Genomic DNA, 922,512 nt, shown 5'->3' on the forward strand with positions numbered 1-922,512 from the left:
TATGGTGTAAAGTTAATTGGGATTTTTCTGTGTGTGTGTGTGTGTGTTTGTTTGTGTGTGTGTGTGTTTGAGTGAGACTTGGATGACTATGTATCTTCCCCTTAGGACTGCCTTTGTGATATCCCATAGGTTTTGGAATGAAGGTTTTCATTCTCATTTCCATGAACTGTTTAAGTTTTTTGATTTCCAGGTTGACCCAAACGTTCTTGAGTAGGATGATCTTTAGCTTTCAAGTGTTTGAATTTCTTCCAAATGTTTTCTTATGATTGAGTTCCAGTCTTAAAGCATTGTGGTCTGAGAATATGCAGGGAAAAATCTCAATCATTTATTATTGGTTCAGACCTGATTTATGACCCAATATGTGATTTATTCTGGACAAAGTTCCATGTGAATTCGAGTAGAATGAATATCCTGTTGTTTTAGGGTGGAATGTTCTGTATTTATCTATTAGGTTCATCTGGTCCAGGGTGTCATTCAAAGCTCTTGTTTCTTTGTTGATTTTCTGCTTAGATGATCAGTGTATGTTGAGGTCTGATGTTGAGGTCTCCTACTATTAGCATATTATTATCAATATGTCTCTTTATTTTGGTTAACAGTTGGGTTATGCACTTGGCTGCTCCCATGTTGGGGGCATAGATATTTGCAATTGTTAGATTCTCTTGTTGGATAGACCCTTTATGCATGATATAGTGTCTTTCTGTATCTCTAACTACAGTCTTTAGCTTAAAATCTAATTTGTCTTATATGAGAATTGCTGTTCCAGTAATTTTTCTCCATCCCTTCATTTTCAGTCTTGATGCATCTTTAGGTTCAAAATGAGTCTCTAGTAGACAGCATATGGATGGATCATGTCTTTTTATCCAATCTGCAAACCCTGTTCTGTTTCAAAGGAGAATTTAGGCCATTCACATTGAGAGTGATTATAAAAAGATATGATTTTATTGTTATCATGTTTCCTTTGAAGTTCTTGCTTCTATAGACTGTCTCTGTAAATTTCTGTTCTATATCTCTCTTGGGGTCTTTCTCTTTTTATTGATCCCCTCTTAATATTTCTTGTAGTGCTCACTTGGTGGTCATATATTCTTTCAATTTCTGCCAGTCTTGGAAATTCCTTGTCTCTCCATCCATTCTGAATGACAGCCTTGCTGGATAAAGTATCCTTGACTGCATTTTCTTCTCATTTAGTACCCTGAGTATGTCTTGCCAGCCCTTTCTGGCTTTCCAGGTCTCTGTGGACAGGCCTGACATTATTCTGATGTTCCTCACTCTGTACGTAAGAAATATCTTCCCTTTTTCCCCTTTCAAGATGGTTTCCTTGGATCTAAGGTTTGCAAATTGTACTATGATATGTCATGGTTTGGTCTCTTCTCATTGATCTTGGGAGGGGTCCTCTCTGCCTCTTATTTTCTTCCCCAGATTAGGGAAGTTCTCAACTATGATTTGCTCAAATATATCTTCTAGACCTCTCTCTCTCCCCTTTTCAGGGATTGCAATAATCCTGATAGAACATTTTGTTCTGTCACTGATCTCTCTCAGTTTGATTCCTTGGGTTTTAATTTGTTTTTCCCATGCCACCTCAATTTCCATCTTTTCTATCATCTGTAGGCCTGATTAGATGTCATAGTTAGATATCATAGTTAGTCCTGATTAGATCCCATTTCTGCCTTTAGAGGTTCTATATTGTTGTTAATATTTTTCTTAAGCCTAGATATCACCTTGATAATTGTCACTCTGAAGTCAATTTCTGACATCTTGGTTATATCCATATCGAGTAGTTCTATGGCAGAAGACACATTCTCGGAATCTTTCCTTTGTTGGGGGTTTGCCTCCCAGTCATTCTGTTGAGGGGTGATTGAGGAATGTACAGAGTCCAAGTTATTGACCACAACCCAAGCAAGATGCATCTGTTTTATAGGGACATTAGGGTTGCTGGCTTCTTGTTCTTTCAGCCTATCTTCTGGGGGAGTGGCCTGCCACACTATTACCCAGGCAACCCTGTTAGGACAGAGATGCCATGCTCCCTATAGCAGGGGTGGGGGAGATGACAGGCTCACTGAAAACCATTTTTTTGTGGCTTTTGCTCTCTGGTGGTTTTCCCTGGTAGCTTTCTGCAACTCTTCTGAGAGTCAGAGCAGAAATGATTGTATCCAAACTTCTGTCTCAGAATAGAAATATCACAGTCTGATCTTCACTGAGCTCTCTAGGCCACACTGTCTCCATTTATGTGCTGCTAAAAACCACAGTGTCCTGGGTTGTACACACCCCAGAGCAGCACTCCCAGCCCTTGGCTCTAGGTCTGGGCATGTCTCTGCCTTTTGTGCTTCTAAAATTGTAAGCCACTCCTGGTTCACATATATGCCCCCAAAGCTCCAGGTTTTGGGGGCTGACCTAAAGTCCCTTCCCCATGCTACTGGTTTGCAAATCTGTGCCTGGTCCCAGCATGGGAGGCTTTTGTGTGTTCCTGTGTGATTTCACCTTCCTGGCTCAGGCGTTTATGGCAGCTCCCTCCCCTTTCTGTTCATCTTCTTTTTTTTGCCTGAGGAATCATGGCTCCCCACTTCATACCTCAAGACCAGCCACCAGAGATATTCTGTTTGTGGATATCCTGATATATCTTTTTACATCTCAGGCTGATTTCATGGATGTTCAGAATGGTCTGGTAGATATACAGCTCAATTCAGGGGACTGGTTGAAATAGGGTTCCCTACTCCTTCACCGTCTTCTTTTTTCTGCCAAGGATTTTTTTTTTTCCTTTTTTGGAGAAAGAGAGAGAAAGAGTGCAAGTAGCGTGTGAGGAGGAACAGAAGAAGAGGGAGAGAATCTTAAGAAAGCACTGTACTGACCACAGAGCATGGCATGGGTCGTATCTCAGGACCCTCAGATCATGACCTGAGCCCAAATCAAGAGTTGGGTGATTAATCTCCAGAGCCACCCAGGCACCCCTGTAGTATTTTCATAGGGATTTCCATGAATCTGTCAATTGCTTTAAGTGGTATGAATATTTAACAATATTAATTATGGTATATCTTTCCATTTGTTTGTATCACATTTAATTTCTTTCATCAATGTCTTATAGTTTTCTGAGTACAGGTTTTCACCCCTTCAGTTGAATTTATTCCCAAGTAAATTATTCTTTATTATGTGAATTATAAATGGGATTGTTTTCTTAATTAAATTTTCTCTTACTTTGTTATTACTATATAGATATACAACAGATTTTTGTATATTGATTTTGTAACCTGAGACCCAACTAAATTCATTTATTACTTTTAATAATTCCTACTTTTTCAGACCATCATCCCTACCTTTAATACTGACTTTAGTTACCACCTATATGCCTCTCAGTCCCATATTTATCTCTCCAGCCATGAATTCTCCCTGGAATAGGCCCAGACCTTCTCAAAGAAATAACAAACTCAGAATAGACAAATCAGAGTTCTTGGTAACACTTTAAGCTTGCCCAATCTTCTGCTTTACATTTTCTTACTTCCTAGGTGATTAAATTAAAAACTAGGAAAATAACCAAATTATCCAATCTAACAAATCATCTAACTTGTCACATAACTAGTAGTGGGACAGGTAGAGTATGAACCAAGACAGTAGAGCTCCTGAGGATAAGTTCTTACCTATAATAATCTACTACCCCCATGTCAATTTAAATGATTTAGATTTTATCTTCCAAACATGCTTATGAAGAAAGATTTATTTTTTAAAGAACATTCTTAATCTCAGAAAGATTAAATTACTAGCCCAAAGCCACCAGCTATTATTTTGTACATCCAAGATGCAATTTTGGGAATGCCTTTCTCTGTATTGCTTGGATATAGGTTATTTGTTATTCCATCTCTACCATAAATTTTGGTTCTTTGACTCAAGTTCCTTAAAGATATACCAGTACTTCAATGCTCCTACTATGGGAGAAGCCAACTATATAAACCAATTAATAACAAAATCAAAGAAAAACATCAACAATAATGAATAATAGTAGGGGACTTTCACACCCCCCTCACTGAAATGGACAGGTCATCCATGCAAAAGATCAACAGGAAAATAAAGGCCTTAAATGACACACTGGACAGATGGACATCACAGATATATTCAGAACATTCCATCCCAAAGCAACAGAATACACATATTTCTCTAGTTCACGTGGGACATTCTCCAGAATAGATCACATCCTGGCTCACAAATCAGGTCTCAACTGGTACCAAAAGATGGGGATCATTCCCTGCATATTTTTAGACCACAATGCTCTGATGCTAGAACTCAATCACAAGAGGAAATTTGGAAAGAACCCAAATACATGGAGGCTAAAGAGTATCCTTCTAAAGAATGGATGGGTCAACCAGAAAATTAAAGAATTGAAAAAATCCATGGAAACAAATGATAATGAAAACACAATGGTTCAAAATCTGTGGGACACAGCAAAGGCAGTGCTAAGAGGAAAATGCATAGTGATACAAGTCTTTCTCAAGAAACAAAAAGGGTTTCAAATACACAACCTAACCCTACACCTAAAGGAACTAGAGAAAGAACAGCAAAGAAAGCCTAAACCCTACAGGAGAAGAGAAATCATAAAGGTCAGAGCGGAAATGAATGAAACAGAAACAAACAAACAAAAAAACAGTAGAACAAATCAACAAAACTAGAGGCTGGTTCTTTGAAGGAATTAATTTGATAATCCTTTGATAAAGGAATAAAATTGATAAATCCCTGGCCAGACTTATCAAAAAGAAAAGAGGACCCAAATAAATAAAATCATGAATGAAAGAAGAGAGATCACAACCAACACCAAAGAAATATAAACAATTATAAGAATATATTATAAGCAGCTCTATGCCAACAAATTTGACAATCTGGAAGAAATGGATGCATTCTAGAGACATATAAACTACCAAAAACTGAACCAGGAAGAAATAGAAAACCTGAACAGACCCATAACCAATAAGGAGATCGAAGCAGTCATCAAAAATCTCCCAACAAACAAGAGCCCAGGGCCAGACAGCTTCCCAGGGGAATTCTACCAAACATTTAAAGAATAATTAATACATATTCTCCTAAAACTGTTTCAAAAAACAGGAATGGAAGGGAAACTTCCAAACTCATTTTATGAGGCCAGCATCACCTTGATCCCATAACCAGACAAGGATCCCATCAAAAAAAGAGAATTACAGACCAATATCCTTGATGAACACAGATGCATGAATTCTCACCAAAATACTAGCCAATAGGATCCAACAGTACATTAAAAGGATTATTCACCATGACCAAGTGGAATTTATTCCAAGGCTGCAAGTTTGGTTCAACATCCACAAATCAAGCAATGTGATACAATACATTAATTAAAGGAAGAACAAGAACCACACGAAACTCTCATTAAATGCTGAAAAAGCATTCAACAAAGTACAGCATCCTTTCTTGATCAAAACTTTTCAAAGTGTAGGGACAGAGGGTACATACCTCAATATCATCAAAGCCATCTATGAAAAACCCACCACGAATATCATTCTCAATGGAGAAAAATGAGAACTTTTCTGCTAAGGTCAGGAACAAGGAGGGGATGTCCATTATCACCACTGCTATTCAACATAGCACTAGAAGTCCTAGCCACAGCATTCAGACAACAAAAAGAAATTAGATGAATCCGAATTGGAAAAGAAGAAGTCAAACTCTCCTTCTTTGCAGATGATATGATACTTTCTGTGGAAAACCCAAAAGACTCCACTCCAAATCTGCTATAATTTGTACAGGAATTCAGTAAAGTGTCAGGATATAAAATCAATGCACAGAAATAAGTTTCATTTCTTTACACCAACAACAAGACAGAAGAAAGAGAAATTAAGGAGTCAATCCCATTTATAATTGCACCCAAAACCATAAGATACCTAGGAATAAACCTAACCAAAGAGGCAAAGAATCTCTACTCAGAAAACTATAAAGTACTCATGAAAGAAATTGAGAAAGACACAAAGAAATGGAAAAATGTCCCATGTTCCTGGATTGGAAGAACAAACATTATGAAAATGTCTATGCTACCTAAAGCAAACTACATGTTTAATGCAATCCCTATCAAAATCCCATCCATTTTTTTTTTCAAGGAAATGGAACAAATAATCCTAAAATTTATATGGAACCAGAAAAGACCTCGAATAGCCAGAGGAATGTTGAAACTGAAAGCCAAAGTTGGTGGCATCACAATTCCAGACTTCAAGCTCTATTAAAAAGCTGTCATCTGCCCAACAGAAGAAAAATACAGAGGATGGGCCTTCTGCAACAGAGCTAACAGCTATCAACATAGACAATATGTTGGAAAGAGAATTCAGGCTAACAGTTTTCCAGGCAATAGGTAGGTTGGAGAAAGACATGGATGACCAAATGGAATTGATTAGGGCTGAACCGAAAGTGACCAGAGATGATGTTTACAATGTTAGGGAAGAGCTGAAAGCTATGAGGAATGAGGTTCACAATGCTCTCTATGAGTTCCAATCTAATCTAAATTCTCTTAAAGCTAGGGTAACTGAGACAGAAGATAGAATTAGTGATCTGGAGGACAAATAGATAGAGAGAAAGGATCAGGAGGAAGCCTGGAACAAACAGTTTAGAAGCCATGAAAACAGAATCAGGGAAATAAATGATGCCATGAAACATTCCAATGTCAGAATTATTGGAATCCCTGAAGGGGAGGAGAAATAAAGAAGTCTAGAAGATATAGTGGAACAAGTTCTTCATGAAAATTTTCCCAATCTCGTGAATGGAACCAGCATTCATGTACTAGAGGCTGAATGGTCTCCACCCAAGATTATATATTCCAGAAAAACATCAAGGCACCTGATAGTCAAATTGAGGAATCATAATTGTAGATATAATTTCTTGAAAGCCGCTAGGACAAAGAGGCTCCTTACTTACAGAGGAAAGCCCATCAGAATAACATCAGACCTGTCCACAGAGACCTGGCAAGCTAGAAAGGGCTGGAAAGATATATGCAGGGCACTAAATGAGAAGAACATGCATCCAAGAATACTTTATCCAGCAAGACTGACATTCAAAATGGATGGAGAGATAAAGACCAGCAAGGCTTAAAAGGCTATGAAACCACCAAGCCAACACTGCAGGAAATATTAAGTGGAGTTCTATAAAAGAGGAAAAATCCCAAGACTAGCATTGAACAGAAATATAGGACAATCTACTGAAGAAAGACTTCAAAGGTAACACGATGTCAATAAAAACATATCTATCAATAATCACTCTCAATGTGAATGGCCTAAATGCGCCCATAAAATGGCAGAGGGTTGCAGATTGGATAAAACGACAGGATCCCTCCATATGTTGTCTATAAGAGACCCATTTTGAACCTAAAGATACACCAAGACTGAAAGTGAAGGGATGGAGAAGCATCTTTCATGCCAATAGGCTTCTAAAGAAGGCCGGGCTAATGATTCTCTTATCAGACAAATTAGATTTTAAACTAAAGACTGTAGTTCAGAGATACAGAAGGACACTACATCATTCTTAAAGGGACTATCCACCAAGATGATCTAATAACTGTAAATATCTATGCCCCCAATATGGGAGCAGTCAATTACACAAGAAAACTGTTAATCAAGATAAAGAGTCATATTGATATGAATACATTAATAGTAGGAGATCTTAACATGCCTCTCTCAGAAATAGACAGATCACTGAATCAGAAAATCAAAAAAGAAACAAGAGCATTGAATGACACATTGGACCAGATGAACCTCATAGATATATACAGAACATTCCACCCTAAAACAACAGAATGCTCATTCTTCTCAAGTACACATGGAAACTTCTCCAGAATATACCACATACTGGGTCACAAATCAGGACCCAACCGATACCAAAAGACTGAGATTATTCCCTGCACATTCTCAGATCACAATGCTTTGAAACTTGAGCTCAATGACAAGGAAAAGTTCGGAAGGAACTCAAACACCTGGAAGCTAAAGAACACCTTGCTTAGGAATGCTTGGATCAACAGGAGATCAAAAAAGAACTGAAACAGTTCATGGAAACCAATGAGAATGAAGACACTTCGGTCCAAAACCTATGGGATACAGCAAAGGCAGTCCTAAAGGGGGAAATATATAGCCATCAAAGCCTCCCTCAAAAAAATTGAAAAATCCAGAACACACCAGCTGTCTCTACACCTTAAAGAACTGGAGAATCAACAACAAATCAAACCAACTCCACACATAAGAAGGGAAATAATCAAGATTAGAGATGAGATCAATGAGGTAGAAACCAGAGATAGAGTAGAACGTATCAATGAAACTAGAAGCTGGTTTTTTGAAGAATCAATAAGATTGATAAAGCATTGGCCACACTAATCCAAAAGAAAAGAGTGAAAGCCCAGATTCATAAAATTATGAATGAAAAGGGAGAGATCACAACTAACACCAAGGAAGTAGAAACAATCATCAGAAGTTATTATTAACAGTTATATGCCAATAAGCTAAGCAATCTAGATGAAATGGAAAACTATAAACTCCCAAAATTGAACCAAGAAGAAATTGACAACCTGAATAGACCGATACCTAGTAATGCGATTGAAGCAGTGATCAAAAACCTCCCAAAAAACAAGAGCCCAGGACCTGATGGATTCCCTGGGGAATTCTACCAACCTTTCAAAGAAGAAATAACACCTATTCTCCTGAAGCTGTTTCAAAAAATTGAAGCAGAAGGAAAATTTCCAGACTCTTTCTATGAAGCCAGCATTACCAAACCAGGCAAAGACTCTACCAAAAAGGAGAATTTCAGACCAATATCACTGATGAATATGGATGCTATGATTCTCAACAAGATCCTAGCAAACAGGATCCAACAGCATATTAAAAACATTATCCACCATGACCAGGTAGGATGGTTGAACATTCGCCAATCAATCAATGTGATAGAACAAATTAGTAAGAGAATAGAGAAGAACCACGTGGTCCTCTTAATTGATTCAGAAAAAGCATTTGACAAAATCCAGCATCCATTCGTGGTTAAAATGCTTCAAAGTATAGGAATAGAGGAAACATTCCTGAACTTCACAAAATCTATCTATGAAAGACCCACAGCAAATATCTTCCTCAATGGGAAAAAGCTTGCAACCTTCCCACTGAGATCAGGAACATGACAAGGATACCCACTCTTGTTCAATATAGTATTAGAAGTCCTAGCAACAGCAATCAGACAACAAAGAGAAATAAAAGGTATCCAAATTGGCAATGAAGAAGTCAACCTCTCTCTCTTCACAGATGACATGATTCTTTATATGGAAAACCCAAAAGACTCCACCCCCAAACTTAGAACTCATACAGCTATTCAGTAATGTGGCAGGGTATAAAGTCAATGTACAGAAATCAGTGGCTTTGTTATACACCAACAATGAAAATATAGAAAGGGAAAATATAGAAAGAGGTAAAGGATCTGTACTGCCTATGTTCTCCTCTAGGATTCTGATGGATTCCTGTCTCACATTGAGGTCTTTTATCCATTTTGAGTTTATCTTTGTGTATGGTGTAAGAGAATGGTTGAGTTTCATTCTTTTACATAAAGCTGTCCAGTTTTCCCAGCACCACTTATTGAAGAGACTGTCTTTTTTCCACTGGATATTTTTTCCTGTTTTGTCGAAGACTATTTGACCATAGAGTTGAGGGTCCATATCTGGGCTCTCTACTCTGTTCCACTGGTCTATGTGTCTGTTTTTATGCCAGTACCATGCTGTATTGGTGATCACAGCTTTGTAATAAAGCTTTAAATCAGGTAACATGATGCCCCCAGTTTTATTTTTGTTTTTCAACGTTTCCTTAGTGATTCAGGGTCTCTTCTGATTACATACAAATTTCTGGATTATTTGCTCCAGCTCTTTGAAGAATACTGGTGGAATTTTGATCAGAATGGCATTAAAAGTATAGAATGCTCTAGGCAGTATACACATTTTAACATTGTTTATTCTCCCAATCCAAGAGCATGGAATGTTCTTCCTTCTTTTTGTGTCTTCTTCAATTTCCTTCATGAGTGTTCTGTAGTTCCTCAAGTACAGATCCTTTACCTATTTGGTTATGTCGCCAAACTATGGAAAGAACCAAGATGCCCTTCAACAGACGAATGGATAAGAAAATGTGGTCCATATACACTATGGAGTATTATGCCTCCATCAGAAAGGATGAATACCCAACTTTTGTAGCAACATGGACGGGACTGGAAGAGATTATGCTGAGAGAAATAAGACAAGCAGAGAGAGTCAATTATCATATGGTTTCACTTATTTGTGGAGCATAACGAATAGCATGGAGGACATGGGGAGTTAGAGAGGAGAAGGGAGTTGGGGGAAATTGGAAGGGGAGGTGAACCATGAGATACTATGGACTCTGAAAAATAATCTGAGGGGTTTGAAGTGGCGGGGGGGTGGTTAGGGTACCAGGGGGTGGGTATTATAGAGGGCACATGGATTGCATGGAGCACTGGGTGTGGTGAGAAAATAATGAATACTGGTATGCTGAAAATAAATAAATTTAATTAAAAAAAAGTAAAAATCCCATATATTCCAACAATCCCACCTCTGGATATATACCCAAAGGAAGTAAAATGATATGAAATAAAATCTGAAGCTATACTTTACTCTTGTAATCATTATTGCAGTGTGACTCATAATGGATAAAATATGGAAATTAATTTTACATGTTCATTGACAGATAAATGGAAAAATGAAATAAGAGCAACATTTAAGAATGTGAAGGACATTAAGAGAAGTGAAATTAGCCAAACACAGAAAGAGAAACACTTACAATAATTACAATTGTATATGAAATCTAATAGTCCATCTTTAAAAGTAAAGAGTAGAATGGCAATTGTCAGTGACTGAAGGCAGGGGAAATGGGAAGATGTGGGTAAAATGCTAAGTTTCCAGTGTACATGTTGAATAAATTCTATTTAGAGCAATTTATATATAGTTAAAAAAATTGTATATTGGAAATTTTCTGTTACTGTAGATCTCACCAGTTGATAGTGTTCTTACACACACACACACACACACACACACACATGCATGCGCGCGGGCTAAGTGAATTGGTGGATATGCACTTTGTAGTCATTATTGGAAAGTGTAAGTATTTTAAATAAAACTGTGCACCATATAGATATATATACACACACGTGTGTGTGTGTGTGTGTGTGTGTATATATATATATATATATATATATATATATATAACACTTTTGTCACTTATTCCTAAATAAATCTGAAGAAAAAAAACCAGAAAAAAATGACAAGACTGAATTGTATAATTTATACTGGATATGTCAAATCTGAGTGGCATGAGTGACCCATGCCCACTAATTGTGACATTTTTCACTATATTCACTATTGCCACTAAAATCAACATAGTTAACCTTCATACATTTTTATCTATACACATATTCTTTGGATTTCTCAGGGACATTGTTCCCCAAAAGTTTCAAAACACTCATTGATTTTCACAAATCATCCTACTTTGCTATCACAGATGTAACTATTACTGCACTGGAAATTTAGTAACAGGCAAATAAATTTTTATTTTATGTTAAGAAAAATGAAGCTGTCATCATCAAGACAGTATGTCACTGGCACAAAAACGGACACACAGATCAATGGAATGGAATAGTGAGCCCAGAAATGGACCCTCAACTCTATGGCCAACTAATCTTTGACAAAGCAGGAAAGAATGTCCAATGGAAAAAAGACAGTCTCTTCAACAAATGGTGTTGGGAGAACTGGATAGCCACATAGCAGAACAATGAAACTGGACTATTTCCTTACACCGCACACAAAAATAGACTAAAAATGGATGAAGGACCTCAGAGTGAGAAAGGAATCCATCAAAATCATTGAGGAGAACACAGGCAGCAACCTCTTCAACCTCAGCCACAGCAACTTCTTCCTAGAAACATTGCCAAAGGCAAGGGAAGTAAGGGCAAAAATGAACTATTGAGACTTCATCAAGATCAAAAGCTTTTGAACAGCAAAGGAAACAGTCAACAAAACCAAAGACAACTGACAGAATGGGAGAAGATATTTGCAAATGACATATGAGATAAAAGGCTAATATCCAAAATCTATAAAGAGCTTATCAAATTCAACACCCAAAGAACAAATAATCCAATCAAGAAATGGGCACAGGACATGAACAGACATTTCTGCAAAGAAGACATCTAGATGGCCAACAGACACATGAAAAAATGTTCCACATCACTCGGCATCAGGGAAATAGAAATCAAATCAATAATGAGATATCACCTCACACCAGTCAGAATGGCTAAATTTAACCAGTCAGGAAATGACAGATGCTGGAGAGGATGTGGAGAAAGGGGAACCCTCCTATACCATTGGTGGGAATGCAAGCTGGTGCAGCCATTCTGGAAAACAGCATGAAGGTTCCTCAAAAAGTTGAAAATAGAGCTCCTCTATGACCCAACAATCACACTACTGGGTATTTACCCTAAAGATACAAATGTAGTGATCTGAAGGGGCATATGCACCTGAATGTTTATAGCAGCAATGTCCACAATAGCCAAACTATGGAAAGAACCTAGATGCCCATCAACAGACGAATGGATAAAGAAGAAGTGGTATATATACACAAGAGAATACTATGCAGCCATCAAAAGAAATGAAATCTTGCCTTTTGCGATGACGTGGATGGAACTAGAGGGTATTATGCTGGGTGAAATAAGTCAAGCAGAGAAATACAATTATATGATCTCCCTGATATGAGAATGTTGAGAGGCAATGTGGAGGGGGGGAATGTCGGGGGGTAGGAAAGGAATAAATGAAACATGATGGGATTGCGAGGGACACATACCATAATCGACTTTAATCTCACAAAACAAACTGAGAGTTGCTGAGGGGAGGGGGTGTAGGGAGAGGGTGGACATTGGGGAAGGTATGTGCTATGGTATCCATGTTAGGGGCACCTGAGTGGCTCAGTTGGTAAGTATCTGCCTTTGGCTCAGTTCATGATCCCTGGATCCTGGGATGGAGCCCTGCATTGGGCTCCCTGCTCAGCAGGAAGCATGCTTTTCCCTCTCCTACTGCCCTTGCTTGTGTTCCCTCTCTCATTGCATCTCTCTCTGTCAAATAAATAAAATCTTTTAAAAAATAAATATCATAGAACCATCTATGGATTCAATGCAGTCCTTATCAAAATTTCAATGACATTATGTTACATAAATAGAAAAAAAAAAAAGTCCTAAAATTTTTTGGAACCACAAAAGATCCTGAACCAAAACCACTCTTGAGAAAGAAGAACAAACCTGAAGGCATCACATATCCTGACTTCAAACCATATTACCAAGGTATGGTAATCAAAGCAGTATGATACTGACATACAAATAGACACATAGATCAACAAAAACAGAATTGGGAACTTAGAAACAAACCCTCATGTATATTTTCAACTAATACTTGAAAAGAGAGCCAAGAACATTCACTGAGGAATGGATAGTCTTGGGGCGCCTGGGTGGCTCAGTGGGTTAAGCCTCTGTCTTCGGCTCAGGTCACGATCTGGGCCCTGGGATCGAGCCTTAAATTGGGCTCTCTTCTGGGCAGGGAGCCTGCTTCCTCCTCTCTCTCTGCCTGCCTCTCTGCCTACTTGTGATCTCTTTCTGCCAAACAAATAAATACATAAAATCTTTTTTTTAAAAAAAAAGAAAGGTAGTCTTTTTAATAGATGAATCTGGGAAAACTGGATAACCACATGTTTATACGAATCATGGGCAGCACTGTACTTCAACAATCTGACTTCTGTCTTCTCATCACATAAGGGATGACTAGAGCTTCCTGGGTCCACCAGCTAGTCAAATGGTTTTAGAACCATCATTGAGATTGGGGACAGAATACATTGACCTACCCAGAGAAAATATTGGTCATCTGTCACCTGAAGCATCTTGGTGGTGTATAGAAAGATATGTCATTATATTTCATTTACAAATGAGTGGCAATCATCACCCTATTTGATATATATTTTTAGTTGCTTTTTAAAATAGTTTTATCACACTGATAATATGCCTGACCCAAATTAGTCCTTGTAGTACTGGATTGTGGTTATTTCTAAGACCTTAGCACAGTTCATCTTGGATTGTCCTGGGATTTTCTAGGAAAGTCCAGGTTTCAATGGAAGGGAGAGCTTATATTTATCTTGTACTTCAGCACATGGGAAGATCAAGCTTTGATTCCTGGCACTGGTTGGATACTGTGTTGATAGATGCAAAAAAAAAAAAAACACCACAAACAAAACACCTTGTTTTTTTATTTATATGATCTTCAGAAACATATCTCAAACATGTTATTTTCTTTGCCTATAATTAGGGAGTAATATCTCTCGGTCACATCACAGAGCTATAATGACTCAGCAGAAATAATGTTAGAAACAAAATCCTGGAAATTATGTAGTGTCAACTTAGTGAGAAAGACAGGAGAGAAGTGACCTCTACAAAATGTCATACTTTACAAACAACCTTATTTAATTTTTATAATAATCCTTTTAGGAAGGGGGGGATTCAGCTACATGGATTTGTTTTTCAGGTAGAAATTCCAGATTAGCTGAATAATTTCACATATAGATAGTAGGAGAATGAGCATTTTAACCCTATGCTATGTAAGTCCTTATGGGTCCTGCTGCTTTTGTTTCTCTTTTCTATAAAGATGGGATCCAGTGTTATTTAAAGAAAAAAAAATGTATCTGGCTAAATTTTTTCAACACTTTATACCTTTTCCAGATGTATCCTGATAAAAAGAGAAACATAACAGACACAGCCAATTCTTGTACAATCAATGAGCGAACCTAACAAAGTAGAAATAGTATTAGGTGGAGAGAGTTTAAAAATAAAAACAAAACAAACCAGTGACCCTTTCAAGGCTACTTGTATGAACTTGAGCAAGTTACTCTGATTTTTTTTTTTTTAAACTTCTCTGTACAATGCATTGTAGTTGGAACTGAGACTAGAAAGACAATGAAGGCACTGGCCCTGAAGACATGGGTGGGCAGCCAACAATTTAAAAAATACTGTTAGCAGTGTATCCTAAGAACAATGTCCTATGGACTTGCAGCACTGAGTTGCTGCTTAGGTGTGTAGAAGCTGGTGTCATGGAAGAAAGCCAGCTGGAATTTCCAGGCAGAGATAGAAAAGTGAGTCACTAGAAAATGGGATGCACTGGGAGAGCCGAGACACACCTCTCCGGACCTCACTTCCTTCATCTGTAAAATGAGACTCGACATCATCATCTCTAAATCCCTATTACACTTTAGTATTCCAAGATTTTGTTTTTATTTCTGTGAATTCTGCTTCTTGTGTTCCCCTACTTGTGTCAAAGAAAGCCAAGTGCATGAAGTAACCCGCTCTTCTGTAAAAATAATACAATTAAATTTTAATATGAGCAATTTGCTGACAGGTTTATTTACGCGGAGCTGCAAGCTTTTGAAAAATATTAAAAACAGGTAACTTGAAGGCAAAGTCTTCTTTTAAGAAGGAGCGATTTCATCCCTGAGCACATTTGATTCTTTCATAGGCCCTGAAACAGCAGGGGCTGGTATTTCCACTGAATTGTAAAAGGGTTAAGTGTCAGACATGATGTATTTCTCGGGAATGTCATTGAAAATGGACCAGGCCACTGCCCTTAGTGCAAGGCTCATTATTAGCCATCAAAGAAATAGCTCTGACATTCAGTCACCTCACTATTCTTTAAGGGGAAGGATCACTTTGGGCAAATAGAAAGCAACTTATAAGTACTTATTTTAAGAAATTGCTCCCATAGATCCTAATGGATACCTTCTGTAAATGTTGGTTAAGCAGTTAATCAATTCAGAAGCCAGAAATATTCCCCATTTTGATTTATCTTAGATTCCAAAAGAAAGAGGATCTGGTGGTTAATAAGACCAAACATCATCTTGCTAATTCACAGAGGCAGGCAGGGTTTGAAAGTTTAACTAATTATAAGATCCACTTCTTTATTTTTTTATTCTTTGGCTAAGATTAATGTGTTTATTTTATTTATTTATTTAGTAAGTTAGTTAGTTCGGCATCATACAGTACATCAACAAGGTCCACTTCTTTTTTTTTAAAAAGAGTTTCAAAAATGGTTTGGTTCTCCTAACTACCAGTATCAGAGGACTTTGTTTAGTGGGGTGCATAAAGTGGTTTATTAAACTGTTTGGGAAAATAGAATATTTTTTTATAATTTTTTATTTTTTATAAACATATATTTTTATCCCCAGGGGTACAGGTCTGTGAATCACCAGGTTTACACACTTCACAGCACTCACCAAAGCACATACCCTCCCCAATGTCCATAATCCCACCCCCTTCTCCCAAACCCCCTCCCCCCAGCAACCCTCAGTTTGTTTTGTGAGATCAAGAGTCACTTATGGTTTGTCTCCCTCCCAATCCCATCTTGTTTCATTTATTCTTCTCCTACCCACTTAAGCCCCCATGTTGCATCACCACTTCCTCATATCGGGGAGATCATATGATAGTTGTCTTTCTCTGCTTGACTTATTTCGCTAAGCATGATATGCTCTAGTTCCATCCATGTTGTCGCAAATGGCAAGATTTCATTTCTTTTGATGGCTGCATAGTATTCCATTGTGTATATATACCACATCTTCTTGATCCATTTATCAGTTGATGGACATCTAGGTTCTTTCCATAGTTTGGCTATTGTGGACATTGCTGCCATAAACATTTGGGTGCACATGCCCCTTTGGATCACTACGTTTGTATCTTTAGGATAAATACCCAATAGTGCAATTGCTGGGTCATAGGGCAGTTCTATTGTCAACATTTTGAGGAACCTCCATGCTGTTTTCCAGAGTGGCTGCACCAGCTTGCATTCCCACCAACAGTGGAGGAGGGTTCCCCTTTCTCCACATCCTCGCCAGCATCTGTCATTTCCTGACTTGTTGATTTTAGCCATTCTGACTGGTGTGAGGTGATATCTCATTGTGGTTTTGATTTGTATTTCCCTGATGCCAAGTGATATGGAGCACTTTTTCATGTGTCTGTTGGCCATCTGGATGTCTTCTTTGCAGAAATGTCTGTTCATGTCCTGTGCCCATTTCTTGTTTGGATTATTTGTTCTTTGGGTGTTGAGTTTGCTAAGTTTTTTTTATAGATTCTGGACACTAGTCCTTTATCTGATATGTTGTTTGCAAATATCTTCTCCCATTCTGTCAGTTGTCTTTTGATTTTGTTAACTGTTTTCTTTGCTGTGCAAAAGCTTTTGATCTTGATGAAATCCCAATAGTTCATTTTTGCCCTTACTTCCCTTGCCTTTGGCGTTGTTCCTAGGAAGATGTTGCTGCGGCTGAGGTTGAAGAGGTTGCTGCCTGTGTTCTCCTCAAGGATTTTGATGGATTCCTTTCTCACATTGAGGTCCTTCATCCATTTTGAGTCTATTTTTGTGTGTGGTGTAAGGAAGTGGTCCAATTTCATTTTTCTGCATGTGGCTGTCCAATTTTCTCAGCACCATTTATTGAAGAGGCTGTCTTTTTTCCATTGGACATTCTTTCCTGCTTTGTCAAAGATTAGTTGACTGTAGAGTTGAGGGTCTATTTCTGGGCTCTCTATTCTGTTCCATTGATCTATGTGTCTGTTTTTGTGCCAGTACCATGCTGTCTTGATGATGACAGCTTTGTAATAGAGCTTGAAGTCTGGAATTGTGATGCCACCAACGTTGGCTTTCTTTTTCAATATCCCTTTGGCTATTTGAGGTCTTTTCTGGTTCCATATAAATTTTAGAATTATTTGTTCCATTTCTTTGAAAAAGATGGATGGTACTTTGATAGGAATTGCATTAAATGTGTAGATTGCTTTAGGCATAGACATTTTCACAATATTTATTCTTCCAATCCAGGAGCATGGAACATTTTTCCATTTCTCTGTGTCTTCCTCAGTTTCTTTCATGAGTACTTTATAGTTTTCTGAGTATAGATTCTGTGCCTCTTTGGTTAGGTTTATTCCTAAGTATCTTATGGTTTTGGATGCAATTGTAAATGGGATTGACTCCTTAATTTCTCTTTCTTCTGTCTTGCTGTTGGTGTAGAGAAATGCAACTCATTTCTGTGCATTGATTTTATATCCTGACACTTTACTGAATTCCTGTATAATTTCTAGCAGTTTTAGGGTGGAGTCTTCTGGGGTTTCCACATATAGTATCATATCATCTGCGAAGAGTGATAATTTGACTTCTTCTTTGCCAATTTGGATGCCTTTAATTTTTTTTTCTTGTTTGATTGCTGAGGCTAGGACCTCTAGTACTATGTTGAATAGCAGTGGTGATAATGGACATCCCTGCCGTGTTCCTGACCTTAGCAAAAAAGCTTTCAGTTTTTCTCCATTGAGAATGATATTTGTGGTGGGTTTTTCATAGATGGCTTTGTGATATTGAGGTATGTGCCCTCTATCCCTACACTTTGAAGAGTTTTGATCAGGAAGGGATGCTGTACTTTGTCAAATGCTTTTTCAGCATCTATTGAGAGTATCATCTGGTTCTTGTTCTTTCTTTTATTGATGTGTTGTATCACATTGACTGATTTGCGGATGTTGAACCAACCTTGCAGCCCTGGAATAAATCCCACTTGGTCGTGGTGAATAATCCTTTTAATGTACTGTTGAATCCTATTGACTAGTATTTTGTTGAGTATTTTCACATCTGTGTTCATCAAGGATATTGGTCTATAGCTCTCTTTTTTGATGGGATCCTTGTCTGGTTTTGGGATCAAGGTGAATCTGGCCTCATAAAATGAGTTTGGAAGTTTTCCTTCCATTTCTATTTTTTGGAACAGTTTCAGGAGAATAGGAATTAGTTCTTCTTTAAATGTTTGGTAGAATTCCCCTGGGAAGCCATCTGGCCCTGGGCTTTTGTTTGTTCGGAGATTTTTAATGACTCTTTCAATCTCCTTACTGGCTATGGGTCTGTTCAGGCTTTCTATTTCTTCCTGGTTCAGTTGTGATAGTTTATATGTTTCTAGGAATGCATCCATTTCTTCCAGATTGTCAAATTTATTGGTGTAGAGTTGCTCATAGTATGTTCTTATAATAGTTTGTATTTCTTTGGTGTTAGTTGTGATCTCTCCTCTTTCATTCATGATTTTATTTATTTGGGTTCTTTCTCTTTTCTTTTTGATAAGTTGGGCCAGGGGTTTATCAATTTTATTAATTCTTTCAAAGAACCAGCTCCTAGTTTCGTTGATTTGTTCTATTGTTTTTTTGGTTTCTATTTCATTGATTTCTGCTCTGATCTTTATGATTTCTCTTCTCCTGCTGGGCTTAGGGTTTCTTTCTTGTTCTTTCTCCAGCTCCTTTAGGTGTAGGGTTAGGTTGTGTACCTGAGACCTTTCTTGTTTCTTGAGAAAGGCTTGTACCGTGATATATTTTCCTCTCAGGACTGCCTTTGTTGTGTCCCACAGATTTTGAACTGTTGTATTTTCATTATCATTTGTTTCCATGATTTTTTTCAAATCTTCTTTAATTTCCCGGTTGACCCATTCATTCTTTAGAAGGATGCTGTTTAGTCTCCATGTATTTGGGTTCTTTCCAAACCTCCTTTTGTGGTTGAGTTCTAGCTTTAAAGCATTGTGGTCTGAAAATATGCAGGGAATGATCCCAATCTTTTGATACCGGTTGAATCCTGATTTAGTACCGAGGATGTGAACTATTCTGGAGAATGTTCCATGTGCACTAGGGAAGAATGTATATTCTGTTGCTTTGGGATGAAATGTTCTGATATATCTGTGATGTCCATCTGGTCCAGTGTGTCGTTTAAGGCCTTTATTTCCTTGTTGATCTTTTGCTTGGATGATCTGTCCATTTCAGTGAGGGGAGTGTTAAAGTCTCCTACTATTATTGTATTATTGTTGATGTGTTTCTTTGATTTTGTTATTAGTTGGTTTATATAGTTGGCTGCTCCCACGTTGGGGGCATAGATATTTAAAATTGTTAAATCTTCTTGTTGGACAGACCCTTTGAGTATGATATAGTGTCCTACCTCATCTCTTATTATAGTCTTTGGCTTAAAATCTAATTGATCTGATATAAGGATTGCCACTCCTGCTTTCTTTTGATGTCCATTAGCATGGCAAATTCTTTTCCACCCCCTCACTTTAAATCTGGAGGTGTCTTCGGGCTTAAAATGAGTTTCTTGGAGGCAACATATAGATGGGTTTTGTTTTTTTATCCATTCTGATACCCTGTGTCTTTTGACAGGGGCATTTAGCCCATTCACATTCAGGGTAACTATTGAGAGATATGAATTTAGTGCCATTGTATTTCCTGTAAGGTGACAGTTATTGTATATGGTCTCTGTTCCTTTCTGATCTACCACTTGTAGGCTCTCTCTTTGCTTAGAGGACCCCTTTCAATATTTCCTGTAGAGCTGGTTTGGTGTTTGCAAATTCTTTCAGTTTTTGTTTGTCCTGGAAGCTTTTAATCTCTCCTTCTATTTTCAATGATAGCCTAGCTGGATATAGTATTCTTGGCTGCATGTTTTTCTCATTTAGTGCTCTGAAAATATCATGCCAGCTCTTTCTGGCCTGCCAGGTCTCTGTGGATAAGTCAGCTGCCAATCTAATATTTTTACCATTGTATGTTACAGACTTCTTTTCCTGGGCTGCTTTCAGGATTTTCTCTTTGTCACTGAGACTTGTAAATTTTACTATTAGGTGACGGGGTGTGGGCCTATTCTTATTGATTTTGAGGGGCGTTCTCTGAACCTCCTGAAATTTGATGCTCGTTCCCTTTGCCATATTGGGGAAATTCTCCCCAATAATTCTCTCCAGTATACCTTCTGCTCCCCTCTCTCTTTCTTCTTCTTCTGGAATCCCAATTATTCTAATGTTGTTTCGTCTTATGGTGTCACTTATCTCTTGAATTCTCCCCTCGTGGTCCAGTAGCTGTTTGTCCCTCTTTTGCTCAGCTCCTTATTCTCTGTCATTTGGTCTTCTATATCACTAATTCTTTCTTCTGCCTCATTTATCCTAGCAGTGAGAGCCTCCATTTTTGATTGCACCTCATTAATAGCTTTTTTGATTTCAACTTGGTTAGATCTTAGTTCTTTGATTTCTCCAGAAAGGGCTTTTATATCTCTCGAGAGGGTTTCTCTAATATCTTCCATGCCTTTTTCGAGCCCGGCTAGAACCTTGAGAATTGTCATTCTGAACTCTAGATCTGACATATTACCAATGTCTGTATTGATTAGGTCCCTAGATCTTCGGTACTGCCTCTTTTTTTTTTTTTTTTTTCCCTGTGGTGAATTTTTCTGCCTTGTCATTTTGTCCAGATAAGAGTATATGAAGGAGCAAGTAAAATACTAAAAGGGTGGCAACAACCCCAGGAAAATATGCTTTCAGAAAGTGGTTGTTTTTCTGTTTCCAGAATTGCTGTTCTTCTTCTCTTCGATCTGCCGATGGATTTTCAGGTGTTTGCAATCTTTAGATAAGTTATCTAGCTGATCTCCGGCTAGCTGAAGTAGTCTCAGCCTGCTACTTCTCCGCCATCTTGACTCCTCCCCCGGAAAATAGAATTTAAAAAAAAACTGGTATTTTGTTCATAATGTAATAGTTCCACTCATCCATTTTACCATGAAACATTTATAGAATATCAATTTCACATTTAATTTTTTGCAGTAGGTCTTTTTTTTATATATGCATGATTATGTGGAGTAGAGAATAAATTCAGCCACATGATATACAGTTATTTAGCAATGGACTGAACTATCAGAGGTTTCCTCTTGGGACTTAGACCTCAGGCTGGTCAAAAGTGGAAATTTAGGGGACTCGATAGCAGTGACACTGAAACTATACCAAAATATATTGGTATGCATTTCCTTAAGTAAAGAAGAGAAACGTGAGCAATATGCACCTCTGGGATTTCCAGGCCACAATTAGAGAGGAGCAAAGCTATCATCTTGAGATTGAAGATCTCAATGAGAAGTCAGATCATTTTACCTTCCAGAACTATCTTTGTTAGTGGAAATGGGTAAGATTCTGACCACTAGAATGAATGGATCTATGATATTAGGAAACTCAATTTTCCTAGAAAGTTGCTCTTAAGTCCTTTTACTAGTCATCAAAAACTAGACTTATGAGGTGCTTGGGTAGCTCAGTTGGTTAAGTGAGTACCTTTGGCTTGGGTCATGATCCTGGAGTCCTGGGATTGAGTCCTGCTCCGGGCTCCCTGCTCAGCAGGGAGTCTGCTTTTCTCCCTTTGACCTCCCCCTCTTCTCATGCTCTCTCTCTCTTTCATTCTGTCTCTCTCTCAAATAAATAAATAAAATCTTAAAACAACAACAACAACAACAACAACAACAACAGCAAAAAACCAACAAAAAAAACCCTAGACTTGCTTCTCACTGTAGGGACAGTGTCCCTAGCAAGTCCCAGCATATGCACTGGAGATAGATGCATCATGGCCTGGGGGTAAACTTTCCTGTTCATCTATCTTTCCTTCTCCGGCTCTCCTCTGAACATAATTGCAAATTGGTATTCAGCAGAGCCCTAGCCATGGTTATTCCTAAGTAATGTGCTCTGTAGACTTGGTGATTCACAGGAGGTGTTTCCCAAAGTGTGGTCCTTGGAGCATCTGCATAGGAATCAGCTGAGTCATTGTCAAAAATTTAGACTTCTGGACCCCACCCAAAACTACTGGAAGTGATCCCAGCCATTGGTATAAAAGTATTATCTCGCCAAGGGATTCTTCTATTAAAATGTTTGGGAATCCCTAACCTAGACCAATGATGGAAGAGCCTAATAGATAAGGAAATTGCAGATTATAAAACCTCCTGAGATGATACATATATTCCCCTCCCCGTGAAAGTGATGGATAATCCTCTAAAATTGCTAGGAAAAAAATGCCAAATTGATGAAAAGGGGCTATTACTGCAGAAGCTAAAGGCTCCCAACAAGAGCTATGACACCTAGGAAATTCCCAAATTCTAGTACAAGGTTTGTAGTCTCCTGGAGCTGCAACTTTCAGGTACAGGGAGTGACACATTGTTCCACAAGTAGTCTGTCCAGAATTTCAGTCTCCAAATTTGTCAAAAGCATTTTGACTTCTTCGGTAAAAGGAAAGAAAAGTGAATCACATAGCTGAGTAGCCTCCAACTGGGAACATTTTTTATGGATCTATTAGTTAACTCTGTCTCCTTTATCCCAGCCCGGATACTAAACTTTATGTTCACCTGTTAGTAGTAAAGTATTCTAGATATCCTGCAATGATTTTGACTCATCTGCTTAACACTTCTAGATGTAAGAGCCAGAGCAATCATGAGCATTTCTCCCTGCAGGGTCACTGATTTGTTTCCTACTGCTTAGAATGTAGGAAATTTTGTTTTGCCTTTATGTGACGTGGGAGCCTGGAAGCACTGCCAAGTCTCAACACTTAGCTACTGGGCACTTGCCATGTCCTCATACAACCATTTATTCCAGATGATTTTCCTTCTGCTTCCTTATTACTTCTGCCCCTTTAAATCTGATCATTTTTATTTTACCTCTTACACAGCCCAAGGTAATGAGTACCAGCAGGTTCCATGACTCATGCTGTGTGTTTCCCATGAAGGAATGGAGTATGATTGAGGTAACAAAAGGTGCTTTGTTTAACACAGTGGATAAAAATCAGCCACACTTCATAACATACTTGATGTCTCTTGTCAAGGGGAGGAAGTGAAAAACATGACTTGTGGCAGGGTCTTTGCAGAAATCTGTTCAGGCAGCAGAATGCTTTGCCTAGCTTAGTGCTGGTAATGAAGCAGCAGGGTCTAATTCAATTGTTGGAGTTACCTGATTATTAACATAATCATTAAGGTTTTGCCAGTCACTACAGTACTGAATTTATCAGCAATAGAAAGGATATAGTTCAAAACATAGAAATCATTGATCTTTCAGGAAAGGTAAAAACTTACCAAACTAGTCACCCAGCGAATGATTCATGTATATAATAAAGCTGATGCTTTAGTTTATAAATTCTTAGGAGGCTAGATGGCAATAGCAGAAGCATTCCTCTTACCACCACCAGGCATATCTTTCATACTCCACATCCACCATTGCTCGAGGCAAGGATTTCAACGAACTTCTCAGGCAGTTACTGGAGTGTTCTGATTACTGTATATTAGTCCTTGGCATCTCCAGAACTGCAACTCTCTCAGATTCCCAAAGCTTTCCCAGACATCTCAAACTAGAGGTTCTCTACTTTGGAACTTCTCAGACCCACCATTTTCTGCTTTCAGAATTAGTAAGTATAAACCCAAGCAGAGAGACACCAAGCACCATTGCCTACCAGAGCATTATAACACAGTTGTGAAAGCACATGCTTTTGAGTCAGATTTCATAGGTTCGAATCTTGGCTCTGCCACTTAGTATCTCTGTGATTTTGTCAGGTGATTTCAGCTTTCTTTGCTTTTGTTTCTTTACATAAATTGGGTATAATACTAGTGACTATCTTGGGCAGTTGTGAGGATTAAAAGTATTAATACATAAAAAGCACTCAGAATAGTGTCTGAAACAGTAAATTCTCAAAATTTTTAACCTGTCATTGTGACTATTATTATCTAAGCATATGCCTTGTGTCTTCATCACGGATAATTTGGTTATAAAGAGATATAAAGGTTTAAAAACCACCTTAAGCAAAGCAAACATATGAAAAATTTTTTCCCCAAAGTTAAAGTAATGATTTTCTGGAAACCAGAGAGGGAAGTGTAGCTAGTTTTCAGGGTGCTCCTCAGCCAGATTCAGAAAGTGCTCAGAATTTCCAAGGTAGACACTGTCTCTCACTTTCTTGGGAGTCAGGTGACCCCTTGTCTTTGGTCTGGTCGTCTACGGGGAAAGTTTCAGAATCATGAGTCCTACTTGTCTACTTAGTAATCATTGTAGGAATCTACTATATGAGAAAGAGCCTATAGAGGATATAGAGTCATTGATTATTTATTAGCCACTAATTTTAGAGTGAAGCATGTTAGGAAAATGCCAGTATGAATTTGCAGGCTTTAGTAAATGTGTCCATCTCTTCATACATAAAGTGCAAATCAAGGACAATGATGAGGTGCATTGTAAGATGCAACTTCAGGAAAACCTCAGAGCATAGATCCAGAGAGCTTATCTTAGGCTTACTAATTTTCCATAAATTTTGGGTAATTTTGCCATGTGGATGATGAGAAATTCAAACTTTTTGCATGTGAATTTATTCTTTTCTATTTCCCTTTTTTAATAGTACTGCTAGGACCCTTTATTTACTGTAGCACAGAACTACATGCTGGGTAAGAATTTTATTTTTGTATTATTGTAATATGTAATTTAGCACAACAGGTATCTATATTGGACAAGTGATTTTTGGATTCTACATGATTTTACAGGCCAAAAACCAAAAAAACAAAAAAACCCCAAACCCAAGACCAAAGTTCAAACAAAAAAACCCAATTCCATAAATAATAAAAACTGCCAGAATTTGAAAATATGGAGGATTAAATCCATGGGCATTTGTGATTTAAGGTTCAAAAATCTCAGATATTCTTTATAACCATTTACAAAGCAACTGGTTTCCCTCAGCTAATGGTTAAACTGAGATATGTGTACCTGTGTATTACTATACACATTTTAATAGCATGTTAATGTAAGTATGCTTAGAATATTGAATTATTTCTAGCTATTATCAGCACTTAGAGTGGGGAAAAATGGAACCCAAATGCCACTTTTCCATCACATAATTGGTATTTCAAATATTCCTCATTGACCAATTCTCTCTTTAGGAGAATAGAGGATTGCACTTCCCAAGCCCCTGAAATTCTATAAAGCCACAGACCCCTTTGGCCTATATAATGAGACTAAAAGCACTGCATGTCACCTTCTTGTAAGGCATATCATTTTCAGTGCTTGACTATCTAGTCACCCAGGACTTGATTATGTCTGCTAGGGAAGAGGCACTGTGAAATCCAAGTTGCCTGGAATGCTGAGCTTTCAGAAGGAAAAAAGTTAATCTGGGATTCATAGTGGACTTGGTATGAATGAATAACATCTTCATTTTTATTGAGTTATAATTGACAAATAAAAATTGTATACTTTTGGGGCACCTGGGTGGCTCAGTGTGTTAAAGCCTCTGCCTTCGGCTCAGGTCATGATCCCAGGGTCCTAGGATCAAGCCCCGAGTCAGGCTCTCTGCTCCGCAGGGAGCCTGCTTCTTCCCCCCTCTCACTCTCTGTCTGCCTCTCTGCCTACTTGTGATTTCTCTCTGTCAAATAAATAAAATCTTTTAAAAAAATTGTATACTTTTGGGGCATCTGGGTGGCTCAGTGGGTTAAAGCCTCTGCCTTTGGCTCAGGTCATGATCCCAGGGTCCTGGGATTGAGCCCCGCATCGGGCTCTCTGCTCGGCGGGGAGCCTGCTTCCTCCTCTCTCTCTGCCTGCTTCTCTGCCTACTTGTGATCTCTGTCTGTCAAATGAATAAATAAAATCTTTTAAAAAAATTGTATACTTTTAAGGTGTATGACTTGACGTTTTGAAGATATTCATATACATTGTGAAAAGTTTGCCACTGTCAAGCTAATTAACATAGATGACACCTCACAAAGTTAGCTTTTTCTTTTCTTTTGTGGTAAGACTACTTAGGATATGCCCTCTTACCAGACTTCCAGTACACAATATATTATGGTTAACCACAGTCATATTGCTGCACATTAGATATCCAGAACTTACTGGTCTTGCATAACTGAAACTTTGTGCCCCTTTGGATATAAATTGCAATTGGGGGGATGCCTGGGTGGCTCAATTGGTTAAGCTGCTGCCTTCCACTTGGGTCATGGTTCCAGTGTCCTGGGATTGAGTCCCGCATAGGGCTTCTTGCTCTGCAGGGAGCCTGCTTCTCTCTCCACCTCTGCCTGCCTATCTGCTGGTTTGTGTGCTCTCTCTCTCTCTCTCTGACAAATAAATAAAAAAATTTAAAAAAATTGCAATTTGGGGGTTATTTGTTACTGCAGCATGACATTAGGGCAGATTCTGTCTGCTTTACATTTCAGAGCAAAACAGCATTTTGAACCCATAGAGACTGGGGGAAAATCTTGATAACTTCCTGGAGAAAAGGAAGAGAGAATAGGAATGATGAAGGCTTTCATAGATAATTCTTATATATGCTTTTATGACTTGAGGAATAGTGTAGTACAACTTCTTCATTTCACCCAGGAATGACTTAGTGTCCCAGGAAGAGGACTGACTTGATGTAGTTCAAACATTTGTCAGTAGCAAAGTCTGTTAATGTTTTACATACTATTTTACAGGGAAATAATATAAGAAATAAGAGGAAAAGCACAGGCTAGAATGAAAACTCTGTAGCTGTGTGCAATTTTAATAAAATAAGATTTTGACAAAAGTTTTCAGTGGAAATGTGAGAATCTTGAAATCAGCTTTAAAGTCTATCTTGTCATTCTGCTTGAGAAAAGAAATGAAGCCCTATGCAGTATTGCTAGTGTATGGTGTCAGGCTGAGGTCACCCTACCACCAAGAGACATAGGGAGATTCAAGCACTCTGTCTTTTTTGTGGGACTCCCATGTAAAAGAAAGATAAGAGATAAGGAGCAAGTAGTGATCAAAAACAAAGCAAAAAGCTCCTAACAGCAGAGATGGGGCAAAAATACAGGTCGTTTGACTGACAGTTAATTAGGGGCAGATGGTTAAAAGACGTGAATTCTAGTTCCAAGCTGAGAAAGTTGAGACAGGTTATTTTACTTCATTAAATTCACTTTCTGTACTGTGAGAATTGATTGAATTCTAAATTTATTTCTCACATTACTTTTTACCTTCTTTTTTCCACCAACCTTTAATGATTTATTTTTCCATATTAAAGTACTATCCTTAAGTAGTAATGTGAAAGTGTAAGGAATTGAGCAAAGAATTGTTGAGTAGAGCTAACATCTCTTATTCTCCAACAATACTTCTTTCATGCCAAGTACCAACACTTGCTGTTGCAGGAGCAAATACTTTTCCTTCCTGTCTTTGTCACTCCCACTTTTTTCAGGTTCGACTTTTCTTGCCTTAGCAGCCCTCCATATTTCCCATCTCCTCTCCTATATGGAAACTGTGGCAAGGAAATTTCCCTCTGATCTGAGACTTTTCTGTTTGTTCTATCTCTTAGCTTTAACTGAAAATTGGCTTTCTCCAATGGCTTCCTTTTCTTGCATTCCTTACCAAATTCTTTGTTCTCTTGCTTTGTTCTCTTGCTTTGACAATTCTTTTTTTTTTTTTTTTAAGATTTTATTTATTTATTTGACAGAGAGAAATCACAAGTAGATGGAGAGGCAGGCAGAGAGAGAGAGAGGGAAGCAGGCTCTCCGCCGAGCAGAGAGCCCGATGCGGGACTCGATCCCAGGACTCCGAGATCATGACCTGAGCTGAAGGCAGCGGCTTAACCCACTGAGCCACCCAGGCGCCCATTGCTTTGACAATTCTTGAGACAAGTTGATGGAGTCAAAAAATTTTTTAAATTTATTTTATATTTATTTTCAGCATAACAGTATTCATTATTTTTGCACCACACCCAGTGCTCCATGCAATCCGCGCCCTCCATAATACCCACCACAGGTACCCCGACCTCCCACCTCCCGCCCCTTCAAAACCCTCAGATTGTTTTTCAGAGTCCATAGTCTCTCATGGTTCACCTCCCCTTCCAATTTCCCCCAACTCCCTTCTCCTCTCCATCTCCCCATGTCCTCCATGCTATTTGTTATGCTCCATAAATCCATTTTTTTAACCTGTTTCATGCTGTAACTACTTCCAGAGTATGGCTTTACTGAATAACTTGTTTACTTTTGAAGTTTATGCCATTTTTTTTAGCATCCTTTAGGTGACTGAAGACATTCACCACATTCCTCTATCAACATCCATGATGTTGCCCTATCTTTCGCAATGGTCATAGCATCTCGCTTACACATTTCCACTTTTTTTGTGATTGTCTTGACCTTTATATTCCTTCTATTTCATAACACATACCTAACAGAAAGGATACTTAATAGATCTCATTTTCATTCAGTTTGGGATCTTTGGGATGCTTTTATTTATTTATTTATTTATTGGTGACTATCATCTTTTTAAAGGGCCCTTTTTCTAATTCTTTATTCTTCTGACATACTTTTTACCTGCTTCATAAATGTGAATTCCTGAAACTTTCCCAGTTCTTATAGTTTGACAATTCTCTCTGAATCCACTTGCCTTCCCTAAAGCCTGAAACCTATGGTCAGACAATTCAGTGACATCTCATTAACATCTTAGAATTTTCTACCACCACTCCCAACCTTCTGTCTAGTTTAGTTTATAGATCCCTAACCCAGGATAACCCCATCAAACTTTCCCATCTCCTTCTGCTGAGCTGCCAGCAGTAGACAAAGGAAGTCACAAAACTAAAATAATTGGGTCCACTGCAATTTCATGCTAAGTAAACACAGTCAGGCCTTCCATGCTGCTCAGTAATCCTTGATCTATTTATTTATATGTGAGGGATGCAACAAAGCATCCCCCACAGTCACTGGTCCACATTATTCCACATTATTAATTTCCTTAGGTTGCCACCCTTGCACATGTCACCTAAAGGTTCTAACTACAGTTATGATACTGGCAGAATTGAAAACTTCTGACTTGAGTTTCTTCACTTTCTTTAACATCTCAGTACATATCAGAGTCCTTTCTGTTCTTCTCTCTATTATGACATAAAACAATAACCCTCATTTTAGTCAACATTTTCTCTTATCCACTTGTCTTTAGAATCAGTTCTAGTGGAATAACCCTCTCTTTGAGCATCTCCCTGCCTACAATTTCCTTTCTTTTATTGTGTATGGGAAAGTTAGAGTTTTCTTGATCACTCTCTACAATGCCAAAATTATTCTACTATAATATTTGGATCAAATTATGGTCTCTTTTGTTTCTGCCTGGCATTTGAGCTCTTGATCATTGATATTTGCATGTGCTTTGGATGCCCTCCCTGAATTTCTGGTAAGTCAAGGACAATATTTGAATATTAAATTGAGTCATAATGATATTTGGAGCTAATATTGACTGGAGTTTCTTAGTGTGACAGTCTTGGATACAGAGATTCATGGAACATTATAGCAAGCTTCTAGGGAAGATAAAGAAAACAGGAATAGACTGTATTAACAGCAAACTGAAGGGATGATCCCAAGGTGGGTTGCCAGTGATTCAAATCACAGTGCCTAAAATTTTGGAAAACACACATTGTGGATCTATACCCAAAAAGCCCAAGATGATCGCTGGTATGGTAGCGAGAATTTGGGGTCAGCAAAAGAAAGTGGCCCTAGGAGGAGATGTGTGGAACCAATCAATAAATAGATATAGGACCAGGGTTAGTAAGAAGCTTGGTGATCAGTTTCCCATTTTAGAAGAGTTCCTTGGGATCAAGGTCCATGTATTTCTTAGATTTCTATTTTCATGTACTAGTGAGTTATCAATCAGTATTTATCCCTGTGGTCCCATGATTTAACAGAATTCAATGCACAGAGTAAGATTTAGTGACCTCTCACTGAAGTGCATTGAAATGTAATCAGATGACTCAGAAAACCAAATCTTAGGACTAGGCAAACTGTTTAGAGATGGGTAATGGGAAGCTACAGTCAGTGACCACATGTGTTCAAAGTTGACACCAAATTTAATGCAGAAAAAAATTTCAGGCTTACTGCTCTTTGATGGTGGGAAGGTATCTCTCGATATACTGCTGCTCATGGTCAGAGGTGGTTCATAATTCAGTCTGCAAGTGATCCTCTCAATGCATGATACTGAAAAAGTCTAGTGAAGGCGAGTTTCCAATTCTCATTCTCTTTTGGTAAGATTCTTTTCCTCCAAGGAAGACTAAGCTCTTTCATTCTTGGATATATCACCCACTCCATCATCAACGGAGCTAAACTCAGACTGTTTATATAAATAACTCATACTCTCTTTGTAACTTTTTGTTGTAACTTTTATATAAATCTCTACAATCTGTAGATGTACCTAGAAACACACAGATGTCGGAAAATGAAATTCCAGATGGCAAGAAAACGTTTAGGATTCGCTTTGTGAAGGGGATGATAAAAGCGTCTCATATAGGTCCTACTGAGTTGAGTGACTTCTAATATATAGCAGTAAAGGTCTGGTATCAAACAAAAGGAGTTTGCCATGAAATTACTTGATCAATATTGGTGAGAAGAAATGCTTCCTGCTTTATTGACCTAGCAAAATTTTCACCCAAACACAGTGCCATTTGAGCCCTGATGAGCAGTGTGTGAGGCTGGAGAGACAGATAAATGTCTTTCCTGGTCCCTAGATGGAACACCAGCTTTCTTCTTCCACAGACGCAACACTATATGGAGTATGAAAGTGGGGATTTTAGGAGGGCCAAAAAGAGAAATATGAAGCAGAATAGGTACTTTGCTTAACATAGCTGAAGTTCTGGTGGTGATTTCTACTTTCTCAGGAAGGTATACAAATAGGCATGATTTTTGTTTGAAGTAGACATTTGGCCTTTAATGTATTTTTACCAGTTTTATTGAGGTATAATTGATGTTTGATAAACTCCTATATTTAAAGTGTCTACTTTGATAAGTTTGACATCTATACACTTTCTAATCAAGATAATGAACATATCTATCACCCTCCAAAATGGTCTTATGCCTCTTTGTAACTCCTTTCTCTGTCTTCCTCCTCTGTACCTCTACCCCAACCTGACAACAACTGATACGATTTCTGTCACTAGAGTTCTATTTGCTTTTTCTAGAATTTTATATAAATGGAAACATACAGTATGAACCCTATTTAGCTTATTTAATCAGCATAACTATTTAAGATAAATTCATAGTGTTGTGCATATCAATAACATGCCTTGTCAACGAATATCCCATTGTATGGATATACTGTAAATTGTTTATTCATTCATATATAGATGAACATCTTGTTTCCAGTTTTTCTATTACAAATAAAGATGCTGTGGACATTCAGGTACATATCATTGTTTAGACATATATTTTCACTTATTTTGGGTAAATATCTAAAGTTGATTATCTGTCTTGTATTTTATGCCTGTGATTAGCTTTTTAAGAAACTGTTAAGCATTTTCCAGAGTAGTTGAATCATTTTACATCCCCGCCAGTAGTGAATGTGAGTTCTAATTGTCCCACATTCTCACCAACAACAGATAAGATCGTTATTTTTAACTTCAGACATTCAGTGGGTATGTACTAATATCTAGTTGCAAGAAGAATTTGTCCTTTCCCAATGACTAATGATTTGAACATCTTTTCTCATACTAATTTGCCATTCACAACTTTGTGGCCTATGTAAAAAATTTGGGTTGCTTATCTTCTTAACACTGAGTTATAAATGTTCTGTAGACTGAAATACTCTATACTCAAAGCCTTTCTCAGACAAATGTTTGCAAGTATTTTCTCAGTTTCTGGATTGTTACTTCACTATTATCAGAGTATCTCTTGAAGAGCAAGTTTTTCAAATTTTGAAGAAGTCCAAATTATTGATTTTTGCTTTTATAGTTCATAATTTTTATGCCCTATTTAAAAAATTATTGTCAATCCCAATGTCTCTAATATTTTCTCCTTTGTTTTCTTTTAGGAAATTTAGATTTTAAATTCTAAAATTAAAAGTTAAGCCAATGTTCAATTTTGATTCAATTTTTGTTTAAGCTGTGAGGTTAAGGTTCGTTTCCTGCATGTAGGTATCCAATTGTGGAAAGCTTTTCATATAAATTCTCTTGGTATCTTAATGAAAAAACAAAACAAAACAATTTACTATATGAGTGAGTTTACTTTTGGATATCTTATTCACCTTCATCATTCTCTAGTTTCCTATCTTGATGTCAATACTACACTGTCTCTATTACTAAAGTCTCGAAGTCGGATATAAACTCCCAACTTCTTATTTTTAAGAGATGTTTTCTATGGTCATTTCTACATTCTAAAGAATGCATACAAATGGACATAATTTTTCAAAAACAATTCTAAGAATGTATAAGAAGAAAATAACATGATATCCTCCAGAACAACTAGAATTGTGAGTTCAGAACACAAACATTTCCCTCATCATAAAATAGGGGTCCTACTATCAGAGGCCAACAGTCTGACTCTAAAGCAGTATTTCACAAGGTTTGGCCTGTAATGTTCCATTAGCTGATTCAAAACTTCTTGTAATCATTCACTGTACATAAAGGATATAGTAATGTATGTAATTTTACATATTTACATTAATTAATATACCAATAATCTTTCTCAAATTTATAAAGTGATTTACAATTACACAGAATTTACTTTTCATAAATTTCACCTGAACCTCACAACAGTTTTATAGGGGTCTTATAAGCATTATTAGTAGTATAGTTGTTACAACATCTATGTTATAAAACTCGCAGCATATACTGTTGCATACCCATTATGTGTGTGCTATGGTACATTATATACAACCATAAAGGTTATAATCCATTGCTTGCAAAAATAATAAGTTTATAAAATAGAAGTATTTACATGTATGTTATGAATATGTGTATTATATTCTATGTTTATATAAATTATTATAAATTATAAATTTAATGCTAAGTAGGATATAATTAACTAATATTGGAGATAGATAGTATATCCAATAGGAATTAGAAAGGAGTGAAAGCATTAGTAAGACTGAATTACCCAGGAAGGGGTTCCCAGACTAACAGGGACTCAGGTTTGTTTTTCTCTTTAGAAAATTTTATTTATTCATTTGAGTGAGACAGTGAGAGAGGGGGGGGGGGAGAAAGAGAAAGAGCACAAACAGAGGGAAGGGCAGAGTGAGAGGGAGAAGCAGACTCCCTGCTAAGCAGGGAGCCAGATGAGGGGCTTGACCCCAGGACCCAGAAATGATGACCTGAGCCGAAGGCAGACACTTAACTGTTTGAGCCACCCAGGTGCCCCGAGGACTCAGATTTAATTTAAAGGAAAAATAACATGCTGGGCATCAAAAAAGAGGAAGAGGATCTTTCAGGAAAATGCAATAGGACTAACATGGACATGGGGGTAAAAATGCACAAAACTTGTGTTGAGATAGTAAAAAGAATGTGCTCTCTATAGGAAAGGAATTGATTACAAAGATACCATAGATGGTGTTAGGATTGTAGGTTGAGATGGGTTGGTAAGAACTTTGAATGCTTTCTCATATAAAGACACAGCTGTTCTTAGTGCCTGTCTGGTGATGAGTCTTACATCCAAGTTTGTAGACCAGAATCCTTTTCTGGATTACAGACACATATGGGTGCCAATGCCTGGGGAATCCCACATATAACTAAAAAATAAACAGGGTGAAATCAGAATGCTATCTTTTCCACCCAAGCTTGTGCATCCTCACATATTGTCAATTTTATTAAAAACAATCTAAGCTGCCCAGAAGCTCATCAGAAACCAGGGAATCCCTCTAGTCTTCTTTTCATCTTTTGTATGACTCAATTAGGTCTATTTTAATTTCCAGTATCTCTTCAACCTCTTTCCTCTTCATAATCATCACCATTGCCTTTGCAAAGGCTTTTATCTTCTCTTTTCACAGCTATTAGGGTGACTTTCCTATTAGTTTCCTTGACTTGGTTCTTATTTAAACTATCACATAATTTCCTTAACAAAATTCTTCTTTAGTAGCTTCCCATCCATGAAATAATCTTTTATTATGGCCTATGCTCAACCTACATTTAAAAAAAAAATTTTTAGTTTCAATTATTGTAATTGCTGCCCTTCCTTTACGTACCCTGCACTGTTGACATCACAACAAATACATCCTTGGAGGTACCATTTCCTTTTATGCTATTGTGCATTCATTCCTGTTGTTCTTTCCATGGGCATGTGTTCCCCCTACTGTTCATTTTTTTGTGCCAAAGCTCAAACTGTATGCATCTGTAATGTTTTTGCTGGTGACCCTACATAAATTGGGTATTCTTTCTTCCATGCTCTACTACATTAGGTGCAGACTTTGCTTGGTTTATCTGAATGTACCCCAGAAAGACTGTGTGAGCCTCTTAGGAAAAGTTTCAAATGCTTTTCACTTTTTTTGTTGTTGTTGTTAATACTCATCATGATAAGTATAGTTACCATCTGTCACCACACAACATCATTACAATATTATTGATTCTATATTCCCTATACTGTACTTTTCATCTTTGTGACTGAAAGTTTGTACCTTTAATTCCCCTTCTCTCTTTGCCCATCACCCCACCACCTTCCCTCTGGCAACCACCAATTTGTTCTCTGGATTTAAGAGGCTGGATTCTGTTTGTTCATTTGTTTTGTTTTTCAGATTCCACATAAAAGTGAAGTCATATAGTATTTGTCCTTCTTGGTCTTCTTCGTCTTCTTCTTCTTCTTCTTCTCTCTCTCTCCCTCTTTTTTTTGTTTTTTTTGTTACTTAATACCTTCTAGGTCCATCTGTGTTGTCACAACTGGCAAGATCTCATTTTTCTTTATGGTGGAGGAAGATTCCAATGTATATATATCATATCTTTGATTCATCTATTGACGGGCACTTGAGTTGCTTCCATATCTTGACTATTGCAAATAATGCTGCAATAAACACAGTGATGCATGTATCTTTTTGAACTAGTGTTTATGGGTTTTTGTTTGTTTCTTTGTTTGTTTGTTTGTTTTTGCTGAATACCCAGTAGTAGAATTACTGGATTATGTGGTATTTCTATTTTTAATTTTTTTGAAGAACCTGTAGTGTTTTCCACAGTGGTTGTACCAATTTATATTCCCAACAGTACAAGAGCATTCCCTTTCTCCACATCTGTAACAACACTTGTTATTTCTTGTCTTTTTGATACCAGACATTCTGACAGGTGTAAAATGATATCTCACTGTGGTTTTGATTTGCATTTCCCTGATGATTAGTGATGCTAAGCATCTTTTCATATGTCTGTTGGCCATCTGTATGTCTTCTTTGGAAAGATGTCTATTTAGGTCCTTTGCCCATTTTTTAAATTAGGTTATTTTTGGTGTTGAGTGGCATGAGTTCTTTATATATATGATATATTTAAAATATATTGTCTATGTTTCTATATTATTTTAACTCATTATTGGATATTTCATTTGCAAATATTTTCTTCCTCACTAAGTTGCCTTTGTTTTATTGATGGTTTCCTTTTCTGTGCACAGGCTTTTTATTTCAGCATAGTTCCAATAGTTTATTTTTGCTTTTGCTGCCCTTTCCAGACATATTCATAAATATGTTGCTAAGGGCGATGTCTAAGCGGTTGCTGTCTATGTTTTCCACTAGGAATTTTTTGTTTTCAGGTCTCATACTTAGGTCTTTTGTTTTTCATATTTAGGTCTTTAATCCATTTTGAGTTTATTTTTGTATATGGTGGTAGAAAGTGGTCTAGTTTCAATCTTTTGCATATTGTTGTCTAGTTTTCCCAGCATCATTTGTTGAAAAGACTATTTTTCCCCCAATGCATATTTTTTTTTTTACCAAAGTATAACTAATGCACAATGTTATATTAGGTATACAACATACTGTTCCAACAATTCTATACTTTACTCAACATTCATCACAATAAGAGTAGCCATAATCTATCACCATACAACATAATTACAATATTATTGACTATATTCTCTATGCTATACTTTTCATCTTTGTTGACTTATTTATGCTATAACTGGAAGTTTGTACCTCTTTATCCCCTTCATCGATTTCACCCATACACCCCCACCTCCCCTCTGGCAGCAATTAGCTCTCTGTATTTAAGTCTGCTTTGTTTGTTTGTTTGTTCCTTTTTTCCCTTTTTTTTAGATTTCCCATATAAGTGAAATGATATGGTATTTGGGTATTTACCTTCCTCTGACTTATTTCACTTAACATAATACATTCTAATTTTTTTCTTTTTTAAAGATATAATTTATTTATTTCAGAGAGAAAGAGGAAGAGCGCGTGTGAGTGCCCGAGTTGGGGGAAGGGCAGAGGTAAAGGGAAAAGGAGAGGCAAGCTCCCTGATGAGCAGGGAGCCCCAGCAGGGCTTGATCCCAGGACACTGGGATCATGACCTGAGCTGAAAGAAGACACTTAACTTCCTAAGCCACCTAGGTGTCGCCCACCTTCTAATTTCTTTACATGATAACTGGCTTAGAGGGGGTATTAAGTATGTTTATTTTTAAATGATTGAAATGAATAAATAATACAAAGACTTAAAAATATAAACTTGGTAAATTAGAACAGAATGGATAGGGGTGGTGACTGATGCTGGATAGACTGATATCTGAGAAGCTTTAGAATAAGATTATGGTGGTGAGTACCTGCCCTTTGCACTTTGGAATTAATCTGGATATCAATGTTTATCTTTCCCTACTACATCTCCCATTTATGAGTTATTTCTACCTCATTTACCCAATCACCCACACCGATTTTTTCAGTCTATTATGAGTCTGAATCAGAGAATTGGGTGGCTGAAAGTCTCAGGGCTGAAATTGCTAGTAGGAAGATAAACCAGGACAGAAAATTCAAGCGCCTGGTTTTCAAATAATAATTATAATTTTTGAAGGCTTACATCTGCTTCAATGGTAAAAAAAAGACTTAGGAAACATATGAGAGGCCTTATTTGGCCCCCAAAATAAAGGTGATGATGCAGATAAGCAACACAATAAATTGCTTGAAGAACTCTATTAGTATATTTTTGGGAAAAGTAATTGACCATTGGCAGGACTGACATTTTAATCACATTTTCTCTTCCATTCACTTCCATTCTTTAAATCCAGCTTGCTGCTCATTGAATTGGAACACTGTCCTGTCTAACCTTTTTACTTTACTGAGGTTCACCTGGTGATTAAATATTTTCAATGCCTTTAACTTTCTATAAAATGTATAATTAAATGATGCTTAGCACTTGACACAATTAACATTTTCTTCACTTTAAAGAATGAAGATAGTCAAGGTACTAAATATAGTTGTGGTCACAGAACAGAATAACAAAAGCAAGAGCAAGAGCAAGGGTTCGAAAGAGGTGATGTTAGTGCTGGAGGGAGGGACAAGTCAAATAAAGTTTTTATGGCAACTGCCTTCTTTTTTTCTTGTTGGTGTTTGTATAAACCAGATTTTCACAGACTTGCCATTTTATACCAAAGCAACTAGAATATATGTACTATACCACCAGAAATATCTCCAGTGAGTGGTTTTTTGGGGGAGGGGGTGAGGGGATGGCAGCAGTGAAAGTCAACATGAAGAACAGTGAAACATGGACAGTAACATTTGGTGAATGCTGATGAGAAACATATGTCACACAGTAAAGCAAAGGGAAAGTCACAATAAGTACCTCTGGGATATTGGAAATTCCAGCTGTGACAGAGAGCTTTCTCAATTCCCAGGTTCACCACCCACTATAAAATATGTTTTCACAACTAACCAATCCATCAATCCTAACTACTCACTGTGCTGGATGTTATGTAGAATCAACCATAAATCAAGCATAAAAAATAGTACGTACCTACTAAGAGCTTAAGGTTTTTCTAGGAAGGCAAGACATGATGGCATTTTCTCTAAAGAGGAAGTCGAAGTATCCTGCTGCTTTTTTGTGTGTCTGTGTGGTTCATGGAGTATTCTGGAAAAGAAGCAGAATAGAAGAGTTCACTGAAAATTGGAAGGAAGTTGGTTCAGAAGCTTGGATGCCTGAACTTTAAAAAAAAAATAGAAGCTCCAGAGAAACCTTTGACACTCAAGGGGCATGAAAGAGGGAAGAAGTGGCCATTCTGTTCTCCCCATGGAGTTTTTCTATGAAGCCATTACCTAATAATGATTATAATGTTATTAATAACAATAATGAAATGCTTACAACCTAATTAACTGCTATTATTGAATAAGGTTACACATTAAAAATGTTTCAGGTTGCAACTGTCTCGAATCTCTATTTGCTAATAGGGCAGAATTGTCCATGCAATTAAGGATGCTTACTCTGCTCCAGTGTATCATGGCAAAACAGTGTAGGACATAGTAAGTCTGCTAGAGGGCTGCTTCATTGCTGCTGCTTATGCTCTTAGCAATCAGAGAAGTATGGGTCCAACCAGTTTAAAGCTATCTTGTTCACTGATACAATGATTTTTTTTTTTCCTGTTCCAAACACTCATAGAAGCCTTGGTGGTTTTCAGTAAGAGACATCCATTTGTCCATTGATATTCTTTAGCTTTCCTTCTTGTCCAAAGCTCATCAACTGAATGTAACTGGACTTCCTCCGCCTACATAAAAAAAATCTGATCACAGTCTTTTTCCCTGGGTCACTGGGTACCCAGGAGTCTTACATTTGTATAGTAACAGGATTGCACTCAAGTGATTCTTCCTTGAACAAAATATAGTCCAAGGTAACACATGATCTCTATGTTGACAACTTTCAATGACAACTTGTCTTAAAAATAGAAATATAATATTCAAACACTGGATTCCTTAGCTACAATTTATTGAATTCCCACTATATACTGACTTTGAATTGGACCATAATATCTCTTTTAATGTATGATTCCAGTCTGTAGACACAGGCCATGGAAGTGCTCAAGTAACTTTCCAAATAGAACTATAATTTCCCATTATAGTCTTTCTGATTTTAAGCAGTATGTTCTTTCCTCCACATCAGAATGCTTCAAGCTGATAGTACACTAAAAACAATTGGAATTTCTTTTCTTTCTTAAGATTAAAAAAAATTATTTTATTTTTCAGTGTTCCAAGATTCATTGTTTATGCACCACCCCCAGTGTTCCATGCAATATGCACCTTCCTTAATACCCACCACCTGGTCTTCCCAACCACCCACACCCCTCCCTTCCCAAACCCTCAATTTGCTTCTCAGAGTCCACAGTCTCTCATGGTTCATCTCCCTCTCCGATTTCTCCCAACTCACTTCTCCTCTTCATCTCTCAATGTCCTCCGTGTTATTCCTTATGCTCACAAGTGAAACCATATGATAACTGACTCTCTCTGCTTGACTTATTTCACTCAGCATAATCTCTTCCAGTCCCAACCATGTTGATACAAATGTTGGGTGTTCATCCTTTCTGATGGAGGCATAATACTCCATAGTATACATGGACCACATCTTCCTTATCCGTTTGTCCATTGAAGGGCATCTTGGTTCTTTCCACAGATTGGCAACTGTGGCCATTGCAGGATAAGCATTTTTTCTCTAAGCATTTTTTTCTCTGAGCATTTTTCTTCTCTAAGAAGGCACAGGACCTTGCAGGGAGTCTTTGAAAGAGTAAGGTGTTGGCTTTATAAGGGAACTAACCTCAGTTTTGTGAACTAGTCTCCCAGGAAGGTACACCTCCTCTTTCTCTGAGACACATTTGAGGAAGAAACTTATTTAGTTCTGAGACAAGAATAAACAGACTAAATTGAGGCAAAAGAAAAGAGATCAGTTATAATTTGGTATGAGTCCTAGACATATGCCTTGAGGAAGAAATAAGTCATTTAAGTAGAAAGGGGTCACTTCCCCTGCGAAGGGGCTTGGATTCCCAGGTCTGACTGAATCTTTGAAAACGGACTCCACTTACTTACTAAAACTTCACTTTAGAAGTGAAAACAAACAAAGCTTGCCTGTCCTTTCTTAATTCTGGTTCTTTAATCAGAACTGGGCCTTGCTTGGGCTGTGCTCAAAAAAGGGATTTCACTGGCCCACTTTACCAACAGGAGTCAACACTCCTAATCAGCATTTCACTTAATCTGGCTCATTAAACATTCAAGGCAATCAGAAGGTTAAATTACACAGAACAAACACCAGTAACTGGTGTATGTGTAAGAGAAGGAGGAGGTGTCCCTGGAGGGCAGAGAGTGGCAGGGCTGGTAATTTTGTGAATTGTATCATTAATAAAATATATTTTATTCTATTTGATGCTGACTTTAGGAAGGTTCCTGTGTGATGATTACATTTTTAAGCAGGCAATTTTTTTTATGGCTTTACCCAAGGCTAAAGGGAAATCTAATACAAAATTCAGAAAGACTTTGCTGAAATGCCCATTAAAATTTTATTTGTGTCCTTTTAGGAGTTTTTAAGAGCCATAAATTCAAAACTCCCTATGACAAAAAAAAATGTAACTTTAACAATTGCATAACTCATGATGGGGAGCCTATCAAAGTGTGATGGTTCTATAATTTTAATTCAAAAACACTTTAGAAGCTTTCATTTTCCTGATTAATGATATTTAAAGGAAGTTTATGTTTAGGGGAGAGAACCATCTTAATGGCAATTAGATTTTTTCAAGTTAATTGAAAGACAAATTTACTTATATCATATCATCTTTTTATATATTACAAAGCTAGAAGAGTGCTTTGCCATTAGTTAATTATGAAGTCTTTAACCTGCATAATTATAGCTTTATGGACATCAATTCCTTCTATTTTTATGAATGATGCAGAAAACTGTATGCTCTACAACGTTCGAGAGTAGATAAACTTGGCAACATTCAGAGAAAGTATTGCTTCTATCTCCTAGCATGCAATAGATCATAAGGATTAACTGAAAGAAAAAGGATAGAAGTTGGACAGCTTCCCTGTGTTTCTAGAATCAAACCTCCATAAGCAAAGTTACTATTTAAATTTCATCAGTCATCAAACAGCCACACATTGGGTTTATTTCTTAAGCCAACATTTAATGAGCTCCTTCCTGCTCTGAACCCTATATACAAAGTTGACTAAGATAGGATCTGATCTCTCACTGGCAGAGTGTAACTTATGGGAGAAATAAATATTTGTTTACAAATATCCCATTCAAAGCAACCCAAAGGCAAAACTCAGGAAGAATCCCTGGTAGAAAAGCAGACCTATGTCAGATGTTAGTGTGGTGGCAGAGAGTATGGGTTCTAGAATCTGAACACCTGGGTTCAAATATTAACCTTATCATCAACTTGTTTGGTAATCATTGTCTCTTGCTTTAGTTTCCTTGCCTGAAAATTTGGGAAAAAACAATTTTACCTAAGTTGATGGCTGTGATGATTAAGTGAGATACTATGAGTATAGCTCTTAATCTAGAGGTTAATCTAGACATATTATAAATTCCCAACATAAAGTTTACTTTAATTATTCAACACTTAAAATTATTTCATTATTCACACTTCAGATCTCTATCTTCCACTGGTTAGAAAAATTAATATTTGGCCATAAATATATATTTATTTTAATTGTGTGATTAGAATAAACAAACATATATCCATAAATGGAACCAAGAGAGGTGAAGACAAAAAATAAATAGATAAATAGATACATGTAGCACAGTAGGAGTGGTTTAGTTCCAAAATAAAAAATAAAGAAGGAAGTTAGAGAGGTTGAAAGGTTTCAGTTATAAATAAGATGATCATGGAAGACCTTACTGATAATACATTTAAGTAAAAATCTGAAGGAGGAAAAGAAACAATGCACACAACTATCTGAGAAAGACATTCCAGGAAATAGGAACATTTTATCAAAAAGTCCTAATTGTGTATAAAATGTGGGACACACACACACACACACACACACACACACACACACCCCAAGAGAGCCAGTGTTGCTAGAATAGAATAAGTAAACAGAGGTAGTAGGAGATGACATTTGAGAAGTAATGGATGAGGCTGATTGTGTAGGACCATCCAGGCTCTTGAAAGATTTCTGACCTTTACTTTAAATTGGGTGGAAAGCCATCAGAGGGTTCAGAGCCAAGAAGTAAGAGGATCTAGCCTTGGTTGCATGCTGAGCTCTGACAAAGAGAAAAAATGAAGACAAGTAATAAAAATATGTCGATAATTAAGGAAAGAGCAAATGATGCTTTGGCAAGGGGCTTATGTAGGGATTGTGATAATGGAGGATTCTGAATATATATTGTGGTGGAGACAGGAAGTTTTATTAACCAATTTCCTGATAGATTTTCCTAAGCTATCTCAAGTAGTGCACACTTGTCACTAACTAATGTAGAATGTGGGTGGAGTATATTTAGAGGAGAAGGTTATACACTCAATCTGAAATGTCCTTTTACTAATGGGTGTGCTGAGTGTAATAGCTGGCAGTTGGAATTACAAGTCTGGAATTCGTAGGAGAAGATCAGGCTGCCCCAAAATTTGGGAGACATCAGTATACAGATGCTATTTAAAGCTAGGCTCGTGGGTAAGATCACAAAATGAGAAGAGTAAATACAAAAGGGTAGAAGTCCAAAGAGTGAGTCCTAGATAACCTAGGAGGCAAGGAGATGAGGGAAAACCAGATGAAGAAACTGAGAAGCATCCCTCAGTGAAGGGGAAGAAAAAAACAGTATGATATCCTTCAGGTCAAGTAGAGGAAATATTTCCAAGAGGAAGGAGTGATTGATTATGCGAAGTATTAGTATTACATCAAGAAAGATAACTAAGAATTATTCATCAGACCTACCATCATGAAGGGCTTATATGAATTTGATAAGAATGATTTCTGTAAAGTGTTACTGGTGAAAGCCCTATTGGCATGAACCCAGGGGAAATGGGAATATTTTATCAAATATTTTATCAAATAATTGACTGCAATGAGGATGTCTCTTTGCTCTTGAAACAAGTTTTCTTGTAAAGGGGAAGAGAGAAATGATTGCTGAAAGGGATATTGAGTTAAGGGAATGACAGCATGTGTGACCAGGAGTGGGAATGACGCATTAAAACAGGAAAATATGAATTTCGATTTCTGCTTCCATAGGTAAGAAGGTTGGTAGTTGCCACTTCATCCTAATAACAAGTGTAACTCTGAACAGACTGAAAAATCAGCAACTTTTCTAGGACCTACAAAAGAGGAGGACACCAGATAAGCCATTGAACCCAATATTGGAGATACAGGGAAATACAGAGAATAACAACTCACTAGAGCAGAGACTCATGCAGGAAAACCACTGCAGGAATCAGTGCCAGGGTAGAGAAACCTCAACATGTAATTGAATAACTAGAGACTTAGTATGGACAATTAAAACTCTAGCAGGGACCTAGTCATAGGGAGGGCCCCCAAATACAGTGAAATTTACCTACAGGAACTCAACCCGATTCCCACAGTAAATAATAAAGAAACATCCCTTCAAGCATCTGTCCAGGAGGAGAAAAGGAAGCATTTTGAAATAACAGGAGCACTCTTCTTAACAAAGTCGGCCCTCAAGGGAAACTAATTAACCAGAACCTAATCCGCTGGTGTTTGATCAGAGCCTAATTGACCTGGGGGAAGGGAAACACCCAATTCCAGCCCATTCTAGCCATCCTCTCCTTCCTGAGGGGAGAGACAATAAACTGAGAAACACTCGTAAAGTTCATAGTCCAGAGTCACAGCCTCACTAAAAGACTGAGACCTATCATAGAACTATATAAAGCTTGCTCTCTCCTCACACCTCCCCACCACATTACTAAAGTCCTACTTACAGCAGTTTCTTTTGCCCAGAACATCATGCATGGCTATCAAAAAAAAAAAAAAAAAAATTATGACATACCCAAATGCAAAAAAAAAAAAAAAAAAAAGCCCCTGAACAAAACCCAATAAAATCAAAACCCCACAAGTTGAAGAGACAGAACAATCCTGAAAACCAGACACGGCAAGGATGTTGGAAGTATGAGAGGAGGAATTTGAAACAAGTATGCTAAAGTCTAGAATGGATAAAGTAGACAATATGCAAGAACAGAGGGGCAATGTGTACCGAGATATGGAAATTATAAGAACCAAAAAGAAATTCTAGAGATGAAAAAAAATACAATAACAGAAATAAAGAATGTCTTTGAAAGGCTTAGAAGCAGAACAGAGAATCTCTTAGCTTGAAGATATCTCAATAGAAACTTCAAAAACTGAAATGCAGAAAGACAAAAGACTAAAAAACAAACAAATAAACAAACAAACAAACCCAGAACAGAATATCCAAGGACTGTGGGACAACTCCATAAGGTGGAACATACACAGTGGGAGCATCAGAAGGAGAAAAAAGAGAAAAAGGAACAGAAGAAATGTTTGAAATAATAATGACTGAGAAATATCCCAAATTAATGTCAGACACCAAACCAGAGATCCAGGAAGCTTAGAGAACACAGAGCAGGATAAATGCTAAAGGCAAAAAAGCAAAACAAAACAAAACACTACCACCACCACCACCAACAATAAATTCTACACCTAAATCTATAATTTTCAAATTACAAAAAAACCAAAGCTGAAGATAAAAGTTCTGAAAGAGGTTAGAGGGAAGAAAAAACACCTTTCCCATAGAGGAACAAAGATAAATACATCTTTCTCCTCAGAAACTATGCAAGCAAGAAGAGAGTAAAATAGTAAAATAGTAAAAGTATTGAGAGGAAAAAAAACCCCACCAACCTAGAATTCTGTATCCTACAAAATTATCCTTTAAGAGTGAAGAAGATTATCTCAGACAAAAAATGAGGGAATTTGTTGTCAGCAGACTTGCCTTACAAGAAATGTTAAAACTACTTTATTTATTTATGTAAAATATGTAAGACTTGGATCAACACAAAGAATGGAAGGGCATCAAGGAAGGATTAAGGGTAATAGAAAAAACTTATTTTTCTTATTATTAATTGATCTAATAGTTAAGATTTTGTTCAAAATAATAACAGTAACAATACACTCTGGGTGTGCTTATGTATTCGTCATATCTATATGCTTACATATATATCTATATATAAATGAAATGAATGGCAACAATGATACAAGAGGAAGAAAAAAGAGTTAGGATTGTTTTGGTGTTATAGAGTACTCAGAGTACCTGTGAAGTGGTATTTTTTATTTTATTTTATTTTATATTTTTACTTTTAATTTAAATTCCAGTAAACATATAGTGTTATATTAATTTCAGGTGTACAATATATTGATTCAATGATTTCATATGTCATCCAATACCCATCAAGACAAATCCCCATCACCTATTTCACTATTTTACTCATCCCCCTAACCCTCCCTCTGTGGTAACAACCATCAGTTTGTTCTCTATAGTTGAGAGTCTACTACTTGGTTTGCCCCTCCCCTTTTTTCTGTTTTGCCCTTCTGTTTTGTTTCTTATTTCCACATATGGATGAGATCATACAGCATTTGTCTTTCTTTGACTGACTTATTTTGCCTAGCATAATACTCACGAGCTCTATCCATGTTGTTGCAAATGGCAACATTTCATTCTTTTTTATTGCTGAATAATATTCCATTGTCTATATATACCACCTCTTCTTTATCCATTTATCTGGTGGAATATTATTTGAAATTGGGTTTGAACTATTTGTAATGTATATTGTAAACTCTAAGGCAACTACTAAAAAAAGTTAAAAAAAATAAGCATAACTGATATGCTAAGAAAAGAGAGAAAATGGAAACATAAAATGTTCAATTAAAATCACAGAAGGCAGAAAAAGAGTAGGAGATGGAAACAAAGAACGGGGCAACAAACAGAAAACAGTAACAACTGCAGCAGATATTAATCCAACAATATTAGTAATCAGTGTGAACATTAACAGTCTAAATACACCTATTAAAAGACAGAGATTATCATATAACAGGTTCAATTTTTCAACAATCCTTAATGTGTATGCACCTAACAATAGAGCATCCAACTACATGTGGAAAAAAAAAACAGATAAAATTGCAAAGAGAAATAGATAAATTCACTACTATAACTGGATGTGTTGACATTGCTCTATCAGAAATGGACAAATCCAGCAGGCACATAATCAATTAGGACATAGCTGAACTCAACCATCCCAGTTATCCACTGGATATGACATTTACACAATACTTTATCCAACAATGCACATCTTTTCCAATTCATATGGAACATTCACCAATGTAGATGATATTGAAGGTCATAAAACGTGCCTTAAAAATTTTCAGGGAAAAGAAATCATACAATATCTGTTCTCAAGTCATAATGAAATTAAACTAGAAATCCAACACAGAAAGATAACTGAAAAATCCCCCAAGTATGCGGAGATTAAACAAGACACTTCTAAATAAGACGTGAGTTAAAAAGAAATCAGAGAAATTTAAAAAATATTTTGAACTAAAGGAAATTGAAAGCACAACTTACCAAAACTTGTGCAATGTAGTGAAAACATTGCTTAGTTGGAAATACGTAGCACTGAATGCATATATTAGAAAAAGGATCTAAAATCAACCATTCAAGCTTCCACATTAGGAAAATAGAAAAAGAGGATCAAATTAAATCCAGAGCAAGCAGAAGGAAATAAATAATAAGAATTAATGCTAAAATCAATTAAATTAAAAATAGGAAATCAATAGCAAAAATCAATGAAACTAAAAGCTAGCCCTTGAAAAGATCAATAAAATCCCTAAGCCACTAGCCAGACTGACAAAGAAAAATAGAGGGCATAAACTACTAATATCAGAAATGAAAGAGGCAACATCAGTACACATTCCATGGAAATTAAGAGAAAAATGAAGGAATACTATAGACAACTTTATGTCCATAAATTTAATAACTTAAATAAAATGAAGATTTCTTGAAAAACACGATTTGTAAAAACTCACACTATAATTACTAGACAATTTAATTAGGCCCCTATCTGTTAAAGAATTTGAATCAACAATTAATAACCTCCCCAAAGGCAAAACACTAGGCTCAGAAGGATTTACTAGTGAATTCTACCAAATATTTAAGGACACAATTATGTCAATAATCTATAATCTCCTTCAGAGCACAGAAAAAGGGGGGAATACTTCCTAACTCATCCTATGAGGCCACAATTATTCTACTACAGAGAAAACTATAAACCAATATCTTTGATGAATACAGATATAAAAAGCCTCAACAAAATATTATTGAAATATTAAATCCAACATTACGGAAAAAGCATCATACAACATGACTAAATTTTTCTCATGACCAGCTTTATCTCAAGTATGCAAGGCTAGTTCAACATTCAAAAAACCATGTACTCCATCACATCAACAGGCTATAGAAGAAAACTCACATGATTATATCAATAGATGTGGAAAAACATTTGAAAAAATTCAACACCCATTCAGAATAAAACCTCTCTGCAATCTAACAACAGAAGGGAACTTCCTTAACTAGATAAAGAATGTCTACAAAAATCCTATAGCAAACATCATGGTTAATGGTGAGAAACTCAAAGCTTTACACTAACATCAGGCATAAGATAAGGATATCCCTTCTCACCACTCTTTTTCAACATGTTATTAGAAGTTCTTGCCAATGGAAATAAAAGAAAATAAAAAGGATACAAATCTGAAGAGAATAAGTTAAAAAAAAAAATCCTTGTTTACAAATGACATAAGCATTTATTTAGAAAACCTGAAAGAATTGAGAAACAAAAACCCCAAAAACCTGGAACTGATAAACAATTATAGCCACATGACTAAAAAACCAATATACAAAAGTCAATTGCTTTCCTATATACCAGCAATTAACAAGTTAATGCTGAAATTGAGGTACTTGGGTGAGTTGGTCAGTTAAGCATCTGACTCTTGCGTTTGGCTCAGGTCATAATGTCAGGGTTGTGAGATTGAGCCCTACTTCTGGTTCCATACACATGAGGGAGTCTCCTTGAAAATTCCCTCCTTCTGCCCCAACCCTGACTCTCCCTCTCTTAAATAAATAAATAAATCTTAAAAAAAAAAAAACCCATAATACCATTTATATTAGCATCCCAAAATTAAATTCTTCTGTATAAATCTAACAAAATATGTGCAAGTTCTGTATGAGGAGAACTACAACACTATGGTGAATGAAATCAAAGAATAGCTTAATAAATGGAGAGATATGCCATGTTTATGAGTGGGGATACCCTAATTGTAAGGATGTCTCTACTTCCTACCTTGATCTATATATTCAATACATTCTAACCAAATTTCATCAAGTTACTTGTAGATATTGACAAGCTTATTCTAAACTGTATTATGGAGTGGCAAAAGACCCAGGATAGCCCACACAATATTGAAGGAGAGGAAGAAAGTTGGAAGATCTCCGAAAATGGAGCAAAGGTGCTACAATGGAGCAAAGAGACTTTTGAACAAATGGGTCTGGAACAACTGGACATCCACAAGCAAAACAAAAACAAAATAAAAACAAAAGTAAACTCATACCTAACACTCCTTACAAAATTAACTCAAAATGGATCATAGATCTATATGTGAAAGGCAAAGCTATAAAACTCATGGAAGATAACAGGTGAAAACCTAGATGACCCTGGGTATAGCAATGGTTTTTTAGATATAACAAAAAAGGCACAATTCATGAAAGAAAGAATTGATGAGCAGGACTTCATTAAAATTAAAAGCTTCTGCTCTGTGAAAGTGTCAAGAGAATGAGAAGATGAGCCACAGACTGGGCAACAATATTTGTGTAACACCCATCTGATAAAAGATTGGCATACAAACTATATGAAGAATTCTTAAAACTCCACAATAAGAAAGCAAAAAAAAAAAAAAAATTGATTAAAACTTGGGCCAAAGTCCTTAACAAATACCTCATCAAAGAAAATATACAGATGCTAAATAAGCATATAAAACAAGCTCCATATCACATGTCGTCAGGAAATGCAAATTAAAACAATAAGATACCATTACACACCTATTAGAATGGTCAAAATCTGGAACATTGAGAACACCAAACGTTTGTGAAGATGTATAGCAACAGGAACTACCATATATTGCTGCTGGAAGGCACAATGGTACAACCACTTTGGAAGACAGTTGGACACTTTCTTATGAAACTAATTGTTCACCTACTATATGACCCAGCAGTCACACTCCTTGGGATTTATCCAAAGATGTTGAAAACTTGGGTCCACACAAAAAGCTACACATGGATGTCTATAGAAGCTTTATTAATAATTTCCAAAACTTGGAAGCAACCAAGATGTCCTTCAATAGGTGAATGGATAGGGACACCTAGGTGGCTCAGTTGTTTAAGTGTCTGCCTTTGGCTCAGGTCATGATCCCAGGGTCATGGGACTGAGTCCCGCATCAGGTTCCTCGCTCAGCGTGGAGCCTGTTTCTCCCTCTGCCTGCTACTCCCCATCCCTGACTTGTGCTCTCTCTCCTCTCTCTATGACAAATAAATGAAAATCTTAAAAAAAAAAAATAGATGAATGGATAAATACATTGTGGTACATCCAGACAATGAAATATTATTCAGTGCCCAACAAAATGAGTTATCAAGCCATGAAAAAAACATGGAGGAAACTTAAATGCATATTATAAGTGAAAGAGGCCAAATTTTAAAAGGTTATATATTATTTAATTTAAACCATATGGCATTCTGTAAATGGGGAAACTACTGAAATAAAGGGTCATTGGTAAATAGATGATTGGTTGCCAGGGATTGAGGGGAGGGAGGGATGAAGAGGAGGAGCTCAGAGGATTTCTAGAGCAGTGAAAATACTCTGTGTGATATCACTGTGGCTGCTTAATATATACATTCATTGAAACCACAGAATGTTCAGGCACCAAGAGTAAATTGTAATGCCAACTATGGACTCTTGGTGATGATAATTTGTCAATGTAGTTTCATTGGTTACAACAAGAGCACCACTCTGGTGAGTGATACTGACAACGTGGGAGGCTGTGCATCTGCTGGGGCAGGGGGTAAATCTGTGCCTTCGCATTAATTTTTTTGTGAAACTCAAACTTCTCCAAAAAGAAGTTCCTATAAAAAATAAAAGAAGGAGAGGTTAAAAAGAAAGAAATTGAAAAAATATACAATATTACCAATAAACATAAGGCAGCTGGAGTGGCTATACTGATATCAAGTAGGCAGATGTCAAAGGGTATTACAGAAGGGTATTACAGAATTAAAGGGTATTACAGAAGAAGGGAATTTCATAATTTTTTCAGCCGTATACATACATACTAATCATAAGTATGTATATGGCTAATAGTAGTTTTAAAATATACAATGTGACTATTGAATGAACTGAAAGGAATAATATTAAAATTTATACATTCAGTTGGAAATTTTAACACCCCTCTCTAAGTAATTGATAGAACACCCAGACAAAGAATTAGTATGCCCATAAATGCTCTGAACAAAACTATACACATCCTTGAACTAATTATAATTTATAGAACTCTATACTAGAATATGTATTCTACTCAAGTGTACTTTGTACACTCACCAAGATAGACCATACTCTGGGCAGTAAAAAGTTTTGATATGGCAAAAGTTTTGAATATTTCGGTAAGGCTAAAAGACTGAAATCTTATAGACAATGTTTTCTGTTCATAATGAGATTAAATTATAAATTAGTAATAATATCTATATAACCCCAAGCCAAAGAATAAATAAATCACAGAAAGATTAGAAATTACTTTTTATCTAATAATAATAAAAAGATAAAAGGTCAAAATCAGTAGAATTAAGTGTAAACTTGATAGCGTTAAATGCTTATATTTGAAAACAGACGAAGCCTAATGTCAATGATCCATAGGTACACCTTAAGAAGTTAGAAGGGCAAAGGAAATATAATTTAATTAGAAACAAGGGAGTAATAAAGATTAGAGCAGGTATTCATTAAACAGAAAACAAAAATATAATAGGAAAAAAAGCTAAGAATTGTTTTTTTGCAAGTATTAATGGAATTTATGTAACCCTAGGTAGACTGGTATGTATGTGTGTGTGTGTGTGTGAGAGAGAGACAGAGAAAGAGAGAAGGAAAGACATAAATTACCAAGGAAACAAAGTGTATCAGAAGATATACAGATATTAAATGGTACTAAGAAAATGTTATGAACAATTTTCTGCTACTAAATCTGAAAACTCAGACAAAACGGGTAAATTCCTTGAAATTTAAAACTCACCAAAAATGGTACATGATGAAACAAAATCTGAAGATTCATATGCCCCTTAAAATAATTCAAATTTTATCAAAAATTGTTCCACAAAGAAAATTCCAGGTCCAGATTGTTTCAGTGATGAGTTTTACCAAACATTTAAGAATGTAATACCATCAATCTTACACAAATATTTTGAGAAAGTAGAGGAGGAAACACCAAGCTCTTTCATTAGGCCAGCCAAATACTGATATCAAAGCCTGCCAAAGATATTCCAAAAATAAACATGTTACATGCAAATATTCCTCATGAACATAGACACCAAACTTTAAGAAATATATTTGCAAATAAAATTTAGCAATACATAAAATGACAATATATTATGAGCAAACAGGACTTATTTTCAGAAAAGCAGAAGTGGTTTAACATTCAACAAACAATCAATATGTAATCTGACATATAAATAGAATAAAAAAAATCATACTGCCATCTCATTAGATGCAGAATGGTATCTGACACAACCTGAAACTTATTCCAGTAAAAACTTTCATCAAATTGGGAATAGGAGAAATCTTCCTCATTCTGAGACAGGGCATCTACAAAAAATGCCTACAACATCAGGATAAGGATAAAACTTTGAGCACATTATCTTCCAATGTCCAATCCCACTAACTTTATTCTGCATTGAACTAGCTGTCTGGGTCAATGAAATAGCGTACACTAGGAAAATAGAAGACATCTATTGGAAAGAAAAAAATCTTGCTTTATTCTCAGATGACTTCATCATCTACAAAAAAAAAAAAAAAATCCCAAGGAATCTACAAAAACAACTAGAAATAAATTTGTTAAAGTCAAAAGATAAAATGTCTATATACAAAAGTCAGTTGTATTTCTGTATGCCAGTGACAAACTTTGAAATTTAATTTCAAAATTAATGTTTAAAATAACATAAAAGCCCAACATACTTTAGAATACATTTTAAAAGTATAGTGCAAGACTCCTACACAGAAAACTACAAAACATTACTCAATGTAATTAAATGGACTTACGTACCAACAGCATTTTCACAGAACTAAAACAAACGATCCTAAAATTTGTATGGAAACACAAAAGACCTCTGAGGACCAAAGCAATCTTGAAAAAGAGAAATAAAACTGGAGATATCACAATTCTAGATTTCAAGTTATATCACAAAGCAGTATTAATTAAAACAGTACGGTACTGGCATAAAAACAGACAAATAGATCAATGGAAAAGAACATAAAACGTGGAAATAAACCCACAATTATGTGGTCAATTAGTCTTCGACAAAACAGGAAAGAATATACAATGGGAAAAAGACAGTCTCTTCAACAAATGGTGTTGGGAAAACTGGACAACCACATGCAAAAGAATTAAACTTATCCACTTTCTTTTACCATATATAAATATAAGCTCAAAATAAAGACCTAAATGTGAGACCTTAAACAGAGCACAGGCAGTAACCTCTCTGACATTGGCCATAGCAACATCTTTCTAGATAAACCCCCTGAGACAAGGGAAACAAAAGCAAAAATAAACTACTGGAACTACATCAAGATAAAATCTTATGAACAGCAAAGGAAAGAATCAAAAAATTATAAGGCAACCTACAGAATGGGAGAAGATATTTGCAAAGGACATGTCTGATACAGGGTTAGTATCCAAAATATATAAAGAACCTACAAAATTCAACACCCCCAAAACCAGATTATCCAATTAAAAATGGGCAGAAGACACAGATATTTCTCCAAAGAAGACATCCAGATGGCCAACAGACACACAAAAAGATGCTCATCATCAAGGAAGTGCAGATAAAAACTGCAATGAGGTATCCCCTCACACCTGTCAGAATGGCGAAAATCAACAACACAAGAAACAAAAGGTGTTGGCAAGGATGTGCAGAAAAAGGAACACTTGTGCATTGTTGATGGGAATGCAAACTGGTACAACCAGTGTGGAAAACAGTATAAAGTTCCTCAAAAAGTTAAAACCAGAACTATCCTATGATCCAGGATTACTGTTTATTTACCCAAAGAATATAAAAATATAAATTCAAAGGGATATATGAACCTTGATATATGTAGCATGATCTATAATAGCCAAATTATGGATACAGCCTGAGTGTCCCCTGGTAGATGAATGGATAAAGAAGAAGTGGTGTGTGTGTGTGTGTGTGCATGTGCATGTGTGTGACTATTAATCAGCCATCAAAAACAATGAAATCTTGCCATTTGCAACAACATGGATAAAGCTAGAAAGTATAATGCAAAGTGAAGTAAGTCAGGGAAAGGCAACTATATCATTTCACTCATATGCCGAATTTAAGAAACAAAACAAAAGAGTAAAGGGGAAAAAAGAGAGAGAGAGAAACCAAGAAAAGACTCTCAAAGTACAGAGAACAAACCAATGGTTACCAGATGGGAGGTGGGCAGGGGGTTGGGTGAAATAGGCACTGGGGATTAAAGGGTGCACTTACATCATGAAAAAAATAAAATATGTAAACAGAGAGATATACATATTTATGGATTGGAAGAGTTAATCATTCAAAGATGTCATTTCTTACCCAATTCATCTATGCATTAAATGACATCCTACTGAACATCATTTAAGCAACCCTTTCCCAGAGACATTCAGCACCAAAACCTGCTTTCCTGGAAGCAAATATTGACATCTCCCAGGACACGAGTTTGAGAAATGCATTAATATTATGAAATCGCGGTTATATTTCTCTAAGAAGAGTTTGAAAACAGGGAAACGGAATTTGCCAAAGGGGGTAATCTGACAGAGCAGAAGAGTGGGGGAAGAAAGTCACTAAGGAGAGGCGGGGAGAACGTGAGAGAGAAAAGCCGGCTCCTTAAGAGGGCTTTGCTGGTTTCCAAAGTTCACCTAACGTCAGACCTAGACTTAGTTGCATTTTTTTCCCCTTTTCTTTGTTTTTATCCAGTCTGCCTAACTTGGAGGGAGGCAGACTCCGCATCTTGGCTCCAAGCACTCTCTGATTTCTATGATGTGCGATCTGTGTATGGTCTCTAAGTCGCCCTAGGGCAGAAGTCATGCCCATTTTTAGTCACCTTCCTGTTAGCCAGCATCAGGCACAGTAACCACACCGAAGAAGCTTAACTCATTTCTACATTCCTTCAGCTGTTCACGCCTCGCATATTTCACAAGTGCTCACAATTTTAGGTACCCGAGGAAGAGCAGTGACCAAAGTCAAGGGCCGCTTTCCCAGACCTTCAAATATCCGTCAACTGAAAGAAGGAGGGAAAGAGAAAAAAAAACCTTCTGCTGATAAACCTTTCGATTTTCCTAGTTTGCACGCATCCCCTTTCACCGGGGTGCCCTAAGAAGGACACGCAGCGGACAGAGCGCGGTCGCCTTTCTGGTCTGTAGCTAAGACCCCAACGCGCTCCGAGGGGGAGCGGCTGGGACCCCGCAATGATGAAGCAAGGACACGCACGCGGGTCTCCAGAGAGGAGCTCTCACTTCCGTTCTTGCCTTCAGAATGGTCCAGGAGGAGGATGAAAATGGATGAGCCCCACCATGGAGGATGTATGGAGCCTGCCCCCCCCCCCCCCACTCCTCGTCGGAGCCCAGCCAAGCTGGGAGGTGAAGTGCTCGCTCAGGGTTCCGCAGGCCGCAGCTGGGGCAGCAGCTAAGGCGGCGATGCTTTGTTACCGGGAGAAAGAAGCATGGCTGCTTTGACAGACGTTTTCTCTGGCGGTTTGCAGAGCATCAGACATTCATCACGCGCTGTTATTTATTTATCGTGTCTTCGACATGGCCCTCCATAGCACAAATGGGAAAAAGCAGTTTCCCTTTCCCCCTGGGAAGGCCAAGGCTGATGAGTCCGTAATTAAAAAGCGGCTCAGCAGCTGACACTCGTGGCTCCCTGAAAAGCTGCAAAAGGGCAGGGGAAACAAAGGAAAAGTTCTTCTTCGGAAGCCAAAGCAAACTCGGTCAGGGCAGGAGGAGCTGTGGGCAAAGGCGAGGGAGAAAGACTGAGCGGCCGCGGTGGACCAGTAGCCTCCGGGGAGTCCGCCTTGCAGAGAGCATCCATCAGCCAGCAAGTCTGATGCGACCGAGTCTCCCTAACCTCCGAAGTGGGAGGACTTGATGCCAGGAGGGCGTTTCACCCTTGAAGAAGACGCAATGTGAGCTAAAATTAAACTGTAAGAGAAGTCTCTGAGACCCACTGCCCCCCCCCCCAAAAAAAAAGGAAGAAGAAGAAGACAGGGGGAACAGAAAGATAGATGACCTTACTTGCAAATCTACAATAAGCAACACTGAAACCCAGAAAGGATGATAAACTTTCATTTCCACTGCACACAAGAAGAGGGTGAAGAAAAGGCTATATTGAAGCCAAGGAGTGTTGAAGTAGTCCAAAAATAGCAAAAAATGTCATTGTTAGTGTTGTTAAACAGCAGCACCCTACCTGGAATGAAAGGACCATTCTTTCCTTCCCCCTCCATAAAAGGATCTGATCGTGAGCAGGGAGAGCTTGTGTGGATACAGCCCTCACTATTGGATAGAAGTGGAGGGCAGTGGATGGTGGGACCTCAGAAGGCTCCTCGGAAGCCCTGGATTCTATTGTCATTCTTCTAGTTCCCAAGGAGGCTGGCGCTCACTGGGAAGTGTCAGTCCTGTTGACTTCACTTCCACAGACCTCCAGATGCCGGTGATAGTGCTGAGTTAATTTAAAATATATCTTTATATGGCTTTTTGTTCTCCTCCTCTACTTACTGAGAAAAGTTCCCAGAAGAATACAGGTCATCTTTAGAAAGAATATTTTCTCCAGTTCTGCTTTTCTTATTTTCCTTTCTAAGGCTTCATCAATGCCTTGTCTGTAATTTTAAGTATGTGAAGCATTCGTTTAGATAAAGAGAAGAAAAAACGCCAAGCTTCATACAAGGTTTCAATAAAGAAACATACATTTATAAGAATGCTTTGAACTTATTACTTCCTCATGGCATTGGCCTTAAACATCTTCCATCTACAGTTTGCAGGGGGATGACCATGAGGGAGAGGAGGAAAAATCCAAGCTAAGGATGATAAAGTTATTGAACCTATCACAGTTAAGGGACTGACTCTTGATTTTGGCTCAGGTGATGATCTCAGGGTCCTGGGATCAAGCCCCGTGTTGGGCTCTGAGCTCAGTAGGGAGTCTGCTTGAGGTTTCTCTGTCCCTCCTTCTACCTATGTAAAATAAGTAAATAAATCTTAAACCTAGCCCAGGTTAGACCAAGGGGAGTCCTTGGTGAAAACCCAGCCTTAATGGCCTTCAGAATTATAGGGCAAATGGAAATGTAAACCAGGCGCACTCAAGAGCCAGCCTCAGCAGGATACATGGCCACAGACCCACACGTGTCCTGACTGCAGGGTACTGGACAATCTCTGTATTCTCGACTGCTTCTCTAATCTTTTCTGTTGCCTTAAATTTCATCATTAGCACCTTTGCTCTCTGACTTAAGGGTTTTTGTCATTGTGATGTTTCCGGGGGTCATGATATAAGCCTTTATACACAGGAAACAGTTGATCAGATACATTCATAATAGCTTATTTGGCTAAGGGGTGAACGTGTGAGGAGGGCAGAGACACAGAGACATGAGACATCAGAGACACAGATAAAACCGAAGCAGAACAAAAAGTACATAGTGGAAATGATTTTGAAATCCATATTATTATATCCCACCAAGACAGAGTGAAATTCTCTCTGCTGTGATTTTCATCTAGTTTATACTTAGAGTTTGAAACCACAGTGAAGAGGAGAGATGCCAAAAGCCTAGAGATTAGCAAATGAGGCCTCTGGTTTCAAAAAAGAAGATAAATTTTAGCAAATAATAGGCTACCGAACAGTGAAAATAACAAGCTGACTCATTTTGTGCAGTTTTATTGAGATATAATTTGCAAACCACAGAATCCACCCAAAGTTTACAATTCAATGACATCTGGTATATTTATAAAAAGTTGTGGGTACATCACCACAATGAGTGTTATAATGTTTCATTATCTCAGAAAGAAACCCCACGCTGTATCACTAGCTTTGCACCTCAGCTCCCCAGTCCCATGGCCCCAGGCAAACCCTAGTCTTGTCTTTGTCTCCATAGATTCACCTATTCTGAACATTTCAGGTAAATGGGTTTTAAACTGATTCTTAATGACCATTATTTCATGTTTTTCCTCTTTTTTAGGGGAAGAGAGAGAGGGAGAAAGAGAAGAAAGGAGGGGCAGAGGAAGAGAGTGCATCTCAAGCGGGCTCCATGCTGGGTGCGGAGCCCTACATGGGGCTTGATCCCACAACCCCAAGATCATGACTTGAGCCAAAAATCAAAAGTTGGACACTTAACTGACTGAGCCACCCTAGCATCCATCATCATTTCATTTTTAAGAATAAATCTTGCTACAACATACTTCCTTATTGATTAAATTACTAAAATTAAATTACTATAATCTCCCTTAAAAATGTCATACACAAGATATATGTAAATATCAGCAAGAATATTGCTTTTTGGGGGGGGGAAATTAAAAATGGACAGGTGGTGGTATAAAATAACTCAACAACCATACACAAAGTTAACAGTCACTAAAATGTTTATAGAATAGAGCGAACATCTATATATATATTTTTAATTTAAATTCAATTAGCCAACATAGTACATCATTGGTTTCAGATGCAGTGTTCAGTAATTCATCAGTTGCATATAACACCCAGTGCTCATCACATCATGCACTCTACTTAATGCCCATCGCCAAATTACCCTATACCCCCATCCACCTCCCCTCCAGGAACCCTGTTTGTTTTCTAGAGTTAAGAGTCTCTCATGGTTTTTCTCACTCTCTGAAGGCTTCCCATTCAGTTTTCCCTCCTTTATCCTATGATCCTCTGCACTATTTCTTCTATTCCACATATGAGGGAAACCATATAATTGTCTTCCTGTGACTGACTTGTTTCACTCAGTGTAATGCCTTCCAATTCCATCCATGTGGATGTAAGCTGTAAGTATGCATCCTTTCTGATGACTAATATTCCACTGTAGATATATAAAGAAGATATATAATAAAAGACATTATTATTCATAAAATTTGAATATAAAGTTCTAGTTTATAACAACAAAACTGATGAAGGAAGAGCGACAGAGAAGGAAACAAAGAAAATTAGGTACTTTCCCATCTCAGTACAAGAATGAAGATACCATGATTAGAGAAAACAGGAGGTTCGGTATGTTTTATAAAAACTTCAAGGCTTCTGTGGGTGAAATAGGTAAAGGAGATTAAGAACACACTTATCTTGATGAGCACTGAATGATGTATAGAATTCCTGAGTCACCAAAGTGGCTGCACCAACTTGCATTCCCACCAACATTGTAAGAGGGTTCCCCTTTCTCCACATCCCCTCCAACACATGGTTTCCTGTCTTGCTAATTGTGGCCATTCTAACTGGTGTAAGGTGGTATCTCAATGTGGTTTTAATTTGAATCTCCCTCTTGGCTAGTGATGATGAATATTTTTTCATGTGTCTGATAGCCATTTGTATGTCTTCATTGGAGATGTGTCTGTTCATATCTTCTGCCCATTTTTTGATATGATTATCTGTTTTGTGTGTGTTGAGTTTGAGAAGTTCTTTATAGATCCTGGATATCAACCTTTTGTCTGTACTGTCATTTGCAAATATCTTCTCCCATTCCGTGGGTTGCCTCTTTGTTTTCTTGACTGTTTCCTTTGCTGTGCAGAAGCTTTTGATCTTGATGAAGTCCCAAAAGTTTATTTTCGCTTTTGTTTCCTTTGCCTTTGGAGACATATCTTGAAAAAAGTTGCTGTGGCTGATATCAAAGAGATTACTGCCTATGTTCTCCTCTAGGATTCTGATGGATTCCTATCACATTGAGGTCTTTCATCCATTTTGAGTTTATCTTTGTGTATGAACAGTGTGGAGATTCCTCAAGAAATTAAAAATATAGCTACTCTATGACGCTGCAATTGCAGTACTGGGTATTTACCCCAAAGATACAGATGTAGTGAAAAGAAGGGCCATCTGTACTCCAATGTTTATAGCAGCAATGGCCACGGTAGTCAAACTGTGGAAAGAACCAAGATGTCCTTCAATGGACAAATGGATAAGGAAGATGTGGTCCATATACACTATGGAGTATTATGCCTCCATCAGAAAGGATGAATACCCAACTTTTGTATGGACATGGACGGGACTGGAAGAGCTTATGCTGAGTGAAATAAGTCAAGCAGAGACAGTCAATTATCATATGGTTTCACTTATTTGTGGAGCATAACAAATAACACGGAGGACATGGGAGATGGAGAAGAGAAGAAAGTTGAGGGAAATTGGAAGGGGAGGTGAACCATGAGAGACTACGGACTCTGAAAAACAACCTGAGGGTTTTGAAGGGGCAGGGCTGGGAGGTTGGGGGAGCCAGGTAGTGGGTACTAAGGAGGGCATGAATGAATACTATTATGCTGAAAAGAAATAAAAATAAATAAATAAATAGATAGATAATTGCTGAGGCATTATATTGTACACTGGAAATGAATGTAACACTGTAATGTTAACTATACTGGAATAAAAAAAATAATTTCAAGTCTCCTAGAAATAAAAAAGTAAATATAGTCTAGTTCAGAGAGAGGACAAAAGTCAAAGAAAAATGTAACCTTTAAAAGTGATAGAAAAATGGAGACGTTAAGGAAGTTTAACCAATGGTTCCCATCTCTTGGCACCAGGCCCACTTCACATTATCCACAGCTCATTTTAAGTTTCACTTCCTTCCACAGGGGTACCTAAAGTAGGCCTAGACTTTATCTCCAGATTGACATAAAGCCCTTTAAACCGTGCTCCCACACTGTGGGAGTTTCCACACTATTAACATTAATTCCATGTTATCAACATATAATTATTTAATAGGACCTCCAAGGAGTGCAGAGAATACATCTATTCTGCTCATAGATGTATTGTATACAACAGACATCTTATAAATACATGTTAAATGATTGAATAATGGATGCATGCTTGATCACAAACACAGAATGAGCCAGCAAGATTTCAGAAGAATATAACAATTCATCCATTACATGGAATATTTAAGAATCTATTAGAAGTCATGTTTTTTTTGGTGAACATTTATTAACATAGACAATGCTCATGATGAAATAGTAAATGAAAATGCAATCCAAAAATTGAAGTTTGTACTGATGATACCCATGGAGAGAGCCAAGAGTGGATGAGAAAAAGGTGAGAGAGGGTGGGGAAGGAGAGGTTGGAAGGAATTCTAGTTAACATTGAACATTTCTGGAAAGTTATATATGACTTTTTTCCTCATAAAATTCCCTTTTCTTAAAATAAAAAGTTTCTTCGGGCTCCTGGGTGGCTCAGTGGGTTAAGCCCCTGCCTTCAGCTCAGGTCATGATCTCAGGGTCCTGGGATTGAGCCCCGCATTGGGCTCTCTGCTCAGCGGGGAGCCTGTTTTACCACCCCAACCCCTCCTGCCTCTCTGCCTACTTGTGATCCCTCTCTCTCAAATAAATAAAATCTTTTAAAAAAAGTTTCTTTTAGTATATTGGAAGGATTCATTTTGTTTTGTTTGTTCTAGAAATTATATTTTTATTTTTACCTTTTGTAGCGACCTTAATTCCCTTTTGTTCTTACCTCTCATCAGTTTAGAATGTTTTTTTTTTTTACCCCAATCAGTGAACTTATTTTATTTTTCCCATTTTCACTTCATTTTAAAAGCGGAACTCGTTGTGCTCTGTGAGATCATATTTACATGTTTTTCTTTCACCTTTTCACTCATCTTTGCTTTGCTTTGATCTTACATCTAAAATTTTAAAAGTATTTATACATTTTATAATAAAGATTAATATTTTTCCCCAAATTTCAGCAAAGTAAATTTACTCAAGTCTTTGTGACTGTGGGAATGAGATAACTAAATAAATTCTAGCTGATAATATAGAAAGGTAAATTTGAAACCTTTTAAGTAATGACACATAAAAACAGGACTTAAAAATCATGTCAATTATGAGAGAAAGCTAAAGATCAAAGGGTTCTGGTACTGGTCCTGTTCTATCTGATGTTTTAATCAATAACTTAGATAAAGGTTTACAGGCATTTGTTTCAGATTTTTTAATGACAAATTTTGAAAAAGCTACCAATAGTTTTGATTGCAGAAATAACATTTAAAAAGAATCTTAAGAGGATAGAACATGGATTAAAACCCAACAAACTAATTTAGTACAGTGCTTTTTGAATTAATTTAGATAAGAGAAAAAAATCAATTGTGTGAATTTAACATGTGATGACCCTGGTTTGTCAGGAATTCATGTAAAAAAGACCTGACATTTCTAGTTAACTGTGAACATAATATAAATCAATAATATGATGTATTTGCATACACATAAAAAAACAAATGCAGTATTAACCTTTGTTATTAGGCTGTTGTGGGATGAGAGCATCTAAAGTACATTTTAGTATGGATTTTGCCAGAACACCTGAAGATTTTGAAGTCATATCGCTTAAAAAAATAATAGGCTAAGTTTAATTTGGGGAGGAAATTGCTTATGAATCTGAGAAAGGATAGATAAATTCAGTGGAGGCTCCAGAGGATAGTCCTAAGACTACGGTTAGAGATGATTAGTATAAGTGATTTACTCTTAGTGTAAGACATTTCTAAATATTAAATAAACTCAATCATGATAAACCCTTTCCTGTGAATTCCATAAACTCCCATCACTGTAGATTATTTTTTGAACATTTTATTTATTTATTTGACACACAGAAATCACAGAGAAGTGGGCAGAGAGAGAAGAAGAAGCAGGCTCCCTGCTCAGCAGAGAGCCCAATGTGATGTGGGGCTCAATTCTAGGACCCTGGGATCATGACCTAAGCTGAAGGCAGAGGCTTTAACCCATTGAGCCACCCAGGCATCCCAACCATCACTGTAGATTATTAAGCAGTGTCTGCTTATAGTTTGTGTAGGAAGTTGCACAGAGATGGGTTTTAAATCTTTTTGAACTTTAAAATTGAAGACTATGATACTACATTTGCAAAAAAAAAAAAAAAAAAAAGAAAAAGTGGGGGGGGGGACAAAACAAAAGTGTTTTGACTACAGAGATAAAATTGGTAAGGCGACTCTACCATCCTCCTTCCTCTCCACTTGCATAGGCAACTATGGTCAGATTTGAGACAATCAATCATAAAATCAGTGGGAGAATATGTTTAAGTTCAGATCTGAACTGCAAGTTGCTCCATATACAGAGACCATAGTGAGATAAAATGCTAGCCTGTCCCTTCAGTAGAATGCAAATCAGAATTCTCAGGAGAGGCAACATATGAGAGTGCAGACCTTGTTAGAACTGGGGTGCCATGTCTGGGTCTACAAATTACTTGTAGAAGTGTTTTCTACACTTTCTACAAAGTTAAAGAGTCACTTGAAAGTTTATAAGTTATCAATAGAGATAACTAAATTATCCAAATAGAGTTTTCAAGGGCTTGCTGCTTAGTCTGAACTTTAAGTAAGAGAGAAATGGAAAATGTCATGCAGTTCACTATCAAAACTTTGAAGCCCCTGGAATTTTATCTTACCTTTAAACTGGTAAATTACCCCACCACAGATGATTAAAGAAGATTAAATAACCTCCAGATTAGAGATAAAGGATGATTAATTATACAGTAGCCACCCACAGGGTGATGTGTAGAGGACCAGGTGACACTTGTACATGTGTTGGGTTATAATACAGGAAAGAAACCTTGAGCTTAGGAAACATGCATTTTTATGCTGCACTAGGGACTCCTCCCTGCTGCTTTCAATGAAGACACTATCTCTATCCTTCAAGGTGCTTGCTAGGCAAACATTTGAGAAACTATAGGTGAGAACAATTATATAGTCAGTGTCTCTGCTTATAAGACATGCAGAAATGAGAAACGTATGGATAATTGTCTCCCAACATTGAAATTTCCTAGCTGCCATAATGAAGCCATCATTCCACTGGAAATCAGCGATAAAGAAGGGCGGCCCGGGATGACAAAGAAAGAAAAGACGATGACCACACAAAGATCTGTTGTTAATCTTACTTCATTAGTATTATCACTATTTGCTACAAAGAAAGGATAAGGCATTACAACCAGAAACATTTTAAATATTACTCTAATTATTACTCTAATTATTATACCTCTGTCCCTCTCTTTTTCCATACATACATGCTCTAATAAAGCTATTCCATCATGGACATTGAAGTATTTTTTATTAACCTTTTTTTTTCAAATAAAAATTTCAGAAATTTTACACATATGTTACGAATATCTGTCCTAACTAGCTGGAAACCAGGTGATAATCTCAATCAAGATTGTCATGCCAAAGAAGTGGCATAATTGGTAAGACTATGTGGTTCTTAAACTTTCTTGAGTGAAAGGACACACATTCCACCACACACACACTTCTGGGTACCATCTAAAGAATTCTGTCTTTCTCTTTGAGTACTTGTAAGGTCATTCTCATAAACCCGGTTTTAAATAAACCTGGTTTAAAAATAAGCCACCATGCGTGCCTGGGTGGCTCAGTGGTTTAAGCTTCTGCCTTCGGCTCAGGTCGTAATCATAGGGTCCTGGGATTGAGTCCCACATTGGGCTCTCTGCTCAGCAGGGAGCCTGCTGCTTTGCCTACTTGTGATCTCTTTCTCTCTCTGTCAAAGAAATAAATAAAATCTTAAAAAAAATAAGCCACCAGTCATTTTCTTGCTACTTTATTTTAATAATGATTTAAGCACTATTGTTGCAGACAGCATTACTTATTACCTATTGAGTCTTAGTGGACTACTATTATTAAAGCATATTGAAATATAAGGCACTATGTGAATGAAAGGCACTGAGGTATCAGTTATTTTTTTAAGATTTTATTTATTTATTTGAGAGAGAGAGAGCACAAGCAGAGGGAGGGGCAGAGAGTTAGAGAGGGAGAAGCAGACTATCCGCTGATTGTAGAGACTGACACAGGACTTGATCTCGGTACCTTGAGATCATAACCTGAGCCAAAGTCAGATGCTTAACCAACTGGGCCATCCAGGCACCCTGGCATTGAAGTATTATTATTGGAAAATACTTTTTCAACATTATTAGGCTATATCTATATGCATTAACATATGCATATTTGAGTGAGGACTCCAAGAAAGTGGGATCATGGAGAGAAACAAAAGTGGGATGGAGATTCAGAAGGTTCCAGTTTAGAAGATATAATTGAGTCCTTACCAGATGGTAATGGGGAGTATCTATGACCAGTTCACCATAATTATTACAGAATTATTAACTTAATAGAAGTCATTCAGATATAGGCAGTGTTTGTTTTTATTTTACCTCTGAAATTTTCATTGTAAACTTTGACATTTCACTGTTTTTTTCTCTCAATCCTTAATTTGCAAAGTCACTGACCAGTTTATACAAATTATTGTGAAACTTGTGGTGAGAAATGAGACTTTCATTTTACAATCATGGATCAGACTAAAGTGTTGATATGTACCACTCCCCTTCTATCTGAAGTACTTATAAGGAGCCCATCAACTGGAGAATTTCAGTGATGCAAGGATGCTTCATTTTCAACATTCCAGTAATATGTCCCATGGCTCCTAGGTCTAGCATTCTAATAGCAAAAGCTATGATAATACTTTTTAGACAGGAAGATAGGAACCTCATGAGCTTTCCTTTAAAATTTTACCTTTCATGCCTGGTTGAAGGCATGAATCATGTGGATTTCTTAACAAGCAATGCTTTAGATTGTATTATATTACGCTTCTGCTCTACAGAAAAAAACGAACTGAAAGAGGAACATGAAACTTATTATAGTTTTTACTTTAGATGTTTTCTACTTAAATATAAATTAATAAGGAAGATGAGTTTTCATTTTTTCCCAAAGGAGGTCAGTTATGTTAAATGAATAGGAAGATACTTTTATAAATAATTATTTTATTTACATTTTATTTTTTCCCAAAAATTTTAGTTTAAAAAGTTATAAACATAGAAAAAATGTAGAAAGGTATAGTGAATACCCATATATTTACCACATAAATTCCTTGATTAACTGTACTATATTTGCTTTCTCACATAACCATCTATCTGTCCCATTGTTTATCTACAAATCCACTTAAGTTTTTTGATGCATTTTTAAGTAGGTTGTAGGCTATAAATAAATATTAAAATCTACTTAATGATATGCATGCTGCAGTGTTTAGACACCTCTAAATACTTCAGCATACATATCATTAACTAGTGTTCAACATTTGTTTATTGTTTTTAAGGTATAATTTTTATATAACTATATGAAAAAAATTTAGTGTATAATTCAGTATGTTTGAAATCTGCATACATCTGTGAAAACCACAATCCCTTCAAGATATAGAACATTTATTTACTTTAAAAAAAAAAAAGTTATTTATGAGAAGGAGAGAGAGAGAAAGAGAACATGAGTAGGGGGAGGGGCAGAGAGAAAAGCAGACTCTCCACTGAGTAGGGATCCAGAGATGGGGTTTGGTTTCAGCACTCTTGGATCACGACTTGAGCTGAAGGAAGATGCTTAGCTGACTGAGTCACCTACATGTCCCTAAGATACAGAACATTACTCTTATACTGGAAAGTTTCTTCATGCCTTTTTCTCATCAGTAACTACCCACATACCCTCAGATTCACACACCATTCTATTTTTTTCTTTTTTCTTTTTCTTTTTAAAAAGCTTTTACTTATTTGACACAGAGAGAGAGATCACAAGTAGGCAGAGCAGCAGGCAGACACAGGTGGAAGCAGGCTCTCTGCTGAGCAGAGAGCCTGATGCAGGTTTGATCCCAGGACCCTGAGATCATGACCTGAGCTGAAAGCAGAGGCTTAACCTAATGAGCCACCCAGGTGCCCCTGTTTTTCTTTTCTGCTATGGATTAGTCTTGCCAGTTTTAGATTTTTGTATAAATAGAGTAATACCTTATGTATTATTTTTTGTAAGCCTTCTTTCATTCAGCTTAATGTATCTGAGATTAATCTATGTTGGGGCAGATAAGGAATTTGTTTCTTTTTACAGATGAGTAGTACTTCACTTTATAATTATACCATTATTTATTTGTGTATTCTCTCACTGATGGACAAATGAGAGGTTTGCAGATTTGTCTATTCTGAATAAAACTGCTATGAAAACTTTTGTACAAGTTTTTTTTTTGATGTGTGTTTACTGTGTTTAAATAACTATTTTGATATTTAATAATTAAATACCTATTTTTGATATTTTGATAATTCATTTTTTGTGTCAACTTGGAGAAAGTTTTTGGATGAGCTTAACATTTATAATTTGAGTAAGAAGACTGCCCTCCATAACGTGGGTGGGCTTCACCTAATCAGTTGAAGGCCTGAACAAAACAAAAAAATGGGCTTCTTCAAGCAATAGGAAATTATCCCTATTGAATTTCATCTGCACCATTAGTTTTCTACATTGCATATTTGGACTTGCCAGCTTCCATAATCATGTTATCTGATTTCTTAAAATAATTCTCTCTCTCTCTCTCACATACACATACACACACACACACACACACACACACACACACACACAGTTTTCTGTTTCTCTATAGAATTAAAACACATCTATAAATATAATTACCAGATTTCATTTGCTTTGAATCATTATACGTGTATATTATTATGAAAATCACAAGTACATAATGCATTCAGTGAAAAATAAGTCTCTGTGTCACAGTGGTGATTCTCACCAACACCCTAGGATCCTTTCATAGATAAGTACTTGTAGCACATGGTTTTGTGTTGTTGAAGCAAAACTCTACTCAGACTTTGAAAAACTCTACTACCCTGACTTTCTCACTTATGAGAATATAATTTTTAAATATGTACTTTTTCGTTATTTGTTTGTACTCAGAATAGGAAATTTAAAACTTAAAAACTGAAGAGTCACACTAGTTTATCAAAGAATATTTGTGTCTGTCACTGCTTGTTCTATTCATGGAAAGTATTTACTGAGATTCTGTTGGATATTATGTGTTTTACATATGTTACTCAATTTAATTTGTACAATCAACCTGGATAGTTCATTCAAGAAATATGTGGTGACTGTCTGCACTTTGTTAGATACTATTCTAAACACTGGGGTTACTGTTGTGAAAAAGATAGACAAAATTATTATTTTATATTTTAATGGAAGGAAACATAACAATAAGGATAGAAAATAAGTACATTATATACTTTGGTAGAAGTAATAATTGTATACTATGGTAAAGGTAATAGGAAGACAAATTAAGAACAGTCAGAAGTATAAAAAGTGCTTGTTGGAAGTGGGATGGTTATTGTTTTGAAAAAATGACATTGTTTTGAAAAAATTGTATACCCTAGTATTCAATTATTTGAAGGTGAAGAAATGATTTCTATAGATACCCAGGAGAGAAGAGTTCCAGTGAAAGGGAACATGCAGTTCAAAGGCCCTGAAGGGAGAATATGCCTGGTACTTTCAAAGAATAGGAAAAAGAGTCAAGTGTAATTAGAATTTACTTTTAATGAAGTAGACTAGATTTATTATTTATCTTATTTTTTTAAACGATTTTATTCATTGATTTGAAAGAGAGAGACAGACACAGCAAGAGAAGGAATACAAGCAGGGGGAGTGGGAGATGGAGAAGCAGGCTTCCTGCTGAGCAGGGGCCCTGATGAGGGGCTTGATTCCAGGACCCTGGGATCTTGACCTGCACTTAATAACTGGGTCAACCAGATGTCCCATTATTCACCTTAGAGAGTGAGAGGAAGAGCAGTAAGAGATGATGTTAAGATAGTTTGGTCCAAAGAAAGAGCTTTTGTAAGACCTTTGGTTTTCATTCTGGCTTAAATAGGGATTGCTAGTGGATTTGGGGTAGAAAAGTGACTACATGATCTGCCCTATTATTTCCAAAATTCACTCTTTTTTAAAAAATTAAGTGGAAGGATGTTGTGTCTTGTCAAATGCTTTTTCTGCATCAATTGAGAGAAACATGTGGTTCTTCTGTCTTATTGATTTGTTCTATCACATTGATTGATTTGTAAATGTTGAGCCACCCTTGCACCCCATGTATAAATCCTACCTGGTCATGGTGGATAATCTTTTTAATGTATTGTTGGATCTTATTAGCTAGGATCTTGTTGAGAATCTTGGCATCCATATTCATCAGGGATACTGGTCTGAAATTCCCCTTTTTGGTGGGGTCTTTGCCTGGTTTGGGGATTAGGGTAATGCTGTTCCTGATTGAAATGATTCAAAGTATAGGGATAGAGGGAACATTCCTCAACTTCATAAAACCTACTTATGAAAAACCCACAGTGAATATCCTCCTCAATGGGGAAAAGCTGACAGCCTTCCCTTTGAGATCAGGTACATGACAAGGATACCAACTCTCACCACTCTTGTTCAACATAGTACTAGAAGTCCTAGCAACAGCAATCAGACAACAAAGACAAATAAAGGTATTCAAATTGGCAATGAAGAAGTCAAACTCTCTCTCTTTGCAGATGACATGATACTTTATGTGGAAAACCCAAAAGACTCCACCCCCAAACTACTAGAACTCATACAGCAATTCAACTATGTGGAAGGATACAAAATCAATGTACAGAAATCAGTTGCTTTCTTATACACTAACAATGACAATAAATAAAGGGAAATAAGAGAATCAATTCCCTTTACTATAGCACCAAGAACGATAAGATACCTGGGAATAAATCTAACCAAAGAGGTAAGGGATCTGTATTTGAGGAACTACAGAACACTTATGAAAGAAATTGAAGAAGACACAAAAAGATGGAAGATCATTTCATGCTGATGGATCAGAATAATAAACATTGTTAAAATGTCTATACTGGAAGACCATTTTATGCTCATGGATAAGAGTAATAAACATTGTTAAAATGTCTATACTGCCTAGAGCCATCTATAATTTCAGTGCCATTCTGATCAAAATTTCACTGGCATTTTTCAAAGAGCTGGAACAAACAAATGGCTAACAGACACATGAAAAAATGTTCATCATCATTAGCCATCAGGGAGATTCAAATCAAAACCACATTGCGATACCCCTTACACCATTAGAATGGCCAAAATTAACAAGACAGTGAATAAGTGTTGGAGAGGATGTAGAGAAAGGTGAACCTCTTACACTCTTGGTGGGAATGCAAGTTGGTGCAGCCACTTTGGAGAACAGTGTGGAGATCCCTCAAGAAATTAAAAATAGAGCTTCCCTATGACCCTGCACTTGCATACTGGGTATTTATCCCATAGATAAACATGTAGTGAAAAGAAGGGCCATCTGTACTCCAATGTTCATAGCAGAGATGGCCACAGTTTCCAAACTGTGGGAAGAACCAAGATGCCCTTCAATGGACAAATGGATAAAGAAGATATGGTCCATATATACAATAGAGTATTATGCCTCCATCAGAAAGGGTGAATACCCAACTATAGTATCAACATGGATGGGACTAGAAGAGATTATGCTGAGTGAAATAAGTCAAGCAGAGAGAGTCAATTATCGTATGGTTTCACTTACTTGTGGAACATCAGGAATAACACGGAGGACATTGGGAGATGGAGAAGAGAAGTGAGCTGGGGGAATTGGAAGGGGAGACAAACCATGAGAGACTATGGACTCTGTGAGACAAACAAGGTTTTGGAGGAGAGGGGGTGGGGGGGGGGTTGAGTGAGCTTGGTGGTGGGTATTATGGAGGCCATGGAGCACCCATGCATGGAATGCTGGGTGTGGTGCATAGACAATGAATTTTGGAACACTGAAAATAAAATAAAATAAAATAAAAATTAAAAAAAATAAAACTATATAGTGAAAAAATGGAAATGAGGAGATTTATTCATTTAATGAAATCCACTCCAAAATTCACTCTTAATGCCATGATGAAAACATACTGAAGCAAAAGTAGAATGAAGGAGACTGGAGAGAAAATAATTACAGTAAGTCAGGTAACAGAGGATGGTAATTTGGTAGCAATAATCAAAGTGGTTAGAAGGAACTGAATTTTTTATTTAAAAAATAAGTGAAATATTTATTTTAGAACCAGCACGAGCTGCTAAAGAGTTAGTTGGGTGACGGAGTGAAAGAGGGAAAGTGAGGATAACTAAGTTTTTGTTTTTGTTTTTGTCTTCCGAATCTGAAATAAGAGGTTTTAATCTGGAGAGATGGAAAAAAATGTGTGTGTTACAGATTCAAATATGAGGATAAGGAATTAACTTTTTTTGATAAGATATGTTTGAACTATTAAACACTGTAGTGAAGAAGCCAAATAATAATCTTATAGACATGTGGCAGAAAAGAAGTTTGGGCTAGATAGTGAAATCTGAGCTAATATTAAAGTGATAAGACTGGATGAGATCACTAATGGACATGGGGAGGGAAGAAAAGAGGTGAAATAATTGAGCCCAGGAGTACTCTGAGTTTAAGACACTAAAAAGAAGAAGAGGAATCAACAAAATAAAGGGAGAAGGAACACTAGGGATAAAAGAGGAAAGCTATGGGCATATTGTGTAGTGAAAACCAAGTAAAATGTTACAGAACAAGAGAGGGATCGACTCTGCCTAGTGTTACTAATGGAGAAAGACTAGTACCGAGAATTACCCAGTAGATTAGCAGTATGGAGCTGCCTGATGATTTTGACTGTGTCAGTTGAGAGGTTTAGTATAAAAAATAATGGATAAATGTTGCTTATGATTAGAATGTGCCAAGCTAGAACATGTGTCACTTGTGCCAAAACAACAAGAAGATAAATTACAGTCATTAATTTTTCTGGAACCTATCACAAAGCTGATGAGTAGGGCATCCAAGTAGCCTAAAGGTCAAGGACAAGACCTTTCAAGGAGAGAGAAGTAACAGAGAATGGGAGGGAGAAGCACCATTTGTCATTCAATGGGTAAGAAAAAAAATCAGTAAATACTGTAATGAACAGTTCATAGTTGAATATGGACTAGTATGACACTATAGATCCCTTAGAAGCTCCAGACACAATGAGATTTCATACTCATTTCTCATGGATGTCATTCAAGTGCTTGGTGGAAAGATTGGTGGTGCAGGGCAGGAGACCAGAGACTCTCCCACAGTGTGATAGGCCTGTAAGAAAAGTTTGCTACTCTAGAGCAGGCATAAAACATCACACATTTCCCCAGACCCCTCGGCTCACACAATAGAAAAGCTTTAAGCTTCTTGGTAAGGGACAGTGAATCTTAATCCCACCCCCCACCCCCACCCCCGCCTCTGGGGGAAAGGACAGAAGAAAAATCCCTTTAGTTCTAGAGAAAGATTAGGAAAGAGTTTTAGGTTGAAGATGCTATATTCAAGGCCTCCTACTAAGAGGTGAGAAACTCTTTTGCACAAGTTCTACCACAGACTCAAGGCAAAGTTGGCTGTTTCAGGGAGGAGGAGAATGCTGAGAATCTCACATCTCAGGCCCACTAAGAGCGGGGCTGGCCCACAGCAGCTGCTGGACCAGTACACTCAAGTATTATATCCTGTTCTTCCCCAAGCATGTGGAGAAGTGAGTGACAGTCAAAAAGCACCCGCACCATTCGGTAAACGTAAAGAGATTCTCACCATGACACATATAATCAAACTTTCAAAGTCAAACTTTCAAGTGAAAAAAAGTTGAATACAATAAGGAGATACAATAATTATAAACATGTATGCACCCAATAACAGAGCATCAAATATATGAAGTTAGCGTAAGCTACCTAGGTGAAGCTGGAGGATCAAATGCTAAGTGAAATAAGCCAGGGACAAAAGGACACATACTGTATGCTTCTGCTTATGTGAGGTAGTAAGGGTAGGCCAAATCATAGAGATAGTAAGTAGAATGGGGACTGCCAGTTATTGGGGGAGTGGTGAATAGGGAGTTATTATTTAAAGGGCATAGAGTTTCAGTTTGGAAATATGAAAAACGTTCTGGCGATGGACAGTGATGATGGTTGTACAATAGGAATGTACTTCATGTCACTAAACTGTATACTTAAAATGATTAAGATAAATTTGAAGTTATATATATTGTACCACAGAAATTAAAAAAAAACGAGAGAATGGGAGGAAAATTGGCAATGACAAATATGGACAACTTATGGACTACTGCTATAACAAGGAGCAGAAATGGGGATGGGAATGGAATAAAATGAGTTGTTTCTTGAATACAATCGAAAATGTAGCAAGTTTGAATACTGATTAGAGTGATCGGTGGAGAGGATGATACTAGACAAAGAGGGTGGCATTCCTGGAATGAATCCTTGAGTAGGTGAAAGAGGGTCTGATGTATTTATTTACTTATTAATTAAAAATTTTTATTTATTTATTTGGCCCAGAGAGAGAGATCACAAGTAGGCAGACAGGCAGGCAGAGAGACAGGGGGGAAGCATGCTCCCTGCTGAGCAGAGAGCCCAATGTGAGTCTCCATCCCAGGACCCTAGGATGATGACCCTAGCTGAAGGCAGAGGCTTAACCCACTGAGCCACCCAGGCGCCCTGAGAGTTCGATTTATTGCCAAGTGGAAGAGTTGGCCTTACATAGCAGTACAAATGTTTAATGTCTAATAAAGCCCAATATAATAGGAATATCTATAGCAATGTAGTAATAACTGACATTGATGGTATGCCCTTGGTGGGTGTTGGCATTATTCAAAGTATTTCATTCATAGATACATGTTACCCTTACGGCAACCATAGCAGATAGTTACCCCTTTCTGTGCCCCCTTTACAAAGAAGGAACTGAGGCCCAGAGAGGTGACGTCGCTTGCTTCGTGAGGCTGTTAGACAGTCTGGCTTCAGAGTCTGTTTTCTAACAAGAGGGGCACAGTTATAATTTTTATTAGGAAACTGAGGCTCAGACAGGTTTATGATCTGGCCCAAGGTCACAAAGCCCATCAATGTGGAGCTGGGTATATTGGATCCCAAAGAAAAATCCCTTTCTTGAGTCCATGTTTCCCTACTTCTGAGAAACTATGCTAGCCTAGGTGAAACCCTAACTTACAGCAGCTCTCTTAACTGTAGTTTTGTTGGTGTGGCAATGACACTGGAAAACCCGAGTACACACTCTCTCTCTGCCCCATCTCTGCACACACCTGCTATTGTGCCTGGATGTATTCCTTGATTTCTAAGCATTTTCCATTTTTTATCTTAAAATGAAAATAATAATAATATTTACCTCCTATGGTTCTTGTGAGGATTAAATGATTCATGAGTGTTCTGCACACAGTAAGCAATCTTTGTGTTAGTTACTATTTAAAAATTTTATGCTATGCATTTCCAACGATCATAATTAATTATCTCATTCATGCAATGCATTGTCAACAGAAGCTTATTGAATTCTTAGTAGTTACAGTGCGTCGTGCTAGGACACATGGGATACAGAAATGAGTTAAACAGTACTGTATTTAAATATATAAACACACATGCATATACACAAGCATATGTCAACAGAGCCATATCATTTTCAATGTGGAAAGGACAATTTTGAATTACCAACTCCAAGCTCTCTGCTTCTCCCCATCTTAATGAATTCTTGATGCCTGACTGGACAAAGGCATCAAAACTGTCACAGTCGGTGTTGCGCCTCCCACATTGCCTAGTACAAGCCCAGTCCACGGTAGGTATTTAATAAATGGTTGTTGAATGAAGAGGTTTGAAAGGAACATAAGTCACAGTAGTGACTGGTAGAGTGATGGGGGTGCCACAGGGGGCTGTGATGTGCCTCACATTCCAGAAGATTCCAGCATCCCTAAATCAATGTTGAGCACTAAGCCTATCTGGACGTTGGCAATGCAGATGCCCATAAGGAAATGTCAGACAGAGAGTGAGGTACTCATTATTTCCAGAAAACTGCATGAATGCGGGGTCTGAAAGATGCATCACGAGCCACTAAAGAGCCTTTTGTTATCGACTGTTCACAGGCAACTGCCTGTCATCTGGCTTCTGACAAGAGAATATAATTTTCCAAAGTGGAATCATTTTCCTAGGTAAATGTATCTTGTGCTCTCTTCCACTTTGATGGAACTGACATATTTGGTGTTGGATGCCTTCCATGTGAAGATTTATCATTTAATTATAACTAAGAACACTGACTCAATCCCAGCTGCTTGGGGAAATTACTTCCCCGAAAGGCAGGATTCCCAATAAAAGACCAGGAGCTTATTTCTGATCCACAGACTCAAGATTTCGATTCCGTAAAAGTGACAAATGTTTCAGGCTCCCAGAAAGAGCGAAGCCCTAATTATGAGCGACATAATATATTCCAAATTAGAGAAGCGCAAACACGAGCCACTCTGAAAGGCATTGGAGTGGTTTGAAAAGAGATCAGGTGTGTTAATTCCTCCCTCCACGTGGGCAGCGGACACCCCTTTACTTCTATCAGCGGTGACCTATGGCATCCTGAAAAATGTGTCTCTCGGCACCGTGTGGGTAACCACACTGCTTAATTATTCTATTACGGTGAAAGGAAACACAGAGAATGTTGTTTCTGGGGCTTTTCATCTTTTGCTCTTCTAACCTCAAAAGAGCATTAAAGGGATGGGAGCTTTCAGGCAGCTGATTTCATTAAGAAAATTAATTCAATGATGCAGGGAGCTTTCGCCATTTAGGTTTTTACCATTTGTTGCTATGATGGATACCTTAGGACCAGATTCGAGTGCCAGAGGCATTTTTGTGTGAGGAAGCATTTGATACTGTTTTATCATACAGAATTTTGAGCAGTGGTTCTCAGCCCTGGCAATATATTAGAAACATTTGGCCATGTCTTAAAACGTACCAAAGCTTCGCTCTCCACTTCATAGGAACTGATTTAATTAATTGGAGGTAGAGTCTGGGAACTGGTATTTTTAAAAGGCTTTCCAGATGATCTGTATTTACAAACATGGTTAAAAATCACTGCCTGGAAGTCAACAATGAGCGAGAAGAATCTTGAATAATTAGAATACATCTAATAGAAGCTGGGTCTTCTTCATGGGTTCTAGCTTCAAACAGACACAAATGCTGTGAACCCAGCTTCTTTGGGTGACCATACATTTTGGATTCTGGCAACATGTTTCTTTCCTTTGTCCTTTTAGCCAGAAGGAAGCAGAGGTCTGCAGGCACTAATCTTGGCTCATCTGACCCTACTGCTGTCTCCACTCTTGCATTATCTGGTTAAATTACCTTTGTTTTAAATGCTTCAAGAGATTTCTGCTTTACAGGGTGGACTCTGATGGATAGATCTCCCATCTTTAGACAATTCCTGCCCAAACACTATATTTCTCTTAAATGAGGGTCATATTTCTCTTGTCTTAAAATGTAGCAATACTTGTTTCTACTTCTGCTCAGATTTTGCGTGAATCTCTCCTGGTCAAGCTTTTAGCTTCACCAATCCTACCAAATTGGTCTCATAGTATCAACTGTGAAATATAATAGATAACTCTCAACCCTTATCGTACTTGACTTCTCAGCAGCATTTGACAGAGTTGATTATTTTCTCTTTGGGGAAAGTATTTATGACTTCGTTTATGGGGTTCCTCTTTTTCTTTCTTTCTTTTTTTTTTTAAGATTTTATTTATTCATTTGAGAGAGATAGAGAGAGAGAGAGAGAGAAAATGAGCAGGGGTGAAGGACAGAGGGAGAAGGAGAAGCAGACTGTCTGCTGAGCAGGGTGCCAGATGTGGGGCTTGATCTGAGGACTCTGGGGTCATGACCTGAGCCAAAGGCTGACACTTAACCAACTGAGCTGCCCCAGCACCCCAGGTTCCTCTTTTTCTGTTGGTTACTCCATCTTAGTCCCTTTTCCTGGATTCTCTTGACTTTCCTGAACTCAATAGAGTTGGGATGCCAAAGTCCTTCATTCTACCAGAGATGCCAGTGAGGCAGAGGGCCTGGAGAAGAGTTTCGGTTCTCATTCATCTTGTCCTACAATCTCCCCCCACTCCCACCCCTCATTTTTCTCTCACTGGTCAAATCCAGCAAAGGCCAGCTAACCTGTGAGCATGGGATATGCAGCCTGTTGCGGCCAGACCCTGCAAAACCAGAAAGCTGAAGGGAGTGGCTATGAGGTGGGAAATGTTATTGTACATTTGTTACTTCTAGGAATGATCAGCAGAAACGGACAGATTGACAAAGCAGAAAAATGAGAACAAGGAGGAAAGGTTCGTTAGGAACTAGAGGTGCGTTTACCTATATCCCTCCCAACCTCCTCTTTTCCATCTTGGTAAGGGGCACTACTGCGCACCTTGCTGCCTAGACCCCAAAGATGTGAGTCTCCTTCCCCACACCCACAGTCCTCTGATCCATCAGCAAGTTCTATCAGCTCCATCTGGTAATGCAGGTTAAATCCACACATATCTCATTATCTCCTTGTTAGGTTCAGCCTCTTATCTCCTCCTGCCAGATTATCCTAGTGGCTTTTCATAAGGCCTCAGCTTTCATTGTATTGCCCTGAATCACTTGCTTTCATAGGGGCTTCTTTTTAAAATCTACAGTCTTTTCTCCCCCCTGCCCCCAAGGAATAATTAATCTTAAATTTAAAAAGTTAATTGTGGTATTATGCATATAGCATAAAATTGACCATCCTCGTCATTTCTAAGTGTACAGATCAGTAGTATGAAGTACATTCCCATTGTGCAACCATCACACCACCATCCAGTCCCAAAGCTCTTCTCACAAAACTGAAACTCTTTAACCATTTTTACAATGACTCCCCATTCCCTTCTTCCCTCAGTCCCATTTGAAAACCATCCTACTTTGTTGTTATGAATTTGATTATACCAGGTACCTCATATAATTGGCTTTAGAGAATCTACCTTCTTGTTACTCCTTGCTTAAAACCATAGCCTTGGGCCCACAGGCCCTGCTGAAGCAGACAGTGTCCTGGCCAACTCTGGGGACTAGGAATGGTGCCCCTGTCATTAAGCAATATAGAGGTCCTGCTGAGAGCACACACACTAAAAAGCCAAATATATAGCACCTGGGTTGCTCAGTGGTTAAGCATCTGACTCTTGCCTTCAGCTCAGGTGGTGATCTTGGGGTCCTGTGGTGTAGCCCTGTGTTTGACTCTGGGCTCAATGGGGGAGAGTCTGCTTCTCCCTCTCCCTTGTTCTCCCCTGACTCGCTCTCTCTTTCTCCCAAATAAATTAATTCAATCTGTTTTTTAAAGATTTCATTTATTTATTTTGGTTGGGGTGGAGAGGCAGACTCCTACGCTGAGGAGGGAGCCCAACGCCACTCAGGGCTGATTCTGGGACTCCAGGATCCTGACCTAACTCAAAGGCAGACACTTAACCAACTGACCCACCCAGGTGCTTTAATTAAATCTATACTTTTAATGTCATTTCGATCAAAATTCCACTCGTATTCTTCAAAGAGCTGGAGCAAATAATTAAAAAATTTGTATGGAATCAGAAAAGATGCCAAATCGCTAAGTAAATGTTGAAAAACAAAAATAAAACTGGAGGCATCACATTACCTGATTTAAAGCTTTATTACAAAGCTGTGATCACCAAGACAGCATGGTACTGGCATAAAAATAGACACATAGACCAGTGGAACAGAGTAGAGAGCCCAGATATAGACCCTCAACTCTATGGTCAACTCCAATGGTCAATTAATTTCAACAAAACAGGAAAAAATATACAGTGGAAAAAAGACAGTCACTTCAATAAATGGTGCTGGGAAAACTGGACAGCTATATGTAGAAGAATGGAACTCGACCATTCTCTTACACCGTACACAAAGATAAACTCAAAATGAATAAAAGACCTCAACGTGAGACAGGAATCCATCAGAATCCTAGAGGAGAACATAGGCAGTAATCTCTTTGATATCAGCCACAGCAACTTCTTTCAAGATATGTCTCCAAAGGCAAAGGAAACAAAAGTGAAAATAAACTTTTGGGACTTCATCAAAATCAAAAGCTTCTGCACAGCAAAGGAAACAGTCAAGAAAGCAAAGAGGCAACCCACAGAATGGGAGAAGATATTTGCAAATGACAGTACAGACAAAAGGTTGATATCCAGGATCTATAAAGAACTCCTCAAACTCAACACACACAAAACAGACAATCATATCAAAAAATGGGTAGAAGATATGAACAGACACTTCTCCAATGAAGACATACAAATGGCTATCAGACACATGAAAAAATATTCATCATCACTAGTCCTCAGGGAGATTCAAATTAAAACCACATTGAGATATCACCTTACACCACTTACAATGGCCAAAATTAGTAAGACATGAAATGACATGTGTTGGAGGGGATGTGGAGAAAGGGGAACCCTCTTATACTGTCACATTCCCTCACACTGTTGGTGGGAATGCAAGTTGGTGCAGCCTCTTTGGAGAACAGTGTGGAGATTCCTCAAGAAATTAAAAATAGAGCTTCCCTATGACCCTGCAATTGCACTCCTGGGTATTTACCCCAAAGATACAGATGTCGTGAAAAGAAGGGCCATCTGTACCCCAGTGTTTAAAGCAGCAATGGCCACGGTAGTCAAACTGTGGAAAGAACCAAGATGCCCTTCAACGGACGAATGGATAAGGAAAATGTGGTCCATATACACTATGGAGTATTATGCCTCCATCAGAAAGGATGAATTCCCAACTTTTGTAGCAACATGGACAGGACTGGAAGAGATTATGCTGAGTGAAATAAGTCAAGCAGAGAGAGTCAATTATCATATGGTTTCACTTATTTGTGGAGCTTAGCAGATAGCATGAAGGACATGGGGAGTTAGAGAGATGGGAGTTGGGGGAAATTGGAAGGGGAGGTGAACCATGAGAGACTATGGACTCTGAAAAAACAATCTGAGGGGTTTGAAGTGGTGGGGGGGGTGGGAGGTTGGGGTACCAGGTGGTGGGTATTATGGCGGGCACGGATGGCATGGAGCACTGGGTGTGGTGAAAAAATAATGAATACTGTTATGCTGAAAATAAATAAAAAATAAATAAATAAAATTAGAGGGCTTTAGGGGTGGGTACTTAAAAAAAATCTTTTTTTTAAAAAAGAAAATAAATACAAAACTGTAATCTCCAGAATCCTGCCAAGTTGGCCTGCTTGTTGGGCTTATCTCCTATCAGTCTCTTCCTGGATCACGACATAATAGCCATACTTTTTTTTTTTTTTAAGATTTTATTTATTTATTTGTGAGAGAGAGAGCACAAGCAGAGGGAGGAGAAGAGGGAGAAGCAAGGTCCCCACTGAGCAGGTTCCCCTCAAGGCAGTCACTTAACCAACTGAGCCACCCAGGTGCCTCTGGTCTTTCTTTTCTTGATCACACCACACTTATTTAAACCCCGGGAGCTTATGCTTTCTGTACCTTTAACCCAGTTGTCCTTTACCCACACTTGTGGGCACTTTGTCTCCATATTTTATTCACGCCTCTTATCAGAAGTTATCTCTTCATAGAGATCCCACCTGTGTAAAACATCACCCTTCACCTGAAGTTAGTCTTCTTTAAAATTTGGTTTGCTGGGGTGCCTGGGTGGCTCAGTTGGCTAAGTATCTACCTTCAGCTCAGATTATAATCCCAGGGTCCTGAGATCGAGTCCTGCAATCATCTCCTTGCTGAGCAGGGAGCTTGCTTCTCCCTCTGCCTGCCACTCCCCCTGCTTCTCTCTCTCTGTCAAATAAGTAAATAAAATCCTAAAAAACTTTTTTGGTTTGCTTTCCTTCTTATAGCATTTAGGTACCTGACCTTATATATTTAGGGCATATTGTCCCTCTTTCCTCTAAAATGGGAGCAAATTTTTCTATCTCGATCTCTGCTATGATCACAGTAACACAAACAGTGTCTGGACAATAGCAGAGTCTTCATATATTCTTGAATAAATAAAATACAATAAAATAAAATGAAAAAACAATGAATGAATGATGGGAATTTGCTCTTGCCAGAGCTGAGAGCATCCCTTGTGTAAATGCCTGAAACTCAGCTAATGCAGTTACTTCTGAATACTGTATAAATCTCAAAATGTCAGAGTGTTGCTAAATTCCATGCAAAAGTCAGAAGAGTGACTTTCTGCCAAGACCCATCGCATACATGGGCCCCTGAAGAGTTTTTATTTTGATCAGTGTTTTCTGTGTTCCCCTAAACAACCTCTCCAGACTCTAGCCCCAGACTCAGATGCTCACTCAGTCACACAAGGAGATCATTCCATCCACTTTGCCCTGCCTTGAATCATAGAGACTTGAATCTTGTCCAAAAGGCCAGGCAGAAGTAACCACCATGCAATCAACTGGCTCTCTCCCTTTGTCTCTAACTTTACTCCTCCCTAAGCTCCCAGATCAGAGGCTCATTGGCAGATCTTCATCAACAGAAGAAATATTCCAAGCATAGAGAGGTGGGTGTGCTGTTTAAAAATGCTACATCAGAACCCCAGCAGAACCAACCAGTTTTTCTGGTACCTGATAAAAGCACCTTAAGAAATATAGGTCATACAAAGGGAAGTGACATTGAAGAATGTATGACAAAACGACAGGATGTCTGAGATTTGCTTTAAAACTACCCAGTAGGTGTTGGGAAAAGGGTGGGAGACAAGATTGGCCAACAGTTTTTTTTTTTTTTTTTTAAGGATTTTATTTATTTATTTTACAGAGAAACACAGAGAGAGAGATCACAAGTAGGCAGAAAGGCAGGCAGAGAGAGAGCAGGAAGCAGGCTCTCTGCTGAGAAGACAGCCCGATGTGGGGCTTGATCCCAGGACCCTGAGATCATGACCTGAGCTGAAGGCAGAGGCCTTAACCCACTGAGCCACCCAGGTGCCCCTGGCTAACAGTTCCCATTTTCCATCTCAGTGATGGGTACCTGAACTCACCCATGTGTACTCTTTCTACATATTTATGTTTGAATTCTTCCACAATGAAAAGCCAAAAGAAAGAAACAGATAAAAGAAAGTATAGATTTAGCATCAGCGAAATACCAGACACCTTGCAGCTTTGCTTGTAAATCAGAGTTGTTTGCTCTGTTTTGAATGAAAACCCACAGCAAATACACAGATTCCAAATCAAAGACTAAACCTTCTCTCCTCTTTGATAAACACTTCTCCCTTGAGACACAGGTTCTCATTTCTAAATGAAATGGCATCCAAAGGTATCCAATCTCTCTTTTTTTGTTGTTGACCTCTTCAAGAGAGGGCTTGTAAATGCATTGACTCTTTCTGAGGATGTGTGTTTGGTGCTTAAAGAGGCTGAGTGAAAGAGCCAGACCGGCCCATGGACTTGGCGAAGTCGTCCCATGGAGGGTGATTTTACTGCCATCACACCCGGTACCAAATGCTTTATGCACAGGGTCATTGGCAGAAATAACTGCAAACTCAGGTGCTTATGGAAACTTCCACAGGCGGAGTGCAGAGTGAATAGGTCCATTCTTCCCATTTGTGCCCTATATTTTAGTGGCTGGATTTTGTATGAAACTTGGAGAAAAATGGCTTTCTAAAATGTAATGCATCAACCTTTCTCTTTGATATTCTCTTCTGAATAGGAAGCAGTCACCCAACAGGCCACCTGCCCAAGCACAGCCCAAGCACAGCCCCACTAAGCTTGACCTTTGGGTTGTCCAGGGTGGTTTTTTTTTTTTCCACCTATTTTCACCCAGGGTCTACCTACTGTTCCCAAGCAATTTATGAGTTCAAAAAAAAAAAAAAAAAGAAAAAAGAAAAGAAAAATCAGGCAGGTAGGCTAGGCTGTTTTTTGGTTGTCTCGTATCAGAAAGCTTCTGCTCTTGCTAGAATTTCTTCTGGTCTTGACAATTAAAAAAATCCTTTCTTTAAAAAAAAAAAAAATCTTTTCTTAAATGTCCTTTCTTCCTGCTGACATTTCTGACCCCTAACAAGGGAGAACATTGTTGCAATCAACACTTGAAACTCTTTGTTCTTCGGACTCCAGAGTGAACACTCCTGGAGGAATCCTGTTAAGCAGCGGTATACTTTGTGTCATAGGTGACTTTTCACTAGGCCTGCCTACTCGGAGGCAGAAGAATGAAGTTTATAAACCTCAAGGAAACCTTCTGACAGAGGAACCAAGGTCTCAGACCTGAGCAAGCTAATTACTCCATTCTAAAACAGGCCAAGTTGGCCTGAGGCGACGTTGTGAGCACTTGGCATCTGTCACTGCCTCACTTAGGTTTTGTTTCCTTCCTGCCCCTTATCCTTGCTTTTTTATTATCTATTTCCCTGCCAGGTGTCCAGCATTTCTGGGCTGTTCCATTTTATCCACACTTAAGAATTAATGTGTTCCGAAGTATTACATGTGTTCGTAACATTAATTTCTCACTTGTTCTCAGGTGAATTTGAAAGAGAAGAGGCCCAAAGGAATAGATGGTGGGATTCCAGTGCTGAGGACACTCTGGAAAGGATGGACTTTTCCTTTTGGAGGACTCTACCAGTGAAGAGTGTCTAGGAAGTGTCAGAGAGTGGAAAATCTTAGAGACCTGATTTCTAGTCTTTACTCTCTCAGTAATTAACTTGGTGACTGCAGCGAATCGACCCACCTGTCTAGACCTCTGTCTTTACTTGCTTGAAATGAAACAGTTGGTCTGGAGCTCTCATGTCCCTGAGACGAGCATCACACCTGCTCATAGTAGGTATGCCTCCAAATGTGTGCTGTCTGAAAGCAGGGAACCTACTTTTAGCTTTACCATACTCTGATAGTCAGTGCATTCAGCGAGCAATGCTCTACCTATGTGTCTGTGTAGACCTGCCACTTGGCCAATGCCCTTGCAAACTCCATTTGCTCGGCTGAAAGCTTAGAGGAGGTAAGGTTACTTTTTCAGGTAGTTCAGATTCTTGTAGAGAAACTTCAAAGAGAGCTTGCCTCTGAAAGGCATAATCTGTGCTTCTAATAGACGGTTTGGTCAAGATTTGTATACAGCATAGGCTAGGTTATAAAGGATATACAATATAAAGTGAAAGAAAAGCCATATATATACAGCATATCATCTATGGACTACACGCTTTAAAGCCTCAGATCTTTCACTGAGAAGGTTGGTGGGTGTTCCCATGGAGATTTCTTAGAAGGGTTGCATTCCCTGGAATATTATTGGAAATATATTAACAACGCCAACTTTCTGTGGGTTTTTAGGCCTTGGGAATCATGCTGGCTAGAATACATTATTTTCTTGCATACCATATCCATATTCATTTATTCATTTATTCAATAAGTTCTCATTTGAAGATATATTAAGTGCCAATTACTCTGAGTTACAGGGGCTATAAATATGAGGAAAATATAGTCCTTATTACTGACAGTCTCATAGTACAGTTGGATAGATGGATGGGTAAATGTAATTACACCACTGTAATAAGTATTGTGATAGTTACTTTGAAATAATATGATATAATACCTTAAAATAATATTGAAAGACAAGAGAAAAAGTACCTAAGACTGACTAGCTGAAGGGGTAGGAGTGGCTTTATTGAGGAAATGGCTTCAGCAGAGAGAAGTTCAATTGTAAATAAACAGAGGTAGAGAAGAGTATGAAAATCTCCCTCACTCCCCACCAATAAACGAATTGTTTTTTTGGAGCAGAATGTAAATTTGGGAGAATATAAGGGGTTAAGACCAAAGTTGTTGGCTGAATTTAGTTTGTGAAGAGACAGATGAATTGAGATTTTATATTTCAGTTATGGAGGAGCTACGGAATCCTTTGAAAGAGAAGATCAGTTAGTCTTTGCCAGTCTTGTCAATCTCAATACCTATAGGTCATACACACAGGAAAATGGTACATAGTGTTAGACATACTCTTGGGCCTGAAAAGGTATCTTGGGGGCATATCACTTATGATATTTGTGAATTAATCAACAGATTTTAATTGCTGCCTAAATTGTACCCAAAGATGGTTGCTATATAAAGGAAGTTTGTAAAGATGTAGCCACTTGAAATTATTCAAGGAGCCAGTATACTGGTAAAGGGAGAATAGAGAGGAAAATCATAACATGTACATAGGGGTTAGGTGGCTCGAAACCTACTCTAACATTAAGTGCCTAGTGTGAGAGATCACTGAGTTTTAGAATAGCAGAGTCAGGTATTTGGTTTAAAAAACAAAAGGTAGTTTCTAGCACAATTTTAAAGAGTGAATGGACTTAAATAACTGAAGGAGAAAGCATTTCATTTTGGAATATTTGCATGAATTAAGACTTGAACAGGTGACTCATTACATTTCTTGGTAAGAGTAAGTGATTAATCATTTGTTTATCTTGTATTAATTAATCAAAACCCATACTTTATTCAGATTTCTTTAGTTGTTTTTGTTTGTTTGTTTTTCTTAATGTTCCTCTCTCTGTTCCAGGATTCCATCTAAAACACCACGATATTCTATGTAGTCATCATATGTTCTTGGACTCCTCCTGGCTATCAGAGTTTCTCAGATTTTCCTTGTTTTTGATGACTTGATAGTTTTGAGGAGGATTTATCAGGTCTTTTGTAGAATGTACTTTAAATGGAATTTGGTATTTTTCTTGTAATTAGACTTGGGTATGGGTAGGGGTTTTTGAAAGGAAAACCACGGAGATCTAGTGACATTCCCTTTCTCTTTTTAAGGAAGTTTTTATTTTATTTACTAGGTGCTCACCACAAGTGCACTCCTTAATCCCCATCACCTATCCTCACCCCACTCCCCTACCGGCACCCCTTGCCCCTCTGGTAATCATCAGTTTGTTCTCTATACTTAAGAGTCTGTTGGGACACCTGGGTGGCGCAATCAGTTAAGCAACTGCCTTCGGCCTAGGTCATGATCCCGGGGTCCTGGAATGGAGACCTGCATCGGGCTCTCTGTTCATTGACAAACCTGCTTCTTCCTCTGCCTGCTGCTCCCCCTGCCTGTGGTCTCAGTCTCTGACAAATAAATAAATAAAATCTTAAAAAAAAAAAAGTCTGTTTCTTGATCTTCCTTTCTCCCTCACCTCCTTATCATATTCATTTGTTTTGTTTTAATTTCCACATGAGTGAAATCATATGATTTCATAGAAATCATATGATTTCTATGACTGATACATTTCACTTAGTATTATACTCTGTAGCTCTATTCATGTCATTGAAAATGGCAAGATTGCATTCTTTTTTATGGCTGAATAATATTCCCGTGTGCGTGTGTGTGTGCGTGTGTGTGGATACCTTTATTCATTCATAAAGGTATCCTTTATTCATTCATAAATCTATGGGCACTTAGGCAAGTTCCATAACTGGGTTACTGTAAATACTGCTGTTATAAACATAGGGGCACATGCATCCCCTTGAAATAGTGTTTTTGTATTCTTGGGGTAAATACTCAGTAGAGTGAAACTGGATCATAGAATAATTCTATTTTTATCTTTTGAGGAAACTCCATACTGTTTTCCGCAGTGGCCATACCAGTTTGTGTTCCCACCCACAGTGCATGAGTGTTCCTTTCTCTCCGCATCCCTGTCAACACCAGTCATTTCTTGTGTGGTTGATTTTCGCCATCCTGATAGGTGTGAGGTGACAGCTTGTTGTAGTTTTGATTTGCATTTCCCTTTTGGTAACTGATGGTGAACATCTTTTCATGGGTCTATTGACCATCTGTGTATCTTCTTTGGAGAAATGTCTGTTTATGTGTTCTGCCCATTTTTAAAATTGATTATTTGGTGGGGGGGTGTTGAGTTTTGTAAGTTTTTTATTTTGGATACTAGCCCTTTATCAGATATGTCATTTGCAAATATCTTCTCCTATTCTGTAGGTTGCCTTTTAATTTTGTTAATTATTTCCATTGCTGTGCAGAAGCTTTTTATTTTTATATAGTTCCAGTAGTTTATTTTGTTTATTTCCCCCTTGCTTTAGGACACATATCTAGTAAGTTGTTATAGCGGATGTCAAATAAGTTTTTGACTGTGTGCTCTTCTAGGATTTTTATGGTTTTAGGTCTCATATTTAGGTCTTTAATCCATTTGGAATTCATTTTTGTGTATGCTGTAAGAAAGTGGTCCAGTTTCATTCTTTTGCATGTTGCTGTTCAGTTTTCCCAATACCATTTGTGGAAGAGACTGTGTTTTTCCCATTGGATATTTTTCCTGCTTTGTTGAAGATTAATTGACTTTATGGGTGTGGGTCTATTTACTGTTTTTCCATTCTACTTTATTTATCTATGTGTCTATTTTTGTGCCAGTACCATACTGTTTTGATTACTATAGCTTTGTGATATAACTTGAAGTCCAGAATTGTGACACCTCCAGCTTTGCTTTTCTTTTTCAATATAGCTTTGGCTATTTGGAGCCTTTCATGGTTCCATACAAATTTTAGGATTATTTGTTCTAGTTCTGTAAAAAAAAAATGCTGCTGGTATTTTGATGGAAGTACATTAAGTGTGTAGATTTGAGTAATACAGATTTTTAAATAATATTTGTTCTTCCAATCCATGAGCATGGAATATTTTTCCATTTTTTTATGTTGTCTTTAACTTCTTTCATCAGTGTTTTATATCTTTCAGAGTACAGGTATTTTACCACTTTGGTTATGTTTACTTCTAGGTATCTTATTTTTGGTGCCATTATAAATGGAATTGTTTTATTAATTCCCCTTTCTGCTGCTTCATTTCTGGGGTATAAAAATTAAGCAGTTTTCTATAGATAGATTTTATATCCTGTGACATTACTGAATTTATTACTTCTAGCAGCTTTTTGGTGGAGGCTTTTGGCCTTTCTTTATATAGTATCATGTCATCTGCTAATAGTGGAATTTGATTTGGATGCCTTTTATTTTTATTTTTGTTGTCTAATTTCTTATGATTAAGACCTCCAATGCTATGTTGAATAAAACAACAATCTTATTCCTGACCATAGAGGAAAAGCTCTCAACTTTTCCCCATTGAGGATGATAGTAGCTGTGGGTTTTTCATATGGTCTTCATTATGTTGTGGTATGTTTCCTCTAAATCTACTTTTTTCAGTATATTTATCATGAATGGATGTTTCACTTTGTCAAATGCTTTCCCTGCATCTATTGAAATGACCATATGGTCCTTATGCTTTCTCTTTTTGATGTGATATATCATATTGCTTGATTTGTGAATACAGAACTATCCTTGCAACCCAGAAATAAATCTCACTTGATCATGATAAATGATTTTTTTAAACATATTGTTAGATTTAGTTTGCTAGTATTTTGTCGAGGATTTTTGCATGTATTTTCATCAGGGACATTGGCCTATAGTTCTCTTTTTTTGTGATTATCTGGTTTGGGATTAGGGTAATGTTGGTGTCATAGAGTATGGAAGTTTTTATTTCTCTTCCATTTTTTGGAATACTTTGAAAAAGGTAGGTATTACCTCTTTAAATGTTTGCTAGAATTTTCCTGTAAATCATCTGGTCCTGAAACTTTGTTTGTTGGAGTTTTTTGATTACTGATTCAGTATTTTTTTGCTAGTAATTGTTCTGTTCACATCTTCTATTTTTCTTCCTGTTCTAGTTTATTTATATTTTTGTAGGAATTTACCCATTTCTTCTAGGTTGTCTAACCTATTGGCATATAGTTTTTCATGATCTTTTATAGTTGTTTGGATTTTTATGGCAGTGGTTGTTATTTCTCCTCTCTCATTTGTGGTTTTATTTATTTGGGTCTTTTCTGTTTTTTTCTTATTAGGTCTGGCTACAGGATTATCATTTTTTTTTTTTTAATTTCCAAAGAACCGGCTTCTGATTTCATTCATCTCTTCTATTGTTTTATTTTTGCTCTTCCTTCTGCTGATTTTAGGTTTTGTTTGTTTTCTTTTTCTAGCTTCTTTAAGTGTAAGTTTAGGTTGTTTGAGATTTTTCTTTCTTCTCAAGATAGGCCTGTATTGCTATAAACTTCCCTCTTAGAACTGCTTTTGTTGCATCCCAAAGATTTTGAACCACTGTATTTTCATTTTCATTTTTTTTCCATGTAACATTTTATTCATCTTTGGCTTCCTGGTTGACCCATTTGTTGTTTAATAGCATGTTATTTAATCTCCATGTATTTGTGATCTTTCCAGATTTTTTTCTTGTGGTTGACTTCTAGTTTTATAGTGTTGTGGTCAGAAAAGGTGTATGCTATGACTTCAATCTACTTGAATTTTTTAAGGCTAGTTTTGTGGCCTACCTATGATCTATACTGGAGAATGTTCCATGTGCACTTAAAAAGAATGTGTACTCTGTTGTTTTAGGATGAAAGGTTCTGAAGATATCTATTCAGTCCTCTGGTCCTTAAGTCATTCAAAGCCATTGTTTCCTTGGTGATTTTCTGTTTAGATGATCCATCTATTGATGTAACTGGAATGTTAAAGTCTCCTACTATTATTATATTATTATTAATTAGTTCATTATGTTTGTTATTAATACTTTTATGTACTTGGGTGCTCCCATGTTGGGTGCATAACTATTGACAATTGTTACACCTTCTTGTTAGAGTATCCCCTTTATTATTCTATAGAATCCTTCTTCGTCTCTTGCTATAGTCTTTGTTTTAAAGTCTATATTTGTTGTTAGAAGTATTGCTACTATGGCTTTCTTTTGACATCCCTTTGCATGATAAATGTTTCTCCATGCCCTCATTTTCAATATGCAAGTGTCTTTAGGTCTAAAATGAGTCTCTTGTAAGCAACATATAAATAAGTCTTTTTTTTTTTTTTAAATTCTATTCTATCACTCTATGTCTTTTGATTGGAGATTTTAGTCTATTTATATTCAAAACAATTATTGATAGATATTTATTTATTGCCATTTTATTACTTGTTTTGTGTTGTTTCTAAAGATTTTTCTGGTCCTTTCTTGTCTTTCTCTCTTCCACAGTTTTCTGGTTTTCTTCAGTGATCTAAATGGATTTCTTTCTCTTTATTTTCTTTGCATATTTATGGGTGGTTTTTATTTGTGGCACCATTAGATTTATATACAACATCTTCTGCATATAGCAGTCTATATTAAATTGATGGTCATTTAAATTTGAACCCATTCTTTACTCCTCTCCTCCTGTGTTTTAGGTGTATGGTTTGATATTTTACATTCTTTTATTTTGTGAGTTCCTTAACTGATTTTTTTTATCACAAATATTCATTTTTACTGATTTTGTGTTTCCTACCTTCATATGATCTTTTTTAGTCTTCCCACTCAAAGGGTTCCTTCCCTTCAATATTTCTTGTGGGCCTGGTTTAGTGATCATGAATCATGAACTCCTTTACTTTTTGTTTGTCTCTGGAACTCTTCATCCCTCCTTTTATTCTGAATTATAGCCTTGCTGGACAGAATATTCTTGGCTGCAAGTTTTTCCCATTTAGCACTTTCAATATATGAAGCCACTCCTTTTGGTCTTGGAAAGTTTCTGCTGAAAAATCTGTTAATAGCTTTATGCGGTTCCCTTTATATGTAACTCTCTTCTTACTCTTGCGCTTTTAGGGTATTTTTTTTCTTTATTACTATATTTTGTAAATATAATTAGAATATGTCTTGGTTTGACCTGCTTTTGTTGACTTTGATGGGGGTTCTCTGTGCCTCCTGGATCGATCTAGATGTCTTTCCCCAGATTAGGGAAGTTTTCAGCTATTATGTTTTCAAATATATTTTCTGTTCCCCTTTTTTCTCTCTTTCTTTTCCGGGATTTCTATAATACAAATGCTATTATGTATGATGGAGTTCCCTAAGTCCATTCTCATTTTGCATAATTCTGTTTTCTCTCCTTTGTTCAGCCTGATTACTTTCAATTATTTTGTCTTCTAGGCCATTAATTTGTTCCTCTGCTTCTTCCAGTTTGTTATGCATTCCATCAACTGTTTTCCTAATTTCATTTACTGAGCCCTTTATCTCACCTATGTTATTGCTATCTCTGTGTTAATGATCTCACTAATGTTCTTCACTCCTTGATTCCAGGAAGCATCATTATGATCATTGCTTTAAATTCTCCATCAGGCATGTTACTTATATCTGTTTTGTTAGATCTCTTGTTGTGGTTTCATTCTCTTATTTGGGACAAATTCCTTTGTCCTCTCATTTTCCTTAGTCTCTGTGCCCGTTTCTTTGTGTTAGGAAAATCAGCTACATCCCCTGTTCTTGAGGTTAATGGCTTTATGAAGAAGAGGTTCTGGGCACCTGGGCGGCTCAGGCATTAAGCATCTGTCTTCAGCTAAGGTCATGATCCTAGAGTCCTGGGATCGAGGCCCACATCAGGCTCCCTCCTTGGTAGGAAGCCTGCTTCTCCATCTACCACTCCCCCTGCTTGTGTTCCCTCTTTCTGGCTCTGTCAAATAAATAAAATCTTAAAAAAAAGAAGAAGAAGAAGAAGAAGAAGAAGAAGAGGTCCTATAGTACCCTAAAGTGTAGTGTCCCCTGTTCTTTGGGGTCTGGAGCTTCTATAAGTGTCTCTAATGTATGCTACATGTGCTCTGTTATTGCATACTTGCTGCTATATCTTTCAGGCCAGTTGTCTGCAGACGTTCTCTTTGCCTATTGTGTGCAGTGTTTTGTCTCTGTCCTAAATGTAGTACATTTGTATTTTAACAAGGTGTGCTCTAATGTGCTTGTGAGATGAGACCTCTTGCCACTGCCACAGAAACCAAGACCTCACCAAAATCCCAGGTTGTGAGACATAGTGTTGGCAAGGATTTGGAGTAGATTTCTTTGTAAGGGGGCTGGCCACACAGGGACTCAGGCAAGGGTGAATGGGAGGGGCAGTTCCACTGGAGCAGGGAAGGGGGCTTGGTATAAACAAGGTAGGTAGCAAATGTCAGTGCTGCACTAGTTACTGCAGTTGGCCCTGTGATTATGCTGAGGGATAAGGGAGGGAAATGGCACCTGGCAGTTACTTTGTTCCTGGAGGGTTTCTGTGAGCTCTGTCTCTCTGGCTCATACTCCAGGAAGAATAAATAACCTCCCCACTGTGTGCCCCAGGTACTCTTCAGATCACTATTTCCATGCTACATGACCAATGGCTATTTGCCTGTCTTTTCTCTAAGAGCAGCCCCAATGTTCTCTGAATTTTCCCAGAGCCAAGCATCCTGACCATCTAAACTCTAGGCTTTAAGCCCTTCTAGTTGCAAGAATTCATGAAATTCAGGCCCTCTCACTTTCCAGGCCAGTTGCTATGGGGATTTGTTTTCCCTGTGCACTCCCTTGTGTGCAAGTCTCTCTCTTGCCTTTCTCCATGACTGGCTCTTTCCCCACTGCAGCAGCCACATCTGTTTCTTCTGCAAGTCACCATATGCAACCTAAAATGTAAGTAGGGGGAAATTATACTCTACCTCCTTGAAGGTAGAGTATGTATATAAATTATTTGGAATTCTTCTGTTTTATATCTTTATTCAACATATCATGTATTTATTTCAGTATGCACTCATGGATATTTATTTTATACTTTGGGTTATAATACTGTATCATTTATTTTGTTGCTCAAATTATTCCAGCTTTGGCCTTGTGAGTTCTTTCAGATGGCTATGGTATCCCTTTGACATACCCCTTTATGTGTTTGGGGTTTTTTGTTTGTTTGTTTAGGTATTTATAGTAATTTCTTACTTCTGAGCACTTCAAGATACTCCATACTCATATTATCTGTCACCTAGATATCTATCTCTAGACTAAGCCATTTATCCAAGTTGCCCCCATTCCTTTATTTGGAAAATGGTATTAGAAACCAAGGTCTAAAGACAAGGTGTGTCCTTGCTTCCAGGTCCTCTTAGCTGACAAAACAAGGTAATATATGTGTGTATGCTAACCTATGTATTAACAGACACATAGCTATGAATATTTCTACATGTAACAGTCTGTATCTATATTAACCCAAACATGAGTGCATACTGGTATCTTCAATTAAAATCCACTTTCACATGGATCATTCTAGTCTCTTCCCCTTCCTTATCTGCTATAACTTAACCAAACAGTGAGAAACCTGGTTCTTTTCCATTGTCCATTTACTTAATCTTTTCAGTTCTAGTATGTAATAAGTATCAATGATTAATCCATATCCTCATGGGACAATTTTATCAACAAGAATACAATTCTTACATATTATTTCTTTTTCCTTTAGTTTGACATATTCTACTCATTTCCAAAGTTACTTACATCAGCAATTTCCCCCATCCCCTAGAGTGAGGTTGTTTCATACATTTGTAATAGAGTTAGATTGTTTTGTCACATTCTGCATTCCATCTTGGGATTCTCCTGACCTCCTACATGTTGCTTATTTAATTTGCATACATTAAGTATTGTACAGTTCCATGAGTTTTGACAGTAGCGTATTGTCATGTATTCACCATTACAATATCACACGGAATAGTTTCAGTCCCCTAAAAAGTCCCTTGTGCTTCACTTATTTAGCCTTCTTTTCCTTTTCCCCAAGCCCCCAGAACTACTGATCTTTTTATTGTTTTGTCCTCTTTTATTGGTTTAGATTTTCTAGGATGTCATATAATTAGAATCATATACCATATAGTCATTTCATACTGACTTCTTTCACTCAAAACAGTAGGTACTTAAGATTTATTCATCTCTTTCTGTGGCCTGCTAGTTCATTTATTATTGCTGAATAACATTGAATTGTACAGGTATACCACAGTTTGCTTATCTATTCCCATATGGAAGCACATTTTGCTTGCTTCCAGATTTTGGTAATTATAAATAAAGCTTCTATAAACATTCAAGTGTAGGTTTTAGTGAGGACATAAATTTTCACATCGGCTAGGTAAATATCTAGGAGCGTGGTGGCTGGATCATATGATAAGACTATGTTTAGTTTTGTAAGAAATTGCCAAAATATCTCCCAAAGTGACTGTACCATTTTCATTTCTACTAGTAACAAATGAGAGTTTTGAATTACTGTTACTGCACATCCTTACCAGAATTTGGTATTGTCTTTTTTTTTTTTCTTCTGTCATTTTGATAGGCTTTAGGGGTATCTCATTTGTTGTTTTCATTTGCAATTTCTTAACACAAATGATGATGGACATCTTTTCATATGTTTATTTGCCATCTGTATATCTTCTTTGGTGATGTGTTTGCTCAGGACTTTTGCCCATTTTTTAATTGGGTTGTTTGTTTTCTTGTTGTTTGAGTTTTAAGGATTCTTTGTATATTTTGGATGTAAGTCCTTTTTCAGATATGTGTTTTGCAAAGATTTTCTCCCAGTCTGTGGCTCATCTTTCCATTCTCTTAACAGTATCTTTCACACAGTATCAGTTTTTTTTAAACATTTTTATAATGTCCTACTTACTTTTTCTTTCAATCTTTCTTTTAGTATTGTATGCAAAAACTCATTGGTAAGCCTAAGGTCACCTAAATTTTCTCCTTCTATGTTTTCTTCTTGAGGTTATATAGTTTGGATTTTACATTTAGGTCTATGATCTTTTTAAATTAATTTTTGAAAGGTATAAGATCTTTCTCTAGGCTCCCTCCCTCCCATTGTCTCTTTTTTCCAATTTGGGCATCCACTGTTCCAGCATTATTTGTTGAAAAGACTATTCTTTCTCCATTGACTTATCCATGCTCCTTTGTTAAACATTAGTTGACTACATTTGATGGTTCTTTTTTCTCTTCTATTGATCTCTGTGTCTATTCTTACACCAGTACTATACTGTGTTGATTCCTGAGGCTTTGTATTAAGTCTTGGAATCAAGGTGATGTGAGTTCTTCAACTATGATCTTCTTCAGTATTATGCTGGTTATTCTAGGTCTTTTGCCTTTACACATAAACTTTAAAATCAGCTCATATTAATATCTATAAAATACCTTTCAGAAATTTTGACTAGGATTAAATTTAATCTTTGGATCAAGTTGTGAAAAATCAACCTCCTAATAATATTGAGTCTTCCAATCCATGAACACAAAATATGTCTCCAATTATTCAGATAATTTTGGATTCTTTTTGTGTCAGACATTTATAGTTTTCCACATATATGTCCTTCACACATTTTGTTAGACTTATACCTAAGAATTATACTTAAGAATTAATTTTTGTGTTCTTTATTAGTGATATTTTCATTTTATTTTAAATTTTAATGGTTTATTGGTGGTATATGACAAAGCAATTGATGTTAGTATGTAAAAATTATATCCTGCAACCTTGCTATACTTGGTATTGTTTCAGGAGTATATTTATTGATTCCTTGGGATTTTCTACATAAAAAATGCTATCATCTGGGAAAAATGAAAGTTTTACTTCTTTGTCAAGCTATCAATATATTTTATTTCTTTTTCTTATCTGATTGCAGTAACTAGGCCTTCCAGTACTATGTTGAATAAAAATAAGAGAGGACATTATTGCCTTGTTACTGATCTTAACCAGAAAGGCAACTAGTACCTCACTATTAAGTGTAATGTTAACTGTAGGTGTGTATGTGTGTGTGTGTGTGTATGTTCTTCAACAAGTTGAGGAAATTACCTTCTGTTACTAGTTTGTGGAGAGTTTTTATCATGGATGCCATGATGTGGTGGTAAGTAGGGGAGAGAAAGGATTTGATAATCTTCTGATTTAATCTTGTTTTCAAGGGCTTGGGTCTCTGGTTCATAACTTTCACAAGTATTTCTCCATTTTTATAGCTCTGTTCTTCCTTTAGATGAGACAGGAAAGCTAGAGGGCCTAAAGTGGCAGCAATGTTTTTCCCTCATTTCAGATAAGGTTTGGTTAGATCTTTTTTCTCCTCAAGAGAAGGTCTTTGTTATGGAGAACAAACACTCTTAGGGGTATTTTACAGTGACTAGTTTCCTCCTGGCTCTATGAGAGAATCGTTCTTAGATCTTCACTTTGTAGATTCCTGGAGGTAAAACCCACAAAAGTCTGGGGACTCCTTTCAGACTGCAGCTCTCAGGAATATCTTACTTTATGTGTTCCTATGAGTTTTTGACTCCAGAAACCTTTGCTTTAGGTATGAGCAGAGACTCCCTTGACTTCCCTGTCTTTTTGGATTTCCAGCTGGAAATTTGTCCTGCAAACTCACTCTGAGAGGTCCAAGAAAATTCATGTTTTTTTAGTTAGTTCAGTTTTTTTTCTTATACAGATGGGAGTGACAACTTCCATGCCTTTTATATAGTCAAGCTGAAACGAGAAGTGAACACATTGCTTTTTATCTCTAAGTTGGAAGCTCCGAAACTTTAGAACTTAGTCAATGTTCCACGGATCATCATGTATTCTATTTGTCCTGCAAGTTTATGTTGGTCACAGAAGCAGAGAAACATTTACCCCTGGAGCAAATAAGGTAATTTCAGTTTAATTGAGAATATAATGAATGAAAGAAAGCAGGACAGGTAACAAAAATGAACTATCAACCTTTGGCTACATGAAACACTTTTGTGAAAAAAATAAAGGCCCAGGGCAACATTTTTCTGGATGGGGCATTTGAGGGCATAGAATGATTTATTGCAGATGTTTATCAAGTACTTCTATGTAGTATAGTCCATTCTTGTTTCTTTACCTAGGTGACAATGTGTATCTTTTAATAGTCTCTTATATGCTAAGTTCTATGGGAGGTGCAGAGGCTATGAGAATAGGTAAGATGAATATACTCATCCTACATGTTGAGTTTAAAGTTTAAAAAAGCATATATACTTAAGGTATATTTAATAGTATGATTGGAGGAGAATCTTCCAGGCAAGAGAAAAAGCCTAAGTAAACCCTGGAGATAAAAGAGAACAAGCACTAGAAGAAACAAAGAGTCCCAGGACGGAAGGAGAGTGGAATTTGCTCAAGTCAGAATCAAAGCAGGAAATGCATGGCACATGCAAAAGGTACACATGAAGATAATTTAAGTGAGGAACTGTTTTCAAAGACGTTGATAAGGTTAGTGAAGAGTATCAGGAGTGAAGGAAGTCATCCCACCCCATGGAAAGGCCCATGGGAGGGAAGGATTACCAAATCTAGAGGAGAGATATAACTAGAGGAGAGGGCTGCCAGAAAGGGGATGTGACTCCCAGTTGAGGAAAGTAATTTTATCAGTGCCTGGCCTTCCAGGAATAGATGCAAGGGCATCAAACCTCTGTCCTATGATGTCCCTTAGTTGCCTCTCATTGGCCGAACCCAAACAGAGGCAAGAAGATTCAGGCAGTCCATACAGTTTAGGCTTCCTGAGCAACAAATGGTACAAAAGATGGAGAGTGTATCTGATAGGGATAAATATGAGACGATGACAGTATGTAGTATAGTCCATTCTTGTTTCTTTACCTAGGTGACAATGTGGATCTTTTAATAGTCTCACCAGTCATCATCTCATCATAGAATGTGTAATTTTAGTCATAGTTCCATGTGAAGCCCAAAACATTCACCCTCACTAATATGCTCTGTATTATTAAAAAAAAAAAAAGGAAAACAGATGTTATGAAAAAAGCAGTTAATTAAAATAACAGACAGATGCAAAAGCCTGTTCTTCTATAGCTGCTCATTAGACCTCGATTAAAAGTCAAAGTTCTCTTTTTTCTCCCACTTATTCCATGATCCCCTTGCTCTCTGTCGCATATACTTTTGATGGCATTATTTACCAGGTGGGATGAAACAAACCATAATTTTGGGATCCTTGGCAGTCCTGATCTTATCACTTTGCCTCAGTTTTCTATTGATTAATATGATTATTTAAAAAGCACCTGAATGGGGATCTCTGGTTGCCTCAGTTGGTTAAGCAACTGCCTTCTGCTCAGGTCCTGATCCTGGAGTCCTGGGATTGAGTCCCACATCATGCTCTCTGCTCAGCAGGGAATCTGCATCTCCCTCTGACCCTCCCCTTCTCATGCTCTCTCTCTCTGTCATTCTCTCTCTCAAATAAATAAATAAAATATTTTTTAAAAAAGCATCTGAATGAATCTTTTATATTCAGCGATAACCCCTTGACATATATAATTCTCTCTTAGCAAACTGGATGAATCATCTCAGCGGGTAGAGTGATTGCTTTTTCTACCTCTTGGTTAAGCAGCATGAGGAACATCAAATAGCTAGAAGGCAGTTTCAGTTTTAAATCTAACAAAAATATGACTATATTCCTCTAACAGAATCACTTCTCTCTTAGACACTAAAACCTCCAAACCCATTGTCCTCAAGCTAATGGGGAAGGACCAGAGGAAGTCCCCTGGTGTTAGGTATTAAACTGACCTCTTCCATTGGCATTCCTCAATGCCAAGACCAAAACACTGACTATGGGTAGACATAAGTATACATTGCCCACACATGAAAGAAATATGCTGCATCTTGTATGACAACACTCTAACTCTAGATCCTACTAGGGAAAAATTATTGCCTGTTCTGTGATGAAAACAGATCCATGGTAATAAATCTGCAACCAAATAGATGGCTGCTCTTTCTGCGTACTAATGCTGTACTGAGGCTGAGTGTTGGCTTTTGCTGATGGCAGCCTGGGCACTCAGTAGTGGCACGGTATGGGCAACCTTAGTCAAGTGAAGTTCATGTTATTGAGCTCAAGATAAACTTCCATCTTGGTCACCATGACCACTTTTAAAATTGGTATCTTCAGCAAAAATTGGGGTGGCTAGGAAAAGAAGCAGACTGACATCTAACTATGGATCCTTCTGATGGGCATTTATAGATAGCTCCACACTCTCTTCCCCTTCTAAGAAACACCACCACATAACCTCTCCCCAAGTCTCCCATCTTATCAATTTTTCAATTGTATCTGAAGTCCTTGATCACTAATACTATTGGGTACTCTCTGACAATCAAAATTTATCTGTACCTCTGATCATATCTTCTTCAAAGAAAATGGACTGGGTTTTTCTGCTAGGTATTCTTTATACTGGGAGGATTTCTTTTCAGCATTGGTTTTTCAGAACCAACTTTCATTAGGGCTGTAATGTAGCAACTCCCTGCTTCTAGCTGATACCAGCAGAGTACTTATGCCTACCCACAAATCAGACCTGATCATGTATTCGAGGTGAGGGAGAGGGGCCAACAGATATGTAGGTGCCAAAGGAATCTGATCCACCTGCTCATAAACTTTGTTTGTAACTTTTGGACCTTATATATAGCATTTCTATTTTCTATTTGAAAATGGTTTTACCATCTGATTTTATGATTCCGTGTATCAGACACAGTAGTTTTTTTTTTTTTTAATTTCATGAAGTTGTATGCCCTTTATTTTTTTGCAGGAGGAATTTTCAAGTTTTTTTTTTTAAAGATTTTATTTATTTATTTGACAAAGAAATCACAAGTAGATGGAGAGGCAGGCAGAGAGAGAGAGAGAGGGAAGCAGGCTCCCTGCTGAGCAGAGAGCCCGACGTGGGACTCGATCCCAGGACCCTGAGATCATGACCCGAGCCAAAGGCAGCGGCTTAACCCACTGAGCCATCCAGGCGCCCCGAATTTTCAAGTTTTTGTTTTAATTCCAGTTAGTTAATATATAATGTTATATTAGTTTCAGGTGTACAACATAGTGATTCAACACTTCCATATATCACCCAGTGCTCATCAAGTGCTCTCCTTAATGCCCATCACCTATTCAACCCATCCCTCCACTCCCCTCCTCTAGGTAACCATCAGTTTGTTCTCTATAATTGAATTTGTTTCTTGATGTGTGTGTGTGTCCCCCCCCCCCCGTTTTTGCTCATTTGCTTCTTAAATTCTGCATATGGGTGAAATCATATGGTTTCTGTCCTTCTCTGATTGAAATATTTTGCTTAGCATTATACTCTTTAGCTCCAGCCACGTCATTACATATGGCAAGAATTCTTTCTTTTCAGTGCCTGAATAGTATTTTATTGTATATATGTACCACCTCTTTATCCATTTATCAGTTGGTGGACACTTGGGCTGCTTCCATATCTAGGCTATTGTAAATAATGCTGCTATAAACATAAGGGTGCATATATCCTTTTGAATTAGTGTTTTGTTATTCTTTGGGTAAATACACAGTAGTTTAATAGCTGGATCATAGGGTAGTTCTATTTTTTATTTTATGAGGAAACTCCATACTGTTTCCCACAGTGGCTGCACCAGTTTGCATTTCCACCAACAGTTCACAAGTGTTCTTTTTTCTCCACATCCTCATCAACATTTGTTGTTTCTTGAGGTCACACCTAGTTCTTGAACAACATTGCAGGGGACTCTCCATATCCCATTGTTAGGTATTCAGTCTCTACCAGAGTCAAGTAGTAATCTAGCAGTTGCTCAATAGAAGATATATCTACAGGAACCAGTAGTGCCTTACTCAAAATGGCTAGCGAGCTTAGTCACAGATGCTGTAAGTCACCTCTATGTTCTACAGATAGCTTCTAACACCATTAGGTCTACTGGGTCATAAGTTGCAAGTAACAGGGCCACTTACATTATAGCCTGAACCTGTTTCAGTGTCTCCTCTTCCTCCAGAACTCATTCAAAACAGGTAGCATTTTAAGTTACCTAGGAAATTGGTTAGCACAACACATTCAAATTAGCCTATGTTGTCTTCCAGAATCCAAAGAGACCCCCCCCCCATTTTTGTGTCCCTTTGTGTTGAATGGTAATACAGGGACAGAGACTTGTCTCCTAATTTAAAAGGTGTTCCCCCCCCCGCCCCCGCCAAGCCCCCTCTCAGTGGACCATTAGAAACTTCACCAATGTGGCAGTCTCTGCACTTTCATTGGGTTTATCTCTCATCTTCCGATATGAATGTGTCTTGCTTAAGCATATAGGATAATGGCAAGGAATAACCAAGACAAATGAGGAAAATTATCCTTAATGTAATGGACCAGTGTAGTCTCCAGTGGGATATCAAAATCTTGATGGCTCACCAGATAATTGACTGGGAGTTGACTTATCTTTATGTAGAGATCGTGAAGGGGAGTTGCAGTTTGTGCTTCCTGAAGGCAAACTGCTTTTTATTATCTTTGATGATGTAGACTAAAATGAAATCATTAATTCTGTCAATATCTGCATATCAAGTATGAGGAGCCAGTTGATTTGGGTTAGAAAATCCGACTGCTGGAACTATAGCCATGATAAACATCACCATCTGATTAAATTTATAACAATCTATAGTCACTCTGCAGCTGCATGTGCATTTTGTACCTGGAAAACAGGTGAGTTTAATGAAGCCAAAAATCACCTACTATTAAATCTTTGAAGACCTTAATAGTGGCATTGGTGGCTGTAATAGTCTCAGTGAAAGGATAATGCTTTGGGGTAACTATCCTGGACAATAGTGGCAATTTCTAGATTCCTGGGCTTCTGAGTTCTGGCTTTATTTATCCAAAAGTTATATACACCCAGGATTGCATATAATATGACTCACCAAGATTGTTAGAGCTGTGTAAGTGGTAAGCTTAAACAGACTTTTCCAGTGAAATTAGCCAACTTTGAAGTGAAAAGTTAAAAAAAAAAAGTGAGGGAAAGGAAAAGATTTTTTTGAGGTCAAGGTCCAAAAGAATGATATATAACCACTGGGGTGTTGTTTAGACAAATAGACCAGATTGCCTTGAGACATTCTTAATGTTTCAGTTGGGAGGGGAAAAAATGAAGCATGTAACATAAATACAATCCATTTACTAGCAATGGAGGTTTCCAGGGGTGACTTTTTGCTTGTCTGGATTTTTAGCATAGCCAGAAGTATTGTTCTTTTCCCAGATATTACCTCTTTCTGAAATTAGTAATGGAATAGATATTGTATTTTTATTTGTACAGAATAGAATAGCTCATCTCAAAGTCAGTGGGAAGTGTGAGAGTCTTGTCTTAAAGCATGGCTGTGCACGCTTATTTTATAAAACATTAAAGAGGCAAGTGTGCACCTGAAATATAATTTGGAGGAGGATACATTTCTCCATATGATAATCCTATGCTGCTAACCCAAGAAAGATCTGGGCAATGCTTCCAATATTGTTTTATCAGAACTTGTCTATATGTGGTGTTCTCTGGTTGTTTATAATAAATTCAACCAAGACTACTAATTTTATCTCTTTAGCCACAGAAATTTGCACTGTGGACATAAATTTGTCTTTTTAAATGATACTGGTTTAAGTTATCTAACAATATCAAATAATTTATTTTCCTTGTGATTTTCCATTCTTCCTTATATGAATCTAGGCTCTTGATAAGCCAGTAAGTTATCATGTTTCCAGGAAAACAAAGTTGGAATATGTTCTCTCCAGTTTCAATACTTTGTCTTGAAGATGATGAGTTGTCACTAGTTTACTCTGGGACCCCAACACAGAAAATAGACATACTATCAAAATACAGGTTATGAACTTTGCCTATTGATATGAGGAATACATATTTATTCAAAAATGTTTTTTATGTGTCTAATATGTGTGAATACAATGACAAATATAAGAATGTTGGTCTCTTCCCTCAAGGAGATTAAATGGAAAATGGAAAAGAAATAAAGTATTGCAAAAAAATTAACTTAAAATATAATCATAGTTGAAAACTTATAACACAGGAATTTGACCTAGTGGGTGTCAGTAAAGCCTTTCCTGATGAAGGGGGTTTTAAGCTGAAACCTGCAATGAATAAGATTAGAAAGATAGTGTGAAAGATGTGTGTGTGTGTCATGCATACACAAGCCAGTGAGTGTGTTTATGGAAGAAAGTATCTCAGGGAGAGGGACATAATGTAGGAGGAAAAAAAAAACCCTGTGAAACAGAAAATAGCAAAATATACATTAGAGAAATCCCAAGAAGAGGTAGTGGAAGCATAGAGAGCAAAGGGAACATGCTTTAAATAACAACAGAAATATTACACATGGCCTTGAAATCAATTTAAGAACTTTTGACTGAATTGGATTGGATTCTGAAACCAATGGGAAGCATTTAAGCATGTTAAGTATGAAACTTGACATAATCAGATTTGTGGTTTGGAAAGATAATGCTGCCTTGTGTGTGAGAGAGCACTGTATTTTCTGTGGAAAGAGCAAATCATTAACAGAGAAACCAAAGTGAACCAACAGGAGGTGGTGGTCTGGTTCAGAATGGAGGAGTTCCTAGTGTATGATGGTAGTTTTAATGTGAGTGAGGGGAGTGGAGGGTAGGACTGAAAACTCAATGGGTAGGAGTAGAGGTAGGAGTACAAATAATAGAGTCGATGGAGATGCTGGAATAGGGCACAGTAAGTCAAAAAGGTCAAATAATCAGGCATTTTACCTAATTTTAAAAATTGATAATTATGTCCTTTTAAATGAACCACTGTCTTTGTTCTTTTAAATAACAGTTATTAAGCATGTTCTAGGTTCAAATACTGTGGGGGATGCTGAAGGATGCTTATGTATCTTAAACTTCATGTAGAGGTGGAAAGTCTCAGTTTCTTCTTGCATCAGTGAGAATATGATTAGGAAAATGAAGCTATTCCTGGATTAAAGGGTTTCAACTTAAGAGTTATGATTTATACCTGACTTGGGCAATGATGTACTGGGAGGCTACAGTTAGAAGATTTGAGATGATAGGAAGAAGACTGCAATTAGAAGAGTTCCTGAAAATTTCAGCCTGGAGCACTAAAGTGAGTGTTTTTCATTAGTACTGTGATAAGCCATTGCAAATTTTAAGTCTTTGGGAAAGATGCCCATTTTTCCAGTTTACCATGGTGAAGAGATAGCTCACAGAGAAGTCTATAAGGTCATTAGATTTGTTCACAAAGACCTCCAAAGGATAATGACCTCTCTTCCATTCTGTTTTCTAAATTTCACACAGGTTATTTTCATAGGTAAACTTTCTCCAAGAACCATACAAGAAAGGAATATCTTAGAAATATAGCCCCTGGCTTCTACCCCAAAGAAGGTTAGATCTTAAATGGGGGTGCATTAGTGCAACTCAGCCACAAACCTGACTCCAAAATGGAATTAAATGTGTAGTTTTTCTTAGGGGGAATGTCTGTAAGAAAAAAAGAGCAAGCTAGGGAAGGCTAGGAGAAGCATTGCATCATGATGTTATATTAATTATTAGTAAAGGAAGAGAGAAAGAAGGTTGGATAGAAATGATGTATACTGCCATAAAGTCTAAAGGAGGTTCACCAGGATATCAGGAGTCTTCACAGCAAAGTTGGTCATTAGAGGAATCCCAGGCCTCCCAAAAAGATACCTGCCTTATACAGTAGCCATACCCAGTCACTGGCTGGATATAGCTTGAGGGAAGTGTGGTCTCAGTACGATGGTGGTGATGGATCTCAGAGAACACAGGAGCGCCCTTCCTCAAGTGGGCTCTCTGCAGTTGAGCTCTGGGAACCACATTCTCATGGCCATTGCATGCAAGACTTCGTGAAAAGTTGTCATCTATAATCTAACACAGTCCACCCCTTTGCTGACCTAGTATCCATATCACATCTTTAACCCCCATGTAACTTTGGAAGAAAGACTAGAACAACATCTGGCTAACATGGTGCCACTGTCTGACTACAAACAGTTTCTCATCTCCTCACAAAATGGACACATCAAGTTGTGTTTGCTACTTTATTCACCCTGAGTGATATTTATCACTCTTCTGGTAAGCGACAATCCTTCTGATATCCTTTCATTTAAATATTGAGATATAGAGTTAACCCCTATTAACCCATCCTATTCTTTAATTTTTAAAACTTTTTAATTCCAGTTAGTTAACATAGAGTGTTATGTTAGATTCAGGTGTCCAGTACAGTAATTTGACACTTTCATACACCACCCTCTATTAACACATCTTTCATCTGATAGAAAGTAAATTGGAGAAAGGAAAAAGAACTGGCATTGTGTGTGTATGTATCATACACAAGATATATCATATATATAATATTAAAACAATTAAAATATGCATGGATAATCTGGTTCTCATTTTCACAACTAGTGGTAAGGCTACAACTGCAATTTATAACTCTTTCTCCACTGCTCATTTCAATTTTCCTTTGCACTGAGCCAGTACCCTGGATGGGTCTTATCCTGGTGGGTCTGTGCTTTGAATAGTTTTTCTTTTATTTAATTATTGTGGTTTCTCACTGACCTTCACTATGAAATACACAGATACTAAGAGGTTCCCCAGAGAATCCCTTGGATCACAGGCATATTCCTTTGTGGCCTATTGTATAATGGTAACTGATGCCCCTTGATAATCAGAATTTGTCACCCAGCCAACATACAATCTGTTTGATGATCCCAAAGTGTCAGTCTCAACTTATCAGGTCAGTGAAACCATCGCTGGGTCACCTGGGAGTTTCTCTTTTTGGAAACTAAGACTTCTAATTAAAAGGAACCCAGGGTGCCTGGGGGGCTCAGGGGATTAAGCTTCTGCCTTTGGCTCAGGTCATGATCTCAGGGTCCTGGGATTGAGCCCCGCATCGGGCTCTCTGCTCAGCAGGGAGCCTCCTTCCTCCTCTCTCTCTACCTGCCTTTCTGCCTACTTGTGATCTCTGTCAAATAAACTTTTAAAAAAAAAAAGAATTTTAAAAAGAACCCAATTTTTTGAGAATGAGAAACAAGAATCTCTAGTAGGTCATCAGATATCCTAGTGAGAAGCTCCATCCTCTTTTTCACCTTTGTGTTCTAGACATGAGCATCCTGGCTATCTGGGGGCCCAAATCACATATCATACCCACAGGATATTATCTAGCCATGAAACTATTACATTCTAGGTTTCACCATGCCTAAATGAGAATTCAAAAATACATTTCACTCTTCTACCAGTTAGTTAACACCTCCGTAAATGATCTCCTATGCTCCTTCTCTTACTAAGAGTGATGGAGTATGCCTCTGTCACCCAAACTGTTAGAGGCTGCAGAAACTTTATTATCTTAAGCATCATAGTGATGTATAATATGTGATTCCCTTCTCTTCAGAAGTTTCCAGATCAATTGTCATTTTCTAGACATGAAAAATGCTTTAATAGACAGATAAAAATATGTGCACTCGTTATTAATGGGGGTGGGGGGGACACTTCCAGGTTGGAAGTCAGAAAAGTCTTGATGAGAAAAGACACGGGGATGTGGATGATTTACTTGAGGCAGTGGAAACCAGAGCAAAGGCAAGACATGCAGGGATTTCAGGAACGCAGCGCGAGCAGTCTGGCTTGGCTGGAGACAAAACAAGCATATGGAACAGGCGGGACAGGAAGTTTGAAAGGTGGATGGATATGAGATCTTTGCAGAAATGGAAATGTCAGTCTAATGACTCCTTACTGTACTGAGAAGCAGCAGGAGGGTTTTCCTTTTGTTTTTCTTCTTGTTTGTTTTCTTCCAGAAAAAAAAAAAAATGTTGCAAAATGTTACAGCTGAAGAAAGGTTCAACCTGGCTTCTATTGCTCAGTTGTATGATCTTGGAAGGTTCATTATCTCTCGAACTTCAGCTTCATTGTCAGTAAATGTGGACAATAATACATCCTTTACAAGGTTAAGAAGATGACATGCCTGCTTGTTTTTTATTAAATAAATATGCCTTGAGCTAGGCTCTGAACTGGGTATTGGATCATGATGACACTGAAGATTGATAACTGCCCTTGGGAGGCGTTGTGTATGGGTGCAACGTACGACTCACCCTATACCAGCCCCCACAAGGGCTTTTGGGAGGCCAACTTTGAGGGTGGGAGACCCAGCCCTTGAAGCCACTGGGCATGAGGACGGAAAGTGATAGGACTCTATCTCAACCACATTTCACTGGGCCAAGACTTACTCCTTTTAACTCCTTTTCATCTCCCCATCCTTCAGGGTGAAAAATTACTTTCTTATAGTTTGTTGCGATCACAAGAAAGATTATATATAAGTATAGAATTTCATAACTTTAAATATCGGATAAAATATCCATAGCTTAAACCATTTTGGAACTTGAGCAGGCGTTTGTATCAGATTTCCCGCAGTCATCCCCAATTCCCTCGAGCCCCAGGCATCATCTGCCTCATGGAAAGACACATTCCTCATTTTACATCGTGATAACTATAATAATAGCTTCTTCTTAGGACGCACAGGTGCTGTTGTAACTGCTGCACACATAGTATATTATTTAATGAACAAAACGACCCTATGAGGAATATGTTATTTTTATTCCGATTTTATAGATTAAAAAAACTGGACTACAAGGAGATCTTGTAATTTGCCAAAGGCTTACTGGAAAGCTGCTGAACTACAGTTCCAAGCTTGAGTGCTGATCATTGACTTGCCTGGCTCCCTTTAGCACAGGTTGAAGGGTGTCAGCTATCAGAAGGTCCACTTTCCCCCAGGTGGTCCTCCATGCCCCTCCCCTGGTTTCCTCCATTCTAGTCTTCCTCTTCCCAGGAAATGAGATCATCCACCGACCCTCTTTGCAGTTCAGGCCTGTTGCACCTGTTTGGCCACCAGTAAGCCAGAATACTCTTTCTCAACTCGTCTCTCTGACCTACACTCTGCATCAAATAATATTTCTACATTTTCCAGTCTTGAAATTTTTAAAGCTTGGAAAAAAATGTAGGTTTTCTTAGCAGCATAATCCCTGTTCTTCCATTTCCTGTTTTTTCCCTTTCACAGTACCCGGGACAAGACAGGGCCTGTTTGATTTAGGTGTGGATACTTAGATAGGCCCTTTGGCATGGATGGGGAATTTGGCTAACTGCAGAACTTTTTTTTTTTTTTTTTTTTTAAACTCTCTCAACAGAGTGCCAATTTAGAGTCAGGTTGAAGTGAGGCAGCCATTAGAAGAGTCTCAAAGCTTGAATGGAAAGAAATGGAAGGAATGAATTCACAGCCTGAATGGAAAGAAAAGGAATGAATGAGTTCACAGCAGCAGAGGAATTTAAGGAAAGAGCAGAGATACCTAGTAAGGATTTTATTGAATTTTGAGATGTATGAAAACCTTTTACTCTGACTTCCCATGAAAACTTTCTCTCTCTTTCTTATTAATATATTGTGGAGTTGGAAATGGTTTTGGAGAGTATTTAGAATGGGCTCAAAGTCTGGACTTGGTATGATCTGGAGAGGGCAAGGCCAAGAGCCAATGCCAGCCATCTGGGTTATGTCTTTACCATTGTAATACTAGTGAACACTTATCAAGCATTTACTATGAGCCAGGCACTAGCTAAATACTTACCTTAGTATTTAACTTATTAAGTCTACACAACAACTCTATAAGTCAGATATTACTGGCATCCTCTTACAGATGGAGGAACTGAGGCATAGTGAGGTTAAGTGCTTGCTCACTCTCACACCGTTAGCATGTGGTAGACTAGAAGTTGAATCCAACTTTTTTCAGAGAGCTCGCTCTTTACATCTCTGCTGTACTCCCACGATTTCTGCATTCTTAAGTCTCCGCATACTTCTATCTCAAAAACATAATCCCAGACATCTATTGGAGTGTCTGCTAAGGCATTATTGATTGAGAACTGCCCTTGCTTCCAGCAAAACACAAGCCCCTCATAGCTATCCTCAGACCATGGGATTCTGAGTTCTTATTTTATAGCTAGAAATTTCCTTTAGGTATTTCAGCCAATATTTATTTTTATGAAGTATAAATATTCTCTTAAATCTGAATCTTACAGCTAGTACTAAATCCAAAAGCCACCATGGCTCAATCAAACTGAAATAGCATTTATTGCCTTGAGATATTACTGGAGTGGACCCTTGTAAAGCAAGGTGCCCCCACTCTATAGCGAAGGGCACGGACAATGACAATCTGAGAAGAGGCACTTAGCAAGAGTAGCAATAGCACAAAGCAAAGCTGGGCAGGGAAGATCATAATTTTACTCTGAACGCTATTTCGCACTAGGATAGGAGGAAAACACGTGTATTTCATAAGGTGAAATTTCAAACTACATATTTTAATTCTATTTCACAAATTAAACCAATCAGCTTATCAATCAAAATATGTGTTTTAAAAACCAGTTAGGTGCCCAGTGCATTGCTAGGCTATTTTAGTATTTATCACTCTTTTAGTTCTATTATCTTTCCAGTGCATCTTTGCTCCAGCCTCTCAGTGAGATCAACAGAGATAAGTCTGGTAAGAGTTTTTGCTTTAGATTCTATCAGAATCACTTGAGAGGGAGAAATTCATGATGAGAATGGAGTGACAGCCATTAGTATCCATATATCTCTCCGGGTCTTGTGGTTTATTCTTTGTCTATATGCCACATTTGGGGCTTGCATCTAAATTTTTTTCTTAAAAATTTTTGTATCTAAATTTTTCAGTTCAGAATATTGCCGCCACCTTTGCTTTCGGCCCTCTGAGTCTTCTAACTAGCGTGGCCAGGAAGGGACGAGCAAAGTTTAGTTTCCTCTCTGTGAAGTGGTGCTCAATGAAGGGCCACTTTGTCCTTCAAGAAACAGTTGGCTGTATCTGGAGAAATTGTTGGTTGTCACATGGCAGGGGATGGGGAGACTATTACCCGCATCTAGTGGGTAGAGGCCAAGGTCACTGCTAAACATCGTGCAACACATGGGACAGCTCCCCCCACCACTCAATGTCAATAGCGCCAAGGTGGTGAGTCTGCTCTGGTGTTTATAGTGGAGGCAGCGCAATAAGAAGGTTAAGAGCACAGATTTCAGAGTCAGACAGATCTGAATTAAATTCTCCCTCTGCCCTTTACTAGCTTTGGTGCTGCTGGCAAGATATTTCTCCTATCTGTGCCTCAATTTTCCTATCTGTTAAATAAAGTAACATGGTAATTATCATTCTGTAGGTCTGCTGGGAAGATGAAATGAGCTAAGTACATGTAAAACATTTAGCATTGTTCAAGGCACATAGTACTTGGTAATAAGTCTTAGATTTTGGACTCTTCACCTGAGACACAGAGTTTTTTCCAAAAAAGCTTTTCTGGGAAACCGAGGCAAACATAGACTAAGCAGTAACTGAAAGCAATAGTGTAGAAATAGACACACATATTGAGTCAAGATTCTGTGTCCTAAGGCTACCGCAGTCCAATCCCCAAGAAGCCACCTGGATCCAACCATCTTCCCTTGTCTATCTAAGTCTGTATAGAGCACAGGTATGGCAAAATCAAGTGATTACAGGAGCCAGGCAGGTAATATAGATGGCCAATGGTAAGTGGTCCAATGTTGGCATTTTATACATATAGGAATGTCTTCACTTCCACAAAGAAATATATATTCACTCCTGTATGTCTTGAATCATATGGCCCTCTTAGTCTTTCGTTTTCCTACTGTTGACAGAGACATGGGTACAGAGAAATAGTTCTCTGCCTTAATCCATACAAAGGTACAATAACAATGATAAATGGTGACTCACAGTTGGCCTTGATGTTGGGGATGTAGTTGTAGGTATGTGTACAAACTGGAGAAAGCAGGCCTGGCCTTAAAAAGGCAGTTGCTACTCAAATTCAGATGATTGTTGGAATGTGAGAACATAGGTCCAGGGGATGCCAAATCTTTTTCACATTTTGGGAAGAAGCCAGCATCCTGGCTTTTTATGTGAATTCTCTTGATATTTAAATATTGATTTATATTGTTGGAAATTGCTCTGGCAATAAAAAAAAACATGGTTGAGGACTGCAGTCAGCCGAGGGACCCTCACACTACTGCCTTCAGACTAGTAAAATAAGGCTTCCTCCCTCTATATTTTAATACCATTGCCATTATTCAAAATTCTCAGGAATGTCTAATGCATTTGCTCATTCAAAAATTATTATTCAAGGTTTACTGTGTACCCAGTGTTTTTAAGTGCTGTGGATATAGCAATGAACATAAGGTACCTATCATGAAGCTTGCATTCTTGTGGGAAGAGACAATGAATAAGTAAATAGTATACCCAGTATAATATAGATTATGAATAACATATAGCAGAAGAGATAGCGTGCCTTATGTGGGAGGCCTTAAAATAAGGAGGCATTTGGGCAGAGATATAAAGAAGAAAGGAAAGGAGGTTTACTGATGTTTCAAGAACTGGAAGTCCAGGCAACTGGTACAGAAGGTGCAAAGACCCTGAGGCAGACAGATTACTTAGGAGAACTGAAGAACAGCAAGGATGACAGAGCACAGTAAATGAAGTCCAGTGTGGAAGGGCTTGTGGGCTACAGGAAAGGATTAGATTTTGTTCCCAATTGATGGGAAGCCACTGGAAGAGTTTCAGTAGAGAAATTACATATTTTTATGTATATTTGAATTGGATTACTCTGGCTTTTCTTGAGAACATATGGTAAAGAAATAATCTATTTAGGTGTTCTGAGAATAGTTGAGGCTGAATCTTGGTGGCAGTCAATTGTGAATGCAGCTGAAACTGACTCTTCAGCTTAGCAACACTTTTCCCTGACTTTCGTGGTTAAGCTACAAGTTCTCTAAGGAAGGGGCCCTTTCTCTCACTTATAGGGACAATTTTTAGATCCATAGGCATTGTGTTATTTTTCTTCCCTAGGATCCTTCAGGTCCACAGCTTTGTACTTGCTCTTCTACCTTCTGCTGTGCAGTTTATGGATTGGACTCTCAGCTGGAACAGACTTTTCTCTTAACAAACTCATTTTTATCATAGGATGAGTGGTATCTGCTTTACTTTCTTCTCCATTCCTTTCCTTATCCTTGGATTTTGTGAACATCTTGAACACCAGCTCTCTCTCCATGTTCCACTTGTTCTCGAAAAGATTTGAGGAAGACTGCTGTGCCATGGATATTTATCTCTGGCCATCTCTTCTCCAGTAAGTAATTGTGCATTGCTTACTCTTTCAATCACTATACCCCTGGGGATATCTTACCTCATTCTCCTTAAAAGAGGCTTTCATGGGGCACCTGGGTGGCTCAGTGGGTTAAAGACTCTGCCTTCGGCTCAGGTGATGATCCCAGGGTCCTGGGATCAAGCCCTGCATCGGGCTCTCTGCTCAGCAGGGTGCCTGCTTCCTCCTCTCTCTCTGCCTGCCTCTCTGCCTACTTGTGATCTCTGTCTGTCAAATAAATAAATAAAATCTTAAAAAAAAAAAAAAAGAAGCCTCTGTTTCCTTCACTCTTTCAGTTTATTAGGAGCACAGGCTCTGGAGATAGTCTATCAGGGCTTACATGCTGGCTTTGCCCCTTCCAGGCCATGTTCCCTAGGCAAGTAACTCAGCCTCTCTGTTACCTCCTGCGTTAAGTGGGGACAGGATGACCATCTCACAGGATTGCTGTAAATATTAAATCAGTACATGTAAAGTATTTAGAACAGCATCAGACATACAGTATTCTCTTAATAAATGTTAGCTATTATTATTACTGTTACCTTTCCTTTACATTATTTAAAAATGTAAAGCTTTAAAAAGTATTAAATTTTTGAGATAAGATGGTGGATGAGTAGGGTGACTCTAACCTTGCCTCCTCCCTCAAACACAACCAGACAAATATCAAATCATTCTGAATACCCAAGAAATCCATTGCAGGTCTCAGAGAACAAAGCTGCACATTTACACACCAGAAAAATGACCTGTGGAAGGTAGGGAAGGCAGAGAGTTGATTCATGGGAGAAAAAGCCGTGGATGCTGCCCAGGGGAGGGAGCACTTACCATGGAGGGAATAGCAAGAGAAAAGGAGGAGAGAGAGCGAAAGCATGGAAGAGAAAAAAGAGTGAAAATACAGACTACAGAAAGAGGACTGCCTAAGAAAACTGTTTCCCAAAACCACTGATGTGGAAAAAGGGGGAAAAGGATTACAAATGGTTCTAATACCACCAGTTTTCTGTCAACAGTGGAGCACAGAATCTGAAGTTTTAGAGGTCTGCAACATCATCAGTGTGGCTCCTGGGGAGTGGAGTGGTGGTCTGATGGGGTAGCAGGGCAGAGCTCCAGGAGTCCCAGGGTCACACAGGGAGAAACAGTTCCCCAGTATGGAGTGCATTTGGTGGAGGTGATAAGGCTTCTCTAAGAGCAAAGGACCCTGCAGACGCTATCAAGCTTCTCAGCTGACCAATACAGGAACAAAGACACAGACTGAAGGCAGAAATCCTTGGTGCCAGCTGTATGCTGCAATTTACCATAAAGTTTGAACTCAGTTGTCTGACTGTATCCCGGGACAAGCCAGCATCCGCCACCGTGCAGGGAGACCCTCCCCCAGAGGATCACTGTGGGTCCATACTGCAGGGGCCTCTGAAGTGTGGGGTTTTGAAACACAACCATAGCTGAGATAAAACACAGAGTGCTGTACCCTTTGGCAGGTGGGCAGCTCGGACACAGGTTAAAGGTGGGGATCTGATGGAAACCAGGGACACAGGAGTGATCATTGTTTGCGCATCCGTGAGGGTTTACTGAAGAGGGGTGGCATGCATTTTCCACTCCAGAGATGAGAGAATGGGTTGAAGCCATTTTCTCCGTGCACCCACCAGCTTGATCCACGTAGTGAGCGAGAGCGCCACCAAGTGGAGAAAAGAGCTGCTATACCAAGCCCTGCTCCCGCCTGGTGGGTGGTTTCAGAGGGCTACAAAGCCTCAGCTCTAGGAGAAACAGGATCTAGGGTCCATTAGGGTTTTTTCAGTTTGTTTCTTTTCTTTCTTTCTTTCTTTCTTTCTTTCTTTTTTATTTTCTTTCGTTCTTTTTTTTTCCTTGGTCTTTTTAAAAAATTTTTAAAAATTTTAATTTACATTTAAAAAAAATTCCTTTTTTCTTTCTTTCTTTCTACCTTTTTTCTATCAAGCTTTTCATAGCAAACAGACCAAAACACATCTAGGATCTAGATTCCTTTATGTATTTTATTCTTTTTAATTATTTTTAAAATTTAAAATTTAAATTTTATTTTGATTTTTTTTCTTCTTTGTCTCCAAAATGACAAGATGGAAGAATTCACCCCAAAAGAAAGAAAGGAAGAAACGATGGCCAGCAATTTAATCAATACAGATATAAGTAAGATGTATGAACTAGAATTGGAAACAACAATTATATGGATACTAGCTGGGCTTGAAAAAGACCTAGAAGACACTAGAGAATCCCTTACAGCAGAGATAAAACAACTAAAAATCAGTCAAGTTGAAATTAAACATGCTTTAACCAAGATGCCATAAAAATGAGGATGGACAAAGCAGAGGTATGAGTCAATGATAGAGAAGATAAAATTATGAAAAACAATGAAGCTGGAAACAAGAGGGAAACAATAGTAATGGGCCACAAAAGTAGGCTTAGGGAACTCAGTGACTTGTTAAAGTGGAATAACATTTATAGCAGAAAAGTCCCAGAAGACAAAGAGAGAGAAAAAAAGGAAGAAGGTTTATTCCAGCAAATCATAGCTAAAAATTTCCCTAACTTGGGGAAGGATAAAGGTCTCAAAACCTAAAAAGCACAAAAAACTCCCATTAGATTCAAAAAAGCTTCTCATCATCAATATATATTAGAGTCAAATTTGCAAAATACACAGACAAGGAATGAATCCTGAAAGTAGCAAGGGGGACTAAAATAAATTCCTTAACCTACAAGGGAAGACAGACCAGGTTTGCAGCAGATCTGTCTGCAGAAGCTTGACAGGCCAGAAGAGAATGACAGGATATATTCTATGTGCTGAATGGGAAAAATATGAAGCCAAGAATATTTTATCCAGCAAGGCTGTCATTCAGAATAGAAGGAGAAATAAAGAGTGGCTCAGAAAAACAAAGAGGAAAGGAGTTCATGAACACTAAACCAGCCTTGCAAGAAATATTAAGGGGGAGTCTCTGGGTGGGGAAAAAAGATCAAAAGTAATAAAGACTAGAAAGGACCAGAGAACATCACCAGAAACATCAACTCTACAAGAGCACAATGACACTGATTTCATATCTTTCGCTAATCGTTCTGAATACATTCATTTACAAATGGACTAAATACTCCAATTCAAAGACAAAAGACATAGCGTATCAGAATGGATTTAAAATAATCCGGATTCATCTTGGGGGGAGGAGTCAAGATGGCGGAGAAGTAGCAAGCTGAGACTGCTTCAGCTAGCCGGAGATCAGCTAGATAGCTTATCTAAAGATTGCAAACACCTGAAAATCCATCGGCAGATCGAAGAGAAGAAGAACAGCAATTCTGGGAACAGAAAAACAACCACTTTCTGAAAGGTGTTTTCTTTTTTTAAAAAATTTTTTTTCTTTTCTTTTTTTTTTTTTTCTTTTCTTTTTTCTTTTTTTTTCTTTCTTTCTTTTTGAACCTCTTTTTATCCCCTTTCTCCCCACTCACGATTTTGGATCTCTTCTAACTTGGTTAAAGCATATTTTCCTGGGGTTGTTGCCACCCTTTTAGTATTTTACTTGCCCCTTCATTTACTCTTATCTGGCCAAAATGACAAGACGTAAAAATTCAACACAAAAAAAAGAACAAGAGGCAGTACCGAAGGCTAGGGACCTAATCAATACAGACATCGGTAATATGTCAGATCTAGAGTTCAGAATGACAATTCTCAAGGTTCTAGCCGGGCTCGAAAAAGGCATGGAAGATATTAGAGAAACCCTCTCGAGAGATATAAAAGCCCTTTCTGGAGAAATAAAAGAACTAAAATTTAACCAAGTTGAAATCAAAAAAGCTATTAATGAGGTGCAATCAAAAATGGAGGCTCTAACTGCTAGGATAAATGAGGCAGAAGAAAGAATTAGTGATATAGAAGACCAAATGACAGAGAATAAAGAAGCTGAGCAAAAGAGGGACAAACAGCTACTGGACCACGAGGGGAGAATTCGAGAGATAAGTGACACCATAAGACGAAACAACATTAGAATAATTGGGATTCCAGAAGAAGAAGAAAGAGAGAGGGGAGCAGAAGGTATACTGGAGAGAATTATTGGGGAGAATTTCCCCAATATGGCAAAGGGAACGAGCATCAAAATTCAGGAGGTTCAGAGAACACCCCTCAAAATCAATAAGAATAGGCCCACACCCCGTCACCTAATAGTAAAATTTACAAGTCTCAGTGACAAAGAGAAAATCCTGAAAGCAGCCCGGGAAAAGAAGTCTGTAACATACAATGGTAAAAATATTAGATTGGCAGCTGACTTATCCACAGAAACCTGGCAGGCCAGAAAGAGTTGGCATGATATTTTTAGAGCACTAAACGAGAAAAACATGCAGCCCAGAATACTATATCCAGCTAGGCTATCATTGAAAATAGAAGGAGAGATTAAAAGCTTCCAGGACAAACAACAACTGAAAGAATTTGCAAAGACCAAACCAGCTCTACAGGAAATATTGAAAGGGGTCCTCTAAGCAAAGAGAGAGCCTACAAGTGGTAGATCAGAAAGGAACAGAGACCATATACAGTAACAGTCACCTTACAGGCAATACAATGGCACTAAATTCATATCTCTCAATAGTTACCCTGAATGTGAATGGGCTAAATGCCCCTGTCAAAAGACACAGGGTATCAGAATGGATAAAAAAACAAAACCCATCTATATGTTGCCTCCAAGAAACTCATTTTAAGCCCGAAGACACCTCCAGATTTAAAGTGAGGGGGTGGAAAAGAATTTACCATGCTAATGGACATCAGAAGAAAGCAGGAGTGGCAATCCTTATATCAGATCAATTAGATTTTAAGCCAAAGACTATAATAAGAGATGAGGAAGGACACTATATCATACTCAAAGGGTCTGTCCAACAAGAAGATTTAACAATTTTAAATATCTATGCCCCCAACGTGGGAGCAGCCAACTATATAAACCAATAATAACAAAATCAAAGAAACACATCAACAATAATACAATAATAGTAGGGGACTTTAACACTCACCTCACTGAAATGGACAGGTCATCCAAGCAAAAGATCAGCAAGGAAATAAAGGCCTTAAACGACACACTGGACCAGATGGACATCACAGATATATTCAGAACATTTCATCCCAAAGCAACAGAATACACATTCTTCTCTAGTGCACATGGAACATTCTCCAGAATAGATCACATCCTCGGTCCTAAATCAGGACTCAACCGGTATCAAAAGATTGGGATCATTCCCTGCATATTTTCAGACCACAATGCTCTAAAGCTAGAACTCAACCACAAAAGGAAGTTTAGAAAGAACCCAAATACATGGAGACTAAACAGTATCCTTCTTTTTTTTTTTTTAAAGATTTTATTTATTTATTTGTAAGAGAGTGAGAGCGAGCACAGGCAGACAGAGTGGAAGGCAGAGTCAGAGGGAGAAGCTGGCTCCCTGCGGAGCAAGGAGCCCGATGCGGGACTCGATCCCAGGACGCTGGGATCATGACCTGAGCCGAAGGCAGCTGCTTAACCAACTGAGCCACCCAGGCGTCCCTAAACAGTATCCTTCTAAAGAATGAATGGGTCAACCGGGAAATTAAAGAAGAATTGAAAAAAATCATGGAAACAAATGATAATGAAAATACAACGGTTCAAAATCTGTGGGACACAACAAACGCAGTCCTGAGAGGAAAATATATAGCGGTACAAGCCTTTCTCAAGAAACAAGAAAGATCTCAGGTACACAACCTAACCCTACACCTAAAGGAGCTGGAGAAAGAACAAGAAAGAAACCCTAAGCCCAGCAGGAGAAGAGAAATCATAAAGATCAGAGCAGAAATCAATGAAATAGAAACCAAAAAAACAATAGAACAAATCAACAAAACTAGGAGCTGGTTCTTTGAAAGAATTAATAAAATTGATAAACCTCTGGCCCGACTTATCAAAAAGAAAAGAGAAAGGACCCAAATAAATAAAATCATGAATGAAAGAGGAGAGATCACAACTAACACCAAAGAAATACAAACTATTATAAGAACATACTATGAGCAACTCTACACCAATAAATTTGACAATCTGGAAGAAATGGATGCATTCCTAGAAACATATAAATTACCACAATTGAACCAGGAAGAAATAGAAAGCCTGAACAGACCCATAACCAGTAAGGAGATTGAAACAGTCATTAAAAATCTCCAAACAAACAAAAGCCCAGGGCCAGACGGCTTCCCGGGGGAATTCTACCAAACATTTAAAGAAGAACTAATTCCTATTCTCCTGAAACTGTTCCAAAAAATAGAAATGGAAGGAAAACTTCCAAACTCATTTTATGAGGCCAGCATCACCTTGATCCCAAAACCAGACAAGGATCCCACCAAAAAAGAGAGCTATAGACCGATATCCTTGATGAACACAGATGCGAAAATACTCAACAAAATACTAGCCAATAGGATTCAACAGTACATTAAAAAGATTATTCACCACGACCAAGTGGGATTTATTCCAGGGCTGCAAGGTTGGTTCAACATCCGCAAATCAGTCAATGTGATACAACACATCAATAAAAGAAAGAACAAGAACCATATGATACTTTCAATAGATGCTGAAAAAGCATTTGACAAAGTACAGCATCCCTTCCTGATCAAAACTCTTCAAAGTGTAGGGATAGAGGGCACATACCTCAATATCATCAAAGCCATCTATGAAAAACCCACCGCAAATATCATTCTCAATGGAGAAAAACTGAAAGCTTTTCCACTAAGGTCAGGAACACGGCAGGGATGTCCATTATCACCACTGCTATTCAACATAGTACTAGAGGTCCTAGCCTCAGCAATCAGACAACAAAAGGAAATTAAAGGCATCCAAATCGGCAAAGAAGAAGTCAAATTATCACTCTTCGCAGATGATATGATACTATATGTGGAAAACCCAAAAGACTCCACTCCAAAACTGCTAGAACTTATACAGGAATTCAGTAAAGTGTCAGGATATAAAATCAATGCACAGAAATCAGTTGCATTTCTCTACACCAACAGCAAGACAGAAGAAAGAGATATTAAGGAGTCAATCCCATTTACAATTGCATCCAAAACCATAAGATACCTAGGAATAAACCTAACCAAAGAGGCTAAGAATTTATACTTGGAAAACTATGAAGTACTCATGAAAGAAATTGAGGAAGACACAAAGAAATGGAAAAATGTTCCATGCTCCTGGATTGGAAGAATAAATATTGTGAAAATGTCTATGCTACCTAAAGCAATCTACACATTTAATGCAATTCCTATCAAAGTACCATCCATCTTTTTCAAAGAAATGGAACAAATAATGCTAAAATTTATATGGAACCAGAGAAGACCTCGAATAGCCAAAGGGATATTGAAAAAGAAAGCCAACGTTGGTGGCATCACAATTCCGGACTTCAAACTCTATTACAAAGCTGTCATCATCAAGACAGCATGGTACTGGCACAAAAACAGACACATAGATCAATGGAACAGAATAGAGAGCCCAGAAATAGACCCTCAAATCTATGGTCAACTCATCTTCGACAAAGCAGGAAAGAATGTCCAATGGAAAAAAGACAGCCTCTTCAATAAATGGTGCTGGGAAAATTGGACAGCCACATGCAGAAAAATGAAATTGGACCATTTCCTTACACCACACACAAAAATAGACTCAAAATGGATGAAGGACCTCAATGTGCGAAAGGAATCCATCAAAATCCTTGAGGAGAACACGGGCAGCAACCTCTTCGACCTCTGCCGCAGCAACATCTTCCTAGGAACAACGCAAAAGGCAAGGGAAGCAAGGGCAAAAATGAACTATTGGGATTTCATCAAGATCAAAAGCTTTTGCACAGCAAAGGAAACAGTTAACAAAATCAAAAGACAACTGACAGAATGGGAGAAGATATTTGCAAACGATATATCAGATAAAGGACTAGTGTCCAGAATCTATAAAGAACTTAGCAAACTCAACACCCAAAGAACAAATAATCCAATCAAGAAATGGGCAGAGGACATGAACAGACACTTCTGCAAAGAAGACATCCAAATGGCCAACAGACACATGAAAAAGTGCTCCATATCACTCGGCATCAGGGAAATACAAATCAAAACCACAATGCGATATCATTTCACACCAGTCAGAATGGCTAAAATCAACAAGTCAGGAAATGACAGATGCTGGCGAGGATGTGGAGAAAGGGGAACCCTCCTACACTGTTGGTGGGAATGCAAGCTGGTGCAGCCACTCTGGAAAACAGCATGGAGGTTCCTCAAAATGTTGAAAATAGAACTGCCCTATGACCCAGCAATTGCACTACTGGGTATTTACCCTAAAGATACAAATGTAGTGATCCAAAGGGGCACATGCACCCGAATGTTTATAGCAGCAATGTCCACAATAGCCAAACTATGGAAAGAACCTAGATGTCCATCAACTGATGAATGGATCAAGAAGATGTGGTATATATACACAATGGAATACTATGCAGCCATCAAAAGAAATGAAATCTTGCCATTTGCGACAACATGGATGGAACTAGAGCATATCATGCTTAGCGAAATAAGTCAAGCAGAGAAAGACAACTATCATATGATCTCCCTGATATGATGAAGTGGTGATGCAACATGGAGGCTTAAGTGGGTAGGAGAAGAATCAATGAAACAAGATGGGATTGGGAGGGAGACAAACCATAAGTGACTCTTAATCTCACAAAACAAACTGAGGGTTGCTGGGGGGAGGGGGTTTGGGAGAAGGGGGTGGGATTATGGACATTGGGGAGGGTATGTGCTTTGGTGAGTGCTGTGAAGTGTGTAAACCTGGTGATTCACAGACCTGTACCCCTGGGGATAAAAATATATGTTTATAAAAAATAAAAAATTAAATAAAAAAATAATAATAAAATAAAATAATCCGTGTATATACTTCCTACAAGGGAATGCAAGCTGTTGAATGCAAAGAACTGCTCAGACAAACAAAAATGAAAGGAGTTCATGAACACAAAACCAGGCCTGCAAGAAATATTAAGGGGGAGTCTCCGGGTTGGGGGAAAAAACCCAAAAGCAACAAAGACTAGAAAGGACCAGAGAATATCACCAGAAACAACAACTCTACAGGTAACACAATAACACTAAATTCATATCCTTCAATAATCATTCTAAATATAAATGGTCTAGATGCTCTAATCAAAGACATATGGTATCAGAATGGATAAAAAACTGATCCATCTATATGCTTCCTACAAGGGAATGCAAAATGGATTAGCCACTCTGAAGAACAGTATGGAGGTTCCTCAAAATTTAAAAATAGAGGGGTGCCTGATTGGCTCAGTTGGTTTAGCAACTGACTTCAGCTCAGGTCGTGATCCTGGAGTCCTGGGATTGAGTCCTGCATCAGGCTCCCTGCTTGGCAGGGATCCTGCTTTTCCCTCTGATCTCTTCCCTCTCATGCTCTCTCTCTCCCATTCTCATGCTGTCTCTCAAATAAATAAATAAAATCTTTTTTTTTTATTTTTTATTTTTTATAAACATATATTTTTATCCCCAGGGGTACAGGTCTGTGAATCACCAGGTTTACACACTTCACGGCACTCACCAAAGCACATACCCTCCCCAATGTCCATAATCCCACCCTCTTCTCCCAAACCCCCTCCCCCCAGCAACCCTCAGTTTGTTTTGTGAGATTAAGAGTCACTTATGGTTTGTCTCCCTCCCAATCCCATCTTGTTTCTTTTATTCTTCTCCTACCCACTTAAGCCTCCATGTTGCATCACCATCAAATAAATAAATAAAATCTTTTTAAAAAATTTAAAATAGAAATATCCTAGTATCCAGCAATTGCACTACTAGGTACTTACCCAAAGGATACAAAAATACAGTTTGAAGGGGTATATGTAATCCGATGTTTGTAACAGTATTATTAAGCATGAACAAGTGGGATTTATTCCTGGACTTCAGGTGTGGTTTCATATTTGCAAATCAATCAATGTGATACACCACATTAATAAAAGAAAGGATCAGAACCATATGATCCTGTTCAATAGATGCAGAATAGCATTTGACAATATATAGCATTGATTCTTGATAAAAACCTTCAGTGAGGTAGAGATAGATGAAACAAAACTCATCATCATAAAGGCCACAAACAAAAGACCCACAGTTAATATCACCCCCAATGCAGAAAAACTGAGAGCCTTCTGCCTATTGTCAGGAACAAGACAAGGATGTTCACTCTCACCATTATTATTTAATGAACTACTGGAAGTCTTAGCCTTAGCAATTGGACAACAAAAAGAAATACAAGTCATTCACATTGGCGAGGAAGAAGTCAAACTTCAACTATTTGCAACATGATACTTTATGTAGAAAATCCATGACTCCATAAAAAAATTGTTTGAACTAATGCATGAATTCAGCAAAGTTAAAGGATATCAAATCAATATGCAGAAATCTGTTGCATTTCTACGCAACAATAACAAAGCAGGAGAAAAAGAAATCAAGGAATTGATCCCATTTGCAATAGAACCAAACCCAACAAGATATCTAGGAATACACCTAGCCAAAGAGGTAAAAGATCTGCACTCTGAAAACTTTAGAACACTTATGAAAGAAATTAAAGGAAGACATGAAGAAATGGAAAAGCATTCCATGTTCATGGATTGAAAGATCAAACATTGTTAAAATGTCTATAGTACTCAAAGTAATCTATACATTTAATACAATCTCTATAAAACTTCCACCAACATTTTTCACAGGGCTAGAACAATCTTAAAATTTGTATAGAACCACAAAAGACTCTGAACAACCCAAGCAATCCTGAAAAAGAAAAACAAAACGAGAGGCAACATGATTGCAGACTTCAAGCTAACTTACGAAGTTGTAATCAGCAAGACACTATGGTACTGGTACAAAAACAGACACATAGATCAATGGAACAGAATAGAGAACCCAAAAATGGATCCACAACTATTTGGTCAACTAATATTCAACAAAGTGGAAAGGAATATCCAATGGAAAAAAGACAGTCTCTTCAGAAAATGGTGCTGGGAAAATTGGACAGCAACCTGCAGAAGAATAAAACTGTACCACTTTCTTACACCATGCACAAAAGTAAATTCAAAATGGACGAAAGACCTAAATGTGAGATGGGAAACCATCAAAATCCTAGAGGAGAAAGCAGGCAGAAACCTCTTTGACTTCATCTATAACAGACACATCATCAGAGGCAAAGGAATAAAAGCAAAAATGGGACCTCATCAAGATAAAAAGTTCTGCACAGTGAAGGAAACAATCAACAAAACTAAAAGGCAGCCTACAAAATGGGAGAAGATATTTGCAAATGATATATCTGATAAAGGGTTAGTATCGAAAATCTATAAAGAACTTAACAAACTCAATACCCAAAAACAAATCACCCAGTTAAAAAATGGGCAGTAGACATGAATAGACACTTTTCCCAAGAAGACATCCAGATGGCCAAGAGACACGTGAAAAGATGCTCAACATCACTCATCATTGGGGAAATACAAATCAAACCATGATGAGATACTACCTCCCGCCTGTCAGAATGGCAAAAATTAACAACACTAGAGACAATAGGTATTGGTAAGGGTGTGGACAAAGGGGAACCTTCTTGCTTGTTGGTGGAAATGGAAATTTGTGCAGCCACTCTGGAGAACAGTATGGAGGTTCCTCAAAAAGTTAAAAATAGAGGAGCACCTGGGTGGCTCAGTGGGTTAACATCTGCCTTTGGCTCAGGTCATGATCTCAGGGTCATGGGATCGAGCACTACATCAGACTCCCTACTCAGCAGAGAGCCTGCTTCTCCCTCTCCCTCTGCTTGCTGCTCTGCCTACTTGTGCTCTATCTGTCAAATAAATAAATTAAAATCTAAAAAAAAAAAAAAAAAGTTAAAAATAGAACCACCCTAGGATCCAGCAATTGCACTACTCTGTATTTCTACAAAGGATACAAAAATACAGATTTGAAGAGGTACATACATTTGTTTATAGCAGTATTATCAACAATAGCCAAACTACTAGAGAGACCCAAAATGTGTGTGTGAATGTGTGTGGGTGTATACACACACACATATATACATAAAAATATATCATTTATATATATAATAATTTAATTGTATGTTATAATTATATAAATATATAATATATATAATGGAATATTACTCAGCCATCAAAAAATGAAATCTTGTCATTTGCAATGACTATGGATAGAACTAGAATGTATTAAGCTGTATAAAATAAGTTAGAGAAAGACAGGTACTATATGATCTCACTTTTATGTGAAATTTAAGGAAGAATACAGATGAATATATGGAAAAGGGGAAAAAAAGGAGAGAAGGAAACAAACCATAAGAGACTCTTCACAATAGAGAAAAAACTGAGCGCTGATGGAGGGAGATGGATGGTGGAATGGGCTAGATGGGCGGGGATATTAAAGAGGCCACTTTTTGTAATGAGTCCTGGGTGTTGTATGTAACTGATGATCACTGAATACTACTCCAGAAACCAATATTGCACTGTATATTAACTAAAATTTATATTTTAAAAAGTGTTAAAATTTTCAATGTATATCAAATGCATGTACATACTGCTCAGTAAGTCAGTGTTTAGAACTCAAAGGCATAGTGTCAGTAGCTTGCAAAGATTTAAATAGTCACTGAAAGATATGATCAGTATTAGGAAAATGTCACTTGAGCTGAATACTTTTTTTTTTTTAAACAGGAGAAAAAGAGAAAGATTATAATTTAAATGAATTAAAGCTATTGGATTTCACAAGACTCTGTCAGAATACGTGTGTAGTTCAAGAATTTTAAGTGGAAAAAGACAACCTCCCATAAATCTTATTTTCTTATATTCATATCTGACCCATATTAGACAGTTAGGTCCCTCATAGGGTGTGAACAGAAATGAGGTGGGGGACAGAGAAGGAAGGAGGTTGGATGATGCTGTCTTTTTCTTTTGTCTTCAGAAAAATTAATGGCCCTGAGAGATCAGACTTAGTCTCCTTTTAAGGAGAAATGTGTGGAAAGAAAAATTGAAGGGATGAAAGAGAGCTAGAAGAAAAGAATAGTTCAGATCATTTTAAAAGCCTCATAGTGAGTTTTGTCACTGGTATTTATGATTTATATGCTTTAGGGAATTCCATGGGTGGGAATCTAGCATACAAAATAAATGCAAGGCAATCTTTGCTTCTACAGGATTCACGACAGGGCTGTCTTTAAGGCAAAATTTCCTTGGGTGTATTTAAAAGGAACTCAGATTGTAAGAAAATCGGTTTGCAAACAGCTTTTGGAGAACCATCTTTTAATTATTTATTTACCTATTTACATGTCTCTGATTTTATGAGACCTTCTGGAGACCCTGTTAAATCTGGAATCCCTATCTTCAAATGTCTGCATGAGCAATGATGAGGGATTGAAGGTAACAGGTGTCACCAGCCTTTGAAGAGGCTTTGAAGATGAGTAAGAAACTCCCTAAGAACTTGTTGCTTGTCTGATGTAGGCCCATCCTATTTGATTTACAGTGTTGACCAGACCAGACAATCATTTAAGCATCTTGTCCTTGTGATAGGGCATGACAGATACCACCCTTTCCCTACAGTTCATCTTTCTCTGATTATCACCTGGACCAGCGGTTACCTGGACTTCTAAATTTCCTCCTTTTAAATTTCCCTTCTTTATGTGTTCAAATGTTATATGTGTTTAAATGAAGTATTTATACATGTTTCAGTGAAAATGGACTTTTAAATGAAAACACACAATTAAATGAAAATGCATATCATACATAATTAAATGAAAATAATTGAGGCCAGGAGATGGATTAACATCTTTCAGACTCAATGTTCTTTAGGTGGTGGTTCAATTTTTCTGTCAGTTCATTTATAAATCTGCTGTATCCAATTGCAAAATGCAGTAATTTGGTTTAACCATTGGCCTGGTGCGCTACATCTTTCTCTGAGTTGAATATCTTCCATCTCTGCATGGCTCCCTGTTAAATATTTATTATAGAACAATGTTGGAAATCAGGTGAGATTTTGCATCCAACTAAGACACAAATGTCCCATGCTGAGTCCCTCCCTAATTAAACCTCCAGATCTTGTCCTGATTAGGGCAGACTGTATTTCCAACTTCATCACTTGTGGATTTTTTTTTTTTTTAACTGACAAGAAACAAACAGCATTATGAAATTTTCTCTTTCCTCTTTCAATTCTTAGGTGTTGTGTCAGTTACATTTGTGCCAATACAGGGTATAAAGGAGGTGATATATTTACTAGAACAATGCATTTACTTGATTAATTCTTTCATTTTTGGTTTGCTGAACTTGGTGGTAGATGACAAAAGTATAGCTGACATATGAAGGTTGGATCAAATAGTCTTTCAGGTCAGATGTAATGGAAATTTTTTTTTTTTTCTCCAGCACTTGCTTTTGTTTCCAGGTGTTCAACAATGGGAGCCCAGGTTCTCATCAAGAAGGCCTGTGTTAGAACACCTTTTGAGATGTAAGCTTAAGTTCTTATTAGAGTTGACATTACTTGTTGGTCTGTTTTTTTTTCTCTGGCATCCTGTTAACAGATCAACAGTTACCAAATCTACATGTATATCTTTCCTTCCTGAAAAGAGTTCCAGGTAGGGCCAAGTAGACCAAGGAATGGATAAGAAAGTCACCTGAAATATAATGACCTTTCTGTCCAAAATGCTAATTTACTCTATATTTTTCATGATCTCATCTTGTTCTTGAGAAAAAATAGTTAATCTTGCTAAATTATATTAATGAAACTTCCTTTTAGGCAACTCAGAATGCTAAATTCTCTATCAAGACTGTTTCTCTCCATATTCCTTCCCAGGTTGGAAACTTGGTAGAGAGAGTAGGGCCTCTGTTATTCTATCACACACATGGTCCTCTCCGACATTCTGGAAAGCATGCTTCATCTTACTGGGTCTCTGCATCCCTGGGTGGTGTCTGTTGATGTCTTCTGAGATGTAATGGTACCACCTGCTTCCTCTAGTTTTCTTGTTAATACCTGCTGTTTAATTCTGGCTCAAGCATCTGTGACACATTTTCTGGTCTCAAAATCTCACAATGGAGTGACCTTTAATCTTAATTCCAAGCTTTTTTAAAAAGGTCCAATAGCAAAATGGGTTGCATTAAAGAATTGGAAGATTTTAAAAAAATGTTTTTGTTTATAAGTCTTCAATCTTCATTGCATGTAAATTCTGACCTGCCTCATATGGTAACCCTTTTCTATATATTGTTTTCCGCTTTAAATGTAGAAGCCATTAATATTTTGACATCAGATACCAGATAGATGCCAGTTACAACTTTTCTGCCAATAGAAATGATATTTGGGTGAATAAGAAATTGACACAAAGTGATAAGCAAGAACCATCTGGTGCTTTTTCTTCCTGCAGATGAAAAACACAGGTCAAGGGAAGAAAGATGGTATTTGAAGTGACTTTGCAGCCAACTGATTGCTGCAGAAATTCATTTCTTGATGAAGGAAGCATGAACCAGCATTTCTCTCTGAAGGCTTTGTGCAGATTTTCTATATTACTTTTCTATATTATTGTACATAGCAGATATTCATTATAAGCATTTAATGAGAATAACTCTATCAGCACCCAGTATTGTGCCCAGCTTATCACAGGTACTCAAAATTATTTGTTAAATAAAAGACAAATGATTGAATGGATTGTCATATTATGCTCCTGCTACCTGGAGGTGAAGATACTAGAAGGAAGCTGTGAACTTAACTTTTTAAAAAGTCAGGAAAATAAAAGAAAAGGGAGAGGAGAAAAAGAGAGTGAAAGTCAAAGCAGAGAAGAAACATGAGTCTATAGTGCAGGAGCCACAGGAGACACTTTTAAGATTTCTTGGGTACTTATGACTCTTAGAAAGCTTTGGTTCTGTAAAAATATCTTTTGAGTCTTTCTCTATTACCTACAATGTCTTGCTAACTTTATTTTGTTGCCCTTGTTAATTGTTCCCTTCTGCATCCAGTTTTTTCTTTCAACCTCTCAAGAGCAGAGAAAATCAAGCCATTGTATTAAGGAAATTCAGAATTGTAGGAAGAAGGGGCTGGATGATAAATAATCATCCTTGCCCAGTTCTTCCAGAGGTTTTCCAACATCAAACATCAAGGTTTATCAACAGGCTATGATGCTTCTTTTAAACCCAGAAAGGTTTCCAAATCCGTGTTAATCCTTGGTTATAAAATGTCCCCCTTCAAAGGTCAGCAGAAAGCCAAACACACACACACACACACACACACACTTTTTTTTTTTTTTTTTATAGCAAAGTCTGGGAAAACCCCATGGAAGTGGGAATTCTCTAATGATGGCACAGGAAACAATAATTCTCCTTTTGCTGGCCTTGGTATTTACAGACTACCAGAACCCTCAAGGTTGGGGCAGCTCCTTATAGGCAGAAAGGTGACTTCAAGGCTCAGAGAACTCTGCAACCCTTCCTCACCAGTTCATTGCTCTGAAAGCACCTGTACTAAATATTCTTATGCCAAGGCCATGAAAACCCAGGGAGTGCAGCCATCCTCAAAATTTCTCATTTCTTACCTGCCGTGGCAAGGTCACTAGGTGGCTGCACAAATGGCTGTGGGATAGATTGCATACGGCAGGGCAAGCAGAAAACAGGAAAGGGATTTTATTGAAATAGCACTGAGGTCCTTCTAGAGACTTCCTTCTTTCTAAGGCAATTCATGGAGGTCCTCCAGCACAGGGCGTGCAAATGGACTTTGTTGCAAAAAAAATATGAAATGCTTCCTCTTATTCACCCTGAGTTCTACCCAGTGTTTTATGAGTGTGTTAACATGGTTTTATTGCTCAGCTTCAGAAGAACTGGGCTCATATTTAGTGTTTTTTCCTCATAGTATAATGCTACCTGACCCCATGCTTGTAGATCTGTCAGCCTCCAATCTCTAAGAACAGCTTTCTTCTCAAAGGGGCAAATTATCTCTGCCTACCTCATGAAGCTGATCTAAAGGTCACAAGAAAGTAATAAATTGGAAAGTGCTTCACCAACTGACACAACAGGCAAATGTATGTGATGAGTACAGAGTCAATACATCACACATTTTTTTCCCCCTAGAATTTACCAGAGGGCACAACGGGGCCATTTCTTGCAACCTGGATCAAATTCTACTGTTAATTTATGCAGTTGAGCCCAGGACCTACCATAAGGTACTTCATTGAGAGGCTCTCTCCATGTAGGGCTCTGGAGGGGGGCTGTGACTCCAAACAACAAATTCCACTGGAGAAAGAAGAATGGAACAAGTGTCCCTAAGAAATATGTAAGCATCTGGAGGATGCTTTTAAGACTACCTGTTTCTTTACTATTCAAGCTTTCTATTCTATTTTCCTTTAAAAATGTTTTTCACCTTGCTTAAGAATGTTTGGATCAACCAGGAAATCAAAGAAGAACTTAAACAATTCATGGAAGCTAATGAGAATGAAGACACTTTGGCCCCAAACCTATGGGACACAGCAAAAGTAGTCCTAAGGAGGAAATATATAGCCATCCAAGCCTCCCTAAACAAACAAACAAACAAACAAAAAAACAACTGAAAAATTCAGAACATACCAGCTCTTTTTACACCTTAAAGAATTGGAGAATCAAAAACAAATTAAGCCAACCCCACACACAAGAAGGGAAATAATCAAGATTAGAGCAGAGATCAATGAGATATAAACCAGAGATACAGTAGAACACATCAACAAAAGTAGAGACTGTTTTTTTTTTAAAGAATAAATAAGATCAATAAACCATTGGCCAAACTAATCCAAAAGAAAATAGAGACCACAATTAATAAAATTATGAATGAAAAGGGAGAGACCATGATTAGCACCAAGGAAATAGAAACAATAATCAGAAATTACTATCAACAGTTATATGCCAATAAGTTAAGCAACCTAGATGAAATGGTGGCATTCCTGGAAACTTATAAACTTCCAAAACTGAATCAGGAAGAAATTGACAACTTGAATAGACCAATATCTAGTAATAAGATTGGAGCAGTGATCAAAAACCTCCCAAAACACAAGAGCCCAGGACCTGACAGTTTCCCTGTGGAATTCTACAAAACGTTCAAGGAAGAAATAATACCAATTATCCTGAAGCTGTTTCAAAAAATAGAAACAGAAGGAAAATTTCTACTCTTTTTATATAGCCAGCATTACCCTGATCCCCAAACCAGGCAAAGACCCCACCAAAAAGAAGAATTTCAGACCAATATCCCTGAAGAATATGGATGATAAGATTCTCAAGATCCTAGCTAATAGGATTCAACAGTACATTAAAAAGATTATCCACCATGACCAGGTGGGATTTATCCAGGGAATACAAGGGTGGCTCAACATTTGCAGATCAATCAATGTGACAGAACAAAGCAATAAGAGAAAAGAGAAGAACCACATGGTCCTCTCAATTGTTGCAGAAAAAAAAAAAACCAAAAAACAAACAAACAAAAAATTTCACAAGATACAGCATCCATTCCTGATCAAAATGATTCAAAGTATAGGGGTAGAGGGAACATTCCTCAACTTCATAAAATCTATCTATGAAAAACCCACAGTGAATATCATCCTCAATGGGGAAAAGCTTACAGCCTTCCCTTTGAGATCAGGAACATGACAAGGATGCCCACTCTCACCACTCTTGTTCAACATAGTACTAGAAGTCCTAGCAACAGAAATCAGACAACAAAGAGAAATAAAGGTATTCAAATTGGCAATGAAGTCAAACTCTCTCTCTTCATAGATGACTTGGTACTTTATGGGGAAACCCAAAAGACTCCACCCTCAAACTACTAGAACTCATACAGCAATTCAGTAATGTGGCAGGATACAAAGTCCATATACAAAAATCAGTTGCTTTCTTATACACTAACAATGAAAATACAGAAAGGGAAATTAGAGAATAGATTCCATTTACTATAGCACCAAGAATGATAAGATACCTGGGAATAAACCTAGCCAAAGAGGTAAAGAATCTGTACATGAGGAACTACAGAACACTCATGAAAGAAATTGAAGAAGACACAAAAAGATGGAAGACCATTCCATGCTCATGGATCATAAACATTGTTAAAATGTCTATACTGCCTAGAGCCATCTATACTTTCAGTGCTATCTCAATCAAAATTCCACTGGCATTTTTCAAAGAGCTGGAACAAAGAATCCTAAAATCTGTATGGAGCCAAAAGAGATCCCGAATTGCTAAGGAAATGTTGAGAAAGAAAAACAAAGCTGGGAGCATCACATTGCTTGATTTCAAGCCAGCACGGTACTGGCACAAAAACAGACACATAGACCAGTGGAACAGAGTAGAGAGTCCAGATATGGACCTGCAATTCTATGGTCAAATAATCTTCAACAAAACAGGAAAAAATATACAGTGGAAAAAAGACAGTCTCTTCAGTAAATGGTGCTGGGAAAATTGGGACAGCCATGTGTAGAAGAATGAAACTTAACCATTCTCTTACACCATACACAAAGAAAACTGGAATGGATAAAAGACCTCAACATGAGACAGGAATCCATCAGAATCCTAGAGGAGAACATAGGCAGTAACCTCTTCGACATCAGCCACAGAAACTTCTTTCAAGATATGTCTCCAAAGGCAAAGGAAACAAAAACAAAAACGAACTTTTGGACTTCATAAGATCGAAAGCTTCTGCACAGCAAAGGAAACAGTCAACAAAACAAAGAGGCAACCCACGCAATGGGAGAAGATATTCCCAAATGACACTACAGACAAAGGGCTGATATCCAATATCTAAAAAGAACTCCTCAAATTCCACACACACAAAACAGATGATCATGTCAAAAAATTGGCAGAAGACATGATCAGACACTTCTCCAATGAAGACATACAAATGGCTAACAGACACATAAAAAGATGTTCATCATCATTAGCCATCAGGGAGATTCAAATCAAAACCATATTGAGATATCATCTTACACCAGTTAGAATGGCCAAAATCAACAATACAGTGAACAACAAGTGTTGGAGAGGATGTGGAGAAAGGGGAATCCTCTTACACTGTTGGTGGGAATGCAAGTTGATGAAGCCACTTTGGAAAACAGTATGGAGATTCCTTAAGAAATTAAACACAGAGCTACCCTATGACCCTCCAATTGCACTACTGGGTATTTACAACAAAGATTCTGATGTAGTGAAAAGAAAGGCCATCTGTACTCCAATGTTCATAGCATCAATGCCCACAGTCGCCAAACTGTGACCCAAGATGCCCTTCAATGGATGAATGGATAAAGAAGTTATGGTCCATATATATGACGGAGTATTATGCCTCCATCAGAAAGGATGAATACCCAACTTTTGTATCAACATGGATGGGACTGGAAGAGATTAAATGCTGAGGGAAATAAGTCAAGCAGAGAGAGTCAATTATCACATGGTTTCACTTACTTGTGGAATAGCATGGAGGACATTGGGAGATGGAGAGGAGAAATGAGTTGGGGGAAATTGGATGGGGAGATGAACCATGAGAAACTGTGGACCCTTGGAAACAAACTGAGGGTTTTGGAGGGGAGGGGTGTGGGGGGTTGGGTGAGCCTGATGGTGGGTATTATGGAGGGCACATATTGCATGGCCCACTGGGTGTGGTGCATAAACAATAAATTCTGGAGCACTGAAAAGAAATATAAAATAAAATAAAATAGTAAAATAAAATAAAAATGCTTTTCTTCTGATGCTCTTTACTTTTTCAATTTCACATTTTTAAATTTTATGTTTTAAGTTCCCCATTCTATTCTTAATCCTTAGTCCAATTTTTTTTTTTAATGTATTTCACTGTTTATCTCCTGGGCTTTAGCCTTTTATCATAATTTTTATTTTCTCTACTTTTATTTGTTTAGCCTTTTATCTTATTATTGGCTTCTTGCTCTTTATCTTTTATTTTAAATCATATCTATTTTATCTTATTATTTTTAACCTTTAAACTTTTAACCTTATTAGAATTTTAATTTTTAAAAATTTTGACTTGAGTCTTTTTATTTTCACTCATATTTTAGTTTTAATTTGCATTTAACTGTCTATCATACAGTCATTATTTTAAAAAAGTAATAAGTGAAAGTCTTTTTACTCTAATATTTATCGTTATTAATTTTTTTTAATGTTGTCTGGCATGGAGGATGGTTGTAGGTTTGGTGATATAAATAAGGATCTGAACCCTAAAGCTCAGAGACTTCTCCTATGAGCTTCTTCAAGGTATCTTGGCAGGGTTTCCACGGTTAGAGGCTGTATTGCTCAAACAGCTCATACCAGAAAATCAAGAGATCTAGAAGCTGAGTCTTCTCTCTTCACCTTGGTACATTTGGTTTATTGGAGTGATGCTATTTCCTACCATTATTCCATAAATGTTTATGTAAGCTTTTGCCTGCTTTTAATCCTTAAGAACAAAACTTTATTTGATTGACTTACCAGTAAGACCCAAACCCAACCCATACTCCTCTAATCTTCCCCACTTCTAGTATATCAAACTCCACTTTGTCTCAGATGAACAGAGTCATCTGGGTCATTTTCATTTGGGTCAGTCAGATGGAACCATGTACTCTGCTGGAAAAAAGCTGATTTCCTGGAACTGAGGGTAATAACAAGGTCAAGAGCTCTATTCCTTTAAATTTAAGATACTCTGTTGAGTATGCACCATCTCTCCCACATGATGACTGGTTGAGATCTGAAAGGTGAAGATGTATGAGTGTTGCTTTATTAATGTATCTAATATTGTTTGTTTCCAGGAGATGAGATGTTAGAACAGTTATCATTCTGGTTTCCTAATTTAGAATTTATTTTTTTATTGGCTATCAGGGCAAAAGTATGACATATTGTCAACATTATGAATTCTACCATTGAATTTCCCCTGTCATATGATCTGAACGCGTTCATTCATTCCTGATGTGGTTTCCTACAAGTGAGGATGTGACTTTTTCTGACACTTACATTCTTCTTTTAAGGCTCTTAGTGTTTGTTAAACATATGATTTTTGACCATCTTTCACTACTTCATCAATATTATCTATCATAGAGTTAATAATTTCTGCTTTAGAAGCCACTGGGGAGTGATGGGGAGAAGTGGTAAATTTCCTAAAAGCCATAATTTGAGAGCCATAGACATGGTTTAAATATCCTGAAACTAATAGGTATTATATGCCAATTATATTTCACTTAAAAAATTAGTTGTATCAGGAGACACATACAGAAAAATATATAAAATCCCTCTTCAAAATCAGTCATGAACTTCAGCATCATTAGTTATCAAGGAAACACAAATGAAACGATAGTGAGATATTTCTACACACTTATCAAAATGACTACAATGAAAATGAGTGACAACAGCAAATTCTAACAAGGATAAGGAAAAACTGATCATTTATACATTGCTGATGGGAATGTAAAATGGTATGGCTATACAGGAAAACAATTTGTATATTTTAAAAAAACAAACATGTAATTATCACAGTACACAGCAATTGTTCTCTTGGGCATCTATCCCCCCAAAAATGAAAACTTATGTTCACACCAAATCCTATACAGAATGTCTATAGCAGCTTTATTTATAACATCTGAAAACTGGAAATAGCCCAGATGTCCTTCAATGAGTAAATGGTTAAACAAACTGTGGTAACAAAAATAAGATTGTACTAATGAGAGATCTTTGTGGGGAAGGAAATTTTCTTTCTCTTGATTGTATCTATCCTAGCTGTGATATGATATTTCATTTTACAAGGGAAAGTGTGTAAAGGATACATGCAGCCTATTATTTCTTATAACTATCTGTGAATCAATGATTATTAAAATAAAATTCTTAGTTAAAATTATTAAAAAATAAAAAATCAGTGATGAATAAAATTTAGTGGAATTTGGTGTGTATAAATTAAATATGGGAAAACGCTTAAAAATATTTCTTATTGGAGGTTGGTGTCATAGATTTTATCACTGTCATTCATTTGTATAATGTTCACTGAGTGTGTTATATATTCCAGGCACTGTTTTAGGAGCAGTGTGAGATGAGTAAATAGTCAACCAACAGATGTTGCTCTTCCTGTTGAGCTCATATTCTAAGGGAGGACGATAACCAATAAACAAAAATGAGTACACAGAAAGTGATAGGTAGCTCGCAGAAAACACAAAACACACACACATCAAGTGAGTAGGAGTGGGAATACTAGCCAAGTGGTGAGTGGGTGGAGGATGCTATTTTCTGTGAGGTGGTCAGGCAAGTTGATGTTGGAAGAGTGACCTGAAGAAACTGAAGCCAGTCATGTTGCTATCTGAGGGAAGTTTTCCAGGAAGAAGGAAGAGCCAGTATAGGTAAGAGTATGCCTAGAATGACTGAGGAAAAAGAGAGTGTGGAGTAGATGCAATGCAATAAGCAGGGTGCATAGTACTAATCCATGGATTCTGCAAGCTAACAAGAGAAATAGGAGACATTGATTGTAAGGACTTGCATTTGTTTTCTGAATGTTCTGCCACTCAGAAGTTTTAAGCAGAGGAGATATGACCCTTGTTTTAAAATGAGCACCCTCCCTGCCTCATTGAGAATTGTCTTTTGGAGGAGAAGACAAGGGTAAAAGTAAGAAGGCTTGAAAGAATCTATGTCAAAATCAAGGAAGAGCAGTATGGCCTCCAAAGGGATGTTAGATGCGGAGGTGATGACTTGTGGAGTTTGCAGGATACTTTGAATTGCAGAAAGGAGAATTTGCTGAAAGACTGGGCACAGGAGATGAGAGAAAGAGTTTTCAAGGATTTCACCAAAGTTCTAGTCTAAGCTACTGGAATGATGGAGTTACTATATCCTAAAGTGGTAAAGACTATGGAAGGGAGCAGGTTTGTTGGAGGATAAGAATTTGTTTTCAGATTTGTTTTCAGAGTGAGTGCACTGATAGCCAAGCAAAGAAATTACTTCGAAGAGAAGAGTTAACCACTGTGTCAAAAGCTGCTAATAATTCAAATAAGCTGGTTATTGAGAACTGACCTCTGTATTTCCCAGTGTAGAGGTTTTTGTTGGCCTTGGCAAAACTGTTTCAGTTGAATGGTCAAAGTAAATGCTTGATGAAAGTTGGTTCAAAAGAAATTTGGAGGAGAATTGGAGAAAATGTGCAAATGTGCTATGAATAGGAAGAGAGCAATTTGTTGACTAGAAAAAAGTATAGGGTCAGGAAGAAATAGTTAAAAAAAAATGCCAGATATTTCATTATGTTTTTATTAGGGTGGAAGTGATTCAGGAGAGAAGGAAAAGTGGATTGTACAGAGGAGAGGAAACAGTCACTGGGAATATTAAGTAGTTGTGAGAGAATGGAACTTAATGGAAGAGTTGGCCATAGATAACCTATCTTATTTATAGGGTGGCAGGAAACTATGGCTATAACGATGCCACATAGCAAACACCACGTTACTTCAGTGACTCATACCAAAGAACATTATAGAACTCTGAAGATGTGTTGGAGGTCAGCACATCTAAGCTAGGTTGGAGAAGCTGGACAACTCTTTCCAGGTAGCTATAGGTGCCTCCATGATTTGGGCTCCATGTCTCCATGATTTGGGCTCAGGTCTGATCTACATATCTCCTGTTCTGGGGCTCAGGCTCATGGTAATGGCTGAAGCACAGGAAAAGCTGTCGGAAATTTTAAGTCCACCTGAAACCTAAGTTTAGAACTGGCACCATCACTTTTGCTCCATTCTTTTGGCCAAAGAAAGTCACAACTGTCAAATCTAAAAAATCAAGAGGTGTGGAAATATACTCCATCTCTTAATGAGAAGGATTGTCAAATAAAATGGCATAGGATGTGTTTAGAGGAATGAAGAACGTACTAATGTTATGTTCCGTATGAAGTAAAAAAGCAAAAGGCATTGTAGATAGGCACACATTAAATTAAGTGAGTAGATGTAGATGTTATTTTCTCATTGCTCCTATTTCCTCAGAAGTATAAGAATCAGTCATGAACTAAGACTGATAGAAAGTACTTATAGAAAGAGAGAAGATATAAATTGTTGTGGGGTGGGGGATAATTCATGGACTGGAATCTAATACTATTGCTGTAGAGTCTACAAAAACAAAATGAGACCAGTAACATGGGAGATCAATTTACGTTAAGGGATGTTGGGTGCACAAAGTTGGTAGTGCTGAATTTCTTGTAAAGAGGGTAGTCGACAGGGTTAGAGGGACCAGAGGAATTCCTCTTGATGCTTAGTGTCAGTAAAGCTGGGAGTTTCCCAGGAGATGGAATGGAGTCACACACAGAAATTTGGGGCTCCAATTGTGATAGCATGAGGTCAAGGGAGGGGAGTGACATTGGTAGTTGGATCCTTTTCATCATCCCTTGCCCTGAGAAGAAACACTGTAGACTAAGGAACACTTTTAAGTTGCAACCCGGGACCCCCCCTGCCATCATTAGTTAGACTGGAAAGGTTTGAGGAAGGAGAAGGGTTAGATATGCTGGGGCATTTCAACATCTTTTGGTGATCTGTGGTTATCTGAGGGCTTTTACCTCTGCCTTGGAAAAGGATCTGAATAGAATGCTCAGCGAAGAAAGAGTATCAAGAGCTCATAAGCACAGACAAAAAATTTTAACCTCTCTATACTCAAATACATGCAAATTAAGAATACAAGGAGATAAGTATTTTCAGCTGTCAAACTGGCGATGTGAAAAATAATTAGAACATTTAAAACTGGTGGAGTGGGGTCACAAGAGCAATATCATAACTACCAGTATAATTTATTAGAACTTCTGGAAAATAATTTAACAACATGTTTTAAAGTCTTAAAAAAACTACATCTTTTGATCTAGTAATACTACTTGTAGGAATCTAGCTACTGAAATTTATCAGAAGGTTTGAAAAGTTTATATATAGAAATGTTTATTGTTGCATATTTATAGGGTTAAAATTAGAATGACCTTATATATTAAAAATAGAAAAATAATTTAAACTTTATAATCCATTTTGATGATGGGAAACCATGAGATTATAAAAAATCATGCTTTCAAAGGATTTTAATGAAATAAAAATGTTATAATATTTTATATATGTATATACTTGTATATAAATATATATTTTAAAATATATGTGATATAACAAAAATACAGCATATATAAATCAAAGTTGGTTCTCAAAATTAATGTACTTGGGGAATGTTTTAAAATCCAGATGTCCTGGTCCTATGTCCAAGCTATTGAATCAGAATATCAAGAGGTTACATATGAAGTAGGAACATGGACAATCACATTTTAAAAATCATGTTGCTTTTCAGAGGAACACTTACTACTTCTGTTATTAGAAAAGATGTAATAAATATCATTAAAATGTAAAATTTCCTTCTGGTCCTTGAAAACAAGGCTTCCCTTCCAACTCATCGCCAAAAGATCGTTGATGCCATAACAACAATACTATCATCAGAGTGTATCAGTGAAAAGGATACTCTTGCTCTAGACTGAGTCAAGTTTAACAAGGATTAGTGGGTACCAATGTAAAACAAAACAAATTAATACTGGGAAATATTAAGAATTCTAGGCTTTTTATCATACTTACATTAGTTACCTACTCATAGAGAAATTTTAAGAACACAGACCCTCAAGTATGATCACAAAATGTAATGAGACTCAAAGACCTGGGCTGGCCAACAGATCTGGGATGGGAGTGATGGAAAAGTGCAGATCCTAATGAACAAGAAGGAGCTTGCTTTTCCAAGCTTCACAAAGCAGGCCAACTGCCCTGAACTTCATTAAGCCAAACCCATTCTCTGACTAAATTCTGGGAGTATGTGTTTAGTTACATGATCGGAAGAAAACTCAACAAACTTAAGAAAAAGTTGGGTTGATTTTCTCCTCTTACTCTTGTTCAGATACCACTCTTCAAGGCTGATGGACACACATTCTTGGCACTTTACTTACCTTGATCGACTCCATGAACATGATCGGATTTGCCAGAACCCATTTAGGATTTACCAGTTTTTGTTGTTGTTGTTGTTGTTGTTTTTAAGAGAACAAAAGTTTATCTCTCCTAATTAGCTGCCATTAGCTCATTAAACATTCTATATAAAACATTTGCCAGTTCTCTTATTGATCATTGTGTTGTTCACTCTAAGGCTGATTTCTACACCAAGAGATAACAAGCTTGATGTATGGTTATATTGCTGTTGACCCTCAATTAATGGCATTATTTATCATTGTATGTAGAACTCAGCTGGAAGAATATAAGATTATGGATGGTACTGACCTTTTCATTTTCTTTGTCTTTCTGACATGAATTGTTTGCCAGGTAAACTATTGGAGCTCAATATAAGCTCTGGTTACTGGGCTTTTATTGTTCATATAAATCCTTTCTCATAGTAGCAGTGGAGCTATATCAGATAACAACTCAATTTTTAGCAATTCCAAATGGAGATGTGTTCTTCATCTCCATCTGTAACTTGTCCTTGATAACTTGAAATCACCCTTGGATGTATGCCCTTTACCACAGAGAACAAAAAGATGATGTCTTTTCTCATATGCAGATTACACAGATTTTTGTCAGGAAAAAAGACTGGTCTTAATAGACAACATGAATATCATGAAACCAATTTAATGATTGGTATAGGATCCCTAATATTTAAATGACTCAGAATCAATCATTTTATTTAGTGAGTTAATTCATTTAGTTAGCTAGGCCAGTATTTTCAACCAAATTACTGTGGAGAGAATACCAGGGAATTAAATGGCCTAAGGTAAAGTAGTCATGCTGATCAGGGAAGGTAGCTTTTAATGTTCGGGGAAGACTTCTTTAAAAAACAGAATAAAAAAGCAGTGGAAATGTGAATGTTTACATAGACAAGAATAAATCACAACAGGGGTGCCTGGGTGGCTCGGTAGGTTAACCATCTGACTTGACTCAGGTCTTGATCTTGGGTTATAAGTTCAAGCCCCAAGTTGGGGTCCATGCTGGGAATGGAGTCTACTTTAAAAATAAATAGATAAATCACAACAAATTGCAACTCAAAACAGAAAGCCAACAAATACCACAGATTTAACAAGTTGTCAGGATCTTTCTAGAACCTTAGAAGGGTCCTGCAAATCAGGAGCGTTGAGACTTGAACTTCATTAGCTTTGCAGTAAATCCACAACTGAGTCCTTGGGAGCCTTCCTGGAAAAAATGCTCATGAGGATGTGTAGAGTTTGGGTTTGCCTGCTTTAAATATCTTTAGACCTATATGATTATAGTTTAAGATCTGGAGGCAAGTTGCAGTTTGGTGCTTGATGTAGCCACTGGAAGCTACTTATTAGAGACAACTTTGATCCTGTTTCCATGTAAATGTAGAAGGCCTAGGTGCAGAGAAAATGAGTGTGTTTAAAAGCCCAGATGTGTTTTCTCCAGATTCTCAACTTTTATAAGAGGATGTCAGCCAAGGCTTACCTTTAGGAAGCAGTTAAGAGATAAGACTCCACCCTTTACTGATCCCAAGACACTTGTCAGGAAGTTCACTGCCCTTAATGCTCATACAACTCACAGTTCGTGGAAGCAATGTTTATTGCTTACTCTCTGGAGGAGATACATTCAAACTATTCCTCTAAAAACAATCATCATCTTTTTAGTGCAAGGAATGAGTTTCCAGACATGAAGACTTTAATTGCATTGGGTCATTACATATTGGTATTTAGGGCCATGCATATTGGCAAGACACTCAACTACTCTTTCAAATCTGTTTTTAGGCAGAAATATTGTTTCCAAGTATTTTTATTCTTACTTCCATGTACTCTGCCCAGAGCCTAAAGACTTTTAAGTTCTACATTCTGCATACCAGCACCAGATTATGTTCATAATCTGTCAATCACACCACTTTCCTTTTTAGAAAAATTCAAATACTCTCTTTGTATGCAGAATACAACCTAAATTTCCCAACTTGAGTATTTTTTTTTTAATAAACTTATATCCCCTTCATTCATTTCTCCCTCCCACCCCTGATCTCTGACAACCACCAATCTGTTTTCTGTATCCATGAGTTTGGTTTTGTTTGTTTGTTTTAGATTTCACAATAAGTGGAAACATACGGTATTTGTCTTTCTTTGATTTATTTCACTTAGCATAATACCCTTGAGGTCCATCTATGTTGTCACAATTGGCTGAAGAGTACTCCATTTTATCTATTGATCTACCAATAGATAGATATCACAATTTCTTTAACCATTCATCCATCAATGTACACTTAGACTGTTTCCATATCTTGGCTATTGTAATTGATGCTTCAATAAACATGGGGATGCATTAATCTTTTTGAGTTAGTATCTTCATTTTATTTGGGCAAATATACAAAACTGGAATTGCTGCTGGATCATATGGTAGTTCTGTTTTTAAATTTTGAGAATGTCCATACTGTTTTCCATAATGGCTGCACCAATTCATGTTCCCACCAATAATGTACAAGGATTCATTTTTCTCCACACCCTTGCCAACACTTTTAATTTCTTGTCTTTCTGATAATAGCCATTCCAGCAGGTATAAGGTGATATTTCAGTATGGTTTTGATTTGCATTTCCTTAATGATTAATGATTAATGATTAGTGAGATTGAACAGCTTTTCATATATCTATTGGCCATCTGTACGTCTTCTTTGACAATGGTCTATTCAGATCTTTTGCCTGTGTTTTAATTGCACCGTTTGTGTTTTTTTTTTTTTTTTTTTTTGCTATTTAATTGTATGAGTTCTTTGTATATTTTGGATAGCAGACCCTTATCAGATATATGATTTGCAAATATTTTTGCCCTTTAGTAGGTTACCTTTTTTACCTTTATTCGAGCATTTAGTCCATTTACATTTGAGATCTATGTCCCTAACTGGACTAGTTTTAATGTCTACTTTAACCTTATGCACCCATTAATCCAGATTTTGCCATACACTTTTGCTCACAGCTTATCTTCTTTTTTCTGCTTTAGGTATAATGTACTCATTCCTCATATCTGTGTGGTTATCTTTCAAGGCATCACTAAATTTAAATCTTTTTCATGAATATTCTTAATCATCCAAAGCAGATTTAATCTATTTATTTCCTATTCTTTTTTTTGGAAGTTTTTTCTCCCTGTTGTGCTTGTATCTACTATATATTCACCACAATTTTCTTGTGCTGTGTCTGTTTCTTTCTCTCCTATGATGGTATGTCTGCATAAGTGGACCCATAGTACTTAGCAGACTATCTTATACTAAGAAAACACACATGTATTATGATGAGAGTGACTGCCGGATGATTTTGGATGAAAACAGCTGCAAGCCTGGACCCTTGAGGAGCTTTGTGAAGTAATGGTAAAATTTATAATCAGTTAGACCTGTACCAAATCTTGACTCTGACTCTAAAGTAATGGCAAAATTTAGAATCAATTAGACCTGATGACCAAATCTTGACTCTGAAACTGGGTGACCCTGAGAAAAGAAATTAGTCTAAACCTTAGCATAGTCATTTGCAAAATAGAATATTTACCTGTGAAGATTATTACATGAACTAAAGATAATGCAAGCAAAACCAACAGGATGTGTTTGATTAGTGCGGTTGTTCTATCACTGTTTAACATCCAGATTTCTTGCCCCTGTGGTAGGGATTGTGAGATTCTCCAGAGTTGAGAGCATTGTATCTGCACCTACGCCAGTCCTGAGCCCCGTGAAGTGTGGAATTTACTTGCCCTCATCTGCTATGCCTGAGTCAAGACATTTCTCTTTAATACTGATCCCCTCAAAGGAGCTTAAACATTTCTCATGATAACTAAAAGACAACGCTATGCTGACAGGTTATGAATTGAATCCCAGGAGGCAAAATTTGGAAGGGAATTTAGTCAAGACTAGCCTCTGAAGCTGTAGAAACATTTAATTCTGTCACCATGAGGAACCATGTATGCAATTTCTTAGCTTTGTCTATAGGCAGCAGGTGTCTTTTGCTACTGTCATTCCTTTGCATGACTTCTTAAAATTTCACTTTCTTACAGGTAATGTTTTACCAATGCCTTGTGGGCTGAGGACTAGCTGAGGAGTGAGTGATTAAGAACTAAGATTCGTGGGGGAGGAGTCAAGATGGCGGAGAAGTAGCAAGCTGAGACTGCTTCAGCTAGCCGGAGATCAGCTAGATAGCTTATCTAAAGATTGCAAACACCTGAAAATCCATCGGCAGATCGAAGAGAAGAAGAACAGCAATTCTGGAAACAGAAAAACAACCACTTTCTGAAAGGTAGGACCGGCGGAGAAGTGAATCCAAAGCGACGGGAAGATAGACCCCGGGGGGAGGGGCCGGCTCCCGGCAAGCGGCGGAGCAACCGCGCACAAAATCAGGACTTTTAAAAGTCTGTTCCGCTGAGGGACATCGCTCCAGAGGCTAAACCGGGGCGAAGCCCACGCGGGGTCAGCGTGGCCTCAGGTCCCGCAGGGTCACAGAAGGATCGGGGGTGTCTGAGTGTCGCAGAGCTTGCGGGTATTGGAACGGGAAAGCCGGCTACAGAAACAGAGCCGACAGTAAGCTCGCAGCTCGGTGTTACCTTGAACCGATCGCAGGCTCGGTGAGCTCGGAGCGCGGCCGGAGGTCAGGCAGACGGGAGTAACTGGGCGCTGTTCTCTGAGGGCGCACTGAAGAGTGGGGCCCTGGGCTCTCGGCTCCTCCGGGCCGGAGACCAGGAGGCCGCCATTTGTATTCCCGTCCTCCGGAACTCTACGGAAAGCGCTCAGGGAACAAAAGCTCCTGAAAGCAAACCCGAGCGGATTACTCACCCCGGCCTGGGTAAGGGAGGTGTAATTCCGCCTGGGGCAAAGACACTTGAGAATCACTACAACAGGCCCCTCCCCCAGAAGATCAACAAGAAATCCAGCCGAGACCAAGTTCACCTACCAAGGAGTGCGGTTTCAATACCAAGGAGAGCAGCAGAATTCCAGAGGAGGAGAAAGCCAAGCACGGAACTCATGGCTTTTTTCCTGTGATTTTTTTTAGTCTTGCAGTTAATTTAATTTTTTCTTTTTCATTTTTTTTTCTTCTTTCTTTTTCTTCTCGCCTTCGGATAAATTTTTTTTTTAACTGTTACCTTTTTGTCTTTTAACGATTTTTTACTAGTTTATCTAATATATATATATTTTTTCTTTTTTACATTTTTCTCAGGTGTTTTCTTTTTTAAAAAAAAATTTTTTTTCTTTTCTTTTTTTTTTCTTTTCTTTTTTCTTTTTTTTCTCTTTCTTTCTTTTTGAACCTCTTTTTATCCCCTTTCTCCCCACTCACGATTTTGGATCTCTTCTAATTTGGTTAAAGCATATTTTCCTGGGGTTGTTGCCACCCTTTTAGTATTTTACTTGCCCCTTCATTTATTCTTATCTGGCCAAAATGACAAGACGTAAAAACTCAATGCAAAAAAAAGAACAAGAGGCAGTACCGAAGGCTAGGGACCTAATCAATACAGACATCGGTAATATGTCAGATCTAGAGTTCAGAATGACAATTCTCAAGGTTCTAGCCGGGCTCGAAAAAGGCATGGAAGATATTAGAGAAACCCTCTCGAGAGATATAAAAGCCCTTTCTGGAGAAATAAAAGAACTAAAATCTAACCAAGTTGAAATCAAAAAAGCTATTAATGAGGTGCAATCAAAAATGGAGGCTCTAACTGCTAGGATAAATGAGGCAGAAGAAAGAATTAGTGATATAGAAGACCAAATGACAGAGAATAAAGAAGCTGAGCAAAAGAGGGACAAACAGCTACTGGACCACGAGGGGAGAATTCGAGAATTAAGTGACACCATAAGATGAAACAACATTAGAATAATTGGGATTCCAGAAGAAGAAGAAAGAGAGAGGGGAGCAGAAGGTATACTGGAGAGAATTATTGGGGAGAATTTCCCCAATATGGCAAAGGGAACGAGCATCAAAATTCAGGAGGTTCAGAGAACGCCCCTCAAAATCAATAAGAATAGGCCCACACCGCGTCACCTAATAGTAAAATTTACAAGTCTCAGTGACAAAGAGAAAATCCTGAAAGCAGCCCGGGAAAAGAAGTCTGTAACATACAATGGTAAAAATATTAGATTGGCAGCTGACTTATCCACAGAGACCTGGCAGGCCAGAAAGAGCTGGCATGATATTTTTAGAGCACTAAACGAGAAAAACATGCAGCCCAGAATACTATATCCAGCTAGGCTATCATTGAAAATAGAAGGAGAGATTAAAAGCTTCCAGGACAAACAACAACCGAAAGAATTTGCAAATACCAAACCAGCTCTACAGGAAATATTGAAAGGGGTCCTCTAAGCAAAGAGAGAGCCTACAAGTGGTAGATCAGAAAGGAACAGAGACCATATACAGTAACAGTCATCTTACAGGCAATACAATGGCACTAAATTCATATCTCTCAATAGTTACCCTGAATGTGAATGGGCTAAATGCCCCTGTCAAAAGACACAGGGTATCAGAATGGATAAAAAAACAAAACCCATCTATATGTTGCCTCCAAGAAACTCATTTTAAGCCCGAGGACACCTCCAGATTTAAAGTGAGGGGGTGGAAAAGAATTTACCATGCTAATGGACATCAGAAGAAAGCAGGAGTGGCAATCCTTATATCAGATCAATTAGATTTTAAGCCAAAGACTATAATAAGAGATGAGGAAGGACACTATATCATACTCAAAGGGTCTGTCCAACAAGAAGATTTAACAATTTTAAATATCTATGCCCCCAACGTGGGAGCAGCCAACTATATAAACCAATTAATAACAAAATCAAAGAAACACATCAACAACAATACAATAATAGTAGGGGACTTTAACACTCCCCTCACTGAAATGGACAGATCATCCAAGCAAAAGATCAGCAAGGAAATAAAGGCCTTAAACGACACACTGGACCAGATGGACATCACAGATATATTCAGAACATTTCATCCCAAAGCAACAGAATACACATTCTTCTCTAGTGCACATGGAACATTCTCCAGAATAGATCACATCCTCGGTCCTAAATCAGGACTCAACCGGTATCAAAAGATTGGGATCATTCCCTGCATATTTTCAGACCACAATGCTCTAAAGCTAGAACTCAACCACAAAAGGAAGCTTGGAAAGAACCCAAATACATGGAGACTAAACAGTATCCTTCTAAAGAATGAATGGGTCAACCGGGAAATTAAAGAAGAATTGAAAAAAATCATGGAAACAAATGATAATGAAAATACAACGGTTCAAAATCTGTGGGACACAACAAAGGCAGTCCTGAGAGGAAAATATATAGCGGTACAAGCCTTTCTCAAGAAACAAGAAAGGTCTCAGGTACACAACCTAACCCTACACCTAAAGGAGCTGGAGAAAGAACAAGAAAGAAACCCTAAGCCCAGCAGGAGAAGAGAAATCATAAAGATCAGAGCAGAAATCAATGAAATAGAAACCAAAAAAACAATAGAACAAATCAATGAAACTAGGAGCTGGTTCTTTGAAAGAATTAATAAAATTGATAAACCCCTGGCCCGACTTACCAAAAAGAAAAGAGAAAGGACCCAAATAAATAAAATCATGAATGAAAGAGGAGAGATCACAACTAACACCAAAGAAATACAAACTATTATAAGAACATACTATGAGCAACTCTACACCAATAAATTTGACAATCTGGAAGAAATGGATGCATTCCTAGAAACATATAAACTACCACAACTGAACCAGGAAGAAATAGAAAGCCTGAACAGACCCATAACCAGTAAGGAGATTGAAACAGTCATTAAAAATCTCCAAACAAACAAAAGCCCAGGGCCAGATGGCTTCCCGGGGGAATTCTACCAAACATTTAAAGAAGAACTAATTCCTATTCTCCTGAAACTGTTCCAAAAAATAGAAATGGAAGGAAAACTTCCAAACTCATTTTATGAGGCCAGCATCACCTTGATCCCAAAACCAGACAAGGATCCCACCAAAAAAGAGAGCTATAGACCGATATCCTTGATGAACACAGATGCGAAAATACTCAACAAAATACTAGCCAATAGGATTCAACAGTACATTAAAAAGATTATTCACCACGACCAAGTGGGATTTATTCCAGGGCTGCAAGGTTGGTTCAACATCCGCAAATCAGTCAATGTGATACAACACATCAATAAAAGAAAGAACAAGAACCATATGATACTTTCAATAGATGCTGAAAAAGCATTTGACAAAGTACAGCATCCCTTCCTGATCAAAACTCTTCAAAGTGTAGGGATAGAGGGCACATACCTCAATATCATCAAAGCCATCTATGAAAAACCCACCGCAAATATCATTCTCAATGGAGAAAAACTGAAAGCTTTTCCACTAAGGTCAGGAACACGGCAGGGATGTCCATTATCACCATTGCTATTCAACATAGTACTAGAGGTCCTAGCCTCAGCAATCAGACAACAAAAGGAAATTAAAGGCATCCAAATCGGCAAAGAAGAAGTCAAATTATCACTCTTCGCAGATGATATGATACTATATGTGGAAAACCCAAAAGACTCCACTCCAAAACTGCTAGAACTTATACAGGAATTCAGTAAAGTGTCAGGATATAAAATCAATGCACAGAAATCAGTTGCATTTCTCTACACCAACAGCAAGACAGAAGAAAGAGATATTAAGGAATCAATCCCATTTACAATTGCATCCAAAACCATAAGATACCTAGGAATAAACCTAACCAAAGAGACACAGAATCTATACTCAGAAAACTATAAAGTACTCATGAAAGAAATTGAGGAAGACACAAAGAAATGGAAAAATGTTCCATGCTCCTGGATTGGAAGAATAAATATTGTGAAAATGTCTATGCTACCTAAAGCAATCTACACATTTAATGCAATTCCTATCAAAGTACCATCCATCTTTTTCAAAGAAATGGAACAAATAATGCTAAAATTTATATGGAACCAGAAAAGACCTCGAATAGCCAAAGGGATATTGAAAAAGAAAGCCAACGTTGGTGGCATCACAATTCCGGACTTCAAGCTCTATTACAAAGCTGTCATCATCAAGACAGCATGGTACTGGCACAAAAACAGACACATAGATCAATGGAACAGAATAGAGAGCCCAGAAATAGACCCTCAAATCTATGGTCAACTCATCTTCGACAAAGCAGGAAAGAATGTCCAATGGAAAAAAGACAGCCTCTTCAATAAATGGTGCTGGGAAAATTGGACAGCCACATGCAGAAAAATGAAATTGGACCATTTCCTTACACCACACACAAAAATAGACTCAAAATGGATGAAGGACCTCAATGTGCGAAAGGAATCCATCAAAATCCTTGAGGAGAACACAGGCAGCAACCTCTTCGACCTCTGCCGCAGCAACATCTTCCTAGGAACAACGCAAAAGGCAAGGGAAGCAAGGGAAAAAATGAACTATTGGGATTTCATCAAGATCAAAAGCTTTTGCACAGCAAAGGAAACAGTTAACAAAATCAAAAGACAACTGACAGAATGGGAGAAGATATTTGCAAACGACATATCAGATAAAGGACTAGTGTCCAGAATCTATAAAGAACTTAGCAAACTCAACACCCAAAGAACAAATAATCCAATCAAGAAATGGGCAGAGGACATGAACAGACATTTCTGCAAAGAAGACATCCAGATGGCCAACAGACACATGAAAAAGTGCTCCATATCACTCGGCATCAGGGAAATACAAATCAAAACCACAATGAGATATCACCTCACACCAGTCAGAATGGCTAAAATCAACAAGTCAGGAAATGACAGATGCTGGCGAGGATGCGGAGAAAGGGGAACCCTCCTACACTGTTGGTGGGAATGCAAGCTGGTGCAGCCACTCTGGAAAACAGCATGGAGGTTCCTCAGAATGTTGAAAATAGAACTGCCCTATGACCCAGCAATTGCACTATTGGGTATTTACCCTAAAGATACAAATGTAGTGGTCCAAAGGGGCACATGCACCCGAATGTTTATAGCAGCAATGTCCACAATAGCCAAACTATGGAAAGAACCTAGATGTCCATCCACAGATGAATGGATCAAGAAGATGTGGTATATATACACAATGGAATACTATGCAGCCATCAAAAGAAATGAAATCTTGCCATTTGTGACAACATGGATGGAACTAGAGCGTATCATGCTTAGCGAAATAAGTCAAGCAGAGAAAGACAACTATCATATGATCTCCCTGATATGAGGAAGTGGTGATGCAACAGGGAGGCTTAAGTGGATAGGAGAAGAATAAATGAAACAAGATGGGATTGGGAGGGAGACAAACCATAAGTGACTCTTAATCTCACAAAACAAACTGAGGGTTGCTGGGGGTGGGGGTTTGGGAGAAGGGGGTGGGATTATGGACATTGGGGAGGGTATGTGCTTTGGTGAGTGCTGTGAAGTGTGTAAACCTGGTGATTCACAGACCTGTACCCCTGGGGATAAAAATATATGTTTATAAAAAATAAAAAGTTAAAAAAAAAAATTTAAAAAAAAGAGAGACATTGATTTCAAAAAAAAAAAAAAAGAACTAAGATTCGTGGTGTTTCCTTATATCATGGAAAGGTCAGTGACTATATTCTCTTATACACAAATACATTTCATTCACATATATAGAAATAAATAAGTGAGCCTACCCTCTTGGGGATGATGTGGCTGCTGAAAAGAAGTAAAAACAATAATATACTTAAGTGTGTGTGTGTGTGTGTGTGCATGTATGTGTGTGGATGTGTGTGCATGCACATATTGCATACATGTGTGTGTCTATACTTTTTTAAAAAACTGATTGAAGACATCTCAAAGTTCCTCATAATAATGAATTTGTCACTGCCAACTCTGCATGTCAATGAGGAAAACTATCTGTATTTATCCTATGCATTCCTCAGTTGGAGAGATCAAGCATTATTTATTTATTTATTTTTTAAATTTTTTATCTTTACAAGGCTGAGGAACTGAGTTAAGACCCTAAAATATACTATGTGATCTTTCCCTGGTTCTTTTTTTTTTTTATCCTAATAATCTACTTTTACTAGCTCACCTAGGGAATAGGCTTCTGTGAAATGATTTATCTGGAAACGGTGTGTTCCTGGTGCATATATCAGCAAGTGTCGTTTCTGTGAACCAGCTGTAATTCTCTGAGGAGCATTTCTCATCCAACTGTAGACATCCTAAGGTCTAGTAATCTGGCCATTTATACTCTTAATATCTAACCATAACATTATTCCCTCTCTTCCACTGCTCTCTTTCTCTCTCACACACACTCTCAAGCACACACACTCATACCTACACACATGTCGATACATGCACAATCATTCTTCCTCCTCTCTACACCATGGGTCCTTATCATTTCTACCATTACATGTAGTAAAGAAAATTATAACGATAAGTGATGGGGAAATGCAAAATGTTATGACATATCCAGGCATATCCTTAAGCTCAAGGAATCGTCTTATGCTTAGGAAAAAAAATATTTATCTGTGTGAAGTATTTGGGCCTATAGTGTTGTATTTATTTCTTATAAAAAAATCCAATACTTAAAATTTCTGCTTATCTGAACTTCTGAATGGATTCTTTCATTATCTTGATGCATAACTATGGCCATTGCAAAAACAGTCTGTTAATAAAATACATTAGAGCTGTCCCTACAAAAATGTTTCATTGATCTAATAAACCATTTATACTTAGGAAGCCTGCATAAAAATTCTTGCAAGTCCATCATCTCTTCTCTTCCTAAACCTAAATGTCAAGCCCACATCTTTCTGTACATGTAAGTCCAGTGCCCTCCCTCTTCAGGCTGCTCAGACAGTTCCAGAGGGAAGTGACAGAGTTATACGTTCACATCAAGTTAGTGTCGACAATCAGGTGAACTCTAAGAAAGGACCAGGACTTTTCTTTATTTCCAATCCTAGATAGAAAATAACATCTTTATGTAGCTTAGCTCATTCCAACACTGTCTCAACAAAAAGATATGTTTTTGTCACTTTCACGCACAGATAAGACTTGTATCAAGGTTGTTGGGGAAGGCATTGCGATTTTTCAATTTAAACAACTGCTCATATCAGTGAAGTCTTGGTGAAACAAATTCCCAGTGAAACACAAGATAAGGCAAATCCATTAATATATTAAATGGAAATTTGTTGCTGTATTATGTACCGGTGGGGGGGGGGCGATAAGGGGAGAGCATCAGGGTGTGATCTGATAATTACCCATTAACTAGTGCAATTAATAAATTCTCCAAACAATAACTTTGACCCACATATTTGGTCAAACCCACAATTATTGTGTTGATGGTACAAGACAAAGAGATCTCAGACATAATCTTGCTCTGCTTTACCTGCTCCTGCTTATGTCTGAGCAGAGGTCAGGTGGTCCTGCTCATATCTGGGGGCTTTGATTAACTTATAGCCTGTTGTAGAGATTGAGTTCAAGGAATATGGAGAGAGAAACATGAAAATAATCTATGGAGGGTGAAGCGACTTGTTCTGTCTTCGTTAGCTACAGATTAAATTAAAATACTTGTTGTCATACTTACTCCAGGCTGTTAGAAAAACCAACCAACCAACCACAGATTGTGTAGCTTAAACAACAAACATTTATTTCTCACTGTCCTGGAGGCTGGGGAGTCCAATATCAGGGTGCCAGCAGACTTAGGGTCGATGAGAACCCACTTCTTAGCTTGTAGAAGCAGCTTCTTGCTGTGTCTTCACATCCTTCCATGATGGAGAGAGTGAGCTCTGGTTCCTTCACCTCCTTATCAGGGCATTAATCCCATCGCAAGTGCTCCGCCTTCAGGACTTCATCCGAAACCAATTATTTCCCAAAGTCTCCACCTTATGCATGCCATCGCATTGGAGATGAAAGCTGCAACATACAGATTTGGGGAGGACACAAATATTCTGTCCACACGCATGTCCATCACGTGCTTCATGGTGGCCTTATCTCAGTAAATAGTTCTGGTGAATGTTGGAGCTCAGTGTTGATGGCCATAGAGAGTTAAGCTCAAAAAACTGGTGTGTGTTGGTCTGAGGGGCAGAGGATGGCTGAGAGGAGGTTTCAAAAGTTGAGTGGAAAAAGTTGGAGGGTGGTCAGGGGCTGGAAGAAAGGGCATCCCTGGGTCTCCTCTGTCCAGTGCTGTAAGAGACAGATCTGTGGATTGCCAGCACGTCACCTCGTCGGTAGATTTTTTGCCCTACAGTAGATGCATTTTTTGCCCTACTTAGATGCATTTTCTCTTCCCTATGACGTTCTTTTTTTTTTTTTTTTAAAGATTTTATTTATTTATCAGAGAGAGTGAGCGAGAGCGAGCACAGGCAGACAGAGTGGAAGGCAGAGTCAGACGGAGAAGCAGGCTCCCTGCGGAGCAAGGAGCCAGATATGGGACTCGATCCCAGGACGCTGGGATCATGACCTGAGCCGAAGGCAGCTGCTTAACCAACTGAGCCACCCAGGCGTCCCGTCCCTATGACGTTCTTGATGACATTTTCTTTTCTTTAGCTTACTTGATCGTAAAAATATAGCATATGATACATGTAACATATAAACAATGTGATACTTGACTATGTTATCAATTCATGAGGCTATTCTGTAGTTCACTTTTGGGGGCGCCAAAAGTTGTATGTGGATTTTTGACCGTGCTGGGGTCAGCACCTCTGATTTTGCCTCTTCCCTCACCCCGCACTACGTAAGGGTCAACTGTATACTTAAATGCACAAAAATTAATGGCGCATGGTTAGAGGATTACAATGTGAAATATATTTCCGACTCTACATAATGTTTAAAATGTTTGAGTGGTGCTGCAAAAGGAAGTGAGAAAGAAGAGAAAATGTAACTTTAGAAGTTAACAGGACATGCTTTTCAGAGGTCAGACATGTGTAATTAGAAAAAAATATGGCAAGGCTGTAATTACGTCCAGCCTGAAACACCATTGCCTTGTTGCAGGCAGAGCATCATAAGGCTGGGCCACACCAGGGCCTGGTACTCTCTGCTCTGCGCATGGGCCCTGTGCTGCCAGGAAACGAAATTGCTGATGGCTTCCTGTGTGTGGAAGAGGGGATATATTCAATTTCAACTTATAAAATCAAACAAAGAAGAGGGCCACCTGGGGCTATTATCTACTATCAGTTCAAGGCCTTCACTGGGTGTTTTTCTCCCCTTAGATCTCTCTCTACCTTTTTTCCCCCCTAAGAAATAACTGAATAAAAAGTAAAAGCAACCCAGAAATGATGGTAATTTCTGGACTGATACATTTGCAAAACTTCTGGGAATGAACTGGTTTACGGGACAGCAACTTCACTGAGCATTTCCTATCAAGTATTAAGAGCAGAGAGGGAGATGTGGTCCCAGAATAGCTTTGTTGGCACTTTTTTGTCAATAATGAGTGACAGGTCATTTCAGCCACAATGATGAGGAGAACATCTTCCCTTTACCGTTCCTGCAAAGGCAACCAAGACTTCAGGCATTTAGATCTTTTAAATTACTCATGCTAGGGGGATTTTGATTTTGCTGGAGATATAGGGGTGAGAGAGGCTCTCGAAAGAGCATCCCTGAGAGAATAAAGTTGAACCTTTAGCCCTCACTGAACTAGAAAGATAGATCCTGTTTGAACTTTGGGAAGAGAATCTCAGAAGCAGAACTGTGAAATTTTGCTGTTTTTGCCATGTGATCTTACACAAATAATCCCAATTAACTTTTTCTGTGTCATCTGGTAGAACAGGAGCTATGACCGAATAATTTCAATTTAATAGACATTAGAGTTACCTACATGAAAGGCATTGAGCAGAGACATAAAGGAGATTATAGGACCTCCTCTATGAACTTGACATGACAACAGTGAATGTTAATATCAGGTACCATAGAGTATGCTGCATGCATCATAGAGAGTAGGAGCACTAGGACATGATAGGCTGTGAGGATCCATCCTTTGTTCCTCATGGGGGGTGGCCCCCACCTGCTAACAGTACCCATCTCTTACTATTGCTGCTCCTTGTTCCACTAAAGCCGCCCAGCAGCCATCCTCTCCCAACTGGGTTTCAGCAGTGGCATCCAATGCTCTTCCTCTAATTCTCTGAGCATACCATAATGTCTAGCTCTACAGAACTCACACAAGTTGTTCTACTTCTCTGATTTATTTTGACTGACTTCTGCTGATCCTTCAGCTCTCATCTTAAATATCTTTCCTAAGGGAGACATTTCTTGACCCAAGAGCTAATTAGATCTATGGGTTCACTCCACACCACTATCTCAACACTCACTATATCTGAACTGTAATTTCAAATTTAGAGTCTCTCTTCCCTGTTCCATTAAAAATTCTGTTCACTACTACCCCTTCCTTCAATTAGCAAAGTACCTGGCACATATTAATCATTGTATACGTATAATATGTGTTTGAAGTGGTTTCAGTAAGTGGAAGTTGGTAGAGAACAGATGTTTGGGGGTATTTGGGAGAGAATGGAGTATCTTACCCAGGTATGGGATAGTCTAGCATTCTGACATGGAGAGAGTACTGAGGCTGTGACACCTGAGCCCAGTCCCAAATCCACAACTTATCAGGTATTCATCTATGGGCAAGTTGAATTTGATTTGAGAAGGGAATAAACACTGTCCTTCTAATGACTCTGCTTATAGATTATCTCTCAGTTAATTATCTGTCTTTAATGTCACATTTACTTTCCTATGAGGAAGAAACCTACAAACAAGAAAGAAACTTATCACTTATGACTTCTTTATCTCACTTTAAAATAATGGAGTAATTCTTAGGTCCTGTGGGTTCATTCAGCAATGTCATTCATAATTTCATTCTTAGAAATGATATTTAGGGATGACAGTTCAGAGTAGGGGACTCCTGAGACCCTCCTGTTTCCTACCTCTTATAAAGTCAGTACATATGGAAATATTTTCAGAGAATATGGTTTAATTAAACCATATTCAGAGAATATGGTTTAATGCTAGGACTTTTCAAAGAATCTGGTATCTGCATTATTTGGATGAGCTCAGATATACCTAACACGGCTTTTTTACCTCTGTAACGCCAACTCTATAAAGCCCACTTGATATTTTATTAGCATTTTTCCCCCAGAAAAATGAGTTGAGTTCGGATGGCATGAGGTCATGAAATGTGCTTAGAATGCTGAGTCAGCAGCTCTGAATAGCAGCCCATCCATGGGGAGAGAGAGAAATTTGGGAAGAGCAGCCTGTCCCTTGGGGAGAAGGATTTTTATCATAGAAACAGTTGCATCATGGTGACAATAAAAAGTACCCCGATTTTCATTGGTTTTATAATTGTTGTTAATTTCTGTTTAAGTCAGTACACTACCCCTTCATTGCCTGCACCTGGTCAGAGGGCAGACCATCCCAACTGCATCCCTATATCACTGGCTTCGGATTTCATTCTTTGCCATCCCACCTAAACAATCTTGGCCATGCCAATGGCTGGGTCTGTTCCCTAACTTACAAAATTTAGAAACTTACAGGTTTCATATTCTTTGGCTTATAATGCCAAGTCATATAAATTTACCTGGAAACCTTGATACGTTCTGAATTTCTATAACAAGTGCAACTATGTTCTCTAAATTGTCATCACTCTCTTTCACCTCTGAGGTCTGCACATTAGAACATGTCAGTATTAAACATTTACTGGAAATGTTAGATAAGAAGAAACACACACTGTGCTCATTCTAATCATCTGCCAATTCTTCAAATTTCCAGGCTTTGGAAATAGGGTCAACAGAAGGCTATTTTCAAATCAGATAATTTGGCTAGCCAAGAAACTTCTCTCTTGGCTCTCAGTAAAGTATGAACTCCAAAAGCTTCCAAGAGTCATTCTATCCATACTTAAGAGGTAGAAAATATCTTTTCTAAGTTGGATTAAATTAAGTAGCATGTGGATAAATATATATAATATTTTAATAAGAAGAGTATTTTCTGCTATCTTACATCTTCCATTCATGTCACCCTGAATACAGAGTACAGAAGAAGCTATGAAATTACATTTAATAACAGAGCGGGGTGTATAGTGTATATTAATTAAATATCAGCAGATGGTAAAGGCAGACCTTGCTGAGTATAACTGAGGAGAGAAAGAGAGTTCTAACTGCCGTGTAATTAAGCTGAACCTGTAGAAACAATGAAGGTGTGATTACTTTTTTATTAACGCATTATACTTACATGTCATGTGGAAGAATCCAATTACTCTGTAAGTTCTGTTATGTGAATCCAAGTTGCTATCACCTCCAGTTCGTCTGTGTTCCCAATAAACATGACGAAACCATCCAAATCACCTTATAGCCAAGCATTTTGATTATCAACATAGAGCAAGTCCCTGAATGTCCCTCTGTGCCACAAGGTGGCTGACATATCACTTCTGTTTTCTGCTTCACTGCAGAACTCCAGAGAAGAGCAGAAACAGAGGGGTGAGCTTGTGTTTCTGGTTGCGGCATGTCTTGGACATAGCATGTTTGATCATCAGGTTTCATGCAAGTTAGAAGAAAAAAAGTCAGGAAAAGAGAAACTGAATCTCTCTCTGCCTTGAGGTTGGTAAGGAAGTTAGTTGCCTTGAGTTAATAAGGAAGCTCAATCTTTGTGTGTGTTTGCTTTTCATGGTCACTTGTTCATTTGGATGCAGGAACATTTATTAAACTGCAGTTGTTACTTGCTGGTCAATGATATGTGTGAATATTTTAAATTTCATAACAAGAGAATTTGGACTCTTTTTTCCCAGTTATGCTGGTCATCCACTAAAGCATCCGTCAAAGCATCCATCAAAGTTTTCATGGAATTCTTAGTATGGTGAAGTGTGTGTGTGTGGCCTTTTTTTTTTTTTTTTAAGACGTATTTATTTATTTGAAAGAGAGAGAGAATGTGTGTGTGTGTTCAGGGAGAGGGGAAGAGAGAGCAGGAGACAGGCAGACTCCCTGCTGTGTGGGGAGTCAGAAACTGGGCTCAATCCTAGGACCCTGAGGATCATGACCTGAGCTGAAGCCAAAAGTCAGAGGCTTACCTGATTAAGCCACCCAGTTGCCCCTTGAAGCTCTTAGTTAAAGGAAAAATTGATAGGTGTTCATGGGTAGGGCCTTTGATTAATATTTGTGATTGACCTAGACCTTCCCTAATCTGATTATGGGCATATGAAAACTGATTTCAAGGAAGTAAAGGATGAGTAGCAAACTGTTGGGTAGTTTTCAGTAAGATGAATGCTTATAAGAAAGAATTTGTGAAACAATGACAATCTTGGGTGATTATTTGCTTTCAAGGGGAGAAATACCTTCCCTGAAATTACCTGCCCCAATTTTCTAGCGAGGAAAGTAAAGTATTAGCAAACAGAGAAGCAAACTATAGAAGGAAACACTGTGGATCATGGCTCAAATACAGCCTCATCATTTTCCTCTATGCTGTGGTAAGATTGGATCTGGATCTCTAACTCCTTCTCTGTCCTCTTCTCAAGGTTGGAGCCTTGAATGCTAACACCAGTGGTCACTGACTGTGAGCTCTTGATTCAATTGTACCCCAGGTCAGGGATGGTTTGAGGGGAGAATCCTCATGAAATTCTGAGGTGACTCCATTCAGGGTCAGACCAACCTTAGTTCTAATCTCCTCCTTCCTCTTTTTGTTTAAGTATCAGGTCTTCCAATATAGATTTCAGACCAAATTCTCATCTTGTACTCTAATTCCTAGAACTGGATCTCGGTTTTCCGGGCTGCTGAATTGCAAACTTGCCTGGTATTCAAGCCTCTTGGGGATTTAGACAGTAAAAGTAACTCACCCAAGATTACATACTCATCATTGAGGGGGCTGAATTACCCACAGCTGTTTGACTTGAAGGCCTGAAAATATTAGTTACCAAGTTCTGACAACCTTAAGGTTTTTCTGTTTGGGTCATTTATTTCTAATGCTCCGAACATGATGACTTTCATCTACACTGCTTTCTGAAATTCTATTTAAAAAATATATTCTGAAATCAAAGCCATCAAGTTTCAAGAACCAAAATAAACAAACGAAAAACTAAGCACACTCCTTTTTTTTTTTTTTAAATGCTGTAGTCAAAAACATCAAGACTTTGCAGAACTGGCTGAGCTCCTGGCCATCTTTGTAACCTAGCTCGGGTTACTTCAAATCTTTGTTCCTGTTTCTTCATATTAAAAGTAGAATGATCAATCCTGCTAAATTAGGAAATTCTAAGGATGGAAGGAACTAACAATGTTGGTTAAGTGTTAAATAGCTGGTAGTCTGCTACTTTTCTGGCTTTCCAAACATTAATAGATGAGCCCTGGTTATAATTAGGGCTTAGGGAGGGAGGTTCTCTAATGATTAAGAGATCATTTCAAGCCAGGACTAGAATTACAAAAGAAATCTCTTAAGATCAAAAGGGTTTCCCTGTATCTAGGATTTGTGTTTTTAAGTGATGTGACTTGAAGTAAGCGAGCTTTCATTCTTTTCTTTTTCTCCGGAGGAGATTCACAGAAAAATTCTGACTACCCACTTTGGTTGAATCCCGAGACATTTCGGAGTCAGAGCTTGTTTTAAATTATTAGGGGGACGCCTGGGTGGCTCAGTTGGTTAAGCAGCTGCCTTTGGCTCAGGTCATGATCCCAGCGTCCTGGGATCGAGTCCCACATCGGGCTCCTAGCTCAGCGGGGAGCCTGCTTCTCCCTCTGCCTCTGCCTGCCATTCTGTCTTCCTGTGCTCGCTCACTCCCCCTCTCTCTCTCTGATAAAAAAAAATTTAAATTATTAGGACCTAGAGTTAAAAGGTATCTGGTCCTGAGTCAAATATAAATGGATCCAGGTAATTCATCCTTCTAATGTAAGAGCAGGAAGATGGGACCCTTGGCAGCCCCTAGCCATATCACGGGTCAGAAGCCGCTGGGAAGCCAAAGGGCTGATATTGATCTTGAACACATTCCATGACCTTCCCTAATTGACAGTGAAGCAAGAAAGTGGCCACAGAGGTGTGCATTATCATTTGCCCATGCATAACCATTCTTTTTAAATGATCAAAAGTCATTTAAAATACCAATAGCCTCCTAAAGGACAATAGCATTTAAAAAACTTTTCCATTTCAAATTCAGAAGTGGCTTTAAAACTTAATCTAACTGCATCCCCCCTCCCCCTTTTTCGGATAAGGAAACCAAGGCTCAGAAAGCTGATGTGTCCTGCCACTCATCACACTAAATAAGGAAATGGTTAAGGTATAGACAGGGAGAAGGAGGGGGCCCCATCTGGGCTCTGAAACTATTCCTGGCAGGCAGAAGCACTAAGCCAGAGTGAACAAGAGATAAGGAAACAGATCACCTGGCCCTGAATGTTAGGGAGTATTTTCTTGGGTGGCTACATTGTAATCATAGCAAATGGCCAAACCTCAAATAATTAAGTCATTAAGGATATTCCATGCTCACACCAAGATGATACAAGAAACTCAAGGCTGCAAGTTTCCCAGTCAGTTCTCCATAAATGCCACTAAAACCCTCCGTAGCAACCTATTTGGGACCTCTCTGACTCCTGAGAGCTTTTTCTGTATCCTTGCTTAATAAAACTCTACTGCTTTGCTCACTCTCCTTTGTACGTGAGATTCATTCTTTGACTCTGTGAGACAAGAACCCTGTGATCCTGTAATAGCATCATTTAATATCTGGTTCCACACTTTGATTCCAGCCCTCTTTCCATACTCTCCCTTGGAACATCACTGGATTAACTGTGTTGAGTTTGCTTAATCATGCCTGGGAAACAGAAGGAGTAGACATGGTCCCTTATGAACCCAACCTTAAATCCTCATGGGAGCAATGCTTATATGCAGTTTTTAATGAACAAATGGAGCCCATGTGTACAGAAACACAGTCATTACCATTAGACCCGACAGGCTCATTGGGTTTATACCAGCAGCATGCATTGCCAGAACCCTCAGGAGTAAAGTTTAAGCTATTTCTCTGCTTCTGTAACATAGTCCAAGTGTCACATTCATGCATGGACTTCTTCCTCCTTTGGTTCTGTGGCAAGATTTGTAACTAGAGCTGCCTTCTCCGAAAGGCATACTTAAATGTGCCCGCCAGAGTTCTAAATGGAATCTCTTCCTAAAAATAAACTTAAGAAATCAGCCCTCAACTATTAAATTATAAGCCACAATTAATAATTCATTTTTATTAATATGGATAATTCCTCTGGGTCATCTAAAATGCACATGGCAGTGCCGTAGGGGCAAGCCAACATAAATTCACTTCCTCAAGTCAGTCTTATTATTTTTCTAAGAACCTGGATAGATGTAGGCAACCTGACACACTGTGGAAGAAAAAAACAAAAAACAAAAAACATATTTCAGACTGAAAAAAAATAGACAATTCCCAACAACACATACATCTACCCTATGGCCTTCAAAAATTGAAAGAATACAGGAAAACTTCATATCTAGAAATAAGACAGAATATTATATGTATTTCTCTACCACTGGCAAAGAAATACCTGATTTTTCTAAATTGTGAGAAGAACACTGGGGTAGCAAAATCTCCTATCCTACTCATCACTAAAGAAAATGTTCTAACCTCACAGACAGTGGACCCCAGCTCATTTTTTGACAAACACTGTATAATTTCAAGCATGGTGTTTCTAAGCTGCAAATAAATTCCAAGACATTTAGTCCAATAGAGTAAAATTTCTAAAGTGTCTATAGAGTCCAGTCTATTTCTAGCCCCAAAGAGGACATAGTAAGTGGATAGATTACAATCTAGGGACTCGAACCACACTGACTCAGGTTTGAACGGGTCTTCATAGGAATGAACCTTCCTTGGCTCTTCCTCTGTTCCTCACAATCAGAACATGTCCCTGCAGCTCTGGGTGCCTCGACTGTATGCTAGCAAGAAAGACCACAATGCTCAGTCTTTCCAGGCAAGGTAATAAGTAAAGCGTTGCAGGGGATGAGCCTCTGTCCATTTCAAACATTATCTCTCTCTCTCTCTCTGTTAATTTCAGGTCATTTCCCTTTTCTCTCTAGATATGAGATACAGTTCCCCCCAACAAGGGACGAGAGGATGCTTTCTGTATTGGGACCCAGAACAGACAATAAATAATTCAGATTTGATTTTTGTGGATGTTCATGTCGAAATTTTATATTCATTCTTAACTTCTCTTTCTTTTTGCACATCCCATGTGACTTTTTATAGGTTCTACATTCACGATACTTTGAGAAAATCAGAACATCAACACTCCATTGTTCCTACTCTCTCTTTTTTTAAAAAAGATTTTTTTACTTATTTGAGAGAGAGAGTGAGAGAGCTCATGAGTGGGGGAAGGGACAGAGGGAGAGAGACTTCTCAAGTAGATTCCCTGCTGAGCATGGAGCCAGATGTGGGGCTCGATCCCACAACCGCGAGATCATAACCTGAGCCGAAATCAAAAGCCTGACACTGAACCAACTGAAACACCCACGTGCATCCAGGTGCACCTGATCCACTGTTCCCACTCTTGTCCAGGAACCCATCATTCATCTTCTCCAACTTTTGTTTTTCCCTTTGACCCATATCCCTGTGCGGCCTATTTTCAGCACAATGGCCAAAGGGATCCTGCTAAATGGTGCTAAAAATTGTCCCATAGCTTCACAGGTAAGGGACTCACTTCCATACTGACCTTACATCTTTTTATACTCTCATTTACTTTCTTTCTCCATATGACATTCTTGCTGATTCTAGAGTATGCCAGGCATATGGAAACGTGCCACACAGTTCCACAACTGTGGAACTCTGAATTTGCTTCAAGGAACTCACTTTGGCCAGATGAACACATACCACCCACCCTTGATTTCTTAAATTGCTCAGATATTTGGTTAACAGAGGGCTTTTTAATCTGAACAACATATCCAATTCATCTGTTCTCCATATGCTTCATCAATTTCGTTCCTAGTATTTATTTTCACCTGAATGATGTGGATGGATGGATGAACTAATTGCTTTGTTCCTCTCGAGTGTGAGCCCCCTGAGCGAATGTGCTTTACTGTGGTAGGTCCTGCATCTAAAACAGTGCCTGGCATCTAATATGTACGCAATATATATTTGTGGATTGAAGGAGAGCTGAAAAGATTATTCTAATTGATTATAACGAGTAAAATTCAATCTAAATGGCCCTAACTATTTCTGAATGGTCCAGACAGATTCTTCCTGGATGAAAGAGAATCTGAGATATAAGGTCCAGTTTTCACACAGTTTTCTACCAACTCAAACACCTGGCAGGAGCTGGCTACGCTGTGAGGGTTTTGAAGGAGGAGATATCTCTTTTTGTATTATTTTACCTTCACTGCCTAACACACCCATGACCTACATCAGGCCCTTAATGAATGATCATGAATTAAATTTCTGCCAGAACAGGGTATAGTAAACCAATTCTGATTAGTTTGCATAAGACCCCTCAACTTTAAATTTGTATTTAAATAGAATAACTAAAATTACTCCAAGTAATTTTGGCATGACCGTACTACATGCCACCATTGCCTTTTCTAGTACAATTAGAGCAGCCATAAAGATCTTGTCTTTTACAAACTCAACTGTCACAAATAATATATGAAGTCAAAGCAGAGAGAGGCTTCCTGACTCTCGTAGAAAGTAAAAGAAATTAAGATTAGTTCAAATTTAAAAAACAGAAGCACTGAACTGTAATCTCCGTATGGCAGAGTTGAGGGCCTTCTTCCAAATTCATAGTGAGATCAATTCTGCCTTTTATATAACTCCCTGGGAAAAAAATTCATTTGCACTCATGATAGTCTTTATTTAAAGACAGAAATTATGACAGAAAAAAATTGCTAGCCATGGGTAATTAGCTAATTACAAAATGATAGTTACTCTATTATTATACTTAATATTATTAATACTTCTCACATTTCTTGAGTATTTCACCAAATGTCAAGCACTATGTTAAGAGCTTCAGATGTAATGCATATTTAATTTTTAGGCAGTTTTATAATACAGATACTAATGTTATCTTTGTTTTGTAGACAAAGAAATTAAGATTTGGATCATGTTACTTTTCTCAAGACCACACAATTAGTACTTGATTGAGTTGGGTTCCAATTCACCCCCAGAATCTGGGTTGTTAGTCTCCAGTTTTATAAGCTATGTTTCAGTTGTATGACTTGGGATATATCCCATTTTTTTATCAAGACACATGCAAATTAATTACAAGAGACTATCTTCTTTTATAAGAAAGAAAGAGATAGGAGACAGTATGCACACATCTATTCATTTTCAAGAAAGAAGTAGAGAAAGTACAATCCAGAAACTAGTGAGACAGATGACCTAACAGGAGTGAGGAAGAAGAATGGGATGTAGGGGGAATGTGATGCAGTCGTGGAAGGGATGAGGAGAGAGGGACACTTCTTTAAATATACCTTCTTGTTCACCCAGGTAAAGTTTTACATGTTTCATGTGATATAATATCTGTATCTATGTCTATGTCTTTATCTATATATCTACATCAATATCCTATATATCTGTAGCTCTATTTGCTATTCCTCCCCATTTCTGGCACAGAGCTCCTAAAACTCTTGGAATTTCCCAAGGGAGGAAAGCAATATAACTGTCTTGTTGCCATAATGAGGTGACTTTTGGAAGCACCTAAGGATAGGGGCTGGTTGCCAGGAGAAACATCTATGAAATTAATGAGTTGGAACTTTGAGTCCCACTCCTGACCCCTGGGGAGGAGAGAAGGACTGGAGTTAGACCATCAGTGGTCCATGATTTACTCAATCATGCTTGTGTAATGAAGGTTCCATAAAACCCAAAAAAGGATGAGTTCAGAGAGCTTCTGAATAGGTGTACACTCAGATTTTTGGAGAGTGGTGTTCTCAGAGAGCATGGAAGCTCTGCACCCATCCTAAACCATACCTTACCCTATTTCATTGCTTCCATTTGACTGTTCCTGAGATAGATCCTTTATAATAAACTGGTAATCTAGTACATAAAATGTCTTTCTGATTTCTGTGAGCTGTTCTAGAAAATTAACTGAACCTAGGGAAGGGGTCCTGGGAACCTCTGATCTGTACCCAGAGAGACAAGCACAAGTAACAACCTGGGCTTGCAATTGGTGGCTGAAGGGGGTGGTGAAACAGTCGGGTAGGACTGAGCCCTTAACCTTTGGTACCCGATGCTAGGTATCTCTAATAGATAGTGTCAGAATTGAGTTGAATTATCTAAAAACTGCTTAGTGGATGTGAGTGGAAATCCACCTTCTGTCAGAATTTAGTGATCAGAACCCCTTATTCCACAAATAAATAGTGAAGGGGCTCCTGGGTGGTGCAGTCAGTAAGGCATGTGACTGTTGATTTCAGCTCAGGTCATGATCTAAGCATTATAGGATCGAGCCCTGTGTTGACTCCATGCTCAGCACAGAATCTGCCTGAGATTCTCTCTTCCTCTCCCTCTCCACCACCCCTCCCTCTCTAAAATAAATAAATAAGTCTTCAAAAACCAATTAGTTAAAATTAATAAGGATGTTGTGAGGGGGATCCCAAATGGAATTCAAAATCTAACAAATGAGGGTTACTGGGTCATGCTTGAATAGCTTGAGTAACATAATCACATTTAAGATGGAACAAAGAAAAGGATAGACCTAAATAACTTTGGAAAACATGACTTAAGCTATATGCTGTAAGGATAACAGCAAAAAGAACTGTGTGGGGACAGGGCATTCTTGTTAGTATATTTGGTTTCCACAGGGATAGGACTAGTAATTCTGAAAATAATGTATGTATATATTTGGAATGAGAAAATAAGTAAATACATAGTAAATCATAAGAGCCAGTTTTCTCACTTGTGGAGGAGGAAAAATAATCCCACCCCCACCTTTCTAGGTTACTGGCTGAGACTCCCCTGTAATAAAAGACAAATTAACAGGAGAAAAGGGAACAGAAGTTTAATAACTTGTATACTTCTTGTATATATGGGAAAGACTCAGGAAAACTGAGTAACTCTCCAAAATGGCCCAAGTCACCACCTTAAATAACATTTTTAGCTAAAGACAAAAGAATATATTAGGGGGGTGATGATAGGGGAGGTCAGTTTAAAAAGTCTTCAGGTGGGGCACCTGGGTCGCTCAGTGGGTTAAGCCTCTGCCTTTCACTCAGGTTATGATCTCAGGGTCCTGGGATAGAGTCTTACATTGAGCTCTCTGCTCTGCAGGGAGCCTGCCCCGCCCCCCCTGCCTCTCTGCCTACTTGTGTTCTCTCTCTCTGTCAAATAAATAAATAAAATCTTTTTTTTTTTTAAAAGATTTTACTTATTTATTTGACAGAGAGAGAGAGCACAAGTAGGCAGAGAGGCAGGCAGGGGGGGGGGGGGTGAAGCAGGCTCCCTGCAGAGCAGAGAGCCCGATGAGGAGCTTGATCCCAGGACCCTGAGATCATGACCTGAGCTGAAGGCAGAGGCTTAACCCACTGAGCCACCCAGGCGTCCCAATAAATAAAATCTTTAAAAAAAAACAATATGAAAGTCTCCAGGAAAAGTAGAGTAAGGAAGGGTAATTTTTTTATTATCTTATTTATCTAGATTTAAGTTATCACCTTATCACAGCCCAAGTGTCCATGTCCATCAATTGATGAATGGATAAAGAAGATAGATATATCTTCTTTATACACACACACACACACACACACACACACACACACGTATAGTGGAATAGAGTCAGCCATAAGAAAGAATGAAATCTTGCTATTTGCCACAACAGCGATGGCGCTAGAATATAATGCTAAGTGAAATAAGTCAGTCAGAGAAAGACAAAACTACCATATGATTTCACTCATATGTGGATTTCAAGAAACAAAACAAATGAGCAAAAGGAAAGAAACAAACCAAGAAATGGACTCTTAATTGTAGAGAACAAAGAGAGGGTTAACTTGGGAAATGGGTGGGGGAATGAGTGAAATCAGTGACAGGGATTAAGAATGCACTCATCTTCATGAGCACTGGATGAATGTATAAAAGTCTTGAATCGCTATATTGTACAACTGAAACCAATATAACACTGTATGTTAACTAACTGGAATTAAAACACGAGCTTTAAAAAAGGTGTTGCCTATCCATTGATACATTTCTTGAGATTTAAAGTCCTCTTACTCTGGCACGGAGAGGGAGGCCCTCTTACAAATGGAAATTTCCCTTTTAAATGTAAATATCTTTTACAAAAGGGTAACTTCTACTTTGTTTTTACAGCTTTTCCTACATCTGCTCTTTCTTACAAATAACCAGCCTAAAACAATTGTTATGCCAAGGAGTCACATTTTGGAGTGACAAATTTTGTTCCCCTTCACACTGTTGGAAAACCAAGTTAAAGATAAGAAAAAAGAACAAGGCTGTTTCTATGTACATGTGAGTATACGTTCACCTCACTGTCTCTGTCTAAACAGAGGACCTACAAGCAAGGATACCTGTAGCAAGGAACACAGATCTTGTTTTCTAATGTCATCCTTCAACAAAGAAGAAGGGCTCCTCAGAAGTGTGACTGATATAGGGTTGGGCCAGGAGAAATACAAGATGATCTTGGGAGATCTTTGGCTGCCAGAAAGTCAGAGTGCTTGAAGCATAATGGAGGTATGCCAAGAGAACACAGGAGCCAACTGAAAGCTTTCTCAATGGCCAAGCCAAATGCGTGACGACTTGAGTAACAACAAAACGACACCAGGAGATCGTAATACAGAGAAGAAAAAGAAATATCCTTGGGACTGTACTGATATAAATAAATAACTGAAATAAATAAATAGATTAGGGAGAAAGGAAAGCCCCTTCTTAAAGAAATCCAGTTTAACAAAGTAGAATGAACGACGAATGGAAAATTAGCTCTAGGAAAACATCGCAGTAATGATAATAGTGGTAGGGAAGAATCATTGAGGGATGCTAAAATTAGGGATATAAATATGACAGGAAAACGGAGACTTGCCTAATCTCAAAGTATCTCCTACAGGATACTTACTAATGACACATGGAAAAATTATAACTATGAAGTGGAGATACCAAACAAATACTACCTTACCAAATTGATCAAAATTAACATCACCGATAATTATCCCTGTTAGGGAGCACTGAGAAGGGCACCTGATCCTTCCTGTGGTTTTCTTGCCAAAATCGCAGAATCTTTATCTCATCCCGAGCAAATAGCAGAGAAATCTAAATTTCAAAATACTGTATAAATAAAATGCATGTCACCAGTATTCTTCAGATACTGAAGTACATGAGAGATCAGTATCATACTATGAAATAACCTGGAAATAATAAAGACTGGAACTGTCACAGACCGGAGAAAATGGATACATAACGATCAAATGCAATATCGAATCCTGAATTGGACCCAGAGCTGTAGAATAGGTATTAGCTGAAAAACTGATGATAATCAAGTCTACAGATTATTTAATCATGTCCCTTTAATGTGAATTTTCTGGTTTCAGTAATTTTGCTATGGTTGTACATAACGTGAACATTAGAGAAAGCTGAGTGAAGGGTACTATTCATAAACTATAAGTTTGTGTCCTAGTTTTGCAATTTCTGGAAGTCTATTTACAGTTTGGAGAACCCATTTTAAAAATATAAAAAAAATATGTGAAAATAATTTTAGGAGAGCAAGATGAGAAAGTACACATAATTTAAATGAAATATGTTCATCATTAAGAAGAAAGAAAATAATTTAGGATAAACTTTCTTTTGAGCATGCTATTAGTCTGTTTAAGTTACTGTAGCAGAATATCATAGGCTGGAAGTCTCAAAAAAACAGAAATTCATTTTCTTACAGTTCTGGAGGCTAGAAATCCAAGATCAAGGTGCCGGCAGTGTTGGTTGCCAGTGAGACCCCTTCTTGTGGCTTGTGAACATCTGCCTTCTCACTAGGTAGAGAAGAGTATGGCCTTTCTTCTGTGCATATGTGCAAAGTGAGAAATCTTTGGTATTTCCTCTGCTTTTTATTAGGATGCTAGTCTTTTTGGATTAGCGTCCTAGCCTTATGACCTCCTTCAGCCTTAACCTTTTGTAAAAGCACTATCTCCAAATGTGGTTACACTGGGGCTTGTGCTTTAACATCTGCAATTCAGTGCATAACAAAGACCAACTGGACTCATAATCTTCGTATGTAAAAAAGAGACAGTATAGGTATTGCTGGACACTTTTTATAGAAGAAAAAGAACGAGGAGGAAAATGGGAAGACAGAGGAGGCCGACTGATTCTGTGTAAGACGATCTGGTGGAAGAATGCGTGCTTTTCGGATGAATACGGATGGAATGGATTCGCTGGGTCAGGACCCACAATTTGATTCCCACACAAATCATACAGTTAGTGACACAAGAGACTATATGGAAAGTGTGTGCGCACACACACATGTGTAAGGCAAAAAACCACTTTGATTTCTCATCAGACTGCCCAGATTTTCACACAAGCGCTGAAAACAAAGGGAAGAAAGGGATTTAGAAGCAGAAGTAGCTCCATTAACTCATACTAGCTGAATCTCAGTTATATTCAATCTGACATAAAACTCCGTGAAACAGACAAGAATGACATTTAAATGCAAGCAATTGACAGACCTTCCTTCTCCCCTCCACTCTAAATAATAATGTACAGCCACATTCTCTAGCCAATTCCACTTCCTAAGTACCTTGTTTGACATTTTCCTGCAATGAATGGAACCCCTACCAGCATCATTAGCTTTGCAAGATTTTCTCCAGGGAATGGGCAAAGCAGCTGCCAATTCTAACCAGCCAGGATAGAGGGGAAATATAAAGAAACAAAAGGCAGGATAAAATAAAGCAAATCCCTGCAGTAAATTTGAGAGGTTTTATTTGCAAAAGTAAAAGATGAAACAAATATTATAGCTTTTGGTTGCATCAGTAATAGAAAAGGAGACACTTACTGCCATCCAAAACAATCAAATCAGAGGCCACTGTGAATCAAAGGATAAAGAGACAGAGAGAGAGAGACAGAGAGAGATAAAAGAGAGGGGGGGGGAGCCCTAACTTCCATGAGCTATGCATCTGGCTACAGAGAGTTTGATATGTATATTTGGTCAGCTTGTCCACATCTGAGGAAAGATTATAGCTGTAAATATTCCACGGTTTTGCTCATTAGAGTTGCTTTTCTATTTTCTCTTTGAGCTCTGATTATACCTGCCTACACCTCCATCAGAAGGTGAGGCAGAGAGACTCTTAATGAACGAAATCAAGAACACTGATGTGAGATGATAGAAAATATACATACTCATCTTTGCCTTTGGTTCCTGGCACAGAACTCCTAAAACTCTGGATTTAGAAATCTTGACATCTGGGCTTTGTCTTATTCCTAGTCCAGACCCCAAGACCTAAGTCCTAACAATGGAAATGATAAAAAAAAGTCTTCAAGCCGAGATATTCTAACTTTATATGCTAAATATTCATGTGGCCTTAGATAAGCCACTTATGCTTCAAAATTTCAGGGGTTTTTTAATCCAAAAAAACAGATTGTCAACACTTCCCATGTTACAGTGATAGTCATCTGATGCATGTTGTAATCCTTAAAGACTATGGAAATCCAATCTATTGGGAAAATGCAGTCAAATTCCTGAGGACACCTGACATTCTTCTCTTTTTCCCACTGGAGAACATACTTATAGGGTTTGATCTAGTAGCCCAGGCACCAGCATTCAGCCATGGCACCAACCTCAATGTGGACATCTTAATGATCTCTGGGAGAGATACAGTGCTCTCACAGGGGCAGAAGCCCAAATGCCAGGTCGAGGTATGGTTTCATGAAGCTTGAGCAGACACACCCAGCTCCCTCCTCCAAGATTACAGGTGGCAAGTTAGGACAACCAAGAAACGAGACATGTATCAAGGCGTCTAGGAGGAAGTCAAAGGCCAGACGCTGGGGAGACCAACTTGTTATGTCAAATTGAAGACCGAGGGATGCAAAAGAGTAATGCAGCATATTTCCAAGCTAGAGAGTCCCCTTCAATGGAAGGAAAGCTTTGAAGCACGCTTTCCAAGACGGTTGCTATTACTCCTGGTAGATGTCTGAATTTTGTCTTCATGGGTTGTGGTGTGTGGTTTGGACTGGCTTAAGAGTCACAGGACAGGGGAAGTAGAAACACACATAGCTAAGGGAGGAGGACTGCCTTGAGGGAGGGGGAGACCCCCCCACCCCACCAAAAGCTATCAAATAGTAGAGGCAAATGTCACAGAACCTTTGATCAACATGAAGATGAGAATTTGGCCAGCACCATTATAATTCTATCCACCTCTCCATAATGTATGCAACAATGTAACAAGAGCATTTCTTTGTGCAATGAAATCTTGTTAAATTGATATAGTTTTATTCAAAACAGCATGAATTTGAAGTAGCTATTTCTCCCTAGTTGACTTAAATGTCTTATTGCTCTTAAATAAAATATCAGATAATATATACTTAAAGTTCTTTTTTTTTTCATAGCTCCCTTAATATAGAATTAACAAGGTGTTCCTCAATTATTTAGAGTTTTCTGGTAAAGTTCCCATAAAGCTTTCACAAAAATAATGGGAAATATGTCCATAATTCCCATCTGACATGCGAAACAACTTAAATTCTAGAAGGCGGAACAACTTCTTTAGCCAGCGGGGTCAGTCTTCCATTTCATGAACTTAAGTACCATGGCATGGGGCTGAGATCTGGAGTCAGCGGGGGTGAATGTGTGAGTGGGAGGGCAGGTCATGGTGGAAGGACAGCTAAGTGGCCAGAATCAGCATATGCATTCCCAGCATACGCTGCTAGGCAAAACTCATTTGGACAAACCAACTGCCTCAGAGAAACAGCAAGAGGTGTCCTAAAAGGGCATAAGAAATGAAGCTGCAGAGAATGTAGAAATGAGCTGAGGGTATCTAGGAAGTTGGCACAGGGGCATGTCACAACAGGCTCTGGGAGCCCTATGTCTGCCATGTTTAAGGGGTGGGACTTTATGGAAGGCTTTTCTGAACCCGGACTCTTTTATTTGTAAAATGAAATGCCAGCCTAAAATTCATGCCAGAGAGCTAAAGTGAGAGTCCCACAAAAACGAAGTCCAAAGATATTAATATTTTATTCTCAGAGAATTATTTGGAAGATTAAGTGAGCGAAATTATGTGTAAGTGCTCTGTACGCTGGAAGTTATTAGGCAAACACTACTCTTTAATTTATATATGCCATATGAAATGGAAAAAAAGAGTGTTCTCTTTGAATTATAAAAGTTAACTATAGAGATTTTAAAAATATGTATTTTGAAGGAGAAAATTTAAAAGTTACAGTTGAACTCACTACTCAAACTATTTAAAAAATGGTTGGGGAGACTTTTTACTCTGTGTTTGTGTACATATATATGTGTGTATTTCATATAGCATCATATGATACATACTAGACAGAGCTGAAACTACTTTTTTCTTTTTACTTAACAGCATGTTTTCACATTCTTGAATATCTCATTTCTAAACAACCAAAAAGGAGATATTATTGACTTAATCCCAATAAAATGAATCAGAGGTGACTTTTATAAGAAAAATATTTATTTAAGTCATTTGTTGGCAAGCACTTCCAACTGGCTGCTAGGATTTTTGTTACCTCAGCCAAGGACTGTGAATAAAAGATTGAAAAATATATATATTCAAAGCAAAAGTCAATACAGTAATGAAAAAAGAATCCGTAGGGAGAAAAAACAAAACTCCTCACTATGTGGTAAAGATTATAGAAAAGTATTGAAGATTTAAGCCATATTATCAGGCATTGAGGTCTAGAGGCTTTGCTTATTCTAAAAATGAAATAAAATATCAAGAAAATATTATTAAAAGAGAAAAAGACTAACTCTGGAACTCAATGAGTAGTTGAAAAACAGCAGGAGCCAAACCTTGACCAGTACTTCTTTCTTTCTTTCTTTCTTTTTTTTTTTTTTTTTTTCTTAAGATTTCATTTGAGAGAGAGAGAGCACAGGCAGGGGGAGGGGCAGAGGGAGACACAGACTCCCAGCTGAGCAAGGAGCCCAGTTCTAGGCTGGATCCCAAGGCCCTGGGATCAAGACCTGAGCCAAAGGTAAGCACTTAACGACTGAGCCACCCAGGTGCCCCAGACCAGAACTTTAGAGACCAGCTTTTCTGTAAACCCCATGAGCAGCTCTTGGTAGAATAATGAACCCCACATTACTCATTGAAATATGCATTTAGCATGTTTCCAGCATAAAGAGACCATATAAGCTGTATGTAAAGCTGCTGCTACTTGGGAGCCTGCCCCAAATTAAGAATTTCCTTCTAAACAAGTATTTAATCTAAGTTGGCACGTACTTTTCCCACTATGGCTTCTAAAATACTGCACCTTCTCCCCTTTGGGTCATCCGCACTGGGATGTATTACCTGCCCCAGGCGTGCTCATGTTTCTTGGTCAGGGACGTTGGTTGTACACTTATTAATTATGCTCCTGGTAGCTATTGCTGTATAACGAATAGGCCTGCAACGAGTGAGTTAACAGAGCAATGGGCGTTTATGACTCTTCCAGGTCTGAAATTTGGGCAGGATGTGTGGAGCTGACTCGTCTCTGCTTCATGGCATCAGGACCCTCAGTTTGGCTGACTCAGTGACTAGAGAGGTTAGAATAGCTGAGCTGGGGCATCTCTCTCTCTTTGCTTCATGTCATTGCTCTGACTTTCCACATGGTTTCTCAGCATGGTGGCCAAGAACTAGATTTTTTTCATGGTAGTTCAGGAGCTGAAGGGTGTGGAGGAAGGGGTATTTCTAGAGTCCTGGGCAGAACCCTAACTTCAGAAGGCCTGGAATTATTATCAGTCAGGCAAGTCACTAAGGCCAGCCCAGACTCAATGGAGAGGACTCAGATGGGATGTCTCAGTGGGAGGAGTGGGGAAGTATGTGAGCCACCTTTAATCTCCCACAAATTCTATGAAAAATGCTCTTCTTTGAAAGAAATTTTTGAGAGAATACTAGAGAAGAATGCGAGACTGAATGTAAGAACTCACCCTAATTTTTTGACTATTAAAAAAAAAAGAGTATGATTTACAGTATCCTCTTCTTCAGTTTGCCTTGACTGATATTAGATATGGCTAACTCTTTCTCAGTTCCTAAAAATAGTGGTATCTGGGGCCCACTGATCTCCCTTATTTCTCCCTTATGGTACTGTATTTTTGTTCTTACTTAAAAAAAATAAGCAAGATGTTGTAATGTAAAAAATATTGCCAGAATTACCAGATATCTTAGTTTTGGGAGAGCAAACTCTTTATTTTCTCCTACCCAGAGGCCATAGCTAATACTGTCTGTATAGGCTGAATGTAAGAGAAGAATTTTGCTGTTCATTTAATATTATCAGGTGAAATCTGCACCAGAAAATCATTTTATGTGTATTCAAATTGCCACTGAATAGCAGCGATGTTCTGGCAGGCGATGAGCAAAATAAACCGAAAAAAAAAAAAAAATGATAACGTTAGTGAAAGCCAGATATTGAGAATGGTCCTACCTGCAGATTATGGAACAAACAGTAGAAGAATGAAAATTCAGGGGAAATGTGAACGACTCTCGTGATATCTCCATCATTGGAGAAGCCATACTTGAACGGAGAGAAAAGCAGAAGCTCATTATCATTTGACACGATGATAATTTCTACACTGAGTTGTAGCTTCCCTTTATCACCACATGCTGCCCGCCTACGTGCAACTCACAGACCTTCTTCCGGTTTGTGAATCAAAGCCTCTTCATTGTTGCAGTCTCTAAAGCCTCATGATCTCATCCAGTTTCCAGATTGTCAAGCTCCTAGAACCCTCCCGTTGGAGGGGTTGTAGTAGAAAATACACTTTTTGGAAGGAGATCATAGATGAGGAAAATACTCTCACTGACTGTTTTAGATGCCACAATGGTTCTCTCTCCCCTTCTCCTCCTACAATATGTCTACAAACCCTAGTATACGTGGCTCCTAACTTCTCCAATAATGGTGTGTTCTTATTCAGTTTTATTTGATACCTGACATTATTCAAAGCTCTTTTCTTTCCTAGTTTCTCAAATTGTTATTTAAAGCTATGGAATTGTATTGAACAGGCAGGGCTGTGTAATCAACCCGGGGAAGAGCTACAACTTGTGTGGCATTGACTCCCATGTAACGTTTGAGCACATCCCATATAACCCTAGCTTTCATCCTTACAAGACCCTACGAAGTAGTTACCATGAATTATGTCTATATTGTCAATGGGGGAAAAAAGACACTGGACAGTTAAATTAATTGTTCAAGACATTACTCAAATAGCACATGGAAGAGCTGGGATTCAAACCTAAGCAACCTGCAGGCAAAGTCTAAGTTCTAAAATGACCTCTTAAAGAGCTCATAGAACACGTTGTTCTAGAAAGTTCTTAAATGCTCACAGAGAAGGAATGCTCTTTACCCAAGTTCAAATTTAGTAATAAGAATAGTGGCTTTTCAGAGTTTTCTCAGATTTTGAGCCAAGTTTACCCACTGTTGGGTCCATTGCAGTAGGATGGAGCAGCCTGGGAGAGCATGGAATCTAGAGCTATGTCTACATTTGAGGTGGGTGATGGCCTCTCAGAAATGAATATCCTTGTATGTAAATCTTTTGCAGAGTTTTGGTTATTTTTAGACAAATGGTTGAGTGAATAGTTGAATTTCTTAAAGGTTTTTAGCACATTTTGCCAAACCATTTTCTGGAAAGTTTGCACCTATATATCTCCCCCCGCCACACACACAAACTGAAACATTATCTATGATAATTTATTCAATCTTTGCCTATTTTATGGTTGAGAGTAGAATTATGTCACTCATTCTTCAGTAAATTGAATATTCACTAAGGAATGGTTATTGTATAAACATATACCTAGATCTGCTCTAGATTCCAGGGAACCAAGAGTGCCTCATACTTGCTTTATTTTCCATTTTAATAACAACTGGCCAGTCTTTCATATGTGAATTGATTATTTGTGTCTCTTCCTTTGTGAACTTTGTGTTTAAGTACTCTGTTTTTGTGGAAATGTTAGTCTCTTTATTATTTGTAAGGTCAAATCAAACACTGATTCAGTTTAGATTCAAGTATAAGACTATTTTGAGAACTTTACAAAATTATGCAAGTGTAGCTTCTAGTTTGAGCTGATTCACTAACTGTTTCCATTCATTCATCTACCCATCAAACAGAATGTGCAAACTCAAACATTCTTGTAAGCACTGAGGGATATAATAAGATGCTGTTTCTGCTGTCAGGTTGATCACAGACCAATAGCAGAGACAAAAGAGACAAGCAATTACAATATAGGATTATTTTACTGTTAAACAGATGCATTTGTTTTTCTATTTGGCATCATTCACCTTTCCTGGTTGGGAATGCTTTCCCACTTTGTGTTTTGGGTTTTGGTGGCAGATAATGCTGTGAATCTGTGAGGAGCAAAGTACACCTTCTCTCTCTCTCTTGCTCTTCATTCCAGCAGCTAACTTGGCCATTTGATGCCAATAAGATGCTCTCATCCAGGACTTGGTATCTGAAGCAAGCGATGCAAACATTAGTGGCTGTGATACTGGTGGTGTACAACAATGAGCACAGAGGTGTCCTGGAAAGGCATCAATAGTATCCAGTTTTCCTGGTGGTGTAGTATAGGGGAAGCAGAAGTGTTCTGGTAGGTGTACCTGCTAAGAGACTATGGTTATACTTCTTACTTTGTAAGACCTGGAAGCTGGGTTTATTGTTGTTGATTTTCCAAGTCAGTCTGTATGCTTGGGAAGTCCTTTCTAAACCATTTAGATCCTCCTGGAAAATTGCTTTTCTTTATCTTAAAATAGTAAGAGCTGTTTTCTCCTGCATGAAACTAGAGCATAATCACTGTATGGACATTAAATGCTAGGACATTAAATGCTATAGGAGAAACAATTAGGGTTCAGTTAAGCAATGAAGAGTTGATGCTGCCTTCATTTATAATTGTCATAAAATACATGTTTTTAGTTTTTAGTTTTGTTTTGGCACATTGTTTGGATCAAGAAACTTTCTTTAAAATGATCTCTGGAGAATTATTACCTGAACCCATGTAAAGATGGAAAATACTTTTGCAGAATCCTCACGAAGAGTTCAGTTCATAGAAAACCTTTATCTTTCTGCCTCGGTAGTGTTTTTGTTTGTTTGTTTGTTTATTTGTTTGTTTTTGCTGAGAAGATACTTATCTCAGTGTTGGGCAACCCTCCTTGGGAGGTGTTTTTTTGTTTTTGTTTTTGTTTTTTGTTTTTGCTTCTTTCTATGACTCGCCTGTAGACTGCTTGTAAAGTCTTTCTTGATTTGTATTAATGTTTATTACATATCCATTATTTTCCTAACTGACGTAAACTTTTGGGGAGAAATCTTGTTATGTACTGCTTTGAGAATAAACCAGACATTCAGTAATTATTGTATAAATTAATTATTGCAGAAGAAAAGTTAGATAGAAGCAAATGTAATGCCTTTAAAAAAAGATTTTATTTATTTATTAGAGAGAGAGGTGAGAGAGCAGGCACGAGTGGGTGGAAGGGCAGAGGGAGAAGCAGACTTACTGCTGAGCCAGTAGTCCCACACGGTGCTCCATCCTGGGACCTTGGATCAGGAGCTGCCTAGGGTTCATGACCTGAGCCAAAGGCAGACACTTAACCTACTGAGCCACCCAAGTGCCCCACAAACGTATGCCTTATTATATTGATCAAAATAGGAGATTTCAAGTGTCACTTGCTTCATATAACCAGAGCATACAAAGGCTATGTGATATGCTATGTCATTTATTTAGTGAAGGACAGAACCAGTTTAATGAATTTTTCTATGCTAAACACATACATGTAAGTCTCGATCAAGAAAGAAAATATAAAAAAAAAAAGAAAGAAAGAAATAAAGAAAAAGAAAATATCCTTAGCTCCCTAGAACTTCAAACAGTTCTGTGTGCCCTCTTCTACTATCTTGGGTTGAAACTCCAAAAATTGTTCATTTTTTGTTTATACATATATATATATATATATATATATAGAGAGAGAGAGAGAGAGAGAGAGAGAGAGAGAATGTCATAAATACAAGATAAAGGTAAATAATTATCTTTGCTCTTTTGTCAATACTTTGTTAGTGATACTGTAATATACATCTGTCTTGCGTGCAGTCATAATGGGTTCTTTTTTATTGCTGTGTAGTATTCCCCCAGAACAATACATCACAGTGCATTTATCCATTCAGTGTTGGTAGATATTTGGACTGTTTCCAAATTGTGCTTCTGTGAAAAATCTTATACATATCTTTTGGTGAGGAAACACAAGCACGCATGTGTGCATGCACACACACACACACACACACACACACACATACACACACACCTACTGGGTGCATTGCAGGGAATGGAATTGCCTAATCATAAGAACCAAAACTATACACATTTAGAAATAACAAAACCAAGAGCATATTTAGGAATAAGGAAAAATTATTAGGCAATTATAAAATTCAAAAATGTTCTCCCCAGAAAACAGACTTTCTCAAGTGTGGAGCTCAAACCAGTTGGCAAATGTCTGTAGCGACTTATTTCGGCATCACCACTTAGCCTTGGAGGGCTATTTACATTCCTACCTGTGCAAGACTGTCTCTATTTAAACAGACTCTGAAGTGGGTCCTATGCTCCTGAGGCAAATTAAAAATGAAATCCGGGAAGAATTGACAGGCTGTTCCCTAGAACTCTGAGCAGCTCTAATTATGTTACAATACGTTTAGATGGTTAAGCACAAAATACTCTACCTGCCTTTAGAGAACTGAAAGCTGAGTAGAATTTCCCCAAAGTGCTTTTCTTGATGTGCGCAGGGAAGCGTCAACATTATGCATTAATGTGGGAACAATTGTAGGTTTTTGTACCACTTAATTCATTGCTGTGTTTGACTTCCGTTTTTACCCCCAGTAATGTGGACAGTTTCACGATGCGGATTCCAAGTGTTAATGAATGAGTGTTACTGTTGGAGTCATGCCCGCCATGAATACCTTCTTCGTCCTTGTGATCCCCCAGTCCGAAGGGGCATGGTGGTGAGAGCAAGCAAGCACCCAAGCAGGAGGATAATTTGCTGAGCTTCAGCGACTCCTGCTCGTGGGAACTCCTTGTGTGGCGTGACAAAATTTGGGCTTACCTGTTACCAGCCTGCTTGTGGGAAGTCTGCCAGAGTGCCTCTGCCGTGTTACGGTAACAGCAGGAGCTCCAAAGTTCTCCAGATCATCTTGTCCTGCTTGTGTTACATAAGCATCCCAGGTGACATATCCTAGAAGGAGAGGGATACAAATAAGATGGTAATAAATGAGCAGAACTGTCTCCAATCGTAATGTGTTTCCAAAGGTGTCTGTGGGGAGTCAGTGAGAATGTCATAGTCACTGCCTAATTTGCGTGGCTTTCTATAATCATTTCCATTTATCTGCAATCTAGTTAAAAGCTGCTAGCTAGTTCATCCATTTCGACACGGGGATCCATTATAAGAAAGCACTTCTCTTAGCAAAGTAAGATCCATTCTTCCGCATTCCCCAGAGTGAACTATCAAAGGTTAAATTATTTTCCAGGCAGGCGCTCCACGCCACTGAACAGCTCAATCTGTGTTCTTTTATCTCCGCATCTCTCACTCGATGCAATTCCTGTGCTAGTTCATTAGCTGCTTGCAGGCAGGGCTCCCCCTTTTCCAGTGGGCTCTGCAGCCCCAGAATGGTCTTGGTTTGGGCTTCTTTCTCTTCATGACTTTAATTTTCTGTTTCCTTTATAAATAGCCAGGGGGGAAAAGACCTCATCTTTATTTGTTTATTTGTAAAGTGAACTGCATTTTGTAATTGTGTGTGTGTGTGTGTGTGGTTGCTGTTGTTGGGCGGGGAGGCTCAGAGCAGATTGTAGAGGTCAGCGTACTAGAACTATTTAAATTAAAATTTAATTAAAATTAATTAAAATGAAATGAAAATAAAGCGAAATGAGAAGTTTCATTCCTCAGTCACACTGGACACATTTCAAGCATGCCATCACCACATGTAACCAATGGTGCAGATTGTAGAACACCTTTCCACATAAAATGCTTCCCACAGAACGTTCTCCTGGATGGCCCTGCTCTAGTAGGAGACTCAAATCCTTTTGAACAAGAGTCCCCTTTTCAGGCACCTTTACAGCCCAGGACACAGTAGGAAATTTGTGGAAAAGTAAACCTACTTTAACAAAGGTTTGTCTGATGCATGAATGGCAGAGGAATGGAGTTGACCCGCTGGCAATGCCAAATCACAACCCACTAGGATCTTCTAGTCAAAAAGCTTTTACCTGTAGAGGTTTTAGAAGACTATATGTGATTAGCAAAATAACATAAGGAAGAAAATATATGTATGACCTGTTCCTGAGAAATGAGAGATTCAAACATTTGAAGATACATATCAATAGCTAAATAATCCTTCAAGCTACTTAGACGAACGCTATCAGGAAGCCCATGAATTATCGTAATACAAGAGTTACAACACAAAAGGTCTGAAGAATGAGAGCGTGGATGGGTGGTAATTGGTGATAGACTTCACAGAGGAACCAAAGCCCTGCATGTCTTGTTGGTGTGCCTGACATATCTGACGCCTTCCAATGATGGGAGATGTGTGGTGGTGGCTGGCTACCTCACTGGAATCCGTCTCATCACAAAACATAACTTTAGGCTAGACAGAAGTCTTTCCCTCCTTCTTGAGTATTTCCCAGAATTAAATGCTCTTCCCGATGGAGAAATCCCATCTTCTCCAAAAGATTATGGTACTTCTGCTCCCCTGTTGGGGTCAATGAACCAGATGTTCCCATCTTTGCACTGGGCCCTCCTTCTATGGGTCTCCACCATAGAAGCCCAGGCCTGTTCCCCATGTGTTCCATCCTGCAGACATCATGGAGACTGCCTGCTCTCCTATATGATTTAATTAGCTCTGGCACAGGAACGGCGGCGGGGGAGGGGAGGATTAAAGGCCGATTAAAGAGCTTATGGAAAATAGATATGATTTAGGAGAATAATCTTCTGGAAACCCAAGTCCACATGTGACAAATCTTCCTGGACAGACTCTACTCTGGTAGAAATGACTGCCCCTGCAGGACTTACAGCAAGAGGTGACCCTGGAAAGTCAGGTCAAAAAAGAGATGCTCCCTGTGGAAACTCAAGGAATGGATAGAAACACACATCTTTTATTCAAAAACAGATGCAACTGCTCCCCATCGTGTCATAAAGAAACAACGTAGGAAGTGTTTATGAAACATGATTTATGCAACACACTTTTTTCTAGGTAATATTTTATTAATTAACATTTATTTACCAACAAAGTAAGGCAACGACTCTGACAAGCAGCATATTCAAATTTTAATGTTAGAATCGCTTAACAGAAACTACGCAGAAGGCATGGCGTCATCTCCTCCCCATCTTTAACATTTCTACAAATATTTGAGATGGCTCCAGCGGGGAAGTGAGCATGCTAATTCCTGGGAGGGACAAAACTGTCCACTCAAGACATTTCTCCCTTTCCAAGACTTGATTGCAGCCCTAAAAGCATTAGCTACAGAGAAATGGTGTTTGCAACCTTGAGTTGTCAAAAATAGAAAGAAGTGGAGGGCAAAGGTCGACAGAACTTCAGTCAGTTTTGTGAGACCCTTGGTTTTGCTTTAAGGTACCATAGTTCAAACTCAATCAGCTTCCATTACACAGGGCAGGATCTTGATGAGCTTGTAACCCTATAAACAGTTCTCTGGAGGGATGTATAAAGTTATTTGAATATAATTCATTCAGGCAACAAATTGGCCCATCACTCAGCTCACAAATCTTTTTTTTTTTTTTTTAAAGATTTATTTATTTATTTGACAGAGAGAGAGAGAGAGAGAGAGATCACAAATAGGCAGAGAGGCAGGCAGAAAGAGAAGGGGAAGCAGGCTCCCTGCTGAGCAGAGAGCCCTATGCAGGGCTCTATCCCAGGACCCTGAGATTATGACCTGAGCGGAAGGCAGAGGCTTAACCCACTGAGCTACCCAGGCTCCCCAGCTCACAAATCGTTCTGTTGACCAGGCTGCCAAAACAGGAATAGTGCTCCCCTCTGCAGAAATCTCCCTCTATATTGCCCTTATTGCATGGAAAATTCAGAATCTTTTAAAAGAAAAGGATTAATTAAAAAAGTAAAAAGAGATATAGTTTTTTCACAAATGTTCCCAATAATTCTGCAAGTTAGGAATTAGTCGCATATTATCTATGAAGGAGATTGAAATTCTGAGATGTCCACACAACTTCTAGGTTAGAAGACTGCTATGATAAATTCAGACAGCTATGCTCAAATTTAGGCCTTTGTTGTTTGGAAAGGGAGTCTCCTTCTACTAGGTCCCCTGGTTCCCTTATCTTCTGCTGTGAGAACAAAGTTGCAAACAACATGAAATTTAAGAAAAAAACTTTGATGATGGGACAAAGTTGATTTATGGTCTGATAGTTTTTGAACAAGGTTTAACTGATTTTCAACTTGCCTGACACTATACATCTTAGGGAGAAAATGTCTTCATTTCTGATCTCAAAGACAGCAAGTTTCTATTTAGGATTCTTCAACTGTTGTGACATTCTCAGATCCTGGGATGGGCAATAGTGGAAATAAGATGTGATTACCACCCTATAGGCCAATATGAGACTGTGCTTGGGGGCAACCACAAAATCAAAAGCCAGGCAGGAAGGTCAGTTGTATCTACCCAAGAGGCAAGAGAGAAAACAAAAAATTTGGAATAGGTAGCACCAAGGACTTACTTGTGAAAATCCATAGTTCTCCTATTTCTCTAAATAATTCTTCATTGTCTTTGGTGGTTGGGTATAAAGAAGGTGAAAGAGTCCACTAAAATGGTAGTACTTTTGGATTTGAACTGTTACGGAAAAAAAGATGGCTGCCAAACCGAGTCAATAGGAAAAGAGATTTCATTTCTAGGTGAAGACTGACATTATTCGGAAGGACTGCTTACAAATAGAATTAAGGAATAAAAATAACAAAAAAGAACAGTAATTCTCAGGTGCCTGGGGGGCACAGTTGGTTAAGTCTCTGACTCTTGGTTTCAGCACGGGTCATGATCTCAGGGTGCTGAGAGCTAGGCTTGCATGGGGCTTTGCACTCAGCAGGGACCCTGCCTGAGATTCTCTCCCTCTCCCTCACTGTCTCTGCCTCTTCTCCCACTCACATGCATAGGTGCTCTTTCCCTTTCTTAAATAAATAAATAAATAAATAAATAAATAAATAAATAAATAAGGAATAGTCATTATCACAGTAATCATCATCATTATTATTGCTCTGAACTCTGAACTTTGGTTTATTGTAGCCCAGCAGGAATACTACAGTTTAGAATTCTAGACCTAGTTTATTCCTTATTAACTAAATGAAAATTTTATTTCCTAAGTACTTCAAGTATGGTTCCCTCTTTGCTCTTTCTATTTTCTACTCCAGGGTCTCCTATTAAAGCTGTGCTGATAATCAGCTCACTACCAGTATGGTGTCCAAAGCCACTTGTCTTCTGACTGGCATGGTATTGGTTCCTTTGCTGAGTGGTTTGCCAAATATCATAAACATCTTCCCTGTGTGGTGGGATATAGAATGTTCAACACAAATATTCTATTCCTCTTATTTTTTTTTTAATCTCAGAATTTTTATCCTTTTCACTTTGTATTGGCAATCTAAAAGGATACTTATTGCTACAAACTTATTTTAATTTTTATATTAAAGATAGGCAGTCTGTGAACATCTGCTCTTTATTTCTATTTCTTTTGTGGTTGTAACCATAGTTTTCAGAATTTAATTTCCAACAACTCCAATCACTGCTCTTTTGTGGCATTTCCATTCTTTTTTTATCCCCTGTCTTTTTTTTTTTCCATACTTCTCCCCTTCTTATTCTCCTTTCCTGCCTCCATTTTCCTTCTAATTATATTATTTATATCTCAGAGTTAAAATTGCACTTAGTTTCACAAAGAGAAATTTTTTTTCTTTTCTTTTTATTGTAACAATATGAGATGATGGATGTTAAGTGCACCTGTGGGGTGATCATTTCACAATATATGTAAATCAAACCATCATGTTGTACACCTTCAACATACATGGTGAAGCCTATCAATTATTCCTCAGTAAAACTGGAAAAAGTTACAACTAGTTTCTCTTTATGTTTCTTGTGTTAACTCTGTTCCTTTTTTGAGTTCCTTTATTGAGTTCCTTTCTTGTGTGTTGATTTCTAAGCTTAGTTTCATAATCATTTTTCTCTCAACCTTTTTTTTTTTTTTCCTTAGGCTCTCTATTTGACTAATTTTTGTCCCCGGAGAGGATTTCTTTAGCTTTGGGGAAACTCTCTGTTTTCCTGGCAGTCAACAAGAATTCCAGTTATGTGGCCTTTGCCCCTGGCACCACGCAGGGCATTCCGGAGGAGATCTGTGGCCTGCAGGCTGTCCTTGCAGAAATGGAGAGACAGCTTTGCCTTTAGAGACCAAGTAGGTAAAGCAAATATTTGAAGTTGGTGGGGTTTTAAGAGAGTAAGGCTTGCTGGCTACTGTGAAGATGAAGAACTGGAGAGTGTATCATGTCTTCCTTTTTTCAAATAAAACGAAACAATGTCAAATGCAACAAGTCTTCTGTCTTGATAAGGACTGATCCCCCCTTATCTTGTCACATTAATAAATCTTGCTCTGTGGTTTGCATGGATCTTCCGGGGGTAAGATTTCCCTGCCTCGTTTGGCAGAAATAATTTATGTAGGACGATGTCCTACTTCTACAATGCCAGCACCTGCTTTGAGAGTCTCTTGTCAGAATTTCTAATTATTTTGTGAGATGTAAACTTGACTCATAGTTTTATCCTGAAGGCAAATACCGATGCCTATTTATATGAAAATGCATACTTGACACAATTTTTCAACAACAGCTATTGATTACTGCCTGGTTATAGCAAATTGCATTATTATTTAGTATATATTCATTTCTGTTTTACCCCATCTGGGGAAGGATTACCCATCTGCCCCAATAATGCTGAGCTTTGCCATGTCTTACTTCGGCTATTGCAAGGACATGCTGAATTGGCACAGAGCCTTTTAAAAATATCTGTGTTGTTTGCCTGTCCTCTTTTACTCCTGCATTCAAGCATGAGAAGAGAATTTCCCAGGTATCTGCTGCTCCTTTAGCCTGCATCCTGGAAAACCAGAGGACATAACAAAGGTGAACACCTTCAACCTCATCCCAAAGCCTAGAATAGAGCCACTGCAGATCTGTGAACTTGAAGGAACTGGTTATTCCAAGGCATTGAGATCTGGGAACGATTTGTTATTGCAACAAAGCCAGCTAATATAGAATTTGGTACAAGGAATGAGGCGATGCTGTTAAAAAAACAAACACAACAATAAAGTGAAACTAAGCTATATATCATTAGCTTTGGGGCAGAACAATGAATGGCAAAGAGCTGTTAGAGAAGGTTGGAAAAAAAGGCAATCGATATATTATTGCAGCAGGGCCATTGATTAAACTTCCTCTTGCAAAATCTAGAAAGTAGTCAAAAGATCTGAAAACTCACGCCTTTGGTTGATGCAGTAGAAAGAGGGAATATTTGTAGTTGAATGGATTGTTACCTCTAGTGCTTGAGAAATTGCTACAAGAAAATGACATTAGCTTAAAGGAAAGCAAATGAAAAGATGAATTCACTGGAAATTAGGAATGAGAGGTAAAAGAGAAAATCCCCAATTTTCCTTATGCAGGGTTGAATGATGCAATTATTTTCCTCTTTGACAACGAAAGATAAAATTGGAAACCACTTTGAGTGAGAAAGGGCTTAGTGAGACCCAGTTCAAGACTCGACCTCAGGGCAAAGATCGAAAAAAGACAGGATGATTACACTTTTTGTTAAATCCACTGATTGGATTAGTCTGACCCCAGATGACCCTTTCTGGTGATCAGAATGACTCATAATAGATACTAAGGGCAAGCTCCCACAGACACACAGGAAACTCAAAGCTCTGAACTCAGAATCATTTCTGGCCAAGAATTATGGATGAGGACATTGGTATATGGAGCTAATGGAATGAAATAGGTTAACCAGCCCAAGGCAAATAAAGAAACAAAAACCATGAAATTTTTGACCAATGAGTTTCCAGTCTATATTAAAAGGCCTGTGACTCTGAGATATAAAAGATCCCTGGAGCCCAAATTTAGCCCCGAAATCAGGCTGGGAATGCTGCTCAGCCACCTGAGAGCGAATACATTCTAATGCCTTTTTTGGATGTGTTCCAGGAGGGAAATGGAAAAGGAAGAATTTCTAAGGGCAGAATTAAGAGCCAACGAAGAACGGAATAGGGGTTAATCCCAGGGGTGAGACTGTTACCTAATTAGTTTTCTCACCACCTGGATGACAGACCTTGCAAAGTTTGTCCTGTTGGATTTCAGAATTGCCACGTTGTCTCCCCTTTTACCCTTTCCGAATGTGTGTATATTTCATGTTGGGTGTTGTGGGAGGAGATAACCTGTCATTTTATTTTATTTTAAAGATTTTATTTATTTGACAGAGAGAAATCACACAAAGGCAGAGAAGTAGGCAAAGAGAGGGGTGGGGGGCGGGGGAGAAGCAGGCCCCCTTCTGAGCAGAGAGCCCGAGGAGCGGCTGGATCGCAGGACCCTGAGATCATGACCTGAGCTGAAGGCAGAGGCTTTAACCCACTGAGCCACCCAGGTGCCCCTAACCTGTCATTTTAGAGAAGTCTCTGGGTCAAGAGGACCTATATCTACAACCAGGAAAGGGATTTGGGGGCCTGATGGCATGTTTGAAGGGAACTCTGGGGCTTCTGCATTGCAGAGAAGGTGACTGTATTTTATGTTTTGTGTCAAGGAGTATTTGTAATTAAAAAGTAAAACTAGTAGGTTTTATTATTTAAATAACACTGTTCTTCCCCACCCTCTGTGAACTGGACAATACTTGCTGTCCCCTGGATTTTGGGCTTGGTCATGTGACTTACTTTGACAGAAGGAATGCACCCCAGTTCCATCCAAGCAGAAGTGTTGGAAACACATAACTCCACTCACATTACTGTGCTCCAGGCTTTGATAATGAAAAACAGGACACTCCAGAGAGGATATGCCTGGGTCCTGGAATGGAACATTATAAAACGCTGAACCTAACTCTCACCTCAAGCAAAGCTTCCATAGGCAGCTTTGCATACAACAGCAAGAACAGCAAATGTGAACTTCTGCAAGCCAATGAGATTCTAGATGTGTTTGTTGTCCCAGAAAAAGCTGATTCATACACCAGCCTACTAGCCCATGGCCCATTTTTTTTCTTTGTAATTGGGTCCCCCTAACTGAGTCCTTATAACTTTCTGTCAGGAAGACACACCTCCTTTTGGAGAATTTGCCATTCATTTGTAATTACTTATTAGTTCCTCTGCTCTGTTGGCTTTCATTCCATAAAATATATTTATATCTTTTAGAAATCACTGTTTCAGTCTAGAAATGGCATCTTTTTATTCTTCCAAAATTACCATGAATTTATTCTTAGATTTTTATTTATTCTGCCTTTTCAAATTTTAAGAGGGGGAGATAGCTTACAAATTTAGTGAGTCAACTTGGCTGGGCCAATCTGGTTAGATTCTCCTTGATCCCCTTGGCGTTAGAAAAGGATACCTGGGGCGCCTGGGTGGCTCAGTGGGTTAAGCCGCTGCCTTCGGCTCAGGTCATGATCTCAGAGTCCTGGGATCGAGTCCCGCATCGGGCTCTCTGCTCAGCGGAGAGCCTGCTTCCCTCTCTCTCTCTCTGCCTGCCTCTCCATCTACTTGTGATTTCTCTCTGTCAAATAAATAAATAAAATCTTAAAAAAAAAAAAAAAAAAAAAAGGATACCTGTAAGGAGGTTGGTTAGATAAGGAGAGCATCTCTTGTTTATATGAGGGTTTTCAAACCAGAAACAATGTTATTGCCATTGGGGGAAAAGGGTAGGTGGTACCAAAAATATCTGAGAGGATGTACATATTTCTTTGGGGCTTTATGGACCCACTGAACTTCTCTAATAATCACGTAATAGTCCCAAAAATGTTCTCTAATATAGATGCTCTAAAAAGTCCAAGTGATTTGATTTCAGTTGACGAAACTAAGAGATTCTAACCAACTATAACAGCAATCATCCCCTAGTGAAGGCACAAGAATCCTGTTTTAATTCTGAATTGATGAAATTATTTAAGATACAAAAGAAGGATTGATTCTGAATAAATTGAGGCAAAAATATGAAAGGAGAGGTAGGAGCCACGGAGAAATTCTCAAAGGAGCCTAATGGCATGGAGGACCAGTACTTGTCTCTAGCTTAAAACTACATGCCATTACCAGCTGCTTAAGTACACTGGGATTTTCAGTAGCTATTGCTACTGGGACCCTTTCACTCTGAGCTGCAAACATTCATATTATTCTGAAAGTTTCTTTGAAAATTAGACAATTATCTACCAGAATATTTCTGGAGGTTTTACACAGGTCGGAGCTGCTAAAATCACAGGCTAGAAATGGACTTTCCCAATCCATTCTAGCATCTAGTCAAGAGTTCCAGTGCTCTCCTTTACCTTCTGTTCCACACCGGTAGACCAGGAGCACTTAGTAAGCATGCTTTCAATTTAGCATGTTTTAGGGAGCATTCCCTTCCCCACATATACGTCCATTCGTGTGCATGGACATCTGCATGGTTTGAACTATTGTACCATTCTTTCAGACAAATTCCTGGTGAATGTCACCAAATCATTAACTCTAATTACCATCAAAACAAAAAAAGAAGTAAATCAGATGATTCTAAGTCTTTCAGCCTTTCAGCCTTTCAGGATGCAGAGCAGTGATTTAGTTTCTAAACAGAATTTTCTTCTACTTGAATCTTCGAGTGAGATGGGCACACTAGAACCAGCGTTTTCACCAATCATGCTACACTAAGTGCAGTGACCATTCTCCAAAATGACCTCAGTGATTCCATCTCTTGGTAGTCATCCATTTGTATAGTCCTCTCCCACATTTTACCAGGTTTGGTCTGTGTGATCAATGCAATACAGAAGAAGTTATGGTATTTTATTTCTGACATTATAAAAGACACCATACCTTCTGTTTTGCTCCTGTTCTCTCACTTGGTCTAAGGGGGAATGATATTGAGCTCAGTCTCATAGAGAAGCCCTCGTGGGGGAGAATGGTGACCTTTCGCTAACAGTCACATGGCCATTGAGTGAGCTTGGAAGTGGATTGTATAGCACCAGTGAAGTCTTCAGAGATGCATTGTCTTGGTCAACAGCTTGGTTACAACTTCATGACAGACTCTAGCTATGCCCCTCTTGGAATCCTGACCCAAAGAAACTCTGTAAGATAATGTTTTGCTGTTGTTGTTGCTGCTTGTGGTGCTTTTATTTTTATTATTTATTTATTTTTTTTTTTCAAGAGAGAGAACCAGTGGCAGTGGTGGAGGAGAGAGTAGAAGTGCAGGAGCAGAAGGAGAGGGAGAGAGAAAATTTTAAGTAGAGTCCAGCATGGAGCCCATTGTGGGGCTCCATATCACAACCCTGAGATTGTGACCTGAGCTGAAATCAAGAGTTGGACACTTAACTGGCTGACCCAGGCACCCCTTGATAATGTTGTTTTAAGCTGGTATATTTTGGGATAATTTGTTATGTAATAGCTAATATAAGAACAATGCCACGGAGCATCTCTGTGTCTACTCTTCTATCTATAAAATAATACATTATTACATACCTCATAGAAATAGTTTAATATATATATGTATATATATATATATAGTTTCTAAATATATTGGGAATACTTAACCATGTAGAAAGAAAAATATTATTTTTTATAATTCCTTATAGAAATCATTTGTTATTTTAAAATTACATTTGATAGTATCATAACAAGTTTTGTTTATAGAAAGAAAGAAATTATATTTCTCTTTTGTTCAACCAGCAAAAATGGCATGCATTTACCATGCAATTATACCTTAATTTCTTATACAGGTGCATAACAACCTTCTGTCTCAGATCTCTTTGTATTCAGAGTTTATTTTTAAATCACATTTGGTCATCAACAAGAAAAGTATGTATCAGTAGGATATTTTGCTTCTCATAGTCCCTGACTTGTAGCCACACTTTAGCCATGATGGGATACTTTAAGATTTAGTGTCACATTAGTGTTGGTTTTGCCTTGATTGAAATTTATTTGATTGGAATTTATACAGATTCTCCCGAGAGATGGTTAGAAAGCATTTGAAGATAGATGCTCATCATGTGAGGAATAACTTTCCATGAGTTTCCATGAGTCCACTTGTTCATATAACCTCTCCCGACTTGGAAAGCTTATGATCTATTCCAAGATATTTGGCAATTTCTACAGCTTTTAATTGCTTTGCCTGACATGTGACAGGCAGTCAGTTTGCAAGTGTCTCAGTGACAAGGACACATAGCTTTTCTTAGTTGTGGGTGTCTTCCATTTTCATGCCCTGTCAAGTACATTTTTGTATCATGAATTCATACCATGAAGATCTGTCCCTCTGCCTCTTTGCATACACAAGACTTTTCCTTTTAATACGGCATCACAGTACAGTTTTTCTGAGAGTATTTCAAACTAAATGTAGAAATCCAATGAAAAACTCAATAATTCTTTGGTACCATGAATGTCCTCATTAAATAAGATGATAAATAGATACATTCTACCTTTGCAACTTTATAAATACAAACAACAATTTTGTCACAATATGTATCTGTTAAGAAAGTTCAAATCTGAGTGAAGTACATTATAAATTGAGGGAGTAATATAGTGACTGTCTACTCTGTAGGGAGCACTTCATACATTTTTGTATATTGCTTAGTTAAGGTTTACCAATAGTCTTTCTAGGTTCCAGATGAGGAGACTGATACTCATGAAGGTTAAGTAACTTGTTCAGGGAACATAGGATGGAAGAGACCAAGTTAGAATTTAATTTACATCTTTTCCCTTCCAAAGATTGTGCTCATTCCAGCATATACTGCTGCTTCTCAAATGATATTATTGATTTTAGCATAGTCTTTAGTCTGTTCCTACTAAAGCAATATCACTGAGAGAAAATTCCATTAGCTTTTAGCTTGGGAGAAGGAAAGACATCGAGCAACCATCCTTGCTCCCTTGATAATCTCTCTGTAACAGAGCTCACACTATATGTGCAAGCCTTTCCTGGTAAAATGTTAACACTTCACACTTTTTCATTTAAAAGCATTTTAGCTTTGGTTTCAGAGAGTGAAGCAAAGCAAAAAAGAAAAAAAGGAAAGAAAAAAAAAAGTAAGTCAAGGTGATTATAGCAGAGACATCTATGATTTTCCTAGAAATTAATATTACCCAGTATAACTAAAAAACATCCAGAGTCCAAAATGTAGGTTGTTGATGCCACATATTTTCTTTCACCTGCTTTCAAATGAGCCACTATTTTGCCTAAAAACAAACAAACCTGTATATGTGTATGAGGAAGTACTAGATACATAACCATTTGCCCATAGAAAAACATGTGTAATGAAAAAAGAATTTTAATTTTATTTCCTTCATCCCCAGGATCTCTCTCCAGTTACTTACAGAAAATAGTTTTTAATTAAGGGGACTCTCTACAGAGGGACTGCATGATTCAAATAAGGACAGAAATCCATAGAGACAATTTAGCAATTTAGGGTTATATGCTGGCTATAGTTATAAAAACCATTTTTCCAACCAGCTAGCTGCTGTATTTAAACTTCCTGGTCAACCTACACCTATTATAGCATCTAATTTTTACATCTACTTGGTAGACATTAAATTGTTCTTACAAAATAAGAAATAATTCTTTTGGGGGATGATTACAGCTATATGATTCCAGATGTAATGGGAACCTAATTCTGGTGTTAAGCTTGAAATTTCACAATCAAGGTGATCCTGCCTCATTTTAAATTAAAACCTTATTTTGTGTCTCTATGTTGTATAATTTCCCTCAAAATGAAGAAAATGCCATAAAAAACAATTTTTATATAAATTATTTGGATAAGGAGTCGCCAACACTTAGAATAAATCAAACTGTATCATGCTAAAATTTGTAGAAACCATGTTGACTGGCTTCTTTCCCAGTTGAGGAAATGAATAGTCGTCTCAAAGCCTCAACGTCATTCAACCATGCCTGTTTTTTTAATGTTGAACTTATTTACTGTTAGCACTCATTTCTCTGGTTATTTCACCAACCCTCATGGTTACTCATGTTATGAATTTGGTACCAGCACCCAAACTCATACTTCCGGGCTGTACCTCTTCCTGTTATTCCAGACTCATATGTCCACCTGTCTACATGGCATCTTCTTTTTGATGTATACAAGTTATCTCTACTTGATTATCTCCAATATGGAGGCCCCGACCTTTCCACCAAAGACTGCTCCTCTCTCATTTCCCCCATTTTATTGGATGACAATTGATTCTTCTACTTTCTGGGGCCAAACACTGTGGAGTCATTTTTGAAGCCTTGATCTCTCTCTCTCTCTCTCTCTCTCTCTCTTTCTCTCTCTTTCATCAGCAAATACTGTTGGCACTACCTTCAGGACAGATATAAACAGTCATAACTTCTTACCACATCCACTGCGCCCACGCTTGTCCTTGTCAACATCATTTGTCATACAAATAGTTTCGGTACCCTCCTAATACATCTCCCTACTTCCACTTTTGTCTTTCTACAGTCTGGTTTTGACACCACAACCTGAGTGATTAAGTGAAACTCTAAGTCAGCTCGTATCCTACCTCTAAGCAAAACCCTCCAAAGGTTTTCCCTTTCCCCCAGAGTAAAACCCAAAGTGCCACATGGGCAATAGGACATGTCCCCAGCCTCTCCTAGAGCCCCTCTCCCTCCACCACACACACTCATACTGCTCTCCTCACTAACCTCTTCTACTGACTCCTACTATCTGTGCTTTTACTTACTCTGCTCTGGTCTCACTGGGTTCTTCGAGTGAGTTCTTCAAAAGGGCCAGGCAGCCCTCCCATCACACATCATCCTGGAGCATTGTCCTCTCAGTGTTCATGTGACTAGTTCCCTCACTGTTTTCAAATTCATGCTTAGATGCTACTTTCTCAGCAAGGACTTCTCTGAGCACTCTCTGTACAAGTGCAACCCCAGTTTTAGCATCCTCTACCCCCCCCCCCTTCCTGCTTTATCTGCTTCTCTCATTAGAGTGAAAACTCTATAGAGGTGAAGACTGTTTTGTTCCGTCATGTATACATAGCACACAGGACTTCGCACGACATACAGTGTGTGTTGTGAAATAACTGAATGAGTGAATGAATGACTGCTTTGGTTATTTCTAGTAATCAATCAACATGTCAAAGCTTTGGGAAAATATCTGAGCAAGATGCCCTTACTTATCTTATGGATCAGGAAAATCATAACCCAATCGGAAATGTTTTTTGAATTATTGAGTAATTTTTTTCAGAATAATTCACTGAATGTATTACTATTACTTTATTAGTGACATCTTGGCTGTTTAGTGATTCAAAGGCTACAATACTATGTAAAGAGTTTTTTCCATTCATGAAGTGCCAGAGTCAGCTCAGGAGCTAATGCCACTCCGGGCCATATGAATTTGTAGTTCCTATCTTTGAAAGAAAATGATCAGGAATTACCCCATTTTATAGTTAGAGTTTAGAATAAATTGTAGATAGTGGTGGGGTGAGGTGGTGGGTATCTGACTGACATTCTCAGTTATAGATTAGAGGAATTACAACTGGTATTTTTTTTTTTTAAGTACGTTTAGGTCTAATAAGGGACACTTGCAGAAACCCACTCAACATTTCCCCAAGGCCACTCAAACCCTAACTTCCATGTAAACTGTCTATCTATTCATGTGACTTCCCATTTATGAAGTCACAGCATTTATGCAAGCCATTGACTTATTTCTAAACCTAGGAATTTTTTTAAGATTATTTATTTATATATTTGACAGAGAGAGAGAGATCACAAATATGCAGAGAGGCAGGCAGAGAGAGAGAGGAGGAAGCAGGCTCTCTGCCAAACAGAGAGCCCGATGTGGGGCTTGATTCCAGGACCCTGAGATCATGACCTGAGCCAAAGGCAGAGACTTAACCCACTGAGCCACCCTGGTGCCCTAAACATAGGAATTTAACAATGAGTAAGTTGTGAGTATGGAGTATGGAAGGAGTATGCTCTGTATTTCTCGGAACTTGTCCTAGGAGTGGTCACTCGTTTTGCAAATGAGGGCTGATTTGATTAAAAGCCAATCAAAGACAAGACTGTGAGTATTTACTTAAGAGAAGGATGCCGATTCTTTGTCTATATGAACACAATGTAAAATGTCTCCTTAATTTTATCAATTCAGTACAACGTCACATTAGTGCTATCCATTTTTCAGCATCAGTTCCTAGCAGGCAGGCCTTCTGACTGTTGAACTTTTCTCTGAGCAGCAGTATGTGCAAGGGGATGCTTAATAAATGCCATTAGACAATGATTGCCTGTGTTTAATATTTATTGAGCACCTATAGGGACCTTGAGACCTTGGTCCAGGATGAAAAGCTTTAAAAAAGCCTGTACTTAATTAAGAAAAACATGGTCCCTGCTCCCAAGAAGCTTATCTGCTAAAGCAGACAATACTGGTGTGGGTGCACAGAGAAAATTAATTTTTTTAGCTAAATGCAGAAAACAACAACCACTTTTATGAAATTGCAGGATTTATCTTCTTCTCTCTTAAACTTGTTTTCTTTGTGAGGGCCTCACGTTAAATGTCTGGCAAAGAATGAAGGTAGAAGAGCCTGGAAAAAGGACAAGGGGATGAGGCATGAAGAAAAGGGGGGATAACAGATGGCGAGGCAGTAGGCTGTATGGCCTGAGGGAAGGAGCAGTTGGGGAAGAAATGGAATTTCTGTAGGTGGTTGCTGTGTTTTCTATATATTTTTTTTTAATAATTATAACATACCATCATCATCACAATTAATTAATATTTAAGTTCTGGTGGCAAAGAAAACCAAATACGAATGAATCAGACATTGATTTCCTTCCCTTGAGGCATGCTAAAAAGCCCAGCTGTGATAGAGAGCAGGACTGGCATGGATTTAAAACAGATCACAGTCTATCAGGGATGGTTTCCTAATGCGTTTGTGTTCATGTTGCCAGAGCTTGGAGAACTGAGCACAAGTAGGGAAATAATCACAACCAGTAGCTCTGTGTACATTTCCATTGTAAAAGTTAATATTTTTAAAGTTTTTTTTTTTTTTTTCATTCCATCTCTTGAATACAATAGGGTCGGTGCAGGCAAGATTTGGTTATTCGTGGAAGGCACATCGACTTATGCCTTCAAAATAGTTGTTTTATACAGGAACATCTTGATTCCATCAAGAGAAGAACTTTGGTTCCCAGTTCACTTGTTCCAAAAGTTACCTTTGCCATATGAATTGGTATTTGCTCTGTAACTGTGTGAGCAGGGCATTTCCTGGTTTCCCAGTTTGGGATGATGGTGGATCAAGGAGAGGAGACCAAGAGTCAAAATCCCAAGGAAAAGCTGGAAGGGGTGTCTCCTGGAGCAAACGAAACAGTGTTTATCCTCGAATTGCAGAGAAGTCTGAGGCAGGGACAGCAAGGACGAGTCAAAGCCAAGGAAAATGTCAAGGTAGAGATGGTGAGAGTCAGTAAATGAGGCAAAAACCCAAGGAATGTTTTTGAAGCCAAAGATTTCTGGGAGGGCCAGTCTTACAGCAACACCATTAAGAGGTATCACAGTGCCACTAAGGCACACCTCACCGTCTCGCATGGAATTAATTAATGACAGTACCATCTGAATAAAGTTGAGGGAATGCCACAGAGTCATGCATATAAATGGACAAGATTCCTTTTCACAAAAGTTTTTGGAATGACAGAAGTCCTTATCCTATGTGCTTCTGTTCTTGGTGGGCTGTTCCCTTTGTTAACTAGTCCCCCCCCCTTTTCTTTTAAGATTTTATTTATTTATTTGTATTTCCTACTTCTGATCACTTTATTTTGTAGACACATTCTTCCCAATAGCAAAGTCTTTTCAGAACCCACCTAGTAGGATCTTTTACCTGATTCATCAGAACAGATACAATTTGTCCTGTCCCTGACCCTCTTAACAATTTGTTTAAATCTAAAAATTTTATTTATTTACCAGAGAGAGAGAGAGAGCGCGCGCACAAGCAGGGGGAACACCAGGCAGAGGGAGAGGCAGACTTCCCACTGAGCAGGAAACCCAAGGCAAGACTGGACCCCAGGATCCTGGGATCATGACCTGTGCCACCTAGGTGCCTGACATTTATTGTATTCTATTATTTTTGTATTATATTTTGTATTCCTCTTAAGTAGAATGGAAGCTCCTAGGGGTGGAACTTATCCATCACTCTATATCCTGAAAGGCCAAACATCTAATACCCATCCATAGCCCAGAGTCAATAACATTTTTGTGTGATGTTTGTAAATGTGGAAAAAAAAAAGCCTCACTTTAAATACATACCTGAGGGGCACCTGGGTGGCTCAGTGGGTTAAACCTCTGCCTTTGGCTCAGGTCCTGATCTCAGGGTCCTAGGATGGAGCCCCGCTGGCTCCCTGCTCCCAGGGAAACGGCTTCTCCCTCTCCTTCCTGTTCATTGCTCTCTCTTACTATCTGTCTCTCAAATAAATAAATAAAATCTTCAAAACAAAACAAAAGACAATACATCTGAAAGGCCACGTGCACCTCTATGCTCTCATATTTGTGTCTTATTTTATCCTCCTGGTAATCTTTAGGTACCACTGTAGGTAAAAGCCTTGTCTCTTACTAATAACCTATAGAATAGGACTAACAGGATGTTTTGGATTAAAAAATTGAGTTAAGGACTGAGAGATAAAAATAAACATTTCTATAAATATGTTGATACTTAAGTAAATATTTCACTGTAGACATTTGTAACGTTGCTCTTTTGAAAAGAATGCGAAAACATAGTGAAGATGAAATATAATTCCATTTGAATTTCATGCGCATCCTAGAACTGTCTTTCACATTTACTTTTTATCCTGTGATAAATCTACATTCTGGATTCGATTGTTCACTCTCATTTCAGGCAGCATTGCCGACATGAGCCGCGGTCAGCTTGTCAGCTCAAAATATTTATTAGGCTTTTAATTTGTGGTAATCACCAAGAGGTATACAGAAATGAATCAGACACAAATCTTATTCCCGGAAGCTTCCTAATATAGTGGGGGAGCTCAAGTCCTCTCGAGGTAAGAGGTAAGGGCCATGAAAGTTGTAAGAGGGGAGGGGAAAGAAAGCAGAGGAGGCATTTGCCTTTGGGTCTTGAAGGATGAGTACAATTTTAATGAGAGACTGGGGTGAAGACCAGTCCATCGAAGAAATTGCAGCTGTCACAGGAAACAGACCATCGCATTTGTCTCCCAGGCAGGAACACACCTACAAATGTTCAAGAGGTTGCCTGCTGTCCAAAAATGGACCCGGGGTCTTTTCTCTGTGGAAAGTGGATTTTAAACCATTTCTCCATAGACTTCATTCTCTATCAAATGGGGACCTTAAGTGTTAAGCGAACCCATGACAACAGAGTAGTGGGAACTTTTAGAGGCACCAAAAAAAAAAAAAAAAAAAAAAAAAAAAAAGTGCAAGATAATTCCAGTAAAGTGAAATGATCTTTCTGTCTCTATTCTTTCTAGCCTTTCAGGCTTGGAGCAGTAAAGATGTAGATTTTTTTTTTCTTTTTGTCCTTTTTGGGGAAGGGGTGGGGTTGTTGAGAATAGTAAGCAAATAAAAAGCTATTCTGTGTTGCCCTGGGAGGTCTCTGCTCTGTAGTTGGTAGCACGTGGGTGGCACTTGAGATGGGAGGTTTGGGGAGTTCACTGGAGTGCACTAAAGCTTGTAGGAAAGGCTCCCTTGGGGAATTAGATATTTTAGTGGGACAATGAAATTGCATGGACTGCGAAGGGCTAAGGAAAACCCTTACCACCAGTTCCAGGGAGTTTGAAGAACACTGAGGGACCTTGGATGTGGGAGGCATGCTACAAAGCCCCACTCACTCTGCTGTGCCCTGAGGTTTCTCGCCTCTGCCCCAGTTGGTGCAAGGCCACACCAAGCACCTGCATCCAGCACCCTGACCAGAGAGCCTGAGGCTCCTGGTCAGGGGTCCCTGCTATTAGCATTTGCTGTTGAGATTCTGGCTGGGACCTCTGTTGTTGCAGCTACTCAAGGCTTCAAGCTGCCAGAGCACCTCCCTGGTTGGAAAGGCGCCCTTCTCCCAGAGACAGCCCCCCACCCTGTGTTCTCAGTTCAGATTGAGGGACTAAAGAATTCTGGAGCCATGGATTGATTGAGGAGAGCTAGATGGTACCTGCAGGAACGTCTTTCCCTCTTTTCAAAAGGAACAGAGACTTGGAATAGCATCTTTACAACAGAGTGCATTGCACATGTCAGATAATAACGGTAGTAAGAACCCTGTTGATGGTGATGATGATAATCATAGTAAACCCTTACAGCACCTACTGTGTTCCAGGCATCTTTAAAGTGCATTCTGTAGGGGCACCTGGGTGGCTCAGTGGGTGAAAACCTCTGCCTTCGGCTCAGGTCATGATCCCAGGGACCTGGGATGGAGTCCTGCATCGGGCTCTCTGCCTAGCAGGGAGCCTGCTTCCCCCTCTCTCTCTCTCTGCCTGCCTCCTCTCTGCCTACTTGTGATTTCTCTGTCAAATAAATAAATAAAATTAAAAAAAATATAAATTAGGTCAATGATCCACCAGGAAGAAACAAGATATCAGATAAAGCCTGTGTTGCTCTTACGGCAGAGATGGCCTAGATGCTCAAAACCAAAAACATCTCCTCTTCGTAGGGACACAGGAAAATCCCATTTTCTGGACTCCCTGCAAACAGGCAGGGGCTTTCTGGCCCATGAAAAGAGGGAGAAAGTGTTTCACCTCACTCCCTAGCTGGGCCACAGATGTCATAAGCAATTCTTGACATTCTTCTCTCTTGGATGATTGGATACAGGGGACCTAGTGGAAAAGTCCAAGGAAACCCTGACATGGACTTGGACATCTGAGGTTCTGCGAGCAAGGGGAGGCCCATAAAAAATTATTTGTGCCACTGTTTCCTGAGTTCTTCCCAGAATGGTACACAGTTAGTAGATGCCTTTTAGATGCACAAGAGAGAAGTTAATTCATTATATTCATGGATGCCTCAGGCCATTAGCTCTCAAGTTTTTCCTGGACTCTGAAACAAGCTGCCTTGGTGATAATGCTTCCATGAGGTGGCAAGAGCCTGGATCCCTGAGTCTAGGGTCTTGCATACTTAACTTCACAGAGGAAAAAAATATGCCATTTCTGGGTATATTCACTAAGATTTGAGACTCAATGTTTCACCCACTGGATAGCCCAGCTTATTCTGGGCAATTCGTCTTTAACCAGCTTGACCAGGAAGAATTTCTCTCCCATCTTCTTTGATGTGTAGCCACATTAAAATGTCTGCTGTGAGCTGACCAATCATGGAACTTTCTTGTTCTGTCATCACAGTGCAGCAGACATTCTTTGTCCCTGTTCTTGCTCTGGGACATCTTCATATCAGGGACAGGATGGCTCCGACTGACTTGAAAAAGGGGGTGTTGACATAGATGATAAGAAGAAATCCATTGCAGATGGAAGATAAGCTAAAAAGACAAAACTAAATGCCTCAGAAAGAAAACCTAGAGAAAAGTCTTTATATGCCCTGCAGAGAAGGGAGGGTTCAGAATTGTACCTACTGATCCAAGAGAATGGATTTTTTTTCAGTTGTTTTAATGGTTATGGTAAACAGGGTGAGATTGTTACGACTCTCATACACAGACTCGCTTAAAGACTAATTCTAAGAGGAGGTGAAGTTTATGGTTCGAATCTGGTGTGGGCTGGGGGGGGGGGGCAATGTAGACTGTATCGTGTTATAGACCACTCACCGTCCTAAACCCTGCGGTCACTTTACATTAGCAGGGAAGGCAATAAAGAGGGAGAGGAGGGGTCAATGTACCGTATCTTCTGGGAGCTGATTCAAATTCCTCTCTTCTCTAAGAGAGAAGTTAGGTTAAAGATCTCTAAAGTTTTCAATAGGTTTAAAACTCTGATAAGAAAGAGAAAAGATACTGACAGTGGTCAGACAGCTTTTACCTATGCTCTGATCCCCACAAGCCCTACAGAGGGACCAAACCAGGCAACACTTAATGAAAAGCTAGGCATTCTTCTCTCGTCTGCTTTCACGGGGCTCGCACTGTGGGTGGTTGTGGGAATTGGAACATGGTCTTGCTCTACAAAGGGAAGAGGACCATTCCCTTACTCTTCTGTGTGTTCCCAACTAAATGAAATGCTGTGTGAGCAGAATTTTATATTCTTTCTTCGCCCCCTCCCCATCTTTATCCAGTAGGATCTAGGAAAGTTCTCAGCATTTAACAGGTGCTGAGATTGATTTGTTGATTTCCACATGTGACAAACTGCATGCTGTCATTATGTGTGACTCATATCCATGCATTATTAGAAAAATAATAACTAATTGTATTTTTGAAGACTAACATGAGCTTTGGCGCTCTTGATTTAAAGACATTTATACAAAACTTCATTATGAAGACAGTCTTTATTGTGTGAGCAATCATGCACTACTTAAAGCCTCCAAGTTATAATAACAAGAACATTAAGTTTATAGCATGGATATTAAAATATTTGAATTTTTTAATAAAGCAAAGTGGTAAACACTTTTGAGTTTAACTCCTTCCTTCCTCATCTCCCCTTCATTTGAATAAACCATTACTTAGAATATTTGTCCGTAATATTTTTCCTTACCTACTAAAGACCCAGATAGGGAGCATATCACAACTTAAGACTCATGTAGTATCCCTTGGGTGCCTGGGTGGCTCAGTTGGTTAAGCAACTGCCTTCGGCTCAGGTCATGGTCCCAGAGTCCTGGGATCAAGTCCCACATTGGGCTCCCAGCTCCATGGGGAGTCTGCTTCACCCTCTGACCTCTTCTCTCATGCTCTCTCTCACTCTGTCTCTCTCTCTCTCAAAATAAATAAATAAAAATCTTAAAAAAAAAAAAAGACTCATGCAGTATCCCTATGGTTTCATTCATACCTAAACATTTAGTACAAATAGAATTCGCTGAAATAAAAGTGGATATTCAGTCACATTTATTGAATATCTAGTAGTTTTCAGGAAATGGGCCAAATACTTTTGATCATGAGAAAATTTGGAGGAAATGGGAAATTCATACTAAGACACAGGAAAAATTATGGGAAAGAAGATTGCTAGTTCTTACAGAAAGATAAATAGTGCAATATTCGTTTTATCCATTAATGGAGTAGAAGAGTCAGCTTCCTTTGGTATGGCATAGAACAAATCCTGATTTCAGTTCTAAAGGATCTTTGATCTGCTAAGTTCTCAATCAGGGTATATGGACTGGTTAATCGAGTTGATTAGAGAACACAGACCTCAGGGTTCTTGGCATCAGATTTGGCCTTATTGTATAGAAACTGACTTCACTCATGTCAATGACACAGAATGTTCCCAGCCCCCATCAGCCACCCAGGCCTAGAGCAGTGTTACTCAAAGGGTGGCTGGGGGAACACCATGGACCACAGGCCATAAAGAAGTGAGTCAGCACTGAAAAGACATTTAGAAACATACAGTAAATCGCAATGTAGTTTTATGCATGTTGGATCTCATAATAATTTAAGAGCTGGAGTTCTATTTTAGATATTATTTCAATTACATTTTTCTACTATCAGATTTTTCCTGTAGCTTATAAAAGTATTTGCACATGGCCTATAAAATGAGTCTTTGACCATAGACTGATTAAGAAGAGTTGGCATGGGATATATCATCTTGGATGCAAAAATGAGCTCTGGAGCTAGACTACATGTCAATACCATCATTTCCTAGCTGTGTGATATGAGGCAAACTGCTTAACCTCTCTGTGTTTCACTTTTGTCATTTCATTCTGGGGATAACATTAGTATTAGTTAGTATTACACAACTATCCTAGGATAGTTGTGAGGGTGTAAGGCACTTCAGAGTCTGGCACATCATGAGGGATCATATTATCCTTGGATATAAGAGGACAAGGCTGCATTATGGCAGCATAGCCACAATAAGAATTGAGAAGGAAGGAAGGAATCTAAGAAATAGATTTCCCACTGGATCCTGCCTTGATTCTCTCCAGAAATAGCCATCTTGATATGCTGACAGAATCTAACTCTTCAGAAAGTATATCATGAGAGTTTCATAGTTTCATTACAGCCTGTCTTAGACCAGCTTGTCAAGGGATGGTTAACAAAGCTGTACAAAAGCAAACTAGGTCTTAGTTACAGGTATGCAAATAACCATCTCAAGCTGTATAGAAATCACCTGTTTCTTCCCAATTCCAATAGATGAACCACATATCATGATTATATCCCCCTCTGTGGGTATTTAGGTTTTTGTTTTGTTCATACTTTTTTTCCTTAGTCAAGAGTTTTGTCTCCATTTATCTTCAGCTATTCTGTGAAATAAATTAAGTGAATGCAAGATACATTTTATTCCTATGGCCTTGCCCCCAGATTTTCCTTCTGCTACTATTCAAGACCAATTACGGCACCATTCTCTAAGGTACCACTTTAGTAATAAGCACATTCAGTCAAGAATTAAAATCTTATGCAACTCAGCAATGTTCACAATAGCCAAATTGTGGGAACAGTCTAGATGTCCATCAACAGATGAATGGATAAAGAAGATGTGGTATATATACACAATGGAATACTATGCAGCCATCAAAAGAAACGAAATCTTGCCATTTGCAATGACATGAATGGAACTAGAGGGTATTATGTTGAGTGAATTAAGTCAATCAGAGAAAGACAATGATCATATGATCTCCCTGATGTGAGGAATTGAGAAATAAGAAGAGGATCATAGAGAAAGGGAGGAAAAAATGAAACAAGATGAAACCAGAAAGGGAGACAAACCATAAGAGACTCTTAATCTCAGGAAACAAACTGAGGGTTGCTGGAGGGGAGAGGGGTGAGAGGGATGGGGTGGCTGAGTGATAGGACACTGGGGAGGGTATGTGTTATGGTGAGTGCTGTGAATTGTGTAAGACTGATGAATCACAGACCTATACCCATGAAACAAATAATACATCATATGTTAGAAAAAAATAAATACTTGCAACTCAAAGGGGAAAAAATGCTAAGGTAAAGAACTTATTTTTGGTAGTGTGTCTGGTTTCTGAATTTCTTAGAATGACAGAAGTAATAGTTTTTATATTTAGAAGACATGTTTGGGTCATGGCTTTTTTTTTTCCCCTCCCTTTCACATCTGTGATATGGGGAAAGTCACTGAAATCTGAGCCTCCATGTTCTCATTGCTAAAATGATAATAATCCTAGATCACATGGCTTTTGCAGTCAGTACTAAGAGCCACCATTTAATGAGAGGCTCTTTATTCCATGAAGTGAGTGAGTTATATATAACACTTACATATAACTAGTAAGGAGCAGAGTTGGGACTTGAACAGAGATCTTGGGCTGAAAAGACATATTTTTTGCCTTTATATCTTCAAAGGAGTTAATAGAAGTGCATGCATTTTGTAAACCAAGTTTTTTTTTTTCCAGCTAATATCTCTCTTTTAAGCCTTTTATTTTTTATTTCTTATTTTTTTAATTTTTTATAAACATATAATATATTTTTATCCTCAGGGGTACGGGTCTGTGAATCGCCAGGTTTACACACTTCACAGCACTCACCATAGCACATACCCTACCCAATGTCCATAAACCCACCCCGCTTCTCCCAACTCTCCTCCTCCCGGCAACCCTCAATTTGTTTTGTGAGATTAAGAGTCTCTTATGGTTTGTCTCCCTCCCTGTAAACCAAAAACCCCTGTAAACCAAGTTTTTAATACATATCTGGCATTTTCATCATCCATTTCCACTGATGGAAAACTCCAACCCTACCTATAGTAGGCCAGCAATGTGATCTTCAAAGGCCACTAACAATTCTTTTCCATTACTTTAGTAAGCAGGAGGAAAGGACCCTAAGCCATTGTTTCCGAGGCAGCCAGAATAGTGTGCCATTTTTAGTCTCTGATACCAATTGCTTTTCCTACAGGCATCTTCACTGGTGGACCAGTTGCCAAAGCAGATCTGTCTTTCAGAGGCTGGCTTTTGCTCACACTCCATGGGCTCATTTGATAAAGAGGCGGACTCCAAACCATGCTTAAGCTTTTGTTTCCTGGGCTGTGTTCTGGAGTTGGCTCACGAACTGCCCCTCTAGAGGGGTGGGGGCGGAAAGTGACAATAAAAGGAGAGTGATGGACAGCGAAGCCTTGCCTGACAGGCTGTCTTTCCCTGGATTCGCAGAAAAGGAAAAATGGATGTTGTGAGAGGGGAAGTGTCTGGTATTGCACTCTTACGGGGCCCTCTCATTGGTAAGACTTCTTAATGGCTGCGCTTGGAAGGAATGCACCAGAGCTGTGCCCAGAGATAGAGATAATCGCACGCTGAGTGTGATTAGGATAATGTTTTCTTCATTGCTGAAGCAGTAGAAGAAAAGATCTGGGCAAATGCATCAGGCTTTCATCTCAGGCACAGGGCAGCAGGAGGAGGCCAGACAGCTACAAAATGGCAGTCCCTCTGATTCAGATGTATTTGAGTTGTTTCGCCCGTGGAAAATAGGAAAGAGAAAAATTATATATAATCTCCTCTTCCAAAACAATTAAAAAACAAAACCCAAACCTTGGAGAGATGTATACAGAAATCATGGGGAAAGCACGGATCTATGTAAGGCTCATGGGAAATATATGGTATTGTAGTATAAAAGCTAGAAAGTCTAATCCCTTTCCAGATCTGTGTCTCAATTTCTGTGTCATATTAGGAAAGTCATTATCCTGCCTGGTGCCTCAATTTTTTCATTTGTGAACTGGAGATAAGGCACCTAATCTATCAACATCAGACACATTCTGTGAGTATCAAATACATTAATGGATCTAAAAGTGTTTGGAAATGTAACTATATATTATTACATTCTTATTAGGTGTTTGATGGTGAGTACATGCAGTATCTAATTGCATGAAATAGAAAATATGAGGGAAAATATCAGAAAAACCATGTGTGTACGAATGTCAGGAGTTTAAAAGAAGCTTAGAACTCTCACTTTGCTAGCCACTTCTAAAGCCTTCTTATATTTTTTTTTATTTTGATTTTTACCTGTCCAGCTTCTCTTGAAAAATGCTAATTACAGACAACGCTTTTCACAAAATGAGATATTTTTTACCTATCTTAGAATTCAGTGCATTTTCCAAGAAATGCAAGATTTTTCCTAAGACTGTTCTAAAGGTAGGTAAATCCTACATTCCACCTTATATTTACCTCATCTGCTGGTGGAGGAATAATCAAGAAACAATGCAAGTGCCATTTTTGATATATATATACACACACACACACACACACTTCTCTGATGATACATAATCTTCCACATATATGCCCTAAGATTGAATGGGGTGAAAACCTTACCCTGTGTTTCTTTTCCATAACCACTTAATCTTTCACATAACCTAAATTTAGTATTAGATTTCTCTTCTTGGAGGTCCTTGTGCTTTGCAAATGTCACCTGAATTAAGGCCATCATATTAACATTTCTGCCATATTACTGTAATAAGTACATATATATGTATGTGTATATATGTGTATATATGTACACACACATATAAAAATAAAAATACATGTATATATGCATCATATATATATATACCAAAAGGAACTAATACTGAAGGGTCACAATCACTTAAATTCTAAGGATTTTGTATAATGTTGGTCTCTTTACTTCTAGTCACTATCATGGTTAATTTTAATCTATGTATCAACCTGACTGGGCCACAGAGCACTGATACTTGGTCAAATATTATTCCTGAAGGGTGTTTTTAGTAGAGATTAGCATTTAAATTTGGGGGTCTGAGTAAAACGAATTGCCTTCTTCAATATGGGTGGGCCTCATAAAATCAGTTGAAGACCTGAATAGAACAAAAAGACTGACCTTTCTCCAAGTAGTCAAATTAGTTCTCCTCATTTTCCAGCCGGCTAGCCTTTAAAGTGCACTTTAAAGTGGGTCTTGAGCTTGCCAATTCACCTTGCAGGTCTTGGGATTTGCCAGCTTCTATAGTCACATAAGCCAGTGAGACAATTCCTTACAATAAATCAATTATCTCATTTCTTGCTCTATCCTCTCTCTTACTTCCTCATTCTCTCTTCCTGTGTGTGTGTATGTATACACACACATATACAGACACATGCACACACACTCACATAAATATAATACATGCATACATTCTACTGGTTCCGTTTCTCTGCAAAACTCGAACACAGTCTGTCACATTTTATACTTCTAAATTCCTTATGAGAAAAGGTTGGTCATTTCTCAATATTCTATCCTTTTTTCTACACTGATTTTCCAGGTTAAAAAAAAGAGAAGTTTTTATTTATGTGTGTGGGTATATGTATAGATAAGCAGTTCATATACAGAAATTTTTTGCCATTAGAGAGGTCTTTATCATATTTAAACCCACATTCCTTTTGTTTAATGTGCATCTAAAATATTCCTGCCCCTTATTTCTTTTCCTTCACTTTTGATCAGTAATTCTTTTCTTGGATAGTCTGCTGATGTTTTCCATCTACGATATGCTACAAGATTGATGGCCTCAAACCTTCAACTTCAGCTTTTCCTTCTTTTGCAAGTTAGGATTGAGTTTGGGTCAACTCTGGGTCAGAAAGATATTAGGTTAGTCTTTTCAGATTGTGTTTAGATCCATATATCAAGAACACACTAAAATTGAGATGGCTTCCCTTGACTGCCCTCTCAAACCAGTTGACCTTTGAAGATTCTCTTTCCAGTGTGGTTTCCTCTTTGCATTCTGTCTATACAGTTTATGTTCAAAGTGCTACAGGAAAATCCTATCCTAAAACCTCAAAGCCCCACACATATTTATTTCTTTTTCAGCCCAGAAGACAGAGTGACCCAAATAATTTGGAGGCAATTAGGTAGTGCTGTGTTAGAGAGAACATCATACTGGGAGTCCAACCACCCTTCAGGTACTAGACTCTTAACTGTGGACTGAACCTCCCTGATGGAGAAAACACTGCTACCCTCGCAGGAACTGAGGAACGGATGCTATAGGATTTGGAAGATTAATTTGCAAGCTATCAATTAATAACAAAACATTTTAAATTTGTCTTTCTTTCCTAAATAAATGATACTTGGTTTGTGGTCTCATATCCCCTGTGTCTTATTTTCACATTAAATCAAAATGATCAGCTTTTATATTCTTGGTGTTGGAGAATGAACGGATTACTGAAATTTCTTAAGAATATCTGCTTCAGTTATCCTCCAAAGTCTAGCTTATGTGGAAATAGATGATGTAATTTCATTGGAATTTTTGGTGAAAATATGACCCGGGAGCTTCATGCCAAGGCTTCTTGTGGTCCCCCCATTTCACATGTCTCCTGGGGGACTGGTTTGACTCCATCATCTCGGGGCCAGTCGTGGTGATAAACTAATCACCACAGAGAAGCCCTAAGTTTTCATAGGACAGATGAGGTATATAACATTTGGGAGGGTAAGACATATAAAATAAAGCTGCAAGACTGGAAATAATTTGACTTAGATGTGCTAAACTTAGAAAACACTGGAATAATAGATAAAATTGTAAAAAGGGAAGAAGAGTTTTTTTTTTTTTTAAATGATTACGGGGCGCCTTGGTGGTTCAGTGGGTTAAAGCCTCTGTCTTCGGCTCAAGTCGTGATCCCAGGCTCCTGAAATTGAGCCCTGCACTGCGCTCTCTGCTCAGCAGGGAGCCTGCTCCTCCTCTTTCTCTGCCTGCCTCTCTGCCTACTTGTGATCTATCAAATAAATAAATAAAATCTTTAAAAAAATGATTGGGCATCTGGAGATCTAGGGATTCTAGTCCTGTCTATACCACGAAAGAGCAGTGAGATTTTAGGTACATCTTTTAGCTCAGGTCCAGAGTTTTTTTATCAGTCACACACACATACAGAAATGTTTGTACTAGAAGAATATTTAAGAAGTATTCTAGCACCAACGTGGCTGATTCTGCCTCCTCCTCAAACCTCTGGTTTCCAGCACACTGCCACACTTTCTATATACAGGAAGTAACAATAACTCCATCTTCCTCTTCGTCTCTCATATCCCATCTTCCGGCTCAGTTTATGTGAGGACCAAAAAAATGGTCTCCTGCAGCAGGTTCTCATATATTCACTGATGATTCACAACAAAAAGTACAGTGTCCACCTTAACGAAGCTGATTCTATTGCTGCCTTTTAAAGGTTAATTTGTTACAGTCCAGGAATCTGTCCATTTGGACATAAGTTGGATTCTATCAATAATTAAGTTACAATTATTAAGATCAATAATAACTTCCATTTATTAAATGCTTGTTATACTCAGCACATTGCATAGCCATCCCACTGAAATTTCACAACAGTTTTTTTTTTTAAGATTTTATTTATTTATTTGATAGACAGAAATCACAAGTAGGCAGAGAGGCAGACAGAGAGAGAGGGGGAAGCAGGCTCCCTGCTGAGCAGAGAGCCCATGCGGGGCTCGATCCCAGAAGCCTGGGATCATGATTAGAGCCGAAGGCAGAGGCTTTAACCCACTGAGCCACCCAGGTACCCACACCAGTGTTTATAAAACAAGTACTATCTCTGTGTTGGCAATGAGGACCCTGACGTTCAACAACAGTCAGATCACACAGGGGGTGAGCAGTAAGGCTGGAAAACAGACCTCATTCAAGATGGCTGTCTGGATGGATTGCCTTGTGATCAAAGGAATCCAAGCCCAATACTCACATTCACAGGAAAGCCAGCGTATTCATGTTTTCTTCTTGATGCATTGTATTTCTCTAGGAGAGCCACTCTGATTTACTTCTCTTCAGTTTCTCTCCCTTTGAAATAGGGACACTACAGTTCATGTGAACCTCACATGGACATTGTGAAGGTAATGCGTTGACAAGGCAATCAGACTAACATCAGAGGGATTGCTGAGTTCTCTTTATTATGTCACTGCCCATCTTTGGTTTGATTCTGAATGGATTTCCAAACACCTTTTAGATGTTATTTTAAATACCTCAGAAGGACAAATGGCTGAAAAGAGACACAATGTCAGCTACATAGAAAGTGATTCTGCATGAGGAGAGGATGGTCAATAATTTTCAATGCTTGGCAATTAGAAAATAAATTAATGTAAAGAAAGATAAGAAAATACAGAATTCTACTGAGGGATTGTATGAGAGACCTGTTCATGGTTTTAATGTTTTCTACCTTACAGATCAGCCGTCCTCTTAAGAAATACACAGATGTAAATAAACACTGAAAAAAAAAAATCACCCTGGAAAACAGGTCATTTCCAAAAGAAGAGGAAATTAAAAAATTAAATGAAAAAAAAAAACCCTATTAAATATTCTCTTTAATTGTTCAAACCCTTGTTGTCAGACATCTGTGCCCTGTGTCTGGAATAGTCTCTCTTTCCCTACTCACAGACTTTCACTTGCCTGTAAAAATTCTCTTGAAATCCTTCTTGATCATAAGAGTATTTTAGCTTTACTGCAAAGAAATAGGGAATTTCTTGATCAGTTTACTAAGAATGTATCAATGCCAGTTTCACTGAATATATAATAGTTCATTATTATTATAATATCACTGTGTGTGTATGTGTATGTGTGTGTGTATTGAATATATATATCCTAAGACTTATTTTGGATTATAGGACAAAACATAATTGGATTTTAGCCAATATGCTAGCTGGAGACATATGATATTTATCTATTTGATCTTTTATGTATAGATTGCCTTTCTCAACCCACTGCAAGTGTCTTCGAGTGTTTAGATGTGAGGCATCATAACTTTTCTGTAGCTCCAAGACCCATTGGCTTAACTGCTTGAACCAGCCAACTCAGTCCCTACATTTCTTTATGTAGTATTTCTTAACTCTGGTTGCTCATTAAAATCTCCAAGGATTCTAGTCAGTAGAGAGAGGGTTTCATGTCAGAGCAATGGTAGAGCTCAGACATCAGCATTTTTTTTTAAAAGCTCCCTAGATGAATCTATTGTGTAGCTAGGGTTGAAAAACATGCGTTACTATTGTCAGTGACTATCTGTTTCCACTCTTACTAACTCTGTGTAACCCCACTCCTGCCATCTACAGTAGCATCTCTCAGTCTAAGCTGTTCTGTGAGTTGACTTTGGGGTTTATTGGCATCATTCCATAGATCCTCTCTTTCTGATATCTAACCTTACTTCAGCAATGGCCTTGCTGGAAAGGAGAAGGGCTCTGTCCCTCTGGAGTAGGATTATTTATCAAACCACAAATGATGGGGCTTGAACTTCCATCTCTTTCTTTATTTTTTAATCATTTATGGTATCACTCCTCTATTATTTGGAGCTACTTGTTTAACTTATTTAGACTGTGGTTGTGTATGTCTCCCCTGAAGGACTAGGTCACAAAATGCTTTAATTAATACCATACAACATCCCACTCAAATCATTCCTCATCTCTGATATTCAATGAATGCATTGAATCTTGCCTATAACAAGATCCATACCACCTTAATTTTCCCAGCTAATACATTTCCCAGGAGGAAAGGACCCTTACTGCCTATACCTCTTCTTATTCCATTGTCCCAGTTCCAGCACTGATCATTTACCGCAATATACCACAGCCATCTTTGCCAGTAGGTTGATCTGGTCTTCATGCAATCAGAACCTCCAACAATTTACTCTGACAATGCCCAATTCCAGCTGGCAAACCCCTTTCCCAGTCCCCTGGGAATCCTAGATATAAATATTTACATGAATATGTATCAGAATATGATCAGTTCAGTTTTCACGTTCACAAGAATCAAGGCCTGGGAGGACAGTTGCTAGAACTTTATAAACATTCTCAATACATATTTAATGAATGAATGGAGAAGTCAGCGAACAGTACCCAATACAGACCAATCAGCAAGCAAAAGCCTCAGACATTATTCATCATGATGCTCATAAAAATGGTGCTGGGATTTATGGGATGCCTGGGCAGCTTAGTGGGTTAAAGCCTCTGTCTTCAGCTCAGGTCATGATCCCAGGGTCCTGGGATGGAGCCCTGCATCATGCCCTCTGCTCAGCAGGGAGCCTGCTTCACCCCCCTCTCTCTGCGTACTTGTGATCTCTGTCTGAGAGATCTTTAAAAGTGGTGCTCGGATTTTTGAAGAATAGGAATAAGATTTCATATCTCCTTTGCTTTCTTTCTAATTTCGTACTGTTTTCTTATCCAGTAAGTCAAGAAGATGCTGACTCAGGACCTTTCAGAGAGATGTGGTCCCTGCTGGCCAAATCGGTGCCAACAGGATCACATGCTCACCTGGAACCCCTGCCTTCTGCACTGACTGGTTACAATAATCAAAGCTACTGTGACATGTAAGCAACAAATTAGACATCAATGCCATGGCTCAGTGAACAGAAGCAGATATTCACCCTCAAATGTGTAAATCCATTTAGCTATAATATCTAACTGCCTCAGCTAGAGTTAAGTCCCTGACGAGTTAAAAGGATGCCTGACAGGTATGCCTGTTCCCCCTTGGGAAGAAGATAAGACGGGGGTGGGGTGGGGTGGGGTGGGGGGAGGTGAGAAAGATAAGGAACTGGAGGAGGGGACGTTGGGTCCTTTGGGATTTCATTCACAAGCTGTTTACTAAAAAATTTACCATGTGAGCATGCTGTGCTGCGTGGCATTATCTTCCGTTTGTGTTCAGCATCTGGCCATTCTCCCTCCCCTTGGCTCGCTATCCCGCGTCTTCATTGCTGTCTGACGTCCATGGGGAATAACCATCTTCCTTCCCAAAGACCCGTTAAAAATCGGTAATGCAAGGGAGCAGTCAGACTAGCCTGCCGGCCACTCATTCCTTATGAATCATCTGGCGATTTTTCAGTTTGACAATTGCACCTCATATATTTTAATATTGGTTTTGAAAGAAGAAAGCGGAGAACTTCTATTTCTTTACAGCTCCCTGTAATTTCAACTTGCTCTTTACTTATGTATGAAGTCGACTTGGGTGGAAAGGTTAGAGGCAGATGAATTTCTAGTTTCAGAGCCTAGGAAAGGCCAATAAAATGTGCAATAATCTTAATGCTAAGGTTTCATGGTGCCGAAAGTATGTTTTATATTCATGGATGACAATCCTTGAAAATGATGGCAGGGACCTCATATTTTTAAGGATTTTTTTCCCCTTGATTTTCTTTCTATATCCTAAGCCCTGCTTAAAATTACTTAGACAAGTATTAAAAACAAACCCAAACAAATAAGAACCCATCATGATTTAAAAGATTTTCTAGTACTGTCAGATCCAACAAGCAAGGGATCTGTTTGTTTGATTTTCGTCTTTTCTGGTGCAATCAGAAAAGAGCAGACTACTTCACTAACCCCAAATGTAATTTATCAGCCTTCCTACCTATAAACTCTGCTTTTTTTTAAAAAAATTCATGAATCTGCTTTTTAATGACTTCTATGCACAATAAAATGATGAGATTAGAAACGATGACAGACACAGTACATGGATTAGATATCTCTGATGTTATAGGTTAAAATAAAACATCATATGACAATAGTTACTTATTCAAATTCTTAAACTCACCATAATATTGGGATGAGACTTTGATTATCCCTTCTTTTCTTTCCACTGCCCACAGGTCAAGAGAGAGATCAGGAAGAAAGGGAAGGGAAAAAGTGAAGAGCCAGGATGTATTTTTAAACATGAATTTTGGGAACCACTAGATTAGATCTACCCTGAAATTTCTGTTCTACTTTATTCTAGAAGTTTACATCTTATTCAGTATCAACAACTGTACTTACCACAGCACTACAAAGCATCAAAATAATAACACATTTTTATGGAGACTCACACTTTTCAAAGTACTCTTCTTTATATTATTTTAACAACACCCTTGAATCGTAACATTCTATAGTTAGAAGGGCCCTCCTGTACCATTACCTCTAAAAGAGTTTCTAAAATTATGATCTAGTCTTTAATTTTGGAGAATTTACCATATTATAAGACAAACAACTCCATTACATTTTTTTTTCTTTATAACGAAAAAGTAGCACTTGTCCATTTTTGAAAGTTTAGAAATTATAGATTAAATAATAAAAGTGAAAACACTTTTAAATTTGCCCCCATGATTAAATGCTTTTAAAGTTTGGGTATACTCCCATGCTGTGTCTTTCATCTATGCAAATGTCATTAGTTGGGAATGAATTATTACCGTAAGAGCTAACATGTATATAATCATACTTGTTGATCTGTGAAGTAGAGGTTGGTCCCTAGGCAGAGACAGATTACTGAATAGCAACAAGGGACAAAGAGCGAGGGGGTGAGGACCAGGGATGAGAGGAGAGGGCAGGGTTTGGGGGCAGGAATTGTGGAGACCAAGAGATGTAGTGGAAGGTCAAATGCAATGCAGTGTAATGTCCCCTCTGTAACCATACCTCACCCCAGCTCACCCCCACACATGCGGCCTTATCTCCAGTGAATTCAGTAAAAACTCATAAATTGCTTGGTGTGAGTGGATATTTTATGGAAACTGATAAAAAGATGGAACATTTTACCTGGGGTGATGAAGCCTGAAAATGATATAATTCATAAATTTAGGTGCTGCATCAGGAGGAGTGCTTGAGCCCTTGGGAAGGAGCAGAAATTTGGGGGAATAATTTACAGTTCCATAAATCATGACTAAAGAGTAGAAAGCAAGCTTTTAACTATTTCTCTCAGAGCCAGTGTGGTCTGGGATGACCTTAGAGTAATAGATGGAATTATAATATGACTTTATAAAACATTATTTGAATGGTCTTATGTTTGTTTTTTGTCTTTCACTTTCATACAATATTATTTATCTTGCAATTACACACTTTATAATTTTCAAAGTGTGTTGCATTTGCCATCCTTCTCTTTTTTTAAGTCTTTATTTAAATTCCAGTTAACATACAATATGTTAGTTTCAGGTGTATAATTTAGTGATTCAATACTTTTTATACATCACCTTATGCTCATCACAGGAAGTGTACTCTTAATCCCCCTTTGGTAACCATCAGTTTCTTCTCTATATTGAAATCTGTTTCTTGGTCCTCTCTCTTTTTCCCTTTGTTTATTTTTTTATGCTTCTTAAATTCCACATATGAGTGAAATCATATGGTATTTGTCTTTCTCTAACTGATTTTGTTTAGAATTATACTCACTATCTCCATCTCAGTTGTTGCAAGTTACAAGATTTCATTATTTTTTGTAGCTGAGTAATATTCCATTATATATATGAGTAATATTCCATTTATATAAATATGTAACATTCCATTTATATATATGGTAATATTCCATTATATATTATATATGCATATGTGTGGATATACACACGTATGTATGTGTGTGTGTGTGTGTCTCTATATATATATATACACATATGTATATATATATATATAAAATCTTCTTTATCCATTCATCAGTTGATAGACACTTGGCCTATTTCCATACTTTGGCCATTTTAGATAATGCTTCTATAAACATCGGGTGCATATATCCCTCTGAATTGGTATTTTTGTATTCTTTGTTAAATACCTAGTAGTACAACTACTAGATCATAGAGTAGTTCTGTTTTTAACTTTTTTGAGGAACCTCTGTAATGTATTCCGGAGTGGCTGCACTGGTTTGCATTCCCATCAACAGTGCAGGAGGAATCCCCTTTCTCCACATCCTTGCCGGCACCTGTTGTTTCTTGTGTTATTGATTTTAGCCATTCTGACTCACTGTAGTTTTGATTTGCATTTCCCTGATGAAGAGTGATGCTGAGCATCTTTTCATGTGTCTGTTAGCCATCTGGGTGTCTTCTTTGGAAAAATCTCTATTTATGTCTTCTGCCCATTTTTAAATTGGATTGTTGGGGGGACGAGTGTTGTATCAGTTCTTTATATATTTTGGATACTAACTCTTCATCAGATATCTACTTTGCAAATACCTTCTCCCACCCATAGGTTGCTTTTAGTTTTGTTGTTTCCTTTTCTGTGCAGATGCTTTTTCTTTTGACGAAGTCTCAACAGCTTATTCCGGCTTTTGTTTCCCTTGCCTCCAGAATCATATCTAGAAAGAAGTTGCTATGGCTGATGTCAAAGAGGTTACTGCCAGTGTTCTTTTCTAGGAGTTTTATGTTTTCAGGTCTCATATTTAGGTATTCCATCCATTTTGAACTATTGTTGTGTATAGTATAAGAAAGTGGTCCAGTTCTCCCAAACCATTTGTTGAGGTAACTTTTTCCCATTGAATATTCTTTCCTGCACTGTTGAAAATTAATTGACCATATAATTGTGGATTAATTTCTGGGTTTTCTATTACATTCCATTGATTTATGTGTCTATTGTGCCTGTACCATACTGTTTTGATCACAAAGCTTTGTAATGTAACTTGAAGTCAGGAATTCTGATGTCTTCAGCTCTTTTTATCTTTTTCAAGATTGCTTTGGCTCTTTGGCCTCTTTTGTGGTTTCATATAAATTTAAGATTGTTTATTCTAGCTCTGTGAAAAATACTGTTTATATTTTGATGGGGATTGCATTAAGTATGTAAACTTATTTGGGTAGTATAGACATTCTAATATTTTTTCTTTCAAACCATGAACATGGGAATGCTTTTCTGTTTCTTTGTGGCATCAATTTCTTTCATCAGTGTTTTATAGTTTTCAGAGCACAGGTCTTTTACCTCCTTAATTAGGTTTATTCACAGGGATCTTACTGTTTTTGGGTGCAGCTGTAAATGGTATTGATTCCTTAATTTCTCTTTCTGCTGCTTCATTATTGATGTACAGAAATGCAACATTTCTGAACATTGATTTTATATCTTATGACTTTACTGAATTTATCAGTTGTAGCAGTTTTCTATAGAGTGTCATGTCATCTGCAAAGTTTGACATAGTTAATATAAGCATATATGTTTTATAGATATATATATATATGTATACCTCACTAATATGTGATCACTTTCTCATTTTTACCATTTCAAATGTGTAACTGGTATTCATGTATATAAAATTTAAAAATTAAACAGCACATCTGATGATTTCCTTGAAAATATCTATAGATGTGAAATGTTTGGTTCAAATGTCATGCATTTATATACATATATATTGCAACGTTAAAAAAAGTGCATCAATGAATTTGCAATTCTATCAGCAAGTTATGACACTACCCAGGACCCATTCCCCATTCCATAAGTTAAATTTCATCCACCTGTACAGTCTGTCGAAGCATTTTTGAATTTTGATCTTTTATCAATTATATTAGGAGTCCAAATGGGTTTGGTAAGTCAAAATACACATGCCATTTTTTTTTTTCATTTATGACAACAACTACAAAAAAAAGCTAAGCAAGGTAAAATATAGTCAGAGTCTTTTGGAAAACTAAATGAAAATTCCATCCAGGAAAATATTCATTGACTTAAGAGCATTTTTTAAATTTGATCCATCTGGGCACCTGGGTAACTCAGTTGGTTAAGCAACTGCCTTCAGCTCAGGTCATGATCCTGGAGTCCCAGGACGGAGTCCCACATCGGGCTCCCAGCTCCATGGGGAGTCTGCTTCTCCCTCTGACTTTCTCCCTTTTTATGCTTTCTCTCTCTCTCAAATAAATAAATAAAATCTTAAAAAAAATAAATTTGATCCATCAATCTCTACCTAATGTATATTTGTACTGTATTTTACAGTCATCACAATCTATTATAATTATTGCCATTTCTGTCTACTGTACTGTGATATACCTATTCACCTGTATATTCCCCATTACCCACCATGCACTGTGAAACAATATAAATTTGTACAATGTTCTGAGGGGAAGATGATTTACTATGTCAATAGAAACAGGGACAGGTACCATAGAAGATGTTTCAGAGAGGAAGTAACATCTAATGTTGGTTTGACAAATCAATTGTAGCTCCCTGCACAGGAATGGGGCTAAAGGGGATTCCAGAAATGGGAAACAATATCTTTAAAAAGCACAGAGATATAAAGTAGGTTGGTATGTAGCAAAGACATAAGAAATGGTTTGGTGTAACTAAAGCACAGTATTAGGGGTAGAGAGGAAGGATCTGGAAAAATAAAACCGTGCAATCTCCTTAGTGTCCTCAGGATAGAAGTTGACTTAACTTTTGCTAGACTTTAGTAGGCTTCACAGGCTGCCATTAATTCAGACTGCATAAGGCTCTTAAAGTAAGAGATTCATAATTAACTTCTGATGAACAACAACTAAAGAATTTGAACTGAGAAGGACTGAAAGGAAAATTGAGTTCCCTTTACCTTATCTGCTACTTATCTAAGCCGTGTAATCATTGTTTAGGTTGTCTTGGACCTTTGTTCCCCATGGCTCTCTTCTTTTGAAAAAATGGGTTTTTACCTTCATCTTCCAGCTGTCTGAGCTGCTAGACAGAGTATATTCTGGGACAATATTTGGGATGCGCCAAAATTGAGGTTATTGGGCTGTCTCATAAGGTAGATCCAGTTATCAAAGTTAGTTAGTTGTCCAGGGACAGACAGGTGAATCTGATCCTACCTACACAGGTACTGTTAGTCAGAGATCAGGATGAGGAGTAGAAGATGGAAGTCAGGAATGAATCTAACTGGGGTATAGATAGCATTGAGAGTGTCCAGACAGTCGTAGGGTCAGGCATCAGAATTTCAGGAAGGTTTGTTTAAGTTCAGGTAGAGCTCCATTCGGATTCTAAGATTATAGGGCTCAGATCCAGAATATGGGGCCTGGGAAACTGGCATGAACAAGGTGGCAAAAAATGAGCAGGAAATGTTCTTTTTCAACCAACTAATCTGCAATTTACTGCAAGGTTCTGGTCTTGGTTGGAAACTAAAGTCTCCCCTGAGCCTATGTAAGGGAACAAATTGAATGGATTGGGAAAACAGAGCAGTTTGATTCCCATGTGGTGGCCCAAAAGAGAGGGCTTAAAGCTATGGACTCACTCACTCATGAGAAACGCTCTCCTAATGATGGCTTAGCCATCATTGTTGTGAGGACTGCATAGAATCACATTAGTTGTGTGGTAATGTGAGATACATGGAGGCTGATAACCATTATATCTGGGGCAAGTGTAGGTTGGATTCCTTGGTGAAGCTCCTCTCCCTACTGTTGTGAATTCTTTTGTGACAGCATCTGAGGTGAAACATTGCCAAACATTGTGCCAAGAGCCCTTTCAATGGGTCATAAAAATGCTATAAAAACATGAAAATTGCTGCCATAAAAAAAGAGTTATAGAAAAACAGGGAACCTACTAAATTCCGAGGCTGAGAAATACTGAGAAATGAAAACACTGTCCCACATATTCCAAGGAGTTTGTGGGTACAGCATCCCCAAAGCCATTTACATAGGCAAGGATTATTTGTGTTCACAATATACTTCTGAAAATCTCTCAGCATTCTGCCATTAAATATGTGGTCACATGGCTTTTCTTGGGATTCACCCTTCACTTGAGTCCCTTCTCAGTTTTTTTGGTTAAATTCAATAGTGTGTATTTCTTCTGCTGTGTTTCTACTTTGAAAGGACCAACAAAAGCCCCTTTATGGGATAAAGTGTTTACATCACTTTGATGCCTGGGAAAAATGATGCCATATTACATACATAGTTGAAGATGAAGTCATCAACTTGCAATTAATAAAAAGCTTGTTTGAAATATTCCTTACTAATAAATCCTAGAATCAAACTTCCTTCCTGACAACTGCACCTTTGCTTTCATTTCCAGTGTTTGTTTTTCCAATAAAATTCCTGGATATCCATTAACACTGGTAATTTGGGGTAAAGTGTGCAGAGGGAATTCATTTTCCATATGCCTTTTGAGCAGATGTGGCTATATTGAGATACAGTAAGTACTATTCATATCTCTGTTATAAAATTCTGAACATGCTTAAGCAATAGTCATAAACACATTAAATAACACCATCCCAAGCACTAAGAGCCTCTGTCTGCCAGCTGGGTGAGCCCTTTCTATATGTCATTTTGATGTAATGCACTCCCATTTCTGCTGTTATTAGATGCAAAGTATTTGAAAAGATGTTAGATTGAATTGAAATCTGATTACATCTGGGTTTGGGTCTTTGAGATATTGCCTCTTTTTCTAAGATACACTGTTCTGTTTTCTTTTTAATCTCACAAATACGTACACACATTCACACCCTTTCATTTCTACCTTCTCTTCTCTACATTCATGGATCATACGGGATTTCTGATTTTATTTTAAAATGTAATCAAGATATAGAAATGATAAAGCAGTATATCATAGATTCCAATGTAGACAAAGCAAAAAATAAAGAAAGGCAAAGAAAGGAAGGGGGAAAAAAAGAAAAGAAACATTTAGCCTCTGATCTATCATAAGTTAATGGTCTGCTGCACATGGAATAAAAATCCATATATAGTGTGTGTTTGTACATCATTAAGTTATAAAGCTGTAAGTCATTTAAGAACATTTATATAATCATAAATTTCTTCTTATTGTATTTGTTTTCGTTATAGAAGCACCTTTCATGGGGGGAAACAAATCAATAGGAACACTATTTGATTACTTCTCACAATTGCTTTATAGTTTAGAAGACAAAATGTGGTGGTTCAGTGCTGGTCACATAAGACTGTGTGGACTGAGGCCAGAGGATTCTTTTTTTCTTATTTTTTAAGAAAGATTTTATTTATTATTTATTTGACAGACAGAGATCACAAGTAGGCAGAGAGCAGACAGAGAGAGAGGAAGGGAAGCAGGCTCACTGCCAAGCAGAGAGCCCAATGTGGGGCTCTATTCTAGGACCCTGGAATCATGACCTGAGCTGAAAGCAGAGGTTTTAACCCACTGAGTTACCCAGGTGCTGCTATAGGACTCTTTCATAGTTATTCTCTTATATTTTCTCCTCGAAAAGTCACATCTATTTATGAATACTGTATCATAATTAAAATGTAATATTCAGGATAATATTCTCCACCATACCTTCTAAAATGATCAAATCATATCATCAATGCAAAATTTTTACTTCTCAAATGAGCCTTCAAGGATGAAACAGAGAAACTACATTTTAGCCAGTATAGGGATGGCCTCTCTGTAGGGAGTTGCAATGTGAAAGACTCAACATGTGTACCACATGGGAAGACTACACAGCTAAACCAGCACCAAGACAGAAACCAAACAAGAAGCATTACCTTGGTTAATTGGGCACAGTTCAGAGCTGGTCTCAGAAACCTTTGTTTATCCAATCCCCAAAGTTAACTGGACCCAATGGAACACATTTAGCTAGCCAAATTTACAGGAGTCATATATATAAACAAGAACGCCAATGGTTTACCTACAATGGTGCTGAAGAGGAAAAATTTTACTCTGCTTCAAGATGCTTCTATCTGGTCTAAGAATTAAATTGTCATGAGGCAGATTAAGAGGAAGAAAAAACAATATTTAATTACATGCATAGGGAGGCCTAATAAAAAAAATTAAGATACAAAGAAATGATCAAAGCATGTAGTTTTTATGTTTTAGGCAAAGAAAAACAAATCTTTGAGAAATCGGCAGGACAAAGAAAAGTTATGTTTGGGAGCTTCAAATAATAAGGAATTCTAAGCAGAATTTGGGCTGTTAGTAAATCAGTAAAGATACAAGTTTTGTTTGTATATAACCTTCTGGCCCTGAATTCTCTAGCTCTGGTGATAAAGCTGTGTCTTTGTCTCCTGGTATAGAGAAGACCCCTTTAGTGCAGATTCATTTCTTCCTTTCTGGAGGAAAATGTGGGTCAGGATATTCTTGCAGTAGCTGTTTCTTAAGTAACTTTAATTCAAAATAATCAATACACCAAAGTGACACATTTTGGGGTGACCTGTCTTTGTCCCATCTAATAGTGATATTACTTTTTAAAGACTATAGTATTCATGATTTTCAGGTGCACACACACACACACACACACACACACACATTTATGTATGTATATATAAGTATGTATTTCCCATATACATATAGGGGAAATCAAATAAACAATTAAAAATTTGATCAGTGAGCTTAGATCTAGAGCAAAGGGGGGTAGATAATGTTTTAAAGAGTTCAGTGTCCCGAAACACACAGGTTACACATTTTTAGTCCCTTGGTTTACATCCACAGATGGCCAATCTCTTCCATGAATATTGAAATTTCCTACATTATGTCTTCTGTCTCAATCTCTCTTTTTAGTTCTTTTGAAGTAGTGGGAGGACACCATATCATGTCTCTATAGTACCTATTTGGTAAATACTTTCACTCTTCCTCACCCACTCAGGTAAATAGTACAGTCATCAAGTCCCTTCTCATCTTTAAAAAATGTGAATTCTTCCCACTCTGCTTCTGGCTCTTAGCATTTCATCCCGGAAAATTTTAATAATATCCTACAGGATTTCCCTGCATTCAATCACTTTCCTGTGACTCTTGTCAAATAACTCTGCATAAGGACACCCAATAAATTTTCCTAAAAGAACAGACTTCACCCACCTATTGGTACCTTTCAAATTTTGATAGTTCTCCATCTATGAAGTCCAGATTCCTCATTTCAGCCTTGAAAATCTACATCCAACTTATCTGTCAAAAATCATTTGCCATAGTTTTCCAACCAAAAAAACCCCTCTTTTTTCTCAGTCCTCCATCATTTCATTCTGTTTTTCATTTTACCCTTTCTTAATAATGAATCTTTTGTTCTTTTTTAAAAAAAATCACTATATATCTAATCTTACTCAATATATGAAGACTAGATGATGTCTTATATTTTAATTATCACCATTCTCTGACTTCCTATGTCATGTTCTGGACATTCATTCTTATCCAGAAGTTTTGTTTATGAGTGTCTTTTCCCAAAACTAGAACACAATTTTTAGGTGATTCACGCTTTATTTAATTTCTGCCAAATTGGTATGGCCACAGCAATGAATACACGTTATTGATAACTCGTGATAAATACACTTTAAAAAGCCTTCTCCCATTTGCCTTAGCTAGTGCTGACTGTCCCATGTGATTTAAGTTCAGGGGGAAGAAAGTGATTTTGTCGTTTTATGTCATGTCATATACACTTAATAGTTTACTAAGTGATTTTCAGTGACAAGTATAATGAGAAAAACCTCTCCCTGATTTAAAAAAAAACAAAAAACAAAAAACAAAAAACCAAAGCTAAATGTCTGCAAAACAGGAAGCAATTTTGAAAACAAAGCTGGCAAGAATTCATTTATCTCACTATTTTCTGACAAATTACAATGAGTCACTCAGCATTTCTCATTTCTAAAGTTACGCCTACATTGAGCTGTAACCTACACTGACTTGTCCCTCTTGACTCAGGGCTTGATTTTCTATTATGTCTCCCAACAGTTCTACTCTATGTCTTGCCCAAAAGCATTGTCCTATTGTGCACAGACTAAATGCTTTAAGATTTTCTCTCTGACTTCCTCACCCAGCTTCGGTCTGAGGACTAAGTATCAGAAAAGAAAAGGACTTTCTGTTCCTAAATTTCAATAAACTGACCCATGGGTGCTTCTAGCCTTTGTCACGTTTGGGGGTTTTCTGGTGAGCATACAGCATGGAGTGATTAGCCTTAATAAGCAGCAGTTCGGAACAGCTGAAAAAATGTGTGGGCTTCAAAACCATTCAGAATTTTATTTTTTTTAATTTTTTTTAAAGATTTTATTTATTTATTTGACAGACAGAGATCACAAGTAGGCAGAGAGGCAGGCAGAGAGAGAGAGAGAGGGAAGCAGGCTCCCTGCGGAGCAGAGAGCCCGATACGGGGCTCGATCCCAGGACCCTGAGATCATGACCCAAGCCGAAGGCAGCAGCCCAACCCACTGAGCCACCCAGGCGCCCCATATTTTTTTTTAATTTTTTAAAGATTTTATTTATTTCACAGAGAGAGAGAAAGACCACAAGAGAGGGAACACAAGCACAGGGAATGGGAGAGGGAGAAGCAGGCTTCCCACAGAGCAGAGAGCCCATTTTTGGGCTCCATCCCAGGACCCTGGGATCATACCCTGAGCTGAAGGTAGACGCTTAACGACTGAGGCACCCAGGCGCCCCAAAACTATTCAGAATTTTAGATTGCAGGTCCATCACAATCTATGTGAACTTGAACAAATTATTCAGATTATCTGACCTTGTATAGTTGATCTTGTATAGTTGAGAGGAGCAAGAAAACTGATAAAATGTCACTGTGTGTCAAGCATACTGTAGGGATTAAGGTCATAGTTTTGAAAACAAAGAACAGCATATAGATCATGACTCCCCCACTAATTAAGGTTCTGACCACCTTCCCGAACTGTAAAATGAGGAATAATAATAGCACTTATCTCATGTGTGTTATGAAGGTTGAATGAGTTAATGCACATAAAATGCTTAGAATAGTACCTGACAAATGTAAGTGGGTAAATGTTCAAGAAGGGTCATATATTATTATTGAGAGGACTGAATGAATCAGAAGACATGTGGAGTCTGGAGAGCTGTGATGATCTATAAATACCCCCCAACACATACTACCATAAATGCACTTTTCCTCCATTGGTCCTATTGTCAGAACACAAGAATTTATGAAGTTAGACTTCTATTTCCTGTAGTGAATCACCAGGGTTCCTGCCTCTTACACCTCCTGTTCTCAAATTTGGAGGCCCCTGATCCATCAGTGGACACTAAGGCACATGCCATAGCGAGTCCAGCTTTTGTGTGACCTGAAACTTACACAAGTTTGGTAGCCCTTTTTGAGAAGAAGACCACAAAATTGCTAATGTGAAGTCAAGTACAAAGATGAATATTTATAAAGGGAAAGGTACTGCAGTAAATTACATATTTAAAATATGATATTAGCCCTTCTGACAGGTGTGAGGTGATATCTCACTATAGTTTTGATTTATATTTCCCTGATGATAAGGATGGTGAACATTTTTTCATGTGTCTGTTGGCCATCTGGATGTCTTCTTTAGAGAAATGACTGTTCATGTCTTCTGCCCATTTTTAATTGGATTATTTGTTTTCTGGGTATTGAGTTGTATAAAATTTTTAAGATATATTTTGGACACTAAACCTTTATTGGATATGTCATTTGCAAAAATCTTCTCCCATTCTATAGGTTGCCTTTTAGTTTTGTGGATGGTTTCCTTTGCTGTGCAGAAGCTATTTATTTTTATGTAGTCCCAATGGTTTACTTTTGCTTTTATTTCCCTTGTCACAGGAGACAAATCTAGAAAAATGTTGCTATGGGGGATATCAGAGAACTTACTATCTGTGTTCTCTTTTAGGGTTTTCATCATTTTGGATCTCACATTTAGGCCTTTAATACATTTTGAATTTATGTTTGTGTGTGGTGTAAGCAAGTGGTCCAATTTCATTCATTTGCATGTTGCTGTCTAGTTTTCCCAATACCCTTTGTTGAAGACACTTTTTTACCATTGCATATTCTTGCCTATTTTAGCAAATGTATGATTATGGGTTTGTTTCTAGGCTTTCTATGCCATTCTATTGATCTAGGTGTCTATTTTTGTGCCAGAGCCATACTGCTTCGATGACTACAGCTCTGTAGTATAGCATGAGATCTGGAATTGTAATGCCTCCAGCTTTGCTTTTCCTTTTCACCAAAACTGCTATGGCTACTCAGGGGCTTTTGTGGTTCCATACAAATTTTAGGATTATTCTAGCTCTGTGAAAAATATTGTTGGTATTTTGATAGGGATTGCATCAATCTGTAGATTGCTTTGGATAGTATGGACATTTTAACAATATTTGTCCTTCCAATCTATGAGCATAGAATGCCTTTCTATTGCTTTGTGTTGTCTTCAATTTATTTCATCAGTGTTTTATAATTTTCAGAGTACAGGTCCTTTGCCTTCTTGGTTAAGTTTATTCCTAGCCATTTTGTTATTTTTGGTGAAATTGTAAATAGGACTGCTCTCTTGGTTTCTCTTTCTGTTGCCTCATTGTCATATAGAAATGCAAGAAAAGGCAATTGTTGGTGAGGATGTGGAGAAAAATGAAAAACTGTACACTGTTGGTGGGCCACTGTGGAAAAAAGCATAGAGGTTCCTCAAAAAACTAAAAATAGAGCTATCCTATGATCTAGGAATTGCAGATTTATCAAAATAAAAAAAAAACACTAATTCAAAGGGATACATGTAACCCTGTGCTTATAGCAGCATTATTTACAATATCCAAGAAATGGAAACAGCCCAAGTGCCCATCAATTGATGAATGGGTAAAGAAGAGGTGATATGTATATATCTATCTATATCTATATCTATATTTATCTATCTAAATATTATCCAGCCATAAAAAAGAATGAACTCTTGCAATTTGCAACAACATATATGGAACTAGAGAGTATAATGCTATGCAAAATAAGTCAGAGAAAGATAAATACCATACGATTTCATTCATATGTGGAATTTAAGGAACAAAATAAATGAACATAAGGGAAAAAGGAGAGAGAGAGAAACCAAGAAACAGACTTAACTATAGAGAACAAGTTGGAGGTTACCAGAGGGGAGGATGGTAGGGAGATGGGTTAAACAGGTGTTCAGGATTAAGGAGTACACTTGTGTGATAAGCACCAGGTTTTGTATGGAAGTGTTGAATCACTATATTGTACGCATGCAAGTAATATAACACTGTATGTTAACTACATGGGAATTAACATAAGAACTTTAAAGAAATGATAAATAGCCTAATCATCTGAAAATTTAGAAAAATAGCAAAGATTTTATTAACTGCTGGACACGTTTAAACTCTTTTTATCCTACATATTTTAGCTATACTAAGGTATAGTATATATATGAAATATATACTATAGTGTATATATAAAAATATATATACTATAGTGTATATATAGTATATATAAAAATATAAATATAGTATATATATAGTATATATAATATATAGTATATATATATGTGAAACATATATACTATATATATTTATGAATATATATGAAATATATATACCATAGCTATAGTATATGAAAGCTCCTTTATATAATGATTTTCAAATATAATTTTCTATAGAAAAATAATTATGATTTATTAAACTTGTTACATTTTAAGTATTGATAGTTTTTAAAAGTACCTTTCAACTTTACAACTCATTGATAAAGTCATAAAATTTTAGAATGTTGTCCATTTTGGGGATCTTTCCCAAGTTTCTTTTTTCATCTTTTAGCTTCATTGTTTGGAAGATTTTCCCAAAGATTGCCTTCTGGCTTCACGAATTTCATATTTTGCTTCTGCTCCATCACCCTCAAACTCTGGTACCAGACACCACTTGGGTACCTTCAAACCAGCAGATAACCTGTGGTCTTAATGCTTTAAATGTCCCCGTTCCTGATGAGTAGACAAGTGTATGGTAGGAATATTCCTGGAACATATTCCTAATGATGAAATGATGGTCAAAAGTTTATCTATACCTGTAAGCTACACTACAACTAAACTGATCTATTCTAAATTAAATCCCACTTATGCCCATAGCCATTCTTTGTCCACCAGACACAAGGAGAAGCCCGGTGGAAATGAGGCTGGAGTAGCAATATATAATCATCTTTATCAACAGCTTGTAAAATAACATGTGTTTTTGAAACTGTATAAACACATGTGAACAGATAAACATTATTAGGGCTCCTCTTGGGGCCTTGAATGAGAGGGGTCTGTTCCTATAAAAGTTCTTAAAAATAAGCTACATTAGATTTATCACAAATCTCCTCTGTTTGGAGTCAATTTCCTTAACCACATGTAATCTAATAAACCAAAGTTCTGCTTCCATTTTAGGTAAGATAAGTAGAATCAGTTATCTTTTCTTTGCATGACTTAATTTTTCTTCATTTCTCCAGCATTTATTCATTCCCTTTTTCTCTTTGTTCTTGAAACTGTCTCTTTATAGGCTCTTTTTCTTTAAACTAGAAATGGTCTGCAGAATTAACCATTACAAAAATGGTGTTAAAACCAACCTCTCCACCATTGTCTTACTCACAATCCACAGTCTTCTTTCTCCTTTCCTTGATCACTGCAGTTCTTACGAGAACAGTTACAACTAAGTGTACACTTTTTCACTTTCATTTTTTTAAAGAATTATTTATTTAAGAGAGAGAGAGAGAGAGAGAGAGAGAGAAAGAGAGTGTGAATGGGGGAGGGCAGAGGGAGAGAGTTTTCAAGTAGACTTCGCACTGAGCATGGAGACTGACTTGGGGCCCATCTCACAACCCATGAGATCAAGACTCGAGTCGAAACCAAAAGTCAGCTGCTTAACTGGCTGAGCCACCCATGCACCTGTCTTCTACTTTCATTCTTTTTTTTTTTTTTTTAAAGATTTTATTTATTTATTTGATAGAGAGATCACAAGTAGGCAGAGAGGCAGACACAGAGAGAAAGGGAAGCAGGCTCCTTGCTGAGCAGAGAGCCCGATGCGGGGCTCGATCCCAGGACCCTGGGATCATGACCTGAGCAGAAGGCAGAGGCTTAATCCACTGAGCCACCCAGGCACTCCTCTTCTACTTTCATTCTTACCTCAACCTCAAAACAGACCTCTTACTCTACTATCTATTGAAAATACCTTTGTCATGATCACTCATGACCTACTGGTTAAACTCAAATGCCCGTTAGTGTCTCATTCTCTAAGATGGCATCTTGAATTTTTTGTAACAATTGGGTGTCGAAAACTTTGTAATGATACTAATTTTATCTGGCTAAATATACACCCATTGCCTACAGGAAATATTACCTCTGAGTATGTGACCTGTTGAAATTGCCTATATGAAGTTACCGAATCCCAGCTCACCCTAGTCTGGCTTATTCTGCTGCCTGCTGAGATTTAAGTTCTTGTTGTGCCATTTCCCTCATCGAGAGGCTGTAAATAACATTTTCAGACCACATATGGAGCACTGTGAGAACTGATGCTCATTAAGTGTGTTAAGTGAAAGTCATGAGTGGAGTACCAAACATTAGCTATAAATCAAAATTAACAAATGTGACTCGAGTTCTCAGGAGGCAAAACACTTCGAATCTTAAATAATATGGCTGTCAGGAATCACACTGAAAGATACATTTCTCTTCAAATATGCGCACAGATGAAATGCAAAGAAGTAAGCTGTCAAGATAGACAAGGAGAAAGCAATGTGTTGCTTGGCCCTTGAAACAAGTTAATTTAGCATTATAAACCATTGGAGTTTCCTTTTCAAATGGATCCTTGTGGAAAATCCAGATGGCCGAATGCTCAGCTCATAAATGTGAAAACTGAGCTCCAAAGCTTGAACATAGTCAAAGCATTTTACTAACTTATTGCTCAACATTTTCACCATTTATATTTAAGAGTGAAACATGTAAATTATTCCTTAAACAATATTAGGTCATGCTGTCTTTCTTAATGGGAGTTTGCAGGATTGGTCAGAGAGGGGGCAGTGTAAGAGGACATTGGGCAGTTTAGAAATAAATTTTAAAAAATGACCAAGCATCAGCAGTGCATTAAACACTTGGCTGCTAGAACTTGAAGTTATAAAACTTAGCTCTTTTTGGATTTTCCTAACTCAGTGTATTCCTAAAGCCTGAAAAATATTCTAATTCCCATTGATTATTAGTAACTGGAGACCATCTCAGACTATTTCTTCTCCTTTATCCTCACTCCCACCAACCAATAAATCAGCAAGCAGTATGGGCTTCATGTTTTGAAAGGCTCTCCACCATGGCCACTCACTCCTTTCAACTACGTTGCTGCTACCTGCCTCCAACTCCCATGGTCACTTAGCTAGAAGATTCTAACTGCCTCCTACTTCCCTTCTCAAGGTCACCTTCCCAAAGCCCCTTCTGACTCAAAACTCAGTTAATGTGGGTCTGTGGCTTTAAATTTCTTAATGGTTACCTGTAGCCCATATGATAACATTTCAAATTTTTTTTTAAAGATTTTATTTGTTTATTTGACAGAGACAGAGATCACAAGTAGGTGGAGAAGCAGGCAGAAAGAGAGGGGAAGCAGACTCCCCGCACAGCAGAGAGCCTGATGCAGGGCTCCATCTCAGGACCCTGAAATCATGACCTGAGCTGAAGGCAGAGGCTTTAACCCACTGAGCCTCCCAGGTGCCCCAATAACATTTCAAATTCTTACAGAGCCCAAAGAGCCCATCACTCTAGGTGTCATGTCAGTTTTTATCGTATGCTTTGCACAGTCCAGTCTTTCTGAGTGATGTCTATTCTCCCAGGTAAGCCATGTTCTAGCATGCCTTCATGCCTTTCTACCTTTGCTTCTTTTACCTGGAAGGACCTCATCTATTTATCACCTTGGAGGTCTACTGGCAAATCCTCAAATTTCACCTCCAGTTTCACTGTTCCTTTAAATCCTCACTGATTACCAGAGTTTGATATTCCCTACTTTCTATTTTTTCTCCTATCCACTCTCCCCAACACACACCAAATTTTAACTCTTTTTAGAAAGGGATCCTGTCTACATGTCTTCATAGTTTACATATCTAATACACACAGTAGTTGTTACCTAACAGTCATGCACACACACACAGGTATTCTCAGCTTTGCACCATGCCAGTATGCGTAAATTTCAGTTCCTGTGACTCACAGCTTGCTTGAATAATACCAGTTTTTCAATATCATGATCTAAATTTTAGTTTCTACAGGATATTAACTGAGTAATTGCAAAAAGTATAAACTCCCTTATGAACTCTTCCATTTATAAATCATAATGTAAATAACAGATGTGCATCAAGTGACCAAAATGTCACCAAAAATGAAAGAGAAACCAAAATGTTTCTTTTAAAGTCTGTCAGTGATGGGATGCCATGGTGGCTCAGTTGGTTAAGCGTCTGTTTTAGGCTCTGGTCATGATCCCAGGGTCCTGGGATCGAATCTCCCATCGGGCTCTTTTCTCTGAAGGAAGCCTGCTTCTCCCTCTGCGTGCTGCTCCCCTGTTTGTGCTCTCTCTCTGACAGACAAACAGATAAGCAAACTTAAAAAAATAAAGTCTGTCAGTGATTGGGGAGCCTGGGTGCCTCAGGGGGTTAAGCAGCTGAGTCTTGGTTTCAGCTCGGGTCATGATCTCAGGATCCTGGGATTGAGCTTCGCATCTCGCTCTGCACTCAGTGAAGGGTCTGCTTGAGGATTCTCTCTCTCCTTCTCCTGCTGCTCCTCCCACTCCTGCTCTCTCTCTCTCTCTCTCAAACAAATAAATCTTAAAAAAAAAAAAAAAGAATTCTGTCGGTAACTGCTCACTGTGCACCTTTAGGCATAGATAAGAGTATGTAGTTGCATTGCCTTCTTGTCTCTTAGTTACCAATCCATGTGGTATTTACAAGTATAAATAATGAAAAGAGGAAATTGGCTAACAAAGATGACATCTCAGCAAAGAAATGAAAAGTGATGACATTGGAAGTGAAATTCAAATTAAATGTGAATAGAATTACAAAGGAAATAGCTGACTGTGGGAATGTTGATCATGTTGCCATCCAAGGAACCCTAGATTACAGCCAGAAGAACTCAATAAGGACAAACTTGTCGACATCAATGAGGAAAGAAAGTGAAGGAAAAGGATGAAAATGTCCCAAAGGAAGTGCTGCTGGCAAAAAAAAACCTTCATGTTAAAGAAAATCAGAAGATATTCCGTGACATTGAAAGTGCAAAAAACAAAATGTTGGAAGCCAATCCAAACTTAGAAAGGAGTATGAAGATTTGCCAAGGAAGAGAGAAAATGCTTTCTCTGCATTTTAAGTTACACCAGGAGGAGAGTGAAGAAAGCCCTGCTCAAACTACTCCTTACCTTTTCTAAAAATAAATAAAATACTCTCATCTTAATGTTTCTAACGTTTTTAATCAGTGTGCTAAATAATCACTTTATTGTTTCTGTCTATGTTGATAACCGACATAGAGAGTTTTTAATATTTTGACAAAAATTTAAAGGTCCTGGAACAATATATTTTTCCCAATGATTGGAAAATATAAAAAGATTGCTTTGCTTGGACTTGCACAGTCACTTTTATGGACCTGGACTGTTGGGCACAATGAGGGTGGTGTGTATATATGCATATCCATGTGTCCCTACATACATACTATGAGAAGAGATGGTATTGGAGCTGAGTCTTGCAGGAAGGGTAATTGCTAATCAGTAATCAGAATGGGGAGGAGGAGGGTGGTAATGTTCACACAGAACAGCATGTACAGTGGTCTGACGGAGGATGGGGTGCAGTGGGGTCTGGCACAGCTAATGCTCGTGTGTACATGGCAAAGACCAGCGAGAGAGAAAACTGAAAAGGTCCTCTGGTGCCAGGTCTAACAGGGATTTCCTTGCTTGATGACAGACTTTGATCTTTATCCTTCAGGTTATGGAAACCTCTAAGGGGTTTTCAGCACATGAGTGACACGATCAGATTTTTCTTCTTAGGACAATCACTACGAGGAGTGTGCAGGTCGGATGGGGTGGGAGACTGCCGCTTGGAGGGAGGAGGTACTGAACACTGATTGGTTGGCGGAGGCAGGTTCTAGGTAAGAATGAGGAGACACTGAGGGGAGGTCCATGTGAACACACAGTCCCCTCACTTTGCCCTTCCTCATCAGGAAAAAAACCCTGTTGTTTCCTTAAAATCCAACATCCTGAACATGTCTCAGTAATCCCCCATTTCAACAAACTGAATAACATCCTTATGGACTTAGCTATAGTCACACAGCCACAGACCCTGCACAAAGGCCATGGGAGCACCAACCTTGTTGGTTAGGCTGAATACCATCTCTTCCTCACTTACCCAGTCAAAGATTCCTTCCCCTCTACTCCCCTGCATGGGCACTTTGCTGAACATAGCTTTGTTTTCCCTCGCCTGATTAGTAAAAACTTGTTCAGGTAGGATGCTTCATTAACAAATAGTACTCTCTTGTTCCTTTCAGGCTATCTTCTACATTTTAATTTACTGGGCGATGCTAATGAACACAACAGGGGACCTAATAGTCTTCCCTGGGGATGGAGAAAATTAGAAACTTTCCAAGTAAACATAGAATAGTAAAGGCATAGCAATGCCAATTTCAAATCTTAATGATACCAAATGTTGCACAAGTAGTAAAGGGTAGGAATGTCACCAAAGTTTGCTTTTTTCATACATTAACATTTTTAAGGATTAATAGTGTTCCAAGAACGACTATGCTGTATCCTCTTACAGACAAAAGAGCTGAAAAAATGAAATGAGTGAAAATATTTTCTTCTCTTCATTAGAGATTCCAGACACCCAGGCGTTATAATCTTACTTTTTCTTTCAGATTTATCAGAATTTTGCTTTAAAAAAAATTTTTTTTTTAGATTTTCCTTTTAAAATTTTTTTTTATATTTGACAGAGAAAGAGACAGTGAGAGAGGGAACACAAGCAGGGGGAGTGGGAGAGGAAGAGGAAGGCTTCCCCTCAAACAGGGAGCCCACTGAGGGGCTCGATCCCAGGACCCTGGGTTCATGACCTGAGCTGAAGTCAAATGCTCACCCAGGTGCCTCCAGAATTTTGCTTCTTGATTCCAGAAGCCAATCCCTTCCCGTAATTGTACAACTTCCTTGAGTTATATTGTTAGTCTTTTGTGAATCTGAGTTTTATTCCTAAGAACAGAAACGTATCGTCAGTAGGCACTGAGCCTTTACAATCTGAGGCTACATCATTTTCTCCAAGGATGTCCACAAGCCTTCAATCAGTGTTTTGTTTCATCCGATATGGACTCTTTATTACTAGTTCTGCCCTTGGATGAAATTCTGTTCTTTTCCAGAGAACATGTCCTAATTTTTTTTTCTTTGTTAAGACATTTTCTATTGTGGTAGAGGCCAGTCTATGATTTCTCCACATACTTGGCAGGTTTCCTTATTCCTCATAATGATCACATCAACATCAGCAATGAATATCAATGATAACAATGTCCCTCTTCAGGCTCTTTCCTAGGCAGATGCATCTGGCTTCTTTGAATGGCATTTGCTAGAGCCCAGACAGCAAGATAATAATAGGCCACGGCTAGCGATGTCAGCCTTTCACTCTTTGACCAATTACCTCCTCCACATTGTTCAGACTGAAACCAAAACACCCTGAATGAGTTTACTCATCTTTAGAAGTTATGAAAATACACGAGAAGCTACAAATAAGACCAGCGATCTTTTCTGAGTGATGGAAAGAGACACTTATTCTTTCTATATAATAGCAAAATTTTCATTTATTATTATTTTTCAGGCACTGAAGAGCAGAGACGGACAATTTTCTGTGGACATTCAAAGTGATAATGCATATAGTGTCAGACGCAGGGCACATATTTATTTCTAGAACTGGAAGATAATGGTGAGTCCTGAATTTTAGGGAAAATGTAGTAAGAGGGTTTTCTGAATGACAATATGAACTCAAGTTATATTATTTTAATGATGAATGGTTGCATTACTCAGGTGTTCATGACAACATAATTACATCAATAATGATAGGAAAAATAAGGGGGAACAGTAGCCCATTCAGGGAAGGAAAGGCAGGAAGGAAAGGCAGTTACTACTTTTTCAGACTCAAGAAACACAGTACAACATGGTAACTGGGAAACAAGCCTAGTAAAGGAAACAGAAGTATCAGAAACCCTGCAAAAATAGATTGACGCTAGGTCAAAGTTCACAATGATTAAGCATTTTTGTGGAAAGCAGCTGTACTTTCTAATCCAATCATATGCACACATTTTGAAATGACAGATTTTCTGCATTGACATGTATGGAAACATACCACATGGTTGCATTCAGTATATTTGCATATATGTTGAGGCACATATAGAGAGGTAAGCAGGGTTATACACATAAACTTCTCAGAATAAGACTTAGCACAATTTTCAATGATTTTTATGCCAAATCCTATAATCTTGATTAACTGATATTTTGCTAAATGTAGCCTTCTTTTTTTTTTTTTTTAAGATTTTATTTGTTTATTTGACACAGAGCAAGAGAGAGCACAAGTAGGTAGAGCAACAGGGAGAGGGAGAAGCAGATTCCCCGGCAAGCAGGGATCCCGATGGTGGGACTCCATTCCAGGATCCTGGGATCATGACCTGAGCTGAAGGTGGCCACTTACCCAACTGAGCCCCTCAGGTGTCCCTAAACATAAGCTTCTTTTAATTTAATTGGCATTTGAGAACATGTACAGCATTATTATGTTTAACAATACTGTAAAATAACTTAGAGATTAAAAGAATGAATTCTGGGGGCACCTGGGTGGCTCAGGGGGTTAAAGCCTCTGCCTTCAGCTCAGGTCATGATCCCAGGATCCTGGGATCGAGCCCTGCGTCTGGCTCTCTGCTCAGCAGGGAGTCTGCCCCCCCCCCCCGCCTGCTTCTCTGCCTCCTTGTGATCTCTGTTTGTCAAATAAATAAATAAAATCTTAAAAAAAAAAAAAAGAATGAATTCTGGGGGTGCCTGGGTGGCTCCGTGGGTTAAGCCTCTGCCTTCAGCTCAGGTTATGATCTCAGTGTCCTGGGATCGAGCCCCGCATCAGACTCTCTGCTCAGTGGGGAGCCTGCTTCTCCCTCTCTCTCTCTGCCTGCTTCTCTGCCTACATGTGATCTCTGTCTGTCAAATAAATAAATAAAATCTTTAAAAAAAAAAAAAAAGAATGAATTCTGGAGTTATTATTTAAAAACCATGAAAGATAATTCTTTGTTGGATATAATTGCATTTAAACCAGAATATTTCACTTTTACCGACACTAGATAACAGAAAGTCATATTTTTCTATTAGCTATATATCCATTTATGTTCACTGATAATTTGCCTTACCTCTCAGTCTACAGGCTTTGCCAGAGCTAGATTTAAAAAAACAGAAAACATAACTTTATTTCTATATCTGGTTCCAGTCTTTAAATATGGACGAAGGGCTTACCTCAAATGGCATATTTAACATGAGATCATTTCCTAGGTTGTGTTAATTTAGGTACTATCTTATCTTAGTTGTTATAGCTCAATTAGCCTGTACACTTAAAGCCATAGGCAACAGATGTCCAAGATGCAGGTCTGCTCAGAGATTGAGGGACCAATGGGCTAATGAGATGAACTGAATAAGGAAAGATTCTATCAACCGTGAGTTTGGCACATATGAGTAGGCCACTGTAAATTTTATTAAAAAACAATTTAGCAACATCTGTGGGGAGGGGAGTTGGCAGAAGGGGGTGGGGTTATGGACATTGGGGAGGGTATGTGCTATGGTGAGTGCTGTGAAGTGTGTAAACCTGGAGTTTCACAGACCTGTCCCCCTGGGGATAAAAATATATTACATGTTTATAAAAAATAAAAAATTAATTAAAAAATAGATAAATAAAGAGGACTAAAGAGACAACTAAACTAAAAAAAAAAAAAATTTAGCTTTGATCAGACAAGAAAATATGGTTAGTTCTAAAAGAGAAATCAGGCCAAAGACAAACAAAACAACAACAACAATAAAATAGTTACAGAACTTTAAAGTATATTAAAGAAAATTCTGCCAGTTTAGGGAGAGGAGTGAAGTATGATTCCAGAATGTCTATTTCCCAACTGGCTAAGTTGGGAAGGAAATGAAAATAAAAGTTCCTTTTAGTATTTGAAGGGTTATTTTCTTCTAGCCACAAAAATATGTGGAGTCGGTATAAAAAGGTTAGAGACAAAACAACAACAATAAAATGCCACCCCCCACTTAAAAAGAAATCATATGGTTTTACTTATTTGTGGAGCATAACAAATAGCATGGAGGACATGGGGAGATAGAGAGGAGAAGGGAGTTGAGGGAAATTGGAAGGGGAGGTGAACCATGAGAGACTATGGACTCTGAAAAACAATCTGAGGGGTTTGAAGGGGACGGGGTGTGGGAGGTCGGGGTACCAGGTGGTGGGTATTATAGAGGGCACGGATTGCATGGAGCACTGGGTGTGGTGAAAAATAATGAATACTGTTATGCTGAAAATAAAAAATAAATTAAAAAAAAATAAAAAATAAAAAATTAAAAAAAAAAAAAAAAAAGCCTTTGTAATCTGCTTAAGTCTATACTATCATCTAGATTGTAACATACTAGCAACATACTAGAAAACTCCAAGCAGTTGGAGAAGGTTGGAAGCCGTCATTTGGAAACTAAGAATGGACAATGTCTGAGATGGAAGTTAAAGATGTCTCTCAAATGTTAACACGGAAAACTTACTGCTAGAAAGCACTCTACTGAAGTTTACTATAGAAGAACTAATGAATAGGTACATCCTGGACACATAAAAGGAAAAAAAAATTCAACTTATACTTCCTGAATGTTGTTACCTGTTCTTTTATCCTTGATCTATGTGTTCACATTGACAAGTTTTACAACTGCAAATCCATGGGCCAAATCAGAGTTAATACATCTCCCCAGGGTTTTATAAGCTGAAAGGCAGCACGTATTCTGGGTGGAAAACCCTAGGGCCGCCACGTGTAGATTTCTTCTAATGGTGTGATTTCAGGAGTGCCGGGAATAAGCCCTCCTGTGTGCCTCCCAGCTGCTGTGAATGTTACCATCGTGCCTTGTAAACTTCCTTTAAGTTACGTCTTTTCAGAGACTATCGTATGCTTTTATGTCATAGAACTATCAATTATAGCTTACAGCTGGATGTGCATGGTTTCATCAACTTTCTTCCATTGGCATAGTTAGCTACAAGGAGCAGAGGGTATTTGAGAATATGCGAGATGGGGAAAAGATCATTTCGTACATGGAACTACCCAGGCATTGATCTGGATCAGGAAACCGGGGTGGGGGGGATTCCTGGATAGGTGAGGAAAAATACACACACAGGCCATTTACATGGATCTTGGACATTTACCATCGATTTCCCTTAATCTCACTTCTTTGTATAATCCTCTCTCCCTTTGCTTGTGAAGAAGTTGAAATTCAGGAAGAACGTTTGTGACTTGTTCAAATTCGTGTAGCTAATAACTAAGACTCACTGGGGTCTTCTGATTCCAAATCCTTTGCTCTTTTCACCAGAGCATGAAAGGCCTGAGTACTTAGGAGGGTAACAAATTTTTGAAAAAAAGGTTAAATTCCAAAAGGTTAAATTCCAATATTTTTCATTTCCACTATTCTGTCAAGGATTGATTTTCAAACACATGTTAGAATGTTGTACAAGAGATTTCTAAGATTGGCTATATTTCTACATATGTTGGACACTCAAAGGACAAGAATGAGGTTGCATCAAATACATTTTTCATGTACTAAAAGTCAAACATATGCACTTGATAAATTAAAAAAAAAAAAGAGGATGCTATCTAAGATCACTAGTGACTTGTCCCATTGTTGCCCTCTGTGATCTATGACCACAGATGAGCAAGTAATCAGACGCAAGCATGTCTCCATCAGTCCTTATCAGCTCCTTCTGCTACCCTTAACATGAGTGGTTCAGCACAATGAGTGTGGTTCAGCACAATGAGTGTGGTTTTTCATAGATTTTCAGTTTAGGCATAGTCTTTAGAACCTAAGCCCTCATGATTCAGTTCCACAGTGTTCTATTTGGTTTTCTACAGTAGTGTCTTTGAATGTGTCCTGTAGAATATTAGTTCTGTGCAATGTCAAACAAGCCAGGGAACTCTTGAGGTGTACATATATATGTATATATGTATACATGCATGTCTAGACAGATACACACACACACACACACACACACACACACACACACAGGTTTTTGACCATAGGACTCCCCATTTCTTTTGATGTGCAAATTTGAACATGAATCTCTAACTTGGAGGGAAAGCGATCCACTGTGCATGAATTTCCCAGTGCATGTTATGGGCATTAAATTCTGAGGAACACCCTTTGGATTATACGTATATGTACACACGAATGTATGCATGGATATGTATACACATATATAATCCGCATATATGTATATAAGTATATGTGGGTATATATAATGTTTACATATGAAATATATAACATGGAGCCTTTTCATAATAAGAATACACAGTCGCTCATGTTAGAAAGGGAAAGTAGGTGATTTTGAGGTGACCAAAAGCAAAGAGGCGTGTATGTCAGTTTCCTTGGTGTCTGCTGAATGAGGACTGAGCAAGCGAACCACAGAGAGGCTTGAGGTAGAAAGGCATCTCCTGGACTCTAGACAGATGAAGTCAAAAGACACTGCGGAGGACTGCAGACAGAGCACCTGTAGCAGAAGAGCCGGTGTCCCCTGCTATCCCCACTCTCCAGCCAACCCCAGCCCAGAGGGGAGTGAGCGCCTCTCCATGGACGAATGACCTACAGAGCTCCTCACCGGCCAGACAGGAGGGCTCTGACACCAATAACTAAGAATTTCTGAAAGGATGACATTCACGGCAGAGAAAGGGGGAGCTGCGACTTCTGTCAGAACAAGACACTTTCTCTTTTGAAGCCATTCGCTTCTCCTGCATTCAGATCCTCACGAGGGCCCGACCCTTACTGCCGATACCCTCTATCTAACAGGCCCTCCTGTGGGGTGGTGTGTGGAATGACTAAGTCTATGGCCCTGACCGTTCCCAGTTGTTTTGGGAGCATTTTAACCATTCTGTCTGCAGGCCTCCTACAGATCATACCAGCTCATGTTAACTATCATAGGAATTTATGTCAGGAAACGTATGGTAACAATTTTGGCCTCTATTTTTCTTGTGAACATGGTAGTTAAGGTGAGATAGGCCCAGCACATTTCTAAGCAATTAGAGTGGATAGCACAGGATCCAGTGGGACAATTCCAGGCACCCCTATAAACTATGTCATTGGTCCCCATCCTAACCACTTTAAAGATGTTGCTCTTTCACTGTGGAAGAAAGGATGATAACCATGGGCTCGAGGGAGAAGTGGTGCGGAGGCAGGGAATGGACCAAAAATACACGTCAAAGACCAGCAATGCGATGGCCTCTTCCACAGAAATCCATCCATATTCATGCAGTGGAAATAATGGCATAACTGTAAGATTGTAAGATTCACAAGGGCACAATCCAAAAACACATAATCATTTTTTGTTTAATGTGACTGTATCTCTTTCTCTAACTGCATCACAGTCTAAAAGGAAAGTTTGCTACTATGTCTGCAGCCGTATTCAAAAACGGGAATTTAATTAAGTTTCATGCTTATTGGGACAAAGGGACTAATTTAATCACAAAATGCCAGGAAATGACTAACTTTTGTAAGGAAAGGTGGAGGACTGTGTATCTGGATGAAAAATGAGATAATACCACCTGTTCTCACACACACGTACATATGTGTACAACCCACTGCAGCCCCTACACACAATGGTTAGCCTTTCATTGAGCTTCATCCTTCCCCCTCAGCTTGACGAGAGACAAACTTGGGGTCTGCCACTGATGAGAGATCGTTGGTGACAGTTTTTAACGTAGCTCTTGATTATCTAAAATCAGAGGAATGCTCCATAGGCTGCCAGGAAATTGTCTCTGGATTTCAGGATGCTTCTTTGTTGGGGACGTGCTCTCCCTACAATGCCAAGGCCAGTTCTGTGTGGGGGCTGGCCAGGTGGGAGGACACTTCTCTGTACCCCTTGATTTGAGGGCTACGGACACAGCCATTCACTAAAAATATATTTATCATAAGCCTGTCTCAATGACCAGGAGACAAACAAAACTCCGTCAGGGTCACCCATTAATAATTATGACACAGGGAATCCTAGATGAGAGGAAGAAAGACTTTGAAAGATCGCCTGGTCAAGCCCATTCACTGTACAAATAAGAAAATGACACCCAGAGGTTAGGTGATTATTCCACATTTTTTTCTAGTTAGTCTATGATTACCTTGTGTCAGCAAGGAAAGAGCTAAGATCTTGCATGCAGGTGTTCCTGAAGGACATTATTAAAGCAAGAGGCTTCATGAAGGCATGAAGATCCTGTAACAGAGTTGAAACGGTGGCTCCAAAGAAGACTATCGCTCTTTTCCTGTCCATTATACAACCACCTAAAGTGAGCATACCTGTGTGTGTGTATAAAATTTAGCATACTGAACCTAATATTAATAACTCTACATCCTCGTAATGTTTTCTAATGACTTCATTAGTAATCAATGGCATGGACATACCATGATTTATTTTTTAATTTTTTTAAATTAAAAAAATATTTTTAAGATTTTATTTATTTATTTTACAGACAGAGATCACAAGCAGGCAGAGAGGCAGGCAGAAAGAGAGGGGGAAGCAGGCTCCCTGCTGAGCAGGGAGCCCGATGTGGGGCTCGATCCCAGGACCCTATGATCATGACCTGAGTTGAAGGCAGAGGCTTTAACCCACTGAGCCACCCAGGTGCCCCGATACCATGATTTATTTACCCAATATTATTATTTAACACTTATGTTGTATCTTTTTTTTTTTTTACCTCTATACAGAACACTGATATTTTTCAATTTTCCAAGAAGTAATAACTTTACACACTCCTAAGAATGTGGTTGTGTAGGTGATATCTCTTAAGTCAAAATTAACTATGATTTTAAAGATTTGATGCGATTATAATGATATTCCTTTCTGAAAAATACATTATGTATCTGCAACCAGCTGCACTCCCAGGATCTCAGAGATCTCTCTACTTGCATGCACTGTCATCCCCCCACCAGAGGATGGCGAGCTCAAGGCTCCCACCATCTCTCTGTCCTGCTTGCAATGACTGTTTCTTTTTGAGCTTCTTGTTCTGAAAACCCTGGGGGGGTGCTTAGAAGGGGTCCTTAGAAGCAGAGAGAAATCAGAGAAAGAGGAGAACAAAAGGACTGCAGAATAAAAGAGAAGAAATGACCAAGGAAATAACTTCATTTTACCAGTTCTGGGCTCTAAGGGACCCCAATTACCGGAGAGAAAAGAAAGCTACAGTGGCGCAAAATATATTACAGAAGACCGGTCAATCAGAACAGTTGCAAAAACACCTGCCATGACTACCAGAGAGACACAATTTGTACTGGGAGAGGAAGTCAGAGGGAGAGCCGCCATGAGCATCAAGACTGGTCAGGTATTTCCCAAAGTCTCTGTCGATTTTAGCCCCTCCCCTTGGAAGGGTAAGCCCTCTTTCCAGCTCAGCTAAGCCATGGCTCCAAGGTAACATTTCAACAGCTTACACTGTGCCTTGAGGTACAAGCAAAGGCAAATTTATCAATTTCTCCAGCCATGCGGTTCTCAGGAAGTGTTTGCCTTTTTAATTGCTCAGCTAGGCTTCACTGGACGTAATTGAACAGCTACCTGATTAGGGGGCACAGGCTGGGAACGGCGGGAGCCAGCTGCCAGCAGTCTCTGGCACTTGGAGTGGGCTCCCTCTGCCTGGTTTCCCTGATGGGGTGAGTGGAACTAAACCAAGCACTAATGCTCCCTGGGCTGGGGAGGAGGACAGGAAGTCCCTTTGACCTACTGGCCAGCCCGCAGCAGGGAAAGAGCCTGCCAAGAGTCTCTCTTTCCTGACCAGATGTTATCTGAAAGCCTCATTTCAAGGGATTTCATTAAATGTGAGAATCACACCTTCTTCTCGTCACCTGTAAAGAGCTGCAGCCTCCCTGAGGGGGGGAAGGCAGCTCAGCTGGCTCAGTGCCTCTTCCCTGACTCCCCGCTGACATCTCTGAATAGGGGTGATGCCATGAAAGGGAATCTTATTTCTACTGGGAGAGGCCTCAGGACAGGAGCATTCACGGGGAAAGCAAGAACGTTTTCCTGGAGCATTCATCTTCCCCATCTCCACACTTACACTTCCAGCAACTGAAGTTCCTGGGCTTCTGCAATATAATCATCTTGCAGTGCAAACAGCTGCTCGGGCTTGATGTTGCAGACAGGTTTCTAATCATCACAGGCAGAAACTTCCTAGCTCACTCACAAATTTTCCTTCATACCTCTCACACTTGCTAAAGCAAATCTCTCATAGTTGCCCCTGAGTTCTCCCAATCTTTCTATGATGAAGTGATACCATTTTAGAGTTGGGCAGGGGTGAAGTGTGCAGAATAGCCTTACTTTCATGGAGTTTATTTATTTACGATAGCAATAATAGAAGGTGTCATTTAAGATGCAAAGAATACGGCCGAGTGTGCATATGTTGAATTTTATTAAGCGGATTATTTCATTCAGCCTCTTTTCAGCAACTCTTTGTGGTAGTGGAAGCTGGTGGCTACAAAGGGTAAGCATTCCAATGATAATGTCAGGCTAAGGTTGATGCTAGCCTTGCTTTTCTGTGAGTGGGATATATTTTGGCACTTAAAGATAGCAGAGCGTCTTGTTTCTGCAAATGGTCCATGGAACATTGCCCCTAGAGCACCCAAACAGGAAGCATTTGCCCATTGCTTCTCTTGGGAAGCCTTCTTCCTCTAATGTCTTGAGAAATTAAATTGGAAAAGAGAAATTTGTCCTCCAAAGACTAGAACTATCTGTTCTGCTGGGATTGCCCTTGCTTTATTACTGTACTTAGGAATAGCTACATCATTTGCAGGACCCAGTGCAAAGCAAAAAAAAAAAAAAAGTCCCCTTGTTCAAAATGATTAAGAATTTCAAAAACAGGGGCACCTGGATGGCTCAGTGGGTTAAGCCTCTGCCTTCAGTTCACGTCATGATTTCAGGGTCCTGGGATCAAGCCCTGCATCGGGCTCTCTGCTCAGCAGGGAGCCTGCTTCCCCCTCTCTCTGCTTGCTGCTCTGCCTACTTGTGATCCCAATATCTCTGTCAAATAAATAAGTAAATCTTAAAAAAAAAGAGAGAGAATTTCAAAAACAGTGACAGCAGAGTATAAACCAAGCACAGGGTCCTTCTAAGCAAGGGCTTTATGTAACTGACAGTTATCACACCCATGAACCTGCGTCTGACAATAGATCCTTTTCTATTCTGTCCGGTCCCCTCAAATGTATCATTCTTGCTGAATTGAAATGCACAGTTTATTCCCCCGATAATAGGAAGGACTTTTAGAGAACAGATTACATAGAACTCACATAAATTGAAAGTATAATTTCGTGTTACTACATTAATCCGGCATAAACTGGATTCACGGGATAGGCCCTCTTGGCTTTCACTCTTTTTGGTTAGCAGGGACCACCTCTAACCATAAGTTTTGGAGCTACTGGTTTCATTTGCTAGTCTGCCCTACTTAAGTCTCTAAACTGAAATGAGTTCTGTATTTTCACACTCTAAAAAAACTATGTCTTTTCTTCTCTGACACCGGGTTCACCTCCTCTCAATTTTAATTTGGTTCTTTTAATTTTAATTACCCTTTCCCTTTTTCAGTTTTCTTTAGCCTTTTATCTAAGGCAGCATTTCTGAACCCTTTTTTTTCAATCTCTCCCACAAGGGAGTGTTCTTAGATCATTTTTTTCCTTAATTGTTCCCTCCATGAAATTTTAGTAGTAGATATAAATCTATAGATATAGATATAGATATACATATTATACACTAAATATTTTAGTAGTAGATATATATATATAAAGAGTGTATATATATATATATCTATACACACACACACATATTATATACTAAATATATTAGGAGACAATAGTATGCATTATATACTTTATAAAGTTCCATATATGTGCATACATTTTTTTCGCCACACAATAATTCATTTTTGTTCCTTTGGGGGTGATACCGCCTCTCTTGAGACCATCTGATCTCAAGGAAGATGTTTTGGCATGCTGTTCTCCTCTATCCCGATATAGCCGCTCTCTCAAAAGAATAACAAGGAAGTCCAAAACACTAGCTTTTACATCCTCAAACCTCTTGTCTGAGCTCAGAGTTCCACATCGCCAAATGGGAAATTAGTCTATAAACATCTGTGTACAAGTGTATGCTGTGAATCTATTTTATATACAACTTCATTTTCTCGACTTATGAGGTCAGTTCTATTCACAGCTATTCAAAGATCTATACAAAGGGAGTGATTTTAGGGACGGATATTAACACAGAGGTGAAGTGGTTCAGGACACACTGTCCCAGAATATGGTACTTGGGCAGAGTGAATATTTGAAGCTGAAGGAGTTCATCTCCCCTCACCCTTTTCCCCTGAAACAGTCATAAACCCTTATGTACGAGGTGTTCTTCCTATCTTCAGAGGAGACAAGCACCCTTACCTTGGAAGACAAAGGGACATGGAGAAGATTCTGCATATACAATCCTTACAGTTTCCCCCAGGTTAGGACACTTAGGTTATACTCTGACCTATCATATTTCTCAAGGATGGTCCCCTCTTCATCAAACCCTGCATAAAAATTCAGGCCTAACCCTTTCTTCAAGTCTTCATTTTCTTACAAAGGCTCCTTTGTCATGTAAAACGTATGCTAAATACATTTGTATGCTTTTCTCCTGTTTATCTATCTCTGTCAGTTTAATTTTCAGACATGAACCCAAGAGATTGAGAAAAACATTTTTTCCTTTCCTACAATAACAAAACTATTCCCAGCAATCATGAAGGAGCAATGATATTTCTTGGCAAACTCTAGAAAGGTGAGCTTCCTTCTAACTTGTTGATTTCAAGACTAATTGATTGACCCTCTGTGGACTTAAAGGGGCACATCATAAAGCCAGCTTCCAACACAGAATGTCTTTTTTTTTTTTTTCAGCAAATGTGGCAAAAAATACTGCTAGAGCAGCTCATTCATGGATCATGGGAAGGTTGTCACTGGGCTGGAGAAATTATGAGACGCTACTTGAGGGAAAGAAAAGGAGCACAGATAAAGGAATCCAACATTTCTGGTCTGATCTCAGGCAGGGAAACAAATGGTCTAAAGGAGTTGTGAAACACTAATGTAAAGAACCACTTTTCCTAAAGAGAAGATAAAACTTCCCTGGATCTTTTTCAGTGATATTATTCCATTGTTTGATAAATGATCTCTTCTTTTGCATGAAGACATGGCAAGAAGATTAAACTAACCATAAAATATTTACTTCCATAGAGCAACTAGCTAACCATGGAATGAAATTTAACTCAGCTTGAAATGGATAGTCTAATATAAAGCAATTTACTCTCTTGGAATCATATTGCTTGGACCACCTTGAAATTATACTGCTAAAGCAGGACAGCTAAAAAATAAAGATCAGTGAAATCATCAAACCCCCTTTTTATCTTGCTACATCAGTGTCTTTTATGTCTGAACCTAACATAACAGCTCCTAGAATAAAGAGACATGCAGGTTTTCTTTTTCTGTCTAGGGAGGAACTGTGTAGTAAGCAATGAAACCACCAAATGGGAAAGGGTACGCGAAAAACCGAAAACAGAATCCGTCAAGAACATATGCTGCCCGAATGGAAAACCAGGAGGCAGTAATAATCCCCAGTGTAGAACCCCATGATTTTCATTGCTTATTCTTGCTTTTATGTCTTCACTCAGCAAACGGTCATTGAGCACCTATTCTATCCAAATGATTATGCTAGATGTTCTGTGAGATTGGATTTAAACTACAGCAGATTTTTCCTTCTAATCCTGGCTTCTGAAATATTTAAAAATATTTGCAAGGTTTTAGCTCTGTTGCAGTTAAAGACTTCCTCCGATTCCCCACCTCTTACCCTCCACAAACACCTCGGAGGCTCTTTGATAATTGGCTGCAAATGGGTGCGAATACGGTGTGTCCAGGAATATCTATAATGACCAACCTTCATGGGCCTATAAAATAGTGGTTTGGTATTCTTTCTCCTAGTTATATTAATCTAGGTTTGGAGTGAGAAAGAAAGCAGAGAAGATGAAGCTGGACCTTTAAACGGAGAAACGTGTCTTTCTCATAGAAACTCAAGCCTTCCAGCTCATATTGTTTTGTGGGTATACCATTGATGGTCTGTTTTACCACCTGGGGTCCAAGAAAGGTCACTTTTATGTTTTTCAATTAATTACTTAAGCCACCTCTTGTTATTAATAGGAGGATAGCCAATGCCTGCTTCTTAATGACTGCTACTATTGCCAAATCATACAAGAATCTCACTGGGTTTCCTCCTAATTTGGTCAGTTAGCCAGAGAGTGGGAGCAGTGAGTTTTAAGGCCTCCCTGGACCATGCTAATTAAAGAAGCTTTTTTGAGGGGTGACATCATCTTATCGCCCCACAATGTACCATCTGCTTCATGGTTTGGCACGCTATGACTTGTTGGCCAAATCCAACCAGGGGCCTCTTTTTATAGGACTCCTGAGCAAAGAATATTTTCTTTTTTCATTTAAAAGATAAGGTTGTAAACAAAAGTAAAAACAAAGGTAATGAAAAATATGCCACAGAATACTTAGGTGGTACTCAAAGTTTAAAATATTTGCTATTTTATCCTTTAGAGAAAAATATGTTAACCGCTGGCCTATATTAACATGACCTTATTATTTAGTGACCTTATTGTCACCATTAGCCTAACTTTACTATTCCAGTAGACTTTTGCCCAGGAAAAGAAGCTACAAATAACTTTATTATTTATTACAAGAGGTTCCAGAAAGACCTATCATCTTGTTAATAAAAAGCATTGAAAAGAAGTTTCCATCTCAAGACTCTTAACCTCCTTGCCTCAAAATCTTCCTCTGGCTCTGTCCACAAATCCTAAACTATTATATTACGATCCTCATCCAATACTAATTAATACTCCCCACCTCTGACTTAAATGAGAACTTAAAATTAGATCAGAATTCTTCCTTCCTCCCCTAAGATGTTTTCAGATTTGCTGAGGTAGGGTAGTTCTTAATGTGATGAACTGTTAACTCAACTTTGTCTTGCCAATATATTTTTCAGGGGATACTTGGGGAATATTGAAGAAAAAAATTATTCTGGCAGTTGTTAAAATGATAAGGAAGATTTTATCCAGGGCTACTGCAATAGGAATGAAGACTATCATAATAGGGAAGAGAGATCAGGCTACCCTCTGAATACAGCAAAGAGGACTGGGGATTTATAGCCAATGAGAGGGGGGCCTGGGTGGCTCAGTGGGTTAAGCCGCTGCCTTCGGCTCAGGTCATGATCTCAGGGTCCTGGGATCGAGTCCCACATCGGGCTCTCTGCTCAGCAGGGAGCCTGCTTCCTCCTCTCTCTCTCTCTCTGCCTGCCTCTCTGCCTACTTGTGATCTCTCTCTGTCAAATAAATAAATAAATAAATAAATCTTTATTTATAAATAAATAAATAAATAAATAAATGCATAGCCAATGAGCAGAGTGAGGGTGTCAGTGGATGGAGAATGGCCAAGAGAAAACATCAAGGTTGTGGGGGTGCACATTCTTGCTAAACCAATAGGATTCTTGCTGAAGGCCAGCCTGGGTGATCAGATATCCACAAGGGGTGAAAGATTTGATCGGATACCAAAAGCGATCCAGTATTAAGAAACTGACTTCGCAGAATTCTTGCTAAGACTAGGAGATGCAGGTCCCACAAGGATGGGAGCCAAGGTTGAGGCATGGTTGAGTTGGAGGAGATGAACTAAGGTTTAGTGGAGGAGAGCCTTTGTGAGGAACCGGCATTCTGTGGCCATGCTCTACACAACTATTCTGCTTTATTTTTCTCATCGTGGGTATCCCAACTTAAACTATCTCGTTTCTTTAGTTATTTACTTTATGCCACAGGTACTAGATTTTAAGCTCTCTAAAAGCAGAAATCATGTCTGCCTTGTTTGCTGCTCTATCCCCAGTACCTAGATGAGCTCTCATTACACTCTAGACACTCAACAGATATTTATTAAATGAATATTTGAATTGCCTTGAACAAGGCCCTAAGACATCACTAGTGAAAATAAGTATCACCCAGTTCTAAGCATTCTTGCCCATCTCTGTACTGCTTTCCATGGGTCCAGATCCCTGCTCCTCTGCATTGGAGCTGCACACCCGAGTTTGCTAAGGGGCAACCGTTTTTACCACCTAATCACAGTCTCAGGTATTGCTTTTGTAAGGGAGGGAAAAACAAATTCCTTCTGATCTTCTAAGTTCTTGGCTGGGGCCTCTCTAACCAGAGATAGATTAACAAGAAAAAGCACGTACACCTCACCTTGAGTACATTTCAGTTCCGTGAAAAGCCTGGGTTATCAGGCCACTTTCCTAATTTTATTGGCTAAGTTATCCTTTGGCATCCTTGTCTTTTCCTGCCCCCCCCCCTCCCATCTCAATAACCATCTTATCAGATAGAAGAAGTCTTCTTAGGGTATTGAATCTCAAAAGGGAAGAGGTCAGGGTCTTTACCTTTTCCCTCCAGAAAGGTCTTTAGCAAGTTTATCCAGCGACCAGTTTTGCATATCAAAGTAGACTTAAAAAAAAGAAAAAGAAAAAAGAAAAAGAAGGCTACCAGGTCAAGAAAGGGTCTTCTTGCTCATCCCCCAGGACAGGCATTGCTAAATTTACATTTCTGTAACTAAAGGCGCTCACTCAAGGAACAAAGACTTGCTCTAAGGTGAATTTCTGTGTCCCTCTAAACAAAGATGGTGGACTCTGTGATATATGACCCTCCTAGACCCCCTTCAGGAATGAAGAATTTATCACCACAGCTGCCGGGATTACTACAGGCCACAGTCTTCAGAAGTCAGCTCCCTTTGGGGCTTGCCACTGCTGGAAGAAATCCAGACTTACACCCCTTCCTCCAGGGACTGTCCACACCGAGCCAGGAGGGGAATGGACTGGCCTCACACCAGCTTGGTTACCACGGCAGCTTCAGAATTCTCTGTAGAGTTGGCTGCCACTTCCATCAAGATAACATTGCAGTTCCAGGTGCCTGGGTGGCTCTGCCTTCAGCTCAGGTCGTGATCTCAGGGTCCTGGGATGGAGCCCCACATTGGGCTCTCTGCTCAGTGGGGAGCCTGCTTCCTCCTATCTCTCTCTGCCTACCTCTCTGCCTGCTTGTGATCTCTGTCAAATAAATAAATAAAATCTTTAAAAATAAAATAAAAGAAAAGATAACATTGCAGTTCAGTTATTCCCTTTGATCAATCACATTTCCTACCTTTTCCTTCTGTGGTGGTCATTCCTAAAAGTCCTCCCAAATGAACATCTTGCATGGGAACACAACATGAAACAGCCTAGTAATCGCCACTGTCTGGTCTGTTGAAAAACCCACCCCATTATAATTGGATTTACTTACAGTTTAATTTACTTACAGTTTATTCATAATTGAGAATAAAGATACTCAAGTTTCAATATCCGGGCTAAGCAATGTCTCAGGTTTAGTTGGAAAAGAATAAAATTAAAAAGAGAGGTGAAAAGATGGAAGTGAGAGATAGTTCAAATGACTGGAGAGTATATTAAATTAAGATTGAAAAATGTATCAGAGGAAGAAGCAGATAGCTTGCTCCAGATTTTGTCAGAAGAGCTGACTGGTGATCCAAACAGTAATTCACATTTACATTTTGTTTTACAATGTCTAAAGAATTTACATATACATTGACTTATTTTGACATCTCAGTAGGTCTAGGGAGGATGAGGTTAAAAAAAAAAAAGAAAAGAAAAAGAAAAAAGATTTGTAAGAACCTTGGAAATCCTGGAATATATCCTCTCTCTTGAATGTAAGAATGTGCATTAGACCCTCAGTTTTTAGAATGTGCATTAGACTCTCCTCATGATTAAGAGGGGGAGGAGGGTGGAGGGAGGGGGTAACTGGGTGAGGGACATTAAGGAGGCCATGTGATGTAATGAGCCCTGGGTATTATATAAGACAGATGAATCAATAAAATAAAATAAAATAAAATAAAATAAAATAAAATCGACTCTTCCCTGAAAATTATCTTGATCACCATAGAGAGTAAAGCTCTGTTCTATCTTTGAGCTCAAACACTACCTATTGCTTATTACTAGAGGGCTGAATATGGTGCTTCATTCACTCAAGTTTGTCAGGACAAATCATGTGTTGGACAATCTTGTGCCTTGCTAGATTGCAAAATTCTGAAGGGAATCATGTCAAATCCTCTTTCAGAGTGCCCAATTTATGTTAAATGGAAGTGTCAAATCACTATACTGTATTCCTGAAACTAATATTACACTGGATATTAATTAACTGGAATTTAAAGAAAAACTTGAAAAAAAAAGAATGTGCATTACATCTCTCATTTGTAGGGGTTCTGTGGGAATACAGCAAAAATATTATTTGTAAAATATTTAATGTAGCACTTAAACATAGGTACCTGGCGGATGTTGGTGGTCAACGCCACCATCATCATCTCGCCTGCCCCTTTGTAACATCCTTTCTGAAGAGAAGGCACACCTGCATAGTTCACTATTGATTTTCGTATCTTACCAATACTGGAACTATGACTCCAGGAAGGTTAAAAACTCTACTCAAGATACATGGGATAGTAAGTGTTGTAGACAAGACTAAAACTCAAGGCTCCCAAGTCCCTGTCCACACCCTGTTCCAAGAACTTTCAAATGTCTTGGAACGATGCATTCAACCTCGGAAAAGCTGGCTCCTTCCAGTTGGTAGATACTAAAACTGAGAAATTGTGAGACGTGGTATGATCTCAGTGAGAATGGAAGACAAAATCTGTAAGAAATATCATTCCCTCGATACTCAATCCAATCTCTTCTAAAGCAAAGTGAAAATAAATACCAGGCTTTACACATTCAATGGGCGGTGAAGCTCCAGGATAGTTAGGTTTGTAATAGAAACATAAATAAGGTTCTTAAAGTGAATTGCTACCCATTATTGACTCAGAACCCCAATCCCCCCCTGACCACACCCCCTGTGCAAACCTTCTCCCCCTCCCCCACTTCTCCCTCTTCCCTCCATTTTCATAAAAGAAAATAATGTATTGTTTCCTTAATGCCTGAAAGATGATGTTCACTTGGTTCCCTTATCTATTATCTATTTATATTTTGGTTTTTAAAATGGAGGTTAATTGAGGAGATTTACACAGGCTTGTGAGGAGTTTACGGGATTGGCAAGCTATTAGCTTCGGAGATCCTTTACTCCTGACCCAGAATCACGGTTTCGATACCACGATATCTGGAGTGAAGTAGTGTCCACAAAAAGTCTCTCTTCGAAGACTTAAAGTAACTATTTCCTATTTCAATACCGTTTAAAAAAGTCACACTTGCCGTTTGGCATATCCTTGGCTGTTTGATCAGTCCTTTCATTTCCTAAATTTTCATTTTAATAGATAAAAACTTCCAAGTTTCCACATCTAAAGAGAGGCAACAGAAGGGCAAAGTTGAAAAGCTACTGAGCATTTCTGTCATTTCCTATCTGTTAAGAAACAAAAGCAACAATGACAGATCTCTGGCCTTCTCTGGTCTCTGAATGAGAACAGTGGTCAAGGCTGAGATGCTGCTGGACTTTCTGGGGTCCCACTGGACGCCTGCCAAGAATGCCAGCCTGAGTAAAACTGTGGCATATCTGGAACCCACATTTCTCTTCTTATTTTGTAGGAATGGACATCACAGTAAGCAGGGTTGGAGGGACAAATATATAAAGCCCTTACCCAGGTGTAAGGTTCTAAGGGAGAATTACCAAATGTTTGATCCTAAAATGTGGAAGACACTTCAAAAGCAATACGCTCCTTTTTTTTTTTCTCCTTACTGAGCGCTTCTGGAAAGCGTACTGCCAACATAGAGGGAAGTTTTACTTATTCTTGGTGAAATAAATGGTTTGTTCATGGTCCCTCCATGTGAATAGTGACAATTAGGAGTTGAAACCAGAGGGGACATTACGAGGGGGATCTATGTGATGACCAGCAGCATTGCTGAATCATCTATTTTTTTCTTGAAGTCCCCAATTTCTCTTGCATGTTCATATCTCTTCCTCCTCATGACCCCCAATTCAGAGATCCTGAGATTATCTCACAAATAGGTCTTGATTTTTAAAGATTCTCACAAAAAAAAAAAAAACAATGACAACAGCAAAGTTCAAATAGGTATGATCAAATTTTATAGAAAAATTAAATATTTATTTCCTGAGGCCAAATAACTTTATGTAGTATTTGGGCCAAGAATCAATTTTAGAGACAAATTCTAAGAACCTCCAAGGCAAGCTTCTAAAATGGAAATGTTGAAAATGTCCCTATAAAGAAATTACCACAGGAGAAAGGAGCCAGTCAGTAAAAGCACTATTTCCTTCTCTAAGATCTTTGCTCAAAACTGGAATCACTTCTTTGCCAACACTAAAAGGGGCAGTTTTTGAACTTCTGGTTGAAAAGAGAGCCTACGGTTGAATAAAAAATCTGTCAAGAGCAAGGACAGGGGAGCATAGTGATTTCATTTTATTATTTTTTAATTTTTTGTTTGTGGCCATTTAAAAAAAAAACTTCAAATAAATTGAAATATATGAAGAAATTGAAAGGTTGTAGGGTGAACATTCAGGAACTCTCTATCTAGATTTTACAGTTAACCTTTTATTCCACTTACTTTATCTAATGCTACTCACCAGCCCATCCCTTTAACTGTCCATCAGTCCATTTTAATTCGGTGAAGGATTTCATACGGAATAATAGAATTGAGTGCTTTATACCCCATGCATGCTGGTGTTTGTTTCATTAATGGTTTGCTTGATTTTGTTTACAATTCTGCTTCTAAGAAATCTCTGTAAAAACCTAGTTATTGTGGGGTAGATCCACAAAACTGGCCTCTGTGCCCAACTATTACAATGGTTCAATTATTATATTATGTTTTAATATTTGTATAATAATAGTTTCAAATTATATTAATCATCTCACAAAAGCTGACAATCATACCACACATACTAGAAAACCATGAACTCTTTTCAAGTAGCCTAGAATGGAATTAAATGAATAACTGAAGCTTTATCTTCCTTTCCCAATCCCTAGTCCCATTCTTGAGGGATAAATTATTTCTGCTGTTTTTGTTTTCGCTTCTACCCTTGAGGAGCACCAGAAGTCTAAATGAAATGTTAGAACTCCATTTCTGGATGCACCAGCTTTCGGCCACAGAACTCTGCTACTGTAGGTGAGAATTTCTACCTGTCATTTTCCTTCCTCTGCCCAATTTTAAAAACTATTTTAATGTTAGTTTTCAATTTTACTTATATGTGCGACTATAAATAAAATTCCTAAACTCCTGTTTCTTGTTCTATCCACTTCAGCAAGGGTTTCCTAGCCTCTCTGTATATATCCTAGGAGAAGAAAACACAACCATTCTACAATAGTGACTAACAATGATTATACAGATTTAGGCATTTGGCAGACATTTTCTCAAAAAGAAGCAAAGTGAATCTGTCACCTGAAGGAAAAACTATTGGTCACTAAAGGAAAAAATTTAAGTTTTGAGTTACAGTTAGAATTTTGGAAAAGGGGTGCCTGGGTGGCTCAGGGGGTTAAGCTGCTGCCTTCGGCTCAGGTCATGATCTCAGAGAGTACTGGCATCGAGTCCCTCATCAGGCTCTCTGCTCAGCAGGGAGCCTGCCCCCCCTCCCCCGCCTGCCTCTCTGTCTACTTGTGATCTCTTTCTGTCAAATAAATAAATAAAATCTTAAAAAAGAAAGATGAATTTTGGAAAAGTTGTATCTACCACCAGAGCTTAATGACTCTAGATACTAAAAGAATTTTCTCATCAGATCAGTAGTCATATTTACAAGTGGGAGTGTAATTAGGGTATAATTGTTCACAAGTAAAAAAAAAAATCTATTCACATTGCAAGATAAAGCAATAGATTTTCACGTGATGTTGAATGAAAAGTTCACTGGTATGCTTTTAGATTCTACACTGTGACTAAACTTTAAACAATGACGGATTTTGAGTTTTGGTATAGTATCAAAGATGACGATAGTGATCTAAAGGGGTTATTAAATTACCCCTCCCTTCTTCAATTACATGTCTGTGTGAGGGCAGCTTTCTTCATATATAGCAACCAAGAAGCCAGGTCCTAACAGATTAAATACAAAAGCATTAATGCACAAGCAACTGGAGAACCCAGTTGTTGTCTATGAAGCCAAATATAAGAGATTTACAAAAATGTCAAACAACGTCATTTTTCATTAAATTTTTGTTTTGAAAATAATAATTTTTTTACAATGTTACTCTTAATTGAATGGATTACTGATATTTTAAAAAATATTTAAATTTTCTCATCAGGCTTAGTTTCTAATTCAATATCAATATAACTTAATGAAAGCTCTTTGCAATCCTTCGTAATTTTCTACATTCGTCCCACAGGCTATCTTAAACAGTTCAAAATCTCCCCTCCAATGACTCTTGTTTAGCATCATTTTCGGTACCCTTGTGGTTTTATTGCTTTTTAATACTTCTTCGCTACACACACACACACACACACACTCACACACACATCTTAGCTATATAAGTACTTCTTAGCTATATATAATCTTAGGTGTTACTATTACCACCATGATCAATACTGTTATTTCAGTAGGGTTTGGGCTACAACCAGTTTAACTACCTGGCCACAAAAGTCTATCTCATTTTAAATAAATCATAATGTCTGAAATAATTACTTTTTATATCAAGTATGTAAACTGGGGTGCAATGTCTTTCCATTTTATGAACAAATTCATTGAAGTATATGAGATAAAGACATACATACATGATTTAATATGTGTTCAGAGCTTTTTTTTTAAGATTTTTTTTATTTATTTGACAGAGATCACGAGTAGACAGAGACCAGAGAGAGAGAGGGGGAAGCAGGCTCCCTGCTGAGCAGAGAGTCTGATGTGGTGCTCAATCCCAGGACCCTGGGATCATGACCTGAGCCGAAGGCAGAGGCTTTAACCCACTGAGCCACCCAGGCGCCCCAGAGCTTGTTTTCCATGTGAAAAATGGGATGATGTAGAGGAAAAAAAATTCAGGAGTCTTGTAAAGTTACTGCTTGCTGTGTGTTTTGAGCTACAGACTTTACATTTTTGCAGCTCCCCTATTTGAAAGGGATGCTATATCAAAGTTCCTGTAAGGTTCTTTTGATCTGCACTTTGCTGTGCTTTGATTTATTTAGTAATTAATAATAAAGCATTCATCATCCATTATATTAAAAACGAGGAGGTTTTAGGAGTACCGAGGGACACAAAGATTTGTCAAATATAATCATCACCCTCAAGAAACTTGTAATTTATTTGGATATGAAAAGAATACAACCAAAAATAAAAGGTAACAGTAATGGGATTTTTTTTTTCTTTCTGCCTTCCTCTTTTTTATTCTCCTGGAAGTAAACAAAGACTAACCAAATGAAGAAAGGAAAGTGTATTTACTCAGACTTTGCTAGAGCAATTGAGTCAGCCAGGTCACTAGCCTTTTAGCAAAGACGAAAAGGTAGGCGGGGATGGAACTGTTTTACAGTGGAAGGAAGGGAAGCATCCAGTGGACTGTAACTGGCTGGTGCTAAGGGGGGAGTGCGGACAAATTCACGGACAAACATTAGGGAAGCTGTCAGCTGTTAACCAAATGCTGGCCATTTGGGGTTGACTGTTATAGAAGGTGTTTGTTTACCTTGCTAGGTTGTTATTAGAGACCATGGTCTGTCTTTCCTGTAAGTTCTGACTTGTAGTAAGGTGGTTCTTGGGCTATTCATTGACAGCAAAGAGGTTGGTATCTGGTCAGTTTTGCCATAGATTGCACATCAGAAGTCTGTTTGTATAAACGGCCTGGCTCTGTCTGTATATTAATTCTCTCTTTTTCCTCTCCTTTCCTTTGTTTCCTTATTCCTTATTCTTCCTTTCCTGTTTTTTTATTTTTTTTTAATTTTTTTTTTGTTGTTGTTGTATGTTTTGTTTCGGCTTGTGAGAAGGAGAGGCAAAGAAAAAACAGCAGAGGAGAGACGAGGAAGAGCGCCATGGTGGGCTACAGTGAGTCTGGGATTTGTGTCCCTGTGCGGAGGTAAATAAAGGGTATTTTTAAAATGAGGAAGCTGAATGCTTAATACATAGTTAAATCCATGCCATATTATAAATACCACGTGGGTCCCTATCTCCCTTCCTCCCTCAAATTACAGTCTCCAGCTATCACATCCAGAAAACTGCAGTAAAAATATACCCATGAACACTCACACATGTATGTATATTGTTTTATCAAAATTGAGCAGGTAGTTAATGAGAGTGCATGAAGATAACCTGGATAGGTAGATAATCTTTAATTAACATTATCTTCCCTGTGGGATTAGCACCAAAGTTCACTGTTGACCATAAAGAAATAAAAAGACCAAAAAAAAAAAAAAAAAAAAGGACAAGACAAAATTGGATGATCAGGCCATAGTAGTAGCTCAAATGAATAACCAGTTAATGACAGCAGATGACCTGGGCCTTACCTCTCCCATTCTCATTTCTAGCAAGTTGTCCTTTTCAGAACTGCCCCTCTGAGTGATGAAAATGCTCTCTTTGACATATGTGATTTTGCCCTTTAATACAGGCCCGACCAAGCTGTTAAAGTTCACAATCTCTTGGCTGTGATTTTCCCCATTTTATGGTTCTCAACGCTGTGTAACTTCACCTTCTTCAACATGCCTTCCCTTGTTCCCATCACAAAGGATCCATTTTAGATTTATAGGAAAAGGTAACAATCATTTTTATAAAAAACAAAACAAAACACACCCCCCCAATAACAGGGAAGACTCAGAAAGTTTGATTTAGTATCCTCACAAATTCAGTTAGAGCTTTGGAAATGGAAAAAGTAAGAAAATCACTGAACCCCTTGGAGGCTTCTGAGCCAGTAGAAACAGAGACTGTTCCTTCTTACGGAACCAGGATGATCATTCTCTTTTCATTGTAGAGAGAGAAAGATGTGGTCCTCCAACATTTTTGAGTTTGAAATTTACTAGATTTTTAAGCCAAGTGCCTCCCTCTTAAAATCTGTGTTTTATTCATTTATTTGAATTTTATTTCATTTTAAAGAACACTTTTTTGGAAGAGAGTGTACCAGAGTAATGGCACTGGAGTCAGCATGGTTCTAAATCCTGGCTCTATCACATACCAGTGCTGTGATCTTTAATAAGTCATTTAATTTATCTGCACCTCTCTATCCTTCATTAATAAAATGGAATAATAATGGTGCCTTGCTCATAAGTGTGCCATAGTGTTAAATGAGAGGATCTATAAAAAGTTCTTAACCCACTATCTGTCCAGTATACCCCCCTGCCCAAGGTCTCAATGTTAATAATAATGGGTAAAAACTGGAGAGATGGGAACTACTGCTTTAAGAAATATAGTGCTTAGGAAACAAATGCTAGGAGAAAGATACTGAGCAGGTAACGTATTTCTTTCAAGTTTTCTGATATTGGTATTTTTAAACCACTTATTCCTCAATGTCTTGCTCCTGCCAAAATTTAATTTGCTTAAACAAATAGACTCTGTTTTATGATTTGGGTATTATGGATATTATACATATTTTCTGTTTCCCTCTTGGGTTTATATTTTAGAAAAAATTTTGTGGCTGTGATAGAGGCTTTAAGCTCAAGACTTGTCATGAAGAGTGAATGACTATTAGAGATGTTCTTTAATTAAAGTTCATTTTCATCTTCCTCTGGTCATGTATAATTATTTGTCCATTTTGGTTGAGGACTCCCAAATTTATTAAAATCACTATTAGGAGTGTGGATTGTCCTGTCAAGGGGCCATTCTTGGTCAATATTATTTATTCAGTTAAGCTTTTAGAAAGGCCCGGGGAACTTAAACAACAAAGTAATTAAATGTTACAATAAAAGGATTATCATGACTCCCAATACTACTGTTATCTCCAGACCACCAGGTTTTATGTTAACAACTTCATACCAGTAGAACAAGTATCTGTGCTATTCATTTCCATATTCTCATAATCAAACTGTGACACATGGTAGGTGTGGGATATTTATTGAGATGAATTAAAACAAATTATTGTAATTCCCTTTTTCAGAACATGACTATTATTGAATATCAAACCTTTGAATAAAAGGAAACTATTCTCATTAGACTAAATAATAAGGTTTCTTGCCTGATTGTGGAATATTGTGTTTTGAATTGAAAAGTAGGTGGTTTGGGAGATAGATTATTCTGAATATTAGAATATAAAAAGCCTAAGGATTAAGGTTAAAAAAAAAAAAAAAGAAGACAGACCCAAATAAAATGACCATCAAATAAAAAATTTTTTCAACTAGGAAAAATTCAAGAGATTAGAAGATAATAACTGTTTTTTGATTGAAATGTAAGAAGCATTAGAAATAATAGAAAAAGTGCTGTCTCCTGGTTTATAGTTCATATTTTGAACATGCTTTAATGATTCTTAATTTTTCCTATTGACCCATCTACTCATTCATACTGCTATCTCTTCAACAACAGCAGCAAAATATGTATTCAGGACCAAAGGCCATTAGAAAACTGCCCAAGTTTCATGGAGCACCTGGTTTTGTGTGGCAGTGGAGAGGAGTTAGGAACAGATCAAAGTAACTAATAGCACTGTAGTATGAGTAAAAAATGAGGTAAGTGCTTACAAAGAAAGGAATCTTGTCTAGCCTGGGGATTGCGAAAGCTTTTCTCAGAAAGTGGTGGCTGAGCAGACAGCCGGGTGATTATGAATTTATTCAATAACCAAGGAAGGAAGGGCAAGCCAACATAGACAACTGCATGTTTCAAGTTCCTGTTAAAGAAGGGAACATGCATTGGAGGAATTGTAGGAGGACCAGGGTGACAAGATTTTAGAGAATGAGGCTTTAGAGCTGGTCAAGAGCTTCACCACATAATCCCCAAAGGACGTTTGTTTTCCTTGTCCTCAGTGCAGTGGGAAAAAATAAAGGGTTTTTGACAGGGATGGTATTGGGAAACACAATCCTATTTCCCGCTTTGAGATAATCAACTTAGCTTCATTTCAGAAAATAAGTTCTAGATTTGGAAGACCTCATAATAAGCTATTATAAGGTATCATGTAGGAGAAGATGCAGCTTGGGTAGCCTAAGGACCATGACAATGGAAAGAAGGGATGGACTTTGAAAGATACAGATAGCAAAAAGACTTTGAATGCACTCAAGGAGAAATATAGGTTGACAAAGAGAGTCAAGACTGCCCCAAGCCTTCTAATTTATGTAATTGGATGAATGAGGAAGCTACTGTTCTCAGATAAAGGCACTGAAGGAAAACCAGATGTTTGCCTTTATACATGGACGATGAATCATGAAAGTTTTGGTTATGTTGTATTTAAGGCATATTTGAGTTATCCTGATAGAGGTACTGGGGTAGGCAGATTTATACATGGGTCTGGAGCTCAGAGAGAGGCCTGGGATGAAGATCATGGACATATTAATGCCACTTGAGGGCATGGGGTAAGATAAAATCCATCAGTGATACTATAAAGGAAGGTGAGAGCCCGAACTATACGAAAACAGATGCCATGTTGAAAGAGACAAATTTTCAAAGCCGCTTAGAGAGAGTGACCAAAGAGTCAGGAAGAAAACGAAGACAAGGAGTTTCAGAGGCTAACGGAAGGATGTTTCAAGAAGGAGGCAGTGGAGAGCTCGGTCAAATCCTACGGAGAAGCCAAGTAATATGGCATTTATTGAGGATTTCAGTATTCGCTTTTTCAGTGTAGTGGTTGAGAAAGACTAGATTTTAGAGTTTTACTGGAATAATAGATTTGGAATCTAAATTAAATATTTGTCAGCATGAAAGGGGTTGAATTGAGGGTATAGGACTCTGGGAAGAGTTTTTGCTTTTGTTTTGTTTTGTTTTCCTATATAGGGTATTTCATTGTTTTGTTTTGTTTTAACATATAATGTATTATTTGATTCAGGGGTACAGGTCTGTGGTTCATCAGGGTTACACAATTCACATCACTCACTATAGGGGAGAGTTTTTATTAATAAGGGACCTACTTTAGTATGTTTAAGTATCAGAGGAAAGGATGGAGTCAAGGAAACAAATATATATAATGAGAAGCTGTCAGTACTCAGTCAATGCCTCCTCTTGTCTAAGACCAGACAGTTTATCCACCTGTTCATTGGATTCTTGCTGCTATAAACTTTGGGGTACAGCTGGCCCTTCTTTTCACTCCATCTGTATCTTTGGGGTAAATACCCAGTAGTGCAATTGTTGGGTCATAGGGTAGCTCTATTTTTAATTACTTAAGGAATCTCCACAGTGTCTTCCAAAGTGGCTGCACCAACTTGCATTCCCACCAACAGTGTAAGAGGGTTCCCTTTTCTCCACATCCTGTTCAACACTTGTTGTTTAATGTCTTGTTGATTTTGGCCATTCTAACTGGTGTAAGGTGGTATCTCAATGTGGTTTTGATTTGAATTTCCCTGATGGCTAATAATGAGCATTTTTTCACGTGTCAGCCATTTGGAGAAGTGTCTGTCTTTGGAGAGTATCTGTTCATGTCTTCTGCCCATTTTTTGACTTGATTATTTATTTTGGGGTGTTGAGTTTGAGGAGTGCTTTATAGATCTTGGATACCAGGCCTTTATCTGTAGTGTCATTTGCAAATATCTTCTCCCATTCCGTGGGTTGCCTCTTTGTTTTGTGTCTGTTTCCTTTGCTATGCAGCTTTTTATCTCGAAGTCCCAAAAGTTCATTTTCACTTTTGTATCCCTTGCCTTTGAAGATATTTTGAAAGAAATTGCTGTGCCCAATATCAAAGAATTACATTCTCTTCTAGGATTTTGATGGGCCCCTGTTTCACATTGAGGTCTTGCATCCATTTCTCAATGGGAAAAGCTGAGAGCGTTTTCCCTTAAGATCAGGAACACGATAAGGATGCCCACTCTTACCACTATTGCTCAACATAGTACTGGAAGTCCTAGCAACAGTAATCAGACAACAAAAAGAAAAGGTATTCAAATTGCCAAAGAAGGCAAACTCTCTCTTTGATGATGGCATGATGCTTTATGTGGAAAGCCCAAAGACTCCACCCCTAAATTATTAGAACTCATATAGCAATTCAGTAATGTGGCAGGATACAAAATCAATGCACAGATAGTAGTTGCTTTCCTTTACACTAACAATGTAACTGAAGAAAGAGAAATTAGGAAATTGATTCCATTTACAATAGCACCAAAAGCCTAAAGATACCTTGGAATAAACTTAACCAAAGAGGTAAAGAATATATACTTTGGAAACTACAGAACACTTATGAAAGAAATTGAGGAAGACACAAAGAGATGGAAAAACATTCCATGCTCCTGTATCAGAAGAATAAACATTGTTAAAATGTCTATGCTGCCCAGAGCAATCTATACATTTAATGCTATCCCAATCAAAATAGCAATGACATTTTTCAAAGTGCTGGAAAAAATAATCTTAAAATTTGTATGGAAGCAGAAAAGAACCTGAATCACCAAGAAATGTTGAAAAAGAAAAATAAAGCTGGTGGCATCATGTTGCAGGATTTCGAGCTCTATTACAAAGTTGTGATCACCAAGACAGTTATGGTACTGGCACAAACACAGACACACAGACCAGTGGAACAGAATAGAGAGCCCAGATATGGACCTTCAACTCTATGGTTAACTAATCTTTGACAAAGCAAAAAGAAAATATCCAATGGAAAAAAGTCTTTTCATTAGATGGTGCCAGGAAAATTGGACAGCTATGTATAGAAGAATGAAACTTGACTACTCTCTTTAACACCATACACAAAGGTGTTTTGGAATTCTAAGGACAGTGAAGAAAGTGTGAAATGCTTGTTTCAGAAGGTGGGAGAATGGGTCAGCCAGAGACATACTGAGCTCATTTGAAGTTGGGAATTAGAAGTATTCATGGAAATTGATTTGCCTTTTTGTAGCACATAGTGCTAGACTACTAGGGAAAAGTTGTGGTAAAGAAGGCAGTAAGGTGTTTTGCAGGTTGACACTGGGCTGAAAGGAGTGACCGAAAGAAAAAAAAGAAAGAAAAAAAGAAAAGAAAAGAAAATAGTGGAGAAAAACTATATTGCCAAAACAGATCATAGAACCTTAGTGGGATGATCAGAGAAACTGGAAAATTGGAGGTTTGGGAAAATGAAAGGGTTTAACACACAATAAAACTAGGTGAGTTGAAAGGCTTACAAGCAGGAATACATGCAGGAACAACAACAACAACAAACATAAAAAACAAACTAGGAGAAAGGAAAATTGTAGCTATTAGAGTGATACTTTTGAATTTATAGTTGTTGTTTTTTTTTAAGATTTTATTTATTTATCAGAGAGGGGGGCCGGAGAGAGAGCACAGGCAGACAGAATAGCAGGCAGAGGCAGAGGGAGAAGCAGGCTCCCCGCCAAGCAAGGAGCCCGACGTGGGACTCGATCCCAGGACGCTGGGATCATGACCTGAGCTGAAGGCAGCTGCTTAACCAACTGAGCCACCCAGGCGTCCCTTGAATTTATAGTTTTTAAAAGAGTTCAGGTAGTGGCAATTCCCAGCTATTTCCATGGGAGCAGGTAACCAAAGTGTGGTAGAGGAAAACCTCACTGGAGATGAGACAACTGACAGACCAGGCAGCGAAATGATGCTGAAGTCACCCTGGGTGGTTTTCGGATTTGGAAAAGGTGGAGGGTTGCTGTCAATTAATAAAATATTCAGTAATGGGCCTGAGTGACTGGTAGGTTGGCGTAGGTGTGCAGAGGATAGGGTGGTCTTTTCTAATAGCACAGACACTGAACTACCAAGCTTTCAACATGGCAGGAAAGTCATGTGTATTAGAATCTTACCTCCAACAAATGTGACTAATGCTCCAGCAATGATCAAAAGCACAGAGGTTCTCATAACAGAACGGAGAATGCAAACCCTATTTGGGAAGTGGGTCCAAAGAGATCCTCCAAAGGGACATGAAATATTAGTAGCTAGTACTAATTTGAGCCGCTGTTGTTAGCATATTAGAATTCAAATGCCAATTCCTGAACAATTCCTGTTCAACCATAGCTCATTTATCAAGAAGACTTTATTATGTCCAAACATAAGGCTCTTTTGCCCTGCATTGTGTCTCAAGTAAACAAAAGCCTTAATCAGATTACACCATTTCCAATCATTTCAAAGTATTTGAATTTCCATGGTCAGTGTTTCCAAAGCCATCAAGTAAGATGACAAGTTCTTGGAAACTGCTTAGGGATCATGTAGGCGCATTGTTCTGGGCGTGCCCTTCAGAGGGATGCCTGCCTTCACCGTTAGAGACCCCTCATGTACAAGTTCTTTTGAATTCCTTGTCTTCATTGGATGCGCAGGCTTAACGAATAACATGCTTCATTTGCTGCATTATTCCTGCCATACTTATGGCTCCTGGAAAGTAATTTATTTAGTCACTGTGTTGTTTCTGAGTATTATAGTCTTCTTTACTCACTTTTAATGTGTAAAGTGCTTTAAAAACATTGCAACCATCAAAGGAAAAGATGCAGCACAGCTTCTCATTCTTCAGCACTGCCACAGGGCTCAATAATCTATAGATCATGTAATAATTTCATTTAGCAGCACAATAAAAGTCAAATTAGTTTCCATGAGACAGTTATGTATGATAATCTGGATTACTGTGGCCTCCTACTGACTGTATTAGCATTGTAATGTTATTTCTGCTTCTGGGATTCTAGTGGAATTTTTTCCTTCAGTTTATATTTATTGAATAATTATGAAAACCGAGTTCTTCAAGTCTTGAAGAAATGGATTTATACAAAAAAAATTAATGTGCAGTGATAACGATCTTAACTTTCAATGTATCATTTCTTTCCTTTAAAGAAGTTACTTTAACTGTTGGGCTTTCAAAGTAGTTGAAATGTGCTTCCCTGAGTTTGCAGCTGAAGAGTAACGGCGAATGCAGCTGAAGAGTAACGGCGAAAGCCTATTTCTCTCTACCTGTTAGGGCTAGTGCTTGCCCGAGGCTTTCAAAGCCATGTTGGAGTTCATATTATAATGACTAGGTTATTAAGAAACTTTTCTTTTTTTTTAACCTCTGGGCAATTTATATGGTTGCTAAAACCCAGAACTTTTCGGTGCAAATCCCAGTGGTCATTTCTGTAGAAATGGACAAGCTTAATATTTATATGAAAATGCAAAAGAAGAAGTAAAACAACCAGAGGATTTAAAAAAATTAATTCTAATATAGTTAACATGTGTTATATTAATTTCAGGTGTACAATATAGCAATTAAACACTTCTATGGGGCACCCAGTACCATTACAGTAAGTGTGCTCTTAATCCCCAACATCCACCTCACCCATCCTTACCCACTTCCCCTCTGGTAACCAGCAGTGTGTTCTCTATAGTAAAGAGTCTGTTTCTTGGTTTGTCTCTTTTTGTTGTGGTTGGTTGGTTGTTTTGTTCCTTAAATTCTACGTGAGTGAAGTCATGGTATTTGTCTTTCTCTGACTTTTTTCGCTTAACATTATATTCTCCAGATCCATTCATGTTGTTGCAAATGGCAAGGTTTCATTCTTTTTTATGGTTGAGTAATATTTTATTACACACACACACACACACACACACACACACACATATCTTCTTTATCCCTTCATCTACTGATGAACACTTGGGCTGCTCCCACAATTTGGCTATTGTAAATAATGCTACAATAAATACAGGGTACAGATATCTCTTCAAATAAGTATTTAAATGTTTTATTCCCCCCTTTGTGTAAATGCCTACTAGTACAATTACTGAATTATTGGATCATAGGATAATCCCCCTTTTATTCTTTTGAGGAGCCTCCATACTGTTTTCCACAGTGGCTGTACCAGCTTACATTCCCACCAACCATGCACGAAGGGTCCTTACCAAAGTAATTAGAAAAAGACAAACAAAAAAACAAAAAAACAAAATTGGAGCTCTTGTCCAACCCAACTTCAACACCCACTATAAAGCTAGAATAAATAATCAAGACAGTTTGATTTTGGTAAAAAGATAGGCATGTAGATCAACAGAACAATAGGTAGTACAGAAATAACCCAAATATATGTGATCAGTATATGTCAAGATGATTTTTGACCAATTGCACAAACAGTTCAGTGGGAAAAAGCAAAGTCTTTTTGACAACTGGTGCTGAAACAATTGTATATTCCCCACATTAGAGAAACAATTTTTTGGTCTTGTTTTCTAAAAACACAAAAATTAGGAATCATAAAAGAAAAGCTTGATAGAGATCAAAGTCAAAATGAAAAATGGATGCTGTTTGAAGGACACCATTAAAAAAAAAAATCAAAAGACTGGGAGAAAACATTTGGCACACATATATTACATATTACATTAAAAATCCTTTTAACTCAAGCCAATAATCTAACTTAAAAAAAGGCAGATAATTTGATCAGATATTAACCAAAAAAAGAGATACACAAATGCCTGAACACATGAAAAGATGTTCAACATCTTTAGTCATCAAAAAAATGAGGCTTGAAACAAAATGAGATTTTACTACATACCTGCTAGACTAAAATGAAAAAGATGGATAACATCAAGTGTTGACAGGGACAGGACACACTGGAACTCTTAAATATTGCTAGTGAGAAAGTAAAATGTTTACCCAGCTTGAAAAATAGTTTGGTGGATTCTTTGAAAGTTATACATACACTTATTCTATAATCCAGACATTCTACTCTCGAATAGCTACCCAAGAGAAATGAAAGCTTTTGTTTACAAAATACTTATGCACAAATGCTTAGAGCAGTTTTGTTTGTACCCCAAAACTAAAATAAACCAATTGAAGTATATCCATATGGTGGGATACTAATCAGCAATAAAAACAAATTTGGATATATAAGGAAAACACAAGACTCTCAAAAATTATTATGTTGAGTAAACAACAAAAGGAAAAAGGGATACTTACTCCTTTTTGAGTGTATTCATATCATTCATATAATTCACAATTCATATAATTGTCTTTAAATGAAAACAGCTTCATAATAATAAAAAGGTCAGTGATGACTAGGAGACAGAGGTAAGAAAGTGCTGAATTACAAAATGGCACGAGGACATTTGGGGGAGCTCTGAAAATATTTGTGGTGGTGATTGCATTGGTATATCGAGCTATTAAAACCCAACATGTTGCACACGTTTTATTTTCATTATATCTCAATGAAATTGTAAAAAGGGAGAGGGATGAAAGGGAGGAGAAGAAGGGAAGAGGGAGGGAGGAGGGGTGGGTAGAGAAAGAGGGAAGAACTCAAGAGAACTTAACAATGTCTGAGAAAATTTCACTTAAATGATCATAAAGAGTAGGTACCAACTGGAATGCATGAAATAAGAGCACTGCTGTTATTACTCATGAACCCCTGGGAAAATTACTTTCTCTAAGCCACACTCTTTTCAGTTAAACACAGGGGACCCTAATGATTCCCCTCGTAGTACTGCTGTGCGGCTCCAAAATGAGATTCATGAAATGCACTAAACATACAATAGTGCTAAAAGAATTCTATGTTTTTTCTTCTTGATAATATGAAGCCAAGACTTAGCCCTCCCTGAGAACTGACCTTTTAGTGACATAGGCTGCAGAATGAACCAGAGTTGAAAGATTGTGCAATTCATAGACATTTGATGGAATTCAAAAGTAGCTCATACAAATCAAATCAGGAGGACCCCAGGGTTTTTCAAACTTTTGTTATCATCACCCTAAGGATGCTGTGTAATTTGTCACCAATCTTCTCCCCTACCTTTCTCCAGTAAGGCTCACACACTATTCTGAAATCTAGGATTTTTTCACCTCACCCCAAAACTTTTTTTTCCTTTTTAGGTAATATTGCCCCCTCCCGGCCCACTTAAAAATAATATACCCTATACTAAGTTGAAGAGGCTACACTTTACATAATGATCTAATTGGCAAAAATATATGGGAACATTTGGTAGCAATATAATTTATCATCCAACCAAGGAACTCTTTTGAGAAAGGTGGTGCTGTTAAAAATGACACAAGGATAAGGGGCACCTGGGTGGCTCAGTTGGTTACGCATCCAACTATTGATCTCAGCTCCAGTCTTGATCTCAGGGTTTTGAATTCAAGCCCCATACTGGGCCACCCTGAGTGTGGAGGCTACTTCAAAAAATAATAATTACACAAGGATATGAAATAATAGAAAAAATATATGTACGCTGGTCTCTGCCCCTGGCATAAGAACACATCTGTGTTCCTGGCACAGAGCTCCTAACACTCTTGTGAATTCCTGAGTGAAAAGAGCCCTAAGAACATCTCTTATTCTATTGAGGCCACTCTGGGTGGGTTCCTGGACGGAATCACCAGAAAGATCAAGCCATGATTAGAAGGTTGGAATTTTTAGCCCCACCCCTCACCTACCAGACAGGAAAGAAGGGCTGAAAATGGAGTTAATAATTTATCATGTCTACGGGGGAAGCCTCCATAAATCCCAATAGTAGGGGGTTCGACGATCTTCCAGACTGGGATTCACATCCGACTGGGAGGGTGGTGCCCCCCATCTCTATAGGAACAGAAGCTCCTTGGCCTGAAATACTCCCAGACTCCACCATATGACCTCTTCCTCTGGATGTTCATTTGTATCCTTTAATCACGGCCTTTAATGAACTGGTAAATATAAGCAAGTGTTGCCCTGAGTTCTATGAGCCGTTCTAGCAAATTAAATTGAACCCAAGGAGGAGGTCATTAGAACCTTCGCTTGTAGCCAAATGGAACAGAAGTTGCAAGTAACAAGGGACCTACTACTTTTGATTGGCATCTCACATGGGGGGGGGGTCAGTCTTGTGATACTGAGCACTTAAGCTGTGGAATCTGATAGGATCTCCAGGTAGATGATGGGGTCCGTTATCAAAGGAATGAGACTGAGACAAAGTGAAAGTTATGCAGTTTTATTCTATGCCAAGCATTAGAAGTCAGACTGACCAGCCCTGGCCGCCTCTGAAGAGAGTGACCACCCACTTTGGTCTTACAGGCTAGTTTTATAGGGCACAACGGCAGATCTCTACATATGTGGCTTTGGCTGATTGGATGTCTCTTACCTGTCTGGCCTTATTTTAGGTGTGTGTTTTAGCAACGGTTACCCGGAACCGATATCAGTAACTGCTGAGGCATTTATTAAACAACAAAATGGCTACCTAGGCAACATGGAGTCACTATGGCTAAGCAGGCCAAGGCAGACCCTAGGGGTTTAACAGGTTTTAACGTGGAATAGGCCCCAACAGTAGACAGTGTCAGAACTGAGTGAAATCATAGGACACCAAGATGGTATCATAGAGAATGGCTTCTTGTGGGGAAAAACCCCCACAAATTTGGTGACCAGAAAGGTCAGAAGTGCTCTGTGTGACCAGTAAAGGAAACACCAGATAGAAGAAATGCAGTACAGAAGAACTAGGTTCCTTCCTACATAGGAAGGGAAAAAAAAGAAAAAACCAAACTGAAGTAGAAACAGTTTCTACTTTACAAGAGGCATCCAGTACAGACTCAGACTATCTCAGGCAAGTTAGGACTTGTGATTACTCTCTGTAAATATTGAAAGCATATATCTGATAACTATTGGCATATAGGCATCTCTCAGTCCTAGCTAGGTATCTTGTATTTGTAATCTGGAAACTGAAAACTGAGTAATTGGTAGAATTTTGCATTTAAGTTCTTCTAGATCTCAACTTCACTGTGTCCTTGGCCAGAACTTTACAATCTTCCTTACAAAGATTTTTGACTTGTGTTAATCAACAATTATATGCATCCTAAGTTCGATTTCTATGCTATACTCTTGGACCATCGTTTGGAGTAATAAACAGTGCCATTAAATCACCTACTTACTTTAAAATTGGTAGTTAAAGGGAAATTATTAAATATCTATACTGTATTATCACCAGGAGCTATGTTTTGGGGAACTAAATGAACCACAACTGTCGAAGAAAAATTCTCCTTAAAAAAAAAAAAAAAAAAAAAAAAAAAAGGACAGTTACTTATGTAGAAAGCATGGTAGAACCCCATGCCCCCCTCACCACAGCTAATATTATCATAGCGACACATTCCCAGTTTCTCAATTTAGTTCACACAATCCCTCCTGCCCAAAACCTTCCTCCCTCTTCTCCACTTATGTCATCAAATTCTTTAAAGTTCAGTTGGCTCTCTGGCCGTTTCCAGCGGGCAGCACCCTAAATGATCTTTGTTACTGAAACCCGTTAGCAATTACTTTGTGTTTGCCCTCCAGTCCCACAGACTGGTCAGTTTCTACAGTGTGGAGATTTTATCTGTTACATACAGGCATCTGCATCTCCAGGGATTTGCACATTGCGTGTATAAAAATATTTTGTTGATAAAAGTGGATTCATCCATCAAGGAAAAAAAAAAAAAACCAACACGGTAAACAGAAAATAATTTTTCAACCATTCGTAGAATTTTCGATTTGGTAAAGACATATCATTTCACATTAAACCCATTAGGTGAATTTTTGATGGGGAGCTGTGTGATTGAACGGGGTGGGGGGGGGTAGAAAAACACCGAACTGGTTACTCTGTCCTCACAAGGCGGAACATAGGAGTAATAGAGGGATATGTCCGCCATATATCTGATCCAGTGGTGAAAATTAACATCGCTAATGATGAGACATTAGTTACTTTGTGACCTCTCATAGGTTGCAACATGTGGTAGACAATAGCACTTCAAACAGGTTAAATATAAATGCTTAATTTTAACTCAAGACTTTAGAGATAATTTCCAAAGCACTGCAAACTCAGAAAGTGGAGAAATGCAAAAAAAGAAAAATGTCCCTACGAAGACATAGACAAGTCCAGAAAGTTAGGATATTGCTAGGGAAACAGTAGGGTTTATCTATTTATTTTTTCAATGTCTCTGCCATTAAAAACAAAACAAATAACACTCTTCTTGAACAAGAGAAAATGAATGAATGTACAACCACATGTGATGTCTGGTCTTGGATTGATTCTGGTTTGGACTTGTAGCTAGAAGGACATTTCTTTTCTAAACAACTGTGGGAATTTCAACATGAGCAGGATAGAGAGGTTATTAAGGAATTACTAAATTGTGTTCGCTATGACCATGCTGTTGAACATGGAATAACAAGTTCCATGTGAACATGGAACATGTTATTTTTTTAAAGATTTATATTACAGTTTTTTTTTAAGATTTTATTTATTTTTGAGAGAGAGCAAGCAAGCACACAGGAGCAGGAGTAGCTGCAGGGAGAGGGATTGAGGGAGACAAGCAGACTCCCCGCTGAGCGCAGAGCCCCACATGAGGCTGGATCCCAGGACCCTGAGATCATGACCTGAGCTGAAATCAGAAGTGGATGCCCAGGTACTATGTACTATGAACACCTAAGAGAACAGAGCACTCTCTGTTGTGCTTTCAGGTGGGAGTGATCATACTGCACTCTTCGGAGAGAGAGAGGCTGTAAGACCCCTAACATAAACTTGTCTGAATTTGCTTTAGGAAGTCAATACATCATGTACTCTCGTGTTTCAAGTTGTACGTTCTGCTCTGTCCTTAGGGCCCGGGTTCATTGGCTGTCCCTTAGTTCCATGTACTTTCTTAACCACTTCCCCCCACCCCACCACCAAAGGTTGACCTCCAAATATGAATATTGCAATGGAAAAGCCATTATTCTGCCTGCATTTCAGACTCAATTTTCTACATATGTTCCCTCATATCCTGCTTTCCACCTGTCCATCTAATTTGAGGGTTAGGCATAACTGTGTGTACCTTACATGACAAAAAACCAAAAGCTCTCTTTGTAGGATTAGTCAGCTTGTTTCACAATGTATCCAAAGCACTGTGGCTCATACTTTTATTAAGTCATTTGTATAATACATTGAGCTATCTCCAAATCACTCTACTTTTTAGAAATTGACCTTACTTACATCTATCCGGTATGGCTAGAGAGATTGGTCACTGGGAGAGAATCCCACATTAGAAAAGACAATACAGAGTTTTGGGATTGGCTACTATAGACTCCCATTCACCTGAAACATAGTTCTCCATTCCTAAGCATCAGGTCATTCCCCGTGACTGCATTAGCTACTACCTGGGAGCTCCTGCCAGGCCAGATTGCCCATCGCCATGCTTCGGTACATCTTTAAAGTGCCTTTTCATCCTTCTTACATGCAGCTGCCTCACTTGAGTTCACCAGACAGCATCATCAGAGTACCCTGTTATCTTAGTGCTTCCGTGTGTGTCCAACTCAGCAAGAGCTCTGCACCGCAGAACATCATTTCTAGGCTGGGACTGGGCTCATGCAGACAGGGGACCTTTTGGGGCATTTTTCATTAGGCATAGAGGAAAATAAAGAAAAGAAGGAAAACGGGCATGTGTTTGCTTCACAGGCTAGGTTTATGGTAGGAATAGAAGGATGCAGAAAGGGGAGGAAGAAAGGAAGTGGGGGATTACTGGAGAGGGAGAGCAAGAGGAAAGGAGAGAAGACCGAGCATTTGTGCAGAAGGAGACCTAACTTTATTCCTCACTTAAGGCTGCACCCCCTGCCAGGATTTACCCTCCTAGAAAGAAAGGAAACACAACTTGACATTTTCCAGCCACCATTCTGTTAAGGCTGTGATGTTTTTGTTTTAGGTTCTGCTTAATGACTAGTTAGGTCCACTCAGTCTTGTAAAACTATCCTTTAAGCATGTCTTTTATTCAAGATGTATATAGACAAGCAAATGGATTAGAAAAAAACAAAATTAGTATTAGGCAGTTTACCAAATGATTAACTTAAATGCACACAGAGAGAAAGTGAAACCAGCTCTGTAGAGTGAGCGTTAGGTTTTTAAGAGTTGTAGGAGAGGGAGTGAAGGAAGGAGAGAGAGGGAGAGAGAGAATATTTGAAGCAGTCTTCATGCCCAGCAAAGAGCCCAACACAAGACTCGACCTCACAATCCTGAGATTATAACCTGAGCCAAAATCAAGAGCTGGATGCTTAACCGACTGAGCCCCCCAGGCAGTCCTAGAGTGTGCAATATTGATGTTGATACTTGTCTACCGAGAACATGGTAAATCACCATTCAGGGGCATCTGTAATGAATTCTTCGCTTTTGTACATCCCAGACCTTTTTCTGGCTTCCTGCCATTTGTTAAGTATTTGTGCTGTTCTTGATCTTTGCCAAAATGGACAATGTCCAGGACTATGGCTTCAAAAATAAATGCAGAGAATTCTCAGTCTCTGCAAAAAAAAACTCAGGATTTCCAGATAGTCTATCAATTATAAATTCATAGTCCTACTTATCGCTCTTCTGATTTCTTAGTTTATGTTAAAAGCTTTATTTCTTTCAGTGCATTCACCACAAAATGACTCTTACTAGTTACCCCCAAAGGACAACTTTTTCTGCTCTGCCTTCTGATGTGAGAGTTGAAGAAATTCTGTAAACTTCCAGTCTTTGTGTAGGAAGAAACGATTTTCAACTTGAAAACCAAGTGAAAAAACCTACCCCATTAGGCAGAAGCCAAGGGTGTTATGCAACTGCCCCTGCTAGATTATAAATTAATTCTTCTCCTTCCCCACTAATGTTTCCTCTCCACTTCCAGCAAGCAGCTGGGTCAGCATCATGGCTTTTTTTTTTTTTTCCTATTTAAAATTTTCATGTCTTACTGTATGGCCTCTATTGCTATGCGGCAACAGTTACTCCACATAGAAGACATGATGTTGTTAGGTACAATCCCAGTGGCCTTTTAAGGGAAAGTCAGTTGCTCAGAAATCATAAACTATGCCATTCATCACTGCTAATGATAATTAACAGTGAGACTGGACAATTTTGAAGAATCTGTGCAACAATGACTTAGAATTTAATAAGTCTTCCTTGTGGTTATTCTTCCAGATAACTCAAATTCTCTTTCTTATTTAAAAAAAAAAAATAAAAGTGCAGCCTGAGTCATGATAATCTCCTGAAATAATATATTAAAACAGAGCTAAATACATTATAGAAAAAAAAAGTAACTTCTTCATTTTAGGTAAATACAAAGTCAAGTTATTAAAATTTAAAAGGAAAACTTTTGATAGAGAAATAGCCTTAAGAAGGAAATTTGAGATATCAAAACTGAGTTGTTTTTCTAACCCAAGGGTAGACATTAGTATCATCTAGAGTCTGAAAAATACACATTCCTGAGATTCTACTTCCAGGGATTCCAAATCAATAGGTCTAGGATCGAGCATAAGAATTTGTATACTGAAAAGACGATACAAGGTATTCTGACGTTCCATGCCTCATTGATGGTTTGCTTAAGTTTCTAGAGCTCACTAAGAACAGAAACTGGACCAGATGCAAGTTATATTTCAGTAATTTTTCTATTATGTCATCTAAGGGGGAAAAAAAAAGAATATAGTCATTTCTCCTGTGTTGTCAGACTCTGAGGATGAGACATTAAGTCAAGTGTAAAAACCAGTGCAGCAGGCAAGACGGTGTAGATCTGGGCAGTCTGGAGAGTGAAGGGATCTAAGAGGTCAATCCCCAGTCACAGGTAAATGCGGAGGGTAGGGAAAGTGTGGTCCTGGAGGTGGAACAGAAGAAGTGGCCACATTCAGAGTAACTGATGGGGGGAGATTTTGGAAGAGTATTAAAGCAAGTACAATCACAGGCCTAATGAGAACACGCATCAGATGGGGAACATCCACGCAGAATAGACGGAAAGGTGGAAGCTAAGGCAACAGAGAGGTACAAAATGCTATAGAGAACAAAGGGTTTAGAAAACCAAAGTCTGCATGCAATGGTCTTCTGGCAAAATTCCACAGGCTGGTCTCCCCTCTTCCTCCTGGCCTTTGTGCTTTTGCCAGGGCTGCCTCCCATTTCCACCTCCTGCCTCTGTTTTGCAAGGGAACTGGGACAGCTTCCGACATCCGTATGAGAGACTGTTGCAGGCCTAGTATATTAAATTAGATTTTCACACCAACATTACTTCTCATAATGAAACAATATTAAGATTGAAAATTGGGAACACACGAAGAAACTAATATTAGCATCATACAGGAAGGCATCAGATTTTATAGGAGATGGTTCTAAAATTGGTGTCTTAATCTGAACACATGGTGCTTTTAAGAAGAACTGGTAAATATCACTAACAGCCCAGAGTAATTTGTAAAAGGTCTGGGAATCAACCATTAATGGAAAGTACATGAAAGAAAATGTCAGAGAGGAGGGGCCAAGCCAAAGTGCGAACTCAAGACCCCTGCGCTCATATATAGAGAACCAACACACCACATCGTTTTTGTTTTTCTTTTTTAAGACTGTACCCATTTATTTCACAGAGACACAGCGAGAGAGGGAACACAAGCAGAGGGAGAGGGAGAAGGAGGCCTCCCACCAAGCAGGGAGCCTGATGTGGCGCTCAACCCCAGGACCCCAGCCAAAGGCAGAGGCATAATGACTGAACCCCCCAACCCCCACCCTTTTTAAAGATTTATTTCCTTTTGAGAGAGAGAGAGAGAGAGAGAAAGAGCACACACCATCATGGGCGGGGGAGGAGGAGGGGCACAGTACAGGGGAAAGAAAATGAGGATCTTAAGCACACTCCATGCTGAGCCGGAAGCTTGGCCCTGGGCTCAGTCTCCCAACCCTGAGATCACAAGCTGAGCCAAAACCAAGAGTCGAGGTTCAACTGACTGCACCACCCAGGTGCCCCCACCAAACAGCTATTCTTAACTGAGCTAAAATTATCTTAGAGAAACAAAAGTCACGGACAGGAGGATTCTGAACAAGAGCCAAACCTGTGGTTCGTTCACTCAAATTTTCTAATTAGAGCACAACTAGGGGAAGGGGGTCTGATTTTGGTATAATCCCGACTGGGTGTAGAACCAAAGGGACAGCTGAAATGGCTGTCCTGAATTCAATTCAATATATAATTAAATGTGTATCTCCTATATGCCAGTCATTTTGCCAGACATTATAGAACACAGAACACCACAATGCCATCTGTTGGTCTGACACCTGGGGAGCTTCCCAAGTGACAGCAGAAACCGCCCCCCCCACCCCCGCACGGAGGGCAGGAAGTGACCCGAGAAAGACGCAGACTCCTCCAGATCACTATGCAGCCGATATAATGAAGCGAGGGAACTTACCCACCAGTCTTGTCCTGGGTGTCTGCAGGACGAGTGCATCTCCACACCCGGCAGCCAGAATGGAAAGTTTACCCAGAGGCCTTTGTGGGATTGGTTACGTATGCTACCAGATGATCCCAATAACATATTACCCTCTCAACACTGCCTCCTTGAAAGCAACTTCAGGTGGGGGGATAGGAGGCAGAAGGTACCAGATGATCCCAATAACATATTACCCTCTCAACACTGCCTCCTGGAGGTGTGGGGATAGGAGGCCGAAGGTACATTCCAAAAGCCGGGGATGGGGAAGATCCTCCAATTACTCAGCTCCTGCTCAAGGGCAACTGGAGGTCATGTCCTCTTGGTGACCTCCACCAACACCACCCCTCCTTTGAGAGCTAGTCCTCTAGAGGAGAGAGCATGGTAAGGAATCAACAGGGACGTAATGGAAGGACGGGCACACTGCAAGACCAGTCATAGTGCTGTTGGAAATAATGTGGTCTAGAGAAGAGAGGTGGGAAGAGAAGTCCAGAGGTGAAAGTGACCCTGGGGGCCTTGGAGGATGAAGGAGTTTCTCCAGGTGAGCCCAGGGGAGTGGGAAGGGGAGAAAAGTCCCAGGTGTGGGCACTAAGGACACTGAGTGCTTTCTGAATGGCAGACATTTGGTGTGCTGACGATGCAGCAGCCCGTGTGGGTTCTAAAGGTGGCCTGTGACTCAGGTGCCAGTGGCTCATAATCCTGAGTGCGGCCCTGGGGCAGGGTGGGGGGCAGGCAAGGCATGCAGACTAGGAGGATTTGGGTCTGCGTCCTATCTCTCTAATTTATTTTTTTTTAATTTTATTTATTTATTTGACAGCACAGACAGGGGGAATGAGAAAGGGAGAAGGAAGTGCAAGGAGCCTGATGCGGGTTGCGGGGCTCGGTTCTGGGACCCTAGAATCATGACCTGAGCTCAAAGCAGATGCTTAACCGACTGAGCCACCCAGATGCTCCTGTCTCTCCACCTTAATAACAGTGTAATCTCTGGCAAATTACCACCCCGTTCATGCCTCAGTTTACTCACCTGTAGATTGGGAATGATAAAAACAATTCCAACCTCATGGTAAGGTCTTGGTGATCAAATGAAATAATACATATACAGAACTTAGAACAGTGCCTGTTACAGAGAAGTGTACTAATGTTAATAATGTATATAAATAATGTTAATATATACAAATGGTATGCTCACAATATGTACAAATGTTAATAGTGAAGAGCTTGAAAGGCAATGTCAAATGAAGATTAATTGCATGAATTCTGGAGTCAGAAAGACAGACTGGGGTAGCATTTAGCACTCATCGCTCATAGAACATTGAGGGAATTACTTAACTTCCTTGTACCCATAAATCAAAGACAACAACTGGGAGGAATCCCAGCCAAGATGCAGAACTCTTAGCATAACTCTTAGCATAGCTCGAGCCACACAGCAAATACACGATGAAGTTATCCACTCCTTTTTAACCATTAAAGAGGCATTGAGAGTCCTGAGAATTTATGTGGGTCGGGGGGAAATTAGACATGATTTACTCCTATAGAGAAACATCTCCAAAAAGAGAAAATGAGAGTAAAATGTAAATAGTTTATTTTGGCTTTGGGAAGCAAATAGCTAATGCTTTGGTAGTGGTGGTATTAGGGTGCATGTTTGTGTATGTGTGTGTGTCTATTGCCTTTGAAAATATAGCTTTTAACTATTTTTAAATGAGATGGGCATCTGTGGCATTTGCTTGGCTGATACACTGGCTTCCAGCCTTTCCATTCTCTTAAATGCACAATTGCTACAATCAAGCAGGGCCAAAAATCTCTCTCCACACAGTCACTAGCAAGACTCCCGACTCTGAGCATTAAAAATGTATTTAGCCTATGAGGCTGTTTGGCTTTGCAGATAATAACAAATGGCAAAAGTGTGGTGTGCTAGGGGAGGAGAAGCAAGAGTATGAGAAAGCTAGCCTGGAAGGCTCTCTAGAATAAAACTAACAAACATTCTAAGCCATTGAGTTTACTCCTTGGCTAAAACCACTTTTCAGATAACATATGTTAATTCCTACAAAACAGTCTTGGTTATGATTATTCTGTTGATGAGAAGAGGACATTTCAGATATGTTAACTGTTTTGCCCCAAGTTTCATAATGAGGGCATTGTGACACCTGCGTGGTCTGTATGTTCTCCTGTGCATGTTTAAACCATCGTACTGTATGTAAAGTTTGTGCCTGAGGTTTTATGTTATTGCTGGTGATGGGCAGAGGTCTAACGTGTCATGGGGAAGATTAAAGAGTAAGTTCCCTAAACAGAAGTGAACTAAAATGTATCACATCTGATACATTGGTCACCATATCGAGTGGTTAACTCTGATTCTGCTTTAGGGATGTCCTTATAGAAACATCTTTCAGTTGATGTGTGTATCTCTTTTGAAATACTCATTAATCTATTGATCACATCTCAAGAATTGAAGAAACAGGGAAGCTATAGGCTCCTCTAAGTGACATTTCTGTTCCATCTCAGAGCACTGATCCTTACATTGGTCTTCACTTTTTCAATCCCATTGGCAAGACTCACTTCAGTGCCTAATACACCAAATTCTCTCTTTAAAACTTAAGCTAGGAGTGCCTGGGTGGTGCAGTCGGTTAAGCATCTGACTCTTGATTTGAGCTCAGGGGATGATCAATGTCCTGGAATCCAGACCCATGTCGGACTCTGCCCTCAGTGGGGAGTTTGCTTGGGATTCTCTTTCTCCCTCTGTCCCTTTTCACGCTTAGGCCACACTCTCTCTTTCTCTCAAATAAAAACAAATAAACAAGTAAGCCTTAAAACAACACAAAACACCGAAGCTAGAAGACACTGAATAATCCAGAGGGTGTCCGAGGTATACGGTTGCGTGGAGGAGGACGCAGGGATCCTTGAAAGAGCAATGTGGAAGCATCTGGCTAATCCACTTCACCAGCTCTCATTTTAGACTGTTCCTCGTCCTTCCGTTTCCAGGACCCAAAGCTCAAAAAAACTGGGGATGAGAGAAGCCCCATGGCGTGGGGGGAAGCAGGGAGCCGTATGGCAAAGCAGAGGCAAGTCATTCGGCTCCACTTATCTTTTCAATCTTAAATTCTGACTCAAGTGTATAAACATCCTTGTGTTATCATATATTAGTCCACCTGTGCCCAAGCCCATCCTCTGATACCAAATGAGTCCGTTTGTATGGTAGGAAAAGCAGGATCTCCTTTTCCTCTGGGAACCCAGATATTCTTTGGAAGCACAGATACCCTTGACTCTTTCCCTCCCACCTCCTATTTCTGATCAATTCTTATTTTTGACTTACTTCTTCACTTCTTAGACCCCTTTGGTCTTCTCTAAGCCACACTTTGGGTACAAATACTGCTAACTTTTTTTTTTTTAAAGATTTTATTTGTTTATTTGAGAGAAAGAGAGAGAGAGAGAGAGAAAGCATGAGAAGGGCAAGGGTCAGAGGGAGAAGCAGACTCCCTGCCGAGTAGGGAACCCGATGCGGGACTCGATTCTGGGAGTCCAGGATCACGACCTGAGCCGAAGGCAGTCACTTAAGCAATTGAGCCACCCAGGTGCCCAAATACTGCTAACTTTTTTTTAAAAAAATATTTTATTTGTTTATTTGACAGAGAGCTAGAGAGAGAGCACAAGTAAGCAGAGTGGCAGGGAGAGGGGGAGAGAGAGAAGCAGGCTATCTGCTGAGCAGGGAGCCCGATGTGGGGCTCAATCCCAGGACCCTGGAATCATGACCCGAGCCAAAGGCAGCTGCTTAACCAACTGAGCCACCCGGGCGCCCCAATACTGTTAACTTCTTTAAAAATGCCACTCACATAGGCAGCTGTGTGTGGCAGTCTTTTTGAGGAAGATCAGGAGTACGGAATAGGACTATAAGGTCATGGTGGAGTCAACACTTGAAACACTGGCATGCTGCCTCTCCTAAAATGTCCAGCATCCTCACCACCATCTCCCGGATGCCCTTCTCGCTTCAGACATCGCTTCCTATCATAGGACAAACCCCACGCCACCCTCTCTTGTCCCACGCCTGGATTTTCCTGTCTTCCTTCCATCACTGGGACCTCCCTCCCTGCCTTTTTAGGCCACACCCAGAAATGCCACTGTTGCCTGTGTTTTATTATGCATAGCAATTTAGCTTTTTCTTTGTCCTTCTCTTCTTAACCTAGTCCCTGAAATAAAACATCATAAGGACTCATCAGACATATTTGGTAACAAAACCTCGCTCTCTTGTCAAACTGATTTTCCTACCTCATAAGAGCAAGTCTTTTGGTGGAATCTTAATTGGGGCAAAAGTCAGTGAAAGTCCATCCAAAGCGTGTTTTTGGGGGAGGGGAGGATAGGTAAAATGTTCGATCTAGATCAGCTACCAATGAGCTCCTTTGAGCAAAGTCTTAGAAAATGTTGCCAGTTTTAAGACATGTTTTGTTGTTGTTGTTGTTGTTTTGTTTTTTAAAGACATGTTTTTTAAAAAACAATGCAAACCAGAAAGCATTAAGATCAGGAAAACCTATTTAAAAGTGCTTCAGGCTTGTTTTGAGAACCAAAATTTCAAAAGAGCTTTCGAACTTTGTGTATTTTGAAAGTCTGTGTCGAAGCTTCTTGTTCGGTGGAATAGTTTCTTCAAGGTTAGATGAGACATTAACAATATTTGTGGTTACATTAATTTCATATGTAGGTGTAATTAGTTATACGGTTACATAAATATATAAGAAATACACGAGCAAGAAGAATGGCAAAACAGGTGAGTAATTAGCTCTGAAAGAGGTACGCCCTCATGGACCATGCTCAGAACTCCTGTTCTGACCTCCAGGGAGGTCCCAACAAATTATTTGAAAAAGTTCAACAAATAGGGAATATAGATGTATCCAAGGATGCTAGTTCTTACAGTCTGCTAAGTAGATGGGAAGGAATGTCTTTATAGGTCCTAAAAATATCCCCCAATTCACCCTGCCCATCTGCTCACCACACACAGTTGCAGAGTCCTGTTTTGTGGTGCACCTGCCATTCTGGAAGATTCTGAGCAGTTTCGTAGTGAGAAGAGCAGATTCTCTGCAGCACACTCTCCAGACTCAGGAAATCTTGCTATTCTGAGCATGAATGCCCCTGTAACCTAATATTTCTATTGAATTTATAGACCGATATTATGAATACATGTTGGGCAGACGGGCACACGGCTGGGTGAAGGGTTCCTGCAGCTATTGATCTTAGCACAATAAAGAGTAAGTGGTGCCACTGGAAATTTGATTTTTATGTGATGGAAATGTGCTGAATCATCGATTATAGTTATACCCCATGTGTTTCAGGGACATTTATAAAGCTGTGGGGCTAAATCAAATCAGACTCGGAGTATATAGAGAAAATATTTGCAGAAAGCATTGGGGGGTCGTCAAAAATATGACTTGAAAGAACGACGTTTAGGGCCTTCCTGGAATAATGCTGTGCAGAACACAGAGGCGTTTAAAGCATGGCTTTGAGCATGGCTACATTAACTGAATTCCTCGAAATCAAATGCAAAATAAATAATTTTATTAATGTAATCTATAAGAAGGGCACAAAATAGCTTACATGCTATGAGGTCTATGAATAGCTTTAAAATTTCCCAAACCCCAGGCAGATAGAGTATGTCTCTTACATGCATACCTTCTCCTATAAGAGTTGAGAGAGTAAAATAACTTGATGGTTTGGGAATGAGTAGGTTTTAAAAAATTCTTGATATAACATTATATTAAGCAAGAAACTAGCAGACGAACACTGAGGTATGAAATCTATAATAGATGCATGGAATTCTTAAGTGATTGATGACAAATGCTATGGTGTAGAGCTGGCAGTGGAGAAGCAGTTACTATGGGAATACAGATATTGACGCTATAAACTTAATCGAGCCCTCAAATGTTAATTGGAAAAGCCTCATGAAGAAATCTGACTTTGTTGTGAATACTTGTTTGTTAGGTTTCTGATCTGTTGACGAAAACGTGTGACACTAGCGTGCAGGCTGCTTGGAGTGCTGTCACACGTCGCAAAGCCTAGCCACCCTGCGTGGTTTGCAAACACACTGGTGGGTGATGTGTTTCCTTTCTGGATTATCTCACTTTATCAAGTCATGTGAGAAATCCCTGAGGAGTGGCCATTAACAGAGTGGAAGGTATTGGGCTTGGAACCCAGAAATCCATAGTTCAGACCTCACTTTTCTATAACCAGACGGATGACCTTGGGCGAGCCATTTAATTTCCCTGGGTGCTTGAACTAAATAGTATTAATAATTCCTGTTTATTATATGCCAATACTCTGCTAAGCATACTTTCTTATCTCATTAATAACCCTTTTAAGTAAATATACTCTCCATTGACACAGAAAAAAAAAAAAACAACTAAGGTCTAGGGATATAAGAAAATTGCCCAAGGTTGCAGAGCTAATAAAGAGGAGAAATGGGCTTTTAATTGAGGCCTGTTTGTTCTAAGTTTTAAGATCCCCAGTAGATCTTAATGCTTCCTGATTTGCATTGTTTTCTTTTTTTTGAAGAAAAACATTTTTTATTACAGCATATTTACATCTGTCCAAAGTACATATTTACTATAATACTGACTAATGTATAATACTATACACAAAGAAAGAAGTTAAATGAGTTATAATTCAGTTGAAGTATAGCTGGCCATTATAAAACTTACCACTGAATCTTTCTGGTATGAAATGTGATATCTGGCAATCTGGTCCAGTTCATTACATCAAGTCATTTGTATGTTCTTATTTGCATTGTTTTAAAAGAACATGTCATGTAACAGTCTGAAGCACATTCACTGTGCCATGTGGCCTTCCTGAAGGAGCAAGCCTCCTCTAAGATAGCTTGGTCACATCACGGTAAGACGCACAGACAGACCCAGAAAGCCCGAGTTTCGATCCCACTTGCTAGCTTTGTGGATTTCAGTAAACTACTTCCCCTCTGCATGTCTCCATGTTTTCATCTGTAGAATGGGGATTAATAAGAGTATCTACATCTTAAAGTTGCCTCAAAATATTAAGTAACACATTTAGCAGGTTGATGCCTATATCAGCATTAACTCTTATTTTCTCTGGCCCCAAATTTATAGATAGAAAAATACAATTGTGAAAAATACAATTGAATTGGTAAATAAATATTTATTAATATTTTAACCTCATTTATAAACCTATGCCAGGTGTTTTAGGAAATGTAATGTTAAATATTGACACCGTCTTTGTTCTAAACAATAATCATTCCGCAGAGTGAAATCTGTAGCCTCCCAGAACTTCCCTTTACATTGTTAATGACCATAAGGAATGCAAACTCCATGGGAGAAAGTCAAATTTCCCACAGAGTGTTCTCTACTCAGAGACAATGATCACTCTCAGATTGCCTTTTATCCTGTGTGAGTATGATGTTAGGTAAAGCATACATTTTTCCCTCCAACTTTTTGAGAGAAATATTAAATGGTGTATTACTGGTAACTCAGTTTTCTGATTATTGCCTTTTAAATGTGTTCTTTCATTATATATTTAAAGATATTGTGAGTTTTGTGAGTTTGTTTATTCGTTATGACTACTTTTTTCTTTCCTTATGGCCTGGAGAGGATGCATTAATACTTCATGAGAACTTATTTATATTTATAAAGTTTCCAAAAAAATAAAGCTTCAAAGCCAAAGATTCTCAATTTGGGGACTTATGTATTACAACAACTGATGCCTAAAAGGCTGGAAGGTTAATTTTACTCCTTAAGTGGAAAGCAGTTCTTACCTAAGATCAAAAAATTAGTCATTGAACAGATGACATTTTTCAGGCCATTATTGCTGAGGTCTGATTAGAAGTTACATTTTTGAATATTTGGAACAGCTTACATAATATTTATCAGAGTCCCCAAATATTCTCTAATAAACAGTGCACCTGAGATCTGTGATTTACCTGCAAATATAATAAAGAGAAACATTTCTGAATTTGCCTAAGGTCACAGAATGAAATGGAGATGGAATCTGGAAATCCCACCTTGATTAAAGTCCAGTGAATTTCTAAAACCCTCTCGGGTATCACACATTGTATATACTGTGAGGGTAGAAAAAGAAATTCAATAGTTCAACAAATATTTACCGAATGCCAACGTATGCCGGGCAATTTCTTCTCAGTTGTCATAATGCAATTTCAGAGCCCTGCAGGTTATCACCACTTTTATTTTATTTTTATTATTTTTTAATGATTGATTTATCTGAGAGAGAGAGAGAGAATGGGGGGTGGGGCAGAGGGAGAGGGAGACGCAGACTCCCCACTGAGCAGAGAGCCTGGAGCGGGGCTTGATCATGTACTTGACTTGGCCAAAAAGTGTTTAAGATAGGATTCTAGCAAAGACATGAAATGTCCTGCATTAGAGGCAGCTCTCTTGTGCTTCTGCCATTGGTATGAAGCAATGTGATTTTGGCAATCTACTTGTCTCCAAAAAATGGGGGATATGTTGATCAGGGCTACCCTAGTTGACTATCCCTTGAAACCTCAGCAATGAGTCAACTCAGCCAACCTGCAGAACCTAAAGCTTGAGGCAGAGCCACTGTAGAGTATCCAAAGAAATGTGAGCATAATGATACATGTTTATTGTTTGTTGTGGGCCACTGAATTTTGCAGGTAGTATTTTTTTGGGGGGGGAGTGGGGCAGGGGGGTTATTTATTTATTTTAGTTTAAATGCATTTTATTTTTAGACAGCCTACAATGACATGTTTTTTTTTTTTTTTTTTTCTTAGAAACAATGCCTCTGCTCCAAATAAATCAGGGTCAAAATAAACGAAGAGCTCAAGATGACATCAGTCCCATTTGTCTAAGTCCTGGTGTTGTGCAGATGAAGAGCAGAGCCAGTTATGGCGACCGGTGATACATCTAAAGACGTAGCCAAGTTCATTAACATTTCTCCATTTCTAAACCGTCCTTAACGGGAATCCTATATGGGGTCATACCACCCTCAAGGTAGTCCAGCAGAGCAGCCAGGCCATCTGGATTCATGTTTTTACCAATAAAGAACTTGCAGTTTTTCAAATTAGCAAAGATGTGCTTGATGTGTTCTGCAGCTCCTGTCATAAAAGGGTTTACTCTTTCTGGGCTCTGTTCCTCAAGTTTGCCTTTGATTGATTTCATGTAATCTTTGATGTACTTCTTGCAGGCTTCTTTTGTGAAGCTGGTTTCCTGCAAACGATGGTTCATGACAATAGCACACCAGGGATGACTGTGATTTCTGTATCTTTGCCTTCCGGCTGTCAATGAAGGCATTTCCACCAATGAGCAAGTCATCAGTGTTACCCTCTGTCCTGCTGACCACCTTCACCTCCACCTCATGGCACAGCCCACCCGTGATCTCCCAGATCTTGTAAATGTCAGAGAACATCTCATTATGGCTGATGAGGTCCCAGTAGATGATCATGATGGCGGATGGAGAGAGACGATGGTGGCATTACCTTAGCAGGACCTGGGAACTCTGAGCAAATGTGGTGCAGCCTGAGCACTTGGGGGTGGTGGCGTGGTGGGGCGGGAGTGAGTAGGTAGAAAAGTGGGGATGGTTTTTTATGCAGCAATAGCCAGCTGATACAATTTCTTTAGCCAAAGTCAAAGTTAATATTCAGGGAAAGAAGAGTCTTGCTTTCATATTAACTACCATCTTGTTAGGAAAAGAAGATAAACTCAGAGCCATAAATAATAATTGATAACTCAGATTGTATAATTGGGACCATATGATTTCATAAATTTTCATGAAGGAAAGATTAGTGAGAGTTGAAAGGTAGCATAGCATGCACAATTGTAACACAACCTAATATCTCTCCTGAGGGCACTAGAACTGTTACTTTAACATCTATTAAACAGTTCTAGATTAGGGTGGAGAAATACGTGGGAAAAGTGCCATCATTCCCAAATCTTGAAGCAAAGACGTGCATTCCAAATCGGTTATGATACTTATGATAGTCTTTCCTGCAGTGCCTGGAATAAGTCTCAAAATCCTTCTCAAAGCAGTAGTGTAGGGGATGACATCCAATTGATTAGAGTTGGCATATGAGCTCAAATCTGTGTCTCCCTACATCTTGGCAGAAAATCTATTGAGAGATATTAATTCCTTCCCTTTAAAAGCTAATATCCTAAAGAAACTTGGTAGCAAAACACTTTATATTAGCCGGAAGTATGGGGAATCATTAGTTTTGCAGAACAGAGGGATATAAGCTCCTTCTATGAAAAAGCAAGATGCCTCACCTGGACAGGTTTAATGAATTAATTAATTAGTTAATTAAGAAACTCTGCTTGCTAAACACTAAAGAAAAAAATATAAATAATTCACAATCACTGATTTTGAGATGCTTAAAGTTTAAAAGCAGTTGAATAAACCAAGCCAAACAACAACAACAACAACAAAAAATGACTTTAGTAGGTGATGTGAGTATAATAAGACAAGAATACCCAGGAAAGCGCCTGGCAGGGAAAACAAAGAGTGAGCCTTCTTTGAGCAGTTCTGGGCTTCACAGAATCCAGAAGACCTACAGAGTGACCTTCCTTGGCAGAAACAACCAAGTGTCCTATACCTACAACTCGGCAAAGGACAGGCTCTGCTCCCCTGCCCAGCTGAGTTGGAGATCAGATGAAATAAGCCAGTCTGATGAGCAGGGCACTGAGAAAGTCTCAGAAGCCATTTGTGATGAACTGGAAAAGTTGCTAGTGTTTTCAAACTAGTTAAAAATCTTTCAAGAAATTCTGGTTTCTAAAGAAGCTCCACTCTCCTTTGAGGTCGCTGTATTTTCCTTTAGAAACCTCTCCTTCTCTCAAAGGAGAGTGGAGAGTGGAGGCACTCCTTCTCCCACCTAATTCTTATTTCAAGATCAGAGGTGTGGTCTGTCGGATCTTGGGTCATTATCATGTCTTCCAAACCACTGCTCCTCTAGCTTCTTTTAAAAAGTCCTATTCCTTTGCATCTCACACAGGACCTGTTCTAGCTTCTAGGGCTCCCCTGGATTGTTATCATTGGCTCCCTCATCCATTAAGCATTTAGTTCCTGCCTCAGTGTCTCCCACCCCATGCCGAGTCTTGTCCTGTCATCATCCTGGGAAATGAAATAATCTAACGTACTTTCAATTGCTAAGCTTCACATTGGAAGCATGCTTTCCTTCTCTGCTCTTTCATCCTGTTTTCTTCCTAGTCCTATTCTATGTTCTTTTTAGAGCATACCTTTTAACGTCAGGGACAATGATGATTTCAATTTTCCTGCTAAAAAGCCTTCTATAGATTGCTCTTGGTAATTAACCACAAATTGTTGAGTTGTCTCTTCATGATTTAGCTCTCACCTTTCTGAAGCACCTATGTGTTTACGTCAGTCGCTCAACCTGCACCACACTGTTCAGAGACTCAAATGTGCTATACTTTCTCACCCCAGGGCCTTTGACCATGCGGTTTTCTCTTCCTGGAGTTCTAAATCCTCTTTCTTTGCCCAGTGCCTCAAGTCAGCTTCGACCTTAACATCACGGCCTTCAGAATGCCTGTACTAATCCACACGATAAAGAAGATTGCCCTTTTAACGTTTCTAAACTCCTCCTTACGTACTTAACTTTGTAGTATTTGTCAGACTTTCTTATAATTAATTGCTTAATTGGGTCTCATTTCTACTAGACTGAAGTTCACACAGTAGTGATCACAGATGTCTTACTCATCCCTGTGTTTTCAGTGCTTCGCTTAAAACCTGGGACATGATGAAACAAATGAATATTAATCAAATAAACAGTTCACGCTCTTCTAGACTTGGTGAGCTGCCCTGCAGCAGAGCTGGTGACTCCATACCTTCTAGGCAGCTTGGGAGGATTTGCGTCATCGGATCTGTGGGGAATGTCAGCCATGAAGAAGTTAGGAGGATAATTTGTGGATAAATAGTTGAGGGACTTAAGTCCTGCAGTCGCTGCTGCGGGCAGTAAAGGCGATAACCCTCAGAGCACACCTTTTCTGAAGTGCTTTCACCTGAGTGCCCTCTTCTCAATTTATTGTTGACTTCCGAGCGAGGTAAGTAAGGCTAGCTACAATTGCTTCTGCCACAACGTCTCTGACTCCCTGGCATCCGGACACAGGGTATCATCTGCAATTATGCTGGCAACTAAACGGCAACAATTGAGAGAAGATTTGATGTAAATAGAACAAAGAAACTCTGATCTCTACCCACACTGCATATTCTCTTGCACTTAACATGAAAGCATTCATTACTCTCATCCTCAAAAGCGGTGGCAGAAATTCATATTGAAAGGGAAAGGTTAGACTTTGATGGGCCGCTGGTGTCCCCCACAGACACCTTTGGGATAATAGACCGCACAACATGATGACTAAGGCAGTATCAACATGTATATCTCCTTTCTTCAAGAGCTGGGGAACAAAGAACTTCCCATATTATTCCAGTTTCAAATGAAAGGTGTAGTATTTTGACATCTTGATGCATGCATGGAGAAATACTTGCAACATCTAATTTTTTTTTAATAAAGTCAATCCAGAAAAAAAAAAAATGACATCCAGTCATAATGACACCATTAACTATGTCTGTAGATACATAGAAGCAAATGACCTTGAGGACAGAACGCACTGAATCACATAACAAAAGGCAAGATTTAAGTAGCTTTTTTGTAAGGAATGTTGTGTTTTAGATTAAAAAGGCAAATGGATATTTGGTATATCAGTACGAAAATTTCTCCCCCATTGTCATATATTTGGCTCTACTTACCAACAGTGCAGAGAAAGAACTGGCAACATACAGATTGCATTCAGAGGACAACTGAATAGACATCTTACTCGTTATCAAGATTAGTTTGCCATGAAGCATATTCATGATTTGGGTAACTGTTGTTCCCCCCAGGATTATGAACCGTTTGTAGCTTATTTGGCCTCAGGTAAACAAAGGATCCCTTCAGCTATCTTTCAAATATTCCTGGATAGATTTTTCTTTATGTTTGGTGATGGATTTCCCTCCCATACAATTATGAATAAAAGGACCAATGAATGACCCAAAGGAGTGGGAAAGAGTCAAAGGGAGAGAGGGAGAGGAAGAGGGAGGGAGTGGTGAGGGCACTGCAGCAGAAAGAGAGAGACAGAGATTATTCTGACAAAGCTCTAATACCCTGAGGCTCAGTGACTTTCCACAGTGGGTCTCCTTATCCCATTGTCTTCTTGAATGAGCCCTATTTTGATACATTTCTTTGACGATGCCCTTGAACAAATCTCCCAATTCCTTTGTCCTCAATTGCAATCAGCAAAACGATTGGTCTTCTGAACCGCACATCAGCCATCTACAATGAGGAAGTAGGTCTCTTTCATGCCAACGTATTCCTAAATGAGGTTGTGGAATCCCCTTCTTTATCAATAATAGACTGGAGTGTTTATTAGGAGCACGTATTCTTAGGTCTTAGCCAAGACTTATGAAAGAATCCCTGGGGATGCATCCCAGGAATGTGCATTTTAGATAATTTCCCGGTGTGATTCTGATGCTTGAGAGGGCTGTAATTTGATAATGAGAGTGTTGACATAGGTTGGGCCTTAGCTGAGGCTGGCACTGTCACCTGGGGAAGAGCTAGATTAACTCATAAGGGAGGTTTAAATTAAAAATATAATATCACTCGCTAACAACATTTATTGAGTTTTAAAATATTCCAGACACTGCTAAATATATATATATATATATATATATATATATATATATATATATATTTCATTTATTCTTTACAACATGACTAATGAGATAGGTACTATTATCATCCCCACGTGATAAATGAGAACACTTTCAGGGTTGAAGATGTTAAATAATTTGGATAAAGTCACACAACTACTGAAAGCTAACTCCCAACACTTTTTTTAATGTAACTGTTTCACTGTACTGTCTCCCAGAAAGCAGTAAGTAAAGATTTGGTATCTTAGCTCCATTTCTTCTCTTTCCATTTCAAAGTCCTATACAGACCAATAGGATTATATGACCCTAGTCCTTGTTAAACTATATAGAAAAAAACCCCACAAGACTGACAAAGACTCTCAAAGAGAACTGTAACCTACAACTTTTCCAGATCTCCTCTTGACTTTAGGTCTGATTCTTAAATGGCCTTAAGAAAATACTATAGACCAAAGTTTTCCTGTTTAAAAATATCTTCTCCCACAGACCTGTACCCCTGGGGCAAATAATACATTATATGTTAATAAAAATAATTAATAAAATAAAAAAAACTTCTCTGTATCTATAATAGTATATTTCCCATTTTTTTTCCCTTTACAATATTTCTTCTTGACAATCATGTATGGAAAGGGTCTATATACCTATAGTGAATGTCCACTATGCACCAGGCATTATAGCGATGTTAAGAATAGTGAGAGTCAACAGTTTTAGTCCACGCTCAAGTAAATAAACATAAACATTTCCATACGATGTTAAGTACTAACAAGAGAATACATGCAAGACTGAGTTAAAAAAAAAAAACAACAAACTTGGAGGGGCCAATTTTAATTAAGATGGTCAAAGAAGTCTTCTTTGAGGAGGTGGCATTTATGCTGAGACCTATAAAAAGGAGAGCAGAGGGCAATCATCCCATAGAGGAAGAACAACAAATTCGAAGTTTCTGAGATGACAAAGAACGTGCATGCCAGAAGACCTTAAAAAGAGGTGGGAATGACATTTAGTGATAAAAGGGGGGTAGCGACTTAGTGGTTTAGTTCAGAGACGGTATCATACAGGACTGGATAGAGAAACTGGGTTTTATTCTGAATTGAAAGAAAAGCTTCTGAGGATTTTGGTTCAGGAGAACAAAATTATTTAATTTACCCCTTAAGAGGATCTCTGGCTAATATGTGAAGCAGAGATGGAAGGGAATGATAATCACTGGAAGGCAGTCAGTGGTCTCCTGCAGTTGCTCAGATAAGAGATGATGATGGTCTGACTAAAGGGATGATTTTAGAAATGGAGGAAGTGGATGACTCTGAAATATAATTTATACATGTAATGAACAGGAAATGAAAACGAACTGAATAGAGGGCAAAGGGAAAGAAAAGAATCAGGGATGACTCCTTAGTTCCTGAATGTAGCACCCCTGAAAATGCTTAGATGCAACATTAAAAAATAGAGGGTATTTCTGGGGACAGGTATGAAGGATGCAAAAACAAGACTGATTATAATAAAATTTAATAAAATTTGAGCTGAATATGAGAAAATCAAGTGCAGATGGCCATTGGATATGCAATCTTGAAACACAAAAGAGAATTCCATAATAGAAATATAAATTTGAGAATAATAATCAACATGAATATGCTATTTTAGTCCATAGATGTGGATGAAATCATCTGGACACAGAGAAGGATTTAGGATGGAGCCCCGAGGGGTTCCTGAATTTAGAGGTCAGACTGAAGAAGCAAAGACATCAAAGAAATTTGAGAAAGAATGACCCAGTGGTAAGAAGAAAAAAAAAAGAGAGAAAGAGAGGGAGAGAGAGAGAGGATGTTGTCATGGAAGCCAAGATAGGAGTGCGTTAGAAGAAAGAAAATGTGGTCAGGTATATTGAATGCAGGTCAAGTAAAGTCAAGACAAATAATTTGTGTAGTTGATTTAGCACTATGGTTATCTTCAATGACCTTGACAAAAGCAGTTTCAGTGAAGTGGGAGAGAATAAAAAGAGATTGCAGAGGGCCAAAGAGCAACACAAACAAAGCACGGTTTTAGAAAACTCTAGCATAATCCAATGCACAGAGTCTACAAATTTCAGTTGTATCAAACAGGGAGTGCTGTTATTTCACAGGTGAATGAGATGTGAGCTATGCAAGTATCACAGTTGGTTGTTCCAACATTGCTGGTAGTTCCAATCATCTCATTTGTCCAAATCCTGGCTGCAGTCTGCCACCACACAGCAGCTGTCCAGCCTTGTTCAAATATAGACACGGATGACTGAATCCTATGGCTCTCTGGGGCTCCCAGGACTCTGCTGTCCTTTTGCTGTCCCCTAATATCGCACTAATTGAAATTGTCCTGGGAGAACACTGGGACTTGGTCCTCACTCTCCATCATCTTAATTCAAATCTTATGATTTCTCAGCCAGGGCACTCTTCCCATTCTCCATTTCAACATAAAGAACTTTAACTCACCCTCTCTTGCAGCTGTTTGTTGGTCAGACAACATTAAGTTGCTAATTGCTTTATACAAAATTTGGAGTCAATGCAAGCTTTTATTGTATATAAACACTTCTTTGCTATGAATGGTGACAGTTAGAGTGGAGTCCAGAGAAGGTTTTTCACTTGTTTCTTTGATGATGTTGATGATGATAATGATTATTATTTTAAGGTGGAGCTAATGTAACATGTGAGATGTTGATGGAGATGATCCAGTAGTTGGCCCTTCTATAGTGATACAAAACTGCTGATAGTAAGACAAATAGCAAGCACTGTCCACATTTGTCAAGATTACAGCCTACTTGTCTGGATTTAGTGCCGAATATCTGATCCTAAAGCAAGGAATGAGTTGGAGGTAATATTCCTGATCTGGGAAATATGGGAGTCACGCAAGAGCAAAGGGTTAGGCTCATGTAAGAGGAAGAGATCACAGTTACTGTAACTGGGATGCAAAGCTGAGATTTGTTTTAAGAAACAAAGCTAAAGTTCAGAGGCAACAGATCAGAGCCAAGTCAGCAAAAGGTTCAGTTTGATGTTAAACTTCTGGGGATATCAATCATGACTCTTGGTTAGGAGGCAACTTGAGAGATCTATACCCTGAAGCAGGGCTAATTCAAGATCTGGTGATTCAAGCATCAAAGAGGTGAGCAGTAGAGGGACACTGGGGCAAGGCTGCAGTGAGTGTTATTAGATATAAATCCCAATTTAATATTTATTTAGTCTTTATGTGTCCTCCTGGCTGTGTGTCTCCTACCTACTTAATGAGATGCCCTTCCATCACATCCTGTTCAACAGCTTAAAATTTAATCATTTTCTAATAAAAAAAAGATTTATCTGTTTCTCTGTCTCTTAGTCATCAGGGTTCAAAATATCACTTAAAAATAATCTATCAACTCTATTTTCCTTTCAGATGAACCTTCAAACATTTACCAAGTTTTTCATGTTACATTTTCTAATATAATTTCTATTCTTCATCTCTCTTTTTACATTTCCTTTCCAAAGATGTGTTAAACTGTAGAATACAGGTTTTGTCATTGTACACACCCAGGTTCAAATATTCAGTCTGTGATTTATTACATTTATAATTTTTTATGACTTAAATCTAAATATTCATTTGTTTTTCTTAAAATAGTGAGGAGGTACCTGGGTGGTTTAGTTGGTTAAGCATCTGACTCTTGATTTTGGCTCAGGTCATGATTTCTGGGTTATGAGATGGAACCCGGTGTCGAGCTCTGCATCAGGAGTGGAGACTGCTTTAAAATTCTCTTTCTCCCTCTGCTTCTGTCCCATGCTCCACACTGGATGTATACTCTCTTTCTAGAGAGAGAGAGAGAGACAGAGAGAAATAAAATAGTGATAACAATTAATTTTTAAAATGTTTTCTAGAGGTAAAATGGAAAATTGTATGTAAGATATGTAAGGTAATCTAATACATACCCAATAAACAATAGTTTCTTCTTCCTTTCACAATTTATTCAGCAGATCTAAGTGGAACGAATGGTGAAATTCTATCTGTTCTGCCTATATTCTTTCTGTGTCTTTTTTTCCTGAATGACTTTGAGTAAATTCATATCCCTAAAACACCTTTAGTCAAACATTTAAAAGATTTTCCTTATCAGTGAGATAATTCCTCACTTTAGATCCCCTGTGATCTCATGTAAATTCTCACATCCAGCCAGATTTAGCTGGATTGTCCCTTACGAATATCACATTACTTCAGACCTGTGTTCCTCACTGTTTCCCTTGTTAGAATGTTCTTAATGTTCATTATTGACAAAGATGCACAGAATGGGGAACTCTCTTACGCTGTTGGTGGGAATGCAAACTGCTGCAGCTGCTCTGAAAAATAGTATGGAGGCTCCTCAAGAAGTTAAGAATAGAACTGCCCTACGACTCAGCAATTGCACTACTAGGTATTTACCTCTCAAAATACGAATGCAATGATTTGAAGGGACACATGCACCCCAATGTTTATAGCAGTTTATAACAGTCCACAATAGTCAAAATGTGGAAAGAGCCCAGATATTCATAGATAGAGGAATGGATAAAGAAGATGTGATACACACACACACACACACACACACACACACACACACACACACACAGACACAGGAATGTTACTCAGCCATCAAAAGAATGAAATCTTGCCATTTGCAAGACACAGACGGAACTAGAGTTCATGATGCTAAGCAGTGTAGGTCAGTCAGAGAAAAACAATTACCATACGATTTCACTCATATGTGGAATTTAAGAAACAAAACAGGTCAACTTAGGGGAAGGGAAGGAAAAATAAAATAAGATGAAAATAGAGAGGTAGGCAAACAATGAGAGACTCTAAACTGTAGACAACAAACTGAAGGGGGTGGGGGGATGGGGTAATTAGATAATGGGCATTAAAGAGGACATTTGATGTATGAGCTATATGCAACTGGTGAATCACTAAGTTCTACCCCTGGAACTAATAATGCACTGTACATTAACTAAATTGAATTTAAATTAAAAAAATTAAACCAGGCGATTCACAGACCTGTACCCCTGGGGATAAAAATATATGTTTATAAAAAATAAAAAATTAAAAAATTTAAAAAAATACAAAAGTCTATAACAATAAAAATAATTAAGATCTAGAAGAAAAAAAATAAGATCAAGGAAACATTGTTAAGTGTATATGCCATGGAGAAGAGTGATAGAAATTGATTTTTATTTTCAAAAGGTTGTCCCAGCTTCCAAGTAGCAAATAGAGAAAGAGAACTTAGGTAAATGGTTAGAAAACAGTTGCATTAATTTAGGCCTGAGCAGATAGCGATGGGAACGGTGGGTTAAAGATTGAGATAGAGGTAAGTAGAGGCATTTGTTATATTTTTGGTAGATAAATAAATAAATAGAAAATATCAAAAAAAGACAACCAGGTTTCTTTCTTTCTTTTTTCCCCCTTATTTTAAAATTTTATTTTTTTAAATAAACATATAATGTATTATTAGCCCCAGGGGTACAGGTCAGTGAATCACCAGGTTTACACATTTCACAGCACTCACCAAAGCACATACCCTCCCCAATGTTCATAACCCCACCACCCTCACCCTATCTCCCTCCCCCCGACCACCCTGTTTGTTTTGTGACATTAAGAGTCTCTTATGGTTTGTCTCCCTCCCGATCCCATCTTGTTTCATTTAATCTTTTCCTATCCCCCACACGCCCCACATTGTATCTCCACTTTCTCATATCAGGGAGAGCACATGACAGTTGTCTTTCTCTGATTAACTTATTTTGCTAAGCATAAAACCCTCTAGTTCCATCCATTTCATCGCAAATGGCAAGATTTCATTTCTTTTGATGGCTGCATAGTATTCCATTGTGTGTGTGTGTGTGTGTGTGTGTGTGTGTATCTCATATCTTCTTTATCCATTCATCTGTTGATGGATATCTTGGTTCTTTCCATAGCTTGACTATTGTGGACATTGCTGCTATAAACATTCGGGTGCATGTGCCCGTTCAGATCACTATGTTTGTATCTTTAGGGTAAATACCCAGTAGTGCAACTGCTGGGTCATAAGGTAGCTCTATTTTCAACTTTTTGAGGAACCGCCATGCTGTTTTCAAGAGTGGTTGTACCAGCTTGCATTCTCACCAACAGTGTAGGTGGTTTCCCCTTTCTCCACATCCTTGCCAGCACCTGTCATTTCCTGCTTGTTAATTTTAGCTATTCTGACTGGTGTGAGGTATCTCATTGTGGTTTTGATTTGTATTTCCCTGATGCCGAGTGATGTGGAGCACCTTTTCATGTGTCTGTTGACAATCTTAATGTCTTCTTTGCAGAAATGTCTGTTCATGTCCTCTGCCCATTTTTTGATTGGATTATTTGTTCTTTGGGTGTTGAGTTTGCTAACCTCTTTATAGGTTTTGGATACTAGCCCTTTATCTGATATGTCATTTGCAAATATCTTCTCCATTTTGTCAGTTGTCTTTTGGTTTTGTTAACTGTTTCCTTTGCTGTGCAAAAGCTTTTGATCTTGATGAAGTCAAGCCTTTGGTGATGTTCCTAGGAAGAAGTTGCTGCCTGTGTTCTCCTCAAGGATTTTGATGGATTCCTTTCTCACATTGAGGTTCTTCATCCATTTTGAGTCTATTTTGGTGTGTGGTGTAAGGAAATGGTCCAGTTTCATTTTTCTGCACGTGGCTGTCCAATTTTCTCAACACCATTTGTTGAAGAGGCTGTCTTTTTTCCATTCAACATTTTTTCCTGCTTTGTTGAAGATTAGTTGACCATAGAGTTGAAGGTCTATTTCTGGGCTCTCCATTCTGTTCCATTGATCTGTGTCTGTTTTTGTGCCAGTACCATATGACAACCAGGTTTCTAACTGGTACAGCTAGATAATAAGTGCTAGCTGTCACTGAAAGAGAAACATTGGGGAAAATACCATATGGGGTGGTAGAGGAAGGACATATATGTCATTTTGAACATACCGAGTTTAAGGTGTCTCTGATATATCTCAGACAGAACAAACATACAGCTGGACATATAACACACACAAGAGGTAATACTTCTATAGCATTTCATGCCACAATGTATTTTCCTAAGGAGGTGAAGATGTCAACTAAAATTGGTTTTGGAAATCAAAAAGTGGACTGTGCTAAATATGTTAATTAGTGAACTATGTGCATTTTGGTGGCAAATTTGACTCTGATTTTGAATAAAATTCTCTAGGAAGAGAAAGAGAAGACAGGTTAAGAATGAGTCTTGAGGAACTCTAATATGCAATGCCTCATAGATGCATATGAACATCCTAGGAAATGGAAAAAATAGTTCCCAAAAGTGTAGAAGGAAAAACAGGATAGTGTTGGCTCACAAAAACCAAGGGAAAATTAGTTTCCAGGAAGGACAAAGTGGAAGAGTGGATGTCAACACCTAATGCTACCAGGAGGTCAAGTAAGATAAGAATTGAAAACTCTTTGGTGATCATAGTGACATGACAGCCAATGGTGCCATTAAGAAGAGCTCTTTCAGTGGGATGATCGACTGGAGGCCATCTTTTAGTGTGACAGAAAGATAAGAAATAAGGGAATGTAAGAATAGAAAGCTTCTTTGAGAAATTTGACTCCAAACTGGAAGAGACAGGTATAGGAGAAGAGAGAAAGAGTGATAGCTTATAGGGATAAGACTTTGAGTGAACATGCTTTCTTTTTTAAAAGAAGAAAGGCTTAAAACAACAGCAACAACAGTCATATCCACAACAAAAGACACTGGAAAGAACTGGAGATGGAGAGGCTGAGTATATGTTAGAGAAGTAATAACTGGTAGTGACATTTTTCTTGAGAAGTTAATTAGAGAGATGAGTCTTATAAAGAAGAATGGCAGATAAGATAGGTATATTTGTTTGATATCTTGAAAATTAAGAAGTTCTTGTCTAATAAATCATATTTTATTGATAAAACAGGAAGTTGATAAAAGTAAATTGACAATTTGAAAAGAGTAGAAAAGGACTGAAATCATCTTGGAGGGTGGTAATAAGAGAAAAATGATATGATGTTTGAGTGGTGTTGAAAGACTATGTTGGGCTATATCATAAATTTGCAGTGGAAGTCATCTTTCGGTTATTTGCCTTTGGCAGAGTGAGTGATCAGCTGTTCAGTGATAGGTATGGAGAGAGTGTGTAATTTGTACATTAGCTGTGATTAGCCTTAACTGTGAGTAACTAAAAGCAAAACAAAATGATAACAAACTCACAATAATGATAAGAAGCAAGAGAGAAATTTTCTTTCAACATTCATTAAATTTAGGGATAGTCTATGTATGACAAATTACTGTGCTTGGGTGTGTCCTATCTGATTCATCAGGTATGTGTCGTTTCCTTTCCCAGAATCACTGCATGAGACAAGAGGGTTGTTGCATTTTCAACCACAATGTCTACTTTTTAACAAACTGAAAGAAAAAAGAACAAGCAGACCATGCACCCTTACTTGGAATATTGCTCAGCCATCAGAAAGGATGAATACCCAACTTTTGCATCAACATGGCTGCGACTGGAGGAGATTATGCTGAGTGAAATAAGTCAAGCAGAGAAAATCAATTATCATATGTGAGTTTCACTTACTTGTGGAACATAAGGAATAACACGGAGGACATTAGAAGTAAAGGAAAAGTAAAGAGGGGGAAATTGGAGGGGGAGACAAACCATGAGAGACTGTGGACTCTGAGAAACAAACTGATGGGGTGTGGGGGGAATGGGTAAAGCTGGTGGTGGGTATTAAAGAGGGCACATATTGCATGGAGCACTGGGGGATATACATAAACAGTGAATCTTGGATCACTACATAAAAAATGAATGTTGTATTGTATGGTGACTAACATAACACAATAAAAATTTTTAAAAATTAAAAAGTAAAGACACTCTCTGAAACAGCACACTTGAGTCACATGGTCACCCCTAGATGAAGGGGTGTGGGTTTTGATACTTATTCCAGATGTCTATGTACTGAGACAGCACTCAATTTTCTATTATAGAGGAAGAGGGCAAGCATAGATATTAGAGGGAAACTAGAAGTCTTTTTCAGAGTTAGAGTTATCCAGAAAGATAATTTCTCAAGGTGAGTGTTCATGGTATATGCAAATGCAGCAAGCTGGAAAATAGAAAGGTTGTAGCTGAAATGGTGTTTAAACTGGAGTTTGGGAGGTAGAGCCATTATGAATAATGAAATAGCCCAGGCATGGGGGAGAATTTCCTTGAAAATGAGGTGGGAAACTGAGAGGCACGTTTGGATGAGTCAGGGAAATGGATGCTCATGTTGTTTCCAATGAGAGCAGCCCTTGGAGTGGGGAAGAAGCTTGTTCCAGGTAGCAAAGCCTTTGATGAATGGGAAGGGGTTATGCCAGCATAATAAATGATAATAGTAGAGAGCAGAAGGGAATGATATAACCGAATGTCATGAGCCTTGAAGAGATAGGTTTAAAATTATATGGGTAAGATAATGCTCTGAAAGCAGCAATGGGTAGCAGGGATGCCTCAAGCCATCTCTAGCTTGAAGATGTGAGATTTGAGAAAATAAACTGCCACTGCCTCAGAGGGAATAAAGGAAGTAGTACCTTCAAAAGATGGGCAGGTGTCAGTTAACGTAATGAGGAAAGAAGTCTAAAGATGGCAAAAAGCTTGTTGGTCAATGAGTTCTAATCTCACAAAGGGAGGGATTGGGAAAGGGAGAGATTGGGAGGTTTGGGGAAAGGAGGACAATGGGATGGGGAGGGCTTTAGAAGAAGATGGAGATGGTCATTGGGGAGAGGACTAATGGGAATATCTTGTAAAAACAGGGAGAGGAAGGAGCATGCTATTTCTACAGTCACTTGGATATGAATGGACACTGGGCTTATTGGCAGGTAGATTTCTCGGTCTGGTGAGGTGATGGCAGACCCAAAAGTCAGCGACTCCATAGGCTGTGTAGAATGCATGAGGGTAGATTCAAACCCGAAATCTCTCTAGTGGCTTGGTTTGAGTGATGGTGGTTCCAAAAACTTGGAGTCATCACTCACTACTGGTTTACTGATACTAGACCCAGTGAAATGCCTCCTCACAAAAATACTTATTTTAGAAATAAATTAAATTTCAAAGGTTTTGTCTTATTACTAAAGTAATGTATAGTTATTATATAAAATACAGATAAGCATCAAGAAGGAAGAGCCATGGGGCGCCTGGGTGGCTCAGTGAGTTAAAGCCTCTGCCATCAGCTCAGGTCATGATCTCAGGGTCCTGGGATCCAGCACCGCATTGGGCTCTCCGCTCAGCAGGGAGCCTGCTTCCCACTCTTTCTCTGCCTGCCTCTCTGTCTACTTGTGACCTTTCTCTCTCTGTGAAATAAATAAATAAAATCTTTAAAAAAAAAAAAAAGATGGAAAAACCACTATGTTTTTATCTTCCTGAGAAAATCCCTTTGAATTTAAAGAACAAGTCTAATGCTTATTTTTTAAAATGATTTATCTAATTATTTGAGAGAGAGAGAGAGAGAGAGAGAGAGAGGAGGGACATAGAGAGAGGGTGAGAGAGAATCTCAAGCAGGCTCCATGCCCAGTGTAGAGCCCAGTGTGGAGCTCAGTCTCATGACCCTGAGATCATGACCTGAGCTGAAATCAAGAGTCAGACACTTAACTGACTGAGTTACCCAGGTGCTCCAAGGCAAATGCTTCATATTAAAAATATAATATATGCTAAAATTAATGCTTTTGTATAAAAGTAGTTAAGTTTATTCAAAGTTTTTACCTTTTACATTATTTTTGTATCTCTTGCACAGCCTGTCTATAGTGTATATTCACACCTCAGTCACTGGACTCCAAACAGAAACATTTTCCTATCTGAAATGATTACCAGGTTGAAGAGTTGGCATTTTTTAGGTTATTTGTCACAGCCATGATTTATTTAATACAGAACTAATAGTGAGGAATGCACCTTTGAACAGTTCCTTTTTTTTTTTTTTTTTTTTTTTTTTTACAGTGGACGATTCTATGATGCGGCTTCATGGAGTCTTAAAAGCACAAAGATGAAGTTCATATTGGAAACCATTTCCTAAATCTCTCTCATCTGACAGATGAGGAAACAGAGTCTTAGAGAGGAGCATGTCTTGTCCTCCATCACTGAGCTAGTCTGTGCTGGGAATACGCATGGAGTAGAGATGTCCTCTACTTGCTTCCCAGTCCCTCAGGCTACAGCACCTTCCACTACCTATGGAGTACACACTGCTGTGAGGGCCAGTTCAGGAACAGAGCCAGTAGCAGCCCTCTCTTATGCTTAGAGACATCTGTTGTCTTTGTCTAATCATCTGCAAGGATAGCACTGTCCTTCCTCTCTTGCTTCATCTGTGGTGTGAGTTATTATGGGCTGATCTGATTTGGTCCACCCCTGTCTTCCCTTAACACCAAGTATACCATCACAGACACAGTGGACCTTCCATAATATTTGCAGAATGAACATGTAGCCCAATAAATCCACTCCCTTTCTCCAGTTAGGGTGACACTGGAATCTTAAGGAAAACAAGGTAAATTATTTGACTTGACAGAGAGGTGCTCTCAGTGAGGAGCCACCCTGCTTAACTGAGACACAGAATGACCACCCTCCATGGCATCATCGCCAAGAAGGAGTTTGTTGGGAGGATGTGTGCTGAGGAGGAGCCTTCCCTGTGAGGCTGAGAGGCCAGTTTAGGGAGGACTCGTCTCATTTACATGGAGATGGGAACACTTGGGTTAGTTTGACATATCTTTGAATGTTTTTATCATCTCTGTGAACCAAAGTTCTGAAGTGTATCAGGGCTCGAAGCCAGCCTTCCGCTATGAATAATGAACTTAAATGAGGCCTTTTGTGTTGATTATCTGATGATTCATTCTAATATAGCAGTCACTTCAGACTGTGCTGAAAAAAAAATACAGGATATGTTCAGGTGGCATTTTTGATTCATGGCCTTTCTTTTATGATTTATTATTCTGAGATATTCAATTTGAAAAGCAAATAGTTTGATACTAAGTGATATATTATTTTTCTTTAGTGTGAAGAAAGCCATGTTGACAAGCTGGGAAGAGAAGCTAACAGTGAGGGGGAGAGCTTTCTTCCTTCGCGATTCATCAGGATGTGGCATCGACTCTAAACACAAGAGACTTTTTGGATAAAAGAATCATTTGCTGAAGCCTTTTGTTCCTTGAATAAACAATTTTGAATGCCAGTCTAACTAAAGTCAAACTCTTTATGAAGCCCATTGCAAGAATTGCAAAGTAGAGAGCACGCGTAGGCTTCCTGTAGACGAGTCCTGGGCTCCTGTAGAACATACTATATAGCAGACAACCAAAGGCCAGTGAAAAGGCTTCTTAACAATTACATACCGAAGTCAATATGCAGGGGAGGGAAAAAGAGCCAGAAAGTGATCATAGAGGGGTACAATTGATCAGGGAAGGCTTCAGAGGAGAGCCATAGGGCATTGGAATTCAAATGGATTGAGACATTTGCAGAAAGCTGGACTGTGGGAGATCAGGTATGAAGATATGATTGCGGAATCCCAGGAGTATTGACATTACTTTTAGAATTCTGAAGAGAAGAGAGGGAAAGAGAAGAATAGAGAAAAGAAGAGAATCATACAATTACATTGCGAGATGTTTTCAAAGATCTAAATAGATGATAAATATTATCATGGAGAAGAATATTGTGATAATATAAATTTTAACCAAGTTTACTTATGTATTTAGTCCAGTTTCAAATAATAACCAAAAATTCTTTTATGGAACTGATATGGACAAGATAAGATGATTGTAAATTTATTTGGAAGAGCCAAGGGCCAAGAGGAGCCAAAAACTTCTGAGGAAGTGGGGAGGGTCCTTGCCTTACCAGCTACCAGGACTTCTTGTAAAACGCTCATAATGAAGAAAGGCTATGACTCCAGGGATAAACAATTGAGCAGAGGAATAGAATAGAGAGTAGACATCCAATGCACAACTTTCAGTGTCTATGTCAGACATAGACTATAAGCTTGATTTGGGACAAAATATTGATTTCAAATTAGCAACTTAAAACAACAACAACAAAGTTGTGAGTATTTCTCCAGGTAATGTGGATCTTCTGCATGATGAGTTCTACTTTCTGTTGAAAGCCATAGATAGAGATGCCATTCGTCTTGCGCACCTTTTTCTAAGTATTTTTAATTTTTAAAATGTAAAAATGATTCTTATGATCTTCTCATTTGATTTTAAGCCTATCATTCTAAATTTAGAGAAAGTTATGAATGGCCTTACTTGGACATCTATAAATGTCACCTCCCTGGTGAAGCTGCTGCTTGACTCTGTGAGGTGAAACAAACTCGTGTGTCCTTTGTGTTCCCCCAACTATCTACACAAACACTCATTATAATGTAGTCCTTTTTTTTTTTTTAATTCTTCCAGAGAGTGAGCTCATCAAGGGAAGAGATACTGTCTTTTTATCTTTGTGTCACTGGGGCTAGACAGAATATTTAGGCTGTGGTACGTATTCAATAATTACTTACTGAATGAATGAAAGCATGAATGGATCTCTCTGATGTGTTTTAGATAATTGCCTTCTGAATGGAAGGACAGGGCCCAGAACACTACGAGGGAATCATTTCCAACAAGGTTTTATAATTTATTGATGAGATGAGAGTAGAGGTTGTTAAAGATCATACAAGGAAAACAAATAAAAATTCAGTTAATCCAGAAAACAATTCCTTTTCAAATACACGCACTTTAAAAGTACATCACTTATTCTCATCACTGAGCTGGTAGTTTCAGGACAGTAAGAAAAAAAGTTATATTTTATGATGCTGCCTCAGCACAAAACCCATTAATTATATTCCTGTGAGCTGGAATAAAAGGTATCTTGAAAATTCCAAACAAAGTGATTTCTCAACGACAAGATGTGAACCAATTAAAATCAGATACTGGAAAGAAAAGTTTAGCAACTGCTTTGCAATAGGCATTTTTGAGAGGGCTTCAGGGAAAATGATGCATGTACATCATTTGTTTTAATCTAAATAAGATGAGAAGTGGAGACCTAAGAAGAATATTCTGCATGAACCAAGTCATGAATAGCCCAGTGCATTGGTTTGGGATATACTTGGGACTTCTCCATTTCTCTTTACCTAAAAATCACCAGTTTATTTATTTGTCCATATATACTCCTCTCTACCCCACTATGTGTTTTTATTAAGGGAATGTGGTAAAAATATTCAACATGTTCTCTGTTTTTAGGCTCGATTTTTCCTTCCTAGAAACCTTTTTTAGCAAGAATGCACTCTTTACCAACAAGTTAGTAGCTGATTTTTATAATCCAAAGTTATAAACTCTAGATATAAATTCTCAGTCATTAATTTAGATAATTGGTACAGTTCGAGCATTAATTCCATTATAAAGATATTTTAGATATTTTAAAATCATAATATTCATTTGATACGTTCTACTTTTCAATTAGCTAAAACATCTCTATTACCAAAACATAGTGTTTCATGACCCTTCTGGATATCAGAAACTTCAAAAGCTAAGGTAGCATTGTATAGGGGAAATGAACATGAACTTTGGAGGCAGACTACCTGCATTTGAATTCTAGTTCTGTTACACACCAGCTTTGTAAGCTTGGGCCCATGACTTAACCCCTCTGTGTCTCTATTTCTTCATCTATAAAACAGTAATGATGATACTTAAAAGTACCTACTCATAGAATTGTAAGTTATTTAAAGTTTGAACAATTTATTCTATGTTAAAGCATTTAGAATAGGGCCTGGTACTTAGGAAACTTTGTAGGTATTTCTTTATTATTGTTATTTTCATTGTTGTTATTATAGGGCTCTGAAGGATGCCACACTGTGTTACATAACCTCTTTCAACCTATTCACTACTTAAAAGATATCCAGAAAGGGAAAGTAGAGAACTATGGTAGAGTCAAACATGATTGGTTCATTGCACTGTATTTATTTGAAAACAAAGCAAATGTTGTATATGGGTCACAGAAGAATTTATTAGAAAGATGTAGAGGGGAGAAGGAATAGAAAGCCACCACTTACTACTTTTTCAGTACCATTACCACTAACACCATACAAAACACTTCACATGTTCTACTTTTACAAATCAACTTACTGTAGAGGTCAGCAAACTTTTTCCATAAAAGTCAAGAGATTTTTCTATCTTTGGCTTTATTGGCCTTTTGGTCCCTGTTGCAACCACTCATCTGGATATGTAACATGAAAGCAGCCACAAACAACATGTAAAAAATAGGCATGGCTGTCTGTGATCCAATAAAACTTCATTTGCAAAAATTAATCATGGGCTAGATTTGGCTCATGGGCTGCACTTTGATTACACCTGATTCAAAGCAACATGGATACTGATTCTAGTTTTCATCTATTGTGTTGACTATGCTTTTTATGACATGGTGCAGAGTAAATGGACCCTGATATCATTCTTTGCTTTTTGTCCCTTACCTTTATGTCTCCTGGTTCCTATCCATGATCAACTAATTGATGAATCCAACTATGGGTTTCAATTTTTTGGGGGGGGGCTCCTTTTGTTTACCTCTCCAAATCCAAACTCCACATTTCTATATTCTTTTTTTTTTTTTTTAGATTGATCGGCTTATTTATTTATTTATGAGAGAGGGGGAGAGTGAGCATGAGCAGGAGGGACAAAAGGAGAGGGAGAGAGAATCTCAAGCAGACTTCACAATGAGTGCAGAGCCTGATGCAGGGCTAGATCCTACCACCATGACATCACAAGCTGAGTGGAAACCAAGAGTCTAATGTCTAACGGACTATTCCACCCAGCTAGCTAAATTCTAAATTTAGCACTTCTAAATTCTTGTTAGGTTAGCATGAAGGAACCTGGGAGTAGATGAGTGGATTCCTATGTCTTCTGGCTTTCAATGAGTTTAGCCAACAGGCATCCCATTTAGAGATCCAAGGAGGGATAGTGCAGGGATAGTTCTTCTCTTAACAATCTTCCTACAACTAGTAGAAGGTGGCTATGTTCTTCTGCATGAATACTTTTCCTCTCAAGGAGGGATATACCACCACAAAACTCCTCTTTGGTTTCAGGAACAACTTGCTCACCTTATATCTTAGGGCTTCTCAGAGATAAGGTCTGGATTACTAAATTCTGCCTTGTGATTTCCCCTAACTGCTCACCCTAGTATCTTTGAGAAAGACTTCTTTATTTTCCTAATTTGAGTGCGCCATCAGTTTCTTTGGGGACCTTGGCTGACAGCTACTCTGTCTTCCACAACCAATGCCACAGGAGCAGTCTCAGCCCCAATATGTCACGGGGCTTAGCATTTAATTTGTTACTGATCATCTCATTATAATGTTACTGATCATCAATTTGGGATTGGAATTTACTCATAAAGGGTAGTCGGTGTTGACTGTCCAAATCTGTGAGTCAATGGGATGCTGGGAAAGATTTTGTCAAGGCTTAGCAAGGAAACGGAGTTAACAGAAATGTGGCATAAATGTAGAGAAATGCGGGCAGCAATAAAGCCCTTTGGAGATAACAACTGGTAACCTAAGGCCCAATTCAGAAGGATCAACTTCAGGTTCAGGCCAGGCTTCCATTTGGCGAGGAATTTGATTGGGTGAGCAGAGTGAAGAACACAGCTTTGGTACTGAAATAGACGTCCTGGGATTTCAACCCCAATGGCAGGTGTCTGATCTAGCTGGGTCACTGAGTCAGTTCATAGGTTTGTGCTTGCTTTCTTTCTTTCTTTCTTTCTTTCTTTCTTTCTCTCTTTCTTTCTAGTTAGAGTCTCTTTCTCTTCTTATATATATTTATTTGACAGAGAGATAGCAAGAGACAGAGCACAAGCAAGGGGAGCTGGCAGAGGGAGAAGGAGACTCCCTGTTGAGCAAGGAGCCTGCACGGGGCTCTATCCTAAGACCCTGCGGTCATGATTTGAGCCAAAGGTAGCTGCTCCACTGACTGGGCCACCCAGGTGCTCCCAGGTCTGTGCTTCTGCCTTGCCTTGGAGTTAATACTAAAGTAGACAAATGTAGAACTCCCCTTGTGAGACACTTTCAGTCCATTGGAAGGAATTCCAGACCAGTCTGTAATATCCACAGATACTATATGGACCCTCTCCAGTTCCCTATATCACTGTGTTGAATCTAAATTCTTCACACTGCTGACTACTAATTGGGATCCTCTCATATTCTAATATGTAAGAACTCAGATGCAAGAAAGTCCGTTTTACAACTTCTTTGTTGCTATGCCCTTTCACGCATGTTGGGTCTCCTGCAATAAACCCATTGTCCTGGACTCCCCGGGGTTGTGCTTGTCGAGACCAATTTCTATCACTAGGTTAGTTGCCCTAGGCCCACATCCTAAAACTCGAAGAAGGAGCTCTGACCAGCTAGTATCATCTTGATGAACTCTGCTGCCCATCCTAAATGCTTTCCCACTCTAAATGCCTTCTATCTTGAAGTTGATCTACCTGAAAATGCACTGTGCTTCTTGACCTTGAAAAATCCATACATTTAGACACATACACACAATGCAAACTGCTCTTTTATTTCTGACTGCATTTGGTTAAAAGCAAAAAAAATGGAAGTGTGAAGTAGTGAGAAATCAGAAAAGCATCTACCAAGAGTCAGGATGCTGTGGTAGTCATGGTTCAGTCTCTGCAAGGAAAAAAGCCAGGCCCAGAGTGATATATGAAGAGTGAGAAAAGTACAAACTAATGGGTGGCTGGTTAAATTCATCTTCAATAATTCATTGAGAAATGAGTAGCAGAATAAAACCAGAGAAATCTGAAAATGTCAAGAAGAGAGACCTATTAAATGACTTTCCAACCGTTACCCAAGGTCAGGAGAAACATTAGCTTGAAACCATGAAAGTCCTGGCTCCCTGGTTTCAATTTTAGCAACCAGATGATAGGCCTTGTTCTTCAAGGTGGAGTCTCCATTTTTGAGAGGAATGAAAAGGAAACAGACCCAGAGATAAACAAATTTAATCCAGATTACTCTGGCCTTATCTGTTAAAAGGCATTAGTCTCGTAGAAGTGGCAGTGGGTGTGAATTATTCAGTGCCCGTATCTTTCCCAACTTTAAGGATTTTTTTTTTTTAAAGCTAGGTATCAAGACCATTAATAATTGATAAAGCATTTGTAAACCCTTAGCAAATGAACAGTCAAGGGACACATTAATAAAACATCTTTAAAAATCCCTGTCTCGTGGCTGATTCGCATCACGTTGTCCCAAAGCAGTAAACGGGGCTGCTCATCCTCCAGCTCAAAGCAGGGCACAGCATGTCTGCTGACAAGGTGAGACAGAGGGCAGAGGGCAATGCCTTTTAGGAGACCAGGACCATCTTCCACAGTTATCCACATCCCTTCAGCTGATTCGGAGAGTAGAACCATTCCCTCAATAAATAAGTTCTTGGCCGAAATTTTTCTGCTGGGTCACTAAATACACATTTATAAATAGACCTTTTGACATTTCTATTTGCAAAGCAAACATTCAAAATCCTGGGGGAATCTGAGGGTTAGGCATTTAGGAAGGGCCAATGAAAATCTTGACCTTGAGGTCATTGTTCACATTCAGCTCAGGTTAACGGATCAGTCAGGGTCACTGAATGCCATAGCTCTAAGGCAGTTAAGTGGTTTGGCTCATCTTATTCTTCTGGATAATGCAAAAGAAATAAAAATGTATTTTACTGACATGGCATCTTTCTTTTTAGGAATGAAGAGTAGTGCCAACCCCAGAAAGAAACAGCTATTAACATATCCACCTGTCACCACCCTTGGGCTGAGAATGGATTGTCAAAAATATCAATGTAAATAAGATCAATGGATAAGGGTCAGGATTCCTGAGCAGGAGGGCAAGTGTCACGATCCCAAAGAGAAAACGCCCCACCCAGGAGTGATTCGAGATTACCTAGCGAGGATTTATTCACTGGGTAATTTCCCCCCCATCAAGTTTCTGAATGGTCAGTTGAAGGGTGGTGAATGATTCTGTCATTAGTAGCACCCTCAAACATTAACTGAACACCACCTATGCATGACATCATAGGCACTGAGAGTATAATGATATCCTAGGACCAGTCTGTGCTTTCTCGAATATTTCACTCCATTTGTGGTGGCAACGTTCATAGGGAAGTGGTTTTCTGAGGTGGCACACAACTTCAAGCTCATCATCTTCATTGCATTGTTTTAATCACCCATTTGTTTGTTCCCCAAAGCTCAGTGCCAGATGTTATTATTGTCCCCTCTAGCCCAGGCCCCAACCACTGTCACCTGGAATGGGGCCTCATCCTCATTCCTGGTCATGCTCTTGTCCTACCTCGCTTACAATTCTGTTCTACGCAGAGCCATCTTCCACAATGAAAATCAAGCTGTGTCTCCCTTCTGCGTAACATCTTCCTTCCCATAGCTTGCTCTGCTCCCTGGTGCCCATGCCCCAAAGAAGCTTGACCATACACACCGGTGTTGGTTGCTGCTGGAGTGCATTCCCAGCTCATGGCTAGCTAAGGGGCCTGCTCTTTGTTTCTTTTTCCTAAAAACACCTGATTCCAGATATTGACATTCTCTATCATTTCCCTTCACTTGAGGCCTCAGCTTGGCCTTCAGACTGGCCTTCCCTGACTCTTCAACCTACTGCTGCCTGCTTTCTTTCACACAAAACCCTCCTCCTTAGGTCACTCTCTACCATATCACTGTTCTATTTCATTTTTTCAGAATTCACAGCAATGAATATGGTTATTTGTGTCTTTTTTTTTTTTCTATATTTTTCACCCCTGCCTCCAATTAGAGATAAATCTCAAGAGATCAGGACCTTGCTGAATGGATGTTGGATTTATACAATGGGGCATTTAAGACAGAGTTCATCCTCTTAAGAAATATATGTACCAAAGAAAATAGGGAGCAGACTAAAATAGCTTTGTCAAAGACAATGTGTGGGAAGTATTATAGGTGAGGTCAAGCCATAGATTATGGAGTTCAAAGAAAGATGACTTGAAGCTAGAATAAGTAGGGAAAACTTTGTGATATAGGTGATCTTTTGGTTCATTGATGAAGGAGCCAAGATCGGGGGTGATTTTAGAGGCCTATACACCTCACGGTAAAAAATAATATTTTTCAAGACATGTAGATGATGAATCCCAAAATCCCACTGCGTGACTGAGGGAAGGGATACCAGACAAGGCAGCTCTGGGTTTCATGATTTCTGAGCATTTTATTATTTCTTTCATGATGTGGAAAAAAATCATCTTCATTATTTCAAATGAAGAAATACAAGGCACCCCTTCTTGGGGACTGTGAAACAGGAAATAAATAAATTATCTTGAGAAATTACATCCTTCCATAAAAGGAATAAGAGCACATGGCTTATATGTAACTTCTGTCTATTGTAATAAACCATGATTTAACTTTCCAGGGACAAGAGATCATCTCTTAAATAACATTAGGGATTATTTTGAGGAATCTCATATCTGATCTTTTTCCCTCTCATTTGTCCTTGGCCCAATGACAACATATATACCCTTTTCTAAGTAAATAAACTCACTAGAATAAGGAAATAATATCTGTGACTGTAGATACTAAAAAGCCTGGAAATTATTCTTTGTTGCACATAACGTTAAAAAAAAAAAAAAGTGCTCTCTCCTCCCAGATGGTGTTTAAGCACTGCCAGTCTCCCAATCACTCACTCCCTATCCCTCACCCAGATATTTGCTCTTGTAATAATCTTGTTCTTCTTGTAGCAACACAATTCTCTCCAACAGCCTCCTATATCCTTGTAGGCAATGGGCTGTGTCCATCCCTATCAGCACAAAGGACACAATGAAAAAGATCTGGAGGTAACAGCATCTTTGTGCAGAGCCAAGGGAAGAGGTTTTGGCGATGACACAGTTCTAATTAGTTGTGAGCATTGTCAGATAAATCACCCGGTTAGACACTTCTGCCACCTTGGTCCTGTGCTCCTGTGGCCTGATTTTTTCAAAGTCCACTCAGACATTAAAATAAATAAGGAGTCCAATACGGCCTTTCAGTCACCTAGCAGAAGAGTAAGTTAAGAACACACACACACACACACACACCTCAGAACCAGTGGTATTGAAGATTTCATCAGCTGTCTGACAAGAGGATATTTAATTAACTCTCGTACCTGTCTCTCCCTGCATGAGACAAACAAATCAAGAAGCTTTGGAAGAATAATTAGTTCAAGATGTAAAAGCAGCATCAGATTTAAAAAAAAAAAAAAATTCAAAAAACAAGAAAACAAAATGACAGGCAAAAGCAGTAGGAGTCTGGAGTGTTTAATTATCATGGATTAGGAGCCCCAGTCCCCTTGCTAAGAGCTTTGCCACCAAGCACTCTTCTGATATCAGGACCCAGTTGGTTTTGATCTACCAAAATATATCTAATAAACCTCAGAGGAGGTTTATCTAATATCTAATAAACCTAATTTCTATATAATAAACCTCAGAGGAGGTTTATTAGATATATCTAACACAGGACCACATCAGAAAGGCAACAAGTGTGCCTCTGAATAATGCTTTGGAGCATAGTCGTAGGCCTACTCTCTTACCTTTGAAAGGATGTGTATTGGGAGTTATTTTCCCAGTAGTGCAGATGGGTTTACAACTTTCTCACTATTAGCCGCTGCATGCAGAAGGGCCCTAGCCTCTTGCCCATCTTCAATCAGTCTGCACGTGGGGACAGAAGTTACTTATCTGATTGATAAATCTGGAAAATATCCAGGAGGCTGCCCACTTCCAACCTCCTACTTTCCACTTTTAGACTGAACCTGTTGGCAGGAGGCTTCTATTTTCTGTTAGACAGACTTCCACTAAGGGAAGGCTTTGGTCGTTTTTTTCTTTTCCTCCTCCTGGGAAGGGAACAAAACATTAACAATATCATTGTATCACAGATATTAAATCATATTGTCCAAATTGGATTTTTTTGCTTGCTTTGCTTTCTGTTTTTGTTTCCTTTTTTTTACGGGTAAAGCTGCCTTTTTGTTCTCTCTGATGTCTAAGTCTTTCTTTCAATTATTTTAGCATTTGGACAAGGAGGATGAATGTATTTGTTTAGTACTTCAAACCTCTTTCCCCTACTGAGAGGAATGCTTAGATACCATAATGATAATTTCAATAATTTTCTGTTTTCCTTTGTTACATTAATGGACTCTTAATATCTTTTTGACTTAAGGCAAACCAGGATAAAGTTAAAAGCAACAGCCACACAGCCAGAAATTATTCTTTTTAATATGCGTCAATTCAAAGTTATAAAAATTGGAGAACTGTCTTAGGGGAGATTTCTCAAATGGAGCGATGTGGGTCAGGAAGCCCTAGATGCATTTACGAGAAATGTCAGACAGGGAACAAGTTATTTTATTTCCTGTAGCTTCCATCTCTTGTATTTCCATCAATAATAGTTTGTATTTTTTTTTTTTTCCAAAAAATGAGCATACTTGGCCAGGACTTCTGCAATGGGAGTCATTTGCTTCTCCTTTCTTTTAAAGATTTTATTTATGTATTTGAGAGAGGGAGAGAGAGAGAATGAGAGGAGTAAAGGCCAGAGGGAGAAACAGACTCCCCATGGAGCTGGGAGCCAGATGTGGGACTCGATCCCCAGACTCTGGGATCATGACCTAAGCCAAAGGCAGTTGCTCAACCAACTGAGCTACCCAGGCGGCCCCAGTCTGTGACAACTCTTAACAGAAGTTTCTTCCCCATTCCTTGCAAAGGACTCCACTCACAGTAGCCTGAGACTCTCTGATTCTGACTTTCCTCTTCCCAAACACCCTGGTTCAAATGGCTTTGCTGCTGTTATGTTTAGCCCTCCTTGCACTCCTCAGTAGATTTAGTACTCTGAATTGTCTCTTGATTTTAATCTTTCTCAATCTGAGACATTTCTTTTTTTCCTCTTTATGCATCAAATGACAGGCATAGCCAGTAATAACCTCCTCGGAGAATGCAGATCGGGGGAGAATTTAGGCCCTCTACATGCTTAGAAGTTTGGGTGACTCATTTTTACTATGTACCGAAACTTTAAAAATAGAGGCTCCTGGGTGGCTCTGGTGGTAAGCGGCTGCCTTCAGCTCTGCTTATGATCTCAGGGTCCTGGGATTGAGCCCCACATCAGGCTCCGTGCTCAGAAGAGAGCCTGCTTCTCCCTCTCTCTCTGCCTGCCACTCTGCCTACTTGTGCTATCTCCCTGTCAAATAAATAAATGAAATCCTTAAAAAAAAACTGTGATGTGTCCAAAAATATAAAAAGACATATGTACAAGGTTATTCTTTGTGAATGTAAACTATTAGAACTATCTCAAATTCCCATACATATGAGAGGGACTGAATAAACCATGGTAAATCTTCCAATAGAGAACTATGCAGTTATCAAAAATAATGAGAAAAATAGGGGCGCCTGGTGGCTCAGTCAGCTAAACATCTGCCTTTGGCTCAGGTCATGATGCCAGGGTCCTGGGATCTAGCCCCACATCGGGCTCTCTGTTCTGAGAAGCCTGCTTCTCCCTCTCCCACTCCCCCTGCTTGTGTTCCACCTCTCTTTGTGTCTCTCTCTGTCAAATAAATAAATTAAAAAAAAAAAAAAACTTAAAAAAAAAAGAACTAGAAAATTCTCTGGAAAGTGATATAAGGGAATGCCTTTTTTTTAAAATTAAATTTAAATTTTTTTCAGTGTTCCAAGGTTTAGTGTTTATGCACCACACCCAGTGCTCTATGCAATACGAGCCCTCCTTAATACCCACCACCAGGCTCACTCACCCCCTTCAACCTCCCACCCCCCTCCCCTTCAAAACTCTGTTTGTTTCTCAGAGTCCACAGTCTCTCATGTTTTGTCTCCCTCTCTGATTTCCCCCAACTCCCTTCTCCTCTCCATCTCCCAGGGTCCTCTGTGTTATTCCTTATGCTCCACAAGTGAAACCATATGATAACTGACTCTCTCTGCTTGACTTATTTCACTCAGCATAATCTCCTCCAGTCCTGTCCATGTTGATACAAAAGTTGGGTATTCATCCTTTCTGATGGAGGCATAATACTCCATTATATATATGGACCATATCTTCTTTATCCATTCATCTGTTAAAGGGCATCTTGGCTCTTTCCACAGTTTGGTGACTGTGGCCATTGCTGCTGTGAACATTGGGGTACAGATGGCCCTACTTTTCACTACATCTCTATCTTTGGGGTAATACCCAGTAAAGCAATTGCAGGGTCATAGGGTAACTCTATTTTTAATTTCTTAAGTAATTTCCACACTGCTTTCCAAAGTAGCTGCACCAACTTGAATAAGACACAAAAAGATGGAAAAGCATTCCATGTTCATGGATTGGAAGAATAAACATTGTTAAAATGTCTATACTGCCTAGAGCAATGTATATTTTCAATGTCATCCCAATAAAAATTCCATCAGCATTTTTCAAAGAGCGGGAACTAACAATCTTAAAATTTGTATGGAATCAGAATAGACCCCAAATTGCTAAGGAAATGCTGAAAAAGAGAAACAAACCTGGGGGCATCACATTGCCTGATTTCAAGCTTTACTACAAAGCTGTGATCACCAAGACAGCATGGTACTGGCACAAAAACAGACACATAGATCAGTGGAACAGAGTAGAGAGCCCAGATATGGACCTGCAACTCTATAGTCAATTAATCTTTGACAAAGAAGGAAAAACTATACAGTGGGAAAACGACGATCTCTTCAATAAACGGTGCTGGGAAAATTTTATATAGAAGAATGAAACTTGACAATTCTCTTACACCATACACAAAGATAAACTTGAAATGGATAAAAGACCTCAATGTGAGGCAGAAATCCATCAGAATCATAGAGGAGAACATAGGCAGTAACCTCTTCACATTAGCCACAGCAACTTCTTTCAAGACATGTCTCCAAAGGCAAAGGAAACAAAAGCAAAAATGAACTTTTGGGACTTCATCAAGAAGAAAAGCTTCTGAATAGCAAAGGAAATAGTCAGCAAAACAAAGAGGCAACCCATGGAATGGGAGAGGATCTTCACAAATGACACTACAGACATAGGGCTGATGTCCAAGATCTATAAAGAACTCCTCAAACTCAACACACACAAAACAGGTAATCACGTCAAAAAATGGGCAGAAGATACAAACAGACACCTCTCCAAAGAAGACATACAAATGACTAACAGACACATGAAAAAATGTTCATCATCATTAGCCATCAGGGAGATTCTAATCAAAACCCCACTGAGATACCACCTTATACCAGTTAGAATGGCCAAAATTAATAAGACAGCAAACAGCAAGTGTTGGAGAGGATGTGGAGAAAGGGAATGTTTTGAACAGATTGAGGAGAAAAAAAAGCACATAGGGGTATCTATAGTGTACTGCTTTCATGTAAGAAATGGTATAAGAAAATACATATGTTGGGGCGCCTGGGTGGCTCAGTTGGTTAAGCGGCTGCCTTCAGCTCGGGTCATGATTCCAGGGTCCTGGGATTGAGCCCCGCATCAGGCTCTCAGCAGAGAGCCTGCTTCTCTCTCTCCCCCTCTCCCTGCCACTCTGCTTACTTGTGCTCTCTCTCTAGCTGTCAAATAAACAAATAAAAAATATTAAAAAAAAAAAAGAAAATACATATGCACCTGATCATTTGTGCAAAAATAAATATAGAAAGAATAAGCTAGAAACTAGTAAGGTTGGTTACCTAAAGGGGGAGGGTAGGATTGGGGTACAAAGAATGGGGAATGGTTGTGGGAAAAAAGGATGGGGGGGGGTCACACTTCTCTGAGTATAGTTCTTGTTATAGTTCTGACCTTTCCAACATACCTAAAAATGAAAGCAAGCAAGAAGAAAGAAAGATAAAGAAAGAAAGAGAGAGAGAAAGAAATTGACCAGATTGTTAGAGAAACCCCAAATGGAATAAAAAACAAATGAACTCAATGTATTATCAAGTAATGATCTCTATCTTTGAAATAAGTGGGGTAGGAGAATAACTGTTTTAAGTACTTTGGAAAGAGCTTTTAAAATATACATTCTATAAGGCTAAAGACAAAAATACACACAAGTACTGCTCTATTTCATAAATTTGGTTTTCACAGGGGTATGGTTTAGCAATTCTGAAACATATTTGTATATACACAAATATTGAACAAATAAGTAAATATATTGTGACTAACAGGAACTACACTTCTCATTGTTTGAAAAGGGAGTTACAAATAAGGAAAGGAGAAATAAATTAAATTGAACTCTGGTTCTCAGTTGAAATTCCTACTTCAGAGGACATCAGAAATAATCATAATTTGTAGTTTTTTTAGATATAAAGATGGATAGGTATAGAAATGTACATGCATGAATGAAGAAGAGCTATATATATACACACATATAACTTCTACATAATATATAATTATAAAATTAACATATTACTTATATATAATGTATTTATACATTTATATATATATATATATATATATAATTTCCTAACACTGTCTGCTGAGATGACATAGAAGTAATTAATATATTAATGTATTAATATAATTTATGTTAATCATATATAATATTAATAATTACATCATAGTATAGCATATATAATTAACATATATAATTTCCTAACACTGTCTACTGAGAGGACCAATGCATCCAGATATTGATTGGTAAATGCCATTTTCCTACAAAAAAGACCAGGGCTCCTTGGAGACAGAGCTGGTTTCAAGGCTGGGACTGAAACGAATGCAAACTGAGCCCGGAGTACTTCTTTGTTGTGTCAGGGAGTAAAGTTCAAAAAAAGACGGGAACGTGATCCTATAGTACAGTGGCTAATAACATTCTTTCAAGGCCAAATCTTGGATAACTGAGCCACAAAATAAATAAGAGTGAAGGAATGTTAATTATAAAAGGAAAATAGTAAATTTACAGTGACAAAATGTGGGGCTGCACTTTAACCAAATGAGCAAAATTAATATCACCGGTAATAAGCCATACCACCATCACATGCCTCCTGTTATGATGTGGTGAGAACACAACATCAGTTTCTGGCATTCTTGTTGAAAATATGGAACCTCGTCTAATCGTGAGAAAAAAATAGACAAGCCTATTTGTGAAGCATAAGGAATAACACAGAGGACATGACGAGATGGACAGGAGAAGTGAGTTGTGGGAAATAGGAGGGGAGACTGTGGACTCTGAGAAACAAACTGAGGGTTTTGGAGGGGAGAGGGTTAGGGGGTGGGGTGAACCTAGTGGTGGGTATTAAGGAGGGCATGTATTGTATGGAGCACTGGGTGTGGTGCATAAACAATGAATTCTGGAACACCGAAAAGAAATTAAAGATAAATAAATAAAAATGTTAAAAAATAGACAAGCCCAAATTGAGGAATAGTCTTTAAATTAAAGGACTTGAGTACTAGTCCAAAGAACCCAGGTCATGAAAGACAAAGACAATCTGAGAAACTCTCATGGACTGGAGGACATTAAATAGACTTGAATAGTAAATGTACTACTGAATACTGAGTTGAATCCTACACCAGGAAAAGGACACTGGGAGAAAGCAGATGACATTTGAATAACGTGCTGTATGTTAGTTAATAATCTCTGAGTTTGAATTGTATCAGTGTAAATTTCCTGATGTTGATAATTATACTACAGTATAAAGTATTAACATTAGGGGAAGCTGGTTGAAGCAACTCTATTATTTTTACAGCTCTCTAGTAAGTCTAAAATTACTTCAAAATAAAAATTATAAAAATGCTATGCTTAATACTCTTATGAACACCATGTGTAGGTATTATCATTCCCAGCTAACAAAAGGAGATGGAAAGTATGCATGTGAACATCACAAATAATATTTAGAACCAGGTCTATCTGAATATCATGAAGAAGTTTCCCCAATATCCTAAACCGCCGAATCTTTCCCTGGCTGATGAATTCTAAAATCGGATAAAATAAGCATCGTCTCGGTCCTTTATGCATGGGCCAACATGCAATGGATGGTGACATCTTCATACTCTGCAGGACAACAGAAGCCAGGAATTGTTGTGAAATATCACCATGAAATGGACATTGAGGAAACAAACACTTCAAAACTGACTCCAAGTCAACATCAGCTAACCAAATTAATCAAAGGAAACAGTACTATCTTCTGGAATCTCTGCACTCTATGTTAAAGCAAATGATTCCTTTAGTACCAGGGAAGTGGCTTGTCTACCTGACCTTGAGGAGCTAGCCTTTGTTTGGAGGTCTGCTCCATGCTAGACCCTCTTCTGAGAGCTTTAAACACAGTCTGGCATTTCACCTTCACGATCCTCTGTGGTCTAGGAACTACCATCATCTCCACCATGGTAAGAGAACATGTGACGGGGAAGGGAACTTGCCCACTGGGAAATCTAAATCCAGGCTTTCCATCCGACTTGCTGTACCCACTGCACAAAATGTTCATTGTAAACAGAGGCTGAGAGCATCCGACTGTAATACACTGCCTGGTTTCTTCCTCCTCTGCTCTCTTTGGAAACTCAGTGTACTTCTAGTATGTAATTATGACTGCTGACTTCTTGAAAAGGTCAGGTGGTGCCCCTCAAGGTGCATTTTCCCATCACACGCCATGCAAGCATCTCTCTTCCAGCTCTGTCATTTGTTGCTATAGATTTCCTATATTTTCAATTATGTTCTTTTTTCCAAAGGTTAAATCAGATTTGAGGGCAATGAAGGGTTAATGAAATGATCTTGGTATAATTACTCATTATAAAACATCTCCCTTTTAGTGGTGGCCTTAGATGATTTTATTTGGGAATTAAAAACTAAAATCTCCTGGGGCAGCAGGGACAGAGCAGGCTGATAAAGGAAAGGAGAGCTGTCTACTCTTCAGCGATTTTGATCACAAGTGGAAAAGCATGTTCCTTGTCAAAGGAGCTATTAGCAAACTCACTGAGAAATGAAAAGAGGTATCAAAAACAAAAAACAAAAAACAACAACAAAAAAAACCCAAACCAACAACCTGCTTTGCTTTTCCTGTTGCTCAGGAATATTGGTATTTGTTCATTGGTATTTGAAATAGGGGGGAAAAAAAAAAGCCTGGTGGTGCTAGACTTTGTTTTCTATTCTGTGCTCATTGCATATGGAGATCCTGGCATTCCAGGCCTTGCCAAGCAAACCTCTCCCCCTCTCCAAAGTGGTCTGATAGTAATGGGATTGAAACACTTGGGAATTCAAGCAAAATTGCATTTTAATTAAAAGAAAAACAGTAAAGCAGAAGGAAGGTGACAATAACTTGTGGTTGTCTTTTACTTAAAGCAAAATGGATTTGCTCTATCCTTAATCTTTATTACATAGCCATCTTGTGAAAGGTGTTCTTCTGGTGGATGCTTTGCTTTTCTGAAGCAAAAAAGCATTTATATAACTCAAGCTATCGTGAATAGGAAAGCCAAGGTTTTTTGTTTGTTTGTTTTGTTGTTTTTGTCTGTTTCTGGTATTTGGGTTTTCTCTCCCAGCCTATGGGCAACGTACATCATCACGAGCTCTAAGTTACCTCATCCCCATTCTGCTGATGAACTCTTGTGAAATACAGCTGGGCAAAAAGCCGGTACATCTCAAGTGATCTGTGTACCCAGTATTCAAGACAGCTACCTATGTGACATCACCAAGAGTGGATGGTGGAGAAACACTGAGTTCTGCCCTTAACCAGCTTGGACTCTTACTACTATCTTGACAACCTACTTCCTTCATTTCAGTCTTTACTTCTCAGAGGTCCTACAGCTGTCTTGCTAAAAAGCAAAGTTAATTATGCCACTTCTTAGTGCACAAGCTTCTTTTGATTGCAGTCCAACGAATAAAATTAGGATTATTTAGATAGACATAGAAGATCCTGGACAACTGTAATACAAATTTCCTTTGGAAAGTCTGTCATCTGAATAGACTCCCCGAGGACTGGCCTACCTATTTTGTTGAGAAAGGCCTTGGAAAGATGTAATAGTAGTCTCTGACATGGCATGGTAGGACAAATATTGTCCAAATGTAAATGATGATTATTTGGTAAGCCAGTGTGATTCCTTTCCTGGAGTTTGTGCTGGAAAATATGGAGAGAAAGCATTGACTTGTCAAGAGAAAAGCAAGTGGACAGATAGAGAGGCAGATTTGGTTTAATGGTAGAGAGCTTGAGTATAAACTCAGAATTTTTGTGGCCGAGATTCCTAGAGCTGTTTTGCATTCTAAATGACCTCCCTGATCCAAGCTCCAGAGCCTTAGTTTTGCTGTGACTTCTGCTCCTCTTGGGCCTGGGTCTTTGGCTTTGCCTGGGTTCTCTTGGACCTTGGCCATGTGGCTGAGAAGCCACTTATTCCCACATGTATCCTTAAAATAAACTATATATATATGATATAATATATATATATATATATCTATATATATATATATATAAAATTTCGGGGGGAAGATGTTATTTATTCATTTGAGACAGATATAGAGAGAGAAAGAGAGAGCATGAGCAGGGGGAGAAGTAGAGGGAGCAGGAGAAGCAGACTCCCCATTGAGCTGGAAGTCTGACGTCGGGCTTGATCTCAGAACCTGGTGATCATGACCTGAGCCAGAGGCAGACGCTTAACCATCTAAGTCATCCAGGTGCTCGAAAACTCATCAAAATTTAAGGTGACTATAGTGAGCTATCACCCAGACATCACCATCACTACCAACTCCATCTCCACCAACAGAAATGAAACCGTAATCTGACCTTAAAGTCACTTTCGTCTGGCACACATTTGTTTTTTCCTACACTTCTAGATTAAATGCCATGTCCTTTGGTAAACCACACAATGCTGAGGGCCAGACGTCTGAACTCTGGGTGCCAGCAGAGCCATATTCCCCCTGAAATCTATAGAGGGTGAATCTGTCTTTGCCTCTTCCAGCATTTGCTGCCAATCCTTGGAACTTCTTGCTTGGAGATGTGTCCCCCAGTCTCTGCTTCATCCTCACGCAGGCATTTTTTCCTTTGGTCTCTCTTTTCTTCTTATAAGGACACCAGTCATGTTGGATTAAGGGTCCATCCCATTCTCATATCATCTTGTCCCCCCTTTTCTAAATAAGATATCTGGAGGTCCTAGGGGTCAAGGCGTCAACATATCATTTTGGGAGGAAACAATTCAAACAGAAAGAGGAGCAAAATCCCCAGGTACAAATTTTCATCCCTATCACCTTCACCCCTTTATAGCTGTCTGCATTTAGATGAGTTTGTTTATACTAAGCTTCCTTTTCTTTTTCTGTAAGTTGGGAATTACAGTGCCCATTTGTAAAGAGCAAATAAAACGCTTTACCTAGAGGTTTTTGGTATTCAGCAGGTATTTACATATTTTGGTGAACATATAATTAGCACAACTGAACTTTATTTCACCCCTTTCTTAACTAGTATCCAGAAGAGGAAAAGAACTAGCATGAATTAAGGACCTATTATGTACTAGGCTCTTTAAGAAATTACTTACATGTTATTTCATTTACTACGATGTTGTAAAGAGGAAAATATGGTTACTCATTTTTACCTCCAAAATCAATCTTCAGATAGCTTATGCCCACATGGTACACACACACACACACACACACACACACGCACACACACAACTATATACACATACAGTTGATCCTGGAACAATGTGGATTTGAACTTCGTAGGTCTGCTTATAGACAGGTTTATTTTTTTAAATAAATATAGCACTGTAAATTTTGTTTCTTTTATAATTTTAATAACATTTTGTTTTTTCTAGGTTACTTCATCATAAGAATACAGTATATAATCCAAATAGCATTCAAACTATGCGTTAATCGGCCTTATGTTATTGGTAAGTCTTCTGGTCAATAGTTAAGTTTTTGAGGAGTCAAAAGTTATATACGCATTTTTGACAGGGCAAGGGATTTGGTGCCCTAACCCCGGTCTTTTTCAAGGACCAACGGTATTTGCTTAAGAAATCCTGATTATATATCATAATTGAAAGTACTGGAAGGAAAATGTTATTTTGGTTTGTAAAATATTTTTGTATTTTAGTCTTGTTCTAAGTGAATCATTCTAGAAGCTATATAAATTCTATTTATCTTATTTCACTAAGACATTAGAAACAAAGAAATAAAATCCCAAAACTTTCATTTGGTTCATGGCTCAGTAGAAAAATAAAGCCAAATAAAAAAGTCATCTGAGTTCAGTTCTGAATTCAGAATATTAGTGCTGTTTGTGATGGCTTCTCATTCACAACAGGGCCCCCACAGAAGGCCCCTGCTAATTATCTATCACAGCCCTTTTGCTTGGTATAAAGGATGAGTGGTTTTCCCGTTACGGCGTGATTATTTATTTGTCCCATTACTTACAGAAACTTGTGGGTGTAGCAGTAAATTGAAATCAAAATAACTTAAAATGTCCTCTTTGTCATTGATTCGTCTTCAACTTCCAGTGGACTGTGACAAGCACCGCAACACCATTTGTCCCTCCTACACTTGTGTACATCCTCACGAGAGACAAATGCCCCGGATTCCCCGGGTGGTTATAAATTCAATCTTTGTGTTATTGTTAAGTAAGGAGGTAGAGACACAATAAAGCTGAAGACAACAGTAGACTTGTACTAGATGCCTGAATGAAGCTACAACAGTGAAAGCATTGTTTCGTTTTCAACAAGATGTGTGTGCCTTGTACCTAAAGCATTGTTTTTGACAAAGGATCATTGATGAAAGGCACAGAGCGGCAGAGAATAAATAGCACAACTGAAGGAAACAGGCCTGTCTAAAGTGCTAGTGTCTGTTTCGCCCCCTTGGAATGTAGGAAGAATGTTAATGTGGACCAATGAAAGCTTGGCTTGTATGGTAATCTCATAACTAGTCAAGTTTGAAGAATCATGATTTTTAAAAAGATTCCCAAAAAAATTTTTTTGCACACTTTCCTATTCTTATGTCATAAAAGTCAATTCAAAATATAAGCAGTAAGCAGTATATATCTCACTGAGCTTTCTCTGTTTATGTTTACTAGTTCTCTGTGGTGATTTATATCCTGTTCAGCAACTTTTCTTTGACTGTTTATACCCATTGGTGTTTTACTTTTGTGATTTCATATTCATGACTTCCTTAGGTTTCTCCTGCTATAGACAACAGTCTCTTTCCTTAGTCCTTTTTAGTTTATTATTCCTACCTGAATCCCTGATAATTTTTCATTCTTATCACTATACATGTACTCATTGCTTTTCCCTCTTTTCTTCTTTTCGGGGCTTCCTAAAATCCCATCAGATGTTCATTGGTGAATTATTACCACTAAGAATTAAGATGGAACACCCATAAATGCCTATTTGCATACAATAAAAGTATGGTGTGAGATTATCAGGGCTTCTGGCTAATTCTGTCTGTCTCCGGGACAAACACAAGCAAATCATCTGATAAGGAAAACCAGTCTCATAATCTTCCAGGCACTAGGGAAAGTTTTCAACAGAAGGGAATAGAGATGTTAAGCCCTCAGGTAAAGCGCTTATTGTATGGGGGACTGAAAGCTTGAGGGGGTTGGGGGGGAGCAGGAGATAAAGATATAGAGGTGAGGGGAGCATATCTTGCAAGTTGTTCCAGACCATCAGAAGTTTCTAAGTTATTCAGAGCAGAACGAGAAGTTATTAAAAGGGTTGAGATAGGAGAATGATTTTAACCAATTCATTGCATTTTCTTTCTTCCTTTCTTTCTTTCTTTCTTTCTTTCTTTCTTTTTAACATTTTCTTTCTTTATTTGAGAGAGAGTGAGAGAGCAGGGGGAGGGGCAGAGGGAGAAGGAGAAAGAGAATCTCAAGCAGACTCTGCACCGAGCATGGAACCAGAAGCAGAGATCCCATGACCCGGAGATCATGACCTGAGCCCAAAATCAAGAGTTGAGGGGCACCTGGGTGGCTCAGTTGGTTAAGTGTTTGCCTTTGGCTCTGGTCATGAGATCGAGCCCCTACATCGCGCTCCTGGTTCAGGGTGAGTCTGCTTCTCCCTCTCCCTCTGGCCCTCCCCATCCCCGTGTTCTCTTGCTCACTCTGTTTCTCACCCTGCTCTCTCTCTCAAATAAATAAATTAAATCTTAAACAAAAGGGAAAAAAAATCAAGAGTTGGGGTCTTAACAGAGTCACCCAGGACTCACTGCATTTTCAAGATTCTTCTAATGGAGAGGGATGACACAATTAGACAACAGATGGTCAGTCAAGGTTAATGGTCACTTGAGCAGTGTGAAAGGAGATTATGTTCGTGAGTATTTGTAAGCATTTGCAATACAGTCCCAAAACTTCTTCAACCCAGAGAGCATTTCCAGATATTTCTAGGTGTTTCCCCCCACCCCTTCTCTCCTTCCTTGCTCCCTTCTTCCTTTTCTGGAGGAACTACTATTTTTATGGAGAGAAATCTTCCCCCCAAGTTGGGAAGCTGTCATGGTTAAGTATGGCTCTTTTGTATTCCCCAAGACTCGATGCCTTGCAGTGACTTGGGTTATAGGATGTTATCCTGTGAACTTGATCTAGATGATCAGTTCTAGGACATTGATACTTTATTAACCAGTGTCTTTGTAGTTTAGAATTCATCACATAGTTTTGTTTTCCTATCTGCTTGGATCAAACATGGCTACTCTGGTTGTGCTGGTGAGGCCTAGTTCTTAGCCTCCATTCCCCTCTGCTGTACTCCCTGGCACATTGGTCACTGCTTCCCTAGCTTCCAATGCCGGGCTTATTCCTAGTTTGATTAACTCCTCTCATCTTGATTCGAACAACACTTTGTAGTCTTTCCCTCTATGTCACTACCATCTTGTCATCTATTGGCAAACTATTGGCCCAAACTATCCAACAGAGGTTTAAAAAAAGGATCAAAGAAAAAAATTGGAAAACCAATTGCAGAACAGCAGATGTTTGAGACGTCATGTGCTGGAGGACAGTCAGATTGGCTTACTGCTCCAGAAGAGAGATACTTCCCTCTGTTTATTCAGATGAACCATCGAGTTCTTTATAGGAGCTCACTCATTCCTCATCACTTCTGTTTACTGTGCTTCCTGCTATGATTTCTTTTATCCTCATTATCTTTCCAATGATCGCCAACTATATTGCTTTATGAAAACCAGATCCAACTCTCTATAAATTTGTTTTCCATTGAACTTATTCTATTTATTTGGCAATGCCTATAAGATACCAATTTCTATTCCACTTGTGGCCTTCCTGGTTCTTCTCTAAATTTTTTTTTAAAGATTTTATTTTACTTACTTGACAGAGAGGGAGAGAGATCACAAGTAGGCAGAGAGCCAAGCAGAGAGAGAGCGGGAAGAAGGCTCCCTGCTGAGCAGAGAGCCTGATGCTGGGCTCGATCCCAGGACCCTGAGATCATGACCTGAGCCGAAGGCAGAGGCTTTAATCCACGGAACCACCCAGGTGCCCCCCTTCCTGGTTCTTCTGCTTCAGTGTTTTACCTGTGGTTTATCAGATCTTGGTTAACTTAAGACAACATCAGAGATAAAGTTTTAGAGATATTTTTCATCTCAGCTTCCTGACCTGTGGTATTTCTGGCTTTTTCCAACCCCCATTCTACATCTTCGCTGCAAGGCTACAGATTCAATATAAAGCGATTAGCTGTTTCCCTGGCATATATATATATATATATATAATTTTTTTTTTTAAAGAAGAGCGGCAGGTATAAATCTTGAGTTTCATCACCATTGATGCTGCCATTTCTGTCCATCCGTCTAATTGCTATTGACCCTGGAAAGTAGTTTTTGATTGAGGCACAATGTAAAGTAATATTGATTACAGTAAATGAACTTTTCTGCAGTCACCGAGTCAATTAAGGAAAAAAAAATATCTAGAGTTGCATCTCATGTAACAAAGTCTAATTTTCATGTCACTGACTCATAGCTCTGGTTCCCTGGCCTAGGCCTGGATATTTGGAGTAAATCCTTTCTTTTGTTTAATATCAAAATCCCATTGCTCTGAGCAGAAGGAGTGTAAAAATAAGTCTGTACTCCTGCTGTTCAAATAGAACAGAAGGAAATTAGAACAAAAACAGATTTTACTTTTAATCCTTCAAATAAGAAGCTTTTCCACATGCATTTTTTATCAAAGCAATATACATTTTATCCGAGTTTAACAATCAAGAAATCCATATCAAAAGGATATCAGCAGTTTGCAGCTGGTGACACACTGGAAGGAGGCTCAGCTCTGATTTTGCTGAGATGACTGATCATGATAGCATTGTAGGTGGATGAAGCACCTTTCACCCTGAAATGCTTTATAGAAATCACTCCTGCCAGCTGTGACTTCCGCTGCTTGGGCCTCTAGGGACTCAGAAGCAGTGACAGAAATGCCACATGGAGAGGGAATGCAGAGATGAAAAGCACGAGGCCATAGGACAGATATAACCTTATGGCGAAAGAACCATTCAGGAGCAGGGAGAAGTTCTTTAGTCATACAGCACTTCTGAGATTTGAACATGGGGGGCATGAAGGTTTACCACCTTGTGATCTGCTATATTAACCTACCTATAGAAATTGACATTGGCCTTTGATTCCAGAGCCTCAGAGTTCCTGGGTTCTAAAGGAGAAAACCAGTAGGTTCAGATGTAATATAAATATATCTCTCATCCTATTTAATTTTTATTGGATTTTCACAGCAATTGATGCTGTGAAAACAAAATATAAGTGAGTTGGAACATTACTGTGTGCTCCCGTACTCAATGCCTAGCCAATCTGTACAGCGTGATTGTGTCAAATGCTCTGCTCACTTTTCATAAGGTACTGTAGCTTACAATATTAGATCATCTAGTTTTTCCATGTGAGCCCCAAACTGTTGTATCAGATGAGAAGGCACATTGCTTTTATTATTATTTTGTCTCTGTGTTACAGCAGTAAAAATTAAGGCTTGTGGGATTTAATCAACTTGCACACAACTGTGCAGGCAATGATGATTGTTTAATACCAGGCCTAGAGATGACTTCCTTTAAAAATGTCACTCAATGACAGATTCATTCCATTTTTGCTGACATGTTTCACCAAAATATTTCCCATATAAAACCTTTCACTCCTATGCCTATGAGTCTCAAATGCTTAAGCCACTGGATAGCTCCTCCTTTCAAATACAGATTTTCTTGGTAATTGGTATCCTATGCCTGTTGGAATGTAATTTGTTTTAGAGTTTGTTTTAGAGCTCACCTTGCATGATTTGACTGATTCATACTGGCTTTAATGAAGAATCCTATGCCAACATTAGTCAGGTAAGCTTTTAGAAAAATATACTCCTTAATATATCTATTTTATAGATTACTCAATGAATTTCAGCTTTCTGGTTCCCAGGCCAAAAAAAAAGTACTGAACATCTTCATTAAAGAATTTGATTGCTACTAATTTATTGTAAGACAATAATTAGTGTAATTATATCCTACTGAATAAATCAGCCACTATTCCCCACCCTGCCTTTTTGCAGGTTTAATACTTGCCACGGTTCTAATATGAGAATGATCAAAGCTTTTGCCAAAGCAATACATCATATAATCTTGAGCACTGGGAGAAATTGGTTCAGGTAAAAACTTCTCACTCACCCCAATAGCTCTATAACTCTCTTATGAAGATTAAATCATAGTCATAAAACAGGGCTGTGTTTTTTTGTGCTTTACCCCTCAGTGACTGCCTCCCCTGTATGGTTGAGCAGGTTGGGCACTGTAAAACTGTACTTGGAGACCTTGTACCCACAGTGATGACACTCATAATCAATCTCATTCAAACACTGAGTGCCCATTATGTGGCTTTTCCCAAAAAACAGAGATGTAGTTAAACAAGACGATCTAGGTGTTTGTTTTAATAGAACCAGTATTTTAGTGTGTCTCTCTGTGTGTATTTGTCAGTGGGAGGAGTATAAAGAAGTGAATACATAATCAAGAAAATATACCAGTGGTATGATTAAAGAAAAATGGGATGGTGTGAGAGTGACCTCAGGGCTCTTGGGACTAAGTGTTCAGGGAGCGTGTCTCTGAAGATGTACCATTCAAGCTAATATCTGAATGACAAGAACTATGCAGCCAAGCAATGACCTGGAAAAAGCATTTCAGGCAGAGGGAAGAGGAATTCCAAAGGCTGCATGAAGAAAACAAAGTGTGGCTGGAGTGTAATAAGCAAGAGGAAAATGATATTAGATAAACTCAGGAAGTAGAGAGGAAGAGCTGACAGTGTAGGTGCTAACTGATAAAAGTAAAGAGTTCACAACTCAATTTAAAGGCATGAAGGGATCAGAGCATTTTGTGAAATCACATGGGGTTGAACGACAGCCTGGCTTATTAAAAGAGTACAAATTCACCGTTCGATTAGAGTAAGGTGTTGTATTTGAGTGAGGCCTTGGACATTATGCTAACTTCAGACTTTCTTCTAAAGTTGCTGGGAAGCAAGGAAGAATGACCATGTGATTTCCCTTCTAGAAAATTCCTTGGAGAATAGATTTAGAGTAGGATAATACCAGGCACTGGTATTAACACTGCTTAACCATTATATCAGCTCTCTATTAACACATAACAATAATCACAAATGTAGTGGCTTAAATAATACTCATTCGTTACCTCATCAGTGAGTAGGTGAGAAGTCTAAGTGGGCTTGGCTGGGTTTATAGCTTTGGCTCTCACAAGGTTAAACACAAGGATTGTCCAGGATATGCTTTTATCTGGAGGCTCTGGGGCTTATCCAAAGCTATGCCTCCTTGAGGAACATTATCAGAAGCTTAACATTAAAAGAGAGAAATATATGTCACTAAAGTAATCTAACTAGTACTAAAGAAAAGTGAACAAGCAAGTAACAATAACAAGTCCCAGAAGGGGCAGCAGTACTCAGAGTTGCTACAATAGCTTATCTAAAATGTCTGGTTTCCATCAAAAAAAAAAAAAAAAAAAAGAGAGAGAGAGAGAGAGAGAGAGAGACAGAGAGCGAGCATATGCACAGAAACAGATGATCCATATGCCAGTAAAAGAGACAAACAACAAACAAACAAAAATCATGCAACAGAAACAGCCTGGAAAAGCGACCAGATGCTATATTTAAGAAACATAGACTTGAAAGTAGCTGTTATAAATATGTTTAAAGAACAAAAGGAAACCACAATTAAAGAAGTAAAGAAAAGGGTGGTGGGTGAGAGCAAAACTGAGATTAGTAACTTGACTCTGTCAGGAATGTTATAAAAGAAAGTTAACATATCAGAAGCCATAAACAGATACTTGTTGTCTTCTCAGCTGCGTTAAAAGACAGAAAATTGTGTAAAGTGATAATTATCACAGTGTATTATTCAGTTTGTAACATTGTGAGATATAATATGTACAACAATCATCCCACAAAGGTGGAGAAAAGAAGCAAAGCTCTGTATTAGGGAAGTTTATGTGTCTTACTGGGATTAAGGTACTGGAAACTTGAGGATGATTCTGGTTAGTTAAGGTGGATATGGCAAACTGTAGAGTAACCAGCAAAAACTTAAATTTAAAAAAAAGTGAAAAAATCATGAAAAAAATTTAATATTAGATAATCTTTGCTTAACGTAAAAGAAAGTGGTGTGGTGCAAAAACAATGAATTGTTACGCTGAAAATAAATTTAAAAAAGAAAGAAAGAAAGAAAGAAAGAAAGCGATAGGCAGTAGGAGAGGAATGAATAGACCTGAGACCTATACAAAGGAAAAGGTGAAACGACAGACATAAATCCAGCAATATAAAAAATAATATTAAGTGTGAATGGATTAAACAAAATCCAGCCAAAAGGCTGAGTTTGTCAGACTGGATTAAAAAACAACATTAACAACAACAATCAAAATCCAATTACATGCTTTTTAGAAGAGTCACACTTTGGATCAAAGATAAAATTAGACTGAGAAGCGTAGAAATTATATCATGCTAACAGTAACCAGAGAGATGGAGTAGCTGTACTAATGAAATAAAGACTTCAAAACAAAAAATGTAACTAGAAATACAGGGAATTTATAATGATAAAAGGATTCATCCATCAGAAAAATAAAACAATTATAAATACGTATGCACCTAATAACAAAACATCAATACACATGATGCAAAAGGGGCGCCTGGGTGGCTCAGTGAGTTAAAGCCTCTGCCTTCGGCTTGGGTCATGATCCCAGAGTCCTGGGATCAAGCTCCACATCAGGCTTTCTGCTCAGCAGGGAGCCTGCTTCCTCCAATCTCTCTCTGCCTGCCTCTCTGCCTACTTGTTATCTTTCTCTGTCAAATAAATAAATAAAGTCTTTAAAAAAAAATGCATGATGCAAACACTTCACAGAAATGAGGGGTGAAATTGAAAATTTACCATTCTAACATGTCAGTTAGGATCTCATTTTGCTTTTGATTTGCATTTTCCTGATTAGTGATGTTGAGCACTTTTCCATATGCCTGTTGTCCAGTTGTATGTTTTCTTTGGAAAAATATCTATTTAGGTCCTTTGCACATTTTTAATTGGATTTTTTTTTACTTTTGAGTTGTGTGAGTTCTTTTTATTTTAGATATTAACCCCTTATCCAGTAAGATTTGCAAATATTTTTTTCCCATTCTTTATATGGGTGAACTAAATGGTATACAGATTACATGTGAATAAAGATGTTTAAAAAAGAAAAAAATATTTAAAAAAGGGAAAAAATAGTTAATGCTGATTCTGATGAATATTTAGTTCTAATATTTATGTAATATTATATAGAAATGTTTTTAAAAACAGCAACAAAATGACAACCCTTAAAAATTTCACAGCTAGGGGCGCCTGGGTGGCTCAGTGGGTTAAGCCGCTGCCTTCGGCTCAGGTCATGATCTCAGGGTCCCGCATCAGACTCTCTGCTCAGCAGGGATCCTGCTTCCTCCTCTCTCTCTCTCTGCCTGCCTCTCTGCCTACTTGTGATCTCTGTGTGTCAAATAAATAAATAAAATATTAAAAAAAATTTTCACAGCTATCATTTTGTTCAACTATTCCTTCTCATATGTGTTTCTTTGGCTCCCTGATATTCTGATCTATTATAATTGACTTCCAAATTATCACTCTAAAAAATTGGTGCCCAGAGTGAACATGATTATTAGGGTGGACTACATCCCTCCTTTCCCTTGTCCTAGATAATTTTCATTTAAAGATACAATCTATTCTCTCATTAGATCTCTGATTCCTTTTCTAAATATCCACGAAAAACCCTTTCACTGGTTAGTTCTGAATTGTGGGCCAGAATGGATATCAAACTCATTTTTAGCAATTTAAATAAATTCACCTCTTCCACTTCTTGAAAATTACATTATACATCATCCTTCTCAATCTTCATACATTCTCAAAGTTCCTTGCTTCATGTCAGTGATCTCAATACCTTGAGCTCATTTGGAACACAAGAGGTTTTCTTTAAAACATTTTACATCTCTAAGACTCCAATTCCCTTTTATCAATATGCATTCTATGTTACCTATCTGTCTATGTATATCTATCTATCCACTCATTTATTCATTTAGCTTGAAGTTCATTTTCTTTGAAAATTAAGGATCAGTTGATGAATTTTTCTTTACAATTTTTATCTACTGCCACTGTGCAACCAATGCCAAACTGAAGGTCTTTAGTATTTTGCTTTGTAAAATAACTTTTATAGCACCTGTTTGTGTTGAGTTTAGCTAAAACTATGGGTTTCTGTGGTGCTCTGTCTTTTTTATGCCATTTTACACTAAGTATATAACCTTATTTCCATCATATTATTTTGAAAACCATTTCTCCAAAAACATTCTACATAATTTCCTTATTTTATTGTGCTTGAGTTGTGATCTTTGTCAGACTAGCTTGTCCCACAGCAGGTTATTCTCCTAATCATCTCTGCCTGTATGATGAGTAATGACAATACTAGGTAACACTTAAAGTTATAATATGCGCTAGTGTCTTTCCATTATATTGATATAGATTATACATTTAATCATTAAAACAACAATATGAGGTAGGGGAAAGTGGGAAATCATTGTTCAATTGGTATATAGTTTTTTATACCAGATGAGTTAGTTCTAGAGATCTGTCCTACTCCATAAAATCTATTGTCAACAATACTGATCATGCACTTAGGTTTGTTAAGAGAGCAAATCTCATGTTAACTATCTCACTACAAATAAGCAAATGAACAAACAAGTGGCCACAAGAAAACTTTTGGAGGTGATGGATATGTCCATTATCTTGATTGTGGTGATGGTTTCATGGGTGTATGCTTATGTTCAACCTTTTCACATTGTATACATTACATAGGTACAGTGTATAGTTTGGTACAGATCAATTGTACTTTAGTAAAACTCTAAAAATAAAGGGAGGGAGGGAGGAAAGGTGGATGCAAGAAGGAAGGAAGAAAGGAAGGAAGGAAGGGAGGGAGGGAGGGAGGAAAAGAAAAGGAACAAGGAGAAATGGTGGGAGACAGATTGGATGTGGCCATAAGCAGGAGGAAAGAGTGAGGATTAACTCCAAGGTTTCTGACCAGGAGACTGGGCAGACTATGCCCCATTCACAACACAGGAAATACATGGATACATAGAGTCAGACGGAGGAAAGCAATGATTTCAAATGTATTCATACTGAGACTGAGTTACCAGAGAGAGATGCCAAATATTCAGATCCCAGGGTATTGGGTTAGGGTAAAGGTTGGCATGGATCTTGTTTACTATCTAAATTTTAGTTAGTCGCTAAGGATTTAGGAGTGGATTATATTGCCAAGGAAGATAGTGTAGAATAAGAAGACAAAAGTGGGCACAAAGTACCTAACCATAGAAGTATGACATTTAGGAGGCGAGGAAGAGATAGCTGATCATTTTAGAGTAATTGATGAGAATTTCTTTTTCTTCCTTTTTTTCTTTCTTTCCTTTCTCCTTCCTCTCATCCTTCCTTCCTTCCTTTCTTCCATCCTTCCTTCCTTCCTTGTGAGGGTATTGTTTTTTTAAGGGTGGGATTGGAGACCTTATTCCCCCACCCCAAACCATCTAGCCTCTGGGTAGGGAGCCAGAATCTGTTCTCTCACTTAGATCTTCATTACATGCTGTCTACTCTCTCATGTAGAGGCTAATGCAAATTGTGTCTGACATCATCCATGACCTAATTGATTGTCTGCTCTACCTTACCTATCCCTGACTTTCGAGATGTAATATTGCTCCTAAATTTGGTTGGAATAAATTCAGATTCCAGGATTTCTCTTTCACCTACCTTTCTCTCATATTTGTCTATTTTCCCTAGTTAAAAAAACAATAACAAAAACAAAAAAAAAACCAAAAAACAAAAAACCCTGCCCTCATTTTAATTGTGTTTAACAGCAAACATACTTCTCGTAAATCACAGAGAAAAGTTCATCTAGTTGAATTTATCTTCTTGGAGTTAAAATCTCTTAATTGCCATATGAAGATTAGTATGCAACCACCAACTTTGGTTCCAGTTGACTATCAACAATTATGAAACTGAAACTAAAAATGGATGTTCTTAATCTTTTCAGTCCCTCCAGTTATTCCAGATATAAATTAGGTAAGTGGACTTGGAGTGTCCTTGAGATTCTCAACTAGTGACCTTCCCACTGAGCATAATGTTTCTTGGATGACTGCAGCCACATCCATCTCTCTCTGGCTCAACTCACTTTGTATTTATTGTCAGTACGACACACCTGCCAGTTATTATATGTTGTTCCATTCTTTAATTATTCTGGTAACACAATTGTCTGCTATTGCCTCCTATAATAACTTGTTAATTGTTTTATGTGTATGTACTTTTTTTTCACAACCGTTAGTATAAAATCTTCTTTTAGGGAGGAAGCATGTTTTCAGTTTCTGCCATAATGCTTATGATACACGGTAGGTGCTCAATAAACCCTTTTGATATATTAATTGATGCATTGATTATTTACTACCATTATTCTAAGACTAGAGTAGGTCAAATAGAAGGACTGATGATGCCTTTGCCTGCCTTCTATGGTATTTTGAGGATCAAAGCCGGTATTAGGAAAGAAATCACTTCAATGCTACACTACAATTATGAAGATAGATGAGATTATGAAGAGGAATTCAGTTCAAATTGTTCTTTATATTTTATAGAATATGTTTTCTTGCTCCTGCTTTGGAAATTCATCAAAGCAATGAAAGCAAATAAATTCTGAATATGCATTGAATGGTTTGGATCGAATTAGATGACTTGGGAATTTTGGTTCAGATCTCGATGGACTTCAGACCTGAAGACAACACTGCAGGCTGGTAAGGAAACTGTTAACTGAAAACATAAAGATAAGAAAGTTTTTGTTCATCATACATTATAATATAGAAGGGAGCTGGTTTTGATTTCATCTTCAGGGTTTAAACACTTTCCCTTTGTCATCATTAATAAAAATAAATATTTTTGTAAGTCAAAACAAGGACCTTAAGTTATAGATCCCAAACCCTGTGCAAAAGTGGCACAAAGACACCATAGTGAACTGACAGGGACATAATGAGGTACTTTAAATGTTCAAAGTAAACATATTAATAGTTGACATTTATTGGACACCGTTATTAACTAGAGGTAGTTCACAGTTTCAACACAAAATCATGCTATCGTCCATTCAATGGGATATATCCTACATCCTTTGTTTTGGCAGGTATGACAAAAATCAAATACGGTATGAAAAATGGTGAAAAGGAATGAGGCTGGCACTATGCAATCTGGTCCCAAGGTCTTAGAAGCTGTGCAGTGCCCAACCTGAGCACCTATCTTATTAGTCAGTACTGGAGATAAGAATGAAATAAGTGTATCTTTCTGTCATTCATCTTATGTGTATTATTTTTTCAGGACAGCTAATAAATACTTAAGGATTAAGTACTAAGTTGTTTGAACCTATATATTTTTTTTCTTTTCTGTCTTTTAATAAACTGAACAGTCAGGTTGGTTTTTTTGTTTTGTTTTTTTTGTTTGTTTGTTTTGGACTTTTTTTTTTTAGCTCAAGAGTGCCCTAAAAAATTAGTGACACATTAAGGGCACTGAGAATCAAGAAAGATTGGGAGCCTCTGGACTAATGCAATAAAATATGTTTGACTTTTCCATGTAGCTAAATACTCCACAGCTGTTTCATTTTTGTTGTTGTTTGTTTGTTTGTTTGTTTGTTTACTTTTCTGTGAAGGTTTTGAGAGTATTTTTACAGAAGTTATCTAAATATAATAAAATCTTTTCAATGTGTTCCTTATAAACCATGTGTGGAGGGGGCTCTTATATATTAGGGTCACACTTGGTGAAACCAGTCACATCACCACTGCTGGCCTTGATTTTCTGGTCTGTGAAATAAGAGCACGGCTTCTTTGATATCCCCAGTCTCTTTTTAATGTAGCATTCTATGAGGCTTCAAATCGGGATGATTCTTGAAATGTAATGATAGGCTTATCCAGGTAACAGAATGAAGAGAGACCCCCAACTGTGCTTTAGGGGAGAGCGAGTAAGTCTTCTATCTAGAAGCAATGGCCTGCACTTTTGATACATGTGAACATGGCCCTGGTGCATGTATGTTCAAAAGCATGGATGCCAGAGGGAGGAACTACATGAGTAGGTACTGACACCCAGCTACCTGAGACAGGGACACCTGGACATGGTGGAAGCGGTCATTCTTTTTCTACTTTAGAATGTTCCTTGGGTCTTGGAGTTGGAGGAAGTGGACAGTACCAGAAAATCACCACACTGTTAAGAACCGTATACTTAGAACCCAGTCCTGTTCTTCCAAGCATCCTCAGTACATGTCATGTGTATTAAGAAGTTGAAAACCATCTTCCTTTGATATTTGAAACAAAAGCCCAGGGTGCTTCCTTTGGGGAGGTAGATAACAGTTAAATTGTGCATGCAGACAGTCAGATTTGGTTCTCCAGATATTTACAGAGATAAAAGGGTCCCTGCCTTTACTTTTCTAATATTGCAATAGCTGCCTTTATGCATGAATAAACTCTTAATTACAAATTCAAAAATACCTTTGTCATCCTGTCAATGCTATCTAAAGCAATAGTGAATGCTTTCTCAGATTTTTTTCTTTTTCTTTTTTTTTCCTTTTTTTTTTTTGGAAAAAGAAAGCTCTGCCTGTGTGCAGCACGCACTTCCTGTCACGCCTGTGCCTGTCACCTACCTCTGCTCTTTTACGCTTTCAATGGTTCTCTCATGGCTTCTGTGTATTGTATTAATATCTGTCACTTACTCGCCTCCTTTATCCTTTTTATCTCCATCTTCTTGGTTCCTCTGTGGGCTGAACTTTAAATTATTGTTCCTCTTTTATTTTCCTCGCCCTGCGGTTTCTCTGTGATGTCTCCCCCTCGCAGTACTATAATGTATTTATTGTTCTGAGCAGAACCCTTCTTGTTGCCAGGTTCATTTATTTTCCAGTAATCTTTATTAGATCTTTTAATTTGTAATTTTTTTCAGTTCTTTTTAATCCCTTTTAATGCAAATTCTTTTTATTTAATGTTCTACACTTGCCTCCTCTCTGATCTTCCTTTGACGATTTTATGACTCTTTCTTCTCATCATTTTTACATTTTTTCCCCCTTGATGTCTCTAAAATATGGTCTCCCGGGGCGCCTGGGTGGCTCAGTCCGTAAGTCCTCTGCCTTCAGCTCAAGTCATGATCCCAGAGGCCTGGGATCAGCCAAGCATCAGGCTCCCTGCTCAACGGGACGCCTGGGCCTGCTTCTGCCTCTCCCACTCCCCCTGCTTGTGTTGTCTTGCTCTCTGTCAAATAAACAAATAAAATCTTTATAAATAAATAAATAAAATATGATCTCCCTACTTTTCTTTCACTATTTCCATGATTCTAAACCTCTGTCCTATCCCCCATCTGTCGTTTTAAATAATTTATTCTCTCAGCTAATTATTTTTTCTCTCCTACCTTCCTTTGTTTGGAAATGGTCCTTCCAAGACAATTGGTTTCCCTTTCTCAAGTTATTTAAAGAAGATCATACTGATGTCCCTCAGGATCTCAAGCAACAAGCAGGGTGAATTCAGGGCCCGATGGAGGTCACCTTTGTGGGTGGAACAAATTCAAGTCTGGTTAAACTGAACGGTTTTAAGGGTCACCTTTTCTTGTATACATTCAATGGTTTTCCCTAACGGCCCAAGAAAATTCATTTGTCCGGTGGGTGCCTGGCAGTTTTCAAATTCCCTCTGTCCGTTAGAAACTAAAGTCCAAGTTTCAGATGCATACATAAGGCAAATTCTGAAAGTGAAGACACTCTTTTCTCTGACTCTACATACCTCGTTTGGGATGGGGAAAAATGAGATAAAAGAATGGCCAACTTTTATATTCTGTTTTTCTCATCTGTGTTTTTAAGTCTTGGCTCTTGCCTCTGTGTGATGTAGAATGAATAGAGTACCAATTCATCTCTTCCTGTAACAGAAAGGCCCTGAATAATGCATAATTATCTAACAGCAGTCAACCAGTGAGTATTCTCCAAGGAAGGCATTGACCATTTTTCTTCACTACTTGTAGGTGCAAAGTCTCTGTGTTCTTTAGGGTGAGATGCCCAGAAAACAGCACCCCTCCTGGGTCCTGGGGGCCAGGAATCTGATCCAGTATTATTGACTATGAGTGGTGGGTAGGAAGGACAGGAAATGTTTGCTGTAGTGGTAAGGTATTTGCTGCTGAGCCTCTCCTCAGAGCACCTGGTACCTGAGGCAGAGCAGCCTATTATGAGCTGAGTTTCTGCCTGAGTTACGGGCTGGGGGCTGTTGGGTGACACCTGTCATTTCCCTCTCAGTTTTCTCATCCATAAGATGAATTGGTTCACTCAGTGAAATCTAAAATCCCTTTCAGCTTCTTCTCCCCTGTCATAATGCTTCAAATTCCACCATTAAACGTTGATTTCTTTTGGTTTTTAAGGCTTTTAAGTTTTCAAGGATTGCCATTAAAATGCATATACCTTAAGGGAGGAATAACACTTTAGAGTGTTTTTAGCCCATATGTTTGAAGGGTTTGACTGATACCCTAAGGGGCAGGTTATTTGGGAATAAGTCATCAGTTGTGATCAAACAGGAAAAGTGGAGGGGGTGGGGCGGCCACCAGGATCAGGAAGAGGCACAAATGGGGTGACAGGGGAACCAAGGATACACAAAAAGAGTAACTGAGTGCTAGTGTATGTATATTTCTCAATTCTTGTGGAGAACCTGGGGTGTAATCATTACCATACCCACTTTGTTCATGAAAAATGGAAGTTCAAAGATATGAAATCGTGCCCCTACGACCACATGGGAAGAAAAAGAACGGACATGGGCACCACCATCGTAGGGTACCAAAGTCCATGCCCAATCATCCCTCTGCCTGATGGGGCTTGATACTTCCTCTTTCTTTTTATTTTTTAAAAGATGTTTCATTTATTTAGTCAAGATAGTAAGAGGACGAGGGGGGAAGAGGGAAACAGACAAGCGGACTCCTTGCTGAGCAGGGAGCCCAAGACGGAGCTTTGGGCGGAGCTTGATCTCAAGACCCTGAGATCATGATGGGAGCTGAAACCAAGATTTGGATGCTTAACAGACAGAGCCACCCAGGAGCCCTGTTTGTTGCTTATTCTTTACAATGTTACCTAGAGTGAGTGCTCAGGGCATAAAGTACTTCACATGGATTACCCCCATGGATTATATCCCCAGTGTTCAGAGAAAGATTCTGAAGATTAAAGATTTGGTAATCTGACTGACAACACATAGCTGGTATATATCAGGGAGAGATAAAATAGGTCTATAATATATGAAGTATGTTTTGGAAGTTATAATAAAATCCGTGACTCCGTACCACACTCAGTTACAACGGCCCCAAACTATTCCCTTCCATCTCTACTGCCTGTCTGTAGTATGGCTTGTTTCTAATAATCTAAAATTTAATAAATTAATGGTTTTACTTGCTCTTCTTATACAGAATAGTATAAAATAATTTCTCTCCCTTCCCATCCTCATTTTTCATCAGCAGAGTCATTCCTTATGAGCCTCTTTCAATTCTAACTGCCCCAGACTTCAATCTGGAAAATTAGGTTAAAATGATTTGTTCGTTTTAATTTTACCAATTCAAAATTTAAGGAGATGCTTTTTTTTGAGTTGTCACTTATCAAATCTAAGTTCCTCAAATACTTGTTGATGAATACCTAATCCATCTTTGGAGCCAAATTTTATAAAGTTTGTTTGCTTTTAACATCACTAGATGGTATTGGATGAATTATGTCCCCTCTCTTGAGACCAATTTTCTAGAACTGTATAAGCTGTTATACTAGACAGTCTTTAAGGTGCCCTCCAGCTCCAAAATGCCATGCTTTTTACCAAGACAAAACCTCCATTAGTTATTTGAAAGGCATTAATGGAGAGCCTAAAGTATGCCAAATACTGTGAAAGGCATTGTAAATACAACCATTAATTAGCTCCTATGTTATGGAGCTGAGAATCTGCTGGAGAGCTCCTTGCAACAGAATAACAAAACAATCATCTCTGTCTGTTGGTATGCTGCTTTACATATATATTTTTTAAAGATTTTCTTTATTTCTTTGACAGAGAGAGAGAGCAGGAGCACATAAGCAGGGGGAGCAGCAGAGGGAGAGGGAGAAGCAGGCCTCGCGCTGACCAGGGAGCCTGATGCGGGGCTTGATCCCAGGACCCTGGGCTCGATCCCAGGACCCTGGGATCATGACCTGAGCCGAAAGCAGTCGTTCAACCAACGGAGTCACTCAGGTGTCCCTGCTTTACATATTTTTAACATACATTTTCCATGTTCCTTTCGTTGCCTCTCACATGGTTCATCCCATAACAGCATACACTCCTGCTGTTCCTCCTTCCCATCATCAACAAGCCCATTCCGAATCTGTACAGCTGGAAGGCTTTTCCAGTCGGTCCCCATCTCATACATGAAATCATGGGGAGAGGTGGACAATCATAATCGCAAACTAAATAGATACTTGAGTCTGGATATGGTTTGAGGGACTTTTTGCTTGAATTTATTTTTTATTATTTGTACAGTGTTTAAAGAAATACAGAGATAAAAGCGTTTTTGGGTTTGGGAGTAGATGAACTGGGGGGAAAGTAGCAAACAATTTCTGAAGTGAGGAATGGGCGGTTCTGGTATGATGAATATGCTCATTTACTGTCTTTGATTCCTTTGCTCAACACACTTTTGCACCATTTTAGTCTGATAGCCATCTCAACTCAGGGTTGTGAGATCCAGCACCACTTTGGGCTCTGCCCTGAACATGGAGCCTGCTTGGGATTCTCTCTCTCCCTCCTCCTCTGTCCCTCCCCACTGCTTGTGCTCACTTGCTCTCTCTCTTAAAAAAAAAAAAAAAATATATATATATATATATATATATACATATATATATATGTATATATATATATATATATGTATCTTGATAAATTTCCATTCATGAGCCACTTTTTCACTTAACTCTCTTGATGTCCACTCTCCTGGCTCCTCTGCCTAATTCTATGATCCTTAGACATCTCCCCTCCTAAGATTTTCTGCTCTTTTTTTTTTTAAGAGTTTTATATAATTTTTTATTTTTTATAAACATATATTTTTAACCCCAGGGGTACAGGTCTGTGAATCACCAGGTTTACACACTTCACAGCTCTCACCAAAGCACATACCCTCCCCAATGTCCATAATCCCACCCCCTTCTCCCAAACCCCCTCCCCCCAGCAACCCTAAGTTTGTTTTGTGAGATTAAGAGTCACTTATGGTTTGTCTCCCTCCCAATCCCATTTTCTTTCATTTATTCTTCTCGTACCCACTTAAGCCCCCATGTTGCATCACCACTTCCTCATATCAGAGAGATCATATATACACAATGGAATACTATGCAGCCATCAAAAGAAATGAAATCTTGCCATTTGCGACAACATGGATGGAACTAGAGCGTATCATGCTTAGCGAAATAAGTCAAGTGGAGAAAGACAACTATCATATGATCTCCCTGATATGAGGAAGTGGTGATGCTCTTTTTTTTTTTAAAGATTTTATTTATTTATTTGACAGACAGAGATCACAAGTAGACAGAGAGGCAGACAGAGAGAGAGAGGAGGAAGCACGCTCCCTGCTGAGCAGAGAGTCCCGATGCGGGACTCGATCCCAGGACCCTGAGATCATGACCTGAGCCGAAGGCAGCAGCTTAACCCACTGAGCCACTCAGGTGCCCGATTTTCTGCTCTTCATAGAGGATCCTACAGCTAAGAATATGTTGATAATCCTAATTTACCTCCTCCCACCACAACCACCTCTCTTAAACTCTAAGTTCATATATCGAATTAACATCATTACCTAAGTACTTATAGGCATCTGTTGGCATGTATCAAACACTCATCACCCTCACATTCATCCTTCGCTAGCCCTTGCCCTCTTAGTTATGACCATTTTGATCTAATTACTTGGGCCAAAGATCTATAAATCCTCCCTTTTCCTTACCATTCTCCCTCACCTACCATCATCAAACCCATTAGAAAATACTGTTGGCTCTGTTTTCAAAAATATTGATTGGATATTATTGGATAGGGGCACCTGGGTGGCTCAGTTGATTAAGCATCTGACTCTTGATTTCAGCTCAGATCATGATCTCAAGGGTGTGAGACTGAGACCCAGGTCGGGCTCCATTCAGGGCATGGAGCCTGCTTAAGATTCTCCCTCCTTCTTCCTTCCCCCTCTCCCAACCACCTCCGCTGCCTGGCTGAGCTTTCTCTCTAATATATATATATATATATATATATATATATATATATATTATGTTTATTATAACTATAAAATAGAAATACATATATTTATATATAAGTATTATATTCATGTATTATAAATATTATATTATATTATATTAATTTCCTGGATATGATGCATTCCCACCTCTACCCCTCTGGTCCAAACCATCCTCATCTTTATCATGGACCAAAGCAACAGCCTCCTAAGTGGTTTATCTAGAAAAGTTAGTTTCCTCATTAGAGCCAAAGTAATCTTTTAAAACTCTATCAGTTATTAAATTGTGTCCCTTCCCACTCAGAACCCTCCAATGTTATACCATCTCTTATGGAATAAAATATGATGTCTCTACCATGGTCCTCAGGGCCCTGTATGATTGTGCTCTAGAGTGCCTCTTCTATCTCATCTCTCATCATTCTCTCCTTGGCTTTTTCCACTCCGACCTTATTAGTCCTCTTAAGTCCTCACTATATGGCATCCCTTAGTGATGGCTAATTGTATGTGTCCACTTGGCTAGGCTATAGTTCCCAATCTAGGTGTTGCCATGAAGTTCTTTGGTAGATGTGATTCACATCTATAATCAACTGACTTTGGGAAAGGTCCGTTAGTACTGATGATCTTGGTGGGCTTGGTTCAATCAGTTGAATGGACTTAAGAGCAGAACTGACATTTCCCTGAGGAAGAGGAAATTCTATTCCTGTGCAGACTGTAGCATTAGCTCCTACCAGTGTCTCCTGATGGTCTGTCCGATGGATTTCAGATTTGCCTAGACAGACATCATGATGGTATAATTGTAATCCTTGTAGTAAGTCTCCGTGTGTGTGTGTGTGTGTGTGTGTGTGTGTGCGTGCGCACGCGTGCCTCATAGCTTCTACATTGCTATTTTATCTGTCTGGAATGCTCCTTTCTAGATATTTAGCTCATGTCCTTACTTTATTCAGGTCTTTAATCAATCCTCACCTCTACAGTGTGCCTTCCCCATTGACCCTGTTAAAAATGATCCCAGAGACTCCATACCAATAATATCTGCTTCCCTTACTATTTTATTTTCATAGCACTTATCACTACCTAAAACTATATATTTATATCTTCACTTCATTGTTGCCTGTCCTCTTCACTAGGTTGTAAGCTCAACGAGGGGTGCAATTTTATCTTTCTTATACACTGTTGATAGTCCTAGCCACTGGAATACATGACAAATATTTATTGAACAGGGATGGATTAGGGTATTGAACTGGTTTACTACAGTTAAAATGGTGGTCCTCAGATTAACAAAATAGCCGATGAAGCAGAATGAAACTTTAAAAATAAATTTTATTTCTGCCAGATTTGCAATCTTCGATTTCTTTGCTTTCTAAAAATAAGAAACAGAGGTATTCTCTGCACCTTCTCCATGTTATTATACACCCATCAATTTTCATTTGTTTAGCAAAAAATTATTTAGAGCCTAGTTAATGTGCTTGGAATGGCTTTGTAAGTCCCAAAGAACCAGTCACAGGGGAGGTCTTCTCAAAGGAAATGACTTGTAAACTGTGATTAAGTCAATCGAACCAAGAGGAGGGGAAATTGAACCAGATACAGAAAGGAACATGCATGGAGGTCTGGAAATAAGAAAAAAACATACTGTTTGAGGAAGTACAAGAAAACCAAATTGGCTAAAGTATAGATTTGGAGAGAGTATATACCTGAGGGTTAAAGGGAAGATGAATCTGGTGAGATAAGTGTCATATTATGAAGACTCTTTAAACTTAGTTATGAGTTTTTATTTTGTCCGTGGGAGACGAGAAGGCAGTGGAAATGTTACTCTTAACTATACTAATAGTATAGTTCAAGGACATACTTACTTTTGATAGAAAAGCAAGGATGCCAGTGTGAGACAGAGTTTTTGCATATACAGCTGCTTTTCCTTATTTCTCTGACCATTAGTGGTATGACTGAACAATTTGTCCAAGGGGTTTTAACCTTAATTAATGCTAAAAAAAAATAATAATGCCATATCCACCAACAGAAATAAAGGTGACAGGATGGTTTTATATAGCTGGATTTTCTCCATCATTATTTATTCTAGTGAGAGATAATACAGTATATTTATATTTTTAAAAATGAATAAGATTTGGAATTAGAATCCTAAGGTTCAAATCTCAGCTCTGCCTAATGTTGGCAGAGTCGATTAACTTCCTTTCTACTCCTCCCGCATTCGATAAAGCTAGGAAGAATACCTTCCTCACAGGATAATTGTCAAAATTAAAAAATGGCACATTACCCAGCAAAATACAAAACTCTAGTTTTATAATGCATTATAGTAATCATCTTATGCACACACAAGTTATTGACATCCAATAACTACCTTATTGCAACAGAAGCTGTTGCTGCTGGAAGGCTGTTTAATACTATCACACAGAGTGTCTCCCAGTACTCTGAAAATGGAGAATCAGAGCAGCAAGTAATACTGGAAAAAAAAAAAAAAAAAGAGGTTTAAAATGCCACTCATCACCACAGAAGGTACTGAGAATGTTGACCCTACAGAAAGAATGCGGCTGCCACAGGGAATGCAGAAAGACCTTAATCATTCTGGTATGAATTAGAGAACTACAACTTTCCATACCACTATTAGTATGTCAGGGGTTGTGTTGGAAGCAAGTAAGCCCCTCTATTCAAATCAAGTGAAAAAGAGTTGGGTTGTGATGAATTTATCTTGAATAAGTGCATGGAGCTCATTGGCCAAGGTCACATACAAGAAGTTCACTCCTGGGTACAGGCACTAAGAGTCAGAACAACAGTGAGACCTAAGTAGACATTCAGACTGTTAGGTCCGTCAGACCCATTCCTGTGGCAAGCCTGATGCAGTGGCTCTTGGTTTCCTGGTGAGAAGGATCTGGAAAGTGACTACATACATATATACGTACATACACACACACAGGATCACATTCACTTTATATTATTCCCTTCTATATGACCATTGAAAAATGGGGGGTTATTTGCTTCTCAAAATATTTGATCAACTTTATAAAATCATATGGTAAAGAATCCCCTCCAAGAGGAAACATTAGAGAAACATTTGGGGGTGATGGAAGGGTATATTTTTAGGAGGGTGGTGTGTCTACAGGTGTGTTCATATATAAAAATTAATCATGCTGTACAGTTAAGCTTTGGATATTTAATATACCTGGAGAATGATTGAAAAACAAAATCACTCTCTCTCTCTGGGTATTAAATGTATAGCTAGTTTATTTGACTTGCCAGAACCTACCTATTAGAGTCAAGATTCTGGTACTCAAACAGGCTAAACCAAATAAGATAATTCACTTCCGAGCTACAGGTTCTTGCTGTAGAAGCATATTTCTGTGTGATTGTGTAGCTATTACTCCATGCACATGAGAAAAAGCTGTGATACAGCCTTGAAAGTCTCTCCTTTTCATTTGCTTTCGCCCAGACTTTCATCATTTAAGAGCTGCACAGTCTTTTTCAACATTTCACAGGCCTCCTCCTTTTACCAATGGTCAGCTTTCTACTTTCCTGTTGGTCTTGGCTGTCAGGAGTGTGTGCACACCAGTGCTTGGGTTCAGTTGCGCTACTCACACCTTCAAGGACCAGAAAGCACAGGCAGCCTCTAGGGCTCTTGAGTTCTAGTGAAAAGCCCTTCACATGCCACGATAGGTCTCTTTCTTTCCCAGAAATAATTTTTCTCTTTCTTCAGCTCCGCTGAGGCCAGCTCAAGGCCAGGGCATGTGTGTGTGTGTGCAAATGACAGATTGGAAGGAGAGAGAAGATGAGGAGGAGGAATGGCGAAGATGAGCAAAGTTCCAAAACAGTGACATCATTGCTTTTGCCTGTCAAAAATTGAGTGGTGTGGCAGGAGAGCCAGGGTAAAAATGAACGAAGCGCTCTGTGCTCTTGAAACCAGCCCAGCAGCCTCTAGTAATGGAAACTTTCATGATTTGAATTATTTCTGATTCTTCCATAAACTCCCCAAATTATAACTGTGCATTGCTTAAATGTTTATTGAGGTTTTATCATGATAATGACTAACATTTGTCTTGTACCTATAACATCAATGAGTCTCCGGGCAGTTCCAGAATGAAACATAAACTCTAATATATAAACTAATTAGAGAAAACCCTCTGTCCCAACCAGATCTAGAGAAGGAATAAAAATGTACAGTAAATGTGTCAAGTTTAATATAGTTGGCCAAGAAAGGCATAAATACAAAATAACACCAATGCTCATAATGGGGGGGGGAACTTAAAAAAAAATGTACTGTCCTCTCTCTGTGCTGTTAATGGACCATTTAGGTCCGTTAGGAAGTCACTGCAGAGGAAATGCTTGAGGTACGGTGGAGCTGGGTAGCAAGTTTCTTTCTGGTTCTCTTCCTTCAAAGCAGTCACTAAGTGGAGAAAGCCCAGTGGGTAAAGCGTGGGCTTTGGATTTAGACTATTGTGCCTGGCTGCTTTTCCCAGCCTCCCTCTTGTCTGGACCACTGCATTTAGAAATGTCTTTGACCTTCATTTTCCCCATCTCTGAAATGGATTCAATAACCCCCATTGTTAAGGGTTATGTGAAAACTATGTCAGTGTCAATAATTAATCTTATTCTCACTCTGCCCCCTAACCTTTGTGCCAAGTCACCTTGAATACACTTGAACACACTTCCCTTATTGTATTGATCATATTCTTTCCTTACTACTTTTATAAAAGTGTGTTTTCTGCATTATGTTGTGAGCTTTTTGAGGAAAGGACTTTGTTTAATGCATGTTTGCATCTCTGTGTTGAGTGCAGTGCCTCCATTGTGCTAAATAATTTGAAAATGTTGAACCAAGGAAATTATTCAATGCCTAAATTGTTTTAAATAAGTTACTCTTTCAGTTAATTAGTCATTTTTCAGAGTCAAAGGAATTAAGATAATAGAATATTTAAGTTATTAGGTTTTATTATAAGAATGGATGAGAATATAAGTCTGATTAGAAAGCTGTTCCTGTGGATGATGAAATGGAAAGCAAGTAGAAAGGAGAGACTTTCAAGGCTGTATCAAGCTTTTTCTCATGTGCATGGAGTAATAGTTGCACAATCACACAGAAATGGTAGGGCCTGAGGGAGAACTAGAATAGTGTTAAGAACATTGTACCGCTCTGATGACCAGCCATCTTGTTCTTCAGAATGTCCTGTTCCCCCTGACTCTGGACAAGGCAGGAAATTTCAGAACCACAAAGAGACATGCTGGCCTTGGAATGTCAAGATCAAGTTATTTTCAGGGTCTGCCTATTACTAAGCTAGGCCTACACCACGAGTGTTAACAATTGGAAAGTAGAATAGATCACATCTTAGATATAGGGCTAGAGGTTTCCATTTGCCTCATCTTATGACATCCTCCAGCCAATTCCATGATATCAGTATTATTTCCCACATTTTATAGACAGAAAATAGGCTTGGGACTATTTAGCAAATGTCTTAAGCTCACACACATAGTAGATTATAGAACTACAGCTCAAATCCAGGTCTGATTGATGCCAAAGTCCATACATGCTCTTTTCTCAATATCATATTGCTACCTCAGGGTAAATCTGAGCATATATAATTTATGAAGCGGAATGCTTTATATAGAATACAATACTTCTTCAAGGGGTATAAAATCTCATTCACCAAATAAAGAAATGCAACTTTATTTTTACATAGCCTAATGAACATTAACCAAGTTCTTGTGTTACCAGTGGTATAAAGTAAATCCCAATTATTTCAAAGCCTTACTCATCTCATTACCCCCAACCCCATCTCTGAGGCTGCATGTTATGGATGTAGGGCAGTGCCAAAGAGATTATAGAGAAGGCTTCATCTAGTGAATGCAGTACCTGGTCCTGTGTTACTATATCTCCGTGGTACATGCACCAGGATGGCACTCTTCATACTTGGTTTCTCAACATGAGTCCATGAAAAGTAATCCTGGGGACTTCCTCATGCCCAACACAAGACTTTCTGACTCTCTCTCTCCCTTATTTCCTTTGATGTCTTCTTGAGCTTATGTGACAATTTTAGTTCTTCCTGTACCTCACAGTAATTGGGGAACTCTGGGAAATCTTAGGTCTATTGGTTGGGATACAAACTCCAAATTCCTACATAGTATTTTGTTTTGTTTTGTTTTCAAGATTTTGTTTTTCTGACAGACAGAGATCACAAGTAGGCAGAGAGGCAGGCAGAGAGAAAGAGAGAGAGGGGAAAGCAGGCTCCCTGCTGAGCAGAGGACCTCCCCTCTCCCCTGCCAATGCAGGGCTCGACCCCAGGACCCCAGGATCTTGACCTGAGCTGAAGGCAGAGGCTTTAACCCACTGAGCCACCCAGGTGCCCCTAGCTATTTCTAATTCATTGATCCCACACTATGCTAGACCTAAGGAACACTATGGGGATGATTATACATCAAAAAGCCATCTGGGGGGGGCACCTGAGTGGCTCAGTGGGTTAAGACTCTGCCTTTGGCTCATGTTATGATCTCAGGATCCTGGAATCGAGTCCTGCATCAGGGCTTTCTGCTCAGCAGGGAGCCTGGTTTCCCCTCTCCCTCTGCTGCTCCCCCTACTTGTGCTCTCTCTCCTTCTCTCACTCTATGTCAAATAAATAAATTCTTTAAAAAAAAAGCCATCTGGGGACAAATACATGAATCATCTTTCCACTTAGAATTCCCCAATCAATCTAGGATTTCCATCATTTCCCTTTCACAGTGAGGACATGACTCAAGATGTGAAAAGCAAAGATAGCAGTCCTGAAGTGTAATAGATAATTTGGGCTCTTCTAAGTAACATAAGAGTCTCAATATTATCCCCTCTATAATACCCCAGTCCATATGTATGAGGAGTTATGATCTCCTAGGTCATAGATTCCTAAGCAGAAGACTACATTTTGGCTGCCTCAATTCTTATGGGATCATGGAGCTATTATATAGCTTGTTCCCTGAATATGGAGGACACCTTCTATTTTACATTTTTCCCTGACATCTAGAGACTCAGCCAGATGCACAGCATCCTTCAAAATAATTATGGAATGGGGTGAGATCTGGGGGAGAGGCTGACCATTTCCCTTGAGAAAAGCAATTTGAGCTCTTACTGGCACCATCTTTCTTCCCTTTCCTGGTGAGAGTATGAGCTGGGATGAGCTTCAATTCTCATAATAAATAAAGTTCCCCACTTCAGAGAGCCCAAGGAAGGGGATAGATAATCTAGGTTAACATATTCTGAATAATGTATCTGCATCTTCCCACCGGACACCAAAATGCTGGGTCATTTCATTTTATGAAAGAGGAATATGGTTGATGACTAAACTTGGCAGTGGAGCTAATGACCATTTCATGTCAAATACATCCACCTACTGCTATTTTAAGCAGTCTTCAAGTGGAAGGGATTGCCTCTTTCATTTTCTTCTTCAGATCCAAAACATACATGTTTTTATCTTTGAAAGTTCTAAGTATTGGTCATTCATTTATTCATTCCTTCTACAAACATTTTTTGAACTTTTTTTTGCCCCCCTCCCCGGACATTGTTCTGGGAACCAGAAACAGAGTAATGGACATCAAAGATAGGAGTCCTGCTCCTGTAAAACATATATGGTAGTATGGAATAGTTGGGAAACAGAGGGAAAAAAAGCTAAGGTATTTTTAAAGAATGATAAGTGTTATAAAGAAAATAAACCTGGGGATTGCGATAGAAAATGAGGGAGATGGTGATCTATCTCTTTAGAGAGAGCAATCTGGGAAGTCTTCAACAGTCGCTATTTATACTCACAAATTTTCAGTGAATAATGTAGTCACCTTCCAGAGTCTCCATGGAAATTTTATGGAAATATCAATAGATTCTACTCCTCCCTGGACTCATTTACCTTATTTACAAAACACTATCAAATGTTGGTAGCTCATCTATGATTCATTTTTTGATATTTAATTATTGTTCACTAAATTATTTGCCTGGATAAAGGGAAACAGTATAACAGCATCTTAGAAATATTTTATTTTATTTTATTTTTTTTAAAGATTTTTTATTTATTTCTTTGACAGAGAGAGATTACAAGTAGGCAGAGAGGCAGGCAGAGAGAGAGGAGGAAGCAGGCTCTCTGCTGAGCAGAGAGCCCAATGTGGGACTCGATCCCAGGACCCTGAGATCATGACCTGAGCCGAAGGCAGTGGCCCAACCCACTGAGCCACCCAGGTGCCCAGAAATATTTTATTTTGATATACGTATTTTATTGGTAATAACACAAAGTCCCTCAGTAAATAAAAGAATTTGGAAAATACACTTAAAAATGAGAACAGTGAAAATGATAAAAACAAAAATCATTGCAGCTACAATTTATTGATCATTTACTAATGCCAAGCTCTATTTGAAGTTGGTATTTTTTTTCTGTGAAAACTGAGGTTCAAAAAGATTTTGTTGTTTGCCTAGACCTGCACAGTAGGCAGCTGAGATGTTTTTATCTTCCCTGACACCAAATAGATGGTATATTTTCCAACACCAACAGCCAATTCCCTGGTATCAACTACGTGTCTAACAATTTAATTCCGATACTAACTATCTGGACGTAGTCTAAAACCCTTTACCCCATAAGACTCCCCTACTTCAGACACTAGCTACAAATGGAGAATGTAGGCTACTCACATTTCTGCTCAGCTCACTAGGTATTTGGGATTTCCCATGACAACCCACTCTGGCTCAACAATTGCTAGTATGGCTCACAGAACTCAGGAACATACTTTAATTACTATTACTGGTTCATTATAGAGAATAAAATACAACTCAAGAACAGCCAAATGGAGAGAGGCATAGAATTTATCTATGATAGGGAGTGATGGGAGGGAAGTGGGGAAGATGAACTTTCAAGTCCTCTCTAGGTATACTAGCTTCCTAGCACCCCAGTATGCTCACCAACCTAGAGGCTCGCTGAATGCCACCATTTATGTAATTTTACACAGGTCTCATTATGTTTCTATGGTTGATTAAATTACTGGCCATTGGTGATAGAACTTAATCTCCAACACCTCTTTCCTCCTCAAAGGTCTGGGGATGGGGCTATAAATTCTAATTAAGGCTGGGTCTTTCTTGTGTCCAGCCCCCTCCTGAATATATATTAGGACCCTGACAAGGGTCCCATTAGCATAAATTAGAGGGTCACTCATTAGCATAAACTCTGGGGCAATTGAAATGTGTTTTTTTTTGTGTGTGAATAATAAAAGATGATTCTATCACTCCTACCACTTGGGAAATTCCAAAGGTTTTAGGATTAGTTCCTGTTTGTCAGAAATCTGAGACAAAGACCAAATATATATTTCCCATTATATCACAGTGGTGAAGGTGGGAACCAAAGCCAAACACTTCTCCCACACTTTTCTTAGCAAAGGCACTGTGGATGTCTGGCAAAAGCATCTTTCACACATAAGTCATAAGGATTGCGTTGTGCTTACTTCCAGCCACTAAAAACAGATTTACAAACTAATTGAAAGGAATCCATTAATCACTGAAAGCAAAGTCCACACAATTATGCCAAAACTTCGTGACTTCAAACAACATTTATTTTCTCCTGGTTTCTATGGGTCAGGACTTCAGCACAGCTTAGATGGATCCTATGTTCAGGGACTCCTACCTGCTGTGGTCAAGGCTACACGGGGGCTGTCGTCATCTCAAAGATCAGCTGGGGAGGATCCTTCTTCATGCTAATTCACAGGGTTATTGTAGTTGGACCAAAGCCTCGGTTTTCATTGGCTGTTACCTCGAGGTCACTCTCAGGTCCTGGCCATGTGGGCCTCCCCTATGGCAGTTTCACAACATAGTTGGTTTCTTCATCAGAGCAAGTGAGAAGAGCCAGAGAGAATGTAGGCAATTGGAGGTCACGGTCTTTTACAACCAAATCTCAGAAATCACTTTGGGCACTTCTTTATACTGTTATTTGTTACAGGATAGTTACTGGGTCCAGCCTATAATCACTGTGAGGAAGCTGAGATCACCTGGGAGTCATCTTAGAAGTCTGCCCACAGCATCATCCAACTTATTGCCAGTAATTCTGTAAAGCTTGGTCGGCCATTCTCATTTCCAGATAGAGGACAAAGGGTCACTGAGAGAGAGTTGTGGAGAGGACAAACATCAGCAAGCCAGACCTCAGGATGCATGCTTCCATACAGACTGCCTACTTAGAGCTGATAATCAGGTGAAAGGTGTCCAGAAATGCTGACCTGACAGACTCCATTTGAAAATTTTTCTTTTTCTCTTCAGTAGAATTCAAGTAAGCAAAAACGTCCAATAAAACTTCCAGGTATCTTCCAGCACACTTGAATTTCCCTCACAAATCACAGTGTAGAGAGTCATTCTTTAAGCCTGTATGTTTCTGTACTATATCTAGTGTCTGCTCACACTATACTGAATTCTGATGTTTTTTTGTTTGTTTGTTTTTTAGATTTATTTATTTATTTGACAGAGAGATCACAAGTAGGCAGACATAGAGGGGGGAAGCAGACTCCCTGCTGAGCAGAGAGCCTGATGTGGAGCTGGATCTCAGGACCCTGAGATCATGACCGGAGCTAAAGGCAGAGGCTTATCCCACTGAGCCACCCAGGTGCCCCATGAATTCCGATGTTTTAACAAGAAACTCATCTGAAGTCTTTGTCATTCGCTACTCTTTTCAAGGGGTCTACTGAATTCTCTCCACCACTGCCTGAAGAACGGGAGCATTTTCTGGTATTTGATGGTACCCTCCCACCTCCCCCAGGTTAGAAAAGAAAAAAAAAAAATTTAGCGTTTTCCATTCCATCCACATAATCAAATGCCTTCCTGCTAATATAATTACACCCTTTTCTACATGGCTTTGACCTTTGCCTCTTCATCATTCCCATGCTGAAATCTGAAAGCAAAACAAAACTGACATAGATGCTACTTCAGTATGTTGGGAAATAGTGCTACACATTCTAAGCCTGTCTCATTTCTCCTTTAGCCATGGAGTGTAGTAATTACATTTAGAAATCTACTGGGAAATAAAGAAAAAAGAAGTGATGGAGGGACAGATTCCTGGAGGGGTTACTAATTAATTGTCACATGTTTCTCAAATGTCTCTTAAGATTTTTGAAAAACCTCTGTCCCTGTCCAGAGTTACAAGACAATCTAAAAAGAAAGAAATTCCTAAAAGACCATCCATTCATTGATTCATTCTTTAGATTTTTCAGGTCCCTACGCTGAACTTTTCAATACTCTGTCCTGGGCATTAGGGATAGAGAGCTAAATGGGACAGTAAAGTCTGGAAGCTACATACCAGGGGGAGAGGGATTGGGGACCAACCCCCTAACAAAAAAGAGAAATATGTCTCATCTCAGGTAGCAATCACCTGGTCAAGTGACTGATATTATTCACACATACGTATTCATATACCTGCTATGTAGCATGTCACATTTTCTTGCTTTATGTTCACTCAGAGCTGGTTAATCAGCATTTGTATTACCCGCAATTTGAAGATGAGAAAAGGGAGACTGATGCAAGTTGAGTAACTTCTCATCATCACTCAACAAATTAAAAAAAAAATCTGAAGATACTTTTAACCTCTCTTTTATGATTCCAGATCTCTTGCTTTATCGTGTGATAAAAACCCCGAGGAAAAGAGAATACAGCAAAAATTGATGATTAAAAAAATAAAAGAAGGAAAGAGAGACCAACTATAGCCAGCAAAAACAGGAACAATTCCCTTTCTGAGTTTTCTTTTCACACACAAAAATCTATCCTGTCTCAGCCATCATTTTTTTTTTCTAATAATGTCACTCATTTTCTTACTCACAAAAAAATGTATAAAATTTCTCTCTAGAATTTCATTAAAAAAAGAAAGATAGAAACACATACATGAGAGTCAAGTATTGGAATGACTGTAGAACTCCTCTGTGTGGGAGGAGGAAAGGGGAGGCACGTATCTGCATATCTTACTTTCTCAGCATCCCTGGTAACAGCTTGTCTTTGCTGAAATCACTCAGGATGTTTCCTAGGTATGGACTTAATAAAATAAGAAGGTGATAGGGAAATATCCTATACAAAGTGAGCAGAAAACACATTTCCCTTGAAGAAAGGCTTCTCCTGGACAAACACAGTGGGAGAGTTTCTCACCTTCCCAGCCCCTGACAAGCTAATTGCCTTTGAAGTCACAAGACTTTATTCAAGTCTCAGATGCATTCAGTTTTTCTGAGGACCCACTCTGGAGACACACAGCTACATGAAGGATCTGTTCTGCCACGTCATCTCTCATGTTTGGACATTGGCTGATTGTCAGATCTGACTATGGCCGCAATACAAAATTCTAAGTCATGTCTCCTGATGACTGAAATTTAGAGTGGCTAGACACAAGATAAAAAGGCAGGAGAGTTTTAAAAACACTCTGTGGTGCTGGTAAGGGGGTGGGAAATAGGGTGTATCAACTGCTGGTAGTAGTGGTTAATATGGTTTGAGCAACATGTGACTTTAGACAAGCAAAACATGAAAAAACTTCCTCTGATACTGATGTTTCTAGAAGCAGTTAGGCCTCAAAGTCAGATAGTAGTCCTGGGAGTTCACGGAATCAAATTTACATATGAACTCATTAGATAACAGTATTTTAGAGGTAGGAGAGTTCTTGGTGATCATCTGATGGTCTTTTCTTTTTTTTTTTTTTTAAGTAATGTAAGAAACATTATTTTATTTATTTAAAAAATTCTAGGGGTGCCTGGGTGGCCCAGTCAGTTGAGATTTCGACTCTTGTTTTGGTTCAGGTCACGATCCCATTGGTTGTACGATGGAACCCTGTGTTGGGCTCCAGGCTCAGCAGAGAGTCTGCTTGAAGATTCTCTCCCTCTTCCTCTTGCTCATGCTCTTTCACTCTCAAGTAAGTAAATAAAATCAAAATTAAATTGCTGCCTATGTGCTTGTTTGTGTTTTGACTTCAGGTCTCACATTTAGATCTTTACTCCATTTTGAATTTATTTTTGCATGTTGTGTAAGAAAATGGTCCACCTTCATTCTGTCACATGTTGCTCTCCAGTTTTCTCAGGACAATTTGTTGACGGGATTGTCTTTTGACCATGGTATAGTCTTGCCTCCTTTGTCATAGGTTAATTGGCCATATAAATGTGGGTTTATTTCTGGGCTCTCCGTTCTGTTCCATTGATCTATGTGTCCATTTTTGTGCCGGGCTGTCATTCTGCTTTGATTACTACAGCTTTGTAATTCATCTTAAAATCTGGAATTGTGATACCTCAAGCTTTGTTTTTCCTTTTCAAGATTGTTTTGACTATTTGGGGTCTTTTGTGCTTTCATACAAGTTTGAGATTATTTGTTCTAATTCTGTGAAAAATGTTGATGGTATTTTGATAGGGATTGCATTACATGTATACATTGCTTTGGATGGTATGGTTATTTTAACAATATTGTTTATTCCAATCCATGAGCTGAAATATTTTTCTGTTTATAACTGTCATCTTTAATTTCTTTCATCATATTTTATAGCTTTTGACAGGTCTTTCACAACCTTGGATAAGTTTATTCCTAGGTATTTATTATTTTTCATGCAATTGTAAATGGGATTATTTTCTTAATTTCTTTTTCTGCTACTTCATTTTTAGTGAAAAGAAATGCAACATATTTCTGTACATTAATTTTGTATCCCCCAACTTTACTGAATTCTCTATTAGTTCTAGTGGTTTTTTGGTGGGCTCTTTAGGGTTTTCTATATATAGTATCATGTCATCTGCAAATAATGAAAGCTTTACTTCTTCATTACTAATTTGTATGCGTTTTATTTCTTTTTCCTGTCTGATGGCTGTGGCTAGATGTTCTAGTACAATGCTGAATAGAAGTATTCTCTATTCAACTTCTCTTATTCCTTATCTTAGGGAAAAAGCTCTCTGTTTTCCACCATTGAGTATAATGCTAGCTGTGGGTTTTTCATATATGGCCTTAATTATGTTAAAGTATATTCCTTCTTAACCTATTTTGCTGAAAGATTTTTATCATGAATGGATTTCGTACTTTGTCACATGCTTTTTCGACATCTATGTTGATTAATTTGTGAATATTGAACTATTGTTGCATCCCTAGAATAAATCCTACTCGATTGTGTTGAATGGTTTTTTAATATACTGTTGGATTTGATTTGCTAATATTCCGTTACTTGTTTTACAGTTGTTTTTGTAGTTCTTTTCTGTTCCTTTTTCCTCTCTTGTTCTCTTTGTTTGTAGTCTGATGGCTTTCTTTAGTGATATGCTTGAATTCCTTTCTTTTTATTTCTTTATGCATATATTACAGTAGTTTTTTATTTGTCGTTACCATTGAACTCATATATAACACCTTATGCATATGAGTCTATTTTAAGCTGATGGTTGTTTAAGTTTGAACCCATTGTAAAAGCATTAAATTTCTTGTCTCCTGACCCATGTTTTAGGTGTATGATGTCACACTTTACATCCTTTTATTCCATGAATCTCTTGACTGATTTTTATGGATATAATTGATTTTATTGTTTTTGTGCTTTCACCTCTATACTGCTTATATAGGTAAATAATTTACTACTTTTATAATATGTTTGCATTTACCCATGAAAATTTTTCCTTTTATAATTTTCTGATCCTCATTATAGTATTTTTCTTTCCACTCTTTCTATTCTGAATGATAACCAAAGTATTCTTGGTTTCAGGGTTTTGTTTGTTAGTTTTGTTTCATTTTGCTTTGTTTTTGTTTTTTTCTTTTCAGTACTTTTTTTTTTTCAGATTTTTATTTATTTATTTAAGAGAGAGAGTAAGAACATGAGAGAGAAGGTCAGAGGGAGAAGCAGACTCCCTGCAGAGCTGGAAGCCCAATGTGAGACTTGATTCTGGGATCAATGATCTGAGATCAGGACCTGAGATGAAAGCAGTTGCTTAACCAACTGAGCCATCTAGGCACCTTCCTTTCAGTACTTTAAATATATCATGCTACTCTATTTTGGTCTTATAAAGTTTCTGCTGAGAAATCAGCTGATAGTCTCATGAGGTTTCCTTACATGTAACTTTTATTTTCTATTGCTGCTTTTAAAATTATTTCTTTACCTATTCTTTGCCATTTTTAACTATTATGTGTCTTGAGGTGGACCTCTTTGCATTGATTTTTATTGGGGGCTCTCTGTGTCTCTTGGAACTAGGTATCTGTTTCCTTCCCCAGATTTGGAAAGTTTTTAGCTATTATTTCTTCAAATAAATTTTCTGCCCCCTTCTCTCTTTCTTGTCTTCTGGAATCCTTATAATGTAAATGTTATTGCACTTTATTATATAGCTGAGTTCCTTTAACCTATTATCATTTTTTATTATTCTTTTTTTTCTTTTAGCTGCTCAGCTTGGTTGCTTCCCATTACCCCATCCTCCAGGTCACTGATCTGTTGTTCTGCATCATCTAATATGCTATTAGTTTCCTCTCGTGTATTTTTCATTTCAGTTATTGAGTTCTTCATCACTGATTCTTTTTTATATTTTCTATCTCTTTGTTGAAAGTCTCAGCTGAGATCCTCCTCCCTTTTTCTCAAGTCCAGTAAGTATGACCATTACTTTGAATTCTTTATCAGGCATATTGTTTATCTCCATTTAAGTCTTTTGTTATGATTTTTGTCCTTTCGTTTGGAACATATTCCTCTGTCTCCTCATTTTGTCTAATTTTCCATTTGTTTGTTTGTTTGTTTGTGTTTTCTAAGTATTAGGAAAGTCAGCTACATCTCCTGATCTTGAAAGCAGTGGCATTATGAAGAGGAGGTCCTGTAATGCTCTGTAGTGCAATAGCCCCTGTTCACCAGAACTGGGAACTTCAGGTGTGTCTCTTATTTGAGTTGTATGTACCCTATTGTTGTTGCTGAGCCCCATTTGCCTTCAGGCCTGTAAGTTGCAATGGCCCACTTTGACAGTGTTTGGTCCTTGTGCTGTTAAGGGGGCATGTACTTGGGTGGTGTCAACAGTAAGACCAGATGCCTGCCCTCAACCCATCTGCTGGAACTACAGTCACATCGAACAGCAGGGTAGTCTCCCTATATCGACCCGTCAAGTCTTTTGTTGGTTGGCAGGGCCTATAGTCAGACTAAGTGTCTGTCTCTTCAATCTCTGTTGGGGCTAAAGTTGCTCTGACCTGCAGGCTGTTCTACTTTGCTTGTCTCCTGAAAGGGTTTGTTGGTGGGCAGTGCTGGTAGTCAGACAGAACACCTGCCCCCACTCCACCTGTCAGTGTTGCAGTCACATCAAACTGCAGGGCTCTGTCCCCACACAGACCACTAAGAGGATTTTGTTGGTGAACAGGACTGACAGTCAGACAGAGGACTGTCCCCTGTCTGCTTGGGCTGTAACTGAATTGATTAGCAAGGCACTGTCTCTCTGCCAGATGCAAGGTTCAGCTGCTGGGACTATAGACACACTAGTGGGTGTGGTTATTTCCCCCTCTCCCCAGGGCAAGAGTCACTTTGAAATGATGCTGGTCCCTGCCTGTGCTGCTTGCAGTGTGTATCAAGGCAGGAGCCAGTTTGGAGGGATGCCTGCTGAATGGGACTCATTGCATTGGGTGGATCCCCAGGAGAATGCAAGGGCAGAGAGCATCATGCTAGCAAGATAAGTGGAAAGTGTTCCCAGTGGTTCCCAGTGGTTCCCACAAAGACCTAGCTATCTAGGCTGGTGCCTACCAACTCTTTTGTTCTTGAAGAAGTCTCCTAAAGATCCCTGCATGCTCTGAGATTAGTAAATAAATCTCCCTCACATTTTTCAAAACTGTTACGCCTATGTGATATCTAGCAGAGTTGTTATGCTAGCTCTTTAAGGGTGGGGACTCAGCTTCCTATTCCCCTCTGGTTCTCGGAGAGCTAAGCCTACTGAAATTTGAAGTACCTGAAGGTAGGACCCACTGATGATAAAAACTTGAGAAGTTAAGCCCCACTAGTTTTCAAAGTCAGATGTTATAGAGACTTTTCTTACCAGTGCAGGGCCCCTGTACCTAAGGCCCCACAGTTCTCTGTGCTTGTGGTGTCTTTGCCAGTTGTAGTTAGTCTCCCCTGGCGTTTGCTTCCCAACTTTTCTGTGCCCTTTCAGTTGAGTCCTTCTCTCTATGATTAACCGTGAAAAGTCTGTTCTGCCAGTCTTTGGGTCACTTTCTGAGTTAGTTGTACTAATGTGGCTGTTGCTTTGGTGTGTCCATGGGAGAAGGTAAGCTTAGAATTCTCTTATTCCACTATCTTCCCAGAAGGGGAGGCAATACTTTAGATGCTTAAGATATATGAATAGGAAAAGTAGTCAGAGAAGGCTTTTGTCATTAAGCTTATATCCTATCAAAGCTAGGTGAGTAATAAGTAAAAGACAATAAACAAAATATGTAAAATATAAATAAAAAGAATGATGAATAAAGAAAATGGTAGTGTCAGATAAGAGGAATAGAACATGGTGGAGCAGATCATGGGTTGAATTTTAAATGAAGTGGTCAAGATAGGTCTCACTGAGAAAAGTGAACTGTTAGAAAGATACTTAAAATACTTTTAAAAAAGTTGTATGGAATATCTGATGTACCTATGATATCACAGAAATACCAAGTATCAGAGAAATAAGAAAAAAAAAGTATAAAATTGTTCCACAACTCTATGAAAGATGTGACATGTTCATCATTTGATATGTAGAGGGATAGTAATCCAGGAAATGGAAAGGACCTATACAAGAGAATGTCCAGCTTGCTAGACAGATGGCACGGGGGCCAGTATGGCAAGGACTGAGTGATGGAGATGATAAGTGCGAGAAGTTGGAGAGGCCCTCAGCCACAGATGGCACAGTCATTCTATGTGTTATCTCGTGGTGCTGATTTCATCTTTTATTCTGCGTAAGATAAGGAATCACTGAAGAGTTTTAAGAGACAAAATTTGACTTATATTTTACAAGTTTGGAAATGACTATTGATCAATGTGCTGAAAGGTTTTTTACTCAAAGGTAAAAGCAAGAGAGGAGGCTATTTCTGTGACCCAGGTGGTGGCAGCGTCCAAGTAGATGAGAAGTGGTGATTCTGGATGTATTTTAACAATATAGTCAACACTATATCCTGAAAAATCTGAAAGGGATAAGTATGACCTCTTGGCTCTTTGAGTAATCAGATGTAAGGAGTTGCCATCAACTGTGGACGGAGCAGATGTGGGGTAAGGAGTGGAGTTTGGTTTTGGACTTGATTATCTTCTGGATATCTATATAGACCTGTCAAGTGTGCAGGGTTTTTTTTGTTTTTATTTTCCAAAGAAGTCTTATAGAAACCCAGTAAGTAGATGATTCTGATTTCATTTATAAATATAGAAATATACACAAAGCAATTTGGAGATGACTACACATTCAATTAATAACAGAATCCAGTAAACTCTGACCTCTCAACTTCCAGTTCATTGTTTTGCCAGTAACTATCAATGGTTGCACATGGTGTTGGTGTTCTTGAGAACACTCTTGTTCCAGACTTTGGCTTTTGTGGACCTGTTAAATTTCAAAAATCCTTTCAAGTTCCTTGAGAGTATTACCAAATTCTAATTCATCCAAGTGAGAATCTTTTAAAAAGTATGTAGACTTATATCTCTGAAATTTTTTAAAATAAAAAATAATAAAAATAAAAACCAAAGATCAAAGAAAACAATCAAAGAACACACACACAACTACCATTATTTCCCATAAACAAGAAAATATTCACAGAAGAAACCAGAAGGGAATTATTTAATCTCAGAATGAAGGACAGTCCTTCTTAAGAAGGGACAGTTGGTGATTTGAACTTGGTTCTTCTTCCTATATATCTAAACTTGTGAATTTGTATGGCCCTAATGTTTTTAGGTTCCTTATTTCTGCAATGCCATAAAAATTTCATCACAAGAATTTTTAGCTGCAGGGTTTTCTAAGCCAAAGTTTTCTACTAAAGGGCATGCAAAAAAAAAAAAAAAAAAGATTGATAGAAAATATCTTGCTCAACCCATGGATGCTACCCTTGACTCATCCATCCACTTTCTTTTGGTAGATCCAGATAATTTTCACTTTGAAGAGGGAGCAGCTGTGTCTCTCTGGACAGCCAAGTTGGCTACAGAGAATAGAATGTTTACCCTGGAGGCAAGAACAAGTGAAGCTCCACTCCCCTGTGAACTTACAAGAGCACATTGCCATCATTCTCTGGTTTAAAATGCTTCCCAATCTTTTATGCTCAATGGTCATGACTACATGTTATTATTCAGTTCAATTTAATTCATCTGGGTTCAGAAGAATCCAATGGCCATGTGTTCGATGCCAGGTACAGCTCAGATGCTATACAAGACACCAGCACTTCTGGAAACACCTTCTATTACAGTAAATCATGCAATATACTCAAAGAGACCAGAGAAATATACACGAAGGGTTGGAAGAGCACAGAAAGAAACAACTCATGTTTTGATCGGAGCAACAAGCAGCATAAGGTCTGTTGTTGGTGTGGGCCAAGGAAAGCACACCGTCAGAGAAGGTTACGGAGGGGAAGGTATAGATCAGTTGGAGTTTGAAAGATCAGTCAGTGTTTACAAGACAGAAACAGCCAACAGGACAAAGAAAAGGCATGAGAAAAGGTGAAGAGATATGGAATGGCACATGTGGGAGAAAAGAATAATCTGGTTTGTCATTGAAGTGACTGGAAAGGAGACTGGCCCCGATCACGAAGGCATGTCTGTGTCAGGCAGAAGGATCTGAGTCACATCCTTGAGGATTTTTTCAAGCAAGAGAGTGATGCAAGCTGATCATTTTTAGAAAATTCACTCTGGTGGCAAAGAGCATGCTGGATTTGGGGTGAGACAGACCGGAGGCAGGAAGAACAGCTAGAATGCTGTTAAAATAGTCTTAGCGAAAGATGTGAGAGTTCTGAGTTCAGCATTGTGGACAGAAGATAGGATAAAGATTCAAGAATTGTGATCTTCTAATCAGCACGGAGTAGCTGTAAAGGTCCAATCATCCTGCCCCTCCGGCACAAGCTCCATTCACTTGAAAATAGCAGTATTAATTTTGGTAAAGCAAAGCACCCTAGTAAAATGTAAAATATGGGTAACCACCTAAGGCTGCATCCTACAATCTCTGTGATGGGCAGTAAAAGCCATCCTCAGCCAGGCGCTAAGTCGGACTTCATAGAAATTCTTAACAGCAATAATAAAAATAATACAGCCCTCTAGAAAGCTAGAAATGTATTTGAGCACACAGATTTTTATTCGTCCCACAAACTTTCCATCAGGCTTCCCACATCTGATTTGTCAGAGCAGGGCTGTGATATGTCAATAAGCAGAGTGTCATTAAGGTGAGAAAGTGGGTCTGAAGTTGGGTGTTTCTGCCTTGAAGTTTACGGGCAGGGATGTTTATGTGTATCCAAAACACCTTGGCTTTGGTCTTGAAATAGGATTTGACTTGCTTGATTTTTCTCTAGAATATCAGGGCCGTATCACCGGAAATGCAATCTAAATCGTTGACTCCTTTCCGCACCCTCATTGTGTCTATGAACAGGAGATGCCAGAATGTACCAAAGCTACAAGCCAAATCAGGAACCATGGCAGCTGTCCCAACTATGAATCTAGTACCTTTTCACTCGATCCTGTTGTTTTTTCAAGGGATTCCTTCAAAGAACTTCCTACCTTTGAAGACTCCAGCCCTGATGTCCCCACAATGAATTAAGGTCTGATGGTCTATTTCCATTTATTCTTCTCTGCCTAGCACTGTCTCCTGGATGTTTGTGCTTTAATTTAGTTACACTCCCTTAGGTTAGCATAGGTTGCCCTTGGTCTTGTCCCCCCCCCATGTTCAGTTTTTCTATTTTGCTTGATATTGTGGGTTAGAAGACCTGCTTTTTTTCTCTATCTCAGAAGCACATCTACCACATTGTGTTTACTACTCACAAGCATGGGATCTTGGAAAGCCCTCTGCATTCTACTAATTTCACGGGTCAGATCGTGATGGGATCTCTCCAGCCCTGTTATGACCCCAAATTTTTCTGTCACATCTGCCATTCTCTGTTCTCCTCTTCTTCAGGTTTTTCATAATCAGAGGTTCTGGTCCCAGTAAAACAACCAAGGCAGGCTCATATTTTGCTTTCTCTGTAACTTGAGAATAGGTCTCAATGGACCAATCATTTGAGTGCCTACTCTGGGCTATGCTTTAATCAAAGTTTAAGGAGCCTATAGATGAACAAAACAGATGCAAATTTTATTTGCTGGCAGAAGAGATAAGGATTAAACAAGTAATGACACAAACATATAATTACAAAGTGAAAAAACTATTATGATATGTAATCAACATATATAGGGTAACTAACTTGTTTGCCGTATTGGATCCAGGACCAAGAGAAAAGTCCAAGAGAAGGTTTGGGAGAAAGTAATATTCAAGCAGAGACCAAAGGAATGATCCAGATGAAGGATGGGGAGGCAAGTAGCAACAATTCAGGCAAAGGGAACAATGTGTGTGAAGACCCTGTCTAGGGCATAGTCTGGTTGTGTCTGAAGAACCTACAGGCCAGAGTGTTGAAACTTCCCACAAAATGACACCAGAGAAACACACAGGACTTGGATCATGCAGGACCTTGGTTAACATGGTGAGGGCTTTTTTTTTTTTTTTTTTTTTGGATTTATTTACTTATTTATTTGACAGAGAGAGAGAGATTACAAATAGGCAGAGAGGCCAGCAGAGAGAGAGGAAGGGAGAGAGGAAGGGAAGCAGGCTCTCTACTGAGCAGAGAGCCCAATGAAGGGCTCGATCCCAGGACACTGGGATCATGACCCAAGCCGAAGGCAGAGGCTTAACCCACTGAGCCACCCAGGCGCCCCAACATGGTGAGGTCTTATTCCCAGTTCAGTGGAATGTCTACTAAGGGTTTTAAGTAGTAAAACAACTAGATCAGTCTTTCATTTTAGGAAAATTACTTTTCACTTCTTCATGGAGAATGGATAAGGGGATGAGAGAGTTAAGAAGAATGGTAAGGAGGATAGCAGTTAAAAAGGCACTGTTCAGGGGCGCCTGGGTAGCTCAGTGGGTTAAGCCGCTGCCTTTGGCTCAGGTCATGATCTCAGAGTCCTGGGATCGAGTCCCGCATCAGGCTCTCTGCTCAGCGGGGAGCCTGCTTCCCCCTCCCCCTCTCTCTCTGCCTGCCTCTCTGCCTACTTGTGATCTCTCTCTGTCAAATTAAAAAGACACTGTTCAAATTCTAACAAGAGATAATGGTGTCTCTGCTGAGGAAGAGCCTCTTCACTGCAAGATGGCCTACTTCTTCCCCCGCTTTCACTTTCTTCTTCTCCTTCTTTCTCTCCTTCCTCCTCCTTTCTCCTCCTGGTCCTTTCTCTACCTTTTCCTTCTCCTTCCCCTCCTTCTCCCTTCTCTTCCTTCCCTCCTTCCTCTTTCCTTTCAGTACTACAAACGGATCCCTTTTAGACGTTGACCATATTCTAATTCTACAATCTGAAACAACATGCAAGATATTTATCTAAGGCTCTGAATGCAATATGGTTTTCAAATCACGTGATAGTGACACCATCCTTTGGCATAAGAGTTTACGCAGTGTCATGTGTTGCTGTAGTTCTCATTCAATCCACAGACTGAATTTTGTTTCCAACTAGTTCCTTTGAAATTACCGTTAGGACTGCATGCCTTTCTTCACAAAAACAATAAAATAAATAAAACACATTGAAACAAGGCAAACAGACGGATCCACCAAATACTATGGAAGTTTCCCAGAAGGAACTTGAGATGTCCGTGCTACAGTGAACTTTATTTTAGAATTATTTATAAGACTGAAATATTTTAGAGCCAGAAGAAAGTTTATAGATCATACAGACAACATTCTACTTTTAAAGATGAAGAAACTAAAGTTCTGAGGAGGGTGACTTGCCCCAAATCCCAGAAATAGAAAATTCTAAAATAAATAAATATAGGTGTCCTAATTCCTGGGCTAGTGTTTCTATAACTATAATTAATTTCTCTCTTTTTTTAAATTTGCTTCCTTCCTTATTTTTTTTTTTTTTCCTTCAGGTCTCCACCATTTTCACAAACGGTTCCTGTCTTCCAGCCACTGTGATTTCCACTGCAAAAATCCAATCAGATAAGCAGTGCAATCGAACTAGTTGGCTAAAGTTCCAGACTAATAACTTTTCCCATTATCAATTGAATTGAAACAATAATTTTCCTACCCCAAGCCCAGCATTGTATTTGCCCAGCCATATTTGGCCGTAAAGAAGGTTCATTCAGCTGATTAAGATCAGCTTATAAATTCTCCTGTCGTCTGCTATTATTTACACTAAAGGGAAAGTATCCGTCCTTTCTCGTTCACTCCTCTTACTGCACTCGCTGATAGAAATATCATTCTTGCAGTGAATGGGAATTCAATTACACCAATTTAAAGACTTGTATTAAGAACTTAATGGACTGTTTTCTGCCTCTTATCCTGGAAACTCAGCTCATTTCCCACAGAAAATATAATGAGCTTTGTTGGTTTTTGACAAGTGGCCTTTGTTTTAACCTTTCAACTTTACCCTTTCCCCATGCGTGCTTCATCTGCACTTTCCTATTTCATCATAGACATGTTTCAAGGCAAATTTTTTCTTTATATGTAAGCCATAATTGCTACTTTTTATTAGCAATGTGCCAAAAATATGAACTTCAAAGATATACATATTGGTGATCTGGGGTCCTCGTTGCTTAGAAACAGGGGGCCTAAATTGCCAGAGGCATCAGTTAGGATCGTGTGCATTTTTCTGTAGTAAAAGCCAACCGACTGTAGAAGTTAAAATGCTCACATCTTGCCGCTGCACTTAAGCTGGAAAGAGGAAGTGAGGAATCTTCGTGCTGTGCAGTCTTAGTAGTCTTTGAGTTGGCTGGGACAGCCAGAGAGTCAAAAACATTACATGAGTAATTTTTTGTTGGGTGTGCTGGACAGAATAGGCTATAGCTGAACTATGAGGCTCTTAGTGTCCAGCAAACAAATCGTCTCTATATACTCATACTACTGTTGGCTCAGGTTTTGATTTAAAAGCATTCAATACATTCATTGTAAGAGTTCAGAAATCTTTTCCTGAGAAAATACATATAATTGCTAGGCAGTCAAACAGCCACCAGAAATTTGAGAAGGTTTAATCCGGTCCTGGGAGCGAAGGTGTTAAGGATTTACAGGGAAACAATGGAACTGATCACAAATAACCCTTACCTCACACCTAGTCTTAGTTCCCAGTTAGCGTCTGCCACCGTACTAGGGAGGGAATCCAAACACAAATCTTACTGATTAGCAACAATACAGCCTCGTTACTCTGGACCCTGTCCTACCTGACTTGATCACCAGTGCCAGTTCCTTGCAGATAATAGCAGAGGAAAGAAGGCAGGTTTGTGTGTGGTGAAAAAATGTGTGTATGCAGAGGTACCCATGTGGGAATATACAGAAGTGAAGAAGAGTAATTGCTTTCTTATGTCCATAGACATGTGTATTGACTATGGTTGTTCTTTCAACATATAACCGAGTAAGCTGATTCCTCATTGGTTATTCTTCAAGCATTTGTAAGCTCACAAAATTTCGACTCCTCCAGAATTATTGTAACTCTGACAGAACTACACCCTGGAGATATACCTGTACTAGTGAAGTGGACTCATGTTCTCTTCTAGTCTTTTTTTTTCCCCCTTTTATATTTTTTAGATTAAGTTCTGTACAGATGGCTTTTGATCATTTGCATTTTTAAAAGAAGCCAAATTCACAAATTTAGGAAATTAATATGATATACATATTCTTCCTTTCTCCTTTGAAAATATGAAGTACTTGTATTTAATAGAATGAAATGCTATGACTTTAAAAAGTGGAATCCAAATAGGAAAATAAAATTGTTGTATTCTTTCAACTTGATTCTTCCCAAAGCGAAGTTTTCAGAAGGACACTATGATGGAGACAATTTCCATTCATTTGATTGCAGAATCAAATACAAAACTAAATATATCCTTTATCTAAATTAATATAGATCACTTACAATTTGTTCAAGTCTTGAGAGGTTCTTAACATTCAAACCCAATGAGGCTACTTTCCCTAAGAGGCAAATCTTTACTTAATGTGATCTTGGTCTCTATTGTAATTGATTTCTGTGTTTCTGAGATTAATATTAATCTAAAGCATCTGAAAAAAAGAAGGCAGAGCATTATTTCCATCCTTGCCTTATCATAAAATGCCACTCACTGAGTAGATAAATAGATGAACCAGATCTAGAAATCACAGGTTTCCGTAAACAGCAGGGTTTTATGAGTTGTCGATCTCTTTTTCTTTCCTTCCTTGTGAGAAATGCATTCACGTTTAGTAATTCCTCAGGTTCCACATTCAGGACTAAGGAATTGGAAAAAACTTCATACTACAACAATACCTTAAGTTTCCCATCTATAAATGTTGACTTTCCATGAGTAATGGGTCCCTGAGGCAATGTCTATGCAGCAACTCAATATCACTTTGAAAGTTCAAAGAATTAAATAATGGAATTGATCAAAGAGACACCCGAACCTCTCATATTCAGTCCTGGTGCTTGTTTTCTCTTGATTTTTCACACCAACCTTAGTTCTACCGCTTTTCATTCTAAGTTATTCCTAAAGTTGAAAACCATGTGTAAGATTGCCTTTCATTCATTTGAGATTTCCCTGAGACAATGCTTTTACTAATTTTGGAGCATTTCATTGAGAGGATCCAGCCCTTGTGGTCAAACAATTTAAAAACATGCTAACATTTAATTAGTTCCTACTATGTACCCATTCCTGTGCTAAGTGAGGTTTATGATCTCATTTAACCTTCACAGCAACTTTAAGATGCAAATAAATGTATTATTTACATTGTAAAGGCTAGAAAACAGATGGTGAGAAAATTTGCAATCTGCCTAAAGTCACCCAATAATTAAGTAAAGGATTGTGGATTTGAAGTTAGGTCTTTTGGGTATGGAATTATAGAGTTTGTGTTATTGTTGCTTGTTTTCTTATTTTTTTGTGGTTTAAAGTTTCTAAGATGAACATGCTCTAAATTAGATATAAACCAGACTCACCTATTTTTTTTTTTTTTAATGGTATCTGTTTTACTGTTTCTGAGTGCTAATGATGTAAGAAACTAGAGATCTATTGTCTCTAAGGATCCAGTGAGAATGCAGTGAGTTTCCAGGTGGAAATGTACCACTGAGAACAATCATTAGAGTGAGCGACTCCCCTTCGCCTCCCCTTTGCTCTCTCCCTCTTCCTCCTCACTCCCTCCCTCCCTCCCTGCCTTTTTTCCTCTCTCTTTTCCTGTTTCTTCCTCTCCTTTTCTCCCTCCTTCCCATCCTCTTTCCTTTCTCCTTTCCTTTTCTTTCCTTTCTTCCTTCCTTCCTTGGACTGGCACCCAAACTCTCACCATGACCAAGCCTTAAACTCTGATTCAGATTGTGTGATTCCAGCAGGAGAATAACTAACAGTAATGTCTGCTCAAATTAACGGAGAATTTCCAAGAAGTTCTCAACTTAGAATATGATTACAATAATGTATGTAAATAAGAACACAAATCACATTAATGGGCCTGTGGAGGCACACCAGTCTAAAACGGAAGGGCAGGACTGTTTGCCATGCAACACTATTGAAATGCAATACTTAATTACCCATAGGTCAAAATTAAGAACATATGATTGAAATAAACAATAATTTGATATCATTGTTTAAATATTTTATTAACTATTTAATAGAGTTTGGAGAGTAAGAAGAGATGGTTTTGCTGTATAATTATGAAATAATCGTGAAGATTAAATGTGAGAAAAAGCTTGCAAAACTCTCAGAGGGGTTCATACTTGCATGAGGAAAATAACTTTATTATTTATACAGTATGTGCTTTCTTTTAAAAAGTAATTTCTTTTCATTTTTCTCCAGATGATATTGCCTAAAAGGACCAAGAGAAATAATTTAGAGCCATAAACCTTTCAGCGAGATTGTTAACGTAACTTTAACCACAGTTAGTGTGATTCCAAATATCTTAACTGTTCTATATTACCTTCTCTTTTATGTTTTACAAACGTGTTTAAAATTCTCAATCAATGGAACATCCAATTATCTTTGATTAATACAGTAGTAGGCATCATTGAATTACATTCAATTTGTTTGTTTATTTATTTATTTGATAATTGAAGTCTTTCAATCTTGGGTGAGCATTTCCAGTCTCTGGGACACATTCAGCCGAAGGTATGATTCATACTGTGTACCCTTTTCCCATATTTAGGAACTGAGGATTTCTAAGGCACCCTGCAAGTTTCTTTTTTTCAAGAGAATCTCATTGAAAGATAGAAAATTTTTTTTAAAAGATAAAAACAAAAACTTTATGCTAATCCATTGCTTCACTTCTCCAAAGTGACATCTTGTCTTCACTAACATTTTCTAACACCAATCACATTACTGCATCAGAAAGTCACAAACCCTTAGATTAAGGTTTTCCATGGAACTCTAAAATCAAAGAATTTCCATGGAACTCTAAAATCAAACCAAGTATGCTACTTGGAAAATCAAATTTGGTCCAATTGTTCCATGCTACAGTTAGGAAGGCAGAATCTTGCCATGTCTTACAAAATGCCATGTACCTACTTAAAGGCAAAGCTGAGCTTAGAAAATCTCTTAAGTGCTCTGTGTCTTCTTTCTTTCCCCTTTTGCTTCCTGTGTCCTGTCCATTATCCATCAGCAATCAGTTCCTTCTTTTATCCTGTATGAAATCCCATTTTGTTCCCCTCCAGTCCTACTTCAGCTGTTAGATATTTTAAGAGGGCCCAGCCCTCAGACAGAGTCTAGCTTTTCTATTCTTTGCTTTTTATCTGAAACTTGTGGCAGTCAAAATCATGTTTATAACAAAATCCTGTTACAGCATACTGCATGCCGTACTAGAATAGTTAGCTCAATTACTTCTCTGGTCACCTAGAATGAAATTTCCATTGAAGGCAAGACTTATGGCAGGCATAGAGGATAAATTTACTTTCTCTTGTCAGTTCTGGCCTGGCTTTTGACACAAGTAAGAACCTAATGTGCCACTAGCAGCGAGCAACTATGAGACTTCATGTGGTACCATAGCTTTCAGGGAACAGCCAGATCTCTGATGGCAGGGTGCTTAAATTAACCCCGTCCATCACAGAGAGGGCACCCTATTTTTCATAGAAAATTCTAGATTTTCATTTTCTTTTTTTTTGATTATCATTCATCTTCCGGTCCTATCATACAAGAGAAACGTTTCTAGATGCTGATGGAATCTTAAATTATCTACTAAATGGCTTAATTTACAGTGAAGGAAGCTGGACACTGAAGGGCTGCCTGTGGGATTTGTAGATCTTTCCTAATATGTCATCACCCAGAGCAGCTGGTCTTAGAAATTGGTGGAATAGCCTATGAAAGACAGTATTATGACAATGGCTAAAAGACAATACCCATGAGTTTGTGGTGTTATCTTTAGCATGTGGTACAATATTTGAAAATGCCATCAACATACACTGCTGTTTTTTTCCCACAGCCCATATACAAGATCAGAGATAAAGGCACAGAAGTGGGGTAGGATTTTGCACAATTACATTTACAATAGGGAAAATTTGCTTCCCATCTCAGTGGCCTTGGGTTAATGATTAGAATTTTTAGAACCCAATGGAGGAGTGCTCTCATCAGGGAACATGTCAATGATTCCAGTGAAATAGGAGAGTGCTCTGCAATTTAAGTCCCCTCATGCCACGGGTGGAAAGAGAAATGAAAGTATCACCTTGGGTTGTATAGATCTTACATAACTGTTGAGAGGAGAAAACGTAGTGCCACTCAATAAAGGCAGAGAGGGACATGAATGGAACCCAGGGGAATCACTCACAATACTTCATATTATTTTATGCAAGGGCAAATGGGCATGGGCTATGCTTTAACCTCAAGCAGGCTCAGGTTCCCTTTCAGAATAAAAGTTGAGGCCACTTCACTGGGTAAACAACCCCGATCATATGAGATACCAACTGAAGACAAACATATTTAATAGGGAAGGGAAGGAAGCAATGTCATCAGCTGCCTTGGAGCTAGTCACAGCACTGAGCGCTGTGGTCACTTCCTATGGAGGGGATCACAGTGACAGAGGAAGCAACACTGTGTGGCAGGCTGCCTGGACTGCACCCTGGTTGACTCATCTTTCTGTGGCTCAGTTTTAATCCCTTTAAATTGTGGATAACAAATGATACCTACCTCCTATATTTGCTATTAGTACTGTATGGGATAGTGTAGAAACAAGCATAAACAATGAATTTTGGAATACTGAAAAGAAATAAAATAAAATAAAACAAGCACAAAATTAAGCACTTAATTAATGTCATTTATTAACTGATAATAGCTATTATTATTGTTGATTGCTATTATTTCTCTTTTGTTCCTTGCAATATATATCATCTACGTATTTATGTACTTTAACAAGGCTCTCTTTTGCTCTTTTTTTCCTTTTCCTTTTCTCTGCTATTCAAAAGAGGGTTTGTTGGTACCATTTAGTCAAAAATGTTGAAAATTGATGAGACAACAGCAAAATTAGTAGAGGAATGGACATCTAGAGATTCCAGACTTGAAGCTCTATTCAGCAGATGGTGAGATTTGAGGGTTCTCCCCTCAGGGAGGGGATATTATCAGTGATAGGATAGTTTCATTTGAGAACTGTTTGTTTCTTCTCTACTTTTTTAAACATTTAAACGTTTTTAGAAGGGCAAGTGTAGCAAAGAGGGCTATGTGTAGAGTTCTGGCAGGCCAAGTATAGGATGGTAGTGAATACATCTGCCTTTGTATTTGATCCCCAATATTCCATCCAATGCCTTTAGGCACATTTCCTCTGTGAGGGTGTTTTGGTGGGGCATATGGGAGCCTCAGTGGTCAGAGATGCAATCCCGTTGTCTGCCGGGAGGCACGCTCCTGTGACAGAACTGGTTATTCTACCTGGAACCATGACCCTTCTGAGAGCAATGCAGATATGAGGCTTGTGATCTTACACCGGTTGTAGCAACTGCCCTCCCTCGCGCTTGCTTCTTCTCACCACACTTTTCTTTCAGGTAACCGGGGGAAGGGCCTGGGGGCAAATATGGGAAGAATGACGCCAGTGGAAGATACCAGTCACCCGCCAGGGACTAAAGGCTCAATATGTGAGTATGCCCAGAAACTCCGTAAGTCAGTGGGTAAATTAGTATCCTGACAGGAGAAATACATGACGGACGATGCAGAGGAGAGGGCGTGAGGGAGAAGCAAAGAGAAATGAACAACCTTCCTCAAAACAAACAAACAAACAAACAAACAAAAACAAAGAATAAAAACCAAAACAAAACCCCTGTTAACCTTTCACAATATCTCCAAAAAATAACTATGATCTAAAGAAACATGAAAAGATAGGGTTTTTTTAAAAATTATTTTTTAAAGGTTTTTATTTATTTATTTGATAGAGAGAGAGACAGCAAGAGAGGGAACACAAGCAGGGGGAGTGGGAGAGGGAGAAGCAGGCTTTCTGATGAGCAGGGAGTCTGATGTTTGGCTGATGCCAGGACCCTGGGATCATGACCTGAGCCTCCCAGGCGCCCCGAAAGATAGGATTTTTTAAAAGAAACATTTAAGGCTGCTAGGGCAGGAGGAAGTCAACTTTGGGAACAACGCCAAGGAGAAAAAGAGATGAAAGTCTCATGCATGAAAAGTACTTCACCTCTCGGGAGTGCCTGCAGAAAGCCCATGTGTCCATCAGGGAGTTAGGTGGTGAAAACCATTTGACTCTCTTGGAAAGAACTGCCCCCAGGACAGATATTTCTAGAGGCAGAAGATAGCAGAGGGAATTTGAGAAAGCCAGAAGAGGACAATTATACTTTGTTGCAATTAATCCAACAGGTAAATGTTTCCATGCTGAATGGCTTATCTGGGGGTCAGCTTTTAACAAAGCAGCAGACACTATTAGCAGATTACTGGCTTGGGGGAAGGATTACGCAGGAGCAATTGGGTTTTGGTTTTCCTGCTAGGTTGTTTGTTTTCTCTAGTCTTCAATTTCCTAATATATAAAAGGAGTAGAAAATCTCTATCCTACCTGCATTGCAGGGTTGATATTTGTGTTAAATGAGATAGTGTAAGGGATAGAAATGCATATACTTTAAAGCTGTATAGAACAAAATGGTAGTTCTATTTTTAGGTATGAAATATCTGAAACCTGACTGGCAGAAAAACTTACGTGTCTATAATGATCATTCCATAGACTACAAGATGCATATACCCAATGTGGCTTTGCTGGAGCGATCACAACCGAATTTCAGCATCAAGGCACTCAACATGTTAAAAATGATTAAAGAGGATGTCCTTCATTCACATTCTCACTTTGAGAAAATGCCTCTAAACGGAGTTGTTATACCCATTTCTCCTGCCCCAGGGCTGGGTGCAGGCTATTCTATAGTTTGGAAATGGAAAATAAAGAAAGGTCAGGTCTTGTCAGGGCACTACCTGTGGTTCTAGCCCAAGTCAACCCGGATGCAGAAGTCAGCACTTTACCATCCTGCCACAACTCCCCTGAGCATTATAAAATAAACCAATGGTTTAACTGAGAACCTCACTGGGAGGAAAAAGAAAATAGCAAAGAACTTAAATTCTCTTTAAACATTTCTACTATTTTCCAAAGATCCCTTTACTATTATTATTATTTTTTTAAAGATTTATTTATTTATTTAAGGGGGGAGGGGTTAAGGGAGAGGGACAGAGAATCTCAAACAGACTCCCTGCTGAGCTCAGAACCTGATGCTAGGCTGGATCTCATGACCTTGAGATCATGACCTGAGCTGAAACCAAGAGTCTGACCTTTAGCAGACTGTGCCCCCAGGCGCCCCTTCAAAGATCCCTTTAACCACCAGTCCTTATATCTCACTCAAGCATTACTTCTCTCTTTTGCAATTCCTTCCTCTCTCTCTCCTGACCACCAGTGGTCCCACAAGCCCTGAATGAATTACATCTTCAGAGATCTGTACTTTTCAAATTCAATGCCTGTGCAAATATGGCAACCACATTTGAGTATTCCTACGGTTAAAGCAAAACAAAAACCATTTCACTTCAGTTCCAGATGGCTCACCCAAGAATTAATCTCATGCAGGAGTGTAACTCTGCTTTTGGGAAAAATAAACTTTTCCATGAAGAGTTATTTACAATTGCTCCACCCACCCCTTGGGTGCAACATTGCCAAATTCTCTTTGACCTGTTTCGAACCTCTGTGGGCATCAGATACCTAGAAGAGTTGAATTTTTGGCTCCTCTTTGTTTGGGTAAGTCCATGTATCTCGTTCTGGCCAATGAGTTTTGAGCGTAAGTGATGTACTTGATTGCATTTCCTTGCTGGTATTGCTACTCTCCAGAGTCCTACTTTTTCCATCTGCCAAAGCAACCGTCTAGCTATAGATTAAGACATGGATGGTCAGTCAGTCAGGTTCCAGTCTTAGGAGATATAAAGTCCAACCCCCAGCTAGCAAGTGATGGACACGAAGCGTAAGAGATAAACACAACTTAAAAACAACTTAAGAAAACTTTAGTCTTATAAGCCACTAATAACCTGAGGGTTGTTTGTTATAAAATATAGTCTCCTCCATCCTGACTGCTACGATCTTCAACCCCAGAAAGGCTAAGCCCCTCTATAACAGCTTTTTTGGTTGTCCCTAATCTGTTGCTGACTCTGGCAGCAGCTGGCCTCCCAGATCCCAAATTCCTCCCTCAAACCCTATGACCCAGTGAATATAGCTTTTTTCTCACAAAAATGTGTTGAAAGGAAGAACATAAGATAATATAAAACTCATTTTGTAGTTCTTTAAATTTTCATCTCAAAGAAAATCCTCCCCTCTTGTGTTTTTCATGTCCCGATAAAAAGAAATTTTCTAAAGGACAAAAAAGAAAATTCCTAGGAACAATTTACTTTTTCCTGAGCCAAAATTCACGTAAGACTATTGTTCATTGGTAGCTTATGGTATTGGTTCTTCAGATAGTACAGAGAGTTAGAGACTGAATTTTATAATTAGTGAAGAATGGGTCCAAATTCTTGGTTAATAAATTTCAAGAGAATCAGTTTGGGCAGGTTATATAACACGTCCAAGTTTTGCTTTCTTCTCTTTAAGTTGGGGACCATTCCAACACCTCCCCAAAAGATATTGTGAGAATTAAATTAGCTAATGCACTTTAAATCCCAATTATTCTTTGTGTCTGTTAAATAGTAAATGTTCAACAAATTAAAGCTATTATTATTACTTGGATGTTCAGTAGATAGACTGAAATACTGAAACAGTCATATGGATTTTTGACAAATGACATTATATTTACCCGGGAAAATTATAGAGATAAAATGTGTGTGTTTGTCTTCTAAATAAATAGCATTGTCCTTATCACAAAATTCTGAATGAGTAATACCTTTATAGATTTGTACTATTTAAATTCAATGCCTATGCAAATATCATAGCCACATTTTAAGTGTTCCTAAAACAAAACATGAGACCCGTCCCACTGCAAACTCAAGATATTCTTGCTGTACACTTCATAGACAAATGAAAGATAATATACATGAGTTTTTAGGAAATTCACCTTATTACTTGAAGAAAGCATACACATGAGATTGAAAGATAATTCTATTGGAGGGGCACCTGTTGTCTGTTGTGGAGAGGTAACTAAATGGTCTTTTCATCATTTTTTTTTCTCTCTCAATAGCTCTTTCTATATATATCAGATCTTTTTCCTCATTTCCTTTCCCCTGTTCCTCACAATCACTAATTCACAGAAAGATACCTAAAGAAAAGAAAGAAGGCAAAGAAGAGAGAGAGAAAAAATAAGAAATATGGAAAGAGAGATTGAGAGACTGAGAGAAAGAGAAAAGAGAGAGAGAAAGAAAGCATCCATTGGCAGCAATACGTCATAATTTGACTAAGTATGTTCTATTTGCAAGCTTACTTAATATTCATAGCTATCCTCTGAAATACGTACGTTCTCCTTTTTGTATAGATGAGGAAGCTGAAGTCGGGAGGGAGGGGAAAGTTGCCAGGAAAGTTCCTGAAATCACATACCTATTTTGAGCTAGTGTTTCCATGGGAACCCAGGCTGACACTGAAAGCCATTTTACATTGTTCAGTGTTCACCATCCAAGATTACTAACGAAGACCTTGGGGTCGAAATAAACCACTCTCCTCTCAACTGTGTCTGCCATCTTTGCCTGAGGACTACTATGGAAAGAGGTTCTATTTCAAGACCAAAAACATTGTAGCATTTGGCAGACTTTTGTATTGTCCTGATTATGGCAGCCATCATTAAATTCTCTAGATCAAGTGAAGCCTCCTTTCGGCTTTAACACAGGAAGGTAGATTTCTGTGTTCCATCAAAAGTAAGCACATGTGTGGCTTTCTCACTTACCTAAGTCATTGCTAATTGAACATCTGATATGCATGGCAAACAGACAGCCCTTTGTATACTTCCTTTAAAACAAGTTCATCTTGCTGTACATACAAATACATTGTCAAGGTCTAGTTCCCTTTTAATCAAAGCAAAAAGATCTTGATTATTTATTTTATCTGGCACCAAATTAATTATAAAAACTATATGTTAATATTAATATTGCTTCACTGTAGATCAATAGCTTGTTTTACCTTTGAATCAAGCATTTCCATTTTATAACAAAACTTCACAGTGCAGTTCAGAAAATCTAAGCATACAAATTCATGTAAAGATCTAAATGGAAGTATTTTATCTTTTAATCATCCAACCAAGCTGCAGTTCAGTGGCATAATCTGCTTAAACTGCACACATCCTCACATCCACAGGAATCAAATGGAAGCAAGGTTTATGACATTTTTCTGTCATTTCCACCCATAATTCCCCTTGATGGATTGCTGGAATTCACAGGGCTGGGGGGAATTACTGCCTCCCAACCATTCAGCCAAATCTAGAATGCTTTAGTGCAATTCCAGTATTACCCTCTTCCTTCATGGCTGCGTGACAGTAAGGACCAAGATGCTCCCGAGAATTCATCATATTGTTCTCCTGGAAGGAGGAGGAAAAAAGTGCTACCTCAAAGAAATGCAATCTGATATATAACTTTACCCCTTTTCAAGAGGAGCAATATTTGATTTAATAGTCTGAGGTGGCTTTCCTTGCATATTCTTAGTTTAAGGGGTGTTAGTGAAAGCATGGCTGTGCTGAAGGTGCTTCATTTGCTGGCACCAAATTCTCAGAACAATAGGAACAGACTCTGGATTTCTAGACTTTCTCCCTGGTGAACGTTTCTCAGAGGAGAGCAGCAGAAGAGTTCTGAGGGTTGCTCCTAGGGCAGAGCCACTTCTTCCTTGGCCTTCTGCTACTTAAAGACAGGTCTGCAAGCAGTGGGCAAAGGGTCATCTAAAAGGGTCCTCATTACGGGTGCCTGGGTGGCTCAGTGGGGTAAAGCCTCTGTCTTCAGCTCAGGTTATGATCCTAGGGTCCTGGGTTCGAGCCCCGCATGGAGCCCCGCGTGGACCCCCACATCAGGCTCTCTGCTGCCCGGGGTCTCAGTTGCCCTGCATTGGTCTCTCTGCAACACCCCACGCCCAACCCCCCACCCTGCCACCGCCTGCATCTCTGCCTACTTATGATCTCTGTCTGGCAAATAAATAAATAAAATGTTAAAAAAAAAAAAAGAAAAGAAAAGAAAAAGAAAAAAAAGAGGGTCATCATTATATTAACCCCTCACAGTGTTAACAGCTTCAGCTGCAAAGCAAGTTTCCAAACAATTACCTCTTGAGAATCAATTAGGCAAAGTTTTGGGTAGAGACATAACTTGGGGCTTTAGGTGGGTCCAAACTGAGAGTGAGTCCATGCTTGAGTCAATGGTCATAAGGTATGGAAGGTCTTTGGGTCATGAAAACATGCAAGGAGACACTAACCTATCTTCTTTTATCCTCTTTACTTTTGTTTGTTTTTTTGTTTTGTTTTGTTTTCGTTTTTGTTCTGCTTGCTTTTCTCTCCTTGCATTTATTCTTTTTCTTATCTATCTTGGATCCAATTCAGTTTTTCTTTTATTTTCATTTTCTTCATCCTTTTTAGTCAACATGTGGAAGTTTTTTTTGAGGTTTTATTTATTTATTTGACACAGAGAGAGAGAGGAAGAGAATCACAAGTAGGCAGAGAGGCAGGCAGAGAGAGAGGGGGAAGCAGGCTTCCTGCTGAGCAGAGAGCCCGATGCGGGGCTCGATCCCAGGACCCTGATATCATGATCTGAGCCAAAGGCAAAGGCTTAACCCACTGAGCCACCCAGGCGCCCCACCATGTGGAAGTTTTATTAAACATTCTTTTTCATTATAATGTTACACAAATTTTTTTATTTTGATGGTGGTAAAGGGAGCAAGTGGTACAAAGAGTTTTTGTCTCACTAAAGATTGTATGGCTAGAGACTTATATATATATATTTTTTAATTTAAGAAGTTCTGCTTTTTCTTAGTATTTGAAACCCCTTTCTTTAGGCTTGTTCCTAAAAGCGTAGATTTGAAGACAGAGTAAATTATAGTGTTTTCATTGTGAATCTGTCACTTTAAACAACAATAACAACAACAATGGATGCCCTATGACAGTGTACAAAGATCAGTTTGTGGGGTGCCTGGGATGCTCAGTGGGTTAAGCCTCTGCCTTTGGCTCAGGTCATGATCTCAGGGTCCTGAGATGTAGCCCCACATTGAGCTCACTGCTCAGCAGGGAGCCTGCTTCTCTCTCTCTCTCTGCCTGCCTCTCTGCCTGCTTGTGATCTCTCTCTCTCTATCAAATAAATAAATAAAATCTTAAAAAAAAAAAAAAAGAAAAGAAAAGGAAAAAAAAAAAAGATCACTTTGATTGCCAAGTGTGCTCCGACCCTCCGCTGAGCCTCTTTGGTGGGATTGTCGCTGGGTTTCACATGCAAACTGTACTTCACCCATTTCCCTACTGATCAATGAGTCCCTGTTCAGAGGTTTCACTTCCTTTTCATGAAACTGATATTTGGGACTTTTCTGTGAAAAATAAATTAAAAAAATATGTGCTCTGTGACATAGACATTCCACTATTCTGTGAAAAGAATAAAAAGCAGAAAGTATTTTCTTAATATCCCAGACGGAACATCTGACTGCCATTTATAAAACTCTTTTGTTGATTTAAGTGACAGATTTGCCATTAACTAATTTGGGGAAAGACAATTCATCCTTTTAGGCCTCAATACTCTTATTCATGAAAGACAGTGATCAGAGTAAGTCATCATTTAAATTCCTTCTAGCTTAACATTGTGACTCTAAGGGCTAACTGGTGTGTACCCCAGACAGTAATAATTTTACTAGTCTCTTGAGGCAGTAGATGGCATAGACTTTGGGTACTCGAACTCATTTCTCTAATGTTTTGACTATCCATCAAAACCATTGTTAAGGATAGTTTTCACTCAGTTTCTTTCCATCTTTACTTGGGTCATGTTCTCGGTCTGGGCTTCCAGAAAAAAGGGAGTTACCACAAGAAAAATAAGAACTTTTAGTGGTTAGCCTGAGCTTTACTCTGGCAAGAGATAAAAACATTTCACAATCATTTGGAGTAGAGCATTATTGAATTGAGTATATCTATGAAAACACTGAATCAAAGGTCAGCAAACTCAAGATCATGATGTAAATGAATAGTAGAGCTGAGATTTGAGACAAAACTGCTTGATTTCAACACCCAGGCCACACTACACCCACTCATAAGACATTAGCTAGCTCTCCGTCTGCATATTGGGTCCTGTTGCACTTTGGTCCTGATTGTGGGTTGTTTTACGTATCTTTGGAGAAACCAGATGAAGAGCTAGGCCCTAGGTGAAGGCATGTCCTTTCTTCTGTTAGAAGGCAAAATTGCAAAAATGAAATCAGAAAGATGTCACACCTCTTCCACTCCAACAGACACACTTGTCACTTCCACCCATATTCTATTGGTCAAAATCAAGTCACGCAGGGAAGCCCAAAGCCAGTGGGACCTGGAGATCTGCTTTAGCTGTTGGGAAAGTATGGCAAAGGGAGTGGATAAAGAAAGCTGCCAGAGGCATGGGACAGCTGGGAAAAACACTTTATCTATTTTTCCAATGACACTATGGAATATGTTGGTGGAGAAGTTTTAGAACCTCTTTCCTTCGAGATTATCAAGAAGAGAAAGAACGAACGAATTAATTTCTTTTTGTGAAATTCTAACTAAACACAAGGCTAGACCATGATCATAAGATGGATATTAGTTTTCTGTACTTTCAAAAACTCAAGTACACAGTATTCTTACTGTGATGTATCCATAATTCTCTCCTTAATCCATTCATTTTTCAATGGGTTGCCACTATTTCTGAAATAAATGCATTCTTCTCATGATCACATCCTGAATTCTGTTTTAAAGGTAGTTCACCCTCACAAAAGGCAAAATACTGTCGATGCTAGAGAGGCCCAAGTTCTAACAACTCCTATCTCTCACTTTGGGAAAAATTTCTTTTTAAAATGTGCCATTCTAAATCCAAACAAACCATATCTTATTCTCTACTAAAGTCTTCAAAAACATTATTTTTTTTCTGAGTGTGTGTGTTTAAAAGAAGTATGGTGGAATCTGGACTGTTGATTTCTGGCAAGAGCAGATTCCTAACTAGATAACTTTGAGTGATAAATTAACAACCAAGTCAAATGCTAGACTTCCTACTCTTGCTTTCACGTTGGCCTGTACTTCCTTTCAACTGACTGCGAAGACCCCAAGACATAGCCTAGCTTCCAGGGAAGACAGTGCACAATAAGTGTCTGCAGAACTGATCTTGTTCATGCGTCACACAAGAACATTCGTTTCTCAGTAACAAAGGAAATCACCATATTGAGGTCACTCATTACTCATCGGTATACAAGAAACAGTCGTCTACTAAATGGAACTTTTCCACCCCTCTTTTAATAATGATTTGTTCTCCAACACTTACAAGATTCGATTGGATGTGCCAAATCAAGGCAGAGAAATGACAGCTTTAATGTGCACTGAGCAAGTGCTTAAACAAATTATGATGATAGTTTATCTTTTACCATGACTAAGCTAAGAACTGAGCTAAGAATTAAAGAGATACTGTTTCTACTATTTTAAATGTTGGTTTAAAATCATAGCTGCTTCTTCAAAGAGTGATGAAGCAGACTTTTTCTATGAATTATGAAGGACAACGTAAGTAACAGAGAGGTTGTAATAAATTTTCAATGGCATACAGTAAGTCTCAAAGAGACTGGTATTCCAAAAAACAAACTACCATTGTGAAATATCAACAATTCTTATTGTTATTAATAACTATCAGTAATCATTATCAATAATTTTTTTTTAAGATTTATTTATTTGACAGACAGAGACACAGAAGGAGAGGGAACACAAGCAAGGGGAGTGGGAGAGGAGCAAGCCTCCCACCGAGCAGGGAACCAGACTGTGCTGGATCCCAAGACCCCGGGACCATGACCCCAGCCGAAAGGCAGTTACCCAACAATTGAGCCACCCAGGCGCCCTTCAATAATTATTCTTAATAGTGAAAACTACTTCACACATACAAAGTTTTATAAGTATAAATGTTCTTAAATTGTGTCATTTCCTATGATCCTCTTTGCAACTCTGAAAGACAGAACTATCATATTTTTTTCTAAAAGAAGCAATTAGTAGCTCTTTTCACACATAAGTTGACCTCTGATATCTAATATCTCTAAGACTCTGTAACAAGTTCATAGATCAGTCAAAATTTGTGATAGCTTGAACTGCTTTGTTTAAAGTTTTTTTTTCTTTTTATAGACAAATACTTTTTCCCTCCTAAGGAAATAAGTTGTGCAAACAAGATTGCTAATACAGTGGTTAAATTACCTTAAATAGAAAGAACACTATTTAACAAGTGTCTTAAAGTACTTGAAAACACTCATTGACTATGCCAGAATTCATGAAGCAATGAAAGATTATACTAGTTAATTGGTAAAATGAGTATTTTTTTTCTTCATTTCTTAGATTTCCATTAAGATATAATCAGTGAATGTTGTTCTACTATTTGGACATTTTAGGAGTTCTGTTCATAACTTCTGTATCAGTTAGGGATAGTTATATATACATAATATTATGACAAAGAATTATCTCCTTGATTACCAACAGCCCATGGAAAAATAAAAATTAACCTGTTTCTGTACTTCCTACCCCTTGTGTAAGATACCAATAACTCTAACCATCAGATTTTTTGTCTTTTGTTTGATTGACTGAGTGATGAGATTTTTAGAGTGTCTTTATAACAACAAAGAAATGGAACAAAATTCCATTTTTTCTACAACTTTTTCTTCTTTTAAATTGATATAGAGATTTCCCATTTACTCCTTGCCCCACACATGCCCTCTCTCATTTTCAACATACCCCCCATACTGGTACATTTGTTACAATTGATGAACCTACACTGACACATCACCAAAAGTCCTTAGTTTATACCAGAATTCACTCTTCGTGTCCTACAGTCATTGGGTTTGGGCAAATGTATAAAGACATGGATCCTTCAATGTATTGTCACCATTAAAAGTAAAACAGGCAGTTATTTTACCAGCAAAATTTTTTTCCCCTAGGAACAGCACAGGTGATTTAACCTTAGCTATTTTGATTGGAATTTAATGATATATTCTTGTACTTTTAATTAGAATTTGCCTAATAGCTAATGATGTAGAAAATCATTCCATGTGCTTATTATCATATCTATGTCATCTTTGGGAATATATGTGTTTTGCTCTTATAACTGCATGGGTTTTATTTTATATACTTTTTTTACTATTGATATTTAAATATATAAATATGAGTATACACACACACACACACACACACACACACACACACACACACAATTTCTAGGTACTAGTGTTTTGTCAGATACATGGCTTGCAAATACTTCCACTCTCTAGCTGGTCCTGTCATACTCTTAACAGGATCTTTCACAGAGCAAACATTTTTTTGTTCTAGCTGAAGTATTTTAATATTTATGTAGCACAATTTTTTTAAATTTTTAATTTTTATTAACATATAATGTATTATTAGCTCCAGGGATACAGGTCTGTGAATCACCAGGTTTATACACTTCACAGCACTCACCATAGCACATTAGGGAGGGTTCCCTAATGTCCATAGCCCAACCACCCTCTCCCTACCCCCTACCCCTAGCAACCCTCAGTTTGTTTTGTGAGATTAAGAGTGTCTTATGGTTTCTCTCCCTCCAATCCCATCTTGTTTCATTTTTCCCTTCCCCACCCCCCAAACCCCCCACATTGCCTCTCAAATTCTTCATATTGGGGATATCATATGATAATTGTCTTTCTCTGATTGGCTTATTTTGCTTAGCATAATACCCTCTAGTTCCATCCACATCATTGCAAAAGGCAAGATTTCATTTTTTGACGGCTGCATAGTATTCCAGTGTGTGTGTGTGTGTGTGTGTGTGTGTGTGTGTACACCACATCTTTATCCATTCATCTGTTGATGGACATCTAGATTCTTTCCATAGTTTGGCTATTGTTGACATTGCTGCTATAAACATTCAGGTGCACATGCCCCTTTGGATCACTACATTTGTATCTTTAGGGTAAATACCCAGTAGTGTGATTTCTGGGTCATAGGATAGCTCTATTTTCAACTTTTTGAGGAACCTCCATGCTGTTTTCCAGAGTGGCTGCACCAGCTTGCATTCCCACCAACAGTGGAGGAGGGTTCTCCTTTCTTTGCATCCTCGCCAACACCTGTTGTTTCCTGACTTCCTAATTTTAGCCATTCTGACTATTGTGGTATCTCATTGTGGTTTTGATTTGTATTTCCCTGATGCCGAGTGATATGGAGCACTTTTTCATGTGTCTGTTGGCCATCTGGATGTCTTCTTTGCAGAAATGTCTGTTCATGTCTTCTGCCCATTGCTTGATTGGATTATTTGTTCTTTGGGTGTTGAATTTGATAAGTTCTTTATAGATTTTGGATACCAGCCCTTTATCTGATATGTCATTTGAAAATATCTTCTCCCATTTTGTCAGTTACGTTTTGGTTTTGTTGACTGTTTCCTTTGCTGTGGAAAAGCTTTTGATCTTGATGAAGTCCCAGTAGTTCATTTTGTTGATGCAGGGCTCAATCCCAGAAACCTGGGATCATGACCTGAGCCAAAGGCAGAGGCTTTAACCCACTGAGCCACCCAGGTGCCCCGACATTCTCATTTTTTCCCTAAAAGTTTTATGAGTTACATTTTATATTTAAGCATATGAAACCCTTTGAGTTAGTTTTTGCATAAAGTGTGAGATTTCGGTCAAGGTTTTGTTTGTTCATTTGTTGGCTTATTGATGTCTATCTAATTGCTATAGCATCATTTATTGATTTTTCAGTAAATTACTTTTCCTCTAGAAAACTACTTTCATATCTTGGCCAAACATCAGTAGGGCATACTTGCTTTGGTCTATTTGTAAGTTCTCTATTATATTTCATTAATGCATATGTCTATCCATCCACCATTACCAAACAGGCTTTATTATAGTAGTTGTATAAGTTAAATTGGTAGTCTGATTCCTCCCAATATATTCTTATTTTCAAAACTGTTTTAGCTATTTTAATTTTTTACCTTTTCCATATAAATTTTAGAGCTATCTTATCTATTAATAGAAAACAAAAATAGAAATTTAAAAAAAAGACCTTTCTAGGGTTTTGTAAAGAATTTGTCAATCAATTTTGGGAGAGCTGACATCTTTACTACAGGTTTTCTAATCCATGAATATGGTATATCTCTTTGTTTAGATCTACTTTGATTTCTTTTGTCAGCTTTGTATAGCTTTTAGTATGCAAGTCTTGTATATGCTTTGATAGATTTATACCCAAGTATTTAATATTTTTATCAATTGTAACTATTGTTGTATTTTTAATTTTAGTGCCCATATGTTTATTACTGATAAATAAATTTTTCTATGTTCATTTTGTAACCTATCTTGCTTAACTCACTTAATTCATTCACTTAACTCACTTAATTCTAGGTGTATTGTTTTTGTTGCTGCTTTTTAGTTCTTGTGAATTTTTTACCTAGGCAATTATGTTATCTGCCAATATGAGCAGTTTAATTTCCTCCTTTCCAGGCTATATTACTTTGATTTATTCTTCCTGCCTTGTGGTATAGCCAGGGTTCTCACACTTTGTTAAATAGAAGTGGTGAGAGTGGACATCCATTTCTTCTTCCTGATCTTAGGAGGAAAGTCTTAAGTTTTTCATCATTAAGTATAATGTTAGCTATAGGTTTTTGGTAGATATTCTACCAAGTTAAGGACATTCATCTTTATTCCTATTATGAGTATATGTTAAATTATGTCAAATGCATTTCTGCATTGATTGATATAATCATTTGATTTTTTTTCCTTTAGCCAATTAATATGTTGAATTACATTGATTAGTTTCTAATACTGAGCCAGCCTTGCACCTGTGATAAAAATCTACTTAGTCACAGTGTATAATTATTTTTCTTTATTGATGAAATCTATTTGTAAAATTTTGTTAGGGATTTTTTGTTAAAGCCCAAATGTCCATAGATTAATGAATGGATAAAGAAGAGGTGGCATGTATATACAATGGAATATTATTCAGTCATAAAAAGAATGGAATCTTGCCATGTGCAAAGACATGGATGGAGCTATAGTGTATAATGCTAAGCAAAATAGTCAGAGAAAGACAAATACCATATTATTTCACTCATATGTGGAATTTAAAAAGCAAAACAGATGAGCAAAGAAAAAAAAGACAAACAAAAATTTGATTCTTAAATGCAGAGAACAAACTGATGGTTACCAGAGGGGAGGTGGGGATTTCAGTGAAATAGGTGAAGAATATTAAGAGTACACTTATCATGATGAGCACTGAGTAATGTATAGAATTGTTGAATCACTACATTGTACATCATAAAGTAATATAACACTGTTTGTTAATTATAATAGAATTTTTAAAAATCCAAAGTTAAAATAATTGAAATTATACAAAATGTATTTTCTGACCACAATGGACTTGATAAAAGAGAACATAAAAATCTTCAAACACTTGGAAATTTAAAATAACAATAATAATAATAATAAAACTCTTTCATATAATCCATGGATCACAGGGGAAATACCATGGGAAATTAAAAAAAACATATTGAAGGAAATTAAAACATATCAAATTTTGTGGGACACCGTCAAAGCCATGCTGAGAGGGAAACTTCTACTACTAAATGCATGCATTAAAAAAAAAAAAAGATGAAAATCTCAAACCAATAATCTAAGCTCTCACCTCAAGAACACAGAAAAAGAAGAGCAAAATAAGCTTAACAGAGGGAAAGAGAGATCAGAACACAGAATAATGAAATTGAGAACTAATAATGAAATTGAGAAATAAAGAAAATCAATGAATCAAAGAGCTGATTCTTTGAAAATTAGATATACTTTGCCTTGGTGTGACTTTCTTTAGGTTTTATCCCATTGTTTGCTCCGCTTCTGTAGATTATGTCTCCTACCAAATTGGAAAGTTTTCAGCTAATATTATTTTAATTACTTTCTCAGTAATATCTTCATTCGCCTCCTTCTAGGATTCTAGTGACATGAATGCAGGTTTTTTGTTTTGTTGTTGTTGTTGTTGTTGTTACATTTGCTCACTTACTTTTCCAAAATATTTCTCTCTGTTGTTCATGTTGAATATTATCATTGTCACTGACTGTTTCCTCTGGTTCCACCACTCTACTGTTAAACTCATCTGAATTGTTGTTGTTATTGTTTTATTTTTGCTTTTTTGACTATTGCCTTTTAAGCTCTAAAATATCTATTTCTTTATATCTCATATTTATTTGCTAAGACTTTCCATTTCTTCATTGAGATCTTTCCATGCTTGTTGCAGCATTTTTATCATGGCTGCTTTAAAAACTTTAGCAGATCATTCTAGTATGTCTGTCATCTCACTGTTGACACTGATTGATTTTCTTTTTTCATTCTGTTTCAGATCTTTCTCATTCTTGGCATGATAAATGATATTCAGCTGATATATGGCCACTTTTCATTATGCATGAAACTCTGGATCTTATTTAAATCTGTTTTAACCAGACTTTTGGACACTGTTCTGTTGGGGATAAGTGGGGCCCTACCTTCATACTATCAAATGAGACAGAAGTCTAGATTTCCCTACTGTTTATAGCCAACAGGAGGCAAGTCTTATCACTGCTGGATGTGAGTGGGGGTTCTGGTTCCACATGTGGCCTCCACTGATACTACCATGGTGATGGTCTCATTACTGCTGGTCAGAGATGAATATACTCACTAGACCTCTTCTACCATCAAACTAGAAAACCCAAGGAGCTTAACACCATGTAGTTTCTCCTGTCCTGAGGTCCCTAGTTGTTCTGTTTTTTCCTACTCTTCAAAGTATTCCTATGCTTATGATCATGACTTGCAGTTGTATTTAGCAGAAGAAATTGGGGGGGGGGATTATATCTACTTCATCTTCTTGAAAGCAGAAGTTCTATCCATCATTTTTAATTTTTGATTGAATATTTTGAACTTGTATGGAACCTTGCTTTTAGTTGTCTTTGTTGTTTTTTTAACATCTGATTTCTGTCCTTTTTAATGAAATGTTTCCACGTTTTCCAGGAACCAGCTAATAGTTTCCAGCAAGTGCTTTTATAGCTTATTTTGTGTTACATTCAAAAGAATATTTTTGATGTTTGCTGTTATGAAGGGTTCAAATAAATGCAACATATAAACATTTTTATTTCTCTACCTAGATAAACTTGTGTGTTATGAAATGGTTTCAATATTAGATTTTCTTGTGTTGTTTTTGTAAAGCCAGTTCTACAGCACAGCAAAGGCTATTACTGTCTGAATTAAATATAAGTCATGGAAGCTAAAGTGAGACCCTATTTAAGGTGTACATACTTGTGATCAGATGTTAAGTGCTTTTAATATGCTCTAAAACATTATAGTTAATTAATTCAACAACTTATTTGCTCTAAGTGTTGACAATATATGTGAGCTTAGGCTTAAGTGGTGCTTTTTAGGCCTCTTTGATTTTACATAATGACTACATTCCTGAAGTGTTAGGATTATTGACTCACAAACTACTGGAGCTGGAAAGTCACTCTCAAATTTTGGTACATGTTTCTGGGCACATGACAGCATACATGGGATACAGAAGGTAAAAATATTGACAGAGCATAGTTTTACATAGAGTAACTAATGCTAGAAAATATGGAGAATATTTTGAACTTCTATGTTCATGCTACTGTGTATGAAAAAAAAATCACAAGATATTGTTTTCCACTTTTGTCTTGTTTGTAAGTATTGCTGTTAATCACCTTAAAAAAAAAAAAAACTCAGAAAACTGAACTCCTGCATGTAATTTCAGCTCTTGTGATAATTTGATATTTTATTATTTTGATGTTAAATAACAAAATCCAGTGTTGCTAGTACTTCAGTTCAAAGCAAAAAGGGTTGTTACTGAAGTGAAAGTCAAGTTTGTTGATGTCATTTAAAAATAGTTCTTATTGTGACCTTATATAGATGGCCTTAAAGCACAAATTTTTTAAAAATGTGCCATCTTAGGAGCCAGTTTTTTTTTTTTAACTTTGGGGTACTTAAAAAAAAAATCTTACTCAGATTATTGTACCATGTGCACTCAATCACATCTTTTTGTTTGTTCAATTGTGCACTTCTTCAAAAGTATTTACTTAATGTCTATTTTGTGTCAGTAAAGTGCTAGGCAGTGGGAATTGAGTAGTAAACAAAAAGTAAATGATCCTGTTGCACCTGGGTGGCTCAGTCAGTAAAACATCTGTCTTTGCCTCAGGTCATGATCCCAGGGTCCTAGGATCAAGCCCCACATAGGGCTCCCTGCTAGGTGGGGAGCCTGCTTCTCCCTCTTCCTCTGCTCCCCTTCTCCTGCTGTCTTGCTTCCTCTCTATGTCAAATAAATAAATAAAGTAAATTTAAAAAGGATTATATGGTTCTTCTCTTACTAGGCCCACTATCCAAAAGGAAAGACAAAAACATGAACACAAATATAAAATAGGGTTTAAGTTATCAGAATTTACAGTAAAAAAATTGGCTTCCTAACATGTAAGTACTAAAAAATTTGTTAGGTGATTGTTTGTGATTCTTTGTATATGTATCATTATAATTTGTATTTCTCATCAATTACATGTTTCAAATCAAATTCAAAAATCATTTACATGTTTCAATTTTAAACTGTATTTTCATAAGAAACATATTTTTTGTGTATAAATATAAAATTTGACATCTAAAAATTTAAAACAATAAAAATCATAAGAAAAAAATTTAGAACAATATAAAGTCCATTAGTGGAAATAGAGTGGTTTTTCCCTAAAAAATCCAGGCAATAAGTCTTCCAGTAGAAAAGGTTATATGACCCTATTCACAGTTAAAGGAAAATAGCTGCAGGTAATCTAATAACTGCAGACCATACTTACTTATATGAGAAAGTAATTTTTTGTTACTAATATGAAAATGAATCTGGGCTACTTTTGTGAATAAACCCTAAGTAATAACTCCATGTGACTGTGACACTTTTGGAGATGTTCAAAAAATAAAATGAAGTGATGGAAGAAAATTATCAGTTTTCTGCAAATAAAATAAAAAGCTGTGTCCATATACAGTATAATGAAAAGCAAAATTAAATAAGAAAGTGAAAACATATGTGAACATCTCCAGGGTTTGTCAGGTTTGCCCTGGGTGAAGCTTAGGCAACTGGAGAACATTTGGTGATGACTTTAACTGTAGATACTCAAGTTTACTTTTCGATTAACAGAGAAGGCCAGAGGGCAAGAGTAAGAGAGAAAATGAGAGAGTGAGTATCACATCCCCACCCCCAAAATGTACTTTTATAAAATTGAGGCTAAAATAAATTATTTTAATGAGCCTAAGAGGATTATTTAGAAGAAGGATTATTTTGACACGTAGGTGGTAAAAATTACCCAGGCTATTTAGACATTACCACTGAAAATGTTATTATTAGGTAATTTTATTGCTCTTTTCCATTCTGTTTCTAAATATGTTGCTATATTTTTCATGGAAATGTATTAATTGCAAAATATTTTATAGAAAACTACCAGTAAACAAATATACACACACACTTATATATATATTTTTTGTGGGGGGGCAGGGGAAGTGGATAAACTTGTGCAGAAGTGAAGCTAAGTCTATAACAGATAAGTCACTAAATGTGGTGCCATTGCATCATGGAAACAGCAAATCCCGACCACGTGATCAACCACTACATTCTCCAAGAATAACAGTAATAATGGTAAGTGCTCAAGACGGCCATTAAAATGTAAATTGCTTCATGTGACCCATTTGCCAAATGTCCATTTAGTCTCTATGTAGAAAAGTCACGAGACTGGTTTTTCTCCACTTGCCACCCCAGATCCACTCTCCATATTTCATTTCCATGCTCCGAACCTAGGTAACTCTTCCCTACATCTTCTAAGCTATTGCATCACTTATTTTGGGGTGGGGGGAAGTTCAGCCGGTCATGGGTAATCAGATATGTTTTCATCCCTGCTTCCTCTCTGCTTTGTACGCCAACCCCCTGGCACTGGTGGTGTCCTTCTGCAGTCAGGAGGTGGTTCCTCCTGTAAGGCTGCCCCTCACACTGGGCTTCAGCAATACTGTTTCCACCCTTGCTCCTACAGTCTTAGAAGTGGTTAAGGTATCCTGCCAGTGTTAGTCTGTGAGTAACTCAACATCCATTTTTCTTTCTCTTAAAGTACTCCCTTTATACAAGTCTCTCCATTTCGACACTCTGAATAGAAACGTTTCTTGCAGGATTAATGGCAAATATTTAACTTTCTATTTCAAAGAAATTATTCACTAAAAACAGATGAGTTTTTAACTTTCCCTGCAGTTTTAACCTTCCCTCACAGTATTACAATTACAAAGAAAAAGAATGTGATCAAAGAGTCAGAGGACCACACGGTAATCGTCATTCACTGAACGTTTACTATCTACAAGGGACCATTTCGATAACTTCACATATATCAATTCTTTTTACATTTATCAATTTTTTTGTCAAAATGTCATATATGGTGGATGCTATTATAATTCTTAACTTATAAGCAAGAGAAGTAAAACACAAAATGTTTTAATTAGAAGAGTGGTAAACTTAGTGGGTATCAGAGTCAGGAGGCCTTAATCAGGCTCTTAATTTTTGTGGTATAATACTTCCAACATAAGCTAGCTAAAATCCTATCAAGAAGATGTACTAATCTAAATTTCTACCAACAGATGTTTAAAAGTATTGTATCCTTCATTTTTGAACCACTCATTAGCTATACTAAATTTGTCCTTAGTGATAGAGATAAAACTGCTATTTGAACTGACACGTGTCCTATAATGTACTTCACTAGCATTGTGAACTTTGGCTACAATAACACATAATTCATTTATTACATGTGCATCCTCAATTGTCCCTCCTCCACTACAGCTGCACCTTTCGGGGGACAAGGGATTATCTCCATATTGTTCACTGTTGTATTCTTAAGGCTTTGCAAAGTTCCTGGCACATTTTAGGCACTAAATAGATTTTTACTAAGCAAATGAATAAACAAATAAATGTATGAATTTGTATATCACTAGGTTCTCACAATATTATAATTAAAAAAAAAGAAAAGCAAACTGCAGGGTTGCTAAACCTAATAGAAGAGCTACAACTTTTAGAGTTTAGCCCAATTTTCCAAAATTGATAGATACTAATGTAAGAGTATTTCTCATTAACCCATGTGATAGGTAGAAAAGTTTTTTCATCTTTCACAGTTTATCATTTTAAATATTTGCTATATTTTAAACAGACAAATATAGATTAGAATACAAAACTTTCTTGTATTTTTTTCTAACAAAGGTAATTTTTCAAGTATATAAAAAATTGAAAGAATTGATATACTAATAACTCAATTTTACAATGAACATTTTGTTATGTTTTCCTTGTCAGGAAACTCTCCTTCCCTTCAGTCCCTCCCTTACTCTCTCTTTTTAATATATGTAATAGAAGATTGTTGATATCAATGAATGGAACCCCTAACAACTTTGGGGCACTCATCTAGAGTTCATGATGTTTTCATCTTTAGGTAAAATTTAAAGTAAAATAAAATGACTTCACAGTGAATTCTACAAACATTTAAAGAAGAGTTAAATATCTCTTCTTCTCAAACCCTTCTGAAAAAGAGAAGAAGAAGGAAAGCTTCCAAATTGATCCTACAAGGCCAGTATTATCCAATATCAAAACAAGAAAAAGACACCAGAAAATGGAAGGAAGGAAGAAGGGAAGGAAGGAAGAGAGAGAGAGAAAGAAAAGAAAGGAAAGGAAAGGAAAAAAGAAAAGAAAGGGAAAGAAAAGGAAATATTACAGGTCAATATCTCTGATGAACATAGATGCAAAAATCTTCAACAGTATACAAGCAAACTGAATTCAACAATATATTTTTTAAAAAAATCATTCACCATGATCAAGTGAGATTTGATTCTAGGTATATAAAGATGGTTCAATATTTATAAATCATTCAATGTGATGTATCACATTAACAAGAGAAAGGATAAAAACCACATGATCATATCAGTAGATGCAAAAAAGCATTTGACAAAGTACAACATCCAATCATGATAAAACCTCTCAACAAAGTAGGATGAGAAGAAACACACCTCAATATAATAAAGTTTCAGGATACAAAATTAATATATATAGGAATCTGTTTAATTTCTTTACATTAACCACAAAGTAGTAGAAACAAATTAAGAAAACAATCTCATTTATAATTGTACCAAAAATAATAAAATACCTAGGAGTAAACTTAACCAATGAGGTGAAAGACCAGTACTCTAAAAACTATAAAACACTAATGAAAGAAATTGAAGGTGATACAATCAAATGGAAAGATTCCATGCTCATGAACTGGGAGAACAAATATTGTTAAAATGTCCATACTACCCAAAGCCATCTATAGATTTAATATAATCCCTATTGAAATATCAAAAACAAAATAGACAATGTGCAGATATGAAGTGCCTCATTTGATGAGTTTTGACAAATACATACAACCAATGATCCCACCATTAATTCAAGATACAACACATTATCACCACTCCAGAAAATTCCTGGCAATCTCTACCCACACCCTCTTCCAGACTGACTGATATTTTTTTCTACCAAAGTTTAGTTGTGCCTATCCTACAACTGTCTCAATAACCATTCTCAGCATTTCCAAAGAAGAGTGTTACCTTTCCTGATGGGAATTTTATCTGTCTTCAAACAATGCATGTTTTCCCCTGCCTTCTCTTTTTCATACAGTCTTTGACTTCCAGTCATTCTAATGGAGGTCCCAGAGTGTCTTTAGTGGTTTTGGGTAGTTATTTCCCAACTAATATTGAAGTTTAATAGTATCACCTATTTCCTGGTAATTCTGTGTTTGTATAAGCTGCTACTGTTTAATCTGCACCTTGTTGATCTGTGGTTTGTGAGAGATGCCTGAAGAGACTGGAATGTATACAGCTGATATTATCCAACTGAAAACATCCAGTGCATATCTTCATGACCTATGTTGTTTTCTGAAAATAAACATGTTGGATAATTAATAGTTTTAGTAAGGTGGAAGTCTCCATAGTAGAGTGCTTGTATCTCAGGGAATGAGAAAAAAATTAAAAAAAAAAATTTGTATCTGTTTTCTTTCTTGATCTAAAAGCACAAGGAAGATATTAAGCTTTTGTAAACTAAACAAGAATCGTCTACCCATATAAATTAATAACAAATTTCCACTGATATATTTATATTATAAAAATGGAAATAGTGGCATGTGGGTATTATGAAAGTTCTATTCAGAATTTCTCTTCATTGTGAACAATATCTTTTTATTTATTTATTTTTTTATTTTCAGCATAACAGTATTCATTATTTTTGCACCACACCCAGTGCTCCATGCAATCCTTGCCCTCTCTAATACCCACTACCTGGTTCCCCCAACCTCACACCCCCCGCCACTTCAAACCCCTCAGATTGTTTTTCAGAGTCCATAGTAGTTCATGGTTCACCTCCCCTTCCAATTTCCCCCAACTCCCTTCTCCTCTTTAACTCCCCATATCCTCCATGCTATTTGTTATGCTCCACAAATAAGTGAAACCATATGATAACTGACTCTCTCTGCTTGACTTACTTCACTCAGAACAATATTTGTTCTTAAGTAAACTTTGATGCACTGATCTTTTGCAATTTGTATTCTCTTGATGTAGAGGTACATTCGTATGCCACTTTGGTACAATTGAGGCTTGTTGCATAAATATTTTAAAATAAACCTGCCCATCTAAATAACACTGATTATGCATGCTCAAGAATAAACATCAGCCAAAACAGAATAGCAGAGTTATTATACAGTGTATTGATACATTTTTTCCTTTGTGTCATAGAATCTCTATTAATGGACAAACTCTGATACCATAACCACTGGCATAAAAAGAATATAATACACTTGTTTATTTTGACTAGCTTAGTCACTGATCTATATCTTCATACTTGATGGTTCAATCAATCATGTTGACTCTACATTGATATGGGAAGTGATGTTAAACTGACCTTCTAGTCCTTTTTTAATTGCCTGATTACAGAGAAAACAATTAAATATCTTAGTTAAAATGAGTTATGAGGTACAGACCACTAGTTAGTTCAGTGAAAAGGGCAGCAAGATTTGGTAAGTTAGAAAGGAAGGTGGGACCTAGTAATAGTGGGGATAGGATAAATATATTTAAAATTTCCTTGAAAAAGAATTTGCTTGGGGCTGGGGGGGGGCGGGACAGGAAATAATGGTAACAGATACATGATTTCTAAACTCTCTACTTACTAACATTGTTTTTGTTATATTTTTTCCACATAGTAATGTTTTAAAAATGTGCAGTACTCTTAGACACATCTTGGTTAGTTATAGCATTATTTCAGGAGAGACTCAACAGAAAATAATACATTGGGATGGAAAATTTGTGTCAGACTACTTAATGTTAATGAAATGTATTTTTTTTTTCATCAAAGCACTCTTCAACATTGAAACCTCATAAGACTTCTCATTCTAGTGTTCCAAGAAGACAAAATCAATTAATTGAAATTACTAGTTAACAGAAGCTTTTGCATTTACAAAGAAAAAGAGGAAGGAGGAGGAGGAGAAGAAAGAGAAAAAGGAGGAGGAAGAAAAAAGAGAAAGAAGAAAAAAGGAAGAAGAACTAAAAATTATAATCTTATAAAAAACAGTCATGTTTGACTTAAATCTCTGGCAACACTGAGGTTAAAACCTCAGGAAGAGAATCAGGAAGATCATCGCTGAATCATTGTGAAGAATGAGCTTCAAGCATGGCATAGCTTGTTTCAAGAACAGCTAGGTCTTGCTATGATGTGACCAAAGATCATGTTAGGAATAATCCAATTTAAATACTGGAGCTAGGATCTAAGATAATACGGGAGCTGGCCATTAGTTTTTATGTTTTGATAGGAGCCACTAATAGAGAAAACTTAAAAAAAAACACAGGGTTTTATTATTATTATTAAGATTTTATGTATTTGTCAAGGAGAGAGAGAAAGAGAGAGATTGAAAGTATGAGTAGGGTGAGTGGCAGGCAGAGGGAGAAGCAGGCTCCGTGCAGAGTAAGAACTCTGATGTGGGACTCAATCCCAGGACCCTAGGATCAGGACCTGAGCTGAAGGCAGATACTTAACCGATTGAGTCATCCAGGCTCAGCGTTGTCGCAGCCACATAGGTGGCATTGTGATACCCAGAAGTTCCTGGAAATTTGTTGGGTAGGATAGTAAGAGCTACGTGACCCACAGATTTGTGGCTCAGGTGAGGTTATAGAATAGTTCCTGTGCTGTGTGGAGGGCAGGCTCCCAGAGCCAATGGTTCCATCTGATAGGAGCCTTCTTTACTGGACTACCATCATATACCTCTTTGATTTCCTGTCATAATCTTCATATTAATAAAATAAAGGCTTTGGTTGGAGAGATAAAGAGGTGACACCACTTGTTTTAATATTTAATGCTATACAGCCACTCTGATTAAATTCTAAGTCAGTTTGAACAAACCTCGTTTATAACAAACCTAAAAATAATTCCTAACCTGTGGATAACTACAGCATGAGAGTCATGCTTACAGTTTACAGGTGTATACAAATATATGTGATACTAGGTAGGTGATTTTTCATTACTGCTATTTTTAATGAAACTAGTTATTTTCCACCTGGCTAGTTTTAAGTGTTACCTCTTTCTACACAAATTCTGGCTGTGATCAGCAGTCAGAAACACAGAAGTACTATAATTTTATATAATCTTTTCCTGCCCTCTTCACCCACATTCTACACCCCCTCTCATTTTTTTTCTTTTGGACATAAAGCAATTATATAAACTCTACCCATATACTTAATTTGATAAAATATGATAAACATAGGAAAAGGGGAGAAATAAAATTATAATCTCACTAGTAAGATCAGGAGTAGCTTTTATATTTCCACATTGACAGACGATACAGGGGAATACTGTCATCAAGATTTAAAATTAACTGGTATGTGTTTGTGTGTGTGTGCACACAGCATATAAATTTATAAATCTGAGTTACCCTAAACAATGTCTTAATTTATTCCAAAGTGGTAAATTCCATAGATGTGGTTGGTAAGAGGTGGAAATTATTTTCCATAAGCAACTTTAGTTACTGGACAAAACTTTGTTTTACTTTGGATCACAGCCATGAATCCTTATATTTGAAAAGTAAATTCATGACAAACATTCAGGAGGGAGCAGGTGGGTGAGCTCTGCTGCTTGTGCTCTTTCCTCTTTGCAGTCAACAGTTTTCTCACTTACTCAAGAACAAGTCTACAACTGCTGACATTTCTCAGTTTCCAATTAATTTGAATGTATCTTTCCCTAAGATAAAAATGCTTCTCTCCAATCACTGTCTTTCAAATAGTTGATAAAATTCCTGTGGGTAAGCACATTTTAAGTGGGATGGATGGGATAGAATGTCTGAGAAAAACAATTAGTCACAAAATGCCATGAATTGAGGTTGGAACTCTAACAAATCATACTCATCATAGTTGAGGAAGCTTATAACCCACACACTGTTTTCCATGACACGAAATTGTCTAAATTAGACATTCATGTTTATCAAAAGGGGCTGAGGTGGAGGTGTTATAAAATGAGTAGGTTACAATTTAATTTAGGAACATTTGGGGAAAAGTGTTTTTCTTAAGATTTTTGCTTCAAACTACTCAATTTACATATCATCTCAATGCTCATGAGTTGTACTAAGAATGACAAAATGGAAGAAATGAAGTATCAGTGGTCTAACAAGCAAGAAATGTAGATTCTAGGGCTGAAGGTGACATCAACAGTCTGTGGGGCAGTTAAGAAACTTGAATCATATTTCTCATCTGGACAGCATGGAAGTTGGATCTGATGGCATCTAAAGTCATTAGAGATTTTGAAGTTGGATCTGATGGCATCTAAAGTCATTAGAGATTTTGATTCATTAAATCTAGGAGTAAGACCAGGAATATTACACTTTTAAAAAATTCCTCCAATTGGGGGTGCCTGGGTGGCACAATCAGTTAAGTGTCTGACTTTGGCTGAGGTCGTGATCTCAGTGTCCTTGGATTCCCCCTTTGTCAGGCTCCATGCTCAGTCTGTCTCTCTGCCCCTTCCCTGCCCTCTCAAATAAATACATAGAATCTTTATATATATATATATATATATATATATATATATATATATATATATATGTGTGTGTGTGTGTGTGTGTGTGTGTGTGTGTGTATACACACACATACATACATACATACAAATCACACACAAAACTTCCTCCAAGTGTTTCTGATATACAGCCAAGTCTGGACTACTGATCTATTTTTTTCTGTCTTATTTTTGATGATTTATGATTCAAGTTTTCGAGAAAGTAAATGTCATGTGCTATAGACTGAATTTTATGACTCCCTAAATTCATATGTTGAAGCTTTAAATCCAATGTGACTGTTTGTACCTAAGGCATATAAGTAGGTAATTAAGTTTCAATGAGGCTTAAAGATGGGGCTCTAACTTGATAAGGCTAACTTGTTAAGAGGAAGAGACGCTAGAGCTCTTTTTTTCCCTGATGTGACACAGCAAGAAGCCTGCTCCTTGAGAGTTCTCATCAGGAACTGAATTGACTGGCGCATTCATCTTGGACTTTCCAGCTTCCACAGTAAATTTCTGTTGTTTAAACCTATGGTATTGACAGCCCGAGTTGGTTAGTACACTCAGCAAGTATTTGACAGAGGGTATTAGTGAGGAATGGAGGGATGATATGTTCCATTCAGTTAGTCAAGGACCCGAGCCCTTTTGTATCGTGAGTCCATCATCCTTGATGCATTTCCTCCATGGTCAGAGCAAAAGGGGTTTTATTTTTTTTAATTGTTCAAGTCGGGAAGTGACATATATCATATTCATCAACACACAATTGGGTAAGAGTCAAATGGCCCAACCCAATCTAGATACAGAAAACTGAAAAATGTAGTTTTCTGTGTTTCTAGGAGAAAAATGAAAAGATTTGGAGATTTGGTAGATATTTAGCATTCTGTCTGCCTTGAATGGACACATAAAAAGCATACTCATTTTTTTTTTTTATCATTGCCTTAAATAGGACAAAAATACAAGAATTGAGGTAGCATTACTGAACATATCTGGAAAACTTGTCAGATGGCTGCTTAGATTCAGATTAACCTATCTTGGTTTTGGTAGAAATTTCTCCAACAACATAGAGTCCCAGTGACAGGCAGAAGAATGCACCTCATCCCCAAAGATATTCACATCCTCATCAGTGGAAGCTATAAACATGTCACCTTGCATGGCAAAAGGGAAATAAATTTGAAATTTGAAATTAAGGTGGCTAATCAGTTGTCTCAAAATAAGGAGATTGTCCTGGGTTCTCTGACTCCAGTGCAAACACATGGACTCTTAAAAGTAGAAGAGGAGGCAGAAGAGTTGTTCAGAGAGATGTGATGATGGAAAAAGAATAGAGGAGATTAGGTGAGTACGAGGAAGTCAGCCCAACATTACTGGCTTTGAAAATTGGTGAAAGCAGTCATAAGCTTAGGCTTGCTGGCAACCTCTAGAAGATGGGAAGCACCTTTAACCGAGAGCCAATAAGGAAATGGAGATCTCAGTCCTACAAGTGCAAGACATTTAATTCTGCCAATAACCTGAATAAACAAGAAACGGGATAATCCACAGCCCCACTGACAAGTTGTTTTTAGCCCAGTAAGACCCATGGCAAATTTCCAACTTGCAGAACTATAAGATAATACATTTGTGTTGATTTGAACTGCCTACGTTTATGGTGATTTGTTATGGCTATAATAGAAAACAAATACTCTCCCTATTAGCATACATATTCCTTTTCTTCTTGCCAACTAACTAGCACCAAGGTTCCTGTGATTCCAGGAAAAAGAAAGAAAAAAAGAAAAAGAAAGAACCCTGAAAATCTTTTCCAAGTAAATTATTAACAACTTTTATGCTATGTTATGACAGTGTGTGTATTTTAAAACTAAACTTCTTGGAAATGATGAAGATATCCAAAATAAAAATCATGATCATAATTATGGTCAAGCCTCATTTATGGTAAAATGAGGAAGTGGTGATGCAACATAGAGGCTTAAGTGGGTAGGAGAAGAACAAATGAAACAAGATGAGATTGGGAGGGAGACAAACCATAAGTGACTCTTAATCTCACAAAACAAACTGAGGGTTGCTGGCGGGAGGGGGTTTGGGAGAAGGGGGTGGGATTATGGACATTGGGGAGGGTATGTGCTTTGGTGAGTGCTGTGAAGTGTGTAAACCTGGTGATTCACAGACCTGTACCCCTGGGGATAAAAATATATGTTTATAAAAAATAAAAAATTAAAAAAAAATACTTTTAGAAAAGCTAAGTAGGGCTACCTTCTTAGCAGTTGTCCTACTATATTTCTAAAGGAATATCTATATTTTGAGCATAGGATTAAATGGAAGTATGTGTCCTAAAAAGATAACACGTGTGGAACATGAATTTTGGAACACTTAAAAAAATGAAATGAAATTTAAAAAAAAATACTAAAAGATACCTGTAACACCTGGATTAGGATAAGAAAGAAGAAATCAAGAAGGTAATAGAGAATGGGTCTGAAGGAAAGAAGACCTGGTGGGATAGGGTAGCTATATTCATTTTTTTTTTCAGTTACTTCAGAAGTCATATTTAAAAGCCACATATAAAATTTATTAAAAATAAGATGTATGAAAATAATTTTTTCATCCCTTAGTCAGCATAGTTTTCCCAGACACATCTGTCTTCTGATTCTCATGTGACCTTTCTACTCAGACAGCATTTAGGATATTTGACATTATGTCCCAGAAAAAGGGTGATAGAGAATAAGATTAAATATAGAGCAGCGAGTGCTCAGCTTTGGGGCATCAAATAAGGTTTCAAAAAATATGAAAAAGATAAAAATTTTGAGCAAAATCTTCTGAACTTCAAAAGCATTGATTTAGTAGTATCGAAACTTAAACCTCCAAGAGATTTACAGCCTACAAAGGCTGAGTGAGATTAGAGGAAAACATATCACTTCTAAGAGGACAAATAATTTTGAGAATTGGAGATAAATTATGAGATGATATGAAAAGCAGAGACCACTGGGTTTAGGATGAAGGAAAAAACCAGGCAGAGTGAATCAGTGTATAGAGGCATCCCAGGTATTTAAATAAATGTGGACCATTCATTGCCACTACCAGAGTGTCAAATGGGAATAAATTCAGTGCCTACAATTTTCTAGTCTTCATGTAACTGAGTATAATAATCCACCTATTCTGAGGAGTGTTGATAATTTGCTCCATTTTGGCATCTACTCTGTTATCAAAAAAAAAAAAAAAGGAAATCATCTTATTTCTCATTGATAAGAGGGATCATGCTTTGTGAGAAATTTTATAATTTTCCAACATCACTGAGCTTGGTATTTCATGTATTTTATAAGCCCATTACAAAGACACCTCCAACAGTTAGGATCACCCAGTAATGGAAAGTGAAATGCCATCGAATGCGTGGGATTAGACATCTCTTAGTAGGAGCTAGATATAATATAAAAGATGTTATGTGGAGTAATATACAGATCTTATTTGTGTTTCACAATGTTTGGTGGAATACCAGCACTTCTCAAGTTAATGAAATGTGCCAAGAGGTGGGGTGGAGGTTTGGGTGAGCCTGGTAGTGGGTATTATAGAGGGCACATATTGCATGGAGCACTGGGTGTGGTGCATAAACAATGAATTTTAGAACACTGAAAAAAAATTAAATTTAAAAAAAGAAAATTAAAATTCTTATAAAATTGTTGAAAAAGAAAGAAATGTGCCCCACTTAAAATGAGTATAATAATTGTATATGTATCTGAGAAATCCTTCATTACTTTAGGATTTTACAAATCCTTTGATATCCTAATAGATTCTGTAAATTTTTGTAAGAGAAAAGCAGTAAACAGAACTTCCCAAACTTAATTAATTATAAAACTCTTTGATTTACACTTTATTTTTAAGGAAAAAAAATCTATTTGTATCTTGCAGACATTACTTTTTTTTTTTTTAAACATTTGGGAGATGGTGGACCAAATGGCCACTAAATTCCACTGAGATCTATGATTCTTTGACTCTTTGATCATGTATTTTTCTTGAGCTTAAGAAAACAAAAGTGAATGGGACATGTCAGAGTAGCATAGATTTGAATATATAAGATTTTAATATATCAAAGCTAGAAATTCAAAAGAAGGAAATTCAGTTTATATAGCTGAGCAATTTATTTGACTCTATAGGGAAAAAAAAATCAGTTAGCCTTACGTAACATAGTAGTTGGAATAAAGGATAAGCTACTGTAACAAAAGGTCTCACCACTCCAAAAAAAAAAAAAAAAAAAGAAAAGAAATTTAAAATAGAAAACGAACCAAAAAAACTTAAAGAATCAGGGACTCATAATTTTTCCATTGTCCATCTCCTTGAATTTTGTCCTTATTTGATCGGTCAAAGTTTGAAGTGTAAATATTACTATGTCCATGCTCATGGAAGGGGACGACACACATGAGGAAGACTGCGTAGGGAATTTGGGTATGGCACCCATTACTTCCACCCATCTTCCACTGGGATATACAAATAGCTGTTTTCACCACACACATATCAAAATATATTTCAAGTAGTCCGAAAATTTAGCAACATACACACATACTTTAATGATCAACCTGATCTTTAAATGGGGGGAAAGAAAACCATTCAGTATAAAAGTAATGAAATATTGCAAATGAGAGCATTGGCTTTTTTTTTTTTAATAATTCCTTCATGCTCTATTATATTTTTGATTATTCTCCATTCTTGTTGCTAAATTTATTTTTTTCTCATTTATATTGAATGCTATCCTACTATGATAAAATAAGATGGTTTACAAAATCTCTACTTCTAAATATGTAACATTTTTTCATCAATTATGTAATCAATATATGTCTTCAGAAATATATGAAAAAGTATACATTTTCTATTCAATGTATAAAAATTCTCTATGAATTCATTAAATTGAATTTGCTAATATTTTCACTGTATTTTGTTCTGTTCTTTTTTGTTGTTGTTAGATCTGAAAATTCTGAAAGAGGTGTTTTTAAAACTACCAATATGATAATATTTTTATGAAGATCTCCATATTGCGTAGGTTCAATTTGAGAAACAGAAGCCATGTCAGATATTTCAAGATGGGCAAAATTGCCTACGATTAATTGGGTACTGACACAACTGTTAGAAAGAAGAGGGAGCCCCTAATAACCTCTTGGCTGATTGTTGTCACCAAGAACTGAAAAGTTGCACTAATCTCACAAAACCCTTGGAACTGACCACAGTTATCTCCAGAACTAAAGCACGTTTTCTCAAAAAAGTATAGAAAGACTATGGAAAGTTTCATGCCTGTGAAACTAAATAGAAAGGATGTAACTTCAACTTCTCTTTTTCCCTTTCAAATCTTTTCTGTTTCTTGGAAATAAATTCCCACACTACTGCCTCTGCAATTTAGAGGAGATCCTAAGGGAAAGAGACTTCTTGTAGAGTTATAAACAGGGAAGCTGTCACATTGTGACTATTTTCCCATTAGTTTTAAAACTTATCTTTAGTTGTTATGTGGCTTAAGGCATACAGATTTAAATATATTTACATTCTTCAGAAATTCTGGTCCGAGTATTGTATAATTGTCTCTTTAGTCTCTTTGGAGCATTTAACCATAGATTTGATCTCATCTGATTTTAACATTGTCATCTTGAATTCCCCTTCTTTCTTCCTTTCCTTTTTTTTTTTTTTTTTTTTTTTTTTTTGCATTTGCCTAGTATCTCTTTGGACACCTACTTTAAAAAAAATTTTTTTTTTTTTTTTTTTGGTTAGAACTTCACTCTTACAAAAGAGCTGCAAAGATAGAATAAAGTTCATGTATATCCTCTCCCAGATTCCCATAATGTCAATATCTTCCTAAATGTGGTATATTTAATGAAACTAAAGCATTAACACTGTCACAATACTTAACTGAACTAAAATCTTTATTTGGATTTTATCACGTTACCATCAGATATCCTTCTCTTGTTCCAGGATCCAACCCAAGATACCATGCTGCATTTAATTATCGTGTATTCTTACTCTCTTCCAATCTGTGGCATATTTCTCAGTATTTCCATGTTATTTATGACCTTGCAACCTGGTCAGGCATTTTGTAGAATGTCTCTTAGTTTGGGTTTGTCTGATGTTCTCGCATGATTAGACTGGACATATTGATTTTTAGAAAGATTAGCACAGAGATGAAATGTCATTCTCATCATGTCATTTTAGGAAGTTCATGATATCCACACAACTTATCATTGACAACATTAGTATTCATTAAAGTGGTGTTTTGGAAAGTAAATTTCCAAATTTACTTTTTTGCCCCATTCCATATTTTATTTATTAGGTTTATTAGATTTGCATACCTAAACCCAGATCACACTTACAAGAAAAGAAATTAAGATCCTGCTTGGAAAGGGAGGAATAGCAAAGAATTTGTAGATATGTAATAAAACTCTTACAATAATTAATAAATAATTGGTGCGGTTACTCTTCTCTTTCTCTCTTTTACCCAGTAATTTTGGCACTCAATGGTTGATACTGTTGGAGTTCTTATAACTGTTATTCTAATTGTGATTTTCTATTTCTCTGTTTCCACATTTGTTATCTGAAAATCTATAACAAATCTATAAAAAAGATTTCTTCCATCTATTCCACTTATTTGTGCAATCATTTATTTATATTACTATATACTCATCATTTCTTTCATTCTTTGAATTTTAACCAAATATTAGCTTTATTTACTGTGTTGCTCAAATAAGTCCAGCTTTGGCCATTGATTGCGCTTTCAAATGGGCCCTTTTGACATTCTTCCTCCCTTGTATTCAGCAATTTTCTTATTTTATGGCACTACAAAATTCTCCAGACTCATTTTGTATTTTCCTTGTTCCAAGCCTAGAATAATCTATTTATCCAAGGAACTCTGACTTATTCTATTGGGAAAGGGTAATTAGTAACCAAAATATGGGCACTGGATATGCTTATTACCATGAGTGTCACTGCTTGTAGGACATCTCAGTGGACAGAAACAGAAAATATGTATATGTTACTAACCCACATATAATGTCCCTGCCCTTCTCCCTCCCTCTCTCTCTTGCTCCCTCCATCTCTTGCTCTCTCTGATGTGTGTATATGTGTGCTAAAATAAATGTGAATTTATACTAATATCTCCAATTTTAATCCAACATCATTTCAAAATATGAATTTAGGAAGGATGCAATTCAGCCTATAATACAAGACAGATATGAAGAAAACAATAGCTTTTTTATTACAGTAGGAATAATCACATAGACAAAGATTCCTCCTTTAAAAATAACAAAAACTATAAAGTATTAAGAAGAAGCAATAAGTAAAATATCTGGTTTATACAAAAAAATAGTAAAAACATACTGAGGTGTAAAATTATCTGAATTAATATAGAGAAAAACATTTTTGAATGAACTATTTCTAATTCATCTAAAATTCTTATCTAAATGAATATAATGATACTTTACATATAAAAATATGCCTTCAAAAGCACTAATTCCTGTTAACCTGTGAATGTGATCTTATTTGGATATAAGGCCTCTGCAGATGTGATTCAATTAAGGATTTCAAGATGAGATCATCCTGGGCATCCCATGGCCAATGACTAGTGTCTTTATAAGAGAAAGAAGGAGATTTGACACACAGACACAGAGAAGAGACATAGTGGGAAAGCCATGTGAAGATGGAGATAAAGATCAGAAGGATACTTCTGTAAGCTCAATGTCAAAATATTTTTGGAGCCGCTGGAAGTTAGGGTAGAAGCATAGGATTGATTCTCTCTCAGACACTGTATTAGGAAACCACCCTGCTGAGAATGTGATTTAGGATTTCTGGACTCCAGAACTGTAGGATAATAAATTGCTGTTGTTTTAAGTCAACAAGGTGGTGGTAATTTCTTACAGCAGCCCTGGGAAACTAATACAGTAATTAGAATATCACAGATTTAGTTCAGTTGGATAAAATTACATTAAGTCTTCTGTAAGAATAAATTCCCAAGAACAAATATTCTTATTATTCTTATGAAAAAAATAGTGGAATAAAGCACCTAAATGTTTAGACACTAGAAAGTATTATAAGGCACCTGTCATTAAATAATTACAAAATAATTATGATTATGACATAGACATTTTTCATAGTACATAAATTTGAAACAGACCCAGAATATAAGAAAAATATGTATCTAAGGCCCTAACTGGGTTCAGAAACAAAAGATAAATTAATTCACAAACAGTACTGGCACAACAGATTTTTATCTGGAGAAAATAAAACTTGGACTCCTGTCAAAACTACATCAAATATTAAATCAGAACACAAAAGACTGAAATTTTTAAAAAAATTTTCTGAAATAACTCTGATATTATACTTAATCCTATGACCTTTGGGAAAATAAGACAAAAATTCCAACAGTTATCAGAGAAAATACTAACATATTTGATGATATGAAAATTTAAAACAAAATGTTTTATATAGCCATAGACACCTAAAACAAATAAATATTAAGACAATATTTATAAAGCTCCTGATTGATAAAATGTTAATATATGCAATATTCATATTATACCATATATAATAAAAGCTCTTAATATTAATAAGGCACAAAATAATTTAATAGAAATATGGCCAATACATGGAAGAAAGTATTTATTTTTAAAAAGCTGACAGTTTATGGAAATGTACTCAAACTTTTAAATAAAAAATGCAGAGATGAGTCATAACAAGATAATATATAATCAAGCTATTAAAAAATTTTTTTATGGGGAAAAATTGCTATTGCTGACATCAACAAGGGAAAATTGTAGCAGGCTCACTGGAAATTTACCTGGAGATATCTATCTATCTATTTATTTATTTATTTTTAAATTTTTTGTTTTTTATAAACATATATTTTTATCCCCAGGGGTACAGGTCTGTAAATCGCCAGGTTTACACACTTCACAGCACTCACCAAAGCACATACCCTCCCCAATTTAAATAAAAACAAAACTAAGGGACACCTGAGTGGCTTAGTTGGCTAAGCATCTATCTGCCTTCAGCTCAGGTCAGGGTCTTGGGATTGAGCCTGGCATTAGGTTCCCTGCTCAGAGGGAAGCCTTCTTCCTCTCCTCCTTGCTCTGCTCACTCTGTCTCTCTCTCCTTGTCTCTCTCATTTAAAAAAAAAAAAATTTACAAGTGTATCCTTTAACTCAGATTCTATTCTATTCTATTCTATTCTAAAAAATATCTCATATATAAGAAATCTCTTGTATATAAGGGAAGAGTGTCTTTATTTCAATATTTTTAGAGTGGCAACACACTGAGGAAAAGTAAATGTCCATGATCACTAAAAGATAAGTGGTTTAAGGGACACCTGGGTGGCTCAGTTAGTTAAGGGTCTGCGTTTGGCTCAGGTCACAATCCTGGGGTTCTGGGATTGAGCCCCAGATAGGGCTCCCTGCTCAGTGGGGAGTCTACCTCTTTCTCTCACTCTCTCCGTCTCTCTCTCTTTTTCTGTTCCCCTGTCCCTCTGTGTGTGCTCATGCTCTCTCAAATAAAATCTTCAAAAAAAGGATAAGTGGTTTAATACCTCATGATGTATTTCTATTATGTAATACCACACAATTTTAAAAGAATATAGTAGCATCATGACTGTGAGCTTAAGTAATTTGCCGTGACATAATATGAATAACTTTAAAACTCCAGTGATACATCTCTTTATATGAGTGAGAAGAAAATAAAAAAATGGAAGATATGTTTTTAGGAGAAGTCATCTGAAATAGGTTTTTGGATGATTGGAAAAGAAGAGAAAGAGGATAGGAGGAAGGCAAGCAAACATAGAACTGAGGAAAATAAGATTACATTAAAAATAAATTGGGGCTCTTTCATTTAACTATATAGATGGGTACATTTGCAAGAGAAAATTACCATAACTCATCTATAAACCTGTAGAGTTATTCATAAAGCAGTGTTAAGAGAAAAAAATAGAGGCAAATTGCAGATATATATAGTACTACTCAATTTTGTTTAAATTACATAAGCAAATAGCCTGTGTACATGTATATATATATATATATATATATATATATATATATGTACTTTTATCAGAAAAAAATGTGGAAAGAACAAGAGGCTGTTAATATGGGATGAGGTTAGTAGAAAACAATGCAATTTGTATTCATATCTTTTGTATTGTTTATGATGTGCTGGCACTTGGGACACACTATCCCCAAACAGTGTGTACAATCTTGTATATGGAATATCTTAGGCTAAAGAAGTTTGAAAATACACTAGAAGCATAAAAGTCACCCTGACTGTTCCTCCCCTGTGCTTCTTCCCTGAAACAGTTCATGAATCTGGCAAGTAGAATGTACTTTTTTGTACCAGGAGGAAAGAAGACATCCCTATCATCAGAGACAGGAAATTTAGGGGTGAGAAGGTTGTATAAACAAACCATGTTAGACTAATATTTTCTTCCTTGTTACCTCTTCACCATTTACTGCTTCCAGCCCAAAACACCTTTGTCATGTCAATTCTTCACAAATTTATTGTTTCCTTGTCTAAAAGGTATAAAAGTTTCCTACTTCTGGTCACCTTTTCAGATCTTCATTCCTTGTGTAGGGTCCCATGTGCACAAAAAAGTTCAACGAATGTGTGAGACTTTCTCCTATTAATCTGTCTTTATCAGTTTAATTTTCAGACCCTGCTAGAGAACCTTAAGAGAGTCAAAGAAAGCTTTTTTCTCCCCTGTATAATGCAAATATTACAATTAAAATGATGAGAGAAATACCTAAAAAAAGAATTTGATTGTATAAGATTTTTAAGTTACTTATATGAACTATCAAAAAAATCAATAAAATGTAAAAAAAAAAGTTTTCTTCAAATAAGACAAATCTTAAAATTCTTAAAATTTAAGGAGTCAAACTCAATATGCAGAACAAGATCAACAATGTATAAATCAGGAAAAAAATCTATTTTCTGACAATTCAGAAAAGAATAAATACCTAAATAAATGTTCAAATTTACTGTAAATCAGAGTAATGCATATTATAAATACAAAGATATTACTTGTCACCTTTCTCATTAGCCAAGACATTAAAAAATATTGGTGAGAGCACAGAATACAAAACCACTACATTATTCTGCTGATAGAAGTGTAAATTAGTACTTATTCTTGGAAAAACATTTGAAAATTCACTATAAATAATATAAAATATTAATATGCTGTGACCAAATGATTTTAACTTTAAAACATATGTCTTAAGGGAAAAAACCAAGAATGGAAAACAAAGCATGAATGAAGTTAGTGAAGAATTATATAACTATTGTGTATAATTATAAACAAAGAATTCAATATTAATGTTAGTGGTAAAGAAATAATTTCTACCTAACATAAAATATGCAACATTAAAGGTGATACTTCACTGTTTTTAATGGCATGAAAAAATTTTATGAAAAAATTAGAAGCATATAAAATAAGGTAAAATCTTGTGTTCTATTTGATTTTAGTTATAAAGTCTTGGTGGTTGCTGAGAGTAAATGTGCTTCGATATCACTGCATGTAATGTAATGTTCTGTTTTAGAAAATTTTTTTTTTTAGAGAGATTTATTTATTTGAGATAGATTGAGAGCAGGCAAGAGGGAGAATGGGGGAGAGGAAGAGCAAGAAAGAGAGAAGGGAGAGGAGCAGACAGAGAGGAAGACAGAAAATCTCAAGCAGACTCCCTGCTGAGCACAGACACCCATGTGGAGCTTGATCCCAAGGCCCTGAGATCATGACCTGAGCTGAAATCAAGAGTAGTATGATTAATTAACTAAGCCATCCAGGTGCCCCTGTTCTATAAAGTTCTATATATCCTATTTTTTCATAATGAACATTTATTGATTTTACAAAACAAAATAAAATAATTTACAAAAGTAAAGGAAAATACCTGCTTAGATATATATTTTCTTTTTTATGGTGTTTGCTTATCTTAATGACCTCTTTGAAATAGTCAGGTGGTGCAATGATTATCATTTTCTGAGTTAATAATTTAGTATATATCAGATGCAATTACACTTGGACATTTCAGGTCAAATCCCATGTTCTTTTCATTCTCTGAAACTTTTTGGGTTGATTGGTCAAGGAATTGAACCCTGTACGTACTTACATAGAAACTGAAATCTTCATTCTGATATGCCTACTTGCTGGTGACTATGGATTGGATCACTACTCCTAGCAGAGCAGAATTGTCCTTGTAAAATGGAGGCATCCACAATATCAGTCATTTATGAATGAGGTCTTTTTTAAATTTTTAGTAAATTTTTACTGGTTATGTGAAGAAACATCAATTCTTTTCCAGTACAGAAAGATGAACATTAGGTATCTTTATAAGTAGGAATTCAGAATTGTCCAATTTCAGAGCAACTTTTCATGACTTTAGAAATTAATTACTGGATCTTAAATCAAGGATTACCATAGTAAAGATAAAAAAGAATGCAATTTTAAATGGGTGAATTGTATGAAAACAAATGAAAATGAAAGCACAACTGTTCAAAATCTTTGGGACACAGAAAAGGCGGTCCTGAAAGTATATAACAATACAAGCCTTTCTCAGGAAACAAGAAAGGTTTCAACTACACAACTGAACCCTACACCTAAAGGAGCTGGAGAAAGAAGAGCAAAGAAAGCCTTAACCTAGCAGGAGAAAATAAATAATAAAGATGAGAGCAGAAATCAATGAAATAGAAACCAAAAGAACAGTAGAACAAATCAACAAAACTAGGAACTGGTTCTTTGAAAGAATTAATAAGATTGATAAACACCTGGTCAGACTTATCAAAAGGAAAAGAGGAAGGACCTAAATTAATAAAACTATGAATGAAAGAGGAGAGATCACAACCAACACTAAAGAAATACAAACAACTATAAGAACAGATTATAAGCAACTCTATACCAGCAAATTTGACAGTCAGGAAGAAATGGATGCATTCCTAGAGATGTATAAACTACTGAAACTGAACCAGGAAGAAACAGAAAACCTGAACAGACCCATAACCAGTAAGGATATTGAAGCAATCATCAAAAATCTCCCAACAAACAAGAGCCCAGGGCCAGATGGCTTCCCAGGAGATTCTACCAAACATTCAAAGAAGAATTAATATCTGTTCTCCTGAAACTATTCCAAAAAACAAAAATGGAAGGAAAACTTCCAAACTCATTTTATGAGGCCAGCATTACTTCGATCCCCAAACCAGAGAAAGACCTCATCAAAAAGAAAAATTATAGACCAATATCCTTGATGACCACAGATGCAAAAATTCTCAACAAAATACTAGCCAAGAGGATCCAACAGTCCATTAAAAGGATTATTTACCATGACCAAGTGGGATTTATTCCTGGGCTGCAAGGTTGGTTCAACATCTGCAAATCAATGAATGTGATATAATACATTAATAAAGGAAAGAACAAGAACCATATGATCCTCTCAATAGATGCTGAAAAAGCATTTAACAAAGTACAGCATCCTTTTTTGATCAAAATCCTTCAAAGTATAGGTATCGAGGGAGCATACCTCAATATAATCAAAGCCATCAATAAAAAACCCACAGCAAATATCACCCTTAATGGGGAAAACTGAGAGCTTTTCTCCTAAGGTCAGGAACACAGCAGGGCTTCTCACTATCACTACTGATATTGAAAAACTGAGAGCTTTTCTCCCAAGGTCAGGAACAGAGTAGGACTGTCCACTATCACCACTGCTATTCAACACAGTACTAAAAGTCATAGTATCAGCAATCAGACAACAAAAAGAAATAAATGGCATCCGAATTGGCAAAGAAGTCAAATGCTCACTTCTTGCAGTGATATGATACTATAAGTGGAAAATCCAAATGTCTCCACTCCAAAACTGCTAGAACTTGTACAGGAATTCAGTAACGTGTCAGGATATAAAATCAATGCACAGAAATCAGTTTGCATTTCTATACACCAACAACAAGACAGAAGAAAGAGAAATTAAAGAGTTGATCTTATTTACAATTGCACCCAAAACATTAAGATATCTAAGAATAAATGAAACCAAAGAGGCAAAGACTCTCTACTCAAAAACTATAGACTACTTATGCAAGAAATTGAGGAAGACACAAAGAAATAGAAAAATGTTCCATGCTAATGGATTGGAAGAAAAAACATTGTGAAAATGTCTATGCTATCTAGAGCAATATACACATTTGATGCAATCCCTATCAAAATACCATCAATTTTTTTTTCAAAGAAATGGAATCTTAAAAGTTGTGTGGAGCCAGAAAAGATCTAGAGTAGCCAGAAGAATGTTGAAAAAGAAAACCAAAGTTGGTGGCATCACAATTCCAGACTTCAAGCTCTTATTACAAAGCTGTCATAATCAGGACTATATGGTACTGGCACCAAAACAGACACATAGATCAATGGAACAGAATAGAGAACTCAGAAATGGACCCTCAACTCTATGGTCATCTAATCTTCGACAAAACAGGAAGGAATATCCAATGGAAAAAAGACAGTCTTCTCAACAAATGGTGTTGGGAGAACTGGACAGCCACATGCAGAACAATGACACTGGACGATTTCTTTATACCACAGAGAAAAATAGACTCATGCAGCAAAGACCTCAATGTGAGACTAGAATCCATCAGAATACTTGAGGATAACACAGGCAGCAACCTCTTCAACCTCAGCCACAGCAACTTCTTCCTAGAAACATTGCCAAAGACAAGGGAAGCAAAATGAACTATTAGGACTTAATCAAAATGAACTGAACTTCATCAAAAATGTACTATTAGGACTTCATCAAGATCAAAAGCTTTTGCACAGCACAAGAAACAGTTAACAAAACCAAAAGACAACTGACAATGGGAGAAGATACTAAAAAAATGATATATCTGATAAAGGGCTAGTATCCAAAATCTATAAAGAACTTATCAAATTCAATACCCAAAGAACAAATAATCCAATCAAGAAATGGACAGAGGACATGAACAGACATTGCTACAAAGAAGACATCCAGATGGCCAACAGACACATTAAAAAGTGCTCAACGTCACTCAGCATCAGGAAAATACAAATCAAATTCACAATGATATACCACCTAACACCAGTCAGAATGGCTAAAATTAACATGTCAGAAAATGACAGATGTTGGCGAGGATGCTGAGAAAGGGGAACTCTCCTCCACTGTTGGTGGGAATGCAAGCTGGTGCAGCCCCTCTAGAAAATAGCATGGATATTCTTCAAAAAGTTGAAAATAGAGCTACCTTATGACCCAGCAATCATACTACTGGGTATTTACACTAAAGACACTAATGTAGTGATCCAAAGGGGCATGTGAACCCAAATGATTAAAGCAGCAATGTCCACAATAGCCAAACTATGGAAAGAGTCTAGATGTCCATCAACAGATGAATGGATAATGAAGATGAGATATAGATAGATGTAGATATAGATACAGATACAGATATAGATATAGATATAGATATAGATATAGGTATAGATGTAGATATACACAATGGAATATTATGCAGCCATCAAAAACACAATGAATTCTTGCCATTTGCAACAATGTGGCTGGAACTAGAGAGTATTATAGAAAGTAAAATAAGTCAGAGAAAGACAATTATATGATCTCTCTCATATGAGGAATTTGAGATGCATGGTGGGGGGGGGTCATGGGGAGCGGGGAGGGAAAAAATGAAACAAGAGGGGATCAGGGAGGGAGACAAACCATAAGAGATTCTCAAGCTCAGGAAACAAACTGAGGGTTGCTGGGGGAGGAGGGATAAGGTGGCTGGGTTATGGATATTGGGGAGGGTATGTGCTATGTTGAGTGCTATGAATTGTGTACGATCGATGATTCACAGACCTGTACCCCCAAATCAAATAATCCATTAAATAGTATCAAGATTTTTTTTAAAAAACCTGAATGGGTGAATTGTATTGTGTGTAAATTATATCTCAATAAAACTTTTTCAAAAACAAAACAAAATGTGTAACTTTTTAACCAAGAAAAAGAACCTTGAATTAGCAATGGAAATGAAGAAAATAAATAAAAATATGAAAAAATAATGGCAGAAATGAATTTTAATATAGCAGTGAGTGCAAAAATATGAATGGAATCAAAAGCAATATTTCTCAGATTAAATTTTAAAATATAATATGTTCTCTATTTAAGGTATACTTTTAAAAAGAAACAAAAGTTGAAAACTAACTAAAAATAATGTATGTGGGTAATGCGTCAGAAATCTTACAATCTATCAAAATAAAATTAAGAACCAGAAACACAAGAAAAAAATGAATGATGTGATGCACAGTCTAAAAGAAATAAACTACTTTAAATATAACTTCATGATACAGCATCACAATATATAGAAGAATTGACAGAACCACAGAAAAATATATAGACAATATGTTTAACTAAAAATTTCAATTCATCTTTCTCAGAAGCTAGTAGAACAAGAAGAATAAAATAAGCAAAGAGGAGACTTCTGGAATATAAAAAGCTTAGAAGCTGTCACTCCTAATCTTATAACAAGAAAAAGCTGAACAAGTGAAAATAAGTGACTTTTCTTGGGCACATCAGGGAGCTGAATTTGGAGGGTAAACTATCACCCCAGAATCCAAAAAGACAGGCAGATCCTGAAAGCCGAGGCTGGAACTGGCTTATCTGGAGCAGAAACAACTGGAGCATAAGCTAGTAGAAACACTTAAAGTTCATTTCACTGAACTGCTGGGAACTAAGTGTAGACTAGCATCAAAGCAAGAAACTTCTGGGGAACCTGCAGTTTTAGAGGAGCCCCAATACTTTCTTGTGTTTTTATAACCCTTGTAAGATTTTCACACTGAAAAGTTAAGAGAGATCTTGTCTGGCTCTGGAGAGAAAAATGACTTTGCCTGGGGCAGAGACGTCCATAACAAAGGCATATTTTCCAGAAGAAAAAAAATTTTTAAGATTTTATTTATTAGAGAAAAAAGAGATGGAGGAGGGGAAGAGAAGGAAAAGCAGACCGTGCACTGAGCCCGAGATCATGACCTGAGCTTACATCAAGGGTCCAATGCTTAACTAGACTGACCAACCCAGGCACCCCAGGAGAAAAGGTTTTAACAGAACTTTATATTGGCAAGGAAGGAGGACTCCTAATACTCAAGTTGCCTGTGGCCTTCTTGTCTCACCTAAGCACAGTAGAGCCATACCACTGAAGAAACACTCATGAAGGTCACAAACCCAAGACACAAGCCCACTAAAAGATGGCTTTTTTTTTTTAAAGATTTTATTTATTTATTTATTTGTCAGAGAGAGAGAGAGAGAAAACACAAGTAGGCAGAGTGGCAGGCAGAGGCAGAGAGAGAAGCAGGCTCCCCGCTGAGGAAAGAACCCCATGTGGGCTTGATCTGAGCTTGATCCCAGGATCCTGGGATTATGACCTGAGCTGAAGGAAGTGGCTTAACCAACTGAGCCACCCAGGAATCCCTGAAAGACAGCTTTTATCTTAAAATTTTATGATATGATCACTGAACTTGTCTCCTTCCTCCACACCCTTACAACCACATCAGCAGGGATCTAGTATAATAGTAATGGATTACAGTTGAAAGAGCTGCAAGATGAGGATCTAGCTGAGGAAAAGCACTGAGGACGGGAAGCAAAAACAAGGACGTTAAAGAAATTTGAATCCTCTGATCCCTAAAGCTACAGCACAACTCAGTCAAATTAACCTCTACACACTAAAGGCCTATACCTGATACATCTGCAACATAAAACTGCAAAGCTTAGAAAAATGCAAGAAAAAGGATATCTGAAGAGCTACAAGCATCAGAACTAGACTTACATATGAAACACGTGTTGGAATTATTGGTTAGGAAACCTAAATAACTATGATTAATTGGTTAGGGGCTCTGTATTAGTTAGGGTTCTCCAGAGAGGTAGAATTAATAAGGGATGTGTGTGTGTCTGTGCTGGGGGGGATGGATTTATTTTAAAGAATTGGCTCACATGATTGTGGGGACTGGCAAATTCAAAATCTATGGGGCAGGTCAGCAGAGTAGATACTCAGTTGCAGCCTAAGTTTGAAGGCAGTCTAAAGGCAGAATTCCCTCTTTTCTGGGAGGACCTCAGTATTTTTATTTATTTTTTTATTTTTAAGATTTTATTTACTTGCTTGAGAGAGAGAGAAGGAGAGGGAGAAGCAGACTCCCTGCTGAGCAAGGAGGTCTATGTGGGGTTCAATCCTGAGATCATGACTCGAGCCAAAGGCAGATGCTTAACCAACTGAGCCACTCAGCACCTCATCAGTATTTATTTTTAATACCTACAATTGGTTAAATAAAAGCCATTCACATTATGGAGATTGATGTGTTTTATGCAAAGTCTACTGATTTAAATCTTTAATCTTCACCTTTAATCCTTTTAATCCATAATTGCATTTTAAAAATTAAGATGGGCTCCTGGGTGGCTCAGTGGGTTAAACCTCTGCCTTTGGCCTAGGTCATGATCTCAGGGTCTTAGGATCAAGCCCTGCATTGGGCTCTCGGCTCAGCAGGGAGCCTGCTTTCTCTCTCTCTCTCTCTGCCTGCCTCTCTGCCTACTTGTGATCTCTCTGTCAAATAAATAAATAAAATCTTTTTAAAAAAATTAAGAAAGAATACTTCCGCAGTGACCTCTATATTGGGGTTTGGCCAAACATCTGGGTACTATGGTATATCCAATTTGACATATAAAATTAAACATCATGAGTTCTAATGGCAAAAGTACACAACATGCATGAACAGATGGGTAATACAGACAGAGATAGAAACTCTAAAATGAATAAAGAGGAAATGCTGGGGGGGTGCTAACAGAAATGAAAATTTTCTTTGATAGGCTCATCAGAACACAGTTTAAGAAAGAGTGAGCTTGAAGATAGGTCAGTAGAAACTTCTTAATTTGAAATATAAAGAGAAAAAGAAAAGAATGGTGAAAACAGAACAGAACATCGATAAAGTATGGGCAACTTCAAAAACTATACCATACATATAATTGGAATATCGGAAGAAAAGAAAGTAAAAACAAAGCAGACAGAAGAAAGGAAAAATAAAGAAATAATGACTGAGGGGGACACCTGGCTGGTTGAGTTGGTTAAGCATCTCTCTTTAGCTCAGGTCATGAGCTCAGGGTCCTGGAATCAAGCCTCTTATCAGGCTCCCTGCTCAGTGAGAGTGTGCTTCTTCCTCTCCCTTTGTCCCTCCTCCCACTTGTGCTCTCTCTCTCAAATAAATAAATTTTTAAAATCTTAAAAAAAAAAGAATGACCATAAATTTTACAAAATTCATGACAGACATGATGCTACAGATCTAGAAAGCTTGGACAATACCAAGCAAGATAAATACCAAAACAAAACCAATCAAACAAACAAACAAACAAAACAAAACAAAACAAAGCTCTATACCTAGGTATATCATGTTCACATTGCATGAAACCAAAGATAAGGAAATTCTTGAAGTAAATCAGGGGGAATATAACATGTTATAAATGAAATAATAAGAATATGAATTATGGTAGGTCTCCACTGGAAATAATGCAATCAAAAGAGAGTGGAATAAAATATCTAACATTTAGGGGCGAAAGAAAAAGAACAAGTTAGAATTCTACATCAAACAAAATTATTCTTAAAAATGAAGAAAAAGAACTTTTTCATAAAGCAAAAACTGAGGAAATGCACCACCTGAAGATCTACCTTGAAAGAAATGTTAAAAGCATTTTCTTCAGGGAGAAGGAAATGATGCAGATCAGAAAGTCAGATCTACATTACAAAAAGTAGGAGGATTAGAGAAGGAACAATGGCGGTAAAATAATTTCTTTTGCTTTCTTATTGTTAAGTGATTTTAAAGGCAAGAGTTACAAGCAGACATGTAAGTGAAATAAATTACCGCAGTGTCATAGGGATAGAAAAGAGGAATTGGAAATACTGTTATGAGTTCCCTAGACTAGAAATGAAGTGATATACTATTATGTGAAGGTGGGCTTAGATTAGTTTAAAAATGTGTATTGGAAATTGTGGGACAATTATTAACAATTTACTTTTCTTTTTTCATTTTCTTTCCTTTTTTATTTTTTTAAAGAGGGGGGCGAGGGGAAGGCGGAGAGAGAGAATCTTAAGTAGGCTCCATGCCCAGTGAGGAGCTTGATGGGGTCTCCATCTCACAACCCTGAGATCATGACCTGAGCTGAAATCAAGAGTCAGACATTTAACTGACTGAGCCACCCAGGTCCCCTAACAATTTCTTTAAAAAAAAAAAAAAAAAAAAAACAAGCATGTTGATGTGCTAAGAGAGGAGACAAAATGGAACTACTTAAAATGATAAAGTAAAACCATCAAAGGCAGTAAGGAGTTAGTAGGGTTGGTGGGGGAGGGAAAAAAATAGAATAATTATAGTAATGGAAAACAAAGAGAGACAGATGTGATAGATAGTAATCAAAATGTTAAAGACTGCCACGTATACCCTCATTTGCATGTTGAAGTCCTAATCTCCATTATGACTGCATTTGGAGATGAGGTTTTTAGGAGGGAATTAAGGTTAAATGTGGTCATGACAGTGTGGCTCTGATGTGATGTGATTCATGCCCTTGAAATAAAAGACATCAGAGATGGGGCGCCTGGGTGGCTCAGTGGGTTAAGCCTCTGCCTTCGGCTTGCGTCATGATCTCAAGTTCCTGGAATCAAGCCCCACATGAGCCTCTCTGCTTGGCATGGGCCTGCTCCCCCCCCCCCCTCTGCCTGCCTCTCTGCCTACTTGTGATCTCTCTCTCTCTGTCAAATAAATAAATAAATAAATAAAATCTAAAAAAAAAAAAAAAAGACATCAGAGAGAGCTAGCATACTCAGATGAAAAGCCATGTAAAGACAAAACTGCCATTTTAAGGCAAAGAGCTGCCAACAGACGCTAAACCCTGCTGGAAACTTGATCAGGGACTTTCCCTCCTCAGAACTGTGAGAGAATAAATTTGTAATATTGAAACCAACCAGTTTGTTATATTTTGTTATGGCAGCTTAAGCAGACTAACACACCAACTATATCAATGATCACTTTGTATTTACTACTCTAGATATATAATTAAAAGACAGTGATTGTAGGAGCGGATTAAAACAACAATGAAAACTAGAACCCAACTGCATATCGTCTATTAAAAAAAAACCCACTTTAAATATAATAACACAGAAAAATGATGGAGAGAAATGTCATGTTAATAGTAATGAAAAGAAATCTGGGTAATAATATTCCTTTTGCAAAAACAGACTCTAGAACAGGAATATTTATGAGGGATAAAAAAGAGCATTATATAATGATAGAGGGGCCAATTATCCATGAAGGCATAAGAATCCAAACATTTACACATCTAAAAACAGAACATCAAAAAATGCATGAATTGAAAGAAAAAAAATACACAAATCTACTACTATATTAGAAACTCCAACACCCCTCTTTTAGTAGTTGATAGATCAGCAGGCCTAAAATCAGTTAGGATACAGCTCAACTGAACAGTACTATCAATTAACTTATTTCAAATGACATTTGTAGAATACTCCATCCAATAACAGAAGAATGAGCTAGAATGCTCTATCTACTAGATAGAGAACATTCACCAAGCAGACTACATATTGAGCCATTTAAGACATGTAACAAAATTAAGAAGTAGAAATCATCAAAATAAATCCTTAGACTGCAGTGGACTTCAATTAGAATTCAATAACAAAGATAGATAAAATTTTCCCAAATAATTTGAAACTAAACAACACATTTCTAAATAACACATCACAAAAGAGGTCTCAAGAAAAATAGTGTTTTACAACTAAAGGGAAATGAAAATACAATTTATAAAAACATTGGGGAAGGTATGTGCTATGGTGAGTGCTGTGAAGTGTGTAAACCTGGCGATTCACAGACCTGTACCCTGGGGATAAAAATATATGCTTATAAAAAATAAAAATTATATATGAAAAAAAAAATATATATATGCTTATAAAAAATTAAAAATTAAAAAAAATAAATAAATAGCATTTAGAGGAGAATGGGTAGCAGCATTAAATGTATATGTTAGAAATATGTAAAATCAATAACTTAGCTTCTACTTTAGGAATGTGGAGAAAGAATAATTTAATACTAAAGCAAGTAGAAAAGAATAAAAATCAGAGTAGAAACAAATGAAATTGAAGACAGGGAAACAAGAGAGAAAAATCACCAAAAACAAAAGCTGGACTTGTGTCTTAGGGTTGTTAACTTTGTGTCTTTGAGAAGATAATATTAACTCGAAAACATCTAGTCAACTAACAAGAGAATATGATTGATGACCCAAATGTAGAACACTGTATATGAAAGAAGGCTAATGTTCCCATGGACATTTAAAATATAACAGAGAATACCACAAATTTGGTATGCTTCCAAATTTGGTAATTTAGATGATATGGACCAATTTTCTGAAAGACAGAAATAGGTAAGATTCTCACAAGGAGAGTTACATGATCTTAGTAAACCAGTATCTATGAAAGAAATTGAATCCGAAACAGAAAACATCGAACTCAGATGGGTTTATTGGTAAGTTCTAACAAACATTTAAGGAATAAATGGTACCAATTTTCTACCATCCCTTCTAGAAAATAAAAGCATCTATAAGACCAGCATTGTGTTAATACCAAAGCTGAAAGAGACATTACACAAAAAGGAAACTAAACATAAATGTGGATACAAAATCTGCATCCAAATATTAGTTAAGGGCACCTGGGTGGCTCAGTGGGTTAAAGCCTCTGCCTTCGGCTTGGGTCATGATCTCAGGGTTCTGGGATCGAGCCCCGCATCGGGCTCTTTGCTCAGCGGGGAGCCTGCTTCCCCCTTTCTCTCTGCCTGCCTCTCTGCCTACTTGGGATCTCTCTCTCTGTGTCAAATAAGTAAATAAAATCTTAAAAAAAAAAATTAGTTGAGTCCAACAATGGGGTTTATACTGGTTATGCAAAGCTGACTCAACATTACAAAAATCAATGTAATCCACCACATCAAGAGCCTAAAGGAAAATGAATAGTTGGAATATTTATTAATGGATAAGAAACACCTATAAAAAATCTACAATAAACTCTGAAATTTAATGGTGAGAACCTGAATATTTTTCCCTTAAGATGAGAAGGAAGGATTTCTTTTTTTAATTATTTCTACTCAAATCTTAGTGGAAATTCCAACTAATATAAAAAGACAAGTAAAGGAAATGAAATGTAGACATACTAAAAAGAAGCAAAACTACTTTTATTTCCAAATGGCATAATTGTCTATGTAGAAAATCCCAAAGAATCAACAAAAACCTGTAACTTTTAATTGTGTATCAGAAACTCACAGTATATAAGATTAATATTGAAAAGTTAATTGATTTCCTACATAATTGCATTGAAAAATTATAATATAAAATAGAAAATACTACTAACAATAGCATCCAAAAAGTGAAAATTTGGTTGTGAATCTAACAGAATATTTATGGTATTTATATATGGAAAACTATAACTCCCTGATGAAAGAAATTAAAATTCTAAATAAAAGGGGTGGTATTTTGTTTCCATGGATTATAAAACTCCATATTGGTAAGATTCAATTCTCCCAATCTTATCTATAGATTAAAAACAATCCTAGTTAAAATGTTGTTTTGTAGATATTGACAGACTAAATTTGATGAAAAGAAGAAAAAAAAAAAAGGAAGGACAACCTGATTTCAAGTCTTTCTATACAACTACCATACCAAAATAGTGCTGTATTCCTGAAAAATCAGACATGTAGATCAATGGAACATAACGGCAAAGTCAAAAGTAGATCCACACAAATACAGTAAGCTATTCTTTGACATAAGTACAAAAGAAATTCAATAAAGGATTATCTTTTCAACAAATGGTGCTGGCAAATATATGCAAAAACATGAAGTTAGACACAAACTTTGTATTTTTGAAAAAAAAATTAAGTAATATTAATCATATACCTAAATGTAAAATACAACACTGTAACATTTGTAGAGGGAAATAGGAGAAAATATAGGTGACCTTATGTTTGGTGATGAAATTTTAGATATAACATCAAAAGTGTGATAAATGAAAGCAGAAATTGATAAGTTGAACTTGCTAAGAGTAAAAAAAAAAAAGAATGTTCTATGAAAGAAAATGTTATGTGAATGAAAAAAAAAAAAAACAAGGCACAGACAAGGTGAAAATATTTGCAAAACATATCTGATATAGGAGTTGTATCCAAAATATGTAAAGAACCATTAAACTCAACAATAAGAAAACAGCCCAGTTTAAAAATGGGCAAAATATCTGAACAGACAACTGAACCAAAAAAACAAATGACAAACATATGAAAAGATGCTCAACATGTCGTTATATTACAGATTTACCAATTAAAGCAAGAATGAGATATAACTACATACTATCACAATGGTTAATACCCCCCAAACCCCCTGAAAATACAAATTGCTGGATCAATGGAACTCTAATTCATTGTTGATAGAAATATAAAATGGTAAGCCACTTCGAAAGACAGTTTAACCAATTTTTACAAAGCTAAGTCTTTCTACATGATTCAGTAATCACACTTCTAGGTATTTACATAATTGATTTAAACATTTATGAGGCACCTAAGTGGCTCAGTCAGTTAAGTGTCTGACTCCTGGTTTCAGCTCAGGTGATGGTCTCAGGGTCCTGAGTTGGAGCCCCACATCAGGCTCTGTACTCAGTGCAGAATCTGCTTTGATTTCTCCCCCCACCACATACATAAATAAAATTTAAAAAAAATTAATGCCCACACAAAAACCTGTGTACTAGTATTTTAGGAACTATATTTATAATTGCAAAAAGTTGGAAGCAACTAAGCTGTGCTTCAACAGGCGAATTAATAAACAATTATGGTTCATCTGTACAATACAACAGCATTCAGAATTTTGAAAAAGTTAGCTATCATACCACCAAAACCCATTAATGAATATTAGTTACATATTGTTTCTGTTCAATAATGGGAGCTTTGGATAAAGTGTATGGACAGATACCAGTATATGTTATATATAAAACTGACAGAAGAGATGAAGAAAATCTGCAAATCAACATGAAATATGGTACCTCAATAGAATAACTAGGAAAAATATTTTTTAAAAATATATGAAGAGGAAATAATGTAAGAGAAAATCCCAAAAGGCTAAAATGTTAATAAAGTATGCAATCTCCTTAAGAAAAATATAAGTAAAACCAACAATGAAATATCACTCTATATTGGAAAGCATGATACTCTCCAGAGCTGGTAGTGATGTGTGAGTACTGGAAATTTTTTCCTACACTGCCAGCGGGAATGCAGTCTGATGCCTCCATCAGACAATGTGGGGAAACACTCTGGAAACATTCACTGAACTAAGTATAGAACTGGAAATTTAATGATTCTGTGGAATTCTACTCCTGTATAAACCTTATGGACTTTTTTTTTTTAAATAGATACACGATGTGTTATTTGTGGTGGAAAAGGAAGACTAGTTATCCATCATAACTAGGTGTATGGGTAAAACATAGTATATGCAAACTGGAGAACTATGTGGCAGTTAGAGGCAGTAGAAAATATGTACCTAGAGCAACTTGGATGGATCTTAAAATGAAGTGTTGAGTGTGTGTGTGTGTGGGGGGAGAAACAGAATACCATTACGTAAATAAAATTTCATGCACACAAAATAACAATTCATATTTGCAAGAATGCATAATTCACAATATCTTGGCTTGAGAATCTTGTAAAACAGACTCAGAAGCAAGTTGTAAGTGCTAATTCTTTATTGGAAGGTACAATCCCAGAGAAAACAGAAGTGACATGAGTGGGATGAGACGCTCTAGCTGGGTGTTGCTGTTCTGGCCCCTGGCTTTATGGTGAGCTGCAAAAAGACACATCTTGTTTCTCTTGTTTCTTTTACATATGCTTGGCCACGTGAGACATTCCTAAACAGTGCTTTGGAAGAGTTAATAGGAGGTTGATATGGAGAGAGGATTTATTTCTTTCATCTTGTGTCTCCATTGGTTAAAAGACTCCCTACAGGGAAATAACTACTTCACTTTAAGTTGAGGAAGAAAGGTGGCCCCTTGTGAAGTCAGACCCCATGACTCATGGTGTGGCACTTAGTGGTGTGGAGGGAACTGAAAAATCCTAAGCCTCAGGGGAAGGATACATATGGGTGCTCTTGTATTTAGTGGGCTACAATAATGTCTGAGGTGGAAAAGTGGGCAAAATTCAAGAAAGAAGTAATTACAGGAGACATATGTCATATCTGACAAAACTACAAACAAAAAGATACATATTAAACACATTAAAATGGTTGCCTATGGTGAAGGAAGAAGAAAGAGTGAAGAATGTGGATAAAAGGGAATTAATAAAACAAGAGACTGCTGGGAACAGGGGTATACTGGGTCATGAAGCATGGTAATATTAACTTCACCTTCCTCACCTAAATTCAAAATGAAAGGGAAGTAAAGAAAATCCAATAGGTTGTATCATAATCATCAGCAAATAAGTGGTGTATAAAGTTTCAAATGAAAAGATTTCACCTGGTAAATAATTGAAAAAGCACAAGATCATGTAATGTGGAAGATAATAAGCTAGGTTTTTTTCATTCTTAATGCAGAAAACTAAATCAATATTGGTTTTGTTTAATTAAAAATATGAATGAAATTGTATGATAAAAGTAACATTCTCTATATTACAAATTTTACCAAGAGTACTGGGAAAGACCAGGCAGGATTATTAAGCCTGTGAATCAAAATAGAGAAATTGTTTACTAATTCATTGACAAAAGTGTTTAATTTAGAAAGGTATTACTAACAAACTATAAATCCTTTGGGTCTTGAGCAAACACAAAGTTGTCTTTGTAAAAGAGAAGTGCTTAATATTTGAGGGAATTGAATGTTTTTGTTTCCTCAGAATTTATACATTGAAACCCTGACCCTGGATGTGATTGTATGAAGAGGTGGGGGTCTTTGGGAGGCAATTAGATTTCAATGAGGTCATGAGAGACCCCAGGATGGGGTTAGTGCTCTTAGAAGTAGAGAAAAAGACACCTAGAGCTTCCTCTCTCCACCAGGTGAGGACGATACACTGAGAAGGCCATCAACAAGCCAGGAAGAGGGCCACACCAAGAACCAGATCTGCCAGAACATTGATCTGGGACTCCTCCGCTTACAAAATGATGAGAAAGTAACCCCTATTGTTCAAATCATGCAATCCATGATATCTGGTCATGGCAGCCAGATCAGACTAAGACAATCTGTTAGGTCTCTTTTGCCTACAGGTGGCAGAAAATCAACTCAAACAAGCTTCATTTCAATGAGAGAATAGAGAAAAGACATTTATTGTCATGTGTTAGAAAGCAAAGTGTGCCAATCGGTCTCATGTTAGACTGAATCTGTAATCTCAAATGGTATCAGAAATGTGGAGTCTGTTTTCTCAGTCTTTTTCAGTTTCTTGTCATAGCTTTTGTCACTGTGTTGATCTCTCTCTCTCTAGAGATCTTTTTCTTTCTCTCCAGATTTTCTTTATGGCCAGTGGCCCCAGTTGCCAGGACTCTGAGCTAACTTAGGTACTATAGTACAATATAGAACTTGAAAAAGAAAACTATGCCTCTTGTAAATTCATGAAATTCTGGAGAAGAGCTCTGCATAGCCAAGCAAAGATCTGTGGCTTTTTAGCCACAGACAGTAGGAATTTAATTCATATTGGAACATGGCATGGAGAACAGTAGAAGCAAGTGTTTGAATGAAGACTTGGACACTATTACTAGAAAATAAAGAAGCTAGACAGATTTTTAAAAAGGGTTATAATTAAAATTTTCTACTGTTGGGGCACTTGGGTGGCTCAGTGGGTTAAGCCTCTGCCTTTAGCTCAGGTCATGATCCCAGGGTCCTGGGATCAAGCCCCTCATGGGGCTCTCTGCTCAGCGGGAAGCCTGCTTCCCCCGTCTCTCTCTGCCTGCCTCTCTGCCTACTTGTGATCTTTCTCTCTCTGTCAAATAAAATCTTAAAAAAAAAAATTCTGTTTGTAAATCCTTAACAATCATGAATCTTTGGGATTTTAGGAGAAGAAATAAAAATTCCAGGGATTTCTTCACACATCCTAAAATCATATTATTCAACTTTTGTAACATTTTATTATATTTTAATTTTTTATTTGCTTTTTTCCAGTAATCACTACCCCTAGTGTGGGGTTTGAACTCACAACCATGTTATGAAGCATGCTTCTCTCTGGTGGAGCTAGCCAGGTGCCCCATATGTGTATTTTTAAAAAATGATTGATCATAATAATACAGAATGAATAATTTTACTGTCATAGAAGATTTCTATGATATGTTTCACCTTTTCTGTTAATGCTATTAATAAATGCATGTTTTATTTTTTGTTATCAACAAATATATGTTGACAAGATTATGAATTTTAATATCATGTATAAGTAATTAGTACCTGATACAGATATTTTATAATGGAAAATCTTAAAAGGGAACATTATTATAAAATGCCAACTTTAAATCATTTTACAAATTGAAAAAGAACTTCAGAAAAACTTACCATTCTTAAAATGAAATGTTAAAACGTTCAAAGCACTGATTGCCCTATCCTACAGTTTTGATCTTGACAAAAATTCTTGATGTAGAAAAATGCCCTCCAGTTTGCAGTGAAATTAATAGAATTGAATGTCCAAAGCATTTTCATGCTTCGTAGGCATTAGGATAACAAGTTGTTTCATATAAACTCTTTGTTTTTAATGATTAAGATATTTTATCTGCTTGCCTTGATTTTGGTTTTAGATTTAATATTGGTATTATTTTTGCCAACTGGGATTTTATATTAATTTTTAAATGTGCACATTTTTCCCTTGCATGTCTTTTGCTAATGTGTTTACAAAGAACAGTAGTCTATATCAAACATTCAAAACTGGAGAATGCCAATGAACATTTTTTGCCTGGTATTCTAAACAACACAACATTAGTATTTTTTGCAAGGATAACATTTTTATACATAATCACCCGTTAAATGGTCAATTTAAGGCTTATTTTTGCTTCCAAACATTATTTCATGAAACACCATTTATAGGATTAGTATAAATAATACTATGCGTATTGGGGTGCCTCGGTGGCTCAGTTGGTTAAGTGTCAGACTCTTGATTTTAGCTCAAGTCATGATTTCAGGGTCCTGAGACCTAGCCTCAGTGGGCTCCGTACTGGGTGTGGAGCCTGCTTGGGATTCTCTCTCTCCCCTCTCTCCTTCCTCCCCTTCCCCCATATGTGTCCTCTCTCTCTAAAAAAACAAAAACAAAAACAAAACAAAAAACCCCTTAATATGTATTTTATTTGCAAGAATGAACACATCACTGTTAGCAACAGACATAGCATGATACTTACAACATGTCAATGGCCATGAGTGGGAGTGAGAGTGAGAGATTTTTATATCATGGCCACTTGTCTCCTGCCAGCTTCTTTCCTAATTTCTAGAAAGGTTGGCTATAACCTTTTACTTCTGCTAGCATGTTTTTTCTCTCCCTTCCATTTAATATGAGTGAATTTTTTCAAAGCATTAATATTACTTTGTTGATAGTTCAGTTTTTATTTTCACAGGAAAATTATATTTTCCCATTTCCTGATTTCTGAATTGATTTGTCTCAGAATTCAGGATTAGTAAGAACATGAAATTCCTAAGAAGTACTGAGAAAGGATTTCCAGATGTGTATGCTAAGTTCTTTTAAATCTTTTAAATACCTCATCTCAAATAAAAGTCTTGATTCTGCAGCATAAAATTACTTTCTGCATTAGAGAATGAGACTGGGTTCACAAAACAACCTAATACCTGGTTGTTCTTCCTTTCTCTTCCCCTAAAAACCTGTTCCTACAATTCCAATTTCTATCACTGAAGGAGAAAAGTGATATTAAAGGTTCCTTGGGTTCAGCAGAAAACTCTAATCAATGCATGGATATTTCCATTGTAAAGATAGATTAATGTGTATGTTTGATATTATTCTCTATTCAAAAATCCTCTGATAAAACCCCATAAATTTAATCATTGATTCCTATAAGATATGAAAGTACAAGAGAAATTGAGCTAAGAGCAAGTTTAAGAGTTTCAAAGGAATAAATTATCTTTTGCTATCTCTTTATATATATACTTTTCTCTTTTTATTTATATTAGAGGATTCCAGATCCTAAATGTCTTGACTAAAACAATTCTTCTAATTTGTAATACTACTTATTTTTTTTTTTTATTTAGTTATTTCAATCAGCTCTTCCTCCAAGCAATAATTACCATTTTAGGAAAACTTCAGTTCAACTCTTCAGCTGCTACAAGTTTTATGTTTGATTTTAGTCAGGCCCTTCAAATGATACATGTTATGTGATCATGTTCCTGCAGGGGAAAACCAAAACTTGCCTTCTGCAATGAGATGGATGGAGCTAGAGAGTATTATGCTGAGCAAAGTAAGTCAGTCAGAGAAAGACAAATACCATATGATTTCACTCATACGTGTAATTTAAGAACCAAAATAAAGGAACATGGTGGTGAAAGGGAGGCAAACCAAGAAACATACCTTTAACTATAAAGAACAAACTGTTGGTTACCAGAGGGGAGGTAGCTGGAGGGGATGGGGATTAAGAAGAGCACTTGTTGTGATGAGTACTGGGTAGTGTACAGAGTGTTGAATCGCTGTATCTTCCACCTAAAATTAATATTATATTGTATGCTAACTACTAGAATTTAAAAAATATTTTGGAGACAAAAAAAAAAATAGAAGTAACTCTTTCTCCTTTCCAGACTCACATCTGAAAATCTAACAAGTCAAAGTCAGGATGTAGTTACCTGGGTAGCTAGGATTGCACAGAGAAAGTTCTGCTTCTATGTTTTTTGTTGTTGTGGCTGTTGTTGTTTTGTTTTGTTTTTTTCTTTGATCGATAGCTCATTCCTTTTTAAAAATCTTCTTTGGAGCACAGGCATTCCCAATAGCTCAAATGTTTTACAATTCTTATTCCATAGGTCAACCCTTGCGCTTTCCTCCCATTGAGTTAAATTGGTGTCCAGGACACAGGCTGAATGAAGGCACACAATACTACAGCAGAGTGAAAGGTTATATAATCAATCAACAGGCTGTTGGGAAAGGTCAGTAATATTACAATTATTAAAAAGCACATTTTCTTTTGGGATCAGAAATGAAGATCCTCCATGAAGAACTAATGAAGCTCAAGTTTGCACTTCTATGTTTACACATTGCAGGTGGTGCCTGACCTTCAGAAATGGCACATTGTCTCAGATCCTGCATGGAAATTTTAATTTCCTTGAATTGCCATGGATCTGTGCTGCTCATCTGCTCATCTGTGTACCTAGGTGTATTAAAGTTTAGTATTTCAAACATGTCTTTCTTTACCTTCTGGTTCTGAACACTTTAGGGGGTTGTAAACAATTTAAGAAAATAAACAAAAATAAGTAAGAGGCTAAATTTTGACCTTGATCTTTTTCTGGAGTTGTTATCTGAAATCAGTTACAAGTAACTGATAAGGTTACATTGTAACATAAGCCCAAAGTCGGCCAAGGACTTAGCTCTGCCTGAGGCACAGAAGTTTGAGGGACTGAGTGAAGAAACTGGAGAATGGAATGGCACATTTCTACATTATTTTCCTTTGCTTTTTAAAAGTTTTTTTTTTTAAGAAGATTTAATTTATTCATTTGAGAGAGAGAGAGAGAGCATTGAGCAGGGAGAAGGGCAGAGGGACAAGCAGACTTTCGCTGTGTAGGGAGCCCAGAGTGGTGTTCAATCCCAGGACCTTGGGATCATGATCTGAGTTAAAGTCAGATGCTTAACTGACTAAGCCACCAATGCATCCCTGTTCTCTTTTGTTTTTGTTTTGGGACCTTATATTACAAGATTTTATATCAAGTTTTAGAGAGTGTAGTACAACTTTTTCTTTCAATTATGACAGCAAACTTTAATTAAAAATAAAGAACACTATGAAGTAAAAGTTTGGATTATCTGTATGTGAATGTTCAGTATAATCATGTTGATTAGCATACATGAACTCAGAGGAGGATATTGCCCTATCTCACCTGCTCAGACAGAAGATTTTTCAAGAAGTACTTCCCAGAGATAAGACAACAGAGAAAGTACATGTGTTCTGTACAAGACAAAGTAAACCAGTAGAAAATGCTTTTATAATCACACTAGAAGTAAAAGAGAAAGCAATTATCTGAGCCCAGATTCCTTCCTATGTAAAGCTGTATAATGAATTTATATGTTTTATCAAAATATCAAAGAGTTTTATGAGAACCACTGAAAGATACTGACTCCGGAAAGACTGGGGGAAAAAAATGAAGTGAAATCTATGAATGTCCCAGCTCACTGGCTTGATAGAGTTGCCAGGCTATAGCACAAAAATGGGGAAATGTAGACTCCAGTGGATTTCTTAAATTGAGAAGATGAAGTTGAAAATCCAGTAAAATGAAAGTACAGTTCGTGGGACGAAGCACCAAGAGGGCTAAAGAAAACTACATAGGGTCCCTTCTCAGATGGGCAGCGAAATACTAACAATGCTCGCAGGCATTCAGCCAAGTACTGATCACCATATCCACCACCGTGTGAAGATTACACTCAAGGTCAGAGAATGAACCACTCCACAGGCTCTACCGGATCAGAGGAAACGAGAACTTGGTGCTCACCATCCTTCCACCAGACAGACTGGAAAGCATTACAATTTATGGGGCACTGGAAAGAATGCTCAGAAGCATTCTGCTTCAGTAGCAAGGCAAAATTCAAACAGCAGTAATGCCTAGGAAATCAGACATGAAAGGAAAGATTACTCCTTCCAAATAACTGAAGAACAAGGCTCAAAAATTATTAAAAGCATAGAAAAAGAGACAGCATTCAAAAAGATAAAATCTAGCAAAGATGGCCTTACTCAAAAACTTAGCAGGTATGCAAAGAAACAGGAATGCACTGAAGAGGAAAAATCAAGAACATGAAAACCCACTTAGAACTCATTCATATGCTATAAATAGTAGAGAAACATATTAAAATAAAAAAATAATTATTATTTCTAAAAGATTTTTTTTATTTATTTATTTGTTTGTTTGTTTGTTTATTTATTTATTTGAGAGAGAGCAAGAGAGCACAATCAGGGGGAGTGGCAGAGAGAAAAAGAGCAGCAGACTCCCCATTGAGCAGGGAGCCAGATGCCAGGATCCCAGGATGCGGGAATAATGACTTGAGCAGCAGGCAGTGGCTCAACTGACTGAGTCACCCAGGTGCCTCCAATATTGAAACAATTATTACAGCTGTACCCTATACGTTAAGAAAAAAAAAACAAAGTAAAGATGTAGATGGTATTTCAAATTGAACACAAGAGGTGAAAACCAAAAGGTATGAAATGCAAACCATACTTAATGGAATTAATGGCCAATTGGATGGTGTAGAATAACAAAATGAAATTTAAAACACAGCAACACAAGCTGTCCAAAATAAAACAGAGAAAGAAAAGAACTTTAAAATATGAAAAGATTACCAGTGACATTTGGCATAACTTCAAGGATCCTAATTTACATATAATTGGAATCAGTGAGGTGGCAAGGCCACAAAAATACTTGAAAAATCATTGCAAATTTTTCTAAAATCTTATAAAAAGTATAAATCAATACATTTAAGAAGTTTAATGATTCCCCCAGCACAGGAAACATGAGAAAATCTATAACAATGAGTATCAAATAAAATTACTGAGAACCAATGAATGACAAAGAGAAAAATCTTGAAAGTGTTCAGAGAAAAAAAGACACCTCAGTCATATGATCAAAGGTAAGGATGACTACAAATTTTTCTTCAGATAAAAAGGAAATAGTGAAGCAATACTTTTGAAATATTAAAATTTTAATATTAAAATATTAAAAAATAAATTATTAAAGAAAACAATAACAGAAACCCCCATTAACTTATAATTCTATTCCCATCAAAAAAATCTCCAAAAAATTAAGTCAAAATACTTTTTCAAGTATACAAAAGCTAAAATAATTGAGCAGCAAATGTGCACTATAAGAAATATTAAAGATAATTCTTCAGGCAGAAGGAAAAATGATATGATGTGGAAATATGGAAATACACAAATGAACTATGCACTGGGTATGGCACTATATGGTAATATATACAAGATTTTCATCATACTACTTAAATATCTTGAATAGATAATTGTTTAAAAATAATAATGTAATGTGCAGTTTATAACATATGAAAAGCTTATGACATGCATAAAAGTAAAATATTTGACAACAGTAGCATAAATGCTAAGAGAAGAGAAGTAGGGCTGTATTTCTGATATGTTTCTAATGCTACATGTGAAGTAAAATAATATTTGAAGATGAATATGAAAAGCTAAAAATATGTATTATAAACCATAAAGCATACACTAAAATGACAAAGCAAAGATATATAGCCAATAAGCCAATAAAGGATATAGAATGGAATCATAAAAAATACTGGATTAATTCAAGATAAGGCAGCAAAAAAGGAAATGGGAGAAAGAACACATTTATCACTAGGGACAAATAGAAGATAGATTTCAGTCAAAAATGTCAATAAATACATTAAATGTAACTGGCCTAGCTATCCAAATTATAAGATAAATATTATCATATTGGAAAAGAAGGCAAGACCTAATTATGTGCCAACTATAAGAAACATATAAGATGTAAAAGTGCAAACAATTTAAAAGCAAAAGGATAGAATAAGATATACTATACTATCACTAACCAAAGAAAGTAAACAAAGTAGATTTCAGAAGAAGTATTACCAGATATAAAGAAGTCAATGTCATAATGATAAAGGAGTAAATCCATAAAGAGAATATGACAATCCTAACAATTATGAGTCTAATAACAGCTTCAAAACACATGAAGGAAAAACCAATTAATTTTCACAATTAAGAGGTAGAGATTTCAACACTTCTTTCTTAGTAACTTTTAGAACAGGTACCTAAAAATTTGATAAGAAATTACAAGACTTAAAATATCCAATAACTTAATCTAATTGAAATTTATAGAACACTTCAACCCAAAATGCAAGACAGCACATTCTTTTCAGACACATTTGAAATATACACTGTAATAAACCATATTCTGGGCTGTAAAACAAATCTCAATAAATGTAAAAGATTTCAAATCAAAGAATCTCCTTTCACTAGAGCGGAATTACCTTAGACATCAATAACCAAAAAATCTCTTTAAACTCCTCCACTACTTGAAAACTAAATAACATTCTTTTAAGTAACTTATGGATCAAAGAATAAAATAAATGAAAGTTAAAAATACTTTCTACTGAATGGGAATGAAAACAAAATACATATCAAAATTTGTAGAATGCTATTAAAGCAGTAGTTGGGTGAAATTTCTAGCACTGAGAAAAATGATCTTTCTTCCACTTTAAGACACTGGAAAAAGAGAAAATTAAATGTGAAGAAACAGAAAAAATAATAAAAATTAGAGTAGAAATCAATGAAATAGAAGTATAATAGAGGAAATCAATCAAAATGAATGCTAGGTCTTTGAGAATATCTGTAAAATTGGTAAACTTCCAGCTATCAGATTAGGAAAAGAGGGATAAGATACAGATAAACAGTGTCAGGAATGCGAGAGCTGACAACATTGCAGATTCTATAGATATTATTTTTTATTTTTTTTATTTATTTATTTATTTTTAAATTTTTATTTTTTATAAACATATATTTTTATCCCCAGGGGTACAGGTCTGTGAATCACCAGGTTTACACACTTCAATATTAAAAGCAGAATAAGAGACTATCCTAAGGAACTTCATCCTAATAAATTCAATAGTTTGGGTGAAATGGATGAATTCCTTGAGAAATACCAACTATGAAAGTTAACTTAAATATAGTCTAGGGCACCTGGGTGGCTCAGTCAGTTAAGCATCTGCATGTGGCTCAGGTCATGATCCCAGGGTTCTGTGATAGAGCACCATGTTGGGCTCCATGCTCAGTGGGGAACCTGCTTCTTTCCCTCTACCTCTCCCCTGCTGGTGCTTTCTCTTTTTCTCTCTCTTGCTCACTCTTTCTCAAATAAATAAATAAATAAAATCTTTATAAATATAATTAGCCTGACCAGCCCCTTATCTGTTAAAGAAATTGAAGTTGTAGTTGAAAATCTTTTGACAAAGGAAATTCCAAGCACCAGTGTCCTCACCACTGAATTTTACTAAACATTAGAAATGAAAGAAACATACCAGTTCTATGTAAACCCTTACTGAAAACTGAAGAGAAGAATATACATTGAAGTCATTCTATGTGGTCAGCATTACCCTCATCTCAAAACCAGGCCAAGACTTTATAAGAATGGAAAATTGAATATCAATATGTCCTATAAAGGCAGATGAAAAAATCTAAACAAAATCTATGAAATCAAGCCTATACAATGTTTTATTATATTAAAGAGAATATAAGATGACTGTGGTTGGCAGGATTTTTTCTCCCCTGGAATAGCCAGAAGGAAAGCAAGCCCTGCCAACAGTGGGGAGAGAGCAAGCGAGAAGAGACGGAGACTTAAGGAGGCTATGCTGGTGGTTTTGAAGGTAGAAGGGCATGAACCCCAACATGAAGACACGTCTCTATAGACTGGAAAGGACAAGGACTTTTTTCCCTAGCTTCTTCAGAAGGAATGTAACTTTGCCAAAACCTTGATTTTAGGGCTTCTGATCTTCACTGAGTTTGTGGTAATTTGTTACAGCAGCTACAGGAAAGTAATACAATGGTTAAGTAGGACTTATTCCAGAATATAGCTTTTAACATTTGAAAATCATTCAATATAATTTACCATATTAACAAACTAAAAAGGTAAAACATATTATCATCTCAGTAGATGCTTTCTCAGATAAGGCATTTGACAATGTTCAACATTTATTACTGATAAAAAAAAAAAAGTCTTACTCAACTAGGAATAGAAGAGAACTCTTCAATCTAGTGAAGAACATATACAAAAAATTTTTAGGGGGCTTGGGGAGTGCCTGGGTGATTCAGTGTGTTAAAGTCTCTGCCTTCAGCCCAGGTTGTGATCCCAGGGTCCTGGAATCAAGCTCTGCATCGGGCTCTCTGCTCAGCAGGGAGCCTGCTTCCCTTCCTCTCTCTCTGTCTGCCTCTCTGCCTACTTGTGATCTCTGTCTGTCAAATAAATAAATAAATAAATAAAATCTTCAAAAAAATTTATAGGGACTATTATATTAAAAAATGGAAGACAGAGACTTCCCCCTAACATCAGGGTTAAGACAAGGATAACTTTTCCCAAAACTTCTACTCAATGCTGTACTAGATGTTCTAGCCAGTGTAATAATTAGGCAACGAAAAGAAGTAAAACATCCAGGTTGGAAAGGAAGATGTGAAATTGTCTTTATTCACAAATAACATGATTGGTTATGTGGGAAATAGAATATAGTCTACAAATAAAACCGCTAGAACTAATAAGTGAGTTTAGCAAGGGAGCAAGGGATGAGATAAATATACAGAAATCAATTGTATCTCTATATACTTAAACTGAATGATTAGAAATTGAAATTAAAAATACCATTTATAATATGATCAATATATTAAATGCTTAAGGATAAATATGACTAAATATATGCAAGGCTTCTGCACTGAATACTATAAAATATTGCTAAAACTAATTTTTAAAAATATATGTATTTTTTAAGATTTTATTTATTTATTTGGCAGAAAGGATGAGCATGAGCAGGAGGGGCAGCAAAGAGATAGGGAGAAGCAGGCTTCCCACTAAGCAGGGAACCTGATGGAGGTTTGATCCCAGGACCCTGGGATCACAACCTGAGCCGAAGGCAGACGCTTAACAAATGAGCCATCTCGGTGCCCCTAAATTTTTAAAAATGTAATAAAGATCGAGAATTGCACTTGTTTTCCTGGCTCAGAACAATCAATATTACTATACCAATTCTCTCCAAATTGATCTATAGGATCAATGTAATCCCAATCAAAATTTCAGCAAATGTTTAGTACAATAATGACATAATTATTCTAAAAGCCATATAAGAAAGGAAAAGGACTGACAATAACTAAGTAAATTTTTAAAAGAAAAGAAAAGTTAGATGGTTAATATTACCTGATTTCAGGACTTATTATAAAATTATATAGTAATAAAACACAGTGTGTATTGCTTTAGTGATTAAAAAAATAGATTATTAGAAAAGAGTGGGGAATCCAGATAATGACCCCCATGTATATGGAGAACTGGTTTTTAAAGAAAGTAAAATGTAATTCAATAGAGAAAAGATAATCTATATTAACCAGTAGTGCTTGCATAATTAGAAAGCCATCTTCAAATCACTCAACTTTGAATCAAAATTTATACTATATAAAAAGTAACTCAACTTCAGCATGTACTTATTGGAAATTTCAGAATATACAACTGAAGACATGTCAGTAAATAGGTAATAATTGAGAATTCCTCAGAATTAAATACATGACTCCTCACACTTAAACACACACACACACACACACACACACACACACACACACACACAAAACAACAAAAAAACACCCTCCAGGTATCAAAATAAATAAGTAGAAATAAGTCCATTCTTAGATTCACTGTTGTGAAATGGAGAACCTCAATGGGCAGAAGAAACAATAGAGAAAATGTAGCAACAGACTCTATCAGATACACTGTAGACGGACAAAAGTATCTCCTTAGCAACGACAGACTCCAGAAGAAAACAAAGTGATACTTAGCTCTGAGTAAATAGCTCTGTACCTAAAATTCTATCTTGAGCCAAACTATTTTCCAGGAAATGGTGACAATATAAACATTTTCAGATATGCAAATAGAGAAAGGGCAAAAGAAATCTGAGGACACCTGGGTGTTTCCGTGAGTTTAGTGCCCTACTGTTGATTTGGACTCCAGTCATGATCTCGGCATGGTGAAATCCAGCCCCAGGTCAGGCTCCACGAAGGGCATGGAGCCTGCTTGGGATTCTCGCTCTTCCTTTCCTTTTGCCTCTTCTCCCCACTTGTCTGTGCTCTCTGCCTCTATATGTACAAAAATTAAAATAAAGAAAGAATTAAAAAGAAGTCTGCACTAAGAAGGAAGGTGATGCATTCAAGAAACAGTAGTGGATATGGAAATCAATGCATATTTTGATAAATTTAATTAAACATCAATTGTTAAATGAATAACAAATTTATGTGTTTACAATAAAAATGGTAGAACCAAAACTCTGACAACATTAAAACGATGGAGAGGGCTTTTTGTTTACTGAATAAATCATGCTAATATCCTTGTCATCTTTGAAAGAAGAATAGACGTTCTGAATAATTTGTTAGAAAATTTAGATTAAAAATTCATATTGAAATTCCAAGGATTCTATGAAGAGAATAAAAATCAACAAATAGGTTTTTTTTCTTATAGAGAAAAATGAAGATAATTTTTTTAATCCGTATTGGGTTGCACTAACATAGAAGAAAAATGCAAAATAATGTAATTCAAACAAAGTATAACTTAATTCTTTTGTTATGTCAGGTAGATTAAGGTGCTGTTGGGTACAAGGTTAGTATTTGTAGGCTCCAGGAGCATCAGTTTCACCCATCTAGCACTGAGGGTTTTCAAGTTCATGTCAAAGTCTAAGCTGGCTATTGGAGTTTGAGGCCAAACGAAGAAAGGGTAAAATGGCAAAAGAACACGATTCCATACAATGCAGCTTCCTGTAAGATTACCCACAAGCCTCATACAACATTTCTGCTTATGACTCACCGCCTAGAACTTAACAAAATGATCACTCATGTTTGCAAGAGAGGCAAGAAAAGGTGTTATTTTATTCTGGATGCGTAGCAAAATGTGTGGCTGACAGCTGGGAAAATTGGGGTGGGCTTTCTGGACCTTGGAACAAACCAGTTAATTGCTTAGACAGAAGGGATCTCTCAACAGAAATTCTTAGTGTTCCTGTCTCTGGGTATGTACCTTAGTAGAGGCCAAAGCTGAAAGGTCATATGGAATAAGAAGTAGAAAAATTTTTCCTTTGTGGTTTAGAGAAAAATGCCTTAAATTACCTGTTTCAGTGACTCATGAATAGTAGGCCTTCAGTTAATATTTGATGAATGAATGAATAATTTCCTGTATAATATTCTTACGAAGCACTGAGAATTTCATCAGTGTCAGTCACGATAGACTCATGCCATGGTGCAAACCTCTCCATTTGGGATCCTCTAACATGGTTTCAAGAGATTGAGAAGATACAAAATGCTTTTCCATTAAGTACAGGGTTTTTTCCCCCCCTTTTTATTAGAAACTACTATATTTGATTCAATGAAAAATATCATATTTATGTTTCTCATTCTCATCCTCTTCATCTCTCCTTGAAAAGGAAATGATATGCAAATTCAGTTTGAACAGTATTAATTCAACCACAACGTGACATTTCCCTGATAAACTTGAATCAGGGCAGAGAACATAAAAGCCATGAGATACCTTTTTTTTCTTTAATCTAATAGGATCTTTTGTTCCTTGGTTTGCAAATCTTCCTGACTTAGTAGTGGCACCTCTCACAATTCCCCAGACTATACAGACAAGTCTTAGGAATTCAGTTCAGAAGAAATACAGCCTAGTGCATATATTTTCCTTTCGACCAGAGGATTTCTGAGCAAGTCTCAGAGGGATTTGTCGTAATACATTTGTTCCTCTTGGGTGGATCAGCTGGGTAAGACGATATTCCAAAGGAAAGCTGCAGTAAACAGTTGAGAATACACAAGTAGCACAGACTTCAGTGACAGAACTTTATCAAATAAATAAAAATTACTTAGATGCCAAGTAAAACAATAGAAAAAAAAACTACAAAATCCATTCAGTTGGCCCATTGTCAATCTAATGAATGTTCAATGAAAAGCACCCAGATTTATTATTTTTTTATTAAACTATGTTTTTATGTCAAAAAACTTTCTAAGAAAATCTGTGTTTTCCTCATTCATCCTTCCTAACACATGCATCTTCATATTTTCAAACAAGGATATTTTTGAAACATCACTAAATGTTACAAGACAGCTCTCTATTTTAAGTGATTTTTCTTTTGCACATTTTATATTCCTGACTCAGTGCCGTTTGTAAGAGAAGTCAGCATTTGGACCTAAAAAGGAATCCGAGTGTGTCAGTAATTATTTCCCTTTCAAACTCACTCTTCTCTACTTGGCTTTGCGGTGCTGAGCCGCTCTTTTTCACACCGTGCCAGTGAGGGGAGGGAGTGCAGACTTCTTGCCGTGTTCAACTCCCTTTCCCTCTTTGTTTCATTTGCTGCCAGTTGTCAGTCCTTCAAGAGTATTTCACAGCAGCAGGAACAACTTGTCCATAGCAGCAATTAATTCCAGTTTGCAGGATTTTTTGTTTGTTTGTTGTTTTTTGTTGTTGTTCTCTGTCGAATCAACCTCTTGACCCAGCAAGCAAATCATCACCAGCCCACTACTATCCCCTCCAAGGAGGTCTGTAGCCTAGCCCTTATATCACGCTAAGAGACACTTAACTCCCACTGGGCAGGCCCCATAAATTGTGTTTTGGCTCTTAGGAATCCTCCCCCAAGCTTCTAAATTTTAATAATGTCAACTTCTTCCCTTCTCCTCCAGTACAAAAATGAGCTGCTTCCTGTAGTTGTTAGCTGTATGAAATCTTAGTGTTTCTTCTTGAATTTTCATTTTTTTAATACTTAGGCAATAACACTTTATCTTAAATTTTCTGTTCAAATATCTGGCGCGGTTTCCTTCTTATGACTGCACTCTAGTTAGTGCACTTTATGATCCCTAAACTTAGAAGAATTATTGTATTTATGGGAGTAAAATCTTTTCATTTAGAGACTGCACGGTTGTCTAAGACTAATTTTTTTTTCTCAAACATTTGTTTGGCATGTAAATAGGCTGTGCTAGGCACTGCAAAGAATGATTAGCCATAACTTCACCTGCAAGTATTTAGGTCATTTAAAATTTTAGAACCTCGATATGTGTATAATAATTAGAATACATTAGGTACTTAATGAGTATTATGCAGAAGGAGCTGTAGAAATGCTCAGAGGAAGGAAATTAATGTCTTTGGAAATCAGAAGACATTTGAAGAATTTTAATAGAGGATAAATGATAGTAGCTGGAACTTAAAAGGCTATATTTATAAGGGAAATTAAGAATATGATAGAGATTGATAGAGACTTTGAAGGATAGAAGAAAATAACAGCAACAGAGCAGAATATCAGAAGACTTCAAAGCATGAATGCATCAATATGTGGCGGGAATAGAGAGAGGGCTTGTAAAATATAGCTGTGAGAGATACAATTTGCAGGAAAGCTTGGGGTAAAATAGTAGATCTTCAATGACTAAGGATTTTCTCCTCCAGGCAACAGAGAACAATTGGATTTCCAAAGATAACTGGTGGCTTCACAGGACTAATCTAAGATACATTCAGAATTGACTAGGGTGGGAGATGACTGAAAAGTGGAAAAACATTTATTAATTACGGACAAAATAGCCTAATCACTCCATCTTAAACTGAAAAAATCATACCACAGACGTTCTCAGAACTAATCAAGGAATCAGGCAAGTCACATTTATTGTAATGGCAATACCTGGTGGAAGAGTGTTTCCATGACAAGGAAAATCAGAGTTCATTTCTGTTACTGAAAAGCTTGAGTTGTTTATTTAATATCCAACTATAACTGTCAAATGTTTGGTTATATAAAAAATAGGGAGTTCAGAGAAGCAGGCAAGGACAGAAAGACAAATTTTGGAACCATCAATATGGGCGTACTTACAATCCTCAGGCTGAACGAGATCACTTAGTCAATCAGTATAAAAGAGAAACGAGAAAATCTGAGGACTGAATCCTCAGTCACTCAAACCTTTAGACATTGAGATGAAACCAAGGAAGACTAAGAAGGAGCTATCAATGTATTAGCAAACTTAAGAGCATGATGTTCTGGAAGCCAAGGCATGAAGGTTTTCCAGGCTGTATAACCTGAACAACTGTGTCAAATGACACTGAGACTAACCAAGATGTGAACTGTAAAATGATCACAAATTTTCAGTGTAGATATAATGACCTTTTAAGGGCAGTTTCAGTGGAGGACGTAGGGATAAAACCTGATTCAAGGGTTTTAAGTAATAATGAGAGAAAAGGAAGTAGATGCAGCAAATTTGAGCAACACTCTGGAGAAGCTTTTCTGTAAAGAGGAGCAGTGTGGTAGAGAAGTGAGATGTTGGTTAAAGGGAAAATTTTAGGTCTAAATGTATGGCAGCATGTTGGTGTATGAATGGAAAATATCCAGATGTTAGATTTAAGAAGATTATCCTAGATTATCTGTATGTTTCCAATATAATTACACAGATCTTTAAAAGCTGAGAAATTTCTATAGTTGCAAGCAGAAAAGAAATATAGAGGGAAAGATTAGGTGGACCAGGAGAGATTCAAATTGTCGTAACTGGCCTTAAAGTGGGATGAAGGGGCAATGAACCAAAGAATGTGAATGGCCTCTAGACACTGAGAAGGATGCCTGGCTGAAAACCAGGGAACCTCATTCGTATGACTGGCGAAACCCAATTCTGCTATCAACCTTCATACATCTGAAACTCTTTTTTTGCCAGAGCCTCCAGATGGGAATCTATGCCTGCTTACACTTTAAATTAGCCTAGTCATACTTAACGCAGAGAACACAGTTGAGTCCACTAGACTTCTGATTCTAGAATTGGGAGACAGTCAATTGGTATAGTATTCAACTACTGAAGTTGTGGTCATTTATTTTAGAAGCAACAGAATAAAACAAAACCCATATGGAGTTATACCTAATGATGTCTCAGTGAAGGCTATGGGTCAGACACCATAGTTTTAGTACGGTAATGGGAACTCTGGGAACTTCATCTGAAGCCTGCACAGAGCATGTCCTAGCTTTTGTTTTTTTGTTGTTGTTGTTGTTGTTTTATTTTTTTCAGGAGGAGATACAATTTTGTGTGCCTTTTCTTCAATCTAACTGAAATCTAAATCCAGGCTCATAGGGATTGGGAAGAAAGACTATCCTACCGAGGATTAGCAGAGTTTTGTTAAGTTTCCCATGTTCTAGAAAGAAGAAGAAACTGAATTTTAGTGAACTGACAAAGTCTTCCACAGGGGACCTTTTATTTCAGTAAACAGATTTTCTTCACACAGAAGCTTGATTTTGAGTGGGCAACAGATAGTTCATTGCCTAGGAAATTCACCTACTCAGAAAACTTCAACATGGGTTCAATGACATGAGCAAAATAACTTATTTTGGGCAATGCAGATATGCTTATTCCAATAAAGACTAGTACCTATAAAAGATGTACAACCATTTTGAGTATCCTCAGGATGTGGAATATCCTGTTGAAAAACACTGTTTGGGCAAGCTGGTCTGGACACAGGCGTTTTATCTGTGACCTGGTATTGTCACTGCAGGCCCACACAGAGGGTTTTGGTGACTTTAGGTCACAGAGGGTTTGGTGACTTTAAAATATTATTATACTATTCCTGTCCTAGTAAGTTCTCTTCTATTTCTGAATGTCACAGAGAAATGCCCAAATATTATTTTAGTACCAACCTACTTCTGTCATGGACTTAATACTATTCTTGTGAAATGTTACTAACTTGGACAAGTGTCTACATTTAAAAAAGTAAAGTACTTAATAAAAAGCAGACAGAAAATATAAAGGTGAACAATGTATCTGCTTTGTGTAGCTTAAAGATTCCAAGCTGGGCCTTCTGGTTCTAGCTAAGAAGAAATGGCAAGCACCAAGTTTATCCTTCTGCTTTAGACAACATAAAAGCTGCACAAAAATATGAAACAACATTGTTTGAGTCATTTGGAAAAGGCAGTGACAGCAACTGATCCCTAAGACAAGGAATCCCATAATCACCCTGCCTAATATTCTGAATTTCTAGGCAGCAACAAAAAGAAGCAGGATCTTAGCGTTGCCCTAGGATGGAGGAGATAGAATGCAAAGCCTGAGAAGGCCAAGAGGATGAGAACTTGTGGGACCAATGATGTAAAAGAGTTTTATAGAAAAAGAAAGTGTTTTGATAAGTTTCTGAAGTTTCCCTCATGTCTTTAGCTGAATGTTAATCAGTGCATGTATATAAACAAAGAATGGCTAGTAAGAAACAAGAAAAACAACCCAAAGAGTTCACACAAATCCCACCAGCCAGAGTGTAAGGATCGTCTAACAGATGGATACTATGTAGAGTTCTCAGAAAAATAAGGTCTCAATAATAGGGCCAAATTAGCCATTCATTAAACCTCATCCTGGACCTACGTAGCAAAGCTTAAAACAACCACAAAAGAATCAAATTATTTTAGAGTAAGTGAACTGCATTCCAAAATAAAGTCAGAAAATATTGAAAAGAATATAACAAAATCCTGCATACAAATGTAAAATTCACATTGCCTGGCACTTAATAAAAATAATACCAGATGTGCAAAGAAGCAAGAAAACCCAAGTTATAAGAAGAAGCAAAAATTACACTGTATGTTAACTAACTGGAATTTAAATAAAAATTTGAAACTACAAAAAAGAAAGAAAAAAGCCCACACATAAAACAAATCCAGAAATCATACCAATAATAGAATAGACTAGACCATTTTCAAAAAGTTATTACATGTATCTATATATGTATATACATTTGAACATATACCATATGTTCAAGAACTAAGATGGAAAGTGGAAGATACAATAAAGACTCAAATCAGAGTTCTAAAGATAAAATATGGGAATATATAATACCTGATATGAAAAATACACTGGATAGAATTAACAGCAGGTTAGACACTGCAGGGGAAATGATTAATTTGAATACACAGAAATAGAAACTACTCAAAATAAATCAAAGAGAAAATTAAGTGAGCATCACTAAACTGATTTCACAAAATTTAGCATATGAAGATGAGACAGATGGAGGGTAAGAACAATATATCTGAAAACTAAATGAACAATTTTTTTTCCCAAATTTAATACAATCTAGAAACCCATGATTGCAAGAATTTCAAGAAATTCAAAATAAAAGAAATATGATAAAATATGGTAAAACAGCACTAAAGTACCTAATAAAGAATATGTTTAAAATTAGGGACAAAGAGGAACTCTTACAAGCAGCATGAGAAAAAGAATACATTTTAGAATAAATAATTAAAATAAGTCAATTACACACATCAATTAAGAGAGAAATGATCGCATTGGATGGAAAATATGTAATTACAAACTGTCAACAGGAGGAATCCAACTTTAATTATAAAGTTATAGATAGATTTAAAGGAAGAGGATGGATAAAATGTAGTATATATCATGCTTATAATTATCAAAGAAAATTGCAGTGGCTATATTAATATCTGAAGAAGCACATTTCAGAAAAAAGAATTTTATAAGAAATAAAGTAAGCCATTCCATAGGAATAAAGCATTCATTCACGAGGATATAATGATATTAAATGTTTATGCAACTGACAACATAGTTTTAATATATATAATGCAAAATATGATAGAACATCAAGGAGAAGTAGATGAAGATTCAAAACTTCTCTCGGTAATTGGTAGACCGCTGCTGACCAACCTGACCTAACTGACGTTTATGGAACACTCACACCAAAACTGCAGAGTATATATTTTTTTGAGTGTACATGGAACACTTACCAAAACAGACTAACATACAAGTTGAACTAAAGAATTATTGGATTATAGCCCAAATTATAAAATAATTATGCATGAATACATACTGATATAAATGACTCAATTAATAAATGGGAGAGAAGCAACAAATCTCCTGTTAATAAAAGTTCCAAATTACTTATGTTTATACACAGCTTTCAAGATGCTGGCATATAACTCCCCATCCTTAAGTGTGGGCTACCCACACTGACTTCCTTCCAAAGATCACAGCTTGGCAAGTGGGAAGAAAAAAAGAAGAGTAACTTGACAGGAGAGAAATCTGAAAAATATTCTCAGCCTGGTAATCAAGGTCAGCATCAATAGTTATCAATTATATTCCCATGATATGATGTGAATAAAATAGCATTTCCCTTTTAAAGTTTTCCTCTCAAAATCCTATAACCCCTGCCCATCCAAAATCTTAATTTAGGCAAAGATTAGGAATTGGAAACAAAATCCATGAGCTATAAAAGGAAAATTTGTAAACTGAACTTCATCAAAATTTGAAACTTCAGCTAACTCAAATGTAATGTGAAGAAGCTGTAAAGGCACAGCCCAGATGGAGAGAAAATATTTGCAAACTCTCTGACAATTTGTTTCTTGAATGTAAGCTCTTAGAATCCAGTACAATAATGGATAATAGAGTTTATCATACTTTGCCAAGAAGACTGAAGAATAACATATAGTACATGAAAAGATATTCAAAATTATTAGCCATGGGGGAAATGCAATATAAAACCACAGCCATACTACCACTCTTTTGATTGGCTAAAATGAAAAAGACTGACCATACCCATTATTGTCGAGGATTTAGTACAGAGGCTCTTATCTACTGCTAGTGGGCATTTAAATGGGCCCATAACCATTTTGGAAAACAATCTGGCAATTTCTTAGTAAATTAATATATATTTGGGATGCCTGGTGTCTCAGTCAGTTAGGCAATGGACTTTTGATTTTTGGCTCCAGTCATGATCTCAGGCTCCTGAGATCAAACTCCGCATAGGGTTCTGAGCTCAGTGGGGAGTCTGCTTGAGAATCTGTTCCTCTCCCTTTGTACCTCCCCTGGTCACATGCAGGCTAGTGTGCTCTCTCTCTCCCAGATAAACAGATATTTAAAATTTAATTAATTAACTAGTTAAATAATTAATTAATATAGACCTACTATAAGACCCAGCCATTCCATGCCCAGGTATTTATTTACTCAAGATAAATAAAAATATGTTTCCATATTTTTGTGTACATAAACATTTATAATAGTTTTATTTCAATCAGTTTCAAACTACATGTAACAAAAATACGATGCTCTAGAGAACTGGATGAATTAGGTCACTTTCTGATGAATGCTACTCAGAAATAGAAGAACAGGTGACTGATACACACAGTAGTATGACTGACTCTTAAAATCTAATGGTGAGTTACAGAAGCTAGACAGAAGAAAAAAAGTAAAACATAATACACAATTAATTCTAGAAAATGCAAACTAGTCTACAATGAAAGGCAGACCGATGGTTCCTCAGCAATGGAAGTGAAGGGATTTAGATTACCAAGGACACGAGAAGCTCTTACTGGTCATGGAAATGTTTGTTACCTTGACTATGGTGATGGCTTTCCAAATAGACACATTTCAAGCCTCATCAAATTGTATGCATTAAGTATGTGTATTGTATTTGTATATCAAGTAGATCTCTATCAGGGGGTTAAAATAAAGTAAAAATCTAGTCACTCTTGCTTTATCCTCTATCCATAGCAAAAAATAGTTGAGACACACACAGACTCTTAGGGCAATGACAGTGCCATATTGTTGATATAGGGGAGCAGATATTTTCTGGGTATTCGGACATATTAGAAGAGACTCCAGCACCTTCCCGGGCTCTCCATTAGGGGCTACATGCCAAATAGCAACCCTGACAGTCAGCAAAGATACTGCTCCCAGCCCCTCCTTTCACACTCTCAGTCAAACAGAGAAATTTCTCTTGGTGCATTTTATTAAAGGATAGGTGTTAATATTCTTTTTTTTTTTTAAAGATTTTATTTATTTATTTGACAGAGAGAGATTACAAGTAGTCAGAGAGGCAGGCAGAGAGAGAGAGGAGGAAGCAGGCTCCCTGCCGAGCAGAGAGCCTGATGCGGGACTCGATTCCAGGACCCTGAGATCATGACCTGAGCCGAAGGCAGCGGCTTAACCCACTGAGCCACCCAGGCGCCCCGGTGTTAATATTCTTAAAGTAAGTTCTCTTATATTAAGTAAGCAGTCAAGGCAGGCAGAGATTTGTTAATATAAAGTGAATTTAATCTAAGACTTCAAGGTGCTTCTACTTCCACTAAAGAAAACACAAGAAGTGAGATGCCAGTGAAAGTAGAGATGATAGAAATATCAATTGGAAAAAAAAAAAAAAAGGTTTTGAAGGCCAACATTGTAAACCACTGTTATTAAGGACAACTGTAGAATCATATCTTAATATTATATGTTTATCCTGGGCCCTCATTTCTTGGTCTTGACATAAAGCAATAAATGACTTAATATTTATTCATTCCAAGCTAGAAATTCAAAGAACATTTAAAAATTTATGTTTTTGACAAAGGAATTAAGAAGATATGGTCCATATATACAATGGAATATTGAGCCTCCATCAGAAAGGACGAATACCCAACTTTTGGATCCTATGGATGGGACTGGAGGAGATTATGCTGAGTGAAATAAGTCAAGCAGAGAGAGTCAATTATCATATGGTTTCACTTACTTGTGGAGCGTAAGAAATAATATGGAGGACATTAGGAGAAGGAAAGGAAAAGTGAACTAGGGAAAATAGGAGAGGGAGATGAAGTATGAGAGACTGTGACTCTGAGAAACAAACAGGGTTTTGGAGGGGAGATGGATGGGGGGAAGGGTGAGCCTGGCGGTGGGTATTAAGGAGGGCATGTACTCCATGGAGCACTGGGTTTGGTGCATTAAACAACGAATCTTAGAACATCAAAAAAATAAAATTAAATTCAAAAAAAGAAAAACAAGTAATCTGCTATCTGGTAATAAAAACACCCAAATTTTCTGAAAAAAAAAAAATTAAAAAAATAAAAATTTTACATCGTTCTTGGCCACTTGTAGATTCAGACATGTTCTCAGAAACACAAGGGTTTCGTTAGCATTTTTAAAAAGATTTTATTTATTTATGTGGGTGCCTGGGTGGCTCAGGGGGTTAAAAATATTTTATTTATTTATTTGACAGAGAGAGACACAGCAGGAGAGGGAACAAAGGCAGGGAGAGTGGGAAAGGGAGAAGCAGGCTTCCTGCTGAGCAGAGAGCCTGATGTGGGGCTCGATCCCAGGACCCTGGGATCATGACCTGAGCCAAAGACAGAGGCTTTAACCCACTGAGCCATCCAGGCGCCCCTCACCAGTATTTTTTAAACTTCCTTGATCCTAAAAATCATCTGTGGTGCTTGTTTAAGACCCAGCTTCACATGAATCCCTTTCATGCAGAGTACGGTTCATGGTACTGGGACTAAAAATCTGTGATGAACTTCCCAGGTGATCTAGTTCCTGGGCAAACTTCAGAACCACTGGACTGAAGCAGACAGAGGCTACTTTATCTCCAGGTCACCTTGGAAGTTGTTCAGGCTTAGGTATTTGTAATAGTAAAAATGTGTACTCTTCAAGTCAGGTACCATGAATCTTAGTTCTCTGACAGAAAATCAAAAAACAAAGGAATTTAAACAACTGAATAAAAGAAAACTCTGACAACCCTCTTGTTGGAGGGCTATGGTGAAAAGTATTAAATCTGGAGTTTGAATCCAAGTTCCAAAGATTACATGTGAATATGGCAAGGCAATCAACTCTGAGCCAAGTCCTCCTCTGTTTTGTATATATTATATGCATTATATATGTTTACACATAATACCTATATGTTAAACATAATATAAACACTGTGTATATTTTATAAGTACAATATATTATCTCTATATCACATATACCTATAGTATGTGGATGTGTGTATATATACACACACAGTACATTGTATATGTTCTATAATATAAAAATGTATACAATGTACATATTGTATAATATATTACAGATCTATTATGTGTATTATGTAAAATATAGGTATACTATAGGTATTAGATGTTCTATATTATATCATGTATAATATAACATTGAACACATATGAGACATGTAATACATAGTCTATATATATACACACACACATTATATTATGCATATATTTAATACCTTTGTAGTCTGTCGTGAATGCAGTCAGTAGATTGTATTCGATGATGGTGTTAAAGTTCTTTTGAACCACAGGTTTCTACATGAATTTAAGGCAGTAGTAGTCAGACCCTTCTCTTTATGTTCTTTAAATCTATTTTAATTAATGACATATTCTAAGAAGAATGTAGCCACATATTTGAATGCTATTTTCAAATTTTATTATTTTTCATTGTCCTTTTTTATGGCCTTGCTGCCGGAATCTCACTCATTTGATCCAACAACAACGAGAAAATCCTTGCCCTTTCACAGATACTGCTGACTTCATATTTCTGTTGATACATTTCAATTGACTTTCCTCTCTGATGAACCATTTTGATAGTCTGTATCCATGTGTTTTATCTGTTTCTGTACTATCACCCTCTTTATTACTTTATTTATTACTTTATTACTTTATTTATTACTTTACTTGAACAACTGCAAATAGTTCAGCTATTCTAGCAAAAGATTTCTCTTTCTCTCTCCGGAGGGCTTTTCTTCCCTCCTTGTCAATCTCCTCCATCTGGCCTCTATTCCTGGTGTTGTTTCTTGTCTTTTGGTCTACTAAAATCCTTTCTTTTTCTGTCATCATTGAAGAGAGAAATATTTAATTTTTAGTGTCCAATTGGACATATTTACTTTCAATGAGAATATTAGATGCTCAATTTTAGGATCATAAGACCACAAAGCAACTTCCATGGCCTTTGGGACAAACAAATTTACACCAGAGTTATGGTCAGCATTTTTTGGTCATTTATTGTCAGTATTCCCTCTGAGAAAAAAGTGACAAGGCCTTGCATTTGATGACTCATTGCCAGGTGTCTTCTGTCAACAAGAGATGCTGTCTCCACTTAAGCCTTTTGCTGTTCTTGGGATCGAAAAGCATTTTTTTTTCTTCTTTCCATTTGGAGGTTTTACATTTGTCAATTTAAGAGTTCATGACCTGGCTCTAGTCTCCCCTGATTATAATTGGCAGGCCACTCATCTCTGGTGGTTGCTCTGACAACGAGTGAAAAAACTATGGATTAACAGCTTTCTAGGAATATCTCAGAGACATAATTAATCCCTGCCTTGGGTTATTACACCTCTTGCATCAGCGTTGTCCACTCCTGCTAAATGTTTACTCTAACAGGCTTGGAAAGAACGCTAGATTCACATTCCTATTTCAGTACAACTAAGTCATGTACTTCTCCCCACCACCAGAAAAGTGTTTTCCTGTTAGCTTTTTTTTTTTCTCAAATGGATTTTTTGAATGGAAAAAGAAAAAAATCAAACCACAAGCACCATTTGGATCTCAATGTATTATTATTCGGAGTTCATTAACTTACCGTATGTCGCAACAAAAGGCATCTCAATAAATCAGGAAGTAACAACCGGAATAAGGGAGAAAACTAGAATTCTCTCCTGTGAGAGTCATTCAGAGACATAATTACTTTGGGTTCAGTTAAATACCTGTATTAGCTAGGAGTTTGCTAAATTTAGTAAATAAGCTTAAATCTCAGCAGCTTAATTAAAAATAAAAAATTCAGACTCACTCAAAGTACAGTGGAGATGCTTGTGTTTCAGGGAATCCTTGGGAGACTCTAGTCTAAGTGAGGGGAATCTAGAATCTGGGCTGCCTTCCACATGGTAGAGTCACGACCCTTCAAGGCCTTGCAAACCTCTTCTGTGTTATCTATATTTCATTGGCTGTTAGGCAGAGAAAGAAGAGTGTAGCATCTCAAGGGTGATACATGAGGTAGACCTCTATTGGCATTCATAGGTTTCCCCACCACTGGAGCTAACTGGTTCCTGCCTCTGAATGCCACAAGTGGGACAGGAAAACTGTCTCCCCGCATGCTTCTGGTACATGTGGGCATTGCCTCTGCCACAGATGTATTTCATTTTTCGTCACTATGTATATAACATTATTGCTTTCTGGGCCAAGACCTGACTTCTAGTTCCCCTCTTCCATTGACTCCCTAGGAGAACTTTTAGTCTTTAGAATTTCCTGGGTCCCCAGTTTTTTTAAGGAAATGGAGATAAAAGTAACAAGGGTTTTGAGGGGCGTAGAGTGGTAAATAGAGAATTTCTTTTGATGAAGGAGCTATTAATAAAATAGATGGTTATTAATGTGTATTACCACTTTGTCGATTTTTGTGGGGGAAAGAAGGCAGAGATCAAATAGTATCTCAAGACTCATGAAACAGTCAATCACCCTGTGGTCAAAATCCCGGAAAGAGGATTCCCCAATCTTTTCCCTACAATGACTCTAAATATCATGTATTATAAAAATCTAATTTATACCCCAAAGGAAAAGGCAGTAGGAAATCATTAATTTGGAACAAGGAACTGATCTTCATACCTTTCCTTTGATTGATGACCCTCAGCAGAACAATACACAAACCTAGGATATTTTTAATTTTTAAAAATAATTTTTATTGGCTTAGTTGTGTCAACTCCACAGGCTTCCATGCTCTAGGACAAAAGATATGGGGTAATGGGAGGAAACCCCAGAAGAGAATATTAGAGCCATACATGATTAGTGTTTGCTCCAAGATTTTTGGTGATTTGTGGTTTAATCCAGTGATTTGTAGTTTAAGCCATTTTAATGATGCAAAATTTGAGGGCAAGTATTCAGTCCCATTTATATCTTACTAGCCTTCATCAAGGTCAGTTCTGGGAACACAGAATGAGCATTCATACACCAGCAGTGAGGCCCTCGTTGACAGATGCACGTAGGACACACTTTCCATTCCTCTCTTTCCATCTTCTCATTTTCTGCACAAGCTAAAATCCCAGCAGGTGGTAGAATCACTATCATGATCCCCCTGGTGATAGTGAGCTTATGAGCCCACCATGACTTGGTTATCACATCATTCCTGATCTAGATCTTCAGATTCTGCCTGAGTAGTTGGACAGCCTACTCGGAACGCCTGGTGCAGACACAGCCTGTGCACCCCTCTTGGCCCTCTTAGAACCCTATGAAAATGTTGAGCACCCCACTGCTGGACTTTGAGCTAGCTTCATAGTGCACACCTTGGATGCACTCATTTCTCTGTCTGAGAAGGCTGCAGTCCTGACCCATCCACATGCCCCCCTTCACCTACTTTCTGAAACTCGAATTCATGGACTATGGAAACTCATGAATACCCTTGTCAGCCATGTAGGTACTGAGGGAAAGTCAAGGGGTAAATTTGGTTCATTTTCTTCTAGTAGCATAGCCGCATCATTTTTCTTTAAAATCCTTCCCCTCGAGTCCAGTATTGCTGTTGCAGATGGGACAATAATGCTGAAGTGTCCATCTGGTGAGTCACGGTGGCAGAAGCAGAGGTGGGGGATGCCTAATCTCCTATCACTTCATGAAAAGGACTAAACAGAACAGATTGAAGTGGAGAAACTAAAAGCAGAAATCCTTGATAAGAGGGTATTAAAATTGCCTATGGGGGCAAAAGGGTTAATTTGGATTAGGATTCTATCATAAGCCGAAGTCCAATGTGGGACTTAAAACCCATGTGACTGACATTTAGTGAGCACTTACAGTGTACCAGGCACTCTGCGGGGTTGTAGAAATCTGGAAGTTAAAAAATGAATACTGACTTCCAGACCACAGAGCCTCATGGCAGAAACAGATATTTAAACAAACATTTACCATAAAATACCAGAAATATAGAAAACCTGGAAGTACAGAGCCACTAAAAATGTGGAATAGGAAACAGGATAACTGAAGGACTTGGAAGGAAAACAGTGAAGATGGGGATGATAGGGACATCAGATCACACCAGGCTTTGCTCTCAGTTCCCCGTGTGGATTAATCTCACGTGCATAAGTGATATATATTATGAATCCCCTGGGAATCTTATTACAATGCAGATTGTGATGCAGTGACTCTGGGGGTGGATTCTTCATTTGGCATTTCTGCAAGCTCCCTGCTGATGCTACTGCTATCATTCCGGGGATTATTTACTGAGTGTGTGGGAACCAGACGAACAGCCATTTTATTAGACAAACCCACCATAAGGACCATTCTGTGACCTGAAACCTTCCTGAGCAGGGCCTTCCACATTCTTTCATTTTATTAATCCCACCCTGAAGTATGCCCTCTGGGCATAACATCCTGGGAGCTATGACTATGACACACACCTATTCTTAAACCTTCTCCTCTTGCGTGTCCCAGAGCATGTACCCCCAGTCTCTAGGGCTATAAAAGCAGCTCTTCAGGGAGCTGGGATGGAGGAGATGGACTGGTATCATGGCCACCCAAGACATCCTTCTGGCTATAAGTCACTTCATAAACTATTTTTTGTCAAGCCGGACTTGCTGGACTTTCTCTTTGTTCTTAAGTCTCCTTCAGTCCTCAGAGGTGGTTTTGCAAATACCTGCCACCTACAGAACAGAGGAGGAAGAAGAGACTAACTCATTTAGCATTCAGATCCACTCGCTCATGCCAGTATTATTGTTCTAGCCACTTTAAAGATAGAAAAACTTGAGGGGGGGGGCCTGGGTGGCTCAGTCACTTAAAGCATCTGCCTTAGGCTCAGGTCATGATCTCAGCGTCCTGGGATCGAGCCATGAGCCTGGTTCCCTGCTCCTCAGGGAGTCTGCTTCTCCCTCTGCCTCTTCCCCTCTCCATGCTCATGCTCTGTCTCTCGGTTTCTCTCAAATAAATAAAATCTTTAAAAACAATTAAAAAAAATAAAGATCGAAAAACTTACAACAAAGAGAGACGAAAGCCGAGTCATTGGACTTTAGAGTTGCAGAGCCCAGCTCTGAAGCAAAGGGACCTCTGCACTTGTTTGCGCATCCTCTCAGTGTGGAGGTCAAGGAGGAGCAAGAGGTTTGAGAATGAGAGCGCGTGCGAGGAGGCCACATGGGAAACGTGCAGTAAAGAGAGTGTTCCAGTGGGAAAGGAAGTATACGGAGGTTTAGAGGGAGGGAGAAGGGCCACTTCAAGGAGCTGAAACACATCCAGGGCTGTTTGGGAAGCAGAACCAAGGGGATCTGAGATGTGGAGGGAGGAGGAGGCAGGCACAAAGCAAGGTCTTAAGATTCCCAACTTGTGTGGCGGGAATGGTGTAACGCAGCCACTGATGAAGAAGACAGACCCCAGAGAAGGCGGAGGTGGGCAGAGGATGACAGAAACACCACGCAGACAAAGAGAAAGGGTGTCCCAGCTGAACAGTCCTTGGCTCAGAGACAGCGAGTTTCTAGGCACTCACAAGACACAGCAGGGCTGTGTATCCCCGGGGACTTCTGCAGCCTTGCAGGTGCGATCACGTATTACCTAGCAAGAAAATCACGAGAGGCGGGAGCACAGGGCAGGGGGATAACGTGTCTCCTCTGGACTCTGACAGAGACCCGCCATTCTACCATTTGTTTGCTGATCTCAAAATCACTGCCCTGTGAGACAGCTGTGAAAGTTTGAGGAGTGGGAGGGGAGAAGAATTTTTATTTGCACCAAGGAAATGAGCCTAATCTTTCTTTTAAGCCCTGTCTCCTGGCTGTGTTTTATAGCGCTTTTAGTCCAAGAATGAAATTGCCAAGTACAGCCTTACAGCCCGCCTCGACAGTGCAAGCCTCGGAGGCCCGTGCAAATTCAAGACACCCCATCCCTACCCAAACCCACCCAAGACACAGGCTGTCAGGCCTCTGCTCCCTTGATTCTGATTCTTTTATTCTCCCTTGTCGAAAGTCAGTGATAAACGGTACCGGCGACTGTTCTGTCCTGCACCCACAGATACATGAAAGTCCTGTTTCATCCCTCTTAGAAATAGACTTCTCCTGTTGTTTCATATTAAATTCTCAAATTTGTTTCATGTTTTAAAGAGAGAGAAGTGATAGTTCTGTACCGTTGACTCGAGCCAAAGCCCGTATGAAGTATAATCCTACAGCTATACCAGCACTGGGGGAGGAAATAGAGAATCAAATGCCTTCTGAGCAGAAAGATAATTACGGAGATGTTAGACTCATTAAATCCAGGACTAAGAGGGATACTTAAAATCTGCTGCCCACCCACTCTCAATTAGTAAAGAGCGCATGCACACACACACACGCTTTTTAAAGCGAAATGCTTAACTTAGAACATGAGAAATAACTGAGACACCTCTCTCCCTTCTCCATCCCCTACTACACACACACTTGAGGGGTAGAGAGTAATTGTGGGCATTATTCAGACACAGTTATACATTTAAAACTAATGCTTTCCTGGAATTTGTTTGTCAAAACATTGAGGTAAATACTTGCCGTAAATCCCGGGTGTGCAAAGACACGCCATTGGTTCAAATGGCCTGAGCCTTGTCCAGGAGCAGATACAGTTTGGTTAAAGTAAATGTCCACGCAGTGATGATTAAAATGTAAGCTATTCCATGTACAAACATGCTTAACACAAGCAGGAAAAGCGGGTCATTGCTGACAATAAAGGCGATACATCTGTAAATTTATTGCATAATTTTGTCCTAGTTACAGCGATGTACAACAATGACTAGCAGAGCTGCTTTTCACAAATAAATTTATTACTTCTGGTTGCTCTTCTATTGCTTTCAATAAGACATGCCAAAATAACTGTGATTTAAAAATACTATCCGCTGATTTGAATGCTCAATAGATTCAGTGCATTATAATAAAGCTTGCCTCTAAGTGTTGTACTTAGAAGAAAACACGGTGTAGACTTAAATTGTCTGTATTGGCTGCACATTCCTGCCTCTGTATTTACTGCAGACCACTGGAAGTCAGTTTTGGGTTTCTTATCTGCATATTCATAAGGCTGTCAAACAGCTTGGAGAGAGTTTTCTACTTAGTTATCCCACTTTAAATATTAGGACTTGCTAATGTTCAGTTTATGCAAATCGCCAGTTGAGCTCACATCATTCCTCTGATGTTGTGGGTCATAATTCCTCCACAAGACAGCCCAGAGACTATACAACAGCTGGAACATGGGCCTTTGTACCTACACCTCGGGATCCTTCCAGCCATTCCAAAGCCAGGGAGCACACACCCTCCTGCAAGAAGAGAGGAAGGCCTTGACCGTGACCCCATCTCACTGAGGGAGGAGGAATCATCTGCCTGTTAAGGTGGGTGTACAGCTTAGCAATACCCCAACAGGTATCCTTCCGACCGAACTGTCACGCCAAAGCGTCCTTGATATGCACTTTCTTTAACCATGGAGAGCTTGTGTGCGCATGCCTGTGTGTGCGCAGGTCTGTAGGAGCCTCTCATTATCGCCGTATCTTCAGACTCTATTTTCGAGTCATACTCCGTCTCTCTCCTCTGAACTCACTGCTGATTTTATAGCTTCTACCATGGCCGCAATTGCAGTATTTGGTATTTTATTTGGGAAAAATAATAATTATCTCTGGTTATTTCTAGTTCGCAAAGAATTCCAGGGTCACAGGATAGTAATAATTCAGCGTTTTGAATTGACAGGCCCATTTGGATCACAATTAGGGTTAATGGCTAAAATATTGATTACTCTTATGAACCAATATTTTAAGCCATCCAGGTAAAAGGCAGCTTGGTTTGTGTATGTGTTTACTGGCCAAGGCTATTGGTTTTCAATGATGAATGTTATCTGATGCCTCCTAAGTTTCATATTTCATGATAGGACTTGTGAAATCTTTCCCCACCCCTCGGGTGCCTGGAGCGTCCAAAGAGAATAAGGTGTATTAGTTAAGTGTGAATTATATGTGATCAACACCATCACCTCCCCAGCAATCATTCTTTTGAATTAATATCTTTATTAACATGATTATAATTTTCCTGAGTGCAAAATTGGCTCTTCGGAGACAGAAGCTACATGAGAAGTGCTCAGAAAAGAAATAAATAAATACACATCTAGACACTGAGGATTTTGAAGGAGAGCTTTATGCATAAGCAAAGGATTTCACAAGATGATGTCTGACGACCCTACAAATTTTGAGATGCTACTGGAATTACAACCTAGTTCAAGAAGGAATGGGTAAGTGAATTTTGGGAGCTGGATGTAATAAACATAATTATTATTTCATTTTTATTTCATTCTTTGGGTCCCAAATGATAGCTCCTTTTTTTTTAAACTTATAAATAGGCTAAATGTTCAACTCAGTATACAATTTATGTAGTAAAAAGGTTCTTATTGACACAGAATTTACCTGTAACTATAATTTCTTTCTATTTCCACTTGGTGTTACTGGGGAGATTTTAGAAGGTGACTGGTCATAGACTTGCACAGACTGAAAATTTTCCGGGGCCTAAGCTAGATCCATGACCCAAAGGGTAGGAAGAAGGCGGTGCTAACTGCGGTAGACGGTGGTGACACTCAGAGAACGGTTCAACTGGAAGATAAAAGCGCAAAGCTGAAGGAGTAATGCTGTCTGTAAAGCACCACTTAGCAATGAGAGGTGATTAAAAGAGGGTGAACCCCAAGACTGGAAGTAAAGAACAAGATAAAAACAGTAGAAAATCTGTGACAAGTTGGGTTAGTCAAAGTGGTTCAACAACAGGGTCATAAAAGTAATACGCAGTGCATGACAAGACGGGTCAAACATTCAGAACTCTTCAACACTGGGATCAAAAACATTTGTTCTTTCGGGGCGCCTGGGTGGCTCAGTGGGTTAAGCTGCTGCCTTCGGCTCAGGTCATGATCTCAGGGTCCTGAGATTGAGTCCCGCATCGGGCTCTCTGCTCAGCAGGGAGCCTGCTTCCCTCTCTCTCTCTCTCTGCCTGCCTCTCCATCTACTTGTGATTTCTCTCTGTCAAATAAATAAATAAAATCTTTAAAAAAAAAAACATTTGTTGTTTCGATAACCTAAAGTGCCCCTATCTGACTTAATTTCTACAAAAAACAAAAACAAACAAAAAAAAAAACAAAACCTCAATAATGTAAATATTTCTCAGGAAAATAGTTCCAATGAATGAATCATTACCTGTAAGATTGTGTGTCATCTCTCCATAGCCAGCTTTATGATACCAAACTGATACAGTTCCTCCTTTTGACAGAGGGACGTTCGCATATGACTCAAATGGCTCTGGCGGCTAATTGAAAGGAAAGCTTACAGATGGATTTATGGGGCGCCACCGTACCTCTGAGAAAGATTTCAGGCAGTTAGGAATTAAAGATACTTTCTTTGCTGCTTTAATGGATTTACAGCTGAGATACAGCCTGAGGGTTTAAGTACATAAGTGTTACGAAGATACTAACTGACCCTTTGGATAATTATAATTATAGTGTCCAAACATCCAGCGGCTACGGTGAGAGGTCACTCAAAAACATGCATACAAAGAAAATAGTGTTTTTCTTAAATATTTGGATTATATGAGCTCCTGATCATGGCTCAGAGCAGAGATAAACACAGTCACCTTGAAGTGACCTTGACTCGTTACTCAGTTCCCTTATTGCATGTGATCATCCCTATGGATATAACAAGGTGGAGAATTTTATTTATCAGAACTTGTCCTTGAGAATTCTGTATCAGAATTTCTTCTGAGAAAACCAGGCTGAGTGGGAGAAGGCATGCCTTCCCAAGGAGCTCTGCAAATTTCGCTTGCTGCAGATTGAGGGACACGGAGAGGAGAGCTGCTTGTGTCTCCAACCCTCTGAACACAAGCTGGCACAGCTGGCGAGGGAGACCATAAAGGTAAACCGCCACTCTCCGGGAGGGGGCGCTGCAGGATGCTGGGGACTGAGGGAAGCCGATTCCCCGAGGATAGGAGGTCTTGAGGTATTTCACAGAGAGAGCGGAAAATAATTAGATAATGGGAGGTTCGAGGCACCTGCAGTTTGTAAGAGCACTGAAGAGGAGAAGAAAAGGAATGCTTTTTGTGGGTTCCTACTGTGGGTTAAGAATTGAATCCTCATTAATGTTCATTGAAAGCTACAAGTAAAAGCTAGAATTGGTTTTTAATTACCTTTGCTAGACTGTGGTATCTTTAAAGTGTTATCATGGAGGAAATGGGCCATATGGGATCCCTGTTATTGTTGTGCTATGTTTAGAAAAAATAAGTTCAATCATAAAACCATGGAAAAGGAAGAAATGCTTGGGTAGAGTTTGGCAGTGCTCATCTGAGATTCTTAGGGGGTATCAGGAAAAATCTAATGATCTAACTATTTTGTTCTGATTCCATACAATCTCCTTACACACTGACTTCTCATCTCGCATGTCTGAAGATAGAAAATAACGCATTGGATGAAGAACCGCAGTTCCAGTCCTCCCCAAATCCTCAGCACATGTTAATACATGGATTTTCTGATTTTTATACCTCAGTGTCTGTGACTCTGGCTAATGGGAATTTGCCTCTGATTAAACAATGCATGCCCTACTGTGTCTAAACTTATAAGAAGTTTACACTTGGCCCTGGAAATTTTTAAACTGACCCTATGATGCTAAAATGCTGCCAGATTCCCTAAGTTCACCACGACACATTTCCCTCTCCTATTGAAACTACCTTAATGGCCATGCCAGGTACGTCTACTTGGGAAAGAAAACAAACACACATGCGCACACACACACACACACACACACACACGCACACACACACTTCAAAAAGTAAGAATAAGAGGGGAATGAAGGGGAATGACAAAAGAAGACATAATGACCCCTAGCACCACAGAGCACATTCTCATAATCTGCCCTGTTCTAACATGATGAGTTTCCCTTCTTGACTTTATTCCAACAGAGATGGATGGCCCCCTGGCAGTGATGCTCCTTTCCTTCTGTGAGATCTGGGGTGAACTGAAAACAATGCACATAAGGTCTCTTGCACAATGAGTAATATGCAAGCACTCACTAAACACGTTGTTACTGTTTTTTTTTGTTTGTTTTTTTAATTTGTATGAGAGAATCAGGTAAAAGATAATGACTGTCATGGATAATGCAGATATCATTTCCATCTTTTTTTAAGATTTTATTTACTTATATATTTATTTGACAGAGTGAGAGAGATCACAAGTAGGCAGAGAGGCAGGCAGAGAGAGGAGGAAGCAGGCTCCCTGCTGAGCAGAGCGCCCCATGTGGGTCTCAATCCCAGGACCCTGAGATCAGGACCTGAGCCGAAGGCAGAGGCTTAACCCGCTGAGCCACCCAGGTGCCCCAATCATTTCCATCTTTAATATTGTATGATTCTGTAAGAATGAATGTGATGTTGATAACATGCAAATGAGATAATTTATAGACTTTAATAAATAACACCAGTAAGTCAACAATTTGTGCTACACTCTTACCACAACTGGTCACCAGGTTCTTACTTGGCTCACAGATTCCTCCAGAAGCCATGCCCCTGCCACCTTCCTCCCTTCATGTCCTACCACTCGTCCACTAACTTACTCCCTTCAGACACAGCATGATGCACCTGCTCGTCCGGTCCCCACAGTACCCGGCTCCAGCTATCTGCAGAGCCTCTTCTCTCTCCTGATGGTAGTGGTTCAAGTGTTGTCTTATTAGGGAGGGCTTCCTGAGCTTTTTTGTATTAAAAATTCACCCTTTCATTACTATATTTCTCTTTACCTTCTTTACTTGGCTTCCTAATACTTTTCAGGCTTTAACACAGATCGTGAGGTTCTGTGACATATCTTGTCTCCCCTACTGGAACGTAAGCTCCATGGGAGCAGATACTTTCCTTTGATCACTCTTATATTCTCATCACCTAGAACCATGCCCTGCACATAGTAGGCATTCGATAAATTATTTGTGAATCTCCCTGCTATTTCTTGCATTGTTCGTTTTGCCTGGAATTCCTTCCCTGGCCCCTTAAAAAGGATGTTGCTGGCAAGTAATAGTTGATCAGTGAATGAATGAACCAATTATGAAAAGGAATATTTTGGGTTTTGTTTTTCTAACTTGTGAAGTTGCCGGGCAGAAGTATAAGCTTCGGACTGGGAAGAGTCAAGATCTGGAAAATAGAATGCTCCTAGGAGATAGGGATTTGGCCTTAGGAATAACACAGAAATCTAATCATCAAGGTTAGGTCATAAGGTTAGAGCTTGCCAAGCAACAAATAAATTTACTGAAGCCACTGATGCGTTAGTTTAGAATTTCTTCAACCCTTGTTGAGGTCACAATTGGCTCCTGAATCTTAAGGAAACAAAATCTGGAGTCAGATAACATGGGCCCAAATCCCAGTTTTTAACCATTAACCATGACCTTGTGAGATTTCTTAAAGTCAGTTCGTCTTTCTGTGTTTTCATTTCCTTAGTTGTGCAAAAAAAAAAAAAAAAAGCACCGATTTTTTTTTTAATGATCTTTGTGATGGTTAAATGAATTATTCTATGTGAGGAGCTTAACACACTCTCTGCTCATGTCGGTGTTGTAAAGTGTTAGCTCCAAGTATATTTCTCACACAGTTGAGGGACAATTAGCTCCAGCTATGGAAAGAAGTAAGTTTCTAGTTTCTATAATTTGCTACTGTCTCTGAGCCACAGCCCAAACATTAGTCCACTAGTCCACTAGTTCAGCTTGTAAAAGATGTGGATTCTCCACGTCCATTAAATACTCATAATTTTGCTGATGCTAAGTTGCATCAAAGTCTAAGGTTTTCTCATTCAAAAGTTTAATGATCTGGGGTAATTAGAGTCATAGGATAACTTTAAGGTTATTCTGGAAAACTGTCCCCTCTTCTGCTGTGCTTTGACTGTGGATAAGGAGGCCACAGCATTCTGAGTTGAGTCTCCAAAATACCCATGGACCCACCTCAGAAAAGCGCCCCCAGAGCGCAGCTGAAGCTTGAGGCCTGAGGTTGCCAGGCAACGGTTCCTGTACCTGGCATGGTAGTTAGCTTCGTGGAAACATTAGCGAAGCAGGCTCAGACATGCTTAACTCTGCAGGTGTGTATGAGTCAGGCTTCTAAGTTATTTCAGACGTTAGAGCAAATTCTAACATGAATCCTCGGAACACACAGCCTGTCAATCATGCAGATTTACTTTTGTTCCATTCAAAAGCAACAATGGGTTGGGTGAATTAAACAAGCTACTTTGAAGTAAGAAAATAACTACGAAGAAATCGGCTGCCCTTCTATGCTGTTTCTGCCACTACGTGCCTATTTCTTTTCTTTTTCTGTTTCCCAAAGTCAATCAGTCCATTGATAAATCAGCAAGTCTTATAATTCTACAATGACGACTACTATTTTATTAGATGCTCAGGGGTTAAGATGTTTGCATGCAAAATCGTTTCTATATTCTGTATTTCTATATTCTATATTCTAAAGATTTTACCATTCTTTGAGAAAGTCAAATAAAGTTTTTGGAAAGGCCTTTAATTTCCACAATGATTAAAAAAAAAAAAAATCAGTGGTTGCTTGGGATTAGGGGGAAGGAGGGATGTATAGGCCAAACACAGATTTTTAAAGCAGTGAAATTTTCTGTATGATACTATAATGATGGATATGTTTCATTACACATTAGTCAAAACCCATAGAATGTACGACACCAAGCGTGAATCTCAATGAAAACTGTGGATGTTGGATAATAATGACACATCAGTGTAAGTTCACTGATGTTGACAATGTTGTCACTCTGGTGTGGGATATTGGTGGGGAGAAGGTGATGGGGTGAGGGGCAAAGGTGTATGAGAACTGTCTGTACTTTCTACTTTATTGTGTTAAAATACCCTCAAAATAAAGTTTATTTTAAATATAAATAAATACTGAGGTCCTTATCTATAGCTCTGAATCAAGACAAACTGGGAAGAAGTACCGAGACTGAGGTTGCTAGTTCGGAGAAGGTGGTCCGGGAAAGTGTCTGTAAGGAGATGTCACGTGACCAGAAACCTGAAGGAAATGAGGAAGGAAGCCACGTGGACATCTGAGGGAAGAATCTTCCAGGTAGAGGGAATATCAAGGGAAGTCACAAAAGATAAATGACAAAGAAAATATTATTGCACTTGTATTCAAGCCCATTAACAAAGTAGTAGATGTAATAACAGATAATGAAAACAGTGAGAAGAACATGGTCTCAAATCCCAGAACACTTTTAAAAGAACTGGAAGTCTAATCAATCTTGTAGTCATTTATTTTTGCCATGGGGTTGGACTTTGGAGTGAACTGTTTAAAGTCACCCTTAGACATTTTCTTAAAAAGATCTTATTTATGTATTGGACAGAGAGATAGAGAGAACAGGAGCAAGGGGAGATGAGAAGCAGGGTCCCTGCTAGGCAGGGAGCCTGATGTGGGACTTGATCCTAGGACTCTGGGATCATGACCTGAGCTGAAGGCAGACACTTAACTGACTGAGCCACCCAGGTGCCTTAGACACTTAGACATTTTTATTCACTTAATGTTTACTTGTCAGTCATTGGCTTCCCTGTTTAAGCATTAATTATCACTTGCCTGGACTAAGACCGTACCTTTCCTGATGGTCTCATGGATTCAGTCTACCTGTACTGGTACAGTCTTTCTCAATCTATAGCAACTTTTTCTAGGGGAAAGATCTACCCTGTGATGCTAACTTGAACACTAAAAATAATTGTTGCCCACCAGAAGGAGCCAAATTTCTGAATGCATGATGGATTCTATGAAATAAATATATACTCAAATTATTCTAAATTTAGAAATGAAGCAAAGCATTGACTGTAAAAGTTTAATATCATGCTGGAACACCATCCAACATTTTACTTAAGGGCCAACTGACTCTCTTGGGGATTCTATTTTTGACATAATATTTATAATTGATTATGGCCCAGATATTTTATACCTCCATAAAGCTAGAGGTTAACTTTAGAACAATGATAAAACAAGGTGACTTTATTTTTTTGTAACGAGGAAAGATAATTTGAAGTCGATGATTGCACTGCAATGTAAGATATGAACAGGCTTATTTAAAATCTAATGTAAGAATCTTAAATCAGTGCTCCTTTTTGGTTTCATTGTAAAATTCCATTTCTTCTATAAATTTTTTGAATCTGGTTTTCCAAATGGCTGGTTCCATCATCAATAAATTAAAATGAAAATATGACAAATGATTACTATTTACTTACATAAGAATTATGTTTTTAACACTCTAAGTATTATATTTTGACACATGATTGGTTTTATGATATCAGGTTCAACTAGCTAAGACCAGAACTAAAGGGAGCTTTCTTATATAAATTCTGAATATTATCTATGTATGAAACTGTTCACAGATCTATTCAAACACATCTACAATCACACTTGCAAAATATCCTTTTGGGAGTTATAAATGCTTTGGCAATCAATTTTGGTTAATTTGATTTAGGATTTCCTAGCAAATATGAATTCTAAATAGGATTTTCAAAGATGGAAAAGGTTGATTTAGAATATACACAGGTAACATTTCTGTGGAATATTGGGACTGCTTTGTATGAAAGCTCAGCCAAAAGAGTCCAAGCAATGAGTACTTTTAGCTATAATGGAACTAGGGGATAAAGAGTTGTTAATTATTGGCACTTAAAGTGTAACCTGAAGCATTGGGTATTTGGCAGCAAATTTGTGCTCTTGAAGTGAGCGAAGTTGTGGCCCCTTGCAGAAAATGGTTTCAGATAGATCAGAAGTAAGGAAACCTGCAAGTTTATAAAAAAGATTACATAATTCCTTGAAAGCAGACTCCTTTATTATCACATACTGTAGCCTTAACTTAAGCTCTCGGTGCCTTATTTTCTCTGTGCCTCATCTATAAAGAGGATTATTAATGATACTAACTGTTTAAAGTTGTTGAAAGGTTATATTAGTTAATAGAAAGGACTTGGAAAAATTCCCAGCACAAAATATGCACTACGCTAGTCTTAGTGCTCATTGCCATTTTAAGTATTAATGGTACACAGGAGATAAGAGAGGAGTAATGAATAACTTCAGGGACCTGAGAAGTCAGATGCTGCTTTTGCTTCTGGCAATTAGGAAGCTAAGTAAAATGGAGCATATGGAATATACAGAGCTTTCCTGGTTTGTGACAATAGAATTTTCCTAAGGAGTTGTCTACAGGATTTTTGTCCAGTGAATCACTGAGAACACATTAAATCCAGATTTATAGATTCACAGAAAGTCAGGAAAGAAAGGATTCTTAGACACTGCTTAGCCCAACTGATCCAGTCTTTGGACCAAAGTCACTAGAAGATTGCTTAAAAATAAAGATACCTGGACAGTCTCTAAATCCACTGAATCAGAGATTACAAGAATATCTTCTTCAGACCATTCTGATGCAAGTAAAATTTGAGAAATACTTATCCAGTCCAACTGCCTTCTTTTACAGGCTGGAAAACTAAGATCTAGAGATGTGAAATGCCCTAGGTAAGTCCCCATTCACAGTCGCACGTTTGTGTTTCGAGAACCTTTGACTCCTGTATCCAGATATCCAGATCGGTGCCTGCCCAACATCTCAATGAGAGCACAGAGCCCAGGGAACAGGTCACGCTTGCCCTGCGGAGCCGACAGCTAACATGTCCTTGTAAGTCTTGATTGAGCAGGCATTCCACCTTCTTATTCACCTGCATCTGGAAAGGAAATGTCTGATCTGTTGCTTAGCAATGGCATTGTTACAGAGTTTGAGGATCTCGGCAAAGCAAAAAGGGGGGAAGCGATTGCTCAATAAGCTCCCCGCATCTCATTTTCATGCTTCTTCCAACAGAGTGCTACATCTCTAACTCTGCTTTCAATGAGGAGAACTCATGAGCTTTGCAAAGATGACAATGACACAATACCATCTTTTATTTTCTAAAGATTATTCCCCTTGTGAGGCTAGGGGAGGAGAGATGGCTGAGGTGTCAGAATAACACTGATCTTTTTTCTTTCTTTCTTTCTCATCAGAAGAATAAGACATAGCCTAGAAAATTGCTGCATGTAAGAGCTATTTCTTGCCACTGCTTTAAATGCCCTCCACCACCCCTTATTTTCATTGCACTTGAAATCTCCTCCACAGGGAATTCTACTCTAGGCTCAAGAAGACATCTGGCAGCAGTGAGGGGCAGGATCTGCCTTGTGGACAGTTGCTGGAAAGATGTGATAATTCCATTTTCTGTCGAACAGCCCAGTGCCTGTTGTTAAATGTCAAGTATTTCCACAAACAGCTGGAAAAATGAAGCCACAGAAAGTCTTGTTTATTACCCTACAGCTTCTTCTCCTATATAAGAAACATAACTTTGTTTGACCATGTGGTTCAGAATATGAATAGCATCTCTATTCCGGGTAGATTTATTCTCTCCTTTAACAATAAATATGTCTATTTTTTCTTCCTCTCGTTTTTCTTCCCACCAGTTAGACTCAGAAGTCACCTGAAGAGGATTTGCCAAATCAGCTTTCAAACTGAGGAAACAGAGTCCTTCCACAGTTAATTGAAGCGTACGATAAATTGTATGCTGTGTGAGGATTGATCACGTTATATAGCAAGATCGTGGAATATAAATGGAGTCATCATGAAAACGAGAATTTAATCATTTTTATAATAATGTAGGCATTTCCTAAATATCAAGAGTCAAATTGTATGATCATTTCTTGAGATATCAACACATAAACTCCCCTTTTTGTGTTAATGCTCTACCCAATTAGAATATCAGACTGTAATTTCTGCAGATCGTTATTGAAGAAATGGATGCTATTTTATTTGGGGAAAAGTATTTCTAGAAACCAGAACATCATTATTAAAAAGATCATATAATCAAATTTGTATTTTATAGATTATGATATCAAGGCTAAAAAAAAGTCCAAGTTATAATATCAAGTTGATAGAAGCACCATGGTCTCCAGTTTCCCTGTCAATTCAATTCAGTTAAACAAATTTGGTGAATTAGTGAGTTCATGTAGCAGGCCCTGTGCTAGGCATGAGACCAAGATGAACGATAGAGCAAAGAAAAAAGCAATGAAGTCAAATGAGTTGTTACAGAGGCGCTAAGGGGAGGGTTAGTGGTAAGGCAGGAAACAGGCACCTTCTCTTAGTAAGCATAAGCAAAAGAGGCACTTGAATGTGAGTTAGCATTTATTTATTTATCTCTGCTCCCTATTTTCTTATCAGAGGCAATAAAAGAGTAAGGGAGTGGAATTGAAAGAGAGAGAGAGGAATGGAGGAAAAGTAGAGTCACATATGCTAAGGGTTTGGGCGCTATTCTAATAAATTTGGTAGTTGCAGAAAAGTTTTTAGCAAAGTAGTTACAGTGCTCATTCCATTGGACCCTGTGAAAATTTTGCACCACAGCTTCATGAAGCCAAGCAAAAGGCAGCATACAGGAAATACCTAGAGTAAGCCAAATGAATGAGGGGTGTTAAAATCAGATCATTCTATCCCTAACTGTATCTCCTGTCCATCTGTTACTGTTCTCAAAGTCTCAGACTTCTCTTTCTTCATCCAGCATACCACATTTGATGTCTAGGCCCCGGGATGGGGTAAGGTGTAGAGACACACCTGAGAAGCCAATAAGGGGTCAGGTGACTGAACACCACAAATATGAAATGAGGAAAGATCTTAATGGGGACCAAGGTAGAAATAGTTCTTGTTTAGTGCTATATAGTGCTATATAGTTAAGCTTTCTCTTATTTATTGGGAAATCATGTTCACTAAGAAAACTTTAGGAATGCCCACCACACGACCATGAGCCAGAGAAGATAAGTGATTCTCTATTATCGTATATCCAGGAAGTCACAGTGTTGCGCTCGACCTAAGGTTCTTGGCTTCTGATCCAATAGTCTCTCCATGACACCATGGCTGTCTCTTAGATGAAGTTCAGCTACTTCATAGCCTTATCAAACGCTGGACCTGGCCCCATCAACCACACCTTCTATTTCTCATGAACTCCTCAAGTACTTGTGTTGACCACTTGGTCCCCAAGACCCTGAGACCACAGCCTGCCACTCCTCCATAACTTTTATTTTTTTATTTTTTACTTTATTATTTTTTTAAGATTTTATTTATTTATTTGACAGACAGAGATCACAAGTAGGCAGAGAGGCAGGCAGCGGGGATGGGGGAGAGGCAGACTCCCTGCTGAGCAGAGAGCCAGACGCAGGGCTCGATCCCAGGACCCTGGGATCATGATGTGAGCTGAAGGCAGAGGCTTAACCCACTGAGCCACCCAGGAGCCCCTTTATTTTTATTTTTAGAAATATTTTATTTATTTACTTGAGAGGGAGGAAGGCAGTAAGAGAGGGAATGCAAGCAGGGGCAGTTGGAGAGGGAGAAGCAGATACCCCACCAAGTGGGGAGCCCAATGTGGGGCTCAATCCCAGGACCCTGGAGTCATGACCTGAGCTGAAGGCAGACGCTTAACAACTGAGCCACCCAGGTGTCCCTATTTTTACTTTTAAAAAGATTATTTATTTTACAAAGAGAGAGAGAGCACATATGCCCTGCTGGGGGGGGGTGGGGGCAGAGGGAGAGGCAGAGAGATCCTGGAGAGATCCAACTTCCCGCTGAATACAGAGTCCGACTTGGGGCTTGATCTCATGACTCTGAGATCATCACCTGAGCCAAAATTGAGAGCTGGATGCTTAACAGACTGAGCCACCCAGGTGCCCCCTGCCATAACTTTTATTTATTTTTATTTTTTTTTTAAGATTTTATTTATTTGACAGAGAGAGATCACAAGTAGATGGAGAGGCAGGCAGAGAGAGAGAGGAGGAAGCAGGCTCCCTGCTGAGCAGAGAGCCCGATGCGGGACTCGATCCCAGGACCCTGAGATCATGACCTGAGCCGAAGGCAGTGGCTTAACCCACTGAGCCACCCAGGCGCCCCCCTTCCATAACTTTTAATAATCCCAATAAGGAAGTCAAGTCTTGTTCTTTAGGCAGATGTAGAAAATCTGTATATAAAGATCAAGGAGAAAAAGTCTGATTAGACACTGCTGGTAACCTCTGAGAACATTTTTCTGCTCATTTAAGTTACCTGCCTTAGAATCCTTTCATTTAAATATTGTTAGCCTGAGTTTAACTACTCTACTGGTAACTAGGATGCTGGTTATTTATTTATTTGCTTATTTATTTAATTTAATTTTGGGGGGTACAAAATGATGGTTTATTAAAGCATGGGGATAAGACCCATGAGCAGAATGCTATTTAGAATCCCTCACTCCAGTTTCTTTTCTTGTCTTCTTCTTTTTTTTTTTTTTTTTTTTGTCCAGTTACCACTTAATCCAGTAAAATAAAGTTACTGCTAAAATCCTCACTGGACAGATGCTCTGCATGGTCTTGTCACTGCTACTAATTTGCAAAGAAAAAAAAAAATTTACATACTTAGGGGCCAAACAGAATCATCAACTTCAACTAGCATTTTAGCTCAATCAGATAGAAGAAATGGATTTTATTAAGTTTTCTTTTTCCTCATCCATTAGAGCAAATGTTCACGTTGGCACTTTGAATATTTTGTCAGCATAAATAAGTGCAATATTCTGAAGGCTTTGATTTCTCAGTCCTTTTTTTCTATGGGGAAGATTCATTCTACTCTGAGTCTGATCATACCGTGGGGCAGCTTTTCCCTCTGCTCCGAGGTTTCAACATTTGGCCCCAAAAGCATCTAGAATGGAAAAGGGCACGGAATGAGGATCTAGCAAATGTTACTTAAAACTGAATGCTTTCCTGTTCTATTTCCAGAAAAAAATAATAGAGCTGTTCAAGACCTCCAAGCAGGCACCCAGGGTGACTGATGGTAATCACAAGTTAAGACAAGGTGGGCTGTCAGAGTTAGGAGCTCTTGCCATCCATAAAATGGCAAGGATGTCTGGGAGCACTGCATGGCGATGACACAGGTTTCATAATGATCAAATTTGTTTTACTTTTCTCATGATATCGCACAAACAGCTTCCCACTGTCCATTTCAGACTTGAATTTCCTTATGAGCCAGCCCTGGGTTCCAGCCAATGGGCTGCTGATTGGTTTGGAAAGAAAGTCTTTGTTATAAATACAAAGAGAGAGAATAAACTTAAAATCTCTCCTCTGGGTGTTCTGTGTTTTCTTTCTCCCAAAGATAATCAGAGGGAAAAGCCTAGCCAGGATTTAAAAACCAGTGTCTTACTCAGAGATGCTAATCAATGGCGGGTCTTCTGAGACTTTCTCTGACTATCATTTATTCATGAGGGAGAAGTCATCATGCTTTTCGTTAGAGGAAAAAAGTAAAATAATAAGATAAAATAAAAGAAAAGAAAAAGTTCTCATGAGCAATAGAGATGCTTGCCCTTATAGAAAGCAGTGTTTAACCGGAGTGAAAATTCAAGGACAGGGCAACAGCTTTTTTATTTTCTCCAGTACTAAGACTTTATGAGTTCTGCAATTTAGAATTTAAGAATTTAAATCTCAGGATTTTACTGTAAATTACCTCGTCACCAAGTATTTGGTGTTCAGGTCAGAAGTAGCATGGACTCCACAGTAATTTGTGACAAATTTTAGAAAATTATTTTTAATTGGTCTCAGATCTTCACTTCCTGGTTTGACTCATAAGTTTGTTTTTGTTTTTGTTTTAAAGACCCACGAGTTTTACTAGACAACCCCTACTTCTGAAGGTTAACGTCAGTCCCCAAAAAAGACAAAGTCCAAACAAGGGGCTTGAGGTCTGATCTGAACTCAGGTCTCCAGTCTTCTGCTCTGGTCTTGATTCTGTAGGCACAGGGAACATATTCCCCATTTTACAGAGACCCCACCATGGTAACCAGCAGCCATAAAGATGAAATTTCCATTTATCAAAATAAACAGAATAATTTCTGGGCAAAAAAACACTAAATGACACAATTGATTCACTAGCCTCCACTGATAAAAGGGCAGACACAAAAGCAAAGGATGACAGACTAGGATGAACTAGGAGCACAGGATATACATATTGTCCAGCAGGGACCTGTACCTTTTTCCAGAATCTCTCAGATCTCCTCTCTGTATGGTTTCTACCTCACTCACTCTTTGTTAGCACATTGGTCTTGCCGTTCCTCTAGGGTGCCCTAATGCTTTGCACTGGCTTTTCCCTCTTCTTGGAAATGGTCTTCCACTGAGCCCACTACTTCAATTTGCAAACTATTCAATACCGCATCTCACAATTTTTTTTAAGATTTTATTTATTTATTTGATAGAAAGAGAAATCACAAGTGGGCAAGGGGCAGGCTCCCCGCTGAGCAGAAAGCCTGATGTGGGGCTTGATCCCAGGACCCTGAGATCGTGACCTGAGCCGAAGGCAGATGCTTAACCGACTGAGCCACCCAGGCGCCCCATGATTAGTTAATTCATTACGATTGTTGTTCACTTTCTGTCTTAATCATTGCTAAAATGTGAGTTGTGGGGGAAAGGATCTTTTTTGTCCTGTTCATGACTGTGTCTCCAGAGTACTGAGAACAGTGGTTGACTCACAGTAAGTACTCAATACAATTTTGTTGAATGCATGGATGACTGAATGATAAAACAGACCAAACTCTTGTTTGGGTAAAACGTATGGAGAGTTAAGCAAAAGTCATTTTCGTAAGTTCCTTCCAACAACTTTTTCACCACTGCTGATGAAATTCTCTAGAACCAGTTTGAAAATTAATACCATTTTTTTCTCATCATAGACAATAGCCAAAAGTCAACTACCATATTAATCTAAAATTGATAAGAGCATGGACTTTGGAGTCAGACAGAAGTGCACATGAAATTTAGCTCTGCCATTTGCTAGCAGTGACGCAGGTAAGTTATTTCCTCCTGTTAAGAATAAATTTCTCATTGCAATGAGGATAAGAACACCCACTTCACAAGGTCATTGTAAGGATTAATCATAATGTGTATAAAGTGCCTAACACAGTGCCAGGTGGAAACTCCATAAACATGGTTATTATTATTAGATTATCCATAAGTACCTCCCTGCCCTGACATTCTTAAAAGCCACAAATGCATAACTCCTTATAACTGAATCAAATTAGAGATGGTATTGAGCGATTTGGAAGATTTCCAGAACGTACAGCTGGAATATGTATCATCAGGAGTGAATTATTACATCTCACTGGGCCTCAGTTTCTCTTTAGTAGAAGGAGAATTTCAGCTAGCATCTGTGCTCTCAAAATCAAGTATCAAATGTTACATTGAACAACTGGCATATGAAACCCCTTAGATTCTAGTGAGATGAATGACTTAACACTTGTTAAGTACTTTCGGGAAAAAAATGAACAAGTTGTCATTCACTTCATATGCCTTTGCAAGCATGCACGCCTATGCGTGTCTGTACACACATACACACAAACACACCTACAGAAAATTCTTTTGAATATGGCTCAAACTAATTCAGAGTTCAGGAATCAATGATTTTAATAAGTTTTGATAAATTTAATAAATACATAGAAGATTGGGGCTAGGACGGTAGAAAATATCACGATGAAAAATAAAAACAAAAAACAAGGCAACTAATTTTAGGAAATGTGTAAGTGGGAAAGTGGGATGAAATAAGTTGGGAAAATAGATACATAAAGTGTCTGCATGGAAGGAAAAGAAAGTATCAATAAACAATGGGCTCAGAAAAAGCTTTACAAGGAGTAAACATCTGAGTTAGGTCTTGGATGAAAAGAAGATGTTTGGCATGTATGTAGAGCGGTATCGGATAATTCTAGGATATGCGCAAAGTCAGGGAGGGTGCATTGCTTGCAGAGTTCAAGAAGGTTGGCGATCAGCTGTGAATGGAACAAAAGTGTCATGGCAGGTTCTGGAGGACAACAACATCAGAAGGACGGGGTGGGAGGCATTCTATGGAGGGCTCTGAACATTAGGTAAAAAGCTTGGACTTGATCGTCCATATTTGGAAGTTTTAGGTAACTGGGCAGGAAGAAAATCCACACAAACTGATGTGTTCAGATGATAACTGACAACTGTGAAGGGTGAATTGAAGAACCACTTACAGCTTGAGAGACAAATAGCAGCAATTGGATAATTTCATCAACAGGAACAAAAGCAATAGGAAAGGAGAAGAGAAAATTGGTGTAAGAGACATTGAGGAGGTGGAGTCTTTGAGTTGTTTTATCATTGTTGACGGGTCCCTCCCGCTTTGGCCTCTTTCTTCATCTTTAGTTCTTTTCCTCTGCCTTCCCCATGAGCTGTTTGTCCCATCTAGTCCTTCACTACATTGCGCCAAGGGTTCTGAGCTTGGCCATCTTCTTGGGTGACTGAACTAGCCTGTGGTCTTCAGACTGCTTCTGTGTATGTGGCACACGTTTCCCCTTGCAGCCAGACTTCCCTGCTGAGCCTGCTTGTGTACTGAACTATTTCTTAACCATCCCTCCACAGAGATATTTAGCTACAAACTGTCATCGTCCCTTGAAAACTTGTTCTCCTCTCTCTTACAGTCTGTATTCTGGTGTTCATTATTTACACATTTAGCAGTTGAAATTGAATTTTGGAAATTAGACTTTATTCCCCTTTTCCCAATGACCCTCCATATCCAGTATATCACCAGGATTTTATAATAATTACCTCTCCTAAACATAACAGAAATACAACTTCTCATTTAATTTGTACTGTCGTTCTTTTCGTTCCTAATTTAGACTCATCCATGAGATAAGGGCAAGCCCCAAAGGGAGGAAATCTCAGGTATGTCCAGAAGTGGCATCATATGAGTAGGTTCAAGGATGTGTTCTAGGGATGGAAAAGAGAATCAAACTCAGACGGGACAAGGAACATAACCGAAAAGGTGGAGGTTTGCATCACATTCAAGGAGTCAACAAAAATGTAGGTGTGACAACAAAAACACACCTGTTAGTGGTTATAAAAGTACAGAGAGCAAAGACAAAGTGGAATGGGGCACCTGGGTGGCTCAGTCGGTTAAGTGTCTGCCTTTGGCTCAGGTCATGACACGTGGGGCCTGGGAGCAAGCTCCGCATCAGGCTCTCTGTTCAGCAGGGAGCCTGCTTCTCTCTCTCCCTCCGTCTGCTGCTCCCCCTGCTTGTACTCTTTTTCTCTGTCAAATAAATAAATAAAATTCTTAAAAAAAAAAAAAAGTGGAATGTATAGTTCAAGGTAAGAAGTCCAACAATTAGTCTGTGACTAGAAAATATAGAAAATATGTCCTTGAAACACTTAAAGTGTTTAAGTTAACTCTGAGTCTTCCTGCCCTAAGTCTTGTCTTCTTCAGTGGTTTTTCTAAAACATAATTATAATCATGTCAGTTTTCCTTAAGTTAATCCTTAAGACCCCCTTCTCCCCCCCTTTTTTTTTTAAAAAAAAATTCTAACTTCTTAACATGAAATTGTTTCTTCATGATTTGGTTTCTGCTTATCCCTCTCATTTCCTCATAGCTTGACATTCTTTCACATCCAGAAACCTTGACCCTCTAAAGCTGCACTAGGTCAGTTCCCTAAACATACCACGCTCTCCATCTAATACATACTTTTCTACATGCAGTTCATCTGCCTAGAACTTCTCTGAGCTAATTCATGGAGGTTCTTCAAGATAACACCTTAAACATCTTTTCTTAAGAAGTTTTCCTCTACCACACAGCCAATCTACCAACCCCTTTTTGGGCTACTGTAGCATATTCCCCCCTACAGTGCTTAAGCTGTGTGCTGCACAGCTGACTTCTCCAATAGTATTTCATACTGTGTTGTGTTATATTGTGTCATGATATTATGTTGTGTTATATTACAGGATGCTAATATTTCCTGAGGGCAACGATTCATTTTCATGTTCACCACAGTGCTGTGAATAGAACTGATGCATACATAGTAGTTGAACAAATTAATGAATAATTGAATCACTTAGTGAAAGATTAGATATGAAAAGTAAATAAAAAGTCAAGGTGAAATGTTTCTGAGGTTTACATAGATTGGAAGAATTATATGACCCAAACTGTAGGTCAAATCCAATCCATTTATCACATGGTCACTATCTCTACCCATTCAGCTGAAGATGGCTGGAGAAAAAAAAAAATGTATGTATCATATTGATTGGATTTATTTCAATTTCATTATCTGAAATCTCAAGTGATTCCTCAGTGCTGTCTGGCAATCCTACCGTATTTCCCAAAACAATTTACTCTCCCCATTCCCAGATAACTATTTCATATCTTATTCTGAAATTCAAATTTTAAACACATATTCTACCCATGACCTTACTGAGAATAGACATCCACAGGGAAATGTCCACATTTCTTTTCTCTTCTCCATACTTTTTTTTCCCCCCTTTCCATACTTTTTTCTCTCCCTCTTGAACTTATTTCTTTCCATGGTGCTTACAAATTCTAACATAATACAGAGTTATTTTGATTTTCACCGAGAATATAGGCTCTATGAAGGCAGGGTTGCTTCCATTTTGTTCTTTTTCACTTCTGCATCCTAAGCTCTTAGAATAGTTTCTGGTACACAGAAATCAATCAGTAAATATTTAAAGAATGAAATAATTACATCTCCCACAAATCTCTCCATTTCACAGCAACTGTACCACTGTACTGTTCTTTACATTCTCTTTTAGTAGATGAATTGTTCTTTCTCCTAATGCCAAATTTCATTATCATCTGATCACAATCCACCATGTATAATCATGTAATTGTCTCACTGTAGAGCAGAGGCTAGCTGAGTGGGCAAGGGGAAGCTGAAAGTCATTTGCCTAGAGGAAGAGTTGGTGTTTTTTTGTTTTTGTTTTTTTATTTTTCTTCTTGTTGTTGGATGGTTGCTTTTCTTTGCAAATAATTGCTGTATAGAATAGTAAGAGCCCTGACTAAATTTTATAATTTCTTACTTATTCAAGATCCTTTATGCAAAAATGTCATAATAACTCCCATCTTGAGATGTTTGGGTGGCTCAGTTGGTTAAATGTCTGCCTTAGGCTCAGATCATAATCCCAGGGCCCTGGGATCCAGTCCCACATTGGGCTCCTTGCTCAGCAGGAAAGCCTGCTTCTCCCTCTGCCTGCCACTCACCCTGCTCATGCTCTCTCTCTTACTCTGACAAATATAAATAAATAAAATCTTTAAAAAAAAAAACCCCAACCCCCATCTTATAAAAAATGACCATCCTTGACTCTCCATCCTTTTTTTCTACTACCCTTTATAGCAAAACTTCCTGAAACTACGATCCCATCACTAGAGATAGTGCCAGGCAACCACTTATCTGATTTCTGATTAGGCTAGTTAGAATTTCCTAAGCTACTTAGAGTTTCTAACATTTTAATAAATACATTTAAACACATGGAATCATATAGAATATTCTATTTAGCTATCTTCTCTCACTCCACATGATTATCTTGAGATCTACCCATGATACTGCATATATTCAGTTTATTGCCTCTTATTGAAGTGTTACATTTGTTGGGTGACTATAACACAAGTACTTTGTCCATTCAAGTGTTGATGGGTATTTTGGTTGTTTCTGGTTTGGGACTATTACAAATACTACTGATATATTCACGAATGAGTCTTGGAATGAGCATATGCTTTACTTAAGCATAGGAAAAAACCTGGGAAGGTAATGGTGGTGTCCTTGGGTACATGGGCGTTTAACTTTTTGAGTCACTGTCAAAAGTTTCCAGTGTAGTTATCATTCAACATCCCCAGTGTCAATGTGCAACAATTCAAGTTCCTACAAATCCTCTCCAGGATGTGCTAGGGTCAACCTTTTCATTCCAGTCATTTTAATAAATATATAGTAGTATTTAAGTTTTTACTCTGTTTCCCTAGTGACTAACAATATTGACCATCTTTTTATGTGTTTACGTGTCACCTGTGAATTCTAGAAAGAGTGTGCTTAAGTTTTTTGCCTGTTCTTTTGTGGGGCTATTGAATTCTGAGTTTTAAGTTTTGAAACACAATATATCCTAGATACAATTCATATCAAATATATACTGTGAAGTAATTTTCTTCCAGTGTGTGGCTTGTCTTTCCCTTCTCTAAATACTGTTTTTAATGTTTAAAGAATTTCTTCATTTGGACCAAGTCCAATGTATCAAGTTTTTCTTTTATGGACTGTGCTTTAGCTGTTGGTATCCTATCTAAGAAATCCTTGCTTAACCCAATGTAACAAATTTTTTTTCATGGTTTTTTTCTAGAAGATTTACAGTTTCAGGTTTTACATTTGGGACTATATAAAATTCCTTTTGAATTAATTTCTGAATATGGTGAAAACTTGCAGATGCTATGCTTATTTTATTCCTTTTCATCTCACTTTTGATCATTTCTATTCTTATGTATTCAAGCTCATTAATATTTTTCCTCTGCAACATCTAATCTGCCATCAGTTATATCCAGTGCATTTTTACCTCTTGGACATTGTGTTTTGATCCTTTGACATCTTGCTTTTAAGCTTGCTTGTAAGATGGCATTTAAGAAATATTTTTTCTAGGGCTAATATTGTCCCCTTACTGATGCAAGAGCCCTCTGAGGTACCCTCCCCAAGGCCCTGCCCATTATAGAGTTTTCTAATCTGGTTGGTTGGAAGAAGAATTATTCCCGTCCCTGTGTGAGCCCCAAAGACTGTTCCTCTATCCTTGCCATGTGGTTCTTTTTGGCTTTAAGTAGTTCCTCACATCTATACACCAACTAATATCCAACAGGAGAATTTCTGCAGGAATCTCCCAAATTGCTGTTAGCAATAGTCATGCTTTATAATTTTTTCAGTAATATTCCCTTGGGTGCTGTATTTTACTTGTTATTCATCAGCTTATGGACATTTGTGCTGCTTCCATTTTTTGGATACTATGAATAATACTGTTATAAGTTTTTATGTGGGCATATGTTTCTTTTCTTTCAAGTATACATCTGCATAGCATATATGTGTGTGTCTGGAGAGATGATAGATCTAGCACAGAATTTCTGAGTCATGTGATAACTCCCTATTTAACATTTTGAGGAACCACCAATGTTCTTTTACAAAGCGGCTGCACCATTGTACATTAACACCTGCCGTGTTTGATGGTTCAAATTTCTTCACTTTGCCTCCAAAAGAACATTTATTGTTATCTGTCTTTCTGAGTGTAGCCTTCTGAGTGGGTGTGAAGTGATACTGCGTTGTGGTTTCAGTTGGCATTTCTCACCAATAATGTTGAACATCTTTTCATGTATTTATTGGCTACTATTTGTATATCTTCTTTGAAGAAATGCCTAGTCAAATCCATTGTGTATTTTTTATTTTTATTTTTTCAATGTCATTTTATTTTAATTCAATTAATTAACATATAATGTATTATTGGTTTCAGAGGTACAAGCCTGTGATTCATCAGGCTTATATAATACCCAGTGTTCATTGTATCATATGCCCTCTCTAATGTCAATCACCCAGTTACCCCATTCCTCTAGCCCCCTCCCCTTCAGCAACCTTCAGTTTGTTTCCTATGATTAAGAGTCTTATGCTTTGTCTCCCTCTCTGGTTTCATCTTGTTTTATTTTTAAATAATTCAAATAATTCTTTTTTTTTTAAGATTTTATTTATTTGACAGACAGAGATTACAAGTAGGCAGAGAGGCAGGCAGAGAGAGAGGAGGAAGCAGGCTCCCTGCTGAGCAGAAAGCCCCATGTGGGGCTCGATCCCAGGACCCTGGGATCATGACCTGAGCCAAAGGCAGAGGCTTTTACCCACTGAGCCACCCAGGCGCCCCACTAATTCAAATAATTCTTAAATGGAATTTAAGAAACCATCTACTGCCTATTTTAAATTGGGTTATTTGTTTTTATTATTGAATTGTAGAAGTTCTTTGTCTATATGGGGTACAAAGTACCTTATAAGATATATGATTTACAAACATTTTCTCCTATTCTGTGGTTTTTCTTTGGCTTTGTGAACATTTTCTCCCATTCTGTAACTTGTATTTGCACTTCACTGATGGCATTATTGTAGCACAGTGGTTTTTAATTTTGATGAAGCCCAATCTATTTAATTTTTATTTTGTCACCTATGCTTTGGGTATTGTATCTCAATAACAACTTTTTAGCCCAGCCAGAGATTTACTTGTATACTTTCTTTTAATTTTTTCCCTTATATTTAGGTAATAATCCTTTCTGAGTTCATTTTTGTGTATAGTGAATAGTAGGGGTTCCACTTCATTTTTGTTTATAGATATCAAGTCAACCCAGAACTGTTTGTTCAAAAGATTAGTCTTTCTCCAATCAGTATTCATGGCAATCTTATAAAAAATCAGCTGAATATAAATGCAAAGACTAATTTCTGGACTCATTTCTAGTCATTCATCTATATGTCTATCCTTATGCTGTCTTGATTATCTGTGTGTTAAGATTTGAAATCATGAAGTGTGAGTCTTCCACTTCTGTTCTTTTTCAAGATCTTTTTCTGCTTATTCTGGCTATTTTGAATTTCCATATGAATTTAAGGGGCAGTATTTTAGTGTCATACAAAAAAAGTCAGCTGAGGTTTTGATGGGGATTACGCTCAATGTTTCTTGCTCTTAATGACTTCATATGTAAAGAAAATTTTAAAACTGAATTATTGTACTTAGTAAATCATGACACTTGATTTCCAGTCTCATTCTAAACACAGTGTACCTTTTTATTGAGAAGATGTAAAAATATGTTAGAAAAAGTTATTTTTTTGGACATATTTGCATCTTTTTTATGACTGAAGTCATTTAATTCTGTAGACAATTCCCACCAATTTTAAAAATAATCTTTCCATTAAATAAATTCTATTTTCTGACACATATATCATTTTCTTTTTGCTTATTTGCTTATGGTGAAAAAGGTTAGCATTTCCTTGATGGGGCTTATGTATATGTGCCTGTATTTGTGTGTGTGTGTGTGTGTGTGTGTGTGTGTGTGTGTTAATATCTGTTGGATATCATGTCACTGGCCTTTAGCATATTTTTACATTTAGGTTCTTTTAAAAGAGAATCTTTTGAGGTTTTTTCACCACGAAACAAGCAAGCAATCTCTGTATGCTACAAAATATTCCTTATCTCATTGCACATCATTGCCAAGACTCTAAAACCTAAAATTTATAGCCTGCTTAAATCCATTTAAGTGAGCACACTTTAATTAAACTACTTCTCAATATGTTAAAAAAGGCCTGAAAAAGATGAGTGCCACTGACCACCTATGGAGTACCTACTTTTCCCTTAGGACACACCTAATCTTACATGACATATGAAACTGATGAGGGTACTAATTAAATCTAAATAATTAATTTGCCATGCTTAATTTCTTTTTAAAGATAAAAATAAATGTATATTAAAGTTTTATATATTTTTCCTGTGCCCATGGATCATCTTGACCACCACCTAGGGTGTACCGACTCTACTTTATAAACCTCTGATCTGTGCTGTTGCATACTGCCAAGAAATCAAGTAGATTCAGGATGAAAATGATGTAAAAAAAAAAAATTGTTGAGTAATTACTTTGTGGATTTGATTAAAGTTAATTTATTATAATATAGGAGCACAGGTGACATCTTCAGAAGTAAAACATCTTAAAAAATGAAATACAAGACCATAAACTGCTTTGGAAAGGACAGAGCAGTCAATTATGTTAACTGATGAGAATATGTGAAATAAAGCAATAACAGAGAACCAAACACTAGAATGTGAAAATGGAAAGTATGGGTGATGGTTAGAACTCTTTTAATGAAACTGTGTTATGGACAGAATTGTGTTCCCAGCACCCAAATTCATATCTTAAAGTCCCAGCCTCCCATATGACTATTTGGAGTTTGGTGTTATATGTAACTGATGAATCATTGAACACTACATCCAAAACTAATGATGTACTCTATAGTGGCTAACTGAACATAATAAAAAATAAATAAGCTTTACCTCCATTAAAAAAAAAAAAAAAGAATACAAATGAAGGTGGTCATCTATAAGCCAGGAAATGAGCTCTTACCTAAAACAAAATTTTCCCACCAACTTGGTCATGGACTTCCAGCCTCCAGAACTGTGAGAAAATAGATGTTCGTCGTTGAAGCCACCTAGACTTTGCTATTTTGTTAAGACTGCCTGAGCAGACTAGTAAAAGTAGTAAGGACAGAAGCCCAATTAGAGTTGGTTGGGGAAACAGTAGGTAGTAAATAAATGACGATTTTGAACTGCTGTGTTTCATTTGTATTTCTCTTCATGTAATTTTTTGTTTCATGTTTGATTTCTTGGTTGGTCCATTCACTGTTAAGTAACCTGCTATTTAACCTCTGTGTGTTTGGGCATTCCAGATTTTTCCTTGTGATTGACTTATAGGTTCACAATGTTCTGGTCAGAAAAGATTTATGATATGACTCCAATCTTTTTTGATTTGTTGAAGCTTGTTTTATGGACCAATATGTGATTTATTCTGGGAATGTTCCATGTGCACTTGGAAAGAATGTATATTCTGCTGAAGATAGAATGTTCTGAATGTACCTGTTAAGAGCATCTGGTTCAGTGTATCATTCAAAGTCACTGTTTCCTTATTGATTTTCTGTTTCAACAATCTGTCCATTCAGGTAAGTAGGATGCTGAAGTTTACTATTATCGTATTACTATTATGTTATTAACTATTTTATGTATTTGCGTGCTCCCATGTTAGGAGCATAAGTATTTACAATCATTTGATCTTCTTGTTGGATTGTCCTCTTTTTATTATATAGTGTCCTTCTTTGTCTCTTGTTCTAATCTTTGTTTTACAGTGTATTATTTAGGCACAAAAAGGAATGAAATCTTTACATTGACAACAACATAGATGGATCTAGAGACTATAATGCTAAGTGAAATAAGCCAGTTAGAAAAAGACAAATACCATATGACTTTGCTCCTTTGTGGAATTTAAGAAACAAAACAAAGGGAAAAAACAAACAAAAAGATGAGCCAAAAACTAGACTCTTAACTAGAGAGCATAAACTGATAGTTACCAGAGGGAAGGTAGGTAGGGGAATGGGTGAAATAGGTAAAAGGGAATAAAAGTACATTTATCTTAAGCACTGAGTAATATATGGTATTTTTCAATCACTATATTGTACACCTCAAACTAATATAACAATGTATTAACTACACTGGAATTAAAAATTATTTAATTAATTACAAAAGAAGTGATGTTACAAAGTTAAGCAATTCTAATTTTCCTAAGTACAAAGAAACTGAATGGTAGCCAGAAAGGGAGTGGGACAAAGAAAGATACCATTTTCTTAACTTATTTCATAATAGAATGATTTGAGAATAATCTAACTGGAAGAAAAACCTTTAATGCAGAAAAAGATACAACTTTTCTATTGACTGCCTTATGCAGGTGCATGAGTATGAAATTCAGAGCAAAGGTAGGACTCACATGGCATAGGAGAAGGCAGAGTATATAGATATATAAGCATGTAACTTGATGGTATGAGAATGACACAATATTTTCCTGAGGTAGTTTATCCAGAAGTTTTGAAGTAAAGGCAATATAAGATAAAAAGCTTAATGGAGACAGAAGATCCGGAAAGTTACTTATTTAAATCCAATATTTCTGAATATTTTTGTGGCTCAAGATAGCTATGTTTATAATTTTATAGTTGGAGATTTAATGGAGAAAATTTTATGAGTAACAAACTTTTAGTTGAGGAAGGGGTTTATACCTTCTTTCTCAAGTTTAAGAAAATATTAGAAACGAATGAATCAAAAAAAAAAAAAAGAAAAGAAAAGAAAAGAATGAGCCAAGATGCAGGAAGGAAAGAATGGTGAAGGAGAAAAAAACTGAAGAAGACCAAATTGAAGTTATCCTAGGAGTAAGGAGTGTAAGAGGCAAAGGAGGTGGTTTTGAAAAGACAAAGGAGGACTAAATGGCCATCTTGGACAATGGGTACATTAAATGGAGGAGAATAAAACTTTTAGTGAGATTGAGGAAAAGCATTACTGGTCCTGGGTGACTTAAACAGTATTTAATGAAGTCACACAAATAAACACCTATTTTGATTTCTGCATCAGGTAGTAGTAAAAGAGAAAACAGACCATTGAGTTTTGTTCTAGAATGGGGCTAGGGGAGGTAAGAGCAGAGAAAGATTAATTGAGCACCAGCATGACTTGTTAGTAGAGCAGAGCTGTGAGAAGTTAGGAGAGTACAGACAGCCTCGATTGATTGGTAGCTTAAATTAATTGGGAAAGAAGGACAGACCAGAGATCCTCCTGAAGGTGAGATTAAACCTAGTGACAGTGAAGGACTTGAACCTGGGGGTGCAAATTCCAGACAGAAAATTCTTGAAGTAAAACAGTTTGAGGCAATATGCAATCTGAATTGTGGTACGTGTTTTGTTTCAATAAATGCATACAACAAGGATTAGAATAAAATAACTAAAAATAAATTCAACCAAGGAGGTAGAATGTTTCTACAATGAAAACCTCAAGATACTGATGAAAGAAACGGAATAAGATGGAAATAAATATAAAAGTATCCTATGTTCATGGATTGGAGGTATTAATATTGTTAAAAGACCCATATTACATGAAGCTATCTATAATTCAGTGCAATTCCTATCAAAATTTCAATGGAATTTTCCCAGGAACAACAATCCTAAAGTTTATATAGAACCATAAAAGACTGAATAGCCAAAGAAATATTGAGGAAGAACAAAGCTATAGGAATTACACTCCCTGACTTCAAACTCTATTATAAAGCTATAGTAATCCAAACAGCAGGGTACTGGCACAAAAAAAAAAAAAAAAAAAAAAAAACAGAAATTTAGATCAATGGAACAGGATAGAAAGTCTAAAAACAAACCCATGAATATATATAATCAATTAATTTGTGACAAATGACATAAGAATACTTAATGGGAAAGGGATAGACTTTTTAATTAATAGTGTTGGCAACCTGGACAGCTCCATGCAAAAGACTGAACCTGGATCCATATCTTACATAATACACAAAAATTGATTCAGAATAGATTAAAGACATGTACATAAGAACTAAAACCATAACACTCCTACAGGAAAATATAGAGGGTAAGTTCCTTAACAGTGGTCTTGGCAATGACTTTTTGGATCTGACACCACAAACACAAGCAACACAAGCAAAGTTAATAAGCAGGAGTACATCAAACTAAAAAATTCTGCAAAGGAAATCACCAAAAATATGAAAAAACAACCTACAGAATGGGAGTGAATATTTGCAAATCATGTATCTAATAAAGGGTTAATAATCAAACAATACGAAGAACTCAACTCAATAGCACAAAGAAAACAATCCACTTTAAAAATGGGCAGAGTTAAAAAAAAATGGGCAGAGTACCTGAATAGACATTTTTCCCCCCAAAGTAAACAACAGGTACATAAAAAGGCATGCCACATCACTAACTATTAGGGAATTGCAAATCAGTATTACAGTGAAATATAACCTCCCACATGTTAGAATGGGTATCATCAAAAAGACAAGAGATCATGAATTTTGGCAAGAATGTGGAGAAAAGCAAACATTCATGCACTGTTGGTGGGAATGTAAATTGGTGCAGTCCTTATGGAAAACAACATGGAGTTTCCTCAGAAAGTTAAAAACAGAGCTAGCATATGATCCACCAGTCCTATATCTATATCTGGGTACATGTGCAAAGGAAAACAGGATCAAAGAGACATCGACACTCCCATGTTCCTGTAGCATTGTGCACAATAGCCAAGATATGAATACAAGTTAAGTGTTCATCAGTAGATGAATGGATAAAGAAAATGTGATATGTGTGTGTGTGTGTGTGTGTGTGTGTGTGTGTGTATATGACCATTATTCGATCATAAGAAAGGAAATCCTGCCATATGTAATATGGATGGACCCTGAAGGTATTATTCTAAGTGAAATATGTCAGACTAGGACAAATACCATATGATCTCACTTATATGTGGAATGAAAAAAAAAAAAGGAAAATCCATAGAAACAGAGTAGAACAGTAGTTGTTAGGAATTAGAGGGGGTGAATAAGATAAAGATTGGTAAAAGGGTTCAAATTTTCATTTATAAGATGAACAAGGTTTTGGGGTGCCTGGGTGGCTCGATTGGTTGAGTGTTAGACTCCTGGTTTTGGGTCAGGTCATGGTCTCGAGATTTTGAGATTGAATACTGCATTGGTCTCCACGCTTAGCAGGAAGTCTGCTTGAGATTCTCTCTCTCTCCTTCTTCCTATGCCCTTCCCTCCAGTCTCTCTCTCTAAAATGAATAAATAAATCTTTTAAAAAAAAAGGTGAATAAGGTTTTATAGCTAATATATAACATGGTGACTATAGATGGATAACACTATTTATAATTAAAATTTTCTAAGAGAGAATTTAAATGTCTTCACACACACACACACAAATGATAAATATGTGAAGTGAGGGATGTGTTAATTAACTAGATGGGCTTTCACAATGTATACATACATCAAACCACCACTATATACACCTTTGAAGATCTTAACATTTTATATGTCAATTCTACCTAAATACAGCATAAATTAAAACAAACAACGAAACAAACAAGGATCTGGAGAAGGCAGAGAATGCTGAGAAATGTGATTTCCAGTCTAACTTGTTTTTCTGGTCCAATATGGTAAGGTAATACTTGTCATTTTGAGGGCTCGGAGGAAATTGGGTGGTATCTAAGTAAGGGACTAGAGTAAGTAAGTAGGGAAGGTTTAAAATGTGCCAGTATAAGGACTAAAGGCATATTGAAAGAGCTAGTAGAGAAATTGGCAAGAGAATATGGTCAAAATAATTCACTATACTGAGTGAAATTAACTCAAGCAGGGAAAGTCAATTATCATATGGTTTCACTTACTTTTGGAGCATAAGGAATAACACAAGGACATGGGGAGATGGAGAGGAGAAGAGAGTTGGGGAGAGTCAGAGAGGGAGATGAAGCATGAGAAACTATGGACTCTGAGAAAGAAAGTGAGGGTTTTGGAGGGGAGGGAGAGGGGGTTGGGCGAGCCTGGTGGTGGGTATTAAGGAGGGCACATATTGCATGGAATCCTGGGTGTGGTGCATAAACAATAAATCTTGGAACACTAAAAATAAAATAAGATAAAAAAAATTACAAAAAAAATTCACTAGGTACAAGTTGCATGTAAGAGAGGTATAATACAAGAGTGGAATGTATCTAAGACAGCAACTGGCCCTTATAGTAGTAACTGTGAACCACGGGGAAGTGGGATCGTGGAATTTAAAACCAAATCTTATTTCTCCACAACTATTCTGGATTCCTGAAGGACATAATCATAAACCAATTCATGACCATTAGCTCTTTTAGTAAGGACGGTATTGGAAACATGCCAACAGGTTATGATATGTCTCACATGTTTCAGTCCATTGGCACGAATAATCTGCAATAAGATCTAAGGAAAAGCATGAATAGATGTACCAAATTATTAAGAGGGAGTAGAGAGAATGATCAAACTATGAGTTGTAGATACACCTAAGTTCTTTACTGTATTCTAATTTCGGTACCTATTCTCACTATAAATTAATCTTTTAATATCCCAGAAAGACTTTCTGAGTAGCTTTGAGAACATTTATAAACTTGAATTTTGGCACTTTTTTTATATTTTAAAAGAAAATGAAATCCTCACCATGAAATTGAGCTAATTTACTGTGCAGCAGGCATATTCAGTTAATACATTTTGGGTTCCATAAATATAATATGAAAAGTGCACATGTAATATGAATTCATTTCATGGTTTCCATCTATCTCCCCTTATTAGAGAACACTGCAATACAAGAGCCTCCTGTACAGCTCCCAGAAGCTCTGTCCTTGGCAATAATGAACATGTTTCTTTAACCTTCAAATGGCTAGATTTAGCAACATCAAGGAACTGGGCTGAAGGGTGAGTACAAAGTGTTCACAATAAGAGTGTCACCATTAGGCTAGCCAAATCCTCCCAACATACTGATGTGTCCAGGGAGGGGAGATGGGAATTTTTATGAAGTAACTCCCTTTTGATCTTGAGAGATTAAAAACAATTCCAGCAGCTCCTGAATTTCACCCACGATGCTTGCAGCATTTTATTCCTTCCTAAAACTGCAATGAAGCCCTACCAGTTAAAAAAGATCTCTCCCTTACCACGTGGTGTTTACAGTCTTTGATCGCTTTAGATGGAAGAGGTGGCATGCTGCCAGAAGCAGGGAACTGGAAGGTTTTTGTCCTCTTCTGGTTGTTAAAATATCCTTATGCATTAAAGGAAAAAGAACAACGCCCCCAAACAAGGTAGTTCTGTACCGTGTAAACAACACTGTGATTTAATTTGCTAATTTTCAAATTTGCTCTGGAAAATGAAAGACTACCTGTAAGCTGTCAGCCTGGAGATAAATCTTATTGTTAGTATGCAAAGCTGTTAGCACAGTTTTTAAGATTAGATCTGCTCATTACATGTGAGTATGTCCTCTGCATATTCCATGAGCCAAAGAAAGCAAGAATGTGGCTTTGATGAGCAGTAGTCCAGCATGAATCCCATGTGCAAGGATCGTCTAACAGGGTTATTTCCTTAAAACTAATCAGAACCTCTGCTGCCTGCTTAATGAGTTGAATCTTTCATTATACTCACTAAGTAAGGTCAGGAATACTAGGAGAGTCTTTCTAAAAATGGACTCGTTCACATTTTAGGGATAGGCTCCCACCTCTGAGAAGTAAGCAGATTGTGTTTTAGGGGGTAAACCACCCAAATCAGCAGATTTTGCTTTGGGTAGAAAAAAAGCAGCATGTTTGTGTCTTGGTTTGACCTTCTAGCTCCAAGGCTAATATCTGGACCCTGTGCAGGTAATGGAAAAAAATTATGAGTGTCCCCACGAAAATACATTTTGTAGCAAAGTGGGTTATAAATAATGTTTAAAGTGCTTTTTCCAATTATTTTATCTTACCCATTAGGTTTGAAAGTTCTTGAGTAAGATGGAACTGTTATTGCTCCCTGTGGATTTTTCCATATATCCTTCTGTATAAACAAATTCGGACATTTCCACACCCACAAGACATTTGCCCTTATACTATTTCCAGCTGCCAACAAGCTCTCATCATCACCATCATCACTGTCATCGTCCTCATCATTCAATAGTTTTTGAGTGCTTTCACCCTTCATGACACTCTGCTATTTATTCACAGAAACAACCACTTAGCGTCATCTCTCTACTAATCCACTTCGCAGTTTCTAGGGATAAGAGCTGCAAGTATGAATTTATGTGAGTCATAACAGCACAGTTTAGCTGGCTGGCTTGAGGCTAAAACCACTACTAGTAAGGTAACACCTCCCTCCCCCAAATAAATATTTAAATATCTATTTTTATATATCTATTTATAGCTATTATCATGCATTAAGACTAGGAGGAGGGATTCTGTTTCTGAAACTATAGGGAACTAGAAGTTGACTTCATAGGAGTTAAAAGCCTGAACAAATACGGACTGCATATTTCACAATATGTGAATGCCTGGTTAGCCAAGTAAAAGAAAAACATACAAGGACAGAAATTTTGGAAAAGTGAAAATGCAGATAGGTTAATATGCTATGAAGCCAATGTTCGCTTTGGGAAGTGAATCTTAATCTTAATGGGCTGCAGAAAGAAAATGCAACAGACAAAACTAAGCCATGAGCAACATAGTGGGGGGGATTTAGATTAGAAACACCTGCTTATGGCTAAAATCCCCCCCTCCCCGCCCATCCCACCAAGAAAAAGTAAGAAGCTCTTGAACATTGTGATAAGTAATAACAATAACCCTTCCTGCAGAAAAAGACAAAAAGAGAACTGACAGCTCGTATTGTTTTGAGGGGAAGGAGGTAATGGGCGGGGAGAGAAAAAGTATGTCTTTAAAAATTCCTAAAAAACTTGGGGTACCTGGGTGATGCAGTCATTTGAACATCTGACTGAGGTCTTGATTTCAGGGTCATAAGATTGAGCCCCAGTTCCGGCTCCAGGTTCCACATGGAGCAAGAGTCAGCATGGGTTTCTCTTTCTTTTTCCTCTGCCCCTCCCCATGTTCTCTCTCTCTCTCTCTAATAAAATAAATCTTAAAAAGAAAAAAAAATTCTTACCAAAAACTCACCCATATTTATTTTTAGTGAAAACCACCATATTATCCGTTTGTTCCCAGCAATACCACACTAAAATAATTTTAAGATTTTATTTATTTGACAGACAAGCAGAGAAGCAGGCAGACAGAGAGGGGGGGAAGCAGGCTCCCCGCTGAGCAGAGAGCGGGACTCGGGGCTCCATCCCAGGACCCTGGGATCATGACCTGAGCTGAAGGCAGAGGCTTTAGCCCACTGAGCCACCCAGGCACTCCCACAATAAAATAATTTTAAATTGAGTGCTTGTCCAAAATGACCCTGGTGTGCTGGGTCCTCAGACACCAGACAGAAGCAAATTTAAATCATCTTTAAAGGAACACCCTTTAGATATGGAAACTCAGGCAACAGAAAAAGTTACAGGGGAAATAAGCTTGTAAAATGCTAATAATTACAATGCTGAGTGAGAGCAGAAAAAAAGACTCCAGCCTCAAAACCTCAAAAAGTTTTCAGAATTTGACTGTAAGATATGAAGCCCTGGTATATGTAAGGAAAATTTTTTAAAGTATAAGGAGATATATGAAGGAAATAAAAGAAATGATCAAGAAAAACTTTTAAATATAATATAAATTTGAGAAATATAATATGAATATGAGAATATATTATAATATAAATATATATGATATATAATATATAATATAAATATAAACATATATATTTTTATATAATATAATATAATTATAATACAAATATGAGAAACTAATAATAATTTAAATTAGTAGAGTAGACATGTATAAAGAGATATTTAGTGGCTTGAGAAGGAGATGGGAAAAAATTATCTAGGATTCAATATAGCCAAACAGAAGGTATATATAAAAAAAAACGGATGAAGAGAAATATAAGTTTATGGTGGAAAGTCAAGCTTGTTCCCTGGACTTCTGAAGTTGCAAAGCAGAGAAAAAAGAAGGGAGTGTGTAAGTTGAAGTGATGCTAGTTGTTCCTGCAGGCACACCGCATTGTGTCCATAGATGGATAGGAAACAAGTTTATTTCTCTAACACGTGTTATGTTAAGCGAGTATTCCTGAGTCGTAGGACTCAGGGACTGCTGTACTTTCCACCGTCTTGTAACTATGACTGCAAACGTGGTTGTGCTCGTGGGCATTCAGTCACAGGCAAAGAGCATGAAGGATGGCTCATGGAAGGAATTTTTGGTACAGGTCTGAAAATGATGCTCACTGTCTTTTGGTCAACTCCATTGCTAGAACTTCCTTGTATGGTCGTACCTAATTCCTAGAAAGGTAAAAAAATACAGCCTGGCTATGTAGTAGGAAGAGCAGGAAATAGATCCGACAGCAGATTTCATCACAGCCAACACTTCTGGTCATTGGATGTGCACTTCCCCTTCTCCACGCACACTAAGCACACTCATGCCCCACCTCAAGGGAAACAGTTCAAAGATCTAACCATTTACTGCTCAGGCCTGGAAATGCAGGATTCTGGGTTTTTTGTTTATTTGTTTGTTTTTTAAGATTTTATTTATTTGAGAGAGAGAGAGCAAGCGAGCGCATGAATGTTGGGGAGAAGTAGCAGGAGAGGGAGAAGCAGACTCCCTGCTAAGCAGAGAGCACGATGAAGGGCTTGCTCTCAGAACTCTGAGATTATGACCTGAGATAAAGGCAGGCACTTAAGCAACGGAGCCACCCAGGCACCCCTAGGATTCTGTTAATATCCATTACTCTCCATAGGAAATACATGGAACCTCATATTCTCCCAAACTATTATCTAAAAGAGACAAGTTATGCTTAACTTCCATTGCCCCTAAAATACGATAATGAAAAAGGGGCAGAGACACCACCAAAAAAAAAAAAAAAAAAAAAAGCTCTCACTCAAAGTAGGAGAGAAAAGGAGCCATATGACAGTTACTGATTCTAAAACAAGGCAAAGATAGTACAATGTGTGAAAACTGAATTTGAGTGAATACATCTTAAATAAAATGTTGACAAACCAAATTTAAGAAAATGTAAAAAGGGTGATACGTAGAGACCGAACTGGTTTTCCAGTTATGCAAGGTTGATTTATCATGGGACAGCCAATTAATATAATTCAACATATCAGGATTGAGTGGTGGATTTCAGGAAAAATTGGCATGTAAAATAAGGGAGTCACAGGAGAGAACTTATGTGATTCACTGGTAAGCGGTTACACACATGCAAAAGCAAAAACAGATACATTTTTAGGGCTTAGGGGCACATAAATACATCATAAAACTATTAAGATAAAAACAAAGCATTGATAAAGGACAAAATGCAGAGAAATGACTTTCTGTGAAATTAGGGGCTTTAGAGTTACTGACAGTACTCTCTTAGGCTAGGTGATAGTATTCCCCACATTTTTTAAGTTGCGGTTGTATTCTGAAATTTACGTATCAACATAAAACACCTTATGTATGTAATTGGAGTTTCATTTTTGAAAGTTAAAATGCAAGTACGTAAGAGTGGACAGAGTTTAACTGGAAGGGGTTTAGTCGGGTCAGGGTACGGAGGAGCGGGAGAGAAGGCACCGGGAGTGAGGCTGTGCGTAGAGCAGAGCACTCCCCGGCTATCTTAGAGACCTGATTTTAGCTGCTGGAACCAGAAACTGAGGAGCAAAGCTCCTTTTGTAAAGATTTCAGGAGACTCTGGGCATAAGAAATACTAGCTCAGGGCCTAGACAAGGCATGTCATAGAAATGGAGAGAGAACATTCTCTCAGATTCTGTTTTGAGCCAGGCATTGCTGAACACCCTGAATACTGGCAGCTGAGACCAGGGAGAACCCTGACCCAACAGTGGCCTTTCCTGATAGACACTGTCAACAGGACAAGGGTGACCCTCCTGCCAAGGGCCTCCCAGGCAGCAGATAAAACCAGTGCAGTTAAAGCATGAGAAGCAGAACACATCAGGTGCTGCAGAACCCTGGGACTAGTGTCACCATATGAGGAACAGATTTGGAACATGCCAAAATTCACATAAAGAGGCATTTCGAGGAAGGTAAGAACCTGCCCTGAAACAGCATAACGAGTCTGTTTTCATCTACAATCATTTAAAACTGCTGATATTTGACATACATATATATGTATGTTTCATGTACCCAGACACACATGTTTAAAAATTGTGTGTGTGTATGTTTTGTGACTTAAATTTAGGGAGAATCAAATCGTTTGGGTTATCTAAACAATATGTATCTTTTAATTTAAAAGCAACTGAAATAGGACATCAAGTTTCTTATATATTATTCAAAATATTTGAAGAGGGCTTGGTATGTAATTTATTTTTTCCTCATGGTCATGCCTCTGTGGGTTCTATTGTTGAATTAAAGTAGTGTAGTGTTCAAAAGCCCTTACCTAGAGGACACACCTTTCACGTTCTTAGCCTGGAGCCTTCTGATCTGGTGCCTTAGAATGTGTGAAGAGACTCTTCGAGAAGCTGCTTGACTTTTTTCAGATTTCAATACTTTTGATTGTTTATTAGTTGACACAGCACTCAACAGCTTTGCCAGGTCTTCAGAGCTCCTGTGGCTGAGATATTCTAGTCGAGTTTCATTGCATAAAGCAGCTATAACTGGAAATTCACTTACTAGAACATTCAAAAACACGGGGACTAATGGTGAGGAAATGTTTCTGCAATGATGATCTCAAAAAAAAAAAAAAATGCTCTGACATTTGTGCCTATCCTTTCTGTGAATTCATTCCAAGTTGGTTTCCCTCTTTCAGCGTTCCTAAAAATGAAGCATTTCTGCCGAACCTGCTTACCAGGTACATCCCACAGACTTGTTATTATATTTTAAAATTAGCTTCTCTTTTTTCACTTTCAAATGGATCGAAAAGCAAAAAGCAACATCCATCAGCTGAGGTCGTCTCAGCAAGAAACCCAATTAACTCAAAATAAAGTCTCAAATGGTGGATGAACCAGCACTCATAATAAGCTTCCCCCAGTGTACCATGACCAATTTGTGCATGAAAATGTTTTAATGTGATCTTTTTTCCAGTCCTGTCACTTCTTTTACCAATGTATTATTGTCTTTAATGTATAAACTAATAAACTATTAGGTAAATGCTTTAGTAAATGCACAGCCATTTTTTTTTTCAGTTCTTTATGATTTGTTTACAGCTACCTGGACAGGCACATCTGCTTTTTTGTCCCTTTGCAAAGAGTAAAGATTTGGGGGAGGGGGTTAAAAAATTTGTCATTTCACAGTTATTTACTGGGATGTTGGCAAAGTAGGTGGAAGGAGAGAGAAAGAGAGAGGAAAAGAGAGAAGGAGAGAGGAGTCTAATCATGAAGCAGATGTTGGGAGTGGTATTTATTCTCCAAAACCACACGGGTCATTCATTAAAATCTCATTTTTAATTAGCAAACACCTGTTTTCTGTTTGATTTTACATTGATATCTACTGTCTGCAATTTGCTTTCTTCAGTACAAGCAATTAGATAGCCCTGACAGTAACAGTTAATCTAATTAGTCCACAGGTGCCCTGGGAGGGGACGATCGACTTGAAGAAATTACAGACGCAAGCAATCACAGCTTCATTCACCTGATTGGGTAAGACTTGTGTGCAATTGTTGTTGGGTGTCCCCTTCTCCCTGGGCCCTTCCGAGGAGTGAACTAATGAACACTGTTGAGTGTTTGCTGTGTACCAGTCACCGTGCTAGGTTCAGAAAGTAAAAAAGATGAAACCCTTTCAGCTCCTAGCTAGAAGAGGTCAAAGTCTGATGAACAGGACAGGGACATACACAGATTATTACATATGGAAGGGTCTTGGGGCCCCAGAAACATAGGGATAAATCCAAGCACTTACAAGCAAGAATTAAGATCCTTCTCTAATAACCTCTCATTGCTGCTGCAAGAAGAGGCTAACAACCCTGGATTTTTCCAAACTGAGAAAGTTGTACTTGTTTCCAAATTCATAGAAATTCATTTATGATCATATGATCTTAGTTGCTCTGTCAACATTTATCGTGAAACTTAATGTTGTCACCTACTGTCTCTATATAGATTATGGCTTATAGGATGTTCTCTTTCCTAATCCTGAGGTTTAAAGAGGCTAACAACCCTGGCTTTTTCAAACTGAGAAAGTTGTGCTTGTTTCCAAATTCATAGAAATTCATTTACGATCATGTGATCTTAGTTGCTCTATCAACATTTATCGTGAAACTTAATGTTGTCACCTACTGTCTCTATATAGATTATGGCTTATAGGATGTTCTCTTTCCTAATCCTGAGGTTTAAAGAAAGTTGTCACCAAGTCCAGAGATCTAGGAAATATACATCAAAGAGATATCAGTCATCAGTCTTAATTCCATATGCATATTTCAAAATGATGCAGTTAGATGACTTAGGATGGATACAGTCACAAGTACAGCGAAGGCCAGAGAGTGGTGCTAATAGAGATGTCTGCAAAGCTGCTCTTCCTCTGCTCCAGTCTTATCTAATATACTTGTTTTGAGAAGATGAGAGCCCTGTGCTTCACTTGACTCAATTCATAAATTGGGCCCAGAAGGAGAAAACCAATCCATCACTCAAGTGCACACAGGTTGATGTCCCAGCTGGTTCAAGGAGGCATCCTCTATGCATGTACAAACTTAATGGAAACAGCCTCTGACTGTGAGCATCGCATTATGCTAAATGTTGAGAGAAAGAGCGAATGGCATGGGGACCTTGAACAACAGTCCTATAAAAATTATAAGTTATGCTCTGCCTAGAAATTCCCAAAGGTTTTGTCTTAAAAAGACATTCATCGGCTGGTGTGTTGATAGCGGTAATTACCGGGTGGTGGGTATTATGGAGGGCACAGATCGCATGGAGCACTGGGTGTGGCGAAAAAATAATGAATACTGTTTTTCTGAAAATAAATAAATTAATTTATAAAAAAAAGAAAGTCAGAAAAATAAATGTATAAAATAAAAAAATTGACTATAATTTTGTTTCATCTTTATAGAACAGAAATACCTCTACAGGGGGTTGGATTTGGAAGTTTTCTAAGAGATTACTTATTGATATATGGAAAGGTCCTCACTTTGAAAAACTTCTTGTCTGCAGAAATTCCAATTTTGGTAACAAGGATGATTATGATGGTTGAGGTGACCAAGACTCACAGCATCAGACATTTTGCCTTTATACAGATTCTATCAAATAGGAGAGCAGGGAAGGGAGCTAGTATTTGTCAAGCTTCTATTACATGCCAGCAGTGGTGTTGTCTAGGAGCTTCCTGTATAATCTCTTTGTAATTCTCATGCCAAACCTTTGCACTAGACTTTGGATGTTTACAACTCAATGAAGAAACAGGCTCAAAATGGCGATATGAATTTCTTTAAGGTTGTATCATTAAGCAGTAGCAAATTATTGTTTTGATGAACACCCCTCTGATTCATTGCACTATCTCCAAATCACATCTAATAAGTACAGATATTCATATCATGCTCTGTATTTGCTACACACTTTTAAATATTATAGGTGAGGCTCCTACCTAATAGAGTGGCTGACACTGACATTCTATCATTTGATTCTCACAATAATCTCAAGACATTGTTGGAACCCATGGTATTTCCACTCTGTTAGATGTGAAGGAATCAGAAAGTTGGAAGCCTAGAAACCATCAGGACTCTGCCATACACAACTGAACACTAAATAAATGAGTAATCATATATCATTCTACCTCTAAGGAACTTACCATGTCATGAATAAGATGAACATAGGTAATAGATTATATTCACTTAAGACGGTTGATAAAGGGAAATATAGGGTTTTTTGAATATAAAATGGCAATTTGCCCTTCAAAGCAATAGCATATACTAACATAGCCATTTCTATATAACCTGTGGCCCATGTAATATTTACTTCCCTGTGTTGCATTCTCCCAGAACAAACTAACCCAGGTTACAGTGTTCATATTAGCTTAAGTCATGTTACTTATGACCAGCCATCATCAGTCGATGCTGGTAAATGTTTAACATCTGGCATTCCAGGCAAAAGAAGAGAGAACTGATTTGTAGCATATTCCAATTTCCATGGTGTAAATACCCTCTTACTTCAAACCACCACCATGTAATGGTATGTGGGACTGCAAAGAGATGTTCGCAATCAGCTTGCAAGAGCTACAGGGAGCTGGCCTCATCATACCACTGGTAGAGTTAATATGGGGGACCGGAACATGTTTTCCTAGTAGCCCAAGACCTTTGCAGTACTCACTCCTCCTCCCATGGCACCTCATCATCACCCACATATATAGGCTCGTGCCCTCCCATGCTCTCTTTCTCAGGGACAACTCTTCCATCAGGAAAAAATTAAAATCACTTAGTCATCTCACCTGGAGATTTTCACGCTTTACTAATTAGGGGGAAATGATGCCAAGAGCAAACACGTAGGGAACAGATATTTTTAAAGATATTATTTATTTATTTATTTGAGACTGAGAAAGAGAGAGAAAGTACAAATGGGGAGGAGGGTCAGAGGGAGAGAGAGAGGCAGACTCCCTGCTGAGTGGGGAACTTGATACAGGGCTCCATCCCAGGATCCTGAGATCATGACCTGAGCTGAAGGCAGATGCTTAACCGACTGAGTCACCCACGCGCCCCAGGAATGGATTTGGAATGCAGACTCTCATCTTAGAGTTCATGTAATCACAATAAATTAAGTGGTTGCCAGCATTAGCTGGACTTAAAGGGAAAACCAGCAGTCCTAGCTCTTGTCTCTTACAGGGAAGGCATGGTTTGTAGCAATATTTCAGCATAATCAGTGCGCTAACACAAAGGAGCAACTATAATGCAGAAAAACAGGCAAAGAGATCATCAAGATAAACAAATCTCTGTATTATTCGTCTAATCAAGCCTTCTGATTCTGCCAAGACGCTTGAACAGTCTTAAAAAGAGAAAATCACTTTTTAAAGAATTTCTTTCTTTCTTTCTTTTTCTTTTCAGGCAGACTTTATGCCCAGCGTGGAGCCCAACACGGGGCTTGAACTCAAGACCCTGAGATCAAAACCTGAGCAGAAATCAAGAGTCAGCTGCTTAACCAACTGAGCCATCCAGACACTCTACTCCCTCCTTTGGTTTCAATTGTGTTCCCCTTTGTTATTTAATATTGAAACTTCACCTTGGTAAAGCTGCCATTTCTATCTTTGCCTTTATACAGGCCACTTTGTTTATTTCTAGACATTGCTAGGATGCAGAACGAAAATAATCAGTGTCCCTATTCTGCTGGGGGATGTGGGGCAGGGAATGTGATGGATTCTAAGTTACTTCCCAGCATGTAGTGTTTTGATAAGTTATGCTATCTTTTTCTCCCCTTCTAGTCTTGTTTATCAGGCAGAAAAACAACCCTGGCTACTTTCTCATTCATATTCAATGACTTGATTTGAGTATTGTTTTAATCCTTCATCAGAAAAAATTATCATTCTTTTTTCCTTTACACATGCAATTTCAAAAGCTTTGCTGAATTTTAAAATGTCTTTTTGTCATATCTTCAGGCTTATATTTTTTTCATGAAAAAACACACCTCCAATTTGATAATAGGGGTCACTGAGGGATTTGTTTGGAAATGTATTCTTCAGCACCCTCTTTAATAATAATAACAGCAAACACACATAGCACTTCCTCTGTGAGTCATTGTGCAAAACACTTTACATATGGAAACTCATTCAGTCCTCATACCAACCTACTGGGAGGTATGACTACTTCCCCTATTTTATAAATGAGGAAATTGAGAGTCATACAAGTAGCAAATGGTGGAGCTGATATTTGAGTCCAGCAAAGCTAGAATATATGATTTTTAACTACAACCTTGTATTTTAACTAAAAACAAAAATCATGATCTATGGCTTAGCTAAACTAAACTAAAAGCGCTAAAGACATTAAAGGGTTTTCAATATTTCAATCAGCTATAGCAGTTCTTTTTTTTTTTTTTTAAAGATTTATTTATTCTGAGAGAGAGAGAGAGAAAATGAACAGCAGAGGCAGATTCAAGTAGACTCCGCACTAAGCTCAGAGCCCAGTGAAGGACTTGATCTCACCTGAGATCAGGATCTGAGCTGAAACCAAGTGTCAGACACTTAGGCAACTACACCATCCAGGCACCCTGACTATAGTTCTAATGAAGAATGCACAGGATATTAGTTAGCAATACAAATCCTATTCTCAGAGGGTGAAAAGGAGAGAGAGAAGAGAATCTGATCAGAAAAGAATCTCAGAAAGAACAGTAATATTTGTGGAGGGTAGGTGATTCAAATTTTGGAAAAATAAGCATATTTTGAAATGCTTCTATTGATCCCTGGCTTCTTTTTTCAAAGTGTGCCATAAACCCCCAACACCAGGAAGAGAGCTGTCCATTGTTCCAGATACATTGCAGAAGCAGTGGTGCCTCAAAAGACCAGACTCATAATTAGTGCTTCATGAGTGTCTAGTGTGTGAGTGAAAGGAACATAAGAGTAGGTTACTGCTGTTTACATGGAGGCTGCCTATCCTGCAGTTGGAACCAGAAAGTGGTTTCTCTGATTTGCAGAATATATGATCACTGATGCGAAGGTAAAATTCCTCAGGAGTATTAGTGCATTATAATGCCTTAGCATGCTTTAATACGAATACATATACCTATAGCGGTATTCACCATATGGATACATGAGGTAGCACTGGCGGCTCTCTTCTAGAATAAACTGGTTCTTTGTGAGAACATGCAGCCAAGTGATGAGATCGGACTAACGTTGGGAGGGAAATCAAAGATACCTCCTATCAAAATCAACTCTGAGAATGAAATAAGTGGATGTTGGGATCAAGGATTGAAAAAATGAGTGAAATGAATTTTTAAGATAAATGTAGAGAGAACAAACAAAGAGAGAAACAAATTTTATCTAGAAAACTGCTTGATCCCAGAAAGTAAGTGTTAAAAAAAAAATAGGCAAAATTAAGAATTTAACCCAGGAGGTAGAATTGAAAGTTTAGGATAAACAAAGAGGGCAAGTTCTCCAAATGGAGATCTTATGAGCAGGTGCAGAAAGCTGGTCATGGTGGACAAATACTGCAGAGTGATGAGGTACAATGTCCTTCCCCAGCCCAGCCAGAGTTCTATGCAAGGCAGACAGCAGTGGATTTGACTGCCTCATTTTTAAAGAGACAAAACATTTGTTTAAATACTTACGTGACTCTGTGGGTGAAGAGGAACACCACCTTTTAGAAGCATATCAGATTAACTGAAGATATAGTTCACTGACTACTAACTTTCTTTTAGAAAGGTTGGATGAAAACTGAAATGCCCAGGAAGTTATTTGAAGGTATAGATAAAAAGAGTCAACAGTTTAACACTGATAAAAAGTTGGTATTGAGAGTTATTATAAAGATATCTGGGGTGTGTGTGTGTGTGTGTGTGTGTGTGATATAGTAAATGTGTATACTGTAGAGAAGAAATGTTCCAGTCTTGTTCCAATGGACATAAAATTATAGAGCTGTAATAAAATTATTTAGGACCCTCCATAACTTCCAGGTACCCTTCAGAAAAATCATGAAGAAGTATATTTGACATGAAAGGTCATGTTCTTAGTCACTGCGATGTGCATGTAATTGGCATAAACTTCCATTAAAGAGCGTGATCTGGCCAGCTAGCTTTATTTTCTCTCTTTCTCCTCCCATCAAATGATAACTCTTGAACAGAAGTCCCGTCTTCCTGCACTTGGAGCATGCCATGTGACAAATTTAAAGATCCAAGGTTGGGCATGAATGAGACTTCAGGGTTGTCCCAAATTAGATGTTTAATCAGTGAAGATTTTGATTTAACACCTTACAGAGGAAGGTCTTGTCAGAATTATTGTTTCTGGAACTTTCATTTTGTTGCCTCTTCTAGGATGTCTTCTCTGTGATTCTGTTCTTTCAGACTGGGGACCGAGAGTCTTCCATGTAAAGCTTTAAATGTTCGCCTCTTATTTTCTTGGCTACATCTTGTTTCAACATGTTCATAACTAAATCCTTGTTAAAATGTTAGTGGAAATGATGACTAAAAATTGTATCTTCTTGTTGGATTATCCCCTTTGTGACTATACAATGCCCTTCTTTGTCTCTTGCTAGTCTTTGTTTTAAAGTCTGGTTTGTTGCATGTAAGTATTGCTACTCTGGCTTTCTTTTGCCACTTTTGTCCTCTCCTTTCCACCCAAAGGATCCCCCTTAATATTTCTTGCAAGGCTGGTTTCATGCTCATGAACTCCTTTAGTTTTTATTTGTCTGGGAAACTCTTCATCTCTCCTCCTATTCTTTATGATAGCCTTGCTGGATGGAGTGTTCTTGGCTACAGTTTTTTCTACCCGGCACTTTGGACATATCACGCTACTTTGTTCTGGCTTGCCAAATTTCTGTTGAGAAATCTAGCTGGCCTTATGGGTTTTCCCTGGTAAGTTTTGGTCTTCTTTTGTCTTGTTGCTTTTAAGATTTTTTCTTTATCACTAAAATCTGCAAACTTTATTATAATACATCTTGATGTTAGCCTGCTTTTGTTAGTTTGGATGGGGGTTCTCTGTGTCTTCTGGATCTAGATATCTCTTTCCTTCCCCAGATTAGAGAAGTTTACAGCTTTTAGTTCTTGAAATAAATTTTCTGCCCTCTTTTCTCTCTTCTCCTCCTGGGACTCCCATGATACTCCCATAATGTATTTATGTTTAATGGAGTCACTGAGTTGCCTAAGTCTATTCTTGTGTAGCATAATTCTTCTTTCTCTCTTTTGTTCAGCTTCATTATTTCCCATTACTTTGTCTTTTAGGTCACTAACTTGTTCCTCTGCTTCTTCCAGTCTGCTGTTCATTGCATGAAGCCTATTTCCGATCTCATTTATTACATTCTTCATCTCTGACTGATACTTTTTTAAATCTTTTACCTCTGTGGTAAAGGTCTCTCTGATATTTTCTATTCTCTTCTCAAGCCCAGTGAGCATCCTTATGATTATTGCTTTAAATTCTCCATCAAGCATATTACTTCTATCTGTTTCACTTAGATCTATGGCCATGGATTGGGCTAAATTCCTCCCTCTTGGCATTTTCTAAGTCTCTGCCTCCTTTTCTGTGTTAGAAAAGTTAGTTATGTCTCTTGCTCCTGAAAACAATGGCTTTATGAAGAAGAGGGCATATAGTGCCCAGGGCCTAGCGCTTCAGGGAATGTCTCTAGTGTGTGCTGTGTGTGCTCTTCTGTTGTGTTTTAGCTGCTCTATCCTTCAGACCAGTCATCTGCAGAGGTTCTCCTTGCCTGCCGCAGGCAGTGTTTGGTCCCTGGCCCGAATGTGGCAAGCTTTAACTAGGTGTGCTCTGGTCCGCTTGTAAAATGAGACCTGACACCACCTGCATCAGAACTGAGGTCTTGAAGTGTGTAAACCTGGTGATTCACAGACCTGTACCCCTGGGACTAATAATACATTATATGTTTATAAAAAAAATTATTAAAAGAAAAGAAAAAAAAAAAAGAACTGAGGTCTTGCAGAACTCTCTGGTCAGGAGATGTGGTATGGGCCGGGGTTTGTGTTCGTTTGCGCTAGTCTTCTGGGGGAGGGGCCCACTGCACTGGAACTGAGGCAAACTTGACTGAGGACAGTACCACCAAAGCACAAGGGGTTGGGGACTGGTGTAAGCAAGTGAGGCAGCCAGGTGTCCATGCTCAGCGGCTTCCCTCAGGTGGCACTGTGTTTATGCTGAGGGGCACAGGAGGGAGATGGCGCCAGCCAGCAGAGAGGAGTCTCCATGAACACTACCGCTTAGGGGAGCAGTCCTAGAATAGTGACTCATTTATTCCCTGGGTGCCCCAGGCTCTTTTCAGGTACTGTTTCCACGGTGTGCTCCCAGGTGTTTGGGCTGCCTTCTCTGCAGAAGCAGTGTATTGCCCTCTGGGCTCTATCCCAGCCAAGCCTGCTCATCTTTCAAACTCCAGGCTTTAGAGAAGTGGTGGAGGCAGGGGTTTTTGCTGGTCTTCTGGGGAAGGGAAGGGGCCAACTACACTGGGACTAAGGCAAGCTTGACTGAGAAGGGCAGTTCCACCAGAGTGCAGGGGGTTAGGTCTTGGTGTCTGGAAGTTCGTCAGCCACTGTCAGCCCTGAGCTGCTTCTGGCAAGTGGCTCTGAGTTTAAGCTGAGGGGCAGCGAGGAAAATGGCACCAGCCAGCTCCTTTGTTCCCCTAGGGGCATATCTGTGACTGCTGCCTCTCAGGACCTGCTCTGAAAAGAGCAAAAAATACCCTCAGTGTGCCCTAGGCATTTTTCAGATCTCTGTTTCCATGCTCTCCTCCCGTTGGGTTGTTTACCTACCTTCTCTCCAGGAGAAGCACAATGACCTCTGGGTTCTATCTCTGCCAAGCCCAGTGACCTTTAAAACTTGCGAGCTGTAAGCCCTACTGGTTGCAAGAACTCATACAATTCAGCTCCTCTCATTTTCCAAGCCAATGGCTTGGGGAAATGTTCTCCTAATGTGTTCCCCGTATGCTGCGTGCACTCTCTCTCATCCTTCTCTGTGATCACAGCTTCCTTCCCTCTGCGGCACCAGTGATCCATTTCTCCCCTAAACCATATCTCGATACTTCTGACCTTCTTTGATGTGGTCTCTTCTCTCCTTTTAGTTTTGGAGTTTGTTCTGTCAGACTTTAGGTCCATTTCTGGGTTATTTAGGATGATTTATTTGATAGCTATCTAGAAGTATTTGTGAGACAAGACACACACCTAAAATTAGAGCACCCAAATATATAAGAAAAGTCAATAACAAACATAAAAGAGTTAATTGATTATTCATTAAAAAAATACATGGAAAAAAAAATGAGATAAAAACACAGTAGTGAAAAAGTGGTCCAAAGAAGGAAGTATATAGCAATACAGGCTTAAGAAGCAAGAAAAATCTCAAATAAACAACCTAATCTTACACCTCAAAGGAGCTAGAAAAAGAAAAAGTCTAAAGCCAGCAAAAGAAAGGAAATACTAAACATTAGAGCTGAAATATATGATATGAAAAGTAAGACAAAACAAACACATAAATGCAATAAAATAGATAAATAAAATCAGGAGCTGCTTTTTTGAAAAGATTAATAAAATTAATAAACCCTTAGCCAGATTTATCAAAAGAAAAGAGAAAGAACCCAAATAAATAAAATCACAGATGAGTGAGGAGAAATAACAACGAACACCACAGAAATATAATTATAGGAGAATATAATGAAAAACTGTATGACAACAAATTGGGCAAGCTGGAAGAAATGGATAAATTGCTAGAAACATAGAAACCACCAAAACTGAAACAGAAAGAAATAGAAAATTTGAATAGACTGATAACCACACAGAAATTGAATCAGTAATTATAAAACTCCCAACAAACAAACGTCCAGGGCCAAATAACTTCACAGGTGAATTCTACCAAATAGTTAAAATAGAGTTAATAGTAATTCTTCTCAAAGTATTCCAAAAAATATAAAAAGAAGGAAAACTTCCAAATTCATTTTATAAGGCCAGCATTACCATTATACCAATACCAGAAAAAACTCCATTAAAAGAAGAGAAATATAGGCCAATATCCCTGACAAACAAAGATACCAAAATCCTCAACAAAATACTAGCAAATCAAATCCAACAGTATATTAAAAAAAAATAATAATTCACCATGATCAAGTGAGATCTATTCTTGGGTTGCAAGGGTAGTTCAATATTTGCAAATCAATCAGTGTGATACACCACATTACAAAAGAAAGGATAAGAAACACACAAGCAATTTAATAGATGCAGAAAAAGAAACTGACAAAGTACAACATCCATTCATGATTTAAAAAAAAAAAACAAAACCTCCACGAAGTGGGTTTAGATGGAAAATATCTCAGCATAATAAAGGCCATATATTAAAAATCTACAACTAGCATCATCCTCAATGGGGAAAAATTGAGAGCTTTTCCTTTATGTTGAGGAAATAAAACAAAAACAGAGATGTCACTTTCACTCCTATTTAACATAGTACTAGAAGTCTTAGTCTCAGCAAAATAAAAAGAAATCAAAAGCATCCAAATCGGTAAGGAAGAAGTAAAACTTGTACTACTTTCAGGTGACATGACACTATATAGAGAAAACCCAAAAGACTCTACTGAAAACCTGTTTGATTTGATAATGAATTCAGTAATGTTGCATGATAAAAAATCAACATAAAGAAATCTGTTGCATTTCTATACATCAATAACTAAACAGCAAAAAGAGAAATTAAGGGTTCAATCCCATTTACAATTATACCAAAACCAATAATACCTAGGAATAAACCTAACCAAAGAGGCTGAAGACCTGTACTCTGGTAACTATAAAACACTGATGAAAGAAATTGAAGATGACATAAAGAAATGGAAAGATATTCCATGTTAATGGATTGGAAGAACAAACATTGTTAAAATGTCTATACTATCTAGTATAATCTACACATTTAACACAATCCCTATCAAAATACCAACAGCATTTTCCACAGAGGCAGAACAAATAAAATTTGTATGGAGCCGTTAAAGATTCAGAATAGCCAAAGCAACCTTAAAAAAGAAACGCAAAGCTAGAGGCATCACAATCCCAGACTTCAAGTTATGTTACAAAGCTGTAGTGATCAAAACAGTATGGTACTGGCACAAAAACAGACACACAGACCAGTAGGACAGAATAGAAAACCCAGAAATTCACAATTATATGGTCAATAAATTTTTGACAAACCAGGAGAGAATATGCAATGGGAAAAAGTCCCTTCAATAAATGGTGTTGGGAAAACTGAACAGCAACAGGCAAAAGAATGAAACTAGACCACTTTCTTACACCAAACACAAAAATAAATTCAAAATATATTGAAGACCTAAGTGTGAGAGCTGAAACAATAAAAATTCCAGAGAAGAACACATGTAACCTCTTTGTTATCAGAAACTTCTTACTCATATGTCTCCTGAGGCAAGGGAAACAAAAGCAAAAATAAACTATTGAGACTTCACCAAAATAAAAAACCTTCTGCATCATATGATAGTTGTCTTTCTCTGCTTGACTTATTTCACTAAGCATGATATGCTCATATGATCTCCTTGATATGAGGAAGTGGTGATGCAACATGGGGGCTTAAGTGGGTAGAAGAAGAATCAATGAAACAATATGGAATTGGGAGGGAGACAAACCATAAGTGACTCTTAATCTCACAAAACAAACTGAGGGTTGCTTGGGGGAAGGGGGTTGGGAGAAGGGAGTGGGATTATGGACATTGGGGAGGGTATGTGCTTTGGTGAGTGCTGTGAAGTGTGTAAACCTGGTGATTCACAGACCTGTATCCCTGGGGATAAAAATATATATGTTTATAAAAAATAAAAAATTAAAAAAAAAATAAGTGAAAAGGAAAAAAAAAAACTTCTGCATGACAAAGGAAATGATCAACAAAACTACAAGGCAACCTTCAGAATGGGAGAAAATTATTTGCAAATGAAATATCTAATGAAGGGGGCGCCTGGGTTGGCTCAGTGGGTTAAGCCGCTGCCTTCAGCTCAGGTCATGATCTCAGGGTCCTGGGATCGAGTCCCGCATCGGGCTCTCTGCTCAGCAGAGAGCCTGCTTCTCTCTCTCTCTCTCTCTCTCTCTCTCTCTCTCTGCCTGCCTCTCCATCTACTTGTGAATTCTCTCTGTCAAATAAATAAATAAAATTTAAAAAAAAAGGCGCTAAGAAATATCTAATGAAGGATTAGTATCCAAGATATATAAAGAACTTACAAAACTCAACACCTGAAAAAAGAATAACCCAATTAAAAATTGGGCAGAAGACTTGAATAGACATTTTCCCAAAGAAGACATTCAGATGGCCAACAGACACATGAAATGATGCTCGCCATCACTGATCATCACAGAAATACAACTCAAAACTATAATGATATATCACCTCACACCTGTCAGAATGGTTAAAATTAACAACACAAGAAACAATAGGATGTTGAGAAAGGGGAACCCTTTTCACTGTTGGTAGGAATGCAAATATGTGCAGCCACCGTGAAAAACAGTATGGAGGTTCCTCAAAAAGTTAAAAATAGAACTACCAGGAATTTCACTTCTAGGTATTTACCTAAAGAATACAAAAATACTAATTCAAAGGGATCCATATACACTAATGTTTATAGCAGCCTGAGAGTATTATAGGAGTTCAAGATTATGTTAAGTGAAATAAGTGAAAGACAAGCAAATACCATATGATTTTACTCAAATGTGGAATTTTTTTTTTAAAGATTTTATTTATTTATTTGACAGAGATCAGAAGTAGGCAGAGCAGCAGGCAGAGAGAAAGGAGGAAGCAGGCTCCTGGTCGAGCAGAGAGCCCCATGCGGGGCTCGATCCCAGGACCCTGGGATCATGACCTGAGCCGAAGGCAGAGGCTTTAACCCACTGAGCCACTCAGGTGCCCCTCAAATGTGGAATTTTTTAAAAAATGAGTGAAAGGAATTAAAAAGAGAGGGAGGCAAACCAAGAAACAGACTCTTAACCAGACAGAGTTTCGCCTATCTTCTTGGACCATGTTGTGATGTGCTATGAACACAGACTTTTGATTTGGACAACTTGTGTTTTTTCCCAGCTCTTTCACAGCTAGGTTTACCCTTTGGGCATGCTCCTTAGCATTATAAACATCAATCATTCATAAAATGAGGATAATGTTATCTATCTCATAAAACTGATGGAATTAGTTGAGCAGAGGTCCTGGCACATACGCAAATGCTCTGTAAATGTTTATACACATTATTAGTTGCACACACTTTACTCTGCTATATCCAGTTCTTTCCGGACTCATTAAGCTGCAACATTGGGTCTGGTAGCATAGAACTAGTACCACCTATAAAAGAAACCTCAGCCCTGAATCTCAGGAGTTTAGCTAAGTCTCGTATTTAGTATTGTGTAATACTGATACTTAAAAATCAGTATAATACTGATACTTAAATATTTTCCAGTTCTGTTGGCCTCTGAACATGTTCCTCACATACCTATTTTCCATGTTGAATTTATACTTGATGCTTGGATTCCTTTCATAGCAACAATAAAAATAGTGACTTGACCAAGGTCAAGTAGTAACTAAGAGGCTCAGCCAGAAATTTGACACACGGGGTCTGACCCACAACTGCTGTGTTGACCATTATCCTTGTTATTATGATTTTGACTCTATACTCAAATGCTATTTACATTTTCCCATGAGCTACATTTACTCAAGTCACCTTGAATAAGCATTTCCCTACATTCGGCTTTGGTCCCCAGATGCCATTCTCACCAATTTCACCTTAAATATGAAGTCCATCCAACAAATCAAGCTAAGAATAAGCTTGAAGCAACCACCAAGCTACCAGGCAAAGGTGCTCTCTAGGAAACTGAAAGCATGAATCACACAATTAATTGTTGGGCATTGTCGGTCATGAAAAGTGAATCCTGAAGCTCTAATCATTGACTTACACTCTGTCAGTACCTTTGATGTTTTGACTGAATGTTACTTGGGTTCTCTATGCAGACTACTTGGACCAGTCAAGACCCCCAGTTTACGGGAGGCAGAGTGAGAACTTTGGGTAGCCTGACTAATGGAGGAAACAAAATATGTCTTTTCTCACATGCAGTCACTCAGCTTCCCCCAAAGGCCTTGTCTTGGCCTGCACTGGAAATCAATTACTGCATGAGTGGATTCCAGTGGTTGGTATAAGGGTTTTTCAGGAATAGTGGCATTCTTCCCACCTAATTCCAGAAAGGATTGCTGATTTCTTGCATTAGTAAAAGAGCAGATAAGCTGCCTTAGTACTGGCGTTCATAAAAGCAGGTCCTGAGCATCCTGTATCATTCATGTTCCCAGTTAGGAGCTCCTGCTCTAACGTTTCAGGGCTCCATCACATCACTCCCCCCAACTCTTCTTGCTCTTCCATTTACCTCTTGACTCCAAAGACTTGAAACTTGACACTGTTTTCCCGGCTCTGATCACCGCTGTGCTTTGCGATCACAATTCAAGTTCTTGCTCCTTGACTATGTATTCTCAGATAATTCTGGATGAACATTCAGTCTGATGGGATTCTGTCTCTGAATCTGTCAGCTCAGCACAGCTTCCTTCCCCCTTTGAAGCCCAGCCCATCTGCCAGGTCCACTCACACTTCTGAGGGAGGAAGGGGTGAGACCTCGGCATAGTATCGACGCTTCTCTCACCCTTCCTTCCTGTTTCTCTAGAACTCCAATCCAGTCCTCCTGTGCTCCCAGCTCCGACACAGGGAGCTCTGTACAGCCCATGCTAGCTTGATAATTTCCATGTTATACATTCAGTGGATGAAGGAGAAAAGGGTGTCGTGGAAGATTTGGACTACATTGGCCAGTTTTAAAACCCAAAGGCATCATTTCTCCCTGGGGGGGAAAAGGAGCATTTGGAAATAAGAGTATCTGTTAATGAAGTTTTTTATCGTGGGAAACTTGGGCACAGCAGTTAATGCAGCCCTCTTCCGGGGCCAGAGGGGGGTCTGTTCCTGATACGCTGGGTGGAAATTGATCAGAGAGACTGAAGTGATTTTGATTTCACTGCCCCCAGCTGAGCAGGGTGAGGAGGCCCACCAGGAACCCAGAGCTCAGTGGGATTAAGATAGCTTTCCTTGCCTGGCAGAAGCCCCAAATTAATGCACACTAGAGTCTGGAGCACAGATAAGGCAGATCAGAGACTGTAAGACCACGTTCAAAATTATCTCTAAGTATTGCAGGCTCTTCTCTGTTATAGCAGCTGACCAAACTTTGACTTCAGTGCTACTGAAGAAAACCCTTGGGAATGTATCCACTTATTTAATTATTTAGAAAATATTTATTATGTGACAGGCAGAGTTCTAGGTGATGGGGATACATTAGTGAATAAAATAGAGAAGATTTCCTGCTTTCATGGGGCTTATAGTCCAATAGTGGGAAAATAGCAGTAAATAAGATTAATAGGTGAACTATAGACCTCTTAGAAAGTGACTAAAATATGGAAGAGGGTATAAAATCCCATGAGTGGTATAAAATTTTAAGGAGGGTGAACTTTTGAATAAAGGCATGAAGGAAGATGGAGACGTATCCATGAGGACAGATCATCCCAGGAAGAGAGAACAGAAAAGGCAAAGGCCCTGACACAGGGCTCCCTCTTCCCCAGGAAAGTCTGAGAGACAGCAAGGAAGATGGTGGAACTGGAAAGGAGAGTCTGAGGAGATGAGGCATGTTTGTGTCTAGGGGCTGAGGTTTCTAGGCATCCTAAGAGCTTTGACTTTTACTAGGAGACAGAAGCCATCTGTAAGTTTTGAGCAGAGGTGTGACATGATCTGATATGATTTAACAAATGGTCTGGGTGTTCTGTTGAATGAAACCTTAGGGAGAACTTCCAGCAAGGAGACCGGATAGGAGATTAATGCAATGATACAAGAGTGAGCTGACGGCGGCCTGGACCAAAGGAGTGGTGGGTGATAAGGATAACAACAAGTGGTCAGGTCAGGAGAGGTGTTGAAGGTAAAGTCTACGGCTTTTATGAGTAACTCACTATAGACTGTACAAGAAAAGCCAAGATGAAAAGCAAGGATTTGGGCCCGAGCAGCTGGAACAGCAGTGTCCTTGACAGATACACAGAAGATGGCAAAAAAGAGTGAGTTGAAGAGGCAGAAAGTGAGGTGCTCGGTTTTGAGTGTGCTCCTTGAGGTGCCCTTTAGACATCCAAAAAGAGAGTCAAGTAGGCAGTTCGACATCAGAGTCCTCCCATTTTCCAATTTTGATTCATAGCCCTTTTCAAAGGAAAAGGAAAATATGAGGTGGGATCAGAAGTCTTGGATTCTCTCAACTTTCTGTTATTCTCAATAGCTCTTGGATTACAGCAGGACATCAATTTCCAGTGTGGTAGGAGATGAAATTCTTAAACTGCCCATAATTTATTGAAATGACAGCTTTGTTACAATGGATTTTCTTTTTTTTTTTTTTTTAAGATTTTATGTATTTATTTGACAGAGAGAGATCACAAGCAGGCAGAGAGGCAGGCAGAGAGAGAAGAGGAAGCAGGCTCCCCGCTGAGCAGAGAGCCCGATGCGGGGCTCCATCCCAGGACCCTGAGATCACGACCCTAGCTGAAGGCAGCGGCGTAATCCACTGAGCCACCCAGGCGCCCCTACAATGGATTTTCAAAGCGATTATTACCCTGTGTTGTATGAGCTTCTAAACTTTTAGTTTTCTATCCAGTCCGAACATTACTTCAGTAACTTTATCTTCCGATCCTGTTCATCAGCAAGCTTCACTTACAAAGACTCCCCAATGACCCTGCAGAGTGGGAAACTGAGGCCATGTAGATTTCAGTATTTGTGTCTTCATTCAGTGGCTCCAAATCAATGACACGCTTGAAAGAGACTATGGGACATTCTGGTGGAATGTCATGACTTTCCCTCTCTATGAATAACTGAGTGCAACTTAGATCTCATGATTAAGGCACCTAAATGCCTCTTGCAAGTGTCTTCTCCAGACAACACAGATCAGGGATATCTATGGCTCTGGATTCTTCTCTCCTGCTTCAGCCACTGAAAGAGTCAAATACCAGCTTATTTACTGACCACACTGTATATACCTCCACACTGCCATCATACTTTAAGAAAGAGTTCCATAGCCCCTTGCAAACTCCAAACTGGGAAGCATCCAATGTTAAGCAATATTCAAGTTCCCACCAATAATCAGCTTTTAATCATTTTTAACAAATGGTAATGACTTCCTCTCCAGCTTTTATTTTTTCCCACTTGTTGTCTACCTCCATGACCTTCAGACTGCATTAGTGACTTATATTTTTAAATTGCATTTTATTTAATTTTCAAACTTGAACAAGATAAATAAATATTTAGCCATTTCTCCCGTTACACTCCAGCAGCGCCTCTCAACCTTTTATTCATTTAGATATATTTTCCCCTAATTATTCTCTGCCCATATAATTTTAATACACTGATGTTTATGTCATGTGGGTTTTTGGAGTAACATTCAAGATCCTTCCCCAACAAAGAACCAAATTTTGCCCCTGTGGGAATAATACTGGCCCTGTTGAAAATGCAGTGTGACTGTGTTTCAACGTCAGGACTGAGGATGAAGAGAAGGGGTAAGGAAAAAAAACTTGTGGCTTTTGCTGTTGACATGGTTACCACTCCTCTTGGGATAAGATGAGATGCTCTCTTAAAAGTGATGCATGAGTTTTTGTGTGCCAAGTGCTTCATTTACATCAAACAGTCTCATGTCACTTGGGACAGGTACACCTGCTACAGACGGCCAGAGTTTGTGGTTTCTGTATTCAGAGATGAATACTGAAGTCAGTAAGACTTCCTCATAGAATTAATTCCCCTGGAAGGATTATAAACCAACTGGGGACTCTGCAAAAGTCGCAGTACTCCAGATCAGTCTGTATCTGTCTTTCTAGGGATGCATTATAACTCAAGTCCAGATAGATGAAAGGTCAGTAATTAGGGTGACAAGGGAGAGCTGAGGCAAATGGGCCTTGGTAAGGAGCTCCTACGTACAAGCTTTATGGGCAAACGTGCATTTAAAAGATAAAAGAGCAGGGGCACCTGGGTGGCTCAGTGGGATATAGCCTCTGCTTTCTGCTCAGGTCATGATCCTGGGGTCCTGGGATAGAGCCCCTCATTGGGCTCTCTGCTCAGCGGGGAGCCAGCTTCCTACTCTCTCTCTCTGTCTGCCTCTCTGCCTGCTTGTGATCTCTGTCTGTCAAATAAATAAATAAAATCTTAAAAAAAAATAGAATAAAAGATAAAAGGGCAGAAGCCATGGTTTGCTGCATACTGACCTTTATAACATCCATTGGGTTTTCTTTCTAAAATTTGTTTTTTGTAAGTTCCATGTTTATTATTGGATAACAATTTCTAGTGACAAACTTTAAGACTGTGACTGTTTTACAAAAGCTTTTACATATCCAGTGTGGGTAATATAGTCTACGAGAATTTTTACATGCCTCCTATTTATAGTTTTGTATAAAAATAGCTCCACCTGAAGAAAAAAGTTAATTTTTTATTCGTAGCATTTCAGATGTTTTTAAATTAAGTAAATATAGTCAAGATGTGAAATAAAAGCACCTGCACATAATTTGTTCCTTCTTCACTAATCTCCAACCTTCAATATTACTTCTATTATCCTAAGATGGGAGAAAATTATTTTTATCCTTTTTTTAAATTTCCAGAGGACTCACTTCTAACTTTGATACCACAGTTGCCTGGCATCAAAAACCCTGTTAGTAGTTTTTAGTGACCCACATATTTATAACTCACAATAAAAAGACTTTAAGCTTTAAAAAAAATACATATTTTTGGCTTTTCTAATTGACCTCCTTGCTCACATTGGTCCCTGGTTTTTCCACTTAGAACACAAGAAAAGTGCTTTATTCATTTTGATTTCAGTTCTATATAAGTTAAAAGCCAAAAGAAGGATTGTTTTCTTTCCCACGTGGATGTGGGGACCTAATAGGTTTCAGTGCCAATCTTCCATAATTAGAGGAACCATTTACACAATGAACCCCTCCAATAATGAACTAACTCATAACTATCTGATATCTCATATCTACTGTCATCTTTTTTTTTAAGTAGATGAATTTCTTCTTTTTTTTAAAGATTTTATTTATTTGACAGAGATCACAAGTAGGCAGAGAGGCAGGCAAAGAGAGAGAGAGGGGGGAAGCAGGCTCCCTGCTGAGCAGAGAGCCCGAAGTGGGGCTCAATCCCAGGACCCTGAGATCATGACCTGAGCCAAAGGCAGAGGCTTTTACCCACTGAGCTACCCAGGAGCCCCGATATCTACTGTCATCTTTAACAGACACTAATGAATATTCTTGGTATTCAATGAACTGACTTCTGTTAATTTTATCATTTTGACAATTTGGAGCACACATTTTAAAATACACATGATCAGACCATGGAAATTATGCAATTTTAATACTGATATACAGTTATTCAAATAGGTATCATGCCATGATCACTATCAAAGAAATTTTGTATCCAATTTTTTTTTTTTTCACATATAGCTCTGGTCTGTCAAGGTAGAGAGATTCTTCCTATTTGACAGATTAAAAACAACAACAACTCAGATTTTGTCACTTGTATAAAGTCAATTGAGTCTGTGACAGAGAGGAGAATAAAGTCCTCTTAGCTTCTTCCACAGGAATGTATTCTCTTTGGAAAGTAATCACAGGTAATGAAAAAGTAACTTATATGAAAAAAATTGTTATGTGTGTGCACTTTAAAGCTCCCGATTCAGTACAGTAAGCATTTGATGAGTGTGTTCTATTCCTAAAACACTGAGCAAAGGAGTCACAGCAGACAGAGGCACCACCGCCATCTCCCAGGTTCCCCGTGTGATGTGTAGTTGCTTGAACAGTAAGAAACGGTCTTCTCTTCTTCATGCCCAGATTACAAAATCAACACTGTCTACACACCTTTACCTGTCTATGCAATGAGTTACTGTGCAAAAATAGAAGAGTAGAAGAATGGTACTTTACCTTCACCTTATTTGTTAGCCTAATGGGCCAGTACAGAGCACTGGTTCATGCTTGGCTTCTTTCTGTTTTCAGGCTCTGCCTATACGATTAGGAACCTCCCATGTGTTGAACAAAGAAGCAATTTCAAGGACATGAGACGACCTAAATCCCAGAAAGACTTGCATTATCCCTTCTACTGATAGATTTCTTTTTATGAAATGGATACATTACTGAAAGATTACTTGAAAACCTAGATACATTTTAAGAGTTATTCTATTACCATGTTAAAGAAAACACCATGATGCAAGGAAAAGAACTCATAATTTAAAACAGTCTTGGTTCTAGTTGTAACTTTCCCTCCTTCTTGTTTTGAAATCTTTGGCACAATATTTGGAAAGACTCACTTTCCAATTGCCTATCATTATGAGAGTCCTGGGAAATATTGAGAAAAACAGATAAGGCAGCATTTTGAGCTAATAAATAGACTACTCACCTTATCTTACATTCAACCTCCAAATTTCCATAAAAATACTCAAGACTTACATGAAAAGGAAATTGAATTGTAAGCTAAAAATGAGAAGAATTCATATAGTGAGGTCCAGAGAAATTTTTCACAACTATGAAGAAATACTTTCTTTACACTCTAGTTGATCTACCTTCTGAACTAGGACAGGAGAGACATAATTTTATTCTTCTGACAATTTGTCCTGAAATCTCAAATGAAGGTGATACACTAATAAAAACAAAACAAAACAATAAAACACAAGCAAACAAGAAACACACACACACACAAATAAAACAAATTAAAGAAAAACAAAAACCCAATAGGCAGTTGATCTCCTGGCTTTCTGGGAACAATTTCTGAGCAAGAGACAACTATTATTTCTTTCCCATCATGTCCTCCATAGTTATTAACAGACTGCTGAAACTCAATGACTCACAAGATTCAACAAAGCAAGAAGTTGAGTTGGCTTGATGGAAGTTCACTGAGTCAACTAAATCCTGAGATTCCTGTCAAAGAAAATATTCATATACAAAAGAAGTGATAAAAAAAAAAAAAAGAGTGAGCATGGCATGCTGGGATACTGAGGGACACCATGTGAGTATAGACTGACATCATAGAGAGCATGTATTTGCTCTCAACAATCTCAATAATCATGGACTATCTGCCACTAGTTGGACCAAACTTAAACAATGTTAATGTCTAGAGTTATTAAGAATGCAGGAAATTGGTACTTACAAATTCTCAGACAGATTATCAATTGACTTAACTTTAAGATTTTGACAATACATGAGAATTAGTGGTTTACTTATTTATGATCATAGATATTATATCCCATGTATCTATCTGTCTTCTGGAGAAAAAAAAACTCCACTCAGTTATGTGCATTAGGAAAAGCTTTTAAATTAATAGCTTTTAAGTAACAAGCAAATAAATAAGCCAGTGACCTAGAGGACAAGGTTAAGAAATTCCACTCTAATTCAGGAAGAAATCATTAATGAGGAAATACAATAAAATATATAAAATTCAATAGGGTACCTGGGTAGCTCAGTGGGTTAAGCCTCTGCCTTCAGCTCAGGTCATGATCTCAGGGTCCTGGGATCGAGCCCCACATCAGGCTCTCTGCTCAGCAGGGAGCCTGCTTCCCCCCTCTCTCTGCCTGCCTCTCTGCCTGCTTGTGATCTCTCTCTCTCTGTCAAATAAAGAAAATCTTAAAAAATATATACATATATATATTTATCTTGAATTATATATATATTTATCTTGAATTATATAATATATAATTATATTATATTATATATATAATATATAATTCTGAATTATATAATTCAGAATTATATATAATTCAAGATAAATATATATATATTTTAAGATTATATATATTATATTATATAATTATATATATTTATAGATAAATATAGTATATTTAAATATATAATATTATATAAATATAATAATACATATAATTATATATAACACATAATATTATATATTATATATTAATAATATATTATTAATTATAATAATATATTATTATAATTATATATATAAATATATAAATATATATAAATATAATATATACATTATATATACAATATATTATATATATTTATATATTATATATAATATATATATAAATATATACATAATTCAAGATAAATATATATATATAATTCAAGATAAATGAGTGGTATTTCATTTGAGAATTATAGACTTTGCTATGAAGAAATAACTAATAGGAACTAAAATATAATAGAAATATGATAAAAGAAGTTTGCTGAGCTAGAAATAGAACACAAGTTCTTTTTTTAATTTTCTTGTTTTTCTTTTGGCTTACATATTTTGTTTTGCTTTTTTATTCTTTAATCCAAGAGCTTAAAGCATCAGAATCCTAACATTGTCATCACTGAGGAAAGACAAGTTGAAGTAAAAAATAGATCCTCAAATTTCAGTGGCTTAAAATATCAAAAGGTCATTTCTTGCTCATGCGATAAATCTATATTGGGTGTAGGCTTCTGGAGGCTCCATCTTTGTAGTTTTATGATTGACAAGGCAGAAAAAGGAAACACTGTAAATTGTACACTGATTCTTAGAAATTCTACCAGGAAATGGTGCATAATCTACTGGCTCACATCTCAACTACCAAAGTAAGTCACATGGCTACATTGAAATTCAAGAGATCAGGAAAGAGCCTTCTATCAAATGCTCTTGAGAGAAAATATTTGATAAACAACATTGAAAACTACCTACGGAAATGATTTTTAAAATACTAAGATATTCTTCTCTTGGTAAAATTTTGAAATTTTACTGTAAGGAAAACAAAATTACCTAAGCATCTAGAAAGGAAATAATTGGTTTCTCAGAAACAAATATCAAGCTGACAACAAAATTTACTCCCACATTAGCAAGAGGACATAAGAGGAAGTCTGAGGTAAAATAGTAGTGATTAAAATAATAGGGTTTTTTGTTTGTTTACTTTTTTTCCCCTAAATATTGCTAGGTTAAGAGGAACTAGCTGAAGGATTAGAACAGCATGACAATGGCTAAAAGAGCCAGCATGAAGAGTTCGGAGAGAAACAGGGAAAGACTTGTGGGATAAAGCCATTGCTAGGGAAAGGGAAACTAAAGGAAGGGAAGAGATGATCAAAGGAGGGCCTTTAGGCAAATTTCTTAATTGAAGCACAAGTATAATCTCTCTGCAGTCTCTATAAAATCTTGGTATTAATTACATACATGTGTGTATGTTATTAATAATAGTTTTATATATATATATTTTAAATTTTTAAGTGTTTAAATATTTTTAAAAATCTCAGATGTATTTTACATTTTCAAACAGGAGGAACTGAAGAAGCCCAGTGCAGTGAAGTCCAGATGTCCTTAACCACTTGAGCCAATCCCAACAGGGTCTAGTACCTCTCCCCTGGCCTGAGTTTGCCAGCAAGAAGTTACAACTGTGCCTCTCCTGGATCTTCTGATGTAACGAGAGCTGGTCCCGCAATATATCCTCACCTCTGAAAGATGAAGGAAATGAAATAGTCTATAAGCCAGGCTGATTTAGGGATCTGCAGCCAAAATTTTTGTCTTTTTTCTTCTAACTGACACTTGAAAACTAGGAAAGAAACTTTTGCCTACCCAAATATAAATTTAAGAAAAATTTCAACAGCCCAACTGTGATCTTCTAAAAATACAAGGCTGGTGGGGTGTGTGGGTGGTGCAATCAATTGAACATCCACTCTTGTTTTGGCTCATGGTCATGAGATCAAGGCCCAACTCAGGCTCCGCACTCAGTACAGAGTCTACTTGAGATTCTCTCTCTCCCTCTGCCTCTTCTGCTCATTCTCTCTCTCTCTCTCTCTGAAATAATGAATAAATATTAAAAAATGATATACAGGAAAGCAACTGATTTCTGTACATTGACTTTTATCCTGCCACATTACTGAATTGCTGTATGAGTTCTAGAGGTTTGGGTTGAAGTCTTTTGGGTTTTCCATATAAAGTAACATTGTCAATTTTGATACCTTTTTATTTCTCTTTGTTGTCTGACTGCTGTTGGCAATGAAGAAGTCAAACCCACTCTCTTCACAGATGACGTGATACTTTATATGGAAAACCCAAAAGATTCCACCCCAAACTACTAGAACTCATATAGCAATTCAGTAACGTGGCAGGACACAAAGTCAATGTACAGAAATCAGTTGCTTTCTTATACACTAACAATGAAAATACAGAAAGGGAAATTAGAGAATTGATTCCATTTACTATAGCACCAAGAACTATAAGATACCTGGGAATAATCCCAACCAAAGAGGTAAAGGATCTGTACTCGAGGAATTACAGAACACTCATGAAAGAAATTGAAGAAGACACAAAAAGATGGAAGACCATTCCATGCTCTTGGATCGGAAGAATAAACATTGTTAAAATGTCTATACTGCCTAGAGCAATCATACCTTTAATGCCATTCTAATAAAAATTCCACCGGTATTTTTCAAAGAGCTGGAGCAAATAACCCTAAAATTTGTATGGAATCAGAAGAGACCCCGAATTGCTAAGGGAATGTTGAAAAAGAAAAACAAAACTGGGGGCATCACGTTACCTGATTTCAAGCTTTACTACAAAGCTGTGATCACCAAGGCAGCATGGTACTGGCATAAAAACAGACACATAGACCAGTGGAACAGAGTAGAGAGCCCAGATATAGACCTTCAACTCATGGTCAAATAATCTTCAACAAAGTAGGAAAAAGTACACACTGGAAAAAAGACAGTGTCTTCAATAAATGGTGCTGGTAAAATTGGACAGCTGTATGTGGAGGAATGAAACTTGACCATTCTCTTACACCATACACAAAGATAAACTCTAAATGGATAAAAGACCTCAACGTGAGACAGGAATCCATCAGAATCCTAGAGGAGAACATAGGCAATAACCTCTTTGATATCAGCCACAGCAACTTTTTTCAAGTTATGTCTCCAAAGGCAAAGGAAACAAAAGCAAAAATGAACTTTTGGGACTTCATCAAGATCAAAAGCTTCTGCACAGCAAAGGAAACAGTCAACAAAACAAAGAGGCAACCCATGGAATGGGAGAAGATATTTGCAAATGACAGTACAGACAAAAGGTTGATATTCAGGATCTATAAAGAACTTCTCTAACTCAACATACACAAAACAGATAATCATGTCAAAAAATGGGCAGAGGACATGCACAGACACTTCTCCAATGAAGACATACAAATGGCTATCAGACATATGAAAAAATGTTCATCATCACTAGCCATCAGGGAGATTCAAATTAAAACCACATTGAGATACCACCTTACACCAGTTAGAATGGCTAAAATTAGCAAGGCAGGAAAAAAACGTGTGTTGGAGAGGATGTGGAGAAAGGGGAACCCTCTTACACTGTTGGTGGGAATGCAAGTTGGTGCAGCCACTTTGAAGAACAGTGTGGAGATTCCTCAAGAATTTAAAAATAGAGCTTCCCTATGACACTGCCATTGCACTACAGGGTATTTATCCCAAAGATACAGATGTAGTGAAAAGAAGGGCCATCTGTACCCCAATGTTTATAGCAGCAATGGCCACGGTTGCAAAACTGTGGAAAGAACCAAGATGCCCTTCAACGGATGAATGGATAAGGAAGATGTGGTCCATATACACTATGGAGTATTATGCCTCCATCAGAAAGGATGAATACCCAACTTTTGTAGCAACATGGATGGGACTGGAAGAGATTATGCTGAGTGAAATAAGTCAAGCAGAGAGAGTCAATTATCATATGGTTTCACTTATTTGTGGAGCATAACAAATCACATGGAGGACATGGGGAGATTGAGAGAAGAAGGGGGTTAAGGGAAATTGGAAGGGGAGGTGAACCATGAGAGACTACGTATGGACTCTGAAAAACAACCTGATGGTTTTGAAGGGGCAGGGGTGGGAGGTTGGGGGAGCCAGGTGGTAGGTATTATGGAGGGCATGTATTGCATGTAGCACTGGGTGTGGTGCAAAAACAATGTGGTGCAAAAACAATGAAATATGTTATGCTGAAAAGAAATTAAAAAAAAAAAAAAGATATATGGGAACTGGAAAACCCAAAGGACTCCACCCCAAAATTGCTAGAACTCATATAGGTATTCAATAAAGTGGCAGTATATAAAATCTATGCACAGAAATTCATTGCATTTCTATACACCAACAATGAGACAGAAGAAAGAGAAATTAAAGAGTCAATCCCATTTAAATTGCACCCAAAAACCATAAGATACCTAGTAATAAATCTAACTAAAAAGACAAAGATTCTGTATTGAGAAAACTATAGAGTACTTATGAAAGAAATTGAGGAAGACACAAAGAAATGGAAAAAGATTCCATGCTTATGGATTGAAAGAACAAATACTGTGAAAATGTCTATGCTACCTAGAGCAATCTGCACATTTAATGCAATCTCTATCAAAATACCATCAATTTTCCTCACAGAAATGAAACAAATAATCCTAAAAATTGTATGGAACCAGAAAAGACCCCAAATAGCTAGAGGAATGTTAAAAAGAAAAACCAAAGCTGATGGCATCACAATTCCAGACTTCAAGCTCTATTACAAAGATGTCATCATCAAGACAGTATGGTCCTGGCACAGAAACAGACACACAGATCAATGGAACAGAAAAGAGAGCCCAGAAATTGACCCTCAACTCTATGGTCAACTAATCTTCGACAAAAAGCAGGAAAAAATGGAAAATATATAGTCTCTTCAACAAATGGTGTTAGAAAAATTGGACAGCCATGTGCAGAAGAATGAAACTGCACCATTTCCTTACACCATATACAAAAATAGACTCAAAATGGATGAAAGACATAAATATGAGACAGGAATCCATCAAAAATCCTTGAGGAGGGCACCTGGGTGGCTCAGTGGGTTAAGCCTCTGCCTCGACCCAGGTCATGATCCCAGGGTCCTGGGATCAAGCCCACGTCGGGCTCTCTGCTCAGCAGGGAGACTGCTTCCCTCTCTCTCTCTTTGCCTATCTCTCTGCCTACTTGTGATCTCTGTCAAGTAAACAAATAAAATCTTAAAAAAAAAAAAATCCTTGAAAAACACAGGCAGCAGCAACCTCTTTGACCTCAGCTGTAGCAACTTCTTCCTAAACTATTGCCAAAGGCGAGGGAATCAAGGACAAAAATGAACTATTATGACTTCATCAAGATTAAAAGCTTTTGCACAACAAAGGAAACACTCAACAAAACCAAAGGACAACTGACAAAATGGGATAAGGTATTTGCAAATGACAGAACACATAAAGGGCTAGTATCCAAAATCTATAAAGAATTCATCAAACTCAACACCCAAAGAACAAATAATCCAATCAAGAAATGGGCAGAAGATATGAACAGACACTTCTGCAAAGAAGACACCCAACAGACACATGAAAAAGTGCTCGACATCACTTGGCATCAGGGAAATACAAATCAAAACCAGAATGAGATGCCACCTCACACCAGTCAGGATGGCTAAAATTAACAAGTCAGGAAATGACAGGTGCTGGCGAGGATGTAGAGAAAGGGGTACCCTCCTACACTGTTGGTGGGAATGCAAGCTGGGGCAACCACTCTGGAAAACAGCATGGAGGTTCCCCCAAAGTTGAAAATACCCAGCAATTGCACTACTGGGTATTTACCACAAAGATACAAATGTAGTAATTGGAAGGGACACCTGCACCCCAATGTTTATAGCAGCAATGTCCACAATAGCCCAACAATGGAAAGAGCCCAGATGTCCATTGACAAATGAATGGATAAAGAAGATGTGGTGTGTATATATATATATATGCAATGGAATATCACGTAGCCATCAAAAAAGAAATCTTGCTATTTGCAACAACATGGATGGAACTAGAGGGTATTATATTAAGTGAAATAAATTAATCATGGAAAGACAATTATCATATGTTCTCACTGAGAGGTGGAATTTAAAGAAACAAAGCAGGAGATCATAGGGGAAGAGAGCAAAAAAAAAAAAGAAACAAGACAAAACCAGAAAGGGAGACAAACCATAAGAGACTCTTAATCTCAGGAAACAAATTAAGGGTTGCTGCAGTAGAGGCGGGGTGGGAAAGATGGGGTGGCTGGGTGATGGACATTGGGGAGGGTATAAATAAATAAATAAAAACTTGTGACATTAAGCCCCAAAACATACTGTCTTATCCAAAAATCCTTCCTAAATTTCCCAATAAATTCATGGCCCTTTTCTTTATACTCTTACTGTAATTATCATAATTTTTGCAACCTTATTGATTTTCAGTTGAAGTAAAATGAATTGCACAGATGTAAGAGATATGGTTTTATGCATTCTGAAATACTGTCAGAATGTAAAACCATCACTACAATGAAGATCATGACATTGCTACCATCCTTAAAAATTGCTTTATGGCACTTTTTCAGTTCATCCCTGCATTCACCCTCAACCCCAAACAAGCACAGATAGCCCTTGTGCAACTATATACACTCTTTCTCACTGGGCTTATTTCACTCAGCGTAAAGACTTTTTTTTAAGGATTCCATTTATTTATTTATGGAATCTCCCTCTTTATGGAGAGAAAAGAGGGAGAGAGAAAGCAGGGACAGGGACAGAGGGAGAGAATCTCAAGCAGGTTCTCCTCTGAGTGCAGAAGCCAATGCAGGGTTTAATCCTGGGACCCTGAGATCATGACCTGAGATGAAATCAAGAGTCCAGTACTTAACTGACTGAGCCACCCAGGTGCCCCAATCATTGTAAATATCTTTATAATTGCCTGCATTATACACACACACACACACATATACAGAAAGAGAGAGAGAGGGATTGGTTTTATTTTCCTTTTTATTGTTGAATACTATTCTATTGCAGTATGAATATACTACAATGATTTTACCCATTTACTTGAGGAATATATTTTTTTCCATTTAATGACTACTATAAATAAAGATATTAACAACATGCATGCATAAGTATGGGCCTATGCATTCCTTTTTCTTGAGCAGATAACCAGAAGTTGAATGAGTACGTTGATTAATAAGTATTTAACATTTTAAGAAACCATCGGACTATTTTTCAAAATGATTATAGCCATTTTACATTTCCAAAAGAATTGTAAGAGATTTCTAGTTGCTCCTGATTCTCACCAACACTTGGTGTGGTCAGTCATTTTAATTTTAGCCATTCTAATATTTGTATAGAGTTGTCTCACTTTGATTATAATTTGTATTTATCTGATGACTAATGATATTAAGCATCATTTTAGGTGCTTATTGAACTTCATTTGTGAGATCTCTGATCATTTCCATTACTCATTTTCTTATTATGGTGTTTTCTTTTTATTGAGTTGCAAAGTTTCTTTATATCTTCTGATTGAAAGTTATTTGATAGATATAATTTTTTCCCCACTAATAGTGGCTTGTCTTTTATTTTCTCAGTGGTGTCCTTCAAATAGCAAAGTATTGTTTATTTGTTTTTTTTTTTAAGTCCGTATTATTACTTTTTTTTCCTTTTATGGTTCATGCCTTTTGTATTTAAGAATCTATTACCTCGCCCAAGGTTGCAAAAATTGTCTCCTTTTTACCCCAGAAATTGTATGACATATTTTTTAGTAAATTTTTATGTATGTGATTGGACAAATTAACCAATGTTAATTTTCCCCCATATGAATATTCAATTAATCCAGCAATAATTGTTGAAAGACATTTATTTTCCTACTGAATTACCTTTGTATTTTTATTCAAAATCAATGGTCCATACATGTCTAGTTTATTTCTCATCTCATTACTTGTTCCACTGATCTATGTGCTTAACTTTTTGTCAATATCAAACTTTCTTGGTTGCTGTCTTGAAAGCAGATAAATCCTTCAGTTCATTTTGTTTAAAAAAAAATCATAGGTTATTCTAATTTCTTTTCATATTCATGTCAATAATCTTATCAGTTTCTAGTAAAAGAAATCCTGTTGCAACTTTTATTGGATTGTTTTGAATATATAGATCAATTTTGGGAGAGTTACTACCCTAGCAGTATTAAGTCTTCCAAACCATATGCATAGTGATGTTGGTGTAATAATGTGATTTTGAGTAGTGTTTCTTCTTCTAATTTTTGAAAATGTTTCTATAGGATTCAAGTTATCTCTTCCTTGAATGTTTGATGGAATTCTTTAGCAATGCCATTTAAGCCTGGAGTTTTTTTCAGGGGAAAGGATTTGATATAAATTCTACTTTTTAAATAGAAAGAAATACATTTAGATTTTCAGATTTTCCTTCTTTCTTCTGCCAATTTTGACAACTTGTATTTTTCCTAGAACTAGTCCATTTATTTCATCTATGTTGGTTGGTATTAAATTGTTCCTAGTGTTCTCTTACTATTTTAATATCTGTAAGATCTATGGTAATAACTTCTTTTTCATTTTTGTCAATGATGATTTATGCTCTTTATTTTTAGAAAATCTAGGTCATTTTATTTTATTGGTCTTATCAAAGAACTAACTTTAGGCATTGCTTGTTTTTCTCTATTAAGAATCTTGTTAATTTTACTATTTTATTTGTTTTCCTCTTGTTTTTATAATTTCTTGCATTCTATCTCTTTTGGCTTTACTTCGTTCTTTATTTATTTTCTTGCTTCTTAAGCTGGAAACTTAGTTCATTGATTTTAGATCCGTCTTCTTACCTAAAATACACATTTAAAGTTATAAATTCTTTAGGTGAAGGGGATTAAGAGTATACCTATTGTGATGAGCACTGAGTAATATATAGAATTGTTGAATTACTATATTGCAATATAACTAATTACTATAACAACATATAGTAATTACACTGAAATTAAAATAAAAATTAAAAATAATAAAATAAATAAAAATTGAGGTAAGGTTTAAGAAAAGTGTTAAAATTTGATAAAATTTAAGAAAAAAACATGGCCCGCTTAAGCAAAGCTATAAATTTCTTAGTCTTGTTTTAGCTGGATCCCATAAATTTTTATTTTTTCTCTTGCTATTAATTTCAAAATGTTTCCTGATTTTTCTGTCTTTTCATCTCCAGTCTATGCATAATCTAGAATTGTGATGTTTAGTTTATAGATATTTGGAGCTTTCCTAGATATCTTACTATTATTGATTTGTAATTTTAATCATATGTTGATCAGAGAACACTGTTTTATTTTTAAATTTGTAAGACTTATTTTATAATCCAGTTTATGATCTATTTTGGAAAATGTATCATGTGTACTTAATATTAAAAACTTTCTACAATCATTGGAGAAAGTGTTCTTCAATGAAATGAAGTTGGTTAGTAGTGTTGTTTGTATCTTCTATTGATGTACTAATATATCTCTAGTTGTTTTATCAGTTACTTGAGGAAGCATTTTTTTTTTTAATCTGATGAGTCTATGATTATGGATTCTCTATTTGTCCTTTAAATCTTGTCAATTGTGGTTCATCTACATATATATTTTTTTCTGATGACTACTCCCCTTTTTCATGTAAAAATCAGAGCTTGTACATTAGTTTGTTTTATGAATTTGTTAAAGACTAAAGATCACTTTTTAAAATAAATTTTATTTATTTATCTGACAGAGATCACAAGTAGGCAGAGATGCAGAGAGAGAGAGAGAGAGGAGGAAGCAGGCTCCCCACTGAGCAGAGGCCAGATTCAGGACTCAATCCCAGGACTCTGGGATCATGATCTGAGCTGAAGGCAGAAACTTTAACCCACTGAGTCACCCAGGCGCCCCTAAAGATCACTTATCTTATACTTCCACTACCCATAGAATATGTCCTTTGTCTTTATCAACCCAGATGGGATCAATAACACATCCATTTTCCAGGACAGAAGAAAGAGAAAATAGATGAAGAGAAGGGCATGCCCCTTTCTTTTTAGGTTGCATAGAGATTTTACACGTTGCTTACATTTATATGCTATTTTTCAGAGCATCTCATACAAACTGCAAGAACAAAAAATAGCTTTTATTTTGAGTAATCATGTAATTCACCAAAAACAGAGTCCCCTGTTATTTTGAGGGAAGATAATAATGTATTTTGGAGGACAGTTTGCTTTCTCCCTTACAAAAAGTAAGTAATCTGCTCAAATTTAGGAAGGTGGTATGTGAATGCATATTCTAAATTTTACTATATGTCAATTCCTTATGATTCCTTTTGCTTTGTGTTACAGAAATTGTGGGCAACGTTTTCCTATATACGATCCTAAAATTTAGTAAATGAGATCTCTATACAGTCAGAACCCATTTTTGGATGTTTGTCTTGTGTTTTTTTGGTTGGTTTGTTTGTTTCCCTGAAAATCCCTAGTACATTGCATGACATTAGGTATATACATTCTCAACACATATTTGGTAAATAACAAAAATGGATAAATTGAAGAACAAGATAATTTTCTGTATTTGGATGAGTTGTTTGTTTTCTTTTTTCCTTCTGATGGCCCAATTTTAATACAATCAACAAAGAGATACTAACTTATTTTAGTTCATTCATTCACTAATTTCACAAACATTTGTTGATAATGGTTTCCGGGTATGTAACTCTATGCAAGACAGACATGGTCACTGCACTTATGTAATTATGAGCTAGTGAAAAGTATTTACAGAAGAGAGATAAATAGAAGCTGATAGAAGCTGATGGGAATGAAGGGCAATGAAGGGAAAGCACTGGTGTTATTTTAGGTGAAATTAATTGAATATTAACCTTTATAAATGTGAAATTCATCAGCCAGTGTTGAGTTTTCTGTGATCTTTAAATTAAACAATATTCACACAAGTAATCTCAGTATTGGCTAATTAACTAACTCACAAGAGCTCCAGGAAAAGTCCGTACTTCCTAGAATTTACCGCTTATTTCTAGTAGTTAATGTCCCAATTTTCTTTATTCCTCCACCTTGGAAAAAAACCCCTGAAGCATGTTTGTTCATTCCTTAAGTCCCTGTGGCTCCAGAAACCTCAGGCATTACTTTGTGACTGTTCTTATCCTGATATGCCCTGATGAAGAATATACGATCTCCCCAGAAGAGTATTTCCAAGATAGTCTTCAACACCACTCTTTCCTAATAAGACCTTGATACTAGCCTCTAAAATCTATTTTTCAAAGAATAATTCCTGATGAATGCTGGGGAAGAAAAAACTTTCTATTAGGGTAGCATCAGAAGTCTGAAACCATTTCCTTGGTAAGCCTCACTGAAAGTGAGATTAATGGAGGGCCTCATCTTCACATCTACACTTCCAAGAAGTTGAGTTTCTTACATCAGCAAACCATATTTGTCATAAGATTTGGATGTAGAAAATCTAAATGTTCAAACACCACAAGTCCTATGCTGATCTTCTTTCTGAAAATGTCTGTACCAAAAAGCCATTGAAGCACTGACAAAGGAAACATTCTGAAATCTTTGCCTCCACACAAAAGACTTGCCCGCAGTACATGAATCATGCATGTAACACATTCAGGCTCTGATGTCAATCCAGAGACAGACTGTTCCTTAAAGGTTACCTTCAACATCATTATTCTCCCCGGTACTACAGTTTTAGGTTCCTGGAATGCATATTCTCCAAAGGTGTCATGATATATTCCAAAGAATGTATCAAATAAGTGCATAATGTCTTTCATGAGCTCAACTAAAATTTTTGGAATGTCCAAAAAGTAATATAAGACATGACCACCAATTTATAACATAACTTGGCTCTTAAAAACCAAAAAGCCCAAGCTCTCTGTATTCCAAGAAAGATTTCATTAAAAATTGATTACAACTCTTCTTCCCACCTCAGGGATATGTTACCATCCTGGACCTCACCAGTTTTATCATAAAAAATAAGGCACTTTGTTCTCAGGCTGTCCATAGTTGAAATAGCCATCATTTTTATGCAAGAAATATTCATGCTTTGAAGGAGATGAGATTAAATTATTTTAGACTGGATGCCAATGTTCTCTTGTTTGTTGTAGACCCTTTCTGAATTTCTCTAAATCGGAAACCACATATACTTTGCTAACTGTCTAAAATCTGGGAATAAAACCCTATATTTTATAGGACTGCAGGCAATTCCTAAAATGCTATGCTTTATAACAGGAAGATGTGAATTACTTAGTAGTCCTCTGTGATGTTCTGCTACAACAACGTAGTCCATGCTACAATGTCAAATCTCATTTTTTCCAGTAAATATAGATTTTATCCCTAGTATTTGCCACTCTCCAGATAGCCTCCAAGTACTTAAGTAATTGACAGTCCATTGAAGGAGAATGAGAGAGAAACTTTTAAGCTTCCCATTGTTTCCCATTGTTCAAAGTTTTGTGCCCTGAGGTAGTCATTCCTCCGCAGTCATTCCTCCTGACTGTACATGCATGGATGCAGAGCAACCTTCTAAAATCACATGCTTGAGCATCAACAGGAAAGCTCTAGGGCTGAAGGTGAAGTGTACATGACATGGGTGTGGCAAAAGGCTTTGGTCTGTGCCCATGTATATGGTTTGGAGTCCACATGAAGCTGATCATCACAAGGGCTTCTGAAACTATAAAAGATGGTCAAAGGGTTCAGAGGTAAATGAGGCTAAAAAGATTTAAAGTAAAGGGCAAGTAATGTTTGTTAAAACAAATGAGTTTCATCATGGGAGACACCCATGCCTTAGCCTGTTTCACTTACAAATACTTCTGGAGAATGAAACCAATCTGGACACTTGTCAATCTGTATTAATGGGAAAGACTCCACACCTCTATGACTCTCCCAGGAGTGTGGCTCTTAATCTTTTCCTGCATTATCTGAAGATATGTGTGTGCATGCAAGAGGATATACAAAGTTGTACCATCAAAGGTCACAAGTATTTAAAGCCCTCCGGGCTGGGAGCCAAACAAAAGCTGTGGGTCAGGAAAAAAATGCAGCAGTAATCGTGCCATGACTGTTGAGCAGATGGAAGCTGAATTGAAGCATGGCAAACCATTTCCAATGCTTACCTTGCCTAACCCCTATCCGTGGTTCCCCATCCTTGCTCTCTCCCTTCAGCTCTGCGGTTGTCCTCTTGAAGAGGCTTCCCTGATGCTTATCTTCCTAACCATCACCCATCTATTCCACCGAGTTCTTAGAACGTTCTTCTGTATTGATTTAACACTCCCAAGCCTAATTCTGTCATGTCCCCTTCCCACTCTTCTATACCAGTTTGCTCTGGATTGTCAATATTAACCAGCTAAAGACGGAGTGCAGAAAGCCACTGTAAAATGAGCCAGGATAGTATCTGCATGAGTGGATGCATTTGTTGTTTTATCTGCCACTACAAATAAAGGTACAAATGCTAGAGTAGTCATATGTGGCCATTTGTGATCAAATGTGAGTGGTATAATGGCTCATGTGTGTGCTGTGGTGTCTTTCCAAGATCTCTCTCTTAGGACTCTTTGGATAGTTAGCATGACTTCTGCATATTTCCTTTGAATGGAATATTTAAATAGAGTAAATATGGCCATTCTTTTCTTCCACTTAGTGTTGGCAGAACAAATAAGACCCTCCAAATTTATATGCCCAATTACTTTTAGGTTAACAAGCTCTGAAGTGCTGTGGAAATGCTCCCCTAGAGTTTCATTGTGGGTTAATGGAGAATCATCCAGACTTTCTTCAGGACAATTAGAACAATAAACACCAGGCAGTTCCATCAATTAGACATTTCACCAGGACCATCACTCAAGTGGACAAGTAATTCAGACCATTCCCTAAGGAAATGTAGCCTCAATGATCTCTGCTCTTTGCCAAAACCTGGGTGAGAGACAGTTAAGAATTACCCTTTGACCGATACAAGGCACAGTCTGTTGGGGAGGCTCCTACAGGGCTTATCTTGGGGAAGTTGTGTAAGGCCCAGGAACAGGGCCCAATGAGGTCAGTAGGGATCCCTACTCTTTCTTTTCATAGACAAAGAAAGTCGTAATCAACATACAATGTTTTCTAGGTGGGAGGAGAATACAGTAAAACCTCACTAATTTAGACTATGTGTGGGCGGATGTATGTGTGGGGGGGGGGGCCGGGACAGGTGTAGAGATTCCAATGTGAGCATGTAAATAAATCCCCAGCAGAACAAAACCGGTGAATTTTAGAAAGCTTTCAAGGCACTTTTGTAGCTTTCAATATAGACAATGAATGGTAAAGAAGAGACAAATTATTTTCTGAGAGGTCTTTAGACATCTTGTTTTTCATACATACATAAGGATGATAGAAAGTTGTATGTCAATTAATTGTTTATAAATGGTACTTCTCAAAGACTAGAGGGATTTTGAAAACAATTATTTCTTTTAGGTATTTTAAATATCTTTCCAGCATACTTATTTATACAATGAATAATTTAGAAAACCCTCTCTCTCCTGCTAGCATAAAGATAAAATTCAGTTCAATCCTAACAAAAATTATCACAAATTTTTATTTGATGCTATCTGGCATACTCTGCTATTGGATGGCTCATACTTTGCAAGCTTAGTTACTGTTATAAACAGCTTCTTCCACGGTGATGGATTTTTATTTCTGAAACATAGCAAGAAATGGGAAAAACTATCCAAAGTATGATGGAGTGGTTTGACATTTCCGATCCTAAAACTGAGAACTTTTTTTCTAGTGGTTATTGTAAGGTCACAATTTAAATTAAAGACCAGAGCTGATGTGTGTGTGTGTGTGTGTGTGTGTGTGTGTATGAGTGTGTGTGTGTGTGCACGCGCGCGTACAGGCCAACTATTTTTCTGGTTCCTCTCATAATTAACAAGGCCATTAGCAATCATGCATTTTGTTAATGAGCTAAACTTTTATAAACAGGCAATATTAGTACAGCAGATATGAATTTTGAATTTTTGCTAACATTTCTATTGACCTAACTTGATGTCTTGATGTGTATATGAATTACACACATTTTTTTGCAATATTTCACTACCAAAAAAGACAAATTTGACAATGCAACATCTCTCTTGAGAATGAAAAGTGAGATAATATTCTCATTTTACTAAAGAAAAAATAAAAGATTTAGATTGGTTTTGCATTGCTGGCAAAGGCATGAACTTTTTAAGAATCCCAAAAGTAAAAGGACAATGTTCCTAGCCCTGCTGGACAGAAGTGAGATAATGATTTATTTCTGCCCTCAACAGTTTTTACTGTGCACCTACTTACATGTTCCTGCCTGTTCTCTCAGGACGGAGGACATATCACTGAACAAAATAATGTCCTGACTATTAGGAAGCTTGCATTCAAGTACCTGTTTATTCCTTCACCACCTTTTAACTTCCTAATGACAATTCCATTATATTTATGCTTCTCTTTACAGTCTGTAATACATTTTCACATGTATTATTCCCTCTGGTTATCATAAGAACAGTATAAATTAGACAACACCTTATCAACTGTAATATACAGGTAAGTAAACTGAGGTTCTGTGAGATGAACTGATTTGTTCATTACCTAGCTAGTTAAGAGATCCAGGATTCTACCTAGGACTTCTGATCCCATGTTTGGGATCTTCCAAATACAACACACAGGACTGCTATTTCTTCACAACTGTGAAGAGAAGCATACTCAATGGTTATGTATTTTTTATTTCACTTCAAGCCTATAGTGAATTCTGTGCTCGAAAATGTCAGTTTTTTGTTTTGTTTTGTTTTTTTTAAAAGATTTTATTTATTTATTTGACAGACAGAGATCACAAGTAGTAGGAAGAGAGGCAGACAGAGAGAGGAGGAAGCAGGCTCCCCTTGGAGCAGAGAGCCCGATGTGTGGGGCTCGATCCCAGGACCCTGGGATTGTAACCTGAGCCAAAGGCAGAGGCTTCAACCCACTGAGCCACCCAAGCACCCCAAAAATGTCAGTTTTTGATTCTACACCTAACAATGCATCCGCCTTCCTCAAACTATAACCCCACAGTCTACTCCACAGTTTAAAAAATGGGATAGCCATCCAAGTCTTTTTTTGATCTAGGCCCGATTTTTCCAAAGTAATTCTCTCCCCTTGGAGTGAGTACTTATCCACACAGAAATGTTTTCAATTTCAAATTATTCAAAAGAGACCTAACACTAAGATGTCAGCAGGAAATCCTTCCTATCAAAACTCCAGGGTTCCCAGTGGGTGACATTACCATTCCCTGTTGAAAGGGACTTCAAAAAATGACTCAAGAAATTCTTTTAGGAAGACAACCATGGATGCTTGTATTTTCAAGCTAGCATTGCCACAGTAACACTGACATTATGAATACAGGATGAAAGTTTCACTTTATTGCTTAAGCCTGTTATCTGAGTCTATCCCAGATTTAATATATCTGGAATCCACTTCATCTTTCTGGCTTTATTATTTCCACACACTAAATCTTAGCATTTATTTAGGTGGCAGGTAACATTATTCTTGCTAAGAACTAGATCCCATTCTCAAGGGTTGTAGCAACCGAGACGGCTTAAATATTGCATTTGGGGGTCTTCTGATTTTCCTGAGCTTCTGATTCATGGATGAAAAACGGGAATCGGATAGTAACTTACACATAAAGCCGTCAGTCCAACTTTCTCAAAATGGAGACATATTGATAAGTTGAAAATAAATAAATAAATAAATATATATATATAAAATTTTCTTTACATTTTAAATAAATAAAATACACATATACATACATACATATATATGCATATATATATATATATATATTTTGTTGTTGTTGTTGTTGTTGTTGTTGTTGTTGTTGTTAAATGTAGAGGAAATTTACCCTTGCCCCATTTGGAGCATTTTCTGTGTTTTCTTTTCTTCTCCCTTTAAAACTCAGTGGCAGGTTTCCTAGGTTCCCTGAAATGGGACCCAAGAGTGACACAGTCGAACAGTCCCCACTTGATTACAGCATGTTCTTTTTAGGTTAAATGGCTGACAGTGCCACGAAGCATTGTGCCTTGCGTTATGAGCACTGCTGGATCTGGAGCTAAAATGCTGGGTCCCTGGGCAGCAGGGTAATTTCATCCTAAACCCAGGCAGCTAAACAATAACTAATAATGTGGCCATGGTTTGATCTGCTTTGAATAAAAGACCGGGGCTGTTTACTCTACAATGGAACGCGCAGCAAGACTCTAACACTCTTTTCTTAACCAAATCCTCCCTCCAGCTTTCACCACTGTGGAACAAAAACAAGGGCAAACTTTTTTTTTTTTTTTTTTTACTTCCCCACCAAGAGAAGGGTCTGGAAATAATTTTTGAAATCTATTTTTAAATGGGATGCGATTAGCCAAAGGAGAACCTGGACAGTGAGTGACAAAAATTCTCTATCAGTATGTGTTTACGTGTTTTAGATTTTAATCTCTTGTGGCATATGTGAATTTCTATCACTCCATGACATCTTCTCTAGGGATAATGAGTGGTCAAGCCTACCTGGCAAGAACTGTATCCCCAGTGGGTGCTCACTGCAGGAGACAAAAGGTCTAAATTACTCTTCACAATAGCAAATCCTTTATGCAGCTCTGAGAATCAGATGACAAAATAGGACCTTGGAGTAAATGCCATCATCATACTTATCATAGGTTGCTTTCTTCCAGTATCCAATTAGAAAGGTCCATTTGGACATGAATTTTTTTTTTTTTTCCCCCTATGGAGTCTCCAGTTTTAGCAAAGACCTGAAATGTGGAATTTTGTTACTGTGATCATGGACATGACTCTGAGAAAGTACGTATACATCTGAAAGTCAGACAACTAGGTAGCAGACGCAGTGATATTTCCTTCACATATACTGTGGTCATACACTGCTTAAGGGTACAGACTAAGGCTCAGACTCTCTTCTGCCACTTAATAGCTCTGTCACCTTAATCGTGTTACACTGCTCCCACTGTGCTCCAGTTTCCCTATTCATAAAGTGGGGGTAATAAGAGTAACTAAATTATAAGGGTGCTGTGAATATTATAGGCATTAATCGATACAAAGGATTTACAGCAGTATCTGGAACCTGACATCACATCAGTGTTTATTCTTACGGCACTGACTGTGGTTGTAGTTAGAGTTATTATGATTATTTTATGATATTTTGTGTTTTAACTGTCTCAATTTTGCACCTTCCTTCTGGCACTTTTGTTGCCTTGCCCCTCTCTTCTTGGATGGTTTTAAGACTTGTGAGTGCAGAGGGAATGTGGTAAGGCTTAAGAAACTACTAGAACAATGTTGGGAAAGTAGCAATAACTGTAGTTTTAAAAAATTCTCTGCTGCTTATTTCCAAGATTTCTGCTTAAGATGAGCCTTGCTGTAGCTGGTAGTTTGGTCCACTAATGGATAGGGGTCCTTGAATGGCACTAGACAGCCCTTGATGCTGTGGATCCTTTAAGATGGACGCAAGGAGACGTGACTCTTGTAATTCTCAAGGAAGGATGTGCACATCACGTGACTCTGGAGTGTGTCCCCTGATCCTCATAATAAAATTCTCCTTGCCTTTCTTCCTCTTCCTCCCCATTTCTAATCTCTTTCTCTTCCCATTCCAGCAATCACCTCCTCTCCCCACTGAGTTTATAAGCAATTCTGAAGGCTACCCCGTGATGTCTGGGTGCTACAGGAAGCTCAGGGCAGTGAGTGGGCCTTCTCGACTTCTCATATCTCTCTTAGCTACTTATTAGATTTCTAGAACTTTTCAGTATAGCCCAGAATTCTCTCCTCTCCTATCTCCCAACTTCACCATTTCATCATCTCCCAGCTTAGTCCTTAACAGGTTTGGGGAAGATCACACTGACAGACCCTTTGCTAAGGGCTTCAAACGTTTCCAATTTAGTTTTCTCTCTTTCATGGAGAGATCTTCGAGGGTTTAGGAGGTTAGAGGAAGGGATGAAGAAAGAAATGGCTTAGTTGTATCTTTCAAATTGTTTCTTTCTCTCGCATACCTTCCTCTTTAGCTCTTAAACTTAGAAATCCTAGAGTTTAATATCTTTATTTTCCAGTATTGATCTGACAATTTTTTTCTGAGGTTGACATCAAGCCATCTTGTACAATCAGTATATGGGTAGTTGGAGGGGGAAAAATAACATACTGCTTACTAATCAAATTTTACTCAGCCACAGAATTAATACAATTAACACTGCAGAGTAGGAAAGAGGGTTTGGCATACTTTCTTATTGTCACACCAACATTTCTAAGAAATGTCCTAGGTCCCCAGAAATAACTCTTACACTCTAAGATTATTAGAAGTTATTCCCAGCTTTAAAATCTTAGTCTAGACAGTTATCATACAAACATGCAATTTATAAATAGTATACCAAGAAAAAAGATAATTGTGGCAAACTTTCATTTTTTTGTAGTAATCTCCATCTAACACGGGGGTCAAATCAAGATCAAGAGTTGCATGGTCTTCCAACTGAGCTCACCAGGTGCCCTAATTGTGGCAAACTTGAGCATTCTCCCTACAATCCTACATGTGGGCACTAATTTTATTTTAATGAAGAAGGAGGAAGCTCAATGGTATGAGATAATTTGCCCAAGTTTACACAGCTAATGAGTAGAAGAGCCAGAATTTGAGCAACGGTCTGCTTGACTCTAAAGCTCTTTCCAATAAACACACTGTCTCTTGTTAGAAAAGCCCAGACTCCTCAGACTTAGTCAGCTGAGGCAAGAAATTATTTACTCTCACTCTGCCGTACTTAGGTCAAAACCATTTCCTGTGGCTTTTTCTGCATTAGGAATAAATAATGAATTTACTTTCCTCCTTCTTTCAGAAGTCCTGTTGATAAAGGGCTGTCAGAAGTTACCAGTTATTGGAAGAGTAGACCGGGGTAGTCTCTAGAGAGTCAACAATTATTTTGACCCTCTTTCTGTAAACCTTTCTCACATTTTGAGTATCTTGAGCAGGTCTGTGAGAGAAGTGAGTTTTAAATTAATTTTCTCCTGGCAGTTTGTATCTGTGATAAATTGAAGAGCTCCAAAAAATCACCCACAAAGCTAGGTGTTTAATAGCTCAGTCACTTCAATGCCCATTGGGGTCATTTTAAGTTCTTCCTCCCACCCCTTCCTATCCAAAATAACATGGAGTCTTAACAAGGCTTGGAAGCATTTTTGATATCAAAAACTAAGAGACAGCTTTACTTTTAATAATCTCTAATATCAGGGTATCAGCAGCACCCTTGGTGTTATGGCCGGAAATGACAGTTTTATTATCTTTTCCTTTGAAACTGATAAATTGGTTCAGGCTAAGGGCAGCCTTTTTAGCTGCCACCAAAAAAGCAAGAAAAAAGAACTGACTATCACTAGAGTTATTTAAAGCTCTATAGAAAATTCTAATAGACAGGAGATTTCATATGGTTGTTGTCACTGAGTGTTGAGTCTTGCCTGTTCACCAAATGCAAAGGGACATATGCATGTGTGTTTGAGTGAGGAGTGAGAAAAAGAGACACTAAGAGATAAAATTTAGATTTGGGCTCACTTTCAACACTGCCTTTGCCTACCACAGTCTATGACTAGCACTTTAACAATGTCACAGTATTAAGGATGTAGACTTGCAAGTCTAGTATCCTCATCTCCTCTAAGGGCATCAATCAATGAGTTCCAAATCCCCTTTGCCCAAACTGGCTACCACCTCTTAAGGGCAGGTGTCAGAAATCTGTATCAGAGGTGCTTTTATGGTAAGTGGAAATATTGTACTTTTAGAAGAAAAACCAAAGTTGCCTTGAGTACACAGCATGGCATCCCTGAAGACACAGGGGCTCTTGTGTGCACCGGCATTTATCACTTCCTGATTTCAAACTTGAGGAGCTATCTAGGAAAGATCTTTGTCACCTTTCTAGACAGGATGCCATGTAATTCCAGAGGCTCAAATTCCTGGCACAGTCTGTTTTTCAGACCGTATTACCTAATTGGAGCGCTGGAAGACAGGTGTGCTAGTTATTTTTTTCCTCTCTCTCTGTAAAATGGTACACTCTATTCCAGCTCTTGCCAATGTTACCAACTGTTTATAGATTTTTTTTTCCCCAGGTACCATAATTTTATTGTTTAAATGAAGATTTTGGAACTGAAAAGGCCTTAAGATGACCTAGTTTATTCAGTTAGAGAAAGAGAGCTGAGGCCTAAAGAAATTTTAAAAAGATGGGAAGAAATTGGTTTAAGGCCCATGATTAGATTTCAGTTCTCTTAAACCACTCCACGATGGTCTCACTACTCCATGGGTATGCCCCAGTTGGTGAGACGGTTTGTTATTGGAACAGATGAGAACAGCATCCATATGACAGAATATCTGGTAACTGACAAAGGGTTCCTCTGCATTCCCCAGTAACACCAGTGCCTGCAAGTCATCACATTCCCTACCTGGAACACTAACATGCCTCCACCCGACAATTTGACTAGATATTAACTACGAGTTGCTTGATACCCAGAACACTGAGGGTAGTGATTGATGTGGTCTCTTTCGCTACCTGTGGAAGCCTTGTTGGGTCAGGTGAAACACCACCCAAATTATCGAAGCCCTCTCAGCACGCCGTGAGGATCAGAGTTGTCAAGACTGTGAGCTTAACAGATCAAATGTCCTAGTCCTGGGACCACAACAGAGCGCTCTTCTCCATCAGCTTTCCCAGAGCAGAGATGAGGAGGGTTCTATAGAATAGTGGCAAAGAGAACAGATTGGACTGATTTGGACCCAACTTTGAATCCAGTCTTTTAATGAAACTCTGAATCCATTTTCATATCTGTACAATGATAACAAAATACTGCTGCATTATAAGGAGTAAATGAATAGTTTAAATTGTTAAACAGGATCTGACACATAAAATAATTTAATAGTTTAAAATAGCATTTGCTATTATATTTTAACTTCATATAGTTCTTAGATCAATCAACAAACAAGTACGTATCAAGCACCATGCTGAACTGAGTTCATGATTCCCAGATAGAACAAATAAACACAAATTGTTCCTCCTTGTCAGGCTTATAAAGATGTTCCTTGGTGTATTGGTTAGTTTCACAAAGCTGATGAAATTATGCCAAGAAAAAAAAAAGTTTTACATCCTCTGTATGAAATCCCCAGTTGTCCCTTTTGGTAGACGACTCTTATTACAAGATCATTTATACTTCCTTTTTTCCATTCAAAGGGAGCAAAATACACTGCAGGTAAATATTTAGAGGCGGAACAGGTATGAAGAAGATACCTTCAAAAACAGAGAACAAGTATTTATCCTGTTTAAATATCCTCCTTCTGTTGAATCTCTGAATACTGCGAGTAAATTAATCAAAAACAATCGATTGGCAATATAAATGAGTTGGGAACTGGTATTTTTGTTTTTTTTCTTTGAAATCGCAATCGTCAGTAATGTTGATAGACTCGAGGCAGTCTACAGACATGACTGTTTAATTTAATAAATTTGACTATTTGTCTGGCTAAATGTAGTATGTACACTCCAGCATTGGTAGCAGCATTGCAGGAAGGACCAAGTGGCGCCAAACACTATGTGTTCCAGTCTGCAAATATTTGACACTTCGGTCGTGAAGGTTGACATAGCATGGCAATCAATTAAGCAAACAAGCTACAAGGGTACTATTGACTGGGAGCACAATGCTATAGCAAGTCTGGGCATTGGAGTGCACGCGTAAGGAAAAAGAAAATCCATCATGCTCTCTCTCTGCCATTTATGTATTCAAAATAAGAGCTCAATACAGTGTTTAATACACTATAGTGTTCCACAGACCAAATGGACTCTTCCTCTATAGGACTTCTCCTAACACTGCATTTCAACAGATCCTTAGCCCCATGTCATATATTTGTCCCTTTGCTTGTCTTATTGATGAGTCTTGCCCTTTCTGGAAGGCTGGCAAGACAGTCTCATTTCTTTGATCACTTTGGTTGTTTTTTTCTTATGGATACATTGATTTTTCTTTGGCCAGAGGCATTGAACTCAACACTCTTTTTTTTTTTTAATTTTTTATTTTTTATAAACATATATTTTTATCCCCAGGGGTACAGGTCTGTGAATCACCAGGTTTACACACTTCACAGCACTCACCAAAGCACATACCCTCCCCAATGTCCATAATCCCACCCCCTTCTCCCAAACCCCCTCCCCCCAGCAACCCTCAGTTTGTTTTGTGAGATTAAGAGTCACTTATGGTTTGTCTCCCTCCCAATCCCATCTTGTTTCATTGAACTCAACACTCTTTTTCATTTTATTGGTCTTGATAGCTTTCTTGGACACGATTACATCATCAGGATGTCAGCAAGGCTTGGGAATAGAATTTAAGTGAATAAATGAGAGAACATTCTTAGTTCCTTATATCCTATCTCTTTTCTTTACAGAATATAATGTAGGCCTCTAAAATAGCATATTGATCATGTACATCAATTCTTTAAAAAACTGTATTCAATTACACATTTAGATCACAATCCACTGCCTTGTGTCCTTCAAAACAGTATTATCTGAAAACCAACTTTGGAACAGAGGAGAGTCACTAATGATAGTTTTCATTCAACATTTATGCAGTGCTTTTCTACTGGAAATGTAACAGATTCTGACCTACTTTGACCAACAGGATGTAGCAAAAGTGATACTGCATGACTATGGAGAACATAGGTCAAAAGTGTTGCAGCTTCTATATGGATAATTGGAACACTCTCCTTTGGGAGGACTCCTTAGGATTTTGCCATACTATTAGAGAACTACATGAAGATGTCATAAATAAGGCTCTAGTTCACAGCATCAGCCATACCTGCTGCCAAGAGTCAGATTTCGCTGCCATTCATGTGAGGAAGCCATCTTGGATGGCCAGGCTTCGACCGATTGTGTCAGTCTTCAACTAAATACAGCCTCAGCTGTTATCAGACAGCAAACCATGAGGGATCTCAGCTATGAATCACCATGGAGCCCAGTCAACAAACTTTTCCATAGGAAATAATAATAATATTTTAAGCCAGTAAGCTATAAATAAGAAGAGTAACTGAAATGGATATTTTAACTGATAGGAGTTTGAACACACACAAGTCTTTACTAAGGAAGTTATATTTGATCTGAATCTTCTTAAAAATAGTAAAGGGCAACTGTTTATTATCATTCTCCTTCATTTTATTCACTCCACTACAATTAAACTTATGATACATACCACCACTGATGCTAATCTTCCGAAGGTCATCTGTGACCATCTCTTGATTGCCGATCACATCTTTATAGAGAAATCCTATATCCTGTTCTACTCCCTCAGCTTTGTGGCTTTTATACAGGATTTTCCATGCTTCCAGCCTTAAAAATCAATTATTCTTTGATCTCACTAAATATCATTTTCCCCTAATTCTCTTCCTCAAACTAGGAGAAATATGAGTAATGATACCTCTTCATAAATGCAGAAATAGATGTGTGCCTGTATTACAAAAGCAAGAAGAGGAGGGAAGAAAAGCAAAGAAATCCAGAATTTTTTTTTTCTGCAAGAGTATGAACATTGGAACTTCAAGGTTTTATTCCTGGTTCTGACATATACTAGCTATGGTGGTTTCATAAAAGAAATTTACCCCTTTGAGTTTTGATCTTTTTATTCATGAGCTAGAAAAATTAGTATATAAAAATATATTGAGTATTAAACAACACCAGGAAACACCAACAATTTGGAATGGGTATATACTTCTTGATGAGTTTCATCATAAACAAAGAGTAAAAAGCTTGGTCTTCAAGTAGTGTGGAAGAACTGACCCTGTAACACTGACTTTCTTGTGTTGAGTGACATTTTTAGGAGAAAATACAGTTTGGCACCCCCATCCCCCCAACACACTTCAATTATCTGATCTCTGTACACATGAATATCTTCCCTTGTTTCTACTTAGCATAACAAAGGAAGGCTAAAGTCTTGCAAAGAACTTGTAAAGTATCAAGGAAGAATAAAAATGATACCAACATTATAAAAACATAGAATACATATACACCTATGTTTCTAATGCTGCCTGCAGTGAATGGCACCCAGGGATGGAGGAATCTCCTCTTGAAGGAAATGGAAGAAGGGGGGCTCCAGATATAAACACACACACACACACAAAGAAACGATACAAATTCTGTTTTTTTTTTTTTTTTTATTTGTTAGCTCCTAAGCTGTCTGCATATTTCAGGAGTTATTATTGAATCATGACACAGAAACTATTTCATAGATATCTTGGCTTCTTTGTTGAAGCACAAGAATGAGTTCTTAATCTTCCCTTACCTAGTACTTACTACTGAGATCACAATTAAGAGAAGTGCTACTTTCTTACACCAAAAAAAAACCCCAAACCAAAACAACAACAACCAAAAAAAACAAAACCAAAAAAACCCCCCTCTTTCTTTTTTTTTTTTTTTTTTTTTTTTAAAGATTTTATTTATTTATTTGACAGAGAGAAATTACAAGTACACCGAGAGGCAGGCAGAGAGAGAGAGAAGGAAGCAGGATCCCTGCTGAGCAGAGAGCCTGATGCGGGACTCGATCCCAGGACCCTGAGATCATGACCTGAGCCGAAGGCAGCGGCTTAACCCACTGAGCCACCCAGGCGCCCCAAAACCCCCCTCTTTCTATAAAGTTCTACCACCTATATAGAGAGAGGAATCTTTTTATGGTATAACTCCAATACAAAGAAGGAAAATCCAAAGAATAGGTACTTCATGTCTAGTGCAACAGGCAGGCAGAGATATAGGATGGTATTCTAACAAGTGACAACTCCCACTTCATAGTTCACAGGATGGTTATGAAGGTCAAATACAATAGCATATAGGAAGATGTCCAGGGAATTATAAAGCAATGTAAGAAATCAGTTTAAATTGTAGAGAAGATAGTTTTAATTTACAGGGAAGAAGGTTCATTTGGGAGCTGGATCACGTCTGTTCATCCTTCTCCACTCTTAATATTCAGAAGCTGCCTGATCACTTTGCTCTCTAATCAATTTCTTTTCTGTAGGACCATATTAATTCATTAGTAATATCTACCCACAAGGGATAATCAAAATACCCAACAATAACAGGGCAAAGGCACTGATCAGTCAGCATGAATGCTACCTGTAAACAGCTCTTGTTCCTGGCACACGTGGGTTGACCATCAGGACGGCTACCTCAGAGAGTGGAGGGTGGAAGGAGGCAAATGTTCCATTTTGGATCTGATCGATTGATTATCTGATTTAATATCTGCTAAGGAAATGTTTCTAATATTAGCTAGTGTGATATTTAGAGGAGGTTATATGCTGAGTTTTGTGGTGGTTGGAAGAGTAGGAGGCGAAGAAAACACAAGGAGTCCCTGTGCAGGCAGAGGTAATGCTTCAGCTCCCCTTGGGCAATGAGATCGCACTTAGCAATTATGCCATGGCATTCAGTATCGTCTCATCGACTTATCACAATGTCCTTATGAGGTATATGATTTAATTTTATTTCATATAAGAAAAGCTGTGAGGCATGTAGAGATGAAGAGCTTTCCCACGTCTGTAATCCCTGGTGCCACAAACAGCTGTAGATGTTTCCAGTAATGACATCTGTTCTTCTTCCCTTGACGTGGTGAACATGGTGAATTGGGACACAACAGTTTTCTATGCTTTCCTTAATTTTAAAAGATAGAAAGCAAAAAACACTTCATTTCCCAGATTTCCTGAAGGTAGTTTACAAACTATGGTTTATATCTGACCAATTAGGTTATTTTTATGAATTTTGGAGGGTGGGAGAAGGCTTCATTTTTGCTGCTTCTGAGTTCCTGCTGGTAGGCAGTCAATGGGTCATTAGGTTTTTCTGTGTCAGGATGAGCAGAAATATTGGTATCCATCTAGTCACTGGTTTCCTAGGGATCTAGGGGGAGGTGAACTATGTAATTTCTCTGAGTATTACTCAGACAGTGTGGCATGGCTCATGAGTTTTCTTTCTTTTCTTTTTTTCAAAGATTTTTATTTATTTATTTGAGAGAGAGACAGTGAGAGAGAGCATGAGTGGGGAAAAGGTCAGAGGGAGAAGCAGACTCCCCGTGGAGCAGGGACCCTGATGCGGGACTTGATCCTGGGACTCTGAGATCATGACCTGAACTGAAGGCAGTTGCTCAACCAACTGAGCCACCCAGGCACCCAAGTTCATGAGTTTTCTAAGAAGATTTGCAGTTGCACTTACTTCCTGACCAGAGCATTTTCTAGATAATAATACCTTCCCCATACTGGTAACAGTAATGCAAACTGGTGGTCAGGTTCTAGAGTATAGATGTTTGGTGTCAGTCCTGAGTGTTCAGTTAGAATCGGTTTCTGGAATTCTAGAATTCTAGAAGTTATTTTCTAAAATTTAAGGAAATCTGTATTGTTCAAACTTGTCATCGTATATTTTGTTTTCTAAAACTAAACCCTGTTTGACACTATAATTGAAACCAGCAAGGGTTGTATGTAGGAGAAGAAAGGACATGGGAATTTAATTCTCTTCATCCAAACCAATTAGGTGTGAATGCAAAGATGATCCTGTTAGCATAGCAGTCCAAAGGACCAATAGCAGACGTTATATTTGATTACATAAAGGATGACTGAAGGCAAAGATTTGCTGGACATGTGGCTGTCACTGTGGATCCTTATTGCACAAATGAATACCAGAAATGTAAATGCAATGCAGAGTTTAAACAAGGCAAATGGCAAATTCATAGTTTTCAATCCTCAACTGAACTATGGACAGGAGCCAGGGACGCTCCTATGACCAGCCCCAAATAATTTCTTACCTCTTCTCACTTCAGTGTAGACCTACCTTTAAGTCAGAATCTAAGTCTGCTTCAAAATGCTATTATTTCACCACAAATTTGGATGCAGAGATTGGCTAGTTCTTCTGAGTGAAAGTTGGGAAATGTTTGGGAAAGAGGTAAACTGCAAAAATTTAAGAACATTAAAGAGATGTGCATGATTTAGAGTTTGCCAGCCCTGGAACCTTGCTGAATTGCCATTTCCAGCAGAAACAAATGCTTTTCCCTCTGGTGAGGTTCAAGTTATTTAGGCTTGGACCCTAAAATGACTTAACTTGACGATTTGTCTTATAAAGAGAAGTCATTTATCCTCACCAGCTGCCACCTCTCAGCACACTCCAGGGGGACAATAATCAACTCTGAATTTTTTTTAGAGATTGTTTTACTTATTCATTCAAGAGAGAGGTAAGGGGAGGAGCAAAGGGAGAGGGACAAGCTAACTCTGGCTGAGTTTGGAGCCCAATGGAGGGCTCAATCCCAGGACCCTGAGATCATGACCTGAGCTGAAATCACGAGTCAGATGATTAACCATCAAGTCTGACTTTCAAGGGCAGTCACACACCAGAAACTGTAAGATGTTGCTAATTTACATCAACAGAATGTGTCTAGGAATTTTTGGCCAGAGTAGGTAGAAGGAACAGAATTTTATACTGAGCCAAGTTTAGGAAAACTTCATCAGAGAGTCCGTATTCAAAGGATTAGATTACATATCTGTGAGTTTATAGTAGCTGCTGAACTGGTAGACTGAGATCTAGACTCAAGGGCAGACTAGCTGACAAGCCAGAAACTTCAGGGTATAACATAAAGAATGAAATCTAAATATTCAGGAAGAAAGCAAGGTACATTTATCATGTGTAGCTGACATATTAGGCCAAATACATATATATCCCCTTGGAGGATCTAGAGGGCATTCCTTCACTAAGGCTTAAGAAGTACATGAGAATGGAAGAAGATATTTGCAAATGACAGTACCGACAAAAGGGATGATATCCAAGACCAATAAAGAACTCCTCAAACGGAACACTCAAAAAACAGATAGTCACGTCAAAAAATGGGCAGAAGACATGAATAAATCTCTTTTAAAAATAAAATGGTCAAAACTGAAAAAAAAAAAAAAAAAAAGAAGAAGTACATGAGAGAAGAGAGAGCCAGCATTCAACCGACCAACCAACCAGACAGCCAGCCAATCTAATCTATAGTGGCTATCTTCTAGAAACCAAGGATAAATTTAGGAAATGCTCCACTTAAATGGTATTCCTTAATTTTGGTGGGGATCATTGGATCCCAGAGTGCCAGAAGCTACATGGCAACACTTCTTAACCACCAGATTTCAGGTGAACATAGGCTTAACTTGAGTGACCCAGCCCCCAGATTTGACTTAGTTTACAGACTGAGAGCCTTTTGCATAAAGCAGAGCCTATAAAGCTATCAACAATTACACTGTGAGAGCAGAGAAATTATGACTCCAAACCTTCCTCACAGCCATCTTAAAGGGATCTGTAAACATCTGCCAGGGAATCTGTACATGAACGAAAGTAAATCCTCAATCACTTGCAGCTCTGAGCAAATGCTAATCTCTATGGGAAAACAAAAACAAAATCAAAAACAAAAACAAAAACCATCACTAGGTCCACTTTTCAGAGTCAAGTTATGAAGTTCAGGTGATAAGTAACTTACTGTCTCAAGCAAAATCAATGAGTAGGTCCAAGTTGTCTATAAAACCAGACTCTAGAAAGGACAAATACCCAACTTTTGTAGCAGCATGGACGGGACTGGAAGAGATTATTATGCTGAGTGAAATAAGTCAAGCAGAGAGAGTCAATTATCATATGGTTTCACTTATTTGTGGAGCATAACAAATAGCATGGAGGACATGGGGAGTTAGAGAGGAGAAGGGAGTTGGGGGAAATTGGAAGGGGAGGTGAACCATGAGAACTATGGACTCTGAAAAACAATCTGAGGATTTTGAAGGGGTGGGGGGTGGGAGTTTGGGGTACTAGGTGGTGGGTATTATAAAGGGCACGAATTGCATGGAGCACTGGGTGTGGTGAAAAATAATGAATACTGTTATGCTGAAAATAAAAAATAAATTAAAAAAAATAAATTAAAAAAAAAAAAAAAACCAGACTCTGATCATTTCCTTAATTGCTGAATGCATAGTTGAAATAAGCTACTGGCAAACCTCCCACACTGGCTTCTGGACATGGTATGAGTGATAATATGGTATCAAGAAGCAAGCACAAACCCCTAGAAGTAATAATGCCACTTGCCAAAACAGCAAACAAAAACCAATACTACGTTCCTTGTGAAATAATTAAGAAGAGGGCTATGAAATGAAAGTTTCAGGTTAGTGATTCCTATCACAATTCCATCTAATTTTTCTTTTTGGGCTATGAGAAAATTAAATAGGTAAAATAGAAAATGACCGTGAATTTCACAAGTTTTATCAGGTGGTAAAAAAAATTGTAATTATTATTCTATATGTTGTCCCTTTTTTTGAGTTAACAACATATGGACAACATAGCCCTGGAATGCTGGTATCAGGCTGACTCCCGCCCCCCACCCCATTGTGCCATTATCAGAGAAGAGTAGAATAAATTCCCCTTCACCAAACAGAGGCACAGCACTATTACTCTCCTCTTTGAGGGCTATGTGAACTTTCTGGCTCTTTTTCATAATTCCATCTCCAAGAATTTAGATGATCTCATCATATCACAGGAGATCCCTCTGCCCTACTGTATTGATAGCCTCTTTCCAATGACAAGGATCAACCAGACCCCATTCAAAATTTCCAGGACTCTGCCATGCCTGTGGCACTCTTGAGGATGGAGGAAACCAGTGGTTTATAACAGTTTGGTATATCACTACTAGAGTCAGAGCAAAACTGGTATACCATATTACACTTAGAAGGAAGGCACAATCCTTAAGGGGTCCTCTTAGGACCTTGGAGACAAATATATCACATTGATCCATTTACCAAGTAAATTATAAAGCACCAGCCTTAGGTGAGACTCCCCAACTCTGAGTGGAGTCCTTGAATGAGCTGCAGAGCAAAAAGCTCTACCATTGGGCCAATGCATCAAATAGTGCTTGGATTATCAATGGCGTACGGATACTTAATGAAGCCTGTGGCAAGCACTCATGGGAGAGTACCAACCCAAGCTACTAAGGATTTAGCACCGTGTACTCTTTGATAGGTGTTTTCACTCTAAGAGAAACAACTTCTGCTTGTTACGGTGGGGATAAGGCAAAATGAGTGAAGAGGAGCATTGCACATAGAGGGGATATCTTGAGCCAAGAGAAGGCAAAATACGTATGGACTGCTCTGGAAACCATAAATCTTTTGGCACTGGAGCTCAGAGTTTCTGCATGTGAGTAGATTAACTGGGAGGAAAAGATCTTCTTGTATATTGTATCAAATGTGTCCAGATGAATTTGAATTAGTCCGATTTGCTCTTGGTTTTAAAATTCCAGAGCCAAGAATGCTTGGTGGAAGATATATTTCACTCTGGTCAGGGCAAAGTATTTCACTGTGAGCCATCCTTGAGTACTAGCAGATTCAGTACACAGCTTGACACAGCTGGAAATGACTCTGCACTGAAATCGAATCTGTCCTACAGTGGCTTAGGAAACAAAATATAGCACAGGGCATTTAAGCTCATCATTAACTCACAGCTCTAAAATAGGCCTCATACAAAGAAGATGCCTTTAAATTTGGAGTATACACACACACACACATAAAATACCTAATATATAACTATATATATTTATAATGAAATTATATATTACATATATATATATAAAATGATGAATATAGAAAGAATGAGTTTAAACATTAACAACTGAACATTTTAAATGAATGCTATAATGCTATATTGCTATAGACCAAATACTATATGGCCATAATAACTGTCTTTAGGTGCATATGCTATGCCATTTGGGATTTGAGTTCTTGGCAGATGAAATATAAAATATTCATTTTCTTATTCACTGGGGTTTTTTTTTTTTTTTGGTTCCAGAAATAAAACTTACAATAGTACTTTTTTTCCTGTCACCAACCTAAGCTCTCAGTAGGAAAAAAAAAAAAAAAGACTGTTTTTCTACTCTTTCTTTCTTATTTTTGAGAGCAAAATGTAATGAATGAGCTTACTATAAACTCAGTCCACATTGGTGAATGTTGGATGGGTAAGCTACAAGTGACCAACTTCATGGGTATTTTTTCATATTAAGTATCCAAAAGAAATAATATGGTATAAATTTATATACTCCTATATAATCTCTACTGTTAGCACCACAAAATTCTTAATACAGCCTTTAAAAAGTTTGTTTTATACCATTTTTACCATGTTTTCTCTTCTATTTGTCTGAAAGAACATAATCATAACCATTCAGACACACAAAATAAAAATTATGTTGAGTATGCTAAAGGCAAAAGCGTGTGCAACTCCGTACCATCAAACTGATGTTGATCGACATCTGGCAGATGATCAGATCAACCATGAGACAATAATGCATACTCTCTTTATCTACTCCGAACCAGGCTCACTTTGTGTAATACGTAGCCACTCATGGGTGGACCAAACGTACCTTTTTAAAAATTTCTCCATAGATTTTACTTCTCAGAGCAGTGTTAGGTTCAAGCAACAAACATGGCTTTTTTAATCTCTGGATCATCTACAAAGCACAACACCACAGCTTGCCCCAAAAGATAGTATAATTGTTTTTATTATTTTTAATATGTTTAGTTAAAAAATAAATAGGAAACAAATTGAGGGTTGTTGGAGGGGAGAAGGTGGAGGGACGGGGTAACTGGGTGAGAGACTTTAGGAAAGGTATGCGTTGGAATGAGCACTGGTTATTATTGATGAATCATAGACCTGTATCCTTGAAACGAATAATATATGTTAATTAACTGAATTTAAATTTTTAAAAATCCTCAAAAAATAATGGAAATAAATTATTATAATATTTGTCTAAACTAGAAAAAAGTAATTATATTTTTAAAAGCAGAAGAAACTATATGAGCAAGAGAGGAAATAAATGTTAGAACATAGGACAAGGAAATGATGACAATTCCAAAACACTAGTTAATCTAATTTTCTAAATGGGGAAAAGATAGAATAAACAATCATGCAAAACAAATAAAACAAGGTATAAAAATATCATAAGAGACTTAAAGAAATTGGAAAAATCTGCATAAAATGATTAATTTTCCAGGGAATTTTAATTTATCCAAACATCCTGGTAAACACAGATGTTTAAGACAACCAAATACTAGTGGAAAAATATGGAGAAAGTTACTAAAGAACTGTCCACAAGAATCAGCAAGGCTTGATTCTTTCCCTATAGAGTTCTATCAGAGTTTCAAATACCATATAATCCCAATACTCTTAAACTATTCCAGAAAATAGTGAGAAAAATCCTTAAAAAAAGAAAAATAGAACCCTAAATTTTACCTATCACACTTTTGGAGCTATCCTAAACAAAATATTAAACAAGAGGATTAAACAGAAATATTAAAAATTATATATCATAACCAAATGGGAATTTATTTCACAAATTCAAAAATATTTCAATTTTAGGACATCCATTAATGTAATTATCTATGTTAATAAACATAAAGAGAACAAATAAAACATTTGATTATATTTTCTACGAGAGAAGACTTAAACAAGAGTCAACACCTATTTCTGATTCAAAGTACTATTAAATAAACAATTAATTAAAACATCCTTAAAATTATAGTATATATATACACCTTATCCCAAAAGCCATTGTTCTACTTAATGGAAAAATACTAGAATCCTGTTTGCTAAAATCAAGAACAAGACAAGAATGTTCCTATCTCTATTCCTTTTTGATGTTGTCTTGAAGATACCAGAATTTGCAGCCAAAATGAAGAAAACAATTAAAGGCTTTAATATTAAAAAAGACTTTTTAAAAAAATATCTCCTTGAAGGTGATATAATTTTATGTCTGAAAAAGAACCAGAGGGTTTAATGATGAAACTCAAACAAATGGTAAGAAAATTTAGTCTTAAAGAAGAATATAAAATATTCAAAAATTAGTAATATTTGACTATACAAACACTAGTAGTTACTAAATATAATGAAAAAGATGACTTCATTTATAATAACAGCAACAAAAAAGATAAAATACTTAGAAATAAACCTAATGAGAAATGTACAAAACTTGCATGTGGAAAAACTAAAAATCTGAGAGTCACAGAACTAGTTTTGAGAAAATAAACATCTTTGTCTTGGATAAGAAAGCTCATCATAAAACTGTCAATTCTCCCACAGTTAATATATACATTTATCACAATCTCATATAAAAATATCCACAAGTACTTTTTATTCTGAAGCTAGCAACCTGATTCTGCAATTTATATAGGAAAATAAATAAGCAATAATGGTTAGGAAAACCCTGCAGAAGAAAAAGTAACAAAGGAGATGTGGCTGCATCAAATATAAAATATATTACGTTGTACTATATTATACAATGCTATGTTACACTGTACTTAAAACCAAGTGATATTACAGACAGATGCAACAGAATAGAATATCCAGGCTAGACAGAGGTATCAAGAAGCATTTAGTGTACTGTAAATCTGCATTTTAAATCACAGAGAGAAATGTGCAATTTCCAATAAATGAAATATGACAACTAAATAGCCATTTGGAAAAAAAAAAAAAATCATTGCAACCACACCTGAGACACTGTCCTTCCAAGCCACATGGATTTCTCAGTGTTTGGAGAAGTATAGGAACAATCAGAGATTTCCTCTATGGTGCACTGAAAGTAAATGCCCATTATTGTACATTTCTGGACTAGCAAATGTTCTTGACTTAATTTCCAGTTTCTAGGAAATAAAGAGGGTAGAAAATAAATCAAAATAGTCCCTGAGGAGTATCCAGGGTATGGAACATTCTAAATTAAGACAACTGTCCTGGATTCTTCCAAATGTTAATGTCATGTAACAAACAAGAGATGACTGTCTAGATTAAAGGGGGGGGGGCACTTAACAATCTATGATTGGGTTATTGTGTGAAAGTTAAAAAAAATCTATTACAATATTCTTGGGTTCATATTAAGTTTGTTCAATGAAATAATGGTGTTGTGGTTACATAAGAAAATGTCTTATTCTTAGGAGAAAATGATTCTAGACACAATGTCAACAACCTGTTTTCAATGGTTTAGTTATAGGGAGAAGCAAATATGGCTACATGTTAACAGTTGTAAATAACAATTGTATAATACCATTAGCCTTTCTGAATGTTTCAAATTTTTCATATTAAACTACTCAGGAAATGTGATCTTTTTTAATTTTTTTTTAATTTTTTATTTTTTATAAACATATATTTTTATCCCCAGGGGTACAGGTCTGTGAATCACCAGGTTTACACACTTCACAGCACTCACCAAAGCACATACCCTCCCCAATGTCCATAATCCCATCCCCTTCTCCCAAACCCCCTCCCCCCAGCAACCCTCAGTTTGTTTTGTGAGATTAAGAGTCACTTATGGTTTGTCTCCCTCCGAATTTTTTAACCATGTTTATAATCTTTTAGTTGCACTGTCTTGAAATGGCCCTTTGGTTTTGTTTTTTGTTTGTTTTGTTTGTTTTATTCTGTTTGCATGTTTACACCTCATTGAGGCCTAAAGTTTGCTCACAAATAATAAAAATCCATTTTACTTGATTACCTTCACTGTCTACAAAGTCTTTATTAAATTATCTTCAGAATTTAGGTACAGGGCTTGCTGATATGAAATTAAGTAATCTAAAAATGTGGTAGTTTAAAGGAATGAGGATGTATTTGAACGTTTAATTCTGTACTTCTTTATTTTCCTTTTTGTGGTGGGGGGCCTTCCTTGATTTGGTATTCAGTATTTTTACATGCCGGACTTTAATAGTATTTTGTTATGACGGAATAATGCTTTTCTTTCTCCTTTTATTTCCTTTTGTATCTAGAGAGCTCCAGTAATACTCAGTGAGTTTAGAGGGAGCAAGAGGGCACATGTGATGCATCTCATTTCTGTCCTGCGCTTCATAGCTTAAGTTTACAAGGGGTTTGAATTTATAATTTACAAGGGAAAAAAGAAGACCTGAAACATGGAAAACAAGTTCATTTAAAAGTTCAAGCTTTGCTGCATGGACCCAGAATATTGATAAATAAGCAGGGAATGAAAATTGGGGGAACAAAAAATATGTTAAGTGTTTGTGCTTCGAAGGTGATTGAAGGAAATGAGACATTAAGAATTAAACCGACACACAGATTGTCAACTTCTTTATGACAGAGGAGCCAAGAATATATAATGGGGAAAGGATAATCTCTTCAATAAATGATGTTGAAAAATGTGGCAACCACACCCAGAACAATGAAACTGGACCCTTATCTTATACCACACAAAAAAATCAACTCAAATTGGAATAAAGACATGGACATAAAGCCTGAAACCATAAAAATCCTCAAAGAAAATATAGGTGGTAAGCTCCTTCGCATTAGTTTTGATGATTTTTTTGAATTTGACACAAAAGCACAAACAATGAAAGAAAATAAGATGGGACTTTTCAAACTAAAAATCTTCTAAACAGAATAAAAAATCAACAAAATGAAAAGGCAGCCTACATAATGGGAGAAAATATTTGCAAATCATTTGACAAGAGGTTAATATCAAAAATATATAAGAAGACATACAGATAGCGAACAGGTACATGAAAAGGTGCTTAATATCACTAATAATCAGGGAAATCCAATACAAAATCAGGACAAAGATATCACCTCAAAACTGTTAGAGTGAGACAAGAGATAACAAGGACTGATAAGGATGTGAGAAAAAGGAATTTGTGCTCTGTTGATGGGAATATAACTTGGTCCAACAACTACGGAAAACAGTGTGGCATAGCCTCAAAAATTAAAAACAGAACTACCATTTGATTCAGCAATTCCATTTCTGGGTGTATATCTTAAATTAATAAAATCATTATCTAGAAAAGATATATGTACCCCCATGTTTGTTGTAGCATTGTTTACAATAACCAAGACATGGAAACGACTTAAATGTCTACTGATGGAGGAATGGATAAAGGAAAGGTGGTGTGTGTATGTATGTAAGTGTGTGTGTGTGTGTGTGTGTGTGTGTGTGTGTGTGTGTGTATAGGAATATGGTTCAACCATGAGAAGCAAGTCTATCTTACCATCTGTGACAACACGGATGAAACCTGAGGCCATTCTCCTAAGTGAAATAAGTCAGACAGAGAAAGACAAAAACTGTATGGGATCAGTTATATGTAGGATCTAAAAAGACTGAACTCATAGATAGAGAAAATGGATTGATGGTTACTAGAGGCAGCAAGAGGGGGTGGGGGAAATGGATGAATATGGTCAAGAAGTAAAAATTTCCATATGTAAGATAAGTAAATCCTGGGTATATAATGTATAGTTTGGTGACTTTATTTTTTTTATTTAAAATTTAATGTGTTTCTATCTTGTCTATCTGTAGATGGTATTACATTGAGTCACACAATATCTTCTTATATCCAGACATATAGCCTTTAACTATTGCAACTTGGGCACATTACATTAACTTGAATGTTTGCCTCTGTAGAATTATTTTTGGCAGAGGAAGTTTGCTGATATTCCTCTTGGCTTAATAACAGGACTGTGACTATTTATTTTGTTTTATCTATTTATTTGTCAGAGAGAGAGAGAGAGAGTGCACACAAGCAGGGACAGAGGCAGGTGAAGGGAGAAGCAGGCTCCCCACTGAGGAAGGAGCCTGACCTGAGATTTGATCCCTGGACCCTGGGATTGACCTGAGCCAAAGGCAGACTCTTAATCAACTGAGACACCCAGGCATCCCTGTGACTAATTTTATAAAGACAAGACCACAGACCCTGCACCTTAAGTTACTCACTTATAGACTTTTCCCCTTTTAGGAAAACAAAATGCCTCAAGACAGTTGGAGTCTATTAGCCTTATGGAAAGTAAGAATATGCAGTTTCAGAGCAGTAGGCTATGTACTTGTCAAAAACAACTTTCTTTAGTAACGGCACAGACCCTGGGGACCTTGATCGATACAACTGTACAGGTGACCCTTTCAGTTGTGGATAATGTGGTATAGAGCTGAGTTCAAACTTAAATTTAAATTGTTGATAATCTGCTGAAGTAGGTCAGCTGTCCAAAATTTGATTCTTTGTTTAGACTCAAGAAAGGTATTATAGAGCTCTTACTTTTGCCTGAGAGATTATGGCCATGGAATCTTTGGATTTCAGACTCTAGGAAACAAACAATAAAGATAAGCCATATTAAACAAAACCCAAGAAGGGTAAGGATGAAAACCAATCCACTTACGGACTATTTAAATGATGGAACAATGAGAGGTAACCCCCTGGGTGGGAATATTCAATTATAGAAAGAAAAGACTTGTTTGAATGGCATCTGTTTTCGCAGGCACAGAAGTCACTGATTTGGAGTTATTCATACCTACTTAGGAGTTCCCTGCAAACAAAATCTCAAATCCCTACCAGTGGTTCCAGGAAGATACCCACAGATAAATGACTGGTTCCCTCACGAAGGTGAGAGAATGGGTGTGTCCTGCTGCAATGCTGATCTCCCCACAGCCCTATTTGGCCATAGGTTTAAGCCCAATTTAAGAAGACAAAAAGGTTGAAGAAGGTAGTAAGCAGGTAGAAGAGCAGAGGACACTTCATTACCGGTTGTCTTCCACAGGGAGGCAGTACCAGAAATGTAATACACTTTCTTTCCTCTATCTTTTCACTCTTTTCTCCAGGGAGGAAGAGAAAATTACTTGGATTAATGATTTGGAGAAATGAAATGGACATACGCTTCTCACCTTCCTCTTCCTTTCTCTTGCAAAGTAAGCTTTCCACAGATATTACGCATTTGGCTCCTTTTCCCCATTCTGAATTTTTGCCAGGGTCAGTCTCTTCCCCTGTGCGTGAGCTCTGTTCCAGTCAGAACTGTTTGTGCTTGATGGGCAGCAGTCCCTAACTGGACTCAGAATTAGGACTTGCCCATACATGAAGGCACAGTCTCTTGTATTAGAAAAGGAGTAAAGCATAATGATGACAAGCGAGCAGCCTGTGGTTCAGATCTACACTCTGCAATTTACCAGTATTGTTTCCTCAGAGTAGTTAATATCTCCCTGATTCAGTTTTGTATACATGTAAAAAGGTAAAATATTACCTTTCATGGGGATTTAATGATGATGAAATGAATTAACATGAAAATCCCTTAGAATAGTACTTTGACCCTGGAAACACTCAATATGTTTGAGATGTTACAAGTTCTATCAACTATAAATAATCTTTTGGTCCTTGTAGGCTTTTTCTTTTATTTTTCTGTTAGTTCTCAATTAAGGTGGAAAAGAAGGGTGCTGTTTTGTTATGTTTCTGAAACTCACATGCCATATATAAACTACAGAATATGTCCAGCATTTTTCTGCTTACTTTGCATCTATAAAGGTCCAAATTCTCCATGCCCTTCTGGGTCTGTATCATATAGAGCCTGTGTGACAATTTTGGCTACCATTAATATCACACCTATCAAATGCTGCTAGTGAAATTTATTTATTTATTTATTTATTTAGTGAAATGAAATTTAATGATGATCTTATCTAGATCATGCAATGAACTTGACACTAGACCCAGTCGATCAATTCTTCTCTAATTATGCTTGCAATTATAGAAGACTCTTATCTACTTACTTTTATCAATTAAATGAACTAACTTTAACATTCAACTGGGTGTGACTTTTCCTATGTGCCAAAAAAAAAAAAATGCTAAGGTCAAACAAGTAAGAAATAGACAAAATTTTCCTTTCTTATTCAGGACACCATATGCCTATCAATCCACCATAAGATTAAGCTTTTAGAAAACAATGTCACAATTTGGCTTAAAACTACTTTAATATCAATTTAAATTCAAAGTCCCATATCACCTCTGTCCTATACTTTTATAATTGGTTTGTGGGTCTTTAAAATTGGCAGGTACAGTTAAAGCTAGATGAGAAATTTAGAGGACATTTAGTATCATTTCCTTAATTTTAAAATTATAAGGTTCAGGATCTGATGTTATATCTTGTCAAGATTTCATAAATGGTATGATGAAGTTCAGTCTTCCTTCTCAGGTTATTTTCTGTTGGATCTTCTACCCGGTTTCTTTGAAAGGTCATCATCTTGTTATTTGTATATTGATAATCTTCCTAGAGAATTTAGCTTAGAATTTGCTTTCCTGTGTTTCCTTTACAGTGTTAACCTCAAGACTGAAGCTTGTTAGTGGAACTAATAGACAATGTCTGTCTTATGAATTGTTTTGGATATGAGACACCTGGGTGGCTCAGTCAGTTAAGTGTCTGCCTTAGGCTCAGGTCATGATCCCAGGGTCCTGGAATCAAGTCTGCATTGGGCTCCTTGCTTGGTGGGGAGCCTGGTTCTCCTGCTCCCTGCAGCTTCCCCTGCTTGTGTGCTCTCTCTCTTTCTTCTGTCAAATAAATAAATAAATAGATCTTTAAAAAAAATAATTGTTTCTGATAAGAATTCCATAGCAGTTTAGTCCTTCAGTATTAGTGCACCTTACTATCCCTTTAAGTGTTATTATTATTCATATTTTCTTTAGTTATAATGGGAAATTTAAGAGTGTCTTTTTGAAAATTATTAAAGCAGTGTTATAGTGTTATCCCTCATGAATAGGCTTCAGCCCTCAACAACAAGAAAAAAATCCAAATTGGTTCTATAGTAAATGAAAGTTACTTGCTAATAAACTGATCCTGCAAAGTCCATATTCCTCTTGGAATTGCCCTGTGTACTAATGACAGCCAGTCTGCTATGCTCTTTCTAGCTAACAGAGAAGAGCAGATGACCAAGTTTTGACAGGCATCTGTCAAGCCTACATGCTACACAGAGGAGAACTGAAGAGGGAGAGACCATTTGAGATTATTTGAGGAGATTTTGTGTGATGCCAAGCATATCATAGATGAGATATCCAGTAAGTGGTTTACAGATTTTCTGTTTCCGTGGAGTAAGTGGTATCCTTTTTTGACAGCAGGGTAATGGTTCAGTCATGGTAGCGGGCTGTATTGAACACTACAGTCTCAATTGAACTCACAAGTACTACCTTAGGAAGGAATAAAAGTTCTTCTTCCCTAGTCCAAAAATGGCTCTTGCCCTGATAAAGAAAACTGGGTAAGTAGAGGAGGCAAACCATTATGTGTTTGCAGACATTTATTCTCATTTGTACCAGCTTGGATTCTTACAGGACACACATCTGTACATCTTTCTTCCTTTCTTGGATCCTTCCACTAACTTCACTTTGGTTTTTCACCTAGTACCTTTCACACTCAGACTTGTGTAGCCATCTCTGGGTAATCCCACATTGCTCCCTCACTCTCATACGCAACTCAGCCATGTAAACCCACCACTTTGTATTACGGCGCGATTATAGCATGGACAGTGGTTCAATGCCTCTGTATCAGAAGAGACCTTCCTTCACGGTAAACCTGGTGCCACCTGTCTTTGTTCCAAGCACTTATAAACCTTATGATGCTTCATAATCTAATTTTTTCAAAAACCAGATACGGTTTAGTTTTCATTATATTTCATACACATTATATTTCAAACTTCCTCTCCTGTGAGAATCTGGTTTTTTTCTCATACATTTATGGCAAATCTCATGCCTTAACAATTTGTTCCTAAAACTAATTAGCCTTTAGGTATTGATCATGGAACGGCCAGTTCCAAAGAAGAAACTAAGCATCTGTATCTTATTTTATTTCTTCTCTTTACCCACTTGACATTTCCTTTCTTTTCTGTGAGCTCTTACATCAGATCACTACTATTAAATCATACTGCCATGTAGAATCCTGTGTTCAAAATGGGGTGAGAATATGACTGAATAGAGTTCATCTGCAGATAATGTAGTGTCTACAGAAGACACAAATCCTGATTAGTTATCCTTCCCCAAATTTGTCTTTATCTCTGTTTTTCTTTAACTCTGAAAAAATCAATGCTATACTCAAAGTCACATAAACCTAGGACAGGAAAAAGCCCAGAAATAATTTATTCCAATTTCTGGCTACACTGAAGTTAGGTCAGCTATGTATTTGACAGCTGGTTACCAGACTCTGTTAGATACAGTTGCAGCGGCAAGCACTGGGTTTTACAACATTGCTGGATGGCATTAATCATAAAAAAGAATTTTTTTTTTTACTCTCGAGTTCATAACTTCATTACTGTATTTTTCCATCTATTGGTCTTTTTCTATCATCTAGGATCCTAGAGAAGTTACCCATCTCTTTTCCAAAGGATAGCATCTAAATAATATGCCCAGGTAGTTCTCTGGCATTAGATACCTAGCAGTGTATTTTAGGACCTTGTATAAGAAAATAATCTCTCATGTCTAACACTGCATGAGGATAATAATGGTGAGAATCATGTTTCTTTAAAACTAATTTGTAAAGAAGGATATGAGATGTCTGGTTCATTTTCTTTTTCTAAAGAAAAAGCAAATTCTCATATTAAAAATGTATGCATTAGGCTGTACACATCTGCTCTTTGCATTTTGTGATTTGTACAACGGGCAATGTTTATATTTGTATTTACATGAATATTATATAAATAACTTCTAGTTTGAAATTGCATTTACCAAACCAGAGCTCTTAGAATTTCTTATTCAAATTTTCTTTTTCACTCTTTTATTTTCATGTTCTTCTTATCTTAACCCAGAAAGTGGCCTACTTTCTTGTTCAATAGATAAGAATTTACATATTGCAAGCTTAATAAGAAAGATTTTAAGCCATTTTATTATTATCATGTTTTGGATGGTTGGCATAGGTTTTGAGTAAAATTTATTCACCATTAGTTGCTCATCCTTAGGGAGCTACACTTAAATAATTTCACTTGAGGATAAGATTAAAAGATGACATAGTTTATGAGTAAAATGACCGTTTACTGGATGTGACATTTTTTACCCGCTGTATGGAATCTGTTAGCATATCTGTCAGTAGTGAATACAGTATCAGAAGGTGTGCAAGTATATGGGCTTACCGTACTGGGAGAGTTCAATCGAGAGACAAACTAAGAAAAAATACACTTGAAACAAGGGCAAAGACCTTCATTATGAACCAATTTAGTTGGTCAAAGAAGAGCATGTGTTTTGAAGACACAGGTACTTAAACCTTGTAGGTATCAGGAAATTTGGGTCATGAAACTATGATCTCAGAGTTCTTAACCCAATTGTAACCTCTGTCATTCTGGGTTCTCTAAGCTGACAATCAAAAGTATTTTAGTTTCTCTAAGGTTTTAAAGAAAAATCAAGTGTCTCATCCTTCCCATTTAGTATGAGCTCTTTCCACCGAATATTTCAAATAAGGAGAAAACCTAGCAGTTACATAAACAGTTAACACTGAAACAAACAAACAAAAAGCAAAATATAGTAGATATATAAGTCCTTCCTATAATTGACTATGGACAAAATGTTTCATAAGGGTAAATAATGTGAATGAGACATGATTAGATTTGAAGGTGCTAAAGTCTTCCCTATACTTGCAAAGGACCAAGAAACCCACAGCTGATGAGAACCTACCTTTTTCCAGATACTGTGTCAATCATTTTATATTCATGAACTTATACTCCCAAAAGTCTCATGAAGCAGTTTTTAATCTTATTTTCATAAATGTGTAAACTAGTTAAAGTAAAATGAGGTAAAATTAACTGACATGTCCCAGCTCAAAGAATAAAAATTGGCAGATATAATAAGACAGGATACACTTGTGTCTAATATAGAGCCCTCACTGAAAGGTCTTTATTTAAATGTACATATTACCCATAGAACTAATAAAAATTAAATAGGTAATATCTGCCTCATTGGAAATAAAATCAGTTTAAACAGAAATATCAAAAGCTGGTTGCTGAGATGATAGGAAAAGGTCAAGATGGCCAAACCATCAGAGAGAATGGCATGGGGCATTAGGAAGCAGCATCAGAATCCAAGAGGAGAACCCCCAAAGATAAATTTCACCAACTTCAAAATTTTTGACGACTGTCCAACAAAGAAAATGTAAAAATACATACTCTTAAAGTCTTAAGTTCTTTTAAAACATTATTTTAGGATTTTAAATATATTTTGACTGTTCAATAGACAAAAGACATTTGAATAATTCCTGTCAATAATTCCTGTCCAAAAAAATTCTATATATTAGCAGAAGGATTTGTATGTAAGTCACACACTGAAGAGTATGGAGGGCAAGCATTATTATCCACTGCAAAACAATTGTTATACCTTTTGTTAGATTCAAGAAAGAATGATGGATGACGGAAAGCTGTCATCCAGGCAGCACATTTTGTTTGGAGAATTATTAAGTTATGAGATAGTTTGTAAACATATGTAGATAGGGATGAAATGGGGATATATGGAAAAGGAAAATCCTATCTCAGATTCTGTTTTACCTTCAGAGAATACTCTTTTTTGAAGGGATATTTTGAAAGCCCAGTTTGTGAACAGAAGGTCAGCCTAAAGTTTTAACTTCATAGTTATTGAGTTGATAATTTTAGATAATATTAAAATGCAATTAATTATTCTTTTTATGTATGTAGTTTTAAATTTAATCTTATTTTTCAGTGTTCCAAAATTTGTTATTTATATATTTTTCATTAAAAATTAATGATTCTTTTAAAATAAAATTTTAAAAAGTGAAGTAAACTATCTGTGAAGTGCATGAGGCAATAGTTATATTTCTAGAAGCAAAAGGAAATTACTTCAGTAGTCAAAACAGTTAAGAGCTAACAAGCAGAGCTGTCCCTATCTAATTCAACTATTTAAAAGATAAAAAGAGGAAAATAATGCACAAACATCTCAACAACCACTACAGCAATAGAAGCAAAAACTACTTAGCACTGAATTAAGCACGAGAACAGTTGAAATCTATGCCAGGAAGGTGAACTCTAGAAGAAAAAAGAAAATGGAATAAGACATGTTGGAATCATGACAATGGAGTTTACTAGATTACAGAAGAATCACCTTGAAATGAGGTCCAAGGATATGGAAAATTGCATCCATGTAGTATAGGTAAACAATTTAAGTGAACATAAGGTTCTTATTTTTCATTTGGAGACAAATGCAACCAGGTATCCACAAGAAAGCTTCAGGAATTCTAAACAGTCGTTAATTTTTCGTACCTTTACTAGAAGACACATATCAGTCAGGGTATATGACTATAACAGGAAAATTCCCATCTAAGGATGGGCCCTGGGAAGGGTGAGAAATTAACTTTCTCTAATATCAAGCTGGGACCCACTCTCAGAGGAAGGGACAAGTTTTCTAGGGAGGGTAACTGATTTAATATAAGGAGCAGGGGAAAGTATGGGCTCCACAGCTCCTCAAGCTGTTTGCCTGTCAGATTCCAAGTCTACTAGGCAGGAAAGGAAGCCATGCTAGAATTAACATTAACATTTATAACAGACAGCTCATTTTCAGAAAGGAGATAATTACTTCATTTTAAGCCATGACAATTTAGTTGTAGGGATTGAGCTTATGATAAGGGGTGAAAACTAGTTGACTGAAAAACTAGAACAGATAAATCTTACGGATAAGGATTATTAGCAAACCCATCTGGAGATAAAAGAGAAAGAAGCTGAAGAAATCAGAGAAAGATATGGATAGACAATTTATTTCTTCAATCCCAAAATGGTTTTCAGTCAAACACAAAGTCTTATTTGAGTGTTTTTATTTCAGTGGAAAGGTATCATTGACTATGAGACATGAACTATCCAATGTGGTGCCCAGAGGGATCTATCCTATTAAGTGTCATAATCTACCTGGTGACATCTTACAAAATTCTAATTATATTCATTCGTCCTTCAAGATGCAATCGCTGAATACATATTGTATATTTGGCACTTGGCTTAAAACTGAAAAAAAATAAACATCCTTGCTCTCTTGCAGCTTACATTCCAGTGAGGGATTAAAAACAAATAAGCAAATAATAATATCAGGTAGTAAAATTAAAATAGTTATGTTAAAATCTAAAAACAAGAAAAATAAGTAAACAGAAAGTGATGCGAGTTGTTATTCTAAGGAAAGGGGCATGGGATATCTCTGTAAAGAAGTGACACTTAAGTAGAAACTCAAATGCAGCAAGACCCATTACACAACTATGAAAATAATGTTCCATGAAGAGGGAAGAGAAATAGCAGAAGTTCTAAGGCCAGAAGATGCAGGACTGCTTAAGAAATAGCAAGGAAATCACTGTGACTATGTGATATGAGTAAGGGGGAATGTGGTTAGAAATGAGCTTGGAAAGAATGCAAAGAACCAGATGTTTTAGGGCTTTGTAGAACTTTCTATTTTCTTCATAGTGTGAATGGAAACCATTTCAGATCTAAGTAGCACAGGAGTGGCATCATCAGTCATGTGTTAAAGGGATAATTCTGAATGCACTATCAAGAGTAAGCTTGGGTGACAAAAATTAAAGCAGGGGCACAAGTTAAAAAAAACTACTGCAATGATGTGATTAAGACTGGGGTTGTAGCCGTGGAAGTGGTGAGAAACAGCCAGATCCAAGATATAGGTGAAAAGCAGAATATACAAAGGGTTCTGATGACTGGGATATGAGTTATAACAGACAGTCAAGGATGATTAGCCTCTATAACTAAAGAATAATGGTATCTTTTACTGTGGTGGGACTCAATAGGCTAGAGCAGGTTTTGATAACAAATCTTGAGTTCCATTTTTGACAGGTTAAGAGGAAAAGTCTCATTAGACACCCAAATGGAAAAGCTGTGTTTAAAGCCCTGAAACTTTGAGACAAACTAGAAAGTGAGAAAAGACAGAGAAGTGGAGAAAGAAAAAAAAAAAATCTAATCCAACATTTAGGATTAAGGTTTTAGGAGAAGGTCTAATCCAACATTCAGGAGTTTAGAAGGAAAGATAGGTCCATCAAGGAGACTGAGAAAAGACAGTCCGTGTAGTAATGTATAAAACAAAAAGTGTACAGTATTGCTAAATTCAAGTTGGGGGGGGATATTTCAAGAAAGGAGTGGGCTTCTTCTTCCATTCATGAAATATTAACTAAATAAAACCTTCTTAAAAAAGAAACACTTTCTCTCCCTCCATAAGCAAGTGGAAAATCGGATTAAATATGCAAAATTACTCTTTAGGCACTAGAAAATGACAATGCAAGCATACAATGTCTGGAAAAGAAATAGAAAAGAAATTAGGTGATCTCTAATCCTGAGTTACTGTGGGGCAGTTGCCAGGCTACAAAGAGATGAGAGTAGATCACACATTGCTCTGTTATCTCCCTGTAATGAGAGAGACACCAAAGTTTAAGGAGGTCAAATTGGTTAGAATTTATAGAGAAAACTTCCAGACAGGAGAAAACTAAGCTGAGTTGGAGTTCCATGAACCTAATAAGGTTCTGCTTGACTGCCAATCTGCTCAAGGTGAAGGTTACTACTCTAGGTAAGGAAAAAACCTGCTATGGAAAGAACACTAACCAAGAAGCTGTGAGAAAAACTTCCTGGGGTGTCTGAGTGGCTCAAGCACCTGCCTTCAGCTTGCGTCGTGATCTCAGGGTCCTAGAATCGAGTCCCACATGGGGCTTCCTGCTCCACAGGAGTCTGCTTCTCCCTCTGTCTCTCTCTCTCTCTTTCTCTAATGAATAAAGGAATAAAATCTTAAAAATATATATGAGAGAGACAGAGAAGAAAGAAAAACTTCCAGAACTTGCACAAAGCTAGGAATCATTTTACTGTCCTCCAAATAAAATGGAAATATCTTTTCAAAGAAGCATTCAGTAGACAATCTAGAAGGGTGAGATGAAGAAATGCAATTAAACTTGTCCTCAAAAAAGGTACTCTATACCTTCTCTGAAAAAGATTAAAATAACCTCATAAAAATCAAAGAAATATTCAAGTCTTTAACTGATGGACCTAAAATTTAAAAAAAAATTCAAAAACATGAAATACAGCATATGAAAAGGCAGGCAATAATAACCAAGAGGAAAAGCAGTCTATAGACACGGATCAGAAATGATTGTTATGAAATTAGCAGCATACTCCTAACACTGGAAAGAGAAAAATACTATATAAACATAATAAAAAGAGTGGGATATATAAAAAGGGACTTTTTATATATAAAAAGGGACTTAAATGGAATATCTATAAATGGAAATTGTACTAATGGAAAGGAAATATATTTGGGATGAGAAGAACAACAGACTGGATATGGAAAAAAGAAAAATCAATAAACTTAAAGATAGGAAATAAAACTACCCAAGATGAACCTCAGACAGAAAGAAGATTGAAAAACTCAACACAGCATCAGCAGGTTAAGGAAATAGTATCAAGCAGTCTGACACATATAATTCGACTCTAAGATGGTGGAGGGCCCGATGTTGAGAAACAATTTGAGGGAATATGATTCAAATTTTTCAAAATTTATGAAACTATAAATCCACATATTCAAGAATCTCAACAAGCCTCAAGGAGACTAAAAGTGAACATGCCAAGGCAAATCATAATCAAATTGCCCAAAAAATGATTAAAAATTAAAATTAAACTCTTTAAAGCAATTAAAGAAGCACATTATATGGAGAGCAAAAGGATGAGAATGAATGACTAAAATCTGCCATAATATATGCTTAGAAAAACACACTAGAATGCTATGTTTAAAGCACCAAAGAGGAAAAAAAATGCATACATATATATATTTTGTCAGCATACAATTTAATACCCATAATTATACCTTTCAAAAATAATAATGAAACCCTTTTTCAGACAAGGAAAAGGTGAAATTATTACCAGCAGATTTATATGAAAAATTACTAAAGGAATCTCTGAAGTCAAAAGGAAAAAAATGACACTAGATAGAAACTCTAGACAAACAAAGAACATGCAAAGTGATAAATGTAGATAAGCATAAAAATATTCTTAATTTTTAACCCCTGTAAAAACAATTAACCATTTAAAGCAATAATAATGAACATATTTTGTGTGCTTTATAACATATAAAGAACAAAAATGCATGGCAATTATAGCAGAAATGAGAGAGAAAATAAAATACACTATCGTTTCTTATACTACAAGTGATAGGTATAATATTATTTCAACACACAATATTATAAGGTAAACATATGTTTCCAACCTAAAGAAAAACAAAATATAAGCAATAAAGTTAAGGTATAAAACAAATATAAACTAAATAAATTATTAAAAATAAATAATAAATAAAATAAAATCATAAAAATTCAATCCAAATGAAAGCAGGAAAAGGAACAAAAACATATGTGCAAATATCAGTCAAACAGCAAAGTGGCAGATTCAATCCCAATCATATCAATAATTACATTAATGGAATATCTACACACTTCACTTAAATGGCCAGATTGTCAAATTGAGTAAATACCAAGACCTGGGTATTTTCATGTTTAAAACAGGTTTAAGGGGCGCCTGGGTGGCTCAGTGGGTTAAAGCCTCTGCCTTCAGCTCAGCTCATGATCCCAGAGTCCTGGGATCAAGCCCTGCATGGAGCCCTGCATCAGCATCGGGCTCTCTGCTCAGCAGGGAGCCTGCTTCCTCCTCTCTCTCTGCCTGCCTCTCTGCCTACTTATGATCTCTGTCTGTCAAATAAATAAATAAAATCTTAAAAAAAAAAAAACAGGTTTAAGAATAAAAATACACATAGCTAAAACATAAATAGATGGAAACATATATTAAATGTGAACAGTACCAAAGGATGCTAGAGTTGCAATATTAATATCATACAAAGTAAAATTCATATTTTATGAATATGACATGAATAAAGAGGATTTTTTTTTTACTGCTGAGGAGTCAACTCATCAACAGGGTACTAGAATCTATAATCCTAAAAGTGAATGCACCTAATAAAAGAGCTCCAAAATGTTTAAGCATAAACTGATAGAATTAAAAAACAAAATTTAAAAAATTACAATGAAAATTAGAAAATTTAACACTCCCTTATTTTTTTGATTTTATTAATTTTTTATTTTTTATAAACATATATTTTTATCCCCAGGGGTACAGGTCTGTGAATCACCAGGTTTACACACTTCACAGCACTCACCAAAGCACATACCCTCCCCAATGTCCATAATCCCACCCCCTTATTTGATGAAACCTACATAATATAAAGATTAGGTATCACACTCCTTGATTTCAAAGTATGGTACTTGTCTATAGTAATCAAAGCAATACTGTACTGGTATGAAAACAAACTCATTTATTAATGGAATAGAATAGAGAATTCAGAAATAAACCCACATTTATAGACAGGAATATATGATAGGAAAGGACATTAAATAAAGTTCAATAAATAGTGCTGGGAAAACTGAACAATGACTCAATGACTTGCAAAAGAATAAAACTTGTTCAATATCTTATACCTATCACAAAAATAAATTCAAAATGTATTAAAGATTTGAATGTAAGATCTGAAATAATAAAACCCTATGAAAAACATATGTACTAAACTCTTTTGCATGTTTCAGCAATATATATATTTCATTATTCTCTTCAAGCAAGGGTGACAAAAGCTAAAATTAAACAAATAGGATTACATTACATCAAACTAAAAGTCTGTACACAGCAAAGGAACCATCAACAAAATGAAAGGCAACCTGATGAATGGGAGAAGATATTTGCAAATCATATATCTGATAAGGAGTTAATACCTGACATATATAAGGAATTTACAGAACTTAATATATATTAAAAAATGAATATTTTCCAAAGAAGACATCCAGATGGCCAACAGACAGACACATGAAAAGATGCTCAACATCACTAATCATTAGGGAAGCACTAATCAAAACCACAATGAGATATTACCTATTGCTTGTCACACTAATATCAAAGAGACTACAACATAAAGTGCTGGTGAAGATGTGAAGGAAAGGGAACCTTCATAAACTGTTGGTGGGACTGTAAATTGGTACAATCACTGTGGAAAACATTATGGAGTTTCCTCAAAAAAAAAAAATTAAAAATAGAACTACCAAATGATCCAGCAATTCCACTTCTGGGTGTTTATCCAAAGAAAATGAAAACACCAATTTTAAAGAGATATATACATCCCTGTGTTTATTTCAGCATTATTTACAATAGCCAAGATATTTTGAGCTATAAAAAAGAAACTTGCCATTTGTAACAACATAGATGGACCTAGAGGGTATTATGCTAAGTAAAATAAGTCAGACAAAGAAAGACAAACACTGTATGATTTTAGTTATATGCAGAATCTAAATCAAAACAAAAGAACAAAGAAAACAGAACAGAAGCAAACTCATGGATACAGGAAAGAAACTCTTGACTACCAAAGGGAAGAGGGATGGAGAGGTAGGCAAAATAGGTGAAGGGAATTAAGAGGTAAAAAGATTCCAGTTACAAAATAAACAAGTCATGGGAATATAATATACAGCATAGAGAGTATAATCAATAATATTATAATAACACTGTATGGTGACAGATAGTAACTAGACTTATCATGGGAATCATTTTGTAATGTATAAGAATATTGGATCATCATAACACACCAAAAACAAACAGGATATTGTATCTCAATTACACTCAATAAAAATATCAGTAAAGCTATAGAACAACTTAATATCCTCAATCAACATACACGATTTCCACTTATAAATTGCTTAACTTCAAAATAGCAGCATATGCTTCGGTTTTATGTGCACACAGAGCAGTCACCAAAATAGACTACCTTTGGAACCATTAAAAAAAGAAGTCAATAAATTTAAATGAAGTGAAAGCATACAGAATGGTGTCGGACCACAATGGAATTATACTAAAAATCAATGACAAAAAATTTCTCAAAAATCCTTCAATAAAATGGTAGAATAGAAAGTCCCAAATCCTTCTTCCCTCATTAGGACACCAAATCAACAACCATATATAGACCAATTATATTTATGAGAAATCTAGACACCAGTTAAGAGGCTCCTGCTCTCCCAGGTGAGCATGGAAATAGCTGCATTGATGCTAGCAGGATAACCTGTGACATGCACTTGTTCAAACCCCTCCTTCAGGAGTAACACAGTGCTATCAATCAGGAGGAAACTTTCAACTCCAAGCTTTTCCCTAAGGAGGAAAAGAGACTAGGACACATGTCTAATGTTTAGATTTTGGGAGCTACTCAAAGGACTAATTTGTGTCTTACCTGAATCTAAGCACTGACAAGAAAGGGTGCTAGGTTGGGAGTCACTGAGAAAAAAAGACAAAGCTTTGGGCTAGCAGGCACACACTTACCATTGCCCCTTCCATCTGGCTCATGATGGAGCAAATGAAGACACCCAGCTCTTGGCTTCACCCTGGACAGGAAAAGAGTGGGAACTCTGTTAGATGGTTTAATGTTTCAGGGGGCTGCCAAAGAATTGGTTTCTGTCTGGCCCAATTAGAAGTGTATATAAGAGGGGTGCCTGGGTGGCTTAGTCGTTAAGCATCTGCCTTTGGCTCAGATCATGATCCCAGGGTCCTGCGTTCAAGTTCCACATTAGGCATGATGCTCAGTGGGGAGCCCGCTTCTCCATCTCTCACTCCCTCTGCTTGTGTTCCCTCTCTCACTGTATGTCTCTCTTTGTCAAATAAATAAATAAAATCTTAAAAAAAAAAAAAGAAGTGTTTATGGGAGGCATACTCAAGATGTCTGAGGGCCACAGAGAACCAAAAAAAAAAAAAAAAAAAAAAAATCTGGGTAGCTAGACATGAAAATAACCCAAGAATCCACTGATGGTTGAACAGGATACATATTCGCATTGTCAACAACATGGAGAAACCCTGAAGACGTTATGCTAAGTGAAATAAGTCAGACAAAGAAAGACTAATACTGTATTATCTCACTTATATGTGAAACCTAAAATAATAACAACAAAACCACCAAACTCACAGAAAGAGATCAGATTTGTGGTTACCAGAGGTTGGGGATGGGGGAGTGGGGGAACTGGAGAAAGGTGGTCAAAAGGTACAAACATCTAGTTTTAAGATAAATAGGTATTAGGGATATAATGTACAACAAGGTAATCATGGTTAACATGGCTATGTAGTACCTGGGAACATTTTTAAGAGTTCTTATTACAAGAAGAATATTTTGTTTTTGTTTTTGTTTTTGATGTTTATTACAGAAATGGGTGTTTAAGTTAACAATTTTATCCCCATTGTGTGTTTTTTTTAATTTATTTTTTTATTTTATTTTATTATTTTATTTTTTAATTTTTTATAAACATATATTTTTATCCCCAGGGGTACAGGTCTGTGAATCACCAGGTTTACACACTTCACAGCACTCACCAAAGCACATACCCTCCCCAATGTCCATAATCCCACCCCCTTCTCCCAAACCCCCTCCCCCCAGCAACCCTCAGTTTGTTTTGTGAGATTAAGAGTCACTTACAGTTTGTCTCCCTCCCAATCCCATCTTGTTTCATTTATTCTTCTCGTACCCACTTAAGCCCCCATGTTGCATCACCACTTCCTCATATCAGGGAGATCACATGATAGTTGTCTTTCTCCGCTTGACTTATTTCGCTAAGCATAATACGCTCTAGTTCCATCCATGTTGTCGCAAATGGCAAGATTTCATTTCTTTTGATGGCTGCATAATATTTTTTCTTTTCTTTTTATTGTATCTATATGAGATAATGGATGTTAACTAAATGTATTGTGATGGTCATTTCATATATATAAATAAAACCATCATGCTGCATACCTTAAACTTATATAGTGATGTATATAAATTATTTCTCAATAAAAATAGACCAAGAATAAGAAGAACAATAACAACAACAGCAACAACTGAGTGGCTTATGGCAGCTCCAGAGAACATACAGTACCACAGGTTGACATTAAAGGGAGCAAAATATTATGAGCAACTTAAACAAACAAATGAACAAAAAAACAACAAAACCTCTAAATTTCCCTAAAATTCATACACACAAGTCCAGAGAAGTTACATTCACAGAAAATGTCTAAGAGGTCATGAAAATATCTGGCCAGGCTGATTAGTGAAGATGATCTTTGTACAAAGCCATTCAATAAAGACTGAGGTAGTTGTTTTTTCAAATGTGTGGATTCCAACACAAAGTAATAAAGCACACAAATAATTAAAATTTCAAAAAATTATAGCCCAACTTAAAGAACAAAATGTATCTCCTGAAACTGACTCTAAAGAAATGGAGATATATGAATTAACCAATAAAGAACTGAAAATAAGCATGATAAAGATTCACAAAGAACTCACGAAAAACAAAAAATGCACAAAAAAACTCAGATCCATGAAAAAATAGGAATATCAACAAGAGACAGAAAATACAAGAAGAACAAAACAAATTTTGGAGGTGAAAAATACAACATGTGAATTGGAAAATTCACTAAAGGGGTTGACCAACAGCTTGATCAAACAGAAGAGTCCGTGAATTTGAATAAAGGTCATTTGAAATCACCCAGTCAGAGGAGGAAAAAGTAAAAAGAATAAAGAGTAAATAAAGCCTAAGAGACATGGTATAACACCAATCAGATCAATGTACATATTATGGGAAACCCAAAAAGAGAAGAGAGAGAGAGAGAAAGGGGCAGAAATCTTATTTGAAGAAATAATGGCCAGGAGCTTCCCAAATCTGGGGAAGAAAATAAATGTATAGATCCAAGAGGCCTAATGGATACCAAATAACATGAACTAAAGAAAACTGCACTGAGACACATTATCATCAAAATGTCAAGAGTCAAATGTAGTGATCCAAAGGGACATGTGCATCTGAATGTTTACAGTAGCAATGTCCACAAGAGCCAAACTATGGAAAGAGTCAAGAAGTCCATCAACAGATGAATGGATAAAGATGATGGACTATATATATACAATGGAATACTATGCAGCCATCAAAAAACCAACATCTTGCCATTTTGCAACAGCATGAATGGAGCTAAAAGGTTTTATACTAAGTGAAACAAGTCAATCAGAGAAAGATAATTATCATAGATCTCACTAATATGAGGAATTTGAGAAACAAGACAGAGGATCATAGGGGAAGGGAGAGGAACATGAAACAAGATGAAACCAGAGAGGGAGACAAACCATAAGAGACTCTTAATCTCAGGAGATGAACTGAGGGTTGTTGGAGGGCAGGGCATGGGAAGGATGGTATGGCTAAGTGATGGACACTGGGGTGGGTATGTGCTATACTGAGTACTATGAACTGTGTAAAACTAATGAATCACAGACCTGTACCCCTGTAACAAATAATATATTATATGTTAATGAAAAATAAATAAATAAGAACTTGCCTTAAAAAAAAACCTCAAAGAGAGAATTTTGTAAGTAACATAGAAAGTTGATATCACACACACAAAAAGGTGAGGGTGGTGGGGAGACCCATAAGACTACCTGTGAATTTCTCAGCAGAAAAATTGCAGGCCAGAAGGGAATGGGGTAATATATTCCAAGGGCTAAAAGAAAGAAAAAGAAAACTACCATCAAAGAATATCATCTCCAGCAAAATGTATTTCAAAAAAGGGAGAAATCAAGACTTTTCCAGGTAAATAAAAGTTGAGAAACTTCATTGCCAAAAGACATGTCTTATAAGATGCTAAAGGGAGTCATTAAAGTTGAATTAAAGAGATGGTAGACTGAAATTATATTGAAGTTTAAAGCTTTCTAGTAAAAGTAAGTATATAGATAAATATAGAATACTGCAAAACTGTAATGAGGTGAATAAGTCATTTTTATTCTTTACTAATAGAATTGTATCTATTTTTTTCAATTATTCTATTTTATGTTTGAGATGTTCTATATTTTGTTTCCAGATTGTTTACTAAGATTTTATTCTACTTTTTAAAATATTATTTATTTATTTAGAGTGAGCATGAATTGGGCCGGGGCAGAGGGAGAGGGAGCCTGACATGGGGTTCTATTCCTGGACCCTGATTTCATGACCTGAGCCAAAAGCAGATACTTAACCAAGTGAGCCACCCAGGCACCCCAAGATTCTAAAACTTTTAAGAGAAATTTTAGGTTCACAGCAAAAAGGAGGAACAGGCACAGAGACTCCTCCTGCTGCTACAATCAGAGAGCCTCCAATTATCAGCATCCTTTACCAGAGTAGTACATTTGTAACAATGGATAAACCTACAATGACACCTCATAATCATCCAAAGACCACAGTTTGCATTATGTTTTGCTTTTAGTATTACATATTCTATGGTTTTGGACAAATATATAATAACAAATATATTATATGCCCAATATTATGCTATCATACAGAATATTTTCACTGCCTTAAAAATCATCTGTGCTCATCCCTTTACCTCAATCCTAGGAAACCACTGATATTTGTACTGTCTTCATAGTTGCTTTTCTAGAATGTCACAGTTTGAATCATATAGTATGTAGACATTTTTAGATTGGCTTCATTTACTTAATAATATGCATTTAAGTTTCACTCATGTCTTTTCACCACTTGATTATTCATATATAATATTCCATTATCTGAATGTACCACAAATTTATTGTATATTCACCTACTGAAGGATTCTTCTTTGCTTCCAAATTTGGTCAATTATGAATAAAGCTTCTATAAACATTTGTGTGCAGGTTTTTATGTATATATAAGTATTTCATTTCTTTGGATAGATACCAACAAGCATAGTTGCTGGATTCGATGATAAGAGCAAGTTTAGTTTTGTAAGAAGCTGTCAAACTGCCTTCTAATGGTTGTGCCATTTTGCATTCCCACCAGCATTGAATGAAAGTGCATCTTTCTCCAAATCCCTGCCAACATTTGACGTTATCATTGTTCTTAATTTAGACCTTTCTAATAGCCACATATAGTCTCTCACTATTGTTTTAATTTGCATTTTCCTGAAGATTTATCCTGGGAGCCAGCCCCATTTCTCCATTTGCCTGCCACCCCCCCCCCTTGTGCTCTCTGTTAAATGAATAAATAAAATCTTAAAAAAAAAAAAAAAGCAAGACCCTATCTATATCCATATGTTGCCTAAGAAACTCACTTCAGAACTAAAGACACATGCAAATGGAAAATGAAAGGATAGAAAACATTTAACATGGGGCTGGAAATTGGGAGACCACCATCTTTATTACCATCCTCCAAAGCTGTACAGAAAGCATTCAGGAACAAAAACTACTAAGAGCGAACCTGAACAGATTACTTAGCCTGGCCCCTGGCAAAGGCAGTGCCATTCTACCTCAGGCAAAGACATTTGAAAATCACTACAACAGGCCTCCTCCCCAGATCAGCAAGAACATCCAGCCAAGACCAAGTTTACCAATCAATGAGAACTACAGAACTACAGAGCTAGGGGTAAGCAACACATAGAATTCATGGCTTTTCCCCCATGATCCTTTAGTCTTTCAAAGTTAAATTTTTATGTTTTATTTTTTCTTATTCTATTTTTTAAATTTTTCCTCTTTCTTATTTTAACCTTTTTTAAACTATTTTATCTTAACAATACCTTTTTAAAAAATATTTATTTATTTGACAGAGAGAGATATCACAAGTAGGCAGAGAGCCAGGCAGAAAGAGAGGAAGGGAAGCAAGCTCCCCACTGAGCAGAGAGCCCAATGTGGGGCTTGATCTCAGGACCCTGAGATCATGACCTGAGCCAAAGACAGAGGCTTAACACACTGAGCCACGCAGGCGCCCCTTAACAATACCTTTTTAAAAAATATTTTATAATTTTCATTTTTATAGTCCTATTCTAGCCCTTCATTGAATTTAAACTTATTCTTTGTATACATATAGGCTTTTCTTTCTTTACAATTTTGGGATACAGTTTCTTCTAATGGATCAAAATGAACCCTAAATCTAGCATATGCCTTCATTCTATTCTCCAGCCTGATCACATTCTTTCCTCTTTTTTTTTTTCTAAACAACTTCTTATATTTTCAATTCCTTTTTTAAAAATCTTTTTAATTTTCATATTTACAGTCATATTCCATCCCTTCTTATTTTGTGTATTTATGTAAGTTTTTCTTTTCTTAAAATTTCTGGAGGCAGGGCGCCTTGGTGGCTCAGTGGGTTAAGCCACTGCCTTCAGCGTGGGTCATGATCTCAGGGTCCTGGGATCGAGTCCCGCATTGGGCTCTCTGCTCAGCAGGGAGCCTTCTTCCCTCTTTCTCTCTCTGACTGCCTCTCTGCCTACTTGTGATCTCTCTCCATCAAATAAATAAATAAAATATTTTTTAAAAAAGTTTTGGAAGGCAGTTCCTTCTAACAGACCAAAATACACCCAAAATCAAGTATGTGACTCTGTTCTATTCATCAGTCTGTTTTGTTTTGTTTTGTTTTGTTTTCCTCCTTTCTTTTCCCCCTAGTTTAGGGTCTCTTCCAATTTAGGTTAGTGTATACTTTTCTGGGGTCTTTGCTACCCTTTGAGTATTTTGTTCTCATTCATCTATTCTTATCTGGATAAAATGACAAGGCAGAAAAACTCATCTCAAAAAAAGGAATAAGAGGCAGTACTAACTGCTAGGGACCTAATCAGTATGGACATTAGTAAGATGTCAGAACTAGAGTTCAGAAGGACGATTATGAAGGTGCTAGCTGGGCTCTAAAAAAGCATGGAAGATACTAGAAAATCCCTTTCTGGAGAAACGAAAGAATTAACTAATCAGGGTAAAATTAAAAAAAAGCTATTAATGAGGTATAATTAAAAATGAAGGCTCTTAATGCTAGGATAAATAAGGCAGAAGAGAGGATTAGTGATATAGAAGACCAAATGATAGAGAATATGGAAGCTGAGAAAAAGAGAGATAAACAACTACTGGAACATGAGGGGAGAATTTGAGACATAAGTGATACCAGAAAATGAAACAATATTAGAATAATTGGGATCCCAGAAGAAGAAGAAAGGCAGGGGGCAGAAGGTATATTGGAGCAAATTATAGCAGAGAATTTCCCTAATGTGGCGAAGGGAAGAGGTATCAAAATTCAGGAGTCACAGAAAACCCTCTCAAAATCAATAAAAATAGGTCAACATCCCATCATCTAACAGTAAACCTTACAAGTCTCAGAGACAAAGAGAAAACCCTGAAAGCAACTCGGGACAAGAGGTCTGTAAAATACAATAGTAAAAATAATAGATTGGTAGCAGACCTATCTACAGATACCTGGCAGGCCAGAAAGGACTGGCATGATATACTCAGAGCACTAAATGAGAAAAACACACAGGCAAGAATACTATATCCAGCTAGGCTGTCATTGAAAATAGAAGGAGAGATAAAAAAGCTTCCAGGACAAACAAAACTAAAGGAATTTGCAAACACCAAATCAGCCCTATAGGAAATATTGATGGGGTCCTCTCAGAAAAGAGAGAGCCTAAAAGTAACAGACCAGAAAGTAGCAGACACAATATACAGTAACAGTCACCTTACAAGAAATACAATGGCACAATGGCACTAAAATCATATCTTTCAATAGGTACCCCAAGTCTAAATGGGCTAAATGGGCCAAATGGCCCAATTAAAAGACGCAGGGTATCAGAATGAATTTAGAAAACAAGACCCATCAATATGCTGTCTGCAAGAAACTCATTTAGACCCAAAGACACCTCCAAATTTAAAGAGGAGGGTGGAAAAAGAAAGCCAGGGTGGCAATCCTTATATCAGACAAATTAAAGATTTTACGCCAAAGACTATAATAAGAGATAAGGAAGGACATATATAATACTTAAAGGGTCGGCACAACAAGAAGATCCAACAATTTTAAATATCTATTGCATTAACATAGGAGCAGCCAATTATATAAACCAATTAATAACAAAATCAAAGAAACACATCAACAATAATACAGTAATAGTAGGGGACCTTAACATCCCCTCACTGAAATGGACAGATCATCTAGCCAAAATATCAATAAGAAAATAAAGGCTTTAAATGACACACTGGACCAGATGGCCATCACAGATATATTTAAAAAATTCCATCCCAAAGCAACAGAATACACATTCTTCTCTAATACACATGGAATATTCTCAAGAATAGATCATATACTGGGTCACAAATCAAGTCTCAACCAGTTTCAAAAGATTAGGATCATTCCTTGCATATCTCAGATCACAATGCTCTGAAACTAGAACTCAACCACAAGAGGAAAGTTGGAAATAATTCAAATACATGGAAGCTAAAGAGCACCCTACTAAAGAATGAATTGGTCAATCAGGAAATTAAAGAAAAATTTAAAAAGTTCATGGAAACAAATAAAAATGAAAACACAACTTTTCAAAATCTTTGGGACACAGCAAAGCAGTCCTGAGAAGAAAGTAAATAGTATTATAAGCCTTTCTCAAAAAACAAGAAAGGTCTCAAGTACACAATCTAACCCTACACCTAAAAGAGCTGGAGAAACAACAGCCAAGAAAGCCTAAACCCAGCAGAAGAGCAATAATAAAGATCAGAGCAGAAATCAAGAAGTAGAAAACAAAAGAACAATAGAAAAAAACTAGGAGCTAATTCTTTGAAATAATTAATAAGATTGATAAACCCCTAGTCAGACTTATGAAAAAGAAAAGAGAAAGGACCCAAATAAATTAAATAATGAATAAAAGAGGAGAAATCACAACCAACACCAGGAAATACAAACAACTATAAGAACATATTATGAGCAACTATACAGCAGCAAATTTGACAATCTCGAAGAAATGGATGCATTCTTAGAGATGTAGAAACTACCAAAACTGAAAACCTGAACAGACCCATGACCAGTAAGGAGATTGAAGCAGTCATAAAAAATCTCCCAACAAACAAGAGCCCAGGGCCAGATGGTTTCCCAGGGGAATTCTACCAAACATTTAAAGTAGAATTAATATCTATTCTCCTGAAACAGTTCCAAAAAATAGAAATGGAAGGAAAACTTCCAAACTCATTTTATGAGGCCAGCATTACCTTGATCCCAAAACCAGACAAATACCCCATCAAAAAGGAGAATTACAGACCAATATCCTTATGAACACAAATGCAAAAAAATCTCACCAAAATACTAGCCAATAGGATCCAACAGTACGTTAAAAGGATTATTCACCATGACCAAGTGGGATTTGTTCCAGGGCTGCAAGGTTGGTTCAACATCCACAAATCAATCCATGTGATATAATATATTAATAAAAGAAAGAACAAGAACCATATGATACTCTCAATAGATGCTGAAAAAGCATTTGACAAAGTACAGCATCCTTTCTTGATCAAAACTCTTCACAGGGTAGGCATAGATTGTACTTACCTCAATATCATCAAAGTCATCTATGAAAAACCCACAGCAAATATCATCCTTAATGGGGAAAAGCTGAGAGCTTTTTCCCAAAGGTCAGGAACATGGCATGGATGACCCTATGACCGCTGCTATTCAACACAGTACCTCAGCAATCAGACAGTAAAAAGAAATAAGAGGCATCTGAATCAGCAAAGAAGAAGTCAAACTCTTACTCTTTGAAGATGATACGATACTTTCTGTGGAAAACCCAAGACTCCACTCCAAAACTGCTAGAACTCATACAGGAATTCAGTAAAGTGTCAGGATATAAAATCAATGCACAGAAATCAGTTCTATTTCTATATACCAACAACAAGACAGAAGAAAGAGAAATTACAGAGCCAAACCTATTTACAATTGCATGCATTAACATACGATATCTAGGAATAAATCTAACCAAAGATACAAAGCATTTGTACCCAGAAAACTAGAGAATACTCATGAAAGAAATTGAGGAAGACACAAAGAAATGGAAAAATGTTCCATGTTCATGAACTGGAAGAACAAATTTGGTGAAAATGTATATGTTACCTAAAGCAATCTACACATTTAATTCAAACCCTATCAAAACACCATCATTTTTTTTCAAAGAAATGGATCAAATAATCCTAAAATGTATATGGAACCAGAAAAGACCCCAAGTAGCCAGAGGAATATTGAAAAAGAAAACCAAAGTTGGTAGTGTCACAATTCCAGACTTTGAGCTCTATTACAAAGCTGTCATCATCAAGACAGTATGGTACTGGCACAAAAACAGACACATAGATCAGTGGAACAGAAGAGAGAGCCCAGAAACAGACCCTCAACATTATGGTCAACTAATATTCGATAAAGCAGGAAAGAAAGTCCAATGGAAAAAAGAGTCTTTTCAACAAATAATGTTGGGAAAATTAGAGAATCACATGAAGAAGAATGAAACTGGGCCATTTCCTTACACCACACACAAAAATAGACTCCAAATGGATGAAGGACCTCAATGTGAGAAAGGAATCCATCAAAATCCTTGAGGAGAACACAGGTAGCAACCTCTTCAACCTCAGCCACAGCATCTTCTTCCTAGAAACATCACCAATAACAAGGAAACCAAGGCAAAAATTGAACTATTGGGACTTCATCAAGATTAAAAGCTTCTGCACAGCAAAGGAATAGTCAAAAAAACCAATAAATAACTGACAGAATGGGAGAAGATATTCACAAATGATATACCAGATAAAGGGCTAGTCTATAAAGAATTTATAAAGAATTTATAAAACTCAACACCCAAAGAACAAATAATCCAATCAAGCAATGGGCAGAAGACATGAACAGACATCTCTGCAAAGAAGACATCCAGATGGCCAACAGACACATGAAAAAGTGGTCCACATCACTTGGCATCAGAGAAATACAAATCAAAATCAAACTGAGATGCCACCTCACACCAGTCAGAATGGCTAACATTAACAATTCAGGAAATGACAGATGTTGGCGAGGATGCAGAGAAAGGGGACCCTCCTACACTGTTGGTGGGAATGCAAGCTGGTGCAGCCACTGTGGAAAACAATATGGATTTTGCTAAAAAATTTAAAAATAGAGCTTCTCTATGACCCAGCAATTTCACTACTGTGTATTTACACTAAAGGTAGAAATGTAGCGAGCCGAAGGGGCACATGCACCTGAATGTTTACAGCAGGAATGTCCACAATACCCAAACTACGAAAAGAGCCTAGATGTCTATCAACAGATCACTGGATAAGAAGAAGTGGTATATATATATACAATGGAATACTATGCAGCCATCAAAGGAAACAAAATCTTATCATTTGCAATGAGGCAGATAGAACTAGAGGGTATTATGCTAAGTGAAATAAGTCAGTAAGAGAAAGACAATTATCACATGATCTCTCTGATATGAGGAATATGAGAGGCAGGACAGAAGGTCGTGGTGGTTAGGGAGGGAAAAAATGAAACAAGATGTGATCAGGAGGGAGAAAAACCATAAAAGACTCTTAATCTCACAATACAAACTAAGGGTTTGGGGGGGTGGGTAGAGGTTATGGACATTGTGGAGGGTATGTGCTATGGTGAGTGCTGTGAAATGTGTAAGCCTGATGACTCACAAGCCTGTATCCCTGGGGCAAATAAATCATTATATGTTAATAATAAATTTTAAAAATTAAAAACTAAAAAAATATAATTAAAAAATTAAAAATGGGCAGAGAAATTGTATAGAAATTTTTTCAAAGACAAACAAATAACCACCAGACACATGAAAAGATTCTCAACATCACTAATGATCAGGGAATTACAAATTAAAACTACAATAAGATATCACCTTACCCCTGTCAAAATGACTAAAATCAAGAACATAAGAAATAAAAAGAGTCTGCGGGGATATGAAGAAAAAGAAACCCTATATCACTGTTGATGGGAATGCATATTGGTGCAGCCACTAAAGAACAATACGGTGGTCCTTTAAAAAATAAAAATAGAATTATCATATGATCCAGGATAGATGTTCACCCAAAGAAAATGAAAAAAAATTGAAAATATATATGCACTCTATAGTTATTTCAAAATTATTTACAACAGCCAAAATATGAAAGTATTGCAAGTATCCATCCATAAATGAACAGAAAAAGAAGATGTGATACATATATTTATGTATGATGAAATATTACTCAACAAAAGAATAAAATCTTGCCATATGTGATGACATTGATGGACCTAGAGGGTATAATGTAAATGAAATAAGTCAGATTGAGAAAGATAGATACCATAGGACTTCTTTCAAACGTGTAAATTAAGAAACAAGTGAATGAACAAGGAAGCAAGAGAGACCAAAAAATTAAAAAAAAAAAAACCTCAAACTCTGAAATACAAGGAACAAACTCGTGGTTGCCAGAGGGAAGGTGGGTAGCAGAACAGGTAATATAGATAACAATACACTTATCTTGATGACCACTGAGTACCATGTAAAATTGTTTGTAAATGTATATGTGTATATATACACATACATATATGTATATATATGGATCAAACTCCCCAATCAAAAGTCATACTGTGACTTAATGAATAAAAAATAAAAATAAGAAAAAATAAGATCAAATTATGTTATGTATAGTTGACTTATCTTGGATTTAAGGATATACATAGGCTAAATACAAAAGGACAGAAAAAGATGTGGTCATACTTATATCAAAGTATCCTTTAAATCAAGAACTGTCAGGAGAGACAAAGAAGGATATCATGTGGTGACAAAAGGGTCAAGTCTCCAGGAAGTTATAATAGTTATAAACATATATATCTAACATCAGAGCACCCAAATATATAAAGCAAACAGTGACAGACCCAAAGGAAGAAATAGATAGTAACATAATCACAATAGGAGTTTTCAATGCTCCACTTTCATTAATGGATAGGACAACTACAGAGAAGCTCAAAAGACTCGAACACTGTAAGCCAAATGAACCTAACAGATATATACAGAACATTCCACTTAGAACAGAATATGCATTCTTCTTAAGAGCATATGAAACATCCTCCAGAATAAATCACATGTTAGACCACAAAACCTTAATAAATTTAAGAAGACTGAAATCATATAAAGTATTTTTCAAACCACAATGGAAAGAAACTAGAAATTAACAGAAGAAAAGCTGGAAAATGCACAAAAATGTGGAAATTAAACACCACATTCTTGAACAACCATTGAAAAAATTTTAAAAATAATTATTACCCAGTGAATAAATAAAAAATAAATTAGAAATTATCTTGATTCAAAGAAAAATAAAATCACAATAGATCAAAACTTATAGGATCCAGAAATATCAGTACTTAGGGGAAGATTACAGCAGCAAATGTATAAAATGAAAAGAACATCTTAAATAAGCAACCTAACTTTATGCCTCAAGAAACTAGAAAAAGTAGAGCAAACTAAGTTAGACCCAACAAAAGGACATAAAAAAGAGCAGAAATAAATGAAATAAAAACCAGAAAACAATAGAAAATTTCAACAAAATTAAGTGCTATCTTTTGAAAAGATAAAATTGACAAATTCTAGCTAAAGAAAAAAAGAGTGAAGTGGGAAATAAATAAAATCAGAAATTAAAGAGGATACATTATAACTAAACTACAAAAATACAAAAAATTAGGGGACTACTTTGAACAATTAGGCATGAAAAAATTGGATAACCTAAAAGAATTAGATAAATTACTTAGAACATACACTGTACCAAGACTCAGTCAAAAAGAAATAGAAAACCTGAGCAGACAGAACTAGAAAGGAGATTGAATCAGTAATCAAATTTTTTCCAACAAAGAAAAGTTGACAACCAGATGGCTTCTTTGGAGGATTTTACCAAACGTTTAAAGAATTAATGTCAATGTTTCTGAAACTCTTCCAAATAACTGAAGAAGAGGAAACACTTCCAAACTCATTTTATAAAGCTAGCATTACTCTGATATTATAGCCAGAAAAAGACACTACCAAAAAAAAAAAAAAAAAAAAAAAAAAGCTATTATCCCTGATGAAAATAAATGTAAAATTCTTCAAAATGCTAACAAACTGAATCTAACAGCACATTAAAAGGATCATACAGCATGATAAATTAGGATTTATCTTTGGGAATGTAAAGATGATACAACATACAAAGATCAATAAATGTGATATCTACTACAACAGAGTGAAAAATATAAATCATATTATCATCTCAATATCATCTCAACAGATATAGAAAAAGCAACAAAAACAAAATTCAACAGATTTTCATGATACACTCAATAAACCATGAATTAGTGGAATTAATTCAACATATGAAGACCATATATGAAAATCCCACAGAAAACATACTCAACAGTGAAAAATTGAAACTTTTACAATAAGATAAAAAACATAGAAAAGATGTCCACACTCACATTTTTATTCAACATAATACTGGAAATCCTAGCTGTAGCAATCAGATAAGAAAAAAAAATACAAAGAATCCAAATCAGAAATAAAGAAATAAAATTATCTTTGTTTGTAGACCATATGATTTTATATGCACAAACCCCTAAAGATTTCACAAATAAAACTGTTAAAAATAATAAAACAATTCCACAAAATTTCAGAATACAAAATCAATACACAAAAATCAATTGTGTTTCTGTACACTGACAATGAATAATCTGAAGAGTACATTAATAAAGCAGTCAAATAAAGTAATTTGACTTTATTTATTTTTTAAATACTAAGGAATAAGTTTAACCAAGTAGACAAAACACTTGTACACTAAAAATTAGAAAATATTGCTAAAAGAAATTAAACAAGACACAAATAAATTGAAAGACTTCTTGTGATGACAGATCTGTTAATATTGTTAAAATGTTCATAAAGCCCAAAGTAATTTATAGATTCAATATAATCCCTACAAAAATCTCAATGACATTTTTCACAGAAATAAAATAACTGTTATTTAATGAACTACAGAGGACCCATAACAATACTGAGAAAGAACAAAGTTAAAGGCCTCACATTTTCTAAGTTGAAAATATACCACTAAGTTACAGAAATGAAAATGTATGGTACTGGTAGAAAGGCAATTACATAAATCAATGAAACAAAAATGAAATCACACAAATAAGATCTAATGATCTTTGACAAAGGTACCAAGACAACACAATGGGGAGTGCATGGTGTCTTCAACAAATAGGAAAATTGGATATTCACATGAAAAAGAATGAAATTGGACCCTCATCTTACACCATACAAAAATTAAAAAAAAAAGAAAAACAAAAAAACAAATAAAAAAAACACCATATGATCTGTAATTTTAAAACCTCTAACAGAAAAAGGAGGAAAGGTTCATAACATTGGCCTTTAAAATGATCTCTTAGGGGTACCTGGGTGGTTCAGTCGGTTAAGCATCCACCTTTGGCTCAGGTCATGATCTTAGTGTCCTGGGGGTACAGCCCCGCATTGGACTCCCTGTTCAGCAGGGAGTCTGCTTCTCTCCCTCTGCCTCCCCACCCCTTCAATGTTCTCTCTCTCTCTTGCACTCTCTCCCTCTCAAATAAATATCAAAAAACCAAAACATAAAATAATTTTTTGGGTATGACATGAAAAGTATAGACAAGAAAAACAAAAATACACAAAGGATAGTACATCAAATTAAAATGCTTTTGCAGAGCAAAGGAAACAATCAATGGAGTAAAATGGCAGCCTATGAAATGGAGAAAATATCTGTAGACTATGTATTTGATTTGGTAAGGGGTTAATATTCAAAATACATAAGAAGGTCCTACAACTAAAGAAAGAAGAAAGAAAGAAAGAAAGAAAGAAAGAAAGAAAGAAAGAAAGACAAACTTAAAAAAGACAAAGAACTTGAACTGAAATTTCTCCAAAGAAGACATATAAATGCCCAAGAGGTGTACCAAAAGATACTCAACATAATTTATCATCATCAGGGAAATGCAAATCAAAAACTCAGTGAGGTAATACCTCACTTCTATTAAGATGATCATTTAAAAACAAAAACAAAGTAAGTATTGCTGAGAATACAGTTAAATCCCATATTCATTACAGTATTAATTCTTCTCTTTTCTTTCTTTTGAATGAGAAAAAGTACATATGCGCACATGAGTGGTGGGGGAGGGGCAGAAAGAATCTTAAGCAGGTTCCATGTCCAGCACCAAGCCCAAAATGGAGCTAAATCTCATAACGATGAGATCATGACCTGAGCTGAAATCAACAGTTGGATGTTTAACCAGCAGAGCCAACCAATGCAGCCCCATCATTGCAGCATTATTTGTAATAATTAGGAGGTGGAAACAAGCCAAATGTCCATTGACAAATAGATAAAAAGAATGTGACATATACATACAATGTTATATTATTAAGCCTTAAAAAAAAATCCTGTCATATGCTATACATGGATGAAGCTAGTTATAGGAGGACAAATATTGAAGAACTTCACTTAGATGAAGCATCTGCAATAGTCAAACTCATAGAAGCAAAAAGTAGAATAGTTGTTGTCAGGTGCTGGGGATAAAGGGAATTTGGGAGTTGCCTGTACAATGGGTGCAGGGATTCCGTCAAGTAAAATGAAAAAGTTCTAGAGATCTGCTGTACAACATATATTAAAAATACTGTACTATACACCGAAACTTGTTAGCAACGTAGATCTCATTATATGTTTATCAACTTAATTTTTTAAAAACATACTGGGGCTCCTGGGTCCTGGGATTAAGCCACAGATCAGGCTCTTGGCTCAGTGGGAATCCTGCTTCTCCCTCTTTCCATCCCCCTACTTGTGTTCCTTCTCTCGCAGAGTCTCTCCATCAAATAAACTAATAAAATCTTTTTTTTTTTTTAATGGGTGTAAGGGATCTTTCCAAGATGCTTGGAAGTGTTTAAAAATTGGATTGCAGGGGCGCCTGGGTGGCTCAGTGGGTTAAGCTGCTGCCTTCAGCTCAGGTCATGATCTCAGGGTCCTGGGATCGAGTCCCGCATCGGGCTCTCTGCTCGGCAGGGAGCCTGCTTCCCTCTCTCTCTCTCTCTCTCTGCCTGCCTCTCCATCTACTTGTGATTTCTCTCTGTCAAATAAATAAATAAAATCTTTAAAAATAAAATTGGATTGCAGTGATGGCAGTACAGTTTTATCACTCTAAAAAATCATTGCACAAGTGGACACCTGGGTGGCTCAGCGAGTTAAAAAATCACTGCACATTGAAAATTAGTACACTGAAAATGAGGAAACTTTATGGCATTCTATAAAAATAAAACTATTTAAAAAGCATCAACTGAGAAAAATATTTCAAAATTAATAAATGTTTAAAAAATATATAGGTCAAAGAAAAATATTACAAATTTTGAAAATATCTTAAGTTAAATTGGAATGAAATCACAACATACCCCAGCATTGGTAGAAGTCAGCTAAAGCAGCTCAGAGATCAAAGTTCGAGGTGTTAGAAATTTTTATTTAAAAAAAAGATAAAAACCAGGAACTTATCTTCCATCTTAATACATTACAGGAAAGGTAGATTAAACCCAAACATAGTCAAGGGAAAAAATAGAATAAATAATTGAAGCCAGTGAAATATAGACTAAACAGTAGAGAAAAACAATTAAACTGAAAGCTAATCTTTGAAAATAATCAACAAAATCGACAAATCTTTACTTAGGTTAAAAAAAAAACAGAAACATAAAACAATTACTGATATCAGAAATGTAAGAGGTAGAATCATGACAGAAAATTTAAAAAATTAAAGAGAATAAAAAATTAAGAATAACTTGCTGAAAATAAATTTGAAAGACAAAAACAACCAAAGAACACTCAAAGAAAAACTAAACTAAGAATCAGTGAGTCATATACTATTAAATAAACAGATTTCAAACCTAAAATTTCCACATAGTGAAAAGCTCTAGGCTGAGATTGCTAAATTAGTTAACACTACCAAATATTAGAGAAGTAAATAATGCCTACTAAAAAGACGTTTTAGCAACAAGTTAAAAAAAAAAAAAGGTAGAAATACTTCTCAACTCACTTCATGAGGCCAATAATACCCTGATACCTAAACCACTCAAAAAGATAAAGCAAGGGTAAAACTCTGATAAACAGCCTTCATAAATTAAAGTTCTTATCATGCATTCTTAGTATGATGTTAGCAAATTAAAACCAGTAGTATATAAAAGTACATAATGGCCAAGAAGAACAATTTCAGGAATATTAACATTCAAACTACAGTTCAATTATCACATTAGCTAACTAAGCGAATAAATAAACAAAATGAAAATGTAAAAAGAAATGACATATAATTGTAATAGATGCAGAAGAAGTAATAAACTTAACCCAACCCTTATTCATAATAATAACAGTCATTAACTTGGGGATAGAAGTAGTTCAAGGAGGTAGAGTATTTGTGAAAAACTGAGCTAAAATCAAAGTTAATGGTGGAAACTGATTGCTTTTTGTTAAGTTCTACAAGAAGAGAAGGATATTTTCTTTTGCCATTAGTCAATATGGTACTAGAGTTCCTGTCAAGCATGATAGGGTAAGAAAAAAAAAAAAAAAGATTGGAAAAGAAAACGTAGAACTATTTTTTTGAAAATGGAAAGTTTGTTTATATAATAATTCCTATGGAACCTTATATAACTATTAGAACATTAAGTTGGTTTAGCAAATTTGCAGGATATAAGGTAAATAGACAAAATCAAATGGACTTATGTATATTATCCACTAAGATTTAATGGAGATGAAGTTTATAATAGCATCAAAACCATGACATAACTAAGAATGAATTTAAGAAAATACATTTAAGATCTATACACTAAAGACCACAAAACATCACTAAGTAAAATTTTATAAAAGATCTGCATTGATAGAAGATACACCGTGTTCAGGTACCAGAATACTCACTATTGTAATATGTCAACACTCTCCCAGGTTATCTACAGATCTAATGCAATCTCAATCACAGTCCCTGCAGACAATTTTTTGAGGAGAGGAGGGGCCTAGAAATTGATACCTTCATACTGATGTTTATACTGAAAAGCAAAAGGTGTAGAATACCAATATAATTTTGAAAATAAGGACTTAGAGGAATATATTTATATATATAGTCCATATATATACATATATATACACACACCATATATACACCATATATATATAAATAATATATATATTATATTATACCTTATATATATGTGTGTGTGTGTGTATATATATATATATATAAAGTGAGAGAGAGAGAGAGAGAAGGCTCCACACCCAGCATGGAGCCCATTATGAGGTTCAAACTCACAACCACCAGATCACAACCTGAGCCAAGATTAAGAGTTAGATGATCAACAGACTGAGTCAACCAGGTTCCACCCCAACATTTTATTTAATTTCTTGATATAAAGAATTATCAAGCTACAGTACCAAGATATGGTAATATTGGACTAAAGAATAGACATATCAAACAAAATAGAGAGTCCAGAAATAGATGTAAGTAGCTCACATATAAATAATCAATTTAGTTTTTTTACTAAGGTGTCAAAAATTCAATGAGTTAAGAACAGTCTCTATAATAAATTTTGCTTCAACTCTTGGTTATCCTCGTTTAAAAAAATAAATGATATTTACCACATTCATATGCAGAAATAAATCAAATGAATCATAGACTTAAATGTAAGCACTGAAGTCTATAAGGCTTTTAGAGAAAATATGAGAAAATCATTCTGACATTGAGTTAGGCAAAGAGCTCCACTCAGAATATAGAAAGCATAGATTGTAAAAGAATGGGTTGATAAATTCGATTTCATCAAAAAATTTTTTTTTTCTTCCCAAAACTCAGTTAAACAAGTTGAAAGGCAAACACAAACTAGAATGAAACATTTCAAACCACACAACTAATAAAGATGTCTTACAAGTCAGTTATGAAGACAGCTCAATTTTTTAAAATAAGAATAATATTTGAAGAGATACAACATCAAAGAAGATGTAAAAATGGCAAAGAGTACACAAAAAGGCCTTTAACTGTCATTATTAATTAGAGAAGTGAAAATTAAAAAAAAAAATCAAAATGAGATGCCCCTACTAGAATGGCTAAATTTAAAAGACTAACCATACCAAGTATTGATGAGGATTAGGAACAACTTTAATATTTCTTGTGAGAAGATAAAATAGCACGATGGTTTTATAAACTGTTTTACAGTTTCTTTTACATATAAACATATAGCATATAACCCAAAATTCAATTCCTAGACATATACCCAATAAAATGAAAACAAATGTCCATCTGAAAACTTGAACATGTACATTCTATTCATTCATAGTGGAAACAATCCAAATTTCCATCAGCATGATAAATTTTAAAATGTGGTATATCTGAACAAGAAAATGATATTCAGTAATAAAAAGGAATGAACTATTGGGGGCGCCCAGGTGGCTCAGTGGGTAAAGCCTCTGCCTTCAGCTCAGGTCATGATGTCAGGGTCCTGAGATCGAGCCCCGCATCGGGCTCTATGCTCAGCAAGGAGCCTGCTTCTCTACCTACTTGTGATCTCTGTCTGTCAAATAAATAAATATAATCTTTAAAAATAAAAAAACTAAAAAAAAATTTTTTTTAAAGAAATGAACTATTGATATATTCCATAAAATGAATTTCAAAAATATGCTGAGAGAACATAGCAGATATAAAAATTTTCATACTGTTTGGTTTGATTTATATAAAAATCTATAAAAGACAAATTTAATAGATATGATTAAAAAGAAAAACAGATAAATGATTGCCTGGACGGGACACGACTGACTGGAATTGTGACTTTTGTGGAGGTCTATATTTTTACTGTGTTGGTGATTGTACAATTTACACATTTTTAGTTACCCATTTCTCAAAAGTCATCAAATTGGGCACTCAAGTTAGATGCATTTTGTAGTGAGTAAATTATATATCAATTTGTATTTTTTTTTAAAGATTTTATTTATTTATTTGACAGACAGAGATCAGAAGTAGGCAGAGAGGCAGACAGAGAAGGCGGGGGAAGCAGGCTCCCCCACTGAGCAGAGAGCGTAATGCAGGGCTCTATCCCAGGACCCTGAGATCATGACCTGAGCCGAAGGCAGAGGCTTAACCCACTGAGCCACCCAGGCGCCCCTCAATTTGTATTCTTTAAAAAGGAGGGCCTATCTACTGCCAGATGCTACTGAGCAGTCTAGGTAGGTGAGAACTTAAAAGAGTCCATTGGTTTCTACAATGTAAAACCTACTGGTGATCTTGGTGATATATTTCATTAAAGGAGTAAAGACTAGTGGCACCTGGGTGGCTCAGTGGGTTAAGCCTCTGCCTTCAGCTTAGGTCATGATCCCAGGGTCCTAGGTTTGAGCCCTGCCTTGGGCTCCCTGCTCAGCAGGGAGCCTGCTTCTCCCTCTCTCACTCCCCCTGCTGATGTTCCCCCCTCTCACTGTGTTTCTCTCTGTCAAAGAAATTAATTTTTTAAAAGGGGTAAAGACTAAATCCTGATTCATTTTCAGAGAAATGGGAAGTAAAGTAAAAGCAATGAACAAAAACAACTGTATAAATACCTTTTTTTTTTTTTTAAACAAGTGGAGGATTTGGGTGGTGACAGCTGGTATTGTTCTGCTTATTTGTAATTCTGAAGTAACATGGCACATTTTATAGATTTCTGAGAATGATGAGGTAGAGAAGGAAAAAGGGACAGAGCAGGAGAATGAGGGGATTGTAGGAAGATTTTGAACAGATTACGGTAAAAAGTTCGGACTTAAAAGAGATCATCATAAAAGAAGGGAAAGTGGAGTTTAAGGAAACAAAACACAAAAGCAGGTAGACCATGATGAGGAGGGTGAAGAAGGTATGTAATAAATCATCTCCAAGAGTAGCACATAAAATAGGAATAGGCAGCAGTAAAATAATTTACATTTATAGGTCAAAAAATTCCTTTTATACACATATCTTAAGCACTGAATACATTCTGGGTACCACACTAGTCACTGGGGACACAAAGGAGGAGAGAATAGAGATAAATGTTTTTGTTCTTATGCAGCTTAAAAGGCAGGACAAATAATGTACACATAAATAATGAACAAATAGTATTTTATAAACTGGGAAATGCTATGAAGAAAATGAAGCACAAAAAATGGCTAGAAAATCCCTGGGGCATTGAGTGAAAATAAGTTGAGATAAGGTGTTTGGAGAAGACCTCTGATGTGGTTTCATTTGAGGAGAGATTGAATGACAGGAAGCCTAAGGTAAGTTAACTGGCCACAGGGAAATAAAAATTGTGAATTCAAGGGAAATAATAAAGCAAATGATAAGGAGAGTTATCACAAAGGCTTGCAGGCTGTATCTCATCCCTGGTTCTATACAATCTTATTCCCAACCTGATATTTAAATTTGCAATGTCCAGAACAGGTCCAATGCTACTTTTCTAAAAAAGCCCCCACCTGGTGGGCAATGTACGATTTTTAAATCCGGAAGAGAAAGGCACAGTAGTAGGGAAAACATAACAAGACACAGAGGCTGTGTTAATTTTCTACCTTCCCCCAGGGCCCTAAGCCTCATTCTGTTCTATTTCCTAACAGCTGGCAGGCTTTTGTTCTTTTCCTCTATAACTGTTTCTCCAGCAGGTAAAGCTCCATTTGGCATCCAGGGCATATGATTGTTATAAGCAGCGTCCCCATGACATTTCATTAAGCTGGTCTTTCTACACTTACCGTCGGACTACTGGAGCCTTGTTAGAAACACTTAATTGCATCCTATTTTTGAGGCTGTAGCTGTACATCAAGATTGTGCTCTCATGTTAATTTCTTTTTAGTTTTTCCCAAAGTCTTCCTGCTGATTAGAGTTTTAACAATGAATTTCTCCTTCTACCTTCCCTACTTCATCCCTCTCTCCCTGCTCCCCTATAATTTGGGACTGGGCTGGTGGCTGTAACAGGCATTGCTTTTTTGTTGACGTGATTTGTACCTACCTGCGTGCCGAGCATCTCTAAGTCCTCATGCGATGTGGAGGTCAGGAAATCGAGATGATGCCCACTGTACAACCTTCTCAGGGCATTGATCTCTTCCCCATTCACTGATTGAATAAACTTCTTGAATATAACCCCCCAAATGGCTTTTTAAAATGTGCTGCTTCTATGTTTAATTGGTTCTCTTGGGACACCATGTCCATTAAAAAACCAACCAACAAAGCAGATCGTCCGGATGTCTTAGGGTAAAGAGCAAGAACTGGCTATCAATGGGGCTTTTGAGACTGATCATGTCCACTGCTGCTTTGAACAGCTGATTCCTTATTGAGCCTTTAAGGTGTGCGGGCACTCTTCTCATGCCTCACAAGAGCCTCACTTTTTATGAAGCATGTTAGGGTGATCCTCACTTGACAGATAAGAAGTGCACAGCACAGTCATATTAAGCTCCTTGACCAAGTTGCCCTGTTACAACATGGTGGCAATGAATTCAAACCCACAAAGCCGGACTCCAGAGTCTAGGGTCTTGAAGCCACATATTCCCAGGAAGGTGAGCCATATTCCTCACAGGATGAGATGCTCTTTGACCTGAAGCACGTGTTTCTCCTCTGTTTTGTAAGACACTTCCTTGTGTTCTCCTGGCTAGTTATATAGATCTTTCCCTTGACCCCCGAGGATTCAAATAGGACTTCAGACTTTCAGGTTGAGTTAGACAGAATTTGGGGGGCATGTTCAAACCACCCCACTGCCATATCTCCTGTTTCAGTGTTCGGCCTCTTTTCTGAGACACCACGACTGCCTCAACTCTTCCTCCTTCCAGCAACACCGTCACTGTCCTTTACCGGTTGCCGGTGAATTCTGTAACGCTCTGATGCTACTCTTCCCTGTTCCCACCGTTTCTTTGATGCTAAAGGCTACAGTTCACCTTGCTTTAGCCATGGGTTTATTTACAGTCCTGGCTCGAATCTACCACTGAAGCCATATTTCCTGACAACTCTTGCTCCCTTTTACATCACATCCTATGCTTAATCCTAGCAATCGACTCATTTCTCCTCCAAACACCCGTGCCATTGTTCACGCTGTTTCTGTCTCCAAGAGTGTGTCTTTGTTCTAGCCAAATCATTTGAGCTCTTTGAAACCGAGCTCATGAGTCACCTCTTCGGAGATGGATTTTTGTGAACTTCTCCCTGCTTTCAGGCAGAACTAATGGATACAGTCTCTCCTGTCTGTTCATGATTCTTTTTGAATGTAGTGAGTATGTAACAATTGCCATCTTTTTATAATAGTTAATCACATTTCTGCCTCTCACAACAGATTGTGAGTTTCTCAAAGGCAGTTATCGTGTCTTAGACACACAGTAGGTGCTCATAAATCTGTCGCAAGAATAAATGCGTGAATAAACATTATATATTGCTGTACCACAAACCAAATAGATTAATTCAGCAGGCAGCATTTGCATAGAACACAATGGTACCAATTACTGAGATTCCGGTCTCATTAGATTGGGTTTGTGCTTTTCTTGTAAAAAAAAAATATTCTCTAGCACAGATCTGAGAGTGATTACTAATGCCTCTTTCTTGGAATAAGGAAAATCACACATAATAAATTACGGTGGAGTTCTTTGCGAAGTAAGAAAGAACAGATGTCTTGAATCAGAGGTACAATGCCAGTTGGGGAACCTTCTGTACCAAGTGTTGATCAGGCCTCTTCCTCATTTCCTTGTATCTTCCTTACTTCTCCTACAGCCTAGAGATTTCCTTTCCTATTCCATCCTCTACATGAACCAGTTTGTCTTTCACTGCCTTTCTGAGCCAGCCCCCAACCCTTAACTGCTATTTCAGCCTTGACCCATCTTACTCTTTTCCTCTGCTGCAATTAAATAACTTCCTAAGGTTTTATTAGGTTATTCTTCCAGAAGGTGGACTAGTGCCTAGGGGGATTATGGAATAAAAGCACCAAGAAGGACAGCCTAGTTATTTTCTATGGAAAGTAGTCACCATACAACACACAGAGTTCACTGGGAGGGAGAAGAAGGGAGGAAATTTAAGGATTATAAAGCTTGCATATTTTATTTAACTGCTCACTCCACCTGCATAAACACAATATGTCAAGCAGCTTTAAGGAGACTTGTCCTCCATCTGAGCATAGTAAGAAGTGTGTTTCCGAGACTCAGGTGGAGCATTAAGAGTGCAGAGTAGGAGCTGTGAACGGGCCATGTGGAAGTCTCTAGATACAGAATCTTCAGGTCTCTCCATGGAGCAACCACACTCTTAACAAAAACCTATAATCAAAGTAGCCATTGTCTGCAAACCTGAAGTGGGGGAGGGGAGATCTTCATTATACTTTGCAGAGTCTAGGTATAGAATTAGAAATAGTTCAAATGTGTGTTCCATGCTTTGCTATTGCTTCTTACCTGACTTTTCTCCTGTACCCAGGCGCCCCATATTTCCTTCCTCATCCTAGGAATATTCTGCGTATAGTACTCATGGTACCTCTGGTTGGTTTCTTTCTTTCTTTCTTTCTTTTTAAGATTTTATTTATTTGACAGGTAGAGAGGCAGACAGAGAGAGAGGGGCAAGCAGGCTCCATGCTGAGCTGAGAGCTCGATGCGGGGCTCAATCCCAGGACTCTGGGATCATGACCGAAGGGAGAGGCTTTAACCCACTGAGCCACCCAGGCGCCCTGGTACCTCTGGTCTCTTGAGACCCCATCCCGATTTAGCAAATGATACTCTGAATACTGGCTCCTGGAAGTTCTTGGATTCTAAAATTGTTCAGTTTCTCTCTACATATATCACACTCCTATTTTATCATTAGGAATCACGTTAATTACTGATATAGGGCACTTTTTTTCTCTTAATTAGCACACATAAAACCTGAAGAACTGGATGTTGATTCAATGCTTAAACTCTTCCATGTGAATTTAAATTCTTATCCCCGATTTTATGACTGAAAACAGGCACATATCTAGAAGATATAGAAGAAGGATTTCTTAGTCCCTTATCAAATTCCTTGTGTGTCCTGATAAGTGATACCTGCTACAGATCTGAGTCATACTAGTCACTAGCTTCTTTTCAAATAGGAGTTGGAGAAAATCATCCACCTTCTATTGTTTGTTTTATCCATCTACTCAGACTTCAAATAAACAAATAGCATTCACCTATCATAGTAGGAAGCCAACATAATGCAAATCCTCCCAAGCAGTACCAATGATATTAGACTTCTACCTTTTCCAAGGAAACGCTCCTATATATCTGTACCTTTGGATCTAAATTCTTCTATCCTCCTCTAAATGGACTGAATTCTAATACTAACTGTTTAGCATCAATATAGCTGTTCTCTTATCTCAAAAATGTCTGTATTAAAAAAAATGGATGTCAGGGCACCTGGGTGGCTTCCAACTCCTGGTTTCAGCTCAGGTCATGATCATTCACAGGTCATGGGATCAAGCCCCAAGGAAGGCTCTGGGCTCAGCAGGGAGTCTGCGTGAGATTCTCTTCCTTTGTCCCTCCCCCCACTCTCTCTCTTTCCCCTGAAAATATAATAAATAAACAAACGAAGCCTCGATACTCATTTCTTTCCTTACCAATGATCGTATTTGGATTTAACTCGGGCCTTCTTGAGACAGATCACAGTAATCCAAAGGGAAGATTCAAAAAGTACAAATTTCTGTGCTTGAAATGAAGAAATCCTCAAAGTTAACAAATGAGGATAACTGTCCCATAAAATGGTAGAGGGCTATACATACACAATTTTTAAGAATGCTCTCATGCCTGAAAACAATGGAAATCACTACTCCCACATCATGATATCAGCACATCAATGCTTTGTAATGCTTGTATTCTGTATTTCCAAAAAGGATTATGGAGTGTATTTGAAATGTCTTAGTCTGTGAGTAAACACAATGTATTTTAATTAATAAAACATAATAATTTTAACATGTTAAAAAAAACCAGCAAAAAAACAACAACAAAACAAAAGTACAAATTTCTGGGTCTAGATTTTGCCTTTCACATGTTATCAAATTTTCACATGACACCTATTCTGCCTATATAAAGGGACAGAATCAGACCCACCAAGAATATCAATGGGAAGACCCACCTCTGAAGGCGTTGTCATGTTCTTACTGCTGATACTGGTCTTTATAAGGCAACTGGAAGTCAGGAAAGTATCCTTTCCGACTTGATGAAAGCTTTAGAATTGGAACCCTTGGTGACTTGACCTCTCTCCACTCTAGGTAACTCAGACAGTTAGTAACAGTCATCCAAAATCAATTTGTGCTTAATCTTCCACTCTCTGCCCCATACACAGAACACCCCCCAAATAATCAAAGAAAGTGCCTTCTAATTCTTCAGTTCCTCAAAAATATGCTTCCACTTATTGCCTGACCCAAGTTGCAGAAGCACCACCTTTCCACGTCACAAGAAAATTTATAGGTTTCCATTTAGATCATGTTCCAAATACAGATATATCTTTTCTACCATACCTTCCAAGAGCCCATTTGTTCTCTGAGTGCCCCTAGTAATCCAAACATTCATGACTTCTGGAGGCATTTCAAATCTTTACAGGGGAGCAGCAAGCCTGGTAGTAATCCACCATTCCCTGAGAAAATTAGTCATCAAGTGTGCTGATCAGTTTTCTCTCTTGGCTTTTTAGATGTCATATCTGCTTTACCTTTTTCCTTCTCCCTCTTCATTCATAGTGTGGTAGTACAAGAAGTTACTAAAATCCCTCTGTTGAGCTCTGAGGGCACTTGTGGTAAAAGATGTAGTTCAGAATATGCTAAAGAGAGGATTTACATTATGTTTTGATTTTAGTATGGACATGTAATCTTATCACTTTTGACCACCTTACACCAAAAACCGAGAAGGAAACAAAACTGACATTTACTGAGCTTGTATTAACCACAAGGTCAGGCATTAGGTGTTTTGTGTTGAGTATTTTATATCATGTTGTTCCCTTTATTACTCAGAATGACCCTTCACAGTGGGTTCTCTTAGACTCATTTTAACAGAAAAATAAATCAGCAATGATATATGCTGGTAAGTGGCAGCATTTGAATACAAATCCAGGACTATCTAACTCCAAAGTCCATGTTTCTCTATCATATGATATTTTTCTATGCCTAAGACTACATGGGATGTTTGCAAACAATGGCTGTGTTTTCTTCTGTGTGGTACAAAACTGTCTGAAATTCATCAACTTACTTTTGTGGGTTGGAAAATAGTTATTTCAGAAAGTAGAACCAACCTAGGAAATGAGGTAGCAGGAAGTGGGGGAGAGAAAAAAAATATTGGAAGTAAGCATTGATAAGAAAGAATTTGTTCCACAACGTCTTTCCATAAGTAATCAGGAATCTATAAGTAATCAGGTCATAAAGCTATACCCCTTCAAGGTAGAGGCTGAATAAAAGGCCAAGACAGAGAAGCGAGAGCTCTCCCTGAGCTATGGTCCTCTGCATGCTGTTCAAAGCAATGTTATGTGGCTTTATGTTTACCTTGGGCATTTTTGTCAGCCTTATACAATTTTAATTAACCCATTATAAACTACAGTGATAGAATTGCCAAGTAGCTGAATTTCTACTTCCCATTCCTGGCCATGACTGTTGGCCATAAAATTGTCTCCTAATTATGGTGGGACTTTATCTGCCCTAATTTATGCCTTCCTCAATTAAGAGTACCACAGCAGCATATACTTATTCTTTTAATAGCTCCACTGTTTACCTGGACCAGGCCCAATTATGTGCTCAAGAGTTTGAGGGAGTCTTAAATTCCCAGGTTGTAACTTCTATCCCAACTGGAGTTCACCATATCTCCTGCACCCCCACAGAGTCTGCACACAACGGTGAGATCCTGACTGTCCCGTGGGTTGCTTCCTTTCAGTCAGTGCTGAACTCTCCACATGTGAAACCATCTCTCAGACATGTTTTTTTGGAGGTTTTTGGGTAACAGGCAGGTGGAGTCGGGGCACCTGGGTGGCTCAGTCGGTTAAGCATCCCAAGTCTTAGTTTTGGCTCCTGCCGTGAACTGAGTCCAGAGATCAAGGTCCCCAATGACCTCCCCCCTCAGCAGGGAGTCTGCCTCCCCTCTCCCTCTGCTCTTCTCCCTGCTGGCATCATCTCTCTCTCTCTCTCTCTCTCTCTCACAACCCCCTCTCTAAAATAAACTAAATTTTAAAAATAACAACAGATAGATAGATAGAGTCATGGAAAAGGCTGTTTATATGCAGACAAGGTTGTCAATTGCTTTCATACATAATTTCAGGCCACAGTGACTGAGTTTATGGCGTGGAATCTTTCCTCCTCCAACCCCCCCCCCCTTTTTTTTTTAAGATTTTATTTATTTATTTGACAGAGAGAAATTACAAGTACACTGAGAGGCAGGCAGAGAGAGAGAGAGAAGGAAGGAGGCTCCCTGCTGAGCAGAGAGCCCGATGCGGGACTCGATCCCAGGACCCTGAGATCATTACCTGAGCTGAAGGCAGCGGCTTAACCCACTGAGCCACCCAGGCGCCCCTCTCCTCCAACCCTTTTATCATAATCTCTGCAGTTTGATTTAATCTTGATTTTGACTCCCTTAAATTTTATTTCAACCATACTTGCTCTGAGGAAATATAATCAAGGGAAAGAATGCAAAACCAAGAGATGTGCTAAATAAGCAGAGACAGCCCAAGAACATACCAATGACCACTGGCTCTGTGGTGCCTGAGGCCATCCTCAGGAAATAAGAAGGTTCTATTAACTGATAATGGCCAGTGTTGTACTGACCCACCAGAATATGAAGGGTGTGTTTCTGCAAAGCCCAAGAGATAAAGTCTATGCTTGAGATCAGTGTCTCTCAATAGTCTCTTATGACTTCACTGAACATTACTTATAATTTATAGTAAATTCTATGTGACAAAGACAAATTAGAGAAATTTTATCAACTTTTTCAAAATCAACCTGAATTTTCCCTTATATTTTAATATCCTACCCTAGTCTCTTTTTGGCGCCCATCTCAAACTCAGAACCACTTGCCTATATAGTTTCCTTGCTCAACCAAAAGGTCATTATTTTATTAGAGGGAAAACATCTCCAACTATCTATTTTCTTTGCACCTCTTTGAAAACAAAGACTACCATATGCAGATGGGGAAAATATATGTGGATGCTTGCAGATATGATCAGCAGAAACCAGAGAGGAAAATGCCCCCTGGTAAAACAATTGATTGAGTTACATAAGAAAAACATGACAGTAGGGCGAAAGCTAACTCAGACAGCAAAGATCAAGAAGAGCAGAGAGAGAACTAAAATCTAAAATTTAAAACTAAGATCCCCTGGGTGGCTCAGCTGGCTACCTTCAGTCCAGGTCATAATCCTGGATCCTGGGATTTAGCCCCGCATCAATGGGGAATCTGCCTTTCCTTCTGCCCTCCACCCCCACCCATGTTCTCTCTCCCCCAAATAAATAAAATCTTTTAAATAAATATATAAAAACAAGGAAAAAACTAAAATTAATAGGCAGGAAATAACCAGGTCTTAAAGATAATATAAAGCTTGCAGAAGAGTTTAGATATAAATTGGTAGGCAATAAACAAAAAGATGTCAAGAAGAGTTAAGCAGAAGAAGGAAATGATTAGATGCACATAGTAGATAGGTTTCATTGATGGTAGGGCGAAAGATAAAGTTTAGAGTGAAAAGAAAGGTAGGGGCATCACTATCTTTGGTCCAGTTTAGAGGTGATGAAGGTCTGCTTCTTAGGGGAGTAACCAGATTCAGAAGAGAAGATAATGTGAAACTATATAAGGAATGACCAAGATTTAAAAACAAGATAGATGTGAAAAGTAAGGGATCTTCAGCCATTCACAATGCTTCTCAAGTTTGTAGCAGGTGTTGATTTGAAAACAGAAAAAATTCCCAAAGAAAGAGTTGTTCTAATATTATGGAGCTGAGGTGTCGGAGGTGGGGGTGGATTTGGATAAGGAGGATGGGCTTGCCGAACGTAACAATGCTGACCCTGTACAAGATCTACTACACAGCAGTCCTGATAGAGCAAGAGAAAGAACAGCAAATGCTGCCAAGAAGTAAAAAAGGGTGAGCACTGGGACACCTGGGTGGCTCAGTCTATGAAGTGACTGCCTTGGGCTCGGTTTGTGATCCCAAGGTCCTGGGATCCAGCTCCTAGCTCAGTGGGGAGCCTGCTTCTCCCTCTGCCTGCCACTCCCCCTGCTTGCACGTGCTCTCTCTCTGACAAATAAATAAATAAAATCTTAAAAAAAAAAAAGAATGAGGACTAAAAGATTCTCTTGATTGATAGTCAATTTTGTTGAGGCTTGTGGGCAGAAGACTGACTGCAGCTGTATTAGGAGAGAATGTGAGGTGAGGAAATGAAGATGGTGCAAGGGAAGAGAGTATCAATAAAGAAAAAGAACCAATTATGTAGTCTAGTTCTCCCACCTTTGGAGCAAAGATTTCCACACCTAGACAGTCGGGGGGCAGGGGGGAAGCTTTGTTTGCTTGAGAGAAATTAGGCATAAAGATTCCATCTCCTGGTATGCCAAATAGGATGATGGCTTAAATATGAAAGGTGAGCTTTATATTATCTCACTTGCCACTAATTTATTGACCTTAATAGAGTGTGTACATCAAGATTCCATTTCTTCTTCTAAAGATCTGAATGACTGAGGAGGCTGATGTTTCTGATGAAACTGTAAATAAGGGGATATTGAACAAAATTAGACTCAGAGCTATCTTCCCAAATCTAAAATCTAAAGAAAAGTAGATCCACCCTCTTATCCAATCATGGGGTAAAACAATCATGGAACTGAAAACAATTAGAACTTTAAAAAGGACGTCTCCAACATCATTAACAGTTCTGAACTGTATCAGCAATTTTTAATGTGAATTCAGATGGATGAATACAGAAATGAATATGAGTGTGTATGTGTGTGTGTGTGTTTAAAGGCATATATTTTCTGCAACTGCCTGCTGAAAGGACCAATGAGCACAATCATTCCAATACTATAATGGGTTTAATTTCTAAATGCTATTTTTTATGAAAGAGAACCCAGGGCCCTTGGGAAAATTGCAGATTCCTGGGCTTAGGCAAGGCAACTATAGGATGCACCTAGAACAACTTGTGGTACCCAGAAATCAGAAACTTCTAAAATTACAGAGACATTCCAAAGGACACAGAAGCCAACTTGAAGGAGCTCCCAAGGGTCAACTTTGGAACAATTTGAGTAATATAGTAAATAATGATAAAAACGGATTATAATTCATATAATAGATAAGAATTCATGTGTTCATTCAAATACAAATAGTTGAATACATAACCAAGTGGGAAATAACATTACAGCAAAAGTCTCATTAATAAATGTAAAAGATATTATAAAATAGAAAATATTTGGCTAACATCAAGATAAACATCACTTCAGAAAATATAATGAATGAACATTATAATTAGTTTGCAAAAGTAAAAGAAACAATATTTATGGTCTCAAATTATCTTTCCAGAAGATATTTGTTAAATGCAGTATAGGATATTGGAATAAATCTTGGGCCAGCTAGAAGTGGTGCAGATAGCAAAATTCAAATGAGGTCTCCACAGTTTGCGTAATAAAATTGTATCAGTACTAATTTCCTGGTTTTGATGATTTTACTATGGTTATGAAAACTGTTAACAGGGAAAATGTCAAAATTTTAAAGATAAAATGTATTTAAATATATTCTTTTGTCATCTTGTAATTTAATCTTTACTTCCAGCTTGATTTTCTATTTTTATTCTGTTTCATTCCTAGCCTCAATGAATTCTCATTTTTTTTTTTTTTTGGTTTTTGTTTCCATACCTGTCTTTAATTTTAAAACTTTTTATTCAAGTTATTTTTTTCATATACTAAAATGTTTAAGTAATTTAGTTTGAAATGTTATATTACAGTTTTCTTTGCTTTTTGATTATTTGGGGGAAGGATTCCATCAGCTGAATGTTTGATTGATATTTTGTTTTGTTGTCTTTTAGTGGCTACTGTAAATAGGATTAGGGCTTTAGAGTGTCCTCTGTCTTGTAGCAAAATGGGATTTGACTCATGGGTGGCTTTTTGGGGAAGTGACAGTAGGTGATATATTCTTCAACTATTTTGGTTTTCCTTGGTCTAATAAAATGCTCAATTTTCCCCTCTTGCTTATTTTCCCCTTTATATCCTATTCTCCAAAGAGAGACTCCATTTTTACTCCTCTTCTCCAGTAACATTGCTTTTCCAATAGTGCCACTTCTTCATCCTGTGATCGTGTATTTCTCTCCCTTATAGTCACTGATCCAATCAACCACTGCCCTTTCACAGGTATCTTTTTCTTCTTCCATGACTTTTTTCTGTACCCATAACTCCTAACAAAGCTTGCAATAGGAATTCCGCCAGAAATTGTGCGTGCATGTGTATTTTTTTAACTCGCGCGTAATTTGAATCTTTTTTTTTTTTTTAAACTCATGGGTTATTTGAATCTTTTACTTAAGGTGTGAATTTGTGAGTTCTCATTTTTGTTTACTTATTTAGTTTATTGGAGATGAGTAGAGAAATCTGGAATTAAGTCACCATTATCTTTCTAAGGCATAATTTTTTTTTAATTTTTTACTTTTTATAAACATTTATTTTTATCCCCAGGGGTACAGGTCTGTGAATCACCAGGTTTACACACTTCACAGCACTCACCAAAGCACATACCCTCCCCAATGTCCATAATCCCACCCCCTTCTCCCAAACCCCCTCCCCCCAGCAACCCTCAGTTTGTTTTGTGAGATTAGTGATCCAAAGGGGCACGTGCACCCGAATGTTTATAGCAGCAATGTCCACAATAGCCAAACTATGGAAAGAACCTAGATGTCCATCAACAGATGAATGGATCAAGAAGATGTAGTATATATACACAATGGAATACTATGCAGCCATCAAAAGAAATGAAATCTTGCCATTTGCGACAACATGGATGGAACTAGAGGGTATCATGCTTAGCGAAATAAGTCAAGCAGAGAAAGACAACTATCATATGATCTCCCTGATATGAGGAAGTGGTGATGCAACATGGGGGCTTAAGTGGGTAGGAGAAGAATAAATCTAAGGCATAATTTTAAACCTTACTTCTTTTCTAATATAATACTCAAGCTATGTTTTCCCTAAGAAAGAAATCTGTAAATTCCCTTTAAGTGTTGCTTTTGCTGTGTTCCCATTTTATATATATTTTCAACATTACTCACATTGAAATATTCTCTAATTTCCCTCATCATAATTGTCAGATTATATAGAAGACTATATAGAAATACATTATTATACCATAGACTATATAGAAGTAGAGACTATATAAAAGTATATCATTTCCCTTCAACATATGTGGCTTTTCTAAATATTTTAGTGCTTTTGATTTCTAAATTAATGCCACTCTAGACTGTAAACATGCTCTGCAAGGTATCAGTACTTTTGAATTTGAGATTTGTGTGGGCATGTATGTATGTGTGTCTGTGTGAGTCAGCATAGGTATATAATCTTCTATTTGCAACTGAAAAGACGGTGACTTCTTTAGTTGTTGAATGTGGTATTTGATAAATGCCAGAAAGGATTACAGCTTCTGATCTGCTTTTAGTTTACTGTCTGCAATCTGCCGACAAAAGTACCCATGAATTTTTCATTTTAATTATTTTAATTTTAGATGTAGAATTTCCATTTGTTTGTAATTCCTTTTTCTCTGCTAAAATTTCATATCTCTATATATCATTATGATTATGTTTTCCTTTACATCCTTGAAAATATTTATAATGGCTGCTTTATGGTCCTGGCTGTTAATTTCAACATCTGCCTAATATTATATTTTGTTCTCATTTACTCCTTTGATGAGGTCTATTTCCTAGTATCTTCACATGCATATTAAGTATGAGTTGTATATTGACATTATGAATAATATGCTGTAAGGATTTGTGATTCTGCTGTCTTCTATCAAAAGGCTATAAATTTTGGGGTGCTTGAGTGGCTCAATGGGCTAAGCATCAGACCAGCTCAGGTCATGATCCTGGAGTTCTAGGGTCAAGCCCCTCATCAAGCTCCCCACTCAGCAAAGAGTCTGCTTCTCCATCTGCTCTCTCAAATAAATCAAATCTTTAAATAAAAAAAAGATTATAAGTTTTGTTGTAATAAGATACTATTTTATGATACTATTAGTTATGATAGTTAGGATACTAATAGTTCTTTTTCACTTAGATTAATTGTCTGCTGTGGAGAATCCCATTAGTTTTGGGTCATGGCCCTTCCTTGAGGATGTGTTTCTTATTCCCTAGGCATGGCCATTCTGATGTCCCCACTAAATGTTCAATGTCTCTTAATGTTTACTGGGCCAAAACAGTAATATCTCCAAGACTTGTACTATTTTGGGGGTGTCATTTTAACTCTCATCCCTGAAACAGCCTCACAGAAGGCCTTCCTGCTTATAAACAGTAAGCAACTGGCCCAGGACCCATAGTTCTCTTACATGGAGAGTCCTTGACCCCCCTCTCTAACTAGTGTAAATTTCTTCTTTCCAACACCTTGTCCTAGAAGCTCTAGCCACTTCACTTGAAGTTCAGAGCTTTAAACTTTGCTGCCTCAGCTCAGTAAGACTTTTAACACTTTGAATCCACCCTTCCTGTCCCATACAGGAAGCATAACCCAACAAAGAAAGCGTGGATAAGTATGGAACTCAGAATGGTACGTCTCAGCTCTCAAGGGTCACAATTCTGCACTGCCTCTCATCCAATGCATGAAACAGTTGCTTCATATACTTTGCCCAGTTTTATATTTGTTTATGGTAGAAAGCATTTCTTCAGTCTATGCCTTGGCTTTCCTAAGAGATATTTTGATGAGTGGCACTTTCTCCACATAATTACATATATATGTAATTGGAAGACAAATAGTGGGTTTCTTTAAAGATTTATTTATTTGAGAAGGAGACAGAGAGAGAAAATGAGAGCACAAGCAGAAAGGGCAGAGGGAGAGGGAGAATCTCAACCAGACTCTATGCTGATCACTGAGCCGATATGGGGTTCCATCTCCCAAACCTGAGATCATGGCCTGAGCGGAAACCAAGAGTCAACACTGAACTCTTAATTGACTGCACCATCCAGGCACCCCAAATAATGTCTTCTTAATGTCTTAATGAACAATGACACATGGTTGAGTATCACTCTACTTATCAAGAAACATTTCATAATAAGATGCACAATATTAAAATAGTGTCAGAATGTTTGCTCTGCTCTGGTGGAATAATGATTATCCTTATTTTTAAAAGTGAAAACAGAATAATTCCACATTATGTTGTAATACATGTCAGATAACAAAAAACAAGGCTGAGTACTGAATGCAATCACTTCTCTCTAATTCTAGTTCCCTAGATCATCAGCCACTTACTCAGTCCTCAATAAGTATGTATTTTATTACAGGCTTATCTCACACCTGAGAATATCTCAGCTATTTAAAATATTTAAATTATAGGGACGCCTGGGTGGCTCAGTTGGTTAAGCAGCTGCCTTCGGCTCAGGTCATGATCCCAGCGTCTTGGGATCGAGTCCCACATTGGGCTCCTTGCTCTGCAGGGAGCCTGCCTCTCCCTCTGACTTTGCCTGCCACTCTGCCTATGCTCTCTCTCTCTCTCTCTCTCTGACAAATAAATAAATAAAATCTTTTAAAAAATAATTTAAATTATAATTTAAAATATTTAAATTTAGATTAAATATTAAATTAAAAATCTGAAAATATAGGGTCATTATTGTAGAATGCATGATTTTGAAGAATTTTCTAAAAACAGCAACAAAAGTAAAGCCATAAATGTCAAAAGCCAATAGATTTCACTATATAATTTTCAAATGGTAACCTGGAAAAATTATCTGTACCCTAGGCAAAAGGAAAACATATATTCTTAATATGTATTAATTATATAATTTAAAAAATGTATTTATAACCAGAAATAGAGTGATGAACCACAGACAAAAAGGGGCATTCGTATGGTTTCACTTCTTTGTGGAACATAATAGCACGGAGGACAATAGAAGGAAGGGAAAATGGAGAGGGGGGAATCAGAGCAGGGAGATGAACCATGAGAGACTACGGACTCTGGGAAACAAACTGAAGGTTTTAGAGGGGAGGAGGTGGAGGGATGAGTGAGCCCAGTGATGGGTAGTAAGGAGGGCCCGGGTTGCATGGAGCACTGGGTGTTATACACAGAAAATGAATCATAGAACACTACACCAAAAACTAATGATGTAATGGATGGTGACTGACAGAATTTTTAAAAAATTTTAAAAAAAAGGAATTCAGAAACACAGATTTTTAAGTATGAAAAAAACACATGCTCACTTGTAGCAGAAGAAAAACATTGACACATTAAAAAGAAACTTAAATTTTTCACTTGTGAATTTGAAAAAGATGATATAAGATATTGTTTCTAAAAATGATAAGAAATGAGCATTCTTAAATATTGCCGTTAAGTTTTAAGTTAATGACTGGTAAATGTACCAAAAGTTGTAAAAAATCTGCAAATTCTGCTACTTAGAAATTTTGCTTCTAGAAATTAGTCCTAGGCACATTACTACATCTACATACATTACTAAATCTATATAAATATATATCCCTTTATATATTAAATATATATATTTATAATATATATTAAATATATATTAAATCTATACAAATATATCCCTTTATCACAGTATAAATTATGATGGCAAAAGTTTAGAAGCTACTAAATATACAACAGTAGGTATGAGTTAGATAGTTTATGATACATGTACACTATCAAAAACTCTGCCAAAGCTACAAATACTATAGAATGCTATTGCATGTGGTAGGGGAAAAGGTCATGATGCATTTTAATTGGAAAGTTAAAATTATATAGACATTTATATATATATATATATATATATATATATATATATATATATATATATAAAATTATATGTCAAATTAACCCAAAAGTTAATTGACATTAACATTGTCAATAGTTTGGTCTCACTTATGTCATATTCACCCATACAGGTCTAGGAATTGTCTCTAGATAGCGGAGAACTTCTTATCATTTTGGGTGTCTTAATTTCTACAGTACTAAATACACATTACCACTGTAAAATGTCATTTTAAAATTTTATACACACATACAGAATTCTATAAAATTGAGATCCAGAGTGCTAATGAATCTTTTGGAAATACCTTTTAATATTTTAATATGTGCATTTTACTTTCCAGATTAGTCTTCTTAGAGATGGAATCTTTTTCAAAATCTCTCTTATCTGGGGCTTCATACTGGTATTGGCATTAGTATCTCTAAGCAAAAGCTCAATGAGTGTGACTATCTAGGACAAGAAGCAGCATAACTGCACCTGAGGGAGTGTGAGCCTCTGTGTGTGTGTGTGCGCACACGTGTGCATGTGTGCATGTGTGCACACACAATGACAGGGGATACCTAGAAAAATACAGGACATTATGGACTCCCCAAATTCAACCACATATGATACATGAAGTTGAAATATTTCTAGGGACTTTTACTGGATGCAGCTCCATGAGGACATGTTCCAGAGCAAGAGACCAAAAGGAAAAGGGCAGACCGTCTTAAAATCAATAAGCTCTCTTCCAAGCACCAAAGACACACGGGGATCGTTTGACAAGCCTCCTTCTAAAGAGACTCCACATGCTTCAGCGCAGCCTGCTGTGCATTGAATAAAGTGGTGGCTGGTGCTCTGAAATCCATCCCAGCACCTTGTGTCGGCAGCCACTTGCCAAGTCAATTCAAGAGGTAGCAGCTGCCTTGGAGCAACAGTGTGACTGCCACCTCCCTGGACCGAAAAGCAAGAACTGGAACCCATCATGACTGTTTCAGTGAGCAGAAGGATCTGAATGGGAGGAGGGCTGTCCAGAGTCAGAAAATATTTGCCAGCTGAGATACTGGATCATTACTCTTACAGCTTCTTTCCTAACCCATCCCTGTCTTTGGGGGTTGCCTCCATGGGATCTGCGGATTGCCAAACAAAATTTGAATTAGGCACAGAGTGAGGGAAAACTCAGATGCTTTATTTTGCTTCCAGGCAAACATATGCCTATTTAAAAGTTAGTTTCTTCTGCGAATTTATTGGAGAAAATGTTGTGAGTTTCAGTTATTTTTCAAGGAAGAATGAGTTTCAGTTCCTGCTTCACACCAGGATTTTGCCACATTTTGGATCAGGAGAGAGCGTTGCATGCGCAGACTAACAGCCCTTCCGTGTGAAGGTCATTAGGATAAACAGTATAACGTGCAGCGCTCTTCTGCACAAGCAATGAGACACTCATTTTTGTGTGTCCAATTTACACTCAGGCTACCTGGGTAATAGCTCCATCCACTCAGCTCACGTCCCAAAGGGGACCTGTGTCCCTTCACCCAGAACAACTCCCAGCCCCAGGGCGAATTCTGAGAACGGGTTTGCTAGTCAGTGACTTACTTCACTTCTCTGTGATACTTGGGGTGAGCTCTAGGAGGTTCATAAATTTTACCTCTGCTGATGGGCTACTTAATTCTCCAGCTACCATGTGAAGAGTTGAAGATTTATGGAAAGGAAACTCTACCAGATGCTTTTCTGCAGACTGGTCAGGGGCGTCACTTAAATCATTATGGGCTTAGAAAATTGGGGGCAGGGTAAGAATGAAACCTCAACACTTCTTCGAAAAGAAACCCTTAAGGAAATAGTCTTTGCTTTTCAGGATATCCAAGCGTGCTAGTAGGTTATGGGTCATGAACCAATTTGGGGGACACTTGGGGTTTTAAGATGGGCTATGCAATTTCTAGAGCGCCCTTTGTTCTTTAAGATTTAGTGATACCACTTGGGAACCTCTTAGTGGTGTTTTGTATATTCACCTTAGCCCTGAAATGGGGGGTGGGGGTGGGAGGAGTCGAGGAACGAGCAGAGAGAAGAGAGCGGGCTGATTATGGGTTTGAGAAGACTCTGCAACCAGCTGCGCACGCAGCCCGAAATTTGATTTTGTCCTTCTTCCAGCCTAATTGCAAGTGGTGTACGAGTCGAGCCCACCTGTCTTTGCATAAACACTTGGGAAGATGAACAACAAAAACAACCACTCGAGGGAAGATTTGGAACCAAGGGTCCTCTCTGGGCACAGATGCTAAAGCAGAAGTGGCTCAACAGCTCCCCAACCTCTGACTTGTGAGGAAGATGGCCCTTGCCGCCTTGTAACTGAAATGTACCGGCGGTTTTTGTCAAGTTGGCAGGATTGCTGTAGCTTTGCTGCAGCTTGCTCTTTGAGTTTCTGTGAGAACAGCAGAGAGCTAGGTGCAACAAAGAAACTGTTATGTTTGATTAATGCACAAGATACTGCACCCGGGTTCTGCCAAAGCCTCATTTCAAGACTCAGCATTGTACTCTTGCAGGGAGCAAATATTCAGTATCGCTCTCCTCTTTGTAACTTGTCATACAAAGGAATCAACAAATTCCAGGACTGTCAGGAAGGCTGTAAGTGAAGATAATTGCTCTCCTTTGCACCTGTTTCAGCCCCTGCCATCGCTGTGCGGCAGTAAGGTCTAAATATTGTGATTTACTCGCGTGGCAGTATATCTTTTTAGAATGATTCGCTTTTATACTCACCTGAAGGCTTGAAAATTTCCACAGTGGCTAAGGAGCAGTGAAAATGTCGAAGCATGAGAGCCTCTCATCGCTAATGGCCTATCACCAATGATGGGTACCAGCACCTGTGAAAGGTCCCTCATGGAAAGACTGGGTTTAAAACTATGACACGGAGACAAGCCTTTGTATCCTTCAGTTTTCCTGAATGGAGGAGAAAGGTAGGCAGGCTGCTGAGGTACAGAGCATTGGAGGGAGAATAGCAGAACCACTTATGATAATAAGTTGGAGGAGCAGAATGGGCCACAGTGACCTACTCAGTTTGGACATAATATTTAAAGATAAGAGAAAGGACACGGAAGTTGAGTCTATCTAGGTTTGAGAACTACAGAGTGAGTATGCCCCAAAAGACAAAGGGATAATATATTATGGGTAACTAAATTTATAATAGAAACGACTGAATGTAGGAATTAGACAAGGAATTAGAAATTTTTGCTGGGCCTGATTCCTTGTCCATAAATCACTTTGAAGCCCATGGGGGTTCCTTTCTCTGTTTTTGATGGAATACTGAGACCTTTTCCCAGGATCATTGCCAAGTATACCAACTTGCAACTTTGATGGCCAACCTACATGTCCAATATACGTGGGATATTTTTTTTTAATTTTTAATTTTTTATAATCATATATTTTTATCCCCAGGGGTACAGGTCTGTGAATTGCCAGGTTTACACACTTCACAGCACTCACCAAAGCACATACCCCACCCCCCTTCTCCTCATCCCCCTCCCCCCAGCAATTTGTTAAAGAGACTCAGGAAGTTTGGAGTTTCCTTTCCAGGCCATATTTCCTAAATGGGAGAAGGCACTTTTCAGAAGCTGCCAAGATACTCAGTTCTCATACTTGTGTTGCTGACATATATTCTTAAATGATACAGACACCCAAGAAACGGGTCTTTCCCCGCCGGCTCCCTCTTGCCCTCTACTTTTCCAACTGGGATTCAGAGTTCTCAAACTAAACATGATCACTAAAGAATAAATCTCAGGCACCTGGGTGGCTCAGTGGGTGAAAGCCTCTGTCTTCGGCTCAGGTCATGATCTCAGGGTCCTAGAATCAAGCCCCACATTGGGCTTTCTGCCTGGCAGGGAGCCTGCTTCCCTTCCTCTCTCTCTGCCTGCCTCTCTGCCTACTTGTGATCTCTATCAAATAAATACATAAAATATTTAAAAAAATAAATCTCAACAATCTTAATCATCTCTAGTGCACCATGAAAATGGACAAAACAAGTTACTTTGCCAAAACAAGTAACACTCGAACTTCTATGTCTCATAGGGGAAAAGATGAACAAAGTTAAACGATGAGAACGTGATAGAGGTGTCAAGAACAGTGTGAAAGCTCCTCTATTCCAACCCATTACTCTGGTTGGTTTTGGTTGACACCCTGGTCCCACGTCCTTGTGGGCTTCTGACTCCTGATTATGAAGCAGTGCCAGGAAATTGATTAACTCCATGGATGATTGCGAGGATTGAATTCTTTGGCTTCTATAGAATGCATAATTTCCTGGCTTCTATAGAATGCATAATTTCCTATTCACAAGATTGTTGTGCTTTCTTCTTTAACTGGCTCATAGACTGTGCCCTCATTGAGGTCTTCCCATTGGCTAGATGTGGGGATAGAGGCTGTCAGGACACTAGCAGAAGCATAAGAGATAGTGGTGTGTACCTTATACATACACAGCCAATGTCACAAAGCAAACATACATTGAACAGAGTCATCTTGAGGGTGAATGCCCCTTCACTTGGAATCAGAAGCAAGCCAGTTTGTTTGATAGAAGGAGCAAAGCCTATCTATATAGTTAACATGTACGTGTGTGTGTGTGTGTGTGTGTGTGTGTGTGTGTGTGTGTATTTGTTTAACAAAGTCATTATAGGTTGATTTTTCTTACTGATACAACTAGATAGATCAGGGAGATTTTATGATAAATGTAAAACTTGAAATTGATCTTGTTTGATAAACAGGAATTCAATAGTTGGGGAAAAGAACTAAGGAAAGTATAGAAGATAAAAGGAGAGGAGGAGAAACAGGTGAAACAGTATTATGTGCTCAAATACACAAAGCATGTTGGAGGTCTGTATAATAAGTCTACCTAGTTGGACTGGAATAATTAGGGAACATAGGATTTGATAGCTGGACTGTGGGAAGACCACAGAAGGCCCTAGATTCCTATAAAAGGACCTATGAGACCAAGTGTTCCGAACAGAGAAGTGATGGCTGAAATAAAAGAATACTGGTCAGTGATGATACTGTGCCATTCTTCACCTGTTGTCAAAATGGTTTTCATTCTCAAAGCCAGCTAAATGAAAAATGTGAGTCTAAAAGTCCATCTCATTATATCAATAGATGATGAAGGTTTGATGTGTTCCATTATGTCAATGGCATAGTTTTCTTTGCATTACGTCCTTAGCTCTTAAAGAAATAAGGGAGTGTGGCAAAATCATGTTACTCAAGACCAGCAAGGGTGCCCTCAAGTGCTGAGTCCTGGATGACCTCTGCGAGGATCTCAAGCTTACATCACAAGAGACATTGATTCCACTTAGTTCATTACATAATCACTTTCTCATGTTGTAAAAGTGGTTTAAATTCAATGCAAAGGATTTATCAAGTACAAAAACAAAAAATATTAACCCGTAACCCCACGCCATTCAACACTGATGATATTCTCTTCTTTCTCCTAAGTCAAAATTTCCAAAAGGAACTTTTAGGAATCTAGTATCCTGTGATATTCCATGGTGGATGAAATGGGTTCATGACTGGGATGGGTTCATAGGTGCTATAGAAAAAAAAAAGTGGATTAAATAGGTTTAGAAAATGCTAAGTTAAGAAAAATGCTAAGTTAAACAAAAATAAAAATATATTAATATTGGTTTATTAATATATTTTAAAATTACCCAAAAGTTAATCAAATGGGCTTAGGGGATATATGTATATATTTGTGTGTGTTGTATATGTGTGTATGTGTACACACACATACACACACGTATATATTCTTTTTCCAAATATGAATCTGACTGGACTAGTGTTCAAGAGCAGAACCAGGGGAATGGGGGTGTTGGTGAATGGAGACAGGATTCTGGGATTCCCTCTTGGTATATATCCTGTGTGCATAGCATGTGTGTGTGTGGGGGGGGGGGTCTGTTCTTTTATTCTGTCAATCCACAAGAGAGGAAAGTATTCCTTATGTAAGTAGATCCTCTTCAAATGCCAAGTGACTTGTCTTCATAAATAAGCAGCATTTTATTATATAAGTTGACCTGCATATTGTCTTAAATTTCCTTTATTCCTCTGACTGTCCCATCACGAGGAGAAAGTTAGTATCTCAAGAGAGTTGTCTCAGGATTGCACAGATTTCAATTCCAAACCATAAAATGAAATCTGAAAACTCCTAGCTATAGGTAATGGTTCAATGTCATAGGTAAAGCATATACTATGGAAACAGAAGTTCAAAGTTTTAGTAAAGTTTGTAACAATTAGGATGAGAAGCAAGGATGAAATAAAGTACGTTTTTTTTTTTTAAACTTCTTTTTCGACAAATTCTTCTATTTCCCCATTCCATTTGTGTGTATGTATATGTATGTGTATGGGTCTATTTCAAGTTAAAAAAAGATGAATATATATTTATCATATACATATGTGTGTGTGTCTCCTTTACAGAAAGAAGATCAAATAATTTCATGAATTCTGGTAGTTACAAAAATTCTCTTAAAGCTAAAAAAAAAAAAAAAAAAAAAAGAATGGAAGATAAAGGAAGGAAGGGAGGGAGAGAAAAGAAAAAGGAAAAGAAATATATGCTACTGTCAGTGAAACAGAAAATAGAAGAGAATTCTTGATGAAGTGTGAATTGGACAACTTTGGCCAATTTACAGACTCTAGTGAACACTGCAAACTAAATAGCCCTTTATAGGCTCCCCAAGATTCCTTTAGCCTCAGCTTCTAAATCAACCTGAACAGGATGTCCTGGAAATAAGCCTGCTCCTGCTGATGTTTTCCCTTGCATCTGGATTTACCTCTTTATCTGGAGAAAGAACAAACACATGAACCACTTAATCTCAATCCCCTGAGTATCATAATTTGACTTTTTGTAGAATGGATCAAGAGAGTTGCCAATTCTGTCCTTTTTTCCACTGTTTCTTAACTGCAGATGCTTTAGTTTCACTACGGGGAGCTCCCTTACTGCTCCAAACCAATCTATCATCATGTACAAACCAAAACAACACAGAAAATTGGTAGAAATACCTGTTTGGGGGTCATTTCGATTTGTAGAAATATCTTACAGAAAGAGTAAGAACCTAGCATATTGTGATGAGGTCAGGATCAAGAGGAGAGATTCAATTCGTTCCATGCCCAAACTCCTCCCTTCTAAAGTGTCGCCCTTACTTTCTGAAGACTTAAATTATATTGTTGAAAGCGGATTCTTTCTTCTTTTTAATTTTTATTTTTTTAAATTTCTTTTCAGTGTCCCAGAATTCATTGTTTATGCACCACACTCAGTGCTCCATGCAATACGTTCCCTCCTTAATATCCACCACCAGGCTCACCCAACCTCCCAGCCCCCACCCCTCCAAAACCCTCAGTTTGTTACTCAGAGTCCATAGTCTCTCATGGTTCATCTCCCCTTCCAATTTCCCCCAACTTCCTTCTCCTCACCATCTCCCCATGTCCTCCATGTTATTCCTTATGCTCCACAAGTAAGCAAAAATCATATGATAATTGACTCTCTCTGCTTGACTTATTTCACTCAGCGTAATCTCTTCCAGTCCCATCCATATTGATACAAAAGTTGGGTATTCATCCTTTCTGATGGAGGCATAATACTCCATAGTATATATGGACCACATCTTCCTTATCCATTAGTCTGTTGAAGGGCATCTTGGTTCTATCCACAGTTTGGCAACTGTGGCCATTGCTGCTATGAACACTGGGGATGCCTTCAGTTTCTTTTCTTTTCTTTTCTTTTTTAATGTATTAAGTAAACTCCACGCCCAAGGTGAGGCTCAAATCACAACCCAGAGATCAAGAGTCACATGCATCACTGACTGATCTAGCCAGGTACTCCCAGTTTTATTTTTAAATTCCTACGACAACAGGACACCTTAAAAGTTTGGTAGTTGGGGGGCACCTGGGTGGCTCAGTGGGTTAAAGCCTCTGCCTTCAGCTCAGGTCAAGATCCCAGGGTCCTGGGATCGAGCCCCACATCGGGCTCACTTGCCCCTTGGGGAGTCTGCTTTCTCCCCTCTCTCTCTGCCTGCCTCTCTGCCTGTGAGCTCTGTCTGTCGAATAAATAAATAAATTCTTTAAAAAAAAATCTATATACCTAAAAAAAAAAGTTTGGTAGTTGAAAGGGAACTCTACTCAGTGAGTGAGGGACATGTATTCCTTTTCTGGCTAGACCAGTAAATAGCTGTGTAAACTTTTTCTTACTGAGTCTCACTATCTTCTTATCTGTAACGGATTAGATTTTAGGAGTTCTAATCTGTAAGGATTAGATTTTAGGAGTTCAAACTTTGAAACTTCAACTATGTTTTGGTGTATGGGTAACTGTCAGATTCTTTCCTGTGAAAAGATGTGTCAAGGCAGGAAGAATTAGGATTTTTTTCTGTTTCATGTGGAAAATGGACACAAAGGTAACAAGTAACATAATTGAGAGTGCTAAGGCAAGTTTTACACGGTAATTGTGTGTGTGTGTGTGTGTATGCACACACGTGCTGCTGCTACAACATACAGAAAATAAAATTTATTTTTTATTTGGTTGATTGCAAAATCTTAATTCTTTAGGTTGATTGCAAAATCTTAATTCTTTACCAAACTGACCAATCTCCTTGCATTCTCTGCTGTGCTTTGAGATGGGGGTGGAAGGAACTTATTATCAATATTCAAACTTGAAAAACCTTATCTTTGCTTTATTGTATGTTTTGCCTTGTTTTACTAATGCTTTTCTCAAGTTTCCCATCCCAGGGAACGTGTCAAGAAATATATTTGAAATGCTTCTGAAGCCTAGAACATAACTGAATAGTCACATTTGTTCTCCTACCCACGACTGAAAACTTTGTTCCACATATCCCTGATGCTTACCGGTAAAGAATTTACCATATAAATAAAACTAGTTAATAGGAGATGGGGGCGGGGAGAAAAACCTAAACAGCTACAATGCTGAGCTATTTGCATTGAAAATATTGCAACTTACTCATAAACTGAAAATAATCATAACAACAATATAGGGGCATGAAAGGAGAGAAGAGCAGCATTGAGAACTGTAAGGCAGCAGAGCGAGGAGAGAGTGAGGGTAAGGGATGAAGAAGGGAGACTTCTAAGCAGTTGGAAAGTATAAGAAGGTTGGAGAGAGAGAAAAATGGGGGAAAGATGATTTGAAATGTTCACTTTATGAAATAAATCCCCTTTATGCATGTAATGATTGGGCTTACTTTAAGTCACTTTTAATTGTTTAATTAGTTCTCGTTTTTCAATTTTGCCTTTTCATGAATTACACAGACCCACAATTTTTTTTATAGGTGTTATAGTCCTATAATCTGGCCTTAGATTGATTCCAGTGGCATCTCTTTGCCGGTTCACAAGGAGTGTGTAGTCGATAAAACCTGCTAAATGATTTGAACATGAAATGCTAAGTCTGGTACTCCTTTATTTAAATAACTGATTACCAACATGTATATAAAAAGTTGTATGTTCTGTTATGTTTACTCCTGCAAATTTTGTCCTCTGATACAAACAAGTCAAGAAATTTGAGGTATTTTCTCTGATAGCCCGTATTTTCTCTCTCCCAATTACAATGCCTTGAGCTCCAGGTAACAGCTAGCTACTTGTATGAAATTCATGTGAACAAAGAAAATTATGGGTTCATAGATCATTAAAGTATAATAGACTTCAAAACCATGGACACTTGAGGAACACAAGAATAGCCTGAAGGACATTAGGCAAAGGAAGGGAAACATGACGGAGGGGGCAGAATCGGAGGGGGATGAAGATGAGAGACTATGGACTCCGGGAAATAAACAGGGTTTTAAAGGGGAGTGAGATGGGGGGATGGGTTGGCCACGTGCTGGGTATTAAGGAGGGCACGGATTGCATGGAGCACTGGGTGTTATATGCAAACAGTGAATTGTAGAACACTACATCAAAAACTAATGATGTACTGTATGGTAACATAACATTAAAAAAAAAAGAAGTCACGGACCAGGGGTTGAACAATGTCATTGGGGTTTCAGGTTTATCCTTTCTTGTAGAATGAACCTCCACATCTTGTCATGGATGATCTACCCTCATGGTCACACAGAACTGCTCAGGCAAGGTTATAGATACCACTTCCTTGGTTACAGAGAAGATAGCAAAGTAGCTTACATGGCTCTCCCTTAAGAGTTAAAGATTTTCTTAGACGCCCCTAGCAAAGTTCTTCTTAGTTATTTGCTTAGGATGATGTACTCATTTCTGAGCCATCTCTGGCAAAAAACAGGATCTTCTTTAGACTAATCATGTTTTCACTTGTGAGAGCAAAGTTTGCTTCCTTCAAATAAAATTATATTTACATGTTTGGAAGGGGAAAAAAAAAAGACAATAAATCGGTAATCTACCCCTATTATAATAACCCTGTCAGTTCTGTGTGATTGATTCTTTCTGGATTATGTCTTTATCTAATTTTTTAAATAAAATTAGTGATAAGGTGAAATTCAGGGATCACTTTCAACATGGCCTCCATTTGTTAATTAACAGGCTAAGTGTTAATTTAAAAATCACTTATAGATTATTAATTCATTAGGATCTAGTGTTTCTAAAGTGCAATAAATCATGAGATGTTATAATTCGTTGCTGTTAAGGAAAGTCCAAATACTTACCTAACACCTACTATGTGCCAAGTATTTTTCTAGATGCTGGGGAAATAGAACCAAATAAGCCATGACTGTTCTCAGGGAGTCTATATTTTAATTGGGGGTAGGGGGTAGAGAGTATATAAGTAAGTGACATTCTTAACATATCAGATTGTGATAAATATATAAAAATAAACAAGAGGGAAGAGAGTTGTCAAGGTGTACTGGGATGATAATTTAAATAAGAGGGTTAAAAAGACTCAGAGAGAAGGAAGCAAAGAAAGGTCTGAAGGAGAAAAGGGAGTAAGATACACAGATATGTGAGGAAAGAACATTCCACAGAGAGGAAGCAGTAAGGCAGATGGAAGTGTTCAGAACACAGAAAGGAGGCCTGAAAGAGATAAGCTAAGGAGAATATTTGAGGAGGTGAGAGACAGGGCAGAAGGGAATCACATTGGGCTACAAGGTCATGGGTCATTCTCGTGATTTTGGCCTTTATTCCTACGGAAAGGAGAACCATTGGAGAATCTCAGGTTGTCAAGTGAAATCATCTAAATCATGTCTTTAAAAATATTTTTTTCTGGCCACTGTGTTTGGCAGTTAAGTCTTCAGAGGATGAAGGAAGAAGGTGGATATCCCTGAGCAGACCATTGTGATAATTCAGATGAGAAACAATTGCAGAAACAGAATCACAATGCTGGGTGTGTTGATTGATAAGACATCAGATTCTGGATACAGTGTGGAGACAGCAATCATAGATTTGCTGACAGATTCTAGGTGGATGTTAGGAAAAAAGGAAGCCACTGGTGTCTCAATTTTTTGGCTTTGCGTACCTGGAATGACCAAGATGCTATTTGCCAAAATGGGAAAGAACACAGGAAATTCAGGTTTGGGGAGAGAGCCAAAGTGTGGGTCTAGGAACGTTAAGTCTGAGATGTCTATTGGACATTAAAATAGAGCTCCCTACAAGTAATACAATATGCAAGTCTGCAAGAAGAGAGATCCCATAGAGAGCAACATTTGAAAGTCATCAGAGTATACAGATTAGATGAGATCACCGAATGCAGACAGAAAGGAGAAGCAACTCAAGGTCTGAGGCATGGGAGACTTAATTTTAGGAGTCAGGGAAATGAAGAGCAATGGGCAAGTAAGACTGAGCAATAAGTCAGTGGCAGAAGGAGAAAAGTGGGAAAGCGTTGTCTACCAGAGCCCGAGTAAGGAGAGGTCCGGGGGAAGGGGCTGAGTCAGGAAGTTGGTCAAATCCTGCTGATAGGCCCAGGTGACAGGAGCAGATTGGATAGGGTACTGGGGTTGAAAGAGACTGGCGTATGTTCCAAGGGAGAACTGAAGAGGCAAAATTGCAGACAGTGAGTTTAAACAACACTTGGGAGCAGTTTCAGTGTAAGAGAAGCAGAGAAAAGGGGCCGTAGCTGAAGGAGGCAGAGTCAAGAGGGTATTGTGGATTTTCAAGATGAGAGACGATATGTTTGTGCATTAATAAAAAAAAAAAAAAAAGAGGCACAGAGGAGAGGGAGTAAGAGGTGATGTGAGAGAGAGGGCAGAATTCCAGGCACAGTGCCAATGTCCTTTAGTTAAAGAGGTGCTATGACATTTAGTGCACACTTGTTCTAAATTTGAATAGCTAGCAAATGAGTTGTCTAGAGATGCCACAAGGAGATTAGGAAGCAGTAGCAGGTAAGTATCCTTATCTTTAACGTGCATAGCCCATTCACAGATGAATGATAGATATTGTAATATTTTTTCTCTCCTCAAAAAGTTAGTTTTATACTAAAAATTCATGACTATAGGTGATTACACAAGATTATAATGCATTATGCATCCATAAAAATATCTTCAGATCGTGTTAAAATTAATTTTATGATTGACTTGAGAATGATATAATTAGAAAGACATAAAGGGGTACTGGGTCCATTTAAAGAGAGGGGCAAGAAGCAGACTCATTTGGGCTTCCCAGACTGTCAGATGTATAGTGGAGTTAAGGTCTATGAGAGCCTCAGTGTATTAGTTTCTGTTCCAGCATAAGCAATTTAGAGGCTAAAAACAAGACAAATATGTTATTTTATAGTCTCTATAAATATAGTTCATATCTGGGTTAGCTGGGTCCTCTGCTCAGGGTCTCAGACAGATTGAATTCAAAGTTTCAGCCATGACTATGATTGTCTTCTGAGGTCCACAGTCCTCTCCCAAACACTGGTTGTGGGCAGAATTCATTTCCTTAGAGCAGTATAACCAATATCCCCATTTTCCTTCTATTTTTTAAAAAATATTTATTTAGAAAGGGAGGAGGGGCAGGTAAGAGAAGCCTCAAGCAGACTCCCTGCTCCATGCTGAGTGCAGAGGAAGGTTTGATCCCAGAACCCTGAGATCATGACCTGAGCTGAAATCAAGGTTTAGACACTTAACAGACTAAGTCCCCCAGGTGCCCCATTATCCCTAGTTTTTTGGGTTTTTTTTTGTTTTGTTTTTTGCTAGCTTTCAGTTCCTAGAGGCCACCATAGTTCTTTACCACATAACCCTAATAATTCAACATATGGTGACTGCTTTCTTTTAGGCCAGCAGGAACATATTTTTAGAATACTTTACCTTCTTTTAAATGGTCCTCTGATAAGGTCAGTCCTACCCAGAATTATTTTTTAATTCAAGTGACCTGATTAGCAGCTAATCCTAGGAGTGCTACCCCATCATATTCATAGATTTCTCTTACTCTTAAAGGGGATTACACAGGAGGTGTATATAAGGGGGTGGAAATTTGGGATGGCATCCTAGAATCCTGCCTACCAGATAATAAATTACTCAACGGAAACAGACATGAATACTCTTCACCATTCTTTGTTTTTTGGCCTTATCTGCCTGGGGATGGGAATGAAGATAGAGCTTTGGGAACAGTATTACATGATGGACAATCCTCAGTTGTAGGAAGAGACCATGTCAAATAAGGATGGCTTACAGCCATGAGAAAGGAGATGCACTCTTGTAAATATCATTCTACTTTCAGACTTTCATTGACCTCAGTTTCATTATTAATTTCATTAAATGCTAGACCAAGATGCAATCAAAACAGTATTTCATTTCAGTATTTGTTGGCTTGGTTTGTGCCTTTACATGGCTTTAGGATTAGAGATTTACTAAATCAGACTGACACGCATAACGCACAAGTTTCCGAAGGATGAGTCAGAAGGACTAGTAGGAGGGATGGCATAAGGGCAAGAAGCAGGAAAGTCAGTGATGCCCAGAGAGTGAGTGGGAGAATGAGAAAGCTATCCAAGAGGCTAGGGAGACTATCCAGATGGTGAGCAGAGAACATCAAGTCAGAATGATAGCAGGACAGAAGAAGCAAATAAAGTTATTTTTTATTGTGGCTAATAGAACCTCAGTCAGATACTTCACACCAACTGTCTGTTGCACAAACACTACCACAGAACAAAAACATCATGAAGCGTCTTAAGGCTGAATGTAACTACCTCCAGGTAGACAAAGTACTTTTCCTACCTGAACTCTAAAACAGCAAGACCTGGAAAGCATAGAATGGACAGGAAGCAAAAAATGCTCATGCCCTGGAAGTCTCCGTTATAAAAGTGAGTTGTGAAATTTTCTGGAATTTTTGCAACCTGGTTGGTACACGGAGTCATTATTAAAAATTTCACTATAAAAGGTTAAAATTAAATAACATTAAAAGCAAAGGTACTAAACATTTGAAACTCCTCATTTCTTGAATTTGTCCGTGGAGTATTTACCCCCACTGAAATCAGGAAAAACAACAAATCAGGATTGATTTAGTGCTAAAGTACAAAAAGGTTTCTATTTAACTAACATAATTTTACAGAAGGGTGAGACATAGCTTCCTAGTACATCACATATCAGATTTAATGATAATAAATTTATTATGAAAGAGCTAGTAAATTTGGAAGAAGCCCTTTTTGTCAAATCATGACTTAATTGTAGTTTGGCTTCAAATATAAAAACCTGGCTGGCATACATCAAAAAAAAAAAAAAAAAAAAGAATTCTTCAGGAATCAATAGGCTATAGAATTTACAATAAAGAGTAATGTATGTTTATATCACTACTTACAAATGTCATGTTATACACGTATAAAACAAAGATATTACGCTGATATTTCTGCCTGATAGGATTGCGGTGCAGAACCAGTACCGTAACGAATATAAATGATCTTTGAAAAATTTTAGCAGACAGGAAAGCCAAAGTACTTGCCCTCATGAAGCTTACATCTTTGCATTCACTGAAGACTCTTGGAGCGTGTGAACCAGAGGACAACCAGAGATCATCTGGCCTAAACCCTTTACTTTACAAATAATGAGAGAAGACTACCAGATTGAACTGCTGAATTTGTGCCAAAGTGTGGGTATAGAGTATGTACATATCCAACACAGCATTTTTCCATTCTTCACCTCAGTAATTTCCAGAGCAAATTCAATAATCTAAACTAATTAGGTGAAATAACATATCTCAACATATTCTTCAACGTATAGACCCAGAAGTGCACCCCAGCACATCACAAGCTGAGAGATCTATTTAACACAGAGCGTTTAAGAAATAACCTCGCCAACACAGTGCTTCTTGAAAGTTAGAGTAGGGCTGCTCTTTCAGGATCCTTGACACTAGAAAGACTGACTATTTAAATTGTAAGGAACAAAGTGCCCATAAGAGTTATTTAATTCAAGGTAAATATCTCTTGCCATCTCCAGTCTGAATATTAAAATCTTTTTCAGTATTACAATTCAACACTAATAGTGATTCAGCTTGTCTGATTCAAAAGTTTCTTTGCCTTTGCCTTGTGAAAGGCTTTTATCCTTTACAACTGTGTGGACTGACATTCATTTTTAAGTGCACAGCAATCCATTGCATTTCTAATAGGGCAAAAGTCTACACTGACCAGCCGATATACATTGTACGGCTCTACACCGGATATAGCCAAATTTTGCTGCAATCTTTTTAAACACCTAGACTACCAGATCTCAATAAATATAGACACCATGAACCCATGCCTCAAAGAATCCGGGCTATTCCTGGTAAGCGCTGACTGGTGCAGGAATAGAATTTGTATCTATGAACTAGGCAGCTCATGAGGCAGAAGAGCTTCTTGTTCCTCCACAGCTCCACAAAAAAACTGGGGTGAAGCTCTGAGTTGCTGCTGGTGGGGGGAGGGTCCTTCTACCCAAAACTACAAGCAATTCAGGTTCTTACTTTTTAGTAGGTGAAACGGTATCTGTCTTTAGTCCTAAATTCTGGTGCGTTTGCGTAAGATATCCCCTGCTTTAAAGCAGGATTGTCCACCCTCCCCCCTGTGGCCCCCCTCCCTGCCCCCGCACCAAATCCTCCCAAAATGAAAACCACATCACAGGTAATTTCCCACTTACTTAATTTCTTTTGCCTGTTTGGAGCTAAGAGTCTAGTCATTGCATTAACATGCTAGCGGCTGATTGCACTTCAGGTTTTCTTCTCCTCTAATGATTTCAGGTAATAGAGAGGTAGAAGAGAATATGATTAATGACAGAGAATCATTTCAACACTTCAGAGTTTATTAATCAAGTGTTTGATACACTGGGGCTCTAACTGGAAAGCCAGATTGCAGGTGCTCGTGTGCCATTTCTAAATGCATCTTAACACGAGAAAATCTGCTGGACGTGAGGATGGAATTTTGAATCGAGGATAGGATGAGTCGGGGACAAAGTGACATCTGCCTGTTGTCACAGTTTATTCCCGAGTCACTCACTTACGGTTCACTCAGCGCTGGAGTGCTGGGAAAGGGCACGTCCACATTCAAGCTCCGGTAAAGCTGCCCACTCAGTTTCTGTTTTTCCCTTTTCACCAAAGTCCTGAGGGCATACTGGCACTAAAACTGAACTCAGTGCAAAATATGCAACAAAGATCACTGAAAAAAAGTCAAAAGGATGTGAATTAAATAATTAGATAGAGCTGGTCTGGCCTGGCTCTTCCAAGACAGAGCTATGAAACAGTGACAGTTCCATCATTCACGCCCAAAAGACTTCCATGAGAAAAAAAGTCCTTCCCAAAGGATTTCCCCAACTGTCTCCCAATCAAGCTATTTTTAGTTTTATTTGATTTTGTACTGATCAGGATAGATAAGCTCAAATCCCTTGTTATTTTATAGCACAGAAAAGCAATTTTGAATTTCTGTTGATTTTCCCAGGTGTGAGCGTTTTAAAAATATCACAAAGCCCAAATCTTTATGAGTCTTGCCTTCATCAAACCCTAGAGTCGCAGCCTGCTTCACTTTGGTGGGGGAATCCAGGCTTAAGAATGCTCAAAAAAAGAATGCTCAAATCTTAAAGCAAAACTCAAATTTCACTCAAAGACTATCTTAAACCAAAATATTCTGGATGTCTGAAGTTGATCTGAATTTTTTTCTTGTTTGCGGTTTGGGGGGCTGGGGGAGTAGCAGATTTCTACCTAAATATTTTTGTCCAAAAAAAGTAAAACTGAAGCTCTGACCTAAGCCTGGACTGGAAGCTCATAATAAAATGCCCCATTCCTTTACATCCTTTGCAGAAGTACCTTAATGGCAACAGACTACAATGCTTTAATCGTGAGTAGTATTAAAATTAAAAATTAGATGTCACTTCAGCATGCTACGCCTACAGACATATAGGCCTTCTTTGGTGAACTGGTAATTAAGCAAGTGCTCGCCTCTGTAGTAGATCATAACGTGTCTGTCCTTCTATCTACAGTGATGGAGAGCCTGCAGAGCCATGGAATATGGGTTTATGATTCTCGGTGTTTCAATTCTTTTTTTTTTTTTTTTTAAGATTTTATTTATTTATTTGACAGAGATCACAAATAGGCAGAGACACAGGCAGAGAGGAGGAAGCAGGCCCCCTGCCAAGCAGAGAGCCCAGTGTGGGGCTCGATCCCAGGACCCTGAGATCTCGGTGTTTCAATTCTATACACAGGTTGAGAGTGTTCAAATAGGTAACCACTAAACAAGGCAGAGGAAAACTATTGTTGAAATTGGCCATTTGCAATTTGAAAAGAACCTGCCTAGCTTTAGCATCCTTTTCTCGGTAGCATTCCAATTTCCTGGGTCACCCCAGGAGTCCACGTTCTTCTCCAGCCGTTCATCTTCTCAAGACAAAAAGGTCTTTCCTAGGCAGGTATCTGCAGAGAGATCTCTCTGGGTGAGTCCTGGAGGAGAGACTCGGGCCAGGTCTCAAGCATTCGCCATTCAGTTTCTAGCCAACTGTCAGACACAGTGAAAGTCTTTTCCTTTACGGGTTTCTGAACCTTCCTTGTAAACAGATCCCTGATGAATCTGTAAACGCTTAGAGCAGTGGTATCCAAAATGTTTTATTATAAATTCCTAACAATAAAAAAAAATTAAGCTTTCAATGTTTGTGGTGTGTGTGTGTGTGTGCTTATTCCTAAGTGATATAAGAGTGCTATTGGATATGTACATTAAAAATAAACTCCAGGTTCAGTGTGACAGGATGAGGTCATGGGTACATATAAATAGCAGCTGTCATGTCCCTCTTGTGTTTCCCTCATCACTGGGGACCATCAAGCATGGCCGCTGGGGACGTGTGCTGCACACAGAGACCAGGGCAAGACTCCCTCAACACAGCTTACCATTTTGAGTGCAGAGCACTGCTAAAACAAGAGTGAGCCAAGACCACTGCAAGAGAGATTCCTTTCAGTTGATGTCAGGTTTGTGAATTTAGGATATGACTGTTGTTCTCCGCATACACTTTTTTTGCTGAGTGTACTTTTCTTCCCGGGTGTTCTATCTTCCTCACCTTTATTCCTCCATGCCTGAGGATCTGAGGTAGATACCGAGGATCTCTTACATTAGAAAATCTGTATTGTGAGGCTTGGGGACTGGGTTTCCTTTTTGTAGACTTACTATAAACACCCCTTTAATTCACATACATTCCTGTAGGAGGTGATAAGAAGGAAGGTGCGTAACATCTGCCTGGGTTTCCCTGCTGAACAGCCCAAGCAGCTGTTGCGGCAGGTTTGGAAGAAGTGCTTCTGAAAAAATGCTGTGAATCGTGATTTCTACAGCTCCTTAGAGACTATGGTGGAGATGTGTTAGCATCAGTTGTTTTATGGCTGAATTATCCAGTTTGAGAATTAGTCAATCTCCTGATTCCTTTTCTCTCCTTCTGCCTCCCTGATGTCATTGGCATGTAATCCCTTCATCGCCATGGGGCTAGGGGCAGAGACTTAAAATCCAGATCAGCCCACAGGATTGCTTCACACTATCTGGGCATGTCTAATTTTAGGCAGCTCCCAATATGGGGGAGCTCTGAGCTAAGTTGTATGCTTAATTTGTTTAATAAAAATGTTAAGTAGAAATAACCATAAAAATGTGGGAGGCACGCTTGGGCTCTGTCACGAAGTATGTACCTGAAAAACAGCTGCTTCCACAGGTAAGAACCAGAAAAACGAAACAAAAAAAACCACTTTAAGGGAAACTTAACTTTGTTGGGATTTCAGAGGATGGAGAGATTTGCTTCAAACAATGCAATGGCCTCAAAATATTGCTTGGTAGAGAATTGAGTCCCTCAGTCATTTCCAAGAGACCTTCAGTTGCTCAGTCTTCTTCCTGCTCTCCCCATCGTCCTCTCCCTTTCAGCAACCAGCCACATACTCCTCATTGCCTTCTTAAGAGCAGTTTTATTCATTTCATTCCTTAGCTCCAAAACATAGGTAGTAAAGTCTCTGCTAAAGCTTTGAAATTGATTGGCAAGAACTCAGCCAATTGAAGCCAGAGGGTCCCCAGAGCTTTGTTTATCCTCCACAAATCCCCACACCCCCATTGCCCATCTACCCACCTAGCTGGGAGGCTTCTGAGACCACCACCACAGGGACAATTCAAAAGCTACTAGTGTCAGCCTTGTTTTGTATGGATCTGCAAGTGGCAAGGTCCTCTTCCTCTCCACCTTGATTTGCCTCACCCGTGGCCCAAGTACTGACAGTTTCCTGCTTCCTGTAGCATATACTGATACCTTCTAAGTCTATGTCATGAGAATCCATTCATTTTGTTCTACCTCCTCGGCAAACTCCTTCTGGCCACTTCTCCAGTTTAAGGGAGAAAAGAAAATTTATGGGTGATTCCATGTAAAGCTCTGGTATTTTGCTGAAGGATGTTTCAGGACTATACCACCACGCATGTTTAAGTGTGTTTAAAATTAAGTATCTAGGGGCGCCTGGGTGGCTCAGTGGGTTAAAGCCTCTGCCTTCGGCTCAGGTCATGATCCAGGGTCCTGGGATCGAGCCCCATATCGGGCTCTCTGCTCAGTAGAGAGCCTGTTTCCCCCTGTCTCTCTGCCTGCCTCTCTGGCTACTTGTGAGCTCTCTCTCTGTCAAATAAATAAATAAAATCTAAAAAAAAAAAATTAAGTATCTAAAGTGTAGACTTTTCTAACTGGGTTCATATAGTGTAATCATATAATATATACAGGAATTCTGAAAGGTAGGGATTATTTTTTCCCATTTCATTGATAAAGAATCAGATGATCAGGAAATTCAAACCACCTACTGCACATGGAATTGATTTATGTTGGGCCTGAGTCTGGATTTCCTCACCTTATCTATCAGTGACATATGATTTTGCAAATCTAAAGGCAATCACTAGCTCCTATCTTCTTCCTTGAGCTACCTCACTCGAATTTCAACTACAATCCCACTTCTGAAAAGAAAGAACCAATTCTCAAGCCAGGTATAAGCTGAGCACTGAAATAACCCATAAGCCCACCCTCTTGGGGAGACTGAACCAACACAGGCATGGGAAAGGCTTAGACCCATGAGTATTCACTCTGCCCAATTCCTCAAACCATCTTCCAGTTTCGAACTCAGAAACTAGTATCTATGGATATTGGAAAGTTAACTACAGTGCCCACTACAGAAACACGTGTTCATGTGGAGAAACAAGAGCCTGAGTGTGTCACTGCATGTCAATCCCACTGTCCCCACATGAACCTGAAGAAGCTCCACCATCTCCTGATGGCACCTCCACAGCCCTAGGGAAATGCTGCAGAGGCACCAAGGCTTGGAAGCAACCACACGGTGTCTTTTTTAGAGGTGGGTCTCAAGGGGGAGTCAGAGCAGCCGGGTAGCAAGTGGAAGGCACTGGAGGAATGGGAAAGGAAAACATTTCTCAGAACTCAGAAATTCTTTAGATTCTTCTCTTTTTGAACCAGCGTGAGGAATTTGAACAGACTGAAGCACAAATCGATGTTGTGCTATTAATTCACACCCCAACTGTACATTGAGATGTGGGTAGTGGGGAAGTAGGTGAGTCTGAATTCATTTCTGCTCTTTTTGACATCCTTAATCTGCCAGACATCACTACTGACCACATCCTCGCTTCCATTTTCAGGTAGTCAGAAGATCAATATTTGTACAAACGTGAGTGAGCTCCTGCTGGGAAACCCATCTTTTTGAAAAGAATGGATCACATTTGCTTTTGCCTGAAATTTCCTCATGCTTTCCAGAATTAGTGAAATCACCTTTAAAAAATTTATTTGTGTCATTTTAAGATTCTAAAGCCTCATATACTAGTCTACTAGTGAGTAGACTAGTAGTTCCTCCTCTGAGGGACTCATCCTCTGTTTGGTCTCTCAATTAACTAGATAAGCAGCTGGCATCATGATCCAATATCAAAAGTTAAAAGGATGAGGTATACGGCTGTGTGTGCAGACAACTCAGCAATATTTTAAAGAAGCTTCTTTTATGATGAGGAAAGGGTAATGCAATATGTTTCAAGTGCATTGTTAATCTCTTCTAAAAGTTGGCATGGTTAAAAACAAAAATGAAAGTAGATTCAAGATGCTTCACCTCAATGGTTTTCAAAACTGTGTTTCTCATGGTCCTGGGTTTGCTCAAAAATGCCTTTGGGACTTCCTCAGATGTGGGGAGAGAGGTTAGGAAGTCAGGAATTCTAATCCTATTTCAAAACAAGTTCCATTTCTACCTGTCTATAGAGAGGGGTCCTTTGAAAGATTTCAATTGGCCCAAAGAGTTCCAATGCTTAGAAAAGTTTGAAAACAGCCATGTTTCTCAATTCCTCCATGATAACTACACAAAGACCCCAAGGGAAGCTAATTCATTTTGTCATTTTCACCTTCTAATGCAAACACTTAATGGCTCTGTATTACCTAATGAATTAGGTTAATGTTCCTAATTAAAGCATTCAACGCTCTTCATTATCTTTTGAACTTTATCGATCAGATTCTGTTATTCTTCCTCCAAACAACCAGACTTCTTGCTGGGCACCAGCCCCATTTTCATCTTCCCGTCTTGACTCGTGCTAATTCCTCAGCTTGTCGTGGGCTCCCAGCCAGCTGTCTCTACTCGTCAGTGCCCTGCTCTTCCTTTACTCCTCGTCTGTAGTCACTTCTGCGTCACCCATGTCCGCCTCCTTCAGCAAATGACACCCATCCTCCCACTGAACCTCCCCCAGCACCCTTTCCCCCTTCAGTGGCATATTCAGTTTCATTAATCTTTTCTTTTACTTGTCCTATTTTTTTCATTCATTTTTCTTTTCAATTCATGTCATTCATTTCAAAATGAGTCTCTGCTTCACTGCAGGTCTTCCAGAACCTTGCATACAATCGGTGTTCAGTCTATTTAGATTGAAATTAAGACATACTCCTGGCCTGAGTTGGATAGAATTTGGCTTTTCTCTCATCATTGAGAAAATGTAATGTTTCCGGATTATGCAGCCACCATATCAGTGTTCTTGATAGGATAAATGTTCTCTTTCTCCTGTCACTGGCATTGTAATTCTACCCATAAAGGAACTGGAAATAATCATCTATAACTATGTGCTCATCTCCTACTATTCTCAGCCACCCTCACTGTTTTGGACACACTGGCCTCATTGCTATTCTGTGAACAGAAACACACCACATTTATTTTTGCCTCAGGGCCTTTGCAATTTCCCTCTCTGGGTGGCTTGTTTTTCACCCTCAGTTCAGCCAAATCCCTGTTCTTGTAACACAGCCTCAAAGAGGCTTTTTCTCACACATTATCTTAAAGGACACCCTGTTACTCTCCAGCCCCATTATCCTGACTCATTTTACTTCATCCAATAGGAGATTATATTTTTAAATTGATTTGTCAGTTGACCTAGCTAGAACTTAAGTTCCATGAAGGTAAGGACTTAGTTTTATTCATTGATCTAACTCCAACACTACAGTAGCACCTAGCATAAAAGAGCTCAATAAATACTAGGTAAATGGAGAACTGAAGAAATTAATCTATGCAGAACACCAGAGGGACAGACCGATTTCGCTGAACACTAGAACGGAGGAGGGAAGATCTGGAGTTCCCATGCCTGTTCTTTCCTGAACTAAAAAGTAAACTGAGGTAATGCTCCAATTTCAGTATTTTTTTGGTTCTCTCTTTGATAAACAAAACAAAATTAGACAAAAGGAAAACTTTTTAAAATCTAGCTTTTTAATGATTTTTTGATTTAACTGTATTGCCTTTTCATTTAGACTCATGGTACCTCCCTGAACAGTGAAGACTTGTAGGCTGCTGGCTTTCAGAAGGAATTGTGACATAGACAAGAAGTGATCAGAATTCACCCTGGAGCTGTTGATATGTGTGGAGCAGCCTAATGAAATGACAGCCCTTGTTTTGTAAAGCAGCTAATGGACTTGACAAGAATCAGAGTTTCCATACAAGGACACTAGCAGTCCAAATAATAAGTCTTTAACTCACTCACCAGGACTGTCATATCCTCAAAATGCATTTGTTAGGAGCTGGATTGGGCCAAATGCTTAATAAATTCAATCATCTTCTCACTAAGTAAATTAGCTGTGCCCATCTATGAACTTTGTTGGATTGTATTAGTTGTGTTTAAGCAATTACCAATAAGGCAGTTATTCCAAGAAAGCAGGAAGGATGGGAAACGGGATCTAATTGCTCGCTTTTCTGAACTGGGATGGGGCAACAAACCGGACTGGGATGCAAAGCTAATTACAAAATCCATTTAAGTGTAACAAATGAAGGTCTGGAAGACTAAACTACTAATTAAGGGCAGGAACATTAAAATTAAAAAGGTGACCATTTAGCCTTAGTCCAATGATGCATACCTCTTGCCGAGTAAATTGTCAATAGAATTCTGGAAGGAAGACCTTGCTAGAACTCTGAAGTACTAACAGGAGGCTAGAACAGGAGGCATGAAACCAAGGAGTTCAACTTTCAGTGGCTTCTTGACTTCCTGGCTGATTCTCAGAATCAGGGATTTTTTCCTCTGTAAGTTATTACTGGCCTGTAAGTCAAGGACTCAAAAAAACAGCAGACAAAGCAAAGCACAAGTAAGTAAAAACTGGGATCAAGACTCAAAGCCAAAGCTCTGTATCGTCAGCCTCCCTAAGTCTCAGGACTATGGAGAGCCACTTCAAGAAACAACTTCTAAAGATGGTATCTCTATTGTCCATCTCTCCCTCCCATCTATAGTTACTCGCTACATATATTTTTTAAAAGATTTACTTATTTATATTAGGGGAGAGGGGCAGAGAATCCGCAACCAGATTCCTTACTGGCTCCATGCCAGGACCTGAGATCATAACCCAAGCTAAAACCAAGAAGTCAGATGCTTGCCCAACTGAGCCACCCAGGTGCCCCTACTCAGCACACTTGACACCCAGATCACATGGTCTCTAAAGGGCTCTAAATGTGGTTTTCTGTAACACCTTACTACCCTCCCAAACGACGGACTCTTCTACCCTACTGTAACGTTTCCAGAAAAATGTCTTAATACAAATAACATCAAACACATATTGAATCTTATAAGGAAGGAAAACTTGACGGCCATTTATTCTAGAGCCTTCCCTCCCCCATACAACTCTCTCCCCACCTGCAATGAGCCTGAAGTCCAAGCATCTGGCTATTCTATTGGGACACAGTGCACTTTCCAGCAACCCAAACTGACATTTTACCAAGACATAATGCTAGCATAATATTCTAGGTGGGTAGCACAATAGACTTTCAGAATATTAGATTTTTAGACTTTCTGGTATGCCTCAAGTCATACCCAATATCTAGCAGGAGTACAGTCTGCTAAAAAGAAGCACAGCTCTGGGGACCAGATAGCCTTGGATATACATGCTGGCCTCGTCATTTTCTTGAACAGCTGTTTATGCTCATTTCGCCTCAGTATGTCTATGGAGATTAAAATGGTATGAGAATTAAAAAATATTACATGTACTTATGTATACACATAGACAACAAATATTCTGGCATGCGGTAGATAGGAAAGAGTAATTGTGTGTGTGTGTGTGTTTTTTTTAATTATTGTTATTAAAGTACAAGGAGAAAGTTTTCTTCATTATTGTGAAGGGCAAATTGCCTGAATAGCCACCAAACTACAAGTGGCAAAATGCCTTTCCCTCATCGCACGCATCTACTTTGGCAGTGTTATCCAATTAGGACCTGCCAGAAAAGATAACTCTTTGAATGGCACTTGTCCCCAACGAGGTGCCCTTTCCAGGCACCTCCTCCCCACACACACACTGAAAATTCATTTGTAAGTACTGAGATTATGAAAACTGGAGAAAAACACAGTTACCACCCTTCTCTTCAACCACTTGGAAAGGTGACCTCACGGTCATGATCTGCCACCCCACAAGGAACAATTCTCCCAGAAGCTGTCCCGCCTTTCCTCTCCTAGCTGCACAGCCAGCTAATCAGTTTCTGCCAGTTAGCATCTGGAACATCCTCTGGACACAGTTCCTAGTAAGACATGGTGCTCCTTTCCTGAGTTCCAGACCACAGGTTGATCTAGGAGAGGCCATGCTTTCCTTTGCTATTGCTATTTCCATAGCTGTCGCTACATAATTTTATTTCCCACTACACAGTCTTACAAAGCTATATGGGTATTAATGATTTTACTAAAAGACTATAGTGATTTTGATGGACTGTAACAAAAGAGAAACATTTAAACTGTGTGCCCACTATTGCTTTTCCCACAGTTCTAGATAAGTACCTGAAAAGTTGATCTTTTGCGGGGATATTTCCCTGAGTACATTGGTCTTCTTAACCTTGCTCTTCTGCTTTAAGGATTCTGCTCAGAGAGCATTTCCTTCTAATCTGCACTGTGCAAACTGATACTCATCTTTTGGGATGCCTGTCCCTTATACTGAGGGTAACAGTAGATCCCACAGGTGTGTGTTACCAAGTCAGGGTAAAGAACAGGGTGAAGGTCCGGATTCACATTTGGTCATAGCTCGTCACTGACACCTCAGACCTTAAGAATAACTCAGAGGAGAGCTTTTCTGTCTTCACTGGCACAGCTCTCTCTACCCCTGACATGGAAACATTGAGGCTGATTCTCTTTGAGATCTCTGTTCTGAATTATGGACACACCTATTCATCAGCCTGATTGTCTAGTAACTGGGAAGTCAAGTACAAATGCATGCCAACATAAACACATGGGATTTCCCAGAACAGTAATTTTCAATGCCAGTGAAGCTTAACCCCAAAGGTAAAAGAATATATATCTTCCTGTTTCATATGCTTCTCTATACAATGGCATAAATATTTCACATACTTTTGCACAAGTAATTATCTCCTGCTTTCAAATTTTACCCTTTCAGGTCTTTGCACCTGATTTTTCTTAATAGACACTCGTGTGGGTACCAAAGACCTGGTCGAAAATTTGAAATGCTCGATAGGATTATATGAAGTTCTTTGCCACAGACACTCATGCCCATCAATTTCTATTCAGTATGAGATGGGAGGGATTTATTTTCTTTCCAACTGGAGAAGTACTTAAAGAAGTAAATTTCCTTCTAGAAATCCAGTTAAATGGCCTTTTCTCTCTGGGTTGACATGTTACAGGCTCTTCACTAGAAATCTGCCTTTTCTAGATCTAGTTTAAACTCAACTTGATGTCTAAACTAAAATCCCTTTCCTTTTAAATGTTATTGATGTGCGCACTGGAATAAGCTGGAGTGAAAAATAAAACAAAGAGTCTTTGTTGCATAATGGACCGACCTTTTAGTCAAAGACTGAAAGAAATAAAGGGATTTCCTGGCTTCTTTAAAAATAGGTCCCATAATATCTAGCCTGGGACCCAAATGCCTCCCAAATCTCCTTTGAGTGCTTTTTAATCCCTACTAACACGGAGCAGCAGATCAAGGAATTGTATATCTTTTTCCATCTATGTATTTGTCTGGCAAGGAGCACTAGATATCCTAGGTGCTATTAGAGGACAACATGCATCTGAGCAGACAGGAAGGGGGGTGGGGACAACATTTAACCCAATACGTATTCTTAGACGTGAAGCACTGATGCCTGCAGTTAACAAGACATATGGTTGTATTGAACAAGGAGGAGAAAGCTTTCCAATTCAGTTAAATGCCTATTTCCACAACATATATAATTGAATTACATATCTGATTTAATCTGAAAATGGGAAAATCTTTGGATGTACAGCACCCTGTCCTGACTACCTTAAACGCAAACTCACTTGCTACCTCACTGCCAGCTTTAATACAGCAATTAGTGCTGGCAAAATTCTATTTGCTTATAGACCTAATTAGAGATCAAGAGAGTGGCTTACTTTTGATAATTGCATGGCTGTGGCCCATCTATCAGCCATTGTTAAATTGTTGTTATATTAATGTAAAGCTTATAATCACTGCTGTTCCAAATTGAATAAAATGTTCTTGCCAATTCTCCAATGCAATTAATTTACATAAAAGCCTCTGGAACCAAAATTAAAATGATATACATCTTTGCAAAGGCTTCAGTTAAAACAAAGCTAAGTAATAAGGAACTCATACATCTTTTTCCTCTGCATTTTTATGTTTACCGGAGTTAATGGCCAAACAATCATTAAAATGTGCCTAAAACTAATTAAAATTGTTATGCTCATACCTCATTTACTATGTACTCTAATTTATTATTCACAACATTAATATTTTAAACTCCCTCTTCCAGAGTCCAGGGAGATTCTAGGCAGTGGAACAGGAGGTCAGCAGTTCCCCTTCCTTCCAAGAATCTGCATATAAATCACATTAATCTCACTGAGGCATTTGATATTGGCTCAGAAGAAATGATGATATAGGTAGGCTTGTCTGGTTTGTTCCTTCTGCTTAAACTTAATAAATAAAATAAAATGCAGTCACGCATCATCTGAGGATCTGTACAAGACTGTAAGCAAGGAACATTACACCCTAGATGCCACATTTATATCAACTCCAAACTAGAGAAAAGCAAAAAATTTTATAAGCTCTGTGTTAGGCACTTCTCCATTAAGACTAGTAGAGGCAGGTATATGGTGTTGTGTAAGGAATCTTCAGAGTTCCAGCACAAATATTCAATCGATGTGATCATTTATAGGAGAGCCAGGTAAGAATCCAGTCTGCAGGTCTGACATTAGAAGTCATATTAATAACGTAATACACTCTCTGCTAATTTTATATCATCAGTCTATGTTGTTACTCAGTTACTATTATCTACCATTTATTTAGAGACTACTCTGAGGCAGTGCTTCTTACCTAATTTATCTAATTGAATATATACAACGATACTATTATTGCTGCCAAATTAATGTATGATGAGGAGCCAAAGCTCAGAAATATTAAGTAACTTGCCCAAGGTCACAACTGTTAATGACAGAGCAGGATAGTGAGCTCATAGGTGTTGCCAAAATCCAAGATCTCTTTATTAGACCCTATCAATCCTTCTCAATAACGTTGATGCTTCTGGAGCTGATAGGTAGACCATTCCTTCCTCACACATCTTCTACATGGTCCACCTTCACAGCCCCTGTTCTTAAGTCCTTTACTTGTTATCCCTTTGCTGCCCTGTCTCCATACTTCAGACCGAAAAATGGCACTCTGAATAGATCAAACACTTGTGCGTATCTTCTACTATGGAAATAGCTGCTAGGAACCTAAGCCCGTTCAAAGCAAAATATTTGGTAAATCCCTGACCTACCTTAAGTCAAGTTTCACTGCTCTGTGGACTGAGGACTATTTCAGACTCACTTAAAGTAAAAGAAAATACTAGTTATTATGGCAAGATGGAGTAAAAATGTGCATTTTTTCTTGAAACCCATTTCCGATTTTTGATCTCTTGACTTTTGTACTCAGTAGCACTGTGAATGTGAACCTATCAGTCCCTCTTAGGACCTATTTTCATCATCTGTGAAAACAGATGCTGTACGAGAAGCTCAAAAAACATCCTTGACATTCTATTATCTATGATTTTATTTAGAAGAACATGAGCTTAGACAATGACCATAACTTAGGGAGCACAAAGTTGAAAAAAGGAGTCATAAATGTGCTTCAGAGTGTGGTTCAAAAGGAAACTGGAAACTGAAAATTCATGTTCTAATGGGTAGACATGCATTTTCATTTTAAAAAAATCTTTAAAAACAGGGTAATTTTGTCAAAGGTATCCATGTATACCTGAGCACACAGGTACATATGTATGAGTGTCTGCACATATATTGACCAGGTATAACAAAAAAAGATGTGGGGGCTGGAGCTGTGGATGTGGAAAGAATCTAAGAATTCCTAGTTCCTGACCCATTGGAGAGGGTTTAACCAGAAGAGGAGCTTGATTCAACCTGTATTTTTAAATGACAGAGCTATCTACTGTGTTGAGAGAAGAAGCAGGAGGCAACAACAGGAACAGGGAGATCACTTAGAGAGCTAGATCAGTACCCTAACAGAGAGAAGATGGTGAAAGGGTCAAGATGGCGGGGGTGCACTCATAAGTGGTCAAATTCTGGATATATGTTGAAGATTTGGTGTGCAAAAGGAAGAGAGGCATCAAATAAGACTCCAAGTTTTTAGCCTCAGCAACTAAAAGACAGACAAATGACTGAAGGGTAAGACAGAGAGGAATGAATGACCTATTATTTCATTTGCTAGGCTTTTGGATGGAACTATCTCAGAACTCAGTTTGGATTTGTTTATCTTGATATGGATATCAGACATCAGGTAACGTTCTTACTTGGGCAGTTAGAGATATCAGACTGAAGTTTAGGGGAGGAGTCTCAACCTGGGATATAGAAACAATATAAATGTGATGTAAAACCATGAAAGATGATCTGACAAATAAGTGTAGGTGGAAAAGGAAAGTATGACAGACTCAGCCCTAGAGCTCTCCAACATTCTGGTGCTGGAGACGTAACAGAACGCCAGTGAAAATAATTTAAGAGAGATAAGAAAAGTAGAAGAAAAATCAGGAGAGTATAGAAGCCAAGACAAGGAAGTGTTCCAAGAAGAGGAAAATGATCAAGTATTTCAAATGCTTTTGACAGATCAAGTTAATTAATATTGAAAAATAACCATGGCATCTAGCAACACAGAAGCTATGAACTTGAGGACGGCAAGTTTGGGGACATGGTCAGGGCAAAATCTGATTGGAGAGTGCTCAAGTTAAGTGTGTCAAAAGAAAAGTAGAGATGATCAGTATAGACACTTTAAAGAAAGGTCTAGAAGGAAAAGTAATGGAACAGGTGATAGCGGAGGAAGAGAAACCCAGGTAGGATTTTCCTTTCTTTCACATTTTTTTTAAGATGGAAAAATATAAACATGTTCGTGTGATGATGAAAATCATCTACTTAAGTTAAAACTGGAAGAAGATGAAACCAAATTGAGCGTGCCTGGGTGGCTCAGTCATTAAGCATCCACCTTCGGCTCAGGGCATGATCCCAGGGTCCTGAGTTCGAGTTCCACATTAGGTGCCCTGCTCAGTGGGGATCCTGCTTCTCCCACTCCTACTCTCCTGCTTGTGTTCCCTCTCTCTCTCTCTCTGTCAAATAAATAAATAAAAACTTTTTTTAATATAAAACCAACTGGAGAAGATATTAAATATGAGGTTGATAAATTTGAGTTTTGTCTCAGAGGAAATAAGAATTCACTGGAGTCAGCAGGTGTAACATGTTCAAAACTGACAAATTAGTATTGTTGAAAATGCAGGCTAGTGGGAATCATGACCTAAATTACATTATTTAAATCACCTTCCCTCTGCATTCCTAAAGTTATAAAAACAGAATCTGGCATACATACATAACAAATATGGCAGGTTGGGGCATGTGTTTCCAAAGTCCATGGTCTTTCTATCAGACCCTGTTGATCCTTCTCAATAATGTTGATGCTTCTGGAGCTGACAGGTAGACCATTCCTTCCTCACACATCTCCTACACTATCCACTTCACAGACCCTCTTCTTTAATCCTTCCTTGTTATCTCTTCACTACCATGTCTCCATACCTCAGATCCAAAACCGGCACTTGGATAGATAAGCCAGCATAGATATCTTCTGCTATGAAAATAGCTTCTAGGGCAACTGAGAGAATAATGAAAGTATTCATTGAAATAGGGAAATGGAGTAAGGTTGGCGGGGGAGTTGTGGACCAGACTAACTGGTTGAATTGGACAAGTGTTGCTATGCTCAAAGACACCTACATGGAACATTCTAGCAGTGGAAAATAATCACCGTGTTGAAGATAATTAGCTTTAAAAAAAAAAAAAAAGCTCTTGGGCTTTGTGAATGTTTAAAAATCATAAGAGGTTAGTAAATCATATTAAAATAAAAATAAAGCAAATGATTTGGGGCTCATTTCCCTTTAATGTGATTTTGAAGGGAATGAATGATGAGCATGAGCAAACAGTTATGCAAGAATCCTTTGATATTTGCCTAACAAGCTGCACTATCACTTAAGAAGGAAAAAATACAATGCACTAATTGAAAACATAGAAGAATATATTCCTTGACGTTTTGATTCCAATAGATAGAGCTAGTTTTATGGTGTCTGACATATGAAAAAGCCCTTGTCAAAAATGAGAGCATAATCAACAATATCTAAAACCTTGAGAATTCTCAGATACATGTAAATAATCATAACCAGTCACTGCCCAAGGATATTCCTCCCATCTTTACTTCAGCCCCACTGTCCACACCAGACCTATGGCTGTCCTCTACCATGCAAGCTTTTTTCTGTGGCTTTTGGTGTCAATTTCTAGTCGTCTGATGCCTGACATTCTAACACAAACATACCCTCACCCCAATTTTTTTTTAAGATTTTACTTATTTATTTGACAGAGAGAGAGAGAAAGCACAAGCAGGGGGAGAGGCAGAAAGAGAAGGTGAAGCAGGCTCCCTGCTGAGAAGGGAGCCTGACCTGAGGCTCAGTTCCTGGGATCACGACCTGAGCTGACGGCAGATGCTTAACTGCCTGAGCCACCCAGGCACCCTTTACCCCAACTTCATACTTGGACCTTAAGACCCGTCCTCTGTGCTAAGGATCTCCCTCCCTTTTCCCCAACTGGTTTTCACTTGCTCTTCCCCAGCCCAGTACTCAAAGCTTGTTCCATTGCTTACTTGGATAGACAACCTAGATAAGACCTATTCAAACAACTCTAGAAAGGGCTCCTAATCCAGCTATCAGCAACCCTGACAACCTCATGGTGCAAAATGAGTTATGCCCATTGCATCTCAAAGCATGGGCAGACAAGAATAAAGAAGAGGAGGAAGGCGGGGGAGAAGAAAAGGAAAACTGAAAACACACACAGAAGAATAGAGGGTTCATTTATCCTGATCTCGATCCTTGTGCCACATGTCATAATAATGCAAATGTCAGCGCAGGGACGGGTGCCAATCCATAATTAATTTTTCAAATGTGTGTGGCATAAGAAAATAAGGTCACCTTAATGAATTTTTCAGAATTCAAATTTGTCCAATTTATAGTTCTGGCATTTATTGTGAAAACATACCCTTCCTAAGTTTTGTATTAAAAGGCTCTATCTAAAAGGATTAAACCAAATAATACCATTTACTTATTTTTCATTCCTGGCAAAACTAAAAGTGAACAATTATGTTTATGAGCGTGCCTGTATGGTATATGTGTAGTTGTATATTATTTATTCTGAAAAATCCAAAAATCTGGCAACGACTGTCTCAATCCACTTACTTCTGTATCAGCACATCTTGATACCCAAGTTTGGCTGAGGCACTTTTGAACAGCTAAGATAGCTCATTAACATAGCCTCGGTTCACCTACACTTTAGTGAGTTTAGTTAGCAGCTACTGTTTTCTTCATGTAAGTGGCTGATTGACACAGAAGTAAAGCAAGCTGCCATCTAAAGAGGTAAAGAGTAAGGGAGGTAAAACATCTTGAGAGAGCCACTATCACCCCATTGTGTACGTGTGGGTACCAGGCTGCCTGGCATCTGTAACCTTGGAGAGGAATGGTCTCATAGGAGTTAAGTTGTCCCCTGGATCTTTCTTATTTCTAGGAAAGTGCCTGTTTGAATTTGGACATGGCTTCATCTTACTCAGGCTAAACTGAAATGTTTCCTACAGCTGAAATGTTTCAACCAGCTTGCTTGGTTGTCTTTTATGTATCAATCTCCCCATTATTTTATCTTCTTTCCACTTTCTTTCCCAGGCAGGAACTTCTAAGGAAGCCAAATTTTGCTTGAGCAAAAGTGCAAAGCGCAGTTCAGTAGGACTGACCCCTGCTAATAGGAGGACCTCCTCATGTTCACTCATGTGCTGCTGCTCCCCCTGAATTATCATTCTGAGTAAACTTTTATTTAACTTCCCAGGGTCTTAACCAATGTGACAGCAGCGTCAGCAGAGCATGAGCCCTGAGTTCAAGAACATGGATCAACTTCTATTCTAGTGCAATCTTTTTTGCCTATAGAAATACAAGTGAAAAAGAAATGCTTCCATCTCCCCTTAACAAGCTCACTTCTGACCTTTCACGTTTTCACAAGAAGTCAACATCTGCAAAGGCAATAGTACGAAGGGGAAAAAAAATATATGGAGGGAAGGCAGAAAGTAATAATCTAGCGATTTTACTCTGCCGGAGAAGTATATTTACTCACAACAACAGCTGACCTTTTTCAAGAAGGACATCTTTAGACAGGTGGTTTTCCTGTTAATCATGAATTATCATTCTGCTCCTAGCTTCCGGGTCTGCTCTCCTCATAAACACCAGAGATAACGCGGTAACACAGGGGCATGCCAAATTGTCTCAGAATCATTGAATGCTAGCACTGAAAAAGCATTTAGAAGTCAACCAATACAGAAAGTTATTCATTTCAATAAAAACATGCCTTGAGAACCTCTCTTTGTGCTGAGTGCGGGTATGGGGCGGGGTGTGGGTGGTTGGTATCTGCCAGGTAATGTACTAGATGAGCTGAATACAGAGCTGAAATACACAGCTTCTGTCCTCTTGAATAAATACTAGCCAGAAAGGCTAAGTGACTTAGCTGAGGTTATCGTCCATGTAGTGGTTGCACTATGAGGTACCCTGATCTTAGAATTACCCCATCCTCTTCTACTTCTTTTTTCAAAACATATTTATTTGCCCATCTAACTCCAGGGGTATTAATAACATCTTTCCTCATGTTCCTAATGAATTATTTTTATATCATCCTTATTCATCATTGTATCCACTGCTAGTTAGTGAGGTGCCTTGAATATGGCACATACTTCTGTTTCTTTTTAAATGTGTATATGGCTTCCCCGAATGTAGATACCACCATAACCCACATTGATAGAACTATGTACCACAGGAGTGGGCATGGGGAAAATATGCAGTGTTGGGGGATTGGTTTGCTGTCCTACTGATGTCATGGTTCAGTGATTAGGAGGTCAATAGAAAAGTTTTAATTGACTCATCATATACCAGTAAAGGACAGTCCTTTCCAACGTGCTTGATCCTTTCTTCTTTGTGACTTTTTTTTAAGATTTTATTTATTTGACAGACAGAGATTCCAAGTAGGCAGAGAGGCAGGTGGGGGGGGTGGCGCGGGGAGCAGTTTCCGTGCTGAGCAGAGAGCCCCATGCGGGGGCTCGATCCCAGAACCCTGAGATCATGACCTGAGCCGAAGGCAGAGGCTTAACCCACTGAGCCACCAAGGCACCCCGGCTTTGTGACTTTTAACCAAGACCTGAACTATTTTTTTTTAATTTTTTATTTTTTTTATAAACATGTATTTTTATCCCCAGGGGTACAGGTCTGTGAATCGCCAGGTTTACACACTTCACAGCATTCACCAAAGCACATACCCTCCCCAATGTCCTTAACCCCACCCCCCTTCTCCCAAACCCCCTCCCCCCAGCAACCCTCAGTTTGTTTTGTAAGATTAAGAGTCACTTATGATTTGTCTTCCTCCCAATCCCATCTTGTTTCATTGATTCTTCTCCTACCCACTTAAGCCCCCACATTGCATCACCACTTCCTCATATCAGGGAGATCATATGATAGTTGTCTTTCTCTGATTGACTTATTTCACTAAGCATGATACACTCTAGTTCCATCCATGTTGTCGCAAATGGCAAGATTTTATTTCTTTTGATGGCTCCATAGTATTCCATTCCTGTGTATATATACCACATCTTCTTGATCCATTCATCTGTGGATGGACATCTAGGTTCTTTCCATAGTTTGGCTATTGTGGACATTGCTGCTATAAACATTCGGGTGCACATGCCCCTTTGGATCACTACGTTTGTATCTTTAGGGTAAATACCCAGTAGTGCAATTGCTGGGTCATAGGGCAGTTCTATTTTCAACATTTTGAGGAACCTCCATGCTGTTTTCCAGAGTGGCTGCACCAGCTTGCATTCCCACCAACAGTGTAGGAGGGTTCCCCTTTCTCCGCATCCTCGCCAGCATCTGTCATTTCCTGACTTGTTGATTTTAGCCATTCTGACTGGTATGAGGTGATATCTCATTGTGGTTTTGATTTGTATTTCCCTGATGCCGCGTGATATGGAGCACTTTGTCATGTGTCTGTTGGCCATCTGGATGTCTTCTTTGCAGAAATGTCTGTTCATGTCCTCTGCCCATTTCTTGATTGGATTATTTGTTCTTTGGGTGTTGAGTTTGCTAATTTCTTTATAGATTTTGGACACTAGTCCTTTATCTGATATGTTGTTTGCAAATATCTTCTCCCATTCTGTCAGTTGTCTTTTGATTTTGTTAACTGTTTCCTTTGCTGTGCAAAAGCTTTTGATCTGGAAGAAATGGATGCATTCCTAGAAACATATAAACTACCAAAACTGAACCAGGAAGAAATAGAAAACCTGAACAGACCCATAACCAGTAAGGAGATTGAAACAGTCATTAAGAATCTCCAAACAAACAAAAGCCCAGGGCCAGACGGCTTCCCGAGGGAATTCTACCAAACATTTAAAGAAGAACTAATTCCTATTCTCCTGAAACTGTTCCAAAAAATAGAAATGGAAGGAAAACTTCCAAACTCATTTTATGAGGCCAGCATCACCTTGATCCCCAAACCAGACAAGGATCCCATCAAAAAAGAGAGCTATAGACCAATATCCTTGAAGAACACAAATGCGAAAATTCTCACCAAAATACTAGCCAATAGGATTCAACAGTACATTAAAAGGATTATTCACCACAACCAAGTGGGATTTATTCCAGGGCTGCAAGGTTGGTTCAACATCCTCAAATCAGTCAATGTGATACAACACATCAATAAAAGAAAGAACAAGAACCATATGATACTCTCAATAGATGCTGAAAAAGCATTTGACAAAGTACAGCATCCCTTCCTGATCAAAACTCTTCAAAGTGTAGGGATAGAGGGCACATACCTCAATATCATCAAAGCCATCTATGAAAAACCCACCGCAAATACATTCTCAATGGAGAAAAACTGAAAGCTTTTCCACTAAGGTCAGGAACACGGCAGGGATGTCCATTATCACCACTGCTATTCAACATAGTACTAGAGGTCCTAGCCTCAGCAATCAGACAACAAAAGGAAATTAAAGGCATCCAAATCGGCAAAGGAGAAGTCAAATTATCACTCTTCACAGATGATATGATACTATATGTGGAAAACCCAAAAGACTCCACCCCAAAACTGCTAGAACTTATACAGGAATTCAGTAAAGTGTCAGGATATAAAATCAATGCACAGAAATCAGTTGCATTTCTCTACACCAACAACAAGACAGAAGAAAGAGAAATTAAGGAGTCAATCCCATTTATAATTGCACCCAAAACCATAAGATACCTAGGAATAAACCTAACCAAAGAGGCACAGAATCTATACTCAGAAAACTATAAAGTACTCATGAAAAAAAATTGAGGAAGACACAAAGAAATGGAAAAATGTTCCATGCTCCTGGATTGGAAGAATAAATATTGTGAAAATGTCTATGCTACCTAAAGCAATCTACACATTTAATGCAATTCCTATCAAAGTACCATCCATCTTTTTCAAAGAAATGGAACAAATAATTCTAAAATTTATATGGAACCTGAAAAGACCTCGAATAGCCAAAGGGATATTGAAAAAGAAAGCCAAAGTTGGTGGCATCACAATTCCGGACTTCAAACTCTATTACAAAGCTGTCATCATCAAGACAGCATGGTACTGTCACAAAAACAGACACATAGATCAATGGAACAGAATAGAGAACCCGGAAATAGACCCTCAACTCTATGGTCAACTAATCTTCGACAAAGCAGGAAAGAATGTCCAATGGAAAAAAGACAGCCTCTTCAATAAATGGTGCTGGGAAAATTGGACAGCCACGTGCAGAAAAATGAAATTGGACCATTTCCTTACACCACACACAAAAATAGACTCAAAATGGATGAAGGACCTCAATGTGCGAAAGGAATCCATCAAAATCCTTGAGGAGAACGCAGGCAGCAACCTCTTCGACCTCAGCCGCAGCAACATCTTCCTAGGAACATCGCCAAAGGCAAGGGAAGCAAGGGCAAAAATGAACTATTGGGATTTTATTTTTTTTTTAAGATTGTTTTTATTTATTTGACAGACAGAGATCACAGGCAGGCAGAGAGGCAGGCAGAGAGAGAGGGAGGAAATCAGGCTCCCCGCTGAGTGGAGAGCCCGACATGTGCCTCAATCCCAGGACCCTGAGACCACGACCTGAGCTGAAGGCAGAGGCTTAACCCACTGAGCCACCCAGGCGCCCCAAGACCTGAACTATTGATGACATAGTTTCCCAAGGCATATAGAAAAGTAAATAAAGCTTGCGAAAAACTGTTTTCTTGGCTTCACAGACTACAAAACTTTTCTCATACCATTCATGACCCTGGCAGATTAAAAGAGGTTTTTAGGCTCCTTATTAGGGTTTCATATGCACGTACCTATAAAATGTGAAAGTAGCAGAAACAACAGACTAAAGCTAATCAGAAATAACACAGAACATGGACATGGATAATTCTGATATATAAAAGATTGATTTAACTTTTAAGTTACTATTTTGCCTTAGAAAGAGTTTTGTGAGAGGATAATAAATTATTTTACTTTCCATAAGTGAGACTATTACAGCTTAGAGAATTTACTACAAATCAAATTAGTTTTGAAGATGCACAAGCTGGTAATAAAAATAGAACTTACTAAAAATGGGAAAAAGTACAAATCTTAGAAGTTGTTTTGTTTTAATAGAAAAAAAAAAAAGACCATGTTAGGAATGAAACCCTCAGAACCATATCTTAATATTCAAAACTTTAACTGTGACATTTCCACTTCCTGGTTCAAAGTTCTTCCTATAGCCTAAGTTGGTTCAATGTGATGGAAATTCAGATCTTCGTGGAAATATTCACCTTCTCTGCAGTGTACAGTGAAGAACACAGGTTTTTATTTAACCATTTTAAGATAACTATAGGGGCAGGCTGCTAAGAATGGTATGAGCCCCTAGAAGCAGAACTAAAAAGGGAGAAAGAAAAACCTAGTACTGGCCAATTTTGCAAAGAAGCCACATCAAGCTTCCCCTAAAGTCAGAGCTAACTCTTCCATTATTAAGTAAGTCCAAAAGTATATCTTACTGTATAAATTAAACTGAGTCTATTTCTTGATTCTTGCCAAAGTAGTGTCACTAAATTGGAGGGTCACCATGGCTCAAAATCTGACCCTAGGTATGGCTATGACTCATTAACTAAATAACAACAAAAGAATTTTAAATCAGAATTACAATGATTTATTTTCTAATAAAAAATGGTCAAAGAACTAGGTTTTATTTCCTTGGAAATTATATTTTCTCCTTATCCAAGATCTATATAAGCCAAATTTTATCTAGCAGTATACATGGTGACCATGAATTTGCAATAATGGTAGTCATTTGTATAACTTAAATGAAGCATTTTGTGAAGTATATTTATAAAGTACAATTTCTGGTTGCTATTAATAACTATTACATGAAAAAAGGGATTCTCAAAGTCAAACTGGATTTGAAAAATTCTAGGTTAAATAGTTTAAAGGGCTGTGACTGCAGGACTTCTAAGAACCTTACTAAATTAGCATGCTTTATAAATAACAAGAGGAAGATAACTTGTGCATTATACAGATTTGACTTTCTTTTTTCTGTGGACTGTCATGAGATAGAATCATATAGGTTACTTCCTGTTCTTGTCCTATTAATTCTGACTTTAAAATATAACCCAGGGGAGCCTGGGTGGCTCAGCTGGTTGAGCATGTGCCTCTTGGTTTCTGCTCAGGTCATCATCTCCAGGCTGGGAGCTGGAGCACCATGTTGGGCTCCTCATTCAGCGGGAAGTCTCCTTCCCTCACCTCCCTTTGGCTCCCAGAATGTCCCTCCCACCACTCACACATGCTCTCTATTTCAAGTAAATGAATAAATCTATTAAAAAATAATAATAATAAATAAGTCATCCCAAATCCAATATCCTCACCAATTTTGTTACTTATGGCAACGGGCCAGCTCATGGCCATCTTTCACTTGGACTGTTGCCACATCCTCCTGACCAGCCTTACTCATTCTACCCTTCACCTTGAGTTATTTAGCCAGGATGATTCTTTCCAAATGGAGGCCAAATCCTATCACTCATCTATACAAAACCATTAGAGGTGATGAGTGTGCATATGGCTCAGAGTGTGGTGATGGTTCCATGGATACATACAGATCTCCAAACTCACCAAGTTGTATACATTCCATGTTGGCAGCTTTACATCAAAGTGAAAAAATATTTCTAAGAGCCCTAAAAAAACCCAACAACAACAACAACAACACACAGAAAAACAAAAACCCAATGGCTTCATGTGACACGGTAAAATGTATAACTTCTAAATTAATGGATTTAGAATACTTTAGAATTCAGAAAAGTCTTTCTCTCCCATACTTCTCCCCCTGCTCATTCTGTCCCAGCCACCCAGGTGTTCTCGTTACCTCCCAAAAACACATACGCACCCTTGCCTCAGACTCTCCCTTTGTCAGCATGCTCCTACCCACAGATCCTCCTGACCTCTGTGCTTATTCTCTCTCATCAGATACCACCTTCCTAGGTTATCCCATCGCTGATAGCCTCCTCTGTTAGCTCTATCCCATTAGCACGGCTTATTTTACTTCAAAGCACTTTTCAGCATCTTACATTTTATATTTGATATTTATTTTCTGTTACCTCTCCTAAAATGTTACGTTCCACCAGGATTGGGACTCTCTTGCTAACAGCTCTTTAACCATAGCCTTCATAGGATAAGCATAGAATAAATTTTGTTGAATCAGGGAAAACTCAAAAGTGTCCTCTCCTCAGAAGAGCAGAGAAATATGGATACATTCTTCTTGGTACCTATGTTGACCATTCTTTGCTCTGTTAGCAAAATTTCACAGAATATTTCTTCAGGGTTTCTTCTTCCTGATGATAGCCAATCATGTTTTTTCTTGATTCAGCTTTTTCCATAAAGTACCTTTACCTACACAGGTTAATTTTAGAATAAGTTCTTCTTCCAGAACTATAATCTCTCTCATTATGTAACTTTTTATTTTTATTTTTTTTAATATTTTATTTATTTATTTGACAGAGATCCCAAGTAGGCAGAGCAACAGGCAGAGAGAGGGAGAAGCAGACTCTCTGCTGAGCAGAGAGCCCGATGTGGGGCTTGATCCCAGGACCCTGGGATCATGACCTGAGCCGAAGGCAGAGGCTTTAACCCACTGAGCCAACCAGGTGCCCCACATTATGTAACTTTTTAAAAGATAATTTCATTTCTGAGCACATTTAAACCATTAAGCAGCACTTTGTTGATAGCTTCAGAGACAGAACACACTTACTCACTAACATATTTTAAGAAATTTTTTGTATACTTTTAGTTCAAAGGCAGTAGACACCTTGTGTGACATATAGTTTATAATTAGGAACTGCCTTTTTGTGGGTTGATCCAGAGTGAAGCCCTACCAGGCACGTGTTATTTCTACTGTATATGTCTCAGGTGTTTCATTAGTGAATTATCAGTAATTAAAAAAAAAATTTTACAATACTGCTAGGAAGATTAAATGAAAGGAGGCATTCAACGTGCTTAGCACAGCTCTCCATACATGGTAAACATTCAACTGTTGTTAAAGTTTTTGTTATTAGTATCACTGTCAAGCCTATTATTATGCACCAATTCTTAATCAGAGATTCCTGATGAAAAACTCTGTGCTGGTTCAGTACGATTATTTATATTCTATGGAGCAAAGCACCGATTCCAATATAAATGAACTAAACATACAGCCATAGCAACAACCTACAGATAAAAACAGAGTGTAGCAATTGCACTCCTACAGATTCTATAATCAAAAATAGTTCTCAAAGCCAAACCTCTAAATTGAGCTGATAATCATTCTTAGAGGCACAAGGAATATTCTTAGTTCTGTTTCGGGATGTAAAAATCAACCAAAAGTCATAATGAGAAAACACAGTATTGGGTGCCTGGGTAGCTCAGTGGGTTAAAGCCTCTGCCTTCAGCTCAGGTCATGATCCCAGGGTCTTGGGATCAAGCCCTGCATCGGACTCTCTGCTCAGCAGGCAGCCTGCTTCCTCCTCCCTCTCTGCCTGCCTCTCTGCCTACTTGTGATCTCTGTCAAATAAATAAATAAAATCTTTAAAAAAAAAAAAAGAAAAAAAAAAACACAGTATTGAAGATAGCAGCATTCTTCATGCACGTAGGATGTCATTCTTTCCAAAAGGCTTCTCAGAAAGAAAAGACAGCAATGGAGCACAGTGGTTAAGAGGCTCTGGATGCTGAGTGCCTGAGTTCAATCCAAGTCCTGCAGCTTTTCAGACATGTGATCTCAGGCAGTCTCCTCACCTCGTTATGTACCCAGTTCTTTTGTTTATAAAATGGGGAAAATATTAGCAGCCGTATCATCAGAATGTTATGAAACGTCAATGAATGACGTCAACCTCTTCCTTAGGTATACCCAATAAGCCCAGGACAATATTGATAGTATTAACTACTAGTAAATTCTACAACGTATTTAAATACCCAAGGTAAATATTATGATCCTCCTTCTATAGAAAGAGGAACTGCCTTAAGGGAGATGAAGTTCACAGTACTTATTTTATGATGGTGCTGGAATTAGAACATGAACATTCAGACTCCTAAACAGTGGTGTGAATGTCATAATATTGTGTTTCCCATTGATGTAAAAACAAACAAACAACTACAGAGAACAGGACACATGAGCAGATAACAGATTCAGAAGCTGCTACCAAGGTAGACAGTCACCACCCCGTGCCATCGTGCTACACCCATTGTTACAATAACGAAATACTTCCGCAATAGCTGACAAATAGCCATTGGCCCACACTGGCGATCAGGTGCTCTCTCCCAATCCTGCCTGCTCCGACACCTGTGCCCATCTAGTCCTTTCCTCGGAAACCCCTAAATCTTTTATCTTTACCAACTAAAGGATCAATGCCTACCTACTACAGGAGCCTTTGGGTGCTGATTGCTACCTCCTCTGTTCTGATTATTTAGTGCAGGCACAGTTTCTATTTTTAATATTTTCAAAACCATCACTGGCTGCTGAAGACGTCACAGAAATGTTATGAAGGTCAAAGAAAGTTAGGTTTATGATAGCAACGCGAAACTAGTACATGCTGGATAGAAAGATGGGCTCTCTTGATCTATTTGAAACAGCAAGCCACATTCCCATGATAAAAGCATGAACACCCCTGAAGGGTGTCCTAGTATTAACTCCTGAGTTTTACATTTATTTATTTTTAGAGATCAAAAGTTGTCAATGAGTTTGAAATCAATGGATAATAAAAGAAAAATATTAATCTAAAATTTTTTTTAAGATTTTATTTATTTGACAGAGAGAGACACAGTGAGAAAGGAAACACAAGCAGGGGGGACTAGCAGAGGGAAAGTAGGCTTCCTGCCGAGCAGGGAGCCCGATGTGGGGCTCGATCCCAGGACGCTGGGATGGAGACCTGAGCCGAAGGCAGATGCTTAACGACTGAGCCACCCAGGAGCCCCTTAGTTTATAATTCTTGTCAAAATTATCTATCTGGTCAGTTTCATTCCCTACCAAAGTGTCCAGCAAATGATGGCTTGGGGGGACAGTATAGCTAATAAGTAGCTGCCTGAAAGAGAAGGTAATGGCAGGGTGGCTTAAAATTAGAAATAATGTGTGAGGGGCACCTGAGTGGTTCAGTCAGTGAAGTGTCAGATTCTTGGTTTCAGCTCAGGTCATGATCTCACCAGTCAAGCAATCAGCTGTGTTGAGCTCAGCGCTCAGCCAAGAGTCTGCTTGAAAGATTCTCTTCTTCTGCCCCTCCTCCCTGCTCTTCCCTCTAAAATCAGTAAAGTTTGGGGAAAAAAAAAAAAATCATGTGTCAAAGTACTTAAAAGAGGTGGCATGGGATAGGACGGTACAGGGAAACACACTACTCTCCTTTTCAGGGATCGAGACAGTTAAAGGTTTTATAGCTTAATTCAGTGAATTTGGTTTTGAGAAGGGTCTTCTCTCCTCATGAATCATAATGTAAAATTGTCAGAGTTTAATTTTTAGGCAATTTTCTTGATAGAAATAAATATATATGTGTGTTTAAAAAAAATTAGAGCATTCTATATATAGTCGTAGGATTGTTTTTCTTTTTCCAAAGCTCCAAATTTTGTTCTGGTTATTTATGTTCCTAATTTCATTTCCCATTTTAACATGTTTAACCACATGGTATCTTTGCTTCACTAAAGAATGGAGTAGAATATAGAAAAATATATTATGGCAATGTGGAAAAATGCATACTTCTCGAACTAAGAAAATAGGTCACTTAAAATGTAATTCAGTATGCAGTATACTGGGGGCACTCTGGAAGCGGAGGGGATGTGTGCACTGGAGTTCATCCATACCCATTACAGTTTATTTACATCTAACCATCATTGCTTTAAAGATAATTATTATTCTACTTTAGAGGGTAAACAACATAACCATTTTGGAAACTGCCTTTTCTCATCATGAAAAGGTATTAATGTGAGAAGCTGTGCTTCAAGAAGGACTAAGAAAACAGAAAAGAGATTAGAATGATTGTAAGAAGTGGAGCAGAGAATCGGAATTTACAGAAAGCTACATACCTAAATATAGCTTTCAACCACCTTCCGTATTACATTTCCTCACTGTACAAAATAAAATGAACTTGTCGCAGACTCTGCTGACACAACAGTCATACCGCTAGCTCAGTAGTAAACGTTACTGGGCTATTTCCATGAACGTATAACTGGTTTGATTAAATTTAATGAATTAACCAGTTCCTTTAGCGTTGTGTTGACAAAAGCTTCATGGCATAGAAACACAGATAGGATTTTCAGCTTATGTTGGTCGTGTTTGATGTCAAGCAGCAGAGAAAAAAAAAATTTTTAAATTCCTGCTATATAGACACCTAATTATTAGCCCATCACAGAAGAATCTGTTTTCTTTAAGCCTAATAGAGCATGAGGCTACCATACCCAGGAACCAGCAAACATCTATTTGTGCTAGTTGGGAGATGGCACCGGAGCCCCGGGATGCTGTTTATAGTCCTTTGGGGAAATGATTAGTGGAGCAAACAGGCGCTATACTGCTGAAAGCACAATCCATTATCACCGAAGGCTGTCTTAAAATGACAAAATTTGAAAACATCAGAACCACCTCTTTAGAAAGGAAACAGCTATTACTACGTAATGGGGTCAACAGGTAAACACAGCCACAATAAACTCTAATCGTACACTTTCGTCTCTTTCTTTGGATAGTCATTTGAAATAGAAGCCAGAGAAAAACCACTCCCGGTGTTTGCGACGACGCCCCAATATTCACAAACACTATGCTGCTAATGCATGCTAGGCTTCCTCAGAGGCCAGCATGTTTGCAGACTCACTTTCTTCCTGCCTGACTTCACAGTGGGGCGTACAATTTTTTATATACAATGCAGGAGCCACTGGGACTATAATTTAGCAAATTTTCAAAATGGGGCCCTCTGTCATCTTTTTCATCTAATTCCTTTTTAGAAAGCAAATTCCATTCTTGGAGTAATTCATCTGTGCTTCCTCTCCTTCTTAAGTAAACGGAAAAGTTGGAAATACAGTGTCTTAGCTCCCCATCCGCCTCAATCCTATCAATCTTGCCACCCGCTACAATTACTTTGCACACCACCCCGCATGAACCAGAGGGACAGCCATGAAACCACCACCGCACACACTGGGGCCAAGGCTGCTCCAGCCCACAGCTGAACTTAATAAAACCGTTAATGTCAGAGCCTGCCGGCTAGCTTCCCAGGAAGGCCACTTGCTCAAAACCCTTCCATTCCAGCCATGCGTGTGGCATTTCATCGTTCTCCCCATGCAGAACCATGCCATCTGCTAGGAGACGCAGATATAGCACATGCCAGGTGACATTTTCCTTTAAATTCCCTCTTTTTATTTACTAGGAAATAAGCTCAACAGACAGAGAACAAGAAGAAATCTGAGCTCTACCTAGGCCTGTTCTTCCAATCCTTGATATTTAGTATATTCTGGCTCTGCGTTTGAACGGCTGATGAGTAATTTGTGGGCAGGCATCCTTAGGAATAAGTCTGTAGATAAGTAATAAAAAGCCCCGAGCGCTAGCACTCTAATAAACCAAGGGGTAACTGTGGAGTTGAATTAAAAAAAAAAAAAAAGGAAAGAGTCATTAAATCAATAAGACGGAGGTCTGATGGAGCTGTGTGAAGTCAATAACATCATAAACTTTTATACTGACTTCAGCACGGGAACACACTATTATCCGTCGCAAGTGATAGTGAAAGAATTTAGCTCTGATGCATCTGATCTCACAGAAAAAGAGATGACGAGGTTCTGGAGATCCTTTATGCTTTATTCATCTGGGATAAAGGTTGAATTCTACCTACACAGATAACTATGCATTTAAAGTCACTCAGACTGTGGTAGGGTCAAAGAAAGAGAGTCTATTTCTAAAGATAAAGATTAATCCTTACCTCCATGTTTAATTCAGATTATGAATATAATAGGCCTTCCCTTCAGAGATATTGGCAAGAATCTAAAGCTATAGATTTGGAGTGTTTATATGTAATAGAAGTAAACTACAGAGTTCACATGTAGAGTCACAACAGCCCCTCCATGAGGGGAAGCATGTTCACATGAGCACAAGGGCTGGTCTTAAAAACCAGATCAAAATAAATAAATTAATTTAAAAAAACAGATCAGCTAGATTAGCTACACACATTATATTTGGTACATACCCTATGACTACCATAGTGATCATTATTTGGCCTTATTTTCATAGTGGTAGTGGAACACCTAGATAACATTAGATTGAGTATATATAATAAGCATGACACTCCAGCCTAAATATAATCAGAATTAATTTTCTCCATATATAATTACTTGGTCAATTGTTTAAACCTATACAAATTATTTTGCAGTTTACTACTCTTGGAATTGGCTAATAAACAATAGATTTATATTTAATGAATTCTTAATTACTTTCCTCCATGTGCTATGTCCTTCAATTAACTATTAATTCCCTCCTTGACCTCATGCTTTCAAATAGCATACCTCATCCCACTGAAGTTTACCCTCAAGTTATCGATGCCTCCCCATGATTGAACCCTATAATATCCACTTAGGCAGACAGATGGATTCCTTGAAAACAAAGCCTGATTATGTCCGTTCTCCCTGACTTCCGCCTTCTCCAATCCTCCTCTCTCAGCTCCGACAAAATACTTAAATGCTAATGTCTTATGGTTCTTGACTCTGGTCTGTACACACTCCTCCAGGTCCCCCCATACCAAAGTCCTTCCTGCTTAAGACTCTAGTCACACTAGCCTACCCTTCTGTCCTTGTGCCTGTCATGGTCCCTCCCACCTTTGTAGGTGATACTCCTTTCCCAAATATACTCTTTTCTCTTCCTGATGAGGTGCTCGCATGGCACCTGGGACTTTGCAGTTGGAAACTTCACTGTAACTTCAAATTTATATATATATATATATATATATATATATTTTATTGTTCTTCTAAAGTAGTTTCTATACTTCCTGAAGATATGAGAATCTAGCACTTTGCTTGGCAAATGCTAAGCACATAATAAAAATCCATTTCATGAATGGATGGTTTCTGCTATGCTTCTCTGGACTCTTATTCCACTACTATTCACTAAGTACAAGCAAGTTTAGAAATAAACTTGAGGAGCACCTGGGTGGTTTAGTTGGTTAAGCATCTGACTCCTGGTTTGGGTTCAGTTCATGATCCCAGGGTCGTGAGATCAAGCCCCATGTCAGGCTCTGTGCTCAGCATGGGATTCTGCTTGAAAATCTTTCCTTCTCCCTCCCCCTGCATGCACTTTCTCTTGCTCTCTCAAATACATAAAATCTAAAAATAAATAAAAAATAGGAAAGAAATAGTCTTGAAATCAGGATGCAAAAAATGAACTATTGATTCATTCATAAAATGTATACTGTGTCTTTTCCAAAAGGAGGTTAACAAGACAGTTACGATTACTATACTCAGAGAATTTATGTTCTAGTGTGATAAGCAAAAAAAAAATTTTAAAATACACATTGTGATGAGAGCTAAAAAGGAGAATACATAAGAGAATAGGAGGAGTCAAAGACCAGGAATGTCCCTGGGGTCGTCAGTCAAAATATCTGAGAAGAGCAAGCTGAAAAACTGAGCAGACAAAGAAGTGAGCTATACCGAGAAGGAAGCGGAGAACATCCCAAGCAGAGGGAATAGCATATTCAAAGGGCTTAAGTAATCATTGATCTGGTATTTTCCAGAAATAAAAAAGTTTACTGAACTAATCATGGAGTGGGAAGGGATAAGATTAAAGATGGTCAGGGCTCCGCAGGCCAACAAAGGAAAATATACATTGTATTTAAAAGGTGAGGACAGTCACTGAAGATTTGAAATAGGTAGCACCATCCTCTGGTTTACATTTGAGCAAGATTACTATTGCTTCTGTGTGAAGAATGCATTCAAGTGGGCAAGGGCAGAAGGAAACAGGCCAACTAGAAGGCTCTGGGACTTGTAGACCTAACATGGTGTAGAAAAGGAGGTAACAGTGGGAATGGGAGTGTCATGGGCAGATATGAAATATATTTTATTAATGTTTGAATGTTGAGGGGAACAACACAACAAAAATACGGATGGCTCTGGGTCTCCAACTTCAACACCTGGGTAGATGGTAGTGGTATTTACTGAAATGGAGAGCTTTAGGGACAGAAGAGGAAAGATGGAGGACCGAGTAACAAAGATGAGAGCAGGAATCTGGGGTCAGCCTTTTTTAATCCAGACAATTGTCTTTCTGTCTTTGTAGCTATCTCTACAAAGTTTCCTTATACATTTTCACCATCCAATGAAAATTACAGGTCTTGATTTGTCTCATATTTGTTACATTTCTAAATAATATTGACTATGTTACCAATAGGGTATAAAACTGATACAAAGAGTAGACTCAGGGAAATTCTTTCAACATATAAGGTCAGTATCTGTCCTAAGTCTATTGACATCCACAGGAAACAGCATCACTGTAACGGGCCCACTGGAGTGAAAAGTGGAAAACGAGTAGGATCAAGGACCAGAGGTGTCCTCTACTAATTAAAAAGAAAGTCCATTTAGCAATAGAGCGGAGCAGTGAGCTCCAGCTGATCCAAAGTTGTACCATTGCAAGAGAGTCCAAAATGTTCCATAAGGTGAACAGAGGCTACGATTGCATCTAGTCAATATAATTCAATTAAAGAAAATGGGCTCTAACAGGGTTAGCCGCATAGGAAGATCACTGGTGCAGATTTTTACTAGATAAGATCTATGGCAAGATTAAAAGTCTAGAAGCGCAGTACCCCTTGTTTAAAAAAAAAAAAGTCAGAAAGTTCCCTTTGAAAAGTACAAAATAAAGACATCACTGTCAGAAGACAACTGGTAAGGATTCCACCTTCCCTCTTACTAAACGCCTCTTACCCTCTCCAGTCAAAAGAGAGGCCCCCAGGAAATTAGTGGAATCCCAGCTGTGACATCATACATTATTTTAGACACGCGTTCCTCCTTTAAGACCAATAATTCTTGATTTTTGTAAGACAGGGAATCCTCTGAAAAGGTGATGAAACTAGGGACTCTCTCCTGAGGAAAACTGTGTTTAGAATCACACCTTCATTTTCATAACATGTCAGGATGTTCCCGGCCCTCCGTCCTCTCCCCAAAAACCAACCTCTCCGGAATTGAAGGAGATAGGAAGGTAGATAGGAGCTCCGCTATTTCAGCCAAAATGGAAATGATCTGATACAAAGAATCTGGTTTTCTTGGATCAGTCTGGTAACAATCTGTAGAAACCCGTGGTTGAGTTGGCAGCTGAAGCTGACCCTCCTTCCTCATCCTCTGTGGCCATGAAGCAAAAATTCTTTCCTCAGGTCCCTTTCAGTCTATGGGCCTCCTGAGGTTTTAAGAGTTTCTGTTGTTACTGCAAATAAAGTTTGGTCTAAAAAGCCATTGTACCACATTTCTCAGGATAATAACTAACATTTATCACATACTTCCCACAGTCATGCATACTTATGCCAATCTAGGAAGTCAGCGCCATTATTAGCTCCATCTTACATCTGAAGAAATTTCAATAAAGGAACTTGCCCAGTATTAACCATTCAATTTTTTTCCTCAGAACATGCAAGACTACAAGTCCCAGTGTAATTGCATATAGCTTGGGCCATATTTCTGGTGATGGCCAATAGAATGTGACTGGAAATAATGTTAATTCCTTGTCCCCCAAATGTTCTGTGTGATGTTTTATGGATTGCTACACACTCATCAGCCAGATGAATGTAGATATTCAGCAGGCCACCTAAGGGATGCTAGAAGCCAGTAAATAGAAGGGACATGGAAACCCCAATCACTACTGAGAGTAGAGCTACCCAGGCAAGTCACTCTAAAGAACACCTGAACTGGGTGAGTGCTGTGAAGTGTGTAAACCTGGTGATTCACAGACCTGTACCCCTGGGGATAAAAATATATGTATATATATATATGTTTATAAAAAATAAAAAATTAATAAAAAAAAAGAACACCTGAGCTTTTTTATTTTCTGAGTGGTAGGAATATACTTATTATGTTAGGCCACTGAAATTGTAAGGTGGTTTGCTATATTAGTGTATAATCAAAGACAATTATACACAATCATTTCATGTAATGGGACTGAAACACAGGTTTTCTTTCTTCTTCTTTTTTTTTTTTTAAGATTTCATTTATTTGAGAGAAGAGAGAAAAAGACAGTGAGAGGGAGATCATAAGCAGGGGGGAAGAGCACAGGGAGAAGCAGACTCCCTGCTGAGCAGGCAGCCTCATACGGGACTCGAACCCAGACCCTGAGATCATGACCTGAGCTGAAAGCAAATGCTTCACTGACTGAGCCACCCAGGCACCCCGAAAAGTAGATTTTCTTATTTCAAAACACTCAAGTTCAATGACAACACTATGCAGCTCCCTATCTAAATGCTCAGCATTTATGCTTTTGATAAAGATACAATCATTGATTAGCTACTTGAGAAACATGGATTTTAAGGACAGCTAAGGAGAGCCTGTCCCAGGGAATTTGTGAATAGAATAAAATAGTGGAATATTTGGGCAGGGTTTCTTAGCAGTGGAAGAATAGAGATGCTTTCAGAGTGTTTGCCCAGCCTCTGTCTTAATCATATGGTGGTCTGGCTGTAACATTCTTCCCACAGTCAGCCAGCAAACTGCGAACAAAACAACTTGAAATCGCGAAAAGAAATCACAATCATTTCCACAGAATGGGTCTCTGAACCTTTAGGATAAAAAGAGCTTTCTGTGGGAATTAAGATAATTACCGAAGGAAGATTGACAGAAATTGTTACACCAGCATGAGTGGCATCTGGAGCTGTGTTAATGAGAACAGGGACATGGGGATATAGGGAAGAAAATCTTGATGATATATAAGAGAAATAAGTGGCTATCACTTCAGATGGAATGCTATTAGGTCATGGGTTCTTCCAGGAGTTAAAAAAAAAAAAAAATCAGAATTTGCTTGAATAAAGGAGGAGAGAAAAAAAAAAAATAGAGAATCTGGAATTGAACTCTACTCTGTATCCTGGGAAACGGAAAATGAACAGATGGTCATCAAAAATGCAGAGATTTACAAATATGGGGAAAAAACAAAGAATGTTATAACTATAAAAATGGATCAAGTTGGCTCTTCATACTGAGAGCTGTTAAAACAGATGATGTAAGAAGAGCAGTTGGCAGTGAAGAGAATAGTGGGTAACCTCTTTGTTAAGAGCTTAAATCTAGTTCCAGATGACTAACTGATTTCTGGTTTTCTCATTAGGTCGGAGGAACATATTGTTCGAGTGATTCCTTTCTACGTTGTTGAAAAAGGAAAATGGGGCATGACAATGCAAACTCTTCTTTGCAGAGAAAGTGAAGCAATCTCTACCATCAATGGGCTCCATTTTTACCTTGATCGGTAAAGACCAAAAGGCCTTCAGTATCTCTTCGGCCATACCCCCACGTCCACGTTAGGCTTGGAGAGTGAGACAGTGCTACCAGGTGTTCCTTATTCTTCAGAGATGAGTCTCTTGTGAAAATATAGGAGTCAAAAGACTAAAGATAACTCACTTATAAAGATGCCACTTCTGTGCATTTTGATCTAAAGGTTCAAAGCAATTCCAATCAAAATGAACATTTTTGCTATTGTTCATGTGACAAGCAAATTTTAAAATCTATATGGAGACATAGATATATGCATCTGACTTCTCTTTAGAATATAAAAAGAACATCTACAAACCAGCAAGAAAAAAAAATAGGTAGTGAGTTAGAAAAGAGAGCAAAGGCTAAAATAAGATTCACAGAAGTGGATATTCAAACTACCATTACCTGTTTAGAAAAAACTGCTTAACTCCATCAATAATCACAGAAATAGACTGCTAATTAAAAACAAAATGAGATACTACTACACCAACTCTATTAACAAGTGTTGCTGAGGATATAGAGAATTGGACCTCTCATATACTCCCGGGGGGGGGGGGGAGTGGAATTTATAAAACCTTGCTGAATATTTATTCAGCATTTTCTGTCAAAGGTAGACATATACATATGCTATGACCAGAAGGCCCATTTGTCCTAATTTATACAAGGCAGACTCAATGTATACCTATTTTTCTGGTATAATGATGAGTAGTAACTCCTTTCCCTCTCAAAAGGTACTGGTTAAGATGAAAAATTTTATTCTACCAATAACCAAGATATTTCACAATTAGGTATACACTTGACTGTAAGGTATATCTATGTATAGTACAAAAGACATGAACAAGAATGTTAGCAGTACTATTCTTAATAGACAAGTACTAGAAACAGCCCAAATGTCCATCACAGTGGACATACAAATAATTCCTGGTAAATTAATTCAACAAAATGTGGTAATAGTCTACTTTAATCTGATAAGTCTGAATGCATACTAAAGCTCTTTATTTTTATTTTCCACAGCCCATAGTTTGGTTTTCATGATATAATTTATATTTTTTATCTTATGTATCCATCAAATTATTATAGTTCTCTCTTTCTTTTACTACTTGTGTCTTTTAACCTTCATATTAGATTAATAAGCAATACCCAATACCCACTACTGTTACAACACTAGAGTATTCTGAATCTCACTATACAGTTGGCCCTTGAACCAACAAGGATTAGGAGCACTGACCCCTTACACAGTTAAGAATTCACACATAGGATGCCTGGGTGGCTAAGCCATTAAGCGTCTGCCTTCAGCTCAGGTCATGATCCCAGGGTCCTGGAATTGAGGCCCACATTGGGCTCCCTGCTCAGTAGGAAGCCTGCTTCTCCCTCTCCCACTCCCCCGGACTGTGTTCCCTGCCCCCCGTATCTCTTGCTGTGCAATAAATAAATAATCTAAAATTTTAAAAAAAAGAATCCACACATAATTTTTTATTTCCCCAATAACTATTAATAGTCTGTTAATGAGGAGCCTTACCAATAACAGTCAATTAACACATGTTTTGTGTATGTTTTATATATATACACACACACACACTATATAGTTTAATAAGCTAGAGAAAAGAATATTCTAGTTAGAAAATCATAAGAGAAAATATAGTTACAGTACTTTAATTTATAAGTAGGCTCAGCATGGGGCTTGAACTCACAACCCGGAGATCAAGACCTGAGGTGAGATCAGGAGTCGATGCTTAACCAAATGAGCCACCCAGATGCCCCAGTACTTTATTTTAAAACCCACATATAGGGTGCCTGAGGGGCTCAGTTGGTTAAGCAAATGCCTTTGGCTCACATCACGATCCTGGAGCCCTGGGATCAAGTCCCACATTGGGCTTCCTGCTTGGCAGAGAGTCATTTCTCCCTTGCTCAATTGTCCTTGCTCATACTTTTTCTCTCTCTCTCTCAATTAAATAAATATTTTTTAAAAATCTACATATATATGGGACTGCATAGTTCAAACTCATGTTGTTAAAGTGTCCACTGTGTATTTACTTTAACCAGTGAGATTTAGATTTTCTTAATATTAATTAGAATCCTTCTGTCTCAGCTTGACTAAGTCCCTTTAACCTTTCTTGTCTGGTGGTAAACTCCTTCAATTTTGCTTGTCTGGAAAACTCTTAATCTCGCCTATTCTGAAGGACATCTTTGCCAGGGAGAATAGTATTCTTGGTTGACAGTTGTTCAGTTTTTTGGTTCTTTTTATTTCTTTTCTTTTTTCTTTCAATACTTTGATGTATTTGATAATGCCATTCTTTTGTGGCAAGCAAGGTTTCTGTTGAAAAATCTGCTCAAAACTTATGGGGGTTCCCTTGTATGTAACAAAGTTTCCTCTTGCTGCTTTAAGATTCTCTTATCTTGAATGTTTGACAATTATAACATATCTCACAATAGATGTCTTTTGGATCCATTTGTTGGGGGGGGCAGGGTGATTTCCTGGGTTTCTTAAATCTGAATGTCTATTTCTTTCTACCAGTTAGTCTTTTTAGTCATTATTTCTTCAAACAATTTTCTACCCCTTTCTCTGCCTCTTCCTCTGAGTCCCTATAATATACATATTAGTATACTTGATGGTGCCCCATAAATCCCTTAAGCTATTTTTTTTCCTTCTATTCTTTTTTCTCTTCTCATTGGATGAATTCCACCATACTGTCTTTGAGGTCACTGACCCTTTCTTCCACTGATCTAGTCTGTTGTTGAACCCCTTTATTGAATTTTTCAATTCAGTTTTATTCTTTGGCTTTGTGATTTCTGTTTGGTACCTTTCTTGTATTTTGTATTTGTTTACTGAGATTTTCAATTGGTTCACACATTGCTCTCCTTACTTTGATGAACATCCTTATTTTGAACTCTTATTAGGTAAATCATTTACCTCCATTTCATTAAGGTTTGTTTCTAGAGTTTTATCTTTTTTTTTAAATTTGGAACATATTCTCATGTTTCTTCATTATTCTTGCCTCTGTGTTGGTTTCTACACATTAAATAAAACCACCACCTCTCCCAGGCTTGGAGGAGTGATCTCATATAGAAGATAAACCTTACAATTCAGCCTGACCCTAGGTCTTGGTCATCTCTCAAACTTTTGTAATTCTACAAGCTGCCATCTTTCTACTTAGTGGCTCCCCCAGCAGTTGAAGAGTGCCAAAACCTGTCAGTGTCCCAAAGGGGAGGGTCTCAGTCTTACCTAAATATGGACTGATTGGAAGCCAGACTCTCAGGCCAGCAGCTTTAAAGGATGCAAGTGAAACACTTTCAGAGAAAGACTAGAAGCTGAGCATTTCTGTCTGACTCCTCTGCACTGAACCCTGGAGAAATAGATGGTTAAGACCTATTTCCTTGCTTGCTACAGTGAGGGACTCATGCATGCACACCCAATTAGCCACCATGGCCAGCTTATCAAGGCCTGCATCTTCTGGCCACAACTACAAAAGCCACGATTCCAGATTTGTGCACAAACTCTTTCTAGGGAGACACTGACAATCCATTTCAATGTGTGGGTTTTTTCCCATTCACTTGATTTGTAGGAATCATTCTTCTAGTTTCTGTATTTCTTTTTTCTTTTTTTTTTTAATTTTTTATTTTTTATAAACATATATTTTTATCCCCAGGGGTACAGGTCTGTGAATCACCAGGTTTACACACTTCACAGCACTCACCAAAGCACATACCCTCCCCAATGTCCATAATCCCACCCCCTTCTCCCAAAACCCCTCCCGCCAGCAACCCTCAGTTTGTTTTGTGAGATTAAGAGTCACTTATGGTTTGTCTCCCTCCCAATCCCATCTTGTTTCATTTATTCTTCTCCTACCCACTTAAGCCCCCATGTTGCATCACCACTTCCTCATAGTTTCTGTATTTCTTGCAGAGAGAATTATTTCATATGTAGCTGTTGATTCAGTGTGTCCACAGGAAGAGGAGAATCTGGGAGTCTCTATATCACCATCTCAGACCAGATGATATAGCAATAAAATGAACAAGTTATATCTATATATAAAATATAGCTGTGCAGTGATCGTTTTTATAGTAATAATTCATTTAACTGTATATTATTGTTTTATACAGTCTTCTGTATGTGTAATACTACTTCAATTTAAAAACTTAAAAATTTAAAAACTTAAATTTTCATGCTGGCTGCATATACGCACTTCCTCCCCCTCTGTCCTCACAAAGACAGAGTCCCTTCAGATATAAAGCAGCAGAAGAAAAATACTGAAAATCCTCCCCAGGTAGTTTACTCTGCATTCCCAAGAGGTCTTCATACCTATCAAGTAAATCCTACAATGGAGCACATTTCACCTACAGCACCAACTCCAGTCCAACCACTTTGAATGTTTGGGATTCTATGTTGGGAAGGATTATGAAGTCTTTATACTCAACAACAAAAACGACAATAAAACATTGTAATTAAATAAGATTATCTGCCATGGGAATAATAAGAGGAAAAATAGTAAGTGTTATGTATGGGTTTCCTGGAAGGCGGAAAAAAAAAAAAAAAACCAATACTCTATAATTCCCCAGAGTCATATAACGAAACAAACAAACAAACAAACATAAACACATATTTGCAATTAGGAAACTCATGCGACTTTGGGGGGAGAAAGGAAAAGTTTGCATGAGACTATGGACTTCTAGGTGTGATACTGAGAATAGAATTAAGAGGAAGGAGAAAGAGAGAAGAAACAAAGATCTTAAGGCTGCATTGGGTTTTATCTGCTTAAGGTTAACATTAAGCCTTATAATAATAATAAAGATCAAGCGAGAAAACTCCAAACTATGTACCTCTAGTCAATTTGGAGTAAGACTACATTAATTTCTCAATAACTCAAAGACAAAACACTTCTATTTTCTTGTACTCTTGGATAACATCACCAGTCCAAAAAATTTTCAGGCTTCTGGCATTTGAGATGACTGAGAGTTCTATGGAATTATTCTACTTTAGAAAAAATAACTATATCCTGTATTTGACAAAACTCTGGACTAATCTCACCAGCAGTAGCAAAGTTTTGTCTGAAGATATTCCTACCTTTCTAAAATATGATCTAGGAGATATAGGATCAAGGAATTGTACACAGAGTGTCTAGAAATCTAAAGGGACAGGCTTACTTGGAAGGTGATGCCAGCATAGCCCTCATAGACAAAACTTTATTCCTCCTGCAAACTGGATCACCACTTGAGCATGCTACATCTGGGATGAGCTAAACTCTTATTAAAGTGAGTGCAATAATCCCTGGTAGGTTGTATAAACTGACTCTAAGGAGAATCAATAATGGTCCCTGCCTGAATAAAATTCTCATTTCAGTTGATCTAGGTGAAGATCGAAATGTGTTTAGAATTCAACATTGTCAAGCAGTTAAGGAGGTGGCTACTGTGAAAGAGAGTCAGGAGAAACAACAGGTAATAGATTTAGACACTAAGAACATCAAACATTGAGATTATCAGACACGGATATAGACAGTTACATGTGGAGCACATGCAAAAATGAATGTCAGAATCTCAAAGATAAGTTTGCAATAAGAAACTATCAGTAAAAGATTTGAAAAAATAATAAAAATATCTAGAAGGGTAAAATATAGCTATTCAAATAAATAATGATAGACAAGTTAAACACAGATTTAACATCCCTGAAGAAAAGTCCAGTAAAATACAGAATGCAGAACATTGAGACAAATTGAAAATGCAAAATATATTTTTAAAAATAGTCAGGACAGAGTGAGAAGGTAATATATACACACAAATTGAATCCCACAGGAAAAAAAGAACAAAAGAGGCATAGTACTTAGAGACATGATGGATGAAAATTTTTTAAACTAATGAAAATAGTATATAACACCCACAAAATCAAGAATCACAGCCCATATTAAATAGGAAAAAATGAAAAAATTCCCCTATAGACCTGTTGTCACACACTGCAGTACATTAAAGATAGGGCTATTTTTTAAAAAACAACCAGAGAGGGAAAAAGCAAAAACAAAAACAAAACAAAAGACCCCAATTTTCTGAAAGAAATAAAATTAGAACAGCAGAAATCAAAATCAACCACAAGAGAAGCTGGTAAGCAATGGAATGTAGTGGACAAATTATTTTACTTAAAATGATACTCAGAAAACTATAAAGGACTCATGAAAGAAATTGAGGAAGACACAAAGAAATGGAAAAATGTTCCATGCTCCTGGATTGGAAGAATAAATATTGTGAAAATGTCTATGCTACCTAAAGCAATCTACACATTTAACGCAATTCCTATCAAAGTACCATCCATCTTTTTCAAAGAAATGGAACAAATAATTCTAAAATTTATATGGAACCAGAAAAGACCTCGAATAGCTAAAGGGATATTGAAAAAGAAAGCCAACGTTGGTGGCATCACAATTCCGAACTTCAAGCTCTATTACAAAGCTGTCATCATCAAGACAGCATGGTACTGGCACAAAAACAGACACATAGATCAATGGAACAGAATAGAGAGCCCAGAAATAGACCCTCAACTCTATGGTCAACTAATCTTCGACAAAGCAGGAAAGAATGTCCAATGGAAAAAAGACAGCCTCTTCAATAAATGGTGCTGGGAAAATTGGACAGTCACGTGCAGAAAAATGAAATTGGACCATTTCCTTACACCACACACAAAAATAGACTCAAAATGGATGAAGGACCTCAATGTGAGAAAGGAATCCATCAAAATCCTTGAGGAGAACACAGGCAGCAACCCCTTCGACCTCAGCCACAGCAACATCTTCCTAGGAACATCGCCAAAGGCAAGGGAAGCAAGGGCAAAAATGAACTATTGGGATTTCATCAAGATCAAAAGCTTTTGCACAGCAAAGGAAACAGTTAACAAAATCAAAAGACAACTGACAGAATGGGAGAAGATATTTGCAAACGACATATCAGATAAAGGACTAGTGTCCAGAATCTATAAAGAACTTAGCAAACTCAACACCCAGAGAACAAATAATCCAATCAAGAAATGGGCAGAGGACATGAACAGACATTTCTGCAAAGAAGACATCCAGATGGCCAACAGACACATGAAAAAGTGCTCCATATCACTCGGCATCAGGGAAATACAAATCAAAACCACAATGAGATATCACCTCACACCAGTCAGAAGGGCTAAAATCAACAAGTCAGGAAATGACAGATGCTGGCGAGGATGCGGAGAAAGGAGAACCCTCCTACACTGTTGGTGGGAATGCAAGCTGGTGCAGCCACTCTGGAAAACAGCATGGAGGTTCCTCAAAATATTGAAAATAGAACTGCCCTATGACCCAGCAATTGCACTATTGGGTATTTACCCTAAAGATACAAACGTAGTGATCCAAAGGGGCACATGCACCGAATGTTTATAGCAGCAATGTCCACAATAGCCAAACTATGGAAAGAACCTGGATGTCCATCAACAGATGAATGGATCAAGAAGATATGGTATATATACACAATGGAATACTATGCAGCCATCAAAAGAAATAAAATCTTGCCATTTGCGACAACATGGATGGAACTAGAGCGTATCATGCTTAGTGAAATAAGTCAAGCAGAGAAAGACAACTATCATATGATCTCCCTAATATGAGGAAGTGGTGGTGCAACGTGGGGGCTTAAGTGGGTAGGAGAAGAATAAATGAAACAAGATGGGATTGGGAGGGAGACAAACCATAAGTGACTCTTAATCTCACAAAACAAACTGAGGGTTGCTGGGGGGAGGGGGTTTGGGAGAAGGGGGTGGGATTATGGACATTGGGGAGGGTATGTGTTTTGGTGAGTGCTGTGAAGTGTGTTAACCTGGTGATTCACAGACCTGTACCCCTGGGGATAAAAATATATGTTTATAAAAAATAAAAAATTAAAACAAAAATGAAACGTGAACCCAAGCAGAACAAAAGCAAAATTATAATCACAATCAGAAAAGTAAGAAATTATTCAGTGCCACCCATGAAGCTAATCACTAGACCTAGAACACTGCCACTAAAACACCCATGTCTCAATGCCTTTTGCTTATCACAGAAAGCACCTAAACAGCAGGAGAATAGCTTTCACCTCCTTCCACCATATAAATCTTACATAAATAGATTTAAGTCTAGGAACCTGAAATCACATCATAAGGCTTACCTACAAGGAGACCAGTGAAAGACAGTTTTTGCCTTTCTACTATCTACAATCAAGAAAAAAACAAATATAAATTGAAGGGAAAGGATGGAGTGTAAGCAAATTGATCATATGCACCCAAATGTGCCAAGGCCTCTGACACGAGAGAAAGGAAAAAGGACTGAGCAAAAACAATGTGGCTAATGTGTAGGAAATCAGGGAAAATGGTACAAGGTAAGTTTATAGCAAAGTCAAGGAACTACACTATAAGAGTTTTAAAGGCTACACTAAGCATTTTATTCTTTCTACAAAGAGCGAAGAAAGACAACTGGATTCTTTAGACTTCTGTCGTGGAGTGGTTATATTACATCTGAAAGATGCCACTCTGGGTTCACATGTGGAAAACAGATTATGGCAAAGGCAGCTACTTCCATAGCTGGCTAGCTCAGTGCCTGTGCTCAGGAATCATTCCTGGACAAGCTGACCAGATCCTACTTCTTTGATCATTGAGCTATGCCACAAGCACCTGTTCCCTACTCCCCATATTTCATTCCTTTCTGCTTAAAAAAACGTAAAATGATATTGGTTTTCTGTAACTGGAATCTGATGTATATATTAATATATATGATTATATTATATTATTAATATATCAATATATTGGGGCACCTGGGTGGCTTAATGGGTTAAGCCTCTGCCTTTGGCTCCGGTCATGATCTCAGGGTCCTGGGATTGAGCCCCGCGTCAGGCTCTCTGCTCAGTGGCAAGCCTGTTTCCTCCTCTCTCTCTGCCTGCCTCTCTGCCTACTTGTGATCTCTGTCTGTCAAATAAATAAAATCTTTTATATATATATATATAAAAGATTTTATATCACCTAGAAGGAAGTGCCTATTAAAGGAAGCTTTAGCATATCAAGAATTTATTGCAGGAGACTGCTATGTAAAAATTCAGAAAAAGGGAACTTGCTTTCATCTGCATTGAAAAAAAAGTTATAAGCTAAAAATTTGAAATTCTTAACTTAAATCATACCCAAAGCATCAGTAAGCCACAAAAGACTTTATTCTCTTTAATAGCTAAAGGCTAGCATGGTCAAAAATCAGATCCAAAATCATCGGGTTGCTGAATTACAGAATAATTCAGTCTCACTAGCTCTTTTACCTGAGAGCAGAAAATGCTAAATTTTGCAATCCTAAATTTTGGTTTGGGAATATTTAGTTAGATTCAGAGGACTCTGCATTACTTGGACTCATGAAACTGTAACAGTCAAGGAGCATTCCTTGCTAGCAGAACTAACTACCCACCATCCATTCTCTTGACTTGCTGGAAGACCTTGAAATAATCTCATGTAGGCAACAGCACATTAATTGGCCCAAAGCCTCACCTCTAGCAACACTCTCCCTCTCTCAATCTCTCTCTCTCTCATATATATATATATATATATATATATATATATCTAGATATATATATATATATATATATATCTAGATATATATATATATATATATATATATACACACACACACATATATATATGCAAAAACTCTATATCAACTCTCTTTGCATATATATATGCAAGTGTGTGTGTGTGTGTGTGTGTGTGTAAGTAAAATTCAAGGCAGGTCTCTCATTGGAAAATTCTGACATGTCTTCATAATCATCATGTGTGGGGGGAGATACAGTTAGTTAACATCGCAAAGAAACTTTTATGCATTTTTCACTCTTCAAGGACTCATTCATCTGAGACATATTAGAGTGCTTACTATATGCCAGGCAGTATTATAAATATTAATATAGAGTAGTAAATGAACAAAATCCTTGCTTTCAAAATAAAGTATGTGAAGTGAAGAAATGAGTAAACCATGTGTAGATCTAGTGGAAGAGCATCCTGACAGATGGAGAAGCACTTACAAAGGTCCTGGGGTAGAAATTAACTTCTCCCTGTAAAAAGACCAATGTGTCTGAAGCAGAAAGAACCTCATTGAGAGTAAGAGGAGATGGACTTAGAGAAATAGGCAAGACTTCAAGCAATGTAGAACTTTGTGGGCCACAGTAAATACTTGGATTTTGTGCAATCATAATACGACAACCATGGCTATTGATTACTGAGGAGTATACTCTAGAAACTCATAATGAAAACAATATAATATACTATATAAACGCTTTACACATATGTTAATAAAAGAAAAGATAAATTTTGCTTAAATTAAAGGCTATTTTTGTTTTTTTTTTTTTTTTAATAAAACAGAATAGCCTGGAATTTTTCCAATCAGGTAGAGCTTGACCAAGGGTTTAAATGATGTAACTAAGATTCAATTTTCCTGAATGTGTCTGCATTGATTGCTTGTTGGCCCCATCCTCAAACTTTTCTCTCACGGTAATGAGAGAACCATCAAGAGGACCCAGAGATCCATCATTCTCTAAGCCTGTCCAGAAGAAAGAGAGGATGTCCTTTTTATAATGTCATGGGGAAAGTAAACTTTTCTGATCTAGAAGTTTTATAAATATCTCACTAGAAATAACCTAGAAGAATATTACTGGCTCTGGTCATTTTAAACACCCACCCCAATATTCAGAAGATTGGGCTAGGGTTAAGGTTAGGGCATTGCACAAACCAGAGTCCACTGCTAGAGCAAGGAGGTGTGTCAGAGAGAACTATTTAGCTAAAGCTAGAAAAATGGTTAATTTCCAAACTAAATTGGGGTATTCTTATCGGAAAAAGGTTGTCCTGAAAAACCTTATTGTGGAAGAAACCAGCAAATGCCTACCAGAATAATTTTTGGAGTAACCAACTGCATTAGTTCACTCACTGTCATAACAAAGTACCACAGGCTGGGGCTTACCTAAATTTCTTCTCTCACGGTTCTAGAGGGCAGAAGTCTGAGTGTCTGAGGCCTCTCTCTTAGACTTCTAGATGGTAGACTTCTGTGTCTTCACGTCATCTTTCTTCTATATGAGTCTGTATCCAAATTTACTCTTCCCATTATGACACACCAGTCATATTGCATAGGGCTAACCCTCATGACCTCACTTTAACTTCTTTAAGGACTCTTCCTCCAAGTAGAGTTGCAATCCGAGGTATTGGGAATAAGGGCTTCAACATATGGATTTTTTGAGGAGGAGGGGACACAATTCAGCAAATAACACTGATAAAAGATACTCTTCTTCTGTGCCTAGTTCATGAACATTGATAAACAGACTCAAGATGCTTTCTTATTTGTAACAGCTAATCTAATATTGAGTGTTATTGTGCACTAGGTTTTGTGTTAAATGCTTCACATATATGATCTAATTCAATCCTCAACATTTAATCCTTCACGTTTTATCTGATTTAATCTTCAGCTGTCCCAACCTAAAAAAATTTTTTTTAAAAGAAAGAAAACAAAAAGCCAGCAGTCAGCTTTCCTAAGTCCCTAGACCTAAATTAAGAAAAGATCTGAGAGGGGTAGCTGGGTGGCTCAGTGGGTTAAAGCCTCTGCCTTCAGCTCATGGTCTCAGGGTCCTGGGATCAAGGCTTTCTGCTCGGCAGGGGGCCTGCTTCCTCCCACCCCCTCTCTGCCTACTTGTGATCTCTGTCAAATAAATAAATAAAATCTTAAAAAAAAAAAAAAAGATCTGAGTTAATAAAGGATAGGAACCAATCTCTGGATCTTAACAACTGCTGCAGAACTTTCCCTGAGCTATCCTAATTTCAGGACTTGCTAATATCTGTGGGGTGGAAATTGCCACCTGTATTTCAGCAGTGACTTAATCCCATGAGGAAATGGGAAGCTAGGCCGGAGTGGCATGAATCTATAAAAATGGTCTTTGTGTCACCATGAGCTCTTCATGTATAAAATACCTTTCATCTAAAGAAAAAAACATACATTTAAGTAATACCAGAGCAGTGTTTTTCATCCCTGGTTGCATACCAGAGGATGTCTGGGTCCCACCCCAAAATCTCTAGGAGTGAGGCCTGACCATTAACATCTTTTTTTTTTTTTTTTAAGTTTTTTTGTTTTGTTTTGTTTTGTTTTGTTGTTGTTTTTTTTCCTTGACAGAGATCACAAGTAGGCAGAGAGGCAGGCAGAGAGGCAGGAGGAAGCAGACTCCCTGCTGTGCAGAGAGCCCGATGTGGGGAGGGAGGGGGGCTCTATCCCAGGACCCTGGGATCATGACCTGAGCCAAAGGCAGAGGCTTTAAACCACTAAGCCACCCAGGATCCCCGGCCATTAGCATCTTTTATAAGCTCTGCAGGAAATTTTAATATGAAGCCTTGGTTGAGACACATTTTCATAGAGAAAATATGCTAAGGTATCTGAAAAGTATCTTTTGTTAAGATGGGAGAAGAGAGAATAGCTCCTGATTTCCATTCCTGTCCTAGACCCCAACAATCTGATTCAGTTTCTCTCCAAGATGAAGGGTTTCCAGTCCTCTTACACATGGGCACCCCTGCAACGGCAGCCTGTGCCTGTTGAAATAATAACTAATGAGCCCCTCACCCCAGCAATTAGCTCCTGGGGTTTCTAAAATATTTATGAAGCATATATCATTTCTTGGTGTTATACATAATATTTGCCCTAAAGGTACTTATATTCCAAAACAGATAAATTTAAGAATAGGCTTAAAAACTCCCAGGAAGAATTTCATTATTTATTAGAAGTCCAAAGTTTTATTTTTCTCCAAATAGCTCAAGGCGAGTTACCTCTTCTCTCCCTTGGTGACAGGATGGACAAAACCTCCTGGATAACTGATGTCAAGCGACTTGTTTTTACTGAGAATCTATCTACCTTGTTTTTGCCTGTTGGTTTTTGCCCAGGACCACCTAAAAACCCTCCTCACTGAACTGTTCTTTCAACTGAGTTGAAGAAGCAGAACTGTGAACAGTGACTTAACTTTGATGGCTATGAAATCCTCAGGCACTAGAAACAAGATGCTGCCCCTCTGGGATACAGACTTGAAACTGACTTCTGGTCAGAATGCTACATTGTGTCTGCATGGACTGCTCAGCATTGATGCGAGATGTTACCCAGAAGACACTGCTGCTTCATCTGTCTTCCCCTAAGAGCCTGGCACTGGGAGAGCAAATATCTTTTATCTAGCTTGTAATCTTGAAGCTCGATAAGCATTATCTCTATTCTACTCCACTACAAGGAAGAAGTTAAACATCTGGAAGATCTCTGTCGGCCCCAATTTAAATAGTTTAGTTCAGTGGTCTTAGCAGAACTTTCTTTGAACAACTGAATGTGACTACGCTGAGGAGGAAACCATGACTATCATGTCTTGGTCGCTGATGTAGCACCAGCACCTCATGAACCATACAAAATCTTCCAATTAAATTTCAGTCAAATGTCTGCTTAAACATAGGGAGTTTATACACAATGAATTAATAATATTCTTCAACACATTTACATAGCATGCTTTGAAGAGGGGATCAGGTAGGTCTTGCTCACCACTATAGCTCTAGATACCAGCAATTTACTTCCCACAGATTGCAGTTAATATTTATTTAAGCAAGTCAGTAGCTGGACACACATTTTAATGTATACTTTGATGAAATTAATGCCCTTCTAATAACAGATTCAGAAATTGTCCCAAAGAAATACACTGAGGTCAATCCTGAAAAAAGGAGAGTTCATGGAGAGAAGAAAAAGGGGAAAAATGTATCCTGGTGAGAGGAACAGAGACACAAAGTCAAAAATTTAAGAAAGTGGGCTACACAACCTGGAATGCAGAAGAGATCATGGCTTGATCATAGTGTGCAGTAGATAGAAGCCTGAAAATAAGACTGGAAAAAAAAATACAAAGACATAATTGTTGGGGCTGGACTAGAAAATCTGAACTCTATTCAATAGATTAAAAGAGACTTGAATTATTTTAAACCTGGGCTGCCATGATTATGCTTACACTTTAGAAGAATACTCTTGGGGCTCTACGATTGGAAGGACAAGTGGAGGATGGACAGAAGGATACTATTAGGAGATAAAGGAGGAATCTGACTAAAGAGCATGAGTGAGATATTAGACATTCAAGACCTATTATGGTGTTAGTACAAAAAGGGTTTTGTTGCCATTTGCCTGCAAGCAGTTGGGAACAAGACATCTTAGATGGCCACTAGATTTATACCTTATAAGACTAGAGGCTAAAATTGCCATTATTCTAAAAAGAATGAGAGGCATCCAATATCGGCCAGGGTATGGCAAACTCAATCTCAGATGTATACCTGTGTGGTAACTAGATGGCACAGTCCACTGAGCAAACAGAAATGACTGCCGTCCATGAAAACCTACCAGACACCAAGCATTACCCTACTGTAAACCTTACCTAATTTGCATCTTTTTTTTTTTTTAGATAGAGAGGGGGAGGGGCCAAGTGAGAAGATGAGAGAGAGAGAGACTCCGAAGCAGGCTCCACACCCAGCACAGAGCCTGATGCAGGGCTCAATCAGCTTCACAACCCTGAGATCATGACCTGAGCAGAAATCAATGGCCTGATACTTAACTGACTGAGCCACCCAGGTACCCCTAATTTGTAACTTTTAAATCTTCATGACAAGAATTATTCTTTCAGGGTCAATGATCTGATTTTTAAAGTATTTCAGTTAAGACCAATGTAAAAGTAATGTTGAAGGTCAGGGTCACACTACCAATGCAGATCTATATGAACTGAAACCCTGTATTTCTCCTCCTTTCCAGGGCCTCACTGAAATTTAGGGGATATATCAAAACTGAAAATATTGATTTGGAAGTCATCTAGCTATAGGTAGTAGCTGTAGTTGTAATAAGAAAAGAAAGTCAGCCAGTAGAGACTATATGGTGACATAGTAATTATTAGTTACTGGTAAGACCAAAGTATTTGTGTCATTGCCCTGCTCACCACATTTCAGTATTCCTTCTTCTCCCCTAATCCATCTCACTGCAGCTATATTATATCTAACATACAGTCCAAATTATGCCACACACTGGCTTAAACATCCATTTATTCAACAGATATGTGAACATCCATTGTAAGACTACTAGATAAAAAGAAGTCAAACCCCCTGCTCTCAAGGAGTCACAGTCAAAAGGGGGGAAAACCTGTAATCAAGGGGGCAAGTGGAAAATAATATAACTGTTAAGACAGAAATAATTTCATGGCTGTAAAGTAACACAGAGGAGAAAGTTCAAAGCTACATTGTAATTGCAGATGGACAGCCAAAAGAAAATGCTCTATTCACTCCATTTAGAGAGGAAAGATAGGCAAAAATGCCATCAGAGACCTTTTTGGCAGAGAGGGCTTCAGAGCAAAGCAAGGCAGTACCATGCTCCTAAGAAACTTAAGAAACTGACAGATCCGGTAGGGATAAATGAAATGAGCTGTGGGATAAATCAGGTGATAGATCATGAATGGTCTTACGCTCCTAGATCAGGAGTTTGGATTTTATCCTGAAAGAAATGAGAAACCACAGAAAGATATATAACAGAGTGATTTGAACAGATTTATAATTCGGAAAACTACTCACACTCCGAAGGATAGATTAAGTATTAGATAAGGCAGCAAACAAGGATATCAGTTAGGAGGCTAGACCAATAGTCCCCCTAGAAGCTGATAACACTGATTATTGATCCAAATGAATTGCTTAGCCTAACATTCAATGCACCCCATATTCTGGCTATAAGTTTGCTTCCCAAACTTCTGTCCAATATTCCCCTTCGAACAGACTATGCTTCCATCAAAAACCATCCAGTTATTTTAGAAGCTTCACTCTCACAGTTTGTGTTCTTTATTCCAGACCCCAGTTTAGATTATGGCTTAGCATATACCCGCCTGGCAGGTAGTGAAGGGGTCAATACAAATCGAGAAGTTGAATTTTAAAAAGAGCAGATACTATTTAAAATTAGGTTCAGATATAGTCACAGTAACATCTTAACTTGAATTCTTGCTCAAATCTTTTGAGAACAGTTTCTCCGAAGCCTAAAATAATTCGAGAATTTAATCCCCATGTTTAACCTTTTGAAATCGATTTCGGTGAACTAGTGGTACTTCAGCCACTATTGGACAAATGAATTCCTTTGCAACCTAATTGATAGAATTGTCAAAAATGATGCCAATTCTGGCTAAATGTCAAAAACAAATTCATAAAGTGTGACTGCATTTCCAATGCCACTGCATCAAATTCTAACTGATGGAAGTTTTAGACCATGTTCCCAGCTCTTGCTGCTATAGGATCATTATTTTCCAATTTGTTAGGTACCAATAGGACTTAGGAAACTCCAACATCCAGTATAGATCTTTGGCTTTTTAAAATGTTCTTTGTGGGGTGTCTGGGTGTGTCAACCAGTTAAGCAACTGACTTCCACTCAGGTCATGATCTCCAGGTCCTGGAATCCAGCTCAGTCTCTGTCTCTGCAGGGAGTCTCTTTCCCCCTCTTCCCCTCCCCCTGCATGTACTCTCTCTCCCTTTCTCTCTCTCGAATAAATAAAATTTTAAAATAAATAAAAAGAAGTGAGGTGGGGGACATCGGAGGGGTAGACAAAACCATGAGAGACTGTCAACTGAGAAACCAACTGAAGGTTTTGGAGGGGAGGGAGGTGGGGGGTTGGATGAGCCTGGTAGTAAGTATTAAGGAGGGCACATATCACATGGAGCACTGGGTGAGTTCCATAAACAATGAATTTTGGAACACACACACACAAATTAAATTAAATTAAAAAATAAAAATAAAAATAGGTAAAATGTTCTTTGTGATCCAAGGAGGTCAAAAGAAACTTAAAAACATGGATGCAAATTCAAAGTCTTGAAGAAATATGTTTTATGTCAAAAAAGTAATAAATAAATAAATAAAACTTTCCAAGACCAAACTTCATTTTTACACGGCTGTAGAAATTATAGTGTAGCTAATAAAATGAGGGTGTCATACACCTACTAGAGTATTGTATGAATCATGAATTATACAACAGGCAAAAATGAGAAACTGCAATGGAATCAAACCTATATGGAAATAAATAAAACATATAGGCAAAGTAGCAATCATGTCGGTTCTCTTAATAAACTGTGCGTGCACAGGGGGCTCCTCAGGAAATGAATGCACTAAGTTAATAGTAATTATTAGTTTAGGACTTCAATGTAACTATGAAATGGTTGGTAATTAACCAGTAATTAGTGCTGTGGGTTCTTTGAAAGATAAAGTAGTGGTTTGTAAAAGACTCATATGCTTTGAATGGGACTCTGAGAATGAAAAGTCAGACCTAATAGACACTTTCCACATCGAATATAGAGCTTTTTAAAAATTAATTAATTAATTTTTTAGCATATATTATTCACCCCAGGGGTACAGGTGTGTGAATCATCAGTCTTACACAATTCACAGCACTCACCATAGCACATACCCTCCCTGATATCCATAACCCAGCCACCCTATCCCTACTCCCCACCCCCCCAGCAACCCTCAGTTTGTTTCATGAGATTAAGAGTCTCTTATGGTTGGTCTAGAGTTTCCTGTTACCAAAATTGCTAAATGGAAGTCTAGTGTCTTGTTCTGGTTTTGTATGTCTGTGCACCTATTTATATTATTGGGGGTTGAGGGCGGTCGTGTGCAATTTTGTGATTTATAGTAAGATTTTCATTTGCTCTTATTTCCATTCTAGCACAGAGCCCTTAAAGCCCTTGGAAATCCCTAAGTGATAAGTGTGGTAAAAGTGTTTTAGTCATAACCAGCCCCTTTCAACCATCCCTGAATGCGTTAGTGCAGGGAGTTTCAGAAAGCCTTCCAGTAGGATGGCTGGTGGCCAGGGGAACTGACCATGTAATTAGAGAGTCGGAACTTCTAGCACCCCCACTCCAGTCTAGGGGCTAGAGGTGGAGTTCAGTCACCAGTGGCTTAACCAGCCATATCTAAGTAATGAATGCTCAACAAAACCCCAAAAAGATGGGGTTCAGCATGCTTTTGGTTGGTGAATATATGGATGTGCTTTCTGTGCTATCCAGAAAGGCCATGAAGCTCCATACCCTTTCCTATCACTTGCCCTACTCTGCTCTTCCATCTGGCTATTTCCGAGTCTTTTTATAAGAAATGGGTAATCTATTAAGTAAACACTTTTCCTGACTTCCATTTGCCTCTCTGGCAAGTTGATGCAACCTAAAGGAGGAGGTCGAACGTACCTTGAATTTATAGCCAGCTGGTGGTCCTGGGTACGGGTGACAACCTGGATTTGGGACTAACATCTGAAGAGGGAGGAGAGCAGTCTTGTGAGAAGGAGCCCCTCCCCTGTAAGACCCCTTCCTCTCCAGGGACAGAATCAAAATCGAATTAAGTTGTAGAACACTCAGCTCGTGTCACAGAACTCTTTGGTGTGTGGAAACTCACACATGCTCATGTTTGGTACCAGAAGTATTGAGTGTTGAGTCATAAAGGAAACACAGCAAGAGGTGAATTTTTTTTCTGCAGGGAAGGGAAAAAAAAATCATTTCTCCACACTCTGGAGGAATCAGGCAAATTCATTTGCTCTCATCCTTACTGTCATTTGTGAGGATGATTGTTTTATGGGATGAAGAATGTTGACTTACATTTAGGTCTCATTTCTTGTCTTTAGGGTCCTTAAACAATGCAAAGAATGTGCTTTGCCTGAAGCCACTTGATGTAATGAACTGTATGACCTTCCTTTCTTCCCATGGCCCTACCACCCTGCTCAACCACAAATGCTCCTTTAAGGTTGAATACGAAAAATAATTCATTAAGACTTTTTTTTTTTTTTTTTTTTTTTAGATGGAGGCATTTAGCTGGAATCTGGAGAAGACAGGCGTTAACCCTCCCGCACTTCATCCACAAGTCTATCCCTGATGGGCCGTACAGTATAGCCAAATTTTGTCACTGTGATTTCCCTAGGGGACAGAGCATTTTGATGGCTTCTGAAAGAATCAATGAACCACTTATGTGACTCACTTTTCACCTTTATTAATCTGTCCCACAAGTCAGGGCAGAGTTGGGCTATAGGAACTTATTACATTTATTGGCCAGAATTAAATTATTTACTCAGACTTTTAAAGAAGCCACAATATTTTGTGATCCATGATGAACAGAGTAGCCTTCTCTAAGCTAAGAGGAAGTATTAGCTTAGAGTATTAACTGGTTATTTAAAAAAAAAAAAAAAAAAAAGGCAGGAAAGGCTCTTTACCCCAAGGGCTTCCTGGAAACATGGAGTATGTGTTCTTGCATATCTCAGCACCTACACTGAAGGCCATCTTGTTGAACATCCAACTGACAAGTGGCAACGGGCTTGGAGTAACTTCCATAGCGCTATCAGTTTAATTAGATACAAAACAGGAAGCAGTGTCCATGCTGCCCCACTGCTCAACAAGTAGAATATTACTTATATATGTCTCTCATTTTCTTCTTACAGTACTTTTCAAACAATATAAAGGACTTCTTGCAAATTCCCTAAAAGGATCTAGTTAAAATGTCCAACTCAGTGACAAAGTAACAGATAGTTTTCAATATCCTCAAGTCACAAACTCCAAACAGTACACTTAATGATTCAGAAATCTGACATTTCCAACAGACGTGCTAGAATTAAGATCATCCCTCAAAGATTAATACTGCCTTGATGCCCAGATCCTACCTTCCCTAAGCTCTAACACCATTCAGAAATTAATAGGAATTATTATTAGGACTTATTAAACAAGGCTTGATATTTGTTAAGAAAATAATTTATCAACATAGAATCCCTTAAATTGTAAGTGTAGAAGTCAATCAGTTTTCACAAAGTGAACCCAATGTTGTATTCAGAACAAAGATTCAAAAAGAGGAATCCATGTCCTTTCCCCACTCACTTAATATCTTGACTTTGGTTATGTATTAGTTTTGCCTGTTTTAAAATTTCATATACATTGAACCATGTTATAGATGCTCTTGTGTCTGCAGTATTTTTTTCTAGGTTGTATTTTTTTCTAGGTTGATTCATGCATCATGATGTATGCAATAAATAGCTCATTCAGTCTCATTGCTATATAGTAGTCCACTGGATGAGTATATAGTAGTATTATGTAACTGTTCTACTGATGAAGATGAAGGTTTTTGATCAGTTTGAGGGTAATGATAAACAGTATGGTCGTGTACATTGCAGCAGATCCTTTTGTACCTAGATGTACATTTCTGAGTCTAGACTTAGGAGCAGAATCACTGGCTGACAGTTTTGCCTATGTTAAGCTCCAACAGACACTAACAAGTGGCTTTCCAAAGTGATTGTACCAATTTACATGCTGGCTAGGCTGTTCTTTTTCAGGATGACGTCTTTGTCATCGAGAATTACAGTGTTTTAGTTCATTTGCATTTACTGCAATTAGTGATATATGTGGACATGGATCTACAATCTTCCCTTTTGTCTGGTTTCCCTTTGCGCTCCTTTCCTGCCTTCTTTTGAGTTAATCATCTTTTCAGTTACTCAATTTTCCTCTGTACCAGCTTGTTAATTATATATCTTTTATCTATGAGAGTTTAAAACCACACATTTGATTTGTTGCAAGTTATTATAAATTAGGATTCTATCACTTCCTACACAATGCTGGGATCTTGGAGTATTTTAATAAACTCCATTTATAATTTTCCATCTTTTTGTGATATTGTTATACTACCTTTTAACTGTATATACATTTCAAACCCCAAGGCAGATTATCACTGTTTCTAACCATTACTAGGACAATGACATTATCTGGAATTATTTACAATTATCCTTGTATTTCCATTTCTCTCTGTTCTTTACATTTTTCTTGTTATAGCTCCAGTACTCCCCTTACTTGCCTATGCAAATCTTTTTAATATTTTTCTTAGTGCGGCTTTTATAGCAATAAATTCTTTCAGGGTGTTTTTTTTTTTAAATGTCTTTACTTTTCTTTGAATTATGCAAGATATTTCCACTGGGCATAGATATATAATTCACTGGTTAGTTTATTTCAGTGCTTTAAGGATCTCACTCTATTGTCGTCTGCCTACCATATTTTGCTGAGAAGTTGGTTGTCTATCTTCCAGTTACCCTCTAAAATTCTCTAAAGAGAATTTCTCTAAAGAGAATTTCCTAAATTCTCTAAAGAGAATTTTTCTAAAGAGAATTCTCTAAAGAGAATTTTTTTTTTTGGACCATTTAAATTTTTTTTCCTTTTAATCCATTTTGGTCTGATATGTCTTATGTAATTTCCATTGTATGTATCTAGCTTGGGGATATTAGTGCTTTTGGTCTGTTTCAAAGTTTTTCTTCAGTTTCAGAAAAGAAGTGTAGGCTACTAGCTCTTCAAGTGTCACTTGTCCTCCTCTCACTCTTTGTTCCTTTTGGTACTTCAATTTAATGTATATTGGATGACTGTGTCTAATATGGCTCCTTTTTATAATACATTAAATATACATATACACATTTATATATACACATGTGTATGTGTGTGTATATGTACATGTGTATATATATGTATGTGTGTGTGTGTATAGGTCTTTTTTTTTTTTTTAATGGTGTAGGGAGTGGGCTTTCTCTGCTTTGTCCTGGATACACTTAACATACTCCATTTTATTAATTTCTTTTACTCTGTCCAGTTTGTTTTTAAATTTGTAAATTTATAATTTCAGCTACTGTTTTTATTAGATCTGGGATATCAATTACATTCTTATAGATTCTGTTTCCCTTGTGAAAGTCACTGTCTTACCATTTGCTGTTGTTAATTTATCATTCTGAGTTGATTATTTTTAAATAACTGACTTTCAGTTAAAGTCAGTGTCTGATAACTCCAAAAACTGGGACATTTATAAATCTGCTTCTATTATCTATTTCTTTTTTATTGATAAGTCTAGTGATTTTAAATTCTATTCCAGGTATTTACTAAGAATATTTTGCCAAGGGGCACCTGGGTGGCTCATGGGGTAAGCCTCTGACTTCAGCTCAGGTCATGATCTCAGGGTCCTGAGATCAAGCCCCACATCAGGCTCTCTGCTCAGCAAGAAGCCTGCTTCCCCCTCTCTCTCTGCCAGCTGCTCTATGTACTTGTGGTCTCTCTTCTTCTGTCAAATAAATAATAAAATATTTTTTTAAAAAAGAAATATTTGAAAAAAAAAAAAGGAAAGAATATTTTGCCAAGAGTAGAGGTGAGAGTATCTTCTCAGAGATATCTATCGCTGGGCAGTTACAGTGAAGAGTAGTATCACCTAAATTCCACCTGGGCTTGTGCTGATTTGAAGCTGGTTTTTGAATTTTAAAATGTTCATTCCATTTTTATCTGAATCAGTCACAAGCCTAGGTGTCCACCCTTTAGGGAGTTCTTAACAGAGACCCTCCCTGGGTGTTTACTGAGGCCCTGTCTCCTTGCTTTTAAACAGTTCTACTTAAGTTTGGTTTTTGTTTGTTTTTGGTTTGTTTTTAAGTTTTAAGTAATCTCTATACCCAATGTGGGGCTCAAGCTCACAACCCAGAGGTCAAGAGTCACATGTTCCTCTGACTGAGCCAGCCAGGTGCCCCCAGAGTTCTGTTTAAATTCTCAGCTTCTCGGGGAGCCTGGGTGGCTCAGTCAGTTGAGCATCTGCCTTGGGCACAAGTCATGATCTCAGGGTCCTGGGATTGAGTCCCGTGTTGGGTTCTACATTCAGTGGGGAGTCTGCTTCTCCCTTTCCTCCCTGCTCCTGCTCAAGTGCTCTGTCTCCCATAAAATCGTTTAAAAAAATAATAATAATTCTCCACCTCCCACACTTAAGACTTGGGCAAAATTTTGACAGACAAAAAAATTACTTTTGAAGATTTTTGTCCATGCTCAGGTTTCTTGTTGCTTCATTGACAGTTTGGGGTAATATCATTAGCAAAATTTCAGTAATAGTCTATGTTCTTACAATTCCTACATTTAAATCTCTAGTCCCAACTCTGTCTCTTTACCCAGATACAAAAAGATCATTTCCATCTGAATAGTCTGTGGCATATGTATTTATCACAGCCAAAGTTAATACCCATAAAATTATACCACACATACCAGCTGCCCATCTAGGTCACCAAATCTTAATTCCAAATTTAGTTATGCCTTCATCTTTTAAGTTTCCCTTTATTTCCACTGTATTGTTCTGAGATTCTCTGCCTTAATTATTTAATTTCCAGAATTTTCTAAGGCACAGATTATCTTCTCATCCACAGCCCTTCACTGGTTTCTAATTCTTAAAACGTGAACTTTTAAATTCCTAAGCCTTAGTGTTTTACAAGTGTTCTCACAGTTTCCCCCAATCCTTCCCTGTATTGTCTTCTTCTTTTACCCTCTTATGTCTACCCCATTCATGCCAAACCTCACTGACATGCCAGGCCTTTCTTCACACTGTTAAAGCCTCGAATGAGGTTTCCTTCCTTTTTCTTCATTTGGAAAACTTCAAGATTCACCATCTATATTCAGCCTCTGTGAAGCCTCCATTTTCCTGCTACCAGCAGAATTAATCATCTTCCCTGTGCACTCCTTGAAAATATTTCTATTTTTGAACTCAGAATCTGGCATTCTTATTATGTATTTGTCCTTATTTAACTAAAAATTCCTCTTTAAAAATAGCCATCTTACTAAATTTAGTATTTCCAGAATCTAGCATGACAATACATTGAACATTTAATAGATGTTAGAATAAAACTAAATAAAGTTAAGCTTAGTATGTCAAAGTCAGTTGGGCTGGGGTCTTACTGTTGAGCTGAGAAACAAAAGAGTTGACCCAGGCTCAATTTCTAGTCAATGCAACAGTCAATTTGTCTTATGTTTAGTTCCTTAGAGCACATTGTAAAAGGCCACATTTCCCAGTCTGAGCCTTACTTTTGCCAATTAACTTTTCTCCCACTCTCTTTGCAATTTCACAGGTTATGCCGTTGAACCTGATTTAGCTATCTCCCGAATGCCTCGGTCACAATGACAAATTAAATAAAAGCAAAGTCATTGATGGACAAAGTAACCCCCAGGCCAGAAAGAATAACTTCAAAATGCACCTTCTATAGATCATTAGCAGTTCTTCTTTTAAATACACTCCAAGTGGCACATGGCAGTTACATCACAGAAAGACAAGTTAGAAAGAGACTCCAGTGGAAATATCCAGCCCTAGCTCCCTAGTGGTACGATCAATGAAGTTTTCCCAATCTGAACAATTCTAAACTGACAGGATATCTACCACCCTCAAATGTGAAGCTGGTAGAAGTTTCTACAAATCCGTGTGTTTTAAGATTCAAATATGAAAAGCTATGAAATTCATTTTTTTTAAGAGAGAGAAATCCTGCATGCGATTAGAGGGGCAGGGGAAAGGGCAGAGGGAGAGAGAGAGAATTTTTTAAGATTTTATTTATTTGACAGATAGAGAAAGAGAGCACGAGAGAGGAAGCGAGCATGAGCCAGTGAAAGAGTCAGAGGAAGAGGAAGAAGCAGACTCCTTGCTAAGCAGGGAGCCTGATGTGGGAGCTTGATCCAGAAACCCTGTGATCATGACCTGAGCTACGCAGGTGCCCCTCGAGGAAGAATTCTAATGAGGCTCCATCCCACAACCCTGAGATCATGTCCTGAGCCTAAATATAGAGTCAGACATTTAGCCACCCAGAAACACAATCAAATTTTAATTCCCTTTTCCTTATAAGCATAGAGCTTCATTCAAAAGAAAGCTTGTGGGTTAAGATATGTCAAATGATTTATTTTCATTAAAATCATCAATTTCTGGGGCGCCTGGGTGGCTCAGTGGGTTAAGCCTCTGCCTTCAGCTCAGGTCATGATCCCAGGGTCCTGGGATCGAGTCCTGTATCGGGCTCTCTGCTCAGCAGGGAGCCTGCTTCCTCCTCTCGCTCTGCCTGCCTCTCTGCCTACTTGTGATCTCCGCCTGCCTCTCTGCCTACTTGTGATCTGTCAAATAAATAAATAAAATCTTAAAAAAATAATAAAATAAAATAAAATCATCAATTTCTGATCATTTTTCTTTACCTTCCATATTCTCCCTGACACCTACATTCTTTTTCATACCTCCCTTAAAGGTATGTTTTATTTATTTGTATGCTTATCCCCCACATAACTTGATTCTTTTTCTCCTTAGTATTTAATAGAATTGCACCCATCTTTCCAAATCGGGCTGAAATACTTTTTTTCCTAATTATTATTTTTATTATGTCATATTAATCATCATTCCAATTGAAAGATCTCACTTTTACCTGAATTTTGGTACCATTTACTGTAACTACTATATGCCTGTTAATAATCACATCTTGCTTTTATATTTGGCTATTTCTCCCCAAATGGACTTTGAGTGATGAAAAAACAAAACAAAAACAAAAACAAAAACAAACAGAAAACAATAGTTCATGTTTCCTTTTTTCATCCCCACACATATAACAGATGCCAGTAACCACAATAGGCACTCAAACATTAGCAGTGTTTAAATGACTTTACACCAAAAAGAATCAGCAAACATTCAGAACTATAAAGCGCCTGAAAGCACACATTTCATATGAAGTGCTACTAATAAGACCATTATCACCAATACTTACCAGTATTATTTTCTTCCTAAGTTTTTAATTTTTTCTGTTAGTTGAAATGTTTTCTATATGTTTTCAACAACTTTTATATTCTATGATTATTTTTACGGGCCTTACATATTATAGTTATTTTTAAAGATTAAGTTACCCATCTTTGTTCTCCTTCTGAAATAAACATTCATTGGGTAAGTTTTACTGAAATCAACAGGACTCCATGCACACGATTTTCACTCTGTTGACCTTTGCCTTTTTTGTTTCTTTTCTAATATTCATTGAGCTTAGACACTATTCTCAATTTCTCAGGTGCTTATGCTTGTTTTTGTTGTTTTTCCTCTTTTTTGAACTTCTATAAATGGGAAAAGAAAGGACCTGACAAAGACAGTTTGGTTCAAAAGGGTAGAGCAGTACTAAAAATGCTGGGGGTGGGGAAAGGCAAAGTAGTATTCAACATTTGCCAAGGAAATCTGTTTCAAGAGACAGGAAAAATTTCGCTACAAGATATTAAGCAGAATTTTCCAAGGAGTTCCAAGAAGAGATACAGAGAATCTTGGACAGTCCTAACATCATAGTAACACCTTACCTCCAGCAGTCATAGTTAGCTAGAATGCAATTAAGATAGCATATTTTATTTTAGGATAAGGGATAAATTAATTTGTGTAAAATACGAACTTTATTTTCTATACCCATTTCCTTTGAAACACATAAAATAGGCATTACACACTAGAATATTTCTAAGAATACATTAGTTTAGAGTGAATTAAAAATAGTTGCATAGTTGCAACAGGATTGTCCATTTTTACAAAATCTGCCCTTTACTGGTTTTTTTCAAGGGTCTCAGAGTAACCCCTCAATGTTAACAGGTTTAAAGAGCAGGAGGAAGAAAAGGAAGATATCTCTCATTCGATTCAATTACAGTTGCCTAGACCAATTTCTCTCAGTCGTGGCTCCCCTAACTGGAGGTATATTCTTTTACAACTCTCTCCTTTTTTCATATGCTATTATACCCTCTTCCAGCTTACAATACACACTCAGAAATAGGAACAGCCACAGTAATTTTCTTGAGCAGAAAGGAAGAATATGATTGAGGTTGGGAGAAAGAAGGAGCCAGTGAGCGCCTGGGTGGCTCAGTGGGTTAAGCCTCTGCCTTGGCCTCAGGTCATGATCTCAGGGTCCTGGGATCGAGCTGCACATGTATCCTCTCTGCTCAGCGGGAGCCTGCATCCTCCTCTCTCTCTGCCTGCCTCTCTGCCTACTTGTGATCTCCCTCTCTCTGTCAAATAAACAAATAAAATCCTTAAAAAAAAGCAAAGAAGGAGCCAGGAAGTAGAGAAAGAGAGGACTAAGAGAAGGAAAATTAGAGAAGAGTAAGGAGGAGAGGCAGGAGAATTGCCAGAAAGAGGCTTCTCTGAAGCCAGGAACAGAAGGGAAGAAAGTTCCTGCAGAAGGAGAGACATGGGAGCCCCTCGTTCCAGAACTCAGCATGCTCCCCTCAAAGGTATGAGGAATCAGGCATCCGGGCCCTCCAACAAGCACAGGTGTTGAAATCCGAATGCAAGTTGATCTTACGGCTAATGCTGCACATGTATCCTGCACACTTCTTCCCTCCTGAGCAGAATATCTATCCAAAGGAACACAGGATGCCAGTCTAGTTTAAATAATAAGAAATCAGTGTCTTTAGAAATAAGTCAAAAGAAATTTTAATGTACTAAAAGGTCAAAATAGAGAAATCAAAGAATTCATTGTTAACACAACATTTCAGAGCCTGTACACAGTTTAAAAAAAAAAAAAACAAAAAAGGCCTATTTCCAAGAGAAACTAATTGCAGCTAAAATGGCTATTTAAATATTCTTAAATAGCTAGTTAAATTAGAATATATAGATTTTTAGGTTCCTTTTATAATTCCATTTAATTATTTCCATTAGTTGCTTTGTGGAAATTTCCCCTTAGTTACCTACCTTTTCCCAACATGCTTTCAACTTCTGGTATTATGTTGAGGGTGGCGATTGTCTATAGACTCCAATATCTAATACTAAGGTACAAATGGGAGGTTTTGACTTCATTGGAAGTGAAGGTCTTAAAAATGTCCTATTAGAGTTCCATGAAGAAATTGCTTTCTTTTTACTTTCTATAAGATTAAACAGTTAGTGATTATGCTTGTCCAGAAAAAGGAACCCATGAGAATCTGGAATTCTGAGGTCCTGAGCTCCAGAAAATGAAGCCAAACAAGACAGAAGAATCACTGCCCTGGCTATACCTTCAGCAGCTCAATAAGGTCACAGTCTGAAAGCTTTGGTAGGGTAGCCAAACCTCCTGGCTTGCCTGAGTCTGCCCCAGTTTCAGCAGTGAAAGTTCAAACAAGGAATCCTGGTATTCAGAGATAGGTGTAGAAAGTTTGGGGAGAAAACAGAAAAACTCACTGAACATCCCAAGAAATAGGAACTGAAAGCAATACCATTTTTAGTGTCTAATGAACGCAGCATGGATTGCTCACCTTCCTATGGCCATCACCAATTATCCTGACTGCTAATGTTGGCAGTCATGACCTACAGACTGCCCTAATGTATGGCCCATTGTTATTTCCATTAAGTAATGTGACTTCAGTGTGCACTTTAAGGAGGTTGTAATCATGGAAAGTATCCATCTTCGACTCTACCTGAGGACAAACTGTTCTGCTTGTTATCTGGATGGTGCTAGTTTAATTTTTAGCATTGTAAATATGGTGACCAGGCTTTCCAAGAGGTCAGAGAATGAAAAAGAATGAAGACAGTATCAGCATTAGCATGCCTCTGACTTCACCAAAAAGAGAGCCATTGAGTTGTGTTAATTTAATGACCTGTGAAAGCATTCAGAAGAGAATAAAAAAAAAATAAAATAAATAAAAAACAGAACATCCTGCCAGAATACCAGAAAAGAATTTTAGATTGAGTATGTTGGAGAAAGTCAAGTGAAAACAAATATGAATCTCTGAAGGTAGGTAGGAGATAAGGCGGTAGGTCTTAAATCAATACATTTTTCTCAACTTCCCAAGTAAAGCCAATTCTCATCTGAGAACAGCAGTCATGAGATTAGCTCAGGCATATCCCAGGAATAGACATGCACAGCTGATATACCCTTGATTTCTCCATGAAACACTTAATAGAGGACTCCTGACGTTGATATGGCAACTAGAACATGGACAAAACAGAAGGAATTCTCAGAGTTGTGTTAGCCCCTTACCATGTGGAGATGGTTTTGTCAGAGCTCACCAGCCATCATGGTTAATACAGTTTATCCATGAACACCCGAATTATGGTGCAGTCAAGTGTTCCCTAGCTCTTGCATCATTTGCTTTGAAAAATGGGGTTTCAAATACACCTTGATTTCTATGAAGAGTTGAGTAAAGCCTCAGAACAAAATAAGATCTTCAATAACCTGTCTAATACAAGTGGGACTGTGGTCACCTACCTCCATGTTGGACAGGCATGTGTAGTTTTGCCAAATTTGGCAAGCATAAATTTTGGCAAATTCCATTCAGTTTACGATGTCTTATCCAAGAAGAGAAAAGATCTGCCAAATATCCTGTACTCAACACTACAGGGGTGGTGGGTGGGTGATTGTTTTATGCCCAATATGGTGTCTCTGTCCTTCAGCTTTTGGTCATTTCTCAGGTTTCTCAAAATGGGCAGAAACACTTCACAGAGAAGCACTTATATGTCTAAGGATATAACCTTAGACATGGGCTGACAAGATGGCTGTCCTTGTCACCAGCCACAGAAAAGATCCTAAAACATCAGCCCTTGAGAAGATCATAACCTTATAGTGTGGGACAAGGAAAATGACTTTCTCCAATTTGAAAATGCATTGAGGATGAAAATGAAGCAAGTTACATTAGGACAGAAATTTTACACATTTTTAAAAACTACTTGGTAATCCTTAATGAGGCATAAAGAGACTGAAAAAAGATGGACTGATTATATTTGAGTTCTTCAATATCAACTGTAGATTGAGACCAAAACACACTACAATAAACTGACATTTTGTTGTTGGAAAGATTACTTTAGAACTCAAAAAAAGGTCCTCAGAAAAGGGCAGTGGAGTTAAACAGGACTTTCTCCATCTCTTCACTAAAACTGTAACAGTTCTGGTATCCAACTTTGACTTTACAAGTGCAAGGTAGCTATGATTTAAAACCATTTTCCTTGAGAAATAAAAGTTTAACTTAAGAGAACACCCAACATTTTTAAATGATGGCATAGTAGACATAGATAAATTTACAGGTGCAAAGGACTTGATTGATAAATACCTAATTTACCAAAACAAGCTTGCAGATATATGTAAGTACATATTTTTGGAGAGGTGAAAACTGATTTCTACAAGTTTGAAAACCTGTTGTTGCCAATGAGTAAAATCTTAAATATTCTATGTTTGGACATTTTTGTGGAGAAGTTATTTGGCTTTATGTCCTTACTTTAGGCTGACACCAAGATTTCGTGTAAGCTGGACTTGAGAAAACCAAAGCTCCAAATCAGAGTGAATTGTACAGTTGACTGTACTAGCTGTATCACTACATAAAAGAAAAGAAAAATGTGGCAAGATCTGCAGGCAAGTCAAAGAAGTATTATTAGGAAAAGACATAAGGAAAATAAAAATATCCTGTAACATGGCAAAGAAATATGTAGCTCTGTAAAATTAAATATAGGTAACATCTGTGTAATTACTCTTATTAAATGTATTTTTAAAAGAATATAAATTCATGTATCTTAAATAGCCTATGAAGTGATATACCAATAAAGTTTTTTTAAAACATTAAAAATAAACTACTGCAAAGGATGAAAGAAACAAAATATTTTTGTTTGCATTAATTAATCCTATTCATTACTAATTGTCACTGTTCACTAGTCCTATTTTGCTTAGAAGTTGAAGCATAATTTTGTCTAAATACCTATTTTATAGGTTTATGATGAATTCGTAATGTATCCATATACTTATTTATGTGTATACTTATTTATGCATATAATAATGTAACAAAACTATAGCATAATTTTCTCTAAATACCTATTTTATATAAGTTTACGATTAATTCATAATATGTAATAAGTATACACATACATGTTATGTTATTTGTTTGGTATGGCTATGTCCTGGGTCAGCTTTCTAAACATTTGGTCACTCCAGTTGGTAGAGAAAGAGAATCCAGATTTGAAGAAAAACATGCATCCATCAGCTTTTACAAATGTTCACAAGCAACTCCCAAATATCACTGGCTTACAACAACAAAGCTTTACCTCACAGATGCCTGTAGCCATCCTTCATGAGCTGCATCTCTTCTGTTATTTGTCTTTATTTTAGAAACAAGGTTGAAACCGCCCCTATCTGGGCATACTACTCCAGTGGCAGCAGAGAGGAAACAAAGCTCTCTCCTATGTACTACACCTCCCTTTCGCTGACTCTTATTGACCAAGTCCATCAACACTGCAATGGCAAGTCCCATGAGAAAACCAGGAGTTCCTAACTCTTCTGCTTTGGTCACTCCTTTCCACTCCCATAATATACTTATCCCCCACCCCCCAAGGAAAACGTATCTACACCCATTGGACATAGCTCTCGTCTTGGTCTTCATTTAGAGATGAAAGCTGAAGGAGAGGCCCTATATGGGGGTGTGCAGCTCTTATGATAAAAGGTAAGAGTAAGGATAGAACTGGGGTATGGCTTTGCTCCCATCGGACATGTGTTATTCTGGTCACATTCTATTAATGGTGTAAGTCCCATCAGTGCACCTGCTATCGGTGCTGGGATGGTGGCATTTCCTTAGTTATCAAGTAGGACAACAGATACGTGGAAACAACTGTCAACCTTCCCAGAAGGGGAAAAAAGAGATGGCCAGAGTAGAAAGCAAGTTGGCAATAGAGGTGAAAACAGAGCACAGTGTGATCCTATGAGTCCCTGGAGAAATAGCCCTTTGTATCAGGTGCCTAAGCTTTGGTTTCAAGTGCAGAGAGGATTGATAAAGGCAGTGAACTGCCTCACATGTAGCACATGAGTTTAAAATAGTTTCTCCATCAAAGCACCCTAGACATCATACCAATAGGCACACCTCAAACTTCTATTATTTGTGTGGTACCTAGAAGTCACAAACTACTTTCCTTCATAATATTGAACAGGTATTTGTAACTACTATCTCACTTACTCTTCTAAAGTTGTTTAAAATAGTATGTGGCAGGGATACCTGGATGGCGCTGTCAGTTGAATGTCTATTGATTTCAGCTCAGGTTATGATCTTGGAGTCCTGGAATCGAGCCCCATGTTGGGCTCTGTGTTCAAGCAGGGAGTCTGCTTGAGGATTCTCACTCCTTTTGCCCCTCCCCCTCCTTGTGAGCACGCGCTCTCTCTTTCTCTCTCCAATAAATCTCAAAAAAAAATTGTCTTTAAAAATAAAAGGGGTGCCTGGGTGGCTTAGTGGGTTAAAGCCTCTGCCTTTAGCTCAGGTCATGATCTCAGGGCTCTGGGATCGAGCCCTGCATCAGGCTTTCTGCTCAGTGGGAAGCCTGCTCTCCCCCCGCTGCCTGCCTTTCTGCCTACTTGTGATCTCTGTCTGTCAAATAAATAAATAAAATCTTTAAAAATAAATAAATAAAATAAAATAGTATGAGGAAATAATTGATAAATTCCAGTATTCTTAGTCAAAAAACAAAACAAAAAACAAAAACACAACCCACAGAACTATAAGAATAAAAGGATACTTTTAAACACTATAGAGAACATATATTTTAAGTCTACAGTGAATAAAGACTAGCCATTAAAAACTTCCCCATCAATAGTGTAAACTACTTGCTTTGCTATTCTCTACTATTAAATGTTTTTTTAAAATCTTATTTATTTGAGAGACAGAGATAGAATACAATGACCCTGGGGGGAGGGTCAAAAGGAGAGAGAGATGGGCGCCTGGGTGGTTCAGTGGGTTAAGCCTCTGCCTTTGGCTCAGGTCATGATCTCAGGGTCCTGGGATCAAGCTCCACCTCGGGCTCTCGGATCAGCAGCAGGGAGCCTGCTTCCTCCCTCTCTCTGCCTGCCTGTCTGCCTGCTTGTGATCTCTCTGTGTCAAATAAATAAATAAAATCTTAAAAAAAAAAAGAAAGAAAGAAAGAGAGAGAGAGAGAGAAGCAGACTCCTGGCTAAACAGGGAGCCCAATATGGGCTCAATCCCAGGACTCTGGGATCATGACTGGAGCCCAAGACAGATGCTTAACAGACTGAGGCACCCAAGTGCCCCACTATTAAATATTTTCTGAAATTTCTCCTTCATATTAGCTCTGACAGGAGATCCAAAGTACTTGAAACAAGATTTGAAATAAATAATAGGAGAAACCTTATGTGATAGGCTACACAATATTTAAAAAAAAAACAATAGTTTCTTATATAGCTACAGTTACAAAATATAACTGGAAAATAATATTCCATATGTAAAAGCTTCAGAGACAGTAAGGAGAGACCAAACATTAAACATGTTGTCAAATGGAACTGAATTTGTATCCCACTTCTGCCACTTAACTATGTCTCTCGTCAAATTGTTTAGCTTTCTAAGTTTCCATTTCCCTCACTTGTATAATGTAGATAGCAATAATTCTTATCTCCCAAGATGGTTTCAGGGAGTAAGCAATAGCCAAGAGTTTTGGAGGACTTGCTGTATGTACAGTGAAGTTTGCAAAAGTTATCTCAATTCTAACAATGACCCTATGAGGTAGAGAACCTCATTAACCTTTGTTTTCTCCTCCATGTAAGTAACAGGAGACCACAAAATGCCAACGAGCTTACACAACTACAAAAACAGTGCTGGGATATGAATCCAGGCTGTTTGATTGTAAAACAACGACATAGCATTCAATGATATGTACTGAGGGGTCACTAAGTTCCTGGGATAGATCAAAGGATAAAAGATTCAAGACCTCAAGAAGGTGACATTCTAGGCAGTGGAAAGAGGAAATACAAACACAGACAATAAATAAGTTGTATAATATGCCAGGAGTCAGTAAGTGAGATGGAAAAAGATTAAGGAATCAGAGAGAGGAGGCATAAAATAAGCCTGATTGGGAAGGTGATGTATGAGCGAAGACTTGAGAGACAGGAGGAAGTTAGCGAAGCAGGCACCCTGGGGGGGGGGGGGTTCCAAAGGGGAAGAGAGCAAAAGGCCTACCGCGGGGTCACTCCTAAGGCAGGAGCTAAGGGTGAGCACCGTGAGAATGAACTGAGGAAGCAGGACAGCAACGGAAGAGGAACCACATGGAGAGGAACCAGTTCTTCATGAGACTTTACATGCGCTTTGAATTTTACTCCAAAATGGAGAGTTGTTGCGGTATTTTGAATGAGAAAGACAACAGTCTTATAGTTTACATGTCGCTCCAGGTGCTGTGTGGAGAATGGGGTTACAGGGGACCAAGAGCAATCGGGGAGACCTGACTGGAGCTATTGCTGTGACCCAGAAGCAACTGTGTGGTGCTACCAAGGTAGTATTCGGAGAGGTGGGGAGACTCGGCCATGCTCTATACCTAGAGAAATAGATCCAACATTAAGATGGATAAAACGTAAAATGTAAAAGAAGTAGAATAGCCAAAGATGTCAGATTTTCTACCTGATTGGACTTGAGCAACTAGAGGATATCAGAGTTGGGAAAGCTGCAAAAGAAACAAGTTTGCTAAGAAAGGCTGGGGCTTGGGAGCCTGAGTGTCTCCGTCAGTTAAGTGTCTGCTTTTGGCTCAGTTCATGATCTCAGGGTCCTGGGATCGGGTCCCACGTCAAGCTCCCTGATCAATGGGGAGTCTGCTTCTCCCTCAACCCTTCCCCACTGCTCACCTCTCTCTAACAAATAAAAGAGAAAGAAGGAAAGAGGGGAAAAAGAAAGAAAGGAAAAATGGAAGGCCAGCCAGGGGTTCATTTCGGACATGTAGAATATGAGCTTTTAATTATCCAAATAGAGATGTGAGATCAGCATCTGGATACATGACTGAAGGAGTTTATAGAAAAGTCTGTGCGAGAGATATAAAACCATGAGACTTGATGAGATCGAGGATGCTAGATGAAAAAGAGAGGAGGCCCAAGGACTGACTCTAGGAATGCGGCAACAGTGGGGCATTTTAGAAAGAGACCCCGTGAAGAAAATTAAGAAGCAACCCGTCAAGTCATAAGTACCAGAAGAATATATATGTCCTAGAGGCCAAGTGAAGAAAGTTCATCAAAGAGAAGGAAGATAAGGGGCATCTGGGGGGCTCAGGCAGTTAAGGATTTGACTCTTGATTTGAGCTCAGGTCATGATCTCAGGGTCATGAGATGGCACCCCGCATGCTTGTCCTTCTCCCTCTGTTCCTCATGTTCTACCCACCTCTCTAACATAAATAAAATATTTAAAAGAAAAAAGATAACTCTGCTAAGTGCTAGTGGGTCAAATGCTTCTGATAAGGAAAACTAAAGTAAAATTGATCTTTGACTATTAAATTTAGCAACATGTGGATCACTGAGTTGGCATGGTGGTGGCAAAAGCCTAATTTAAGTGCATTTAAGAGAGAATGGGGGCAAATTTTATGGCTTGTGAATTATTACTCAGAGAGAGAGAGAGAAAATGAAAGGTAAGAAATTGGAAATAGTGGCTCATCCAAGGAGATTTATGACAGAGGTGGGAAAATGAATAGTATGATAGTTGTTCCCCCCAATGAATGAATGAATGGTTTTTCCTTTCATTCCCTTTGTTTCCTTTTTTTGTTTTTTTTAAGGTTTTTGTGGAATGGGTAAGATAGAAAAATTTGAGTACATACAACAAAGGGAAAATGGCTGCAGTGATGTCCTCAAGTCAGTGAAAGAGGGGAAAGAATGTGCAAGTGTTGTCACTGCCTTGAGTTAAAAGCACAGATATATCATCGCTGGTAAAGATAGGAAGATAGGACATAGGAGCCTAGATGATTCCAGATATGTGCATATGGTGGCCCAAGCCTATGGGACATCTCTTCTGTGTACTTCAGTTTTTCAGTGGGGAAACAAGGTAATTCGCCAATAAGGAGGGTACAGAGGATGGTGGTGTGAGTTTTGGGAAAAGTGGAGAAGGTGTAAATGGTCACCGGAAGAGAAGAGATGTAAATGGGCTAGATCTGGATCTAGTTGCCTGTCATCACTCAAGAGCCCACGTGAGGTCTGTGTATTACACTACAGGACAAAGAGCTCATAGGTGCTTAGGGCTTTACACATCATTTGTTCTTTCTTCACTGAGCCATTTGGCATGAATTACTGCATGCCCTTCATTCACTAGGCAAATCTTAAGTGCTGGGAATGCAGCACAGATAAAAAAAAAAAATACCTCTGCTTTACCAACTTTACATTGTAGAGAGAGGAGTTGGACAGGAAGTATACAAAATAACCAAGGACCTCTTGGTTCAGATAGTGAGAAGTGCTATGAAGGAAAAACAGAGCAGCAATGTGTCTTCTAAAAAGTGACATTTAGTTTGAAACAAATAGAATCAAGCAGCTTCTGTGGAAATGGTATTTGAGCCAAAGGGGAAAACAAGTCAAATGCCCTGAGTCAGAAATGAGTAGGTTGTACTGGGGGGGGGGGGGGGGGGCTAAAGTGGTTGAGTTCAGGGACACAAAGCCTGAAAAATATTGGTGAGCCCTGGTGAGAGAGTTCAGATGTTTCTTTATGGCAAAGGGAAGCTCTTGAAGGATTGGTTGTGAGTGGCCAGTATGTTCACTGCAGTTTAGGGTACATGGTGGGGTGCAAAAAGGGTTACAAGGAAGCCAGTTAGGAAGCTGGGGGTGGGGGTGGGGTAAAAACGGAAGCTGGTGAAGACCAGGGTTATAACCGGAAAGGATGACAAGCAGTAGGATCTCTGGAGGGCACCCTCATGGAGCGGATGGACATATGAAGAGAATGCATTTGAAGACTACAGCACTTAGAACATCTGACCTTAGAATCAAGCTGATACAATGAACTAAGAGGAGAAAAGAAAAACAATAGCAAACTTGAGAAAGGTCAGAAGCCAATGAGATCAAGATCTTTTATGGGTATGCCAAGTTTTAGATGCGTAATAGACTTCCATGTAGAAATGTTGAGGAAGCAAGTCAGTATTTAATCTGGAAGCCAAAAGTAGTATGAGGGCTAAGGGTAAGGACAAAGATTTTTGAATGATTACCAGACTTAGCAAGTTAAAAACAAAACAGGATGTCCAGCTAACTTTGAATTTCAGATGGAGTATTTTCTTAAAAGTGTCTCATGAAATATTTTGGACATACTTACACTAAAAATCTGTTTAACTGAAATTTAAATTTGATGGGATGTCCTGTATTTAATGGGATGACCTGTGTCATCAGCATATATTTGATTATTATACCTATTTGTCTTAAAACATCTTTAAAAGAAATGTGTAGACATGTATATGCAGAGAAATGGGAGGGATCAGGTAATTTAAAATCTTCAGAGCATTCAAAGAAATTAAAATTTTTAAACAAGATTTTTTTTTTTGCCAATTAAAATGTCATCCATCAATGGGTGTAGGAGATGGAAATCTATGTATTTGGCTAGTGTAACCAGATTAAGTATTAGTAAAAACAATTTGGGAATGTGTATCAAGATTCAGACAATACCAGAAGTCCAGAATGGTCCTCTTCAAACCAATATATATTCAGACATAAAATGACCTGACTTGCCACCGTTATTCGATGCTAAGGTACAAATATCACTGGGAAGGGCAGTAGGTCACGTGCTACCAATCCTTTTTTTTTTTTTTTTTCTTAAAGATTTTTTAATTTATTTATTTGACAGACAGAGATCACAAGTAGGCAGAGAGGCAGGCAGAGAGAGAGAGGAGGAGGAAGCAGGCTCTCCGCAGAGCAGACAGCCCGATGCGGGGCTCGATCCCAGGACCCTGGGATCATGACCTGAGCCGAAAGCAGAGGCTTTAACCCACTGAGCCACCCAGGCGCCCCACGTGCTACCAATCCTAAGTGGTTGGTGGTATTTGAGCCATTTCCCAAGGGAACTAGTTGGTAACAGCATCCCGTAGATAAAACACATGATACTTAAGTTTTGATAAAAGAGCAACCCTGGGAGTAGTTTGGGGAGAGAATGCTACCCAGAGTGAAAAGGATGCTCTGTAATGAGGAAATCTAATGAGAACAAGCACACCTACATGTGATAGGCCAGCAACTGGGGTGGAACCACACCAAGAAACAGAACACTTCTAAGTGTAGAGAGCACCACCACTTGAGCCTTTGATTATCCCACTTGGAAGAAAAACTATAAAGAAAATATGTTGCAGACAGAGAAAAGGCCTTCCGCTCAATCAAGGCACATCACCATGGTGGAATGGAAAAGGACTCCAGCTCTACCCCTTCTGGATTGTGTGTCTGGTCTCAGCACCAACCCTAGAATGATGAATACACAGGTTGTACGCATGCCCTGTAGAACTCACTAGCAGATGCACTCAGGAAAGGGACCCAGGTGAGAACTCACCTAGGGCCTTCTGTTCTCACATTTCTTAATTTGATAAATGAGTTTCTGGCACTAGTTCTTCCTTCTCCCCTTCGTTCTCCACAACACTTCCAGAAGAACTTCCTCACTGCCTCTGTACATTAAATCTTTCTAATGATAACAGCATTCAGTCGGCCTCACTTTTATTTTGGGCCAAATTATCATCGCCGTACCATACGGAATTAATTAAAATGTAGCCAGGAAAGGCTGCTTTGAACGACAGAGGCAGAGCTTGAGTCTAAAAACCTGTGGGAATCGTCAGTGAGACGTGAGGAACAGCCAGCAGGCCTGTGCCAGAGCCCCGGCTGGTATTTCGAACGCTATTTGTAAGGGAGGGCATGGCGGGCCAGGGGAAGGGGACAGGAAGACAGAGGAAACATGGGTAAGGAATGGAGTTAACAGTTTCAAAAAACGAGCTTGGGCTGTTCGAGTGGGGAGCATCATTTGGTTTAATTGCATATGTTCGGCATTTAACATCTCCCGAGATCGGAGTGCGACTTCTCACATTTAATGAAGCGAAACTCTCTCAGGCCACCGCGAGACACATCTAAGGATGAAAACCAGTAATTTACAGCTTTAGTGACCTTATTACAGTGTACTTTGTGCGTGGCTGCTCTTCGGTCTTATCTGGACCGTGATCAAAGTCTCCGTGGAATAGTGGCCATTAGCTACAGGCAGACCAAGGGGCTTTGTCTTGGAGGCAGAGAAAGAAGTGGGGGGGGGGCTATTGAATATTTAACCTTAACTCCTAACGGGGGAGAAAAAAAAATCAAAATAGCAACACACTCCTTGAAACACTAATATGCATGTGAATGGTGGTGATGAAGCAAAGTCTCCAATAACAAACAAGCCTTGGTGCAAAGGCTTCTCAAAGATGAGCTAATTACACTGACGGCCCCAATAACAATGAATATTCTCCACTGGCTGATGAATAGCTCCTGATTTTGAGATGCCTAACCTACATCTGTGCTATGGAGATGGAAATAACAACGGGGCCCAAAACACCATCTTATTTGCCAGATGCCAGTGGCTCACAGTGGGGGAGAACGGGGGGCAGGAGTTCAGGTTTTCTCATTTGGATGGGTCGTACTGCCAGAAATCAGCTCCATGGAAGACGACCCACTTCAACACACGTGCACATTCATTCATGCGCTACATGGAGCTCCTACGAGGGACTGAGCAAATTTGTAGGCCAGGAAGCAGACTTTCTCTAAGGAGCTAGATGGAAAATAGTTTAGCCCTTGTGAGCTACACATGGTGTCTACTCTTCTTTTTTTTTTTTTCTTTTTAAACTTTTTTTTTTTTAACCTCTTAAAGTATTTAGAAATACTTTTAGAAATGTAAAAACAGGGGCGCCTGGGTGGCTCAGTGGGTTAAAGCCTCTGCCTTCGGCTCAGGTCATGATCCTGGGGTCCTGGGATCGAGCCCCGCATGGGCTCTCTGCTCAGCAGGGAGCCTGCTTCCTCCTCTCTCTCTGCCTGCCTCTCTGCCTACTTGTGATCTCTGCTTATCAAATAAATAAATAAAATCTTTAAAAAATAATAAAAGAAATGTAAAAACAATCCTTTGTGTGAGAAGCCCCAGGCGAAAATCAACTGCAAGTTGTTTGCCAACCCTTGTTGTAGGCGCTTGACCCCAACTCATGAAAGTAAAACAAAACATTGCCCTGCCCTTGAGGAGGATGAAGGAGAGTATGCAACAGAAAACACCATGAGATTAAGATGATAAGAAAGATATTAGCAGGTGATTCCCCTCGGCAAAAAGGACAAAGTAGATCAGAAGGATAACATTAAAGAAAAATATTTGGAAGAAAAAGACTCTTTGAGGTTTTGATGAGAACACCCTGTAGGAGTTGTCCTGCTTCAGAAGAGGCAATATGGTGTGTGGAAAGCTCAGATATTTTAGATCCCACACACCTGAGTTGAAATAAGAGCTCTGCCAGTTCAGAGTTATATGGCCACAAAATACTGCCTTAATATTGGACACTTTTTGCGTCTGAAAAATCGGGATCCTGATGCACGACCTGCCATCCTACAGGGTTGCTGTGGGTCTCAACTGAATCTATGATAGCACTTTGTCATTAGGAAAGCAAAAGACAGATTTTTGTGACATCCTCATCAGAGCTGTAGCTACTTGAAAACATGGCGGGGGGGGGGGTGGTTGCTGGTTTGCTTATCAGTTACATGAACATGGGTGATCTGCTTACAACAGGGGATAAGAACATGGTTTTAGGTTTCCATGATAAAGACAAGGGCAGAAGGAAGAGTAGCCTGTGAGTCAAGAGAAAAGGTGCCCTCCTATGCCAAGTGGTTTAAAAGACACAATCCACAAGTTTCACGTAACATTCTTTTACAGGATTCTAAAAGTATTTCCAATTCCAACTATTTGTCTTGTGCTTTTGATGGAGTTGAGTCATGTGTTATCAAAGGCTCCCATAAAGAAGGGAAGGCCTCCTGGATGAAGATTTACCCAAAGCATGAAACGCTGGGTTGGAAGTCAGATATTCAGAGAGGTCCAATAAAGTGCTTGTACAAGTAGGCCCGAGAATTACCAGGACAGCAACCTAGATAGCTTGGGCAAGAGAGAAGTTCACTGGGTCCCCTTGGCTAGTGATGGAGGTTGGAAGGTGAAGATCAACAGAAGGAAAGCACGTGGGCCCCCAATACGGGAAGAAACAGACAAGGCCAAAGCCAGTAGTCCAATCTTGAGAACCTAGCAAAAAATAATGTGTGAGTTGAAGAACCTCCCTTAGCTTTCATGGAATTTAATTCCAATCAGCCACATACCCCTTGAAACTGAAAAAAAAGCAAAAAAAAACAAACAAACAAACAAACAAACAAAAAAACAGATGTTCTATCCTAGCTCATCCACTTACCAGATACTACAGTTTCCCAGTGTAGAATTTGCTAGTTTAACATACTACCAAAACTCGAGTACCAAAGAGAAAATGCTTTCAAGTCTGTTTCCTTGACGGGAAGAAAAAGGCACCAAAAAATTCACAAATAGGGAGTATACCTTATACATGCCAGGGCCTTAAGTGGCATTCGTGATGTGAAAGCATGTTAAAAGAAACCGCTTCATCAAAATGGCACTAAAGAACATACCTGAGCCTGAACCTATAATTAATCCATTAAATAAAGAGCTTCTCTTTGTACTTAATCAAAAAGGACCTCTCTGCCCTACACTCACAGACTCACAAACACAAGTGAAAAAATATACACCTGCTTAAAGGCTGTCTTTTTCAGAAGCAATGAAATACAAGGTTTACTTTCAGAGACTTCCTGACAACCTGTTACAAAATTATCCCCTTTAACTCAGCCTGAGGCCATTTCATTCCTAAAGATTTCTTTCTGTATAATTAAAGAACCACTGCCACACTCTGGCAAGCTCTACCAGATATACTTTGAAAAACAAAAAAACTTCTAACTCTATTTTAACTGGCATTGGTCTGTTTCCTCTCTGTCATCACAGATTACCAGTGATTTCTCTGTAAACAGAAGCTGTCTAGGTTCTAATGGTCTTGCCCCACTCACTCTGGTGAAGGACTAAGATGCAAATTCTCTCTGCAATGCCCCAGGCTCGGCGGTGGCCACAGCTGTGAAGCCAGGTGGTCTAGAAAGGTCGTGTTGAAGTACCCACGTGAGGCCTCCTCTAGTTAGCCAACAAAGTAGGGCACAGGGTCACACGCTTTACACACGTTATCTTGAAATCACAATATCCACATGAGAAAGCCATTCTTACTGACTTTTGAGCGATCATGCAGTCTCAGGCACATAGAAGGAATCCAATAAATGTTATTGAATAAATATTAAATGATTTTTTTTTTCCTGATATAGAAACAAATTCAGCAAGGTTAACCAACTTGCTATCAGATGATATATAGATCTGAGCATTTACAATCCACTCAACCTGGAGCACAGACTCCAAATTGTATAAAGATTTCACTTTACAAAGCAAACTGGGTTTGTTAAATACATCGGCTCATAGTATTTTAGATATCAGAGATACAAAACTACCTGAGGATTCTGAATAAAATAATCAGCCCTACCACTTGGAATGGATATACCTTCAATCAAAATGAGAAATCAGATTTACTTGACCTGTGCAGTTTATCATGACATTAGAGTATTTAAGTCAATTAAAAGTGCTCCCAAGGCCAACTTGCTAAAAGTGCCGAGAACTTGAATGGGGACTGAAGAGCTAAATACAATTCTTCTAGATGAGACAGTTGTCACTGGGAATAGAGTTCTCCAGGTGGGTGGCCACCTTCATAAGGCTGCAGCACAAATTGTGGATGTAAGGGGAATAGCAAAACACCTGGACAAGCCAGAAGTTGTGGATTTCTAACTTTTTTTTTTTTTTTTTAAGATTTCTAATTTTAACTTGACTGCTAACTAGCAAGGACTTATAGGCAGGTCACTTAGCAGCTGTGATCACTTAACTGCGTGGGCAGCTGAAGATGGGTACAAATGTCCTGGGGACTATGGAAAATTAAGTCTACGAAATTGTCTTTAAGCTAGAAAGTACCAACTTAGACATTATAAAATAGTATAATTATTAGTAAAGATCTGGGGGAGAAAGGCTGTATTTTGTTATAAACTCCATCTATCACACTTGTCAATTTTGCTAAAAAGTACAAGCACCCAAGAGGAGAATGTCAATGACATGGAAATGTTCCTGGCTGCAGTTAGTTATGTGCATAAACATTTGATAAACCATGGATAACTGGAAGTGGGGAAAAAGGGTCATACTGACTCATTTACAATTTTAAGAACAAAATATTTGATTGCCGTTATATTTGATAGCCTCTGGTGAGAAGTACTACCGAATGTTGATCATTTTTTCCATAATGAGGCTTCATCTCAGCACTGGCAACTGAAGGATGAGGGAAGAACTTGATTAACAAAAGTTTGAGTGACCCCTATGTGGGTGAGGGAAAAAAAAGGCTCATTTTTCCAAATAATCTGGAAATTGTTTTTCTGATTCAAAAAGCACACCACCTTTGATTTTTAAGTAATTTTTATTTATCCAGATATATGAAACACATTGTGCATTCTCCTGGATCCACCTTCTCATTTAAATACTCACACTCCTGTGGTTCCCGAGTGGCTCAGTAGGTCAAGCCTCAGACTGTTGATTTCAGCTCATGTCCTAGGATGGAGCCCCATGTTGGGTTCCATGCTCAGCAGGGAATCTGCTTGAGGATTCACGCTCTCCTTGCTCTGCCCCTCCCTCCACACACATGCCTCTAAAATGAAAATAAGTAAATCTAATAAAAAAAAAAAATCAATAAAGACACTTCATTCAAACGTCCAGATTGGGATTCACCACAATATCTCCTTTTCCCTTGCCTTTTTTTTTTTTCTTAAAGATTTTATTGGAGAGAGAGAGAGAAGAGAGTGAGAGAGAGAGAGAGAGAGAGAGCAGGATTAGGGGGAGGGGCAGAGGGTCAAGCAGACTCCTCATTGAGCAGGGAACCTGACCTGGGCTCAATCCCAGGACTCCAGAATCATGACCTGACCTGAAGGGATATGCTTAACCAACTGAGCCACCAAGGTGCCCCGTTTCTTTCAATTATATCACATACTCTAGTTGATTACACCTCCAAATTATGTTTTGAATCTAGAAGCTCCTTTTGTCTACAAAGCCTTAGGTGAGGTGTTTGTTGTGTACGATCTCCTCCAGGCTGTTCCCCTTTTTATTCATCTTTCATGTAGGTATTTTTTTTCTTCCTCCAATGAGTTATCAAACTATTTTCAAATACATACTTTTTATCAGATTAATTCCCTGCTTGTAAATGTCTCCTTACCAACTGAAGGATAAGATAAAAATAATGCTTCCTATAGAAAGGAAGCATCATTTTCTGTAGTTTTCTGCTGCCTTTCTACCTAAGTGTCTTCCCCCTGCCTTGTTTGTAAGAACTAAAGGGATGTCTGTATTAATAGGCCAGGATTTAATAGGTGCTCCCCAACTATATTTCTTTCTAAATTTAAACTGAAATTCTACATGTTAGATAGATGCCCAATATAAAATTATGTAATCTGGATTTTTTTTAATTTTTAAGATTTTGACAGGTATGGAATGTAACACATTATAAATAATATATATAATATCGTGAGATAGATATTTATGTATATGGTGGATTTAAAAAAAAAATCCTTACATGTGTGCATCCTAATGCCTTTTCTTACTATGCTTTTGGACATTGCCACTGCTTTTGTCCTGATCTGATATAATGGGGTTAATAATGTTCATAAACAATGTATGTCTTTTTTTGAAAAAAGCCTGATGTCTCCTACTTAAAATTCAGAAAGCTGAAATAAGACTTCAACAAAGGCCAGATGAACTACAAAATCCCCACTTCTAGACTGAATCAGAAAGCTGCATCACGGGACAACCAATAGCCCAAGTTCTGTGAATAACAAAATGTCTACTGCAATACATGTGGGCTTTCAGTGGCTGCTTGCTGGTAAAATCCTTTAAAAAGGGGGGTGGTGCCCACTTTGCCAGTGAAGGTTCCACTTGACCTGTTTGCTAGTTCGCAGATGGCACTCCCACTCTTTGGTTAAGTAACACGTCCTTGCATTAAAAGGACTGAACACTCAGTGCATTCAAGGACAAACAAGTGAACCAGAAGAAGGAAGAAGAAGCGAACAGTGAGGACTATGGCGCACTAGCAAATTCCAATCCATTCGGACATCATGTATTGCTCTGTGCCATAGGAGGATGTGAGCCAAGTTTTCTCCATTTCTACAATTTCTCAAGAGGAACTAGAAATTCCAGATTTTTGTCAAATCTTACAGTTTAGAGATAGAATAACTACCTTTTTCTTTAACTCCTACAGGAAACAAAGCCCTGCTCTTTGCTCCAAAGTTTATTGTTCTTAATTAAAATAAATCATCCCTGTTTTAGTCTTAAGTATAGTTAGTAGCACACTGGGGCACGTGGGTGGCTCATGATCTCATGGTTGGGAGAGGGAGCCCCACGTAGGGCTCTGTGCCCTACAGTAAGTCTGCTTCCAATTCGCTCTCCCTCTGCCCCTCCTGCTAGTGTGCTCTAAATAGGAAAAAAAAAAAAAAACTTAGGAAAAAAAATAGTGTAGTTGCACATTACACAATGTAGGGTTATTTATTTATTTATTTATTTAACAGAGAAATCACAAGTAGACAGAAGCAGGCAGAGAGGCAGGCAGAGAGAGAGAGGAAGCAGGCTCCCCACTGAGCAGAGAGTCCGATGTGGGACTCGATCCCAGGACCCTGGGATCAGGACCTGAGCTGAAGGCAGAGGCTTAACCCACTGAGCCACCCAGGTGCCCCAACACAATGTAGGTTTCTTCGCAAAAGAGTAGGTAGATCAAACAGATCCTCAGATCGAGTTCTAAGTTCATCAGGGAGGCCTGTGATTTAAAGGAAGCCCATATTTGGTTTATTATTCCCACATTTGGTTTGATCTCTTACTGCAGGAGTAGAAAGGGATTACAGAGTAAATAGCAAGGGCAATGGAATCAAAGAAACAGGGATCCTCCCACGAGTTCTGCCACACACAAGGTGTGGGGACAAGACCAACTAAAGCTCTGCTTCCATTTTATAGAATATGTGAAAAGTATCCGACTGCATACACTAACATATATAAAATCAGATATAGATCTAATTTCATATGCCTATGGTTTTTGTATAGATGTATGAAACCATTTCATTTATATATTTTCATATATATGGTTTTAGTGAAAATTATGTGAGATAATATATTTAAACACTAGCAAAATGATTAATAGTAAACAGGACTCCTAAGAGGGGCAAATGTGCAGTTTGTACAAGGAATATTTCAAATAAACATCAGTTCTATTTTTTTTTAAGATTTTATTTATTTATTTGACAGACAGAGATCACAAGTAGGCAGAGAAGCTGGTAGAGAGAGAGGAGAAAGCAGGCTCCCCGCTGAGCAGAGAGCCCGATGCGGGGCTCGATCCCAGGACGCTGGGATAATAACCTGGGACGAAGGCAGAGGCTTTAACCCACTGAGCCACCCAGGAGCCCCAACATCAATTATAAATTTAGGGAAATTTGAGCATGAGAGAAAGGTTTGCTTAGGTACATCATTACTGTCTCTAGGTACGACAGTGTCTATGAAACTGACAGCGTACTTCAGGTTTTAGGTGTTTTTTTTCCTTTTTTTTTCTTAAGAGATTTCATTTATTGATTTGACAGAAAGAACAAGCAGAGAGAGCAGCAGAGAAGCAGACTCCCCTCTGAGCAGGGAGCCCAACATGGGTCTTGATCCCAGAACCCCACGATCATGACCTGAGCCAAAGACAGACACTTTACAGACTGAGTCACCCAGAGGCCCCAACAATGTATGTCAGTTTGTCTGTTCCCTATGCTCGGTCTTGAGGCCATAAAAAGACTGTCAGCATTTAGTGAAACATAACTGAGGTCTTTGATCTAAAGGTTATTAAATACCATAGCAGGTCATCACTGCCTCGAGAGACCTTTCAGAAACTGAATAGACAATGTTGTCTTGTAGGAATTAGGTGTTGACGGACCAGGACAGGACAAGGACAAGCTAGTTGCCCTCTGGTGATTTCTCCCTTCCACTGGTTTTGATTGACTACTATGCCATCTTGGGCAAAAACACCTGCCATTGCTGTGACTTCATGCTACCTCCCAGCAGCAAAGAATGATCATGTCCTCCTACTTCTAACCTCATAGGAATTAAGAGGTAGAAGGGACTTGAAAGGACTTCATAAGAAGCCCCAGAGCAGTGTGGAGATGGACAACCTGACAACACGATGTCAATGCCTTCCGAGTTTAAGGTTGGCACTGAATTACAGAATACTGGCTGGTATTCAAAATTCAGTCTGTGATACAGACACCTAGTCCACAGACATGCAAAACCTCTCAATTTTTAAAGATATTCACAAAGATTTTTCATTTACAATGTTTATATCTAGTCTTGACTGTTTATTATGCAGTATACGTAGAATTGAGGTCATAAAGTACATTCCCAGTTTCGTAAAATATCCTTAGGAGATAGATAGGCTTATCCATCCAAGTAAATACAACCAAAGTCAGTTGATAAATGAGAAACAACTGGCTTCGTAGGTCCTAAACAAGAGCCACACATCAGACTTCTGTTTACCTATAGGATGAAACAAAAATCAGAAAAGAGGGACGCCTGGGTGGCTCAGTTGGTTAAGCAGCTGCCTTCGGCTCAGGTCATGATCCCAGCGTCCTGGGATCGAGTCCCACATTGGGCTCCTTGCTCCTTGCTCAGCGGGGAGCCTGCTTCTCCCTCTGCCTCTGCCTGCCATTCTGTCTGCCTGTGCTCGCTCTCTCCCACTCTCTCTCTGATAAATAAATAAAATCTTAAAAAAAAAATCAGAAAAGATACTAGAAGCCAGATAAGCACAAACCCCACAGATTTGCGAGTCCATTAGAAAGATGAGGCTATAGGGACTTAAATGAAGTAAATTCCAGAAAGTGCCAGGTCTTTACTAGGAAAAGAGACCACCCCTGGATTTTATAACTGGAGGAATAATAGGAAGAAGATGAAACAATCCTAAGGGAAGCAATGTAAAAGCAGCTGTGATTGGCTGGTGTGGCCAGTTAGACTCTTGAGGGATGCCAGTCACAGAGTAAGTCCTATCCATCCAACAATTTGATTGGGGTTTTCAGTGAGTACACAGGGGTAAAATGATGGGGTTCAGGAGGGCTGAAAGAAATCTGTGGTACTCTAGGTCCTCAAGCAAAACACTGCAGCCGTTGGGCAAAGAATGGGGGGAAACAATAAGGGGGGATATCTGCTGGGGGCAGAAGCCAAGGATAGGACTTGGGAGCAATCAGAGTTCCCCAGAAACTGAAAACCTCTCAACAATGTTCTAAACGAGGTGTGATTTCCCTTCTTCCCGCTCATCCATAGCCTTGCTAAATGGAAAGTTCTAGTCCCACCCTTAATATATTTGAAGGATTGACACAATCTAAAGCTGCCCCAAGCTCTGTCACTAGTTTTATTAAATAACACTAGTGGGGGACGCCTGGGTGGCTCAGTTGGTTGGACGACTGCCTTCGGCTCAGGTCATGATCCTGGAGTCCCGGGATCGAGTCCCGCATTGGACTCCCAGCTCCATGGGGAGTCTGCTTCTCCCTCTGACCTTCTCCTTGCTCATGCTCTCTCTCACTGTCTCTCTCTCAAGTAAATAAATAAAATCTTTAAAAATAAATAAATAAATAGCACTAGTGGTCTGACAGAAGAGACCTGAACTTTTCTGGATATATTGTTTACTTCAGTCCCAGCTCTATTTTTACAGAAAATAAATAAAATAAATATTTAAAAAAAATTGACTCAGCTACTGGAATTATAAGGTGAGAATTTTGTAAGGACAATTAGTTTTTAAGAGAGTTTTGGGAAAGGTGGACAATGTGTGAATAAGTGGGAAAGGTCACAAAAGAAATGGAAACTATAAAATGCTATACATATTTGAAAACTGCATATCAGATAGGGGATTAATATTCAAAATACAAAAGGAATGCCTAAACTCAACAACAAATCTGACTTTAAAGTAGGCAGAGGACCTGAGCAGACATTTTTTCCATAGATGGAATATAAATGGCCAACAGGTACATGAAAAGATGCTCAGCATCACTGGTCAGGGAAATGCAAGTCAAAAATCACAATGAGAGATCAAGCAACAGGTTAGAATGGCTATTATCAAAAAAAAAAAAAAAAAGCCAGTGTTGACAAGGATGTGGATAAAAGGGAATCCTTGTGCATAGTTAATGAGAATAGAAACTAGTACAGCCACTATACTATAGAAATTCCTCAAAAAATTAAACCTAGGGGAGCCTGGGTACCTCAGTTTTGGCTCAGGTCATGATCCCAGCGTCCTGGAATGAAGCCCCACATTAGGCTCCCTGCTCAGCGGGAAGACTGCTTCTCCTTCTCCAACTCCCTCTGCTTGTATTCCCTCTCTTTCTCTCTGTCAATTAAATAAAATCTTAAAAAAAAACAAACAAACCCTAGATCTACCATATACTCTACTTCTGGATAGATATATACAAAGGAAATGAAATCCAAGATCTTAAAGAATTAGCTCTACTGCATGTTCACTGGAGAATTATTCAAAATAGCCAAAACATGAAAACAACCTAAGCATCCATCAATGGACAAATAAAGAAAATATGGTAGAGAGGCATGCAATGGAATATTATACAGCCATGCAAAAAAGAAAATCCTGACATTTATCACAATGCAGAGAGACCCTGAAGGCATTATGTTCAGTGAAATAAGCCCAAGAAAAATAAATATTCTATTATCTTTTATGTGGAATCTGAAAAATCCAAACCTACAGAAATGGAGGTAGAGTGGCAGTTGTCAAGGGCTAGGTGGTTAGAGAAGTGGAAAAAGGTTGATCAAAGAGAATATATTCCCAGTTTTATGATTAAGTTCTAGAGCTCTGATATAAAGCATGGTGACTTCAGTTAACAATATTGTATTATATATTTGAAAGCTGCTAAAAGAGTAGATATAAATGTTTTCAACATACACACAGCTATAATTATGGGAAATGATGAATGCATTAACTAACCTTATTGTAGCAATCCGTTCACAGTATCTAGGTATATCAAAGCATCATTTTGTACACCTTAAACTTACACAGTGTTATGTCAATTATATCTCAGTAAATCGGAGGGGGGATTAGAGTGCTATAGAGAACACATCTGAAATTTTAAAATCCTTCAATGTGTTTATTTTTTTTAACTTACTATTTTTGTTTACTTGATAGACTGCGAACATGAGAGCGCAAGAGCAAGAAAGAAGACAAAGAGGCAGAGGGAGAAGGAGGGAGAGAATCCCAAGCAGGCCCTTGCTTAGCAGTTCAGAGGCCAACACAGGGCTTGATCTCACAACCCTGAGGTCATGACCTGGGCCAAAGTCAGGAGTTGGACACATAATCAATGAGACACCAGATACCCTTTTAACTTTTTTTTTTTTTTTTAACTTTAAGTAAGCTCTACACCAATATAAAGCTTGAACTTCCACCCCAAGATCAAGAGTCATTTAAACCACATGGGACGGAGCAGAAGAATTAATTAATTCAAGGGTAGGTCAATAGAAATTAAACAAACAAATAAAAAGAATAAGTATGTATCAGAAATCAGTGGGAGAATATCGAAGTGCCTAATATATGTACATTTGGTATATCAGAAAAAGATGAGAGAATAGAGCACTAGCAATATTTGAGAGCTAATGGCTGAGAATTTACCAATAATAGGAATGACCATTGACTCCTCTTCAGAAGTAGTGGGGCACATAAGAAAAATAAATGATACCTCTAAAATAGAGAATTCTGGGTTAGAAAAATTATTCATATCCAATAAAAACATCTTTCAGAAACGAAAATATTCAGAAAGATGCCATCTGTCAGATTGGTCTCTAGTGGACTTATACTGCAAGAAACTTTAAGAGAAGATCTCTAGGCCCCAGGGAAAGTACTAACAGATGGAAGTTTTAATCTGCAGGAAATAGGGAGAAGCATTAGTATATACCTGGTAAATAGAAAGCACTTCTCTCCTCCTTTCTAGAGAGCTAAATACATTAGTGGATACACAGTTATATATTCATAGAGATATACATACATCTACACTCAACTTTAAAAGCTATTAACAAAAAACATGTTATTTGTAAGTGTACCATATAGGACAACAGAAGTATAAGTGGCTAAAACATTTATACCATAGGTGGGTTAATGGAATAAGAAAATTTCATTAAAAAAGTTTCATTAAAAAAAGGTTCATTAAAACAAGGTGAAAGGAAATGGGTCACAGGGAAACAACAGATGAGACATACAAAACGCATATCAAGATAGTAGACTAAAATGTAACCGTGTCAAAAGATATTAAATATTAAGGTACTAATCACTATTAAACTCAAATGACTGGGGGCACCTGGGTAGCTCAGTGGGTTAAAGCCTCTGCCTTACGCTCAGGTCATGATCCCGGGATCCTGGGATAGAGCCCCACATTGGGCTCTCTGCTCTGCAGGGAGCCTGCTTTCTCCTCTCTGCCTGCCTTTCTGCCTACTTGTGATCTCTGTCTGTGAAATAAATAAATAAAATCTTAAAAAAAAAAAGTCAAATGACTGAATAAAAAGAAACAAACAATTTTATAAGGTTTGTAATAAGCACACTCAAAACATGAAAATAGGATAAAAAATATTAACAATGCCACTAGCATTGACTATTAAGCCTAATAAGTCAAGATAAAAAATACTACCAGACATAATAAATTAGATTCTTGTAATGGTAGAGGAGAATATTCATCAAGAAGACATAAAAATCATAACTGTTGATGGATCAAGTAGAGCTTTAGAGTCAATAAATCAAAATTAATAAAGCTAAAGAGATAGGTGAATATACAATTTTACTTAGAAATTTTAACATTACTTTGAGTACTTGATCAAACAAGTAGATACACAAAAAAGTAAAGATAGAATTTAAACAGTGCTGTCAACAGTAAGATCTAGCTGATATTCATAGAAGATCACATCCAGTAACTTCAGAGTAGACCTTCAGTGCATGTGGAACCTTAACTATGATATTCTATACCATTAAGAAGTCTTAATATTTTTCAAAGAATCATGTTCTTACAGAGGTAATTCTCCAGTGACTAGAAAATAAAATTCGAAGTCAATAATAAAGTTACCAAGAAAATTCCCAAATAATTGGATATTGGCCAAAAACACTTCAAAATAACCCATAAATCACAAAAAATCTTCACAAAAATTAAGATATACTTTGGAAAAAATGAAAATATCAAAGTTTGTATATGGTAGCTAAAGCCCTTTCCGAAATGACATTTTTACCTTTAAGAGCATATATTAGAAAAAAGGTAGAAAAAAAATGGAACTAAATGGCAAATTAAAAATCACAGCAGAAAATGGAGTAGAAATAATTGAGATAGAAAATATATAAGCAATAGAGAATCAACAAAGTAAAAATTGGCTTTTTGTACCAATTAACATTGAAAACCCCCCTAAAAGAACTTAGCAATAAAAAGTATATCAAGAATGACAGAGTACTACAGATATTAAGTATATGTTTATCGACATATTCTTTTCTTGCCAATAAATTTGACAACTTATTTTTTTTAAGATTTTATTTATATATTTGACAAACATCACAAATAGGCAGAGAGACAGGCAGAGAAGAGAGGAGGAAGCAAGCTCCCTGCCGAGCAGAGAGCCCAATGCGAGGCTTGATCCCAGGACCCTGGGATCATGACCTGAGCTGAAGGGAGAGGCTTTAGCCCACTGAGCCACCCAGGTACCCCTAAATTTGACAATTTAAATAAAATGAATACCTTTAAAAAAAAAAGATTATCACTATATCTATTAAAAAATTAAATTTGTAGTAAAGAAAGCCTCAGAGGTCTTCACTGGTTAAATTTTAGAAAATAAAAGTGAGAAAGAATACTAATATTACACAAATTCAGAAACAAGAGATTGAGGATATAGCTCCTTCCTTCTTAATAAGCTAAGCATACTTCTAATACCATTAGAAAAAAATTGTAGATATGGGGCGCCTGGGTGGCTCAGGGGGTTAAGACTATGCCTTCGGCTTGGGTCGTGATCTCAGGGTCCTGAGATCGAGCCCCACATCAGGCTGTCTGCTCAGCGGGGAGCCTGCTTCCCCCTCTCTCTTTGCCTGCCTCTCTGCCTACTTGTGATCTTTCTCTCTGTCAAACAAATAAAATCTTAAAAAAAAAATTGTAGATAAATATCCCTCATTAAATAGAAAACCCAATCCAGCAATTATTAAAAAGTTAATACGTCATGACCAGTAAGAGCACAAGAATGCTTATTTGAATTAACATTTGAAAATTAATCAATGTAGGGGCATCTGGCTGGTTTAGTCAGTAGAACATCAACTCTTGATCTTCAGGTACCAGGCTTCTGTCTCGTGTTAGGTGTGCAGAGTACTTGAAAATAAAATCTGGGGTGCCTAGGTGGCTAAGTTAAGCATCTGACTTGATTTCAGCTCAGTTCATGATCTCAAGATCATGGGATTGAGCGGCAGGTTCCATGCTCAGTGGAGAGTCTACTTGAGATTCCTTCTCTCCCTCTCCCCCCAACTGTCAAACAAATCTTAAAAAAATAAAATCTTTTAAAAAAAATTAATCACTGTAAAAACACCACACTAAAAAAATAAAAGAATATGCTTTTCAGAAGTGATAGAGAAAAGAGACATTTGGCCAAATTCAACTGCTATTCATGATAAATACTTTCAGCCATCTAAAGAATTTCTTTAACCTCATAAGGTGTCCTTAAAAAGATACAAGTAATGCCATAGTTAACGATGAAACAACCAACAGCTTTTCTTTTACAACTGAGAACAAGACAAGGAGACTGTACTTCTATTTAACTTTGCACTACAGGTCTTAGTCGGTGCAATAACAAATACATTTCATAAAGATCTAGAAGAAATTAAATTGTCTTTATGGTTCAATTAAATTGTTGCATACATGCAAAACATTATGACAATTAATTACAAAAACATCTCCTGACATTAATACAGAAATTTAGCCAATAAACTGGGCATAAAGGTAATATTTAATAAAATTATATTTCTATATATTGGCCACATACAACTGGAAGTAAGAGTCTGTAATATAATCAAACACGAAACACCCTGGAATAAATACAATAAAAATGTTTATGACCTCCACACTGAAAACTGTAAAATGTTGCTACAAGAAAATAAAGTCTTACATAGATCTATCACTTCATATCTTTAGAAGACTCAGTATCATCAGAATGTTCATTCTCCTCAAAATCATCTTTAGACTCAATACAATTCTAAATAAAATTCTTTATTAGCCAACACAATATTGTAAAAGAATAGATTTGGAGGATATTCAATACCCAATTTCATGACTTACAATAGAGCTACAGTAATCAAATCAGTGCTATATCAGCATAAATTAGACTAACCAAGAGACAACAAAAAGATGATAGAATTAAAGACAATAGAAAGTTCAGATAGATCAGGTCCAATAATATTAATTAATAATTCCAACCAAAGTACCAAAGCAGTTCAGTGGGGACAGAATAGTCTTTTCAACAAATAGTTCTACAATAATGAGATATTCATATGGATAAATGGACCAGAAATGTAACTTCAATTCAAAGCATATGCAATTTTTGACAGATCATAGACCAAAATATAAAAACTAGAACCACAAACCTTCCACATGACAAAGGACCTTTGTGACCTTAGGCTGGGAAAATCGCCTGTAGGTAAGCACAAAAGAGAAACCACAGGAAAGATGGGGCACCTGGGTGGCTCAGGTAAGGGTCTACCTTTGGCGCAGGTGATGATCCCAGGGTCCTGGGACCGAGTCTGTGTCAGGCTCTCTCTGTTCAGCAGGGAGTCCTCTTCTCCCTAACCCTCTACCCCTCCCCTTTGCTCGTGTTCTCACGCTTTCTCTCAAATAAAATCTCTAAAAAAACTTCACGAATCATCAATAACAGAAAAAATACAACCCAATTAAAAATCGGTAACCATTTAAAGATGCTTCACAAAGATAGAGGAATGACCAAGAAAACACATGGAAACATGAAAAGTTACTACTCAACATCATTAGTCATCCAGGAAAAAGAAACTAAAACCACAATAAAATACAACTTCAGGCAGTTAGAATGGCTAGAATCGAAAACGAATGACCATACCAAACTTCTGCTAAAACGTGAATGTTGGTTCACAAACCGCCCCGGCACACAGAGGGCCAAGGAGAGACAACACAGGGAAGGAGGGAGGAAAAGCCTGTGGGAGGGAGGAGGCGACCCACCACACAAGACCCAAGAAAGAGGCAGGCCACTCCAGATCAGTAGGTAGCAGGTGTAGGAAGCGGGGAACTTACCTGGACCTGCTCTACGCGGTCACTAGTGGAGTAGATGCGCGCGCCAACCAACCAGCCAGCCAGAGCCTCTTGGGTTTATATAGGGGCCTTAACTGGACGGAGTCAAGTGGAGCTCCCAGATGACTTCAGTGACTCATGACTCAGGGCTATCCTTGAAAATGGATTCAGCTGTGGTCTTGGTGGATGAAAGGTATATTGAAAGGGCAGGGGAGAGGTGAGGAGCCTCTGAGTGTCTGGCTCCCGCTTGCAGGTCAACCAGAGGTCGTGTCCTTTGAATGACCTCTTCCAATGATTTCAAAACAAAACAGAAAAGCAGAAGATCTCAATTCTCATTGCTAATGGCATGCAGAATTATTCAATCGCTTGAAGTGCTCAGCAGCTTCTTATAAGCAGCTACTATACGAGCCATCGATTCACCTTTGAGGAAAACAGAAATGAAACCGTGTGTTTTGTATACAGACATCTTGTATTAAGAACTACTCATAATAGTCCCAGAATGTAATTAGCCCTGTATAATCACAGAATGAGATATTACAAAGCAGAAACATGGAACATAGCTAGTTCTACGCATCATAACAGGGACGAATCTGAAAATGTTGAGTAACAAACCCCAACTCAAACAAAGTGGCTGTTTATATACGTGCCAAGAATAGGCAAAACTAATCTGTGGTGAGATCAGAAAGTCCTTTGCCTCTGGGCTGGGAGTTGGAGGGGGGTGGGGTGGAGTGGGGACAAATATTAGACAAATTAACGAAGAAAGAGTACAAAGGGCTTTTCCTTTTTCCATCAGAATACTGACGGAAGTATTCTATTTTGGTTGGTATAGTCATTTTATAGGTGTGTGCTTTACGGTACACACAACTGTCAAAATCATCAAACTGAATATTTACTATCTCTGTATTTTATTGTATGAAAATTATACCTCAATACATAAGAATAAAGAAACAGGAAGAAAAAAAAAAGAATTAGTGATCAAATTGAAGAGATCCAAGAGTAGTGATAATGTTATTCATACCACCCAGGGGAGAAGTGAACTCGCACATATAAACACTCATCTGCTCTGTGGGAGGCTTGCAGGGAGCGACCATATTGTATAGACAGCCTCCAAAGCGGCTGTGTTTATTTTCGGTTTAAGACAATGAGACAATAACAGGCTGTGAATTTGAGAGAAGAAAAATTACTGTGGGATCTGTTAAGTATATGAGAAATGGCAAGTAGAATGCTCTCAGAGAAGAGCCCTCCGAATGTTTCCTCAGGTAGTTAGGCTACCTAAGGCAGATGGTCTTTGGTGAACGTCCTGATCTGCTTTGCACAATCCTCAGATTCAAGCAGGATCCCCTCAAGAAGCGTGAACACCAGTTGGGCCAGGTAAAGAAAACCCTCCCTGGAACAGACACCCAGCTCTTGTGATGAAGTTCCAGACGCCTGATGGCCATTTGTCACCTGAGGAAAAATGGCTTTTACAGTCATCACTGTTTCCATCCATATTGGTAAAAGTGAGATATTCCTGCAGTTACTAGCTGGACCGAAGTAATCTGGGGAACGGCTGATGTTCAAGCATTTTTAAAAATCTACACAGATCAAGCAACTCGTGAACTCTGGCCAGCTTGCTGTGATTATATCCTGTGCCAAATAAAAGAACGGATCAATGATTTGGAAAGCAACGCTGAATCCTTTCTCCACCTTTGATGGAGAAAGAGGAAATCATATACTTGAGTCAGTGATCCCTCACACACACCGCTTGAACATCTTAAAGTGCTTATTTTATTATCTCAGTTTTTCGTATTCCAAATCTCTGAGGAATACAGAGAGTGTTTTAACTGGCTTGAGATTAGGTTTTCTTCCTTAAGGATGGAGGTAAATGGCTCACCCAGCTCACGGGGTGACCTATCCAACCTGGACGGGAAGGAAGCCTGCAGAAAGCGGTGAGCTACGTAGCCTAGGAAGATCATTTCAGCTAAATAACCAAGGTTTAGTATATAATTTCTATATATTTATTGGGAATATACAATTTGCCAGAGTGCTCAGGGCTAGGGAAGCAATTGTAATCACCTGTGCATAATCTGAGAGACTCTCTCAGAGAGATAGAGAGAGTCCAGAGAAAATGTTGAAACATGGAGACAGGAGTTAATATATTTCTTTCCTTTTTTTTTCTTTTCTCTAAGTTTTTTGGCATTGTTGTGTTTTATTTTACTTTAGTTTCAGAGACTCTGAATGACTCTGCTGAAGTTCTATTTTGAAAATTCCTATCACCTGAACTTAATTTCAGAGCGCAATCAATCAGTTTAAGAATCACACTCACACAAAAATTAGTTTAATTACATGGTGTTTTCTTCAGCAATTTCCTTTCTCAGTACATGGGATTCGAACTATTTTTTCCTGCTGCTCTGTTGCATTCTTCATACTACTGTATCCGCCTCCCGTCCAGAGGTCCCATCTCAGTAGATGCTACAGCTCTGTGTGCAGAGAGTTGGCTTTATTATGATTGGAACATTATTTATTCCCATTAAACAAAAGGTAGTTTTATGTAAGTGTTAAAACATTATTGCTTTCTGACTCCCTCGATCCATCAAATACCAGCTTGAGCTGTATGGCCTGGCAGGGAATAATCATATGTTAACATTCAGTCCTGGTGTACCCGGAAAATGAAACCAGTGTTGGTTGTCTTTAAATGTTAGAAACGTGTTCCCTTCTGATGGCTGTTTCTTCCCAGAAACACCAGCTAGGAGGAAGTAAACAGATAGCTTTCCTAAATCCTGTGCAAGGGAAAAAAATGGACAAAACGCTGTCAGAAACCTAAGCTTCACTCTTCGGCAGGTCAGGAGACAGAAAGTTGGGGGCTTTGAAAAGCTTTGGGAAAATCTGAGGGAAAAGATGCTGAATTTATATCAGCAGGGACATGGCGGGAGAGAAGTGGACAAAGTCTGTCTATAATCCCCTTACAAGCAAACTGGTCAGCCTTCCCAATCCAAAGGATATCCTTAAAAGAAGGGAGGACAACTTTTCTACCTTCATTTTTGCCTTAGATTTTTTTCGTTACTTGAATGCAATTCTGAAAACCAGCAATTGATTTTCATGATCTTTTTAATATTTGTATATGTTCAGGTCATTGTTGTGATCACTTATGCTGGCATAAGTGGCATGGATAACAGAGGAAAACCACCTCGGTGTGACACCTTCCAGGAGACCAGAATCCTCGTCTAGCTGTGCCATTGAATGAACACCACTGTGACATGAGCCTGGTCTTTACCTTCATGTGGTCCTTAGCAGCAGCAGCTCAATTGGAAATATGTTACAAATGCAAATTCTCCGGCCCTAGATACATTATAGCAGAAACTCCAGGGGTGGGATCTAACAATTTTTTTTTTAAAGATTTTATTTATTTGACAGAGATTACAAGTAGGCAGAGAGGCAGGCAGAGAGAGAGGAGGAAGCAGGCTGACTGCTGAGCAGAGAGCCCTATGCAGGGCTCGATCTAAGGACCCTGAGATCATGACCTGAACCAAAGGCAGAGGCTTAACCCACGGAGCCAGCCAGGTGCCCCAAGGATCTAATAATTTGTATTCAACAATCTGTGCTCTATGTAAGGAATCATTCACTGCTTTGAGTAATAAAAGTTTTCTGTGACTCAGTTTTCTTATCTATAAAATGAGGGTATTTATCTAGATGACATTTCAGATGTATCTTATTTTAATACATAACTGTTTTGTAACATTTTAATCCAGATGAAGTATCTTCATTGGTCTGTACCCCTAGGCAACACCCTAGTGCCTAATACATAGTAGTAGGTACCCGGCACATAGTAGCTACTCACAAAACGAAATGGTTATAAGATGATCTCTGTCCTGATATGAACATATACAGCCTCATAGGGAAATATACCCAAAAGGGCCAAGAAATTGCCCCAAAGGAAATGTACATTTCACATGGCACTTAAGAGTGAGTTCATCAGAGAGTGGGAAAAAGAAAAAAAAAATACAGCAAATACAAAGAAATTAGATATGGAAAAGCATTTTGTTTGGAAAACGGTAGGTAGTAAGGCAAAAAGAAAAATAAAACAAAATAATAATTCCCACTCAAAATTTGATTAAGGAGGATTATGTATGTCACCCAGACTTCTGTAGCCAGTATATATTTGCCATTATAATTCAGATATATGAGAACTATCACATTGTTTTTCCTCTAAAGCAAGTCCTGTTCGACTTCAAGTTTCCATTCTGTGAGGCTGACAAAAGATTCAGTAATCTCACTTCTATGCATACCTATCCCCCTTGGCCCCAAAGATGGGCGAGTATTCTAAAAAGCTTTAAGTCCATATTACATCTCACAAGTTTGATGATTCTGTGGTTTCTGTGCCTCCTAGAGCAGAAAAAAAAATCTTTGCCAGGTCCGGGACCCCAGTGCCTCATATGTGAGGGAATTGTCAGAAAGTAGGTTGTATATTTCTTCTGATCTAGGGATATGTAATCCTCTTCCACATGAAAATCTAAAGAAATCTCTCCTCTTTCTTGCTGCCTTTTAAGATACTCACCCCCTCTGGGAGCACCCTATACAATTTCAAATACAGATCAGAGGTTAACTGTGAACAACTTCTGTGAAGACTTGCTGTGGAAAAATGACAGAAGGAAAAAATACAGAGAGAAAATATAAGTTGATACAGTTATTTTTTTTTTTTTTAAACAAAATGAGTCGGACCAAGTTCTTTTCAGTGTTTGGATTATGTAATGGTATTATACAAATTAAACCAAGATAGGGTTACATATTCCAAAGGACGGTTGTTTTTATAATTTGAAGAGGAATCTATGAACTAGAATGTTTTCCCTACCACTTCATGGCTTTGAAGTAGATGAAAATGTACTGATATGAGCCCCACAACTGATTTTTATCTAACCAAATGCCAATGTCCTTTAAGGCACTGCAAACTAAAGAAACCCAAGGAATGTGTAGCTAACTTTCTCCTGACAGTGATAGAACATAAATCGTACTTCTGGGTTGCAGGCTTATTTTCTGATAGTTTCAAGAAAGTCTTGGCAAGGTACAGGATTATTTTTGGAAGAAAGGTCTGCTCAGTGTGATGTTTATGCAGTTGTGCGAAGGGAGACTCATGCCTTTACACATAAATCACTTGATTTACTAAACACTAAACCCTCACATTCAAGCCACTTCCTGGTTCCTAACCCTCTCTCTTCAGAAAAATTTAAAGGAATAACTGTTTTTAACAATCTTAGCTTTACGACAACCAGCAAATTTTCTCTCTTACCTTTAGTTTTATTTTTTTTATTGTGTCATGTTAGTCACTGTACAGTACATCATTAGTTTGTGTTGTATTGTTCCATAAATCATTGTTTGCATATAACACCCAGTGCTTCGTGCAGTCCATGCTCTCCTTAATACCCACCTCCCCGGCTAACCCATCCCCCCACCACCCTCCCTTCTAAAACTCTGTTTGTTTTCTGGAGTCCAGAGTCTTTCATGGTTCATCCCCCTCTCACCTTTAAAAAAAAAAAAAAAAAAGGCTTTCGTCTGTGTCTCTCCATCCTGTTCCCATACACCCCAGGGAAGCAGTCTGGGATGGAGACATGACATTTAGGAGAAGAGCAAGGACATTCTATTAAGAAATATTTGGAAGCTTCTCTGAAGAATCACTGTAATTCTGATCATCCTTGGTGATTTCTTTTCTTTTCCAAAAAAAAATTATTTTATTTTATTTTCATTGTTCCCAGATTCATTGTTTATGCAACACACCCAGTGTTCCATGCAATATGTACCCTCCATAATACCCACCACCAGGCTCACCCAACCCCCCACCCTCTCCCCTCCAAAACCCTCCGTTTGTTTCTCAGAGTCCACAGTCTCTCATGGTTTATCTTCCCCTCTGATTTCCCCCAATTCACCTCTCCTCTCCATCTCCCAATGTCTTCTGCGTTATTCCTTATGCTCCACAAATAAGCAAAACCACATGATAATTGACTCTATCTGCCTGACTTATTTCACTCCGCATAATCTCTTCCAGTCCCATCCATGTTGATACAAAAGTTGGGTATTCGTCCTTTCTGATGGAGGCATAATACTCCATTGTATATATGGACCATATCTTCTTTATCCATTCATCCATTGAAGGGCATCTTGGTTCTTTCTAGTTTGGCGACTGTGGCCATTGCTGCTATGAACACTAGGGTGGAGATGGCCCTTCTTTTCACTACTCTGTATCTTTGGGGTAAATACCCAGTAGTACAATTGCAGGGTCATAGAGTAGCTCTATTTTTCATTTCTTAAGGAATCTCCACACTGTTTTCCAAAGTGGCTGCACCAACTTGCATTCCCACCAATAGTGTAAGAGGGTTCCCTTTTCTTCACATGCTCTCCAACACCTGTTTACTGTCTTGTTAATTTTTGCCATTCTAACTGGTATAAGGTGGTATCTCAATGTGGTTTTGATTTGAATCTCCCTGATGGCTAATGATGGTGAACATTTTTTCATGTGTCTGTTAGCCATCTGTATGTCTGCTTTGGAGAAGGGTCTGTTCATGTCTTCTGTCCATTTTTTGAAGTGATTATCTGTTTTGTGTGTGTTGAGTTTGAGGCATTCTTTATAGATCTTGGATATCATCCCTTTGTCTGTAGTGTCATTTGCGAATATCTTCTACCATTCCGTGGGTTGCCTCTTTGTTTTGTTGACTGTTGCCTTTGCTGTGCAGAAGTTTTTGATCTTGATGAAGTCCCTAAAGTTCATTTTTGCTTTTGTTTCCTTTGCCTTTGGAGACATATCTTGAAAGAAATTGCTGTGGCTGATATCAAAGAGGTTACTGCTTATGTTCTCCATTTTCCTCTAGGATTCTGATGGATTCCTGTCTCACATTGACATCTTTTATCCATTTTGAGTTTATCTTTGTGTATGGTGTAAGAGAATGGTCAAGTTTCATTCTTCTTCACATAGCTGTCCAATTTTCCCAGCACCATTTATTGAAGAGACTATCTTTTTTCAACTGTATATTTTTTCCTGCTTTGTCAAAGATTATCTGGCCATAGAGTTAGGAGTCCCTATCTGGGCTCTCTACATTGTTCCACTGGTCTATGTGTCTGTTTTTGTGCCAGTACCATGCTGTCTTGGTGATCACAGCTTTTGTAGAAAAGCTTGAAATCAGGCAACATGATGCCCCCAGTTTTGTTTTTCTTTTTCAACATTTCCTTCGCAATTTGGGGTCCCTTCTGATTCTATACAAATTTTAGGATTGTTCATCCCAGCTCTTTGAAAAATGCTGGTGAAATTTTGACGGGGATGGCATTGAAAGTATAGATCGTTCAAGGAGGTATAGACATTTTATCGAAGTTTATTCTTCTGATCTATGAGCATGGAATGCTCATCCATCTTCTTTTGTCTTCTTCAATTCTTTTTATGAGTGTTCTGTAGTTTCTCAAGTACAGATCCTTTACCTCTTTGGTTAGGTTTATTCCCAGGTATCTTATGGTTCTTGGTACTATAGTAAATGGAATCAATTTTCTAATTTCCCTCTCTATTTTTTCATTGTTAGTGTAGTAGAAGGGAACTGATTTCTGTACATTGATTTTGTATTGTGCCACATTACTGAATTGCTGTATATGAGTTCTAGTAGTTTGGAGTGGGGTCTTTCATGTTTTCCATATAAAGTATCATGTCATCTGTGAAGAGAGAGAGTTTTACTTCTTTTTTGTCAGTTTGAATACTTTTTGTTTCTTTTTGTTGTCTGATTGCTGTTGCTAAGACTTCTAGTACTATGTTAAACAACAGTGGCAAGAGTGGACATCCTTGTCATGTTCCTGATCTCAAAGGGAAGGTTGTCAGCTTTTCCCCACTGAGGATGATATTCACTGTGGGTTTTTCATAGATAGATTTTATGAAGTTGAGCAATGTTCCCTCTATCCCTATACTTTGAATCATTTCAATCAGGAACAGATGTTCTATCTTGTCAAATGCTTTTTTCTGCATCAATTGAGAGGACCGTGTGGTTCTCTCTTCTCTTATTGATTTGTTCTATCGTATTTATTGATTTGCGGACATTGAACCACCCCTGCATCCCATGGATAAATCCCACGGGGTCATGGTGGATAATCTTTTTAATGTACTACTGGATCCTATTAGCTAAGATCTTGGTGAGAATCTTGGCATCCATATTCATCAGGGATAATTAGCTCACTTTAGGAGACTGGTTGAAACAGGGCCTCCTAGTTCTCCACCATCTTGCCCCTCCTCCTTCCTTTGTGATTTCTTATCGCAATTTGCATAAATTTCTACTGGCTCTTCTCTTTAGAGGGGAAAAAAGTTGGTGGGTGCCTGGGTGGCTCAGATGGTTAAGCATCCACTTTTGGCTCAAGTCATGATCTCCAGGTCCTGGAATAGAGCCCCTTGTTGGGCTTCCAACTCAATGGGGAGTCTGTTTCTCTGTGTCCCTCTACCTCTGCCCTGCTTGGGTTTTCTCTCTCTCTCAAATAAATAAATAAAATATTTTTTTTAAATGGCTGTTTCCTCAGTTTTCAAAGAATCAATATGTAGAGATTATCAAATATTGAGGAAATTCAGAAAAGCAGACACCGGCACACATAAATTAAAAAATTATCCATAATTATAATTTTATCTCTCAGAATTAACCACTAGTAACATTTTAGTGCTGAGTATACTGGACTCTTTCCCTGCATATGCACACATGCACACAAAATCACACATTATACCATCATGTAATCACTTAGATTCAACCATTGTGGAAATTATAAATAGATTTTTAATACAACTTACATGCATACACATCCACTTTAGAAAATTGGGAACATACTCAAGATACTTAGTTGCTACTTACTTTTTTCCACTTATGCTATATCGTGAACATCTTCCAAAACCCTTACTAGTGTCCTTGAGTTAAATGATGTAAATAGAATGTAATTTATTTAATCTCCTGTTGTCTTCACATTTTTCATTATTAGTAGTATTATGATGTTTAACATTCTTAAAGATAAGTCATTGCACACATCCAATTTATTCTTTAGGATGGAAACCAGAAATTGCATTGCTGGTGCATAAAAGCTATACACTTTTTAAATGTATTTAAACAAAAATGCATTTCAAGTAATATCTATCAACATATATTCCTAAGAAAAATCTGAATATCATTTTTCTCATTCTCACAAACACCAAGTATTATCTTTCTTTATTCCTGAATAACTGATAGTTCAAAATGGATACAGCTGTTATTTAAGTTCCATTTAAAGAATTACTAGTGAGATTGAGCTTTTTGTCAAAATTTTTCATTGTTGATTTGTGTTTCTTTTTTGATGGATTGCCTCTTTGTGTCTCTTCAGCTTGATTCACATTCGTTTTATCTTTTTTATGGTTGATTTTATTTAAGTAAACTAACAAAATATTGGCAGCAATAAATATGGCTCTGTAAGCCATGCTGGTTAATGGGCCACCTGGGAACTTACTTCCTACTTGTGAAGGAGGGACTTGGGGGTCCTCTGGTTACTGATACTCATATATGGGTGAAAAGGAACATGTTTTGAAATTTCTACTACAGAAATTATTCTATAGAGCTTTTTATTCTAATACCTTAATTGAGTAAATTTCCTTATGTTTCTACAGGACTGTAGTCCTCTAACCTCTTCTCCAGGAAACAAGCAAACCTAACCTAGAAACTCTTGGAAAATACTACCAGAAATCTGTTTATGAGTTCTGTTATTTTCAAGCTGTTTCCTTAACATTTTGAGATTGCCTCTATGACTTCTTTTCGTTTTGAGAATATGTGCTCACAGATATGTTTTACCAAAAAGGGAGAGATGAGCAGAAGTGCAAATGATTTTTTTCCCCCTTGTACTAGACTTCTGCTATTTTTCTTCTTGAATTATGGTGCAATTTTGCCATGAGAAGTGATTCTTGGTTCCTTTTTCTTGATTTCTGTGTCATGAGACTATGGTATCAAATATTTAAGGTCCCGTATATTCCATGAATAAAAGCACAGTCGATGAGATACAATGACCTTTTCAGTATTCTGTATTGTGACAAGCTATAGTCAATCCATTCATTTCACTCGTTTATGGCCTCCCTGAGCTTGAGAGCAGAGAGTGAAATGGCCATCCGAATCAAAATATGATGTGCCAAAAGGTCAAAATAGTAAAGTACACTAGTATATTTCATAGAATATATTAAGGCATTAAAATCCTAATATCCTGCCCTAGTGCCAGAATCTATAATGGGAAAAGAAAATGACAGTTTAGGAATTTGTCCTTGTGAAAACTGGAATGAATCCAAATGGGTAATGACTATTTCCCAGTTTAATTATAGTGAAATGTTATTTCCTATATTCAAAAGTATATATCTGATGTTACATTTTTAAAAAACATATGTGTTGGGGGTTTATTGACACATACAATCTCACCATTGAAGGTGAGAGAACTTGTCTCCTCTTTAGCTCCTGCCATATGGTGGATTATTTCTTATAGTTTCCCACATCTTTCTAATTTCATCTCACTCCTAGGGAGGGGAAAATGTGTGTTTATCTGTATATCTGAAGACCGATATACAGAGATAGGTAGATCAATAACACCACTGGATTTCTTATTTATTTCCTTTGCTTTTTATATGTGATAAAAAAACAAATTTTAACTTAATTTCACTAATGATACTCCAATACAATACCTGAAGGTCAGAATAATAGCTCAAGAATCTTGTTTTCATTATTTCTCCTTCTAATCTTGTGACAGCTGAAATCTCAGCATGTTTTTACCCAGAAATACCTTAACCAAAAAATGGTAGCAAGTGTTGAGCCAATTCTACAATAGTTTAAGGAAATTATCTTTCAACTAGATGTTATAAAATTAATTCAGGACAAAATCGTTATTGGATTCATGCTGAAATTTATATTGAATCAGATAAGTGTGGTAGCTAGATCTTTTGGTGTTTTTGTGTGATTCCTTCCAACACTATATATATTACATATATGATATATAGAGAGTACATATATATACTCTACACACACACATATATGATATGAGAGAACATACATTTGTTTTATTTTTTTATAGAATCAAATATTTGCAAATTAAATTCCATTTGAAAAAGCAAAGAAAGACTAGGGAAAGAGATTCAAAATTATAATTAATAAAGGAAAAATACTAAGCTTTTCTTACCAAGACTCAAGTTCAATACTCTGTTCTAAATAATCTATAATTAAAAGATTACACCTAGTTTCAATTTTTAATTTTTTAAATTCCACCATCTTTGAAGCTACTCCCTGAAATACTACCCTGAACCAATAATATTTTAAAGAACAGATAAACGATATTTATGCATGTGCCTGCAAAAGAATATAAGAAAAATAAGCATCTTTGGGTTATTGGTATAATTAATATAGTCAAGATCATGAATTTCCTCTTTCATCCTGTTTAAGCCTATTTTGATAAATTGCAAGCATTTGTGGTCACTAATGACAATATCAAATTACCCAGCTGGTGGAGTGGTCCCAACTTCTCCTCCTGACTCTCCCTTGGATAGTTAATGAGCTCATTTTCCACTACCATCCTTGTTGCCGACCAGTGGCTCTCTTGCAAACTGTGCCAAGAGAAAGGTAAAAGAAAAAGTATTTTTCAGTTTTGTTACTTTCCCTAACACATAGAGAGTAATCTTCAGAGAAACACTGTATGTGTCCACAATTAACCTGTCTTTGGAATGTGCATGTTAAATAACCTACTAGTGAAAAGACAGTGACCACAGCAAAAAAGAAAGAAGATAGAGGGTTGGGAGGAGGAGGAGAATCCCTTGAGGATAGGCCTACACTCCATATCACTACAAGGGAATATAGAAGTTTAAAATAGCTGGCCAATTCCTCCACAATGCCCTGAAAATAGGGTTCTCTTGGTTTATGGCATCACTTTATATAATTGACTTTGCACTGTGATGAAATAGGGTAATAGACATCTTTCAGATAACTGATGAATACTCCTTGATTACCACACTTTAAGAAAAGTCAGTCACTGGGCATGGAATCCTTAGAAAACTGCACTCAGTTTCCTATCCTTAAAACAAATTATTCAGTGAATAATGACTTTTCTTCGGAAACATCAAGTGGTCACTGTGAACGTGGCATGCAATGAGGCAATACACTTTCTGAAACTGTTGGAGCAGAATACTGTATTTTGATGTTCTCATGCCTGGGATGTAGAGGGATACTCTCTTCTGTCTACACTCACTATAGGGGAAGTTCTCTTTCACCAAATGGTAGATGTCCTCTCATCTTTTTTACTTCATAGGTCTTCTATACTTCTTACCTCTGCCAGTGGTTGACGTAGTGATATATGAAGAATTCCTGCATAGCCCCAACTCCCAGGTAAGTACATCATTCAATATCTCTAAAATATTTCCCTGAATATTTGTCCAATATTTATTTAGACATCAGGATGAATAGTGCCCTAGGGAAGGACAGAGAAAGAAGCTCATCTTTTCTTCTGCTTCTCTGACCTACTCAACTGCCCTTCAATTTTTGGATCTTATTAAGCAAACTTTGCTTTTTATTATAGAAAAGTGAGGTGATTGAAATGGCCAGATATCCATTATTTACATTTAACAATTGTGAGCAGGTTGCCATATCTGCATAATCTATTTCATTTTGCTGCTGTACTTTGAAGTAAATCACAGACAGAAGGCCACTTCTGTCCTCAGTATTTCAACATCATCTTCATAGAATAAGGAAATTCTCTTGTGTAAACACAAAATTGTTATTACATGGGAGATGATTAAAAATATTTTCAACAGTCATCTGATAGGGTGCACTTACCTAGACACAGCTTCTCTCAATGGTGGCTTAGACATGGATCATCTATTATTACTCAAACCTGAATTTTGGAGTTCTCCTCTAACTTTGAGGCCAACTCCTGTGTCGCAAAGCTGTGCTCCCAAAGGCAAGGAGTGCTCCATCTGGGAAATGATCATGGTGAGTGAGACCACCTCATTACATCACAAGCTCAATAATATTTTGGCATAGCCCCGGTCCCTGAGCATCCTCCTCTCTCTTTGTCATCCTAGGCCTTGTAGCTTTTCCAGGAGTGCCCCCCATTTTATTTGGGGGCAAGGAATCACCAGAACTCAGGACCATAACCAGAGTTTAGGAGACTAAGAAATGAAACAGGAATGAAGACATATGTTGTGATCCAGCTCATAGAGTGGAAAGAAAGCTAAAACATTTAACATCTGTGCAAAGTCCTCCTGCACATGGAATTCTAAGCTTTATGAGTCAGCTGCTTAAATAAACCACAATATGAATCTTGGATCTTTGGTCAAAATGAGCTTAACAGTCTCTGTTGCCTGAGCAGTTCGCTCTGCTGTTCTTCCTCTCTGGCAGCAGTTTTAATGTTTTTACTGGAGCTGAAGCCTCGCGCACCAAATGCTAACTATAGGCATTAAAGGTGGTCATGAATCAAGCCGAAGACAGAACATATCTTCAGGGTTCTGTGCCCTGATATGTGCAGTGGGAATGGAAATTGCAGGTATTATACACATTTATTCCTGAAGGGAATATGAATTTGGAAGGGCTGAAGCTGCCACCAAGACCCACAAGTAGAAGATAAGACATCCTTTTTCATCTAGAGGACAAAAGCTGATGTTCACACTAAAGATTTCCAAGAAGCATGTTAATCAAAATAACTATAGCAACTACACATTTGTGAAGATGGTATTAAAGCCTATGTTTTACTGATGGCAAATAGATATTTTTCCCTCGAAAATGAAATATTCCACAGTGGTGATGCTCTGTCTACGAAAGGTTCTCTATCTACTAAAGGTGATGCTTTATCTACTAAAGAATCAGTGGAAAAGAAACTGTGGGAGAAGAGGGTGGCAGAATGTTGAACATAGTTTGCAACCTATCCTAGAACAGAAGTCAGAATGAATGAATGACTATTATAATGAGAATGATGTCCTTTTAAACATTGTCCCATTGGGAAAGTCAAGATGAAAAGAATGTCATATATTATTGTGTAGAGATTCAAGCAGGATCAGCATTGCCCTGATTGCAATTAAAATCTAATTGTGTAATATTGAGTAAATTACTAGAACTTTTTAAAATCTCAGCTTCATCTTCTATAAAATGGAATATCTACTAAAGAAGTGGTTGTGAGGTTTCATTAAAGAAATATAAGAAAGGGTCTTTTACAATACACGTTAGCTGTTATCCATGTGGTTTCTTTTGGGGGATGGGGGGTGGGTAGGTGTCAGTTTGATATTTTATCACTGTGACAAACATTGCTGAATGCCTTACTGGGGCAGCCAGGCTCCAAGTTTACCCCTGTAATCCCTATCCCCTGACATTCATGGCCTTGTATAGATACTTCACAATGAATGACACCGACCCACTTAACACTAGGATACAATAATAGTTGAAAGTGTATGACTTCCAAGGCTAGATAATGAAAGACTTCATGGCTTCCTCCTTGCTCTCCCTTGGATCACTCTGGGGAAGGTCAAGTACCATACCATAAGGACACCCACACCATTCTATGGAGAGAGCCACAGGGCAAGGAACCAAGGCCTCCTGTCAACAACCATGTAAGTAAGCCATCTTGGAAATTCCTTCAACCCCTGTCTACCTTCAGATGACTGAGCTCTAGGACAAATTCTTGAGTATAATTTCATGAAAGATTCTGGGCCAGAATCACATAGCTAAGCCATTCCTGAGTTCAGGACCCACAGAAATCACAAGACAGTAAGTGCTTAGTACTTTAAATCACTATGTTAAAGTAATTTGTTAAACACGAATAAATAACTAATATACCTCTCATCTTCTCCTAGACTGAAAATGAATAAGATCCATGTGATCTTGTTCTAACATGAACAAAACTATGCATCAAGATGTTTTCAAGTTGGTTGAGACCCAATTTCACTAAAGGTTTTGTTATTGCCTTTAATAATTAATTAAAGGCAAATACCTTTTAGGAATAAACTACCTAATTTAAAAAGATGATGCGGAGTAGGAAGATTGAGAACTAGAACAGGTCCCTTGAAAGCAACTGAAGCTATAATGGTAATGTAGAAAAGAATCTGAAGGACCACTGATTAGTAGGAGTTCTAATGATAAGATCTCTTCATAGGAAGGCTTATGATAGTATATGTCAGCAGCCAGCCAAAATAATCTATTTAAGAAGATTTGGTGAAATAGTGTTTTGCAAAGAATAATCCAGGGTTTACATGTGCCTGGGTGGAGTGACAAGTCTTCACTGACTATCATTCCCTTTGGGATATATGTTCCATTGTTCTGAAACTCGGCCTGGACTCCAGACTCACTCAGTGGGCTCAATCCGTTACTGATACTGAACGAAGGCAGCCTGTGCAGCCTTTGCAGAGCCCTTTCCTGATCTCATGACTCGTCAGGTCAAAGATGAGAGTTAACCCTCATTCTTTACCAATTAACCAAGAAATCAAAGACTCATATGAGTTTAAGTCTATCAAGCACCAGTGAGTTGTATAGTATCGTCTTGAAGAGAATTTTTTTTTTTTAAGACTTCATCTTGAGGACAGTTCTAGGTTCACAGCAAAACTGAGAAGAAGGTACAGAGATTCCCTGTGCATCTCCTGCCTGCATACATGCATGGCATCTCCCATTACTAGCATCCCCCCTGCCCCCTACACAGTGGGACAGCATTTGGTTTCATCATTGTTCCTTATTTTGGCCATTCTAATAAATGATATTTCACTATTATTTTCTCATTTCATTTATAACAGATGATGTGGATTATCTTTTCATATGCTTATTTGCTATCTGTGTATCTTCTTTGGAGAGTTGTTTGGTAAGACCTTTGTCCCATCTTTTAATTGGGTTGTTTGATTTCTTATTGAGTTTTAAGAGTTCTTTGTAGATTTCCAATTATATTTCTTTATCAGGTATGTTTTTGGCAGATATCTTTTCCAGTATGTGGCTTGCATTTAATTTCTTGACATTATCTATTGTAAAGCAAATGTTTTCATCTTAATGAAATCCCTATTATCAATTATTTCTTTCATAGATTTTGTCTCTGATATTGTATCTAAAAACCATCATCATACCCAAGATTGTCTACATTTTCTTAAATGTTATCTTCTAGGAGACTTACAGTTTTGCATTTTATGTTGAGGTCTATGATCCATTTTGAGTAAATTTTTGTGAAGAGTGTAAGAACTGTGTCCTATTCAATTTTTTTTTTTTTTGCAAGTGGGTGTCCAGTTGTTCCAATACCATTTATTGAAGACACTATCTTTGCCCCATTGTCTTTACTCTTTTGTCAAAATTCAGTTGACTATTTTTACGTGGGTCTATTTCTGGGCTCTATTCTGTCCCATTCATCAATTTGTCTCTTCTTCTTTTGCCAATACTACCCTATTTTGATTACTCAAATAATCTTATATTAAATCTTGAAGTCAAGTAGTGTTAGTCCTCCAACTTGTTCTTCAATGTCATGTTAGCTCTTCTGTTCTTTTGCCTCTTCGTATCAAGTTTATGATCAGTTTGTCAATATCATAAAATATCATGCTGGAATTTTGATTGGGATTGAATGGAATCTATTTATCAAGTTAGAAAGAACTGACATCTTGAAAATATTAGGTTTTCTTATCCACAAATATACAATATCTTTCTTTACTTATTTCTTTGATTTCTTTCAACAGAGTTTTATAGTTTTGTTCAAATAGATTTTGTACATACACTGTGAGTTTTTTTTTACCTAGGTATTTCCTTTCTCAGAAGGGCAGGGATGGCAATATTTTTTATCTCAAATTCCATTTGTCATTACTGTTATAGAAGAAGGCAATTGATTTTTGTACATTAACCTTGTATCCTACAACCTTGGTGTAATCACTTATTAGTTTCAGATGTTTTGGGGTCAATTCTTTCAGATTTTCTAAATAGATGATCATGTCATCTGTGAACAAAAACAGTTTTAGTTATTCATTCTTCACCTGTAGGGTTTTTATTTCTTTTCCTTGCTTTTGCACATTACCTAGAACTTCAAGTACAATGTTGAAAAGGAGTAGGGAGAGTGGAAAACTTTGCCTTGTTTCTTATTGTAGTGGGAAAGTTTTGAGTTTTCACATTTAACTATTGTTTAACTTTAGGCATTTTGTACATGTTCTTTATCAAGTTGAGGAACTTTCCCTCTCTTCCTAGTTTACTGGCAGTTTTATCGTAAATGAGTGTTAGATTTTGTCAAATGCTTTTTCTGTTTATAAGATATAATCATATTTTTGTTCTTTAGCCTCTTGATATGATAGACTATATTAATTGGTTTTTGAGTGTTGAGTCAGCCTAGTATACAACTGAAATAACTCCTACTTGGTTAGTGGTAGTAATTCTTTTTATACATATTTTATTTAATTTGTTAAAATTTGGGGTGCCTTGGTGGCTCAGTGGGTTAAGTCTCTGCCTTCGGCTCAGGTCATGGTCTCAGGGTCCTGGGATGGAGCCCCGCATCTGGCTCTCTGCTTCGTGGGGAGCCTGCTTCCTGCCCCCTCCACCTCTCTGCCTACTTATGACTTCTGTCCAATAAATAAATAAAATCTTTTAAAAAAATAAATAAAATTGTGTTTAGGAATTTTGCATCTATATTCACGAGATATTCATTCATAGTTTTCCATTCTTATAATGTATTTGTCAAGATTTGATATTAAGGTAGTTCTGGTCTCATAGATTGAGTTAAGAAGTAGTCCCTCTTTAATCCATAAAATATATAGATAAATCTATAAAAAATACAATCTTTTTTTCTAGATGAGATTATAAGGAATTGGTATCTCTTTCTTCTTTAAATGTTTTGTCAAATTAACCATCCAGATATGGTCCTTTCTATTTTGGAAAGTTACTGATTATTCAATTTATTTAATAGATACAGGCCTATTTAGATTATCTACTTCTCTTTGAGTGAATTTTAGTAGATTATGTGTATCAAAGAAATTGATCTATTTCATCAAGGCTTTCAAATGTGTGAACATAGAGTTGTTCATTATATTTGTTTATTTCCCTTTTAATGGCCATGGGATCAGCAGTGATAGCTTCTTTTTCATCTTTTTTTTTTCCTTTTTGATATTAGTAATTTGTGTCTTATTTCTTAGTTACCTTGGTGAGAGTTTTATCTATTTTACTGATTTTTTTTCCCAAAGGAACACATTGGTTATATTGATTTTCTCTGAATTTCCTGTTTCCAATTTCATTGATTATTGCTCAAATTTTATTATACCTTTTTTCTGCTAACTTTGGATTTAAATTCTATTCTTTTTCTAGTTTCATAAGATGGATAATTATTAGTTTTAAATATACCATCTTTTCAAATATATGTATTTAATGCTAAAAATTTCCCTCCAAAGAACTGCTTTTTTCTACAATCCACAAATGTTGGTAGGCTGTGCTTTAATTTTCATTTAGTTCAAAATACTTTTAAATTTCTCTTAGGATTTTGTCATTGACCCATGTGTTATTTAGAAGTGTGTTATTTAATCTCTAATTATTTTGAGGTTCTCCAGCTGTCTTTTTGCTATTGATATTTAGTTTAATATCATGTAGCCTATAAGTAAACCTTGTTTAATTTTTATTTGAAATTGGTTAAGACATATTTTATGGTCTAGAATTGGCTGTCTATCTTGCTAAATGTTACATGTGAACTTAAGAAGAATGCATATTCTGCTGTTATCAGATGAGATAGTGTATAAATTTTAATTAGCTCCACCTGATTGGTGATGCTGTTCAGTTCAACTTTGTTCTTACTAATTTTCTGCCTGCTGAGCCAGTCAATAGATACAATAGAAGTTTGCTGAAGTCTCCAACTATAACAATGCATTCATCTGTTTCTCCTTGCTGTTCTATTAGTTTCTGCCTAATGTATAATGATGCTCTGTTATTCAGTACATACACATTAAGGATTGTTGTCTTCCTGAAGACTTACTCCTTTTATCATTACTAATGGCTCTCTTCATTTCTTGTTATTTTCTTTTCTTTGAAGTTAGCTTACTCTGAAATTAATATAGCTATTCTGGCTTCCTTTTGATTAATATTTGCATGGTTTATCTCTCTTCATCTTTTTACTTTTAATCTCCTTGTCTTTATATTTAATGTGGATTTCTGGGAAACAATATATCTGGGTCTTCTTTTTTTTCTTTAATCAGGACTGAATCTCTTATTTACATTAAATGTAATTAATGATTTAGTTAGATTAATATCTATCATATTTATTATTGTTTCCTATATATTGTCACTGTTCTTTGTAATTTTTTTGTCTTCACCCTTTCTGCCTTCCCTAGTTTATATTCAGAATTTTTTAAGATTCTGTTTCCTCTCCCTTCATCATACCAATTTTTACTTCACTTTTACTATTTTTAGTTGCCCTATGGTTGCAATATGCACTTACAACTTATCCAAATTCACTTCAAATAGCACTGTACCACTTCACTGGTAGCAAAATGTCCTCATAAGAAAGTACTTGTAATTCCTTCCTTGCATCTCTTACAACATGTAACTTTCATTTCACTTATTTATAAGGTATAATTACTACCTATATTGTTGCTATTGTTAATTTCAAGAAACTTATTTCTTAGACCAATTAAGAATAAGAAAAATAAATTTATTTCATCTTCATTTATTCCTCTTAAATGTTCTTTCTGTAGATGTTAGTACCTGACCTATATAATTTTCCTTATTTCTATAGAACTACTTTTACCAATTTTCGCAAGAAGGATTTCTTTCTGAAAAATTTCCTGAATTTTTATTTAATTGTGAAAGTTTTGGGATGCCTGGTGGCTCTTGGTTAAGTGTCTGCTTTTGACTCATGTCATGATCTCAGGGTCCTAGGATCAAGGAAGGCGTCAGGCTCCCTCCTCAGTGAGGAGTCTGCCTTTCCCTTTGCCTGCCCCTCTTTGTGCTCACTTGCTCTCTCTCTCTCCCTCAAATAAATAAATAAAAATCTTTTAAAAATAGATGTTTAACAAAGTTTTGTTTCTCCTTCACTTTTTTTTTTCACTCTTTTTTCCAGTATAATTAGCATAGAGTGTTACATTAGTTTCAGGTGTTGTACAATATAATGATTCAACATTTCCATACATTTTCCATACAGTGTTCATCAGGGTAAGTGTACTTTTAATCCGCTTCACCTATTTCACCCCCCCCCCAGCTTCCTTCTTGCCACCACCAGCCTGTTATCTATATTTAATAACCTATTTTTTATCTGTTTGTTCATTTGTTTCTTAAATTCCACATATGAGTGAAATCATATGGTATTTATCTTGCTCTGACTGGTTTATTTCACTTAGCATTATATCCTCTGGGTCAACCATGTTGTTATAAATGGCAAGATTTCATTTTCTTTTATGGCTGAGTAATATCCCATTGTATTTATATACCACATCTTCTTTATCCATTCATCAATCAGTGGGCACTTGATCTTTTCATTTGTGTTATCTTCAATTTCTTTTGCCAATGTTTTATAGTGTTCAGAGTATCAAGGAGTTCCGCCTCCTTGGTTAAGTTTATTTCTAGGTATTTTATTATTTTTTGTGCAATCATAAATGTGATTGTTTTCTTAATTTCTATTTCTGCTATTCCATTATTAGTGTATAGAAATGTACCAGACTTTTGTATATTAATTTTATATCCTACAACTTCCATGAATTTTTTTTTAAAGATTTTATTTATTTATTTGACAGAGATCACAAGTAGGCAGAGAGGCAGGCAGAGGCGGAGGTGGGGTGGAGGGAAGCAGGCTCCCCGCTGAGCAGAGAGCCGGAATGGGACTCGGACTGGGACTTGGAGCTTGATCCCAGGACTCTGGGATCATGACCTGAGCTGAAGGCAGAGGCTTTAACCCACTGAGCCACCCAGGCACCCCCAAGTTTCATGAATTTATTTATTAGTTCCAATAGTTTTTTTGGTGGAGTCTTTAGATTTTTCTGTATATAGTATCTTATCATCAGCAAATAGTGAAAATTTTACTTCTTCCAAATAGGTATCTATTTGGAAGCTTTTATTTCTTTTTTTGTCAGACTGCTGTAGTTAGAACTTCCAGTATTATGTTGAATAGAAGAAGTGAGAGTGGACATCTTTGTCTTGTTCCTGATCTTAATGGAAAAGCTCTCAGTTTTTCACCATTGAGTATGATGTGAGGTTTTGTATGTTGTTTTTTTTTTTTTTAATATATGGCATTTATTATGTTGAGGTTATGCTCCCTCTAAGTCTACCTTTTGGAGAGTTTTTACCATGAATGAATTTCACCTTTGTCAAATGTTTTTACTACATCTATTGAGATAACAATGTGGTTTTTACCCTTTCTCTTAATGTGATATATCATACTGATTCACTTGTGAATATTGAACCACCTTTGCATCCCAGGAATAGATCCCCCTTGATCATGGTGAACGGGTTTTGTTCATGTATTATTGAATTTGTTTTGTTAATATTTCATCAAGGAGTTTTGCATCTATGTTTATCAGAAAGTTGGTGTGGGGGTTTTTTTGTTTGTTTTGTTTTTTCGTTTTTGTTTTTTGAAGTGTCTTTATCTAGTTTTGGTATCAGGGTAATGTTGGCTTGATAGAATGAATTTAGAAGCTTTTCTTCCTCTTATGTTTTCTGAGTTAGTTTGAGAAGATTTGTATTAACGCTTCTTTAAATACTTTGTAGAATTCACCTATGAAACTACCTGTTTCTAAACTTTTTTTGTTGGGAGGTGTTTTTTTGTTTGTTTGTTTTTTACTAATTCAATTTTATTGCTTATAATGTTCAAATTTTCTATTTCTTCCTGATTCAGTTTTGGAAGATTATATATTTGTAGAAAATCATTCATTTCTTCTAGGTTATCCAGTTGGACAGCCTACAGTTTTTCATAGTATTCTCTTATAATCCTTTGTATTTCTGTAGTGTTGGCTGTTATTTCTCCAGTTCTTCCAATTTTATTTATTTGAGTCCTCTTTCTTCTTTTTCTTGATGAGTCTGGCTAAAGGTTTATCAATTTTGTTGAACTTTTCAGTGACACAGCTCCTGGTTTCATTGATCTGTTATATACCTTTTCTAGTCTCTCTTTTATTTATTCCTGCTCTAATCTTTATTTTCTTCCTTCTACTGGCTTTGGTATGTTCTTCTTTTTCTAGTTCCTTTAGATGCCAGATTAAGTCCTTTATTTGAAATTTTACTTGCTTCTTGAGGTAGGCATGGGTTGCTATAATCTTCCCTCTAAAAAAGCTTTTGCTGTATCTCAAAGATTTTGGACAGTTGTATTTTCATTTACATTTGTCTCCATGTATTTTTGACTTTTTCTTTGACTTCATGGTTGGATTATTCATGCTTTAATAGTCTATTATTTAGCATCCATAATATATAACGTGATGTCAATTTTTGTGAATTTATTGAGAATTGTCTCATGGCCTAACAGGTGATCTCTTCTGGAGAATGTTCCCCATGTCCTTGAAAAGAATGTACATTCTGCTGGTTTTGGTTGGAATGTTCTAAAAATTTGTTAGGTCCATCTGGTCCAATATGTCATTGAAAGCCCCTGTTTTCTTGTTGATTTTCTGTCTGGGTGATCTATCCATAGATGTGAGGTGTTAAATTCCCCAACTATTGTATCACTGTCAATTTCTCCCTTTATATTTGTTAAGAGTTGCTTTATGTATTTAGGTGCTCCAATGTTGGGTGCATAATTACATCTTCTTGTTGGATTGTTCTCTTCATCATTATGTAGTGTTTTCCTTTGTCCCTTGCATTAGCATTTGTTTTAAAGTCTATTTTATCTAATATAAGTATTGCTATCCAGGCTTCCTTTTCACTTTCAGCTGTATGTAAATGTTTTTCCGTCCCTTCACCATCAATCTGCATGCATCTTTAGGTCTGAAATGAGTCTCTTGTGCAGGACAGCATATAGATGCGTCTTATTTTTTTTTTTTTATTCATTCTGTCACAGTAGGTATTCTGATTGGAGCACCTATTCCATTTACATTCAAAGTAATTATTGATAAGTATTACTCACTGCCATTTTATTACATATGTTATGTTTTTTGTTTTTTTAATTCTTCTCTGTTCCTTCCTTCTTGTGCTCTCTTCCCTTGTGGTTTGATAGCTTTCTTTAGCAATATGCTTGGATTCCTTTCTCTTTATGTTTTGCATATCGATTACAAGTTTTTGATTTGTAATTACCATTAGGCTCATATATAACATCATATGCATAGAGCAGCCTACATTAAGTTGGTTGTTTAAGTTTGAACACAGTATAAAAGTACAAAAATCTGCCCCACCCCCCACAATCTACATTTTATGTCTTATTTTGCATCCTTCTATTTTGTGAATTCCTGAATTGATTTTTTTTAAATAGATATAATTGATTTTACTGCTTTTGTGCTTGAAACTCCATACTGGTTTTGTAAGTGATTAATATGTTACTTTCTTTTTATTAACATATAATGTATTATTTGTTTCAGGGGTATAGGCCTGTGATTCATCAGCCTTATATAATTCACAGCACTCACCATACCATATACCCTCCCCAATGTCCATCACACAGCCACCCCATCTGTCCCATACCCCCTCCACTCCAGAAACACTCAGTTTGTTTCCTGAGATTAAGAGTCTCTCATGGTTTGTCCCCTTCTCTGGTTTTGTCTTGTTTCATTTTTCCCTCCCTTCCCCTATTATCTCCTGTCTTATTTCCCAAATTCCTCATATCAGTGAAATCATGAAGTAATTGTCTTTATCTGACTGACTTATTTCACTTAGCATAATACTCTAGTTCCAAACACATCATTGCACATAGCAAGATTTCATTTTTTTGATGGCTGCATAATTTTCCATTGTATATATTTACCACATCTTCTTTATCCATTCATCTGTTGATGGATATCTAGGCTCTTTCCATAGATTGGCTATTTTGGATATTGCTGCTATAAACATTGAGGTGCAGGTGCCCCTTTGGATAACTATGTTTATATCTTTGGGGTAAATACCCAGTAGTACAATTGCTGGGTCATAGGGTAGCTCTATTTTCAACTTCTTGAGGAACCTCTTTTGGTTTTGTTGACTATTTCCTTTGCTGTACAAAAGCTTTTGTCTTGATGAATTTCCAGCAGTTCATTTTCCCCCTTGCTTCCCTTGCCTTTGGCAATGTGTCTAGGAAGAAGTTGCTGCAGCTGAGGTCAAAGAGTTTGTTGCCCATGTTCTCCTCAAGGATTTTGTTGTATTCCTTTCTCACATTAGGTCTTTCATCCATTTTGAGTCCAAGACACATGGAATTAGATTGGATAAAAAACCAAGACCCACTGATATGCTGTCTACAAGAGACTCATTTTAGACCCAAAGACACCTCCAGATTTAAATTGAGGTGGTAGAAAACCATTTACCATTCTAATGGACATCTAAAGAAAGCTGGGGTGGCAATTCTTATATCAGACAAATTAACTTTTGAATCAGAGACTATAATAAGACATAAGGAAGGACACTATAACATATTTAAAGGGTCTATCCAACAAGAAGATCTAACAGTTGTAAATATGTATGACCTTAACATGGGAGCAGCCAATTCTAGAAGCCAATTAATTAAAAATAACCAAAGAAACACATAGACAATAATACAATAATAGTAGGAGAATTTAACAACCCCCCTCACTGAAATGGACAGATCATCTGACCAAAAGATCAACAAGGATATAAGGGCTTTAAATGACACATGGGGGGCACCTGGGTGGCTCAGTGGGTTAAAGCCTCTGCCTTCGGCTCAGGTCATGATCCCAGGGTCCTGGGATCAAGCCCCACATGAGGCTCTTTGCTCAGCAGGTAGTCTGCTTCCTCTTCTCTCTGCCTACCACCTTTCTGCCTACTTGTGATCTCTGTTTGTGAAATAAATAAATAAAATCTTTAAAAAAAAATGACACATGGGACCAAATGTACATCACAGATATATTCAGAACAGTCCATCCCAAAGCAACAGAATACATATTCATCTCTAGTGAGATAAATGACAAAAAAGAAATATAAACAATTATTAGAACATATTATAAGCAACTACATGTCAACAAATTAGACAATCAGGAAGACATGGATGCATTCCTAGAGACTATAAACTGCCAAACTGAACCAGGAAGAAATAAAAACCTGAACAGACCCATGATGAGCAAGGAAACTGAAGCAGCAATCAAAAATCTCCCAACAAACAAGAGTCCAGGGCCAAATGGCTTCCCAGGGGAATTCTATCAAATATTTAAGAAGAATTAATTCTATTCTCCTAAAACTGTTCCAAAAAACAGAAATGGAAGGGAAACTTCCAAACTCATTTTATGAGGCCAGCATTACCTTAATCCCAAAACCAGACAAAGACCCCACCAAAAGGAGAATTACAAACCAATATCCCTGATGAACATAAATGGAAAAATTCTCACCAAAATACTAGCTAACAGGACCCAAGAGTACATTAAAAGGATTATTCACCATGACCACGTGATTTTATTCCTGGGCTGCAAGTTTGGTTCAACATCTACAAATCAATCAATGTGATACAATACCTTAATAAAAGAAAGAACAAAAAACATATGATACTCTCAACAGATTCAGAAAATACATTTGACAAAGTACAGCATCCTTTCTTGATTAAAACTCTTCACAATGTAAGGATAGAGGGTACATACATCAATATCATAAAAGCCATCTATGAAAAACCCACAGAAAATATCATTCTCAATGGGGAACAACTGAGAGTTTCTCTCATACTGAGAGCTTCTCAGGAAGAGGGCAGGGCTGTCCATGATCACCACTGATATTCAACATAGTTCTAGAATTCCTAGCTTCAGCAATCAGAAAACAGAAAGAAATAAAAGGTATCCAAATTGGCAAAGAAATCAAACTCTCACTCTTTGCAGGTGATATGATAGTTCATGTGGAAAACCCAAAAGACTCCATCCCAAAACTGCTAGAACTTATGCAGGAATTCAGTAAAGTATCAGGGTATAAAATCAATGCACAGAAATCAGTTGCATTTCTATAAACCAACAACAAGACAGAAGAAAGAGAACTTAAGGAGTTGATCCCATTCACAACTGCACCCAAAACCATAAGATATCTAGGAATAATCTAATCAAAGAGGCAAAGAATCTGTACTCAGAAAACCATAGAATATTCATGAAAGAAATTGAGGAAGGCACAAAGAAATGAAAAAACGTTCCAATTCACTACTTTCATTATGTTTGTATTAACCTGTGAAATTTTTTTTCATAATTTTCTTACTCCTTATTATGGCCTGTTCTTTTTACTCAAAGAATCCTTTAATATTTCTTGTAAGTCTGGTTTGGTGGTTAAGAACTCCTCTAACTTGTGTTTGTTGGGGAAAGTCTTTAGCTCTCCTTCTATTCTCAATGATATCCTTGCTGGGTAGAGTATTCTTGGTTGCAGGATTTTTATCATTTTAGCACTTTAAATATAACATGCCACTCTCTTCTGTCCTGTGAAGTTTTTGCTAAGAAATCACCTCATAGCCTTATGGGGTTTCCCTTGTATGTAACTGTGTTCTTTTCTCTTGCTACTTTTACAATTCTCTTTTTATCACTACTTTTGCCATTTTAATTATTATATTTCTTGGTGTGTACCTCCTTGGGTTGATTTTCTTGGGAGGTCTTGTGTGCCTTATGGATCTGAGTGTCTGTTTCCTTCCCCAGATTAGGGAAATCTTCAGCTATTATTTCTTCAAATACATTTTCTACTCCCTTTTCTCTTTCCTTGCTTTCTGAGATCTCTAAATGCAAATGTTATAATGCTGATGATGTCACTATGTTTTCTTAATCTATTCTCATTTTTTATTATTCTTTTTTTTTCTTCTGTAGTGTGGTTGTTTTCCATTACTCTGTCTTCCAGATCACTGATCCATTCTTTTGTCTCCTGAAATCTACTAATAATTACCTTAGTGGATTTTTAATTTCATTTATCAAGTTCTTCACTTCTGACTGGTTCTTTTTTATATTTTCTATCTCTTTGTGGAATGTCTCACTGAGATTCTCCACACTTTTCTCAAGTCCAGTGAGTGCCATTATAACCATTACTTTGAATTCTTTATCAGGTATATTGCTTATCTCTGTTTCATTTAGCTCTTTTGCTATTGTTTTGTTCTATTCTTTCATTTGGGACATATTCCCCTGTATCCTCATTTTGTCTAACTCTGTTTGTTTCTATGTGTTTGGAAAGTTGGTTATATCTCCTGATCTTGAAAGTATTGAAGAAGAGGTCCTGCACAATGACCATGTTCACCAGAACCAAGTGCTTGAAGTGCATATCCCATATGGGTCTCATGCACTGTAGTGTTGTGTCTGAGTTATGTTTGCCTTCACTCTAGTTGACTGCAATGGCTCACTTTACCTGTTATGAACCAGGTTTGGTCCCTGTGCTCTTAAGAGACTAGGGCTCATGTGGGCTTATAGTTGGGCAGCGTCAGCAGTCAGACTAGAGGCTTGCCCTTAGCCCGCATGCAAGCACTACAGTTGTCCCAAACTTTAGGACACTCTGCCTTTTTTGCTGAGAAGATTTTGTTGGTGGACAGGGCCAACAGTCAGGCCAGACACATGTTTGGGTTGTATACACATTGATCAGCAAGTCATCCTCTCTACATTGCCAGTTATAAAGTTCAGTTGCTGGGGCTGCAGTCAAACTTGTGTGTGTTTGTGTTTCTCTGACCCCAAAACAGGAGTCACATTGGGGTGGTGCAGGTCCCTACCAGGGATTCTCAGAGAATGAAATAGGACAAGAGCTGCTTTAGAGGGACTCCTATTGTGTGGAGTGGATTGGATGGGGCAGAACCACAGGAAAATGAAGGGAGAGATGTGTGGTGTTAGCAAAATAGGCAAAGCACGTTCTTGCTGTTTCCCACAGATGTCTGGCTATGTAGGGTTGGGGGGTGGTGAGAGAAATGGTGTCTGCCTACTATTTTATTGGGGAAATCTTCTAAAGGTCCCTGCCCCTCCAGCATATGTTCTGAGATTAATAAATAAGTATCCTTCCTATATATACCCCAGGCTCTCTTCAAACTACAGTTTCCACATAGTATCTCAGTGGGACTGTTTATGCTGGCTCTTTAAAGATGGGAACAGTTTTCTATTGTTCTCTAGCTCTTCCAGAGTCAAGCCTGCTAATTTTTCAAATACCCAGAGTTATGCCCCACTGGTTGTTCAAAAAAAAAAAAAAATAAACAAAAATAAAACAAAACAAACAAACAAAAAACAAATCCAGAATTAGGCCCTACTGGTTTTCACAGACAAATATTTGAAGATTCATCTTCTCAGTACAGGTCCCTCATGTCTGGGGTATCTGCTGTGGGTCTGATCCTCCCTCCCTTGTGCTATAATGTCCCTCCTGTTTGGTTAGTCTTGCCTGGAGTTTTGTTCCTCATGACATCTCTGCGTCTCTTACTTTTTTCAATGTGACTTCTTCTCTATTATTAACTGTGGAAAGACTATTCTGCCAGTCTTTAGGTCATTTTCTGGGTTGGATGCACTGATGTATCTACAACCTAAGTGTGTCCTGGGACAAAGTGAACTTATGATCTTCCTACTTACCATCATCCTAGAATTGCCCACTTTTTAAAATTGAAGTATGGCTGACACACAGTGTTACATTAGTTTCAGGGGTACAATGTAGTGATTCAACAGCTATACATTATACCATACTCACAAGTGTGGCTACCATCTGTAACCATAGAACACTATTACAATATCACTGACTGTATTCTCTATGCTGTAAACTTTTGTCTCTTATTCATTCCATTTCCTTCACTTTGGAAGTATAATTTCGCTGGATACAGAATTGTAGATATTCTAGAATTGCTTGTAAATATTGTTTTTTTTTTTCATTTCAAAATTTTCAGCATCTCATTCTATTATCTTCTTATGAGCATCATTTATGAAATATTTGATTTAATTCTTATACATGTTCTTACATAGTTAAGATGTTCACTCTCTTCTTCCTCCCAGACCTTCTATCTTCTTTCAAGATTTTCTCATGTCTTTGACAATCTGAATTTGAGTATGATTCACATTTTTATTTTGTATTTATCATGATTGGTGTTATCTCAGATTCCTGGATTTATGTTTTTTTTAAATCTTTCATTACTTTTGAAAAATTTTCAGTTCTTACCATCAAAAATATTTCTTTTGTTTCTTTGCCTCTCTCTTTTTCTTCTAATATTTTCATTACATATATATTACACCTTTTATAATTGTTCCATAGTTCTTAGATGTTCTATTATTTTAAATTATTTTACTCTTTTTGCTCTTAAATTTTGGAAATTTCATTGATATTTCTTCAAGCTCACTGGTTCTTTCATTGGCCATGTTCAGCACATTGATGAGCTCATCAAAGACATTTTTCATTTCTGTTACAATCATTTTGATCTTTGGTATATTTTTAAAATTCTTTCTTAGAGTTTTTGTCTCTCTACTTACATTACTCATTTGTTCTTGCATGTTGTCTGCTTTTTTCAAATAGAGATCTTAGAATATTAATCACAGCTAATTTACATTCCTGGTTTCATCATTATAAAATGTCTGCCATATATGAGTCTAGTTCTGATATTATTTCTGTGTCAACAAACTATTTTTTTGTCTTTTAGCATTTTTCTTTTTATATGGAAAGCTGCAAATAATGTATCAGGTAAAAAGGACTGATGTAAATAAACCTTTGGTTTGAGGCTTTTTGTTTGTTTTCCTGGCTATGATTTAAGCTGTGCTTACTGTTGGCTGTAGCTCTATGTCAGAAAAACTAAAAGTTCCCCTGGAGTTCTTGTTTTCACCTTCCCTGTTGTCTTTCAGCTTCCTTAGATGTTTCTTCTTAAATAAGATCTGAGATGGGCAGTTTTTTTCAGTTGCACTCATCTCTTGTTATACAGGAACCCTACAGATGTGGTAATAAGCTATACAAGGAAGAGAAGCATTCTGTTGCCATATTATTAGGTCTCATCTTGATACTTTTGTGAGCTTTTTGTGCCTTTGGGTACAAGTACTGGTCACAAAGTTCACAAGTACATTTCAGTCTTTTTTTTCCCCATTACTTGAGACAGGAAGTCTAGAGGGTCTAGAGTTAGGAATTTACTTTCTCTCATATGGAAGCTAGAGTGAGCTACAATTGGGTATTTCTCTTCCTCCTAGTTTGTTAAGCTCTGGTAAGCCCCACGGGATCATCAGGCTCTGAAAAATATTTTCTTTCAAAGGTAGTCTTCATTAAGAAAGAGAATGTTTGAGCATATTTCAAAATGGCTACCTTTTCCTTCCCCTGTGCCAGAAGCACAAGTGAGATTTCTCTCCAGTACTCCCTGACAGACCCTGAAAGAGCTCATAGAAGTCAAACTCATGCAAGTCTGGGGGTCCTGTTAAGACAGGCCCTCTGTGGAAGTTTTTACTCTTGAGTCTGTCCACAGTGAGCCTCAAACACATCATCAATTACAGTTAAGATTTTCTGCCCCAGTACAGTTTTTCTAGTGTTTTCTTTTTCATTCCAATCAACTGTAACTCTCTGTTTCCACCTATTTGTCTCTTCAATTTTGGAAGCAGCAGTTACCCTATAATATCAATTATCTTATGAGAAGAGTTGATTAGTTTCAGTTTGTTCAAGACATTTTTGTTGAATGAAGATGAGAGTGATGCCTTTTAAGCTCCTTACATGGTAGAGTGGAAGCCCAAGGTCCTGAAAAGTTTTGAATTGAACAATGAGGGAGGTAGCACATCCAGTAGAGACTTCACAAGCAGAACTGCTAGTTCTAGCCACTTTATACACTTGGGCCATAACTAGTATTCTCTACTTCTAAGACATTAAAACCTCTTAAAAATTATTTAGTAAGAAAGATAGATTTCAGGATACATAAAAACCAAATGCCTAATAACTGAAGATTATAAATATCTTACAAAATTACTCTGAAACTAGGCGAAGAAGAGGATATGCACCAAAGACTGGACTTTGCCAAGATATAAATATCTACGAGGCACCTGGGTGGCTCAGTGGGTTAAACCTCTGCTTTCAGCTCAGGTTGTGATCCCAGGGTTCTGGGATCAAGCCCCACATCGGGCTCTCTGCTCAGCGGGGAGCCTGCTTCTTCTTCTCTCTCTGCCTGCCTCTCTGCCTACTTGTGATCTCTCTCTGTCAAATAAATAAATAAAGTCTTTTAAAAAAAGATATAAATATCTAAGAGTGAACACTAACTTTTGAGTTATCCTAGAGTCACGCCAAAGGGAAATCATTACCCAGTCACCAATGGATAGAGAAAATGTATAGAAACTGTGCCAAAAAATGAAAACAAGAGTTCTGTGCTGTATAGAGTTGTCCAAGAGTCTACTGACCTAGCAGAGGAGAAGAAAGAACTGAGGGTTAGAAAAGGAGTGGCCAAAGTCAATTCCAGTAGAGAAGGACACCAAGGAAGTTCCACCAGCAATTCCATAAACATAGCCTGTAGGTTTCAATGTCCCTCTTATGTCCTCATTGGTCTCTTTCAAAGGACCATGTTTATATCCACTAAGAAACGGTTGTCAATGTCCTATGTCATGTTTTTCAAGAAGTCAGAAAAGCTGTTTACCCACCCATTTCAAAACATTCTCTACTCTAATGCAATGGAGTTTGAAATCCTACGTCTATTAAAGAATTCTTAAGGTTTCCTTTTTCTGTGATACTGTTTAAAAACATTAATAGTTCTGAGAGGACAAAAAGACTTATTTCACCAGTATTTTTATCATTTGTTTACTAATGCTGCACTCTTCACAACAGGAACTAGATTCTCAAAATTGGGTACTCAAAGAAATAGAGAAAGCCAATAATGCTTTCAAGAAGGGGAGGTTGTAAGGGAATTTGATTTTTTTGCACATTTTCACACATATGTGTAAATGTATATGCCTACATACACACACATAACTGAAAAATTGTCTCACCAGCCTCAAAATCTCATGTTGCTTTATTTGAACATTTTGTATAATACTTATTACTTACAAATACCTATTTCATATGATGTCTGTGTTTTATTATCCCGAACAGACCTTAAATTCCTTGAAATGAAAAGTTGGGCTTCATAGAATTATGATTGAATGAAACAATCCATTAGCCACTTATATAGGTATTTTTTATATGCAAGATGTACAAAGTACAAGATCTAATATATCAAGGTGGCTATTAATATTTCATGGTAACAATTCATTCACAGATGATTGCTGTAAGAGCTAAACCCTTTCATACACAGAAGACTTAGTACTACATTCAGAAATGCAACCAAGGGGCGCCTGGGTGTCTCAGTGGGTTGAGCCGCTGCCTTCGGCTCAGATCGTGATCTCAGGGTCCTGGGGTCAAGCCCCGCATTGGGCTCTCTGCTCAGCAGGGAGCCTGCTTCCCTCTCTCTCTCTCTCTCTGCCTGCCTCTCTGTCTACTTGTGATTTCTCTCTGTCAAATAAATAATAAATAAAATCTTTAAAAAAAGAAAAAAGAAATGCAACCAAAAGGAAGCAGACCTGAGGACCATACATGTATCATAAATTGGAAAATGCCCTTGGAAATTAGTCTTAGTCCCCTTCAGGTACTTACTCAAAGGCAAGTCCAGTGCAAGAAGAAAGCAGTTAAAGATTCCCTTCAGTGCATTTTGGTAAATTCTACCAGGTCTCTCGCTGGTAATGAATTATATATGCATTACTTCGTTACTGGAGTCAACTGAAATTAGAGAATGGATGGTTCTTGCAACTTTAGAGATTCAAAGCAATTTGTCTGTTCACTTGTTGCTGACTTATAAGGAGAATATCATCTCAATTTTATCAATCCAGTTTCAACTAAACACAAGCCAATAAATTAATAGTCCTGAAGGTTTAAATATACGCCTTATATGCCAATATTGTTTGGTATCTTTGCAGTTTTATGTTTGTAATCACAGCTACATGAGAAAACCCTATCTTTAAATAATTATGATGTTAATGAAGTTGCCATTATATCATCATAATATACTATCATATACTTGCTCCTTGTCTCTTCTCTCTCTCCCCCATACCTTCTTGTTTCTTTCTCTTTATTTAGCATATTGATGTTTATTATATTTAAATATGATAATAGACCAGTATATTATTAGGAGGATTATGATTCAAGACCAATTTTGCATCAGCTCCCAAAACACAGTAAAGAAATAGATGGGTAGATCAGTAGGTCGATAAATGGGTATATAGATAGACAAAAACAAAACAAATATCTCCACCTTTACCTCGCAATACAGGCATTTGGACAACAAGACACTACTATCTCCTCACACAAATGAAAACCAAAAGGAAGGAGAAAATATCTCACAGCCTCTATCCCCAGACTGGCTAGTTTAAACCAGTACTCCTTGGGTCTAACAATATTGACTAATATTACTGTTACACAGCACCATTACATCAGTGTCTGCCAAATCTGCCTGAATTACAAATAAGTCCTGGTTATTTGTTAAAAAACATGAATTCTGGTCACCAAACAGAATGTTCTAAAACAGAATTTCTCAGGGTAAATCTTTATTATCTGTATATTTGAGAGAAACCCTACATCATTCCTATTATCAGAAAAGATTGGGAAATGTTGATTGCTTCATTTTATTTAAGATTTACCTGAACAACTACCTGAAGTGAGAGTTAGGAGGTGGAAAACATCTGAATTATTACAAATGAGAAAACGCACACGTAGAGATATTAAATGCTTGGTGAAGTTCACACAGCTTAAAAAAAGGGGGCAGGGCTCTTAACTCCATATAATCTGACATATATATGTATGTGTATACACACACACACACACACACACACACACACACACATATATATATATATATATATATATATATATATATATATATATTTTTTTTTTTTACTAATAGTACTCCAGATTCTTGGTTGCTTCCCTACTCTGCTGGCCACATGGTTGTTATTCAAGACAAAGGTTCCGGATAGAAATAAGTAAGTAAGAAATAGAATATCCTGCAAAGTAAGAAATAACCCTTAATTCACTGAGTCTCTCTGCTACATACGAGTATCTCCATTGCTTACACAGATTTCTCAATCCTTCTGGTTCTCTGAAGCATTCCTTTGCAATCTCCTGCTGTCACTACCCTGCCTTCTTTTTGAAGGATCCAGACTCAATATTATTCTTTCCTGCCCAGTCTCCTCTTTCCCAAATACCCATCCATCCAGCAACAATGGTCAATGTCTTTAGATAGACAGAAAGCCAGTAATCCAAGGCTCAAATATAGGATGTAAAAATATGTGACTATTTAATGGAGCTAGAACTAGAAAACTGGACTCCCTGTGGCCCAAGGCAAAGCATTTCACCTCTTTGGGTCTTGCATGTGAATTATTTTAATCTGACCAGACATTTTACAGATAGAAGAATGTAGACCATCTGATCAAGTCTCTTATATTAAAAGAAGGGAAATTAAGATGTTAAAAGTTAATTTAGTAATTCACATGAAATTACAAAACTTAAAAGTGTAAAGTAATATGTTTGAGGATATAATGCCTTTGTCTCTTGCCTAAGCAGGATTCCTCTTTTTCCAAGCCCATGCAAATTGGGAAATAACTCATTCTCTCTTTTGTGTAAACTTCACCATACCAAACTTTGTACTGAGTGCTTTATATAAATTATATTTTACTAAACCTCAAAACAACCTTTCAAACTAAATATTGCAATCTCCAACTGATTTATGAGGAAACTGACTCACACATTAAAAGCCTATTACTTTTTGCAAAAACAAAAATATGGTTCACATTTAGGGTTTTGTTTTTTTTTTTTTTAATTCAAAATATTATCACTTAGCCCCTTCTCATGTAGTTGTCACCTTACAGCTCTACTTTTCAAAACGCATACATCCTTCTAAAAACCAACTGGAAACAAATAAATAGAAAAGAGAGTGCATTTATGTATGAAGCTAAGAAGTAGAGCTAATAGGGAAGGTAATAGATGAAGGGAGACTCATATACAGAGACAGTTGAATGGGCCAGAACAATGACCACAATCAACATAGTGAAACGTAGGGCCTTAGAGGTTACATTAATAGTTTATCCTAGGTATAATGAAAAACCATTGTAGGATTTTATTCTAGGGACATGCATTGATTTACTTTTGAGAATATCGCTGTGGCTGCTTTGTGGAGAAAGGCCTATGGGGAGATGAGAGAGGAAACAGGGAGATATCTAAGCAGGCTTTTGTTTGAATTCCATTAGGTGATGGTTTCTGGGACTATATATAGTAGTAGAGACAGTGAGAACTGGTAGAAGTTTGGTTATGTTTTGGCAGAGAGCTACCTTAATTAACAGACTGGGTCTAGAATCAATCAACTCCTAGACTTCTAGCCTGAGCACCTAGGTGGCAGTTGTAGTACCCTTCCTTGAGCTGATGGGATAGTATGGACTGAGGTGAAGGACTACAACTGATAGTTCTGCTCTGGCCAAGTTCAATCTGAGATGCCTATCAAATAGTCTGGTAGTGATTATTAGTTGACTATCTTAGATTTGAGCACTTGAGAGATGTTTGAATGGGAATACTGAGAGTTCAGAAGAACAGAAATAGTATTTGAGACGATGGGATCAGTTGCCGTCACCTAGTGATAGAGTAGAGATCAAAAGGATCAGAAGCTGAGAGCTGATGCCAGAATCCTAAGGCAACTGTACCAACTGGATAGTTCATCGATAACGTGGAGCTAAGAAAAAAGATTGAAAAGTGCAGTTAGTGAGGTAGGAGGAAAGTCAAGAGATCATGGTGTCCTGGAAGCAAAAGAAAAACATGTTTCAGGATGGATGGAATCATAGATCATGTTAAATACTGTAAAGAGCAATAGTAATATGATGGGAAAATAACCACTAGTCATGGGAAGATGTAGATTAATGGTGACCTTGTTCAGAACTGTTCACAAAGAATGACAAAGTCCAAAGTCCAATTGAAATGAGTATGGGTGAGAAACAAAATGTGAGGTGAGTACCCAGAGAATACAAATATAAAGAACTCATGATTTTTTTTTTCTTCTGTGAATAGAAGCAGAACAATAGTAGCCTAAACTGCAAGGCTATATGAGGTAAGGGACAATATTTTAAAGGATATTTTGAAGGAACCAGTAAAGAGTGGAAGCTTGATGATTCAGAGGAAAAAGTTTAATTACAGAAATTAAATCTTGAAGATGATAATAGTGGTTGGAATTTCTGGCACAAATTAACTTGGTCTTCGCATGATTTTTTCTATAATAAGGGAAACCACAATAAGGAATACTATAATAAAGGAAATAACACAGTAGGGTGGTAGGATTTTTGGTCAAGGTGAATTATCATAAAATTCCATTTATTGTGTACAAGTTTATCAGCTTAGAGAACATTCAGGGAGTAGGTATCAAAGATTTGAAAAGGCATGAAACTGTCACTTCGGAAAGTAGGAAGGTAAATTTAATAGGAAAACGTATGTCTCCAAATTCATCTCTAGTCATTCTCTCACTTGTTTATGATACAACATCCACACTGGCATACTTTCTGTCTCTTGAACATACCCAGGTCTTCTCCATCTTCAAGCCTTTGCACTTGCTGTTTCTTTTGCTTGCACCATCTGCTTCTTTCCATATTTTGCATAGCTTCCTGCCTCTTATTCAGGACTCAGTGCAAATCCTACCTCTTCGTTAAAGGACTTCCCTGATGACTCTAGCTACAGGGGCCCTCTTAGTCACATATTACCACATTACCCTATTTTCTCATTTTTATCAGTTGTTGAAATTGGCTTATTTGGATTTTGTTTTAGGATTTTTCATCCCTACACTCCCCAATTAAACCTAAGTTCCTGTAACTATTAGGTGCTATTTTTTCAGAGCCTATAAACGCACCTGACAAATAATAAACACTCAAAACTTTCTGGCCAAGAAATAATCAAGCTAACATTTCTTTCTTTCTTTTTTTAAAATTTTTTTAGATTATTTATTTATTTATTTGACAGACAGAGATCATAAGTAGACAGAGAGGCAGGCAGAGGAGGGGGGGAAGCAGGCCCCCTGCTGAGCAGAGAGCCCGATTCGGAGCTCAATCCTAGGACCCCGAGTTCATGACCTGAACTGAAGGCAGAGGCTTTACACACTGAGCCACCCAGGTGCCCCACGCTAGCATTTCTTACCAGTATTTGTGCATCTGCTGTGCAAGCACCTAAATGCAGCCTTCTCACTATGGGTCAGCTTCACTCTGTTGACTGTGGTCATCGTTCTGGCTGATTGAACTGCCTTTGTGTATGATGCTCCTTTTATCTATTACTTTCCCTATTAGCTCTACTTCTTAGCTTTGTACATAACTGCACTCTCTTTTCTATTAATTATTTGTTTCAAATGTTTAATAGGAAAATTTAGCAGGATTATCTGAGTTTTGAGATTCCTTTTGATATCATGGACATAAATTTAAAGTAATTCCTATTAGTGAATTTTCTCTGATTGTTGAGCTTCTCATTCGTACGTACAAAATAAAAGGATGGTTGAGCTGATCAGGGTTGGGATATTCCAGTGAGTATGATGTTGGGTGGTGAGAGATGATAGAGAAACTTGGAAGGTTTCAAAGAGAATATAGGGCTAAAATAAAGAACCTAGGTTTCTAGGGAAAGTGAGGACCTAGAGTGATGACTAATAGAGCAAAAGTGCTAGAATAAACAACAGCAAACAACTGCAAGTTTTCATGAGTTTGGGGAATTGCTGGAATAAAAATATTAGAACAAACTAGAAGAAGAGAAGTTGATAATCAGAGATTACTGAAATATTTAAAACTAACATTTTGGGAGTAGTGTAGGTATAGGTAATGATCACATGACCATGCGGCCAAGAGGGATTCAAAGGAGCAAGTAGATGAAGGTTCTAGGAATGTTAGGGGTTAGATGTATTATCTATCTGCATGAGAAAAATCTCAAAATATCATAGCTATGTAGAGAGAGACAAGAGCTAGATTCTCTATGAATTACAAGAGCAAACAATGTCTCAGTACTTGGTAGCATGGAAGTGAAAGGTAATAAAATCTGGTGAGTTGAATTTGACAAAGACAAAAAACAAAAAACAAAACAAAACAAAAACAGTGTTTTTAAGGAGGAAGGAGAAGAAATGTTTTTCAAGTAATAAAAGGGAATAGGGAAGACCCTTGAGTTATGTGGCGTGAAGAAATAAAAACCATGTCCGTTCAAGAAGTTCCAGAGAAGTAGTATCTTCAGTGTGGTCATGTTTCAATGATGCAAGAGCATAAAGGGTCCATTCAAAGGAGGAGGTGAGAACAGATTGGGATATGTTTGTGAGAGTGATTCCAATGATACTGAAGGATTAGAGCAGATTGGGGGAGGGAATTTAGGATTGGCTCAGTGAATGTAAACAACTGCAAGGAGATAATCATTTGTATTTCGATGTATGGCACTGAAACTTGAATTTCTGTTAACATCCAAGGATGTAGGTAGGTACAACAGATTAATTCTGGAAATCAGATACACGATTGAAGACTTTGTAGCAGTGTTTATGGCCCCTGTGGAGGTGAGGGGAGGGATAGTCAACTCAGCAAAATATGGGATAACTAAAAACTGAGAATTTGGCTTGGCTGTTCCCTTGAGTAAAGGAGCTGACTTCCCCCATTTGCAGAGGTGACTGGATGATACAATTCCATTTAAGAAATATGTGAAAGATATGGAGGCTATAACTGACTACCAGATCAATAAAAGCTGAAAACATGACTTCACTAAAGAGGAAAAAAAAAAAAAAAGATGTATTCTTTGACTGCATCAATAAAAATTCACTGTCCGAAAAAGTGAATATACCCACTAGTAGTAGACAGTATCAAAGGCACCATGGATAATTCTGGGTTTCATCCTTACAGAATAATTTTGGCAAGTGGAAGTCTTTCCCTGGATTTATAAGATGTGTTTAAAACCACAAAGTGATTGTGACCATATTGAATAACAGATTGTCAGGGCATCGAACAAGCCATGTAATAATAAACAGAAAGTACTACTTTAGCAGATGAGGAGATCCAGGCTTCTCTAGACATTACAGGACTCTCTAAGAGTATAAAGGACAGATTGCTTGGGAAATGTGATCTTTTCTTCTAAAATGATCTTTCTAGACTTATAATTTGTGGGGCCTTGTGTTTCAGAATAAATGAGCATGTTTATTAAGTGTATGTTCTTGGGTCTCATGCCAAAACTATTTAACCAGAATTACTGAGAATGGATCCAGAAATCTGTATGAGTTAATATGCTATATATTATAACCTCTCCCTCAATTTAACCATAGGAAAAATTAATAAGATCATTAATGTGCTAACAGATGCTTGACAGGTAGTAGTTTTGGTATACTATGCTATATTAAATAAAAGCTAGGCTTATCTTGACTCATTCATATATCCCAGTACTGAAACAGTGCCTGCACAGGGTGAGTACTTGATAAACATCTGGTGAATTAATGACTGAAGACATAAATATTGTCTCTAATCTAGATTTAAGGCTTCTGTATTCTCAACTCCAACTTGGGACATTACTACTGATTAAACATCTATTTCTCAGTCTCTGCAGAGACTTCTCCCTAGCCAAATCTACCTGTTCTAGAAAGGAGTCTCTATCACTTAGATAATGTCCATATTACCTTTCCTTAACCCATTCTTATCTTTCATTCTGACCCTCTTAGTCTAACTAAGAAAAGGTCAGCCTTTCCATTTGATTATCCAAACTCGATGCCAGTGCATACTTATCCTAATGGTCATGCTTGATTTTAGCTGTTCAGTCACAAATTGCTTAGGACAGTCTCACCTGGTCTGAGAAATCCTCAGGTCTTCAATAAAACCTACCATGGTTAAACAAGGCCATGTCATGACCACTTCTAGCAAAAGAATAAATAAAATTTGCTTAATGTGATTATTCATTCCAAATAGCTTAAAGAACTAGCTCATGAATTAAAAAAAGTTATTCTGATCTTTTCTAATGACAGACTTAAGACTAGTAGGAATAAGCTATAGAAAGGAAATTTTGATTCAAAATCAAAGAGAGCAATCTAAAATTAATCTCCCTACTATAGCATCAACTGTCTTAAAGTAGCCATCTCCCTTTTACTAAGAGAATTCAAGTAGAAGCAAAACAATAATTTATTAAGAATAGAATCATAAAGCTTGAAGAAACTTTAGAGATCAATTTAATGTCCTATTTCAATCTCATCCTTTTATATGTGTGGAATCTAAGGTCTAGAAAAATTGAAATCTACCTAGCTTTATATAGCTTATTAATGCCAATAGTACAAATACAAGCTGGCCTTAGGGCTTTGTCCACATATCTTCTCTAATTGTAGAAGTGGTATCTGCTTTGGTTTATAGGACTCTCTCTTATATAAATTCTAAACTAACAACTTATTTTTTTCGTTTTTTTTTGTTTATATCTGGAATTTTATAGTTAATTAATTTTACATGGAAATGAAGTGAATCATGACTCTCAATTTACATATTTGCAAACTGAATAAAAAAATCAAAAGCAAATCTGCCTGAAAACAGCTTATGACAACCTGTTATTTACTGACAAAGAAGTAACTCTCTTTTTTTTTTGGCAGGTGAAACAAATGGGATGACACCCACCTTCTTGTTGTGTATAACACGATCCTCCCCTTGGGCCTGAGAATACCATTTTGCCAATGGTAGAGAGAGGAAATAACATTTACAGAACGTCTGTTCGGTAGGTGTTTCATATATGTAATCACATCTAATTTCATTTAATCAGCAGAATATCTCTGTGAAATGGGATAGTACAGTCCTTTTAGAGATGAGGAAATTGTATCTTAAAACAGTTTACTGCCATCTTTAAAGGCCTATAGCTAATACATGATAGAACAAGATTTGAAATTAGGTCTTAGTTAGGGGGATGAACTACTCCAATCTGCTCAGAACTTGGAAGTTTCCCAGGACATGTTCAGTGTTAAAGTCCCAGTCAAACAGAGAAGGTTGCTCACCATAGTTAGTCCAAAATCCAGGGAAAGGACAAAGAAGTTCTTTCCCAAGCTTATCAATCACTAGTGACTCAACTTGGCGTGGTATAGAGGAGGAGCGCAAGGATAGGGGTTGTGATATAGAGTGTTAAGACACAGATTTCTGGATCCATTCTCTGTTGCTTTTGACTGAATGTGTCAGGAATCCAAAATTATTCTGAGATACATTGTCTATAAAAATGTTTTTAGAAATAACACTTTAGAAGTAAGGATCAGACTTTCCAAGCAATCTATCCTTTATGCTCGTAATGGGTCCTACTATGTCCAGAGGAGCCTAGACACCTGTATTTGCTGGCCTCATTAGTAAATTTGATTAGTAACATAAGTAACATTTAAAGATCTTCAACATTATGGAAACCTCTGTTCCAACTGTTCTTGGCAGTAAGGAGATAAATGCAGTCTTCTCCTTAGAAAAAGATAGAACATCATTCTATGGTCTTTGTAGCCAAAGGCCAAAATTGAGGGACATCAGATATGAACAAAAGCCATTAATCATGTATCTGAATGCACCCTTTGGGCCAGTAGTTCTCAAACTATACCACGTGTATAAGGAGCACAGCAGAGATTAAACATAGCATGCACAGTCTTGTGGTCAACGTTTTTTTTTTTTTTTTTTTTAAGATTTATTTGACAGAGAGAAATCACAAGTAGACAGAGAGGCAGCCAGAGAGAGAGAGCGGGAAGCAAGCTCCCCGCCGAGCAGAGAGCTCGATGCGGGACCCGATCCCAGGACCCTGAGATCATGACCTGAGCCGAAGGCAGCGGCTTAATCCACTGAGCCACCCAGGCGCCCCTGTGGTCAACGTTTTGAGTCTGATTTCATTTGTCCAAGGTAAGGCCCATGTGATGGTTCATTTTTTGTGCCAACTTGACTTGGGGTGCTGGATATGTCTTGAGAGTGTTTCTGAATGAGATTCATACTTGAATCAGTAGACTAATTAAAGTGGATTGCCTTCCCCAATTTAGGTGGGCATCATACAATCCACTGAGGATGTGACTAAAACAAAAATGCAGAGGAAGGATGAATTCACTTTCTGCTGAGCTGAGACTTCAATCTTCCGCCCTTGACTGGGCTTATATCATCAGCACTAGCAGTTCTGAGTTCCTTGGACTCAGGCTGAAGTTTATACTGTGGGGTTTCTTGGGTCTCCAGCTTACAGATGGCAGGTCATGGGACTTCTTAGCTATAATAATAAAATGAGGCAATTCTTTACAATAAATCATATGTATCTATCTATCTATATAGCCGTTGATCATCTATCTATCTATATCCTACTGGTTCTGTTCCTCTAGAGAACCTTGATTAGTACCTCCAAGAATATATATTTTATCTCCCCCTTTTTCCCAAATAGTTAATTCTGACACTTTCTTGATTGCCTAATCTAAACTATAATCTTACATTCATTCTTTGCTTGTTCTTTACCTAACATGATACTAGACACTAGTTGGTGAAGGGGGTTTGGATAATGCCTAATTTTATAAAAGCAGACTATAAACAAAAGAAATTTTTAACCTGGATGACAATAGATCCAATCATATGTCTGTTTTGTTGTTGTTGTTGTTGTTTTTCTGGTGGCAAAATCCATTTTGAAACTGTCCTAAAAGAAAAGCATCTGGATGGGAAAAGATTTTAGATTAGGCATTTTGCTGATTTCTTCTCCTTGTCATTCATATTTCAGTGCTAATTTTCTAAAGTCTTTTACACAAAACAGTTTCAAATTCCATACAAGGCAAATTGGGCAAATTCCATTTCAGAATTGCAGTTGTGTTGACACACGGTAATCTTATTAGCAATAAAAGGATATTACCTATAATTGAATAGCTCTGCAATTAGCAAATTTCAGAGCCAGAGAACACTATCATTCTTCAGTTTTACATTTGTTTTTACCCACAGCAGGAAATGTTTGAATTACCAACAAAACTATTAGCATGTTCTTGCTCTACTAAATGAAAAAATAACTTAATAAAAAACTGCTTCACCCAGAATAAATATTAACTACAGTTCATGCAGATAAGCTTGACTTTAGCAATCAGGACTGTGTTACACTCATACTTTGATAAATAATGTGTCCATTTGTTTCAAATAATGTAACATGTGTGTCATCCCAAAATCTGATTGGGTAAAATCCTGTGCTCATAATAAAGGCCAGGTCTCCATTAATTTAAACAAACATATCTGTGTGGAAAATAATTCAAGTATTCATCTGAAGAAGTTATATTTGGTATCTTCATGACAGCTGTATAATTAGGTCATTCTAATACTATAACACACACACACACACACACACACACACACACACATTTCTTTTAAAATGGATTTAGTTATGTTCCAGGGCTCAACATCACCCATGGAACAAATTACATTAAAATTACAATTAGCTTCCGCTCAACTGTCAGCAGAAATCGATGTTGCTGTGTACATACTGCCTCTTCCTCACTTTTATTAAGCCCCTTTCAATTATGAGGGAACATAAATTGGAAGGATGTCGCTATGTCATCTACAGTATTAAAATGTACGAGGAACATTGACCCTGGCCTCTAGAGACTATGTGAAAAGCCATTTATATGCACAGCTGTACAAATTGCCTGAGTTTAATGCTAAATTCCGTGGAAAATCATCTTTGCTGCTCTGCATCTGAGGAAGGACAAGGTTTAAATATTTAATGTGTTCCCTCACCAGACAAGCCCAGTCAGCAGTGAATTAGTGAACCAGCCAGTACAGAGAGCTCCTTTTGGGAATGACAGGTTTTGCCTTTAAATGCAAGAAGTGACCTGAGTTCACACTTTGCCAGAAACAGCAGGCAGGGGAAGAGCCAACTCTGTTAGTCCACCTTGCCCTCACCAATGTTATCTTCCTTAAAACTACTCCCAGAGGGATTCCTAGATCCTGTTTCTAGTCTGTTCTTCGATGTTGGTTGCAACAGTATCCCTTCACCTCTATAAGATCTTTCTTCATAGACATGTACTGGTCATGAAAATATATTTTGGACATATTGAGAAAACACCTCTTCATATTAAAAAGAGAAACAAACAAACAAAAACAAAAGAATCTGGCCATAGATGGAAATCTTATGTCTGAATGTAGCTTTCAGAGTGATTTGCAATAGTTCAAATCCCACTTGACCATTTATGTATTGGCTCTGTCAATTTACTAATCTTCCATGTGCCTCTGCTTTCTCTTATGCAAAAGAGAGGAAAATAATCTTTTTATGTAAAAAGCAAAGATGATCAGAACATGTCCACAGAATTGTCTTGGAGTAAAAGACACCAAATGAAATATAGTAAGTATTAAAAGAAATACTTACTAACTAAATAACATCGGTTATTTTCAAGAAACATTGTAATTTAAGTCACCATTTACTTTTGTATTAATGTACCCAGTCTTCTTTATATTGAGCTGAAATCTGTCTCCTTATCATCTTTACATCTTACCTTATTGAGAATTCTCCAAAGATAAAATCAGATGTCTCGGGAGCTAATGAGTTTCCTGTCATATAAAGGTGTTCAAACAGAAATTGTGGCATTTATGTGTCGGAGGGCACTTAAGCTTTGAAGTTATAGTTACACCAGGTCAGCTTCCAACTGGAAGGGCAGAAGGAGATCAGAACAATAAAAGTGGGGTGGGGAGTGCAAAAGAACGCAGTATGAGAATCACTAGGAGACATTTTCAAAATGTCCATGTTAAGGCCTCATCTTGATGGATAGGGAGAGGGGTGCAGGAGTTAGAAGACAGACTAACCCTCTTTTCCAAACTGGTTTTGGAAATTACTAGACCAATGGGAATTTGGAATTACTCAGGCTAAGCAACATCTTGAGTCAGGACTGGAGATGTTTACCTAGATTGGTGAGTCTCAACCCTGTACACATTATAGTCACCTGGGGAGCTTTTCAAAAGTACTAATGATCAGGCCTCACCCCAGATCAGTTAAATCAAAATCTCTGGGAGATGGGCCAGAGCACTGAAGCTTTTAAAAAGCTCCTCAGGTAATTCTAATGTGCAGCCAAAGTTGAGAACCAATGATCTATAGATACTTACCTAGATAACCTTAAATGTTCTTTTTTAATCTGCTAATCTGTGACTTGTAGCATTTCAAACTAAGCAAACACAAATCTCCAAAATAATAATTATTATATAGATTAGGACATGTATTGAGCTGCATTATAATGATAACAGTAATAATAGTAAATAATATTAGTTTATTAAGCACACTCAAGTCTCTAACACCCAAATGGCTGTAGTTTAGAAAGTTTAACCATGTTGAGTAAGATTCCATAGTTGATTAGAGGTCAAGCTGGGAATCAAGTCTGGATCCTCACATTATCAAATTAGTTCTGTTTCTGCTCTATCACCATTAGCTTTTGTTTCTCAGGTCCTCTAGTGCCTAATTCTGTTTGTATTAACAGATCATGCTCTGTCTCCTTTAAAGTAGCCTACAGAAGTTCAGCTATCGGGCACCTGGGTGGCTCAGTGAGTCAAAGCCTCTGCCTTCGGCTCAGGTCATGATTCCAGGGTCCTAGGATCGAGCCCCACATCAGGCTCACTCCTCAGCAGGGAGCCTGTTTCTTCCTCTCTCTCTGCCTGCCTCTCTTCCTACTTGTGATCTCCGTCAAATAAATAAAATCTTTAAAAAAAAAAAGTTCAACTATATGTTATGATTCTAAGCCAATCTATAGTTTTTAACAGATACTTACAGACTAAAGACCCTTTGTGTTTACTTTGATGACCAATTTGTGGTCTCAGAGAACTGAGGGCTAGTTAGAGTTCAGTGAATCAAAGATTTGATTACCCTTATGGCAATTACATATGAAATAATTCTTAATGTAATAAAACAATCAACTTACCTTAAAAAAAAAAAAAGCAAGAGGCAACATTTCCTTTTACTCCAACACATACAAATCAGATTTTCTGTTTGCTTGTTTGTTACGTGGAGAAGGTAACGAAAATTTTACTAGCCAAGTCATGGTGCCAAAATTGAGTTTGACATTTCCTAGTTACTTGCATCAACAATTAAAGCACTTAGACCCTTAAAAACTTACCCGACTTCCACTTCCAGGAAGATGAAACAGAAGTACTTTCCCTTATTGCTTCAAGTAAGTACAACTAAAATCCTGTTCATATGTAAAACAAATAGAGAAGGCCCAAGAAAGAAAAGAAAGGATACCAACGAGAGGATTCAGGACCTGACTGAAGAATCATACAGTGGTGAAATTCTGGACCTTCTTTTTGCCTCATATTTCCCAGCTGAAGAAGTCAGCAACTGGAAATGTCAATAGGCACAGACCAAAAAAGACAAAACAAGGGCTAATCTCTCTAATCAAAGGACCAAGAAATGAGCAGCCAAGCAAGAAAAGAAATCTTGATATAATAACTGTTCTACTGTAGCCAAATACCTTAGGAAATGAAGCTGTAACCCTACCCTCACCCATACAAGGAAATGCCACGTGGAGAGTTTAAACTTCCACCCTTCCTAAACTGTAATGAGGCACCCCAAATACTCCCCCAAATGGTATCAGAAAAGCAAAACAAAGATTGAAATTTATTCCCCACTAGATGGTAAGAAGCCCTCCCCTCACTGTAATATCAGTGGAAACTACATGAGGAGCTTTGACATCCACCCTCACAGAACAGTAATAAGATGATCTTCAACTTTTTGTCAGGTGTTATCAAAAGAGGTAGGACCTCCCTACCACCATCTCCCCATGATCTTAGTGGAGACTATGTAGGGAGCAATAATGAGGTACTCCTACCCTCAAACAAATATTAGTGGAGGACTAATGGGGAGCCAGCACTCCCACCCCAACTACAGTAATGAAATATTCCCTCAGTGTCAATAGAGGCCAACTGGGAAAAATTGACTTCTACTTCCAGCTGGCAGTGAAGATGCATCCTCCCGGTCCCCCACTAGAGCAGTGCCAGTGGGAGCCAACTAAAATAGAACCTTAAAGTTAGATCCAGAGTCTTGTAACATAATAATAATTCCTCCCAAAAATTCTCTATATTTCAATTAAAAATACCTCATCATATGAAGAACTGAGGGGATCTCAAATTCAATGTAAAAAGAATCATAAAGCTGTATTAGTTTGCTAGGACTGCCATAATAAATACCACAGATCAGGTGGTTTCACAGAGAATTATTTCTTCACAGTCCAGAGGCTGAAAGTCCGGCATAAAGATGTCAGTAGGCTTGGCTTCATCCTGAGACCTCTCTCTTTGGTTTGTAGGTGGCATCTTCTTCCGGTGTTTTCACATGATCCCCCACTGTGTTTGTCCATGTCCTCTCTTCTTCTGGTTAGAACGCAGTCATATTGGATTGTAACCCATCTATGTAATCTCATTTTACGTTAACCACCTCTTTACATTTCCTTTCTCCAAATGGAATCATAATCTGAGGTACTGGGGATTAGGACTTCCACCTATGAATTTTGAGGAAGGGTAAGAAAACAATTCAACCCAGAATAGAAGCCAATTCTGACATGACAGAGGCATTAGAATTATTTGAAAAATATTTCAAATCAGCCACCATAAAAATGCTTCAGTGAGCAATTGCAAACACCCTTGAAACAGAAAAAATGAAAAATCTCAGCCAAGACATGGAAGATAATGAGGTAAAACCAAATGGAAATTTTAGAACTGAAGAATATAATAACTGAAATTAAAAATTCCATGGATGGGATCCATGGCAGAGTCGAGAAGGCAGTGGCAGGAATCACTGAACTAACAGATGGAACAATAGAAACCACCATCTGAACAACAATGAGTATTAAAAACAGTAAAAATGAAAACAACAGAGCCTCAGGGACCTGTGAGAATATGACAAAGATTATCATTCATCTCATCTAAGTCCAAGGAGAGAAGAAAAAGAGAGTACAGTTTATTTATTTTTTTTAAAAGATTTTATTTATTTACTTGACAGAGAGAGATCACAAGTAGGCAGAGAGGCAGACAGAGAGAGAGAGAGATGGAAGCAGGCTCCCTGCCGAGCAGAGAGCCTGATGCTGGGCTCGATCCCAGGACCCTGAGATCATGACCTGAGCTGAAGGCAGCGGCTTAACCCACTGAGCCACCCAGGCACCCGAGAGTACAGTTTAAAACAACAACAACAAAAAGCCTTAAAGAAAATGGCTAATAGCATTCCAAATATAGCAAAAAATATAACATTCCAAATATGGCTACAGAATAGTGAAGGTGAGCAAACCGCACATACAGGAGGAGCATAAAGAAATCCATACTATGACACATTGACACATCAGAGTCCAATCTCTAAGGACTAAAAATAAGCTTAAAATCTCAAAAGAAATATAGGAGGAAAAAAACAAATGATAGTGAATTTCTTAAGTAAAGCCATGGAGGCAAAAGGAAGTATCACAACATTTTTTTAAGTACTAAAAGAAAAGAACTGTCAACACTGAATCCTATATCCAGTGAAAATATCCTTCAGAAATGAAAGGAAATACTGTCCAAAGCAATCTACACATTTAATGCAATCTCCATCAAAATACTATCAGCATTTTCACAGAACTAGAACAAACAATCCTAAAATTTGTATGGAAACACAAAATTCCCAGAATAGCCAAAGCAATTCTAAAAAAGAAAAAAACAAAACTGGAAGCATCATGATTCCAGATTTCAAGTTATATTACAAAACTGTAATCATCCAGACAGTATGGTACTGGCACAAAAACAAATACATAGATCAATGAAATGGTATACAGAATTCAGAAAATGACCCACAATACGGTCAACTAATCTGCAACAAAGTACAAAAGGATATCCAATGGCAAAAAGATAGTTTCTCCAAAAAATTGTATTGGGAAAACTGGACAGCAACATGCAGAAGAATGAAACCGGACCATTTTCTTACACAATACACAAAAATAAACTCAAAATGATTGAAAAACCTAAATGTGAGATAGGAAACCATCAAAATTCTAAAGAAGAACACAGGCAGAAACCTCTTTGACCTCAGCCATAGCAACTTACGAGACATGTCACCATAGGCAAGGGAACCAAAAGCAAAAATGAACTATTAGGACTTCGTCAAGATAAAAAGCTTCTGAACAGCAAAGGAAACAGTCAACAAAACTGAAATGCAGTGTACAGAGTGGGAGAAGACATTTGTAAACAAAATATCTCATAAAGGTGTAGTATCCAAAATCTACAAAGAATTTATCAAAGTCAACACCCAAAAAACCAAATAACCCAGTTAAGAAATTGACAGAAGATGTGAATAGACACTTTTCTTAAAAAGACATCCAGATGGCTAACAGACACATGAAAAGATGCTCCACATCACTCATCATCAGGGAAATACAAATCAAAACAATGACGAGCTATCCTCTCACACCTGTCAAAATGGCTAAAATTAACAACACAAGAAACAACAGGAGTTGGCGAGGGTGCATAGAAAGGGAAATCCTCTTGAACTGTTTGTTGGAATGCAAACTGGTCCAGTGACTGCAGAGAACACTATGGAGGTTCCTCAAAAAGTTAAAAAACAGTACTAGTTAAGGTAGATAAAAAATAGAACTAGGATCCAGCAATTGCACTACTAGGTATTTACCCAACAGATCAAAAAAGAAATTCAGATTTCAAAGGACATATGCACCCCAATATTTATAGTACCATCATCAGCAATAGCCAAACTATGGAGAGAGCCCAAATATCCATGGACTGATGAAAGGATAAAGAAGATATGGTGTGTGTGTGTGGATATATATACAATGGAATATTACTCAGCCATCAAAAGAATAAAATCTTTCCATTTGCTACAACATGAATGGAGCTAGAGTATATTATATGAAGGAAAATAAGTCAGTCAGGGAAAGACCAATACCATATGATCTCACTCAGATGTAGAATTTAAGAAAGAAAACAGAGGAACATATGGGAAGGGGGAAAAGAAAAAAAGGAGAGAGGGAAAAAACTGTAAGAGATTCTTAATGATAGAGAACAAACTGTGAGTTGATGGAGGAGGAAGGGCTAGATGGGTGATGGGTATTAAGGAAGACACCTGTGATGAACACTGGGCGTTGTATGGAAGTGATGAGTCACTGAATTCTACTCCAGAAACCAAACTGCACTGTATGTTAAATACCTAAAATAAAAAAGAAAAAAGAAGAAGAAGAAGAAAGTAAAAACAAAAATAAAAGCATGCCAAGCAAATTAAAACAAAACAAAAAAACCCACAAGAAATGAAAGGAAAATCAAGACATTTTCAAATGAAGGGAAACTAAGAGAATTTGTCAGCAGCAGATGTTTCAAAAGAACAGCTAAAAAAACAGAAAGAAAGAAAAACAAAGAAATTTTGCAACATCAAGAAGGAAAGAAAAACATGGTAAGCAAAAATATTTCTCTTCTGGAATTTTCTAAATTATGTTTGAAAATTGAAGCAAAAATTAGTATGTTTTCTGTGGTTCTAAATGTATGTAGAGAAAATATTTAACACAAGGATATTACAAATGAGGGATGGTAAATCTTTCTATGCTTCAATTAAACTGGTAAAATGGTGACACCAGTAAACTCTGATGTTATGTATATATAATGTCATACTTACAGAAAGCATTAAAAAAGCTATTCAAAGATGGCCAAAATTAGCAAGACAGGAAACAACATGTGTTGGAGAGGATGTGGAGAAAGGGGAACCCTCTTAAACTGTTGGTGGGAATGCAAGTTGGTGCAGCCACTTTGGAGAACAGTGTGGAGATTTCTCAAGAATTTAAAAATAGAGCTTCCCTATGACACTGCCATTGCACTACTGGGTATTTATCCCAAAGATACAGATGTAGTGAACAGAAGGGCCATCTGTACCCCAATGTTTATAGCAGCAATGGCCACGGTTGCCAAACTGTGGAAAGAACCAAGATGCCCTTCAACGGACGAATGGATAAGGAAGATGTGGTCCATATACACTATGGAGTATTATGCCTCCATCAGAAAGGATGAATACCCAACTTTTGTAGCAACATGGATGGGACTGGAAGAGATTATGCTGAGTGAAATAAGTCAAGCAGAGAGAGTCAATTATCATATGGTTTCACTTATTTGTGGAGCATAAAAAATAACATGGAGGACAAGGGAAGGTGGAGAGGAGAAGGGAGTTGAGGGAAATTGGAAGGGGAGGTGAACCATGAGAGACTATGGACTCTGAAAAACAATCTGAGGGGTTTGAAGTGGCGGGGGGGGGGGTGGGAGGTTGGGGGAACCAGGTGGTGGGTATTATAGAGGACACGGATTGCATGGAGCACTGGGTGTGGTGCAAAAACAATGAATACTGTTATGCTGAAAAGAAATAAATAATTTTTTAAAAAAGCTATTCAAAGATACAATCAACACCCCCTTTTCAAGAAATTATAGAACAACTAGGCTGAAAGTCAGCAAGGATCTGGAAAAACTCAATGGTACTATCAACTGACAGAATTTAACCCACATTTATGGAACATTCTCTTAACAACAGAAAAATACACATTCTTTCAAATACTCCCAGAGCAAATGCCAAAATAGACCACATTCTAGGCACAAAACACATCACATAATTTTTAAAGAATTTAAATCATATAGACATTTTTCCTTGAAAACAATGGCAACAAACCATCTATCAAGAACTAAAATGTAACTGGAAACTCTCCAATCATTTGGAAACTAAACAGCACACTTCTAAATAATCTATATGTCAGAGAGAATGCCTCAAGGGGAATAAAAAATACATTGAGCTGAATGAAAATGAAAATAAAATGTATCAAAATTTATAGAACACAGTTAAAAAAGTACAACAGGGAAATTTGTAGCAATTAATGTATAAACATTAGAAAAGAGGATGGCTCAAGTAAAAAAAAAAAAAAATCTAAGTTCTTACCTAAAGAACTTAGAAGAATAAAAGCCAACTAAGCTAAAGTGAGCAGAAGGAAGGAAATAATATAGATAACAGCGGAATTCAATGAAATTGAACAGGAAAACAATGGTGAAAATCAATGAAGTGAAGACCTGATTTTTTTAAAAGATCAATAAAATCAGCAAACTGCTAGCAAGACTGGAAAATAAAGATACAAATTACCAATATCAGGAATGATACAGAAGATATTACTGCAGACATTGTAGACATCAGGGGACATCACTTATATGCATTAAAGACATCTTAAAGATAATAAAGAATAACTTCATCCATATGAATTTAACAGCTAGGATGAGGTAGATCAATTCCTCAAAATCTATCACAGCCCTCTCAACATGAAATTGATAATCCAAATAGCACTATAACTAGTAAGGAAATAGAATTCATAATTTCAAAAATTTCCCAAAATATAATCTCCAGGCCCAGGTGGTTTCTATGAGAATTCTGACAAATGTTTAAAGAAGAACTGTACCAATTCTAAACACTCTCTTTCAAAAAATAGGAGGGAAAACTTCTTAATTCATTTTAGTAAGTTAGTATAGGACACCATTAAGCTATTGTAGGACCCAAGACAAACTTGCAAAACTCAAATGTATTTTTATACTAACATGTGTACTTTTACAATGAAATAAAAAATATGACATCATTATAATCAGTCAAAAAATACACAACTATCACCCCGCATTGGGCTCTCTGCTCAGCGGGGAGCCTGCTTCCTCCTCTCTCTCTTTCTCTCTCTCTGCCTGCCTCTCTGCCTACTTGTAATCTCTGTCTGTCAAATAAAATGAATAAAATCTTTAAAAAAATACACAACTATCAATCTAGTAATATATGCTTACCACTTTCTAAAAGTATGAAATGCTGATGAGAAAAATTAAAGAATATCTCAATATATAATGCATTCATGCACTAGAAGACTCAACATAATAAAGATGTCAACTTTGCCCAATTGATATGTAAGTCTTATAAAATTCCCATCAAAATCTCAGAAATAGGGGCACCTGGGTGGCTCAGTGGGTTAAGCCTCTGCCTTCAGCTCAGGTCATGATCCCAGGGTCCTGGGATCAAGGCCGCATTAGGCTCTCTGCAGGGGAGCCTGCTTCCCCCTCTCTCTCTGCTTGCCTCTCTGCCTACTTATGATCTCTGTCTGCCACATAAATTTAAAAAATCTTTTTAAAAAATCTCAGAAATATTATTTTGTAAATATAGAAAAATTATTTTAAAATTTATGTGAAAAAGCAAAAGAACTAGAATAGCTTTGGAAAAGAAGAATCAAAGTCAGTCAATTGAATTTCAAGACTTCTTATATATAAATAGTAATCAGGACTATGTGTTATTGGTGAAAACACAGACACATAGATTAGAACAGAATAGAACAGAGCACAGATAGAGACCCTCACAAATACATCCCATTGATTTTCAACAATGATGCAAAGAAATTCAATGAGAAAAAGTAGCCTTTTCAAAAAATGGTATTAGAGTTGGGACATCTATAGATAAAAATATTAACCTCAACTAAAGTCTCATATCTTATTCAAGGATTAAACTCAAAATGGATCACAGATTCAAATGCAAAATGTTATACTATAAAACTTTCATGGAAAAAACCATAGAAAATATTTGGATCAGTGGCAAGGCAAAGAGCTCTTAGAGTGGACACAAAATGTAATTCACAAATGAAAAAAAATGATGTTGGATTTCATAAAATTCAAAAACCTTGTGCTTAGTAAAAGACTTTATTAGAAGAGTAAAAAGTCAAGGTACACTCTGGAAGGAAATATATGGCAAATACATTTTTCAATGAAGACCAGCATCTAGAATATATAAAGAACTGTCAAAACTCAACAGTAAAATAACAAACAATCCAACTGGACTCTGTGGGAAAGATATGAACACATACTTCACTAAAGAGAATATACAGAAATTCATGGCTAAGACACACATGATAAGATGTTTGTTATTACAATCCATGAGGTAAATAGAAATTAAAACCATAACAAGGTATGGTTTTAATTTCTATTACCAAATAGCTAAATTACCAAAATAGCTAAACTACCAAAATAGCTAAACTAAAAAATGGTGACAACACCAAATTCTAGTGAGAATTTGGAGAAAGTAGATCCCACTCTCTGCTACATTGCTAATGGGAATGTAATATGGTACAGCCCGTCTACAAAACAGTTTGGATTTTCCTTAAACAACTAAATATGCAACTATAATTTGATACAGCAATGGCACCCCTGGGCATTTTTCCCAGATAAAAGCTAATGTTCACACAAAAATCTGTCTATGAACATTCATAACAGCCTTATTTGTAATGTCCCCAACATGAAACAACCCAGATACCCTTTAAAGGGTGAATGGTTAACGAGACTGTATTACATGAATGCCACAGAATACCCACTCAGTAATAAAAAGAACAAGCTATTGGTACACACATCTGAATGAAACGCCAGACAATTATACTGAAAAAAAAAAAAAATCCCTGAAATTTACATTCTGTAGGAAGCCATTATATAACATTCCCCAATGCACATAATTTTAAGAAATGGAGAACAGATTAGTGGTTCCTAAGAGTTAGAAAGGTGGTGGGATGGGAGGAAAGTGGATGTGCCTCTAAAAGGCAATAGGAGGGACACATGGGCGGCTCAGTGGGTTAAGCATCTGCCTTCGGCTCAGGTCATGATCCCAGGGTCCTGGGATAGAGTCCTGCATGGGGTTCCCTGCTCAGCAGGGAGCCTGCTTCTCCCTCTGCCCCCCAACCCCATGGCTGTGAATTCTCTCTCTCTCTCTCTCTCTGACAAATAAATAAAATCATTTTATAATATTAAAAAATAATAATAAAAGGCAGCAGGAGGGGTGCCGGGTGGCTCAGTCAGTTAAGCATTGCATTCTTGAGTTTATGTCAGGTCACATTCTCAAAATCCTGGGACTGAGCCCCCTGTTGGGCTCCATGGCCAGCGGAGAGTCTACTTCTCGCCCTCTCCTCTTCCCTCTCCCCACCCCCTGCTCTCGCTCTCTAAAAATAAATAAAATCTTTAAAAAAATAAATAAATAAAGGGCAACAGGAAGGATCTCTGTGATGGTGGGAATGTTCTGAACCTTAACTGTATCAATATTCATATCCTGGTTGTGTCATTTTATTACAGTTTTGTGATGTCGTTTACCACTGTGGAAACTTCTTAAAGAGTATGTAACATCTCCTTGTTTGGCCTCTTACAACTTCCTTTGAACATACAACAATCTCAAAATAAATAGCTTAATTGAAAAATGTACTCCTTTCCTCAATTTGAGCTTCATAATGAATTAATCCACTTTTAATTTATAATTAATTTAATGTTTAATGTTTTAGAATTGATAAAAATATGAAAATTTCCATAGTGCTTGCTGTATCTTTCTCAGTGTTTCACAGCCCGGGATGAAATGCCTTCATGTTCAAAGGGTCTTGAGGGGATTAAAAGAAATATTCAACATGACTTAAAAAAAAATATGCAGGTCATAGCCATTTCTTTTTCTAGAGCGATTCTCATTCTTTTCCTCCAAGTCCTAAAGTCTTATAATCATACTAACAGATTGTAAAAGTGACAAATATTTGCATTGAGATTCATCGAGTTCATATTATAATTAAGGAACTGCAGTTAGTTATGTGACCTTGGAAAGCAGGACCACATAAAGGTCTGTTCAGAACCTACATGGTATCAAAATTTTCTAGACTAGCATAATGTTGAGGATCCTATGTTCATGTTTTCTCCTTATATAAAACTATAATAGTATTAAGAGTTCATATTTATTGCAATATCTCTATTGACTACCATTTTAATTGCTTTACAAGTGTTAATCATTCAACCCTATAGCAATTCTAAGTATGGAACTATTTTTTATAAACATTTTACAATTAATGAAACTGAGTCATAGAGAGGTTACTTAACTTGCCTAAGACCATATATCTAATAAGTTTAAAAGTTTATTTATAATCCAGGGCTGCCTGGTCCCAAAGAGTACATTATTAACCATTAATATCGTATAATATTTAACAAACAGAGGCTATTTGCCATAGCTGTAGGAACCAAAAGGCAATCTGGGAAGAGCATTGTCAGCTGTTGCAGTGATACTACTGATCAGTCTGTTGCATACATGCTAACTATTTGGAACCAGTCACACTAGTGAGAAATATGAATACTTTAGAGAAAAAGAAACAAAAGGAACCTTAGTTTTCTCCTTGATAATAGGAGTTAATACTAATGTATAATCCAACCTCCAAGTGGTTAATAGCTTGGGAAATTGGTAGGAAAACTGGAATGCCAATTGGGTCTCCTCCGTTCCTAGTCTGCTTGTGTTACCCCAGGAGTCCTCTCTCGGGGAAGGAAGCATGATTTAGAGAAATGGTGTTATGACATCTGCCTCTGGACACCACGGTTTGTCCCTTAGAGCTGTAAGGTATCAGAGTTGAAAGGTGATCTATAAATACACTGGGGAAAAGGAGTGTCCCCTTCTGTGATGTCATGTTAGAGGGGTCTCAGCATAGCTCAGTTGTGCCCCAATGTGACACAAAGATTAGTAAAGGGACATGTATGTGGCTCACTTGGTTAAGCAGCTGTCTTCGGCTCAGGTCATGATCCCAGCATCCTGGGATCGAGTCCTGCATCAGGCTCCTTGCTCAGCAGGGAGCCTGCTTCTCCCTCTGCCTCTGCCTGCCACTCTGTCTGCCTGTGCTCACTCTCTCTGACAAATAAATAAATAAAATCTTAAAAAAAAAAAAAGATGAGCAAAAAGGTCATTTAATTCCTTCCTTAACCTTTGTCTATCTCTAATACCATGATATACCCAGGGCACAGGGCAAGTGATGCATAGTTCCTTTCTTCCCTCAGATAAATTTGTTCAAGAGGCTGTGAGGGCCTCAATGAATGAGGTTCTGCTGGGTCTGCTCCTTCAGCATGTCCAGTATGACCGGACATTGCTAGTTGTCAGACTTGACACTGTCACTGCCATCTTGAAACCTGGAAGATGAACTTGTACTCTGCATCTTCTATCTGCATCAAGCAGATAGAAAGGTATCTATCTGCTTTGCCAATTATCTACAAATTAAAAGTTCTAACTTTAATTCACACCCTTCTAAATTATTAGGAACCTTATTAAAAAAAAACTAAGAAAAAAGCACAAAACAAACTCTTATCCAATTGAACATATATGAATATATATATACATATATAATCACAGATTTCTTTCTTCTCAAGCACATTTCTTTGTCTAAAGTATTAATATGTTGAACTTAATACTGTTTTGCTAAAGAACAACAACAAAGGTTGTTGAACTCAGTGATCCGAGCAAAATTTACAATGAAGTTTTTACATAATGAAATCTGTGACTCTGGGAGATAATGATTTGCAGAGAGAGGGTGTAACACATCTTGTGCTGTGGGTGTTTTCCTTTTATTCATGGGGCTATATAGAAGCAGAAACAAATTCATTGTTCTGCATATCAGATATGAGCTCCTTGCAGAATGCATTCTGATTAAAATGAAGTACGAACTGACAGTGAATGAGCTACCCAAAAAATCTTCACCAGTTTCTCTTTGAGTAGAAAGGTTCTTACTGACATCCTAATAAAGATTTATTTCAATTTTTCAAAGCCTTTCTGAGAAGGCCTACCTATCACCTGTAGCTCCGTGATGACATGGTGTTCAGTGCAGCTAGTGAACCATGGAAGAATGGACCCACATGGAGATCCATCCTGAACCCGCATGATTGCACAGGTCAGTATCAAACCTTGAAGACAGGTGCAAAGTTCAGACCAGCCATGCAACAGGCCTGGTCACTGGTCAAGCATAAAACAAAGCATCACAACTCAACCTGAGCCGTGAAACTCTTAAAACTTTGCCAAATTTTTCTCTGACCCTGGCCCTCTACAGAAGCTAGAATGGCTTATCGGGATCTGAAGGAAGAGCTTGGGAGGCTTGTGATCATCAGATGATGAATCTTCATTGTATTGGGAAAGATTAGACTATTTTGACATCAGAGTGACTAGTGGTTTCCCTTGACACTGAGAACGCTTGCCTTATCATGCATTTCTAGAGCAGTTATTTAATTAAATGCAATTATAACAAAGAACCAGGGAACCCAGAGAAAGGAATGCTTCTGGATTATATCACCACGTACCTCCCTGCAATCGTAATTTAATCACGTTCCAAAACATTTCTTTCTAATTTGTATACATAGAGATACGATATATTAAACAAATAACTCAGTACTGAGTACAATATTCCAAGACCCAGTGTAATTTACACAGAAAGCTGGATATTTATTACTGATGCTAGAGGTTATTAAGTTATCTGAAAGGTATAGACTTCATTTCTCTTTTCAAGAAATAGAGATTTATATTGCTTATTTATTCCCAGCTGTTGAATATCTGAGTTGTGCTCGGAAAAGAGATTAAAAATATTTGATGATACCAGTGGCTGACAAAGCAGCAACTTGGGGAATTTCATCCAATTTTTTATCTAGAAAAGGTTTTGTAACGGTGCGCGCGTGCGCGCGCGCGTGTGTGTGTGTCTGTGTGTCTGTGTTTATATGTCAGATTGTGTCCAATAAAAGATATTTGTCTTGACAGTCTATCATGAAATACTGTGTTATTTCATTTTTTAAAAGGTTTTATTTATTTGAGAGAGAGAGAGAGAAAGAGACAGAGAGAGAGAGAGAGTTGGGGGGAAGGGCAGAGGAGAGGAAGAGAGAAACCCAAGCAAACTCAGAGCTGAGTACGGAGCCTGATGTAGGACCCACGACCCTGAGATCATGACCTGAGCTGAAACCAAGAGTCGTACTCTTAGCCAATTGTGCCACCCAGGTGGCCTTCTGTTGTTTGTTTGTTTGTTTGTTTCTTTCTTTCTTTCTTTCTTTCTTTCTTTCTTTTTTTTTAACATTCAAAAGTCAGTTATTCAAGATATTTCCCTGACTTAGTTTTTCCCCATAGGAATAGCAAGAATCCTCCTAAATGTCCTGACCACTGGACTAAGTCCCTGGACCTGGGATCCACCGTAACTTTGCTACAGACTGTGCGGCCTCAAGCGAGCCATTCATCCTTTGCGATCATCTATCTATTTTTATTGGTAAAAAGGAGGAACGAAGCTTTTAGAATCTCATCATTTTATTTGTGAACTGAGCTGTAATGAGCTGGGAGTAATTCCTGGACAGCCTTTTTTCAGACATGGAGTAGATGAATCTGACTTGTTGGCCCTCCACCCGTGTCTCAGGTTCCTTATTAACAAAAACAATGACTCATTCCACAGAATTCCAAGCACAAGACCTACTAAGGTGCCTGTCGATGTGTCTACGTGAGTTCAGGAATAACACTTCGGCAACGACTAAAGCCAGAGACAGTGTCTCAACATGTATTTCTTCTTGAAATGGAAAGCACTCCAGGTTATACATCAATCTTTTTAACCTCTTGGGTAGTAACAATGCCAGCACAGGATTACGGAAAACAATGATATATACTATAAGAATAGATCACTGTCTGTAGATAGAAACACACATCTATATTTCTGTCCAAAACTTTACTAGAGCATGCTTAAAGAGGTCTGGAAGCACCTGAGAGTAGGAGCATACGTTTAAAAATCATGGCAGAGATTTAATCACGCCTCTGGTTTGTGCTAGGAGTGCAGACGGGTTATGGCCTCACTTATAGTGCCCATAACCAGAAACATAAAAGGAGTCCTGGAGGTGAGGAAAGAACCAAGGGCCAAAAGCCAGAGGCCTTCATCTCAGTCCCAAATCTAATACCAACTAGCTCTGTGTTAAGAGCAAGTCATTTTACATGCTTTGGCTACAGAATTAAGAGAAAATTTGGTGTACTCATCTTCAAACTACAATTAGATCATCTCTCATATTCCCTAAGAGCCCCTCTTTTGTGCAACTGTTGACTCTTACGTGGGGAGCAGGAGGGTTTGCAAAGATCAGTGTGTCGAGTGCTATAAAAATGTCCAGTTAAGGTGGGTTTAAACCAGAATGCGGAGGTCAGCTCCTGTTTCAAGATCCCTCCCTTCTGTCGGTGCCGCATTTCGTTTTATGGTATTACCTATTTCTCAGGCCACTTTACTACTGTTGGTCTGTTCACGCCAGTGGTACACCACGCTCCAGTACTCCCCAACCCTTTCTTCTAAAAACGTTTACCTTTCTACTTTCTACCCTCCTCAGTTCAGTGTTCACTGAACAAAACCACTGTAAACTAATTCATCCTTCATTCTAGGTGGGGCCCTCTCGAGTCAATGTTTTAAATGAAGAGAGAGAATCAAATGATGGGGATTGTAGGTATTAATAGCTAACAATTATGTTTTTTCATGTCCCTTAAAACACATCAGAAAACACCCAATTAAACTGTAACTTTATATTCCGTACAGCATTTTACTATTTAAAAGTGTCTTTCACATAGATATGAGTTAGGTAAACAAATGAGTTCTTTCCCACATGCACTTATTACTAGAAAAATAATAAAGTTTCAGAAGATTATGACTTCCCCATGTTCTTACAACTACTTAAAACTACTTAGCACAAGAAGAGTTCTCTTCTGGTTCTGTTTCATTCTGGTCCCATGTGGTTGTCTCCAATATTCCTGCCTTTCTGCCAAGAAGGTGCTGGATACATCCAGGTCATGGTAAAAAGAGAATTTTTAAAAACACCAGTCAATTCACTCTTAAGAACTAATTGAAGACATAGTGTAAATTTGAAACACCATAATCATCTATCCTTTAAAGCTCATGTTTTGGATGCCCAATATCAATCACATGAAAGTCTGAAATTTAAACAAAACTGAATTAATTGTGCCCCAAAACTAAAGGTTTCGAATCATCTTGTCTTCTTCTTCCTCCATGCCTTATAGATCTGACGTTGCCCTTAAAAAGCAGAGTATTTTTGAACGTCCCTAAATTTATATAGTGGTGTTTCTCTGTTCCTTGATTATGTTTTTATGATGTAGAATAACCTGTACTGTTTTCAATAGTCACTCATTTAAAATATTCTGAAAACTTTCTAGATTCCCCACTTTTTGTAGTACAGAATCTTCATATCTACAGAGATATATTCACTGGTGAATGCTATGCCTTAGAAATAGAGACAAAGATTAAGAGTAATATCTTAGACAACAGAAACTCTGGAATACTTAGAAACAGGATGAATTGGTATAAGACTAAATAAATATCAAGATAATTCTTCCAGCTTGAGTCATTAGGCAATAACCAATATTGTACTTATCATTTCACCACAAGGAGCCCTAAATTTGGACACAATATGCGAAGCAATTCCTTTCAGACAATGGAAAACAGACAATGCAGGAATGTAATTCTTGAGATAAGGAAAATACATAACATGGGCTTCAAATGCATCAGGCTTTCTTCTTGGAGCCAAAAATCCAAATCACAGTACATGGAAGCAGAGTACAAGAGAGAGAGACAGTCTTGGTAGTCAGGAGAAAGACTTCAAAGTCCAGCATTTCTGATAAAATTGTTATGCGTAGCTCAGGGAACCAGAGAGGAGGGAGCTGCATAAATAAATCCATAAATCTAGAAAGAACTCCTCTTATGCTTTTGGCCAAATACGAAGTTGTATAAATGCAAGAATGCTATGTAAGATCTCTAGGGCACAACTAGTGGGCCAAATAGAGATCCTAGGAATGGAACAATACTGGCAGACATTGGAGTTCTGACTAGCCTGAGTGGAAACACACACATGTAGCCTTTGGAGATCCTGGACTCTAGAAAAGTCTCATTTGAGGAGCGAGGCTACTCTAGACCTACCTACTTCAGGAAAACCTAAACCAAACTCTGACCAGAACAAGATGAGGTTGACAATGAGATTTTCAGTACTATAACATTCTCAAAGTGTACCCCCAAGCAAAAATCGATTAGTTGTAAGAAGAAGCAAGACATTGTGACTCTCAATCAGGGGGAATGAAAGTTAATACAGACAATTACATAGAAATTATATAAATGTTGAAATGATCATATCAAGACTTTAAAAGAGCCATCATAAATAACTCCAATGCCTTAAAGGAAAAGATGGACTGACAAGTTAAAAATAAATGATCATTTGAAAATATCTTCTCCCATTCTGTCAGTTGTCTTTTGATTTTGTTAACTGTTTCCTTTGCTGTGCGAAAGCTTTTGAACTTGATGAAATCCCAACAGAAGATATTTGCAAACGACATATCAGATAAAGGACTAGTGTCCAGAATCTATAAAGAACTTAGCAAACTCAACACCCAAAGAACAAATAATCCAATCAAGAAATGGGCAGAGGACATGAACAGACATTTCTGCAAAGAAGACATCCAGATGACCAACAGACACATGAAAAAGTGCTCCATATCACTCGGCATCAGGGAAATACAAATCAAAACCACAATGAGATATCACCTCACACCAGTCCGAATGGCTAAAATCAACAAGTCAGGAAATGACAGATGCTGGCGAGGATGCGGAGAAAGGGGAACCCTCCTACACTGTTGGTGGGAATGCAAGCTGGTGCAGCCACTCTGGAAAAAAGCATGGAGGTTCCTCAAAATGTTGAAAATAGAACTGCCCTATGACCCAGCAATTGCACTATTGGGTATTTACCCTAAAGATACAAACGTAGTGATCCAAAGGGGCACGTGCACCCGAATGTTTATAGCAGCAATGTCCACAATAGCCAAACTATGGAAAGAACCTAGATGTCCATCAACAGATGAATGGATCAAGAAGATGTGGTATATATACACAATGGAATACTATGCAGCCATCAAAAGAAATAAAATCTTGCCATTTGCGACAACATGGATGGAACTAGAACGTATCATGCTTAGCGAAATAAGTCAAGCAGAGAAAGACAACTATCATATGATCTCCCTGATATGAGGAAGTGGTGATGCAACATGGGGGCTTAAGTGGGTAGGAGAAGAATAAATGAAACAAGATGGGATTGGGAGGGAGACAAACCATAAGTGACTCTTAATCTCACAAAACAAACTGAGGGTTGCTGGGGGGAGGGGGTTTGGGAGAAGGGGGTGGGATTATGGACATTGGGGAGGGTATGTGCTTTGGTGAGTGCTGTGAAGTGTGTAAACCTGGTGATTCACAGACCTGTACCCCTGGGGATAAAAATATATGTTTATAAAAAATAAAAAATTAAAAAAATAATAAAAAAAAATAAAAAAATAAAAATAAATGATCATAATAGTGAAATGAAAACTATTTTAAAAAATGGAAATTCTAAAGGTGAAAGTTCAATACCTACAGTGAAATTAGTTAACAGCAAATTGGACATCAGATATAGAAAATATCAGTAAACTTAAAGATAGGTCAAATGAAACTATTTAGATTAAAACACATAGAGATAAAACAAACATACAAACACATACAACAGAAACAAAGTTCTACTCACCAATGCAACAGTAATGAGTGGTCCAATGAAGTAATTCAAATCTCGGAAGGAGATAAGAGAGAAAATAAGGTTTTTGGGGGTTTTTATAAAGCATTTGAAGGAAGAGCTAAAAAAAATTCCCAAATCTGATGATGAGTATCATCTGATAATCAAGAGAAACCAATCTATATAAATACAAAGAAAAACACACCTAAGAGCATCAGAGTCAAGTTGCTAAAATCCAAAATTAACGAGAAAATGAGGAACACAGTCACTATCTACAAGGGAATAATCACAACTACTAAATTCTCAATCAGAATCAATTCAAGCCAGAATAAAATGGAAGGAAATATTAAAATACTAAAAGCAAATAAAAATTTGTCAACCTGGAATATTATATTCATCAAAGACATCTTCCAAAAATGAAAGCAAAACAAAGACATTTTTCAAGTAACAAAAACTGAGATAATTTGTTACCAGTAGGGTTGTGGTACAAGAAATGTTAAATATAAAGGAACTTCTTCAAATGGAAGGGATTTCAAATAACTTATATAGATAGTCTAATATCCAGGAAGTAGAGCTTTACTATTCTCTCCCAAGTCTGAGTATAGGCTGTGCCAAGTGACTTTCCTTCAAAGAGCAAAGGGGTGGGAAAGTACATTTACAGGGAGAAACCTGGCAAACACTACCCTGGCCGGGTGCTGAAAGTTAACATCACTGATGACATGTGGACCTAACATGGTCTGATGCCAATGAACACCTCTGTGGTCTTCCTTCCAAAAACACAAAACCCCAGTATAATTATGAAAAAACATCCAACTAACCCAAACTAACAAACATTCTACAAAAGAGCCCATCATTACTCCTCAAAACTCTCAACATCATCAAAATCAAGGAAGGTCTGAGAAACTGTCAATCACCAGACAAACTAGTAAGATGTGATGTCTAAAGGCAATGTCATATCTTGGATAGGATCCTAGAGCAGAAAAAATGACATTAGGGAAAAACTAGTGGAATCAGAACTAAGTAGGAAATTTAGTTAATAGTAGCATACTAATGTTGATTGCTTATTTGGGACAAATTTATCACAGTAAGTTAAGCAATAGGGGAAACTAGGTGACAAGTATACTAAACCCCTCACCACTATGTTTGCAAACTTTCTGTAGATACAAGTGTATTCTAAAATTAAAACTGTTTTAAACAGTGAGAGAGAGAGAGAATAGAGACCCACCTCCTGCCCTCATACTAACTATAATAGATGCGGGTAAGAAAAGAACTCTTTTGCCCTGATGATTAAGAGATCATGAATAAGATGGGACTTAACAGCCACCTAGATTTATAATTTGGTTTGATTTCTATCAATTGCCAGGACCATCTCTTTTTACTCTGATAAGCTTCCATTCTCAGCCACTTCCTAGCCTCCTCTCTGCCTAACCAAGGTTGATAATTCTTATTATTAATTCTTCCCCAAACATGGAAGCAGCACTGTTTTCTTTTTTTTTCTTTTTATTTTAAGATTTTTATTTATTTGACAGACAGAGATCACGAGTAGGCAGAGAGGCAGGCAGAGAGAGAGAGAGAGAGAGAGAGAGGAGAAAGCAGGCTCCCCGCTGAGCAGAGAGCCCGAAGCGGGGCTCGATCCCACAACCCTGGGATCATGACCTGAGCTGAAGGCAGAGGCTTTAACCCACTGAGCCACCCAGACACCCCAGCACTGAGTTTTCAAATAGAGTTGCTGAGAGGGGTACAAAGGGGAGCCTAGAAGACTCTACCCTACCACCCACATACATGTGTATATAAGCACGCACACACACAAATTTGTACAGCATACGTGCTGGTGGAGGAATCAAGGTTGCAATTATTTTCCCCGCTGCCAAGATTCCCATCCATCTCCACCAGCATTCCCTAATAGGAAAATGACCCTGGGCACATGACAATTTCCCCCACCTTTTAGCAACCATGGATGCTATATGGATGGACATAAACTTTGAGGACATAGAAATAGTAGAATGTGATCATATAACGAGCTCTCAAACTTTCTTCGGTAGACTAACCCTTGTTTTTATCCTTTGGCCATTCATAACCTCCTAACTCCTATAACTTGCACCTTCTCCATAAAATAATCAGCATTTTCTATTTCCAGAATATTCTTGTTGATCAAGGTGTTAGCTTCTGTGGTACTCAGAAATCTTAGGTTAAGGCCAGATGGCTTATTCAGATGACCTAGATCGAGAGAGAGCATTTTCAGAGAACACCCTCTTTAACTGGGTCCAAACCATGCACTATTTTTAGGGGCCGTGTAAGAAAGTTGTGACAAGTTTGAGCTCTAGGAAAAGTGAAATTTCAAATCTCTTTTCAGCCACTTATAAACTATGTGACTATGGACAAATCACATATCTCTGTGTCCTACGTATTTTTATTTGTAAGATACAGACAGTGACTTCTATCTACCTTATACAGATGTTTTGTGATTCTGAGTTTGTACACAAGCAAGTGTTTATAATCTATAAAAACATAAAGTTTTGGTAGGCAGGGGGGCACAACTATGATGATGACAATAACACCCTGTGATGGTGCAGAGCCATCCCACATGACGGATATTAGATTCTTGGCCCTGCTTACGATTTAGAATGTGTCTGAACCTACCCCATTTAGACAGCATATTTGTTCCGACGAAGTGTTTCATGCTATACTTCCTGCTCCTATTGAAATAAATATAAATGAATTAGGAAACATATAGCTATGGAGGGGATTTTTTTTCCCCTTAAATTTCTTCCAAATTGTTTTTCACTTACACTAAGACCTAATTTCCCTATCAGTGTTGATACTAAAGTATATTGATTCTGACTCCCCTCTGGTGTCTACTGAGATATAGCTCAAGCGGATCAAGGGGAATGCAAAAATGATTCCCAAAAGTGAAATCAGCAAAATATTCATGGCAGTGGAAAGAAAGCTGGTGGGAGGAAAGGACAGAAAATAAACATAATTGAAGCAAAGATACAATGAAACCATCCCCCATCAGCCCTGCCTTAGTGAATTCTGTTTGGTGGATGGATAGATGCATTGAGACCTAAGTATGTAGAGAGTGTTTAAGAAACACACATTAAACTCATATACAAATAAACTTCAAATTTACATTATGCACGACGGCTGTTTGTATATCTAATCTGCAACCAGGAAATGGACAAGCAAAGGACTGTATTTTGTGGTGTGACTCAAAACAAAAACAAATTATGGTCAGATAGTTAGCTCAGGGATTTGAAGAAATTCTGTGTGTGCGGCTACTAATGCTGTGGTTGGTTTCTACCATACAGTAGTTTATGATTATTTTAATTATCTATGCACTTTCCCAGATATTTTGGAAAGGCTTCATATATAAGTGGATACATCTGCCATTTTAGCCTTTATTACTGTCCCTGGAAACAATGACGGACTTGATTCACAAGGTCGTCTAACATTCTCCTACCATTATTTGTACCTTAAGATATCCCAGAAGTTTAATGTCTTTTCTTCCATCTCATCGAAGGCATAAATGGTATTTTGCTGGGTCACAGAGATGATGTCCCTATTATATTCTCTCATCAGATCACTGACACCATAAACGATAATGGCTTCTTCAGAACTAATGACGTATCTGGCATCAGCCTGTATTGGGGAAGTCCTTAATCCTGTAAATGGTTGATAATAACTTACATTGACACAGAGCATTTTCATCTCCATCTTAAAGTGACGTATGTACGGGAAGTGTGAAACCACCCACTGCCGCAGGACAGCCATTTCTAAACTGGAATGTAACGGCTTATAGAGCAACTGTTCTGTCAAAGGGCCAGAGATGAACATTGTATTTCATATGAGCTGCACTGAGTTCCCGAAATCTACTCTTACTTTTAAGTGAGGATCAAATCAGGTCACTGTGGCCAATATCTTTGTATTTGTATAAGGTAAAAGGTCCTGAGTTTGGTATAGGTCAAGGGAAAGAGTGTTGAACACCAATAATGAAGCTGAAGAGTGGAGAACTTATCAGGAGCTTATAATGTTGGTGTTTGAATACAATACCCATTCTGTGCTCTGCAGTCATGAATAAATGGAGGTATTCGCCTAGATGAAAAAATTAGTAAGGACAACGACTACCCCCCCAACTTTTTTTTTTTTTTTTAAATCTTAGCATGGACTCTTCTGTGTTTTGTGGTGCACATTGGTTTTAATGTATCCTAGCAATCAATCCATATGAAGTACAGATTGTTAAAATTTGTACTTTTAAATTAATATGTGGTGCTTATTTTTGTCTCCTCTATGGATATAGAGAACACATCAGACCTCTAGTTAAAATCAAACAAAACTCTATATTGAGGGGGTTTTGTTGTTGTCATTGTTGTTAGAGGGGGAGAGGGGCAAAAAGAGAAGGAGAAAATTATAAGCAGATGCCACACCTAGAACAGAGCATGACTCAGTGCTTGATATCCCAGCCTGGGGATTATGACCTGAACTGAACATTGCTGCTATGAAATTGGGGTACATATAGCAGCAATGTCCACAACAGCCAAACTATGGAAGGAGCCAAGATGACCATCAACACATGAGTGGATAAAGAAGATGTGGTTCGCATATACAATGGAATATTACTCAGCCATCAGAAAGGACAAATACCCAGCTTTTATATCAACATGGAGGAGACTGGAGGGGATAATGCTGAGTGAAATAAGTCAAGCAGAGAATGTCAATTATCATATGGTTTCACTTACTTGTGGAACATAAGGAATAACATGGAGGACATTGGGAGAAGGGAAGGAAAAGTGAATTGGGGGAAATCAGAGGGGAAAATGAACTAAGAGAGACTGTGGACTCTGAGAAACAAACTGAGGATTTTAGAGGGGAGGAAGGTGGGCGAGCCTGGTAGTGGGCATTAAGGAGGGCATGTATTGCATGGAGCACTGGGTGTGGTGTATAAACAATGAATCTTGGAACACTGAAAAAATAAAATTAAAAAAACAATGACCTGAAATCAAGAGTCAGACACTTAACTGACTGAGCCATCCAGGCACCCCCCACACTGAGTTTTGTAAACACACATTATAACTAACCCAAAACAGTGCTCTTCTGGGGAAACAAACAAACAAACAAACAAAAAACACTGAACTTGGAAGAAGACGACTTTTTTTTTTTTTTAAAGATTTTATTTATTTGACAGAGAGAGAGGGAGACAGTGAAAGAGTGAACACAAACGGGGGAGTGGGAGAGAGAGAAGCAGGTTTCCCGCTGAGCCGGGAGCCAGATGCAAGGACCCTGGGATTATGACCTGGGCCGAAGGCAGATGCTTAATGACTGAGCCACCCAGACGCACCAGACGACTTGATCTTCAGTTTGAGCCCTATATGATTTGGACTAGTATTTGGGGCCCGAACATTCTCATATTAAAAGTGAAAACAGGGGGCGCCTGGGTGGCTCAGTGGGTTAAAGCCTCTGCTTTCAGCTCAGGTCATGATCTCAGGATCCTGGGATCAAGCCCCGCGTCGGACTCCCTGCTCAGCGGGGAGCCTGCTTCCCCCTCTCTCTCTGCCTGCCTCTCTGCCTACTTGAGATCTCTCTCTGTCAAATAAATAAATAAAATCTTAAAAAAAAAAAAAGTGAAAACAGCAATACCTAACTCACTTATTATAACAAGGATCAAATGAATTACTGTATATAAATTAATTGGCAAAATGGAGATACCATACAAATATGAGAAATCACCAATAGCTTGAGTAGGGATATGTTTCTTTACCTAATCTCAGAGCATTAATCTCAGAGCATTAATCTATGTAACCGGAAATAGAATTACAAACACACCTAGATGAGTTATTTCTGAATTATCAGGAAAAAACCTTTTCCTTGAATATGCTATTTAATGGTCGAATCCTTTAATATTTATGCCTGTATTTTTGAAAGATTAAATGACTGATATATACCATATAACATTTTAGAGATAAAATACTTATGAGACCTCTTGACCTTTAAAAGATTCATATGAATGCTAATGAGAATATATTAAATATATAACAGTCTATTATAAAACTATTTGGTCTGTCTTCACATCTGATTCATCAAGCAGATGTTGACAGAAAAGAGGTCAAGATCAAAGAAGATTATTCTGATTAACAATTTAAAAAGGAACTTAAAGATCTATTATTTAGAAAGTTCTAGGACAAAATTGTATAAACAATGGAAATTTCCAACATTAAGAACTTACAATCTATAGAGCTTCCACCCACCGACTTAATTACATTTCTTTTCATAACCCTTTTATGCTGAAGATGCTCCCTCCATCTAACATAACTTAATGGGGTTATATCCTGAGGAGCAAATGCAGCTGAAGCACTAACTTCATTAGTTGCTTGACTCCACCTGTCAGAAGTTCTGGCTTCAGACCAATTCAAGGTAAATTTATACTGGAAAGAAGGTTACAAATAAGGTTGTAAATAAACATATTTAGAGAACAGACTGGTGGCTTAAACCCTTTTATATGAAAATGTGATAATACATGATTGTTTGAGGGCTTAAGTGCTCTTAAATTCTTAATCAACTATATATCTGAACTAGATTGGAGATTCCTTTGGGAGATAAGGTCAATAAACTTCCTTTTTCCCTGACAAAAAAATACATAGGTGATAAGGGATAAAGAACCCTCACCTCACACACAACACACTACTCTTCTATCAACGTTCCCCTAGTTAATCAAATACATTATAGTATCAGCCTTGGAAACTCTACAAGAGTCAGTTCAAATGCTTTCTATATTTTTGCCACAAACCCCGTATCTATATTACACACTTAAATTTTATCTTGATAGAAAATAAATGAACAATTCTACCTTTTTCAGCTGATAATTATCTCATTTTTCCACAGTAAATTATTTTGAATACAGGATGTGACTTTGTGCATGCAAATCAAGACATAGTATATAGTTAGGGAGGGTCACTAATATATTGCTCATACCAGGACACCTTGGAGAGCACAAGGGCAACCAGGATAGTGTGGACACCTTGGAGAGTCAGTATAGGAGTCCACAGGGCTGAAAAGTTCAGCTCCAAAGACTTATATCCATCTAAATAGTATTTAATTATTCAATCAGTATCTATGTCTATATCAAACAATTCAAAGATTTTTTAAAGTGTAATCTGTCTAATGACTCAATATCTTATATACAATCTGAAATTAAATTTTCACTGTATACTGACTATATCAGACAATACAGAGTTTCTCATTTTTCAGTTCTGATGGCCTCTTAATGAGTAGAATTTTAAAAATAAATTATCAGATTCCCTTCCTTGCTTGGAATTCTTTTTTAGTGAATTATTTATTGCGGGAACAATGCTGACTTATTCCTAAAGATCCTAAATCTTTTTCTCCTGAAAGCATAATGCAGAGTTTTAATATCAAACAAAAAGTCCCAGAGGGTTGTACAAATAAAAAGAATAATGTGTCTTTCACTTTTGATGGTGTCTCCTCTTATTCAATAAAATAGGTGCTCATAAAGATAAAAGAAATGAAATAAACTTGTTGGACAAGATAATTAATTTCTCTGTGTCTCTGTTCCCTCCTCTGTAAGGATTGTTAATATTAAGAATATCTGTAAGGGTTGTAAGGGTATGGGAGTAATAAAGCCTCCTTCATAAGGTAGTTGTGAAGCTTAAATTAAGATACTATATGTACAGCTCTTAGAATAGTGCCTGGCAAATGTTGCTGAAGAAACATTGCATTTCGTGTGTACCAGATCAACCCTCCTTTTTTATACCTGAATTTTGAAACAGTGGGGATAAGACAAAGAATTCACTGGTTAAGGCCAAACCATTTTTATCACTTATAAAGGCTAAGTTGAAAGATTTAATTTACATTTGCAAACAGAGAGCTTTCTGATACACCTCCCCAGGCATTAAAGGAATCTTTAAGACTGGTGGTATGCAGGAACAGAACACGTACCTCTATGGGCAGGTTTGCTCCCAAGAAGATGGAATGAGAAACGTCCAGGGGTATTGTATCAACCAGGCGGGGCTAAGTTGATTTCTGGCCCATACACGAAATATAGTACAGTCAGCCTTAGGGATGTGCTTGACATGCAACTCACTCCCAGACTCAAGCTGATGGAGTAGCCAGTATCTGGACTGTTGGGGATAGGTGTGACGATGGTGAGAAGGGGCTGGTGAAAGGCTGCTAAGGCTTGTTAATGGAAGTGATACTCCTTGGCTCTTCCCACATTATACTGAGAAAAACAAGCCGTATGGTCAAATGAAACCTACTCGGTAGGAAGGTTCCATCTTTGCTATGTTTAGGGAATGAAAGAGAAGCAGCTTATTTGTAAACAGCCCTACAAACCCACAGTTCTCCTTTCTTGCCAACACATGTTTGGCTCACTACCCTTTCTACACAAAGACAGACTCACCTCTTTCCCTAGCAAGGCCACCCAAGTCCCCTTTAGTCAAGAATCAAAGTCTAGGATGTGGGGGAAATGTTCGTCTATGCATCAAAACTGATGTGAGAAACATTGTATCAGTCCAGATATGATCTCCTTGCTCAGGACACTTATGAAGCATAAAGATAAGTTATTTCCCCACATCCTCGGTTCCTCCACCTGCATATACACTACAAAACCATGATACACAAACAGAACAACGTAACATTCCCATTCAGAGAGGGCTACACACTCAAGGACAGAAAGCGGTCTGTATCGCCCATTCACAGTGACTCTAAATCCCGTTCAGCAAATGCTAGAAGGGCCCCTTTTCCTGACAGGTAATGTCCTTTGATTATACTTCAATTCTGATTCCTGGTAACACTTCCAGTCCAGCAACTTCTACAGCAATTGGCTCTGCTTTTTGGAAAGACCTTTTTTGTTCATTATTCACCTCGACCACACCTGAAGAGTACATTGGAGAACATACCCTGTCGGGATGCACTTCTTTATCATGAGCCTTTCATAAACCTCTTGCTCATTGGAGAATAGGGTTTCAAGGGTAATTTTAGCACTGTTTCATCGTTTACCAAATAGTATGATTCTTAAAAAAAAAAAAAAAAAAGACCTTTTTTTTTTTCCTATTTGATTCCACTCAGATCCACATGCCAATGGCCAACATTACATTTTCTTTTTCCCAAAGGCATACCTCTCTGTCTGGACTTACCACTAAGTACCTGGAGCTTATCAAGCTCTGTGGTGAGAACATCTTTAGCCTCAATTCCCTGAGCCAAGTTGTCTAACTGAAAGGATTTACCGGATGCTACATTAATCTATACTTTTTTTCAAGTTTTAACAATGGTTGTGATGAGTAAATTCCTTGATTTTTTTCCTTATCCGTGGGGCTGGGTTCTATCAATCTTTCAGTTTTGCTGTTCAAGGAGTTCTTATGAGTTACAGTTTGTCTATTAGACAGAGATGTAATGGCCCTTCTAATCTTACATGGCCTTTCTGCATTTGCATTGTTTCTTGCAAACTAGTCGATCTTTCCTGAGATTGTAGTACATTTTCAAGTGCAATAAACAGTAAGCAACATGTGGTACTTGTGTTCTTTTTTCTAATCTCCTCATAAGACCTGTATACATTATCTGCCTTTTGAGTTGTTGCAGGAGATGCTTTTTACCAAATAGTCTGTCAACTGAATAGGTTCATGATATTTCCAAACGTCAGTATTAGTTGCCCCACTCTACATTACCTGGGCTTAAAGGCAATGCTACATAGTTAGTCTTTTGATAGGAACATTTCTAGGAATTTATTTCTGCTTCAGTTAAGATAGGATACTTATAGTATGACAGCAAATCTGTCCACGTTACAGAGACTTGTGCAACATGACCATCAAAGATTGTTGGGGGGCTCTACTCAACACCATCCTCCTGGCTGCTGGAACAAGCCCTATTTGATCCTCCTGGCACGAGGAGAGTCAATAGCCTAAGTTCATTTGTGAGTTGAATAGTTGTAACTCTATGATGTATCTGGCGGCTTGGAAAAGCCCTAATGGGTGCATAGCTGCTCAGGCCCAGGTTCCTCTTCTAACTAGTTGAATGGCTTATATCTACTCTCTGGGATGCAATGAGCAAATAAAGGGATGGAGAGAGGTGTGGAATGCTGGGTTGATGGAACATCTTCCATCTGAAAACAGGCCCCAAATCCAGGAGAGAAGTAGCATTCCCCCACTCTCTCTAAACAATTCACTATTTGTTCTTTTACCCCAGCATTTTAGCCAAGAAGTTCATGGTTAACTAAGATGTAGCTATTCCTGTCTAGGAAAAAAGGTGATCTGTCAATTAGACAGACCTGCTCCTAGTTTTATGAAGCTGTCCTCCACCCTCCATCCAAGCACAAAGCAAGTACAGATCCTTTAGGTATTTTTCTGAGGTCCCTGGTGTGCAGGGTCAGTTTTTTCCCCCAAAGACTCCAAAATAGTCCCAAAAAATACATTTATTAGATTAACACCAGACTCAAACCTGAAAACTTAATCCCCATTTTAATATTCTCAATTATGTTCAGTTGCATTGACCAATAAGGCCCATCATAAATGAGAGTTAATTCAGGTGTCTTTCTTTTTCTGCTAGGCATATTCAGATTTTAATTTCTTCTGAGTACCATGGTTTTGTCAACCGTGTGATGTATTGAGAGTGGACTCTGCCTAGTGACAGATCTAAATATTATTAGTGTATAGCCATTTCCTCACTGTAAGTCTAGTGAACTCGTCCGATAGACACCAAACTTGAGACCATGTAGATAAGCTATCTGAATTCAACTGTACCATTCACAATATTCTCTTTGGCCCTAAATGAGACCTAAGACCTAGTCCCCTCTACCTAGGCCTGACATTAAAAAGCACCGAAGTCAAGAGATTCAATTATTCTTTCTGATCCATTCATTTCCTTGCTTCAACAACTATCCACATTTTTTTTCACTCCATTTTCACCAAACCCCCACCCACCCACTCCCACGGCTGCTGCTGCTGTTGCTTATGTGAAAATGAAGGAAACCAATGCACTTGTCATGTCATGGATGTCGTCTCTGGCATTAACCACTTAAAGCTAGAACCTCACTACAGTTCTGTAGACATCTGCGGCTTTACAGTGTCGAAGCAGCAAAGATTACTCATCCTCCACAGTGTAAAAGACCAGTAAGACTGGGTTGTGATTGACAACGCGTGTGTCTGAGCCTGTCTGCGGAGACCTCTATGCCTGGCAGAGGAATGGTGAATCCAGTTCCTGCAGAACCTATGATGCCGAGCTGCTGCAGAGCGCACCCAGACTGCCCATGTGTATGCATGACTGGGTCTTTGCTGATACGATCTGGGCCAGCTGGCTGGATAGTTCCCCCAAGGCCTGTTGCCTGTATTGGGCTGAGGTCTACACGTCCCAATCTTTGCTGATGCTCCATTCTTTGCTGAGGTTCACTGGTCAATATGGCCAAAACCTTCATGAATGCCATAGCTCTTACTGAGGCCTGTGGTTTTGCTAATGTCTGTGTGCCTCTGTTCGGGAAGGGTAGGTCTGACACATCATATACTGAATACCCCGTAAAGCGTTTCCAAAGCCCAACCTACCTACTCCAGGTATGCAAAAAAGCCTCAATGACCCTCCAGATATTTTGATCTTCCACTTTTTATTCACTGCCTCTTTTTCAAGCTCATCAATCCATGCAACAGATATAGGGATGTTTTGGTAAATTCAATAAAACATCCCTCTTGCCTTCTTAAGTTCTACACTAGGTGGGAAGTGAAACAAATGGAGGGAGGAAAGAGGGTTGGGGACAAAATCCTCCCGTTGTTTACTGAAAAAACTGAAATCGGAGAATGGTGGTCATATATACAGTCAACTGTGCTTCCTAATATTAAACCCTAAACCAGACCAATTCACCCAATCTCAGGCATCTCCCCACATTCATGCAGATTCCCGTAAAATGTACACTAGGGAGGAACAGAAGACAGTGCATAATCTGTGTGAGCAAAGTGCATCAGCGAGGAAGGAAACAGGAAGAGGCCGGCTATGCATTCCTCATTTATCTCTCAGAATATGATAATCCGATGAAGTTACTTCTCTTGGAAAGGAGTAAAAAGGTAATCAGGAACATCAAGTGTCCTAATATGAAGCTCCCTTCACATAGAAGAATACCAGAAAGGGGAAACAATTAAATCTGTCATGGTTGTTTTATTTTATTGTAGATAATCATGACTGACTACGGACAAACCTTAACATTAAAAAAAAAAAAAAAAAAGGCACCTGGGTGGCTCAGTGGGTTAAGCCTCTGCCTTTGCCTCAGGTCATAGTCTCAGGGTCCTGGGATCAAGTCCCGAGTCGGGCTCTCTGTTCAGCAGGGAGCCTGCTTCCCCCTCTCTCTCTGCCTGTCTGCCTACTTGTTGATCTCTCTCTCTCTCAGTCAAATAAATAAATAAAATCTTAAAAGAAAAAAAAAGAGGAAAATTCCTAGGTCATGCAACATAGACACAGCAAAATAAGCAGAATTCTTCATGTGCAGCAAAGATATGGAAAAGGAGCTTGTACAACATCGGCACAGCAAGACATTTCAGGACTTATTACCAAGACCTTAGGCCTGGAGGAGCTGACTGGGCTGGTGGTAAATCTTTTGTCTTACCTGGTAGAAGTGGTGCCTGGCCATTAATATGTCTCTCCTGCAGAAGAGAAGATAAAAATCAAGATTTTTTTTTATAAGGTTTTTCAAGTACGGCAGATTCCTTATGCCAAAGAGGTTGCTGAATATGACCAAAGGTGCACCCTGAGTATATTCTTATAAATAGAAATTCCTATAATGTCTGAGAGATAGACTTGTTTGGATGTGTTCATTTCTTACGCCATTCTCATGTCCTTTTTATTTTTTTTTCCTGTGGTAAAACATACTAAAATTTACCATTTTAACCATTTGTGAGTGGACAACTCAGTGGCATTAAATACATTCACACTGTTGGGTAATTACCACCACTATATACTTCCAGAAATCATGTCTTTATTTGATGCTTTAATAATCCTTATGTACTGAAGTAAGGAGGGTCCATGGTTTCTAGGTTTGATTATCTTCAAAACTGATCTGAGGGTTGCTGGGGGGAGGGGGTTTGGAAGAAGAGGGTGGGATTATGGACATTGGGGAGGGTATGTGCTTTGGTGAGTGCTGTGAAGTGTGTAAACCTGGTGATTCACAGACCTGTACCCCTGGGGATAAAAATATATGTTTATAAAAAATAAAAATTAAAAAGTAAAAAAAAAACAAAACAAAACAAAAAAAAAAACTGATCTCAACTTTCTTGGATATGGGACAAAGAAAATGATCAGCCTGGTGATCATCACAACCATTGTCATCCAAGTTCGTCCCCTTAATGACAGAACTGGGTATAGAATCCAGGCCTAATGATTTTTTTTTAAGATTTTATTTATTTATTTGACTGAGAGAGAACACAAGCAGAGGAAGGAGAAGCAGGTTCTCCATTGAGGAGGAAGCCCTATGCAAGGCTCGATCCCAGGACTCTGGGATCATGACCTGAGCCAAAGGCAAATGCTTGACCGACCAAGCCACCCAGGAGCCCCAAAGCCTTATGATTCTTAATCCCCCATTCTCTCCACAGGTCTGTCCCCACTATAGCTATTATTGTGCTGCTTAGAAAAGATGCTTTAAATTCAACTGTGAGAGAAATAATTCAAAGTTCTAATTTCTTTAGTACTGGAAGCACTTTATAAGTAAATATTCTTTTATGAGAAGACCATTGGGACTTTAATCACCTCATCTCCTGGTTTTCGTCTAAAAGGTAAATACACTGAAATAGTGGACACTAGATAAAATGTAATTCCAGAAAGAAATATTAGGCAACCTTCATGTAAAGACATGTATATAATAACAGAATATTTTATCCTTTGTATTTTAATCTCCTTCTGTGAACAACCATGCTGTTTAAGTCCAAATGTGCCACTTTGCACCTGATATGTTGGAACCGAGAAGTACTTTGCTATGTTGAGTGTGAACAGTTCAGTCATGTCGTCCAAATAATTCCTGGGTTTCAGGATTCCACTTCTGTTTTCATCTCTTCTAATATCTTTTCTTATCCTTTTCATCTAGCCCTAGGACCTTGTGATACTCTGAATAGACACAGTTGACTTATTTTTTTTTTAATCAAGTGTGCAAAAAAGGAAAAGGGGTCTCCATGTTTTAGACAAATGAATGAGTTTAATGCACCTATGCATTCTACATCACTTTTTTTAATTTGCAAATTTTTTAAATTTGTCTTGTCGTATAGTTCCATGAGTATTTACACACATGTAGGTTTTTGTAATCATTACAACAGACAGCATGCGGAGCATTTCCAACACCCCACAGAAATCTTCATGCTGTGTCTTTGTATTTGGTGCCTCCTTTTAAGGCTGAACCCTTGGCAAACATTTATATTCTCTCTTTTCTTATGTTTTGCCCTTTCCAAATGTCAGTGGAATTATTTTAATAAGAAGAATTTTGTTTTACTAAAAGGGTGATACTGTTTATAAACTTTCACCAAAGGATCTACAACACATAGCTGGTTCAGTAATGAATATGTGATACATCGGTCAGATACTAAATCTAATTTGTTTACTCCTTTTATATTAAATTTAAAAGCCCATAATTATAGGCCTTCGGAATGGAAACAAGTTTTTGTTGTCTCTGATGGATGATTCTGAATAATTGGTGTTTAAATGGACTTTGAATTTTAAAGTAATTTCTCCATGAAGTCCATTTTCAGTGTCCTATCAGAGGGCAAAACTATAAACATTTACATTCAAAAGGAAGAATTTTGAATGTTTCAGGTTGGAAGGAAACTATAAGAAGATATTTCTATTCTATCACATATATATATATATATATATATATTTTTTTTTCTCTAATGCCTAAATAAAGTCATGCTCAGCTCCCAGTTATTCAGATAATGATTCAGTTTTCCCAAATCCTTACATATTGCCTTAAAGTTAAAATATTTGTTCTGTTCATTAATGAAAGAAATGGCAGTGGACACAAACAAATGGAAAGATATCTCATGTTCATGGATTGGAAAAATTAATATTGTTAAAATGTCCATACTACCCAAAGCAATCTATAGATTCAGTATGATTCCTATCAAAATACCAACAGAAGTTTTCACAAAACTAGAACAAATAATATTAAAATTTGCATGGAACAAAAGACCCCAGATGGCCAAAGCAATCTTGAGGAAGAGGAACAAAGCTGGAAATACCACAATTCCAAATTTCAGGATATAATACAAAGCTGCAGTAATCAAAACAGTAGAGTAGTGGACACACAAAAATGGACACATAGATCAACAGAACATAATTGAGTCCAGAAATAAACTTAATGCTTATATGGTCAAGTAACCCACAATAAATGAGGTAAGAATATACAATGCGGAAAAGACAGTCTCTTCAATAAATGTTGCTAAGAAAACTGGACAATTACATGCAAGAGAATGAACTGGAATGCTTTCTAACACCATATACAAAGATAAGCTCAAAATGGATGAAAGAGGGCGCCTGGGTGGCTCAATGGGTTAAGCCGCTGCCTTTGGCTCAGGTCATGATCTCAGGGTCCTGGGATGGAGTCCCGCATCGGGCTCTCTGCTCAGCAGGGAGCCTGCTTCCCCACCTCTCTCTGCCTGCCTCTCTGCCTACTTGTGATCCTGTCAAATAAATAAGTAAAAATCTTTAAAAAAAATAAATGAAAGACCTCAAGGTGAGACTGCAACCATAAAAACCCTAGAAAAGAACATAGGCAATGATCTCTCTGACATTGGCCATAGCAATATTGTTTTAGATATGTCTTCTAAGGCAAGGGAAACAAAAGCAAAAACAAAGTATGGTACTTCATCAAAATAAGAAGTTTCTGCACAACAAAGGAAACAATCAACAAAACAAAAAGGTGACCTACTGAATGGGAGAAGATATTTGCAAATGACATATCTGATAAAGGATTTAAATCTAAAATATATAAATAACTTACACAACTCAAAACAAAACAAAATGAAAAACTCCAATCTAATTAAAAAATAAGCAGGAGGCCCAAATACACATTTTTCCAAAGAAGATCTACAGATGGCCAACAGACACATGATGGATGTCCCACATCACTCATCATCAGGGAAAAGCAAATCAAAACCACAATGAGATATCACCTCATACATGTCAGAATGGTTAAATCAAAAAGATAAGAAATAACAAGTGTTGGCAAGGATGTGAAGAAAAAGGAAATCTTCTACACTGTTGGTGGGAATGAAAATTTGTAAAGCCACTGTAGAAAACCATATGGAGATCCCTCAAAAAATTAAAAATAGAAGTATTGTGATCCAATAATTCCACCACTGGGTATTTACCCAACAAAAATGAAAACACTAATTTGAAAAGATATATGCACCCCCATGTTAACTGCAGCATTTATTATGAAAGCAACCTAAGTGTACACTGATAAATAAATGGAGAAAGAAGTGTTATATATACACAATAGAATATTACTCAGCCATAAAAAAAATGAGACTGTGCCATTTGAGACAACTTGGTTGGACCTAGAGGATACTATACAAGGTAAAATAAGTAAGACTATGAAAGACAAATACCATATGATTTCACTCATATATGGAATCTAAAGAAAAAAAAATCACACACACACACAAATGAATAAATAAACAAAGAGCAGAATCAGATCTATACATTCAAAGAATGAACAGATGTCTACCAGAAGGGAGGTGATAGGTAAAATGGGTGAAGTGGAGTCAGAGATAAAGGCTTCCAGTTATAGAATGAATAAGTCATGGAAATAGAAAAGGCACAGCATAGACAATAGGGTCAGTGATATTGTGACAGCATATGGTGACAGATAATGAGCACAGTATAAAGTATGATGGTATATACTGAGCTGTATATCTGAAACTACCGTCACATGTATGTCAACTAGTCTCAAAAATATCTTTTAAGGGCGCCTGGGTGGCTCAGTAGGTTAAGCCTCTGCCTTCGGCTCAGGTCATGATCTCAGGGTCCTGGGATGGAGGCCCGCATCGGGCTCTCTGCTCAGCAGGGAGTCCGCTTCTCACTCTCTCTGCCTGCCTCTCTGCCTACTTGTGATCTCTCTCTATTTCAAATAAATAAATAAAATCTTTTAAAATCTTTTAAAACAGCTGAAAGAAATGTGTTCTATTGTGCTAGTGAAGTAATATATTCAGATAATTCAAGATTTGAATGTATTACCACTTGACCATGCCCCTTGAACTAATAAAAATGTTCTTCCTGGAATTTCAGACTTAATGGTAAATATTTTGAATCTCCTCTTAAACTTTAAACTCCATGTGTGATTGCCATTCTCTAGGTGGGTCAGCGTGGCAAAATTGATAATGATGCTTCAGGCAACACAATGACAGCATTGATTCTCAACAATTAAGAACTGATGTTCTTCCCAATGTTCGGGGTTTGTGTGGACACTGAATAAAGTGCATCATTGCCCCTCGCACCCCGTGTCTTGTAACGGAGCGGTTTTTATTCTTTTAGCAATACCTTCCTCCCATGCACAGAAAGGGCACACAACCTACACAATCTGTGCCAAGTCTGATGCACCAGTAGTAGTCCACATCATGGTTCATAAAATAATTATAAAGTAAGCCAAAAGCATTTTCCTCTATAGGATGTGCTTTCAGTGCTAAAAGGAACAGAAAGTGTTAAGCATCTCTCTCTCTCTCACATGTGAAATCTCTCAAGATGTACCTGCTGATTCCCCTTTTGGCTTTAGTGACTTTATCCAAATTTCAGGCCAAATTTCTACTCTATTGGCCAAATTGCACACATTGTCAATCAAATTGCTTTGTTTGAAAATGACATGAAATACTCCAAATTTTATGTTACCATTTGACCAAATATCTTAACAGCAAATAAACTGGTCTGGATTTTTGAATATTTAATTTTATACTTTTTCAATTTTACTCTTTTTTTCAGTTAAAAATCATACAGCCTCCTTTGTCTCAGTACTTAAAAAAAAATTCCATGTTTGCACTGAAATTCTTGTCAATACTCATACTGGCATTTTTGAAGTTGGAATATTTCCATTAAAATAGCTATTTTATTGCTTTTATTTTTCAACCACCCATTGTTTTATTTGTATGACCTGAGGATTTAAGAAACATAAAAAAGAAAACCAGCAAATATACATAATACACGAATTATATGGAATTGTTATGGTTGAGATGAATGAAATCTCTTGACTGAGCCAAGTGTTCTGGTTATTTGTTATGATATAACAAACTACACCCACTACTTCATGAAGCAACCCCTAAATTATGTTTCACAGTTTCATGGGTCAGGAATCAAAATGGGTTAGGCAACTGTCGGTTCTATGTGTTGTTGAAGAAAGTCCTCAGTATTCAGCCGGCAGATAGCATGGTCTCAAGGGGCCAAGACAATTTCACTCTCATGTCTGGGTCCTCGTCAGGGATGGCTGGAAGGCTTGGGTCGGCTGGATTCTCTATCAGAGCATTCACAAGTGTTCTTTCCAGAATGACCATCTTGGGGGAATCAGAGTTCTTACCCAGTGGTTCAGGGCAACCAGAGAAAGTGTTCTTAGGTACAGGATGTGGAAACAGGTCTCTAACACCTGGACCCAGAAACAGGCCAAGTGTCAATTCCCTCATATTCTGTTGGTCCAAAGTATTCTTTACCACCATTTCTGTTTCAAGGGAAGGGGAATTAGAATCCACTGCTCAATGAGAAGAGGGGCAAAATAGACCTGTGGCCCTTTTTCATGTATTACATCAAGGCTGACTGATTAAGGCAAACCTGGAGACACACGGGCAAGTTTTCATGACAATTATTATGAAACCTGGAGGACTTCTCTAATGTTCATAGCTAATCATATATTTCATGTTTGTACACACACATATACACATATGTATATGTACTAAATTTATTTAAGTTCTCTCTCTTCTGAAACTGTCCAGCTACTAATGGGTTTGGTAAAACACTGAGGACCAGCACTGGTCACCAGACCAGAGTAAGAGAAACAAGTATTGCATATTTCTATTTCTTGTAGCACTTAGAAGAAAATGTCCATCATGACCTAAGAGCACTAAACTTTTTCATGATCCAAGTATGGTTTCTAACACTAAAGACAATGGTAATTCATTCACCTGTGTCACCAATCTGTGACACAGGGATGAGGAACGTAACGTCAAATTACCTTGAATTTGTATGATATTCAGTAGTTTACAAAGCCCTTACATTTATATCATTGTATTTGCGTTTTACAATAGCCTGTGGGATTGGAGGATAGTAAGGACTACCATTTTCCTTTTATAGATCCATGCTTGGCAGTTCAGAAGGAATAAATAATTCCCTAAACACACAGTATAGGTAAATATGGCTTTTAAATTTGCATTTAATATTGATTTATTTGATATTTATTGAACACCTACTATGTGCTACATTTTTCACAAAGGACTGAAAATATGGACAAGACAAAGTCCTCTAAGTTCCCTGACTTGATCTCCTATAGTTTATTGTCCAGTGTGTGTGTGTGTGTGTATATGTGTGTTTTCCAAATTTAATTAGTGTATCACTATCATGACTTTTGTTACATCTGGATACTACTTACACAAGTACTAATAATATATATATATATATATATATATATATATATATTTTTTTTTTTTTTTTTTTTAAGGGAAGAGATCACAGAGAGAGAGGAAGGGAAGTAGGCCCCCTGCTGAGCAGATGTGGGACTCGATCCCAGGACCCTGAGATCATGACCTGAGCCGAAGGCAGCGGCTTAACCCACTGAGCCACCCAGGCGCCCCAGTACTAATAATATTTTTAATCAACTCACACATTCAATACGTAAATGAATTTGGCCTTACCTTATGTAATAGTCCCTTTAAATCAAAGGCATGTTATATATTAAAATAATTAAATTTTCTTAATATATACATATATATGTATGTGTGTATACACACACACACACACACATATAATTACTACCAAAACCAAATCATCTCCCATACCACCAAATGCATACATACAACATGCTGAGAAAAGCCAGTTTCATGGTTTCAGTGGTATTAATACAGTATTTTGGAAGTCTTTCCACTACAGGACCATAAGCTGGTAAAACAATGTAAATATATTCCCCAAAGTTCATATATTTTTTAAAAGATTTTATTTATTTGAGACAGAGAGCGAGAGAGCATGTGTGCATGCAAGAGGGAGAGAAGAAAGAGAGAGAGAGAGAGCAGGCAAAGGGCGAGGGGGAAGGACAGAAGGAGAAGCAGACCGTTCAGGACCCCGGGATCATGACCTGAGCCAAAGGCAGTTGCCTAACTGACTGAGCCACCCAGGAGCCTCCAAAGTTCATCTTTAAGTATTATTTCCCAACAGTTCATCCCAAGCAGATGCATACTAAGTGTAGACGCACGGCAAACACAAGCCACTGCCTTCCGACTGCAGCTCTGCGTAATATAATTCAACCAGCCCTCCCGTCTTTAGATTCCCTCCAGTGCTAACCTGCGAATGTTCCTTTTGCTTCACACATTGGAGAGGAGGGATCGGGAACAGTAAGGTAAAACAAGTTTTGTTGTTGCTCTTTGCTATTTGCCAGTTAGTTTTGCTTTGCCTTTGTCATTCAAGTTTACTCCCTCACAAAATGCACGGATCACATCATATATAATCAACATAGCACCTGTCACTGGTTCTCTTCAGTTCTATTGCACAGGAGTAAATTTCAGCTATGTCATTCTGTCTAAAGCCACTGTGAACAATGGGGTGTTTTGTACACATACAGAATACGAAGAAAAACACGGCAACACCAATCACCACCCCTTCCTCTTTCTCTTCTCCTTGACCTTCTTTTTCTCTTCCTTTTTTCTCTCTTCCAAGTGTATTTAATTTGTATTCATACAGAACTGGATATGTATTACTTCTTTTACTAGTTGGACTAACTTGAGCCAGTAATTAGCCTGTTTGAACTCCAGAGTCCATCTCAATAACGACGCATCTTTCGCTAGGTTACTAGAGTCCTTGAAATAATGTACTTACATGCTTAATCCTAAAAATATTCTTCCTTACTTCCTTTTCCTTCTCATTAAATAATACTTTGAGTAGGGGCACCTGGGTGGCTCAATCAGTTAATCATCTGACTCTTGACTGAGGCTCAGGTCATGATCTCAGATCATAGGATCCAGCCCTTCATCCTGCTCTGTGTTCCATGAGGAGTCTGCTTCCTCCTTCTCCCTTTGCCCCTCCCCCCACTCACTCACACACTCTCTAAGAAAATAAATAAATCTTTAAAAAAAATAATAAATACGACTCTGAGTAAAATACCTGATTAAACCAATTTACACTGATGATAAAACTTAATAGGGCATGTGTTTTGAGACATAGGTACTTTAACCTGTCGTGAATTCCTCTAAATTAGAGGGTTATTTCTTCAAGTAGCTAATTTTAGGCAGAAGAGAGGTGGTAGGGAAAAGGGGAATCTGGCATAGAAAGTTTCATGTTTCACAAAAAAGGTATCCTACTTGCATATACAAGAGAATCAAAGCTGTCTTGAAATATTGGTGCTAGGTTGTCCCAAACTTTAGGAGCCCTCTGGAAGGTGAAAACATTGTGTCAGTTTGTGGATCAATGAGGTTGAAGAGGCAGACGCTGCCCTACTTGGTCTGTCCTGCCTGGCAGCGTCTTCTCAGAATGGAGTCTTGGGGGTGAATACAGCAAAGGCATAGCCACAGTCATCTTGCTCATTTGGAGTTACATTGTATACAAGCCTGGCTCAGTTCTAAGGGGTTCTTCATTTGCTTATTCCCTCAGGCTTGATTATTGCCTGAGTTGTGATTATTAAAGCTCAAAATGAAAAAAGGGGGGTACTCTGTGTAGCAGTCTCTTTGTTCCACTCTCTCATGAATTCAGGGAAAGGAAATTTAGATATGAGGACTCCATAATCTCCACCAATAATCTCATCTCCACCAAGAAACAAGCTCTTCAAGCTGCATATTTCCAGAAATACCCTGCCTATCGCATCTAAGATAAGAATTGCCACCAGATGATGTCTAGTTGAAATGTTAATTCCTAATTCCCACCATCAGAGTGGTTTCCCTTTGAATCTTTGTGCTATTTTGCTTATGGTGATCTTATAGATTTTCTCCTAAATGGTTTTCTTAAAATTATTAATTGTTGCCTAGTAATGTGTCAACACGCTGATGTCAGGCAGTATCTTTTTCATTATGATGTCTTCAAATTGTAAAAGTGAGAGAATCCCAAAACTAAATTAACTCCATGCTGTCACAGATGACTATCTTTGATGGAGTCACCAAAATTTTATGTAGAGCATCTCAGGCTAACAAGAGACAAGAAGGATCCAAGAACCCATAGAAGGATCCAAGAACCCATAGAAATGCCTTCAGGTCCAGGAAAGAAGGGAGACAAAGATCTAATTTGTTTTAGAAAACCCCACGGCAATCCAGGGAGAGCAAAGCACACACACACAGTCTTGGGTTCCATAGACTGAATGTTTATGAATTGGGATCAGTCAAGATTCTAAGAAAAAAAAAAAAAAGTATTGTTCCCTTAGACCCCCCTTAAAGGACAAGAGAACAAAGGAAAGCAGCAATTATTTTTCTTGGGGGAGAACCGAAATTGCATGTGCTCACTCCTTGAAGGATGTCTTCCCCAACTCTATGAAAATATTAAAGTGCACCAGAATGTTTCACAACCCTTTTGCAAATTAGAAAATTTTGTGAGTAGTCAGTTTTATAGAAATTGTTTCCTTTTCTGTGATAATATAAATACATGACTTTTAAGGCTCCATTCCTCTCCCTTTTTCTAAGGAAATTTGAAATAGAGGCACCATCATATGGTAGCTCATTATTCCAATGCCAAATATTCAACTTAAAGCCTGGGAAATTGCCTAATAGGTATGTGGAAGGGATATATGTGTTGCTATCCTAAATTCAAATACTTTCCAGTATCACTGAAGAGTTGGCAATGTTTGCTGCCCCTTTTCGCTCTCTTTCCCTGTTTCCCTGGGAAACATTTCTACGCCTAACTTACAGAATGTTTGAGAGTCAAGGAGGAAAGGAGTGAAATATATCTGCAATATTATTTCAGAGAAAAGGGGCTGGTTAAACTGGCATTGAAGCATTCTAGATTTATCTTATAGAAAAATTATAAATCAAATATAGTTGATTTTTTTTTTTACCCCCCTGCCTACTCTGACACTGAAAAATCCACTTGGGATTCAGAATTCCATCTGTGTCTTTCTGGTTTCCTCCATTGTCATTTGCAATGAAGAATCTGCAACAGTTTTTTAGGAGGACCACTCTGGGCATTGATTTGTGATACAGAATGGAATCCAGGTCAGCTTATGCCTGGCTATCTAGGTCTAAAGAGGCTATAACAGATATAATAAAATCTAGTTATCCAAGGTAAACAAACAGAACCACCAGAAAACAGTAATATGCAAACAGAAACTACTCATGAGTAAGATGGAATCACTTTGACTCATTCTCTTCTCCTTGACAATGGAAGAGGAAAATTTTTCTTCAGATTTAATCACACTAATAGAAAAATGCTCATTTTCATATCCATGATTCTGAAATACATCCACGTGAGACATAAACCACTCAAAGAACTGATGCCACTGTTTTGTTCTTGCCTTGGTTTGCCTTTCAAAATGAAAGACAGGTTTTATTACAAGGAATGAAAAGAGATCCTCTCTTTAAACATGATTAAAAATAAAAGCTGAACTCAATACCTTCACAGGGGCCAGTCAAGCCCTCATAACTTTATTTCTGAGCAATGTTTTCGTAGCGGGACTACATCCTAGGGTTTGCAGCAGAGATCTGAGCAGGTAAGCCTCTGAATTCCAAATGAGCTCTCTCTTTGGCTTCCGAGGTGAGGCTGCTCACAGGGGTTCAGTGACCCTGGAAACTAATTCCTCAGCAGCAAACCTTTCAAAAGGAAGCCTGTGATTAAATTGATGACATGGCAATTGGTGGTTTGATTAAAGTGGGAGGATGGGTTTGCAGGAGAAGCAGGGGGAACTCTACCTTTGGAAACAGAAAAATCCTCTAATGCTAATTGACCCAGCCTTGGCTCAAAAGTGCAGCCTTTGACTCTTTTTTTTTTTCTTTTTTTTTTTTTCCCCCTCTACATGAAGAGACGGAGATTCAGGGACAAAGAACCACCTACCTCTCCTGTCCAGAAAGGAAGGGTACAAGGAGCAAGGAATGGTTCAGTGTTTTTCAGTGGCTTTCTTAGAAATTATAAAATGAGCTATCAGCATAAAAAGGAAAAAAAAAAGTAACTACTTTCCATCTTCATGTTCTGCCCAAAGTATCTGTGATCTTAGTTAGTGGATCTCAACTCTAGAATTATCTAAGAAGCATGTTCAAATTCTAGAGCTCAAGCTCCTCCCCCAGAGGTTCTGCTTTAATTACCCCAGGGAGATGGAAGATACCAGTGTGTGTTTGTACATGTGTATATATGCATGTATATATACAGAATCTTCATATTTTTAAATATATGCAGCCAAGTTTAAGACCCCCTGTGCTTTGTTCCAGCCCTACTACTACTCTTTCATCCACCTCTCCACTTACCTAAGAGACAACATGTGTTTTAGCTAATATTACCACCTGTGAGTTCCTTAACATCTCCTATGTCTTTTTCATCCAAACATCTCCTATGAGGTCTAAGCCAGAAGCTTACACAATCTTTTCAACAGATACAAATGTTCCATCCTTCTTTCAGTAGGCCAAATGGACTCTCTAATAGTAGATTTATATTAGACAAAAATGACAAGACCAGTTGGGAATTTTTAATAGGAATTCTTCCTCAAATTTTACTCTGTTGTTTATGTTTTCCATTGTGTTTACTACTTGCATTAAAGGGGGGGAAAAAAAAAGAAAAGAAAAAGAGGCTTGATGCCCATGAAGGTCTATTGCTGACATGAATTATCTGGAGGCAGAAACCATTTCATCTTCACTCCCTCAACCTCAACGGACTTCACTGACTTAACAAGGTGATTTCTTTCAATGCAGAGGGCAGGAAGAATATTAAGCCAACATAGGTAATTCATGGACATTCTCAGTGTCACTTGTGCTTCTGGCCCACACTGTTAGCTCTTTTATCCCTTCAGGGACAATGGGCTGAAACCTTCTTTCCATAAAAGGAACCCAAACTCCTCAAGCAGATACCATGACCTGTAAACTTTATTGTACAATAATGACCATAATGATCATTATCAGAACATTGACCTTTGGTTTTCATGGTAGAATAAAGACATTTGTGTCCCCTTTTCTACTTGACGGTCACTCACCCTCAAACAACAATCATAATGGACATACAAACAAAAACTTTCTATTCAGTGAATATATTCAGTGAACAAGGAGATATCTGTAACTCCAAAACATGATGATGACAACAGAAAGCTATTTGTAAGGAATGGCAAAGGAGTTATCAGGGAAGATAATTATTAATCATATAAATGTGAAGACAAACAAATGGGTTTTCCTCATAAAACCCCCCAGAGGCTGAAAAGCTAAAGAGACTGAGAGCATAGAAGGGCGCAGGCAAGGTGGGGAGATCAACAAGGTGAGTCTCATTCAGACGATAGCAGAACATTTGAAAGCCCAGCTTCCCAACACCACAGGAACAGAGAGGCAACCACTTCTGTGCTCTTTTCCCAGGAGACAACAGGGTCTTTTTCTGAAATAAATTAAATCAAGACACCCCAGACTTGGAGTTACAGGCAGAAGAACATACAGGTAAGCTGCTGGTCTGAGGATAGAATGATTAAGTGAAAGTCTATATATTTGATGGTAAATTCTTCAGATTACTTTCTCCAACAAGTTGTAGGATAGCCATGGTCTGGTTTAAACTTTCCCTCATCCCACGCTGCCCTCAGGCAGAAAATTAAAGAATTCATATAGAGAAACTAAGTAACCAAGTCTTATTAGACCCAAGACAGTCAACTGTCTTATTAGACCAAGGTCTTATTAGACCAAGACAAGTGGAAGCCAACAGTTAGGAAAGTCTATTGACAAGTCATTTGATATAAAAGAATCCCAATAAGGTTGTAAAATTGAGGCATGGGTGCCTCTGATGGTGAAGATATAGTAATGAAGAAAATAAGAAAGTTAACTAAGGATATTTGAAGCACTTAGGCACCGTAAATCCTCTACAACTGTGGTAGGTTGAATTCTACAATAGCCTTCTAGATTCCTCTCCCTGCTCTTGAGTTTCTATAGGATGTATATCTAAGGGAATAGAAATCTTGAGTTTCAGAAAAAATTGTGGATACAATTGGATATCTCTCCCTTGGTTGGGTCACTTTATATAGCAAAAGTAATGGCATAGTTACTCACATAATTACATTATATAATTTTGGACTCTGTGATAGCCCACTGGAGAGAGATCCTCGGGGGGGGGGGGGGGGCTCTGAAGAAGTAGCTGTCATGTACTGAGATGGCCATGTGGCTGGTACCTGATGACAGACTCGAGGAGCTGAGAGTGACCAGCACCCAACCAGCAAGAAAAGACTTCAGACCTATAACCACAAGGAATTAAATTCTGCCAACAATCTAAAGGAACTCGGGAGAGGATTCCAATCTCCCAATGAGAACTTAGTCAGCTAGTACCTTGATTTCAACCTGATGAGCCCCTGAGCAAAGGACCCAGTTATGCTGAACCCAGATTTTGGACCTGAGAAATATGAATTAATCAATGGTGACTTTTAAGCTCCTATGATTATGTTAATTTGTTACTCAGTTATACCAACCAAAACAAGAGTCTCAGAACAGGATAAGATACTCACAGGGATTCTGTATTTGGAGACACCAAGGTCAGCTGAGGTTGAGTGTACTGTATGGCAAATTTAGTGCATTGCCAGGAAACTGGTAATAAAAACAGCAGCATACCCAAACTGGGTAATTATAAAGATTTTAATAAAATGTATGGACATAAGAGAAATGGACAAACGATGGGGCTCACAACAGCAAGGAGCTATGACCATGTCCAGCACTGAATGGAGGGAGTAGATAGTAGAACTCTAGGAGAAGCTGTACAGAAAGGGTTGTCTGGCAGGGGCTGTGTTCTTCAGTGGAAACATGCAGCCAACTTGAGATAAACCAGCACAGAAAGAACCAGGAGAACATAAGCTCAGAAGTCTTAGTCCTCTCTCCCCCTAATGTGATAGCATCTGCCACAGAGTGAACCAAATTGGAAGCTGAATGTGAAGATGCTTATTGGTATATTACATACTTGTCAATCTTCCAGAGGAAAAAAGATGGAATGGGATATAGAGGGTTAGACAGAACATATCCAGCATAGTCCACAACATGTGCTCCTTGACATGTGTTGTCTTCCTTGCCCAGGAGACAAATTTGTGTTCCTAATATAGGGGCTAGACAAAGTCCTAATAGTTTCTCTGTCACCACAGGGTGATATAAATTTGGATACAATCCTACCACTGTACTCTTAAATAAATTAGTAGGAGAAAGGGGGAGAAAGAAACAGTTAATGAACTTAAAAACATAGCTATAAAGGTCCCTACTTCTAGAGTCAGTCTCAAGTTCTAAACTTATTATCACAGTTGCTTTTTTTCCACCACCCATTTTGCATCTCCAGGCAAGATGCTAGCAGAGGGTAATGGAAATATTGCCAGAACTTAAGCGCACGGCCTACCCATTTGCAAAGATTATTAAATACAGGCTTTATTCCAGATAGCCATGTGCCCAGCTACAATTTGAAGGTTGTGTTGCTAAAAGAGAGGGAGAAAGGAAATATCTTTCCTTAAAGAAATATATTAATTTAATTTAATTATATTTAACACAATTACATTTAATATAATTACATTTAATACAAATAAAATTACTTTGGACTTTGAACAGGATGTTGGCATATTATTCACTTGCTTTTGTTTTTATTATTTGTTTTGCACTGGACTTAAAAAATGAACTTTAATATCTTGAAGGAAGATGCATGCCCCAGATTAGCAAGGAGAGTAAAGCGGAAGACATCTCATCAGAAATTAGAACATAGCATAAGGCATTAAAATAATATAATAGTAGTATTAATAGAACCATAGATGTATATCATTAGAAGACAATAGAAAATCCAAAAGTAGGTCCTGTTATATTTTTTAAATTTAATATATGACAAATGCTACCATTTAATTTAGAGGTTCAAGGGTATATTATTTAATAAATGGAACTATAGCTAGTTGTACACAATCATAGGAAATATATTAAGAACCTTATTTTATGTCATATATAAAAATAAACTCCAGAAAGGATTATGAAATAATAAACAAACTACAATTTTATAAGCACTAGAAATCTACATGAGCAACCTAAGAGCATAAGAGACCTCCTTTATGAAGACTAGAAACTCAGGAGCTCTATAAAAATAGGCATCCTCAACTGTATAAAAGTGAAAAAAAAATATTGCAGGACCATATCAGAAACTAGATCAATAAAAAATTGATAGGTTGGGAAAACATATTTGTAACACAGATGACACAGGACTAGTCTCTATAAAAAAGACTACTTACACATTGATAATGAAAAGATAACCAATCCAACAGAAACAATATGAATAATTTATGAAAAGGCAAATTTAAATGGAAAATAATCATAAGTCATTTAAATCTCTGAACAAGGAAACATAAGTTAAAGTAATAGTGAATTTTATTATACTCTATGCCCATAAGCCTGGCAACAGACTGGAGAGGGAACCTATTACCAGTATTAATACCAGACAGGTACCTGGATGGTTGCGATATGGCTATGGGCAGAAGAGACAGGACAGGGAACACATGATTTGGTTGTACCTATGCATTTATGGAAAATGTATGTATGACTATTCTAAAGAATTTAAATAATGTTTTAAAACTACTAGGTCAATTTGTACTCTCGGGAATCCCTTCCAGAGATACATTTGCAAGGCTGCAGGAAGATGCTACTGTGCATTGTTTATAACAACGAAATTCATACAAACCTTAGAATTCACTTTGAAGGAATTAGATTTATGAATTATAGTATATTTCCATTATAAAACAGCACAGACTAAGGAGTAAGGTAGAGATGTACTTATCCAGAGAATAACTATTTAAATGCCCAAGTTATAAAATAATATGAATGGTGTAATTCCATTTTATGTTAAATATATATGTATATATGTGTGAATGCATATTGACATGTTTGAAAATGAATTTTTTTAAGATTTATTTATTTTAGAGAGAGAGCATGTATGCAAGTGGAGGGAAGGGCAGGGAGGAGAGGGAGAGAGAGAATCTTAAGCAGTCTCCCCACTGAGTATGGAGCCCAATGCAGGGCTTGATCAAGACCTGAGCCAAAATCAAGAGTCAGACGCTTAACCAACTGAGCCACCCAAGCTCCCCAAAATGGATTTTAAAAACTCTACTATGGATTCATTGCTAAACTCTTAACAGTAGTTACCTCTGGGGGGAGTGGAATTTAGAGGGACACACACACACACACATAGGTAAGTAAATAAATGTAGGTGTGTGTAGGAGTTGTTTTTTTATTAGGACAGATACATACATTATATTATCTACATTAAAATAATCCTAATAATTGCATCAGAAATCATACAGTAAGTTCTTTAAAAGGCACCTTTTATATCTGTGGTAGGCAAAACAATGCCCTCCTCCTAAGACGTCCAGAACCTAATGACTAGAATCGGTGAATATGTTATGTGACTTGGCACAGGGGAATTAGGTTGCTAATTAGCTGACTTTAAAATCAGTAGATTTGTACAGATTATCTGGGTGGGCCTCTCGTAATCCTGAGGGTCCTTAAAAGCACACACAGGAGGTAGAAAAGTCAACTACAAACTGAACAACTGACACAAAATGACACAGAACTCAACTAGCCCATCGCTGGCTTCGAAGATGGTGGAAGAGGCCATGAGCAGGGCAATGTGGATGTCCTCCAGAAGGAGGAAAAAGGAAGGAAACAGATTCTCCAGTCGGGGTTCTGGAAGAAACACAGCCCTGTTGATACCTTGATTTTAGCCAGCAGGACCCATTTCAGCCTTCAGGACTACAGAAACATTAAGATGATCAATTCTTGATCATCTTAATGATGATCAAGTGGTTCTTCAAACCACTAAATTTGGGGTAATCTATTTCAGCACTGACAGAGAAACTGTACAACATGCATTACCTCATTGAAAATGGACAAAAGGGGCGCCTGGGTGGTTCAGTGGGTTAAGCCGCTGCCTTCGCTCAGGTCATGATCTCAGGGTCCTGGGATCGAGTCCTGCATCGGGCTCTCTGCTCAGCAGGGAGCCTGCTTCCCTCTCTCTCTCTCTCTGCCTGCCTCTCCGTCTACTTGTGATTTCTCTCTGTAAAAAAAAAAAAAAAAAAAAAAAATTAAAAAAAAAAAAAAAAAAAGAAAATGGACAAAAGCCCTAGAAGATGTATACAACTGTGGGCCTGAGTTTACAAATGAAGAAACCATGCCTCAGAGTCTGATGAAGGTGACACAGCTGGGAAGTGCTCTAGATAGGACTTGAATGAATTCCAGAGGAATTTACAGCTTTGTGCTTCATTCTACCATTTTGTGTTCTCTGTCCTCTAAACAATAACCCCAGCGTACCCAGCTCAGGTCCTGGCCACCCACAGATCCTTAAGATTAGGTGAGCCAGTAAGAATACAGATTTGGGGTCAGACAAATCTTCATTTGAATCCAATTACTAGCTGTGTGGCTAAAAACAAATTACCCAATTTGAGCCTGTTTCCTTATCTATAAAACAGGAGAAATAATTTCTACCTTGTAGGGTGAGAGAAAGCATTCAGTGAAATATTGTATGAAAAATGTCCAACAAAGAGCCTAGTATAGATTTTGTTTTTAATAAATGTTATTTATTGTTGGTGAGGACGATTACTTTGTTATAATGACTCTGGGAAGCCTGTTTTTCCTCTAGATGAGGTTTTAGGTTTTGTTCCTACCTTTTTCATATCTGTCAGCTGCTGATTCCAAGACGGTGGTTAGCGCCTGTGGCCTAGAATTACAACTACAAACTAGGGAACTATTAGCTGAGTACAAATGTAGAGGAAGTGGCTTTTAGTGGTGTGGGCACCAGTGATCCATAACATGAATCCGGTCAGTGGCAAAGATGTACTATTAGTAATACATATTTATCACATGGGATCACAGCGCAGAGGAACAAGGGGGGAGAAAACCTCAGAAAACTTCATGCTAAACTCAAACACAGTCAGTATGCTATTGGAACTTGGAAAAGTGTGCGTCTCTCTGTCAGACTCTAGATTACACTGGCCTTCTGTTTTCTGAATATGAAGCCCCCGACTGTATTTTCTCAGAACATCATTTGTCCTTCATTCAAAAAACATATTCTGTTGGTCTACAGATTTCACAAACACAATTTCTTTTGAAAAATTCCTTTCAACTCTTTACCACTAGGACATTTGTTCTTGAAATGCTTAAAAATGTGTCTCCTATCTTTTTTAGCTTTGAATGGTTATTTTCAAAGATAATTCTTGATGATTATCTAACAGAAGGTCACCTATAATTTTTAAAAAGTGTCCTGCTAGTGCTGTGTTGCCCACTGCCTGGTGTGATGTCTGATACATGTATCAATCTGGATCCAAAGAATGAATGAACCATCAAATGAACAATGAGGGGAGGCTACCGTTGTGGTCATCAACAACTCATTTGTGCAGAGCGATCCCTCCCCTCCACCCAAAAGGGAAGTAAGTCACAGTGTCTGTGCATCTCCAAGGGACCTCAACTGAGTGGTCCAAAAGTCATCAGATCATTTGGCTTTTCTTTTATAAGAGAAAACTGAGGAAGGTAAATAAAATAAAATAAAAACCTTAGGAATCTTCTGTTTCCCAAAAATCAGAGGTAATAAACTGTTTACATTGTTAAGGGCTTTTTCAGTGGTGTGGAAACCCAAGTAGTTTTGGGAGCATAGTTTTTACCTGTGGGAAATACCACTATTACTGGGGCAATCGGATTCTGGGTTTTTCTGTGAAGGGTTTATACTTGTAGGACCCTTCATTCAAATAACCTCTGTCCTGCTTCTAGTTTTAGATTATCTGAACCAGCTGCAGAGGCAATGAAAACAGTAGGATAATTGAACAGAATGGAACATTTATAGCAATAACAATTTATTAAGATCATCATTATTAGCCATGACAATGGGGTTTTCTTAATCACATCTGTGATTACTGGAACTCTGAATGATACTGTATCATTTGTACTCAGATACTCCAGAGTGTTTACTACGTTACTAAGCAATTATAACACAAATCTACGGAGCCACTGATAGAGTGTTTCCGACCTTTTCATTGTTCCAGCCACAATTACCCATTTTAAAATCTGCTATACAAAATGCATAAATGAACACAAACTCATACCTTTGGAGAAGACTTCCAAAAAGTAGTTTTATCTAGTCCACTGCCTTAAACAGTTAATTGCCCAAGCCATCAAAGGCATATGGTTGTAATTCCCATTTAAAGAGTCATAAAGAATGGAGTCTCCAAAATACCCACATACACTGTTTCGGTGCCTGATAGCCATTTGGTCATCAAACATTTCTATGAGCTGAATAAGCTAGGGAAAAGACAGAAACATATATATTGGAATATAGCCACTCCTTTGGGGGTCTGAAAAAATATTTCACACCTCATTTCTCAACATAGAACTTTCTTAACTGCCTTAACCCTTTCTTACCATTAACATCATGACTGAACTCCTTCCCTTTGGACATTCTTTGGTCCCTAAAGGCAACTTCTGTTATTTGTATGTAGGAAAAATGGCAACAAATCAAACACAGAAAGGGGAGAAATTCGGTTGGGAGCTCAAGCACATCTTCAGTTTAGTTGTACTGATTTATAAACACTAACCAAATATATATATGGACTGCTTAAAATCAAAATCAGTCCATATGCAAAATCCCAAACTAGAAGGTTGAGCTCCTAATTGACCTGAAAGTTATTAACCTTTAATCTTTTCTTTAACTGAAAGTGTATTGACAGAAGAATGTTTCACAAAGAAACCTGAAAGAGTCTGAGGCATTAGTTAACCTCAGGAACTACAAAAATTGGGGGTGGCAGGGAGTGGAGAAGGGGGAAACAGAGTGAAGGTGAACTGCTCCTGGAGAGCTGGGGCTATTACTCTCCAGATAAAACAGTCGCATTAACCACCCAGAATAGCTCTGCTGGAGTATCTTGTCCATTCAAATACTGGCTTCTACTTTTCCTACTCAAAAGGTCCCTCCTGACATGTGACTCAGTGTCTCCTTGTCTCTTCCTCTCTCTTTGATCAAACTTTCTCTCCACCTCTCCAGTGTTACTATGACTTCTTCAACACTTCCTGCTGCTTCTGTCTCTTATACCTGAAATTCCATAAAAAGGATTTTGTTGAAGCCAGTAGTTTTACCTGGGAAGGAGGAATACTACTGCTTAAGATTCTCTGGTCACCTCCCGTCACAGATGACTGACTCAACCTTCTGATATGCCCATGACTCCTCATCCCAGAAATACTGGGTGGAGTCACAGGAGCTCACGGCCCATGAGACCCTGAGGTGCAGGGAAATGACTTATCTCAAATGAGATCCTGCGAAGCACTTCATGTAATCAGTGACTGGTTTAAAAAAAAGAGAGAAAAACTTCTTCCCAACTTAAATACAAACTTTTAAAGAATGGTGACCAAGAATGACTGCTTCTATAGTAGTAGTGTGTGCAATATACCATGAAGAATTTAGCACACTAGCATGCCTACAAGACCCTGCTATGTTATATTGCATTTTGTAAAGATGCTGACCAGAGAGAGTCATTTTATTTCATAACTTAGGAATGACCTGTGAAGAACACTGCTCTGAGTCCTAAGCGAAGGTGGTGGTGAAGAAGGGTGATATAAAAAAATAAGGAGTAAGTTGTGATATTTGTCCTCACCCCCCAAGAAGCTCATTACATCATAGGTTAAACCAAAACGCATGCAAATATAAATAATGCAAGGGAGTGAATAGCGGCGGGGAAGGTAAGAAGTATAGAATCACTCTAGCAACTTCCAAAACTTCCCTTGTACTCATTTCCAGTTGGGGCTATTGTGGGGAGTGAGGGGGATGGGTAGCAAATGACACTCTACAGCTAAAAGCCACTCCCAGCTTCGCCGGATGGAACCTTCCCGATGCTGAGGTCTGAAGGGTGGAGAGATAAACGTGCTGAAGAATGGACCAGATTAGAGCACTGGAGCTGGTCTTCAATCTCCTCTTTTACCTGTTGGTAAAGGGCCCTTTGGGGTCTGGGAACAGAAGGGCCGGGGGAGAGACTGTTTTGAAACCACAGTAAGTGGTTCACACTTTCACGTTGTGGAAATTTCCAGTGGTCATCATTCATTTATATATTTACTCATTCTACTAGCTTTTATTTCAGAACTAATACACATCAGAGTATATAAAGGTAAATCATATAGAATCCTTGCTCTACAAGACATATGAAGAGAGAATTGTAGCATTTTTTTTTAAAGATTTTATTTATTTATCAGAGAGAGAGAGGGGGAGAGAGCGAGCACAGGCAGACAGAGTGGCAGGCAGAGACAGAGGGAGAAGCAGGCTCCCTGCTGAGCAAGGAGCCCGATGTGGGACTCGATCCCAGGATGTTGGGATCATGACCTGAGCCGAAGGCAGCTGCTTAACCAACTGAGCCACCCAGGCGTCCCGCATATTTGTTTTTATATATAATCTTTTAATGAACTTTTTTATTCAGAATGTTCCAGATGCTCAGAAGAGGAAACGGCATCAAACTGGATAAGAAAGTCAAGGATGAGAGGAAAGTTAGACCCTCAAAGATGAGGAAAAATTCTTCAGATGAGAGGCAATGAAGAGATTACTATAAAAGGAGGTAACAGACTTCAAAAATGCACACTGTGAAAGAAATGATTATTTCTGGATTACTGAGCTTTCCTATGGGATCAGAGGGTCAGGTTTATAAGCTACATGGCAAAAGACACAGCCAGATAAATGATGTGTCTCAATCACCACCACCTAACACTCTTAAGTAAAGCTCCTCTAGGAAAATTAGCTGGGATTGTATTTATCCCAAATTGTATCCTCATGATTGCATTTTTAATATGAATTTTATTTTTCCAAAAACAGAAATGTGGTCTGGACTTTTGGATATTGCAATCAAGCTAACACCGTGTTTAGAATTACTGGATAGTCATACTTTTGAAGGAAGTTAGATCTTGTTGGAACTTCAGCCTGGCCATTCACTAGCTAGGTGATATTAAAAAGTTACCTAACCTTTCTGTTTCACATATAAAGGATAAAACGACTACTGAAGGTTTTTGTGAAGATTAAATTGGTAATACCTGAGACTCTCTGTTACGTGGTGAATACTCAATGAGTACAGTTATGATGAACTTTTTAAGGTACTTGTTTTCACATATATTTTAGCCATGAGAGTTTCTTCAAATGTTAGAAATCCCTTAGGTAAAATGGATTAACTCTGAGCTGCTCTGTTTGAAGCAGGAGTGGGCATCGGAAGCCTGACTGGTTCTATTTTCTCCCAACCTCACTTTCACCCGCATAACCCCTAAAGAGCTCAGCAGATCACAACTTGAAAAGGACTATACTACCACACAGCTGCCTTTCTTCAAAATGAATTATTGAATAAACAGATGAATTGATCTTTATCCAGAGTTCTCTTCTCTGAAATTTATTTCACTTTTTAGCAGTGCTTTGGGCATCAGCATTCCAAACAGTCTTCTCTCTTTAATACATGCATAGAGTGCCTCTTAAATCCTATGGTGAGCAGTTTCAGCCCCTCCCCCTGTATGCTCCTTAAGTCAGTAATTGCAGTAAAGTGTCATTCCAAAAATTTTTTCTACATATCTACCCATCATATTTTCAAGCAAATCAGAAAATGTTTCCCCTCTGTGTGGCCTTCCTTTAAAGGGAAAAGCTCCCATGACAACACGGTTTGGCAAGCCAATAGTATCTTTATGTAGATTAGGAAAAGCCTGTCCTTACTTTGAGTCACTCAGACCTGAGTTCTGCATGGCTTACTGGGCTGAGCAATGGCTAGGTTTTAGGCCTCCCCTAAACCTGGGGTTGGGGGGGGCCTTGGTTTAGCAAACTCAGCACATGAGGCCTGAAAGCCCTATTTAAATATTACTTTTAGCCCAACTCTAATTTATCAAGAGATATTTTAGAAGCAAAAATGAGTTCAAATGCATTTTAGGTCCTGTTTGAAATCTCACCTTTTAGAGAATCCCAAGCATAGGCAATATTTTAAAGCCACTCTCATGCCATGTGATGATTATAATGACTTTCTTGTATATCAATTTCCCCCCTGAAATATCCTCAGTAGTATCATTTCAAATAATTCTAAACAATGGCTTGGTCCTGATGCTGAAGCAATGAGACACCACAGGCAGACAGAACAAAGAGAAATGCATTTCATGATGCTAACGATGCTTTATAGGAATAAGCTTTACAATTGTCAAGCATTGGCTATCTTCAGGCAAGCCTTTAGGTAAGATGTCCTATTATTGTGGGTAAAACATATGAGAAAATAGTCGGAAAACAGTTACTCTATACATAACAATGAATAAGAAACCTATGACAGTGCAGATCCTTAATATTACATTTTCAAGGGGAGTGAAAACCTAAAGCATTAGAATAGGAAAAGTAGCTTAGAATCCTTAAGAGCACTCACTAGGTAGGCGTGGTCAAGATCTGGGTTTGAAAACACACGTTATACTAAAGTTTGTCATCTGAATGCTGCAAAATGAAGATAACATGTCCCTCACACAACTGTTAGAGGGAATAAAGAATATAACCTATGTGGCAGTGCCTACAGGTGAAGAAATACTACTTTGTTCTAAATAACTTCTTATTTAGAATCATTTCATCTAAATTTTATCTTTATTCACTTTGAAGCCTGGAGAATCTGCTTGGGCTGTAGTGTCCAATGGAACTTTCTGCAGTGATGGAAATATTCTGTGTTTGTGCTTTCCAGTATGGCAGGCGCTAGCCTCCTGTGGCCATCGAGCATGTGAAACGTGGTCAGTGTGACTTATGCACTGAATTTCTAGTCACTTTGTTTTAATTAATTCAGATTCAAATTCAAATGGACACGTGTAGTGAATAGCTCTGTATGGTATAGCACGGCTCCAGAGTAGAATTCGACACATATGGCCGTCTCGTTATAGATAAGTATTTTTTCAGCAATAAGTTTCTAAGAAAGACAATATATTTTTTCTGCCAACGTTTTAAGAGCAGGAGATTCTTTTTCTTTTTTTTTCTTTTTTAAGATTTTATTTATTTATTTGGCAGACAGAGATCACAAGTAGGCAGAGAGGCAGGCAGAGAGAGAGGAGGAAGCAGGCTCCCTGCTGAGCAGAGAGCCCGATTCGGGGCTCGATCCCAGGACCCTGGGATCATGACCTGAGCCAAAAGCAGAGGCTTTAACCCATGGAGCCACCCAGGTGCCCCAAGACTCTTTTCCTTTTTAAAGATTTTATTTATTTATTTTTATTTATTTGCCAGAGAGAGAGAGCACACAAGCAGGCAGAGGCTGAGAGAGAAGCAGGCTCCCTGATGAGCAAGGAGCGTGATGCGGGACTTGATCCCAGGACCCTGGGATCATGACCTGAGCTGAAGGGAGCAGCTTAACCAACTGAGCCACCCAGGCACTCCTAGAGCAAGAGATTCTTAAACTGGAATCAATGGGCTCCTAAACCCCTAAAATTACATAATCACGTTAGGTTTGAAGTGTATATTTTTCTGAGGAGAGGATTCACACGTACCATTGGATTTAAAAACATGACTATGTCTCACAAAATAACAAATAATAAACAAACTATACCTTTAAGTTTCTTAAAATCTTCTTTGTGTTTAAAATGTCCAAACTTTGTTCAGAAAACAGAGGTACTGCATGAGCTCATATAACTATTATCAATCATTTCTAACACTAAAACATAAGCAGGGTAAAAATATGTAAAATATGGAATTCATAATGGTGTTCAGTTGCTCTATTGAGATCAAAACTGTAAATACATTCTTGACATATCTAATTATATGTTAACTATGTTTAATTTCATTAATTTCCTCTAAGACATTTAATAGTGCAAAACAACACAGAAATGTATAAACTAAAAAGTTCAATTCATTCCCACTTCCTTCCCTGTCTTCTACTCCTATTCCCTAGGGATAATTATGTCAGTAATTTATTACATCCTGCTCCAGACCTTTTCTCAGGCACCCACATCTATGTTGTATTTACACACATGCATGTGCATGTTTGTGTGTGTATATATGCTGACTGCCATTACACTACTCATGGTAGGTTGAATAATGATCCAAAGTTGACCATATCTGATTCAACCGGAACCTGTGAACATATTACCTTAATTGTTAAAAAGATCTTTACAGGTGTGATTACGTTAAGGATTTAGAGATGAGGAGATCATCCTGGAATATCAGGGTGAGCCTAATGTAATCACAAGAATCCACAGAAGAGAGAGCCAAGAGGGTCTGTCAGTCCTAGGAAATGCCGAGATGGAAACAAGAGGTTGGAGTGATTCAAGGAAGGATTGCAAACCAAGGAATGCAGGCAGTGCCCCAGAAATACAAGAAAACAAGGAAGCTGATTCTTCCCTGGAGCCTCCAGAAGAAACACCACTCTGCTAACACCTCAACTTTAGACTTCTAACCTCCAGAAATGTAAGAGAATAAACGTGTTATTAAGTCACCAAGTTACGGTAATTTGTTACAGCAGCCATCGGAGACTAGTACACTATTTTATAATGTATTTTTTACTTAATGTAACCCGCCCATCCCTTCACACGAGTACATTAAAACATGCAGTGCTACTCCCTTCTTTATCGTAGCTGCCTGTCTCCTTTTTATACTACCACACATTAAGTTTTAATGCACATCCTTGGACGTACACCTTTTATCATTTGTTTAGATGGTTTTGTGAATAGATAAGAGAAGAGTTAATTGGTGAAGCGAAAGTACACATGATAACTGTATTATTATTCAGAACATCTGTCCTCTTCTCTGCGGTCTGGCTTAGGAGAGATTGTGCTTCCTTGCCGCACAGACAACAGGCTTGGTCAGACGACTTGCTCTGGCCCATCAAATGCCAACAGAAGGGATGACAGGCCCCTAGAAGGGGGCACTTTATTTCTTTCTTTATGTTAAAGATTTTATTTTTAAGCAATCTCTACACCTAACTTGGGGCTCGAACTTATAACCCCGAGATCAAGAGTTACATGCTCCACTGACAGAGCCAACCAGGCATGCCTGTAAGTGGACACTTTAGAAGCTAGGGTGTGTATGTTCTCTTTCAGCTTTCCATAAGATGTCCCATACAGAGGATGCTCCATCAAACTGGATGGCAGAGACTCACAATGGACATATGGGGAAACAGAAACCATAAGTTTTTTTGGTTATAAATGACTGCTCTTCGGGGGTTCTTGGACATGAGAGTATAACTTAAACAGCTTGATGTAGTACGTGCACTGAAAATTTCATACTTATTACCAGATAGCCTTCTAAGGAATGATACATGTACACCAACATTGTCTAAAGTACCTTTTTCCCCACACTATTGCTCACAATACCTATAGCAATCTCTGCCAACTTTTTTCGTTCTCACAGGAAAAAATGGTGTCTATTTTCACCTGTATTTTTTGGATTTCACACAAGGGTCTTTCATACATTCATTATATCATTGCATTTCTTCTACAAAATCTACAGGGCCATTGTCCATTTTCATCTAGAATTATTAATCATTTTCATAAAAATTTTTTAGAGTAGTTACATAGTGTGGATATTACTCTTTGCTTTGTGTACACATTTTTTGGAAGATTTTATTTATTTATTTGAAAGAGAGAGCTAGAGTGAGAGAGAGAGCATGAGTTGGGGGGGAGGGGCAGAGGGAGAGGGAGAAATAGATTCCTGGCTGAGCAGGGAGCCTGATGCAGAGCTTGATCCCAGGACCCCAGGATCATGACCTGAGCTGAAGGCAGATGCTTAACTGACTGAACCACCCAGTTGCCCCTGCCTGTCTACATTTTTGATGATACATTTGATTCTTTATGATAGCTCTCACCCCACAGAAGGAGTGAACTATATAAACTAGTTTCCTTCGAATCAAAATATTATTCACATCTAGTCACTATAGGGGTCCTAGACTATCCAGAAAGGCTGACATAGAAGTCCAGATGAGAACAGCCAATTCAGTCCCAGATTCTGAGGCATGGTGCCCACGAAGAATGTTCAGGACAGAGATATGATCAGAAAAACGGGAAAGAAGACAACATCAAGGACAAAAAAGACCAATTACCAAAAATGTTAAAAGACCAAGTAAAGATCAAAGTGAAAGCAGAAATCACAAATGTATATAATCACAATAATGTAATCATAACAATAATAATTGGGTAACATATACCAACAGTCAAGACAATGTTTACAACCAGTGTACATATTGCAGGTTTTTTCCTCATTTTAAATAATTTCTTTTAGCTAAATTCCTAGGGGTAGGATTTTTTAATTAAAACTGATCATAAAAAAAAGCTGATCATAATAGGGCTTCTGAAGGAAGTGAAAGCTTGCGAGTAACTAAGACAAAGAACTTATGATAATTAGACAATTAGGTTAAGTAAAATCTGACGCATCAATCAATTGGAATATAATGAAGCTTTTAAAAATTAATCAGTATAATGATATAGAATCCTGAGCCAATCTAAATGCCTTTTTTTTGTAAAGCCTTTTTTATTTTGTCCAGTTTTGTTCTCCTTTCTGTTTTTATAGAACTTCATCCCTCTAGTCTAACATTTATCAAAATGCATCCTGTTTACTCTTTCCTTCTCTAGACTTCAAGGTCTCCAAAGCTAGATTTATGTCTTTCCCTTTTGACATACAATTCATGTTTCTCTTATCTAAAATGTTTTTATCCATTTCTTCAAGAAAAATAGAACCCAAAATTGCATGCAGATATAATTATACACAAATATAATTATGTAAAATTATATATGTTGATATGGGTCAGAAGGAAACAGAAATGAAAATAATTCTTATAGCACAAGCAGAGTCTTATAGATGCTGTTTCAAAAGATTTTTTATAAGTGTTTTTTTTAATACAAAATGTCATAAAAAAGAAAACTTACATAATCCATATTTTTTCTACCCAGAGATAACTGTGGTTAATTATTATAACCTATTATTTTTAAACTTTTCTATGCTCTTTTTTTTAACATGATTGAGATCATCACACTTACACTTATTTTTTAACCTTAATTTCCTGACATTTTCACTTTATTTTTTTTTTCAATTTATGACCAATGCACACACATAGTCTAACCTCAATGATCTCTAGCACCCCAAGGAAGAGAGCAAGTCAAATCAGAGCTCTCAGAAGAGTCGAGGGACCCCGAACAAAGGTCTCACTCATGGGAATGGTAATAACCTCTTTCAAGAAGCTGAATTTGTTCTGTGATTTGTTTTGATTTCTGCCAGGATGGACAATTTCTAGGCCTGACCCATGTGTAGGTAACATGACTAAGAACAAATAACCAGTGGAGAAAATGAGAAATTTTAGAAAATGTTCCTGAAACCAACTCTTGGAAAGAGTTGAATAAACTGTGGAATAAACTGTGGTGTTTATAGTGCTGTCTAGGCTAATCTGGGCTTATTAAAAAAAATAAGGTGACGATAAGGAACATGATTTTATTTTTTTCCATAAATCCAAGTGCAAAAAACACCGTGGCAGGGGTGGGGTGTCTCACTAGAGTAAGACCATCTCTTATAACAGAAAATAGGCCATCAGAATGCACTGGTTTTAGCTTTCCCATGATAAAAAAAATTAAGCCTCTGACAACAAGATCTACTCTGATGCTAGAAAATCCCTTTGTGACCTCATCCTTCCATATTTGGGAATAAAGCTACATCACCCCATTCCCACCCACAAAAAACTTCAAGTCACTATAAAGATGAGTTGCATTTTCAGATGGTGGAAAGGACAGTTCCCATCTAGATGAAGTCAGTGATTTCTTTTAATATGGTTGCTTCAAGGGCAGAAAGACTAGAATATTCTATCTGGGGACAGAGCTACCTGGAGTGCTCTGAATGTCCATAAAACAGTAACACTCCATCAGTGCTGTTTAATAGAATTTCTTCAAGGAAGGGATTCGTTTATACCTATCCTGCCCAATGCCATAACCACTAGCCACTTAGAGTACCGAACGCTTTAAATGAGGCTATTGTGATTCAGGAACTGAATTTTTTATTTTACCTAAATTTAATCAGTTGAAAATTAAATTTAAATGGCCACAGGTTGGGATGACACAACTATAAGCAGGACCTTTATGTTTATCACTTAAACTGTGGCTTTCCCTGGTCTAAATCAAAGTCATCCCAGGTATACCGTTCCAATCGAATCAAACTCCATCATAATGGCCTTGATCTTGATGCTTGAATGTGCAAAGAGTGTAACGACTGTGCTGGACATAAACAGTTATCACGATGCCAAAAGCCAGGTGTGGGTCAACTCTGTACCCAGAGCTTTTATGTTTGAATATAAAAACTTGGGACTATATTGCCTTTCCTAGGTTGGGCATATGTCCCCTACTACTGCAGATATTGACAAACTATTCGGTCTCTAACCTTGATTGTTCAATGTAGCTAATGAGAAATATTTATTTATTTAGCAACTGAAAAGGGAAACTGAAGCCTTAAATCAGGTCCGAGTTACTCAGTGCAAACAAATTGTCCAAGTGACCAGGGAACAAATATTTTAAGTACACCCAGACTCATGACCGTATTTTTCCTCTCTCCGCTCCAGCTATTGAGACCTTTTAAGCCGTTTCTCAGGATGAGCCACAGTATCTGCTTTCCACTTCTCTTTCTTCCTTTGCTTAACAGTCAGCACAAATGGAATAAAAGATCCGGGGCGATGAAATCGGTGAGATGAAACTGAAATGTACTATTGAGTAGCTAAGTAGAAGGGATGAACTTCAGGAAAACCCTTGAATGGATAAGAAATTAAGAAAGTCAAATTAAGCTTATTGATAGATGTATCTGCAGAGACAATGCTTCCTTGTTTCTTAATGACTTGCTTTAAAAGAAAATTCAGCTTGGGGATCTTTTTCGTTCTTTGGCTTCTTGCTGTCTGCCTTCCAGCAGGACCCGCTCAGTTCTGAATGCAGCAAGGCCTTCTGTGGAGGAAGGTGAGGTTTTGGAAGGCTGGATTTTTTTTTTTTTAAATGTGGCTTTCTTAAAACCTGAACTGATTAGGGGAGTAAATGAGAGACAAACTGCTGCAGGGCTCTGAATAGGAAATGATCTGTGAGTAAATTGAACAGGCAGGGAGACAGTAAATGGGCAATTAACATTCATTTTGGCAAATCTGCATCTGTTGGAGCTGAAAAATACAAAGGGAAAGGTGAAGAATGACAGAAACATCATAGTATGGAAAGATGACAAATCCTGAGCTTCGTGAAATCATGTGTGTCGATGACGGGAAGCTCCCAAACTGGCCAGAGACCAAGAGAACAATCCACAGCGAAATCTTTCGTTCGGCCACCTATTCTCCACCAAAGTGTGGCTGGTGAGTTATAACGGATTCAGTGGCAGCAGGGGTGCTATTTTAGAGGACTGTCATCCTCAGGGATTCAAAAAGTCTTGATAGATTTCGTTAAGGGCAGGACTGTTCACAGAGAACATTACTGAGGGGCTCTCTTCAATCTCTTCTCCATGCCGTCACTTTTCCATTCTGAAGGACCCCCGCCTCACCATCCCATAAAGCCCCACTGCCTGAACGAAGCCTTCTGGAAATGTAAGAAACATGCTTTGGAACTTCCCTAACTCTGCTCTTCTGGGAAGAATGCCATGTTCCATATCTTTAGGTCATTTTTCTTAGGATTCCTTCTCAACCATCGAAGTTCTCAGTGTCTCTGATAAATCCAGTTCCTGGGATTTATGACCGTTCTTTGCAAGTTTTGGCTCCACTTTAACTGAGCCTTCTAGAAGTGATGCCCTAAGACAAACACAAAACAAATGTTTGGAAGTCCAGGCCCCACAGCTGGCCTGTGAAAAAGATATTCAAATGTAGGGGGGCATTTGGTTTTTGTTTAACTACATGGATTAAGGAAGCAACTGGTTTTGCATGAGGGAGTCCACGTGACATGGGTCATTCCAACTGTAAAGGACCCAAGGTAATTAGGATGATAAGGAACTGCCTTCTCTAAAGACAATTTAGAAAACTGAACACTTGCATAATTCTGAAATTGTATACATGTACTCATTTAAGAGGCAAAGGAATGAGCTGCCATTACCTTCTAAGACTGCTTTAATACCATATATTCCAAGCTATACTCAATAGAATATTGGTATCCTAGGACATACTGACAAATATTCTCCATAATCAATTAGCTTTTAGAAAATTGTATCTATTTCTTTGAGAATGCTATCCTTGAGAATACTGTATAACCCAAGGAAATTGACAAGAAAAACACACCCTATCCCAACACCATTAACTTCATTGTTCCACAAAGCATGTTAGATAGTTCTGATTTTAGCTGGGGGTGGGTGGGTGGGAGGGATGGGGTGAATGGGTGATGGACACTGGGGAGGGTACGTGCTGAGTCCTGTGAACTGTGTAAGACTGATCAATCACAGACCTGTATCCCTTTACCCCTGAAACAAATAATATGTTAGTAAAAAAATAAAAATTTAAAAAAATGTTGTAGTTTGGGACACAATTTTATCCACTTTCGTGCTGGGGAATCATACTGATTATCTATTTTAAAAAGGCAACCACAGAACGCCTGGGTGGCTCAGTCAGTTAAGCATCTGCCTTTGGCTCAGGTCATGATCTCAAGGTGCTGGCATAGAGTCCTGCATCAGGCTCCTTGCTCAGCGGGGAGCCTGCATCTCCCTCTGCCTGCTGCTCCCCCTGCTTGTACTCTCTCTCTCTCTCTCTCTCTCTCTCACAAATAAGTAAATAAAATCTTTTTTTAAAAAAGTGGGAGCACCTGGGTGGCTCAGTGGATTAAAGCGTCTGCCTTCAGCTCAGGTCATGATCTCAGGGTCTTGGGATAGAGCCCCACATCAGGCTCTCTGCTCAGCAGGGATCCTGCTTCCTCCTCTCTCTCTGCCTGCCTCTCTGCCTACTTGTGATTTTTCTCGGTCAAATAAATAAAATCTTTTTTAAAAAATTGTATACTTTTGAGGCATCTGGGTGGCTCAGTGGGTTAAAGCCTCTGCCTTCGGCTCAGGTCATGATCTCAGAGTCCTGGAATCAGGGTCTTGGGATCGAGCCTCGCATCCGTCTCTCTGCTTAGTGGGGAGCCTGCTTTCCCCCTCTCTCTCTGCCTGCCTCTCTGCCTACTTGTGATCTCTGTCTATCAAATAAATAGATTAAAAAACTTAAAAAAAAAAAAAAAAAAAGGTCAGAAAGGATGAATACCCAACTTTTGCAGCAACATGGACGGCACTGGATGAGATTATGTTGAGTGAAATAAGTCAAGCAGAGAGAATCAATTATCATATGGTTTCACTTATTTGTGGAGCATAACACATAGCATGGAGGACAAGGGGAGATAGAGAGGAGAAGGGAGTTGAGGGATATTGGAAGGGGAGGAGAACCATGAGAGACTATGGACTCTGGAAAACAACTGAGGGTTTTGAAGGGGGCGGTTAGGGGAACCAGGTGGTAGGTATTGGGGAGGGTACGTATTGCATGGAGCACTGGGTGTGGTGCAAAAACAATGAATACTGTTACACTGAAAAGAAATTAAAAAGAAAAAAAAAGAAAAGAGAAGAAAAAAGAAAAAAAAAAAGATGGTAGAGGGAGGAGCAACGAAGCACCCTTCACTCTAAATACCAACTGCCTTCTCCTTTTAACCAAATGTGCAACTCCATCCCTAGCCTGAGGTTAGTGACCGCAGGCCCCAGCAGCCTGGACCCCTGGCCGAATAAGCCTCCTTCAGCATCTTTTCTTGTCCAGTGATGTCACCTCCATTGGAAGTAAAGCATAAGTCAGTTCTTGCACATATGTGCACAGTGATTTTTTTGCCTAATCACACAGGTGAACACTATAGGTATACAGCACTAAGGACAACATTAGGTAAAACACGGCCTGACTATTATCAGCACTTGTCTGTGCAGATCCTGGAAAATAGTCTTGCAGAGAAGCAATTCTTTCTTCTACCTTAATTTTTAAAATTCACTTCAATTATTTACATAGACCAGCTTGAACTATTTGCTTCTTTAAGTCTAACAGATCCTAGAGCAACAGAGTTCTTTTTTTTTTTAATATGTTTCCTAGTCATGAGGTTCAAGTTTGTTATAATTTTCCTATGCTGAGGAAGTACTGGCTTCCAGTGAAATCCAGCAGCATTTTGTGGCAAAACATGGCAGCAGACTTCTGAGAACCAGGAAAGGCAGTGCAGAAGCTGCCCAAGGAGAGCCATACTGGACATGCTGATGAATCTCCTGCAAAATAGGAAGTTAGAGCTGAGGTCCCTGGTAAGAAACCCCTAGAAGCAAAGGTAGGAACAGGACAATAATAAATGAGGTTCTAATTTGCTAACAGGCCTCCCTACTTTTTTTTTTTTTTTTTAAGATTTTATTTATTCATTTGACAGACAGAGATCACAAGCAGGCAGAGAGAGAGGAAGGGAAGCAGGCTCCCCGCTGAGCAGAGAGCCCGATGCGGGGCTTGATCCCAGGACCCTGAGATCATGACCTGAGCCGAAGGCAGACGCTTTAACCCATTGAGCTACCCAGGCGCCCCATGGTCTCCCTACTTTCAATGATGTTTCTCTCAACTCCATTTCCCACATGAAAACCAGCGATTGATTGTTTGCTTTTTTGTACTATAATTTCTCTTCCTTTATAAATTTAAAATTCTTTCTCTGGAAAATTTCCAGATATATACAGATTACTCCCTAATTACCTCATTTGGTAGTTTTCTTTCTTTCTTTCTTTCTTTCTTTTTTTTTTTAAAGCTAAAGCAGGACTCCCCTAACACTCAAATTAGTTTCCTAGGAGCTGCCATAAAAATGTACCACAAACCAAATGACTTAATACAGCAGAAATGGTTGTGTTAAGAAATGGTTGCAGGGCAAATACCCACCCCGAGTCTCTCACTGTTCTGGGAACCAGAAGTCTGAAATCAAAACGTCAGCAGGGTTGGTTACTTCCAAGGTCTGAGGGGAGGATCTGTTCCATACTTCTCTACCCACTTCCAGTGACTGCCCGCAATCCTTGGTCGGTGGTTTGTAGATACTCTACTGGAGTCTCTGCCTCTGCATTCACCTGGAGTTCTCTCTGTGTTTCTATGGGGCTGTCTTCTAGTAAAGACCCTTCATCATACTGGAATAGAGACCTACCCTGCAGTAGGACCTCCTCATAAAGAATTATATCTGCGATGACCATATTTCTAAATAAGGTCAGATTCTGAGTTACCGGGAGTTAGATCTTCAACATGTCTGTTTTCGCCAGATGCAATTCAATACACCTCCCCTTCCTTATTCTAGTCAAAGCCCCTCAATGACTCCCTTTGCATTTAGGATAAAATCCAATGTCTTGAGCTTGAATACCAGGCATTTCATGGTAAGTCCTTCTCTGTCATCTCCTAACCACACTCCAAATCCCAGCGACACAAAACCTGCGACCATTTCCTTGCATACATTATGGTCTCTGGTTTTGCCATATGTTGTAATAATGATAGCTGACGTTTATATTACACTGCACGCAGGCACCTGTGAATACATTCATTTTTATCTGACACAACACTGTTACACAGGTAATTCCATTTACTCCTATTTTGCAGAGGAGGAAATTAAACCCAGAGCAATTAAACAAATTAGCAAAGGCCACATGACTAGCAGGTAGGAGAGACAGGATGAGAACCAAGGCAGTCAGGGCCTGAGGCCTTGCTCCTAAGTCTACATTACATGGTTTTCCAGGTAGAAGGATGCCAGAGAGACCACAGAGGAAACATCCCACTCATTCTTTAGATTTCAGTTCAGTAGTTCCTTCTTTTAAATATTTCCTCTCACTCCAGAATCTCTGTCCCTCACTGCCCATCCCCCAACCCTGCTTTCAGTATAATCTTTGTGCCTCTAATAAATATCCCTCTACTACTCTGTGTATCTGTGTAACCTAAACACTTCCCAGGACTGCACATTATTCAGTCTCTCTGTGGAGTATATTAAAAAATAAATAAATAGATAGATAGATAGATAGATAGATAAAGACAGAGCAGCCACTAAAAGTAATTAAAAATAAACTCCGTTTCTTTCTTTCTTCCTTTTCTTTCTTTTTTTCTAATTTGTGACTTGTGAAGAACAGGAAGGCAGATCCAATTAACAATCCACAATTCTCCAAAGCGTCCATCCTGAACAACCTTAGTCTCCCATTCCCCAGAGCTGGGGCAGGCCATCCATTCAATTCTCCAATCAAAACAAAACAAGACTCCTTTGCTCTTTGTCCACCACATTCTATCTTTCCGCATACTTTACCTGGCAGATTTTCTGGTGTTTGTTTCCATTTCCAAGGCAGACAGGAATTCTTTAAGGAATCCCTGACCTGCTGATCAGTCATGTCCTTACCACTTGTCCTCTCCTAAAGCATTTATCATATTATATATTATCACTGGCTACCCAGGCATACTTTATTCCGATACTTTCCCTCATGTGCGAAACCTTAAATGACCATTAACTCTCTTCATAATTAATTTTAAAGCTGCAGTGTTTCAATCAATGCAAATCTAAGCCCAAGTATCAAGCTGGTAATACTGATAGTATGCACTTATAATTACACATTTTGGTTCACTTTAAAATCTATTATTGCATTAATAAAGTGTGTGAAGCTTCTTAACTGTTCAGAAACTTGGAACAACTACATCATTGGCTCTGGCCATACCACAGTTGCATTAAGAATATAGAAATTAATGTGTAAAAGGAGTTACACAAAGTTCTGAGAAGCTATTTTGGCATAAAATCTCAGTATATTGTTATATTAAACACTAAATTTCCATGTGAGATCTTGGTTTACAAAAACACAACAAATAGTGATCTGTACACCAAACTAATATTTAGAACAAAAGCAGAGCAGGAGAATGGAAGGCATTGTCTAATAGTAGTCTGCTAAAAGCTCTTAGTAGGTGCTACTATCCCCCAAAATATGTTCACATAGCAAAGCTAGGAATACATGTTCCATGCTCCATGAAAAAAAGCAAAACTTAAAGGGACATGGGATGCCTGGATGGCTTAGTTGGTTAAGCGTCTACCTTTAGCTCAGGTCATGATTCCAGGGTCCAGGGATCAAGTCCCACATCGGACTCCTTGCTCAGCAGAGAATCTTCGTCTCCCTCTGCCTGCTCTGCCTGCCACTCCCCCACTTGTGATCTCTGTCTCTATGACAAATAAATAAAATCTTAAAAAAAAAATAAAACCCAACATCTAAGGACAGCACTCCTTTCAGGGAGGAGGTAAGTTCTTTGTGTTGTTGAATACAATACCTGAGGCACAAACTGGTATAAAGTATTCATTAAGCAGTAGCTAGAGTCATTCTGTTTGTAGAATGAATAAAGCAAGAGGAAATGAAAGAGATTCAGGGAAGAACAAAGGAGACATAGAAGCCAAGACCAGAGCCAGGGAAGGGTCTGAGTTAAGACAGGAGGAAGACTCAAGTATGGACAGGACACAGATGAATATCCTGGTCTGATAGGTGCTGAAGCTCACGGCAGAGTCTCTGTTCCTGCCCTTTTTGGTTTTTCCACAGTTCCCCTTGGGAGCCAAGTGAACCAAGTAGGAATGGTTTGAGAACCGGTATTGCTCTGAGTCTTTGTCCCTCTTGGGCCCCCCTGAGTTTCCGCCTTACCCCATAAGTTTTCCATGATCTATCCTTTGTTCATTCTGTTCCAAATGCCTCATTCCCACTTCTCTCATTACTCCCACCACCATTTATTCCTGGAGTCTGACTTTTCTTCTATCCTTTCCCCTGATCCTTCCATATAAACTTCTTGCTTATTACAGATTACCAATTATGCAGAACCTCTTGTGTAGCAATTTTTCATCATTTGCATGCAAAATGGCTGCATTTTATTTGAGAGATGGAATCCTAAAGACCGCACTTAGTTTGAAATATGCATTTGTAAAAACTAATCCTGTCAAATGATGGCAGATATCTCTGTTTACCAGCTAAAGTGGCACTGCCATGTGGCAGTCACAATGTCAACACAGCTCATTCAGCCTGCCAACTCTGGAATTCTGTGATTCTTGAACAAAAAATTTCAATACGGGGCATCTGCATAATTTCATATTATGTTCATGAAAGTCAGACTTCATTCATATTCTAATTACACAACTTTGGATTTACATCTTTCACAATTATATCCGGAGGACTATATATTACTTGGTTGTAGGGTTATTCATTTCAGAGGTAAATTCGAAGGGTTAAACAGAGTCTTGGAAGGACCTCAAGAAGACCTAAATAAGGCAATCACTACAGAGAACTTTCCAGTTATGAGCTGTGCAAGCTACTGTTTTATGCAGATGACTGGTAAGGAGGCAAATGACTTGATTCTGGGAGTGATTCAGCAAATGAGTGAGGAAGTAGGACCTGCCAACCTGCAGGACCCTATCCAGGGAGTAGCAGTCATACGATTCCTGAAAAAAACGGTATTTTTTACGTAAATCGATAGAAATTATCACCAATGCACAGGCATCTGGGTGGCTCAGTCAGTTAACGATCAGACTTCAGTCCAGGTCACGATCTCAGGGTCCTCTCGCATTGGGCTCCATGCTCAGCAGGACGTCTGCTTGTCCCTCCTCCTCTATCCCTCCCCCTGCTCATGCTCTCATGTGCACTCTCTCTCTCTCAAATGAATAAATTCTTTAAAAAAATAAAATAAAAAAAGAGATTCTCTCCAATTCCAAAATTTCCAGGAGCTTAAATACATATATGCCTTTCCAACAAAAACAAGACTTAAGAATCAAGTTCTGAAAATAAGTAGACCACTCCTATCCTGGCTTGGGGGGAAAAAAAGTCAAAGAGAGAAACAAAACAGTGGTTTGTAACCTTATCAGAATTATCATTCAGTTTTTCTGTGAGGAACAAAGGACTGTTCCACTGCTTTTTAAATTCTTCCTCCAAAATAATCAACACTCATCACAATTAAACTTATGATATTTATAAGAACAAAGGAGCCTATTTTTCTTCTTTTCTGTTGCAGAAGGAAACATAGTCAAAACACACATAATAGCCTTTTAGAACAATGAAAATGGGAGGCAATGGGAGGGTATTGGGCCATTTCTGATGGAAGAAACTGAATTATCAAAGGCATGGAAATTTCTAACACGTGGGCAATTTAGGGGTTGAAAGAGCTAATTGTGAATCTGGAAAGACAGGTCACGACCAAGTATACATTTAACTCCACTTGATGATCAAAGGAGGGCTATTCTATCCACAAATAAATAAAACCAATCTTTGTTGGGTAACCCACTGTATTTCAGAAATTACTGTAGGTATTAATGACATGAAAAAATAAAAAACTTGACCCTTACCATGCAGATGTTAATAAAACAGTAGAGAGTATAAATATTTACAATACGTTGAGAAAATTCCTATAATGACCATAAACACAAGTTACAGTAAGAGTTGAGGGAAATGATCTGCTAAACTATCTTGAAATGCTGGGGGTTTCTGAACAGGAGAATATTAACTTGGCCACCAGTGCTTGCAAAAAAGCATGGAGCAAAGACTCGTGGCCTAGACACCTGTGTTTAACTGATCACATAGCCCGGGATAAGGAGTGCCTCCAACGGTTATGACAGAAGTGGGAAATAAAAAGAGGAGAGAGAACTGACAGTGTTAAGGGGAACCTAAAGTATTCTGAATCCTCTGGGAGTGTGGAGACAGACGGAAAAACTAGGTAGCTGGCATGGGGGAGCAGGGAGACAGAAGCTCAGAACAAAGATAATATGGTGGGAGGAATGGACTTTGCTTCTGGATATCATTGAGCTTGAGGAAGGAATTTCTCACAGGGATTTCCCTTGGACATTTGGAAATGATGATGTCAAGTTTAGGAGGGAAGAAATGATGATGTCAAGTTTAGGAGGGAAGTTAAAAGTGAAGATATCTATTTGAGTATCATAGTTAAAGCTATGAATAAGAATAGAATGATATCAGCAAGGGAGATCTTGCAGAAAATAGCTAAGGACAGAAACCAGAGAAAGTAGATCAGGGATAGAAATGAGAACCATGGAAGTTCGGTGTTGTCTAAGTGAAAGCAGGTGAGTTTCAAGCAAGGGTTGACCAACTTTCTTAAATATTATGGAGAATCAGAAATATAAGACTTGAGTAAAAAAGTACTCCACTTAGTGAATGCAAGACCATAAATGACCTACCTTTTATAAGGCAGCTTCATCAGAACCACAAGAGCCAGATTATAGAACAGGACTGGGTGAAAACCCCACTGCTTTTCAGGGAAATAAAGGCTAGCAGAAAAATAGCCCCAAACTCTGTACACTGGGTATCTCTCTCAAGATATGCTGGGTGGGGGGAAGGAAAAACAAACAGAAAACAAAAAGCCAAGACTAGCTCTCATACAACTGGATATTAGTGGAGGAAAGATACCAAGCTAGGAGGCCACCTGTCTATGACCAGGTCTTTATTACATCCAAGTCCACTGACAAGTGTCTATGACCAGGTCTTTATTATATCCAAGTCCACTGAAAAGGGTCTGAGCCTACAGTCAAGTGGAAGCTAGAAATGGCAAGAGAACTAGTGGGGGAATTTTGCCAGAGAACGGATACTTTATATTTGCATTTTCTTTTGAAATCTATTATTCAATTTTTGTGCCCTCCCAATTTTAGATGCCCCATAAATAACTCTGGTGGACTAACCCTAGATTTTTGCCTAGGTAGTTCAAATGGGTAGCAAATTAAAGAATAAGGTCTTGGTCCAGCATTTGCTTTCTCTCATTTATTTTGTTGTTTGAGGAGTAATTGTTTCTTTGTTCCTTGAATGCTAGGAAGAAATGATATTTGTTGATGGTTAGGGAAGGTCTTTGAAGAATGGACTGTTCCCTATCAAAGAGTGGTGCACGAAGGCCAGCAGGACAGCAAGCTGCAGGGAATGACATTAGATGCATGGGGGAAAGGTTCGTAGAATCCTTAAAGAGAGAAGACACGTGGGAGGAAAATAGGAAAGACTATATGAAGATAGTGAAAGATTTCAGCACGGAGAAGAGGGTTAAAAGAATGCATACCAAGAATCCTTGATTTCTAGTCATGGAGGAGTCAAGAGGTACTTCAAGGAGATTAAATAAAATAAGGAGTCAGAGTTTGAGGTCCTCAGAAAAAATTTAAAAGAGACATTGAAGTCAAAGTAGTGCAGCACTGGGGACCCAAAGAGGGTTCCACCGAGACAGTTTGTTCCCTCTAGGTGAAGGGGAGAGATAGAGAACCCATACGCCATGTCCTGAAACCCAGGAGTCTCATGATTTATTTATTTTGTTGGGTTTTTCCTAACCGCCCCCTGCCCCCTGCTCCCCCCACCACTGAATCTTCAGGGCCCTATTCTTGCGAAGCCTATACCAGTCTTCTCTGACAAAGTAATCTAACAACACATTCACGCATCTGTCTTGCAGACTTCTATTTCCCTACAAGATTCGGTCAGAGAGGCAATGGTATTAGCTTTCTGGCCAAACTTCCTGGAGTTTCTACTGCTATGTAACAAGTTACCACAAACTTAATAGCTAAAAACAAGACATATTTCTTATTTCACAAGTTCTGTGGGTTAGGAATCCACGAACAGTTCAATTGGGTCATCTGCCATGAAGGAATCAGTCATGGCTAGGGTAGCATCTGGGGTTCAGCTGGGGAAAAATATTTTTCCTAGGTTACATGGGTTTTGGGAGGAATTTGCAGTTCCTTGCGGGGTATGGGGACTCAGTTCTTAGGCAGCTGTGAGCCAGAGGCTGCCCTCAATCCCTTGCAGTATAAGCCCCTGCATATGGTAGCTTACTTCATCAGAGCCAGCAAAGAAGGGGTCAACAGAATCTGCTAACAAGATGGAAGTTATGATGTTATATAACATAACCATAGAAGTGACATCCCATTATCTCTGCTGTATTCTATTAATAGAACAAGTCCTGGGATTTGCCCCCACACCAGGAGACTAGATTATACAAAGCATGGCTACTAAGAGGTGGGATTAATTAATGGCCATCCTCGAATATGTCCTCCATGTTAGTTTATCATCACAAAGAAGTAACATTTTCTAGATAGCAACAGTGTGATCTAAAGAACCGTGAAGAAAGAGGAATTTGAGTGGTATAAACATTTGCATTGTAAAATAACACACTTCACAGGCGGGGAAAATGAAGTGAGTGAAAAGTACAGATGAGGAAAGCCTTTGATTTTACTTTAAACATCTGGATATTGCCAGATGGCCAATCAATAAGGTTTATTCTGAAACTGGACATAGATTATAACAGATGTTTAAATTTAGGAAATTGTAGGTTTTACTATTAATACCTACCTATTCTTGATGAGGAAGAGAGTAAAAGAAATGGGATGATGAGTAATGACACTAAGAACTAAAATTTTAAATGTAATACCTATCAGTTGTCTAACATAAAAGATATCCACTGGATTTAGTTAGAAACCTGATTTAAATACTGGATGAAAATATAAACTGAAACATAGAAGCGAATGGAAAACATGCCAGATGTCAGCTGTTTTGCATACATGCTAATTTCATCCTTCAAAGATATCTCAGAACGTTTCTCCAATCTTACAAAATGCTACCTAATTTCTAAAGTGTAAGGTGGGCTATCACTATCGACCAACACTGGTAATAAGAGAACAATATAAATTAAATTTTGTTTTTCTCCTCAACCCCATATCTACCTCTTCACAGTCAACAACAATCTTAGATAAAAACTTATGGCCAAGGAGAAAGAAAACTTTACACACACACACACACACACACACACATGCATATCATTAAAAAAGACAAACAACCAAGATAAAAACAAAACAAAACAAAAACAAAAACAGGAAGGCTATGAACAGAAAATTCATGGTAAAAGAAATACAATTTAGGCAAGAAGCACTAAAAAATGTTAGTCAATCTCACTAGTAATTAGGGATATAACATAAATGATAATAGGCAACATTTTGCAGCTATAATTTAGCAAACATATTTATAATATCCAGTATTGGCAAGTATGTGGGGAAAATGGCATTCTTTTATACTGTGAAAAACAGTTTGTCAAGGTTTATCAAAGGCTTAGATCTCTGTCATAACAAACAGCTATTTTGCTTCTTGAAGTCTATCCTGATGCATTTACAACTACAAACACACACTCAATTTCCTGCAGCATTGCATCTCAAAGTTAAAATCTGGAAACCATTTACGTTCCATTGCTGCAAGGTGAATGCATTCAGATAGAATGATGTAGCTGTATATATATATATATGCCCTATTATAGATATATCTATTATATTATATTTGATATAATATATATTATATATGTATATAATGACAGATACATATTCTAAATCATATTTTAAAAATTATAAAATAATGCATATAATATATATGGTACATTATTTATTTTTAAAAACCCTAAACTATATATGTATGTATTTGTACATAACATATGTACATGTAAATATAAAAAGAATGTAAGGGTATAGGAAAAGTTTGCAGAGAGAGACATTGGCTGCTTACATGGTTAATTATATTAATGAAGCTACTTCTGGGACAACTGGAGTGACTGGAAGGGGAGATGAGCTCCAACTGTAACTTATTATTATATATAAATATCAGAGTGCTTGAATTTTTAACAGGCTGATGCTTATGCATCACATGTAATATTGAAGAAAATTACATTTAAAAAACTAAGTTGGTAGTGATAGAGAGAACTAAAACCTGGGTATTTCTCAGATGAGAAGCCAATTCTATTCTCACTGGCTTGAGGAAGCAAATCTCTACCCTTACTGAGCTGCTTAATGAGGACAGGAGGCACCAGCAAGAAAGCAAGAGCTTTGCTCTCTACATGTACCACATAGTAGGAATTACTATTTGTAGACCCCAACAAAGACAGCACAGCTGAATCCTAAGAGGTCTATGATGCTGGATCTGTATGATTTATTATTCAGTTAAAATCTCTAAAGAGGGAAATAAGACCTCGTCGTCAACTCTGATTTATACTCTCTCATTTTGCAATTCAATGAGCAAGTCAGGTGGGTATTGCTGAAAACTGGTTATGGATTTTACCCAAAGACATATAATTGTATTTGTATTCAAAGTTTCAGTTTCATTCACCTCATATGATTTTATTTTTAGCTCCTTGCTTTCATTTAATTTTTATTTATGAATTTATTTCACCCACTCAGACCAGAGTGACAGGTGGTAGCTGCTCAATATTTAAGCTATTTTTCATGCATCCCTTTGGTTCATTTCAGGGCTGCTTCTGCACTTTTCTAGAAATAGGTGAGCTGCTTGCAATTCCCACCCCTTTGCCAACACCAAGTCCATGCTGAGCTACTCAGCCACTGTCAGTCTCATCCAGAAGGTAAATTTTTTGCTCTCTATGTCTGGAAACAAGGGAAATTAAGTTCAGGACACATTTGGCTTTAGCTATAATTTAGGCTTTGCTTCTGTTCAAGAAGTGGAATGATTCAGACCTCTGTTGGAATTATGCTGGCTATAGGGATTACAGCAATTATGCTGGCTACGGGATCCGCCAACCTCTACATCAGCAGGAATGTTCTGTATCTTTTGGAAGGATGGCTGGTGATAGGATCTGGGGACTAGCAAGTGGGAAATTAGAAGGATGTATTAGTAAAACCTTAACAGCTAAATCTTCTCAAGAAATAGACCCCCACAAAATGTATTTAACCATGGAATTATTCAAATCCTTTAACCAGTAATTCTACTCTATTAATTCCCTTGAAGGAGGAGAAAACAAAATGCAGAAAAGGCATTACATGCTAAGATGACCATCAAGGTTGTAACAACAACAACAAAAAAAAAAAAACCCCAGAAACCATGAGACTCTTCAAGAGTAAAATGATAATTTCGTAAAATATTTATATTTGGTCTCACAGTGCTCTATAGAGGTTAAAATGAGTGGTAATGAAAAAGATTTAGCAACATGAAAAATATTTATGTCATTAGTGAAAAAGGAAGTGACAACTTAGTATATATACTATGGTTAAAGCACTACAAAAAGAGAGAAAAACAACAACAACAATACATGGGAAATAGACCAAGAGGAAATAAAACAATATGCTAAGAGGAAAAGAAGACAGAAAACACCACAATTTTTCAAACTTTTATGGTATGCCTATACATTTTTATTAAAAGCATTTAAAAACTAATATGACACATTCTTTAACAGGTTTAGTTGCATTTAAGCCAACAGGATACTGGAATAAGGGTCAGAGTTACTCATAACAAATCCACAAAATCCTCTGTCTCTATCTCCATATTCCCATTCTCCCATTCTTATCAACATGCACTCACACAAACACAATGCACACACACTTCCCAATCAAAGATTTCTGAACAACTTGATGAACTAAATGACTAAGAGAGTCTGTACAGGCTGCCCCAATCTTTTAATTATAACAACAAAAAGTAAAGCTAAAAACTAAACTCTACTACTATGATCATTACTGTTTTATCCTCATCTTCTTCAAATCTCATATCAATTACATGAGTGATGAACTATTTTATAAATCTGATGAGAAACAGAGGGAGAAGATAGTTAAATTTCACAAGGTCCCAGAGTTTTATATGCATACATACAGATGATTCATATGAACCCATTCAGACTCTTTACCACTGCCCTAATGACCTCTCACTCCCATGGAGTTGTACTCTTTTTCAGAGCCACAGTGTACAGTTGGGCAGGTTCTACACTGCACAACTCTAGAGAGCACTATTTACTTTGCAGTCTATGTGAATGACACTCCTCAAAGTTGGGCACACACAGCCTGCTCAGTGAGCAGCGTGCTCACTGCCTACATGATTCCTCTAAGATGTTTCTCTCCATTATCTTTTACCCACTCAGTCTATCACTTTCATAGAGCTTTCTCTAACTACCTCTGTATTATTCTTTTCTTCCAAGAGACCAGTTGGTATACATGAAATAAGTTGTTGTCTAGTTAAGATAGCAAAACTAGCCCACAAGAATTTTCAGCTCTTGGTCAGTAGAGATTCTTTCATGTTTCTTTAGTAGAATCTCAAGCACTAAACCCAGTACTGGGTACAGAACAGGAACTTATTAATGCACATTAATTTTATGATCTTCTAGGCAAATCACTGCAAATCATATAAAGGGATCTTTAGGAAAACATAAGGAAATGGTTTCTAATAGGTGTTAAAAATGCCTCAGACTATAAATTGGGATGCAGTGTAGTAGGTAGCTTTTCTACAAATGAACAAGGACAGCTACCTAGGATCTGTGCTGATGAAATTTTAAACTAAAGTTCATTTTCTCCAGGTCTATAGAGAAGCAGAAATGAAATTCTGCAGTGGTATGAATATTCAATTTTGCGATCTCCTGGCCCAACCACGATGCAAATTACTGAAAGTTTTAGAAATGGTTTAAGAGTATGATTATCAAAATTCTTAGAATAAGTCAAATACAGTGATAAGAATAAAAATAAGATTGCAAAGTCTGCTTGATGTTTTCATACAGTTGCTTTCAGTTTGTAAACCTGCACCCACCCAATCCTAGGCATCTGTAAATGTGATTCCTCATGTACAAGGTGGCAAAACTAAGGCCCAGAGAGAGGTGATTTGTTCAAGATGAATAAGGAAGCAGGGGGAAACACTGCCATTCAGTCTTTTGTGAATATGAGGTAGATTTTAAAAGAAATGACAGCTCCACGTTCGGGTTGTGTGGTTTTCTCTGAGCACGGTAGCCTGTACAGAGCCAGTTTCAGAAGGATCAGAAAGTACTAAGTGAGTAATAACAACGTCAGAGAAGTTAAAAATATATTCTTTGTTGTATTATCACTACACATGCGCACACACACACTTACAAACCCAAGTACACACTCACACCCGAACTCATTAAAACAAAAGCAGGGTCGTCAAGATTTATCAGCCAATAAACACAGCCTTCCAACTAGCTACTGACTTCATTTAAGAAAATAAATAGATGTAAAGCCATGCATTTATCTCTAGGACATGAACACTACGTTCCAGACATATATGCCACGCTAGGCACCAAGAAGAGGAGGGCGAAGACAGAAGGCCTGACCTGGCTCTACAGAATTCATTTCCCTGTGGCCAAGTAAAGCTTTTCAAGAGCCATGCAGGGGGTTTGCCCTTCCTAAGAGTAGGAGATGAGCAAAGACTGCTTCTTAAGCTCCCATAGCTTTCCTGCCATTCAGAGCAGTAAGATCGTTAAGGGAAGAAAGAAACAGTTCCTTGAATTAGCATGAATCATTTCTTTGGAGATAGTGTAACGACCAGTAATTTTCAGATCAATTTCCATGATATCCCACTTATTTTATGCAGCCCCTCACTGCTTCTCCACTTGACTGCACTCCTATCAGGAGCCCTTACAATTAAACCTTTTCATCTTCTCAGAGCTCTTATTTCCAATGGCTATATATTGAGACATCCTGGGGAGTTAAATACTTAATCATTCTCTTGCCACAGTTAAGTCTCTCACTGAGAGTCATCATCCCCGAGTGGGCAGAAGACACGGGTAGGAACAGACCCAGATTTTTCTTGCCTCCTCATTTTTACCTCTGGGTTCTCCATATGATCAAGATTTCTTCCCTAAACCTCTTCCCCAGCCTCGTGTAACAGACAAAAAATGTGATGACTACTACTGTTGAATTCTAAATAAGAAAGCCTTTCTCAGGCTTTTTTGTTAAGATTTTATGTATTTGAGAGAGAAAGTGAAAGAGAGAGAGAGAGAGAACCTGCGTGGTGAAGGGACAGAAGGAGAGGGAAAAAGAATCCCAAGCAGACTCTGTACTGAGCCTGAAGTCTGAGGCAGGGCTCCATCCCACAGCCCTGAGATCATGACCTGAGCTGAAACCAAGAGTCAGCTGCTCAATCGACTGAGCCACCAGGTGCCTCCAGGTTTTTCTTTTCGAAACAGTAATGGAAACACAGAAGCAGCACATCAATGGCAAATACCTATTTTACTGATTATAATTGAGATATGTTACACTAATTCATTGAGTAGACATTATTTTACTGGGTTCTAGGCTAAATCCTAGGGATGGAGAGATAAAAGACACCAAGTTCTTCCTCACAAAGGCAGCTTGTGAGAAAGAAATGATCTATGATCGAGGTTAAGACAGGAACTATTCAAGAGTAGGCAATGCAGTGTGGCCAGAGACCAAAGGCAGCCTTCATTTATAGAATTCTTGCTATTCTGTTCCAATTGTCCTTCTTGTATTTTTTATTCTTCAAAAAAATTACATATATATGTATGTGTGTGTACATACACACACACATACATATGAAATAAATGAGAACAAAAGCAAATTATTTTTACTTTTACTGCACATCTAATAATGCCAGAAATGAGATCTAAACATGAGAATACATTACTCTAACACCATTGCCATTTCCATGATTTTGTGCTGTTCCCCCCTTTAAGTGGCAGATGATTACTTTTCTCCATTCTTTCTTCCCCGACACATCATCATATGCCTTCTGGTTATTTGCCGAAGCTTTTCTAGTTAAGTTGATTCTGAATAGGGCTAGGTGGCAGGGCCACAGTGAGGAGCGGAGAATAAAGCTTGGGGAATGAGGTACAAACCTGAAACTAACCCTGAGGTTCCAGAGTTTATTTTTAATTAGCTCAACATCATTAGTCTCTCAGTGAAAATCATACTTATCTTTACATTTTCTTCCTTAGCGCTGTACTCACTTGTGTCCCTATTGAAATATATCAACTATTTATTGCACAAACCTCTCCAAATCCTAGAGGCTTAAATTTATAAGCAGCTACTTACATCGAACTTCTGTCGGTCAGTGATTTAGGCTGGGCTTCGCTGGGCTCCCCACATGTTTGGAAGTTTGCTGGGGGTCAGCTAGCCAGGGATGATCTTACTCAGGATGTCAGGGATGACTGGGCTCAGCTCTCTGTGACTCATGCTCTAACAAGCTGACCCGATATATTCTCTTAGCTAAGCCAGAGGAGTAAGAGCAGAAGTGAAATACACAAGCACTTGTTCAAGCCCCTGCCAGTGCAACCCTTAACATCCTATGGGTCAAAGCAAGTCACATGACCAAACTCAGGCTCAAGTGATAAGAAAAAGCTCTGCGTCTTGACGGAAGGAACTACAAAGTCACATAACACAGGGCATGAATGAAGACTTGGAGACATCAAAACAACCCATCTAACGCTGGAACTGCACACCTGAACTTCCGATCAAGAGGACACACATTTCCTAGATTTCATGTCCTGGTTTAACGGAGCAAACGATCTTTTACTGTGTTCAGAAAGAGCAGATTCAAAAGAAACTTGGAGGGAAAGCAGTGTATGTAGTCTGTCCACCTACCGATCAGCTTCTCCTTGAGATTCCCTACAAAGTTTTGTTATTAATCGGACACTCTCATTCTCTCTCTCATCCAAAAGGTTAAAGCAAAAGTTCAGTAATCAAACTTCGAGATTCCTTAAATACAATGTCTCTCACAGAATAACTTACTTACAACAAATATATATATAAAATAAATGTAATATAAAATACAAATAACAATATTACAATTATTTACTGAATCATTTGTTATCATTTAAAAAACCATTATTATATGCCAACCTCTGCATTAAGTTACATTTTTCTCATTTGGAGAGGTATATGTTATTACTCCAGTTTTACAGATGAAGAAACTAAGACCCAGAGCTAAGTGTGAACTTAAGCCTACCTCCAAAGTACTCTCTCTAATCACTGTGCTTTGTTTCTACCCTTGACTCCACTCAAGTTCCTCACATTAAAATCTAGACAATGTCATCCTGCTTTTCTTCATTTTTGCCTTGCCTTTGACTCTTCAAAGCCAACCTATTTAATAACTCCCAAACTGACATGAGACAAGAGCTATTTCTGATGAAATAGCTTGTCCAAGAATGGTTCTCTATCTGCCATGGCTCAGTTCCAAATTTAGCAAGAACTTATTAGTGACCTCAGGAATTTCCAGGATGAAATCAGACACTGACCCCGTACATTTAGAGCAAGGAGAGATTAAAAAAAAAGAGAGACTGATCCTTCCAGGTTGGTCAGTGACAGTTTTAATAAGGGAGGGAACTTAAATACAAGGCTTGTCTTGGGCATCCAAAAGACAAACAGATCTCCACACCCACTCACTGGAATCTTAAAATTTATCTAGAGGCCTTAACTGGGTTCAGTAATGTATTCAGTCCAGATGGTCTCGACAACACCTTCCTTTCTCAAGCCTACATCTTTGAAACAGCTGCTAATATGGGAATAGTACGCAGAACGTTCATTCCAAGGACAGGAAAGAGCCTCCCACTGCCCAGAGCTACCTCTCAGGTCAATACCTAGCAGGACAACCAGCAGTCACATCCTTTTGATTTTCTCAAACAAGGTGTTTTGATTCCCTCACAAAAGAGGGTATCTTATCTGCCAATATCTCCTCCCACCATGCTCCAAATTAAACAAAATCCACTAGGATTTTGACTTCATGCCAACCCACCACCCTATCAGGGTTTTCCTTTATTTTTTTTAATATTTATTTATTTTAGGGAGATTGAAAGAGAGAGAGCATGAGCATGGGCAGGGAGGGGAAGTGGGAGAGGGAGAGAGAATCCCAAGCAGACTCCAAACTGAGCTCAAAGGCTGATGTAAGGCTTAATCTCACAACCCTGAGATCATGACTGGAGAGGAAACCAAAAGCTGGACACTTAATGGACTGTGTCACCCATGGGCCCCATACTGGGATTGTTCTTGAAATTCTCTTCATCCATAATATTTCTCCCAGAAGGATGCTGTCCTTTAGCAAATTTCTACCCATCTTTCAAGGCATAGTTTATCAGGAATATGCTGATCTGATTTTTAGGGTATAGGTTTGCCTTCTCTCATAGAAGATCAGTTTGAACCTTGTCTGGAAGAACTCACTGAGGACTGATGAACAGCCCAGGTCAAGAATATGTTGGTGCATCTGTATCTTTGGGATAAATACCCAGAAGTGCAATGGCAGGGTCATAGGGAAGTTCTGTTTTTAATTTCTTGAGGAATCTCCACACTGTTCTCCAAAGAGGCTGCACCAACTTGCATTGCCACCAACAGTGTAAGAGGGTTCCCCTTTCTCCACATCCCCTCCAACACATGTTGTTTCCTGTCTTGCTAACTTTGGCCATTCTAACTGGTGTAAGGTGATATCTCAATGTAGTTTTAATTTGAATCTCCCTGATGGCTAGTGATGATGAACATTTTTTCATGTGTCTGATAGCCATTTGTATGTCTTTATTGGAGAAGTGTCTGTCCATATCTTCTGCCCATTTTTTGATATGATTGTCTGTTTTGTGTGTGTTGAGTTTGAGGAGTTCATTATAGATCCTGGATATCAACCTTTTGTCTGTACTGTCATTTGCAAAATATCTTCTCCCATTCCATGGGTTGCCTCTTTGTTTTCTTGACTGTTTCCTTTGCTGTGCAGAAGCTTTTGATTTTGATGAAGTCCCAAAAGTTCATCTTCGCTTTTGTTTCCTTTGCCTTTGGAGACATATCTTGAAAGAAGTTGCTGTGGCTGATATCGAAGAGATTACTGCCTATGTTCTCCTCTAGGATTCTGATGGATTCCTGTCTCACATTGAGGTCTTTTATCCATTTTGAGTTTATCTTTGTGTATGGTGTAAGAGAATGGTCCAGTTTCATTCTTCTACATATAGCTGCCCAGTTTTCCCAGCACCATTTATTGAAGAGACTTTTTTCCACTGTATATGTTTTCCTGTTTTGTCAAAGATTATTTGACCATAAAGTTGAGGGTCCATATCTGGGCTCTCTACTCTGTTCCACTGGTCTATGTGTCTGTTTTTATGCCAGTACCGTGCTGTCTTGGTGATCACAGCTCCCTATGACCCTGCCATTGCACTCCTGGGTATTTACCCCAAAGATACAGATGTAGTGAAAAGAAGGGCCATCTGTAGCCCAATGTTTATAGCAGCAATGGCCACGGTCGCCAAACTGTGGAAAGAACCAAGATGCCCTTCAACGGATGAATGGATAAGGAAGATGTAGTCCATATACACTATGGAGTATTATGCCTCCATCAGAAAGGACGAATACACAACTTTTGTAGCAACATGGACGGGACTGGAAGAGATTATGCTGAGTGAAATAAGTCAAGCAGAGAGAGTCAATTATCATATGGTTTCACTTATTTGTGGAGCATAACAAAAAGCATGGAAGACATGGGGTGTTAGAGAAAAGGGGGTTGGGGTAAATTGGAAGGGGAGGTGAATCATGAGAGACTATGGACTCTGAAAAACAATCTGAGGGGTTTGAAGTGGTGGGTGGAAGGTCGGGGTACCAGGTGGTGGGTATTCTAGAGGGCACGGATTGCATGGAGCACTGGGTGTGGTGAAAAATAATGAATACTGTTTTTCTGAAAACAAATAAATTTAATAAAAAAATTAAAAAATAAAAGCTCACCCCCTACAAAAATAAAAAAGAAGAAGAAGAAGAAGTATATGTTGGTGCATGTGTGGAACACCACCATTCCTCTACAAAGTATAAAAAAAAAAAAAAAAAGGACAGGAAAAGGACGAAAGTTCCATACATCATCCCCACATAAGTAGCTGGATTTGGCAAAACAGAGTTTTATTTTTTCCTTTTAAATGTCTCTTTATTCAAACATATAGCAGTCTGTCACCCTTTTCTAGAATGCGTCGACAGGAAAGAGAAGAGTCAAAGGAAGTCTCTAATGGGGTACCAAATTAGCACATGGAAAAAACAAACATGTCCTGCTCATTATGAATTGTTAATGGCCTGTTTACTGCTGAAGCTGTCACAGAAAATAGGCGAGTCTGCTAAGTCAATAATTTATTTCAGACTGTGGAATTAATTAGGAAGACAATTAAATAATTGTGGGAAAGCAAAAAAAAATATGTTTAAACATATTGTTTTTAAAAGTCAGTGGTGGTTTACAGGGTGTTTGGATATGGCACTAGAGGAAAAGAAGTTAGAGGCAGGAAGGGAGTTAACGGTCGAGGTGTACATTCACTATAAGATGCCGATAACGGGGGCGCCTGGGTGGCTCAGTGGGTTAAGCTGCTGCCTTTGGCTCGTCATGATCTCAGGGTCCTGGGATCGAGTCCCGCATCGGGCTCTCTGCTCAGCAGGGAGCCTGCTTCCTTCTCTCTCTCTCTCTGCCTGCCTCTCAGTGTACTTGTAATTTCTCTCTGTTAAATGAATAAATAAAATCTTAAAAAAAAAAAAAAAGATGCTGATAACGTCCACTTCCTATCACTTTCTTTAAACAAATCTCAAACAGCAGGCAGTAGTAAGCTGCATTAATCCGAAAGAATGTTTCAATGATTTTACATTTTGTGTAAGATCAGGCGGACAAATATACTGTGGCCTTGATTTCTTTTTGCTCCATTTTGAGGTTATGCAATGAATACGTGATCTTTCCCCTTCACACCTGCCATCTTGGTATCAACAGTGGAGCCAAATGAAAAGTAATATTAATATAAGTATATTTTATAGCAACTGCCTTTATAGACTTCAAGCCACGTCATCGACTTATTAAAAAGAAAAAGAGATTTAAATAGAAATAAAAATCCATATAATAACATTGTCCCCACTGGAATTATAACTATCATATATCTTTCAATGAAGCCATTTCCATGCCTCAGTCGTCACCTACATTAATAAAAAATATGTTTGGTGATCTAGTTACAGGAAATAATTCTTTATAATCAGCAGCGCTGCAAAGCCTGAACTTGGTTATGTTCTCTGTAGTGACAGTAAAAGTCTTCCAGGCAAATCTGAGGGTTCTTTCCACATATGTCTACCAGTAAACTGGCCTTTTTGTTCTTTATATCCTCTGCTAGGAAAAACAAAAACAAAAACAAAAAAACATCATTCTGAAAATATTCACCATGAAACTTTCTTCAATATATTTCCTACACAGAAGGGGAAATAAAAAGATGGATTACATTTTTTTTCTTCAGTAAAGTCACTACAGAGAAATCTCTAGGCCCAAGAAACAAAATCTTTATAAATGATGATCTTTTTTTCACTTTTTAAAGATTTATTTATTTAAGAGAGAGACAGTGTGGGAGAGTGAGCACACACATACAAGAGGGAGGAGGGGCAGAGGGAAGGGAAAAGTCTCCAGCAGACTCTGCACTGAGCCGAGAGCCCAACATGGGACTCCATCTCACAACCCTGAGTTCATGACCTGAGCTGAATCCCAGAGTCAGACACTTAACTGACTAAGCCACCCAGGCACCTCAAGAAAAGAAATCTTTAAAAATTACATTCTTATTCTGGAAAGCTAAACAACCTACCACTTACACTATTCCTTTTCCATGCGAAAAAGGGTTCTTCACACTAGCACCTTACTGTTCCATCACTGCCTGCTCTTAGGGAGGAGAATCCAGAGAAAGAAGCCCCCAAAAGTACCTTATGCTGAGACAGGATGTGAACAATTTTATAGATAAAAATGCAAAATGATCATCATTATCGTCATTATCATCTCAGAAGGAAATTTTAGACTTTTCTCTCGTTGCTTTCATTGCCACCAACCAGGCCCACCATCGGAAGAGGTCCCCCGTCTGCAGCATGGACACTCAGAAGAGGAACTCAGGACTTGCGAACCTAAAGAATACCAGGGAAACAGTCACGTTACCAGAAGAGAAACTCAGTTTTCTCAACTGGTCTGGTGCTCGTTGCCTCTTTCTGAAGGACGTGGTGGAGATGAAGCTAGCAGGGAGAGAAATGAGCTCAAGAACAAGGCAGGAGCCCTATCCCTGAACAAGCCCAGGTTCAGATGCTCTCGGTGGTCTTAGCAACTGGAGAGCTGAGGACTATGTCTACTGCTGGGAAGGTTCCAGAAACCCCTGCTGTGAGAAGGAGGAAGAGAACATAAGCTAGGAACCCTCAAGGTTGGAGAGGGTCCCTGGGGCATCCTGAAATTCTAGCACGTAGATAGATAGACACACAGACAATTTACAGATGCAGATGCAAATCCTCCTCATTTGACTGGCTCATACATTAATACTGGATTATATCCATTATTATGTACATAAGCTGAAGAAACACATGTTTGCTAAAAAGAAGTCAACAGTGAGAAAGAGAAAGGAACTATTTTTGGACTTTTGCTCTTCCCTTGTCAAGCTTCAGTAGGGAAAGGGGATGGAGATGGGAAGTTTCCACAAGGCCAGCTGGCTGGTGAGTGCTCCCCCTGAGGCTGAAAACATCAGGGCACTCAAGAGGGACGAAATCAACTGGAAGCCACCCAATAAACTGGCAGGAGTTAGAAGTGCCTGCAGTTCCTGGACCAGATGATCTCTCCAGTTCCCTGTAAGGTTCTGCTCCTCTAGTCACTGACACTGTCTAGTCTGGAATCCAGTGTGTCTGTAGGACTGGCCCAGGGTCAGCTCAGTGGAGCTTATGGCTACAGTTCTCAAAGCTCAGAGCTCTCAGAAGCCTGCTGGCACCTGGATGTTGGTCCATGACTTTGGTCAGCATCGGTCTTTTCTGAGAAGACTAATGATTATTTTAGATCAGTTCTCCTTTTTCTATTATTTTAGATCATTTCTCCTTTTTCTTATTTTTGCATTGAGAAGTCCATCCTTCTATTTTAAAAATTTTTTGATATGAGGGTATTCATTGCTATTTTTTTAAAGTCCAAATTGAATCAGTATAAATGCGGCACTAATTCTCACACTCCGATTTTTTTTTTTTTTTTTTCCTTTCAATGGATTTGGTCTGTGAAATTTCAAAGACTAGGAGCCACTTTGCAGGAAGATTTCTCTGGTGACTCAGACTTACGAAGGCATCAGAGATTTCCATTCATGCATTCATTCAACAAATATTTATAGTATCTGCTATGTGCCACACACTGTTTTAGGCATTTGAGATCTATCAGTTACCAAAACCTCAGATCAAAATACCTGTTGCCACAGAGCTTATCTTCTTTATTGGGAAGAGACTGATAATAAACAACAAATATAATAAATAATTGGGTTGTATGTTGTAGGTACACAGTTCTTAAAGAAGAGTCAATTGTATCTGAATTCAATTCATATTGGAATAAGCATGTTTCTATGCCAGATTCTGTACTCTAGGCTCTATTAATTTAGGGGGGAATAAGGAAAAGTTCAATTCTTTAAGGTGTTTATCTTATAATGCAGAAGATGGAGTAGGACACTATTTTCCTTCCAGGTTATGAGTTCTTAGAGTCTGAGAACTAATGAACAGTTTGGGTGTTTTTTTGTTTTTGTTCTGTTTTGTTTTGTTATTAAAACAAAGAAGTTCATCTAGTCATTAAGACTGTTGAAATGTCCTTGCTTTGCAGTCTCTGCACTTGCAGCATCCATATTTCCCTTTTCCTCTTTCTTAACTATGATAAGCCCCACACTTAGAGCTCTGTCCTCTCCTCTCACTACGCAAGCAACTGACTTAGCACAGCGAGTGGAGTGGCTTGTGCACTGAGACACTGTAAACTCAGCAGTGTGGGCATCATCAAGCCACTCACCCTAGTCCACGAGGGTGAGCATTTCTAAGCTTGGCAACAAACAGAACTCTAAATATAAGTATCAAGAACCAAGTTTCAAAGCCTAAGAATATTTAGAAATCTAGAGCTGGAGCACCTGGGTGGCTCAGTGGGCTGGATGTCAGACTTTTTTTTTTTTTTTTAAGATTTTATTTATTTATTTGACAGACAGAGATCACAAGTTGGCAGAGAGGCAGGCTCCCCACTGAGCAGAGAGCCCGATGGGAGGCTCGATCCCAGGACCCCGGGATCATGACCTGAGCCAAAGGCAGAGGTTTTAACCTACTGAGCCACCCAAGCACCCCTGGGTGTCAGACTCTTGATTTTGGCTTGTGATCTCCAGGTCATGAGACTGAGCCTCGAGTCGGACTCATGCTTAGCTCAGAATCTGCTTGCCCCTTTCCTCACTCACACATACTCTCCCTCTCTCTCAAATAAATAAAATCTTTCAAAAAGAAAGAAAGAAAGAAAGAAAGAAAGAAAGAAAGAAAGAAAGAAAGAAAGAAAAGAAATAAACTGGATCGGATCAGGTTCTAATACTGAGTCAAGTTTTAGTAGGTAAATAAATGGCTAGGTGCCCCCCCACCCATTGCTGCACAGGTGGGAGAGCAGAGAGAGGTGACACAAATAAGCTGGTAGTTTAAAATAATTTTAAGGGCGCCTGGGTGGCTCAGTGGGTTAAGCCGCTGCCTTCGGCTCAGGTCATGATCTCAGGGTCCTGGGATCGAGTCCCGCATCAGGCTCTCTGCTCAGCAGGGAGCCTGCTTCCCTCTCTCTCTCTCTCTCTGCCTGCCTCTCCATCTACTTGTGATTTCTCTCTGTCAAATAAATAAATAAAATCTTTAAAAAATAAATAAATAAAATAAAATAAAATAATTTTAAAAACAACATCAGATATTAACAGGCCAAATGCCGATACTGCATCTGTACAGCAATGAATGGACTAGTGAAGAGGATTTTTATTTTTATTTGACTGCCAGCGTATGTCAGCAGGCATTTCATGAGCTGAGACAGGGAAGTAACAATGAGGAGAAGCTATTGCAGTTGTTGAACCCATGAGACTGGTCAGGTTCCTGCTTCCAGTGAAGGCAGATTATAGGTTAGAAACTGAAGGAGCCCTTAACAAATGGAGCTGGGAGAGAGCCAGATTTTGCATGCAAGGGGTGCTTTGGGAATAAAGCCTTCTGGCAGTTTGGTTGTGTTTATCCCAAAATGTTCGGGGGGTAGGGGGTGGCGAGGGGGACCCAGGGGTTTGAGATGGAGGAGTATATTTGCATTTTGTAACCAAATGATAATAATAGGTTTCTAAGGGATACAAATTATGGAAGAGTCAAAAAAAAAAAAAAGAAAAATTTTCAATATGCATGTTTTGACCCTCCCCTACCCTCAGAGGCAGAGGCTTCCATCAAGTGGGTTAGGGAGAGTGTGTGTTTGCAAATTCTAGGCTGGGTTTCTAGTTGGGGAACACAGCATGGTTCTCTGCTGCTCTTCATCAACACTTTGTGACCTCACAGGCCTCCACATTACTCTGCTCCTGACCACAAATCAGACACAGGATGGTTGGGTATCATACCCTCTTTTTCCAGTACCTACCACCTAATAAAGGAATAGGGTTTTACTAGTCAATAAACTTCAGCTGGCTCCCAAACGTGATGTAGATATAATAATTACTCTATATTGATTTGAGAAAATAAACATCCCCTTATAGGGGATCCAATTCGATCAAAAAGACATATGGGCACTTCTAGAAAATTCTTTGATGCAGATAAACTGAGATTTTTCTGACTTAACAGAAGGAAAATGTTTATAAAATCTGGTTTGGCTCATTGATTCCTTAATTCCACAAATATTTATTAAATGTTCAGGCACTACCCAGGTGAATAATTCTCCCCCGCCCAAGTTAGTTGTAATTATTCACAGCTGCTTGAAAATAGTCTTTTTCCCAAAACAAATCAACTGGATCTATACATAGTTCTTTGATTTTCTGCAATTTTATTCACAGGTAATCTCCCGATCCTACATTCATGGTCACCAGATATACTGATAGTCTATCTGGTGATTATTACCTGTGAGTCTCGGGACTCACCACTGAGCTAAGTATATGCAATAAGTTTCCCGTCAGTAAATGAAGGAACTCATGGATATGTCACTGCTCCAACTTCTTGACATTTTTTTCTTTTACAATTTTTTCTGTGTTTTTGTTCAAAGCAGCATATAAATACTGTTTGAAAAGTAAAATAATAATGAAGGTTAACCTAATGAAAATCAATAATCCATTGCCACTACTTTTCCTCATTCAGAGTTCTGCTCCCCAGAGAGAACCATTTTTATGTTTCTGCTTTTTCTCTATCTCCTGGTGCTTACCTACATGTATCTAACTAGTATGTTGAGATCGCTCTTTTCATTCACTCAAGCATTCGCTACAGAAATTCATTGTGTGCCAGCACAATGAAACATACATTCTCTTGAAACATACATTCGAAAGTGTTTAAAACACATCTGTTTGACCTATAATTGCAAGTGTGCTGCAGCCTCTTATCTACCGATGAGTTTCTGCTCATTTTCTTTTTACTACAGATTTATACCATTCCATAGACCAGTACGATTTCAAGGGGCTCTGAGGAAAGACAGGAGGTAAGCATTATGGTCAGTCCACTACCTCCAGCAGAAATGTCGTTTTTCTTCATGGAAACCCTTTCTTTAAAAAAAAAAAAAAAATTATTAAAATTCAATTTAGTTAACACATAGTGTGTTCTTAGTTTTGAGGTAGAATTTAGTGATTCAACAGTCGCATATAACACTCAATGCTCATTCTATCAAGTGCCCTCCTAATACCCAACACCCAGTTACCCCATCCCCCCACCTACCTCCTCTCCAGCAAGCCTATTTGTTTCCTAGAGTTAAGAGTCCTTTATGGTTTGCCTCCCTCTCTGTTTTCATCTTATTTTATTTTTCCTTCCTTTTCTATACAGAAGAACGTGGAAAGTTCACTTTAACACTTAAGAAACTGGGGTGACATTGCATCAGCTGTGCTTAAGGAAACATGGAGTCGTAGACAAAGCAACGTACAGCAAGTTGGGGAGCCGGGGCGCTGGGCCCGCATCCATTACCATGTGGATAACCACAGCGTTCACCATGCTTACTGAGTAGAACGAGCCAACATGGTTATTTACTACTGTCTTCAGTGGAGCTAACATTTATTTAGCTCATTCTATTTGCCAAGCACCATGAATGCTCCACTGATTTTCTCATTTAAAGCAATGACTAATATTACCCTATTTTTCAGAGAAGAGAACTAAGGGCTAGGGACATACACAATTTTTTTTCAATGTTTGGGGATGAAACTGGGTTTTAAAGCCAAACCTGTGTCTAGAGCCCATATTCATCTCACTCTCCCCTTTCAGATATGCCAACACCATGTTCCATAGCTATTAGTTGGAGTTCCACTGTTCGCCAGTCACTATGCTCTGCTGCTAGGTTCTAGACAAGAAGATGAATGAGGCATGGCAGATCCAACATCTATGGGGACCCTGTTTACATGCTCATGGCCTCACCTCTGATTCAGCCACATCTGGGGGAGACTTCCAGGTGGGTGCCAACCCCTGGTTCATTTCACACTGAAACTTCTCCCCTCAAACACGTGCTCTGTCCTGAAAGTGGGTGCCATCAGGCACTGATGTTTCCTTGTTCCTATGCCCTTGAAAACTGTGGCAGTTCCAACCAGCAGGACACCACTCAACTCCTAGAGGACAGAAACTGGTGCCCAAACTGCAGACAATTCTGTGAGACATTCTGTAGGCTTCTCAAGAGGTCCCTGAAGAATCAGGCCCCCACTGCCCACAGCAGCAACCTTCAAATCATATTCTTATATTGATTCTTTCTTCTTCCCTCTTCTGCTCTCCCCCCAAATTCTCATTCCTGATCTCTGGGAACACCTTGGTCTCAAGAATTGCTCTCAAGCAAATCCAAGTCCAGATGTATGCTCGGGGTAACCAATATATTTTGCTAAGTGCTCAAAGAGGAGTGATGTGGAAACAGAGTCAGGGATAATCCTCCAAATTAAGGTAATACAGAGTCCAGGAAGACTTCTGGAGGAAGTGATCCTCAGAGGATAAATATAGGTCTCTTTTTTTCCTTCAGGTAGCACAAAATGAGCAAAACAGAGCAAAATGTGAAATACAGGCATTCAGTTGTTCACTCTTCTTCCATAATTATTCACTGGCTAGCGCAGTTGCTAGGGATACAACATTCAAGCGAACAAATGGCCATGGAAAAGACACACAGACAGATGAGCAAAAATCTGGGTAAAGTGAGAAGTGGACTAAGTGCTATAAAGAAGATAAAAGCATACTAAGGAAACCACAGCTCTGGTACCAATTCCAACATGGAGAGGATTTCCCCCACACAGCAAGCGATTCTCAGACACCAACTACGTGTCCTACCATCCCACTCAGTTGTACCCAGAGATAGCATCGGATTCTACAGGAGGAGGGCTCAGTCCCACAAGACTGTCCTACACTCTTGTTGTTACCTGTGCTTTGGACCCCCTGTCTAAATCAGAGTTTCCCACAATCCCCTCCCAGGGTTTGGTTAATTTCCTAGAGCAGCTCACAGAGCTCAGAAGACTAATTTACTCCCTAGATTACAGGGTTGTTTTTTTTTTAAGATTTTATTTATTTATTTGACAGACAGAGATCACAAGTAGGCAGAGCAGCAGGCAGAGAGGGGGGAAGCAGGCTCCCCACTGAGCAGAGAGCCCGATGCCGGGCTCCACTCCAGGACCCTGGGATCATGACCTGAGCCAAAGGCAGAGGCTTAACCCCCTGAGCCACCCAGGCGCCCCTGGATTACAGGTTTGTAATGAAGGATATTAAAGGATACAAATCAACAGCCAGATGAAAAGATACACAAGGCAAGGTCCCAAACAAAGGAGCTTCTGTCCCCAGGGAGTTTGGGGCCCAGCTTGATGGCACATAGATGCATTCTGGTTCACAAACCTGGAACTTCTCTGAATTCCATCCTTTTGGGTTTTTAATGGAAGCTTCATTACCTAGGAATGATTGATTAAGTCACTGGCCACTGGTGATTGATTCAACCTCCAGCCCCCTCCTCTCCCTGGGAATCAGGGGTTGGGACTGAAGGTTACAACACTCTTTTTGTGGCTGGTGCCCCTGGAAACCAGTCCCACTCTTCCTGAAGGGATTTCCAAAAGTCAGCTTTTATAATAAGACACCCATTTCAGGGGCGCCTGGGTGGCTCAGTAGGTTAAGCCTCTGCCTTCGGTCATGCACCGGGATCTCTGCTCAGCAGGGAGCCTGCTTCTCCCTCTCTCTCTCTGCCTGCCTCTCTGCCTACTTGTGATCTCTGTCTGCCAAATAAATAAATAACATCTTTAAAAAAAAAACAAAAAAGACACCATTTCACCTTTTTGTCTCTGAAATGATTTCAGGAACTGAGGACACAGACACTAAATATTGTACCAAAAGATGCTTCTACTGCTCTTATTGCTCAGGACATGCCAAGGGTTTAGGAGATCTGGCCCAGGAACCAAGGATGAAGACACCAAACACATTTATTATAAATCATGATATCACAGGGACAGAGAAGGCTGCAGATGCTAATTTAGAGGCTGGCCTAAAATGGAATCTCAAAGGAAGAGTGTTTATGAACTGGATGAAATGCAGCCAGCAGGTGTTGGTGGGGGTCATGGTGGGGGAGGACATGTTAGGGGCAACCAGGAACATGTGAGGAATGTTCAGGAAATACAGTGAGCTTGAAGTAGAGTCAGTGAGGGAGAGTAAGAGTAGGAGCAAGGTTGGCCCAGACTCAACAGAGAAAGTCCCTCAAGGACTTTAGCTCAACATTTTGTTAATTTTTCTGGGATTCGATTCCCTTATCAAATGGGCAAGTTATAAATACACAAGGTCCCTTATCGTTCAAATAACCCACATACCTTACATGTGAGCCCCTTGGCAAGTCGAGCCTTACCCTGTGACAGCCTATTTTACAATCCTTCTTGGAAAGCCCGTATGTTTCATGGTGAGGAAGGCTTCCCAGTCAACCAAAGAATGTGAGAGTGCTATATTTCCTTCAAACTCTAATACCTTATATTCTAAATGTAAGTGAAGTTCAAGTGTAACTCCCTTTGGCATGGCACAGCCTAGACGGGACTCAGACAATGAACCCAGCATATGGTGCCCCCCAAGGGCCTACCCACTATGGCTGGAGATGGAGGCTCAGACTCTCTCCTCATTTTATCTCTCTAGTCACAGGTGAATGGAGACACAGAGAGAAGCTTACAGCTCATCCCAAGCTCTGGATTTGAAGAAGCAAATTGCACCTACCACACAGAGCTCAGGACGCCATCAATAATATGCCTGGAGAAGAGTCAGAACAGGAACTATAGCCATAGGCAGCAGTTAACTTTATGAGGAAGCCCATTGTTAACTGTGGCCTGTGGCAAAATCTCTCTGGAAAGTTCCTGATGGGCACTGCAATGCCGACTGACTCCTTGAAATAACAAGAGAAAAACTAATGTTTCACTTCCTTCCAAATTAGAAAGGATAAACTGAATGAAGTCGAGCTTGACAAAATGGAAGACAGACAGATTTTAATACCAACAGTAACAATAGGCTTGACTCCTGGCTCTTCTGCTCCCTGACTTTACCTGGAGGGTGTTACATCTTGGATATCAGGTCCCTCACCTGTTCTACCTTAAATAATAGTATTCACCTTACATAACTATTTAACGGGCCACAATAGATGCATGTAAAACTATCTGGCCCGAAGAATACAGCACATTCTGCTACTGTCATCAACCACAAAAACTATTAGAGCTCTATCTTCCCATGGATAAAGAAGAAATTCTCAACCCTCAGAAGAGCCTCCCCTTTGAGCTCTCCCTGCCTATGATGACACAGCACAGGAGAATCTAGGGTCCCTACCATGGATATATATTCTTGTTCCTTTGGCTTGAAGTTTTAAGCTACTTACAACATGTGGAATTCAAAGCTGGAGGCACACGACTGTCAGAACTGTCAGGAAGATTAACTATAGGTATTTGAAAAGAAAACAGTAGGCAGTTAAGGAGCTGTTCTTGGAGTATGATTTATGAAGGTTTTCATGACAAGACCATGGTTCTGATAAGAAAACAGTACACATTTCATGAAACTCAACTACATGGGTGTTTTGATAAACAAGTTGCTTTTGACCAGTAGATGCTATTCCTACCTAAAGCATCTATAAGAATCAGCAGTCAAAGGGAAATACTAGAATGATAGAAAGGTAACCCTGAGGTCGTCTCTAGCAGAATAAACTTTTTGTGTCCCCCATTTCATATGTCTTCTGAACCACAGGTGACCCATCATCTATATTTTATCAGCCTCCAGCCATGCCTTGTAGAAAGTACCCAGTTTTTTTTATTAAGTGTGACTATAAAATAATTGATAGGTTAAAGATAAAAAAGTCTCATAAAACTATATTTAATATATGAAGGCACAAGAAAAAGAAAGAGTTTAGAGGTATAGTTCACTGCGATGATCCTAAGAATTATTCAGTCATTTAAAAAAAGCTTAGTCCTACACAATTCTTGCTGGAATGTATTTCATTTGACCATGAACAAGTGCCATTAAGCGGGAAATATACACACAAATATATAATCTGTACATGTTTGATTTGGGTGGTAACTGTTTATAGGTACCTCACATTTTCATTTTCAAATCTATATGGCTTAAGCTCGGTGTTGTCTGGTTTCTGACAGCCTTTAGGGTGATCAGCCAATTTGAGCCAATTTGAGGCTGGGATGCTGTGCCTAGGGGTTTAGCCCTCCTCTTTTCCATCACAGGGCACCTCGTATCCATCAGGAACCTGCTCACTCTGGCCACGGTTTCTGTCCCCTGGTTATGCCATATTAGTCATCTGCTGCTTTCCACTCTAGAGAAGCAGTTACAGTCTAAACCAGGTACGCCGGCTGGAATAACTTGATTGAGAAGATTATATCTAAACAAAGATCAGCTATTAAGTTTCATCAAACTGCATTTTTGCTCTATTTCATAGAAACAGCAGGTGACTTAGACCAGTTGCTTGCTAAAGAAACACACATTAAGGCGGCTTAAACCTCAAGCAAGCGTGGATATAGAAGTGTCGTTGGTGATAAAAATCTAACCCGTAGGACATTTCTACAGCTATAATCTAGATGATTGAAATGAACATTACTATTTTAGGTTTAACACAGAGGATTTTGTGCCTCAAGGGGTACTTTTGAATCCCCGAGACGGTACCCAGCACCACTGAAAAATGTCTCTACACGTTATGTAGCTACATGGAATCCGATGAAAATATTTAGAACATACGTCTTCAGCAATGGGTTCTTGGCTGCTGCAAATATATCAAAATGACTATGCTTGGGCAAAATGGGAGAAAGGAAGGGAAGTGACAGTTTAAAGAAGATTAAAAAACCAACCAACTTTTAGGAAGATTACAAAAAGAGAGAGCCGAGAGAATCATTTATAAAAGGAAGGATGTAAATTCTTTCCAACCTGATTGGTTTTCCCTGGAATTTGCTTGCTTTAATGAAACCGTGATTCCTGAAGGGCTGAAAGCCCTTTTTAAAAATGTGAATGAAGCAGTACTGGGGGCTGGCATACTGTTAGTCTTTGGCCTCAGGAGACTATCTCTGAAGACCTAATTAGGTTACAAACATGTGAAAATGAGTTTAGTAATCCCTTGTGCGGAAGGTTTCAGGGTGGCTGATTTCTGCTTGTTGGGACAGTTAACATGTCCCAGAGCATTCTTTGTGAACTCTATAAATCATTACTTTTCTGCCTTCCACACAACAACTAAGTTATCATCAAGGGCTCATTTTAATCAGATGACCTTTCTACAGTGAAAAAATTAAAGATGTCTCAGGGTTTCCATTGACTTTCTCCAGGATAGTTACTGACAAAGTTCGCACATTTCCCAAGTTTTATTTTAACGTTTCTGCCAAATAGAATAATGGGTCTGATTTATGGCTTTTCAGTCAATCATTCCAAGGAATTAAAGAGCAAACTCTCTTTAATTTCATAAGATGGTGTTTGAGCTTTATGAACCAAAGTTTTGCTTGCTAGCAGCCTCTAATGGTGCATTCAGGATAACCTGTTTAACTCAGTGAGGTCAGACAAAATGTGTAGAACTGAAAGAGAATGGCCTTGAGGGTCACAGGACAGCAAGGCACTGGAAGTTTCTGAGTATTGTCTCAACTGTACAGTGGAAGTAATGATATGTACCATAAATATATGTACACACACACACACAATATCAAAGACAAAGGATTGCACGAGAAGACGATATTTTCCTGTGTACAGAGCCATACACATCCCCCCACAGCCAGTACATGTATTACGAGCAGTTAAATAATGCATTGAAGTACTGAATACTGAGATTACATATTTATTACAATTGGGTCAATTATGGGCAGAAGGAGTGCATTTCATGTCAGCCACCCAGGTTAAAATGCATGCCATTACCCACCCACACTCATGGTATGACTCACCAGGAAATGAAAGTAGTAACGACTACCAGACATCCCTCCGGTAAGAGGTGTGTGATCTAGTCATAATAGGTGTAGCATAGCAGCAGTCCAGCTGGTCAGACAATTCAGTTATTACAGATAAAGGAAATGCTTATGGTGTTGATATTTGCATGGATACACAGATGAACTAGACTAGAAGTTTCATAAGGACAGGAATCTTTGTCTATTTTGTGCACCATCCACCCCAACAGCTTGGAAAAATTCTTACACATGGTATGACCTGAATATAGGTGTGTATTTAATAGTGAGAGTAAAATAAAGACAAATGGACTGACACCATCCCATAAGTCACACTGAAACTCAATTTTCTAAATCTTAGAAGGCTCAGTGGACTTCAATAAGCCAGCTCAGTGCCGCTCCAGATGGTAACCACACTGTGTAATTCACGCTAAGTTCATCCTTCCTTTGGCTGGGTTTGTTTAGGACCACTGTCCGCAGAGTTCCCATTCTGTGCAAAGTTCTAGCCAGTCTCCTCAGACGTGGCTCTGGGACATACATGTTTACATTTCTGCTCAAGAAAGCCCCCATCACTTTTGATATGTAGCACAGTTGTTCACGGACTCTACTCCTTCAGCCAAGCTCATTTCTGAACAAGAACACAACTGATTCTACTTGGGCAGAAAAACTTGGTTGAATGAACTTTCTTTCCAAGGCAGTTGGTACCTGATATGCACTGAGGTTTTTAAATCTATTGAACCTATTGTATCAATAAGAAAATTAATCAAAAAACTTACAAGTTACTAATTGTGTACAAGACACTTAATTGCGTATTCAAATGAAAGATAAAAACCTCTGCATCTGAGGGAACTTAAAACTCTCATTGGATAGGTATAACCTACAATGATGGCATTTCCTGGCAATGAATAGTACAAAAAAAAAAAAAAAATCCATAGAGATTATGTTGAGCTCGGTTTGTCAGATGGGACTTCAACGTAGAAATGGGATTTCAGCTGCCCCCTAAAGAATGTTGCAGAGGAAGGAGAAGTATATTCTAGAAGAGGAGAAATAATAAGCAAAGACAAAAAAGGGGGATGGGTAGCACAAGATGCATTTGGTAAAATAAAAGAACAGCCACTGGAATAAAGGACTGTAAGAAATCATAGCAGGAGATAAGGCTGAACACAGAGTAGCATTTAAATTAATGTCCTTTTGTCTTGCAGCACTGTAACAGAAGGTATCCAGAGGCAGGGTAGGGACACAACTCTCTGAATAAGGCAAAAACAAAACAAAACAGGGTGTGGCAACTTGTAAGGAATTCAAAAGGGCATTTTCAAATTACAGTGTTGAGATCTATTATTTATTTATTTTAATTTTATTTTATTTATTTTCATGCTTCCAAGATTCATTGTTTATGCACCACACCCAGTGCTCCCTGCAATACGTGCCCTCTGTAATACCCACCACCAGGCTCACCCACGGCCCCACCCCCCTCCACTCCAAAACCCTCAGTTTGTTTCTCAGAGTCCACAGTCTCTCATGATTCACCTTCCCCTCTGATTTCCCCCACTGACTTCTCCTCCCCATCTCCCAGTGTCCTCCGTGTTATTTCTTATGCTCCACAAGGGAAGCCATATGATAATTGACTCTCTCTGCTTCACTTATTTCACTCAGCATCATCTCCTCCAGTCCCGTCCATGTTGATACAAAACTTGGCTATTCATCCTTTCTATTTTTAAAAGTGCTAATCTGACACCCCCCCCCAAAACATAGGCCTTCCTGACAGTCACCATTTTGGTGACTTTTAAAAAAACAACAAACAAAATAAATGAAAATGAGCACAATTTGAAATAAACCCAATAAAATTAGAGTGAACAATTAGAGGGAACACATGCATATTTACATGAGGCCTCTCTGTGACCAGAAACAGAAACAAGAAAACAATTTTCCAAAACTGAAGTTATTTCAGGTACACGTTCCCAGCTCCCAAATTTTCAGTATGCTGGAAAGCAGTGGTATCCAAACCTTAGCATGCAGCAGAATCACCCAGAGAGCCTATTAAAACACAAGACTGCTCAACTCTACCCCCAGAGCTTCCAATTCAGTAGATCTGGTATGGGGCTCGAGAATTTGTGTTTGTAACAAGTTCCCAACGGATACTGATGCTTTTAATCTGGAGATTATACTTTGAGAAGCAATATGCTAGAGCAAGCCATGAGGCACTACTGGTACTATAATTTGCCTTGTAAGGGACATCAGCGAACAACATTTCTCAAATCTAAGTGTTCTTGGGATGACTTACAGATACTGCTATTTCTCGCTGGAGGCGTAGCTTTGGTGACACCTATTTCTGTATGAAAATTGAACACGCATTCTGAGGAGAACAGTGAATGGAGCAAGAGGAAGTAGAAAGCTCTCCTCTCCCGGTGCACATCCTTCTCAGGTCCCTCGGTCCTCACAGCATAAAAATCTTACACCTTGCTGCTCTTAAGACGTGTTTAGATTTAATTGGCAATGTAAAACAGCTACATTCTAGGTATCTGTCAGAGAGTTCAGTCTTAACTTCATTCAATATCTATTTTTAAAAAGTGGAAAGAAATTATATTTGTCAAGCATTGTCTGAAGGCTATGCAGTCCACGCATTCCTCCAGGTAATTTGTATGTTGGTGACACAGTGGTGTGTTGCCGTCGATTGTGGAACATACTGGAAGCTATGTATTAGCAATGAAAGACAAAAGAGTAAAATTTACAAATGATTTATTTAGAACAAATAATTAGAGCAGATGTAGGGTTATTCCTCCAACATTGTTCTGGCTGATTTGCATTCTGAAAGGTTCTTTCAAGTGGAGAGAGAGCCTGGGGATTTCTGAAGCCTACCTAACATACAGTCTTCAGCAGTGTATCTATCAGTCATGCAAGCGCCCATCATCTGTCAAGCATTAAAAAAAAATTAAAACTGTCACTTAAGGGCTCTTAAATAGGTGTCTAACCAGAATCAACTGGAATACTTGCTAAAATGAATACCCCAGGGTTCCCTTCCTGCCCTGTTAAGTAAGGATCTCCTAGGTTAGTGGAGCCTTAGTATCTGCCCATGATGAATTGCTCAGTTGTTTCTAATGCCCATCAGCATTTGAGTACAGCCCTTCCTGGAACCCCAACTCTGGAGCCCTATAAGGCTGCAAAGGAAAGTGATAGCATTGACCTGCACTGCTGGCCTTCAAAAGAAACAGCTGGCTGGTCTATCCTCCACCTACTCTAAAGACTCTGCAGAGGGAGTTCTTAGTGAAATATGTATCATCTCACTTAGGATGACTCTCAGAAGAAAAAAAAAAATTACTTTAAGTATTAGTAACTGCTATTCTCTTGCTCTGCTTTTGGCTAGCCATTCCAAAACCATATCATAAAAGAAGGGCTCTCTCTGTGCAGGATTGTAAGAAAGCATGGAGCCAAAGTTGTGTTTCCCCCTTGGTGGGGAGGACTCTACTGGATATTTCAGTATGAGCTTCGTCCCTACCTCTGCCTCATGACCCTTGACTTATTTTTCCTTAGTTTGTTTCCTTTCTCCATCTTTTACTTTCTGTTCTACCTTTTTTATTTTAGTATCCCTGATGTGAAATCTTAGGTATTTGGTGGAACTAAGAGGTAAATAAGTCTGTGTAAACATAGGTGTATTGGTATTTGGTAAATGGCATATTTTTCCTTAAGAAAACAAAGGAGATTTGAGACTTCTGGGGAAAAAAAATGTTTTTTAGCCTTTTTAGGAAAATATGAGAAATCTTCATCTAGCATTAATTCAGTAACATCTCCTTGAGTATTTATTATGATTTATTTTTCAAGGAAGGTATAAAATAGTAGAGGGTACTAGGGATGCTCTTCTGAGATTTGAACCAGATCAGCAGGGGTGTGTTTGTGTGTTCTCTTTTCTCTAGATGTGTTTAGGTATTGTGATCCTCTCTACAGATCCTATACCTTTCCTCTGGATGTGACAAAATGAATTACAACTACTAAGAAAGTGTACAGCCAGAGAAGTAAACCAATTCTAAAAACGTTACAAGAAATGTCAACTTTTCTGGAAATACAGTGTGTGGCTACACATAAATAGTACAAGATCTCTGAACTTGACCTCCTCCTTTTTTAACGTTGATCCATCTGAATCTGCACATAGGATCTTGCAAGAAAAGCTTAGCTGTTACCAGGGAACTTCCAGCTACTTTAAATAAACAAACAAATTGATTTGAGAAACTAATTCTGGGAATAGTGGAGGGTCAATGGTGCAGAGAATGGGCTACAGTCCTAATTTTGCCTTGACACTTTGACCAGAGAAAAGGTAAAATTACAAGAGGGAAATTCTTTTGTCTGGCAAATGTTCGAATAAAGAAGTTGAAAGAGCTGAGAGGACCTGAGAGTAAGCCTGTGATGGGGGAAAACAGGCAAGCACAGTGCCTGCCTCTGTAGTGGGTTAAGGTGAGGACAGAATTAGATGACAGGACAAGCAATTTCTTAAAATCGGCTGTCTACCTCTATAATCTCGTATGTGAGTAGTTTAGAGGTTACTTTGCTGAAGGAAAACGTACAGTACACAATGGCTCTTGGTTTAGACTCAGTGGTCTGATCCTAAACCATCCTTCAATATCACAATGGGCTCTGACTAAAAGTCACTCTACCCCAAACCTATTCCTAATCTGAGGAACCTTCAGATTTCTGTCACATTTTTTTTAAATTTATTTTTTATTTATTTTATTATTTCATTATTTTTGCACCACACCCAGTGCTCCATGCAATATGTGCCCTCCATAATACCCACCACCTGGTGCCCCAACCTCCCACCCCCGCCCCTTCAAAACCCTCAGATTGTTTTTCAGAGTCCATAGTCTCTCATGGTTCACCTCCCCTTCCAATTTCCCCCAACTCCCTTCTGTCACGTTTTTGTCTGTAAAAGAGAGCAGTCATGGGATTTAGATTTGACCCATGTCCAACCAATAGAATTACACAGGGAAACAAAGAGAGTAAAGTCTTTAAAAACATGAGGGCAGGAATATTGTTATCAAAGGATTACCGACCATTAGGTTAAAAAGAAACAATGTTGATTCATAGGATTCAAATTTTTACATGGTGTGGGTAGTTGGGTAATTGGAAGGGTTTGCCCAAGTTTTCAGCTGTTAGTGGGGAGTAAAATACTCTTTAAATTGAAATTAAATATTGATTTGGCTTAATAGTAATTGCTAAGTTCCCTATTTCAGTTTGACTTTATACAATTTATGATCACCACCTCCATCCAAAATTTCCTTCTAATGAAGTGAGAGCAATATTTTATGTCGCACGTCTTCACAGTTCTGCCTAGTTGTGTGATCCCATATATTTCAAGCACAGGTACATGATTCTATGTGATTCATAGGCAGAAATATTAAAATTTGGATTTCCTGTTGTTAATATGCCAAGTCTGCATATTATTTACTTACATATTTATTGTTTCTACTCCCTTCCCGTCAACACACACACTAGAATAGATGCCTCTATAAGATCAGAGACTTTAACCATCCTGTTTAACTGCTAAATCACCAGTGCCTAGAATAGTACCTGGGCATAAAAGATACTCCATAAATATTTCTTGAATAAATTAATAAGAAGCAGGCAGTTACAGCACATATAAATCACACCGTACTGCTGTTGGCAGTGATTGAAACCCAGGAAAGAAAGAATAAGAAAGGTAGGGGTGTGTATGCCTGTGTATGATATAGAAAGCTGAGGAAGAAACCAGAGGAGACAAGTGCCAATCAGACCTTATTATCCTATCATAATTTAATTCCTTAATCACTAAGAATTACTAATATGTCTAAGAATATTGGCTCTCTGACTCCTATATTAAATTTCACACTGAAGAAACAGACCAACAAAACTGATTCCTCATGTGCATGCCTGGTACATCTTCTCAAATTATTTCCCCCAACTCTCTTCGTGACTCTGACATAATCCATTATTGACACCCAGTGAGTTTAATCTATCTCTTGTTTGCCAGGTTCTTCTACCCCATCTCTGGCTATCGCTTCTACTGAATGAGAAGCACGGGGAAGAGGACTCTCCAAGGAGTCACCTGTCAGAACTGTCCATTTGAGCTTCAGTTCTGAAGTCTTGAAAGCAAATGCTGAAGGAAAATGCTAACAGAATGTGCAAGACAAGGTTGAGTCTTTTCCCCAGTCTCAAATATAAATCAATGCTACAGAATAGGAATTATCTTTAAAATAAAAAATTGGACTCTAATAGATAAAGATCTTTTTTTTAAATTTTGTTTATTTATTTGACAGACAGAGATCACAAGTAAGCAAAGAGGCAGGCAGAGATGGGGGGGGGGCGGAGCAGGCTCCCTGCTGAGCAGAAAGCCCGATGCGTGGCTCGATCCCAGGACTCTGGGATCATGACCTGAGCTGAAGGCAGAGGCTTAACCCACTGAGCCACCCAGGTGCCCCAATAAATAAAGATCTTTAGAAGTATCATCAGAAGAGTTTCTGGAACTCAAATAATCTCCATGTCAACTGTCCTTTACACCCGTCCTTCGGAGCTTCCTTGCCTTCGGTCAAAACCATATATTTTCCTCTACTGATCTCTACATTGATGAGGTGATGATAAACAGAATTAATGACACTATTGATTAAAAAAAATCCTTCCTCCATATTTCATAGCACCCATAAAATGAGCTAAGTCTGTGTTTTATGTTAAACTTCATCTAATCATTCCTCCCTATTTAATGGCATTACAAAGCAAAGAGAGAGTATATGGTCATATGATTAAACTGATAAAATGACCAAAATAATGATACTGAACGAAAGTCAAAATGATCTGTGCTGTTTCTAGCACATACACTCTATAAACTACTAACTGCAAGTCAATATAATGTTTTAAAAAATCTGAGGCGTATTCTGCATGAGAATGAGAACTAGAAATAGAATCCTACCCTCTATTAGCAAGGGTCATGAAGAAGTTCTGAGTTTAGAGTGAAGCTAACACATGAGCCCTTAAGACTACTTTAGGAAGAGGAGGAATCCCCACTCTGACACCCACCACGCAAAGTCAAAGATTATCTATTGGCCTTGAGTCACTATGACTGATCTCTTTTTGCTCCTTATTATGGTTTAGGCCAGGGACCATGGGAGGCCTAGGATTCTTGGGTTCATTATCCTCCCATGATGTCCTACACTCTCCCCTGATCTCCAACCTCTACCCACTTTGGAAACCCACCCAAGTGTGCCCTCTAGAATTCATGATTCCTCAACAGGAAAAACTACATTCTCAAATTCTTCCCTGATTATCCTTTTCATCTTCTTGCTCTAAACTCCTGCTCCAAAGCCCTCTGAATTAGTGAAACCTCAGCTCCAATCCCTTACCCATACTACTTGTATTATTTCCTTGTTTTAGCCATCTGCCAACCACTGGGTCACCTATCCTCATTGTTTTAGGTCAGGCTGCAGATAACACTCTCCAGCATTGTTTATCTATAATTTCTACAAAATTTCAATGTCCATGGAGATGAATGAACTTTACATAACCTAGCCTCAGTTTTTTGAACTGTTCTTCTCCTATGTTTCTTTAGGAAATTTTGCCTTTCAGGCACTAACTTACCTCCTATCTCTCCCCACAAAGACATGGATCCAGCAAAATTCCCCTCATACTTGCCCTGATCAGCATTTCTCTCTTTATTAGATGACTGGATGGAGATACAAACTTGGGCTTTCTAAAAATCCACTCTTGACCCAGTTCCCTTTCCATCTGTTACTGCATTTTTCTAATTTATAGCAAAACTTGAGTTGAGTGGTCCATAACTGAAATTTTTAATTTCCCCCATCTTCTCTTTTATTTAATCCAAACAGTGCTTTCATCACATCACTAAAAGTGTCCTTGTCAAGGTCATCAGTGACTTCCATGTTGTTAAATTCAATGATCAAAATTCAGTTCCAATCTTATCACACCTACTAGGACATTTGACCCAAGTGCTCATTCCTTCATCCTTGAACATGTTCCGTTGGCTTTCTGTACTACATTCTTCTTGTTTTCCTCTTATCTCATTAGTCACTCCTACAATCAGTTTGCTGGCTCCTCCTCATGGTTCTAGCCTTTTGTGTGACTTTGACTCAATCTCTAAACCTCTTCCCTTGTCTATTTATATTCCCGCCCTGGATGATCCAATTCTGTCATGCATATTCTGATGACTCTCTAATTAATATCTTGAGTATAGACCTCTCCACGAAATTTCTGAACTCCAGATTCATGTGTCTAACAGCCTGCTCAACACCTTCAATAAGATAGCTATGTAAATTAATTTAAACATGTGAAGAAATGAAAATGAACCCATGGCCTTATTCACTAGCTTCTCCCAGCCTCTGCCAAACTACTCCTCCCCTTACAACCATTAATTACAATTAACTCTTCCAGTTGCTTGTACCAAAATCTTGACATTACCTCTACCTCCTCTCTTTCTCTCATATCCCACATAAAATCTGTCAGCAAATTCGCTCATATCTACTTTCAAAATATATTCTTAACCTGACCTTTCTATTTTGCTACTTCAGCTGCTACTTCTCTAATCCAATCCACATCACCTCTTGCCCAGAATATTGCAGTAGCTTTCTAATTGGTCTCCTTGCTTCTATATTCATCTTCCTTACAATCTGCATCTATACAAAAGCAGAATGTTCATTTAGAAACTTTGAGTCAGCAGTCACTCTTCAATTCTAATCCTTCAAAAACCTTCCTTTGTTACTGGGGGGTGGGGAGGGCTAAAAGAACAGCAGTCAACTCTCCTGGACTCCAGTGATTCTATACTTTCTGTTGTGCTATTCCAGCCACTGGCCACCTATACATCCCTCACTCAAGCCAAGCGTGCTCCCAACTTAGCTCATCTGTCTGAAACACTTACTGCATAGAAATCTTCTCTCAGATTATTTACTTCCAGGAGACCAACCTTGATGACTGTATTTTTTACACTTGCCTCCATATCCCTACCCACCTCTTATTGTTCTTCCCTATTTTATTTTTCTGCATTTACTTGCCATGTTCAAATGTAAAGTATAACTTATATGTAATCTTTTGTGTGTCTCCTCTCTAGAAAGAGGGTAGATTCTGATATTTCTCTTTTCTTTACTCTAGCCAGTGTCAAAAGCAGTGCTTAGCACATATTAAATAATATCTGTTGAATGTATGCATACATGAATGAATGAATAAGTGAATAAATAAATGAGTGAATGAATAAGATATTATTTGGCAGTTTCAACCTAGGAGTCATAATATAAATGATGATTGATACTGAAGCATACTGTGAAAGAGTCTATAAGGCAAAAATCTCAAAGTAGATTCCCAGAATCAATAGAGCAACTCATGAACGTCAAGTGAATAAAAGGTGTTAGAAATGTCAGGAGTTCATAAGAAGAATCTGGGATAAAACTGTGTTGAGAATATACTCTCCTCAATCCAGTGGGGAAGCAGGAGGAGGGAACCGTGACTCTATTTTCACATGAAGTCAAAAGAGAAGAACTTCACCAGGACTATGCACAGAAGCTGCTATGTATCTCTCGGTTTGGGAGTAGGTTACAGTGAACTAAAGTTCACTAACAAATATAAAGCCAAGAGATTGTAGCTATTTATCTAAGCATGGTATTCTAAGAGCATCTGCATAGAAGGAATCATCAAAAAACAGAGCTGAGACAGTAGCATCCAGCTGGAAAAAGTTCAGTGCCAAGTCTAAGGATAATGAGTTTTATCTAATGGGAGCTTCTGAAAACCTATGGAAGCATCCACGGGAAAGTCAATGCTAAATACCCAACAGACCCAGAGAGTCAAAGTCCCCAATCATAATACAAGGCATGACAAAAAAAAAAAAAAAAAAAAAAATCTTATCCTATTTGCCTCTCTTCTTTCCTGGACTCTGACCTGCACAGAGGCCTATACCGTAGTCAGCAAGGGGAAGAAGGAGCAACATTGTATGGAAAAAGTGTGGGTAAAAACATAGACACATTCAAGGCAATGGTACAATCCACAGCAGGACCAAGATAAAGAGAGAAGAAGAGAGAATAGATGAAGTTCAGAGACTGAGCTGGTTTTAGGATTGGAAAAATGATTTCGCTAATTATAGCTATTTGTGAATGTGGAACCAAAAGATTTTAGCCAAAAGGGATCAGAAAAGTCATGGGGACATGATCTATATTCTTACAGAGATTGAAGCTAGGGATAAAGCAGCTGTACTTAGTTTTATTTAAATATATAGAGGGGAAACAAATTTCTCTTGATGGGTTGAGCTTATTTAACATTTATTACAAGAGGATAAAGATATGCAAGCAGAACATATACTTGAGTAAAGGATTAACCTTGAAAATAGTAAATAATTACCTTCTAACCTTGGCCTCCTAACATAGTGGAAGAAGATGTTTGTAATATTGGCTGACAAAAAATTCATAGTCAGTATACATAAAGAATTCCTAAAAATCAACATAGGGTATTAACAAAATAGGAAAAAAATGGCAAAAGATTTGATCAAGTACTTCAAAACATCAAAGTGGTCAATAATTATTCAAAGATGTTCAATTTCATTGATGATCAGGGAAATATAAATTAAAACCAATTAAAATTCCATTAAGTAATCAGCAGAAAAGCTTAAAAACAAACTTTTGGTAAAAAGTGTTGGGAGGATATGAAGCATTTGGAACCTCAACACTGAGTGTAATTTAGTAAATCATTTTGGAAACTGGAAGTAACCTCTAGTACGACATCTGCATATCCTATTTACCTAGGTATATACTCAACAGAAATGTCTATACATAAGACCAAAAGACAAGATCAAAAATGATCATGGATGGGGCGCCTGGGTGGCTCAGTGGGTTAAAGCCTCTGCCTTCGGCTCAGGTCATGGTCCCAGGGTTCTGGGATCGAGCCCCGGGCTCTCTGCTCAGCAGGGAGTCTGCTTCCTCCTCTCTCTCTCTCTGCCTGCCTCTCTGCCTACTTGTGATCTCTGCCTGTCAAATAAAAAAAAAAATGATCATGGCATCATAATTCATAAATGCCAAAAAAATGAAAAAAAAAAAAACAAAAAAAGTAAATCCCCCATTCACTGTAATAACGCAGATAAATTGTTGCTATATGCAACACAAGTGCATCTTACAAGCATAATACTAAGAAAAAGGAGTGAGACAATATAATGCATTTAGAATGGTTCCATCCATATAAATTTCAATTGTATTACATTAGAAATCAGGATTGTATTTTCCAGTGGGATGAGGAGGTAAACAATGACTGGTGGGGGTGCATGCATGAAGGGCTCCCCTCAATACTGGTAATGTTCAATCTCTTTGGATTCAAAGTCACAGCATGTGTTCCCTTTTGTGAAACTGCGTCAAGCTATATACCTACAATTTGTGGGACTTGGACTTATATTTTAAAAATATTATTTAATGTGGACTCTTTATACTATCATAAAATGGAAACCCAAATAAAAACTGTAAGACTCAGGAGAAGAGGGAGCATAGAACTGGTGCCATACTAAAAACGTCAACTTGGCTGGCTTCATATTTTATGTTTTGTTGCTGTTGTTGTTGTTGTTGTTGTTGTTGTTTTAAAGATTTTATTTATTTGACAGAAATAGAGAGAGGTCACAAGTAGGCAGAGAGGCAGGCAGCGAGCAAGAGGAAAGCAGGCTCCCTGCTGAGCAGAGAGCCTGATACGGGGCTCGATCCCAGGACCCTGAAATCATGACCTGAGCCGAAGGCAGAGGCTTAACCCACTGAGCCACCCAGGCACCCCTCATTGTTTTTTAATCAGAAGAAAAATCCATTGAGCTGACCTTCCATGTTTAATCTTCCATCAGGTTCTCTTCCTACAGAGATTGTCATAAAAATAGGACTTAACCTGATAGTATCTACAACTGTCTGTGACATATTTTTTTCCCGTACTTGAATTTAAGCTTACAGTAGATGGGAGACATAGTCTCAGATTCTGATTTGTAACCGATATCTAGTCAATAAAAGAAAAACATCTACATCTTATATAATATTTATCTGACGCTGAGGCATGCCAAGTTTTTAGGATCCAATCAAACTAAAAGGGTTATCAGTAATATCACTGTTTTAAAAATTACCTACTCCTGTAAGTATTCTTTTATTTTAAAAAGTTATTTAACTAATACATTCTTCCTTAAAAGAATAAAAGCCATAAGTTTATAAAGCAAAATATTCCATATCTAAATACATGCATTCAAAAAACTCATTTTTATTTTTAAATTTGTCTTTATTTATAATTTACCTAATAAGATTCCACTGGAGTCAAGACATTGTTCTGTAACTTGTTTTTCATCACTTTACTATATGGCTTAAAGACTTTCCTTGCCAGTACATAACTCGACCTCATTCTAACTATTGCATCAAACTCCACAGATACCCTGTATCATAATTGGCTTATCCATAATTGAAAATTTAGATTGCCTCTCATTTTCACTAATGCATTTTTTTTTTAAACTTTTTATTTTTTATAAACATATATTTTTATCCCCAGGGGTACAGGTCTGTGAATCACCAGGTTTACACACTTCACAGCACTCACCAAAGCACATACCCTCCCCAATGTCCATAATCCCACCCCCTTCCCCCAAACCCCCTCCCCCCAGCAACCCTCAGTTTGTTTTGTGAGATTAAGAGTCACTTATGGTTTTCTATGAACATTCTCATGCATGTTGTCTTCAAACACTTGTGCAAAAATGTCTATAGTATAGATTTATATTAAAAATAGAACTGCCCTCTGATCTAGAAATTATACTACTAGGTATTTAACCAAAGGATGAAAAATACTGATTCAAAGGAACACATGCATTCCAATGTTTACAGCAGCATTATCAACAATAGCCAAATTCTGGAAAGAGCCCAAATGTCCATCGACTAATGAATGGATAAAAAAGATGTGTGTGTGGGGGGGGGGGGGGTAATGGAGTATTACTCAGCCATAAAAAAGAATGAACTCTTGTCATGTGCAATGATATGGATGGAGCTAGAATATATGGTGCTAAGCGAAGTCCAAGAAAGACAAATACCATATGCTTTCATTTGTATGTGGAATTTAAGAAAAAACAAAATGAACATAGTGGAAGAGGGGTAAAAAGGAGAGGGCAGCAAACCATAAAAGACTCTTAACTATAGAGAACAAACCAAGGGTTGATGGAGGGGAGGTGGGCAGGGGATGGATAAAATGGGTGATGCGGTTTAAGAAAGGCGCTCATAATGAGCACTGGCTGTTATTAAGTGATGAATCACTAAATTCTACGCCTGGAATCAATATTACATTACATATGAACAAACTAGAGTTTAACTAAAAACTTGAAGCAAAAATAAAATTTTTTAAATTAAATATAAATAAATTAATAAATAATAAAAAGAGGGGAAAAGAATAGATTTATAAAGCGGGATTTCAGGATTTGGGGTTCAGCATTTGTGCCCTGTAAGCTTCAGGAGATATCACCACACTGGACTATTTTCCAACTAAGATTATGAGAACCTCCGAAAAGGCTCCTCCTGATCTCTACATCCTGATATTCACACACTGACGTAATGCTTTTCCCTTGGTCACAGGGTGGATTTACTGACTCATGTTTAACAAACAGTATCTTTGTGATGAGACATGAAAAGACTGACTTTCACATTAGTCTCTTTTTTCCTTTGAGGCTGGGGGCATCAAGATGCCATGTTGCCCTTTGCAGAGACCCATGTGCCACGGCAAAGGACAGAGACTCTTAGACCAACAACTCACAAGGAACCAAAGACCATAACAACATGAGTGAACTTAGAAATAGATCTTTCAAGCCTCAGTCAATGGTGAAAGAGAAAAGTGACAGACTTCAAGCCATAAATACACAGTCAAGCACTTTCCAGATTCTTAATCACACAAACATGAATAAATGCTGTTTAAAATTGCTAAATTCGGGGTTCCTGGGTGGCTCAGTCATTAGGTGTTTGCCTTCAGCTCAGGTCATGCTCCCACAGTCCTTGGATCGAGTCCCGCATCGGGCTCTCTGCTTGGCAGGAAGCCTGTTTCTCCCTCTCCCATTCCCCCCTGCTTGTGTTCCCTCACTGTCTCTCTCTGTCAAATAAATGAAATCTTTAAAAAAATAATAAATTGCTAAGTTTTAGGGTATTTTGTTATGTAGTAGGCTCTAACTATAGCACCTTGCAGACCTCTGATTATCATTCATTTAGTTGTTTGCCAAGTGTGAATATTATTGATGTTGACATCTGCATTTGTGTATAAGTCTGGATGTTTCAATGGCTTCTTCAAGTCCTTTGCTCATTTTTCTATTCAACTGTTAGTCTTTTCTTGTTGATTTGTAGGATGTATTTAATGATTAATACTTTATTTTTCATAGATGGCATATTTATTTTCATTTCATCTCTTAAACAATATATAATGTGTAATTCATGTGCAGTCAACTATACAGATTATCTCCCTTGTCACTTCTAGGTTTATATTATAATGAGAAAGTCTTTCCAATTCCAGTATTTTTAATGTTTTCCTGTTTTTTCTTCTAAAAACCTTAGGCACCTGTTTTCTATTTTGCTTTTGACCCCATCTACAGTAAGTTAGGTTTTAATGAGGTTATGCAGAGAACTAAATAAAATTTTCCAAATGGATAACCAATTGTGAAAGTATCAATGTACTGTATTCTATCTTTTGACACCTTACTTCATGTCTAATTTTGATAAGTTGAATTCTCATAAAAACCTGAACATTTCTGACCTTTTTTTGTACCAATTTTATTTCCTGCAATAACAAACTATTTAAATTGCTGTAATTCTATAATTTGTTTTGATTTTTAGTGGGATCATCATCTAGTGGTTTCCTTTCAAATAAATTTTTTGTGCATATTTCTCCACAATATATTTAAAATCATATTTTAATTTTCAATTTAATCTTAATATGAAGAATAATTTGGGGGGGATCCTTTACCTCTTTCAAATACTAAATCATTTTTAACCAGGAATATAATTCAACTTTCCCCTTTTTTCAGGGCTTGCTTTATGACCTTCAGTAAACTTCTATAGTTTTTTTTTAACAGGTTTTACAAGTTTCTTGTCACACCTAATCATAAGTATTTAATGACCTTATGGCTATTCTAAATGGGACCCATTTTTCTATTACATTTTAAATGGGCCATTGCTAGTGTATAAGAAAGCTATTGATTTTTCAATATTGATTTTTTATCTGGCTACTTTCCTGGACTCTCACTAGTTCTGATAGTTTTTCCATTGATTCTCGTTGATTTTTTTTTCTTTTCTTTTTCTTTTTCTTTTTTTTTTTTTGGTAGTTTGTCTTTGTCATATATATCCCGTGTGTGTGTGTGTGTGTGTGTGTGTGTGTGTACAGAGACATATTCTTTTACTTTCCTTTTAGTTCATGGTCCAACCTCATTAATTAATATCAGTACTAACATAGTAGCTGGGAACCTTTTTTCTATTTCTGATTGCTACAATTCTTTCTGTATTAGCTTTCTTGCTACTATTGTAATAAATTACCACAAACTTTGTGACTTGAAACAGAAATGTATTCTTGTACAGTTTGGGAGGTCAGGTTCTAGATGAGCTGCTGGGCTATCAACACTACTGGCAGAGCTGGTTTCTTCTGGAGGCTTCCAGGGAGAGCCAGTTCCTTGCCTCTGCAGGCCTCCTACATTCCCTGGCATTGGCTCCTTCACATCACTTGCTTACATCACCACATTGCCCTCCTAACCCTTGGTCTAACCTCTTGTCACCCACATAATCCAGGATCATCTTCCCATCTTGAGATCATTAACTTGGTGGCATCTGCAAAGTCACTTTTACCATGTAAGGTAACATATGCACGGGTTGCAGGATTTAGGACTTTTGTTTGGAGGGAGGTATCTTATTCAACCGACCACACTTAAAACATCATAAATCATAGTGAAATATCTTAAGGATTTTGGTAGATCTTTAAAGCCAAATTTTAAAAAATGTGTTTCTCTAACTAGCTTACTAAGAGCTTCCTTTTTCTGAGTCAATAATATTGCAATGAAACATGTTTTATTCATTCATATTGAGATGTTTACTCACTTTTCTCCTTTAATTTGTTAATGTACTAATTATATTAATGCATATGTTTCATAATGTGAATACTTTTGCATTCTCAGCATACACCTTCTCAGCATAATTAGTAGTCTGCTAATGCATTCCTGAAATTAATTTGGTAATAGTTTATTTATGATTTTCATATCTGTGTTCATGAATTTTATGTACTATTTTTGTTCATTTCTGATATCAGAGTTATATTACATCTATAGAATGCTTTGAAAAAGATTCTATTCGTTTCTTCCAATTAAAAAAAATTACAAGGAAATTATTTTTTCCCTAGAAGTACAGTTAATCTCACCCATAAAATACTTGACCCTGTTTGAGCCTTGTCATGGCAGATAAGCTTCTGATATTTTCCCCATGTACTATCAATAATTTGTGCCATTCCTTAGGTGGACTTTGGGAATTTTCTTTTTTTAGCTTCTTTTTTTTAATTATTTTTTATTTCTTTTCAGCATAAGAGTATTCATTGTTTTTTGCACCATACCCAGTGCTCCATGCAATCTATGCCCTCTCTAATACTCACCAACTGGTTCCCCCAACCTCCCACCCCCCGCCGCTTCAAAACCCTCAGGTTGTTTTTCAGAGTCCATAGTCTCTCATGGTTCACCTCCCCTTCCAATTTCCCTCAACTCAATTTTTTAAAAAAGATTTTATTTATGTATTTGACAGACAGAGATCACAAGTAGGCAGAGAGTCAGGCAGAGAGAGAGGGGGAAGCAGGTTCCCCGCTGAGCACAGAGCCCCGTACCAGGCTCCATCCCAACACCCTGAGACCATGACCAGAGCCGAAGGCAGAGGATTTGACCCACTGAGCCACCCAGGTGTCCTGGAATTTGGTAATTTTTATAATAAAAAATGATTTTTGCTGAAGTGCTCAATTTTTAACATAAGCTACATTTAAATTGGCACTAAATTTAGAGTGTCATTTATTTTCTCATTCCTACTGTTATTTGTTTGTATTTTGTGTGTGAGTGAAAGTTACTCAAGTTCATGCATTTTATTGATAATTTTAAAGTCTTTTTTGTTTTATTGATCACCTCTATTTTCTATTTCTGTTTTTCATTACTTTATAGTTTTATCTCTCTTATTCCTTTTATTTCCCTTAGCTTTGCTCCCCCCAGCTTCTTAGTTTTATATACATAATTTGTTTTTACATTTTTATTTTAAAATATAGTATTTTTATGCTCTCATTTTTCAGCTCACTATGACCAGACAGATACCACAGCTTCTGATATATGCTGCCCTTAATGTTTTTTAGCATCAAAATAGTTGTCAATTTCCATTTAGACTATGTCTATATTTAACAATTTATTTAAAAGAAAAATTTTGAAGTCCTACCTGTATAAAAATGTTAGGCTTCTATTTTTATTGAATTATATTTGGGACATATGGACTGCATTTTATCTGCTTTAGGAGTTAATTGGAATTTCTGTTAAGGCATTAATTCTTGACCTATTTTTATATGCCCTATTTGTTTTCAAAAATGTTATGTGTTCTTTTTCTTCAGTGCCAAGTTCCTTTCTTTTATTATATCTATTATATCATATGTATTAACTGTGTTCATAAAGTCTAACCTTAAACCTGAAACATCTATTAAAAGAAAAAAGCTCTCCTTTATTAAATAAAAACTTTTTAAAAATCCACATTTTTTTATAAGAAATGCTGACTTAGAAGGAAGTGGGAAAGATATACAAAGGAGAATGAGAGTAAGTAGGATATCCAATATTAATACCAAACATGTTAGAATTAAGTTTAAAAAATAAACAGAATTTTAAAAGTCTTATTTGATTGAGAAAAATATATTCCACAATAAAGATAAAAAGTTAGGCATATCTGTATACCATGAAGCACATCATTTAAACATATGTCAAAATGTCATCAATATATAGGATGATTAATAGAAATATAATTAAATTAGGAGAACTTAATACTTTTTTTAATTCCTAAAAAAAACAGCAATGAATTGGCTATAAAATACTTGGCAAATTTCAACATTTCTTCAAAACACACACACCCAGCAACTAGGAAGAGAAGAAAATCTTCTGAACATAAAAATAGCATGGACCCAAAAATCTACAGCTAACTTCATTCTTAATGAATTGAAGACAAATGAATCCCTAGGGTTGGGAGAAGGTAAGTCTACTTACTCTCACTACTTTTATCCAGTAATGTATTAAAGGTACTGTTTGGTGTAATAAGGCAAGCAAAACAAATAAAATTAGAAAGTTTGAAGGGAGAAAAGGGAAGAAAAAGAAAATAAGGACAAGAGAAAATGTTTTTACTCATACTTGTCATGAATGTCTATGTGGAAAATCTAAAAATATACCAAAAAACTGATTAAGAGTTATTAATGCATTCAGCAATGTTACCAACCACACACAAACACACACACCATGCATTTCTATATTAGCAATAATGAGACATGATTTTTTTTTTTTTTTCCCTTGAGCCAGAGCCAGAAGGCGCATAGTGGAGAGGAACAGATGGCAAGAGAGAAACTTCAGCAGGCTCCATACCCAGTGTGGAGCTTGTCGTAGGGCCTGATCTCACAACACTGAGATCATGACCTGAGCTAAAATCATGAATCAGACACTTAACCAACTGAGACACCCAGATGCCCCTAGAAATGAAATTTTGAAATGGCATTTATAAGAGCACTCAAAAGCAAGAAAGAGAAAAAAAATGCTTCTGAATACATTTTTTTAAGATTTTATTTATTTATTTGGCAGACAGGGATCACAAGTACACACAGAGGCAGGCAGAGACAGAGAGAGGGCGAAAGCAGGCTCCCTGCTGGGCAGAGAGCCTGATGTGGGGCTGGATCCCAGGACCCTGGGATCATGACCTGAGCTGAAGGCAGAGACTTTAAGCCACTGAGCCACCCAGGTCCCCCCTGAATACATTTGATAAAAGGATCCTTATACAGCATATGTCCCCTTACTGAAAATGATAAAATATTACTAAGAAATTAGAGGATAGCTAAACAAATTGAAGGAAATATCTAAATATGTACACAAATTTGTTTAGAAAGAAAATCTAAACAATATCTATACAAAGACTTTTTCTTTGTAACCCTTGTGTAAGGAAAGATTATTTAGACTGGCTTAGAAAAAATAGCACTAATATATTAGCATTCACAATATTAAAATATTAAAGTTTTCTGCTCTTCTAAAGATACCATTCAACCCATACATCTATGTTGATTTTGACAAGTGTGCCAAGTTCATTCAATGGTGAAAGAATACTGTTTTCAACAAATAGTGCTAGAACAACTGGATTTCCACATTAAAAAAAAAAAAGCAGGATTTCTATGTCACATCATCCATATAAATTAACTCAAAATGAATCAATGATAATTGACTCTCTCTGCTTGACTTATTTCACTCAGCATAATAATCTCTTCCAGTCCCATCCATGTTGCTACAAAAGTTGGGTATTGGTCCTTTCTTTTTTTTTTTTTTTTTTATAAACATATATTTTTATCCCCCATAATGAATACTGTTATGCTGAAAATAAAAAATAAATTTAAAAAAAAAAATGAATCAATGACCCAAATGTAAGAACTAAAACCATAAAACTCATGAAGGAGAACACAAGGGCAAATCTCTACAATATTGGATTTGGCATCCAAGATATGACAACAAAGGCACAAATGACCAAAAAAAAGTAGTTAATTTAGACTTCATTAAAATGAAATTTGGGGGGCATAAAAATACATTGCCAAAAAAGTAAAAAGATACCTTACAGATTGAGAGAAAATATTTGCAAATCATATCTACTAAGGGTTTAATATCCAGAATATATAAAGAACTCCTAAAATACAACAATAAAAGCTACCTTAAAAATGGGCAAAAGACTTGAATAGAAATTGTTACATTGAAGATGTATTAATGACAAATAAGCACCTGAAAAGATCCTCAACATCATTAGTCATTAGGGAAATGCAATCAAAATTACAATGAGATTCCACTTCACACCTACTGTGATGATTATTTAAAAAATCAAGGCAAAATGGTAAGTGCTGGCAAGATGTGGAGAAATTAGAACTCTCACACATAGTGGGCAGGGATATAAAATGGTGCAGTTGCTATGGAAAACAGGATGACAGATCCTCTAAAAATAAACATAGAATTACTACATGACTCAGCAATCCACTCCTACATATATAGCCAAAAGAATTAGAAAGAGGGATGCAGAGAAATACTTGTATGCCAACGTTCATTGCACCATTAGTACCAATAGCCAAAAGGTAGAAACAACTCAAGTATCTAGCAGTAGACAAATGGATAAACAAAAAGTGGTATACATACCACAGGACAGCAATAAAAAGAAATGAAGTTCTGATACATGTTACAACATAGATGAATCATGAGAACATACTACATATAAGAAGCCAGATGCAAGGGACACCTGGGTGGCTCAGTGGGTTAAGCCTCTGCCTTCGGCTCAGGTCATGATCCCAGGGTCCTGGGATTGAGCCCCGCATTGGGCTCTCTGTTCAGCAGGGAGCCTGCTCCCCGCCCCCACCCCACCTACCTCTCTGCCTACTTGTGATCTCTCTCTGTCAAATAAATAAATAAAAATCTTTAAATAAATAAAATATAAAAAGAAGCCAGGCACAAAAGGACAAATATTATATGATTCCACTTCTATGAAATACCCAGAAATAGGCAAAGTAATAAAGACCAAAGCCGCTAAAGATTAGAGGCTACCAAGAGCTGGGAGAAGGAAAAAAATCAGCCATTATTGCTTAATGGCTATAGAATCTGTTTGCGGTAATGAAAAAGTTTTGGAAATAGATGGTGGTAACTGCACAACATTGTGAATATAATGGATACCACTGAACTGTACACTTAAAAATGGTTAAAATGTCAAACTTAAGTGCACACATGCACATGTGCATACACACACACACACACACACACACACACACACACACACACAAGTAAAGGACACTGTTAAGAAAGCAAACGTAAGCCACAGACTGGGAGAAAATATTTGTGACATGCAAGGAAGGACTTATACACAGAATATAATATAAACCCTTACAACTGAATAGTAAGAAGACAAAATTTAAAAAACATAGTCAAAGAATTCAATAAGCACATCACAAGAGTAGGTATGTGAATTGCCAATTAGCTCATGAAAATACGTTCAGTTCTACTGGTCACCAAAGAAGTGCAAATTAAAATGGCTTCACACCCATTAGAATGACAGAAAACAAACATGACAATACCCAGTGCTGACAAGGATATGAAGCAACCAGTACCCATTAATTGCTGATGAAAATGGTAAATAGGACAACTGCTTTAGAAAACATCTGTCAATTTCATATAAAATTGAAATATACTTACCAAAACCCTTGGCAATCCCACTCTTAGGTATATACCTGTGGAATATGAAAACATATGTTCAGAGAAACACTTCTACCAAAGTGTTCATAGAAGCTTTACTCATAATAGCCAAAAACTTGAAACTTAAATGTCCATTAACAGGTGAGAAGATAAATTGCTACGTTTGTATGATAGAACAATATCTGAAATAGGAAGAAATGAACTACTGATATATATAGTAACATGGATGGATAAATCTGAAAATCCATATTCTCAGGAAAGAAGTTAGACATAAAATAGTACACACTGTATTATTCTATTTATATGAAATTCTAGAATAGGTACAATGAATCTATCCTACAGAAGTCTGTTCAGTGGCGGGGAGGAGTCAAGATGGCAGAGGAGTAGCAGGATGAGACGACATCAGGTAGTAGGAGTTCAGCTAGATAATTATCAAACCATTCCAAACACCTACATATCCAACAGGAGATTGAAGAGAAGAAGAGCAGCAATTCTAAAAACAGAAAATCAACCACTTTCTGAAAGTTAGGACCTGCAGAAAAGTGAATCCGAAGTGATGAGAAGATAGACTGCGCGAGAGGGGCCGTCTCCCAGCAAGCAGTGGAGCAATGGAGCACAAAATCAGAATGCTTAGAAGTCTGCTCCACTGAGGGACATTGCTCCAGAGGCTAAGTGGGTGTGGAGCCCTCACCGGGACAGTGTGATCTCAGGTCCCATGGGGTCACACAAGGATCAGGGGTGTCTGAGTGTAGCAGAGCTCACAGGTATCCGAGCAGGGAAGCCAGCTATAGAGATGGAGCTGAGGCATGAGCTCTCAACTCAGGGTACGTTAAACTGTGATCCGTGGCACAGTTGGGCCACTGCTTTTTGAGCAGGGACCCTACAAGTACTAGATCTAGGGAGAAGCCCCTGGAAGAGGGGCAGGGATCTGGGTTTGGAGACTCCAAATGGCCCTGTATGCCAGAGACGGAAATGTTTGGTCACAGGCTGGGTGAGCTTGGAGCACAGCTGGAGACCAGGGAGACAGGAGTGATTGATCGCTTTTCTGAGGAGTGGGACCGGAGCTCTCAGATCCTCTGGGCCAGAGACTGGAAGGCCACCATTTTCATTTCTGTCTTCCAGAGCTCTATGGAAAGCATTCAGGGAACAAAAGCTCCTGAGAGCAAACTGGAGCAGATTACTTAGCCCAGCCCCTGGCAAGGGTGGCAAAATTCCACCTCGGCAAAGACACTTGAGAATCACTACAACAGGTCCCTCCCCAAGAAGATCAGCAAGAACACCCAACCGAGACCAAGCTCAATTATCATGAATGGCAGAATTCCAGAGGAGGGGAAATCAAAGCATGGAATTCATGGCCTTCTCCCCATGATTCTCTAGTCTTACAAAGTTAATTAAAATTTTTTAATTTTATTTTTTTCTTATTCTAATTTTTTTAACTTTTACTCTTTCCTCTTTTAACATTTTTAAACTAGTTTATCTTAACAATACCTTTCTTTAAAAAATCTTTTTGAGGGGCACCTGGGTGGCTCAGTGGGTTAAAGCCTCTGCATTTGGCTCAGGTCATGATCTCAGGATCCTGGGATCGAGCCTCACATCAGGCTCTCTGCTCAGCAGGGAGCCTGCTTCCTCCTCTCTCTCTGCCTGCCTCTCTCCCGGCTTGTGATCTCTGTCTGTCAAATAAATAAATAAATAGTCTTTAAAAAAATATTTTTGAACATTTATTATTATAGTCATATTTTATCCTTCCTTGTATCTAACTTTATCTCTTGTGTACACATTTATCTTCTAAAAAATTTTAGGATACAACTTCTTCTAATAGATCAAAATACACCCTAAATGTAACACAGGGCTGTTCTAGTCTCCAGCCTGAGCAAATTCTCTCCACTTTATTTTTTTTTCTTTTTCCAACCAACTTATCAACTCCATTTAAGAATTTTTTTTTAATTTTTATCTTTACATTATATTCCATCCCTTCATCATGTTTACCCTTATTTTTTGTGTGTGTATATACACACATATATATACACATATTATACACATATATATGTGTATATATACACACACAAATTAAATAGTTTATAAATTATCTATACTATATATATAATTTTTGTATTTTGTGTATATAAATTATATATTTTGTGTATATATGTGTGTGTGTGTGTATTTTCTTTCATTAAAGTTTTGGGAGATAGTTTCTTCTAAGAGAACAAAATACTCCCAAAATCAAGTGTGTGCCTCTGCTCTATTCACCAGTCTAATATATATTCTCTCTTTTTTTAAAATTTAACTTCTTTTTATCTCTCCTTTCATCTCCCCAATATTTGGGGTCTCTTCTGATTTGGCTAACACACATTTTTCTGCGGTCTTTGCCACCCTTTTAGCATTTTATTCTCTTGTTCATATATTCTTATCTGGATAAAGTGACAAGGCAGAAAAACTCACCTCAAAAAAACAAAATAACAAGAGGCAGTACTGAAAGCTTGGGACTTAATCAATATAGATGTTGGTAATATGTCAGATCTAGAGTTCAGAATGATGATTCTCAAGGTGCGAGCTGGGCTCCAAAAATGCATGGAAGATATTAGAGAAACCCTGTCTGGAGAAATAAAAGCCCTTTCTGGAGATATAAAAGAACTAAAATCTAACCACGCTGAAATTTAAAAAGCTATTAATGAAGTGCAATAAAAAACGGAGGCTCTTACTGCTAGGATAAATGAGGCAGAAGAGAGAATAGTGATATAGAAGACCAAATGATGGAGAATAAAGAAGCTGAGCAAGAGAGAGATAAACAACTACTGGAGCACGAGGGGAGAATTTTAGAGATAAGCGATACCATAAGACAAAACAACATTACAATAATCAGGATTCTAGAAGAAGAAAGAGAGAGGGGGAAGAAGGTATATTGCAGCAAATAATAGCAGAGAATTTCCCTAATATGGCAAAGGGAACAAGCATCAAAATCCAGGAGGCACAGAGAACCCGCCTCAAAATCAATAAAAATAGGTCCACACCCAATCATCTAATAGTAAAACTTACAAGTCTTAGTGACAAAGAGAAAATCTTGAAAGCAGCTCAGACTAGAAGGCTGTGACATACAATGGTAAAAATAGCAAACTTATCCACAGAGACCTGGCAGGCCAGAAAGAACTGGCATGGTATATTCAGAGCACTAAGTGAGAAAAACATGCAGCCAAGAATACTATATCCAGCTAGGTAATCATTGAAAATAGAAGCAGAGATTTTTAAAAAAGCTTCCAGGACAAACAAAAACTAAGAGTTTGTAAACACCAAACCAGCTCTACAGGAAATATTGAAAGGGGCCCTCTAAGCAAAGAGACAGCCTAAAAGTAGTAGACCAGAAAGGGACAGAGACAATGTACTGTAACAGTCACCTTACAGGCAATACAATGGCACTAAATTCATACCTCTCAATAGTTACCCTGAATGTAAAGGAGCTAAATGTCCCAATCAAAACACACAAGGTATCAGAATGGATAAAAACCAAAACCCATCAATATGCTGTCTACAAGAAACTTATTTTAGGCCCAAAGACACCTTCAGATTTAAAGTGAGGGGTGGAAAACAATTTACCATGCTAATGGGCATCAAAAGAAAGCTGGGGTGTCAATCCTTCTATCAGATAAATAAAGTTTTAAGCCAAAGACTATAAAAAGAGATGAGGAAGGACACCATATCATACTCAAAGGGTCTGTCCAGCAAGAAGATCTAACAATTTTAAATATCTATGTCCCTAACATGGGAGCAGCCAACTATATAAACCAATTAATAACAAAATCAAAGGAACACATCAACAATAATACAATAATAGTAGGGGACCTTAACATCCCCCACATTGAAATGGACAGATCATCTAAGCAAAAGATCAACAAGGAAATAAAGGCTTTAACTAACACAATGGACCAGATGGACATCACAGATCTATTCAAAACATTCCATCCCAAAAGAACAGAATACATATTCTTCTCTAATGTACATGGAACATTCTTCAGAACAGAACACATCCTGGGTCACAAATCAGCTCTCAACTGGTACCAATAGATTGAGATCATTCCCTGCACATTTTCAGTCTACAATGCTCTGAAGCTAGAACTCAATCAAAAGAGGAAATTTGGAAAGAACCCAAATACATGGAGGCTAAATATCATCCTACTAAAAAATGAATGGGTCAACCAGGAAATTAAAGAAGAATTTTTAAAATTCATGGAAACAAATGATAATGAAAACACAACTGTTCAAACTATTTAGAAAACAGCAAAGGCAGTCCTGAGAGGAAAATATATAGCGGTACAAGCCTTTCTCAAGAAACAAGAAAGGTCTCAAATATACAACCTAACCCTATACCTAAAGGAACTGGAGAAAGAACAACAAAGAAAATCTAAACCCAGCAGAAGAAGAGACATGATAAAGATGAGAGTAGAAACCAAAAAAAAAAAAAAAAAAGAACAAGTCAACAAAACTAGGAGCTTATTCTTTGAAAGAATTAATAAGATTGATAAACCCCTGGCCAGACTTATCAAAAAGAAAAGAGAAAGGACCCCAAATAAATAAAATCATGAATGAAAGAGGCGAGATCACAACCAACACCAAAGAAATACAAACAATTATAAGAACGTATTATGAGCAACTATACACCAGCAAATTTGACAATCTGGAAGAAATAGAGGCATTCCTAGAGACATATAAACTACCACAACTGAATCAGGAAGAAAAGAAAACCTGAACAGACCCATAATCAGTAAGGAGATTAAAACAGTCATCAAAAATCTCTCAACAAACAAGAGCCCAGGGCCAGACGGCTTCCCAGGGGAATTCTACCAAGCATTTAAAAAAGAATTAATTCCTATTTTCCTGAAACTGTTCCAAAAAATAAAAATGGAAGGAAAATTTCCAAACTCATTTTATGAGGTCAGCATTACCTTGATCCCAAACCAGACAAAGACCCCACTAAAAAAGAGAATTCCAGACCAATATCCTTGATGAACACAGATACAAACATTCGCACCAAAATACTAGCCAAAAGCGTCCAACAGTACATTAAAAGATTACCCACCACAACCAAATGGGATTTATTCCAGGGCTGCAAGGTTGGTTCAACATCGGCAAATCAATCAATTTGATACAATATATTAATAAAAAAAAGAACAAGAACCATATGATACTCTCACTAGATGCTGAAAAAGCATTTGACAAAGTACAGCATCCTTTCTTGATCGAAACTCTTTAAAGTATAGGAATAGAGGGTACATACCTCAATATCATCAAAGTCATCTATGAAAAACTCAATGTGAATATCATTCTCAATGGAGAAAAACTGAGAGCTTTTCTGCTAAGGTCAGGAACATGGCAGGGATGTCCATTATCACCACTGCTATTCAACATAGTACTAGAAATCCTAGCCTCAGCAATCAGACAACAAAAAGAAATTGAAAGCATCCAAATTGGCAAAGAAGAAGTCAAACTATCACTCTTTGCAGATGATATGATACTTTATGTGGAAAACCCAAAAACTCCTCTCCAAAACTGCTAGAACTCATACAGGAATTCAATAAAGTGTCAGGATATAAAAATCAATGCACAGAAATCAGTTGCATTTCTATACACCAACAAGAAGATAGAAGAAAGAGAAATTAAGGAGTCAATCCCATTTACAATTGCACCCAAAAATGTAAGATATCTAGGAATAAACCTAGCCAAAGAGGCAAAGAATGTGTACTCAGAAAACTATAAAGTACTCATGGAAGAAATTGAGGAAGATACAAAGAAATGGAAAAATGTTGCATGCTTATGGACTAGAAGAACAAATATAGTGAAAATGTTTATGCTGCATAAAGCAATCTACAAGTTTAATGAAATCCCTATCAAAATCCCACCCATTTTTTTCAAAGAAATGGAACAAATAATTCTAAAATTTATATGGCACCAGAAAAGACCTCGAATAGTCAGAGGAACGTTGAAAAAGAAAGTCAAAGTTGGTGGCATCACAATTCTAGACTTCAAGCTCTATTACAAAGCTGTCATCAAGACAGTATGGTACTGGCACAAAAACAGACACATAGATCAGTGGAACAGAATAGAGAGCCCAGAAATGGACCCTCAACTCTATGGTCCACTAATCTTTGACAAAGCAGGAAAGAATGTCCAAAGGAAAAAAGACAGTCTCTTCAACAAATGGTGTTGGGAGAACTGGACAGCCACATGCAGAAAAATGAAACTGGACCATTTCCTTATACCATACACAGAAATAGACTCCAAATGGATGAGAGACCTCAATGTGAGAAAGAAATCCATCAAAATCCTTGAGGAGTACACAGGTAGCAACCTCTCCGACCTCATCCGCAGCAACTTCTTCCTAGGAACATCGCCAAAGGCAAGGGAAGCAAGGGCAAAAATGAACTATTGGGACTTCATCAAGATCAAAAGCTTTTGCACAGCAAAGGAAATAGTCAACAAAACCAAAAGGCAACTGACAGAATGGGAGAAGATATTTGCAAACGACATATCAGATAAAGGGCTAGCATCCAAAATCTATAAAGAACTTAGCAAACTCAACACCCAAAGAACAAATAAGCTAATCAAGAAATGAGCAGAGGACATGAACAGACATTTCTGCAAAGAAGACATCCAGATGGCCAACAGACACATGAAAAAAATGCTCCACATCACTCGGCATCAGGGAAATACAAATCAAAACCACAATGAGATATCACCTCACACCAGTCCGAAGGGCTAAAATTAACAAGTCAGGAAATGACAGACGCTGGCGAGGATGTGTAGAAAGGGGAACCCTCCTATCCTATTGGTGGGAATGCAAGCTGGTGCAACCACTCTGGAAAACAGCATGGAGGTTCCTCAAAAAGTTGAAAATAGAGCTACCCTATGACCCAGCAATTGCACTACAGGGTATTTACCCTAAAGATACAAACATAGTGATCCAAAAGGGCATGTGCACCGAAATGTTTATAGCAGCAATATGCACAATGGGAAAACTATGGAAAGAACCTGGATGTCCATCAACAGATGAATGGATAAAGATGTGATAGATAGATAGATATAGATATAGATATCTATATAGATATAGATGATATAGATATAGATATAGAACTACTATGCAGCCATCAAAAGAAATGAAATCTTGTCATTTGAAAGGACATGGATGGAACTAGAGGGTATTACGCTGAACAAAAAAAGTCAGTCAGAGAAAGACAATTATCATATGATCTCCCTGATATGAGGAAGTTGAGAGGAAAAGTGGGGGGGTTGGGGGGTAGGGAAGGAAAAAATGAAACAAGATGGGACTGGGAGGGAGACAAACTATAAAAGACTCCTAATCTCATAAAACAGAGAGTTGCTGGGGAAGGGGGGTAGGGTGAGGGTGGTGGGGTTATGGACACTGGGGAAGGTATGTGCTATGGTGAGTGCTGTGAAGTGTGTAAACCTACTGATTCACAGACCTGTACCCCTGGGGCTAATAATACATTATATGTTAATAATGGAGTAAAAAGTAAAAAAAAAAAAAAAAGTCTGTTCAGTGGTCACCTGGAGCAGGATGTGGAAGATGGACAACAGGCATCTGTGATGATGCAAATAATCTCTATGTTGATTAGGAAGTTCATTAATTAAACATACATGTGTCAAAATTCATTAAAATATACATTTAAAGTGTGTTTGTTTGTGAAGTATACCTAAAGAGTCAATTAAAAAAATACATATTGTTTGATAGGTGATGGGGATTAATGAGTACATTTAGCGATGAGTACTAGAAATGTACAGAATTGTTGATTCACTATATGGTATGCCTGAAACTAATAGAACACTGTGTCTTAATTCCAGTTAACACTGGAATTAAAATGAAGAATTTAATAAAATTTAAGAAATTTAAAAATTAAAAATACTTATCACTCAAATACTTAAACAAAGAAGACTTATTTATAATTGTGGTGGAGAATAGTGTTTTTAAGCATAAATGAACCATAAAAAAGGGTCAATTTATTGAAAAGATCAGAGTACAGGAATATTTTAACATCACTGAATAGTAAAAAGGAAAATGTGACAAAAACTTTTTATATATAGAATCCGTATTCTATATACACATATGTATACATTTTAGTTCTCAGAAATTTAGAAAGTTAAAATTCCCAAATCTGATGGCAAACTGTAATAAACAGGTAATTTTCAGAAAAAGAAATGGGGATGCCTTGGGGGCTCAGTCATTAAGTGTCTGAATCAAGCCCTGCATTAGCCTCCCTGCTAAGCAGGAAGTCTGCTTCTCCCTCTCCCACTCCCCCTGTTTGTGTTCCCTCTCTCACTGTTTCTCTCTCTCTGTTTCTCTTTCTCTCTCTCTTTGTTAAATAAACAAAATCTTTAAAAAAAGAAAAAGAAATGAAAAACAAGTGATAAAAATATGAAAAGATAATCTCATTGATAATAAAGGTAACACAACTTTAAATCTCAATGGTAATTTTATTTCTTAAGAGATTGGCAATGTCTGTGCTAGTTTGCAATCTTGGGAGCTTCGGGAGTGGGTGAAGTCTGAAACTGCCACCCCCACTACTGACACAGAGGGCAGAGAGAGACAGAAGAAAAAGGCAGACCATTCCAGAAAGGTAGACAATGCGTATAAGGGAGGGAACTTACCTATGTAGCTTGTCCGAAGTGGCCACAAGAATTGCAAATCTCAACACCCGCTTGTCAGACCCTTAAGAATTTATATAGAAGCCTTAACTAGGCTCAGTCACCAAATAATACCATCCATGTGATCTCAATAACACATTATTCTCTCACAACAACCTGATTTAATGACTCTGGTGGTGAAGAAGGTGGGCAGAACATGCACTCCAAGAGCAGGGGAAGGAAGCAGAGCCTCTGATAGGCCAGGTCCAGCTAGCTGGTCAACCAGAGGTCATATCCTCTCTATGACATCCTCCACGGTTTGAGAATTAACACTATATAGAAGAGAAAGTGTTTTCCTCTTTCTTTCAAATATACCTTGTTCATTTTTCTTAAGAGTTATTTAATGGAAAGATGAAAATTTAAATTGTGTGCACAATTTTTACAGTATTTCTGGCCTAGTTATGTAGTTTAAGGAGCTGTATGTGTATACTCAGTAAGTATTATTTGTAAAAGGATAAGGTAATTAAGTATGAATCAAGATGTAAATGGTGAACTGAAATTTAAAAAGCAAGCTGTGTATAATATCATATATGCCAAACATGTATAGAAAAATAAATGGAAGGACAAACTGTCAATGTAACAGTAATATTTTCTTAAATAGTGGCAGTGATGAGCCCTTTATATCTTTTTGTATTTTTATACTTAAAAAAATTAGGGTTAATCATAATTCAAATCAGTGCTTTCTCCTACAAGGCCAAGCTTATTGTCCATATTTTAAAGATAACTAATATCTCTTCCTGTAGTTAATATATTCTTTGTTATAAGGGTATATCAACATTTTAGATAAAATTGTTTAAAGAAAATAAATTTCAAAAAACTTAACTCTGAATTTACATCATTTTTATTATTTATAGATTTAATAAAGTTGTAATTCCCACTGTTTATAGACTTCAGTATTCTCATCTGTGATGTACACATGACACATTCACCAAAATATACTCTACTTTTAAGTATTTCCCATAGTTGTTTTATTTAATTCCTGAAAACTGTATGGTTAATTTCTGATACAATAAAAGTTATTTTATAAGACTTCATTGATATTTTCTTTATTTGCTCATTCTTTGTGCATCAAATTGACCATCTTTTTTGCTTTGTTTTTCAAATTTATTTTCTCAAATATTTTTTTTTTTTTTGAGAGAGAGCACATGTGCATAAATGGAGGGGAGAGAATCTTAAACCAACTCCACAATGAGCATGGACCCCAATATGGGGCCAATCCCACAACCCTGAAATCATGACCTGAGCCAGATGCCCAATGAATTAAGCCACCCAGGCGCTCCTCAATAACAGATATTTTTGAGATCTGAAGGATAAGGTTGGTCCTTCGGTATATGTGCCAGACATTGTCAATTGGCATATGCTCTCCATTCCTACCCTCTTCTCTGCTTCTTCTTGACTAAAGAGAAAAATACATCTCAAAGGGCTCACTGCAGCTGGGATTTGGGGTGTGTATGGGTCTTAGCTAATGTCCTGGTCTGGATACTATGTAGGGCAATAAAAACAAGGGCAGTTTGCTGTCTTCTCCTGCAAGCAAGCAAGGTGCTGGCTTGATAAGTAATTAGCATGCTGGTTTGTATTAGCTTCTCTCTGCAGCCTTTAGCAAAATATATGAGAGAATGACAATGTCAGGAAAATGTAACTGTATAAGCAGTACTGGAAAAAATACCCTTGCCCCACCAGCATGGTGTCAGCAAAAAAACTGCTAAAATAGATTTAAATAGATTTAAATAATATCCAGGGTCTTGCAATACCCAAAATGTCCAGGATATAACCAAAGATCTCTGATCCTTCCAAAAACCAGGATAATTTCAACTTAAATAAGAAAAGACAATCAACAGATGTCAGTACCAAGATAATACAGATTTTGTAATCATCTGAGAAAGACTTTAAAACACCCATTATAAAAATGCTTCAAACAGCACTTCATTACAAACAGGCTTAAAACACATGAAAAAAATAGAAAAGCTCAGCAAAGAAATAGAAGATATAAAGAAGAACCAAATCAGAAGTTAGAACTGAAAATACAACAACTGTGGGGCACCTGTGTGGCTCAGCTGATTAAGCATCCACCTCCTGATTTTGGTTCAGGTCATATCTCAGGGCCGTGAGTTCAAGCCCCATGTCAGATTCTGTGATCAGTGCAGAGTCTGCTTAGGATTCTATCTCTTCTCGCTTTCTGCCCTACCTCCAACTTGCACTCTATAAATTAATTAATTAATTAATTCTTTTAAAAGAAGAAGAAATAAAAATATAGCTGAAATTTTAAAGAGTCAATGGAGGGACTCAACAGGAGAATGGAAAGAATGAGAATGGAATCAGTAAACTTAAAGACAGATCAATAGCAATTACCAAGTTTGAACAATGTGAGAAAATATTGAAAGAAAAAAAGGGAAGGGAAGGGAAGGGACTCCCAGAAACTTGTGGGACTATAAGAAAAGATCCAATATTTGTAACACTGGAGTCCAGAACAAGAGGAGAAATAAGGTGGGAGCTGAAAAAGTACTTGAAGAAATAATAACTGAAATGTTCCCATATTTGAGAAATGATACAGACCTATATATTTAAGAAGCTTAGTGAATCTCAAATAATATAATAAATCCAAAGAAATCCATACCAGCACACATCATAAACTTCAGAAAAATAAAGAGAAGGAAAAAAATCTTAAAAGGAGAAGGAGAGAAATAATACCTTACCTGTAATGAAAAAAAATTTGAATAATGCTGGTTTCCTCATAAGAAACCATAAAGGCCAGAAGAAAATGGCACAATATTTTTCAAGTGCTGAAAAACAAAAACTGTCAATCCAGAATCCTATACTGGTGAAAATATCCTCTAGCCAAGAAAGGGAAATCAAGATATTCTTAAATGTAGAAACACTAAGATGATTTATTTTCAGTAGACCTACCCTCAAAGAATCACAAAAGGAAGTTCTTGAAATAGGGAAAAAAATGATGAAAGTACCTTAGAACATCAAGAAGGAAGAACAATGTAGAGGGCAAAAATAAGAGTAAATCCAAGAGACTTTCCTTCTCACTTTCCTTTTTCTGAATTACATTGATAATAAAAGCAATGAACATAATGTTACCTGATCTAAATATATGTAAATATTTAAGACAATTATACATAGGAGAGGGTAAAGAACTTAAAAAAGGGTACAGCTTCTATACTTGACTCATACTGGCAAGATGATGGCACCAAGAGATGTTTATGGCGATGGAATAATTCTGTATCCTGGTCGTGATGTGGTTAGAAAAAATCTACACATGTGGTAAAATGGCATCAAATTCAACACACTCATCTCTGATTTTGACAGTGTTCCAACACAAGATGTAACCATTAGGAGAAACTTGGGGAGAAGTAATTAGGACCCTCCTGAACAACCTTTTCTACTTCCTGGAAATCTATAATTATCTCAAAATTTAAAGAAAAAATGAAAAGAAAATCTAAGCTACTATGGTTAGCAGAATAGACCTCAAACTAGTCTTATGACAGCTAATTACCTGTGTCCTTTATCACTGTTGTGTCAGTAAGTTTAATTAGAGGTACTGCAAGGATGTGGGGGTGGCAGAAGTAACTTCATAAAAATTCCCTTGGTTTAATGACTAACAAAGATATTCCAATATCTGTGGCTAAATAAAATACCTGCTTTCTCTTTTCTTTATACCTTGCTAAATAAATAAAATGGAGAAAGAGAGGAAAAGAAGTCTTAGGAACAAGGACATAATATAAAGAAAGCAGAAAATACCCACAGCCACATCTTAACACTAGGAGGACAAAGTAAGTATTAGTGCACCATTCATATTTTACTATTAGTTTTACATTAGTTTTATTGAGTTACAAATTTCATGAATCTTCAGGAATGTATTACACTAGAGTCTCAAATGGCATCTAAAAATTCTATTACCCCTTTTAAATATTATATACCCTGACACTTCATATTATTGACTTTTATTCATTGAAAACGGTTACTACATTGAGAGAAATACAGTTACTTGATCCATCTAAACAGCTGGGATCTGTTTTATGCATCTTGACCTATTTCAGTTAATTTTCATATTATTTTCCTCACTCTCTGTCCCTCCCCCCATTACACAAACATGGCCTTCAGGTTCTTACTCCTTCTCAAGTCAATGCAATCAAAACTAACGGTAATTAAAAGGTTAAAAAATATATATATTTCTATACACTATTTTTGAAGCCACTGAAATCCCCAGAGGGTAGGAAATTACCTATCAGGAGTTTCTCAATCTCAGGATGACTTCATTCAGCTTTGAAATGGCCTGAATTCTCCAACAGCTTTCTTAGCTGGAGTTAGTCTCTTGAACACATATGAACAGAAACACTTTTAAGAAAATTTCAAATTTTATTAAAAGTGCCTGAGGATATGTTTTGATAGTCACAGAGAAACTAATTTCTTATTTAAAAGTCTCTCACTTGATTTCTTTTTTCATGTATAAGAAAAATGGAACTAGGATGTCAATTCTGGTCAGCCGATATAGACAGGTAGCCAGGACCTTTGAAGTATAACTACATAAGTGCTTACCCCAGACACCTCTTCTTAGTGTATGTATTCTAAAAAGATTCTCAAAAAGATTAAGAGGAATGACAAGATCAACTAATCTCATCCTCCTCTTGTCTTGTGCTCTCTCAATAAGGGCACTACCATCAGCTAGTAGTCAAAAGTAGTCATCAGCTAGTAGACAAAATCCTGGTTTTTCAATCACTAATTTTTTGTTAATTCTACTTCTAATATATCAATGTTCCTTCTCACAATAACTGTTTTTACTGCTAATATCTCTTACTTAAAATACAGGTCCATTGTGTTTTCCACACCCTCCATTCACTGCCTCACATCAGAGTAACCCTTCTGAAACATCTACCTTTATCTCTTCACAACAATGCTCCAAGGCTTCCCTTTGCTAAATGTAAAGTCCAAACTCTTTTATATACCTTTTGAAATTTATCTTTCCAATTTTTTTAGAATTTTATCTTTTATACATTTTCTCTATTCTATACCTTTTGCTATTTGTCTAAATTTCTCCCTAGAATTTAAAAAAAATAAGGACATAGAAAAAATAAGAACTCTTCATTTCATACCATTTCAACCTCCATTAAGATCACTGACATCATGAGGTTCTACATTCACAGTTACTTGGATAAACAGCAAATCATACATACTGTGTTATGTGACTCAAAAATATAAGCCAAACATCATTAGGGATCGGATCATCTACCCTCAACATACATGTTTCTTTCATCTAAATGACTATACTACCCAGACCTCAGATGCAGTAACATCCTTGAATTGTAGGCTGTCAAAAAACAATTTCACCAGATGAAAAGAAATCCCCCCAAATTCTCAAGCCTCACCCAGTGTTTAGTTTTTACAAACTATATGGTTATTATAGTCAGAAATTATACATATAATGTTATGTAATTATGAACAAGTTTATGTCACACCATCTATAAACTGTCTTGTTCTTCTTTAAGTTATTGTTATTCAACAAGGAGAGTATTTATTTTCTACCTATGCAATCAACAAAAATCAAACAACAAAAGAAAACTATTTTTTTAATTTCTACAGCTCAGAATTATTGCTATTATGTGCAACTCTAAACACACTCCTAGGACTCAAGAAAAAAGGGCACTGCTTTCTGAGCATGTATGGAAGTGGAAGAATTTGTAGAGAATATTCACTATTAATATCTAGGTAGGAGCTTCTCATCTAATAATTTAGTTTTTTTAATTTAAAGAAAGCAGCGTCCATCAGCACGTACCTTATTTCCAAAGCACACGACATCCCATTTTGAAGGACTAAGATGAGTCAAGTCTTTCATATATCTGATGAGTAGACAGAAGGAAACCCCCCCCCCTTTTTTTTTCTCTTGGTCAGTAAACAAACCCAGAGAGAATAGCTTTCCAGCATGTTGAAGATGCTCTGGCAGATCATTAATCCCAGAAAAATCTCTCCAAACTTACTGATGCGTGGATTCCATTTTCAAATTTCTCATTAGTTCCTCTTTATGGATTAAATGCTGATGTTCACGAGTGAACGCACACAGCTTCAGCTGATGGATGTAATTGGGTTGTAATGGATTTTAGCTGCTGTTCCTTCTGATCTAGCCAATTTGAAATGCAGTATCAATGTATTCTCCCCATCTCTCGGTGGGGAATGAGAAATTGAAACCTACAAGATGAAATTTATCAACTTTCATAAAGTCAGCTTCAACCATCATAAAACTGTTAAACTTCTCATTATCATTCTACCGCAGTTATTTCTCGAACTCTGGTCTAGCAGTCAAAATATTAAAGTGTATCTGGAATAAGTAGAGTTGATCCTTCAATATTCTGTGTGTCCTCAACATTGATTTAGGTGCTGTAAATATTACCAAGTGAAGATGACATTAACACAGCAAAATTTAACACCGGAATCATAAAATGACAAGCAAAGATTTAAAGGTTGCAAAACCTTCTGCAATTTTATATTTAAAAACATGATTTGCAGCTACGCTAGGTTCAATAACAAAGATTACATGTTTCAAAGTCTCAAAAATCACTACTTGAACTGTTCTTCTGGCATTGGATTCCTCCTGGCACCGAAACATCTAGTGACAAATGGGAGACATAAACTGGGGAGAACCCAAATTATTAGCTGTACCAGTCCCCCTTCATTTTCTACACTGTCGTGTTGTGTGTGTGTGTGTGTGTGTGTGTGTGTGTGTTTCATGTCCCAACCAGTATTTTCCTGTAATTATATATTTATGAGCACTGTAACAGTGAGGTCAAAATTTAATTGAGCTCTACTATACTGAACTTCCCTTTTATCACAAATAGTGTAAAACAGAAGATACAGTAAAACAGCTATTAAGAATCTTCAGTGAAGAGTATCCTGGGAAAACCATCTCTTACTCCTATCTACCTTAAAGATTCCTTTTAAATTAATGCAGAAATTCAAGGTTCTCCTATAATTCTAAAGTTTACTAAAATAATGTAAAGAATACTGTCAAGTACCCCTACACATTAGCACCCCACTTCTATTTTACTCTACAGAGACAACTTATCAACTGATAAAACCAAACTACAGAGGCTAGATAGAGGAAAAAATATTATCTAGTTCTTTTCAGTTGTGCTTCTGAATTTAAACATATTCTTTGCATTGTGCATTTTATAAAAGTATAGAAATGAAACTGTTCTTTGGGTTCATAAGTTAGCAGCTAAAGTGATGTATTTACGAGGAAATAGAAACCACTAATATCTTATTTGCTTTTCACAAATAATACTAATTAGCACATACGTTTCATTTAGCATTTCAAAACACTTGACAAACATTAAGTAATTAATTAATTAAAGAGAAGACTATGATGAGCTTAATTGGAATCTCCCCAAGGACACTCAATACTTCTTGGTTCAGACAGGGTTTGAAATAACAAGAATAACCTTTCTTGTGATATTTGACTGCCAGTTCAAGCCCGGAAAGTACCTGGGTGCATGACAATTAGATGTTTTGAAAAAGGTCAATTGGATTTTGTGTAACCTCCAAAATGAGAGGTTAAATTTTTTCTGATATTTCTCTCCCTCTCTCTCTCTCTTCTCTACACACACACACACACACACACACATCCCTAATTTAACAGGCTAAATAAAAATCCTTCTTCCCACTCAAAAAATCATGACTAGAACCAAATTTATGACTAATAATGTTGTATTAAATTCCAACTAAATCAGTATAGGGAGGCATCATTTTAAAGAAAAACTAACTTGATTCACTCCTGTAAATTGGCGATGGGCATTAAGGAAAGCACATAATGAATGGAGCACTAGATATTACACGCAAACAATGAATCACGGAACACTACATCAACAACTAATGACATACTGTATAGTGACTAACACAACATAATAAAAAATAATAATAATCAAAAGATCAGTAGTTATTATCTATGAAGACCATCCCTCCATTTTCTTCCTGTAGGATAGAAATGTACTTAGAGCCATCATTTGATTTTCTGAAAAGGTGAGAGAGGTCTTTCCAGTGACAAAACACAGAATTTAATTTCTTAATCATTTCTTGTTTTTAGTTCCTGATTTACAGTTCAAAAATAAAATAATCCTTCCTATTAGGAAGAACCTCATTTCAAATATAATAAAAGTTCAAAGGAAAAAAATATAAATTTTCATAGCTACTCTTTTTTTTTTTTTTTTTAGCTTATTTGATAGACGGTAGGCAGAGAGGCAGGCAGAGGGGGTGGGGTGAGCAGAGATCCTCATGCTGGGCTTGATCTCAGAACCCTGGGATCATAACCTGAGCCAAAGGCAGAGGCTTTAAGCCACTGAGCCACCCAGGAGCCCCTCTCATAGTCATTCTTTGAACATGTACCGATCTGCCATCATGTCTTCTAAACTCCTCAAGGTGACACACTGAAGCAGTGTAACAAGGAAGGTGAACCCCCAACACTTTCTTCTCTTCATTCTATGGTCTTTCCTCTTATTAACAAAAGATTTTCAAACAGAAGAGAGTATAGTAGACCTATGAAGCATGTGACAAATATTCTTTGATCCGATTATAATTAAAAGTCTAGAATTGCCTAGGTAGGCAGCATTTATATTACTTTTTAAAAATCCAATTCAATACTAGACATTCATCAATTATTTCTGATTAAAAAATGACATTAAAAATGACAAAAAAAATGATAGGTGGTCCTATCCTATTATTTACACTTGGTAAAATTGGTTTTGGCTCTTTCTGAAAATCAACTCCCTTGCTTAGAAGTGGAAGGTTGCTATGATTAGGCTGAAATGATTAAAAGATAAAAAGGACTCAGGGCTCTGAGAATAATTCCAAAAGAGGACTTCCAAGACAAAATGATAATATAGATATATTCATATATGCTGGTATTTGGGTAATTTTATAAAGGGAATCTAAATAATTTGAGGAGTTTTTATATCCACTTACTCCAAGGATCTTGTCTCTTCTCAGAAAATCGGATAATTTTACCTCTCCAGCTAGTAATCTACAGTTTGTACATCCTTTCCATCACACGTAATAACCTGTTCCAACTCATGGATAGGAAGGCCTTTCACACATCTAGCACCATATAGAGTGTTGCATGCCAAGTAAAGGATCAATGACCTCAGCTCATCCTCATGAAGCATGGGTCATTCAGAGGAGAGGAGGACTTTTCATCTGGGGCTTTAAAAACAAGTTCCTTTATTACATCGAAAATACAAGTCAATTGTGTTTGATTTTTTTATATTTAAAAGAAGATCTGGGGTGGACCGCCTGGGTGGCTCCAGTCGGTTAAGCATACTCCTTTGGCTCAGGTCACGATCCTGGGGTCCTGGGATCAAGTCCCACATGGGGATCCTTGCTCAGCGGGCTAGCCACTTTTTCCTCTCCTGCTTGTGCTCTCTCTCTTTCTCTCAAATAAATGAATAAAATCTTTTAAAAAAAATTTTGATTTGTTTGGCATGCCAGGATGCTTCCTACATCCTTTAAAACTAGGAATGGAAAAAAAAAAAAGGACTCTTCTCCAGTAGGATGTGTGTGTTTGTAATGTACCTAAGAGAGACAGTAAAGCTGAGGCAAATAAAGAGAGAGATAAAGATGGTGGTGAGGCTTCAGGGACTGGGGGGCATGGGACCAGACAGAGGCACGCATTGTTTCTTCACCAGTGATGTCAATTTGAAGTGGTCAACTTTAATAATAAGTTGCTAGGATACTCGGATCCCGGGTACAGTCTTTTGTTGTTTTGCTTCGTTTTTGTTTTTAATCTGCCGAGTCTCCTTTAAGCATAAACCCAAGCTTATTGAAAGGATAAAATAAGGGACAAATAGATGAATACATTCGGAACAGGTTACAAATGGCAAATGAGACTAAGATATGACATGGTGTCGTCCTTCTGTCTTGTAGAGGTGAGACTGTTTTAGGCTGGTAAAGCCTTCCAGCTTTCAGAGTTTACTGAGCTCTGCTGACCGAGACCCAGCCGGGTCCTGCACAAGGCTGTTCGTGTCTCATGAACATCCACTGAATAGTCATCAGTCTGTGTAGATTAAATTATTAGCTTGTGTTGCTGGAAATCAGGTTCTTGCCTTTTTTCTGCCCCCAAATACATAATTTAAGAAGTTCTAAACTAATTACCCAATTTTGGCCAATACGAGGTCTAAATTTCACAGCCTTATTATCTTTATTATAAGGCTCTTCAGTCCCACTTCAAAGGCAGTTAAAAGATAGGCATCAACACTAAATTATATAGCAAGGACACTCTGCACTAAACTCTTTTTATGATCCTCAGCACTGAACCTGATTTTCTTATCTGTCCAGATTATGCAAAATTAATCAATTCTTTGAAATAGCAGTGAGATATTGTTTCCTTCAGTTAAGAAGAATGATTCAAGGGAATAGCCCTGATCTTTCACTGTATTTCTAGAGGAAAAAAATCTAAGGAGCATCTAGAAGGATAACAGAATCCTGAATTCTTCTTTTTACTGCCTTTCTATTTGATTTATAGACAATCTCTAAGTTTTCCTGGTTGGGGGGGGGCGCTTACTTTTAGAGGAAAGCACAAACAGAATCTCTTTATGCTTCCAAGAAATTCTTCAAAGTAATACATCAGCAATCATGAGAACACCATTTGGTTAAGTGCATCGGACATTCGGTTGTTCACATGGTTTGCTACCGCATATGCAGCTGTGCCCAATAAATATATTTTACATCTTATTAGCCTTTGACCAAATCCAAGCTCTCACATTCGTTCCAATCAACACCACCATAACCAGCCTCTCTCCCTTTCTCTCTTTCACACACACACACACACTCACCCTCACACAGACAATTCCTTATTCTGCATATTTAGCCACAACCCTCACTCTCTGAACAATTTCTCTATCTATGTCTATATCCATATCTATCTATATCAATACACAGAGCTAAGCCCCTTTATGATTAAGGAACAAAGGAGAACTCACCGAGAGACACAGGCGAAAGTGCTTATCATTAGTATTGTTATTTTTGTTGTACAGTTCATTCTTGTCCCCTTCAGATATGACAGCCAAACTGCCAGCCAGCGCAGAAATTTAGAAGAGACTGAAAGATCTGGCTGCAAATCCTTTTAGTCAGCCCTGAGAATGCCAATAAACAACAAAAAGATCTGCCCTCATGGAGCTTGTTTTCTGGTAAGAGAAGACAGAAAATAAACAACAAAAAAATTAGTTAAATATTATGCTATGTTGGAATCTAAATGGTAAGGAAAATTGAGCCCAGCAAAGGGGGTGGGAAGTGTCGGGCTGCTTCAAGAGAAAATGACAGTGCACAGTCTTGAAAAAAGGCAAAAAGGAAGCCATTGGAAGTTTGCGGAGAGAGCACTGTAGGCATTATTGCTGCCATGGTCAGCCTCATGTTATAGTGCACAACCTGGACATCCCTACCCAGCATTTCCACCATCAGGCAGAGACAGTGTCATCTGCGAAGTGTTGTTGGGTGGATAGAAGCGTGCCTTGCAGCTTCATGAGGAAAGGAGATCACTAGAGCTGGAGCAGAGAAAGCAAAGGGGATAATAGAAATAAGACGAGAGAAGGAATAGGAGTCCAAATGAGTCTGTGTTTCTCTCTTATATTTCTGTTCACTGTGATTGGTTTTGTTTGGTTTTATTTTGGGGAAGACTCCATAGGTAGAGGCATGTTTGAGAATAAAACCTACTCGTAGGGGATCTTACTGATAACCCCACCCTTCCTCGCAGTCATCATCATTCTGTCTGGTACATTAATGACCCCAGGAGATCAGGAGGCAGCACAGTGGCATGAAATGAGTACATAGTTTTGTATTAGAGTCACTGTTTTAAATTTTGACCCCATCATTTCCTAGATGCGATACCACAGGCTAACTTCTTAATATGATGTCAACTCAATTCAGCAAACAAATTCACTCTTACAGATAATCAAAACATACCAGGACCCAAAATGAAAGAAATATGCTTGGAGCTTTCAGCCTCAAGCAGCTTATAGTCTAATTCAGAACTGACACACTTTTTCTACAAAGGATCAGATAATAAATATTTTAGACATAGTGGGCCATTTGATCTCTGTTGGAAGTACTCAACTCGGCCATGTTAGCACAAAAGCAACCAAAGACAATATAAAGTGAACGAGTCTTACTGTCTTCTGATAGAAGTTCATATATAAAACCAGGCAGTAAGGCAGATTTCACCCACATGCAGAAGTTTTCATACCTAATCCAGAGCATCATTATCCAGTAGAAATTTCTGTGATGACACAAGTGTTCTACATGTGCATTGTCTAACACAGAGGCTGATAGCCACATGTAGCTTCTGAACTCATGAAATGTGACCAGTTTACTAAAGAATTATATTCTAAGTTTTATTTCATTTTAATTGAAATAACCGTCTGACACTGGTACTGGGGGGCCTCCGTGGTTGAGCATCTGACCCTTGGTTTCCACCCATTTCGTAATCTCAGGTTCATGAGATTGAGCCCCACATCGGGCTCTGTGCTCCGTGTGGAGTCTGCTTAGGACTGACTGTCTCCCTCTCTCTCCTGCTCCTCCCTTTTGTGCACACACATTTTCCCTCTCTCTCAAATAAATAAATATATATCTTTAAAATAAATCAATCAATAACCACCAACACCAGTAGTTCCTGAATTAAGCAGCTCTGTTCTAAAGGAAAAACTAGACATAGGAAAATCAGAGTCTATATTAAAAAGGACAAAAGTCATACCGATGCAAGCAAGAAGCAAGTAGCACTGACTGGGGGTTTAAATGAAGGCTTTGTGAACTGAGTGGTGTTTGAAATGGTCTTAAGCTATGAATGGACCTTGGTGGGTTTTTTTGAACTTGCTTGCAAAATCAATTCTGCTTACAGCAATGAAACTTCATAAACGGAGAAGCCACTAGTTAGGCACTCTACTGTTTTCTAAGATTACTATGGTACAATGAGAAAAGTATAGACTTCAGGACTGGGAAGAACTGATTTAAAGCTTAGTTCTAAATCTCACTTACCAAGTGAGTTTAGGTAAGTCCTTTACCATTCTGAGAAGGAGTTTTTTCATCCTTAAGATGGAAAGAGTACTACCTATTTCTTTGGTCATTGGTAAAAATTAAAGATGATTTGATTATGGTGTTTAGGAAAACCTAAGAACTCATGATTCAGTTACTGAGTTACTACGTCATTATTGTTTTGCCTTCGATATCATTTCAAACAATTCTCACAACCGTGTGAGTAAGGAAGAGTAGGCATTATCATCTCCATTTTTAAAAAGGATTTATTTATTTGAGAGACAGCACATGAGCAGGAGGGAGGAAAGGTGGGTAGAGAGAATCTCAAGTTGAGCAAAGAGCCTGATGGTAGGCTCGATCTCGTGACCCTGAGCAGATGACCTGAGATAAAATGAAGAGTCAGAGGGACGCCTGGGCAGCTCAGTGGGTTAAGCCTCTGCCTTCAGCTCAGGTCATGATCTCTGAGTCCTGGGATTGAGCCCCGCATCGGGCTCTCTGTTCAGTGGGGAGCCTGCTCCCCCCCACCTGTCTCTGCCTGCCTCTCTGCCAACTTGTGATCTCTGTCAAATAAACAAATAAATCTTTAAAAAAAATAATGAAGAGTCAGAACTCAACTGACTGAGCCACCCACACAGGCACCCCATCATCTCCATTTCTTTAATGGGAGAGTTATTTGTGTATGACATATCAAGACATCTTGCCTAAGACCTCATGGCTCATAAATGGTAGAATCAAGTTGAAAAGGCTCAGCACTTCTTTAACCTGTTCTAGCGCCTTTTCAACTACCTGTTATTAACTCCTTTATCAAGACAAGCTCACTGTTTCAAATATTAAATCTAGACTGAATCTGCCATCTTTGGGTTATAAGAGATATTCAGGCTAATAGGGTTTCATCCAACTAGCCACTTATGTTTACTAGTGAGATTTCTTGTTTTGACATGAAATTGGTCCAGACTTCATTTCATTATTTTAAACAACTTTGACAAGATATCTCCATCTGTATAATTATTCATCAGAGCCACAGTCTAGAGCAATGAACCTGGATATTCAGAAGCATTATGTAAAACAATTCAAACATGCCAGTACCTAGGGTTTTGTATCTTAAGCTTTCTTTGACATGGGTTTGTGGCTAAATCCTGACCTTTCAAAGGGAAACAACAAACTGCTTAAAATATAAGGAATTTCATTTCACACCATCTCTAACTTTACCTTGCTTCCTAAACACTTATAAACACAGGTACAGAGCAACACAATAGTCTTTCATATTTCCAAACAAAAAGGTAATAAAGGCACATAGGTAAGTGCAAACATGTATTTTTTTCTTACATCAAAGCAGAACTTAGATTAATAAGTACTATACAAAGTGTATGCTGAAAAGCAGGAAATGCTTGCATTTGACTTAATTTATCCCCTCATTCTACCCATTTTCTACAAATTCCTTGTCAACTAGGACTCTTCATTTCCAGCTTATCCTTCTGGGATTGTATCCCTTTTGCTGTGTGTGAAAGAAAACACTGTTAGTCTGAGATATTTATGTTATATCCTACTGAAATGATGATGTTGCAAGCAGAAGGAAATACTGCATAGCTCAGGGATCTAAACAACTATTTTATCTTCTCTTTCCAAGCCTAATACCAAATTTCCTCATTGTTTTCCTTCTTATAACCAAAAGGATAGAACGAAATGTTCCCCCATCTGTCTGATGTTAGTCTGGCATCTCTTCGTGGAATTTGAAGCTGAGACCCAACTTATGCCAGTAGAAGGAAGACCGATAAGGGGAAGAAGAAGCAACAAGAGTCAAATGTCAATCTCTTAGACAGATACATCTTTGGACAAACACTTCTCCAAAGAAGACATCCAGATGGCCAACAGACAAATGAAAAGATGTTCATCATCACTTGCCATCAGGGAAACACAAATCAAAACTACAAGGAGATATCACCTCACACCTGTCAGAATGATTAAAACCAACAACACAAGAAGCAACAGGCACTAGCAAGGATGTGGAGAAAAAGGAACACCCGTACACTGTTGGTGGGAAAGCAAACTAATGCAGCCACTGTGGAAAAGAGTATGGAGGCGCCTCAAGAAGTTAAAAATAGAACTACCCTAAGATCCTACAATCACACTACTGAGTATTTACCCAAAGAATTAAAAAACACTAATTTAAAGGGATACACGACCCCCTATGTTTATTGCAACATTATTGACAATAGCCAAGACATGGAAGAAGACCATGTCCATCAACTGATGAATGAATAAAAAAAAGCGTGAGACATACATAGATATAGATAGATACATAGATAGATAGATATGAATATTATTCAGCCATAAAAAAGAATGAAATCTTGCCATTTGCAATAACATGAATGGAGCTAGAAAAGTATAATGCTAAGCAAAATAAGTCAAAGACAAATACAGTATGATTTCACTCATATGTGGCATTTAAGAAACAATACAAATAAGCAAAGGGGAAAAGAGAGAGAAAGATACAAAGTATGAAATAGACCGTAACTAGAGAGAACAAACTAACTGATGGTTTCTAGAGAGGAGGTCAGTGGGGGTTGGGTTAAACATGTGATGGAGATTAGGAGGGCACTTGTTGCAATGAGCACCAGGTGATGGACGGAATTATTGAAGCACTATATTGTACACCCAAAACTAATAGGACACTATAAAATAAAGTTATGCTAAAAAAAAAAAAAAACCCAGATCAAAACAAAAAGCAATCTCTTCTCTCCTTGGTAGTTCTTCTCACGATTCCTTTGAACTGGGTGTGTTTTATGGACTTACAAATCAAACTCAGACTGCAATGAACTTCTGCACATTCTAAATGATCATAACATGTAGAGCTCTACAGTGTTCTTCTGGTCAGTTCAAAGAGAATTTTAGAAATGTAGAATGGGAAAGGAACATTGAAGCAGTTAGGAAATTTTACTTACTCATTTATTTATTTTATTCAATTCACTCTTCATTACAGATGGTCCAGAGAGGTAAAGTTCCTTACCAAAAGTAAGTTTGATGTTATTTTATGGCAGAACTGTGTTCAGCATCCATGTTTTAAATGTTTTAGCGCAGTACTTACTCTATTGCACATACTACTCCCTTTATAGGTGGACATGCCCATGAATACACCATAGGTTTTTTGTTTGTTTGTTTGCTTGTTTTATTTTTATGAGGAAACATCATATTCTGGAGTTTTTTCTGTATAGATGTCTGTCCAGCTATCTTATTTTAGGAAGTTAAACACACAGACTTCATAAATGTCACAGTATTGTAAAATAACTGCACACTAACCTTAGTGACTCATAGATTTCCTCTTCCCTATACTTCCATACCTCTTTCACATAATCAGATTTGTCAGCTCTTCCTAGCCCAATTCCATAAAGACTTCTGGAAGAATCCAGCCTTGATTCTTTCCCTGGAGATTCAATCCTATATATATGAGCCCCATATGACACAGTCATATCATATAGACCAATGCCATGGCTCTCAACTAGACTGTATATACCATCTGCCTTGGAGGGGATGAGTCCATGACATACAGCTTCTTCTGGTCCCATGTGCGGCATAACTTCTTCTCAACTATATAGGAACTTGAAGGACTGAATTAGTATTTTGGGTGACTTTAAAGAGAAGCCGTGACTTCCCAAAATACTCTGAAATACTCCGTGTACCTGGTTTCTTAATTAGGGCGACTGCACCTCAAAGTCGACTCTGGGTTTGAACGCTATTCCTTCATTAGTATTCTTGCCCCCCAAAGACCTTGCTACATTTAGCTGAGCCAACAGTCCTCACAAACATTGATGTTTCATTCACATCACAGTTGAGGAAGCTTTGTTTCTCTCTTAATGGCTGAGTATAAAACTTTAAAGGAAAACATCTCCACGGGAAGTCTAGCATTGCTTAGGAATGAATAATCTGTGGCTGCCAGAAAACATTACTTGATTATCAGTTTGAATTTCCTTTGCTCCTTAGTTTCATCCCATTAAGTATTTCTTTTATTCCCCTGGACCACCCCAGACTGCTGTTCTCCCTCCTAGGTGTCTCTATATCTTTCAAGTATTTGGCAACGTCAGATTTTGATTGATCCTCTCTTTTTTTTTCTCCTCCTCAAGTGCTAACTTCCATCTTCAATAGATTCCTGTCTATTGTTAAATCAATGAATATTACAAAAGCCAAAGAATTCCTTAACAAGCTCCTTTACCCCTCCCTTCACCTCACAAAGGATTTTTTCTTTTTCATCACTTTCTTTCCAAAAGTACCATACACCTTAATTAAATTATTACAATTCTTTTGAGGATTATGAATAAATCTTCATTTGTTTTCTTTATTAGCATTCGATCTGTTTTTTTAATTGTGTAAATGTTCCCCGCAGGCAGAAAAGCAATATAACGCAAATGAAGCAGGGCTTTTTGTTAAGGATAGTCAATTTGATTAACATCACCGTCAATATGATGAATGGAAGCATTTTGGAACAAGTTGCCCAGCAACTTGAAATTGACAATATAATGTGTGTGTCATTAGGACTAGAACAATATATTCAACAATATATCATAGCATTGATCTGGGATGCTTCTTAGTTTGGAATAAAATAATGATTCTGTGCACTTACATAATATTCATTCTTGGATTCAATGCTCATAAATAGACTTTATCATCTTGACACTTAAATGACATGGAAACAAGTGAATTTCATCAATGCTGCAGGAGTAAAATGGTAATTCAGGGATCTGGATTCAGGGCTTAGAGGAATAGAAATTAATTACCCCGGTATGACTAACATGATGTAATTAATAAGAAAGGATTTATAGCAAATAGAAGTAAATGTTCATGGGAACCACTTAAAATGCAAACCAAGAAATTGCAAACTTCTAACTATAGACTTTCTCTATGTCAAACAAACACTTAACCAATATTCAACAGTGGATATATGTCTGATTAACAAATTTTCTTCTTAAAAAAGAATAAAGAGAAGAAAATGTACCTAAGGATTGGACTAAGAGTATTATAAAAATAAAATTTCTTTTTATTTTTTAAAAAGATTTTATTTATTTATTTGACAGAGAGCTGACAACCGGGGGGAGCAGCAAAGGGAGAGGGAGAAGCAGGCTACCCACCGAGCAGGGAGCCCGATGCAAAACTGGATACCAGGACCCTAGGATTATGACCTAAGCTGAAGGCAGAAGCTTGACCATCTGAGCCATTCAGGAGCCCCTAAACTTTCTTCTTAGCAGCTATTATTATTGGGTCTTTTATATCTCCGACAAACTGAGGTTGTAGACCTTAGGAAAGTAGAAAATAAAGAACTTATTTGGGTTTTGTTCTTGTTTGTTTGTTTGTTTTTTGGTGTAGTTGTTTTATTTTGTGTTTTGCGGTTTCTTTTCTTTTTTTTTTTTTTCTTTTCTTATTTTTTTAAGCAAGCTTGGGCACAATTTTGTTTACAGGGCAGGAGAAGGTAATTTATAAGGATAAAAACCCACCAACTGAAATATCAATGAAAAGAAGAGAGATAAAGAAACAAGGGTTACTTGTGAATCATTTGTTTGCCTAACACAAAAATGAAATCACTACAACCGTGTAACAGAGAAGAAGCAGTGACTAAATTAATCTGAAAACACATGAAATCTAACCACTTTTTTCCCAATCTGCCTGCGAAGGAACAACCTGACTCTTAAACGTAACAAGTTCATATAAATCTACATTAATTTATTGTCAATTAATATCTCCCCTTCAACCAAATTCTCTTGGTTTCATCAATAATTGTTAAGATATCCAGATTTCTCAGTTATTATTTTAATTTCACTCTATCCTATTTACCATCCCTAGGACCTAGCATTAGGCTCTTTGAAGAAACTACTGCATATTTCTATTTCGGTAAACTGACAAATGCAAGTAAAACAGAGACAACTGAACTCTTAAGAGACCTAGAATTAATGTAGGTTCAAAACGACAGAATTCTGTTGTAGACTAAGCAATTGGTTCCAGGCCATAAATTTTTGGAGGTAAATGCAGCTTTTAGTACAAAGATAAATTATGTACAAATGCAGAACAAGCATCTTCAGGGGGAAAAGAAGTTTAAAAGTACTTTAGGGAAAAAAAAACAAGTAAAACCACCTAAATCAAAGACTCCTAAGAGTCCAATCACAGTTTTCCCCGACAGTTGCTGTATTTTCCTTCTATTTCTTTGGCAGAGTATACAAGATGCTAACAAACAAATAGTATGAAAAGTCGGGGGTTCCTTTCTACGTCAGCATATGTTAGGCCTGTCTTGTTTAGGTTAAGGTTAAGTAAGGGAAAGCCCATCACAGAAGAAAACAACCAATTTTGAATAATGGGCCAAAGAAGTGGACTATCCTGAAATGCATGGACAGAGCTCAAAACATGACAGAAAATGATGGCCAACTGATCAAGAAGGAAACAGTGAAAAAAAATAAGCCAAGACATTTCAATATCGAGACATCTGTATGCTGAGGTGAACATATTCCTTTAAATCTTGTTCTGAATTACATCTAACAAGACAGTAGATGCTGTCGATATATTCTGGTGCTATTTTTGAAAATATTCTTTTTTAATCTTCTTTTACACACTCTTCCCAACTATGAAATAGCTCTGTGATTTCCTTTTTTTTAATTTAAAAAACAAATGAAAGTAGAAAAGCCTATGTCCTCCTTTGATTGACTTAGCACTAACTATGGAAGGTCGGAATGTCGTGATGATAAAACCAAGACATTGTTAACCTGGTTCCACCGTAGCTTTATTACACCTAACGTGGCCAGGAAGAGAATAAAGGCTGTTATTGCACTGGTGTGGGACTGAAAAGGGATGGGTAGCGGTGAAGGCCACCGAAGGCATCAGAAGTTTTTCTGTGCCATTTCAATATTTTTACACATCTTGAATGTATTGGGGGCATCATTATTATTTTTCTTCCAATGCCCACATTTGGTATCATCCTTGCGTGAAGCCCTCAGATCCCCTAAGAACAGACAAATGATAAGTGAGGCACCCCCGGAAAAGGAGGGAGAAGGGTTCATATGTCCTGGCTTCTGCCCATCCCTGCCCCTTTGGCAACAGACTTTCCAGTGCTCAGGGAAGCAAAGAGAGCCCATGTCGAACCCCCCCCCCCCAGTCTGTTGTCTCATCCTCGTTCTGGGTCCTTGTCCCTTTGCCCTGAACCTCCACCCTGACGGAGGATTCCAGGCCACTGACCTTTCCTTTCTTGCTTTTTCAGAAGCTTCTTGCTGCCAACACACTCTCTCATCTCTTTAGTCCAGATGTGCCCCTTACAAAAATACCTACGGACCCTGACCTTTGAAAAGGGCAAAAGGAGTTTTTAGTTGGCGCTAACGGGGAACGTATGAAAGCCTTGACAGTCTCCACGGAGCCCAGGGAGACTGTAATTTCTCAAGGTGTAGCCCCTCTCTCTGCTTGCCAAATCACTGAGCTTCTTGGATAACTGGAGTTAGTAAATCTGCCGCAGAGGGTAGGAAGGAAAATAGTTCTCAAAGTGTAAATTACAGCCTACAGAGGGGGAAGGGAAACTTGTCATTTTTCAACCTAACTTTCCTTGGCAGAAGTAGCTTTCCAGAATTCCCCTGAAATGAGTGCTCCACTCCCAGCCATGCAGTTCCTTCCCTGGGGAGTGATGACTCCCCCTTTTAGCTTACCAGCACAGTGTTCAGGGAAGTTTTTTTATTTTCCATATTCTTTCCTCTTATCCCAAAACAAATTTGTCTCCCTGGGACAACATTGCCTTCCGAGGAACTGAACGACCTCCAGTCTTGTATTTGTGTCTGCCTGAAATGCCTACACTAGTTGTTCATCACACACACAGAAGTCATACATAAATTAAAGAAGTGTGTGATTACACCATTCTTTCAAGATCGATGCAAGACTTTTGAGGTAATATTTAATTAGCCGCAATACAGCAAAAGATGGCTGACTTTTAGAAACGAGAAAGCTATATACAGGCAGAGTCTTCCTTTGTCTTTCATTATCGTGTACATGCATGGGTGGGTGTGTGTGTGTGTGTGTGTGTGTGTGTGTGTGTGTTTAATTAAATATCCCTGGGTCCCGGTGATACTGCAAATGTTTAACCCAATACCCATTCATTAGAAATGCTTTATATTATCACATCTTGAAGATGGACTTATCAGCTCTTTCCTTCAACCACGTGTCTCAGATTACTACGCATTGTGAGAGAACTTATTTGACAGGTTCAGAAGGGTCGAGCCTAAAGGAGATAACATTACGATTCCCACTAGAATTAGTAAAAAGAGGCAGAGTGGCTGCATTAAGTCATAGTCAATAGTTTAGTTTGAATGAGTACATGTGCTATTATCTCACAAGTGCATAAAAGAAGAGGGAAAGAGATAAGAGAGCTGTATTTTCCACCTGTTGGCACATCTATGGTTTTATTCTAATCCCCATATCTCCCCATGCCCTTCAGAGGCTTATTCATTTCACTCCAGTGGGCCCAGTGAGCTTGGGTATTGCAGATGACTGCCAATGAGACAATGGTCCTCCCGTTTTGTGGTTCCTCATAACCCCATGAACAAAGTATGATAGCTGCCCCATGCCATTCCCATTGGACCTGTGGCACACCATCTTTCCTTTTGGTCTGTGTCGTCTCTCTCCCCTGATAGCTCCATCTACCCCTGCAGTTGAGCTGCTTGGGGAACATCCAAGTTACCACAAAAAGAGAAAATGATGGGGTTTTCCACTCAATCACTGCCATCCCCATGGGCTGCCCTCCCCCTTCCCTCCTACCCAGGACTCCATGCAGGAGAAATCTCCTGAGTCTACCCCTCCCCACACATTGCATTCCCATCACCCCTTTTACAAGGGCTATACCTTGCCCAGCAGTGTTCAGGACATGAGAAGAACCAACACTGTGAAGTAAATTGGACAGTGATGACAGCCTTATTGGCGACATCTAGAGCCAACCAACACCACTTAAAATTTTTCATTTTCCTCCAAAGCATTTCCCCATTGGTTTTTACCAAGAGAGATGATTTACTGTTGTTGTTTGTATGAAAAGTTCAGGGCAAAAACAGAAAGGTTGATTGGGACAGAAAATGGGGTACATTCTGCCCCAAGGGAAGAGTAACTTTGGCCATTTGCTACATACACCAGAACTAAACCTTCATGATGAATTTGCCCTGGCTTTAAAGGACCAGTATTCTAGGGTGCCTAGGTGGCTCTGTCAATTAAGCATCCAACTCTTGATTTTGGCTGTGGTCATAATATCAAGGTCCTGGGATCAAGCCCTACTTTGTGCTCCCCACTCAGTGGGGAGTCTGCTTGTCTCCCTCTCTTCCTCCTTTTGCCCTTGCCCTCTTAAATAAATAAATAAACCTTTAAAAAAATAAAGGATCAATGTTCCTTGTTGATTTCTACACATCAGCTCTATCCCTAGATTGTGGCCTCCACTGTTCGTTCCCTACATATTCTATTCTTTCTCATGAAAACAAAGCCATTTTTATATAAATCAAGAAATTCCAAAATGTACTTTTTGTCAACATTCTAAGAATAATGAACATGAGGCAGTAGAAAAAGGAGACAGGAAGACCTCTCCTATGAAACATTTCAAATGAGAACGAACTACTTTCTTTTCCTTCCTGAATTTCTGGTTCATTAGTCTTTGTACCTGACATGTACACTGCCAAGCATGATGTACTTGCATTATGGGTACGAAGACTGTCCTCAATTTGGAGGACTCCATAGGATAACAAAGAAGAAATAAGCAGAAGTCAATGCAGTGTAATCATTCAAGTACACTGGGAGATTTAAGGCAAAAAAACAAAGGGAGACTGGCTCATCGTAATGAATATGGATACTACTCCAAACAGTGGAACAGTATTCCAAGTCAGGCTAGAAAAAGGAACAGCCAAATAAAACATTGCAGGAGTAGTTGGGCACAAAGGATTGGAGGCGAAGCATCACAAGATGTGTTAGGTCTCAAAGCTTTTCATGGTCCATGCAGCACAATGTTCATATTACCCAAAAGACACAAGAAGATCTTTGGAGGCAAAGGAGTGGTACATGTCCTAGGAGAAATTATTGTAAGCATGAGCCCTTCATGGGATCATCTGCATTCCATGAGGAAGAACACGGGCAAGCTCTTTCCCCACCTCCTCGAATGTCACATAAACCCTGGGACTGAGCAGCTGAGGAAGGGTCTGTGTCAGAAAACTATCAGGCAGAGGCAAAGGGAGGGGTGGCAGAAGGTGAGTAAGTACCAGGTATCAGAAAAACTAATGATCTTATTTTGGAGAATCAGAGTGGTCTGGAAGAGAAGAATGAGTAGCTCATAGGTTAATATTCTCTTTATTTTCTTCTCACTCGGCTCACTTTCTTTTCGTAATATCATCCATTCTTACGGCTTCTCTGTAATCATTATAACACAGCCACTCTCTGTAAGCTGGAGCACTGGGCCAGTGTCACATACAGGAGATATAACAAAGTCGGGACTTGAATGATGGGAGAGGGGTACGGAATCAAACACCTGGGGAATTGCCAATGAAAGCCAAGGGCAGCCTTCCCTATATTAAAATTTGAAAGTTTTAGTTGGATCTGTTCTTCTATCAGTGATGACCAGTCTTAAGAGTTAAAAGAGAGATAACAACTCCTTTGTCATTTTTTTTTTTTTAAACAAACAAGGACACGTCTAATGGCTGCAAAATATCCAGATGTTTCCTCGGGTTGGTTAAAAGTCTTCACACCATGGGAAAGAGAAAAGCTAACTGGAGAGCTGGGGAAACGGTTATAAAAAAGATCCACAGGGGAAGAATTTATCCAGGAATGACAGGTTGTGTGAAGATGATGTGAGATTGTCAGACACTTTTAGGATCTTTTCCTTCAGTCTGGCTCACACACCTTCTGAAAGAGAGCCCAGCTTGAAAAGGAGGCCAGCCTTGAAATCAATTGACAGAGCAGAGTAAACATTAATAACATCTGCAGCCACAAGACACTTTGCTACCGTGAGATTGTTGTAGGACAGAAATGACAACTATCTAACAACATCTTATGGATATAGGCTTCCTGAGCGTGTACACCAGCAGAAGGCATTTGTAGCGTAAGTTAGGGCTTCGGCAGAACAAAGTGGGCTGCCCATAAAGTAATACGGGAGGGTGAATGGAGATGCTCCTGCAGTGGGGAAGGATCCTGGGGCCAATCACCATGTGTTGGAATGTCAGACCTCAACTTCATTTCTAGCAATAGGCTAGCTCCCATACACCTGCCTCAGCATGGACTTCTCCTTTCCTCCCCATCTGACTCATCAATAGATGTTTAACGCTAGGGTGACTTCACAGAGATGGAATGACAATAAGAGATTAAACTGAGATGAAATCCATCGAGTTGCACAGGTGGAATTCACAGAAACAAATGCTGCCCTTAGATTCCTGCTGCTAATAATAAGCTCATAATAATATTAACCAAAAAATCAATTCCAAAATTACTGTCAAAATTCATTGATGTTAGTTTTGAGCGCACAGACCGATTTTCAGTTGAATTGCTTAATTTATTTTAAGCCTCCAGTTCACAGATCTTGACATCTTGATTTGATTGTTTTTAAAATGGGGAAACTTTATACAGCGCTATCGGGTCAAACAGTGTAAATCAATGCAGGATATTTTTCTAATGTGTTACAATCACAGTTCAAAACAGCCCTGATTTGGTGCGTTACTATAAATAAATATATATATATATATATATATATATATATATTTTTTTTTTTTTTTTTTTTTTTTTTTTGGCCTCTAGGGACAGTTTGGATGCTAATCCAAATTTTTCAAGGCAGGAAATGAGGTGTCTGGTCTGGTAAAGAAAGTCGTTCATCAGAGTTACAGTGCTTCCTGGTTGGGGATGTAAATGGAAACATCTAAATAGTTTAAGAAAGCCGATCTTCTGATATCCCTGGAAAATGTGTCATAACACTAGCATAAACAATCATTTACTCTCTGGGTCCCAGGGCCCAAGTACTTCCAGGTTAGTGATTTATAAATAGGTTCTAGTTTTATGAAAAGACGTAAAACATCATTATTTCTTTTGTTCTGATTCCTAGTGAAGCATGTGTCGTTTGGAGAGGAGGGATGAGCTTACTGGAGAGAGAGGGAAGAGCCCATTAGGAGAAAAGGCCTGGTTCTATTCTTCTCCTGGCTATCCATTCTGTGATTTGAAAGGGGACTCCCCCCCACCCCCTTCTTAATGCAGTTATATCCCATTTGGACAACTCTAAAGGGTGTTCCTAGGTTTAATTTGTGACATCACACTTACTGCTAAATCTTATTCACTTCAACCAAGATAATTCTAGAAGCTATAGGAGACAAAAAGAATTATGAACCTCAATTGCCCACTTTCCAGGAAATTGCTCTAGAGTTGAAGAGAATGTCAATATTTTACCACTTACTTGGACGCTTTGGCATAAAAATTTAAAAATGACTAAAAATAATGTAGCAAATCTGTACTCTAGAACCAGACTCCCTACTCTAGTATTTAGTGTCATGGCTTTGTGCCTTAGACTATAGCTATCAATGGTGTTAGTGATACCATATCTATGACAGGGTTTTTGTGAGTGTTAAATTAGTAAAAACATACATAAAGCAATGGGAATGCTACCTACAGATAGCGACCCATGAAACATTATTATTCATTTATTTATTCAGCAAACATGTTGAGTACCAATTTGTGCTGGATATATAGAAGTGACTAAGACAAGTTCCCCTCCCTCATCGAACTTATTTTCTAGAGGAGAGAGACAGACTCAGTAAATATATATGATCAGGGGAGTGTTAGAGTGGGTGAGTGTTATAATAAAAGAAGGATATGGGATTGCAGATAGGTAGGGAGAGGACTGGGCATAGGTCAGTCAGGGGAGGCCTACCAGGGAAGAATTGTATGGGCTGAAACCCAAATGACTCCCAGAAGCCAGACAGCCATGTGATCCATATGTAAGGTAAATAATTCTAAAGGAAAGCCCTCAAGTCCTGCCAGCATGTTCCAGTGAGGCTTCACGGAGGAAGCGGACTTCAGGATAGTGTTTAGATTAGCTGAGGGAAAAAGAATAGTCACAGCAGGCAAAGGAGTTACAACAATTGCAAAGGCTCACAAGGGGGAAACCCAAGGCACAAGGTATGCTGAATGGGTCTTACCATACTTGTGTGTCTGTCATTGACAATACGTACAGAAGCGTACGAAGTGGAGAGAAGAAGTAAATCGAACCAGATGGTAGAGGGCATTCCAACTCAGAACCTTCCGAAAATGTCACAGATTGCTCTGTACAAAAAATGGAATTATTGATTTGCTTATGAGATGGAGAAATAAATTACTTGACGATGGTTAAACTAATCCCCATTCCAATGACCGCTTCATGGAGCTTGGGGGACAGTGCACTGGGTAAATACTCACCGATTAAGTGACCGAGGGGTTAGCTGGTTAGTTAGTTTATTCATTAGTTAGTTTATTCATTGTATAACACCTGGAAAACTAAATGCTAAATAAATTTTTAGGGAAGAAAAGAAGGAAAGGAAAGATGATGGAAAATGGTAGTGAAAATAACAACGTCAAAAGTTGGAGCTGAGGAAACAAGAGAGAGAAATCCACAGTCCTATGCTAATCCGAAAGGTGTCAAAGATGAGTGAGCTATTAGGTCTGAATGACAAGTACATGGTAACGGGACAATACCCAGGGTGACTTGTTTTGAAGGAGAAAAGACAAGGAGCCCCATTTTGTATGCACACACATCTAAACCACGCGTGCCTTTTGTGATGTACGCTGTGATGGAAACTGTGATGGAAGACAGACCTGCCCCCAACAAACAGCAGGAACACAGAGCTAAGCGAGGAGCAGCAGAGCCGAAGTGCACGGTTTTGTCCCATCGAAGAAGCGATTCTTCATCTTCCTTCATTCCTTTTATCCTTATGCATGTGTTATCCATTATCCTGATTTTTAAGAATGAATGAACTCAGTTGAATTTAATAAATATCAGTCAAACCAACCCTAGACACCAGGCTCAGATGAATGAAGCCTAGTTCCTGCTTGTCTCCTAGAGGCGACAGCATGAAAAGGGAACCAGCAGCATGCACACCTGTGTGCGTGACACCTGCACACGCATAGGTGTGTGGGAACGGTTAGTTGGTTAAAGGGAATCCAGGGTAAACTAAGACAGTGAGAATACAAAATCAAGAAGAGCTCTCTCCATCACTTAGCAATATAGATTCCATGAAGAATAAAAGCTAAGACACTTCCTTAAGATTTGTCAATGAGAAAGTCACCTTTGATCTTTGAAGGGTAAGTTCAGAAGGCACTGAGGACGGAAGCTAAGATACATGTTTGGTCCCTGCGTTCTTCGTTCTCTTGAGCTTTCAAAAAATGTCTATCACAAGGTAAAAATCATATATTGGTGCTCTACTATAAATGCTGAAAATAAACAACTAGGCCGTATTCATAACCATAAAATTGCCAGATTTCTCTTAAAAAAAAAAACAAAAACGCAACTTAAACTTTAGAAGGGAATCAGATAGTTAAAGTGTCACCTTCCCCAGAATAAAGCAATGTCACCAAAATAAAACTCCTAAAGTCATACAATAATTTGTAATCAAAGATATAAAAAAAGAATAAGTAAATAAACACAGTAGAGTTTTTTAAAGATAATTTTTATTTACTTTGTCTTAAAAGACAAATTTAATAATATATAAAAAAGAAAAGGACAAGCATTTTGAAGGTCAAGCGAAACATTTTTCTTTAACAAGGTTATTTTGACATGACTAAATTGGACAGCCACAGAACTTTGAGCCACCCCATTAGATTAATGATGGCATCAATGGCAAGAACAACTAGAATTTGTTAAGCTCCTTCCTGCCCTTAATACTTTCATTCTGTTTGGGATAGAGAAAATGGAGATGAAAAGAAAGCCTACTCGAACTCTGGCCACTACATATTTTTTTTTCAAGTCAATGAGAAAGGATCAACAGCAAAATAATAGCCTTTTCCAGAGAGTACAAAAAAAAAAAAAAATCAATAATCAATCTTGCCAGAAGAAATCCAACATTTTCAGCATTGTTACAGATTAGACAGACTATTGATAATAAAAAGCTATATGTCCTGTCTTTTAGATTCTCTGGAAAGAAGTATCTTAATTATTGCATAAAGCTTCTTGACCTATCCATGCCCCTCAGCCAAAAATAGTCTCTTCCTCCTCTGATCCTTTTAGATTTTACATTTATTTATTTATTTATTTATTTATTTATTTATTTAGAGATTTTATTTATTTGACACAGAGAGAGAGACACAGCACAAGCAGGCACAGAGGCAGGCAGAGGCAGAGGGGGAAGCAGGCTCTCCTCTGAGCAGAGAACCTAATGCGGGTCTCGATCAAGCCTCTTGATCAAGCCTAAGGCAGAGGCTCAACCCACTGAGCCACCCAGGCACCTCCTCCCCCACCTTTTTTTTTTTTTAAGATTTTATAGGATTTTACATTTCAAATAGAAAGTGAGAACTTGCGTTAAACATGGAGGACTGAATGCGTGAGAGATTTTTCTCTGCTGCTTCCAGTAATCCCGTTCAAATAAGAGTAAAGGTAAATCCACAACACAAAGAGAAAAGGAGGGAGCTACCCAGGGGTAAAGAGATGTCAACAAATGCATGATGGTGCAGGAGCTCTGAAAGGCTCAGACACTGATATTCTAGCTATCAGAGAGGGCTAAGGTGACACATGGGACTAAAAACTGAAAGCCTATCTGAGAATTTTTGTGGGAAGTGTTTAAAGACTCAGTCTTTTCCTAAAAACTGGTGGTTCATTTTTTTGGAAAAATTGAATCAGAGATGCCCAGATGTGGGCACATCTGGCAAAGGATGAAAGGTGAGGAAAAGGGAGGACTCGGGGAAACTGTCTGATGATGTCCTCAGACCTGACACTCCACTGCCGGAATGACTTCTAACTGGCCGATATTCCAAGGCAGTAGTCTTCCATGGAAAAGTTCAGCAGTATTCAAAAAAGACTTAAAAATATGACCTTTGGTGGTCCCTTAAGGAAACAGCTGGGTTCCCACCATTCCTCCTGTGAAGCCCACTGGTCCTTAAGAACTCTATCCAGGGTAAGATGATCCAAGACAATTTTCTAAAATATGACAATATATTTTTAGGTCCAAACGGCTTGCAAAGATCCCCTAATACTGAATGATGAATTACTCAAGGCACATCAACATGCAAATCCAGAAAGCAAAGAGAAAGAACTTCCAGGAAAGAAATAAATCAGATAACACAAAAAGGATCAAGAAACATAAAGGCATTGGACTTCTCAGCAAAAACATTCAAATGTGGAAGATGATAGAACAATTTCTCCAAAATTCTGAGTGTAAGTGGTTTTCAAACTATAATTAGAAATGCTGCCAAACTGTCGATTAAACGTGACAGCAAAATAAAACATTTTCATATCCACGAGTTTGAAAAAAAAGATCTTCCTTCCTACTCTTTTCAAGAAGCTCCTGATAAATGTGTGTTGCCAAAAGCAAAAGAGTCAGAGAAGAAAAAGGAAGATCCTGATTTCAGTAAATTGGGGATCCAGCAAAGACCAGGGTGAAGGCAAGTCCCAGGGCAAGGGTTGTGCATCAGTCCAACACACAGCAGGGGAGAGACTTCTCTGACAGAGAATTCCTGAACAATAACAGAACGGTCACAATATCTGAAATGCTTTAGTGTTCAAAGAGGTGGTATTTGTTTGTTTGGGCTACCATTTATTTCACCACAGATTGGGTGGTTAGAACAACAGAACTAGTTTCTTACAGTTTTACAAGTGAGAAGTCCAGCGTCAAACTGTCATCAGGGTTGGTTCCTCCTGAGGCCTCTGTCCTTGGCTGGCAGATGGCCACCATCTCGCTGTTTCTCCACATGGTTGTCCTTTGTACAAGTGTACCCCAATGTCTCTCTCTCATCTGATAAAGACACTGGTCATATTAGACTAGAGGCCTATCCTAATGGCCTCATTTTGTAAATCTTGAAAACAGTATATTTATTTATTTTATTATTTTATTTTTTAATTAATTATTATTATTAACATATAATGTATTACTAGCTCCAGGGGTACAGGTCTGTGAATTATTAGGCTTACACATTTTATAGCACTCACTACAGCACATACCCTCCCCATGTCCATACCCCCTCCCCCCAGCAACCCTTAGTTTGTTTTGTGAGATTGAGAGTCTCTTATGGTTTGTCTCCCTCCTGATCCCATCTTGTTTCATTTTCTCCTTCCCTACCCCCACAAACCCTTCACCCTGCCTCTCAAATTCCTCATATCAGGGAGATCATATGATAATTGTCTTTCTCTGACAGACTTTTTTTGCTCAGCATAATACCCTCTAGTTCCATCCACGTCATTGCAAATGGTAAGATTTCATTTCTTTTGATGGATGCATAGTATTCCATTGTGTATATATACCACTTCTTCTTTATCCATTCATCTGTTGATGGACATCTAGGTTCTTTCCATAGTTTGCCTATTGTGAACATCACTGATATAAACATTCAGGTGCACATGCCTCTTTGGATCACTACATTTGTATCTTTAGGATAAATACCCAGTAGTGCGATTGCTGGGTGGTAGGGTAGTTCTATTTTCAACTTTTTGAGGAACCCCCATGCTTTTTTCCAGAGTGGCTGCACCAGCTTGCATTCCCACCAACAGTGTAGGAGGGTTCCCCTTTCCCCACATCCTCTCCAGCATCTGTCATATCCTGACTTGTTAATTTTAGCCATTCTGACTGGTATGAGGTGGTATCTCATTGTGGTTTTGATTTGAATTTCCCTGATAATAATGGCCCCATTTTAACTCAGTCACCTCGTTAAAGACCTCATCTCCAAATACAGTTACATTCTGATGTGCTAGGGTTTGGAGTTTCAATAAATAAATTTGAGGGGGAACAACTGAGCCCATAATAGAGGATTTATGATTCAGTGGAGAAATACAAAAAGGAAATGTAATCAAAGAAAAATGCATCCACCAGCTACACTAAGATAACATTTGAATATTAGTTGGAATACCTGATGAACTCAGGCAGTAGAGCCTGTCACTCTTGATTTCAGGGTCATGAGTTCAAGCCCCATGTTGGGCACAGAGTTTACTAAAAAGGATATTTTTGTATTCAGAAATGAACACAAATTGAACCAACATTGTCAAGTAACCATAATAGGAAAGCAGATGAGGAGAAGTGGGGAAAAAGTTTCTGGAAGAATATCGCTAATGTAGAAGGTACATCAGAGGAATGTTGTTATTCTGTAATTAGTCTTGTAGTACTACTTGATTATTAAATTCTGCAGCTATATTTCATTGACAAAAATTCTACAATATTTTTTCAGTGATCAGTGTCACTGATCACTTAAGAGGCCAATAATCTTTTGTGTAAATGCTTTAGCTTTGCAAATACATTCTTGAGTGCAGGTTCCACATCTTATTCATTAATCTCACTTGTATTTTTCATATACTACATAACAAACCCATGACTAACATATATTACTGCTTGAGAAAAAAGGTTTTGAAATGAAGGGTATTTTTTTTCTCATGACACTTAGCACCTAATTGTTACCCAATTAATAACTAATTTTTACAAATTGAGGATAGTTATTCAATAAATATTGGCTGATGAAAACAGATTAAATCAGAAAGAGAGCGTTATCAGATACTAATAACCCTGTAGTCATAATCTTTGCAGCTTTAAAGGGAGAACATAGAAAATAATCCAATGAATGAAAGATGAGGGAGTGAGGGGAGAAGGAGAGGAAGAAAGAGAAACCAGCAAATGTATTTAACAATTATATAAATAACCTAGTGTTATGGGCTGAATGTTTGTGCCCCCCCATTCATATATTGAAAGCCAATCTTCAGTGTGATGATATTTGGAGGTGAGACCCCTGGGAGGTGACTCTGTTATGAGAGGGGAGCATTTATGAATGAGATTAATCCTGTTACAGAGGAGACCCCAGAGAGCTTCCTTGTCTCTTTCAACATGGAACCCATTGCAAAAAGATGGTCCTCTGAACCAGGAAGCTATGACCAGACACCAAATCTGGTGTCTGGCACCTTCACTTTGGACTTCTCAGCCTACAGACCTGTGTGTAATAAATGTTTGTTGTTTATAAGTCACCCCATCTATGGTATTTTGTTATTACAGCCCAAACGGACTAAGACACTTAAGAACAACTCCACTCTTACCGAACTAAATCTCTTCTCTATCCTTTGACATTTTGGTGTCCCTTTTCCAGATCACCTCTCTAGAAAATCAGTAGTCCTTTTGGCAAACAACTTTGAGGTGGTTTTCAGGACATTTTTAATCAACTTTTGACTGGATATAAAATAGATAGATACATTGCTGGTTGCTCTTGAACCATGTCCCTGCCAGAGATTGACATGTCCCCATGTCAATCTAAAAATAGCTAGGGCTATTCAGATTGCTCCCTTAGTCAACTGAAAAGTCCCAATTAATAGGCTTCTCCTCATGAGGAGAACAGTGGAGGTGAAGATGAACACAGTGCGTATTCATGAGCTGAAGATATTCACTTCGTGGTTGCGGAATAAAGGCAACTGGATAAGCAGTACAATAAGAGATACTGATCTTAACACTGGAAAGAAGGAGAAAAGGGAGGAAAGAAGGGAGGGGAGCAAGGGAGAGAAGGAAGGAGGAAGGACAAGAAGCAGGAAGGAAGGGCATCTGGGTGGCTCAGTTGGTTAGGGGACTACCTTCAGCTCAGGTCATGATCCCAGAGTCCTGGGATCGAGTCCTGCATCAGGCTCCCTGCTCCATGGGGAGTCTGCTTCTCCCTCTCACCTTGTCCCCTCTTGTGCTCTCTCTCACTATCTCTCTCTCTCTTTCTCAAATAAATAAATAAAATCCATTAAAAAAAAAAAAGAAGGAGGAGGATGGAAGATGAATGACAGAAATCTTAGCAATGAAGGAAATACCTAATCATTCAAAATGGCATACAGGTCAGTTAGACTAGCAGCATGGGGATGGCCTGGTCATGAGTACCAAGAGTTTTCCTAAAGATCAGTAAAGAGTGCACCCTAGCAATGGAGCAAGACAAGTATCAGAAAGTAGTAAAAAGTCAAGATTTATCACTACAAAGTTAGATGGCAATCCTTCAACTCATTTTTTAAAACTATCATCTAAATTCAGTGTTATTTTGAAGGGAAATCCGAAAGAGCTCTTCATTTTAAGAGAAATGCAGAAGAGTGAGAAAACCAAAATATCCATCAAATTGAGGCACATGTTATTAGCCAAAATATATTTAGAAAGAAAAGCAATATATTAGAAAAAAGTCAAGCCATAATATATATAAAACAAGGACATTCTAAAGATAGGGAACCAAGTCCTTCCCTAATAGTTGGAGGCAAATTAGCTTTTGCCATTATGTAGTCAGTCTAAGTGTTCCAATTCATCTATAAAATGAAGGAGTATTTCCCCCCAAGTAACCTCAAGTCAATCTTCTTTCCATAAGTTGATTATGCAACTGGAAATGATTGAGCAGTGATCTCACCATAGCTTAAATCTATTCCAATATATGACGTGCATGAACATTTAGAAGATTGATATATTCATTGAAATGAAGAATATTAATTCCTTAATATTTATTTAAATAGAAAAAAAAAAAAACCATGGGAGGCACAAATGTAGATTAGTTGAAATAGGAAATTATGTCTAAAAACGCAACACACCTTCTTTCCTAGATCTCAGACCAGGAATTCAGACTAAAACACATTTTATTTTCTTTGTCAGAAATTACAAAACATGCATTTTTTAGCAGATACTAATTGTACCAATGAGACATGTCCAAACCACTCTCATCTGGGATGTAGTTAATTCTTACACATCAGCACATCTATTCTGTCTCCGAGGCTTAGGCAGAAAAATACATAATAAAACTTATTTTCACCCCTACATGAAATGAAGGTAATATATGGGACTTAACTAGCTCTACTGTTATTTATCAAGGACAGACACCATCACACTGCACTTTTCTAGGCAATGTAGGCAGGTGCCTGTCGTTGAGAAAACAATTCAAACACTCATGAAATAATTTAAGGGTAAGACAACAGATGATGATAGAATGCCATTTGGGCTGGTGCATATTGACCATTAGAGAATGAGGAAGTGCTCAGCTAGTTACCCACTATGTAGTAAATAGGAAATACTTCGAACGAGCTAGATAATGAAGAAACGAAGGAATGTAAGGTTTACTGTTCAAGGTTTAAAGAACATTGCTAAGAAAATCCAAGGAAACTTCCTACTCATCAATCTGGGATAATGTTACCTTCTGCAGTATTAATGACACAATAGATTTACGTTACAGTTTACACCTATCGAAGAACTTTCACGTAAGACCAAAAAATCGGGGTGTGTACCATCATCACTACTGCCCAGAGGCAGGAAGGAAACTCAGTAACATAATGTAACTTTCTGAACACCATCCAAAAACAAAGTGTAAGGCCTCATCATTTCTGCCCGTTGCTTTGAGAGGACTACATCAAGATGTGTGTGGCCTAATGAGGAGCGTGTAGGCGAATGACAAAGGAGGAAGTCAACAGGAAAATGATTTTACAGTATCCAAGTGTCAGACGGACTCCTGGGGTAATGGTTAGAATCACTTTGAAGAAATTACCCATCATTTGCTCCTTTGAGTTACAGGGAAGGGAGGACGAGGGAAGGACCGTGAGGTCAGTTATGAGGAGGGAATTTCCTTCAGGGCTTAGTGAAAGTCAAAGTGACCCAGATTCAATGACGTGCTTCTTCCTAGACCCGGTGCCCTCTTCGGTGTGGTGTGGGCCCAGAGGCCCCCACCTCTGGGTATAAGATGAAAAGAAAAGCTGTATACAAAAATGGTCAGCTGAGATGTTAGCAACTTGCTTGTGTTTACAGAGAAAATACAAAAAGCTGGTTACCACTTAGGGAATGGCCCAACAGTACAGAGAAGAGTTTACCGTGGGTATACTTCACAGGGCAGGCCCATGCAAGTGGATTGCTCCCTCTAGACTACGTTTCCATCCTAAGTAAAACTGTAAAATAATTTGCATTTATCCTCTTTGTCAGAGGAAGCCAGCCAGACTCATAGGGGAAAAAGTTCCTTTGTACATGAATAAAATCCCCATTCCAAGGGAGACATGCATTTTTAAAATATAGTCAACGTGGTGGGCCTCTGGGTATCTCCTCTGTCCCAAATTATCTTATTTACCCTTTCTTCTGCTTTTCATGTGCTACCAAACAGGGCAACTCCATAAAGAATGCAGATCTGCAGGGAAGAATACACTACAGTTCTCTGTCATGTGGCTCTCTCTGGGATCCTGGGACCCTAATGGGAGATGAAATGCATTTTTCCATCAGGAAAAGTCTTCGAAAATGACTGAAAGGTACACAGGCAACAATACCTGTGATAAGAAGATAACATATTGAGACAGTCACTTTCTTACCACAACTGAGCTTTTGAGGAAAAGGAAAAGCCTGGAAAACTCAAGGATACGAGTAAAGGTTACAAAATCTACTCATTAGAATACACAGTGCGTTATCTTGACGCCGCCTGCTGCACTCCACAGTAGTAATGCTTTTCCTTCCACCGAACAGATCCATCTCCAGAGCCCTCTTGGAACTGTCAATATAGTCATTATCAATTATGTAATGCAGGGGGGGAGCAAAGATTAATAATTCAGAGCTAAGACATCACCATGATTTATAATCTTGCATGTAACTGTCTACGGCCAGCATTGGGAACCTGTCATTAAAAGGCATTAACTTGAGAAAATTAGAGTTCTGTATTGATCACCAAACATGTATAGTTTATTGTGAAGTGATGCTTTAATTTATATTCCAAGCTAGGCTCTGGGTGAATATCATTTGCATAGGAAGGGCTGCGTCCTGAAGCCATCTGGTTCTACAGCATGACAGTAGCCACAGGTAAGCATCCTGTCAACAAGCACTGTCTGGATGCAAGAGGCAGACGTGGTACCCCACACTGACTGTGCATGGCCATGTGGGGTTCGAGCACAATCATTAACTGAAAAGAGAGGCTTTATCCTGAACATGCAGAAGGAGTTAGGCTACTCAATGCCATGATGGATGATCTCAAGGGAATATTACCTTTCCACATTCCTATCTTTGGGTAGGTGAAATGTCTCTGCGCTCTTTTGTTTCCTGCACCTCGCTAAGCAATTCACCTTCCTTAATAAAATTAGTAGTTATTAAGCTACTTAGCCCCATCCCTGAGTTCCTGCAAGTGAGTACTACAGGATGGTGACGGTGTGGTGTGATCCCTGGGACAATTCGTCATGAGGGTGCATTAACTCAGATAATCAGACTGTCAGCACCAACCGTTAGCAAAAACATCTCAAAGACCCAAGCTGAACTTCAGAGGAAGCAGAAGGGCCTTTTGCAAACACCGCCTGATGGCAAGTCAGGCAGAAATACACAGCAGCGAGGTAACAGTTGGGTTAACAGTGGTTTTCAAAACTGAGCAGCATATTATAATCATCGGGGGAGATTTTATAGACAATACTGATGTCTGAGTTTCATCCAGAGATTCCACTTTAATTGGTCTAGGATGGGGAACCAGGCAGTGCAAAATGATTTAGTTTCCCTCAGGGATTCCGTGGTGCGCCAATTTTAAGAAGCACTGGTTGGGGTGTGTTCAAAGGTATGTGAGTAAATTCAAGATAAAAAGAATAAAACACAACAAAGAACAGATCGAAATGGCTAAGATTTTGGTATGAACTTTAAAATGATGTGTATGGAAACAAAAATCTGAGCACTAACTAGCAAACTTAGCATATAACACAGAAATATGGGGGCAAACTTTTGGTTCGGTTTTTGCATCAGTCTCGGCTCCTTGGTGGGAATCTTAGAAGGAACCTGCGGTGATGAGGGAGCACAGCACGTCCCTCTCCTGTACCAGACTTGGATGCCAACTGCTGAGGGGTGGTGGGGGGGGTATCAGCTGACATGGGTGGAAATTGGACATGTCTTTCCTCATTAGGAAATAGAGAGAGGGGCGTGGGGACAGAAAATCGGATTTTGCCACTGAGAGGTTAGAAATGGAAGATCATTCCTCTAAAACTGTCTTTGAGAAGCCGGTGGATGCCCAATGTGTGTTTCCCAGGGGCTGCTTGGGAAAAGGTCCCAGGGTCCCATCTACCTTTTATCTGTGCACTCAGCCCTGGCTATAAACAAAAGGGAGAGGGATATTAGGAGAGCCTCTAGCCAGATACAGTGCAAGGCGATAAAGGGAGATTAAGGGTGTTTTTAAAGGCTTAAAACCTCAGAGATAATCATCTGACAAAGAGCATTCAAGGCAAAGAACAATAGATTAGAGAGGTAGCTTTGATAAATTTTCATGCTGAGGAAACAAGAAGAATAAAGAAATAAACCATCTAGAAGGAGCCCAAAGATCTCTGTGCTTATGCATTATTAATAACTAAAGAGGAATAAAAAATAACTAATCTTGACAAATAGAATGATGACAGCTTTGATGTTTCTGTGCTAGTCAAGGATGAAGGAAGACTAGATATCTTCTCTACACAAAGAAATCATCAGTTGAAATAATTACATTATGCAAGGTGTCATTACTCTCGCTAGATCTAAACAGAGTCTAGTTTAAATGTTAGTAAACAATTCTGGGTGACTTCAGAGTGCCTCTGAGCACTATTTGTGGTTTAGTGGTTAGTACCATACGGCTTTGTTTCCATATAAAGACCCTTGAGATGTCCAGTCTGACAGAATCTACCAGATTCTGAATCATGGTTGAATCTTTCGCCTCTAACCCTATGTTCAGCCAATGGAGAACCTTTAGTACTTGCTGAGCCACAGAAAGTAGACAGGTAGCAAACTTGAAGAAGTGATAGTAGTAGTATGTTTGTTTGTCTCAATCCAGAGCCTGTGGAGCCTTATTATCCGGGGGAAAACCTAAAGGAAGGAGAGGGAAAAACATGCCAACATGGCCCCATTGAGTAAGGTAGGTATAGGCCATTGTTTTGTGTGTGTGTGTGTGTGTGATTAGATCAATGAAATCTCAGAGTGCCTCAAAGCCATTTGTAGAACAACACATTCCTATTTACCTGAGGACAAGTGACTCATGTTACAACTCCCAGATTCTAGTCTTATTGCCTTAAATTTGATTAATGGGGCATATTGCTGAATTGACATTAAGCTGCGTCAAGCCAGGATGTAATGGAGATATGCTATTGACCGTGACTTTTCTATTGCAGCTGGCCAGTTCAGAGGAGGGCCCTTGTCTTAAAGGAAATATAATGGTTTGAATTCCCTTCTAATCCCTTTCCTTGGCACCAAATGTTTCTATTCTTAAGATCTACTTCTGGGCGCCTGGGTGGCTCAGTGGGTTAAGCCGCTGCCTTTGGCTCAGGTCATGATCTCAGGGTCCTGGGATCGAGTCCCGCATCGGGCTCTCTGTTCAGCGGGGAGCCTGCTTCCCCCCTCTCTCTCTCTGTCTGCCTCTCTGCCTACTTGTGATCTCTGTCTGTCAAATAAAAAAAAAAAAAGATCTACTTCTATGTTGCCCTTTGTCTTCACTGTCAAACAACATTCTAAGGGGACACCAATCTGTCAGTCCAAGAAGAGAGGAAGACCTCAGTTTGGATTCTATTATGCTTTGGAAGAGCGCTTTCTAAAATTTTAAACTCTATTTTTTTTTTTTAGAACAACAGTCCCTAAGCCTTAGCCCTCCCACATTCAACAAAATAATAGCTAATAATTACTTAGCATATTATGTTTCTGTCCAAGCTCATACAGCTACTGAATAGTAGCAGCATTCAGTTTTTTCATCAATACATATTGCTCAGGACCTGCTATGTGCCAAGAGGCACTATAGTAAGTGTAGGGACTATAGCCGTGAGAAAGATACAGAGGTACCCTCAAAGAGATTTTGTTGTGATGGGGAGAAGGACCAATGCAAAAAGAGACAAACAAAATACTGATAAATTGTGTTGTCATGAGATAAATAAATAAATAAATAAATAACAGCAAGTCCTTCTCCAGACAGGGCCATCAGGAAAGGCTTTTCTACAGAGGGGACATTGAGTCCTGAAGGTCAGTCCACCTGCCCTTGATAGGGTGAGTGGGGGAGGGGTGGAGACAGAACTGGAACTCAGGGAAGATATACCATGAGTAGGAGTTCCTGATCCGTGAGCTGTAGTCTCTCTTTGACCTCCTGGAGAGCAAGCTAAGGCATTCATTGGTCTCAACTCATTCTAGCCATTCCCCAAGCCCACACTCCACATTTAGGGATTTCTATTTCTGCCCATGGATCTATCCCACTTGTCACTTGTCACCTGCCATTTTGTCTCTCTCGGAGGTCCACTGGGGCTCACACCCCTGTGACTCACCAGAGACTTTGCTCCTTTGGCTGCTTTTTATCTTGTGTTTCTCTTCTCCTGCCTGTTGACTCCTTCCTTACAGTACACAAACACGCAGGAGTCTCTCATATTAAAATAGCTCTCAAAAAAAGAAAAGAAAAGAATAGCTCTCAAACAAGCATCTCCCTTCTAGCTACCATCCCCAAAATAATGATCTGTAATCGCTTCCCCTGCTTTTCCCAGTTCTCATTCATTCCATAGACCCTGTGAACTGGCTTGCCCTCCTTGGCTCCACTAAACAGAAGAGGTAGTAGAATGAAGAGAACAGACTTTGGATTCAAATAGAAATGAATTACAGGCCCATATTTCAATCTTCAGTTGTGTGCCTTTGGGAAAGATACTTAATTCCTCTAAATTTGAGCTTATATGTTTATAAAATAGGGATAGTGATAATAACACCTGCTTCACGGGTTATTGCAAGTATTGAAAGAGACAAGAGATGCAAAGCACAGCCCAAATATCATACAAGATCAGAGCCCAAGCGCTAAGTCATTATTTAAATTATCATTTAAACTGTACTAGCAAAGATAGTAGTGACCAACTGAGTGCCAAATTCAACAGGACATTTTCAGACCTCGTCTTTTTATAATTTCCTTGTGATGTTTAACATTACTGAACACTCCCGTCATCGTAACATCCTCCACTGCCTTAACCTCCATTAACACCACCGTATTCAGTCCTCATTCTCTTTACCTCAATGTCATTCTCTTCCCATGCCTGTTCCTTCTTGGAATGTTGTGCTCTTGTTCCCTTCTTTTTGTCACTCACTGCTTTTAGCATTCTGGGCCTCCCTTTTGGTCATCCACATGGCCTTGTTTGCCATCTCTATGTTAATGACTCTCAAAATTATTTTTCTACTGAGAGTTGCTTCATGAACTCCAGACGGATGGATGGATTCCACTGCTTACAAGCGTCTTCACCTCTATGTCCTACAGAAATTTCGATGTCAACACTGAGACAATGGTGTCTGTTCCCTTGGTTCCCTAACTCATCTTATGTTTCACTAAGATCCACCTGATACCCCAAGGGGAAAAAATATATATACATCTGTAATATCTTCAGGTGTTTGCCTGGCAATTTCAGGACAAATACCAAGATCTCTTGCCTCCAAACTCAGAACTTTCTGACTCGGTGCTGTGATTAGCAGTTTACAGCAAGTTCTTTAGTAATAGCTTGATATTATTACTCTGTGATAGTTAATGTTATCTTTCAGCTTGGCTAGATCAGGGTACCCAGTTTTCGGTCAAACACCAGTCTATACATTGCAGGTGTTTAACACCAGTCTATACATTGGGAATACATATACATAGGGAACGAACTCAACCTTCAGTCCATCATTGAACTCTTACCCAGGGCTTTAAGTATCTTTGCTGAGTTAATTAATCCCTTAGAGATTTCTCTTCAAATCAGGTTTTTGTCCCTGTTCCTGAAAAGCTGAATTGCTGGTGACATGCAAAGCTTTTGCAATCCTCAATTTGTAACTTGAGAGCAATGATAGATGGCAAATTAACCAATTTAGGAATAATCAAGTAGGACTATGAGAAGAAAAAAAAAAGACACAAGATTGTGATACACAATTGTGTATTGTGATACACAGTTGTGTATCACACAATTATAATACACAATTCCCAATGTATAAATACCAGTCTATACATTGATGGTGATTAGCATTTAAATGAGTCATTTTGAGTAAAACAAATTAGGCTTCATAGTGTCAGTGTAGCTCATCCAAATCACCGAAGGTCTCAAGAGAAAACACTGTGGTTCCCTAAAGAAGGAAGGACTCTGACCCCAGACTGCCTTTGAACTCAAGCTGCAACTTCAGTCCTTCCATGTGTCTCCAACATGCCAGCCTGCGCTGAAAATTTCAAACTTGCCAGCACCTACAATCCTATAAGCCAATTCCTTAAAATCAACCAATCTTTCTCTCTTTCTCTCTTTTTCTCCCACTGATTCTGCTTCTCTGGGGAGCCCTGGCTAATGCATACCCTATATATTTTCCTCAATCATTAGAAACATATCATTAGCATTCTGCCAGCTAGCTTAACTTTCCTTTTGCAGATTTATATTATTTATTTTAGCAGAAATAGATGTTGTGTATGTGATTGGTAACTTACTCTATCCAGATATACAGTGCTTGGGAATACATTCAGTAGTGTAGAGTAGGCTCTTTAGCCTTTTTTTTTTCAATATTTATTTTATTTTATTTTATTTTCAGCATAACAGTATTCATTATTTTTGCACCACACCCAGTGCTCCATGCAATCCGTGCCCTTTCTAATACCCACTACCTGGTTCCCCCATCCTGCCATGCCCCCCTTCAAACCCCTCAGATTGTTTTTCAGAGTCCATAGTCTTTCATGGTTCACCTCCCCTTCCAATTTCCCCCAACTCCCTTTTCCTCTCTAACTCCCCTTGTCTTCCACGCTATTTGTTATGCTCCACAAATAAGTGAAACCATATGATAATTGACTCTCTCTGCTTGACTTATTTCACTCAGCATAATCTCTTCCAGTCCCATCCATGTTGCTACAAAAGTTGGGTATTCATCCTTTCTGATGGAGTCATAATACTCCACAGTGTATATGGACGACATCTTCCTTATCCATTCTTTCGTTGAAGGGCATCTTGGTTCTTTCCACAGTTTGGCGACCGTGGCCATTGCTGCTATAAACATTGGGGTTGATCATCACTAGCCATCAGGGAAAGTCAAATTAAAACCACATTGAGATATCACCTTACACAAGTTAGAATGGCCAAAATTAGCAAGGCAGGAAACAATGTGCGTTGGAGGGGATGTGGAGAAAGGGGAACCCTCTTACACTGTTGGTGGGAATGCAAGTTGGTGCAACCACTTTGGAGAACAGTGTAGAGATTCCTCAAGAAATTAAAAATAGAGCTTCCCTATGACCCTGCAATTGCACTCCTGGGTATTTACCCCAAAGATACAGATGTAGTGAAAAGAAGGGCTCTTTAGCTTTTAGAAGTCAACACCTTTCCTGTTTTCTCTCTTCCCATGCTCTTCATGTCATCAACCTTGCACTCAACTTGTCCCATCACCCTCCCAGCCAGACCATAAACTAACGTCACCCATCTCACTCACCCTAGCATTTTGCAAGGATTTGTAATACAAATATTTGGGGCTCCTTAGATAGGATACTGACTCAATTGGTATCTTGAGACTGAGGTGGTAGAACAAACTTAAAAACCAAATATCACAATCTTGTGTCTTTTTTTCCTTCTCATAGTCCTACTTGATTATTCCTAAATTGGTTAATTTGCCATCCATAATTGCTCTCGAGTTACAAATTGAGGATTGCAAAAGCTTTGCATGTCACCAGCAATTCAGCTTTTCAGGAACAGGGACAAAAACCCGATTTGGAGAGAAATCTCTAAGGGATTAATTAACTCAGCAAAGATACTTGAAGCCCTGGGTAAGAGTTCAATGATGGACTGAAGGTTGAGTTCATTCCCTATGTGCCACTGGCTATAAAACACAATTAATCTAGATATTAAAAGTACATCTAGGTTGTAAAAAGAAGACAAAAGTGTTTTGTTTGTTCATTTGGATTTTGTAACCCAAACTGCAGTCCCTCTTCTTTCTTCCATCTGAAGAATGTTAATAACTAAGAAATGCTTCATAAGGAGTAGGCTAGCATTCATGTTAAGCTTGGTGCCTCTAAAATGATATTCAGTGATTCTAGTCACATTTGCTGAACTGCCAAAACTTTTAATAAACACATATGCTTTGGACTTCTAGTTTCTGGTTTCTGGGGATTACAATATTTTCCTAGGTTAGCCAGCCTTCTATCTTGGACAAGGCTGTATGACTATTTACTCAAGTAACTTATCTCAGGAGCTTTAAATGTTTCCCTATATTTCATGCCCTGCTCCTCTGAATGTCTGGATTTTGGAAATTAACATTCAAAGGAGAGTATAAGGAATTTTTCATATAAAAAAAAAGGTAAATAATATGATATCACCCATATGACTAGGAAGAGGAATGTAAATTTGGTCTCCACAGAGGCTACCTCTTCCTTCCTATTTCTCTATTTATGTGTTATTTTTTTAAGTTTATTACTCATCATTTGATAAATGATAAATATTTTACTCCCCTACCTATTTCCTCCTTCAATAATATTTTTATTTTGACAAACTCAAGGATATCCAAATATAAGAATAAAATAAATCCTTAATGTTTCTGAAAAGTCCAATATTTTAGTTGAATGTCCATTTCTGCTGTGTACATATTAGCATGAAGACTTGTTTCAGACAAAAGGTTCATTTATTTTTAATGGAAAGTTAGCATTCTATCTTTTAAAAAACTTCACATGCATTATATCTTTGTAGATGCTTAATATCTTTGCCAATAATATGCATCGTGAAAGAAAACATAAAACACGTATATGTGTAGGGGTACTTTAAAAATCTACTAAGAATGATTTAGATGTGGTTTTTTCTAAAACCAGAAGAATGGATGAAATAAACTTTTAATCTATCCTTCTTATTCTAGAATTGTAAGAGAAGAAAATACATTTTGATCACAGAAATGGCATTTTCTGGAGCAGGATACGTGCCAAAGAGACAAAAGACATGTTCTGATGTATTTGCAGTAAAATTTACATGTTCTGCCCTAACTTTAAAATCCTAATAGATATTTCATTAAGATTATGACTTAATCTATGCATTAGGTATAATATACTTAACTTTCAATAATTAACTGATGCATTAGGTATAATATACTTAACATTTCAATAATTAACTGATCTATCAATAAGAGGGAGAAAATCTGATTTATTTAAAATACCGAAGTGTTTAAAATATCTGACTGTTCCTGCCATCCTCTACAACCACTCCATAACATTCCAGGGACTGGAAAACATCAGCAATTATTTAAGAGCTGAGCCTCAACATAAAGATTTCCTCTTCTTTCCTTTCAATCACCCACTGAAGGCCGGAAAGAATTATATTCCTAGTCATTCTTTGTGTGTCTATCTCTCTGGGTTCTGTCTCTCTCTCCTTCCCACCCACCCTCCATTTCT

General features: G+C 37.9%; 1 protein-coding gene and 1 pseudogene across 2 annotated transcripts; both read right to left on the reverse strand.

The window, feature by feature from the left end:
• Positions 1 to 150,717: 150,717 nt before the first annotated feature.
• LOC309855305 (uncharacterized protein) lies at positions 150,718 to 752,605 on the reverse strand (the record flags this gene model as incomplete). Its single annotated transcript, XM_082715476.1, has 5 exons — positions 150,718 to 151,273; positions 177,219 to 177,347; positions 562,821 to 562,882; positions 752,410 to 752,457; positions 752,535 to 752,605. The coding sequence occupies 5 exons, from the start codon at positions 752,603 to 752,605 to the stop codon at positions 151,113 to 151,115; spliced, it is 471 nt and encodes a 156-aa protein (XP_082571602.1). The 3' UTR covers positions 150,718 to 151,112.
• On the reverse strand, positions 281,539 to 282,274 carry LOC309855199 (translationally-controlled tumor protein pseudogene; annotated as a pseudogene). The gene has a single exon. The product of its transcript is annotated as a translationally-controlled tumor protein pseudogene (transcript).
• Positions 752,606 to 922,512: the final 169,907 nt, after the last annotated feature.

This window comes from Mustela nivalis, assembly GCF_964662115.1.
Source record: "Mustela nivalis genome assembly, chromosome: 20".
Classification (NCBI taxonomy): domain Eukaryota; kingdom Metazoa; phylum Chordata; class Mammalia; order Carnivora; family Mustelidae; genus Mustela; species Mustela nivalis.